The following is a 1,039,704-nucleotide window of genomic DNA, read 5'->3' on the forward strand; positions in this document are numbered from 1 at the left end:
ATGAATAGTTTCATTAATAAGAAAGGAAACAGAAATCGATTCAAGCATTCAAAAGGCTCTGAAGCAAAATAATTTCAAAGTAAAAAGAATTTAGGAAATTTCAAAACACAGACTGTAAAAGGACTTTTTAAACTAGGATTTATGGAGAACAGATAAGGTATGGAAGAAAATACAGCAGATTAAAGAAACTCGCCAAGAAACTTGCCAAGTTAGATATATTGAAATATATTCTTGCACTGGATTTTTATAGTGTACCCTCCCTGATGATGCCTTTTTCTTCTCTCTGACAGCTTTATCCGACAAGCCATTAAGAAACTGTTTGATCTTCTAAATTAAGTTTCCCTTTCTTAGTTTCATTCAAGTACTAAATTGCAACAGCTTTTTATCTTTGCATCCCTAATAATAATCATCTCCCTCCAATGCTCACACCTTTGGACACCTGCTAGCAAGGATACCTTCAACAGACCTCTAGCCTTGCTGAGCATCTGCATTTCTCATTCTCAAAGTTTTTCCTCTTTTATTAAGTAGAAAGTGTACCTGTAGCGTGTAAACCAATCCTTATTAATGAGGTAACACCTTGTAGAAGAGATGCTGAGTTTGTACATGCACATCTGTATTTCTGCACACACAAGCAAGGAAAAATTTGGCAGGAATTTGTTTTCTGGGCCCTGACTAGCAGGATGTTCCTATAACAAGATCCGCGAGGAAACACTGTTGTCGGATGTTCTGCAAAACATCACTGGTATCAAGCTGTACAACTCCTTAGCTCCACATAATTCGTAAGGACGTTTGAACGAATGTAGTAGGGCACAAATCATTTACAGTACACAATTGATTCATGTGAAATTTAAGTTAGTTCGCTCTGAACTCAAAACAATTACCACTGCAGTGTTTTTATAAAACGCCTCTTCCCTTGGAAAGAAAGCATCTAAATCAAGCTTGGTTTCAAGCCACAAAAATTAATGATAGGTATTCTCATCTCAAGATGCAGGAAGCTGTGCACATAAATCCACATGTCAAGATGAGGTTCATATAATTCTAAGCATTAAATCATTTATCCCTGAAATTGTACTATTCCAGGAAGTGTTCAGTTGTATCAGTTTTGAGTTGAGGTGCTACACTAAAAGCTGTCACCCAAGCAGCCAGCTGGGATTCAGCACATAATTGTATCAGCCTCTGTATTGCTTTCTTCTTCTTTATCTGAAAGATCTGATGAATGAGCTGGTGGCTAAGAGAAGAGACTAGCATCAGAGGAAGCAACGACACCAGCCTGACGTGGGGCAGAGGAGCATCTCGGCTGGCAGCGTGGCCTCACCGAAGCAGGCAGAATGGATGCGGGCAGCCAGACCCAGCTGGCCTCAGCCCAGCAAGGAGGCAGGTGCCTTTCCTCTGCCCATAAACCACCAGTATAAACATCCACTGCAAAGGCTCCTCATCACACCAGGCTGCGCCCTGGGCACTGCTGTTAAATGGTTTGGAGCAGGACAGGGTGATGGCTTAACCAAAAACGCAATTCTAGGCCAACGGAGCATGTTTAAGGGCTGTTAGATTTGTTCACAATATTACACATGCATAACTGTCATTAGTAACAGTACACGACTTGCCACTTGTTAGAGCATATTAGAAAAGTTTAGATCAAATATTGTTTGGTTGTTTTTTGCTTTTTTTTTTGTCACTGATTTTAAAAGCGACAAGAAACACCACAGCACCCATGCATGCCTAGACCTAATCACTACATGGAAGATAAGGCTTTCTTCCTCTATGATTGTCCCTGTCTGAATTTCAGATACCAAAAGTTCTAATGCAACACAACAGATATGGAAGAATTTTTCCCTGAAGTTCCTCAAGCCGCGCCGGCCAGGGACAAAGCCCCGATCGAAGCCGTCAGAACTACAGGCAAATAAGCCCAAGGCTCAGAGCTCAACACCTGCAGAGCCACAGGGAAAGCAGCGGCTCCATGTGTCCGCAGGAAGACCAGAGATGATTGGTAACACAATGATTTCCATCTCTCACCACCAGAAACAGGCTGAGCCTCGGGCCAGCAGAGCAGACCCTGCTGCACCAGCATTCCCATCCCAAGCACGGGGTCTCATAGGCCCACATAGGCCTCTGGCAGCGAGCCCACAGCTAGACCATCCTGATGCTGGTGAACAGCAGCCGCTGCTCTTTGTCTTCAAGAAGAAAATGGCCCCCCTTGCCACGGCTGCTCGGGGTCCCGCAGAGCTGAATCGTTCAGCGTCTTTAGAAATGGAAATAGTGCCACAGGGTACCCAGCCAGCACCTATCTCCATGCAGCTGACCCCACAAGGGAATTTTGTCCAGCAGCGTTCACAGCCTCCAGCTCTGCACAACAAGAGCAAGTCGGCTCCAGTCACCTGCCAGCCCCCGAAGGTCCGGCAAGCACCAGTGGGAACCAGTGTCTCCCCTCCCTGCCTGGAGATCATCTCGCTGAAGGAGGGCTTTGCCATCAAGACCTTTCCCAGGTGCAGCCAAAGCTGTCTGCCTGCAGACCCCAACAGAGCCCGCACTGAACCCCTGCCGAGGGCTGCCAAGGCACAGGGCGTTCCTGTGAGAAGCCAAGCACCGAGGTCTGTGCCTCTGGTAAGGAATTGGGTTGGAATGACATCTGGGTTTCCCCAAGGACGACCCTCACCTACTGCAGTGGTACCTGGGTGGGAGGGTGACATGTGCCCCCACATCCCCTACCCAGGGAACCACATCCCAGAGACCCCCAAATGCCAGCTCCAAGGTTACCCCATATGATATCTTTAAGTGTCATCAAATGTCAGTGTTAATTGAGAGCTGATTCCAAGCTTGGTGAGGTTCAGTTTGTTCTCTCCTTAGCTGGAAGCAAGGGGCAAGAAAAGTGGTGACACTGGGCCATCTAGCTGCTTAAAAACCTGAACACGCTTGTCATTTCTCTTCCACAAACTCCAGCAAGCACTAACAATGGTTAATCCCACAGCACATAATCAATTCTTGAAATAATGCATACGTACCAACCCAAGTATCAATTAGAAAAAACTGGCACTTCTTTTACAGCCTGGAGCCAAGTGGGTACACAGAATCCTGTAGTGAGAAATCTTCCCCATGCAGCACCTGGTTCCTGTGAGGATGGCGCAGCCTGAAGCACACAGCAGCTCTGCCCCTGTGAGTTCACATTTTAAGGATGCTTTCCACTCATTCACACCCTCAAACCACATGCAAGAAATTAATAAACACAATGTTCATTCAGTGTAAAGGCTGAAATGTCTTTCTGTCACCTGCTTAAATCCATTTACCCAGACTGTTAAACAGCATCAGTGTTGATAGTGCTCCTTCCAGTAGAAATGGCCCAGGTAAGCCAGGAGGGAAAGGAAGAAGGAAGAGCTCCAGCTGTTAAGATGCGTGGTTTGCCCACTGAGGATGAAGTTCTGAGAAATCTGGAAAGAAGATTTTGTTTGGTTGGGCTTTTGTTACTGTTTTTATTTTAGAGCACATGCTGCCTTTCCTCTGGATCACATATTGGTTGTTTTCAAGGATATGGTTATTTTGGCTATATGCTCTCCAACAGTCCATCAGAACTCATCAGAATACACTGCACCAAAGTTTGCTACAGGACAGGATTTTAAAATTCATCCTTAACAATACACCTTAAACTGCACAGCTCTCATTACAGCTAAAAACCATCTCCTCTAATCTGCTTTCAGTGAGTCTCCTACAAAAACAGAAGTCTCCTTTTTTGAAAATCTACCAGCACCTAACACAGCGTGAATTGTAAAAATGAGACTCTGGTCATTCAGAGAATAAACGCTAGCATCTTCCTATGGTTTGTGCATGGTATTTTGAATACCACATGATGAAATGACATTCTTTATTTGCCCCTCTCCTGACAGCACACAGCACCGGGCAGTTTGGCAGAGGCTCCTGCTTGCTTTCTTTGATGGCTGCTGGTGATGACAGTTAATTCAGAGCTTTGTGAAAAAGAATGGACAGTAAAATACTATTGAAAATGATTGTATTTACTAATAGCAAATGCAAAATGACCGGCAGAAATGATTATTTTCATCTAGTTGCCACAGCTGCTGTCGCTCCCCTTACTGTCCTGGTTCTGCTGTTGCAAGTGACCATGCTGGGACAGATCCAATAGCTGGTAACATTGCTTCCTTAGAGCTCTACAGCTTTGCTTCCTAGTAATAAAGCTTTCAGTACAGTTTGCTGAAGAGAAGCCTCAGTACCCATAACATGCCCAGACCATCCAGCAGGGCTGTACGATCCCATGGACTGCTTGTAAACTATGGTTACAAAGACTGATGCTATGGAGGCAACACCTCGCATCGCTCAAATCCAGCTAGGAACAAGGCAAGTGGCTTAAACAACAGGCATGTTTTGCTCAGCTAGCTTCATACTATACCTTATGTATTTAGCATCTAGGATGGGTGTACTGAACATGTACATTTAATTAAAATAAAACCTTAACTTTGATACACTCAGAAAATGAGTCCTGTCTCATCCAGGAGATCTCAAGCCCCTTGCTGTTTAGCTTCTATTATACCAACAACCGCCTGCAAATACTTCTCAAGAACATGGAAAGAGTTTTAAGGGATACTTGCATTCCTTAAAAACAGAAGACACACGGAACAACAATTCATAACTCCACTGAACCAGAACCACTCCTTTAAAGTCATCCCAAATCAGCCTTCCCACAGGCCTCGCTTTTAGCTCAGCTTAAACAACTTTGGAGCCAAACAGCAGTTCCCAACAGCAGGCATAAAACACGCTTGAAAACTAGTTACGTATCAAGCTTATAAAATTAGGAAGTAATTTAATACTGCAATTTAGGTTGTGTCCAACTAGTGAGCATTTTACAGTCATTCCTAAAGCAACAGTTCTGAAAATTGAGTGTCCTCCTAAAAGCAGCTGCAGCTGTACTCTCGAGGCTAAGAAATCAGTAACAACAGCCCTTAATAAAAGCAAAATATCTCTAAACCTCCTTTCTGTTAAGCACCAAACACTGCGCAAAGCCCTGGAGGGCAGACTGTGTGTAGGTGCAGGGGCTGAAAGCTCAGTGCTGCGGCAGCGCGGGCAGCCCAGCAAGGGCACAGCAAAGCCACGGAACACAAAGCGATCGATGGGAGTGCTGGCTGCTTCTTTCCAACAATTTAGGGCCATTCTTTTTAATTAAATACAGATGCCTTTTCACGTTTCAGAAAATTAATCACTTTTGGCATTTATTAGTTATTCATTTCTGTTTAAAGCATGTTTTATAATTCATTAAACCACCACAAAAATTAAATTCTTCACAGCCCAAGGCCCAAAATACGCTTAAGTAAGAAAATTAAGCACAGTAATAACTTGCGAAGAATCCTGAAATATTCATTCGGCCCGCAGCACTCCCAATGTTTATCCGTGACGATGAACTTGACGCCGCACCCCCGTTGCGCTCGGCAGCCCCGCTCGGCGCGCAGCTCAGGTGGAAACGAGGGCAGCAGCCAAGGGGACGAGCGGCCGCCCCGCCACGCGGCACTGCCGCCATCTGGCGGCCGTTACACACGGCGATTCACACACGGCGGTGCGGCGCCTCAGCGCTGCGACCGTAGAGCGGAGCGCTGATGTTGCGGAAGCACAGCGCGCGTGAAGGGGGAAATAGCAAGCTACTTTCTTTGCAGTCGCCTGTACTTTGGACACTTAGGAAAGCATCTTCCTTAAGACAGCCGCGTGCAGGCAGCGCAGACGCCGCAGACGAGGAGCGGTGCACGACGGCAGCTCTCGGTTCAGCGGAGCCGTGCCTTCCCCGCTTACCTCTGCCCGCACGGCCCCGCACTGAGCTCACAAACACGCATTTCGGTTTTCTCAGCATTCTGGTGCCTCAGTGTCCAGCACCGTGCTAGCTGTGACGCCAGCTTCCGTGGCCATATAAAGAAACTACTCAGCTAAAGCAAGCTCATATCTTAAGTGCTTCTGAGAGCTTCTTCCCCATTATCCTTCTACCCCATAAGGGAAAGAAGTAGGAAGGCACCTTACACAGTCATAAAGCTTCAGATGAGTCACAGGTAGGACTGAGCTCTTTTCTGAGAACCAGTGCTTGTAAGAAAGCAAAACAATACACAACGTGCCTATTTAATTGCAACCCTAGATCTCATCAGCAGTCCAGGTTTTTGTCCAGGTTTTTCTTCATGCAGGCCTTGTCTCTTTCCCCAGCAGCAGCCAGTGCCCAGTAAGCGTGCAAGGAACTCACAGCCTGGGGGTTTGGGATCTCTCACTATTGTGCTGTGATGGGGAATATTTGCTGCACAGTGAACTGTTCTACCACCTATAGTGAGGGCATCACTGCTGGGCTATGCAGCGATAGCTCATCTATAGCAGAAAAGAATGTTAGCAGACAGAGCTTTCTACTACAGCTTTTTATGACCTCACGTGGTAAATGCTGATGCACTTATTTGACTGCCTGTGCAGGTCACTGCTTTTAATTTGACTGCTCTCACTTGCACTCTAAATGCCCGTACCTGGAAAGAAAATGATTTCCTCTTTTGCATATAGTCAAAGCTGAATACCTGAAAAACATATGGAAGGTAGATCATCCCACCCTAAATTAATACATCAATCCTATCAATAAATGTATGTTTATTGAAAGTGTGGCATAAAACACTTTGCTGTGAATATAAATTTATAAACAGCTCTTGATGTGAGGCTCTTGGCAGGGCTTACCAAATAACACAATTCACAGTACATTTGATTTACTACGTGTGCTCATTAATTTTTTATATCACTTTTTAAAAAAGTTGTTGAACTTTCAAATCATAAGTGATCATTTTTGTCAATTATAAAAATCATGAATCTGCAACTTTTTCACTCCAGTACTCGAGAAACTGTCAGCTATTTAAAACTGCACCTTTATCATTATTCACAAAGTCTAGCAAAAATAAATACAATTTTGAGGTTGTCTTTGGCATGTTGGAATTCAAGGCAATTGTATCTTTTAGCAGCACAGTGCAAAGAAAAACAACATACCATACAATGCACTACTAGATTCAGCCTTACAAAGAGAAGAGAACGTAGTACAATGCAAACTTTAATGTCAATATATACAGAGCTTTAAAGAAAACTTTTAAAATTAAATGAAATAAATACAATATGATACAAAATCCACAATATGCTCAGAGAAAGAAATGACAGTTACAATATCTGATAACGGGGACCTTTTGTATAGTTTCATCTTTTAAGTACCTCAGAGAGCATGTGATTCATTGCACACCATTTTCAATTAATGCCCTTTCATATATTGAGATTTATAGCCAGTCACGTGCCAGAATAGTTTTTAGCTCTAATCAGAGTATCAGTGCAAGATGCCAAAGTGCTTGGGATATTATGACAACACAATTACTTAGCCAATGCTGCTTATAAGCTTAATGCAAAACACACAAAATAAGAACATTTTGTCCTGCAAAGGAGATCCACCTTGAGCATTTTTAGTTCTCACACACACACACACAAAAAACCCAAACCAGGATCCCATGTTTTTCAAACTCATTACTGGTAGTAAGCTATCTCCCAAATCTTAACCATTAAAGACCATTTAAAGCTTTCAAAAAAAAAAAGTTGCTTTCTTTACATAGAAAAAAATCTCAAGAAAGCCAGTCACTGACTAATTGGAGAAGGGACTTCTAGTTACATAAGTTACTACAATATTCAAGTCAACTACAGCTATACCCTAGGATTTTATTTTCTTTAACTTGCTTTCATTCTTTTATTCCCAAAGGAAAATATAGGCATAATAACAAATTAATTCAGGGGAGTACATTTAAGAAAAGACACTGAGAATATGTAACTAACAAGGCATTGATGCAGAAGGATGGTACACAACAGCAGTGTACGTACGTTACCTGCAGGCACCAGTATGTACTCAAGAAAACTGAGCGAGCTGTCATGGAGCAGCGTTAAAAAAAAGAAAAGAGCTCTGATAGCATTACATAAGGACTCATAATAACTTAAGAAACCATTTGAAAACTTTATGAGAAACCTGCTCCTCCCTTCCCTCCCACAAACGTTAGCAAAGTTTTGGACTAGATAGGTCTAAAAAACTTAAGTGCTACACAAGAACGTGAACTCCCCTTAATTGCATTGATGTTCTATTCTAATTGCATTGATACAAACCAATATGCTTGCTATATTACTGTCTATTTAACTCAATCCTCCAAGATCCCCAGCTTTTTCAATTGCAACATTTGAGGGCAGAGAGAGATGTGTCACTGCACATGACCAGTGCATATTGCAAGTAACTTCCAACTGTTGAAGCGGCTAGATGCAATTTTAACTACTCGACATCTCAGTTGATTTCTCCAATGCATACATGAAAGTTAGCTTTGGAAAGTGAATTAAAATATGGAAGACCACTCAAGCTCTACATGAGTGATGTGTGTGAGGTTTTGGATGCCTTCTCTGAATGCTAGAATAACTTTTAAAACCATAGAACATTGGCCTCAGCTAGATAGTATGCTTAGACCACCTGCTTAGGCTTTTTACAGGGTCAGAAACAATTTAGTAGTTTCAGGCATAACAGGAAAATATACACCATGCTAACAACAGCATTTAGGCAAGCCACAGAACAGTGGCTTAAATCAATCTGCCCATGCTGATTCTCTCTGGTTTGGGCATTCTTCATTGTGCACCACTGGTGGACGTTGATGCCACTGCACAGCTTTTGAACACAATATAGGAATACAACAGAGTTCCTCACTTTTCATCAAAAGGAAAACTGAAGATAACTGCAATATTGAAGGGGTGAGGTGAAGAGAAGCAGGTACATCAGGTACGTGCTCCAGCTACAGTTTATTTCTGAGGGTTATCTACTCCCTTCAGCAAGAACTGTATCAGACTCTGTGCTCTTGAGATCTAGTACTTAACTGTTATTATCAAAGCCAGAGTAGAAGTTATCTTGCTGGCAGAAAGACACCACACCCAAAATATACGATCACTTGATAGTAATTAGTTCTCCAGAAATTCTTTTAAGTAATATCCTTTTTTTTTTTTTATAAAAAATAAAAAATGTCACTCTTTTACAAAGTCTGTATTAGATCATAAATAGCTTGTAATCTTGAACTGTGCAGAGACCATACAAAACGTTACTGACCTTTCACTCCAAGAGCATGTTCAAGTGTTATTCCATTTCACACTGAACTGACAATGCAGTCTGTTTATGAGCATTAGTAATTGAACCAAAGTTTGAAAAGTATGAAAAATTCCAGAAGAAATATCAAAATTAAACTCTCTTGTATCCCTGCATACCTGACATTTCAAAACTGATATGCTAAAATATTCACAGCAAGTTCCCTTCCCCCTCCCCCCAAAAAATGATTTAAGGATTAAAATCAGCATACTAGAGCACACAGGTCTCATTAAATACAACAAAGATGTTTCTCCACATGATTCCGTTGTGATAAGACAAGTTTGCAATGCTGTAGTCACTACTCCTGGGGCAAAAGCAAGGTTTTACTTTTAGCACTACAGGCTAGTAATGATTTAAAAAAACAAAAAAAAAAAACCAAAAAAAACCTAGAAAGGAGAACCTTACAGATGTTTAAAAATCTTTGCTAAGAATTGGAATATCAACCTCATTTGCACGTTCTTCCTCTTACCACCTTTGTTTTGCACATTGAGAAGAACTTAAATTATCTTCAGCTGCTTACAACTGCTTTTGTGCAAAATGCTTTTAAGGTGCTTATAATGCGGTGCTTCTAAGCAAGCTAAAAGAAAATGCCAATATAAACACTGTTAAATGATTAATGAATAAAGCCATTAAAGACCAGCTGCTACCTTGCAGGAAAGCTGAAGACGATTCAAATTTGACATTTGTGTTCCATTCCTTGTATTACCCTCTAGACAAACAGTTGTTACTATTGTGTTTCAACCCATAATATACCTGGGCCTCAGCCAAAACAACTTATTTCTACCACTATTCTTCCCCTTCATAGTGTCAACTCAGATTTTTTTTCTGGTAGTCATATGTAAATTTGCAGACAAAAATTACAGGCTGTAGATGAGAATTTCACATGTATTCTTTTGGACAAAGGTCTCTAATGGAGAAAAGGATCAGCCAATTGCACAAGGGACAGATCCGGAACTAAATAATGAACCTTCCAGGAAGCAGTCATGTTCTTTGATAGCTTTCAAGCATTTCAAACAGGCACCTCAAAATCAGGCACAAATGGCCCCACTAAGCTTCCAACATCAACCAAACGCTCAAGAAATTTGGTATGGGGCATACTCTGCATGATACAAATAGCACACCTATGTCTGCTATATTCATAAAGTCTCAAATCTATGTATACTCATACCTAACAATTGGGCCAGAAGATTTCCATCTTCCCTTACCACATCAGAAGAAAGCAGCTTATCTAATAGTACTTCAATCTCAAGTACTTCACAGGTATAAGCAAAGATCAGCCAGCACCCTTTGCATTTTAAAATCTGAGTTACTATTGTCACTTTTGGAAGTTAGGCCAAAATTTTCCTGAAAGCTTTTTTTCCACTCCCTCCCCCTTTCTGCCATCACAAATGTCTTATAACTGGCTACCAAAGGCGTCTGGAACAAGTAAGTCAACCATGGACAGAAGTGCAATTTTTGGTCACTTGCATTCTCAGATAGTGAATAGTCCAACTGTTGATCAATAATATGCTTCCTAATATTTAAAATTCATACCATCGTACCTCTGTACAATTTTATTGACATAATGTCTACAACATGTGAAAATATTTTAAGCTTATCATCTCTGAATGTATTAATTCCTATTTTACGAGCAGATGCAAGCCAGCACTGGTTTTGAGTCAGAAAACTCCAAGACAATTCTGGCCCTGAGATTTGTTTCCTTTCTATCACAACATCTTTTAGAAAGAGCTGAAGTTGTAACATGAAGACAGACAGGAAGAGTGAGTGCTGGCAAAAGGATATTGTCAGTAACTTGCCCATAACTGTGAAATTTCTGGTCACTATTTTCTTATCTGGGTACACCGCAAGGCTTATTTATTTTTCCCAAGCTACCCCTACAGTTAGGCAAATTGAATTTTGTTTCTGTAGTATTTGTACATGCAGCTAGAGATTCAGGTAAAAGCAACATTCTATAAGATAAACAAATAAATAAAAAAATCCACATGCCAAGTTCGATATAACAAAGTGTCAGTTTGTCTTATGTGCCAAACAAACTTAAGGTTAGTTATATTCAGTGGAAACAACTGCTAAGGAAACAGAACAGTTGTTGTACAGACAGGTATGCAATAATAAAATTTTTTAACAAAACTGGATGACATGATGTTGTAGTACCAATATTATTTCAGTCCTTATTTTTGACAGTTTGTACATGTATTTACCTTCTCCAGCTCAGCACCAGACAACAACGTTCATGGCAATAACCAGAAGTGTTCTTTCTTATAAGAGGCCATTTTTCATAAGTGAACAAATTAAGTTTCCAGGTAAAATGCAAATCCTTACCCATTCCTCTTGTTTATATTTTCACAAACTTAGCAATTACTGGCACCATGCAAACACAGACCTGCCAAATTAGCACTAATGAATTTAATACTGGCACAATACATTAGTCATTTTTTTAATAAAAAGAATGAACAAGTTAATTGATTCAACTTAATTCATTTAAGTGCCCAATTATAAAATTAAAAATTTGTCCTTCAAAACAGGGTTTAAATGCACAAAGAGAAGGAAAAATGTACACTGACACTTTATGTACAACTTGGTCAGTGGCAACGGTCCCCTAAACCTTTTTTTTTTTTTTAAATGAACTCACCAAACCTATACAGAATGCGAAATATTTGCAACAGATCTCTTAAAGGACAGTGTCAAGAAATTCATCATGGTGCACCTGATGTTTAAATTAACCCTAACAGATACAACCTGTAAAATAACACAGTATGAACCTGTGGCATTTTTTTTTTCTTTTTTAAAAAAAGGACTTCTACAGAATTCAAGTAGTGTAGCAGGAAACCATAGATGCCTTTTGATCACAGGTCAGGCAAAGTAAAGCCACTTATTGGATTTTCTCCTTGCTTCTGTTTGCTAAGGTGTCCCAGTGGATCTATAAGTCTGTTGATGTTAGCTTTTTCATGCTCCGTCGCTGAGCTAAACTTGAGGCTGCAACAGGCTCTAACACTGGCTGAAATGTCTTGTGATTCAGTGCAGAATATGTAGCAGCCATGGCTCCCTGGAGAACAGTGAAATAGATAACAAGTTGTAGAAGTTATTTTTAATCACTAAGTAGAATAATTCAATATTAAGTTCATAAAGAGAAAAATAGGATTTATGTCAGATCACATACATTTTCTAAAGTCTGTGTTGAATGAAGAAAAACATTTACTGCTGATTCCTTCAGCAAGGTACATAACGTTGCTGTTCCTTTGCTGTGTATTTATTTATTTAACATTCCTTAAATATAGTGGTTACCTTTTAATATGAGTCAGACTTGGTACCTTCCAAGCAACAAATAGCATCAGTTCATGAAATACAGCCCCTTAAGTGGCTATTCAGGTCCTGACTTATGAACACAACACTACTAAGACTGGCTTTCACAGCTCCTTATTCGATTTTGTTAGATTAAAAAGCAAGCTGTATAAGCTGTTTACAGTAGAACATGCTTGTGTGTTGTAAGTCAGAATCACAGATACAAACTGAACACATAAAACAAGTGCAAAAACTGTAGCTTGATAATTTACTTAGGAAACATGATCTGGTCACAGAAACAAATCCCAGATGTCATCACAGAATACCTGTAGTGGGAAGGAACCCACAAGGACTATTGAGTCCAACTCCTGGCTCCACACAGAATTCAAACCCTATGCCTGAGAGCACTGTCCAACTGCTTCCTCAAGCTCCAGCAGCTTGATGCTGTGCCCACTGCCCTGGGAAGCCTGTCCCAAGGCCTGAATTTCTCAAATAAGAATGACAGGAGATCTGTGGAAATTTCAGATAACTGAGATATCTGGTTCTTGTAGGGCCAAAAGCTACCTTTACCTATGAAAGCACAAGAAGAATGAACAAGTATTTCTTCCCTCACACACAGGTTAAAAAAAATTGTTTGTTTGCTTAAATAACTTAAATGAAGATGTACATACTGGCAAAGAAAAAAACTAAGTTCAAAATCAGTTCTGTCAGTAAACTCTCAAAGTGATACCAAATCATTGCACATCCATTAATTCAAGCAATATACAGTCCTCTGGTTGTTTTACCTTTACTAGATGTGGTGCATCTTGCCTGTTTAGTTGATAATGGGGCAACTGGTCTCTACAGGCTATCCATGAATGTTTTAATACTTGCTCTGCTGTATATCTCTGATGCGGATCTACATGAAGCATATGTGATAACAAGTCCTAAATAAAAATGAAAAAAGATACATGCTATTTAATTAAAACAATTTTAATGTATATTTTAATTATGGCAGTAATAAAAAAAATGTGGCAGGGATTAACACAATACAAACAAAAACATCAGTAGATCATTTTGTGCCCTGACACTACAGAAGTCTGAAAACAATGTGTTGTACTGTAATCAGTTTAACAAAGCAAGCTTTTATTGTAAAGAAACTTGTTTCTGTGCTTTACATTTCAGTTTGTTCATTACTAATATGCTCTATGAAAGACTAGAAATACTGCTAGAATTTAGCAGAAAGATTTTATGGAAGAAAACTATTGGCAGATATCAATCCACATTCACACTACACACCTGGGATCTGCTGACTATGCATTACAGTTGAATTCATATACAGCTACATATTAGCAAAATAATTTTCTTTCAACAAGGTATGTAAAAAGTCAAATAAGAATGGACATTTTTCTTTGTTTAGAGGCACTGGTAGTAAGCTATGAATTCAATGTTGGTCAAAAGGTGAGCTAAACAGGAAAAGCAGAGGAATAAAGACAGGAAGAACTTAAAGAAAACTAAACATGAACAAGCTGACAGGATGTTCCTTTTGTTTAGGCACAAAATATTAAACATTTATGACTATATACAAATTAATTTCTTGTGGATAAGAGAATTAGCAAACAAGTATTCTGAATCACTCCTATTGAAATGCACAAGCTATGCAGTTCCAAAAGATCAGGAAGAGACAGTATTAATGCTAAGATTTATAAAAGGTAAAAAAAAAAATGGTGACTAAGATACCTACAGAGGCAGGCCAACACTAAACCCCTTGAACACATACTGCAATTGTAATTCAGTCTTCAAATAAGAGGACAACATCATAATCAAGCTGATAAAGATTTGCAAGATATTCAAACATACTGAAGTATTAGTTTAATATGTGAAAGTAAAAACAAAAGCAGTGAAGACCTGACAAATTCAACGTTGAACAAGTTAAAAGCGTGAACTGAACCCGTACTATAGCAATAAACATATCAATGCAGAGTAAGTTGCTACTAGAACAAAGATAAATGGAAGAATTACTTTACCATTAAAATACAATTAAAACAAAAAATTAAAATAAAATACAAGTAATGCCATATACATCTGGTTTTGGTCCAATAAAAACGATGACTAACAAGATTAGGAAAGTCTAAATTAGATTAAGATAGATCCCAAGTTAGTGACCTGCAGGAAGTAACAGTGCGTAACTCTCAGGCTTTTACTGTATACCTCTAGTTCAGTTCTCACTAAAAGCTGGTAAATTGAAGGGCTGGCAGCTATCCAATGGGATCCAGGCAGGATAGAATTATGAGCCAGCCAGAACCTTACAAAATTCAACAACAACAAATTCAGAGTCCTCTACCTGGGATGGAAGAAATCCTTGCCAAGTACAAGCTGGGGATTGACTATCTGGGGAACTGCTTTGCTGAAGATGACATGGAGGTCTAGATAGGACAGCAAGCTGAACTACAAGCATGACTCAACATCCAAGAAGTCCAACAGCATCTTGGGTTGAAGCATAATAAGTAGATTGAGGGAGGTAACAGAATTCCTTTACTGAGGCCAAAAGAATTAAGGCTGAGAAAAACTAGGAGATGTTCCACAAAAGATGTTACTTGAAACCAAGAGGAGATTCTTCCTCATTTACACAGTAAAAGCTGCCTGGCCAGGTTGTACAAAAACCTTGGAGGTTTTCAAGATCAGATTTAAGCCCTGAGCTACCTACTCTAAGATGATACTGCTTTTGAACATAGAATCACAGAATTCCTTAGGTTGGAAAAAACCTTCAGAAGAATCAAGTCCAACCAGAACCTAACCATACTGCCCTAATTTTAACAAATCACATCCCTAAGCACCACATCCAAACTGTTTTTAAACACATTCAGGGATGGTGACTCAACCACCTTCCTGAAGAGCCCATTCCAGTGCTTAACACCCTTCTTTACAGAAAGTTTTTCCTGATATCTAAACTTAACCTCCCCTGGCACAACTAGATACCTGCAGACTTTACTGTAATACTGCTGTTAAGAATAGCAAACTACTGCGTTAGCCTAATACATTTGAGTAAGATCAATAGCTGTTCTTTTAAATACCACAAAGTTACAAAGGGGAAAAAAAGCATTAAAAAATTTATACCTTTGCTGCATCAGAAACAGTGTCCCAGTTGCCTCCGCTTAATGAGAATTTTCCACTGCCTATCCGTACCAGGATCTCCTCAGGAGTATCATTAGGACCATTTGCAAATGGAGTATAGCTATTGAAAGGGAGAAACAAAAAACTTCATAGGTAAGAAACTAAGAAATTGATAAAACTTCATAAACCATCCTGAGTAAATATTCCACTGACAGAGATATTACATTCTATCAATACTTAGTTTCAAAGATGAAATGCTACCACATTTTCTTTTGCCCATAATTATAGTTACATTGAATAAATGAGAAATGCAGATTGAAAAGATGCTTTAACTTCTTAACAATGCATTCTAACTGGTGAAGACTTAGAAATTAAACAGAAAGGATTCATAAAAACAAAAAACTATGGTATGCAGTAAGCATTCAAAGCAATTGAAACCCACTAACAGAAAGACTAGTGAGGCTAGAGTAATTGTGTTGGGAATGTGTGTACATTTAGACACAGAGCAAAACATGCACATATCTCCATGGCAAAACTGCAAGAATATTTTTGATTAAAAAAAACAAAAAGCACCAACACTAAAAGTTAGTAAGGCTTACACTACAAGATCATTGGGTTTTGATTTTTTTTTTTTTAATAACTTACTGGATTTCTGTAAATTCAGGTTATTTTCCTAAAATTCCTACTGTGAAGAATTCAAAAAACACCTGAATGACTTAAATACACACCTTATGCAAATATCAGAAGTATTATAATGCTTTGGCATCTTCTATGATCACAGGCTAATACGAAGTTAGTTTTAATAATAACAGTCAAATGTTACCCAGATTAATTATATTTTAATACCTCTTAGATTTCAAATCAGCAAGATGAAGTAATAAAACTTAATGCATCACGTCTTAGCACTTTGAAAGCTCTACATAGAAGAAAGGTCAACCAGCATCATCAGCAAATGTTTAGGAAGACTCCCAGCCGGGTTAATTCTGGTACTTCAAATGATATAATTAAGGGGAACAAAAAAGAAAGCTAGGAAATCAGGCTGGACTGTTCTTCTCCTATTCTTGTTACCTGCCATATCTTCTTGTTCAGACAATGTTTCTTAACTTCACAGGCAGCATACTGCCCAAGATCTGCATGGTTGCACATCAGTCATGCAGTGAGCTGAGCTTGATGACAAAAACCATAGTGGTAGTAGTGATTTTACACAGAAAAGCACAATATGATGAAGAACAGTTCCCAATAGATATTTATCTGTATAACAAAACTTATTTTTTATACCTATCAGAAGAGAATTCCTTAGCAAGTTTATAAAAGTTATTAGTTTAAGTGCTTTATAGTGCTTAATGAATGTTTAGAATTAAAAGTTTACAAGTCAGAGAATTCTGTAAAAGGGTCATGAGCCAAGCTTGCAGAAGACGACACATGAGTTGACTACAAGGGCACTACGGTAGGCAAAAGAAGGGACAGAAGGATTAAAAACAGAAACTAGACATACTTTTACAGACTAAATTATCTCATAAACTAGAGCAAGTCTTTGGCATCCTCTGGCCATGTACTAGGAAAGAAAGAAGTCCTGAAACTAACTATAAGATAAACCTAGTTTCTGTATGCCTTTAACTCACAGCTTCCAGCTCCACTTGAGTGTTTTTCGTTCTGCATTCAAATCAGTGAAGCAATCTCTTAAAATTTTAATAGAAGCAGGGATTTGTGCAGCATGCTGAAGTTATAGGTAAGAAAAAAACCCTAATATTTCCTCACCCTGCCAACATTGTGTAAAGGAGAACACCCAAGCTCCATATGTCACAAGCAGCGTCATATCCCTGCCGCATGAGAACCTTGGGGGAAAAAAAGAAGTGTTGAGACTTTCCATTTATGAAAAACAACAAGAAAAAGCCCCCACATGCAACCCCAAACCACTACCACTACACACACAAGCTATGGATGGATAAGTCAGTCCCAGTATAGGTTGAAGTTTCATCATTAGTTGTTCTATATACAAGTTACAGTTACTATCTACAATATTTCTTGTTTCCAGAAAATTATCTTAAGATTCAAATCCATCCTTATTTCCTGAAGGTAAATCCTTTTAAAGTTAACCTTTTTAAAGCAGGCTTATTATAAACATATAAGTACTTAATAAAGTCTGGTGCATAACTATAAGGAAAACTAGCAGTTTTTTGTGTTGTTTTTTTTTTTTTTTTTGTAACTATTTAGAAGTGTTGGGTTTTTTTAAAATTATTATTATTTTTTTTAAAGTAAGTTGATGCATCAAAAACAGCACAGAAGACACATGGCAGTTTAAGATACCTCTGGTGCCACAAAGTTTGCAGTATAGCACGGAGTTAGAAGTAGCCCATTTTCTCCTCGAAGTTGTTTTGCAAATCCAAAATCACAAATCCTGATAGAATCAGCATTATTTGAATCATCCATATATAAAATATTACTAGGTTTAAGGTCTCGATGCACTACCTTTAAACAAGAAATTTTAAAAGCCATCATTTAGATGACAAACAAACACATGGACGTGCAGTTTTGTTATTTATAAAATACATTAGCACACCTATTAACACTTCTACACTATTATCCAAGTTTCAAGTAACAAAAATTTTGTTTAAATTAAACTGAAAGCCTACTGGCTCATATTGCAAATGGAATTAACAGAACCAACTTGCAAACAAGCATAAGTGAACAACTATTGTCTGTTTCATTATCTGTAAAAGTTAAAAAGGCTTGCAGAATAATAATAGGTAGGATGGGTTGCTAATTATTTCTTTTTAAAAAAAATAAAACAAGTCTTCCTTTCTGCCATAAGAAAAGCACATAAGATGTGTTTGTTAATTCAAAGCAACGTGAACGAAGCTGTGACAAAAGAGATCACTCACTCCTTGGCAGTGCAGGTAGTCCACAGTCTTAGTGATAGTATATAATACAGCACTAGCCTCTCGTTCTGAGAAGAACTTTTGTCTAAGAATTCGATCAAGCAGCTCTCCTCCCTTCATCAGCTCAGTGACGAGGTATATGAATCTACCATCATCATACACCTGAAGTTGAGCAAGCACATATACACACACATTCAACTATGTCATCTGTAATTACAGATCCTGAAAAATCTGGAAATTATAGACTATACTGCGCAAACAGCAAGGACTGTCAAATTTCAATCCATAATTCAAAAGCTTTAAAGTCTGAAGAATAAAGCAACCCTATATGTTATTCTGTGAGAAGTTGAGATAATAAATCATTAAATCATGACTTAGAATAATATCTCCTCAGTCTAGGAACTTCTGTCTGTAAGAGCTCTACCATTTCCTACTCCTTTTCCCCCTCCCATAGATGGTTTTTTAAACTGCTGACACTTTGCATACACGACACATGCAATTGTATTTTCAGATTCAATTACCAAGACATATTTGAAATAAGAAAAATATGACTTTTAACAGGTACATCATTTCTCATTTTAAGTTCATTAAACAGAAAATATCAGTATCCAGACAATTTAAAAAGAAACAATTATTATACAGACAGATCAATACATATATTTCGCTATGTAGAAAAAGTTTATAAGCCCCAATAAACTCCCTATATCTATGTTTATTTATTGTATATTTTGTAACAAAGTAAGAGACAAAGGTACCTACATCCTTTAAAGTTATAATGTTTGGATGCTGTCCGTAACGCATGAGAATCTCAATTTCTTCTGAGGGATCCCTCTTGCTTTTATCAATTATCTGAAAAATAAAAGTAACAAAAAAAAATCTTGGCAAGTTTCAAAAATTGCAAGAGCTTAATGCTTATTTATAGTGATTAATTTCATCTTCCAGCTTCACATCTCTGTTTACTCAGTTCTTGTTCCATCTCCGCTACCAGTTAAGGTTTGTATCATTGTCTATTCTGCTCCAGTGGGCAAAGAAGCTGACTTAACTGTCTGAAGCATCACTTCCCTGCAGCCTAGCCCCAACCTTGTAGATCTCACCTAGTTTACTTCAGATGTGTTCCTCACAATACAACATTCTCAAGCTTCAAAGCTATAACTTCAAAAGCCAATTCCTCAATGCCACAACTTCACCAACAAAAAGAACTATAGAAGCCTATATATGCAATTTCACTTAATGAAGAACACTCATTGTTCACAGTATACTAACAGCTACAGGAACTGGAGAACCGGCATTTAAATTAATGTCTGCTACAAAAGAAGGCAGTGAAGTCTATTCAAAATACCTTTACAGCAAACTCCATATTGGTAGCTATGTGCACACATCGCTTGCAAACAGAGTAGGAACCAACACCGATATCCTCCTTCAGTTCATATACGTCAGTGAACTGCGCACTGTTCCCATGAAGTTGCTTTAGAAACAAACACATACAAGCCGTCATCTAGAACTCTTTGTAACAGTACTATTTTCAACAGCAAAGGTTTTTTTGTTTTGTCTTTTTTGTTTTATTTATTTATTTTTAAGCTTGCCAGTGCTTTCTTTTGAATACTCAAACCAGAAAGATTCTCCTCCCCACATCCCCAATTCTGGAGTTAAAATAGGCATTATTAAAATGATTCAACAGAATATTTTATAATAGACTCCACAACATAAAATAACAGACTGCAAATGTTAGGTTCTGGAATTTGAAAAAAGTTTACAAAAAAAAAAATTTTACCTGTACTATTGGCAGTATGTTGGTGAGTGGTGATATTTTATGATCTTCTACAGTAGTTGTTGCAACAAAACTAAATCCTTTAAAGAGCTGATGTGCATTCGCACTAGGTGGAACTCCTGGAGAATCTAGTTGCATACACATTTGATTAGCAGGACTAAAAATTAAAGCTACTTTTGACTGTTTGCATGTTAGGAGAAAGATTGAGGAAAGGAAAACAAAAGTAGCACTATGCATTGAATAAGACTCCTATCCTGTTATCTGCCTTGGTTTTTGTCTTTTTTCCTTTCTTTCAGCAAACTAAAGGAAAGGGAAGCCTGGACACATTTAAGATGAAATTAACAGCTATTCTCATTATAACAGAGCTGGTCTTGCCTTCCACCTTCCTTGTCATCACATCTAGAGAAACAGTAATTAAAGGAAAGAACAAAAAAAAAAAATACTATGTTAATAATAAATGCTACAGTGACTTAAGAAGGTATTGAGTTTACTTTTATTTTACATCATGAAATTCATCTCACCAGCTCCAATCTCCTAATTTAGCACACACCACATTAAAAAATTTTATTTGACCCCTATAAACCCATAACACTCACCAACTTAAAAAACAGTAGACGCATATTTACCTTTTGGTGTTTTTGCTGTGAATTCTGGATCAAAACAAAAGGTATCTTCTGGTTTTCCAGAAGCAGGTTTAAACGGGGGTTGAATTTCTCTTCTGAACAGTTTCTGTAGTAGGATGACAAAAGTCATAATTAAGAGTAAATGAAACTTTGGTTGCTGTAATTTCACCAAGCTAAAGGCAACTCAAGCATCACCTTGTATTAGAACAGTTTTCTGAAAGAGTGAATAATACAGTAATCAGAAAAAGCACGTACACATGCAAAAATGAAGTTATATTTATACGTCTTCAGTTTGAAACATTATGGAAACATTACTCAGCAAGTCAAACAATACTTCTTTTCTTGCTCTTCTGAATCTGTTTTGTCTACCAAGTCTGCATTTTTCAAACTAGGGCAGCAGGCTGCCGCTTATCCCCTACTTCTCTCGCTTATTCAGATGAACGGTCACAGCGCATCTTCCATCTTCATCTCAGATCTAGTTCATTGCCATTTCACACAGTTGCTACCATCCCAAAATATCCAAACTGGAAAGATGTGGGATACAGTCTTTGCTTTTGTCTTGGACCCAGAATAGAAGCAGCTCTGACAAGTGACAGATATATTCCTTTTAGCAAGGTACTGCCAATTCCCAAAGCAACTATTCCAGGTTTTTCCTGACCTACTCAACTAAGCCTAAATGAGAGAAAGAAAAGGCTCCTCATCTTCTTCTTGTTCACTCAATAGGCTTTAGAAAAAATGCTTTGCCAAAGGATAACAAACCAGCAATGTAAGTCTAGTTTACAGTTACAGAAAATTTCACATTAAATGATGTCAAAACCCCATGCGAGGCTCAGGAAGTTCTGAGAACGTTTTTTTCTTGGCATTTGTCTTGCACTGTCAGACCTCTCTGCAGGTAATATTTCAGTAACGAACGTACTTCCCCCAGCCAAAACCAGGAATATACAAGAAAGAGAGACCTGTACTCATCCCAAAGAAAATGAAATAAAACACAGAAGTGTTCATCAATACCACCATAGCCAAATAAATACAAGAGTTAGAACAGCAGAGTTTTTGAATTTGCTTGCTTGTGTTTATTTCCAGCTCAGCCCTCTCCAAAAAACACTAGCTAACTTAAGACCATATTAAAACAGCCTTCTCTCACTAAGTACATTCACATACAATACTCCCATTACTTAAAACTCTGCTTGCTAATCTGGACTCTCCATGGAGATGCTGCATAAGCACAGCTAGAAAGCCAACTTCTCAGAAGTAAATAAAAGAGAAGGACAATGACAATAGGCTTTAAAACAGTTAAGCACAGTATTGACTAGCATTGCAGGTAGCCTAGTCAGCACAGCTACTGTTCCATCTACCCTTTCAAAGGCATTATAGTAAAGGAGTGTTTACAGAGTAGCTTCACTTGTTGCGAATGTTTCTGGGCAACACATCTAAAAAAGGCATCACATCAAGGTGATAAAAACATAAGAAAGCAGCCATGAACTCAAGACAGTAATCTGATCAACTCAGAGCACCACAATCAATACTTCAACTGCGTGGAATATGACTAGTCAGACCGCAGTGTGCTACAGCTAACTACAGTCAAACCAAAGAAAACGACAGTCACAGTGAGGTTCCGTGCCTGGCACAGAAGGCATGAGACGTGCTTCAACTGGATGGACACTTATTCCAGAGAATGATTCTTGCACACAGTGAATGCCAACACCCTCTCTACCAAGTACAGATGTTGTAAGAGACAGTTTAAAATTCAGAATGTTGCAACTTTAATTACTGAACAATTAAATGCCCACTTTATAATTAATTACTGAATACCATAAACACTACAGCTCCAGATCCAGCCAAGATTACAGCAGAAGCCTGAATGTTAACAGTCAGCAGTACTGCAGTATTTACTGTATCCTATTCAGATACAAATACCTGTAAGCTATAACACATACACAAATTGAAAGATAATTTTGTGTTATCTTTTATTCAGATATTTATTATGTCTATAATTCAGATCATTTTGTACTTACATTCCAGTCGACAGTAGAAAAAAAAGGATGCCTCTTGATTTCTTCAACTCCATCTGAACCGGCTCCTGAACAAAGAAAATACTCAATTAAAAAACTCTTTTTTGGGTGAAGTCTTTGAACAAAATTACATGAAAAGATGCTCAGTTGTTTGTTTTGCTTTTTTAGTCTTGTGTAAGGGTTTTTTTTTTTTTTCCATAGGAAGAACTGCTAAAAATCAGAAATATTTCAAGGATACAAAATACTTCACTAAGCATATTTGCCTCCCTGATGAGGTACATGAGAATAAACAAAGCCCACAAATACAGAATGTCAATACTCGGTCAGTTTTATTCTCAATGCTAAAAGAGTCACCGGTTCAAGAAAATAATCATTCATTAGTCAGATGCAAGAACTCATGACCTAAGCTGCCAAGAAATGGACCAGAAGTCAAATTTTACTGATCATCAACACCAAAGCTTGAAAAATCCCCAGCAGCTGTTTTCCTTAAGTAACAAACTCAGCCCACTGACTTTCATTTCAATGATCCAAACAAGTTGACCCACCTAATCTATTTGATGGGTTCCTTTTAAATAACATCCTCAGAAGACTTTGTGCTTCAGGGCTGAGGAACTGAGGCATACCGAGTTTTGCTCTAGAGGAAAACAGAAAAAGTAAGAAAACAAAATTTATCGTAGTGAGAAGAGTGGTTACAGGCTTCACTGCATTATATGATGCATTAAGGATTTATTCTAAATTCTTGCACTGTATACACATTTAACTCATTAGCTTTTCACTTTCACCTTATACATCAATGGTTACCAAAAGCAAACAAAAACACACTAAAAATAAATACTACTCTCTCCAAGCCCCCTAAACAAGTTTTATGCTAGAACTAAGTAAAACAATTGTCTTGGAACATGTAAGCAGTTCAAAAATATCTTCAAGTCACCAGTATGTTGTCACCAAACTAGACATAAGGTTTGAAGAGACTCGAATTCCAAATCACTTGACTAGCTATTAGCCCCTGAAGTGACTGTGAACCTTTCACAGTAAGCAACACTACAAATGCAAACTACCATGTTAACAGAGCTGCTCCTTCATCCCTTTCTTAACTATCACCCCCTCAAAAGGCCCAAGGCTCTGCATGTGGTCCAAAGGAAATTCTTTGTTAACTAAGCACAAACAAAGGTGAGAACGTTTGCCTAACAGCTTCCCTTAGAAGTTACCAGCTTACCCAGTTAGTCCTGTTAGACAACTTAAGTGGCAACTGAGGTAATGTAAAATGAAAATGTGAACACATAAGTGCCCCGTACATATATATACGTACATAAAGAAACACCTGATTAACTGCTGCTTACAAAACAAGGAATTCTGTAACAGTAGCAATATATAAGACTAGAAGTGGCAAGTAATGCTGTTCTAATACACTGTACTATTATTATGTTTCATTACATCCTACAGTGAAAATAAAAGTTCATCCCTATGATTTTAATTCCTGCAGATACTCAGCAGCATTTCCATATCTAGGATCTAAACCTTATTTCCGTGTGCATGAGGGTGCAGGGAGCTTATGTTTCTGTTCCAGTTTTAATACTCTCAAACAAGAGCTGTTACATGTGCTTAAATTACTCTTTAGAAATTCAAAAAGTGTAATAAAATATACTTACTTCAGTATCATATTCATAGTTTCATTTCGATCTTTACCTTGAAATGGTAGTGTACCAGTAAGCATTTCAAACTGAAAAGAACAAATGTTAATCTAAATCAACACTTTTTCCCCCCAGACGCTTCAAGTGCTAAGTAGTGTACTCTTCTCATTGCTACATTAGGAAAACTGGCATGAACTTTTAAAGATATTTAAAAAAATCTGTAAATCTCAAAATTGCTTTTAATCAGCAGTTTACATGATAGTGGCAAGCATATGGTAACAATAATGTTGGAATATCTTACATAAGCTACTTTAAGTAGAGTAACAAAATGCCTTCTGTAACCTTACTTCAGATGTTGCTGTACCATGAAAGCAGCAAGAACAAGTTCTAAAACAGTACTTTTAATGCCAATGCGTATATTTCACACTGATGCTCTAACACATTACAGCAAACACGTAAGTGCATTACCGGCTCACTGCTCTGCTGCACTACAATTAGCCTGCTAGGCACTACTCTTACAAAAACACAATTAATAATCCATTTTTACTCTATGCTTTTAAGTAGCATGGAGAATAAATACACAAACTGAAGTTTCACACTACGACAATTGTTGAGCAACTAAATGGACCGTGTACATGATTTTTGGTTCCTAGCAAGTACTCCTTACAGTGCTGTGCAGCTATAAAGTTTTATTCAAATTAATTTCTATTTCAGTAGCTCTTCAGTTGTCAACTTCTCTCTCCCCCACTTAAGCTTCCTTGAATCTGGACGAATCTATTCTAGGCATTACTTCATTCATTTCAAACATCGGCAGCATATTTATGACCCTTAAGCCAGGTAAGCAGCAAAGCATACAGTACCATAAGAACACCAAAGGACCACCAGTCAGCACTCTGGTTGTGCCCACGCCTGTTTACTACTTCCGGTGCCATGTATTCTACAGTACCACAGAAAGAATAGGCCTTCTTCTCTTGATCTACTGATTCTTTGCTGAGTCCAAAATCTACAACAACAGCATTACAAGAACACAGCCAGTAAAGAACTTTAAGAGAAAGCAATACTGTAAATAGCTTATCAAAACAAAAGTGTTGACAGATTGTTTGCTTGCTTATAAGAACATTGTGTCATTATCCTAATCCTTCATGAAACAAGACACTGCAGATATCCAGAGACATCAGAAATTTAGTTTACCATGTGCCAGAGACATTCTATAAAGTAGTGATTAGCCATCAGTGTTACCACTCAAAATATTAGTAACTCAGTATTTTGAACATTACATACTAAGAGCCTTACAATAAACAGAAATTTTCACTTCCTAGTTACTACCTGCTTAATTCATACACAAAAATATTACAAATAAACGCATTTTGTAGAAGGTAGACTGTATTACTGAATGATGGAAAAAGTCCCTGACGTTAGTTCAGTTCTCAAGACAAGGCTCTCAGCGTTCCCTTCTCTGAAGAGGGAAAGAATTCCTAATGAGTCTTTGCTTTCAAAAGGAAGAATTAAGATTGAATTTAAGTATATTGTGTAGAATTTTAAAAATGTTGCCTTTTATAATTTTCCATCACCATTAAGTCTTTGAGAATTTAAAGTTTTTTTCACTCAGAATCTAACAGCAGTATCTACAGACCAAAACATAAAATGAAATTTATTACATTTAAAGTGAAACAGTATATTTAGAAATGCATAGTCATTTATATTTTCCATATATTCAAATCCTTCAGTTCCAGATAATATATTTCCATTGTTCCTTGAAAAGCACATTACTGCAATTTCTATTTTTTTTTATTTTATTTTATGTATTTATTTTTTTTAAATAGTGATAAGCCCAAAACATGTTAACAATAAAAGCCTTTTTACACCAAGAGCACAAAAAGGAATAAAGTCTCCACCAGCAACTTTTAACCAGACTGGCCTCATTTATTACTTATACATCTCTTGGGTTCTTAATTAAGCTTACACACACACACACACACACACACACACACACACAGAAAGTGCTGTACTAATAAATGTTACCTACCTGTTAGCTTGATATGTCCTGCTTCATCAAGCAAAATGCTGAAAATTAAAATTCACATTCACCAATAGACATAAACAGAAATATTTCATGTAACATTTAAAATGTAGTAGTTCATAATTTTTAGCTCCTCCAACATCCATCATTAAATTAACAAGTCAATATTACATTTAAGTTACAGATGTATTTTATTTTAAAAAAATTACCAAAATATTTTCAAATTTTTACATTACGATAGCAGAAAACGCAAAGCAAACAAGCAAAATACACGTAAGAATGGTAAAATACATTTTACTTTACTTTTCTGGCTTCAGGTCCCTGTATACAATTCCCAAGCTGTGAAGGTGATCCAAAGCAAGGGCCAGTTCTGCGAGGTAGAATTTCACATCTTCCTCTGTAAACATAACCTAATAAGAACTGTATAGATTTACCTTCTGATCTTGTCTTCAATTTTTAAAACTGCAATCTAAAAAAAAAAAAATTCTCCTATCTGCCTTAACTTCAAAACAAGATTTAGCAGTAACTTATAAAATGATAATTCAGAAATTTACCTAACAGATATTATATGATAACACACACTAATCATCATGATAACCATCAAGTAAAAGAACTATCTGCAATATTTAAAAATAACTGCAGTTACCACGGAGCATTGGCTAATTTTCAAGGTAATTAACTTAATTGTTGTATTTGGTATTACTGACCTCTAGGATTCCTTCAGCCACAATCCTACACAGTTGCCTACCACTGCATCCTAAGTTTTTATATAAGCAGCCATTTTTCTGCCTTTATCACCAGGTGTCTCAACTGCCATTAAAAGCATTCAGAAAAAAGTTAGATGTAAAGTAAAACATCTTGTGAAAATAATGGATGAGAAAATTAGCAGTAGGATCTGAAGAGCCTAATCCCATCTTAAAATTTAAAAGGCCCTACCAAGACACTGAACAACCAACTGAACTTGCATACCCAACATTTTATAAAGATGCTTTTTTTCTGTCCAAAACACTCAGCAGGTTGTTACTAATTTTCATATACAATAACTGTGTCTGCTTTGGCTTTTGTCAAGTTCTAGATATTATGAGATAAACTAATAATCTTCAAGCTTAAAACCTCAAATTCAATTCCAAAAATTAAGTCAACTATTCTCTATTTCTCAAAAGAACTAGCAACAAAAATAGCCATCTCAACTGCACAGTAAGTAATAAGACTTAATATTACAGTCATTGGACTTACTGATTTAGTAGTACACTGGTCAGTACTTTGAATTGCACAATAAATAATCTGTTGCACTAGCAATGTTTCCAATTTCCAGTGTCGGTTATTCATATTGTATGAATGATAAAGTTGTTACATGACAAAAACAGCACACAAGAAATTTCACTTTTTTTTTTTTTTTTAAGAGCAATGTTGACTCTTTCATTTGTATCCAAAAAGGAAAGATAACATTATTCTTTGGAACAGTCAAAATGCAAATCTCAAAATATAACAATGCTAAGTGGTAATCCACAGCCTTGGAATAATAATTTCATTTAAAAACTACTTTGCGTTAAATTAAATATAATGCAAGTCAATGTCATTAAATTTTACCAACGAAAACCTCATTAACTACTCATTTAATTTCCACAGTTGAAACTCCCATACCCGCATTAGAACTTAGAACACCAACAAAAGCATTTTAATAACCTCATACTAAACCCAATTAACTTAAAATAATCCTCATATAGAAAGTATGAAATGCTGTGGGGAATTTACATTTGTATGTATCTGTCTTTGCATTACAGGCATTTTTGAAAACATCCTTTCCTCATAACAGAAAACAGGCCCCATTTCCTCTTACACATAGATATAGCAAACATTTAGAAGCTATCTTAACACGTAATTGAAGTCCTCAAAAAAGCATAAAGTTAGTAAGAATAACCTCACAATCATTAATTCTTTATACCTGAGGGGAGTACACAGCTGATTCAGCCGTCTAGTTATCTTTATTACAGATAAACTTGCATCCCTTAATTAAAGTATAGTCAGTAATCCTAGCTGTGTTAGTGCAGAAGAACAGTTCTTCATACTCTACTAGAACATCCTCTATAATCACAGTCTATGTCAAAGCAGAGACAGACCCCTTTCCTACCTAGAGTTCCAATAATCCTTTCTACAGTATGTCTATTCCCTTAACAGAGTTTATAATCTTTATTTTTAGAACTGTAAATTAATAGAGCTCATTTCTTAGAGATGATCAATGTTCTACCAAGGTCAATTTTCTTAAAAAAATAAAAAAATAAAAAAATTACATTTAGTAAAACTTGATTTATTTTTTTTTTTTTTCAAATAGGAAGAGGGTAGAGGAGTTCATGGATTTAGGTACTGAGGATACAACCACCTCCACCTCTATGCCATTAAAGAAAACAAATCAGATAGATACTTTCCTAAATGAGGAAAAAGTGGATAACTTCTTCCATATTTACATTTTTTAAAAATGCTGGAAAAGCTCTTTAAATGCAAAGCTGTTGGAAAATTTTCCATTAAAGATTCAGAGCTTTATAAATGGTTTGTAGAAAGAAATCTTAAATATGGTAATACAAATACATACAATACAAAAAATACTTTATGACAAATCTAAGGAAGAGGCAGGCTGTGTCACATTTCCTCCTCCGTAACTCTCTCCCAAGAAAGCAACATAAATGATAAGTTATAGCTCCAGTTATGTGCCAAAGTTAGATGGCAGAGGAGTGCCTTCAAAAATGCTCAAACTTTGAGAGATTAAACTGAGATTTATTTCACAATGCAGAAGAAATCTCTTAGAGATGCAGGTTTCAAGGAACATCTACACTGACTACAAGCACAAGAACTATATAACTGCTTGTTGAATTTTAACTTACTTCAGTTGGGTTTCCAAGCAACAAAACATTTTTAGACAAAAGAACTGGCCCTTGTAGATACCAGAGAAAAGCTCAGGCTGCTAGCTAATAAACATTTAAGGTTACAGCTTGTTATTCTGCAATATGCAAGGAAAATCCAACAAAGTTCTTCAAAACTTGACCGTGACCAGAATAATGAGGGCAACCAGCAAGGAAAAAAAAAAAAAAAAAAAAAAGAACCCTAATACTGTCAAAGGCAACTTCTATAAGACTGAATTAAGATAAAATTGTAGGTACTTACCTCTTTGGATAATCGCGTGAATACATCTCCTCCCCTGAGAAAATCCAATATTAAATATAGCTTCCCTTCAGTCTGAAAGGCTTTCAAAAAAATAAAAATCAACAGTTGTGTGTGACGAAGGTGATCTACCAAACAAACCTGAATGTTTTTACAACAAGGAGACTTTGATGAAACAATGCTTTTGTTTTGGAGCTGACAATTCAGTAACCAACATGAAATTTACATAAGTTGCTAATCAAGGCTTAATTTTAATCAATGACTCCTTGCTTGCTTCTTCACAAGAACACAATCTTAGTCATAAGAGATTGTTAAAACAATATTGTTTAATTTCTCCTTTGCCAAACAGGGAAACTAAGTACGTTAATGGCTGTTTTGGTCTAACTCAAATGTAGAAGTCTCTGCAGAACTCTTAAGAAGAATTTTCAAAAGTACCTTATTGAAAATTTAATAAGGCTCTTGTTTCACCTGCGATAGAGTTAATTTTCTTCCTAGTGTCGTGTTACTGATTTAGGATGAAAATAAAGTTGACAATGCATTTCTGTTTAGCTGCTGCCGAGCAGTGCTTGCACAGGCCAAGGGTGTTCCAGCTTTTCATGTGGCCCTACAGGCAAGGATTCTCTGAGGGCAGAAGGAGTTGGGAGGGCATAGAGCTAGAACAGCTAACCTGAACTGGCCAAAGCGATATTCCATGGCACATGGAGTCATGCTGAATAGTAAGACTGGGGGAATTGGCCAAGAGGGGGGCTGCCATTGCTTAGGGACTAGTTGGGCACTAGTCACCAGGTGGTGAGCAATTGATGCACAACTTAATTGCTTTGTTTGTTCTTTTTGCTTTTAAAGTTTTGGTGCTTTTGTTTGTTTGGTTTTTTTTATTATTTTATTTTATTTTTTAAGCAATTCACTGGGTTAAACCACAATACATATTCACACACACACACACGTTCTTTTCTCAGCCTTGCTACTTAAGGTTGCTAAAACCACTTGAAGTAATGAAAAAATTGAAGCAAAATACCAACCATAGTGCAGTTTGACGATAAATGGGTGATTTACTTCTACTAATATATCTCTCTCCATTTTCGTACGAACTCTATCCCGAACTGAGGAAAAAAAAAGAGCACCAGTAACAAAATTTAATAGGTGTAATACAAACAGAACAGAAATCTGGAACATCTTTACTGTCCAAAATACTTATACCTTTTTAACAGCACAAAGCATTGTTACCTAGCATATCTAACTTTTAAGTCTTCCATGGAACATGTTTTCAGACATCAAAACTGACTTTTCTTCCTTACCTGTCTCAGCTTCCTGTTTTAACTAAGTTTAACTTCTGAACTATTTGTACTAAATACATATGTTCCACCTGTTAAGATTACTTTATCCCCCTTCAAGTACTAACGCATCCTATTTGTTTGGGATTGCCTCCATTAAAGTACCTCCTGAAAGCCACAAATCTCTAAGTTACCTCACTAGGGCACCTATGAAAATTAATGACTTAAATTTCAGCCAGAATAGAGTTTAACTTGAATGTTTAAGCTCGCTTACTCAGTTCACTAATACAAAAAAAAAAAAAAAAAAAAACCACCAAAACTAAGCAGAATTACATAATACAGTTTGAAAATCTGAAAAAAGGACATTTTACTACATAATTAAGCCATCTGGTCAGATTTGAGCTCACATTTTTGTTCTTAAGTATTTTATCAAAGAACTATTTTTTAAGACACATTTAAAACCAACTTTATGAAGTTTAAATAAAACAGACAAACCTTTTAAAGAAGCTTTTTTCAATACTTTCATTGCATAAAGTTGTCCAGCATCAGGACCAATTATTTTCCTTACAAGGAAGACCTAGTAATATAAACATTGCCTTTAAAAATCACAACTTGAAATATTTTACATGTATATTAAAATCAAACTTTTCTCTCTCTCTTTTTTTTTTTTTTAAAAAAAAAACACTTACTTTTAACTTCATCAGTACTGACAGAGAACAGAGAACATATCCCTAGCCACCATCCCACTCCTCAAGAACACCACAAAATGAAAAGATGAAACATTTGCAACAAGACCTTTTGCGTAAGCAAGATTGATAAGCAACTACAAAACTATCACAAAGCATTTGCAGGCCTCTTACTACTTTCAGACAACTTTTGGTATTCTTCCCTAAGCATTCACTTCTAAGGAAAAGACAAAATTGCACTACCTTGGTCAAGTTAAAGGCACATACACTACCAAGTTCTTTTAAGCACACAGACCTTTCTTCAATAGTACATTCTTTCCTATAGCCAGTAGATGTTTATCAAATAGAATACCTGGATAGCATGAGGTTTTCTTACTTCCTTGAAAACAACTATAGCAGGACTATCTGGTCTGCCATTACTTAGTCTAAGATTTTTGAGGCTTAAGACTTGAGATCCAAGTCCATGGAAATTATTAAGAGACGCGCTTGTAAGCTCATTCTGGTATCAGAATCTCATACACTGTCTACATAACTGACGAAGTCATGTAGGGCTGGAACAAATGGTTTTTTTCTACTGAGAGCCTGAAATAAGAAGTCATATCATATTTCCTGGTTATCAAGCTTTTATTAATGTTTTGCCTAATGATTGATCTACAGCACTGCTCCATATTGATGCTCAAATAGTCAAGGCAGTAACTCAAACATCAGATAAGATTACTATACTCACAATACATTACAAATTAAAACATCAATAAGCCTGAACAAATATTCTAATGCTTAATATCTAGCAGTTTCTGATCACGTAAGGAATTCATGTTCTAGTTGCAAATACTAGCTAATAAGGACCTAAAATAGATGCCGTTGTGAAAATTCCTTCAGCACCATTTAATTCACAGACAAATTCACCTAATCCCACATCTCACAGAGGTGCAATGGCTGCCTGTCCAACTGTAAAGTGCAAGTTAAAACAGACATGTTGCACAAAGCAATGCGCATAAGCTAATCAAAGACCATCTTCAGCAGACTGGACACTGAAGTCTCAGAACATTATCAGAAGTTGAACTGAGAAGCTCGGTAAGAGACATGAGGTTTAATCCTTCGTTTCAGATGCTGTAGCAGTACACTGGGCCAGAGGAAATAAGCCTTGTGTTTGCTGAATCCGAAAGAAAAGGCCTGGGAGGTATGAACTGCAGAGAGAAACCACGTATCGCCAAGGCAGCAGGCACCTATCTTCATTGGTTTCTCTTCTAAACAGAAAGCAACAAACACTAGATAAAACTAGTCCTGTTCTGAAACGTGACAATAACCACCTGGTTCTTAAAACTGGTTCCTGAACCAACTACTGCCAGGCTTTAAAAAGCTTCCAAACAGACATCTCACCAAGCTCACCAGGTTCTGAGCAAGAGCATTCCTAAAGCTATCAGAACTCTGAGAACTGTAAAATGAGAAACTCCCCGAGTCAGGGATAGGATGTCTGGTACCAAATGTGCTGAACCCTGAGATAGCTTGGATGTCAAGTTCAGAGGAATAAGAGCATGGAGCCACAATGTCTAAAGAGTCAAAGCACAGGAGGGATTTGAATATACCAACTCTCTCAAGTAAAGAAATGTTTGACAGCTTAAGAAATATTAAGAAACTACTTTAAAGGCTATTTTCTAACCTCTTACTTATTCAAAGGACACCTTCCTAATTATTTGAATTACTTTTCACCTCTCACGCAACTCAGAGGTTTGTTCTTGCCACAAGACAAAAACAAAAAACAAAACCAGCAGAAGAGCAATCATCTTTATGTATTTTTCCAAAGAAGAAAATACAATTTACAAGCGTTGCAGAAATCTAGTTTAAAAGTCTGGTTTTAAAATAAATTAGCTATTTATATAATAGGATTAATAGTGTAACTAGTGTTTCAAATTAGCATTTGAGCCACTTTTAATTTCATGTCTGCAATGTAACAGCAAGAAGTACATTACAAAAAATTACAGTAGGAAAATTGCCACATTTCTTCTATAATCTATTTAAATAACTTCTCACATAGTGCCTGTAACTGAAGGTCTCTTGACAAATACAGCAAAATAAAGAAAATGAAACACCTCCAAGGTTATTTACTTTATTGTTACTTCAGTTCAAGTTCCAAATTCCCACAATCATTCCTCTGTATCTACATCAATACAGCCTTCTCATTTCTGGAAGAACCAAACATTTACACTTGTACAGAGATGATTTATCTTTTAGTGAAGCTATTTGGTACATGTCCATCAATGCTTCTTGCACCCACTAGTGCCTCCCAAGCATCAATTAGAACTACAGAGAACATAAGACCACTGAACAGATTAAATCCAGTCCACACCACACAAGAGCCCCAAGACAGCTGAAGATAGCATGACTTTATTTCAAATAACCATGGTGCTGGGCAAACAGAACGCCTCAGAGCCGTTGCATAAAAAACACCCCTTAGCCTGCAAACCAAGTGCTAAAATCTTTTGCTATGGTGTCATAGCTTCCATGTAGCTGCAGACATCAGTTGAGATGAACAGAGGCATGTCTGTGGCTCAGTCAAAGCAAGCCATAACTTTTCAAGGCAGACTTCCTACGGATTTGCTACTTGTCCTTCTGCCTAGAGACTGATGCTGTTGCCTATCTGGATCTGACAAGATAGGATGTCCTGCTATAAATAGTGCTCCCTTTACACCTTCAGACTGGAAAAATATGCGCTTTGTCAGTTTCGTTTCAAATATTATCAGTGACTCAGCTATAGCACTGTCATTCTTCCTCAAGAACTGTACTTGATCTCATTCTTCCCAGGTTCAAAGTCTGGACAGGTCTGGAGAAAGATTCTTTCTTTTCTAGTAACATACACTCCTACCAGCATTACCACTAACAAGACAAAGCTGGTTTCAAAGTGGGCATCAGATGAGAACAAGATTTGTTGTCTTACCTTTCCAAACGATCCCTGACCAAGGACCTTTAGTAGTTCAAACTGTGCTGGATCTGCTTTCTCACATCCTTCTTTCACATGATGGGTAATGGGAATCTCTTTCACACTTCCTTCATCCTATTATTTCAAAGTAAACAAGACACAACAATGAAAAGTCCTAAATTAATCAACTCTTATTAGAACTGCAAGTAAATGCTTGCTTTTCTTTTATTAAAATATTTGAAGTTGTAATAAGGCCTAAAAGAAAGCCATTCAAATGGGAAGGCTTCCATCTATACTTTCTGAAAAAAATGCAAGTTTAAAATTTCTAAACTGAAATCAAATTCTCACCCAGTCGAATAGCAGCTGAATCCTCTAGTCATAGATGTTACAACTAGAGCAACATGAGTTTTCCTACATGAAAAGAATAAATGCACAGATTTTTAAACTGAGCCTGAGATGATCCTTCTGTGCTTTACCTTTGCTTTAGCTGCCTTTCATTTTCCCAGCGATTGCTCTTCCCATCCTTTCCTTTCCTGAAATAGTCTTAATGAAAGCTAAATTGAATTTCGTCATTTTACATAATTATTGCTTTTTGCAGCAGCAAGTAATAAATATGGTCATCCACTACTCTAGCTAAAGGACTCCATGTTGTTTGAAGAGCATAAATAATACATGAATCATGTATTCTCACGTACAGATGAAAGGATTCTCAACAGATGAAGTGCTCTCTAAGGTACAGGGCTCATGGAAAAGCTTCTGTGTGGCATCCTCCCTCAGAAAGCTGAGGGCAATGCTGAGAGGTAGGGACAGATTTAGCGTTCTGTTGACCTTTTCTCTGCTGCCTTAGTCTTTAGCAAAGTAAGGCATAGCAGCTACAAACATGAAGAGACAATCACCCAGGATGAAAATAGGTATTGCAGCTCTGTAAAACTTATGGTCTAAGAAGTTTCTGGAAGCCAAACAACTGAGATGTCAAAATAAGCACCCTTCAAATTATATGCCAAAGTCTGCAACAGCAACCTGAGCTTGCAAGCAGAAGGGGCACAAGAGTACCTCTTGGTCCTACAAAAACACCAATACATCTCACGTGCAGCAAAAACCCAATTGCAAGAGAAAATCCCACAAACAGAGAAACAGTAGTACTTTCATGTCTTGAAGGTATCCAAGAAATTATTAGTTACCTTTTCTTCACCTTAAAATCTTTTAAGTAAAGGCAGACCAGGGGAGAAAAAAGAAATAAACACCCCCCCCCAATCTACAGCGCATTGCTTTCCTTCAGTGAGGATGCCACCGGACAGAGAACTTCAAATGACTGCTTTAACAAACAACATCTTTCTATGATTGGCTACAGGAAGGCCTGCAGCTTAAGACCATGCATGAAAGCTTACAATCAACATTATCAGACTGAAACATATCAAGATGCAATTCTCTAGGTCACGTGATACATAAGATCCAGGCAGAAATCTGAACATCCAAATGTGGATGCATTTCCTTCAATGAGAAAAAGTATGGGCAATGTCCTTGTAAATTCACAAACCATAGTGCAGTGCTATTGCTAGAGTCCTTTCCCCTCCCCAGCAGTCCTTGTTTCACACTATCAGGGAAAAGGCCTGCTTCCCAGGCACAGGTAGGTGTCAGCAAAAGGCACTGCTGCATAACAAAGCGAACTCTCAAATTAACACTCTAAGCTACTTTACTTCCTCTTACTTCACACAAAAAAAAAAACAAAAACAAAAACAGCTGACATACACTGATGTTACAGTGCATACATCCCAACTTTATTCTATCCATTCATCCATTTTGCTGACTGTGCAGCAAGATTAAAGATTTTTTTTAAATAACCCACAACCTTGGACATACGGCAGGGAAAAATACTAGCAGTTTGTGTCGCCTGATGACAGAAAGCAGCGGTTCCTCTGTTATACACCAGGCTGAACAAGAATATTAACTGCTAGTTCTTTCTATGAAGCATGTGAACTCTACTCAGAAGTCTTTTTACCTCAACATCTCAATTTGTATTGCTTAATACCATGAACTTCCGCATGAGAAAAGAAATTTAAGAGTTCCTCTATTCTTTCATTTATCACCCACCTCCAGTCATTAGCCTGTGATGTCACATTTGGTTGCTGTGGGCACAGTATTTCTAAATGTGACTGAGGAGAAAAATGTTTTCAATGCAAATAAAGACTAACTTGAGATGTGTAAGATGATTTTTATAGTAGTTTTGCCTTTATGAAGGATGTCTATACTATTTTAGTTATTATACTATTTAGCTATTTATCATTAAATCCCTAGAAATTGACATGATTGAGATCTTTAAAAAGATCTCTGCATCATTAATAGCAAATGAGCAGATAAAGAGTTGAACAAATATACAAGCCAGTTTCACTTCCACTTCTAGTTTGGTCTCTGTCAACTGCAAATTCAGTTCTGATGTGCTCTGCTGCTCAAGTAGCAAATCTGCAGTTTCAGGTACCTGTCCTCTGTGAGCTGCCTTGCAAAAGAGGTATCTATTCCCAGCAGCTTACACAGAAGACAAAGCGCTGAAAGAAATGCCACAATCAGTTATGGCTTTCTGCCATCTTATTAGTTACAGCTTGACTGGTATGTAGCTCCAAGCACCTAACAAACAAGCTCAGCAACATCCTTTTGGTTCATGTGCAGTGAAAGACTGACACACAGCCCACTGCTCATCTTTCTCTGCTATGTGAAAGATGATGACCAGGCAGAAGGTTTATTTGCTTACTCCATACCAGAAACGTGATGCTTGTTTGTTTCCTATCTCCAAGTTTATTCCCTAAATCATTTAATTGAAAATATATTGCTGCAATACAAAGCAACGTGCAAGATTTACTTGATACCTTCTTCGATAATCCTGTTTAAAAATATCAAGGTGAGTATGCTCAAAAATGGCAGTTTTCCCATGCAAAGAACAATGATCCTCAGCATCTCCTGAAAATGCAAGTTACTGAGGCACTGGCCAGAAGTCCTGCTAAACAAGGATTAGCCAGTATATTTCTACATAAATGTGAAATGAACATATTGTTACAAAAATGAATTGCTATCTTCAAAATAAACGTTAGCAACCACATTGCAAGAAACACACCATTATCTGTTCTTCCATAGCAAGAGCAGCACTAAACACAGTGTATAAAAGGTTCAAGGTTGGACTGAATATTTCCTGAGCTTGTAAATGCTCTGTAAATGTTCACTTCAGTACAGAGGAACTGCCTTCCACAAAGCACTGCCTCACATTGCCAGCTTTCTCAAACAAGCCATTTAGGCCCCCACACAAATGCTGATTTTCAAAATCTTAGAGACAGAATCTCTTCACATCTGGTCAAATAAAATGACAAGTTCCAAACCCACAGAGCAGACAACATATATGTTTCTCTTCAAAAGAAAGTTATGCTAACAAGTGTTTAAGCTGAACATCTATCAAATATACTTACATGGTAGGAATATGGTTCACCTTCTTCCATAGGCTCGTCTGCCATTTTAAGGCCATTTAGCTGGAGAGGGAAAGGAGAGAGATAGAGGAAGAAGAAAAATACAGTAAGATGAAATACTTTTGGAAAAAAAAACAAAAACAGTTAATGTGACTAGTTTACATTTTAGAACACGTGAAATTTGCTGGTCTCCGTTCTTTAATTTAAAACTTTAGTGTTAAACAAGAACTACTACTTTTTATAGATCCCTTTGTAGGTGTCACTTCAGTGGTATTTAATTTGAATTAGTTTAGAACTCCTTCTCTAAGAACTGCAGATACCATTCATACAAGATGATGCTAACACAAAATCTTCTATTCTGCACAAAATCTATGTTGCAGATGCTTTTCACATGCATTTCTAAACTCCTGCAGTCTGCTGCTGAAAATTAAGTTCCAGTTTAAACAGAAAAAAAACCAGCAGAAGCAATTTTAAGGAGCGAGGACATGCACTAGAGAGGGTGGAACGGAATGAGCACCACAGAATTTTTACTTCGCAGAAAAAAAATATTTCATTACCTATTTCTGTAATTAAAAAAAAAATTGATTCCTCTAAAAATGTAGCAGCAAAGATGATTTAAATACCTAGCAAACAAGGTATTCAAACTCCGGTGGAGTACTTCACAAACTGCAGATCTGTATACTAAAATATTGGTTGATTGATTACCAAAATAATACCTTCAAGAGGCAAAAGGTACAATATGCCTCTGGAGAGAAGCAAATAAGTGACATGGTCTTAAATGGGAATAATCACAATGCCCCCACTTCAATCACCAATAAAAAAAAGTTTAATTTATAAATTGAGTTCTTGAGCTTAAGGTCTTCTTAAGCAACAAAGAATTTGATGGTGTTCAACAACTGAAAAAAATATAAAACTCAAAGGACATGCTTTGTTCTAGCACCTGAAGTATTAATTACAAACTGGAAATACCTGATAAAAATAGGTGAAGCCAGCTATGGATTTTGCTAGTGATAATTGCTGATTTGTTTATGCTAAATGCTCAGCACAACTACCTTCATGTGGCACAGATCCCACATAAGAAAATACTAAATAGAAATCAGACACACAAACTCGAAACTACCTTTTTCTTGACAACAGGAGTTGAAGCAAGTAAGTTCTTGACCAGGTGATGACAGATTTATCCTGTACTTCTGAATTTATGTAAAATACATGCCTAAGATGCCAAAATACAGTATAACTTCTAATATGTGGATGGATAAGACACAGAATTGCAAAGAATCTCAAAACACTGTACAGACCATGCCTGTTTAAGAACAGAACAGAAAACCTGACAGACGAGTCGGGCTGAAAGGACAGGTTTATGCTGCTGTGATTGTGTCATCTAAGCATATCCTCAACTACTTGCACTGCTCCTCCCAGAAGGGCTCTTCATTTCAAATACGGCTTTGAGAGCCTAAATTTGACCTCAACACCTTTGAGAGCCTTTAGAGTCCTAAATTAATGACTTTGATACACTAGATCTCCAACTTCTGTATCAAGATGCTAGCACTTATTTTTAGACTGTATTCTCACTGACAAAAGTAATCAGAGGTCATAGTATGAGGCTTTGGTTACTCCAGCTCTTCTTTGTATTTCCATTTATTTTAACCATAAATAACACACACTATTCACATTAACTACAAATCCAGATGAGTATATAACAGAAGATCCATCTGCTTAAACAAGAGCTGGCATATTTAGCACTTGTTGGTCATGTATATGCATCATGCATCGCCCCTCGATTCTCCCAGGGGATTCACAAACCCACTACATCTGAAGCAGAAACCTTGCACACACTACAGAAGCCAATGCATTTCTTGTGCTGCATAACTTCTTTTTGCATGCCTTCTTTTGGTTAGATACTTGGAAAGAAAGGAACACCCACTATACTTAGTAATGAATTAATTAATTGCAAGATGCAAAAGTTCAGACCAGATACAAATGCCAATCTCATTTCAAATGCCTCAGTGCTATCTCATTTATTTTCACAATTTTCATAGAATAGATTTGAGTGTAAACTAACATGAAGCCCATCAAAGTTGTCCAAAAAACAGCAAGGAAAAGGGACTCTACTCTAGGTATTCAGAAACATGACAACTCCTCACTCAGACCTGCACTTCATTTACTATGCGTTTTGACTCTTTAAATAAGATAAAGATTTTCCAAGTTTTGTTACTTAAATTTAAGCTCTGGAACCAATATTATTGGCCACCAGGACTGCAGATACACAATGGAAACAGAGGCTTAACTCCAGATAATCTCACTATCGCTGCTGGAACAAGCTTATGAATCAAAAACCCGTATGCTATTTGATCTGCTTAGTTTCTGAGCTTGCCATGCAAGCATCCTTTCAACATTACGGCAAATCAAATACAGTAAGTTACTGGATTTTTATGGCAGATAATCAAATGTCAATGTTAATTAATAATTTCCTATCGTACACTTTCCCCCTTCATTGTTGCTTCCCCCTCCCCCCCCAGCCATTCTCTCTACAATTACAAATACTGGGATGCCCGCCAACCTTGAGTCCAAAGAATTTTATATTCAAGCACATCAATCTACTTTCACTGCCTGACAGACACACAGACAACTATACTTCTGGCTTATTTGTTTGTGAATCCTGGTCATCATTTAAAGGAGAAAAAACTAAACGTGCCTATCATATCACAACCCAAGGGCTAGTAGTTTAAAGAAATCACAAACTTGCTAGTTGTTCAGTTAAAAAGCATTTGATGACAAAAATCAAAATATTACCACTCTGCCTAATTACTTCTATTGGTCAGATTTCAGTAACTAGAAGATTTCACTGCCTCACATTCTACAAAAAGAAAAAAAGTAATTCACACTCAGTTCCCACCTTTACAGAAAAAAGTGCAAAATTCTGCTTCTTGAGCCAAGATCTCCTTTAGTGATTTAAACTCAAATATTTATAAACAAACATATAAAGGACAGATCTATTTAAACTTTTAAATGTGCAATTACTTTCTGAACATCTATGAACACAGAAATTGACTTTATTACTGAGAATTAGAAAACACTCTCTATTCATAGAGACCAGACGAAAGGAAACAAGTACCAGTTTTCTGAAAGACACTTTCATCCTTGAATCGTTTTACTGTTCACTACTTCTGAACTTCTACAATTAGCCAAGCATTTTGAAGATTAACTTGCACTAAGATACAAACTAAACTCAGACACTGAGGCAAACAACATCAACGCTTTCCAAATAGAAACTTTCAAAACTAAATACTCCACACTGTTGATCAGTATAAAGATTAACAGAAGTCACTACATAAAAAGATGAAAACAAAGCTGAGGTCAGACAAGGTGGCAGGTAAGAAGCTTACCAGAGGTGCAGGCTGAGACCCAATGCTGTAGTGCAGATTTCTCTCTGAGTTAGCTCAGTGTAACCTGCCTTCTAATTTAATGCAATGGGTCTCATGACTTGTTGGAACTACACCATATTACCTCAGGAGAATATCTAAACTTCTGAGGACTAGTAATAGGTTTGCATAGTATTGCACATGCTTTCCCTCAGACAATTGTGGCAGAGCAGAGGAATCTCAGAATTACCAAAGATCTGAACTATCTAACTAAATATAATGCTTTCACACTGAGGACATTTTAACTGTTTACATGCTGAATGTATCATGGTTTGCGACGCCTGTAAATTCAGGCCAGATAAATGGTCACCAAAAGCACCTCACTGCAATGAAAAACAGTATGGCACAGGACACACTTCACCTCCCGAGTCACAGAAGTATTTCCTGAAATGCTTGTGCCAAGATGTTAAGAGAGCAAGCTCCATTACAAGCCCCTTATTCTGAAGGCTTTGAAAAAAAATGACTTAGGAAAAAAAGTGTTAAGATGACCGCATTTGTTCTTCTCTTATTTTGAATTACATCTGCAAAGAGTTTGCATTGTTAATTTAATTAGCAGCAAACTGTCATTTCATTAGTCTGAACTAAGAAATTTTGGGCTTTTATGTACACTCAAGCAGATAGTTTTAATACTGATTTTAAGCATTGTCTAAAAACTTTAGGAACTGAAGCTTAAAGGACTTACTATAAGACATCCACAACTTCCCAATGCAGTAGATATTATTATTATAGGTTTTTGTTTATATTTTAACACTAGGCATCCTTGCCGTACACGTATGGGTTGCATTCAGGGCTCTTTGTTAGCAGGGCTCACACGCCCTCAGGAGGGACAAGGCACACACCCCAGGTTGTGCACAGGGCCAGGCTGCGCTGGAGGCCAGCTTGTTCCCCTGCCCTGCCACAGAGGCCAGATAACTCAGACCCACTTTAAATATATCAGTGGCACAGGGAGACAGAGCCATCCACCATTAAAAAAAGCGTTCCTAATTTCGTAATTCCTAGGCAAAGTTACAGAGCTCTTCTCCGGTGGAGAATGAAGGGTACATTCAGACAGGCTAACAAACCTTCAGCAACATGTAATTACTGATTTTAAGGGAACATTTTGATCCTCTCCATTATCTGATGCAGATCTACGCATGTCTTGTACTTGCTACCGCCACAGCAAGCCAAAACCCCAGCCATGAGCACAGGGACTGCCAAGTTCACCAAGGCCTGCAGCCCCTGACACCGCTGCCTGGCAGGGAGCAGGCTGCAGCTGCACAGCCCAGCGCATAAAGCAACAACTCACTTCTAGATAGAGCACTGATGAAAACAATGTATTTCAAGTTTTATTCTTGATGTAATGCAGCACTACGTCCACATACATACTGAACTTCTATACATCAGAAGCTAACAAGTTGCAGAAATCTAGAGGGATGGGAAAGATTGCAGGGACTGAGCTGAGCCACCTCAGCTGAGCCGCAGCCTTTCCGGAGACTCAGAACTCCTCCACAGCTATGTTCCAAAGCAATATACCAAACACTATCGCAGCACTTTCCAATGCAGAAAGACATTGTTTTCCATTTAGGCGTATTACTGTGCTTACTTCTCTCATCTTCATTTATGGCCCTTCTTTCTTGTAAATCTTTAGGAAGACTGGACACTGCTGCAACCTGAAGGCCCTCAATTCACACGTTATGCACAACTAGGATTACATTTTTTTTTTTTCTCCTTAGCATAACACTGCCTAATTGTGGAGATTTCAGAGATACACAGAACTAGGTAGCTGAGTCATCCATGTCACTGCCAGTAATTACTCACAAAGGAGTTATGCAACTCCTAGCACTGACAAAATTCTGTGGCCTTTGACAGACAAGGATCTGAACACGCTTGAAAGGATGAACTAAGAACACGGACATGTCGAAGATATGTTGACTTAAATTGCCACAGACAGACTACATACAACAACAGCAACGCTCAACTCATGAGCTCGCCTTTAAGAAGGCTGCAGTGCCCAGTGCAGCCCAGATTTCTAGCTGAATGCTTTTATTTCTGGTCACTTTGCTGTTTCAGACCTTGCCGTTCTTGTCACTCGCAGACAATTAGGCAATTAACTTCAGAAATATTTGCTTCAAAAACAAATAATCGAGTACGAGGTTGCCTTCATGCAGTTCACACTATCTCTACACTTCTTATTTTAAATGCATGCAACACCACATCTATTAAATAAGCAGAAAATTCAAAAATTACTGTATTCTGCTTAATTCTGACTATGGCATTTCATTGGTTTGACCAATAAGATGTTATCAGATACTTTCTTGTCTCTTTGTAAATTGTGGTTATTTTCATAATCCACTATAGTTGTTAATAATCAACATCTCTGTTGTATTTGTTCTTATGACAGTGAAAATACTCAGCAATCCTTTATTGCTGGAAACAATAAGGAAACAAGTATTTCAAGCTTAAATTGCATGACACTAGCTCTTTTACCTATGCTTAAGGAATTTAGCTATAGAATTGCTTCACCAAGGGGCACTGAGAAACATAGGGAACGTTAGACAAGAACTTCCATGGTGTGCAGTCCCAAAGCTCAGCCTCAGCACTTCAAAGAAGCCTATGATGAGAAGTAGAAAATAATTCAATCCTAAACTTCCTCCAAAAGTTCATGCTGCTTCTACATCTTCAAGCATGAAAGTTGTTTCCTACCTTCAAGATCACATTCTTCCCTTGCCAACTGTTTTTAGCTTATCAAGTTGTCACAAGTGCTTCTTCACTGGAAATGCACTTATTTCTAATAAACCTAAATTTAGTCAACAAACATTCCTTAGAGAGCACTGTTTCTCCAATTTTTCCTCCTATGGTAAAACTAATGGAGGAGAGCTCTAGTAAACAAAAGTAATTTAGTCTTTAAAATATAAAACAATTTCTCAGTAATACTATTTGACCACAGCCCCAGCACATCCAAGGTCATCTGGACCTATCAAATTGCAAACATATGGTTATATGAAGCATTGTAAGCAATAGTTCAATTTTGAAACATGAATCCAAACTAAATCACCTTTGTTAAATCCTCAGAACCAACTAACATAGAAGTCCAGCAAATCAGAAGCACTACCCTGAGATCCACTTGAGATTAAGTGTTGAGACAATAGTAATTATTTGCAAAAGTAACTTGGGAACATCCCACGCAACCTGAAGAAACTGTTTTTGTATAAATGAAGTCTTAAACACCGCTAGCCAAATGTATCAAGGACATGATGTCTCACTTTAATCACAAGCACAACTGAAACAGTTCTAGGAAGATACTGTTAGGTAAGCAGTTCGTGTATGGGCTTGAGAAAAGCGCAATTTAAACAGCAACTGTTGCAAACACAAAGCCGTTGGACATCCATCACTCGATGCTCCCCCGGCTAGCTGGGCCCGCCAATCCACCTGTCAGGTGTTCCTGCCACCTTGCCAGCTGCCAACACTGCACCCAAGGCAAATCCTGGGCCTAATGAACACAATGCTCTGAAAGCAGTGCCAATGGTGGTGCAGGGGTATTTGTTCAGCCAAAATATACTCCGAGATGGGCAATACCCATGTTTGAGGTTCCAAGTGCAGCACTTGAACTTCAAGTACTTTAAACCTGAATGTATTGCAGTACTCTTAAAGAGCAGCTAACTGTGCTAAGAAAGTTCTCAGATATGCAGTAAGCCTCATGCCTGAACTGCAGCGTAGTATTTTTACAAATCCCTAACAGTAACAAATAAGTTTTAATACTTCTGGTGACTTTTTAATCCCTACCTGTAGCTTCACTAGCACAATTAGGATGCCTCTTTTACTGAGCTACATAGATTGTGTTAATTACGAGATCATTAGAATATGTAAAGTGCAGCAGCCATAGTGTAGAAATGTGCACCCAGTAATTGCAGTGCTTGAACGTGGCATCCCGTAGACACAGCAGCAAAAAACTAACAAAATAAACCCAGAATCTTGAACTTCCTAGCTTTATTCCCGTTGTGAATTATTGTGTTTTCCTTTTCATGCATACACTTTGATACTATCAGATAACCAAATTTCAATGTGATCTTTTAAAGGCAATCATGTCACTTGTCCCAAAAGTGGAACACAGGCCTACTTTGATGGACTGCTGCAGACCTCTCACCCATGAAAAGACAAAGACTCCTGCATCACAGAAAGCAAGTCCGACCAGTTCAGAGCAGCTCTGTTTAGATAACATCTTTCATGAGTCTAGTGCAGCAAGGAGCAACCTTCCACTTGTCATACCTGACAGCACAGCGATGCAATCCCACGCTTCTGATTTACAAGTGCCAAAGTTTCAATACGTGAGCGCTGCTTTCTGCTTGAGGTAACACATGACCGGAGCATGAAAGCCGTGCCAGTTTAAAGACTGCATTTGGCTCTCACTTCTGGGCACACACACCGAGTAGCACCGCAAAGACACCTCTGGATCCGTCCCTATTTATGACCCCTTGCTCTTAGTCGAGCACAAAGAGACACCGGCACGACGTTAGCAGAACCAGATTCAGAGAAGTTGGACCAACTTTCCACGGTCGCTACGACCACAAAACCGAGCGGATAACAACAAAAGCTCCCGAGCCGCGCTGTACCTGGCACCCTTAACTACGGGGACGCGCAGCACGCCGGCTCCCATCGCAACCCCACGCGTGTGCCCCCTCAGCACTCAGCCCCGGGGGAGCGGAGCTTTGTCATCACTTTCCCAGCCCAGCAGCCGGCGCCGGGCACGGCTCGGGCCGCGAGGAAGTGGCGTCGGCCGCGGGCGCCGGCGGAGGAAGCGGCGGGGCCGTGCCGGGTACGCGGGGGTGAGAGGGGGTACTGGCTGCGGAGGTGCGCCGCGCTCCTCCCGCTCTCCTCCTCCTCCTTCTCCTCCTCTTCCACCCCTTCCTCCACCTCTTCCTCCCACCCCCGGCCCGGCGGCTCCCACGCGGCCGGGCAGAGGCAGGCAGGTGCCCGCGGGGAACCTCCGCCCCGCCCCGCACTGACCTCGCCGCCGCTCACGTACAGCTCCATTTTGCGGCGGGGCTCCGGCTCCTCCACGTCCTCCAGCGGAGCGCACGGCACCATGTCCCGGCTCTCCCTTGCCTGCCGCTCTCCTCCTCAACGGAGGAGCCGCCGCCGCTGCCAGCCGCCTCTGCGCATTACCCCGCGGCTGCCGGAGGGACGGCTAAACGGAGGGGAGACGGGCGGGCGCGGCGGGCCCCCTGCCCACGCGGCGCGGCGGAGCTCGGGCTACTGCTGCTGCCGGCCGGCGGGGGCGGCTCCGCTTTGCGCTCCCCCGCGCACACCCCCCAACATGGCGGGCGCCGGGGGCGGGGCCTGCGCGGCACGGGGGTGACGTCAGCGCGGGACGGAGAATCCCTGCATGGCGAAGGGCGGGGGAGCGGTGACGCGCGGAGCCGCGCTGAGGGAGCGGGGTGGGGGGAGCGTCTGTCAGCGCCGTTGGCGGTTCCTGGGGCTGACGGACGAGGAGCGAAGGCCTCCATGTCGCAGGAGGGCATTTAAAGCGAGCAAAGTAGTGCCGATAAAGGTGTGGAAAAAAGCCGTCGTGTTATCCAGTGACTCGCCCCGGCCGAGAGGCTCGTTGTCCCCTCGGGTTTCTGTCTCCGCCCACAGAACTCCTCGGCACCTGCGAAGCTCGAGGCGCCGCGCTCCCCTCGGGCGGCGCCGCTGAGGGAAGGCGGGCTGTGGGGATGCTCTCGGTCGCACCAGCGCGCAGCCTGAGGGGAGAAAAGTTTTCTGTGGGCGATTCTTTTTTCTTCTTCATTTTTCTTTCTTTTTTCCTCGTAATGCAGAGATGGCAGGGAATGAAGCAGGCACTGCAGAGCGGGAAGCCGCGGCACGGCCGCTGCCTGAGCAGCGGGACCGCTCGCTGCCCTGCTCACACCGCGGGCGGGCGCCTTCGTCTGCAGGCACGTGTGGGGAGGGGGTAAATAAAAGAGCGTGGATGAAAGACAAAATTTTTCCATCTCTGTTTGATGCTAGGAGCTGGGGAAGGTAAGGTAGCACTACCAAAAAAACCTATCTTTAAAGACTGCAAGCTGCCTCAGTGACACTGAGTGCTTATTGAGGCACTGCGTGGTTTCTCGGTGAGCCCTGTCCTTCTGATATGGCCAGGAAAGAAAGTCACAATTATTTGGCAGTTAAGAGCAGCATGACCGACAAAATGACAGTGCGCGTCATAGTCCTGCGTGCTTTCCTTCACTGATCTTCTACTCAGAGGTCAGGCATGGAGCAAACAAGAACAGATGCTGCCCTGCTCCTTGGTTAAACGAGAGCAACCTGCCTCAGCTCACCGCTTCAGCCCCCGCCGCAGCCTGCTGAAGAGTTGCCTATTGTGAGTGTGTCATTGCAGCACCAGCCAGCTGGCACGTCAGCATTTCCATTGCAAACCTATTTTTAAAGGTCTGTAACTCAACCATGGAAGACAAATGTTTTAGACTGAAATAGGGAATGTGTAGTAGGAATGTTCTTCAGAAAATAAAAAGCGTATGGGAAAATGGAGGATCAAAGTTAGCACTACTTTATATTGAGACGATGTTTACGCTCTATAGAACTGCATAGGCTTGGTCAGTTGTAAGCATTATATTTGTTTTAGTAGGATAATATATATGTGAAGCTTTCAGGGCAAGTTGCAACTAAGTGATTGCAGAGAAAGGGACAGGCCCAGATTTGTGCGCCTTGGTTCACCTTCTGCTCCATACCCCAGTGCCTCTGCGTGTTGGTGTTACTGGTATGCATCCTCAAGAATCCAAATGACCAAATAATTTTTTCTGTGAGATTAGATATGCTTGTACTTGAGCTGTGACAAATCTTAATTTAAACATAAATGAATGGAAGAGAGAAGTGACTCTTTTAAAATGCTTGAGTGCTCAGCAAGAACTGTTGCCTGAAAGTTGTACTATAGATGTTATTTCTCCGCATCTGACTTTTTTTAATGCCACCAAGGATTTCTTTAGCATCTTATAGAATGAGAGGCTGCAAACAACTGCTATGCGCCCAAGAAGTCCTTAGTTTGAGAAGTTCAGAAGAAAGCAATGATCAAAGCAATTGAGATTATTATTCACTTACTGTCAAAGACTATACAAAGGGAATTATGATATGTGTAGATATAGTAATGACTGATTCACAAAAAGTAAAGTCAAAATTTCTTTTAGTAGTTCTTCACAACTAAAGAAACAAAAGATACTAATTAAAAAGACAACAATGTATCACTGAAATTCAAAAATTGGTAAGATCCAAAAAGGTTTCAAATGACTATTTAAGTTGTATATGTATTTTTTCTGTTCCAGTGTTGTTGTTGTTGTTGTTTTTCTTTAGATCATCTCATCTCACTCGTGTCCACGACTGCACAAATATCAGATTTCCTTTGGTGTGCAACTTTCAGGTGAGGACATTGGATCTCATTTGGTGTGCAGTTTTCAGCTGAATATTTTTTACATTTCAGAACCTTAATTTGTTCAGCAAGCTCTTTCTGTTGTGTTCCTCAGCATGATATCATATGGTCATCTGGACATTATAACCTTTTTTCCTGTCATTTAGTAGATGAAGGTTTGAAAGTAATTGGTTTCTAAAAATTTATTTACTTTAAAATTAGACAAATTAAAAAGACGAATTTCTGAGAACACTCTTCTACATAGAAATTCTAATAATAACAAACAGGATCTGTAGCAAAAATTCAGCTTGTTCAGTGTTAATAATATGAACTCCAGTCGCTCAGTTGTCCTTTTTGTAGATTTCATAACTGTGGCCAACTCACAGCATCATCCATGTTTAGTTTGCTTATTCAATTTTCCTGAAAGTATCTGTCACACTTTTGAACATATGAAGAAGAGATTATTTATGAGACGAAAAATGCCTGCAGATCAAATTCTCTGTATATCACTCCTAGCAGTGCATCCCTCAGGGAGGTGTATCTCCTGCACTGTGCTGCACTATCTCCCAACTTTAAAGTCAGTCTTTGTCAACCTCGTCCCTAGAGCAGATTTTTTCAGAAGGATCCTACAAACATTGTGTTCCTTCATCCAGCAAGTTTTGTAACAAAGAAGAAGTAAGAATATTATGATCAGGCCAGTTTCATCTGTTCCCCTCCTCCTGCCAGTTAGTGATACTGGAATCTGAACCATGCTAACCATGGCAAGTGCAGCACAGCTCCACCCTAGAAAGCAAAGCAGAAAAAGTAGTGTGACTACAGGAATATGTGAAGAGTATCTAGCTCAGCAAGATCTCAGGAAGGAAACTGTATAAAAAGCAAAGTTTAAGGAAACTGCCGAAGGCACGGCTGAAGTTTTTGTTCTGTTCTCACTGCAATGGTAAAGTTTCTGAAAGGGAGCAGATATATATATATGTATATACATTTTTTGTAGGTTCTGCTTAAGGCAGGATGTGCACTCTACTTTGATTGCAAAGGTGGTTTTGGGGTGGGTACAGTTAATTTTATAGGGCAAGTTTATTCAAATTCATAATTATTTCACCTTTAATCTTTTGTACAATACAATTCAACAATACTTGCACTGTTTGAGCTGTACAACTCTTTCCTATTGTGTGGATGAATTTACGTGGGTACAAAGCATGCTTCTGTTAACATGACTTGTTCTCTTACAAGAAGGAAAAAGAATTGTCCTGAGACACACAGAATGTTTAGTTGTGTGCATGTGTCCATTCCAGACCTGTGCTGGAGTAGGAACTGATTTACACAGAGCTCAGTTTCTCTGGAGGTGTGCTCTCACACTGGTGTAAAGGAGTGCAGTGTTTCATTCTCAGTCCAGTGTCACAGTTGTAGCTGACTGACCTGTGGAGATCCTTTACACACAGCATAAATTGATCTGGTTCTGATAAGGTAAATGTTACAGCAAGGTTTTCATATTTCTATAAGCTAATATAACAATGCCAAACTTTCTATATGTTTTGATAAAGTTATGGAAGAGTATAATCAGAAAATATTAAATCAATACTGAGTTTGTCTGAATATGCAGTATAAATGTGAGTCTATAACCCATTCTATTTTTACTGATATTTAAAAAATGCAAATAAAGCCAAGCTCACATATGTACTTACAAAGAAGTGATATAAAATATATTATAAACATCTTGATGTTATTAAACAGTTCATTATGTAGTGTGCCCACCCTTCTGAGGAGAGAGAAGTCAATTACGGGAAAAACAGCAAGAGCCACTTTTCTACTCAGTTATGGTGATGCTTAATGTAAGAAGCACAAGTGAAGAGGCACTTGCTGAATTCCTGCTTCCTCTTTATGATTATATTTTTACAATTACATCTTTCGTACTTTTGTAGCAAGTTTTTAAAAAGCCTGTTTATGCATAAGAATGCAAACCAATTTAAGTGATGACATTCGTAGTTCACCACCCTGAGGCCTTGCTTCTTGCTATTTCACTCTCATTTCTCAGGCTATTGCATAGGAGTAGCCAGCTAGTCTCACAAGACAAATCTGGTAGCAAATTTTGCCACTTTTATCCAAAATGAGCTAAAGAAAGTTCTCAGAAAACAGTGTATTTCTGCTGGTCACACTGCATCAACAGAAGGGGAAAAGCTATATTGGCACAGCGAGTGAAACTTCCGCTAGACGTTTTATGTCTACGTAAATTTCTTTTTTTCACTTCATACTTTGGAGTTGTTTTTCATTTCAAAATGCATTTTGAATTCAAATATCCTACAGTATATATATATATATTTTTGCAAACCTGGGTGAGTGCTTCAACCCAGCCAAATGACACATCTCAGAAATTGTATACAGTCGAAGCAAAAGCTGCAGACAGCCATGTTAAAGATCCAGCATCCTGTTTCTAACAATGGCCAAGAAAGCAGATGCCAGACAGAAAATATAAACGTAAAATAAAGGGTGAGTAATACCTAACAGTAATTCTCCAGAGTTTCATTTCAGCCTCCACCATTTCAGTTTCTTGAGCCCTCGATGTATATTATGCATAATTATTCTTGATCGAGATTTCTTCCATGAATTTACCCAAGCTGCCTTGTATCTCTAAATTTTTAGCAACAATAACTTCTCATCAGTTCCACATCTGTATCTTATCTAAAAAATTCTCAGTTTAAGCCTACTGACGTTTCCCAGCCGTACACTGCAAAGGAGAGGGATCAGCCACTCTCCTCAGTGTTCATGACTGTATGTGTGGTGCATCTCCCACCTTTACCATCCTGCTGTGTTCCTCTCTGTTGCCCAGGCTAAGATTTCTGAGCTGTTCAGTCAGTCATGAATGAAGGTAGGAAGGTAGGAAGAATCCAGTTTCTTAGTACATTTTTTCACTAGTGATCTGGAAGTAAATATAAAATAGCTGTGCACAAATTACAAAAGGAAAGGGAAGTAATGAGCAGTCATTAGCTATCAAAGTCCTCTGGGGAATGACAAACAACTCAAAGCAAATTACAGACTTACCACAAGGATTGGATAGACAAGCAACAATCTGGTGAAGAGGGAGTTTACTTTACTTCCATGAGCACCACTGCAGAGACTGGGACTCAGATTTTGCGTATGGTTTTGGAGTCTGTGCTTGGAAAAGCACAGCAGCAAACCACAGAAATACTCTAACCTCTACTTAAAGACTTACTGTGGAAAAACCAAAAGGACCAGCTTTATCAAACCCATACTCATCAACAAGAATTTATTGGGTTGCTCAGTTCCCTTTCCAAGGACTACAGAAGTAAACTAGAGCAAGTATACTGTATGAACACCTAAGCTTAGCTGAGGCAAATGCAGGCCAGAAAAATATTTAAATATTAAAATGAATTACGACAACAGTCTGAACACACCAAGAGAGGACAGATGCTCTACAAGCAGGTGATGCTGTTTTTTAAAACTTACTCTGACATACTTCAGTATTTTCCAAAACTTGCTTAATTATTTTTCTTCTAACCAGAAATTATTTTCTTCAGCTTCTTCTTGAAGCTGAAGCCAAACCTGAGAAATCCAGCTTGAATTCACAGCCAATTTTACCTCTGAGCACAGAACAAACCATTACATGACATACCATTAATTACATACCATGAATACATGAGGAATTGATTGTATCTACAATCATCCACGCCAGGTTTTGTGATGGCAGAATGTGTTACTTTTAAAATGATCTGGAGCCAAAGATGTTGCTGGTCCCTAACTTTAGATAGGAACCTACATATCAAACTACAGGCTTCAAACTAGTATCATAATCATCTCAGGTGAGAAAAATGTTCCCATTTTGGAAGGTTATAATTAAAGAACCATGCTTAGAAAAATGTCTCGACCTGAAAAATTAAACAGGGACTGAGTACCTGTCAGCAGTCATTCCGTGGTAGCAGTTTGTGTCTTGAGGCATAGATATACCCATTTAAAATATTAAATTTATATTTGTTTTCCCCTTGCTGTGGAACAAAAGGACTTGTCTGCATGAGTAATTGTTGTGCTCCTGGTAATACAGAGTAGGTGGCTGAATACCACTTCACTCATACCAGTTTAGGTCTTCAGATAGTTGCTGCAACAGTCGTATTTTCAGAATATTCACTCCTGGAGAAAATCACCACACCTTCCCAGCCCACTGCTGTTCTCCTGGCTTCTGTTGGTCAGTATAACTTGGATTGATTGCTATTCTTTCTCCACTGTTATCAAGGTTATTTTCAAGCAATCTTGACTTTGCTTCTGTCCCAGTTGGGACACGACTTGACTCATCAGTTCTTTATTTGGAAAACACATCACATTTCTTCACTTCATCACTTCTCCCAGTGAGGTCATTTGTTTGTGGCCATTCAATACTTCATTCAAGCGCCGATTTCTCAATTTGATTCATTTTCATATTATCCTGCACAAAGAGTCTTTCTTAAAGGCACAGTTAAGCCAAGTATCCATTTTGCAGAGGGATGACAGGATATAAACATATGGTGAAAGCCAAGGGCATTCTGAAACGTATTTCAGAACAAGCGTCTGAAGCCCAAATTCTTTTTCCAGAAAAAATGGTGAATGTATTCATAATAACATGATCATTCTCTAAGTAATTGCTATCAGGAATTTAATTTAAACCTCATTTGACTGACATTCTTGTTTGCAAGGTATCTATTTTAGGAATAATGTCTTGCTAGTATATCTCTCTTCATCTTAGTCATGACTGATAACAGAATAATCATCTCAACTACTTTCCTTTTCTTTCCCTGCATAATGGCTGTACTGCATTTTTACATACTAAACAGACAAGAATAGAAACAATTTGACAAATAACAGTATTATATGCAGATGAGCAGGTAAGTGAATAGAACTTACCTGAAACTCTATCCTAGCCTCAGGCTGAGACCCCTTTTTAGTCAGATACGGTTTGTTTAACAGAGTAAGGCATATTTTTCTCCTTAGCATGTCTGTAACTCACATTACTCTAAATTGGCATTGTACTCTTGTGTTAAATCCAGAACTTCTACGTGCCATAACTCCTAACTGCTCTTTACTTGTCCTTGTGCTTTAGCTCTGCACGAGCTAACTGTTCAGTCCTGTCAGTGCTATCTGCTAACACAACACTACTGGCAAAGTCAGAGCTATTTACCCCACTCACACTGAGCTTTTCCAAGACAAATCTGAAGCAGAAATTACAGCTGTAATTTATTTTTGAGCAGCATCTTTCATACAGGGAAATGCCACAGAATGCTTCACTGTTCATTTTGTTATCTTGTTTCTTCTACCTCTTTAATGAAGAACAGTGGTCACAGGGCAGCTGAATGCTCAGTTAAAAAAGGACATTACTTGATACTATTTCCAGTTCTTAGTAATTTTTTCTCATGTGCCATAAATCTGTGAGGACAAGAAATTATGAAGAATTTTTAACAAGTTGACTTTGACACTGGAAGAGCTGCTTCTCCTTCTAATGACAAGCTGTCACAGGCATTGATCAGTAGCCATGGCAGAACAGATGAAAGCAGTAAAAAATGACAGATGAACAGACTTCTTAATGATAAGGAAAAAATACAGTCCAAACCATCTGAGAGGCAGATTCTCATTGGCTTTAATGGGAGAGGATTTTTTTCAGTGAAAGTTGTGTATTGGCTTCAGTGAGAAATGAGAGCACTTAACAAAGGAAGCATCTAATAGAATGAGGTCAGACTTTTAAAGGATGGCTATTACCCAGCAAAGCAGAACATCAGCAGGTCACTACGGAGTAAACAACAAATAACTTTCTGTTAGCAGGAGGAATAATGTTAATAGGAGGCACCCTAAGGCGGCTACAAAAGGCCAGTTCTGGCCTGCTTTAGGTTTACAGCATTCAAGCAGTCAGTGGTGCTTCAATAAGAATAAGCAAATTAGAATTGAGCCCAATAGCTGATATGACAAGACTCAAAAGGAGCTAGATATGGAGTCTTGCTACTAAAACACTGCTATTACACAGACCATATTAAAGGGGTAGGAAGGAGGCAAAGGCTGCATCAAAATTAAATTCTATACAAGGATCTGGCAGTACTATTCAGTGAAACTTCAGTAACTTCACAAACAGGATTGCTCCTACTCTACAGTGCAGGCAAGATGTGATTTTACCACTTTCTTGTAAGAGTAAAACCTTCAGTCTGCGTCCCCATGCTGCAGCCAGGGAACGGCTGGCTTTGCAGCTTTTCCCCTTCCGAGCCAGATGGGTGTATGTGGATGGATGCTTAGTGCTCTACAGAAACATCAGTGTATCTTAGGGCTGGGTAAACAAAATCCTACTTTCATTAAATGCCAGGTTTTTAAACTTGTAGTTCTGAGCATCAACATTTATGTAATAGAAGAACAGCTGCTGATATTTTTCTTGCAACCAACACTATTTAGTGCCAATTTTGGAAGGAAGACAAAAAGCACCAGAGCTGGACTTTTTAAAAGAGAAGGATCTGATCTCTCAATATAAAAAAAAAAGTAATATCTACTTTTAAAATATGTTAACTGTAATATAAGGAAAAAATAAAGGAAAGAATGCTGGGTTTGTGTGGGAAGGGAGTATATTTAAATCTAGAATGAACGATGTACCTTGTAATTACAGGAACATTTGAAAGAGATAGTCAGAATTAAAATGCTCTAAATATTCGGTTTGAAGTATCAATTAAAAAATGTGAAGTAAGTGTAAGTGCACACAAATGTGCACATCTGCAGCGAGGCAGATGACAAAAGGCTGAAGTTCAAATCACCTCAAAGAAAGAAATCCGCCCCATTAAGTGAAAGCTGAAGTTGCTGAGCTCAGCAGGAAGGGCTGTAGGCAGGATGCGGCCGGGACAGTGGTTCTGGAACTTGAGATTTCATGCTAAATTGGTATCTGTGGAGCACCAGAAGTGCCTCCCAATGATTCCTTTTTAAAGCAATGAACTCTGAGCTCTCTTAAAAATTTAGATCAAAGCACCTTTTAAAATCTGAATTATCAAACAAAGGGTGATTAAGAGTAACTATTAAACTTGCAGCAATGCAAGTAACATATTTCCTCTGTTATGACAAAATCCTCATTGCTTAGTGCATTTTTATAAGACAGTTATAAAGTATTTTATGGTTTTACACACATTTTACATCCATCTATTAATATTGCCTACTTTGCCTGGAAGGTAGATATTTTCCCTAAGAGATTATTCTATGTGTTTTAACTGCTACAGATAAACCTGTGTCTCCATTTAACAAAGAGAGATGGCATTTTTCAAGCAAGGAGTATGCTTATCTAAACATAGAACTGGCACAAGACACCTACAGATCCATTACAAAATTAGATAGGATTTCGATGGGGCAAACATTGTATTCTTTTTCTGTAGAGAAGAATATTTTACCATAAAGTTTTTTACGTAAAAGATTTTCCTTCATGAGCCATCACACCGAGTGCTCAGCATCTCCTCCCAGCTTCCTGGCAGCCCTGCGTAACCCAGTGACAGACATGAGAACTGTCTCTCCTTGTTTGTTCGCTTGCTCGTTGCACACTAAGCCAGCACTTCTGGCTTTCTGCAAGTTGCTCTGAGGCTCCGGGAATGCTTTTTTTATGCTACTGTAAAAGGGATATCTATGTTACATTCTACCCTATGGAGCTGGAAAAAGGAGAGGTCACTTACAACGCACTCTGTCTGCTGAACCAGCACTTTACCAAATCCTGCTGCAGAAGAGGGCGATTAACTTGCAGGGATTGGTGGTTCAGTTTGAGAAGCACCTGCTGAAACAGCTGCTAATGCATTTCACTTCAAAGTCCTTTAAACATTTGTGAGAAACAAGAGCTTCTCCACGGCATCGGCTTCTCTGCGCCTTGGAAACCTCCACCTAACAGCAACGCAGGAATGCTGGGCCTGGCCCTGCCTGAACAGGCCGCCAAGTTCACCACCAAAGCAGATGAGTTTGAGAGCTCATTTCATCATCAAACCTTCTCACACTGGGAAGGGTTAATTTGGAGAACATTTCAGCTTCTTGTTCTGTGTGTGGGTGAGTGTGGGTTCTTCTGTTTTGTTTTTGAGCAGGAAGTCATATTTTGAGCTTTTACTGACTGCCTTAACCCCCCAAATAACAAGCACACTGATTGGCCCTAATGCAGTCCCAAGCTCTTCTACGCTTTTATCTTCATCCCACTCCGTATGTAAAAACATCTCCTGCTTTTCTTCTTCACTCCATAGGAGTGCAATGCTTCTCAATTTTTGTTTTAATTTCTTTTCTAGCCTGCTGAAAATTAAGTACAGTGTGTGCTACCGAGTCAGCTGTTTTGCCTCCAGACCGTCCATCTTTCAGCTGGCATTGATTTCACTGAGCTGCTGAAACCTTTTTGTGTGATCCTCAAGATTTCCTGACAGATTCAACTCTTTGGTGACTTCTAGACTCCAGTCTGACACGTGGGTTATTGGAACCCTTGGGCACTGTATCCAGAAAGCTCTCTGACACAGCATCTGAGGACGGCCTGCCCCAGTGAGGGTGTTGGTCAGCTTTGCTTCTGGTGCAGTGCTTTGCACCTCCGGCAAGACCTCCCCACCCCCCCCACCCTCCCCCCCCCCCAAGCTGTATTTCTTCGTATTTCTTCCTTTTACTCCAAATTAAAAATACGTATTTACAAGCTCTAATTATATTTCAATGAGTAACCTGTTGAAGAAGCCACAAAAAAAAAAAAAAAAGTGAATTGAAGTTATCAGAACAGATCTTGGATAGAGGAAGTATAACTCGATTTACTTCTAAGCATGAGGTAGATTGGTTCAAGAACTCGTAATTTAGAAATGGACAGTGCTCTGACTTTGCTGTCAACAAGCTGCCTTCTCTTCTCTTGCTCTTTCTTTCACATCTGTTTGTGTACTCAAACCCTTCCTGATGCTGCCTTTGCATATCTTACATAATTATCCTCTTTCTCATTTTTGTACAGTGACATTTTGTCCATCAGTTAAATCTGGGTTTGTTACTTGCAGTTCCCATCTGTGTTGGTTCTGACTGTTTGAAGTTTCTGTGCCCTACTTACACCCCAGCTACAATGAGAATTTGGGTGATCTTGGAACCAGGCTTTAAATTCAAACCTAAGTCGTGATGGCCACCACCCTTTGTTTTATCTCCATTCTCCATACATCGTACACCTCGTCTTTGCCTCAGAATAGGGCAATTCTGCATTGCCTGAGATTTGCTCATGCCAGACCTCCAGATTTCAAAAAGGGCAGCTCCTGTATGAGAATCTCCAAGTGGGGAGCACCAAAGATCTCCCTTCCTCAGAACTTTGTCCTAGCTCCTCCAGCGGCAGAGCCAGCCTGAGGAGTGACTGCACCCCCACAACCACATCTAAATCACTCTGGCACACCAGTTGAGGTGGGAGGCCATCCCAGCACCACTGAAAGGCAGTAACCAGCACCAGGAGAGCTATAGTGGCCAGACAGTGGCCCCCAGCTTTGAAGAGGTGCCAGGCGAGGAAGTGACGATGAGAACAGCAATGCTTCCCACAGAAATGGCAAAGAACTTTGCCAAGGGGGAGTTGGTCACTGCCCCTTTATTTTTATGAAAAATCTGAAATTGCTCTTGAATAATTGCATGTGGTCAGGATGTTAACTTGAGCTATGCACAACAAAGTCAGCCCAGGAGATAAAACAGCAACTCGAAGGCCGTGCTGCAATGCTGACAGCACAGTGACTCAGAGAGGTGCCACCCACTGAACCTCCTTGGATGCTGGGCTCCACCCAGCAGCCTCCTTGGGTGAGATGCAACAGATGCACATGCTTCCCTTCTCATGTACACATTTCCAATTCACACAGAGACCTATGAGTGTGCATATATATACACACACATTATACATCGACATTTAAATATAATATACTGCCAGAGTTAACATTTTTTAAATATCTGAAGGATGTGGTATCTTGGAAACCAATTGCTTCAAGTTGCCCAAATCAATTACAAAGTGAATCAACACACTGCTTCGGCGTGGGAGTAGCGAGCAGCTGGTGGTGCTGCCGTCCCCATCCTCGGGGGATGCGGGGCTCTGCCAACCCCCAGCTGCCCACTCTCAGCCATGGCCAGGGCTGCAGCCACAGGGCAATGGGCACGGAGTGAGCAGCTGCAGCGAGTGCTCAGTGTGATGCCATGGCTGGCTTCTTCAGTTGGAAGGAGTAAGAGGTACAAAGAGGAAGAAATTCTTTATTATGTCATTGCCTGATTGTTCAGCAATCAAACCAAAGCGAATCACTAAGCATTATTTACTCACATTTTCTCTACTGACGTCATTCAGACAAATAAGAAACACATACTCTGAAAATCAAGTCACGTGTGTTTGTCCTATTTCCCAATGAGGAAACAGCTCATAGCGGGCAGTGAGTGAGCTCATAGCCCACTGACGTCAGCAAGAGATGACATTTTCAGGGCAGCACTGGGAGTTTTATAATATAGATAAATTAACATCTTAACAAAACTGCAATCAGAAAGCCGTAGTTGTGAAGCGTGACTGTGGGGCACAAAACAGCATTTCCGCTCATTTCTTACAGCCCTGAGCTCAGCTGGGAGGCAGAAGGTGTACCAGAAGGGAGTCTGCCTCTGACACAGAGATGGTCACCAGCTCCTTACTCTGATTCCCCAACTTCACTCAGAGCTGAGTGAAAAAGAGCACACTGAGCTTTCTCTGCAAATAAAGAAGGGTAAGCAGTGGGTCTGTGCAGCCGGTTGGGGACAGCCGGGACCGGGCTCAGTGGGCTGTGAGGAAGGTTAATGGTGCGCACAGGTTTCCTTAGTGCAGGCCCAAACCCTGTGATCTGCTGGTCCAAATTTGGTGTGAGCCGTGAGCAACTTGATGCTCAGATAAGAGCTGACCGAGTCTGTTTGTTTTATTCCTCTCAGATCAGTTTTGTTTCTTTGTCCAGCTCTGTGAAAATGCTGATATTTTCAATAACGGTCCAAAAATGGGATTATGTAGCTAGGAGAGTGTGGGTTGTGAGAGAAGAGATCGCTGAGCTAAATATTGGGCAGAATAAAGAAAACCAGGAAAGACGTGTGGGCATAAAGAAATAATTCAATATTAAATTTCTGGCAGAATTCATGAAGCGTGTTCATAGTTGAGATCACAGCGAGCCATTTACTCACTATTATGGGAAATAAGGCCCACCATCTAAGGGAGTTTGTTACGATGGCTTTGCAAATCTGACAGAGCAAGAAGTGGTCGCCTGCTGGGCCTTGCTGCTCTCGTGCCTCTGCGTGCTGTGTGTCCGAGAGCTCCCTGGGTAACTGCTAAGTGGCGAAGGAACAGCAAGGAGCCAGCAGGCCGGGCAGCAGGATTTACCTCCTGTTTGATTTGCACAGACATGAGAGATGAAATGCAGGGAGCGATGCTGTTTTCTGGGTTACGGCTTTACGCACAGCTCCTTTCACCCTGAAATAGTGCTTCCCTTCAGGAGGAGGCAGATGATGCGGCTGGCCTCATGCCCAAATACTAACAGTGCATTTTTGTTTCCAAGGCCTTCCAGGCCAAAAGACAGCACTGCTTCTATCAAGTGCCAGCACAGGATCCCTCCCACTCCCCTGTCCCTGTTCTGAGGCCAGCTGTACCCAAAACACTTGTGAAGGAAGAGATAACAGACCTTCCACTGAATTTCACATTGAACAGAAAGGAGCACAGAATTGCAGGAAGGCAGGGAGCAGGAAAAGTCTTCCTTTTTAAAAAAAAAATTCTAATGCGTTTTTTTTTTTAAGTGAAAAATAGTTGCATATTCCATCCAAGATTGTTCAGATTTCTAGTGAAAAACAGCCAAAAAATTCAGATAAAATGATAAGGTCCAAAATGCTCAGTTCTGTTTGGGAGAAACAACACTGCCTCCCCTTCCCTCATCCTTTCTTCCCTACTAAAATGAAACAAGGAACTGTAAGTAAACACCAGGAAACGGTTTCTTTCTAATGTTTCTTGCCTGTTGCCTGGTGGATGAAGCTCCTACCGGAGGACAAACCAGTATTTAAAAGCCTTCGTGTGTTCTGTTCAGCCACATGAAAAGGAGCAAAGACAGCACAGCCCACGTCCACAGGAGATTCTGCTTAACAGCAGCACAAAGCAAGAGGCCCATTTGCCAGAGGGTGGCACAAGAGGCCGTGGGGAGGCTTTTACCTTCCTGAGCAGCACCTGGCATCACGGCCACAGCTTCAAAGCATCACCTTCTGGAGCAGCTCCCCGGGCACCAAACCTTTCCCTTTCCCTGTGGAAAAGCATCCCTCTGCTGAAGGCCAGCATTTACACAAGTTTTCCAGACCTCTTCCTTGGTTACAGCCAGCTTGTTGTACCCACACAACACACAGAGATTCCTCAGATGGCTGCAGACAATATTGTACCTTCTTTCTGGTCACATTTCCTTTGCAGGTATTTCATGTAGAAACACAGTGTTCAGACAGGAAAGAATACAGAATAGCTGGAGGGCTCAGCATCATATTGCAAGTCCCTGGATGCTTCATTTTAATTTCTGAGAACTGTTTCCTTCAGGTTTGAACAGATCCAGGAAATAGGCTCACCCGATACACACAAAAGCTTGCTCTTTGTTTCTTGGCTCTGTATAAATATCAGTATCAAGACTCTTTAGACTGTACCCTGAAAATCCTATTTATTGCTACTTCTGCACAGCACTGGATTTCAAAATGTGAAGTAGGGCTGTTCTGGTTACTTTCACACGCTGCTGAACAGCTACTGGTGCTTATGAGAAATTAGAAGTAGCAAAACCTGAAGATACAGCACTGCCCACCAAACCCTTTTCTCTATAATGACACACAGACTTGTGTTGCAGAGCAGAACTGCCAGGCGGGAATAGGACAGGGCTAAGGCTGCACGTTGTCCGACCTGTCTCTTGGTTTCTGAAAGCTCTATTAAAACTGTGGAATCAAGCATTTATTTACTGTTTAAATAAAAAGCATTGTGAAACGAACAGCTGAAGGCATTTTTCCCCAATTACTGGGAGTTTCCTGCCACCAGGTGGCAATACAACCACAGTCAGCATCCCCGGGTCCACTTTTATTTCCCACCTCCTCAAAAAAAAAAAAAGCGATGTCAGTGTCGCCCACCCACCGACCCTTCACTGTCAGACATATTTTCCTCCTTTTCATTTGTCTGCTTTTCCGACTTTCAAAATCCGCTCCGCATCCTCCCCACACGACCCATCCCTGCACGCCGGGCCGCGGCTCACAGCGTCCAGAAATGTGTGGCACGGCCCCTCTGCCCCGGCGGCTTTGTTTGCCCTTTTCTACGCGGAGCTGTATCCTTCCGAAGGCTTCTGAGGTCGGACTGGGTTTTAACGCCGCGTTCTGGATGAAGTCAGCCGACTTTAGAAGGTTCCGAATTTTTAGTTTTCATTTACGCAGATGTTGCTGGAAATCGCGTTTATACAGAACTGAGCTTTAAAGACAGAAAAATGAGGTGAGCACGTGCGCGCCCACACGGCGCAGCGGCCGGAGCTCTGCTGCCACCTGGCAGCACCGCGAGACAAGCCGAGCAGGCTGCTGAGCGCGGCTCCCACCTGCGGGCTGCAGCTGAATGGGTTCTCTCGCTGTCCTGCTTTCTAATCTCTTCTTATAAACACAGAAGACTGTGAAAGCAGCGGAAAACTACTTTAAAATAAACTATACATAACCTTTTGCCACCTAGCACAGTACGCAGCTACTGATTGCACAGCGCCTGCTGAACTTGCATCTGTCCCAAGTAAGGCTCAAGTCTAAGCAGGAACTGCCAGCGGCTTCAGTCTGCCGAGTTCGAGCTACAGAAGTGCACGCGCCTGCTCTGATGCTGTTTGAAAAAAGCAATACAAGCCTCACTAGAGCAACTTTTACTCATAAGAAGTTACTTTCTTACAGCTGACACCTGCAAACAGAATCCAACCACAAAAGTGCAAAATCATTCATTGGTGCCTTTCTGGGTTCTCGCTATCACGACACGGAGCTGCACACACAGGATGTTGGTGAGGGAGGAGGTGCCAGGAATAACAGCGTCCAGGTTTACACACGTGGGTGTTCAGGTGACAAACACACAGAGAACGTCGTGTAGGAAAAGGAGTTAGTTCACCTTTATTTCATTTTGCCATAGTCCCAAACTTGACAGACGTAGAAAAATATCCTTGAGTCTAGTAGACAAAGTTACCAACGCTAAATAGCCCTTTGCTCTGACCGTCTGGGCACTATAGATACATTTGTACAAGCATTACTTCATTTCTTTCTTTTCAGTGGAAGGATTTCTAACTAGAAACAATAAGCTACAGAGGAGAAGCTGGCTCTAACCGAAGCATGCACACGGGGTATCTTTCAAAACAGAACAAAATCAAAATTAAGAGGAAAAAAAATCTCATCGTACACTTGGAGGAGAAAGCAATTTAGGACAGTTTCAGGAAAAAAATAATTAACCAAAGACATTTGAAAGCAAATTCCATAAACTATCTGAGGATAAGTTAAAATATCTATGGCACAACTTTCACAAAAAAATTAAGGCAAAGACCACATTTTATATAAAAATAGCTGAGCAGGCTTCTGAAGAAGGAAATGAGCATCTCTGTTAATACAGAACTATAAATACCCTTATATATACAGAACAACAACATGGAAAAATCAATATAAATGCATGGAATATTTCACTAGGCATCCATCTCTCAAATAAGCCAAGATCAAACGTCCTGGACTGCAGCGGAGGTACATCAGGTCAAGATTTATAGTATTTTCTTTGCTACACATACTGATACAAATAATGGAAATGCAATATAAATACTGACATGTCACAGAGATTCACTGAGCCACTCGGGTTATAAGCCTTGGCAGATCTGCCCAGAAGGAAACCATCCTTGTTTTAAGATTGCTTTCTGTTGGCTAACGAAAACACTGAAGGTATAGATTAACGTTTAAACTTTCCAAAGAAACATTAAATCAAACTAACAGCTCCTGCGAAATTAAAACAGAAATTATCGCGGCAGAAGATTCACTACCTCTTCATAAATACAGCAGTTCATTTATATGCCACGATTACTTACAAGTATCACTACTGAGGACTTTTTAGCTAACTTCCAATCCTAACCGCTACCAGTTTTGCAGCTGGACTGCAATCTGTACTTACACAGATGTACAGAACATTGTAATCAATGCAGTAAGACCTACACGAATGAGCTCAAGTGAAGTATTTCCACGCACACTGTAGGCGCTCACGTTGCCGTGCTCGTTCCACCTGCGCACACCGTAGCCCTGCACACACACTCAGCAGTTCTAAACTCATACACACTGTGCCATGCCCACCAGTGAGCAATGTTTTTCCCACACACAACTCAGCCGATTCTGCCACGACTTCATACGCTGCACTTCACAAAGTCTGAGACGGTGCAAAGCTCGGGCTGCCCGAGGTGTGCAACACCTCCCTTTGTTTCAGCCCCTAGGAGCCCCCACGGCCCCTGCCGCAGCCCCACGGCCGCCTTGGCGCCCCGCACCTCCCTGCCCACCCACGGCTCCAAGGCGCGGTGGTTCATAGGCACAGGCAGACGTGGGGGAAATGACTGGGACTTGCTGCTTTTTGCTGCCCTAAAATGGCCTGCGTTTACGTGGGAGCTGTACTTGCCCGACTCATTTTAATGTCACACTTGCTTACAAGCAAATTGAAATTGTTCCTATAGGTTTTTATACATATGGTCATTACAAAAAAATCAACAGAAAATGAAGAGATACCAGAAACTAACATATGAGAGCGTTCTTTTCATGTCGTACCTCAGAAAAAATAAAATCCTGTCCCTGTTCACCACATTGCTGAGACTCACTATCCAACCAACCCCGCTGAGCGATTCACCTACGGTGCATTAAGAAACATCGCAACAGCCATTTGGCACCAGGCTATTTCTAAGTATAATATTCATTTCTTATAACAGCTGTACCAAAAACTGCAAAAATTTACGGTACCATCCTTGAGCATCAATAGCAATATTCACTACCATTAACATACGCTAATCTTTTTTTCCCAAACATCACATCTTCATTATTTCCCTATCCACAGATTGAGACAAATACATGAAATAGTACCAGAACAAAAAACAAACTGAATGTTTCACACAACTAAAAAACAGGCACAGAATTGGAGGATGTGTGTTGGAAATAATTTATTGCCTATAAAAGCTTTTTTATTTTATTTTTTAATTCACATTTTCTGTGTGGTTTTAAAGGTGGTGTTACGTTTCAGAGGTAGCGTGTGTAAAATGAAATACAGAACTGGAAAATATTTACTTCATTCAGTAATACAGTAAAACGTTCACCGTAACCAAAGCTCTGACCTGAAACCATTTTCCTCACGGAGACATTCTTAAGCATCTTTTGTTGAGAATGAATGCTGCTTTGTCTACAAACAACACCCACCACCACCACTAGCCCGAGCTTCTGATTCTGCCCCTTTTACACCTGCTGTCTTCTGACCACCGTGTCAGCCACCATCTTACAAACACTCCTTAGCCAAGAGTAGAACCCTACTCTACCACTGAAAGAGCTCTGTGGTACCACTTGGCCAACGTGCTAATGGGGCAGAAAAGGCAGAGTCCTGAAATGAAGGCTGAATGTCAGGCAGCTGCCAGTCCTCCCATGCATAAAGCAGCCTCGTAGTTCCCAGCTGATCTGAAGGATCTGGGCAGCAGGACTGGAGGTAGTAAATTAAGCTTTTGGTTGCAACATTACAAATTGCTCATTCTTCGTGGTTCAGATATTCTGTGTGCTATTCCATTTATGCATATTATCTTTGTCTTCTGTCACTATCCTGAGACCAACAGTCAGCTACGACTACAGTACCTCTGGAAAAGTTAGCGCTGTGCATTATCATCTTCAACATCACTAACAGGGCAGTGCTACAGAGACCCCAAAGCAGACAGCTGAGCAGTAATTTCCACAGTAAAGACGCTATGATACGGTTGATTTGTCCTGTCATTTCAACTCTGTATCGACAACAGTAGATATTGCAGCCTCTGTTTGGTGAGCAGACCTGATGACTGCTTCCCGAGTTTAGAAGATGAAGCTGTAAGTTATACATTCCTTTTCTCTTCCTCAGAGACTGCAAAGTCCATGATCTGCTTGTCATTTTCAGACTTTTTATTGCCTTAGCAAAAAAGAAATACTTGGAAAGATTAAAGTGCAGTGTTGCTTCAAGAACTAAGTACTGAAGAAAATTGACACTTGTATAGTACATCTGTTCACGTAGTTTTAAATCTGCCAAAATTTACCTATTAGAATATTTACTATTACTCACTCCTGCCAGATCTAAAGACTTGACAGAAGCATCATCTGCAGGGAAATGAAAAGAGGCATAGCTTCAGGAAACAGCTTTCTGAAGTATAAGCAAGCTTGCTAGCATCAAAGAATTTCAGTGCTCCCTAAGGAAGGGAGAGCGTCCTGTTTCTAAGTGCCTAAGAACTACCTTCTTCCACTTTGCTTTCTTCAGAAAGACATACTTAATCATTCATGTTCCTACAGATGCATTAGGAATAAAGAACACCTGCAAAGTCATCTTCCATGGACAAAGCAAATGAGAGCCTTAGCAGAAAGACGATGAGAACATCAATACCTGGCACGTCTGCTGCTGTCACTATCAGTGAGATAGTAAAGGAAGGCTTATTTCTTTCATCATGACACAACACAATATTAGCTTTCTCTGTCATTACAGTCTATACAGATGCGTTCTGTGGTCATCCACTGATCAGAGGCAGTAAACACAAACCAAAACCCTAAGCAAAGTCCTGGGCACAGACAGCTATCACCTATAATTTTCCATCTTCTAAAGCACTTTCAGAGCAGAAATGAGTATCCTGGTGACCCTGTACTCGAATCTGATGCTTGTCAGCACAACTGCTAAGACAAAGTTGGCCAGGAAAATGGATGGCAACAATGCCAAACTCCCTCACACTGTTCTAAGGCCCAGTTAGATGCAGGATATCTGGACTTGGACATAATTTGAGCAGAACATTTGTGTAGAAACTTGTCTGTCAGGGACACAAGCAAAGGAAAAAAAACCCTGAATCACAAAGCCATAAAGCATGCGTGCTGCTGGTCTGATCTGCACGACTTAGATACATACTGTGTGCAATTCTCAGGGATCGTTATGTTTTATGTTACAGAACCTCCAAGCAAGTGTGTAGCTTTCCAACCACTGTACTGCAAAACTATTCTTGCTGCAATATGAAAAAAAAAAAACAGCAGTGGTAAAATGTCATTCAGATTTTTGTTTTACCTATGACAGGAAATACACACTGAAAAACAAAACACCTGAACAAGCAGCTGTACATTATTATCCCCTGTATTCTGTTATACAGGAATATCATTTACACACCTTCTTTCTGAATTGCTGTAATATTGCCAAATGTTTCAGGGTATGAAAACAGGACTACTGTGCGATGTTTTGGCTTGTCATCATGCAGAAGGGGACCAAAGAACCACATGCCCAGAGGCACAACGTGTGGGTGCTGACTGCAGCCAGAGTTCTAGCTGCACTTCCTTAGCAGCAGTTCCAGTCCCTTTAGCAAAGGGACTTGCATAAGTGCTTGAATCTGACAGTAGTTCATTCAAAAGTAATTCCTTCCACTTGTTTGGCACATCAAATAAAAGCAAGACAGAGCAAATATGAGATATTATCAATTAAAATTTTCTTGTAGAAAAGTGGATAATTTAACTGACTGTGAAATCAAGCCTATCCTGCTGTTTGCATTGGGAATTCAAGCAAAAGCAGCAGGAAAATAGGGTCCAAATAATGGTAAATTACTTTTCTTTTTATTTCTTTTTTTTTTTTTTTTTAAATTCTAGCAAAGCTCACAGAGGTTTCATTGTCAGTGGCAGAAATTTCCTATCTAGAGAGAACAGTATCAGAGAGTATTGTTAACTAAGTACAGAAAACCCTTTGTAAAAGATTTTTTTTCAGAGTGAGCAGAATTACAGTTGAACTCCTCCTTACATTTGAAGGCAGGCTAGCGCTGTGAACTTTGCTAACAAACCTAAATTACTTTTAAACCGGTGGTCATTTCACCAGGCACATGAAATACAGCTCCTCCTTTGAGATACCAGCATTCACCTCCCAGCCAGGGTGCGATACTTCAGTGGAGGCAGTGAGCGGGTGAGCAGCCCACAGCTCACACACAGCTTACACAGTGCCTCCTCTCTCTCTCGGGATACTATTATTGAGTTAAGACATTAACTTAAGTGCAGGCCTAACAGCTTCCATTTGTGGGGTTACTCTGCAAGAGGTTTTTTGAGGACTACATGCTAACCTTATTATATGGTAATCAGAATTTCAGAACCGTGAAACCTTTTTTTTTTTTTAAACCTTTATGCAACTGGCACTTAGCAATACTGTAAAAAATCCCACATGCCCAAGTACAACACTGGAAAAAAAAGATGGCAGAACAGAGCTCAGCACAGATCCTAAGAATACAAAATCTGCAGGAGTGATGAGGGAGGACCAGACGGAGAAAACCTGAAATCATTAGTGAGTGAATCCCAGCATTAAAGAAAAAAATGTTCTGGGTCATCTCCTACGTGCCACCACTCCTGAATTTTGTGAGCCTCACCCAGGACCTACACTGAAACCAATGGGATTACTTACTGCACTGCACGAACAGAGACTCGCCAGACTGTATTATTACTCAGTGTAAAATTGAAAGATCGGGCTTTTTAACAAAGTGTGAAAGTAGGTTTTGAAAATGCTTGTTGAGGAATATACAGATTAGAAGATACAGAGCATTAATAACATGGGCACGCACTTACAAACCCTATTAAATTCATCCAAATGTGTCTGCACATCCATTTATTCAGATGAGGAAAGGGATTCAATGCGACCAACAGCTGGGAAAGCAGAAACTCATTCCAGCCACTGCCTGCAATCAAGCTCACGGTTTGAAAATGGCAACTGTGACGTGGTAGTGCCAAAAAAACTTGTCAGACAAAGCTACTTCAAAACCAGGTCACATGTAGAAAGTCTGTAACGCTCAATTCTAAACACTTCAATGCCTTTCAGGGCATAACGGATTTAAGAGAGCGTCTTGATAAAAGGGAGTAAGGTTTGTTAAAAGTATGTAGGTGGTACTTAAAACAATGAACTTCAGCACTACACCTCTACAAATAAAAAAAGATAACTACATTCATAGAATCATAAAACTGCATGTGAACCTGTTTAACCCACTGCTATTGTGAGAGTCTCAGGAAAAGTCACACAGTGCAGCTACCAGGTTTCCCACATGATCTCATGGGCGAACTGCTTACAGACAGATTCTGTACATCAACAGTTCGGTGATGATTTGAATTACTCAGTCAGCCTTTTAAAGTGTTTTCAATTGTTTTGGTCACAAAATGTTAAGATTAAACAATCTGAAGTCATGTGACGAAACACACTTTAGTTTAATTTCAGATCTGCAAAGAGTTCAAGCACAACTCAAAAGAGCTCATTATTCTATTTGGATTCTCAATTTTTAGTCCACCTACCTGAGTCAAAATTAGGAAAAAATTAAAACCAGGAATAGTGAGCAAGCAACTCTGAAAAACTGGCTGTTTGTGTAACAGGACATTTGTTTTCCACTCTTGGATCCCTGCTCAAAAAGTCTTTGCTACAGAGCAAGTGTTATTTTGGAAAGTCAGAAGTTACCCTAATCAAGGCCAAACTGCTAAAAGTGAAACATTTCCTCACACAGTTCTTTCATTTAGCAGAAACAACACTCAACATTTCTTGACATTGCAAACCGCAGCCACTATGTACTACAGTCATTCTTCAGGGAGGTCTACTTCACCTTGGGCTTTTCCTTTTTGGGTTGAAGAACACTGTACAGCAAAATGCTGTCCTCTTGAAACCTACACATTATGTGAGGTTTCTTCCTGTCAATTAGAAATAATTAAAAAAATGAAGTAAAATCACAAACTGTCTGAGGCATTTTTCTCCGATAAAGACGACAAGCTGAATGAGGTATCATCAGGCTCTGGTGATGTGTGATTGAAATCCATTTCTTCTAATTCAGGAGGTAAGTCTGAGAGCAGTGCCTATAATTAAAAGAAGTATTACAATGCAGTCTTAGTTTTACCTTTCACATCAGCAATTAATGTAATTTAAACATATAGTTAAAAAACAAAAAGAACACAACAAAACACCACCACTTTGTCGAGCTTTTTGGTCAGTTTTCACATTGGACAGACTGAAAAGAAACAAACCTCCACAGATCGGTACTGATAGATATTGAGAAGAAAAACACTGACCGAGATGATGCAACTCAGACCAACAGTCCCACAGGGTCTTTCAGGTATTCTGGAAGCAAAACATTCTTCCCCAGACTGGATGAGATCAAATGACCTACATCCATTTCTTTTATTGGTCACCGTGAACGCACAAAAGCTTCACTATATCTACAGTTGTGCTACACAGAGAATGTGCATTAGAAAGAACCAGATGCTGCTACAGTTGTTATTTACCTCTAAAGATTTGAGTTCACTTTTTTTTTTTTTTTAAAGCTTAGTTCACACGGTTTTATGAAAAAATTATGAAAAAACTAGAAGCCAAAATTTGTTTCAGAATTAAAAGTGTTGTAAGTTTTTTTCTTGCAAGTGATAGTTCCTTTTTTTAAACCCGGAAGACTGCAGACTCTAAAGGTGAAAGGAAAAAGGAGAGGCAACAAAATCTGTCCAAAAAAACCCAGATACAAGACATGATCTGACAAAGTTCTTAAGGAAGTGCTATGCATTAAATGCAGTGTGGTAAAACTGAAGCCTGGCTTTTTTTCCTATATCCACCTTGGGCCTCACAACAGACAAATCCAACTTGCTCAGTGTTGCACTGCTTGCCTTTTGGTGAAAGGAACAATGTTTAATGTCATTGCTCATCTAAATTGTGAGATCTTTTATTTAACTTCCAACTTTTCTTTGCAAGATGTTCTGCACATTGCTGTCCCTAATCACAGTTTGAGCTTCTGGGCTCTACAGAATAAAAATAAGGAGATGACAGAACACAACAGGACATGTACCCCCATTATTAAAATCTGCTTTGACACTCACCTGCTGCTGTTCCTTATCATCTGATTTAATAGCAAGTATCAAACTCCGTGTAAACGTCTGCAGTTCAAAATACTTCTGTTTGTGATTCTCCAACTCATTTTCAATGAATCTGACTTCTTCATTCTGAGGGGGAAAATTGCATGCAGTTTTGCAAGTAATAAACTATACTGCATCACTTTAGTACATACTAGTACTTCAAACTTTTTTGTGTGTAAAGAAGTAAATCAGCATGCTGTGATTCCTGCCAAAACCAGTACTAGAATTCTTGAATGTAGCATGTAGACATTCGATACAAACAGAGGTTCCTGATGGACCACCAGGAGCATCGCCCTAAGCCTACACACACGTGCCATCTGCTTTCTCATTCTCCTCCAAAAGAGGACTGGAATGGCCAAAGAGGTTCCACACAGACAGTCATTAAAGACTGAACGACTTAAGCGTAAGTACATAAACTTAAAGGAAGCACTTCCATTTTAAAATAAAGAAAAATGGAGCCCAGGTCTCTTCCCAGAAGAGATGATCTTGAAAAGGCAGGCTGACCCATGACACGGAGCAACAACTCAGTTCCATCACTACAGCAGGAGGTCTGACACTAAGGCCACGGAAACTAACTTGAGGATTCGTTGTTAAAACACAGCATCCCTACAACAGCCAATTTGCTGTGTGTTGCAGAGCAGAAGCTTATCAACCTCCCCAGGATCTCTGAGGTTAATGAATAAATAAGAATGTATTTATAAGAATTGAGAAATATTAGTAATCTATACAGTGAATAAAGAGACATTTCATAGAGTCATAAAATTGTTGGAGTTGGAAGGCTTTTCCAAGCTTTGGATGTAAACTGATGTCACTGTACCTGCAAATCACTTTCGTAATACAGAAATAACAAACACCTGGATTAAAAATTTAGACTGATACACACTTCAGCATATTTCAAGTAGCTCTTCTCCCTTAAACTCACCAACTGGTTGGTATGTAAGATCCAAACACTAAATTTATCTATTGAGCAACCAAAATTAATCTTCTCTAGTTATTAACCTTTGGGAAGATCACATAACCTAAACATGCAGTTCACCTTTAAGGAACAAAATCATTGTGCATTATTGCAAAAAGATATCTGCACAGTGGCACCAAATGCACACCCTCTGTAAAATAATAATGACAAAAATACCCATTAGAATTATGACTGTATAGAATTAAGATGTATACATGATACATGCAAAGTAAGCATGTAGGTTCATAGAGATTTCATGGCAAATGCTGCGTTTACCAGGGGATATCTGAGAGAAGAAAATGGAAGATAACAATTTAATACAGACAATCCTGAGTAAATTCTAGCTGAAGTTTTATGAAGATTGTTCCATGGCAAAACTGTGTTCTCACATACTGCACATCCTGTTGCACAAGACCTCGCCTGTAATCCACAGTCTAGCTTTCCTGTAAGCCTAAATCCTTGCTATAGAGTACATAGCTGGAAGAAAGAAGGGGAAAAGGGAAAAACTTCCAGTGAATGCCTTTAGAAGTACATTCAAATGTCTTATGGTAATCTAGATATGAGTTTCTACTATGAAGCCATTTTATATAGGTCTCATTTTCCAATAAAATAATGAAGAGTTTTTGGACAGAAGGTCAAATAATGTAGCAGAATATTCCCTTTTGAAAACAAATGAAAGAGAGAATAAAAAAAAAAAAAAAAAAAAAAGGCACCACCCTCATTAGGCAGCCACATGACTAATTAGGTTGGCAGCGGTGCACATAAAACGTTCCTTGCTGGCTGGTTTTGATGGCAGCAAATAGTTACATAAGCAAACTTCAATTTGGGGGCTTACATAAGAAAATCAGCTTAATGTATTTCTTCTAGATGGAAACTTACAAGATGCTTCTGTAGCAGTGGATTTTGGCCAGTCAAAGATGGAATTCAGATTTATGCACAAAAGCCAGAAAGACTAATCACTAATGTCAAACAACAAAGCAACAAACAAGACTCTGTAGGGCATGCTGTCACAACAAGCCTTTCAGTTTGGTGACAGGTGACATTATGAAAAGGTCATTCCCCATCCATATTCATTCTGTACTGCCCTTACCAGGAAAATACTGCTTGAGGGAGTAATTTTTGTTCCGAACAGATGATCTATTCATTATTTTGGTAACTGATTATCATTAGAAGAGCATACCTGTTTCTAACTAAAAAAAATTAGCTACTTACATAAAAATGTGCTCAGTACACAATAAAGAGCCGTGGCAACTTGTAAGAGAGTTGTAACAAATATTACCTTTGCCATTTGGGAGAAGACAGCAGCTGTCAGACATCCAACTCATTCTCCTCCAACCCACAGCTACCACTTACAGACAAGTTCTGTGCTACATTGTTAGAATGATTTATTTCTCAGTTCCTCCATTTTATTAGAAGAGTTCAGCTGTTACATCCCTTTCCAGAGCTGGAAGTATCATGCTGCTTTTTAAATCACGCCGTAGCACTCAATGAACAATTTTGGCACAGAGATGAAGTTTTGTTTTAGATACTATGTAAACTTGTCTTGGGACACGTGGTGGGAGCTGCAGATGGCTACAGCTAGAGTAACACAGCTCCTCTGTAGAAGTGGAACTTTTCCTGCTTCCCTCTGCACTGAAATATGGGTAAACTGACTTTAAGAGGGATGAGGAGATGTGACTGATGGGATGACACGTGGCACTCTGACTTTCTGGTAAGAGCAGAGGAGTTCCAGGCTCTCGCCTTTGCTGAATTCCTCACAGACAGACCTGTCAGAACGTTCTGTGAAGGACTATCCTGCTAAACATTTCATAGTCTGAATTACTCACCTTGTAATCCAAAAGAGAACTCATTTGATCCACTTCAGAATTACTTATCATATCACTTTCTTCATCATCTATAATTTCTATTTTCTGAAACAGAAGTAAACGGCTCATTCCAAACATGCAAATGTGTAATCAGAGAAACAATCCTATCTCAGACTGACATGATAGGCTGAGGGTAAGAGGACCTGGTGCTTGCTTGTGAACAATTTAGAAATGTGGAGCACCCATTAGATGGCAATCATGCACCTCAGCCACAGGATCCAGGAGGAAATTGAATGAAACTATGCTCAAGAGCTGCTGCCATGGTGACTCAGGCTGTTTACATGTCACCATGCTTTTGGCATTAAGTCACACACTGCATCTCATTACAGCTCGCAAAAGCCTGCATTTTATTCCATAAGCTGCTCATTGAAGACTTCCTAGAGAGCAAAGATTATCACAGTTTATTCCTCTGGAACAAAAAAGACATTACAGCAAGTGACAAGCAAGTCCAGACTGACCTACTTCTTGCCTAAGGAACTGAGGAGGTCCTTTGGCCTATTTTGGTCATGGTGCAAGTCAAATGCTCTAAAATGCATATGAAGACAGCTCTAATTTCATACACATTGACTTTTCCCCTGAAATCTTAATAATTCTCGGATTTTTTTTTTTTTATATTGAGTTTCATAAGACATCTAAAGTTAAATGTTTAAGGTCAACATTAATGCTGTTCAAGACTTAGAAATACCATATAACCGCAAATTTTAACTATATTAACTTCCACACAGTGTTTTTCTTCCCCACAGAAAGCCTTCTTACATGAGAAAATCAACTCAAAACATAAATTCTGTATTTTCTCCTACAGAAATTACATGTCTTTAGTAAACTTATGGCATTTCTTTTTTAATTCACATCTAAATCAGATCTCAATCAGCTGGAATGATTTTGAATTAGAGAATGATAAGAGATTGGCACTTCTACCCAAGAACTCAGAAGAATAACTCAATAACTTCTGAGAGAGAAGCAGTGGTCAGGTAAGAAAAGGATGTTTTGGCTGTTTTGTTTGGTTGATTTTACTATTTTTCACTATTTTGGCAGTTGAAAGCATACAGAGACTGCATATAATAGGTCAAAGTGGTTTCATTCCACTGTTCAGTACGCTATGTGATACAGCGTAGGCAACGACTCACACTGACACAATAGATTCTAATGGTTAGTTCTCAAGCTGTTATATTAGAGGAGGTTTCTTCACTACAGCTTGCGTGTGTGCCTTCTTCCCCCCTCCTACAGAGCAGCCATTGGAAGCTTCCTTCTCATCCCCTGTGAGCTACCCATAAGGACTGGCTATCACTCTCGCTACCCCACAGGCATGTGTCACAGGGAGGGAGGGGAAACCACATTTTCTGTTGTTCAGTGTCTGACAACCCAGCTGAAATGACAGCACTTCAAAGGCTTAATGTCACAAAGATCTGCTGCTGCATCATACGCTGAGCAACACTGTGATCTACATATTTTGGGGGTTAGAGGAAATTATTTTGAGGAAAAAACTTCTAAATAAATGTCAGTCGTTCACTGACTTCTTATAACTATACATTTTAAGATAGCGGGGGAAGGAATAGACCTGAATTTCAAATAAGAAAAAGTGTTATGCAAAGTCTAAGTGCAACTGCAACAGCACACATTTCAAGAACTGTTACAGTTCTAATAAAACAGCGTGAAAAAAAAAAGTCATCTTTGCCTCCCCCCTTCCCTCTTATCAAATTATATAATGCTGGAGTTTAGGTGGAGAACTGAGCCCTTGGACATCCCCTTTGCAAACCTTTTACCTTTGTCATTTTATATTCTGCATCTCCATGGCAAACACGTCAGCCTGAGTGATTATATCTAAGGTCACAGCAGGCTGCTATGGTAAACAGAAAGGAAAAAGGAGCTGCTTCTATTCAGACAAGCCACAGAACATGCAGCCTGGGATTTTTTTTATCCAAAAGCTGACCATATACTATCAAAAGAAATAAAAAAGGAATAAAATGTTATCTTCTCCACATATATACACCTGTAGAGGAAAAAGAATCTCCTGTTCATCAGCCCATTTCAGCTTTTGTGTGATTAACAAAAAAAACAAATGTAAAATCAGAGCTGTAGCCTCTGGCTGCAACGGCTGTAACTGGGACCTGTTCATTCTCCAAATAACTTTTTAAGATAAAAATCACCCTACCACTTGGGGTCTTCTCTCTTCTTCCTCCTCTCCTTTCTTCTAATCTGAGAGAAGGCAGGCTAAACAAAGGGACATATCGCATTATTTGCCATGACTCCTCCCTCTGTCTTTCCTTCCTTGTCTCAATGCAGTCAATTAAGAAAAGCAAGAACAACTGTGTTTGACTTAACGTGAATGCAAGTGAGAGAACAATGACCATCTAAATAATGTCCTATTGAGATTAAGGGAACGGACTGATCTCACAGACTGAGGGCTACATACAAAGAGCAAGCACTAACAATACCTGACTTCCTTAAAGGTACCGAAATTTTTCACTTTTTTTCTAATTCTTACTGTTTTAATATAGCAGGTACAAACAGAGCACTACAAACACTGCACCTTGCACTATAGGAAAAGACACTGGACTGTTACAGTATGGAAAAATGTCCAGTATTCAGTTTCTACCGAATGTGCATAATTGTCTCCTCTAGTACTTTTAGTACAGTTTCTTCCAGCACTCAAACAATATGAAAATACACTCTCAGAACTCAACTGAAGTTTTTACCTAGTGAAAAACACGGTGTTGGACAGCAACTTCAACATTAGACATAAAGGAAGTCACATGAGTGGAAAAGGACAGGTGTACATACCACATTATCAGCAGCTACTGGATTCCGCTCATCATCTTTGTGATGAATTTCTTCATTTTGAAGAGCTTCATTTGTTTCTTCTGCAAAAATAAACGAGTTTTTCAGATTTCATTCAAATTTTATGCTTAAGGAATATTAGTTACCCCTGTGACCAAATACACCACATCTACTAGATACAAAAAATGAAAATCATTATCAGAAGCTAAGCAAAAAATAATACTCCATGTCTCATTAAAGAAGACATTGTACCACAAGCTTCTCAGGCCAAAGTCATGCCAATTGCTAGTTGAAAAGACAGAAAAAATATCTGTTACTCTCTTGCCACGTATCAAAACGTTCCTAGTTCTAGGTTCAGGTTGGAATATTCAAAGATGATGAAGTGTTTCACACGTCAGAGGCACCCAGAACATTTTTTTAAGGAATTAATACATGAAAAATCCAGCATGCACTGTAATTATAGGATAGATATCAGAATCCTCCTACTTGCAGGCACTGGCTACTTTTGAACAGAACAGTGATCAAGTAGATTATTTCCTTCTTGTATGGCAAACTGTTTATTTCTAATAGACCTAGGCTTGGCCTGCTCTGTGTACAAGCGAAGCACATGCCTGAAAACAGAGCAAGTCTTCTCCTTAGATCTCAGCACAAGATGATTCCATTAGCCCTGACTTCTGCTAGAAAAAGATAAGATATTCTCATTGCTGTGATTAAGTGTGTTTCTCAGATTTACTTTAATTCTCCACATTTAACTCAAAGACCTGAAGGAAGCAGTTTAGAGAAACAGCAAATAAATAAGAAACTGAGACGAGAGTGCTCTGGTAAGAAACCTAAGTGAGGGCATGAACAGTGAGGCCAACGCTGATGGAAACACATGGCACCAGGTGCTGTGCAGTGCCTGCAGCACGAGAGGGGCAGAGGGGCAGCAGTGGGACAAGGCGTACCTCCTCCAAGCACGCAGAGCTAACAGGACTTAACAACAGGATTTACATGGAGACTACTGACGCTCACAGAGAATGGATAGCATCCAGGCCAGGCCATGGTGAGACAGTTATTGTTTTCTGCCAGTAAATTTCTCTAAACTGAACAAATGTTAAATCGATTTGAAACAACACAAAATAATCTGCCACCGGCTGCACTGCAGAGGAAAATTTCTGCTAAAACAAAAGCGAGTGGCTCCAAATGGGAAAAGCGTGAGGCAGGGAGCAACCACCACCCACCCTGTGCTGCTCACAGGGACCCCAGCAGCCCACAGCTCCCCTCGCTCTGCAGCCTGCAGCCACCCCCTCCTCATTCCATCAGTGAATCCAACTCCCTGCAGCACTTTAAAATCTTTAAGTGTTCATGCTCAGCTAACATAAACTGGCATAGTTCAGTGGCCTCCACGTTGAGTTCATTTACACTAACTTTAAAAAAGGCAAGGCGCTGTCTGAATCTTAGTGCTCAATTTTGGAGAGTACAGCCTTCTTTTTTCTTTTATTTTTTAATAATTACGTGGTACTTTTTAAAACCTAATGCCAACACTTTCACTCTAATTTGGCAATTTAAAATATCCTAAGAGTTATGGTGGTTTTTTTTGTTTGTTTTGTTTTTGTTTTTTTTGTTGTTGTCGTTGTTAATTAAGACCGAGAGTTATACTGAAACAATCACACCTGTGGTTGAGCAGTGTACATGATGGTCGGTGTGACTATTTTCAGGAAGTTCCCAGTAATCCGAGCAGTGAGATCTACTGGTCTCAACTGTAGAAGTCAGCAGAAACAATTCTTGTGGTAGGATGGAAGAGAGACTCCTGGGTGCTATGCAAACCCCACAGATTTCTGGTACTTCCTTACCCTTTGACTATACTCATCTGCTCAAAGTCCTGCACTCTGCTGTAGGAAAGCCTCATTCAATACATGCAGTGTTATTTTTTGCTTTAAGCTGCAGAAAACTCAAGTTCTTCCCCCATCACCACTTTCTTTCAAACAGATCTGACTAAATCAGGGCCTTCCACACCTCAGGCAAATCAAGGACTCTGATTCTGCATCTCACTTGGCTTTCAGTCATTTGACCCATTTCTTAATCATCTTATTCTCTTTATAGTAGGTTATGACAAAGCTATCTCAAATTCATTCCCAGCAGTTCTCAATCTCTCTAGTTCTTTCTTTAAACTGTTCAGACAAAATGACAAGATCAAGTCTGGCATATGAAACTGAAATACTGCGCGCTTGTTCAGACTTTCTTTCAGCTTAGACAACAAAAGTTTTATTGATCTCTTCTAATCAGAAGCACTGGGAGCAATTAGTTAAGGCTGCAAAGCTGGTGAAAGGAGCAGAGTGGCAATTTGTGCCCTCAGCCCAGAGCGTGAGTGTACAGGAGGGGAAGGCAGAGGTTTGTCCCATGTGGTCAGATGGCTCTTTAAGGTGCAGTAAAAGGGAATTAAGTTCAAGACACTTATCACTCCAGAGCATGGAATTCACTGTGAACAAACATGCACCCTGTAGATGCAGTTCTAAGTCTTCCTGAACTGCCTCCAGCTACTGACTTTGATTCTTACTGCAGATCTGTATCTGCCTGTCAAAGCACATACACACACCTGAGGCAGCTTAATGGCGCAAGTTCTGCTATGCTCTGACACAGTCTGAAGCTCTTTTAGTTTAAGACAGAGTTTGAGCTAATTCATTTTCTGAACTTATCATTTTGAGTTTATTGTGGAAACCATAACTGCATAGCTCTGGTCACCTCAAAGCTAGCAGCTTCACACGCATCGGTGCTTCTTTAGCCACGAATTGCTGATGTGACCCTAAGAGAACTGATGTTCAAGTTCACAGAGTAGAACTGGTGAGTTACCAGAGAGCACCCGTAAAACTCAGCTTCCCAGGGAAAGGAGGCTGATCCACCAGTACTGTTTGCTCACCTCTCAGTTGCACGAGCAAACTGTGAACTTGTTAATTAACTTCTGAGGAATCTGGCAGAAAAAGAATCTTATGACAGAAAGTTTCTGAAAGCTTTGTGATAAAAACATAGGCAGCATTCACAGAGAGAAGAGACCAAACAGTACTGTCTATAGAAAATGACACTGTTTCAGACATTTCTGAATGTGTACAACAGAGAACCCAAAGCATGCAACAGTACAAAATTAAAAACACGTGCACAGTGGTAACTGCATTTTCAAATACCTTGTGAGCTTCCTTCAGATAAGCAGATTGATACTTCATCATTCCTATCATTATCATCCCCCACTTCAGTAGCAGTTTCCTCTCCTGGATTAAGTGCTGATTTAGAAACAAATTCAGATTGATCAGAGAAATCAGCAGGACCTCCTCTAGGGGGTGGGACCTCAATCCCCATTAAACGGTACTTCCGTCTTCGATTCCCAATCCATGTCTTGCAAGAGAAATAAACATGAATTATAGCAGAAACTGTAACAAAAGCAATAGACCCACAATCAAGTGAAATTAGCACATCTGTATTCTAAGAACAGGAGTATAGCCAGCAATCCAAAGGAGGTGACTATTCCTCTATATTTGGCCTTCATGAGGCTGCTTCCTGGAGTACTGTGCTCAGTTTTAGACCCCAATGCAAGTGAAAAGGGAAGAAAAGTGCAGAGCAAAAGGAATAAAAGCAACAGCTGCAAGTTACAGCAAGAAAAATTCTGACCAGAACTGAAGAAAGCAGATGTTTTACAGTGACGGCAGTTAAGCACTGGAATGGTTTGTCCACAGGAGTTTTGGAATCTCCAGCCATGTAGGTAGTCAACATTTCACTGGACAAGGCCCTGACCTAACTGTGAATAGGTTCTGCTATGAATAAAGACAAGGACTAAGTGATCTTGTATGCCATCCCTCCCTAAATTATTATATCAATATATGATCTTGGATTCAAGTTCTCTTGGTGCACAACTTCTAATGTGATCAAACCACCCTGTGACCCAAATGGTCCACCTATTCCACGATTTCCTACAGCACAGGAAAAAATATTCAAGATGGTAGCTTTACATCGCTTCACTTTGATATGGAAGCATACTTTGTAAAGTAAGTGAAGTGATCTCAAAACAATATTATCTTTGCGTCATCTTTAGTTGTAGGACGTGCCTTTAGGAAAAGAAATTACAGTGCTTCCTGACTGTTAACTGACTTGCTTTCTCTGATGAGTTCTAAAGAACAAATTATGCTAAAATTTTTAAAGACTCAAAAAAGAGTTCAATGTGATGCAGTAAGACTTGTCGGCAACGCTTTATCTCAACTCTCTTCTTTTCCTTGCATTACCCGAGCTTTTCAGTCTCACCCATTTCAATTCCACTTGTCAGCTCTTGTTCACAGACACTCGGTTCCATCAAAATCAGTTTCTCACTGGTATCCAAAAACCCTGGAATCAGCTTCTTGGCCTGATCATAACTTCTAGTCTTCTTGCCTTGGCCCTCCCCCCTTCCACGCCCTCCATAAGATGACAGGAGCGGTGCTGCAGCACTGGAAGCACATCCACCACCACCCCAGGACCTGACCACATGCCGGTGCAGGACTGCTGACAAGGGAATTGTGCCACACAAGCTATAATCATACAGAGCACAGTGGATTACTGCAATTATTAGGTATGTACAATACAGTCAATAGTGGGCTTTGAAGCATGGTTAGTGCTGGAATTTCTGGATTCCAAGAAACAAATATACCTCTAGAAAGCACGTGCATTGCTACTATTGAAAGCACGTTAATGGGGCATGGAAAATGTACATTGCTTCCATAAGGTCTGAGCCCCAACAGAGTTTGCCAAACATATTAGAATGTTACAGGATTTTTTTCTTTAAAGATATATGAAAAAACATTATTATGGCCTTATTTTGGAAATAATTGCAATGTTTCTTCTTCCCAATCCACTCAATTTAACTACTGTTCCAACACGTAGCACAATAAAGATTATTAAAAAACTTATTGCTTATAATACCTTAGTTATCAAAGTGAAAAATTAAGAAACACAAACTACAATCCCAACTATTATAGCTCCATGCTGTGCCAGCCTTAGGAAAAAGTAAAGTAAGATACAATAAGCTGCATCTCTAACTAGGTAGAAGATGGCATGGCTAACACTGGTCTTGGCAAATCATTTTTCCTAGGTGCTACTTGCTTTCCCAGCTCTAATTTTCCTCAGTGACAAATGCAAAACAGGTACAAAAAAAGCTAACTAGAGATTGTTGTAAAATACATAGCATTTGGGGTAGCAATAAACAGTGTTAACAACTATGCAGTTTAAGAATCAATATGCTTTTTTTTTTTAACTAAAAAATTCTGGAGAAAAAAAAAAAAAAAAAAAAAAAAAGGCTCCTGGACAAGACAGATATGAGCAGTCTTTTTATGTGCTTCTCAAAGCAGAAATTCTTTCATTCAACCTACTGAATATATCATGGAAAACGAATGTATTTTTACAGTATATCAAAATGGGAAAGAGAAGTTGTAAGCTTCCACATAGAGTACATGTTATGCTTAAATGTGACTACTGTGGAGCCATACAATGATGAGAGTATGAGCAGAATAGTATTTCCTTGTAGGCAGTGTATTAATGTCAATTATATCCCTAAAATGACACGTCCTTAAAAATTTCAAAACTACCTGCAAAGTACATATGATCAGACTCACTAAGCCCACTTACAACAGCCAATAACAAATTCAGCATCATCTTCACCCGATGACAAGGAGGAGGTAAGGAAGAGAGGACAAAGGCTAGGTAGAAGCAGCCAGTGTACGCTTGCTGTGAGTAAGCCTGCAGGTAAGCACGTTGACAGGGAGCCACCTAAGAAGCGTGATTATAACTCTGCAGTGATTGAGGTTAGGGTGTCAGCACGCTAGAAAGATTCTAGGTTGGAACCTTCAGAAATCCCACATAATGGAAAAAACACAGACTGAAGATTCCAAGTTGTTTTTTCACATTGTTTCTTGATCATAAACTGGATCTATACTATGCCTAGGCCCCCCAAAAGAAGCTGTTAATCAGATAGGATTAAGCAGCCTTTCTGCTGCATATCTCTGCAGAATTACTAGTAATTTAAGCTGTCAATAGCATAGCTTGAAGCAGGACCAACCTAAATCTCACTATAACTGCCAAGTCTGTCAGTATAGAGGAACCTGGGGCATAGGTTAATCCGATACTGGTAACAATAACAGTTACCATGAAGAAAAAGAAATTTTTGTTTGCTCATCCATTTGCATGTGCACACACACTGAAGAGTTTTAAGAAGCTCATCTGAACCTGGTACGGTGGTCCTGAAGACAAAAGCATTTCAAGAAGACACTATGAAAAGATGTGCACAAAACTTCATACTGCCAATCTCTGTATGCCAAGAAAGGAACAAAGTGAGACTAAGCAAGGGTGTCAGACTGCCTGTTAGCCAGGACACCATTTTTGCTGCTTTTAGTGGAAACAGCTTCAGTTTTCGAAAGTGAACTGAAGATCTTGGAAAACATTCTCTCTCTACAGAGAAAAGAAAAATTCCTTTAAGCCTCCAAAAACGTGCAACTTCATTTTTTCTTAATTCAGATTCAGTCAGGAAAATAAGCAAGTAAATAGCCAACTTCACTATTTGAAACTAATTTGATACCATACAGATATACCAATCCAACAGAGATCTTCATAAGGGTTTCAAATAAAGGCTCTCATCTCTTCTGTTTTGGTAGCATTTCATCTTTTAAGTACAATCATTTTATGTTCCATTAAATAAAAAAATTGTCATGCCTTTTCCTTGTATTTTTCATACACTTTTCAAGAGTTTGATTGCTGTCACCCGCTTTTCCTTTGGTGTCAGGTTTTAAGGGAGAGATGGAAAATGAGCAGTCTGAAGGCTGAAAGGAGCAGTCACAATTGTCATGCCCATTAAGATGGGAAAGGACAGCTCTAATCATATTTTTCTGCTGACTGCAAAGACAGTCAGACTATTTTCTGAAGAATGGAAGCACTGAGTGAAGAAGAGACCTCTGTTTTTAGAGTGATGATACATCTGGTAATTGTGTTTACAGTGGCAACTATATTCGGATGTTTTACCAAACTTCCCCACCTCAGGAACAGACAATGCAGAATGACTCTCAGCAGACAGGATATCTACACTAAGCATGTACTTTCTAAAGCAATCCTTCCTCAAAGGCACAGACTATCAAACTGAAGGGACCCAGAATTCTTCACAGTACCCCTTGCCCTCTGTCACAACTCAATCCAGCTTCAAAGCAGCCTTGGAAAATAAATTTTATTTTTGAACGTTTTCTTTTGTATGTTTAAAATTACTTTTTTCCTGTAAGTATTGAAAAATATTTTCCCCTGTATCTCTAGAAGGTCTTTTTTGTATCTTAATCACAATATAAATGACAACACTTCTCATTCATCTAGGATATCCCTAAAAACATGCAGGGCTTCTTCAAAACCTCACTCAAATCTAAAGAGAATGTCAAACTGTTTGGAGTGCTACTTCTACTCCTGATCAATAAGACTCTTACCTGAGGGCTTTTTTCTATATATAGACTACAGAAAGAGCAAGAGAACACTTCCTAAAATGGTCATTCATTATGTAATACGTGAAATCTATTTCAAGCTTCCTCATGAAATTTTTAAAAGCTTTCATCTGTCCTATTTTTGCTTCTGCTACAAGATAGGGGAAGGCTCTGGATTTCTTACCCGCACTATTTCACAGTCAACATTTAATTCTGCAGCAACAGCTTCTATTTTCTCTCTGCAGACTGAGCCCAGGCTGGTCATGCCATTGTCCCAGTATTTCTTTAGGGTCGCCAAGTCTCGGTCACTAAATTGGGTGCGGTCCTGTAACTGTAAGATAAAAGAAAACAGAATACTGTTTGATTAAAAATCCTTATCCTGTTCATTTAATTTCCAGAGGTCTTGCACACAGTAGGATGTATGTTACACTGTCTTTGTGGCTTTTCTTCTAACTCACCCTTCAGAATTTTTTTTTAAGTTCAGTTACTTATCCAGGCCAGTACAGCGTTCCCTGGGAGTTGCTTGAAAGGCAGTGGCAGTGCTGAAATGAGTTTAAAGCAGTTTAGCTTTGTTCCAAACTCCACCTGATTTTTAAATTTGCTTTATCTTACTCCAAAAGACCTTACTGAAAATAACTTTTTCCACTTGTGCTGTTTACTCTCTCCACCCAATTTATGGAAATTACTCCTTAAGGCTTTTCAAGTTTCTCACCCTCCCCCACCTAAAGTTCTTTTATCTTACTGCAAACTACAATACATGCATAATTCAAAGGATTCTGAGTTCCTAAAGGGAATACTTTAATGTTTATTTGGTGAGCTTCAGAGTTTAAATTGGTTCTACAGTTTATTTGCAAGTTCCCTAACTCTGTGTATATTTATCAAAATAGGTGATAGTAGATTACTGATAATAAGCAGTGAAACTGAGAAACAAATCCTACACTTCCTGCTAATTCTTCCTACCATTTTTATGGGCTTCAGTCTGCCAACAGAACCTTTAAGTTTTATCAATAGCTTTTAGCCAAGAATTTTAACTAACATTTCTGGTTTCTTTATATCAGCCCACGTTTGTCATCTCTCCAGCGATTAGGAGCATACAAACATAACTATAAAGTGCATTAGTCATCACACGTGCCAGATTTGTCATCATTTCAACAGCTGAACTTTGAGAGAAATAATCATGGTCTCACACCTGAAATCCAGGTCAGCCCATTTGAAAACTGGTTGAAGTTAGAATGAAATAACTCTAAAGTGCATTAAAACACAAAATGTTGGAAACACCTAAGCCTCCTTAATGCACTGGTAAAAAGGACATCAAAACATGGCTGTGGCTTCACCCAGCCAAGCACAGAACACCAGAAGCTGCTCCCACCTTGCCATCCAGCCGCTCACACGCCGGGAGGAGCCCAGCAGCAGCCAGGCAGCCGGAGCTGCAGCCGCCCTGTGCCCAGGGCCTGAGCGCAGCAGGGCCTCAGGTGCACTCCCAGATGGCTGCTGCAGCCTGCCTTCAGCTGGGAGACCACCTGGAGCGTCTCAGCACTGCTCAGGGCAGTAAGTGGACTTCACCCGGAGAGCACACTGCTGGACTAAATCCCTCATGTACACTCCTAAGCAGATGCTGGTTAGCCTGACCTGACCTACACTCTGAGTACCTGCAAGCCACCTTTCAAGGATGACGTGGTCATTTCCCAAATCGCTGTGACAATATCTCTTCTTATAGCAGTTGGCAAAGCAGAATGCAACTTCTAAAAAGGGCTGCATGAATTCTGTCGTTTTGCATGGAATGGTCAGGGAGAGGCAGCCTAGCACTGAGAAAAGGGAAGGTAGAAAGGAGTGTGATAGCAGTGCTCACTACAGAAGGAGAAACAAGTCAGTCTGGACTCCCCCACTCTTTGTGATGGGCTGGAAGCTTAGGGCAACTTTATCTTCTGAAGCATATTGACTGTTTATTAAAAAAGTTAAAAGAATTTCTTACTAACATCTAACCTACATCTCCCCTCTTTTAGAAGTTGCTCAGCTTTTGCACACTAAATACATGGATTTAGTTTTTCCTCATACTTGGGAATAAGATGACAACACATATTTTTGCTTTTTGGTTGCTCTTGCAGCTGCTGTCACATCAGGTACTTTACCCTTCCTCTTTCTGCTGAAGGACTCGTGCAGCAGCGCATGAATCACACTGATACTGATCGCAGGTCAGACAAGGGAATGGAGAACAAGCTTTTCCAGTCAACTGATATGAAAGAAAAAAACAAAACTCTACAACACACACTGCATGAGAGAGTCCAGAAAGCAGAAACAAATGGAGAGGAAAGTTGTTCAAGTAAATAGATGATGGTATTCTTTAGAAACACATGAAGTTGGAAACAGAAGCTACAATTATAGAATCATAGAATTGAGTGGGAATGGATGGACCCTTAAAGGTCATGTAATCTAACTCCCCTGCAATGAGCAGGAACACCAACATCTCCATCAGGGAGCTGAGAGCCAGATCCAGCCTGACAGGCCTGAGTATCTCCAAGGGAGGATTGAGACTTGAAATCATACCAGTGCCCCCTAAAGAAAGATATTTGGCACCTGGGGGCTCAGAATGACCAACAGGTCACTGTGGGTAGCAGGCTCCTGCACGTTAACAAACTGCAGAAGCTGCCCACGTGCTTCGCAGACATGAGCTGCACTACACTGCATCAGGGAGCACAAAGGAAGATTCTCTCCTTCACTTACACTGCTCTCACTGCTGGGATCCACCTCAGCCCATAGGCTTACTAAATGTACATAACACCTAAGCTTATTAAAACTCAGATTAGGACTGGCTGCTTTCTGTAAGTGACCATGCAGTGTCTTTGCATGGATTTCTTACACAAACCACATTCAATTACATTATCATCCCCTTCACAAATACTGTAAGTTTGACTCCTGCATTATACACTACTCAAAAATTACTTAACACTCACAAAAGTTGGTGTCTTTTGTAAGGAAATAAAGGGCAGAACTCCTACATTGAACATGCATCTACACTTCCATCTGTTTAGTTAATAACCTCCTCTTATTTAATATCACCAGAGGAATTAAGGAAACAAAGAAGAAAATGTACAGTTCTAGAACTATCACAGCACTGATGGTGATCAGCAGTTACCACACAGAGGGGAAAAAATTAACAAAAAAGATAACACTGAAAAGCTTCATCTTTAAAATAACGCTTCTTGTAACTGAAGACAAGTCAATAATTCAGTTCCTATTTTTTACTTCATTATTACGAACACTGTGAATACAATTCTCATGTCCTTCCTTCAAACTCCCTACTTGCTGATTTGAGGCCCAACTTTATCCTTGAGAGCATTAACTGTCTGTATTAACTGTCTGTGGAATACTTTACATTTATTAGTTCAGCTGTCCATACTTTGAAAAGCAGAGAGAAGCTTCTTCCAGCAGAAAATAGCCCATCAACTCACAATGAAAAGCAATCCTTGTGAGCAAATTGAATCAGCAGTTCTGCCAAGCTCAGGGTTAAACCCTGCTTATCCCCTGACCTCTCAAGTGTAATAACAACACTCTTATAAGAAATGACCCAGTTTATTATAGGCATCCCTGGCACTTGGCCAAGCCCCTCATTATACCCACTGTCTGCAATATTTGTGGTGCCATCCCAGGCTCTGTAATTGGTACGAGTAATTACACTTCAGTGCAGTGTCCTTAGCCCGTTGTTTATTAGCACCTGCCTTTTTTAGATCAGTTCTTATGTGTCAATTGAAAATGTTCAGATTAGGCATATCCTGAAGGCATATTCTGAAGTTAAAGAACTAGGTCAGCAGCCCAGTTCTGATGCTCTGTGATTAAGTGTTCTACGACCACAGTTACTTCTAGCAAATGAACCTCTTGCAACACATACTAGTCACTACTGCAGAGTGTCTTGCTCCCTAGCAAATGTTGCAATTTCTTCTCCAATGGCCAACACTGCATCTCTTTATAGAAAAAACAGGCTAGTCTTCAGCCACACACAACTGACAGAATTTGCTTTACTGTCACTAAAAAAAACCTTTAAAATCTTGGACTGACATTTCCCTTAGCACTATCAGCAGAGATATCAGTCAGAGTATCCCTGAAGAGCCTGCTGTCTGTGGACTGGTGTCCTGTGTGCATTTCCACCCAATCCACTAGGACTCCCAGGATATACACTTCTCCCTGGGGAATTTAAAATAAATAAATAAGGATGCAGCTGGAGGCCATAATTACCAAAATGATTTGGAGGGTTGGTTTCTGAACACTAATTATCCCCATCTCAAGATTTCCTCTGTCAGCACACGAGCAGATCAGTACCTATCACATGGCACTTCCAATCTTAAGACAAAGAAACAGACCAGAAGGCCCCCAGCAAAACGGCTAGGAGTGAGCTGTTAAAAATGTTACCACCAAGTCTCATTCACAGAGCAGAAGATACAGAGAAGAACACAATCTGCAAAGCCTTCAGACAGACACATGCTTGGATGTGGACTGCAAACCATTACAGCTCCTGTACCACAAGTATGCAATCGCAGATTTCTGGAAGAGACTTTTTGCACTTCGCTCCACTGTTTTAGTAAGCCAGATGCTTGCTCTGAGGGAGGCAGGACTAATAAATATTTCAATATTGGCGTATAGTTTTAAAATAAAAAGGCTTAACTGAAGTGCACTTGGTTTTAACCCCTGTGGGTTCCCACTTTACTTAAAAAGCCACCCAGAGATAGTTTTCATCAGTACACATAGGCTCACTGTGGCTGTAGTTTTCACGAGGTTTTTAGATCACAACCCAACAAGAACTTTATTCAGCAGTTGTGCTGACATACCCACACCATCAATGCCCACCACACACCAGCTGCCACTGCTGTTCCCTCAGATGAGCAAGTTCAGCTGGTGGCAGGACTCACAGCAACACAGAGCTGGATCTGGTCCTTTACCTGATCCAAAGTGCATCACTGTACTCCTGTGACAGACTCTGAGCAGAACACTTTAATGCCAGTGTCTCTAGAATTTTATGGAAATTGGCTTTAATGGCCCAGTGATCTAAATGCAAATGTTCATGACAGAAGCTCTCCACTTACTCCACAGTACAGAACTCCATGTTTTTTGAAAGGCATTCACATGAATAACAGAGTGATAGTTCTACACTAATATTCACTAACAGTCAGGATTACATCATTCTAGAGCACAGCTGAGCAGACCAGCAAGAGTTTCTGTAGAACTGTACAGTTATTTGACTCGATGCAGCTGAAGGACAAGGAGAGGAAAACAAATTACAAGGCAGAAGATTAAAACAAATTCAGAGCATCTAAAACACAATCTTCTCTATTTTAAACAAAATACAGATCAGCCTTTTTGCTTCTTGAATGGTAGTAATTGCCATAATCACGTTCTACAACTTCATGCATTCTATTTCTGTTTCTTCATGTTCTTTCTTCAAAAGAATTTCACATTTGAAACTGAAGTTTCCTAAGAAATAGGAGACTTTCCTGTCTTTCATTTCCTTACACCTGTGTACATGTATCAGTTCTGGAGTGCCAAACCCACAACTACATGGCCATTACCCTGGTCACCTCTAAAAAAATAAAACTTTGGCATACCAACGCACAAGCCATCCAGTTCCTCGATTGTTTATCCAGCTCACTCTACATAGATTCATCTATGGAGAAGTCCTACATCCCAATTTAAATCAGATAAGGGTAAATATTGCCATCAGAAGTAATTCATCTGGAATGACTAACAGAAAGGTGAATGCTTCCTGCCCTGCACAGCAAAGGAGAAGCTCCGCTTATGGTTCACTCTGTGCTGTGAAGATTACTGCCTTGGAAGTGTACCTGTTGCCTCTCAGTCATAACATAACCTCCCTGAAATATCTACTGCAATTGCTTACATCTGCATTTTCCCGTTAGGTTCATCCCCAGATGGCAGTGCAGCCTTCATAGAGCAAAAAGAGGGGGAAATAAGTAAATCAATCAGTCTTGTGTTGCATTCTGGTTGAAAAGGGATGGGAGAAATAAAGAGAAACAAATTCTTTTACATAGAGAATTCAGAGCAAAAATGCATTGGAAAAAAATAGTTCACATTGTTAAACAGGTGATTAAAATTACAGTTTATGGAGAGAGGCAATGCTTAAGCAGCAGCAGCTGATGTTAATGGAAAAGCCTTCCCTTATGTGGGTATTCCCAAATACCTAAGGCTGGAGAAATGAGAAGTTGCAGTGCTTACCTCCAAAATAAGAGTGGGAGTATGGTGTGCTGTGGGGAAAGACAGCTACACTTGAAATGCCAGAAGGAAGTGGATCCACCAACCCCTCCCCAGGAGACTCTACCCTTGGAGAGATCTCACTTGCAAACAGTGAGCAGACTGGCACAGTAACTTCCCCTGCTACAGAAGGAATCAGTCAGCAAATCTGTAGCTCATTAGGAGATAAAATGTCCCAAATATCTGCAAGAAAAGATGTCAGCTGCTCACTGAGCTGCTCATGTGCCTGCTCAAGCTTCAAGAAATTCCACACCCACGTTTTCTCTCACCCATCCCTGTCATACACACACTACATACACTGAAGCCGAGGTGGCAAGCTAATTACCGGAAGTCCATGCAAATGTTTTGTGTCTCATTAGTTTGTACATACAGAAAAGAAGAAATTGATACGAAAAAATGTAACATGCTCAATTGTTATTCCCTACTGAAAAACATTTTAAGTCTGTCTGATACATAAAGTATCACAAAGTCTGAATGATAGCAAAGAACAGATAAGTATTTTCAGAAACAAATTCCATGTTTAGAATCTTTCTTAAGTTATAATTTTTTCCTGACTCAAAAGTTGAAGATGTCCAGCCTAAACATTATCCACTGATATTAAACTGAGGACACAAGAGGAGATTTGGTGTTACTCCCAATATCCTTGCAGTTGAGGGCTCTGCACTGGACCAGGACAGAATCTGCCGCACGTGGCTGCAATCAACATCAGTAACTGCCTTTGTGCACCACTGCTACTCATACCACAGAGATGGAAAGTGTACAGGAAGGAGCATTTTGGCACTATGGTGTCATAATGAAATAAGAGTGCCAGTGCAAAAATTCACAGCTAGTTCTTGCTGCCCCACCCTCCTCATCACTGCTGCCTACTCAGAGCTATGCTCATCTGATCCCAAGTACATTCAGCTCACTAAAACCTGGAAAAATACAAACTCAGCAGAAAGAAACTCAGTGAAAGAGATGTACCTGACAGGTCAGATGCTTAATTTGGATTACCTTGCAATTAGATACCAGCACCAGTGTTATGGCTGGGGTGGCAGTGCACCCATAGGGAGCATGGGTGGAATAAAATTCCTCCTTTTCAATTGTGAAGCGCTGTGAAACCACGTCAGCCAGCTCCTGAGACTGCACTCGAGGGCACTGACTGCCTGCTTGATGTTTGAAAAGGTCATTAAATGATAGTGGGATGGTGCCTTCCAGAAAAAGGCTACAGTCTCAAGAAAACTTGTACATGGAAGGAAAAAAAAAAAAAGATGGAATGTACAACAACAGGACTTGATACTTCCAAGAATACATTTAGATAAAATGTCTCATTCCTGTACCTGATGTATTAGATACTTGAATGGAAATATACTTACTGCTCTTTTCCTGGAACAACCTGTAATCCAAGGCACAGTAAGGTTTCCTGAAATCTGTAAAGAAGGGGAAAACAGAACAGAAAACAACAGCAGCTTAGGTTGCTATGATAACAAACAGCAAGCAACTTCCAGAAGACTTCGATACTGTGGTCCTGATAACAACATTTAAGATAAATTGAGATTTAGAAGCAAAGTGAAGCCACACTTAGCATTACTGTTACAGGACTAAAAACAGAACTGCTTCCTCACATGAGAGTGACAACACAACGGCAATTCAGATACTTATGAACTTTTGCTGTCTCAAAACTTACAGTTCAGAATACAAGTTTACATCTCATAACTGCACAAAGCTTGAAAGATTAAGCAGACCAGAGTTAGTCCCGGGCCTCATGTTTAACAGCACTGTTCTATTTTTCAATTATGGCAGTTAAACCTTCAGAATAGAAAAAAAACAAAATCCACCAAGGCATCAGTAACTGAATTCTTCAATGTCAAATACCAAGAATTTGCAGAGTAGGAGAAAAACTAGGGACATGAGGCTAATGAAGGAAGAGGAATGGGTATGAAGGTGAAGGCTAGCTTCCTTGATTCTCATCACTCCTCCATCATTCCTAGACGTCAGACTTGTTACAAAATAAAATAAAATCTTGTACTATTTTCCCTGGACATGTGCAATGTTTTATATCCTGGAATATTTTAGGCTTATTTAGGATTCCATGTCAGCTTCTGCTACAGACGAGCAATGCTTCAGAGAATAAACACAGCTCGAGAGATTAATCAATCTCATGTCATTACACATGCTGTACATGAGGAAGACAAATCTCCTCCTGATGACTCTATCAAGTACACTAAAGTTTTTGTATTACGGAAATGCTCTAATAATGAATCTTTCAGCATGGGTCTGACTGAATACAGAATACCTGGTACAGTTTGTCTGTTGTCCAGTATCTTCATTCTCCAAGCTTTTAGCTGAGTGCTGAGGGTTACCTAATGGCAGGCTCTCATTACAGCACAAGGAAGGTTGAGGAAGAGAGCTAGAATTAAACACCTTTCCCTCCTAAAAGGAAGTCTGCACCAGCTTTCATATTTAAATTATTCATTTCTTAGTAGCACACATTTTAGAACCAAGTTACAACTATTAAGATTTGCTGTCCCACACAACAGCAGTGCATTCCATAGTCACACAGTTGGTTTTTCTGAGACTTCCCTGTTCAGTCGTTTTGTGTTTTTTCCCTTGCTAAATTAACTACAATGCAAAGCTGATTTGGATCACATGTAACACTAGTGTGTATTCTTATACCTCAGAAGAGCAACAAATTTCAAGTGGAGCTTCAGAAAACAGTGCTTTTCTGTGCAAGTCAAAGGAACAGCAGAGCATTAACAGTTAAGTGGAAGACACACACACACTAGTTCTGACAGATCTGACGTCAAATACAGTACTTCAGTGTAACTATCTGAAAGACAACATACATGGAAACATACACTGAAATCTGAAATGGCACTAAAAGTGGTTATGCAGTACAAGGTCCCTGCACAGCCTTTTCCCAGTTTACCTGTGGATTCCCTGTCCTGAACTCTCAGCACTGGGACCATTCAGCAGCCCCCACCACCCTCAGCTGCTGCATGTCCCGTGGAAGTGGAGGTGGCAGGCAGTGCTCCTGCTCCCTGCTGCTCTCCCCAGCATTTCCACACGCTCTCTCTGATCACCCCTCTGCAAGCATCCTTAAAGTGAACCTTAGTAATAAAGAAATAAGTACTATCTGTATATCTATATATACTACTCTGCCATACTTGCTGCAAGATTTTGAACTTTCCCTAGAAGAGTATGGGGCTAAATTAGATCAACAGTGCTTCAGTGTGTATAACAAAGTAATTAAAACAAACAAACAAACAACACACATACTTTTAACAACGTTTTTGTAGGGCTGGGGAAGGAAACTAAGGATAAATCCCTACTCAGCCCCGAGGACCAGTAAGTACAGCCTCTCCTGCTCAATAAGCTCAGCACCAAACTAACAAAAGTTAGTAGGTTGAACAATTTGCTTAGCAAAACTGCTCAGGCATTAAAATCAATCATTTTATTAAATTTATTTCCAGTTTACACTAAGATGAATTTGATTAACTGAACCAGTAAGAAAGCTATAACTAATTGCTAATTAGATGCCCCACCAATGTACAACAGTAATCACTTCATCAAAACAACATCACACGTTCCTACCTTTGAAGAAGCATCTGCTTGGATGTTTAACTACTCTCACAATCACATAACTTAAGTTTAATCTGTTTTTAAATTGAGGAAGATATCCCTGCGTTTAAGGGTTTTCACTGTTGGCGCTGCTCTGAAACGTGCTCCAACTCTCAGCAAGGAATACAGTGATCAGAAGTCAGAGCCACCATTCCTTCAAGGCAGTACAGGATCCGTCCAGCTTGTAGGACACTTGTCCTCTGCAGTTTCTACAGAATCATGACATGCCTTAAGACCACAGCTTTTATCTTCCCCTATAAATTCTAATACTGAAAAGTGCCATCTTAATATTTCACAGAGTGGATTGCTACAGCAACAAATGCACTAACAGCAACCTTCCCAGTTCTTTCAAGGTTTAAGAGTGCGTAAGGGCAAAGGATGCCACAGGAGATAGGATTTTCTGAATCCAAGGTATATTCCTAAATCCAAAGGGCAAAGGGTTTGTGAAAGAATCACATGGAAGTCAAATGTTGCAAAGAATTCCTCACTTACCAAACAATAGGTACATCATTGTAACAGAGGACAAAAGCATCAAAGAGACAACAATAAAGTAAGTTACAGAGACATCCCTGATCTGATTTATACCATACTACATGGCCAGACAGAATGGTTCATGATAGGTGGCATTTAATCTATAAAGAGATTCAGGCCCTACCCCAAAGTATTCCAAATCCAAGTTGTTTTGTTGTTGTTGTTTTTTAATTTCTAATGAAATTTGAAAAGAAAGAAAGAAAGAGAAAAACATACTGACAGTTTTTCAAAAGTGAAATAAAGCGCTGAGAGCACACAGCTGGATGTAGCCATACTGCATTCCATTAAGTGAAACTTTTCTCAATGGTTTCCTTAACTGTACTTCATGCACTTTTGCAGTTTTACAGTCCCTTTACAAAATCGATGTGCATATTTATAGCTTTTCTTCTCTTATGAAGCAGTATTTAATGAATTTTTTAAATTCAAGAAGAGTAATATCAAACACTGAGACTGTATGAGAGGAAAAGGGAGAAAGGGGAAAAAAAAACAAAATAGCACCTTTGAAGTATTCAGCTTACAAAAGGCCACAAGTAAGGACAAGTAAGCCAGTGTCCTATCTACTGCACAGAATCCAGCCCAGAATAGTTGTGATTTCTGGTGAGAAGGGGCACTTATAGACTCAAAAAACCCTTTCTTTCTAACTCTGACAGGATACAGGGACAAGTCGGAAAGAAGAGGGGGGGGGGGAAAAAGAGAGACAGAAAAACCACCATATATCCTATTATTCTCTGTACTAGTGAACAACACACATTAAGAGATGGTTTTTTGTATGGTTCATCTTCAGGATAAATTAAAACAGAAATAGCATGCATAAGCAATGAGTAATACCACAGCCTGTCAGTCATAAGACACTGATGGAAGAGCTAATCCAACCTGACATTAATAAGGGCAAGCAACTGTACAGCACATGGATGAGGGTGTGATCCCATGTTCTGCCCTATGCCACATGCAAAGTATGTCTGCAGAGAACCAAAGGGTACAGCTGTGACATGCACCGGTACGCCAAGTCAGGACACAGGGCTTTGGCCCGTATCAGCAACTGCAGGTATGATCCCCATGTAAACAAAGTTTATCTACTGAATACACAAAGCCCACGCTGCCCTTCAGTATGTGACAAGCCACTGCAGCCACAGGCTCAGCTACCCAGATAAAAGTGCTACCATACCACAGTCCTACCTTCACTTTTAATAAGGAATTACCTCTGTTGAAAGACATAAATGGAGCACAGCATACAGAAATACAAACCTACCACTTATTAGCTAACAAATTCCAAAGATAACAGTACTTATCAACGACCTTGTCTTCAAGATTTGCAGACAGATATTTGACAGATTACCTGGTAATTATTTTGGTTTTGTGACAGCCTCAGTTGATTTGAAGATGTAAAATGAGGAGAAAAAGTACTTCTTGATGTATTAGCAGTGTTATATAATGTACTGGATGTATGTAATGAGGTCCGTGCAGGCAAGTGGTAGTCTCTGCTGTGATACAGCATACTGTCAGGCACGTCCCTGGCATTCACCATCTGAGAACTACAGCTCACATTTCTTCCTGGCCCAGACAAGGCTGCACTTTGGTTCTCCACTCGAACAGAACTGTTACTTTCACAGTATCTTGAATAGTTTTGTATTTGTGCTCCCATGGATGCTAGTTCTTCTTCTCTAGCATATTCATCATCCACATCTCCAGTTTCCATCGCAATGGACAGAGAGCTGCCTTCCACTGAGCAGTGCTTCTGTGCTGTACTTCCTCCCACAATTCTTTGAGGTTGATCTGTAACCGCCAGAGAAAACACCTCGCGGATTTCCAGGTTTTGTGTGCTACAAGAAGGGTCCCTAGTGTTAGCCCTTTGTCCAGGGGGCACATGCGATGCAAGGGCTGCATGTTCTGGTTTTTGTAACCTCTGACATCCCATGAGTTCAGCTTTGCAGGGTCTGTGGCATATCATTGGTTTCTGAGGTAACACCAACTCTGCAGTTTGGACTGATGAACCACCATAGCTTTTTTTTGTGTGACTATAAATGGAGTTCGCAGAATTCAGTACACTTGTTTGTCTAGATAAAATAATCGTTTTTTCCCCTACTAATAGTGAGGCATTTTTACAGTGTGGTATTTGTCGCCCTATAGGGATGTGCTGCTGCTGAAAGTCTGAGTCACTTTTTCCTGGTAGTCTTGGAATAGAGGTTTTATGTATTTCTGCCATTGAAGCACTTGTTTGCTTGGTGGATCCCTGCCTACTGGATGAACTAGCAGGACTGTATATACCAGTAACTATTACATCGTTATTAGAAGAGGTCCAAGAAGACTGCTGACTTTGGGACCGAGCAATATTTACCACATTTCTAACTGCTGCTTCTGGTGGTACCGAGGGAGCAGCAGGGGCAGTCCCTGGGGGAGCACCTCCAGATTCTACAGCACTCTTGCTGCTCATCTTCCTTCTTTTATTGCCAACCCAGGTCTGCAAACAATAACAAACACATGCAGTAAATAAGCAGAAAACATTAGCCAACTTCAGTTTTAAAGCAGAACTGATAAAGTGTTAAGTGTTGAAATGGCCACAAATCATTCAGTGTTACGCAGATTCTGAACAACTCAAGGTAGAAATCCATGTCTCTCAAGCTTGGGACTCACGCAGGAATACACATGAGAAGCCATCTTGACTTCAGATCTCCAGTTTCTCAGAATCCCTGAGACTGTATCATGCCTTCTATCCCAAGGCTATCCTTAAGATTAATTCCACTGGCATCCCATCACTATTTTCCCTAAATATCAGTTTTTATATTTAGCACTTTGGGGGTGCCAAACCTTCACTGAGATATACACCTAGATTTACTTCTAAAAGAAGGAAGATTCTGTAACCAAGTAACGGACAGACACAACTCTCAGAACTGCCTTGAACAGAAACCATTACTTCTTGAATTCAGGTTAAGAGGAAGAAGAGAAGAACAGGAACAACTCCTTCTGATAAAACACTTTTGTAAAATATTTAAACCTACAGAGTAATTCCTCTTCTGCCAGCTGCACAAGACAAGATTAGTACTGGGGTTAGACTGCAACAGAAGTTTGCTATGATGGGCATTTCTGAAAGTGACAATGACCATACATAGATACATTTTTCAAGTAGGTAATTCTTCCTCTGCTATAAGCGTTGAGCACAAGATCCTGTTGTTCTAAACACAGAATCACAGAATTGTAGGGGTTGGAAGGGACCTCCAGAGATCATCGAGTCCAACCCCCCTGCCAAAGCAGGTTCCCTACAGCAGGTCACACAGGTCGGCATTCAGGCAGGTCTTGAACATCTCCAGAGAAGGAGACTCCACCACCTCCCTGGGCAGCCTGTTCCAGTGCTCCGTCACCTCACTGTAAAGAAGTTCTTGCACATGAGGAAACATGAGGAACACAGAGGAAAGTTTGTCATGCAAGTAACAAACTAAGGTATAGCTAAAGGAACTTAAGGGGAAATATTAATTCAGTTCCAAGATAAAGAGAATCAACCTGGTGGAATCATCAGCTCTAACACTAGAAGCATAAGCACCATTTAACTGCTCCTGGAAACTTACATGATCAGCAAGGCAGGACTTGCTTCATTCTTTCACCACAGTATGTTTGTGCTGAATGTGACAGTATAAGTAAGCAAACATAAGGGCCAAAGAACTTAAAATAAATAATCCTTTAGCATCAGCTTCTGCTGGTTATTATACATAGATACAGTGAAACAGTCATCTGTACCACTCTGGGTATCATGTGCCTTGGTTTGGTTTTACATGTGCAGCACATCTCAGCACTGAGCAGCCCAAACGAGTTGATTTAATCAACCACCAACCTCCCCATTTAATACCAGACCAGGCTGCCCAGGGCCCCATCCAATCTGGCCTTGAACACCTCCAGGGATGGGGCATCCACAGCCTCTCTGGGAAGCTGTTCCAGCACTTCACCACTCTCTCTGTAAAAAGCTTCCCCCTAAATCCAACCTAAATCTTCCCTCCCTCAACTTAAAAACATTCCCATTTCTATTGGGGAAGTAAAGAGATGTTCTAGAGCAAAATATACTCCCCTGTTTTAAACAAATATCTTGATATCTTGGGGGGTTGGACTCGATGATCTCTGGAGGTCCCTTCCAACCCCTACAATTCTGTGATTCTGTGAAATTCCTGATCCATTCTACTCATGTTCCTCATCCAATTTTATAAAGTGCCTAATTTGAAACATGATTTATTACATCAATCAAATCTCAGTTACTTGTTTTAGAATTCTGCTTCACAGAACCAAATTTAAATACATGAAATTAGAGCTGCAAGTCTCAAATTGTTTCCTTTTATTGCTTAAAACAATTTTAGAAGATCAAATTTATTTTTCATTATTTCTTCTCAGTCAGCAAACTTTTAAATCAGAAATTATTATTAGGGATACTGCAGATTTTGATCCAGGGAAAGAGACACCCCCCTGAACTTCAGACTGTCCCATAACCTATACACACGCCGAGTGGCTGAGTGCTACTGTTTTAGTTTTAACCAGTTCCACCCTAAATATGACAACAAGATGTTCTCAGGATCTGCTTCAAAAGATATGGAAGAACAACAAAGCTCTGTGTTCTGTTACAGTCACATTTACTGTTGTAGTGAGGGGAGAACCACACACTACCACCCAGATCAGTGCTCCTCAGCACTTGGTGATAACAGCTATGAAGATTGAAAGCTGGAGAACATCCGCACTTCAACAAGTCATACCTGCTCATACTTACTGCAAAGCCAACCAACAGTAAAAATATACTAATATTAATCAACAAAACCACGCCATTCAAACCCTGCATGGTTCAACATTTCCATTAAATTTGAAGAGGGTAGAGGATTGTCCTAGAAGCAATCTTCCAAGTTTCCTAATTTTGAAAGGGAGAGACGTTTTGTATGCCTCACAGTGATAAAACCTGCATATGTTCCCACCAAATCATAACACACCTTGAGATTAGGAAAACCAGATGCAGTTCTCTGGAACAGGGTTACAGAAATCCTCACTTGGGAAATGAATTAGTTTATTTATAGAGTTATGAAATTTGAATTATAATATACATTTAGGAAATTTGTGTTGCTCTTACATCTGCAAGCGTCAGCTGCAACCTACACTTCATTCTGTTCGACAGCATACAAGGAAGTACTAATCCTGGACCAAAAGTCTTACAGAAAAACAAAACAGCACGCTGCTGAGAGGCAAAAAGGAGAAGTATGAAGAAGAGAAAGACAAGATCATAAAAAAATAAGACAAATGCAGGACACATGGTATGTTTCCACTTCAGTTCACAAGTAGGAAGAGTTTACGTTACGTGAAGAAGGGCTCAGCAAAGAAGACAACTAAAGAAAAAGGTTGTGACACATTACTGCAGTAAGGATAATAGAGAAGGGAATGGTAATAGGAAGATGGAAAGTGAAAGAGGAGTGCAAACAGAGGAGAGACTGGCTGCCTCCTCTGGGTCCTTGAATCAGAGTAAAAATAGAAAAATAGGCACAACTATACCATCAGCAAACAGATTCCTGCTACAAATCTCCATCTGTGAGTTAGAATTTATGGGTGATTTTCAGAGCATCCTGAGCTGAGAAAGCAACCTGAATATTTCCAGAGTATTCTGAGAGAGGGGAATCTAGTTAAGAATTAAGGGGCAGAAGCAGCTGTTGTATACCACAGGCTCATCCAAGAAGCATTAAACTGGTCTCGTTTTCTCCTTCTCAGTGCCCAGTGCTGCAGCACCTACTGCTAGCTTCACTACCACTGTTATTCCTTCAATTTATGCTCCATGATTTCTATTTCTGCTACAAGACAACAGCCATTTTACTGTTCAGTGTTTCACAAAAGGATTCTTATTCCCTTTCCCATGTGATTCACAGACTTTGGAAGAGCTCCTGTTAGCACTACTGACATTCTTCTGTAAGTAAACAATGTAGTCACTGTAAGTAATAATGTGTGACATGGAACATCAATGTGGCAGTGTTTTCTATGAAAAACTGTGATATTTTTCCCCAAAATACATTAGGTCATAGAAACTGCTTTACCTTAAGAATAGTTTTCTACCAACACGACCTTTCTTTGGTACAATACACTGCACTAAGTTTCTATAGGGAAATTCCATTTGCAGTTTAATTTAAAAAATGCAGCCAACAAGAGAAATCAACAAGAGACAAAAACAAAAAGACGAAAACAAACCACAACCAACAACAAAACAAACACTCCTTGTGCCACCAAGCACCTGCTTAACACAGCAATCATGCCATGACATTTCAGTCTATAAACAGGCTCACTGGATACAAATGCACACGTCATACAAGTATGAAGTCTGCCTTACAGACACACAGGAAGACACTCCAGTTCTCTGAAGATATTTGGTGTGAAGGAATGAACATGTATAACTTAAAAATAAGTAACTTACAAACTTACACACAAATTTGGAAAGCCTCAGTACTTACCCTGACTACACTGAAGTCCAGTTTAGTTTCTTGTGCACACTGCAATATGAGCTGAAAACAATTTTTACTTTGATTTGTCATTCCATTTTCATAATAACGCTGTAATATCCTTTGCTGTTCTACAGTAAATACAGAACGCAGATTCATCTAAAAAGAAAAGAAGATACTCTGAAAGTTGGAATACAAATTGTAACGCAGAATGCATAAGCACTTATTTATGCTTGTGATAATGTTCAGCACTGACATCTTTTCCTTATGCGATCCTTTACCAAAACTTTCACATCCTTTCAAAAACAAATAAACAAAAACCCCTGAAACAGCAACACTGTTACAGTCAGCATTCCTTTGAGACAGACTCAAGTCCAGCACCACATGTTTGGAATGCCACTGACAGAATTCCCTAAGAAAGCATTACATTGTATTGCTAGATCCATGAACTTCCAATTTAAGTCAAAATCTTTCACTTTCACTTAAAATAAAGAAAAAAAAAAAAAAGCATTAGGCAAAACAGAGCATTGCAGCAATATTGCAGATGTGTCCCTTCCTCTACCAAAGTGAGATACATGATCTGAGAGAAGAATGCAGGTTGCAGTCTGGCATGAGGAGTTCCCACTGACTCTGGCTTCAGCAAATCCTACACTACTATGGCTGGTCATTCGTACTCCTGCTGTGTCAGCACTTTGCAGCTGCAAGGTCAAAAAGATCAGGAACCAGAACTGGAAACCGACTCAAAGAACAACCACAAACAAACAGAAAGGTCACAGGCAGCACGGACCAGCTCCCTGCCTGGGAAGCCACAGCTACGTGGGGCTATGGTGGAGGCCCAAGGGCCAAGGCAACCTTTTCAGCAGCAGTTCAGTGGCTGTGTTAGACCAGGTGCAGCTTCATGGCACATTAAAATCATTCCTGAGATTGGAAATTGCAAACAAATTAATACAGAAGAGATTCCATAGTGGCAAAGTGAAGTTTCACATTAGTTATATGCTCTAGGCAAGCCAGTAACATACAATCCCCTGGTTATCTATTCTGATTAGAATTACTGAAATCAGCAAGTAAAGCCCCACCACCACAACATTTCCAAAATAGGCCCTTTATTTTGTCTTAAACAAAATGGAGCCAGCTGAGACAATGCAATCCACTGTCCAGAAATAGCCCACATCTGACTGTGCTTCAGGAGGAGAGGGGGGAAAAAAAAAAAAAAAAAAAAAAAAAAAAAGCCATCACCACAAGTTGGGTCAATACTTTAAATATTCACTTCAAAATAAGGCAGAATGAATGGAAGAATCCATACCAGAATCTTGCAGGACAATAAAGTGGATGGGGGAAGTCTTAGTAGTTACCAAGCTTTTAATTACTATTTTTGGAAATTTCAGAGGAAAGTAGTAGAGTAGAAATAGGCCTAGTCCTTGCAGAACATCTAATGGAACAAACAGAAAATCATTAAGGGTTCAAAAGCACAAGCAAAAATTACTGCATTCTTTTCAGCTCAAAAATCAAAGATGATTTTGTAATCACATTTTTACCTCTGTTCCTAATTCTTACTTTATATTCTCAGTCAAGTGCATTACTACCAAAGTCAGGCATTGCCAGAGTTATGCACCTCTCCGAATCTGTATTTTAGTTATTTTCAAGCTGGGCAAAGGAGTGACTTGCTTTGAATGTTGTGCTGTTGAAAAGAAGGTTGAATAACAAACCAATAAAGCTCATAAAAATCTACTTTCTAACATTAAGATCAATCTTCCAACCTCCCCCGAGGACGCACATGATGATTCAGTCACCACCTGATTTATGCTACCTCTAAAAACAGAATCAGGGTACACAGAGTTGGAAGGGACCCACACAGACCACTGAGTCCAAACCCTGGCTCCACACAGGAACCCCCCCCAAAATCCAAATCCTAAGTGTGAAAGCATCGTCCCAAAGCTTCTTGAATTCTGGCAGCGTGGGGCTCTGAGGAGCTGATTTAGTTTTGACCTGGGGCCCCAAAGCAATTGGCATGGCCCACATTACACTTCCGTGTCTATTACTTTCCCACTACTTGTGGTTCTGTTTCAGAAAAAAAACAAAACAAACAAAAAACAACCACAAATCTCAACTATATGGATTGCATATTTAGCAAAATCTCATGTGACACGTGAGCTGTTCATAGCAGGGCAGGAAACAGAAATTCTCACAAAGACCTTAGATTACACAGAACAAGAGGAAGAAAACCACCTGATATGAAGGTAATTGCTGATCAAGTCATTAGTTTCCTTCTTTTGACTTCCTAATTTCTTTGAGATGTATTACCTGTTTTAGCATCAGTTTTCTTAGCTATACAGAACAAGATATTAATTCTTACATTTTCTTTGATATCAGAGTTCCCTGACTGTTAGTAGAAATACACACAAATTGGAGATAACTTAAGTGCTGACGTTACCTAGCAGTAATTCAGCCACATTAGTATCAAGGGAATCAGCAGCTCTTACGTCTCCATAATGAATTTGGTATTATTCAGGACAATCTGTAACACCAAAGGATGTAATCTCTGTTTCCCAATTTGTGTACCTACAAAGTATACCAGTTTGTTTAGATTGCTCACCTTTATCTTGAACTGCAGACTCCACGTTAGAAATCCACATGGATTCTTATCATAATTTAATTTTAATCTTGACTCGTCAAGCTTAGAAAAGACACGTAGGAGTTTTTTGGAAAACCAGGCGTCCAGCTGGTGGGCAACACATTGAAACTGAAATGAGAGTTTGTTTCAGAAAAGAATGCTGTGAAATTTGTGAAATTAGGGCTGAGCAGTATGCAAAGAGAAAGCCCATGAACCTTCAATAAGAGCTTGGGGTAACAAAGCCGTGTTTGGAACAATTCAACATCTGCCTGCTCTGCTAATAAAATGAGGCAGCTTTGGCATGCATGTTGATGTTCAAGTGACAGTGCTGGGAACAATCTACAACAAATACAAAACTAGGTTTGCTGAATTTCCTTCACAATTGTTATGAGCCCTAAGCCAACAGACATCATTCAGCTTTCCATCCCGGTAATCTCCCACTCCTCAATCTACAATAAGCCCACCGAGATAAAGACGTTGGACTTCGTTCCCTTTCTAAACTGAATACTAATTGAAAAAAAAATGTATTACCAGTAGAAGCCCTTCTCTAAATGCAGTGGTTAGGGAGACATAAATGTACTCTGAGTGCTGAAGCCAGGCCCTGGGGATCTACAGCTCATAACACTAAGAATGAAGATGGGTACTGCAATGCCCTTCAGTTTCTTCAAGGCTGCTGAATATGAGCCTCGGGAAGAACAACCCTACTGACACATTTCAGCCTGTCACACTTGCTCCTCATCAGAGGAAATCAAGGTTATTTCTACGGCTGAACTTCTTTAGACAACGGTTCAGCGACTTTTCCCAGAACTATTTACCATCTTTGCCTTCTTGTGATAAGAGCAAGCATGAGTGAGAGGGGGGAACACAGAAGAATTAATGCCAGGTTGGCTTATGAAGCAGTACTGCATTCTCTTTATGAACTGTACGCTTCATGAACAGCTGTGCCCCATGGGTGGCCATAACGACTCCATCCAGCACCTGGAATCAGGAAGCTCTCCGGGCAGCCCAAGGATACCTGGTGTCAAGGAGTATCACAAGAAAAGGGGGAATGCTCCTGTACTAACAGCTCTGTCTGGAGAAACAAAAACAAGTGTATCCAGCAGCTACTTATCTGTTCTGCCATGACTGCTTCAAAGATTTTGGGAAAAAAATATATAAAATGAGAAGCAGCAACAGAAAAAAAAAAAAAAAATACACATTTGTTGTCATTTACAACATTTGCAGACATCAAGAAGACGTGAGGTACTGAGAGTGCTGAGCCACGCAGCCTCACGAGGCAGAGCTCTACCCTGACAATGAACTCCTCTGAGTGCTGGGAAACACAAACTTATGAATGTCCCTGTAATTCCAAACAGAAATTCATCTTGGACCCGAAATCGTACTTAGGAACGTTTTCACTCAGAGTACATGACGCTACAAGGACCTGCATAAAACATATTTACGTTATAAAACCGCCAGGGATTCACACGCAGTGACAGAAGGAAACAGGTGCTTTTGGTTGCTTGCTTGCTCCCAACCTGAGCATTAGCAAGAGAAGGAACACGAGAAGCAAACGGCACCACGGCCACAACGCCCACCCCGCCGTGCAGCAGAGGGCGGTGACGTGAGTTCCGCGCATGCGCACACTCCGCCCTGCCGCTCTCCAGCCCGGCTCTGCTCAGCGCAGCGCGCAAGCGCAGTCTCCCTCCCTCAGCCGGCCGCAGCCTGAACCCGCTCGCGCCGCGCTGAAGTGCGCGCACGCGCAGCGAGAACCTTTCCCCCACGCACGCACGGAGCGCGCCGAGCGGCCGTGCGCGTGCGCGCTTCCCCGGCGGCGGGTGCGCAGCGCCTACCCGTGCGGGGCCGCCCGGGGAGGGGCAGTGCGCGTGCGCGGCCGAGGCGGGTCTGCGCGCGAGAGCGAGCCCGCGCGGCCGCCCTCCCCCACCGCCGGGCCGCCGGCCCCGGGGCGCCTCCCGCCCGCCCGGCCCCGCCGCGGCGCCTCACGGGCCCGGCCCCCGGCCGAATCCCTTGGCTCCGGGACCCGGCCGCCGCCCGGCCCCGCTTACCGTGCTGCGCGGGGCCGGTCTGGGGGGCTCGGGGCTCCGGATTCAGCCGGTTTCGGCTGGGTCGGTCCCGGCGTCACACAATGAAATCAGCGCCTCCGATCATTAATTCTCATCATGATCGTGACGTCAGCGCAGACAGCGGCCAATGGGAGCGTGAGATCAGCGCCGGCCGGGACGGTGCTCGCCCCCGCCCCCCGGTCCGGGGGGGCGCCGCCGCCCTCAGACCCTCCGCGCCCCGCGCCTGCCGGCATCCCGCCCCGAGCGGCAGCGGTGGGCGCCGCGAGCGGCCGGTGGAGGGGCGGCGAGTGCCGAATGGTGGCTGAACAGCATTGGCCGCACTTTGCAGCCTTTTACTGTTGGGCAGGAGGGGAGGTGTGTCCCGTAAAATCGAGAAGATAGAAAAGGAGCAGGATTTCGATTACGCGAGCATCGCGACGGTGAAGAAATGAACTTTTCGTAGCTTGAGATCAGTACGCGTACAGCTGAGAGCCCACGCGTGCGGCACGTGGCCGGGCGCCGCACAATGCCCGCGCGCCCACCGGCGCCGCGTCGACATCACGCCGTGCCTTTGTGCCCAGCCGCGGCGCGAAGCAGCGCTGCCGGCATCGTGCGGCCCGGCCGTGTCTGCAGGGACGCCGCGGCCCCGAGGGCGGGAAGCTCGACGGCACGCAGCGGGCTGCGTGGTGTGGCGGACGCTTGAAATCACGTCAGTCTGCTTGTATTGGCTCTGATGTAGCAGTTAGAAACCGCGGGTTCGAGGCCCTGTTGCGTTAATAAAAAACCTTCAGGCTTCCCCCGTTGCAGCCCTGAATAGTTCACAAGTTCTGGTGTGAAAATGATGTGGTTAATTTTGTGCCGTGATGTTAATGTGGTTTCGTCAAATGCGCTGGGCAGAAACACGAGGGCTGGCACTGGCAGCAGGAAAGCAGTCAATACGTGTGTACAGCTATTTCAATATTACAATCTGTTACTCATATTTGTAAAACCAATTTTTAATATATTTAACTCTGCTTCTGGCCACCAACGTTCTGTCCGGGTTTCCATCTAGGAACAAGCAGCTGTGTGTTCACTCACAAGTAAGGGTTGTCCTTCTAGAGTACCTTTCAGTAGTTGATGTTCTGTCCACGTTGTAATTACATTTCCTTTACCACATTGGAAAGTCAATCCATCAATTAATAAAGCTTAATTTAGCTAAAGATTTTGTTACTGATAGTGTTTTCAGCAAAGGATCAGTCTTTACTTTGCCTTGCGTCATAGCAGTAGTTGTGTGGTGCAGTTGTGTAGCCCAGATGAGATGATTGTGCTTTTCTGGGCCAGAGCATCTCTGTGGGCATGAGCCCCCAGTCACACCGAATTCGATGTAGCACTGAACACCTCAGTTTAATAACAGGGATAGTTCGTGTATTTTAAATCCTAAGTCTTGTATTATGCTGGTGTTTCCTCTAGATACCTCTTCTGGTGTCGTCAACACACTGCTTGTGAAAAGTAAATAGTGTAATCATGAAAACACTACACCACTTCTACAGAAAACGGTGATTTGGGATTTGCTATGGGATGATTCCAGAGAAAACTGCAACGTTTTCACGTTATCTGGAATCTAGGAAACAAAAATGGTGAGACATTCTCAAAAAACATTTGAAAAAGATACAGTGATATTTGATAAAATACAGCTTATTAAACTTGTTAAATGATAAATAGTAGAAAGTACTATTTCAAAGGCTCTTTTCTGGCTAACGGTGGGCTCACAGGTGCTCCTTTCTACAGCAGGTATCAAAAAGCTGTGGAATCATTCTTAAAGAAGACTTCAGATGTGTAGTTACGTTATCAAAAGATAATACGCAGACTTGTGACCACACAAAAGATGTACAGATCCCAGTAAAAGACATTTGTCTCAGTAAGAAAGGTAAGACCGATAGCTGGAGCAGAAAAATCTATATTCAGCAAGAATAGCAAAAGAAAAGGAAAGGAAATTTGAAAAGAAACAAAAAAGCCCCGTAATGCTAGTGTTAAGAGTGAGGTAGAAGAAGGGCACTCAGTAGTAGATAGGAGTCACTTTAGAAAAGTAAACTGAACATTTAAGTTAAAAAAAGGCAGGAGAGAGACAAACGAGCTAAAGGGCTCCTGCTATGAAGATACAGGGACAGGCTGGAAGCATCTTGGTGACTTTTGTTTAGAAGACCTGAAGTCAATGCTTTTACCAGAAAGCATTAAAACTCTGCAGAGCCTAAAGGGACTGTGTACAGCAGCTGAGCTCCAGAAAAAACTTTGTACTATTTATGTCCTTCTCTGGTAGTGAGACTTCCCTCTCAGCAAGACAAACCTAGAGGGAAAAGCTATGACAGGATGAAATAAAGCAAATATCCTTCTCTTGCAACCAGATCCATGCACTTTCTCATTCATTAATAACAGACTTAAATTAACAGAGGCTGGCAAATTGGTCCAGTGGTTTGAACAGCAGCCTGGGACATAAAAGGACTCTGTACATGAGGGAATTAGCATCAAAGTGAGACTCTGATGTAGCTACTTCATATTAGCTCATTAAACTAATTAGCTCAGCTTACTGTTATTTACTTGGCTCAGTCTGGGTTGTTACTTCTGCATGGCAGAAAGAATTTCTCAGCAGGACATACACTGGGCTGAATTTGTGAGCTCTGGGGCTGTGTGTGCCCTGCATTAATGGCAGCCACTGGGTGTGTCTGTCACACTGCTCCCATATTGGATATGGAGTAGATCAGGAGCCCAGTTTTGCATTCCCAGTCAGGAACCAAACAGTAAAATCACCCCAATCTCATCCTTCATCCCAAGCTCATTCTTTTGGCTTTCTGCTGAGTCTGGGAAAGAACAGGAAAGCCAATGACAAAGACAAACAAACAAAAAACACCAGAAGCAAACAAACAAATAAACAAGGCCAACCAACCCAACCAAAAAATCAACCCGGTAAGAAGAGTCTTCTCCTAGGACAGCTTTGCTCTTATTCATTGGTTTCTATGCCGGATCTGGCTGTGACCTGACAGTCAGTGGCTTTCAGTGGAAGGTGCAAACAGGATGGAAAGGAGCAGTCAGATGTTTCACCACTAAAACATGTGGTTGTACAGCATCGGCCAAGTGGGACCTCATCACTGAATTCGCCCTCTTTTCCCTAAAAGAAATGTTGAACTTGTGCTTGGGAAACTGTAACAACGAGTCGCCACTGATCACTGCAGTTTCTCCAGTGCTCAACCGTCCTCGTCAGAAAATTTTTGCTAACGTTTTTACTGAATCGTCAGCTAAGTTAAATTCACAGAGCAGATCTACTGAACTTCAGGCCCAAGACTGATCACAGTCAAAAGCCTGCCCTCACCTTTCATTTGGTCAGAACCATTTTCTGACCACTCTCTGAGCAGTTCCTCAGGTCAGAGGCTTCGTTTCCCCAGCTTCACTGCAAGAGCGCTGGCACTGCCAGCAGCACTGCCTTCGCCAAGAAGTGTGACATTCACTGCTTCATGTCTACACAAGGCTCATTATTTATCACGGGAGAAACTTAGATTGCTTTGACATGATTTAATTTTGAATCCAAGTTGCCTGCTATTCATTTGCTTGTTTCCATGAATGAGTGTGCCATTCTTTTTGTGTCCATGTCGTTGGCTTTGCCCAGGTGCCAGCTGCTCATAAAACAGACCTGTGCAGTCAGGTGCCTGCCCTGTCACAGGCTCTTCTTCATGAACTGTCACTTGAAATGACAGCAGTGGTATTTCTCTGATTCACAGAAATGCTATGAAGACACACTAAAGACTGGAATTACACAAGAGTGTAAATAAAGACCTGCTAAATCAGGAGGTTTCTTGTGAAATAGGGAAGGAGAGATGATTACAGTGTGTAAAACTCAGTAAAAATGTTGATGTGGAAAATTCTATGCAGACCTTTTCTGCATCCACAGGCACAGCCAGCAGTAGTGGTCTTAGGAGATTTACAGTTTTCCCATTTTCTTTGAATTTGGTGTTGCCGTATTAATTAAAATTAACTGTTAACCCCCACCCAGTGCATAAACAAAACTCCCATAAACTGCATCTGCAAATGTGTCCCTTATGCTGGTATGCAAAAAACAGCTGGTGCTTCTGGGAAAAAAAAAAAAAGCTAGAGAAGAGCCTGGCTGTGTGTGTATTGCAGGGATTTGTTCTGCTCTTTTACTCCTTGGGATATTTTTTATGAAAATCAGGAATGCCTTTGCTTTTTATTTTTATTACCTTTGAGTGTTTTTCTAATGCCTTGTGAAAGATGAACTTGTGGAACACATAAAACTCTTATGTACCAAAACTGGAAACAGAAAAGAGAAAGAAGAATTTAATATTGGTCTTCCATCCATTGGTTTATCAAAGGCATTTTTAATAGCACAAATTTGAAAAAGAAAAAAAAAACTTTAAATGGAAATGAAAACAAAAACAGTATGGATAGGAAGAAAGAAAAGAACTGGGAAGAAAACCCCATACTTTTTTCTTTCTCATCACTCCTATACAATTGACCTGTTCTTAAAAACCTTTGCAAATCAATTCATTATTCTTCCAGTCTGTGATGTGTACTGCACAGAATCCACCATTCTGCTGCTTCAGATCATTACTACAGAATTCCTGGAAGGAAGGGCATTTATTTTTTATTTTATTTTATATTAACAGCAGGACAAGGGGAAATCGTTTTAAGTTGAGGGAGGGAAGATTTAGGTTGGATTTAGGGGGAAGCTCTTTACAGAGAGTGTGGTGATGTGCTGGAACAGCTGCCCAGAGAGGCTGTGGATGCCCCATCCCTGGAGGTGTTCAAGGCCAGATTGAATGAGGCCCTGGGCAGCCTGGTCTGGTATTAAATGTGGAGGTTGGTGGCCCTGCGTGTGGCAGGGGGTTGGAGATTCACGATCCTTGAGGTCCCTTCCAACCCTGGCCATCAGTCTGTGATTCTGTGATTTTCCAAAGCAATAATGCCCCGCAATCAGAAAATCTTTCTGAAGCCATTCCATCCCCTTCAGATGCCTGCATTTCTTGGCTTTGCAGGCCAGGGTGCAGCTGTACGTTTTCAGTTTGAGGGAACTTTTCAGAACATTCTGCTCCTTTCTAGTTTTCTCACATTACAGTCTTCACAGTTTTTATTTCCACTACTTGAAGTATTGTAAACCCAATCTGCAGATGCGGAGTTGCAGCCTGCTCTGCCTAATCCTGCAATTCTCACTGCACTCAGAGCACAGCTGTTGTACGCAGCATGTATTGTGCCCCAAGAAGGAGTGCCACTGTCTTAAAGCTTTTAGGCTGCAAACTGAGTGTTTAAATTCTTCCTCACGTTACGTTCAGTATCTTTATTAACTCCACCATATGCCACCTTCAGGATGCTGATTGTACGTCACACTGATATGCTGCTTGACATTTTCGGAGGTGGAAAATCAGCTGTGTTCCTGAACTGGCAGTTCCTCAGTTGATTATTTTTTAAAGATGTTTGCTTTGCTTTTTGCTTTTTGCTTTTTTTTTTTTCTTCCCATTTTCTTGGTCTACAATACAACACATCCTTAACTGCTTTATCAAAAATACTTTCTTGTGAATTTCTCTAAAAGCACAGCCTGGTTCCTAGACATCCTCTTTAGGAGAGAACTCTTGTCTTTTGTAAAGAAAATTCTTGCTTTGTTCAATACCATAGCACTGCATATATTTTCAAAAAATCTGTAAGATTAAATCTTATCCCAAACTGCCATCACTCATTAGAAACCTGTCCTCATAAGAAACATGTTTACAAAACAGTCTATTTCTGTCTTTGAGATAATAAAATTGAAGTACTGATGATTTGATGGCAAATAATTTTCTACTAAGCCTGTCATATTGCTTTACTTGCACACAGAGGGAATTGGTTAGAGGCGAATTACTTGTTTCAGGGAAGAAACCAATCATTTCAAAGCTCTGCAGGCACTTTTGCAACAATCACTCTTTGTTTAAACAATTTCTTTAAAACCTACTTGTGGTAGAACTACATTATCGATTCCAATCTCTTTTACTTCATATGTAGAATCTTCTTTAATCTCAGTCCAGATGAAATGGAATGATGTAATATTCAAGGGAGGATTTTTTAAGAGTAGGAGATGGTTACATTTCCCAATCACTGCAACTATCCACTGGTAATATAATTTGTACTGTTGAGTTCCTAAAAGATGCTTCTTCTTGAACAACCGTATCTAGAAAATGCCCTTTTATCTCTCTTTAGTCAGGACAGGATGCCAAATCTCCTTTAGATCCAGGCCTAGCCGCTGTCACCGGCGCTTGTTATCATCAGGCAGTGCTGCTCTGGTGATGCACTTGAAAGCAGCATTCGGTGCAGAAATAGAGTCGTCTCCTTTCAAAAGCAAGATAAGAATACTGGAAGCAGAGGACAAATATTTTGGATAATATTAAAAGCCTTTTGAGCCTTATATCCTTTCTCTTACAATGGCTGACTGTAGTTGATTTGGGTTAAAGAACACGCACAGAGCGCTCTCCTCATTTGTAATTCAAACAATCAGTGGTTTAGATAACAGAAATACAGTTTCTATCATATTTTAACATGCCGAAAATGAGCTGTGAGAAATGGAGTTTCCTGACAGTATCATTGTAATGGTATTTGCCACATGACTGCTATGGAACGTGGGACATTTACTGAAACAGGCTTTCTGTTGCTGCTTTAGTCTTGTAAAATGTTTCACTTTCCTGCTGTTGGGTCATTTATGATTTTCTTAATTAATATTAATTTCAATCATATGCCCTTTCAATTATCAGATATATTTTTGGAGAATATTTTATATTATTTGTAATGAATATAGCAAAAACAAGCAGCATTCCTTTAGTGGCTGTATCAGTTTCAGCAGTGATAGGAGTTATGCTCTTTTATTCTGTAGGGAGTAAAATCAGGGCAACTCCACATAACATGAGAGAGTCTTATTTATCATTGTTCTGAAAACTGTTTTTTCCTAAGTAGATGAAAAACTGCAAAACCAAACAAAACACAAAACCAACCAACCAAACAACAACAGCAACTAAAGATGCCATGAGTAGATAAGAGTCAATAATGTGTGGTGAAAGGTGTGCAAACTGCTTGCTCCTTCGTGGCATTCACAGTGACAGGGATAGTCATGCCGCTCTGTTACAAACTGCTACTGAGAACTGCGGTATGGAATCCACTGTCATTACACCATCTGTTCAAATGCTGCAATTTTGGGTCAGAGTAAGGTCTGCACCACTAACACTTAATGATTCACTCTTTAGTCAGCTTGTCACTTGGTTTCCTCTAAAAATACTAATAGAAAACTTCAATGTATATAGTATTTGTAACTAGCCACACAACAACTCCAGGTTCTGTTGAGCCAGGTGCAGTGACAGTAGATGTACAAGTAGATGGACAGCAGTGAGTCCTAGGAATGCTTTAGCACACCAGGATGACTCCAAAAATGATTTAAATTAAAAATCTGAATTAGAAAAGGTGAACTCAGTGGCATCTGGGAAGACAGATGGTCACAGTCGTGGCTTCCTAATGTGAGGGTTAAAATGACACTGGCCCTGAGCAGCCCCTCAGGGGCCGCCCCATAGCCCACAACAGCCCCTGGGTGCCTTGGTCCTGAAGCAGGCCCCCACCCCATGCGGATCCCCAGCTCCTGCTCTGCCCTGCCATTAGATGAAGAGTAAAACAATCTCTTTTTTTAGGAATAACATGAAAACAAAGCAAAACAAAGACCCCATGAAAATGGCTGTTAGCAGTCTATTTCAATAAATATCCAAAGGCAAAACCAGCAGCAACCTGTCATGCTATTCAGTTGATAGATCTGCTTGGTGGACCCAAATTGCAGTGATCATCTTGGATTCACAGCTAAGAGGAATAGTACAGCATGCTGCAACCCATCAAGATTAAACTTTCATTAAGTCATCAGTTTCTAACTCTGGGAATTAAAAAAAATGGAGAGTGAAGCCAGCAGTCAACACATTATAGTTGTAGAGCTTCAAGGAAGCATTGCTTCAAAGTGGTTTTCAAGCAGTTGTTTGCTTCAAAGCAATGTGGAAACAGGACTGGAGATGCCAAGCGTCACTTTGCTTGCTAAGGGAAAGCAGAGCAATGAAACAGGACCATGAATGTCTTGAACTAGTGTGCTTTTGTAAATATAAAGCATGGAAGTAAATAAATTCATAGTGTTTGCCATCAATCAAATATTGTAGGCACAGTGCAGCAAACTGCATGGCTCTGATGCCTTGCAGCAGGAGAGCTATCCTTTGTGTGTCATAGGAAGGGGACAGAAAGGTGGCTTTGTGACACTGCAAATATATTTTTTCCCTGAGCTACTTGATACATCTGCAGACACGGCTCAGTGCTGTGCAGGTATGTCATTGTAGTTAAAAGCAGTAGAGTAGCACTGTTCTCAGGTTAATTAGCTCTGCCCTTCAGCAAGGATTAGAAAAGATTTGAAAGCATATAAAACCAGGGAGGATTCAAGAAAAGCAAATAGCCCAACTTCTGTGTAGATTCTGTTGCCTAGGATTGTACATAAGCAGGATCTGTGTCAGCTGTGCTGATAGTCCACATAAGTAATTTTATTTTGGGAAAACATTTGCAAATTAACTTTTTGTATTTGTAGTGTCATTTGGGGGGGGAATTAAAAAAAAAAAGAAAAAAAAAAGAGTATCTTACCAGCAAGGTTGTTATCTGAACTGTACAGAAACATTTAGGCCTTTCAAACTAAATGTCAAGTTGTTTCTATTGAGTCAAATTCTTGCAAATTTAAGATAATTAGCATAACCACTTTCCAAGTAAAACCAGGCACTTATGCTTTCCTTAAGTGGTATTAAGGCAGGAATATATTCTAATTGACACAGACCATCATTTTCATTCCTGTAGAAAGAAAAGGAGAAGTTAAGAGCCCAAAGGCTTTTTTACTTCAGGCAACAAAATTCTTCATGGACATGAATAGATCAGAGAAATTCTGATGAATGCTTCTTTCATAGGAAGTTGCTAATAACGATAATTCAATATAGAAGAAATTCTGAGAAAAGCCAGCAAAGTATCAGAAGAAAATCTGTGACATTCAGTCTTCCAAGCCTGCTTGACCTCCAGGCCAGTCACCATCAGCCTGCACGCTCGGTCACCCCGGCCTCCCTCTGGAAAATGACCATTACTCAGTGGTAATAAGCATGACAATAGAAAAAGAAAACATTTCAGTACAAAGCCATGTGCAGAGAAGGTAGGGTCCAAGTGCATAGGAGAGGGTGTCTGCAGCCCTTTTACACTCAATTTCAAGCAGAACTGAGATTGGGAACACAAAAATAAATTTGTCTTCTGCCATCTGCACCTCATACAAACTGTACAAAGAAATATATTTTATTATATGTTTCTAGAATTTCTTATTATTCAAATTTCATACACTTGGATGTGATATTTTATACAGATTTTCACCTGATTTTATGCATTTAAGTATTTTCCATGTCCAGCAGTGCATTGACTGGCTAATTACCAGCTAACAACTTCCTAAAATAAAGAAATAAATCTGCCTAACCCAAAATTAAATACACTGATTAACCTTTGAAATGCTTGTCAGAAAGTTAAGAGGTTCTCTAATGCATTGGTAAATTTTGTTTTCCTCCAGTGTTGCATCTTTTATGAGACAAGAAATGGATAAGCAGGTCAGCAGAGCTGCTATTTTTGGATCTAGATAGACTCGCCTTTGTCTCTCTCTCTTTTTTTTAGTAAACCTAAAATAGAACATCAATTAAACATTTAAATAACAGGAGAATGTAGTTAGTGATCTGCTTTGGCATCCTAAGAGTGTAGATGCACAAGTCTTTGGAAAGTAACTCTGCTGGTTTGATACTTGCAGAAAAATGTCATTTAATCAGTATACAGCGCTCTTGTCTCTGAAATCTCTTCTGTGACAAATCCTGGCAAAATACTACTTTCTAATCAGATTTTGTGCCTGGAAAACCAGGCACCAGCTGCGGACAGCCAGTGGCCTTTCACATCCTCAAGGCAGACAGCGCATCCTAAGCGCTGCGCCAGGGGTCAGTGGCCTCAGCCAAACCTCCACGTCGCTCTGCCTAGCCGTCAGTGCTGCAGATGTCCTCAGTGGCCACTTACACTGGTATCCAGGCCTCACAAAAAAAAAGGCTTAAGAAATGTGGACAGCACGCCATGCTTCCAAAATATCTGTTTAGAATACTTGGACAGCATGTAGATAAAATGCATAGACAGTATAGTCTGTCATTATCTATAAAATTCCTTTACAAAAGTAATTGCCATATGAAATTGTGCTGTTCATTTGGCAACACAAAGTAGTAGCTCTCAAACACTTTTTAATTTAATTTTATTTTTTTGGCAGGATGACTTCAGTATTTATGCAAAAGTGGCTGTTTCTTTGGAGAGGCTCCTTAGAAATACTTCAGCCTGTAACCTCAATAATTGATCTGAAATGGAGTTATTCATGTAAAGAGTTCTTTCTGAAAATCTCAACTGTATTTTATTTGGAAATGGTAAGTTTAAAAAAAAAGTCTCAGATGTCTGAAAAATTATTTAAGTATTTAATGAATGTAAACCAAACTCAGACTAAACACCTTCTGGTTGAATGAAGCACTTGAATGAAACAAAACATGCAAGGAAACTCTGAGCCTGGAGTCAAAATGGCATCAAAAGCATAGCAAGTTTTAAAATCACCCCTTTTCTTGAGATCAAAACTGGAAAAATAGCAAAGAAAACATCACAATTCCTAGAAAGTTTTGATTCCAATGATATTTTAATAGCAAAAATAATTAACTTTTATCTTCTGAGTATATTACAGTTATGAACAGGTCAATGTCCTACCTGAAAACTTCATCAAAGATGTATTAGCAATTTGTTTACATTGCTATTTACCATAAATGAATTTCAAAATTCACCTTTCATTCTGTTGCCTTTTCATGTTTCAGGCTGGTGTGTATTTTTGGTTGTGTAAAATAATACAATTTAGAATTTTAGGAGGAAAGCTTTCAACAAAATGTTTGGCCTAAATTATTTTTTATCTTCATGTTTTCCATGAATAAGTAGAAATATGAAAGTAAACTGTGCTTAAACAAACAAAAAAAAAAAAAAAAAAAACACAACAAAACAGCTTTTCTCCTTAGGAGATTATAAATATCGATATGCATAAGGATAACATTCAAATATACTGAATTATTCAATGTGTATAACAAGAAAAATATTCTGTTAAATTTCATGGTGATGTAGTGTGAGAAAGCAGCAATAAAACAAAATTAGTGATCTAAAAAAAAGTGTAAGGGCTTTCTTAGATACGTAGTTGTAGAATCGTAGATGTTTATTAAAAAGATACGATGCAGAAATGCTGAGAACGTGGCTTTTCATGAGTAAAGCTTGCAGCCAGCATTAAACAGATGCAATGGCGTTTCAGTTTAGAATGAAAATAATAATTGGTAAATAATAGATGGAACTAATAGTCATAGGTCCATAGATCGATGAATGAAATCAACATTTTTTCTAACTGCTTTAAATGAATTTAGGTTGGCTGCACAGTTACACCCCATCATCAAAGCAGTGAGAAGATGTTAAATGGGCAGCTTGTATGATGGAAAGTTATTATCCTGAGATTAGCCTTGGAGCAACTATAATGAAAAGTCAACTCATACTGGAATATAAGGCTTAGGTCTGTGTTTAAACTTAATCTGCGTGCTGCAGGTGTGAGTGACCGTGCCTTAAGTCACTCCTGCTGCTCCCCTGTGCTGCTGTGTCTGCTTGTGAGCTGCACAGCTGTCCCCATCCCAAATAATGGAGGACCTTGGACCAATGTCACAGTGAGAGAGATGAGCTGAGGAGTCAGGCAGCAGCAGTCCTCATGTCAGCTAAACCCAGAGAGAAATTTTCAGCTATATTTACAATCAAGAATCATCAAATCATAGAATGACCTCCTTTATCCTCCCTAGTAATTAAAAGCAGATCGAAGAAGCCATGAGGATTGGAGTCTGAATCCATTCTGAAAGTTGGGGAAACAGGCACTAAAATCACTGTGCTCCACCTGAGGGAAGGCACAGGGCCTTCTCTACAGGGACCATTAAATGAGAGTTGGTTCTTAGCAGAATTCCTGTTCCTCTTACCTTTTCACAGCGCTGACTTGCAGCACTAACCACATGCAGAGAGGTTTTATAGGCAGAAATGTCTGCTGCTGCTACTGCCCTGACCTAAAAAAGACAAAACCACACACACACACAGAATAATAAAATAAATAAAAACAAATGGCAGGAGATGATTTCCTACCGAAAAAAAAACAAAAAAACAAAAAACAAACAAACAAAAAAAAAAAAAAAAAAAAAACCACCTTTGTATTGCAGCTGTTGGATTAATGCTTCTGGGAAATGAAACAGAAATCTGAGGTACAAAAATAGTAAAACTTAGTGACATGGGAAATTGCAGATGGACACGTAGCAGCACTCCAAGGGCAGGGCTGGGTCTCAGACATATCTGTGCTACTCGCAGCCATTAGGGTGCATTTCTGATTGTTCTCCTAGGCCAGGGACAATCTCCACTAAGAGCTTAAAACGCAGGCTTCTGTCATTCTGAAGTGCCTGTGAAAGAGAAGACAGACTCCTCAACAGACCCGGAAAGAAAATAGTTCTTACAAGGACTTGGAGGAAGGTCCTAAGGAAACACTCCATAGTTTGCCATCAGAAACAAGAGCATTTAAAAGGTTGCTGTAACTATTGGAAACCCCTGAAACAAAGAAAGATTAAAAGACTGTTCCCAGATTTTAACACTCGAACTGTGGTTGCTCTTTGTTGGCAGGACATGTGAGCACAACCCTGTGCTTCAAGGGAACAAATGGACTGTGGCTGGAGGGCTGCCCAGACACCTGAAGGAAGGGCAATGGGTCGGGAGGAGGAAGAGTGAGGAGGAGGAGGAGATGCAGATGGCCAGAATTCAGATACAGCTTTTAGTATCTGCTTTTAGTATTTTAGACTTCAGAAGAGCAGATCTTTTATTTGGAGCTGATCTCACACAACTTGTAGCTGCAGGAGAAAGAGAAGTGAAAGCTGGCAGCACCACAGATTCAGAGCTTTTCAGTTCTCCATAATTAGTTTAAATCTACTTCCACCTGATCAGAGCATGTATTGTCACCATCTAAGGGTTTAAGGTTGCTCAAGTGCATTTTTACAAGAAAAGAAAAACATGTTGTTTGTTTCCAAGTTCTTTAAATATAAAGCTACCTTTGCACGTAAGAGAGAGCAGAGCTGTGTGAAGTGAAAAGAGCAAAGGAAAAGTCCTGACAAACAAATTAGTGGAGGAAAAACAGTTGCTGATACAAAGGCTCATGGTTAAGAGCAAAGATCGTGCTGGTGGATGTACTGGAAACCACAACAGGAAACACCATCTTCTTGATCTCTTTCAGTGTTAAAGGGTGTCTGTGTTGTGTCTATGTTACTGCAGCAAGAACCAACAAATTCTAGCTCTACATTTAAAAGCCACGCACTTAAACTTAACGTTTTATCCACTAGTCATTCACAAAGAAGTACAGGAAGCTTCACATAATGAATTTCCCCAGATAAACATGCTGAAGGGAATGTCTGGACATTAGATTAGTCTGACAGGTATAAGCAGCCTACATGAATTTTATTTTTTTAGCTTTCAGATTATTATTTCTCTTCTTCTGTTCACAATATTAAGGTGAAAAAAAGAAAAGAAAAGAAAAGAAAAGAAAAGAAAAGAAAAGAAAAGAAAAGAAAAGAAAAGAAAAGAAAAGAAAAGAAAAGAAAAGAAAAGAAAAGAAAAGAAAAGAAAAGAAAAGAAAAGAAAAGAAAAGAAAAGAAAAGAAAAGAAAAGAAAAGAAAAGAAAAGAAAAGAAAAGAAAGAAAAGAAAAGAAAAGAAAAGGCTGTAGTCATGTGCTGGGAATATCTCCATATTCACTGCACAGCCTGTCCTCCGGGCAAATATTTAGTCTAACTAAACATCATGAATGAAGAGGCTATTGGAGTATAAAGTAGACGAATAATCTCTGAGGCTTTGACCAAGGCATTAGAAAGACCTAATAATAGAAGAGCTTTGCAGAGATGCTAAGATAAAGCAAAAGCCATCTTGAGAATGCCTTAAAGAAAAGCTTTGCCTGTCGCCATTCACTTGGCAACTTGAAAGACAGGCTTGAATTGAGGATCACACAGGAAAATAAAGATGGCATAATAATAATTGTTATAATTTTATGAATCTGACATCCTGTTTGCCAGCACATCCTGAGTGACCCCATCAGATATCTCTGCAAGGCACAAGTGACTCTTTTAATATTTAAGCCCCTGTTGAAATATTTCTATAAGGCAAATTTTACCACTGAATGACACAGAAGAAGATGCTGAAGAGCAAAATAATAAAATGCCTTTTCTCAGTGGAATACTACAACACATCATTGCCTTGATTATACTCCAGTGCCCTCCTTTTTGCCTGAACTCGAGCTTTTCTCTTCTTTACCACTGGTGTTCCTCAATGGCAAGTCAGGCCCATTGCAATGCTACAGAACTGCTTTCTTCTGACAATAAATGCCAAAAAAGTATACAGATCACATTCCCCAAAGGCATTAGGAAAATCAACGGGAAATGTTATTTCAAAGCCTGCTATCCAGCCAGCAAATAATGAATAACAATGGAATCTGGTATCAATAGTTGGGAAATTTTATTACTGTTGTCAAGTTTCCCATTATTGTTATTTTTTTTCCAAAGTAATACAGTTTACCTAATGTAGAGAGAAGCAGATGGTTTATTGCTTATAGATGGTTATCTGATTCTTGCAGAGGAAGTTTATTAACCAGTTTTTCTGTTTTTATTAAATAATTACATATTTTCAATTTATTTACTAGAAGAAGGGAAAAGACGGAAATAAATTATGCTGTATACAAATGATTACAGACATACTGGTAGGGAATGCAACATATTATTAACAAATATTCTAACAGTGGAATAATAACAATGGAAGAAGAAAATCTATAGGATATGGAAAAGAGGTCTGGACACAAAGGAACACAGGAATGCTGTCAGGGCATGCAGGATTGGGAAAGCTCCTTGCATGCCTGCTACAACGCACTCACCATTGCTCATTGAGGGACAGCACCTTGAAGACCCTGAAGTGCAGGTCCTAAGGCTTTCCCATGTCATTCAGGCATCACAATATCAGCATTAGTAAACATCTACACTGGATGGATCTTAACCAGTCTGCTGATGCTCTCTGCATCATCTACCCTATGTCTACCTTGTGCAGCATGACCCACCCTGGAGGTAACAAGAGCCATTTGAGACTCACAGAATCACACAGAATCACAGAATGGCCAGAGTTGGAAGGGACCTGAAGGATCATGAATCTCCAATCCCCTGCCACATGCAGGGCCACCAACCTCCACATTTCATACTAGAGACTCAATTAGAGTGCTGCAAGAGATTCCTGTTTTGGATTAATTTAGTCACAGTATCCAGTCAGTTCTGAATTTATCAAAACTTTCTAGTCATTTTGTATGTAGAAGAATTACAAGAAATGATCTTTCTGTACTTGTTCTCTTTTTATGAAGCTGATGATGGCAAGCTGAATACATAAATTATGCAAGCTTATGAGAGAAATTATGCAGATGAGGTACCTGTATAGTCAATCCTCTCTGTTTTCCATCAGCTGAAAGTTAAGACTTAAATTGTATCCTCGTGAAGTTTCTGTTCTGCAGGGAGGTAGAAGTGCCTACTTCTGGTGGTTCAAGTCTTTGTATAAAAGCATCCATATAAAAGGTGACACGTGCTTCTTCAAGGTACCTTCTTTCTTGTGTTTATGCTTTGAAGATTTTCACAGTGGTTGACAGGTTTGAGAGCGCCAGCCTACAGGAGCTGTTTAGAAGGCTGTAAAGGTGATGGTGATAATATCAAGCAGGCTAAACATAAAATAGATGATACTAATTCCCTTAAATATGAAAACATTTCTGTATTTTTTGCTCAGGAAACCATTTGCAATCCTAGTCAAGCAACAGCTAGTTCATCTTGGACAAAAAAAATTCCTGCTGTAACTTCACAGTATCTTCACCAAGGTCAAAGTATTTACACTTGTATACATACACATACATAGACAGAAATAATTATATTCTTTATGGTTTTGTTTGTTTGCTTTTTGTATGGCTTTAGGTATCTTTGCTATTAACACATACAGAATATGATCAAAAGCCTGGATATGTCCTCAAAAAGTGCCTTTTCTATCTCTGTTTTTTTTCCCCAGGAATGTGTAGTGTAGAGAATCCATCTTATGTAAAGCACCACTGATGTCAAAGCATTGTAACAAACCTGAAGGGCAGTTTCTGAGAAAAACAGATGATTTTATTATGATAAAAGTGATGGTAAGGTAGGATGAAATTTGCACTGCTCTGTCCATACTATACTTGTTTTGTGGCTAAATGGAGGGCTTCAATCTCTAGGGATGTCAGAGCAGGAGCCTTCATGAACTCTAAAATATATTAAGAAGAAAGCACTGCACAAAAACACCTCAGAAATGTCAAGACATATTTTTTAGCAAATGATTATAAAATGATTCTCCTATAGTGCTGAAAACGGGATATTTTGTGTATTTTTGCAATGCTAGCCCTGATTTCCAAGCTATTTTAAGGGTGTTTTAATACTAAATTAATGTAAGATATCATTTATTTTCACTAACAGTCATTAATAAAAGTTATATCACCTAATGGAGCATGAAAACTACAAATTTGTTATGAAGCTCCATGTAAAAGCTGGAATATTAATGCAATCCCTCCAACCAAATTAGACACTGCGGCAGGTTCCCATAATAATACTGTAAGATGTTCTAAGAGCAAACATTTGCAGTAAATATTAACTGCTTTCTTCCTATTTTGTAAGGCGAAAAGATTTCCCGCTTTCAAAGTTCCAGATTTCGGTACATTCGCGTCGCTGAGGATCAACGCCGGTGAAGCCGCAGGGGAACTTTTTTAGGGCTTCATCGGCAGCGAAAAGTCTTGAGAGAGACGGCGGAACGGCCGTCCGGTTGCGGCGCCGGCCGCGCTCGCAGCACCGCGCTCACGGGTGGCGCCCCGCCGCGTCTCCATCGCGGAGCGGAGGGTGCGGAGCCAGCAGATGGCAGCCAGAGCCGCTCGCAGCTCGCGGCTCTGCGGGCGCCTCGTGCGCCGAACGGCCTCCGCAGCCTCCGGCACGGCCGCGTCGCGGCGGCTGCCCGCAGATCCTCGGCCGGTGCCTCCGCAGGGCGGAACGAACCCCCGGCACGGCTGGGTATCGGCTGGAGAAGACGCAAAGTATGCCGCCTTGGTGCACCTGACCCAATTTTCAAGTGAGGGGGTTCTCACAGAAGCCTTGGTGCTGTCTTACAGGTGCACCAAAGGCAGTTTTCTTGCGCTCTGACTTCACACTTAGGAGAGTCTGGAGGTTGCAGTGGGAAGTGAATGGGTGAAAGAAGCGTCAGGAAGAATGTGGCTTAGAACTGAGCAAAACTAGTCGTTTAGATACATTCTGTTTTGCTTTGTTTTGCTTTTAAAAAGTTATTTTCAGCAAGAAGGAGCTGCCTAATACATGAATGATACATGATAAAAAATGTTTAATGATAACCAAGAGATTGACAGTCATTCCCACAGAGATTTTGCTATATACTTGCATTAATAATTCAAAGTATATATGTAGGTTGCTCTGAAAGTAATGCCTCTTATTTATTTCCATGGAAAAGACAAGAGATACAAAGAGCTCAATAACACTGTTTAATAGATAAAACCTCAGCTGCAAAACTTTTTTTTGTCATAGTCACCACTATTACCTCTTCATTTTGTGCTGCGACAGCTGTGTTTGGCTGTCTGGAACGTGGCTCGTCTTTCATGTTGCCATCACCACTGCTGAAACGCACCACCCATCACCTTACTGAGCTGCACCCACTGTTTGGTCTCTATAAACAATCAGCAAATATTGGTGGATGTCAGTGGATTCATTTTTTTTCAACTGGAGGAATTCAATTCCACACTTTGCTTCGCTCACACTTCCATGTCAGATCTGTTCTGTCAGGCTGCCCCTCTGCTGCCGTCTGTCTCACAGCAACAACATGTCATGGCATATTGGTGGGAAGGTTCAACCTCTACTGCCATTCTACCAATGTCTGTCTCTGACATCATGGGTCAATGTGATAAAATGGAAGGCATTACTTTCAGAGCAGCCCGTGTAAATGTCCTCAGCTGCATTACATTTCACTTTTTGAGGGCATCCATGATTTATTTAACCTGAAACAGTATGCTCATGTTTTCCATAACAGCTATCAAATACTATTACAAGATTTTCTTGAACTTACTTGCCTATAAAAATTTATCTCACAACATACGGGTGATTTCTTCATCAAAGAATATGAGAATAATTCTTACTAAATGAAAAATGTGAGAAATAGAAATGATTGCTCGATGTGTTAGGCCAGCTAACTGCCGTACTGTGTTTGAGCATAATCATTAATTGGAAAGTTATCACCAGCCATGAACTACACAAGAACATTTAACTGCCTCCCACGGTGCCCATGAAAATACAGAGACTGATGGTTTAATTAGTAATCCCAGAGATACCAGGCAATGCCGAAGAGCTAAAGAACGACCAGCATTATTGTGGGGAAGAAGGAGCGACTTGAAATCTTTCCACCAGCCTGTTATGTTTCAGGCCTTTGCTGGCAGAGATGACAGCAGTGATCGTGACCTGAAATTACTGGATTATGTTCTGTGGGCCTTTGACAACAACTGTGCACCATACAGTGAAAGGTCTGTTTCCTTTCCCTGCTTCAAATGCTTTACTTTGCTCCGATGCCTTTGCAGACTTCAGTCAGAAAGTATTTCTCATTTACATGACCTAGATAGAATAATAGTGAGAAAGATGTTCCTTGATCTTTTTTTCTGTTGGTTTGCTGTGTTCAGCCTGGAAGAAAAACGTAATCATGGGAATGCATTGTTTCTTTTATGCTGATATTAGGAAGCAATACAAGAGAGAGTGGGGGATAGTCCAGGCAGAAGCCTTGCAATAAGTGGGCAGAAGAACACACAGAATAACTTTAGAGATTAGGGAGTTTTGCTTACATTTTTAAAAGTTTTTGTTTGGTGACTTTTATTACTCTGACCTATGGCTGCCAATAACTGTGCCCTGGCCAATTTAACTCCCGCACCACCATGTTGGGAACCGTGTCAGTAATAAGAAGGACAGCTCAGTGGGTGGCTCATTCCATGCTTACTCATTTCAGAGTCATTACCTCAGCTGGCACACTGGACAATCTATATTGTAAAGTGCTATGCTCCGACTTGAACTGTGCTTATTGAAATAGCTTGAAAAAAACTTGACTCCATTTGGCCTAAACTATTGCCCAGTTACATTCATTAGTGAGCTTTGTGATTGGTCACAGGGATTCCATTTCTAACCTAGACAAGGCCTTCCCATGTCCTGTTTGTCATATGGTAGGGTGCGAGAAATAAATCTGTGTCAAAATAAAAAAACAAAAAGCAGAGGAAACACCCAGGTACAGTTTTCCCTGGACTGTCACAACGTACGTATCCATGAAAGAAGTTGGTGTAATCAACCCCTTTTTTGGGTTGATTACTGACAGGCTTCTGCAGTGCTCACTGATCTATGCACCAGATAATGAAGCTGAATATATGAATAAATCATTTGCTAAGGAAGGAGAGAAACAAAGTTATTACTTTTAACAACCTTAAATATTTAATTCCTGTAAAGTAGTACAAGAAGTAGATGGCTGCCCAGAAGTTTGTAGAGTCTCCAAATACAGAGAAACTGGGACTAGCCAGAAGAAAGAATATAGGAGAGGAGCTGGCAACATGGTGGTGAATAACATATGAGTAAATGAAAATGCAAACCTGCTTTTAGTGGAACACATCAGTAACAGGACATGAAAGTTTTTTTAAAGTTCTCATTCTGAAAATGGAAGTATTGATTCTAAAATAATAGGTTTGAGGCTTCTTTTGTTATCAGAGCACAATAAAAATGAATTGAAGTATGCCCACTGACACTGATGAGCTTTGAATTCAGACTCCATCTTCTTGCAAAACTATGTCAAATATACAAAAATGTCTGCCCAGTCAAGCATAGTTAGGAAATGTGAGACAAAAGGACCTTGACAGAGCGTCTGTCAAATTACAGGAACTAGGGGAACAGTCCAAGCAATCATGATGGCGTTTTCCAGCATAGTATGTCCAAATACCAAATTCATACACAACACAGTTTAACTCAAATTATTTCATATTTGTATTAAACTCAGAAGAATCCAAAAGAGGTGATAATTTTCTAAGAATAATTTTAAGAAAGAAATAGACCTAAACCAAACATCTTGCACAGTTTCCAGTAGCTAACAAATATTTGTTCCATATATATCAGCTCTGGTCCCCTATTACATAAAAAGAGAAGCACGTTGTGCTTCAGATCTTTGCTATTATTATGTCCATTGTAAATAGCTATTTAGAACTAAAGCTACTGAAAGTGGTCTCCCAAAACTCACAGAGGAAGCTGACATGCTGTTCAGCTGGAAACAGCAAACAGCCTTCTTGAAGGATAATTGATGTGAATCCTTTTCAATAGGAGATCTGTGCTCTGAGCACTCAAAATACATCATGGAATACTAATCACACTACTTCCCAACACAAAAACGAGAAATAAAAAAGGATAGAGTGCATCACTGAGCTGAGATGGTGCATCCCTTTGGAGACGTTTCAGGGGGAAAAGATGCTTGTCTGCATTGTTATCTATATAGACTTAAAGAAGAAGCCTGAAACAGCATAGCACAAACACATAGCACCAAAAATCTTTTATGTTCCCTCATGTAAGAAAGAGAGAACAAATGAATCAACACGGTTCTTGTGTGAGGGGTGAGTGAGGGAGACATGGCAATAATATCATTTTCTTATTCTAGCATGCTAGTGGAGCTTGAAACAGAAAGAAGCAGAAGAAAAGGCATGGGTGGAAGGTTACCGGAAAGAAAGCTGGAACTGCTTTGTTCTGCCTTTCTTCTGGAGTCCGAGTTTTCCCTCCAAAGATAAAATGGTGGGGCTGTGCATCTCTGACAAGGGCTTGGACAGAAAGCACACACCTCTTCAACCACATGATGCAGAACATGCTGCTGCACGAGGCATAATCAATCATAAACGGGTCCAGAAAGTACTGTCCAGCACATCTCACTAAGATGCTTCACCTTCATCTTTTGATAAGGTAATGAACTTCATTATTAGGAATATTGAAAACATTTTTATTCCTAACAGAAGGGAGAGGCTGTCTAATAGTTCCATCTCTTTCAATCAAAATACTTACTATGCTTGTCTGTTAAGGGTGCTGTAGCAGTGAAAATTGACTCCAACCTTCTATGCTGTCACTTTTCACTACAAAATGTAAGGATCACAGGCTGGCTCTGAATGTGGCCTGAAAAGAAAGCATTTTCTTCCAATAGTTTTATCTTGGTGAGACTTTTTAGCCTGTGTTTGACATTCTGAATTACATGATTATATAGGATAAGACTTCAGCAACATTTTGCATTGTAAAGATGGAGCTCAGCATTTTGCCAGATGCCAAGTGATACTCTGATATTTCTATCTTCTCTTTAAATTGAATGACAGTCAGCATATTCACAATGAAGCTGAGACAATCTGCTATCAAGTTACAGTGGTGATATTTTCCCCGATGAAGATCCCACAGCTTGTGGAATAAAGCTCCTTAAAACTCAGTGCCTGGAATAGCTCCAGCTCCAATTGCTCTCTGTGTAATACAATTTTATATTTGTGCCAGTCTAATAAGTAGATCACTGGGTAGAGGCTCTTGTAAGTAAGTCTATACGTACTGCACCATTTCCTGGCTCAGTGTGCTCCAGCGTTGCAGGCTGTGTGCAGTGGGGGAGGTGCCAGAGCTGATCAAGCAGTGTAATTTTATACATTACTGAATCAGTGCAGGAGAAACCTGGAGGGACAAAGCATCATCTTCTCTTTGGACTGCACTGTAAAATCCTACAGCTCTCTTATCCCAGCCATGCTCTGATACGTTTTTTCTCTCCTTTTCCTGATTTTGGTGTGAATGATAAGTGATCTGATGATGGCTCTCGTTATGGAACCTATTAGCAAGTGGATGCCCAAGCAAGTAGTGGATTGGATGAAAGGTATGATTGTTTATTATCATGCATTGTCTGTACTTTGGATCCTTGCAAATATGTAACTGCTCCTCTATTCTTTGTTTTGGGAAGAGTTTATTCAGTTTTAATAACCCATATGCTGCTTTGCACAGTAGTTTTCAGAGGCACGACTGAAGAGCAAGGCTGTTTAAGCTGTACAGCATGTTGTCAGAATTTCTGCTGGGAACTGAGCAGGGATCTAATGCATTTGTTGGAAAACGCAGACATAAAGTATTTGTGTCTCAGGGCTCCATTATGCATTGCACAGTGTAATGTTATTATGTTTGGCTGCTTTAAATTTGCCCTGATTAGGTCTGTTTTGTTCACGTCAGGTGATGTGATGCAGTGTCTGTGCAGCACTCGTGGTGTAGTTTGGGGAGATACAAGGAGCGTAAGGCGCCGGTGGCTGGTCTGAGGAATCCTGATGCTTTGGTGACATGTCCTGATTCGTTCAGGCTTCCCAGCTTGTGCTGCTCTGTGCGAGGCTCTGCGTCTCCGGCAGCCCCGGTACCGAGGACTGTGCATCCTGTGCCCGATGTGGGGCGGGCAGTGGGAAGCGCACGGTGCTGAGCACGGCTTCACAGGGGAAACTCTTCCAGATAACTTGACTGGAATGACAATTTCCCTGCACGTTTGCAGCTTCACAACACAGCCATAAGCTGTGACACGTTTTGCTTTATAATGCTCAGCAGTGTTACATACAGCTTGGTTTGGAGGGGAGGGGGAAGAATTGTTCAAGATGAGAAGTATTTTAAATGTCTCCTGAGTGAGGAAAATGTATTTCCACAGTGGAATGCATTGCTGTTACACGCTGCTTCTGATGAGCTGCCTGTCTTAGAGACAAATGTTTTCTGCTCTAATGGATCTCCATTATATAAGGAAAAGAGGTGCAAATTTTGTTTGTGAATTACTCACGGAAATGACTTCTGTAATATGATTACTGAACTTATTGGAGGGATGAATTGGATACCCAATATAATGTCATTAAAGCTTTCAGTGCGTTATCGTTAATAAGGGAATGGCTTGGATCTCATTTTGCTGAGATACATCTCCATACAGAACTGAAGTGGGACTGTTGGAGTGCCCATCAGCAGCACCGCACTTCTGAGCAAACTATTCTGCAAGCATACAGAACTACAAAGTGAGTGGTATTGAAGGGAATGCACGTCTCAGGTGTTTGTCAACTCAGGTTAATTGGGAGGTGTAAAGCAGGTCATTGGGGTGTATCCCAAAGCCATCAGGTGCAGGATTGACTCCCATATTCCAGTAGCATTATTTGAAATCAATACCTAATGTAAGTGCAGAGGAGACTTCTGATCTACACCTTTATATTAAGTATGTGAAAGACTTATAAAGTAGACCTTCTTATGCTATTTTAACTAATGGGTTGAATTGTTACGTAAATTGAATGTCAGTATATGTAATACTTGTTGCTTAGTGTAAGAATACTCCTTACTAATTTTTATCATTTTTGGTGTAAAAACTAATTTCATCTTGGGAAACTCTAATCCACAGGAAGCAAAAACAAACGATTCCTAAATGTATTGAGTTGTTTGACAGTTACATTTCCATACAAAGACTGCATCCTGCATCCATGAGGATGTCTGGAGTAGACAGGATTGTCAGTCTTGTGCCTCTGGGCTTATGCATATATACAATACAGTGAACACTGAAGTATTCACAAGACGGATATTTCACTTGGTAACATGACTGTTACAAATCTACAAACAGTAAAGTTGCATATATATCCTTTTTCACCACATTCCTGTTTTATCCTAATGCTTGCTTTTATAAAATGCACATTTCAATTGAAATCAAAGAACAGATGTAACAAACACAAATGGAATCATTCCAAAATTAGTTTAAAAGTACATAGAAATCCCTAATTTTATAAAATTTGCCCAGTTGTGACCACTGGGCAAAATTCCTTTTAATTTATGTATATTCTGTATGTCAGCTCCATTAGCTATATTATTCTTCTCAATGGCTATGAATGCACTAGAGAGATCAAAGTCCTGCAAAGTAGCAATATTCACATACTAATGTAGCTTTTAGGTGTCATCTAGACTGAGAGGACACTTTTTTAGCAGGACTAAAAGGTACAGTGAAAACATTTGGGGAAATTAACACTTTATGAATGTGAAGTACTATCTTTACCATGGAAAGTAACATCTTAATGAACAATGTATCTAATATTGCAGGTGCCTTTTTATTCCTTAAAAATGTCTAGTCAGCTGTGGGTTAAAGGTTGCATGTTGTAAGACATTGCAGAGGTAAATATGTTGGTTTTTTTAACTTGCATTTGTCATAACTATTTAAGATTCTTTAATTTAGTTTTTAGAACGGTTATTACAGTACGTGGTATGAGATTAACTAGTAGTGACTACCAGCAGGACCAAGTAATTGAATAGTAGATGGGAGTAAGACACAGAAATGATGTTAATAGTTTGAGACCTGGCTACCCAGAATGCATCCTGATTATGGTGCGCTGTTAGCAGAAGCAGCTGTAGCCCAAGTCTCAACCAAGAGAAGACGTCCTTCTGTCCTTTTCCTTAAGGAAATGTTACTTGCCAAAAAAAGTAAAAATTACTAGGCTCTAAGAAACATTATTATGACAAGTTGGCATCTTGTATTTATTCACAGTTCCTATCTCAGGAATGCATTCAGGAATTCAACTTGGGCACTGCGTCTGAGGTTGTGGACAACCTGAAAAAGCCAAGCAAGTTTTTAGAAATTGATTCCAGAGCTTTATATACGACTGAAATTAAGGCTCGAAACAACTTGTATAAAAGAAATTGTCCTCAGAGCGTAAAAAATATTTTGTAAAGACTAGCAAACACATAGCAGAAGGCACTGTGATTAAAAAGAAACTCTTCAGATGAGTGGAAACATGAATTGTGAGGTTACTTTTAAAAGCAGGGTTTTTTTCTTTATCGTTTTTCCAAAATGTAAAATTTCTGTAAATGCTTTTCACTTCAGAAAATGAGTATTTCTTCTGGCATGTCTCCATTTCTTCCACAACTTGACTGTTTTCCTCTGATATGTACTGTGGACTCTGAAATCTACTTTAAGAGGAAGAACTTTACATTGCATTGCTTAAGTTCTATTTCAGCACAGCAGGGAAAACAAATATTACCTGTACAACTTACACGGGTATTAATTACCACGATACTTTACAAGCTGGTTCTCTTTTTCCTCTAATAAACATGATTAAATGACAAGATGTGCTTCAATAATTACATCTGTAATTCTTTGACCTGGAGATGTTAGTGCTTGTTGGCCAATGCACTTCTGCACTTACTGTGGAACTCAGAGACACTTTGTGGTTGCCAGCACGCTATCAGTGAGCACTGCTCGGCCAAATCCAGCCAAAGCTGTTCCTGCTTATTGCAGGGGAGCCAGGGGACCTGCACCAGCTGACCTTTCAGGGTCCCTAACAGCTTGAACAATTCCACGATTTTACAGTATGTGTCCATGCACAATGGAGGGTAATCCTGTACAGAGTTTGGTGGGCTTGGCGGGGTCACTCTTTCACAGTGGGTTGGCACCTGTGTACAGATAAATATTAACCCTTTGGAACAATCCAATGCAATGAAATACAGCTCTAACTTTCAGAAAACAGCTGGACAGTAAAATAAGAAGAATAAGCCAGTGGTGGCTCAAGCACCTGTAAGAACAACTCCATTTGAAGTCCTTTACTCTAGGAGTGGCAGTAAGGTTTGTCTGCCCAAACAGCCTGCAGTAGAGGATCCTCTCATACCAAATGCTCAGCTTCAGATATTCACTTCACAACTGCAACCAATTTCTCCCCTTAAATCTAGAATTTCTCCACTCTCAACAGGGGATGCAAACATGCAAAAAAAAAATTAATTCAGTTGGTAAACTGATTAACTGTGCTGCACTGATCCTGTGCAGAATAATTATATGTTTAGCTGAAGGGTTTTCCTTAGCATGTAATTCCCTGATTTCAAGCTGGCTCATAAAAGAGAAAGGAAGGGAGGGAGGGGGAGCTGAGAGCAGGGAAGCTGATGACGTGAGAGGACTTGTTAGCATTCACATCACACAGGGCTCCGGCAAACCCCTTCTCAGTCTCCTTTTGCTTTTCATTAGATCACTACCTGTTCTGCAGCAGTCTGTCAGGAACAGGGAGTCTCCTCTATTTACAGAGCGTAATATATAAAATCCTGCAGTGTACTGGAGGCACAGCTAAATATTATGATCTACTGCAAATGCAGCCTTACAGAACTGATCTGGATGATACTTAGCTTCCTTGATCCTCCTTTGTGACCTTAGAATCCTGTAACACAAGAACTCGTCTTCATAAGATGCAATTTAAAACTTGGGTAGATAACCCAGGTCACACCTTATTTAGAAAAATGTAAGTTTGATAGCATCCTATCAGGTCTTTCTGTAGACAAATAGATTTGAAAGAATACTGAGAGCTATAAACAGAGAAGTCCTCAGAATTAGCAGTGAATTGTCAAGTAGTTCCAAAGTGAAGGTTTCATCATTTTCCTTCTACTCTCAATTCCAAAACTGAAGCAAACAATTTATTGTTGTCACTCCCAGTTGGATTACTGTGTTCCTCTAGTACCACACTGGCAGTTTTTGCTAGAAGTCACTGAATCAGAACTCAACGTCTGCCTAAAAGTTTTAAACTGTAATACCTTTTAGAAATAAATTATGGCAGCTATTTGTTGCTATTTAGCCAGATTAAAATAGCCATATCTTAAAAAATATTGAACAGGATGAATTAGTGCTAGTAAATGCCTGACTTATGAGTCGAGGATTCTCAATGACTAGCCAAAAAACCCCAAATTTTCCAACGGTGATGAGGGAGTGGCATGGAAATAACAAAGGAGAAGAAATAGGCTGGACAGTTGGATTAACAGCCGTAGGGTGCCAGGGCTTTTGTGCCTTTTGCTGCCTTCCTTCCAGAAGCAGCTACTGTAACACAGACTTTGGGCTCTCTCTAAGCAAGGCAAGCACAACAAATGTGGATTACCAGAGGTTTGCCGTGGGCAATGCCAGTAATGGGGACCTGCCTCATATCATATACTGTCCATATAATACAGAAACATAGGAATTATTTGGCTGAGGTATTTCTTCATCCCTATAATTATTACCTCTTTTCTCCTAGGTTTTTTGAGGAGACTTAGAATCTATATATTTTCCAAGAACTGACTGAGAATTAGCATTATCCCCATAAAAGATTTTAGCAATGCTTGCAATTTAACGCTCTGTACTTATTATCTGGAGATTTAGGGATATATTACAAATTTTTCCCATCTATAAAGAGTATACATTTAGACTGCTTTAAATAAATGTGAATCTGCAAGCAGAAAAATCTGAGCCGAATGAATGAATGTCCCTCCAGTTACATTTATCAAGTGTAACTAATCTTTCAGGTCATTATGTGAAGAAATTTATTTTATTGTCTAGAACCTTAATACAGGCAGTCAACTGTCATGCATTGCATTATCCTGTAACCTTTTCTTAAGACACATTATGCAAAATTCTTACCTTTCTTTGAATTCTGACCACTGCAGGAAGAACAGATGAACAATGCAAATTCAGAAGAGATCAGCTCCCTTCAAGTATCCCTGTTCCACAGTGCAATATATTAGGAAACAAAATTCAGAATAAATTGGATCCTATGGATGACACTTTCAGGTCTAATTAAATGAGGCACTGTACATCAAGTAACTGCAGAGATATTGGATGCTCCTTAAGCAACAGTATACTGTCAAGGTTTCTTTGCAGACATAATCCTGGGACACCTTTCTAATTCTGACACCTCAAACGCAGTGAGAAGGCACTTTCTGGGAGTGTCCTCAAGATGGTGTCCTAAATGTACACGATGGGTCAGATGGATGCTTCATGTACTCGAGTAAAGAAATGTTCCCATCTAATGAGGTGTTTTGAGAAGTTATTTTAACACCTTGAAGAGTTTAGAAGGAAAAAAAAAGGAAAGTACTTCCAACAACTTTAATGCCATTCTTCCTGAGAAGATCTGTCCTGCCAAAGCTGAGATAAATGAATATGTATATATTTATATTTATATATTTGAAGATACTAAATGAGACATTGTACTTAATAAATATCAATAGTATGGAATATTGCTGAACAACTACATACATTCATCACCTCCTGTCAGCTTAATTTTTTAGATACCTTCTAAATGCTACTACTGCAGAAATTTACTGTTCCTAATAAATCTGAACCTTTCAGGTGGTACCATGATGCTATGTAGCAATGACAGGACTTAGGAAGAGGGAGCTCAGTGAGTTATTATTATAGATTTAAGAGAAGAAAAAATTGTAAGGTTGTATTTGTGAAGAGCTCTAGAGGTGATTCAGAATGAAATTATTCCTGATTAACTAATTCTCAAATGGCTCCCAGCAAGTATCCTTGTTGACCTTCTATAGTGATGCACTCAGAAATATTCAAGGCCAGTGCCATGTTTGGTTTCCTTTACTCAAATTCTCCACCAGCTGGTCTATGGCAAAGAAGAACTACAAAAGCACTCTGGTGCATTTCAGTTGTAGTGTGGGTGAAGTTTAAGATAAAAATGCAATAGATTATAATTTTGCAAAATACACTCAGCTCTATTTCCTACAAACATGTTCACCTTTGTCACTCCAAGCATCATATAGAGACAATTCCATAAATTTTAGGAGGCAGTAATTGTGTCTTCTGTACTTGTACTGAAACTACTACAAGTATAGTAGGGATTAATTTGACACATCTGCCTCTTAGTTTACATGGAAAACTACCTCTGTTTGAGTTAAGATAGACAGTAGTGTCATCAGCATGACAACTCAGACATAGCAATTATCACTTGAATGAAAAGCGAGTTATAGCTCTCTTTTCATCAGCTTCCTCTGTTCTGTTTTCTTCTCCCTCCTCCTATTTATTCATTATTCTCTCACAGTTTGTTTCTTGCTTTATTCTGTAATCACATAGAGACTAAGCATCAGATTGTGAAGTAAATCATTCATTCTACACTAAATTCTAGTTCTAGCCCTATATAACTCAGGGAATAGAGGGTTGCAGTGATTTGGAAGTGAATTGCCTTCAAAATGCAGGAGCAAATAAGTGAGAACAACAAGAGAAAGGAACAGAATAAAGAGTGTGGGAATGATAAGATCCTTTTCTCCTCTCTCCCCAGCATTCTCCAACCTGTGGCTGCACCTGTGTGGGAGGTTTTACCATCCTGTATGACAAAGTTCATGTGGTTTAATAAATAATGCAGATGTCAGTTGCTGTGCCTTGCTGCCTCTCTTGAAATGCACAAAGTTCTAATCTTTCAAAATTTTGTTTTCAGCATCAGAGACATGTCTATATTAAGCATTTCCAGATACCAAAAAGCAAACAACTTCAGCAAGTTCAGGCACGGCAAACCAGAGATGATTCTGTATATTTCAAATATACATCCATCAAATAATTATTTTATAAATAAAGGCATACCATTTCAACACCCTCATATTGCTTAGAGAAAGCTAAAAACTTCCTACTTGCATAGGAAAATCCAGCCTAAAATGCTCTAGCACATCTTCCAGGAGCTTTAAAGTGCAGATGGAAGAAGCTGTATGTTAATGTTTCATCAGATCTACATTAAAATCTATCATGAATATTAAGGACACTCCTCACTTCTTTCAGACTGAAATATTGCCTCCCTGGAAGACAGAGGGGAAGTGGTTCAAACAGGGTATCAACTTAGCACATTCTTTGCAGTGGGTGGAAAGTGCTCTAAATAAGAATGTGCCCATTGCCCATTCCTAAAGGCAGGAAAATCATATGTAGGCACTTGTAATTGATCACTCAGCATGAACAGTGAGCTCATATTGAAATGTTCTAATTTATAGAACACCAAGGAGAGTTTTTAATTGCTCACTGTCAAGAGATTCTGATTGTTAGTTACCAAGCCACACTGTGAATTTTCTTAGTTATGTGGAAATCCACCTTGTGATTTATGGAAGAAAAAGGCACTCAAAGCAGAGAAGAAGCACTTTGAACCTCGCATTTGAACCCTGTACCAGGAAGAAACTACCAGAAAAATATAATAGAGGTTTAGAATGATCACTAATGGACTTTTGTGTAAAAAAAGAAATGGATCCATCCAGAGCAGTAGTTCAGAGATGCTGCATTTCTAGGAAAAAAAAGAGATCGAAGAGAAATAGTGAATAACGCATCAAATATACAACAGATAATTCATCAAAATAGCAAAACCAAGAGATTATAACTGCAAATGGGGAGATGGGAAGTTTTCATATATTTAGTAAAAGGACAGATAGAGGATAATTTTAAATTATTTTAAATTATTTTAATTTTCTTAGAGAAATGGAGGAAAATGCTTCTTGAGACTTTCAGAATTGGACTTAAAAGCACTAAAAACTGTGCTAAGAAAGCCATTGAGCATAAAAGAAGGGTGGATAGAGGGATCTTAATCGCTATTTCTTGTTTCTCCAATGATTCTCAGCAAAAATTATCAATAGCTTTTGTTGTGACAACCGAAGTAATGATTTGCATATCAGTAACGACTAAATGTTTTAAAAGCAAATGAAATCACTGAAACGATCACTCAGAACAAGTATTTAATCTCTGATTTTTTCCAAAAAGCCATAAGATCACTTAGAACATGAAAAACAGAAAAAAACTTTCTTAACCCCTATGCATAATGAGGTGTCCTTCAATTATTCTGTTAAGTTCCATATATTTTTACCCATCTAATGGTGGTTCTGCAGCTATTTCTTTAATAAGGCCTCCTTTGTGAGTTCCATTAGTGGCAAAGCAGCACTTATAATTCTAAAATACTTTGAATATTTACATGTTCTTTTAAGAACAACTTTTGCAATAAGAGAGTCAATGTATGAGGAATCCTGGCATCTTTTATAATTTACTTCCATATAATCTTTGGTGGTTTTCAGAAGTATTTAAGTATCTCAGGTGTGTCTTTGACAGATCTCCAGCTTCCATATTACATATCCAGGCAGAAATTCCATGTGAAACAAAGCTGTATAGTTCATCTCTGTAATGTCAGACTGGCCTGCTGATTGCCGGGCACATGAAATAATTCACCCTTCTGATTTTTTTTTATTTCTTTTGCCATCTGATGTCATATTTGGTTTGAATTGCTGGAATTACCATAAAATTTGTTCGTTCAAATCTCATTAATATCCCATATTTGAGGTGAGATGACAGGCAATATTTTGATTTTGCTTGCAAACTGGTATGGTGTCACATAAAAGCAATGTCACCAGCAAAATTAAACCTTACAGTGTACTACAGTAATGTAATACCATCCTGGAAGTCTGTGTTTGTTCTCGTAATGAAGCAAATGGCAATGGTGAAAGAACGCGGGTGAATAATCTGCATCTATAGTTAAGCCTAGTAAGCTTAGCTAGATGTGCACAAGTCACATTCTGGATTCCTGTATGCTGTTGAGAACATGTGGTGAAAATGATTAAGAGCAGGCCACAATCATGTACAAAATCTGTAAGTTATGTAGAACACTGAAACATGTATTATTATGTTGCAGCATTCAAGAAACACCAAATGAATTACAATGGAATAATCCAACCATCACTAATAAATATGGAACCAATGACTTTCTGTGCTCTATAGATAACATCCCTAAAGCACGTTACTGAAGCTCTACATCTAAGCATTGCCCAAATGATAACAGAATCCACATTTCTGGGTTTTGGTGCACATAAAGAACATAGAATATATCTCAGGGAAACAAAGCAAAACACAACAACTGATTGGTGAACATGTTAAAACACTGGCTAACTTCTTACTCTAAAGAAAAGCAGGTTTTGAAAAAATGAATGGTAACTCATTGCAGAGTGAAAAATGAACTAGGTTTCCATTTTCCATCCAAAACGCTCAGAGGAAATTGAAAGCAAAGGAAATTGAAGGGAAACTTGTGTAATTTTAGTCAGAAAGTCATTTTACCACTAACTGTAGGTAAAATTATTAAATTATTCAATAAAATTAATTTACAAGCCTAGATGGCCAGCAGAGTGTGATAAATTCTCTGTGATGAATTCACATGGTGCCTCAAAATTATTGCAAGTTGTGTACTTGTATTTAGAGAAAGCATGTGGTCTTCCTTAAGGCCATCCCCACAATCTATCTGTACAAATCTTAGGAAAGAGGGATTATCTGAGATTGTTACTGAAAAATAAGAAATTCAATTGTATTCGAAGACTGTTGATGCACTACCATCTGCGTTGCTTTCAATCCAAATGACTGTCAGTAACAATTGCACACTAAAACAGAACAAGAAGAGCATGTTTTTTTTTATTAAGTTTTCTGCAAGATATCATCCCAAAGCTAAGTGACCTTGAGTTTGTATTAGTGAACCCTGCATACAGCTAAACATGGTTCACAAAATCAGTAAATGGGAGACAACTATAGAAAAATAAATCCATTATTACAGTAGAGCATCTCTTTTCACAGTAGCATCAGTATATCTTGTACACTGACTGCTCTGTGTAAGGTGATAAAACTGATCAAGCAAAATAATTAAGAAATACTCTCAAGGGGCTCTTTAGATTAGAGTACAGTCTTGCACTGGTATATTCCCTTTCTTGATTAAAAAGGTACAGTGATCTTCCAGGTATTCCCCTCATATGATCTACTAGAATCTAGTAAAAAAGCAATGTTTATTAAAACCATGCTTATTTCCAGTGTTCATTATCTTCTGTTTTGCACCTGTGTTTCCAACTTCTGTGTTTGAGCTCCTTGGTTAGACTCTAAGAATCAATAAATGCTAATACACAAGGAGGATAATAACAAGAGTTGAAAAAACCATGCCTATAAAACTATTTAAAGAAAGTGTAGTAGTCTAGTGCATGTATGGGCAAATGTACATACCACTTTTGATAAAACATATATAGGCAATCGCAGTTGTTAATGAAAGTGACAAATACTGCTTATGCACAGATGTACTTGCACTGGCCAGCAAATACATCAGATCGGAAATGCATACATTCACATAATAAAGGTAAATGTTTATGATTCAGTAAATGATATTTTTTCTCAATCTATATTAACCCAAGTCATCATTGTGGCTCTTGCATATTGGTGTTGATGAAAGTACATGCTCATGTGATCTGAGATTCCAAGAGTATGAGGTAACAGAAAGCAGTCAAAGAGCTTTTCTCTTCAGCCTAGAGAAGAGAGGACTCCAGGGGACCATATAGTGGCCTTCCAGTACCTGAAGAAGGCCTGCAGGAAAGCTGCGGAGGGACTTTTTATAAGGGCGTGTAGCAACAGGACAAAGGGAAACTGTTTTAAACAGGAGGAGGGTAGATTTAGACTAGATGTTAGGAAGAAATTCATTACTGTGAGGGTGGTGAGGTTGCTTTGCGCAACCTGGTCTAGAGGTGTCCCTGCCTGTAGCAGGGGGCTGTAACTGGTGATCTGAAAGGTCCCTAACAGCCCAAACCATTCTGTGATTCTAAGAACAATGTTAAAATCTGTAACTTCGTCCACTCCTGGCAAAAACTAGAAGGTAGATTGCTTTGTCTGTTGTCAATGCCTGTATTGCCTGATTCACTTCTGTTTAAAATAAAAATCACGCTTCAGTCCACAGCTGGAATTCCAGCTAAAGATAAAATTGTCCTTGTGCATCTTTTATAACAGAATTTAAAATTCTGAGATGAGAGGCACTATGTGAATGTAGGATTGTTATTAGTATCTGCTGCTTGTTAGGTTTTTCTCTTCTTCAGCTCAAGTAACCTGAGTCAAAGCAGTATTTACTGTCAGAGTAATGCACACAATGCTGTCTGGGGATTAGTAAAGCATTTTGGGGATATGTTGTTTCCATACAGCAATATTTCAACAAAAAACTCCGCTTTGCATGGTTCAAGGCATTTGTGGATTGCTGAAGAGGATATCCACAACGACCAGCAAAGTCAGGAGGGACTGAGATATGAGAAGTCCATATGAGAAGCATGATGCAGATAAGGGTTCTGAGCCCTACAAGTAATCTCAAGAGAAACTGTACTTAACAGATAAGAGAGAGATGGTGAAATGCAGAGAAATGGCAGTTATTACCATTAGCATCTGTAGCACGTGAGGGTTATGAAATTTCACCTTGGGCACTTGCACTTCAGAATCATTGTTCCACGGGGAAACACTTTCAGGAATTCAGATCTGGCTGGCAATTTCTTCATCGGGGAAATCGCAGCTCTAAGACTGAAGTGTTTTCTGCACACATGTAGCCCATTAATCAAGGGAAAATCTGAAGCACATTATTCATCATGTTTGCTGTGTTTGGATTCAAAGTGATGGGAATTAAAATATAGATCGTAAGTTTTACTATTAAGTAATATGAAAGACTTGCTCTGAAGGAAAATATATGATTGGACATCTGGTACAAGCATATGGGTTGGCAATCATTAGCTATTGTTACAAAAATACAACAAAAATATATTGTAATGATAGAATTGATGCTTTCAGGACAACTAGCTCCAAAATCTTTCCTCACTGTCCCTGTTATGCTTTACAGCGCTCCAAAAGCACACAAACCACTCACCCAAAGGACTTGTTAAGTTAGAGATTCCTTATTTTGAAACACTTTCAAAGTAAAAAATAACTTGCATGCCTATTATCAGAAGTAATGTTACAGAAAAGTTTTATGCTGCATTGACTCCTATATGGTGAATTGTCTCCTAAATGTGTGTATATTCTGGGTTTATATTGCAGTGTGATATGGAGACCGTACAAGTTTACTTAGTATGAATGTGCTAATTTAAGATAGCATGGATGCTCAGGTATGCTACTGGAAGCCATAAATGAGTGTGTGTTTTCAGGTAAGTTAGGGAAAGAACTGCTGTGTTTTGTGTGATCCAGCAACAAGGCTGATGAACCAGGGAGAAGGAAGAGGAGGAGGCAGTTCTGTGTTTCTCTGCTAACTAGAGAGCCAGACCTGTGACCACGGTTTCCACCCTTGATGAATTTAGAAAGCAACCTATGCTAAAGGGTCTACCTCTTATTACAAGTATGTGCAGCATGAGCATAATGAATCTCAATTAATTTTGAGTCCATCTGATGATATTTCATCTAATGACATTGAGTTCAGTTACCTCTGTGTCATGATAGAGAACTGTTTCTTGCTTAAGACCAATGAGCTCTTACAGACAGCTTTGATAGGTCACATACTGATTCATGACCTAGCATTAAACAGGAATCTTATAGAGAAACAGAATCTCCTAGTCTGGTCATCATAAGCTGAGTACTTTGTGAACCATAGCCTCTGGGAAAATATAATATTCATTCTCTGTTCCTTTTTTGTGTATTTTGATTTCATCTTTGATTCTGTTAAGCTAAAAGATCTTCACAGTTTCTTCAACAAATACAACTTACTGCAATCTTCAATATTATAGCAATTTAAGAAAAAAAGCCTTGGGCCAAATAGCGTTATTAGCATTGGGAATGCCTGCTGTTTCTCAGGTATCTGTCAGTTCAGCATAAGGAAAAAGCTAATTATGTTAAGCAGGTCAGTCAGGAAGAAATCTGAAACTCTACACAGCAGTTAGAAATCAGTGTCCAGACTTGGGCTGAATTGTATCACTGAACAAGTGCGCAACTGACAAAATAATCCACTGGCAAAGATGCATACTGCTAACATTTAAGAATGTAATTTATCAGACTTGCAATTAAAGAACTGCATGGAAATCAAAGAGTTGATTTGCACAGGAGAAGGGTGAGAAGGACAGTGAGGAAAGTAAGAAGATGTGAATAAGAGAGAACAAATTGAAAGTAATACGTGGGAGATAGCCTCTAATGCAACAAAGCTCCTCTACTTAGAAAGTGGAAAAGAACTGTAGAAAACTTCTGAGACACTGGACAAGTAATCCTATGTAATTATACCATGATATATCCTGTATTTTTATAAAATATTTATTAATTTTAAAAGGTTTAAATTACACTTGGGGGTGTCAAATCCCTTGGAATTCAAAAGCACTTACATTTTACAGTTAAATTACTTATGTTAAAGAAACACTTCTTAAGATTAAAAGAGTAAGAATGTAGTCAATTCTTTAAAAATATTTGCTTCCTGCATCATGTAGAACCAACATAAAGTTTAGTAAAGTTAAATATTCTATTCTCCACTCTGCTTATTTAGAGCAGATTGCTTGACATTGCCATTTTGTTTAAGTTGAAGGATTCAGCTGGTGAGGCAATATTATTTTACAGCACTATTTAGTTTAGAAATGCAACAAGTTTAATGCTTGAATACAAAGCAATTTTTTCCATTTGAAATAGAAGAATGGAAGCCTTGTTTTAATGCACTGAAGTGACTTGACATTATGAAGAAGTTATTTAGTCAAGTAGGGTATATGAAGATTATTCCTAGTAGCTTTATATTGTTACCTATTTGCATTGCAGATTACTTCAAGAGGCAAAAGTCTTTTAGCTGCAACTTTCTCGTAACTTTCATAAGATCTCATAACTTTCATAAAAGGGATTATTTTAAAAAAATAATTACATATTTTAGAATACAAAATCCATGTTAGACTTGGGAATGTTTTACTAAAATGTAGGGAATATAATGCAAACATTTTAAAACTGCCATCTTTACATAGCCAATGAAATCCAATGAATACAATCTGTATTATAATTTTCCACTGAATGTGGAAAATCAAACTGTGAATATGAAATAATTTATAGACAACACAGCAAGTGATTTCCAGAAACTCCCACACAAACTGTCTGATTTCTCAGCACCTATTTATCAGTGAATCTGGTTTTGTATTGTCACTAAATCTATACAAATAGAAACACAAACACAACCTTCTATATTGGAGAGTCAGTATAGAAAACAGGAATGATATTCTCAAAGCAACATGGAGCCTCAGATCAAAAGCATAGCGAAGAGAAAACTTTATGTTTTATGGCAAAGTGCAGCATCAAGTTAAATCAGCAGTTAAAAATATATTCTCATATATTAAAAGTATATTGGAGTGGTCTAGTTAGTAATGGTCGTATATATTTATGACAAAAAAGCTCATAGGGCTATGATGCCTCATTCTCCTACCACTCCTGCCAGTGCAAATCACTGGCATATTTTTACTGAAAATCATTGTATCAAGATGCCAATGAATTTATGCTGCATTGCTTACAAAAACTGCTTAAAAAACAGATCTGGTTTAGAAAAAGAAGGAATTACATGTAAAGGAAAACTCTAATTTCTCATTTCAGATAATTAAAACGACTCTATTTCTCAACATCAGCATCATGTGTATTGAATGGTTCACTTAAATCACCTGGACTACTTACAGAACACGGCTCTATTTGGTATATTACGATGTTAAACACACTTAACAAATTCACAGTGTTTGCTGCTAGCAAAGTGCCCCAATGGCAAAGGCACTTTTTATCTTTTCCTAAAAGACTTAATGCAAAATTTGTAGACTTACTGAGCCAAAATAATAGCTCTGTGAACCTAAAAAGCTCTTGTGGTGATCATTTGTCTGTTCCTGTGCACCTCCAGACACCTCTAGGCTTAGCTTGGCCATAATCCCATAACTGTTTCAAGCAGAAATTCATTGACTCCAGGAAACTCATTTAATAGCAGTTTTACAATTTTTTTTTTCCAGCTGCATTAGCACACATTTGCACTGTTTCAAGAGCAGAATCAGATCCTCAGAGCAAAACTTGCACACTGAACTATTTATTGGACATATGCTTTCGTTATTTAAATATATTTTAGGTGAACATTTATGTTAGGAAAAATAGCCTTGTTTTTATTTTTGGGTGTATAAGCAGAATTTTCCAAAACAACCAGATTCTAAATATGCCTTACGTTGCTCCAGTCCCAAAAGACATGCAGAAACAGCAAAAATAGAAAAGCTAATTCAGTTAATAAAAATTATTAACTGTGCTGCATTGATCATGGCTAGACTGATTACACATTTAGTTTAAGGTTTTCCTTAGCATGCAGTTCTCTATATTGTAGCTAGCTTGAAAAAGGAGGGACGATGGAAATTACAGCAGGGAAGCTGATGACGTGAATGGGCTTCTTAACATTCACATCACACAGGACTCTGGCAAACCCCTTTCAATCTTTGTGCTTTTCATTAAATCACTACCTGCTTTGTAGCAGCTTTTCTCAAACAGCGCTTCTCTTACATTTTCATAACATAAACGCCAGCAATGTGCTGAGTATCTGCAGGATTGACACCCATACAAGCTTCTTTGATGTTATTCTTAAAAAAACTGAGTATGAAATTCAAAAAGGAGGAGGAGCAGGTTGAGGAAGACATCAAATAAGACAGACAATTCGGGAACATCATGTTTGAACAGCCAGCTATTGGAAATATATAGCTGGATCTTTGCAATATATTTACCCTCTAGAAAGCATTGGCCTGGAATGCTGATAATTTTCAAAAGCAGAATTTTCAGAAACAAACATCAAAACAAACAAAATCTTTCCTCAATCAGAATGCATACTAAGCCAACAAATTTAGCTACCACAAAGGTGAATTACAGCAATCTTCTGCCATAGACCTCCCTGGACTGTGACAAAGCTTTAACTGTCTTAATCTTTGTTAAAGTACTTTCCTTTTCTTTGTCTTTTTTTTTTTTTTTTTCAGGAAATACTGATTTTGTTAGACAGAAATTTATTCTAACAACGCAGTGCATCTCTTTAGCCAAACTTCATACATCCCTTCCTGCACTGAGAATCTAGCATTGGCCTTGAATTCTGAACCCGCAGCAGGTATTTAATTGAAGACTTCCCTGTGTTTTACCAGGGGTGCCACCCTTTGGGATCACAGCAGTCGCTGAAGCTGCAGGCCACATGCACCACATGCACATAGATGAGGTGACACGTGCAGATCGGCATGCCTTCTTTGATGTGACACTGTTACACCAGTGGTAAAGCAGCACCAGGAAATTTTGCTGTCAGGGAAAGCATACCAGGTTATTTTCATGTTTCCAGTGATTTCTTTTGAACAGATAAAACAGTTTTTGTTTGTATATGAATTACAGGTGTCGAGCTTCCAGAAGTAAAGCCTTAGGTAAAGTCCAAAACTGTAATGATTTCAGGAGTCTGTTGCACAATATTGCTGAATGCTGACCAAGGCAAGAATGCCATCAAAAGCAAGGTCTGCATGAGAACAGAATCCAATAAATACACCTTAATGTTCTGATAGGTAAATATATAAATTATTAATGGATATCCACTTTGTAAAAGAGATTGCTATTATAAGCATCATATAAGTGATACCACAAAGCCATAGGAAGCAACTAGAGCAGAAATCAATGGATGCAGCAAGTGGGATTTTACAAACCAAGCTGCTAAAAGAAATGATAGAAGGGTCACGAGGGGAGGAACAGATAAATAACTGCTATACAAAATAATTTATCTGTGTTGAGAATCAGAATACTGGATGTCAAATATCTCAGAATTGTACAGTGTCAGGGATATCGCTATATGATTTCTCTGATGGTTCTTTCAGACTATAATGCAGATACCTGCACGGAAGATCAGTTCAGAAAAAAATGATAGTGTATGCTTTTCCATATAGGCTTTATAGATACATCTTTTCCTAATCTTAGAGGCTCCTAACTGACCACAGCATTTATCATTTCTGTAAGAAAACACATAGATTTAAAGGTAACCTCCAGTACAATTATAATCCAGTTGTACGCTTTTCTGTGGAACACTGGCTGGGAAAAGTACTGTTTACTTCAGACACATCTGGTGCACTGCTGTGGTCAGTAGCTCTTACTGTGTACCCACATCATGTTTTCACCGCAGTGCCAGATCTTGAATTAATCAGGTTCATTTAGGAGCATGTACAATTCAGAAAAAGTACTCAAGTAGCACAGAGAACTGTGTAGCCAGAACCCACTACATTACTACCATCCTGTCAGCAACATTCAGGTGTCCAACCTGCACAGCCTGGCTCACCAGCTCGAGCACCTGGTTGCCACAGTATTGCTAGCAACTGTGGAATGTGTGTGGTTCTTATTTAGTAACACTTACTACTAGATATGAATGGGGAGATTATTTAAGAGAAATTATTTCCAGAATGTTTTCCAACTGCCATCATAATGTGAACTTAAATCTTTTCCCAGCTTAATACAGTCAGTGTTACTGAAGTTGCGGTCCAGAATGGTACCAGAATTTGTGGAACTGAGGATTTTGTGTTGTACGCAGGTATCTTCATCAAACTGTGCTGTAATTGAAGATAATCACCAAACGTTTTTGTCCCCAACTGCTAACTTTCAGCATTTCAAAACCTTTCAATATTTCTTGTTCACATTTAATTTTTGTACATTTGGCTCATCTGCCTGCAAAATTAAGATTGAGTTTGCCTACGCTCTAAATTACCGGAGTGATAACATCCCCAGTTTGGCAGTTCTGATAACTTTTTGCTGAATTAATTTCCATCTGAAAAAAAGCCTTTTTTTTTTCCTGATTTCATAGCACCTGATTCCTTAGAAAGACTTTTCAATTAGGTTGCTGGCATGAACAAAGTAATGTTTCAGCCACTATAGTTTAATTTTTTAAATAAGTTTATCTTTTAGGGAAAAAAATAGATGAAAGTGCAGCTCAATGCTCAAATACTGCAGGTCTAAATGTTAAGTACAAAAGTTGAAAGATCTATTTTTCACTTTTACTCACATTAAATTTCAGACTTAAGATGCCTCCTGACCAGCTAATTTGTCTTGACAGCTCTCAGCATCACATTTAGTTTATCCCCACAGGTGTCTTGTTCCGTAGGAGAACAAACTGCAATTGTCCCATTCACTTGCCTTTGACTTCCATATTTATGTGATCAACTTCAAAATAATAAATTTATAAGGAATGAATAATCAGAAATAAAATGCTTATACCTCCCTTAAGTGATGCTTCAAAGATCTCTTGATGGGCAGAAGAACCACTAGGTATAATAAATGCTGAAAACTTCTAATCTTATTGCGTCCTTGAAAATGGGAAGATATCTTCCTTTACTTTGTACAGTCAAATATTTGCATAGAAATAGTTACATTATAGCTATTGAGACATTTTATTTTTTGTTTTTTAATTTGTCCAAATTGATGATATCCCAGACAGCATTGGATGACATCAAACTACTTTAAAGAACCAAAAATCAGAAAACGTGAGCAAATAGGAATCCAATTCTAATTTGCACACGAACAGAAAATATTAAACTTGCTCTTTAAGAAGCTATCAAACCCAAATTAAACTACATATGAGATCATAGAAAATCTTTTAAAAAGAAGTGCATGAAAATAGCATCTTCTAATAGCAGAAGTGTTTATAAAGTAAAAGCAGTAATAAGCAGAGCTACATGAAAACAGGCATTTCAGGAAGCTCCTGACAACAGAAGGGTAACCAGAATGGTTGGGTTCACCACAGTAACTTTATAAAAATGTGTCCATGCATTGTTTAAGAACAAACCAAACCAAGATGAGCTGATTTGCAGCTCAAAATGGCAGGGGACATTTCATGCCACAGGTATGTCCCTCAGCCATGATACACTGCAGCCTTTGCTATTACTTTTGGCTTTGTACTTCCATATTCCAAGAGATACCCTTCTCTGTGACAGAAAACTGCACATCAGCACGTGTTGTGTAAATTGTATCCATTAGAAAACCCCTCCCTACTGATAGGAATATTCAGCAAATCATCTTTTTCACTAAGAGAGGTCTACAGCAGCTGCAGACACATATCATACGGTACATGCAGGGTCCACAAAGCAGGGCCCCATACGATGCACAAGAACAAGGGTCAGCAACACTGGCAAATGCAATCGAAGTAGAAGCTAAATTAGAATTAGAAGCAAAAAAGGCTTCACATGTAGCTATATATATTCACATATAGCTCTTCCAGTTTTCTTTAAAACACTTTTATTCCAATTCCCCAGGCAGCTAGACAGTGTTTCCATCTCTAGATAAGAAAAGCTATAAATAGTTTTAAGAAGTATGAATCCCCTGAAATATAAAGGAATTAATAATCCTGCTTACATAGGAAACATGAACTTTAATACAAGTTCCCAACAGCCTGAATTACAAACAAAGTGAACACCGTTCACTTTTAAGCTGGAAGCAAATTTGAGGGTGCATAATGAAGGAAAATCAGTTCATATCAAGATCGCTGCAGCAAGCAAAGTGTCCAGGCTGTATGGCAGCACATTTTACTAGAAAGAAGGAAAGGAAGGGAGGAAGACAGATGTATCTGACAATAAAGAAGTTGACAAGAACAATAACATTTGCCAAGAAAGCGAGAATCAGGTAAGTACTAAAAGCAAGAGAAACACTCAGAATGCCTGACAGTGAAACACTGGAACACTAATCAATAAAATACTGAATGAGTTGGCTGTAAAGGACAAAAAAAGCGAGGTTATCACATTTGGAAATGGAAAAGAACATATATAAGGAAATGCAGATCATGTTTAAAATTATACTGCTTAATTAAGTTACCTGCCTCCGAGTTGAGAAAAGAATTATATGCATAATACTGAAGGCAATCAAAGAGACAGCTGTATTTAATAAAGCATTAACAACTGCTGACAATATCTGCTTACACAGATTGGTAACTTTTTATCATCACGCAGTTTGCAGCACCAGCTCCATTCCACCAACGGTAATTAGGAACACGCTGGTTTACACCAGCTAAAGAGCAACATAGTTTTCACAAGCAGGTATACATCTTCAAGATCAGTTCCTATGAGAAATCAACTCTGAAAATTATCTGCATTAGTCTGAACAGTCGTAGTGTTAGATTTTTAATCAGGAGTTAAGAAAGAAACTGTGTGCATGCTTCTTCTTTGAGACCTGGTGAGTGAAGATTGGATAACGTCTGAGAGAGGGCAAAGATTTGCACAGCAAATACAACTCACCTGTGTGCTGTACGCAGTGCACACCTTTCAACATTGCACTCAAACAGCCAGAACAGCTCATCTGATGACAGACTCAGGTCCTAACTAGTTTAAGTGGTTTTGGAATTTTACCTTGTTTTTCTTCTAATTAATCATTAGGCTTGAAGACTATTTACAAGGTTTCTGCCAGTCATACTAATACAGAGGTTGCCTGATTTTGGTGATAAAAGCCTGAAAATTGACAAGGATCGTCCCTAGAAAGCAAACTGGTCTTTTGCTTCATTTATCTTGTGCATTAATGGGGGCAAGAAAGGATTACAACTACCGACTCCAAAGCAAAGAGTTATTACAGGCAATTGTAATGTTTACATAAAAGTTGTTCAAAGGAAGGGGTGGAAACCCAAAACAGGAGTAAAATTGGAGGTGGAGCTGATGGAGTCTACACAGATTTTTTATGTAAGCTTTGCTGGTAGATTCAGGTAATGAATGCTGAAGAGTCACTGCTCTGATTTCTCCTAAGACAACAGAAAGAAAAACATTCAGGCTGGCTTTTCAAGTGTTTTTCCATGAAATATGCTGTGCACAAATTATTTGAAGACATGCCTACTAAACTTCATTTAGACCCTGCAGTCAGACTTGACAAAGTGCGTCTGTTTAAATAGTCTTCATATAATTAAATGTCTTAACTATTCTGATAACGTCCATTATTATTCCCTCTTGTTAGTACTAATAGCATTTAAATATAAAGGAGCACTCAAAAGTTGTCTGAAAAAGACCAATATAGATATCTAAGTGTGGGTTGAGTAGTAAACTACTAAGTTCTTTGAAAAAGTCTTACAATTAATCCAATTCAGTTAGATAATACAGACAGATCTTTTTGATAACTTCCACAGTTGTATCCATATCACGAAATGAATTAATACCCTTAGAATTGGGCAAAAGTGAACACATTTGTTGGACTCCTGCAGAGATGCATTTGTATGCCTTGTTAGGCAAACACACCACATGCATTTCTCCTGTGCGTTCATATCCTCAGCAGTGCCACACATACTTGCATTGACAGCAGCTGAAGTAGGTTGCTGAATGGGATTTCCTATCAGCCATTAAACATCCATAGATCAGTCCATAATATCTACCCAGCATGTTGAAAATGTTAGCATTGCACACATTCTAATTATAAAGAGTTATTTATTTAGTGTTGGTTTGATTATCTCAGGCATTTGAACTGAATACATCTCTAAGCAAACAGTACTATTTTAAATTTACAACCAAAATTACTTGGCTCTTAGAAACCATATTTTAATATTATGTTTACACAATAGGTCCCAAACTAACACTAAACTGCACTCAGGAAACACGAGCTATTGAGGTATGCATCTGATATCCTGAGTGTACAGAAACATTTCATCTGTAAGATCAGAACAGGTCCCAGAGATTACAAACAGTTCTCTTTAGCTTCCAGAAAGCTGCTCTGAAAAGCATTGAGTATTCCTTCTGATCTCTGACCCACAGAACAATACGTGGGGGAACAGTTCAGTAAACTCTTTACAGTGCCAGACCAAAGCTCCTCTTCCTGAAGCAGCAACAGTCATTGCTGATTATCTTAATGGCATAATTAGCTTACTTGGTGCACATATAATAAGACTATTCTGGAAACCAATACTTGTTTCAGGTAAGTGCTGTAAGTATGAATAAAACAAAGCCACCTTGCACTTCATTCTTACCGTATTGTTTTTACAAACTCTATTTAACAGAAGATGTACTTTGTTCTCAGATACAGAGCTGGTTCTGATGCAACCTTCTGCACTTTAAATTATAGATCAATTTTTGCACCTTAAAATGAAAAGAGTAGAGATTTCAGCAAGACAGTGACGTGAATAAGTGACAGACAGCTGTAGTGCATTATCTTCGTTTCTTTTGTGCCATTTACACTTGTTTGTGGTATTAAAAAAATGACAGATAGCAAGCGTGAGTCCTGTAGAAGAGTACCAGTATCAAGTAGCTGGGACTATCCTTGCCTGTCCCTCCCTTCTCATGACAGGCCTATAAGTGGCAGGGCTAGGGAAAAATGCAAAACACATTCAACAGAAAACACAGACAGACACACGTGGAGTAGAGCCACGCGGAATGCTAGTTCCCCAGGTCTCCAGGATAAACAAAAGCTCTTAGATAAAACGTTATCCTGATTTTCCTACAGACATCAGTTCTATAACAGACTAGACATTTTTTATGGATATAAAAAGGTTTTTGTCATTAAGTAATTTTGAAAGTAAAAAAATGATTGTTCTGTATCCTTGAGCAATTCTAACGTTGTACCTACAGCAACAAACAAGATCATCAGGAAAAGACACTTTGTGGCCTCAGCAGTTTTCCTCAAGGTTTCCATTCCTAAGTAACACGAAATGGGAATAACCTCTACATTCTTTGTCATGCTAACACTGGATATGGAAAAAACAGCAGAGAATATACTTAAGAAAACATAACATAGTTTAGAAATCGGATTGCCCAGTAAGGAATTCCTGCCTCTGGAGTTATTATCATTTTCCCTATTCAGAGAGAAGAAATAATAAAGCAATTCCACAAGCAAACACAGAAACATTTCTGTATTTCATCTAATTGGGCATGGGGAAGGCCAAGGCTGCAGCTTCACAGCCAGAGCGCAGGCAGGCAGGCAGAGGTGAAAGTGGGCTCCCTTACCTCAGAGCCGGCCCTGGGGTGTAAGGTGGACGGCCTCAGGCACCGAGGGGCTGCAGGAAGTCACAAGCTGTGTCACAGACACACTTCCCGCCGCCTTGAAGGGCAGCAGCTCCATGAGAAGGAGGATCGAGGCTGGGCTCCCCTCAGGGCAGCCTGAGGCACCGCACACCAGAGACTGCTCCTCAGGGAATGGCTGCGCAGCACCACGTGAAACCTGCACTCACTGGTAGGTGCGAGGGAGCCTGCGGGGCGTGGGGCCGAGTGCTCCTCCAGAGCTTCTCCACAGCTTTCATCCCCATGGACTGAGGTATGGGGAAAAAAGTTCAAGTTGTGTCCGAGGAGGAGTTTGCATATGGGGAGAGCTGCATGGTGAACAGCTGTGTGGAGAGGGCTTGGATGTGGGCCTGGAGCTGCTGCTGTGAGGAACTCAGACGTGCACCCTGTACTCGTGTACTGCGCTGAACAGATTTACGCTAGAGCTAGATAGGAGGAAGTAATTCCAGCAGGTCGTTATGTGGAATGAAGGCGCGCTGAAGGGAGTGGGTGGGAGGAGGACAAACAGAGGCAGCGTCGTGAGACTAAATGCCTATTTGTGCAAATGTGTGCAAAACAGACTGTGCTGTTGCTTTCCCAGTACTGAGAGTAGCTACTAAAATCACTGCAGTCAGTAATTTTTTTTGTTTTTTTGTTTCTTCTATCAAGCAAAGAATACAGACTGAATAAATACCAGCTGTTAAACAAAACGGAAACCCACTGTAACTTCTTACCTCATCTGCACCTTGATTTCTGCTTGCTATAATCTCCTTCCAATCAGCTTTATACTCCTTCTTCTAAAAGGCACAGCTCACTGAAGTACTGGTGATTTCTCCCTTGGATGTAATTGACCAGAGGAATACCCACACCCTGCCATGGTCTGTTCAGTCTGTGTCTGTCTGTTTGTATGCAAAGAACCAATAACTCCATAATTATCTAATGTCCTAAGAGAATGCAATGCGATAAAAATCCAAATCACATTTTATATTTGGCGTTTGATGTAAATTTGTGTGTATATAATTATCTTGAAAATGATGAGGTATATTCAAGTTAAAATTACATTATTTTTAGCTGTTGGGGAAAGAGCTAGTCCATTATTTTCCGTTCCTGTTCTAGTTCCTTACAATCTTTATGCACCGCAGTTAGGCTTTTGTGATAAATAGCTCTGCAGAGAGTAAAAGCTTGCTCATTTTCTTTGATTTCATCAGCAATCACCTCACAGTCATTCAGGCTGCAGGTGCAGAAACATGGAGCTGGTTCCCCTTGAGCTGTGTGGGTGTGAAAGCGGCGGAGCTGCGCTCAGTGCAGTGCTGTGATACACGGCTTTCGTGATTGGGGTCAGTGCTCACTGCAGGATCTCTGCCTTCACAGCCCATAATGTCCTGATGCTTCTGTGCTCTCTGCAGTTTAATATGCACGTGTTTGTGTAACTACCCATTTTTTGCTTCATTTGCAATACCAGAAATCTCAATTACTTTGGGTAATTGAAAGTGATTGGTTTTGGTGTCCTGGCAACTTAGTGTGGTTTTAGAACACATTTTACAGTCATTTTTATTTTGCAAAACTAATGACAGCTCTTGCAAATGTATGAGCTGTTGTAGGTTTAAGATAATTGGGCTGAAATCTATGTCAGAAGAAGGCTGGCAGCTATTTCAACCTATATTTCAGTTTCTGTGTTAGGCTTAGATTAATTTGAATCAGTTTCAAAATATGTTGCCATTTTTGCTTCACAAATAGGTTCTTACTCACAATACTGTATTTTTTTCCTTAAAAAGAAGTTAAACATACTTGGAATATCAGAATTTAGGAAACAGTCATGTAGAAAACCAAATATTTTTAAGTGTTTTGGGTATTAATAGTCAGACTTGAATCTCATTTTAACAAATAGTGTGAATGTTCCAGCACTGACTCATACTTTGTATGCCTGCCAAGAATGACGTGAGTAAATATATCTCAAAGCCAACTCTTTTTCAGTAGACTATTGTTTACTGGAATTTGATATATGATAGCAGCATTTGTCACAACTCTTCAGATAAGGTTCAGTCAAAAGTCTAGCTGCTTTTTTTTTTTTTCCAGATTTTCTTCACACTGTCTCATTCAGACTTGCTTACAAACTGGAACACTTGACTTGGATTAAAATAGTGCCACCAAATTTCAGGAGGAGGTGCTTATTACAGAGTTCCACTTCAAGAGTATATGTTCTGTTCATTTTCAGCCTTAGTAGTGCTGAGGTTTCAAAGCTTTGAATGACAATAAAGATTGGCAATAATTTCACTTCATATTTAAGATTCAGAATATAATTCAAGAGCACTTGTGCTACTGCTCCCAGATGTACTTGGTTTCCAGGAGCTAATGCTGGGGTGGCTATAAAGTGAGGTCTGGGTAAGAAGCTAGGCTACTATGTCACAGAGGCTTAGGGGAGAAAATGAATGAAGTTGTGTATTTTGTGTTCTTTTCATTACATGTAATTAAAAACAAAGCAATACATCTTGAAGCTTTTAATTTTAGAAGAAAGATGGTTTCCTAAAGACTTTAGTTACAACTTCAGTATTCTTAGCATGTTGTAAGTTGCAAAATCCTTTGGAATTTTTTACGTAAATTATTAGTGCAATATCAGAGCAAGCATTTGTTAACAAAGTGAAACCCAATCCTTTGTAATTTCAGTTCAGGACTAAAAAAAATTTAAGTGTGTCATTTGTAAACATGCAGTGTTTTTATTTTAAGCAATTATGAAATGTAGAAAATTTGGCAGCAGAATTCCAAAATGTGAAAACAGAATATATATTCTTCTTGTAAAATTCCCTTGGTATTTTTTTCATAAGAGAATCAGACAGTAAATCCTACTGAACACTGCAAACCATGATGTCAGTTTCTGACTCCCACAGTTACTACAGCATGTTTTCAGATCTCTGGGCACCAGACAAGGAGCTCTTCTTTGAATCTCAAAAGAGAGAGATTTACAGCAGAGATGTGCCTTGAAGCTGGAACATTTATTCATGGATCAATGGGTGGCATTGCTTGAGAGAAGCTAGCAGCCTTGCAGTCTTATTCCTGTCAGTATGTTTTGATGTTAGACTGGAGGAGATTTGTCTAACACTTGAAAGGAGTCTTGGGATGGGGGGGGGTAGGGGGGTGGGAAGAGAAAGGAGATCAAACAGAGGTCTAATTATGTATTGTTTAAATAGGAGCTTCCAGGGCACATATATCACAGTTTTTAAAATATTACTCTTATACCTGTCAGTTCTCTCTGTAAGTGAAAAGATTATACTTCTATAAGTAAACAAATACATAATGGTCAACATGTGTTAAGGTGGAGAAGCCTGGTAGACAAGCTATTCATCTGATATTCATGTGTTCAAGAAAAAGGACAGTTTTACCATATGCTGGGAAATTTCAAAGGGATGCATTACGCTGGCCCTGGTTATCCTGGTCAGATATAGAATCATGGAATCATAGAATCACCAAGGTTGGAAAAGACCTTCAAGATCACCCAGTCCAACCGTTCACCTATTCCCAATAGCTCCCACTAAACCATGTCCCTCAACACAACATCCAGTCTTTCCTTGAACACCCCCAGGGTCGGTGACTCCACCACCTCCCTGGGCATCCATTCCAGTGCCTGACCACCCTTTCTGAAAAGTAATACTTCCTCATGTCCAGCCTGAATCTCCCCTGCCGTAGCTTGAAGCCATTCCCCCTGGTCCTATCACTGATGACACGAGAGAAGAGGCCGACCCCCAGCTCACTACAACCTCCCTTCAGGAAGTTATAGAGAGCAATGAGGTCTCCCCTGAGCCTCCTCTTCTCCAGGCTGAACATTCCCAGCTCCTTCAGCCTCTCCTCATATGGCCTGTGTTCCAGATGTTCCATATGTAAGTAGTCCTTTTTTTAGTGTAGGGACAAAATCATCTGACTAATTTTTTTAGTTGTGCTGGTATGGAAAGAGGAATAGGAACTCAGGTATGAGCGCTTTTATAAGAAAATAACCTGCTTAGTGGGGTTTGTACCACCATAAATTGTTCCAGCATACAATCATGCTCTTAGCTGAAATTGGTACCTATCAGAAAAAAAAGTGCCTGTTTCAGAACACATGGCAGCAATCTTGCCATGATTTATTTGGGGTTTATTTTATTGGAGAAAGTGTATAATATTTAGCTGGTCAGATTTGGTTTGATAATATGTCTAAATGAGAGTTGTGTAGGATGTAAATGCTGGTCAGAAAGTATTTCCAGATTTTGCCGCAGTTAAAAGCTTCCAATTGTAAGGTAAGGTAATACTCGATAAGGAATGTCCGACACTGCTGAGAGAAATAGCTCCTGCAAATAATTCATAAATGGTATATAGACCCTAAAACCAAACCAGGCAAATATAACACCTTAAAGTGTTATAAACTATTGCTAACTGTGTCTACCTCTGATCATTTTAGCACAGCACACTGTGCTTTCCGAGAACAGTCTTGGCATCTTCTTTCAGTCTTTTTAAAAAATGTTCCTGTTTGTTTTTTAGCAGTCAGAAAGGACTCAGTGTAATGCAAAAAAATGAATAAAAAACAGTGCACAGAAATCCAACATAACTTCAGATAAATTCAGATGCCTATTCAGATAAATAGGCATCCAGCAATGAATGCCAACTGACCCACAATAAGGTGGTTCTGTTCCACTACTCAGTATTTTGTTTCTAAGCTCATTCATTTTATAGCAAGGCTACAATAGAGAAAGCAGTGCAAAAGTTTTCACTATTGCATTGATTATGAATCTACAGAAGGGAATTAATACTGCTGCCTTGATTTCTTAGTCCTGAAGTACAGTTAACATAAAGGAAAGCTTTGTTGTCTTCCAGTAGAAGTGTTTTTACATCTTCCCTTTCGAGTGATCTCTGGGGATCCGTTTCAGTTTTTGCAATGAGAAAGCCACTACATTCCTCCATCACCACTCCGTCTCAACCCGAAGGAATGACAGCAAGTCAGGAGTAACATTCAAGTCTTGCTGGTGTAGAAGAATGCATGTGGTCTGTTACGTGGAATGAAAAATTAGCTTCAACATCTTGTGGTACCAAGTTTCTCTTTCTTATTTACTGGCATGTCATGTGTATATTTCTGCAGCAATATCTGCTGGTACAAAAACCATTTATTCCAGAGGTCCAGCGAATGCTTAGAGACTCAACCAAATCTAGGATTGGGAACCCAAAACTCTTTTTTTAATATTAAAGATCAAATGCATACAGTGATAAGGATTTAGTTATTAGCATTATGTAAAACTTCTTAGATTTACAGAACAAGCAGTTAAGTCCAATCTATTTCTTCATAGTAGATTATCATCACCACTCTGGTTCAGAAATCAAATACATCAACCTGTGCAAAACTCGTTCCCAAGCAGCAAACAAAATGTATTCCAGCTGATTTATTTTGGGAGTGGGGAAGAGAGGAAAAATCTGCAGTGTATTGAAGTGAAGCATAATTTACCTGAATGTAACAGTATAGTTCGTGCTGCTTGATACACAGAGCAACAGTCCCAGATGACAAACAGTTTTAAAACATTAACCGATAGAAGCAGCTTTGTCAAGTCGAACTATAAATGACAGATGCTGACCTATATATTTTCTGAAAGATCTCTAAAACTTGCTCCCAGTTAGTGGATGGTGGTGATGCCTTAATGGCTTTGTGATTCTAAGAGTTATTCATGCTCCAGTTTTTTCCTCTGTGCTCATGCCAGCAGTGTGGTACTAGTATTCTCTGAAGGGGTTTTGAACAACAAAATTTGTATAAATATAGGTGTGTTTGAAGCACAGCTTTGTTACAAGACCTTAAATAGGAGAGAGTATGTAACCCTTACATCTTTTTTTTGGTTTCTTAGTGGATTTAAACAAAGTCATCTCAAAATTTAAATTCATTTTTCATGGATTATGGTATTTTCTCTATAAATATATTAAAGTAACAAGGGCAAGGGCTGAGCCTTAAGTAGTTATGCAATTGTTCTATTTGCTATATTTATAGAGATAATTACAGAGAATCAAAAATTAAAAGTAACTTTCCCCTAAGCTCTCTTTTTTATTTTTTATTTTACTCCTAGCTTTTTATTTGACAACATTCTTAAGTTACGTTGAGTTCTATGATCTGATAGAGAGGAAACTGTAGATTTTCGAGAACATTTCGGGTTTCAGAACATTTCAGTTACATTTTGGCTCGAATCTGAAAGGCTACATCCATCCTGTACGTTGCTTATTTCTCCTGCATGCTGATACTTCATTCAATATTTTTTTTTCAGAGTACAGATTGTATTTGTCTGGGCTGAATGGAGGACTGTGTATTTATTACAACTGGAAATAATCATGGGTTTCTTTTAACATAACGGTATTCATTTCAGCCATTAGTCAATGTCTGCTCCAAATTTGGATCCTTCAACAGTTTTCATTTTAGATGCTGGGGCAGAAGCCATCTAAATCTATAAATATGTCTTTGAGTTGCAAGTCAACTCCTCTACTAGACCTCTTTGTTTGCTAAAGAAAATTTTAAGACATAAGATTTATTTTTGCACATTGTTATTTTTGGGCTGATGGGAATTCTAGTCAGATATAATGAATGGATTTAGGAATAGCTTTTTAGAAGACTAATGGAAAGCTATGAGTGAAAATAACAGAACTGTATAAGGAAGTTAGCCATATTTAAAAAACAGAAACACAGGGGTCCTGTGTAATTGATTTTTCATGGCTGCATTAAATACCATTTTAGTTCTGAATTACTGCCTGATTGCATGGCCAGCAGACATCTGCAGACAATTTTGGCAAATTCTACTGACATTTATGTCCCACATCTGAGGAATTCTGCTGGACATTAGTATTAATGCACAAGCTGTAAAGCATTATACTTTGGAGAACTGTGTGATAATGTTTATGCAACATTTTCCTCCCAAATAAGGAGCACTATGTATAATTTACCAAGTGTCTCATTATATTTTATATTACTTTTTTCTGTGCTTATTCAGACATGGAACTGAGCCTTGATTTGTTTTCAACACAGTAAACTCTCTTTCATGTTCCTGCTGAGCTACTGACTATTTATTTTCATCTCTAAAGAAGTTAGCTTTAAGGATGTGGCTGTGAGTATTCAGATGAAGAGCACAGTGAGATGGTTTTAGATCTCCCTGTTAACAGGAAAATGTATTCAGGAAGTGTCAATAATGAGCTTGCTAATAATGTAACAGGAAGCTGATGATGTACTCACTTCTATTAAAAGTTTAAATATAATTTCTGAAATCCTGTTTAATTATGAAAAATGACATGCTAATGATAAAATCTTCCTAACAGATCTGCTGGAGAAAACTTAGATTTAATAGAAGTGAAGACTTGACCTTGCTCAGGTGCAGACTTTTTCCTCCATTATACAGTTCTGCCTGATCTCATTTTTTTGAGAGGATAAATTCAGACAGCTCCTCTCCAAGGGAGTGAAAAGTGTGGTCACTAGTGATCGCTGGAACTGCCTTGCAGTTACTGTTGGCTAGTGAGATGCTTAAACTTTGACCAGAATATTTGGAGACTTGGAGACTCAAGCCTTAAACACATGTGTATTAGAGAAATTTTCATTTTTAAGTTTGTTAAACTAAGCTACTTTAGATGCCAAAAAAGCTACCATACAGAGCCAATTTTAAAGTAACGCTTTAAAAGTAAATAAATAATACCTATTTAATTTCCACAGTACAACATTGTATAATATGACTATAAGGATAGTGCTGTTTAATTCTGGGACAATGGCAAATTCATTTTGTTGTCTGTAGATACTAATATGAGCTCATAAAGATGAAACCTATGCTACATTTTCTCTAAACAAATGCATATAGCTCTTGTGATCTTTAAAAGAAGAAAAGGGTTATGTCATATTAAGTCTTATATGAGATATTCACTAGAATTTTCCCTTTTGGTCATTGTAATGCATAGAAATCATACATAATTTATTCTTCTTTACAGTATTCTGTATGTCTTAAGCAGTTTTGAGTAGCAACTTTGAAAATGCTTTTTCAATATATACAATTTTACATATTTATGTGAAATATTCATAGTATGTGCGACTGTGGAAATATCTGTTCCATAAATTTTGAGGTATGAAATGGAAAATTGTTCATGATCACTGTGTTTTAGTTGTAAATCCATGATCTAGTAGTATCCTTAAAAAAGAAACTAGCTTTGATAAATGTGTAAGATCGTCCAATAATCCAGCTCTCCTAAGCTTCCAATTCTCTGTCTAAAAACAACTCTCTGTTGCTTTGTACTTCAGTGACAGCATAACATACTCATTAACTCATCACTGCTAAGTGTGGGTTTGTAAGGTCTGTTTCTTTGATCAGATATTACAGCTTTGATGTTACTGAAACCTCAGTGTTTGTAGAGAAGGTATTTTAAATAACAGCTGATCTTTCTTCCATTGAAAATGTCAGTCCTTAAACCAGAGTGACTGCTGATTTAATTAGAATTAGAGACTTTGTCTCACCCTACCTGGGCTATATATCTCTTGCATCAGAATGTCCTTTCAAGCTCAATAACCTATACAGCATCCAATTCTGTGTAGAGGCATTTTGCATGGTTGGTTTAGGTAATTCAGATGTTTGATTTGGTAGGCAGGGATTGGGGAAGCAATGTCACTCCCACTGTATGCAAAGATTAGGTTTGTGATCACTCAAGGAAGCTGAACATCTACAAGATTGTGGGTCCCGCTGAGATGCATCCCAGAGTCCCGAGGGCATTTTAGCTGATGTAGCCACCAAGTTACATCAAACCACTCTCAGTGATATTTGAAAAGCTGTGGCAATCGGGTCAAGTCCCTGGTGATGGAAAAAAGGCAACATCACACCCATTTCTAAAAGGATGACCCAGGAAACTACTGACCTGTCAATTCTCACCTCTGTGCCAGGAAAAATCATGGAGCAGATCCTCATAGAAGCTATGCTGAGGCACATGAAAGACAAGGACGTGACATGGGAGAACCAGCATGGCTTCACCAAGGGCAAATTCTGCTTAGCCAAACTAGTGGTCTTTTATCATGGTATCACTGCATCAGTGGACAAAGAGCCTCTGATGTCATCCATCTTGACTTCAGGAAGGCCTTTGAGACGTTACCCCACAACATCCTTCTCTCCAAATTGGAAAGATATGCATTTGATGGGTGGCCTATTCGATGGACGAAGAACTGGCTGCAGGATTGAGTCTAGAGAGTGGTGGTCAATGGCTCAGCAGCTGGATGGAGATCAGTGATGAGTGGTGTCCCACAGGGGTCAGTGCTGGGACCAATAATCTTTACTGTCATCCTCAGTGATGCTGACAGCGGGGTTGAGTGCGCCCTCTGCAAGTCTGCTGATGACACCAAGCTGTGGGGTGCAGCCAACACACCAGAGGGACGGGATGCCGTAAAGAAGGAGCTAAACAGGCTTGAGCAGTGGGCCCAAGTGAATCTCATTAGTTTGAACAAATCCAAATACACGGTCTTGCACCTGGGTCGAAGCAACCCTCACTACCAAGACAAGTTGGGGGATGAAAGGACTGAGTGCAGCCCTGCTGAGAAGGACTTTGGGGTACTGGTGGATGGAAGCTGGACATGAGCCAGCAATGTGCCCTTGCAGCACAGAAAGCCAACCGTATTGTGGGCTGCATCAAAAGAATTGTGATCGACAGGGCGAGGGAGAAGATCTTGGTTCTCTACTCTGTGCTGGTGAGGCCTCACCTGGAGTATTGCATCCAGATGTGGAATCCTCAGTACCGCAGAGACACAGACCTGTTGGAGCACATGCAGAGGAGGTCATAAAAATGATCCAGGGGATGGAACATCTCTCCTATGAGAACAGGCTGAGAGGGCTGGGGCTGTTCAGCCTGCAAAAGGGAAGGCTCCAAGGTGACCTGATAGCAACCTTTCTATATCTAAAGGGGAGCTACAAGAAAGAAGGGCACAGACTCTTTTTCAGGGTCTGTCGTGATAGAAAAAGTGGAAATGGCTTCAAGCTCAAGGAGGGTAGATTTAGGCTGCATACGGGGAAAAAGTCACTGGAACAGGCTGCCCAGTGATGTGGTTGATGTTCCTCCCTTCAAGGCGAGGCTGGATCAGGCCCTGGGTTATCCTGATTTAGCTGTGCATGTCCCTGTTCACTGCAGGGAAGTTGGACTAGCTGACCTTTAAAGGTCCCTTCCAACTCTAAGGATTTTGTGATTCTATGATCCTTTGAATGTTCCTCCCAGTGAAAGTCACTGGCTGTGCGAGTGTTCAGGTTTGTGGCACAGATATTGAAAACAAAAGAACCACTGCATTGTGGTTGAAATACGAAACTCTTGGCTACTGCCCTTTTCAGATTTTGTCATTGTTATTTTAGATCACATGACAGAAGTTCTAACTATGTAGTTATAACACTGTGTATAACTTGTCCTAGTGACCGGTACTCCATGAAACCTTAATCCTTACCCACTAGTAGCTACTTGAGGAAAAAACTTAGAAATCTTATCTACTTCAGAAGAGAAAACTGTCACTCATTATTCACGTTTATTTTCTCTTTTTTGGGGAGAGGAGGAGAAGGGTGTTTTTTTAATAACTAGTTCATTACCTCAGAACATACCAATTAATTATTTGAAAGGAAAAACAATGGCATAAAGATAATAAAATTGCAAGGAGGAAGAATGAGTATGTAAGATGGTAATAGAAAGCACAGAAAAATCTTTATAGGCCATATGTCCACATTTAGAATAGCATAGTTAGGAAAAAGCAGGTGGTTTCCTGTCCTCCACTGCTTGTTTTAGCACAGCTTATTCTTAATAGTTTTCTTTTTTTAATTTCAAATTTTATTTTATTTGTGACATAATGGGGAATTTTACTGATAATTATATTTCAGGTGGAGACAATGTTATTGATGATTTAATTAGGCAGCTTAGCAAATGATTTTATCGTATACAAAACTTTAATCACTCATGTTTTCACACAATATTAGCAGATATTATGCAGTTAAATGGAATCATTAATCCCACAGTTCAAAACTATAACCTTACCTATTTAACAGAATTCTTTGTTTCAGTATCAAAAGTATGGTTAAATTCAATTTTTGTTGCATACAATATTCAGTGTAATGCACCAACTTTTAGCATGTACATGAATGAATCTCTGCTGGAGAGTCAATATCATTATTTCACTGCTCAGTTTTTCCTATTATTAGATTAATTTAACTTAGGTTAGATTAATTAAATGCTGATCAATCCAGTCCAATATCTCCCTGATTGTGCTGTTAACAAGCATATGTAGGGTTAGTGGTGAGTTGAAACACTGAAATTCTGTGCTAAAAATTCCTTCCCCTTCTCCTTTCTTTCTGCAGGGTTGATTTCAAACAAAATGTCATTACGCCTGTTGAAAACATGGCCCCATGCACAGTCTTACAAGCTCAACAGATGGGTGGCAAATCCTGCAAGGAGGGCTGGGTCCCTTCTGAGAGGTTCCTCTGATGAGGAGTAGAGGAGGAAGCTGCACACACTCTCACACTGGAGAAGATATAACATGAATGACAACACTAGTTTTAAAAAACAAACAGTTAAATAAAACCTTTTTTGTTGTTGTTCTGTGTTTAAGTTGTGAGATTATGAATAGCTCTGCACAACTTGATCTTCTATAGGCTTATCAATATTGGGGCAAATTGATAGAATAGTATAAACTACCAGAAGTGCGAGATAACTGATGCAAATAATAAAATGCCCAACAACTTTTTAAAATCCTAAATTTCCTGCATGGAGAGTTTAGTACGGTCTGTGCTTCTCACAGAAATTGAAGGAGAGAATTTGCTTTGATCTCATAGCTCTGTAATGTTTGCTTCTTTTTCCAGTGACGTGAATTGCCTTGCATAGTTCTGCTTGTCAGCTTCATTTCTGCAGAATACCTGCGGCCTTAATTAGAGCAAAGTCAACACATTTTAAGAACTCTGAATTCTGTAAAATCTTGTGCTTCATCAGCAGATGAAAATTCATGCCACAGTCTGCTTTAGAAAATCAAGCTGTAATCCTAGCTTGATAGGAAATTCTCTGTGGAAGTGTCATGGACCTGCATCACAAATACTGGATTTACAGTGATCTGGTCCTGATTAAAAAAGGAAAAGAAAATAACAACAAAAATCATTATGAAAAAGCCAAAAAACAGTTTTCAACATTCTGAATTCTTGAAACAATTGTTTGTCATTTTAGAGACATTTTAGAGACAGGAAAATGTATTTAAGTGTGGAAAAAAAATATTCCCAGGTTATGAGATTAAATCCAGGTTGTACTGGAAAGTGATGGTGAAAGTATTATTACTTGTAACACTAAGAGAATCTTAACCCCCTCCACATACACACTTTATCACTATGATGGTTTATAATAAATCTTATTAGAAAGATTTATATATATATATATTATATCATATTATATATATGTATAATATTACATAATATATATATAATATATATTATATATATTATAAATCTTATTATATAATTCTTATTTTTATTTTCACTTTTTCACTTTTTCCCCTTCTTCATTTTTATCTCCAAAAGCAAATCGCAGTTACAGTACATAGAGTAGAAACCAGAGAGTTCTGTTTCTTTATATAGCCACATAAAACTTGTTAAACTGAAATCACATCTCTGTGGACACTAAAAACCCACGGTCTGCTTGTATGTGACCAACATAAACACATTGCTCAGAGTCCAAATACTAATTCTGATATCTGCAAATTATCTGAACTGGTGATGAGAAATATGGTGGAGTATTTTGGACCTTTAACGTTCCCTTTTTCAAGGCAAGGATCTGCTTTTTTGACATGCATTTTTCCCATGGGTTAACCTGGCTGCCTTACCATGATGTGTTCTGCACAGTTCAGAGCTTACCACCCAAGGCAAGAGTTTATTTACGTGGAATAGCACTGCTGAAAGTGTAGACTGGAATCAACAACAACATTGCCTCTTAAGTCAGGGGAAAAAAAGGAAAGGTTCTTGACTGAGCAAGGTAACGCTCATAAAAATAAAATCAGAAACCCACAGAACCTGTAGACTGCTAGTGAGAGTACAAGTGCTGCTTGGCTTTTACACACTTTAGATGATAACCTCCACGTTTTGTTTTTTTCTCTTCTCTCAATATTTTCTGAGGTTTTTTCCAAGATTTTCCATTACTGACATCTTCATAAATATATGCAGGGAGAAAAACTGGTAACTACCCATTATTTAAAAATAGTAATGGTTGTGATAAATAATAATTGAGATCAACAAATTAAGAAAAACGCAGCTGATGGTACAACTACATTAAAGGAATTCTGAGATGCCTGGTAAGGCTTGTATGCTACGTAAAATCTAGTTCCCATTTGCAAAGCACTATACGTAGTAACTTTACTACAGCAGAATTTTCTTGAAAGATACCTTTGAAAACACAGGGAAATGGAACAGCCATCATTTTTCTGGGGGTCTTTGTTCTTCTATTTATTAATGGGTTTTCTGTGATCTGCTGGTTTTTTCCTTTTTTGAAGAACCTAACATCTATCTTTTGACTGGCTTTAACTCTCAACTAGTCATTGTACGCAAAGTTAGACTCCTTCAATTCCTGGTATTTCCTTTCTTTGTACTGGTACCTATAAATTGTAATTGTGTCACTTCAGTCTTACTTTTGATCAGTTAAATAAAGTGAAGCAATTATCTCATGATGTTCTTCTAACTTCTGTACCTGTTTTATTCCATGACTTATTTTTAATGCCCAATGTAACAAGCATCAACTTTAGACATAATACTTAAGTGCCACTTTACTGGTGGTACATCTGGAGGTAAAATTGCTTCCCTATTTCCATCAGCACATTCTTTCTATTTATCTAAGGATCATGCTATAGCTTTCACCATACTATTGTGTCCTAGGGCTCACATTAAGTTACTGGACCATCTCAAGTCTTTTTCAGACTATTTGCCTGATGTGTGCCCCCGTTCTGCAAGCGTGCCCTACAGTCTACATTCACAAATGTGTCAGATGTATTTGGCTGTTTAAAAAAGGCTCTTCTTTGAAGGGTCAAACTTGTTATGTGATCTCGATTGTGCTGTATATTGCCCTAGCTTCATCACTGTTTATCATTTTACTGATCTTCCTGTAATCCGTCCACCTTACTTGCAGTGCTCTTATATTTAGTACCAGGTGAGATTTTTAATGAAGGACGGAATTAAATGGTGATAATTGAATGTCAAAAATGAACCACCTGACAATGGATGGAAATAATGATATATAAAAACTGGGCTCAAAAGAAGTGATGGAAAAAAAATAGATAAGATTTTAATGATAAAAGAAAGGACTTAAATGGAGTTCAGAAATGGCTTGCAAGGTGCAGATGATACTTCTTTTTTTCAGAAGCATGCAAAGGGTAAATACAGGGTGTGGGAACTGGATAGGAGAGACAGAATGAACTCCAATGTCTTTTAGGTAGCTAAGAGATAAAAAATGTAAGAAAAATAACTGAATTTAGACATTGGCCTGCTTCTCTCTTAAAGATCAATTCCAGCATCATCTTAGTGATTCTGAACAGTCTTCAGTGGTCATAGATTGGGGATTTTAAATTTTTTTTTGTTTTTCAGTGATGTGTACTATTTCCATGTAAGTTCAGTGAGACACTTCCAACCCCCACATAGGAGGAAAACTCTTGGTAACAGCAGCCTCACAGTGCAGTGGTTCAGGAGCACAGAGTCACCAGGCCCAGAGTTACTATTTTGGTAATTCAATTTATATACTGCATAGATTCAAAGTGTTTAGTGTACGACCTACTTTTATCTATGGTATTCTGACACTTGAATCTTTTTTTTTTCTTTTTTTTTTTCTTGTTATACTTTCATTTTAAAAGCAACAAGAAAAAATCTTCCCTCACTCTTGCTAACAGATTGATTATATTCTCTTTGTGACCGAATTAGAAAGCTCTCTGCATTGTCGGTAAGACGCAATCACGGTTAGACAAGCTCGTTTCCTAGAGGTGAAGCTTTGCATAATGTCTCAATGGCATTATAACCAACAGGAATCCCCTGGCTTTCCTTCCGAAGTTAATTAGAGTCTGTGCAGAGAATGAGTCAGACTGAATAGTGTGGCTTAGAGCGTGTGTTGATTACACGACTGAAATCATACTAATGGCTTCTCTTAGTCTGCTGGTAAAAGCAATTAGTGGTTGGTATTTTTACAATAAATATGATGCTGTGAGATGTGATTTTAAGAAATACTTTGCCTAAAATAACATAATGAAAACAACACATACAAGGAAATAGTTCCCTCTTTTTGGGATATTCTCTTTTGTATTTTTAGCTATCCATCCTTTGGAGACAGTGGCACCAGAACATGAAACTGGGAGATGCTTTTTGTGAAGGCTGAAAAATCTCTTCACTTGTGAAGGGGTGGACAGGCTTTCTAATATTATAGGTCACAAAAAATTCATTCAAAAGTACTTGTAAAACAGAAGGATATTTAGAGATAGTCATGGGAAGTTGTGTCATCTCTTTCTGAGGCAAGCATTGCATTTTGATTCACATATTTTGACTCTCGCAAAAAGAGAGCACATTGAGGGATAAAGTGAACCATGAAAGAAAAGAAGGATTTTGGCAATTTCCTTTCTTTCAGTTTGAGAAAACCCCAGAGAAAGGCTTTGTAGACTCCCGGGTAGCTTTGACTTGCAGAAGTTATCAGTAAGAGATTGTCATGGAAAGCTGAATACAGAAGACTTTGTAGCTTTGATCACAGAACGCAGGGTATGCTAAAGGAAGATGAAGATAATCTTCCTATGAAGATTTTGCTCACATTAATAATACTTTGAATAATGGTGTGATGGCTTCAGGCTTCTTAGAGATGGTATCAGAGGATTTATTATTCTACTGATACCTGTATATTTCACTTTCTACTGCATGGAGACTCTCTTTCAATTTGTCAGTTCCTTCCTTCTACATATCAGCTATCAGCTGTGGTTCAATAAAGTTATATTTATATCTGTTAGTATAGAATCAGAATTTTTTAATGTATATATATATTTTTAAAGGAAGGGGATCATTTAACATTACAATACTGTAGATTTGCACATTACTCATTTGTTTTGATAATAGCAGTTGCTTGGCAATTTACCTATTAAGTTAAGCAAAGGTATTTTTGTGCAGACTTTAGTCCATTATGGCTGCACCAAGATGTAATCCCCAGCTCAGCCACTATGAGTGCTAAATCAGACAAAACTGAAGACAAATAGTATTCCTTCTTTCCCAAAGAACTTAATTCTTTATTTAACCAGTACTAAAGGAAAACCAAGATTTAACCTTCTTGTCATTAAAAACAGAATACCTGACATAGCACTAGCATCACCAGTTGCGACCATTACCTCTCCATAGCAGAGCTCTGCAGGTGCCCATAAACTTGAATTGCTCTGACAAGCTTCATCTGGGGGGCTTCCATCTTCCCAGTGCTCAAGAGTCCTTCAGCAGTTCAGCTCCAGGCCTCCAGTCCCTGCTTAACTGTAAGCAGTGCTGTCTTTGCAAGGCTCCCTGAGTGGCTCTGAGATCAGCAGTGGAGGCAGGTGCTCTTCTGGATGGGCTCACATAGGATGATGCACGCTGGGTTTTGTCTCCAAGTCTGGCCCCCCTTCCTCTTGTTCTTGACTGGCCTCTGTGTTCCTGTTTCATGCTTGCCTTGTTGGGGGGCTGCTGAAGGGCCCTGCTGCCAGCATCCACCCTGCCTACTGCGTTTGGCCGCTGGGCTCTGTTCCAGTCTGAGAGTGCAGCTGGGCCTTGGCTCCCAGCTCACCTCATCCTGGGAAGGTAAAACTTACACTACGTACAGAGCAGCAAGGAAGAAGTTATAGTGCTTTAGAGCTGGTATAGTGCTGGCTTAAAGGCTTGAAGATTACAGAACTGTTTTTCAGATGGGTAGTTTAAAGTCATCACAACATAGCAGAAAAGAAGGGAATACAACTGACAGCCATGTTTTTTTCACAGTGCTGTGATTCATACCAGTGTCAGTCAAGGAGGGAAAGGGCATTCTAGGTGCTTTCTCCTTTTTAGAACAGCTTTCTTTTTAACCAGCACTTTCAGGATTATCCCAGGTTGGTGTCAGTGGCAGACGATTCCCTCTGAAGTTTCAATTTCCTTGCCCTTGCACTGTATGATGTTTCTACTGTCTAATCTTTCTCTTTGCTGTAAGGGAAGAAGAATGTTAGAGAGGGGATTTCTTCAACGTTTTGTCCAAATGGCTTAAGCATCTGCTGGAGTTGTTCTGGAGTAATCCAGTGGGTTCTGCAGTCATCATGCAACCTGCTGCCTACCCCACCCTCTTCTGTTCGTCTTACTATGATGGAGAATCTTTTAACAGAACGTTTTCACAGTTAAGAAGAAAACTGGTGATACAGGGAAAGTGTGTGCAGTTTCTTCAGTTTACCTGTCCTCTTCCTTTGTTCTGTTTCTAGGATAAAAAATAACAAAGTAAGTTCAGCATAGATGTGGGATTTCTTGTTTCAATTTCTTTCCCCAAATCTTCATGCTCAAACCTTGGAAGTATCTACTTAACGCTTGGCCAAGAAGGTTCCCAGCTTCTCTCTTCCCCCTTACTTTTCCTTCGGTCTGTTACTCTGATAGTGCTTTCCCTGCTATCTGCTAATTCAGAAATTAGGCTGCATAGCTTTATCTTGAAATTACTTTAGAGATGCAATAATGCAGGCAGGTACAAAGTAATTGGTAGTGCATATGAGTATACATTACCCTGAATTAAGTGCTATGGCAGGAGACGACAGGTCACAGATGAGCTTTTATTAGATTCTCCTGCTGCAGGCATTTGATCTACTCATTTTTCACCTGTTAACAATAGAGTAGCATTTTGATAACAAGTTTAATTTATCTGCTAATTATTCATTTTAGTGCTTGGATATCTACATCCATTTAGGAAGCTTTGGCCTGTGCACAGTGCAGGAAAAAATGAAAAAACAGCATGATTGAGTTAAAGTGCAGTATTCATCACAACTATTTTACAAGTAATTGCCTAATTTGAGCATTATATGCTCCTCCGTTAAACTGTATTTTACATACCATCATTTGTCTTTTGTCTACTGAGTTCAAAATGCAATGTAAAATAACTCATCAATAGAGGAGATTGGAGGGCTATTTTTTCAGGGGATGTGTCTGAAGCGTTGTCTGAAATGGCAGCAGATGATTTATGTAATGAACTGTTAGGTGACAAAAATTGTCACAAGCTGCTATTATACTAAAATGATTCTCAAAGCAAAGCCACCACATAACAAAACCTCAAATGTGAGTTTACTGATACATAACTTCTAATGAAAGCAGCCCTAGTATGAGAGGGATAGAAAATTGTAAATGAGATATAAATCTTTAATAGGGTTTCTGACATGATTGTGGTGCACTGGAGAAATAAATTTTATTTCCTTGCTGGGCAATATTAGTAGAAACTACAGCTAAAGCTAAGAGTTACAGGAATAAATATGATGCATTAGGTAAAATCAATACAGCTTTTATAAATGGACTTAATGGCTCCTAAATATCAGAGTTCCTTGATGGAGTTGGTGTGCAGGCAGATACAGGCATATGTGATCCAGTTAACTGTATTGCACGTAAACCTTCAGGAAGCTTCTGTCAAGAATACTTGTTAAAATAGGCAATGAAGGCTAGGTGTAAATAATGAAGTTTCAGAACTAAGGAAAGTGGAGTGATTCCTTGAAGTTTGGGCAATGCTGGCATCTCGGAGTGGCCGACAAGAGAGGCAGAGGCTAGTGGCCTAAGGCAGATTTCTGAGTTTGTTCTAGCAGGCAATTCTTCCCTTCTTAGCACACTAAGGATATTTTTATATTTTTTTATCAAAGCTTAATGGCAGCTGAACGCTTTTAGTTTCCCTTCACTAGGAAAAGAATCTAAGTCTGATTAATGAAAAGCAGTTACTGAAGTTTCACTTTTGTTTGTCATGTCTTTTACTGTTTTTAGGTGAAGTCTTAAACCTTCTGTAGCACCTTAACTGTACTCCTTGAGGCATTCGTGTTTGAAAACTTGCACGTGCAACTTGTCTTGTTCTTGAAAGGTGAAAAATACATATAGTGCTGGAAATTGTTGAGAGCAGATGCACAGATTTATGCAGAAATGCCTGTGCTGGTGTTGACAATAGTGACAACTTTTGTACAGTCACAGTGATTGTTCTGGGAACTAATTGGGCATTGAAAGCATTTAAAATGAAAACCTATTTGTTCTCGTACATCTTCTAAGATCAATTCAGTTTGGTGTTAGCGGGTTGTTGTGTTTGGTAGGACATTGGTAGATTTCAGAAAAAAAAAAAAAAGGATGATGTGTTGTGAAGTGCCTCTTTCCCACGTGTGATGGGAGAATGTTTGTCATAAACATAATCGTTGTTGTCGTAAAAAACCATTTATCACGTAATTATTAACATAAGCATGTGGGTACTTCCCACAGTTCCTGTTCTTTCTGCTTTGAGATCTTTGATGTTTTGTTTTGTAGCCGAACTGCACGCTTAAGCAAATGGTTTCATTGAGCGCCTGCTTTCATTCATGTGTTTGTGAAGTTGGTTGTCTTAATTGTGCACAAAGTTTCACAGGTCTGGAGAAGTACATTAAAGTCAACTACAGCACGAGGCAGCAACAGATAGTTTTGTGTTAGATGATAAACATTGCAAATTTGCTAGAAAAATGTGATAATTTGGCAATCTGATAAAATTGATAAATGTGACAATGCTCTATCTTCATGTCACATTAATGCAGTGTAAAAATGCCTGGTTAACCCAGAATGTATGCTAGCAGCTTAGACTAGTAGTTGCATACATGCTAAATTCAGTGGCAGTGAATTGAATATCTCCTGAGGCACTTGCAACTCAACAAAGCAAAAGATAATTCTTATGAAAGCTTGTATGAGCAGAAAAGCTTGTACATAGTCAGAAAAGAGAACTGTCCCTATGGGATACCTCACTTGTTATATATAATTCCATTTTATTATTTTCCTGTGTATAGATCTGTCATAAGGAAAAACCTGTTGATCAGAAACACATTCTGTCATCACATCTTCAGCGCTTATTTCATCTTTTTTTTCTTTTTCTTCTGGAAGAAGCTTCTTGAAGGTAAAAAATAACACTTTCTGCTCGACTGTGAACGAAAATCAGAATTGCAGTGAATTGAGCAGAAAATGACAGCATCCTCAATACAATCATGTAAATTTTGTGAAGACCTCCCTAGAAAATGAGAGAGCGCAAAATGCCGACAGCGGTATGCAATGGGAAAATCACCCAGAAGCAGTGTGGGTAATTCCTCTGAGTGGTGCTGTGATAAAGTTTTTCCGTTGGTTTGGTTTTGAATTGAAAAATCTCGTTTCTCAAAGAGAAAGGGATTTTTGCAACATGCCAGGAAAATGAAGCAATGTGATTTTGCAGCATTCTGTTCTGTCAGTAGATGGGAGAGCACGATGCAGTTCTGCCTCTGGTTTGGCCACTCCAGATGCTGATATCGGTGAGGGAAAGTAGTGCTAGGATAATTAATGCAATTTGAACACGTGGGCTTGTAAGCTCTGAGTTTCAAGAAAATCCAGTGTGGCATTCGAGGCTTCCAAAATAAAGAGAAAAATATAAAATAATGAAGACAGTGAGCTTGTGGAGTGGATTGCAAGTTACTTTTTGTGACACTTTTTGTGACACTGCTTAGCAGTAATAAAACTTGTCCTGGAGGAAACTGACGTATTTACAATTGAAATGGAGAAATTATCACAGCAACTTTGAGAAAGCTCAGTATGAATAAGTAAAAACACTGAAAATATATCTTCCACTTCACTTGTGATTTATATTTCCCTTCCTTGTAGCCCCAGCATTTTGCAGTGTGGAAGTCACCTCTCAGTCACTCAGGTTCTTCCCTGTTCTATTTTTTCTTTTTTCTCTAATTGATGACTTTCCACACAGTAGCAGTAATCTGTTAACAGTTCCCAGACTGCACGACCTTTTATATCACTGTATTTCATTCAATTTCTACTCAGTCATACCGTTCTTTTCAGACAATATTTCAGCCTTTATTGACACAGCCTTTTAAGTTCATTGTTAATCTGCTTCATGAGCACACTGACTGCTATGGCTAGGAAAATGGAAGTGAGCAGTTTTGATGAAGTTTGAAAGAAGCTGGTTTTAAAAAGGCAGAAGGGAAATGTGTGCCATGAGACTTGGAAGGTAACATGGTGCAGGAGCTATAAATAGTTTGGAGGTGGATTCCCAGGGAGACTTGGTGTTTTGCTGTAGAGGGGAAGAAGAGTGCTTAAGATCAAAAAGGACACAGTCATTAAAGGAGAATGAGTGAGTGCCAGCTAGGCTCTACAAGCTGAAACTGGGAGATGCGGGTAAATTTGAGGAAGCTTATAACCATTTACTCCCATAAGTTGAAGGTATAGCAGAAAACCCTGCAGCACACAAATACAGTTGGATTAAAATATTTAAGCATTCCTTGCTCACGTTTTTGCTGTTTGATGTCTGAGAAGTGAACAGGGTAAAATCTTATAACTTCTCCTGACAGATGAACATGGAGTGAGCGTTCCTCCAGGTGAGGCATGATGCACTTCAACAATTACATTTGTGCTTTCTCCTCCAGAGAGATCTAGTTAGCACTAGAGATGAATATAGCAATTTGGAGAATGAAAAAAATATCTCCAAAAAACCCTCACTTATAAAGATGCATGTTTCAGAAGGAACTATTACTGAAGCAAAAGCTCATATCCATTTTGATTACTGAAACAGGATAGAACTAGAGATTGCTCACAATGCAGTCCACATTGACTTCCTGAGATATTTTGAGAGAGATTTACTTGAGACAATGGTGCTTTCTTCTGTAATTTCTCAAAGATTTTTTTGCTGCAGTTGGAAGCTGACTCTTCTTTTGACCCATTTAGTGATCAGATTGAAAACATGAAGGGATAAAGAGTCCTGCAGATTTACTGCAGTGAGAGAACTGGTGGCAGAAGAGTTAGGAGAACAATTTGGGTTAAAACAGTCTAATATCAAGGATTGAGAAAATTTTATACTCAGTACAATTAAATATAGAATAAATATGGAATGGAATTTGTTAATTAAGTTTTAGCAATTTGTTAATAAATCTTTTGATGGGGATGAATTTTGACAAAGCATGCTGATTTTGGGGGAGAGAGAAGAGGAATGCTGGAAATTTGCAGAGTGGAATTAAAGTTGCTTAGAAGGCAATAGGTGGACTGCAAAAAGCATTGGATGGCAAAATGTAAGATGCTTGCATCATTACCATGCTCTCAGCAGCCACTCAGCTGCACATTACTAGGAACGGTGATAGAAAATTGCAGGTTAGGAAACAAGAGCCAGAGCTGACCCTACAGGATGAGAATAAAATAAACAGGAGAAAGGGAGTCTAAAAGAAGTACTGAGAAAAACAAGTGGGAGTGCAGATAACTAAAATAAGAAGGGGCTGTTAGAATAACATTTGCAAAATGAACAAGAGATATGTGGGAAAACAAGTAGAGTTAAAGAGCAAGCGACAGAATGTGTGAATACATAATGCCTACTTGAATTTTCTGGCATGAGAAATGTGATAAAGATGTGGTAGACCAAGTGGATGTAATTTTCCATGCCTCATTTATAACACTTGGATTTATTTTGATTATCAACACTCGTGACCTGAAATGCATTAGAGGAAAATGCAGCTTGAGCACTGCTCATTGCAAATTTTTGCAAATCTTAAAAAAAAAAAAAGGAAAAGTGTATGTTACAAATTTTCTTTGCTTTCTGAGACAATAGGTGCTTCATTTATCTTCTGGTTAGAGAAGATTCTAATTTTTCCCTCTTAATTAGGCCCTTGCATGAGAACTGTGAAGAGGCACAGTGCCTATTTCTAGCTCTCCCACTGCTCTTCAGTGTGATTTCATGAAAATTGCTTTACGTCTGTTTCGTTCAGTTTTTTAACCTGTGAAATAGGGATTTATAATGAGCTGTGAGTTTTGCTAACATAAGCTTTGCTGCATAAAAATAACGCATTGTTGTCATTAATACACATATGTATTGTAACATATTTTAATTTCATACATGTGTGCTTTTTGAGAGTTTGTATGCTAAGAAGCCAGAAGGGACCCTCGAGTATCTCTGGAAAGAAGGTTGTACACCTTGCTGGTGCAGGTTCCCCACCAGCTGAAGCTGATCTGACACTGTGCTGTCACAGATAGCAGTGGTCTTGTCATTATCCTGGCAGTGTGCTGCCCTATAAGAGGGTTCATAAAATATATCCACCAGCTGTTAGAACCCACTTGCACAGCTTCATAATTGTATGTGCAAATGCAGGAGAGGGGAGCAACGTGTGGGAAGAAACCGCAGAGGAGAGCGCTGTGAGTGCGGAATTGACTTCCAGTTCAGAAACCTGTTCATGTTTTTGTTTTTGTTCTCTTTGCGATAAATTGAACTCTCCTATTTCTTTTTGTCTGTTGGACAGGCTTCAAAGGAGAGAGCTGTCATTTCTGCTGGGTTTTAAAAGATTAGCAAAAGACCTATCCACTATCAGTGCTTCTGCCTGTCACTGACTTATCAGAAGAGTTTTGTCAGAACTATCTTCCAGAAATTATGAAATTTTGGGAATACTCTGATTAATAATAGACTTTGAATAGAAACAGTTTTTCAAGAAGCTACCTATTTAGGTTGCTGGGAGTTCACTGTAAGCTTCAGCACAAGAGGTTGTCAGTGGTTAATGGGCTGATTCGGCCCAGCTTGGTGACTAGTGGGGCAGAGTGGGTCTGTGGGTCCACACCTCTGGAAAGGGGAAAATCAAGGGAAAGAGAGATGGGCCTCAAAAATAACAGCAGCAATGATCTGAGGAGAAACAAAGTAATTTACTAAATAAGATAGCAGAATGCAAGATAACACACTATAATACAATATAACACAATACAATTAGAATTGGAGCTAATAAATCAAATATAATGAGAGTACCCAAAAGCCAATGGCCTTACTTTAATGCTGAGGTGAGACGTGCGCTTGAGACAAGCAGAAGGGAGGAGAGCTTGGTCCTGTCACCTTGCCAGGGGCTTCATCTATCTCCAATCTGAACACAAAGCCCTCTGGGGGGTGCAGTTCTTCTCTTCTGGGACAGGTGCCTGGAACTGCAGCACTGACTCTTTAACTCCCAGTGCACTACATGATGTTGTGATGTGGAACACCGACAGCCCAAAATCATAAATCCATGACAGAGATGAGAACATTAATAATGGGTGAGCTCTGAATTCTGGCTTGCCATGCCCATCTTGGTTCATCTTCCTGTGTTTTTTTAATTAAATTCTAAGATTCTCTTTAAAATAAATTTACATACTCGTGAACAGAATTGTTTGTCATTCTGGAAAACCTCTCAAGGTATGTTTGGATCTTTCTGTGCAACAGAAATTGGTCATTTAGAGTTGCTTTGGAACATTCATCTGGGCACAGAAGCCAGCACTGAATCTCCCTATCTCAAGCAAACTCAGGGAGCAGAAGGCAGCACCTCCCTGCTCTCATCTCTGCTTTTATTCTTTAGGAGTGGAATTCCCTTTCCCCATTTGGCATAGCTGTACAGGCTGATTTCACACAGAGCCTTTCTGACACTAAGACAAATTCATCTTCCTCAAGTATGAGAGAAGTTCCATCTATTCTCTCTTTTCCTTTATAAGCAATGGCTAAATTCAGCTCTTTGGGTTAAAAAATGAATAGTGCAAGAACATGGCATATGGCCGCTTGCCTAAGAAACTGGCTTGTTTACTGAAAGAAACTGTAATGTGTTGGCATTCCCTGTAATTCAGCTTAACTGGGAGCCTGCCAGAATTAAATCAAAATGTGTTTGCAGTATATCCAAAATATAGCCAAAGTGCCAAGTCTGTAGTAGCAAGTACAACAACCTGTTTCAGAGCAAAACATGAAAATGTCCCAATATGCAAAATAAATTCACTGCTGTTGTTTTCAGTCTACTTATTAAAACAAAAATAAAGGGTGTAATAAGTTGTTTGACTAGTGATGTAGGAATAATACTCAGATGAGCAGTTCAACAAAATTAAGAATTTTATCAAGGATTTGTAGCTGGAAAGGGGACAAGTTTAAGGCTCTTTGCCCTCCAGTGGGCTGCAATGTTAGATAGTATGGATTGGAGGTCAGTATCTAAAAGGAGACTATGAGAAAGAAGGAAACAGCTCTTTAGCAGGATCTGTTGTGATAAGACAAGGAGAAATAGTCTCAAGCTAAAAGAAGGGAGAGATTTATATTTAATATAACATTTTTCCCCATCAGGGTGGTGAGGCACTGGCACAGGTTGTCCAGAGAGGTGGTAAATGCCCCATCCATGGAGACACTCAAGGTCAGGGTGGACCGGCTCAATGTGCCTGATACAGTGTAGATGCTCCTGTTCACTGCAGAGTTGGATTAGATGTAATTTACGGGTACCTTTCAACTCCAAGGATTCTATGATTGTGTCAGATGTGTGGTTGACCACTTCACTGGGCATACTGGACTGAAAGAAGCCACTGAATGTGTAGCAGTGTTGTGGGATGCTTGCATGCTGAAGATATATCCTGCCTTTATCTGAGCAAGTAGCATGAGAGGTCACACTTCAGATAATTTTGGATGCCTCTGTCACAGGCAACCAGAAATGGACCTGTTTTTTTTTGCTTTTGCTAGCTGGGGTATGTTCAGTCTTCACCTAGTCTGTATCTCATTTACTTTGCATCTCATGTAACTTTGAGGAGATGAAATTTACTGCTGCCATAAAGCTAGTGTTAAAGATGCTGTGTGTGAGTATTTTTGGTGGCAATACCACTGGTCCTATATCTAGAAGGAGAGCTGGGTACAGCTGATCACCACCTTTTGGAAAGTGTAATTGTGCTTAATCATAAAATAGAAGAGAACATCCATTTAAGTAAGATCAGTAAGTACTCTGCCCTCCAAGCATTTTTCATTCAGTCCTTGAGAAGAAAGCTTCACTCTGACCTTTGTATTTTTCCATGTATAGAGTGGTGTCTCTTTGGTTTCAGTGCAGCTGTATGTGTACCATCTTGACCTTGGGAAGAGAACTGTCTGGAGAAAATGCAAATTTCTTAAAGTTCTGTATCTCACTCTCATGTCCTTTGGTAGAGCTTTGAAAAGTGCCAAACAAGCCATTTCTGCTCCTTTTGGCTCCTCACTGGCAGGAGTTCCTCTGGACTGACTCAGTCTCCACATGTTGCCTGGAGGAATTTTTTTCTCATCTCCTTGAGATCAGTACCTCCTCTCTGCTGAACATGAGCAGTATTCTCATTTTTGCTGTCTACTGAATTTCTTAGTCGACTGAGAAGCAGTAACTTCAGATCTCCCAAAGATTATATAGCATTTTCTTGATTAAACCAGCACTTCCACGTAATTGTACAAGGCTGTATAATAAATTCTCATGAGATCATAAAGGTTATAACAAAGGTAGACTATAGGTGATGAGAACAAATGAAAAAATTTGTTTAGTGCTTATTTCTTTTCCTAAAGACACCAAGCACTCCGTGCTTCAAGGAATGCAATCTCTCTACAAGCAGGCTTTGTTCAGGTCATGTCACTGATTATTCTGGAGTGGAGAAGGCACTGAAAGTGCTGCAATTGTAAGCACTGGGAAATGTAATTGTGCTACCAAAGACTGTCTTTATTGAGGAAATTAGCACATGCATATACCAGCAAGTATCATGGGAAAAGTTAATTCCTGCAGAGGATTTTTCAAAATGGAGGAGGACTTAAGTGAGGTATAATTCTTCTGTGTGATGCCCTTGCACAGAGACATGAATTTCGATCCATGAAATTGAATGAGATGATCCACAAACCTTTGGCCGTTGTGGGCTCAATCATGCAGCATTCAGTGCTCTCAGGCTCTGCTCCAGCAATGCACTTAAGTTTAATTAGAATCATGTGAATATTCCTGTGCAAATCAATGGGAGGATTAGCAATATATATGGAAGTGAGGCAGGCACTTAAGTTCCTACTTGGATTGAGGCCAGACCCGCACAAATAATCACCAAAGTGCTTCTTATATTAAATAATGACTGGTAACAAGAATAGGCCCTCCAAGGTCTATTGCATAAAAAAATGCATTTTTCAAATAGCTGTGTATGCCCAGTGATTTAGGGGGCCTCATATAAAAATTTAGTACTGCGATTTCCACAGACTGCAAAGGTCTGTCAGAAACGCTGTCCGGTTAATTAGATTTATATTACAAACAAATTGTGCTTAATTTGTCAAGTTATGTAATATAACTGCTTTTTCAGTTATGAAATTAAACATACAATGCATCGTAAGATTTTCTGTAATTGTCAAGGATTTAATTGATGATTCCTTAGGGCAACATACCAAAATCAACTTCCCTCCTGCAGTTTTGTTATTATTAACCCAGCCATCAGTTTCTTCCTCTTTCCCTGACCACATTTGTACTCAGAGGAGCACTGTCCCATCAGGGCTAGCTGGGACTCAGGCCATCTCTGTCTTTTGCGAAGGGACTGATTTGTTACCCTCTGTACTACCAACACATTTTTTAAAAAATCTGACATAACTGGTAGGAATTTTGTACTTCAGAAGCATCTGTGCTTGCAAAGGAGCAGGGAGCAGCCAGTCCTCATCCTCTCTGTGTCCTGCTTTGTGCTTGGTGTTGCAGCCACTCTTTTCTACCTGCACGCAGTTTGTGCCCTGTAATTCTTCCTTGCCCTGCCTGCTGCTAATGCTGCTCTGGTTGGTGTCTGTACCGTAAACTGCATTGGAGCATATTCAGCTGCTGAACAAAACCCTTTTCTTGTATTTTTCCTGAGCTATTGTTCGGCTGACTCAGCTCCCCATTCCAGCCCAACATGCCTCCACAAAGACATTTGGAGGTAGTGAGTGCGAGAGGCAAAGAGCAGAAAAATGCTTTAGCTGCTTTAGCTGCTAAAGAACCAAAGTTCTTTAACATGTTGACAAAAGAAAGTAAAAAGAAAAGGTTGAGCAGCTGAGTTTCCCTTCACCTTCTGTGCACTTCACCTCTCACTTGCTGAAGCTGGCAGATCTGGTTCACTGTACAGCCATAAAATTACCAGTTCCAGTACAGGAGAGGAGATGGGAGGAAAAGTTGTTCCCTCTTTCAGCAGCAGCATGGTTTGAAATTGGCTTATGTCCATTATGGAAGTGCACCTTCAGTGCACCTTTTTATATCTGAAAAGAAATAGATAATCTTTAGAAGTACAGTTGACACATCAGATATTTGAAAAATGAGAGATGCTGGGAGGCAGCGAATAGCAAAGTGGCTCAGTAGGAAAGCAGACATGAAGTAATAATTTTGCAAAAGAAGAGAGAGAAACAAAGACTGAATGTAGCACGGAGCTGCGGCAGCCAGGTGTGCCTGTGAGTTACTGAGTGACAGCACAGGAAGAAGTGATTGCAGTGACAGTGGCACAGCAATTAGGTATGGCCTGTGAAATGAAGTTAGCATACCTAGAAGGTCAGAAAAAATGATAGTTTAGAAAAAGCTATTTACATAACTTACAAAAACATTTCATAAATATGAAAGTCGCATTTTGTTCACCTCTGGCCTTTCAGTATCATCTCTGGCTGGCTTCCCTGCTCTTTTCTTGTCACAGTTATTTAATGCAGAAACCCATAATTCTTCCATTTATTTCTACACTCTCTCTTATTGTTCCCGCATTAATCTTCACGCGATTTGGTCCTGCCACAGCCTCCCATCTGCGTGGCTCAGGGCTGTGCTCAGAGACCCTTCCGAGAGGCAGCAGCACACCCAGCTGTGAGCATCCTGCCTGCATCAGCCTGCTACAGGAGCGGGCTGCTTCCTGACTGGGACTTCAGGAGCTGCCCAGCCTCCTTCGAGCACCTTTAATCCTCTCCTGTCTCACTGTGTTTACTCCTCTGGCATAGGTGAAAAATAACGCTGTGAACCCTAGAAGGCTTTTTCAAGGATTTCACTGGGAAATGCCTGGAAGTGTAGTGAGGCAGCCTGCTCCCTAAGAAACCATGAGGAATGTCCCCAGAAATGTTACTGTGTATCAGACTACTTCTGCTGACAAAAGAATTAATGAATCCTGCTCAGTTAGTGCAACTTGCTTCACCTTGTTAGCTTAGTATTCTTATTAAGTTAAACATTTGCCCTTTCACCAGCAGTTGCTTAGAGGTTCTGCGGACAAGCTTGCTACTGACATTGCCACTACCTACCTTTTACCATCACATATCTGTTACCCCATGCCTGATAGTTTAAGTAAACAGTTACAACTGTTTTCTCACAAAGAATGGGAAAATAACTGGAAATGGTCTCAAATCAGTGTTCAGTTTTCTGTTTTCTTTTTTTTTTGTTAGCACTAGCAGGATCTCGAGCTGCAGCAGCTTTTAGCTCTAGATGGAAATGTTGCAGTACTTCCAGTCTGATCCTTCCTAGTTGGATTTAAATTTCAGTTTCTAGTCCTGTCCTATGTCCCATTTCTGCTTGCTGCCATGTAAGTGTCCCAAGCATCTGAAAAAGTAGTAGCTCAAGCATCTGTGTGTGTGTTTGAAGTGTTTTGTATTTGTAATCACTTGGCTTTACATTTTTTTAATACTAAATTACCAGAAACTTTTATTTCACTGGGCAGATGAGAATTTTCTTGTAAGTTGATTTGTAACCATTTTGTTCACAGACTTTTGGCCATATATTTATTTTTAGAAATGATATATTTCTTGCCAGTTTCTTGTTGGTACATAGGATTTAATCTGGAACAAGCTATGGCCAGATCAAATAGCAAAGCATTTACAATTCAGAATCCGAACACAAAATAGTAGTGATTTAAAATGCAGCAGTGCTTTTTGTCGTGTAGTTGAAGCCAGAGACTTAATCTGCCTTAATCTTCTCCTGCTTGAAAAATGGTAGCAAATAGAAATTTCTAGCCCTCATCCTGTTCAAAATCAATCATAATGATTTTTTTTTTCTGACATTGCCATATAAATAAGTAGAATAAAAATGAGTAAATATAAGGAAAGAAAAACACTTTCCTTCAGTGGGATTTTAGACTTTTTTTCTTGTTTTACTTCTTTCCATTTTATTAGTTTTTTGCTAGTTTCACACTGGCTGTAACAAAAGAATAACATTGTCTAGTTTGGGAATTTCCTGACAATTAATTGACAGCTCCTGACAATCACTTGACTTCTAGCTGAGCTAATCAGTGATAGCTAGAACTAATTCCTCCAAACTGCTTAAGAGCTTAATTTAAGATCCTCCAGATTTGTGCTGCTAATAGGACATGATGGAGAGCTGAGGCGCTGGGAGTCGTATTGTCCGAGTTCCCCACAACAACAGGAGCAGGAGGTGTGTGTGAACCCAGGCCCACCGCATCCCCGGCTTTGCTTTGCTAAGTGCTGACCAACAGATGCTATCAACAAAGCTGCTGATCAGCTCTGAGAAAAGCATGAATACTGTTTTTTTTCTTTGACTCCTGCAACAATCGCAGGGAGCTTCCCCAAGACTTTTGGCAACTACATGAAGAACTTAGTAAGGAATTGCCAAGCCCAAGTTCTGCTTCTAGGATTTGTGTCCTGCAGCTGTTTAAACTATTGTGTGTTGGGCCCTAGACTTGTGAAGAAATTGTATTGAGCAGAAACCTTATTTCTTTGTGCTTTTTGCTGTAAATGCATGCATTGGATTTGCCTTTCTTTTGATATCTAGGATTTTTACTAAAACATGTCAGTGAAGTCAAAACAAGAATTAATATATTTTGGCACTGAAATATCTGTAGCAATTTTTAGTCTTCTGTCAGCTCTTTTATCGCCTCTTTGCGAGTGTTAGCATTTGCTGACAAAATGGGATTTGGGGCTTTTGGCTATCCTGTTATAAGTTTGCTTTGTTTTCTTGATAGTGTTTTGCAGGAGTACATATGCCTCAGAAATTTTCTGTTCCTTTATGTGCACTTTGGCTGGGAAACCTTTGTTCTGAAGCATCTGTGACATTGTGCCTGGATATTTCTGATTATGAATGTGAGCTGAATTTAATGTAGAATGCTATTGCAAATTAATCAGAGATGCATTTAGAGTAGGAGCCATTGCACCAAACTTTAAATGTCCACCTTATCTACGTATAGCCTTTTGAGTTTAAGAACTATGTAAATAAACAACTATATGAAATAAAGAGTTTTTAATAGTTCCAAGATAGCTGTAAATATGTCTGGAACAATGGCAGGAATGGTGATCTTAAGTTTGCCATCTCATCAAATAGAAATGTAAATGAAGGAAAGAATTCCCTAGTGCAGTTCTCTTATGGCACAGCTTTTGAAAAGCACGCTTGGCAGTGGTGCCAACTGAAGCAGCTGCTCTGTCACCAGATGATGTTCACCACCTCCTCTGTGTCAGTTCCATAGCTGGTAAGCAAGGAGCAGAGCTACAGGAGCAGTTTGTGGCCCAGATTGCGGTGCGGCTCTGCACAGAGGCGCGAGGAGCAGGACAAGTGGCCCAGCTCACAGCTGGCACTGCTGTGTCTGCCAGGAGGGATTCTCATCAAACTTTGTCTCTAAAAAGCAAAGCAGTGTGGGACGTGAGTTCAGCACAGGAAATAGATAGAGCGACTTGCCTAGCATTTGGCCAAAGAGTTTCTCTTTAAAATAAATGTAATGAAAAGATCCAGTGTCCAAGTATCTGAGCTTAGTCACACCACAATATGGAATCCAACGAATGAGAGGTGTGGACATGCTGGCTGTTGGACCTGCTGGCACTTCCAGATCCTTCTCAGCCACGCTGCTTCCAAATGACCGGAGGCTGCTGTAGTATTTGTATCAAGGAGAAAATTAATAGGACTGGGGAAAAACAAACTTTTATTAGCACAGAGAGCTAACAAAACTGCTTGGGTATTTTATCACTTTTATTGCAAGTTCGTCAGTAACAGTGTAAGTGACATTTCTCAAGTTTAAGACTGCTGTGCAGGAGTGTGGTCTTGGTTTGAAAATGTGATGTGCTCTCTGAGAGTGACACTTATCCTCCAGAAACATCCTCAAGGTCAGGTGTGGTTCCAGCAAGCTTTCTGAAAGCGCAGCTTGTTCCTCCTGCGATGGTGCCACAGCTCAGCAGTGCCTGTCACTTTGTGGGGAATGTCTTCACTCACTATTATTCACTTACAGGTAATGAAGGCAGAACTATATTAAGTCACTTACTTCATATATCCAAATGTCAATTTAAGGGTGATGGCATAACGTTAAATCAAATTTTGAAAGTGGAGCAGTTTGCTCATTTGTTATTAATATTGCCTGACACGTCTGCTCATAAAACTCTCTTTCCAGGTGCTCTGAACTCTTAAAATATTAATATTTCAGTGCTGCTTTTGTCTTGATATTACAGTTCTCTCGGAAAACTGCTGCCAAAAAGAGCTTGTAATTATAGACATTGTGCGATCACGGGAAAGCCTGTTGCTTTGGCCATGCTTTAAAAAAAAGTTACAATTTTCTGCAAATTATAAGGAGAATGGGAGAATCTGAGATTATGGAACCTGCAAGGAGATCACAGGGGATGTGGCTGAAGAGTGAGCCCAGTGAGGTGCAGGAAGCTGAGAAAGCAGAGGAGTTGGATCCAGCCAAGGTTGGGCCACTCGAAGCTGCAGTGAAGTTGGTGTTTTGGGTTAGTCAGTGTCTGGGGAGCAGCCACTCAGAGAGCTCATCCCACTGTGGTTCTCGGTTGTGGAATTCAAGTACTGGAGCTCTGCCTCTATTTGCATTTGAAACATCCATCTGTATCTCTGTGAATGTTATTGTAATGACATGGGAAAGTTACCCAGGAAGCAACATTTAAACATATTATATTTGCACAGTCAAGCACTTAAAGGTCATATAATACCAGAACTGAATATTTTTCAAAGAAGACTCTTAATTTGCTTTTATGCCTGTTTGAGCATTCATGCTGTGTATTGTAATTTTTAACGTAGTTTCTGTCTACAATTTTATGATGTTATAGGTCAGGCATGTTACAAGTAGGCTTTTAAAGATGTGAAATGCATGAGATCCTCTAGTTTTTAGATAGACTTTTAAGTGTAGGTTGAAAATATTCCAAGGTTGGTGGTTTTTTTTAGGGTGTTTTCAAATGTGTTCCATATCTCTCTGAACTGGGGGGACATGAGGATCCTTCTCCCAGGCACTCCAAGCAATGGCTTCTTCCTGACAGGGCTTAAGAATGAGCAGCTGGTGCTTGAGCAGGAGCTTAGTGTGAACATGGTCCTGAGGATTATGCCCTTCCTTTATTTGGACTGAATAATTCTTACAAAGCTTCTAATGTCACTGATAAAAAATACCCACCTGATGATCTTCATTGTTAGAAGTTATATAAGGATTGGAAAAGATCCACTCTGCCAAAGCCAATGTAATAAATCACAGGAGTTTTAAATCAAAATAACCCATGAATTGATGCATGTATTCAATATAATTTCATTTAGCAAAATGCTTGTGTTCCCCACCCACATTCTCCATTCACCAACCAGTCATTGCCTTCCAGAACTGTCTAGTTAGCTGCTAAAACTTGCTTTATGTAGAAAATACCAATTGATTCCAAAATCCTTTTTTCTTCCTGTAACTACTGTTGCTCAGCTGTTAGAAGCACGTAGGCACTGGCAGATCTGCGTGTGTAAAACTAAAGCTTGTGATGGGAGCAGAGGTTGGTGATTCCTTCCCGTGTAATTAACTGGGGTAGGGGTAATTAACAGGTAGCTTTCAGCACAGAAATGAGTCGTTCCTTTCTTGCTAACAGTGAATAGTTAATATTCTGGACTTGCAAGTAATTTTGCCTTGCAAGAGAAATCTTTAATGGAGCCAGGTGGGGCATTTTGGTGAGGTCCCGGTTGTTTGAAACACACGAGGTCACTTGCATAAGCAGCTGGAATGAAAGGATGTGGATTTTTTTCTCCCTATGGCTTTAAACTTGCTTCAGCAGTCTCTCTTTATGCTTTTTCTCAAAGCAGACACTGTTTCTGGTCTTCTGCCTTTCATGCTCCCTTCTTTGCAGTGTTTGTCCTTCTCTTCCCCTTGTCGCCCAGAGACAGCTCCACTACAGTCAGTTTTCTTTTGAATTATGACGTGGCCCTGGTGGCTCCCAGCTCTGTTGCTGCTTTGAGATGTGCTGCTGCAGGCTGGCCATGCTTCAGAAGGCGCTTGCCTTCCCAAACCAGCATTTACCTGCACTGGAGAAGCTTTAATGGATTTCTCCTAATATCTAGTACAACAGTCAGTATTTTTGCATGGAATCTGCTTACATAGCTTGGATTTGCTGATTGTTTTATTTTTTTTTTTCAACAAGTCACTATTCTGTCATGACTGTCAGATGTGATTGCTGTTTAGCTTTTATTTTAGCCTATTGAGATACATTCATAGGAATATTAATTTGCTCTTTCCACATTGAAGCCAAACCAGGCTGTAATCCTTTTGAAAAAACTGAAATCACACCATTGACTTCCAGGTTTTGTCCTTTATATCCTCATTCCACAACCATTAACATCTGTACTTCACAGCTGCTGTTGTATAGAAACATCTCTGCAAATGTGATTTCAGATTTCTGCTATATGCTTTTATATATTCTCTCAGATCCTTATTCAAACTGTTCCTAATTTCTTGGCAAAATTAACTGTAATTGCTCTACCTAACCTCCTTGCATCAGTGCTAAACCAGTCACTGAGCTGTTTTCCTTCTCTTTCATTCAAAGACCTAAAACCAGAATGAGCAACCTAGTGTTTTCATACTAGAGAGTATTGTGTTGTGTACCCTCTGCTGTCAGAAGACTCAACTCAAGAGAGCAGTTCTGTACTGACAAGCTGAACTGGAAAGGAACTTTGCTGTCTGTCTTCCCTGTAACCCCTCCATTTCACAGACAGGGTTTTGTTGTGCCAGCCAGCTGCCTTGTATTTTTCTCTGGGAATAATGACGTAGTTTGAAGAAAGCCATCATTTGGTTAAGGATTGTTAGGATAGATTATGTTGCAAAGATTCACTAATATATACAGAAAAGAAAAGGAGAACAAATGTAATGTATGAAGACATTTGTGAAAAAATAAAAATCACACACCTTTACCTTAAGAATTATGTTTCTTTTGTGATGGATCACACTTGACTGAGTTACTTTTACCACATTTCTCCCCTATGAGAGCTGCCCTGTCTCCATAATTTGACTTTTTATATAGAAGGCAACAATTTGTTCTTTTCTTTTACGCATTTTTCCCTCAATATTCCTAGTGCCAGGGGGACAGATCTTTACATAACACGCAAACTGTGTTTATGGATTTCATGTAAAACAAACTCGATATTTGGTGACATCAATGCAAGGACTCATTTTAATCTCATGGGCCTTGTTGCCCATAACATGTAGTATTTCTTTTGTAACATTGGCTTGGAGTTAATACCTAAATCTGATTTCAGCTAGGTCAATGCAGAATTTTTTTATTACACACTGCTTTGCTTTGTTTTATCAATTCCTTTCTTAATAATTGTGCAGATCAGGAAAAAAACCTGTAAAGCTAACTGACTTCTCTTTCTCCAGCCCTTTCTCCTGACTTTTTCCCTCTTCTCTCTCTTTATGTTGCCTTGATTAAGGTTCTCTTCCTTGCCTTATTTTCAAGATTGTGTTTTGCAGTGCAGATAGCAAAAATCTTGGTTTTCATCTATTCTTTGGATCTGGAGATAAAGTTTCCTAGTCCATGTGAATGGAATAAGTTGTCTTTTACCTAAAAACAGTAAGAGACAAAGTAGCACATTTCATGGATGTTAAATCTCAACTTTACATTAAAACATGCATGCGTAGACTATTTTCCTTGAATTATTTTATTGTATTATGAACGCTATATTGGTTATGTATAAACTCTACCCCCAGAAATGTAAGAATATGCAAGCTTCCCTGCTTCCTGCAAACACTGATACTGATACTATGTAACTTGGGAATAGTGATTTAATTTTATTTGCCTACGTACAGAACAGGGTTAATGCCCCCTAGCAGCTTCATAGCTATGAACATCAACTAATATAAGTCTTATTTGTAAACAGAAATTATATTGACAAAATTGCAGAAAGAGCACTAATGAGGCCTAAGTGGTTGGAGAAAGTAAATATTCTGTTTTGCTTTGGTGAGTCAAAGTGATCTCATTTTATACTCTTTCTAATTGCATCTTTGATATTTTCCTGCTCAAGATAATTACAAGTGTGAGAATAAGGACTGAAACTACTGTCAGCTAAACTCTTGCTTTGTAAGACCTCACGTTTACTTTTTACATCAGAAGAAAAGGAGTAATAGGATACAATACTTAGTTCCTAGGTAGACAGAGAGCAATGGACAGATACTTCTTTGTGTGTGTGTCTCTATTAGATGCTGTCATGCTATGAGACAGCCTGGATTTTTAATGATGTCTTTCTGTATTCTGTTGTCAACTGGCATACTGTTTGCACCAGTAAGTTAACGCCTTCTAAAGATGCCCTGGGGAGCTGTTACAGAGCAGAATGCATAACACAAATTTCATATTTTGCTGTTCTGTCATATATTGTCTCTGGTATAAAGACACATTTAATTCATCTGGCTATACACTTTTCATAGGGTGTCACATTCTTCTGGTATCTTTTAGATCTTTCTGACTACAACAAATGCTCATTTGTAACCATGATACTGACATCCGAAATTATTTTGTTTCACTTTTGCTCAAAATAGTTTTATTTTTGATAGTCCTTTCAGTGACTTTTTCTGACAAGTTTTTTCATAGAAATATGTTTGCTTCTGGTGAACACTTGCCATGGGGTTTACTCAATATTTCTGAGAATTATTTAGAAATGTGTAGTGGCTTTGAATTTCCAGTGTTAAATAATGCATGCACAACTTGCAGTGACCAGTTTTCAACCAATCCATACTGAAACCTACTTACATAAAACCATTCATTAAATCATTTAAACCAAGGAAGAGATGCAGAGAAGTGGTCTCCTGTTTGTACACGCTTCCAGAGCAGAGGAAAGGCTTGGGCATTTGTTACAAACAAAACAGACTGCTGGTTATAGACTTATGATAAATCCATTCCTTTTTCCTTTCAAAAGAGAGCTGAATGTTGTAGGTCTTTCTCATGACCACTGGACAAAGATCCCATGTGGAACCTAGCAGTCCTTAAATACGTGTAGCCAGTTTCATCATGATTTTCCAGGGAGTTTCTTTATGGTTGTTACCCAAGATACCCTGTCTCCACAAAGATGGTCCCATAGCTAAAACTGATATTTTTGTAGATGGGAACCTGAGATACAGACTTAATTACTTGTTTACATTTTGGTAATAATCTCAGCAGTACTAGGAAAATCTCGGGCAGCTTTACTTTTAATAATAGATACAATTAACTGGAACCCCATTATTTTCAACGTTATTCCAATGTTTCCAATATTAAGCAATAGAAAGGGAGATGTCTTAGCAGTCTTCTCTCTGCTCTTCACAGGTGTCATTGTACACGATTTTCCTCCTTGTGGAGAATAGCTTAATCTGTCTGTTACTTCCCATTCTGTTGATATTTTGTGATTTCTTAACACAGATTGATTGCATTTGCATTCTGTTACTATTTGAGCACTTGTATTTCTTAGCACGAAACAGCTGACAAAAAATATGCTGAATGAATGCACTTTTTATGTAAAAACTCTGCACTTGTTCCTGGATATCCATACGACTTCTGGATTTTGATTTTACCAAGTTCACTGGAGAACAAATACTAGAGATTAAACCCCACCTACCAAACCCACTTGCCTCCAAAAATTCAAATTACATCTGATTCGTAAGTCTCCAAAGATTTTCTAGGAGAATAGCAAGTTTCCAGTGAATATAGTACGAGGACTGCTCTGAAAGTAATGCCTCCTATTTATTCCTTGGAGATGGAAAATGAAAATGGATATGTACACTTCTAAATAGAATCCTTGAGGGAATTCTACATAATCTGGTATGACTTTCAATAGTAGAAAGTCACATTGTTCTAACTTGTGTGTCTCTGAAATAGATTTGGAGGAATGGAAGATTTTTGGACTCAGGTTGTTTATTGGTCCCTTTTCTGGTCTCAGAGAGCAGATTGACAACTACCAAGTCTGTTATTCTTACTATATCAAGTTTCAGCATGAAATGGAGTAATACTGTGTGCATGAGCAGAAATTACCTAACTGTATCTGATGCCAGCTGTAAAAATAACACATACATGTTATGTGGTTCAGAAAGTTGGATAGTTAGACTTGAAAAAAAACCACACAAACTGGGTCTTTTAACAATGGATTACTAAGCTTAAAGAACTTTTCCTTATTACAGAGATAACTGCACCATATGAAGAGTCATACAAGAAGCATCCCAAGAAGTATCTACTCCTAGTCACAAGCTAAACATATCCTTAGGGCTCCACAACATCATAAGAAAAAAGTTTTCCACAATGTCACTGTGTGCTTCTTTATCCTTCCCCTTATCTCCCTAATAAGTAACATGAAGGCTTTAAATTCATGCTAAAATGCTTAAGGGTTTTGAAAATAGTGTCAGTAGTACAAATTTTGGTTTTTAGTGCTATGAAGTGTGCTACTACGTAAGTTAAGCTGTGTTTATTTTTATTTTCCTTTATAGATCTAAGGAAGGATTTGTAATTGTATTCTACAGAAATTTCTGTACTTGTCCATTGTAGAATTATTGTTTGTTTCTGAATGTGCATTGTTGGCTTTTTTGTTTTAAAAGGCCTTGATGATTGCCTCCAACAATACATAAAAAATTTTGAAAGAGAAAAGATCAATGGTGAACAGCTGCTACACATCACTCACCAAGAGCTTGAGGAACTGGGAGTTACTCGCATTGGCCACCAAGAACTGATACTGGAAGCAGTTGATCTGCTTTGTGCATTGGTAAGTAATTTTCTGCATCGCTCATCTTAGTTATGTGGGTTTCGAAATTTCCAAGCCAAAATTAAAATAGTGCAGACTACATTCTCTCACTGCGTGCTTGCACAGAAACACTGGCTTTGCCAGATTAAAGGACAGACTTCTTTCAGCTATAAAGAAACTATATGTATCCATATGATTCTATGATTTTATGATTGTGTATGATGGTCTATTATTGCTCTTCCTCCAGCTTATTAGGTCCTGTATTCAAATGCTGTTGACTATTACTACTGGCATCCATATGGTTCTGTAATTATACACCATATGCCCCTGCATTCCACAGACATTTGCCACACTGCACTGAACCAAGTACACTTGAATGTTTTAACCATGCCAACGTTCAAAAAGATTGTACTCAGGAACAAGAAGGTAATGTTTATTAGACTGGAAGATTGTTTAAAATGAGATTTAAGACAAGATCAGGATGATAAAATTGACCATATCCAAAGAACAGGCATCTATGTTGATTTAAAGCTTCCTTAGCAACCTGCAAGCATCCAAATTTTGAATAAACCTCTTTTTTTTTCATTTAACAGATTATTATTTCTCTTAGCCTCTGAACAAAATATTTTATATCAGAAACTGTTTTTTTCTTTTATATTATTCCTGATAGAAAATAAAATGGATTGTATTAACTTAATTCTAAAGAAAAACGTGCTTGCTTTGTTCAAGAAGACAGGTGAAAGAATGTAGAAAATATATCTAAAAATCTAAATGTAAGTCGTAATGGACAGTTCCAGAATTTTACCTCTTTATCATGAGTTCTACTTTTTCATCAAGTCACTTATCTTGTGGAATTTTGATAACATAAATTGCCTCCAACAAGGCAACTTGCACTAAGGAATAAAAGAGAAAACAATTGCATCAAAATGCACTTGATGTTCTAGAAGAAAAAAACAGTATGAAGTACCTTTTATTGTGCACATGCTTATTGCAAGTGCTCTTAATTACAAAATATACTTCATGTAACTTGACATCTTCTTCTACAAATTAAGCAATTTCTATGTCAAAATACGTGAAAATAATAAATAAAACTATGTTAAAAGTAGAAACACACTTCTGAGCTTGATGCAGGCATACCTGTAAATTGGTGTGCAATGCATAACCTGCTAAATTTTATGGATTCTGAATCATTTTAGAATTAAACTCAGATGTTTTTCAACTAAATAATTGCCTTCACATAAAAGGAACCTAAATATTCCCTAGTGTTATTTTATTTAAAGAACAATACAGTGCTGTTGCCTGATACCAGTAAGACATAAAAGACCCAGGAAATTTCTTCTGGAAAAAGAAAACTTCAGTCAAGAGTGCCTATTAGGAGGACCCTCACTGCTTTCTTTTCTTTTTCTTTTTTTTCTCAATCTCTCTTTTCTTTTTTTCTTTTTTTTTAATAAAAGAATCTTACCTCCTAAATGCTGGCCCCACTGCAGGTCAGCAGTGCAGCTCTCATCCTACTGTGCTTTCCCATGACGCTGTTATTTTTCCTTTTAAAGCAGGGATGGGATTTTCCAGCTCCTGGTATCTGTTATTTAGCCTCCTGCCTTTAAGCCCTTATCCTTCCTTCCATCCTCACTCTTTCTAAAACTCCTACTTTAAAAATACTTTTGTTTGTCGTCTAAATTTTTATCTTGCAACCCATTCCATGTGTTTTCTGATGAATGAATCTTTGCTGCCTGTGGCTCTGCTTTTGGGGGTATTCTCTTGCTTCTGACATTTCCGCCTTGCTGCTATGTACAACACATTCTTTAGCCTTTGCAGCTTCCTACTAAGCAAGGATCACAATTAAAACTTTTACAAGATTAAGTAATATATCTATTCTTAACCTATAATAATTTAAGTCTATTTAACTGAAAACCATAATTGAAAAATTATTTTAAATAATGGCAGTGGTTGAATGGTAGGAGATCTGATGCTGCCTTTATTAACACTGAAATACTCTTCTAAAATATTACTGTAGAGCCCAAAGTTTTGAAACATTAATCTGTTATTGCTTGTTTAGGTGAACAATGAGAATTGTGGATTGGAGATAGGAACTGTAATGGATATTTAGTAGGGCAGCCAGTCTTAATAAAAAAAATGGGGTAAAACTAAACATAAAAAAGAGGGATCTGTATCTTACCCATGTCACTAAACAGGAACTAGAATAATTTCATACAAGAAACTCTTTGAATCAGAATGTCTTAAAGACTCCTAGTTTTCTGAGTTCTATCATAAGTAAATGGAACGCAGCCTGGTGCAACCCCAACCACTGAGATGTTAATACACTAATGAACTGGGTGTGTGTTTTTACATATTGTCAGAATATATAAAGTACCAAGTAAGCATATGTTTGGATTCATACATATAGACGCATTAAAAAATATTTTTTCAAAACTTGTTATGAAGAAAATGCAGAGGAAGCATCGCTTGAGGCAGCCCTGCCCAGCACGCCATGTTCAGGAGGTGGCAAGAGCAGGGCTCGCTCCCTCTGCCCACGGCACTCAGACACCCTGTGCTTCCAGCAGAGCATCCACCGTGCTCCGCACCACGCGCTCCTGTTTGCATCAGTGCCCATCAGTCCTGCTTTGTGCTCTGCGTATCATCCGCTTGCTGCGCCACGTCAATGAGCATTGATTTTTTTTTTTGTACATGACATTCTAAATTGATTTCTATTTGGCAATTGGCAGTGTCCAAGTTGTGTGACCTATTTCTTACAGGCAGCATTAGTGGGATGGGATGTTCCACTCCATCGTAGCAAGATGGGTTATATAAGACCTTAAGCAGAAGTGTTTCCAATGTGCTGTAGAAATCTCTCAGGTAAGCTTAGGCTCAGCGATGCATCAGAAGTTCAGCTGCACATTGGCCATGATTTCAGCTGCAGAACAGTTACATTATTGCTTCAGGAAACCAGGGGAAATTTGACTGTCTTCTCTCAGGCTCTTGGAACACACCAAAAGTGCGTGTTGCAAAGCCCTATTTCCCATATGCACTCCCTTAGGCTCTGGCCATCAGCCCACGCTACCTTTTGGCAGGGGTGGGCAATGCTTGTTTGTTGGGGGTTATGCATCAAAGAGCAGTGCTCCTGCTTCTGTCTGTGATCTGAAGCAACACACAGCACATACGTAACTAAATGCCCAGGTTTCTAAGAGCAAAAGCAAACTAAAAATAGGATACAGTTCTGTGTTTTTCTTCCCTGTCCTGAACAAGCTATTAATTACACTCAAATGCAAGCCATTGAAGGCAGGGAAGGCTTTGTTGAGGAATCTGTTATACGTTTGCCCTTCGTATGATTTTGTACCACTTTTCACAAATGAATAGAATTATGATCTAATATTGTATCTTGATTAATTGATTCGAACCACAATATTATTTCTGAATAAAATCATTAAAGATGTCACTAATATATACAATCTCAGTTAATGTTTTTTCTTTGGAAAGCTCAGTTCAGAGCATTATCTAATTAGGCATGAATTGTGAGAGTCCTATGTAGAAAAGATTCTCTGTTGGAAAATGATATGCAGTATGAAAGAAGGTGATATGAGAAATCTAAAAAGAGAATACTGGAAGTATTTGTTACACCCAAGCATAACAGAAATATATGTTTTTATCTTAAAAATAACATTTTTAAAATGCAAGAATAATCTGATTTTTGAAAAGGTAGAACTGAGGGGCAGAAGGTGAGGGTATCTTTCACTATAGGGGAGAAAGAGCTGACACTTTCTTGGGGTTGCTCGAGGCTGAATTTATGTGCTATGAAAGTAAAAGTCATAGGTGAGCCATACTTTCAGTTTCAATTCTTTGACCATTCTAGAAAGATTTTTTTTTTTTTTTTTTTTTTTTGAGTACTGTTTTAATTATGAAGATAATTGGAAATGATAGCTGTGGTGAAAAAAATGTATCTTAAGCATCAAAATCCTTTATTACCACTGTGGTCAGAAACTGCTTTGCAGTTATTTATTTGAAGTGACCTAAATAACATCTATGGATGAAAACACTCAGGCCATTTAGGCTTTGTATTGTAATTTTATTAAAGTTGAAATGCTAATCAGGAAATGTATTGAAGGACTAATTGCACGAAGGCATTGATTGACTGAAGTAGTAGCAGGGCCTGGGGAAAATAATTATTTGAGAGATGGTAAAATATATTGGGGAGAAAGAAGTGATTTTGGGGTCAATGTGGCTTGTTTTTCAAATCTATGCATTTAAATTTAATTTCATTAGGACAATTGAAGTCGGTATGAAGTAAAGGTCCCCACAATTAAAACATAAATATACTACTAGGACTTTGATGTCTGGAAGGAAAATGAATGGAAAAGGACAAAAAGCATGTTCAAACATAGATTGCATCTAAAGTAACTGAAAGTACAATTAGTTCATAGGCATTCAGTGAAATTATGTGCTGTGATATCTTTTAAGGAGAAATAAAGATTACAAAAATTCTCCCTGCATTTACTGCAAAGGCTAGCAGTCCAAGAACAGCAGTTTTCCTGCTAGAAGGCAAATTACTCACCTGTGCATCAACATGTCTGTAACATCTGGCACAAGTTTAATTTGCTAGTATATTTACAATATTGTTTAAGCTATGCATGTAAGGGGCATAGCTACCAAATACGATTGCTGGTTTTTTTTCCCAAACAAATGACCAGGCCCATCATTGATAAAATTACAACAGTTATGGTATTTTAGTTTGGCCAGGCTGAAAGCAGTTTGCAGGCATTCACTGGGAGGTGCACCATGCTGAAACGACACAGCCAGTCTTTCATAGCTGTCTCTGTATCTACCAATGAAGTTGTTTCTTCAGTACTAAAATCACTCAAGTTTTCCTTAAAGTAATACTACTTTCCAGTGGCTGTAGCTACAGTGATTTCTATTTAGATGCTTTTCATCTTTTCTGCTGATTCTTTTTTGCTTTGTCAGTATTGGAAGTACTCTGGGAAGAATTTTTCATTATTTTGCCTGATGTGTAATCAAGTTGCATTTTTAACAAGTCATTGGATGTGTCAGATGCTTATTTCCTCAACCTCCACTTCCCCTGTTCAAAGATTAATATAATTATTCCAGAGTGAATTATTCATTTTATATGTTGATGCTTAAATAGATGGAAATAAATTATCTTATTTTTGAGATATTCTGCAGAGAAAAATGAAGAGGTGTTCTCTCTCCTTAGTGTCCTTAGACAATACTGACACATGCATTAATTTTGTCTATACATACACATGCATCTCAGTTGGAAAAGAAGTTCATCTTTTGGCAGCCCAGTGGTATTCCTTATGCTGTGCCAACCTACTGAATTAATACTACTGCATGTGTTGGCTGACTATTCCACACAACAGAAAGGATACATCATCTTTTGCTTAGTCTAGTTAGTTGCTTCATTCTTTAGACTTTTAAGTCAAGCAGTTTGGACAATTTCTTTTCCAATCTTCAAGTGTATTACCAAATATTTTTTTTCTAAAAATCTACTAGGATTAGGACACTGAAGAAAACTAATTAAGTTTTAAGTATGATTTTCAGTGTCCAAGAGCTCCATGTCCTTCCTGCCCCAGGCCTGGACGCAGTATTGCAGATGTGGCCTCACGAGAGCCGAGTAGACAGGGACAATCACCTCCCTCTCCCTGCTGGCCTCCCCTTTTTAATGCAGCCCAGAACACAGTTGGCCTTCCAGGCTGCAAGTGCACACTGCTGGCTCATGTCCAGCTTCTTGTCTACCACGACCCCCCAGTCTTTCTCTGCAGGTCTGCTCTCAAGGAGATCTTCCCCCAGTTCGTATAAATACCTGGGATTGCCCCGACCCAAGAGCAGCACCCTACAATTGGCCTTATTGAACCTCATTAGGTCATCTAATCCAACTCCCCTGCAATGAACAGTTTGTCCTTTGCCATTTCTCATTTCATGATAAAACACGTTGCTGAATTTCTACAGTACTTTTAACAATGTCATTAGAGTGTATATGATTAAAGCATTTCACAATAAATAAGTAAATAAATAAATATCTTGTAAGAGATTATCAACACTGCTACTGCAAATATTAGTTCAAAATAGATTTTTACACTTTTTCCATTTCTGCATGATGTTTGTGGAGGACTAAGAGTGCATTTACATTTTCACAGAGCTTTGAGGAAAGTGGGCTTTTTTTTTTTGCAAGTAGAGACTGAGTAAATAGGAGCCAAGGCTTGACCAGCTTGAAGGGATGAAACTCTAATTCAGGTTGAAGTGTGGGAGTTTGTCTGAGTCAGGCTGTCCTTTTCAGATCACTCTGGCTTTCATGATGGCGGTTATTGTATTATGATATGAACAACAATCCTGTCATACAAAACCACATGCACAAAACTGATCAGCCATCACAGCCCCTAATTTTTATGAGTTCCTGTTTTTATATAGAATGCCATAGATTGCAGAATATAATATTTTTGGTAAATGTATTTTTCACAACATTATTATGTGGTATTTAATACCAAGCAGCTGTTTCTTTCATTTGTGTATGTGGGGGCATTGATTAGGCATTTTTTGAGTTTTATAGACAGCATGTATAAATTGCAAAAGTAAGTACTGCTAAACTTTTCTGAAAAGCACCTTAGCTTAGCCAACAGTGTCTTGGTGAAGTTTGCTGAGGTGAGTCCTCTGGATTTTTTGGAGCTGTGGAAATACTGCTGACTCTGGACAGTCCAGGAACACTGACCAAATATGTAACTATAATATCAGCCAGATACCTTGTTTTGAGATTTGGCTGTGGGCTGTGTTTAAGGTTTGTTTATTTTTGGTGGGTGCAATAAATTTTGGACTAATGAAAACTTTTCTGGAGTTGAATGTAGTGAAGCTTTGACAGTGGGAGTCCATCATTCTTCTGCTCTTTATGGGCTGTTGTAAAACATAATTATTGTTTGTTGATGCGTATCCATGTTAATTTACTGAGCTCAGATATCCATATGTGCACTGACTTGTAAACATGAGGCTCATGTCAGTGGCTTCAGATAGTCTTTATCTTTCTTGTTTGATTTCCTCACATATGAGAGGGGGGAAAACCTGCAGTGGCAAAGAAGGGCTGTTTGAGTTTCATGCTCTGTTGGCTTCTATGTTATACATACTTATTAGACCTTTACAGATATACAGATATTAAATAATGCTTACTGATGACTTCAAGTCATTTTTACAATAAAAGTCACTAGAAATGGTTCTGTACCCATTGCAAGATTTTCAAAAGTTCATTCTTCATTTTGTGAAGTATACAAGTGCAGATTTTGTTAAGCATGTTGCGATGACATGAAAATCCCCTGAAACAGCATCCTTATGTGCCAGAGTTAAACTCAGTAAAGCTGTAAGCTCTGTAGTGCTTCATGACAGCATCACTTCTCTCCTAATCTTCATTGCAAACACAGAAATGATACTTTTTAATAGGTTGTATTGAGAGAAATATACAGTTGCTCTAAAATCAAGACTTTTAGCATAGAGGACCTTCATGCTTTCTGTTAGAAACCTGCATGTATTTTGTGAATTACTGCATAACATTAATTGTCTACTATTTCATTGAACATTTTAATAAATAAATCTATTAGCCTGTTGAAATTGCTACCTTAAACTTATATTATTGAAAGTACTAGTTTTCGTGTATTGCAGTAACTTATGCTGGTTAAAGCTAGGATTTGCAGTACATTGACTTTATCCAGCTAATTCAGACCCAGGTAATTACATTAAATAGTAGAAGGAAAGTACATTAAGTTCAGGGGGTCCAGGATAATTTTTTTGAGCATAAAGGGAGAACAACGAGCCATTGCAAGAAGAGATTAGCTTTTCCTCCTTAACTGAAAAAAAAAAGTTCTGCAAATGTATATATATTTTTATGAATAACCTAAAAGTGAAGTACTTGAAGTTTTAAACATCAAAGAAACTCTTGTCTTTGCAATGGCCCATGTCAAGCACTGTTAATTTTTACTCTTGTAATGAAAAATAATAACACTACGTGACTTTAAAACAGTGGTATAAAACCAGTATTGGGAAATTTAGAAATGGATATACTTTTTTCTAAGATTGTAGCTTTTTTCATAGGGAAGGATCAGCTTTATTTATTGCTTATGTATCTCAATAGCAAAATTGTTTTTCCCTAGCAGAAAGGAATAATTTATTTTCTTCTTTAGGATCCTGATTTGCAAGCCATACTGATTCAATGCATGTTATGTTGCACAAGTAGCAATGTACCACTGAAATTCTCAGTGGGAAGGAGATGCAGGAGTGTAACGCTCAGTTATGACATTATATTTCCAAAAAGGAATCCCATCAATTATTATTTGAACTTTGAATGTTTCACTGCTGCTCAAAATCCTGATTTTTTGCAGCATACTGCATCTCTTATCCTCTGTAATCTTGCACTCGTAATTCATTTCAAGAGGTACTTTGAAAAGGTTAAAATAAGACTTTTTATTATTGGACAATTGGTTCTTCCACAAAATTATTATTATTATGAATAAATAACAAAGATTAATTGGTCACAAGATTTTAGTAAAACATAATAAAGGTTTGTGATTATTGAACAGTGTGCTCCACATCTGTGGCTTCATTGGGTTTTGTTGAGAGGGGCAGAGAAAATACAAAGATTAGGCAGTAGTGTAAAGAGATGGTAGGAGCTTGAGATATTCTGCCCATGAAATAGAGCCAGTGGAGTTCCCTGGATCTGCAAGAGAGAATTTAATAAATAATTAGGATGTAGTTTAGATACCCGTAAAAAAAGATTTAATGTTTTGGTAGTGACATGGAAACTTCATAACCACAAATGCAGGCAAGAGTTGATGATCAGCTTAAAAGTTAGCGGATCACAGACTAATATGCTTTGGAGGGAATATCTACTGGGTCATCTTTTGATCTTGTTTATTTATCACTGCATCTACAGTCAGCATATTCTGCATAGCACATATGGAAGAGGTCAAGCCATCACAGAGGTCTGGCTTACATATGGGTTTTAATTGAAGCCATATGCAGTTAGGTCTTCCTTAATAGTGAAGTAAAGTAATTGGAAACTATTTATCTTGCGATGTGCAAAACCACAAAATAAACCAACTTTCTTCCATCCTCCTGGGTCTTGCTTTTGTGCATATTGGAACAGAAATGCTGCCAAAGCTCTATTTCCTTGTTGGTATATTTTCTGAGATATGACATTGAAGCTATTAAATATGCATAGATGTCAGCTTGACAGAGAAATGATATATGGGTGGTGTAGTACAGTCACAGTTTTACATCACTGTGGTTATAAGACTATTTTGGTCAAAAATATGAGAAAATATTAAACGCTTTTTAAAGTGGAGAAGTTTTTTTAAATGCAAATTCACTTGATGGGAGTTTAGATCCAAACCCCTCGTGAAGATGGAGTTGAGCAGAAAATGCGAATTAAAGTACGGCAAAGAGCAGACACGAACTGCCCACAGGCATGCTGCTGAAGTTCGAAGAAAAGAAGGAAAAGCATCAGCTCTCTGAGATAAACCAAAGTGCTATTTTAAGCACGGGTAAGGTTCAGTCTCTCCTGGTTCTGAAAAAGAAGGCTTATTGCCTCCACAGAAATAACTCAGTGTAGATAACCATGCGTCTCTTCCCAACTGAAATGAGACTTCTATTCTGAGAGAAACCTTTACTTAAAAGAAGTTTTCTTCTTCAATGTTTTTGTGAAACTACATGTCATGGGCTAGTGGCTGTTCCAGTGTTTTCATCTGAAGATTGTTCCAAGTGAATAGCAGAGAGTTTAAAGCGACTGATAGTGCAATATCACAGCATCATAGAATCTCAAGGTTGGAAAGAATCTACAAGATCATCTAGTCCAACCGTCCTCCCGTTACCTATAGTTCTATCCTCTTGTACCTTAATAATTCTTGATTACATTATAAATGTAAGTGACAGTGGAAACACTAAAGCTTCCTCTGGGGGTTAAAATGTAATGCAAAAGTTACATTTTTAAATAAGGTTAAAATATTTACTCCTAATTAGTGTATCTATTACAAGATGGTAGGAAGGTGTATGAAGTGCTAAAAAGCACTGTGACAAGTTCCAAATTATACACTTCGGATGCAAGAAAGAATTGTGACTCAATTTGCTTCAGATAATTATAATGGAAGAGAGCACCAGGGGGAGGAAAGTTATGCAGAGAAAAGAATTGAAGTGTTTCAGATAATTTTTAACGTATTTTACATATTTGCATAGTATTACCATAGTTAAATTAATGCAGTTCATACTTTTATGAAATATCATTGTGTTTTGTGTACATAAGCTAAATTTTACGACTGCAGTTTAACAGCCATAGTAAAATGACAGTCAAGTATTATCAAACAAGGTGATATGGATTATTTTTATTGTTGTTCTGAGACAAATTCAGACAATATTTTTCTTGAACTGCGGTCTTCAGCCTTGAACATGTATTTTATCAATAGGGGAATTTATTTACAGCTGGTAAAACAGCAGGTGGTAGGATTTTATGTACTTTCAAAAATACAAATTATTTGATATTTTAGTTTAAGTAGCATGTATCCAGAAGTGACCTATATTTTTCCTTTCCATAGCTCAGAACAAATCACATGCTATTTAGTAAGCTAGATATGCTTTGTAATCTGCGAAAATGATCCTAATATAATTTTAGAACAGCTATCATTTTGTGTGTTAATACACTTAAGTGTGCAGTATAGCATCTCCTTTCTAGAAGGTAACTGGAAAAGTTATGATAGCACTAATTCCACTAGACATTTACTCTAGTGGAGTAGAGAAGTTAAACTGTGTAGAAGTGGTGGTTTGTGATAAGACATTCTGAGAATTAGGTCACGTAGGGTTCAATTGCCTATTATTCAGATGTCTCATTCCTTTGCTCACCAAATATGTGATCATGATCATTACCCAATTTAAAATACTACTGTGCACTGACAAATCTGACACAGTGTGAGCTACAGCTGACACACATTTCCTAGAACAGCGTTTCTTAGAATTTTAACTTTTCATTAAGTGCTGTCTAGTCTTGCATTTCATTATGAACATTGCCCCACTTTTATCATTCAGGAGGCATGTTTAAGGTTCCAGACTGAATTTGTATCCTGACTCATGATCTCTACTGAGCTTTCTGTGTTGATTCAAGACAGAGGAGGTTCCTGGGGCTCATGGAAGGTCACTTGCAGACAGCTCTTTGGTTAAAAAATAGCTCTGCTCTGAGCCATCAGGCATAGGCAATCAGCAAATGGTAGCCAGTGCAGCACATCTTCCTCACATCCCCAGAATCATATATACAATGTGTGTGTATATACACATATATATGTATGTCTCCTTTGTGTGAGTGTGAGGGCTGCTCTCAAAGTACTGTTTCCTACTTTGTGATGTTTGCTCACAGTGGCAGAGGTGGAGATTGGTGGGATGGCAGAGAAGCTGAAACTTCCTGCAGATATCCCTTACATGTTGTTGCCGTGTGACAGATGGCAGCAGGGGGGCAGTCTGACAGAATGGCTTGTGACACGGAAGTGCATTTGAAGCAAAGGGGGGGGAATTGAATTTCCCCATGTAGAAAAAATGGCACCCATTTATTGATGCTGGCTGAATGTTGATGGAGAACAGACAGTGGGTGTGAGCACAGGGAGGTGGTGAATGCTATATCTCAGCAGTGGTAACAGCAACAGTAGTCACCTCCTCTGGTACAGATTTGTGTGAGCAAGACACACAGGCCTTGCTAATCAATGCTGGATGTGACTGTGTTGAAAAACAGTGTTTTGTAACTAACAAACAGTGTTTTTGTGCTTTTTGTAATCTTGTATCTGGTGTAGTTTCCATGGAAATTCATAGGAGGCATTGTTTTCAAAGCAACCTACATACTATATATATATATATGTATATACAGTTATATGTACAGTGCATCAGATGTTAAGTGGCAGACCCCAGCATGCTGCAAGCACTAGTTGTGCCAAAGCAGTAACTTTTAGCAGACTGCATGTGAAATCATTTTTTCCTGTCTGCAAACCACTGCAGCAGATCTTTAACACTATCAAATTTAATATGCTAATTACAGGGTGTAATTTATTCTTTCCTTCAGCTCAATTTACGTCACGACTGTTCACATAAAATACCAATCTGGATCTTTTAGCAATTTATCTCAAATCTATAATAAATACTTAAAATTAGGTCATGTTCTGTGGAATGGAGTTTTATACAGACTTTTAATTTAGTATTCTAATGCAACAGTAAAACTCGTTTATTTGTTCAGATAATTTCAAGAGAAGGCCCTCTGTGGTTTACATGAAAAAAATTATTTTACCTCCTTCCATTTGCTATGTGCATGAAGGAGATTCAGTTTGCAAATTCTTATAGAGGAAACAAAGACATGCCTGACTGAGATACAACGCCTGCTGGGCTCTTGGCTCCCGCTAGTTTGGTAACCTTTGTTCATTTGTATCATTAACAGAACAGTTTAAAAAAATCTGAGCAGGGTCTACGTAATGAAAGCAAGGAAATTTTTACAAATCAAAGTATTTTAAGAATACACATCCAGAAAGGAAAATTAAAAACAGAAACAACAAACGCTACAAAGCTGCACCTATTTTTCTCACTGTATTCAAATGTCAGAACAATTTATGCTAAAAATATAGTGTGTGGTTTTGGTTTTATGCTTTATTAAGCAAGCTGTGATTACCTCTTCTCAATATTGAATAATGAACACGCTGTTGTGGGCGCTGTGGTTTCCATCGCGAGGCTGTTGCCCTTGCTGGAGCTACACGCACAGCGATGCACACAGCCGGAAGGTGCAGGATCCCGTGTGGCATTTCCCCAACGGAGGTTGCAGTCTCCCATTACTGTGCTTGGGGATTTTCTTTCCTTGTCAGCTCAGGGCTCAGCACGTGGCAGGGTGGCCCAGGGAGGCAGGTGGGATGCATGGCCCCGGGGGAGCGGGGCAGCCTGGAGGGAGCAGCTCTGCTTCTCTGCAGAGCATCCCTGCACTGCTGCTTCAATGGTTGCAAGTCCACAATACCTTTAAATCAGTTTATGCCATCTGAGAATGGGTCTGATCAAAAAGCAGTTGGTAGTGGGAATATGTGGCAAAAATGTGGCAAAAGTGGAACTTATGAATTAAATTCCCAATTCAGCTCACTATCCATCAGTGCTGGGACTTGAGAAGAGGGCATAGCAGCATCTTTCTATGGCAGTTCACAAATACATCAGTTTAAAGCAACTGGGAAACAGGCTTCTGAGAAGGAGTGGAGCACACGGTGAGTCCAGGTGTGCTGTTGTTGGGGCAGACTGGAATGGGAGCAGCTGAGAGTGTTTTGGTGTTAGGGGCAGAGTAGGACCCACAGGGGCAAAGGCCCATCTCCGTGGGTTTGTTAATGGTTCTGAGCTGTTGCTGCGGCTGTCTGGAACCAAGACCTGGCAGCTCCAGCCACCGCAGCTGGGCTGCACTGATAAATAGTGGAGATTCCTAACCTGATGTATGAAACATGCAAATGTGAGTGCAGCTCAGTATTTAAGTTGTGGTGTTTTGAATGCCTTACATGGCAAGCTTTGTAAAAGATGCTTGATTTGGCACCAGGAATTGCAGAACTAAAATGTACTGTTAAATCTTTGTTATTGAACAAATCAGACCATCTTCGTATAACTTTTTATGTGAAGGTAATAACGCTGCCGCGTACCATATTAAGTGGACATAAAAAGTAGTTCTCTCTTTGAATATGGGAAAGATGAAGTAAACTTCTCATTGACTTGCCGTTCACATTTTGTGTTCAAGATTGGCTCTTACTTTCTCACAGCAGTTACGCTTTTTGCAGTATGGCTCTGAGTCCTGATTTGCTGACATGGAATGTGCTGGGCTCATCTGAACTTTGTGCTCACTGAGCTGTCCTGTGAACAAGTTTTTAAGGAGATTTGACAAAGTACATGGCTCTGTAGTTCTTCTAATGACACATTGCTTGAGGTCAATTTAGCAATCAGTATTTCTCATCTAAACCTGCCTGTCCACTGCCACTAATAGTGTAACCAATAAATAAGTAAATAAATGAAAGGCTATGTTAACAGCCTTAAGCACCATTAAAATAGAAACAGGGAATGGAGGAAACCTTGGTTTGGTTTGTTTTTATTTTGGTGTAGGTTTTTTTGTTTGTTTGTTTTATAAGAATTCTATCTGTGCTAATGGCACTGTCTTCAAACCTTTTAGAGACTGTGGCCTTGATGCTATTTGTTTTGTTTTTTTTAAAGCCATATTAATATGTAGGACTAATTGTGCAAGAGAGAAATCACCTGCCAGGAGCCACAATTTTAGAGGCTCAAGAACGTTTCTATGTATCTCTCACAGTAGCAGTATGTACTTAACATAATGAGAGCAGAATATGTAGCTGTGAAAACTGAGGTCTGATATGATTGCTGTGATAATGATTTAGTTTGGCAGGTTTGAGACTGTTGGCATCATGCAGATGAGATGCCAGTGGGAGTTAGAAGAGATCCAAGTACATACAGCATCATATATACAAAACAAGGCAACCCACCTACTTATTCTCTTAAACAGCTTCTTTTCCATCTTTTGTTTTTAAGCACATTCACTAAATCATAATGGATTTAGATCAAATTTGAGTGTGTAAACACCTGTTTGCTCTTGCCTCTTCTGGGACATCTCTTTTTATCCCCCCACTGACTTGGGAAGAACTAAGGGAGCCATAATTTCCTTCAGCAGTTTTCTGATGCAGTAAATGAGGATGAAGTGCTTGGAAGTGATACATCCAAAGACTATTTTTAATCATTATTTTTCCAATTTTGTATTTGTCTGTAGTTGTTTCATTTACTTGAAGATCTTAGACTTGAGGGAAGCTTAAATTTAGAGCATTACTACATCTGTCTTCTACAGAGATGTTAATTCACTGTCATTTTTATCTTTTTCCTTTTATTGTACCTTACTAAATAGATCTCAATTAAATTCCTAGCTTGCATCAGCACTTTTACTGTGCTGAAAAATTACCTTTAATCTTCGATGATCCTTATGGACATTTTATTTATTCTTAATCTATTCTATATTTAAAACTTTACATTAATTAAAGTTATCACTGGCATGCTAATTAGTAAACTTTGCGATGAAAAAACCTGCTTACTAGGTGGATTTCCTCAATTACATTTCATGTTTTCCATGACTTGAATCAAGACTGTAAAATTCACTCCAGGCGATCAGTCTGATAGTAACCAGCCCACACTCTTCAAAATTTTGACCTGTAATCTGGTGCAAATATACTGGCACTTCATGGACTCAGTGGTCTAGCAGTTTCCTTTCCCATTTGACTTTTATTGAAAGTAAACTGACAGGTTCCCTGAGCTTTCATTCTATAATGGATTATTTGGAGAAACATTTTCTGCTTGTTACCACAGGGATAACTAAGGCTGGACTTGGAAATAAAAGCAGGAGGATCTGATTTATCATCATTAAAAAATGTTGTTGAGAATGCAAAATCAAACTCCTCCTTAGGGGAAACTGAACACTGCTTAGTACAGTTTGCAAGCTGGTAAAGACATCCCCATACATCCACTTAGTCATCATCTTGGCATGAGTAAAAGTGGCAGTAAAATAGAGGGGAGGGAACTCATTCAATATTTCAATAAAAGAAAGATTAACTGCAAATATTAAACAGATGGCATGCAAATATCAAATACAACATGCTTTTTAAATATAAACTTTTTGAAAATAGAGAGCCTTCCTTCAGTGAAACTGTTGTTAACTGTATGAAATTTGTTTTGGAAAAAAGATTAAAAGAATTGTTCTTTTCTGTAACTAAGCCAATGCAATTTTCATTTGCTTCACAATTCAGTCTTCTATGTGATGCTTCCAAACCTCATTGACTGACTGGGATGCTTTAGGCATAGTATGTACATAATACTGAAATGAATTCTGTTCCTAGTGTTTAAAATGATTTTTAAAAGTCAGCTGCTTTAATTGAGCTAAGAACATAGAGAAGTGTTTCCATGTCTTGTCCTCCAAGCTAGAGGTAGAGACCTTCATTTATTTTTCAGAGTTATTATCTGAGAGGAAGAATAGCTGGCAAAAAAAGGAACAGGCCTGTGCACCAGTCAGAACTGATACAAATTTAGCAAGCAACCTCACCTACCATTTATTTATATTTTGTTTGACTTTCATACAGTCCCACTTTATATGCTTGTTGTCATTCAATGCATTTTCCCTTTTTGTTGTTGGAAACATTTAGTCTTTGTACAAATATCAGTATTGTCATCCAGCAAGACTGTACATTGCTTGCTGCTCTTTAGTCTTTGTTTTGAGGAAGAAGTTTAGTGAGTAAAATTAACATGCAGTACTGATGAACGTTCATCCTTTAAAATATACACACTGTTGAAATTAATAATGGTCAATCAATTCATATGGTGAAGCTAATTTTGTTTAAGTGCTCGTTAGATTTTTTCTTATACTACATTCTGTTGTGGTAGGAAGAGATCTTGGTTCAATTCAGTTCGAGACTTTCAATGTGAGTCTGAGTTATTATTGAAAAGTATTATTTAAAAGTATTAGAGCTGAAATCTTTGTACTTACCACCTGGATCTAAGTGGGGAATTCACTGGGTAAAAGACAAACAAAAAAGACCACCGTGCTTGCTAGCACTAGGGGCACGTTTCAAAGGAGCCTGTTGATTAATCTGACGCCAGACATCCATAAGTTTTGTTCCCTTTCAGTCAAGTACCATTTAGAGTTTTCTGCCTCCTTGTTCTGTTAATTTAGATTACAACACCTTATTTCACTTGATTGCATTTTCCTTTTTCCCCTCAGAACTATGGTTTGGAGACTGAAAACCTGAGAACTCTCTCTCACAAGCTGAACGCCTCGGCCAAAAATCTTCAGAATTTTATAACGGGTAGAAGGAGGAGTGGCCATTATGATGGCAGGGCCTCCAGACGACTGCCAAATGATTTTCTTACCTCTGTAGTTGACCTGATTGGTGCTGCCAAGAACTTACTAGCCTGGCTGGACAGGTAATTTACTTTTTCTTGACCTTGTACTGAATATGAATATGAATATGAGAATATGAAGATAAATGATAGTACTTAATTTGGAAAGGAATCATAGAATCATAATAGAATCGCAAAATAGCTTGGATCATCTAGTTCCAATCCTCTTGCCACAGGCAGGATTGTCTACTAATTAACCTACTACTCCAGGTTGCCCAGGCCCCCATACAAACTGGCCTTGAACACCTCCATGGATGGGACATCCATAACTTCTGTGGACGGACAGTTCCAGCACCTCGCTACTGAGTGAAAAATTTCACCCTGACATCTAATCTAAAACTCCCCTGTTTTAGTTTAAAACTATTTCACCTGGGTCTATCACTGTCTCAAATTTAAAAATCTGTAGCAAGACAGAACCCAAAACATACAATTGCAGCATGGAATTTCAATTGTTTCCATTTTTCTGGAGTTATAGCTGTGGAGATCTGGAATCTGAATGCTCTTGAATATATAAATGGCACCTTAGAAGTCATGGTGAGAGTGAATAACCCTGCTTTATGAGATTTGTATAATCCTGGTGACATCTTCCTAAACTAATGCCAGCATTCATATTCTCTTGGGCTATTACCTTGTCAGTTCTTATACATTCAGATGGGTCAGATTTGGTTAGAACGTGGAAAGCCTGCAGAAAATCCCAGTTCACAGGAAGCTATTACTGACTAAGGAAACATTATTTTCCTCTCTGAATTAAGGTGCTAACTTCTGCAGAAGAGTGTTATCATACTAGTAATGCTTTTTTAATGAACCATACAAATGAAATTTTGACTGCTTACAATTATTTGGAAGCTCATGTTTCACTGACATTAAGAATGATAACTTCTAGGGTTCTAGCCAAAATTCACTTCCTTCCAGCCAACATTGTTTCTTGTTTCACAGTCATATTTTACAAAAGTTATTTGGCTTGCTGCTGGAGATTGTCGTGATTAGGTGATTCATAATTTTGTGGTGTACAACCGATCTCTGTATTGTATACATCTTCTAAATGCCATTGAAGACTCCAAAAAAACAGTAGAACTGTGTTATTGAGAAGTATATTCATTATTCTAGGAGTCTTTTTTCTTGATTAAACCAGAGAATAAGTAGCTGACCTGATTATACTCGCCTTTATGAAAATGAATTTACTAATCATAAGTACTGTGAGATATCATTAATATCACATAAGTCTATTCTTCCTTTCTCACAGGTCTCCATTTGTCAGTGTGACAGAATACTCACTGCTGAAAAACAACATTGTTCAACTGTGCCTGGAACTAACAACGATTGTACAACAGGTAGGAGTAGTTATCTTCCAGTCTTTCCAAGTACTTATAGTTGCTCAAAAATCATAATAGTAAAAACATTGCTAAGCTTTTACTTGATCAGAAAAAAATATATTTTTGCCTATTACCTTTTTGTTCCTTCCATATTTTCTTTTGGTGGGAGTGATGGGAAGATTTTAGATTTTGGCTATAATCATGTCTTTGGATAGATAAAAAAAATAGTGTGCAGTTGAAAATAATTCACTTATCTTTTGAATGGACAATTTCATGTTAAGTTATTTGCTGCCATAGAAGAACAATGCCAGTCAGAAACAGGTTAAATGCTAAAAAAAAATTGTTAGAGATTCAAGTGTGTTTAATCAAAAATATTTCAGGGACAAGTTCTTTCTTATATCAAGATGCAACTGTACTACATCTTCTTCACTCAAAAAAGTGCCTGTTACATAAAAGTTGTTTGTAATTGACACTGAACTAGTGAAATATGAAGCAAATAAGGGTAGCAGTATTTTCATTACTAATCTGTAATTGTAGTACAATCCACAGGTACATCAAATACTTTCACCTGGTTCTGTAGCTGTACATTTTATACAAACAGTAATAGTCACTATTGTTATTTTCACCGTCTGCCCCTGAAATAGAGGAAATCACACAAGTACAGAATGACTGAGTGTAAGTTAGTAGAACTCACTTAAGAGGCTTTCTGAAGTAGCAATATTCTGTAAAATCTTTTCCTCAATATTATTACTTGCATAAAAAAAGCAAAAAATCAAGTATCTACCAGATTTTGCATTTGCACAGTGTAGCCAAGGCTCACACATACGTCTTTTACGCAATTAGCCTTAATTTCTAATACTCAACTTTTTTTCCTTTTGAGAATTGTTTACCTTCATGCAATATTGCAGTAAAAAACAAACAATCCTTTTTCTCTTTTCTTTGTTTATAAATTCCTATGTAGACATTTAATTATTAAAGTATCTTTATTAAGCTTTCTTTTAGTGTTTATAACGCTAGGCTATTTTTGATTTACAGACTAAACAAAATGAACTTCTCTGCAGTACAAAATTTTGGATTCCAGTTCCCCTTGTGAGAGGTAGATTGTGTTTCTGCAGTGGAAATTTCCAGTATTTCTGTATGTAGCATAGGATAAGTTGCCTTTCACAAAGAAAGTTGCTGAACAGAGTAAAGTTGAGACCTAGGTAAAATTGGCACAGGCACTTGATAAGGTAATTATATAGCATAGGGGAGAGTCTGGTGCAGGGCAGAATTGATGTGCAGATAGTTGAAAATACTGTTCTGTTATCGCCATAAAAAGTACAGGACATACCCAAAGGCAGGGGGTTGGTAACAGACATTGATGCTCAACCAATGAGTGCCAGGAGAGGCTTCACCTGCGTTGGACCCAGGGTAAATAATGGAGGAGATTTCACTGACGAGTTGCACAATTTCTCCTGTCAGTAGATGTGTGTGCCCATTATTGCAATAGTGAATAAAATGCCCTTCACAGAGATCTTTGCCTGATCAGAAGTTTTTTATCTTGAGCGTGTTTCTCACACTCTCCTCAGCTGATATGTACTTTCTTGGTGTGAGTTTAATTTTCCCTCGTGGTCTAGGTGAAAGTAAGAGAATTTTGAATTGTGGTCTCCATTTCTTCTTTTGGCTGCTTTTGGCAAATGAAATTCACTTCTCTGCCAGTAATAGGTTGGGGTTTTGTTTTATTTCTTCATTTCTTCAATACCACTTCATTCCAAAAGCTGTCTTCATCCTGACAACTTAAAAACAATATATCTCAGAGAACAGTCTCCAGGAAAATTCACAATGAAAAATGTTTAGTTCATTTGTAAGGTTAGTTACAAATCAAGACCAGTCTTGTCTTTTTCTTACCTTATTTTTAGATCTGGGTTGCTTAATAGCTATTTGATATTTTTACAGTACGTAAAACTTAGTACCAGAAAGTGTAGATAAAGCAATATCCTTCAGAAGGAGGCAGCTTTATTGTTACTAAATCTGAGGAAAATTGATCTTAATGTGTGAAAGCAAAGATGTCTCACCTAACAAAAAATGTAGTCTTAACTGTAGGCTGAAATATGAAGTGAGTGGCATAAATAATAGAAACCATTCTAACAGACTATTTTTTATACTGAATGAGATAAATTTTAGATATCTAATGCTAAATTGTACTTAGTTTTCTTATCCCTGACAAATCTCTACTTTATTAAAATAAACAGAAATTGCAAATGAATAGCATTACATAGAAAGCTGTAAAATCTTTGAGGCATCTTAATTTTGGGGCCCAATTGCCCTTTGAAAATTTTTACAGTATCTGCAAATTTCAGTAGTATATGAATTGCAAACTAAAATGATGAATGTACCATGATTATGTGCAAGTCCTACCATCTTTTTTCTTTATCAATATTCAAAAAAAAGCTCTTTTATCTTAGCAGAGTTGTGAAGGTGTCAGACCTGTCAAAGTCAGTGTTGTGGAAGTGCAGAAACTGGCCTGTACGTGATATTGTAGGAGTGATTATTTCATATTTCCGGTACTTTACTGTTCTGCAGAGGAGAAATGGAATGCTGCTACTTCATTTTATTTTATTTTTTTAACTCTAAGAAAAATAATACATTTTTAACGTCTACATGCCTATGGAGGATGGAGAGAGAGTACAACTATTATTTATCTTCTAGATCAGAATTCTATAAGTGTTAGTCCTGGAAGAATCTATTTATTTTTTTTTATGAGATCCCTCATGCATTTCTGTGTATCAGGAAAACAAACAAACAAACAAAAAACAACAAAAAAACAACAAAAAACATCAGAAGAATGTTGTGACCTACATATCTTAGAATGTTAGTATAATATTGCAAGTGCTTTTAACCTCTCAGTTCAACTGGTCTGATGTATTAACAGAAAGTCATTATGCACATATTTTGGAAGGAATCCCAAAACCATTAATAATTTTAATGCTAGTGTAAGCTTGGATGTGCAACCTAAGTATAGCTAACATTAATTCTGCTCTACAAAACAGTAAAATTTCGGTTTCACTCTACACAAGTCTTCAGTTATTTGACCTGAAGTAATTAAGCTTGTTCAGAATTAAGCTCATATTATTTTTGTAGCATAGAAATTAAAGGAATAATTTAGATAGAACTATTAGCTCTGAAATGAAGCTATAAGCCCTCCTGTGATCATGTGTTTCTCTTGGTACTTGCAGGGTTAAAGGGAGATGGTGGATATGCTGTTTGAAGTGTGTAAAACATGTAAGAAAAACTGCCTTGGGCATTGCCAACCAAACTGACTAATTGCATTCTTATTTTTGTGCTGAAGAAAATAACAGCATGAATACAGAAGAAACATCAAAGGGGTACTTGACCATGAAATGCTAATATAAATTCCTCTGTGTTCCTTGTCATTTGCAATCTGGTTTATCTTTCTTATTTTGAAAACTGTCTTCACGTAGAAGCTAATTCCTCCACAAAAGTGCCAGTCCTCCAAAATAAATGCTTAATCTTGTGGGTGAAGCAGCTACTGGTGCTCCAGGTGTGTGCACAAGGCTGTGTGGCTCACACAGGTAAAGCTGCCCTGCAGCGATCGCAGACGGGCTCCTCACCGCAGTGCCCCACAAATGCGGGCCAAGAGCTGCGCATGGCCTCTGTGCATGGGATGCGGCCAAGGGCTTTTGCTGCTGGACAAGAGGAGCAGGGAGCCATCAGTCAGCTGCAGAGGCTCCTGCAGAGTACCACAGCCTAAGCTGATCATGCAGCTAATCTACTTGGAGAGCAAATAGGGTGAGGATGTTGGAATTAGTTCATGGGAAGTTTAAAGCAATTAAACGTAAATTAAAACTGTTACTGCTATCACATTGGTCCTGAAAAGAGGAAAATGACAACTTTAAGGGAACTTAAGTTAGAGGATCTTTTGTGTATATCAGAAAGTAAAATTTACTTTAAAAATTATTTAAGGAAAAGAAAAGTCTTTTTTACTTCAAATGTATCCTTAAAGTATATCCTGAAGTCCTTATCTTGCTCTGTAAAAAGCTGCTTCCAAGATGGCGATACATTTAGCAGTTCTCCAACTTTATTTTTACTGCTATTAAACGTTAATTGACTTAAATAACAACTATCAGCAGGGCAGACGTGCTGGGACACCTCACAAACGTTTTCTCCTCAGATTTTGTGAAATAAAAGCACTCCTTTGACACAACAGATTGTTGTCACAGGGCAGTGCCCACCACAAAGCCTTCGGTGACGGAAGGTTCTGGAGCTCTGGGGCAGGGCTGCGGGTGGCCTCAGAGGTGATGCTTTGTGAGGGGAATTGCAGGCATTTCTATTTTAATCTCACTTTGCCTGGCACACTTGCATTTTTGTTATGTTCCTGTTAATTTAATTTTTGTAAAACATCATGAGCACTAATGAGCCCGTTTGGAGTGCTTACTGGCAGGAGAAGCTGCATTTTCTCTCAGTGCCCTTGTAATCTCTTCTGTGGGACGGGGTTCAATACTCCCATGCCATGGCTGTGCCCTGCAATAGAGGTCGTTCCAAACTTTAAGAAGCAGTAGAGGCAGTGGGCACCTTTTAGGAAGTGTTATGCTTTGGTTCATGAAATGTAAGTGATATTCTGGCTGCCTGTAATGTTGTTAAATAAAAATATGAGTCAAGTGAGTAATGTTTTAAGTTATGGATTGATACAAGTTACTGTCCTTAAAATGACATTTAGAATAGGAAAATGGCTGCTTTGGAAGTTACAAGACTTAAGCAAATAAAGAGGTCAATTAGGATTATAGTTTCAGGTCTAACTTTGTGACTAGGTCTAACTAGGTCACTAAAGCAGTGAAACCCTCTGGATATCTCTGAAGCGGTGTGCAACACAAGCAAACCTGAGTCTTCTGAGTCTTCAGCCCCTTCTGATGTGACTTGTGCCCCCAAAACCAAAAATTAGAGCTGTTATGGAAATACTTCCAAGAGATGGAACTGTGGCTGTTTTTGTCCCATGCGGACAGTAAAAACAATTATGGCCTTGAAGCAAGAATAAACTAAGTATATAATCCTTAACATCTTTAATCTTGTACTTATCAAAATAATTTCTGCTTACTCCTCCTTCTGACACTTTATAGTAGCACAACCCACCTATTGGTACGTCTGACACAATGGTTTGCATCTCACACAACTTGTACAACAGCATGCATTCATGCAATGCCTATCATGCTCTGAGTTTCAGTGGATTTCCAACATGCCAGATCAATTATATTCACTTTTTTTTTTCTCATTTTCGTGAGTGTCCCCACTGCTTTACATGTATTTTACTGCTAGTACTGAGCAGAAAAATTTATTTACTATAATGGAAGAATAAATCATCCCTGAAGTTAATGAGCCATAACAAAAGTCAGGTTACTTTTATGAAGTGACATTCTGGACATGACAGAACTGAAGAGTTTGTGTTTATGGTACATCTGTAAGAGATAGTTGACAGTATTTAGCATTCTTTTCTTTCTTAATAGGAAATTTAAAACAATATGCATTAATTGTGTTTGTTTTATTTTCCCACAGGATTGTACGGTGTATGAAACAGAAAACAAAATTCTTCACGTGGTAAGTATTCTATTATGGTATTCTCCAGTCCTACATCATGCCCTTCAATCATTTTTTAAAAAGTATTAAATTCCACTATGGGAAAATAAAGTTACTATTTGACAAAACTCACGATGAATCATATCAGTTGCTGAAAGTTAAAGTTTTCATAAATAAAATGGAATTCTAAATATACATATGTGTGTATATAGTTAAAAAATCTTTTTAACACAAGAAAGAGGAGAAAGCAGCTTATGTAGATTGCAGCCCCTGAAACCAGCTCAGTACTAGTGGCCAGCCACTTTAATTATTGCCCCAATGGTCCACATTTCAAACTCCAAAATGTTATGCTTTCTTTATAATCAACCCAAAGAAATATAAATAGGCTCTACACAAAAATGTTAATTAAATATTTTTTCATCTAAGATAATGTCTTCAAATTCTCTGAAGTTTGGAGGCTCCCAGAAGGTGATGTGATTAACATCAAAACCAGACCTATCAAGTCTTTTTACACCTTGCTAAATTGGACATCTTTCAAATTTAAGCCTTAAGAATTAGTTCTTCTTCTGGTACCCGTGCCTATTTATTTTTGCAGGCAAGACCAGAACTCAGGTTGTTTTAGAAGCTTTGCAAGATGATGGTACACTCTTTGTAGTGTAATACTCCTGCTAGGGTTGCTTGCACGGAATGCTGTCATTCCTTTGCCTATTTGCATTTTTAAGTTCTCTGGTTGTCACTGACCCAGAACACTGTAAAAGCTTCCAGCACTCAACAAATCTAATGACTAAAGGGAAATGGAAGAATATCATGCAAAGTTATTGATTGAATATTGGCCTTTAAGTACTAATACTTTATATTCTCATGGTGCGTGCACAAAAAGCTTGTACTCACAGTGAGGTAGAGTTAAAATGTATGGTTTGGGGGAAATCTCGAAGGATTTACAAGTTTAGATAAGCTTTTGACAAGCTCTTACCAAGTGCCTGACATTTTTTTTTAAAGCCTTTTACACATACTCTGCTTCCAGCAGGGATTAAAATATATCATAAAACATTGATGTGCTGTTAAATTCAGAAAGCATGCAGTAACTTTTAGGAAGAAAAGCTCTCTATTGCAAACCTGATTCTGAAAAGAACTAAAAGCAACGTCTTCTGGGATTTGGATTTTGTATATATACATATATACAAACATCTTTTAACTCATGACTTGTGATTCTAACTGTGTACATCTTCTGGAACTCCATCTTTATCAGGAATGTTACTTTTAACCTTGCTACCTCTTCTCCATAGAAGCTCAAAAACATAGAAGAGAGGAAAGTTTCAGTTTTTTACTTTCCATTTTTGAACTAGTATACAGGACTTTAGAACTTTCAATTTTCTTATGACAAAAATATGTTAGCAGATGTTAATGCATTTTCTCATAGTAGTAGTGCTAGATGATATTTCCAGGCCCTGTGCTGTTATTCATAAATTCTCCTCAGTTGTTCCATCAGTACTGTCTCAGCCTTTGTGTTATGTGTAAGTCGTGTCAGGTGTCTCCTGGACATGCTGAAATACATTTACGGTAAAGTAATATTTAAAATTATTCCAATATATTATTTTTGAGTACTTTCCTAGCATAGATTTTAAATAACTTTGTGAACTGTGGTGAGATCTTAAGATTCATAAGATCAAATTTGAGTGAAAACTTGTTTACTTTTATTTAATTATAAAGCTTCTTTACTGAGAAAATATTTACATGTGACAACTCTTAAATTATAAACCATATGCAAAGTGACTCTGGATTTAATCTGCATTTACTCTGTGTGTATGTTCTTAAGAAGATGTGAAAGCATGAGAGTGCTTTATTTGGAAATAAAAATATTATTTTGATATGACAGTAGTTCAAAAAACAGGCTGAAAGCATTTGCACACAACCAGGGTCAGCCAGCAGGTCATATGTAGAACAGCAGTAAAATATGTCATTTGAGCCTGCCAGTTTCCCTATCTGCAGTGGGAGAAGACAAGACCTGAAGTTTTGTTTATGGTTCCTGGCCCAGAGCTTAAACTGCTGGAAATATTCCTGTTATTTTCCTGATCTTTTGATGCAGTCATGCATACCTGAATGTGATGCTTTGCTTCTTGCATCTGGTCCAAAATACAAATGCCACATCCAGTACTCCAGAGCTGCACTTACATTTCCAGATGAGTGGCCATACAGTGAATGGGAATGTAATCTATAAATTCAGTTAGTTAATTTTATTCCTCGTGACAACTTTATTTGTTTAACTTCTCTGTATAGTGTCAAATGGTATATTAGAAATCCTCATGCTTTTGCAAATGACTGAAACAAAACTTCCCGTAAGGGATTTCACTACCATTTTCTATAATTAGGGAAAATGAGTCCCTGAAGGAAAATAGATGCATACAGTAAGTTTGACTGGAAGACCACTCTGGAATTCATCAAAATGTGTGCCTTCAGACTAGATTCAAATATTTTGGGGCATATTCTTTTTGAAGGAATACTTGGTCTTTACACATTAAGATTCTTTGAGAGTCCAGATCAGCTCCATTCTAATCCACAGACTTAAAGTTTGGCTTCCATTAATAGATTCAATTTGTCACCATCACCACTTTCGAAATATGGTTCCTGTTTTGAAGGTGTCTGTGGATTCACACAATTCACAAATGGATTTTACATGCTTCATAAAATAAAATTTCCATGTTATTTATTATGGTATCTTATAATAACAGATCAGATTAAGTTCATTGAGCATTTTTATACATTTGGGTATTTTTGATGCATGGATGTTCTCAGTACACAGTATTACCTTTTGTTCAGAAGTACTGTACAGGCATGTTTATTTTATTGACCCAGATATTTTCTGTTACCTTAAGCTCTTGTTCTTAACTTCCCTATGCAACACAACTTCAGTTCTTGGCAACCTCTAGTTTTTACAGGAGAAATAAATGATATGTTTATTCTCAGATTGTTCTCAGACTTAAGAACTTTGCCAGTAGTTTCAAATAAATACAAGAAATCATATTTTTCTTTGTCTTATTTTTCTTTGTAGTGTAAAACCTTGTCTGGAATTTGTGACCACATCATTTCACTCTCATCTGATTCTCTGGTGTCACAGTCAGCACATCTAGAGGTAGTTCATCTTACCAGCATTATGCCCAGTGAAGGTTTGGTAAGTACCAAAGCAATTTAAATATTAGAGTTCAAGCCTTGGATCTTTATTTTATAAAAATAAAGTTCCAGAAAACAAACTGTGTTTTCATTCATATCCTACTATTATATTTATTTAATTTCTTTTGGTAAGCTGAATATGATTTCTGAAGGTAGTTTAATTAACATTTATGCAAATGAAAGGATTGTAGTCAGTTTTATTGTCAATTTTATCTAGGGCTTGATGTGCAACTAGTAAACATATGAGCTGCTTAAAAATAGTTAATAGTCTTTTGATAACCATATTACAGCTTTTGAAGTGTACTAAAATAGTTAACTTTATTTGCACATGTAAGTATTTGAGCATTCATTGTCATTAGTTAATGTGCTTTGAAAATGATTAGTGGAAGGTATGTTCCTGTGTTTTGCATTAAAATAGTTAAATACCTCCCTTACAGTATGGTTAAAATAAAACTTTGATAAATATCATCCCAGAAACAAAATACATCCCTTATAAACTGTTGTTCACTGAGCAGGCCAGGTAGCTGTCTTCTGGACATCCCAGTCGCTTCACATTATTGATTGGTCATACAATTAAAATTCTCCCCAGATTTCACAGTGTAATAATTATTTTGCTACCATTTCTTAGTGTTATTGTACTGTTACACTTAGGCAAGAAATTTTTGTGAGATTTATGTGTCGATAGGTAAAGATTTCTGTATCTTTTCCCTAGCTCCCCAGTTCACAGTCATTCTGGTATCAGTAGGCTGTGGGAGGAATAGGAAAAGTGCTTGGGAACTTAACATTCTACTAAATTGCCAAATTAAAACCTGTTCTATTGTCACTAACATTGTGTGATGTTTCTTCTTTGTAACTGAATGCTTGTTTTGATTCCTGTTAGTTGAAATGTGTTCTATTATTTCAGTACCTTACTCCTTATTCTATTCTGAACAGCAATGAACATCATGTACAAATTCTGTCAAAGTTACAAGAGCATGATTAGTGAGGTACATACTGATTTGAGACTGCTTTAATACCATAAGTAATTTTTGTATGATTAGACACAATTTAGTTTTGGATAGATACAGTTTAAAAAAACTACAGCATAATAAAATACTTTTTATTTTAACTTTTTGGCATTATAATCACTTTTACAAGGTGTAATCCTGAAGACAGACAGATACTATTTGCTGTGCTGCATCCCTAGTTACCAAAGCTTCTGTATTTTTGGCTTAGATTCTTCTCTTGTCCAATTGATGAGTTAATTCAGGGATATCCAAGAGATGCCAAGTCAGTATCACAGCTAGTTTAGTATATATACTGTAACCCTGTTGCTTTTGACCTGCCTTAAGGCTGATACAATCCTGCACACTTGCAATCTGGATCTCTGTATAACTTTCCCTTCTATCCAGAAATTTCAGCTAGCTTCTTGGATGTGAACAGTATACTCTCAAAGCAAACTTATCATAAAGTTTCAGGGTTGGATTTCATCCTTTATGACATGGTTACCAAAATGAGGCTGTATTGTCATGGCCTGTCACACGGCCTGTAGTCTCCCCCATACTGCCTTCTTCTCCAGTGGAACACCAAGCAGACAGAGCCTGTGCTGTGCCCACGCAGTAGGCTGGGCTCCATCACTGGGTGGAAGCGCTGTGGTGTGCATACTTCACCATCTGCAGTGTGCCAGTACTTTTATAGCTAACACAACTGCAGTCAGTGGGTACTGCTGATGGAGGACATGAGATAAGTATTGCAATCAAATTTGCCCGTTTAAAATTTTTTGTAGATGAAGCGAAATCACTGTGAATGACTGAGTTTTCTGTGCCTAATTGTGAAGGCGCTATAACGTGGTAGGTTGGAAAGTTCTTTATAATCAATTTTGCTGACACCGTGTTCTGCATAGGAAAAAAATATGAAAAAGGACTATAAATGGGAATAAAAGAAAAATCATGTGAACAGTAAAACATTAATCAGAATCAAATATAGAACAGAGTAATGAATTACAAATGGCTTTCTCGTGATTGTATAGCAGTTTTTTCCACAGGATTTCTACTCCATTCAAGAGAAAAATGAATGCTATTCACTGAATGGAAAGTATTCAGAGTTCCATTTTTATCCTTATCATTCAGTGTAGGGTTTGATGTATTATTTACCACATTTCATCTAAGTTCTGCGTTCCCTTCAGTTACCAATGACTTTCTTTTTGTTGTGGCCTTACTGAATGCTTCACAGACATCAGTTAATTTATCCTCAAAACATACTTGTGAAAGAGATATTGCAATTTCAGTTTTATAGGAAAGAATCTCATATAGAAAGCAATTTGGGGCAAAATCACTAAAAATCTATTTTTTGGAGACTCAGTGGGAAGTGCTTACCGTATGATTATTCAGGAGGCTTGTTACTTTTATGGACTAATTACAAAACACAACCTCTCTTGATTATAAGCGTAGCTAAGATTTTATGAGATACTGAGATCTGTAGCTTCAGCTTTGAACACTGTTGGCACCTGGAAAAGGAGTGTTTGTTACTTTTTGTGAAATATCTGTTGTAAACAGATCGCTCAGACTTGTATAAGAATTCAGTTATCTAAAATAAAATTCAGTTGTATTAATTGTGAGTTTTTACTTGCAAAACTTCATTTCAGCAAATGAACCTGACTTCCTATAGACATGGCATAAGCTTACATATAAGCTGAATTAATTTCCAGGTTTAAATAAGTACTGTATCTTTAAAGCATTTTCACAAAAGGGTTGTGTTTCATATGAAAATGAACCTTCATTGATAATATTTTCTAAATTTCTGTACATGTTATTATGAGCTCAATAGTCCTTTTTATTATTCTAAAATGTCTTTTTCAGTCTTCTTTATTTAAAAATAATCTCATCTGAAGCATTCCCTAGAAGACACTCTTTTCTGATAGGTCAGTGGCTGTTTGCTTGACAAAATACTTTGCACATTAGAAAGATACTGTGGCAAATACTGAAAGTCTCTCCATGTCTTCCCTATTACATTTTGAAGTAACTTTCAACATCACTTAAGTCTCCTCTGAACTGTAATAGTAGGCATGTTAATACAGTCTGATTTGTCAGCTCTTAAAGCAAAGAGAAGCTGCATGCATGTTTGTGAAATGAAATAAAAACACTAACTGCATGATCTAATGAAATGACCTTATAAAATTAATAAACACAAAAGTTAATAATAAGGCAGTGTTTTAAGAGAACAAGTAGTCACAGTGAGCATTATCTAAACTGGCAATTCATAAGCAGTAAAGTTAAGCTGTATGACCAGTTTTTTCTTTAACTTATCTGAAAATGGATTAGTTAATATTAAGGTAGAAGCAATAATGAAAGGTCACAACAGATTCTGTTGGAGCAGGTTTCTCAGAGTTTCATCCAGTCAAGTTTTGATCATCCCCAAGGTCAGCTATTCCACAGCCTCTCCAGGCAACCGGTTCCAGTGTTGCGTCACCCTCAAGGTTTCAAAAAAAGAAAAAAGAAAAAAAGAAAAAAGAAAAAAAAATTGTTTTTCTGCCAAGTTCCAACTTATTTCTCATGCTTCCATCTCTTTCAAAAAGAGTTTGGCTCTGACTGCTCTGCAGCCTTACAATTCATGTAGTTGTAGAGACCAAGATAATCTTGCCTTTCTGGAGTTTTACTATTTATTTTTGTAGGTTAACAGCTAGCCTGCAGATCTTCATTAAGTTTCGGGAATCTTGAAATCAATTGCTGAACAAAATGTTCTTTCTCATTTGCTGGAGGCTCTTGCATTTTGACAGTGCAAGGTGATGGAGAATTATTGAAAGGATAATGAATCAGCAGTACAGTGTATCAATTAGATTAATTAGATTTCAAAATTTGATGTATAACCAGAAAATACAGAGAGATGTGAAGCTACGACCTTACTCATGATAGGTAAGAATGCAAGCAGTTCAGTCTCACTGACATTTAAGGCTCTGTGTACGTGTGTGTGCATGCGTGTATGGATAGATAGATACCTACTTAGGTTGTCTCTCTGTATCCCATCAATCACCTCCTTGAAGCAGAATTCTTGCTGGACTAATTACAAAACTCCTGTTAGCTCACCATGCTCATTTTTTCTACATAAATTGGCAATGTGAGCAGTGGCTCATGTATTTTCTAAGTTAGATTGTTTCCTTCTTATTGAACCAGTAACTCTCTGAAAGGAGGGCATATAATTTTAAAGACTATTTGTGTTCATTGTTTGAGTTTTGATACTTCTTTTATGGCACTAGTAATAAAGAGAGGTTATGTTAAATATTTCAAACACTGAACTGTATCAAGCTTTCATGCTAAGGCTTGGGCTTGGAGCTGAATTCTATCCCAAAACTTCTTTCAAACTTAAAATGCATACTGTATGTAACAGGCAATGATACATATGTGTTTAACTGCAGATGTTATTCACACATGATTTATTCCAGACATCTGAAATGTTACCATTTTTAAACTGAAACAGACATACATACTGTATTATCATGCAAACGGTATTTGTTTCTTACAAGTATTAATTATCTTTTTGCCTCTTTTCAGGGGATGTATATCAAATCAACATATGATGGGCTGCATGTAATCACAGGAACAACTGAAAATGTAAGCTTGCTTAGCCTAAAAGAACATCTGTTGTGCATGCAAGTATCTTCTGTATACCTGCAGTGTATTTTTTTATATCAAAACTTGCTGTAAAGCAAGGCACTTCTTATCAATAGTGTTTTATTTATTTATTTATTTTGCACATATTATGTCACCATCTTAAAAATTTGAAAATATAGATGTAGAAAAATACCTGTGATGAAGTAACTAATTATAAAAGACAAAAATATTGAACTTCTGTGCACACTGGTTCTGGTCAAAACATTGCTGTCAGTGATAAGCATATTGCAGCACATAAATCAGCATGACTGTTATTCTTTTCATGCTACTCACTGTATCTGTGAAGTAGTTTCTTGTTACTTAACTTGCAATTCATAATTACAAATTTGAAAAAATAATTTTACTTCAACTTCTGCAATATAATTTTTATGACAGGCTTCATAATCACACCCACCCCTTCTGTTTTCCATGTAGTCCATGTTTTAGTCACAGAGATTTTATTCAGACTTGGATCTGTTTAAAAGTGAATAAATTCATTTATATCCATAAATAAAAGTGAATAAATTAGAAACTGAAATTTCATAAAACTGATATTGAAACTAAGCAATGCTAACACCAAGGAAGATGAAATTTGCATTGTGCAGGTAGCCATGTGGGTCCAAAGTAGCACATACTGTGTAATATTGATATTTTGTTTTCTTCATTTTGTATAAATCAATATGGTTTTTGTCACTCATTTTTTGAGATATTAGAGATCCAGGGAAAGCCTGATTATTTATTTATCATAATTTATGATAAATGAAATGTAAATTAAAATTTGTTTACTTATACTAACACCATTGATAGCATTTAGAAGTCTTAAGTATTTGTAAATAGAGACATAAAAATTATATATCGATTCCTGAAACTGGTGAACAAACCCTCTTGATTATGTTGCACCCATAGAATGAATAACACATGCTATAAATAATATAGTTGTTTGTTGTAATTTTAAATAATTTACATAGAAATATGAATCAGTTTGTGGAAAAACATATATTTATAACTGAAATTCGTGGGAGGAGATAAGAAATTAATCAGCCATTAAAACCCTAACATTTTTTTGTCTTGTCTGTGTAAGGTCTTTATGATAAGAGAGCACTAAGAAGTTGTTTGGTTGTTTTCTTTTTCTTTTGTTTTTCTTACAGTGTAATCACATGTGCAGTTAAACCAGCTTCAAAGACATTTAATTTCTGGCATTTCAGCAAATTGATTTTTCATTCCTTTTGAAGGGATAATTGACCTCAGAACCAGTGTTTAATTTTAAAAGATAATAATTAGCTCAGCCTTGTCAAAGTCAGGAAAGGAGCTTAAAAAAAAAAAAAGGCCTCTGCTTTTTCAACTAATGTCAACTGAAATTAAATGCATTATGAATAGTGATGTTTGCTTCCATTTCCTGCTTACCTTTCTTTCACAGGTTAAAGGAATCAAATTTGTGTTTCCATTGAATTTTAGGCATGGAAATAGATTATCTTTCTGTTAGAAGTGTAGCTCTGTATCAAGAGCAGTCTGCCAAAATTCTGTGCTTTCACTAAAAAGATAAATTGATGCTGAAGCCAGGCAGTTTCTGGCTAGAAAATACTTAGGCAAAATCCTTTTTATTTTGGTGTGACTGAGATGTCAGGAGATGATAGCAGGCTGTAATGGCCAGGCAGTTTAGCTGAAGGGCTGGACTCTTGCTACACAAGATAGAGAAACCCCTGTGAAAGAACAAGCAGAGATCAAGCAGGTGAGTGGTTAGCAGCAGCTCATGAAGGGAGGCCAGAATGATAAGCAAGGAGAAGGCTGGAGGTGAAAGCTCTGCTTGGAATAGTACCCATAACACTTTGTATCAGTGTCAAATATTGGCTATTTGCCCTACTTTGGTTGTTATTTATTACTTACTGAATAATTAACGATGTTTCCTACCACTTCCTAGCAATTGTGTAGACTGCAAAATCTACTGATTAGTCAGCAGGTGGTCACTACTGGACAGTGTTTGAGCTCCTTGTAGATTGTCTCTGAACTGTGTTTATGTGACACAGTTTTGGCAGTAGGGGTTGCAGGGCAGTCCTGTGAGAAGAGCCTGGAAGCTGCTCTGTCAGATATGAGCCAAAAGTCACTGGCCATAGCTGAGCTGTGCCTCTTTACTTACATGTTTAAGAAAGCTTTCCCATAGTGGTAACTGGTCAGTGATCTCCCTGCTCTGCGCTTTTTAATTGTATTTTCTCCCTATTCTGCTGAGGAAGTGCAGTGAGCAAGCACCTGTGTGATGCTTGCCTACCTATCAAGATTAAAACATAATTGCTAGTATTTTGTTTAGAAGCAATTGTAGTCATTTTCTATCTAGTGGCTGTTTGGGTTTTTGTTATGTTGTTTCCTGTTGCCCTTATTACTTCTATTTATTTATAAAATTCATTCACATAATGGATAGAAATGATAGCTGTGATTTGTGGTTGGAGTATACTGCCCAACAGAACAGCTGTTGCCAATTTTCTGGAAGTTTTGGCTGGTAGGCAGTGAGGTCAAGTTTATAAGCCTCTTCAAGTCACCTTTAGTGCAGGTAGATCTCTTCTTCTGTTGTGTATATTGGCATGCTGTTGACCATGTTCATGTGGCTTGCAGAACAGTGAAATTTAATCTATTTTAATACAATCAGAGGAAGCTATATTTAGTGTAAGGAAGTTTTTCAAGTCAGATCTGAAATTATGGGAGTGGAATAATATTATATATACTGAAGAGCTAGACTGTCAAAGACTTTATCCATTTGTAATTACCATTTTGTGTTCATATGGTTAATCTAGTAATGTTTTGAAAGTGATGGAGCTGTAGCATATTTGCCAAGTATTTGCAGTGAACTTAAGCAGAAAACCTGTTCTATAAAAGTCTGTACTAGGCCTGTTTTTCTGCTATGTGTATGTTTTTCTCAGCCCTGTCTCTGGATGTGCCATAGTTCAGTATTTGTTGACATAATAGATTTATTGCTGTGTGATGTAAATTCACCCAGTGAACTCCCAGCAAGATTGTAACAGCTCATGGCCTGATACTCTGCTCCGAGAGGTAAAGAAGCTAAAGTAGTTCAAACAGTCAGAAAGGCCGTAGGAAGTAGGCCTTTCACCCATCAGGAAGGCCATAAGGCCCATCACCTTAGGAAGTAGGATTTGAGATTACTTCATCACTTAATTGCCATCTGTTACAGAAAAAAAAAAAATATTGTTCTTTACAGAGACATTTTTTAATAAATATAATAAAGTATTGTTATTTGATAATACTGCTTCTCTGGGCAGAGCTTTCTTGCCTCTTTCCCCATTCATGGTTTTCATTCATGCTCTTCCCTCATGCTCCTCCACCCCAAATATAAAGTTAATTGTTATCTCCTGTTCTTAGTCTCCTGCTGACCAGTGTAAGAAAATCCATGCTGGTGATGAGGTGATTCAAGTCAATCATCAAACTGTGGTAAGTACTCTGGAGGTTCTGCCCTGCAGGTTTTGCCTATTCCCACTGCTGAGAGTATAATAACTCTTACTAGCAAACTTTGCCAAAGAAGACCAGTCTTCTTGCTTTTTGAAGTATAATCATTGCTTGCACTTTAAAAAAGGCAGAAATTATCATTAACTAACCTGCAAGAATGATTTCTACACAGTGGAGACTAAATATTTCTTTTCCCCTTTTTCTTTTTTTTTCTGTTTCCCAAAACACTTACTCAATACTTACTAACTTTTTAATTCAAATGTTGTATCTTCATTCCCTCTAAAATAAAAATCCAGCAACACTTTGTATTGATTTATAACCAGTTATGATGATTCCTGTTTTCCTTTTACCTTATTACCAAGCTGAAAGAAGAGAAATGTCTCTCTAATGTGTCAGTGTTCAGTTTATATTATGTGAAGCATTTAGCACTGCCCTTTGAAGAGGCTCATTTTACATTAAGATCTTAAATATTTCCTGGGTTTTTAGAGTTTTCAAGATTCTTAGAATATAATTTCAAATATACGTATCCAATGACATCCACAGTCTCCGATATCATTTCCATGGGGACTGTACTTAAATCATTGTAAGATGGAAATTTCTTTAATGCTGTGCTACTCTGTCAAGTATGAATCCTGTTTTTTAAAAAAATCATTCTGAGTAGATATACTCATTTTATATTACCATTAGTGAAAATACTTTCCTGATTAGAGAAAGTAGAGATTTCTTTGAATAGGTTCTTATCCTGTAACTGAATATTGGCATAATCTCATCTAATTCTGACTAAACAAGGTCAAAGTATTTCCTGGATAAATTCATATTTGTGCATTCACCAGGATAATTTGATTTTTCACAACATCCAGTGACGTTCACATAACCTGTAATGAGTTGTTCCAGTAGTTAATTATTCTCACTGCCAAGTGGGGTGTCATTTTATTTGTATTATACTTCCATTCCTTTGGTCTTGATACATTTATATCTATTTTACTGGAGATCCCATTTCTCATGTAGATATTCTCAGGATATAATCAAATTACATCTTCACCTTTTTTTTTTTTTAGTAACCTAAATAATTTGAGCACTTTCAATTTTTCATCATAATGCATTGCTCACTTTGTTTAAAATCCCAGCTGTAATACTTTGCATATTTAACACTGAGTTACTGCTCTACAGGAAAAACATTCATAGACACGCAATACACCTCTGCTAAAATAGTACAAATGAGACTATTTTACTGTAACCACTACTAACTTGCTGTTTGCCATTTTTTTAAAACCTACTGTTCATTTTTTTTTTTCATTCACAGGCAAAAATAAAATGAAAAGAACACCTGGATTTATTCCCTATAAAATAAAAACTGTAATTTCAATTTAAATTCGTCTTTTTCCATCGAGGGTCCATTTGTAGAAAGGAATCACTAACCATTTCGAAACTGAGAGAGAAGCTTTTAAATAGGTTCAGGATGTAGAGTGGAAAATAGTTATACTGTCCCTACATTCCAGTGGAGTCAGCACAGATAACAGCACTTCTAATCCTGGAAGCATTTCTCTGGGGTTGTAAAGCTATAGCAGAGGATTAAGCATGCTGACAATGTCAGTCCATTGAATTGCTGCATGTGTGGAGTTAAGTATTTTGGGATTGGTGTGACTGGAATATTTTGGCTGTATGTCCTCAAAAAAATTCTTGTGACTTAAAATTTATATAATCATTTTATATAGAGCTTATCTGAATTAAGAGAGGAATATCTGATTGCTAAAGGTAGGTACATTAATTCACTTTTTTCCTGAAATCAGTTATATTAACAAATATATTAACCACATTAACAAAATAATGCAACTTACTTTACTTTTCAAATGGTTTTTCACTGTGGATGAAAATTTAATGAAACAAGTTCAGGAAGTATCAAAGTAAAACTGCTTACAAGTTATGTAATGCAACAGTTGAGTAAGAAATAAAAGATTTACCACGTGGAATTTTCTCTAACCAAAGAACACTATTATACAGTTATGAAGATCAAAGAAAAAATAATAGTACTTTAGGCAAGAAATTAATTAAATCAGTCGACTCACCACTAGCTGTTAAGATCACTTAATCATTATCCAATTTCCTTATTTGCTTTTCTGCTTATCCTTCTTGCTTATAAGATTTTAATAAAACAGCACAAGAAACTTGAAAAAATAAATTACGTATTCTAAAATACATTAACTCTTTTTTATCTTGTCAGTAGTAACAGGCACTAATTCTGCCATTATCTTGAGAATTTCTATTTTCCTTCTTTAATAAAATTAAACATAAGTCATTTATATGTCACTGTACTTTTATTTGTTTATAAAAATTATAATTGCACCTTAAGTTGCTTGAAATTTATCTATTCTGCTGCTTAGCTGAAATAAAAGAAGGTATATTTCATTTTGTCTTAACTTTCCGTAAAGTTTTTTTTTATAGATGGTAACTGATTCTTCAGTCAGAAGATTAGGACTGTCATGCAGTGAAAACAGGATAAAATTAATACCAAGAAATACTAATTTCTTTGCATTTTCCTTAACATGAACAATATAAAATGTAGGACAATTAGAAAGCCAGTCATAAAAGATACATAAATGTATACCTATTTAGAATGGAAGCAAAGTTGATAATTAAGGCCAAATAATCTGCATCTAAGTTTGCTAAAGACAACGACACTTCAATTGCAAGTTCCTGAGCACAGGTTTTTAATGTATTTTCTGCTTTGGAATAACTTCTTATGTTGTGGAAATGTAAAGAGGAAAACTTATTAGCAAATGCTATGGAAGGATTAACAGAGAAAAGATAACTAAAGACATGTAGAAAAGGGCATGTTAGGTGAAATACAATATACATTTATGAAGAATAAATGATTAATGTTCTACTTTTCATCATTTCTCAGATGACAGAAATCTTACAGATTCAGATACTGATCTAACTATCTGACCATCTGTAAAATATTTGATACACTTTTGTACGCTAAAGTATTAGATTAACTAGGGAAAACCGAATTTTCAGAAAACTGACAACTTCTTTTGAAGATTAGAATTTGAAGGTCATTTAATAGGACAGAGAGCAATAATAATGCTTTTAGTAACTCATGTTGAAAGCTAAATGTTACTCAGGAGCAGCTGGCGAGAATCCAGAAGTCAGAATGTAGTAATTAATCCCAAATCGACTCATCGCCACGGAGGTGATGTGACTGAAAATGGCAAAGATGAACTCGGAATTAATCAGGAACACGTTTCCAGGGGAAATAGAGTTTTAATGCCATTGTCTTGACATTGGTAATATCTTGTCTGAAATACTGTTCAGGTCATTTGCAGTCATCAAAGGTGAATTTACATATGAACATTTAAAAATGTAATGGAGGCAAAGAAAATGTATTGTCTGTCTCAGATGAAGGGATTCTCTAATTTAAAATTTTTAAGGACTTTAATTTGGTTAACCCAGCCAGCTAGGTCTGAGAGAAAATAGAACTCCTCTGTCTTAACATGTAGAGGTTATACAGGCCAGGAAAGGAAAGGAACAGTTTAAGGCAAAAAATTATGATGTAGAAGAGCGTACATTCGTATAAACAACTATAAGTAGATGTGTGGTAAAATCTGAAAGAGATCTTCTGAGGATGGTGATTGAGAAACTGATAAAAATGACTAAGTTATAGTTGCCTACAACTACATAGAACAGGAAACAAATGGATGTAGTAGCTGGAAAGGCTCTTTCTATTCCAACACCTTTGCTTTGTTGTGTTTGCTGCTGGAGTTTGGTACGTTATCTCTAAATAGCTGTTATTATTTTGTAACGTTGATACATTTTCATCCTTGATAAGGTTGTTCTCTGGAGTGAACGATGCTACATAAATACATGATCAGCAACCTAATGCCCTTTTGCCCTTTCGCACTGCTCATTGTCTGTCAATGAGCATACTTTGATAATAGCAAGAACAACATGAACACTGTTTGGATGTATAATGCCCAAATTCCTATTGCTATAGATTGCATTCTGAATCTCTTTCACACAAATCCTGATATTTTATATGAGGAGGAACAAAATTAAGATCCAACAGTTTTGTTGTTTTTTTTTTTTTTAAGATGCAACAGTTTGGTAAATTTCAGCACTACCTTATTGATGTTAAAATAATTACTGAATTAATATTGCAGATGTATGTGTATTGAATTGTAAATTGGAGTGTTAATGGAAGTTCACTGTGGGTGGAGATATGTCTGTACATGTAGCACCAGTTTGTTCTATTTGTGTTTGATTTGCTATTTCTACCCCCAGAATAAGTCATCTGGTTTATAAAGAAATGTCCACATATCACTCTAAGAATTCTGCCTTTCATTGTTTCTCTGTTAGTTAATGAAATCACTCTGTAAGATAAAGGAAGAATGTTTATAATTCCACCATCAATTACTGTTCGTTACAGTTAAGAAATAAATGAGGAGAGCAAACCAGCCACCAGTGTTTATGAAGAGCTTCCATTTAGTGACAAAAAGTAGTCTCATGATCTAGCAGCCTAATAATAATTTCTGATATCCATATTAATGAAACTGCTTCCCTTGATTAGTCCCCTAGCCCAAGCAATATTGTAAGGCAAAGTGAATTATATATTTAAAATACAAAAAGATGTCCTTTTTCCTTAACAAAAAATTGAGTTTACGCTGTCTTTTTATTTATTTACATATTTATTTTTAATGAAAATATGAAGAAAGGTCACGCTGCTAAGATTCAAGTAAATATCCAGATGGGTTTGCTTATGTATTCAAAGAGCCTTGAGGGGAAACATCTGTCCTGGTTCATGTAGGGGTTAGGTCCTACTGGAGTCAAAACAAAATTACTTGTTTGCAGGTGGTGAGCAGTGTTCTAAATAGTGGTGTCATATGTTCTAAATATTTCATAAATGTTATTCTGTACAATTGGCTTCCTGATCAAATGCATAGCAAGGCAGGTCTTAAATTCCCTTTTAGTTAAACTATGCAGCTTGTCAAATTATACCATCAATACACACAACTCACAAATGGATAAAGGTTTAATCTACCTTCTTTCTGTGAGATGCATTATGTATTTTTGTATTCCTCGTGAGTTTTCAGTGTGTTTAGAGTCTCAATCTTGTCGCTTTAACTGGAATCCCCTGATAAGCATCACTGTGTTCAACAGTCCAGTTGTTTCTTCGGTTCCTTTTAATAGATGCATAGGCTTACTCATGCACAAATGCACTGTGGAGGAGCAAAGTCACTACTGGGAGACTCTAAAGAAGTTATTGCAGACAAACTAGAAAACAAACTGGTTGAATGTAGGTTAATGATTGAGCTGTTTTTCTCAATATACTACCCACGCAGTTCTAACTGTAGTAAAATTATCAGCTTTAGATACACAAAATTACTACAGCATTGTGTATGTTTATGTCATTAGACTCGTGATAATGAAATTTAGTATCATAAAGACTGATATTTTTGAACTGTTGTTTTAAATTTACAGTATATTCCAGTTTCCACTAAATATATTTCTTGTACTTCCGTTGACAAAATTAATACTTTAAAACAAACAACAGTAGTGCAAAATTTTTTCTCTAGAACCAATTTTTCACACTGCAGAAGTACAAGTCAATAAAAAATATTAATTGAAGAATCCTAAAAATAAATCACAAAAAAAGAAATTAATTTTCTGCCTGCCTGCTACCATTTTCATTTACATTAAGTTAATGTATGTATTGGACTGGACCACAGGCATATGGGACTTTCCACACTCTACTTTGTAGGCCTGGTTTACCATGAGAGCACATGCATAGAAATAGGACATTGTATTACATTATGTAAGTATGTGTAGTAGAGAACTGCACTGTGACTAGAGCTTTACCATGTCATACAAATAGAGCATAATAATGTGCTGAATTTGTTGATTTACATGTGGTGGGTGTTCTAATTGCTCCAATTTCATTTATTCAGGAAAAAAAAAAGCATCATGCTAGTCTTTTTTTCTTCTTTGTTCGTTAATCTTAAGTTTAACTTCCAGTACTGAGTGAAATGTCTTAACCCATATTGTAGAATCTGATTAACTGAATGGTTAAAAACTTAAAGGACCAAAATACCCTTTTGCTGACCACATCTCACCACAGTTAGAGGTTGATAATTGCTATTAAAGAATGTTTAAGAATAAATGTCATACTCTGTCTGAAGGACTGGTTTTCAACAAAGAATTTTTAATCCTCTGTAATGACTTCTATTTTCTCAAAGATATTTTTAGTAATACAATTAATAATAACATGTCCAAATTCCTAAGAGCATTTTATCATAGCCTAGTAGTAATGATTGCAGACTGTTCTTTAATAGATCTTTGTATTTAATGGTTTTGTCATTAAGATTATCATTGGAATAATTTATCATTAACTTAATTATTTATCATTCTTATCTAAAAGGAGCTCATGGAATTCTAATGGTTACAACATACTGAAAGTTACAGCCGTCTATAAAAATAAAAAATATTTCACTTTCAATTCTATAACTAAGTAAAAAATACATATATGCGGTCATTTTGTAATCTAGTTTGTATGGAATGGAAGTTTATGTATTTGTTTTCATTTGTGGCCTCTTTAAAATTACTTTCATTTTTTTCTTTCCTTTGACCAATGCATTTTTAGGATATTTTCCAGCAACAATAAAAATAGAACTTTAAAAGGCTATTAATATCCTTTTTAGAACTATGACACATATTGCAATTCTTTCCAAGACAAGTGTTCACTTTTGGGATCCTGGCTTCAGGCCACTGTTGAGATCAGACAAAAACAATAGAGTTCTAGCTTGTCTTCTCTTAGGCTCTTGTAGGAGGATTTGAACTGAGATCTCTTCATGATTGCTTTTATGATTTTCTCTCCAACTTCATGTATAATCAGTTACTGCCTTCCTCTAAAAGAAAGTAATTATAAATCATATTTGATGTAGTATAATTATATCTGTAGACTGCACTGATTTTGAATACTTGATTTTTTTTAATACTACTTTTATTATTTTTATTGATCATAAAGCAATGATGGTAAAACTGTTAAAGTGAACTTATCAGTTAAGCTTAGTCAAAAATTATAGCAAATATAGCAAATATAATGGCACTGAATGTTTGCGTGTACTTGTAAAGTTAAGCTCAAAACTTGTGGGACATCTGATTATCTAGGCAGGGTCAGAAGAGTATTGACAAAAATGCGAATGTTAGAAGACATAGAATTCATGGAACCAAATTTGTTCTCATATTTAAACCAGTATTTAAGTAACAAAATATGTAACTATCTCTAAGAAGGGTTTAATTTTTTACTGGTTTAATTTTTAAAAATGTGAATTTTGATGAATTTCACTTTCTGTTCTGAATTCATAAATTTGAGCATTTTGGTGCATATTTTTTTTCTCATGTGCCTGCACAGCTGAGAAAAACTTGATCATCAGCATGTAAATGTAAGACTAGTTTTAGCATAAGCATAGATATGTACTCTTTTATATTATTCAAAACTTCTCTACCCATTCAGGATGATAGGCTATTGTAAAACATTAAAAAAAAATCCCATATGAATCAGTTATTTTTTTTCATGTACAACCATTTCATGGTTATATAATTTCATATTCAAATAATCAAGAAGATCAATAAATGTATATAAATAACCTTTTTATGAGAGGCACATATAAAATATTTTCAGTTTTAGTGATGTTCTTTTTTATATCTATGTTTCCCCTTTATAGTAACTTGAATTATTCGTCTATCTCTGTGTGGATGAATCAAGTAAATGATAATTTATTTTCAGGTAGGATCTAAAAGCTGTTATATATGTTGATAAAACGTAGCATGTCTACCTCCCCCACAGTGAGGGCTTCAACTAAGGATCCCGACAAATTATTCCAGAACTGCTAGTCCTCATCTAACAGAGAATGCAAAGTTTTTTGTATTGAAAGTCATGAAAAAAACTCTCTGCATTTGCCTAGAATGGTCACATTGAAATATTGTATGTATTTAAAGTTGTTTTTTTTTTTTTTTTCCTGATGCTTGCTGGAAATAAAATAAAATTTCTTTTGTGGAACAAAGTGGAAGAAGTGGAACAAGTAAATTTTGGAAGGAAACCAGTGGTTTTTGTCAGTTGACTCATCACCATGTCCCTCTGCTGTAAAATAGCTATCTCCTCTTCTTCCTTCCTCTCTCTCTCTGCCCTGTTTTGCATTAATGATACCCCTGAATGCACTAATATTGTGTCTGTTCTTGAGCAAACTATACATGGAATGGTTACCCAGTCAACAGAACATATATAATATGAGTTTTGCTGTCTTTCTCTCCGAAGTGTATTAATTTTGAAAATTAATGTTAATGTTTGAAAAATCATTTTCTGAAATCTTTTCTGGCAGTTGTCACATCCTAACTATTTTTGAAATATCAGTTCTGCTTGCAATCTTGATTTAAAATATACAGTGACCTTACGAATTATTAAAAGGGAGGTGGTGTTCACTTACACGTTATTTTATTGAGAAATCAGCCTTAAAAAAAAAAAGCAGAAATCACCCAACTTCACCAGCGTCATTTCAGTCCAACAGTAGTAACCAGATATACTTTATAGAAACTGTTTGTGTTTGCAGAGCAGGAAGTAATAGACCATTTCAGCTATCGAAGCCTTCCTTCACATCTAAAGCTAAATGGAAAGCTTTCAAAACTCAGTTATGGAATTTTTTTTTTCATAGGTTGGCTGGCAGTTAAAGAACCTGGTAAATGCATTGCGGGAAGACCCAAATGGTGTGATTTTAACCTTGAAAAAACGTCCTCAGAATACTCTGGTTTCTGCTCCTGCCCTTTTGAAGAACGTCAGATGGAAACCTCTTGCACTTCAGGTAAGAAGGCTGTTGCAGCTCTGGTGCCGTGGTAAATCCTTCACACTATTGAAGGGAAAGTATCTAGAACCATTCTTTCCAATGAAGAAACAAAATCCTCTTTTAAAAAGGATTCCCACTTCCTTTGAAGTAAGGTGCTAGGTCTGTGTGGCAATACTATATGTGTCAATGAGATTGTTTTCCTCATTTTCTTCCTCAAGTTGGGAACAACAGGAGTTCATTTACAGATAATATTACTGAGAAGCTAGGCAGCCAAAGAGTGAGTAATGTGCTCTGGCTAGCAATTGCCTCTCTCTGTTTTCATTTCTTCACAGTCTAAGAAGAGTAGCTGGTTTTAAACAAGAATGGCAGAGTCCTCTTGTGTGTCAGGAAAAGTGTCCTTGCAGTCTACGTTTCCCATCAGTTTGTTTCTGGTAGCAATGCTAATGAATCCTCTGATATTTTTGCATATATATTTCTTGAAATTAATATAGATTGAAAAAAAAATCAACATCTTGTAGAAACATAATTTTAAAAAAAAACAGAAGTCAAATATGAACAGTTATTAACTCAAAAACTTGCATTCTTTAATGATGTATAATATTCTGTAGTAAGTTTATGTATTTTTTAACATTGACAAGCAAACAGAGTTGTTTGCTTGGTGCACATGATACATTGTGTTTCTAAATCACTTCTACATGAATGAAACAAAGCAAACCCTTCAGACCTGTGCTTTCAAATTTTTTTCCCAGCTGCCTTTTATTGGATCTTTCATGCTTCAAAGCACCTACATTCTATACAGCTACTTCATGTAAGCAATTTGTGCAACCTTTGCAGCTCAGGAATGCTGACATTTTGTTTCATGCCACCTTTCCTTTCCCTATGACTACCTTGACTGAGGGAGAGGAAAGGGACATTGTGACCCTCAGAGGAGACAGAAATCCCCTCAGATTTTCCCGCCATAAGGGCGAAGGTTTAACGACCTTCTCTCGCAATATGATTGTGTGTCAGTCTGTGAATTTCACATGAAGTCTCCAGAGACAATGAAAGGCATTTTAATACTGCTTCCATAGAGAACCTTTTTATGTTGCTAAGTTAAAGAATTGCAATTCACCGGTATCACAAATTCAGGAAGCTACATCAGTGTGAAACTAATATTTGCTGTGTGTACAACATGGTATTTTCCACAAAAGTTATCGCCCTTTGTCATGGTAGTCAGATATATTAAAGTGCACCCAACTCTTCTGTAGAATTGTCAACTTTTTCACTTTCTGTGTCCTCTTCTGATGACTCGGAACTCAAGAGCCCCTGAAGAACAAAGGGTTGGTATAATGGATACCCACTATCATTCGACTAGGATGTTCTTCCATATCAGAGAATAATGATGAGAGATTTCAATACATATATGAATCATCTCAGGAAACAAAAGAAACATTCCCAGGGTTATTTCTTACCGGTAGACTTTGTAATAAGATGTTGAAAATCTTTAAGATCTTTAACATCATGTAGTCTTCTTTAGTCTTCAGTCCACAGAAATGATCTCAAGTGTTAGGACCTAGAAACAATTCCAAATGCAGTTTTTGGTTTTGCCAGTTTCTCACCTAGATCTAGTGTAATTACTGTTGTCGTTAACGACTTGGAACTAGCATAATTAATTTCAAGATGATACTAAATCTTGGGTTTCCTGGACAGCTGACCTAACAGCTTGATGCTGCTGAAAAACAATGATCTCACTTCCCTCTCTCTGTTCGTGGCTGCAGGATGTCCTTGCCTTTGTTTGACTTTGGCACTTGTTAGACTCTCCAGATTCTTTTAATTCATTCATTTGGTAGGGAGGCTTCTGGTTTTATTTGTTTGTTTTTCTCCTGCTTTCTCCTGCTTCTGGATTAAATTTATCTTGGAGCATCAAGAAGCTATCTGACAGGCTTTCAAAAATAAGGGGAATACGGTCAGCAGAGACAAGGTTTTATACTTCAGTTAAAAGTAACTAGCTACATGAATGTAGGATATGGAATGTCTGGCCATGTGACAGTGTACAAAATAAAGTCTGAGTTAAAGTAGATCAGGACTGTAAATGATCCAGCAAATGTCAGACAGTCACAGGGAAAAAAAGGGTAGCATTATACAGCCTGCAATGCATGTATATGCAGAACATTCTTCCATCCTAACATAGTATTTTGATGTTTAAATAGCAAATTTCAGATCAGATTTTGGCTAAAAAAATTTCTTTCACTAGTAGTTGCCTGTTTTTCCTCTATGTTTTCCTTTCTTCTTTACTGGCTGAAGAGGGAAGAAAGGAAATAAAGATACTTTGAATAAAGTGAACCCAAATCTTTCATGAAACAGAGCCAAAAATTTCCTTCCTTCCCTTGTCTTCACCAACTACCAGAAAGCAGGATCCTAAAGGAATTAGGCAGTTACCTAGAAAGTGACAATCCTTTTTCTGAAGTCACAGACTTGGCATAGTCTTTGATGGCTTATATGTGATTATGTTTCATAATCACATGAAACACACACATATGTAAAATTAATTAAATTAAAATATTTATCATTTATCAATTTTTATATAATAATTATTATTGTTTATTAATTAAATTAAAATATTAATAAAATTTATGTATATATTTCTTTAGAAGAATTAGAGGAGTTGTCAAATAAATTTATTTAAAAGAAATCATACAGTCACTCCTGTATATAGCTACATGAAGTATGTGTGTGATTCAAAAAGGTGATGAATTGTTTTGTAAAATGCTAAAATGTAAGATATAATTCTTATAAAAATGCACAACAGAATTTCAGAGGTAGGATTTAAGAACTTGAAATTCAGAGGTTTGAAAAAACATTTGTTATCTGATACTCTGGAATTTTTTAAAGTCATCTTTTCTATGACTGCTTAACGAACATATAGGTTTGAATTTTTTTCACAATACTTATGTTAAAAAAAATAACAAGAAGTTAATTTATGAATCATTAGTGATACAGAATCTGTGAATGGGCGTAATTTTTTTTCCATCTAACTGTACTATTTCTTAGCTGTATAGTTTCCCTTCATACAGTAGACTTCAAAATAGACAAAAGTTCTGCTTCGGTTATCTTTCAGTGAAACATCTGTCATACCATTTTTTCTTATTTTGTCTCTATTTGGCATTATGAGTCAATGCAAAAACTGTTTTCTTTTTTAAATTCTTTGGTTACCCTTCCTCTCAGTGGTTCTTTTGTCTGCAATGACAGATAGAGTTCTGTTTGTTTGTGTTTCTTGTTTTGTTTTTTAATAAAAAAGTGAGCATGGCAGCCATTTCATTCAGTTCAAGGCTTTATTGTATATTTTTTTTTATTCCTAGAAATTTTCTAATGAGAATCATCCTTCCTGTTACATGTACTTGACCCAGAACATTAAACTTTAATATTTTGCTTGAGCTATAGAATCTTCCAGTTGGTGATATGAGTAATAAAGCTTTTCTACACTGACAGTTTTCTAACAATTCTTACATATTAGAAAATGCATGCCATGCGCTGAGACTTAATAAATATCTTCCAAATAATGCTAGTTAAGTAGCTAATTTCAGTTCTTAAATAGATAAAAAATACATAATAAAATCTATACAGCAGATAAATTCTGTAACATCATGAGAACAGAAACTTATAGAGCAAAAGAAGGGAAATAACATCTGCTTAGATGAATGTGGAAATCAAAAAAGCTGTATATTTCAACTATCAAAAATGCATAAATCCACAAGACATGAACATGCTGAGAATGTACTCGCTGTTTCACAGCATAGCCATGCTGATTTACCAGTACATGAGAAGTACTGGTGTAGCAGCAGTATTAAGACTTTTGTTTCGTACTTACGAGGAGTAGCATCTTACTGTTGAACAGCCCACCTTTCTGAATAGCAGCTTGTCCAACAAGCAATTAGTTATCCATACTGCTGGCATGAATGAATCTGTTCTGACAAAAATGACACGCTATAGGAATTCATAGGGTGATACAGTTACAAAGCCCAATTTTCCCTTACCACAGGCAATCCATATAGAAGAGGGACGCCTGTGTGTTTTCTGTGAATTCACCCATCAGGGGAATTCTGGGGATTGAGTTTATTCCTTCAAGGGAGAAAGCAGAGACTCAGTGCCCCATCCTTAATCATCAAATCCCCTCAAAAGGTAAGGGATGTCCATGTTCGAGCCTCTTGTTGCTGTATGACTGGGCTTCACCAGCTTTCTGGATCTTGTCCTGCTTTTTTTTTTTTTTTTTGCAGGATGCACTGTGGCCATGTGTTTATTGTTTTGATCAGCACTTTGAAACAGATACTGTAAATAATTATTCCCAATATTTGCAAAACACACTCAAAGTCATAGCAATGTATTTGTTTCCAAAACAGTTTGAATTTTTCCATTTGGCAAGCAATTGTTTATTTCTGATGAGGGTCAAATTTGTATTTCATTTTCATTCTGGTATTTAAGCATTACTTAATTATCCTACTTATAATGAGCTGTTCTTGTTAGAAATTATGAATAGCTAGCAGTTACCTGGTGAGTTACTTTCAGAAGTTCTTTATAATCAAAACATGTTTTTCTTGGGACTTTTTTTGCATGCAAGTTACTTATACATTATGTCAAGCAATCATTTGCACACATGCTCAGAGTCAGCGAAATAATTTTAAGAATTTTATCTAGACCTGAGATGGAAAATTTAAAAAGTTGAGGACGTCTTTTTAATTGATAGCCCTGGCTGTGATGATATTTGCTATTATTAAAATGACCTAGTTTAGTCCGTTGAAAAAAATTCAGAGCACAGTACAATTCATTAGTGTCCTTGGAAACAAACTGCATGAGGAAAAAAACAGAATTTGCTTTTCTTGCTGCCAAAGAAAGAGGAAACAGATAGTGTTCAGAATTGTTAAAAACAAACAAACAAAAAACAGAACACCCTAAACAAAATGTTAAAGTGAACAGGAAAGTTCTAATTTTCTGGGAATTACTCTCAAGAGACTTGTACAGGTAGTTTCTTTTCTGAGTCTGAAATGCCTTTTATGCCTTTTCTTCTTGTGAGTCTCTGATGGTGATAATATAAAACAAGGTATCCAGCTGCAGGTAAGTTGAGGGATTACTAGAATGTTTGCTGTTTAGTGTCTTTACTACTACTGCCATGTCATAACTCTGAAATAGTGATGGTAAACTAAATGCAGTAGCTAACAGTGCAGATTGCAATAGTCTATAATCTCCAGACAAGGAATGGGAAAGGTAGCCACGAACGATGCTTGTCTTTGGCAGTACTTTGTAATTATTTGTATTTTGGGAATGAAAGATAAAGCCAGACATTTGATTAAATAAGAGAGAATTAACAATAAGCAGAGAAGACAATGATTTGGACCCATACGCAGGCTGATTTTCTCATGGAAGACTATTCTTTACTGCTATTTAAAACAGCTTATGCTTATTGAATGACATAAATATATTTTCAATGTTTATCTCTGGAAGAAAGAAAAAGTATTACCATTAGTCTTAGTAGTTTTCATGGTAGAAAACTAGTTGTGACTATTTAAGCACAATTTTGTATTTGAATTTTTCATATACATTATCTGATTAATAATACTACATAAAATAATTCCTATTTCTTGAATGAAAATATCAGACTGCAGATTGACTGAAAAAGATTTTGTGAATATGTTTTTGCATTGAATATTTATTTAGTAGTCCTTACATCCATTGACTCAGACACCCATATGATGTTTGGGTAAAAAAGTCTAAAAATTTAAAAAAATTAAAATCCTAAAAAATCCTCAAATTTTAATAATACTTTAAATATATATGGTGTGCACATTTACTGCTTAGATTGACAGTAGACAGTATAGAACCTATTTTTTATCTTCGTGATACATACATCACAGCTATGATTTCAGTGAAAAATAATAAGCAATTGTTGAGAATAAATCTGTAGAAACCAATATTATTATTCTGAGTGCTTTCATTCACTGAAAGGTTTCCAGATTTCAGCTAGTCTAATATAAGGTATTTTAATAGTGTATGTCATTTTCTCCTCGACTGATTTTTTTGTTTTGGTTAAAAATCATAGTTTGATTTTGAATCTCAGATTTTTCCATGAGATACATTTTAAATTGATTTCTTTAATGGTCTTTTATTATTTTATAAACAGCATTGAACATTTTGCTGAAGCAGTGTTTCCATGGGCATCTTTTTGTAAGAATCGTCATTAATCTAAAAATGGCTAATTCAAAATGAAGGTGTGATGTTGGCTTAATGTTGCTTGAATCATAGAAAACATTAATTTATTATTCATGTATTTCTGATTTTTTTTTGTTGGTTTTTGTTGTTTTTATTGGCAGCCTGTAATTCCAACCAGCCCAACAAGCAGCTCCACAACACCAACAAGTACAATGGGCATGTCCTCCAAAATGGAAAACTCAGCACTGCAGGATGTTTACATTCTTTCTCCAATGTCAGGACTTTATGGCCCCAGGTATTTAACTCCTAATGAATCTGAGCTCTTGAAAAATAAAGTTTTACAATTTAATTTCACTAGATTAGTAAAAGTGGGAAAAAAAATCATCTAGATATTTAGTGAAATTATGAACTGGAAATACCTTAGACAGCATATCATTTTTTTGAGACACTTTTAACTTTGATTTGGGTAGATACAAGTTGAGCAAAAGCTGGTTTTCTCAAGTAGAAAAGCATTTAAAGAAGTTTTTCATCCCTTAGTCTTATTTACTCATGTGACTAGCAGCTTATTTGAAAGCATGCATTTCTTCAAGGGGAATCCTTGTCACCTCATATTGCAACAATTACTGATTCTCCCTTTCAAATGCAAGAAAACTCTTGGTTAGTTATGTTTATATTGCAGTTAGAACGGAATCTAATGATTTTATTAATTTACATTTGTTGAAATTGAATTGTGTCACTTGTATGAAAGCTCTCACACACAGCAATTCAATTACCACTCACTTGTCATTTATAGAGCTTATGATAGATAGTTGGTATGCTTTAGGTTTTTCATGAAATGGTTTATTTCCTCATGATCTTCTGGTTTACTGTTTTTAGGGATGAAATTGGCATAATGTCTTGTGATGACATCAGCAAATTTGGAAAATCTGCAATGAAAGGCTCTGAGTCTCCAAATTATTTTCTTGAGCATGAAAGTGGTAAATACTACACGTTAATTGAAGGTGAAGGCCACCCTGTAGGCTCTGAATATGAGAGAAGCAGAGCTGCAGGGGTGCGGAGAAGAGAAAAAACACCCACTCACGGTAGGCTTAATTTCTTTAACATTTTCAAATTCACTGGATTTACAAGTTGTAGTATAAGTGCTACAACAGCCCTAAATATCTGCCATTCTTTGTTAGATGGTGTGCTGTTGGCTCTGAAAGATGTAAAGTCAGAGAAAATTCAGGACTGTCTTTAAAGAGACATAATTGTTTGAATAGTGTTCTATGATGAAATTTAATACTATAAATATATTTCAGTATGTTTGAATAATGACTGTTTAAATATATGATACTATTAAAACATCAATCAACTCTTGTTTACTAGAATATTTTTATGTATACCCATATAATTACAGTTACATGTATCTGTGCTTGCTTATATGTATATCTGTGTAAAAATTACTGTTGAAAATGACAATTTTCTTAGTTTATCTCTAAAAATGATCTTTCTGGTGTTTGATGAATTCTAGAATGATGCAACTGAAACATCAGATTACATACTTGAGTGTTTCAGTTTTCAGGGAAGTGTTGTTATTGTTCAGAATTCTACTTATTACAGAATTTTAAGATAAAATATTTATAATCAAAACTGTGATTATATGTGAATTTAGTGATGTAAATGACATGCTTTTTGTGTCTCAGAGAAAGCAGTGTTGACTGCTTTTGGACATAACGTTCCCTAAGGCTAGCTTCCATCTTCTGTCAAATATTTATGATGCCATCAATAAGTACTACATCCACCAACTCTGATGCTTTTTTTTTTCCTTTCCCTCATTTTGTTAAAAAAAAAACCAAACATATTTTCTTCGTCTTTGATGAAATTTTAACAGATTTTTGTTCTACATAGACTATTCTTAGTAACTTCTACAGCCATTTATTCACTGCTTGAGAGGGCTGTAACCAGGTTAACACTGAAGAGTAGTGCTGCATCTTAAATACGGTAACATTGCATTTATCTCCCTGATAAGTGACATCATTTTATAATAAAATTAGAATGAAAGAGAAATATTAACTGTGATTAAAATTGGAAGCAGATGGATGGATTTGGCATGCTTTCACAGGATTGTACTACATAATGACTTCAAGTTTAAAATACTGGGCTCTGTGCCTAATCATAATAGTACACAAATGGCCTAGTTTTACAATGGAGAGTTCTATCTGATTTTCTCTAACTTTCTGACAGTGTTCTACAATCTAGTAAGAATTTGTTTTGCAAATCTAAGGATTTTTTTTTCTTCTAGAATAATTGTTAAACCAAAGTATTTTTTAATGCTGGGTTAAATTAATCTGATAATTAACAGCAATTCCTAATTGTTATAGTATACGTTTTTACTTTTTGACTTGAAGATGTATATTTGATTCATCAAAGTGACTGTATGTCTCTGTGGAAAGACAAGATTTCTGGTGGGTCTATGAAACATGCATCTGATGCTGGAACCAAATAGCCATGGGCTAAACAGGAAAAATGAGACTTTTGAAGTCTTTCATGGTTGAACAGATGCTTTCATTATTGCTACAACTCACACAAACTGCAGCTGAAAAATTCCTGCCAGGGATTTGCCAGAAATAAAGTGATTATTAGAAATCAGTTTCTGTTGCAGCTGGTGGTAGATGGAAGAATACTTGGGAAAATGAGACCCTCAATGCTGATAATGTATGCAAAATCCATGGAGGCAAACAAGCTTCTTTTTTTCATAACATTTGTGAAAATTGATTTTGTATTTATCATGGTTGCAGTGCATTCTGTTTTTTTCAAGGCTTATTGTCTAACATTAGTCTTGGCTCTAACATACTTAGAGTTCCTGCATTTAGAGATCCTGTAGCCATGCATATCAAATCTCTTCTGTTTGTGTTGGAGAACAACGTATCATAATCAGTATTGTTTTCTTCAATTTCTATTGTTATACACAGTAATCTTCCTGTTGTCTTATTAGTATTCAAGTTGCAATTGTAAAAGTAGTTCATAGGTTACATTTATTAAAGAATTTTAAAATAGTATGCAGAATCACTTTTTTCTTCACTTGTGTGTGTTTCTCATCCGAAGTTCCTACCTTTAATGTTGATCATGCTGTGGCATCTGGGATTTATGTGTTACAAATCTCATCATGGTTTCAGACTTTTCTTCTCTTGAACAGAATAGCTGCCAAGTTTTTCTGTGAATTTCAATTTGTTATGTGCATTCATATTCATATTCTTGTCTTGTTGACTTTTTTGTGTGTGTTTGTTTTTTAAGAAACCTATTGTACTTGTCAGCTGGCACACTTGATTTTGTGGGTCATGCAAAAATTAACCAATAATTCAAAGGTGTCTGTCTTTTGTTTTTTGATACTAATACACTCAGACAAGGCCAAAGTGCTTATGCTTTATAGTCAGTTTTTGTAGTATTCCAAGTTTAATGGTCTGCTTTTGATGTTCTGTTGATACCATAGGGGAGTACGAAAAGGAACAAAGGAACAAAACATATATCACATCCATATAGCCATAAAATCTATTTAATTAAAATTCTAGTGTCTGAATCTTTGTTGTTGTTATTAGCAAACTACACTCCATCTTTTGTTTTTAAGACATTTGAAATTAATCTTCCTTGAAACTGTGAGGCCTCACTACTTACCAAGTGTTTTTTCCTGGTCAGATAGGTTTTACTGTTTAACTAGATATGTCATATAGCTGTAGTAATGATCTTTCTAGCTTAACTAAGGTTCTCTACAGCTCCCTGAAGGGAGGTTGTGTTGATGCGGGAGTTGGTCTCTTCTCCCATGTGATAGGACTAGAAGGAATGGCCTCAAGTTGCACCAGGGAAGATTCAGGTTGAACATTAGAAAATGCTTCTTGGAGAGAGAGTGGTCAGAACTGCCCAGAGAGGTGGTGGGGTCACCATCCCTGAAGTGTTCAAGAAATGTTTAAATGTTGTACTGAGGGACATGATTTAGTGGGAAGTACTGGTGATAGGTGGACAATTGGACTGGATGATCTTAGAGGTCTTTTCAACCTTGGTGATTCTATGATTCTAAATCAGACACTTTTAAAATTATTTTTTTATTCTAAAAGATCTATTTAATGAGTGAGCAAGATTTTCTGGAAAAGAACTTCAAACTACTTTAAATTTACAAGTAATTTCATCAGAATCATTGGTACCTTCCTTCTTATAATGAAGAGGATAATCTTACATCTGCCATGTTTAACTGATTCTGAATGCTATAGCTTAAATATATAGGTGCTGATAAAAAGGTTTCCCTGAAGGCTTATGTCATGCCTCTGATGTGCAGGCATTACTCATTCTACAGCCTGCTATTTATGATCTTCAGAAATCATATTGGCTCACCTTGATTTACTTCCAGGTGATTTAAGACCTGTTTCAATGCCTACTGACTACAGTTGGATAGGGGAATCAAAGGAACAAAACATATACAAGAGAGGAAGCCGTGGTGAGTTGTTTTTTTTTTTCTCTGCTGTTCCCAGAGGGTTTTTTTGTAATCTTTTTTTTTTTTTTTTCCCACTTAAGAACCAGAAAGATATCATCACAAAACTAAATCTAGCTTTCTTGATTGCCACAAAAAATAGGCTGTACTGGTACAGTACAGTTTATATCAGCACAAGGCTTTTACTTTTAGTATAACGACAGATAAACACCAAGGGGAAAAAAAAACATGTGAGATTTAGATACGTGCTAATATCAATCAGTTCTTGATCCATACAGTTCTGCAAAATAAGTGATAAGAATTAAGATCTGAGAATAGGACTTTCCTGTTGATCTAATTTCTGTTCTTTTGATTATTCTTTTTATTCTGAAATATATCCCCCCAAAAGTACATTTCCTATTAAAATAATTTTAAGAAATACAACTGCAAATGTATTCTATCAAACTTTTTAACAAAGAATGTAATTATGCCTGTGTTTTCAGTCCTTAACTTTAGATCCATCAAATTGATTTCAGAAAGAACTTGAAATATTAACATTTTCTAATTAATGATACTTGTTTATTTTATAAGTTAACTGTCATCTCTTAGAATGGTTCAAATAATAATTTGAGTTAAAAAGCAGATTTGATTCGAAGCCTTGGAAGTATACTGTGAAATCCACACTTGAAACTTCAAAAACTAAGTTAGGTACATGTTTTACTGATTAAAAGTTATTTTTAATTAAGGTTCTTCTGAGAGTTTGCTTAGATTAAAGAAGTAGCCTGTAAAGATGTCACTGTTGTGGCTGACAGCTGAACATAAATGATGAGCAGTCCATTGGAAAAAGTCCAGTTAAATTTAAACAGTGCTAAAGAAAACACAGTATTATCTGTAGGAGCAAAAATCCAGTAGGAGATGGAAAGCATAGGCCCTTTCACTGATGACTAAGAAAAAAATGAGATTTATTTTGCAAAACATTTTTAAAGTAAATCTTAAACTATTATAAGTGCAGCCTATGTAATGTTATCATGAGATTGGTGCTACGTTCTGCTTTGAAGCCAGATGACTGGGATGTATTTGAGTTCACAGCAGTGAATGCAGTGAGACATTGCAAAAGTTTTGTGGCGATTGTCCAGTACAGGAGATATTTAAAAGTAGGCTGGATAATCACAGATGCCATTCAGTTTAAACTGTTGTAACCAAAATCTGTTTTTAAATCAAAACTGTCATTCAAAATGGCATGTCAAATACTGTAAAAATGACATTGACTCAGAAATTAGGTGCAGAAAGATTAGAAGTGTGTATGCATATAAACTAATTACAAAGGCATTTGACATGTGAATGATGTACCCTGGAAAGAACTCCCAAGATTCGTGCTGTGTGTTTTAATGACTGCAAAGCATGAAAAGTACTGTCATTTGTTAACACACTCAAGGATGGCATACATGACTCTACTGTAGCTCAACTCCACTTGTTGATTGTGTAATTATCCCTAACTTAATGGGACCTTACCCACACTGTAAATCATTTTGTGTGTTTATAAAGTGCCACTGTTGTAGATTTTAATGATAACATAATGTTAAGTGTTAATTCTGTCTACTAGGATATTCTGTCTTCTATGTCCTTTTTAAATATAGGTGATTTTTCTTAAACCAAATTTATATGTAAATGGCTCCCTGTAAATAGTTCTGTAGTCCTGAACATGAAGTGCTGTTTAGCAACTCTTTCACTGAGATGATAGAGTGATTTACAGGAGGAGGAATGCACAGACTGGTCTGTATGGAAGACTTAGGGTTGAATTCCTAGATTCCAGGATTTATAAAGAAATGAAAAAGAGATTTTTAAAAGGTTCCTTTCCATATCTCATCTCTAACTGTCGTGTTTTTTTAACGGGAAAAATAAGTGTTAACATTTGTATTTCATTTTATTGTATTGTTTTGTAGTTTAGTGGAACGCTATACATTTAATAAATATTGTTCCCCATGGCAGCCAATATTTTGTGTAAATGTAAAAACTGAAAAATCAGCTCTTTTGTATTTCCCTTGAGCTTAAACACACCTCATATAACATGTTGAAACAAGCTGTGTGTTTGAAATATCATAGTGCAATATTTATTGTAAACTTATGTACGATTAAAATAAACTTGTCGTAAAGGAAAGCAAGGTTTTGTATTTAGCTGGTAAGTTGCCTTAGCAGTTATGATTGTAGGAATGAAATCCAGATTCTCTGTTTTGTCTCACTTGTATTTCTTTTCACTTTTTTCCATCCAACCACTGACTCTGAGAATTCACTTCTGCGGTACCTGAGTGATGATAAGATATTGGTTATCCAAGAAGAGCCTTTGACACAGAAAGACAGCAAAAGGGACACAGGTCGTAGGTCAAGAAAAAAAGGCAAAAGTGCAAGCAGTCCAAACTACCCTATTAGTCCATCTGTGTTGACATCTACTGTTAACGTTAGGCTTGAACCAGGACAGCAAGAAATCTTGAATTTTGCACTAGCAGAAAATAACACAGTTCCACTTTACCACGTAAGTACATAACGAAAAATGCTATTTAATTTTTATTTATTAATTTTGTTGATTACATGGAAAATCATTAAAGCATTTTCCTTTAAGGACTGATAAGATATAAAGGCATATTTTTTTTACTCTATATTTTAATACTGTGTTTTGTGGTCCAAGAATTTTCATAATGCTCATATCAAGACAGCTTTCACAGAAGAATAATTTAGACAGATGGAAAAATGCATAGCAAGCACCACTGGATGTGAGATGAGATGCTTTACGTAAGATAGTGCATTTGACCTTTTTCTTTTTTTTTTTTTTTTTTAATGACTCATAAGGATCTCAAGCTCTGATAACAATTATAAATTACTTAAAGTGACCATGTATCTAATTTAGTCAGTATGTCTTTTAAAAACAGACTTAAGCTTATTGTTTAATTGTGATACCATGACTACAGTCCAGTAATATGAATTTGTTCATTATAATAATACAGAAAACATTTTGGAGTGAAAACTGTGGATTGCCACTGGCCTGGAAGCAATAAATTTGGAATAATTGTGTCTCCCAGATGAACAGCCAGTTCTCATAACTACAATGAAAAAGTTCCCGCTACTGTCAGCTAGTACAGAATTTTGGTGTTGCTTCAGATGACTAGAAATGAATAGCCTTTCAGAGATCAATTTCATTATTCATACTTTGTATGTGTATCTTGCCTTCTTCATGGTCCTACCATTTCAGAGCAGACCATTCTTTTGATACCACAGAGTGGAATCTTCAAAGGTTTGGGGGCTCAAATCTTAATGAATTCAAGGCAGTTTTACTAAAAGAGCAGATTTCTTCCCCACAGTCAATGTGGAAGTTTCTTAGGGTGTATTTATTTTCTAATCTTGGTGAACTTCCTTTTAGAAGTAGTAGAAGAAAACACAGGTTTTGTAGCAAGTTTCTTGATACTCTTTTGCATTTGGGGGCTTTGATGGTGTTTCTCTCCCTAAGCAAAATCTTGGGAAATTATTCTATTTTCATCAAGACTGAGAGGTGAGTAAGCTTTGCCTAAGGGGATACATTCAAACATAGCCTGCTATTCATCTCTGTTTCCTGAAAGCTGCCAGAATTTGATATTTTGAAGATCAGATATTTTCCTTTTGTTGTGAGGAAAATGTAAGTTTCCTTTTCCTATGCCAATGAAACTTAGCATTTTTTAAAAACATAGGGTTTCCCCAACTTTGGAGAAAGTCAAGTAGTTTATAAACCAAAATATATGACTGTCTGTGGACAGTTGTTTCTTGCATCTGTAAACTCTTACACAGATTACTGGGATCAGAGAGTCAAAGGAAAAGGATTTCAAATCCAGAGAAAAAACTGTCATCATCTAGTTTGTTAGGAGTGAGAAAATCATTGTGCAAATCTGCAAAAATAAAACAAAACAGCGTGTCATAACTCTGCAAATGTTTCTCTGTAAAGACTCCCATTGGAACAGTGAAAGTCTTTGACTCACCTGACTTCTGAAGAAAGGGAAATGGGTTATGTGGGGTAAATTGCTGCTGAGTTTTAAATAATGATAGTTGCTGGTTAAGTTCCGAGGCCTGTTGTCATACCATTTATCATCATCAAAGCAACCTCATTGCATTCCTGTTTAAGGCTAATATGTGGTACATATGCACACTTTTCCCAACACAGTCATATAAATGTTGTGTTCTGAACAGCAATTTGCCATTTTGCCAAAAAAAAAAAAAAAAAAAGCACGTCACAGAAGTATTATTTCATTTTAAAAACTGCAGTATTATACTATGCAGTTATAAATAATTATTGACCTTTTTTTTCTGTAGATCAAGGTGAGTAGGAGCAGAATTCTTATGCTGTGGCTTTCATTTTGTATTAAAAGAACAATATCATTTTTAAACAAAGATACTGACCTAATATAATATTGCAGGATAACAGAAGTACGAAAACATAATCTAACATAACATGTCAGCTTTAAAGGGTTTGAATGTAATGGTGGTAACTGAAGAAAAAAGGCATCCTTATCATGGGAGCACATAACATTACATTCTGTGGTTGGTCTACACCAAAAGACCGTTCAGTAGCACTCACATGAAGTCTATTACAATGTGTGCTTACTGCAGAGGATGATACCTGGAAGAGTCACTTGCAGACACAGTGGTGTAAATTCTTCTACCAGTCTAAGTGTTTCAAAAAGCATTTGAGTCACAACTTTGCAGTTCTTCAGGAGAGAGTCAGAGGAATCAAAATATCTCAAGCACTCAGTCAACTGCCTTATAAGTATATGAGAGGAACTGAGTCAACAAAGATACAAGAGTTGCTGACACGGGTTTTCTGGGTTCTTGCCAGTATAGGATCATTTTTATGAATGAAGTCTTTCCACTTTGAGTATTGAAAGAATTCTGAAAAGTGAAGCAAAAAATTGTGAAAAATAAATACTCAGAATGAAAATTTTAAGTATCAAAGAACATTTAATGACATTTTGACAGAAAAAGAAAAATATATTTCTATCTAGAATTAGAAATTAGGGTTTAAGTAGATCACGTTTCCTTCATGTTCATTTATTTATTTATTTATAAGTATTTCAGTGTATTTATTTAGGTGATGAGATTTTATTCAATTGAGAATTTACGATTAGTAAGACTTAACAGGAGATACTTCAGAGCTTACATAACCAAATTACTGTTAAACAGTTGTTGCTAATTCCTTTTTTTTTTTTTTTTTTTTAAATAATCATATCTTTGATTCATCTTAACTTTCCAATTAATTTCTTGTCTTTTGCTTCTTCTTGGATATTGGGAGGCAGAAGACAGAAGCAGTTTGTTTTCTTATGAAAGTCAAAACTACAGAACTGTTGTAGTCAAATTTCCATCTATGTTTAACATATGTCCAGAATTTGAGGATGGAGATCAAAATTTTAATCCAGGCAAATGCTTTGGAAAATTGAGATAATAATGAAAGATAAGAGCTCCATCAACTTCCCTCAGTAAAAATGATTGTGTCTTGTGAGCAAACAAACGCAGCACGATGAAAAGAGAAACTTGAGATCACAGAATCACAGAGTGACCTGGGTTGAAAAGGACCACAATGATCATCCAGTTTCAACCCCCTGCTATGTGCAGGGATGCCAACCACCAGACCAGGCTGCCCAGAGCCACATCCAGCCTGGCCTAGAATGCCTCCAGGGATGGGGCATCCAAAGATAGATAGACACTATCATTTAGTCATTGCTTTATTCTTTAAGCATACTTACACAAATATACATACATTTAAAAGAGAGAAAAAAAGAGTTCAGATTACCAGGCATACATGTAAGAAGTTTTACAAAATCCGTAATTGCATATTGGCAGAATTAGTTTAATGCTTTGGAACTAATAGGGATTTGGAACCTAAAATTAAATAATCAGACTGATTTCATAAGCTGAAGTGAGGATGCAGAATTACTATATAAAATGGGTATATAGGTAGTATAATACTGGCTGTTTGCCCAACATACAAAATGATCTACAAAGCCATGATGCAGTAGAAATTACTGATAGGAAACACTGCCCATTTCACTATATATTTATTACTAACTTAGTTGGTAGGCAGTTCTGTGATGCACATCGCAGAAACTGAGGTAAAGTGAGTTACAATTAACAACGCTGTAATAATTAATGATAGATTACTTCTTAGAACATAACTTCATGGTTTTACTAATCCTCTTCTGTAGGGACATTTTTACCAGTTTAAACAGAAGTAATAAGGCATATGTAAATATCACAAAATTTTTTATATGTAATAGCATTGCTGAAATATTGTATAAAGTGCATTGTAATACACTCTGCACTTATAAGAATAGAAGTGAAATTTGAATGTATATATATATATTTATATTAATAGGTTTCATTCTGAACAAAATTAATTAAAACAACAACAACAACAAAACTATGAGATATATTTTTCATTCCATATTTTTTCACCATAAACCAAAAGGCAAAAGGTCTTGAATAGAGAACATTTTTCTGCCTTGAAAGTTTACTGCTCAGGATTTTAAAAATCTCTAGCAAACTCCACATTTTCTGCTGGTCAGTTCCATTTCACACTATGGGGATCAGCTCTTGTCTAAAAGAAATAATGGAGTTCTTAGTCCAGACTCAATCTGAAAATTGATATATTGTCCAACTTCATGGTTTTAATGCTTCAGATTTGAAGTTCCTTCTGAAGCTCTGAAATTCAATCCTTTGGATACTAAATTCTCGTGTAAGGTAATGAATGCCCATCTGTATTATTTGATGACAGATGTTCTGGACTATTGTCTACAAAGTAGCTGAGAATTTTGTTTTCTGGTATATATTAAGAAATTGGATTACAAACTGTTAAATCATTTAATTTTTTTGTGAATTAAAATTTAGTGTAAAAGACAATTTTTAAACAAATTTTAAGATATATTATTTCAATACAGCTTTCTCTACCTAGTAAACCAAATAATGGCTGCCATGGGGTAGTGATTGGGAATATTACAGCAGCAGAACCATTTTAAAGATAATCTGAAGCATTATAGTAGTGTAGGATTAGTCGTTGTTTCACAGTGATTGCTAAACTTGCTATTTAATTTCCTGCTGCTGATGACACAAAGTTGGCAGTTTATGCCTTTTTTCAGCATTGAATAATGTAAATGCTATCTGACTGTTCTTGGAACTGCAGAAGGCAGCTCCACAAAAGACATAAAATTCAGTGGTACATGCTGAGAACTAAAATGTACGCAGAAACAACGCAGATCCTCTTTTTTCTGTAACGTATGCATGCTGGAATGTGCCAGATGTTCCAGATGTTATTCTGGATGGTAAGTAGTCTGAGTACTACGATAAATACAATAATCAAGGTAATCTGGGAGAATCATGTATTCAGCTCCATATGACTGAAGAAGGAGTCTTTTATTGCCAATTTTGTAGGAAAAGTACTTCTATTTTATTTCTTCCTTTCTGTTGTTGGAAGAAAAAAAAAAAAAAGGTTGTCAACTGTCAAAAAAAATGAGTTTCTTCACAGGTAACTTCTATCTTTCCTTTTTAAGCATCTGAAAGGCGGAAAACACTCTATCCGTACTTTTGTGGTATGTTGAGAAATCACAATGAGGATGATTGCAAGGAATCTGTAAGATCAGAGAAACAAATGTGTTTTTTAGGTTCTGTAGCTTCAATCTGATTCAGTCCATTTCTAGTGATTGCATGCTAAGATTACTATGCGTTTGTACTGCATCTCTGTATCTTCACTGTGTACATGGAAGCTTGAACTAACAAGTATCTTGCTGGTGCTGCAAGAACCACTTTAAAATATGAATCTCCACTAATATATTTATTTTCAGTTCTCTTCAAACATAATTCTGTAAACTAACCTTTTTTCATAATCTATAAACATAACTCAAAATAGAAAAAGGCAATTTACAGTACCTCTTTCCATATATGCTCCTGTTATAACTGCATGTCTGCTGCTTTTCACAGTGTCAAGCCTTGATGGCGTTCCTTTAGCTTGGCATTTCCAACGTTTTTACCTTTAGTTTAGGGGTAAACTTTCCCTAAATCTACTCTTTGCTGCCTTGCCCTCCAGACAAATAGGAGATGCTTGCTCTGGTTCCCTCCCCTCATCTCAAAGTGTCTAGGGAAATAAATTAATAGGAAAAGTTTTCCTTTTTTATTAATACTATCCAAAGTCTGAGATACAGTAAAAAAAAAAAATCCTAATATATGAGGCTATCTTTATACAAGCATACAGCATGGTTTCATAAATAATTCTGCTGTATTAGTGAGGATTTTTATTCTACAATGTTCAAATGAACTCTACTGTTAATAAAAGATTGCAAATGAAGCATTCTTAACTTGTTGTATTCTCATAAATAAGCTGCTATTTGTGAAGCAATCAGAGTCCTCTATCTCCAGAAAGTCACCGCAGAGACGAGATATACTGTTATGTTATTCAGGCCGATGAATTTATTTTCCTTAATTTTTTGAAGCCTGTAGAAGTATTTATTATTTTGTTGATGTGCTTAAAGGATAAATTAACAGCCATTTGGATTGATCTGATTCAGCATGTGTTGATTAATACTAAACTGATGTTATTTCTACCGTAACTGGAATATTCTTCATCCAGAAGAATGCACAAAATGCAAATGTGTGAACTCATCTTCCTTGTGATACAGATATCATCTTCTGTTGTAAATGACCAAAAGATCAGTATGCAGGAAGCCAGCTGTTGTATGCTGAAGACACTCCTCTGAGTCTTCCTCTATACACACTGGGAGCCTTGGCTCTCATCCTTTCCCTTTTCACCTTCATAGATGGCTTCCAGGTGAGAGTCAAGAGACAGCATTGTTGGCGTGACAGAAAAAAAGATCAGTCCTCCATAGAGTAGGATCCTGGGTAGCCTGTTCCTTGATAAAAGGAGGGGAAAAGAACTGAATCTCTTTTCCTGGCCTGTGTAACTTCTTCGAGCTGCACTACATCTTTCCAACCTGGACCGCTCTTCTTCTTCCGCTTCCTTTACCTTTTCCATAAAATCTTGTGCAGGAAAATCACTGCTGAATATTTGTCTGCATGTCAAATTTTTTTAATTCCTCAACAGGAAAATATTTGTGCTTCTTGCCATTAGACTACATTCCATATCTAGCAGCATAATTTCATGTGATTGGGTTTCCAGCTGTACCAGGGCTCTGTACATTGACTTTTCAGAAGGAGCTGCAGTACATTTTTCATGTCTGTGATCTTTTATACCAACTTCAGTACTACTAGCCTAAAATTCACTCTATCTTGTAATTTTTCTGTAGTGAAATAGAATTCTGTTCTCTAAACTTTAGCATACAGTTCAAATGAGTGTCTCTTTAGCTGCTGTACATCTTGTGTAAAATTTAGATTGCTAGTATATAGCATTGCTAGTAAACAATTATTGTATAAAAAGCCCTCAATTTCTTTAGAGTGCTGTATTTATGCTTAGTTTTTGAAGAAATTAGATCTTTTATTTTGGCTTTTTTGTTTCTTTGTTGTCTACATCTTTTGATGTTCAGGTTCAACCTCCTTTAAATTTCCTTTAAAGGGGTGGATTGATGAGGAGAAAGAGACTTCAGTCAATGCAAAATACAGTTTGTCAGTTGCTGTGCTTTGGCCTTTTGTGGATTTTTTTTTTAACTTATTACATGAGAAATCGTTAGCCAAAGGACAGCCTGCTTTTAGATGCTCTCCTAGAGCACTTTTAAAACCTCATCTATGATCTGGGGTGTCATCTCTATTAGATGTTTTTCCTAAAACATTTTAAAATTTTGCTGCTATTACCTGTTATACACTTGTTATACACATTATATCCATAATGTAGAATATAATTAAAATTTCTGAGTGGATTTTTTTTTCTATCCTTAGTTACTTTTTCATCTATCACAATTTTTTTCAGCTTAAAAATTGAGTTCTTTGAATTTCACGTGTGTGTCTTGCACAAGATTATTTCCTGTCTCTATTATCTCACCCCTCAACAGGAGTGGAAGAAAAACCTCAAAGGCAGCTTTCATATTTTGCAGAGCATAATAATTTTGCAAACGTTACGTCTTCAGTGGCTTAAGCATCAGCTCACTGAGCTAGAGAGATAAATAAAGCCCCTGGCAGCACGGCTACAGTTTCATTTTTGAACAAGCATTCTGTAAAGAAATGCTTAGGATAATGAATATGTGAGTTCAGGAAGCAGCTGAAGAAGTAATTTTGGAGAGCATTAAATATTTGAGTATAGAAGAGCGGAGGAACAATATTTATTATAAAGGTAAAGGAAAACCTTTTATTTTGCTTTTGAATATATGCTATAACTAGATGGAATATATTTCATTTGGTCATTGTAATTAGTAACTTTCATTATCAAGATATTCTACTCTTCTCCACAAGTAAACAAGTAAACAGTGACTTTTAAACACCTTCATAGTGTCTCTGCAGCTTTTTTTTCCTGTGATTTTATATAATTTCTTCACTTATTTTTCAATTATTTATAGAAATTTCAGGTCAACAGTTGTTGAGTTATTGCAGGTACAGACCTCATTCTCCTTCTATTTCTGCTTATGCAAATCTGAAGTAGATCCACTGAAAATTCTTGGAGCTACGTGAATACAAAGCTGACTTGAAAGAAGGCCAATAGTTGCCAGTGACCTGAATTTCACAGTGTTTGTGCTTTATAGTATGTGGCAGCATGGCGAGACTTGTTCTTCGTGAGCCTCCCACGTGTCTGCTACTCAGGAATGTGACTTTTTAGTATGATGAATAAAGTTTAATTTGAGAACTAGGCCAAGGCAATTTGTTTTCCACATAACAGGAATTTAAGAAGAAACTGCTCACAAAAAAGATGCATAACACTGATGAAATTGCAGATAGAAGTCTGTCATATATGTGACTGTAAATATGTGTGCGTGCAATTGAATTGTACAAGGAAATTAATTGTAGCCATGTACACATTTATAAAAATGTCAGTGTGGGTTTTGCTGGTTTTACATATATGCTATCAGAAATCCTTTTATAAGGTTGACATTTCAAGTTAGCAGTGAGATTGCATTCAAACGACAGCTTTTTGGGGACAAAAATTTAGTCAAATAAAATGTCATCCACATGTGTATGTATATAAATATGGAGTAATCCCTACTAAAGTAGCAATAGTAAGTGTGTCATTAATGAATTGGTTGGGAGCAAAGATTTTTTAAAATAAATAAATTACTGAGAAAAACTTAGGCAGTCAGAAATAAGATTTAAATTGCTATTGATGCAATATATTTAAGAGAAATATCCTTTACGTACTCATATCAACTGTTGGCTCCTTCTGCCTATACAGCGATTTAGCAAAGTGCTAAATTGCAATGAGCTATTAATCATTAAGAATTTGCATAATCGATGAGTAGTTACAGATTTTAATCATCTTTTCCTTTTCCCGCTATCATAGAGCCATTGTAAAATTTCCTTATGACAGACTATCCTTTAGTTAATTAGATTTTATTGTTCAACATTTATGAAATAGAAAATAAGACTTCTAGAAAAACATGTTTTAACAGAAACAGACTTTACTCTTGTTTCTATTTCAGTCTAATATATGCAAGTCACAAAATGCAAACATTTGCTTGCAGTTACATGGACTGAATCTTTTTGTCAAAAGGAATCTTGAACACTGATCCAAAATGATCACCCATGGTACAGGTGCTCTTTGTGCATTATTTTGGAAGGAAAATTACAGAGCTGGACCGGAGATGAAAACAAGATAGCCAGTGTGGCTTGAACAGTGAAAATTATGTTGGCCTTGTCAGGGAGTATGGGATGAATCCTATTTACAGAGAAAGAGAATAGATCCTGATCTGGAAGCACTTTAATTTTGGAGTAGCCTTAGAAAAGAAAGACCTCTACCGATTAAGAATTAGAATAGGAAACAATTAAATGGACTAAATTACTTTCCTATTTTTAGTGGCCAAAAATTAGTAACACTATAAGGCAGAAGGATATGAGAAGAAAAACTACAAATCTTCTATGATGAATAAAATTTATTTTGGTAAAAGTAGCATGGGTAGCACTGCTGTCAAATTTCTTTTACTTGGTTGGCCACACAATGTATTTTACTCGGCTGTTCTCACTATTTTCAGGGATGATCAGATCAGTTCATTCATATTTAATAGTGCATTAACAGCAGCAGAAATCTGACATTTATTATGCAGGATTTTACCAAAGCTCTTCAAACACATATTTTGCTGTAGCTGTATGCTGTTATCTCTCAGTCTGATTCGAGAAAATCTGGTGAATGTTTCCAGACTATGTTTTCATTCCTGTAAGTAGTTTACACTTTAGATTTCAGGTATACTCTAAGGAGGATTAAGTCATTTATATCACTCAGTTTAAACAAGAAAACCTGTTAGCACTTTCTGTACTCAATTACTCAACAGAGAGCTCCTGTCATTGCCTAGATTTAATAAGGTATGTTGGAGACTTCCCTCCTTTTAACTGTGAGGACGCCATTTCAGTACTCTTCATCACCTACCTTATTGAAATGATCTTCCATATATTGTTTATAATTCATGGTTAACTTAGTAAAGAGGTCAGCTGCTGTAATAGCACGTATAAAACATTTCCCTATGTCCTGTAGGGATGCAAACTTGAAGTCTATTGTAAAATATTTGTTTATAACTACAACTACAGTGTGTCAGAATAAGAGAGAGCATGATGGGCATTATAAGTGGGGTACTAGAATTTCATGACAATTAAGACAGGGACTCTTGCACTCTAGATGAAGACTAAAGGTCCTGCTCTGCTAAAATGTCTTTGTGATATCATGCTAGGTAACTAGCTTAAATTCATTAGATGTAGACAAACAAGACTTCTGAGAGATTAAAAATACTACAGCATCATAATTCCCTCTCTAATTTATTAACAGCATAACTTAATAATTTCAGGTTTTCTGGCTGTTTTCAGTGGCAAACCATCCATGAGTTATAGTAAAAATGTGATGGTAAAATATGATATATGATGATATCTGAGGTGAAGGAAGGAAGTGGCAAAATTAATATTTGTCCCCTGAACATTTCAAAACTTTATTTGAAATCTCTGTGAGTCAGACTATATATTTTTCAGAGTCTATGGAGTTAAATACAGACCCAGCAGACTTAAAAATAGAACCAGCAGACTTCCTGTCTTTAGTTATGTGAACTATGCAGCTAAGTTCTGTAACTATTTACTGAGGTCATATGAGATTAAATATTTTACAGTGTACCAAAAGTAGTGATGTTAAACCCCAGGCATTATACTTCTAAAAAAAGAATCTGTTTCCCATTTCGTTATTCAGAAAGGATTGAAAGTCAAAGATTTTTCAAGTGGCAATTTCTGCATTTCAAGATGAGAAACTGCTTTTTAGCTGTGGGAAAACTCCACCAGAGAGCTTGGTTTAAAATAATAAAGAGTTTGAATATTTTATTTTTAATCCTGAATCCTTGCTCCTAAAAGAGTTCAATTCCAAACTCCAGATAAACTTCAGTTTAGAAAATCAAGTTATGCAAAGCTATGCAAGCATGGTGTTAAAGAAAGATTTGATGACAGTTTTCTCATTGTTTTTAAAATTCTCTACAGTTTTCTTCTGAAAGTCTATATTGCAATATTTTCCTTTACGTCTAACACATTCCAGAGCACCCATTCAAATTTTAACATTTTTGCAAACGTTGACCTTCTGACATTTTTAGCTCCTTGTTTTACTTCAGTTTGACTGCGTCATGCCATTAGATGAAGTTATTTGCAAGTAAGTTGCTTTAAACATGATCTTCATTGTAGAATAACATCTATGTAGAAATTAATCTTTTCCATTTCTTTTCTCTTTGAGTTACAGAATGAGAAGTGTGATTTACTTCAGTGTTGTCTTCTACTGTGGTTATCATGACGTTAAGTTCACCAAAGAAGTGCATCTCTTTAGTGTTGCTTAATGCTATTTGTTTTTCTTCTACAGAGAGCAGGGGACACAGTCAGTGGAGATACTGAAAGGTAATTTCTTCTGTTATTTATGTATTTAAATAGATATAATTTATCTATGAATTACATGTACTTATTAATTCATAGAAACTCAGTTGCAATATTTGAGGAATAAATTTTCCAGCTTTAGTGAGAAAAGCATCAATATCTCTGAGCAAACATCATAATTCTTTCACCTCCTAACTTAAAATATGAAGATAAATTACACAGGTTGAATTTGCTTTACTTAAATGCTTTGCATGCAAAATTATTAAAAATTAAGAGGTGGAAAAAATGGTGCCGGTACGAAGTATGAGACTTCGCCTCTCAGTATTTAAAAAAATAATAATAATAATTTTTTTTTTCCAGAATGACTCTGAGGATGAAAACTCAAATGTGTGTCTAATGTAATTTTTGAAAAGAGCAAGCAGAATTTTCTAATTAGCATATAATTCAGTATGCACAAAAGTAACTGTTTATAACTGTATTAAATTTGATAAATTCTAAGAATGAGGACTGCTGTTTCTCTTACATTTGAATTTAATGAACTAATTCTAATGAATACTATTGTCATTTCTGTCTTCATTTCCTTCACATTTTATTTGATGATGTACCAGATACTTTAGTTTCATCAAATATGTCGTATTAAAAGATAAAGTTTATATTATGACTATCATAGAATGCTGTAAATAAGGCTTGTTGCAGTGTGTACATGTGGATAATTATTTTTTTTTAAAATCTTTTCATCCTGTGTATGACCTAAACTTGTTAATGAAGTAAAACCCTGCTCTGAATACAAAATAATTAATTCCTTTACAGTGCTTCCATCAAGTATTTAAAACTGGCAATCTTCCTCAATGCTATACGTTTCACTACATTATAGCTGGTATCCCGAGGTACAACAAGGATAGTTGTTCTCACTGTACATATGCCAATTATTTCAGAATTGTCAGCATACCTAATTACTCTGAAAGGACTGCACATGCTCAATGTGTCAGAGCATCCTTGGTAGACAGGACATAAAGGTCTACTAGACTTCTACCATATTTTCCATGAACATTTGGTTTAGGAAACTTTTGGAAATCTATTATGGCCCCAGACAAATTAATTTCTTTTATAGAGTGATTTTCCCTTTCTAATCCTTCTCCCATGGATTTTAAGTTTCAAGTCCAAAATGTGACTGTTTCATATCTCTCAAAAATTTGAAAAATATTTTTAAGTGGCAGAATGATAGATGGGATCTGTCAGATAATTTTTATCCCACATATTAAAGTTTCGTTGGACAGGGAAAAGAGTTTCATATATTTGAATGAAGCTGCCTTGACTGTACAGTTGCTTCTGTTAGTTAGTTATGTGGTATGATCATTTTCACTTAAATTAAAAAAAAAAAAAAAAGAAGGAAAAAAAAAAGAAAAAAAAGGGCCAAAAAGATGCTTCTTACAGGTAATAAAAATACAGCATACTGAAGGAAGTGGTTGCAAAAAACATTAGTCAAAACCACACACTAGCCAAATGCCAAAAACAGATGTGTGTGAAATACGCAACTACAGAATCTTGCTTACAAAATTCTTAAGATGAGTAGAATGCAAAGCAGATCTAGTAAGGATTTTCAGGCTTGAGCAGAGGAAAAGAGAGACATTTGTACATTACAACTGTTTGTTATTGTTTCAGGGCTGAGAAAGCAGTAATAATACATAATAATAATAATAATAATAATACATCTAACCTGTAATTGCTTCTCCAGCTGTTCTTCAAAACACCTATTTGCCCTTCTTAATTTTTATAATTTTAATATAGGAAAAACAAATCTAAGTAATAGGAAGCTTTGGTATCTGTAGATTGATGTGCTTCTGCAACACAGCCATGACACAGAATCATAAAATGCTTTAAGTTGGAAGAGACCTTTAAGATCATCTAGTTCCAACCCCCCTGCTATGGGAAGAAACACCTCCCACTAGATGATGTTGCTTAAAAGACCACATTGCTCAAAGATCAGGTTCCTCAAAGAGACATCATTACAGAGTTTTGAAGATCTTGCTAACCTTCTAACCATGCAGGCCTGCAAGGCAGAGAAGGCCAAAAAGGATCGTATCATTCACTCATTGTCCAGCAGCTAGTTGAATAACCAGTTTTTAACACTACTGCTTATGACTACTTGCAATTTGTTTATACTTGGAAATATGGCTCAGGTTCTTTTCCACAAAGTGTTTTGTATTTTTAAATATTAATACTTAAAATTGTTTCTGTCATATCCTCAGTGGCTTTGACGTATTTTGGAAATGGTTTGTTTTATTTATTAATCCTGGAGAGAGAAAAAGAGACAAATTTTTGTCTGGATGTTGTTTTGCCAACTTGCATGCTCCTATACTGCAGTCCACATCAAGTAATAGCCTGCAGCATCATTTTGGACCAGTATCTGAGCTAGTGTAGAATGTGAGATAGTGTAGAATGTAGGGATTTCAAATCTCACTGCAAAATACTCAGTAATTAATTTTCAATGAACATTTGCTCATTGTGGCATTAATGGAATGCATTAAGATATGGAGATTTTAATAACTTAACTAGAAATCATGAATTCATTCAAAGCAGTCAAAGACAGGTTTCTGTGACCGCATAAGTAGATCCTGGTTGCTACATGAATGTTCTTCTGAACCTACAATAAGGAAATGACACATAAGATACAGTACATTTCTGCACAAATGTATTTTCTTATGCACTTCTTTTAAATTTGTGCAATTACAGTGGCAAGGAATTTAACTAATCTATTTTAAAAGAATGTTCTTGGTACTTTAGAATAAATAATGCATCAGTGATAGATGCATTAGGGCAGAAATCAGGTCCCTCAGGCAGTATAACTGCTCAGTGTTGAAGCTGAGAATTTTGAAGCATTGTCAGAATGACATTTTAAATAGAAAAGTATTTTTTTTCTGAGTCGTGTCAAATCTCTGAGGAGTTTTGAATGGTATAAGGCCATATTTGTGGTTACTGAAAGGAACAGATGTAGTTTTAAAAATATATATTTTTTGAAAAAACAAAATTGTACGCCACATAAATATCATAAGGAAAAATAAAAGAAAACAAAAGTGGACTTGAAAAAAAAAAAGAATATTCAATGACCTTTCCTTTTCCTGAAGTTATTTTTGTTGGCTTTAATCTTGAGCTGCAACCAGGATGTACTTGAAGCAATTTGGAATGTGAGATGAAAGTTGAAGCGACTTTTCCATGTTGCTTACATTTATAATTTTATTTCCCAATATACGCCAATTGAAAAAGAACAGGGTGACAGATATGCCATTTTCTAGTTGCTCTTAGCTCTGGATCAATGAAGGTGTTACTCAAGCATTGTGTTTTGAATATCCATGTATTTCTAGATATCCACTCGATAGCAGGGATTATGTTCAGATGTAGTGCATAATATTTAACCACCAACTTCAAAATTCTCTCTTGACTCTTCTGTTAAGTAAACTTGAGATCCTGTGTTTATGTAATCTTTTGAAAGAGGAGCCATCTTGTAGAGCATCAGCAACAGAAGCTCTCAACATAGTCTGTGTGTTGACTGTGCATCAATAGGGACATTCCTGGCAGGTCTCCAGTCAGAATGATCAGAGGATATTAAATCACAGCAGTAGTAAAATGCACTACTTAACAGTTAATATCCATTTTTTTCTGTTTCGGAAGTAAGCTCTGGTGAATGGCCATGTTTTGTTTTTGTTTTTTTTTAACATACTGGAATCTTTTACTCATTAGGAAATCTTTACAGATTTGGATAGTCAGAATATAAGACAGATTGCTTTGTGTAGTTAAAAAATAAATACAAATAAAGAAATGAGTAGTGTATAAAATGATTTTCAGAACAATGGAAAATATATATTAGCAGTTTGTTATAACTAGAATCATTTTATATTGCTTCTAGTTTATAATTCTATCCATTACTGCCAGAACCCCCTTAATCAGGGGTTTAAGAAAGTCAACAGTATAGATTGTAACTATTCCAGATACCGAAGACTAAGTGAAAGGTAAGTAAACTTCAAAAAAATTATTCTTTTTTCTTGACTATATTCACTGTCATCATTTTAATATTTATTGTCCTATTACCTGTGGAGAAACCCAAATGATAGGAATCTAGTAAGATATACCAATTTGCTCTGATAGTTTTAACTCGTGTAATGATGGATGTAGTGACTCTCAAGATATCCTATGAATGCTACGTGCTAGAACACTCTTCCTTTCTAAAGTTTTGTGTGATATTTGAAGATCCATTGCTTCTATCTTTATATGTTAAAAAATGAAAACATGTTCCTGGAAAGGAAAAGAGGAATGTGGAGATGGTGTTCATAGTTGCACTTGTTTAATGGTGCTTAATAAATGAAGAACCATGTGACTTTTATTCACTAAAAAAGACTTTTTTGTATGAATAGAAAATGCAGGCTACTCATAAATCCAGCAATGCTCTTAAAAGGCTATCACTGCTCTGACAGCAAAAATGCAGAATTATAGCTCTGTTCTGTTGTCTTTCCACATTTTGTGCTCAATAGGTGACAATTCTCAGCATTCAATAAAAATACCTCAGGTATAATGGTACACTCAGATTCTTGCAGCTTTTATCGAATACGTAAGGCTGGAATATAGCCCTTCTGCTATCCCTCGTACTTCTGATTTTACCATTCTAATTCATTATTGCTATTTTCTAATCATATAGTACTGTTCTTCATTTGAAATCCTCATTAGAAACCTTAGCAATTGATTGCACATTCATTTGCATATCTTTTAAGATGTGAGTTGGAAGCCACCAAACTTACTCGAATCTTTTAAATTCTGTTGTGCTGCCACCTGTGTCACAGACATTCCCATTTTTTTCTTAGCTTGTTCCTAACCTTTCTACTTTAACTCTGTGTTCAGCATAGTGGATATTGAATACTGAGTCAGTATGCATGCAATACTGAGATTGGAGATAGATTTAGTGCTGACCTGTGCTTATTGCTTTTTACCTTTATTTTACATTTCTTAACTTTTTATACTTGTTTCAGTGTGCTTACAATGTGTGGGTAGGAGGGAGAAAATCTTTTTATCCATAGAAGTTCCAGTATATGAGACAAAGCTAGGTAGAATATATAAAAACTCAGTTAATTTTTTACATTTCTATCAAACAGAAATCTCAGAAATCCATTTGAAGAAAAATGCATGAGAATAATCATTTTAGAATGAGTTTAACAACAAAATTAAACTTCATTTAATTTTTTTCAAAGTTTATTTGCTTGTACATTGCCTTTTTTGTATGTCATTATGCAATTATTGATTTTGCAAATATCTTGTAATAATTTATGTAAGTTGCTTCAGAAGCAATGCCTCCTATTTGTTACCATATAAACCACGACAGATACAAACACCACAACAGCACTACTGATAGAGCAAATTCTCAGCTACAAAATGCTGTTTTTCAACATAGTCATCATCAGTATCTGCCCATTTTTGTCAGTAACGAGAGCCTACATGCTGCAATGGTGACCGCTGTTTCTGTTGCCACTAATGAAGCACCACCCACCTCCTCACCGTGCTCACATCCACTGTTTGGTCTCCAGAAACATCCAGCAAGTGTCAGTGAACATAATTCTTTCTGCATGGAGGAATTCAATCCCACCCCTTTGCTTCTCAGGCATATTCATGTGAGATCTGCTCTGTCAGTCTGCCCCTCTGTTGCCAGCTGTCACATGGCAACAAAATACAGTGGGATATTGGTGGGAAGGTTCAGCCTCTACTGCCATGCCACCAAAATCAGCCTGTAATGTTGTGGGCCAATATAATAAAATGAGAGGCATTAATTTCAGAGCAGCCCTGGTATTTAATTTGTTCTTTTGCTATGTTTGTGTAAGTTAATCATAACAGATTGGTTTTTCAAGTTTCTGGTTTATATCAAAACCAGTATTAAACATAGCCATGAAAACAAGCATTCATAAGAGAACTATTTGGCCTGGCCATCATAACGATATCATTCCATTTGGCTTTCTCTCTCTCTTTATTCTTCTCTCTTTCACTTCTGTAACAACTGTTTTCCTTAAAAGAAAGGAAACCAACCATATGGTACAGATACAACCAACCAAACATGGTACAGATAAAGTGAAAAAAGTAGATGACATGCTAGGGTTCCTTTATGTCTAAATTAATTGGTTCTGCCAGTTCCACATAGCGAATTTACTTGTCTGAAGAGAAGAAAAGGTCAGCATTTCTTCTTCTGTTATCTGTGGATCTGAATATTTGAGGAATAATTTAAATTTGTGAAGAGTTTTAATGCATATAAAACCTTCTAAAAAAACCCTGCAAGACTGCAAAACTGTTTCCAAATAAAATTTACACTCATTGTACATTAGAATATGTATTCCTGACCTTTCAGTATATGTTAACTTTTGAAGAGCTTTCAGAAACCTGATTGCAGATAATTTCTATAACTACAAGATTGTTGCTGGTAAGTAGAGTCTATGATCACTGCAAGGAAACGCATTACAGTGTTTGCATGGAAGCAAATAAAACTTGACTAAGGACTTTTCAGATAAAAAGGCAGATGCATTGATCATATTGTGTACTGGCTGAGAGAAAGAATAGAAGCATTGAAACTGACACTTTCCAGATGGGTCAAAGCCACGATTAAAGTAACAGACCAGAAAGCAGGGGGGAATGCCCAGCAGGATGGAAGTGCATTTATGGCATTCTCATAGGTAGACAGAAATGGAGCATTAATGACAAAATCTGCCTTGCAGCGGTTTGGACTTCTGCCCATTCCTTTACCAAATGTTATAAGTTTAACCTCTCTGTTTTTCAGTTGTTTCTTTCAATCCTTGTAATCTACAGGCAGCTCAGAGCTTCAAACTCTTAATTATTAACTTGTAATTTTAATGTTAATGTTATGCATCCCATCTTTTCACTGCAGTCTTGGGCGTTTCCCTTTCCAACCTGACATGGACAACCACAGTGTCAAGATGCTCATCATTATTCATACTCTGAAAAGTGACACTTTGTCCAGACCTTCTCCAGGGATGTAGAATTGAAACTGCACACAGCAATAGCCTTTCTATGCATTAAGCCACATACAGAGATCTCAAAAACAGGGATACTGATGTTAAAAACTGTAATGATTAAACTGTAGCAGCCAGTGGAGCCTACATCACGCTTAGTTGGGGAAAGTTCACTTGTTTGTGTTTTTGGTTTTTTTTCTTGCTAAGAATTAGTTTTCATTATTTTCATCAAGATTGCTTCTGGGCTCATGAAAATTGGTTATTGGACTTCCCTACAACAACAAATGTAACTGTTGCATTCTACATTTGCCAGCCAAGAAGATACTGTTAGGATATTAGTACTGCAAAAATATTATGCTTTTCTGATGATCTAAAGAATCTTTCTTGAGCTAACTGCTAAATTGCTGTGGTCTTTATGAATTTCCTGTTTTTGAGTGCTTCTGAAGCATCAAAGAGAAGGTGGCAGGGAAGGAACTGCATAAAAGATCAGACTTTCCATACCTGGCAAGCATCTGACAGTCACGTCAAATTTAGCACAACAGTTATGTATTTATTAATGTCTCAGTGTTTATAGATCTACTTAAGTATTGCTAAAGTTACATACAATGCCCAGAAAATCTCGGAGGAAGATGCTTATTTATCAAACCAAGGATAAATCAAATTTCTTCTGTAATGATATGGGAAGGAGCCAAATTTGCAATATTTAGAACTCATTCAAGTGTTTCCTAAATGTCACATTCAAATGTTCAAGTAAATATCCATATCCTACTACATTTTAAAATGTGAATGAGTCCTCAGACGTAGTTTCTAATTTATTTATTTGCATTTCTTTTTGTTGCTATTTGTTTGAAAATACTTGTTCATTCCTAGGTTAGTATAAACGCTAGGAGTCCATTATACCTGTGGCAAATTCTGCTGCTGTACAAAATGTACAAATAAGAGTTAGCCCTGCAACAAAAAACTCTGATTTATATCTTCTAAGAATCATTGCAAGAGGGAGGAGCCGTATTGTTTGCTTTTGTGTTTTGGGTGATGAAATTCAAGTATGTTCAGCTAGTTATTGAGATGGACGTTCTGAGATGATTTGTCTTTTTGAGTCAGAATTCTGAGAATAACTTTATGTTTTTGAATAACATTAACAAAAGTCATTGAAAATAATGTGCCTCATATTTTAGGTGCTGCATTTTAGATGACTTTGAAAATGCAAATATATCTATAGGAATGCATTTAGAAATGCATTTGTGAGTTTGTTATTATTCAGAATATTATTTCCTGTTGTTATTTGACATCTTTCTTCCTGTCTCTCCCAGATATGCTAGTTCTGCCATTGACCGTCAAGGAAGTACATCCATGAGGAAGGTAATGATTTACAAAAGAAAGCAAAAGCCTAAGGATAATTTCTAAATTCAGAGTAGTATCTACTGCAACCACAGTTGACTGAAGTGCATGCAGTACTTTTGGTTAAGTTTAGTAGAAACCGTATTAGATCCACTAAGGGATGTATTAGTTTTGGAAGGAGAACTGTAGTAAACAGCTACTAATTTGGAAAGGGACATCTTCCAAAGATGTTCTAAAGGAAAAGAAAATTTTAAAAACTCTTAAGATGTGTGAATAATACATGTACTCTGACAAGGATTTTTATTATCTAGATTTTCAGTGTTTCATAGTGCCCATTTTGAAGGTCTAACAGAAAATATCTAGACTTCTTAGTCATTTTTTATTTTGTCAAGTATTTCATTAAAAGGACAAACAATGCAACTTTCAGTTATAGAGTATCTTTTCTTCACTCTGACAAGACTTCTTTTGCTAAGTGGATAAGCTGTAATCTGCTGTAAGCTAACAGATGTCATTCTGCCTCCCAAGGATTCACACAGCAATGTTCAGTATTAGTGGCCATAGCAGAAGACATATAACCAAGTATTCTGCAGTTTTCCTCTACCTGCCAATCCCTACCTTGCGTGCTGCCTCCCTTGAAAAGCACTTAAACCCATTGCAGTTCCTTGGGATCACAGTACTACAACTAATCTAATAGACATAACATGAGGAAAACAGCACTACATGCTCCGTGATTTGTGTATTTTGTTCTATGAATGCACCAGTTGCTATGTTCTGAACTTGTTAAAGTTTTCCTCAAAATCGCAGAGGTATGTGCTACCAGGCTTGCCTCAATGACTTAGTTCCTTTCATCCTGACAGGTGACTGAAGATCTAGTTTTCCGGAGCATTTTTAAAATGAAACCTAACTTTTCATTTGGTGATTCTGTGACACCTAAACAGCATTCTTTCTGCTTCACTGTGAATGTACTGAGGTCTCACTGATTCAACTTCAAATAGCAGAGATTCAATTCTGTCACCATTTTTCTACGGTGTGCTTCTTGTTGACTGAGCTGGGGGTAGGGACATGCGTTTTCTGTAACATTCTGCTTCACATTGTGGTTTTGAATGAGGTTAAATGCATACAACCATGGTGTGTTCTCCAGTCATCAGCCTTTTTCCCGTAGCAACCTTCACTCACACTAATTTGCAAGTTGTTTACCACAAAGTTAATTATAAGTTAGTTTCTTTCTCTCTCAAAATATGAAGCTTGAATTGAATGCAAGTTAGAAGTGCTAGTTAAACCTTTGTTTGCACAAGTCTTTCACTTTCTCTAGTTTTCCTGCTTTTAATACATTGCATATATGTACGCACAACGCACAGTGAGATTAAGTAACTTACATTTTTGGAAGAGCAAATATTTTCAGTTCTTGTTTTGTTATGCTTGAACTTTATTTTTAAAACTGTTATACTGACTGATACATACCACTTTCTGGGGTGTATTCTAAAGCAGGTATCCTCCTGCTGTTCATTTTCTTGAAGTTCTGTAATTAGAATTTTCAGATGTGATTAGATTTATAGAATTCTACCTCACTGAAGTATTTTTTTAGCCTAAATTGTGAAAATTTTTGGTGATTTTTATTGCAGAAACAGAAACCTGTGCTATGCTAATGCATTTCTATGCGGAGAGAAGAAGGCTGAACAGGTTGTTTCAGTCACAGTCACCACAGAAGCCCAGTTGGGCAAAATGACTGGTTCTGCTGGTGGGGCTTATAGTACATTAATAAAAAATCAGTTTTGCTGTGCATCTTTAATACTTTCTCATGGACTTAGTTCTGTTCTTCTATTTCCTGATTGTTTTTAACTATGTTTCCTATAGTACAGGAACAAGCATTAATCTTTCTGTCTTCTGTAGTTCTTGAAAAAATAGATAAATCTGCAACTGATGCTATGCATGTACACTTACAGAGCTTGTCACCTGTCAGACATGCAAGCTGGTGTTCTCCAAGCCAACTCTCCCAAAAATAAGGAAGTGTCTGGCGTTAGTAGTGTAAGCTGGCTGTTGTTACAGGAGGGTTACAAATAGTCATAATGTGTGCAGAACAACTCCTTCCCCCTTTATTCTTATTTTAAACTAAACTTTGCCTGTATCTTGCAGATAGTTGGGGTCCTGTTTTCAGATGTATGTTTCTTATAGTGCTTAAATTGAAGTCTTCCATTCTAAATATTAATTTCTTGATAATAGTTTATTACTGTTAGCTATAACCCTCAGTTATTTTAATTTTATGATATTTACTCTTAAGACGTTGTTTCAGAGTTGCTGATAAAAACTTTGTCACAAGCATTTGCTTTTTGAGCGTAGTAATGCACTAGTTTATATCCTCAGTTTTCAAGTTACTGCATATCCATTTGACCAAAGAATCCTAATGATTTGATTGCAAGAAGTGTAATTAATAAAAGAAAATATGAGATTTTAATTAGTAGCCTTACCACTGTTTTCTTTATGACGTTTATAATAGTAATAAAAAGAAATAAAAATAAGATCCTATGATAACTAATCCTAAGATAACCACGGCAGTGGTAGTAAAAGCTTTTCATGTTAGTGCTATTACCTGCACCAGTTTTTTATAATCCTTTTTTTTCTTTTTCTTTCTTACAGTCATTCCATTACGCTTCTCTCAGGGTAAAATCCAGAAAATGGTCAAAAGGTAACTTCTTCAGATTAACATTCTGAAAGCAGAAAATGAGAGTTCTTAACTGATAATAAGCACTGTTGATCAAATGCCAAAGTTCATCTTAATTTCAATATTTCTAAATTTGATAGTAAATACCAAAGTAAATAAACAAATGTTTTAAGCAAATGGTATCCTGGGCTCCATCAAAAGAGGGGTGGCCAGCAGGGACAGGGAGGTGATTGTCCCCCTCTGCTCTGCTCTTGTGAGGCCCCATCTGGAAAACTGTGTCCAAGTGTGGAGCCCCCTGTACAGAAAAGACAGAGAGCTGTTGGAGAGGGTCAAGAGGAGGGCCACGAAGATGATCAGGGGGCTGGAGCACCTCCCCTATGAAGACAGGCTGAGGGAGCTGGGCTTGTTCAGCCTGGAGAAGAGAAGGCTGCGGGGTGACCTTATTGCAGCATTTCAATACCTAAAGGAGGGAGATTTAGGTCGGACATCAGGGGGAAATTCTTTACCCAGAGAGTGGTGAGGTGCTGGAACAGCTGCCCAGAGAGGTTATGGATGCCCTGTCCTTGGAGGTGTTCAAGGCCAGATTGTATGGGGCCCTGGGCAGCCTGGTTTAGCAAATAAACGTGGAGGTTGGTGGCCCTGCATGTGGCAGTGGGTTGGAGATTCATGATCCTTGAGGTCCCTTCCAACCCTGGCCATTCTGTGATTCTGTAAGGTAGCATAGATATAATGTTGCTAGACTCAGTGGTAAAATTTCTCTGACTTAGCAGAAAAGTAGTCTTTATATATTTTGCTCTGATTTTTTTTCTATTCATAGCCCGTTTGAGACTGTTAAAGCAATAAATTGAAGAAAATTAGTTACAGCGCAATAAATTCATTTCAATTTATATGCAGTGAAATCTTTATTGTCATGTTTTAGTGACCTAAAAAAATTTTCCTTAATTTCTACCAGACAATTTTAATGCTTCAAACTAGGCATAGCACAGTACAATATTCTAATGAGAGCTAAATATTAAGAGCTTGACTGGGGAATGTTGAAGAACAAAGGATGATCTTTTGATGTCATCTGTACTTCTTAATTGTTTCACATTTGTAGCTTAAATATAATTATTGTAGCAATGCAGACTTGATTTTTCACAGAAAAAAAATGTCTGAGATTTAAATGAAATTTCCTACAAGATCTTTTTAAGGAAAAATGGTACCGTAACTATGAAAACTGTTTTGCTAATGCAAGAAAAATTGCAAAAGACACTAAAATTTTAAGCCTTTTAATTAGAATATGTTGAAATAGAGCAACAAGAAGGACAACAGCAAAATAACTAACAAACAAAACCCGATACCTTTCATGATACTGTTAATTCAAACTCGATCCAAGGGGGTTAAAATAGTATTGTGCCATTAAATTCAGTACAGGGGAAATGTAGATGTGCATTTTTATATGAATATGGATTTTTCTTTCTTATAGACTATACTGACTATGAAAAATGAGCTAAAAATCTTCCAGAATTTGACAGGCCTCCTAGTGCAAATAGTAGTAACAGAAGATATAGAGAAAGTAGTGTTTACAACCACATACAGATTATGTTTATTTAAATGAGTTTCAGGTTCAGGACTAAATGAAGTATGTTTTTTGTTTAGAAATGATGATGACCATCCTAATCAGTCCTAAGAGAAACAGATCCTCTAAAGATTAAATAAGCCATTACATAAAAAGGTTTTTTGTGTTTTTGTATTCATGCAGAAACCAAAATTGTAGAGCATTTAAATTGATTCATCATTTAAAATTAGTAACGTGGTCATATTGAGAAGAATAGCATTCAGAGAGATGTCTCATACTACTGTTGTGTTCTCAGGGAGCTCTCTGACGAGTGGAAGCAGAAGACGAATTTCCTGCAAAGATTTGGGGCATGGAGATTGTGAAGGCTGGCTGTGGAAGAAAAAGGATGCAAAAGGTTACTTCACACAGAAATGGAAAAAGTACTGGTTTATTTTGAAGGATTCTTCCTTGTACTGGTACACAAACCAGAATGTAAGTATACTCTGTGTTTGCAGAAAGCCTAAATAAAATCTTAACTTTTATCATTCTTTTGAGTAAAGTCTGTAAATATTAGAGAACAGCCACTTTAGTTGCCACGTCTGGTTCACTTGAACTTATTTTTGAATTTTTTAATTCTTTAAAGTGGAAGGCCAAGCTTAATGAAAAGCAGAGGTTCATTGTTCTCTTAAAGTTATGAATATATCAGTAGTTAATATTCTTCCAAGTTAGTATTTGTTTGGACTAATACAGTGCTTACATTCAGCCTGTGTTTTTCAACAGTCTGATTGATGTTACTGTATCTCCTTGCTTTTTCAGGCAAATTACTTCAGGAGAAGTAAAAAGTGACAAGAAGTACTTTCTAGTTATTACTTTTCCATTTAAACACCAGTGAGCTCACTGTAGGAACCAGGACAGATCATTTGTACAAACGTGGCTTTAACGCAAAACATGTTCAATGTTCAGACCATAAGAAGAAAAAACTGAGATTTTTTTTGATGATATTTGTTAATATCCTGAGTGCTACCGTAGGTGCTTTAGTTGGCGCTAACAGGTCTTGTGTAGTCATCAACAAAGGGAATTCAGGATGACTGCAGCTCCTTTAAGAAGCAGTCAATTTACTTCATAAAAATTTCATAAAAATCAAGAAAACTAAATGTTCAATAAAAACATCTTAGGGAAAATGTGTTGAGCATTTCAGTTGGTTGGGTGGTTGTTGTTTGTATAAGACATAAATGGCTACTGCTTGTTTCTCTTCAGCTGTGTGTTCTTCCTCAGTACCACTTCTTCTCTTTTGATAGGATGAAAAAGCAGAAGGATTCATTAGCTTGCCTGAGTTCAGGATAGACAGAGCAATTGAATGCAGAAAAAAACAGTAAGTAATGTGTCAATTATGCTTTTAAATTCAAGGATTGCTCTTGGAAGTATATTATATATAGTAGTAAAAACTCCAAAATCCTTGAAATCTGTAAGCAACACATCATTAAGCCCACCTAAACTTTAGTGTTTCTGTTCATTTTAAAAGATGCAACTTAATGTAAATTCTATGAGCCATCTTACAAAAAAAATGGATAATGCTTTCATCAACTTTCCAGATAGCCAAACTCCAACTTTAGTTAAATAAATTCAAGGGAAAAAAAAGTGAATGCATTAGCCAACAGGTAAAACATTCTTAGGTTCAGGATAGTCTTCAGGATAAGAGTCAAATGTGCAAGAATTACCATAGGAAATATCTTAAGAAATAGCATAGCAAGAGCTGGTGAATATATAAATATATATTTATATATCCAATATTGAGTTATTCTCAACTGCTAAAATATTTAGGTTCCAAATACAAAATGAACACTGTGTTTCAGTCTTTCTGCTTCTTATGTGCATGTTTCTGCTATTGCATTTTGCTCCCAGTAAACAGCATGTGTTAAACATTGCCACATGATTAATAACAGGCACTGTTTTCAGGCAGTGTTGGGATTAGAATTCATAGCTGTCAAACAGTAAGTTGAATAATTCTAATGCTTTGAGACTAGCAGCTCTCTAGTATCTCCTGAATATTTGCAGGCAGCATATAGATTTTTAAATCTTGCTACCCTCAGGAGCTATAGAGAATAGCTTGAAGGTACTCTTACTAAAGCTATTCTAGTTATCACTAAGCATCTTGAATTTTTGTCATGCTTTTCTGATGACTAAATTTGGTTTTGGTCTGTAGGAATACATCCTACAACTACGAACATGTGCACAAGAAAGTACAGAAGATGTGGATTACACTAGAGGCTGCTGATTAGCAAATAGAATCTCTTCAATTGCTTGTTCTTGTCTGAAGGTGTTATTACTGTCTGAGAAGATGACAGTGCAATTTATACTTATGATACTTCTTTCAACTGAAACTATCACTGAAGAAATTATACGTGAACTGAACACTATAAATTCCTCTGTGGAACAAGTAGATATTAATAATAATATTGAACAAATATAGAGGAAAAAAATATCCTTTTGTTAAAACACTTAGCAAATTTCAGTGAAATTTGATTATATAGATTTAACAGAGGATCATTGTACGCAGCTAGAAATAGCTTCCAGAGCTTTAATCTTCGCATTTCTTACAGAGCAATTTCTGTAGGGTATATGCACAGAAAAAGTCTGATTAACTAAAACTTTGAATACTACTGAAAGCTGAGTACCTCCAGGCTTTGAATACTTTCAAAAAGACGTAGGTCCAGGGGTAAAAATATAATGAAGATGTTAATAGTACTCCCATTGTTCACTGAGCAGAATTTTCCTTTGATTTCTTCCTGAGCTATCATTTACATATTTGCCCTATCATAAAAACAGCATGTTACACTTGCTACTCTTTTACCAGCTTTTCCAAAGACTGAAAAGAAAGCACGTATGGTCTTATATTCACTTACATTTCAGTATATCGGGTATATGTGAATGGCAGGCCCTGCTTGTGTTACAGCTCTAATTCATGGCCTCTATGAGTGCACTGATAAAGCACTTATCGATTCTCTTTGGTGTTGCCTTACTGAGGACAGGTCTGAGCATGATTGATATTACCTGCTTCTGCTGAGACGCTAATGGTTCTGGTGAGCCTGGGGACAAAGTTCTGCAACCTAATTCTTCTGCATTCCTTTTGCAAATGAGGTGATGGTGACCCATTCTAAATAGACATAATCTAGAAAAGCTCATTCTTGCCTCTGTTGGACTACAGTGGAAAACTTCAGCTAGGATTTTGTTGTCTCCTTTTAGGAGAGCTAGGGAAATATTTTGTAGGATCTGTTCTTGCTTCTTTCCACTTAAGAATATATTTGTCATGTAATAATATTTCTTAATAGGTGTTGTAATATAACGTGTTCCACTGCAAGCTTGTAATATGGAAATACAAGTCTGATTGTGTCCTTACTTCTGTATCATTGAGTTCATTTTAACATTTCAAAAATTAGTAAAGCTCAGTTAGAAAGGATGGGAAAGAAACATAATTCTTTCCTATTTTTTAGGAAAATTTTGCACTTTTACATAAATTAAAACTTTCTGAAAAAGCACTTAGTTTCCCAGTGCATAAAAGAAGCCCAGCAAAATTCGTATCAGGTTTCTTTCAGTTCTCTCAAAAAATCTTCATGGCACCCAGCTTCAATTTCTCCTCAAATCTGTCATTTTCAGAGCCAAGATTGTGAGATATTCAAAGAAGAAGAGTTACTCTTTTGAACAAAAGAATTTGAAGTCTTTCTAGAATAATGTCCTTTATTTTTAGATTTTAGATTGTCTTATCCAACGTTCTATCAACGTTCTATCCAACGAAATCAGATGGGAAAAGTGTTACAGTGTGACTGTTACTGATGTCCGTAGTGTACACTGAATGCAATAGTGTTAAGAAAGCTTTGATTAAAATATATGGTCATTGAATGCATTATCTGGTATGGTTTGATGATTTGCCTCACTAATGCATTTAATGAAGGTACTCTGATTATTATATGAATCATGGCATTATCTCAGACTGGTTTAGCTCCCCAGGCTATATTTGGATGTGGAATGACCTTGCCCCTGCTAGAGGTGCTTTCTTGTTTTCACGCTGATAAACTTTCCATTGCTTTTGGGCAAAGCCTGCATCTTCATGATGTAGAATGATCATATTGTATTAGAAATTTTGGTTAGTTAAGTTTTTATGTGTCATAAAATGAATATCACATTATTTTCAAAGATATTTATAATGTCCTGTGGTGATGCTGTTCCACAAGATTAATGGAAATAAGAATATAATGGCTAATTTATTGTCTGAGCTTCCAAAAATTTAAGAAGTGACCATTTAGGTTGTCAATTCAAGTTGAAACAATGCAGCCAGAATTCTCTATAAAATATATGTAGACATCAGATTATCTTAGAAGTTGATACAGATCCAGTAATTTTTATTTTTGTTTTCTGATAATTTTGCAAAATCTATTATGTGCTACAGTGCCTGAAATAGCAGGGAACTTGATCTAAAGGAGTAGGATGTTGTTCTCAGAGCAGCATTCCCAGAAATTGGAATACACCTCTGGCCCCACATTAGATGACAGCAAAGAGGGGAGAAGAGTTGATGCACTCAAAAGCAGGGCTGTCATTTGGGTGGATCTACACAGTCCGGGTAAATGGGTTGACCAGGGCCTTACGAAATCCATCAAGGACATTGCAAAGTGCTGCACTTGTGAATGAGCAGGGCCCTGCAGGGAGCTTACTGGCTGGGGAATGGCTCTTCTGAAACAGGCCTGGCAGTGTTGGTAGATAGCAAACCAAACGGCACTCACTGTGCGGTGCTCCAAAAGAAACCAAAGGTAAAAACACAGATATCTTTCTTCTACATTATTCGTTTTGTCCGCACGTATAGAATTATTTCTCAATCAATAAGTTCTGTCAAACTTATTTCCAGTTTTTAATGATAGTGTGTCTTAAAGCTTCTCAAGTAAGAGTCTTTGTGACACTCCTGGGAGATGGATGTATTGTTGTCCTTTGCAGCCCAGAAAGAGAACTGCAGAACATTTACAAGTTTCCACAGACCTGGGATCCCCAGTTCATAAAAATAAAAACTCGTTTACTTCAGAGTATGTAATATATAATAGTACAGAATTATGGCTTATTTTGCTCACCTTTAAAGTGAATTTAGGTATATATATATAAAAAAGATATTAATGAACATTTATGTAGTAAAGCAGAACATGAGAACTTTTGCAAAACAAGTCCACGCTGTACCTTAACAGAGGAAGGGCTCCTGTGAATTTACAGTATTCAATTTTATAGTTGCAGACTGTATCACATTACATGAGCATAGTGGAGACGAATTTAAGGTTTGTTTATCTGAAATCCTCTGACTATTAACAGGTCGAGTTTGAGACTCAATATTGGCATTCTAATGCTTTCATGTATGTAAATTTCCTGTCTAGAAAAATAATCCTGTTTACAAGCAGAAACTCCATCACGTGATATTCTAACAGGATTAATCAAGAGGATTAGAATCTCCAGACCCACCATATAATCCTCTCCAATTCAAGTCAGGGCTTAAATCTCAAGGTTGGGCAAATGGTTGAGCAAATGTAAGACTAGAAGGTCAAGATGTTGCAGTGTTTCCAAATAACTGCAAAGAGGACTGACATCAGGGAAAAGTACATACCCATAAATAACATATGCTTAGATCAAAATCACTTGCATTAAGATCTTAAAATTCAGTATATATAATTAACAATTGTATGCCATCTAGTGGGCATCAGAAAAGTTTCCTACCTATTTATGGATTTCCCATGCATTCTCTCTTTTCATTTGCAACGTATGAGCTGCCTGTTATTTCAAATTTCTGGTGTTGGTATTTACAGTAAATGCCAGTAAATATGCTGCCTTTTTGCTTGCTTATTTTTTGTCAGCTGATATTAATTAGTATTAATTAATACAAATTTTGATCTTTTCATTTCATTAGAATGCCACATTTTTATAAGGGTTTAGTGACTTGTGACATGCTTTAAATCAGCAGAAGTAGAGATTAGGATCTTCACTGAAATTGTCAATTCATATGTGAAAACAATGCTTGAATATTTCTTACATCTTTTTGTGGATTCAGGATGTTTTATAATGATCCTCTGTGCAAAGGTAAACTTATCCTTCTGATACACATGTAAACTCATTAAAAAGGAAACTACAGAGAAATACAACTCTGCCACCTCATTCTTTTGCAAAACCTTTGTTAGGAAAGCCTGTTACTGTATGCATCTGTATTACCAGTATATACAAGAAAATAGGTGTGCTCAAATCAAGTTTCTTCAGCTTTCAATCTCTGAAAATTGGAATTAATCATAGTCATTAATAAAACACTCATTTGCATTTAAGCTATTAATAGTGGGAAACGTGCATAATCAGGTTTTTTATAATGACATGTGTAATGACTTGTAATCTAATTCCTACATCTAATGATTACCATATAAATGTCAGTATTTTAACCTAAATTCTACGTATGATAGTTGTTATTCTATTCATTTGCCAACTAATCAAAACAATAGTATTTAATGGTGTGAGTCTGTGGCTTCCTTGATAGCAGTACTCCTTTAAATTATTATATTATTTAATTAATACAAAAATTGTCTGTCCTAAGTATTTCTTTGAGTAGAACAAAAACCACAGCCATATGTGAGAAAATGTGGTGGGATCAAACTCATAGTCCTTTAGACTAGTTGACCTTTGAAACACAACTAATAAGTACTTAAATTTACTCAGTAAGATTTTCAGATTCATCTAGTAAGTTTTTAATTTATAACATCAGCAGTTATTGAATGGCTTTACAGTTCTAAGTAATTCAGGTGCTTCTGAAACTTGTAGATGTAAATTCTGAAATGTAGATGTAAGCAGATCAGAATGAATCTGTAAGTTGGATCCAGCAAAAGACTCAGACTGAGCATTCAAAAGGCCTATTAAGCTTGTAACATGCTGAATAATTATGGTGCATACCAGTCTTATGTTGTCTGTAGACAATATCCTTGAAAGAAAAGATATTTTTTCTTCTTTGTGTTTGTTTTCTAGTGCATTCAAAGCGTGTCACCCCAAAATAAAGAGTTTCTACTTTGCAACAGACTGTCTTGAAGAAATGAATAGGTAAGTAACATATTATTTTTCTTGACACACCAATAATTGAAAATAATATGTGAGATTAATCACATAGAAATGTGCTGCTGGAGCATGATGTAATGCTGATCAGTAGTGTTCTCAATATAGCCCATTCTGGTCCTCCACTGCTTTTAGTATGTACAGCTTTACACTGTGTGGCTTATTTTGTTGGCTGCAATTTTTTGTCATGCCACATAGCATAATTCTGTAAAGGTGTTAGAAAAAGTTAGTTTTATGGGTATCATCTGTGTTTATTAAAATTTTTGAGTTATTTATGATACTTTGCTTTTTTTTTCTTGTTAAACCCTGAAAATATCCTTATAGATATTATGCTTTAACAGTTTCTTGTATGTAAATACAATGCATACCTATACCAAGGCCTCTACTGAGAGTAACTTGCGTTATGGAAAAAAGAAAAGTAAGAAAGAAAAAAGAAAAGGGAAATTTAATTTGATCCATTGCATCACTCTCTCAACAAAGCTAACAAAGTTGTATTGGTAGTGTTGCTGTGTGTTGTCAAATGCCCTTGGTTGTGCAGGGAGGGCATTCAAGGCCCTGGACAACCTGATCCAAAATTAAAGTTGGCTCTGCAGCAGGTAGGCTGTGAGAACAGATGACCTCCTGAGATGTCTTCCAACCTAAATTACCTTGTGCTTTATCCTGTGACTCAGTGATGAAGGCAGAGGCTAGATAAAGGTGGGGAAGTGCCTGTGAGGATCAAAGACAGAGTCAAATGTTCTGCCTCCTGCTGCTTTAGGAATTTGTTTATTCACAGCCGGAGTAAAAAGCAAGGACACATGGGAAAACTCAGCTATACCTCAAAGTCTTAAATCTTTCATGGCACAGACTGCTGAAACTTTGGAATTTCGTTAGTTTTCTCTGTTTGAAGACTTAGGCTGAACTGCCTTCAGGACACAGATGGATATAAAACAATAACATCAAGAGATTATTTTTACACTGTATTGACACATAAGATCAGATGTATTGAAACAGTTCAGGCCTGTTCATCATTCACTAATGATGATGAGGAGAAGGTTCAGTTCTCGAGTATCTTACTGTAGCCAGATATACTACTTGCATGTAAATTTGCTGCAAAATATTTCTTTTCATTGTTAGCAGTGTTTCATTATTTGGTTATGTAATCTGGCTGAGATCTGTTTTGTACAAAACTGAAGTGAGGATCTTCTGCTACTTTTAAATATGCATGGTTTCTTCCTTAATTTTAGCTACTTTAATAGATATGATTTGTTTAAGTGCCATTGCTCAGCTCTCCCTGTTATGGCATAAAATTTTCTGACTCAAGGAAAACCAGGAAGTCTTGATGTACATTCAATAAAATATCCATTGATTTTCCTATACTAGGAGACAACACAGCTGTCTTTATGACAGTTTACAGCCTCTGTGGAGCATAACAGTTGGTAATGTGCCAGGGTCTGTTTTCATATCATACTGCCACAATGGTTTGGAATTAACTAGAGCCTTTCTTTTTTTTTTTTTAACATTTAGAATCTGTTTTCCATGAGAGAAGACAAAGAAGGGTGAAGTTTCCCCTTGAAATTTTTTTTGGCAGTATTTTTCCACCAGAAGTGTTATTCCAGTGGGGTGATTGTAATTCACTCAGCAACCCAAATGATGGATTGCAATGCTTCCTCTGTAAAATCTCTGGGCATCCCCTGCAGCCTTTATATCCTTCCTGGAATTCCTTGTCCCAGACATCATGTCTGAAATTGGATGGAGTAAGCAAGGTTCATAGAAAAAAAATGCACCTAAAAAGCTGTTATCTTTCCACCAAACTGCTAACTGTGTAGTTTAAGGTAATATGGCAAATAGTTTATGTGGAATCTCATAATTCTGCTGTCACCACAAAATTTAACTGGATTTTCCATGTTTACACTGAAAAGTAAAAGAGTCTTAATATGTAGAAGAGGAAAGTAGCATTTCTTCATTCGTGATATGGACAATATATAGCCTTTTTCTCAGCTTCATTTACTGTCAGCTTTTTTTTTAACAGCTATTTATATCAATTTCTTATTCAAGATTCACTGTTTTCTAGATTGGATTTTTTTTTAATCTGCAGAATACTGGAATCTGCCTTTAATACTGCATGGCTTTTGAAGGTACTATCCACTGATGGGTAGTAATTGATTCGTGCGTACCAGATAATGTTGTTCTTTTGCAGCAGAATTTTTGCCTGCTGCGTAGCATGTTGCAGACAGACTTTGCTTTGCAAAATTAATGCTCATGCTGTTTTGTCAGGTCTACATGAGCATAGCTGTGTTCCTAGAAATGAATTAATAATGAAATTGATGAACTCAAATTTTGTTTGCCACGGTCACGAGGTATTCCAAGCTCGTTAAAGCCTTATTTCACAGAAGTGCTTCATCTGTTCCCAGACCATGTGTAACCTATTTATAGATCTAATACTCCTAAGGAAATCAGCATTGAATTTAATTTTCAGTTGTTTTACAATGTCTATTTTATTTAAAATTTTCTTGTGATTAAAGCGTGCAGTTCATTTTCACTCTCCTATACTCTAAATGTTAAAGAAAGAAAAAACCACCCTTCTGTTATAGGCTGAATCATTTAACCATGCTTGATTTGAATAACTGGGTTAACTTCATGATATTAATAATTCCCATAAATCTTTGGCTGTCATTCAAAAATGCACTATCTGCTTAAACCTAAAATGATGATAAATTGATTTTGGAGGAACCACTTCCAATATTTTCCAAGATCTGAAAGTCTGTAAAACATTATTTCTCTTAAGATGAAACTGCTTGAAAGTTGATATATTCTGAATTAAATTGCTCTTGAATATGAGTGAATTTCAGGGTGCATATCTTCTGTACTTTTGCATAAGATGTATAACAAAAGAGTTACTCCAAGCTTTCCCTAAACCATCTTTGTTATTAAAGTTCATTCAGCTGTCTTCCATAAATTTGAGGCATGTTAGTGTCATTGTCAGTTCTTTGCCAGCTCAGATGGTAGACCAGTATTTGTGCATGTATTCATGTTTTAATTTACTTTTAATCTTTCTTTGTGAACAAGCTAACACCTAAGAAAAGATCTTGGCAACTAAAGAATTCTGACATACACCCCTGTTGGACACTACCCTTATGAACAAGCGAATGGAAGGCTATCCATGTCAGATCTGTCTGTCCTTATTTACAAGTTCTTTAAGAAAATGATCTGTAATTAATGAGCTCCTATGATCCAGTCTCTTGCCCAGTGAAATTTTGGGGAATATGAAAGAACTTCACAGGTTGAAATCCCTGAATTGGTGCCTACCAATTTTTGTAAATTAACAGGACAGCAATTTTTCCTTTCTTTGTGTCTTCCTACAAACTTGTTTCAAATTCAGGAAAAATGCAGTCATTCCTAAGACCACTTCAAACATCTAAATTATTGTGCTCACATAACTCATAAGCTGCAGCACAAGGAAAAAATATTTCTGATCAGAAGTTGCAGGCCCCAGAGGCTGGGTGAAACCATTACATATGTGGGAGTGAACATTGCAGCAGTACAGATACAGCACTCAGTCTGAGGAAAATGCTGCACTAGAAAGTACAGAGCTGTATTTCTTCAAAGTCTCCTTTTTTTTTTTTTTTTTTTTTCTTTTTGGTAAGCCACCAAAGTCTTCCTTTATGATTTATGGACTACTTTACATAGACTTGTGAACTGCCATCTCTCCCTTGACACAGATTGAGAACCACTGGTTTCTAGCAGTACATTACAGTTTATAGGAGTTTGCAAAACAAAACTGCAGTTACCCAATAAACAATCCAAATTAGCATTCAGGTGTGAATTTATCCCTAATGCACAGGAGCTAGGATTTGCATTGTCTGAAATTACAAAATTAACTTAATCAAATTTGCTAGAAATAATACCATTGTGAATTGATACAGCTGTTCTGGGAGCCAAACAGTTCATCTGCATTTAATAGAGCAGTGTTTTTGAGAACAGTGCAGTACCTCCTGGTGATAAAGGAGCATGCATTATAGTCACATATTATAGTGTCGTACTGGAAATACTAAGCTAACACTGCAAAAACTGGAATTTTTAATAACAGAAAGAAGTGGTCGATATAACTATATAAATCAGGCCTTTAACAGTATTATTTGGCCTATTTGATCTGATTTATCTAAGAGTATGTAGAAATAAGATTTCAGAAGTAAATCATCCCATTCCTTAACAATATTCTGCCTCTAAACCCCAAAAACCTCATCCACACCTTTTCAGGTCATACAAGGTGGATGCACGTGCTGGAGCAGTGGCACAGTAAAGGAAGTGGTAGATGGAGGCAGCAACCAGTACTTGCCTGTAGATGGATACCAAGAAAGTCTGGTGAATTACCTGCAGTAGTCTGGTAAATCTATGGGACAAGACTACATTAGGGTGAAATCCAGTAGCTGCATTTCACTAATGAAAACAATATTTCAGTTTCTTCTTAACTGATTCCTTTATCTACTTAACTGATTCCCATAGGTATCAGCATGGCAATCCAAGTTCATCTCAGCAACAGCCACTTCTTTTGCTTTGCCTAGGCAGTGTTAGAGCTGCTACAAATGTGTTTGGAAATTATTTGAAATTTGGCAAGAGGTGTTCCAGTTGAGTGAGTTTCTCTGATGGTTCTGGTAGATTTCCTGAGGCTTTTATTTGAAATTGTAGTCTATCATCAAGGTATTGTGTATATATTTTCTGTGTTACACAGTTATATTTATACAGTAAGATGCTATTTTATTTATTGCCACAAGGGTTATTTATTTGGCACAGAAGCAGTGAATTTTATTGTCCATCATCCAGCAGGAGTTAAAGACAAAATAAATAAATAAATAAATAAAAGAACCAAAACAAAACAGACTTCTGACCATGAAGGCCTAGATGTGCATTCAATTGACAGAGTGAAGATATTAAAAAAATTGCAAATCCTCATTAAGTGCATGAAGTAGATGCACACACAAAGAGGGCATAAATTGCTATGGTTCACTTGTCAATTCTTAAAGTGTCTGGGGCTTTTTTCATATTTTTCCAGCCTGACAAATCTAAGAAGACGGTGCATGAATCAAGATCAACAGAGTCATGTCAAATTATCAAATCAGAGAGTACTTACTGTTTATCCCTTGAATGATTTTACTTAACAAATTCCAGCAACCGTGACAAATAAAATAGTAGAAATACAGGCTGTTGAGAGTTGATATATTTGGAGAGATGAGCTCATTGAGAAAAGTGTTCAGTGCTGTATGTCAACGTGAGACATCAGTTATGTGTTTGGGCTTCTTTTATGTAGTGAAAAAAAAAGGAATAATTTTAGCCATACCTATTACATGCACTTTTATTCTGTTAAATGAGGGCATTACTTGTACAGCCTTAGTGAACAGTGAAAATAAGAATCTAAAAGGGAAGCATTGATTTTTCAGATGTCCATTAAGAAAGACTGGTCGGAAAGAAGCCTGCGTGCCAAATACAGAATTGATTTAAAAATATAATTCTGTATTGCAAATAATTTTACAGTGAACTCTGGAATCCAATTATCTCACTGGTCTGAGAGGATTTAATACAAAGTTTATAACCTGAAAATAAATATAAATTGCACTAAATAAATTGTAGGTATGAAATAGATGGTGCAAGAGGATCTGTATTTTAATAAACTAGAAGCTGACTTGCTTGAATTGAATTTAACTTCAGTTCTGTTTTTCCTTTTAGCCAAATAATCCGTAGTGTACATGCAATTCCAAAAGTGAAGAAAGATATATTCCTGCTCTGAAACTTTTAAAATACAAACCTGTGATGACTTGGAAGTGCAAGTATTAATTGATGAAAAGATACAAGATAAGAAATGAGTTTTAAATATATAACTCTTTATTTATTTATGATGTGCTTTAACATCTTGGTATTTCATTGGTTTCATTTTTTAAGGAAACACTTAAGAAAAATGAATAGTGAAGGGGAAGGGCTTGTTTTTTGAGTTTACACCTTTTCAGGGTATATCCATTTTTCTCCTTTTTCACCTGAATTAAATGTTTAAAAAAAAAAAAAAAAAAAGCAAGAAAGAAAAATGTTCCAAGGCATTTTCCTTGATCTGGATTGCTAGAAAGAAGTAGCCAAGTGGATGAAGTCTGACTCAAATAAATACTCCGTTACCTAAATACAGGCATTAAACATTTCTTCTCTGCTTATGAGGAAGCAGTCCTTTTTGATGGTAGCAGTTTGCTATAAATTAACAGTACTGCCTTTTTTAATACTTTCCTATTTACTCCCGAACTCAAATGTGTTCCATATCCTAGTATTTCTCCCACATTTTTTTGTCTGTGGTTTTCTCAGATTTCGGCCTTTGCCCATGTCATTATTTTTTTTACCTGACGTCCTTTAACAACTTCAAGAAATTCAGTTGGTTAGCACTTAGTTTTCAAAGAAATGATTTCTTTTTTCTTAAACCACTGATACAAACATGCATCCTTTCGTAAATTGTTTCCATCTTTAGCCAGGCACTCTTAAAATGGAGAATTGATCTGAGAGTTCTGGTTGCCTTCAGTCCCAGGGACTTGCACTGACCTTGGCTCTGCTCATTGCTGTAGTCAGCAGAGGAATTGTAACAGCAAACAAAAACTTGCTGCATTTGTAAGAGTGGTGGTGTGTTATTGTTTTTTAAAACAGTCTTCTAGGACAGTGAAGCTGTATGAAAATGTTTTTCTAGTTGTTTGGTCCATTTTAACATTTCTCCAGTGTATTTATTAAATGATCAGTAAGAGAATGTGCTGCTGACTCCTGACAACTCAGGGCATTTCAAGCATGACTCACTCTTCAGTATCAAGTTCTGATTATTGTCACAGCTACTTGGTTCGTGACTGCCCTCGGTGTCTTTGTAAACATCCCTTTCCAGGCCTTGGGGTAGGATCAGACTTGCAGAGCAGTCCCTGGGCTGCCATCCCCTGGTACTAACCAGAATTATCTCAGTAAATTTAACTTAACTTCCTGCCATGCAGCTCTATTTTATCCCGAAGCAATGACAGCAGCGCCTGTTCGTAATCAACAGAATTAATTAAAACAAACTCTGACTTATTTAAAATCTAAACTGTTGAGACACAGTACGAAACTTACTCATGTATTGACATGACTTTCCCTGACGCTTCCCATTCCCTCCACTTGGTTTTCTAAGATAAAGGCAATAAGAAAAAATAATTAAAACACTTGTTTCCCTGTAAGTTGTTACAATGTATGCAATTTGGTAAGAGTTGTTTCTCATAGGGCTTATACACAATATTGTAAATAAAATGTTGGTGTAGAATATCCTTGGGATATTGAGCACAGCTCCATATGCACCACAGCTATTTTCTGTCTGGAATGCAAACCCTACAGTTTGCTGCCCGGTCTAGAATCAAACCTAGTGAAAAGCACTGTTTAAGTTGTTCTCTGCCTATTTTTCAGAAGTAAATTGTAAAAGAAAAAAAAAAGATTATTTTTTGGAGGAAGAGGAGTCAAACTTTTCCCTCTGGGGCCGAGGTCTATGGGGATGTGCATGTGAGGTTGTTATACCTGTACCTGCCAGAACATCTTTTGTCTTGTTGTGATCTCACGCAATTCAAAGTGCTATGAGGGAAGCAGCAATATAAACCGAACTAGACAAACTACCCCTTATTTCTTCACTGTTCTGCTTGACAGGTATAGCATATAGTCTTGCACTGCGTGACCTTTGATTAAGCACATGCAGTCACTTATCCCTTAGAGAGTCTGATTCTGACACACAGCTCCCATTGCCTTCCTGAAACCTGACATTTGCCTTCAAGGCATTCAATGCAAAGTTCTGAACCAAGTGGATGAGTTAGTTTCAAGCTTTCCAGAGAGAACTTTTTTATAACCTTGGCTGCCTGTTTTCTTAATAAAAACGAAAGTATGCATTTACTCATCAGGCAAATTCATCATGTTTACACAGCTTTCCTTTTGAATTGAGTTTGCATTTCCTTGGGGGCGGGGGGAAGGATGTGTTAACTGTAAGAAAAAGATCTGTAATCTCAGCACTTCTCTAACTCCTGATTAACCTCAAAAACATTCACTCAGGCTTTTTTAAAAAATACAAAACCCAAGATTGAGATTCTTTTTCTTTTGTTAGAAGAGAATTTATCATTTGAAACCAGTGAATGTCATCAGATATCTCTTTTCATTTTCTTGACAAAGAGCTAACTCTGAATTGCGGAAAATGAGGTAGGAATGTACTTGCAACTATTGCAAGGACCTTCTTGCCTTCTGGTAGGAAAAACAAATCTGGGCAATCTTCAAGGAGGAGGAATACCTTCTGCTAATTCCAGATACGGACACTGAGGCCATATGAATAAAGCAGATACCTGTCTGCTGAGGAAATCCATGTTATTTTGAAGGTTAACATTAACAGTGAGCAGCAAATAGCAATGAGCAACAAGATAAACTGGCAAGAAATTTAAGCCAACAAAAATGTCAGCACACTGATCACTAAACAGGCTGAAGATGGTAGCACCCTGGTTTATCATTGGTGCTTAAGCAGAACCTTAGTTAAAGTACCTAAGGCATAATGCCTAACTGTCAAGGTAAAGCATGACTACAACTGTTTTTCTCCAATGTTAATGAGTTTAGGGATTCAGGAATCACTGTTGAAAAAATAGTAAATACAAATGCTTAATAATGAGAAAAAGTATGATGTCATTTCAATTACTGCTCTAAATATCATGCCTTTTAAAATGAAGCAAATGTCAACTGACCAACATGTCCTTTATTCAATGAAATTATTCTGGTGAGTGCTCCAGAAAATCAGCTTTTCAGTAAACCTGTTAATCCGTTTGAAATTTACTTCCTTAGTGATAAAGATGAGGTATGCATGCTGATGCAAGCAATGTCTCTGTTAGCAGTTCTAAGCCCGTAGCTGGCATTTGTGAAAAATAATCATTGATTTAATTTTTACTTCCAAATTGGGGACTTCTGTTTTAATATGGAAATGCCAAAGCAATGCTATTGTACAATTCTGCGTATTTTCATACTTTTGCTATTGAATTAATCATTATAACAATTACCTGTAAGAAGTAAATGTTGTTGTTCTCTTCAGATACTTACATAAGTCGTAAGATATATAGAATGATTTGCTGAAGGCCATACAGTGAGTCTGTTTTCTATCCAATGTTACAGGTGAAGACCATTGCTTTGAGCAACTGCAGTGCATTGCTTACACCAGCAGATGAATGCATGCTGAATTGTACTCTATTTTTAGTGGAGTATGCTCTTCCTTCATTTTCTGTCTCCTTGCTGCTACCTTTCATATTCTGTGTCATTACAGAAGTAATGTATTCATGAATGCCCTTAAAAGCTTGTTTTGTTCTAATTACACTTAATAGGTTTCCTGTTTCAATCTGAAAAAAAAAAAAAAAAGGTCATTATTGTATATTACCTGTTGTTTACTAATGTCTTTCCTGAGAAGTCTTTGGAAGGTTTTTTTTGTTGTGGTATGATTCATCAGCCAAGAAAATAATTAGTAACAAAATGTGCGTTGCATTGTCAAAAAGCAGGCAGAACTGCTTCTAGAAACCACATTCAATATGCTAGAAAATTAATGACATAATAATTTGGTCAAACTGTAAGGGAGTGTTTAAGAATACAACTCAGATATGGGTTTTGCAGGTATTATCATAATGCTAGTTTGATTTATAGTCTTTTTGTAGCATTTTCAGGAAAGTTCTTGAAGTAGCGATCAAAATAAATACAGTGTGATCCTGTGCAATAAATGCAATGTGAACTGAAACGACTTTCAGTTACTGAATTTATCTGATTCACAATTTGAACAGTCTGAAGTGTTCAGTGTAGGGACTAACTGTTGTTTCTGACTTTTTTACGTGATGGGGTTCTGTACACCATCATGTTCACACTTTTGACTATCCTTCTTCCTCTTTTTCTACTATTCTGTTAGATGGATGAATCGTCTGGGTCTCGCAGCAATTGGTTACACACCTGATGACAAGGATATTCATCCTGATGAAGGTAATGTTTCAGAGATAAGTAGAAGAGCAGAGAGTGCACTGTTCATTATTTGAATGAAGTTGGAGATGTCATAACTGACTTCTTTATTAACGTGTTATGTCTTATCATAAGAACATATAGCCCTGAAGAATTAGATTTAGTGTCATCAAAAAATAAAATCTAGAATAATAGTTTAAGAAATATTTTAGAAAAATGATAAACACAATGTTAAATCCAGGCTGCATTATGATCTCCAAGAGCAGAGCCATCACCTATGCTCATCACCCTAGAGCAAGTGAAGACATCACAGTTACAAGGTCAAGATGTGCTTTAGATCCATGCTTCATCTTCTGAGCCTTGCCTTTTTTGTCATGACCTAATAGGTGAACACTGATCAAGTAAGCGTTTAGGCTCAGTTCTACTTTGGCTCCTCAAAGGAAGTTTCCTTTTCAAACTCTGACCAGAAGCTATTGTTTATTGTACAGTGCTTAGTTAGGTGCTTAATGTGCTTTCTGTAGCACTATCCTAAATCATTTGAAGGTGGTTGTTTGTACCTGTGTATCTGAAATACCATCCATTTTTGCAAGATCTGCTCCTCAGTGGCTGCCAAGTGACCTAGGTGACTGTGAAATGTTTGCCCTTGCAAGCTAATGATATTTTGAAACTGTCAGAAACAGTTCTTGTGGAAAAATACATCACTGAAACCCAGAATGCTTTGTTAGCAGATTACTGGAGTGAAAGCGACCAGGATGATGTTGATGGCTCTTTAACACTGAAGCAGGAAGGCTCCTCAACACTGTGTGACACCTATCACCGAACACCTTCAGTGAGTTATAAATACTGACGTTAGGTCACCACAAAAGATGTGCTTTGATTTGCATTTTGCTTTGTTTAGAACATTAATTATTATTAAGGTGGAACAAAAATAGATCTCATTGTGAGAATGAAATCAGTGCTGTTCCTCACGAGCTATGAACTGAATCAAGTCAACTACGAAGTAAAGAGAGGTAAATGTCTTCTTACACGGATATGCCACCAGACTGTGTGTACCATATTTTTGTATGATTTGGGTAATTGCATCTCATACCAACAAAAGATTCAAATGCTGACTTCACTGCAGAATGTGAATATAACGCAATGAATGGGACATTTGCATTAGCTGAGACTGTTTTTCTAGTATGAATATTGGACACTGAATATTATTGGATGTTTGAGATTGAGACTGGATCACATTCATTTCATAATTATGTTTTAGTATGAACATTCCTTTTTAAAAATGAATTTTTAGAGGTAAGGCTTTTTTTTTTCTTTCTTTTTTGGTCTGTTTTTCACCAGATGAAGCATTGCATACAATGCAATAGAGTAAGTAGCAGACAAAAATACTTCTAGTATATAGCAGGGAGAGGTTTTGATAAACTAGAGAAAAAAATGCTTTGTTTACAAACAGGTTCTAGTAGCAAATAAGAACATTTCTAACATATAGAACATGCTGTGATGTGTAATCTGTTTCTAAGCAGATAGGATTGTTCTCTATTTTTCTTTCAGATTTTTCTTCAGCGTGAATGACACGATCCTCACACTGCCAGACCCAAAGAAAGAGAGACTGAGGCAACAGCATCACATGGGTGAAGTTCAGACTGATATTCACCCATGTGATGCTGTTTTATCAACTGAGACACAGGTTAAGCCTCTCCCTTTCTGTTTTTCCACTTTTTTGCCTTTCTCTTTGTTTTTGAATTAAAATGATACACAGACCCAGCACAGTTAAAATGATTTGATACATTGAGCAGTCCCCCCAAATTCAAAAATTTTTGTTTTTGTTTTTGCTTTTTCTTGTTTGGCTGGATATTAATCCTCTAAAAATAAGAAAGGAAATCCAATTACCGTTTCTTTTGGGGGCTTTCATGTCTTCACAGCACACTGCTGGACTGAGCATCAACTGGACAGGTCTCCAGAAAACCTTTGTTTTCAAACAGTTCTTTCCAGCAGTTGTTGCTAATGGGCAGAGAATGTGCAAAACAAGAATAGGGAGTGGTCAAAAGAGAGCAGTTGCATAAAAGAATTCACTGCTAGGTATGTTCGTTCACAAAGGTTCATATTATGACATATCAAAACACACATATAAGCCCATTGTATTTGTACATATCATGTTCTTGTGATTTTCTTGGGTCTATTCAAAACCTTGTCTTAAAGTCAGATCTTTCTGTTTCTTTTCAGGTGACTTCATCAAGTCCATTCCCTGAAGCCAAACATGGACGACACTTCTCAAGTGAATCAACATATTCCCATTCTTCTGCTGAAGATTCTCGACAAGAGGTCGCAGGAAGCACACATTCATCAGGATGCAGACCTCCCTACCGAGAAAGACGCTCGTGGCAGGATCTGATAGAGACTCCATTAACCAGTTCAGGGCTCCATTTCCTCCAAACTGTTCCTCCTGATCCAGAATATGTGAGCGGTCAGCCTGGGATGTCACCAGAAAGACGAAGACAGGCAACATTGCCAGTACAAAAGCGTCATAATTATGAACAGGATGGGCCTTTCCCTTTAGTGGAATGTCAGAGAGGACATGGCTCTCATAGCAGGCCACAGAAGCAACGCAGTCAAAGCCTTCCACGAAATAGAGATGTCAGGGGTAAGGGGCGTGTGAAGTCCATAGAAGGAACAGAGGACAACTTGGAAGAGAAAATTCCTATTAGAAGGCATAATAGTTTTTGTGCTGAAGGTAAGCTTTTGGAGGTACTCTGATCCACCTTACTGCTTTGAAAGAGCAATAATTCCATTATTCTCAGCCAAGTTTTTGTCCGTCAAGATTTGATTCTGACAAATTCATCAGTGAGTACGGAGGACTTTGCATTTGAAATGCTTGAATGTAGTGTTTAATGATACAGCTTTGTGGCTTTTCAAAATGAAAATGGGAAGACTGTATCATAGGTTATTTTACACACTAGTTTGCAGTATTATTTTTTTTTAATCATCTTCAGCTGAATTGGCTGTGGCTGTTCTTAGTTTTCTTTATTTTCTTTCAGAAGTCATAAAAGAAACTGGAGAAAAGTTAGATGGTCTACAAGAGCTTTATAAGTCTCTGGAAGAAGCTAGTTTGTCAGCTTTTGGAGAACAGCGTCCTTCCACCAAGCAGGAGTTCCGCAAGTCTTTTGTGAAGCGATGTAATGATCCAGTTATCAATGAAAAGCTTCACCACATCAGAGTACTCAAGAGCACTTTAAAAGTAAGGTTTTATCATTAATTTTGTGTGTGAGAAATCTGAACTTGCAGAAGTTAAACTGCCAGTGTTTTCCCATAGAGGGTTTCTTCACCACTTTAGAATTAAGTTTCAAAGAAACTAATGGTACTTGAAAGCAATTGTGTTCTAGTCTCAAATCAAAATGAAGCCAAAACCAACCAAACATTACTTGGCACTCTTTATAGGCGTGTTGTAAAAAGTGCCAGGACATGAGCTGTCAACCAGATTAAGCTGTAGTAGTTCCTGAATATAGCCAAAAAATTAAAGTGTCCACAGTAGTCTCAATAGTACATTGCATTAAAATGAAAGAAGAAATAAAATTCCAAAATACAATGTGTGGGATGCATTTCATTTTGACATGTACTGTGTCTTTCTGGAATTTGATAGGCAAAGGAAGGGGACCTCACAGTTATCAACAGCCTTCTGGATGATCCCAACTTAACATCAAAGAAGTTTAAAGATTGGAAACTAAAGAACTATGAGTTCTTCCTGGACATTTGTGAGTACAGTGCTGCTCTGAAATCTCAAAATGGAGCCTCTGAACTTGCAACCTCAGCACCAATGCTGACACATACACATTCATTCATTGAAACTCACGTCTGACAGGACTCGTATCATGAATAATTGCTGGGTGCCATGAAAAATCAGTAAGACAAACACTGTAATATTTATAAATAATGTGCTCAGCAGTACTGTAAATAAGTTGGATAAGAGAATAGTGCCACAGGATGCCTACTACATTGCATGATAAGACAATAATATTCTTTATTATTTTTTTTTGTTTGCGATTATCAACCAATGTCCGTATAAAGCTCTGCATTAGAAAGAAGCCGTGCAGAAGTGTAACTGAAAACAAGCACCAGTATATTTAAAGTACTGTACTAAAATCAAGCTTCTAGTATGAGCTCCTGCAATCATTTTATATATTTAGATATATTTAAATATATCTATGTATATAAAATGTAACACAATAGTTGGTATTTACTTTTTAAATGCTCTACAGTTCACATTTTCATGTTTTTCTTGAGAAAAATATAAAATGAAAACTTAAAGACATTGGACAGTCTTAGAGATGAACAATTATTTTTGCTACATTTCCAAGTAGTGACCATCTTTGCAAATAAAAGGACAGATTTATCAAAATGTAAACTCAATCCCTATAGTGTGCCTTAAAATGTACACTGTACATCTAGCAAATAGATCCCAATCTGGCCCTATGGGCATACAGTATGGGCCATTTAGATACTGTGTTTGTAAAATACTGTGCCTGCCTTTAAAATGAATGAATATAAGTGTGTAGGTGTGGCACAGAAGTTAAGATATGAGTAGAACAATATTGGTTGTTCACTAATGCTGCAACTTACGCTGCTTTTAACATAATTTGAAATATTTCATGGTGAAAGAAAAACATCTGCACTGAATATGGCACATTCTGCAGGTTTTCACAGTTTCTTCACTGTGAATTTAAGTGACGCATGCCTGTGAGTCACACAATTCAAAAACCTGTGATGTTAAGGATAACTATTAAGTAAAAGAAATCAAAAACTAAACCAATCAATTGGATTCTGCAATAGACTGGCAGCTGAAGTGGAGTAAATTATTCAAACTTATAATAATGTCTGGCAATAATTTTTAACTGTTCGTAGTACATCAGCAAGCAGGTGAAGTTATTCATTACGTCACTTGAAAAAACCAGTCTGTATTGATTGGTTTTGTAAAGACACACAGGTCACATCATGTATTTCACTTCCTTGCTTGGATCAGAATGAATCAGAGTTTGGAGAAAATACTTAAATTCTTGAAAATAAGATTGCTCTGAATGTTACTGAACATAAGTTTCCAACACAGATTCACAGTTTTCTTTGACTACGCTTGCTAGAATATTTCTAGAAAGCAGGACAAAGGAGATGTGAATTCAGTTGATGTCATTTTACTTAAACACAGATACTCACTGATAATTTTCCACTATATAAACCTGTCTCTCATATACCAAGAACTGTAAAATTCATACAATTCAATATAACATAGGAAAAAATGGTATCTCAAAGAGGTTCTAGTGTTCGGAAAGAGATTTAGTATTCACAAATACTTGAAGGTGTAAAAATGAGTAGAGGTATTCTGTTTGTTTAGGACACTGTGCATCAAGTTAACAGGACACAGGGAGAAAAGCTTGTGGGTCAGAATAAAGACAGAAAGATCACTGAGCATTTATAGACTCAGCCTGTGGAAAGCTACTTAAATTAATTGTTCATTAAAATTAGAGCAAGATAATGAGCAGCAAAGACAAAATTAAAACCACCTTCCCCCACACTGTCCCCCTTCTACACAGGCTCAACTTTCCTTTCCTGGCTCTTCTGTCTCCTCCCACTCTGCTCATCATGAGGATGGGGAATGGAAGGCTGTGGTCAGTCTATAACATTCCATCCCTGCCACTCTTTCTGCCTCTGCAATATTCCTCTGCTCCAGCATGGTGCCACTCCCAAAGATACTGTCCTTGATCAGCTTCCAGTATGGGTCCTTCCTACAGGCTGCAGTTCTTCAGAACTACTCCAGGATGAGTCCGTTCTGTGAGATGCAGTCCTTCAGGAGCTCACTGCTCCTGCTTGTTTCCTCCAGGCTCCTTTGTGGGCTCCCCACAGGCTGCATTCCTCATCAAGGCACATCCATCCACTGCTCCCAGCGCTCCTCCACAGAATGCAGGAGGATCTTTGCTCTGGTGCCTGAGAACATCCCCTTGCTCTTCCTCCTCTGGTCTTGGTATCCGCAGATTTGTCTCTTTGATTTTTCTCATTCTCTTGCAGATGATGCACAGCATTTTTTGTCCTGTCTTAAATATGTTACCTGCTGTGCTGATGGTTGAGCTTTGGCCAGCGGTGGGGCTTTTCTGCGGGATGGCAAAAAGGCTCTGTCCTACATGAGGACAGCCCCTTGCTCTGTTCTCACACAGCCACTACTGCAGCCCTTCTGCTACCAAAACCTTGCCCTGTCAACTCAGTATAGCCCTGAAGAAACACAACTCAGATTTGATTTTTATTATCGTTTTCTTTGCATTTATTTGAACCACAGTGGGTACAGTTTAAACAATCTAGAATAGTATGAGATGTTATTAGTAGGGATCTGTTACTTGACAGCTGTTTTGAGTTCTTATCACAGAAGCAGCTGAGTCACAGCATCACTGCAGCAAATACAATTAGATAAAACATGCAACATGAAGGCATATTTGACTTGCTTTAGCAAATGAACTATAGACTTGTGAGTCACCGAAGACAGTGGCTCCTTATATGCATGCATCAGAGTGGAACAGGATCATGTTATACATATCATACTGGATATTAAGCATACACTGCAGGCTCTAACACCTGAGGTCATAAAAAAAAACATCCAGGAAATAGAGAACAATAATTTGTCATAAAAATTAGAGTTGCAGTATTCATGCAAAAACTGTTTCAACATATTTGTTTGTATGTGAATGCTGTAGTTACTGAATAATTGAATAGCAAAAGCATTAACAGAGGGAATTTATCCAACTTTTTTCATAGCAGATCTCCGAAAGATATTTCACTATTTTTAATACCATTTTTCATCTAATATGGAATAAATAACAAACATTGATGCAAGGAAATGCATAAATTTTACAAACCATTCATAAACCAATTCATACTTTAGGAGTAAGCAGTCACTGCTAGATGGTCACCAAACTAAGTAGATCAATCTTTCTATATTCAAAAACAAATGTAAAGTTTGTAAGATTTAAGTAGTATTGCTTGTACTTACAGCAAGCAAAATCTAATTTTAAATTAAGCAACACATTTTGTTCTTTCACAAAGGCTAGCTGACAAGAATTTTTACATACTTCTTGCATGCATACTCAGCTCCATACTAAAGCTCTTCCTTCCCCACCACTAGTTTTTTCTTTCTGCATCTAAGTACAAATCCAGCTGAACTACAGAAATCAATGCACAAAGTCATCATAGAGCAATTATTTGGAATTTCATGATCTTCAAAATGACCTGAATGAAAGAGCAACAAAGATATTGTATCTAAAATCCATGTACCAAATCCAAATAAGTCAGTTTCTCCTGGACCCAAAGATACTCTCTGTACAGTGCAGCTGAAATTATTAAGATAGCTGTGATTACATAATGTTTTTAAATTAGGAAAAAAAAGTTTCCTGTTGAATTCTTCAAGGGAAATAAGCAGCATCAGTAGAGTACATTTATTTGCGTCATAGATTTTCTGCCTGCCTGCTTAAACAAAAACTGGTTCTTACCATATGTAACTCCATGAAGAGATGTTTTGGCTGTGTATTATTTATCCAGATTGAAGTTAGCCAACTTAGTGTCTTCAGTCAGAATTCCTGCCAGACTTTTTTTTTAAGCTGCAGGAGAAATGTCCCTCATTCATCACTCTCTGTGACTTCACAAGCTTAGTCTTTTTGTTTTTAACATACATTTCTATATACCTGATTTAATGCTTGCAATAGATCATTGCTTCCCCTTTTTTTTAATATACTGTTCTGTATCCATTGAATTCTTTGTTGAAAACTATCTTAGAAGCCATCTCAGTAGCACTTGCTGGGAATACTGGGGCTTTTTTCTTGATTTCACAGATGTTAGGCAACAACTTTCCTGAATTTAGTCTTGTTAATGTCAACAAGAAGTAATCAGAAGAGGAGGAGGTACTTAGCAGTCTGTGTCCCCAGATTCTTTGACAGAAATAAAATTGTGAAAATACTGGCTCCATACTTGAAGCCAGGACAGGTACGATGCTGTTTGTCCTCACCGAAATCAACCTGTGTTGTATTGTGCAGGGAATCTGCATCCTACACAAAAAAGCCAGTTACTTTACTTCACTGGCAAAACCCATCTTACAGCATCTTCTGCTTTCTCAAATACATCACAAGCACTTCTTGCTCTGCATTACATTTTAGTGCCACAAGGAGAGACTGATCAATTGCTACTAAAATGTGCTGGAGGATGTGATTTGATGCCTTTTCCAAGCAGGGAATTCTGAATGTGATCAGTCAGTTTATGCTCAGATCCAGACTGCTATCTTTTCAGCTGGTAATGTGCTGCACTACTTGCTTTTTCAAAGGAAAAAAAATATATATGTTGCAGAGAATTGCTAGATGTATGTCTTGCTAAATTCTTACTGTCATCAGCAATTACAGCTTTCCAGACCAAAATAATTATTCAATTCAAAGTTTAGTGAAGGATTGCAAAGGGGTTGCAATTGAAGGGGTTACTTCACTGACGCACTGAGAATTGCTCAGAAAAATCTGTTTGTAGTACACACAAGTTCCAGTAGCATATTGTTAAAGTAATGTAGCATCTTGGTTTCACAATGGATTGTTTATTTCTGCTTAACTTTTCCAATAGGGAAATCAAACAGAAGGGCATAAATTGCTCCAAAAGCAATGCCTACTGTTTATTTCCATGAAAAAGACAACAAAGAGTACAGTAAGACAATTTGTTAGAGCAAATGCTCAGATACAGGACACTGTTCTTCAACACCATCAGCCGATTCGTGCAGATGAACTGGTGAGGACACTTCATCTTGTGGTATGACAGCTGAGCATGGCCATCCAAAATAGGGCTTGTTTTTCATACTGCTGTCACTGCTGCTGAAATGCACCACCCACTGTCTCACTGTGCTCACATCCTCGCCTGGGTCTTCAGAACATTCAGTAAGTGTCAATGAGCATCAATGGGTTTCAATTCAATCAATCAATTCTTTCTGCATGGAGGAATTCAATTCCACATCTTTGCTTCATAGTCAATTCCTTACCAGACTTCTTTTTTTTCAAACTGCCCCTGACTGCTGCCATCTGTCACGCAGCAACAGAATGTAACAGATTATTGGTGGGAAGGTTCAATTTCTGCCATCCCACCATCATCTGCCTGACATTGTGGACCAGCATATTAAAATGGGAGGCATTACTTTTGGAGCAGCCCTTGTAGTAATGCCTTTTTGTCTGTAGGGTAAATTCATAGAAGACTGCAGGCCTTAGACCACTGAGCTGAAGATCTCCTTAGAGATAATAAGCACTCTTCCCTGTTGCCAGGTGATGTTTATTAATGATTATTTACAAAAATCTTCAACAGACCCAAGAAGCAATATTATTTAATTAATTTATATTAAGTTACAATAAGTTCCTTTTTTCCATCTAGAATGTTTCCCTCATTAAAGCTAAGATTGAGATCAGCTTTTTCAGGCAGGCTACTCTTGGGACAGGTTCCCCCACCTCTTATTTACAGTGAATGGCTGAGGCTCTCAGTGGCTGTTAACTCAGCATGCGTCTGAAGATCAAACCTGAGACATATTATCGCTAATGAATGAAAAGTACACCGTTGTTTCAAACAAAAACAAGTAAGTTGTATTTTCTTAGTTGAGTTTAAAGTATTTATTTACTCCTATTATGTATAAGCATAGTATTTTATTTCTGAACAGTTCCATTCACTATGTGTAGGCAGGTGACTACTCTTGGTGTTGTTCTTGATATAGTACTTGAAAAAACATTTAAGATTAATTTCTATGCTTTACAGCTTATGCCATACTTGCGTACTTAGACTGGTCTATAAAGAACATATAAAGTTTAAGCTTTTAGCAGTTTCAGTTTTGGGGGCTGTTTCTTTTCTTTTGTTGCTTGTTCAGTTTGTTTGTTTCGAGATAGCTGATATCTTACTGGGACCTAGTGTTAATAAAGTATGAACGATTTTCAGGAAGATACTGCCCATCATTATCTTTAAGAACCATATTCATTAGTATCAGACAAATATAATGTGTTATTTTTATCACATGCATACAAGGGTTCATGTGACAATTAGAGATTTTGCTGTATGCACTAATGCCACTGTGTGAGCAGAATTCGAAAGAAAGCAATGTTGAAGAAATTAAAAAACATGTCAACAAATTGCTGTTCGACCAGAAAGGTTCACTAACTTCTGTCCTCACATTTCTAGAATATTACTCATTCTCAGGCATTAGTGAGGGTATCAATACAGATCTTTTTACTAACTGTAAATGTATCTGTCTGAATGCTGCAGTTTAAATAAGAATGCTACATTATACATATTAACTCTATTGCTTTTTTCCACTGGCAACCATGAAGGAAATGTCTTAAGAAAACTTGTTCACTGGCCAAAATAACATCAAAGGCCTCGTTACCAGTTAAAACTTTTGTTTTACTGAGAAACAAGGTTTTCAATTTAAAAATCCGAAATGGAAACAGGTTAGAATATAGGAGAAATGCACTAGTATTAATGAACTTTTTACGTTTGACACATACTGTATTACAAAGACAATATCCTTGCAAGAGCATTAATTGCTGGGCCATAGGTGACTTCAGTCTAGTTTACTAAAGTAGCTAATAAAACTTGTATAGAGAGCCTTTTATAGATAATGCTTACATGTATGAAAATGTATGACACCCTTGTACTATGGCTTGCACTTTACTTGCATTAAACTGTGAAGTAGGCTGTAGTAATGTCTTTGTATATTCAGGGGTTGAAATACCAAAGCACTAGAGTATTGTACTGCTGGTGTTCAACCTGTACTGTTAATTAAATCTGAACGTGCTGATAACATGTACTTTGAAAACCCCACTAACTTAAAATCTTTAGCAAATAATGCTATGGGGTCTCCATGCTCTTTGTTTCTTTGTAAATATAAACATTCTTACTGTTTCTGTAGCAATAGGAGGTTATAAACCAAACTTTCAATAGGACTGTTTTCAATAACAAAAAAAATCTCTAGCGCCTTGTATAAAACTCATGGAGACTCCATGACCTGTGGGCATTTTTTGTTTACAAGCAGTATGTATATAAGTATTAGCGGCAGAACTGTTATTTATCACAAAGTTATGTTGTGGTTGATTCTTTCTAAAGTAAATATGTGTTTTATGTCATGAAAAATAAGTATTTTTAGTAAGAGCCATCTTGAAAAGTTTGAAGCGTCAAAGCTTCAAATACTCGGAATCTTCCATGTATCAGCCTTGTTTTTCCAAACAACTGTGAGATGAACTGAGAGGTCACGGTAAACCATCTGTCCATGCCAGGGAAGGTGTCTGAGTTATATCACAGTTTATGACATCCTGCAACTTTTCTCTACTTGCCAACTTGCTTAAGCGCTTTTATGAGCAGATGCTCTACTGATATCATAGTAAAGTCCTTCAGCTCAATGAACACAGAGAGAAAACTGCTCTAACTGGACGCATACAGGTTAGGCTAGGTTTCAACCCCTGGATACTACAGTATTCTTTGGTTTCACAACAGTATTTTTAATTTTATACTTGTCTATGTTGAGAGATGATCCAGTAGTTTATATAGGCAGTGAACGTTAGGTTTCTTTTTTTCCTCTTCTCAGATGACTTCTGTGTGAACTACTGTAACTGGCTGCGTTTTTCTATCACAGATTAACTTGTTAACTTTTTGTGTGTCTACAATGAAAATTTATGAATGGAAAACTTCACTGTGTGTTGCTCACTGGGCATATACCTCATGGTACATTGCACAGACGTGTAAGTTGTAAGTTGCACTGCAACATTAAAAAAGGAACATATTGCTCTTTTTTCAAAGATATTAACTTATTTAAGAGATATAGCGTGTACATTATTAAAAAGAACATTTATTCTTCCTAAATTCAAACGAAGCTTTTGTTTTGGGGGGGAGAAAAAAAAAAAAAAAAAGTTGTAAACTTCAGTTGTAAATTTGGACTTCAATAAACGGAATTATCTGCACTTAAATTTTGTGCTGACGTTGTTTTAGTGCGTGTTCTCTAATAACTGTAATTACAAAGAGTAATCCAAGACCAGGCCGTGAGCAGAGCCGGACCAGAGCTGCGGGCCGCTCTCTGCACAGGGCCCACGAGGCCAGGCTCAGCCACCGGCGGTAACACAGACCCACACCTCCTCGAAGAACGGGAGAGCGCGCCGGCTCCCATCGCCTCAGCCGCCGTGGAGCCCCGCCCCGCGCGGGAGGAGCCCGCGGCCGAGCGCTCGGCCCTTCCCGCTCGCCGTACGCGGCTGCGAGGCTGTCGCTAAGATGGCGGCCAAGGTGAGTGCCGCCCGGCGCGGGGGAGGGCGGCGCTGCGGCGGCTCCGCAGGTGCGGACGCCCCTTTCCGCTCCGACGAAGGCCCGAAGGAAGCCTGCGGTGCCTCCCGCGGTCCCTCCGTCCCTCGGGGCACTGCAGAACACTGCTTCCCGCCGGCTCTGTGCGGCCTCCGCTGCTCGGCTCCCGTCACAGCCCAGCGGAGCGGCGGGAGCCCGCGCTGCCTTCACGCGCTGGAGGCACCGGGTCGAGCGAAGCCGGGGTCGGCCCGTGGGGCTGTGAGGGCATGAGGCCGCCGTGCTGAACGTCCCGCGGCCGTCCCTCGGCGGGCTGTTCGGTGCCGAGCTCGTGTCGGCTGCGCGGCCGCACTGCCCCGGGACGGGCGGGAGCTGAGGGCTGCGCTCCCCGCGCCGCGCGTCTCGGCCGCTGCCTGGCGCTGAGGGGAAGCGGCGGGAAGCGGAGCCCTGAGCTCCGCGCGGCACCGCTGCGGGACTTGTGCCGAAAGGAGCTGCTTCCACAGCGCTTAAGTTCTGCACTGGAAGGGAAAATAGTTTGTTTCTGGTTATTCTCCATCTACCAACAGCTGTCTGAAACGCGAGATATGGGATGTCATCGCGATACTTGCTAGGTAGGAGGGTGGCGAAGTGCAGTGCAGCATTGAAACACGGGTGTTAAAGGCATGCAAGTAACAAACGGGCTCATGAGTATCTGAAATAATTACGAACGACAGTGTCAGGTTTGCCACTCTTTAGTCAATTGGCAAGTAGGTTGCTTACATGTGAATCCTTTTATTTACTTTTGCAAAGCAGCATCGGGGCTGTTGCTTTGGGTTGTGCTGAGAAAGAAAATGATGGGGCTTCGTGGCATAACCAGGTGGAGCTCAGGGCATAGATCTGAATGGCTGTGTGCTGTACTGCAACACCGTACCTGTTACTCATTTAATAACAGCTCTACACTGAAACACACAGTTTCAGTGCAGACACACAGCAGCTGCTAAAATTTTAGCCTCATTTTAATCTGCCAAGTGGATTCTGGTAAGGCGTGCACAGCATACACGTGCCTCTATCTTTGTATACAGCCCGCTTTTTTGATGTTGTCTTTGTGTTCTGAAGTCTGTGCCTGCTTTGAATCTGTGGAGTTCCAGTGGGAAACAATACTTACATCTTGGAGAATAAATAGAAAATATGGTTTTATTAGGCACCAAAGTGCTTTTTATGTCTGTGAACAAAAACAGCCAGTAATTATTGTGTTAGTGACATAGTAGTGCTATTAGAGGAAATATTTTGACTGCTGCTGTTGAAGTTTCTCTTTTCCTCTTTGTCCCTCTCCTATCCCGGGGTGTATAACTTCTGGTATCTGTAATTCCAGCAGTGTATATTTATATGGAATTCATTTCTGGACTGGTGGCTCTTCTGTCTGCTCGTTTTTAGATGTGTTGCCATTAGGGAATAAATGATTTTCTTTTTTTGTTTTCCTATGGTTAGGTCACAGCTTTAACTCAGTTAAAAGCAGAACCATTATTAAAATGCAGATCAGCTGTTGAACTAAAATCTTTAATTTTTATTTTGAGGGTCAATTAAACTATTTCCTGAATTCATTAGCAAGAAAATTGTTTAGGTTTGAATCAATTATTGATATTCTGGCTTTGTTTTACTGATTTACTGTGTAATTCCCATGTATTTTACAGCCTGGGCTTTCTTGCAGAGGTTTTTTTCTCCTCACCTTTGTTATGATAGCATTCTGTCATTGCTTGGTGCTGTGTAACTTGTAGAAGATTTCATAAGTAAACTATCCTTTGAGTTAGGTAAACTGAGTGTTATTTTCCTTGTTTAATGTTCACTGTTCTTTGACAATATGTTTAATAAAACAATTTTAAGAAATTAATAATAAATTAATTAGGCAGTGTTCATTAGGCAAAGGACAAGATAAGCAAGAAGAGGGCAGACTTCAGCAGGATTTGTTGTGACAGGACAAGGGGAAATGGCCTCAAACTAAAGGAGAGGAGAGTTAGACTGAATATAAGGTAGTTTTTTACTCTAAGGGTGATGCCCCATCCCTGCAGATACCATAAAGGTCAGGTTGGATGGGCTCTGAGCGCCTGATGGAGCTGTAGGTGTCCCTGCACTGTTGGAGTGATGGTATTTAAGGGTCCCTTTCAACTCGAGTAATTCTCTGATTCTGTAGTGGCTCGGTGCAGTGAAGCCTATTGAGTATAGCTGAGGTGGTGCTGCTTTTCTTTCTCCCTGGTTCTTTGTGATTTCTTTGTGGAAAGAGTTAAATGTTCCTGTAATTATGCCAAGATCAGTGTCAGATAGCAGAGCCAGGATTTGAAACATTCATGTGTTTGTCTTCAGGCATCCAAAAGTAAAGCAATTAGTGTCAGTCAGGAATTGGAGTACGTTGTAGCTTTTGTTGTTACATTTACCGTAAATAAACTTTGTTGTGACTCTCTAAAACAATCAAATTTAAGTGAACAATGTAACTTTTTGATGCTTTCTCACTTTAAAATTTCCTGCTGGCATCTACTGAAAATTGGAGTGTTCTTTGGTAGTATCTTGTTCTGATGTAGGCTATTTGGATTACAGTACCTCTTAAATAGTTTTCTTTAATAATTGATATAAAACACAGCCTTTTCCTTGGGGATGGGTGTACCTCTGTGAATCTGCTGGAGTTCGTACTGTGTTTGGCTCTGAGCACCATTATCACAAAGACTGTCTATGTATTAATTGGATCATACTTTTCTGCTGAAAGGGAGGCATTTGGGGCACCAGGGGTGTAAGTGAGGCAAGAAGCACATGCTGGTTGGTGTGGTGTGTCCCCAGGAGTGGTGTTGCCAGCTGAGATTTGCTAGCTTAGCTGTGGAGCCGTGGCTTTGGGCAGTGGGAATTTGGGATGTTTCTGGCAGAAGTAGAAACTGTGATGGGATTCTGTTTCTCTGGGCAAACTGAAATCTGCCCTACATGTTTTCATACTGTTTCTATGTTGCAACAAAAGCGTGAAATAAATGGGAACTGCTGGCAGGCTGTTTGCTCCTTCTTCCATAGCAGTCCTGTGCTGCCTTCCATTTGGCTTTGAGTGTGTGATCTGAAAGCACTGCTGTGATGGTCACGCCATTTGCTTTGGGAGCGATGGAGGTTTGTTGTGTTCGGTGGCTCAGTACACAAGCTGTGGATTTTTGGGTGAACCCAAACTCAGGGCTGTGATTCCACTTCTGGTGCTCGTTTTGTGGAACCGTGCACTTGGTTTCATAATTGCACATAAATGCTGTGGAGTTAATCCTGCTCCTTTGACAAGATATTTCCAATGGAAAGTGAAGAATAACAATGAGGAATTCCTGAAATCAAGGTGTGTTGTTTTTTCTCTCTTGGATTTCAGTTTTTCTGCCACTTCCACCTCCATCTCCATGCAGATCCCAGAAGTGCTTTTCATACTTGTTTTCACAGTTTTGCATTTTAAGGAATGCTTCAGGTGAAGAGCAGAAAACTTGCTGCTGACATGAAAGCAACTGTAACTGATGGAAGGTGCAGATGCTTCAGTGTGTCGGGGCTGGTGGTTAATGCACCGTGTGCCTGGGGCACCTCCTATTGGTGTCTTAAGGCAGTGAGGTAAAAAGCAGCTTCCCATGAAGTGGTGTTGGAGTTCACCTCTGTGTTAAGGATTTTTCTTTTTCCAAATACAATCTAAGTAGATCTGGAGCTATTATGACCAGACTTTGTGACTTGCATTGTAATTGACAGGGTTAGAAGAGTTAAGCAGGTGGTTCTTCATTCTGGTCTTGTTGCTTATTGTTGACACACAGTTTTTCTAGACAGCAGTTGAACCATTCTCTGAATTGGGAGATAGCAGATTGTTGCAAGTGAAATTGAACCTTTTCTTGCTGAAACAAAAATGTCATTCACTGACTTGGAGTAGTTAAACATTGACTAGATTAGAACTTAATTTATTGTAAGGAATGATGAAAGCATCAAAATGGCATTGAGCACAAAATTGTGGTCATCTCTTGCTTTTTCTTTGTCACTGATATTTGAGAAAGTGTTTATGTATGAAGCATTTATTGAATGTAGACTCTTTCAAAAAGATTTTTAAACTGATTTTGTTTAATCCTGTGTTTGATCAAGCACAATACAGTAGTAAAATCCTGAATGGAATGGAATAAAGTTTTATTTCTACGTTAAGATGCCCTTCTTTCATCTCCCTCTCAGGTGGTGAGGCTGGCTGCTGCTTCTTCCTCCCTACCATTTGTGTGTGCAGTGTATGCAGCAACAGAAAAGGAATCAAAAAGTCAGCTGGTGAAGCCAAACCAGGTGCGATTCTTACTGTTCATCAGTATTTAAAAGAATACTAGAAAAGTCTACAAATATGATTTCTTTCTTTTGATTAACTTGTAAATAAAAGACATAACTGAGTATTGTGTCATCACACAAAGTATCTCCTAAGTAATTGACAACTACAGCACAAATAGAAAGGGTGTAAATGAGTGAAATTTTACCTTGTTTTCATTATTCTATTGTTACTGGAGTTAAGCCAGGTAAGATAGGAAGTTTTCTGATAAGAAGTTTTTTACTGTACAATCTCTATCAACGAATTGCATGCATCTTCCAACTTGCCTGTCTTGTGCTTTTCATTAACAAAGTACACTTTATCACGCTCGGTAGTTCTACTTCTCAGAACATGTACAATGCTTTGTTTTCGTTTGTGAAGAGTTGACCTGTAGTCACAGTTGTGTGATCAAGTTTCTAAATGTAAAAAACCACGATTTGTTACACAGACTTCCTTTGCATAATGGGAAGGCTAAAGATCTGTGGGCTTGAGAAAAGCTGCTCAGTGTCAGTAAATGCAGGTCAATTTACAGAATGGTCTCCCTGCAGTATGGTTATACTTGTGATTCCAGCTTCCAATTTACTGCTCGCCACCTCTGAAGTCAAAATACATTGAAGAACAGCCTGGTCACTTGCAGAAGCAATTCTCTTCAATAAGAGAGACAACTGGCCTTTATATTGGCTGGTGTAAGGTAAGAAATACCTGCCCCTGAGATTTCCTACCATTCCTAATAGCACTAGACTAAAAGGTTAAAAAATATCCTACTTAACCCCATTGTTGTGGTGGTTTTTTTTTGTTTTTGTCAACTTCTTGTGTTATCACAGACCTGTAGTTTAAAATGCAAAAATGAACCGTTGTCTGGTTTTTCTCTCCTCTTCTTTTAACAGTTAACTTGTGTGTTCTCCCTATTCTCCAATGCACATGTCAGAAAGATCAAATAGGTCCCTTTCAGTCAATACAAAAGTGGGTCAAGGCCAACTCACGCTGTCAGCTCCAGAAATATTTTTTGCTTAACTTCTGTGTTAAGAGTCATGTAGGTAACTTCCTGCCAGCATCACTGCTACATCTGGGAGTCTGAAATTCCAGGTACAGTCCTGGAAAGAGTGCTGCTTTCAAAGGACCAGAAGCAGGTCCTCTAGGGAAGGTAAACTAAGTGCAGTCGAACTGCTAAAGCAGCCTTTTACTAACTGTCCACCAGCAGTATTTTGCAACTCTGTTATCGAATGTTCTAAGCATACAAGAAAATGTGATACCTATCAACATTCTTTTTAGTCAATGGCAGCTTCTTATGCTGCTGTGTGTGACACTTTCTTGTACCTTTTTCTTAGAGATACAACAGAGTAGTTGAAAAAGACAGAAATTAGAATGTGTGTTTTCTATCAGTTCTGATTCTGTTGATCTGTGAAAGTATGGCCGGTGACTACATAACTGAAACAGTGTAGTTGTAAATCTTCATCAAACTTCCATTCCGTGTCCTCAGCAGTAAAGGAGGGGGAAGTTGACCAGCAGTGACCTCTGGTGGCACAAAGTCACTGTTACTGCAGGCTTTGTTTCTGTGAGGAAACTGAAGATGATATTCTGTTAATCTCCTAAAGAAGGTGAACTTGCTTGATTTGTGCAGCAGCCTGAGGACAGTGGTGCTAGTAACAGGATTAAAAAACAACTTTGTAATAAGGCAAGTTGACCAATTTGAAAGGAGTCATGCAAAAGAGAGGCTGTGGATGCCCTATTTCTAGAGGTGTTCAAGGCCAGATTGAATGGGGTCCTGGGCAACCTGACCTACTATTAAGTGGGGAGGTTGGTGGCCCTGCATATGGCAGGGGGTTGGAGATTCATGATCCTTGAGGTCCCTTCCAACCCTGGCCATTCTGTGCTTCTGTGAAAAGAATTGAGCATACATCTTAATACCAATGAGTATTGCTTATCTTCAGCAGAACTGAGTACTGTGTTTGTAATCTAAATGACAAAGTTGGTTTTGCTGGGCAAGATTTTCTGGGGAAGTGGCAATATTTTGTAATGAGACTTTCTTATGTTGGGATCCAGATCTGCTGCTGCCCTACAGTTTTGATCCCAAAATGTTAATTTTGAAAAAAATTCTCATTAAATTTAAATAGTATAAATGTGTTGGGCGAAAAGGGAGTAATCTCAGCACAGCCTTTGTGGAAGTGCACTGATCTGGTGAGGCTTTCTTTTAAAATTCAGTCATATTTGTCTTATTGTATTGAGCCATACGTATCGGCCGGCTAGTTCTTACTACAAACGTTCACTTTTGCAAAGTACTTACATTTATTTTATTTTTGTAGGATGCTTTTTTCTTTGCTAAAAATGGAATAGTGGATTCAATTCAGTTTGGTAAAGGTAAGCAACTCATATATTTCTGATTTGAATGTTTCCTGTTCTTTTTCCTTGCAAATTCAAGAACTGCAGCAAATGGTACTTAAACAGAAAAAGGGAGGGGACAAAAGGGGATTTAATTCACTGTATCACTGTGGAGTTCCACTTCTGTCCTTAAAGGAGAGACATGACTATTTGAGTAGCATTTCTCACTCCTTTGATTTTAGCTTTCTGTGTTTTTGGCCTTATGGTAAATACTGTTTTGGCAGATTCAGGATTTTGTGTGGAGTGTCAAAATGTTAGATTTCATTGTGATGAGGGAAGGTGCAGGGAACATTTCTTTCACTCCTGTTGCCTTGCATTAATTCTGTAGACTGTTAAAGTTTGAGGAAGGCAGTGAATCTTGAATTGGTAGCTCATAGGCAGGGCTGACTCTTACGTGTAAACGTTTGAGCTTAAAGCAGAGCAAATGCCTTCTGAGTCTTCAAACTACTCTTAATTTACTATTCATTTTTTCAGAATCATAGAATTGCAGAATTGTTGAAGCTGGAGCCTCTGTAGATTCTCTGTGGAACCCTCAGTGCAGAGCTTCTATAGATCACTTAGTCCAACCCCCTGATTAAAGCAGGACCAGAGCAAGGCCTTGAACAAAATTGAAAATTCCACAACTCCTCTTCTTTGCAAAAAAGCTTATTTGTGCACGAGTTACAAGTAGTGTTTGCACGTTAGTGTTCTGTGTCAGAAATTGCAAATAGAAGTTATTTTCTACAGAAACATTGTGTTGGGAAATTCAAAAATATGTATATAATCTATGTTAACTAATAGTACTGTCAACCTATGAAACCTATGCTTTTGTTTTTGGTTGTTGATAAAACATAAAAATGGGTTCTAGGAAGAAAAGTCACTGACTTTATTGCTATGCTTTGAGGACTGGGATTCTCTTCCCAGTTAACGCAGATGCTAGAGTGTGCACCTGGAAAACAAAAAAAACTTCTTCATTCATTAACAAAAATTCCGTCCTTATGCTGTTTTCAGTTTTGGATACTTAGAGTTTTACTTTCATTATTATTTCGTAAGTGAGAAACAAAGATAGACAATAATATTCACTTGCTTTGCTTCTTTGACGTTTCTTTTTTAATTCTAAGATGCTTATGTTTACCTGAAGAATCCACCACCAGAATTTCTTCCCAGAGCCGGCATAATTACAATATCAGGCCTAGCTGGTGCAGTGCTGGCAAGAAAAGGTAGGGCTTCTATGCTGATTTCCATCACTGGTGTATTGTGCATGTTGAATGTAGTAGTTTTAATGGTCCAAAGACTTTTCTGAAATAGAGAAAATAAACAACTAGCAGTCAAAGAAAATCCTTCCTGATAAATCAAGAGGGCGTTATTAAATACTTACTTTAGATGTTGGCTAAAGTAATAATGGAGAATGAAGTAGCCCTTAAGATTTGTCTAACAGATACAGGGGAATGGACATCAGAAGGTGTGATTTGGGCAACTCTAGAGTCAAAAGGATAATTGTAGAGATATGGTCTTCTTTCTTTTCAAGATAAACATTAAAAGTATCATCCTTAACCTGTTAGAAAGCACTGTTCAGAAGATGTTTATCTGTAATACCCGAGTGCACCTGTTATCTAAATATTTTGTAAACCAAATGGATTCATCAAAATTCTGATATTGGTAGATTTCTTACTGTATCCCTGTTACTTACCGACATTTAAAAACTTTTTTTATTATTATTATTAGAAATAAATTGGGCTTGAGAATCTGTTAGCTTCTTGTCAGCAAAGGGGAACTTCAGTCTGGCTCAGCCATTCTCTCTTGAGGAAAGAGGCCCCTGGCTGCTTCACATTCTGCACTCTGTCTTTGAGAGCATGCATGCAGCTTCTGAAAAGCCCCAGCAGCTCCTAACTGAATTCTTCTCTTTTTTTACAATATTGGCAAATCTGCTTTGGGATTCTTTCTTGTGTGGGAAACTCAGCTTGGACGATATCAGTATCTCTTGCTAACCTGACCATTTACTGAACTGTTGTAAAGTTCTGTATTCTCTCTTCAGCATGGTGGGTATAAACTGGATGCAAACAATTGTTAGAGGTTAAATGATTGTGTTTAATTAATACAACCACTTAGACACTAATGTAACATAAAGCTAATTATATGAAATGTTTTGCTTTGTACAGATTCTAGATTTAAGAAAATTGCTTATCCCTTGGGACTTACTACTTTAGGAATTTCAGTTTGTTACCCAGCTCAGGCAGTAGTAATTGCTAAGGTAAGTTTGTGTTTTAATATTGAATTAACACTGAATTTAGTCACAGCAGTCCAGTTTCATTTGATTTAAATGTGGTGGGACTGGGAGTTAGAATTCAAATGCATCTTCATTAAAACACAGTGTATCACAGCTGTTAATTGCATAACTATCAGAAGTGACTGAATTAAAAAAATGCAGTTGGATAGCTTCTCAATTTTAGTCTTCGTTTCTCAAATGAATGAACATGTTTTTGTCTCACTGAAATAAAATCAAATAAAAAATAAATACAAAGTGGCTGAATTTGGCAGATATGCAATTTGAGATATGACTGCACCTTTTATAAGATTCCTTGCTTTCAAATTACTGTCATCTTGCAGTTGCCTACCTGATTAATGTCTTCATTGCTTACATAGAAAAGCAGCACCATACTTCATATTTTGCATGCAAGAATTGTTTGCTTACAGTACTTTTCTGTACAAAGACTGAATTGAGAACATCAGCACATCTCTTCCTTCTCTATCACTCCCATAGAATTCTTCTTGGTTCCTTGACAGTCTTTGTGTTTGTAGTTTAAAAACTGTGCTTCTATACGAAATGAATGAGGTAGGAAAATGTTCTGGTAGTTGCATTTTGCTCTTGTAATTAATCTGAATCTCTGATTTTTTTCCATTGTGATGAATCAATTGTTATATCTACTTATTTTAATGAGGTGTTTGCTCTTATACGCTTCTGGAGTATTTAGGAAGACACAGTAAAGACTTAATTCTGTAGTTAAAATCAGCCTTTTATGACTAAGCTGAGCAGAAGTATTTGTTTTCATATATACAGGTTGTTGAGGGTTGCAGTTCCTCAGGAGGCTGTGGGGAATTTCCTTGGCTCATTAGAGTGGGACTTAAATGTCAGGGTTGGAATAAACAGAAATGAATAGAAATTCTGCAGTGGAGTCTAAATCCTTGTTTCCTGTTTACTTGTGTCAACTTCTGCAGCTTTTCTGTAGTTGCAGCTATGAAATATTCTGTGTCTACAGAGCACTTCTAAAGTTTCTCCATGGTTACTGCAGCGTTATAAAATTACTTTTCTAAAATTTGAAAGACTGAAGGATTCAGACCTGTAAAGCACAACTCTGCTCACTTTCATGGACTGGGTCATCTTCTGGTGTTGCTGGTTTTTTTTCTTCATTCTTTTGTATTACTGTCTTTGATCATTTGCAAAATTGTGAAGCAGGCCTGGATTCTTTCATGTTTGTTGTTCTGGTCAATTGTGCTGATGTTTACAAAACACTGTTCTTTGAGTATGTTTTGATTTTGTTTTGGATAGATGGGTGTGGATAGCATATGAAAGCTACCTGTGGATTTGTAAACATTATTTAGGACCTGCTTGGTGAAAATAAATATTTGTTAGATTTCGAGAAGCAGATGGTTAAAACATGTCCTATTCTGCATGGTGTTGAGCATGCTCTCATAAATTGTGTTGCATTTGAATGGTCAGTATCTGTTGTTGTTTTTTTAAAGCTTTTTAAAAATGGCGTTTATTTTTTTAATAGGTAACAGGGAAAAAGGTAATTTCTGCAAGCTATCAAGCCTATGAGGCTGCACGATCTCTATGGGCAAAGAAGGAAGATCCCTCCAAGGTAGGCTTTCTGAAGTAATGACTGCAGCTTGTAAATTCGGAGGATGAAGAGAGTGAATGAGAACGTCAAGTACCATCCTGCTGATACTGTTTAAGATTACTGTTTTAAGGGAAGTACAAAAACTCTCTGATATTTTTGTAATTTAAATGTCTAATTAATGTATTATTTATTGCACCTTTCAGAGCAGTAGAAATTCAGATCCTCTGTGTGCTCCCACAGTGTGTAAGATGCAAGAGAAGACTGAGCTTCTCTTGAAGCTCATTTTTGAGCTTAACAAAAAAGAATCACTGTAGGTGTGACTAACATGTGTTTAGTTATACATATAAACCCTTCCCTTCCTTCATATATTTATATGAATTCCATAACCATTTCAGGTAGTCTGTTTACATAACTCTGTGATTTAAATAGCGTTTATCTCAGATTAAGCTGATTTTTTTTCCAAGTTCCTGTCCTTGGTCAACCATAGTGGGGAAAAAAAGATCATTAACTTCCTTATATTGACCTTTTATGTCATTAAGCTGACAGAGATACAAGAATTGATGTGGTAAAGACAGTTCTTGTTAGCTTAATTTTTTTCCACTTAGTGAAGTCTGTAACCAAAGCAACATATTACATATTCCTTTCCATTACTAGAGAGACATCATGATTTATCTTTCTCTCTTCTGTTAGCTAAGAATACAGTAGAATCGTTAAGGTTGGAAAAGACATCTAAGATCATCTAGTCTAACAGTAGTAAGTAGTCTAGTATTAAGTGTTTTGTAAGATCTACATATTGCTTTCTATCTTTTTTGTCTTTGTAAAGGCTGTAGAGGGCAATGACTTCTTTGTGAAGAAGTTGGAGTGTCTCAGGTTAAAACAGAGCATCAGATTTGAATATACCCATGAAAAAATGATCTTGCTTAAATGTGAACTGCGAGTTAGAGTATCACAGCTGTGAGGCTTTTTATTGGAGTTATCTTTTTTTATAGGTGCACCCAGTGCATGCAGTCAACTGGCGTTACCTACTGAATGTCGTTGCATGATGTCATTGCATTGTGTCATACCTGAGAGTAATTTTATAAAATACAAGCTTTGAGATAATCTTAGTTTGTGTTAATTTTTGTTCACAGATGCAGCAAGAATCAAAATCGGTTTCAAAAGAAGATAAGAAAAATAAAGAAATATCTAATATACAGTTTGAATCAGCTACTGAATCACAATCGCCTAACAGAACAGAATCTTCTCCTATAGAGTCTTGGAGTACAAAAGATCCACTGCCTTCATCAGGTGAATGAAAAATTCCAGATGTAATCTCAGGTCCAATATATGACGTTAATGTATGCTCTGAATTACTTGGATAGAATTTGTACTTATTCTTGCTTTTAAATAGAACAGACTGTCATAGCATATTATCCTGTATTCTGAATGTATTGATGGCAGTTTTGTTTAACGACTACAGGAATATTTTTTAAATTTTCTCACTGTGCACCCTGTCACAGTTTCAAAATTATTATATATCTTTGATTTTCCATCAGTAATGTTTTCTTTATCTCCATGTGGTGTGGATCATAATATTTCTCCAATAATTTTCTCTAATATTTCTTCCAGGAACAGCGAGGACAACAAAGTTTAAAGCTGACCCAAAACTTATGGACCATGGTCAATCCAGCCCAGAAGATGTGGATATGTACAGTACAAGAAGCTAAGACATCTGATTACAAATCTTTGCAAAGTATTACAGATAAGGGGGAGGGAAGAAGGGAAGGAATAAGACTTGTGATTCATACTGTGTGAGGTATAACTTAATCAGGTACTTTCTTATATTCCAAACTGTATTACTGTCTTATACGATGCTGTTCAATGAATATTTATTTCTCACTACTTACAAACAGTGAGAATTCGCTCATATTCAGTGTCATTACTGTGACACTGAGAAAATGGGATTTGTGTGTGTCGTCTTGTCTTCTCACAATGAAGTTTCTCTGTGCCAAACTTGTTACTAAATGTCATTTCACAAAAGGTATTTGAAAAGGTGAACATCTCTATATTTCAGCCCAAATGTTCGCTGATAGAAAAAGAGGAATGTCATGGATAGGGCTAGAGAGGCTTCTTTGCTTTTCACTTGAAGCTCTAGAACAAAGAGCAACTCTTACTGGTCTGAGTGCCTTTAATTGATTACTTTATCATATGTATAGCGTTATCTCTAATGCTTACATAAACAAATCATTTTTCATTGCAGTCATTTGTTGTTGTTTGCCTCTTTCACAAATGTGAATGGAAACTGAACTTCTTGTGCATTCTTGTTTTGTATTTAAATGTCACTTATGTTAGGAAACAACTGATCTTTAAAATATCCATGATAGACTATGCATTAGTTTTTACATACTTCTGGTAACTTGAACTTTATGCAAATTGCTGAATTCATGAAGCTGATACTGTTTGATTTATTTAGAGTGAATAAGCAATGTTTAGGAAAAAGCTTGAAGGTTTAAAGTAAGAAATGCATAGATGGTTGAAAGTGCTGCTAAATATCTAAAAATGCCAAAGTAATAAACAGAACAAAAAGTGGGAATACTGCCATGCAAACAGATAGTTTGATTTGATGTCTTACAGCTGAAAAGAAACACTATTTCACATGAATGTATTTTCAGCAGTGGGATATGAAGGGATATTTGCCCCCGTTCTACTTAAGAATAGATTTCACTACCTGATTTCTTCTTATGAGGCTCCCACTTCAAAGTCAGATGACCTTAGCACAGGCAGGCAGTATTCCTGGCGTCACTGTAGTGCTGACAGAACTAGTAAGGAGATAATGCACAGTGGTGCATGCTCAAAGCATAAATGCTGAATGAACAAATGCACCAAGTAAGGCTTTTGTGTTGGTTCAGAAACAGACGTATTGATATTCTGTAATACGGATTTCAGGTGAAGAGTTTGGCCTGGATGGAGTCCAGTACAAAGTAAAGTCAGTAAATAAAAGAAGTTTAAAGAAAAGTAACTCTATTAATTAAACTTGTTTGGGATCCGTGAATTAGAATTTCATGTATTTTTTTTCTTTAATCACATAATAAGGCCCACGAAACTGCGAGAATTCAGGCAGAAATCAGAGGGTATTAAGTCAGTCTTCACGGAGCTCCTGGGCACAAAGCCTAACAATGTTCTGCTACAGAGAGAACAGTAGAAAAGTTAGATGGTTGGGCTTCCTATGCCATTTTCAGTGAAATGTGAAGATGTGAAGCAGGAAATGAAACTAATTAAAGGAAGATTATTTTCAAGTGCTAGATGGGATGGTGGGAGTCATCTGCCTTCCTATCTGGTCAGTTAGTCAGCTTCTGGATTAAAAAATGAAGGCAAAACCATTTGCTCTGCACCTGGATTCTATTTAACTTAGGTCCTCTGAGTGAAGCACTACTACAAGTCAACAAGAAAGGTAAGATGATACAGGTTTGCATGGTTTACTGTGGTGACATTTTTCAGGACAAAGTATAAAGAAACGATGTATTAATCTCATGGGAATGGGGTAGGAGGATTCATTAGGGAGATGCCAAGGAACCAGCATGTGTGCCCTTACCAGGCAAGAGCAGGCCTTAAGAGTCTGTCATCTATCAGAATGCGAAAAGCTGCTCCAGTCCTTTGAATGATTTCAGGACATTAATACTCCTTGTGATAGAGACAAGTCTGGAGAAGGTTTGCTGGAGTTTTTAATGATGAAGCTGAGCAGACTTGGATCCTTTGTCCAAATGGTTTGTGTTATAAGCCCTGACTTCAGAAGAAATTCATGTTGTAAAAGGACACTATGCACAAAACTGTACTTATGCTGTAGTACAGTCTGTAATTACTTCTCAGGACAAAATTGTGATAGAACTGTGCTTCACAATTAAATTGTTGCTCTGAAGCCTTCATGCATTTTCTGGGACATAACTTAAAATTATTGCTTTTACTCACTTTAATGAATAGACAGTGTGAGAATATAGTTCTGGAATTCTTAAGAGCGGTATTGCTGTTACCTCATCTTGGTGGAAGGGAGGAGCTAGGCAGCACGTGAGTGTGCGAAGCATTTGTTCCACCTCGGGATTTGTTCTGCTACTGTCACTTTTTAGTTCAGTTTCTTTGTCACTTGGGATTTCCCTGTTGTTACACATTCTCCTCCATGTGAGACAGGGATTTTGTTTGTTTTCTATCAAGAGTTTTTGTTTAGAATCCCCACAGTCAAAGGCTTGCAACTAAAATCAGAGGCCTGGATTTCTGCACTGAGACAGATACAGCCTAAGGATCTCAATGAAAACAAAACAGGGCAAAAAATGTATGAAAAGCTTTGCTTCCTTGCTGGATGCACTTTCTGCTTTCAGGAAGACTACAGCCAGTCTCTCAAGAAGTGCTTCTATATCCAGGAGAATAGATGTTAATAGCATAATAGTTCTTTACTCACATGTACTTCTGATGGAGTCAGTCTCGTCGACCCATGCCAGACACTTGAGAGGTTAAAAAAATAATTCAAAGAAATTTGGAATATATTTGCTAACAGGAAGGCAACCCAGATCAGATTACTAGTTTGGTTTTGTAAAAATGTTGAAATGGTGGCTGAGTCTTCATTACTCAGATTGTATTCTTGAAAGTGTTTCCTGTTCAGATTTAAAATGATGTCCCTCTTCAGTTGAGAGATCTGAAGCTCCACATTTTATATGGCATGTTCAAGATAAGTAGAAGGAATTTTAGACATGTCTCTTTATGACAAAGGACCTGTGAAATGACTTTAAAGATGTAACTTCGTGTGTACCTTATGATACACTTGTGAGTCCTATTTTTAAGTCTGTACACTTTACAGTCTTGGTAATGTGTTCAGATCCAGTATGCAAACCTTCTGAATAAAGAGAAGTCAACCTAGGCACACCTGGTATTGCAGGACATGGTTTGATTAAATTTTAGTGGAAAGCTTTTACATATTTCAGAGGTGTTCCATAGTCACATAAACTTACAGCTTATCCTAAAAGTCCAGTTGACTTCATAACCACAACAGAAGTAAGAAAGTAGACTGTAATTTTTTATGATGTATGTTTTGTATTTTTGGAAAATCCAATGTCTTTTCAAGAACTGGATCACGTGGCAATGTTTTATAATATACACATTTTTAAATTATTGCATGTTTTTTTATTTATAATTGATTGTACTGCTTATATAGAGACTTGGCATTTGCTGATGCTATCATTTTTATTTACCTGAAACAGATTGTGATGCTTTATTTTATGATGATATTGTGAAACATCTGAAAATAAAGGGTGATAAGATGCTTTTCAACATTAATTCCTGTATATTTCCTCAACTGTAGGGCCAATTGACTGTTCCTTTTCCTTAAAATACATCTTAAAAGTTAATTGGTAAACATGACAAGGTCACATGTTTCACTAATGTCAGGGAGGAGAGAAAAGCCCTCTCTTGTGAAGTGCTGGAACAGCATTCGTGGTAGAAGTCATCAGTACATATCCATACAGTGCCAACATGCAATACATGTTTAAACTTAGTTTTCAGTTGTTTATATGTGTTGAATAATGAAAAGTGCTTCCATCTTCTTTTCTTGGATAATTTCAAGAATGCTGAAGCTAAGGAATGAGGAAGAAAAGGCTTTTACCCACATTGGATGAATGGCACGTTCTGTTTAAAGACTGGGACGTAGAAAATATATTTACTTCTGTATGACTCCACGATAATCTTCCAGGTAAAGTAATTTCTCAATCTTTATGTCAATGAATAATGTTATGTATGGTGTGAACTACAGTATGGTTGCCTGAACAAAAAAATTCCTTGTGCAAACAAGGGATGTGCCCATTTTAAATGTGATACTATCATTATGATTCTTGAATAACTTGGTAGACATTGTAAAGATTGTTTTAATACATCGGTATAGCTGTCTTGTAGTGACAATTGTGACTATTCCTCAGAGTCATTACAAAACAAAAATATGTATTTTAAACTAAAAAACAATGTGGTATTACAGCACCTACTCTTCTGAAAAGGAGAAGTAATATGCACTAGATTGTGTATAATTTTTCTTTTTAAATTGCAAGGTTTTGGTGAAGAAAATCTTAGGTAAGTTGCTTGTAGTAAGCTGTAGTCAAGAAATCATAACCATTTGAGAAGTATCATACTTATTATTTGTGTATCCACAGTACTGATGAGTTCTTCCAGTAGACCAGAGCAAACGTAGAGACCAGTCTGAAGTGCTGAGCAGAAGGAAATCTAAAAATTGGCAAATCCTGAAACAACTGAAAGAAGTTCTAGGTGTTTCCCTTGATGTGATCAGACAATAGGTCTAAACTGAGGCTACCATGTTTTTAACTGCTGCTAACTTTCATAAGCCTCATTTGTAGCAGATTACAGCAATGAGCAGTTGACCTGCTTTGATCTGTAATGTAAAGTCAGTAACTTTCATGGAGTCACAGAGTTGTACAAGTTGGAAGGGACCTCCAGAGTCATTGAATGTAACACTCCTGCTAAAGCAGCTTCCCTACAGCTGATTGCACAGGTCAGCGTCCAGGCAAGGAGACTGCACAGCCTTGTAGAATTAGTCTAGGTGTCATTGATATGTAGACTGTAGCTGTAAAATGCATCATTTGATTTTTCAGTGTTCCAGAAACTTAGGCAGTAAGAGGAAAAAAAATTAGTATACTGTGAAATGAAGAGCTTAAAGCAGTTTTGGTCTTTGTGGCAGAAACTCAATCCATTGTTTAGTTCTTATGTAAGTAGGCACTAAAAAGAAAAACCTACTGATGGCCTCTCTGACCCTTCTGTGAAGACTTGTCCAAACCTGTTGCATTCATGGAATCCCACTGTGCAATAGACAGCCAGTGGTCTGTTTTTTTCTGTAGTACACCTCGTTAGAACAGCTCATCTAAGTAAAGTCTGCTAATTAAAGCTTTCCTGAATCTCTTGTTTTAATCAAATTTAAAAGCCAAGTCTCTTTATCCCACAACATGAAGTATCTGTGTTTAATGCTTAGTATTCAGTAGTTGTGAACTGGAGCCAGAGGGAAAATTTCATATCATTTAGAACAGCAAAGCATGTATACAAGCATGTTTCTGCTTCTTTGTTACATCTGAAGAAAGATTACACGTTTTCTTACAGGGTGTATGTGATTTTCTCTGTTCTTGGATGAGAAAGACTGAATGTTGTGAAACGTTCTTCTGGCAGAGCTGAAGGTCTGACTTTCAGTCAAAGCACTATTGTTTGAAGGATATACAATATACCAGGCATTGATTTTTACAGATAATTATTTATCCTTTGAAAAATAAAGGTTAATTTTTACTTTTCATTGGTAATTTAGCTATGTTTAGCGTGTCTTTGTGAGCAACAGTTCCTGACTGGGGGAAAAAAATATCTGTGTGGTGTTTTATGAGTTATGAAGAAATTTGAAGAGCATCATCCTTAAAACTAATGTTTGAACTTAAGCTACAAGCTAGCTAATCTTTCACAAACTTTGTGTATATCTCCATATATTGTTGTGTGTTCTTCAGGATGACCAGGCATTTGCTCAGAGTCTGCTGCAGATTGAGGATATTACTGTGTAGTGAATTATTTTCAGGGAACGTTTAACATTAAGGAAAGACAAAATTGTCCTGTGCTCTGTGTGTGTGTTTTGACCTGCTGTGGAAACTGCATGAGTATTATTGTGTAAACTGAGTACAGTGTGACCAAAGGGATCCTTTGCATTAAGATTATATTAAGGTACTGGACAGACTGTCAAATTTTGAAATTGGACTACTCAAAAACATATTTTTAAGTTGTGCTTTTGAGGAGAAATGCCCTTCTAAATGCTCTACAGTTAATCAGCAGAAAAGATTCTAGTAAGTCTCTAAAAAGTGGTTAAGGGAAGGCAGTATTATGGGAAAAGATGCCAGGTTCCTGTCTAAGATGTTGCTGATGAGGTAGAATTTTAGAACAGTCCTGAATTGTTGCTTGGTAAATTTGGAAGCAGCTTGTGGTGCAAGTGTCAAAGCCAGGCTTGAAAGAAAACAGTCCCGGAAGAGAATCAGAAACATGAGACTGAAGAGGTTCTAAGAAAACCAAAAGTAAACATTCATGTAAAATAAATCAGTTTTTCTGGCATACTACCTTCACTAAAGTCACAACAAAATACTAGCAGAAATTCCTATCAAAGAACACCTTAGAATAGTTTGTGCAATAGAGTGGCAGAGGAGCAAACAGCATCAACATTCATTGAGGTGAAATTAATAATTGTAACCCCAGTTTCTGATTCAGGACAGTACTGGTCACTTCTAGAAACTGAGATATTTATTTATCCTAGTAATGAACAAATATTCTGACTTTGTTCTTGCCAGAATGTACAAACAGGACTCCTTGACACAAACCTCTGCCCAGTTATGACTTAGGCATTAACTTTTCAAACAGACCAATAACGTGCAGTCACTGAAGAAGGTTTATGGATATTGTTTACTTGTTTTTTTAGTAATCTATGGAAAGAAGTCCACGCTATGAAGTTTTTTGTTTAAGATCCAAATGTAGTGAATTGAACTGTTGTGCTTGGGACAGTTATTCATCACCAGTGCCTGGTGCAGTTATTCATGCAGAGCAGGCATGATTTTACCTTTACATTTTTCCAGAAAAGAATATCAAAATAAATCTGCAATTTGGACTGAAATAAAACTGTAATTCCACATCTGCAAAAAGAAGAGATGCAAAGGCAGTAGAAAATGAAAAAAGTCTTGTTTAGTAAGTTTAGAAATATTTATTTCCTTTTAGAATCTGACTGGAAAATTCATAATTGTGTGATAATGTGTGCTATTTCATGCTCAACTATGGGAAAAGTTTTGGAAAATCATAACATTAGAAGTTCAGAAATGAAAAATTCAGAAAGATTGCAACCATGTGTTGTAATTAAGCTGGTTGTGGATTGAAGAAAGTGGTGTCAGTAATATACTATGAGCTGCAGCAGTGTCAGCAATCAGAGAAGCCATAATTGCAGCCAGATTTCATTTGTTTTTAAAGCACAAACATCTTAGGACCAATATCAAATACAAATAACAAACTTATCATATTTAGGTTACGGGCTTTTAATGTGTTTTTAGAACACTGTGTATTCCAGGAAGTGTATTAAAATACATTCAGAGTTGCTATCTGTAAAAGGTAAGGTACACCTAAAAGGAGAACCAGTAAATGCTTGTGACGGATACCTTGGCATGTTGGAAGTCGTGTAGTTAAAGAATTCTTTTCATACGTATTTTGAAATTGAAAGGGTAATGAACGTTTCATGGAACTTGCTTACCGTAAAATGAATTACAGTGGAACGCTTACCAGGAAGTTGTATCTGATGCAAGTTAATTAGTAATTTTTTTTATAGAGAATGATGCTATAAAGCAAGCTCAAAATCCATGATCTTTGACTTGCTGTGGTCAACAGCAGTAACAAAAACTTCATTCTGCTGCTAGCAACATCTGTGAGAAGCCGTCATTACCACACTTGGCAACAGGATGTCCGTTCTTAAAGTCTTATTTTTCATTCTATTGGTGGCTGGTGATTCTCTGAGTCAAGAACGTAAGAAATACATTTTTGCTTTATAGTTTGCTAGAATAGTAATATTTCTACTGAATAGTTGGCTAACCTTTAGAGGCACTCCTGAAGTATTGCAAGCCCAGTGGCGTTGCTTTTGAGTATGTTCTCTTAACTGTTTAGGTAGAGAGAGTTTTTAATTATGGAAAAGCAATGAAGTATTAAGATGTTTGTGTGTTAACTGCTTGTGTGTGTTTGTTAGGAAGCGTTTCATAGATTTTTGAATTCAGTACTGCCAAGAGTTTTGGACTGTTTAAGCCAACCTGTCAGATGGGATGTATTTTAATCAAGTAAGACAGTTTTCTTTTCAGTTGGAAGAAATACTCAGTATGTTGGTTTTAAAAAGTTGTACATCCTTTTTATGGAAAATGAACTTTGAATTTTTTTGAGATTAACATGGAGAAAATGATCAGTAATTAAGAGCCAGAGTGCATTGAAAAAAATGTTTTAAAGGAAGACCTAACTGTAACAGAATCAGAAATACTTGCATATATATATAGGATTGGGAGGATTGTTTTATGTATAGGATTGGGAAGATTGTTTTATGGGAGGATTTCCTGTAAATGTTTGTTCTTAACCGCTTTAAAAATAAAAGATATTGTTATACTGGGAATGACTCAGCAGGGTGTTCTTCAATGAAATTGAATATTATGGTCTTAATTCAAACTTTAAAAATTTATCTTACGGTGAAAAGTTATGCAAATAATATTCAGCTGTATTGGTTGTTGGGTTGGTTGGTTGTTTGTTTTTTTCTGAATTTCATAACGGTGCTTAGCCTTGCAAGTCTTTCAGTTCTAATTATCTTCCTCACCTTTTCTAGTGGTGCCTTCTAGTTAATCTTTTAGCTGTACATTCCATGTAAAGATTTCAGGTGTGTGTCCCTAAATGCTTTACTGCAGGCAGGAATTATGTTAGACTTTGTAAGCTTTGTACCAGAAACTCTGGTTCAGCTTGCAGCTTGTTGGTGTGAATGATGAGTACAGCGTTCAGGCCAAATCCTGTGTAGGAAAGAAAAAGAGATAGCAAAAAATGTGTAGGGTTGTGTAGGGCTGAAATGTCAAATGTGATAACTTCTGAGGTTTGACAGAGGTTTCCTGGTGAGGTGATTATTTTTGGGCATCCATGTGCTTTTGTAGTACTGTAAGCAGTTGACTTCTGGATCATAATTTACAACCCACAATGCATATGCAGTAAAAGAGTGGGAGGAGAAACCATATTAATGCAAAATAAATCCTTTATTATACTAAAATGAGGAAGAATAATCTAAAAGCAAACCACACAAAAAGGTTTTGCTTGAGTTTATAGTTTGAGAATTTGAGTCCCAAATGTATTTAATGATTTCTTGTCTTTGGCAATGATCCAGAGATTATACACACTATAATTTATCTATAGTCATATTTAAATAATGTGATAAAAATTATAATCATATCAGCCATACACTTTGGCTGTCTGGAAGGTTGTTGTAAACTGAAAATAATTTGAGCTGGTAAGCCTTAATTTCTCCAGTCATTACAGAAGTTTTAAGGGACAAGTCACTAGAAATTATGATCCAGTATTTTTTGCAGAGTATATCATATGAAGCTTAAATTTCTGATGTAATTGGAAATACGCATTGGTAACAGTATGCTACCATACAAAAGTCTTAAGTTGTTTTTCTTTATTATTGTTGTTGTGTTTAATTTGCAGCCAACTGCACTGCAGTTGAGGACTTTGGTGACTGCAGTGGTGATAGTGACGGCTTCTGTCCTGCCAAAGTTCCTTGTCAATGTAAAAATGAAAAACCTTTTTGCAGGTAGGTTGTAGTGGTCTTTTTCATGTAAATGTGCTTGTGGAAGATATTGTTAATGAAGAACAAAATTTAGACCCAACATTGTGCTCTGTGAAAATGAGTATAGATTTTCATTCACAATCTGCATGAAATCACAACTGCTGCAAGCATCACAACTGAGGTCTGAATGTAAAGTTTAATTTTTTTTACAATATGTAATTAATCATTTATATAATTATTATAAACCTCAATTTCCCCACAAATTGCTATTGTCTCAAATATTGTGCTTTAGAACTGAAATATGTAATAACAAGTTTTTTCCTCAGATTAATCAAAATGAAAGCTTTTAGAAAATCATATGTATAAACATTTTATTCTCCAAGATGTGCTTGCTTTTTTCCTTTTTAAACAAAAAATCACCATGCAAATAGAAAACATGGCACTTCCGGTTGTTTTTTTATCATATAATTTGACAGTTAAACTTGTAGGAAGTCAGCAAGAAAATAACTGGTCAGAATTAAGAAGCTCATCTAATTAATTAGTTAACTCAAAGAAATAACTTCTCTGTGACCCAGTCATCATGTTGTTGTTTATTTATGTGACCTCCTGTTTTAGCCAATATATCAGATGAGATAACTGAACATACTGCCTAAATTTTACTGCAACTCCAGCAAATAAAATGCTACTTGAAACTATAAATGTACATATTTTAAATCATATCCAGCTCAATACAGGCATTGCATATTAACTGAGGTAAGATATCTGTATATCTGTTCTGGAGATAGTGAAGGTTTCATGTGCTTATGGATGATGAAAAGATCTTTGACCAGAATTGCCCTGTGATTACTAGCATTACATTCTCTTTTCTCGGCAAAGCTAATTATATTATCTTGGAATTGCTGCAGTGCCAACTTGGATATGCAGTTCTTGGTTGAGCCTGACCCTGTATTTGCATCATATCCAGAATAAGATGGGTAGCCATTCTCAGATCAGAAACATCTTTAGAGGAACTGAAAAAATACTGAATCTCTGGCTTCCTGCAGTGTCCAATAGTGAATAATTCTACAGTAAGATATTTTTTCCTTTTTTTGTATTAATTACATTTTAGCAACATGATTTTAAATGTTTTTATTTGCAGATGTGATTACTACAGAGAGGGCTGGATGGAGTATTGGTACATGGGCCCTAAATGTAACCAGCTTTGGAACACACTGGATTTAATACTAGTATCTGTTCTTCCTGCAGTAGCCCTGGTTTTCTTAGTTGTTGTAATATTTCAGTGTGTCTACTGCTGTAAAGGTAAAAAAGCTGGGTAAGTTACTCTGGATACAGTTAAAAAAGGTTTTTATAATCAAAACTAAAATAAAGCAAAAGTAGCCTGGTATTCTGATTAATTTGTAACCTCTTGATATTTAAATCAATAAGTTTACCATATAGCATCCTTTACGAAAGTATTCCTTGCACAATTTAATCCTAAATCAAGCATCTTAAGTTATTCATATTTTACCACACTATTCACAACTTCATTCGAAGTCGTTGTCTCTCTTCTTTACACAGGCTTTAAATATTAATCAGTGTATTTACTACTTCTAACTCAAGACTACCAAATCTTTCTTGCTGATGTGTTCATTGTGAAGGATTGGCTTGCTTTCCTCATGTTCGAAAACAAAAAGGGAAATCAGACTGCTAAACACTGACAAGTGTTGCAGGTTAAACACCAACCACTGGCAATTTGAGCTTTCCTTTGCTTTCAACACTTTCTTTGTTTACATTGGAGTCTCTCCCAATTCCATGCTAAATATTTCATTTTTTCCATCTTTCCTTGTGTCCTGTTAGCATGTACTCCTGGTTTGTCCAGTGTTATTGAAGAACTGCAGTATTACATAGCTTGCAAGTATCATTGCCCTAATAAATCTCAGTTGATGGTACAGTTTGTGAACAAATCTGCAGCCCAAAAAGATTCATTATGACCCACCTCAATTTGTGTTCTTCCTGCCCACCAGGAAGCAGACAAATTCTCCGTACCATGAAGTACACCACAACCCTACATTTAGTCACGAACTGTCTGGTAACCTGGGAGCTGCTCAGCAGTCACCAAGGGTAAGAGATGTTGCATGCTGTGCATCACATGTTCCTCTTTCTAGTGGAAATTGAACGTGACCTTGTGGTTCAACAGAGTGGTGTATGAATAGCATGAAGCTGTCATCTTGTAAAACTAAAGATAACCTCAGTTTAAGATCTTAGTTTTATTTGTCCAGTATTTGATTTCCAAGGTCATCTAAATGCATGAACCTCTTCATCAAACATGAAATATATTTAGCTTGCATAGGAGAAAACAAAGAACTTGGTGTTATTTTGAAACTATATCCAAATAAAAGGTTTTTTTTAGGCCAGTTAGAATATCAGTGTTAAAAAGAGAAAAATCTTGGATATGAGCTCAAGCCACATATTCTGGCCTCTTTCCTTGTTTCATCACTGTTCTCTTCTAGCTGCCAGGTGAGCTGCTTTCAGCCTGATCAGCTCAGAAACTCAATCACTGCATGCTATTACTGGTATAATGCCAGTGCAAGAAAAAGGCAGTAGTGTGCAGCCAGAGAGGAAGAAATTGTTACTGTCAGATTTGAACCCATTAAAGCTGCTTGATGGGCTACACCTACAGTTTCATTTGTGTGCTAGCTACTCTTCACCAGAGGAAAGACTGGCTGAACATGTAGTACATCTGGAATTTCAGAGTCATCAGTATTGATTTCTGTATGAGAAGAGACAGTGTAAGAAATGACTGTTCTCTGTTTTAATGTTGAACTAAGCAGTGTCAAATGAAACTAGGCAGAAGTTTTAAGCAAAAAATAGTGCTTTTTCAAAAATTAAGTAGTCCAGCAATGTTCTTTGAATGTGGATCCATGAAGGACCAGGTGTTGCCTTCTGGACTAGGGTAACTGCTGTGACAGGTTTCTCTTAGGCAAGGTGTACTTTACAACAGAGGTTCTCACTTGAACTGGTGGTTAGCACAAGAGGAGGTGGATAAATACTTCTCAAAATCAGAACAGGAAGTGTGAAATAAAAAGAAAGATGAATGGGAGTTACGTTTTTGTGTCTTTGTATTCACTTCCTCATTCCGTATTTGAAGTGACTGTTTAAAGAGTGTATACTGTCTGAGGACACTTTATAAGCCATGGAGAAAAGAAAGAAAAGAACGTAGTCAGATGTATTATTTCCTGTTAAATATGTTTGTGAAGTATTAGTACCTTGGAAATTGAGTATATTAATGGAGAAAAAAAGATGGTATGAGACACCTACACCAGCAGGTGGTGCTGTTTAATTTGTAATTAATTCTGAATATCATGTAAATAATGCTATAGTTTTTAAGGCAGGAATTAGACCAAATTTTGCATGTCTAGTTGAGGAAAGAAATCTTACTGTAAAATCCATTTTACAGTATGGATGATGGCTGCAGTATGTCCTACTTCATCGTTATCCAGACAGTACATTGAAGCCCAGAAACAGATGATTCTGCCTGCCTCATCTCCCTGTTAGATGTGATGGTCATGAATATGTGAGCTGCCAACGTGGCAGCCTTGTGCATGTATTATTCTGTAAACTGGGGAACCTTAACCAAAACTGCCTGAGGGAGGCGAGAGAGAAAACTGTGATCTGTATCTGTGTCTTAGTTTCAACTGGGACAGGGTTGTTTTCTGCAGAGTCTGGTATGATAGCTCCAGCGCTTGCTCTTGCAAGCAGTCTTCCCTGAATACTGCTCCTCTCCTGAGGGTGCTGCATTTTGAAAATTGCCTCAGGTCATCAGGTTTTTTTTAAACAAAGATACCTTTAGAAACAAATATGATGTATTAGTTTTAAGATGAACAGACTTCTTGTTTGTTCATGTTTTCATTCGTTCTCTAGAAATATGTCTGGGAAGACAGAAGCCGACTTAAGCAGCAGTATTCATTGGCCTTTTGTTATCAATCACTGTATTTAGTTTAATTTTAGACTTGGTGTTGTATAAATCTGAGGTGAATCCACTGTTCTTTGTGGAGTGGCGTCTTCTTGAAATGTTTAATCATAAGAAACTCAAGAGAACTCACTGGACTCGATAAGACCCTTAATATCTAGTTTACCTTAATTGTGCAGACTTACCTGGGTACTTCTCTGTTATGCCTGAGGCATACATTTTCCACATTACTCAAATACTGAAAGGTCTTCCTTCTAGTGAATCTTTTAGATAAATTGAATTTATATATGTTAAACCATGTCTGTACTGTTTTTATTATATATTTTGTTACCAATAAAGAAGTCATCCTATACATTTTCCACCAAAGACAACTGTGAGTGCACTGTGCCTAGTGAACTATGTTTGTAATTTGTTGTTTTGCTGTGTGCAACCCTCATGTATAGGTCACCTGGACTGGACAACTGCCGAAAGCTGTACTGAGAAGACAAGATTTTGAAGATCTCCCAGGCCCAAGTCACTTAGATAATTCTAGGTATGCTGCTATTTTTCCATCTTTTCTTTATTTTTCTTTATTTATTTTCACTTGATCCTTAGGTTTGAAAACCAATCATTTCTGTGTAGTCATTTCTGTCATGCTAGTGCCATGACAGAGATCCAGTAAATGCCGAAGCATTGGACTAAGTAACTTGCATGCATTATTTTGTGGCTTGAATGTGATAGAAAAGGTTGTAAGTATGACCTGGCAGACAGGACTAAACTTGTCAGCTTTCTCTGACTTCAAAATACGTTATTATGTAATGTTTTTGAAGTGTGTTGATGCAGTCTGCTTTCCTAATATAATACTAAAATGAAAAAGTTGGTGCTAATTTCTTTCTGCAGCTAAATTCTAGAGTACTGGTTTATCCAAATATGCAATTATACCAAGGCTATGGTATGTTTTTAGTCTATAAAAATTTTAATTATTTTGTTGGAAACATTTTCCTTAGTTTTGCTTTCTTACTTTTATCTTCGTCACTAACACCTGCCCACTGTTGCATATACTCCAGCAGTTTTTGCAGAGAACATGTTTCCCATGAGGCAAATAAACGATAGCAGAACATTTTCCTCATAAGCAGCAGGGTCCTACTGCAGTCTGGAGCTGTCTAATACTTTGGTCCATTAAGAAGGCCTGATTTTTATTATTTTTTTTTTTTAATATGAATGTGGAAAATGTTGATGGTCAACTTATCATGATGTATTATTTTAAAAAAAATCCCAAATTAATGTCTTTAAATTCACTTTTGTAGGATGAGTGGTCTTTTGCAGTAAAAGGAATTTAAAAGACAGAACAATTTGCTGTTTTACTGCAAAAACGTCGACATCATGTATGCAGTTAACAGGCTTTATTATTTTTATTTATTATTTAAACAAGTACTCTAATTTACATCATATACTTTCTTTACAATGTCTTTTTTCTTTTGCATAGCCCCAGGTATGCTCAGCCACTGAGGAGACCAGACTATGTTTCCAGCCAGCAACCTCAGCAATTCGACAGCTTTGTCTATCCAGGCAGCAATAGACCTTATGGAGGTTATGCAGAGGACAGGCAGTATTCGGTATGTATGTAAACCACACCTTGTAGAACAGTCTGTCTTGGTGCTGAGAGCAATTTATTGTAACTCAGATTGATCAAATTTGTGTTGCTGAATAAGGATAGGAGTTAATAGAAGGCCTGAAAGTTCCTGTACAGGTATTCTCTTCAGGGTTATTACATACCTGCCAATTCCGTTCTAAACTATGTAGATTTTACAGCAGGATAGAATAGAGCAGTTTGCTTGGAAGAAGGGGCCTTTAAAGATCATGCCTGCTGAAATGTTTCTACATATTTCAAAGCTTGTTTCAGTTTGTGTATGCAAAGTTTAATAGATTGTTTGCATAAAAATACCAATAAAATATTCTAATAAAAGAAATACATAAATGTAGGTTAGTTACCAAATATTTTAATAGCAAGTACACTAGGAAGTGTATGTCATGCTAACAGTTGAATTCTAATCTCTTTGCAGAGATACTAATACCCCTTGATCTGAAGTATCTCAGAATGCTGCATGATCAATGAATGAGCAATCCAAACGTTGAGAGATCAGTAAGGCCTTGTGTACCTGGATGCAGAAAAAATAGTAACTCGTAGAGAGCACTAAAAGTCATTCGAAAAGAAGTATAGAAGATAATTATAAAACAAAACATAATTACAAAACTGTTATCCAATTTATTTACTGTATAATTTATGAAAGCTTATCTTTTTCTGGATACCTGATTTAACAGTTATTACATACTTAAATTGTTGCACATCTATCTGGACAGAGATTTTTGTGATTAACTATGTTGTGTGCCTGACTGACAAGTGCCTGTTAGAAACAGCTGCCTTTTCTCAGAGGAAACTCATAGGAAAGAAGAAAGTCTTCCCAAAAATCCAGTATAAGAGCTGATGAATACACGTGCTAATTATCATTCTTCCTTCATTGCTGTGGATTTAAATCTATATTAAAAAAGAAAGGAGAAGCTGCATTTTTCCTTATTCCTCAGGAAGGCTTGTCAAAGACAACCTCTGCCAAGTACAGTTTTTCCATTTGGCTTTCCTGTTCATTTGTGATTTTTACTCCACTCTGTATCGCTCACAAGCTAGTAAGCAATGGTTCCTAATACAGTGTTTTTAAATAAGACCATGTATTTCTCTGACTGAAATGTTGGAGATTCTTTAGGGCATTTTAGTGTGTAGAATTTATTGTTCCCTGATAGGCATTTGGTTTTCTTTTTTTTTTTTTTTTTTTTTTCTCCACCAAAAGAACCTGTAGTTAAGAAAGAAAAGCAACAGATTTCATACAAGCTTGAATCTTTATTAAAATCTGCTCCAGAATCCCAAAGAATGAGGCAAAAGGGAAGGAAGGTTCTCTTGTCAGGTGTAGCCACCTAGTCCACTGATACTAGCAGCACTGAATGAGTGTAACCGAGGCACTTAGGTTCTCATTTTCTCAAGATGCATCAAATACTGAAATACTGGCTAATACAGCAGTGTGAGCCCTGCAGTCCCTTGTTTCTTTTTGTCTTAGTCACCTTGTTGAACCTAACAGCTCAGATTTTTTTCTTTAAAAATACAGTCTTTCTTTGTAACATCTTTTGTGAATAATGAAAATAAATGAAGCTATGGAAAATTGACTGCCTTGCCACTAACTAAGAAATAAAAGGTACTGGAGACCTGAATATTTTTCCTGTTTTCCAAAAAGGTTCAAGCGCGTTATTTTAACACTTATTCTAAACGAGCATTTTCTTTAATGTTAGGTGATGCATGAAACAGTATGACAAAATAGAATCCTAACGTTTTTAGAAACATGAAAATACTGGCATTTCTTACTTATAAATCAGAATTCCTCCTTATAACCAGCTTGATGGCTTAGCTGCATTATGGCACTTTCTATGCTCTCCACAACTGTCAGTTATTGGCTGAACTATAATGGCTTTCCTGTGCAAGTACCCTTGCAAAGGTAGAAAACACTTGTACTGGTAGAAAAGCCGGAAATCTATCCAGATCCCCTTCATTCTCCTTTCTTTTCCTCGAAAAAAATGTAGTGAATAGATTCAGCTCCATAAAAATGGAACTATGGCTCCAAAACTGGCAGTTTTTTCATAGCTCTGTAACTTAGCTTCTGTTGTGATGGCTAAATCTCCAGCCAAAATTTGTTGTTGTTTTTGCTTCGTTTTCTGGTAACAACTATCTAACATGGGTAAGTTTCACCAGTTTTACTACTGTAAGAAACCAGTAGGCATTTCAGTCTGGGCCTAAAAGATATTGAGGCAGATTTACAAATTGTCAAAGCACTGAGTGATAGGGTAATTTTTCATGAATAGCTGAAAATGCAGTCACCAAAATTCATTGAAAAGAATCCAGAGAGTTTCTGAATGTGGACTGCTTGTAAACCTGCATTATAATGTCCTCTGAGGCTCTGTGCAGCCAAGAACAACGCCTTTACATATCAGCATTAATAATTTTCTTGCTGATTAAAGCACAAATATAAAATATTCATACTTTTAACATCCACGCAAACAGCTTGAAGAAGCATCTTGTCTCACCGGAGGATGAAGCATGGAAGAATTACACTCCATTTACTTGTGTGACTGCCTGTCCTTTCTATAGGCATGTTCAGTGACAGTATCCTACTAATCATCCAGTTCCTTTTCAGTTTCTATCAGAAATACGTGAAAATATTTCTCTGTCATCATCTGAATCATAACAGAAACTGTGCTATTTAGATCCTAGGCTATCAGTTTAAGCTGTTAAGACCCGAGAAGGGTCAGGTACAAGCGTATCAGAATTTTGTCCATGAACTTTGTTTTCCATCATTTTTAGTCTCTAGTAGTGCCATAATTAAAAAACCTCTGGTTGTTACTGACCTCTGGCTCCATTCACCAATCTCTGGGTAACTGTAGAATTTGAGTGCTTGATTTCATATTCTACCTCTCCTTTGCAAAGGTATAGGAGAAAGAGATGAGGCAATCCTGTCAAAATATACTTGGTGCTGGCAAAAGAAGAGCTAACTGGAGGTACGTGTTCAGCTGCTTACATTAAAATGAATAAATTTTCACAGAGAATGAAGCTTTCCTGTTCAGACTTCCCTGCTCTTTGTTCTTCAGGCAGATGAAGAGTTGCAGGACATCAGCCAGAGGGATAGGCACTGCTCCTGTTTTACTTAACCATTCATGGTCAAATCATCAATGTTAACATCAAGCAGTGGTATGTGAAAGAAAAAAAGCGAAGAAAGTGCTTGAAATAGCTTGGTGTCATTTAAAGTAATCATTACAATTGTAAATACCTTTCTGGTTACATCATTATGCTTCTGCTGTCTCCCTCTTACCTGGAGAGCCAAGAAGCTCCACAGTTCTTTGGAATGCTTGTGTTCTTAGCTGAAGGGCAAAGGGCAAGTGTAGTCCTCTTATGGTTATTATGATGTGCTACTTCCCTGTCAGATACAGACACTTTTAATTGTTGTACAGAGTGGTGTTTTGGCTTTTGTACATTCTTTCTGATGCGGTGCTGTGACTTTTCATATTTAGATGCCTGTGATCACTGGTATCTTAGATTTGCTTTGGTGTGGTCGTGGTTTTCTTGCTATTCTTTTCATTCTGTGCTCCTGACCGGTGCTTTCTTTGTAATTGCATCCTCACTCTGCAGATAATGCATGTTGGTTCTGATTTTATATGTTATGTCACATTGTTAGCAGTAGCCTTGTTGCTTTTTGCTGCTTTTTGCTTTGAGCTTTTCCTTGGCATTTCTGAAGAGGGAACCCAGTACAGATTGGATTTTGTTGAGGAAAAAGAATAATTGTCTCTGTTTTTTTGATTGTATCACCTTGTAAGATGCTCTTGCTCACTCTTCCAATTACTCAGTTTTATGATTATCTTTTTAGTTATTTTTCCTCTCATTCATACATTCTGGACATCCCATTAGACTTTTAGGCAGCTGAATCCCACTGTCCATGAACAAAATTCGTGTCAAATGTAACTGTAAGGGCAAAACTTTATAAAACAAAGATTCATTTCTTTCAGTTACCTATGTTCTTATTACCTATTAAAAAAAAACAAAAACTCAACAGTTGATTATTATGTCCCTAATGGTGTTTGAAAGTTGACCAACTTTGTGCAAATATACGTTGAAAACAATTTGTGCGCCCATTTAGCAGGTTGGTTTCTAAATTAGCGGTGTTTGTACCCTTAGCTTTGAGCAGAATAAGCTTAGAAGAATTCGGGTGTACAACCCATTTGGGTCAGTCAGAGAACAGACCTGATAGGCTCCCCTGGACTTGAAAGTTCTTCTATGTTCTAAGCATATGCCATTTCTACCTGTTGAACAATTGGGTAACATGGAGACTAAGATATATTCATTCTAGCAAGATCCTACAAATACTGTAACAGTGTTCTGCTACATCTTGCAAAGCTAAGAAAACAAAACAAAACAAAACAAAACAAAAAAAAAAACCCTACCTAGATGGGAATTGAATCCACATTGCTTACTTTGAGGCAGAAGTCCACAACGTGGACACGGGTAAGTTTCCAAGTGATTCTAAATTTAGTTAAATGTGTACGTTTTATTTACATACAGAATGTAGGTTTTAGAGACCTAAGATTGGGATTTTAATTCTTATTTATTTTTTTGATACTTTGTTAAGAGGCAGATTTTGTGGGTTTTGCATGTATTTAATGTATGTACGTAGTGTTAATTATAAGTAGATTTCATCAGTTTAATGGTAAGCTGGACATGGTACATGCTAACGGTCTACACTACCTTAGGGATGCGTATTAATTCTCTTGAACAATTTTTTTGCTGTTCTTTGCTGGACTAGCCAGTACTTTGCTAAGTGTATTACTTGGGTGGAGATTAGCCTTCATGTGGGTGTACTGAAAATAATGAAAGAAGTGATGCTGTTCAGCATCACATTTGTGCCTGCAGTTTCTTCCAATTTACTAGCAGGTAGGGTTTTCTTCTGTTAGTTGTATTCTTGAAGTTGTAATATGGGCAAGAATGGATTTTAAATCCCCACACCTGTGGTTTTAGTATTGCACTGCTGTGTGATCCTGTAATGAAGTCCTCGGTGAGGTGCCTTATTGGTTGTGGATGAGGACAGTGATGCCGCACCAGGTCACTGGGATGCCCTTTTGACACTTTTTTGCGTCTGCCTGTGCTTTTGTATCTCTGAAATGTATATGCGAAGCTGGAAGTAACAGCCAACTGAGTTAGAAATTCGGCTGGCCTTCCCTTGTCTCAGGGGAGAACAAACGCTCCTTTGCACAGCTTGCTGCTGTGAGCGTCGGGAACAAGAAGTCGTGCTTTTTCCCCCGAACTGTGGTGTGGTAGGGCCGGGCCGTGACCCCGGGTCGCGGAGCCGCCGTCTCGTCTCGTCCCGTCCCGCAACGCCGGGCCCCGCGGTGCCGGATGCCGCCGCCGGCCGCGAGGGCGGCCGGCGACCGGCTCCGAGGCGGTTCCCCCGGCCCCAGCCTGGCGCTCGGCCCGCCCGGGCCCCCTCCCCGCTCCCCCCGCCGCGCACAGGCGCGCTCGGCGGCGCGGGCAGAGCGAGGGCAGCGGCCTCGGCGCGGCGGGTGCGCCTGCTCGGCGCGCGGGGCCCGCTGCGGCGCGCAGTGACGTGCGGCGGCCGCGGCGAGGCCGGCGGCGAGCGGGCGGCGGGGGGAGGGGAGCAGGCCGCGCGCGCTCGCGCCCCGCCGCCCGGCCCTGCCTGTGATTGGTGCAGGCCCGGCCCTGGCGGACCCGAATGCCAGGCCGCGGCGGCGGCGGCGGAGTCCTGCGGGCCGAGGCCTCCCCCCCCTCCCGCCGCCCGACACCCGGGCACAGCCTGCCGAGAGGCCGCCCGGCGTGGGGACCCGCACAGGTGAGCGGAGGCGGCGAGACCGGGGACGAAGGAGGCGGTCGGGCTGCGCCCGACGCCTGCGGGCGGGTCCGAAGCGCCGGCCAGGCGGGGCGGCTCGTTGTGCCGCGGGGCCCGGGCCGGGCGGGCGGGCGGTGCCCGCGGGCCGCTTGGCCCTTTGCGGGCGGCCAGAAAATGGCGGAAAACAAAATGTCGGCCGGCGGGGCGGGGAAGGCGGCGGCTCGACGGGACAGGGGTTATCCCCGCCTCCCCGGCCCGCCGCCGCCGCGGGACGGGAGCCCTGAGGCGGCCCGGGGCGCGGCCGCGGGGCTGCTGCGTCGAGGGTAGCCCACGGGCGGCTCCGGCCCCCGTGCTGCGGGCGGCGTCCCGCGGGGTCCTTTGTCTCGGCGGCTCCGCGCTCCCGCTCCGCCCTCGGCCGCCGCCGCGCAGCCCCGCTGCGGAGCGCGGGAACCGGGCGCTGCCCACCGCCGCTGCGGGCTCCCGGCGCCGCGTTCCCGACGCCCGGTGGCGCGCCCGGTCCGTGGGCACGCGCAGCGCTCCGCAGCCGCGCAGCCCCGGCCCTGCCCTGCCCTGCCCTGTTCCTCCCTCGGGCGGGAGCTGCCGCCGGGGATGCGCGTCTGTATCCCTAATCCGTGCGACTTGGGGCGCGGATCGGGCGGCGGGACGGTCTTTCGCCGTCTTTGTCATTTAAATGTCTCCGTGGATAGGTGATCGCAGTAAAGGGCTTTAAAACGGATACGTTAGCTGTAACTCCCGGTCTTTTTGTGCACACGGTTCGCGCTGTGCTCCGTGTTGCTTTCTGAATTGGCGCCGTCTGTTCTGTTTCTGCTGTTCCATTTCTGTGGGTTGCTGCATTAAAATTTGAAAGGGAAAACGCGGCTGAAATATTTTCAGGGGAAGATAATTATTTTCTGTTGATACTGAACTCGAATTTTAATAGGTGGGAGAATCTGAAAACATCTGGTTCGAATTTCTCAGCTACATCTGAGTTTGTTCCTGTGTTATATTGGAACACTCCTGTAGCTGAGTTTCAGTTTAACCAAATGTCACGTGCAGCCCAAGAGGATTTGCAGCTCCTGGCCAAGTCCGATGCTGCATTTTACTTCATTATATGTAAACACGTCTTAAATATTAATGAGAAGAATTATACTATTTTAGAGGAGAAGCTAAGGCTGACCATCAGGTGTGCGTTGTATGAAAATGCATCACAGGGCATCAACACATGCACAAAGTGATGTTAAGTGTGGTAGTCCCCCAGTGCCAAGCGTTAAGTTTGGTTTTACACACAGCGTTTGCATGGGTTTACTTAGTGTTCCTGCATCCAGACAGAAAGGTCCTGGGTTCCCTTTTTGTTGTACAGTGTATTGCCTGGTCTCGACCGAGATAGTGTGCTGCAGTTAAACCAATGAACGTGTTACTGAATGTTCTAAAGTGAAATTATTTTATCCCCTGAGGCTAATGAAGTACTTTGCAGCATTTTGTTCTGAATACCTAAAGGAGAGAAGGGAGAGGAAAAACTTGATGTCATGATAGGTTCATGGAGGAGAGATGTGTGTGAACACAGGGCTGTGACAGAGACCGGAGTTGAGGCATTCTGGCTTATTTCTCAATGTCCATTTTTAAGATGTGATTGGAACATGTCTTCTGTAATTGTGTGGGTGTGAAATGCTGTGTACTACAGAAGGAAGCTGTGAAGAACCACAGTTCATCAATGTGCTGTGTTTCTGTGCTGCTTATAAGAATCGGATTTGTGTGGATGTGTAGTGTGTGAAATCAACTGTGTTACTGAGACCTGTGAGGGAAAAATACCAATTATAGCAGAGCCACGAGCCTTATCTGTTAATTGTCCAAGCATTAGGGGCCTTCCTGCTGTTATTGCATTCTTTCTAAATCCAAAATTAGGCATAAGAAAATCTCTCATTTAATTGCTGATGCTGCTCTGCCCTTTGCCTGCACCAAGGGGTCATGAGAGTGTACTCACAGTGCTTGGATGCCAGTTGCATCAACCAGGGCACAGCTCTGCATGTTCCCTACTGGCACATCTTTGTCCATCTTGGTTGTGAGTGCAGAATTTAAGATGTGTGCATGCCCAGGGGCTGCCATCCCAGAACTTGCATCACTTTCATATTCCTGTTACTAACTGGGAAAAATTATTCTTAGTGATGATTAGTTTTCTTTGCAGAGATTTAAATTAAAATCAGTCTTACTGTGTACTGAATTTTTTGTGTAGCACATTATATTTGAGCCTCTAAACTGCGTAGTCTATAATTAAGTTGCTCATTAAGAAAGAACAAAACCCAGTATATTTCTCCTGTAGTTTCAGACTGGTAGTGACCTTGTTCCCTGAGGATAGTGACTGTGGTTGGGATATTGGAGAGTGCTGCATTAGTTCTGAAATCCCTCCGTTGGATGCTCCATCTGATGAGCTGTTTATGGTCTGGAATGGTATCTTACCTTGTATCAGCATTTGTTAACGACCTGAAGAATTTCAGGTGCTGTGGCAGTGATTTAGGAATGGTTGAGCACTGGATTAAAGTTCTGAAGCTGCTCTATGGTTCTTACTCCAATGAATGAATTGGAACTTGAAGCTAAAATTTTAAAACTGCATTGAAATGTGAATGTTTGAAGGATTGTGTTATTTAAATTCTAGTCTGCTTTCTTCACTGGTGATGTTTGACTTTTGTGTACATAGCATTTGTTGGTCTGTGGAAACAACTTACCCTGTACCCTGTACCTTCAGAAATGATCTGGGAGATTGTTGTAGAGTAAATTCTGTAGGAAGAAATACATTCATTTTTTTGCTTCTCTAAGAATCTGCATTGTAGATTTCAAGACAACTTGAAACAAATAGATTTTAACTACGCTGCAGAGAAAAAGTATTAAAGGGCAATGCTGACTCTGGGTGATAACAGTTCTTTGGTTCTTTTGTGTCCTCAGTTAAGTTGGAGCCTCCCTCGTTTGGAGCGATGACTGTTGCGTGAAATCTCCATCTTTGCGGGCTGCTTGCTGCTTTCTCACCTGAGGATTTCAAGAGTGTAAAAGAATAACCTCTGGTCATTTCCTTCCTTGATAATGAAGTTACAGTAAGCATGGGTTGCGTTTTCCACATCTTTATTTTGTCTGCTTAAGATTGGTTGTTACTGTTTTGTATTTCTTTGTGTTAGATAAATTGGGAAACAGAAGCCCCTGAGAATTAAAGAGCCAAAGTAGCAAAGCAGGTATGGAACACCAAAGCAAGGAAGCTTAAGATGTAGCAGCAGGAATTTTACAACTGGTTGGTGGGTCTGCTCTATAAAAAGCTGCACAGGACTGTTTTTACACCAGAGGGACGTTGCAGATGGCTGTGTAGGACCAGCTTTCTCTTGGCTGCAGAAATGAGGTGGCACAGAAGGGATAGTGCTTGGAAGATCAGATTTCTAAAATAATGAGATAATTTTGTGAAAGTCATCAACCAGTGTGGATAGAGCTGGGCTGGTGAATGGAGATGCTGGTGCAGAAGTCAGGTCAGCTCTGTTGTTTCTTCTGCAAAGTCCTGTGGCAGTGGAGATGCTGCACTGCCATTTCTTACACAGGGTTCCTGCTGCTGCACTGGGTAGCTTTGCACTGTGTGCACATCCAACTGCACATGGCTGAAATCTTATGCTAGGTCTTGTGTTGGACTATTTTCTAATGATACAGGGGGGCTCACGCACAGCCGCTGAAAAGCTTCAGCACTTCTGTTCTCGCAAATGTTGTGCACAGTGCAGCTTTTTTTCAAAACTTAACTGCCATTTAATCTGACTAATGAAATCTACACATGAAAAAATTGATACGTGTTTGAGATAGCTGATAGAAAATCGTGAGAGAATCTGAAAAACTGCTTCTGAGTGCACTGTGCTCCATGCAGCCATCTTGGCCAGCCCTGATAATTTGTTGAAAGGCTGAGCACAGGTGGCTCCTTGTTCTTGGCTGCTGGTGCAGGTTGGTAGGGTAAGGCCTGGAGGTGGTCATCCTGCTCAGGTGACTTCTGATTGTTGCTTCTCCTCACTGTCACCTGTGGTTTATTTCCTGTAAAGGTAATAGTCTTCATGGCAAATTTCTGCTTCTGGATATTGTTACATCTAATCAGGTTGTTGGTTCCTAGTATGCATTACACTGTTTTGTTAGGATGGCCTGATGCTACTGCCTATATTGCTTGTGAATATGGAGATGGCCCCATGACACTGCAAAGCTTCATGTTCAGTTTGCAGTGGGGGAATTGAAGGTTGTGACATTTCTTGTATTTGCAGCTCCTAGAAGTAAAGTCAAAGTCTGTTCCTCTACTTCTTGGCTTAATTACACAGATTACGAACTATTCTAGGCCAGGCAGTAACCAGAGATTTACATACGAAAAGAACTATTAACCTGTTTGATTTCACTTGCGTGAATAATTCTTTTGAGTACTGCATGATTATTTACAGATGGTAACATTTATGGGATATTAGGTCACAAAGCATAAAGCTGTGGGAAGAAAGCAAAGTGAGTTGTATGAAGTGCTGCTTGTTTTTTACTGAACTTGTGGATGGTTTTCTGTTTGTCAGTGTGACACATGAATCCAGTGAAGCTGACAAACACAATGGTGCTGTGGTTAACAAACTCTGATTTTGCTTTTGCAGTTATTTGTGAATGAATTTAGCTGAATATGGATCCGGGTGGTGGAAGTCTTGGATTGCAAACACAAGAATCCAAAATGCCTCACGCTATGATTATGCAGGACTTCGGTAAACATTTTATCTGTTAAACATTAATTAATAACATCAAGACTGTTCTTAGGTTTGCTATATGTTTGCAAGTGATTTCAGGATGTGAAGTTGACTAGTACAACAATGATGTTTGCATGGCTTTTTGGAGAAATTTCAAAATATTAGTAAATGTATAATGAGGCTTTGTATATGCTTTGGTCACTCATCTAGAAATAATCACCTATTCCATAAAATTGAGGTAACTTGAAAAAAAATAACAGCCATCTGTGGTTCAGAGTGCTGTGGGTGGGACAGATGTTGTAAGGAGTTCAGTGCTGTTGTAGTGTGTGCCTCTGCTTGAAATACCACTGGTCTGCTGTTACATCTGCATGCTGGTACAGGTACAGCTGAGCTTTTGTTGGTTGCCTTGATGACTGTCTCCAGTTCTCACTTAGGAGGTGTAAATGAGGTGGAAAATGAAGTCTTTGTGTGTCAACAAGTAACTTTCTAGGTAGCAACAATTTACAGATGTAACTGAATCTATGATTAATTAATGTCTTTCACAAAGTGCCAAAATAATCGCACTTGCAGCAGTGTTGAATAATTCTAGTATTTTTTTCACTCTTGTAAGTGAATGTTTTATTCATTAAAATTCAATCTGCTATTTCAGGATGCATTACAACAATTCACTTTTTTTTTTAATAGAAAAGTAGCTTTCAAATATGACTGGCCTGCTTTCTACTTCTAGCTATCGATTGCAATGTGGCAAGTTGTTGGAAATTGTGCAATAAATATGGCTTATGATAGAATGCTTATTTTTATCAAGGCCTCTCCAGTCTTAAGTGTCAGAGTCCTTTTATTGTACCACCAAAGAATGTATTGTTAGCACATGGACTAATTTGAGCAGTCTTTTCTGGTGAGGTGCAAAGTATAGATTGTTGAAAAATAACAGATTTACATCTGTGTTTACCTCACTTACACAATTATTCTGTTCCTTGGATAAACTCTGCTAATGCAATAATTTTAACCTTTTTTTTCCTCATTCCTAATTGTTCCATAGTGGCTGGAATGGCCGGCACTGCTCATATTGATGGAGATCATATTGTTGTGTCAGTCCCTGAAGCTGTCCTTGTTTCTGATGTTGTTACCGATGATGGAATAACTCTTGACCATGGCTTAGCAGCTGAAGTTGTGCAAGGACCAGACATCATCACTGAAACTGATGTTGTAACAGAGGGTGTCATTGTTCCTGATTCTGTTCTGGAAACTGATGTGGCTATTGAAGAAGCACTAGATACCAGTGATCATGTCCTGACTTCTGATCTAATAACAGAAGCTGTTAGAGTTCCTGACCAGGTGTTTGTGGCTGACCTTGTTACGGGTCCCGATGGACATTTGGAGCACGTGGTGCAAGACTCCGTGTCAGCAGCTGACTCACCTACGATGGTCTCAGAAGAAGTCCTTGTAACAAACTCAGATTCTGAAACAGTCGTTCAGGCAGCTGGTACTGTTCCTGGCTCTACAGTGACTATAAAAACAGAAGATGATGATGATGGCAAGAGTACATCGGAAGACTACTTAATGATATCTTGTAAGTTAAACAAAGGTAGACATACACAGGAGATTACCTTAAGTAGAAGTGGTCTAGTGGAGAGAAATCACGTTACCTGGATCCTTGCTGCACTCTGTACTGGAGCTCTCCAGTTAATTCTTTTTAATTCTTCTTGTCTGGATTTGAGTTTGCATAGTGAAAATAATTATTAGTGATACGGCAAGAAAAATAATGATCTTCAAGCTGTTGAATCTGTAGGCTTCTGTTTCTGAAACTGATATTCCCCAAAATTAAGAAAAAACATATGGAAGTTAAAAATTACATACATGTTGAGTAGGAAACTTTTTTTTTTTTTTTTTTTAATCAGAGGTATAATACTGTATTATGCAGGTTCACAAAGAAATGACATGTTGGGTTCGATGAGTAGAATCCAACAAAGAAGGCAGCTTTTTCAAGATACAGCTTTTTTTTTTTTTTCTTTTCCTCTTGTCAACAAAACATTGTTTAGCTGCATTAAAAACAATAGCAGCCATTTTCTTGCATGTTGTGCTGTTGTGGACACAACTTGACATTAAGGAGTTGAGTACATTAACTGAGAAACTTTCTGTAAGTGGAAGGAGGCTGCCTACTTCAGTTTCCACATGGCATTCAGACCCTGTCCAAACTTTTGAGGAAGCTGTGTAGTTACAGTCTATGAGTTGAGCAAGAGCTACTAAAAGGGTTAGTGAATTTATACCTTAGGTATATTATGCTTCGTCAGTGGTTAAATTATACTTAAGATAGCAGTTTTTGCTCTTACACACAGATCAGGTAAAATATGATGGTTTTTTGGATTTTTAATTTCTCCAAATCAGGTACTGCATTGTCAGTACAGCAGAACAGATTTTATTTTGTCAGAACCAATGTGTTCTGGGTTTGTTAAAAAGAAGCCAAGTGCTGAAACGTCCATCTCTTCTCAGTAAGCTCCATTTAAAAATGTCTGGGTGTAGCAGATCAGCGATTGTGATGATTTAAATATTTCATTGCACGAAATAGAGCACTTTTCATAGTACTGCTGCACACTGTCCCTCTGCCGTTTATTTTTCATTCAGTATAAGGTTACCATCCTGTGATTTCTGTAATGTTACATGCCACTAATGGAAGTTGCAACTACTTTGGTAGGAGAGCCAAAAGAAATCCTCAGCCTAAAAGCAAGTTAAACCTGCAACATAAAAAATCCCATGTGTTTGTAAATAAAGGAACGCCGTTCATAAAGTCAGTAGTTTCACTGAAAAAATTCCTCCTTTCTGACAGAGTACTTACGATGAGTTGTATTCTGTAGCCGTGGTATTTCCAGCTGCACCTTTGTAATTGTAAGTAAAGTCATCTTTGGAATTCTTGTTAGATAGATCTGTGATTTGATTGTTAACAGTCACTGTCCTTAGACAAGAGCATCTCAGCCTTCAGCAGGTTACCTGGTGACCCCAGCTGTACATACCTAGTGTTGTCAGGTGTGCTCAAGACTGGTCGTGGCTTTTCCAGTGTTTCAAAGCCAGCCTGAGACCCAGATTTAAGCAAATCACTTCTGCATGTCTGTATGACAGATATGTCTGAGTAATCGTGGTTGGAAGCGACATTATTAGTCTGGAATTTTGTTTGAAAGTAATCAGGTGCATATTAAGGCAGGCTTTTGCCTCTGTGAAGTTTTGAGGCTGTGCTGTGCTCTGAGCCAGCCAGAACTGACAAAGGATGCACTGTTGATTTTTATTTTCTGTTATTTTTTCAGCAAAAGTGAATGAGTCCCATGCAGTTCATTGATTGCACATTTTCTGTTTGTTTATTTTATGTTTTATAAATTGGCCATTAATTTGTTACGGTTCTGAAGACAATCTCTGTATAGTAGATAAATATATCAGTTTAACAGGTTTAACAAGTTTAAAGACATTTTTACTTACATTTTTAATTTCAGATGTTCACTAAATATTGTAGAAAGTTAATTTATGGTGTGGTTTGTTTTAGGGTGTGTTCATAGGGTTGATTAACTTCTAAGTAAATTTTAACTTAGATCACTTCAAAATATTGAAGATTCATAGTATTTTGTATCTGTATTTAGTGAAATTCAGAAGCTGAAAAGGGGGAACTATACACAGTGTGACAGTTGTACCCTTGGGGAATATTCCAGCTGTGGAGCACATTGTGGGGAACTTGTAAAATATTAGAAGTGTTTTTTAATATATATATATATTTATTTTAGAGCGTGTAGCTGAGCGTGAGTGTTAACTTAAAATTTTGGCTTATTCTTTGGTTGGGGATTTTGGCTTAAATACACTGACGGGTAGATTTTGGCACTGTCCCAGCGCTGATGAATTCAGCTTTTAAAATCAGCTTTGCAAGCATAAATGCTTGGTTTTGATGCAGTTAAGGGGTGTGCCAGGGGAGATGCACAATACCCCTTTTCTAAATCTCTGGAATACCTGCTGAGAAAGTACTTGTTTCAAAGGAAATAAATACAGGATGAATGCACGTGGTGTGATCATGCCGTCTCCGTACTGAGATGTGAATATAATAAGCAGCGCATCCCATTTTGCCAGGGTGGGATTAGCACATGTGTAGCTTAAAGCATGCCCTTTTTTGTTTTTCAGGTTTGCGATATTCAGACCCACAGGGGATTGCCAGCTCCCGACCCGAGCGTTGGCCCTGCATGCACTATGTTGGTGACCTCATACCCACCAAAGAGCAACTCTGGAGCTGGCCTTTAGGGGTAAGGTACTGTCACCGCCGCCTCCTTTTTAGTGTATTACAGTACAGTGTTAAATAGTTTGCTGAACATTTTAGTACTCCTATACTGTGACCAATGGGATATAAAATAAGTATATCAGACATTGGAAGAATATGAAAAATTGTAAAACCACTGGACTTATCTTGCCCTCGTGTTATTCCTATGGGCTCCTATGGTGGGTGTGATATCACCAGCATAGTGCATGCTGAGGCATCACGTGAACCTGGAGCTGGCAATCCACGGTGAATCTGGACATCACACACCTGAAAACAGCCAAGGTAAGTTTAATACTAGAAGTGTGCTGAGTTTTCCTTTAAACTTTGTTATTCAGGAGGATTCAGCATATATTTATAAAAGTTTTCTGTTGTGTTTTTTCAGTTAATTTTAAATGACAAGATAATAATATGTAGTGCTTCTGGTAGATGAGTCAGATGTGGAAAGCACTTTCATATTCTTCTGTTGACATAAAGGAAGCATTCCTGTTCCTGGGAACTATCACTGGGAAAAGGCATCAGTTCTTTTGACATTGGGATACCAGTGTGTAATCAAGTCCTATCACTTAGACCATAGAATATTTTCATAGCCTTTAAAGAAAAAAAAAAATCCCCTTGTTTTGGAACTTGACAAAGATTACATGTCCTGCTGTTGTTTTTTTCTGGTTTAAATTTGTTTTTAAATAATTGATTGAAACCACCAAGTTTAGTTTGTATAAGATGGCAATCTAAGGAGTATCAATTGTTCAGCCAGTGTCTTTTCTTGCAGGTACTTAAACAAACTGCATTATCTTACAGTTGGTGGTCTGTGGCAGTAGCAGCTCCTCAGCCCACTTGGTTCTTCTCAGGTTTACTTATTTCACTTTCACTTTCCCAGGAAAGTAATTTCAGAGGCCCTCTGTATGCAGGCTTCCCTTTATTTCCATAACTTTAGCTGAAATTGTAGAGACTATAGATCTTGGTAAACACAGAAGATGGTCAATGGTGTGGGAGTCACTGCTGGTTTTAAAAGTGCTGCTGTGAGTTTGTCCCTCAAAGCATGGCTTTTTATTTATTTATTTTTTTTAAAGAACATTACAAATTTGAATTGGTGAAGTACAGCACCAGCACATAACCATGTGTACCATATTCATATGTTCACACTAAATTTTTGGGTGAAAATCCTTAATCTGATTGATAAAAAGTTAAAATTGAAAATTCCTTCTTTTAATCTTTATGTAATCTTTCTTGAGTTGCAATTGATGCCATGGTAAGGCACTAATATGGTTTGCTTATTGTTATGCTGTTTCACCAGATACAGTCATCCAACTTTAGTTAAATGGGAATATTTTCTGTGAAGGAAGGGTACCACATGTAACTGATGTCGTCTCAGTTCAGTAGGAAGTTGCTGTACTACTTCAGTACTGAAATGCCTATTTCCTGTGTGAAACCAACATGTTATGTTTATAAAATGCATGAGTTTAGAAAAAGTTCATGTTGCTTGAATTATGGATTTGAAAATAACTTTACTGCCCCTTGCCAATGGTAAGATTACAGAGGCAGCATGCAATTAGTGATTTTGAATACCCAGCCTTTAACTTCTCTTTCTATGTTTTGGCAGCGTATCTAATCATATAGCTGTTTGTACAATCACCCCTGCCTTTCACTGTTAGTTGCCTCTGATCCTGATCCTTCATAGATTTGTGTATGCAGTGGAAATGTTCCTTGTACTAAAATTAAACGTGTGTTTTGAAGGCTGTGGATAAGTTGTGGCTTTGTTGTTTGTGGCGTCGATACTCTGACTGTTACATTGCCCTGTAAGGTAATGTGAGTGTAATGTACTGCATGTCAGATTTTAGCAGATAAGGGATTGGTGGTGGTGATTTTTGTAGAGTTTTAGAATGTTTTTAATTGCAAAACAAAAATCTTTTTTTCTGAGGGTAATTTTACATTATTTCCACTGATCCAAGTGGGATACACTGGGGCATTTCAGTCAGTCTGTTACTTACAGAAAGAAACAATTTAACAGTTCTTTTTTTTTTTTTTTTTAATATATTTTCCTGTTTTTATCAAAATATAAAATAATGTAAAATGTAATATTCAGAAGTTTTAAAATGAAATACTTATTTATGCTTACCTGCTTTACACCTAGTTGTGCTCTCATTAATTTCTGTACTCTTCTGATGCAGCTCAAAATTTCTGAAATAAAAATAAGATTCCTGAATGTGCGGATGGAAAATGGTTTAACTGGGATAGATTATTTTCCATGGAATCCTGTCTGTGAGTGGGAGGAGCTTAGTTTGGGATTGCTGTGGTGAATTCCAGCCCTGCTGCAGGAAAGGCATCTTGTTGTTTTTGTAATGGGTTCTGCACCATCTCACGTGACTGCCTTCAGTATTAAGAAAAGCCTAAACTAATTCCAGCACACCGGGCTGTAGCCTGAAGTAGTTAAAAGCAGCTCTTCAGGAGCAGAAGTGGCAGCACAGAGAGCAGGAAGCTTAGAGGGGCACTGGGGAGCACCACAGCATCCCAGGGTGAGCCTCAGAAACGTGGGGAAATCTCCACACCCCCATGGAGTGTGCTCACAGTCGTAATCATGAAGCACTCTTTTCACAGAATTGTTTAACTCCCTCCCCCCCTCAGCGTTGCACATGTTATATATGCAGTACATTGCAATGTCCATGAAATGTATGTATTTCAGGTTTTGTTTACATTTGGGGGGATTCATCCCTGGTCAGAGGATGTCTGTGGGTGTTACGTAGGCCTGTGCTGGCCATCCACAAAGGAGCTAATTTTGTCCACTGACTGTAGTGTGGTGGCAGTGTGTGTGTCAGAAAGGCACTTGGGTCACTGTCCTCCATGTTAGCAACTTGGGACATACATATACAGAGATCTTTGTGCATGCTCTTCTTACCAAAACAGTGGTAAAAAGACAAAAACTTCTAATGGTTTTAATGTATTTTTTATTGAATATGTAGGCCCAAATACATCAAATAGCAATAGTAGCAAATGTGTACACATAAAGAAAGAGAAGTCAACTTCAGATAATATGATTTGGATTTGGATTATTTGGATTATTTGGATAAAATCATGATTTCTTTTAGATAGAAAATTGAAAATTATTCATGTTTCTGTCACTGGAGTATACTCAGGAGATACCACTGTTGATTAGAGTGTCTACTACTAAATCTTAGTATTGTAGAGTATTGTAGAGTAGTGAAGCTTCTTGGAACTCTTGCACTGTAACAGGCAACCCTGGGCTAGCTTTTCACATTTTTATGGAGACTTGTTTGATTTCACCTACTGATACATTTTTGCTTCTGCAGTATAATAGTTTCAGGCAAAACTACATACTTTGATGACCAAAGTTCCCTCATGTTCTTCACTTAGTAGTTCATGAGATGATTGCAGATTTGCAACAGAACGAGTATTGAGCTTCTGGAATTTCTTTTAAGTACCTTAAGATGACTTATTTTGTAAAGGCCCTTAATGTATGCAAAACTTTACTATGTGTGGGGATAGTAGTGGAGAAAATCATGCTAACATGTGACAGTATGTTTGAGCCTCATTGTTGCTCTCTTATCTTTACAGTGGATGATGTTGGAGAAAAACTGGACCACATAGGAAGCACTCCCTTGAAAATCAGTACTGAAGTGACAAATGATGAAGTGGCTAAAGATGATGGGTTTGGTTCTGAAGTTATCAAAGTATACATATTTAAAGCTGAAGCTGAAGATGATGTTGAAATAGGTACCTCTTTAAATTCTGTGGTTTTTTTCCAGTAGTATGGAGAAGTGTTTGCGGGTCTTTCTGTCTTGTAATTCACTGACTGGATTGTTCCTCAGAGTAATATTGGAAGGAATTGCCCATATGCTGATAATACTCAATGTTTCAGGTCATTTTTTGACGAGCAGTATTTATTTTCAATGTTGGAATGTCGTTTGTTTATTACCAAACCCCAAATACAGAAGTGGCCGAACAGCTGCATTTTTTTTTTTTCATAGATACTTATTTTCTTTGATTTTGCATGATTGAATGCTGTGAGTAACAAGTATTCTTAATAGTACTATTACTGATAGCATTGGTCTCGTTGTGTGTCAGTGCATTGCAGTCTGTTGTTACTTGGACAAATGTCCTGGCTGAGCCACTTTAGACAAAAGTTCTGAAAATAAGCTGTGGTAGTAAAATCCCCTGCATTTTTTGTGATAAATATGGAAAAGTAAAAAATAGAATAATAAATACTGAAAATGACCAGTTGTTTTGGCACACATACGTACGTATTCCAAAATGTAATCTGACAGTCCCAAAAGAAAGATCTGGCTTTAATTGCCTCTGTGGCACTGCTTATCATTTCTCCTTAGTTTCCATTTTACTCCCACATTTTGTGTTGGATTCCTTGGTTGTAATTTCAGCCCTCATAAACCTAAGGACTGTGGGGGTGTCTCTGTGTCTTCCCTCAAGTTCTTCATGGCACATGATGCCAATCAGAGCTTTGGGGAGCGTATAGAAATTAAAAGCGGAAAAATAAAGTGTTCTTTATTAACACTGAATCCAGCAAGTCCAGTTGAGTGAAACCTCTGTGTTTGGGGACCAGTGTGCTACGTGTGATCCAGCTTGACTTTAGAAGCAATGCAGTGATATTTGTTTGGTAGTTCATTTATGCTGATTGCAATTTGTGGGTAGTATTATGGGAACATAATGCGTATTGCTGCCTCTTATTGTAGCTGCGTGATGTTGAACCCTCCTACACAGACTTACTGGGCTGATGTTTTGGATCAGTGTTAGTTTCACTGTTATACAGTGACCAAATTTCTAATTTTCTTAAAAGTTCCTCTTATCATGCCTGGGATCTGACTTCTGTTGTCTGGTGATGTGTTTACCTCCCATGTTAATTCTATGTTTTGGAAGCCATTGCTTTCAAAAGAATGAGTTTTATACAATAGCTTTGTTGTAAAACACTTCAGTCTGAAATTAATGTTGAGATTGGCTTTGTTTACATGCACTTAAGGTGTTTGGCTTCTTTTTTTTAGGTGGGACAGAAATTGTCACAGAGAGTGATTTTCACAATGGACATTCAGTAGCTGGAGTAATTGAACAAGGAGGTGTTGGTAGAATGCAGCGAGAAAAAATGGTTTACATGGCTGTTAAGGACTCTTCTCAGGAAGATGAAGATATTAGTAAGCATAATACGAAACATTTCTGTTTCTTGTGCTGTTTTGTACAACAATATAAGCATCATTCAAGGACTTTTTAAACTTTTCTGAAGGATTCTTCAGCCTGAAGTAGTAGCAAACTAAGTTCATCTTCCCTAAAAATAAAGAGCAGGTTATAATTATTTTAAAGTGATGTGGATAAGATGCACTTTTTCATATTGTATGCCATCATTGCATTATTTATGTTAAATTTAACATGTCCATGGATTAAGTTAATGAGGTTAGTTGAATTTCTCTTTTTTTTTTTTTTTTTAACACCTCTGTTTTCCTGTGTGAATTGCCATGTTTAATTCTCTTTCTGGCAAAGTGGCAAATAAATGTCATCATTTTAAAATTTGTAAATCTGTATACTTGAATTTGTATTTGCTTTTATTGATATGTGTTTTCTCTCTTTAAGGAATGTCTGAATAAACAGTTATCCCCTAAGGGAAGGTGTGGCTCTAAATGCCAGAGGAAGAAAACTAATTTATAACTGGTATCAATATGAGGGAAATCAAATTAAATGCAGGAAAATTTAAAATGTGCAGAATAAAATGTAAAATGTATTCTTCTCCTTTAACTCAGGCTGTGCTGAAATAGCAGATGAAGTTTACATGGAAGTTATTGTAGGTGAAGAAGAAGCTACATCACTTCCAGACGCGCAGCTTGAAGAGACTGGTGTGAATAAAACTTTTGTTCCTGTTGCTTGGGCTGCTGCTTATGGTAGGAATCTCTATGCTCTTTTTTTGAAAATCCCTTTCATTATTTTTTTCCCAATCTGGTTTCCAGATTCTAGGTACAAATGTCACAATTTTTCACTATTGGGTGGGGGTTTGGAGGCAGCTCCTTCAGGTCTTTCAGCAGTGCCAGTCAGTGAAACTAATAAAATGCTGTGAAAAATTCTTTTCCACGTAATTCACAACCTTTCACATGTGAAGTCCTTGGCTTTTTGCAATTCAGATAGGGGAAAAAAAAAATCTCATTTCTGTAGTGCTTTTGGTTTTTTCCCTCAATGCCAGCCTGCCTAGCAGTTGTCATATTGTTGTAGTAGTTGTTTGTCCTGCATGCAATGAATGGATTGCTGTATGTTGAGTTTTATGAAATAAGAAGGAAAGCTGTTTGAAGAACTTTGGTACCCTTGTTCTTCATACCAGCTCAGCTGTACAGTGTGTGTACGTTTTTGATGATTGAAGTCATCTGTTAAGATTTTACAAAAGCAAGAATAATCTTAAATATTTTATATTCACTAGGAAAAAGGGGAAATACCTTTAAAAAATAGAAGAGATGTGTAAATTCATCCCTGATCAGTTCCATTTATGTAACATATTTTAAACCTGCTAGTCCTTTAGATCATAAGTGAGAAAAACAAAATATGTCTTCTGCGGCCATGTTTCAAATTGTAGAAGTATCAGGATGTTGCAAATTCTGAATATTCTGTTATTTCAGATTTATTCTTTTCTAGGATTTTGGCATGTTAAAATTACATTGAGTGTACAAGATCATCAATGCCTTATACTTAAGTGAGCAAATTAGGTAGTTTAGATTCGGTGGCGTTCTATTTCTGAGCACAACAGCTGGGTGATGAAGCGGTTGTGAAGCACCAGGCTTTGGCACGTAGCAGTAAACACTTTCAATTCAAAATGAGGAATACACTCTTAATATGACTGCTCCATCTCATAGGAGAGTGGAATGGCTGGTAGGGTGGAAGTCCTTTTATCTGCCAAGTTCTACTCCATAAGGACAAAGTACTTTGATCTCAGGAACAAATTGTGGATTTCAGGTCCCCTCTAATTTCTAGATTGACATCTGAGGTTTTTTTATAAGGTTAGAACTTTCCAGAAACAAGCTTATTACTAGTGAGAGGCAGGAAAGACAGCATGGTAAGCATGCAAGCACATCTTTAGTGAGTATTCAAGTACTGGCAGAGATATGATCTTTATTTCCTGGTGCATGTAATTGCAAAATACTGAACTGATGTGAACTGCACAGCTCATTTTGGACAGGATTAAGCTGTTACTTACTACTGAAGTTAGTTTTCTCTCAATCTTGGGCTTTCAAAACCATCATCTTTAAAAAGGACTTAAATTTATAATGACTAAAATACCATTTTCTGCAGGAGATGACAGAAGACTACCCAGAAGATATGAAGATGGTCAAGCGGCAGGTAAGGGCACGCAAATATGCTGTGTAGAGCTTTACAAGTAACTTAGTGTCTTTAAAGTAGTATACATCAATGTGTTGTGATTCTCCCCATCAGAGAATGCAACAAATTACTCATAAAGCATAAGCTGAAGAACTGAATAGTAATTTCTCTTCTATTTTGAAATGAAAACAATTCTGTAAGTGTTGTGGGCCTCAAATTGTATGGGGAAGTCATTGGTTGTGTATAGTTTGGTAGTCAGAGCAGAGATGATGCAGTTGGCTAGGAAGTAAAATCAAGTTAATTAGAGATGAGAAAGTAACTGGCATAACCTGTCAGAAATTAATATTCTGAGAATACAAGATAGCAAAAAATGTACTTGAAAATTATTAATTGTTTAAACAATTAAGTTCTTGAGTTTGGCTACCAAAGGCAGTGCTTTGTATTGGCACTTTTTAAAAAACCTGTTCATTGCAGAGGAGTGGGTGATCTGTTTTGTTTTGAAGTAGACATTTTGCTGTGCAATTCCAGTCATCAGTCCCAAAGAAAATAATTGTTTAAGATTTTTTATGGTGTCTAATTTTTGTTTCTAGGGAATAACTTGGATACACGATTAGAAAACAAAAACGGTAATGCAACACAATACCTGCAGATTTGTGATAGCATTAGCACTAATAGAGTGCTAAAACAAAAAACCAAGAAAAGGAGGAGAGGAGAGGCCAGGCAATGGCAAACAGGTAAACACTGTATGGTTATGTGTGCTCTCACGGAGTGGCACTTACTCCTTTACTATTCTTCTTTTTTTTTCTTTTTTTCTTTTTTTTTTTCCAAACTGGTTCAGAATTAAAAATCTAAATGGTGATTTGCAGATTTCCTGTGTCCTTCCCCCTCCAATTCTGTGCATAGAGAATGTGGTAGGTTTTGCTATTGAAGTTAGCAACCTAGCACTGGTGTAATTCATTTGAATGTTGTGAGTGATTAGAAAGTAATTGTGGACGTACTCACTGTACATCTGATATCACTTTCTAAAACAAAACAATATATAAACTGTAGGTGCTGTGCATTGGTTGTTTTTAAACTGCTGAACTCTTGCTGCAAGTGTAAGTGCATGAATCTGAACAACAGTTGGCTGATTTAAAACTTCTTAATCAGTAAATTTGTTTTCTTCATAACTTGTTTTTGTTTGTTTAAAAACAGCTGTTATAATAGGTCCTGATGGACAGCCCTTAACAGTTTACCCTTGTCATATATGTGGGAAAAAATTTAAATCCAGAGGATTCTTGAAAAGGCATATGAAGAATCATCCAGATCATATGATTAAGAAGAAATACCAGTGTACAGACTGTGACTTTACAACTAACAAAAAAGTAAGTTTCCACAATCATCTGGAAAGCCATAAACTTATAAATAAAGTTGATAAAACCCATGAGTTTACGGAATATACAAGAAGATACAGAGAAGCAAGCCCTTTGAGTTCTAATAAACTAATACTGAGGGACAAAGAGCCTAAACTGCACAAGTGCAAATACTGTGACTATGAAACTGCAGAGCAGGGGCTACTCAATAGACATCTACTTGCAGTTCACAGTAAGAACTTCCCTCATGTATGTGTGGAGTGTGGGAAAGGATTCCGTCATCCGTCAGAGCTGAAAAAGCATATGAGGACCCACACTGGGGAAAAGCCATACCAGTGTCAGCACTGTGTCTTCAGGTGTGCCGATCAGTCCAATCTGAAAACTCATATCAAAACCAAACATGGGAACGACTTGCCATTTAAATGTGAGCACTGTCCCCAGGCTTTTGCAGATGAAAAGGAGCTGCAGCAGCACACAGAATTGTTTCAAGGGCATAAGACTCATCAGTGTCCGCACTGTGACCATAAGAGCACCAACTCCAGTGACCTGAAGCGACACATTATTTCAGTTCATACGAAGGATTTTCCCCACAAATGCGAGGTATGTGAAAAAGGCTTCCATCGTCCATCAGAGCTCAAAAAGCATAGTGAAACCCATAAAGGTAAAAAGATACATCAGTGTAGACACTGTGACTTTAAAACGTCAGATCCTTTTATACTGAGCGGGCACATCCTCTCAGTTCACACCAAGGACCTGCCTTTTAAGTGCAAAAGATGTAAAAGAGGATTTAGGCAGCAAACTGAACTTAAGAAGCACATGAAGACGCACAGTGGAAGGAAAGTTTATCAATGCCAGTATTGCGAATATAGCACTACGGATGCGTCAGGCTTTAAACGACACGTAATATCAATACACACAAAAGACTATCCACATAGGTGTGAGTATTGCAAAAAGGGATTCCGTAGACCATCAGAAAAAAATCAGCATATAATGAGGCACCACAGAGAGGCCATAATGTAATATATGATGTCAAGAAGGAAGCAATTTAGAAACTGTGTTATGATAATTGGGGAAAAAAAAATCTCACGAACTGTTTCTCCTGGTTTCAAAGCTCGATATTAAATCATAACTTTACATTCTTTGTATTAAAAGTCTTAAAGTATTAGGGTTGACAGGGGATCTCATAGCCCTATGATTGTTGCTTATCAGAACCTGAAGAGCACTATAGAATGCAGAAAGATGGATGAATGTCTTAAATTTGCAGAAAGATGAATGAATGTCTTCAAGTAATAGTATTACGCGTTGTTAAGCTATGGAAGACAAAAAGAAGATGATTGTGTTACCCGTTTTGTCAGTGAGAGCGTTTGTCTCCATACTAAAACAGTTCAGATACGTGACGGGATTCTTCACAGCTGGTTTGCTGAGGCAGCTGGGCCTGGCTTCTTGTGTGGTTCTGAGAGAAGAGTATTCGTCAGTCACTTGGTCATAATGCTTGAAATCGTGCCTGGAAATTATATTCTAGAATTGGTCAGAGTTAGGGGGGGTTGTCCTGCTTTCAACAAATACAACATTTCATTGGGAAACTTTTTGGTTTCCTCTATTAGTTAGGTCCAACAAGAAATTTGTAATGATTTTCAAAGCTGCTAACCTATTTTATTGCAGGATACAATGATAAAAACACAGCGTTGTGATCTCAGAGGTGGTGTTTTGGTGCTAGGCTTAAAGACGTGTATGTACATAACTTCCCTTTTTTACCTGAAACTATGGCTGAATGTTGTTCAGTATGGCACATAAAATTAAGTTTGAATCTGATTCTATTTTTTAAGGATGAAATGGATGCAGCTGATAGTGTTGCTACTCAGCACTACTTTTTTTTTCTCACTACTTTAAGATCTCAAAGTACTATTAAAAAGAAAATTGAAAAAACCTATAGTTTGTTTTTAATTAAAATTCAGAGCACTTAGAAGCTCTTTAGGGCAGTGTTCTTAGCAGGTATGGCAATTGCCCTGCCTCCTAATATGAAATTTTCAATATAGACATAAAATTGCACCTTTTAGTCAATTCTTAAAAGAAAGAAATCTATACCACGCTATAAACGTGCATTTTCAATCTGTAAGAAAGTATATATGCAGTATTTAGCCAGAGAAATATGCTGCCGCTAGAGTTTGGAGATGGATCTTCAGTTTACAGTGTATACATTTAAAATATGCATCCCTTTAAACAGTGCTTTGTGTTAGCATGCTGCAGATCAAATGGCGCTTAATATAACGAGCTGGTCTAGGGCTATTTAATGAACAACCTGTTCATAAGTGTTACGCATATAATGTGTATTTTTTACTCTTTTTAGTTGCTTCATGTTTGCACACAGCTGTTCACATGAGAAATTGTAACTTCATGCTATATTGTGGCTTTTTGTGTTTCAGATATGTTCATATTTTGTTTTTGCACCAGATGAGAATCAGTTCCTTGAGAAAATTTTTTTTTATATTTCTAAACTTCAGGAAGTGAAATTTGGGAAATCTCTTAGAAAAATACGTGTTTTATGTGGCTGTAAAAAATGATGTACACGCTGTAAAATAAGATTGTCACTGTGTGGGATTATTATTTCTAAATGTGTTACTCATCGTAACGGGCGTACAATAAAATGCATCTCTTGCACTCCAAATATTTTGGAGTCTATTTCTCATTTATGGTGATTTAGGAAAGTCTCATTCGGTGTAATTTTGCCTTAATATTTTAGTTACGTTATTCCCTGGTTGATATGAAATGTCATAACATCTCAAGTAAGCAGGTTACCCGAGGTACGTTTGTGTACCACTGTTGAGGGGGAATATTGAGGGAATACTGAGGTTCCAGTTAAGCTGCTAAGGTGACAGGTAACGTACGTACTTCTGTTTCTAAATAATTATCACATGTGATAGTGCTGTACCTTTGAAATTCTTTCCTTCAAGTGAAGAGGACATAACATTTCAATTTCTGGAAAAAGGCAGGTAGGTGCTGTCTTTTATTAGCTTTATAATAAGAGCAGCTGTCGAAATGCTAAAAATACTGCTTTGATTGCTTTCTTAATTTTCTTCTCTTCTTAGAATACTTGAATCATGGCATCAGTGGTAGATTGGAAACTCTAAGAAAATAATGCAGTGTTAAATGAACACTCCATCGAGGATTTCCAGCGCGCTGTTAGCCAGCCAACGCGTGGCTGTTGTGCGGGCAAACAAACTATGCAGACGTTGCTAATGGAATAGTCTGGTTTTTGTTTCTGATACTTTCTTCTTCTGTAGGTCCAGCAGACAGAGGAGGAGACAGTGACACTCACAAAATGTTAAAAATTAATCTTTTGTTTTGTTGACAATTTTAATACTTTATTCCTGAAAATTATATTGAATACGTAGACTGGAAGAGATCCTTCATAACAGGCTGAAGATGACCGTTCTGTGCTGGCTCATTTTTCCACCTCCAGGATGGACAGAATAACCAGATATGTGAGTACTTTTAACATCTTCAGCCAGCACTGTAACCAGATTCCGTTCTGCACTGCCTAAGGACCCACCAGGGTTGGTGTGGTACAGAACAGGCCATGAGGGTGGCAGACAAAGGAGTACGGAGGAAGACTTTGAGCTTACAAGATTTCAGTTTAAAATCGCATAGATGTAGGTAATTCTTTCCATGATAAATGGTTGTTTTGTGTAAGATGAGATAATACACACCAAAGTTGGATTTCTTATTTTCTAAGTCTCTAACTGAACGCCAGTTGTTATCTTACCTGTCATAGAATCATAGAATCACAAGCTTGGAAAGTACCTACAAGATCACCTAGTTCAACTGTCCTCCTGCCACCAATACTACCACTAAGCTACTAAACCATATCATGCAGCACCTCATCCAGACACCATCTTTTAGTTCTGGATTTTTGTTTATAGTTTTCAAGGTTTTGGAAGTGACACCACATCTTCGAGTGATGGCCATGTTAAGTTGCTCTGATCTTTCTGAAGTTTGAAGAAAACAACAGTAGACACCTGTACTATGTTTTTCTCATGTATGATTCCTTACAGATTTCATCTGAGAAAACTCCCTTAACGATGCTTATTTATTCCAGTTATGGGATGTGCCAAAACTTCTCAGAATAAATGTTAGTTAAGAACCACTGGTATCTACCCTCCTAAAAAGCACAGTGCAGTGTGGGACATCAATTCTCTTACTCAGATTTTCTGTTGCATGTAGTTACTCCATGCCCTAAACTCTTACGCACTGTAAAGTCCACTGAGTGCTGTTTTGTGTGGTTTGGTTTTTTTTAATATATTTAATGATGGCAAAAACAATATGGTGGGTGCTGGATAAAGATTTTCTTCATTTTCAGCTTCATCATCATACAAAGTTTTGCAATGCTTTATTACAGAAGTTGAAATTGGCTTTAAGTGTTTCGCAACCCGAAGGTCTGCCTAGTGAGATTTCCTTCTAGTTAGGAAAAAAGAAGTTCTACCTTTTGAAATGTGGAAATCTGAGAGGAGCATGTTTTCCAAGATATGAGGGAGGAAATAGTGGTTGGAAAAACTACAGCTGTAGTTGGTTGTTGTCAGCTGAGGAACAAATTTAGGAAGGGAAAGAGGAGCTGAAGAACAGGTGCAGCCTAGTAGTCTCTGTGTAGGAGCCCTGCTCTCTGTGACAGATAGATGGAGAACCTGACCTGAGTTTAATGGAAGTGGTTCCGGGCAACCTTCTCCAGTGGGAAGCAAGAAGACGAGTTACCTCTGCAGTTTGGTTGGCTTATTGCTTTAGCAGTTTGAACTTGTCTTTATATTCATTATTTCTTTCTTCTTTTGACAGTGCAAAATGGACAGTGAGATGTAGCTAAGAAGAGACAGTGTGGAAATAAGGACTGTTGAAGGGAAAAATAGTAGTAAGTACTGGTATCCATGTTCTTAAATTTCACAGTGGTTTGAGGAATGCAGTTAGCCAGTATATGTTTAACTTGGGATGGCTGTTATCAGAGGTGTCATGATTTTTAAAATGCATCCTGTGAAGTCACAGTAAAATTCTTCTGAGTGCATCCTCAGATCCCTGCTCCCTCCAGGCTGCACCTGCCCTGCCTTGCTCCCCTGAGCTTGGCAGCACTGTGCCTTCTGTCAGGGCACACTGACCTGTGCTGTAAAGCTGTTTGCCCCCAGGAGCGTGGCACTGAGGTGGCTCAGCTGTCCCTGACCACGTTTGGATTTCCTTTTGCCTGTTCCTGTGATGTTGTACGTGATGCACAAAACAGCTCACGTTTGCTTGAGCAAGCAACAAGTTTCACAAACATGCACAAGAGTTGCTCTGAATGTCAGCTGTTCATTGCATTTTTAATTTGAATGACAGAATTCATAAATGCCAGAAGCAGTTCAAAGTGACTCAGGACTTAATCATCATCCATTGTTTTTCTTCAGGTTTCAAGTGTCCACAATTAAAGGTGATGAAATGGAGAGAGTATTTGGAGGAATGCCAACAAAGTAATCTCAAGGTAAAGGTTGGATAAAGGTACGTTTGTTACCTTGCTGCAGCATTCACAGCTTATGTTGACTCTTCAGACAGTGCTAAAGGGGTCAGGAACTTCTACATTAGGACTGTATTTGGCTTTCATTTCACAGCTAGGGCAGAGAAACAGTTTGTATTACATAATTATGTGGAAAGATCAGCAAGAGAAACTGAAAGAACTTTTTTCTCCTACTCTTCAGTTTAAGAGCAAGAAACTGCATAGCGTCAGATCTCTGGCCATAAGGGTTCAGTTGATAAAACCATTAGTAGTTGACAAGGGCAGTACAGACTTTGTTGTAAATGCACAAACACTGCATTTGATTTTCTGAATTTGCTCCAGAAAAAATGTAGCAATCTCATTGGACAAACGTGAAACTGAGGTGAAAAATTGTCAATGTTGTTGATAGTTTGAGTGATAACTGGCATTTACAGAGATGAGTAAGTGTGAAAAATGCGTCCAACAGAAATAATGTTTGGTAAATCAATTTCAGTTCACTGGAAAGGATGCAACAGCTAAAATCAGTTACTTTTATAATGAAACTACTAATTTTGCTTTATTAAATAACCCAATTTAAAAACAAAACCAACCCCACATGGTCATCATGGTCCGTCTCGTCTCATTCTGCTTTTCAACAAGAATCTGTTGCTTTGTGGCACCTGGGTGTAAAATGTGGTGTTCTGGCAATTAGTGCTTCAGAATGTACAGTATATGAATGCTTTAAGTTAATCTCATGAGCCTCAGAGCAGCTGGTCCTTACTACACAATGCACTACTGACATTTCTGGTTAGAAAACCAGGCTTTTTTTTTTTTTTTTAATAAATATATTTTTTTAGTAGTATGTGTGCTACCGGCTCTCGAAGTATGGGGAGCAATCATCATGTTTTCAAATGGACCATAATGCCTAATTCATTTGCATAATCATGGCCTTGTCATCAAATGACAGCACAACACCCAGCAGCTCTGACTGCGTTCAGTCTGCATTCTTCTGTCCGTAAGGGCATTTACTGCTTTTGTTGTGCTTTTATAGTCTTAAGAAAGTCATACAGACTTAAAGAAACATTTGTGTAGTAGTTATCTTCCAGAAGGATTTGTAAATACACTGTACAGCCATTGCAGTAGCTGAAATGAATGCAAAGTATGTCCATTAATAACTGATGTTTCTGCTGTTTGCAGCTTCTTTCTTTGGAACTGTTTGTATAATGCTTCTAGCTTGTCAAGCCCAGATGAGTTCATGGCAAAGACCACAGTAAGTCAGAAAGTTGTTTTGTCTCTTTTCATTGGGAAATCTGCACCCATCAGTATGATGGCATTAAACAAATGTGTTATTCTTTTTCTGTTTTTATGGTCTGGGACACCAGGGATGATAAGTAAGTCATTAGACAGTGCCAGTAAAGTTATTATGATAGAATACATTTGACAGTACTATGTCAATGTATTATGGTTTCTCTATGCTGTTATATTAACTGAACGAAGGTTGGATCAACTGCAAGGAAAGCAGCATCCCTTTACTTGTAAAGATGGGCATAGAGAAATCTGTTGCCTCAGAAAAGCATCACATCCCCTAAAACAACCCCCTCCAGTACTGGGTAGATAGAAGTTGCTTCCAGTAGAGTCATGATTTAGAACGTTGTATTTATTTAACATATATTGCCAACAGGGTTCTTTCATCATTAAACAGTATCTATGCTGCATATTATTTGCGAACAGAAGTATGTGTGTGTCTGCAGAAACAGTCTACGATTCCTGAAAAAGAGCAAAGCAAGAACCCTGTGATACACAGCTAGCATCTTCTGACTGCACAAAGCTTTTTGCCTATGATTTTCTTTTAGCACTTCCCCGCTCACCTAACACACTGTGTTGGTTAGACAGCTACATAATTATTTGTACCAAAGAGTTTAATTATTTGTACCAAATCAGATGAGAGAATTCCCATAGTCCTGCATGGAGCAAAAAACTGTAAATAGGCTGTAAATAGGTCGGTCTGATAATAAAATATACTCTGTGAGCTAAGTTTTTCTATATAAAAATATAATGAGATCTTGATGTTTTCAAAGACAGCAAAATAAATAGTTGTGGCTGGTTTGGGGGCTTATAGTGGTGTACCTGAAATATGTTAATTCTGATGTCAGTAACATTCTTCAGAATTGGCATCAGCCCAAATCAAGTCATCTGCTAATTCAATTTCTATGTTTTCTATATCTGGAACAAATGAAGTCATTTTCCTTTGTGGTTTAGTTTTGGACAGGCAGATGTAACATAAGTAACATTTCCCATGACAGTTCTTACCAGGTTTTACTTCATCTTGAACAGGCTGCAGTAGATGAAGTGATAATTTGTGATTCTGTCTGTACTGAAACCAGCCATTCCGTGTGTGTGACTTAGATTTGTATCCCTCTCACTTCTCAATCACAAGCAGATAGGAGAGAAAAAAACACAGCTAATGCTATCACGAGGAAAACAAAAATGTTTCAGAGTTCCTACTTTTGTCTTTTAGATTGCTGAAAGAGTGACTGAAGAACAGATGTTGGGCACATCAGGAAAAACTGAAGTTCTCACCAGCATGGCCTGCCGTTCTCTTCTGAGAGAAAAGTAAGTGCATGAAACAGTACCAGTAACATTTGTGCAACAGATGTTAGCAACAAGTCACAGACACAAGTACCTCAGTTTGTTACCAATTGTTACAAGACACTGTCTTGCACTGCCTTCATGCTTTCATGTTCTTAATTTCTTCCCTGGCCTTTCTCTCACTATCAGACCAAACCTTCTACTGAGGCAAAAAAAAAAAAAAAAAAAAAAAAAAAAAGCAGAAAAGAAAGCAATTCTAGATATTTGTTGTAGACTCCTTTAACCAGCTTGGATGGCTGAGGGATTTCTTTCATTCCTAAAAGCAAAGAAACAAGCAGCCTGTTACAAGGTAATATGCATACTCACCTAACTGTCTGCTGTACAAAGAATGCTTCAGTTAACTGTATGCTTATTTTCTCTAACAGTCTCTAAGTGTCTGAGGAGCCTTTCCCTCCACAAGTGCAGTGTGTGTCACCATTTACAGCAGCTGGCTGTGGAATGGTCAAAGTCATATCATTAAGCTGCAGGCAGTTCTGTCCAGGAAGTGGCAGAAGCCAGAACAGGCATCATTCACTGTTTTCAGTAATCACAAGAGTAGACAATATTGGGAGGGGCTGTTTTTATATTTATGAATGCCAGCAAGCACAGGAAGTTATCAGATACCTAAATAGCAGACATTACAGAGTTTCTACCTGAGAATTTTTCTCTAATGTAACTAAGATTGAAGTGAAGTGCTTCTACTTGAGCATCCTGAAAGTGTCAGCATGATAAATACTCATTACTTGAAAGGCACTGTCACATATGTGCTACTGTCAGTATTCTGTTCAGATTCCTATCAGTCAGCATCGCTATTCAGTAATGAATGCAGATAGAAAGATTTGGTTGGCAGAACATAAATGCAGAAAAAATATTTCTCAAGCTTGGAGGAAATTGGCACTTCTTAAACTGGATTTATCAAGTTTATCTTGCAACAAAGTCATTTTGTTTCAGCTGAAACTTGCACCAGTGATAAAGACCTTGGGAAACTTAAAATGCAACCAGTTAATAGTTCTTATTTATTCAGAGATATTGATCTCTTTAAATGCAACATACACTCACATTTTCCATTATAAAAATGGAAACAATTACTAACTTTTCAAGTACGCAAGGAAGAGATTTTAGCTTTTTATTACTGTTATTTCTTTATTACTGTGTTAATTCCTTGCTTGCCAGATGTTTTACTTTCAGCCTACTCAGGCTGCTCGTATTGCCTTATTGCCTTAAGTTGCCTTTTCTTGGCTGTGTCCCCCAGAAAGCTATGCTTACATTGCTGTACTTGCTGTGAGCTGGCTGTGTTGATCTTTCTCAAGTCTTTACCTTGTGTTCAGATTTGACACTATCCTGTACCTTGTAACATAAACAGCTTCTGCAGTCCCACTTTCTGTAACTTTAAGTCACTCTTTAAAAAGAAGTCACCACTCTTCTGTGTTTCCTGGATTAGTCACTGCTCTGTCTCTGTGTAAGTTTCAGGAACATGGTGCTTAATCTTTTTTAATAATAGTGCAGAGTAATTAATACTCATGATTCAGAGGAATGCCATGCACCCAAAGCACACCACCTGTACCTTTCACCTGAGAGCAGAGCGCTGAAGAAGTTCTCAACTCCTCACTACAGATAGTGATGCCCAGAGGACTGCCTCGTGCACCCGGGCAAAGACTGTTAGAGCAACACCACTTCCTTTGTTAAAGGTAATTAAAGGTCAGAAAATAGCAACACTGTTTTATTTATACTCTACCTAGCAATTACTGCCTCCTTGCAACAGACAGTGCAGTTTCTTGACTTGACTCCATTGCCTTGCTCTTTGCAGCATGGCAAAATTAATGCTATTCTTTTCTCTCAGGCATCAGTTTTGGCTCATCATGTCTTTGAAGAAAAATTAAATACTCCGTATCTCAGACCCTGTAGTGAATCCCTAGATGAACTTACATGTTTCCATATCTCTCCAGTCCTCTCAATTACAATAGTTTGTGATTTGTTGACAGGTGATGTAACCTTGTAGTCGTCAGACAAAAGACCCAGGATGGGATACTGATTCCTGTACCTGTATTGGAAAGAGTTGCTCAGCTGTAAACTATCAAACCGAAATCTGCACACCTGTATTATCCAGATCACTATCTCTGATCTTGCCCCATAATCCTGTCAGTTAACAATCTCCACATATTCTTACTAGTAACAAAAATGCTAACACTGCAATTTAAATGTCTGTAACATGTTGGCCACCCCTCCGTTTGCGATTACAGTGCGTAGGATTGAATCCTTCCAAATGGTTTTTACTAGGTGGAGCTTTTCCCTTTTGCAAAAGTTGAACAGACATTTGGCATTAAGACATTTGCAGGAGGTAAGGACACAGTTAATAGAAGTATGCAATGGAAAATGAAGATGTATTTTTAAGAAAGATGAATAACTACATTACTTCTTCGTGATGATAGCTGTTACACCAGGGGACTGACTGCTTGATACTCTGTCATGCTTGAGTCTGAAGAGTTCCTGAGAAAACCAGAAGTGAACATTCAAGTAAAATAAATCATGCTTTCTGATGTACTGGTTCACTGAAGTCACAGAAGAATCCACGCTGAAATTCTTATTGAAGAATGCTCTGAAATAGTATGTATGTCCTTCCAAGAGAAGTGGTGGAGTAACAAACAGTATTATTAATTTTAGCTCAGTGAATGATAATAATAATAATCCTAACCCCAGTTCCTGAACCAGGAGGGCACAAGTGACTTCCTAATTAAACTGCTACCTTCAAAGCAAGTGAAGGCTCAAGCATACAATATTCTTAAACAAGAAATGCACTGTTCTGTTTTACCTCTTGCTGCTGTTTAATACAAACATCTTTCTCCTCCAGCATTGCTGTCAGTTCATGCAGCTTTATTTGCAAGTCGCTGTTGTTCCCTTCTTGCCTTGATATATCTTGCTGGAATTGGCACAACTGAGACTGTGAAATACAGGTTGAGAAATAGTTTGTTTGGTGCTCCTTGCAGGTAACCTTTCTGTATACAGAAAGTGTGCAGTATACAGTAAACTCTGTATGTATTTTGTTGGTTAAAATCATGAATGTCAAAGGACTTTGTTTTTTTCAAATCACAGTTTTATGAGTTTCAGTGCTATCATTAGCGTTGTATAAAATAATTGCAGAACCAAAAGATACGTAAAAAGCATCTGGTAGATCTTCTCTTAATTAAAAAATAACCTGATACCTCCTGTCACAAAAGGTGACAAGTGCACATATACCAAGTTCATCAACATACCCTGAGACTGCGGATCTCGCGGTCTTTATCCTCTCTCAAGTTATTGATCATCTCTACGTAACGGCTGGAGAGTTCATCTGTGGTAGTCTGAACTGTTGGACTGGAGCAGATCTAAAGCAAAAAAGCATTTTTTATTTTTAAGAGATTTCTTTAATATTATTTTCTTCACCAGGCCATCTGCATCTGTGAATAACAGCAGCTGAACAAAGAGCAAGTGAAGGTATTATTTATTACCTGTAGCTTAAGACTCTGGATCTCTTGGTCCAAGGCACGCTTGGAGTATTCCAGTTCCTTTAACTGACAATCCTTTTCTCCTTCATTGAGTTGAAGAGAAAGAAGCTGTTCTTCCAGAGATCGACACCTGGCAGTACTGTCTCTGAGTCCTTGCTGGAAAGCACAGGAGTGGAATGAATGCATGGTGTTTCTTAGGGGAGTAATAGGATCATCCACACAGCATATAGCCAGGCAGTAATTACTTGGAACACTCAGAAGCCAGCACAGAAGCTGGTTTATGGCTGATAGTAATTATACTGAAACTATATTCTTAGATTTACCTGCTGCTGACGATTATTCTCTCTCAGAGAAGACAACATAGTTTCATATTCTTTTACTTGAGATTCTTTAAAAGCCAAATCCTTCTTAAGTAAGACATTGTCAGTTTCTAGCTTCTGTAGGACAAAAACATTAGCTGTAAATAGCTGCAGTTTATCAGTAAGCTTAGTCCTAAGTGTGTTCAAAGTGCAAAATATTTTGTATTAAGTGATAAATACCCAGTTTTCTTGAAACTTGTTTTTTCTTAAACTACAAAGCTCATGTGTTCATTACAGCAGCCATGCTCATCATGAGGCTTCATATTGCATGGTAAGCAGTAGTCTCAGAAACTGCTCTTTCAATGTGTCCTAGAAAGACTTTGTTATGTGTAGTTACTAAACTGAATTCAAGAAAAAAAATCCAAAGAGTACTTCACTGCACAGACCCACTTCATGCCAGAGGTGACTGGTAAACCCCCTCTCTCTTCTTCAAACTTTGTATTTTACAAGAGAACGCTCTGAAGCTTCCAGTGATGTCAAGTACTGGGGCTGTCCATGAGAAATGTATCTGCTTTCCTAACAGTAACTATCTGGAGCTGTAGAGCTCCAGTTTGCAAAGTGTGATGCTTGTATAACTCAGGATTGCTGAGTTGTTAAAGGTGCCAGCTGACACTTTCCTATAGAGTGGGAGATAACACGAGGCAGGAGTTGAGCGCTTCTGCTTCCTAGAAGAGTGCTAGTAAGTAAGGACTCAGTGTTTATAACACAGACAGGGCATGTACAGAAACACAGTTCCAAAACATCTCCATCGATGTAGGCACACACAGATTGTATATACTAATGCAGAGCTAAGTCTAAATCTACTCAAACAGAGCCTTTCTTAATTTTTTGGGTTTTTTTTTTTGTTTGTTTGTTTGTTTGTTTTAGGTTTTGACAAACTGAACACTTGAAAACCACTGCTAGGAAGAAATCTTACCTCATTCACTGTTCACTTGCAAGTCAATGAGTGAACCGTCCGTTTTTATTAAAGCAACTAAGCTTGGACTTCATGAGTTAAATTTCATCATAACTGACTTCTTACTGTGAGGGACCAACAAATGAATGAGGCCGTGGGAACTGAGAAATACAACTTACCCCCAGGTCATCCTGCAAATGGCAGAGCTCTTCACGTAAGTTTTTGAAAGTGGAAAGCACAAGTCTCAAAGATTTATCTGATGTCACTCTCATCTAGGAGGAGAAAAAATAAAATATATGTTGTTCTAATTAGTGAGTTTTGTTTACAAAATGCTTAACTATATATAAAAGCACAGAACTGCTCTACAGCTGAAAATAACTTCTAGAACTACTGTACACACTGTTCTTTGAAATGCCCACATTTTCTAAGACTTTTTTAGGCACTTTGTTCCTTTTGAATTACTGCCTTGTAACACACAGGCATCGAGTTCGTTAAGTAGCTAGGAAATATGATGAGAAAAAAGCCAAAAGCCATTTATAAATGGACCCAAACCAGAAGTGATATGTTCTATTACCAGATACTGTAAGTGTGCCATGGCGATGAGTGCATTTAGCAGTGTTTTTAGCCAGACCATTTGTAAAGGCAAGTTAGAGAGAGGCAGCATATGTAATTAGTAATTGATACCTGATTCATCGCTCAGTAAGACACGTACTCTTTGCCTTTAGTTCCTAAAGTAAAGCATTAATATACAACACAAATAAAAATACTGAAATTCAGCTTCTTTCATTCCTTGCCAAAAGCCAAAATGGGTTCCAGCAAAACTGCAAGGAAGTTCCAGTAAAACAGTTTAAAATAAACAAGTGAGCAGTGAAATGAACTGCTGCATGGCACCTGAGCCACCTGTGTGATTCCATAGCCTTTAGAGAGAATAAATGGAAAAAGTAGAATAGTGAGCAGTGTTACATACAAATTCCTTGGTATGTTTGTGTACAGCTGCTTCTACTGCTACAAGTTACTGGAGGCTTCCCCCCATGTTATTTACACACCTGGAGGAGATAACGAATCTGCTGCTTTGTTGCCTCAGACAGTCCTTTGGGAATTAATTCTTCAATATCTTCAGTCTAAGCAAAGGGATGAAGAAAGAGACATCTTGATTAAGAATTTTGCCTGGTTGATCATTATGAAGTTTCTTAATTAATTACACAGCTCTGCTATGAAAAACATGTTTAGCACAAGGCAAATAAGAATGAAAATAGATCAAAGCATATCCAGAAAATTTCCAAAGTGTGGCATATAAAAACTGAGATGAAGTGATACATGAAGTTTATATTTAAATCTACACTAAGCTTAAAGTTTATTTTAAAAGCAGCATTCAAAATCATCCTCTCTTAAGAAATAGCACTTAATTCTAAAACAGAGCTCGCAGCAGTTAATGATTATGAGCAAATCTCATGTTTCTAAATATTGAAAAGACTGTCAACAAACAAATGATGACTAAAGTTTTACAGGAGATGCTGACAGCCATGAAGTGGTATTGCTTCATGTAATTTAATCCTAAACAAACATTTCTATCACAAGCATAACGACTTTAAAAAGAAGAAAGGCCCTGATGATTGTATGCTTTACGCCTGGATTCCCACAAACGAGCAGTCAGGAAATCTAGAAAGTCATTCTGGCAACTTCAGTCCCTCTCATCACAGTGAGAGGCAGGTTTTTTTTTTTACTTCTGCAGTGCACAGCAGTGCATGTTGTGAAGCAGCTGCTTTGTTGGCAAGAGAATACAACGTCCTTTGCAAAAATGCATACTGAAAATACATGCATCTCTGTACGTTTGTTTTACAATGAAACCATTACTGGTGTAACAGGAAAGACTCAAAATTTGACTCGTACTGCAATAGTAATAATAATAATGCAAATTATTGAAGTTCCTTTCTTTCAGTATTATCACATTTGCAAATGCAAATGCATGCCCAGCAGTAGGTTTCAGGCTCTGAATGCTATTAACAAGCAGAAATCACGAACTAACAAAAGATCAGCATCATTCAATTAAACTTGCTTGGCCTCATTTGCTCCAAGATCCACACCGCTCTTACTGCGACTTAGAGATCAGCTTTGTAAGAGCCCCCCTGATGCTTACCTGACTCGTAAATTCGATGTCATGGTTCCTGGAAAACAGACAAAATGCAGTGGGCTGATGAACAAAAGACTTTGCAGAACTTGACCACTTGACAGCTACAAAAAGACTATCTGTCTTTGCAGTGCAGAACAAAAAGGGTTCATCATAAGATTAAGAGCCATTAGCCTCTCTGTAAGGCGACAGGCAGTGTGTTGTTAAATATTACTCCTTGTACAGCTGTGTGAGGAGACTGCATTACCAACAGCAGCGCAGTCAGCACAGGCTAACTCTGTTTCTCTGGGCAGTTGTCCCAGTGATGGTTGGTTAACCCGGTTCTTAATTGGTTTGGGTGATGTCTTTATCCAGAACTAAGCTGAAGTTTATTGACATGCATCAGGTGTTTTCTTAGCAGTGCTGGGGTTCTTTGTGATGTTTAAATCCCACTCTTCCCATGCTACAGAGCAGTTACACTCATTTCAGTGAACTTTGAAAGCACCAAGTGAGAGTGAGAGGGGAGTACCAAAGTAACGCTGATTGTGAGGGAAGGATAAGGACATCGTCAAGACTCAATCAACTTGTATCTGTGCTCCCAGCTGTGCATTCCTAGGATTTCCGGAATACCAAAATGTCAGGTGACAGACATAAGGCCAATACCTTCCTCCTATCTTTTCCACATGCTGAAGTAAACAGCTGTACAGGTCGTTGGTCTTGCGGTTCAGTTCAGCAAGGAGCTCACCGAAGTAGCGGCAGTCCAGCTGGTCATTGTTCTCCTGAGAGCAATTGAAGTAACAGATGGTAAGCAAGATGATCATAGCCCATTCCCTTCGTTGGGAAGAAAGCTGCATGTGAAAATGCTACCAACGTGATGGAATTTTTTGTTTACTCTTACCAATGTGTGATTTGTTTATACTATTCTTTTCCTGGCTATTGTGTGTTCCATGTCTTCTGGTTTTCAGTAAACTATACAGAAGTAAATTCTTCCTTTACAGCAACAAGAAATAGGCTAAGCAGTATCTTTTTCAGCAATGTTATCATTATTATTCTAATACAGAAAGCATAGATAATTAGTAAAACCTCCTTTAATGATCTTTAATGTTTCCATAGCTGTAGTAGTGGGCAGAATGCATATGGACAGCACTGAGAACTTACAGAAAGGCACTCACATAAGCCACCTCCTTTTTTTTTTTGGTTTTTTTTTTAAACCCAACAGAATGTTAAAGCATCTTTAAGTGAAGATAAAATGTTTACTTACATGAATAATAAAAGTGAAAACAGGCTAAACTGAGTTTAACTAAGTTGTTTTATTGGACTCTTGTCTATGGAAAATTTCCACAGACCAATACAGCCATCACCCAGTATGTCAGTCTCACCACCTGTATGTTCAACAGATGCATGGGACGGGACTGCCACATGTGAACCCCCAGCCAAAACAGTGCTACTCACCAACTTGCACATGAAGTTATTTCAGACCCCCACTGAGCAGTTCAGATAGAAAGCAGTGCTGAATTGGCCTATGTCCAGTTTATAAAGCACTTTTTACCTACATTTTACTAAAACTGGAAAGAAGCATTAAATCTTGTATTACTCAGCCTTTGCTGTACTAACAGATGAAACCTGACTGAATCAATGAGCAGCACTCTGAGATAAAGAAAGAAAAAAGCACCACAACAAAGCGGCAAGACTTGATGGGCACACTTAAGCACTTTGCTGTTTATACTTACAGAAGGGACATAATGCTTAATTACCACGCTATGATTTTGAGTGTGGACTTTTGAAAAGCAGAAATCAGTAACTTTATCTGTAAAGTTCTGTACTCCATGTCCAAAAGCATATTGTGAGTAGTAAAACATGCAGCAAATGATTCTTACCTGTTCGCAGGTTTGAACTGTCACCCTCCTCACTGCACTTCCTCTGCAGTCATCAGTCACAGAGATGGGCATTACTTCACAGGGGCTGCCAGTCTGTGTTTGCTGGCACTGCTGTGTGACTGGGGGCTGCTCGGGCTGCTGGCAGGGCTGGATGGTACAGCACTGATCAGACAGCTGTGGAATCTGACACTGGTGGGAAAATTGGTACTGCTTCTCCTAAAACAAAAACAGGAGTGAATTTTCTTTAAGTTGCTGAACACATCTTAGTGAGATGAAAGCATAATAAAAATACGTAAATGAATGAAAGGTGTTTTGGCATCAAAAGACTGTTTCAGGTATTTTAATAATGTTAATAAAATTGCTTTTTCTTACTATTTGAATATGAGTTTGCCTCATGCTATTACACTTCAACACTGTATTTTACCAACTCCTCACATTTTAGCAGCTGCAGATGAAAGCACAGAAGACACACTTTTCTTAATTGAGCTGTATGCTTTATTGTATTGTTCCACTTAACATGCTCAGGCAATAGGAACCTCCATTATTTAACTTAAAACACACGTGCATCCTGTTCCATTAAGTATTCCAGAGATTAAAGAGCTCCAGTTGAATTACTGAGCGTTTGTTATTTCAGTTAATATAAATGTATTTTCCAGGAAATAACTGATGGCATTTTCCTCTACAAACATTTCAGCAGTTCCAGGATCAGAGTGTACACCATATCACGGACACATCCATCCTGTTTTTATAATCCAAGAAAATGCTGCTGGCAAAATCACCCACCCACCCAACTAGTTTATGTTCCAGTCTTTGAGAGGTGTTCTCTTCCTCAGCAAGGCAGTTCTCTGGATTACTTCACATTAGCACAACATTACAATTAGTTCACAAAGCACAACAAATGCTACTTTTCTTGTACTGACTGAATCTTCCTTTGCAGTAGATAACAGAAATAACCAACTTACTTGATGGGGATTTAATAGTTCATATTTTCTTATTGTCTTTTCATAGATGACATTATTTCCAGGACTGAAATTGCCCCCTCTAAGAAATGAGGATAATGGCTCCTGTAACAGATTTTAATAAAAAGCACTCAAAAACGTTGGCAGCAAATTCAGAGTTAGCACAACTTTAACCAAACAGTGATGACTTTCTTTTGTGATTCAAAGTGGCACTTTAAGATGGTTTGTTTTGGAGTTACCAATATTTAAGTGTGCATTCATTTCATCCTCTTGAACTCAGATTTATTCTTTTGCAGTATGCACACAGCACGTACACAGACTCTCATCTTCCATCTCTATTTCCCTTCACCCCCCATGGTATAATGCCAAATGCACTGTTTTCTCTCACTGCAGAATCCTGCTAGGCAGAAGAAAATGAGCAGGCTGTGTGCCAAAGGTGGACATTACGTCATGTTAGCTACAATTCATGCAGCTATGAAATTTGTTCACTTTAAACGTTCACCCAGGCACCACTGAGTGACCAATTTGGGTAGGCCTGCTCTGAGAGCTCTGAGAGAACAGAGCCAAGTACAGTACTTATCAGACTGCTTCTGAAACTGCTTGGGGTCTCAGGAGTGTGAAGACAGAGCTGCTGGTGTGGCTGCTGCATCTTTCAGCCGCGCTGTTCCCCAGCTCAGGTTAAATGCGTACAGCTTGTCATGAAAGGCCGCCTGGTGTGCTGCTTACAACCTCTTCTTGGAAGGACACAATTGTTGAGCACTTTACCTTCACGATGTTTCTACCCATAACATCCAGACATGAACATCTAATTCCACTCAGGAGTTTGTCACAAAAGAACTAACAAAAAGGCAGAAGGTTTTTCAAAGAGCTTTCTTTAAATCTCTACAAGTTCCTCTGCCACTTTATGAACTATTCTCTTTTAAATTGATCTTCTCCATTGGGAAACAATGCAACTGTGCTTCCCCCTTAACAACATCCAAAATAAGCAGAAATTATCTGCTAACAATATAATTGAAACATATTAATGGAGACTTAATGCCAAGAGCTGAGAAGCCCAGCTGGCAATTCTGTAGTGCTTTCAGTTCCTAATAGTTTCCTCTCTCCCAGAGGTTTGGACCTTGTGATTTCAAAATATTCAGTGTGGCATTACAAAGGGAAGGAAGTACCTTTCCAAGCTGGGGCAATTTAGGAAGGAAGGGGTACAAAGACTCCAGCAGCAAACAGTTTTCCTACCTGCTCAGGATTCTCTATGATAATCCTTCGAACAGTGCCCTGCAAGGAAGAAAATAAAGATTCAGTGATGACTGTACTTCAAAATCTTTTATGCTCAGAATTCATCTTACATACACTTACGAATCTGAATATTGCCATCAGCTATAAACATTCTGAGATCCGTTGGCTAATGTCACTTAGCAAAGTTTTAAAGCTAGGGCCATTCCACCCAACAGGAAATGCTACGCCATAGTCTGGATTCTCAGAAGTTTGTTTTTTTTCCCTCAATCTCCTATTCATAGGTTAGAGGAAATCGGTCCTTATTTTCTGTAAATGCCAAAAGAACAGGATACAAATGAAAGCTAACATGCTGGGCCGGCACTTCAAGGATCTCATCTCTATTCCATGTAATGCTGTCTTTAACCTACAGTCTTACATGTCACATAAGAATGTCAGCTCATGCAAATTCGATGTACTGCTGCAAAAACTTCTTGCTTCACCATGGGAAGAAAATGTGTGCTTAGCTTAATCACCAAAATAAAAGTAGTCAACGAACCAGATCCCACTATCAGTCAACCATTATCTCATGAACCAGCGAGTGCAGTTACTTCAAAAAGTGGCATGAAACACCATATTTAACACCTATAAAGATGCTCACACAGAACACTTGCTCGTTCTTGAAGAAAAAACAAATACACTTTTCTAAATTACAGAAATCCACAAATTGCAGCAGTTTTGTTACTTTTTTACTACAAATTTTTTCTCCTCCTGCACTGCCTACTCCATCCTGCGGACCAAGAAGAGAAAGTTGACGCATTCTGCTTGAAATTTCCATGTTCAGTTGTTTATCCAAGTGAGCAAAATTCCCATGAATCTCATCTAAGCACTAGGCAATTTGTTAGTCTACAACATGCTGTTTATTCCTCCTTGCAGTGCAGACTTTCTATTTTCCTAACAAATCATTTATTCCCCTAACCTGTGGGCTTGGAAAGTATACACTGCTTTAGTTGAGCCTCAGAGACGTCCTTAAGAGCAACTCCGAAGTAGGTCAGATTTCTAGTTGTGAACTGTTGTGTAAGTTTAGGAAGCCTGAAGCAGTTTTCCAAATCTCCCAAGAGTGAATCATAACATCACCGGGGAAGAGAAATCAAAGTAGAGAAGAAATTGTTTCAGCACCAATCACAGTAATTAAGAAATCTCAAAATGATAACTGGTGCAGAAAACTTGGAAAGCTGCTCCTTGGTCCTCCCGCACTCCATGTACCTGAGTTAGGCCTTCGGGGCTGTCATGGATTTGGCTGGGATAAAGTTGCTTGCAGAGGCTTGTATGATGCCATGTTTTGGATTTTTGATGAAAACAGTGACGATGACACACTGCTACTGAGCACTGCTTGCACAGAGCCATGGACATTTCAGCTCCTTGCACAGCTTGCACTGTGCTGCTCCTGGCAGCACAGCTGACCCAAACTGGCCAAAGGGACATTCCATTCCACATAGCACCGTGCTCAGCAGCAAGAGCTAACGGGAGGGAAGAGAAAGGGGGGACATTTGTAGCAATTGCATTTGTCTGACCAAGAAACCACTACATGTGAAGCCCTGCTTTCCTGGAGGTGGCTGAAACCACCTGCCTGCCAGCGGGAAGTGGCGAATGAATTCCTTCTGCATTGCTTGTGCTGGGCTTTCATGTTACCCAACAGTTTCAGCTCCTCACCTTCTCGCTCCTCTCCCAGCCCCTGGGGTATGGCTGCAGCAAAGGCAGTACAGGACAAAGCCCCCTGAAATCAGCACAGCTCTGAATCACAACCTGACACTGCAACAAGACCACAAGGGAGCAGGGAGCACATGGCCCCAGTTCTACACCTCACTGACACCTGAAAAGCCAAAATGAAAAGTAAAATACTGAGCAAACAAATGCACACATTAACCAGAACCAAGGCGACCAAGGGTCCTGCTGTATGCCTTGCACAGCCCAGTCTCCTCTTCCACACAGGAGCACCCACAGCAACACAACTGACATCAAAGGGAAACAGATGCTTGTTCTTTTTCAGCCTTGGCTACCGTGGTGTGGTGTGGTGCATGAAAACAAGATGAGCATTGTCTACAAAATGAAAAGGCACATTTTCAATGTAGTGCAAAGCTGTACAAACCTGCCTCATGTAAATGTCACTGCCACAGGACTTTGGAATATGTAACTCATGCTATCTATTTCAGGAAGGATAACTTGTAAATTACTGTACCTAGGCACTTACGTGCTCTCAGAGCAATAAATTCAGAAATCAGAAGACTAGCAAATTTTAAGTTAGAATACATTTTTAATCTTGTAGTATTCAAAAGGACGGTATAAATCACATGCAGAATAACATACAGAACCTAGGTTTGTCTGGATAAAATGACACCTATTTGTAAGGCACCCAACTCTCCCTTCCAGCATGCTCAGATGCAGACATGCTTCCCTCGCCCCGCGGCAGAAGGGCTGTGCCTGCTCCCCTCCCAGACCAGCCCAACAGGCCCAGCCTGCGCCAGCCGGGAGGGAACCCCAGCCCCAGGAACGCTGCAGCCCAGCGCCAACCCCAGCCCAGCTCGCTGGGACACAGCCCCAGGCTGCCGCAGACCTCTGCTGTCCCCAAGGGTACATCTGGGGTTCTTCTCCTTAAGCCTCTCCTGGGTTTCCTACAGTGCTCAGAGGTGGGACATCCTGTAACAGAAGGAGGAAGGTGAGCGCTATGCTGGCAGGAGAGCCCAGTGCTGCCATGGATCCCAGTGTCCGGATTGGGTCTGGGATTTGTAAGGATGGGACCGCAGTTCTGGGTTTGCATTTACAAGGGTAACTTCAAAAGGCAAGCATCAGCTTTTTTCACAGTGACGTCTGCTTGTCTTTACAATTTTAAGATCTTACAACAGGTCTTTTTTTATCACTGTGCGCAAATTTTAGGGGGAAAACCTATCATTACACTGACCTTTATATCCAACAAGTTTCCCTTCAGCTTCTGACAAACTTGCGATTACGGTCAGAATTCCACCAACGCCAAACCTTTTCTATGCAGCATACTGTCTCGTTAATTACAAACAACCCGGCCATCTAATCGGAACTTCAGAATTACATCTGGCAGCTGAAAGAGGGAGGCCACCTCTGGGGATCGTTGCAGCGAATACAGAGAAATCCTACAACTTAGCTGACACCACAGTAATACAGCACCATCCTCACAATGGGAGGCAAGAGCCCTCCATGCTGCAGCACTGAGCTGACCATGGAAACCTCACGGAGTTCCTCACAAGTGAACTATTGCAAATGCTTTGGGAGCTGTACTCCTATCTACACCAAAAACAGACACCTCACACCAAGAAAATTTATGCTGAGCACTATTTTCCATTTAGTTCAGGCAGATGAGAGCAAATTTGCCTTCAATTACTCCAAATGAAATCTGCCACAGCTGGGAGTGGCACTTGGCTTCTGCATCAAGGATAAAGCAAAGCTAGAACCCAAAAATTGGGAAGAAAACTGACCCCTGAACACCCTGTGACCACAAAAAGCACTACCACACACTTTATGCACATGTTACTTCTCCCTCCCCCCCTGGCTTATTAGCGGAGTACATAAACTGAACAGGGGATGCCAACCATAAGACTGAATGCTGTGACAGGGTATCAATAGTGATGATAAAATCTACAAAAGCTCTCCAAAAGCAAATCAAATATTGCCCAAAGAAAACCCTTTTGCTTATCAGTGATAAGAAGATTAAACTCCAGCATTAGGCTGCCGCTAACTGAGACCTGAGAGTTGAGTTATAATCTCTGCAGGAGGCACGCGATGCTATGCTATTTTGTTCATGCGGCTATACAGGATCTGCTCAAAGAACAACAGAATCCACCGCAGAAGTGCTCTTCTGGGCACAGCTCTTTACCAAACGTTTTCCCCCAAACTTCTCAGCTGCAGTCAGCACCAGGCACACAGCTGCCGCCTGCTCACAGCCAGCCTCCTCCTCACCATTCTCTTCCTGCGTAACTTCCTAATAACCTTTATTAGCCATCTGCCCACTCTGCCATTACAACTGCTACCCACACAAAACCCAATCTGAGCTACACCCTTTTTTATTGTTAAAGTCTAATCCAGCAAAACACTTCAACAAGAAAACATTTTTCTTAGCATGACTTAAAGGACTCAGAGACCATAACAGATGTTGAAAATTAAACACACTTTGCAGCGCAGAGACAGCACTTGAGTCTGCAATCAGAGGTCGGTGCGCCCATCCCAGCAGAGGAAGCCCGAGACTCCGCCGTTTGCTCTGAGGAACGTTACCTTACCTGAAGACAACCCGCACCGCGCAGCCCAGAACACCGCGTCCCACCGCAGCGCCGTCAGCGCGGCGCTCCCCGGCTCCCAGCGGCCGCCGTGCCCTGCAGGGGTGGCTGGCAGCCGTTCTCCGCAGGGCGCTGAGGGCCGGGCCGGGGGCGGCGGTGTGCGGGACGGCTGTGGGCGCCAGGAGGGCGGGAGCGGCCCAGAGCCCGCATCGGGCGTCACGGCGGGGCACCGCTCTGCTGACGAGCAAAATGGGTACAGCAGAAAAAGTTACCTGGAAGTTTGTGGGGTTTTGTGCTTTCGTGGTTGTTTAAGTACATTGGAGTTACCAAACAGGAACCAAATGCGAAACTGATGCAAACGAAAAAAAGAAACGTAAAGGGAAGCGCACCGGCGCTTAAAGCTCCTCCCGCCCCGGCAGCCCCCGGTGCCGCTCCCGCTGCGGGCCAGGCGGGCCCCGGGGCAGCCCTCCGAGGCGCGCGTTTTCTAAAGGAGCTTCGGCGGAACGGCCGAGCGTATCTGGAGGCTACGGACCGCGCAGCCGCCTCTCCTCGCTCGGGGAAGCCGCGCCTCCCGGCACCTCCGCGGAAGCAAAGGGCACGGCCGAGGGGCGGCTCCGAGGCGCTCGGCTCCGCTCCGCGCAGACGGCGGTCGCCACCCGAGCCCGTACCTGCGGCGGCGGCTGGCAGCCGGCGCTGAGCTGCTGGTGGCCGTGCGAGCGCTCCAGCGGCGAGGAGGCGCGGGACGAGCAGGACGCGCCGACCCGCCGGCAGCCGGGACCGTAGGTCCGCACCCGGTCGAACGCCGGGCCGCCCTCCTGGCGCTGCGGAGCCGGCGGCTCGAAGCAGGGCGGCGGGAGCGGCGGCTCGGGGCGGGCGGGCGGCTCGAGGCACGGCGGCGGCTCCGGGCACGGCGGCGGCTCGCGGCAGGGCCGGCGGGCGGCGGGCAGCGTGCTGTAGTGCTGCTGGCGCCGGTAGTAGTGCTGGTGCTGCTGGTGCTGCTGCTGGAGGTGAGGGGGCAGCGCGATGGGCTGCAGCTGCTGCTGGCCCCCCAGCATCCCGGCCGCGCGGGCCGCGCTCCGGGAGCGGCGGCTCGAGGCTCAGCGGGGCGGCGAATGCGGGCGGGCGGCGGGGCAGGGCAGCGATTAGTACCTGCGGGAGGGCCGCGCCTAGGGCGGGCCGCACCTGCACCCGCGGCTGCCTCCCCCTCGCGGGGCGGGCGATGCGCCGCGGCGGCCTCGGGGAGCGCGGGGCTGCAGGCACAGCGCCGTGCCGGAGCCTCCCTCGTAGAGAAACGTGGAGTAAAGTAAAGGAGGGGGCTGCTTATTTTCACCCGTGTTATTAACCTTACGAAGCTCGTCCGTAAGAGACAAGGTTGGAAACTTACCCAAACTGTCGCTCTGTAGAGAAAAGTATGAACGCGGGTTAGTTTCTCAACGCAGCACTTTTTAGTTTGGGCTCCTGTATTGCATTACCCGAGTCAGGCAAGCCCTATCCAAGAATGTAACTTTGTTCTGCGTGGTAACGTTGTAATAACATAATTATATATTATTGTGTAATAAATACAATCCTTAATAATAAATCTTAGGTTCTTAATTTTGTCAGTTTCCCCTGCGTGCCTCCTGCGCTTTCAGGTCACTCAGCACAGCCACATAATGGCAGAAGACCCTTGACAACAGAGCATTACTCTGTGTGGCATGGCAGTGACATCTGGAAAAATACTCATCAAAAAATAAAGTTTCCCTTAATCCTCCATTGTTAAACCCAAGCAGACATCCATTTTATCTAGGAGAGCATTTAAAACTAAAGACACTTGTAGTAAGTTCTGTCCTGCTGGTTTCAAAGGTGCTGTATGCCAGAAGAAATGACTTACCCAGACAGAAGAGAAATACGCATTTTCTCTTCAAACCTCATTCTCGGTTCACTTTTTTCAGCTTAAAAAAACCATTGATGGCTTCTGACATAACAATTAAAAAAAAATCTCACAGAAAGTAATAGCATATGGTTACAACAGCCTGGTCTCTGTTTCTACACAAACCATTAGAAATTGCTTTATGCTTCAGTAGGAAACCACAGAAACTACAGTAATACTCCTCCAGGAAAAACAAGAGCTGTGTAATGTATCACGTAGAAAACAATTAGTTACCCAGCTCAGGAAACATTACCAGCCTGCAGTATACTTCCCTGTTTAATAAAGAGTGGCTTGGAAATTTCTTACAAGGGTCAGCAGAAAGAAAGGCCCAAGTCATCCTATTGTAATGGAAATAAAAAATAACTTCCGGAAGAGTTTGTAGATGTGGCAAGGATTATTGCAGTCATAAATCATAACAGTAAGTAATACATGCAGGGTAATCTGTACCAGTTAATGAGAGCCTCAAAGTGCATGGATTTTAATCTGACAAAAGTTTTGTATACATCAAAAATGATGTTCCATTCTATATCACAGTTGTCTGTTAAAGGAATTCCGTTCCCACTCTGATAACTGTGGTGAGAAGGAATAAAACTGTGTTTTGATAAAATAGGAGAGAGAAATACTTGTCTGGGAAGAGGCCTGCAGAACACATCATATCTCGTTGTCTACACTTAAATTATTATTTTTTTCTTTGTAGAGCAACAGATATCTAAACAACATGGGGTCAGGAAACTGAAAGGCTTGAGAAGAGAGGGTTAAGAAGCCAGCAAAATGGCAGGGAGCTGCAAACAGCCATAACTTGATGAGGCCAGAGATAAAAATCTGCTTTCAAGCGTAAGGGAAAGCTTGAGAGACTGAAGAGGAAGTTACAAGCAGTAGTAAGTAGAGGCTTTGGTTTTCTGATCCTTCCTTTGAAGGAAGCACTGGAGGCTTGGTGGAAGGTGCCTGTCTGCAGACACTGATCCAGATAGCTGATGTAACACTTCTTTCTTACAACTTAACACTCACAACTTATTTTCAACTTTGAGTATTTCATTAGCACAGTATAGAACCATAGGTTTTCCAAGGTTGGAAAAGACATTCAATATCTTCTAGACCAACTGTCCACCTACCACCAATATTTCCCCACTAAACCATGTTCCTTAGTACAAACCTACACGTCTCTTGAACACTTCCAGGGACAGTGACTCAAGCACCTCCCTGGGCAGCCCATTGCAGTGTCTGAACACGCTTTCCAAGAAGAAATCCTTCCTAACATCCAACTGAACTTCCCCAGCACAACTTGAGGCCATTCCCTCTAGGACTGCTGCTAATTACATGGGAAGAGAGGCTGGCTCCCACCTCATCACAACCTCCCTTCAGAGAGCTATAAAGACGTATAATGTCTCTCCTGAACCTCCTCCAGACTAAACAAACACCCTTTCCTCAGCTGCTCCTCACAAGACCTGTGCTCCAGATCCCTCACCAGGTTCACTGCCCTTCTCTGGATATGCTCTTGTAGTGACAGATCTCAAACTCGTGTTTTCTCATTAGTCCAATCTCACATATAAGGACTTGTCTGATACCCACCTTGAATACAGGTAAACTCCTTGCACCCACCAAGTCCTCTGGAAAGAATGTTCAGCAGATCTTCCCCCTTGCATTAAGAACCTCCTTCTGAATTTGACTCCTATTTCCACAGGCTCTGGTTCTTCCATATAACTTAATAGCTTTGAACTTGAGCCTTCTCTTCCAGTCTAGAAAAAAAAAAAAAAAAAAAAAAAAAAAAAAAGCAACAAAAACCTTCAATCCTCTTCATACAGATGTCATTCCATATCTTGGATGATCTGTGCTCCTCTCTCTTCCGTAGTATTCCAAAAGTGGTAAAATCATGGATTTAAACAATGGTGCAGCGATGTTTGTTCTTTTGTTCTGCTTTCTTAATAGCTTCTAATGTTTCACTTGCTTTTTTTGACTGCTGCTAAGCAGTTATCTGCCACAAAGTCTTGCACTAGAGCAGTAATAAGCAGTTCTTTGGGGTCCATCACTTTACATGTTCCATGTCAGCATTTCTGTAATCCACAACAACTGTATCCACTGTACTCTATGTAGAAACGTTGTATTTTAACAAGGGACCTTGCAGCACATAGATCGCAAGACAGGATCTGGAATGGTTCAAACATTATTTCAGAATTTTACACCTCTTCATACATTATAGTGCTTCAGTGGTAAGAAAGTTCAGTAAGAAGGTTAAACAGAGCTTAGGCTATGTTTTAAAGGCTGTCACAGTGCTGGCAGTAACTAATGATCAGACTGTAAAATGAGCTGTTGCAAGACTGAGGGAAAACTCATTAATTTTTCTTGTAAAAAAATTACGTGGTATCAATTACAGCTTCATGTTTATACATTTCAAAAAGAACATAAAGTCATTTGAATATACAAACAAAAACAGACTTAAAAATTGAATCTAATGATTAGGAGCTAGAACGATTTATCATCCAGAATTATCATAAACATGCAAATATAGCCCTTCTACTTCTGTTGTACCAGCACGTGAAAAATAATCTTCATACTATGGTAAAACTGTGAGCAGAAAAACAAACAAAAAATTCAACACAGAATCACTTTGTTTTATAAAGACACTGTTTTTGTGATGGCTGTCAGTATCTTCAGCAGCTCAAAAGCCCAAGAGATTGTATTTCATTCCATGAAATGAAATAATGCAATACTGTACTTAGCCGTAAGCAGAAGTTATTCTTTTGTTCCAACCATCTTCCTGTTTAAATTGTTGAGGTTATTTAATAGCCAATTTGCTTTGTTTCAGTAATTAATACTATGCATGAGATTGGTGATCAAACCAAAAAAACACGCTGAGCAACATTTCTCCTATCCATTAAAGACCTTATTCAGCATGCTGAAGAGTGGCTGCCTCATTTTAATGAAACACCGTCAGTCATCGTTTACCACATATGACTGCAATACTAACTTAGGAATAAAACAGGGTCTGCTAAGTGCAGAACTGTATCCTTATTTAAGCCTTCATACACAGTAACTATCAAAAGATGATGGTAAGTGTATGTCAGGAATGCTGCAAAAGCCCACTGATATCTGTATTACACGATCAATTTTAATTTATAGTTCTGCAGTGCTCTAAAGAAAACTGATAATGGAAAAGGGCCTGCAGTCATATGGAACACACCAAGGTAACAGTTGATCTATGGAGCAGAATACATTAAAGGAAAGATATTACGTTCATTATGACCAAAGAGCAGGAAATGAGTTTAATTCCAAAACAGTAATTTGCATTTCCCACTCCTGGACAGACTGCCTAAGGAACGATCCTCATTAATAAAGGAGATAAAGGAGTTGAGATTGTGACACACTTTAAAATAAATGTTAGTACCCGGGATTCCAGGGAGAACAAGATTGGGGTCTGGGTGTTTGTTTATTTATCTTTGTTTTTACTTGGACCTGTCTAAAAATATGTCATAAGAAAAGCTGGTCTGTCTTTAAAAATCAGAAATCATTAAGCAAATAACAGAAGAACATTTGGAATTTGTCTAAGTTCAAAGTTTGTATAAAACTACTAAAAGCAAGGGAATACCTTCTCATTATGGGATGTATATTTTAAAAAGATGACTGCTTTTCCACCCAGTAACCTATGAAAAAGAAATTATGGTTTAAGTTGCACTTTATTTCAGATGCACAATTATGTCCACATTTTTCAATTGCTACAAAGTTTCTATGGCCAGGTATGAAGGATGATGGGAATTTAAAACTACAAGTGTAATTAATAGAAAGTTCTATGGACAATGCATGTCATTGCAATGTAGAGATTAGAACACTATCTAAAGAGCTCTGGCAACCTGCTCACAGAAACTGCAAGAGGGACAGCTCCTCCTGCTTCATACTACCATGACCACACTTCTAGTATGGAAACAAGCTAATGGAAATGCATGTGATTTGTCTCCATGTTGTGGCCTACACATCCTTTCCTTTACACCATATTGTTTGGCTAAATATATTTTTTAAATTATGATTTAAAAGCATATATCCTTTTATTATGAGATTTCAATTTCTATCCTTGGAGCAACCTACAAACATTGCTATATTCCTATATCATACCTGAAATTTTAACTTTTTCTGTGAGTACTGAATTTATGCTCTTTTGTCTGTATGTAATACGGAAAATTTGCCTGGTTACAGGTACGTTTACCAATCTTTTGGTTGTGCTTTTTAAAACATTATTATTTAAAAGCAAACCATTCTGCAGAATTTCACTACCTGACATTATTCAATTCAAGCCCTTCGTTATGTCTGTCTATGAGAAATCTTAAATTTCTAATCTGTCTCTTACTGGTCAAGCAAACAAACGAGAAACAAACTTGATGGCACTTTATTTTCCACAGACCTGTAGTTGCTTCTCTAAGATTTCAGAAGCAGAGCTCATGACAATCCTCCCACATCTGTTTCATCAGCTGATTGAAATGTAGATCTCCTACAAGGTAAAACATTTTTGGATGATGGGCGTTACTCAAACCAACTCCTTAGTAAGGGAACAACTTTATGCAAGATCAGCAAGTTGGCAGCATAAACATGAAACAGTTCTTTTAAGCACGACTTGATATTTTGTTTTTGAGAATTTTAATTTAATGACTTCTATTACACGTTCAAGCATAAATGTTTTTGTTACATTTAAAATTTTTTTGCAGTACAGACTTAATCTAGATGAAGAAAGATTTCAAAGATTTCAGATAGGAACCTTGTATAGAGTGACAAATATTTGGTTTTCTGATTGTGCTGTGTGTACTGGAATGCAATGAAGGGTGACTTTTTTTTTTTTAAATTTCATTTCATTCTTAAAAAAAAAAAAACAAACCAAGATTATTTTGCTGGTAGAGATTGAATGTGCCATTACATCTAGCTTTATAACTACTTCTAATTACATTTCAAACTGGAGAAGTAAAAATAAAACATTTGAGTAAAATGTATATTTTAATTTCTCAATTTGAAAGGTTATATTTCTAAGTCAGAACTGTTGAGAATTCTTGAGGAAGGCATTTTCATTTTGACCCAATTCCACTAACTGCTGTTCTCAGACTTGTTTCGCTCATGCCGACTGTAAACACAGCAGCTGGCCAATCGATTTTGCCCTTCTACTCAACCACAAAACAATAATTAATTGTGCTAAATTACAGCTAAGCCTATGCCATGCTAGTAAAAACAGTCAAAACAGTCACTCTCTGTCCCAAGCAAATATTCTTTACCTAGTGTTAGAAATAGGCTCTGGGAAGCAAAAACATTAATCCTGCAACTCTTTTTACTTCAGTATCTCACTCTTAATTATACACAGTGTAACTCTGAAAATGGAAGTTGAAAGTGAATGATCAATGACTGGTGCATGAGAAAAATGAACAGAGCATTCCTGATGGAACAGCAGGAATTCTGCCATCCATTTCTATTAGAATTGAAAACAAGTGTGCAAGCCAATTCTCTGAAAAGATTACTAGCTTTAGAATCTGAAACATCACACTGATCTGCCAAATTATTTAGCTTTAACATTTCAGGAATCAGGTATGCACACAGCAGGGTAACATACAACTCACCATTCGGGTAAGTATTGTAATTCTGACCAAGCAAATATTTTCTAATCTTAAGTCTCTCACTATGATTACTCTTTTCACAACTTCTGTAAATTTTGTTCCAGATCAGAGGTTCAAAATTATCATGCAAAATAATATTTTGGTTCTACAGGTGCAGGCTTTCCCATATGCCTTCTCTAGACATCCACATTCATTCAGGCTGTAGATGATGTTCTCAAATAACTTACTGTGATACGGAGATTTATTCTTTCCCTGTGAATAATGTGATACTTTGCACCTTCCTCCAAGTGAGGTGTTTTCATACTTATCCCATATAGGATGAGAGAATGAGAGCAAAGTTCATTGAACAGTGAGAGACTAAAGAACCTCAGCTTTCACTAACTCTCCTGGTTCTCCACTTAAAGAAGCTTAACAGTCATCCTGTCATCCCAAGGTGATGGTTACTCTGTGCAAGCAGCACTCTAAAGAGGTACCCTGCTGTGGAACACTGATGATTTACATAGGTATGTAAGTTTACATGTGCACAGTAACAGAAATACATGCTGTTATTTACATCTACATTAGCTGTGGTTTTCATGGTTACATCAGAGTCTACACTTTTCAGCAAAATATTTTTCTATCACATCTAAGTATTACTAGATTCTCTTTTCTACATTAATCTATTCACATGCAGGTAGTACTTGAGCTTTCCTGCTCTACCTTCTATTGTTCGGCTCAAAAGTAAGTTGTTCTTTTGCAACTATTTTCATTTGTGCAGAGATGTCCTTACCTGAGAAGCTACTGAAGGTAATCAATTTGAGAAACTTTTACTTCTTTTATAAGAGAGACATTGGTCATCCATGCTTATTTACATTACCTGAGAAACAAGACGTTTTATTTTAAGATAATCATATTGGGAAAGTTTTCTCAAATGAAAATAGAAAGATAAATAAATAAGTTGTGGCAAGTATATTTGAGTTCTTTGTCTGAGTGTGTGGTCTGTGTCATACCTTCATTGATTTATCAGCTATTCTTTTCAGCCATTAAAGGTACTGGTAAAATTCCCACCTCAAGAAGTCATAACCATTTTAATTAAATTAGAAAAGATGTCTCTCCCATTCCCAGCATCCCAACCACTCTGTCAGGAAGATAATCCACAAAGTAGAATGAAACCATGTCACAGCAAAGAACATGGCTAAACTCAGCTCAGTGTAGTAGAAAGAGATGTGATTGCAGATAGTTAGAATGAAGTACACAAAATACTAATTCTGTGGTCAGTGCAATTTAAACTATCACCTCCAGAGCTCTTAACTTAATAACTGCCTTATTATCTCTTAATTGCGAGTTGGCTGATAATGCAGCTGATCAATTATAGGAGGTAATCATCATCAGCCTTTCATAAATGACCCATCAGTTACCCATCTATCCACCTATCACACTTTCTCAGAGACACGGCTGATCTGTATGCATCCCGTCTGCAGTTTTATGAATCAAGAAGAGTACTGGAAAATCACCAACTATCAATAATAAGTTTTTATAATGACAGGAGCAGAAGAAATAGAATGTCCTTTAGGCAGGAGCGACTAGTTTAAACCAGTTCTGCAGGAAGCTTCAAGAGTGCTCATGTGTGACTAGAAAAGAATAGGATATAAGGCACGTAATGAATAATGGCGTACAATCAGCTTCTATACACCCACAAGGTATCTAAATTTATAAAATATACACACCATTGGATAAAATTTAAACGTATTTCCCATTATTGAAGTATAGTAGCCAATCTGCTGCAACACAGGACCATATTGAGAATGAGTAGACCATTCTGTTCGTTAGAAACTTACCAGAATGTGCTGGTATTTATATCTCATAAAAGCTGTTCAGTAAACACAGTACAAAGACCTCTGATATCACGGAATGCATAAACACATGCAGAGACTTTCATTCCAAGATTTCGGACAGGAGGGAGCTATCTCTGTCAAATGAGTTTAACTACCCTTCCCCTGGCTCTGTGAGATTAACGTCTTTCCACTTAGAAAAGGTATCCTGGCTTAGCAGATAACAATTTCAGAGATCCAGATGACAAAGTCAGAATTTCCCTATGGCATATACTTTTAAGGGGAAATGAAGGAGAGCTTCCTAAAAACAACACTTGATTTCTGCATGTGGCTTTGTTTTCCCCATCTCTCTACTAATTAGATTTTTCAGGGGCAGGATTTTGTGGAGGCCAAACTGGTCCCTGTTCCTATTACATTTCTGTGCAAAGTTATGCATGGCTGCAGTTTTTCTTTATTTTGCCTTTTTCATGACAGTTCAAACATGCAACAATGACATTTATAATTTAGTTCATTTTTTAAAGATCCTTTGTTAGTCTTACAATAAAAGTTAAAGATGACTATGAAGCACCATGATTATCTTTGTTCTATACAACTGCAAAACCTGCTTCTCCAGGCCACACAAACTGAAGAGGTATTAAATCAATAAACTTCACAGAAAAAAAAAAAAGTATATCAGGGTCATAGTTTCTGCATTGATGGGAAAAGGAAAACTAAGCATCTGCTGAGGCTAAAGAGTATTGAGGCACACTTTTTTCTTTCTCATAGACAAGAGGAGGAAGGAATCTTAAGAGGTCATTTCTCTTGTGCCAAAGCAGGATCAGCTATAACTAAAAGCTCCTTAAGGTTTGTCAATCTCTTTCTAGTAACAACATTACCGCTGTAGAAAACTGATTCCAGTGTTGAACTGTGTTCATCAGAATTCTCTTCGATTTTACTGTAAGTTTTCCCTGCTGCCACTTAAAGCCATTATTTATAGAGTCATTTGTAGTGGATAGAGAAAAGTGCTTATTCCTTTTCCTTTTACAGGTTCAAGAATGTAAGACCACTTATAGAGGAGTAACTCTATTAGAAGTATCTGCTTAAAAAAAAAAAATCAAAACAAAACAAAGACCCCCTAGAAATACCTGAAAGAGCAACAAAGAGAGTAACACAACAAACTTGGTAAGTGATCAACCTTTGTGCAAACCAGACACACTTGTTTAGAATTAGTCAGGAGTTGCAAAACCCGAGGAAATCCAGAAATCTCTATTCTTAGTCTGGAAGCTGTTTGGGTTTGCTGAAGAGGGTACGAATCACTCTCTTGACAGACAGCATGTTACAGAGCTGACTGCACTGGGAGAGGTCACCTGCTTACCTTCCTTCCAGGAAGTCTACAATGGACTGCTAAACCAGGAACTAGAGTCTGTGGTTATTTAAATAAAACAAAGCAAAACAAAAAAACACACCACAAAACAGTCAGAGCCCCCATCACAAAATTAAACCAGAAGGGTTTATTCCTACTAGCTGTCTTCAGAAAGGAATAGAGGATGATATTTAATTTCAAGTTTAAGAATCAATAATTAATATACAAGAGAAAGGCCAGCACAGTGCCAGAATTCCTGAAGAAAAACAATAAAATGCAAAGTTGAAAAATAACTTTTTTCCTTTCTAAAAAAGAAAAATAAATCTGTTATATGTTTGGATCATCATTATCTCACTGAAATTCTGTATTGCAATTTATGAAAGTTACCTAGTTTGGGGATACAATATGATCAAAATCTGAATAATGAATCATGAATTTGAAAAGGTTTCGTCACTACCAATTGGGCTAAAGACTGAGCAAAATACAGCTCAGAAGGAAAGTAACTGAGCTAACAAAGAGTTACCTTATAGGAATCCATACAGAAAATATAGAAAAAATGCAAAATAAAACAATTTGACACATAATAGAACTTGCTAGTAAAATATTTGTATATAATTTTATAATTCACATGCTTATAGTTCTGATAATGCTGGAAGAATAGAAGAGAGTGTGCTGTGTATTTGCACTGCTGACTAGAGCAGAACTAAGTATTTCAGAACTGTCTTAGCACAAAGTTTTGTTAAAGCTAAGTGACGAGGTGATTTTACAGTGTCTCAGATTCAAGCAGTTTTGATTTGTAATCTTGGAATTGTTTTTGAATGGATGTCAATACACAGGAATCTTGTGCAAGCATTTTACAGTGAGAATTATGGTTATACAGCAGGAAGAAGGTGCTTTGTAGGGTGGAGTTAAACTTCAAAGACAGTGAAATAAAGAACAGTCATCGCTACACCTAACAGCTGTCCTTCTACTGCAATTAAACACAACATTCATTTCCAAGTGTTATGACATTTAATCAGCTGTATAAAAATAATAATAGTAATAAGAATGATAAGCATCATCACCAAAGTTGTTATGAGAGCAAACGGAGATCACATGTCCAGCATTTCTAAAAGTTGTTACAAGCAAAGTCTTTCACTTTGTCTTGTCCAAAATATTTTTTTGGAACGTATCCAGATAAGTTTCTTTCTTCAAAGGGAAAATTTGCAACAAATTCCACAGGTCTTATTCATTAAACAAAACAACTATACTCTATCACTGTACTGAATCTATGTATCCACATAAAGACCTGACTTTTTTTCTGGATTAGAAGCACACTTCCTTTCTTCTGCAGTGAAGTAATTCTAAACAAAATCTCTTCTAATAAATGGGTGTTTTAAACTTTATACCCCAGACTGAGTAAAACACTAAAACTATAAAAAGATGTCAGGAATGTGAAGTAATAAATTTGATCAATTTTCCCATAATCCATGTTCTAGAAAAGAGAAGAAAAAAAAGATGCTAGTCCTGAAATATTTGGGGTAGAAAAGAAGACTGACCTCACAGTTCCTATGGCAGGTTTTGTATCCGCTTTTAAGTGGCTTTTTATGGGCAATCAAGCACTGGCACCATACTGGAGCCTTTCAAGCTTTTCTTGAGCTGCATGGCTTACAGAAAAGGTTAGTCCACTGGAGCTACACTAAAACTACAGCCACAAGTGACAAGTGCTGTTTTGGTTATGACAAAGCTGACAGAATGATACATTCTCATCCTTGTACATTTTCAGTTCCCTATAGCATATCTCAACTAGGTAATTGATATGGATTTTGTTTGTTGCAAGGTTTTGTGTGTTTGTTTTTCAGAGAGCCACTGTGAACAAACTCAAAACCCATCAGTGATCCCCTCATCACTGCTCAGGGAATCCTCTTCTGACTATTCTTGGAAAAATATCTGTTGCGTTTTCCAGCCAGATTTCACAAGTGGATAAAGATAGCAATAGAGGGGAATCTTTAGAAGAAACCACCATATATCTTCTGTTTCTGAACACAGAGATGCAACAGAAGCTCACGTCTTAATTTCAAGAACCAACTTGCAGTAGAGAAAATTCATTCTTAGAATAAAAAACAAAGAACGTTGTCACAGAGCTGCAAGCACCACTGGTCCACGTAACCAACCAGCTGTGCTTCTGCATATTCTACATACTTGTCCATCACTCCCTTTGATATACTTGAATCACCAACTAGATCTGCAGCTGGCAATTATCAGCTCCGCCCTAACAGTTCCTATTCCTCACCTTTCTCAAAACAAAACAAAACATTTTTCAATTTATTTTGCAGAACAGCTGATTGATCTCCCTTTCATACATTCCTGCCAGTTAGACAGTGACAGTAAGGAATTTTCTACTGAGCTGGGTCTTATCTTCAGAGCACTAATTTGGCAAAGCAGTTATCTCTAACCCCTTCCTAACAAAATCTAATTAATTTTTTTTCTTGTATTATTATCTTCGTAACAGCCAAATGATAGTCCTGACAGCATGAGCATTTTCACTGGATGTTATACACTCTTTCCCACACTTTGCAGTGACATTGTATTTGTTATTTAGAACAAACCCAGACTGTTCCTGGAACTGAGCCTATAGAAACTACTGCAGTAATGTGTTTATATGATATATAATTACAGGCATGCTGTAACCTGTCCATAGCCACTGCAGAACAAGTTACATTATCAAAAACATAAACCCATCCCTAGATTAACTATTCAATCTGATATATTCTTTCTTCAATAGTTAATGTTAAATAAATTAAATGAATGCAAGTTACATTTTTGGGTTTCAATAGAAAAGACAGCATCTATACGATATTCCAAGCATTCTCAAAACTACTGAACACTCCCTAATGCAATATGGATTTCAAACCATTATGTTTCAAGATGAGGTCACTTAATATCAGGCATTGGCATTTGAAAATTCCAGCCAAAATCACAAAGTTGCTACAGGACAAAAAATGTTACTCAGCTACCAAGTCATGGTATTAAAACAGACGAACCTAAGTACTCAAATATGAATTCTAACATTTGGTTACAATCCTAGCAAGAGATTATTACTATAGGCTTTGATATAAGGGGTTTTATTACAGGTTTTTAATCTATAATAGTCTTTAATCTCTCTCAAGATAATCAGGAAGATATTTTTATAGAAATAACATTTTCATTAAACAGAATAGTGGAGTCTGTGAAAGCTCAATTATCAAAGGAATGTATTCTGATGTACTTCACAGGCTTCAGTTTCATTTCTTACTCAGTATCCTACGTTTTCTATTTTCTTGAGAAAAGCTGTAAAAACGTGGCTCTAATTTTCCCTTTGTGCATCCTTTTTTTTTCCCCTCACACTTTTATTCCAAAAAACAAGATATTAAGAAGATATTTTAAAATCGCAGTAATACTTACAAATACTTCTTATTCCATACGTCAGATATCTCTTAAGTGATGGCTAGGACAGATTTGTACAACTCTTCTTCAATAGCATCTAGTGAGCTTTTTTACTATGTTATTGTACAACCTGCTGCTATGCATACACCATAACAACACAGTTAAAAAGCAGCTCCAACAGTATTGTTTTGTATTGCATTCACACTCACAAATGAACTAAACCAGAGTGCAAAGAGTTAGTGCCACTGAATCCAGAGGGAGAAGAATGAGTGGATACGGACAAGCGGTATAGGAGCTGGTACTGCAGTTTGTCACTTTATTTTGGATCAAATCCAAACCTAGAAGAAATGTATTTTGCAATTATGAAATGGATGTGGTCGAAATAACACAAGAACAGCTGGTCTCATTAAAATGAGTTACAGATAGCAGAAATCTTGCAATAACAATCTCACAAAATTTGGTAGAAAAACTCTATCGTCTGCCTAATCATTCACTGTGGGTACATTCCTACAGATGTGGGGAAAACAACGTCTGCTCTCTCACATCTAATTTCCAATTTGCTACTCCAGTATTATTTGCTGTGTATGAAATGTCTTGGCTTTTCTTCTTTAATTTAGACTAGCTCCACAATTATAATCAAATGCAAGAAACAATTATGCAGTGTTTTCATACTGTTTCCACCGTGTTTTCTGGGATGCATATTACTACATTATGATACCTTTTAAAGATTATACTGTAAGAATGCAAGCCAGTATCTTGCACTGAATCTGAAGTAGAAGAAATACACCAAAATACCACCTTATTGAGATAACCACCAATACGAGGGTACTGCAAGACATGTTTAAAATTTATTCTTCCATGGAGAAATTCGAAATAACAGCACAGTAGTACCTCAATTCAGCAGTCTTACAGCTCATCTCTTCATTTCAATTTCTACTAGGTTGTTATAAAACACAAAGCTACACAGTGTTTTAGTCATGAAAATAGCCACATCTTTTAATTCATTTCTAAATATAAAAGATTTGCACAGTTGCAGGATGTTCTTTTAAAGGTGTATTGCATTTTTGTATGAGTGACATTGGAATCAATATACGAAATGTGATGCATATGATTTCCTGGAAAAATGCAACTCAATTACAAATATATCTGATTATCTCAATTATATTCATTTCTGTTCATGAATATGTATAATACTGTATATTTAATAAACCTAGGATTATTCTAATATGTAAATATATAAAATACTATAAGCCGTATTAAATATTATAAGCAATTTCTACTAACAAATCTGTTTCAGTATGCCAGCTGTAAGCACAGTAGATCTATCATAAATAATGGTATGACAGTGTATAGAATCATAGAATGGCCTGGGTTGAAAATTATCATCTAATTTCAACCCTCCTGCTACAGGCAGGATTGCTAGCCAGTAGATCAGGCTGTCCAGAGCCACATCCAGCCTGGAAAATTCTTAGCTGATAGGAAAAATCTACATGGGAACATGCTTTTTTCTTGCAAGTTCTGTTACAAATTTAAGGTCACTTGAGGCGATCTTCTTCACAAAGCACATAATTCCATTTCAAAAAACGCTAATAATGAAGCTATCACTACGTATAAAACATACTGTAGGCAAAACTAATCCTCACTTGTCACAGTAGCTTGAATTGGATAACTTTTGATGTCCCTTTCTCTATGATGTGTAAATATAAGTGCATGCATATGTAAATATGAATTTATAAAATAGATTAGGCAAATTATTTTTCAAAATATTCCACTCTCTCCACAACTTCCTTCGGCAGCACGATCTTCTCACAACTGTTTCCTGAGTATTTATAGATCTGAGGGGCACATTCCAAACTCAGTTATGTGGCTGCAAATGCTGAGTGACTGCCCTGAAGTTACTGGAACTCCTCCAGCCAGAAATAGACAAAAAATTTGTCCTTTCTCCATGACAAAAACAACTGAATTTTACGAATCAAGTGAGACAAGGCATTCTTTCTTATTACGCTTTTTACCAAGAATAGAAATGCCAAGTTCTGCCATATTCACATTATTTAGCAGTACAGTACATGTGTTATATGCACTGTAGGAACAAAGAAAGAAACATCTCCTTCCATTCCTGCATGGAAGTAACTCAGCAGTGCTAAAGGTAGCCTGACTCTGCAACCCTGCCCTTTGATTAACGCCGCTAATGTGTGCAGAGGGTTCACATGAAAAGGGACAGCAAGTGTAGGCCCTTTCTATAAGGGCATATTTAAATAGAAGGTCATTCAAGATAATTTGACTTATGAACAAGACTTCATTTGAGTCAACCAATTTTTAATTACCTGTTGCTCGTGAAGTGAATTTCTGGATGTTATTTTCTTTGATATCTTTATGACTCATAGTTCAGTTGAGCAAAGCAAACTGCAATTTGCTAATGCAAGTGTGTACAAATTTGAAACTGGTTAGGTGAGGTGTGTCTGTCTATGGAAACATATATTTTCTCATAGTTTTCAATACATGTTACTGATAAAAAGTTATTTGGCCACTTCTTAGCTGAATTTAAGTACTTAAGAGTTTGAATACTGTTATTTAAAAGTTAATTCAACAAGGTAATAGTTGGACTTCAGAGCTGAAAACTGCAACCATTCTGGAAAAAAAAAACAGTAACTGTAAGAAGCTGTCTGTCTTGATCAGGTTGCGTAGGTTATATAACCAGTCGGCATCAATTTACAACACCTTTTGCACATGCAGGCCCACTTCCTTCATACATCCTATGGAAAGCAGAGGGCAACTGGTTTTCATTTGAGAGGACTAATAAGTTATTCCTTTTGCTTTGCTCCAGGCTGTAGTTCATAATTTGAAGAGCTTGGAGCAAATTTACTCCCTGTTTACCACTTCGCAAAGAGATGAAGGAAGCACAGCCTACAGCTCACTTCTATTGCTATGTAGAACATTTTCTGCATAACTTGCAGGGATTCACAGTCCCAGAAATTGCGATAAAAGTTAGACTCACAAAACACAGAAAAGAGCAGCATGTATGCACTTACAGCACTACTCTCTCCCGCTCTGTGTTGTGAGGACTTGGCTCAGGCACTGGAAGGCTAGGCAGGGCACTCTGACTGAGAATGAACATATCTGAGTGTAGATAGCCTACACAGTGCGAGCGAGCCTGTAAACTGCTTTGGTTATGCTAACAGACCGACAAATCAGCCATCTCCAGAAGAAGACAAAAGTGTTATTAGTTTATCTAAACCTGTGAGATACAAATTGTCATCTTCTAGCTGAAAACATAGTCTTTAAGTCCTTAGCATTCTTCCCTTTAAGCTAGCACTACTGTTGACTATTACTAATTCAAAGGTGGAACATGACTGTAGTCATCCCATTATAAAAAGCAAAAGTCAAGAGTTATTGTATCTTATCAATAGACTGGAATTTTCAGGTAAAAAAAAAAGGAATAAATGTTGTTTATATTTAAACTTAAGTAGCTACCTCCAAGCATATTTAATGGTACTATCTTAAATTTTGATGTATCAAATTGTACAGTTGCAATATACTGTATAAGAAAAATATGACTTGTAGACCAACATTTCAGCTTACTAATTCACAGCCTTTCAAATCTGCATATCATTTGTACATCTATAAATGTTAAAAAATAATTATATAATTCGTTTTCTCAAAATGTTTTTTCATCTATCAATATAGACGTTTCACATGAACTGAGTGATTAATATCTAAAACTGGGATTATTTCAATAAACACAAAGCAAGATATTGGATTAAGTACGATTCCAACTGTGAGTGATTTATAGTGATAAAAATACACAGATGCCATCTGTACCAACAGAAGAACACTCATCACCAATTTGTTTTCTAGTAACACTTCCCTTTCATTTATACTGAAATGAGTGTCAGTTGTTTTTTTGCTTTTTGTTTTTAACATGATACTGACAGTAAAATATGGCTTCTTTTAAAATGAGTAACCTAACTGTAGGAAAAATACACTGAAAGCTAAATTAAAATACTCATTTGACTTGCCTAGGGCCTCCATAATGTTTCCTTGAATTTGCTAGACTAGCTTTGCTAGCTTAGTAGCTGTGTCCATACTAAGACTTTTTTGTTGGGTGTAACACTCCTCAACACTCCCAGAGAAAGCCAAAACAAACAAACAAAAAAATAGTACCTCAATTGAAATAGCAAAAGCTTTAAGTTCAGAACCCAGCCTAAGTCATTAGTCTGACATCATCAGGTTGCCAGCATCTCTGCCAGTTCAGCATTAAGCAAGAGGGCCATGGGGTATGCACCAGGGAAAATAGGGCAGGTAGTGAGAGCACTGATAAATATCAGTCAACTTCAAATACTAACAACAAGATCAAAAGAAAAATGGCATTTAAATAAAATCTGCACATGGAGAACTTCATTAGCAGCAGTTGCAGAAAGGAAGATATGATAGCCAAAGCATTATAGAAAGATGAGAGTTACCATTACCTATATAGAGTAATGAACTAATGGCAAGTGCAACATGCAGCACAGTTCTAGTTTGGTCTTTCTGTTGAGTATTTACAACCACAGCTGTAAATCTTTACCTTGTTTTCTCAGTTCTATGTTTGACACTGAACTTCACTGCATATGGAGAGAAAAATAGATCACATATTCTAATTTTTTATTAATATGCCAATTCAACCTCAGGTTCTAAAATATGATAAGAATGAAAATAAAAAGTAAATTTGAAAAATTTTGATCTTTATTCTACAGCTGTGCTTCACCTCCATTTGCTTCAGTTTTTCCAGCCTTTCAGAATTTCCTATCAAAAAGCTGACAGGTTTAGCTCCTGAAGCTAGTTTTCCTGTTGAAATTTAAGAAAACAGAACAGCTGTCATTCAATCACACTTCAGCATGTGCCAATCCTGTTCACTTTCAAATGTTTATTCCTCATGAATCAGCACTTCATTGGTCTGTCCTACTGACATGTCATAAAAAACATTCAGATCTGTCAGACATGGAACAGACACATTATAGAGCCTGTGGTTCCAGAGTTCCTACACACCCGATGTTTGTGGTATTTTTAATATATCTTCACTGTCTGAAATTGTACAAATTTTTTAGGTCCAGAAAGTCACTGTTACATTAAGAATTTGCCTTAATGGAATAAGCCCTAATAATAGTTCTACCTACCTGGAGCAACTCGTACTACCTGGAGCAATAAAAGGATAAGCAGCAAGTGATGCTCCAAGCTGAATCAATGAAGCTGCTTCTTTCATGCAGATTTTATGATTCTAGGGTCCAAGCATATATAAGACTATACTAATATGCTACACTCAAATCCAAGATCTTTTTCCTCCTTATGCAAATTTTGACACTAAGATTTCACTTAACAGCTAGCCTGGAAGTGTTCACTGCTGAGTTCCCTTTGACAGTATTGTGAAGGCCCTCACTAAATCTTCTAAAATGAAGTACACTAAATGCAATAAAAAATACAATTTATTAAGGAATAGAGAAAGACATAGCTAAAACTCAGGAGAGTTATTTAATTTCCTGTAAGAAAATAAAATAACAGTTCTATTCCATATAAATATCACAGAAATGAAAAATGAATTTACTGTTTTACAAAGAAGACAGCAGTTCAGTTTCTCTTTCTTTCTTTTTTTTTTTTTAAACACCCTGCTACTCATTCTAACGGGACTGGACTTTGGATTCAAAGTTTGATGTTTCTGTGTTTACTACTGTAATTTCCACTCTAGTGAAATGCCAATTAGGTGTGAGGTAGAATTGCAGAAGCAGCTGATCTGAAATGGTTTTTATAATGACATTCTCTGGTTATAAATAAAGGTGTCTCTGTACAAAATTTACAAAGGCATATCTTTAAAATGCAGTTACATGACTTGTATTGAGGGTATGATAACTACAATCCATAACTACATGGATGCACTTGAAAATTCCATGAAATACTGCAAAATGCATTCCTCAAAATATTTTTCTCTTGCAAAAGGTAATGGTAGTTTGCTTCTAGAAGCTGCACTCATCAATACTAGCAGCAGAACATTATTGAGAACAATAAATAATTTAAAGATGTGGCTGATGACTGGGAGAAAAATACTAACTTTACTTCCCTTGAGAAAAATATACAGTGAAAAATGCGCCACGTATCAACACTTTTCATATTTTCATGCCTCTAAATGAGTAGAAGACATAAAGATTTTTGTGTCAAAACATCCTTACAGAAAGTAACTGAATTCGTAGATAAAAGTCACTTCATAATTAAAACAACTCATAATTTGATTTTGTTTCTACCTCTTGAAAAAGGAGAGCATTATAATTGACTACATTACAAAATGCTACAATGTAGGATTCATCGTACACTATTATCAACAGTTACATATCATAGAGGACAACTGGGTCTCAAATTCTGTACCCATTTTACATAACCTTGTCCTGCCTAGTTACGTCACTGTTCCCGCAAACTTCACCTTTTATCTACAAATGGACAGACTTAACACTTCTGCTTAAAATCTGATGATTTTCATTAAACTGAAAGAAAAATGCCTAATCAAAGCCACTGAACATAGGCAATTGCAACATATGGCTCCCCAGCTGGGAAAGCGTCTGACCAGTGTATCTGCAATTTGAGAGACAGAGACAAACAGCCCCATCAAATACCTTTTCACCAAGAGACAGGTGCACTGGGATGGAAGCCAAAAGACCAGGCTTCAAAGACCCAATTATTGAGCAAAACCATACGAAGAGAGCAGGTATTGTTCCCCCATTTTACAAATGAGGTTAGCACAAGGTTGCACAAGAATCCTTCTGGAGATAGCTGGGAAGGAATCCATATGTCTATTATGTCAAAACTTATTTTCATCCACTTAACTGACACTCAGAGAAGTCTAATCCTAATGTATGTTTCTGGCTTTGCAAGGCAGGCAGATACTTACACTTCTAACACCAGCCTCAGTGTAAATATTTAGCTTATCACAAACTATTACAGGTTTTCTGCAAATATTTCACTTAGCATGGCTCTCTTTCCCCATATCTTCTTTGGGATTGAGACCACACACCTTTCAACAATGCGATGCTATTTCCCTCAAGGCTCAATGAAAGCAAACCTGCTGTTGGAAAAAAGAGCAACGAGAAGGTAGAGAGGCAAACAACAATTTGAATGTGAAAGTGGCTGATAAGGGACTGAGGTTGAGGTACTTGTGTGTGGGAAATTGAGCACATAAGAGGAGAGAGCAACACAAAAGCAAAAAAGGCAGGGACAGGACAAAATGAGGGAGGAAACAGGGAGCTTTGAAATTAGGAGCATCCAAAACCCCATGCATCGCTCCAGGATTGGGGTGGAATGGCTGGCAAGCTGCATTGAAGAAAAGGATCTGAGAGTGTTAGTTGACAGCCAGCTGAACACCAGCCAGCAATGCGCCCAGGTGGCCAAGAAGGCCAATGGCATCCTGGCTTGTACCAGAAATAGTGCAGTCAGCAGGAGCAGGGAGGTGATCGTCCCTCTGTGCTTGGCACTGCTGAGGTCACACCTTGAGCACTGTACTGAGTTGCACTCTTCACTAAAGAAAGACAGAGGCCCTAGAGCATATCCAGAGAAGGGCAGTGAAGATAAGAAGGGTCTGGAGCACAAATCTTACATGGAGCGACCAAGGGAACTGGGGTTGTTTAGTCTGGAGAGAGGGGGGCTCAGAGGAAACTTCCTTGCTCTCTACAACTACCTGAAAGGAGGTTGTGATGAGGTGGGGTCAGTATTTTCTTCCAGGTAACAGTAAAAGGATGAGAGGTAATGGCCTCAAGTTGCACCAGGGGAGATTCAGGTTGGATATCAGGAAAAATTTCTTCTTGGAAGGAGTGTCCAGAGAGATGGTGGAGTCACTGTTCCTGGAGGTGTTCAAGAAAAGGGCAGATATGGTAGTGAGTGATAGGCATATTAGTGGGAACGGTGGAGATGGGTTGATGGCTGGACTTGACAATCTTAGTGATCTTTTCCAAACGTAATGATTTCATGTTTCTATGAAACGAGGAAACAATTGCAGATGAATGCAGGGAGGTTGTAGGATGAAGTAGAGAATGGCAAGACGGGGGGAAAAAAAAGACTGCAATGGATTGCTGGGACAATGAAAAGAAAGGAAGCATAAAAAAAAGACAAAACTGCAGCTCAGTGTATCCTGAGATGTCTGACAAGTATAAAGAACGTGCTCCTAAGAAGCCATAAGGAAGTATAGTTTTGGAATTGTTTGAAAAAATAATCTGAACATCAGAAATAAATTCTAAAAAATCAAGGAGATCATTTTTTTCCAACTACTCAGAAAAACAGGCCAAAATATATTTCATTTAAAAGGTGTGTCTCAAGGGTAATCTTGGTATGATTTTTGAATTTACAGAACCAGAATTGTCACCCTTCAAATCTATATAAAGCCTTCCCAATGTCTGAATAAGCATATTCAATTTCAGTTCTAGAGCACATGCCAAGTATCTTGGACACTTTCAACAGGCTGCTACTTTCAGACACAAAATACTTACAATGCAATGTAACACTTATTGTATACATATACCGCTCAAATCTCATGGCAAAATAGATTTTCATTCCATACTGTAGAGCACTTGACAGTAAGAAAGTTAGAGAACACCTCCCTCTACTGTTCCTTTCTTGTAAAAAAAAAAAAAAAAAAAAAAAAGCTTAAGTAATTTTATATCAAAAGCTGAAACAAGAAAATTATCTTCAAGCTAAGAAAGAAACCCTGTGTCCTTTCCATGTGTGTCTTTTTTTTTTTCCTCCTAAAAACAACTAACCTCCAGCGTCACAAAGTAAGAGAAGAATACAATTTGAAAAGGGACGAAAGGAAGAAAAAACAGAAAGGCATATTGAAGGGAACACTGTCACATGTATTTGCACAGAGCAGATCTAGCACAGTCTGTGCAAGAGACTTGGGTGACACACTCAATATTTATCTTTTATTAGTACTTCAGGGATAGACAGGTCCATTTCTCTTCAGTACTTAAAAAACAGGCCATGTAAGGGGCCTGGTAGCCAGCCCTGCTGCTTTGCTCTCTCTCACAGTTATTGAGGTTTAGTCAGGATGGAGTCTCTCCTTCTCCAGGAACGTGGTTTACTGCATGCTGTCAATGCTGTCTTGGTAGGCCAACTATCTAGAGAATGGCTGAGGAATTTTGATCTGCTTTTAGCACTACTCTGAACAATTTGAGGCTGACATAAATGGTGTTCAAACAAAAGAGCAAGATCTATCTCCCTATACTTTTATCACCAGAATGGCCTTCAGGTTCGGGCACAAAGGTAGATAAGAAAAGCTCTTTCACATTGGAAAGCCCTGAAGATTGCTATCAGCTTCTCTTATCTGCCAGTAAATGCCTGATTATCTATTACCTCTCTTTGATAGGGGTACTTAACAAAGAGCTCTTCTTTCCTGACAAACAAGTACAATCGCTTTTCCCTTATTTTACCTTTCTTTCATATCTGGGTTAATTTTGGCAAACTGTTTTTATAGCTGCCTGATCAAGGAAAACAACTCAAAAACATGAAGGGAAATTCTGTGGTAGACAATCTCTCTAATTGTTTAACATTTTCCAAGCCACAATCTGTAATATATTTTTCTTATGCCTAACACTCAATTGATGTAACACGGGAGAACACAGAAGATACTGTACCACACCATTAGAAATGTTAAAAGCAATGCCAAAACTTTTGTAAATTATATGAATTATGGATAATGAAAAATTGGATACACTGAATATGTTCAAGAAGTTTTTCCATGAGAGCTGCTTACTTCACAGAGGCCGATATGGTATTTTTAAATAAAAATACAGCTTCCTTCTTAAGCTCTTCTGTTTCTAAGAATCAAAACCTAGAGACTTTTAGGTCAATAAACATTACTACAAAACAAACCCACTTGAAAAGAAGCTCTAGTTGAGGCATATAATCCAATAGGGGAAAAAACATGAAGCAAAATTACGACTTTACTGATTCTAGTATTTTTTCTACAGAACTTTTTGCTGATATTACCTAAACATAATACTTCTTTAAATACGAAATCGGGGCAGTACTCTGAACATCCTTCGTAAGTAAACAATAATAACAAGGTATTATTTTCTAATGTTATATGCTACATATAAGAAATAAAAATTGGGGAAACTTTGGGACTTTATATCCACTCAAGGAAAGTTAAGTTTTCAACTGTCAGTTAATTTATGTAATGAGAGCTTGCATTGCCTACAGGTACATATACAGAAATGTTTGCTTTGTGAAATCTAATAAAAAGAGTTTGGACTTATTACTAAATGCAAATATTATGTAAAATTTGTATTTCTGCATATAAAATTCATTCTTTTTTAAGCTATATTGCAATAAAATCAAGACACGCATTGTGAACAAGACTTTCAGACCAATTAGGCATACAATTACATGTGCAGAAGACATGCACAATTGTGCAGCTAATTTGTGCATGAAATTACTTTGATTGCACATACTAATTGGATAAACGTGTGTGCAAATGCCAGTAGTCATTTGTGCTAGCAATTATCTAATACGCATACATAGTCATGGCAACTGCATGCATAAATCAGATGTACACTTGCATACCTAACTGGCCATGGTTTATAATCAAAAATCCTTTCATTTTTTTTCCTCCTCTATCAGGTCATTTGGACACAAGATTTGTGGGAATTCTATATTTACTTCTTCTCCAGTTGAGTGTCTCCTGTATATCTTACCTTTTGGAGATAATGGTTACATAGAACACCATACTTGTGAAAAACTAAGCAAAAGATGATCCTGTCTTTGATTTGCCCTTGTATATAACTATCCTAAAGCAAGATTTTTATTAGTCTTAGTGACCATGTTATAAAATGAGCAAATTGTGATTTGGAGATAGAATTGAGGCTGAGGATTATGCCAAAATAGCCCCTAGCAACAAGTTTTCCACTAAACATCCAATTAGAAGTTTCTTACTGTAATCTAATCTAGTAATCTACAGTAATGTAATAGTAGCTGTGACTAAGAACAGGATACTATTTTTTAATTTATTTTTTTAATAGTGACTTTATCATTGCATATTCCCATCTCCCTACTTCTAGCTTCTCTTTATTTCTCCCAGTTTTTGCTGATAATGCTCTGCCTAATATAAGATTACCTATTTAACCTTTACTTTAATCAGAAAACACTCTCTTTTGGAGTTACCTTTAAGGTCAAAGAAGCTAGAGTCAGCTAGGCTAGTTCATAACCTGAAATAACACATTTCCATCAAGACCTGTCAACAGCCCTTACGTTTGATACATGGCAGTTTCAAGACACAGATCGTGAGCTGACATCCTCCATCTTTTTACACACCACAGCTTTCAGCATTCCTTCATCCACTCACATTTACTTTAAAAAGGATGGAGATCTGAACCAAAACAGTTTTCATTTTCTTTAAAGATGTTGCTAAACACTGGAAAAAACCCCTCTCTAATCCTATAGCAACTAAAGAGCTTAATAATTCCAAGAACACACAGTGAGATTTTGTTTGTAAGAGGCATATAGCCTTTCACATAAGAGAAAAATGCAACTTCTTTGGCATCCAACAGCTGAACTTCAGAATGAATCCTTTCATTGCTTCATTAAATGCAGTAATAGAGGCAGTGTGTTTGAACCCACTGGAAAAATACTGATCATAAGCAATTTGTCCACTAATCATATGGTTATAATCATCATATCCACACACATCTACTGCATTACTGTATACTAGTAGAGATTAACAGTTAGAAGATATTTTCAGTAATTATATATTCTTGTGATTTTATTCCTTCCCTGAAGGATTAGTTAAGAATACTGTAGCTGTCAAAGATGATTTGATAATATGAGAAAACATATTGATCAGCGAGCTATCTTTCTTACATTAAATGTATGCTTCCTCCTAAGAACCTAGATCTAACATGAAAGGCTAAGGAAATGCCAATTGGAAATTAAGTGAAAACATCTAATGAAATGAAAGAGGTAGAAAGAGTTTAAAACTGACTGCATACGTACTTGCACACTCCTCAGCAGACCCTTACAATCTCTGAACTAAGCTACCCTCTTAAGATATCTTAGTATTGTGCAGATCACCACTTTCTTGAGTCTTCCAGCCTGTTAAATGGGGATTACACCAGCCTTACTTATGAGGTTTGCAAGTGTGAATCCAACTACAGATGCATACTAACAATACCATTACATAATTACTGTCAAACAAACATTATATTATGTATTAAGCTCTGTAAGGAAGTGGGAAAGGACTTTGGATTTTGATAACTTTTATATCATAATAAAGATGAAGGGATTGCAGTTTTGGAACTTGTTGATATGCATGAACTCAAGAAGCTCCTGTTCTTTCACTGCATTGCATCTTTCATGGCTATTCTCTTCTAGGACATAGAAAAATGATTCAGCAGAAATTGAAGTTCCTCATTTCTATGCTGCAAGAGTTTGTATTCATTTTCAGGGCAGTTCACAGTTTCAGAAAGATAGTTATTGTTAGCCTGGACCATTCCTGAAACCTGAGATGCCCTGCTGAGGACAGTCCATCAACAAAATCACAGTTGCCCTGCTCCTGTGTAAGTGATGCCTTGCTGTCTTCGCAGCCTGTTAGATTGCTCTGAGAAAATGTATCCCATGTCACTTAGTGCTCCTGAACTCTGAATTTTTAGTTGTTTGCTGCCATCAGGTGTGAGACAATTCTCTTCCTTTTTTCTCCAGATGGCAGTGTTCTCTACATACAGTGGAGCACAGACTCTTAAAATAGTCTGTGATTTCTACTTGTAAAGAGTCTTTTAAAATGTTTTAAATTCTTATACCTGTATTTGAAAATGTGCATATTACAACTACTATCCAGTTTCAGCAGAAGCATGATTAAGAAGTTGGTTATGGTTGGTTTTTTTTCCTCTTTTATGTATATATATATATATTTAAATAGATTTAATTCTAACATTCCTCCCATGGAAATAGCATAAAACAATACAAATAGTTAAAATAGATAATCACAAGACTTTTGTTTAGAGTTGCAGCCAATGATTTTCCTGAATTTTGAACTATGAAAAGGTTTTACAAAGATGACAGACTAAGAGTCTTACACTCCAGCAAGATATTTTGTTTCCAATCAAAAAGGCCAAAAAAGAGCATGGAAAATTTGAAAATAAAATGAACTGTGACACCAGACAACTGCAGTCTCCATACCATGTTGTTTCATATTCAGAGAACTTTGTATTTATTTCTCTGTTTCAGCCTAGAGCTGTAAGTCTGACTAAATTTTAGTATTTGAATTTTTACCCCCCCTGGAAATATTATATTAAGTGGTATAAAATGACAAAGTAGTCCTTGGAGCCAAAAGTCATCTTCAGTATTAGATACAAAACCTCTAAAAAAAAATATCAAACAAAAAAAATGATCCAAATGCATTTTTTTTAATATTCCAGTTTCAGAACATCATCTTACTTCAGGCAGTCTCAGTGGAACGAATAAAAGGAGAGAACAGGGCTATGTTTCAGTTTAGTTTCACTTCAGTGACCATTGTTTTTCATTTAACATAAAATCTCTTTCAATTCTGCTGTTTCTTGTGCTCTTTCATGTCCATCAGTTATTTACCACTAATTAAAAACGGTTTTGTGGGTTGTTGTAAAGAAGTTAAACCACCACAGCAAATAGTTCTGGCATTTGAGCTTCCACTCCTCAAATTTCTCCTGAGACACTGCCACTTTGATGAGCGGTTTTGTTCACCTATTTTCCAGGATACTTCTCAATAAATTCACTGATAAACTAAAACACATTTCTGGGACCAAACAATAATAATCAGAAGTTACCATATATTTTATTTTGCTTTAGGTTGTAGTCCTTGATATATCTGTGTTAAACAGACGTTAGTAAACAAATCTTTATGCAGTGAGTAGCTCAGCAAGCCAGCCTCAGTCTAATTTTGCAGGTGTTTCTCTAGCCTGATTCATGTTTGAAACTCTTTTAACACTACTTACAATTTAAATACTAGAATTAATGGGAACATACCGCAGAAATAAAAACACATATCAACCTCAGCAATGCCCAGTCATTTAACAGTTAGTTGAGATTTGGTGTATGCTATTTTACACTGCCTTTGCTGGAAATTTCTACTGTGCCATTTAGCACTGTTATCTTTGAATCTTTCTCAAAGTCACTTCTACCCTGCACACAGTGTCCATTCTGTATTTACAACCTCACTTCTCTGGTCTACAAGAATGCATCTCACTACAGCAGCATTAACACATAGTTTACTATAATGGTCAATGCTTGCCATTACGAGCTTATTACTATGCATAATGGCTCTGTCCTTGTCAATGCTTATTAAGCCATAGCCGTTTTGTCAGTGGTAGATGCCCTGAGTGGTAGTATAATATTGATGCTACTTTATTGATAAGAATTCTGAAGAACATAATACTCTTCTGCTCTGCCTGAAATGCTCCTTTTCAAAGACTATTTCCCACTGTTAGGTTCTTTTTGAGGACTCTTAGCTGTATTTATATACAATTTGAACACGAACTATTCAGAACTCTTTGATAATTTGTTGTGTTCTAGCAAAGACAATCTCTATCTAAAATTTGTATTGCATCTGTACAAATTAATCCAAAGAATTATATAAATTTTAGTCTAGTTATATTTACCATGTATAAAACAATGTTTACTATCAAAAGAAATGAAATTCCATTCAAACTTTTGATTTTCCATTTCTTTCTTGGGATTATTCAGGTTAATCAATTTCTAATTAATTCCAAAATCAGTCATGAACTCTACTTAAAATAAATAAATAGATAAATAGATAACAAAAAATAGAATTTGAGTCTCAGAGAAAAAGATCCAACAAACACTTGAAAAATATCTAGTTTACAATAGATGGGACTGATGAAAACTGGAAATGAAATGACTAGTTTATCTATAGTGTGTATATGTTGAATTTTAAACAAGATGCAATGATGAATGTGTCATATTGAAGATAAATTCTATATGCTGTTAGTATGTGAATGGCACTTAAGATCCCATGAATATAATAATCAAAACCTTGTTAGAAATACTGTAGGCAAGGCAGATTACGCAAAATTAACAAAAGACAATTTTGCAAAAGATGAGTAGATTCAGAGTAAGATTTGTAAGCAGTGTAAGAGTAGAACGAGTTACATTCCCAAAAAAGTTCACTGCAAGAAAAGCTCAGTGGAAATAAACTTAAGAAACTTCTTCTAAATGCAGAACCATGTATAGACAAAATAGATACTACAGATGAAATACAAATTGAACTACTGCAGCATTTATGTACGTTATTCAAATATGCGTTAGTAATTTATTTTTTTAGTATTAGAAGTATTTTTGAGTCAACACATACCTTTCTTCTTTTGGAAGCTTTCTTCTTTATATTCATCCTACTGAACTACTATCACTTACATGGTTGTGTGCAATGAATCAAACCTGGTGCACAGGCTGAGCAACAGTGATTTCATACATAGAAAAATAGGTAATGTACTTAAGTTTGAGGATTTTGTGGTACTTTCTTGAATATTCCAAGTGTTCTTTTCCATTATTTAAGTACTTACAAAATTGTTGAAAACAGAGTTAGCCAAATTCTACCCAGATGACACTACACATCCACGTATTTTCTCATTCCCTTTGATGAACACCAAGCAGACAATGCAGCCATCTGGTCAGGGAGAAAGAAATTGTGTAAAAATGAGATATGCGTGTGTAAATAAAAGATTGATGAATGAAGCCCTGAAAGCTGAGATGAAAGTGAAGCAGAACAGACAGGTAAATCATTCTGATACTTATGTTAGTGCTGAAATTATGTTCCTCTACTTTCTAGTTTTTTTTTTTCCCTGCTGACAGCAGTGCAGGTGACAAAAAATACTTTCAGTTTTGCTGCTGACAAATGCTAGAGGTTAGCAAACCATTTTAGTTCCATTGCTGAGAAAGCATGCTTTTATAAAGAAGTGAGATAAGGTTTTCTTTCTACATTTTTAGTTACTTGCGAGATTCTAGTGTTCTGAGAGTTACCTAGCTACGAAGCTCCAACTTCAGCACAACCAACAGAGGAATCTAGGATGGCTTGCTAATACTAAAGAACATTTTAGAAAAGTGTATTGGTTTTGAAGCTGTTCACTTTGACTCAGACAAAAAGGGCTAACGATTTCTTTCAGTTTCAGAAATACTTCTAAGCCAAATTCCTTCCTGAATAAATCTAGAATATTCTGATTTTGAAGTGTGTTTAAATGAAGTAATAATTTTAGCTGAAATACAACTGAAATAAAAATCAAGCAACTCTTTACAGGCAAGATCTGTTTTTCTTACAACTATCTAGTGTTACGATATCTACAGCACAGATAGCTTAGAACTTTGAAAAATCTGCTTGATATGTGACTTCCATTCAGTCTAGCAGATCTTTGTGATTAGCGTTCAAATATCGGTTCCTTTGTCATTATAGATAAAACAAGGGTGGTTTTTTGTTGTTGTTGTTTTGTTTTTTTAACGTAATAACCTCAGCCAAACTTGTACCACCTACAACGCTGGCTAGAAGAATAAGCAACGTGCAGAACGAAAGGCTGAAGTCTGCATAATGTGACAGTGTAAACTATGCACTACTGTGCGCTGGTAGGAAATTCATGTGTTGCAGTTCCACACCAAGAAGAGAAAGAAGACCTATTGTTAGTAACTTATTTACTGCATGGAGCTGCTTACTCATTACCTTAGCACTAGGGAGAATTCAGTATCAATCAGAATCACTATGTTCTTGTTTTTCATTTTTTACTTTAAACAGTTAAGAGACAAAGACAAAAATGTGAAACTTTGTTACTGTGTGAGCAGAGAGGATAGTGGGATTTATTATGCCACTACGTTACCTCTTTTATGGGGATCTTGGACAGGAGTGCCTGAAGGCTGAAAGTAGTAGCATGGCTCTGCGCTCGCTTTATTCTTACTCTGAATTGTGTGGTCAAACATACACTTAAATCATAAATTAATAGGAAATTAAAGCTTCCTCTGCCCTTATTGGGATTTCTTTCCCCTCTGAATTAAATAAAAAGAGAAAAAACAAAAATAACCATCAATAACAGCAACCAGTATACATGAGAACACAGCAGCTTGTGAAGCCTTACGCTGCTTTTTTCTCTCCTTCTTCACCAAAGGACTGCTATCCCTTTTTTGCTCACAAGCATCTGAAAAATCTAGCAGAACCACTCTGCGTAAGACTTTTTTATTAAGCTTGCTTTTTGCTGAGTACACAGTAGGGTGTGAAGTTGTCAAGAAAAAAATACAGTCTGGTCAGAAGACTTAACAAGTAGAAAAGCTAAACAGTTTAATGCAGTAGTATGCACTAGTTTCAGATAAATATGTTCTGATAATTTTGGGCTGTTTCTTCCAAAACAGAAAGTGCTGTTGAAAAATATGCTGTAGAAACATGGTTTACACTGAAAGGCTTTGCGAAATTGCATAATCAGCAAAAACTGAGAAATTCAGCCTGTTTGCTTTCCTTTTGTTCCTCATAGTTATTACTGCCTCATTATACAGTCATTTGTATGATGTTTTGGCAGACATTTACTATTGCATAAATTAAAGTCACTGAATCTAGTTCTGCCTACAGGTCTTTATGAAAATACCAGCAACATTTTTATTTGAATGTCAAAGTTTGTCAACCATTAAACTGATGGATTTTTCATTATGCAATTCAAGAGAAGAAGCAATCTCCAGTCTGTATGCAACATTACTCTGAGAAAAACACACATCTTTGAAAAATCCTTCCTGCTTATTTTTTTGTAAGAGTCTCTTCACAAAGGAACTAGCTTCATACATTTTATTAATATGCTAGCAACAGATACGATGCTGTAATTCAGTTCAGTGAAAAATAATGAGTTCATCTGCAGCAATCCAAAAATTCCAGTAAGCCTTTAGAAATCTTTCAACATGGTTTTATAAGAAAAATATCTATTGATTTCAACAAATTATGCTCTGCAGCATGAAGCTGCTGTAGCTTCTGTAACAGCAACCAGAAAGCTCCTTCAGAGAACCATGCAGTATGAGTTTTCCTAGAGGAACAGCCCAGCTTTGGGCAAAATTAATAAAGTTTAGAGAAGAACTTCAATCTTATTTAGTTTTCAGTCATCTTTTGAAGATCAGTAAGGATGACAGCCACATAAAAACCTAGATGAAAATGAAAACTCACCTCAAATTCCTACATAACTTCATAGAATGGCTACACTTATGTCCAGTCTTGCATTCAGCTTTCCCTGTCCAGAAGAGCTCGTCAGTGCTGGTTCAACACTTCAGCTCCTGAGCAGCTAAAAAGAGCAAGCACAAGGTGATCGCTGAGGTGCCCTAAAAGCACGTTCCACTCAGCAGCAACTACCCTTGGTCAGAGAAGTCACTATTTGTCGCAGCATAGTTTTTACAAGATTCAGAGGAGCCACACAAAATACAGGCCTTCTCTTGTGCCACTCTGTGCTGCACTGCATCACAAGTTTTGTTTACTTGTTTATGCTATATTCTCCCAAGAAGGAAGCAACATGGTGAAGTGTAGTCACCTAGGAAGGAAGAGAATTGTTTCACCTCTGTCTGGTGAGCATCCACCATCAGCTGCGCAGGGAACTCCACAGCCTCCACAAGCCCATGAGGCACAACATGGTGTGTGCAAAAAAACTGTTCAAAATAGAGGTAGGGAACTGGCAGCACTTAAATATATTTTCTTTAATTTCTTTTGCTACCCATTTGCTAAGCATTATTTATTGGCTCAGTACCATTAAACAACCTCCTTGATCATCTGTTTGACTCAAAGGCTAAAGACTATAGAGCACACAGTGAAAAGTTTAATTCAACCGGGACATTACAGCGCATATTGATTTTTGTTAGTGGTACCCCACCGTTCTTATTTAAAAGCCTGCCTAGAATAAGAAATCATTTACACAAATAAGATATTATAAATGCTCAGGCTGTGCAAAAAGAAAGCCATAGAACTCATTGTCCTTACAGAAGAGATGACATGAAGTACAAAATTCAGCAGTTATTTTGCACTTTGTAACCACATCCACATAAGCGATGAGAAACTGAAAAGTGCTGCATAATTATCTGCTTTATAAGCAGCATCACAGACACAATTTGAATAAACCTGTGATTCATTGTTAGAACTCAAAGTTTGTGCTGATTTGTGAAAGCTTATTTGTGAAACACAGGTAATGTTACACTGATAGCTAAAAATATATACACACACACACATATATATACATCTATACATCTATCTATCTATCTATATATATAATCTGCTACGCCATCATGTTATGTTTTTCTCTAAGAAAATCATTTGCACCTCTACTCAGTATAACTGCTCCCCGTTTTTACAGTTACTATTAACACAGTTCCTTTTCCTTCTCAAACTCGCCTATTAATTTTATACTTTACTGACCTCTCAAAAGGCTTAAAAAAATGTCACTATTTTACATCTTTTTACTATGACATTAAAAAGGAAATTAGTCAACCAAGTTTATTCAAGAAACACGTGCCAGAGCCAAGAAATGAGCCCATTTTTCTCACATTCCAAGTTGATACATTATCCACTTCTTTCAGCTGCACTTCATTTGAGTTCTGCTTTGTCCCTTCTTTGTTGAACTTGTGCACATGCATTTTCCTGACATCACTTCAGGCATGATGCCAGAATAGACAATCCGAAGAGATTTTATGCGAATCAACTTTTAAAATGTATATTTTAAAATACATTTTAAAATGTATATTCTACGCAGTGTGCATTTCAAGCAGTTTCTGGGAATAGCTGAGTATGTCCCGCAAATGTAGCTGAGCTTTTACAATTTTTCTATTTTCGTTTTGGACTGGAAGTTGGGAAAATAACGTAAGGTCTTCTGGCTTATAACTTATATGGAAGGAAAATGCAACCATAAAAGTACAATTATCACCAAGAGTAACTTATTTTACAAAGGCTGCCTTGTTACGATTGTGGATTGCATTTTTTGTTCTTCATAAAAGTATTTATTTTTGTCTTAAAAACGTGAGAAAAAATGAATAAGCCATTTTTAAAATTCAGTTTTGTGTATTATATCAGAATCCAACTACAGAACATGAAAAATACCACATGACTAATTTTTTTAAAGTTATGGTAAGAATTATATAATTATCTCTGAATGATCTACAAGTTTAAAATTCTTCACTGAAGGCTGAAAGCTAGGGCTTACACAAATTTTTGAATAGGAAAACAGGCTGAATTCACAACAAAGGACTTGACCACAACTAGCAGTGGCTTTCATGCTACTGAAAAATTCCCCAAAAAAATGTTCTGTTCGATTGGTCTGACAGCTGGTCTCTCATAATGATTAAATGGATTTGCCTTGGGTGAGCTCCAGAAATATGCTTGGGTTTAAATTAGAGTAGATTCAATAGTCCACACTGGCTATTATAAAGTTTCTTACCAACTCATTAAAACATAGCACGGGAGCATTTAAATTTATTTGAGATGAATCTTTCAAGCTACCCTTTTCCAGATCTTGAGTTTCTAGGACAGCGTTGCCCAGCAATGAAACATATGTTTCTCAGCCTGGCCATTCAACTCGGTTACAGAATTGCAGCTTCCTGACAAAACAGCAGACTGGTTTTATGACTAGTGAACTAAGCCTTGAAGCATCTAATTTCAATGATGTTATTATCCAGACGTTTCATCATTGTGCTACTGAAGACTTGCTAACCCAACAGTTTCAGAACTGAGAAAACAACTGCTTTCAATGGAGAATCATTTCTTGGTCCAACACTGTGTTTCGGGCAAATGAAATGGAATAAGATAAAGCTATCAGTATCAAACTACAGAGATAGCTTTCTGAAGCTGGAGCAGCTGAAAAAGCTGAAGTCACATTTGTTAGCCCCAAATGGTGATTGCTATCATGCAGTAACACCTCAGAGAAGGCACTCCTCTGTTTGAGAAGACAGATGGAGAATCCACAGCCTTTGGCATGTCCCACTTACTGAAGTGTTAAATGCAGAGAATGGAGCAACAGCACTAAAGCCTTCTCCAGAGACCCAAATGTATATTAACAGCTAAAGAATAGTGCTTCAGAATGAAGTATGAGGTCCTGAAAAGCTGTCTCTAAAAATGTGGATGTTCTGAGTTTTCCTAAAAATTAGTATTATCCATATTAAAAAGTACAATTTCCTTGCACCATGCCTCTTGTGGTAATAAAAGATTAGATTGTCACTAAGAAAGTATTTTAAATCTATTTGATGCTTAAACCTTTAGAGTGAAAAAAAATCTCACAGTTAATAGGAAAACATTAAAACCAGGTAAAGATAACGTACTACTGAATTCAGTACACTGGCCAGATTAATTAAACAACCAAACAAAAAAAACAACAAAAAAAAATCAACACTCGCAAATAAGCTCTTCACCAAGATTACACCTAACCTACATAAAACTGCCATTTGAACAGCATTTTATACACTGAGAGTCAGCCATTGTCTACTCAGCCATTGTTTACTCAAATATATCTGGCCTTGATATACATTCAGGTTGATACCTTCCATATTAGTGTCAATGTATACAAGTAGTTTAAAATATACCGTTTGTTAAAACTGTGACAAGAGGAGTATTTTCTATTAAAGTGTCCTCTGATCAGAACTCCATACAGTGAACAACTGCATTTTCCTGATATTCCACTGTCAACTTGCTAAATCTCAAATGCCACTGAGATTTACAACATTTCTGCCAAGCTTCCCATCCAGATTTTGAAGAACCAGTCACTGCTACAAACACAAATTGGCAGCCTGTAAATAAACATAATATTCAAATTGCTAATGAGCTCAATTTACAACCAAAGTAATTTTGGGGCTTGTGATGAGGTTGACATCAGTAATTCCATGTGGCTGACCATTTCCTACCAGTTACCTCCACAGCTGAAAGTGTCCACCTACATTAATTGTTGTCCCATTAAAAAAAGTATACTTTAAATCATACACAACTAAGGTAAGCTTTTTATCTGATTACTGAGGTCATCTTACTACCAAAGTGTGTTGCAGAAAATGAACATTTAAGATTTGGTGTCTCAAACTTCTACTCTTACAACTACTTCCAAATCTTACTAAAATACTTGGCTTTACTACTTACCAAAGGAACGCAAGCAACTCCATCAACATTACCGCCCTTCCACATACTTTTGACAGCTTTGGTAATAGCAAGTAATTCTAATTTTTGGACACTGTATAGTGGTTGATTTCTGCAAAGGTTTAAATGACAAACTTTTATGAGTTATTCATTTTGTCACAGTAGCTATTTATATATGTTTATATACACATACAGAGCTATATGTACTGTAAGAACTCAGCATATACACAAAAATATCAATTAGGTTTTACAGTGTGACTTCAATATTAAGCTTGAAATAAGAAATTTAGCCAGCACATTGATCATACAGGAATTACATTCATAAATGCAATATGTTTGTATTTTAGGAACTTGGGCTGCCAGAACAGCAGAAGTGAAATTAAACAACAAGGCACAGAATCTTAAAGGAAAAAAAAAAAAGGATCATCATCAGCAGACAAAACACCAGAACCTACAGATCTTATTGACTATTAAGGAGTGAACAGAACATTTGTTATGGCAGAAAAGTCAGGAGAAACATCTCTATTGCTGCTGCTATTTATATTCATAGCAACGGAATAGTTGCTTTGATATCAGATTTCCTCCTGTTTAAGGAGACGGAACTTTTCTTTTTCTTAAGGGAGTGAGTTGTTTGTTTGGTTACTTGGTTTTTCAAAGGACTTGGCTTTATGGTTACTACTATTTCCATAACATGCATATTGACAGAAAGCACTGCAACAAAAGAACAAGGTATGAACAATCATAATACTGGTGAAGAGTTAACAAGTATTTCACAAAGAAAAGCTATGCTTCAAAGATCTACAGAAAATTTTGAGGAGTCTAATTTGATGGTTACAGAACAGCCAGGTGATAGTGATGTTAGCCTTCCCTGAAACTTCAAGCAAGACCCCTTAGAAACTCTTGAAAAAACACCAAACCTAATCATGACAGTGAGAAAAAAAAATAGGAATAGTCTCAAGTCTGAGTAGTTGAATATGCTCAGAAATGATTTTAAGAAAAGGAGTGTGGAAGTTTGCTGCTGATAGTAAACTGTTAATGTGAAAAACCAAAATGTACTGCAGTACTGCAGAGGATTATACAAAAGACCTACAACAGTAACTGACTAAGCAGTAAAATGCGTGATCAAGGATGGACAAATATAGCCACAGATAAACAAACAAATAATACTCTCAGTTCTACTGTGAACTCTTCAGTGCAAGTGTCAGCTACTGCTCCGTTTATACGGTTTATTCTAATTGTTGTTGCCTCAATTCCCTGAAGCATATAAGGTTTTTACCACCCCCCTCCAAATCCATCAGCAATTAGAAATTGTGTAATCTCACAGAGCAGAACAGTAAAACAAAAGTGCAAGACAACTGATCTTAAAGCATGGAGGTTACAATGCTCGCATTTTATCATCCCCCTCCTACCACAATAACCCTTTTTTAGCTGTTTCCATCTTTTTTTCCTTCTTTTCCACCACATGTGGAAAGCAGGTAGTCGATGTTTTCCCAGTGCCAGGTGGAAAAGTGTTGAGACAGCAATCTTCATCTTTTCAACAGCTGAGAACAGGGACTATAAGCAACCCAGTCTCTTTGCATGAAAACATTATTTTAATATTTCCTACTTGTCATTAATCAATAGATCAAGCAAACTGTACTTGAAATTAAGTTACTGCAATTCACACTGCTGCTATACAAAGATTTGGCTAGCTAGCACCTACCCGCCCTTTGCATTTCCAATATAGGAGCTGAGAGTGCTAGGACTTTCTGAATCAGCAAGTCTGACATGAAGATTTTCTTTTTCCAGGGGTCAATTTTCCCATTGATGCAAGGAGGATTTACACATGCAAGTCCCATTAACATTAATAGGAGTTACCTACATAAATCCCCCAGCAATGATAGGCTAAAAGACCCCATAGCCTGCAAGGATCCAAGTTCTAATGATTACCTGTCAAATGGCCCTAAGCATCATCATCACCAGAAAAAAGCAGACGTAGCAGCTTCATAACCGAAAATACTTCTAAAGGAAGGGTAACTAATTGCCATCACAGAGATAATGCAATACAACAGCAGAAGAGAAAATGGCATAAAATTGACTGAATATTAAGGGTTAACCCAATTAACCAAGTGAAAAAGAAAGTACTCATTAAAAAAGGAATTCCAACATATCAAAGCACTCCTCAAAAAAAAAAAAAGTGTGAATATTGTATGAGCTCCAAGGTGCTTGAAGGATAATACAGCTACTTGTTTAAAAATTCAATTAACCTTATCTTTCTTTAACTTGATTTATTAATAATCCTACAGATAAATTGCCAGTTTTTAAAAAGTCATGTTATCTTTTGAATACATCCTGTATGACAAGCCTTAAAAACTACTTCAAATAAGCTTAACCCTCACTTTGTATGCTTAAATCATTTAAAGCAAGAACAAAATGCAGTTCTGTAAAACAAAAAGTGTTATCTACTGGTACTGCAAGTAAGCTTGCAATTGGGTACTCAAGTAGCATAGGAAAAGCACTTTACGTTTCCATTTACCACAAGAATAAAGCATGAAAACATTTTTAAGCAATCAATGTAGTGTAAAGTCATAACCTATAACTTGCAGATTATTCTGTCTCATCTAAAATCACTTTTGCAGGATTACCAAACTTCACTTCACATGGACATTAAGTACTAAGATGTTACTTTTAAAAAAATTGTTATTTTACATAAAACATTTTATGTAAACATACTGTCAACACACATTAAACTTCAATCACATTACAGCTGGCAACATGCTGAAAGTAAAGAACAAAATTATCAGAAAGTTTCTGCTAGCAAATGAACTGCTTTTCTTGTTTGGTTGAAAGAAAACACACAAAAATGCACTTGCAAGCAAACCTTTAATTTTCATGACAATTTCCTTGTAAACATAGAAAATGAAAAATTCAACTATGATCCCCACTACCAAAAGACAAACAGGTACAGGGTCCTCCACTTCCACAAGTTTTTAGATGTTAAATACAATTACTAGATACTCATGCTTTCCAATACACACAAAGTAATTACAGTTAACAAAGAATAAGTCTGCTTAATAATATAATATATATAACTGCTCAACGACAAGCATCCAAAGATAACTGTTGTTTACCACCGGTAACATTTTAATGACATTTTTCTGGGGTCTTTGGGATTATATGCACAACAGTGTCTATCCAATATGCAAGGAAGGTAAACACTAAAAAACTAGTTTTTGAAATGCAAATTGGACAACATATTATGATGCAAGCCAAAGTTAACTGTATCAGTCATGCTGTAAAAAAATAAATAAATTAACCTTTATGGCACGAAGCCACTTTAAAGGCAGGCACATGCACTTTAAAACTCTACAAAAATTTGGTCGTGTCAGGTTCAGACAGTGCTGAATATTCATCACTCAATGGCATTCTTATTCACACACTCTGTTAGCACTGCCAGAACTACATCTAAGTTCAGGTGCAAGCTTGAACTCTGTCTTGTCAGAATTCACTGATCTCTCTATTTGGACGCACTGTTAATCTGGTGTATGTTTTCAGGTAAATCTTAAAATAAACGCTAAATTGTTTTTCATAGTCTGAATGTCTAACTTCAAGCACTGTTTAGAAGAAGTGCAAGTCTATCCTGGTCATTCCGTAACTCTTCATATAAACTACTGTTATAAATAGTTCAATAAATTTTATCGTATAAATGTTTTATGATTATAATTACAAAACACAGCATGTACAGCTATCACACTAGTTTTAATCCCCTTAACTGGGATCAATACAAACCTTTAGAATTAGCAGTTGAACCTTCTCCTCAGCAGGTTTACCTTCTCTGCAGGAACACCTCAGCTCATCGCTAAAATGCTCAGACATCGTACTTGCAAACAAACAATTACTGGCTTATGAGAGGTCCAAACACTACCATAAATCCAGGGAAGATAACAATAGTTATGCTCAGTAGATGAGTTTGAATTTTGTTGGGAAGTCTAGCATTCAGTTTGAATTTGTGCTACAGAAAATAAAGCATCTGGTAAAAAAAGTGTGATTATGCAATCTTCTAAAGGGAAAGCATTCTGAATGTAAAAACTGTTCCCTGTGTGGAACATCCACTGAACTATACTTATTTCTAATTCATGGCTTCAGTTTCAAAACCACTAATTTTTTTTCCACTATGCAAATTAAACATGACATCTCATGTATTATAACGCCATTCCAGCACTGTCAATATTATCACCTGTAAGATTCTTTCCTAAAAAGCAATCTGAATTACAGATAATTAAGCTGACACTGAACTAGCACAGGCACAATGACTTTTAGCAGAACTCTGACACTTTATAACAGAAGGTGATCCTCTTACTAGTAAGCAACCTTTCATGATCTTGCAGTTAGTTTTGACTTCACTGTCTAAAAGATAGAGGATTCTTTCCAAGATGTAAACCAAAACCAAATTATCCCAAAAAGTAATTAATTATATTTTAACATCTTAAACTCAAATACTGTGTTTCATAACTTTTATCTTATTTCAGCTATTAACACCCCTGGACCAGTTAGACTTATGACTTTACTGAGCAATAGCTAGTAATGAAGCTATTTGAATAAGAAAGATTATTCAAGCTAAGGAAAGTAAGGCAATCACAAATAGTATCACCAAGGGTTTTTTTCAACCTCTTTTTTTTTTCTTTTTTTTCCCTTCCTCCCTTCAAGTTCTGCCAAGTGCCTCTTCTGTTAAGAGAGCAGAGCTAATTCATTCCTCAGTATGCTCTTTAACACCAGTACTACCTCTGCTACTGCTTTCCTGAACTGAGGATTCAGGTTTTGTCTCTGGTGAATTATTGAATCCTGTCTCTTCTGATGCAATCTCATCTTCATCATAAATAATATCTTCTGGATTTGGTGGTGCTGGACAAAATTCCTCTGTAGGAAACATTTCCTGGAAAACAGTCTCAGCCTATTAAAGAAAACAAACATAGTAAAACAACTATACCTTGGAATGTAATACCTTATGTAAGCATTGTGCAGAAATTTAAATTATCTATTCTTTCAGATCAATACTGACTTAATGTTTTGCAGTTTTGTAAACATATTCTGCAATTGTCTAAAAAAAAAAACAACCCAAACTTTTCCATTACAAAAATATCTCTGACTCCAGTTCAAATCAAAGTGATGGGAAAGATCTTGCCTCTTTCCAGTGAAAAGGATCCAGCAAAGCCAGGAAATTGTTAGTACCAGAGCAGAAGCTCCCCTGCACCCCAGGAGAGGCCCAAGTCAGAGCAGGCTGTCCTCTTGCAGCCCATATGGAAAAGATCTCATGGAGAAGCCCACGGTGCAGCAGTGAACGCGGCCTGAAGGAAGCTGCAGCTCACAGAAAGCTCCCTAAAGGAACAGACCCCAGACTGTTGCCTATGGGGAGAAGCCTGTGGTGGGGCAGGAGGTGCCACTTGTGAGGACCTGTGCTAGGGCAATTTCTGAAGGATGGACACCATGGTATGGAGATACACTGAAGCAGTGTCTGAAGAGCTGCAGCTGCATTTGGAGCCCACATGGTATCCATTCGGGAAGGATAGCATCCCATGGGAGCAGACCCCATTCCTCTGCACTGCTCAGGGGGATAAGGTAGAAGAAGGTGGATGGGGAGAAGGCAATTTTAGTTCTCACTGCTTTGATCTGTTAACAGGCAATAAATTACATGAGTTGCCTTTATATAGAGTCTGTTTTGCCTATAACAGTAACTGGTGAATGATTTTCCTGTCCTTATCTCAAGCCATGTGCTTTCTTTTCATAGTATTTTCTCTCCCTGTTCTTCTGTGGTAGGAGAGTGAGAGTGGCAAGGTGCTGCTGAGCTCCCTACTGAAGTTAAACCACCACAACGACCATCAAGGTTTTCTTTTCCAACCCCCTTGGATTCCACAGTAAATGGAGACAATTGATACAGACACCAGTTCTGTTTTGCCTTTCTTCAAAGGCAAGGACCACTGTCTCTCAATTTTGCCTATTTAGTAAACTATGCCCTAAAAATAACCATAATGAGAGCACCCACAGGGGCAACAATATAGGTAATTTTTATATTGATAGTAGTAGCAGATGCTGCACCAAAAGAGTCAGTAGAGTCAGTTACTGCCAACTGCTAAGGCTGATTACACAGTGTGGATTCCTGGACAAGGGAAAATTGTTTTCAGATTAATACAGCATTGAGCATGTACCAAACAGCTTTCTGTGATAAACCTGACTGCTCACCAGTAGTGGATTTGTATCACCAGCAACTGAATGTAGGGGTTCATTACTAAATGCCTAAATGACCCTGTCTACTTCCAGTTTCAATTTCATTTTTCAGTCCACTTCCTAGATTTCACTTTTCCATACCCGTTCATAACTTAAAAAAAAAAAAAAAAAAACAACAAAAAAAACCAATTTATATTAGCATGTGAATAAATATACAAAAAATATTCTATCTATTTCAAAAATACTGTTTAGCAATTTAAAAACTCTGCCTTATATTCTGGAAGACAAAAGAGAGCAAATGTCCAATAAAAGTCTTACAAAGGTACGTTTTTGAATGTAAGAGAAATATTTCAAGGCTGCAATTGTCCTTGAAACATCAAAAGCATATTTAAATTACTATACATAACAGAATACCGAGGAAAAACGCCATATTTTCCACTAAGCATACAACAAGCTAGAGCATATAAACATTTCCAGTTGCATTTCTGAACAATTTTAGCCTCCAATTAGTTGAAGAACAAAAATGGTCAAATAATTATGAGGAAAGAAATTCTCAGTATGCCATGTAGGACATGATGACATTGATTATAATTGAACAATTTAATGGTACAGAGTGCTTTCAGGTCTGACAATTTTTTAAGTTAACCTTACCCAGCTGAAGTCATGCAGAATAACTAATAACTTGACATATTCTTTATAATACCATATTGATATTTACTGTAAGTAATTAAGTTAGTAAATAGCTCCTTCATAGTTAAGTATACCAGAGGTTTAAGTGCACATGTGATTACGCAGTAAGATGTAAGCATGTGAAGCACTTGCACAGGTATTCCAATTTACAACTGTCAAATTGCTTTAAGTTGAATAAAATTATGGTTTATTTCTGCTTTACTTCATCCTAACTATTCCCCCTGATGGCACACAGACTAATCAATATTATTAAACTAACATTACACTAAAAATCTATCACTAAATTAAAATAAAACAAGAAGTAATCTGTGTACTGAGCTGCAAATAGATAATCATTATTTGTAAGGTGAGGTAGCACAATAAATGTACCATCAATACATTCAAAGAACCTAACAGAAATAACTAATGAAAAAAACAAACTAGTGAAGAGAATTGGTTAGATAGCTTGGAAAACTGCGTATAATTTATCACCAAAACTAATACACAGTTTTTAAAAATATAGTCTAATCCATGAATTTGTAAGTAATGCATGTTTAGAGGTTCCCACTAGCTACTAGGAAAATGAAAGTGATTTGGGAGCAGAGGACACAGCTGATTTCATGCCTATCTCCCTCCTCCACTTGTCTCAAAGATACCTGCACAGTAGATGGGAACAGTATGTTCTACCTGCCTTACATTCATTTGGTCTTAACACACACTCCTTACTTTTCTTCCCCCCCCATAACTTTCAATTACAAACATGTTTACACTAAGATCATTTTCACTCAAATCAGTGACTGTCTGTTTCAAAATCTAAAATAGATTCAAAAACCCTTAACCTCTACTCTTTCTGAAAGCCAGAGACTCAGGCTCTTTTTTACTTTTTCTCCTCTGACATGTATTCAGTTAACTTCTATGTGCAATCTGTTGATCATCACTAAAATAAAGGCAAACTACAATTATGCTGCTTACAAACAGCTTGATCTACTCATTAGTCAGAAATGGAGCACTTAAAATAGAACAAAGCTGAACACTAGAAAAGGTGGATACCTGAATTGTAAATAGGCTGTTTAACAAATATAAAAAACAAGATTTGAAACCACTTTTAACTGGTAGGATTCAAGTTATCTTGAAAAAAAAATCTCATTTAAAAAAGGATTCATTTACAATTTAAAACTGCTACCATAATAATTGTCTTGCATTATTTTTTGTCTTCACAATCCTTTATTCTATGAGGAGGCAAATTATTGCCTTCTAAAGCAAAATGAAGGGTACTATTAACCCTTAATTACACTGTTCTGACCCTACAGTTCAGACTATGTCAGCCTTTACATTTTAAACTCTTATTTTAAGAGGTTTGTGACTTAGTCATAAAAAATCCTGCAACTAGTTAGAAGATAGCATGTACATTCTCTGAATGTGCCATTAAAAAAACAGCTTTAAAAACGAGTAGTGCCAGTTAATACTACAAAGATGTAAAAGTTCTCACAGATCAGGTCTGAAAGTACCCTGACAAATCTGCTGTGGCAGATTAGCCTAAGAATTTATACTTTCCTTGTCAAAACTGCTCTTTTAATAGAAGAGCAAAGGAGAAGCAATCCTGCAGTCTTCTCCTGTTGAATAAGTCATAGTCTCAAGATTTTGTCTTCTGTTCAATAGTAGTTGAATAGTAGCAAATTTCTAAGTATGCACCCCTGATGATCTTGTGTTCCTGCATACTCTGCCTACAGCCAACACAGAAGGCAGCTGCTTCACAGCTTCTCCACCTACTTTTTTTTCTATGGAGCTTTCACTTCTAACCTTTCACATTCAAAAAAACGAGTATTTCATCTTTATTTGAGCACTGTCAGTTAAGTCTACTGTCAGGCAAGTTGCAAGTGGTTCTCAATTCAGGATTTCAGCTAGGTGAAAATAGATACACAGACACTCAAATACTGAGAAATAAAAGTTAGAACTGAATGTGACTTCGTGCCAAATACTATCTCAAGGTTAAGTAGAGTGAGATTCCCCTCAACACTTTCAGAGACACAACTGCACTATAAATTTTTTTATACAGTGGTACTAAAGTAAAGGCAAGGTAAGCTGACAGATAGCTTAACATAACAGACTAGTAATTATGCTGTTTTCTTGCCCCAGCAGGTTTTAGGTTTGTGGCTAACTCCTACAGGTATTAAACTACTTTGACATCTTTTCCAAGTTGACCTGTAAACAGGATTTTCTGACTTTTCATTTATACTGCTTCTCTACAGTTTTCTCCTTTAACTGACATGCAAAAGACCACACTTTAGAGGGCTGTATCACTGAAATATAAGTTTTAAAGCAAGTAAAAATCCTACCAAGAACATCATCTTCAGGTACTGCTACTTTCTAAATACTCTATACCTTTTTGGTATAGAGTACACTATAGACACTCCTAATGTCAATACACTAACTGCCCTTTTCTGAAGTTTTTTCCATTCTCAATTCCACTGACATTCACTTTTTTCTGTCCAGTTGTGAACCTTTACAGATATATTATTATTGCTTACTTAGCAAAAGGCAGAATAACTCAGAAGAAAAATAGACTGCACTGTACTTCAAATAGAAATTCTGCATTCAAAAAAAGCAGTGGTCCTACTAACCTGTTTGACAGCACAGTCATTTCCTAAAGCTGAGTCTGGGCCAGAACAGACATACACATTTGAGGGCAAACCACTGTATGAATTTCTGTCAATTCCTGAAGAATCTCTCATGTTAAAATATACTGCCCAGAGGACTCTAGGTTTTTCCAGTTCTTCACCTTCAGTTTCTGTAAAAAAGAAAAAAAATAGTGTTTCTTATAGTCAGCATTTATGTGTAATAAAAGAAATACATAAACTAGCACATAAAAAGTCAGTTAATCAACACAAAATTGCCATAATATACGGCAAGTATAAACATGTATTTTTAAACTAATCTTACTTTCCATTGTTTTCAGAAATTTACATACCTGTAAAGAAAGAGTTTTCATTATACTTCTGTTTCCCACAGGTATGTAAATCCTAATTATTCTGCACTCAGTATGCCACAGAAGAATGCATTATCACCTGAATGAGTAGTACAAGAAGCTTAATCTAAATGTAACCATTTTACATTTCATGATACTAGTTTATTCTGGACAAATTCCATGAGCTAATGATGGGCTGAATGAGTGCTCCAACTCAAAGCTGCAGTGAATATTCCAAGACACCTCTCATGCATACTTTCCCCTCTCATTTAATAGCTTATCTTTGCATGAGAACTCTTTCCATTACTTTTGTGCACTTAAAGGTTGGAATCCTTCAATCTGAGGAGACTCACCAATGCTCACAGTTTAAACAAATGACATTTAAACAAAAATCAGCAAAGAATACTCCTTGTATTAACTGCAGATAAAGAATGCTTCTAAAACCAGAAGCATTCTATTTGAGATATGCAACACGTAAGGGCTCTATACTTTGGAAATACCGCTAAGTGAAAATCATTCACTAATTTATATTTATCTATACTTGTGGACTTGCACTGTGTTACAATACTTGTACATAACGAATACAAAATGACCATGAATTGTGACTTGAGTAGTCTCATCTTATACCTTCTTGCAGTTACTTTGTATGTTCACATAATTCCTCTGTGCACTGGCAACAAAATAAACAAACAAAAAAAACCTCTTGGAAGATGAAGGTCACTTTTTAACAGCGCAGAAAGCAACAAACACAACACAGTTTCTAGGCTTAATAGGTACTATTTGTTCGGCATATTTGCTGTCTCATTTTTGCTGTTTTAGATCCTCGAAAATAAACGAAACCTGTAAAAGACCTTGTGAAATTTCCTTCTTTCCAAAGAAGAAAGTACTAGATGTCAACATTCAAAACAATATTTTAAAACACCTGAATTAGAAAAAAAAGATAAAGCTATGCTACTCCTTTAGTATCCTTTTATAACTGTCAAATACTTAAAAAAAAAAAAAAGTGCTAAACATCTTGCATAATTTCAAATATAAATTAAATTCATCAGCCTGTGAAAATTTGAGTCTTAATACAGGGCAAGATGCTCTTTAATATATTTAAAAGTTCACATTGCTCATAAAAGTAACTTCTTCCTCGTTTAGGCAGGAAAATGAATGGAGTCCTCTTCTCCAGGTGACTTTGCCTCTTTGACCTGCCATGGCCCAGTGCTCACTTTATCTGGTGATTCATTTTCAATAACTCCAACAGTATTTGTTCTGACATTTTAATTAAAATACGACCACTACCTCATCCTGATGATAAAAAGGCCTGTGTGTCAGTGAAAACTAGCTTTTCAGTGCCTCAGTGCACCTGAGGACCTCATGATCATGCAGTTTCTACAGAAGAATTTCAGTCAGGTTCTAAACAATCTATCATTTCAAAACTGGATCACTTTAAACATTAAGATTAATGTTATCTCCCCTCCCCCAATGACTAAAAGATGCTAAACTGCAAGCTAATCTTTTCTTCACCAATTGATTCTTCAAAATACATAGCACTGTGTTGAAAATTTAACATATATTTTAAAGGTTTATGGTTTGAAATCAGCAGGCTTTAAATTAACAAATGCAAACATGAAAAGCGCTTGCTGCACGTTTTTTACTTGCAAACTCTGGCTGTAAATAACATATTTCTCTTATATAGGCTCTTGCACTACAAATCTACTGAAAAATTTACATTTTTGGGACATCAAAATAAAGCTTGCCTTTCCTGTAAACAAAAAAGTAGGAAAATGGGTTTAATTTAACATTATTTCCTACTATTGTGCAATCACAATAAGCTACTTGCTTTTTCACTAAAAAACGAAAAAAGTAGGTAAAAAACACAGAAAAGCAAGATTACAAGAAACAGAAATCAACTTTTCACAAAACATTTTTGTGGTTACAGAAATCTGAGAGGAAAAACAAGGAGTATGTACATAAAAGAACATGCTGGTTGCTTTTTTTCCAACATGAGAAAATTCTAACTGAACTCATGAAGTGACCAGGAATGAAGCTTTAGAGAAACTATTATAAGCAAGCAGATTGTGTTTTAAAATATATCCAAACCTTACTAACTTGCATATATACAATCAAACACTTCTACGGACAGGGAAATACTGGTTTCTTATAGCAGAACTACAATTTGCTACATTTAAGAATGAGCAAACTATTTAAAAGGACTATCAGGGTTAGAATATGGCAGCAACTTCTACACACACATCATCTGTTACATGAGCACTTATCAAAGGTACAATTAAAATCAAGATCTTGAGACTAAATTTCAAGTATTTCTGTGAAACTGGCTCAAAGTATCTCAGAGATGACTGCTTTGTCAATAGCTACTCTGGGAATGAGAAACTGTCCATCTCACAATCAAAGTTCATCAAAGTAGCTGGCACAAATTCTCAGATCTAGGACGAAACTAATGGAAATGACTGGAAATCTGTCTTCTCAGTAACAACACAGTGCGTAAAAACTTCACACTTCCACTGCTTACAGCAGAATCCAGAGAATTTCATAAATAGTGAACAAGGAAGCACTTGAAGACGGAAAGAATAAGTAACAGCATTAGGATAGTTAAAGGCAGATGAGAAGAAGACTGGAGCACTGAGCATATCTGGCAGCTGCAGGAAAGAAAGAGATAACTTCTGGGGTTTTGTGATATTTTATTATTCATTTATTTATCACAGAGAAGTGACAGAAATCACTAAAAACAGGAGTTTGGAAACAAAAGGTGCACAAATAGTTCATTTCTTTCCTGCGCCTTGGAAAGACGTGCTGAGAAGCAAATATATTTCCATGGGAGAAAAAAGTGCTAAACATTAGAAGAGTCCTAGACACATCTGTGATACTTGCACATTAAAGGTACACTGCAGCTGAAGAACACTTGGAACATTATATCATGAAATACAAGAAACATGACATCTGCCTAATCAAAATCTCGCTCTCAACAGATTCCTTTGCTTTGAAATGCTGTCATCTAAGTAGCAGCTCACCACATATGCTCACTGATGATGGATTCAGATGTACAATAATAGCTATGTACTATTTTTCATATAATACATAGCTATTTTTACCTTTTTCTGTTTCAGCATTTAGACTGAATAACTTCTGTACAACAGGCTCTAAATCTTCCCTCGCAGTTTTTGTTGATGGACAGGTTAAATGGACTAAATCTGTGAAAGATAACACAAATTAATTACAATTGCCAGTATGCAGATATATAGATACCAATTACAATTTTTACAGAGGCACAGTAGGCTGTTAGAAGTCACTGCTCTTCATATAAATCATTTCCCTTTAGCCCAGATTAGGACTGTATTACGTAAAATACACTGTATATATATCACACACATTTTCTTAAGAGGTTTATCACAGAAGCTCTGCACAAAACTGAGGAACCAAAGTTGCAGGATGAAACATTTTGAAACAAATACTAGGTATGAGCTCGTGTATACATACTTAAACACTAATTTCCATTCCAAAGTAATGTTACCAGTTTACTTAAAAACAAACAAAAACCTCACAAAACATGAATTCCTTATGCCATCCTTCAACATACAACACGTGAGTCATATGCATTGAAACTTCTGAGTTCTTGAGTACACCAGGTATCAGTGTCCCAATAACTGCCTTTCACCCAGGAATCTTATAATTATACTCTCTCATCCACATAAATTAGAGATCAAAGTACAATTTAACATCAGTACTACAGACTAGGAGAATACTGTTCTATGAATAGGTGACTACTAATGTCAGGAAAAGCAAGACTATGAAAGAGCAAATTCATATTTTCAATTAATGATATCTAGAAACTTGAAGAACATCCTTGAGCACATTCCATAGTCCTTGAGAATCGAGCAGTTCAGCAACTTACTTAACCCACAGATACCAGTACTTTAATCAACACCCTGCAGTAATGGCTAAATTGGGACTGAGTGGGAATTTGGAATTTTACTCTGCCTGCTTAGGCTACTTACTCACAGTAACTTAAATTACTGTGGAGCACAGGCAGTGACAATGAAAAGTCTTCTTGTATCATTAACTAAATGTTTACAACTACAAACACTGTAACACAACCTATTCTTTCTGTTCTTCCAACAAAACAAAACACCCAGCTCTAAATCACTAAAGTTCATGATTTACTTCCTGCAAAATCCTTTTTTATTACCTTTAAGGTTATGGCTATGAGTTACAGTCATCAGTACATATTTTGATTATATTTGATTTACTCAGGTATAACTGCATTAGTTACAGTGGTTGCCAACATTTGTCTTCGAGTAATTCTTCCAGCAAGAAGAACGATGAGTTCAGTTCATGATTTCATCATTACAGTCTCAATTTTTAGGGCAAGTGAAGGAGTTTGGTTCCACTCAACTGGCAATACAGATTATGTGCCTGTCATTTATGCAGTGTGATGAAAGAGCAGATGTATTTGTAAACTTATCTTAAATAATTGCTTGAAAAAGAAATCAGTCAGGTTAAAAGCTATTTACAGATAATTAGTACAAGTTGATTTTTTTTTAATTTTAAATACATAAATATTTCCCATAACTGGAACTGAGCTATTTCTAAAATACAACTCATTTCAATGCAATAAAGATAAACTTCATTAAATAATGCATCATATTTTGTGAAGGAGTTCAAGGAAAAATTATATTAACATTTAAATAACTCAACCCAGCTTTGTGCTTACATGCCTTTTTTCAGAAACAAGAAAATACTTCAGGTGGTTTTTGGCATTTTAATTACAGTGCTAAGAGAAATTCTTGACAGAAAAATTATAGAAAACCAACCATGTCTAAGTTTAAAAAAAAACTTCACATTTTGACTTAAGAGACTGTAGAATCTCAGTTATAGCGGAGGAGTAAATCTCCTAGAGCTCTCCGCTAACATACCTGCCGTTCTGCTGAATCTTTAATAGCCTTAATAATCTTGCAGAATAAACAAAACATACAACGTGAAATTTTACACCGCAATCAGAAAAAAAAAGTTGGTATTAATTTATAATTACTGTAATGCAAACAGAACTGTATCCCATTATTTATAAAACTGCAACTTCCAAGTTCGTTTGCCACATGATTGTAAAGGCAGTGCTTAATTTTGATCTTAATTAGAAACAAAAATAACACACCTCACTGTCATGAGAACCACAACAGCACTTTAAAGTTATCAGTACTGTGCATAAATTTAAATGAAAACGAGTGCAACAAGAGTCTTGTATGATGCTCTGTAAGCATCCGAATTACTATAAAAAACAGACAGTGGACCAGTTCTCTTATCTGCTGGCAACAGTAACTTAGTACTGACTTTTCTCAAATGACAAATTACCAGTAGATAATAAAAGAATTAAAATTTTGTTAACATTTTAAAATTAGAATTTAAAATTTAGTTAAAATTTCTTAAAATTTTGTTCTAGAGTGGACAGTCAAAAGAAGAAACACAGTTAAGATTACATATATCACATGCATATACTTACATGTGTCCTTCATGCATGTCATAGTTGAGGAACACAGCTCAATGACACAAACTGCTGGTTGTCCTAAATCCACTGGAGGCACTGTCAAAATAGAAACCTACCAAGCAGAAAGAGAACATTTTGAATTGAAGCTGATTTGAAATGCTATTTCTCTAGGCTGTATTAACTTACACTAAAATATTACAGACTGCAACTCTACTTACTTTCATCAACTATTTAATTAAAAGTTGTTTGGTATCCACTGTATTGCAAGTAAATCACAATATTAAGAAATGGCTGGTAATTACTAGATCTGCCCAGTAGCAGAATTTAGAACACAAAAAAAAATACGCTTGTTCTACCCAGGCATAGGTACACACAATGAATTATGGAAAGATAAATCTATCAAAAAATACAGAGCTTTAATACCTTTAGACTTCTACAAAAACAGTCAGATTATCTGAGCTTAACAAATATTTACCAAGAAATTCAGAATAAATATTTGCATAGTCACAGAAAAACTGTATCTGCTTCGTCATCTGAAGTTTGCCAATCCCATAAATATGCATTTATGCAATATATATAAAAAGCTCTAGAGGAACAGTTACAATTTCTGTATGTATAAACTGTGATAAAGTGTTTCTATTATTAAAAAAAACTTCTGTTAAAGCAAAGTAATACAGAATACGAAGAAATAAGTAAAGGTGAAAACAACGGCAAGGTATTATACAATTTTATTTTCTGATTTATAATCTTAATAATCTGTGGGATCAATTCTGCAGAGATAATGCATACATAAATTTTTATAGAAGTCAATAAGGTCATCTTTGTTTGGAACACCTTCAACAGCAAAATAGAAAGAAAACCTCACAGCACGGTCCTTTCCAAAATGATGAGTTTAGGAATTAAGTTGTCAAGACAGTTCTTATATGGGAATGAGAGGAGTATTTTAATGCAAGACTGCTAGAAACAAAGGTTAGGAAGAACACACTTCTCTGTCATCTATATTTTTAGCCTGTAGACTATATTTAATACGTGAGAATACAGGAAGCAGCAGAAAAAACACAGATTGCTGACCTTAAAAGTCTGACAAAGCTGAAAATCGAAGAGATATGAACAAATATGAAAAGAATCTCAATCTATAGACATGAATGTTTTAAAAAAACATTACATCTTACACAAGAAACTGTTAATTAATATTGCATGAACCAACGATCAGGGAACCATCAGGCACAGAACTAAAATATAGAGGTATTACTAGCAGTTTTATCAGTACAAATATCAATAGAGAGAGCTGACCAAAAACCTTGATTCAAGAAGAAACAACAGCATAAGCTAATTCATAACAGTTAAGCAGTTTAAACATTAACAGTTCATAAAGAAGTAAGTGAAACAAAATTGATATGTACCTGCTGCTCTGAATCTGTCTTTAGCACAGACTGATCTGTAATGAGCACTGCTCTGGAGAGCTGCCTGTAATTAAATAAAAAGAAAAATATGTCATTTCAGAAAGATGAAAAAAATTGCAAGTATATACAAAGAAGAGAAGAACTATGCACAGAACTAGGCTGTGCTACAAAGATTAATTAAGGAACAATATTCTTTTAAGTTTAATTTGCAGAGTAATACATTACTGTTTGAAGAGATACAGTATTCTGTTTTACTACATACCTATAACATACATTTGCGCATACACTCTCGGAAAGGTAACTATCTTCCACAATAAAATAGCTGGCACTTATTCTTTGTCCAAAATGATCAACAATTGCTTTGCATCTGTTAAAAAAATTCAAACCAAATTAATAAATTCAGACAAAGTAACAAAAGCATGTATGTTTTAAACGCTATATGGCACATCATATATATCTGTCAAATGAATTATCTGTTCTTTCATCATGTGAACTCCTAAAACAATTGATGAAGAAATCCTATACTTATATGTTCTACTTGGTACATAAATTTTATGTACATGTTAGAGTATTAATAAATGTGTAACTTTATAAGGAAAACAGACTTAAATTAACAACACTGCCATTTGACTGTGCATGAAAACAGCATATATTTCACACTTCATGTTACATGGAAAAGTCATACTCTGAATGATTTTGTGGGTTTACCATCATGGTGTTATTTTCCCCCATTGCATATTGTTCCCCTATCAGTAAATATCGTGACATGCATGCTGTGCCTTAGGAATAAGCATTATTGTAACTTCTGTGATCAAGACCATCTATACAACTAGAGAAGATGAGAATCAAACCTAGATAAGTAACTGCAGTCAGTTGTCGCTAGCTTTAGCAGGGTTAGTATTTCACATTGCTTCTTCTAGTCAGAAATGAAAACTGAAGAAGGGTGGAGGCAATACTTACATAAAAAAGTAAGAAGTTAATAACAAGTAAGCACACTTTTATAATGCTAATTTCTGATATCTGTTTCATAGGAATCTGAACATTACGTATATACCTATATTCAAATGTAACAGAAAACTTGCAAAGTGGTAATTAAAAATCAAATGGTATAAGCATTAACTTTAAACATGCAGTACTTTTCACAGTCACATTCTGTTCAACATGTTTGCAACTTTAAGAAGTTTTTTCTTAATGTTAACCTGATTTCTTTCACAAGCACTCATTTGAATATTGCAAATAAACAAGGAAATCAAGCTGTTACAGCTTTACCTAATTATAATCTTTCTTATTGTTTATGAAACAATTTCCCCTGCCACCCCCCTACATGTAATCGAAGGAGAAAGGTTGATTAAATGTCATGTTATATCACTCAAAGCCAGCAAAAGCAGCTATGTGCTTTTTATTTTCCTGCTAAGTGTTGTTTCCTCTCCTTTGTTCAGGAATAGCTACCAGGCTGTGTGTTTGATAAGATTTTGAACAGAAAAGAGACAGTGCATTTCATATCAGTCTCCACTTTACTTCAAAGGATGATGCTGAGAAAATTTCTTTCAAGTACTGCTTCCAAATATGGAAGACACTTATGCACTGACATTATCAGGTCTCTGTCATCTGATATGTGTTGGGACAATGAATCATACAGAACCCTCCATTGACCTTCTTTCAATGTGTCTAGATAAAAGGATGAAAATTAGAATCCATCTCCTTGCAGTGCCACGAGTTATAAATGTACTTTATAGGGCTCATTATCCAAACTAATGGACTAAGGGCGACATCCTTGAAATGGACTTACCAGCACTGACAAAGCTGGTATGCAGTATTTCAAGACAGATATGTAAATTACTGTGTGTTTGCTATATCTTTTTATTACAGATGTATAAATTTCCATTTCTCATATCTCTTCCATTTTCAAGACATAATTAAATAATTGGAAACATATTTTAAAAGTAATACTAATAATAGACATTTATTTGATAAAGTTCATCACACAAAGCCAAATAAGTGACCTACAATAAAAATGCAGAAAATAACAAAAAAATAATAATCATCATCAATACATTCAATTTGCTTTAACCTCAAACTAAGCAACACACTGGTCTTTTTTTTGCTTTGTTTTGTTTTTATTTTCTAACAACACATTAGCTTTCCATCAAGAGCACAGAAAGTTTTGAATATGTGTTAGAACACTGGACATAATCTGACTAGATAATTAAAAAGTAGAAATTTGGAAGTGAATTAATGAAACTTTAAAACAAGTACATCTAAAAGTTTGCATACTTTCTTGCTGTCTCCTCTGAATCTTACTTTCAAAAAGGGATAGAATAACACGCTAAAAATAACTGGGGAGGTTGGGACTATCATTGACTGCTCTCTGCATATCAGAGATAGTAAAAAACAGTGGAAAAGCAGTTGATCTAGATACTGAACTGCTTGTTCGTTTTCTGAGCCAGACAGAATGTTAGCTGTGTCTGGAGAAGAGTTGGAATGAACTTTGTGGATACTTAGAGTTAGATTAAAATACTAAACAAACAATAAGAAGTTTGAGATGAAAATCAAGGCTTTGTCTATAAGTATGAATTGTCCTTACGTGTACACTGAAAAAAACCCTAAAAAATTAAAACCTTAATAAAATTTGGAACTCTATGAAAAATGTTTCTGAACTAGTCATGAACACTGCACAATTTGTCTATGTGTATTTTGTTTAACTTATTTGTAAGCAAGATAAACTACCGATATTCCTACACAGTTTCTAGCTTGCTTTTTCTACAGAATGTTTTCAAGTTTTCAATTACAACTGAAAATCGAAAAAAAGAATCTTAAGAGAGTCAAAGTCTGCAGGTAGTCTAATGACTGATAGAACGTTCATAACACACACCATGATAACCTACTGAGGTGTCAGAAAAATGCCACTATGGAAAAAACTACAGGTTGATTTTTCTTAGCTCAACTTTAAGCCTGCCTACAGGCCTGATATTGTAAAAGAATTTATCCTAGAATAAGAGGGCAGCATAGTTTATGACAACAATCTACCTAAAAACTCATTAAAGTCTTTTCTCTTGGAGTGACATGCATTATCAGCAGAGATTAATCTGATGAGTCTTTAGGTGAGCTCCATTTTTAAAAACGCAATAACAGAGGGCTTTGTTGTCATCTGATGAAAATCAATTAGAGTAGGTAAGGCCACAAGGAAAACTAACATCACTCATCACCAGCCCCCGGCAGCTGAAATGATTTGTCTTCCAAGCTTGGGTGATCAGGAGCTGTAGTAATATCACAAGGAAATTAATTTAGTTTCTATATTCTAGACCCACTTTCCTTGTTCTGGAGGACCTATACACAAATTACTTTTAATCAAGGTTGATGTGTTATTAATATCAAGGAGGATCTTTGAAAAATCTTTTTTTTTTTTTTTTTAAATTGACCTAACACATTTTTCATCTGTATTTTGTATATAAACAGAAGGTTACTTATATTATCCTTACCGTCCTGATTCTTTGTCCACTACAAGGCACTGCACAGAATGGCGAAGACAATAGATACCACCAAATACAGCACACATCCTAGAAACATACAAAATACAGGTTATTCCCATCACAACTAACCATAAGCCATGTGAGCAAGGCAAAGTCTTGTGCACACTGTCACAGTACAACATTCTTAATGACAAGTCCATTTCTGAATCAGACGATCAAAACTTTATCCAAAAAAAGCATACTGCCATGTAGTTTTGCAAAACGTTTGTTCACCTTTTTTTTTAAACTGCATTTATCACAGTCTCCTAAATTGTTACACTAGCTTAAGAACTCATTCTCTATTATCATCCTCCATCCTCAAAAAATAGGAAAAGTGCCTATTTACTGCAGACAAACAGAGTAACTACTGACCATGTTACACTGCAGATGGTATAGAATGAGAAGAACACACAGTAACCAAACCAAATTCCTATCTGAATTTTAAGTGTGATTCAAAAATTATTCGTTTATTCTTATGAATCTGTGGGGATTACTTTTCAGTTCATACATGACACTAAGCAGTGTAGGCACTTCACTGGCTATGAGTAGCTTAAATTTTGAGGATAACAGAAAAGGGTACTTAAAATCTTAGAGTGTCCTCTTACAAACAGTCATTCCGTAAGTTCTGCAAATGTTAATATCTAGCTGCTATGTACAGAATAAAAAAAGTTCTAATCAGACAAAGGAACCAGATTCACAAGTCAGTTTTTAAAATGTTACAGTAACTAAGCTGTTGAACAGTTTTCTACTTAGGAACAGATCCCAATCACACAAGAGAAAGTAAATTACACTATCTAAACAGTAAGCCAGAACTACAACTCATCTGTTTTTATACTGTAAGGAGACTGACAGTTAAATATAATAATTTATTTCATTTAAAGTGTTAGGAAGTTACTTTTGAATGTGTTGATACCAACTGTTACAGGATATACCTTTTCATAAGAGATTCTGTAATTATCTGGTCAGATAGTACTGATGCAGTGGGACGTATTCAGTACAATGACACTGCTGCAGTAGGGGTCAACAACTCAAACTCAGTCCTCAACAGGCACGTTTTACCACAGCATTTGTAACATGGCTCATTCTAAGAGGTAACCTGCAACTACACCTTGCATGCATTCCAGCTTAGAAACATGCTGCTCTAAGACCCGTGTCTTCTATTCTCCACCCCGTTTCACTGCAGACTACTTATAACTAAGACCAGAGACTAATCTGCTAAAGCAAATCATACCCAGGTTTCCTTATTTTAGAAAGGTCAGTGAGCCATCTTCTTTGTTCCATATCCAAAGAACTAATATGACAGCACCTGAATGAAATCTGGGCCTTCACGTGAAGAGAGCCCACTGCAAGATTTCATCACTAGCCCGGATGTCACACTACTCCTCACCAAAGCTCTTCTCCACGTGAATCTGTCCTATGCACAAGATTCAAAACTGTTCCCCCATGAAGCAGCACAGTAGAAGTTCAGTTGGTCTGGTGACAAACACAATCTCGGGTTTATCTCCCCATCCTAACTTCCTGGATCTTCCAGGCTAAACCTCTGGTGATTAGTTTTCAGATGATATGATGAGACACAAGATAACTAACAACTACAAAAAAAATTAAAAAAAAAAAAAAAAAGCTTAATTTCTGTTAAGAGATGCCCAAAGTTTTAACTGGAGCACATTAACATTCAAATAGCTGCAATGTCACTACTTCTAAAAAGCTTTAACCCTAGGTCCTTAAAAAATCTTAAAGTAAGATAACATTCTTGAAAATGCCACCAAAAAAGCATGGACAACAATTCAGTCCTTTTTTTTTTTTTTAACAGTGCACTATTTTCAGGATTTTTCAGGATATTTTTACTGTAAGAATAATATGAAACAGACAGGATGAAGTTCTCAGTGTAGCAAAAGGTACAACAGTACAATCACTGATGAAATATTTTTCCTATTATGTTGAAAGAATAACAATCTCTCTTTTTAAATTTTCCAGCCAGTGTGGAAATATGTGAAGAAGGAAGATGGGCGAGATGTCCCTGATCCCTTAAAACTTCAAGTTCATCCTGTTCCGTCTGACGTATCTTGGGAATCTTTGTTATTCTGTTTTCTCCTATGGATCATTCACTTCAATCAGCTATCACTGATCTCATGAATGCAGAAAAGAAAGAATACAATCTTCATATTGGCATAAACTGTGTATCCTCAGAGAGAACTGCTGAGGTAACTGTCAAAATGTTATCAAGCCTTCCTTCTTCCTACAAGTTAAATAAACCCATGCCTTTTTGTGATACCTGCTATTCAGAATAAAGAAAACATAAAAATCCGTTAAAATACTGAACATGCTACAAACTTGTCACATTTTACCATATCTGAGAAGGATAGTCTAAGTTTTCCAGTTAACATCCCTTTTATTCCACTAAATTCTAGTGTGACCCAGCTATTTAGTTTTCAGCTCACAGACAAATGGACAAAGCTGAAAGTAGGAGGGCATAATGGATGTCATTTCTAGTTTTTATCTCATTAACAGAGTCAGTGTAGGTGTTGCATTTAAAATAAAGAAATGTGCAATCCTATTTTTTCTTTAATAGAGTTTACACTGTAATTAAAAAGATTAGTGTTAACACATTTCTAACACTTGTATGGCATTAGCTAAGCATCAGCCCAGCTGCAGCGCACAATTAATCTAAGAAAGGCAAGGTAGTTTGCTGGAATGTAGTTCTCCTCGACTTCCAGGGTGAGCGTGGGAACTTCATGGCTTACAACTTGTGGCTTTTTAAGTTACAAGTCTTCAGTGAATCCCAATAAATCATATATTATTTAAAAACAGGAAGAGTAGGGTTTTTTGGTTTTTTTTGTTTGTTTTGTTGTTTGTTTGTTTTAATTAATATGGAGTAAAAAATAATTAAAAAGAAATCTAATTCATCCATTCTTAGGAAAAGGATTTTCTGAATTCTCAGTTTGGTAACCAATTTTCAGACCTACTGCTGAATTCCAACTACTGCTGAGTTCCAACTTACAAGTATTACTGAAACTTCACAGTAAGTATGCAGAACTAATACTAATTGTTCAACCAATGCTTGTCATGTTCTAATTTCCTGATGAAGTCCAATTATTCCACAGGTGTGAAACCAAAAGCACATTTTAATGTGAATATATTTCCAAGTGAAAATGACATTTATTCTCCTCTGTTAAAAATGTGCCTTACTTTATTTAATGAAAGATACCAACTGACAAGTACAAGAAAGTCTATTTCTGCAAAACTGTTTTCTGTCTTCCCAATCATACCGCTGTATGCACTGTTTGTTTGCAAGAGCAGCTCACAGAAAACAGTCTGTCAGGAGATAGTAGTCTCCATAGAAATTAAAGATAAAAGCTGTAACTCATCCACATTTCTTCATCAATTCAGTGACCATGCAATGAGGCACTGCAAAAAAACAGGGATGCAGAAGAGATTGTGAACGTCACACTGATATTATGATGCCTTGAAAGAAATACTTTATTACATACTAAAGATATTCTGCAGTACTGAAGAACATTCATTGCCTTTTCACCCTGACACCTTGCATAAGAACAAATCCAAGTCAGTAATGTCAGATATGTAACTTTCATGGATGGTAAACTTGGAAGAAAAGAAAAGCTTGATGTTGTAAACTTGACTTCCAAAAACAGAAAATGTATTGGCACTGGAAAGCCATGCTAGATAGTTCAAGGACAGTTAAAACCACAATACCTTTTAACCAGTATGAATAATGCAGCATAGACAATGGCTGAAGTGTGTCAACAGCCCACATCTCTTACGAATTGTACTCCAACAAATGGTTTATGGAAATGCAAACAATATTTCTTACTTGCTTTTTGCCAAATCACAAGATCCAATACCCTAGAAGCACCACTTCTGTCCAAGCAAAATTCATCACGTTGAATGCTGCTCATGGTTGTATGGATGTTGTTGAACACAATACAAAATAACAACCGCTGAAGAATTATTACAGGGCCTTGAGACACTGGCTCACTGTCCATGCTGCTGCAAAGAGTGACTTCTAAGCTGATAAAACAGGTATCAGGATTTAAAAACAAAAACAAAAAAAACTCTAATAAATTTATTTCATACGGTATAACAAAAAGTCTGTAGTGTTTCCTAACAAGAACTAAGATTATCTAGTTAAAAACTGTAGAAACTATACATTTCCTTTCACTTCAACTACAGTAAAGATTGGTGGCTGTTTGTTTTGTTTTTAATATAAACAAACACACTTCATTTTATTAACATGCTTTGAAAGAACTTTGCTGCTTGGCTGCACAAAAACGCAAATTACTTATTTTCAAGAATAGTCTGCTATCCAGCCGAGGAGGGCATGACCTGTTTTCACAGTAGGCCAGCAGAAAGTGTTTCTTTTTAAACGAAAATAGGAATGAATTTTGATTGTATTGTATTAAACAACCATGCAGAGCCAAAATACCTATTAAAACAGCCCTGCCTGGAAAACTTCATATTTAGGAAGAACTTGCAAAATTATTTAAATATAGAAACTGAAATATTAACTGAGTGTCGACCCAATAATCTATGGCAAAAGTGAAATCACTGCGCTAATGTTACTTTCATACAATAGGCTATTCAAGAAGATGTGACTCCAAGCACAAGGGAACTCTTTGATACCATTAACCCTGAATGACAGGCATTTAAACTGATATTACTCTAATTAACTACTGCCTACAACAATATTTTAAGTTTTGCTGAAGGATAACAAGAACACTGTACTCTACTTCAACTTTGCACCAGGGACATCAAATCTTATCACAACTAAATTAACAGTTCTGAAAAATTTTGGTCTGGTAGCCCTCCCTCATACGCAGCCTTTAAATGCCATTTCAGTTCCCATCAAGGTAAGAACCAGTAGGTGTAATTGTTAATACAGCTGTGAAGCAAATGTACATATTAAAAGCTTTTTGATTTTTGACAACACATTTGTGATGATTTATGAGTTTGTATATAATTGGATTATTCTATTAATTTTTCTGATTACTGTTTCAGCTAATACAGTGAAGGTCACTTACAAAATAAATCTTCATTACATTTCACAGAAAGTGACTGACTCCAACTAGTTGTTTTCTTTAATTAAACACTAATGTAACACGAGAGAAAAATAGGCTTCAGGGTTGCTGCATCTGTTGCAACATGAGGAGTTTACCACTTTGATGTAATGCTCTGAGATATTAATTGAACAAAAATAGAACATTCTCCATCTGACATCTTTATTTCCAACACTGAGATATTATAAACACCCTGAACTTGCAGACCACCCTTAACTTGAAACTACATAAAAGAAGTGGAAAACTATACCACGAAATATAGTTTCACTCATATGAAAAAGTTTTTACCTCTGGCATATATTTTGTCTTCTGTTTTCTAAACTGTGTGGAGGGATTAATGAGGAAATATTTTTCTTGACAACTGTACAGCTTTCTGGAACAACCATTTTCTAATAGATGAATACTATATGACCAACACAGAAAGTTTTGGAGCAAGATCAAAGAAAAACATGCCAAGGCCTGAAGTAATGCAGTTCTCTTTCAATTTATTTTTTTCCTCCACACAGACCAACCAGTGTGCCCATTTTTATGTTAAATTCTGTTTCTAAAAGGTCTCTAGGACCTAAGCATTTCCTTCAATATTGCTTTATGTTTTAAAAACACTAAGAAGTAGAACACAGACAAATGAATTAACTACAGCAGCTACTGTTAAAAGAACTAATTTTTCCGAAACAGATGCCATATGAAAGACAAATTTCATTAAGTGCAGCAATCACTTTGGAGAAGGAAAAAAAAAGTAAAAACCAGCATCAAAGAAATACTTAATACTGCCACCTAGAACTGTTCTGGCATTTTTAGTTAATGATAATAAATGTCAACAAATTCTAGAGCAAGCAAATGAAGACAGCGTTAACTCCTCTTTTTCCTGGGGACTCTGTTCAGCATTCCTGTTCAGAGTTTTAAAAATGTCCTAATGAATTTACAGTCATCCTAGTTAACAAATCCAATTAAGAAAACCATCAGAAAGTTTGGTAAAAGAATGGGACCAGGTCTAATACAAGTAGTTACAGAGCCATAAAGTGGCTCAAGATTTTGAAAGGTCAAAAACCACAACATTCCAATGTTCTTCCTTAAAATAATGACATTTTTACTCAAAATAGTACGTTCAATGAATTTAATCGATACTTGTGCATCTTGTTTTGCAAAAATATTTCAGAACAGGCTTCAGAGGTAAAGTTACTACAAAATTAACTTACAATTAAGTTGCATGCTCTTGACTGAGTTTTATGTAAAGCTCCAAAATAAAGTATAACACACTTTAGCCCTATCACAGATGTACTTGTATCACCATATAGCTGTTAATTACCAGAATTTAAGAAAAAAAATTTAAGGCTTAGTAAATGGGAGAATTATATAAAGATTTTTTCAAGACACTGCAATTAACACTAATTGAAAGTAAGTACAAATTAATAAGCATTCTCTTGGATGTTATACTCAAACAGATGATTTTTAAGTCAGTAAGGTAAAGATCCACCAGACAATATATTCAACTATGTAATTAGGAAGTATCCTACTAATTAAGCTCAAAGGCATGTGTAAATTGTAAGACATTACCACAAGGCAGGACAAGAAAAAAACCCACAAAATTGTTCAGTGGTTTCTCTACTTTTGTGACAGCAGTTAACCACAAACTTCTATGGAAGGTGAAAGTACGAGACCTGTTTGGCTCTATATGTCTTGTAAGAGAAGAAGCCATTCCTCAAAAAACGTCATTTATCTGCAATTAAATAACAGTTCTGCCCTCAAAGAGGAAGCTGAGAGATTCAGACTGTAGGGCACAGACTCAAAAAAGAGCAACTGCAGAAACCAGTCATTGAGCATTAGGTCATCTTCAAAATGCCTCTATGTTCTCTTGGCTTCCAAAAAAACCCTTCCAATTTCAAGTAATCTTAACCAAAGAAATTCACAGACTATATTACTAATTTAGTAATGTTTCGGAGGCTAGTTTTCTCTGCCTTCTACTTCAATCAAAATGGACTCTGCTAAACTACATTAGCATTTACATCTCACACTGGTTGTTTCCATAGATCTGCTCATAATGCTGTAATACATCAACATGTCTGAATCCTTTAACATAAGACATTTTGTGCTTACCCACATAATCAGAGAGTAATTTGCTTATTAGGAGATGGCTGATAAATAATACCAAAATAATGCATTAGAGTACATTCCAATTCCTATAATACAATTTCACTACTGAAATTTTTTCCACATCTAGCTGGGGCTCTAAAACATATACATTTTGTCAACATTCTTATGATTCAGAGCATTCCACGTGATATATCCTAATATTAGCTGAAGGCCCTTAGGAAGTACAAACTTTTGTAAATGACTATACTTGTTGCAAGTGAAACAGTAAGAAAAGCTCTCATATTTGTAAACAATTCAAATGTCTCATTGAGAAAAAAAGATAAATTCAAGAACTGCAATGTATTTTAAAAGTTTCATACAATGCATTAGAATGCATTTCCCAACAAAGGTTATTCCCAAATTAAAAGTCTTTTCCTGTCAAATTCTGAGAAATAATGTGGGCAAGGACACAAAAGCATTCCATAGCTTTATTAACGACAATGCTCACTGATCTGTGAATAACCTGAAAAAAATGAAGATTATTGAGTTACTTTACCAATCTATCCATCCATCACTAGAGAACAGGTTTCAGCTTGATGGATTATCACACTTCCATGATGTTTATCCCAAGAAAGAGTTTCTCCTTAGGGGGAAAAACAAACAACTGATCCTACAAAGTCATGCTAAACACTTGCCCATTTGGCATTCATCTATGAACAAACTGAAAAGAAATATATCAAGTTTGTCTTTAAAAGCCAAACTGCATCAGGAGTTTTATTATATCACTGAACTGCAAGTAAAAATGTAGTAATTACAAAGAAAGCAGCACAGCAGCTTCTCTTACTAGTTGGCATTTTGATTAAGACCAAGCAATGATGGCAAATGGTCACTAATTCTAAAGCAAATTTTCTGATCTGAAGTGAATTATCTTAAGTGATAATGGATATATGAACATGATTTATTTTGAAATCAGAACTTCTCTCTCAGATACAGCCTATGCTTTTAAAGTCAGCTGAGATGCTTTCCTACTAGCACAGAATTGCAGACTTCCTAAGAGTCAAATTTGTCATGCAATTGTCAAAAGGAAGTAACAACACTGTTTAAATTTAATAATAAGGCAAATCTTTTAATACAGAAAAGTTATGCATATTGCTTACATGTAAAGACTTGATACTTATTTATAGCTTCAAATGAAAGAGATGTTATTATGAATTTTTAAATATATCAATTTTAAATGCATATTATATTCAGGTTTCCTAAGATCCGGCTTTAATTTTACATTACCAAAAGCTTCCTGAAGATCTTAACATGCACATAATTGAAAATACTAAATACCTAAGGCAACCCTAGAAGCTTCAATATTTGTAGCAGACAATGGCTCAAATGTAAGGGTAAAAACTGATTATTCATTTTTGAAATACATATAAGAACTTCCCAAATCAATTGCATAACCCATTGTATCTCAGCCTGGACTCAGTCATCTCATAAACTCAGGGATTAAAATGGAGAACCATCTTCATCAAATCTTTATCACAAAATTATCAGTCACTGGCTCTGACACAAAATGACTAATTTAGGCTAGAATCTCTAACAACTATTTTTAAAAAAAGTGATATTACCCACAAAATGAATACACAATTAAAAAGTAGAAGTTCAGAGCCTTTCTATAGGAAATGCAAGACATTAATTGATTACCCATACAAGTCAGTGGATCATTAGTTCCCATGGCAAAGCAGCAGAAGATCCCCTATTACCAGGACCACATTTGTCATTTCTTGGATGACTATTAACAAAAAAAGAAAATTAAAGCAGCGTGTATCACCCCTCCAAATCTTTCACATGCAAACAGATGGTGTATGAACAGTCTCTAGCTCTCTCCAAAATTTTAACTGGGGAAAAAAAAATGCACCACTACTCAGAAAGGCCAGTTTCCATTTGGATGCTCACGTTTGCATGGTCCAGAAAAAAAAAAAAAATCTGAAAACAAGCTGAAGAAAAACTCAAAGAGTTGATCAGAATTCAAGTTGTTCACAAAGCAAGCACGTGGAAAAAATCACAGAAGCGAGGTCACAGCTCAAAATAAATAGCCTCGTATCTGGCAGTTACTTTAGATTGATTTATTTTTAACCTAAATATCTTACTTGTCCCTCAGCTACAAAGGAAAAATCAGAAGTTGACCATTTTTTCAGATTTACTCCTTCATTAGGAAATGTTTGGGGCATTTCTGAAAGTCATTTCTAGAAGTATATAAAAACAACACAATCACCCGATGCAATACAAATGCTGCATTACTGAGGCCTTTGAGCTTACAGCAATGCTCAGTTGTCATCTTTCTTTAGAGATATGTTTTCAGGAAAATTAAAGTTGTTACAGAATTGCAACAAACATGTCAGCACAGCAGACCACAAAACAAGCCGATTCCTCCACTTGCCTCGCACATATTTCAGTGAAGTTTTGGCGTCTTATGCTAACTGTAACAAATCTAAAGGTTCGGTATGATCTTCCTCAAATTGTAGGTTATTTTTTCATTAATTTATTTTCACCAAGCATAGTGCATACTACCTCATCAGAAAAGAAGGAAGATAACGGTTTCATACTTACAAGTTTGAACCAAGGGCAGTTGGTATTCAAGCTAGCAGAGTTTTGCTTCCTGTTTGCCTGGAATAGCAGGAGGCTTCCAATGACCTTACTTATAGCACAGATTCAATTTATAGAGACAGAAATCTCACATTTGCACCTCGACATATTGGGAGGTACATTACAGTGATATAAAAGTTTAATTTTCTCTCCTAAACCATACCTGTTTAAACCAATAAAGAACTAACATCACTTTTACTCACTCAAATGTCATCAGTAGTTATGAAATGTTGTACTGTTTATGCAGAATTCATTTGGAATGCAGGGATGTGACTTACAAATGTCTTTGACTCATTCACATAAATATGCATGCATGCCATTTATAACAGTAGCCTTGATGAGAACACACAGTGTAACTGGCTGCAAGAAACGCTTAAGAGGTTTACATTAAAACAGAATATAGAACAGCGGTTAGAAATCACAGAACAGGTGACACCTTACTCTGATAACCTGGTGATAAAAACTGCAGGATATGATGTATAGGTTGTGGCATTACTACTTTACAGTTTGAATAGCATTCCTCCGATACCTCTCAGTTTTAAAAAGATAAAATACCCCAGGCAGACCAGATATATTAATTGGGATTAATTAAAAATATATATATACTGTGCCTGCCTTCTAAGCTGTAAAGCCATTCCAAACTTCCTAATTTTTTACCTAAATGACTTATAAAATCATTATATAAATCTTTTAAAGCCACAATTATCTCTTGGTTTACGAGAAACAATTCACATACTCTCCTTATCATATTGATAAGACTTGCAATTCAGCAAAACCAAACCAAACTGAAGTGGCGCAAACAATGCTATAAAGTTCAATCTAGCTGAAGATTTCCTGTGATTGTCAAAGAGCTTTCCAATAAGAAAACTCATACAACCTCTAGACACCACTGTTTCTAATTCTTGAAGTATATTGCTCTGCAGATCAGAAAATTGCCTGTGCTGACATTAAGCCAAATGAAGCCGAAGGGCTTTTAAGTCTGCAAGAAAAAAAAAAGCAAGAATTCTAAGTTGAACTTCAGTAATTTTTTTTCCAGGTATTTGATATCCAAGAAAGTCTAAGGAGACTAATACAAGACTTGTGCTTCTGTAATGGCTCCTTCTGACTTTTCATCTATTGGTCATGTACTCGTGTCTGGTAACACAACATCCTGGTAAGACAGAAAAACATCCCTAACATCCATAAACACTGATTCTATAACATGATTATGTCCAGAATTCTTATCAGAAATTTGAACAAATACATTAAAAATCCTGCTCACTAATTCTGTGTGCTTAATTACATAAGCTCCCATACAGATGAAAAGTTATTGGAAAAATTTACCAAATGAAATTTCCATTTAATACAGTACAGAACAATTCTTAATAGCCTGGTGAACTAATGGCAATTTAAAAAGACGAATACCGAAACATTAGAGGACAATTTCACACGGCCAAGTAAGAGCAAGTAACACCCGTTGCTGTTGCAATCAGCTACTTTTTAGACACCCTCCCTGAAGTACAATAATTTTTCTAGAATATTTCTATCAACATGTAGTTACACCCATCCTACATACTAATACAGAAGCTCCAACTGACAAGGCCAGTCTTTTAACTGTAGCTTACGTAGTGCTACTGAGAAGAAAATCTATCGTGCAGACAAGAAAGGAGTGTTAACAATCAACAGCAAGCTCTAAAACAAAATTTATTAATTGTAGCACACACAGAAGAAGCAGAATTTGTCCAACAAACAACTAAGCAGGTAAAACTTTGCACTGGTATTTAAACAAATGATATCTGAATACATAGTACAAAATCACTTTAGATTGTCTACACTAAGAACCCATGGACAGCAGATATAAAGGCTGTTTGTAAGCAAAAATAAGAACAGCTGAGAATTGTTGGAAAGCAGTGAAAATTAAAACCAACCATTCACTTCTATTCTTGATGGTCACCCAAAGCACCAGTCAACAACTCCTCTGCAAAATTTACAATCCTGAGCACACGACCAGAGTCACACTAAAGAACACACATCATGCCCACAGTTCAACTGAAAAGGCCAAAGTGGATACAGATTTATTCTGACATCAATATAGTTTTGGTTTCATTACTTTCTGAGGCTTAAGTAGAGGAGAACACATGTCACTTGTGCAAGATGTAAAACTGCATCTGGTGTGTCTCAGTAACAGGGCTTTACGATTCCTTTATATGCTGCTGAAGTTGTATGAAGACACTTGTCATGCAAACAGACAAAATTATGCCAAGAGAATAAGGATATGATATCACACTGGTTGTCCCATGTGTGTAACTGTGATATAAGGGTGAAAGAACTGCATACTATTTTGTTTAGTAATAAACTGAATATATAATAGTACTTTCTTCCTTTCCAAAAAAAAAAAAACAAACAAAAAACAACCAAACCAACCAACAAACCCATTCACTATTAAATACCAAAAAGAATAAAAGGACAGAAGGACAAAAGAAACTCTAGGTGCACTTCTAGTGCTAGTTAGTAACACAAATTCATGACATACATCACCTTGTAACTTCAGTTAGACGGAAGGTAAATTTTCACAACCTACCAAAATGCACCGTCATCTCAGACAGACATCACTATTGAGTTTCAACTGTCAGTTTTAAAAAGGTACAGTCAAGTGTAACTTAAATAAACTCTTTTCCACTTCCTAGCCCTTATTATTAAATGCAGTCATTGACTGCAAACGTCACCCATTACAACTTAGGAACAGTTTTCATCTTATACATGTATTAAAATGGCATAACTTACAGCATTTCTGCTTCTCTCAATGAAATACTCCTCAAAATCTAGTTTCCTGATGTCATCAGCTGAGTGCTTGACTATCCTGTAATCATTATTACTGTAACTAAAATATGCTTTTTTTTTTGAGACTTGTCACTTTGTGACTTTTTATTGAGACTTTCCACAGCGAATGAAAATTCAAAGTCAACAAAATCAACATGAAATTATTAGTGAGATGTCTTCTATTGAATGACTTCTATCAGCATAAGGTTACCAAATATTTCCTGTTTTGAACATGTGCGTTAAAAAAAAAAAAGTTAAGGCCTACCTGCAAAAACACTGTGGAATCTCTCCTTGACCATACAGAGGAAACAAAAATGGTGTGTTGCCATAGCGGCCAAGGCACTGAAGAAACTTTCTTGTTGCCTGAAGACCTTCAAGAGTGTTGCAATCATTTTCCGACACCATTGCAATAGAATGAAGAATGAAGTGCTGCAAGCTAGGTGTTAGCTTTCGTGTTTTTAAGAACTGAGCAAATGTACTGTTCTTGTAGTCTGAGAAAAAAAGGTAAATTCTAGTAAAGGGCACAGCACAACACCTGTACTTTCTCACAGAAACATTTTTCTTCAGGCTGAACTATATTAAAATACACAAAGATAATTATAAAAGGAAATGAGTTCAATAAACATTGAACAAAATGGATAATGCAACTTCCATAAAGAAAACTCTCAGAAGAAAGAAATAACACTCTTCTAAAATATTTCAGAATAACACAAATCCACTGCATAAGAACACCTTAAAGAGCAACATCTAAATATGGCTCCCTCTGTTTATTATGCTATCTTCATCTAAATATATTTCTAAGTTGTGAGAAATGTGAGAAACTGGGCACATAAATCCATTGGTTTTGAAGTGCCTGAGGGTGGCAGATTACTCTGATCACCTGAAAGACGCTCATACAGTTGAATCCAGATTGATTTAGTTATTAGGTTGTAAATATGTGCAGAGAAGGGCCATTCAAATAATTTTTTTAGTTCACTTGCACGAAAAAAACCAGAAGTCAGTGATGAGGAACTTCCCCTTTAAATTAGTACTATTGCTGACACTTTCACTCCAAAGAAATACAAGTCTTTTAGGAGATAGTGAATGGAAGCATTTCTTCTTTATACATCTCTAAAAATATCAGTTACCTTAATAAAAACCAGTACTTTTTCAAGAAAATATTTCAATACCATTCACAGATTTGTTCTTAAGCTCATTTCAATTATGTGAAAATTCACAGGAATAAGCAGAACTACCAGCAGTGCTGTGCCTAGTATTATAAAGCCACTTATTCTGCTTAAGACTCAGCCTACAAACACAACTTACTGCCTGACATACAGCCATGGAAGTAACCGACTGACACAAATGTTTCTTTGGTTTGCTTTTTTTTTTAATTTAACCACAATGAACTCTTCCTGTAGAAAGTGTGACTTGCAATGGAAGTAATCAGTTCACGAGGAGCAACTTTAAAGTTGTGAAGTCCCTACATTATACTAACCTGCCTCAAAATACTTCCATTTACTTCTCAGGCTACTGTAAAGTACAAGAGCAAAATGCTGTTAACTATCTTTGGAAGTAGAATAAATCTCATGTAGTTTAGACACATAAATCAAAGAATTAATTTAAAACTGATGTAGGATTTTTTTTAATTTTGTTTTTACCTAACAGATTTTCTCAATACCACCTGTACCATTATTGTATGTACCTCTTCTTCTTCCATCAGCAAAAAAATTGAAGTTACCTGTAATCTACAAACCACCTGGGTTTAATGAGCTATTCCCCCTACAGAATTTTGCAGAGTTCATTAGATTGCTTCTCTAATCTTGCCAGATGATTCTCTATATTGACCAATTTTGTCCTGTGTACAGTTGAACTTTCTCTGATGTTTGTACCTAATCCCAGTGTCACATACAGCTCTAAGCAACCAAACTAACACAAGGGATTTTTAGAACTGTTCCTAAAGCTACCTTCTTTCAAAACATTGCTTAATGGATCTATGATCATGCTACACAAGCACTAACTTGGATCAGCCTGAAACTTACATTAACAGTTTAACTATTCCTGTCCTCATTTTTTTTTTTTATTTTTGGCCTGAGTTTATATTCTGACTCCAAGGACAGAGTGCAACACCACCTAATTCTTAGTATTCTCAAGTGTATAAAGTAGAGAGTAGGTGCCCATTACACTCCTTCTGTTAGCCACTTTCCTCTTTGACCTCATACTCAATATATTTGTGACAACACATCTTAAATATATTCTCTCCCCAGACAAGACAAAAATTAATAGAAACACTCTGAACTTGCTCTGTCAGGTATTAAATTACATTTATATCCTAAATTAAAAACTCTATTTTCTCCATTTCTGATATTGTGGCAACATACTGTCAAGTAAGACTTGTATCCTATCTAAAGAAGCAGAGAAGAAATATCAGATACCTCACACCATATTAAAAAATCCCTGAGAGGAAAAAAATACAAAACATAAACAACATTAAAAAAAAATATATAAAACATCTTGAGAACTTACTGCAATATACAATTTGTTAAAGAAAAATATAAATAATAAATTATGTTGAGGGAAACAGAAGAACAAGTATACAAGCAGAAGAATTTAACATTATAGTGAAAAGTTCAAAGTATACTTTGAAAATCAATCTATAAAAATAAGTAGAATGAGAACACAGGAGAGCTATCAGAATTTTGCCTGAATGAACGGACTCGCAAGACAAGGGTGTACACTGTTGATTGAAACACTACCTTGGTATTCATCAGGGTGCTGTTCATACTCCAAACAAAATGTCAAAAATTTCATTAGCATTCGTTTTTCCACCATCGCAAGCTGCCTGCTGTTGAAGACATCTGCTCTGGAACAAGGTACCTGAAAGATACGTATTTTTTAACAATTCCAGATACTTTCAATACTCCAGGTAGGAAAACTATGGAACACCATAGGAAATTGAAATTTTTGTTAGATGATCAGTTGTCTTCTATTACACATATTTACTACATATTTCAATTATTTCTAAACACCACAACAAGAAAAGTTACTTATTTTCTGCAAAAATACACTAAAACCTTTTTGTTCCTCTCTTTCCCCTTTATTTTTCATCAATTTAACTTGCATCTCTGACTGCAGAGTTAATGAAAAGAGCTTTCATTAATTAACTATGCCAAACATCTCCTCTTACCGTTATCAGACCAATGACTCCTCCTGAAGCCTATGCCAGGGAACTGAAAAGCTAAGACCTGTGAGTCTTTAAGAAGTGACTGCTGAGTCAATCATGGTCTAAATATTTGACAACATATATAACGCAAAGATTTACAACAGTAACTTACTGGTATGCACATGCATATCCAGTCTTAGTTTAATTAGTTTTAGGTTTCTCGTGTTGTGTTTTAATATTTGGATATATCATTTACAAATCTTTTTTGTTTTTAAAAAGAAATAAAAACCCTTTCCTTTTTTTGAGGGAAAATACTAGCTTATTGTTACAAAACTCTCATGTAACTTCAGAAAGTCTGTTTGTTTTTTTTTTACTTTAAAAATATGAGGTTAAACACAGACAGTACATAATTCTAAGATACCTGTTCTACTTTTCCTTCTCGAAAGGCAAGAATTCGTGTTGCATTTTTGAACTCTGCATATCTGCTAACGTTTGACTTGATCAGAAGTTCAATTAATAGACCTCGGGAGTAAAGCAGCTGCACAATGAAGAAAAATAATATAATGAGTAAAGAGAAAATGCTTACACCAAAGAAAAAAAACAGTGACACCAATAGTTATTACATGTCAGATATTTTCTGTAACTATTTACAAGAACACACAATAAAGTAAAATCTGAATAAAAGCATATCAAGATTTAGTAGCTGCAAAATAATATTTAACGAATTAAATACAAAACCTGCCCACCAAATAGCACATAAATAACAGAAGTTACAAAAAAAAATGCCATTTACCTTGGATTTGCAGGGACTTATACTGAACAGTAGCCAAAAGGCAGATTTTAGGAGATTGAAGATTAAGACAAATATGACAGAATACTGTGTCTTCTTCTAGTAAAAGGCACAGTAGCAGGAATAACTAATTTTACTCAGGTTTTATGTTACAGATTAGGTATTTTCACTTTCCAATAAAATTAGTTGCAATTCAGTGGTTCAGGTGCCAGAAAACTAAAACACACAATGAGAGAGGGACAGAAAATATGACAGTTTCACGGAAAAGTCTCACTAAAAATGAGGAGACACCCCCCAAACAGAAAAACTATTTTCATTTTAAAAAGAGGGAAAAGAGGGGTCTTCATTTAGATGAGACTTTTCTGTTTCTTCCTTTTTTTTTTTCCTTTTTCTTTCTTTTTCTTCTTTTTTTTTTTTTTTTTTTTTTTTATCTTTGTATTTAAGTAGCACAATTTTAGTTGAATGAAAAATTTCAGGAGATTTATTTTTACAGATTTCTAAGCTATGCTTTATGGCTTTTTTTATTATAAACAAACAGTAAAAAAGCCTTATTAAATAGCTCTTCTTTGTTTTATTAGTACTAATGCTTTCTTATTTGTCAAGAGAATGTATTTTCTGCCTCAAAGTACTGTAACAGCCTTCTTAAAAATGAAATGTATGTATTTTTTAAATTTCTGCACATTAAACAAAGTAAATGAAGCTGTATGAAGAGATACTAAGTTCCTACCTTAGAAACTAAATCAATATTAAACCTTCTGCCTTCTCTAACAATTTGGGAATATGTGATTTTCTTTGGTTCCTGGGCAGAAACTTCTGAGAGTGCAGCTTCACTTTTTCCCAATTCCAGAGTGGATTCGCCAGACGCTGCACCATGAGAACTTTCATTCTCAGAGTTTACTTCTGTAACGCTCCCTTCTGCTGCATTTGGTGGATCCGTGCTTGTAGCTTTATCCGATTCCCAGTTCTCAGCTCCAGGAACGGAGCTCTCCAGTGGTGAGCATTCTTTTTCCGGTTCTTCAGCAACCGAGGTTCCAAAGGCAGGCACCCGTGCTAGTGCACCAGCTTCTTCAACATCTTCAGCTGCATCCTGACTGAATAAAATCACAAGGGGAAGAAGAGAAAAAAACCACAAAAATTTAAAGAGTCTTTAAATCTTGTTTAAAGTTTTGAGCCTGTGCCAGGAACGGAAACCTCAACCTCCTTCTTAAAAAGCATTAGAATTTCTTTATCCTGGCCAAATCAGGTGTATTATCCACTAATGAAATCTGGCTCTTAGGTTGACTCAAGAGGAGTACATTTACTGGAGAAAGACAAAATAGAACACTTTTGTGTCCTTATTTAACAAAATCAAAGCGCAGAATGAACTTCACACGAAAATCAAAACTCTCATAGCCGTACCCAGTACATACCTACATAAACAAAATAAATGGAGTAATGAAACACTGACTGGGTTTTCTGTAACTAAAAAATACAACGTAAAACAACACCACCACCTCCAACAAGCTTGCAGAAGAAAACAGAAGTTCTTTATATAAACAGAGGCTATTTCCTGCGCATTACTGTAAAGAAACACGGAGTTTTGAACGGAAGCTGAAGTTAAAAATTTCCAGCAAGTTCGTCAGCAATCAAATGAATCAAATCAGCATCATTGTAAGTGAAAAGAGTTCAGCAATAATTTCACATTATCTTTTTTATCTTTACACCACAAGCCATTAATGCATTGAATAAACAATTTAATTTTGGATGAAAACTAACAAACTGTGATTTTAAAGGTGACCTGCACATGTATGGCATGACATTTCAGTAACTATCAGGATGCCTAATATTCACCAAACAGCAAGGAATTATTCAGCACATATAAAAATGCTCACTAGTGCATCAGTGGACTTAAAGAGGGAAGGAGGAGGCAAAGATTCTGTTCCAAGTAAGGAAGGAAGACAAATTTTCTCCTTTATACTGTTACTTGCTCATCTCACATGAGCTCGGGCAGCTTTTACAGGCTGATGAAAGTAAAGAGTTGGTGCCACAGCTTGCGTACAGCCACCAGGAAGCACTCATTCCTGAGTGGGGTAAAACACTGCTCTGGGAAATAATGGAATGGGTGTAAGGAAGAACTAATTAAACAAATCTGTTTCTGCACATTCATTTTTATCTGCTTTTGCTTCATACTGCAAACATTAAATAACTTTAAAATGTAAGGGACAAAAAAGCTGTCAAGTGCTCTTTAAAGAGTACTCTCTACTAAAACTACAAATGAAGATCAATTGTGGTGTTCTCTTTGGGTTTGTTTATATTATTTTCAGGAATTGTGAACATTAGGTTTGCAAAGATACGCAAATGCAGTAATAGTGAATTTTTTATTTAATCCATCATAAATTTTTATATAACACAGAAAGAAAAGAAACAACTCTTGATTCTGCTTTCTCCCAGAATTCTGCTTTCTCTTAATATACAGTCCAGCCAATTCTCATTTTAAAGATCCTCCTATTGCTTTTAAAAGATCAAAATTTGGATTTGCAGTACATTCTCTTTTTAAATACCACTGAAAAGCAGTATAGCAGAAATGTATATTTACATATTTTAACTCTATTCAATTCCCACTAAACAAATATATAAATCTACATGATTTGCATCTCTATGCATTTTATAACGAAAACCTGTACATAATCTAAATTCATGACATTCTTCCTATAGGAACAAATATTCCTGAATAATGTAAGAGCTGTCCATAAAAATCACTCAGGTTGAACTTTTGTACTGACAATTCTTCTGCTAATTCAGAAAAAAAATAATACATCTGCAGACAAATTGTTGTGTAAATTTAGAATATTATCTTCCACCATTCATCAATTAATGGTACTAACAAAGGGATATCTTAAAATGAATGTGTCTTATTAATGCCTTGCAACAGCAACCCCTTCAGATAGGTCAAATGAAAAATTGCCAACCAGCTGGTTAATTTATTCAGCACAGGTGTTCACTATTTATTTTTCAGCCATTCGCCTTTTTTCAATACCGCTTGCTGTAGACACAGTATTCTTTTCCTTTGATGGATGCACTTTGTTCTAAGGCCATTCATTTCAGATTTGCACTGTGTATATTATACTGCTACCCAGCTGTTTATTCTTTCAAAATAAATGTTTAATGGTTACTTCATAGGAGTTATAAAAGTTAAGCAAAAACAACAGAATCTAGGCAGAATGTTTAAGTTGTCTGAAACACAGTAATTGATTCTCTCAGAAAGTTTAAAGTTATTCTGGAAAACTTTTTCTTTGCTATCTTTGCTAGGTTCATTAAACTTATGGATCTTTCTTGTAGGGGGCTGGTTTTTGCGTGTTTGGTTGCTTTTTGTCTGATGATACAGATAGCATGCTGCTTTCAGACTAATGTAAATGCTTAAAAGCAGATGCAGGACAAAATGGAAGATTCAAGTATTCAGTACTTACTTCTAAAAATTGTGAAATCTTACTGTTAAGGAACTTATTTTTGAGCCAGCCACCAGTCAATAAAATACCGTCCTAGGAAATTCACTTTCAAAATTAAGGAAGTATGAAACTTTGAAGATGATTTAATATTGATTCTGAAAACAATATTTGTTATGGCAGTAGGATTGCAATTACAATACTCAATTGATACCTGCTTTAAAATAAGCATAACATTTTACCTGCAGAAAAGGTCTAGCAACCATTAACATGCAATAAACAAATTCTGAGCCTTCTTCAGGCTGCAGAAACTGCATTTATGTATCGTTTTTGTTTGTTAAACTGTTTGTGACATTTAAATAAATACATAAATGTTTTTATATGAATACCTATTTGGCAGTGCTTCCTTCAGCAACTTAAGATGTTTACTAGAAGACTCAGGGTTAAACTTGCATAGTTCACCCACAGAACCTTTCCAGAGTTCAGAATAATGTTCAGTTCTGAGCAAAACCCAAGAGATAAGAATAATGAATGTAAAGAAATTCAAAAATTGAGACTTCACACAATTACCATTTGTTATTACTACAGTTATGCACTGATCAACATTTTTGCTTCACAAAGTTACTTCCTTGTTTTCCTAAGTTTTGAAATGACATAACACGATTCTGATAAGCTACATCCTCAGTTTTAAGATGGCATACCATTCACAACGTACTTCTGCAATAAGTAGTCATGAAAGTACTTCCAACTGAGCAAGTATTTTTTACATGTCATAGGTAAAGTAAGGGATGAGTTACCTTACTTCAAATACAAAACATTTGGGGCATTTTTGCTTTTTAACTTCTGTTGAACTTCCAGAAGCCTCTGATCATGCAATTGTTGACAAAATATCGTGGCTAAGTACTGTTAAACAGATTACATACAATGAATCTAAAAAAATGACAAAGGACAAATATCACTGCAGCATTTTAGCATAGTCAACTATCTTACAGTTACAGTACTATGGTCCATTTGCATTTCCTGTTTTACATGATCTCTCTTTTTCACAAACATATGTGTTTAACATTTAGTAGGAGAATAAAACCTATTAACCAAATTAAGAATGAAAAAAATCAATAGATGGTAGATCATAACAAATGAGGAATTAAACACACAACATTTACTGAGATGTAAATTACTAGATGAAAGTTGGTCAACAAATTACACTGGATTCAGATGAAGCAGTTTAAGAAGGACCAATTGGTTTCAAGGAAGTGCACGTGATTTCAACAGAAGTACAAGCAGATCATGGACATTGTAGAGTTCACAGTTACTTTTTTAGACCAACTGGAAGTATGGTAGGGTGGTGAAGTACTTGAAGCCAGAAACACAAAACAATAGTTTAACAGTGAGCATATGAAATTATTATGTATTTCTATATTTATACTTACTCTCCAAAACAGAAAGCTTCTACATGTTGAATAGTTTTATCCTTCTTATTAAGAGAAATAACTTCTTCATTCTCAAGGATCAACTTTCTCCAGTCTTCACACTCATCCTTGATATCCGTATTTTGCTTACAAAGAACAATTATGAAATTACATTTTGTACTGTGCTGGTTGTTCTTGATCTATATAAATCTATTCCCAAATAATCTGTTGTACCTCTGTATATTTAAAAAAAAGAATAAAAGAATTGTTTTATTTAATTGTTTTAATGCCTTCTCCATACAGATTTTTGGAGTTAAGCAAGTTAGAGCTGGTTACTGTAGCAGAGTAACATTTGTGCTACATCTAGCTCTAGGGATCTGAAAATAACACTAAGAGAAACGCAAGTTTTACTAAAGATTTAATATAAATTTGAATACAGTCAACTGTAGAAGTTTCCCACGGTTGGGTTATTTCCAAATCTTGAGACAGAAGTCAGTGAACGGTGACCATATTAGAAAATACAATGATCTGGGTATTATGTTCATCTGTCCACACAGCAATCTCTGAGCCACACAACAGAATGTTGAGAATATTCCATTTGGAGACTGAGCAACTCCACTGATTATGCCAGAAGTTAGCACTTCATAATAGTTACGAGAGCAAACTGAGGAAGTTCCATTTTCTAAAGAACAAGAAGCTCATAATGTCTCATTAAATAATATGATTAGTCACTGGCCAATATAGTCCAAATGCTCAGACTTTTAAATAAATAGCCTCTATTTTATTTTATTTATTTATTTATTTATTTATTCTATTTTATTTGTAACATTCCACAAAGAGAAAGAATATTGTGATAATACCTCGTAATAAATTATGCCAACAACCGGAATTTAACGACAATGATTAAAAATCATTTGAGAAATTTTTACCTGATTTTCTTTAATCCAGGACAATAATCCTGAAAAACTAAAACTGGCCCAGTTTCCACCATAGTAATTTCGCCTGAAAAAAAAACCAACATAAAAGAATGGTGAAACGTGATGGACGGAAATCTTACAGCCTTTTCAGACTCAATGAAAAAATAATTGAATTTTGAGACATTCAAAACAGACTTTACAGTTATAAACATTAGTGTAATATTTCAGAATTCTCAATCAGATGTACAATCTCAGTTTTCATTCATCTCTGACCAAATAAATTGTTGCCCAATATCCAATTATTCAGATGGGAAGTTGAATAATGCTGAGAAAGGACATAGGTTGCTGTAAGTAAAAGAAAAATATAGTTTATGCTTCTTCAGCCAACACTGATCCTTTAACTCAAGTATGTACATCGCTACAATCATTTTATTTAATGGGGAGCCAAATAAATACACCTGCAAGTTTCAGCTTCAGTTCTCAGAATAGGCAACAAGGGTTTTCCAAATATATGTACCACACACAGCTTTGGGAAGGGCAGGACTCACCAGCTTTGTTACACAAACACAGCTAGTTTGCTTCTGACTGAAGCTGAGCTGAAAGTTAACCATTTCACTGCGTGCCATCTCTAACACATAAAGGTAGCTGTGCAAGGAAAGGTTAAATAAAATCATCTCAGGTACGGACAGTAAAACTCACAACTCTGTTATCCATTATCCTAACTAACAGAAAACTCACTATTGTTTATCTACATTTCACAGAACAGATTATGCTTACTACAGACTGTTGAGATGCCATGGCAAAAATCACGATTAAGCTGTATATGCTGTAGGTGGAGCCAAAGGAACTGATTCATAGAAAACACACGCACCTTCTTGATTACTTTTCAGTTTATATTTATCACCTTCTGCCTTGAAAATACTAGCTTACCCATTTAAATAAAAGAAAATCAACTGCACTGTTGTTAACCAAAGATCGTCTCTGCTCCCTGCCTTTCTGATTTTTCTAAGAAATTTTCTAAACATCAGCTAGATGAACGGAATTTTGTTACCACACATATCAGATACTAATTATTGAACAACCTACATAGGAAAAAAATGCAACTGTACCAATTGCATTTGATAAAATCAACAGTATTTGCAAAATAAAAAAAGCTGCTTTGGGATTTAACTCTGTTCTCTAGCACTGTATTCCGGCTCCTCAGGGGAGTGAAGGGTACCAAAATGCCCTCTGGAAAGGATACTTAATGCTGCTGCATATACTGAAAAGAAGGATTTTGTAAGGAGGGTATGTTTGTTTCATAGACCAATGCAAAGACTGATAAATCCAATGAACTTAAAACATTATCATCACTACTTCAATTTTTGAATTGCATAACTATGAAAAAAGTAAAAACTTAAATTTGTGGTTGCTTCCACTGTTTCAGATGGGGACATTTTTGACAAGGCTTATCTGTACTGACAAAGACTTAATTAAGAATGTCAGTCCCTTTACAGCACCAGAGCTATGCTCTGTACTAAGTTGCTTACTTAGCATATGAAAGACAGATGTCTGCTAAACAGTGCCTAATTGTTCCTGACTAGAAACTGACCTAAAAAAGTCTTTCAGCTTCTGCAAGGCAACAGCAAAGAACATAAACAGGACATCTTTTGCAAAGACAACAAAATATAACATTTACTGAATTAAAGTGGCTCAAACAAAAAACCACATGGTTTAAGGCTATGAACTGCAGAGCATTCGGTATATATTTGAAGGAAACTCAAACTGTTTATCCATACATTTGGTTATTCCAAGAATGACTTCATCTGTAGGTGTTATCAACGAGGAACTCCAATAACTTATAAAAGGGAGTTCCAAATTGATTCATTATATGAATGATATGGGAGAGGCTTAAAAGTACTTTTGATTCGTTACATTCATTTTGAATATAAAGAGATAAAGATTAAGTCTATTACTAAACACCTGATTGTGCTAGATTTTAGTCTGTGAAAAAGCAACCAACAGTTAAATGGAATGACAACTGTCCATTTCTTTTTCCTCAAACAGCACAGGTTATTGTCTTGCTTCTTCTTAAGATTCCACCGAATCAATCCCCATATATTATCTGCCACTTCTGGGACTTGCGAAACACCACAGCCACAAAGATTTATTTTTAAGGGAATCTGCTGCTTTAGCTGCAAGTTTTCTTGAATATGGAATACAATCTGGCTGTCAGTGCAAGCCAGGCCATCAATCACAGGAATTGCAGAAAACACCTGTCTAAAATTAGGACTAGGTTTCCTGAAACTATACCAATATAAATCCAATAGTAATTAGAACAAAAACATTTCGGTAAAAGAAATTAATATATTATTTTTGTAGAAAGTTACAGAAGTTTGTGAGCTGTCAGTCATCTGTGATGAAAACATTCCTCTGCTCATCAGGTGGATTTTCCTTTGAAATTGCTTTCCATTTTAACCAGCACTGATGTGAATCAATGTTTTCAACACAGAACCCCATAATTCCATTTTGAAGCTCAATCAGTTTTGAGAGGATGGTGCAGTCTTTCTCAAATGGCAAATGAATCACAGCTGTCTTCTGGGATCTGAGCACCATTCCGAAGTTATGCTACACAACCTCTAATATTAATCTCCACTGGAAGCACCAACTTTCAGATGTTTTCCCCCCAGCATTTTAATTCTTCCACTCTGTATTACGTGGTTAACCAGGACTGTTTAATTTTGCTATAAAACATCACAGAGTAAGGTAGACAAGATGTGATTATTTTGATAACGAGCAAAGTTCTTGTAAAACTCTTGAAGTAATTTGAAAAAAGTTCATTTATTTTACAATTTGGAGACCTTTGTAATAAAATATTTTTGTTGTAATTACAGTGAATACAGACTAAAATAAGGAATTAATTTGAGTAATGGTCAAGATCAAAGCTTAATTAAAGCTAAAACACCATCCTGAAATCTTGAGCACTGAAGTTCTTCTCTTGGTGCACTGGCAGACCACAGAGACTAATTTTCCATTTCTTATGATTATAATTGAATTATCCTCTTGATAAGGCCATGAAACACTGAAATACGTAGTTGTGCCAACACACATTCTTAAGGAGTAACTGTTTAGTTAGAAAATATTTTTTCTGTCAAGTAGACAGAGAACAGATTCTTTGCATAGCAGAAGTTATTCCCTATATGCTATTTGTTTAAAACTCCTGTTTTAAGAGCAGCTTCATATGAGTTAAAATAACCTGCTTATAGTTCTGATTTTTCTAATCCAATATCTAGATTTTACAGTTAACATCAGAATTCACAACCTGTATTTTTGACAGGTTTTACAAATGCAACCCAAGTACAGTTTCACCTCTTAAAAAAAAAAAAAAAAAAAAAAAGCTTGATTTTCTCTTCTATATTAGTTTGTGATATTTTTCCTTGTTATTATCACTTTTTTTCCCACAAATACTCTGAAAGAATTTGTAAATCCCAGCCTAGAGCAGTAAAACTGCAAATTGTTTCCAGCATGTCAGCGTTTCTGGAATCTGAAGCAATACCAAGTGTTACCTTCTGAAGACAGATTGCAATTTTAGAAACTGAAAACTTTTGAAAGCATGATTTCTGTTCTCACTCATGTTTTATTCGAGTATTTCATAGACAACCCCTGTGTAAGAAGATTGCCTCTCTGAAAGCTGTGTCTTAACAGCCGTGGTGTAACAGTCAAAGGTGGTGATGCCCGACAAAAAAGCTGCTGACACTTCATGCTTGGTCTCAAGAGCTGCCGCTGTGTCTGCCTTGCATTTGATCTTTCACAAGGAAGTCTCTTGCCATCAGAGTAGCTGTCTTTTGCAAAAGAAGTTACTGCCACATCGATTCTAAGGATTTCAAAACAAAATGACTTCTGCTTCAAACCCATAAAGTTTCATGTGCCATCTATTAAGTACACACACTTTGATTTGAAATTCCCATTCTGTCACAGTAAATGTGTTCTGGAGCATGGAAAGTTCTCATACCAAGAGAAACAGTTAAACTCAATGTCCCTGAGATCCTCCAGCTCAACCAAAGGGTGATGGTGGCAGTCAGTTGTACTACCTTAATTACGCTGTATCCTCAGATAAGAAAAATAGCAAGGCTAATCATCACAACCCAGCTGAGACAGTTTTATTCCGTAATACCCGAGTTCATATTCCAAAACAACATAAAAACTGCTTTTTCAGATAAGGTTAAAAGATAGGTGAATTAAGGTTTTTTTTTGTTTTGTTTTGGTTATTTTTTTTGCCTAGGTTTCTTTTTGGAAAGTTAAATACTCTTCTGTTTTTCTTGGAACAAAGTGATTTGGTTTGGAAGCAACTTTTTCCCTGTTTGCTGTACTTACACAGCTGTGTCACTTCACAGGAGATCAAAAAGAAGACTATATGGAAACAAAGGTTGTGTCACATATTTTTAAAAAGTTATGAAAAAAAACCTGAGACAGACATACTATGAATTGGAAGAAACTGCACAAATATTTATCTGAGCTTTTCAATACTCAGATAAAACAATTTTGGACTCCAGGAACTTTTAAGTACTCCACACTGAACCAAGATAAAAAAATAAGAAAGACGAGGTCACAACAAGCAAAGAGACATGCGAAAGAGAATTGAGAATAAGAGAGAAGTTAAAATCCTCTATCTTGACAGTCTTCAAATTAAACTCTACCTACAAGATAAGAAGGACATACAGAACACATTTATGATCTAAAAATACTATGTTATAGATGCTGAAAATCAAATTAAAAACATGTAGCTAAACATACCTCATCTCCAGTATCTCATCCTCAGTAAAGAAACCAGTACATAATTTTATTCATAAAAGAAGATGATAAGCAAAGGACCAAAATTAGAAAACATACTGAACCACCAGGAGAATATCCTATGCATATGAACTATTAGTGTGGGAGGTACAGTCACTTAAAGTAATCAACTTTTAGTCTGCTCTGCCTTCCTTCACATCTTTGAGTTTAAACGAGGTGCCGATCTCCACATTTTAAATTGCAAATTACTTCTCTAAATCATTTAATATCTATCCTTGAAAATTCACACGTCAACAGCTCATTAATATCTACAGTAAATGTAGCTCTCTAAAAAGAACCACAGATTTTACGTTTATTGAGACAGATAGCTGGCACAGAGAAATAGAGCTCCTTCAATTACCACTTGGCAGAAGCTACCTCTAGTTTAAAATCCATCTACAGGAATTTATGGCAACACTGCAGTGAAGTGACTATTTTGAATAAGATTAGCTACTGTTGATAGCAATGCTTGGACAGTGTTTATAAATCAAACTTAGAACTTAGTATTTTATAATAAGCCACTTCAAAACTATCTACCATAATCACCTATCCAGTATATTATGATAAACACAAACATGGCTGGAGATTAAAAGCAATAAAATGATAATGAATGCAAACAAATTATAAACAAGACTTCATCCATATATGTTTTCTAGACTTGTACCTAATGTAACTCAGACCTCAGTGGAAAACAGAAGACAGAAATTAATTGGAGTAGTACATCTAACACAAGTAATTCAGTAACCCAACAACTTATTTGCTTATGCTTTGAAAACAATTTTAACAGATGATCCTTCAAGACAGGAACAACGCAGATCATTAAAGAGATATTCTGAATATAGACAGATTTTTATTGATCAACTTCCAATAAGCTCAGTAAAATAAAATTTGAAAATTTAACAGGAAATTAGCCTACTGAACTAGACATACGCAAAGTAAAATTTAAATATTCTAATTCAGATGAAGTCTTAGAAAGTTTGCCAGAGATACAACTTTTCACTTCAAATTCAAAGGGCATCAGGCTTTTTTGTGCGTATTTGTTATTGTCATTGGTACTTCTGCAAGAACACTATTATGCTTGAACAACAAAAGCAGACGGTATGAAATGCTTTCCTATTTATGAGGGGTTGCATGGCACAAACACTTTTTTTTTTTTTTTTTTGCCAATTTCAGGATTTTCGACCACAATTCAGTGACCACACCACCAATTACAATGCCGGCTACTTTGGAGTGAAAATCACCTCACTTAAGAACACCTTTTCCTGACCCAAGGAGCTTGCAGCCTGCACAAGAGTTGCAAAATAACTCCACAGGAGAAATAATTTTAAAAAAAGGAAGCATTTTTTATCATAATAAAAGCATTGGTGAACCTAATTGAGCATATTTAAGTCCAAACATTAATAAACAAAATCTATAATTCACAGTTCTAATTGCCAGCTTCTCTAAGTTTTTTGAAAGGTTCTTCATCTGTGCATAACTTTTGCTAGGATGAAGTGCATCACCTACCCTCACTCCAGCCAAGACAGGAAGCCAGAGACACTGAGGGCAGTTAACAGTCAACTAAGCAATCTCAAATTGCATTTCACACAAATTTTGAACTTCAGTATGAATTCATACTACACACAAGAAAAACTGGTAGGTCCTTGGAAGGGCTGTGGGTAAAAGACATTGCAGAAGTTTAATTTTGAACCAGTACAGATCAGAATGAAGTGGAGAAAACGTATCCTTGTTAAGCTCCTGGTATGAAGTGCAAGGAAAACTGAAAGCACGTATCTTATCCTTGTGAAAAAGACTCTAAACCAAGGTGAGGGCATACGTGCAATTAACAAGAAGTTTAGAAGAAAGCAAGACCTCAAGAATGATGTAAAAACAAAACACTGTGCAAACAATCAGAGCATCCAGGCTCACAGTAGTTTTGCTGTTAAAACCTCAAAACCTCCACCTGTCATTCTACTAAAACTCAACTCCTACCAGCAGGAGAAATAATGGGCTGCCTGTAACTCAACCCCACTGGTTATAAATGGAGTTATGATTTTACACTTACACATAATTCTGGTTTTTTTTCCCCACTTCAAGTTTTACCAAATCATCCAATTTGGTCACGTGTAGAAATATTTACTACAATTGAGACGAAGTATAGAAATCTGTTCAACCTCATAAATTTATTATGCATTTTAGGCTACGATGATATTTAGCAACAGCAGAGCCACTGAGGTAGTCCTTGCTTGCTGCTTACAACCCTTTCTCACAACTGCAGCAGCCAAACTCAGGAAATTATACTGTGTAAGCACGCTAATGACCGGACTGAAAGCAGCAAGGGAGTGGGAGACAGCTGCAGCTAAGATGAGGCTGCCAAAAAAAAAATATCTATGTAAATCATACCCTGATAATGCACAATGAACTATATCAGTCATAGTAGGGGTGCCTAGCATTAAAGTCGTATGAAATACACTCCATTTGTTATCAACCAGAAAAGCACAGACAATAAAGCAGCCTCGAATGCTGCTCAGTAGTAACTAAGATTGTCCCAAAAGTCAGATGAGAAATTCAGAGCCTTGAAGGTTTGTGTGGTTATCTGAAGCTCAAGAATTTGTCTCATGTGTGCCTCAGAAACCAAAGCTCTAGACTTGAGTCATGACACTCAATTTTGCTGAGCAGTTGTACAAATAAACTGGGCTTTAGAGACCTTTTTTTCCTTAAAAGCAGCATACATCATAGTGTAAAGTTATAAAGTTTGTAAGAAAATTGCTATATTTGGCTAATTAGTAAAGAGAAGTAGTAAAATGAAAGGATGCTATGAACGCACTACTCCAAGCACTCCTGCAAATCCTTTTATTTCAAAGTGTAAAAGAGGAACACTAGTGTTCTGCACTCAAACTTATTCAGTATCTGATGAAGACAGAAACAAAGAGTGCTCTGTGAATCCCTTATCAGCCAGACTTCACGATAACCAACTAAAAAGCCAAAACACTTGTATTATCTTCTATAGGCATTGAAACTTGATACAAAGGAGGCAGCAGTAAAACATCAGTCATCAAGTAATAATGGCCCAGTTTAAAATCCTCACACAATGGGGTATATAATAAGGAAGGGCATTAAACTTGTAACTATTCCCATGAGAAAAGAAGCTACCAATAGCATCCTTGACCATATCATGTATGTTACAGATTACTAACATCACACGCAAAAACTGCAAGCTTTAATGATGGAAATCACACCAAAATAGAATAGAAATTTCTTAATGCCAGGTGAGCATTAAGGATACAGGAGAGAGTGACCAAGACACAGACAGATTTTTAGCCAATTTAACTCTTAAAAAGATAAACTATTCAAGTAACTTACGAATCAACATGAAGAACCCTCTGGCCACTTCTGGCACATGCTGCTGCAATAATAGATTCAGGCAGACCTGAAAGAATACATGCATTTTTTTAGATCTCAGTGTGCTAAGATAGCTTAAAAGTTGAAATAAAATTAGAAATCTGTTAGCAAAAAGCAATTAAAAAATTAACCCTATCATTAAACTTTTTAATACCCTTATGCTACTGAAATAATGAATGCTAATCTGTGTCCTAGTTTGCCTATTAGCATCACCATATTGAATGCAACACTTTAATTACTCTCTCTTATTAGTAGCATAGCACATACCACTTGCAAACAGTACCAACTCTGAGTTAAAACTCATCACCAACATCTTCTCCTGGTGCCTCGCTGTCTCTAACCAGGTTGAGCAGATGCCAGCATAACCATACCCAAATTTCCAAGGGACGTGCTGTAACTGTATCCTCTCAGGTACAAAGACTTACAATCTGAGGTTATTCTCGTTCCATTTTGTTCACTTCAAAGTGACTCACAAAGTGATGACCGCATCACAACCCACTAAAACAATGTTTTTAAATTTCCAAGTTTATGGTTGATGTTGCATCACCTCGCACGTTGCCCAGGGATGCACTGGAGGATATGAGGGTATAAACCTGCTATGATGGCACAGAACATCTGTTCAAGCCAAGTTGTGTTTTGCATGATGCTGTCTCCTCTACACTGTCTGTTGGTAAGTGAATCTAGCATGCACGAGTCTCAGAATTACATTTGGATTTGGTCCAAGATGGAACTGATTGTTACCTGCAAAAGAATGCAGGTACACATGAAAGTTCTGCATGCAGACCAAGAATCAAGTGCAAACAGAAAAGATACAGTGACAGTGCAGGTGTACTTCACAATTATTAGATGGACATCTTCAAAGTGGAATTGCTGTCAAAGTCACTCAGTTATGTTCTCACTATACTTGGAAGTGTAGCAAAGAAAATATTTCTTCTATCAGCAGCGTCCCTTTGAATGATATGACATCACCTGGATGTTTAATAAACTAGGCTGTTTTATAAGTTCTACTTCTACTCATTAGATGCTCAGATGCAGTCAGATGGCTTGGACTACTGGATCTATGGCTGTTTAAATAGGTGATTCAGTAAAAGGGATTTATATTCTGCAGGCCTACTATTATGAGACACTTATGGTATGTATTGAATTAAAGGATAAGATTAAAAAAGTGGAAGAAGTGTTTCAGGATCAAACCATTTTAAATGGTTGAGTTGGTCTTTATTAATTATGGAAATTAAAAAGCAGCACAGAGTAAATCTAGCAGGACTCAGACACATGAGACCATAGTTTCATGAGTTCTATGAGCCAGCAGTGGCATTTACTACTATTCTAAACCTGTAGCCTAAATCTTAGGTTTAGAGAATCAACGTCAGTAATTGGGAACATCCACAAAATGCCTCAACCGAGACTTCAAAGTTTTTGTCTGTTTGTTTGTTTTTTAAAGTAAGCCACAATATACAGACTGTTCTAAAGAAAGAGATATGGAGAAAATATGTAAGTGCAGCATGCATTTAAGGACAGTCACAAGATCCTTCATGTGCACAGCCAAACGATACAAAAATACCACAACACTACACTCAGCTAACCTCCACAGGTATTTATACACATGCATATGTTACATGCTTCATTTCTCTTCACTACTAACTGTCTGGAGCAGAACCCTCAAGCACTGTTTTGTTTGTAGTTTCTGAAAAGATTTTCTTTCCCTCATTTAGGCACAGAGACTATCACTCTAGAAATGCAATTGAGAAACTTGTTTCTCCTTCCTTATTGATAAAAGCCAATGAGAAAGTGTTGTAAAACATCACCAAGTGCTGCCTGGCTGACCAGGACTGGAGTTATAGCTACTAGGGCATAACTGATTGCTTTAAGCTTGATCCAATTGATACTGTGTTGGAGGTCTGTTCTTCCATTAACCTTGGATGAAATTGTTCCCTGAATTAGCTTCCTTGCTCTTGAAAGCTGGCATCAATTTTCTTCACCAATCCCTTGCTTCTAAGATGTGGGGGCCTCCTGAGTACCCACCAGCAACAGAATGAGAAAATACAAGAATGCCACAGCCCATGCATTTTACCTTTTGGAGAGGCTCTTACAACAGCGTGATGGATCAAGACACTATTAGTTCTTAAGTGATAAAACTTTGGTAAGCCAAAGAAATTAAGATTGTGACTTGGGCACCAGATTCTGAATTCCATTATCTAACAGAAATCAAACCACATGGAAAACATGTAGCTTTGTCAAATACAAGTTACTTCTGCATAAGATCGGGACTGCAAGACGGTTACTTCACAAAAGCTCTTTCCAGCAGAGGCGGCACTGGTACACAGACCAGTGTCATACAGATTGCCCTGCTCAACTCAGGAAAGAAAAAAGTTACCCTTGGGAAGGTCTCCTTACAGAAATGGTAGAAATTTATTTATCTATGGCACATAAGGCTGAACCATCCTTCTGTCCAGATTATTCAGTAAAGGAAAAAATAATTGCTCATATTAATTGCTCAAAGAGTTTCCTGTTCTGAACTTTGATTTTCCAACAACTTTACGCTGCATTGTACACAAATTTTGAAATGCTTTTGGACTCTAGCCACAGGGCAGCGCCTTTACTCCTCATTCTCAGTACAGTTTTAATGCAACTATTTACTGCAAGATTTAACTGACTGTAGGAGAAAGTTGATAATGAATTATTTAGAATATTGATTCTAAAGTTCCACTTATGCCTAACAAGTAAATAAAGCTGAGTATCTCTAAGATGTTCTTCCTCAGGAAGGATTACTTTTAACAATTCCTGCTCTTTGTCCCTCTTTGAGAACAGTCAGCTTAAGGAACGAAGGTCATGGTGTTACGACCTATAACTCACAACGCTGCATGTTTTTGAATGGGAAGTTGACTTGAGGTTTGGGTCCAGTAACTTCTATCAGAAGTCAGTATGCTCTAAAAGAGAATCTACATTTCCTTTTACTTCAAAGAAGAGAGAAAAAAATTAAGTTCATACAGCAATGAAATCATTGACTCATTGAGATATACTCTCTGGTATAATTAATAGTAACCAGTATTTTCCTATTAAGTTACTAGATATATTAGTGACTGCCAACACAGCTTATATTTGATTTTATTGTATCTAAAATAAAAAGGATGCTTTCTAAAATAAGATTCCAAATCCAAGCAGTTTTTAGCTTTCCAACAGCATAGTATGAAATGAGACGTTTGAACTGTGAATATATGATTCAATCACAGCAAAGCAGCAAGAAGACCCAGATATCTTGAAAAAAAAAATCAGTATCTTGATATTTTATACATAAACATCTGGCAGCGCGAGAGGGACTTACATGCAGTAGTAAGGAGCACATGCAATTCTTTGCAGTATCAATTCAATAGGCTGACACAGAAGTCCCTCATATTTCAGGCTTAGTCAATACAGAAATAGCAGCACCTATAATCAAGATGCATAAAGGCACTCTATGCTTCCTGGACCCTTCACATTATAAAATGCTTACACTTGAAATATTTTCACAAACAGGCCTGTCCCTCATTTTTCTCACCAGGAAAAAGTTTTCCTTCACAATGGAGGATTGATTAGAACCTAGCGTCTGTATCATCACTTCTTCATGATACAGCCTTCTTTTTCCACTTACTAACCTCCATGGAACGGATGCAATATGAGGTAAGGTAGCCTCTCTAGGCTTCTCAAGGAAACACTCACTTAAAATTTCAGCAAAGCAGCACATTGCATCTGCAGACAGATTATAAAAATCAGAATGAAGCTAGGGATTTTATTCCCGAGTGATCTCTGAATCACTAATATGTGCTAACAGGAGCACCTCAGTACTTATCCAGGCAGTGATACATTCGCATCAATCAGTGACATCGCCTCATTGAAATACAAACTAAATCAACATGGACCAACTCCTAAACTTGCATCAGTTCAAGAAGAGGACTGACAAAACACTTGCTGTTCTGTGCTTGAAATTCTTGCATGCAGTTGGAATGATACTGAGACAAAAATGCAAGCAAATAAAATCATAACAAGTCTGCTCTAATTACACTAACAAGCACCTTGGCACGGCTCACTCCAGCAGACACAAATGGAGGTTAGTCCTACAAATTTCTCTGGTTCTTCAGCTATTTGCAAGACGCACTGAAAACTGCTGCAAGATTCCACGACTGTATCAGAAACAGTTGCAGCACCAGAATAAAGTAATAAAAAAAAAATGTCAGAATAAACACTAGGTAAATACACATGCTTATAATGAAGAATCAAGTCCCCAGTTCATAGCACTAGTTTTCACTGCCAGCTGCCTGGTATAACCTTCTTGGATACATAAGCAGCAGACTAATCTCAATAAATCTTACTGATGTGACTATTGCAAGTTGACCTCTGTATGATGAGCAAATAATCTGGAAAATCTGAGAAACGCTAATGGGCAGGGGACAGCAAAGGCTTCACAAAACAATTTGCTTTCTTATAAGAGCAGTGAGTGTATCTGGAAAATAATTCCATGCGAGGTATCAGTGGGATAGCAAGCCTTCAAGAAGGCTGTCATACCAGCACTACTGCACAACAGCAGTCAGAAGTGAAAGCATGCCAGAAAAAAAAACACTCAATTTTAGTTAAAAAAGTCAGCAGTAAGGAAATAAAGGTAAATTTACACCTGCAATAACAAAGCATTAGGAATCACTCACTTATCAAAAATCTATTTTTTCAAACTATCTCCAATGTTACCTTCATCTCTCACATTATAATATTAAGATTAGTTTTTCACTGTGCATTCTAAAAACTGTTTTAGTGTCTGGAAGTGATTTCTCCTAACACTATACTTACATAAGATAAACATAAAGTACTTACACCACTCCCCGCATATCGAACAATAAATAATAGATTCTCCTGACAGGACTTTGATGACCTGGCAAAGCCCGAGTGCTTTCAGCCAAAATCATATGAAACCATAAATCACTCTTTATTTTATAGAATATTTCAAAACGGATTCCTGCTTTCTACCTTGAAAGTCATTTCATGCGTTATTTATAGCCACTGAAAACCAGAATGGAAAGAAAATTGCATAGAACTAGAAAATTTACTGTGACTGCTTTTATAAAGAATAACTCCTATTTAGAAAAAAAAAAAAAAAAATTAGAATTACTGGCAAACTTGTGAATACAGCCACCTTATAAAGAGTACTGTCCTTTATTTTATAACTCACCAGAAGTTAAGACAGGACTCCTGCAATATCAGGAACTAGTTCAAGTCAGGACTGAATATAATCCAAATAATCAAAGAAATTCACAGTAAGGGAGACCTTGTACCCTTAAACACATCACTTAAATATTTAAGTTATGGCTGTTTGTATTTTGCAGATATTGCAAATCTTTATGTTTACAGTGATTTATGCCATAAATTCAACAGTGCTGAATGTTTTGCTTATAAGCTTTCCTATTTGTTAACTGTCTAAATAAAATCCTTCCCACTGACTCCGTAACCCAGGTCACTCTCTCAAACAGATTTTTTTTTAATTACATTTAAAGATCTCATAACATTCCCTCCTTGTAAACATTCATAACGTCCGCACTAATTTAGAAGTTGACCCCTTAAAAGGGTAGCAATAACAAACATGATTATTGCCCACCCTGAAGTGTCTTCAGGCGTGCACTTACAGTATCAGCCATCCAAAACGACGTGCTACAGGACTTAACACAAATGAAAATCTGCAAACATAATATTCCAAAATACCAGAACTACTGCGAGTATGACAACTGCTTTATCAGAAAATCATCCAGTGAAGCCATTCCTACTTGGATAGTGGATAACCTTCACATAATAATATAATCAAAAAGAAAGGAAATAGGGACAGTCGTGATGAGAGAAGAAGCTAAAATAAAACTTGAAATGAACTTCAATTCTACAATGAGAAATGGAGATAGAACAAAAGAACAAAGCCATAACAACTTTAATTTCTGTGCTGTATTGTCACTGAAAACCTCAAAATATTATTAAGTTCTCTGTTAATCTATTTTTCTTAAGAACTATGCATAGAAGTTCCATGACAGTAACTAAACATTTGCTACTGAACCCACAAAGACTTTGTGTGTTTTTGTACTATGTATCCAGAGTGTTCTAAAATTGCCTGTGCAAGAACATGTTTTATTTGGGTTACAGAGAACTAGTCTCATAAATAACTGAATTTGCTTTTACCACACAAATACTGATAAAGGAATTGAACCTAGCTATTAAACATATCACAGATGACAAAAATTTAGCATGAGTTTCCATTGCCAATAAGCTTACTCCAGAGAAATAGTTCAATGAGCTCGAAATAAAAACAAATTCAAATCCCACTCAATCTAATTACTGAAATTAACAGATGCAGGAATTTTAAAACCTGCAGAAGGCCAGGCATGCAGAAAAGAGTGCAATTACTACTAAGCAGTTAAAAACATTAACATCAACAATTCAGATATTATGACAATCAGATATCCATATGCACTCAGCACTGGCTATGGCATCAGAAGAAGAGTTTAAGACTAAGAAATTCCTTCAGCAGTAATTTCCTGGAAAATAAAAATTGTGCTTTGAATAATCTTTCACACTGCTGGTTTAGTACCAGTATTTAATACAGTGTAAAAATAGACAATTGGCACCATTAGTCATCCTTTGCATTATTCCTTAATAGAAGAAATGCAAAGCAAAGACAATAATTCAGGAAAGGCAGGAGCTCTGAACATCTTAGAATCTTAGAATCATAGAATCACAAGGTTGGAAACTAGAATCTTCAAACTAGACCTAACAGTACTCTCTGTAGAATCACAGAATGGCCTGGGTTGAAAAGGACCACAAAGATCATATAGTTTCAGCCTCCCTGCTATGTGTGCAGTGTCACCAACCACCAGACGAGGCTGCCCAGAGCCACATCCAGCCTGGCCTTGAATGCCTTCAGGGATGGGGCATCCACAGCCTCCTTGGGCAACCTGTTCCAGTGCGTCACCACCCTCTGTATGAAAAACTTCCTCCTAATATCTAACCTAAACCTCCCCTGTCTCAGTTTAAAACCATTCCCCCCTGTCCCATCACTGTCTACCCTTGTAAACAGCCATTGCCCCTCCTGCTTATATGCTTCTTTCAAATATTGGAAGGCCACAGTGAGGTCTCCCTTTAGGCAGGCAAACATCTCAAAAAGATACCTTCTCATACAAACCCATACCAACACTAACTACAGCAATATTTCCACGACAGAATTCATCTCATGGCATTTTCTCTCCCAGTATGAAAACATTACTATTAAAACCTGTTCTCAAAGTAGGGAAGGTAATGGTAGGTGTGCACTCCAGGACCAATCCTCTCTGCCACAGCCTGCTCAGCTGGAAGTGCTTTGCTTCAGGTGAGCACTCCTAAGAGCATGGCTGGGAGAGCACTGGCTTTCCTATCTGTGACCTGCTACCACCAACTGCTGTCACACAGATAGCCTCGGTTTAACTCACAGATCATACAGCAAGCATGAACCATGACAGGGACAGGAAAGACAGAACACAATTGCAGCCTGAGGTTTACTGTGCCTGCTACATGGTCCTCTGAGGCCCCTCAACATAAGAGCTACCACAGCAAACGGAATTACATCAGATTTTTAACAAAGATTATAGAAGCTCCAGAAGAAAATTTTGACAGCACATTTTTCTTCTCCATAGGAATAATGAAAAGATGAAGTCTTATCTATGTATGCTTTAGTCATATGTGTTGAAGATCTTCACTAGCTTCCGTAGCAGCTAGAATATGTACCATTACTATTTTCACCTTTTCATTTCCTTAGCTAGATTAGATAGAAAATTCATGAACATTAATTTTATGAAGCCGTGTTTCCTTTAATTTTCTATACTATTCCATACAGAAGTATTTTTCATGGTAAAAACGATTAATTACCCTCATAAATCAAGGAGTTGTACAGTTCTTAACACTTCACCCTTTCAGTTTGGTAATTTATCCATTCATTGTTTACTGTTATTCTCTTTTACTCAGAACAGTCACAAACCTGATCATATAAGAAAACATCAGGTTCATCACTAAGGCTTCCACTTGAACTACCAAACAAAGAACACAGTAGGGAAATCTTAATTTCTAATTGCAATTTAAGAAATATTTTAAATTTTGGTTGCAGTTACAACATTGTGGTATGTTTTTGTGAGACATTTGAGATGTCCATCACTCACTGGAACAGAAAGTGGATGATTTTGTATAGGATGCACAAAGCACAGGCAGACTGAGAAAGCTCAGCGTCAATTAAAGTACATGCAGTCCTACGTCTTCTTTTACACTGAATTGAACACCTTAATGAGAAGCACCCTAAATGAGGAAGTCTGGGGTTATCTGTAAGCAAGCTCAGGGATTATGAAAACGCTTTTCAAGAGAAAACGCAATTCTCACATTACAGCACGCAGCTGAGATTATCAGCACAAACCACATATCCCACCACAACACTGAGGTCGGCTCTTCAGAACTACTTTCGGCGCACCGAAAGAAGCTTTCAGCTCGCCCAGCCAGGGGCATTTCGGGGTGCCAGTGGCTACAGTGAAGTACCAGATGAGCACCAACCTCAAGAACACAGGAACACAGGGGCCGCGGTGTGCCTAACGGGCCGGCACCTCGCAGAGAGGACAGCTATATCCTGTATCTTCAATAACTCCTGACGCTGAAGCCTAAGCAGCAATCCCCGAGCAGCTCGCAGGAGCAGCGACGGATACGGCGCTGCCCACACAGGTCCCCCGGCAGCCCCACCGCCTCACTCCCCGCACACTGCCGCCGCTCCCCCGCCCTCAGCTGCTACGGCCACGGCCGCGCCCTCTACGGCCTCAGCACCCACAGGCCAGCCCGCGCCCCGAGCCGCCGCGTACCGGTCCCTATCACCACCACATCAAACTCGGAGGGCAGGTTGTCCGCCATCTTGGGAGGGGCACCGTCACGTCACCCGCGCTGCCGGAAGCGGAGGCCGCGGCCCACACAGCTTCCGGCCGCCGCACGCGATGGCCGCCGGTAGATGGAGTTCTCCCGCGCGACCTGCTGACGTCACGCGGCCGGACGGAGCGCCGCGCTGCTGGCGGTGTGACGGCTCGCTGCTCGTTCTTTTTGGCGGTACTAGCTATGGTAGAAGCAATGCGAAACGGATGGAAGCGCCCGGCAGCTGTCTGCGAGCTTCCGACATTAGGGTATGACCGAGTGCCGTCTCGCTGGAAACCAAATACAGGCACTGCAAGGCAAGCAGCCCCGCGCTGCACTGCGTGCGGGAAAGTCAGTAACCCAGTACTTCGGTTTTTGTCATTTGATATCCAAGAATGTATTCCCCATATTACAGCCTCCGCACTGCTCGGTTGCGGTAATATCTTTCCTTTTAACACGATGTCAAAGACATTTCAAAATAAAGTGTATTAGCTTGTTTCTGGTCATTAATTCCCTGTGCTTTGTCAACTGACAGCCGCTAACGCTACATGTTGGACCGTACCTCTTCTCTGTTGCATTCAGAAACCTTTCTGTGAGCCCACCACGAACGCTGGTGGCGTGCAGCCTACAGTCACACTGCAATCCGGCTGTCTGTTCTTTCACCTCACAAAGAAATGAAAGGGAAATCTGGTGACACACAGAAAGCACCGCTTCAGAGCAGCCCCTCCTGTCCCGCCGGACTGAGTGAATGCATACTCAGAACAAGAAGTCGTTCTGTAAGTACCCAAATGTACGTACAGCAGTGCAATCAGAATAACCCAGCACAATGTCGCTGTGTCAGCATGCTGGAAATTTAAGTTTTTATTTTCTATTTAATTACGTGTGCCGTTTTAAACTAATCTCTTATGATTATTCGTTGTGTATGATTATATACAAGTCTTAACACCTTAAATCAATAGCAACAATAAAGCAGCTAGCAGCCTGTTAACACCTTCTTACAAGCTCCTTGTTCGCGTAGCAAAAAGAACAGTGGAAGGGGTATAAAGCGACTAATGGAAACCAGAGCCCACCTTGCCCCCGTGGTGCCGCCAGCCGTGCTACAACACAGGCCAGTGCAGAAAATGGCCCAGCAGTAAATTTCAACGCAAGAATGAAAAATGTAGATTTAAACATTGATTACAATGATTTGATTACAATGCCTGATTACAATGCAAATAAATACGTAAAAAAGTAGTAGTTACAGATTCAGGCGTAAAAGTAGTAAAATCAAATCGTATGTTCCTTATATTATGCTTCCAACCGTCTCACAGAAATAAGAAGAACTTTTCCATTTTGCAGCTCCTGTAGTCCCTGCTAACGGGGCTGCCATGCCTACCTTTTAACCTCTAACAAAAACATTCAGTTCCAGAATTCTCACAGTGTTGGATCATCCTGACCTCAACGTCTGGAGCGGAGGAACAAAACATTGCTGTATCGGTTGGCTCAGATAAGGCAAACTCCCTTTTCACATTCTTTCTTTATTGAGAGAGAATACTCATGAAAATATAATTTGATTGTGCAAATCTTCTGTTATTGTTTAGTATAACTGTAGGACTGTAACAGAGCTGAGCTATTTCACTATCAATGTCTTACTGTTTCTCAAGTGCTTCAGTATTTATTCCAGCACAAAATGCTGTTGTTTGGTTCTCTGAGTTCCTGTTAGCTTCATTCATAAGATGCAATCAGTACAATCCTATTTCATGATGACAGTCATTATCCACTGGACCAGAAATTTTTCTTAGTTCTATTTATTTGACAAAATTGATTATTCGGGATCTTTTACTGCAAACTCTGGGTCTGTCAGTCCACAAAACAAACAAACAAAAAAATTTTCCTGTACCTTACATTTTTAATATCAGCAAACATAGAATACATTAAGTATGAGTAATTTTTATGAGAATTTCACAGACCTTGAGAAAATGTCTTGCCATGTTTTTCTCTTTAGCTATTTAATTGCAATGTCATAGTAACAGAAAGCAGCATACCCAATTCTGCATGGATGAATAAGCACATTCAATAAAGAAGATTTAACAGAGTAAATCAAACAGTGGATTAAACATTTTCTGCATAACAGACCACAAAATGGGCATTCATTTTACCAATAGATCCTCTACATTAGAAACAAATAGAAATGCACACCAACATAATTAAACTGCACATCCTGTGGGCTGATTGCAAATTTTCCTGTATTTTATAAAACGAGGTCTCATCAATTAGAACTGCCAAAAAGCATTCAGGAATGCACACTGACCAGACAAAATTTATTTTTTTAATCATTTGTATTCTATAAACTTTTTTTTTTTTTTTGGTGAAATAACTCATGATATGATCTACTGAAAAGAATTCATAGGCATTTTTAGTAGTAACAGTTCAGATAGACACAAAGATCAGTCAGAGATCCCATGTTTAGCAGTTTTTAATATATTTTCTGTTAGCAACTTCTCTGACTTTGCTTTCAACCAAAACATCTATCTTCCTAGAAGAACTTACATTTTTGCTTCATAGCTTTTATTTTAGATTTTCACATTTTCATAGAACTATCTTGCTTATTTTAAAGTTTATGTGGATTATATCTAACTTTACTAAAATGCTTTTCTGAAATGTAGTACTCTTAGCAAAAAAAACGTATCCTCTGTTTGTGCTTTTCCTGATAGAAACATTGAAGCCCAAGGACATAGGGAAAAAAAGAAAAAAAAAATCAAGAGAAGTCAGTATTAGAAGTATCAAGTTTGTAGTTGTTTCAAGATCTATTTTCAGATCATTCAGTCAAATATCTCCTCCAAAATAACAAACAGCAAATACTTTGCGCTGTGATGATTTTTTTTAAACTACATAGTATCTTTATCCTGCAATGATTTCACGCGTGAAATCTCATTCTTCAGTTTATTATTCACTCAGTGGATACAGAATTTAATTCTCCTTGAGTACCAGTTTGAATACGGATCAGCAGCAGGATCGGGCCTATTAGCTGCTTGAAACATCTATTGAATAACCTGATTTATCCAACTAAATGGCTCATTAGTTCAGGCAGCAAGAAAATGTTTGTGTGTTGCTGAAGTTATGCATGGTTGTCATATAGAGTTTGCTGTTATGCAACTGTTGGTCACTCAAGCATGCACAAACTAGATTGTTCATTAACTACGGAAACAGACACTCTACATTCAAGCATGCTTGCAAAAGTGTATTTGTTTACAAAATTCTTTCAAACTCTTATACCCATTTATTCTTTGTTACTGATATCTGAATCAATCTTTCTGTCCCTTAGCAGTTTCCGACTGGCTGTCTGTGCTCCCAGTTATGCCCATAAAACGCATTATTTGTGTTTTATTCCTTACATTCCACAACAAGACACTCTTCTGATCTTGCATTATTCTGATCCACATTAGAGATGTCAGGTTCCCCATACTTGATAAATGATTGTTTGGCTACCAAATCCATGGAAGAACAGATAGAAGGACTCTTTCTTTGTCACTCTAAACTTCCTTAGGAAGTGCAGTTTATAATTCAAGAGCAGTAATAGCAACTTGTAATCATCATGGTAGTTCTTTTTCTTGAAATTATATAAATTATTCTTCATCTTTGACTAAACTTACATATATATATGTGAAATGGCAATGCATTTGGAATGTTTTTAAGCACATCAAAACTTCTGTTTCCTTCATTTTGTTCTATTCAGTTCCTCTACTGGAGGTCTGGTCTATAACAAACACTGAGAAAAACAGTAACAGTCTCTGATTTCTATAAACAGATTCTGCTCCTTAAGTCCTATAGCTGATGAAATTCAAATTGTAGATGCATATTTAATAATCTTATTTTAATAAACAGTTTTTATGTGTTTTAATCCAGTTATCATACAGTCTCTGATGTATTTTGTTGTTCTCATAACACTCTGGTAAGATTGTCCCTGTTGCACAGTACACTGGCTGGCACACTGGGCCTAACTGCAGCTCCATTAAGTCCTATGAATATTATCATTTATTTAACAGAAGTGCAATTAGACCCTAGGCAAATTCTTAATCACACATAGATACCTAATTCCCATATGTATGATCAGTCCTTTAATACAGTAATCTTGGTAAACCAGTGAACAAAACACTATACAACAACAACAACAAAATCACAAAACATGAAACCTACACTCTGAAACTAAGGGGCACTGGAACTATGAATGAAATTGCCACTGTCATTACTAAGACAGTACTCCAAGAGACAGGAAAAGAGAATTTGATCTTTGCAATGTGCAGGATAAAGGAGATAATTTTTGCAATAGCTCAGAAATTCAGGGTTTTTTGTTGGTTTTGCTTTTTGCTACAAGTTAATCTTTTATGCTTGGAATGGCTGATGAACCTAGGATGACTAATAATGGTGCAGTTTTATCACTTGTTTCTTAGAAACACTCTGAGGAAATTTTCTTTAGGAACTGGAGACAATAGTGAACTCTGTGTAGTAGAGTCAGACTGTACCCTGACTAGCACTGCTCTAAAAACATGATATTAGCACCCCGTAAGCAAGATGTGGTGTCAGGTCAGGTTTTTATTTAGTTAGATTGCTTCTGTCAGTGCTCTGTAACTGTGGCTAAAATCATGTGGTACAGCGTGTGAATTATTGCTTTATCTTCTCTTCCAGAGTTTTGCGCGGGTATTTTCTGTTTGTTTTTTGAATCATTTAGGCATGTTTGTAAAACATCCTTTCTAGATAAAAACATGTAATGCTAATACTTCTGAAATGCAGACAGAACAGGTAAACTATTGTTGAAGCCAAAATAATGTCAGTATATCTAAGCAAAAGACTACAACTTTTTTTGTACATTTTAAAGAAAAACTCATCAGGTGTTTATAGCCATGTTTCCAGTAATTTGTTCCTCTTCAGAAGTTTACTTCACCTTTGTGGTGAAACCTTCTTTACCACAAATGAGAGGCCCCTGAGACTGCCTTGACATGGTGGTATTTCTGGCAGAAGCTTGCATGTGACTTTTTAACTCTTTTATTTCATTACAGACAATACCGTGTATGGATTACCAGTTCTTCCTATTCAAATGAATAAAAGAAGATGCAACTTATCATTGTTGTGTCATCATTCTGAAAAATGAAAAATTAAATAGTTGCTCAACATATTAAAACTCTCAAGTTCAAAACTGTTCAAAAAAAAAGGCAAATTCAGCTACCTGGGAAATGCCCTCCTATGCCGATGTCAAGATAATTGCCAAGTGTGGGATACTCACACTGCATGAACAGGAATGCACAGCAGTCAGTTCCTGCCTAGCAGTAGAAGAGACCCTGATGTAAAAGCCAAAAATGTGTTCTGGAAATACTATGGATTTTTAATGAGGATTAAGCATCGTGGCAGTTGAACCACAAAAGATGTAAGGAAACTGCCTAACCACAGCCACATAGATCATAATGATTTATGTAGGCACGAGTTGCAATACTGTTTCCCTCACTTTAAAAAGATTTCTCATTTGCCAAACTCTGTGCATTCTTCATCAAATGCGTAGGTTATAAGACAGAGAAATCATCAACTTGAAACAACTTCAGCAGAACTGGAAAAATGTTATGACTTCATAGGAACAATCCCCAATCAATTCAGAATCAGCCAGGTTAGTTAGAAGATTTTTTGAACTGCAGAAATAGCACAGGCACTACAGCATATATGTGCTTGAAATCAACGACAAAGCACTACTGCTACTAAAAAGCACACAGCTGGCTCCATGTGGGAAACCAAGTGACAGGGACTTAAAATAAAACTTCGAAGTTTTTCAGTCATTTCATTGCAAACTTTACAGGTTCTGGGCCATGATCACAATTTAGAAGACAGAGCCGTTAGCTTGAAAAAGAATACAGGGGAGAGCCAGGAATAATACTGAAGGAAAGCTGGAGAGAATCAGTGAAGCACGCAAGGTCATGATAAACCTCCAGAAGAGGATTCAACTATCAGAGTCTGCCTGTCGCTGGATAAACTCGAGCAGAATCTCTGTCAAGTGGTGGAAGGTAAGCCATTCTTCTACAGTTTGAAAGACAGATTCTGACTAACAGTTCTAGGATTCTGTGATAGTGCTGGATAAATTATAAGAAAAAGCAAACAAGTTAAAATGTATTCAGGTATATACAGTTGAACCTTATCTATGCTATTAAGGAAATAAATTATAAACTCTGGTAGAATATATTCATTTTGTATATATAACAAGTATGTTTTTATAGCTTCTTGATATGTTCTAAAAGATTACAGTGTTTTTAAAACATTCCTGTAAGAATTCTGTTTCTTCTCATCTACTACTCATCTTCTCATCTATGAGTCAGAACAAAATTTGGTATCAATAACATCAATATAAATTGAGAAGAATGATTGAAATTATGCAATTATAAAACAGAGTTTGTCACCAAAAGCAGAGTTTGGTGCTTTCTGTACTAGGAACTCCATGGTTTGCATATTCTAACTTCTGAAGTCTTGGTCAATTGTGGTATGTCAGAAATCACCAGTAAGCAACAGACAAAAGGAAACTGATTGCATATATAGCCCTACAAAGAGTACACAAAGTGGTGTAATAAATCAAGATCAGTAAATGTGCGTGTCTAGTTGTAGTCAGTTACTGCCTTATTTTGTTTGCAATATTACTTAAAGCAGTTTTTATTGCACAGTACAAAATCTTCAGATATATGTTCTCAGAGTTTAGGAAAAAATGTATCTTTTCTGGCACATATGGAGATTGCATTTATCTGAAAAATTAATCTCCTTTGTCTGGAAAATTCCTTTTATTATCTATTACATTTATTTTATTAACTTCTTTAGACTTGTGGCCAATTAGGACATACTATTCTTTCCTTAGTTGACACAAGTTTTACCATGCAAAATTCAGCCTCTTACTTCATGATATTTGCTAATTGATTAACAAAAATCATTACGTGTACAGTTAGGAATAATTATCTCATTGTATATACGTACTCAAACACATGCACAAATACTGAGTCTGGGAAATGGAGAATATGGCAGATCAAGCAAAAAACAAAAACAAAAGCACCACCAAAAAGGACCAACAACCCACAGAGTGCAAGGCTCTACTGCCTCATTTGAGGAGAATGAAAAAGTAAAACATCTTTGAATATTTTTTTTTAATAAACAGTAGCCTTCTCCAGTCTCAAAAATCATAAATGACACATGGATGGAAAGGAAAGAGGAGATAGACCAAGACTTTAAGTTCTGAAACTGAAAAAGCTCCCTTCGGAAACTCACCATAAATATTACCATATAATTAAAGGGCTTAAAGTAGTCCATAAAGCTAAGTGAATTGATGTGTCTCATATGCAGTATTTTTACCTAGACTTCACCAGAGAAACCATAAACAAGAGACTATAAAGGCCTCAGATGAAATGAGTTCTTGCAGGCTTGGATTCCTGTGAAGACATACTTATTGCTAAGGACTCAAACACCAAACTATATCCAAGAGACACCTGCAAATTAGGAATGAATAACAGTGAGCTATGTTATATCAGGAACTTAAAAAACTGAACTAAGCTGTAGCAACTATGAAATGATGGAAACGTGAATAAATGTAATGAAGCAAAGGTAATTTCCCTTAAAAAAAAAATTAACTTTATAAATCTGTGTTTGAGGTTGAATTTGCCTTAGTTGAGACGTGTTGGGTCTGCTGGTACAGCACTTATTGCTCTACAGCAAGAGCAGAGATTTAGTTGAAGCTTTACAGCAGCAGTTGTGAAAACTTACTAATGTATTTGTGGGTACAGACGGCCAAGAGGAGCTTCTAAACCCTCTTACTCTATTTTCCTCTGAAAGAACATGAGAAAATAGCTGTCAATTGCAGGAAGATGATTTGGGGACTTTTTTTCTTTTCTTTTTTTTTTTTTTACTAGTTAAAGGAGTGTGACTAGAATGCTGTGAGCTTCTACAGCTGTCAGTCTTGCTTCTAAGAAATGGGAATACGTGTGATCACCTCTTATTTTCAGTTAAATACATTCTCTAAAGCCACACACAAGAAATGCTTCCTTCTTAAGCATTTCTCTCTCAACATCACAATCAAAAGGTTTTTTTGTTTTTTTAATTTAAAAGTTCCTGGTTAGGATTTTAGAACCAAAGCATAGCTATAGTGGTTCTCTGAGATTTTAACGAAATCTTAAATTAAATTACACACAGATTGTCCCACAGAAAGGAGAAAAGTACTTATATTTCTTTTACAGATTGTTAGCTGGTGCCAGGCTCTGTGTAGTAATGCTTTTGAGAATTCAGAAAGGACACTTATGATTTAATAAGTACGTTTCATTAATCCAAACAGTACACGCTTCACATTGCTGCTAGCTTTTTTGTGCAGAAAATAAGACATCCACTTTGCACTTCTGAAACTTTAATTAAACTCTATGTGTCTAGGAAAAGAATGTTTATACTATAAATGTTTTGTGGGTCAGCAATATTAAAGTATGTAGTGATTTTTATAGGATGTTTGCATTTTAATCTCTCTTCAGAGAGAATGCAACTGAGCATTCCAGTACATTTGAAACCCACATTTCAGTACCATGGCCATGACAAGGATGTTACCTAGTTGAGGCATGCCTATAAACAGAGTGATGATGTGTAAAACTAGAACAATAGGTGGTCAAATCTGGCTGTATACAGAGTAAAAAATTAGGGTGGAAGGTAACAAATCACATTAATTTGCACTAATTAGAAGCCATTTTTATCCTTTTAGTCTTAGCATCATCTTTTTGGAGATAAGATGTAAGCTTGGTGGTTGTCAGTCCTAGAAAACGAATGGTTACATCATACATCATTCAATAATGTAACAGCCCTTTGATAAGGTGATCTCCACAATAGCAGAATTTCCAGCTGTTGCCCAACTTGTGACTATTTCTAGAAATACAACCGCACCTCTCAGAGCAATTTTCCATCACAGACTCTCTAAAGAAAGACTTTCAGCCATTACACTTCTTTAATTCTGTGCACCTGCAATGACTAGAAACTCTAAAGCAGAACTAAGGAGAGCATGATGTTCACTCCCTGCTTTTGTACCTACTTAGTGCCTTCTGAGTGACACTGCCTCCTCTGTTTGACTAAGTAAATAAAAGGAAAGAACAGGTCATATTTCTTCAGATTCTGAAGGTGCTGTATGAATATTAATTCTATATAGCTAATATAGACCCATTTATTGACCTGTCAGTTAAGCTGGAAGAGCCAGAATTTTTCCCCCAGTTCAGAAGAACACTATGCAGTTGTAAATGTTGAAGCAGATTATTAGGAAGATTTGCAAGAATAACTACTTAAAATGGTCACATTCATTTTAAAGAAAAGAAATATAATTGGTATTTGCATAGAGGAAAATGGATGAATTTAAATTTCAGTTGATTATAATTATTGTCATCATAATCATCATCATTATCTTTGTATGTCTAAATGACTGATTCAAAGAAGAATTTTAACACATTTCACATGTCAGTGCAATTCTTTTCTGTTTTGTGGTTTTTCATTTGCTTTTTTCAATCTGAACTTTTCATGGAAGCTATTGTAATCTTTTTAAAAGGTGGAAAGATGTTTCAAAAGAAGTCAAATTAAGAAGTATTTCATACGTTCATGCATATTTACAGAAAAACTGGTACACAGATACTGAGCAATGGCACATGGAATTTCTTTTAAAATATTCTGAACAATAACGTTCTACTTGAGTCTGGATTGCTTAACCAGATACAGGATTTATTTATACTTATTTGCAACTCAGGAGTTGATAGGCCTACAGATTACTGGCCTTAATTTAGACATTTGTTTTATACATGCAAGACTGCCTTCCACAAACATGTTACACATTTTTGCTAAAGAAGAACCAGAAGCTAGAACATTCTGGACTTTATCAACCACAGATGGTATTCAGTAATCTAAATGAAGGTATTTATAATGCTGTTAATTTGCATTCTAAATGAAATGCTTCTAACCTTCTCATGCTTGTGTTTTAGTGACCAAAGGGTAAAACTGGCATTTACCAACACAATTAGTCCAGACAAGTTCCATTGACTTCTACTCAAAACTTCAGTTTGATTGAGTAAGAACTGGCAACATTGAGTGATGCTACCAGAAGAAATGCAGTGTTTTTAAAGACAGCAAACTAAAATTTGGTACAAAGCAAAATGCACACTGATGCCAATTTCCATCAACAAGAGTTCTATTAATTATGGAGAGGAAAGCCAAGAAATATCAGTGGAAAAAATACATTTAAATTCCTTGAAACAGAAGCAGGCCCAATTTTGGAATACCTATATGTTATCTATGCTGTGAAGTAATTTCTTACTTCATTAATGTTTTAGACAAAAATATTGAAATATCTACGGAATTTTTAAACACAATAACTTACTAATGTTTCTTTGCATGCTAGTAAAAGATATGTAGTCTCAAGTGATGTAAATCAATTATCTCTGTATGTGTGAAATGCTGTAACAAGATCAATGAGACCTGAACACAAGGAGGCATCTTAGGATAACAGCTGCAGATGCATGCACTCTCTGGGAAGAAAACAAACAAATGAATATACACTGCTCATCTCTATGTTTTGCCCTCCCACATAAAAAATCCCTGTCATTATCCTTTCCAGTTGTTAAGTGCATAAAAAAAACAAATGAAGTCAGGTAGCAGTCCATATATCAGTACAGGCAAAGTACAATAAATGGTCACTCTTACAGCAAAGATAAAATGGATGCTTTGCATTCACTTTTGAAATTTGTTCTTGATGGGACTTAATGGTCAGACTGTACTTAGAACCCCTGCTGTATATTTAATGGCTGAATAGAAAACTGCAACTACGTATCTTTACTAAGATGAGCTCAAGATAATTACCTCCACATTATTAATAATTCTGCCAATTGGATTTCCACAAAGTAGATTCAATAAAACACTAAAAATATTTATTCAATAAATCAATTACACTTCTGATTGAGTCTGGCTAACCATAAGTTATTTTCTCATTGATAAAATTATGTTTATGAAAACCCATTTTCATGGAAATAGTTCTTAAGGTTTTTATTGGAAAATACTTTGCTGTTAGGCTGAAGATAAGAGAATTAATGAAAAGTCCACATGAGCCTTATTTGTTTAAATAAACACCAAAAACCCTCTGATTGTTGCTTATGCAGAATCCAATGTCCGTGTTTAATAATGCCAAAAAATGTAAAGAAAAATCAAATACCTTCTTATCCCACTAGATGGTGGTGCCTTCAGAGTAGGGTTGATATCCTTTAAAAGACTGCAGGAAAATTGCTTTCTTTAGCTGACCTGTGAGCATAGAGAATGAGAGATGAGGTTAATCTTGTTCTTCTGGGGACATTAATGAGCATTCAGGTGTAATGGCTTACTAAAAATACTCAAGTACATATGATTGTGTTCATAGTTTGTTACAAAGTGTGTTTTAACTTCAGTATACATCTAATGGCATTAATTTTTCTTCCTGAAGAAAATACTAACAGTACTGAATTTTAATGATAATTGTATCTCATGTAATACAGCTTTATTACTAAAGGTCCCAGCTTTGCCATTTTACTGTCTTCTATCCTCAATAAGAATCAAAACCCAGATTGAAGGAGCAAGTCATTAACAACAACTGTATCTTTTATTTATTTCAGTTGAATGATTTTAAAGTACTACTCTCATTTTTCCACAGCAAACATACTGCTTGCTTTCATGGAGAGCAGCATTTACACGTAGACAAGAAGTAAATACCTAAGCAAGAAGGACACATCTCTTCAGTTACATTTTAGTGAATAGAAAGAGTAAATAGGACGTTGCTTGAGCAAGTATCTTTGTGCTTTAATTTTCTCAAGTTCCTACAGTAAATGGTCAAATCCTTCATGTGTCAAGTATAGCCTGAACTGCTGAGTTCAGTGCAGACTCTGTAATCTGGAGCAGTTGCCTCGAAAACTGCATCTATTGAGGACTGTCTCCAGAGCAGACAATCTGAGCAAGCCTACAGGCTCACACACTGCTGGAATACAGTGTTAGAGCATTCCGAGTACTGAATGTATCAACACTGTGAGCTAGCCTGACGTCAGTCATGCCCAGAAAGCAGACCATAGCAAGACTACAGCTTACTGTATACACAGCAACTCTTGGACAGACTGCTGTATGCACACAGTTGCTCTAGACTCCCAGCTGTGTAAAAGGTCCTACTAGGTAAGATCAAAAGGTGGTCAGTGATTTCTGATTACATGTTCCAGCTGAAAGCAGTAGGTGAGACTTGCACTGAAAAAAATAAATTTGAATTGTTTTAATTACCCTTAAATATTATTATGTAAATTAATAGTATGAAAAATTAGAAGTGGTTTTATGGATGAAGAACAAAGGGCAAGACAAGCCTTAACATTAGGTTTTCTAACTGTTCTCTTCAAAGATGATGCAGTGGTACAGAAACTTGAGAATGTCCATAAGGTGTTCTGGAAAAGACAGAGTTAATTAAGAATCCCAGACTTATGTTGTAGTCTATAGTTGTTTCTCAGTGTATTTTACTTCACATCACCCTGCTTCCAGATGATTAAGCAACTGAGGATAGTTTTTCTGATTCACACCTGACACAGTGTGATTCATATCTATCTTCCACATGTACCTTTCCATTTACTCTTACTTCTCATATTCCAGTCTTTCATTTTTCAATTCTTGTATTTGCAACATCCATCCAGTCTTCTCTTTCCTTTGCAGGTAGTATACATCAGTGTGAGTAGCAAAGTGCCAAGATAGGCCAAATTAGTATAATTTCCAAGCAAAGATGCAGACCCAAAAAGCAAAATAAGAACGCCACTGCCAAACACAGAAGACTGAGGCAGAAAAACAGATAAAGAAATGAATACAAATGTGTGATTATTCTGTAAAGTGTTAATTACTGGACGTTAGAATCTTCTCTGTCTGTATTAGGGAGAGAAAACCCACTCTTACTTCCTATAACAAGATGGGGAGGATTTTTTAAGAGCCTGAATAAAGAAAATTCACCCCACTCATTGTTACTGTCTACCATCAGAAGGCTGAAATGCAGCATTTGCCAGAAGTGCCAGTTCCTTTATTCAGTCTCTTTCAGTCTACCAGTATAACTGCCAATCACAGGAAATACCTCTAATAACTCTTCCTTTTACTTAATAAGGAATATCACATCTTTTAAACATTAGAAACAGATGTCACTGCATTACTTCACTGCTGATGTATGTAATAGAAATGACACACTAATTAATTTAATGCAGTATAAATGTACTGATTATTTATCATGGCTGACAATAAAATTATGAAAACATTCAATTACAATCAGTGGTAATTCATTATTTATTGATTTTGCATTATGCACACATTAATACAATACATTTGATTAAAGAAGGGAAAGGATCATTCTTCTATTGATACTCAGACATTTAGATTCATCCATTTTATTTAAAATCCTTGATGTTTAGATGGGAAGTTTTATTCCACACTTCTAACAACTGACATTTCAAGAAAGTTTTGAAGTAAATTGAACACAAGTACCAAGTGCTGGAGCATTTAGAAAAAGGTGGGTAATAAGATAGACAATTTTCAATCTCTTCATTTTCTCACATCAGTGGCCTACATTTGTTAACATGATCCTGGTTACACTTTCCCTTGAAAACCAAAGCATTAACACTAATGTTCAAAAACAAACAAACAACAAAAAAAAGAGCTAACTTTTATCTTCCATGTTAAGGCTGTACTCAGAACTAGCTGTATCAGTTGCTCACACGGTCACGACATTAAGTCAAAGGGTGCTTTGGATCAGCCTGAGTAACTTTTCCAGTAAGGACTAGGGGAACACCATCGTCACTGTGATTCCAGTCAGGCTGGAATTCAGAAAAATGGTGTTTCATTTCATTATGCTTAGGGAGAATTGTAAATAAATCTTGCAGTTATTTTTTCCTTCTTCGTTTAGAGCCCACAGTTGCCTCTGACCCTCATAAAACTGTGTTCACATTTACCCCTCAGAAACCTCTGAGTACAGGGAAGAGCTCCAAGATCTTCACATCAGTTGTTGTGTTAGAAGCTAACGTGTTCTCCCATCGTGCACACACACTGCACATGCTGGTACCAAGGCTACAAAAAAAAAAAAAAGTTCCCACTAAAAAAAAAGAAAGAAATTCTCCACGCATCTTTTACCTAACAAAATCTTTGGAATTAATCTTTTTTTTTAATTAACCTGCCTCGTGTTTAACTGCAGTAAACTGAGACTCAACACAAACTTCGCTACTGATCTTTCCAGTCTTGTAGAAACAAAATTATTATTTATCAATTCCTTATTATTTTATTTTTCAAGTTGCCTTTGTTAATCATTGTCCCCTTCTTGTCAGTTCTGTCACCCATCCTTTTACCTGTAGGATCCCTGTGAGCTGGCAGCCACGTTCATGCCAGCTGTATGTAAGCAGGTTACGGAAAGCTGTTGGCTGGCCTTAATTGAAACCTGGGCTTTCCTCTATTCTGTAGCATCAGAAAAGATCTCTTTCACATTTCACACCAACCAGGCATATGTAGTGATCAGTAAAGCAAAACCAAGCAAACAGAATCTTTCTTTGATATTTTGCCATAGCTACATGGCCAGTTTTTGCATGTCACTAATATATAATGCAGTAATATCTCAATGACTGACAGTGTTAAAAAAAAAATCTATTTTGCATGCCAGTCTAAAATTAACAATATTGAAACTTTAATTCCAAAAAAATGTTCTAAAATGCTTGTTTAAGCTATAGGGAGACTTACATTCAAATTGCATACTGCTGGACTCTATTCAAATAAACCATCTGGATACTTTATAAATGACAAGATATTACTGTGTGATTGTAAGGCTTTGATAACTTTGCCTTGTCAGTAATAAAATTACAGGCAAATAAAAATATTCATTGATATTGTTGATTTCTATCTGCATGGCTGAAGTGGGCAGCTGCCTGGTATTAATTCTCAAACCTTGAGCATTTCCTTAGTTTAAGAGCAGTTCTGCTCTCCATGGATAGTCACCTCTCAAGGGTACTGTTTTTACTACAGCCTTTATGATTTTATATTGCTTCACGCCAGTCCAACTTGCGGGGTGCTGATGCGCAAGGCTTCCTCTGGCCTTGCAAAAATTCAGTCTTACTTAGAAATATGTTTAGCTTATGGAAGACATTAAAGTCAAAAAGGAAAAAGAATTCTCACAGTAGAATTTGATTGTCCCATTAATCTCAAAGTAAAAAAAAAAAAGTCTGTAAGAGGGCAAAGCCAATGAGAAATTCTTCAATCTGATTTATTAAATCTCCTAATAGCAATTATGTCCTGTAAATTAACCCCTAAAAGTTTATAGTTTAAGTTGGTTACTTAATATTGTACCAATTCTAGCATATAAAAATCTCAAGACGAGTTCAGGGCTCAAATGCACAAAACTTTTTGCTAACTTTTTAGCCCCTGTGCCTCAGAGCTTCCAACATAAGGCTCTCATCTTAGAAAGATGATTATTCTCATTGAAAGATAATCACTCAGCTACATGAGCAGCCTAAAATGGGTGGCCACTCTTTGTAAAAGATGTAACTGAGAGGAAGTGGGGCTCCTCCAGGGGGACTTTAATTAACAAATATGCCAACTTAAATACCATACAGTCATCTCTCTTCATTTCAAATGGGAATTCTCATAAAACAAAAATGTTGGATTGTATAGAAAAAGTGGCTAGCTAGGCCAGCTTAACAAAAGATGGCTCATATGAGCACTGCAACCGGGGAAGCAGCAGAAATACGCCAATGGCATCCAGGATGGATGTGGCTCTAGGCAGCCTGGTCTGGTGGCTGGCAACCCTGCCTGTGGCAGAGGTTTGAAACTAGATGGTCATCATGGTTCTTTTCAACCCAGGCCATTGTGTGATTCTATGATTTTGTGACCTACATGTTTTGTTGGTACTCTTCTGTTTGCTTTGCTTACTGAGTGCTGCTGGAGAAGCAAAAATAAAAAAGAATGGGAGAAGTTAGCAGAGTAAGAAAGAAGGTAACAGAAGACTGAAAATAAAGTGCAAATGAACAGGAAGTAAGGATGCTCATACAGAGGAAGAAAGGGACGGAGCTGGAAGAAGAAGTCCAATGGAACCAGAGTTGGAAAAGCAAAGGAAATTAACAATCCAGTCAGTTGTGTTGGCTGTGTCTGGGTGCGCCAGACTCAACACCTCCACGTGCATTTTTTCTGACCATCGTTCGTGTGCACTCATTCGCTCAGCTCTCCTCAGGGACACACGAAGCTCGCTGGGTTTTCCTCGCACCACTCCCGCCCAGCTCCGGGCCGTGGCTGCGCAGGCGGAGCGCCGCACGTGCTGCCTCAGGCGCGAGGAGAGGCCCCGTACGATTGCACCTGAAACACGGTGCTGCGCCGGATGGTCGGAACTTCAGTAAGTTACATGTGAGACTTCTCGAGACTTTCTGAGCTACGGCTGTTAGCGAGGGAACACCCGCACGCCCAGCAGACGGGACGCAACCCCTGAGCTCCTCTCGCATCGCCACCGCCCCGCCTCCCCCCGGCAGCGCCGCCCCGCGCCTCACACCCCGCGGCCCAGGTGCTGCGGCTGGCGCTGCCCCGCCCCGCCCCGCCCCCCGCCCCCGGCCGCCAATGGCGGCGCTCGGCCCGAAGCCGGGCGGGGTTCATTGGCTGGAGGGCGCCATCACTCTTCCCCCCGGCGGCGCCGGGGAGGGGTCTGGGAGCGCGGCTGGCGGCGGGCGCTGCGTGTGGGAGGGCGGGTGCGCGCGCGGCGCTGTTTTTAGTAGTACCGCAAACAGCGCGGCGAGAGTGCGCGGGGCTGCGGGAGCCGGGCTGGCCATGGCTGTCTCCGCGCCGCCCGTCATCGCCGCAACTTCCAGCGGCGGCGGCGCGGGGGGCTCGGCCGGCTTGTTCCGGGCGGACCCGCTGTACTCCAGCCCCGCGGAGTCCCCGCGCCTCACCAACAGCCTCGTCAACAGTTTCCTCTCCGCGGGCGGCGGCGGGACCGGCGCGGGCGGCGGCGGCGGCGGCAACGAGTGTAAGATGGTCGACCTGCACGGTGTGAAGGTGGCCTCGTTCCTCGTGGAGGGGCAGGAGCTGATCTGCCTGCCGCAGGTCTTCGACCTCTTCCTCAAGCACCTGGTGGGAGGGCTGCACACGGTGTACACCAAGCTGAAGCGGCTGGATATATCGCCCGTGGTCTGCACGGTGGAGCAGGTCCGCATCTTGCGTGGGCTGGGAGCCATCCAGCCCGGCGTCAACCGCTGCAAGCTCATCACCAGAAAGGACTTCGAAACTTTGTACAACGACTGCACCAACGCCAGGTGAGCGCCGTGCAGCTCTGCTCCGCCCGAGGGCTGAGGGGTGCGCGCGGGGCGGGTGGGGGGAGCGCGGCGGAGCGGCCGGAGGGGCGGCGCGGCCGCCTTCCAACTCCTCTCTCCCGCAGATGGGCGGCCGGCGCTTTCCGCGCCCGCTTTGCTGTCTCTTCCCTTAAGTTCCGAGTTTCCTCCATTCCTCGCGTCGCTGAAAGTTTCGGCTCGCGGCGCAGCTGAGGGGCGGCGGCGCGCCGTGTCCGGAGCGGCCCAGACTCAAACTGTTGCTCCGAGAGCAGCCCCGCCATCACCGCTCTCTGGAGCCCGGCGGGGCCGCGTGGGAGCGCCGGCTGCTCCGTGTGCCGGAGGTGCCCGGAGCTCCGTGGCTCTTGGCACTCTCCCGGGGCGCAGCTCTTAAGCAACTTTTTTTCTGCGCTCGTTAACACACGCGTCGCCGTGTCTGAGGACTCCGGCTGCTGTGTGAAGTTCGCGCCGGTTGCGGCCCGACCCGCTTTTTTTCCTCCGCGAGCCGAAGCAGGACGGACCGCCGCGCCAGGCTGTCTGTTGTTGCAAGTTCTGTCGGCTCAGGAGACGCTCGCAGTCGGTCCGTCGGCGCTGCTGGTGCTGGATGCCGGGCGCCGCGCCGCTGTGCGCATAGTGCCCGCGGGGACCGAGCGCTGCGCTGACATCACGGCCGCCGTCCTGTGACCCCTGTGGCTCTTGTGGCTCTTACGGCCCCTTGGCTTTGCTGTCCTCGCGGACCCGGCGGCTGCTCGGGACGGTGCTGCGGGCGGTGCTCCTTAGGGCCGCTCTATGCGGAGGCGGCTCCGAAACTCGGCTGGCGTGGAAGCTGGCAGCTGAAGAAACACGCCGTTTCTTTTCAGTGACCCTGCCAAAGTTTTCGTCAGAAGAATGCGTGGTCCCGCTTGTCGATCCCTTAGATGCGTGCCGGTGTCTGCTCCCTTACAGCCCGTGATTGGGGATGAAGAAACGCTGAAGCGTGGGATGCTTGAAAAGCGTTGATTCGCGACTTTACCTTTCTTTTGGTCGCGACCTGTGGCGGCGGCAGGGAAAGGCGGAGCGGGGCCGGGCGGGGGATTGGGGGTGTGGGATGCGCGGGCGGCCGTGCAGCCTCGTGCGGGGCCGGGGCCGCTTCGGCTTTCTCTGTTTCTACCTCCTCAGGAGCAGCTGATTCCTCTTCGTTGCCTGAAATACTCCTCGCTTTTTAAAACATCTCTCGGCCTTTGCTTATATATCGCTAAAGAACACCGCTGGTTTGACGTACGGATAGCAAGGTGTTGCTGCGTTCACACTTTCAGATGCAGTGCGTGATAAACGTTATCAGCGCGTAGGAAACTTTTCTCAAGTATTGTAACTTAACGACGTTAATGGTGTTCTGTCACGCTAATTGAATGCCTAGCTTGTCACTGTATTTACAGAGCTTTTTCCTCAACAGCACAGATTTCGTGGTAGAGAAAGCTGGATGCCAATAGCTGAATATGTGTGATCTGATTTCTCATTTGCTGTGAGCTGAGTGGGGCATCACTGCAGTGCCTGGTACCAAACTAACACATGGGCTAGGGCTGTGGGCAGCTGTGCGTGCAGTGCTTGAATTCTGGATCTGGGAGCTCCAGTCTTGCAAAAATGTCATCCTTTAGTGAAAAAAACCCTTAGATATGTATTGTTTTTCCACATGACTCAGGAGTTGCTTCCAAATGAGAATATTTGTCATTGCTTTTGTAATATCTGCTTTTTTAATTCATAGAAATTTATATGTAGTTTGAACACTAGAACATGAACTTTAAAACTGTCTGAAAAAGTAATGAGAAACATTGGTTGCCGTTGTCTTCTAAGTTAGCTGTCTACCAGAAATTAACATTTCTTACAATACTATGTGCTTTAATCAACTTTTAGTTGAAATGCAAACAATTAATAAATAAGTGGAATAATAGGCATTCTGCTTAATCTATTCCGTTCCTTTTTCTAACTTGAGCTTGCCTGAGGGAAGTGTACGTTTAAGCCATAAGTTTTTGTGTGTTGGATGTATGGAAGGAGTTTTACGTACTTGGAACACAAACATCTTTGACTTTTTTTTAAAAAAAAAAAAAAAAAAGTATGCATGTTAATTTCAGCTGTGTAACCAAAATGTGCTCATCTTTGATTGCCGTTAAGAAGTGTTTTGTAACTGAATTTGGGAGCAAGGTTTGTAAAATGAAACCATTCCTTTCACTGCAAGTAGCATCTTCAACTATGTGGTGAATACAGCATCATTATGAGATTCATTAACTTGCTCAGAATATCTTCAAAGATTACTGAAATGAAGGAGCAAAGGCTTAATTTTAGCAGCAAAGAATAAGGTTTATGTAAAGTAGAAAACTATACTGTGGTTTCATCACAAAATTTACAACTGTAGAGGACGCTTCCATGGTGTCCATACATCAGTCCATAAGTATCAATATAACATGAATGTAACCGTGACGTTTCTTTCAGGGTTTTCATATTTAATGACTGTTTCCTACAGAAAAAGGACAGTATTGGTCTGCTGCTTTCATTGTGTAGTAAGAAGAGCAGTGTGTGAGATAAAATACTGCTTTTTGGGAACCATTCTAGTACAACTTTTTTTTTTTTATGATTCAGAGTCCAGTTCAGCTAATAGTTTGTGTTACTTTGCCTATTCACAGACAATAAAAGCCCTTAAAAATTAATTTAAGCAGCAAATACAGGTATTTTATGAGAAAATGAGTCCGGTTGTGTCGTCTATTAAAAGCTCCCCTCGAGTCAGCAGTACTCTGTCTTTTATTAGCAGAACGATGTCAGGATTATAATTAATGCGATCTCGTCAAGAAGCATTGCACAGAGCTTCTGTGTCTATTGATTTTAAATGCGGACATCTGATTACATAAACTTCTTTGCTTAAGTAAATATTTAGTGTGCATTCAGACTCAACCAAACTAGTGGATTTTCGGACTGGTGACATACTGAAATCAGAAACGATTCATTTCTGCTCTCTTTTCTTCATTGTGGGAGAGGTTTTCTTAAAGCGTTCTCTCGAGACTTATCACCAGCATCGTGGGTTTTGTTACAGATGCAGAAGTGAATTTTTCCACTTTCTGAGAAAATTGATTATATGCTTCTGGAAAAAATCCCTGGTTCTTTTTGGACACGCTGCAAGTCTGTGCTTGCTTGGAAGTACCAAAATGCTTAAACATTTCCAACAGAAGCGTATCTACTCTAGAGAAGCCTTGATTAAAATTCCCCTCTCTTTTCATAGCTGTAGAGCTTTCCATTTGAAGTGTAACATGCTTTTTCTCCAGAATGGAGTATTTATATGTTTCCTGCATGTGTATATGCATAATACATATGTAATTTTCTACTGAGACTTCCACAACTGAAAAATGCTGTGTTTTTGTAGCAAAGACAAAAAAGCTAAACAATTAGGTATTAATGATATTCTTGTTGCTTGCAAAGACCTTTTGAATATGCATTTCTTCTCCTCTTTTTCTTTTCACTATTTCAACCTGCAGAACTCTTCACTGTCACTTCAAATCACACAATTCTACCAAGATAAAACAACATTTAAACTCATTTGCTTTGGGAGGGAAATTGAGCATTTGCACCCAATAAGCCTGATTGTGGAGCTGCATGCAAATTGTGTTTTGATTTATCTCTTTTGCACTTTTTTCCATTTGAATTGATCTTGCATTAATTTTGCCAAGCGGCTCTGTGAGGCTGCAGATGTTGCCCTGTGTTTAATAAATCAATGAGACAGATCTGAATGAATCACTTCAGATGGATTCTCTGCTCGGTTTGATGTCTAGATGTTATTCTTAGCTTGTTATCATGACAGATGCATTAATGTTCCCATACACTGCCAGCAATGTCAAAGAGATTGAAGCTTTTAAAGTGGCGGTATCCCCTTTTCCCCCTTCTGTTAGAATAACTAAATTGCCTTTAGGAATAGGTCAAAATATAAATTTAATCATGACATTATAGTGGGGAAGATTCTAAACTTCTGATTGCGTTCTAACACAAAGTCGCACAAACTCAGTTTCATATGGAACGATTAATTGTGCCCAAATAGTGTAGATCAATATTAAAATCTAAACATAGGATGGCTCCTTAATAGAGTAACCACTTTCTCAGCATTAATATTTCATTGTAATAGGAGTGATCCAAATAAATAATATAAGACTAAAACATGTTAAAAGTGTTACTATAAATAGAATATGGTTGTGTCCAAATTGATTACAGGCTGAAGTAAGGATTTCTTTAAAAAAACAAACAAAAAACAACAACAGAAAACACTGGTTCTTTTAGATTTCACTGTGGTTTGAGTCAACGTCTTCTGTGCAAAATAAGAATATTAGTTAATTATTTTTTTTACCATTTAGTGCCGGCTGTGTTAGAGAGGTTGTCAGTCACCATTAGTTTGTGATCTGAATAGTCTGCTACCCATTATCTTGGAGCAGAACCTGTGGAACGCAAACAGCAGAAGAGGCTGGGATGTGTCTTTGTGGAATTGGTTTTGAATTCTGGAAAAGACCACACCAAGTCCTCTGCCATGAATAATGGCAATTTTTCCCCAAGTAGGCTGCACACAGTTTGCATTGCCTTTTATCTTTGATGTTTATCAAAACATGCTTGTGCTTCCTTGGGAATAGAGCAGTAGTTCGTGATTTTCTTCCATCATTTTATTAAACCAGATTTATTTCCTTTTAATGTATTAGAAGTTACTGAGACTGTTACTTTCCTGAAACTCTCCGGAACAGAAGAACTTTTAATTTTTTGTCATTAGGGCTTCTGAGAATAAATTGGAGAAACTGGCTGTAACAGATCTAGATTTATGTTGGCATTCTTGGTATTCTTGCCCCAGTAGTTTCAGTTTGATAAAGGAAACAATATATGTAATAGAAATTCACAGTTTATTCAAATGAGTGTAAGCTTTGGCATTGTTGTATTTGCCTTTCTGTGGTCAATATATCAATGTGTGGCAATAGCATTATACTTAGGAAGCTTCCAGAAGTGACCGGCTCTGTGAACGGGGAATTATTCTCACATTGGGGCTGTTGTTGGATGCACAGCCTGTGTGTGTGGGGGTTCGTTTTTAGGGCAGGTGGAAATGAGCTCTGTTAGAACTGAGGGGCACTGCAAGAATCAGTGAGTTAGAAAATCATGTTTGCTCATGGGGCAGCGGCCTTACCGTGAGAAACTGGTATCCTTTCACTTGCACAATTTCTGCAAAATTAGCGAAGTGAGCATTCAGAGGCGTTTCAAAGAACTGTCTTGCTGATTTCATTGGCAGCAGACTGGAATTAGGTGAGAGCTGTTTGTCAGTGTTGGTGCTAAAGGTGCTGAAGTCGCAGCTGTCAGATCCCTGCTCTGGTTTGGCTGTGCTGAGCCTCCCTTCCATGCCTGTGCAGGGTGGCTGGAGCAAGGGCAAAGAGCTTAGAAACGGTGGAAGGATCCGATCCCTTCTCATCAAAGGTGTGATGTGCATGATTAAAATCCATTTTTTTCCTACTTTTTATTTAGTCTATTAAATATCAATGAAAGAATTAGACGTATTTGGCATTTTCACAGGCACTAATTTTTTTGCCTAATTTGGCAAGAAAAAGAGTAAGATCTTTAATCTTTTCCCTGCACGTTCTAGAGGTGGTAATTTTGAGTTTTATGTTGTAAATAAAACTGCCCAAAACTTCTGTTTAAAATACTTATAAAGGAAAGTAGACAGGAACTTCACGTAATTATCAATGTAATTAAACTGTGCAGGTGTATGGAAGTGCAGCATTTTAGTGCTTCTTTATGTGAATAGCAAAAAGGAAAAAGCACATTGCAGTCAGTGCCTCCTGTGACGTGTTCTCGTGGTGTAAGCCAAGGCAAGACTTTGTTATGATTGAACATGCGTTGCCATGCACAAGTATGGTAGTTTGTAGTAATTCACAGTGATTTAGATTTATACTGCTTGATACTAGAACTGTGCCTTGGGGCTCCGTGCTTCTGATCTTTGTTGCCTCTTCGTGGAGTTAGTCACAGGGTTTGCTCTCCCCCTATTCTCTGAGCTGTAAGAAGCACCCCTATCCATTAGCTGACATACTTGAATATTGATTTCCCCTGAAGGCTACAATATCCAAATTCTGTACAATTTAAATTTGTTTAATTACCTTTCTTTCTAGTAGCACAGCTGTGGTGTTTGTGTGTGCATAGGAAGTTTATTGTTGTGAACAAGTGTGGGGAGATTGTATTTCCTTGTCAGTACATCTTGACCTGCTAAACCCATTTTGCTCATTAAAATATATGATGTTGGAGCTTTTATTGACTTGCTGAAAAATAGCAATTCCCTAAAAAGTAAGAACCAAAAGAAATGAATAATGCTGGCTTTGTTCCTGTTTGGTGTCTTAACATGTAACGTTTAGCAGTATGTGTTGGTGTGTGTACGTGAAGGTATAAAATGTTCAATTGGAAATGTGTCCGATGATCTTATCAAGCTTCTGGAAATTGATATCTGGTAGCAGCATTTAACCTACATCTAGTCTAGCTGCTATTTATGTGATGGGTTAAAAAGAAAAAGTAGTATCGATCTGCTGCTGGATTAAAGTTTGAAATCGGCAACAGCATGAGCACAAAAGGCTTTTTTTTATGATTTCTCAGCTTGCCATTGATCTACCAGTTTTATTGCATTCATTATTTATTAAAAGAATTTGCAAGCTAAACATAACGTTAAGCTAGTTTGCACACAGGGACTGCACTTAGGAAATTGAATGGAAATTGCATTAGAGATGAACATCTGTGCTATTTTTCCACTCGTGTGTTTATGGGTTTGTATAAAAGGTGTATTGGATTAACAGTTATAACCATTATAGCTTGAAGCAATATGTTAGAATCCTAAGTATTTAGTAGTTGTACAGAAGGGAGTCTCTTTTTGCTTATACTGAAAAGTATGATAATACCATCACAAGCAGAGCCTTCATTGAATTATTCTTTAATAGTGGACGTTTTTTTTTGACCAGCAATGTGTAAAAACTTGGGTATCTGGTATGCATACGACCTCTTATCAATGCTACATAAAGCTCCATTAATATTATCATGAATTGAAGGTTTCTTCAGACAGTTTTAGGGTTGTGGTTGAGTACTTGGCACATAGACACCGAGGTATTGAAGTGAACAGTGATTTCGTAATACACAATGTGAATGTAAGCAGCAAGGCAATCTTTAGTAGATGATTCTTCAGATTTTTTTCTAGCAATTCAACTCATGTTCTGTCTTTCTTAATGCCGATATTTTTGTGGTGTATGATATCAGTGAATCAGGTAGAAATCTTAACTATTTTGAAATGTTTCCAAATCATTTCACAAGCTGTCATGACAGAAGGGATAGGGTAGACACAAAGTGTAGAGTAGACACAGGATTTTGAAGTTGTCTGCTGTAATACTGATTTTGTCTTTTTTTTTCCTTTATGCTATCTCTGTGAAGGGGATTATTTTAATTGAATACCTGATTACTGAATAGGAAAATCAAAGGAAAAACTGCTTTGAGGGTTTTGAGTGTAAAGTACCTTTTTTAGAATTAAGATGCTACCTATTGTGTTTGTTCTAAAAGTATATGCAGTCTAGTCTGTTTATGACTACTGAAACGTGACACACTTTACATTTTCAGTGCACTTTTCTTTTACTTTTTCTATTTGAGACTCGGCCTTATACATCTCACCAGCTCGTAAGGCTGTGATGGATTCCCTGTGCAAAGAAGCAGAAGTGCTCTTCATGCCAGAACACATTCAGAAAGCTGCACTTACTCTTTGAATGCCACCTCTACGTTTTTTTTTTTCTCTTATAGAATGAATCCCATCGAGTCCTAATGCTGCTTTGGATGGAGGTGGTTCTGATTTTCAGTTTAAAGAATCTCAGTGCTTTGCAGTTTTTCCATGTTGTTTTGTACTCACTGTTAATAGTCTTCACTGTTGTTCCCAGCGTTAGGCCTCTGCCATCACGGTTCTTGTATCATATTTCAGCTGCCCTGTAAGTAGAGATGGAAAATGCATCGGTTGCATCGATGCCGTGTTGGATCTATATACACCCTTCTATATGTGTGGAATTTTTCAAAGAGCCAGAGTTCAGAATACCATAGAAACTTAATTTTTATTGCGTTTGCTGTGGACACAAACTGAATTTCCCACATAGACTTGTGTGGCTGTAGGGATTACCATAGTGACTTCTCTTTTTTACTTTCGTTTTTAATATTTTCCATAGCCGTGTAAGTACATGAAATTCCCAGCATGTGATTTATTTATTTTTGTTCTGTCCAGTGCGTCAAAATAATGTTTAGGTTAGGATGCTCTCAGGTTACTTTTAGTCAGCAAAACATTGAGTCACTTTTCTCTGCTGCTTCTAAGCCTGTACAGACAGTGAAATTAAAGCAGAAGGCTTATTAATAAAAGCTAATCAAAGTTATTTTACAGCATAACTATGCAGAGATTTAAAGCCATTGGAATTGGCAGAGTCATACAACAGCAGAGGTTGGCAGGGACCCCCTGAGGCAACACAGTCCAATTCCTGTGTTTCAGCAGGGTCAGCTAGAGCAGGTTGTCCAGTTGAGTCAGGCGTTGAATATGTCCTTGGCCAGACACTCTGCAGTTTTTCTGGGCAACCACTTTACAGGATTGAAATCATGATGATATAGAAGAAACTTTTTGATTAGCATGCAGTGGGATGGCAGTGAGATGGAAGTTGTTGAAGCTGGCAGTGTACAGGACTGCTAGCCATGGGTACAGTCCCTGACCTACTGACTCAAACTTCAAGTGGGCCAGTGCAGACACTGCCACTGCATTTGCCTCTTCTAGAGCAGAATGTGAGCTGTAACCCATGTGTCGTCCATGTCACGTTTAGCTTAGGCTTTGTGTCTCACAAATTATTTCCTGAAACCCTATATGCATGTGCTGATGACTTGTCTTACTCCCCAGTGCTACCAGAGAAGAGGATTTTTAATTTGTAATACAAAATTGGTGCGGCAGTAATGAAACTCCTAGCACAGATGTTGTGCCAGTAGGGAGATTCGGTTACTTACATGTTTCAATAACTTAAGAGCTGCTAATTAAGAAGATCAAGCTAGTTTAAAGAAAAGATATAAAACGTACTTCTTATCAGTACACTTAAAATACTATTGATTTTTTTTTCTTATGCATATCAGTTGTTTTTACCTAGTATAGTTTTTACCGAGCACACTTTTGTGATAGCTGGGTGACTTTTTATAACAGTTAATAAGGAAAGGCCCTGTGTTGGGGAAACATTTTCCCAGTTGTGTTTTGTGAGGCTGACGAAGGCTGCTTGCTCTGCATCTCTGGAGCTGCCTCTTCTTTCATCGTGCATTTGAGCTTTGATGCTGAAGAAGGCAGTTCTCTCTAGATTGAGATGATACTAAAAACAGAAGTTGGAAAAACTCAATTTCATGAGATTTAAAATACATATTTTGAAAAAAACAAACACAACACTCCCTCTCTCCCACAAAACCAGAAGAAGGTAATTGTGACCAAAATGCTGGCAATTAGAAAGCAGTAGAATATCAGTCAGAAAATTATAGAATGACTGGGTTGGAAGGGACCTTAAAGCCCTCCCTGCCCCAACACTTGCTCTGGGCTGGCTGCCCCCAGCCACAGCAGGCTGCCCTGGGCCCCGGCCTGCCTGCCCTTGAGCTCGCACAGTACTAAAGCAAGACTTAAGGAAATGAACTCAGATAGCTTTGAGTTTATCATTTAAATATGTATTTGTAGGCTTGTGTGGCTTTATTTAGTGAATTTTTTAAGGCATTTAACGTACTTGATACAGAAATGCTTTGAATTGAGGACACTTGTTAAGAAGTCATTTTTACCAGCTGCATGGTTGCTCTGATGGCTTCACTTTGTTATTTATCTTAGCTCTCAGTGATCTCTCAGAGTTCATGGTGCCCACAGCCCCTCTGCTGCAGCACACATCCTTGGAGCACAGCAGCATGCTGCGCTCCCACTCTGGGCTGTACCTGAGCAGTAGGAGTGATGCACTGCTGTCTGCTACTGCAGCCATGGTGTGTCTTTAGGAAGAGACTTCTGCAAAGTTTGGGCATTGCTCAGATCTGATGAGCGTAAGCTGGGCAGCTGAGTTCTTACACTTGTGTATTCCAATGCAGGTAGAAACTATCTGTAAGAAATTCTTTCAAGAAAAGCCACAGGTTTTTATTTTATTAATTCATTCTCAGTTTAGGATAATCTAAATTCTGTGTTCTCGTTCTGTCTTCCAAATTTAGGTTCTGATAGAAAGTTACATGCTCAAATCTTCCAGGCATTTAAGTCAGCTAGATTAGGGACTAAGTAAACCAGCCCTGTGCTGGATTTAACTGGGGTACTGTATTAGAGTCTGAATTATTCTTTTCCATATTTCATCTCTAAGCACAGGGAGCTGCACCTTGTATGCTTCTCCTAAACTCTTCAGCAAGTTTCAGCAAAACAGAAACACAAACTTTGTGCTGGTTGTCTCCCTCGGTGTCTCTTCCCGAAGCCCTAATATCAGTGCAGACATCTCTCAATTCTCTGAGATGAGTGGATACTTCTTTAAAAAGAGTCTTGGTTTTCTCTTAATACTGTAATTAGTGTTGTGTAGAGATGAGTGCTCTATGTGTTCCCTTTCTAGGAAAGGAACAAAAGACATCACAGACCATTTCTGACGCCCGCCTTCTACTGGCTCACAATGAGGTTGTATTGCGAAGCATGAACTCCTGCTAGGAGTTGGTTTTTGGCATACAAAGAGAAGAAAGAACAGAGCCTGAGTTGGTGTTTGCAGTGTATTTGGGATTCCAGGGGCTGGAAGGTCTGGGCTGCAGCTGCTGTGCTTGATCCGTCTGGTCCTATAGCACCTGTGTGATCAGGCATGGGGATCCAAACAGGGTTGGAGCAGCTATGCACTGTGTGCAGTGTGTATACAGTGAGCTATGACTTGATCACACTAAGTTTCCACAGGAAATCTGATTATCTGTGCATTGCATGCATGATAATATACTGAATGTATTGCTGATTTTGTTGCTGCGTGTATTCTGTGACTTATCTATATCTATTGAATTTAACCTTTGGATCTCTATTGGGAGGGTGGCAGTATTTTTGTGATGCTGATGTTCATTCTTCTACTTTCTGTAGTGGGATAATTAATTAAGCTTGGGTGTTCACTAATAACCCCTGCATATGTAGAGAATGTTATATTTAGATGGATGTTAATTTCTCTTTAAGTCCACGTAGCCGTACAAACACGCAAAGTGCTGGTAGAACCCCAGAACATTCAGGTAAGGAATTTCTGTGTACTTTAATTCTTCTGATGAAAGGCACAGAGGTAGGAAGGCTCAATAAACACATGATGCTGTTACCTGGTGAACTGTTGTCAGGAATATGGGCCTGCTGATTGCTGGATGTTAATGCAAACTTACATAGGAGTTTTGATTATTTTTTTTCATGTGGAAAATGTTAAGATGGTGATGATTGATACAAAATATCTTCTGTGGAGTAGCTGTGTTTGGAGAGAAAGCATTTCCTTTGCTGTTGAAGAAGCTTGTCTTTTTCATTTCTAACAATTTACTGGAAGCTTTCTAATGTGAATTTCATAGCTCTAGTACTTAAGGGAGTACCAAGGCTGAGAGAATATTAAAAATGTGGGTGGAAAGCCAACTTGCAAATGGCTGGCTGGATCATGGTCAGGAGATTTGCTGTCTGTGGAGGCAATCTACCATGCATCCTCAGCAAAATATGAATTCAAGTTTTTATGGCAAAATGGACTGCTTATCAAAGGAAAACAAATACTGTAAGGTAGTGAAGGAATGATTATAAGCAAGTTAACTTCAGCAGGAAAATAATGGGTATTAAGGAAATCGTAAATCTGATGAGACTCAAACTATGTCATAAATGGTTCTTAATTTAAATGATACTTTTCCTTTTCAGTTTAAGTATTTGTTTAATTTTTAACTCAAACATAGAATCTCTGTGCTACAACAGTAATGAAAAGTGAGATGTTAAATTAAGTACTAACAAATTGCAAAAGTTTTAAATAATACATAAATTTAACTAACACTGTAGTACTAGAAATGTACTAAAAACGTAGGTTGTGTTATCAGTTCAACTTCCTTGTAAAATAACTGCTCTGGAAAATTTATTTCAGAAGGAATAAATGTTTTTTAATGGTTACCTTAGAAACTTCAGTTTTCTTTAAGGCCTACCAATTCTGTGTTTCAAAGCAGTAGCAGTCTCACGAAACACAAATGTTGTAAAGTACAGCTGTTCTCTGATGTGCGTGGAAACATCCGAACTTCCTCAATCTGAGACCAGAAGCGTGGTTGGTGATCCACCAAATACCTGCACTGCTGAATGCTGCATGAGCTCAGATCACCATCAGTGGTTAGCAGTCTTCACATCAACCTGTTTTTTTCTGGGAAATCCTATGCATTTTGTGAGTTGAAGTGGCAGTTGGTGGACCATTTATTACTCATTCATTTTTGGTGGAAAACTCGGCCTTGTATGTCATTTAGACTTTGTGACACGTGTAGCCTTCCAGGGCCTAATGACTTGTGTGCAGATGGGCTGTTATTTATTACAGTCATGTAGAATAAAATTGATTGTCTTCTAAAATTAATTTTTCATTTGCCTCCAGCTCTGCTTTAATAGAGGACACACAATTGCCTGTTTGCAGAAATACTGTTTAATCACATTAATCTCAGCCCCCCAGGCCGGTGAAGATAATTGTACAAACGAACAGCAAAATCTGTATCTTTAACTTCTTTTTATGATTAAATTATGCAAATGACTTATCTCCTGCCCTTCCAAGCACTAATCATCTAATTAGGAATGATGTGTTAAAGGGATGGTTTTGAATTGAGGGAAGGGGAGAATGCAGGAAGCAGAAAATGGAATCTGACAATGAAACTGTTGAAGGTACCGTAGTTGTAAAAGAGAAATTTGTGTATTTGTTCAAAAAGCAGTAAAGGATATTTCTGCTATTTATGGGCTTGCTTTAGTGATGCTTTTTATTAAGATCATAATTCTATTCACTCTTTGTTGCTCATAATTTTCCACGTTATTCTTAAAATTCAGTTATTAAGACTAAAGAATTCAGTCACTTTTTATGAAAATTGTAAGAGAAAATACTAAAGTAGTGCAGTGGAAGTGTGCCTGGTTTCAGTATTATGACTGGAAAGGAAAAACGTGTATTTGTAGATTGTTTTTTAAATAAAAGTGTTTGTCATGTTAGCACTAGATGTATTGAGTCTAACAAATACTTCTATTCACTGTTGTCTCTTAAAATATTCCATCATCTCTTAAAATATTTAGAAAAAACACCACCAAAAAAACACAAATTGGATTTAAAAGCTGTTAAAATGCTTTTTTTTTTGTATCCATAGCTTTTGGATGCTTTGGTGTTAAGAATGTCAGTTCTGGCACTGCTTTCATTTCTCTGGCAGAGACACAACTCCTGGCATAATGTTTACATAAACACATTATGGGTGGGGAGGCTGCATTTCCTTCTGTGCCCCCCAGGAATACAGTTGAATTTTCAGCTTATATTTATCTTCGTCGGCATTTTCACCATTATCATCCCAAAATTCTTCACAAAAGGAAGGATGAGAAAACATTGAAGTTTCTTACAAAACATGTGTATGATTGTTGTTAGAATTATGGGGAACTTGTTAGGAAGTCATTTCTTTGTAGGTTCTCATTTGAGTCTTAGCAGAAAAAGCTCTCATGGCAATTGAAGGACGTTTTTCCTCTTCAGTTGGAGATTCTCTGATATGATACTTAAGGAACAAATAATCCTAGACTGCATTTTTCTGTTTAGATTTGCTGGATCCAGTTATTTACCACCTCAGAGATAATAAGAGGCCTTGTATTTATCTTGATACTGTGTGAGAAATCAATGGAGAGAGCAGTGGACAAGTATCCAGCTGAATTTTCTAACCCTGATGGCTTTTTCACTGAAGTGCTGTAGTATGGTAAGACTGATACTGAGGTCAGGACATCTTAGAAGGGTATCTGCTGAGATATGTCGTGGCATCTGGTGTGCAGCACCATCTCTGGGAGCTACTTTTAAAATTTTAGTATCAGCGAGGAATCTAAAAAATTCTGTCTTAATTCTGAATTTTCTGACTACTGCGTGTAAGAAAATGGAAGAAAAGTGATCTGCAGTAAAGATTCAGTTATCTTTCCACTCTTCTTGTCCATGGGTGCCGAAGTCTTTGTTACCAACTGCTCATTCAGATATTTTCCTTACCTCTGTACTAGCCACTTTTCTTTGAGTAATGATGTGACAGTAGATGGTGGATCTGCACTCTGGATCTCAGATCATTTTAAGTTGTTGGTCTGGCAAGAAACTGGACAAGAAAGAATTAATCCAAGTAGTTCTGTATGATTTACAAATGGAAGATGTAGCAGTGGAGCTATCTCACGATTTTTCTTTGTATTTGTGTTCAAGAGTATGAAAGCATTGAAGCACATTCCCTCAAGTATCTCTTATTTGTAGATTAATTGTAGTGTGTACATAGAGGTGTTAATTCTCTGTGCTGAGATGAACTATTAAAGTTTGTCAGTCCCTATCATCTTTAATAACACAGTGACCTGCAGTAACACCTTATCTAATTGTGAGGTCTCCTACATGTGAGAATTTCTTTTGACCAGTCTTAACCTGCCTGCAATTTTATAGAACTGCTTGCTGCCTATTCATGGCATATTTAAAAATGTAAATACAAATGTATTTCAGCTGTTGGAGTTAAGAACTGGTCCCGCACTTGAACAACCAAAAAGATTACATACAAGTAGAAGGGAGCAAGTGTAAGATGTGCTTCTTTCCTTCTTTTGTTTGGATTTTTTTCTTCTCTTTTACTAGAGCATGGAATAACATCTTCCTAAACTGGATAGCTGCAGAAAGGCGGGACACCTGAAGGCTGGTGTACATTTTGCCTGAGTGAAAGATGTTTCGAGGGGCTTTTATTTTCAGTGTTCTATTGTTCTTTTTTTTGGTCTTCATTCTATAGCAGTGTTTCTGAGATGACGAGCAGTTCTTCCTAAAGCAGCAGTTTTCAAGTGGCTGTTTACGGGGAGAGGGAAGTTCCAACAGAAATTCTCTTCCCTTTGAAAGGACTTCGCTTATGTACTGCCCATACCTCCTGGAATGCTTACTCCCCTTGTCGAGGTTTTCCTTAGCCTTGTGGGATGTGTTGCTGTTACCAGTATGCTGTCTTGATGAGCAGACGCTCCTCTGGAAAAAAGTATTTTAATAGAAACACGAGTTAAAGGATTTTTCACATGACCTTGGGACTTACAGTGATATTCAGTACTGTTCACGGTTTTCATACTCATGCAGCCCCTGTTTTCAGTGGTTAAGGCTATTTCAATATTAATCAAATATGAATTAAAAATATTTCTTAGAAATAATCTTGAATAAGTTACTCTGTTGTCCACTAATTTCAAGTTGGGTTCGAAATCCAAACGTAGTCCCTTCTGAGGTGTACTTGTGGGTTGGGTTAATTGAATAGTTTTTGAAGAAATGTTTAATTCTGTTATTGAAAAGAGATATTGAGATTGAGAAATAATGAAATATTCAAGAATTTATGGCTCAAAGTATGTATCTGGAACCCTAACCCTGAGATCATAATATGATACGAAGTGGTCTTCGTACTTCACGTTCACATCATTAATTAGTTGATGTAAAGGACCAATGTATCTTCACCTGTTTGGATGAAGCTGCACTTTGGTATACTGAAAGCAATACATTCTTATGCTTCCCACAGCAGTAGTGTGTACACTTTAAATTGTTCTGGAAGCTTATAGATGAAACGACATAGTAGGAACATTTGTGTAGTCATGTTAATACATTCACATTAGCTTTATCATTTCTTACCTTAGAATTTTGAGCTTCTCAGCTCAGAAGTTACTCAATTTCTACTTTTTAGTGACTCACATTCAAAAGTTCACTTACTGTAGCAGTCTGTGACTCAGTGTTCAAGTTTTTGGATGCAGCTATATGAAAAAGCAGTGGTAGAATGGAGGTAAAGATTCTCAGCAGTGGAAACTTGGAAGGCAAGATAACATGCACATGATCTTCAAACTCGTGAGGCTGTGTATAGGTTACCCTTTGAAGTAGGAGTGTGTGTGTGTACGTACATACATTCTGCTCAATTATTCTCTTTTGGTCATGCTTTATTAAGAAATAGCCATTAAATTAATTAGTGAAGTCTAGGAAGGTGAAGGTGGAATTTCTAAACTGTACAAACATGCATGTTCATAGCTTTCCAGGAATCATTTTTATTTCTGCAATGCATCTGTATGAGAATTGCAAAGTCACACCCTGAACCAATGATTGAGCACCTGGTGGAGGGACACAGCCAGCCCTGGGAGCACAGGTGGAAGCAATTCACTGATCTGACTGGAACCAGGTTCCACCGCTCCCTAGCCTTATTTAAGGGCTGGCTGTCAGCAGGGAGGGTTCTCTACTTGGAGATCTCTTTTTTGGAGTTTTTGGTGAGCCCTGATCCATGGAATGGGTAAGCAGATCTTTCTTGAACTGGATGGTGACCATCACCCTTTCTTGGGTAATTTAGAACTCGTATGCGGCATTACCTTTCCCTTTAGCATCAAAGTCCTTAATCTTAGGTTTCCTTTCCCAATTGTCCTGTCTGTTGGATTTTTTCCTGATTTTGCTATTTGGGTAGCATGGACCTGACTCTGGGATTGTGCAGATTTTTGCTTTGAAACTTCCTCCATGCTGTCAGTTGTGTTGTAACAGGCGTTGCCAGAAGCATCTACAGAGTTGTGTTTTCTTTTATGTCTATTGCTATGAGGACTAAAAATCTTGATGGTGATTAGTGTTTTGAAAAACTTAAACAAAGAAGTAAAAACAACCCCAAATAAACTTCAAAAAAGGTGAACAAAAAAGCACCCTCAAACAAAGCCCCTAAAGACCCAGTAACTACTGAGCTGCATGGTATTTTTCTGCTGCTCTGTTCATGTTCTTTATTTCCTGTCCTGCATCAGCAGTTAAAGTTGTAAATTCTTTGTAGAAGGAACTGTATTTTTGTTCTGTTATGTTCTGTATGATTCAGCTGGGATCTGATCCATGAGTAGGGCTGTACAGTTTTAAAATAATGCCTATGGGGGGAAGTTGTACTGTTAAATTCACCATTAATAAATTAATCAGCATTAGTATTAAGAAAAGTGCAAGAAAGAGTAAACAGAACTCTCACTTCATTCATGTTAGTTAATAGAAAATGTTCTGCATGTCAATGTACATTTTATTCATATTAAAGTAATGTATCACTACTGGAAAAGGGTCCAAGCAAGCTTAGCTGTGGTTCCTGATGTGATAGGAAGTGAGCAAAGAAGAGCTCTTAGTATAGATTTCAAAGGTTCTTCAAACAATTTGTACAATGCTTTTCTCTTGCATGGGTTAATTAATGTTTGCTATGTTTGTTTTAATTTAGGCATGATATAATGTACTTCTCATGTTGTATGGGGATTAATATAAAGAAAAGAATAGATCAGGAAAACGTTAGCCTGGTATTCTTCAAGGGAAGGTGTCGGGTGGGAGGTAGGTGGTGCACTGTAGTTGTTCTCAACGCACATAGAAGATGTTTGCTGTTGCTATTAATAGCACAGGAAATGAAGGTCTAATTTTGGCAGCAGGCAGGGAGTGTTTGGGGGATAGTAGGGGTGCTTAAGTCCTATTTGCACATGCTGGTACATGTGTCTCTTATTTAATTGGTTGCTAAAGCTTGCAGCTCTCTTCCAGTAAATAGGATGAAATAGTCATGGAGAACATCAATTTTAAATCAGTTTAAATATACGCAGATTGCCTGAGGGCTCTTCATGTACTTATTTAAGGTTCCTTTCAACTTGAGCCGTTCTGGGATTATTCAGAAAGTAATGGTGTCCAGGCAGAACAAAACCCAACAGAAAAGTAGTGAGAGTGATGGATGAAGAACAGCTTCTGTGTGTTTGGCCAAGGGTGGTGTAAAGCTGTGAAACAGCATGGAAGGAGTGAGCACTCATGGCTGGTTAGAGGAATTAGAAGGCAGATGAAGTTATCGGTAGTTAAAAACAGAAGCAGGTGGTCTGCTAGTACAGCAAACTGTAAAACTCTTTCCTGCTGAACACTGCAAAGGTTTGGCTGTGAATGGCTTTCACAGGATGGACGAGTTAGGGCAGGAAAAGTCTGTGCAGAGGTGGTGCTTCTGATCCAAAACTTGCGGTCACTCAGCACTCAGCCAAGGAGGTTTTACCAAGTGCCCATCAGCTTGTTGGTCAGCTTCTGCTGAGAGCTGCCTTTTGCTTCTTTCAGCTTCTTTGTCTTTTGGATTGCTCCTAGTTGTTAATTATGATGTATTTATGAACATTCTGAAGGAACTCATGAATGCTGGAAGTTGCCAGCTAGGTTAAGTGTATTGAAAAAATTATCAAATTGAAATGAAGACTTGAGGAATGTAAGAAACTTGTTGACTTAGTTTCCTCGTTTCTGGAGATGCATCTGCACCTGCTGGGCAGCTGGGGAGAGCTGGAGTGCTGGGCTGCCTCATGGAATTCCTCCTGGTGCTACCAGCATGTAGCTGAAGCAGGTCAGCAGGGTGGCAAAAAGGAAGCTGGTGGTTGTGGATCATGGTGTCCTTCATTGGGCTTCCTCAGGGGCTGCCGTCTCCTGTTGTGCGAGAAGTTGGCAGCTGTGACGTGGGCTGGAGTGAAACATGGATCCAGAACCTGCTGTGTGGGTTTGGGGAGCTGTGCAGGGAACTGATCACAGAAACACTACTTTCAGCTTCTTGGAAGTTATTCTTAAATAAAAGTAGACAGTCATTGATAATTCAGTAAATTATCAACTTTATCTGTTTAGACAAGATTACAGTTTAGATGTGGCAAAGCAAGTCAGTTTCTTTATTATTGAATGAAGCTTGTTTTTAGACTAACAATACATATGTGGGAATATATGAAGTGAGTGAGGAGAAAAAGCAAATAGCTTTGGTATTACATTAAAGAAAAGTTTGGAAGAACGGGACAAAGAACAAAGCTATCTGAGAGCACTGACGTGACCTCTTTTTTTACTTGCCAACACTAAAAAATCACCTGTTAAGGAGTTAATATATAATTATTTACCAATTACCCAAAGGTAATAAAATACAAATTGCACACAATATTGTACACGTATGCATAATAATCTAGAAAGATGTCTCTATTCTTTAATGCAATGTTTTGAATCTGCTTATGACCCAGCTTAAAAACAAATTTTAAAAATCCATTTTTAGGAAAAGAATGTTTTATATGGTGACATATACACTTCAAAAGAAACTTTTACATGGCTCTCTATAGGGCAGTTTGGAAAACAAGTAGTAAAGTGTCTGAACAGCATTTCTGCATTGCACTTAATGAAACATTTCAGGAAGCTTACTTCAGGCAGTTGAAAAGAATTAGTCACATTCTTTCGTAAGTGTCTTGGTAGATCTCCTTATCTTGTATTCATTACAAATAAATTAGCACAGGGTTGTCGTCATAATGGCGACTAATGAGGCAATATGATTTCAAGGTCAGAGCTGGAAAAAGAACATTATCGTTTACTTCTGCTGCTGAGGTACTTGATCTTTTTATAAGTCGGTGAGATTCAGCTCTTCAGGGGTGTCTAGTGCTGCTTTAAAATGTTTAACTTCAGGGTGTTTCATCCATAGCTGTATGAGTTCAAAATACATGGATCCAGTGGTAGCAGGAAAAGTATAATTCTACAGGACTGGATCCGCAAAACCAGAATTGTCAGTAGGAAGCCTTAAACTAATGGAAAGACTGTGCTGAAAACAGGGAGGGTGCCTTCAGCCTTAAGTATCTGGAGGTCTTAAATAACTTGTCAACCCGAGTACGTCCTTCTGTCACCCTTCAGCAGCTGAAGTCTCTCTTGGAAATAGCCACTGATCAAACTTAAAAACAAACTAGAAAATGGAATGACATCAGTGCATCAGAATGACATAAACTTCTGGAGTAGATGCTGGCATCCGCTGCTGCTCAGTGCCCCGAGGCGCCATGGCACAGTACTGGGTGAGCAGATGGGGTAGCTCACCACTTCTGGCAGGGCAAGTTCTGGCTCCTTCCAGCCTGTGCATTCCCAGTCCATCCTGCCCTGTTCCTGTGACCTCTTGGTGTGCACAGCTGCTTGCTAGTGTAGGAGGAAACTTAACAAAAGCATCAGGAATTAAGTGGTCTTCTACAGGTTTTTTTAATTGAATAAGCTGAGCAAACAGATGGACAAGCACTGTAACACAAAGATAGGGGCACATGTGAGTGCAGCTGCCTGTGAGGCTGCAGCCATCTTTTGGGCCCTCAGGGTTGTGGAGATGCCAGGTTCAGTTCCTAAGTTGAACACAGAGATGTTTCCAGCACTGTGCTAGCAGCTGGCTGCAATTGGTCTTGTGTTTTTTACCTGTGGAGAACATGTTAAACTTCTTCTGAAGTAAATGTTCCAGATGCTGGTTTTTCTGAACCCGGTATTCAGAAGAATGGTGCAGTGGGGTATATGCACTTCATAGTCTGAACAACCTTGTCTTGTTATGTGTTATGTTTGGTCATAAACTCACAGCTAATTTAGCATGAGTGGGTTTGATTTTTGGTTAGAAACCATACAAGAAGGTGCTGTGTCCTGCAGAAGAGAGTAGGGTTGTTTGTTTGTTTGTATAAATGCAGAATTGATCTTGCTCCATGCTATGGAATGTAGCTAATGGAAGTATCTGCTTTGAGATTCGTGAAATTGAGGTTGCATTTGATTTCGATGATCAAAGAACTTAGATGTGTGTAGCTTAGCAGCTTTGATAAAATAGCTGTTGCCTGATGCATGATTCTTTTTATTTATATGTATATAATATATGTATACAAGCATATGTATCTACATGATATAACTTTAACAATTTTAAAAAAGATTTCTGTTAAGTGTTATGGAGATTTATTTGCCTTTGTGATTCTGTTTGAGTCATCTCAGCATTTCCCCATGGTGTTAATTGTCACTAGGGTACTCTATGTTGAACTGCTGAAGTAATTTATGAATTTCAGATCTCAGTTTTCAGGTACTTGACGAAAGGAGTGAAGATCAGAGATGTTTAGGTTTATATGAAAATCTAATGGATGTTGAGGCAAGATGCATATTTCTATGGCTGCTTTTGAAAACTTAAGCCTGAGCCTTGAGATGAAAAGAGAGGTTTGATCTATTCAAGAAACAAAATCTGGACACAGTTAGTCCTCGAGGACTGAAAATACAGTAATGGAGAAAGTACAATTTGGTAGAAATTATAGGATAGAAAGTTGGTATTACTGTGGAGTGATCGTAAAAATTCCCTGTCATTTTCTTCAGATTCTCTCCTGTGCATTCATGATAACAATTGCTTAAATTTTATAATAAATTAAAAAAAAAAAAACAAAAAACTTTGCTCTTCTGAAAGCACTAAAAAGCCCTATGCGTGGATTTTCTTCTTTTTTAACCTCTATTTTACCAAAGAATCTAAGTGTAAGGTGTATAATAAATTCAGTCCCTAAATCCTTGTCCCGAATTAGTTCTTCTTAAATGTTTTGTTTCTTTATTATGAGTAAACTCAAATGGAATTAAAACAGGCCAAACAAATTGAACTTACCAAATCTGTGGCTCTGTAGAAATTGATTTTCACACATTTTTAAGCAACAAATCACAGATTCATTTGTAGAACAGGTAGATTATTTTTTCCAAGTATAATCTGATTTTATTGTTTGTAGCTTTGTGACTATCCCAACATAATGACCGCTGTACAGACAATGTAGACTGGAAGGGATTTCAGTCTGGAATGTGCCTTTTCTTTTTGTGGTGAGAAAGAGAGAAATAGGCAACTAGCGTCTCATCATTTATATATCACGATTCAGTGTCTCAGAGCCTTGGGCTATTATTTCAAAATCCAATATATTCAAACTTTGGCCTCAGAGAGCAGTAGGATCAGTACACAAGAACAATAGAGTGATAAATATAGATTTTTCATTAAGGAAAAGACTATATCCTGTCATGTTTGAATCAGTGTTCAAAAGAGCATCTGAGAATTCATAGCCTTCTATAGGCTTTAGCTTTATTTTTGCTGAAAAAATGGACTTAGAAGTCTTTTCATGTTAGAAATAAAATCTTAATATATGCCAAAGGAGAGCTCCACTGACCCTGTGACAGTAATTTAATGCAAGTCAATTTTAAGCCATGCATAATTACAGGCGCAGTGTGGAGCACTGCTCATTTTTAAGGGTGGTTTGTGCAGAGTGACACAGATCCAGTTGCACTGCAGTTGGCTAACTGGGATAGGCTTTGGTTTCCTGAGCTGGATTGCCTTTCTTCACTGAGTTCTCTGCTACATGAGAAACCCGTTTTGGTAGTCAGTGTACACACAGTATGCTTCTCCTGGTAGCATAGAAACTATGGATTTATAGTACTGCAGCTAGGTTAATGGCTGGATAGCATATGCTTGTAGGCATACACGGTGTAAATATGCTTTTCTGTGTGTAAGCATGCCGCCTTCACATATGGGGGTCTATCTGCTGAAGATCTTGAAATTGCTGAACTCAGAGCCTTTAACACACGTTGTGTTCTGGGAGGTTCTTTCAGACTTCAGAAATTATTTTCCTTCTCATTTAGACAGACTTGCACTGTTTGAATAGAGCAGCTGTGATAGTGTGCAAACAATCAAGATTTATATTGAAAAGTAGTTTTTGTGCTCTTTGTTGTACTCTCAAGAAGACCATTTGTTCTCACTTTGAAACCAGCAGCCTTAGGTGCGTGGTGCATGTGCTGTCTGGTAACCCAACAGTGCAAATTTTTGGTTTCTGCAGTGAAGGAAACCTATGACTTTGGGTGTAGATGACAGAGAAAGGTAATTCATTCCATTCCATGTTTATAGATATCTATGTAAGCACATCAAATGTGAGTGAAAATAACATTGTGTATTAGAGAAGTTTTGGTACGTACTTTGTATGTAGGCAGCCATTTATATATTGCTGCTGTTCTGTTTTTGAGGTTTACCAGAGGAGATTGTTTGATTTGGTCAGATGGAGAGTGGAGGCAGAATGATCAACTATGAGTTTTCTTTCTGATTCCTGACAATGACATGCTTTATTCTGTATTGTTATCAATACAAGAATAAAAGTGCACAAATAGTATTATTTCAGAAGTTTTCTGCTTGCTTTTAGCTAATAGGACTCCAAGTGGATATAGCTTTTCCACCTGCAATCAAATGTAATAAACCTTCACTGCAGAAGTCGAATTCCTGAGGAAAAAAAAAGTTGGAAGCTCACACTTACACCATAAAACCTTGTTTATTGCAACCATCAGTCTTCGAAGATGTGCCCCACAATGGGGTTTGGTAAAGCCATTACAAGGTGCCGTATGAGTTCCATTTGCCTACAGTAAATAGAATGTCAGAAGTGTCAGGGGGAAATAAATATCGGGCTGGTTAAAAGGGAGCAGAGATGGCTCAAAGCATCATTGAGAGGATTGATTTATCTGGCATGCTGTAATGACTGCAGATGTGGATCTGTTATTCTAGATGAGCAATGAATTTGATGAGCTGATAACACAGGGCCAGAGAGGCCTGGTTTTAATTACTGATGAGGAATTTATTTGTGAAGCACTGTGATTTACTGAGGGTTTGTTCTGTTATTGACAGGTGACCTTGGGGCTGTTCTCTTTTGATGAATAAAAAAAAGCACTATTTTTAAAAAAGGAAAATGGTTTTATCAGTGTTGTGAATACAGTGAGGTCACTGTAGGTACAGTATTGTCTTTCAGGCCATCTTTATATATAATTATTTTTTGTAGTTGTTGTTAATCGCCTCTTTGATGGAGGTTGCTGTACATGCTCCACTTGCTACTTAAGAGAGAAATTTTGGTGTGGGGAGTTGCTGACAAGAGTATGTTGAGCGGAACTTCAGACTAATAACAAACTCAGATTATCCAAATACGCATTCCTGGGTTGTTCAGCCTTCCAACTACATACCTTATACGCTGTGTAGTACTGCTGCTGTTCTGATTTCTCTTACTGAGAGGAAGAACACAAAGAAATTGAAGACTTTTTTCTTACTCCAAGTAAATATATTGTCTTCACTAGTTTTTAAGCAGTACTGTTTCAGGATAAGTTTTTATCAAGATGCAGCTTTTTGTTGGACTGAATGCACTTTTCTTTTTGAATGGTGTATTCAGTGGGAATTCTGGTGTTATTATTTTTGTACTTAAGCTCTTAGTTAGAAACTGTGGTTGCAAATATTAATATCAGGATAAATTGAAATAGCTTCTAGTTTTTTTGTGGTTGGACTCAATGGTCTTTAAGATCTTTTCCAACCTGAGTGATTCTGTGATTCTCTCCAAACTATGTTGAGATGCCTAAAGACCAGTAAACATGCATGGTACTATTTACTCATAAATAAATAAGCAACCAAAAAAACCCCACCCACATCCGAAACCAAACCAGAACCCAGAAACCCCCCGAAACAGAAATAAAACCAAGCCCACTGAATAGGAAGCAACTTTCACCTGAGAATCTTCTGTGTAGTTTTTCAATGAATACTTGCAGTAACCCTAGAATAGACCTGGGAGAGGTAGGTCCTGAGTCAGGGAGGTGTTCTTCTTTTTCTGTGAGCTTCACGACAGTAGTAGTATTATGCAGAAATACTTTTACTCCTTAACTGACAATAATATTTTATGGGTAAGCTTGCTAACGTAATATTTGTATTGAATATAATTGCTGAAAATGAAGAGATTTTTCTGTGTTACCTAAGCAAACATGATGCTTCATTTGCTCCATGTACACCAAAAATCTGTTCAGACTGTTAGATGTTATTCTTATGAAATGAAAGAAAGGTTCTGTAGGCTAACTGGAGAGGAGGTGATAGATAGGTATTGTATCTGTTGTGATCAAGGGAGAACCCTTGAGCAGAGAAATGCCAATTATCTCACGAGGAATGAGTAAGAAGTATGTACTAACAGACAGGTAATGCTGGCTGGGCCTACAAGAGTTCTGTGCTGTGAAGTGTCTCTGAGATAGTATGAGCCAAGAAAAGATTGCTAGGCAATGATGTAAAACGGAATAAAGTATTATCAGCTTTGCACATAATGAAACTGAGTCTAATATTATGAATTAGCTTTAAAACTATGAAATTTGCTTTTTACAAATTCTTGTTCTTCAGTTCTTAGTCTTCTCTCTTTTTTTTTTTTTTTTTTTTAATTTGATTGTGCTTACTGTATTAAAAATGCATTGCAAGTGGAGATGGAGGAAAGGTAAGGAGACCTGGGAAGCAAGAAAGAACATTCCTTTATTTTCAAATGAAGGCTGATGTCTTGATATACTAGGGAAAATGAAGAAATAAGGATCATTTCATTAAATGCAGAACAAAACAAATTGCCAGTCAAACAACAAAGAAAAGAAGTGGATCTCAAAACCCCCGAAAAAACCCTCAAAGCAAATGCTTCTCTTCTCCCTGCCCTGTTCTGTAGTTCAGCTCTTTTTCCCCCCCTCCTTGCTCCTGCACTCCCTGTGGGTTTCTCCATGGAAGGGGAACAGTTGGCTATTCATGACTGGCATATACCTTGTTAGAAAAACACAGAGTTTAGCTCAGGGATAGTATTTCAATTAAATGCATCTGACAATTTTAGCTGTACCCAGGATTAAAGATGGCAATTAAGCAAACTGCAGTTAATAACAGTATTAGATAATGCTCTATTTCTACCGATTTACTGATTTGTAAGTATCTTTTTGTAAAACCAACACGTTGTTTTAAAAACATCTCAGGTTACTGCACCTGTAAAACTGTGTATTTGCTTAAATAACAAAATCTGTTGTGGAACTTGCTCTTGTTTGTTCTGAGACTTCTTTGCACATGAGAATATGCTAGCATGTTTTGCCAGTGCAGATGCCAGGTTTATAACTAGAAGGTTATGCAGCAGCTTAATGAGTGAACTTGGACTGCAGAAGGTTCATACCAGAGGTGCTGTGCTGTTTATTTTATTTGAGTAGTCTGTCTTGATTGTCTAGATATGAGCAAAGAGGTTCATATCTAGTTTGCCATCCTTAATACAACCCAGTTAGATTCTCAGTGAATGCCAGGTCTTGTAGGGCTGTCATTAGTATTTCAACAGAGGCAGCATTAACAACAACCGTTCAATATTCTTGGTCCCATTTAAGCTTCCTGATGTATCCTGTTCAACTTCTTATTCAATAATACGAAAATACAACTGGCTTCTATCTCCTGTGCCCTTGTGTCAGGTGTCTTCCAGCCTTGACATGTAAAGAATGGCCTCAGGCCTTGGTAACCTCAGGAAGTGGATGAGCATATGCTTCTTTCACTTCAGTCATAGAATCATAGAATCATAGAATCATAGAATCACCAAGGTTGGAAAAGACCTAAAAGATCATCCAGTCCAACCGTTCACCTATTCCCAATAGCTCCTACTAAACCATGTCCCTCAACACAACATCCAGTCTTTCCTTGAACACCCCCAGGGTCGGTGACTCCACCACCTCCCTGGGCAGTCCGTTCCAGTGCCTGACTACCCTTTCCGAAAAGTAATACTTCCTCGTGTCCAGCCTGAATCTCCCCTGCCGTAGCTTGAAGCCATTCCCCCTGGTCCTATCACTAATGACACGAGAAGTGTCAGAAGTGACGACTCTTCCTATGAAGCAGTTGCTTTGCCAGGTATAATGGCTACCTGACAGATGCATTGAAGGAGATAGGACTTGCATTAATTTGCGGTGCAGTCAGGAGTTCATAATGGAATCTTAACAAAAGTGTTCCGAGTTTGGAGGTGGAGCCCCTTGTTTGCTGTGAAATAGTTGTTAAAATCTGTGTGGTGAAAATGACATCACGAGACTCACAAGCTATATGTTGTGGAGCTGCTGTGGCTCTTTCTTCGATTCTGGTCACTGTGTGCAGTTAGTGTGGGATGCAAGGATGAGCGAAGGATGAGCAAGGATGAGTGAAGTCTGGTGAGTTGACAGAGAACCACATGCTTGTAAAATGCCCTAATAATCCTCTAAGCAAGTTGGAGTATTTCTTGGGACTTTGCTGATACTAAGAAAATGTAAGACACGTCTTCTGTAATGGTTTCTGTAATGTACATTCAGTAAAAGCCCAAATTTTGGTCTTGGTCTGGTAGGTGATCTGCACCTGCTGAGTGGTTTATTCTTGTCATAAACTGCTACAAGTGATGTCTACAACTCTAAACTGTTACAGTGCTATCTATGAAGTTTAAGCTTTCTTTGAGAATACTTCATCCTGCATCTTAATGTGCAGGATAAGTAGAATTAGCAGAGTTTAAAGTTTTTACAGCTTCTGTGGGACTAGGCTGGGTACAGTGCTGCAGAATGCACATTGCTTATTGTGCTTTCCCCGAGTGCCAGCCTGTGTTCTGTGTCACTGTAAGTGGCAAGGATGGAAAGGACAAATGAGCAGCTGTATAGAAACTCTGCTCGTTTAGAAAAGGTTTTTTTTTTTTTTTTTTTTTTTTTTTTTAAACTTTCTCTCTCCCCCCTTTTCTCATGGCTAAATAATACAGTTCTTAATTTAGGGTTGTAGTCTGTTTCTGAATTTCTTCTTGTTCTTATAGGAAATGTATTTTTTTTGACAATGTGAACTTGTAAATTGGCCTTCCCTATTTCCAGCCACTCTTCTACTTTATGTCAATACCTGTGATGCAGGCTGTTGGTAGAAGGGAGTGTGTTGCTTAACTCCCCGTCAATCCCCATGGGGCTGCTTTGTGATTAGCAGCTGATACTTCCAGCTTCATTGCCTGGATTTCCCAGAGCCATCAGTATGGAGCAAAACGTTTGAGTTCTCAGCTGCTCAGTGGAAACTTAACAAGAAGATATCTCTGCAAGAAGGAAGTATCTAATGGGATCTGAAAGGACTGTCTATCTGATGAATGCTTGATGATTTATTTTTTCTTTGGGATGATTGCTTTGGTGACCCGATGGAGGAGTGGTGAGGCTGAGTTGGCCATGTTGCAGCTTGCCTGGTAGTGCTCTGAAGGACTCTGCTGTCTGACTTCTGAAGTGAAACTTAGATTTTTCTGCCTTGACGAAGTACTATTGAAGTTGCTGAAACACTTTTCTTTGTAGTTTGACCTCTTCATGTGTAGGTGTGTGTATAGTCAGTCCTCTGTTTGGTAGTCTCGACAAGGGCAATGTTGTTGTGTTGAATCTGCATATTGGGTCCTTTGCTGTTGCTGTATGATACCACGCAGGATGTAGCGTTAGCAGAAGAGTGTCTGTGAGGCAGATGATCAAAATGACCTATAATGGTGACAGACTTGAAGAGTCTGGAAGTTGACAAAAGGATTCTGTTAGGAATTATTTTTAAAATGTTTGTTTGTTATTTGATCAGGGCATGGATTCCATTGCAACTTCCTAGGTTTATTTTTTTAATGATTGTATGTAATCATATGCTTAAGCAATCTACAGAAGAAAGTTTTTGTATTTTTGAATGTTTCAGTCACACAGACTGAGGTCTTGCCCCAGAGCCAGTAGTATTCTGCTTAATTGAGATATTTAATGACAGTGCAAAGCAGGGCGACTGCAGGACATAATATGCATAAAAGGTGAAGAGTTGATGTTTAAACAGATATCAGATATAGGAACAAGTGTTCTTTTACTTTAAAAAATGCAGATAGCTATTCTCAGAAAAATCTTCATTCATCTTGCAGGGTGAACTGATTGCATGATTTTACAACAAGACAGACATTTGAATTCTGTGTGATAGTATCTGAAAGGTGCTGCCTGCTCTCGGTGTGCTCCAAAATGAGGAGCAGTTCACGCTTCAGTTTGTAGAAGATTTTGACTTGCCTTAGCAATAGTATTGTGTAGGAGAATAGGAGACGGTGCCAATTGAAATGTCATCAGTAAGCGCTGCTTGGATAAGCAGAATTTAATCAAGTGTGGTTCTTTATAAGAACTAGTTGTGGTATATTGACACTTGAGTTTGAGATCCCTTGCTTCTGTTGAAATCAGAGGTAACTTTTTTTTGCATGCAATCCTTTTCCAGTTCTCTTCTTACTATTTTACCTACCTGACGTTACAGGATGCCTGTTTTTTAAATGCTGTGTAGTTTTTTTCCCCACATAACTTCTGCAGAGGTAGAGATCTGCAGTCAATGTTTTTTTTCATGATGCTGTGCTGGGTTTTTATAGAAGATATACAAGATTACTTACGCTTCCAAATCTGTCTGTGTTTAGAACAAACAAGCTGTGTCTTACTGGCATTAATGTGGAGGGACGGAGTCTAGAAGATGGTGGGTGGCTGGGGACTTGTCATTGTGACCATTTTTCTATGTGAAACTTGGTTCTGTGTGAATAGCTGGGTTAATTTAAACTTATGTGGATTAGAACATGTAGTTTGTCATGCAATAGATTGTTCGACTGTCAGGCATCAATAATGCCATTGTTGTGCAAATCACAGCCTAGTGAGATATCCTTCATATTTAAGGAAGTTCAGGTTTGGTTTGAAATGAATAATCTTCAAACTCGTAGTGGGGAAAAAGGCGACAAGAAGCACTATAACCGAATGCAAGTGTGTGATACAGCTGGGTTAGAAGTTGTTTAATTCTGTTTAAGCACTTATCTTTTGCAGATGTCATAAACAGTCCTTCATCTATTTGTCTTTATTTAGCTTTTCTTTTGATTTCTGTCATTTTATATCACATAGATGAATTTGCATTGTGGCAGGTTTTATTTATGTCTGTTTTAAGAAGCATACCTCTAAAATTGCATAGTTTCATGTGGCGTTCGTTTACATGATTTAGAAGTGAATAGTAAGATATGCAGTTTTGCAGAGAAGATCTTTAAAATACTCATTATTGGCATCACCAATAACAGCTCAGATGGAGTAAAGCAGCTCTGTTTATAGACACCCTCACACTCAACATAAGATTATGTTCCAAGTTTTTTGTCACCATGTGGAAAGTCGTTTTTGGCTCGTATTCTTCCATAGAATTTCCTTCAGGTTTTCTTCCACGGGGAAGAGGCCGGCCTCCCATGCCTGCCTGCAGCCGGGTCTGGGCCAGTTGTGGAGCTGCCGGCAAGTCCTGAAGGGTTCGCAGCTTTCAGCACCGAACTGCGTTACGATGGAGGAGCGGCGTTCGCTCTTCTGACAAGTGTGGCACTTAGAGGAACAAAACTAATACAGAGCGCACGATGTACCAAGTGAGGAGAGAGTTGTCCGTGCGGACAGTTCGTTGACGCTTGTTGGAGAAGGTTTCTGTAATCCGCTCGCTGGGTAGGCTGACGTGAAAAGAGATGCGAATTCCGCGGGGCTTTGCAGTCTGCTGGGGATGTGCTGCAGTTGCGGGCTGCCCGCCTGCGCTGCCCCGGCTGAGGACGGCCGAGTCCGGCGGCTCAGCGCTGCTTTCAGAGCGGAACTCCCGCCCTGCCTCCCTGCGGGGTCCCGGCGCGGCTCCGCGTGGATGTTGCTGTGGAGTCTTTTGAATGTGAATGTGAAGCGGTTTGCCCGTCCTTTGCTTCGCAGGAATTCTCTTTTAAGAAACAAAGCTGTAGCTATGAAGTGGCCTATTGGTCCCAAAACTTATGAAAAGGAGGGGGAGGGGGTGCCGGGACCCATCTTTACAACAACAATCAGCCTTTGTAAGGTTTCATTCCAGGCTAATGGCTGGTGAAATTGTTCTGGGTAGTTAAAATGAAATGAAATGAATTAAAGAACATGAAGGAGAGCAAGCAGAATGGTTTATTGCTTTTCTTTGAAGGCGCAATAGCTATACTCTGTCTCTTTTTGTTACTCATATCTATGCGGCTGATATTTAAAGTCAGGGTTTTGAATAGCATGATGGCTAAATGAGGGCTATAAATCGAGGGCTATGGTGCAAAATCCTAATGCTAGCAAGTACTAAAACACAATACCGAAGAGGCTAGGGTCTAAAATTGTTTTAAACTGATGAACATGCAGACATAAAAGCAAGAAATGTATGCGTTTCCCACCAGAAGACTTCAAAACAAACAAACAAACAAACAAAAAAAACCAAACCCACAAACACTAATGATAGATTTTTTTAAAATGTCAAATAGGCATTTAGAACATGTTAATGCTCCTAATTTGTGCTGGAATGTTTTCATAAGTCTGAGCATCCATACTGCGGGATTGAAGTGTGTAAAACAGGAAGTAGTCAAATATCTTCATTAATGTGAATATGTCAGAATGTGAAGTCACTCTAAATTTGTACATTTTTGAAAAATATAGGCAAAATCAATTAAAAAAAAAAAGTGTTAATTTGCTGATAGTGGCACAGAAGTATCTCAGAATGCAATAATGCAGATTACAAAGCGCCTGCTTGGAGGCTGTTGTTACACAGCTGAAAAAATAGCATCATATCGGGTTAGGTTCACGTTTGTCTGAGAAGAACTAACAGAAGGATTTCTGTTGTCAGCACAGGAGATGAGCAGAATGATAAGGCCGAATTATACTCTGATCCACCCGTTTTGGCACTGACTAGAGATTAAAGCCTCAGCCGGGAGTTTCATTACTCTTACACATTTTTCACAATGGCAACACTTACGGAAGTACTGATACAGAAGGATCCGAAGTTTTCGTGAAGTCGTTCTGACTCTGTGTGCAGATATGTTTGACTGGAAGCTTGCTTAGAACCAAAAAAGATACATAATGGATCTGTAACTGTCAGTGCCTGTGCCTCGGCCTCCGGTCACATAAAGTGGAAGTGGATGATTGCTAATACTTCATGTAATGCGAAAGGTTTGTATTGTATTTTTGGAGGGGGGAAAAAAGAGCTAAAAGATTAGCGTAAGAACATCAATGAAATTTAAGAGATTTTACAGTGAGCTCCTAAAAAAATGAAAGATTTTTAGAAGGTGAAGAATGCTGATTTTTTTTTTTAATTTGAAAAACAATCAAAGTTGGTTAGCAGTATTGGTTTTCTTGCCACTCGAACAAAACCCAGCATCTGGGAAGCTGTTTCTGGGGGTTTTTGTAAAACTGTAGCTCTTGGTTGTGTTTGTAGCTGTCTCCATGAGAGACTGGCAGTGCTGAGTCCAGCTCTCTCACTGGCTTTCCATGACAGGTTGGTGCCTCTCATCCTTCCCATCTGTCCTAATCAGCCCCAGAACATGCACTGTTGCGTCTCTACCCTAAAGATGCTTCTCTGTTGGCAGCTTTTCTGCTCTGACAGAGGCTGTAAGTGTGGCCTGTGCTCTCAGAGCCAGCCTGGGTGCTCTGCCCTGCTCCTTCTTTGCTCCGTGTTTGCAGGTACAGAACCAGCCTCCGTGGAGCCCCCTGTGACCAGGCTTCTGCACCAGAGCGCAAACCCAGTCACCCTTTGGTTGTAGAGGTGACTTGGGCAGCGTTTCAAGTAGGGCTGGGTTGTCATTTTATTCGTTTTTTTATAAACTGCAGTCATAACATTTTTGCTCAATGTTTTTTCTTCAGCGTTTGTATGTTTGACAGTGACTGTCTTTGGAGAAGTATAGAAGTAGCAAATCTACCTTTAAACATACAGTAGATACGTGTAGATATAGTAGTTATCTGTCAGAATATGTATTTCATCTAGCATAGTCTTTTTTTAACAGACTGCTAGTGTACTTCCACAACAAGTATACTACCTTGAGATTGTGTTTATTTTAAAAGTTTCACTGCTTCACTCTGATTGTATCTGCTCTTAGATATGAACAGTTTGCAGGACATAAATGAGTGACTATGCATAACAATATAAAATTAACACTTGAGGTGATCTTTGGTTTTAAATACTGTTATTCTTGCAGAAGTTAGTTCAGTTGTCTGCAAAACATATTCTTGTATTAAAACACGTTTGGCCTGTTTTTTGTTTAAAAAAAAAAAAAAAAAGCAGCTTTGTTTAGTCCTGCACATGTGGACTGGTTTTAAGATTAACTATGACAAGAATGCCATACTAAAGTTTAAGAGGCTTCACTATGACTTTGGTAGCTGTGACAATTGTAACGGACAGGTAGTGGACATCAGAACAGGAGCTCTGAGTCAAGTTTCTGGGGTTTCTGTCCCAAGTCACAGGGACAGATCAACTGACCCTTGGCCCAAACCTTTGTCTTCCAAACCTTTGTCTTCCAGTTCTCGCTGCAGCTGAAAGCCATTGCTGTTGTTCTGAACATACAGTGATGAAAGCTGGCACAGTTTCATATTTATGTGCTTCTAAAGAAAGAAATGAAAAGCAATAAAAGCCTTCTACAGATGTTCCACCAACTGGTATCATAGTACCCACAGTTAGTAGTACCATATACTTGTATAGCATCAAACTACAACTGTTTTAAGAAAGTTTCTTATGGTAAGGGTGGTGAGGCACTGGCACAGGTTGCTCAGAGAGGTGGCAGGTGCCTCATCACTGCTGACATCCAAGGTCAGATTGAATGAGTCTCTGAGTGCCTGGTGGAGCTGTAGGTATCCTTGGTCATTGCATGGGCCCATTCCAACTCGTAAGATTCTATGGTTCTGTATTTTCCTTAGGAGAAATAGGCAAGTATTGCTTGATTTATGTTGTCCACTTCTTCCCGTATTTTTTCTTCCTATACTTTGGAGACTTGTGCAGTTATTTTTTGTTGAGCTTTTCCACTAATTTTGCCAAAACAGTAACATTACTACTATATACTCATCTGATTTTTTTTTTTCTTTTCAGTTTTGCTGTACTTTCTGTAAGAGTTTGAGGGCTGATAAAATGTACGTTGGTCATCCTTGATCAACATTTTTACACTGTTGTTAATGTTACTGTGAAATTGTGTAATGCAGTGAATTCACAGTAATTTAACATGGAATAAAGAACTTATAATATTGATCTTTCTGGGTTATTACATTTGCTTTTAAAGGTAAATGATGCATTAACACCTGAGACTGCAACATTGATCATAACATTGTCACTGTAAAAGCCTAACGGCTGTCGGTTTACTTCAGGGTTGATATAAAGAGCAGCCTACCTTTAAATCAGGTGATTAACTTGCTTATCTGTACTGGAGCTGGAAGAGCATTTCCACTGAGTTTCAACAAAAGGCAGATTGACAAATTCAGCTTTGGCCACACAGTGGGAGTTTGCTTATGATGGTGGCATTAATTTTATTTTCCAATTGCTGAGTGTTTCTCAAATGGAATTCCTATGATGAATGCTCTCATCTTCTATTAAATGTGAAGTTGTGTTCAAAACAGTTCTCAGAAAATATATTTGAGGTGCCTAGGAATGGAGAGACTTCCAGATTTTGTATTTAGAAATGCAGTTGTTACCTCTGTGTAAAACGGCCTTGGAAATGTCTCAGGCTGCCGCTGATCCCTTCTGTGAAGGAGAAGAAAAAGTGACGATTTGAGGGTTTCAGATTTACTGGTCTTGTGGTAAAAAGTGTTGAGAAGATAGCATGGAAGAAAGTCCTGTTCTCAGTGATGAAAGAGCTGCGTGTGTCTGTCTCTCTGCTGAAGTAACGCTGTTTGCAGGTAGAAAGCTTTGTTACAGCTTGACTATATCTTTTTGATTCAGAAGTTGTTTCAGTTTTTCTAATAGGCTCCCATGCTTCTTTAACTGTCTTCGTTCTGTGGGTTTCAACCCAAAGAAGAGTTTGCACATGGGTCCTTTTTCTGGTTCTTACATTTCTAATGAAGTACAAAAAATTTACTGAAAGCCTGAAGCATTTTGAAGAAAGGAGGTTAATAGTAGATGTAAATGTCTCGGGGGGATGTGTAGACCTGTGTAATGATACAACTCGAGTGCATCTCCCATTTCTGCCATTTTTCCTTTTTCTCCTTCTATGTTTGCCTTCTTTTTCTTTGATAACTAAATAGATAATGAATTTAGGGGGTGCTGCCAGGGCAGGGAAAGAAGGGACCTGACATTTTAATGTTGGTGGTAATGCGTATTTTGTACAGAAAACATTGATCTAAGATGCTTAAAAGCAAGATCAAGGGAAGAAGTTCATGTGATTTGAAAATGGTTAGTGAGCAAATACAGTGGGGACTTTGAAATTCACTCCTCCCTTCCCCCTCATTGCAGTGCAGTGCTTTGAGTCCTGAAGGTACCTGACAATCTTTAATGTGGAGTGCTGATTTTTTTTAATCTAATCATGCAGGGAAGTCTAATAAACAAATACAGGTCACATGTTCTGCTTTTTCTTTTAACCAGTTTAGCAGAAAGCAATTGAGAGCTCATTGTAGTGGCTGATCAAAATCATAAAACAAAGCACAAAGTAAAGGCAAAAGTATAAATCAGTGTTACTGAAAAGATGCTCCCAAACCAGCTGTGCTTACGTACATTAAGTTCACATTATTAACTACAGCATTTCTCCAACCAGTATGTTGTCAGCACAATGCGTGGAAGCCTTCATCTCTGCCCATTATTTCTTTGCATAAGAATTAAAGTAACTTCAGGAAATAAAATTGGGAATAAAGTGCAGAGGATACACCACTGAAAATAGTTGGTTTCATTCAAAGGCGGTTTGTTTGTTTTTAAAGTGGTGAAATGGCATTTGTAGAGTTTGTTTAAGAAGAGCTGCAGTTTGCTAAGCTGAGATGAAAAATGTGTGTGGAAGATGGCTGCTGTTAGCCCCCCTCTTGGTCTGACGGATCAGCCCCGAAGTGGCGTTGGAGCAGGCAGACATCAGCTTCGGTAATGGAGAGATGTCTGCTGGAAAGATTGCTCTATCACCGTGATGGGTTCCTCACATGTTATAAATCTGAGATTGTTCTTTCCTGCCACAGAAATGAGCAGCTCTTTCTCCTTCCTAGAATGAAATGTCAGGTAGAGAAAGGAACAGAAATGAAAACGAAAAGTGAGGAAAGTTATCTTTTTAACATAAATCTCGTGTGGAAACGGTATCAGACCCATTAGCCGTGTGAAAAACTGCACTCTGCCCATCTTCTACCTACGCGTGGAAAGCAACAAGCATTTTTATGGCATCTCCCCTCTCCCTTCCCTTGTGCTTTTAATCTAGGTGCAGCAGCAATGGAGTGCTCTAAATCTCAGTGTGGAAAGTGAGGTCCAGGGTGCTGACAGCTCAGGGAGCTGCCATCTGTGCTGCAGGGAGAAGTTGGGAAAAGGAGGTCCTGTCATTGCCTTAAGATCACAATAAGGAGTTGACAAACAGTGGTTACTCAGCGTGTCCTGTGGCACCTGCTTGTCTGGTTTCATGTCCTTGAGAAATAGGGGATTTGCCTCTGACACATAATCACTGCCTATAGAAGCTAGGTCTGAATGCAAGGAAACTTTCCCCCACACCCCCCATTCCCTCTTCTTGATGCTGTTGTTGCACCCTTTGTCTAGCTTAGATTTATCTAGTATTCAGTATGAGGAAGCTTTGTAATGCATCCTTTTGAATTTGTTCACAGAGCTTTGGTAGTTCTGGAAGTGTTGCCTACAGACAGGTTCTATTGAATTGATGAAAAAAAAAACCAAAACCTGCAGGGTTTTTGTTGCTCTGGTATGCGAGTACTTCATATTCCTAAGTAAATAAAGATGTGTGTTAAACATAATTGTTATATTTCTATGAGCTTTGATTAAGTTCAGTTAGCTTGTCAACGTAGATTTCATAAAAGAAAACAAATGTAGGTGTAATCATTCAACTAACTTGCAAAGGAAACTTGGAACAGAACTTGTTAAATGTAATTCAAACCAGATATGGAAAAGTGGTGGCTAAATACAATGTAGCGTGGTTTTCATGGGTCGGTCGTGCTAAGATGACTTGATAGCTGTGTTTGATAAGGTTACTGGCTTTCTAGGCAAGGGAAATGCTGTGTCTGCCATCTGGAGTTCTGTGGAGCATATAATAAGGGAAATTAGAGGAGAGCTTCGTAGAAATGGGGTATGCACAGAGGAAGTATAAGGTGAGTTAAGTTACTTGGGGTTGTAAAATACAGTTTGATGTTATCAGGCTTACGGTAGGTTACTGATTGTGTTTTCAAGTTTTGTTTTGTGACTGAACTTAATATTTTTAATGATCACCTTGGCACAAGGACTGACAGCATGCTAATGCAGTTTGCTGAGAGCAAGTGTAAGAAGGTATTGTCATTACATGAGGGGATTTTGATACGAAGATCTGGAATAGATCTTGTTGAAACTCAGCTAATTTAAGTTGTTGCAGGTAAATTATTTCCAGTTCTGAACAAGGGAATTAATAGGTGTTTCTATAGGGAGTTCCACTTTATTTAGATGTTTCTTGTTATCTACAAGTAATTTTGGCTTTTTACACTCTGCTCACAGCAGTGTCTTGCTGTGAGCTTGCAGTCAAAAATGTCATCTACTCTGCAATGGAGGCTATGGAAAGCCTCTGAAGTGTTTGAAGCACTCCGTTAAAGTGGTTGAAACACGTTTTAATTACTGTTATCCATTTTGTCAGTATGTTTCATATTTGTTTTGTGTTTGTCATCATAAAAACTTGTTTTCTGCCTTTCCTCAATTGTTCATAACGTTTCTTTTTGGTCTTCTAATCATCAGTATTAGTTTTATTCTCACCTACTATTGAGACTTTTGCACCCCTTCTTCCTTGTTCTTCCCTTATATTTTTGTGTTTGTATTTATTGTCCTACATGTTTGTTTATACATTTTACTTTCTCTTTGTTTCTATAAACTCTGCTCTGACTTTATTATGAGTAATAGTTTGAATCCTTCTGTGCCCAGTAGGATGCTCGGCTGTTAGGTGTTGTTCTGCGGTCAGTTCTTCTGCCTGAAGTTGACAATCTCAAGAGACCTTCACTTTTTTTTGGTTTACTTCTGTCTTTGCGACAGAGGATAAAGAACAAACAAACCTTGATGAACGTTAGAGTGCTGCCACTGTTTTGTTTTTCTTGCTTCCTTCTACCTGTGAGAGGGAGGAAAGAAGTATTTGGATTGCACTGAAACAAAGGACAACTTCCATAGGGCAGCATCCCAGCAGGTGAAGGTGGAGCTATGATTTCACAAGTGAGCTGCTGCTGCTTGTGGATGAGGTGGTTTTAAAGGAACCCAAGCACCTTCAGTTCAGAATGAACTGAAAAAGATTGCTCAAAGATCTGCAGCCAGAGTACAAATGTAAGGAATGGGGAGAGAAACAGTTCCGGAGTGGCTGATGCTGGGTGGGATGTTTGCAGGCCATCCTGCCCAAGCAGTGCTCAGGCAGGGTCACCTGTAGCAGCTTGCCCAGGGCTGTGTCTGGGCAGCTACTGAAAATGTGTTACCTTGTCTGATTTACTCTTCTTCTTCCCATGTTATTCTTTGCTGATGTATACAGTTTAAAAGAGGACTTCTGTTACAAGTACTTTGTGGAAGAGGAACCTCTGGATATTTTCTTCTCTCTGGTCACGTGTTTTGCATTGAAAACTGGTTTTGTGTGGTTTCTCTTGATTACAGACCTATCCCTGATGGCATTCAGCTTGCCTCTGTCTTTAAAAATAACTCTAGTAAAAAAAAAAAAAACAATGAAACAACAGCAGACAAACAAAAATCCTCAACCAAGCCAAACAAAAGAAACTGAGAATGACTTAGGATTTTGGGTGACTGGGAGCCTGGGCATACATTTGCTCGTAGCAGACTGCATTCTAAGTTATCAGAAATCATTTGTCATGAAAATTAGATAAGTATGTTTTTAATTTCTTTCTGAAGACTTGGCTTAATAGGTTTGTTTTTCCAGAGTTCAGATAGCTGAAGTGAGCATTCAGGTTCCTGAGCTGTCTGTATACCGTTCCCTCTGATGTTCTCTGGCCACTTTTCCTTCTTTGATCCACAGTACCGGCCTGACAGGCTTTTTATTTTTCTTTGTGTGCCTGAAACTTAAAACTGGCAGTAACAGATGAGTAAGTAAGTAAGAAACAGTGAATAGTAGTTCTAATACTTTCACTCTTTAGAGTGTTTTACAACTGTTAATGCAACTTCAGAGACTGACAAACAGCTGGCGGTTGTTGAAATGCTGGAAATGAGGATGTGTTCTCTTTGGGAAAGCAGAACTGGGCTATTCTGTGCACCTCTGTTGGCCAGGCTCTGCCTCACAGCTGTTGCTCAAGCTTGCTCCTGTGCTGCTCCTGCCTCCCCAGCATCGGGGTTCTCTTGATCTTCCTGAGTTCTCTCACCTTGGTAAGGAGGTGGTGGTGTCCATAAAAACACTGTAATCATCAAGTGATTTTAAACTGCTTCTGAATCTGAGATTGACAAACACTCAAAGCAGTTTGCTGTAAGAAAGCTAAAGGCATTGTAGTGCAGCTACCAGAACCAGGAGTCAGGGAACCCGGGTTTTACTGTTGGCCCTGTGGGGGGCTCCCATTGAGACTGAGTGGTTTGTTCAAGGTCACGTTGTCTTTTGGTTGGCGAGTGTGTCTGTGAATGTAGTGTCATCAGGCACCGTGTGAGAAGTGCTGCGTATAAAATAAATTTGCCATGAAGGGATGGCTTAAGTCTATAAATTTGGTATGAAGCAGAATTTATCTGCCTATCTGACTTGTTTGTACTGGAAACCTGGAAACAGAAGCATATGAAATTATGTGAGCTCTCTCATCAGTCTTGGCTGTTACAGGATCTTGTGCTTTCCCCATCCCTGGAATTGGATGCTCATTTCTCTCGTGGTATATGTTTTACATTTTGATCCTCTGAAATTTCCTTGGTGTGTTATTCAAATTCATACTGCCTGCCAAGAAAGCAGGCTTACTCAGTAGGCTTGTTGCAGGTTCACACTGCCTATTTACTATTTATTTGGCTTTACTTTGCTGTTATAATACTTAGTGAAGATTTATTTCTCTAGTTATGAACCTGTCGCTGTGCTTGGATCCTGCATGGGAGTTGTATGTGTGGACAACCTATATTTACCTTAAGGCAAGGGGAAAAAAAGGCTGATGAAATAAGGCCTGTCAAATTTCTTCGGGAAATAAAACTTCATTTTCAGTGATTCTTGTGGAATTTGCTGTTCCAACAACTGAGGATTTTAAAGGAAAAGGGTTAATGTTGTCAGTTTTATAACAAAGTTGTTAGTTTGGCAGGAAGAGGAACTCCTGATGAACATTACTTAGCTTGTGCCATGCAATCAACGTGTCTTAACTATCTGAATGCAAGATGTCCTTCTGTTTTGTTCCTTGTTAGTACCTTGCTGCCTGGTCTGTTGGAAGCTTATGCATGTGCTTTCATATAACACCTGTTTTGGTTTCTTTTAAATACATGAACTTGCATAATAATTCCAAATTTAGGACAAAACTAAACTCAGAAGATGTGTGTGTTGGTGCCAGCAGCTACAGAACTTTCATGATCCTCCAATTAGGGACTTGTTTTCTTTGTCAGAAAAGATTGGAAATGTGTTGGAACTAATTTATGTATAATATTTTAAGGCTAGTATTCAGTTTTTTATATTTTGAAGTTAATCACGGAATTTAATCTAATGTGAAATTATTTCCTGGTCTGTTGAGGAGCTTTTGTCTGTGCTGTAGGAAGATTGCATTACCATTTAACCTTACCTTTTGAGGCTTTTCTTCTGCACGTTTTCCTGTAGAGGACATATTAAAAGGAACGTGGAGAATGGACGTGACATTCAGGTTTAAAAACGAAGCGTTTAATGGAATCATGTATAAATGGAAGCAGATTTGTCTGTCAAAAATTAAATAGGAGTATTCTTTGATTAATATCAAAATCTAATCTAAAATAGTTTTAGCCATTTCATACAGGTGACATCTGTGCTTAAATATAATTTCCTCTCCCTGTTCTGGCATGACTGTTAATTACTTACTCAATGTAGTTCAACATTTAGTTAATAAATATGTCAAGCTTTTACCATGGTGTTCTTTTTGCAGAGTTGTGAATTTGCAATTAGTTTTAGATTTACTACATGGTGACAGACAGTGCTGTATAAATAGAGGTTAAACACACAATTTACATATTAATTTCATGATTCATTTATTCAATGATTTATGTGGATATAGATTGTATTTAATCTCGGCGCTGTAGTTGTTTCAGGCATGACGAACGGAATCACTACACTGGCAGAGAAGTAATGATGTCTGTATTGAGCTATAGAAAGCAGGGAGGAAAAAAATGAGAGATCTTGAAATGCAATGATTCATTAATCACAATAGTTTGTAAGAGGCTGGTGAGAAGCAGTCAGAAGCTTCTAAAGCGTGTACAGTCAGGCACGAGCACGTGTGTGTGTGCACATGTGTACAGCTGTGTTCGGTGCTCCATCTTCTCTGTAGAGCAAGGCGTATCGTTAGGTAGTGCTTTGGGCCCAGCTCCTTTAACCTTGGCAGGCACATCTCGTGGTTGTGGGGCTCCTGCGCAGCTCCTGTGATTGTCTGCTTCTCAAACTTAGCAACATGTGTGCTTAAAATCAAACATAACTGCCTTTTTTTTCTGTGATGTATCTACTTATTATGGCCAAAATGCTTGTTTGCAATTTCTCTTCCATTTATTACAGTGCAGCTCATGTGTTATAGTATTTAAAGGAAGTTTAATTAGCATTTATTTTACCTATTAAAAATGTTTAGTTTTTGACTGTTATTTTGTCATCTTTATTGAAGGGAATGCTGAAGTGTTTGTAGGTGAGATGAAAACTCGAGAGACTTCACTGTATGCTTTTTACTTTGCCTATTATAGGTAGGTGGAGAAATAAACTGGTTGAGGAAGTACTTTGGAAGTATAGTTAGGCTTGTAGGTACTTAAGCTCACATGTGTAGTTGACATTTTGAATTGCTAACCTGAAGCAGATTTTTAGTTTCATTTTCCTTCCAGCTGTGTGAAAGCATAAAGCTTTCTGAAGTGAAGGGAATCCTTGACTTAACGTAGCAGCCTGTGGTCTTGAAGTGGATGTGATACAGTTCAAGCAGTGTTGAATTAGCATACAGTTCATTTAATTCAGTACATACAGACCCAGAGCTCTAGACTCTTGCTGCAGTCTGATTTCAGCAGTTCTCAACCTGTTAACCAGCAGAACCACAGATAAAGAGTTGATCTTGGAGATGCAGTGATGCTGGGGACCTTCTGCAGGAGAGGTTTGGAACAGCATTCAGGAGGACTCAAAACTGAAAGCTGCCTTAATTTGTATTCAGTCTGGGTAAAACTTTGGGATTTGGAAGCATGAGGACAAACTCAAAAAGCTGACTATTTTTTCCATAGCAGCTTTTAAATTAAATTGGTTTTTTTGCTCTACGTTCTGAGGAAAAAAGATTCCTGCCTGCTGAAACCTGCTGTACCCCTCTGTGCTAATGTCTCAGTTCTGAGTGTAGGTTTGCACAAAAGGCAGAGCTGTGTGTGAATCCCACGTGCCTATTTTTCCAGCTGCTTTGTGACCAAAGAGGGGAGACCCCACCTTTGTTGTGTGCTGTGAATTCCTGAGGTTAATGGCTGCAAAAAAAAACAACAAAAAGATAATTGAAGCAAGTAAACCAGAATAGTTGGAAGCAGATAAAGATCCTGAAACAAATGAAAGAATTACAGCTTTGATTCATTAAGATAAAGAGCTTATTTGAAAAGATAGATTTGTTCCATGGGAATGTTCTGAATGCATTCCTGTGTTTTTCAGGCCCTGCTGCAGTCTGTATCACACTTCAGCTAAACTCATGGGCATGACATCTCATTGGATTGTTTTCTCCTTCCTTTAAAAATCACTTTATTCTCCCAAAATAACATATGAATGATCCCTTTATTTTGAGATCAGTCGGTGAAGAAGTAAGAACTGCCAGTGCAAAACCTTGTAATGGTGCGTTTCACCATTGGAAGTACTGTCAGTGAGAGCTGTCCCGAGTCACTGAGCGCTGCCCCCTGTAGCGGGATGTGGCAGGAAGGCGAGCCAGCCTTGGGGTGCTTTGGGTCCTGTGCTTGGAAGTGCAGGAAAGCAGAATCTGAAGTGATCCCTTCTTTAACACTTAATTTAAAAAAAAAAAAAAAAAAAAAAGTAATGCCTTGAATTAGCTGTCATTTCTGCCTTTTCAAGTGAGTTCCTGCAATATGTTTGCTGATGTATGGCGCTGGAACCTCACTTTCTGAGCCCCTTGAAAGTGTAATGTGCTGAGTAGCTGACTGCAGGGAGCAGGTGTCAAACAATATTTAAATGACATTCTCAACAAAATAAATATTGAGCTGCCCTGTCACTTTGGTGGGAGAATAATCTGCTCAAAAAAAAATCCCATTCATTGTAAACTGCCTCTGACATTTGTTCTTCAGGAATTATTTGCAGTTTATCTTCTGAGCTGGAGCCTTTTATCGGCACAGCAGTTGAACTGCAGTGCAAAAAAAATGGTAATTGAGTATTTTATCAAACGCTTCCAACAAAACGGACTTTGCAAGTCGTAAATGAAGATTAAAACCATTGTTGGCAGGGATGAACAAATTGGAATGATTTATTATCTGAAACATCAATATGTCACTGCTCAGAAATAAAATAAAAAGAAACAAACAACTGCCCCCTCTCCCCCCAAAATCTGCACTTAGTCTCAGCCAAGCGATGGAAGGTAAATGCATGTTTTAATTATTTGTGCTGGAGAAGCTGTTTTAAAAAAAAAAAAAAAAGAAAAAGAAAAGAGAGACAGCATCATCATAATGGCACAGCTGCTGTGGGACATTATATGAGGCAAAGAGACGGTAATAAAAGAACTGTGTCAAAGGAAAGCAACTCTGAATGCGTACTTCAGCTCTGCGATTGCAGAAGGAAGATTAAATATTATAAATGAGGCAGTTTGACAAAGTGGATTTACTACTTCTGTTTAACACCTAAAGAGCCACTGTTTTTAAATGAGGCTTTATTTCACTTACCTCAAGTGTTGCAAAAATACTGTATTTAAACCCTATAAATAATTGCATGGTCAAGAATAATTGAAGTGAGTCTGTATTATTGTCTGCATATCAGTTTTAAAGTATAGAACAGGCCATGAGCAATCTGACAAGATTTTGGAGTTTGAGAATTTCTATAAATGTTCATCAAAATGTAAGCTATAATGCTTTTTAAAGACTTTCTAATTGAGCAGAAAATCACTTTCTTTGGTACTGGAGTCGCTGTCCCTGTAGCAGTATCCTGTAGGTACCAGTAGCTATGGAGTGCTGAGCAGTGGGGCTGTGTTGATTGCTTTTCTCGTGCAGTTCACCTCACCCTCAGCAGTCACTTGGGCTGTGGGCTGGCACTGTGGGCACTTGTTGTGGGGGGTGCTGCCTTGTTCTAGAAGCAGCAGATGGGTCAGCGTGCAGTTTGTCCTGATGCTGGCTGTCCAGTATTGATGCTGGAAGGTGTTGGAAGCTTAGGCGTGCCCTGGGAGGCTGGGATTTTCAGAAATTCTGTTTATGCTTTAGATATTTCCTCTAGACTTGTGGGAGAGGAATGCAGAGTGGGAGGTGGGCTGAGGGGAGAGCAGCAGTGAGTGTGCCTGGCATTTGACACCTACAGCCAGGTAAGCGTGCATAACTGACAGTGGAGGCAGATTATTCCTAATTCATATGTAAGCAGTGTACTGGAAGGGTGATAGATGTCACATCTGGCTTTTTTTAGTCTTTCTGCACTTGTAAAATAATAATAATAATAATACAAATAACTGTTTAATACCTTGATGAGATGGTAACAGTGCCAACTATAGCAACATGGAACTGCAGTATAGGAAGCATTGGTCACCAGATAATTTTCCATGTCTCACCATGTGCACTGCTACTGCTAACATACTCCCGATTCACTGGTTGATTCTTTTCATAACAGCTGTGGGATGTTATGACTGCTGTGCTTATGAGTAAACCTCTGGCATCATATAAAGAGTTCAGGATAGCTTTCAGTACTTTGCAGTAAAGGTGGTCCCTAGGAATTGCTTGCTGAATAACTCCTCAACAGACTGTACATCATTTTTATTTGTTGCAGTTGGGGTGGAGAGGCTATGTAGCATATGTACAATGTTGGTTGGAAGTTTGCTTAAAACATTATGTTACAGAGCTGTTTGGAGTTCAGCAGAGATAATATTCCATCTTCCCAAATACACGGTAACATAATATTAAGGTTGGAAAGTGAAGCTCTTAGTAGCTGGACAGATGCCAAATTTGGGCAATGTGAGAAGGAAGGGTGATATGCTAGTTATATAACTGCATTCTAACTATTATTTTTTCTTATTTTAATTTCTTAATGAAGCTGCTCCTTCAGATTTAAATTGCATGTTTTGTGTTCAGGTAAATGATGTCTGTCAGGGTTGGTACTTTTTAGGGGAATTGGCTTCAGTGTCTGGTTGGAAGAGTGGACAAGAGGGCTGGCTTTCCAGACCAGCCTTGTGGAACTGCTGGAATGATTGCTGGCTTTTTTCTGACTGTGTGTAAACACAAATGCTTTGTGTAATTGTGGAACAGTTTTGCTACAGTCCCTTCCCAGAAGGATGCAGTGTTCCCGGGAACTCTTCTCTCTAACTGGCAAGAAAATGCATGTCATTGTTCAATGTGTTCCTGTGCCTGACTGCTTTGTAGCTCTTACTCAAAGGTAGACGAATGTCCTGCCCTTGTTCTGAAATACTTCTACAAATCAATAAATATACTTTCAAATGAAAAAAAAGGACTTACTTGAATCCGTTCAGTCTTTGTCTTTGAAAACTTGTTGTGAATGGATGTTTGAGCGATATTAATTAGATTTCTCATTGAAAGAAAACTACAGTTTCATTGGAAAAACATCAGCTATATACAAATGCATGTTAAATTCAAATGATGGATCACGTTGGGGCAAGTTGCTCTAGTCCAAAGGTAGGAATAGTTTTCTCCAGCTATGTTTGGAAGTGTATCTTGGCAGGAATAGCAAATCCTTGAGTGGCCATACTTGCAGTTGTAATTGTGGTATTTCTTGAATGAGTTCATGCTGCTTAAAGTTCAGTATTGCCACTTGATTCATAGCATTTAAAGACATTTAAGAAGGAACTTCTTGTGTCAGGCTCTGTAATTTTTATATTTTGTAGCTGTTACTACATAGTAAATAGGTCATTTCATAGTCTTTTGACAGCCCTGTATGGCAGTTAATCTTCATCACCCTCTCTTGTTTTGATCTTCATAAACTTAGTGCAATGTAGTTCATATATTGGCAGTGGATGTACTGGTTTAGCTGTTATCCTGAAGAAATAAAAACGGGCAGACTGTGACTTGCATCTAGAGCTGTATTTTCCATACTACTTTCCTGTATCAGTACTTTTAAGTATATGGGGAGAAGAGCATGGTCACATTAAGAAGACTTGAGGTGTTCTATGAATGGTATAAAAATATGCCATACTGACTGATATATTTAGCTCTTCCTAAACAATGTTTTGCATCACATTCTCATGCAACTTCATATATAATAACAGAAAAACAATTAAAGCAAATTGTTTGTGCGGTTGCTTCTTCAATCAGTGGGATTTTTTTTGCTGGTCCTGAATGTCTTGATGACCTTGAATTTTGAGTAACTAAATAATAGCACTCATTAAATTCCATTATCTTCCTCTGCCATCCAAGCTAAAATGAAGAACATGACAGAACAGAGAGATTTTGCAGGCTAAGTACAACAAGGTGATTACAATTTTTAAGAGAGCTTCCTTGCTGTTCACCTTTTGATTTAAATTATACATAAAATATGCAAGAATAAGACTGCAAATTTAGGAGGGGAAAAAAGCACCAGTGACCTGGTTTAACAAATGTTGGTTGTCTTTTGATAATGTGCTGAATGAGTCTGGGCACTCAGTTTGATCTCATTCAGAGGTGGCATCAAGGGATAATTTCTGTCTCTGAGAAGATTCATATTCAAGAATTGTTTTCGCTGTCTGAATGGCAGCGGCTGTCCTGCCTGACTGGAAAAGCTCAATTCATGGGCTACCTGTATCTGTCCTCTTGCTGCTTTTGTTTCTGGGACTGCCTGCAAAAGTACCAGGCTGGCACTGGTCCGGCTCATGTGAAATCTAAAAAAGCTGGACAGGCTCCATTAGGTTTGGTCTCCTTGTGCAAAGCTCTGCTGATCTCCATGGCATGCTGCTAAGTCAGTGTAATGGCAATTCTTTCTCGGAAAGAGGTAACTTGGAAGTGTGTTTCCCCAGGCATTTGGGAGGATGTCCTGAATTAGAGCAGGAGTTGAGCATGATTTTCTTCTTGAATTCCAGAGTGTCATCAGGTCATTTAGAAGTATCATTTGCAGTTATTTTGAGCTTCATGTATTCATGAGTCCGCAGACTTAAATGCTGCTAATTCAGGTTTCTGCTCTGTGGGTGGTGTACGTGGCTGAGTACTGTGATCTATTTTAATTTTTTCTTTCATTAGTTGTTTTGCACCTAAAACAGGGGAAGTAGGACTGCAGCATCTCTGTAGGTCTCATGTTTTCCGTGGGTAACATAGAACGTAACTTCCACATTTAAACTGTGGGTGAGTAAAAGGCTGCTTTGATTTCCTACTTGATTTCATTAATTATAGGGAGATTTTCAGAATTTTCCTTTAGAATGTGTCAGCAGAATAGGGAAAATTAGTTAAGTATTTTCATAAATCTTTCAGAAGACAGAAATTTCCAGACAGCGTTGTGAAATCTGTGATGAAGTTGGAAAAGCACTTGCAAGGTGCAGACAAGTTCAATTACTTTATGTATTTAGTGACTGATTCGAGTCACATTTGCACTGGAGAATAAGTTCCTCTGTGTTAACAGGTATAGAGGAGAGCTTGTTTTGTTCTTCAAATAGTTATAGAGTCTTTTGAAGTGAGAAGAGAAATCCAAAGGGAGGGATGAGAATAACCCTCTGCTGCTAAGCAAACAAATTGCTCGATGAGGTGTTTTGGGTCTTCAGCACTGATGCCCCTGTCTGCTGCCACCAGCTGGCATCATGTTCATGCTCTGGGCCCTTCAGAGAGGGGAATCTGAGGAGATGGAGGGATGGGAATATTGTATATGAAATGTTGAGCTATCTTTGATATTTTTTTTGTTTTTAAAGAAATTCATGTAATAAAGCCTGTAAATAGGACGTGTGTGGAGACATGTATCCAAAAGCATTGTGCAAACTGCAATTTGACTTGAATCCCAAGTGTTTGGTATTCTCATTAGGAAGAAAAGTCAAGAGTGGCCTGTTGTAAAGTAAGAAAGTCAAATCAAAATCCTAGGGGTATATCTTCTGTGTCTGATCATTTTAGAGTATTATTGCTTGAAGAGTGCATGTGAAACTAAGCTGCTATGTTTTCTGCCCAAAGCAGGGTCTTTGTCTTCATGGTAGCATGCTTCTTCCTCTTCACTCCAGACCCTTCCCACTGCTGTATTCTCCATCCCATGGCTTCTGGTTCTTTCACTGCCTGTGATGCAAAGGCTGATGTGCACCTGGTGTGCAGGTGGCTGTATTGCAAAACCTGGATATTTGAGTGTGGGAACTGGAAATCTGCAGGAATTTGAAAAAGGGTAAATTTGCAGCAAGATTCTGCTGTGGAGACGGGGGGGGGGGGGGAGGGGAATAGCACTTAGGTGGTTCCATGGACATGAAGAAAGCTACTGTATTTACTTTAAAACTTTGGGTAAGGAGCACTTGAGTTTCACCTGTAACTCTTGGGTTGAAGAAGCTGCTTCTCGTGTGTGTGTGGCCTAAGTACCAGGTATTCAAAAAGAGGACCAGAGGGGCTCTTCCCTTGTCTTGCTGCAGCCCCTGGCTGGCAGGCCTTGCCTAGCGCTGAGCAGCCGTGCCCAGCAGGACCAGGGCAAACGTGTGCACAGCTGGTGCTGTGAGTGGGCTGCTGTGAAAGAAACACAGTGAAGAATCTTCATTTTATCAGTACCTCTGGTACACAGTATTTTTGACTTATAGAATTCATCCTGGCTGGTTCCTGAATTTCAAGTTTGAGTAAAACATCTCTGTCAGATGTGAAGGAGCAGTTAGCTGTGACATCATGTGAAACGGCTGCTTTATTTCTTGAAAATTTCTGTCAACAGTAAAGGTAAAACACAAGAACTGAGGTAAAGATTTCGTACTCTTGCAGTTGTGCAGAGCAAGTTTGAAATGTAGATTTCAATTTGTAAGGCTGTCAGTCAGACATTAAATTAATTACAAACAGGCAAAGATTTCACAATGAAATAAACAGGGTCTTTGACATAAATTATATCCTATCATTAAAATATTTGGAAATGTGTAATTATGGTATTTAGTAGCGTTATTCAAATTATAATTAATAGGAGCCTCAATAATATTACCTCTTTGTAAATGACTTCACATTTTGAAATGCTTTCTTTTATGTGCATTTTGGATTTAGATATCCTATTTAGGTATTTTTATACTCTTCCTTCAGGGATCGTTATTCTAGTGCATTGTGTGCAGAAGTTTCAAGGTCAGCATTACTTGAACAGTTGTAATAGTCCCAACAGAAAGATAAATATATATTGACTAAGGCTGGAGCTTCAGTTCTTTCTGTTGCTGAAGGTCAACAGCCCCTCTGAGGTGCTCTCCAACCTTCAAATGTCTATAGGTTAAATCACTGATGAATTACTGCACTTTCCTAAATGAAGGAAACATATTCTACACAGGCAGCTCCTGGCATCATGCGTGTTGACTGATACACTCTTGAAGAACTGCGCGGAAGCAGTGCTCTCAGGCTTTGTGAGTGAGCAAAACGCCATGTCTGAATTCAGTGCATCAGACTGTAGTCGGGAGCGAAGCCTCCCATTCTGTTTCATACGAAAGTCCAGTTGTTTGCATACTAGCCAGATTGAAGTGCGTTCGCAGTGTCACAGTTGTTACTGATTTTAACTAAATGGTAGCAATCACCGAAAGTATTGGGAGTTCTGTAATCTGAGTATCCATGGGACTGTGCTTGGTCTTAATATTCAAAGGCAAATTCTTCAACAAACTGTTCTTCCCAGCTTTCCAGTCATGGGAGAATACACAAACATGCCAGACTGTAAACAACGCACAACCTTCTCCTTCGCTAAAAATATTTTGAAGGCTGGAAGCAATCCTCTTAGTAGTAGAGCACTTCGGAATGCTCACAGTAGGGCATAGTGAGACTAAATGAGATATTTGGCTTTGCAAATATTCCAGCCCTGTTCCAGAGAACATGATCTGCAAAGGTCATCTTGAGATCACCACAGGGACAGGCTAAAGAGTCTTATGTTGTAAGTATGTTTTTTGTCTCATAGCCTTTTGTATAAGCAAGCAGAGTAACATCAGGATTTGGATTTTTCTGTGAGTTCAAGGAACTTTAAAAAAAAATTGTGATTTAATGCTATCTTAAAATGTCATTTGAAAAGTAAATACTCTTAAACTTCATGTTGGAATGTAATTTTAGTCACGTTATCCTAAATTTTTACAATAGTTTAAAATTCAGTTTTCTATGTGGATTGTGTACGTGTTGAAGTGTCCATTTATAAAAGTTTCAATTTAATGTTACCTTCTGAAACATGTGTTAAAGATTATTTCTGAAACTTCCATGGAGTAACTTGGACAACTGCAGTTTTAATATAACCAGAATCAGGAGGTTCAGACCTGTAGCAGGTCTGGGATCTTTAGCTTTATGCTAAATGTTTATTGTATATAAATGTGAGGCCTATTATTCTTTTCTTGTATATAGTATGCTATCTCATTTTTAAAATTTTTTAGTTCAAGTGAAAGTGTTGTGCAAGTGCATCGTGCAGTCTGCTGTCAGTTATGGGACTGTCGTCTCATTCTGATATGTTATGAATTTCTAAGTTCCTCTTGTCAATCTCTCTTTGTTTGGTTTGCCTACCAGAGATTGGCCCATGCTCATACTTTCCAAAATACCTCATCTTTGGTGAAGAACTAGTGGTCCTGCTCTGTCCAATCTCCCATCTTAGTATCTTTTTAGAATGGAAATGTATTGGTGTCCTTCCAGCCTCAGCTTTACTGCATATCTGCCAAGACAAAGAATCGTGTTTAAGATGTGTGATGAAATAGATGATAATTTCTATTGCCTGTTCTTTTAAAACTTGTTTTAAAGAGAGCTTCTGCTGAGTTGAACCTTCTGCTAGATGGGCAAAACTGGACCCAAAGGAACTATAAATGGACCTTTACAAATGTCTGCTGCAGTTTAATTATCAGTGGGATCTAACTGTAGTTACCAGTATTGAATCAAAGCATTTTTTCTGTTTTACTAAAAAGAAATACACATAAAAGGGGAGAAAAAATGTAAAACCAAAATAATTTATTTTCTTTAAAGATCAGAATGTTTATAAAGAACAGCACAAGCTCCTTTAATCAATCAAAGTTGTCATTTAAATGCAATAGCTTGAACAAGGGATAATGCAGTTTGGCAGAATTTTTGCTGTCTTATGAGTACCAAATATAGATTAATATATAGTTCAAAACACTTTAATTTTTAAACTCTTGTCTTTCTTCTTCACTGCTGAAAAATTATTCTTGAAAAATAAAGAAACTGCCCTGTGGTCAAAGATAGTCTTAACTACCTGTCAATCAAAAGGAGAAGTTTGTTGAGACATTTAATTACAAGATAATGTAGTCATCAAAATCTCGTTGTGATAACTGACAGCTCATTTTGGACTGAAAGCGCACAGCTACCTCCCCTGAGGTCAGAGATGTTCCGAGGTTAACGTAGTAATGACAAGTCCTTTATTATCACATTATGACATTGAAAAAAATTGCAATTATACTAATAAATTAATAACAGTAATAAAATGACAGTCATAATTGCATAATATACATGTTGTCAACGGCATTTTTGTTACATGGCTGGAATTCATATTTTATCTTCATATCTTATGCTGTATTAAATTTTCCCAATATAGTACAGGCATGCAATGGCTTCTGAAATTGCTAAAAGCCTCAGCAGTTAGAGTAACTGCTGTAAATGAGACTTTAAGACATGACTTATCCTCGCTTTTATAGATATTTTTTTTAAATGCTTAATGAAATTGAAGAATTTTGCACTTGATTATAATTAAATGTTAGGATTAATTCCTAGCCATAGCCCTAAAGAAAAATTAATGTCTCTTATGAGATATAATACTGGATTTTTGAAAAAGCTGAGTGATTTAGCCATGAACTCGTGAATTGTTGCTTCTCAGTTCATAAAAAGAAACTTAAAACGCACAAAGATTAAAGTTTGAACTGTGCATTGCAGATTGGTGTGGAAAGGGAGAGTTCAGTGTACTGTTATACTTTCCATCATCATGCTGAGAATGGAGGGGAAATAAGTTTTGTCTCATTTTACTTTGTGATATTGAAGTCCCTGCTGATCTAAGATGTGTATGTATTACCCCATGAGCTGCTGGTGCCCCAGTACCCGACAGGCAATAGCTGTTCATTCTCCTACGTAAATCAGGAACTTCGTGGTGTTTTTTAGGTTCACGTCTCCTCTCAAGCTTTGCCATGGGGTTGGAGAAAGTGCCTGTGCACAGGCAGGATCAGGGAAGGAGGGATGTGGGGAAGAGATTGAAATCAAAACGCTGGTGGTGTTAATAATTCTGGTGTGATTTTTACCTGTAATTTTTACCTGTATGTTTGCTTTGCCTGTACCTTTAGTGGTAATAAAACTACCACTGTAAGCACTGACTCTCACCTATTTATCTGTTGGCAGTAGGTTTGCTTCTGGTGCTAATGCAGCTTTTTCTGGCGTAATGCTGACATACCTTTGTCAGCTTAAAATTAATAAATGTCTCATACATTTTCGAGTTGATTGTTGCAGGGAGGACAAGTTCACTTTGTCCTTTGGTCATCAGAGCAGTTCATTTGAGCTGCTGGCTCGCTCTTTCTGTCTCGGGCTTCTTATCTTTCCATACCTGCTCTGCTGGTTGTTTTGAGTAATGTTAAGGTAATATGCACATTGTCTCTTGATCTTTTCCAGAATACTGGGAAGAGCAGTGTCCTGACAATCAGTGCTCGTTTCAAGATGCTTTCAGCTAAAAATTTAGTGGCTTTTCTCTGGATTCTTCCTAATTTTGTCTCAAGTTTCTTTCCCCATTTTCTTCTCTCTTTCCAGTGCTGTGAAAACTGCCTGTTTTCATGACCTGAGTTGTTTGTTGATGAATCAGACTTGCGTTAAATCTTGCTTCAGTTCCCTGCCCCCTGGAGCACCTGCGTGGCGCTGTACTTGCCAGGGCTCTTCCTTTATTTCAGCTCTGGTCAGCACAGCTGTGGACTGTGCAGGAGATTCACTTGGTCAGAGACAAGTTGTTGAGTGCTGTGTGAAGGATTGTGAAGGGATTCTGATTTCTGTTCCTCTGTGTTGGCAGAGAATATATTTTATATTCATAAATCGATAGATGAGAGATAGAAGAAGATTTTCTGACATCGTAAGAGAGAACATCTCTGGAAAACAAAAGTAAGGTCAAAAAGGACCAGGTTATTTACAAATGTAATTTGGAAACAGAAGACATGCCTGTGTTAGTATAGTCTTTAGATGTTGACAGGTATGCTTGTGTGCATGAGCGTCTAGTGTTCGTTATTTACTGCAGTATATGTGTGTCCTTTCCAGCCATGACTGACTTTGAGCTTACTTTCATTGCCTGTCTATTGCTGATCTATTTCAATACCTTGATTTTTAATTTTTAGTAATCTTCTCTTTATCTCTAATGTCATCTTTTGTTTTTTTAATGAACCTTTATGGTGACAGATGTACAGTTGTTCTGCCCTTTGAATTATTTCATGATTCAGTCACTACATAGATATGCTTCTTTCTGTGCAGACTTGAATAGGAGGTAGGTAAAAGCTTAGGGTACACTTCATGATGCCCTGTGATGCTGAGAGAAATCCTGAAGTACTGCTTTTTCCCTTGATTTGAGTTCCCTTTGGAATCTCCTTGGAAGGAAGTGGCAGATGGAGTACTAACTGTGCACCATTGTGGGGCACTGAAATCTGTTCCCATTCCAAGACTACAGGGTGCCTGTAAAGATAACTGTAGCTTGTATTTATTTATATATTTTGTTTTTAATTTATGAAACCCAAGAAGGAAAATACAAGCTGTTTTATGTCATTTAGGCAATTGTAGTAGTTTAGTTATAATATAATTAGCATATACAGTATCAGATTTACTCAAATGCTTGAGCAAATTGATCACATTTACGTGAACTTGCAGGGGAGGAGTAAAGATATTTCCATGACAGAAACAGAAGTTTCTTGAAAGGGTTTGAGCAACCCTACTTTAGTTTGTGGAGTAGCTAAAGCTTTGCAATAAAAGACCCGCATTTTATTCACGTGGGAAAAATAAGCTGCTGTTCTCTGCTCCTTCTGAAACTTAGGATGAAAGCAGACACGAAGTGTGGAAAGTTTTGATTTCCATTATTAATATTTATGTAAGGATGGAAAATGGCAGCTGTATGATAGTATTTTTATCTTTACAGAAGCAGATGACAACAGGATTTAATATCGTTATTTCAAGTAAAGTTATTACACCACTGTCACTGTGAAGCAGTGCATAGTAACAGAAAAGCTTTGGCAGTGAACATGTAGTCTGTTTGATAGTTTTGTTCCAAACACAAATTCAGTTTTTCCTTTCCTCTTCCGTGTCTAGAGCAGACTGTTTCTTCTACGGCATATGGCCTGTAGCATTTCCTTCATGTCTTGTAAGCTGTGTCACCTCTTTAGATATGCTGTAGAAAGATCACCATCTGCGTGCTGGGGAAGAAGTGGCTTGCCCCTTACTCGTAAGAGTTTGTGCCAGTACTAAGCATAAATGAACGTGGCACTGGCCGGAGAACAAGGAGTTGCTTATTTTTTTGTCTATTTGCAAGCAGTCTGTAAGCAGTATGTAACGTACTTCTTCCTTTCTGCTTTTCTTGTTGAAGACTCTTCTACAATTTATTTTCTTCTAAAAGAGATAATGTATTATATATAAAGAATATAAAGGGCCCACGGAGATCAGCTTTTTTTACTGTGACAGTGTTTTGCTTGTGGGTGATCATAGAATCACCAAGGTTGGTAAAGACCTACAAAATCACCCAGTCCAACCATCCACCACTCACCAGTAATTCTCACTAAACCACATCCCTCGGTGTCTAAATGTTCCTTGAGCAACATCAGGGTCAGTGACTCCACCACCTCCCTGGGCAGCCCATTACAGACCGCTCTTCCAGGTGCAGCTTGAAGCCATGAGGAAACTTGGGGCCATCCTTGCTATGTCCTTCCTAAAAGAGTCCAATAACTGGATTATGAAACTTGGCTAAAAACAAGTTACAGACTGTTGTACAGAAAGGATAAAGGTGTTCTGTTTTTTTCACTCAAAAAAAGGACCCCAGAATACAAGGTGAACAAATCAAGAAAGGGGAAACAATGAAACAAAAGTCAATGAAGGATCAAAGAAACCTGGAAATGAAATAAACCTTAAGCCTTCAGCACTTGTAAGAAGAGCTGAGTGGTTTGGGGTAGAATTATTTGATACATCTGATTATTATATGTTTAAGCTTGCTTTATTTTTCCCTTGTAATTACACACTTTCTCATGCATTTTTTTTTTTAGAGTAAGAAGCATACATGACTTTTTTTTTTAGCAAAAACATTTTTAATTATGTATTTATTTATTAAGCTGGATTTAATGAGAGATAGTTCCATGAATTTTAAGGTGTATATTAGCAGGCGAATCCCATAACAATAAGCTAAGCAGTTTATAAAACAATCATATTTTTAGGTGCTATTCAAACACTGCATGGCTCAATATAATAGATGAGATAATCAGTGTTTTCCTTGGCCTTAGTGTCAGTGAGTACAGGTGTCTGTACAGATCACTGCTTCTGTGATCCTCCCTGCAGATGAAGGTCTGCCTTTGTCGTGGACTAGATGGTATTCAGAATTTTCACATAACCTGAAGTTGGCAAGGGTCCATGTGTTGGGCCAAAATTCATCGTACAAGGACATGCTTTTATCTGCTGGGGTACTGCAGGTTGCAGAGATATCCATCCCAAAGCAGGAGTACAGAAATTCCTCTTATAAAAACAGAGCACATGGATGCAGACATCCACAAGGGAGGCATCCTGAGCCTGATATTTCATTGCTTTGTGTTGGAGTTAATTGCTTTTAAAGCCATAAAAACTTTATTTAAGTGATCTCAGTTCAGCAGATTTTGTTTGCTTGGGAGGTGTGTGTGTGTGTGTGTGACTGTGCAACAGATATTTTAAAACATCAATTTGCAGACTTACAGTGATGGCACAAGGAAGGTGGCAGATGAAAAGGCTGTGGCTGTTGAGTGCATCCTACTGCGTGCAGGGTGACTCACAGCACTGCCATCCAGATCCATCTCTGAACAGGCCGCTCCATAACCAGTTGAGTGGGTAGACTGTTGTTCACATCTGAAGTGTAGTTCATTTCTTTGCTGTTCTTTTAGAAATAAATATATTTATTTTTAAAGGGAAGTTACCGTTTTGCTGGTTTTACACAGAAGTAGTGGTGCAATTTTTTCTATTTCAGGGGAAAACCAGTTAGCAGTTTGAAGTGACTTTGCAAGAAAGATTTAAGATTACAGTCTGCAGAATGCATTGTAAGAGAGAATATCAAGGCAGATAAACAGAAAACTTGACCTAAATTTCGATAAGCGTATTCCTTCACGCTCTGAAGAAATCAAAGGTCAGATGCACATACTGGCATTCAGTGATACATATTTTTTTTCTCCCAGTTGCTCCTTCTGTGCAGTACAGCTTCTGAGGACTTTAGAGTCTGTGTTTTGATATTAATTATGGAATTTACTTTCAGAAAATACATTTGATCTGTGTTAAACCTTCTTATTTAATATTGGAAGGAAACTGAACTTGCTCAGAGCTGTATGTCTAGAAAGTTGCAGAGGACTTGGTTTTATATTTCTGGATGTTTAAATTTTCTATGGATACAAAGATTCTGAGTGTTTCTGTCCAAACATCTCAGTCTTTTGAAGTCAATTTTGGTTTTGTTGAACTCATTATTTTTCTTGTCATGAATTCAAAAACGTGCATCTGTGATGTACGTGAAGGAGTGTCTTTTTTTGTTTCAGTTATTGTTAAACCATATGTGTAATATCTTTGATCTTATACATCTACGTGTATCTTCTTAAAATTTGAATCAAGCACAAAGTGCAGGTGAGAGCTCATATGCCTGACATGGTACCTTATCTGTGATAGGAATAATTGCTTTAATGGATACATCTTTATATATTTAAAAATGGTACTACATCAGTGGTTCTCTGGTTTACTTGAAGTTGTATGCTAGCCTTGTGTTCAGTGTAGGCATGTACAAAAAGGTTAAAAACTGGAATAAAAAGGTGTCTAACATCTAGCTCTATCCTGGCCACTTGTTAAAATTAATTAACAGCAAAGGAAGTCTTGTTGTTTTTTAAACATAAGGCTAGTTTTGTGGTGGGTTTTTTTTGTTTTTTTTTTTTTTTTTTTGTTTTTTTTTTTTTTACTGTTGTCCTTCTTACATGTAAGCTTGTTCTTTTGTCTCTGTACTCTCTCAACAAGACATTTCCTGCTAGTTGAAACCCATGGGTTCCTCGCAAAGCTGGTTCTGTATTCGCAAGAGCCAGTTTGAGATGAGATGGAAGCTTTCCCATGAGGTTTGTGGGAGTGGGAGGAGAAAAAACCTTTGACAAAAGAAGCTTGAATTAAATGCATTTTGTGTTCCTCCTTTGCTATATTGCCTCCCTGAGGTGGGGGCAGGGAGGTGGAAGAAGGAAAAAAAAACAAAAACAAACAACAGTAAGCCCCACTTGTTATTGTATAATCGTTTTTGTTACTTTTTGCTTACTTGTTGCTTTCTTTATCCTTATTACCAATGCTTGTTTCCATCTGATTTTAATATTACAGGATCCACTTCTTTTGTTTTCTTATTATGCTTATTTCATTTCCTTTTCTTCACATTTGATCCAGATAGTCCTTTACTTAGCAGACAGGGTTTGGTTATAGTGTGAAAACTCTGATCCTTACAGCACACAGAAAGGATGCCCGACAGTGAGGACCATGCAGGTAACGGAGTTGTGCTTTGCTTCTGCAGGGGGAGCGTGTGGCTGGTGGAATGAATGCTGGTGAAATAGCACGTATGCCAGAGAAAATAAAACTGATAGCCCTCATTCCCAAATGTGAAGCTTAACACTTTGTGTTCCATTTTCAGCTTTAGTTTTTAGAAGTTTTGAGAGATCGTAGTAAAACTCAAAGCTGATGAAACTATTTTTCAAAGGGAACACAAATACCTTTACCAAATAGTCTGAATATCTTTTCTTCTGAGAGGAGGATTTATTAAAAAAAAAAAAAGTACAACCATCTTCTTTATTCCCCCAAATCACTGTTGCTCCTACTTCTTTTCACAGCCTTCTTGTTTTGTGATTGCATTGCAATCTCCAGTCAGGTTTTGTTTGAGTTAGAAAATAGGAACGTTACATGCTTTTGCTTAGCTTTCAAGTCATTCATCTATAATTTCTGAACTGCAATTAGAAATAAACTTTTTTCTTGCCCCTACTTTTCTTTTTGCTTTCTAGGATAGCAATTAAGAAGAACTGGGTGAATAGGTTACCATTTTATCCAACTCTATTACTCTGACTGATGGAGCTATTAGATAAAGGCAAACTGCAATTCTTTATTACCTGCCTGGCTCATTTCTGCACTTTGCCCTGGAGAAGAGCTGCATAAAAGATCAGAGTGTTATTGAGAACTCCCGAACAAATATTGAGCAACTTACTGGGTTACTCAGGTAATGACAGAATTTCATGGCAAGGCAATATGTGCATGTGAGTGTTGCCCATTTATTCGGGTAAATGTGCTGTGAGAAACTGCTAGCATGGCATAGTTGAAGACAACTTTGGGAAAGAATGGTGAGAACACTCTGTGTATGATAAATACACTTGTAATTAGGGAAACCATTAGAATGGACACCATGTACTTAACTATTCACAAAGAAGTCTTTAAGCTAAGCAGTTAGCTGCACAATGAAGGAAAGAAACAAAATGAATTATATGTAGCTGAATAAGCTTTTCAGAATCTCCAAGGAGGTGACTTGTCTGTTGATGGCCAGTGGGGGTCGAAGAGTGAAATAATTACTTAACAGCGTGTAAACAATGTGAGATGTGAAGTGTGCATTTTTTTTCCTTTTCTTGTTTCTTTTCGTTTTTTATTTTCATTGAGAGAGTTTCTTGTTGTGATGGCTCCACTGGGACAAGCAGCAGAGAAATTTGATTAAATGGATGCCTGGGGTCACGACCCTGTCTAAACATGCTGCAGCTCTCAGCATTAATCAAAGAATGTTTAAAAAAAAAAATTCTGACCTTGCTGCATATGAGTATTGGTGAGCTCTGAATGCGGGTGTGGATGGAGAGAGAGGGCTGTGTGTGGCTGTGCGAGCGCCTGCTTACAAAGGAGAAGAGGAGGCAGGTTTCAAGGACAATGGCAACCTATAATGTTGTTTTAGTTCATATTATGGGACTTGCATGTGATGATAGCCCATCAGCAGCAGTGGAGTTGGGAGATCCCAGTAGGAACGTGGTTGGATACGCAGCTCTTTTTTTACAAACTATTGTTGCTGCGATAGAGCGCATGGAAAATATTTATAGCTCAGTGATACATGTGAGACCCAGGAGTTCAAAAGTATTCTTGGCTGTCTCCCCTTAGTTTAATGGATCTGAAAGCAGCTCTCTTTTTGTAGGAGTAGCCAGGGTCAGTATCATGCTTACTGTTTTTAAGTGTATATTCTTAAAGAGTTTTGTAGCAGCAGGTTGAAAGGTCTTGAGTTTTACTCCAAGTTATTTAGTAGTAGGTGTTACAGTGAATCAGAAGATGAGATGTGGCAGTATTTATCATATTCTGGGTTCCAACCATGAACTCTTAATCCACTTTATTTAGTTTGCACTAACAGCAGTCCTTGTGGGATATAGGAGTATTTTGGGCAGGCAGGGTTGAAATACATTAATTAATGTCCAGTTCTGGAGAAAGTCCAAGATAGGGATGGATCTTTAATGTATGTTTAAGTGATTCACTTTGGTGTTGGAAGCAGTGTAATTTCAGTAGCCGTGACCTTCTGGCTTACTAATTTCCTACCTGTTAACCTAGAGTGGGATACTGCTTCTTTAAAATGTTTGACAGTTTTTCATTGAGATTTTTGCTTCTATTGCTGATGATATGGAAGATGCTATGTAAATAATGGTTTTGTGCCTAATGTCATAGACTTGCCATTGATGAGTAGAAGCCTGCATTTGGGCCTTGTAGCTTTGCTTCTGTTAGACAAATCCTTAGGAAGTGCACATGAGTGCAGGTGAGCCAAGCAACGCGATGATGGAGAGGTGACACTTGGAAACTTAACTCCATTTAAAAGTGAATATAGTTTGGTTTTCACAAGGCCTATTACTTGAGATTTATTTTCCAGTGACTTCCAGATTTCATTCCCATTCCATTCACAAGGGCTTTGTTGGATTCTTTTTTTTTTTTTTTTTTTTTTTGTATGCTTGTAGCAAGATGCATTGGAGAAAAAAATCCAAACTTCTAGAGGTGTGCAGGAGGCTTCTACAACTTTGTATACTAAGAAATAATTACTTCGTAGTGTCATTCCATATATTGTGAAAATTTAGACTTAAGAAATTGTGTAGAAATAATTTGCATTTAATGTAAGTACGTTTTAAGAGAAAATAAAACGTTACACTAGCATAGAGCTTGATTTTATTTTTCTTTCCAAGAAGGTGAGAGAACAGAAGAGGCGATTAACTCCTTGTTAGAGGAATTAGTTTGATCTTTCTGTCTGTTGTTCTCCCTAATGATGTCACTCTTATAAAGGAATCTTCAGCTCATTAATGGAAGCAGCTCTATTTCATTTGCATGTTGGCTTCTGATCAAAAACAAATGCCTGAAATCAAGAAATTAGGAATTGCTAAGCAATGAACAACTGAATTGAACATAATTGTAAAATATCTATGAAAAAAATATCCCGAAGTTTGGAAACTCCTAAAATAGGTGTACAGGAACAGGAGATGGAGATCATGCTGTGCTGCACCAAGAACAGTATAACGATGCTGTGAAATGTAGAAACATTCAGATGAACTTCAGAGCTCATTTTCAAAGCATTCTGATTCATTGTGGAATTTATCACGGAACACGGATCTGTATTCAGAGGTCACTGGTTTTACTGGAACTTTGCATGAAAGGCCTAGCAAGCCAGCATTTGGTAGATCTGTGCTGTGCTTGTTCTGGCAGAAAAGTAGCAGAAAGCAAACCATATACTCGAATTTCCACATCACAAGATAATAATTCATGAATGTTAGTTTAAAAGGTGATGTATGTGATAGCAGGCATGTTGTCTCTTCTGAGACACAGCAAGAATCTCAAGTTTTAGATTTTGAATTGCAATATGAATCACTGATAATAAAAACTGAAATATCATCTACTTATTACTAACTTCTGCATGGTGTCAGGTTGAGAACCCTGGTATAGGGGTGACTTTCACCACTGTTATTATGTAACTTTTCTCAGCCTTTGTATTTTAAGCTCCCACCTTCCTGAGATTCTGTACTGGAGCTAAAACACAAGTTTTGTTCTTCAGAACTTCTCACAGATGCAGTACCTTTAGGAAATTCACTGATGTGCTGATTGAGAGGAACATAGTATTTGAAAAATACTCAGCAGTGTTTGTCTGTGATTGAACCACAGAGAAGTCTAGCAGAGGTACAGTTTTTTTCCCCTGCTGCCTTTTGCAGGTTGGCAGGCAGCTCAGTTTCTACATAGTAGCATCAGCAACATCTAACAGTCTTCTAGGATGTGACATCTGCCTTCTGCAAGGACAGCTCTGCAGGCAGGTGAGGGAACTGTTCTGCTCTGGGCTTGAAATCAAGTTAAATGAAGGTGAGTGTTACTCAGAGGCAGTGTGCTAGTCCCAGTGCCTACTGGAGAGTGTATTTAACTGAGATGCACTCCATGTCTGTGTGGCTACTCCTACGCTGTCTGGCCCTCCTACGCTGTCTTCTATACATCGTGCTCTTCCAAAACAAGCTGTCGTTTTTCTGTTCCCAGTGAGTTAAGGCCAATATTCTTGTGCTCAGGAATGGATTGAAAACTCTTACACTTCCCCCTTCTTCCTGTATGTTATCAAACCATTCATCTCTTCTGTGAGTCAGAATTTGTGTTAAGTTCTGAGTGCAGCAGGAGTTGTGATGAAGGATTGACTGAATTCCTGATAGTTTCAGAACTCAAAACAGTTGTCTGTAGATGATGGAACTTTCACTTATCCATTCCGCATTGGATTTAGAAGGCAAAAATTGCCACAGGTAGGCTTGGATTTTTGGAGGAAAAACCAACCTCCTCCTACTGAAATTAAAGGTAGCCAAGGCTGAATGGCATCGCATAAATGCTGTCTTAAGAGTTGATCCAACTGCAGGTGTTGTTCTAAAATTCCTCCATGTTTTCCACCTCTTAACTCTCTGAGCCCTTCTAAACTCACTGAAAACATCTGTAGAAGTTATGGAAGGCACGGTGGTGGGACTTGGCGTGCCACAAAACCTCAGCGCTTTGTGAGGAAAGATTTTAAAAGATTTCTTTGAGACCATCACAAAACTTACAGCATCTGTTAGATGCTTGATTGTTGCATACGGCCCCAGGAACTGTTACATACCAAGCTCTTTTGGAGGGGTCAGACCTCAAGATGTTTAGATGTTTTGGTGGTGTACTTCAGTGTTTTTGATTCACTTCTGAATTTTGTTAATTATAATGTTAAGGTAAATATTCGTAATTTTTTTCAAAGAATTTTAAGTTATTGATAGAGATTACCACTTTTTAGCTTTATCATAAGCTGATTTTGGTCTGTCACTTTGGCTGGTACGTGCCATGTGTTTCTGTAATGTCTTGTATTTGTCCTTAAGAAATGGTATAGACAGTGGTTGCTGGTGATCTTGAGGTGACAGAGGTCATTGTGCTCATGTCAGGCTGTTGTATTTTTATAATTACAGTGGAGAGGAGCTGCCTCGTTCATCGCAGGGCAGGTTACTCACATATAAATTCCTTTCTGTCAATCTTTCTCAGAAGGAGTAAAGAAATAAAAATAAAACTCCTTGCATATCACTGTCCGTTACCTCTGTCCCCTGACAGCTGTAACACATTATGCTGTAACCAACTGTTGGAAATTTCCAAGTTAGGAGACCTTATTTTCTAATAAGACTTAAAAAGGAATTTTTCAAATTACAGCAGTATTTTTGTTCTCTCTCAGGAGTGTGCCCAGAAGTGTGCTAGTGTGGCTGAAGGACTTTGGTTGGGTTCTTGTCTTCACTCTGGGCTGGAATCAGCATTGCTGTTGATTTTTTTCATTGTTTGTAAAACCAGTGGCAGTTTAAGAAACAAAAGAAACAACAACTGAAACCCATAGTTACAATGGGATTTGACGTGGGAAATCCCATAATTTTGCTTTTTGTTATTTGAATCAGTGCTTTTCTCCATTCCCTTCTTAAATCCATCTTATTCCTGAAACCCCAATCCTGTCTGATGCTGAGTTTGATGCGGAATGGGGAGTTCCACATGTGGGTGGTGGGATTTCTGATGGAGATGTTGTTTCATTTGATCAGATCTCCAGTCAACAAAGAGGGTGTGTTGGTGATGTTTTAGATAAAAATGCAAAGAAGATTTATCAGAATATCATCTCATTTGTTTTCATCAGGTTTTTATTGAGGACGAGTGGAAGTACCTGGGCCTACCAGTGGCAAACAAAATCCACCAGGCAGCATTAGAATATGATGAGGAGTTGCATACTGCACGTTTTGATTAAGTGGTTCCTCTAAATTCTGTACTTGTAGAGTACACCTAAACAAATTGTATGATCTCTGTATGCATTTAAATACAGTGTGAAAACTGTGGTTCAGTTGCCTTACAAGCGATGTGTTTATTCAGATATTAAAAGGAACCTTGTGCAAAACATACTTTTTAACAAAATATTTTTTTAAAAAGAGTTAAATTTATCCATCGTTCTTGCTAAAACAATCTACAGTAAATATTTTAATTAAGTTTCTTAGGGAACACAATGGGCCATCTAGTCTCAAGTCACACTGACAGCACTAAAAGGCATTGCTCGATTTATGAGAGTAGTCTGTTTACCCAAGAATGTAGAAATTTCCCTTTCTAAATGGGACAGTCTTATCTTTATTATTCCAGTGCCTTTTAGTTTACAGTTCTGCTGCAAGCAATGTTTCAGGAGCTTATTTCAGGATTCTTAAATAAATGAACAGGCAAAATTAATGCTCAGTTCTAGCAATCTGCATTTTATATATTGTGTGATTGAAAGTAAGCCTCGCTGAGCAGCAGGATAGAAAAATGACGGTTGTACTTTGTTTATACAGAACTTGCATGATAACAGAAGGTAAATTGAGCTTCTGAAAATAAACCTTGTGTACAAATCTAGGTGGTTTAAAAAGCAAGAACCACAAAACAAAACCAACAACTACGTGTGAGGGTGGATGTAACTGTATGCTGCAGTTATTGAATGTGGGCAAGACCACTACCAACCTGCACATGGTGTAGCCAGTGAATGTTTGTCTGTCTTGTGAATGGGAATAAAGCCAATTTTTTATTGTGAAAAGCATTCCATTGCATAAACCAAGTAGTATAACGCTAATTACCTTGTCTGCATCCGGATGTCCACAGGAAATATCACTTCCATGCATTAATACAGGCACAGGGGCTTTGTCTGCAAAGGAGAACTTTTCAAGATGTCGTGTCAGTGGTAACTCAAAAAACAGCTGATGTGAGTTCAAGCACAGAGGCAAATTTACTTGCTAAGATAAAGTTCTACCAAGTATAACAGCTGAAGGGGGGTTAGAGTGGTGTGTACAGTTTCCATCTTAAGATAAAAATCTGATAAAGAAAACAGCTGATGTAAGTTAAAACAGAGTGTACTATTTATATGCTAAAAATAACATTCGGAATGCTTTTGTGTTGAGTTATCTAGCTGTCTTGATCAGCAATTAATAATTTATTCCATCGTTCTTATTCTTTTTTTTTATCAATGAGCCTTCGCTGGGGGAAAATGTATGGCAAGTTGGTAAGGTTCTGTGGTTCAGTAGACTTTAAGTCTTACAGTCAAAGGGTCTTTTTAAAAGTTTTTCGTATTTTGTTTGCATTTGGGAACTGCAGTACCTCTATAATCTGCAGCTGACATTTTAGTTAATGTGCTTTTCTTGGTTCTTGTTTTGTTTTCTTCTGCATGTGACTGCTTCCCTCTTCGGCCTCCTTCCTTCATCAAATAACTGATCGTTCTCTAGGGTGAGCCTTAAAAATAAGCCTGCTTGCTCCCTGAACCAAAGGGGTGGTTTCGGCTGGCTTAGGGACAGCCCATGGCCACCAAATGAGGAATTCAGCTAATAATTTACCTGTTACTGAATTATCTGCTCGTTGTGTTTATTGTTTTTATGTACAAGGTGTTCAGATTTCCATGCAGTGCAGTGAGAAAAGAGTTGCTTTGTGGATTTTTTAGCTCTTCTGAAAAATCATGATTTTTGTCTGATGTCTTGTTCTAGAGGCTTAATGTTATTTTGAAGTTGATGATAGGCCCAAGGTTTAAAGTATTCCAATTTCAACTCAGCATCTGAAGCAGGATTTGGAGAGTAAAAAATTGGTGATAGCAGTGTGACTGGCTTTGGGAGGCTGAGATTAAACATCAGTTTATGCCCTTAGATACATAGCACTTCCTTAGACTTTCATATGGAAAAGCGTTCACCTAACTTTTCAGTGTACTCATCAGTTTTATGCCCATTTCTTTACTTTTTGAGATGAAAACCAACTGAGGAAAATGATTAAAGCATATTTGCCTAATTCAGAGATGTTGTTCTTTTTTTCCTCGAAGAGCTTTTGCTGCTGACGTGCATTTTGAATTTTCCCAGGCTCCCGACACAAGCGATGCTGGGTGTGCAGACATCCAGGCGTGCAGCCCTGCGCCGTGCCTGCATGGCGGTGCGCAGCCTGCTGGCACCATCTCCCCCGTTCCAGCCTAACTTCAGATGTTTGTCTTTTTCTAATTAGTTACGTGGGCCATTCACTGTGAAGTTCTCCTTCCCTTGTCCTCGCTGTCTTCAGCCAGACAATGAACACAAAGATACAGTAGAACTCGTTTTCTCATTATTGATTTCACGCACCAGCTGGCAGCTGTTTTAGCTTGTTCGTTTTTATAACCCTCTGGGCAACTTTTTAAAAGTACTTTTCTTTGACCATCTGCTAAATGCAATTGGTTTAATAATTAAAGACTTGCCATCCCTTTCCAGATAAATACAAATGCTGTTACTCTCAGCTGAGAGTTCAGCATTTCTGTTTTAAGCTTAGGTGGAATGTTTTCTTTCGGTGCTGGGAGTGATGCAGTCCTCCTTGCAGGCTCCTTGAAGGATTGCATCTCTCCTGTTAATATTTAAGATAACAAAATAAAGCCTCCTTTCTGCTGGAGGAGGGAGGCTGAGGCCAAGTTTTAGCAGGTTTTTTTTTAAGGTTTGGATATTTCCAGTTCTTGTATTCCAGTTCAGATTCAGGAATAACTAAGAAGTGCTTAAATACTGTATTCTAGTCTGAATTGTGCATTGACTGCTCGTAATGAGGAAGAGGAGCAATTACAGGGATTTTGCCAGTGGTGGATGCAACAGTACTCATAGCAGCAGCCTGTCCTGCCTGCAGCTGCTGGGTGGAGGCAGCCTGGGTTGTGCTGTGGCACAGCCTCGTCCATCGTGGGGTGGAGCTGGGGAACTGCAAAAGCTTCGTAAGGTTTTTGGTGCATTCAGCATTGTGTTCTTATTTTTTGATGAAATGGCAGGGGAGTGAAATGTTAGCGTGCTGCTTGGTGGGACTAACTTGATATAAGATTTTATGAGATATGTTAAAGCTATTTTATTTTTTTTTAAGAAGCAAATAATCAGTTTGTAAAAGCAAGAACAAAGATAATAGGACATTTAATATGAGTTGTGTCCCTTGGAGCCCCTGGTTTTTCCATGTTATGTGCTTTATAGGCAGGATGTATAAAAAAGATTCAACCTCAGTTTGAACTCATCTTTATGCTGTGATTAGATCTAAACTTTCCCATGATTCCTTTAAAAAGGGCTGCTGAAAAATCCTTCTGTTTACCAAACAGTTTACCATTTGTTTCAGCTGTACCTCAAAGCTGACCTGTAGGATTGCTCTCTTGAGAGGTGAAAAAGGGTAATTCATTTTTTATGTTCCTTTAATCTTGGAGTTCTTTCAAGACCTCGCTTAGCAGGAATCTGTGCATTTTATTTTGTCAAGGCATCATTTATTCACCAAACATCTTCTGTTGCACAATGTAAATTTCAAAACAATTTTGTAATCGTGGAAAAGCCCATCTGAATTTGGGAGGGTTTTTTTATACAATTGAATAAGACTCTTTCTTACAGAATGAAAAAGGAAACAGTCACATGTTTTCTTAATAAGATGAAAGATATCTGTATTTGCTTTGAGATTTTTGTGTTTGTTTGTTTTAAAAATATTCCCATCTTTAATATTTTCGTACTTTACAAACATAATCTTGTTCCAGACAGCTGTGATCTCCGGTCTCCTCTAATTCCTAAAGTAGACAAGAACAAGTCAAATTTTCCAAAGTATCTGGCTAAATACTCCCTGAAATATAATTGAACTGAAAGTGAATGCTTACAGTAAAAGTTCAGATTGGAGTGCAAAGTTTGCATGAGAAATTCCTTTCTTGAACTTAATCCTGTGGTGGTTTTCATATGAAGCATTCTCATCATAGATTTCATGGTTGTAGTATTTTTTTAGATTGCAGCAAGTATGCACTAAGCTGTATAAATGCACCGTGCTTTGGATAGGTATTTTTGCTTCAAACGACTCATCTTTCTGCTGCTTATTCTAATGGACTGACTTCTTTCACAAGACTGTTAATTACCGACCTGTTGAACTATATATAGATGTGAAATGGTCAGAAGTGATGAATATCATTTCTTGTATTTATAGAGGTATCACATTTGAGAAAATTGGTGACAGCTGAATAAAGCACTCTAGGTTAAAATGATAATTCTGTTTAGCAGATTAGGGTTATTCTTCCCTAAATGCCCTAAACATCTTAAAATGTTTTGCAGTGCTTTGTGTAGTTTCTTTGAAGTGTTCTTTTCCTGTGCTAAGTTTAGTTACAAATGAACTGTAGACAGACGAATGGCTCATAGGCCAAGGCAGGGAATTCAGGATCAGGCCGTGAGCTCCGGCTCTGACGAGCACAGCTCTACGTGGGTACAAGTCCAGCCAAGTCCTGCAGATCCAATGACAAATGCAGGACCCACTGAATTTGCTGCGTTTTTAAACAGAGATTTCTTTGATGCTCTACAGTAATTTACTCAGGAGTGTGGGAGAAACCACTTGTCTGTCTCTGTCCTGCTGCCCCACAGCTCCCCGGGCAGCCCTGATCATCTTTGCTTTGTGATAGGGCCTCATCATACCTGCTTCGTGCCCAGCTTGGAGCAGTCGGTGCTGATCTATGCACACCACTGAATGCTTCCATGTTTCTGCAGTCTTGGTTTAAAAGTTTGGAAGAAAAGCCCTGAAAGCACAGCACCCTTTCATGCTTTTCACACTGATGCTAAGTCATGACATGACATTGGTACCAACTGAGAACAAGAAAAGGATATTCCTGTTCCTAAGTCTTACTTTTTCCCCTCATGACAAAACATATCCAGTTTTATACTCCAAAGCAGCTTTTACAGTTGTTGGTTGTGCCATAGGGTTTATGACAGGCACATTTCTGCAGGATGTGGCTACAGACAGCTGTCTCCTTTTGAAAATGGACTTCTTGCTTTGAGGTGCGGTTTGAAATGAATGTTGGCATGTGTAGATTAATCCAGTTTGTCACATACATCAGTGTGGCAGTGAGTTTTTTTTTTTCTGCCTTCCTCTTCAGCTTTTCCTCTTACAACAAAAATACAGGCTGAGTTTTCCTTAAGCTACAGCTATAGTTATTGTGTAATTACTTAATTGATCCCCTATGGGAAACGTCTCACATCTCTGCTGTAGAACTCTACATCATGGTTCAAAATAGAAATGTGAAAGGTTTCATTCTCCACCAAAATGTGTATTTTCTGTCCCATTCCATTGATTGCTTTCAGATGGTGAATCAGAAAGGATTTACGTCCTACCACACTACTCTATAAAGACTGTCAGTAAAAGTAGAGTCTGCCTGCAAAAATTAGTCTTGGATAATTCCTGTGCTTTTAAAACTTGAATACAGACTCTTTGCTGAGTAAATCATTGAAATAGTAGAAGCAAAGACACTGAAGAATTTGGTATGTCTCGTTTAACTTGTTTTATCTCTAATCTAATAATAATGCTAATTCATATAAGAAGGTTTTATCTTATCAATGACATGGAAAGAATTCAGCATATTAAGTGATTGTCTGGAATAGGCTTAATTTGCTTGCTTTGTTCATGTCTCTGTGTAGTACAACATACGATGTATTTGTTTTCATTCACGTGGAGTGACTGATGTCTCAAATATATACAGAAAGTCAAACATCTTTTGCAGCTGTAATGAGTTGGATTTTTCAAAAACAAACCTCTAGCTTCTGGCATTTTTGCAAATAGTTTATGCTGATCTGCGTGAGATTTAAGTAGTGAAATAATTTTTGTAAGAAAGGGGAAAATAGAGATATTGTGGAGGAAACATAGATGGTCAGTGCTCCTCTGCTGTGATCTTTTAATTACAGATACAATGTATTGAGGAGTTTGCTATGGATTTTTATCCCTAGTGCTGTGCAAGTAAGATGTTAACTGCAATTTCAAGTGTGTTTTTGAAGAACTCAACTCAAGCTAAGAACCCATTGCTTAGAGTAGTTTCTTTTAAAGGTATTGATACTGGACCGTGTGCCAGAAAACACGTGTTTATATCAGAACATGAACATGCTTTTTTCTAAGTAGTACAGGTTGTAGTGGATTGCTTCAGACAGTTTTGTGCAGGTGCAGGGCAATTAATACAGTCTGACTTCTCAAGGCTCTTTGAAAAAAAATCATGACCAAAACATTTTTGGGAAGAAATATAATTTATTTTGATAATCTTTTGGAATAGAAAGAGCAGTTTGTAGTTTCATTGGCTGTATTCTGTAAACCAAAATGCCACCACCAACAATTAAAGCATAGAAGATACTAAGCAATTTTATAAGTAACTTTCTTGGTATGTTTGATGCTTCCATTGGAGTGGAGTGCATAATAGAAGGATGAATAAAGAATAATTTAAAAAGAATCTGTAACTGGGAAAATAATTTCCTGATGATTCTTTCTATTTATTTGCAAGTTATGTCAAACGCAGCAAGATTTATAGGTGCCATTAAAAACCCATATTGATTTCCACAGTCAACTGGGACTTCACTTGAAAAGTCAATCCATAGTTGAATGAGTGTCCAAAGTGTGTTCTAACTTGTATTGCTAATTTCAGTTTTTAAGCGAAGATGAACCTTAGAAAAGGAGGGTGAGGTAGGTTTGGAGTTGTAGTGCATAAGGATTCGTGCTTGCCAGTCAGCGCTGCTGCTTCAGTCTTGTGCCGTTGCACCCTGAAGTGCCAGCCTGCCAGTGATTCTCAAGGTTTAGGTGTTGCTTTATTTTGTTCCGATGCTTTGGGTGTCCGTAAGAGGTGATCCTGCGCTCTGCCGCTGGCTGCGGTTGTTTCGGCACCGCTGTGCCTCCTGCAGCCTGGCGTGTTGGTCCCAGCCCTGAGGAGCTCAGCCTGCCGTGCGTGTGCTCTGAGCTGTGCGGCGGGCAGCCGGCACCGTGCCACAGCAGGAGCGCTGTGGGGTTGATCAGTTGGTGACGTGTTCTGCTTGCATTATGGACAGCTTGTGGGATAGCTATGCCGATGCATTATTCTGGTTTCATGTGCATCAGTAATAAATAAAGTACATTTTTTAAGAGGCGAGGATGTATTTGAATCTAATAAGTATCTTTCCCTGAACGAAGAAGTCTTGCACAGAACTCCTGATGGGTAACATTAGTCAAAAATGTGATAGATCAAATTGCTAACTATGAAAGGTGTTGTTAATGTAACGCTGAAGAGAATTCTTGTGGGGTAACTGAGCTAGAGGCAGAGAGAGTGCATTCATCTTGGTATGCTGACAAAACATCTGAGTAATGATGGCCATTACGTCTTTTGTCACGGGCGAAGGTATGAAAAAGAAAACAAGTTGAAGTGTGAGCCATTTAGGAAAATTGCCATTTGACATGTAAACCTTTCTGCCTTTGTGTTCGTTTTCATGTTATGGAATGAATTTGCATTTTAGAAGGAAGTTTGATTTGCCTAGCAATTATGGGGAAAAAGGTGAATTTCAGTCTCTAGCTAATTAAACATTTATTGTTATTTTTTTCTGATTGTGTATTTGGTTTATTTTAGAAGGAATAAGCTGTTTTAACACTGCTTGAAAAAAAAACCACATTAAACGATCTAATTTATTGACTGATTTATTTATTTTTGAAAAAGACTCAGCATCCTAACATCTATATTGTGTTTATGTGGCTGTTTGTGCAAATAGATTTTAATTGAGCCTTCTGTTTTGTGAGAGGAGAGTGATTCTGAAATGCTCAGCATTTGCTCATTTTTTGCAAAATTAAAGGTAAATAAATTTGCTGATTTTTTTGCTGTTAGGTTGGTAGAAGACTTTGAACAAAAGTCAGACAAAGAGATTATACACAGTACAATTTCAATGTTGATAGAAATTTATCAATATCCAGTCTTGCTGCTGCTTGTGTTGACAAGTGATTGCATATGTTTATCTATCCCATCACAGATGTTTTTGTTTACTGAATTGTGTTTATAAATCAAAGGGAAAATCTAGTCAAGTTCATGCTACAGTGAATATTCATCTACAAATTCTTAAGAGCGACAGATTAATTTATTATATTAGGCTCAATCCTATCAGGTTCTTCTTAAGACATCTACGTTGGTCACAAAGTAGAGACTTTGATATCTAGGAATGTGAGTCCTGACCACAGAGGGCCCCCCCAGGAGAAAACCAGCCTTCTTGAATTCAGGGAAGAACAAAGCGGAACAGTCTTATACAACTCTGTTCCTATGTACTGCTGTCTATAGGATACTTTTTGTGTCTTTTTTCTTCCTTTTTTTTTTTTTTTTTTTTTTGGAGAGAGTGTCCCTTCCAGTTTGAATTTCAGCTCTGTTCCAGGAAATATTCTAAATAAAGAACAGTGAAAACATTTGACTAGTACAGATATCAGCAGGTGATTTTTTTTTTAAACATTGGACCTGCAGTTAATTGAATTTGGATGTGCTACCAGATGTGAATGGACCCCCTATATTGTTTATATTGTGATAATATTGTTAATATATGGTTCTAATAGAAATGTGCCATATGGCCCAACTGTGCCTTCACGTGGCCTAGAATTGGGTGTCAGGTATCTTACTCTGTTGTTTGTGTGGCTGTTGTCTTTTCAATTGTATGGGGTGCAGGTTGTGGAAGACTGTGGTTCTGACTGAGGGGGGGTAAAAATATATAAATATATAAATATAAATATTTGTGAAAAAGCCAGTTTTTTTGATTTTGGTTTTTTTTTTTTCCTGATACTTTTAAGTTTTCTTTTGGCTTTTCTGAACAAGTTACAGTCCGGGATGACACAGTAGACTGAAAAAATACATCTGAGAATATTTAAATCTGATTATTAGCAAGTGACTTGTAATGAATAGTATGACTTTAGGGTTTAAAATGTGAATGCAGACTGCTTTGGGTAAGCATTGTACATGGAAACATGCAGAAGCAGTGAAGCAGCTGAGGTTGTCAGGGGTGATGTTGTAGGGCTGAACAGCAGGGCAGGGGGTTGATGGAAGGAGCTAAACCCTCAGTCTGCTTTGGGGCAGGGTTTTAATGAGAAAAAGGAGAGCCAGGACATGCTTTGTGTGTCATCTTCACCTTGAATGAGAAGTAAACTAATATTGTAAGAGTAATGCTTAAAATAGTTGAAGGAAGGAAAATATCAGGAATCACAGAAATACTTGAGTATTTCTCAAGCAGTAAAGAGACTGTGTAGACAGTGCAAGGCAGAATAGCAGTAAATATCCTTAATATGTTGTGCATGAAGGGGAACAGCAGCAGTTGAAATCTGTAGAAAAATAGGAAAATAAATTTGTTGAATTCAAGTCTTGAAATCACATTTCCATCCTCTTCTCTTTCTCTCCCTGAACACATTGCCACCTTTTGCGTTTTTGGACCATGTGTTTGCAATGAGGAGCTCCTGGAGCTGAGCTACCAAAGTTGTGTGGTGTTCTCTTGAAAGCCTGGAGTTGAGGCAGATCACTGCTGTGTTGTATGGAAGCTTGTCCCATACCACAGCTGCTTCTGCGGTATTTTCTGTTTAGTCTCTGGTTTGACTGCTTCTGTGGTATCTTGTATTCACCTGAAGAGCAGGATTAAAGTGAAGAAGGTTGAAGTCTGCTCTGACAAATGGCCTTTCATGAAAAGAACAGCTATAACTAACCAAGACAGGAAACCCAAGAGAAATTGGATTTAGGATGTAATCTTTTAAACTCAAAACTGATACCTGACAGCACAGAGTAATGTGGTATGAATAATGTCAGTATTTGAGCTGCTTGTGTACATTAGGTGATATTTAATGGAATTAAATTACTTCTAGAAATTGGAAAGTTTTGATTACTGAACTACTTGACAAAAAGGGCATTTTAAATTAATTATGAGGAACATAAACTGATTTAGTGCAAAACTAAAAGAGCATCTGAGAAATAAACTTAGCCGTGTGATTAGTGAATCTGGCAGCTAATGACAAATGGTGACAGAAGGAGTCTTGGAAGAACTGGGAGTCACTGAATTGACAAAAGTGTACAGAAAAAGATGCGGGAGGAGTATCAAACCTGGCTTTCCTTGATACTGTACCTTGGCTTTCATTTCTTCTACTCGGTTAAACATGTAATGGAGTTTCAAAGAGTGCTTAGGCTTGCTGGTGAGAAATAGCCTAGAGTTACAGTGGAATATGTGCTATTTATTTGTAGTCTGAGGGTCTGTTTGTACTGTTCAGACTATTTGGTTATGGTAGCTTCGCATATGTATATAACTGTCTGTATGATCGTACAGGTGAATAAAGCAGTGGACCTACAGCGTTCAGTGAAGTCATTGAATTATAGTCTGCAAGAGACTCTTTCTGAATTGCTACAGTTGAAAAAAGAGATACTGAAAAGTTACTGTAAGTGAAGTGAAGAAAACTCCAGACTTTGTTATTCTGTTATTTCTGTGGCTGAAAAATCAACTAATTGTTTGCTAAAAATGAATGAACTTCCAAGTGATCAGTTATCAATTACGGGACGTTGATGGAATGACATTTGTAGCAGACAATTCCAATATCGTAGTTATAAGATGACGTGGAAGAAGAAACTAGTGATGTGGAAACAAATCAGATGTGGTGAGGCACTTTGGAAGCATTTGGTCTGTCAGGTCACTCACGTATGCATATGAGCAGCATTCTGTTGTCGTATGAGGAGGAAATGAGGCAAATTACGGTAAAAACTACATTTGGCCAAGAAAGAATATGTAGCAAAATGGTCCAGATGGTTTCTCTTGACCCTGACAGCAAAACATGCTAACCAGATTAGAAAATTAGACATCAGTAGTATAGGAGGGACCATTGGCAGCAAAGCTTCTTTAGCTTGTGGAGACCATGGGGGAGAAGTGTTTTTCTTTAACGGCACAGTTTGGTGAGTCATTGTTTTGAGACGACCAAAACCCACAACCAGCACTAACCTTGTAATACCAGTAATTAAAATATTATTGCATTAATGTGTTTGAACTGGACAGCCCAACCAACAGTCATTCTCTGGGAAGGAATTAGGTTTATTATAAATCTTTGTCCTGTGGGTGGGGGGTGGTGAAAGAGGGAACACTGCTAAAGCTGCTTGTATTGTGCAATGAACTAACTTGGTAAAGATAGAAAACTGAGCAGCCTTTGGAATGTAGGTTGCTGTTTTAAAAGAAAAATCTTTAAGAAAAATCTTTGGTTAAATGTTGTACTTCTGCACTGCAGCTTGTTGTGTTGTAACTTCTCTAAACTGACCTTGCATTCTTCTGTCTCAGATTCTCATTGAATGTTTGTGGTAGTAACCATGGTGGGACTTGGTTGTATATGAGCATAGAATCATAGCATGGCTTTGGTTGGAAGGGATCTTGAAGCCCATCCATCGGCAACCCGCTGCCATGGGCTGGCTGCCCCCCATCGGCCTAGGCTGCCCAGGGCCCCATTCAACCTGGCCTCCAACACCCCCAGGGCTGGGGCACCCACAGCTCTCTGGGCAACCTGTTCCAGTGCCACCCTCTGAGTAAAGTGTCTTCCTAAAATCTGAATCTCCAGTCTTTTAGTTTAAAGGTAGTATAAAATTCCTCCTAGTCCGATCACTAACTGCCCACAGAAAAAAGTCGGTCTTCCTCCTGTTCTCACCCCTTTGAGTACTGGAAGTCTGCAGTGAAGTCTCTCCACGGCCTTCTCTTCAGAGTATGGATTCCTTAAGCTGTAAATTGTTGCCTACATACATGCATACATACATACATATATATATATATACATATATATTTTTTTTTTTTTAAGAATTTTGAAGACATACGAGTTTACTTCTAACTGAATTAAAATCAGAAGGTGAGAAAGGAAATCTAATTTCAGGTAATTTTTTTCAGATGGTTTTTAAGTTCAATTTATATAAGTGCTTGCATTCTAATTTTCTGTTCTTCACAGCAATATGAAAAATTTTTAGAAGTTATACAACATTTAATATTTCTAGATTCTGTGGTATATGCAACACAGAAATCATTGAAAGTGCAACTCAAGTGAAGTTTACAGTATTTTTGGTTTAATTCACCTGAAAGTATCCTTCTGAAAATAAATTGAAGATAGCTTTGAAACATCAAGCCACGTGGTACCTCATTAGCCGTATTTATAGGGTAAAACAAGACAGGTGGGTCTGCAATTTGTTACAGCAAAGTAGCAGCTCGAGAAGGAGCTGAAGTAATTTGGATGTATTTTTAATTACAAACCTGTTGTAGGGGTTTGTGCAGTCAGTAAAATTGCTGAAAACACAAATGATACGTAAGAGAGGAAAAATAGGAAGAAAGGCACATTTATCAGTAATAGAGTAAGAATATAAGGAATATATGTGAGGGTTAGGAAATCTTCTGACCTCACTTAGGATATTGTTTTTGTTCTGGTTACCATATTGTTTAAAGATGTAACATTTGAAAAGGGGAATTTGATTGACCTTATGACTAAAGATAGGATCTCTGAAGGGAGGCTAAAATCATGAATTTCTATAACCTTTAAAGAGCAAAGGTTGAAAGGCATTTAATTGAAAAATATAAAATCTCCTGAATTATATATCAATATATAACTCTATTTCTTTTATATCAGAAATTATTATAAAAAGAGAACTATATGTCAGTTGAGCAAGTAACTCAGCAACCTCTTGCGCTTGCTTCTTTGTCCTTTTTCTTTTAAGCAGAAGGTTTAACAGACAAAAGAAGGAAGGCTTTTAGGGTTCTACTTTTCCTAGTTGACTGGTAAGTTTAGAAAAAAAGTTTTAATGAACATCAGGGAAAAATCTGACATTACTGTTCAGTATTCTAACGATCTCATTGATTGTAAGGGGGGGTGTTGCAGCGACTCTTCTGAATGTGCCTTGGGTTATAATGTTGCTCAGCCTTTTGAAGGATGCCCACACAGTGGGGACAGAACAAAAAACTTCCAAGAGATTTGGAGTTTTTCTAAAAAGTTGCAGGATTTGGTTACGTAGGTAATACCACCATGAGAAGTGACAGCTTCTGTCATTTTGTCATGGCTGAGCAGCTTGGCTTTTACTTGATACCTAAATAAATTTATTTGGGATTTGTAGATTCGGATCTGTAACTAGAGGAAACCCTCCAAATTGAGAAGGCTTGATGGATCTTCTTAAAGATCTCTATTCTGTCACTGTTATGAAATGCTGATCATCAACACTGTGTGTGCATGTAAGTGTGTGTGTAAATGCCTGGCTTCATCAGAGATCAGCGGATAAGCAGAACATTTAATTCTGATAAACCATCTGCAGCATGCACACATGGTCTTCACACAAAGGTTTCAAGATCACAGCTTATTAGTCTGGGTTCTGAGCCTTGCCTCCTTTGCTGCTCGTGTCGCAATACCCACATTGCCTGTCTGCTGAGTAATACAGAATTTTTCATCTGAAAAAGCACTGGCAAATGAACCAGACTTGGTGGAAAGCTTTGCAGTGTTATCTTAGCATAAAACTCATCTGGAATTACCAAGATAGAGCAATCAATCGTCATGTAAACATGCTCTTAAAAAGAGATGATATAACTAGATCAGTCTTAAAATTATGCTATTGAAAAATTATTTGTCCAATCATATAATATTTTAGTTGTATTTAGATGCAAAAAAAGCATAAAAAGCAGTTTGGTAAAATCCAGGAATCATTGCAAACGGTTATAACTAAGAGCATAAGATAATTTTATGGCCTATTTAAAGGTCTAAAGTGAGAGTTTAAAATTTTCCATATGTAAGAAACATATTTTGTGATTTACCAAAGGAAACAACCTTGGTAAGATGCAGAGGTGCTGGTCAGTCTGCACCCATCTGTCACAGATCTTCCAAGAACCATGTTTTAAAGTACTTACTGAAAATGAGAAACTGATAAAAGGGAGGCAGAAATGCTGTTGCTTTTTTAGTCTTTAGTTTTGACAGGCTTTGCTCAGCCACAGTGACACAAAAAAAAAGAAAAAGAAAACCCACCTGAATGTACTTAGGTTTGCTGTCAACTTTTAGAAATGAAATCAATTTTCTAGGAAATGCGCAGCTCTGAGCAGATCACTTGGTATTTCCCTTTCTCTTTGATAAATGCTGTATCTTGTAGTCTCGATCCATTAGAGTTTTGCCACTGACATTGCTGTTTAGGTATAATAATTTAAGCTCTTACATTTTCATTGTGCAGCTTTTAAGTGCTGGTCTGATGCAGTCCAGTGCTACACAATGGTCCCTCTTTCAGTATGCCACCAGATGAGTGAAATGCATGCTAAGAACATCAGGATATTTTTATTGTTTTGTACTTGTAAGTAACTGCCATTTTGAGAAAGACGTCTGATCACTTGGGCTGCTGTATTGATTGAATTGTGCTATTGAATAGGATCCATGAGAATGTTGAAGGTCCCATTAGGAAATACATATCTTGATTTATACTTGATGAGAGCTACATTGATCACGTTCACATACTGAAACAATTATTGATGGAATCTATGATGAACAAGTCATTTTAGTTGTGATGAACATTGGCTTCTAGCAGACATTTGACAGTGAACCATGAGATTCTTTGTTGTTACAGCACATCTGAGAAAATCATTAGGCTTTTTGAAGCCTTTGCATGCTTGGTATAAGTATTATCTGCATTAAGAGTCTCTAGATTCCTTTCACATCATTTTTGGCTTTCTTGTAGGAGTACATCAACAACTTTTGTTATCAGTAGCTGCAGTATATTAATACTAATAGAGAAATAAATAACTCATTATCAGAATGTATTTTTGTGGACAATAGTGAAGTATTCTTAAGGAGAAGCAGAACTTATCTGAGCTGGTTAAAATGAGCTCATCATGTGATGAAGGCAAACAGCAGCAATTCTGTGGAAAAGCATTGGAAATATTTTCAGTTTTCAGTTCTGGGTACTGTATTCTTGCAGAAAATCAGAGAACAGATATCCTTCTAAGGTTACTTTAACTGAATTTAAATGACTGTTAAAAATGTGTACTGCTACAATAAAGGAAGTTTTCATGTATTTTCCAGTGACAAAGCATTGCAAATTGGAGAGTTTAGCTGCCAATCTTAGAGTGAAATGAGATTTGCAAGAATTGTAATGATCTGTAGAATTGGAGATAAAGAAAATTGCCTATTGATGTCTGCAGTGAAGTCAGTAAACACCTCTGGTTTGTCTGTGCAAACCACTGAAATGACTCTGTACTGTTCTAATGATACAGAACTGCTTATAGTTATTATATCCACCCCATGTCATTCCATGGAGTGTGAAGGGAACAAGCATGTATTTGGGTTATTTGAATGTTTGTTACTTCTGTCTGTGATCCAAAGCTATGCACACTGCTTCCAAGAGAAATAGGAACAAGTTGTGACCACCCTTAAACTACTTGAAAGACCAAGCTGGTAAATTCAGCAGTGCAGCAGCTAGAAACTTGGCCATCAGAGCAATACACAGATGCTTACAGATCTGTATGGATTTGTGTAACAGCCTGAATAATGAGCGTGGATTTTTTTATTTAGGTTTAATGTTCAGTCACTGCAATTTCTTTTGTTTTCCTGGTTTGGTTTATGATCTTCAAGTTACATTGGTTAGCTACATTTCTGGACTTACTGCCCTTCTTCTGACTTCCAACATGTTTATGTATTTCCTATGTGATTCAGGAACAGAAATTGGAAAATCATTAAGTAGAGCTTAACAGTCTTAATGCTGCAAACTATTAAATTGCCTTGGCCTCAGAAGTGGATCGGATTTAAAATAATAAAGAAAAGAAGTTAAAAGGTATTATTCAAACGCACCAGACTTTCTTATTAAAATGAGCTGTGTTGAGTAGTGATTTTCTGCCTTAGCATCACTTTCATTAGGCAACCACCAGGGATGTACTGCATACACAAGAATAAAATGAACGGAGCTGACTCACACTCACACAGATGCATTTGCAGAATGTAGTCCCTGAATAATTTAGAAATGCAGAATAGAAGCGGTTAAGAATCACAGCATAATGGAGAAGTTCTGATCTTGTATATTATGACTTTAAGCTTGGGCCACTCCAGAATTTGAATATTTTCCTGTTTTTTATAGTTCTACAACAGAAGTTCTTTGAAAGAAGAACCTAAATCCTATTGAAGAATAGAAGATGGAGAAAGAGTTATCTATTTTTTTCTGGAACCAGTAAAGCCTGCTTGCAAATCTTGTTTTAATGAGGATGTTGTGAAAAATGTACTGCTTTTAAAAAATTGATTAATTCAACTAAAATGAAAAGTGTTAAAAAACATACATGAAGACAAAGCAAAATTGGTGATGTTGCTGATGTGATAAAATCAGAAAATTGAAGAATAAATTTAGTGATTCTCTACACTATTTAAGTAAGAGTAAACTCAGGGGAAGGAAAAATCAAGTAATGCAGTTAAAGAAATAGTGAGTTACTGGGTGATGAGTGGCTGTAGAGGGTGAAAAGGAATATCATTAGATGTAACGGGATTTGGAAGCGAGTTTGAAGCTTTTTGAAAAGTGGAAACTGCTGTCAGTCCCAACTGTTGTGTTTGTAGAGCAACTTACTCGGCATAAAACGGATTTTGAATAACTCTAATGGTGAGAGAACTGCCCCTGCTAGGAGGTTAACATTGCAGAGGATTAATCTTTAAATATCTTAAACCACTGGAAATGTAGATGCTAAATGCCATGAGAGTAGGTTTCTGTTGTATTGCAGAGAGCTGGGCAGGCAGTGTAGAGGGGTATAATCTTAGTAGGACTTGCTTGTTTTCAGATGTCACATTTGTTCATTAATGTGTCATGCATCAGACAGTTTGAAGTGTATTAATACATCTTAGTTATACTTCTCCTGTAATACAGAAGGAGGATGCTAGACAGTGCTACCAGGGTTGCATATTAAAATGTCTCCATTCTTGCTGCCGAAGGAAGTACTGCTTGAAGGATGTATTTCCGTGTATATATACATATATATGTATGTATATATACATATATATGAGGGCTGCTCTGAAAGTAAAGCTTCCCATTTTATTATGTCAGCCCATGACGTCAGATACAGACATTGGTGGGATGGCTGCAGCAGTCAGACCTTCCCACTGGTATCCCATGACATTTTGTTGCTGTGTGATGGCAGTAGTGGGGCAGTCTGACAGAATGGTGTCTGACATGGAAGTGCACCACAGAGCAGAGGTGTGTCATTGAATTCCTCTGTGCAGGAAAAAATGGCATTCATTGACTCTTGCTATAAACATTTATGGAGACCGAGCAGTGGATGTAGCAGTGTGAGCCTGGGGGTGGTGTGTTTCAGCAGTGGTGACAGTGGGTCACCTCCACTGGTGTGGATGTGTCTCAGTGTGGTCTGCAGGCACTTATTCGTCACTGGTGAAAATGCATAGCTCATGGTGCATTGAAAAGTAGTGTTTTGTAGCTGAGAATTGGCTCTTTCAAACAGTGTTATTGTGCTCTTCATTTCTGTTGTAATTACTGTGGAGATAAGTAGGAGGCATTACTTTCAGAGTGACATGCATATATGTTTTCTTTTTTTAAAGACCTGTTTGTTTACCTGTCATAGCAGCATTTCTCAAATATTCCAAAATGAATCATTTTGGTAGGGCTCTGGAATACATTGGTGCAGATCTTCTGTGTGAGAAATGATCGTTTTGCTTTTTCCAAAGGAATCTACTTGCTCTTCCTTTGGTATACTCTTGCTTGTATAGGGTGAGCAGTGGGGAGTGACAACAGCTCTTATTTTGAGGGTGAGTTTTGGTGAAAGAATTACAAGTTTTTGTGTGTTTTTCTGTGTCAGCTTTATTTAGTAACAATTTTTATCTTGTCTTATGGGCTAGAGAAAGTGCCATCAATTCAAAAAAGAGATTGAAATATTTTTCCTTCTGAATAGCCTAACAAATGTTTTGGAAACTGAAATTTGAAATGTCTGATGCCTAATAGTGCAGTGTTCTTCAAAGTAGGACATTCTTTGCATGCTTAGCACTGACGATTTCTTCTCTAGTTTCTTTGCCATGAGATACAAGCACTGCTGACTTTTACCACACAAAGCTTACTGTCGCTGTGGTTCTTTCTGTTTTTTCCCAAATTAGGACAGGTCATTCCTTCAAGATGAAGGACATCTCATTCGAAATTACTTATTCTTTAAGGAAAAAAAAAAAAAAAAAGCATTCCAGATGCAATCAGATGGGAATACTGCTATGCTATCAGGCATATTTGTTAATAAGATAGTAATGTAAGTAGTTAACATAACAGAAGTTGATTTGACCTGGTGATACGCATTTATACAGGGTAAACAAAGCCTGTTATCTGAGATTTTATTTATAAGGATCTGCTCAAGTGATCCGAGACCCCCCCACCACCTTGTTTGCCTGTCCTGCCTTAGACCTCAGCACATAATCTCACTGTACCGCTGCCCTTTTGACATGCGATTGCCCTTTCCATCAGCGTCTATCCAAAAGCATATTTGTCTAAAAAGGAAACAATTAAATTCCAATCTCATACAGAAAACCTTTACTTTTCAAAGAAAACATATGAAAGAAGTCTCAGAGTCATACATGACAGGCAACCCTCACTAAATAAGAACCATAAGTCATTAAATTGAATTCAGTTACTGCCAAAGTAGACACCAAGTCAACGATCTCTGTATTTTGCCTGTTTATATAAGTAATGTTATATGCCTTGGTTTTTATTTATTATTTTTCTGTTAAATCCTGTAGTAAGAATGCATTGTAATATGTGGTAAGTACCATTAACATGCAACAGAAATGACAAGTATGATGGGTAAATTAATACAGAAGTATTTCAGGTGTGGAGTCATCTACTCTCAGTAACAAATTGCAGTAGGCTACAGAGACTGAACTCTATGAAGATGACAGACATTGAGGGCATCTTTTGCACTTTTCCAGTGTTGCAGAGGGCTCTCAAGTCACTGGGACAGTCCAACTTGTGGATCAGGCTGTCAGCCCCTCTGTTCCATCCATATTTAAAGCCATTGGAAGTCTTACAGCCTTCATGCTGAACAAAGTTACCAGGTGTTTTGTAATGCTTTTGAACCAATGCAGTTTGTGTTTAAAGGGCTAATGGTTATTAACAGTTGTTTTATCTTTAATGATTGTCTGGTAAGTAGGTAACAATTGTGCATTTTCTTCCTTAGTTTGTTATTAAAAAATGAAGATGTTTCTAATTTTACCTGTGGAAGAAGAATGTGGGCTGAGTGGCCACTGATCAGGTAATGCACTTTGTCTTGTATTCCCACCTGAGCTTAACAGTCTGCGGCACAAAATGAGGCATGAGCCTAGAGGATGTCTGTGGGTCTTCATTGCAATCCACATTATGAACACTACCAAGTTGAAAGCCAGTGCAGACAGATTTTATTCCTTTAGCTTTTTTGGCAAAGGCCTGTTTTTATCAGTGAACTTGTGAACATAATTCCTACCTGACAGAACTTGAAACAGTGCAGTTTTGTCATTAATTAAATTTCCCACAGCTACTGTTTAAGATAGAAATGACTGAAATGACATTTCAGAGTATGTGATGTGTCAGTGACATTTCCCTGGATGCCACTTCACAGCGGGTGGAATTCCCAGAAATTATTGCAGCGCTCTTATTGATGTGGCTAGCTGAATCCCAGCTCAGCCTGATTTTTTTGTTAGGCCTCCGAGTATGTGGGCTTGATTGGTTACGTACTCACGGTGTTTGAGAAACTCTAGGCAGTGTCTAACTGCTAACAAGGCTTTTTCTGTCTAGTTGATTTTGTTTTACTAGTGGTGCATCTTGAATCCTTTATAGCTAATGGACTTGTAAGGTATTGTTACTGCTAAGGTAGCGACTGTTTCATCTGGTCTGATTGCCCAACTCAGTACTGAGAAGAGTTCTGACTCTTGGGCTGAGAAATCACCAAGCGCTGGTATAAAGGGAAACTCCTGTGACTAACTTCACTAATAGCTTAACTGGCCTTGCCACGTGATGCATAATTTTGCCCTTCAGTGGCGTTCTTTCCAAGACCTGCATAGGCTGAGAAATGTCTGTGTGTGCAGACTGTAAGGGTAAAAAGAGGTTCAGTTGCACTTCTGTTTGACAGTTAAGAGGACAAAAAGGACTGTAAATGCTTTCCTGTTTGATATTTAAAGCTAAAACAAATTCAGCTAAGTGAATTAAACAAATTGGTCTTAACAACAAGATTAATAGTTTTTTTTGAGCTGCCTTACTGATGTCTTAATGGAGATTTTATTATGTAATGTTAAGGATGGCATTGAATTATATATTTCTTAGTTACCATCTATCACCTACAGATTTAATTAACCTACTAGATTCATGTAGGTTTTTATTTTTCTTACAGAATCAGCTCTTCTACTCCCTGTGTGTCTTTGACAGCTGAGTTGTTGCTGGCAAAAGAAAAAGTTTGCATGTTCTGACCGACTGAATGTCCCTACAAATAGAAATGCATTTTGCTAGTAATAGCTTCTACGAAACAATACTAAACATTGGTGTAGTACATAAGCCTTTTACCACCCTTGAAAACCCAGCTTGAACCTTGAGCTAGTCATTTACATGATGTTTCCTTGGGATTACCTACATTCTTGTCCACTCTGACCTTGTAATTTTGCTCACAGTTGGAAATGTAATGCAGAGTGACTAAGATAATGTTGTTTACACAGACTTTAAGTGGAGTGACATTATAGTCAAGCAAGTGTCACATCACCCAAAGTGAAGGAAGACTTAATTACCATAATCCTGTGAATACTAAAATTCCTTAGCCATGTGTAGCATAATAATGTAATGCTCTGCATGTTGCATTTAATAATGTGAAGGTACTGTATTAACTCTCTGGAGAGATTCTATAGTCAATGTACATCCTTGGTGCATTCCATCGCTCACAGTATACCATCTTCCATTAAACATGCAGCTTGCCAGGCAGAACAGACATAAAGTGACTGGACTAGCATCTCTGTTAATCTGGTCAGTATTTGGTGCTGAGGTTTTGTAGAGGTGATGCAGTCTGTATTTTATTAAATAACAGGAACAGTAAGGATAAGATAGTAATAAAAAACGTATTGTGTCTTAGCAAACATATTGTTAAATGGACAGAAATGTTAAGTACTGCAAGACTTGAACAAGTTTTACCTTAAGTAGTCAAATGAGCCCACCTTTCTGTCAACACTGAATGCAGCAGCTTTATGCATTCAACAGGAACGAGAAGCAAGCTTGTGAATGAGTATGCAATCATAAAAGGCCAATCATGAGCAATTATCATAATCGTTTTATAAAAATGGAGTGATTATTGTTAATACACATTGCTCTTATCCCACCAGCGCTTAGTAGTGCACAACGTATTGCATGTCTTAAACACATATTTCTTAAGAATCAGACTACTTAGCGGCTGGAAGGCAAAACCAGCTATGACCAAGCCCATGTACAGTCAGTAGCTGTTTGCCTTTTATTACTTGAGAGCCCAGGGCTCTTCAGAACCTGCCTGGATCACAGTCTTGTTGCCCAGGCTGTACAGTTCTGTGGTCAATGGCTGACAATAGTAGATGGCTTCAAAAGTGCAGATGAATAGTCCATTTTTTCTTGTTATTGTTGGAAAGATGAGTTTGAATTAGCATTTTAAGGAGACTAGCAGGTAGAACAGCCAATTCTGGGGAGGGATTATGTGTTCTCATGTATGAACTGCATGTTTAGATAGCAGTTGGTGTATAGTTTGAAGTTCAGTTTTGATAGGACTGGAAAACAGTATGAGTGTACAAGTAAAGATGAAAAAACTGGACGTGAAGTCATGTGGACTACTAGTGTAAGATAGAATATAGACAAGTGGAAGCACTTAAGTATGGACTGTAGAGTTGGTGTTGGTTTGCACTAATGCAAATGCTAGTGCTCTGAGTTTGCCATTACTTACGCTAGCATGTTGCCTAAGCATACTTGCACTTGCTGCCTCTTGGCTCTCTTATTAGAATATGATGCTTTGGAACTGTCACATGAATATGTGAAACAGGACTAAAAAGCTGTGGATGGCAGAAGCAGCGTTTCATTAAAAACTACTGTGATGTAAACTAATATTCCAGCCCATGCGTTGTTCAGCAAGCATTCTGATCAGCAGCGCAGAGCAGTGCACGGGTGAGTTTTCTTTGCTTCAAGCTGACCACGTTTCCCTTTGAAATAAGGGCCTGGAGCTTTGCCTTGGCACGGTGGAAGCGCAGAAGTGCTGCTGTGCACGGCCATCGAGTGGGCGCGGATGGCTGGTGGCACCTGGGAGCGCAGGCTGCCGGCTGCGCTGGGGTCCCTGGAGCACGGAGGCCGCAGCTGCACAGCAGGTGGAAGTGCTCCGGTGCTCCCTCTTGTCGAGTCCCCCCAGAGCCACTGAAGGGTTTTAACTTAGTTGGATGTATAATTCTCATTGATTAACAGGAGTTCTGGGAAGGAACGCTTTTGTAAAACTGATGATAGGGAGGAGCTGCCTGGGGCAGAGGCTGTCAGATGATCTCCTTTGTGGCTCAGATAGTGCAAATATTACTGAGGAGCCAAAAACCCCTTTCCTCTCCCTGAATTCCATGGAGCAGCAGCACTGAAACACCAAACTGTTCAGATTGCTAGAGAGGAATTTTACAGGTCCTGTCTTTTTTGCTATTTCAAACATTTTTGAGTATGCAAACTTAGAGTACTGTTATATGGACCAAAAAGGTCAGGGAATGTTCCTAACACCCAGTCTTGCATTTCAGGATTTCTTAAGCAGGTTTCTTTCCCTAGAGTGCAACAAGTTCTGGCTTCACTTGAGACTTCATTTTCTGCCTTGTTGTTAGGGACTGCAAAGAATGGAAAAGGATCATTTTGGGAACCACGGATGCTCATCATGAAGCTCTGGGGAACGAGTAGTGCTTGGAATTCTCTAAATGCTATCTTGAAACTCGTGCATGCACACACAAAGCATGGATGCATACACGTACGTGAGTAGTTCTGTTCAGTTTTAGGGACCACAACCGGGTCTTATCTCAAGTACTCAATAAAGCTTGATGGGAAGTGCAGCATCAGAGGCCAATGAAGTGTCATCACTTGGGCCCATTTGCAAGAGAAAGGCACAGTATTTTTGCTTCAGCAATCACAGCTGTTTAAAAAGCCCACTTTTAAGAAAAAAGGGAACCTACACGTGTAACTTACTGCTTGGCAGCCACACGTGGGTGGATTGGCTACGTCCTGTGCACAGAGCCTGCACTGGGCCTGTATGCGGGGCTGCGTTAGCAGCCCTCGAAAATTCCTCCAACTGCAAAACTAATTAGTGAAATTAAGTTGAAAATGCTGTAAACAAGTGAAGTTATTATTCATTCTGCACGGCACTACAAATGTGGGAGGACATGTTAAATGATAAATTAGGCATGAACTGCTTTAATCTGTAAGCTGAACATGCCAGCGAAGGGCCTGCATTTGTAATTAGTGTTTGGGGCCGCAGGAGAGTGGTGCCTCTTTTAGAATGGTGACAGGGAATTGATCAGTTTAGGTTGCTGTGGCAACCAGGAGCCCTGCTTGCATTTGCCGCCATTCTGCTATTATGCCATCCCCGTGTTTAGAAATATATTTATGAACTGTAAAGATAAACTACTCAATAATGCAAAAGAGGCTGCGATGCTCAAATGCCAAAGTGACGGGGCCAAGAGAATGCCTGACTACCCGATAACAAGCTTAAGTGTTCTATGGTTGTCATGACATTTCTTTTACAAAGCAAATGATGTCTGCAGAAAAAATCTTAAAATTAGCCGAAAATGCAAATCTCTTTATGAGGCTGTCACCTCCATAATAACAGACAATAATTGATGATTTATGAGATGCCACCATAGCAACCAACTCCTTCGGCACCCCTTGGCTTATTGTACACAATAGACTTGGGCTCCTGTGAAAAAGTTTCTGATGTGAAGCTCAGGAGGCCTGCTAGCATCGTGCTCCGTTCGTTCTTACAAAGGAGATTCACAAGCATTGCGGGGATTTTTACAGTCATCAGACAGTTTAAATGGCTGAAGTATTGTCAGTAAACACTAATTTGTGGCTCAAGTGACAGTGGTTTCAATCAAAACCTTTTTGAGCAACTAAATAGTTTTTATTCACTGTTCAAGTTGGAGTGGAGACTGTGACACTGAGTCTGGGCTGTTTAGCTGACTGTTCCATATCTTTTGTGTAATGTTTACACTTAAAAACATCAGTAATATAAATCAGCCTGGGTTTATTTTTGCATATTGGTGTCTTAGCTAAACAGAATATTGTCAGATAAATGATGTTTTGTTGGCTTGTAATTTCAATAACTACAAAAGAAAAGCTTTTGTTTATGAATAATGTGTATTTTGATACCTGATGGTTGGGTACATCTGTGTTCTTCATGAGGAACCAATCCGTTAAAAAAAAAACAACTTTTAGTCTTTCCTACTGTCAATCAGAAAAGACAGTAGAGCTCTACTTATTAGCAAGTTAGGTTCAGGAGAGTTGGGATCTGTAGTCTTGTTTAATAGTACTAAGGAGCGACAACTTAACTTTTATCAATTTTTTATTTTCAAAGGCCAAGTTTGCTCTTTTACAGGTAAATTGAGGTATAAAAAGCTTCATACCACAGTTCTGCCTAGCTTTGCCACAGGTCTTTTGTACCTAAAGGGTTCAATTTAATGCTGAGGGAAGAAAAAAAGTGACGTTAGCAACTTCTTATTTTTGTCTTCATAGTTCATTCTCCTCCAATCCCTTCATTAAATAGCTTCCCTTTTTTATTTCAGGTCATTAAAATTTGAAAAAAAAAAAAAAAAAAAAAAAAGTAGTTGGAAAAGAAGTCCAGTGATTAGAAGAAAGACTTTTAGACTTAAGATGTTAATTCTCAGCCTACATCCCAAGATTCTTACTGAGACAATGGTTCCGAAAAAGTAATAGAAACTTGTTTGAATTATGAATTCATGATTTTTCCATTCTTTTCTCACTTAGTCAGATATGTCACTTGGAGCTCAGTTCCAGAACATGGTTTCTGGTAGAATGTAGTCTCTCAGTAACTTTGCCTTGTATATAGAGAATAAAGAATAAATAGATGGAAATCCTTCACGTTGTTACCAGTTGTATCTAGGCATTTTTTCCCTTGTTCACATTTTGATGTATTTTTCTAGTGTGTAATTTAACTTGTTTCTTGTCATACAGCTTTCTATGAAATAGTTTCCATAGGAGTATTTAAGTAGTAATTTTACGTATGTGAGGGGGGAAAAAATGGATATATCCTTCAGTTTTTTTTTTTTTTTTTTTTTTTTTTTTTCCAACTTTGTTTTCCTTGCAGCCCTTCCTTCTAACTAAGGAACTTTCATTGTCAGCCTTTGTTACAAAGCAATAGACAGCAGGGGAAAAAAAAAGGAAAAGCAACAACCAACCACATCATAACATCTACATTTTTATGGATAGTTGGGTCTAAATACTGTAAAGAAAATTCAGAGGGTTAAAAGGGAAGTAATAAATTTACCGAGCACAGTACAAAATGGTTACTTCTGTTGCTGGACACTTTAAAATAAAAAACAAAGCAGACCTATTCTTCATGTTCTCATGTTGCTCTGGTACTGATGTAGTTTCAGAAGGTATCTTTTGTGTCCCTCTGAAATTGCATGCTGTGCTTAAGGTGTGCTCATTAGCATTTTACAAGCTTGTGTCTACCAAGTGTAGAAATACAGTAAAAATTTTGCAGTGCATTGACTTGAAGTCCATTTGAAGTTGATAAATACCAGCTGTTCAAATAGAAAATTAAACAAAAGCAACTCAAAACTTACTCAGAAGTAAACAGGTGAACAGTATGTAAGACAAAGCAGTTCCCCAAAGGCATTTTTAGTACATGGTCATTATTTAACTCCTGACTGAAAATAAACAATGCTGACAGAGTGTGTGTTGGGGGGCTATGATATATGAACAGTGTCAGTACTGTAGGCTGATAACCTATAGCTTGACATTCTTATCTATAAACTTTGACAGATACATCAGTTTGTTATTGTCACTTCATTAACTTGCTTCTATGATAGCAAAAGATAATCTTTCTCAAAGTCTAGCTCAGCTAATACTTCACTACGTAAAACATTTGGAGAAGCGTGAAGATTGTTTTCCCCTCCAAAGGAAAATCTTTGAGTTCGTTACATACTGAGGTAGTATTTCACAATATGGAATGGAGTTGTTTGCATATCAGCAACAGACAATAAACTGTTTTGTCATGTTGTTTGTGCCAGGAACGTCTCATTAGGCTCTCTTAAAAATATATACAGCCAGGGAATGCAGTTGTGGCTGCTTGATCTGAACGCTTGCTTAATAAATTAATATTTTGGTCTTGTGATTTTTTAATTGGAAAATAACAGCTGTTCCTACTTGGAACTGTCTACTCTGTCTTCTGGCAGTTTGCAGCAGAGCTGCAGTAAGGACTTCCCAGGGTTTCCTGCTTGTTCTGTTCCACCACCACTGTCCTGTCGCTGCCACAAGGGTGAGAGGGGATGGAGCTGGTGCAGCAGCAGTATCACAGGATGTACAAAAGCTCATCTGACTTACTTTTTTTAAAACTTCTCTGTTTACTTCATAGTATTAGTGTGAATTATACTACCAAATGAATGTTTTTTTCATGTTCTCTGAAATGATTCTTTAATACTTGGATCTGAAACTTAATCTGACATCTGTTGCATCACGTCTTGCCAGACTTCAGCTTAAGTCCTTGCCCATCCACGTTATGCTTAATGATGTGTTATATTTTCAAGACTGCATGGCTATGTCAACCTGTCAGTGAAGGAGCTATGAAATGACTCTTTAAGTGCTCACACATTCACTCCTTTGGGCAGTGCTGAAGGGCCATAACGCGACACAGGATTCAAGTCTAATAGCAACCTGAACCTTACCTAGCTTTGGGATGCTTGTGTTGTCTCTGTGGTGGTTTGAAATATCAGCTGTGTGTCTGTCTGTAATTCCTTGAGGTTTTTTCACAGACTGAAATCCTCAAACTGCTGGAAGTCCGTGGCCAGCATCACCCACAGTGGTCATGCAGATCCTGGAGTGGCCTGACCTGCAGTCTGGGCTGATGGCACCTGTGGCTGTGCTTTCCATTGGTATTGGCTGCAATGAAAATATTTGAGCTGTGATTGTCTACAGAGACCGCCTGAGCGCAGCTTCAGGTGCCTATTTTCTCCCTGAGCCTGGTTTATTTGTCCCTGCTTACAATCAGGTCTGTGTGTGTTGCTTTCAGGGAAGCATAAGTGATATCAGTGAAAAATCTTTCAGCGTAACATTTGACATCTCTTCTAAATAGGAGCTAAATGTTCTTATTTTAACTAAATGCAATCTTAGCATGGCCTAAAAATGTAAATTAGTAGAGAAGAAGAGTAGCCCGGTTCACTGGCTGTAATGAAATACGAGGAAGGCAAACTCGTAATTCCATTTTAAGCAGGTAGAATTATGCAGTATATTGGTAACTGAGCAAAGTAGAATAAGAAAGATGGGAAAAAAAATACAACAATGGATATTAACATTGTCACGTATTTGTAGTCAGTACTTTTTTCTTGTATTTTCCAACAAAGGCTCGGACTCCATCTATATCTCTTGCTGCATCAGTTCTTTCACAGCTGCATTGCGGACATGCTGCCACACAATTTTTGGTATACCCTTGATGACTTTTACTACTTTATCACGGTGTCAGCTGCATGACAGCAGCAGTGTTCCTGGATCAATATTATATTATGTCATTTTAGGCTGTGAAAAAGAGCTGTGTAAAACTTTTAGATTTGTTTCTTTGGAAATGTACTACTGAAACTGAAAAGAGCCTGAAAATAATCGGAAGTAGTAGTGAATGAAAATGAAAAAGTGTGAATGAGAGAAGTATAATGGTATAGGAAAATAAGAAGGGGTTCAGTCTTTGAGGTGCAAGGGGAGAAAAGATAATAGTGCTTTGAAATCTTGATTTTACCATAGCGTTTAGAGATCTTTAACACAATGTATGTAAGGTTATTGTACCTCTGAATGCACTGTGCTTTCAGTTAAAGTAATATGCCCAGTCCGTTACCAGTTAATTGTGCTAGAAACAGAAAGTTTATCCCTACACAATTATTGGAACTCTCCTATTCATGTTGTTCAGGAGCTGCTCATTCGTTGTGCTGTTTTGTTTTTTTTCCCTGTACAAGTTCTTAACAAATACGGCTGGTAATACTAGAGGTGGCTAAGTGTGTTCACTTACCTTATGAAGTTGTTGAAGCATATGCTCAGATATTAAGTTGCTGACATAGTCACAAAGATTTTAAATTAGAATCAGAAGGGAATGGCAAAAAAAGAATTGAACGTTAATACAGATAGCATCAATGGGTCAAGCATTTCATAATACTTGACAAAAATTGAACCAATAAACAACTGGCTGTGACATCCTGAGAGATCTAGACAGTCTCTAGAAGTGGCCCAGGTGAACCTCTTGAAGTTCAACAAATCTGAGTGCAAGGTCTTGCTCCTGAGTCGTGGCAGTACCCACTATCGATACAAGCTGGGGATGTATGGATGGAGCACAGCCCTGCTGAAAAGGACCAGGGGTGCTGGTGAATGGCAGGATGGACGTGAGCAAGCACTGTGTCTTGACAGCCCAGAAAGCCAACCATATCCTGGCTGCATCCAAAGCAGTGTCACCAGCAGGTTGAGGGAGGGGGATCCTCCCCCTCTGCTCTGGTGAGACCTCATCTGGGGTACTGGTGTCCAGGTGTGGAGTCCTCTGTTCAGGACCTGTTGGAGTGCATGCAGAGGAGGGGCACCCACTGGTGGAACAGTAGGTTCGATGTAGAGAAGTTGGATTAGGTGATTTTAGGAGGAAGTTTTTTGCTCAGAGGGTGGTGACGCACTGGAACAGGTTGCCCAAGGAGGTTGTGGATGCCCCATCCCTGGAGGCATTCAAGGCCAGGCTGGATGGAGCTCTGGGCAGCCTGGTCTGGTGGTTGGTGACTCTGCAGTAGGGGCAGGGGGAGCACGGGGGTTGAAACTGGATGATCATTGTGGTCCTTTTCAATCCAGGCCATTCTGTGATTCTATGAGTTCGAAGATCCCTTCCAACTTAAACAATTTTATGATTTACAGAGTTAGAAGTAGGTGATTATTGTTGTTGTGGTTAAAGCTAGTAACAGAAACACGCCAATAGATCAGTTCCAGATTACCTTGAGTGTGCTCTAATCCAGGGAATGCTGGAATATAAATTAAACAGAAAAAGCTGTGATGTATGATGATGATGTATGGTTACAAAAGATAGTTATTCAGGGCGTTTATACAGCTAGAATGTTACTGCAGAAATATTTCTGTAAACATTACAGGATACGGCTTTTTCAGAAAACAAAAGCAACTCTAAAGGAGCGACATTGCCTTACAAAACATGATGTGCTTTTGCTCAGGGGTCCAGGCTACGAGGGCAAAAAATGAATATAAATCTATTTGCAGTTTAAAGGAGAGAGTAGTTGCAGTAGTAGGATAACATTCTGGGTTTGTACCCAAATACTGCTCTTTGTTTAGATGTGATTAAAAGGGAATTCTCAGTAAACTTTTTTTGAAGTCTAGCTACTTAAGCTGTAGTCTGTGGGTAGTTTACCTGGTCTTTTGCCTTCCCATGTGCAATTCCTATCAGTTACTGCAGGATTAAGATTTGACCTAAGGATTATAGCATGTGCACAGAATCTAGGGTGAGATTTGGATGAGTACTTCCTGTCTTATTTTCCTCCTTATGTTAGTCTATTTTTTTTTAGCTTAAAATATTGCATTGCCCTGCTCAGAGTGAGATCTTGGACTGTGTTTCACTTTATTACACTAATTACATCCTGTGTTTAAAGTATAGTTTGTAGAAAATATAAAAAGAGGAGATACTCATTTTTGTTTTCCTGTCCTATTCCAAGGGCAAGTGAAAAAGGATGATGCTTGTTAACAAAAGAAAGGGTCTGATTTTGAGGGCTGCAAATCAATCCGTGGGATGGGATTTGAAGCGCTGTCAGTGGAAGGAAAGTGTTTATAATAACTAAAATCCCACGTGCTCATAATTGTGCACATAGCATCTAATTATGCCAATTTCCCTGTAGAGAAGAAAGATAATGATTCTGAAACCTTGTTGGTTTTTTTTGTTTTTTTTCTTCTTTTTTTTTTTTTTTTAAACATGCTTTTATTAAAAAGGAAAAGGAAATCTGGTCTTTGCAGTAGTTTCTACTCTTCCTCGTGTGGGAGCTTCAGATAAAATAATGGCTTCCTTTACACGGTTTGTACATCATTACAAGTTGCCGTGCTGCATTCTGTTTCACACAGGCTTGCTGGAAAGCATGACATTTTCTCAGGATATATTTGGATAACTTCTTGATGTATCTCCCAGAAACTAAGTTGATGTGCTCTGGAAATGTACACGCTTCCATTTCCCCCCCTTTTTTTCCCCCCCTTTGTTTCTTCCCCCCCCTCTTTTTTTTCCTTCTTTGCCAGCTAGGAATACGTATTCTAGATCTAATTTTCTGTAGAGTTGCATGCATTTGCCAAAGGTTTCCAAATCTAATTTAAGGAAAAATTAATTCCTCAATACTTAGAACAGGAGAACCAATGTTCTCCAAAAAACAGGTATCTGATGAATAATACGTATTGTATTTTATGCAATCTGAAGAGTGGTGTCTCAATTCCTGCTGCTCAGTCCTGTGCAAAGTACAATATTCTAGGTTTTCATATTCTGCTGAAAACATTGAATTCCTGCCATGCTGTTGTTAAAATATTGTTACAGCCTTTTATACAAAATGACCACTCTGCCAACCACAGATTGTAGTGAGACCCATAATAGGTAGCAGGCAGACAGTGAGAACCTTTTGTTGTATTTTCAAAATGGTTTGCAGTGGTCAGCTCCAGTAGAAGGTAGTTCATAAGGAACCACAAACATTTCAATTTTCTCTCTCCAAATGGTAATTTTCGTAATAAAAAGTGAATTTTAATGACCAGGGAAAACTCATTTGAAACAAAGAAAGCCGTCTGTTAGTTTTATTTTGATTGACAAGCGTGCCAGGGATAAACTGTTGGCTGACACCAGAACGTGCCTCATCAGAGCAGTCTACAATGTCCCCAAAGTCAGCCGAAACGTTAAGTAACATAGAGCATCAGGATCTTGGAACGGTTTGAGCGACAGGAAACAAACTGTTTTTTGTTTTTCATTTGGTTTGTTTGTAGGTACAGAAAAGGAATCTGGTGAGTGTTTACATCTTCCCATGACATTTTGCACTAGCAGTGTTGCAAACAGATTACAGAGCAGAATATTAAATAAATACCACAAAAGGAACTCCTGGTTTTCAGTTTCCCCTGTGCTGAATGACAGTAATCCTCTCTGACAAAAGAGGGTTATTGCCATTAGTTAATCCTTTTATGTTGTTCCCTCAACAGCCTGTAACACACGTTGATAAAGACTGGGAAAATGAAAAATGTCAAATTAAGAGACCACTCAGATCATCTTGACCATAAGGGCATAGCAGAAGTAACACAGATCTGGCTATCTGCACCTGCAGAGTATTTAATGTCTGGATCTCAACTGAAATGATGCGTTTGGGCTGCACGATGCACGCAATTGTTAGAATTCCCTGCTGGCTGCTCTTTGTCCGATGAAGTGATGATTTCAGTCACCTTCTGCGTATGCATTGTGTGTATCAGCTTGAATGCAGGAAGGTAACAACATAAAGAAACATGTTTAGGCTATTTCTCATATGCTAAGCCTTTGTGGGGCACGGTAGGGGAAATCTGCAGTGTGTACAAAATTTTAGCTGAACTGTGGGTGTGAAAAAAGAGCTTTGAATGGTGTTCACATGTTACGTTTTGTCACGTCCTTGCAGTCATACTGAAGTTGTAGATCATGGGTGAGACAATTGCTTTTTTAAACTTAGTTTTAAAGAAGCATTCACAGATAGATTGGCAAAGTTGGGGCTTGTTGTGAAACAGTTAATCAATCTTGAATTAATTTACAGTTATAAAAGGAGAGTTCTTGTCTATTCGGGCGGAAAGCTTGTTTCAGGAGCCTCGTCTTCCACTGCTGCCTTCAACTTGCAGTTAATACTTCATTCAGATGAGTACCATTGCTGTTAATCATCTTCGTTACCATAACGAGGAGAAGGCAGCTGCTTTTTTTGATCTACCACTGCTGATTTACAACAATGCTTCCCGATAGTCACTTCACATGAGGATGGTTTTAAGCTTCTCTGCTATGACTGTTATACAGAGAGAGAAGTTCTAATCCCATCTGGTGAGGCTGAGGGTGTTCCTTTGCTTACGTTATGACTTCTTAAACTTCATTAAAATTGGAGTGATTTGAAAGTGCTTTCCCTGTTTCAGAGACTGGGAGAATTTTTTAAAAATGTACAAATTTGAATGAAGTGTCAGCAGAACAGAAGTATGAGCTCACCGTTAGTGCAGGAGAGGCTCATTTCTCTTTCTGTTTTAATGTATTTCAGTGCTCTTCAATAAGGAAGTACAAGGGGTGGCAGGAGAGACTCAGGTGTTGGGTTCTCATGTCATTTTTTCATATCCTTATCCATCAATTCTTCTTTGGTAGCCAGTATTTTTCCAACTGATTTTCAATAATCTTAAGCTATAAAGAATTTTTTTTTTTTTAAATAATTGCTTACTGTTCTCAATATAGAAGCTGAACATTAAAAACACATTCAGTTTTGAACATATGTAAATAACCTTTAAGAATATTTGTGACTATTTGGAATGATAATTTCCAAATGGGACGTGTCTTATGGCATCTGGTGTAATCCACTTGGGAGCTCTTCGGGCTTTCCAGTAGGAAAAGTGTCTCAGCGCTGTTCTTTTGCTTTGTTCTGTTTCCCAAGAAGCGTGCATCTTGGTAAGAGAGGCAGTTCTTGGTAAGAGAGGCAGTTCTTTTCTAGTAGTCTAACCTATCTAGTGTCAAGTTGCATTTTTTCACAATGCAAGACTTTTAATCACTCTTTAAATAAGCCTATACTCAATACCTGTGGCTCATAGTGCTGCTGCTTAGAGTACAGCTAGCCATTTATTTCTAGTCATAGCAATTGAAATCCAATATTTATTCATTTACCACTCAGTAATGTATTTGACAGATGTCTTGAATAACTGAGTGAATTGCTGTCTTTAAACTCATAGAGTTCACAGTAGCTAGGAACATCTAGGATAATACAGTAGTTATAATAGGTACAGATTAATGTTGTTGAGATGCTGCTTACTGTTGTGGTTATTGCTGCAGTTAGATTAAAAAAATAATAATTCAAATTGATGCTGAATGAACTGTTACTGTGAGTAAGATCAGTAAGTGGAAAAGTCAGCCTCATAGTGTTCCCTTTACAAAGAGAGCTGCTCTGGGAGCTGGGGACCCATCTGAGGTGCCTGCTTACATCAGTCACTGCGGCCGGTTTGCTGCATAGCGCTCTGAGCAGAAGCCACGTGCCTCTCACTTGTTTGAATGCAGCACAAGTGTCAAGGTGCCGTTCTCCATAAGGTCTGCAGAGTAAATTCAAGGTCTGCACATGGCAAAATCTTAACGATAATGTAAATTCAGCAGCACGGTCCAGTGTCCAGATAGATGTAGAAGTGTGCTGTGTATTTTATATGAATGCTGTTTGTATCAGAGGTTTAAAGGAGGAGAAAAATGGTATAGCAGAAAACCTTCCAAGTAACTGTTGCTATGTTCATGGAAATTACTCTTGTAGGATAGTGAGAGATTGATTTGCTAGGGCTTGTTAGAGAGTTGCCTCATAGCATTGCACCTACATCTGCTTTCTTTTGGTCGCAGATACTGTGTAGCAAATGAAATATGATTTCTAGTCCTTTTTCTGGCATTTTGTTGCCTGAGTAATAATTGTTTATCTTGAATTATTTGCCTAAACTGTGGATTCATCCCTGCTTTTGACCTTTAGTGTGAGACTTTTCAGATGGGGCGACAACAGGAAGGTGGCAGAAGCCTTTCTGTGGGGGAAGATGCAAAATCAGACCTGCAGCTCTGGCATGTCTGAGCTAAGTAAGCACCTGACAGTAAGTAAGGGCTTTCTGTAAGAAGTAGCTCCTGCTGTTCTCTTGATTGCCAAAATTAGAGCTCTCAGGGAGAAGAGCTTTTGTCTTATTACATTTTTTTTCTGAAGCATTGTTGCATCCTTCAAGTTATAGAAGACTAAACAGTAAAATGGAGAAAAGCTTTCTGTTTGCTTAGTAACTGGGGTTTCATTGCAAGCTGAACTGCTGCAAAGTAGCAGACAAAAGTGGCTTTGGAAATAACTGAAAAGTGTGATAAATGATGAATTTTGGAATTAGATCAATTAGTGGTGGGAAACTGTGCAGATCAAACAATCTGGATCATCAAACTTTGATTGTTGTTAGGAGCTATGCATGATGAAGGCCCAGTCCAGCAGTGAGAAACCACTGTCAGCCACTTTCAGATATTAATATCAGATGTTTAAGTCTGAAAGCTTAGTTTGTCTTTGCAATCAAGTTGCGGGCCGCATTTAGCAGGTAGTTTTGCCTTGAGAACAGTTGATTTATCTAAAGAAGAGTGTTTAGTGGAAGTGAGTTACATGACTGCGCCTACAATTGAACTGCAGGTACAGCCTGCGAACAAAGCTTAGTTTTGGTGATAGGTGTAATAATATTAAGCAGTAAGGTCATCAAAAACTTAATTAATAGCATACAATACCAAGAAGAAGTGAAGTTGTGTTAGAATGCAGTGCTGAAGTCCTTCAGCAGTAGGTAATGTGGGCAACATCAAACTTTTCCTACAGCCGTGAAGTATCTTCCTTTCTGTTTTTGCCACTTGAACAGCAGCTGGAACTGTAATTGGTAGCTGATACAAAGTTCGTAGTTGATTCTGATGAGGTTCTTTTCTGCGCTGTTCTCTTGGCTTGTTGCCACATCCTTTTCTGTGGAGCTCAGATGAGAATATGTTTTCTTAGTTTCTAAGGAAGTGGAGCAGGGACCGTTTCCAGTCACCTTAAGCAACTCTGCACGTTGCTGTCAAATCATACTGGCTACTGAAATGAGGAGCTTCCAGCGTGCAAGATGGGTCTGCAAACCGTGTTATGTTGCAGTGTGAGTATTGTGGTCGTCTCATTTCTGGGATAAAGAAAACAGAAGCATTGCAGAACTATTTCTTGGAATCACTACATAGCCAGTTGCAGCATTCTGCATGACTTTTTATGCTTGGGTAACTAATCACAAAGGAAGTTAGCCCTCCCACCCTGACCCTCCTCCCCCGAAAAAAACCCAAACAGCAAAAAAAACCCAACCCAGTCAAAAAAACCTGCACAAGTCTTAAAATTAGTTTCCTTTTAAAGATAAAAGTAAAAAGTAGTATTAATAGTTTGGTGTCTGTAGACTATGGAAGTCTGTGCACGATATTAAAATGATCAGATTTTGCAAAAATATGGAGGTCATTTTTGCTCAAATAATGAGTTAAGAACATCAGTGGCTTTTGCCAGGCGTTGGTAGAGACAAACAGAACACACAAAATGGGACTGAGGTTCCCTTTTCCTTCAGGAAACTGCAGCTGATCTGTTCTCACAGTATTTTGCAGAGATGCAAATAAGTGAGTGTTGATGAAAGAGTACATTTTATTTTCTCACTTCATCTCCTGCCAGAAAAGCTTAATGGTATTTTAGACCTGATATTACACCTCAGAAAAGGGGTAATGCATCTTTAAAAGCTAAACTACATCTTCTTTACTTTTATCAAATTCTCTATAAATCTTTCATGACAGTTTATTTAACAAAGTGTCATTGAAACTGTATAGATGATTGATGTGACCCATGTAAGATCAACATGAAATGTTTGTAAATGTCAGCAAAATGTGACCATCTAGAAGTAAGTAAGGATGGTGTTGCTGGGAAAGTGAAAAACAAACAGAAAATGTTAATCTTATTTTTTACTTTCTGGGATAAAATTACAAATTCATAGAAGAAGTACTGTATGATTTTTCTTCGTAGATCATGCCATGAAGGAAGAAAGATCAGAATTTGTCTTGACATTCTGTGATTTTACTACTGGTTTATTTCACTGTGGAAAATAGCTTCTCCTTCACCTTCATTAAAAACTGCAGTTTCATTTTTCAGAAGAATATTATTAATTTCTTATAAAAAGTAGTAGAAAACTGTCCAGAGTCTGTATTGCTTGTTTCAAACAGCTCCATTCATCAGAAGAGATGGAAACAAGTAGAAGTTCTGCTGACCTGCAGCCACTCAGGATAATGCGAACTGTATGATACCAAATCTAATGGCATGTGCGTATTGTCACCTGAAGTTTCTCGAAGATATTAACCTGTTGAATTCATATCAATGCTACATTTTTTATTTTTGGTCTTATACAAATAGCTTTAAAATACGTGGATTCTTGGATTCTACTGTAACCCTTCTAAAGATGAAATTTTTGGGATCATCTTTTTTTTTATATTTATTGCAACCAGATATTTTGCTGGAATCCAGTGTCTCAAGGAGACTTGTGACTTCTGACATTTCTGGGATCCTTTCAAATGCAGTGGGGCCTTGCATATGGTAGCTAGTGAGGCTTAGCAGCCTTTTCTCATCCTGTATGAAATTGCAGCTCTCTAGCATCATTATACTTCACACTTCATAGTTCTTCCTGAACTTTGGTGGGTATTTCAACACAGTGTTCTGTGTCCTTAGCCAGTTTCCAACAAGAAATGTAATGCTAAAGAGGAGGTACTGCTTACATCAAACTAAAGACTTGAACTCTGGAAGAAAATACTTGTGTACCTTCCCAGAGGGAACAAAGAAAGTAAGAACAGAGGCACCAAGTGAGAGGAGCAGAGAAAAATTACCACGTAGGCAGATTCCATTTTTCTGATATACAGCTGGATAAGAAGATCTACAGTAGTTTAAGTAATTACTTGAGAAATGGAGCATCTTGATAGAGACAAATTGAAGATGAAAGGCAAATGGGATTTATACAAGTGAATGTTGTCAGCGACCTGTGGAGAGAGGAAATGTTACATTCTTAGAAGTGCTTGGTGCATGAGCAGTACTTCTCAAGAACTTCAGGCTTGATTTGAGCAGTGTCCAGACACTATCTTGTCAGTGACACCTGCTGCTAATAGAGCTTGAGAAGAGAATGTAAGAATGCAAGATAATGTTACCATTCCTAGGTCTTTCTGAGCAATTGCATCCCTGTTAGTCCTCATCAGTTTTTTTGAGAGACGTTGCAGAATATTTTTGGTTGGTGGTATACGTTTAGTGTGTGAGGTTCAGTTCTTAACCTGGTCTGAAATTGCGGGTGTCAAGATACTACTAAGCCATTTACAGACCTTGTTAGGAGTCAGTCAACGCTGGCTGTACAGTGTATTCAGCACAACAAGGTGAGCACTTGATCTTAACCCCAGAACCCCACATACTGAGTTTCTCTGGAAACAGTGCAGTCACTCCTCTTATACTGAAATGTTTATAAAACAGTCCTGGAGTTCTGCCATCGGATTTGCAGCAGATGCGCATTTCTTATTTGTTCTTTATAGCAGGTTTGATCAGCCACCAGAATTTGAAGGAGAAAGTATCACAAACATATACTGGGCACAAGTGTATTTAATGTGCATGCAGTTCTCAGTCTGCTTCTCAGTCTAGAGCAGTGCAATCCACCTAAGATCTTAGGGTCCAGACCAAGTCTTCTACTTCATTCATAACCAACCAAAACAGCTGTAATCCTCGTGAGCGATGCTGCTCAATGTGTTCCAGAGGAAGTTCATGAGAGCTGGAGATAAAAACGTTTTTAATCAATAGCCAAGGAAAGTCTGAACCCAAGCCTGATGTTTTTTATAATGTTGTAAAAGTTGCCTCTTTGCCAAGACCTTCCCACAGTAACAAAGGCAAGGTACAGCAGCTCATAAACATACTGAGAAAGAAGAAAAAAAATGCAAAGGTGAAAATATAATCTATTTTGGTTTTAACTTGGACAAAAACCTTTGCAAATAGCTATAATGAGGTGATAAGATACTGCCGTAATAAAAATCTTGTAAATCAGACATGTTTATATTGCTTTTAAATTAAACTAAGGAGACATCAAAGGAAGATGATTGAAAAATTTAATATCTGAAATGGGAGATACAAAATTAATCTGAAGGAGAGAACAAAAATCAAGCACTCTATGCTAGTGCATTTTCAGATGCCACAGGATGATCTAAGCCTGGCACAGAAGCTGTTGTCAAATCAGCCAATATTGATTGTGATCTGATTGAGGCATTCCTAGCCTTTTGTTGTAGTTGTTGCTCCCTATGAGACATTCAGAGTTTTCAGAAAAAAATTAGAGGCACACTTATCACGTATTGTATATGTGTATATTTGAAATGAATGCACTGGGGGACCAGCGTTAGCGACTTGCAGTGTGCTGCAGCAGTCTCATTACATGTCATTGTGTGGTAAGTGGGGAATCTTTCGCATTTCTGAGGTAATAGCAAGACTGCTCTTACAAGAAGGAAGCTTGAGTGTCAGGTAGCGACGTTCAGGTAGCAGCAAGCACTCGGGTTACGATGACCGAATGACCGCAGTGCCCTATTTAGAAAAGTATTGCTTCAGATGCACTTCAGTGATTGTAAGAGATGCTGAATTGCTTGTGGAAGAAGTATTGAAGTTGGGTGCCATAATTTCATTCAGCGTGCAGGTGTATAAGTGTCAGTGTAAACATTAAGTGGGAGGAAGGTTACTTAAGTAAATACGTTTGTATCAGATGCGAGTTGTGTGAACTGCAAGAAAAGTGGCTATCGTAGTTCTTTGTGAAGTGCCTTCGTTTTGAACTAACTCACATTAGAGTAAATTTAGTTTTTAATCTTAATTAACTAGCAATCTAGCACGTGGTCATCATCAAAATACAGTGAGTAAACCCTGAAGCGGGAGGTGAAGAAGTGAGGCATGTGGGTTCGTGCTGTTACTAACTGATCATTGTAATATAGGAGGCCTAAGGAAAGTGAGAGAGTAGAGAGGATTTTGTAACAAATACTTACTTGTAGATATAGATTTATATATTTTAAGCTGTCTGAGGAGGCACTTGAAGGAGGCTTGGTACTGTGCCATTTATTCAGATTCGCTGTCTCTTCCGCTTTTCCTGCTGGCCCTGAGCATCAGGCCCAGGCCTCACCATGTTCCAGCTGCATCCTTACAGCTCCCTTGCACTTGCAGGGAGTGTTTGGGTTTTTCTTACAGTCAGATTAATGGATATGCAAATATCATTACATTAATTAGGCAGTCAGTTCTCTGCACTCTCCCAGTATAGAGAACATGGAGCAGTTAATAGAAGACCAAAGAAAATGAGGCCTGTAGGCCGCAGATGGAAAGAATCGTAGAATCATTTAAGTTGGAAGGAGCCTTCTAAGGTCATTCAGTCCAGCTCCCCAGCAATGAACAGGGACACTGACAACGAAATCAGTTCAGAGTGCTCAGAGCCTGGTCCAGCCTGACCCTGAATGTCTCCAAGGGCAGAGCATCCACCACATCTCTGTGCAACTTGTGCCAGTGCTCATTTATCCTCATTATTAAAACAAACAAACAAACAAACAAAAACACCCAAAAACATTCTATCTTCCCTTTTTTGTTTGAGGCCATTTCCTGTTGTCCTATCACAGCAGACCCTACTGGAAAGTCAGCCCCTTCTTTCTTACAGCCATCCTTATATTCCCCAGCTAGTATTGATTGGGGGAGTTGCTGCAAACCAAGACCTTGTGCTTGGATTTATTGAACCTCACGTGAAGTTCACCTGGGCCTATTTCTAGAGCCTGTCCAGGTTTGTCTGGATTACATCATGTCATTCAGTCTTGATGACTGTACTGCTCAACTTGGTATCATCCGCAGCTTGCTGAGGGTCTGCTTGGTTCCTCTGTCGATGTCATTGTTGAAGATACTAAAAGCGCTGGTCCCAGTACTGACCCCTTAGGAATGCTACCTGTCACTGATCTCCATCTGGACATTAAGCCATTGACCACCACTCTGTGGGTACAGTCTAGTCCAATTCTTTGTCCATTGAACAATTCACCGACCAAAAGCCCTACTTTTCCATTGTGGAGCAAAGGATCTTATTGAGGACTGTGTCAGAGGCCTTACTGAAATCCAGATGGCTCTTCCCTTGTCCACTGATGCAGTTATGCCATTGTGGAACATTGATTAGGTGTCATCTAGGTCGTTCTGGCAGGACTTGCCCTTGTGAAGCTATGCTCATTGTCCCATATCACCTTTCTCTCTTCCATGTGCTTTGGCACAGCTAAGGAATATCTGCTCCATGATCTCCACTGGTGCAGAGGTGAAGCTAACAGGTCGTATGGATCCATAAGCGTATGGATGTTCATGTTCCTCAATTTGTCTCAAACCTGATCTTTACAGCAGGAAGAGTGCTGTTCCCCAGTCCCCACCTTCTGACCCATCCGTTTGAGGGCTGTGTGAAGAGCAGTCACCAGTGAAGACTGAGGCAAAAAACCAATGCTTTCTCTTTTACTCCTTGGCAGTGCATTTCCTGAGTACAAGTATGCACATATCTGTAGTATTTTCATGTGCTCATGCTCAGGAGTTTCTCTTACAAACTCACTTTCTAAACAAGTATATAGGGAACAGCCGAAGTAAAAACACACTGAAAAAAAAGGGACTTATGAATTTATTTTTTTATCTGAAACTTTGGTAGTCTGCTTCCAAATGTCTTCAGTACGTATGCGGATAGTTCTCACTTCCATGATGAGAAAAGAACTATTCCAACTACTCAGCATCTGTACAGTCAGATTCATTGAAAAAGGCACATTCTGATTCAGTCTTTACAAGCATGCTCAGTGTTTAGTATGCTCTTTTCAGTCTTGAGTAATTTGGGAAAAAGATAAAATGTGCTACTTACAGAAGTCTAATATCAATAAGTAATATTACCATTTCTACTACTTACAATGAAGAAAAATGGTGGGAATTCATTTTTGGTATGTATGTGTGAGCAGTCCTGGAAGCTTAACCTTTCTTTAAGGGAAAAGTGGAATCTGATCTCTAAAATCCCATCTGAGCATCAACTTCCTGTTGCACTTATTTTTGCTTAGTTATGTAAAGCAGATAGTAATGCTTTGAAGATGACAAAGATTAATTTCTTCAGTTTCCTTAGCCGAAGCAATAAGTAAAATGAGTGGATAGTTGTGAGTATGACGTTATAATATGTGTTTTCTGATTGCTTTGCATCTTGTATCTTTTGCGTGCATTTAACGTTTAAAAAGTAGACATTGTTCTATAGATTACAACATAGTAAATTTTTTTCAGCTGAAAGGAGTACTGATGGCTTGAACTGGCAGACAGCCAATTCAAATTCTCAGTGGAAATCTTCAGTTGGAAAATGAAAGCGTAAAACGTAATTTGTTTGAATGTACAGAAAATATAAGTACATATATACTTTTCCTGTCAGATTTATACAGGTAAAATGACACATTACTTTCTACAGAGAATTGATGAAAAAAATGCATCATTTAGTGATAAGTTTGAACATCTTAGTTTGGAGGCTTAACTTGAAAGATGCCCACGTGAACATAATGATGTTCAACAAGGCTGATGCAAGGCGTTACATTTGGGTTGGAGCAGTCCCAGGTATGTAAAGGTGGAGAAGAACTTAGGGAGAGCAGCCCTGTCAGGAAGCACTTGGGTCCTGGTAGGTGAAAAAGTTAACACAAGCCAGCAGTGTGTTCTTGCAGCCCTTCAACTGTATCCTGGGCTGCACCAAAAGAAGGGATTGTCCCTCTCTGTTCTGCCCTTATGAGGTCCCACCTGCAGAGCTGCATCCAGGCCTGGGGTCCTCAGCACAGGAAGGATGCAGAGCTGTTGGAGCAGGTCCAGAGGAGAGCCTTGAAGGTGATCTGAGGACTGGTGCATCTCTCCTATGAATACAGGGTGAGGGAGCTGGACATGTTTAGCCTGGAGAATGCTGCAGGGAGACCTAATTGTGGCCTTCCAGAACTTGTAAGGAGCAGGAGGGAAAACAATATTTTACACTAATAGTGATAGGACAAGGAGGAACGGCTTTTAACTAAAAGAGAGGAGATTTAGGTTGGATGTGAGGAGGAAACTCTTTACTCAGGGGATTGTGAGGCACTGGAATGGGCTGCTCCATCCCTGGAGGTGCTTGAAGCTGGGCTGGGTGGAGCTCTGGACAGCTTGGTCTGGTAGATCACAGCCCTGTCCATAGCAGATGTTTGGAGCTCAATGATCTTTAAAGTCCCTTTCAACCTAAGCCATTCTTGATCATGTTGGTTTTTCTTTTTTTTTCTCTTGAGAGAGAAATACTGAATGTGAAAAAAGCAAAGATTTTCATTACAGAAGCTGCAAGATGTGTTACTGTAGGAGCCGGAGGGCCGTCTTTGTCTTGAACCGTCTGTCTGTTGGAACCGTAAGAAGGGCTACGTAGGTGTGGTTTAGCATTGTTTGAATTTTAAAAACTTCAGTTTCATGTTCCTGTAGGGAAAATAAATAAATTGTTAGAATGGAGGCTATTAATTTAGAACAGTTTTTGTTTTCTAATTTGAAGACAGATGTTTGTTAGTGTCACCTTCCAATCTAATGAATACTTCAATGGCTTTCTCCCCGTTCTTCTTGCATTCCCTAACTTCATGTGGAGAAAAATCAGTTCTTAAAGGCTTGTGATGCATGGGCATATTTGGTGAATGAGAAATATCAGAGGCATTTTCTCATACTAGTGCTTCTTAAAAGAATCAATACAAAGAGTTATCATTAAGTTAATCAGGGTGATATTTTAGTGACCGTGTGGCAAGCAGAAACAGAAGTTATGTTCAGAAGATTTGGGAAAGGAAGAATGAATTCCCGTAAAGTCGTTATTTGTGGTCAGGAAAAAGAAAACATTAAAATTTTGAAGGTTTTCTGCTGGTACTTTCAGTGGAAATGAAATTCCAGGGGGTTCTGTAGGACTGGATTTAAATGACATGGGAAAAATGAGGCTGAATCACTCAGCAGTGACAAACCCAGTGCTGCTTGGGAGTGTGTGACACTTCTCCCTGGTTTTCACCTGTAACATCATTTGGAGCAATAACTTTTTAGATTCTTTCCTGTTAAACTGCATGTTTGTTAAGGCCAGTGAGGCTACTTACCGACTTAGCATGTATGCGCACATAAAGGCCAACTTTATAAAATATGTCAACCTTTAATTAAAATAGCTAATAGCTACTGCAGGGCAGATGTTAATGAGACTTTTTGTAATAAACTGTATGACAAGAAGGTAGGGAGACTTTCAGCGCTGTCAATAGTATTAATTCAATTAATGCACACAGTCATGTAGCTTTTAATACTGTTTTTGCCTCTAGTGTATTTATAGCTTCTCTATATTGATCGTCTTACAAACGCTGTTTAGGATGTATTTTATCTTCTGTAGTATACAGAATTAGATTTTACTCGTTGTATGAGTAAATAATACCGATTTGTCAGATAAATATTTTTTCATTCCAAATTCTTCAGGTTTTATGTAGCTATTATGTAAACCCTGGAGCTGTATATGAATATCATGTGTAAAAAGGAGCTGTCTTGAGGGGTAGGAGAGGATGTCATTGCATACAGTGTGAGCAACTGAGCTGCTCATGTGTTGTGACAGATCATCACGTAACAAGTACAGGGAGAAGCCCCTCCCAGAGCAGCGTGCCGTTATTATATAGTCTGTTTATAAAACACTGCTAAAGAAGGAGTGTCAGTCAATCATGAGAGTGGTGACATGTGTACTGAAATGACTGGGCTGGGGGATGTGCAAGCTGTGGGGTGCTGAATGCGTCTGGGAAGTAGATGGGGAGGAGCCACCTGGAGAAGGAGCTCCAAGCCTCCACACAAGTGCGATATTTTATGGTTGTGCGCAGATCTAAATTCATTACTTAAAAATCATTTTGTGTAATTTGTATAACAACTCGTATAATTTTTTCCAGGCCTCTTTTTCATAGATAGAATCGTGGAATCATAGAATTGCTCAGGTTGGAGAAGACTTTAAGAACAAGTCTAACTGCATGTTGTACCTAAAATTGTAGATACATACATGATTTGTTGTTTTGTGGTTGTTTGGTTTTTTTTTTTTCTGAGAGTGATGGCTTGGAGTGATGACGTTGAAACAAATGCTTTTCCTTCCCACTAACAGCTTCATGTTTATGAAAGACAGAGAGTTAAAGCTGTTGAAAAGTGTGAGTGTTTCACAATCAATTGTGTCAAGGTTACTTTCTTGGAATTAGATCAAGATGTACAGCACATGAGATGTTCTTTGCATTGCACAAGTGAATTCAAGGCTCGAGGAGAATGCTGATGTTCTTTAGTAAAGCAGTGTTAGCAAACATCCTGCTCTGTGATTGTCTGAGTGTACTGTGACTCTTGAGCAGAACGATTTCAGACTTCTCGTGGCTCAGGAAAGGAGTTGTGAAGAAGCTGATTCTGGCATTGGCTGTGATATTTATCCTTCCATTAACTGATTTTACGTGAGCTATCAAAGGTTATTAAATGCTCTACAAATTTTTGTTTTGCGTTTGTATTTTCTGGAATTGTATCTTCTGGTTATAATTGCTCTGTAGCAACTGCTAGATGGAAACAAACTGTTGAAAGCAACTTTATAAACATTTGGTGGAAGGATGTAAATAATAGGCTAGCTTTAATAACATACAGCATGACTGTAAGAAGCGAGCAGTGTCTTGATAACAAGGCAGAGTAACAAGTGGTTATTGTATTAGACTTTCACCTTTTGAGATTTGAATTTAAGACTTGGTTGAGGCTCCAGTTAATGAAGTGGAGCAGGTTCATGCATTTTGCTTGGTGCAGTTGTGAGCATTTGCTCTGAAAGGTCTTAGGCTGGGCTAGCAGAAATATTGCAGGTCAGTGCTTAGAGAACCTTACAAAATGCTGCCTCCTCCTGTCAGTTTTCTCCCTTGGTACATTTGTAATCAGCAAGCTAACAAAAAAAAGTAAAATAAAACTGGCCAAGGAAAGGCATTAGAATTTACTATTGCTCTGACTGGAAGCCACTGCTTGTGTGTTGGCTACACAGCCAGCACGTGACTGATGGGGAAGTTCCTTCCAAAGACTGTGATCTCCAAATAGCACAGCAATACACAGCTGGGGCTGAGCAAAATAAATGCACAAGGGAGATTTTGCTCAAATTTCATATGTCGTTATTAAAAAAGTAGTTAATTGAAAACACATCTCTTCAGCCAATTGATCAAAAACCCTTGCATGAAAGGAAAGGGTTTGTTTTTGTTTGAAAAAATAGTTTTCCAAATCAGAAGCTAGTCTGTGTTGCTTAAGTTAGATGCTCAGTGATAATGGATTAAGCCTCAAAGAAATAGGGAAAGAAAAATCTGTTTTAGTGGCAGGATATCTGTTGGTAGTGGGTTTGACGTTTTCTTCTTGTGGTTTCTGAGATGATGTTTTGCACAGAGGCTGTGTTCTCATGGTTTCTCAGAAGAATCCTTGGTTAAAGCTCATCCTAGTGTGGCTGAGGCTGCACTCGGGCTGTGCTGCGGGACTGCAGGGAGCTGCGGCATTCAGGAGCTTGGCTGAGCACTGGGCCACAGCTGCTGTGCTCCACAGCTGGCACTGCTGCTAGAATACAGTACTGTTACAGGAACCTTCCTAATAGCTGCAAACAGTAAGGATGCTATGGGGCTGCTCTGTGAAACTTCCTCCTGCGGCACGAGAGGCGTCCACTCTCTGATCCACGTGCCTGAGGTCTGACTGAAGCGTTTGTTGTCAGCCGACGCGTTGCTGAGAGGGATTCAGGTGCTGGCAGCAGTACCAGAGGAGCCTGCACATGCTCAGGGCTGTTCAGTGTGCCCAGCAGCCCCATGCCCGCCAAGGCTCTGCTTTCAAACATGAGTAATTGATGAATTGTATGCAATATGCAAATGGGAATGCATAAATCTCCTGAATGACAGCTTAATTTATGTGAGCTTTTAAGAATGTGGGATTAGATTTTAATTAAATATCTTCAAAGGCACCCTGACTTATTCAGTTTTTTGGCTGCTGTGGCTATGAGAGTTTAGGAAGGGACAAAATTCTAATTTTAAATATATTATTTAGTGTTACTCTAATGAGTTGTTGAACAAAAGCTGTGTATATTGATGTGTATATTTTAGGCAGTCGGTTGGATAAATGCAACAATGAGTATCAAAGTGCTGTGCTATTTGCCTGAGTTAAAATAATTAGTGCAACTTGTTCACTCGTTCTTTTATTCTTTAAACGAGCAAGTGACCATGGGAAGGTTGATATAAATGCTTTGTTAAGTGTTTCAAATTCCAGAAGTACCTTAAAGTACAAAAACTAAGTATTTGCATTTTAACAGTTAGTTGTTACTGCGAGCCTGATGAATGAATTGCTCTTTCAGGGCAAATAGAGCTAAACCCCTAAACAAGCTTGGAGGGGATAGCTATAAACGTGGGGCACTTTGCAAAGCGAGAACGTAAGTGGCAGATGCCGAATGATGCTGTCCGGCCCTGGATCCAGCATGTGACTTCAGCTGTTGCTGAAGGCGCAAAGACGAGCAGTGCAGCAGAAGTCAGCAGAACTGCAGATAGCGTTATCCAGCATCGTGTGTCAGTGTTCTTCTGCAGCATCGAGGTTATCAGTCTTGAAGAAGCAAAACCAGTGTGATGGCTAAGGATGAAAGAAGAGAGCAAGAGATTTTTGCCTGGAATTTAAATGTGTGTAAAAATCATATTCAGAGCTGAGAAGTGCCATTGACTTAAAATTATTTTATAGAAGAGGCAGTTAAGCTAAGCAAAATAACTGCGCCTTCCACCTTGATCAACTGTCTAAAGTGATAGAGCAAAAAATGATGTTACTCGTTTTCAAGAGCTTTCATTTTAAAGGGGAAAGATGAAAATAGCAAATGTCAGCATGAATTACTAGAATCATGTCCTGAAACACTGCTCAAAACAGATAAAAATCTTGGTGTTTGTAATTGACATTCTGCTAAACAGTTTTAAAAATATTTTGTTTTTCTTGGCACTGGAATCTATCTCTGAATTAAACACATTCTTTAAAAATACTGTTCAGCAGAGAGTGGTGGTAAGACGCGGGAGCAGTGTAGAAAGCAGAGTATCAGAGGAAGGCAGCACAGCTGGGAAGTTTTCTGTTGTATGTTGGTCACGTACTATTCAGGTACTTCTTGTTGGAAATAACTCCAGTTTTAGCCACATACTTTTAATTTTTGCTTCCCTGTAATACAACTTTAAAACAGGTCACTGTTCTAAATTCTGCATGACATGGAAGCATGCTGTGTTTTATGGTTTTTGGCACAAGTACTTAGCTGCAGCCTTTGGCATTAACTGTGTTCATTTAGTTCCTGTGTTTTGTGTGTGGCAGTTGGAATGATGTTTTGTTATCAGTATTAGAGCTTACTATCTGAAATACGGGCTGTTGTGTAAACCACGATAACAGATGAAAGAACAAATTTATGTTGCATAATTATGATATATTTTTCATGCCAAAAAGTAAGTAAATTCTCTTTATACGCTGCTTTTTTCAGTATTGAGACTCAAGAACCGCAATTTTTTTAAAATAGAGTCTAGTGACTGCATGCAACAGTGAGATTTCTGAGGTTCAACAAAGTATTTCTGGTATAACGTGAAGATCTCTCCTTTAGAAAAAAATGTCTATTGATCAGAAATGTCCTTCCAGTAGGGGACCAGAAGCACACTTGGAAAGAGCCTGAGAGTTTGAGGAGTACTTGAACTACATGGTGTAAGCCATTTGTAAAAGTTTTGTCTGCTTTTGGTATATATCAAACAGAAGCAAACAGAATTGTTAAGGGCGGAAAAGACTTCCAACATCTTCCAATCCAACCATCCACCAACTACCAATATTTTTCCACTAACCTGTGCTTTTCAGTACAGTTTCTAAGCATTTCTTGAGCCCTTCCAGAGAAGTGACTCAACCACTTCCCTGGGCAGCCTGTTTCAGCACCTGACCTCTCCTTTGGAGAAGTTTTTGCTAATATCCGACCCAAACCTCCTCTGGTGCAATTTGAGGCTGTCTCCTCTCATCCTACCACTATTAGATGGGAGAAGAGGCTGGCCCTCATCTCAACCACAACCTCCTTTCAGGCTGTTGTAGAGAACAGTAAGGTTTCCTCTGAGCCTCCTCTTCTCCAGACCAAACAATCCCAGTTCCCTCAGCCACTCCCCATCAGACCTGTGCTCCAGACCCTTCACAGCTTCCCTGCCGTTCTCTGGACGTGCTCTGGGGTATTGATGTTTTTCTGGTAGTGAGGGACACAAAAAACTGAACACAGCACTCAAGGTGCGGCCTCAGAAGTGCTGAGTACAGAGGGGGGATCACCTCCTGCTGGCTGCAGTTTCTGATGTAAACCAGAATGCCATCCGCCTTCTTGGCCACCTGGACACACTGCTGGCTTACTTATATGCACATATTGGCATTAGGTCTATTTGAATAGTTTATGATGGTCTTAACTTTAATTCCATTAAGAATCTCACACAAGGATCTTTTGGGGGTTCTTAAAGGGTGCACAGACCTGTAAAGATAAGTTTTGAGTCTTTTGGCATTTTATAGGGTCTGTCTTGTACAGGTTAGTTACAACATTTGTGTCAAACTGCAGAGAGCTGTGCTTTAGCAGGGATGAAGAGATAACAGCGTTTGGTCTATAATGGAAGGGATGTGATTTTGAAGTGTTATCCTAATCTGTCTGTTGGCTAATTGAAAATATATTAAGCTTTAAATTTCAACTTGATTAATGTAAAATCACTCTTCGCACCATGTCAAAGGGCCATTGTCACTGTTACAAAGCTAAAAATGAGTTGATCAGTAATGCAGAATTGAAGATGAAGTACATTCTATTTACTTTACGAATGCATGTGCTTAGAAATGAAATCAGGAAAAGTTCTTAAGGCTTCGTAATTTTTCATATTTGTTTTTCCTAGTGAATGTGTCCATCCAATGGCAAAAAAATCAATGAGTAAATGAGCACAATGGGGACATGCTTACCAAGCTCCAAACTTTGAGATTTTATGAAAAAAAGTGGGCTTGCAGTGAATTACTAAAAAAAATGTTCTTGTACATTTTCCCTTGAGAACATAATAGTGCAACCTCAGCAGAATTTCATCCCAGACACGTTTTATGTGATTTGAAAATAAATGGCTTCTGATATATTTGAAAAAGAATCAAATTGTGTATTTTACACTTCTTTTAGTGTCAGTTAGTCATGGTGGAGTAATGCTTTAGAATAACTGCGCTCTTTTAAGTATCACTGGAAAATAACCGTTTTAGTTAGCTAAGGAATTTATTCTGTTAATATTTGCTTAGGGGAAGGCTTTGCAATCAAGGCTATGAAGCACTAGGGAGCAGGACTGAAAGAGAAACTGGAAAGTATTGTAGCATTGCTGTTCTCAAAAGGGTCTAAGAAGGAGAACCGAGTTTGCTGTACATGTTACAAAATACTGTCCTGCACAAATCCCTGTGCAAACTTTAAAACTAAAATACCTTATCAGGCTTGCTGAGATCTCTGGGAAGGCTGTTTTTCAAGTTCGTGTAATAGGGGCAGCAAAGTCTTAATGCCTTCATTTCACTTTCTCAAATCAGCCCTGGAAGCATCCTGCAGAGGACTTGGGGCATTCTCTGCTTTCAGAGCATTTCTGATTTTAAAAGTTAAGTTAATTTTTCAGTGATGCTGGATCTGTGCAGTAGAGAAGTTGCACTGTTTTTGCTGATACCTTCCAAAATTGGTTAGGTTCATTCTTTTAATTTGAACGTTATTTTTTCATCTCAGAAATGTAATTCTAAATCTTCCATTTTGAATCTCTTCATCATTATGATTGCTGTGTTTTGAATTCCCTCTAGCTTCATAGTATCTTTTTTTGTAATGAGGTTGCTTAGAAATACGCATGCAGTTCCAGACGTAACCATACAACAGTAGATGAGTTAGGGCAATTTCTTCTGTCTCTGAAATGATGTTTCCAGGCAGGCAGCCCAGCACAAAGTTGGATATTCTCCTTCTTGTGTCACATCTGCCTAATTTGCAATCGCTTACAATACCTGGATGTCCCTCAGCACATTAACATTACAGATGTTGCCTCTCTTTTAGAGAGCTGTGTTTTCATTAATTTTGCTTTTTCTATTAAAAAAAATATATATATTTTTTATGATTTTTGTTCATTCGTGTCCCTCTGAAGGTACCTGCAGTAGTTCCATTTTCCTGTGAGTGCCATTTCTTCTATGAGATTTTGCTCAAAGTTCTCTTCTTTCCATGGGGATTGTTTGTGATGGTATTAGATCAGGTTAGAGCCAGATCAGTTTATTGCTTCAGTATATACTCTTCAGTGTAGCTCCTCTCTGTGTTGTCGTTCACTCCATTTGACTCCACTAAAGCTCACCACAATATTAATTGTTCATTGAAGCAAAATGCTCTTACTAGATGATTTTTTTTTTTTTAAATAATACTGTCTACGCAGAAAGCATCTTCTTTTGTCCCCCTGTACCAATTAATTCTGCAAGTCTTTCTTTATGGAAGCATTTTATTCTGCTTGATGGCAGTGCAGCTGTGTGATGTCATCAGCCTGAGGTTGCTCTCTTTACATTTAGCAGAAGCAGAAGTTATTTCTCCAGGTAATTTCCTAGTGCCTACCTAGCGTCCTAGGCTGGATGCTAACACAGAGCAGGTTTTCATGCTGCTTTGTCTGAACTTCTTGAAAACTATTTTTTTCAGTAAAAATGATCTTTTAAATTAGGAAGAAGAACTCACCTGTAAATGACATTGCTTTGACTAATGCTTGTATTTAAAAAACAAAAAAAAACCCCAACCATTTAAACTTACTGATTTTGAACTGTCTGGGTATAAAATGGGAATCTTCTGATACTGTAGTGTTTGAAAACAAAGTTGTATCTTAGAAGTCAGTTCATTAGGATGAGATTTTTGTGCACCAACACAAGCAAATAGATGAGATCACTGAAAGAAGTGTTTTGTATAAACCAGCCAGCATAACATAGGCCCGTAGTATGTTCTGTACTTACCACCTTTAAAACTGTCAACAGACCTCAAATTTCAGCTATAAGCAACATAGCTGTGTGTTCAATTTATTCTTGCAGTGAATGCGTAGTAGTAATGATAGTAATGTGATACACAGTGATTTCTCTTGTAGAGTTCAAAGTATTTTCTAGAGCTCAGTGTCATTACAGACAAAGGAATAAAGTCTGTCAGGATGGAAATGACTCGGATGTGCAGTTAGAAATGGTAACTGTGAATCCTTCGAGTTTGCCACCTGCAGTGGTCCTGAAGTCCAACTGATCGTTCTTCGGATACCTGCACACTCTCAAAGAGGCCAAATATCAGCTTGGATCCCCCCTGTGGTCCTGGACCGTTCTGCAGGGGAATGGACTTGAGAAACGTGTACAGATGGGTCAAGAGCAGAGCCCAAGGAGCACCCGCTTTTTGCACTCTGTAAGGAAACTGATGTTACATTTACAAAACTCTGCAGAGGAAAAAATGATCAACAAGAATGCAGTCTAAATTTAAAAAGGAAATAGTTTTTGAAGAAGTTAGCAGGATATAGGAAATGGAAAGAATAAATGTTTTCATTCAGTTTCCTGTTTAGATGTATGGATAGATTTGACTTCAAATAGATGAGCCACACAGAAGTTTAGTTTATAAGGGTCAAATGGTAACAGTTTCTGTTTAATCCTTGATTTACATTAACTTACAGGATAATTAATGATTTTAAGCAGGCATCAAAGTGAGGCTGCTTTTTACATTTCTCTAACTTTGTTTGACGAACAATTGTTTCCTTTATCCGTCTTCTACAAAGTTAGTGGTTGTGTTTAACTTAAACTACTCATTTAGCCTTCAGGCACAGCTTATTATGAGTTGCTTTAAAATGAACATTGGCCCCTTAAGAGTGCAAACTCTTTGACAGCTCTTTTAGATTCTTGCGCTTACCTGAGCATTTCACAAAACCACTCTTCACAACTGCACACATTATAATTTACGCATTAAAGCAGCGAGTTTTCACCTTAGGTCTGTTACCAAGAATAATCTTTCAAAATCTTTTTGCAAGAATATAATTATAAATGTGCAATTAACAGCAAAAGAAAGGTCTTAAGAAAACTGCGAGAGTAATTTGGCCTATTTTAATGCCTCAGCCAGATGGTGGTTTAAAGAATGGGATTTACAGAAGATAAAAAGTCACATTTTCAGTCCTGAATGTTTTATGAAGTGTAAAATTTGAAGCATAAAAGTGAGAGTATTACAGGTCTAACCATCAGAGGTGCTCTTTTTTTTGGCTGCTGGACAGACAAAGGAGTTATAAACATAATTACTGATACGCATCTGTACAAATGCATGGAGATGCCATGTGAAGCAAGAACTATTTGTTGCTTTTTTCCATGAACTGATCGCATCCAGTGGCTGATTTTCCCCATGGATAAATAATGCGCTCATTTTTACCTTTTGTTACAGCTTAAATTTGTACACTCTAATCCTGGAGTCTCTTCCTTTAAAAATACAGGTGCTTCCCTTTTGCTAATTAAACATGAGTTCTTTGTAATTGTTGACTTTCTTAAATTGGTGTAATCACCTTGGCCTAAATGCCTGACAGAATTTCCAACTTAGCTTTATTCCAGAAAACACAGAGGTATTTTTTTAAGTGGTAGAAAAATTACATAAGACGTTTCTGCCATTTGAAAAGGAACCAGCTGCATTGTTTGAAACCGAGGCCATAGTGCTATAAAGTACCTGCTCAGAAATAATTCAGGAGAATTACCAAATATCACACAATAAATGGTCAAATTTGATAATAAACTGCTTAATTCCCCAGCAGTGATCATCTGGACTGCTAACACATAATTTAAATCACATGTTTCCCTGCTACCAATTTCTATCACTTTAGATTTACATTTCTTCTCTCAAAATTTGTTTTAAGAGTTTTTTTCTAATTAATAAATTTCAGAAGATAATAGCTATCTTTGCCCCAAAAGATAAAAAGAAAACAAAGTAGTATCAGCAGCTATGTGAAACACAAATTTAGAGTCACGCTATTTCAAGAGATGGATAAAGATAGCCAGGTTTATGAAGTCAGGTTTGTTATTCTTCTGCAAGTAGCCTCTCTGTAAAATCTGAGTCCAAAGAATCTGTGAAGAATCCTTAGGGAATTACCTGCCCTTAGGAGTACGGAGTTGTCCCTTTGGCCATCCAGCCTTCCCAGCACCCTGGCGTAGGGTTATGTCCAGTTATAAGTTGCATACAGTAACATACAGTTGTTTTATGATTTATGATGTGTTATTCACAGGGAACAGGCACTCAGTACGTTTTGGTGCGCTACCGTGAGCTGACTTTGCAGAGTTGGTATGTGCTCTAATTGTCACCTTTGTTAAAGCTGCACGGATAGCTGATAGCTTGAATATTTCTTGCATGCACATGTGAGATCTGCAGTGTTCCTGGGCTCTTGGCAGCAGTATTCAGTGTCTTGCTTTATATGAGCATATTTGAAATACATGTCTATGCAGTCCCAGTGGAAAGAGTGCATCTGGATCTTCAGCTGTCTTGGTACCAGTGGTTCTTATGCTAGTTTGGTTTGTAAGATGCAGTCCCACCTAATTTAAACACATTTCTGAAGAGTCCTCTCTGCTGTTTGGTGAAATATTCCACGAGTCCTTTAGAAAAGTGCTGCTTTCTGAACGTGCAGTATATTCAGTGTGAAAGGTGTATTGTCATTTTTTTCTCTAATAACTGGATGAAGTAGATAAAGCCCATTGCTTTTGGAAATAACTCTCATGCATGGAGCAGTAGTATGCAAGCATTTTCTTTAAGGCATGATGATAAGGAAGATGCGAGAGCAGGAAATTTATCACGTTACCGAAGGAAGATCTGCTGCAGAACACAGAGAAGGAAAATGTAGGGGAGCTTTTGGGCTCCAAATAATCAGCACTTCATTGTACGCTTTTAGCAGAAAATTTGACAAGAGTTCCATCTTAATACAACGTCTCCATAATTCCTACTTGATTTTGCTACAGTTCACCAGATTTCAGTTAATAAGCATGTTGGAAGTTTGCTACAGTTCACCAGATTTCAGTTAATAAGCATGTTGAAAGAGGGAGGGAAGACAAGCCTTGGAACCCTGGAACTGGCACTTGTCAAACATACAGCGTCAAAACAACATTTAGCATGTCGGGACTGGCACCTTGTGCAAAAAAATGCTGTTTTTCTTGGTTTTGTAGTTGATGAGATGATAGTTATGTTCATCTGCATCTTTGCTGTGTGAAATCTGTGTATGTTTCGGACTGGTCCTGTGGAAGAGGATAAACTTATTTTGCTCAGCAGGGTAAATGATTCCATGTTAAAGCATGATCTCCATTTGCACTGTTTTAAAAAAAAATAAAAAGATTCTTTTAATGATTTCAAGTGTAGCAAGATAGGGCTTAACTGAATTTGGCCCTGAACCAGAAAATCTTCTTTTGTTGATGTTAAAACACTGGCCACAGCAGTGATTACAACTAATGAATACAAAAGAGGCTTTATTTTTGCTATACTTTTTCTTTCATGTTTCCAATAAAAAGAAAAAAAAAAGTCTTGTTAGGAAAGGAAAATTTTACTTGATTTGCTCTGCTTACTGGGAGACATTGAGTATTTCCTTTTTATTAGGGGAAGTGTATCTCTTGCATTTAACTTAGATAAAAACAAATGAAGATAGAAGTAATTTAATTTTAGAATATTTTTTTATTTGTTCAACAACTGTTGTTTTAAAATGGATAGCATGCTGAGAAAGAAACAAAGCCACTTCAACAAAGCAGGAAATCAATAACCACAAGAAAGCCTAAAGAAAATGAATGCATACAGTGTGAGCAAGTGACACAAATTCTTTTCTGGCCTAAGAATGTTAATAATAGAAGGCATATGGAGTGGATGAAAAGCATGATAGAAATACACACGGAAAAGATGTGCTCCCTATTTCTATTTATAAATAATGACCTCTGTGTTGCAGTATTTAAACTTGGAAGAGTCTAGATGGTGGTTTCCCTACCCCTAGTCCTAGGTAAATATTTATGCTTGCAAAATTTAGTAGGCTGGCAGTCATGGAAACGTATGTCTTTCATTTATCCCCAGGAAATCTGGTTACAAACACTCTTTTGCTTGAAATCTTTTAGTCTTTTTCAACAGCTTTAAAAAAATACACGTTTTCACTAAAGAGCAGTGAGTTGAGCAGATGATGTATTCTGGGCGATTCTGTTGAAGTCAGTAGCAAGGCTGTATTTGCCCCTGGTGAGGACGGGACTGTACTTATATGGTTTGTTGACATACAAACCAACACACGTTTTGTATTTTCTGTCTTGTGGAAGCCAAGTAAAATGTTGATTGTTCATGCAGAAGGGTGAGGAAGTGGGTGCCAGTACATCAGCACAGCGCATGGTTTTGGGCAGAGACAAACTGTGCAGTCTGAAGGGAGATGTTTTTAAAAACCCGGCAGCAGGTATGACTGCTCTGATAAACCATTGTATCTAATGTAGGAAATATTTTATTGCAGGAAATCCCTGAACCTGTGAATAACTCGTGGTTTCTTAGTGCCACGGGCTTACTTTGGCTTTTTCTGTTGGTTTCTTGCAGTGTTTCTCATGACTTAAAAAAGAGTGAAGCTGATGCCAGAAGGTTTATTTACAAATTAATGTTGCATTTCTCTGTCAGTGGCAAGGCACTTTGGTTTAGATATGCTTTTGATAGACCACCTGGGAGAAAGGGTAAAAACTCCTGTTGGAACAGAGAGAGTGTTGCCAGGAAGGGAAAGAGAGCGGTACTGTGACACTGGGAGGGAACACAGCGTGCTGCTTGCAGAGGGCAGGTCAGAATTGGTGGCTGTGAGTCCCTGGTTTGGTGACCAGTTCTCTCTGAACGCACTCTTTTCTGACATCAAGCCCAGGGCTGGCCCGGTTTTGCATGGGTCTGCAGCAGCCAGCCCAGCCATCTGCTGCTAGGTGGGGTTTCGCTCAGGTCTGAGTTAGCAGGAGTGCACAATACAGTGTGCAAAATACAGTAAACTTCCAGAAAAAAATAATTACAGATTTTTAAAAACTAATTGTTGCTTTAAATTTTTAAAGGATGAATGTAGTACTTTTCTTTTGAGTTGTTTTTGTTGGCAATGGCACGTCTGAACATCGCCAATACAAGCAGGCACATTTCTGCACACCTAAGTGATAGCACGCAGATCCACAGCCAACGAGCTGTGAGATTTATCCATTTTCACAGGCACCTTCTTCTGCTATCTAAACCTGCTTTGTAAATAAGGCTCATTTTGAAAAGAGCTTCATATGGAATGAATCCTGATGAAACATGACCTTTGAATTTACTACTGAAAATGTTAAGACATGATTTGTTCAGCGTGAGGAGAGAATTTCTTTGGAGCACGTTCTTCAAAGTGGGGGAAAAGGTGAGAAAATATCCAATGACTGAAAAGGCTTAAACTGAAAACCAGATGGCCCTCCAAAGCAGTGCTGGGGTTAGTCCTGGAAGCTCAAGCCCGGATCTGGGTTTTGTGCTTCAGAAGGATCAGGATTTTTGTAGTGCTGAAGCAAGGAGTCTCTGAAAGTAAAGCCAGAGATGTGGTGAAGGGTTGGCTGGAAGCCCTGGGGTGGGGGTTACCCGGTGCTGGTCCTCCTTGCCACAGGGCTACTACCAAAATGGCTTTTCTGGGTGCATGGAGGAACGTGAGGTGAGGTGGCTGTGTGCTGACAGGAATTCGTGAAGTAGCAAGCCCTATTGTGCAGATGTTTCAGGTACATGTGTTTGCCTGGTATTTTCTCTGTGGGACCTTGCTAGATGTGTCTGCCGTTGGAGAGGCATTTCCTCATCTCTGGGCCACCTGGTCAGTGCGTGCCTCATGTGCAGTGCCTTGCTGGCAGGCGGGGTGTCAGTGCACAGGGCCATCTGTAGCAGCATCTTAGGGTACTAAAGAATAAATCTAATATGAATTTTGAAATAACTTTTTCTGCCTTTTCTGTACTTTCATGGTCCTAAAGAGTTGCACTTTGTTGTTTGAAAATAGTTCTGTGATTTTGCATTAGAAATATTTACATTAACTATCTCAATAGTTGGCAAGTTAACTGAAGTCCGGAAATCTGGAAGAATAAAGGTGAAACAGTCTACACTGTTAACTTACACTGCCTGTTCAATTCCACACTATTCGTGACCACCACCTAACTGAAGAAGTAATTTCCATGTTGTGAAGGTTAACAGGCAGGTGATTCCTTCTGGATGCATCACAGAGGCTCATTTCGATTGCTGTGAACAAACCTTTTCAGCATGGATGTAGGTGCAAAGGGTACTGTGGAGGACTGCTTCTGTCTTCTTTCATTTGTTATTCTTTGAAAGATAAATTTCTGTTCTCTAACCCTAAATTTTGGAGAGTCCTTGCAAAATTCTGAATGCACTGAACTTCGTAATGCAGAGATCAAAATCAGTTAAAGCAAGAGTAGTTTCCCATTGCACTGAAGCTGGGTTACTATGAAAACGTCGTGCCGCCGTGCTATAATATAGCACTATGACAGCATTAGCTATCATCTCCTGTGGGTTGTTTGTTACAGAGTGCTGTAAATATGTCAAGTGCTTGCTGTTAGGTTTTTGTCTTTAGATAATAGGCTTAAACAGACACATTTTTTACAAGTTTTATTGAATTGAATCGTATGGAGAAGCAGCTCAGTGGAAAACAGCAATATTTCAAAAACCTTTCTTTACAGTAATGTTCTCCTAAATTGACATTGAATTCAGATACAGGTCAAAAATAAAACTTGTTAAGATGTAATATACTTCAGACATACATGAAAAATCATGAGGATGTGTAATAGATGGTGATTCCTTGTTTTGAGAATATTCATGCAAATGTTTTAGAAGTATGTGTGTGGAAACTGTAAAAGAGTGCTTGAAAAAATTGGTGCTAAATTAAATGAAATGAAAGCAGATTTATAGCTCAGTGTAGTGGCACTAGGTTGGATTGTACACTGCAGAATATGTGATGTAAAGCTGCGATAAGGAAAGTGAATTTCCTCTTGCCTTTCCTCGTTCACTTTTCTGTACTTTTTTTTTTTTTTCCCTTTGAGGTAAATTCTAGTATTTTTATGCAGATTCTCATTCAGGTATTTTCTTTATTTTCTGTAGGTGAGATTGAGACTATTTGTTGTCACCACACTGTCTTCACACGTTGCTGTTCCCAAGCGACAGTCCACAGTTCAGTCCCATGGTCCTGATTTTGGGATCTGTGTCTTCCAGGAGTGATAGCTGGGCTGAGCGATGTCCTCTGCCCAGGGCAGAGCTTGCTGACAGCCCAGAAATTGAGCTGTCAGTTGGGGAAGGAAGCCCATCAGGCTCTGAACAAATACACAGTGAATAGAGGCTGGTAGCAGAGACCTATGTGGTCATTTCTGTGTACTGGATTTGAGGGTTAGAAAGAGGATTGCTAGCATTTCCTGTGGCTTTTGGAGGTTATCCATTAAGGGCTTCGCTTTATCTTTGTCGTTACCAACATAAACTGTTGCCTGGTTGGAATGGAGCTGTATGTGCTCCTATACTGCTCTCAGTGCCTGCCTTCACATCTGTTTACATCAGTCCTAAGCTTCCAAGTTGCAGGTGAAAAAATCCTAAATATTCTTTTAAGTGGGCTTCCTTTTACAGAATGAAAATTGCATACCAGAATACCCATGATCTGCAGTGCTTCGCAGCTTTCACTGGATTCAAAAAACAGCAGTACTATCCGAGTAGCTGAGCTGAAGCTTGCGGAGTTCATTACGTACTTGGCAGTATCTCTCAGGTATCTGGTACATTCACATTGAGTTAGGTGGAAGTCTTGGGTGAGTATTGTTCTGAAACACATCTGTAAGTTAAATTTGTGGTTCTGGTGATGTGTTGTATGGCATGATTCCAGCACAGGCAGGCACACTCCTGCTAGCTTTAGTCCAGCTAGAGAATGTGACAGCAACAAAGAAGCAGCAGCAGGAACTTTGCCACACTGGTATGATCTCAAGTTGCAAAATGAACTGTAGTTTATCCATGCCACTCATCTTGACTGATACATGTACTAATTTGATTAATTTATATTAAATTATTGGGATATATATATACACAAGCTATAGTAATGCTTTCAATTTCATTACTGACGTACCCTTAAATTGAAATGGTACAGTGTGTAACTTAGATCTTCTATCTTGTGTACGGTGTGAATCAACAGAATTCTAATATTTGGTGATTTGACAGGCGTTACTTGACAGGAAAACATAGTAAGAATGTTGAGGCACTTCTTATATCTTCAGGAAGCATGGTTTTAGAAAATCAAGATTTAATAAAAGATGTAAAATGAAACGTAGGAAACATTAGAATTCTATGTATTTTCATGATTTCAGGGTATTATGTGACTATTTGGGGTTAGAAAAACTAGGTCAAGTAAATGAAGTATAAAATAGCTTCACAGTTATACTTTCTGTCAGGTGAATAGTCAACTCTTGAATTGTCTGTTCCATCACGTTTCTCTCTTTGACAAAGAAAAAATTTAATGAATCTTTATCAAGAAAATGTCAACACGAGTATTAATAATTGGAGATATGTTTGAACTCCGTTGTGGAAAATGTGGAAACCAAGAACTTGCTGTGGGCTAAAAAGGGAGGATAAAGCAGAGCGCTCTGCATCTCCCCTCCACAGGTAGGTGGATTTCTTGGACTTGCCAAGGAAGGCAGATCTCCCAGGAGGGACTGGGTAGAACTTTGCATGAAATAAATAGACAGGCATATTTTAGAGCATGTTGCAATAAGGGGTTTCTCTGCTGTGGAGAAGATCCTCTGGTGAGCACAAATCTATCTTTATGTGTGAAAACCTCACAATGGCAAAACATGACAAGTCCTCAGAAATCTGAAATGTGTCTGTTAACCAGGAAAATGTTAGGGATTTTTCCATATCTGTTGAGTAGATGACAAGAAGTACCTTGCATGAATTAAATCAAGGAAAACTAGGTTAGATGTCACCCCCCTGTCCCCCACAAACCTGTCCTGACAGGAAGGCTGGCCTGGGCACTGCTGTGGGTTGCCTGGGGATGTCATGAAGTCTCCAGCACTGAGGGTTTTCAGAGGCAGGCTGGACTAGTATTTGTCAGGAATGATTTAATTGCTCGTGATTCTGCCTTGGGGCAGAGGTAGAGAGAGCAGGTGACCTCCTGAGGCTGATTCTGGCTTTACGCATCTTGGAGTGAACCCAGCAAGCCAACACCCCAAAGTCTGGGGCTGCTTCTCTGGCATTTTGCTGTTGCCTCATATTCTGAAGAGTTTGATAGCATTTTGTACGCTGCTATAGAGCCCTGGGGTAACTGCTGACCTGATGTATTCAGCAAAATAATGGTATCCAGCTGGATGGTTGGTGCTTTGGTTTGTTGAAGGATGGGAACAGAGCTGGTACCAAAGTGAAGGAAGAGCTTTATTAGACAGATGGTGAATTGCTCTGTGGCTGAGAGGTCGTCAATCCCTCAGGAGAGGAACTGTGTTTGGACCTTCAGAGAGACTTGGTGATAGACATTTCCAGCTCCTCTGCATCACTACTGTCTATGCTGGTGGGTGCTGAACAAAGGAGAGGTCACAGGTGTGAAATGCTGCTGGCAGAAAGATTTATCCAGGTCCAGAGTTCTTGCTGTGATGCAGTTCTGCCGTCAGGCTGCTCCTTTTCTCTGCCTGAAGTTAGGAGTTGGACGCAGGTTGGAGTCATTGGGCCTCTGTGGGCTGGGATCTGGGCTTCCTGGAAGCTGTGAGAGGGGAACTGTGCTGTGTGGCCGCACTGATGGGGCTCTGCTGATGCAAATGCTTGCTGACATAGCTGCGCATACAGCAGATGTCAGCAGGGATGTTTCCGAGCTAACTGATGCACTCCTTGACAGGGGAATTATATGCGATATTATTCAGATCTTGTGTAGGACTTTCTCTAACCTGTGATTTTTAGGAAGGACATGGGGGTACTGTGCTACTTCACATTTTTAATGGTAAAACTGATAAAAATGCAGTATTCACTTTAATCCCACCTCTGAAGAATTCCGTAGTGTTAAGCAATCCTTTTTGTTGTAACAGTAACACCAATTCATAATGACAGAACAGCGGTTCAGATTCATGTATGTAGCTTTAGGAATATAGTTCCACTGACGTTTTTACCGAGGCTGATATTCAGGACTTTCCTCACCGAAAAAGCCTGGAGAATCGAGTGGGAAGACTTTGGAGGTCAGAGCTTTCCTCTGCAATTTCCTTCTGTTGGATGTGGGGAGGAGAGAGCACGCTTAGCCCTGTGGAAGATGAGCCGTGGCTCCTCGTGCCAGCGTGGGCACTATTTTATGAGAGTTGCCATAGGGGCCAGGTTCTAGTTATCGGCTCAAACAACTTCATGTATGATTAATGTTAATTGCCCATTTTGCATGGGTGACTTTTTTCCTCCTGCTGAATTGGCTCTTGTTGCCTTTGATGTGGCTGGCGATCCAATGTCCTGCAATGGTTAGACAAGTGATCAGTTTGCCAGCACTGAGAGGAGACAGAATCAGGTTGCTGCGAGGTCAGAGTTTGCTTCTCTTCTCAAACACTGAGAGGTCAAGTAGAGTTTAACTACCATTGGCATCTTTGAAATGTTGTAATAAACACCAAAGCAAGGAGATTATTTTTAATCCATGCTGCAACTAAAAATCTTATGGTAATAAAAGGAAATGACTTTAACTGAAGTTATCAGGAATGTTATGTTTATTGATAAAGACTTCAAAGAGTACCTTTCACAATCACTAGCCTGTATTTCACGATCTTTGAGGAAAGCGAAGTTGTAATTTCTGGTTCCTGTTTGAATTTCAGAAAAGCAACTAAGGTGGTTTTTCATTTGTAAGCACTTGCACCAGTTACTGCTGCTGTTATCAGAGTAATTTACACAACGTGTGATACACTACTTCTGTATTTCTCCTCTAAGCCTAATAAAATACATTGCTGTTGAAGAAACGCGATATGTATGAGAGTTTTCTAAATCACAAGTCTAGCATATTTTTATGCCACATATTTCAAGCTTCATGGAATCAATAATTAATTTATTAACTGGGTATCTTTTGAAAAAACAAAATCGGCAGTCCTTGCTAAACTGCGTACTGCCAATTCATAAATAGTTGATGACAAAAATGAAAGTGTAACGGTAAAATTCAGATTTTAACGATCAAAGTATTGGGTACCTCATCTATCACAACTTGGAATAAATATATCACAGAATGTGTCATATCTCATTGACACTGTGAGACATAATGCTTTCCCTTGTTATCTAGCTAACTGCCAACTCTACAAAGTTTATAGGCTGCTAAGATAATGTGCTGGTGGTAATCCACTTCAGTTGCAGAAATATGAAGTACTGTTGAAATATATTTCTACTTGGTTTATTCTTTGCTCTCAAGAGGTTAGGATACTATTTCAGTTCCTCTAAAGAGGCCCAGAGAATGAAAAGCAAAACATCAGGATAAATTATGCTAAATGCTGGACTAGACCCCAGAGGAAATCATGCTTCTGTGGTACAGTATTTGTCCATTTATCTTACAAATGTTACCTCTAATGTTAATTTTGTAAAGGGAAAGCATTCAAAGATTCATCTGATTCTTTTAATAATAGCAGTAGTGTTGGAGTGTTATTTGTCAAACTCAAACCATCGTAACTTACTTTTCTAGTTGTGACAGACCGTTCATACTGAAAATATTTAAGACTACTAATACATAACATTTTATTTCACAAAACACAAATAACCTGGTAATTAAACTCCAAAACTTAACAAATAATTGCCAGCAAGCAATTACCATTCAATTAAAGAGTAATTACATGGTTATTTGTGCCCTGTAAAATAAAGCATTACTGAAATCAGTAACGCAATCAATATTTTAGCAGAAACAGGATGCTGCAGTGATGGACCTTTCAACCTGTGCTGATTAAATTGTCATCCAAAGAACAGTTTCCTAGTTAAATCACCACGTGTTTATTTGTCTTGATGAATATGCAAATTCACTTCTGATTCCAGTAAATCTCTTATATTTGAAGCATGAAAGTAGAGCACTATCGTACATCAACAGTAACGTGCTGTATGTTTCCACTGATTATTTATATTTTACAAGTGTTGATGAATTTGTGGGTTTTCCAAAATATGCTTATCTGTAATGGTTGTAAAATAGAATTTTAAAAGTTGGAGTTGATAGAAACTTTCAAATTAAAAATCCTTGGGATGTTCAGAGGATAAATAATAAAGTTACATTTCAACAGGAATGGAAAATGAAGGGAAAAAGAACCTCACTCTGTGAGTGGTTTCTAAACATTCTCTGTATAATTTTCAACAGTCAGATGTACTCATAAAGTGTATTTTATTCTCTGATGAATTTCATTCCAAACAGAATACAGAAACAAACAATATTCAGATCATATTATCCTGACAGGTCATTGTTCTCTTTCACGTTTACTGCCTTTTTGGCTGAGCAGGATAATGGGAGCCTAGGCACAGGTAAAACCCCAAGCCTCCAGCCATCTCTCTTGGCAAGTAATTGATGACTCAGAGGGTTTTTTTTTTTTATTTATTTTTTATATTTGTCTTTTTTTTTTTAGGGATAATAGTAGAACTTTATTAGAGCTGGCCATTTTATTCGCACTCATGTAGTAAAAAGAATATGATTACCAAATACGTATTAATGGAGATTGTATTGTACTTCTCCTTTAAACTCTGTGGTCTTGACTGTAGCCATAAAACTACTTTAACATTAAAATAATTTAAAGATGTATCTGTAAGCCAACAGCTTCTGATTGAAGTAACATCTTACTGAGGATTGAGTCACTTTCCATTCTTAAGGGCAAATTAATGGCAAATACAAAATGTAAAGGAATGTTAGAAGTTGTTCAGAGCTGATCATTCAGCTTCTTGCTTCCTTTTGTTATCAGTGAGGAAGAAACAAGCTTTCAAGTATTTAAATTCTCTTAATGACATGAAGGAAAAAGTGGAAAAGAAGCGGCAATAGAAGAGCTAGGTGTCAAAAGATATGGGGAAATAATATTAAATAAGTTTCATATGTTTATGCTAGTGCTGCTAACATTTCAAAGTTAGTAGTTATAAAATAATAAATTTTATATATTACGTATGTATTATAGTCCCGTTTCCTTTCTGAAGGCATTTCTTAGACATTTTCAATAAATTGTGAGGGTCAGATATGTTTTAAATAGAACGTGTAAATCGAAATTCCAGGCTTCCTAAGGTGATAAGTTGCACTGTGTGGGCAGTGGAAATGTGCAGACGGACAAGTGAGTTTCCTTGCTTGGCAGCGCCAGCCCAGCGCCAGCAGCAGCGCGGTTGGAGATAAAGCGAAGCGCATCGTGTGTTTTAATGCACTAAGCTTTTGTTTCCTTTGTGTAAATCTTGCGTTGAAAAGTAAGATTTCCTTCAGACATTTTTATCCCGTCTCTGAGATTTCTGCTTCGTGTTCAAACAAAAATGCCAGAATTTTCTTTCAGCTGAAAACTATAAATGCTTGTATTCAAATAGGCGCTTTCTTTGAGCTGTCCTCCCAGGAAGAAACCATGGTTATGGTACATCAAAAATAATGAATCATAAATGTTTCTTCATAAATTCTTTTAGAAATGTTCTTTTTTGTGTGTGTGTGTGTGTTTTTGTTTATTTTTTTAAAGATTTTTGTTACAGCTTATATGAGCATACAGAGTGTTGCAAATATGTTGTAGTATTTGAGCTTGAGAAGGGAACGCTTTGTGGTTTAGTTGGTTGAACTGTTGGAGAAAGCTGCTCATTTTTGGTGTTTTATTTTTGTGATTTTTTTGCAAATGCATTAAGTGCCAATTAAGCACCGAGAGATTCATGTATGTGTACAGACTTGTGTAAATTGAAATTGTAACAACTCACTTTTATTTCACATCTCCACGTACAAGCCTAATAGCGTATGGTAGATGGCCATTCAGCAGGTGTTTTTAATAGATAATCCATTTGTGCATCTAACTTCCTGTGAAATTTGCATGCTGTTATTTTAGATTTACCTTATTAAAGCCTCATGAATCTGGGCTTTCATAGTAAGCCGTACTTTAAAGCCATCATAGTAGGATAAAGCATAACAAAGTAAAATGGAAAATGCGCTAAATAAGATGAAACACAAAATGGGCAAACCTGAAGCTAAAAAAAGGACAGGATAGTTATTTAGAGAGAAAATAATAAACTGAAAAAATGATTTTGTGCTACCTTGATGTACAGTAAAACAAAATAGCACTAGCACAGTGTGTGAAAAATGAACACGTTAATGGTACCTCTGTGCAGTGTTGTTGGAAGTCGTCTTCATCTAAACACAGAGTTTGTCTTACATTGATGGAGAGCTTTGGCACTATAAGTTGATGGAGTGAGGTTTAACTGAAATGTCTTTGCGGACTTGAAGTCATTTTGGAAATGCTCTCTATTCAAACCTCATACATTGTTGCAGCTTAGTTACTTCATGCAGTGCTTCACTATATTTTGTCAAGAGCTCTATTATTCAGCAAAGTAAAAATTGTTTTGATCTAAGGGAAGCAGGAGTACTTTGGCAAACACTAGGAGGTCATATTTTTATTATTTGTCTTGGGAAAGTTGATTCAAATGGTCTTTGCTCTGTAAATCTGTATTATGGTAGCTGTATAGCATAATTTCATGCAGGCGTACTTAAGAGGTGAACACGATAGCTAAAAAATAGATACTGTAAATGAATATTCAGATCTTTAACATTTTGGATAAAAAATCACAGGCATAATTGATAAGGTGGTTGAAGATGGAGTTTTTACAGGTTGGACATACTTGGTGTAACCTATGTGTGGTAGTCAAAACCACAAGTCAGTCTGTGAAGTAATCAGCTTTGGAAAAGCTGAGTATTAAATTAGTGCTGAGTCTTCAGAAATAGTCTGTTAGCTGCCATGATTCAGAACAAGGTGGTTAATATCATAAAGATTGCATTGTGTTTAAATTTGAGTCAGTGTGGCTTTTCAGCTTGCTTGGTGCACATGCATGGCTCAGACTGGGGAGCAGTTACTGCTGATATCTCTCTCTGTTAGTGACCTGTATGAGCTGGGAAACCCTTGGCTAGTACATGGATTGTAGAGGTGCATGTGGGTATGCCTCCCTGAAGCCAGGCTGGCTGAGTTGCCGTGGAAGTGCCTGTAAATGGTGGTTATATTCAATTGAACCGGAGCTAATAAATTCTGGTGGACCTAATCTGAATGGCTCTGGTGTCCCCCCAGTCATTGCATCATTAATCTGCATTACCCAATAATCTCCATTTGTGAGATGAGTAAAGCATCTAGTTGCATTTTCAAGACTTTACCAACATGCACATGAATCTCTTGTGCTCTGTTTTGCAGGCAGGAGTACTGAGAAACACGTATTAATTAGCAAGGTAGTGATACGTTAGGACTAGAATCTGGATTGTTTTGTTTCTGCTGTTTTGGAAGTAAAATGAAAGTTTTCTCATCATTTATGTGACGTAGAGCTCACGACTGTGTTAACTACAGGTGCTATTTGACAATGTACTGTTAGTTCATTTGAAATCTATGCATTGTATCTATCTAAGCAATCTAAGCAATGTATGCTTAATTGACTGAGGTTTTTTTTTCCTCCTGGGCAAGAACTGCTAATATAATCTCACATATTTTTGATAGTTTGTGTATTTTATACATACATTATGTATAGTAAGGAAATATTTGAAAAATAAAAAGCATTTTCATTTATCTTCTTATTTCATCAGCTCACGGCCAGGAAGACCCCCGAAGCGTTCACTCGGAGTTGCGATACAGGAAAATGCACGTCTTCTGCCCCATGGAGTTCCAGGCCTCTTATCACCAGGCCTTATCTCTCCGACAGGTAATAAAATCCATCAGATGATCAGCCTCATCTCTTCATACTGCACCGCAGTTAAAATAAACTAATATTGATCTAAGTGCCTTGTCCTTCATGGCTTTTTCAAGCTTTAGCAGAGGTTACGTTATTGGATTTTTTTGAGCGTTCATGAAAATTCTGTTTTGTTGCTGCAGTGACTGAAATCTAGTGGATTTGTAATTTAGTTCTTTATTAATTGTAATTTCCTTGCAGGAAATTCCATTAAATGTTATTTTAGTAAAAGGGGAGAAAAAAGAAAAAAAAAAGAGAAAATGAACAGTTGTTTCAGAGAGCCCTGTAGCATGCATTTCTTCCTTTCAAATGCATGTGTGTTTTAGTTCTCATGGGATATGAACAGCGTGGCTAATGTGTATTGTGTTGTAACACTGTTAATGTATGCTGGGAAGATAACAAAATGCTTTTATGAGATGTAAAAGAAACACTCAGAAAGCAGATAAGTTCATGTTACCACAGTAGATCCTATTTTAATAATGTACATTAAATGTCATAATATAAAAAGAAGCATAAAAACATGATATTACAAGCAATCTCTACTCAAAATGTAATGCATGGTGTTTTATTCCACTTTATTATTTATTAGTAAAATCTTAAGTCCCTAATTAAGCTATCTTGATAAGTTTTTTGTTTTTTTTTTTTAATTGATGGTATCCCAAAGACAGGCGAGTTCATTTTGCTAATAAAATCAAGAGGGTACAGCTATATTGACAGACTATATTCCTCACAGTAATTATTTAAATATTCAGGAGGCCTAGCAGTTTTAGGATTACCGTTAAAGTCCAGTGTGAACATGTTGTATCTCTAACAACAAACTTAAAGGTTTTAGCAGAATGCAGAGAACAGCTCACAGCAATCATAGAATTAAGTGTTTGTCTCTAATGCAGTGACTGTGGTCTCTGCTCGCAAAACCTGTTGCAGTGATTGAGTGCTTCAGTGAGTCCCAGTGTCCAGGAGAGCGACAAAGCTGAGGACTTTGATTCCTCCTACAATTTCACAGAGAACCAATAACCCTTTTCTGTGAAAATGGAAATAAACATTCTCAAGCAATAGTCAGAGAAACCTGAAGTAGTTAATGTAAGTATAAAAGCCTTTTAGTACAGCCAGATGCCACAGTCAAACAAGTGCAACTTCACATACTGTAAATACATGCAGCAGAGTTTGGGAATTGTATGTTACTCTTATAATAACAACTGACAGTTTTAGTATCTCTGTCATGTACTTAGCCCAGGAATTTCATGGGTATTTAATTGTTTGGATTATTACCAATAAACAGGAGAGCACAAGAGTCACCTACTTGTGAGAAATCTGGAATATTGCATAGTGCGTTTTCACCTTTTTTTAAATGCACATTACAGTGTTTCTTTGAATTGGAAAATATTTGGCAAACTCTGTGTTGCACAGTAAAATAGAATCTAGATGCAGCATCTCACATATATTAAGTATTACAGTGCGTGAATAAAAATGTTTAAAGTGTAGTTATTTCTAGAGTTTGATTTTTTTTTTTTAGTCTGAAGTGGTGACTGGGACATATCCCACTTCATTTAACTTGTGGAATATTGTGTAAGGAGATTGCCCCCAGGTGCCCCCAAGCTCCCCTTTCAGCTGAGGCCCAGGGTGGCTGCCTTTCTGACCTCGCGAGCTGTATGTGAAAACCTTTGTGTGACCAAATGGCAGAAGTCACACACACTGTGCCTCAAGCAGCTGAAGGGGAGTTCTGCAGTTAAGTTGCAGGGAAGAAAAAACACACAATTCCAAAGCATCACAGTTGTTGAGTGCTCAGGTGAGATGGATCCCTGAGGGTGAAGCGTCCTGTAGCCAGCCCATAGCACAGGTGCTCTGCACCAATGGCTCTGTAGTCTCAGGACTCAGAGCCCCTGAAGTTTTGGTCTTGTTTTGTTCATAAAGAAAAGCAGCACAGGGAAAGTTGGGGTAAGTGCTGAGTAAGGAAGGGTGCCAAAAGAGCCACTTGTAAACTCAGTGGGGGATCTAAGCTGTTGCAAACTTGACGGAGCACCTGGGATATGAAGCCTCCATTAGCTTTATTTATATTTGTTTTCACTTAATTACTGTCTGCTTTCCTCTGGTTGCTTTCAACACTTCTGCAGTTGGATTCTTTCCTTTTGGCTGAGCTAAGAACAAAAAAAACATTTTAACACTTACTAAAGAACGAAGGCTTTTATACCAGGCTTCTGAGTGGTGGTTAATAGAATAAAAGTTGCAAGGATATTAAAGTGTTGTGTATCAGCCAAGTGTTAATTTACTTATTTGGGATCTCAATTGTATATGGTTTGCAGATGGTTATGTTAATCTGCCTACAATATTAAAAAAATATATTAAATCAGACTCTCTCTTTTTATGTGATCAAGCCATTTTCAGATGGGACCAAATTACCATCAAAACTGTTTTATTCTTCAGATAACTCATTTTGGTAACAGACTCCATGTTAGCAGATGTAGCATGATTCATCCATCCATTTCACATTCTAGTTTTGCCTCCCCTTTAGTCTGTGGTCTCTATCCATACGTGCTGTTGGTTAGATGGATACGTCTCAAGAAGTTGCTGTTCTGGCCATAGAACTCACACATCTGTCTGTAGAGGGTATTACAAGAATGATGATTAGCAACTTCCTGCAGACTTTGGTGAGCCATCTGCGTTTCCGTTCCTTGAAATGTGCTGTTATTTTCATCACCCATTTGGTTTGTGTCAGTTCAGTTTACGTGGTCATTTTCACATAATAAACAGGTAGTTAAATTAGGCATACTGCATTTCCCAGTGCAGAGTATAATATTTTACATCTTGGCAAAGAGGGCTACAACTACTTTCATGCAAGAAATTGGGAAAGCAGTTTAAGTGAAGCACCTATGTTTTCAAACACTTCCAGCTACCTTCTGCCTTTGGGGAATGGGAATGTTTGAGGACGAGGCTGGAGCAGCAGGGTGACTTATCCTGCAGTGACTGAGAACGATGAGGCAGCGTGTCTAGGATACATGCTGATGGGAAGGGCTTGAGCAAACAGCACAATGACCCTGCCCAAGAGCTGATATTTGAGTACTGTCCATTTTGCATTAGCTTAGGAGAAAGTGTTGTGCTTCCTGTATTGTAGGAAATGTCGAAATCAGCGTGGTGCCCCTGCCTGCTGTGAGGGCAAGGGAAAAATCCCATATGTCAGTGAGGGACAGTTATCAAAGGCTTTCTTCTTTTTCTTCACACAATGCAGTGTGATGAAGTGACATTAATAGGAGATAAAGCGTTTGGGGTTTTTTTGTTAATGTACAGGGCTTTGTCTTCAGTATATCTTAACAAGATGGTTGGGACTTACTGATGGAACTTTTAGGCTCTGAAGCAGTGGTTTGCTGTGTGGAGAGAAAGTGAAATCCATTATGTTACTTAAATCAGCAGTTCAGAAAACTGTTGATACGGAGCGAAGCTGCTAGAGTAGCTCAATCTTGTCATAGTTGTTCTGCCTGTAATCTAGCTGATACCCAAAAAGGTTTAAAAAAAGCACTATATGAAGTCTTCATTACAGGTTTTTCTCTATTCAGTGTGTTGAAACACTAGTATTATTTCTATAAAATAAAAACAGATACTGTTTAGCTGAATAGCTGTTTGTCTAGAGTTTATAAGAAACAATAATTAAAATGTTGACTTGTTTGTGCTGACATGAACAGTTTTTCAGTGTAATTTTAACTTAAAAATAGTTAAGAACGTTGTGAAGTGCATAGTTTCAAGATCTGATATTTCAGTGAAATTACTATTGTAATAGATAAGGCAAATAGCATCACTGTGGGAGTTAAACAAACAAAAAAACACCGTACAGGATTATGGTAACTTTGTGCATTACTCCAATTCAGCAGTGCTTTTTAGCAGTCACTCAGCCTTTCCAGGGAACAGAGAGAATACAGCAGTATTTGCTGTAGTGTTTGAGCTGGTTCCCAGTTGTTTGTTATGGAAGTGGGCATGTGGCCGTGCAACAGAGCCCTGCTACCTGTGGGAACTCCTCTGTGCCACTGCTCCACAGGTCTCCTCCTTGTTTTTTTTTCCTGAAATGAGTGCAGCCATAGTGCCCGTGAGTCTGTGCTGCCTGTGGAACTGGGAGATGTGTCCCGGGTTGAGGAGAAGGGCAGTAGGGGTGTCCCTTAAGACAGGTGCAGTGGAACTGAAAGCAGCAAATCCGTTTCACGTGCTCAGAGACCAGCAGTGCCAAAACCAGGTTCTGAGGGTGTCTGTGTTCTTAAGAAAGTTACTTGAAGAATAAACATTCATTCAGGGTCACTTAACAGAAAATTTATGGATTGATTTCACCTCTTGAGGTGTTAGATGTAGGGCTGCTGTGGCTGGCAGCAGTCCTAGAACCTCTGAGAGCAGATGATCAGAAAGTTACAGGGAACCTTTTACTTTCTCAAAATACTTCTCTGAGCATTTTTGTATGTTTACTACTATTTCTGCAGCTCATTTCACTGTCTACCGTAATCCTTTTTTTTTTTTTCAGTTGTCGTAGATGTCACTTTAAAGTTCCATTTATAATGAGAAACATATGTACAACTTTGTCATTGTTGGCATTACCTGGCTTGGTAGAAATTATTATTTTTAATCGGAGGCAAACATACCGGTTAAGGATACTGCAGCACTTCCCTGCCAATGGGGAGCGTTAACAGTTTATAAATTGTTCTTGGTGACAATTCAGCAGTGAATTACTTTGATATATATGGCTAATAAATTAATATGATTAAGTTAATGAGTAGTACAAGTGTTGCCAAACTCCACTCGTCGGGCTTTTAATGCTGCTCTGCATTTGCAGCTCTAGCTTCCCCCTGTGGTGAGAGGATCAGTGCTACCTACGCACTGTCATTGTGATAAATGGCATATCCCACAGTGCCCTGCACTCCATCTGCTGTGTCCCCAAAATGAGAAATATTTTATACAAATCACACACTCAGAAGCTCAAAGGACTGTAGAAAGATCTGTTTTTTCAAACTGTAATAAAAATGCATACATCTCTTTAGCAACTCTTCATTTTTACTGTCATAATGAATGCATATAGCTTTGGGAAATGAAAACTCATGTGAGTAACATAGGAAAGTTATCCGCTGCACAGTAAAGCTGACAAATAAGTTACATGCTCACTCTTTTATCATGAAACGTTCCTAGATAAAAAATGATGTTAGAACATCCATTTAACTGGATTTTAAAATTAAAGACCGCATATGCCGCATGATTGAGTACCACCCCATCTTGTGCCAGCACATTTCTGTGCTGAAGGGAGCATGAATTCGAGTGAATGAGGAATTTGGGATTGTATCATTACTCTTTAAAATACAGCCATTCAGTAGAGTTCTGATGATCTGAGTGACCGTGAGTCACTCAGTTCCCCTTTCCTTCCCTGTTTTAATATTTTCTTTCTTTAGAGATCCATTTTTAGTGTCTGATTTATCTGTGTGGGACATTAGGTTTGTGATATATGAATACTTAAAGCTGTTGAGAATTTACTGAATTGTTAACCTTGTTGTAAATTTAATTTACACATAGCCTCAGCTACTAATTATTGTCCAAGAAGTGTGAAACTCAGTAATATACTTTCATTTGTAAGCATTTGAAGATTTTTTTTTTTTTTTTTTTTTTAATCGATCCTCCTGAATTTATCTTTTGAGATGACAAAGTTAGGCTAAAATGGTCACACTAAGAGAATTAAGACTGGATTCTCTGGGCATGTAGGGCAGGTCTGCTCACAATTTGTCATGTTTTGTCTATGGAAGGGAACTGTTTGAAATCATTGGTGCAAGTATCGCATAGCTAACAAAATCAGCACGTTTTCGTCTGTCTGTCCTTATAATCTGTGACATTCTTTCCTACCAATTTTTTTCTTAGCCTGGTGTCCTAAGGCATTGAGGTCTATAATGATCCTGATACCTCTCTGCCTCTCTCCATCACGTCTTTAACTGCCTTTGGAACTAGCTGAGTTTTTTTACATTGTCGTGAAATGTCCTAAAGCAAAAAATGGTAATGGGAGGTATAAATGATTTGTTATCTTTAGCTCTTTCTGTTATCTGAGGTTTGGCAATAATAGCAGGACTGTTGTAACTGAAAATTTTCTCCTAGGTTTTATTTTTCTATGTGGTTGTATGATTAAGTTGAACAATTACGTTCTGAAATGTTTTTCACTTGGTAGCTTTATCCAGTATCTCGTCAGATGCATTTAAATGCCTTGCGAGTGCTTGTGTAAGAATCCCAGACAACTGCATGTGTTTTATACATTCCTACATTTTAATGTAAGGATCTGATTTTCATTTGCTGAAGTTAGGATGTTACTGAATAATTTTTATGTTAATGCTAATGGAGAATGGTTTTCTGACCTAGCTGGTTAAGAGGCTCATTGAATGCACGCAGCCAATAATCATCTGGTAACAAATCAAGCTTCTTCAGATTTGGGAGTGTTGCTTGGGGTGCCACGTGGTTCGTGCATTCGGAGCAAATTTTGTGCTAGCAACAGAACTAAATTTTCTGGAATACAACATTGGGGACAAGAAGCATGGATCCTTACTGATTGTCTTCCTTGCTTTAGATTTATTCAGCAGTATTTCAGACAACCTGGTAAGCTCAAGATAGCTGTGTACAGGTTTTATTCCTATGACTTGAAAGCTGAGGTCTGTCAGAGGTTAGAAACAAACATTTAATTGTAGGATATATTTAAATGGATACAGTTGTGACTGGTTTGATGATACATGCCTGGTTGCAGAAAAATATTGATTCACCATCTATTTACAATGCTAAAGTCTGCTGTATTTAGGTTTGTAATATTCTCTTAAAATGCTGCATTCACATCTAAATTAGATTTGAGTAGTGCAGTTTCCCATAGGAAAACTTAGGCTGTATTTTAGCAAAATTCTTGGTGAAACAACACTGTTACAGGTTGTTCAAAAGTATTAAACAGGGAATAAATCACACTGGATTGAAAAGTAAGCATGTGCTATACGTAAATCCAAGTATTTCCATAGGTATAATTCTGGTCAGGGATTAAGTACTTCCAGTGTAGTTTAACAGCTGCAGTGCTTCAGTCCTTGTCTTGCAGACCTCTGGAGTCCTAAACAAGGACAGTACTTAAGTGTGTTTTTAAAAGTAAGCACACGAGTAATTCCATTGATGTGGATTGCATTACTTGTTTGCTTTAATGAGTGTCTTACTATTTATTAGGACATTTTGGAGATCATGTTCTATAAGGATTCTTTTGCAAAACTGAATTTGGGAAGTATGTCAGACCACTCCTAACATTCTGCATCCTTCTGTTGTCTTGTGTGAACTAGGGTTTGTGAGAAGTAGCAGCATATTATTTGAAAAAAAGATGGAAAAAATGTTAATCAAAAGATTGCTGAGAGGGAATGATGGAAGATGACAGTTTTGTTCTCTTTGGCCTCATGGAGCAGTTCAGAGTTAGGCAAGTGGCTAGCACTTGTGAGTGCAAAGTGATGGGTAGAAATCTTGCTTGTCTGAGGAAAGTGGTTTGCAAAATGCGACTGCAAGTTCTCCCTTTTCAAAGTGTTTCCCTGGTGCAAGGCAGTGAGAGCCAGTGGTCTAAATGTGTTACGTGCTGCTGATGATTTTTAGATTAACCTTTGCATTGAGTTTGTAAAAAAGAGAGTGTAACTCTCTGAGAGGACAAATGTTTTAAATAAAGTAAAGCCTGCTGTGTGTGAATAAGAGGGAACAATGTGAGCCCAGCTATGCAAAGCAGGGAAAAACCTCCCTGGTATTCTGGGGGAGAAGATTTTGGCATATAGTGAGGGCAGAAAGCTGGGATAATTGGGATTAGCAATGAGAGCTGCTTTCCACAAGAGCAGACCTGTGCTGCACAAAGGTGCAGTGGCTGCAGTTGATGTCTCCTCTGGGAGGAAGAATATGCTCTTCTTTCAGCCCTTCCCAAGCAGTACAACATGATGCCAAGTGCTGGCAACAAAACAGGGTTCATGAGGAAAGGAAAGCATTGCTTACTGAGCATTCTAGGGAGGCACATGTTTTAATTTTGGAACTATCATCACTGAAATAGATTTCAATGTCTGATCATCCTCATTAAGTTACTGGAACCATATCAACATTTCACTTTCAGAAATAAATTCTGATCATATAGACTTTTATTACAGTTAAAATGAACAGATGTAAAGAAAAACAAGCTGTCTGAATGAGCCTAGTGTTGTACCCTGCCCTCTTGCTGAAGAGAGAGAACCTCTTCATGCTGGTAGTAACTGATATTATGCTGTCATGTTGTGCCTGTTTGGAAGGTAGGAGGTCTAGAATCTTGGGGGATTCTGTCTAGAAACTGAATTTGTCTTCAAATTCATTGCAAAGAGAAGTAATTCCTGGAGCTAACAACTGCGTGTGGCTTGAATGTGAAAGGCTTACTTCAGAAAGAAAAGTATTTAATATAATACATGCCTGAATGTACATGACAGACGTTTTATTAGGAAAGGAAAGCCTTTATTAAAATATAATGACCTATATTGTTTTTATGTAATCTAATGAATTACAGTGAGAGCCTGAGAAATGAGCTGGAAAAGCTAGAGTACTCTCCCATGAAAGTGAGCTATGATAACCTTTTTGTAATTCTTTTACATGTTGAAAGAGTATTTCTACACAGACTTATTAAATTAGGCAAGGTCACCTTTTCATTTTATTAACAGATTAGGTTTGCAAGGGGCACAAAGAAGGATAAGAATGGCTTCAATATGTACAACAACTGGAAAAGGAAAGTTCAGGAGGGTGTTCATTCCCTGGTGAGCAACACAGGCAGGCTGGTAACAGTGGATAATGGGAAGGCTGAGTTATTCAACAACTTTTTTGGCTCAGTCTTCACTGGCAATAGCTGTAAATACAGCCCTCAAGCAAATGGGTTGGAAGGTGGGAACTGGGAGAGCCATAACCCCTTCCTGCTGTAAGCAAAGATAAGATTTGAGACCAGTTAAGAAACCTGAACATGCGTATGTCTATGGGCCCCAATGAGATACATCCCAGAGGCCTGAGGGAATTTGCTGGCATAGTTGCCAAGTCACTGTCAATGACATGTGAAAAAGTCGGGTGGTCAGGTGAAGTCCCTGTGGCTGGAAAAAAGGCAGCATTGCACTCATTTATAAGAAGGGTAGAAAGGATGAACTACCAACTTGTTATCCTCACCTCAGTGTCAGAGATGATGGGGCAGATACTGATAGCTGTGATAAGGCATATGGAAGAGAGGGAATTTGGTATCACCAATTATCTCCAGCATGGTTTCACCAAGGGCAGGTTCTGCCAGGCCAACTTTGTCACTTTTTATGATGGTTTAACTGTATCGATGGGCTAGGGAATTGATTTCATCTGTCTGGATGTTAGTAAGGCATTTGACATGGTCCCTGATAGCATCCTTCTCTCCAAATTGGAAATAGGGAATTGATGGGTGGACTGTTTGATGGGTGAGGAACTGGTTGTGAGATTGTACCCAGGGAGTAGTGGTCAATGGCTCAACATCTGAATGGAGATCAGTGACGAGTGATGTCTCCAGTGCTCTGTAACTTCTTCAACAGTAATGTCAACAGTGGGATTGAGTGCACTGTCAGCAAGCTTGCAGATAGCACCAAGCTGTGTGGTGCAGCTGACACAGCCGAGCGACAGGATGCCATCCAGACAGACTTAGACAGGCTCAAGCAGTGGGCCCAGGAGAACCTCATGAGGTTAAGTACATTCAAGTGCAAGGTCTTTCACCTGGGTTGTGGGAACCTCTACTGTTTGTACAAACTGGGGAACGTAAGGATGGAGCTGGATAGGATCTGGAGGTACTAGTGGATGGCAACCTGGATATGAGTCAGCAATGTGCCCTTGCTGCCTAGAAAGATCCTGTGCTGCATCCAAAGCAGCATGGCCAGTGGGTTGACGGAGGTGATCCTGCCCTTCTATTTTGCTCTGGTGACACCTCACCTTGAGCACTGCATCCAGATGTGGAGTCCTCAGTGCAGGAGAGATATGGACCTGTTGGAGTGCATACAGAGGAGGACTGCAAAAACGATTCTAGGGCTGGAATACTTCCCCTAACAGACTGAGAGAGCTGGGGTTCTTCAACCTGGAGAACACAAGGCGCTGTGTAGACCTGACAGTGGCCTTTCAGTGTCTAAAAGGGGGCTGTAAGAAAGGAAGGGACAGACTATTTACAGGATCTGTTGTGGCAGGACAAGGAGGAATTGTTACAAGCTAAAAGAGGGGAGATCTAGATTGAACATAAGGATGTAGTTTTTTTACAGTAAGGGTGATGAGACAGTGAAACAGGTTGCCCAGATTGGTGGTGGAAGCTCTGTCCTTAAGACACAGTCAGGTTGGACCAGGCTCTGAGCAATGCTTTTTGAGCTGTAGGTGCCCCTATTCATCACAGAGGAGTCAGATTAGATAAACTTTAAAGGTCTCTTCCAGCTCAAGCGATTCTGTGATTATATGACCATGGACTTTCATATTGAAAAATGTGGGTAAAAGAAGCAGTAACTTATATCAAGTAGAGAATAGGTTGTAAAAATGTGAAATCATTTAATGCAAGTTGTGTCTTTGTTTTTACTGATGCACAGTTGTTTAAAAAAAAAAACTTAATTACTGTTTTTCACATTTGCATATTGATTGAATGTGCTTTAATAATAATGATATTTCTAAGTAGATTATCTTTCCTGACTGGTGGAGTGTTAATGTAATATTTGCATAAAGGGAAAGTACTCCACAGTAATACAGGCTTCTGTTCTTCTAACATACAGTGTGTAGTCATTACTTTGAAAGGTTAGCTATAAATAATAACCAGTGAAACTGGTCATGTGCTTGAAGATGAGCACTTTTATTGCATTTACCAGTCTTAACCCTGTTTAGCAGGCAAGAATAAAACTAACATCATTTTAACATCATCCAAGTTGCCTTCCCACATCTCCACATGGATATGTATGCATAGAAAAGGTAGAGTACTTCAGGCTACAGGCAGTAACATAAAGTATGAAAAAGAGAATTATATTTAAAAGGTGTTACATAAATGTAATGCAAAATCTTGCTGTGACTGTTTATGAATAATTTTAGTCAAGTCTAAATAATACAGAAAATGTCACATATCCTGTTTCTAAGAACTACCTTTTTTTTTTTCTGTATTTGCATCTGTCAAAAATAAGATTTAAGAACGCACACAAAACAAAAGTGAAAGTAATCTGTAAGCTGTTTGGTATATGTAATAGAACATCCCATCAGCAGCCCCAAACTTTGTGTAAACAAAGAAGCAAATGGGGTAGAACACTTACATATTGCATATGAGGTTTCAGATGAAAACGATGTACAGATGCTGCTAAATCCTGCTGTCGTTAACAGCTCAGTAGTTCTGCACGCATAGGCAGAAAACACAGTTCTTGCTACTCGAGGAGCACAGGCGGGGTGCAGCGGAGTGCAGTTGACTTGGCCCTGGCAGTCGCAGAGCAGGTGACTTGATTACACTGAAATCAGGCAGAAAATGTCCTCTTCTGGCCACTCGAGTGAATCAGTCAAATTATCGAGTGGCAAAACTAATTCTGTGCCTTGGGCCATCAGAGCTGCCACTTCCTATAAGTCAAGCCTTCATTTAGTGTGAAATTGTTTTTTATTTTATTCTCTTTCATTTATTATGCTTATTTCAGCTAATCCACTTAGTGAATGTAAATTACTCGGGATCGCGGAGGTGTTTCAGATGCACAGCCTTCTCTTGGTGCACTGATGAAATATCAGTGCTCTCCTCTTAAGGGATTCCCAACTCCGTTAGGAGCTACACAGTTAAAAGTAGTGTTTTAGTTTTTCAATGAGACTGAAATGAGGAGAAGAGTTTAAGTGTAATATAAAATTTAAAAAAATGCATTTTTCTGAGCTTTCCCTTAAGAGCAGATATAATTCACGTGGGTCATTGTAGGAACTGGAAACAAATTTACTATGAACTGTGGGTTATTAAGTAGCAGTTAATTTGAAAGAGTTTAACAGAACAAGTTGGAGGACAGTGAATATGTTTTCAGCATCAAAATATTACCTTAAATTTTGGCAAGAGAAAAAGCTATGATATGATTAAAGTTCACATGCAGGTGATGTACCCTAGGCAATACTTGTGTTATGTGTTTCTGTCCAAATGGCAATCCCTCATTTGAGTGCGCCCTCTGGTACACAGCGTTAACATTTTCCAATAAAAAAAAAGAGCAAAACATATGGAGTCTTTTACTTCAAGCAAAGAAAAAATCAAAAAGAGTAATGAGAATAAAATGTAAAATGCCCAGGGTGATGGGTGAAGCAAGCTACAGGGGTTTCCTACAGCAGACACTATGAGACCAGAAGATCAAAAGTACCTACAAGGTGACACCTACAAGCGTCTAAGTACAGGTTTCCTTTATGTGTAAGCTGAAAAATACATACAGACTTACATATATGTACATATCTATATAAACATAGGCTAAAAAAAAGAGATGTGGTTCATTATAAACCAGGTACATTGCTTTAACTCACTTGCACCCATTGCTCTGAGCTGATAAGAGTCTTGAGCAGATATGAAAGGACTTGAAGGTTGGAAGGAAGTAATCAGAGCCTCAAAAAGAAAAGTTGAAAGGATCATACTGTGATTAAGATGGATGCATTGCTGATAGTGTCAGACCAACAGCTGCTAAATCTATGAGACACTTGAAAGAGTCTCTCAATTTTGTTATATATGGGAGTCGATAGGTTATTTGGGCTAACAACACCCTATTATTCAAATTTAGCTGACCCAGAAAGCCATGACATCTTTCAGTGGCAATTCAGAGGGTTTTGCCATTTAGGTAGTGGTTTCTGATATTTCCTAGTACAAAATTTTTCTGTGTAGTCTCATATGACATACGGATATATTGATCTTGGATTTCTTTCCTGAAGTCTGTATGGGGCTTCAGAAGGCTATTTTGTACTTGCATCTGGTTGGATTGTTAGAAAGTTCTCACTTGAATCTCCTTTTCAGACCTAGAAAACATGATAGCAGTTAACCAAAATTACTTCTGCCATTCTGTTTTGGTGCTGCTTCATTATTGTTTTTGATTATGGGTAATACTTTTTTTTTTTTTTTACTAGCTTATTAATCCTATCTACTAGATAAGTTTGAGTCCTAATCCTGCTGAGAATTTGTATTCATTGATTGAAAGCTTTCTGTGTACACAGTGCTTAAGAAAATACCCTGAGAATAGTTTTTTGCTCATTGATATGACGATGTCCTTCCCTTTCTGATATGTCTCTCTTGATCTCCATTTTTCATGGCAGCGTATTACTCTGCCTTTCCTCTTTATTTTTTTGTCCTTGACTTTTATGTCTGCACGACAATTTGTGCTGACCTTGAGGTTGCCCTCAATTAGCTGAGCCATTTCGGTATCATGGCCCACACCAAAATCCTGTGCAACGTGCTTTTTACTTGAAAGGCAGAGCCATCCTAGAAACTGTTTTGTGACCGTTTTTCTTTCCCTTTCAAGTCAGTGTTTATTTCCAGGCAATAAAAAAAAGGAGTGATACAAAAGAGATAGAAATCGGAAGCAATAAATCATAGCGGCACTTCTGGTAGGTTTCCTGTGCTCGTGCCTCCAGTGTCTGTGCCATCTGCAAAAAGAGGAGGATTAGGAAAGGTTCGGATGAGGTATATAAATCTTATCCCTGAAAGTTCAGGAAACCTCTCAGGATCCAAAGGATGACTGCCAGGGATCATGCACAGGAATTTGACAGGTGGAGTGGTGGGTTAGGCTGCCTACGTGTTTGACCCTAAATATTGTGGGTGTTGGATTGTCTGGACTGCAGTGTATTACGGGTTCTTTTCTCTGCCATTGCTGATGGAAATCCAGTATATGGAGGTCTGAGTTAGCTAGTCTTCCTGTTAGGAATGTTTTGTTTTCTCAGTTTGAGTAATTGTATCCAATCTACAGAGAAAATGCCTGTGAGCAAAAGAATATATAAGTATCTTACTTTGGTTAGTTTTAATTTTGCTTAATATTTTGCTCAGTGTGTGAAGGAAGATAAGAAGACTTTCCCAGGGCTCTTAAACATTAGAACTTAAAGGGAATGCTTAAAGCATCTTCCAATGCAAGGTGCATTGATGCTGGCAAGAGACCAAAATAGGGTCATCTGGCATCCAGTCCCCATTGTTCCATTTTGCAGTACGTTTGGATTCTGAATTTTGGATGTATTACTTTTCACTTTTTACTTCTTATTTCTCCTTCTCTAGAATGATATCAGCAGTTGGTTTATAGCGCGTGGGTAATGACCAGCTTGGTTAGCCAAGATCTATGAATTACTTTATTGATAGAGAATGTCTATTACTTTAAGGTCATGGCTGGAGATTGGGGGATGGAACTTGTGGATCCTTGGGGTCCTTTTCAACCCGAGTCACTCTAAGATTACATATATCTTTGAAGAATCTTGCATTCAATTTCAGGGCATTCTCATTGCAAGAAGACAAGAGTGAAAGCAGACTTTTATGTTGAAATAGTGGTGAGCTATTGTAGATTAATTAAAATTACAGTCCATCAACATTTGCATTCTATTTGGGATGTCAGTTCCAGTAAGCTTTTTAAAAATGTAGTGGTGCAAATGGAAAAGTTTCAGCAAATATTAAATGTAACAATGAAGACTTTTGTTCCCCATTAAACCATTTCTTGATGTTTCCCGATAGATTTTCATCTAAACACTTGCTAATCCCAGAGCTCTGACAGGCAAGGCCTGCTGAATTAGGCCAACCACTGCTACAAATAGCTACTGCACATGAAACAGTAATCATTGCTTTCCAGTCTATTATTAGATTAACTTCATAGGGATTGCTTTTTTCTCCTGTGAGTTGATGCATAAATGACATGCTTTACCCTCCAATAAATCTAACAGCAGAGTGGCTGTGACATGATGTTCATACCCCTTAGTCCCATGACAGATTATTTTTGATTGCTGCAGAAGTTTACAGCAGCTTGAAACCATTAGAATTTAAAGGCATCATTGAAATTTTACAGTGTACCTGACTCAGACACAACTGGGCTAGTGCTGAAGGAAGTTTGTAGGGTATGGTCTCCACTTTGTGATTAGTTGTCACAAGGTACCTAGTCACACTGAGCCTGGCTGTCATTCAGAGCAGGTGAATACTTTTACGGTGCTTCACCTTCACGATCTTTCCTTGGAGAGTCCAGCTTTCTGTGCATAATGCTCCTAAGCTTGGAACCTCCATCTAGACACAGTGGTGGCTGTTGAACCCATGTGGAAACAATATTTGGTACACACAGTGCTTGGTACTTCTGTGCATGAACTTACTGAAACTTATTGAACTGACGCTGCTGATTAAGCTCTGTAAGGATGTTTGTATAAGTAGAAGTTTGTGTTGCTAAAGGGTGAAGTTCAGTGTTGCTAACATATATGTGCTAGTAATGGTTTTTTTCCAGATTTAAGAACTTTGTTCTTTCCTTATGAAACTCAGATAAAGCTCGCAAAGCTCAAGACTCTTCAGATCTGAGGTGTTTACTGCTATTTATATCTCATGTGAATTAATAACTAGTTGGTTCTGATCTTAAACTGTGTTCATCCATTATTTTGTACATATGTGTATAATCTGCTACTTTTACATATAAGGAAAACAATTGTGAGGTTAGTAGGAATGTGCACCAATTTCCATGGATGTGTGTTTGTACTTACCTGATAATCATCATGTCAAACTGATCTCTGGAGATTTCCTTAAAAGCCTACATAGATTGCTGCGCTATTTTGTGCAGTTCCTAATAGAATGTTTTGTTTTGCTTCATCTAATAGCCTGGACAAAGTGATTGAAACTATGTATGTTCTTAACTTGTGGTCTGTGATAGTTATGTCCAGTAGATTAAGGTTGGTGAATCTGGTACCAGGTTTAGAGCTAACCTTAACACAGATCTGCTGTAGCCTCATGGGACCAATACAGTTTTTAAGTAATTCCATAATAGAGAATAAAACATGAAAATATTGTGGATTATACATATTCTTGGAAGCCAAATGCGGAATTTTCAAAAGAAAACTTGAAGGTGTTTGCTCTATTTAAAAACAAGCAACCAAAGCAGAACAGAATACCTGTTTAGTATTTACATGTACCAAGACCCTTACTGAGTTGGTTCTCAGCTGTGCACATGTTGTGACCACAAGCTAGCTTTTTCTGAACACTTTTTAGCTTAACTGTCCTGTAAGAGAAAATCGACAGAAGGACGATCTGATAACAAGAATGTTTTGTGGAATGCCCAAGCTCCATGTTTTTGTGTAGCAGTGTGCTTACAATACGCTCTTTTTGGAAATAGGACTGATTCTATTAAGGTAAAATATTTACTCCTTAAGAGATGAATAATAATAATAATGGAAACATGGTAAGGCATTTGGGATTTCTAAATGTGAACTTTTCCTACAGAACCTCGAGTGTTGAAGACTGTGCTCGTTAACTTAGGAAAGAAAATTAGTACCTTCTGTACCCAAGCACATATTAAATTTGGTCTTATTCGAACTTGAAATTTGACCTCTGGTCTCACAGCATTCTTGAACAGGCTGCAGGTCTGAGCTCTGTGATGCTGTTGGTACATATATTTGATTACCTAACTTAAATGTAGTTGGGATTGGCCTACACAATGTTGTTGCAACAGTATAGACAAGGCTGGGTGGTTTTGATGGTACTGGGCTTACCTATTATGTGTGACCTCTTTTCTTTGTCTTCACATGGGTATTTTTACTTATTTTGTGATCTTTGGCTTTCTAAATGATAATGAAATTATAATCAATTAGGATCTGACTCAGAAGACATGAAATAAAAGGTGCTGACAGTACCATATCATTTCAGAATTACGCCATTCTTTTTCTGACCTGTAAGAGACAAAACTGAAGGGAATTGAGGATTAATCCGTTTCTTGTATCCATACGTAACCTTGCAACATGTGGATTAGATCTTCTCTGCACCTGTAATATAATATTTTCCTCATGCTGAAGCATAGTACCTTAACTAAAACCACAGCAGCTTTCTGATGACTTCAAAGGAATCAAAAAACATATTCAGGTTGAAAGCATTTTATTGTTTGTAATTTTTAGCTTAGTGCATATTAAATGTAATAACTGATGAGTTTAGTAGAATAATCTCTTACCATATGCGAGAAACATGCTTCATAAAGTTATATACATCTTTAAGAACTGTTAACTTCTATAGAATTTGCTGCAACAAATCATGATGAGAATGTCTTATACTTGTGTTTTCAATTGAGGTTCCCACATTTGGTTAAAGTCTATTCTGTACTTCTATCATCTCATAATTTCCTCCAGAGAAGAGAGAACAATCTTCATGTTGGGTGGGAGGATGAGGGAATCGTAATTGAAACCATGTAATAAAAAGGTAATTTAGCAAAACTATTAGTTTTTGGTTTCTTTATTATTTTAAGCCTATTATTTTTAAAATTACTTCTGTATTAAAAAGGCTGTAAAACTGCAGTGGATGTCAGCACATTGCATCTTAATTCTCATTTTCCTTTGCATGAATAGTAAAATCTTTATAAATTGCAAACTAATTGAATAAGCTTCAGTTGAACATTTTTATGTTTCAGTTTGAATTAAAAAAAAAACATATTGTAGACTTCTTAAAGTCTAAATGTTCTTAAAGAACATTTGATGGTTTCCAACATGGACCACACCTCGTGTGCGGTACAGGAAGAAAGTGCTGATGGAGAAAAACAAAAACCAAGAGCAATGTTAATTAGTATTGTGTTCATAGCTGTGTTTATAGCTGTAATATAGTTGCTAACACCCGTATCTATTTCTTGATTGTAGTTCTCCATCCAGTAAAGAGCCATTATCAGCAGCAACTTCAGCCATACAGCCAATAAGTTGCACCAGTTCTGTGTATAGGGCTACCTGGAGAAATATAGGCAGATGATTTTTCTTGCCAGGTCACTTACAAGCATCCCAGTTCCAAGGCCCTGAAAAAGAGGAGCTTTATATTCCATTGATAATGCATTGTAATGTTAAAGCAAAGAAGGCCGTTGGCAAAGCTGGAGCAAGAGAACAGAATGCTGCTGTGCAGAGCTTCTTGTTTAGGCAGTCAGTTTGTGCTTGGTTTGGGTTGGGTTTGGTTTGGTTTTGGCTCTTCAGTGAATTCACTCCCATCTATAAATTGTGATTGTAGTATGCTGGTAGACTGGGAATCAGTGCTTAACAGGAATTGTCCCCTAGCCATCCCCTCAATTCTCTTCTGGGTCGTCTTTTCTTTGGTATCTTCTTTAATCACGGGGATGCTAGTCAATTGTATGCTTGCAGCATTTGCAGATTGACAGCAGCTATGAACTTGGGAAGGGAGGCTCAGGATTCAAAATGATCTTGATAGATTGAAGAGGTGATTTGAGACTGACAAGATGAAATTCGATAAATGTAACAACAGAATGTGGCGTCTGGGAAGGAGAAATGTGCATAAATATAGACTGCAATATACCTGTCCAAGAAACTGAAGGAGAAGAAAGAATCTGTTAAAATGGATTGCATATGGAATGGATTGCTTGTGGTTTGTTTGATTTTTTGTGAGAAGCTTGTCCTTATTCTGGGTGTAGTGATAATGTGTGACTGTGCTGACCGTATATTTCAAGGGAAGCTGCAATATGGGTATAGATGGAGCTAAGCATCGCACTTCTGGAAAGGAGCAGATCCTCCTCACTCTTCAGGGTTTTGTGGTATCTCTTACAGTGCAACGATGAAGTCTTGTTGTATACTGTGGATTTTACAGCGTGAGATGAGGTGAAACAGGACTGTGACACATAGTCACTGTAAAGGCTGAATACAGAATATAAACAAATTTTCTGCATGTCTGTAAGATATCAAATGCTTCGTGTAGCAGCAGGAGTGCTAGGTGTTATTTAATGCCTGAGCTGGAAGCAGTCTTTCCTTCAGTTTCTGAAGAAATACCAAGGCTTAAGGTACTGCTTACCTTTTCTAGACTATCTTGGTTGTTAATAGATGGCAGGCTCTGAAAGTGCCCCTGTTTTCTCAAGTTCAGTTGAAAACAGCTACAATGTAGCCATTATGTATTTTAAAAAAAAAACAAAACTATTAAATTGCATGCAGTATCAAGTAGGTTATCTTTCAGTCATTGGAAAGCGTTCTTTTGAAGTATTAACCACATTCTCTTAAATTGCTCTGCAATTTTCACAGTTTTATGATTTTCAGGAAATCCAACATCTATTTAAAAGCACAAATGACTGTAGCAGCAGGTTGTTTGCAGGAAATGATGAAACACAGTCTCTACTCTTTATAGTAGTTATCATATTCCTACCCCAGTTGACTGTAGGTTGCTTGGAGAGTGTGTAGGAACCTTGTGGACTCATATCTTGATGCCTCGGTCTTCTAAAACTGGAAGGTCTGCAAAATATGTGTAGATAAAATATATAGACTTTGTATGAGTTTAGAAAAGAAATTGGGCAGCTCTTGGAAATTTTTTTTCAACTCTGGTTATTTTTGGCTGAACTTAAGTTTAACTGTCTATATTTGCTTACATATATCTCTCTGTAATAAAAGCCAGAAGCAATGACAGCTTGCATTACATGCTAGCAAGCTCTGTGAAGGGTTCATACACTTGGAACTTATGAGCTTGGTCACATTCTGTTTTCTAGGTGTGTCTATTAGAAGGTCTCTCTGCATGTAGACCTCCTTACTGCCACCCTGCAGAGAGCTGTTGTCTAGGATAGGATCGGTCTTTCTTAACCACTTTCAGTCAAGCTAGTTTAACAATTTAACACATTTTTAAAATATTTTGTAGTATGATTGTAGGAGTACCACAGTGCACCCTTCTGATGACAGTGTTGTACAGAAGATGGTAAGATGTGACTGATATGTACCAGTTGGTAATGCTGAGGCTGGAAACTTAGAATTAAGTTCTCTAACAGCCACTTTCTGCTCTCCAGTCTGGGTGTATGATGCAGCTGCAGTGCCTTTGCTGCTCTTGTGGGGTTCCCAACAGAGGCACCCATTGCTGCTCGTGCTGCCCCTCGCTATCCATGATATTGCACAGGGCTAGCAGAAGCCCAGCCAGGATTTTATAAATCCCAGAAAACAGCAAACTGTAGTAAGTGAGTTGTGCAATATATTTAACCAATATGTAACAAATTAAACAATCGTTAGTGATTTATTACAGTGCATTGCTTCCCATTTCTGGTATATATTTTTTTTATTTAATTTCTTCTAATGACTTAATGCCATCTGTTAGGCTTGTCACTGACACAATAGTACCAAGGATAGAAAATATGGAGTGTTTAAAGCAAGTTTGGCCCTGTTGAAAGATCTAAAGTTTTCATGTTTTAAATCTGAGGGTTTCAAAATGTGCCCACATTGTGCACACAGAGCTGTACTGCTCTGTCAACATCTTCCTCTCATCCATTCCCATGGCACAGGGCCCCACCTGCCTGCACCTCACTGCGAAAGGAGATGATGTTCTGTCACCCCCAGGCACGCCATCCTATCCCTTTTATTGCCGTGCCTGTGGGTGTGTGATGGGCAGGCAGGCACAGAGGTGTGTGCATGGCACTCAGCGCACAGCCGCTCGCTGCGGCAGAGTTCACACGGCTGTGCTGTTTGCTGTCACTTCTAAATGCTGGGATTACCTGGGCGATTGTTTTCTCAGAATGCCGTAATGTAATCTCAGACCTAATACTGCAACAACCATGCACTAATTAAAACTGCAATTATATTTTTGCTCAAACAAAACGACTTAATAAACATTATCACAAACTGTTTACCCTTCCCAAAAACAATTTATGCTCACTAATACAATTTCCCATTAAAACTGCTGCCAGGTAAATTAAAAACTCTTGAAATAGTAAGTAAGTGGGAAATTAATTCAACAGTTTAATCTAGAGCTAATAACAGTTGCAAGCTCAGAAAAAGATTGCTACAGCGGGGAGTTAATTAACAGCTTATTCCCCATTTGATAAAAGTAATCCACTCTAATTCCAGTGTAATTTACCTCAATGTAATATAAAACCACAAGCTGCTTCTGGTGCTAGTGATTATTAGCCTTGTCCTGTTGCCACGTTGACAATAAAAGTCAGCAGTGTCTTAATAATAAGAGGCAGTCTGCTAAATGCCCACAATTAAAGATGTAACATGAAATCTTGAGACTGAAACAACCACGTATGTTGCTAAACAGAGTGGAGATACCATTTTGATAGAAGTAAACACGTTGCATTGCTGTCCCTAGTTCAGTAGCCAGGTGTGCCTTTCATAAACCCTGTTATTGGCTGCAGAAAGTTCTGTCTAATAAATGCTCTGGGGAGACTGGAGGGGATAGGTTACAAATAGGTCTGCTTGTTGTTTCAACTTAGGAGTGAGCCAGTGTAGATCTGGTTGTATTGTTTTCTCTGTTACGCAAATTAAATACAAACTTTGGAACTCTCGACCTGAAATATCACTCTGGGTTCATAAATTAGTATACTTTTTTTTTTTTTTTTTTTACTTCGTCTATATTGAAATGTATTTTCCTTTATTTTCTGGTTTTGGGGTTAAAACCAAGGATCAGAGGTGATATGTTCATGCATGTATACATGCACACGTGTATACAAACATCCATCTGCATAATTACGTATAAAATATCTTTTATTATGCATTTTCTCCATTGATCCCAAGATAATGTATTCTGATAACTATTTTGATTTGCTTTTGAGCAGTTATGACAGTCTGCCACTAGGGAACTTGAGCTGTATTTAAGTATTGCCACGTTCTTAGTTTAGTTTCTGAGTATGTGTTAGACTTCTGCATTTGCCTGAGTGATGTGTTATTAGCTTTCTTCCATTGTCACTGAGTTAGGAATGCCACAGTAAGAATAAATTGGTACACTATAATCATAATTCAACTTATGTGCATAAAAAAAATGATCTGCTTTGTCATATAAGTACTGATACTTGAAATAACAAGAGTATGGCATTATTTTAACATGTTGGTTATTAATGAGAGGTGAGTGGTTTTGATGTTCTGATATCACCTAAAAACATACAATATTGATGTATTTGAGTAAGTTCCTTCCAGGGCTTTGGTGGGTATCTCAGAATAGAATGCCTGCTGTGAAGTGCTCCGTTTGAAACTGCAAGCAAACACTGCGGTTATATGAGGTGGAGATTTTTAGCAATTCTAAACAGAGAAAGAATTAACTTTAAAGGTGTGCGTGCACCATTATAAATGTGCCAGAGTTGGTCACCAGAATGAAGTCGGTGACCATAGTGACAGTTCAGTTACAGCCCTGTATTCCTTTCCACATGTTCTGCGTGAAACTGGAGATTCCTAGGCCTAGGGCAGAGGCAGATGGATGTTGAGAACAGAATTATGCTTTCAGCATGCACATGATGGGGTACTTTGCATACTGCTGTTTTCTAATTGCAGTGCTGGTTAGTAAAGCCTGTGCTTTCTTTTTTCCTACATAAACATACTTCTTCTTTATTTAAGTAACTGTAAGTTTTTCAGTGGGATGTTTTACCTGCTGGCTGTAGGTGAACACTTTTTACCTGAGGGCTTGAAGTATGTGAGCTTCTGAGATCCTTTCCAACCCATGCTATTCTGTGATATTTCATAGTGCACTGAAATTTCTCCATAACATAATGGAAATTTATTGTTTTAAGGTTTCTCTTTCAGGCATTTTCTATCAAATAAGATAAATTAAGAGCTGTTAACTGAATAAAATATAAGAAAAAAGAGTAGACTGAACGCATGAAATGATCGTATTTTATTTGTGATAGCAATAATAAGAGCTCTCAGGAGAAAGTGTTGGTGCCAGACTATAACTACACTTAAACTATGCTACTCATTCTCACTTCATTTATGTATGTACATAATTTACAGTTCTGAGTTTCGGAGGATTCTTTTTCTGTTGTTCAACAGATTTTCATCTAATGTGACTTCAAAGGATTTTCTTTTCTGCTGGCATAGAATTGTCCATAGTCTGAATTTTGCTTACATGTAAAATCTGTCCTATGAGTGAAGCGAGGCTTAAAATTTGGTAGGTCAAGGACTGAAGCCCAGTCTTTGTGGATGCTCTAACCAGATAGTTCTAGAAATGAGTTAGCACACCTCATCAGCTGCTCATCCCTGCTAATGAAGTCCTCTGTGCTTTCACTGCAGTCATTCTTCCATGCTTACCTGGGCCATAGCAGAGTTGGGAGTCTTCCAGCAGTGCGAGCACAGCAGATAGATCAGGCTGAACTAAGATCAGGACAAGTAACACGCATTACAGAGCTACTCTGCAACGCAGTCCAGGCTGAAATGTTCACATAGAGATAGAAATAAATAGGATTTTGCAATTGACTAATTTGTATTTTTTGTTTAATTTCATTTGACATTTCAGAGGAAAAACATTTAAGAATACTTGAAAAAAATGCAGTTGGGTATTCTCAATGGCTATTCTTGATACATATCTTCAGTGTTACCAATAACAAAGGTTGTATATTAATATAATTAAGACACTATTTTGTGAGTATTCTGGCAGATTTTATGTATTTCTTCAGTGTTTAGCGTTTCATCTAAACTGTGCAGGTTGTGATTCTGAATGGCTGAGTATGGTGGGAAGGCTCAGGGAGCTGCTGCATATCCTGCAGTCCTCCTAGATGTCCTCCTAGATGAGGAAGCTTTGGGGCTGCATGCTGCCTGTTTTGCCAAGGTGGCAAAAAGCCTTGTGTGTCCACTTCAGCAATTCTGTTATTTGCAGGTTGAAGGATTAAGTTAAACGGACCTTGAAAGAGCTGCTGTGGTTGATAATCCTCTGGTGATACATGCTCTCCTTTTCACTAACTGCTGAATCACGCAAGTTAGTCCAGGAAGAAGAGTCATTATTAGAACATGAGAGGTGACAGTACTAGTATAGTTCTGATGTGTTGTAATGCAGGAATCCTGTGCTGCGCAGTCCTGGCATACTTTGGCAGGAGTCTGAGAGGCAGCAGGTGCTCAGTAGGATGGAGCCAACTTCTGCAGGCAGGGAGCAAGGAGGTGCTCACAGGCCTTTCCCTGGGGTGTGCCTTCAGGTTATACAGGCCCCAGCCCTGACCAGCTCCTGCCACTGCCTGTCCTAGCAGATCAGGATGTGAGGATGTGTGCCCACGTTGCATCCTGAGTTGTGAAATGCAAGGACAGAGCATGCCTGGGTGCTCTGTACAAACACCAACACTGCGGTCAGATTCAGTGTACTGTAAAATAACCTCAAGGACACAACTTAATTTCCATACAAGGCATGGTTAAACTTTTTAATCATCATGGATAAATCTGTAAGAACGTAGCTGTCAGGAGCACAGATTTTAACCAATTCTTCCCTGTCAGAAATGAACCTTTCCAAAGTACACGCACATTTAGAGGTAGCATACTCAACTAAAAGCTATAAACCATCAGAATTTTCTGAAATTTGAATTTCACCAGAATATTAAAAACGCAAATTAGCCGTCTGTGCACCTAATGACTGAGCAGTCTATTTAAACTCATGGCACCATAAAAGAAGGTAGGCCATATTCCTAAGAGTTTGCTATTTTCTGTGATCCCCACTGTTGCACGAGGAATTTGACGCTTGTTAGGGTGAACCTGCAGTGTAGGTGGCAGCCTGTGGTCCTGGGCTGCTCCTGCATTGCACACACAATAACTAATGAGATGTTGGAAGATCACACTGATCATCTCCGCGTGCTCTTCGTGTGCTGTATGCCACAGACTTTCACCAAGCTGCTCCTGAGCTAAGCCTGCAATTTCTGGCTGAACCAGAACAATGTCTTAGCAGCGCACCCAGTCCCAGCTCAAAGATTCAATTTACTTGAAGTAAAACGTCCCAGTGATTATTTATTTGTGCTGTTGTAAGTTGACCATTTTTTTCCACTTCATGTTAAACTTTCTGCCTATTGCTGCATGTTCATTGAACTTTATCTGCATGTTCAAATGCTTGCTGCCTTTCTTGTTGCCTTTTTCGCCCCACCCTGAATTGAGTGAGCAGGTAGCAGATGTACCTAGTGACCTGAAAGGTGAGAATCCTTGACATGCAGAAATTAGATCAGTAATTTTTGTCACAAGTGATGTGGAATAGAGCTGCAGGCAGCAGGGCAGGTGTTGGGACTGGTGGTGGGAGAGAGGATTTCAAAGCATTGTAAGCACTGTGTTCAGAGGAGTAATAGGTGATGCAGTTCATGATTTATATACAGTTTAAACTCACATTTACGGTCATATAACTTGTTAGCACATTTTTAGCGAGTCAGTTATTTTCTTCTTCTCAGTTTGTCTGGCCTTTCAGACAAATGCCGTTATGCTAATGTAATTAATATACATTCTGAAAAATGAGATTGCAGCAGTTTATTTCAAGATTGTGTACTTTGCTTTTTTAGACCTGTTTCCCACGCTGCCACTCAACACTTTACGGCTAGTGCTAAAAGAGCCTTCTTTTCTGCAGTTCTTTCTGGCACAGAAGGGCTTTCCTTTGTCTCTGCCTCATTGACTCTCCATCTCATTTAAAAATCTTTGCTGAAAATACATCTTTTTCCCCTTGCATGACCCCCATAATTTTTATCTCTCTCTGCTGTTATTTTAGTACGTAATTTTACTTTTAAACTAGCTGATGGACCTCCATTTGAGAAAGGGCAATCAATAAATTATGTGCTGATTGTGGATATTCTTCTTCATATTTTTGTATTTCATTGTCCAGACTGTAACAGCTGATATATATTTTTGTTGTACTTTTTCACCTACTTTAGGGTATCATTATTCTTGGCTTTTAATAATTGAAAGAAAATTCAATCCTTTTCCATCATGAAAGAGAGAATGAAGGAATGAATCTCCAGCTGCTAAATATCATTTATATCAGTTAATGGCCTTGCTGAGGAAACAGAAGCTTGAGCAAACTCGACATGGGTTGAGCAAAGACAATGAATCGGTTTCCTGAACAGTTTTTAGTGCATGTCACTAAATCATCAGCTAGCAGTTTCTAGAGATAGTAAACTTCTATGAAAAGCTGGCCAAGAATTTCTGAAATGTTATGTTGTGAAAATAGAAACTATCTGTGGGGGAGCTTACATAGCAGCTTTAACATGAAAGTTTAAGACTGACTTCGGTGCTTTTCTCAAGGCTGGAAGGAGAGCTCTGCATCCTTTGGGATAACTGTAGAGTAACTAGTATTTGTACATGCAGATCATTGTGCATTGGTTTGGCTTCATGCCTGCGATGGCTTGTAGTTTGGTTTAGTAATTTCATTATCTGCTAATTAAATATTATAGAAAGAGGATGGAATGGGGGAACAGAGAGGGAAAGAGTGTGACAGTATTTGGCAACGTAGTCTGAAGTTTTTCCAGTGTTACCAGTTGTGGTGTCTCAAAAAGTTAATCAAAATATACACAATGAGAAAAGTCTTCCTCACTAAATTCTTTGTCTGTTTTTTAAAATTAATATAATATTCAACATCTGCTTATTGTAGCACCACCCACGTATCAGTTTCTGTCCCAGCATTCAGAAATGATTGGTGCTGATTGGTTTTTGTGCTGTCAGTTGAGAGCTACATTGTAATATGTAAAACAACAGAAGCATATTCTTAGGTCATCTCAATGCATGAATCCAATCTCGAAAAGATTTTCATTACAGTTTGAGGGATGAGATGTGCATCTTACTCATTTACTCATACAGATTCTAGCTGCTGACCCATTCATCAAATGCAGAAGTCCAGGCCAACCAGAACGATCTCTCCAAGAAAGATAAAGAGCAGAAATTTCAAATGGAAGACATTCTTTGTGGTGGCTCACCTCATCTGCCATCACTTCTAATTGATACTATCTAGCTTGTCATGTATCATGGTATCTAAGAAATACATAGCAGGAGAGCAGCTGGAAAAAAAAAGAGGTAAATATAGCTTATAAAATAACATTAGGGGAATTCCATTTCTCTAGTGTTTCATGTGCTGTTATGGGAATATTGGAGTATTGTTTAGACGCCTTTCAATGATTTCAGTCTGGCAATTTCTGAAAAAAAGAGGAACAAGCAGTAAGACATTATTGGGGATGGAATGTCATTAGCCCATAACAAAGTGAGAACAAATGAATGTGTGAATCCTGCACTGTTAGAGCGCCAAGAAGTTTGAAGGTAACACTGAATCCTGTAAATGTAAAACAGTAAGTGTTGCATCGCCTACAACAAGAAAGAAGTTGATATAATGTATTTACAAAGTCCTTAGCCAACAAAAAGGTCAGCTTTTACAGCCAGGCACATTATTTACTAACTATTAAATTTACTCACCAGTAAATTATATGTCTATGTATCCAGATTGTCTCTAATTGTGCTGGGTTATTTGGTAAGAATAATCAGTGCCCATCTGTTTTGGACAGAAATCTTTTACACGAAGGACACCTTCTTCAAAGATTACTTTTCTGGTTAAAAAAAAAAAAAAAAGCAAAACTTGGCAAAACTGCATGGAAAGCACTTGCTTAGAGGTGGTCCCTCTGGTGGATTTCTAATAAAAATCTGGTAAGGAACATCTCAGAAGTAAGCAGAATACTGAGTGTGCTGCAGATAGTGTGCAGGAGGGATGCAGAATTCCTGAGCTCTGGTTCATTACGATTATTTTCTTAGTGATTTCATAATTCATTGCTGCTGTTTTGTTCGTTTATTCCTTTCTTTTTTAAGACATTAACATGAGAGATCTTGATAAAGTAGCATTCATTTCTCTGTGGGAAAGTATGGGCAAGCAAGGAAAAAGGAATTGAGTTGTTAAAATTACAGTAATGTTGCTTGCTCAAAGTTTAGTTCTGACTCCCCTGAAGTCTTTCAAATTGGTAAGAATAGTTTTCAGACTCCTAAATTAGGTGGCCAAAATATTTATTTTACTGTATATTTTTATTACACTAGACAGCATTATTACTGCCTTGGATTAAGGCCCTGTAATGTGACTTTAATATTGCTATTAGATGTTAATGTGTTAGGATAGCACTCTGAAGATGAAATAGTTCTCATTTACTTTTCACCATCATGAATACTAATGTGTCAGGGGACAGTAGTCATCTTTGCCTTCTGTTCAGTTTGGCCAAGTAGGAAAGACAAGAACAGAAGACAACAATCACTCAGCTGTGAGTGAATGCAACTGGAAGTTGTGACTAAAGCCTGTTGAAATCCAGTTGTACAGATCTCCCTCTCATTTTTATGTTTTGACTAAACAAAATGAGAGCAGGCAGAAAATTGTCCAGTTTCCAAGATTTCTGGTGAGAATTATTCATAATAGATTCTTATTTCTGCAGTGGTTTACAATTCCATTTCATCTCATTATTTTTGTTGTTATGCTCATCGTATTGTGAGCTCTTCCACAAAGAGAAAAATAACTCATTGCCCAGAGAGAGATTTTTTTCTACACACAACTTGAGACTAAATATTTCTGCCCAAGAGCAAAACCATTTATCTGCTGGGCAAAATTAAAGTGCCACAGCCTTAACTACATCTGGGAACCTATCACGGTTGTAACAGAAGAAAATCCAGTTTTGTTACTGTGTGCTTAGGAATATATGTTTGCCGAGGGCTAAAATTGCCCAGGGTCTCTCTTTTCCCTAATTAGGGGCCTGCGTTTAGTTGGGGAACTTGTTCACTCTGAATCCACAAGGGAGTACCTTAAATAACACATATAGTGAATAATCACAGACTGTTGCTAAAGTGGTTACAGTTAATATTTTTAGAATTTTCTAATGGTTTGCTTGTGGCAGCAAAAATTACTTAGGAACTTGGCGCATGTGCCGTGTCTTTCTTCCCTGACTCTGGCTTAAAGATTTTAATGGATACTAGCAAACAGAGTGATCCTTTTGACTGCAGCTGTCTGACTGTCCTCATTTCAGAAGCTTGAGAACTCAGAAGCTACCAATCAGACTTGGTATCTGAAGAAGAGGCAAAAAGTTTTTACATGCTCTTGTCAGACCTGGGCCAGCAGACAGCAGTGAAATTCATTGGATACTGTTGTATTTCATCACCACAGTTACGAGTACTGCTGATATGGAATGTCCTGCAACGTTTGTCTGCATCTGGACGTGCATATAATGGCTGCGAGGGTGCATCTTTTCGGTGATGTGTGTTTCTTCCAGCAATAAGTAATCAAGATGCTGCAGTATGTGATCTTCTAGTTCACACGTTATGTTGGAAAGAGAACTTCTGTGTTCTTCATGGAGAGTTGACATTTTGTTTTGGGCTACTGCATTACCTAGTACTTGCAAGAAGACTAGCATTCACCTCACGCTTAAATGGAGCAGCAGCACAGTAAATCTCAGCCCTCACCTGTTTGTGCAGAGCCTGTGCACCCACAGTGAGATTTGTCTGCCAGGGAGCCCTGGGTGCACTGTGCTGCCTGCGTGGCACAGGTGCTGCTGGCAGTTCTCTTCTACTCTCATGTGCTGCTGTTTCTCTTTGGAAAATTCTGACATTGAGAAAGAAAACAAAAGAAAACCTCATTGTGATCATTTTCAGGCTCTGGTTGTTATTTTTTAAAAGGTACAGTTATTGATGTCTTCGTAGCAGATGGTGTGATCCCATGATGCCTCTTACAAAATTTGATATATATGCATATATCTCAGTAGTTCAATATTCATAATATAAATCAGTCTTATGATATGTTCCACCAGGTAAGGCTGGGCCTTTTATATTGTTACTAAGGATGAAATTAATCTGCTTCTGTTTTACTTAATTTTTGTTTTATATACTTGTGTATTTTATTTGATAGAAGTTCATTTTTGTTCTGCTTCTTAAAATACATTAGTTTTCTTGCAGAGAACTAGATACAGAGAGTTTATTTGCTTATTTGTTGTTCAAGAAGCAGGGTGTTCTGAAACTCAAGCCCAGCAGCATAAGAGTTGGAAGACTCAAGAGATAGCTTTGTTAGCTTTGTTTACCATACATCTGAAATATTTAATAATATTTAGATAGTTGGCTTATTTGCAGGTTTTTTTTCCTATCTTTGATCAAGTTACTTAAGGGTCTTTTCTAACCTAAATGATTCTGTGGCTGTGTGTGTGTGGATGTAGCACTTCGGGGCTTGCAGTGTTAGCTGTTGGTTGGCCTTGGTAATATTAAGGGTCTTTTCCAACCTAACTGGTTTGGAGGCTTTTGTTGGGCTTTTTTTTTTCCTTTTTTTTTTTCAATTACTAGTTCTGCTGTAAGGCAGGGATTTTTATGCATCGGGTTTACAATAGTATAGATCAATACTAGATTGCATTTGAAGTTGGGTAGAACATGAATGATGAGTTTCCAGTTTGGCTGAAGGTGCAAGTCTTTCTGTGGCAGTAAACAGAAACAAGCGCTAAGAAATAAGAAAAGCTTCATTTGTGATGGATGGCAGGATCTTGCCAGTACGTTTAGTACTTGAAGGGAGGTGCATGCTTGTAATATTTGAGAATGACACAGTTAAAATATAGCTGGGTGCAGGTGTTCTGTGCCTGGAAGAGTTAGTTCAAGTGCATTGGGTTTTCTGGTCTGCAGAGCTGTACAGTGTCCAGGTTGGTTTGGCAGATCATATGTATTGCCTCAGTAGCAGAAATATCTCAAAGTAAATCACAGAAGAAGTATCGATGAACAATGTGCTTTTAAAAAAAAAGATATTTTCCCTTTTTAAGAGATAAACAGCATAAGGAAGGAATGAGTTATTACTCCATGTGGTTGAATTTTTGGCTTGATGTTGGAAAGTAAATGGCTGTGGCTTCCTGTGTCATTTTCAGTATCTCTGGAGGGCGTACCATGATGAGTGTAGAAGGGGAATAAGGAGTCACCTCTTCCTTTCCTGGACGACATTTGAGTTTGTGGTCAGATATCTTGCTTTTAATAATGACTGTTTACTTTTCGTGTTTCTCAGCTCTGTATCATTATTATCATATAGTAGTACAATATAGTAAGAGATAAATGAGATCAGGAAGTTATTTCTGTATCGTTCTTGAGGCCAAATGTTTCTATGATACAGATACAACATCTTTTGTAGTAGTGTGTTTTATAGCATAAATCATTACTTCTTACCAAACTTTAAAAAAGCTATGTGAAGCTCAGAGCTGATGTATTTCCTCTTATCACAGTTGTTTGTCAAAGGCTGAGCTGATGAAACTTCTTTGTAAATTCTGAGAGCATGGCCTACTAAGTGGTTTATAGGTTTTTGCAGTGCTTCTAATGGCTAGTAATGACTAACAATAGAAGTAATTTAAGCATGTTGCTTTAATTAATGTTATCCCGTCTTTTTCCTTAATTAATCAAGTTGTCTTAAGCCAGGAAACAACATTATTACTGAAGAAAGTGAAACTAATAGTTTGTAATCCATTCCTCCCTTGCGAATATTTTATTTCCTAATTTTGATGTCCACAGTGTTTCTAGGAAAATTATAACCTGTGAAATAATTTGGTCTCATATCAGTTCATTGTCTGTGAACACAGGATTTGTTTTATTTAAATAATTCCAATATCTTTTCTTAATAGTCTGCACTTTTCCCTTAAATTCCTTACAAGGATCACCAGTATTATTTAGTATCACTATTGGATAAAACCTCTGAAATTCGTCTAGTCGGAAAATATAATCTTAAAATTGTTCATACATATCTAGTATAAGCAACAATAACCAAGTTTGGTCTGAGTTGGTTCCAGGAAGAACAAAGTTTAGCCAAGGATTTAAGCAAGAAGTTTTTCCAAATGCCGGTACATGTGAAAGCATTACTGATCTATTAAAACCTCAGGACTTCAACCAATTCATTTTAGTCATGATATTGCCTAAAGTTGAAGTATTTTATAAAAGCTAAACAATGCCAAATGCATTTGGCTGAGATCAAAAGCCAAATCTATTTGTTCTCTTTCATCTTCAGTGTTCCATTTCCTAGGAGTATGACCTTAGTCAAACATCTATTAAAGTTAGCTTTTGATCTTACTCCCTTTTTTAGAAAAAAGAAAAAAAGTCAATCTTCAACATTTTCTCGCAGAGACAATCACACTATTGTGTTGTAATGTTCCAGTAGTGTGTGAGTAAATAGGATTCTCTGATGTATGTGATAGAACAGTGGTTAAATGGGACAATCATTTTTGTGTCAGAGACAAGAATCAAAAGGAAGCATTCTTCAGAAGCTGTTAACTGGAAAACCCCCCAGGTCAGTGGAAGCATGTTAACTGGTCAATGCACTGCATTTTTTGGTCCTTTGATGAAAATGCCTTGTAATTTGATAACAGGTAGCTGTTCATTTGTAATACAGTTTTCTCTTCACCAGTCAAAGCTGCCTACTGATTAATCAGCAAAAAGGTTAATTTTCTTCTCAAGTATGAGGAATTTAGTGGCTTTTTGAAAGAAGGAGGGAGAGATAGCATACTGGGTATTGCATCCTTTATTTCCTGAAAAGAACTATGAAGGTTTTTTTTTGTCATCTGTTTCTACAGATAAGGATCTTGGAAACTGTCTCAGTTCTCAGTGTAGGTGAAGGGAGTCTGTTTTAAATACACACCGATTCCTAAATCTACATAGAGTAACACAATTACAGTTAAGATTTGTATTTACCATACTGAGATGACTTGAATAATGGCCATTTAGTAGCTCATCTGCCAAAACCCTACTATTAAACCTGTCCTCATCAACACAGTTTCACAGTTGTGAAAATCTCAATTAATTGATATAGTAGAATAATACTGAAAATGTATATTTGAAAGCAATGTCTATAGAAGAAATAAAATGTCTCTTTTTAATTAACCACTATGTTGACAGATCACATATTAAATTTCTAAAACCAGAGTTAAATTCTCACTAGAAACCCAGGAATATTAGCTGGATATGTTTAGAAGAATATATGATAATCTCTCAATGTGAGGAAAAAAAAGTTAACTCTTGGTTCTAAAAAGAGAGCTGCAAGGAGTACCATATTAATATTGACAAAAAACTGAGTGCTGTATAGTGTGATAATTCTAGAAGTAGCAATTGGAAGGGATGACACGTCAGTTTACAGAAAAGCAAGATTAATAGGTTTCTGCAGTATTTTACTCAATTGCAAAAAGTAATTTTCAGTACATCTTGTCCAAGATACTGAATATATTTTAGTTTATAAAATAAATGTATTTGAATTATAAAATCTGAGACTCCATTTTAAATCTGAGTATGCTTTGACTATTGAAATTGTTGAACAAAACTTAAGATGAAAATGCTTCTGGCCATGGTTTTATAAGAAGTGAAATTGCTGTACTGATGCAAACTTAAGAGTAAAAACCACTAGAGTTTATCTGGAAAGATTTGCAAGGGCAAAGAGAATATTTGCATAATTTTAGATAGCTAAGTGTTTCAGTTCACTGACTAGATTATTTCTCTCCTTCTTGAGCTTCCATTTGGCTCTAAGACTGCAAGTTAATTCAGCTTGACCAATGAGCAGTGATATATCCTTTAAGGTTTTGAAAATTGTGTAGTTCATCTTCTATGTGTTATTTTTATTCACAGGGTGGAACAAGAAAATAAGCTTCCAGTCAGTTTCTCAGCTTTGAAAAATGTACTTTACCTTTCATAGCATAAAATGGAAATAGCTATTCTAGCATAACTTCATAAACAAAGAAGATATTAGCCCATTGGGACTAAATTATTTGTCTCCTCTGTTATTTCTGTAAGTAAATGTGCCTGAAAAAGCTTTAGCAAAACTGAAGGAACTTAAAACAGGAAGACCAGAACAAGCAGATGTTAAGAAAGTTAAGGTACACGCTCTTCTGTAATCACATTCCGTACACTCCCTGGTTGTGTGATCAATAGTCATTAATTTATGCCCCAGAGGAAAATATTGCTGTTTGTGATTCTTTACTTATGGTGCAAAACTAGCTAGAAGTTACATCTGGCAAGCTCCAGCCTAGGGCCTCCTGTTTTTCCTTTGCACTGCTAGAAATTCATACATCCATCACCTGTGTGCAGGAGGTGCCCCAGCAGCAGCTCAGCTGCTGGAAGCGTTGAGCAGCGTTCGCTACCTGGCCGCCTTTGTTCTTGCCACGCAGAGATGTGCTGAAATGTTCTGTGAAGGGTTATCCTTATCCCAGTGTGGCTGGTTGGATAACTGCATAAACACTGCTGAAATTCAAATCAACGAATCTAAAATCTCATTTTAGGTAGAGATAGTAGCCAAAATGTTTATGCTGTAACACACCTCTGATCAGACACACCACAGAGGCCCACGTAGAATACTCATTGCTGATAGAAGGGACTTTGTGACAAAGGCTGCCTTCCCAAGGACCATGTGAAGCATGGAGTTGCAACTGGTTGGGATGGAGTTTTTGTTCTTAAGTGATGCTGCTTTCAAACTCATATTGGAAAGCACGGGCTCCCTCTTTACATTGGTTAGTATACTATGCTTAATAAGCATAATGTTTTTGAATATTTTATGAAATGGACACAGATTTCTCAGGTATTGGAAAAAAATCATGTATATGAAGGGATGATACATAGCAGGTAGTCTAGCAGGTTAACTCAGTGGAGGAACCTGCAATGAATGTTGCTGTATGAAGTGACACAAGTTGTCAGCCCAACTAAAGGTCTACATCATTAATTTTGGTAACAAGAATCTAATCTTTGCAAACAATCCCACTGACTGTAAGTTGATTGCAGACAGATTGCTGCAAAACTGGAGATTGCAGTGCTTATGAAGAAGGCAGAATTGTATCCTTGTTTGAGCACTTCATCTTCACTTTCAGATGAAGCTCATTTGAGTTTGCCTATCACCAGTCTTAGCCCTTTGTTCTGTGTCTTGCCAGTGCCAACCATCGTGGAGAACAGTTTATTATCGTGGTACTTTAAATTATGTGTTTGCAAGCAGAATTTCTATCATTGCTTGGCTTTGGCTCATTGCAAATATCTGAGGAAAGGCTGGAATAGTGTTTCTCTTCTGTAAGGCTTTGGCTTCTGGAAGGCTACATCAGGAACCTGTGCAGTGTGATCCTCAGAGCCCTCTGGGTCTGACTTGTCTGGCTGCAGGGAGCAGTGGTGGCCAGAGAAACTTCTCAACAACCCTGCTTCTAACAGCAGTGCTGAGAAGAAGGGATCTTGATAAGTAGATTGAGGTTTTGTCTAAAATACTGTATGGAATTCAGTATTCACTTAAAATCCTTGAAATAACCAGGTTTTTAATCATGCTTTGAGACAGCTGGGACACAGCTGAGCTATGCCATCTGATTGAAAAAAAGAATAATGTTTGTATGGTATTTTCCAGTCACAAGTAGGAAGTAGCTTGAAATTGCTCACAAAGATATCCTTATTCTCAGAAGGCCTTCCAGCTCAGTTAATTTTACAAGCTCTAGAGATTCATGCCAATTCCAGATAAGCTTTCAGACGCTTTGGTGTTTAACTGAAAGGACCTCCAAAAACTTCAGCTGTTTCCCCATCATTATTGATTAGGAGAAGTGCTTTAAATCCACAGAAATTGATTTAGTAGGAAAGGAATAAAGGTGAGGAAAAAGCCTAATAACAGCTAATTCTAATTTCGGGTGGCAGTACATGCACCATGACAGGCTTCCGTGATGACAGTGGATTTGCAGAATCTGTAAGTTTTCGTGAATGTGAGGGCTGCTACGCTGGAATTTATGTATGTCAATTTTATTTTCTCCAGAACCCATACATTTTCTAAAACTTAGCTGAGGGTAACTGAGTCCTGCAATGCAAGACACATGCAGTGAGTGCTGATGAAAGTGGCCGTGGAGGTGTTTGTGCACCCAGGGCCCTGTCTGTGCAGGAGCTTCCCTGACTGTTGGCTAAGCTGTAGTGCTGTGAATTTGACCCAAGCTAATCGAACACTGCTCCATCCAGGATATGTCAAAAGGTGACTGTTCTGCACAGGCTGAATGCAGGTGCGTGCCACCATCTTTATTTATCTTCATTCCGAAAGAATGACTGAAATTAGTGATGCTGTACAGATTGTGAGGCTGGTGTCTAAAATACATTTTCCTTTTTGAGGCAGATAATATCACCTTCATATCCTTTCCTGTGGCCTCTCAATATGTAGGACTTTGGAGGTAGTGTTTCTTTTTTTATTTCAAATAGAATTGATTTTTGTATTTTAACACATTTATAGTTTACTTTTTAATTTTTTACATCCTCAATCTAAATAATTGTGATTTTAGTCTGTGACAGCATTAAGAAAAGCTTAATCTGATAGTTTGAGAATTTGGATGATTCTGAGTATTAGTGTAATTTGTTTTGTCCTTCCTCAAATCTGAGTTCTAGTGCATGATTTTTTTCACTCTTTTTCTATATTAAAGCACAGTTTTTCATTGTACTATGTAACATGAGAATTTTCATTTTATTCTGTAAAAGATATCTCACTAAAATTGCATTAAATATGCACAGAAGAATTAGAAATTATGCATATAAAGTGATTGCAAACTTTTCAGCTGCAATTCAGTGGCTGATGTATCTACTCCATGTGTTCTTCCATCTTCTGAAACTTGTAGATCAAAAGTGGGGTGGTCAGTCAATCAAATATACAGAAGAAGGTAAAGGTCACAGTAGTGCAGAACACTAAAAGTATTATGCATAAAAGTCTTGACAAATCATTCTCATGGCATAGACTGTAAAAAAGAGCAGAAAATGTCATGAGATTAATCAATTCTGGTAAGACACTGTAAGAATGGAGAAAAAGAAATAATGTAGCTCTCTCTGTGTTCTTTGTAGATCCCATTTTTCTGTTTCCCTCCAATGGGGTCAGCTGCAGTTCAGTTTATTGTGAGATACAGGCTACCTTTCAAGTAAAATATGCTGCATAGCAGCTTGAGTGTAAGTGACTGTGTTCGTGTAGGTGTTATCAATGTTACTACATGTAAGCATAAATTTGGGTTTAACATTTGTGTATTCTTCAAATTGAAGCTCAGACATGTCTCCAGACTGCTCTAATGCTGTAGTCTTTCGTTTAGACATCTTATTCAAGACTGGTTTACCAGACATCCGTGTTCGTAGCAAGGTTTTACCTCCTGCTAAACAAGAATGATTCATTTCAGCAATAGAGAAGCGTTTATTTTCTAATGTGAGTGCTCAAATTAGTGAATTCATAGAAGCATTCTGAAAATTTTAAGTACATTATATGCATTTTGTAATTTTCCTGTTGAAGAAAATGGGAAAGAAAGCTTATCTTTTTCAGTCTTCAAAGGCCTAATTTATTGGATGTTTCAAAATTGTTTTCACTGTTTGCAATATGGTATCTCACATTAACATTTCATACTACCAGATGTTTCATTATTCCTGTTTTAGCACATCATATTTGACCCATAGCAGCTTTGAATGCAAATAACAAACAAGCTGATGCACAATGTTTGACTGTTAGACTGAAGTAATATGGCAAGGCTGAACTGAGTTTCATTTTTCTTTTGAATATTATTAATTGCAATGTGTTGGCTGTTAATTTAATTAAATGTTTTGTTTTAATATAAGACCATTCTTCAGTTCACTGACTCACCGTTACATTTAATTAATTGCAAACCTCAAGATTTGATTACTCATAGTTCTCCTTTAGTTAATTTACTTGTTCACAGTTTTGACAGAAAGGCTTTCAAACTAATATGAAGGAGGAGCACAGTCTAACTAATTAGGGAGCTGAAAAATAGACCTAAAACCTTATGGCTTGAGCCTAAGATTAGCAGATACCCAGAGTTGTATCAAAATGCTTAGAATCATTGGGTTTACCATCAAGATCCAATTTCCAGTAGCTGGACATCAGTTAAACATGAAGGACTCACTTAAAAGAAAGATTCTGAGGTCCATCAGTGCAGGAGAGTGACTGAGTTTCAGTTTCTTGGTTCTCCAGGAAGGCATCTGCTGCTCAGTGAGTTGTGCTGTGCTCAGGGCCCCAGGCAGTGCCCTTCATCACCTGATGCTGGGAGCGGGGTGAGGTCAGCGCTGCCCATGATGGGGCTGGGGGGCTCTGCAAGGGGCCTTGCAGTTGTGATCTTGAAGCCATGCAGTATAACTGCGTTTTTGTTGAAATCATTCCTGAGACTTCATGGAGGAGTGAGCTTCAGTAGTATCTGCGTAGAGGGCACTCGAGTAAACAATTAACCACTGGTTTTAACGGTTTGCAGCCTAGAGATGCAGGCAGCTTTGTGTATATGATTCTCCAGTGCTCCAGGAGCCTGGGCTGGAGGAGCAGAGCACATGCCCTGTGAGTCTGGCCCTGTAGTGCACCTAGGTCAGTTACAGTGACAGCACCCCGTTAATAGCAGGTCTCTGCAGTGCTGCGGCCTGTGGTGCTGTGTACTCCTAGTTGGGGTTGAGAATTGTGATGCAAAAGCATTCTTCAATTGCGGCTCAGAATACAGCTGCAGAATCTGACTTCATTGCAACCTGAGTATAAACTATGTTGGCTTGCATGTCCTTGAAGGGTTATTTCAGGGCTAAATCTGTGTGTTGTGCTGCAGAGTTATGCAGACTTGTCAAAAGGAGAGTACACAGTGTCCTGACAAAACTGAAATTTCAGACTGAAAATTACTAATGGCAGTTGGCTGTTTTGCCATATGCACAATGCAGGTGTGCCTGAGCACACACCATCACAATCTGTTATGCACTTGTAATCAAGATTCATACCTAGAGAGCTGCCCAGAGCACAGCTCCGTGGTGCGCCCTTGGTGGTTGTGCCGCGGGGCCCACAGGAGCTGCTGTCCCTCGCCAGGGCAGGGTTTGGGAAGCAAAGTGCTGCAGCTGACCTGAGACTCAGGGTTTTCTTTGTTGTTAGTGTTGGAGAAGTTGCACGTATTTGGCAGTAAGTGGCACAGTTTATTTCCTGGATGCTTTGTGATTGAGCACAACTGGGCAAAGATGTCTAAAGGAAGAGAAATGTAAAGTGTAAAAGGGGAGAAAAAACTGGAAGCTTTGAAGTGTGTGATTCAGCTCCTTAGGCTTTCTCTGTGATCCTTTTTATTTGTTGAAAGTAGAAGGATGTCCACATTGCAGCAGTTTGCAAGTCCATTTTTCAATGTGAGGCACTCTGAAGTGTGTTTCTGCTGCTGCTAATTATTCATCCAAGAGGATGGAAATGATCTTCAGATAAGCCAGTTGAAAAATAGCCCTCCTTGCCACAGTGAGCTGGAGCTAAGACAGTTGCAGAAAGTTTTCTTAATAGTTAAATAGAAGTTTCAGTAATAGTAGCCTTGGCAGTAGTCTTAATTGGAGATTATGCCAGTGTTTGATTTGCCGCATGTTTGCTTCCATCCTTTCAGTCAGTACCGTGCCATTACTAATGAAACCATCTACTTCAGCCTCAGTTGTATTAGCTTTCAGAGTTATTGAATGATTATGCAGTGTTTTTGAAATATCTCATACAGTACAGTTCTGGAGCTTTTACTGCAGCACAGTTAGAGCAGGGATTAGTAGAGGCTGAAGAGCAGTGTAAAGGCTGCTGTTGCTGAGCTTAGAAAGAGTACTGGCATATCTGCCGTAACTGATCCGGACCACTCAGCATCCTCAGACTGTCATGCTATATACATTAGAACTGTGCTGTACTCTGTCAACTTTTAATGCTGAAGTAGAGCGACTTTGGTGTGGCAGATGGCACAGCATGGATTTCTGGTACATCATTGTTTTTTTGGCTTTTGTCCTCACGGCAGCTGTGTCTGGTTAGGGAGCTCAGAAGTGCCTGACAATAATTACTTTTAATTTCTGCAGGTGGCATTGTGGTGATTTGGAGACCTTTTATGCCTTTCTGTTTGTTCCTCAATCCCCTTTTCTGTCTTCATTATGCTTCCGATGCAACTGCTCAGAAGTATTTTTTATACAGACCCTGGCTAACTTCTCACCTTACTTTTTCACTGAAAATTTTGTTGAAGACCAAAATTCACTTTCTGTTGCTGCTTATGTGCTTCTGAATAGTTTATTTATTCATTTGTATATTTAAATTAAGCACAGCTTTGTAACCTGGTGTTTCAAGGACCTGCATAAATACTGACTCGGGTGAAAATACTTAACTGGACTGTGTGTTCATCCATATGTGCTTGGGTACATACAAGTGATAAAACATTGCATTTAAAAGAAGTGTGTTTGGACTTCATTTTGGTAACCTTTAAAGGAAATGCGGATTATTTGTAAGAGGGTTATTGAACAAAAAGAGAACAGGCTGTGAGTGAGTACTGTTCTGATCGTGATTTGGGGATGGCTGTACCTGAACACTTGGGATTGGTTGGGATGTGGAGCAAAAGTGCAAGTAGGAGCACAAATCGTGCAGGTTCCTGGAAACCCTGGAAGCAGTAAATTCCTCAGAAGATTTGTGATCATGAACTCAAACTTCCTGAAGACAATAGGAAGAACCATCCCGTTTCCTTTCACTAGGACAAGGTGGAGAAGTTTATAGACTTTCATCTTCTGAAAGTGCATGAACAGTTTCATCATTGAAGATGTATTATTTCTTTGATGGATTAAATGTGAGTGATGTCTGCCAGAGAATTTTAAAAGCAGAAGTTTAAACATCAGGGTTTGATTTTAACCTGATAAAAACCCTGTACCATTTGCAAAAGAACTTCAAAGGGTGTTTGAAAAATTCTGTTTTAAAATAAAAAATGAGTACTGTTAAGAAGTAAAGGCTGAAATTACCTGAGAAACAAAACAGTTGATGTTGTTTTCTGGACTCTGCTTTAGTGTATTTGTAGTTAGTATATATTAAAAATAAGATCAATATGGTTTTTCATGTAGCAGTGACAGAACAATAAAACAAATGCTGAGTTAGTGTAGGTGATACACATCAGACTTGGCATCAATGCTTTTGGATTATAGGACTGTGCAAATGTAGATAATTTTGGTGAATGCTGAAGGGCTTTTAGGTGGGATGGGAGTAGCAGAACAGAACTGGTTGACTTTTATTATTTCTTTCTCATAACCTATCATCTCCAACTTACTGCTTTTAATCAGGGATATCTTCCTGAAGTTAACAGGGTTGCTGTTTGTAGCTGTGTGTGATGGTAATACATACACCTCCCCCTTGCGTTTGGAGTCTCTTGATTGCTTGCTTACTTAACTCATATTAAAATAATGAGAACCTTTGTGAAGCCTGTTAGACGAGCAGCACAGCTAATCTAAATGTCAAATTCATAGTAGCTTTTAAAAGAAAATATTTTCATTTATGGATGTGCGGCAGTATGGGATATGAAAATTATTAGTTCACTTTAATCAGTGTCTAATGTCTCAGTAAGCAGTACTTTTTATACAGAGCAGATTATTTAATTCTGTTCTGAATTATCATGTGCTACCAACCAAAAAAAAGTTGTTTTTGGTGAATGCGAGTGTTTTTGTGGAACTAAATTACAAGATAGCTGATGTGAAGCATTCAGTGCGCTTTGTAGGAGATAACAAAAGCAACTCATAATTTGCTGAGAGGAAGGCACTATAGCTAGTTTTATCCATAACTGAATGAATCAATCATGATACCTGTAAGGATCTTCTTTGGTTACGGGTCCTCATCCCCCTCTATTTCCCATGTGAGATTTTCAATTACATCTTAGCCAGAGTAAAATTAATTTGATACTGTCCAGAAGAACATTTTATCTCATACTGAAAAATCCAAAACTATGAAACTTGAAAAGCTTACAGTCATGAATGAAAAACATAGGGAAATCTTCTCCTTTCCCTTTCCTTTTCCCTTTTAAGAAAAACGTGTAATGATGATGGTAGCTGGTAACCTGACCCTACTCCTTCTCTATTACTATTTTAAATTGATTCAGTTTAAGTCACTTGAGAATCTCCGATTTATTCTGTAAATGTGTAATGGTTTTAATATCTCATTGAAGTGAGGTTGAGTTTATAATTATATTGTACGTTTCTTGCATTTCCAATGTAGTATTTTCCAGTGGTAATAATATTCAAATCAAAAGACTTCAGAAAAGCAGTGTTTTTATATATATATCATAATAGCACAGCATTTATTTTTTCCACTTTAATTGGCTTCCGGCTGTTGAAATTAAGAAACACCACATTTTACACGTGTACTTGGAAATTTTGTAGCAGCCAAGTCAAACAGAAAGAGATCAAAGTGCCAAAGTGATCAAAGTGACAGGAAATGATATTTAGAAGTATAATGAAAAGGAATAACATGAGATAAATAGTTTTTTACATTATACATGTGCAAAAGGGACAAAAAACACAAACACTAGAAAGTACATTTTTAGAATGCAGTACTAGAATAACAGGACCTGAAGATAATGTTCCGAATGACGCTACATAACTGGGATAAGAATCTGTACTGAACTTACATGACTTGCTTATTCTCACTGAAAGGAATTGTCTTGATCTTCATATTTTTCAGTCCTGTGTTGTACCATGTGATGCTGCATTTTATTTATTTCTGTTCTTTCCAGGTTTGACAGCAGCAGCCATGGCAGAGGCTATGAAGTTACAGAAGATGAAACTTATGGCAATGAATAGCCTCCATGGAAGTGGAAGTCAAAATGGAACAGAATCAGAAAATGAAGAACTCAATTCTAATGCAGGTAAGTAATGCTGTGCACACGAGCTCTGAGGGAAAACCTTTTTCCCATTGAAAACAAAATCAAAATCTATCTCAAATTCTTATATTCTTTTATTTTGTAAGCTTTCCACTGCCAGTATTAAATAAAAATCATTGCACATATTCCTCCAGTTTTCCTCCTAACAGCCACCTTCAGCAAAAGTATTGAAGGATTGCTCTGTAAGGGTACATGCATTTAAAACTCTTCTCTAAATGTGTCTGTAGTAGCAGAGTATTTCTCTTTGGCACTAATATAGAGCATTTCTATAAATTATGGAAGGTGTCCAAAACATCAAGTTGTTGGAGCTCATTGTGAGTCACCACAGTTCGCTGGAGAAAGGTGAAGTAGTGAATGCTAAATTACCAGCTGTTGGGCTTTTTTCGTTTTGTTCTTCCCCTGTATGGATGTTTGCAAACCACTGTTATGAAGGAGTCATAATAAACCTTTGTTATGGCCTACCTGGTTGGAATAACATTGAGAATAAGGCACTGATGCTAAACACAAATTCATCTATACTATTATTAACCATTAGTATAGACTTGAACTATGTTCTCTGAATCCCAGCTCCACAAGAGTAAGGTTCAAAGACAGAAATTAATCCTCTGAAGAGAATATCTTCTTTGTTTATTTTTATTTGTTTTTCAGGTGAATAGATCTTAATCAAACAGTGTAGAGTACTTAGAATAAGGTAGACCCATTTTGTATCAGGAAGCTGCTTTATATCTATTATAATAAGGGCAGATTCATTTGAGTCAGTATTTTTAACACAAACAATCCTAAAATACGCTCTTTACGTTTTGGAAGCTTGCACTTCCTCTGTTTTCATTATCAGTTCAACAACAGAGGCATTTTCTGGTCCCTCATTGCTTTCAGATATCCACTGGCATTCACTTATGTGTGACATCACGTGTGTCTCTAAAGGCGAAGCCACTCTAGCAGTTTACTTGCTTGGATGGTGTATAGTGTATATGCATTGTGCCATCGAAATGGTAATTTATTAGACCAATAAAGCAGCAGCTGGGAGGTCTTAGACTCATTTTCTAAAGGAATAACTTTGAATTCATGACAAATTATGCACAAAGCAGTCTTTCCAAAAGTGATATTGCCTTTTGCTAATTTTGTGTACTCATCTGTATTGAAGAAATCTGGCTTCCAGTTCATGCATTGAACCCTTCCCCAGCTTTCTATTATGTAGAATACATATTTCTTATTCACCCCTCAGACCCTAATCAATTAGTGCATATTGAATTAAAAAAAAAAACAAACTGAAAAAGCATATTTAGTATGTGTTGTTCTTTGTATGTAGTTCAAAGTGAATTACTCAATTTCACTGAATGCTAATGTGAATAGAAGATAGAATTCTTACAGAAAAGCAGGGAAGCTTCAAGCAGAAAAGATGTGGGACTAGTATTATGGTTTTTAAAAGCTGCTGTAGCAAAGCGTGCTAACTTGAACATTCATGGTTTGGTGTGTTTTATGTTATGGCAAAATTTGTGTTCCTTTGTGGAGAATCTGCAGTACAGTAACAATATTATTTTAGGTACCTCATTGACAAATTTTATGGAGAATATCATACCAGCTTTTCTAAAATACATCAAGAGAATGCATATTAAACTGAAGTTCTCTGCAGTTTAGCAATTCCATGAGTTACAGAACTGACTCAGTACTAATTCAAGTATTTGGAAAAAGTCCCACTGACTTTAACTGAAGGTGCAGTGGGGCCCAAGGATAAAGAAGTGGTATCAGTTACACAGAGATCTTTTTCCAATTCTTTACCTTGTTCATTGCCACGTGCAGTAAAATTACCAAGAACGTTTTTTATGGATTGAGTGCCAACATCACTTGCAGGAGGAGAAATAAGTCCTTGACTGAAAGAACTACTGATACACTAATAATCATAATTTTCCTTTTTTTTAGTATTTACAATGCTAGCTGGATGTCAGATTGTTTGTAATGCAGTGTTTCTCCCTTTCTTTGGAGGGTCTTTTTTTTAAATAATAAAAAAAAAAGGTTTGCATTAAACAAATTCGGCAGACTGTGTAAAAAAAAAAAAATTCCAATGTAATTAATGTGCACTTTAATTAAAACTGTCTCAGCTGAGGGGTTATGAAATATTCACTGTAGAAAAGTCTTTGGAAAGTGATAGAGCCTCAAAAGAGTCACCATTTTGTTTGCAAGTTGATGCACACTTTCAAACATTGATTCATGTGAAGAGAGCACCGCTGCAATTTTGTGTGCATGAAAGCTTTCCCTAACATTGGTTTTGCTCTAGACTGTTACAGTTTAAATGACTGTTAAAAGCAATGGGGATGCAGAATGAGAAACAAAATTGAATTTTGAATTTTTTTTTTTACTAAGAAGTGGGAAAAAGAAATGGAGCAAAGGAGTCAGAAGCCTCATAAGTGAGTAAAACATTTTATTTTAGGAGAGAGACCTACAGTTTCTTTGATTTGAGGTTGTGTTTAATAGCTTTTGTAATGGCTGCAACATGACTCTGCATCTAGATTTCAGCATGAATAACAACCTGTTCGTGTTTCATTTAGCTCCAAATGAGAAATTCTGTCTTTTATTGTTTTAGGAAATTAGTCTGTGTACTCTTGCTCCTGGAACTTTATAATTAATCACTAAAGGTTATGGCTGTTGAGAGTTTGTGGGAAATAGATGTCTGAATGATTATAATTGTAGCTGTCAAATCAGAAATATAGTTGTACTGAGCAGAGGACCTTTTGTTTGCTTTGATTTTTTTTTCTCTTTACTGTAACACAGACTTGAAGAGTTGCAAGTTTACTTTAGAAAAACAGCTATAAAGATTTTTGTGTTTTATTGCCTTGGAGTTGCATGTTGACTTCCTTTGGAGAGTATAAGATTTAAAACCACTAAATATTTCAGTTTAGAATGTGTGTCTGCCTCTTATTTCCATAGCCTGATGAGTGGAGTGGTGTGTTTTGTTAGTATTTTGCACAAAAAATGTCATATGCCTTGAAAATTTACTGACTGACTTTTTCAGAAGTGAGCCATTATATGCAGGTCATTAGTGTAATAAAAAAGTGATGAGAACTTCTGTCATATCCATTTCAGTACCCATTTGTATCCCAAGTTAAAGCCAGAATGAAATCATTTTGGATGAGTTTCTTTAATAATGCCCAGAATTTCACTTAGGCAGTTTCACTGTCTGTGCATTATGTCCATATGATGATACAAACTTTGAAGATTTTGCATATATAAAGTCAGAATTCATGCCATCAGTTTACAGTCTGAACTCTAACTCAGGATATCTGTCTGTAATCCTTCAGCTGTTGCTCGAGTGTCCTCGAGTAGGTTACAGGCATGGAACTGAATTTTAGAAGAGTGCCTATGTGCAAATGTGCAGCAAATAATGTGCTGCTTTCTTGCTTCCAGTTTTTGCCATCAGGTCCTACCTCCTTCCTGCTATTGCATATTAGTCATGGTGGAGGCTGGAACTACAAATAACTGATAAAAAAAACCTCAGCAACTTGCTGCAAGAGACGAAGCTGAAGCTGTGGAAAAAATGTACCTCGAGAATAATAAATTGTACATTTGGTTTTATTTGAACTAATCCATTAGTTCACAGGGTTGTGAAGAATGTTGTTAGACATTTGAACATTAATATCTTCCTTCTCTCTGTAGAAGAGAGATTTTTTGCACCTTCCTACTCATCATATGAAGTGTTGAAACAAGCTCTTCAATCAGTAGAAGAATCTCATGCTATCCAGCACTGTATGTTCTCTGCTGTCCCACTGGTCTGTACAGTTCATTCTTTGGGGCTTTGTGTCCATCTTCATCTTCTCATAGGATTTGTGAAAGAAGTTTGAGTTGAGAGAACCCTGTAGTTCACTGAAGTCCCAAGAGATGAGCCATGCTGCTGGTGGCACTCTGTGCATGCCTGGGAATTGCCTTGAGTGCCAAGGATTGCCGCAGCCACAGCAAGTCACTGATATGTGTGCCAGTTGTTGGGCCTTCTGTATTCCTCTCAGTAGGAGCAAGATTCTGAGTCTGGCAGCTGGAGCCAGGTCTGGTGGATGTATCTGCAGAATGACTTGAGCCCGGCCACGTTGCCAGGTTTCTTGCTCTGTGGAAATAAGGTGAACAAACCTCTGCAGTTGCACAGAAGTGTTTTTAAAGATCATCTGTTCTGTCATTGTGAATACTAAGATTAGGTGAAGCGACTTCTGGAAATGAGCATATGATTATCTGGGAAATTTGAAATTTATTTGAAGTCATAGCTTTGTAATTTTTTTTTTAATTATTTTTGTAACACGATTCCAGGTAAATTATGAGAGTATGTGATAGAGAAGGAGTGTGGAAGATAGACTGCGAAGTAAAGTATTGGTGGGATTACCTTTAAGAATGCTGTGTTACACAGCTGCATAAACAAAGAAAGATCAGTGCATGGTAATCTGTGACAGTACCTGTTTGTACAGAACCTCAGTGCAGAGAATAAAGCAGTTATTTCCTTCTGTTGGCTTTTGGAGTTAACATGCATGATTTAATAAATGTGTTTTGCTTTCCCAAGAGAGATATCAAACAGTACTAAGTGTTTCAGTGGTATTTCCTTAGGAAGTCAAAATGTTATTCTGTACGTAGAGTCTTGTTGCTTAATTTTCAAACAAGGAGCTAAGTTAGGCAGAAAAGAAAGGAAAAACACCCTGGCTTTTGGCATATGAGGATCAGAGGAAAAACTCTTTGTAGGAGAAAAAAAACCACAGTGTTATCTTTTTATCCTTTTTTCCTTTCAGTACCTGCCATGCAGTTTTCTCATAAATGCAAACATCCTTCACAATCTGTTTAAAAAACCACAAATACATCACTCAGAGGAATATTTAAGGAACCATCAGGAGGGAAAAAACTCATTGGTTTAATGGAATGCTGTCAAGGAAAATCAGCATCACAAACGACACAGGGGCAGAATTGATACTTTTGCACTGACATGTTAAAAGAAAATCCCATGCATTATTTAGAAAACCCAGAAATCTGTCAGCTGTATGATTGCCGAGTTAGCAGAAGCAGGAGGATGCTGCTCAAGTTGAAAAGAAACGCGTAGGCACAGATCCATATTGTAACCTTTCATGTTCTCCACCCACCATGAATACCCAGCTATTACACGGTCAGCATTTTTTTTTTAGTTTTTCTCTTTTAAAATGTTCAAGTGCTTGAAAAGTCAAAAGAGGTAGGTCTTTTATTCTAAAAAGCAGGATGCCGAGGCTGTTATTTTATTGTAAGAGTAAAAATGATGAGAGCAGAGAACAGATTTTTTAATCCTAGACCGCCATGCAGACTTCATGAAGTCATTTTCCTGTTGTTAAAGCAAGTGTCTTCTGTGTTACGTGAACAGGGAGTTATTGTTTCAAATATCATAATTTTATTTAAACAACACAAAGCATTTGTGCCATTTTTGAAAAATAACCAATCAAAATGATCACTGATATTTTTAGAATCAGTTGAAAAGCTAATCAGGCACGCATCTCTTTAGTTCTCCTTTTGTCAGGAGGAATATATACAGCTTGAAATGAGCAAAAGTTTAATCTATTTTTGCTATGTCACCTCATCCAAAAGCTTGACTCCAGACCTACCAGAATACTAAACCATTGCATCTCACAAATTGAGACATCAGTGCTATTTCATCAGTTGCATACCTGCTGGTTGTGGCCCCATAGGCAGTGAGGACCAGCTTTGTCTAAAAGTGTTTATCCTGTGGCCTTAACGCTTGAAATAGGATTCATGTATCATTGAAGCTAAGTGGCTTCTGGGGTGCTCTTCCACATGCTGGTTTGGAGGTGTCATTTCTGGGAAGTTTCCTTAATGCACTGCAAGTGGTATCTAAGAAGTTGTTGGCATGTGGGTGAAGGAACTCAAACATAGCACCAAGCTTTGAAAAGCTTTACCAATTTGCTGCTTGTCTGTGGTTGCTGACTGATGCAGGGTAACTCATTCTATGCAGGAAATCTGGAACCTTTGGAGCCAGGGTGCGGTAATTCTGAGGGAAAAGCTAGAAGTGCTGTTTCAGTTTGTAGACACAGCTCCTCAGGCGTTAGCGGGGAAGTGGAAAGCTGTTGGGTTGGTTCAGTCATACCTTGTTTGTATTCTGCCCAGGTCACTTCCGTTTCTTCCTAATCGTGACCGCTTACATAAAGTCCTTTTAGCCATCCTCCAGTCTTTGCATGTAAAGCACAAGAAAGATTGTGCTTGTATTTGGCAAACCTGTGTGTGTGTAGCACAGAGTGAATATCAGTGGGTAGTTTCTGCTCTGTTATCTTTCGAGTGACTGACACCCAGCTCTCAAATATGAAGCAGTTTTGTCTGCAGTTTTAAAAATAACAAATGTAACTTTGGATAACTTCTTAAAATGGAATTATCTGCACTTTTGTCTGGAACTGGTGCATCATTTTACTTAAAAGGAATTTATTTTTTGGATATTTCTTAATAATTTTTTCACATGATAGAGAATACTGGTGTTTATATAAGCAGTTAACTAAATCAACCAATGTAATTCATCTTAAAGACCAAGCAAATCTACAAATGTACTTCTTAGAAAGGTTCCTGTCAAGTGTCAAAACTATGGCTTGTGTGAGTGCTTTTTTGAGTGGGCAATTCACAAGGGTATATTTTTCCACAAATACCTTGCAATTCGATGTTAGTAAATGATTATGAATGGAGAACATATATACTTGTAAGTTTATATTTCAACAGTTCAACGTATCACGCAGTCTGTTTCCTCGGTATATTTTGGCTGTTATCTTATTTGAAGTCTGAGAACTGCTGTTCTGCTTTTTCAGAGCATAAAGTACTTATATTTATATATATATATATATATATATATATATATATATATATATCTAAAGACAGAATGACTTACAATAATTTTTAAGTTTTTCTGGAAGAAAAAATTAATACAGAAAATCAAGATTCGTATCTACTAAAAAAAAAATTCCTAATACCTCTGGCTGTACATGGCATAATCATAAGCAACCTCTCTAGGTTCTTGCCGTATCTACTATCAGAAGTAAGTGCAGGGAAAGATAAAATAAACTAATGACAAAATGCAAATGGTATGGCCAAACTGCACAGAATTGAGAGCTTTCACATGTCTGTCACCTTTCAGATCCTTTACAAATTTATAGTCTCAAAGTGCAGAGGTCTAAATCTTCAAAGCTTGAAAAACAGAGGTGCAGCATGAACTAATCTTCATTTTTTCCCCTATCTTCTTACAGCAGCACTAATGGAAATGTATTTTGTTTAATGACTCTGAAATCCTGTTTGTAATTAGATGTGGGAATTGGTCTTACTTTGTAACAGATGATACTGGAATAATAATATGAGAGATGCTATGCTGAGACCACTATCCTCCTAAATCTATATCATTTTTCATTTTATTGACAGGAAGTGTGTTCCTGGAACAAAGAGATTGTTTTTAAAGAATTCAAAAATAATTTCTAGTAAAAACTCAAATGAAAACATGTTAGCATTATTTTGAGTGTATCCACAGAAGTACATTAACCTTTTAACTTCATTTTTAATTTTAGTAAACTGTCTTGTAATTGTTGCTTTGTCACTGATATAATCTTTGAATTGATGCACCAAAAGGTAGAGAACTTTAATTAATGACAGGGTGCATAGAATTAAAATGTATGTCATATTTCAGAAGGATTATTTAAAATAATTAATTTTGTCCATTAAAACACTTTTGCAGTCACAAATGAAGTAATTAGGAGTGAGCATAGAACATGTGAGTGCAGACTGAGCTCACATAGTCCCTTCAGAGCATCAGTTGTCTTCACCATGTCTTGATGTCATAAATCATTTTGGCCACTCTGGGGTCAAGCGTACGTTTCTCCCTGGTTATAATTTTCACATTTGTTACTAGGAGCAGGTATTTGTGGTTAAAATCTAATCTTTGCAGGAAGAAAGCAGGCTGTTAAAGCGTCCCTTGTTATGATGAGATCTTAATGTTCCTCTGCAACAAAGATCTTTGTGGCTGTGTGTGGAGCAGTGCTTAACAGAAATGTACCAAGCTTGGGATCATAGAATCGTAGAATCATAAGGCTGGAAATGACCTATAAGATCATCTAGTCCAACCGTCTTCTCATTACCCTGCTACCACAAGCACTAAACCATATCTTGCAGCTTCTCATCCAGATGCCTCTTGAACGCTGCCAGGGACGGCGACTTCACCTCCTCTCTGGGCAGCCATTCCAGTGCCTGACCACTCTCTGAGAGAAAAGGTTTTTCTTCATGTCCAACCTAAACCTTCTCTGATACAACTTGTGGCCATTGCCCCTTGTCCTGCTCGGTGCCTGGGAGAAGAGGCCAAATCCCTCTTTGCCACAACCTCCCTTCAGGAAGTTGTAGAGTGCAGTGAGGTCTCCCCTGAGCTCCTCTTCTCCAGACTGAACATTCCCAGCTCCCTCAGCCGCTCCTCGTAAGACTTGTGCTCCAAACCCCTCACCGGTTTCGTTGCCCTTTGCCCTTCTCTGGACACGCTCCAGGGCCTCAACATCTTTCCTGTAGTGAGGAGCCCAAAACTGAACATAGTACTCGAGGTGCGGCCTCACCAGTGCTGAGTACAGGGGGGGATGATCACCTCCCTGCTCCTGCTGGCCACGCTATTTCTAATGCAGGCCAGGATGCCATCGGCCCTCTTGGCCACCTGGGCATGCTGTCAGCTCATGTTCAGCCGAGCACCAAACAACACCCCCAGGTCCCTTTCCTCTTCACAATCATCCAGCCACTTGTCCTCAAGCCTATAGCGCCTCATTGGGTTTTTTTAGTTTAAATGTTTTAGGAAGTCCCTGCGTCTGCTGTAGGACAGGCTCTTATGAGTTCTGTCCTGGTCTTTGGATGCAGAGCTGCTGCAGACTTAGAGTGAGGAGGCATGTCTGGGCTAGATCTGACTTTCTGATCTTGGTGCTTAGTGGAAGAGGGAAGGAAAAAGAAGAGCGTGGTTCCAGATTACCTCTCTGAGATGCTATTTGCATTTTATGGTAAATCATTGTTGGATCAAAGCATTGTTTCTACATAACTGGTCCTGGGAGCAGGAACCATCAACTAGTGATTGGCTGAACTCAGGTAATTTTGGCTGCCAAAACTGCTAAAAAGCATGCCTGTCTCTCCTCAGATTTTCCATAGTGCTACCAAACAATAATAGTAAAGTACCATCTGTCAGGCATATCTAATTTTTTAAATTTTGTTGGGGATGGGACATCCTTTATGTACTTTATTTAAATAAAATCTTGTCTGCCTATCGTTGTGCACAATGTAACATCCTTTTTTAAACACTTGCTAACATGCTTGATCTGTGCAGTTTAATTTCCAGTTTTAGTACCTAAGGGTGCAAAGAATCCGGTATGGGAGGAATTCTAGTATTTTAGGAAAAGCAACTATTGATGACTGATGACTTAATATTAAGGAGTCAAATTCAGTCTCTCACCAATTATGTTTTAGCTATAAAAAATACTAGAATATTTTAGTTACCCAATTATGTTTTAGCTATAAAAAATACTAGAATATTTTAGTTACCTTTTAAAGTCTGGAAAATTCTTTTTCTTGTTAGGGCCTGTTTAAGTCAGGATGAAAAGGGGGATATTACCTTTGATGCAGGCCACATGCCGAGAGTCCCCCAGAGGATGGCATTGATAATGGGACAGAAGCCAACAGTGGGACTCTCATGAATGAAAATTTTAACCAGATTTTTTTTTTTTAATACCCTAACATACATTTAATTTATGTTTGAGTCTATAAATGTTTGTAATGCAATCGTTTGGAATATTCTTTCTCTCAAAAGAGTAATGTTAATCCAAAAAAAAAGGAAAAAAAGGGTTCTTTTTTGTTAAGGATTCAGCACTAGATTTTTGCAGTGCCCTAAACTGACATTTCTACAGCTGAGATTTGATAGCAGTTTTACTTGCAACAGTTGGTGCTGTTTAAATGTCTAGCTGATTTGTGAATTTGATGAGACAGAAGTCACTGTGGGCTCAAGTAATTCTGCCTTTACTTGCACCCACCAAGTGAGAGACATTCCTTAATTCTGGAGCAGGAACTATATGGGTAAGCAGGACATGCATAACTCAAAACCACATAACTTTTTATAGAATACGTTGGCTAACTTGAATAGTTGTATCAGGTTTTGCTTTCCTTTATTAAGGTCTCCATCCAGAATAAAATCAGGATTATGCATTTATATCTATGATTTTAAAAATAGGCATCTGACAATCTTGCATAATAGGTTATGCTTTCTGCTCCATATTCTGCTTTTTAAAAAAAGCTGAAATCCAAAGCTGTCAGTGACATTTTGGTAGAATTTTAGCAAGTACAGTCGTTACCAAACTAAAAATAGATACAGGTGGGTAGTCTGTATTTTAGCTCCTTTAAAAAAAAAAAAAACAAAGCAAAAAAACCCCACGACCTGAAGTACCCATACTATCCACTAACTGTATATAAGCAGCAGCAATTTATCACATTGTTCCATTTGCAATTATGGCAGACCAGCGGTGTTGTCGCTAGCCAAGGGTAAATGTACTTTTATCACCAGAGTGTGTTGGAAATGTTTAATTTCCTCACTGCAACATCTTTGTCTCAAATTCTTAATTTCATGAGAGTGTAATTTAAATTGGATCACTAAAAAATACTAAACTGTGGTCCATTTAGTCACGGGAAAAAGAAAAAATTGCTTGGCATCATGCACTTGAAATAATTAATTAATCCGTGATTTTTTTAAAAGAAAAATGCTGTGGATTTTTACAACGTGTTACAGATGCTGCGTTAAAATGTTTATTATCTTGGAAACATAACTAGTATTATGTTACCTGGTAGGTAACTGGTATATGTTTTTGGATGGCTACTCTGTTTGTTTGGTTTTTCAGGCACATTTCATCTTCAGAAGAGCAGTAAGCATGCACCTAATGATTTTAGGTTGGAATAGCTGGGGCTTTACCTAACCTGTTTTTACAGCTGAGGAGAAGAACATGTGTAGGCTAATGGTTCTGTGTTGTAGATGAGCACTCTGTGTGCTGTACGATATGGCAGCATGCAGATCTGGTTCAGCCCTGGCTGGTGAGTTCAGGATGGGCCATTGCAGTGTGACGCTGCCCCTGAGCTCATCTCTGTGCTGCAGGGCACAGCTTTCAGTGCTGTAGGAGATCAAGGCTTGTTCCTTATCCACATTCCTAATGGAGCAGGAGCTCTTCCAGCATCATGTCTGATGTGGTTGTCCAGCTTAAGTTGAGGCTTGCCTGCCATGTCCATTTTTCCAATTACTATGTCTTCCTTGTTGCAGTCTTGTTCTGCAAGTTACTTAGAACAGTTTATTCCCTTATTTATAACTGCACATGTCTTCTGTTAAAGACTATTAGTGATTCTACTATCTGTCATCCCCTCCTGACATTACAAAAACCTGGTGTTTTGAATGTGCCCCATCCTGATGATTTTATAGCTACTTGGTCAGTTCTGACCATGCTCCCTTGGCCTCTCTCCGGGTGATTCACATCCTGCGAGATCCCAGAGCTGATGCAGAGCTTTGGTCAGGGCCTGCCAGGGCTCTGGGCAGCTGCAGAACTGTGTAAGGCAAGAGAATTTCTCCCAGATATATATATAGCCAGCTAGTATATGTGTGTGAAACCACTGCTTTCCTTACGTTTCCCAGAAGCCAGTTACTGCTGACCTATGCTCACCTGTAGTGTGCTATAATCTCCAGATCTTGTTTTATTTTTGTCTGAAAAACCAGTGCAGGCAGTCAGACCATGCTCTGAGTTTGTGAGGATGGCTGTTCTGTGCATTCATCTCTTCGAAGTATGCACAAAAGTTTACATAAATTTTAATAAAGATGCTGGGTAGACAGATGAGTAATGCTGTGCATGTTTATGGTATGGACTCTAAGATGCTAACATCTGTTGTTAAATGTGAAACATTTCATCCAGCGGAACTTGGCCATTTTATAGGTGTGTATGGCCTATAATGGTCTGCTGAAGGTACTTTCTGCAGGTAAATTAATATGAGTAGTTGAAACTGAAAATCAACATTTCCTGTTTAGCTCATGCATTTTTTTTAACTGTACAGCGCTATCTGCAATTAATAGTCTTTGTTGTATATCTTCTGTATTTACAGTATATGTGACAATAAAACCTTTTTTGACATTTAATCAGTGGCAGAGTTGTTCTGCTCTCATTATATATTCATGAACTTCATCACCAAGACAAGACATAAATGTTCAGCTTGTCTTTAAGATCAAGCATGCATTGATATTTAAAACCTTGGAAACGGGAGGACTTGTTTTGTTGTGTCCGTTCTGCATCTTTACAATATAAAAATGAGATGAGATTCCTTCTTTTTAAGGAGATGCTCGGACTTCTGTAAGGATGGAAACAGAGGTATTCTTGGAGAGTTGTGAGACTTTCAGCATATCTAGATGTGAGTTGTATATTCAGTTACAGTGTAGTGGGACGTAACTGCCAGCATCTTACCCCATCCCTGTAAGGCACATAATATGAGTTACAGTGGGATTTATTTTCTCGTGTTTCAGATGGAAATTTGAAAGGTATTTGGAAGAAGTGTCTGCAGGATAGACTGTTCCTATGGACTCTGTTTTCTGATCCATTTGATGAAAATGGGAGATTTTTACATTTTATCCTAGAGAAATTCCTCCTAGGATAAATTCCTCCTCATTTGCTGCATTTATTTTATTTTACTTAATAAATTTATTAATAAATGTGTTTTTTGAAAGTTAAATTTGAGTTTATTCCATTTATTTGTAAAATTCTGGATTCAGGGAGAAAAATCCTTTAGAAAATACTAGAATAACTAGCATGACTAAGAGTTTATTTCATTGTTATAAATACCAAATATATTTAGATAGATACTATATGTTAAATAACACTTTTATGTTAGAGATTGAAATTTAATAGAAAAATATTAACTACCAGTAGAGTGTTTGAGAGAAATGTGTAGGCATGAGGTATTTGGGAGCCTTGCTGAATTTAAACCCTAGGATTCTGTCTGTAGCAGAAGTATTTGCACTGTTCTATTGCTTGTGTCTGCTACTCGTTTTCTGTCCAACTTAGTAAAAACTCTTCATTCTTTGAAACTGCCTTGAATAATTATAGCCTAAACCCTGCCCCTGTACTGCATAAATGGAAAGTCTCAGTCATCAGATAGTACTGAATCTTCAGTTTGGATTAAAAAAAAAATTATATGCAGTTGTGGCACTAAAATAAATGGCTGGTGCAGTGGTACAATAGCTCACCTTCAAAATTTAATCATCTACAAGTGCCATTTATTTTCTGTAAGCTCATTCCTTTTTATCATCATTTGTTAAGCCTTTTTTTTTTTTCCTTGCTGTTTGTTTATCTATTTTGAGTGTAGATTCCAGGCATTTATTTCCCCTCTGTCTTAATAGTGTGGTTGGTATAAAACTGTTCTAAATACTATTGACATTACTTAAATAATTACCAGTTTAACGTTCCATTTGAAATTGCATCTTCCCTAATCCACTTTTTGCAGATTTGTCCTGGAATGTTCATTGAAGCCAATTTCTTTGCTTTTCAAGAAAATCATTTCCCTTAGTTTGAATCAGCAAAAAGGGAATTTCTGGGCATCAAGATAAATGATTTTTTAAGGGCTGCTGGCAGTCACTGTATTATTTTTGCATACGCTAATATTTCCTCTCCTTGGTAAGTTTGCAGTTGAGCGTGTTCTGAATTCAGTGACTAAATCTGATATGTTAAGTGTGTTGGTAGCAGCACACAAGGGTATGTGGTGGGAACACGGACTAGATAAAGAGGATGGCCTTACAGTTTTATTTTTGAGAAATCACAGCTATCTTTATCGTAATGCTGTTGTCTTAACTTTAGAAATGTTATATAATACTGCTGCAGCGTATCATGAAATGGAAAAATCAGTGATCGCTTTAAGTGGTATACAAATAAATAAACAGCTGTAGCAGTCCAAAGAGGTGAGCTTTTTCCTTGTTTTTGATATGTAAATTGGATGTGTCTGAAGTTTTAAACTGAGAAGTGACGAGCAGAATTTGTGGTTAGCCTCATAATACAGCTGTAACAACAGGCATCTGAAAAACAGTGAAGGCATTTGATAAAACTACCAAGTAATTTCTCAGAAAGGGCTTCACTAAATTTCTTGCAGTAGCAATGTGCCTTTCACATGTCATGACTTTGGGACAGGATTTTGTTTTAAAGGGAATTAGCCCCCATCTCTGATGAAGGGCTGTATGGAGGAAACTTACACGAGTGTTTTAGCACAGAAGAGGGAAAACAGTATGATGAACATGGAAAATAGATTTTTTTCCTTTTCAGCAGTTTGTCCTATTCATAGCAGAGTGAAATCTTTCTGCCTGCTTATTTCTGTTTTATCCCTTGGCTTTCCTTTGTTTCCTAGCTTCCTCAGTCAGAAACTTCCTTTTGCTTCCCTGAAAGTCACGGTAGCATTACTGAAATTGCCATGCTTTCAGTGGCTCATAACCCACTGAAGTCAGGAGAGTTTTGATGCTTGTTCTCCCTTTGCTTACACCTAAGTGTATCGCTTTTCAGATTTGCTTCCCCACTGTGTTGTAGTACCTACCCTTCCTGAAATTCTCCCCTGGTCTTTTCTCTCCTGTGGATGGTAAATCTGCCATTGCTGAGGGTGAAGGATGAGGGTCACACCGGGATGCAAAGAAATCAGACAAGTTTTATCAATTGTCTGAAGTGCAAAATGAAACGTTGGATAGGGCATTGCTGACTACAGCAGTGCTGACACGCGTCAGGAGCACCCACAGAGGCACGTATTTCTGCTTTGTTTGAGAGCACTCAACCCTGTGTGATCCCAGGAGATGGAGGCTGCCAACAGAGTCTGTAAGTGTGCACAGCTGTGCTGCAGGTGGGAGAAGGCAGCAGAACTGCTGCCATCCCTCTGCCCAGGACATGGGCATTTGCTGCCAGTGGAAAGGCAGGGCTGTGCGCAGTGTTACTGATGTCACGTGTGTGCTGCACACGGTCAGTCACAAGATTAAAGAGTAACTTAGAATACTTTGATTAAGTGTCAGGCCAGAAGATGAGCAGCAAATAACTTTTATCATTTGCAATATTAATGAGAGGACGGTTTCGCTAGAGGACTAAAGGTGTAATTATGGAATTGGAACATTGAAGTGAAATTTAAAAAATCGCTAATCTGCAATGTATGTTTAAAAACTTTGGTTATATAAAGAAACAGTCACCTCAGCCAAATTTTCAGCTTCTGTAAGACTAAATGTAGATTTAACTTAATTAAAAAATACTTATGTTCTTCCATACTGCGGACATGTTTGCCTCATAAGAAGTAAGCTATTTTTAGTCTTTTGTAGAAACCTAATCCAAAATGAGAAAGTACTTCAGATAAGGACAAACGGGAATTTTGATCAACCTTTAGGTAGTAGGGAGGAGTTCAGTGTTGAGACAGAGAAAGGTTTTGCAGATGCAAAAAATGTCTTAAGGAGACGTAGTTTGCATAAATTCTGTGAGTTTTAAAAGGGATAAATTCAGCTGCTTTCAGCTTTGAGAATATGCCAAAGAACTGTACAGTACAAATGAGCTACTCACAAGAAAATTCCTGTTTTAAAATAGATCAATTAAATTTTTGTACTTTTTAAGTATTTCACATTTTTCTTCCAAAATTCAGTGAAGTTTCTTCAGTGCGTAGGATCTCGGCTGTGCCTTTGTGTGAAGGTCAGTTTTCAACTCTCTCTAGAATATATTTTTTTCAAGAGCTGAAGCTATATGGATGTAGGAAAAAGTGAAATTTATGTGAAGAGTCTTTCATCTAAGATCTTGTTCAGTTAGAAGCACCCATGTATGAAAGCAGAAAATTCATTTGTGGTTTGTAGTTAGGAAAACGTGTCAGAAAGCCAGAACTGCTTCTGTGAATATTGATTTTTCTTTCTATAAAAGATCTTGCAACCTTACATGATTTTGTTTGGTCTTTATGAAGAATTGTGTTAGATTCTTTTGTGACTCATACAGTGACAATTCTTGTGGTAAATGTTTGTTTATATTAAACTCTGCTTGCTTATGTTTAACTATAAAAAGTGCAAAGTTTTAGGTGGCTATATGTGAATGGATATCAGTATATTAGAAAGAACTGCTAGCTACAGAATCTACAGACTACCCAGATTTGAGCCTTCTGAATTGGAGGTTGGTAATCTGGCCATGTTCACACTTTTCAATGTACTTGGGCTTGATTACTCAGTCTTACCTGAATAATATAGCCTGGAAGTAAGGCTCATACCTGGATTTTTTTTTTTTCCTATTGAATTCATAGCTAAAAATCTATCACTTTCTGATCATCCATAGAATAAACTATGTGTTGGAAAATTTTCACTTGAGGAATTTGGGGCTGGGCTCTAAGCAATACACATTTCAGGGGAATCATGGAGGTGTTGTCTGACTGATTAAGTGTATAGAGTGTACGTACCGAATGAGGTGCCAAGTTTCAGAATCAAAGATGTTTTGAGCTGCATAGTGATCACAGGTCTCTGTGACACTGAAGTGAGGCATTCACCCTCTTGGTGGATGTTGCTGTCACACTGTGCTGCTCCCATGAAGAGCAGCGCTTTGAAGCAGGAGCTGTGCTGGAGGTGTGCTGTTAGAAACTGCCTTCTTCTTTAAAAATCTCGACAGTGAGCATGACTTCTTAACTGAAAGCTGCCTCGAATCTCAGAACTGAAAATATATCTTCAAGCTTCCCAAACTGAGGACCTCTGGGAAGAGTGTATTTGTCATTATGTTTAATTTGCACATACCTCACCAAAGAAAAGGCCAGGGGAGCTAGGACGAGAACACAGCTGTACAGGCAGCTCAACTAATTGCCTCTCCATCCTCAACCTCATTTATCTTCATTTCTTCCCAATTATACCAAATTATCAATAGTCTCTGTTGCATCAGAGTCTTAATCCCCTTTATTCAGGCAGCATTAGATAGTGGCAGATGAATTCTTGGAGGGAGTCAGGGTAAACAGCCATGAAATGCCACCTCTGGCAGATGGCATTGCTCACAAGAAATGTGACAAAACATTTGGAATTTGTTACTAGGCATTGGTATGAGAAGGCAAGCTGTCAATATTTTTCTAAACGATAATCAAGGTGGTGCATACTTCTATCATAAGCAGAAATGAATCTTGTCCAAAACCTCCAGCTTCTTTAAGTTCAGCTTGGCATTCTGTTACTACATATTGTTGCTAAAACCTCTCACTATTTCTTCTTGAGAAATATTTTCCTTTTATCTAGTATTAATATCAACATCTGAATAACGTTTGCTCGGATGATGGCTAGTAGCTTTGTATACCTTAGATAAATACTCATTTGAAGGCCTAGACTGTCTCTTAGTCAGTGATGAATTTAGGATGCTTTTTCTTGAACAATTTATTTGGCACTGTTGGTCAGTTCTAGGGCTTTGATCCTGCTCCTTAGAGAAACCAATGCAAAGCTGTCACCTCTCTTTGAGAAGTACTTCACTAGAGATTGCCTGAGAGCACCTGATGGCTAGGCTTGATGAGGAAGAAATATATTCTGGAAATCAAAACTGACTAAACATGGAAGATGTCCATGTGATGTGGAAGGTATATATTCGGTTATTAATATGAGCAAAAATGAAAGTGAGTTTTAAAGGAAGTTGGCTTTTAATGAAGTTTAAGGGTTTTTTTGCTTGTTGTTAATTAAATGAAACACCATACATTTCACTACTGACCTTTTATGTGAATTAGGTTTTGGCAGCACTCTGAATTTTTTGGAAGTCTGTAATTAGTTTGAAATCATGCATCTTTAGAATTAGTGTATACCTCTCCAGTATTCCCCATATTGACACAACTGTTGAGGCTGTGCAAGAGCATGTGTCAGCACTTCCCAGTTCTTTGTGGAAACAGGCTTATGGCAGTAAACCACATTGGAAAGCTTCTGTAGTCATTTGGCTTCAATATATGATGATGCTGGGCATGCATTTTGCTGCTTCTCTTCTCTAGTAAAATGTCCAATGTCAGTGAGTTCTGTCAAGTTGCTTCAAGATGGCAGGGGTTAGGAAGATTGTCCAAATGTCAAAATGTGAAGTGCCACAGGCTGCATTTAATTCTTTCAAGCCATACTTTATGTTATACAGAGTTCCTCTAGTGTTAGGAATTCTTGAAAAGGTTATAAATACATAGTTCATTTTTGTCACTGAAAATTAACATGCAACATTCTGATCTGCAACTTGGGCTGTTCATAAATTGTGGAAACTTCAGTTGATTTGATTTTGTGCTGTAGTGCTGCCTGTCTGCTGTGGAGGTCAAGGCATTCTCAAAGCTTGAAATCAATGCGAACTCACTGGGTAGTTACAGTCACATTACAAATACACACTGCATTTGACTCAGTGGTTACTTCAGTAAGTTGTCAAATATGGGAAAATATTAAGTAATCAAAAAATAAAACCACCCAAATGTGTAGCTTGTGAGGACTGAAGGTGTCAGCAATTGTCATCACTGGAATATGGATCCTAGTTCTTTGCTTGTTGGCTGCAGTTGTTGAGTTTAGGATTTATGTTTTATCCATTTTGGCAGCTGGCCCTACAAACTCTGCTCAAGATCTAAAAGTTAAGCTGTTTTATTTCTGGCTTATGCATCATCAACAGTAATAATAACATGACAGAGCAAATTTTGACCTTGTTTCTATCTGTGTGAAATGAACGTGTTTCTGAAGACTGACTTTGGTCCTTCAGTAAGGAGCAGCAGTCTTTTTTTTTTTTGGTGGATGATTCTAAACCAGAAGAGAGAGTTTGTCCTAATATAGTATTGTAATCTTTCTTTGGAAATATATATGAGGCATGTACCACTGAAAACATTAGCAGTTATCATTCAAAGTGTGCAAGGACCAGCTGTGCAAGAATGAACCTTAATCCTGTGGTTACATTTCAATATACATTCAAGATATATCATAGTAAAAGTTTGTCCTCTCCTGAGTTTGCTGCCATCATTTCTGTTGAAATAATAACACATGCAGCCCTCTTTTCGAAAAAGTATTTTCAGTAAACTGTCAGGGATCTCCCTTACCCAACTTTGCAGTAAAACATACGAACGTGTATTATCTGGCCACCACCTCAAGCTTGTGAGGATCATGCTAAAAGTCCCTGAGTGACTGAATAGATGTCACTTAATACATCTTAGGGAAGAGCCTGCATATGCTTTTGACATTGATTCAGTTACAAAAAATTTAGGGTTTAACTTTAAGTTCCCTAATTCCAAGAACAGTACAGTACAGTGCATCGGAGAAGCTGAAATATTTGGTATTTCTTACTGTAAAAGAACTAGAAGACATCAGAGGAAGGCAGCAGATGAGAGGTTCTCCTCTCACACCAGTAGCACAAGGTGGGTTTCCATAGCATCTGTGGTCAAGTGGTAGAACTCCTTGATGTTACAGGATATTGTTGATGTGGAAAATGGACAACAGTTTAATTGAATGGAAGAGAAATCTAGGACGTTTTAACTAGGCTTTTTTTTTGTTCACTAAGTATTGCTCTTGGCCCTTGCTAGAGACAAAATAGTAGGATAAAATGGGCTACAGCTGTTACCGTGTTCATATGAAGTCATGCTGGTGGCTCTTATTCCTTTATTTATATTGTTCCTCCCTTCTGAAATACCATGAGTAATTTCCATTTAGGAAACCATAAGTGCCTAACTACTACTATAAAGATCACAGGCTTACCATTTGTTCTGTTTGTTTCCTTTGTTGGTTGTTTTCCCTGCATTGTATTATCACGCAATTAAATGTCGGGCAACAAAGAAACAGAGACATAATTTATTAATTATTGGATTTTTTTTCACATCCCTTCATGGGTAAGAAGTTAATTGTTTTGATTTATATTTATGCATGACCAAATCAACAAAAGAACTGAATTGAATGATACAGGTAGCTAACTTGGAGAATTGCTTTTGGAATTGGTTGTGGTTATTTGCATCCAGCCTTCTATGATCCTTCGGCTTTCAAATCTTACTTTGATGGGGGTACTTTGGTGGTATAACTTGAATCAGCACACCGATCGAGATGTATTTAATATTTCATATTTAAATGAAGTCGCTGCCAGTTTGAGCCTTGTTCTTCTGTTTATATCAGTGTACTCCATTACACTGTATAGGATTTTCATTTTTCTTCATCTCTTTATTTGTTTTGCACCACTTTTTCCAGTTTTTAGTATTTGTTATTTGAGGAAAAGACTGATTGCTAGCTATTCTGTCCAAAAAAAAGACTGTTTTAGTGAAAAAAATTCCTTGCAGCACTTAGTGAGTAGTTCCTTTACATTCACTGACCAATGTTAGTAGCCATCAGCAATAAATAAATATACCCCTGCATTTATCTTCTGAGAAAGCGTATTTCTGGGGTTAATTGAATTATTCTTTTTAGATCAATTGCGATTAAATATTCTGACATTTTAAGTTATCTTTAGCATCCTGTTTGTTTTGAAATAAACTCAGATTTTGTCATTCAGACAATTCAAAAAGTTCAGAAACTATATTCAAATTTTATATGACTTCTTATTGTATAATTATCAACAGATTACTTCACCTATGTTGTGACAGACATATTTTTTAAGTATGACTGACTGATGGACAGATTGGGAATTGCTGAATTAATGGGCACATTTCAAAGCTTTGGCAGGGCTAAGCAGTAATTACATCTGCTGAACCACTTGATAAGTTTTTGGAAGTAACCCAGTAAAGCCATCACTGGATTTCTTGAGTTTTAATATCTTACCCTACACACTTCTGTGGCTTTCTCCTAGGGCAGAAGCTGATGCAGCCAATGCACACAGCGAGACAAATCAGTACAGTTAGGCTTAAAATGCAATGCTGATCTTTCAGATTTTCAGATGGATGGCATGCTTTTAGAAGCTGGTTTAGCCAACATTTAATCTCAATCTGAACAAACAAATCTCATTCCCATTTGAAAATGAGAAAATTTATTTGTGGGTAAGTGGTCCCAGGTTGTGGCCAGTCCTATTTAGTCTTCATGAGACATCATCTGTTGCCACTGTGAGGGACAGACCATAGGGCTAAATGAGTCATAATCTGCATCCAGAACAGTCTTATATTTTCCTGATGGTAAAATGACAGTACCAGGAATATGATGTAGATGAACCCTTCCTATCCTGACTCTGTGTTCAATTATCTGAATTCTGAAAGTTTGTATTCCTCCAAAAAGGTAAAATTTCAGTCTACTTTTGGTTCAAATTAATTTTACCAGGCCAATGTCTTGGTGCTTAAAATATATACATATATATATTATATTATATATAAATATATATATAAATATACATATATAAAATCTGCAAGAGGTGAAGCCTGAGTTTCCTTCTATTTAATAAGTCAAATTGGCAGACATTTTAGATAGATGAAGCTCTATGGAACATCAATTGATTCGTAATACCAAATTATTTATTGGTCAGTGAATGTAGCCAACAACTGACAAGTGGATTTCTAGTTTTGGTCATGATTATGCGAAACGTTATTTTCAGGCAAGGAATACATTCTATTTTGATGCCATAAATTTCTTACAGTTGGCAAAGTGGATTCGTAGCTGGATTGATTCTAAAAATGACACTTCTCAGACTGGCATCTGATCTTCTCCTGTTGGCAAATAATAACTGTATGTCTGTATTGAAACTAATGGAGCTATCAGCTGTACTTTCCATCATGGAGATTATTATATACTGTTAAAACATTTACAGACACTACTGGAGCTCTTGTTGCCTTTGAGAGCTGTCATTCTATCATACAGAGTTGAAAAATTAGTCTGGTATGTAATCTTCCTCTTAGACATTCACATGCTCATATCATGGGAAAAGTTGACAAAAACTTGCAGACTGAAGTGTTTTCAGTGGAGAATGTTCTTTGTAATGACTGTCTTTCCCTGTATCAAGGCAAGACTAGGGTGTGGGTAAAGTCAAATTGCATGGGACAGCTGAAAAGCACTGTAGGTACAAATACTGGCAAACAGGCCCACAGTGGTTTAAGGGTACTGGATTTCTAGATAAGCCAGAAGAATTCAGAGAACATATGAATGCTGGACATTCGTATTACCATTGGCATTAAATACTTTGATACTATCAGTGCTGAAATAATAGCACTCTGAATATTTGCTCTTCTTGGCTGATCTATGGCTGCCTGGTAGCATGAAAAATGTGCTTAAAAATAGCTTTAGAATAGAATTGGACAGTGAAAATGATATTGTTTTTAACAATTTGGGTTCAATTTTTCAGAAATACATCAACAAAAAATAAAATGACAGACATAAATTGAAGCAGTGTGATTGTTCAATTCAAAGGTACCTCTGACAGTGGGTTTCATTTAGGTAGAACACTCAGTTTAAGGCTGATAAAATGAATTTGAAACCAAATGAAAGGAAACTGTCACCAAGTTGAACTTCGATTACTTTCTGGAGATTTTCAGTACCTAAAACTAAGACACTAATTTAATCTTCCCAAATAGATCTTCACCAAAAAAAAAGAAGTGTTTTTTATTCTGAAGTAGAGGTGGGTTGCTAGAAAACACGAAGCTTGAAAATCTTGTTATAGAACTGCTGAAGTCAAAGATGGGGAGGAAGCAGCATTTTCAGGAAACCAGGAGCTTATCACCTGCATGTCTTTCAGCTGAACAAAATGAAACTGGAACAGAGGCTCTTTGTTCACAGACTCGCATGTGATTGCGCATAACCATACACTGCATGGTAGATCTGTGAGTACAAGACCAACAGTACATATATGTATGTATGGCTTGGGCTGATTTCCTGTATTTGTGTTACTTGTGATTTGAATCCCTATGTAAATGAACTCATCTGAATCCCATGTTCATTTGTTAATTAGGGATTCAGAAGCAGAGATGTTCAGAATTTGTCCACTGGGCTGTGAAATGGTGTTAAGGGAATGCTTGCCTCATACCACGTAATTTTTGAGTGAATGGACTGGGATTTGTTGCATTAGTTTTGTGTTTGCTTTGTTGAACATAACTGTAATTCATGCACTGATAAATAAGCTCTTTCAAATAACTTCTTAGGACTAGTGAAGACTTTAGTTAGTAACTCCTTCTCTTACCAAATTCATGTAGTTTCTGTCGTTATCTGTGTCCTTCAAAACACGCACTACGTTTCTTTGTAGGTGACTGTGTAGATGACTGTGTGCAATGCAGACTACTAGGCCTTTTTTTCACCCTCCATATTGTGCATTTATCTGTCAATCTGAAAAGCATAATAAGAACTGCGCACCAGATTTTCTGCATGACCTGAACTGGGTGGTTGAAGCAGGTGAGATCTTTAGCTTCTTCTGCTGCCAAGTCAGTGCATACTATAATGTTTTGGGATGGCTGGACATTTGCCTTCTTTCCAGTTTGGTGTGTCTGTGTTTAAGGAAACTGCAGGCTCTGTGCCTGCTTCTGATAACTGTCAGGAGCCCTGGAAGATGGAGGTTCTTGTCTCTCTTGCCCTTTCTTAATGCTGAATACAATCTGCTCTGGGACAAGATCGACTAGAATGCAAACAAGATAAGGAAAAATTACCTTTCTGTCCTTTAGTTTTATCTGTTGAAGAGAAGGTCATATGGATAGTGGGTAATAGTGTTAAACATAAAGCTTTTTGTAAAGTGTAGAAATGATGTATTGGCATTTTGACAAATGAGCAGACTTCTGAGGGCTCTGTTAATGCTCTTATGACACAAATCAGAAAATTAAATCAGAAATTTTAAAATATTAGTAACTTTTCTTATTTAAAATAAATAGAATCTTTTTCCCCTTATACACAAGATGCAAAATAAATGAAATCGCTGTTTTCACTTTCTGTTTTTCCTAATTGTGTTGTATGTTTGCTTTCTTCTTGATATATCTTTCCTATTCCTGTTAGTTTCTATGTAAATTTTTCTTACTATATGGGAGTAGGTACTGCAGGGAAGGTTGCAAGTTTTCTTTTGAAGCGGTTATCTTTGTCTTTGCAAAGTCACTGTAGGTAGGATGAGTTGAAAGTGAGGGAGCAAGAGTAGGACCCGTGAGACCTGACTTCTCTTTTATCATTTCACCATTTGTCTCCCAGAAACCTGGAAGAAGCTGCTCCACAGAACTGGGAAAGCTCAGCTTTTCCACTTGTAAGTTGGAGATAATTAATCTTACTGCACTTAGAAAATGTGCCAGTATTTAAGAAGTAATTATACTTCTTTCAATTTAAGGGACTTGCTACTGCATAGTATATGCAATGCAAATTAAGAGATGAAGCAGTTACCTATGGTGGTGTATGGAAGACTATAGGATACATAGAGATTATTATATTTCACTTATATTATATATCATATTCTCAGCAATACTGTTTTTTCTTTCTGTAATAAAGAGTGATGGAAAACATAAGAACACAGGAGTGATCTTTAGATATAAGTGTACTGCAATTTATTCTGGTGCTGGCACTGAATACAGGAGCAGACTTAAAAGTGGAGTTTCCAAGAAAAAAAAAAAAAGTTATTGTTGTCCACATTTGTGGAGACCTGATCTGATGATTTGGACTGTATGACAGAATCTAAATTTGGTTTCCTGTTTCCTGGCAGATTTCCTGTGCTTCCTTAAAGAAGTCACTTTTCTCCATGTAGGTAGAATTGTTCTTTCCTCCAGTACATTCAGCTTAACCCAGAAATCCAGTTGGGCTCTGGTACTGCAGTGTCAGGTCCACAGAAGTGTGGGTAGATGCATGGGACTTTGATGCTTCCAGGAATGAGTAAATAAATGAGCCAAGAATGTAGAGTGTCTGTGCCTATGATTGGAAGTATTGGAAGAAAACAGATGGGGTGAGGGAAGCTTTTAGGTGAAGAGTACAATTTTGACTCTTCATTCAAAAATCTCTGGTAAACTGTCTTCTATGCAGTTCTCATGGCCATTGCCTTGATATGGGAAGTTGCATTTACAAGATCAGTTTAAGAAGATTCATGCCATAGAACTTTTCATGTCTGTTGTTTGTGGTGGTTTTTTTTGTTTTGTCTTGTTTTGTTTGTTTTTTGAGAAAGAAGTGTATTTAATTCTGAGAAAGCATATAGAGAAAAATGAAATTTATTTCCTAAAATCGAACAAAAAAACCAAACCAAAACAAAACAAAAAAACTGTTCTTCAAATTACAGGTTTGAGGTTGATAAATACTTCACTAATTAGAACCTCGGTTTGACCATGGTTGTAGTGAACAACTTCTCCACTAAATATTAGTTAAATGTTATTTAAAAGTGCAGCTGTACTGGATATTAAAAATTGAGAATGCTGAAAGAGCTTTAACTGCAGTACTGCTTCTAATTACCACACTGTGCCATGTTATATTGCATCACGTGCCATTATTCACCGTATCTTTTTTTTGTCAGTTATGACTCATCATTTTGCAAATTACTAATCTTTTATAGGAAGGTAATTCACACATGGACATAGTGATAAAATGATAGAGTGATTACCTTTCTTCTCATTCATTGATCTTTCAAACTTTTGCATTTAGCAGTATTAATCATGTTTATTATCTGAGTGTTGTCATAAAAACGTAGAAAATTTCTGTTACTTTCATTTTCAATTTAAGTGCCTTTTGCTTTCTACTACAGTCTCCTTTAATCACAGTAATCTGTTACTTATTCTAATCGAAATTCTTGTTCATAAAATCAAAATAAAATCAATACACATCAATTACAATCAATTATATATTTTCATAACAATCCATCTAATTGAAAACATGGGATATAGCTAGGAAAGGAGTTTATCTGGAATAGCTTTTTACTCTAAAACTGTTCAGCCTGACTTTTAAGGTGGTTTGCTTTGTGGACCAGGTGTGTGTTTCGGAATTCACTCTCATGGTCTACTTAACTGCTCTTTAAAAGGAGCTTGTTGTTATTCACGTGTATAAATGTAATACTAAAGAAAACTACCGTCTGTAAAATTGCTGCAAAACACAACATCTTCAGAAGACCAAACAGATATTCCTGGCCAAACAGATGAGTGTTCAGTGTGCTATATTTTTGTTGTTGTTGTTCTGATCACACTTGCTGCGCGTTATAAGTGTCTGAACTCAACATCTTGAATCCTGATAGTTTCCAAGCCCTGCCTAATGCCTGACTTTGCTAACCCAGCAAAGCATCTGTGGGTCAAGCCCAGCAGAGGAGCAAAAGCTGCTAAAGCTTACAGATAACATGGTGGGGATAAATTGCTGTAACCTGTTCAGGTCATTGAGTTAAAAGTTAGGAGGGCTGTAACCACTGAAGGAGTGACTAGTGGAGCCACTCTCTGGTTAGTATTAACAACACTGATAGACATCTGTTAGTCCCTGGCAGGCCTGATTCCTTCTGACAGGAGATTGTGATCCAGTGTCTGATGCTTACTTTGATAATTTTTTCCTTAAACGTTTAGCTTTTTCTCTTTCAGACGTTGCTGGTATGAAAGTAGGAGATACTGAAGTTCCTTAATCATATTTTTTGCCTAATTCATATTTCTTAATCTTCATTTTTTTTAAAGTGCTGTGTTTGTGCTAAGCACATAAGTGTGGTAAAGAGTATTAGTTTGTCACTAACAAAGCAGACTGCTTTTTTTAAAAGAGTATATGCCATTTGTGGTCCCTTTATATCCTGTTTTGCAGGTGGGAGTGAATCTTCCTGGGATAAAGACAAACTTCAGTCTCCCATTACAACAGGATCACAGCACAGCATTGGTCATCCCACCCTGTCAGGACAGTCGAGCCTTGGAAGTGCACACCCACTCAGTCCTCTTCAGCAGAACCACCTGCTTACCAACAGTATGTACTGGACCCTCATGGGGAGAAAAGAATAAGTTATATGGAGTCCCTGCTTGGAGGCAGGCTTTACTCAACTGAGATACAGCCACTACCTTTAAATGGCCATCTGTTGTTGGGTAGGGGCTGTGAGTTCCAGTCAGCATTGCTGTGGCCTAAAAACAAGTACAGTTGCTTAAAATATTAGTGAGTTCTCTTCCAACTGAAAATGTTGCTCACCAAGTGAATATGAGAGAGCAAAGAATGGGTGGAAAATGACTAGTGAAAAGTGTGTAGAAGCAAATTCCTCTTCTTTGTCTTTCCTTGTAACTACCGGGTTTATACGAAGTCATCACTTATATCTAGCTGTTCAAAAGAACTGGAATAGAATGATACAGTTGAAATTTGGTTTTGGAATTTTCAATTCACTATAATCCTCTCTTCTTCCCTTCCTTTAGGAAGGGGACAGGTGAGAAGTTAGAGATCACCTCTTCTGCTAGACCCAAAGGGGAGGGACTGTGAAGTTATTCCAAGAAAGCAGTTCCGAAAACAACAGATAATAGTATTTAAAAAGATAGTGAAGAGTAAAATCAATTGTAAAAGATCGTGATGGATGAAGAATTAAAGTTTCATTATCTGTGAACCCTTATTATCTGTTTCATTTCTTTATCCTCAGTTTTGAAAGTTGACTTTTGGTGTTTGTTTCAGTGGACGAGTGACATTTCTGACTCCTTATGAAATTTTTGGAGCAGATACTTTCTTGCTACCCAAGTGGCACCACAAACTTCAAAAAATCAGGATTATCTAAAAGGCTCCTAAAATAAATGATTGCTTTGTTCATGGCAGGGTTAGAGCCTGAGCATCTGGATAAATGTCAGTAGTTAAGAACCACCAAGTTACAGGACTAACATACACTGTGGTTTATGCTTTCATTTATATTCTTGCATAATTGAGTATCCGTACATGTTTTGCATTAGGGACAATGTTCTTTACTGTTCAGAAAACTTTCAGGTTATTTTCCAATAGATATTGTAGTAGGCAAATGTCTATAGGTTGTTAAAGAGCTTATTGAATGTCAGACATGTCCAATGATTTGCAAGCTATATTTTCTTCATAGTCTTCAAAATGTTTGACGGATTGTGTCTTAAAACTGGTGATATGCTGTTAAATTCTGTTTGTAGTTTGCATTTAGTTTGCATGTCAATTGGACTTTAAGTAGACATACAACTCAATGTGACCAGATGGTGTCTGGGAGTTTTGGAGCTCTGTGGAGTATGAGGAGAGATTATTGGGCTGTTAAAGGAGATATGCAAGGGAACCAAGGCTTATGGATGTAAGCAGTGAAGGTCAGTATGGTTAAAGTGAAGGGAGATGTATGTGTCATCATTAATATTGGCATGGATCATCTTATAAATAAATTATAGTGAATCTTAAGACGTTTAGTTGGTCATGATTTGCTCTCATCCCATAGTCATGTTCACAGCCCTATATGGTAGTACAGTGGTCCTGTAGTCCATTCTACAGCTTTCTTTAGTCAGGGAGTAGTCCTAATACAGAAGACTAGTCTCAGATTGCTGCGTAGGTAAATTAAGTTAGAGGACTTCTTAAAATCATTAATGAATATTCTTCACTTGTATTGGAAAAACATGCAGATATTTGCATATTTTTGTTTTTTCGCTTTGTTGACGTCAATAAAAATGTCTCTAACTTGTGTGCTAGTATATATTAATTTTGCTAATATTGCATTGCTTTTACATCTGTGTGCTTCTTGGCCCAGCGCAAACTGTACAGCCTTTTCTAGAATGCAGAATTATTCCCTGCATAACCTCAAATTTAATAACACACAATAGAATTGAGTCCAGCTAGCCAATATTCCAGTAAAATATAGACTTTAAAAATTAAGGGATATAAGATGGGGGATTGACACACATAACTTGCACGTGCTCTCTTTTAGGGATAGACCTGCCGTTCATGATGATGCCCCACCCTCTGCTACCTGTCAGCCTACCTCCCGCTTCGGTTGCAATGGCAATGAATCAGATGAACCACCTCAATACAATAGCTAACATGGCTGCAGCAGCCCAAATGCACAGTCCTCTTTCCAGGGCAGGGGCCTCTGTTATAAAGGTAAGAGTCATCTATGAAACGAGATTTCTGTGGCTAACAAAAACGTTTACAGTGACCTTTTAAGAAAATCTAAAGGCAGTGAGCTTTTACTACATATAGTACACCACAGCTTATCTTCCTGGTTGTGCTTCTGTTTGAGGAAAGTACAAGCAAGAAGTTAAATAAGATGTTCTGCTTCATCTACAAATACGTAATGTAATTACAGATCCTAATACAATTGTTAGAATAGAGCTAATCTGTATCAGAACCATAAAAATTACTCCTTATCAGGGTGCCTGTACACTTGTTAACTAAGTGGGAAACATATCTGATGTTCAACTACGTTTTAGTTAATGCAAGTCATTAAATTGTTAGAAATTGTTTGAAATTAATTGAGATTCTGTTTGTTTCAGTTACTAACCTTTAACCGTTCAGGAGACCTCTTGAGGTAACTGTAACTTAACTACAACTGTAAAATATTGGTAGCAGCAAGTAGACTGCATAAGCTTTGTCTGTAGTCTAAATACTACCAGTACGTCAAAATAAAGATGAGAATTTTGTTTGTAAACAATGCTTGTACTTCATAACATATACTACAGGTTTTGCAAATAGTTAGATTTTAGGGGGACTCTTTAGCAAGCCCTAGCTGATGTTAGTTACTCATTTACAGCAGTTTTTCCCCAACAATTGCAACAGGGGATATGCAATAAGTCCACAGCAACAGCAGGTCTCACCAGAATTCTAGTGGGAATTATTTCCTGTACATGATGTAGAGGAAAATACACCAGTAGCCAGTGTGATAGAGGTAGTGCATGCATTCATTGTGGTGTAACTCTCACCTGTCAAGTGATGCTGCATCTTTCTCTCATTTCTTCCAAGTGCTGAGACTGTATGTGAATTTTATTACAGAGTGTGAGGCTGCCTTTGTCCTTTCCTTCCATTACGAACAATCATCTAGCTCTGAATGACTATCAATTAAGATGAAGTCCTTGTATGAAATGAAACTTGTAAAAAGGTTGCTGCTGTTATCTATCAATAATAATACTTTTATTATATGACAACATTGTTTAAGTTCATATTAGAAGTACAAAAAATAACTAGTTTTAGATAGACTGCAATTATGGCACCATGACATTACTTAAAATGGGAAAACTGAATATATTGAGTGTGTATCTATTTCTACCCTTTGATGACTAAAATACCACTTAGTCTGTTTTCTATAGGTGTGAGAATCAGCTGCTCACTCTATAAAAGTTTTGAATGAAGTCATTATGCTTTTTATATCACGTTTGCCATTTAGAAATAAGCTGTTCTACCAAAATATGCGTGATCAGCAAAGTTAACATTTAGTACTCCAGAAAGAAATGTCATAACTATGAAACTTGATTTCCTCCTGACAGGAACGCTGTAAATTAGGCAGGCACAACGGTCAGGCTCACAAAACCTTCTTAGCCATCTATAATGTGATCTGATGTGATTATGGCAGCACCCGCTAGCAGTGCTGTAAGTATGGTTCTGACAGTATCCTCTTATAAATCCAAGCTTTCAGGGGTTTACTGCTCATCTGAAAGTGCTTGCTCCATTTGAAACTTGGCTGAAGTAGTTCTGAAGAATCTGCATGAATGAGGGTGTAGTATGAAGGAGGAAAAAAAAGCAGCATTGATTTTACCACCCTCTTTCTTCTTCCTCTTGTGTCTACACTCCTGTTTGATCATTTTCTCTAGAGCTGTACTTGAGATGGATGAATTTTGCAATCCAAGAGTTTCTGCACTAGCTGTAAAATGCTTGGCCAGCCAGCCTGGTGTTAAGGACCAGTCTGAGCTGGAACTTAGCAGAAAGAAACTTGATTCATGGAGTAGGTTGGAAAAAAAAATAAAAATAAATGTGGTAGTTTACTGTCATCCTATAATGTTTCTCCTCCACCTCAGCGGAATCTACTCAGTGACCGTATTTTTACATCCTCAGAAGTGAAGTTTGGATTAGCCCTTTGTACAAAATAGAGAATTTGTCACTGAAGTTCACAGAACAGCTCAACTTCGGAGAGCTGTAACTATCACAGAATCACAGAATCACCCGGGTTGGAAGGGACCTCAAGGATCATGTAGTTCCAACCCCCCTGCCTAGCAGGGCCACCAAACATACACATTCAGATCAGGTTGCCCAGGACCCCGTCCAACCTGGCCTTGAACACGTCCAAGGAACGGGGCATCCACAACCTCCCTGGGCAGCCCGTTCCAGGGCCCAACTACTCTCCTTGTGAAGAACTTCCCCCTAACATCCAACCTAAATCTTCCCTCCTTCAACTTGGATCCATTTCCCCTAGTCCTGCTATTGTCAGCCCTTTTGAAGAGTTTACTCCCCTCCTGGCTGTAGGTTCCCTTCAGGTATTGATAGGCTGCAATGAGGTCACCCCGCAGCCTTCTCTTCTCCAGGCTGAACAAGCCCAACTCCCTCATCCTGTCCTCATAGGGGAGGTGCTCCAGCCCCCTGATCATCTTAGTCGCCCTCCTCTGGACCCTTTCCAAAATCTCTATGTCTTTCTTGTACTGAGGGCTCCACACTTGGACACAGTACTCCAGATGGGGCCTCACAAGAGCCGAGTAGAGAGGGACAATCACCTCCCTGTCCCTGCTGACCACCCCTCTCCTGATGGAGCCCAGGATCCCATTTGCCTTTCGAGCTGCCAGAGCGCACTGCTGGCTCATGTTCAGTCTCTCGTCCATCAGGACCCCCAGGTCCTTCTCTGCCGAGCTGCTCTCAAGGACCACTCCTCCCAGCCTGTACGGGTGCCTGGGGTTCTTCCGGCCCAAATGCAAAACCTTGCACTTTGCCGTGTTGAACCTCATTAGGTTCACCCGAGCCCAGCCCTCAAGCCTGTCGAGGTCCCTCTGAATGGCATCCCTTCCTTCCACCGTATCAACCGCACCATTCAGCTTGGTGTCGTCAGCAAACTTGCTGAGGGTGCACTCAATTCCTTCATCGATGTCATTAATAAAGATGCTAAAGAGCACCGGTCCCAAGACAGACCCTTGGGGGACACCACTTGTTACCGGCCTCCACCTGGACATAGAGCCATTGACCACTACCCTCTGTCTGCAGCCTTTCAACCAATTGCTTATCCATCGGGTCGTCCACCCATCAAATCCACTTCCCTCCAATTTGGAGATGAGGATGTGGTGGGGGACCATGTCAAAGGCCTTGCTCAGGTCCAGGTAAATGACATCAGTCGCCTTCCCTTCGTCCACCAATGCCGTCACTCCATCATGGAAGGCCACAAGATTAGTCAGGCATGACCTTCCCTTGGTGAAGCCATGCTGGCTGTCTCGGATCACATGCTCATTCTTTATGTGATCGAGCATGTTGTCCAGGAGGATCTGTTCCATGATCTTCCCAGGCACGGAGGTGAGACTCACCAGCTACATAACTACATAATTTGAAGAATTTTATTTTACATTTTACATCAGAAGGGGCTTATTTAACCAAGAAACATAAAAACTTAGGTAATTTCAAACAGAAAGTGGGGGTCTGGAAAAAGAGAGATGCTAGATAGACCTGCATTCATCAAGAGCTAAATGGAATCTACTCAGGTAGATTTCAGGTGTCTAAAAGAATGTTTGACAGGAGACTAGCAAGGGGAAAGAAATCCTGGAGAAGAGCCTGCTAGTCCTCGGGGGACTGAAATGGAAATGTAGGATGAGTTTGGCTTGTCTTGAAATAATAAGTCACTGCTTGGAGACATGCTGGCCTGTTCTTGCTATGTGTGGGATTTAAGGCATACACTAGAAAAGGAGAAATACAAATTTCATTCTCAGAGTGATATCAGATGGTGTTGTGAACTTGTAATGAAGGTTGGCAAGAGTCAAATCTCTGGAGCAGTTCCTGGGTGAGCTGTGATAGGGATCCCATTGAGCTCTTTCTGTGGGTAAGCAATTAGGAGGTAGCTGGTTGCATGCAGCAGAGCTGGGATGACAGACATGGGCTGACAGGGAAGCAAGGACCTGGCATGGGTCATATCCAATGAGGTGTCCTCTTTCTAGAGACCTGCAGGTCTGCTCCTCACTTCCAGAAGTGTGGCTAAAGGTAGGAATGCAGTCTGGAAAAAAGAAAATGCAAAACTTTCATTTTCTTGGGAAAGTACAAGAGGGCTAGCAAGAGTCAAGTTTCTGGAGCTGTGTTAGTTGAGTCTTTATATGTTCACTCTAAGACCATTTCCCACAGTATCCTCCGAAATAAGACAAGTAGGATAGCTTATGTTCAGGGTGGACTTCAAGTTGTGGGAACATATTCAAATTAGGGGCCTTAAGCTTTTCCCTTATTTGTTAGGTAACAGAATATGACTGAGATTGGAATAATGAGGCAAAATTTTATCACAGAGGAGATTCAAGAAGCTCTTCTACCCTTTTACTCTGCTTTTTCCTTGTTTCTTTTACCCTACATCTTTTTTGTTTCATTTGTTCCTCTTGCTCTTGTCTCACTTATCCTTCTCCATCTTGTCCTTCTCTCTCACTTCCTTCAGGCTCTACCTAAAAGATGTGCTTCTCCCGAGTAGGAGTATTTCTGCAAATTAGTTTCCTGTTGTTCATTTTTCTTTTGTCTCCTTTCCCTTATGTTTGCTGTATTGCTGCGTTTCTCTTCTCTTTGCCATTAGGCAGGTCCCAGTTAGGAATAACTGGCAGATCTGTTGAATGCATTTGGAAAACCCAAGGAAAAAATGTTAAAATGGACATTTTTGGTGAAATGCAGTATTTTGCATTTCGTTACACAATTTACATTTGGATTTCTTTTGGTCTACTGATAAGCAGAACAAAGCATTATTTTTAACCTGTGATTTCTACATGATGTAGCAATTTTTGAATGTGTTTTTCTCTGTGTTCTCTTCTTCTGATTTTGTGGGATGCTTAAAGCATTTGTAAAGGATGTATATGGCATCATTTTAAATTCCCTAAAGACAATACAGATGGGTTGTGTAATTATTGCTGAGAGGTGCTATTTTCTATGTGCTGTACAACTGGCATTCATAATATTTACCTGACAGCCAGAAAAATGTGGCCATCTCAGAGTACTCGGAAACAATTCTTTTCAGTGTGAAAACATTTCCAGTTACAGAATTTATAACATTGTTAATTTCATATCTCTGCATTCAATTCATTCTGAATTGTTTATAGAATATTACAGGGTTTATAAACCAAAACTTTTGTAAAATTTATGGTACTTTTCTTTATTAGATTTATTCTGTCCCATTTCATATCAAGTGTTCATTGTTGGCAGTTTATTGTTGAAATGGTTTCTAGAGTACATTAGGGGAGTGATGTGTGAGATAGGGTAGTTTGCTTACTTCCTGTAAGACTAATTTTTATAACTGTATATGTAGAAAAGAAGTAAGTTTGCAGGATTGTATCTTTTTATTCACTGACAGAGAAGCTATTATGCTGGAAGATGTTTGGGTTCCTACAAATTATATCAAATAGCCTTTACCTCTTTCCTCCTGTGAAGGGAGGCAAGTCCCTATCACTGTGATGCTAAGAATGCCTTGCTTGTTAACACAAAGACAACTAGTTGCCAGTTTAAAGGATAAGCAGTGAACACTATTTTTAAACTGGCAAGTGGAAGAAAATGTAAGAATCAAGTACATCTCCTTTTTTTGCAAAGCTAGCAAAGGAATATTGTCATGCCAAGCACATACTAGCTTTTAGTTCTGGCTCAGTTCTTTTTAGTATTGGCCTAAGCATTTGCATTTGTAGTTAATAACTAATATAACTATAACGTAGATGAGATACAGCATTACCATCATTAGTCTCCAGAGTGCCTTTCTTTCATTCAGTAGCAGCACTGGATGAAACAATTCATTGGAGGGATTGAAGTAGGAAGTTTCCACAACAAGGGTATGTCCAATTTTAGTCAATATTGTACTTCCAGATTCAAAGTAAAATGTAAAGGTAAAGTCTTAATACACCAGTGAAGATTGCCATAGCTTTCCCAGTGATTGGTAATTTAAGAAATGTTGAAGAAGGAAGCTCTTACTTGGCTGTTTACCAATGCCATCTGATTAGCCGTGGTTCTCTGTTTGGCTGAGCAGCTGGCAATTAATGAATTATAGGAAGTAGTTACAAGGTAATGGAATTAGCAAGTGAACATCTGGTATTAAAAATCAGTAAACAGAAGAGTTTTTATTATTTCTTAAATTTGGTGTGAAAACAAATGCCAGTTGACTATGACTGAAGCAGCTATATATACACAGTGGGAAAAAAATAATGCATTTCAAATGGCAAAGTATATATTTTAAATGAATGATTTTCCAATACAGTGCAAAAGATGAATAGGATCCAGCTGGCTTTCAGACATACATATCTTATCTTAGTTTTTAGACCAGCTGTTTCCTTTGTTCATCTCCAATTCTTACAGCAGTGTGAGATGATATAACTAGCTCAGAAGACCAACAGGTTGTCCTTATGTTTACATCTGCCCATTTTGAACCTAAGATAGCTTAAAATGGAAACCTGACCACTGTTCTTTTGCCCAAAAATGGTAGTTCTACCAACGTTTTCTTGTGGTCTATCACATTTAATCTGATCTCAGATTTAATATAGCTCTTGCTTACTATGTCAAGATTATAGCTTTTCTTTAAAAAGCCTAACTGCTAAACGTGTATTGTTTTTTATAACAGTGCATTAATTAAGGATAGTAAATGAGAAATGAACCTCTATGATTCTTGATTTTTTTTTTTTTTAAAGTAAGGTATAGCCAGCTTGTGGTCCATTTTGGTAATCTGAATGATGATTTGACAAGCTCTGTAAGACTGAGGTGTGACACTGCACATTCCAATGGGGATCTAGGGAGCAAATTAATTTTGGAAAATTTATTATGCCAGAGCCTATGAACCTGGTGATCAACTCTGAATTTTTCTTGCAATAGTTGAAAACTCAGGTCTAAACCTAAATTTAGTAGAATCCCCATATTTCCTTCCTCTCAGTTTCATCAGTGAGGTCTGAATTCCAGTTCTCCTGCTACTGCACAGAAACAGAAAAAGCATCTGAATTAAATATGAAACATCAAGATAAATGTCTGTATAAAACGTCCATGTCTCAGACAAACTTCCAGATCCTGCTTGTCAGCAGTGAAATGCCATTAATTCCTCTAGGAACTCATTAATAGATTAACATTTGGAAGAGTAATTACAGCTACATTAACACTAAGAATAAAGAAAAATAAAAGAAAACCCAGCATCATTTCTTTTAAACTCTTGACACAAAACGAAGATCAATACTATAAAAAAAAAATCAGAGGTATGGAATTAAGGTCAAAATGATTATTTTAAAAATAGGTAAGCTGTTCATATATATTTCTAATAAAACTAGTAAGGATAAAAATCTTATTTGGTGTTTCACATTATTTGTGTGGAATACCGTCTCACAGGGGTTAGAAAAAGAGTATTGAGGTGAAATCAGGGGTGTATCTGGAAATTGCAAGAGTTGATGACTTCAGTGCTGTTAACCTAAATCACAACTAAAATTAACAATGTCAGGCTTTGTAGCTACAGTTTCTAAGCCAAAGCAAGACACTATTTTTTAGTAAGACTGAAATATATTACCCTTCAAAAGGATTAAATACTGAAAAAGTCTTTTTTGAGAATTTATGATACAGCTCTGTAAAGGAAAGAGAAAAGATAAAGTGGGTGCTACAGTTAGATAAATAGGTGAGATCTTGAGAAATGTTTTCATTTTTCATAAAATTCTCACAATCTGTACATTATACATATATAATTCATTGCATTATAACATGGAGTATGAATCCTGAAGATTTATAAAATATGAAGAAATTCAGTGGATAAAATTTGGCTATTCAGAAATGTTTCTCTCTCAGTTTTATGTATACCAACTGCAGAACCAGGCTGCACTGCAGTGTGCCAGTGGGAACTGAGCTATTTCAAAAAGAAAAAAAGTAAAATCCATGAAAAGTAACAAGGTTTTAAAATACATAAATGACAAATAAAATGAAGTCATCAATGTGTAAAAAATGTTGAAGTTTTAGATTTGCAATTTTCCTATTTAAATGCCCTCATTGATTTGTTACAAATACTGTTAACCCTGTGTTTGGAAAATGGTGAGGACATTATCACTTGTGTTCTCATTTGTAATAAAATAGATTAACTTGCTGTGAAATTTTAACTAGGCTGAGACACAACAGTAGCTACCTAATGAACCAGAGCACATTGCTGTTAAGTAGCTAAATAGATGCATACTGATTACAGGACTGAAAAATGGATGTGTTTACTTGGAGGAAAAAAAAGAATATATCTGTTCATAGTGTTATTCATTATAGTAGGAGAAATTCAGCATTATACTTGCACGCAAACATTTAGAAATAGACAGTTTCTCAATCCATAGGGAGTCTGACATGATTACACTATATCCTCATTTCTAGTACATAAAATACAGAGAAAATTTCAGCTCCTTTGTCACATGTAGGGGAAAGTGCATCTTCCCAGTACATGTGAATTTTTGTAACCATTTAGATATTAGATGGCATAATCAACTTACTCTCTTAGAAAGTGATTCACTGTATGATTAAGAATGACATTATTATTTGACACGTTTATTTCTGCCTGAACATTTCTAAATAAGACCCCAAGTTTGAAGGCAAATTACTTTAAGCAGAAATTATTTTATAGCAAGAGACAATGGAATGTACAGTTACCAGAAGAAGCTAGAATACTTTGCTTTTCTAAATCATCAGCTTTTGAATTACTCAAATAACTCTCATTTAAAGTGACTTATATGGCTGTTTGTGTGATAACTGTGTTAATTCATCGTCATATTTGTTCGTAGGTGGCTTGGATTATTTTTTTTTTGCTGAACAGTTGGCTTGTCTTCTCCTTGGCTATTCATTTTCATAGTTGCAGTAGACAAGAAAATTTACTTAAACTCTGCACTCTTCTGTAAGATTAATCATTTCAAAATTGTATCTTAATTGTAAATTGAGTACTCTTGGTCATAAAAAGAATGTAATGCCAAAGAGGATTGTTAAAGCTGAAATCCAGGCAAATAGAATTATAGTCAGAGTTGTAGCCTGTTAGCAGTAACCAGTTATTTATTCAAGGCTATTATTTACATAAATGTAAAATATGTAAGTGTTGCACAGAATCACTGGATGTCTTGAGTTGGAAGGGACCTTAAAGCTTACCTTCTTCCAACCCCCTTGTCATGGGCAGGGTTGCCACCCACTAGACTGGGCTGCCCAAAGCCCCTTCCAACCTGGCCTTGAAGACCTGCAGGGATGGGCATCCACAACTTGTCTCCATTCAGAACTTTACGAGCAGAGGAGCAGAGGAGCAGAATCACCTCCATTGCCCTGCTGGTCACACTTGATTTGATACAGCCCAGGATACAGCTTTTTTTCCTGGCTGCAAGCATGCATTGCTGGCTCATGCTGAGTTTTTCGTCCACCAGTGCCCCCAAGTCCTTCTCTGCAGGGCTGTTCTAAATACATTTATTGCCTGGCCTGTATTCATGATTGGGATTGCTCCAACCCAGACTCTTGGTCTTGTTGGACTTACTGAAGTTTGCTCATCCCTTCTCTGAAGCCTGTCATGATCCCTCTGAATGACATCCCTTCCATCCAATATGCCAACTGCTCCACTCTGCTTGGTGTCGTTCACAGACTTGCTGAGGGTTCCCTCAGCCCTGCTGTCAGTGTCACCAGCAAAGACACAGATAGTCCCAGAATCAACCCCTGAGGAGCACCACTCATCAGTGTCTCCACCTCAGCACTAAGCCATTGATTCACAATTCTCTGAGTGTGAACATCCAGCCAAGTCCTTACTGACAGAATGATCCATCTGTTCAATCAACATCTCTCCAAATTAGAGCTAAAATTTTGTGCAGGGCAGTCACATGCTTTGTACAGGCTGAGGCAGATATGTCAGTTATTTGTGTATTATTCATCGTATACCTAGAAGAATTCTTCTTGATGTAACCTTTTAAATGTCATTTACTGATCAGTAAATCATATCTGTGTTCTATTTTGCTGGTCTCAGCAACCTCTCAGATCAGTCTTTTGAAGACCGAGGATAAAACATTGACCATTTTGAGATGAGTGGCTTTTCCTTTTTTTCTCCCAAGTTTGAGAATTTGTTGGATTAAAATTATTCAGTTTTAAAAATTTTAAGATCTTATAACTCAACATGTAGTAGGTTAATTTGTAAAAACTTAATAAATATTTTAATTAACATTCAAAAATACTGCAATTAATAGTCTCCCTCCAAGATTTATTTGTTATTGTATATTCATTAAATAACAGATAATTAGTGAGAACAGTTCCATTGAGGATTAACAGCTATGTAATAGATACACATCTGTTACATGATTCTGAAGCTCAGTTGTTATTTAATGTACAATAACTATCCTATTAAAAACACATTCATTACTACATTTTTGGCTGCTGTGATTGGAATAGACAAACACCACCCCTTGCTATTAGAAGTATCCACTCACATTCTCTTCGCATTGTTCTCAGATGTGTCTGTAAACATGAGGGTGAATGCGCTTTAGAGAGATAGTTTTAATGGATAATAGTATTCTTAAAATGTCGATGCCACTGCCAGTGTTATTAATGAATTGCCTCAATAGGTTATGAACAGAAGCTATTATGCTAGCTATTGGTAATGGAGAAGCTATGAGAATCTAGTGTTCTCTTCCTAAAGCTATAGTATTGATTCAGCATACTATCTAGCAAAACTGCATTAAAAGTTTGAATGCTATTGAGCATATTTTCAGAAGCACATGGAAAATTGCCACCAAGTAGCCAGATTGCATACTCTTACTGAAAAATCTGAAATAGATTAGAAAGGCAGAAAAACTGCCAAGTTCTTTTGAGAAAACTTCATCAGATTACAGTGTAAATGTAATTGTGGTTTTTAAAGGGATGGGGCAAGAGGATCTCCCTTAAAAAATTAAATTTAAAAAAAATCACTCATATTTCAGTTCTGTGTTTCCATTGGGAACAGCTGATTGCCACAGATGAGGGCACCTGCAAAGATGCAGTTTCTGGGCTGCTTCTTGTTAGTGTCCCTCCACTGAAACTATGCCTTTAAAGACTTTCTTACTTGTAACAAAGGACATAAAATGTAAAATTTAAAATAAGGTTATCTAGAGTATCTCAGGCCACGATCTGCCCCTTTGAGAAGAGTTCTATTTTTCATTGATCTTCGCAATGATGAAAAGGGGGACTGGCATTTTGAATAAACTGAGAATAGTGCATGTGGACTAGTTGGGTTGGAATGGGTCTCAAGTGGAGAGACCCATCAAGCATTTTCCTCAAGACAGGATGAATAATTACTCATCTAACCTGTTAGCAAAAATTTGTACTAGTGGATGTTCCATAAGTTCTCCAAAGTCTTCAAGTTTAGACAGGCAGGACTATGGAACTTCATTTTACTAAATTTTACAATTTCTTCTCAATTTCTTCCCCTTCCCTAGAGCACCGTGTATATTTAAGTTACACTTCAGTCTCAAAGTTTTGTGTAAAAATGTGCACATAAAAATTTACAAGCAGTCTTGTTTTTGTTGGTCTGTGGTACTTCTCATCTGAAAGTGAACCTGCCTTTACCAATGTTGTGGCTTTTAAAATTGGTCTGTGTGCTGCCTTCAGAAGACACTCGTGATATATTTAAGGACAAGAAGTGATTTTTCTTGTGAATTTACAAATCTGACTGTGCTTAGTGCCAGTTTGTCAAAATTTGATTTATTTATGTGACATGTGACTCATACATGCCAATTTCAATATCTGTAGAGTAAAATTAGTTTGTACAAACCATGCGAAAAAATATTCTCTATATTCCTATGTGTGAAAATGTTAGATTTATGAAAGAAAAAAAGGTGGTAAGTGCTGTGTCATGACCCTAAGGATGAAAAACTGTCTAGATGCATCGCATGTAGAAGATTATATTCTTCTTGAGTATTGAAGGCTGTACTACTCTTTTGATTTGAATTCTGTTCACTGTTTATCTTAGCAAGACTATTTGTTATTTTTATTTTAGCAACTTCAGTGAAGTTCACTAATCAAATTGCACAGACCTTGTTTTATTTCTATTTCAAGGAAAGAATTCAAGACAGCCCTTCTCCAGCTCCATCCCTAGAAGAGAGTCAGCGGCCTGGGAGCCATGCTTCCTCTCATCAGAGCAGCAGCGTGTCCAGCTCACCTTCCCAGCTGGACAACACACCAGACAGAATTGGTTAGTGCTCTGCAGCCTCACACCCCATGACAGTTGCTGACCTCACAAATTTTAGCAGTTTTTTGAAGCAAATACCTTATTTACTGGGAAACTCAGGAAAGCCCCTTTCTGTTTTGTTTCTCCAAAACAGAAAGAAGCATACAAAAAATCCCACCAAAAATGACCAGAAAGCTCCTCACTATAGGTTTCTGTATTGGATTCAATACTACACAGAGCCCAGCCTCTCATTCTGTGTCTGTATCTACTCATGCACAGAAGATACCACCCCTTCTATGATGTGACTCACTGATCTTGCATGCTGGCTTGAGAAAGTGACTCTGAAACCACCTGGAGTTGAAAAATAGCAGGATATGTTTCAAATCCTATGAAAACACACATACAATGATATTTACACTATAAAAACCTCCTGTTGGCCAGACATTCACTCACTGCCATGAAGCTGAGAGGTTTTGATATATATGTATTTTTTGTTCTCTCAAGAACAATTTTCAGTCTGTACATTATTGATCTTGTGTTTAAAATGCAAATTTGGGCTGGAGGAAATTTGGATTCTATTCTTGATTCTTCCAGGAGGCATCTAGGGCAAGTCAGTTATCATCTCCTTACTTCCATGTGTGTCAACACTGTTGTCTTCACAGAGACTGCAACCTATGCAGACATTGCTGAGCTAGATTTAAACTACAAAAGCAGTGCAGTTCTTGGCAGTCACTGTGATCTTCACTGCCTTCAAATTACTACTCAGCAGCTTGCTGGGATTTTGGAGTTTTTGCCATGGTCCGTGCTGCAGCACCACTGCACTACATACCTCTGTTGACAATAGACAAACTAATCAATAGAAACTGGGCTGCTTGGACAAAACACAGCATACACAAGGGAAGAACAAGAAAGTAGATACCCTTCAGCTTCCATGTATGTAAAATAGGGCTTCGCTTTTAGCAATGACAAAGGGATTTTTTTTCCCCTTACTGTAACTTAACTACCTTACTGTAGTTTTTGAAAGCTATTGTAACTTCTTTTGTTAACAGTAATAGCACACAGTGCTATCCTCTGAGCTCCAGCAGTAGTAGTGAAAGGTTTTTTTAAAATAAATAAAATAAAAATGAAACATACAAATTATTATATATTTAATAAGTATTTATTTATTTATTTGTTTGTTTTACTTCTACAAGTTTTTCAAGTTTTTCACAAGTCTTGTTAAAGAAATATTAAATCCTGTAATTGGTTAATTGCATAGAAGGAAACGAAGAAAATAGGCATGAGCTTAGCATGTCTCACTGATCTGGTAGATGTTAAGAATTTTTTTTCACACCATGAAGTATGTTTTTTTTCACTTTCATCTATTGGTTTGGGCTATTTTCTATGCATCTGAGCTTTTTAATTGTCCTTGTTGCTTTACAGATAATTACTAACACTTACATCCTTTGCTTTACTAAACGCGTTTTTTCCCAAAATGATTTCTGTGAAGTACTTTTCTAAATTTTCTATTTGAACTCTCTTCTAAAAAATCAGTTGTTCTCAGTAATTTTAGTTCTGTCTTGGTGTCTTTTTTTAATCAAGTTGAGCAAATTTCCTTCAGCTACATATTCCGCTTTATCATTGCTGAATTGGGAGCTTTATGGACAACAGATGTGGTTACCTGCTTTAAAACTTGTATGAATAAATGTTAAAATATCAAAATAATAAGAAAAAAAATATATAATTTACTGCTTTCCTCTTTTGACATTTTTTAAATGACAGTTCTTTTATTGCTGTGCACTCTCATTTTTTTAGCTATGTTGACCAACAGCAGGGAAGGAGAGCTCATTGATCAAGAAACTGGGACAAGCCTAAAAAAAATGCAAAAGGAGAAAGGTATAACTACACTTCTTTCTATCTCAGGCATTTAATTACACTTACATGCTTTATTCTCTTTTTTACTATTCTGCATAATACTGTAAATCTAAGAAAGCCAAGTGCCTAATTGCAGTGAATAATGTATCACTGGGTTTAGATCGCCTTCTACTTAGGAAGAGTAAACAATCACGTCTTTGCTTCCATCTATTTATATCCTATGGAGTAATATTTTGCCATTCTTTTTCTCAATTATTTATGCAGTTCTTAGCAACTATTTGATTAGTCACATGATATTGTTTCTTTTCCTGCAGTAGATGTGCGTGCAAGCTACTCTAATACTGGTTCATAAGTGAAGGAAATAAGCCATTTTTCATGTTTAAGAATGCTACGTGATCTCATAAGAGGCAAGTAAGGGAAGAGGTGATGTTTAGCCTATAGTGTTCGTCCTGTCGGCAGGGAAGTGCCTCCTCTGATCTTGCACTGATTGGTGGGAGTTGGAGAAAGTTAGTGTGTCTGTGTATTCAGGTAAGCCCTGGGGCACAGCTGCAGAGATGTAGAATCTGCAGCTACGCATGGAGGAGGAATGTGGCATTTTGTTTCCTCGTAAATAAAATTAGAAGAAAATCAGTTGTATTGCTAGACAAAATCATAAGAAATTAGAGTTATCATCAGCAAGACAAAATCAAGTGTTCAGTTTTAAGCTTAGCCAGCACAGGTCAAGTTTGTCTCTGAGAACTAGAAAGTAGTTGGTTCTTTGGCACGTGAAGATGCAGTTTTCATGTAATCCCATGGCTTCAGAACTGAAACATTCTGACTTACCATGGGACAGATGTCAAAATTTGAAAAGCATTAACAATGTGCATCCAACGTTTTGAAGGTGATTTCATACAATCATGGAATTTCACATTGGGCAGTGTGGTGGACCTGTGTTGTATCTCCTTTAGGAATCTCTGTTTTATAGAAACACAAGCACCCTGTAATGGTGGACTGCACCAGTAGGAGATACAGTCTGTATTTTCCTTCTGAAATTCCCAGCCTGTCACCCCATATAAGTGTTATTACACCTCAAGGATTTTTACCACTCCAGTATGTATTTTGTTCCTAGTAGTAATAGTATTCTTTTTGCATAATTGTTTTGGGCTCTGGTGCACCTCAAATGAGTTGAACAATTTTCATGTTCAGATATGGACGGTTACAGAAGAGTGTGATGTATGCTCAGCGAAAAATATATATGTAATTTGTATACAAGCTTTATTTTTCAAAACTTGACATTGCTTTCACTAAGGCAAAGTATATTTACCATGGAAAACATTTGCAAAGTTATTAAGAAGGAATGTAGTTAAAATAAAAGTATCAACATTTATTAAGCATGACAAGTAAGCAGTTTATACAACCGTGGCAAACATATGTTTTCACATCTGCTTTGAGTAATATCATCATGATTTTAAAAATGATTTATAGCTCTGCAAGCCATAAAATGCCAGCTTTGCTGTAAGTTAAAAGTTTTCAAACAACAAAGAAATTATTGAAGGCATATATTAAGCATGTTTTTGTAACACACTTTGTTAGAACTGCATATCTGAGCTGTTTATAGCAATTAAGACAACAACAAATGAAAATTAAGTAACTAAAATTTAGCAGTAGTATTACTCATATGAAAGCTTAGCATAAAAAACAATAAAACTTATTGTGATTATTGTAAGCACTACTGTGATATTCCTCAGGATACAAAATTTTATTTTCCTAATGCCATTGGAAGTGCTGTTAGCACCAGACAAAAATATGTCAGTTTGTTCTCATCAAACTAATTTCAAGGTAATCAGGGCTGAAGAAAATATAGCTTACGTTCTTTCTGACAACACAGTTAATATAAAACTGTTTCAATTATGTTGAGCTGCTTGTATGTGTTGGTGGGACAGAATTTACAGAATTAAAGGCTGTCTCTTCTCAGCAGGGTTAGAGGTTGGTTACAGACCGTGTCTTTAAGCTTATTGAAGAAGCAGTGCCTTTAAATCTCAGTTACTCCACATCCTTTCAGCATCTTAGGAAGTATTGTCAGGCTTAATATTAGAAGACAACTAGATCAAATATATTTATAGATCTGCACAAGCATTCTGCCTGTGCACCCATGTCAGGATATGAGTGAAAACCATATAATGGATAATCTGTACTGTATTTTGAAATTGCTAATGAAAGGAAACAGAAAATTCCCTGTCAACAGAACATAGTCCCAAATGTTACAGAAATGTAAACACAGTTTCTTCACGATTTTGCTTACTTCTATTTCTGTTTTTAAGCAGTAGCATTTTACCTAATTCCTTAAAGTAATTCAATTTTACATTTGCCTGCTTTGGTATTTATCCTAAAAAAAATCTCTATTGTATGGGAAAGGATTGTGTTTGACACAGTACTATATAGGCTTTGTAGAAACCTCCGTATGAAATCTGGCATTAGGAAGGTTAAATGAGCCAGAAAAGAACTTGGCTATACCTGCCAGTAGGGCTTAATTGCAGGTACAATTATTCCTTGTGACTATATGACAAAAAAATATTTCTAAATCTTCATATAGGATGCAATAATAAAAGACACAACCCCAGCTCTTGCCACAGAGAAATCAATGGAAGTGTTTACAATGTCTTCAATGAGAGCAGAGTTTGTCCACCGTCTGGTATTTTGGGCCGTAGCTCCCCCAGCCAGTAGCACTTGTTACTGTCCTAGGCAGGAGCGGTATGTACCCATAGGCAGTACAAATGCTGTGCCTCCCAGGGCAGTGGTGTGCCTGAGCCTGATGAGATGTGGGAACATGCCAGCCCTGCTCCTGTGCTCTGATTTCAGCAGGAGGCAAGCAGGCCCCAGAGAACCACGGCTGTTTGGGGGGCTGAAGTTGTACTCCCCCTAAATGAACCAGAGTAAAAATTCATAGGAAGAGTCTGCAGATGACTGGTTTCTTCTCACTTACCCTTTGTTCAAGTGCTCTTTTAGCAGAAATGAGGGCTCTATTTGCTGAGAAAGTGCTTTGCTCTGAATCTCTCACTGCTGCTCAGTGTCCATACTACCCCCTTTAGCCTGGTTGTCTGCATTCTTGTAGCACAAGTCTACATCCCATGACGGTCTCAGATTTCTGGTAGATGGTAGTCTCCAAAGCTGCATCTGGCAACTATTCTTTTTTATTTCATTGAAGAACACCTTCCCATTTATTACTTCAAGGAAATGGGAATTTTACATCATTTCTGTCAGCTGAGTGAAATATTTTCAGATGGCCATAGATTACAGTAATGAAAGAATAACTCTATCTATTTATTGTGTTTTGTCAGTGGAAAAGGGTTTTTATGATGTTTAAATTAGTAATTGCCAAAGGACTAGGTTACTCACAATGTGAGTAGTGGAGAAAGAGCAGGTGCATAACACCTGAAACAGCAACAGGCCCAAGTGGGGGTGTCCTCCAGAGAGAGGACTTTTCTGACAATGAATGTGAAAGCATCCAGATGGAGAGCGCAAGGAATAAGGAAAGGAACTGAGATTACGAAGCTGTAACATGAATCGTGTATAGAAAGTGTACGAGAGGTGCCAACACTTCAAATGTTCACCATGCTGTTTCTTTGACATTTCAGTACTTACATGTGAAACGTATAATGACAAATAAGCAGTTTTCCTTAGGAATGTGCTCACAAATCTTCTCTTGAGATACATGGAAAAGTTCCCAAATTAGAAGTGAATTCGTGTTCCTTTTGCTGTCTTAAGTGTGACATGAGAGACCCAGGAGTTGTTTGATAAGCAGTGGATGCAATAGTACATGAGTTTAAAGGTTGCAAGGGCTTCCTATTCCAAAAATCTCAAGTGACATGTATTGCACAAATATTCACTAGAAGACTGAGAGATATTTTTATATTTTCTGTCCTCTTAGAATTCTGAAGGGTAACGAACTCAGTGCTGTGTTCTGAGTGAAGGCTTTTTCTGCAAGTTCTTGTCGTTAAATTTAACCTGCAAATGAGCTGACAACTGACAAAATGGTGACCTAAGAGTAGATGGGATCTTTCATCAGTCAGTCAGAAAACGAAAACCAACTGAACAAAAATCTCCAACCAATGAAACTAAGGCAAACTTTTATTAATACTTTGATTCACAGTATATGTGAATAGGAAATAATAGAGAAGTTCTAACTTTTTCAGTGTATAGACTCATGTTGTTATAACTGCATTTAACCATTGCTGAAGTATTTATAAATACAATGGCGAGTAATTGTGTAAGAGCAAATAGTGAAATATTCTAAGTTTGCATCTTTTACATTAAAATTATATTGAGTCTCATAAGTAAACAAATTTTCTTGATTTTTCCAAATCATTTTAAACCACGCCATTTTTTTCTGAAGGGTAAAATAACTGCTTCATAATTATCTTGGCATATGGACAGTTTCTTACATTGATATATAATTTATTGATATGTTTTATTTATTAGGTTTCTATGGCTTTAATGTATTACTGTCTAAAGACTACAAACAGTGAGTCTAGATGAAAGTGCTGAAAGACAGAAATTCTTTTTACTCAGAAAGCTTTGGACCAAATTTTTGTAAGCAGTTCATATAGCTTCATGGAATAAAGTGGGCAAAAAAGAATGGAATAATGTGGCATTTTTACAGGAAGCTTCTCCCCAAAGTCTGAATTATCTCTTCACAGTTTAACGCTTCTACTTTTCTTCCGGAACAGTGAAGTGGGTTTTCTGTAGGTCCATCTTACTGAGCTGTAGCAGATATGAAAGCATCAGGGGGGTACATTGCTCACCTGGTGGCTTTTGCATTAGGCCCAGTAATCTCCCTCAGAGTTAACAGTTGTATTAGAACTGACCCTTTGAATTCTCTGGATCATAATATATCTGATGCAAAGTCATTAACCTCAAAACTGCAGTCGGTGACATTCTTAATGTCTGTGAGTTGTTTAATAAGTATGCCTTCAATCCTCATTAAGATCAGTAGAACTTGAAAAACACGCATCCAGAAAGATAGGCGAAAGGCTTTCTTACATTATGGCAATCCTTGTGATCTGTGGGAAGACACTGATGCAGGCTCAGCCTCCACCTGCCTGTGCTCTGGGCCAGCCATGGTGCCACGCTGCTCCTGAGAAATTCTGATTGATTGTGCATTTGTGTGCCCAAACATGTAACCATGTGTGCATATAGGTTCTTCTCAAGTTGAATTCATCAGTAAGTCTTAGATTGTCACTGCTTGAAATTTTGGCTTATACAAGCAGTACGTGTTTCTGGAAAACATGTCATTTCTAGCATGGACAACAAAGACTGTGATCAAACACTCTTGTTAACTAGGAAGCTGCTCAGAAGTCAGCAATCGCTGCTTTTTATATAAGTTTCTGTTATTAAAAAAAAAAAAAAAAAGTCGTTGGCATGTTTCATGCATTTGATTTAAGCCTGAGCAAGTAGGCTGACAGAAATGTATATTAATAACAAAGCTTATTGTTTATTGTGAAATATTTGCAATATTTGTGTCTGAAGAAGACCTCCAGGATATTTATAAAAACTGCACTTTATAAACCATAGGTTTATTTTCTAAGCTTTACTGATAGTGTGCTTTTAATGTTTGTCATGTTAGCTATAGAGGGCCATTCCCTATCAGTGAAATACAGAGCGACACAGTTACAGCTGTGGCACTGGCACAGAGCCTTTGTTTCAGTCAAGAATGGATCAGAAATGCTCTTGATTATGACAGCACTGTATACTCCTGATGTCAAAGAGCAAATCCTGCCCTTATAGCATCCATGGGCTTTGCTTGATAACCTGTTTTCTGGAGGACAGCTCGAGCCAGCTGCAGGTACGTGCAGGGGGATGCCCTGCATGCCTGTGTTCCTGGCCAGCAGCCTTAGGAAAAGGTGTGTTCTGGGAAGCCCTGGAGTGTACTTTGCACGTGCAAGTGATATTTTCTGTAGCACTCTTATATATTCAGATCTTCATGTTGTGTTTGTTATTGTTGTTATTTTGGTTTGGTTTTTTTTGTTGTTGTTTTCTGATTGGTTCTTTTGAGTATCTTATTTGCACTGTGCCTGCCTTCTAACACTCACACAGTAGCGGCAGTTAAGTGGACTTGCTTCCCAGAGGTTTCTGGTCAGAAAGCTGAGAATAAGTCCATACATCTGTGCATCAACAAAGTATTTTTGTGTACATGCCACATCAGAACAATTACTCTTGGCGTAAAAAGCAACAAGTACTTCGCTAACAAACCATAGATTGGAATTGGAAAAAGGAGATTGTCCTCTTGAGTCATGAATCTGGAATAAGTGTGTTCTTCATTATATTCCATGTGTTGCATTGAAGTTACTTGATACCTTGTTTGCAGAGCTGGTGTAACCCATACATTGAACTCAGAAGCCACTGGGGCTGCAGAACATGAGGGGATCTGGACCACAGCCAGCTCAGGCTGTAATTTCAAGGAAATCAGATTTCATGTTTGATTGTTGGGGTGGGGAGCATCATTACCATACTGTTTCCTTAATCAGATATTTATTTATATGTTTATATGTAGCCATATTCATTGCTGGGATGGATAGTTCAATTAGTAGCTTTTTAATATTATCAGCTGTACTTTGGAAATTAAGCATTATACCTCAGAGAGTGGAAGACACAGTAAGAAGCAATCAGTATAATAGGATCCAGGTTAAGTTTTATAGAGGCATCTTGGGAATAAAATTCAAGACTAGATGCAGCTGTGAGATTGGCTGTTGATGTTTTTAGGTATCTCATCAATGCTTCGTTGACACACCTGTGCTCAGCGTTAGGCCAGCCATTCTAGCTTTTGAATGGCAGACTATTTCTGATTCCTATTTCTGTAATAGCACTTTTCCTGAATACCCTTGAAAATCAGCCCACCACTATCTGAGTCACTTTTGAGACTAAGAGTTGGGCTTCCAAGCCGTTCTAATTTGTGAGATATTTGATGTTGATGAGAACTGTTAAAATACACAATTTTTTACGTTTGATTGTTACTACCCAGACTCCCTTATTTCTTTAATTCACCATAGATCTGAAATTCAAGGCAAATGACAGCAAAGCCAAAAAAGGCAGTGATTATCCCAGCACCAGAATCCTTGGGTGCACCCTTTGTTCATGTGTGCCTTTGCACGTTGCTCTCAAAGTACCAGTGGATTTATTTTTTATTTTCGTAGACAGTGTGAGAGTAGTTTCCAAAGTAGGATTTTCTTATATTTGACAGAATATGACAGAATATAACATGTAATTTAATAAATAAAATTCTGCTTCCAGATGTGTTTAGAGATGTTCTGATCTATAAAACATTGCGTAGTTTTGATCAGCCTGTTCGAGCCATCACCTGGACTGCTGTGCAATATTCAGATTGCTGGATTTGACTTGTGTGAATTTGCTGACATATCCCATGGCTTATTTATGTGTGTTGTCAGTGAAGGGTTACACACTGCAAAATTTTTAATGACAGTTGACTGGAATGCTTCTTCTGGTGTGGTCAGAGATGCCTTTTTGATGTAGAGTGTGTTGGAGGAGGGAGCATCCCTGGTGGAGGGTTCAGCTGGAGCAGAAAATGGGATGTGTATGTGTACACATGTCTATTCACAGAAATCAGAAAGTATGAATTGCACAAAAATAGCGTGTAAGCCATACACCTGTAACCTTTGGAGGCATTTTAGATGCTGTCAATTTGGAGATACGAGTGTATTTACAATGCTTGTGTTGTTTTCTCTGAGTTTTAAAATCTAGAAAGTGATTGTAATGAGGGTGCCCTGCAGGCAAAAGTGCTTCAAAATTCACATATTAAAGGAGGAGTCATCAGCATTACTGTTTGACTTTTGACATTATTGTCATATAGCCTAAGGCATTACAGGCAGAAGGGATTTAGATGGGAAGGAAAACTGTGGAATTACTCTATGAAAAAGTGTGTATTTTCACTGATTTTTCTGTAAACTATAGGTTTTAAGGAAAGCACAGTGTTACTGCAAAATTAATACAACAAAACCAGTAATAGTAACAGTAGTGTTGATTTTATAGTGCCTTAATTCCTTTGCTTCTTTGTCTGAAGTTTCTTGATAATCAAGAAAAAAAAAACAAAACAAAACCCCTTCAATTTTCAAAACCTGTTCGGTGAAAGCTTTATTGTTTCAGGAACTAATTCATTACTGACTTCTGTGTATGCACTGCTGCTGATGAAAACATGAAAGGAATTGGACACTTGAAGATTATAGTCTTATTTGCAATGAGAATTATAAGAATTATCTTTAGCATACAAGATAATTTTTCTGCACCCTAGTTTAGGGTTAGCACTTTGTATAACATCACTGCCTTTATAGCATATGTTAAACATAATACAAATCTATCTGGAATTTTGGCTTTACAGAAGCAGCAGCTCCATTCTGTAGATTCAGTGGGAGCCTGATTGCTGGAGTGGCTGACGTGCTTCTAGCACACAGACTGTCTCTGCTCTTATTATATGGCCCTGCATCATGTAACGTGTATGCATGCATCCTGGCTGATAGCTGCAGTGTAGATTTAGAACTAAAGTGGTACTGCTTATCTGAAGAGAAAGTTTCTAACAGAAGAAATCCGGAATGCAAAATAATAAATACACAACCTTGCCTTGCAGGCAGTTGATTGGATTTATAGTAATACATTAAGTAAGCAGGAAAGTAACAGCATCTGGTGGCAATAAATGTCTCCTTTCCTGAGTTACCAAATTGGCTATGGGAAGGTGATTAGAAATAAAATATAATGATTTCTGATAGAAATAGGTAACACTGCATGGACTTTGAGATAAGAACTTGACAAATGTGAAAAACAAATACAAGAGTGGTTTTGAAAAGGGGTGAGATTACCATTTTCTGTGTAGTGTGCCAAGATTTGTGCATTTCAAATGTTAGCAGTTGGCTTCTTTTCAAAACTGATAAATAATGATGTTTGTTGCAGAAACAATTATCCTAAAAATAATTTAAAAGGTTTGTATCCTCTTTTTGTTTGCCTATAAAGACCATATTCAATTTATATATCGACAGCAAGAGCTCCACTTGCATCTATAAAACAGTTCTTAAATCATTCTGAATTATTGATGTGCACAAAGAACTCTTTCTGCTTTTGTTTGAAGTTTTATTTCTGCGGCGTTGTGCTTTCTAATTGTACTTTCAACTGCTATGACATCTGTTATAGTTGTTTCAAAAACTTTTCAATAGTTTTCTTTTTTAATGATAGACAGTCTTTTCAAAGACAGACTGTCTTCATTTTGAGCAGGAAAAATAATTAGTTGAAAAAAGATCACTGATTTGGCCGGGGAACTCACCATTTTCTTTTTCTTTTGCAAGTGTGTGTTTTATATGATTCCAGCACCTACTCAACAGAAAGCTGGCCAAGGAGAATTCATCTCTGCAGCAACTCAGAAACCATGGAGCATCAGCATATGTCTTTTGCTTCCCCCAGGAAATCCAGGACTTTATTCTACCAAAAAGAATACCAAGAAAGTGCTTCACAAACTGATAGGCTCTATATGTCTAACAGATGGAAAACTGAGCTGCTATTCCAAGCTGCTATGCCAAACAATATAGGAAAAAAAGCTCAGCAATTGCAGATGAGATTAATCCATAAAGGTCTGTTTAGAGAAACTTTTAAATATAACTAGTGATGTGAATATGTGGTCCAGCAGTAAATTTATATCTAGCGATCTAAGATGTAACTGCACTCATATCTGTGACACAGAAATACAGGAGATGTTTAAACTATCTCACATTGGGAAAGCACTTTGTCTTTTTTTATAAAAGAGTATAGATTTCCCTTTAAGATGGAGCAGGCTTTCAGCTTTGAAAAATTTAGGTCTGGGACTTTGGTCCAGTTGCAGTGCACCATAAGTAACCTTTAAATGAGAAGTTGCCTGGAATTCATATAATAATTAATACAACGCTAGGAGATTTAATTGACCACAAGATTAAACTATTAAGTAAAAAAATTCTTCCTAATTGAGAATTGAACCCCTACCCTCTATTCATTGAGTGTCGGCTCTGCCACTTGAGTAGTGAATTGGGGGTTAATTGACTGTCTAGAATCTCCCAAAGTGCAATTATTTCATATAATGGTGCTAACACAGACTGTAGTAACACAGTTTTTAATGGCATCCTTCTTACCCCTGAATTTAGAGAGATTGCATGAGAATTACAAGATACAGGAGAGAGAAGAAAAATGTAATCAAAAAATGACTTGGGATTTCCCTTCAAGTGCCAGTTGATAAAGATCAAAAACGAGAAAGAGGTATCAGTGTGGATTCAGTTAAAAAGAGACCTCACCAGCTTTTGGTTAATAGGTGCCCTAATCCTGGATCCTGTCGGTCACTCTCAAATCCTAGTGCTTTTCTCGTTCCTCTGAAGATCCCACTGTGCTCACCTGCTGTGAGATCTCACGTTGTCTGACTCAAATTATGGGTTTCAAACTCCACTGAGTGCGTCTTACTTTCTAGGTCTGGTGAATAATTAGTTTTAGTCCATGAGCCATGTTTTGTGCTACAGTTTAGCTATTTATGGCTGTACTCCTGTGATGACAGTGTCACACTGCATGGGACAGAAGGCACTGTAAAGAGGCAGGGATTTCCCCAGTGACACAAAATCACCTATTGCTCTCAACACTTTTAATCTTGGCAGCTGTGATACTGATGATGTATTGGAGAATGAGAGGTGTGTCTGCAGAGACTTGATTCAGGCAGACATGGATAAAAAGAGAGACTGCTGGAGGGCTGTTAGTAGCTTAAGGCCACCTTGAATACTGCTTGCCCTGGGCCAGCGTTTTGTTTTCTGTGGCACTGGGGAGATTGCAAAGAAAGGGGCGTAATGCTGACCCATCCTGCTGCCACTTGAGGATTAGTACCATGGTGTGTTTCTCCTTTGCAGTTAGCACAGCTGTGTTTTGGAAGCATAGCCCTTCCGAGATTATGCATCAGGGACTGAGTGAGCATCTTAAGTCTTACACTAGTGGAAGTGGTGGTTGTAATGTATGGTGTGGATTCTCTTCAGTTTTTTTCTCTCTGTCCTGCTGTCTCGTATGTACTTTTTATTCTCCCTGTCCTTTATTTGATGTTTCAGTGTGTACATTTGTGGCATATTTAAGTGGCTTCTCATTTTCAGTATTTGTGGAATATAAATTCATTGACGAAAGTTCAGATTTGTGGCAAAATTACTATTCTCAGCTCAAGTTGTAACAAAGAGTTGAGAATTACCTGTAAGTAATTCTAAATCAATTGCTGTCAGAATCATAAAAAGAGGAGACAAGGTAAGCTCACTTTTTTTTATTTGTTTACATGGTGATTAATAAAAGTCATAGTAGATTTTTCTGCTTCATTAGTGCAAATTTGCAGAACTTTCATAATTACTCTTCTCCTTTGAAGAGAAAAGTAACAGAGATAATATCAAAACTTTTTAACTAAAGGAACAGTTAGTTATGGATACAGTTAGGCATTCTTATATTTGAGTATATTCTGTTTTTTAAGTGTTTGATACAAGTGCCATCTCCATAAGTATTTGAAGCAATTACTCTCAGTACAAGAGATGATTTTAGGAGAAAAAAAAAAAGAGTGCGGAATTTCTAAAGATAAAAGGAAATGCAAAGAAGTTTGGGGTTTAACCCTTGCATTTTGAGATTGAATTTAAAATCGTATAGGAGTGAAGGACTGACTGTGTAGGGAATTCGTGCTTAAAAATATGTAGAATCAATGTACTCTGAGCAAAGTCTGGCAAAAAGTCTGAAAAGGGATACTGTGCCATAGAGTGAAAGGCTTACATTTGCATTCTGGTGAAATCTGGACCTCCAGGCAATGTCTGATCATAGGTTACTACATGGAAATCAGTGCAGTCAATGGCTTGGAAATGCAAGGAGAGAGGAGCATGAAAGCAGAGTTCAGAAAGTGCAGATGGCACTAAAGCACTTTATTTTAAAGGTGACTCACAGATAGATATACACAAATTCTAACCTGCTTTTGTCAGCAAAGAAGATTTGGAAGATGTGTTTCTGCTCCAGAAGTATTGGTTACATAATCTCTCAGATTTTCTGACTTTGCTGGAGGTGTTTTAGAAAGCTGAAAATGTGAAGTATGGCACAGACCGTCTTAGGATCTGCGAGACTAAAAAAGGCTTTCTTCCTGCAGGTAAACAGGTAAAATAAGGATGATATACAACAGAAAGAGAGGGTTTTATAGTGTAATTCAGATTTGAGGATTTGTTCCACACTCTGTAATAACAGAGTAGAGTGTAAAAAGCCTCTGCTGTTAATAGGTCGGTGCTGTTGTGGAGAAATAATATATGAAAGAACAGCCTTCCTCGTGGCTTCTGCCTTTGAAACGCACAACCTGGACGCGTTCACAGTATGAACTAAGTGACAAAAGCAATACTTTGCACTCAAAGTGCAATCTCTCTACTGTTCTCACCTAGTTCTAATTTTTCCCCTTTAAATATAATTCTGTTCCACAGTTTTCTCCACCTGCTGTTTTCCAGGATTTAGACATGCCCAGTCTACGTATCACCATTTCCCAGTTGCTTTCTCCAGCCCTTCTTACTGTCACAATTCAGGCTCCATGGAGCACCCAGCTGGCTTTCCTTCCTTCATACCTGCCTTCTTCCTTCTTCCTTCCCATTCTCTTTCTGTGCTTTGTCACACAAAGAAAATAAATCTGTGTCTCAACAGAGAAATCTCCAAGGTCAGACACATCTCTCTTTTCTTGTTGGGTTTTTGGTTTTTTTTTTTTTTTTCAATTAAGTAACACATCCCATGAAAAAAAAAAAAAAGTAACATTGCTAATGACTTCCAAATAAGTTAGGTAAGTGTAGTGGACCTTCTGTGATACTGCTGCCTGCCGTTGGGTCAGAGCAAAATATTCAAAGGTATCGTGTAGCATGGCTGTGTCAGAGATAGGAACTGCTGCTCTCAGAAATGTTGGTGTTTTTTCCAGTGTAAACTGTAGATCCCAGGCCGCAGTACAGCTGTTTGTTTGCATTCCTTGACTTGCTGTTTGTTGACACTGTAACCAAAGGTGATGCTCTCATCAGTGCTCTCGCAGGAGTTAGTCCTAGCCTTACAAACCAAGCAGCGTACGGCCGTGCTGCCTCCCTTTCTCAGGTAGTTTATTGGTAATTGCAGTGGAAAGTCACATCTGGTACAAAGCCCCCTGGTAAGACCTAGTTAGCTCTGAGAGCAGTGGGCACCGAGTCCTCTGGGATGAACTTGACCTGCCTCAAGGTCTCTTATGTTGTGGTAGAAACTGTGGATCAAATTTTCTTCTCACTGAAATTTGAAGTAATTGCTTGGAGTAAGAGGAAGCCCCTGTATTATTGCCCAGTGAGAGAAGCTGTACGTCTTAGGTATTCAGCATTGCTGAAGGAGTACTTTAAATTATATTGCAATTACCATCAATTCATTTCCCTTTGGAAACTTGCCTCTAGATGGATATGGTCTGGCAAGCTTCTCAGTCAGTTAACAAGCAAATAAAAACCGCAGCAGCCCCCTCCCCAAGCTGCCATAAAGAGTTGTGTTCTGAAGGCAACGTGGAGCTGTGGAAAGCAGTTGTTCTGCTTCGAGCATGCCCTTGGTGCAGCATTAGCCTTCACCTTTCTTCCACTGTTAGTGGAGGAAGTAACTGATAGTGATCGACACGATTTCCTGGGCATAGTACATTCAGATTTTTATTACGATATTACCAGGATATATGTTTGTAGAAAGAAGATATAGGTAGATATATATATATGTTTAGCCTCAAAATATAAACCCTATAGAAATGGTATATTACCTGCATGAAACTGAAAATATGGAAAATGTGGGTGACTTAGTGTGCAGGAACTGGACCCAGCTTTGCTTACAAATCAGCCTGATGATGAGGCTGCAAAAGTTATATTTTCACTGCTTTCACATACTGAATTTATTAGCTTCTTGAAATTGATTTTGGATGCCTTTCATTTGCCATTGGCGAAAGTCAAAAGCAAAACGATGATATACCACATTTTGCTCACTCATCTTTTTATTGCCCAACTATTGTTATTGAGTAAAAGACATTCGGTGTGTTCCCCAGTGGAGACAGAAAGCACGTTTCATTTTCTTTTTAATTGATGGAAGTTTAACTGCATACAGCCCCTGCAATCCTCCACTTCAATATCCAGGTGGCAGCTCCAAAGGGGTGGAGGGGATGGGGACTGGAATTCTGTTTAGATCAGGGCTGGGAGCAGAAGCCAGAAGGGCTGTCAAACTTCGAGCTGTTTAATTTGCTTGGAAGGAATGGTGCAAAGTTAATATCGATGCAGCGCTATGAAAGTGTTCAAGTAGTTATCTCTAGGAAGGTAATGTGAACTCAGCAGTATCATTGCTTTGATCTTTGGTTAAAGTCTTACAAAACTAGATTGCTGTTTGATTGACAGCCTTGTCAGAGAGTGAATGAAGACTGACACTCTAATATTGAAAATGCAGCGTTTACAAAACTTAAAGCCTGAGTTTTCTCATGACACTGCTTCTTTTGTGGAAGAATGAATTTCACATTTATTTTAAAATAAGTATATAGCTTGTTGCATGCAGCTTAAACTTAGGATTTTAGACTGCTGTTTCCCAAATACATACCCTAATGTTTGATGCAGATGTTTTTGAGCAACAGTACTACTATAACACATTTGAAGAACTGAGTTCGAGTCTGAAAGCTGGAGTGTGGTGGTATTGTCACACTCAGTAGCAAATAAAGCAGGTCTTCAATGGCTGATGAGATGGAAGGCAGCAGCTTGGGCTGGCCACTGTATCTGGCAGCTTCTGAGTACATACAATACAAAGGTTAAAGGGTTTTTACCATGTAGCTGAAGAAGTTGTCTTCAGTATTGCTCATATTTGAATTGCCCACTTAACGCCCCCAAATGGATGGAGGCCGTTAAAGGTAGAGTTACCTTGACTTCTTGACTAGAGTTACCAGGTGACTTCTGCTTTCATGCCACTTAACTGCTAGCCATACCTTATTTCTTTTGAAAGTCTGACGTTCTGAGCTTGAAGGCCATTGAACCTTCACAGACAGATTTTTCAGAGAGCTGGGCAACTTGGTTCTAGCTGGCTTCTGCTTGGATTTGGACAGGAGGACCTCCAGACATCCCTTCCAATTTAAGTCATTCTGTGAATCTGCTCATCTGCCAGGTGACTGGGGCCTCGATGCAGTCACTTGCCATCAGACTTGCTTTTCTGCTTTGGGAAATCGCTGGTCACACCTTTAAGGTTGCTTACAGCCACCGCATCCAGCCTTCAGAACCTCCAGACCAGGCTGTGCTCTGTCACTTATCGATATGCTGCACTCTAAAGTGCGTTTCTCCACACTTTACTCAAGTTCTTCTTTTGATTGGATAACATAATATATTTTGTTGATCAGTTACCACTAGAAAAGCCTCACTTCCTATTTCTACGTGGAGCAACATAAACTGCCTGTTTATGTCGAGTAGTGCCTGTTTCCAAATCAAAATACCAAAGGCAATCAAATATCTCCCCAGAATAATAATCCTGTATCAACCATAGGTGTTAAGAGACTCTATTTATATAATAGGACAAGAAGGGAATGGCTTTAAACTAAAAGAGGGAAGATTTGGGTTAATGTTAGGAAGAAATTTTTTACTTAAAAGTGAGGTGCTGGCACTGCTGCCCAGGCAGATTGTGGATGCTCATCTCTGGAGGCATTCAGGACCAGGATGGATGGGATCCTGGGCAGCCTGATCTAGTGGTTGGCAACCCTGCCCGTGTCCCCTCCAACTTAAGCCATTCTGTGTTTTTATGATGCAGTTTAAAATTAGATGTTGAAAAGATTTTCACAGAAGAGGCTGTTGAGCTGTGCTGCAGAGGTTGGGGAGCTATTTAACTTGGCTTTACTGTCAAATGTTTTGTCCATGTTTCCCAACCTTCTGATTCTGATTGCAGTTTTTCTTTACCTGTGGTGTGTTCAGGTCATGAATATCTTACATGTGTGAATATAATGTAGCATGGGTAGAAATTTGCATGAACTTTTGCAGGTAATGTGGTATGAATGTAACACGGATCATATCTTCATCTACTAAAGTATCCTTTAGAAAAGACTATTAATTAAAGACAAGATAAAAGCCACTTTCATCATCAGTGCAGTTTTGCTGAATAGACCTTACATTTGGCCAAATTTTCAAAGTGGACATGCATGAGTCACAAGAATAATTACTGTTTCGTCATTTGAAGTCTGCAAGTGACTGATTTTGGAGTGAAAAAACATATGTTCCTATATAGATTATGCTAAATAAATTATTTTCAAAACCCACATTTATGTAAGTACATTTTTAACTGTGTAAAGAATGCATGTCCTGGAAAAATAACTATCACCTATATTATGGTGTCAACTTTTTAAAAATGCGTATGAATAATTTTTTTTGAAATATCTTCAGTCTGCATAAGTATTGCAGCTCATTAGGTAAGAAAATCTTCCTTGCAAGACAATGGCTGTTTTTAAACAGTTTCCAAAATTACACTGAATAAAAGCTCGTGTAACAAACCTGGTATGTTTTCAGTTTTGTAATGAGCAGCTTAACATTTTTAAACTTTGTCCAATTCCTTCGTAAGTATTTTTTAATATAGTAGTAGGATTAGATTAGCTGTCCCTGATTTATTTATTTTTAACCATTATTTTTAATGGTTTTAATGGTTTTAATTTTAATAGACATCGGTAGTGTATTACAAATGCTTGTGAGTCACTTCCATTTTTCCTACTTTCCTTAGTCCTTTTAGAGGTCTGTATGGATGTACAGGTCGTAGCTTTTGAAGGCTTTGTTCCTTTTTTTATATTTACCTCCTTTCTCTCAATAAATGTACATATGTGCACATGACACATAACATAGGTATCAGGAACCAATTCAGTTGCTGTGACTTTGATAAAGCATTTCTGGAACTTGTATTTCAGTTAAAGATTTACAGCTTTCCTTTTGCCTCAAACCTTGTTTTTAAAGGCTAGAAGAGAAGAGAAACCCCAAACCATAAATACATTAATTGAAATATCCATAGTGCCTTCAGTTAATGGTATTTCCTTAAAGCAGATAGATTATAGAGCCTCCTTTTAAAACAGGAGTGTTAATTTACTGTTTCCTTTCATCTTGTGAAATAATTACTTTTCTTTTTTGCCTTCAGTAGTTTGTTCTGGTCATTAACATTTCTGTAAAATTAAGTTTGAAAGGTGCTTTTAATGTTCAGATGGACTGCCGTGCATGTTTGACTGTTAAAATCAACCCACTTAAGGCAGAACTAATGTTTAACACTGGCAGTCATTTGAAGTAGTTCACTGCCCAGTTTAATGGTGCTGCCAAGGGCAATAGCCACATTACTTGCTATTATATTTTGGGGGTTTGTTATGTCAGGAATAAAGACAGTCCATGACATTTCTGAAAACATTGGCTTAGATCTCAAAGACATCATTTTTCCACTAACAAGCTATAAACTGTAATTTCTTGGGGACCAGTGGGCAAGAAACAACAGCCCCAGCTCTTGGCCACCATTTAGGAGTGGTAGTTGCATGCTGCAGTGTTAGTGTTGAACAGCTTTTCCTGTAAGTTCTGTTGTAAAAGATATAATGAAACTGTACTGGAAACTGTGCTGCAAAAGTGATGATCAGCTGCAATGGAAAAAGTCATTTTATACATTGGGAATTTGATTTTTCATTTTGCATGATATCAGGACTATTTTAAGACATACTGGCAGGTGAAGAACGAGCTGAGGTGGCTCAGCCTGGCCCTAATGGAAACTTGGTGTGGGCACACTGGCTACTGGTTGTGAACCATCTGAGATTTATGCATTGACAGTCTCTAGTAGCTGCTGTTTCATTGTGGTTTTGGTAGATTTTACTGGTTTAGTTGATACAAAACTGGACATCTCTTGTCATGCATCCTTGCAGTATAAAAATGCTTCTCCAGCCTTGTGTTGAGAGTAGGCATTCCCAATGGTAAATCCCACTTAAGCCAATCTAGCTTCTGCATCTGCATATTTTGGAATGTAGGTCAAAGAGGATTATTTATGGCAATCGGTGAGAAAATACAGCATGAAAAAACTTACAACTAGTTCTTTGTGTAATGGAATCAAAGGACACTTTGCATGTGTCTTCAGTGAGCCTGATGGGAAGTGTGTGTACAGGACTGGACCCTAAGTAATGAATAACCAAATGAGGGAATATACATCATGTCTCTTCCTATCTGAGGTTATGAATGTATAACAAAATGGCTGCTTTTTCTTCTTTGATGAGCAGAGGCAGACAGAATTTAAAGATGCAGCAGTGCATCTTCTCAACCAGAAAAAATTATATATATTTACTAAATAGTGAGTAAAATTTTCCCCTTGGCTAGGCTAGTGCAATTTTACAAGCTTCAACAATGCTGAATGGATGTTATTGAGAAGCGCATTTGGCTCATTCTTCTTATGCTTTTAATAAATACCCAAGGGAAAAGCAGTTGTTCAAGCAAAATGAAATACAAATAAACATAGAATTTATTCTCAGTAGGCATTCTGAGGAACTTGGAGCTTGAGTTTTATTCCATGCTTTTTTTTTTCTGGTTCTTGAAAGCAAAACTAAAATATTCATATAAGCTGTCAATTCTCTAAAGTGAATTCATCCTTTTTTAAAAATAAAACTAAATATAGATTCAGTGCATAGACAGAAACAATGCGAGATGTAGCGAATGACATTTCTGCCCCACAGTTCATTGTTGCAATGGACCATATTATTCTGGACTCTGGATGGAATTTTTTTTTTTTTTTCCCAAAGCATTCTGTAACAATTCTTGAGTCACAGTCATGCACAAAATGTCATTTGTAATTATAGCAGTTTGCCATTTTTATCTGCTCCACGCTTATATCTCATTTGATTGATAATCCGTGTATATGCTGATAATTAACAGTAGTTACTGGGCTTTATTACCTAAATTTTAGAACAAGGTTGGCATTTTTGGTTTGACGGAAGAATGTTGGTTGGGTTTTTTTTTGCCTTTACCTCCTAACACATTTTTTACATGGATTCCCTGACTGCCACTCAGGTCCCACAGAGAAATACAGCAAGAGGAGTGCACTTACTGCTAGTGAGAAGAATTCTGTCTATGGACCTGGTTTCAGACTAACCATTGCACATATTCTGAAAAAAACCCTCAAAAAAGTATCAGTTCCCCAGCTGGTATCCTCTGGAGTCAGGACACCTCTTTGGGATCCACAACTCCGCAATTACTGATTTTTTTTAATTGCTTTTTCTGATTTTAAGATAGAAAAAATATATAGTGGCAGAGTCTAATAGTTGTAGGTTTAAACAAATCATACAGAGGTTGTTTTTGTGGTTCTAGACTGCATATCCAACTTAAAGTCCTTTTGTCAGAAGCAGTGTGGATTGATTTTAAGTATTTACTATTAGAGAATAGATGTAATTTGAAAGGAAGAACCTATTTTATTGTTTGAGAATGACTCAACCTCAGACATCCCAGAGTACCTGGGCAGAGTTTGGCTCTTGAAGAACAGGTATTTTATTTCATTTCATTGAATGTGAAAATACCTTTCCAGGGAGAGTTCATGCTTCATTAATATTTTGATTCCTTAATTGTTTTTCATCAGCTATGTAGTTCTGTGTTTGCAAAAGTCATTCAGAAATAGATTCTATCACCATGGGTTGCAGTAACCTTTATTAAAGCTGTGATGTTCAGCTGACACAGTGCAATTGTACAGCATCAGTACCTTTTGGAATTTTCAGAAACTGTACAATTTAAAACTAATTTAAATACTACTTTCAGCTTAGAACCTCGCCTTTTTAATAATCAATTAAAACATTGTTTCACTGTTTATTCAGCACAGAGAAAGCACTGCTTAACATATATCAGACCTTCTATAGCTGTACACAGTTGTAGCCCATCCAGCATTTTCCAACTGGGTTTGCACAAGGAATGAAGGATTGCCATCTGAGCAACACTGGAGGGAGACAAGAGCAAAAGTGCTACAAAAAAAAAAGGACCCTGTTGAGAAATTTCTGAGCAAATGCCTCAATTTTACAGGGAGATACTGTAGCAGGCAATGTACATTGATTGTAGGTCATGAAGTACATGTTTGGGATTCATTAAGCTTCATTTTGTGCACCGTCATGAATGGGTTTCTCATGTAATACAGTTTCAAAGCAAGAAGTTAGAGTGAACCAAAGTGAAATACAGCTTGCCCTGCAAAGAGAGCAAGCCTGCTGGAGTAGGAAGATGCCTCAAACTCAAACCCTGAAGTCACAATAGCAATACTCAAAACCTAATCACACTCAATGGAGTTCATGCTTTTAGAGTTTTGGCTACAACTTAAAAAATGAGTAAGTTCCTGCTCCCAGCAGACCTGGTTGAAATCCCCCTGGAAGGGCAGATGCATTAATGGAGCACGGAGCCTTTACTTCTGTCATTCAGAAGAAAATATGCAAGCTTCCACTTGATGCTCCGTAGTTATTTTTTTTAACTGCATATGGGCAAACTATTTCTTGTTTTGGTCACAGTTGCTTTTTCAATGCATTAATTTGCAGTTGGAGGTTGCCTCCAGCAGTCTTGTTTTCTCTCCTCTTGTTCCTCCTCGGGGCCAGCAGCAAAGTGCTCTGCAGCACCTCACTGCCCCCAGGCCCCAACTGCCCAGCCCAGAAGCTGCAGATGGGGGTGAGTCCACAAGGTTGGATTTGTCAGCAGTCCAGCCAAGTGCATGGCTGCTCTGAAGCCTGTTTGTGAGTGAGTGGGAGGTGTGGAGTATTGGGTTTTTGCATAGATTGTTCCAGTATGTTTTTTGTTTTAGATTGTGTTTTGTTTTTAGTTGAGAAGCATGCAAATCCAAGAGATGTATTCAAAAATCTCCTGCAAAGTTTTTATTTAGTTATGATGATTCTAGTGGCATTTTTTATCTTAACGTTGCCTAGGATTTATAGTGACTGGGAGCTAAAACAGTGGTGAAGTTTTGGAAAGTTTTCCTGGAGAGATTTGTTTGTAATCCTGAATCAATCCAGAACAGGATTGTACATGTACATGGGTGTAAGAAAAATGAATAGATCTTCATTTATTTGGTGGTCAAGCTTTTGTGTTTTGGCATCAGTGCACATGAGGATTTTATTAAAGAAATCAGCCTAAGCTGTGGGGTATTATTGCCATACTTTGCTGTATGCCACACTCCACAGCAGAGCATGAGGTCCTGCCCTTTGCGGGTTCAGCTGCGTGGCAGAAGTGGCTGAAGTCAGGCAGAGATAAGAGCACTGGCCAGGTTCTGAGCTGTATGAGTAGTCTGCTAGGGGAAAGCATAGGAGACAACAGCAACTTGCAACTTAAATACTTTATTGAATACTTTTTGCAAGAGATATTTGGTCTCAGATATGTACCGGAGTTGCTCGCTGCACCTCCCGAGGAGCCAGGCACAGCACTCAAGCTGATCTGAAGGAAGAGTAAAGCAGATGAATGTCAGGCAGTTGCTCCTTTCTGCAGAAAGTTTTCCACTTTTTTCCTTTCCTCAGTATTTGATTTTTTAGAAGAGCCAGCAGGGTAAATGCCAGCAGTACACTTAACAAATACTGGTTGCAAAGTAGTGGACGAGGACGTTATGATGGTTAGCTCACATTCATACTGTGATCGCAGCTGTTTGGGTCAGGAAGAGTTTTCCCTCTTGATAGATTGGCTATGTGTTAGGAAAACTTGTCTTTCCCCAGAGCATCATGTAATTATTTGGTGGCAAGGAGCTGTGCTGCGTTGCCATGGACCAGCAGCTCCCCACACTGAGCTGCTGTAACGCTGATATATGGGAGCCTAATCATTCTGTCAGTAAGATGTAATATCGATACGCCAGGACAACATTTCTATCAGAGGGCCTATTACTTGCCCTCTCTGTTGAGGAGGGGAGGAGGACTCAAATAAGCCAAATCCTGACCACTTCCTAGCCCAAGAGAGGCTCAGTTGCAGTAGGGTTCAGCTCTGTAATCCTTAATACCTGCAAGAGCTACAGCATCATCCAGATAGCAGCGCTCAGGAGTGCCGCTGAGCCCTGCGCTGGGAGGTGCTCTGCAGGTTGGTGCAGCAGGAGCCGGGCTGGTGGGCAGCATGCCCAGGAGCTGTGTGAGATGGGAGTTGTGTTGGAAGGCTGAAAAAGGACATGGCAGGGAGGCACCGTAACAGCCACTGCACAGAACTGCTACTCACCCAGATGATTAAACCAGTTAAAAAGTAAATTTGGGAAGGATGGATTTGTGTTTCTTCATAATTAGGATTCATAAAATCATTGTATAACCAAACTGAGTGCAAATGCCAGGATAGTTCTTCAGAGATAAGTCCTTCGTTGACATCTGAAGAACTCCTAATTCGTTCAAAAGGAAACCTCAAGGTGATCATCTTTCCATCTGTTTTCCTATTACAGGAATCATGTTTCTCCAAGCAGTCGGTGTTGAAAGTTCTCTTACCTCTACAGTGCAAAAATAATTCTGGTGAACATCCCCTAACCGTACTCATAATTATTTCTGATTAAAAGTGCCCTGGCCTTACAGCACCAGGGAAATTAATGGGAGAAGCTTTCTACAAGTTCTAGAGGATGAGCAAAGACATACTCCCTCTTAAAATTATTTAAGCAGGTGCTGTGGGAAGCCATTGCTTTTATAAGGCTCTTCAGATGTTTACAGCAAAACATTTTTTCCCAGTGATTGAATTTTTCGAAGTACTAAAATACCACGGAGAAATATGTTTCCCACCAGTTTTATGGCTCCCTGGATGCATTCTATACAAACCTTGTATCGGCTTGGACACAAACACTCTATTGCAAAAAGATATCTTGCCATTTTAACAAGCTATACTGCTTTGAAAGGATACACTGCATCACCAGTGGGAATGTCAGTGCCTTAAGAGTAATACTTCTTTAAGGGTACTATTTTATTAAAGCAGACCTCAGTAATTTGTTCCTGACTGTTATACACCCTTATTTTATTAAAGGTATTTTACATCTGTAGAAGAGATTACTACCACTCTTATTTTCTCCACTGCTTGGCTTTAATGGATGGTTTAGAATATAATATTTATTAAGCCTAAGCAGGGGAGGACATAATAGCAGAATTGTCCTTTATAACCTATTTTATACAGTTGTAAAATAAACCTTAATAAAGCAGGAATAATTATCCAGGAATAGGAAATGGAATACTCTGCCTGCCCCTAATATTTGAGGGATTTAACTGCTAGCTATACATGTACGAAAAGAAATTGAACTTAACGGTTACAATATTGATATTATTTCGGTACTATTTTTAAACAAATTAAAAGAGATGATGTATCTTTTGTGTCATAATTGCTGTGTTAACATATATAACACAACTTTATAATCTCTATTCAGTATTACTTGTCTGCAGTTCTACAGCAGACATCACAGTAGTATTTGTACTCATATCTATGAGGTTTAGAGCTCTTCTGGCCATGTTCTGACAGCATCCAGAGCCCCATAGATGCTCCCTGGCCACCACTCAGCTCTGCTTGGTCATCAGGGGGTTTTATGTCCAGTAGCACTGCTCCACATGGCTGTGTTCTGTGGGCCATTACATTTGCTGGTGGCCAAATAGAACTCAGTTTAGTGCTTTGAGGCCAGAAGGCAGAGTGCGTCACTGTTCCAGGCTGGCTTTGCACAAGCTCAGGATCACGGACCTCTGGAATGGAGCAGAACCATTTCAGTTGTATCCCTTGCCTCACCGCACACCTGCACAGCTGGCATCTGAGTAGCTCCCAGACCAGGCAAAGTGAAAAGCCTTTCCTGGTGGCACATGTGCAGATGAAGTAGGCAGGTGGGGCTTTTCAGGTACAAAATGGAAACACAAGCACATCTGCCATCCTGGAATGGATTTGGTCTCAGTGATCACAGCTCTCTGGAAGCATTTATGTGGTTGTGCGGATTTTGTGAGTATGAGAAGACGCGATCTTGCTAATGAGATCTCTTTCAGGTTATTTATTATATTACCAAATACTGCAGCAGAGGGAGTAAATGACGAAAATTATTTAAAAGCACACTGTATATTTTTAATACGCGTGGGTCATGAAAGAGTGCCTGGCTGCGGAGGCACAGGCTGCCCTTCTGTGGGCACTGGGCTGGCTCAGCAGCTCTGCATGCAGCCTTCACAGAAGCCGGCCGCACACCAAGGCTGCTCCACATGGGCTGACCCAAGGGCAAAGTGCCACTGCCTGTGGCCGTGCTCAGCCAGGAGTCACTCACGCTGCCCAAGGCTGTGGCACAGCTGCTCTGGCTGCCTGTGATGCTGGGCTGGCAGGTCAGCTCACAGGTGTTTCTTCAGCCCAAATGCCATCCACCTGTTAGGAACTACCTCCACCACACTCAGACCCCACTTCTGCACCATCATTATGCAATAATTTCATTGTTTCTTGCACATTTTGTTGGATAGCCTTGTTTTTCTTGCATGATTTCTTGTTGGCTGTCACTGGAATCTATCTCAAATGAAAAAAGGGAAGATTCTGTACTGAGGACCTGAGGCACTTTGTGAGAAACTGATTCCTGCTCGGATCGTCCAGAAGGACTGGGAGTAATCCCTGTCTTCCCTCCTCCTTCTTGATTTCCTCCTTCCTGTTGCCTTATTTATTTTATTTGCATAAGTGAATATTATGGAAATGATTTTAGATGGAAATATTGTGGAAATTTATTACATTAATTATCCAAACTGACATTTTTGCAGTGTGTGAAAGGACAGGGTGGTGTGTAAAATAGATGCACTAAGAACACCTACAGTATGACAACAAGTAGCAGGGTAATTGCTGAAAATGAAGTCTTTTCTGCTGTCCCTTTCCTTCAACATCTGTTGTTCCATATGGAGTCATAAATATTTGCAACAAAATAGTTGAAGAAATAATCTCAACATTAATAGGGAAAAGCTGAATCCGCCAAGAAAATGGAGGAATTTTTTTTTCCACTTGGCAAGTTCTTCCTACCCATCCTCATCTGACAGTTTAAAATCCCGGTAGAAGAGTAGTCAGACTGCAATGAGACTTAAAACTCACCATGAAAAAGCCTTTGTGAATGTTAATAGGAGAGTTAGCTGAGAAAAAAATATGGTCTCTTGGTAATAGCCGCGAGCAGGATTTTGTTTGTTGTTTCATTTTCTTCCTTTCTTCCATGTTGTAATTTTATTACTGGCCTTTTATTGAATAATTCACATTTCCACTTTTCTCTGCTGTCAAGAGAAAAACTGCTCCTTGTCCTTGCAAGGAATGACAAGTTGTTGTTACTAGCTGAAAGTAACTAGTTGCTTTAAGTTGCCATATGGAAAATGCAGATTGATAGTAATTAGCTCCTACCTAGATTTAGAAGTTAAAGCCTAGAGCAACTTCAAATGCTGGAATTTAGATGACCAAAACCCGCCTGAGGAGCAGCTTAGAGGATAAAGCAGGTATAATACTAACATACACAAGCAACTAATTCTAAATAATTATTGTACGTATAAAATGTAGCACTTTGGAAGGCTCTTAGTATTTTTATTGGTAGCATTAATTGTACTTATGCTTTTTCATGATGAACAGAATTTCTTCAAGTGGCATCAGTTGTATTTTTCCTAGTCTGTATATATTAAATTTAGACTAAAGCTCTTCGCAGTGAAATGTTCCAGTGTCTGTGCAGTGAATCACTGCAATCTTCATCTCAGATTTAATGTTTTACAAGACAAAAATCTCATCTAACTCATGGGGTTTTTTTTGTTAAGATTTGAATTAATGAAGTATTTTCAGGTGCTTTTACTGTCACTGCCACGTGAGCATCAGAGGGCATTGTAAATATGTTGAAGTTATAAATAGGTGTAATTTTCTGTCTTAATAATGAGAGTACATTGATGAAAATGTCAAAGCTGTATAATTATTCATCCCTTGTTAAAGAGTGCACAGATAAAGACAATTTGTAAACTCTAATTTCAGCCTTTTCTACTGAAATTTTCATTGCTTTGCTTTTTGCTTCCTTCTCCTATTCAAAGCCCAAATGTCTTCTTTATGACCTCCTTCAGGAAAGCACACCCTCGTAATTCCTGCGAGGAGCTCTGTGGCAATAGAAGTGTATGCACTGCTCACACAGTTGGCTTTCTGGTTTTTCACTATGGTTTACTATTCTGTTTTTCCCAAGCCAACACATTGCTCTAAATGTTTACAGACATGGTCTACATTTTTGCAATGTTGAAAACGATGGGCAGGCTTTACTAAACGCTTCAGGACAGAATCAATTGATTTCAGATTGCATGGGTGAGAACCAGCTGGGAAGCAGGTACTGTGAAGCAGAGGGCATTTGCCGTTACTGTTTTGTGAGTTTCTGAAAGCTTTTAAGGCAGTCTGGAAATGCATGTATAGTGATTAGACAGTATTTTTAAAGGGAAGTTTCTTTACAGCAAAGCTCTGTAGTGACAATTGCTTGTATGCTATTTAGTTGTATCAAACACTGGAAAATGAAGTAGTCTGATTTAAAGCTAGCGCAATGCAGCAGTCAGAATCTCCCAGTTGCATTCATTGACCCTGTTCATACAAGGGCTGTAATTAAGAAAAACAGCAACGACTTCAAATTTGGCACCTGAATCACAAGGTTAAAGCAGTAAATGTCGAAGTCTGATAGGTGCCAAGTTAGAAGGAGGTCTCTCTTCTCAGCAATGAAGAGGAGGGCTCAGCCCCCAGGAGAGGAGCAGGCAGTGAGGGAGAGAAAGGCACACAGAGCTCTATGGAGGAATTCAGAGGGATTAAGGCATTGAAGACTGTCAGTCCTGTCTCACAGACTCACAGATTATCAGGCTTTAAATAGTTTTAAATACTTGCCTTTCTGCAAAAGAAAACAATTATTCTAGTTTCTTGGTAAGCAGTGTAAAAGCAGCCAGAGTTTAAAATAAAAAAGTCTCTTTTTTTTTTTGGAGAACTGCTTCTTGCCATCAAAAATCGTTATCTGAGCCCTAATTCTTCTATCACTGTCTTTGTGAAGTAGATATACAACTGGAATTTAAGGGTTATCAATTGGATAATTCTGTAAGAACTTTGGGCAAATAATGCCATTTCAAATAGAAATGTAAGGTCTTACTATGAAAGATGCACATACAACTCAGCTGGTGTTGAGGATACCTTTTTATTTTATTAAAGGTTAAAACAGTCCACTGGAGCACGTAGGCTGTTCTTTTCTAACCGTGGATCATTTAATATAATCCCCATCACTCAAATATGAAGCTTCAAGAATTGTAATTATGATGAACCCTTTTAGTCCTTATCTTTCTAAATTGTGTGCCACAGGCAGAGATCTAGAATGATCCCAGTACCATCTATGTCCAAAACCATATTATTAATGCTGGCTGAAGGTTTTCTGAGATCAAATGTCGTGATGAGTAACGAACAGATTAATAACTATAAATTTCTTACGAATTTCGTTATGCTTTTTTCCTTATCATATATTTATTTTATACATTATATCTTACGTTCTGTAAACTAATTTTGGTGAGGCTTACGTGTAAAGCCTCCAGACAAACATGTTTTGAAATGCATGTGAAAAAATAACAGGATGATCTAACTAGTGTTTAGTAATATGTAAATTTCAGCTTTAATATTTCTAGCTTGTTTTGAGAGGGATGTGACATGTCAAGTGTATCAGGTATATGAATGATGGATTTAAAAGCATGTCTTTTGAAAGAACATAAACCAGCTGGTAAATAAAATTGCCTGTTGGTTAGGGCTGTGCAGAGTCACGCAGGGAACAATTTGTGTTACTCATGTTCCCAGTGCTGCATTTAGTCCATAGGATGATGCTTAATTTTCCAATCCTTATTTCTGCAACTTACGCAGAAGATGGAAGATGAAATACTTTGGTATATTGCATTAACAACAGGAAACTTTCTAGCACTTTTCCATGCACTTTCCTGGGATAATAATTCCATTCACTGTTAGTATTTACTGTGTATTTCTTTGCTCTGCAATATAATTCTTGCTTTCGTCTATTCACCTGGATGCCAGCAAGAAATTAAAATAAAAAGAGTGCACTCTAAATGGATTCCTGAATGCTATTATACAGCATGGCAGGTTTAACAAACAAGCTCAATAAAAGTAGTTCCCACTTTGCTTCAATAAATAGGAAGGTTGTTTGTGTCCTTGGTAAGACAGTATTTGCCCTAGCTTTATTTCTTGTTTATTCTGTTGTACTGTATGTGGGTGCTGCTTTTAGCATTTGTATCTTTAGTGTTCTTTAAAATCAAAACGCTAAAATCAACATCTTCTTTTTCTGCTGAAGAGATGTACTTGATGCAGTCCTCAAAAATGCTTCCAACACGTGCCATTTTTAATTGCTTTCCCAATTAGAATTTCTTAAGCCTAGCTAATATATTTCTGCCTAACTGTGCACTTACTCAAAATGTGGGCACGATGTAGACACCATTCAGATGTGAAGACCTATTACAAGATTGAAATAGATTTCTAATGCATTTATCATTCATCTTTGCAGAGTGTGATTTCAATCAGAAAAAAAAAAAGATGAATGGTTTGACAGTTTCCACCCATATACGCTAAAACATAATATGCTTCTTCTAGTTTTCAGCTATTACAGACTTTAACATGCAATGTGACCTTGGTCTGCAAAGCATGTTTGGTTAGCACAAAAACTTAATCATAAGAAGTCGTAAGTAGAATCCTTCTTCTTTACTGCCCTTTTTCTGGGACTTGGAAATTTATTGCTTGTGGGACAGGTAGGATATGAACAATGGGCCAAATAGAGTCCAGGGTTATCTCATCTGTGTGAAAACTGCTGCTGAAAATCGATGTGACCTCTGCTACACTGTCATCCCAATTCCCACCCTCTGTGTCCTATTTGTCTTTTGGTGGAAGCTTAGATCTGTGTGCTGTCTCTATGTGTCTCTCTTGGGCCAGATTATCAAAATGAATCATTGCCTGCATACCTCTTATATTTCTATTTATTTTCCTGGTGTTGACTAGGTCTGATGAAATATGATTCTTTTTGCATTTGATCCTCACTGCAGCAAGCAGCACCTAATTTAGCTGTGTCTATCTCTTTAAAGAAGAGTAATACTATTTTGAAACTTCAATCTGCTGTACAGTAACATTACAAACCATAGACCATGCAACCTGTCTTCACAGTCAATAGTAATTTTCCTTTCAGCCAATTTAATGTTATTACTTTCATCTTCAAATAGTAGAGATTTCTGGAGATCTTAAAGCAGCGATGGGTTTCCATTATGCATACTTCATGCGTTACTTTCCTTTCCAAATGCCACTTCTGTTTGGTCTGTTGTGACTCCATGACTTAGGTATTATTTCCATGTAGCATCACATGCAACAGCTAACCAGGTCACATTAAAAACTACTACCACTGATAAAAAATACTGATCTGTGACAGATGGTGTATCTCAGTCAGCACAGCCTCTGCGGTCTGAGTGTGTTGCCGGACTGTTTTGTGGGGTTTGTTGTTTTGTTGTTTTTTTTTAAAGGATTATTTAATTTACATGAGCACAGCTTTAAAACGGTAGCTGTGAAGATGTGAAGAGGTCAGTGGCTTTTGTTGTTATTAGTGCTGCAGAATCATTATGAAGTTGTTCCATTTAATGAACTCATAGGGTGAAAACAGAATACTCCCTCAGCAGAGATTTCAGAGAATACTTAGAATCTGGTAATGCTCCCAGCTTTGTTGTCAGTGGGTGTGTTTTTGAGACACGGCAAAAAGCACTTGCAGCTCACTGGGTGCTCCTGGAGGTTGTTAAAGCAGATAATTCTACTGCTGCAGAGACACCAGGGCTTAATTTGTTGTTGTCAGATTCTTTTGGAGTTGTTTTTGAAATAAGAGAGGTGAGAGAAGGGAGGGAGGCCTTTTGATGTGGTGTGGTCTAATTGTAAATCCTGGAATTAATATGACCGAGACACTTGACAAATGAAACTATCTGGACTGGCTGTGCAGCTGCCCTTAGAAAACACATGCATCATGAACTTATGGACAATAGATTAGTTTCAAGCTTTACTAAAAAGCAATTGTGAGGAGATGTTCTTCATAATTTCTGCAAGTGCCAGAGAGATTAAAGGAAAATATTACATATGGACTGCAATTCCCTGGAATGTTACACCAGTATTTTTTAACATCATAGTGTAAAATAAGTGAACGGAGTTTGGCTTTGAAGACTGCTAGCAGATTTTAATGTCATCATTTTCAGCAATAAACTTGATGCTTAAAATGAATATTGGAGAAGTAGTACACAAAGGAGGGGGGATCCGAGACAAGGAGATACATGTATTATTGTCCTAAAACAGCATTAAGTTGCCCTATTAAAAAAGTGAGTTCAGATTCATGCTAGTAAGGATTTGTGACAAAATTTAAAGGATTTGGGGAAAATAATTGCTAATACCATCACTTCTTTCTGAGTACACATTTCTACTGTCCATGCATAGCTTGATCTTTAGCAACATGACCAAACTGAAACAGGGAGTGCAGGGGAAGTTACAGGGTCCCGGTAATGCAGTGTGCCAGGGATGCATCCATCCAGCTGTAGGCAGTGCATCACGAGAGCATGGCTTACCCCTCTCCTCCCCAGTCGCTCCTGTGCCCCCACCACCAGCTCTGTGCCCCCAGCAGACAGAACTCAGCATGGTGCTTCAAGCTGCTGCCCATGGTGGGGCTGACCACAGCATGGCACCTGCCAGGGGAGCCTGCACAGATGCCTCTCTGACAGGCAGAGCCAGTGCTGGAGGAGATGACTCAGTAGGGATTATTTACTGCTGAGTATGGGAAGGATAATGCTAAAAAGGATAAAGAGATGTGGTACATTTCTTGATTAGAATTTTTTCAAGGTTATAGTGACTAAAAATGCTCATCGCAGAATAGCAAACATGATAGAATGAAGAAAAGTCATTCAGGTTTAATGAACTGCATAATACTGTTATAATTCGGTAGTATAATTTTGTAGAATTTGAGATATAATGGCCTATACTCTATTAGAGCGATGCTATAGCCATAAGTATATTTATTATTGCTCTGTATTGTTTTGCAAACTTGCCTTAGTAATAACAATGGCTGCCCAAAGACCAAAACGTATCAGCTTTACTACTATGCTTGTATTTTGACTTCCAGGGAAACAGTTTCTAAAAATCACTTTGACCTCCATATTTCCAATAGTTTCTGATCTTGCTTTTAAAACCTGTCTTTACAGAAGAGGTCCAGATTGCCATTCCAATAATGAAACCAACCTTAGATAAAGTCCAACTGGCTGGACAGGCCTTGCCTCCTGGATTTCCAGCGCCATTTCTTTTTGCTGATGGTCTTTCATCAGTTGAAACACTATTAACCAACATTCAGGTAAGTTATTCTCTATAGGGCCAGACTATTTATAACAGATAAAATGTATTTCTTCTGCCACTCTTTTAGAAAGTTAGAAACTATTTTGTATCTGCAATTCTAATTTTTTTTTTTTTAATTTAATGTAATGCCCAGGTTTTCATTCTCCGGCCTTATCGATTGTGGAAACATTTTATGCATTGTCTATTTGACTTAATAGTTGGCAATAACGGTCATATTAAAATTCACCAGTCTCATTATTTCTCCTTTGCTTTTCCCTGCAGTTGACCAAGGTCAGCAATGATATGGTATTCCATTTGTAATAAACCATACCAGTAGGATGAATGTGCAAAAGCTATACCACAAAATTGCTCATATTTAACATTTAGGCACTTTAAATGCCCAGGTGCATTCCTTGTCTATAGGCTCCTGAGTTTTTGTTATTGGTGGTTTTTTTCTAAAGGGAGTAAAATAAATAAATGGATAAATTTTGTCACTGCTGAAACAAAACAGTATTTTCAGGTCTCACATTTGCATGTGTTTTAGGGCCTGCTGAAAGTGGCTGTGGACAATGCCAGAGTCCAGGAAAAGCAGATACAGCAGGAAAAGAAAGAGTTAAAGATGGAGCTTTGTAGAGAGAGAGAACTCAGAGAGAGCTTGGAAAGGCAACTTACAGCTGAACTGCAAAGCAGAGGTAAGTGAATGAAAAATGGAGTTTAGATACCTATTAAATGTGTAACCCTTTGGCATTTCCAGCTGGAACTACTGAGGACTCTGAGTTAACTGACATTCATACTTCAGTGTAATGTAGCAGTGGACTAGCACTGGTAATGAAAGATTTAAATTTAATAAAAACAGAATGAAGCACACGTTTCTGTAAGCAGGCAGAACAGTGACTGAAGGATTATTTCCTGGAGGGCAACTGGCCGCAGAGCATTTTGGCTGGTTCTGTAGGGAAAGCTGATTCAGTTTCATGGCTTTCACATGCATTATTACCACACCGTCTGTGTGGTAATATTCCCAGCCCGATTTCTTCATTTGACAGCTTTGATTTCTTTTGTTTCCTGCTATTATCCTTCAAGCATTGAGGATCAGTCTTATTTTGAGAAAGATAATATGTCTGTAATTGGAGTATTTAAATCAGCTAGTTTGTCCTCTAGACAACTTCAGGGCAACCAAATAGTTGCACTTAGGTAGGCAACTCTTGTAATTCAAGATCTGAAACAAATAAACCTAGATAGTTTTCTTTTTCCATCAGAAGAGTGAGATCCAAAAGCTTTCCTAACATGAGGCCTTCTGAGACAGAACCATGACTCTTTAGAAGCTTTTGATAATAATAGGCAATTAAATTGGTAAATCTAAATTTTTCACTGTGATATTGTAAAGCAGGCAGTCTTCTTTTTAAAATTCTAATCTGCATCAAAAGGAGAGAAATAGTTCTTCATACACCAAAAGCCACTTCTGGATTACATCCATGAAATCGGAAAGATAAAGCGAGATAAGGCTACAGATGTAAGTGCCTACTAATCTCTTCCTGTGTGTTTTGAATTGAAATTAGGTTAGGAACCTGCTTGCGGCACCAAGGCTCGCTAAGAGCTGACAAAGGACACTTTAAGTCTAGTTGTGAGGAGTGAGTGAATACTACAGAAGTTGTTAAAGTGCAGGGGGTGTTCAGAATCATTGCATCACTCCAGTGTAAGAGCAGATGAGACAGCTGTATTTCTGTAAAACAAAAGTTAATCTCAGTGTAGGCAGACAAAACACTACATACCTCCACAGTCATATTTAACTCAACAAAAATCTTAAGTCCTTCACAGATTTGGTTGACTTAAGGCTTGAAGAATTTCTCCAGTAATCAGTATCTGCAGAACTGTTTGTTTCTCAGGTCATCACAACATCCACATTATTATAGAAAGTCACAGATAGACTTTTCCACATGGGTTACTCAATTTTCCAAAGTTTTGTTTCCAGATTGCATTCTGGCATTCATAATTTATTAAATCTCTCAGAGATCGCTCATGCAGTGGTATCCATTTATTCCCCTGACTGGTGCAATCACAAATTCAGGTCTGTAAAAATTGATAAGAGTTAGATAAATAAGTCAGCAGAGAAAGTTACATCTCCATGTTTTTTAGCAATTTTTCTCACAATATTGTGATTTAAAATTCACAGATATTTTCACACAGGTGACACAGACAAATAAAATGAATTGCAAAATACTGCAAATGTAAATTCACCTTTCATTTTAACAATACCTGTAAAGAGCATTTGCTAGAATATAGACTAGTAAACGTCATTTTGAAATGGGGTATTTATGTTTAAGCTCAAATTTTTTTTTGTCTCGTAGTTCAACCTACCTTTTGTAGTACCATCACTAGATGGTTCAGTAGTACATCAAACAAAAGAAATGGCAACCTGGTGCCTGTGAAAGATAAGGTTAAACACGGAATTAAGATTCAGGGTTTTAAAAGGAAAAGGTATGTTTTATTGCCTGAATTTATGTAGATGAGGGAATACAACCTTAGGCAGTGTCAGCAGTTCCCAGTGATGATGTGAATCATCTGGCTACAATTAATGCTGTTTAGTTTTCTAGTTACAGGTCTAATTTTATTTATAGTTGGGTTTAAAACTGAGATTGGGAACAGAAGTCAGGAATACTTCCATTTTCTGCCAAATCTTGCAGGGCTATACCAGTGACCTGTGGATGATCTTTGTCAAGGCACTTCCCTGCTTTCCATCTTTAGAAGGGAGATGAGATGACTGTAAAGAACATCAAGCTCTACTAACACAGCTGCAGAGACGCGCTATAATACTTTATTGTTACCCATTTTTAGTCCAGTCAGCCAGTTACAGATATTAAGAGTGTTTTTGTTAGAAGGAGATATTGGTAACGGAGAGAATATTAAAAAGTTCTTGATTTACATGCCTGTATTTTAAGCTAATTTTCAACCTCCTTTCTACCTGGGAAGTTTGTCCTTATTTTCTCTCAAGAGATTCTCACCATGTGCTCAATGCTTTTGTTCCTTTTCTTTCTCGTTTCCTCTTTTTTTTCTTGAACTAGTGATGAAAGGTGAAAGTGCTTTTGCCCGCAGATATACTCACATACATCATTAGCTACCCTTTCTCTATGCATTTCATCTTCATTTCAGTTGGTACCCATTTAACTCAGCTTTTCAGTAGCCTCTCAGGGTCTGAGCTGGCTCTGAAACCCGAGTTCTAGTCAGGAGACTTGCATCGATGGCAATGTTCCGGTCTGAGAATATGATTTAAGATCTTTAACAAGATTGAAAGTTATTTCAGACTAGCTGTTGTTTCAGAACAGGGTATGGGGTTGGTTTTTGCTTGTTTATATCACATTTGTGTCCAGTTTTTTTTTCTTTATCTAGAACTTGTCTCTTGAACATCAGAAATTAAGAAACAAGTTTACTTTATCCGTTATATATTAATTGTGCTATAACAGCTGTTCTTATCATATATTTGCATTCCAGCAACAATTCAGAAACGCTTGAAGAAAGAAAAAAAGGCAAAGAGAAAATTGCAGGAAGCTTTGGAATTTGAATCTAAGAGAAGAGAACAAGTGGAACAGGCGCTTAAACAGGCCACATCAGGTGACGGTCTCAGGATGTTAAATGGTAATGTCTTAGTTGGCCTTTCACAGTTAACATAAAATGATGTTTAATTAAGTTGAAAAACTAGAACATTGCATAAAGCAAATTCCAGAATAAAATGCAAGACCCTTTCCTGAAATAATTAAAAATCTATTTCAGACGGTGTGCTCTGGGTCATGAATTAAAAAAATATCTCTGCGACAAGAGAAACATGGAGCAGTTTACACAGGCATGACAAGAAGTGCTGAATACGTTGCCAGAGAAATCTGTTACAGTGCCAGCTAAGACAATGTGAAATTTGGTCCTTCTAAGGTTCTCTGATCTCTTTTCTCCCAGCAGATTGATTTTGAGAACTGCTGAGTTTCATTTTAAAAGCTGTTTGGCTGAAGTTTGCTCAGCCTCAGGATCTATTAAGTTTGTTAAATATGTATCAGCCTTATGAGCTGATAAGGTTTTTGAATACTTCCCAGATAGTCTTGTGAAACAAATTCAGATCAGTTAATTTCATAGAGGCTGATTACGTTCTGGGTAGTGGGAGTATTCACCTATCCTGCTTAAAGTGGTTCTGAGCAAACTTTAGAATGTTGGTTTGAATCTTTAAGACTAAACCTAGCTGAGTTTTAATTAATTTCAGTTTCTGCAGCTAAAGTTGGTCTTTGCATCTTGCCTATCCTGATGTCTCTGCAGAGGCTCATGAATCAGAGTTATATTCAGTCTCTGCCATGTTTGTATGTCATGTAGTCTTCACATTAACTTTGCTTGTTTGGCTACTGCTAGCAACTGAGCCATAATAACAGAAGCAGACTGCAAAAACTGCTGAGTGAAAGTAATCAGTTTAACTTGGCCTTTGATCTCAGTTGCAAGGGTACCCAAGCTGTTTTTTAAAGGTAGGGCAAGCCTGTCTGTTTGAACTGCCACTGCAGCTCTCTGCAATGGGCCGTGAGTTGTGATTTAGCTGGAGCACCTAAGAGATATAAACTCTTTAACTATGAGAGCAACATCTTTCAGAGGCATTCTCATCTGCTGGGTTTTATAGTCCAGCATATCACTGTACCCAGGAACTGGCTGGCTGTTCTGACACTCTGACAGTGAGCGGTGGTGATTCAGGCATGGATATACTGTATATCCAGGCATGGATATACAGCTTGCCATTGTGCCGTGTGAAGGGACAGGCTCCCGGCAGAGGCTGTGGGCACAGCCAGCAGGGACCTTTTGTACCACCCCTCCTGGGTCAGGAAAATGTCCGTTTCAGATCCCCCAGGCACAGCCAGCACCCTGTGATGAATGTCAGATGAAAACTAAAATCCTCACACTCAGTAAGGTCACTCAGCCAGATGCTGTTGTTGCTGGTAAGCACCTGCCTATCGCACTACATTTACAAGTACTCAGCAGTTCTAGTAGCCACAAATTGAAGGGGACCAACACCCCAGCAATGTGATTAACAGATCTTTACATCTGCTATTGTCGGCCTGGCTGCTAACATTTTGATTTGCAGGCACACTCAGGTAGTCATATATATGTTGGTGCTTGCGAAAAGCTGATATTTACATGCTAATCTGATTGCACATGCAAATCAGGTAGCTCATTAGCATCTTAATCCACAATTTAATTGCAGGTACAATTTTATGGCAAGAAAATGTGAAGGGCTATTCTGAATATTTTTAATTTAACTCTGACGCTCTGTCTCATTTAACAGATGCTGTTATTACAGATGACTTTGTCATTTTGCGTACACACAAAGTATACTCTAAAAGGTTTGAAAAGGGAGAACCTTTTTAGGTTTCTAGTCCAGAGCCTTGAACTTCAAACTACCTAACAACAGTCACCTGCACTTTCTAAAGAAAAAAATATGTAAATTAATAATTTATTTGCTCAAATATATTTATGTGATGTCTGTGTATGTAGTACTGTATTTCATATACACATATATACCTAAGGTACATATACACATGCATTACCCATGTACTGCACTACTCATACACGTACTCGAATCAATTGCCCTGCTCTGACACAGAGCTCAGTCAGGCTGTGTGTGACCAGCAAAATGTCATCTTTGCAACAGGTACTGTCCAGCTCGAGTGATCTGAGAAAGCAGCAGTACAGTTATTCTCTATCTGAGAATATCAGGAATGAGCTTTTACACAGAAATACTTCAAAACTATGCACATCTCCCTTCAGGTGTTCTTGGGGGTTTTTTTGTTTTTTTTGTTTTTTCTTTTCTACTCTAAATTCTAAGTGCTGTATTACGAGGGAAGCAGATGTTTCTCCAGGATTTGAGGTACCCTGGATTCAGATCACATACCCTTCATGCTAATCCTTGTTGGCACAAGGTGGATAATGGCATCTGTTGTCTTAACGCCCTGGGGTGTTGAAGCCCTCAGCCCCACCCCAAAGGATTGCAGACAGAGGTACTATTAGTGTGACATTAAATAGTTCAAGAGCACATCTCATTATGAGACTCTTTCTCAACTTGGAAAAAAACAGCACAATCCATTTTGGAAAACTCTTCTCAGGTACCTGGAAGTCTTTCCCATAATATATTACATGCGTAGTTTCCCTTTGTGATGGAGTACTCTTAAATAACCTGAGCTGATACAGTACTGTCCTTGTTTATAATAATACACTCATACAAACGCATGCACATAGATGCAAACACGTTGACTGGTACTGGTTGTATCTTTTAATTCTCTAACTCTGCAGGTATTTGCCTGAGAGGTAAATTTGGTTTAATAATACCACAGTTTAATTTCCATTTTATTTTTCATGTGTCAGATGCCTTTATTCTCCAAAAGAATTTTATAGATACATTATTATCATGTGTTGATTATTATCTCATCATCAGACAAATGTGAAGCACATTAAAAATAATCCACAGTGAGACCAGTAATGTTTGCACATTCTGAAAACGATTTACTACTGAAAATTCTGTGAAGACCAAATGTTTTATGCCAGGTTATGCAACTTGCCTATCATCTTAGTTTCCTATAAATATTTTTCTAAAGATGCATGAGAGAAGGATAAAGGGGAATGCATTAATCTTCAGTGTCACATCTTTCAGATGCCGGAATTCCAGATATGGAAATAGAACACAACGGAACCCAACATGACAGTGCAGCAATGCAAGGTGCAGTATGTACCTCCTTCTATTACATACACGTTTATCACAAGCCATATTAAAAAATGAAATGCATAGTTTTTTGCACCTCTTGTTTTCCTGTGTTAAGATAAATGTAAATTATGGAACTTCATTTTGTCTTCCTGCTCAATACAGAAAAGAAGTATAGCAAGATTACTACTTTACAAGATCAATAATTGTATTTGTTTAAACAGAGGTGTGGGAAACACTCATACTTAGATACTTATCATACTCAGATATACAGGCTTAGTCCAAAAATGATCTTACAAATGATTTATCTTTTTAAAATATTTCACTTCCGATCCTTGCTTTCCTTTCAAGATCATGCATGTTTTCAAAAAGTACATAAACAGTAGATGATGGAAATCACAAGATGGCAAATTTAGCAAGACAAAAGTTCCAGAAGGCTTAAAAGAAATGTTTAGTATGCATTTAAATAGATGTGCACATACCAGAGGGTATTACGAGAATATCTGATAGAGAATTCTTAGGTACTGCTAGAACCAGTGCAGATAGAGATAGAAACATAACCTTTAGCATTTGTCAACTGTTAAAGGCTTGACTTTGCATACCTCTGGTACGCATCTGTTGTCCATCTGTCATCTATACAGGAAAGCTTTCAAATATTTTTACTGCTGTCGCTTTTTGTGATTTTAGGTTCATATGCTACACATAACAAAAAAGGAGAATTAGATATATACATATATAATACAACATATTTATAGTCATGTATATGTACACATATGATTGGAGTTGTGCACTAAGTATTGCAGTTTGAAAATTGTTACTGCCAGAAATAGTCAAAATATTGGATAAGCACTCGGGACATGTATTGTAATTTGAAATGCAAATGATTCCTACTGTTTCCTAGTGCTATTTACAGTATCTGCTGAGATAAGCGCTCAGTGCTCTCCCAAAAAGATTCTGTGAGTCCAAGGTGTACCTGGGCAGAATCTACTGGAATAAAAAGGAAGTTAATTGTCATTTTTAAAGAAAGAAAAAGGTTACAGTTGGCTCAAATCTGTCTTCTATTAAAAAAGAGTGTAAGTAACTGTGAGAAGGATGATGCATAGCCACTTGCAATAGCCATTTACTTACAGAAGGACTCAGAATTTATTCTCACTTCTTGTGTATTACTGATAAAGAAGAATGCCCTGTGATCTTAGGATTTTAATTTCAGAGAGGTCTTTTGTTTTGTTTGTTTGTTTTTTTTGTTTTGATTTTTTTTTCCCCCTTAAATCTCAGTTTTAAAAGGCTTTGGGTTACAAAGCTTTTTTTCATGTCAAAAACCTGAACCAAGGGAGACCTGGACACTCACTGATTATGTTCAATATCTCTGCATTTGGTACCCCGCTGTGAAAGCAGAATATGTCATTTCTTGTCTTCACCACAGCCATGAATGGCAGCATGGGATTCTCTGACACTTTCAGTTTGGTAATCCTGTTGATATGTAAATGTGTGATGAGTTTATCCAGTTCTTTCACTAAGCACTCTCAGCTGATAGGAAAGCTTTTTAAGATCTCTCTATAGAGCTAGTCTAGGTTTCAAAGTGTTTCTGTTCCTTAGCATCATCTCCTCCATTTTTATTTATGCTGATACTGTAATATCTTTTATTCTGTTTTCTTTTGATTTACAGTTTCTCAAACTTGACAGCAACTCTTGCACTGCAGCCTTAACAGTTTGAGTACACTGCCTCCACTGCCCCCTTCATTTACAGCCTTTGTTTTTTGGACCCTGGGAGAAGGAAGGGTCAAAACACACATCCCTAATGCAAAGCTGCTTCCAAGCATCCAGAATCTCTCTCTAGTGCACAGAAAAAAGCCTCAGTGTCAATGCAGACCTTTCTTTTTTTGTTGTCAATAACTCTGCTGGACAGAAATCTATCATTCACACAGTGCCTTTCCTTTGAAATTCAATTAGTTTCACTGCCAGTATCTCCTTAAGGTGGTTTAAAGGAAAATTGCAAAAATACTGCACAGTGATTAAGTCATATCATATTTTATGCTCATTTCTTAAAATGATTTTATTAACACAAGCTGTTCATTTTCTGAGATTCTAATATGCGTTTTAAATCTCTTCCGTTTAGTAGACTCATTTTCCCTATGCTCTGTGTATTAATTGAACTGAAATTTTGTGCTGACAAGACTAAAAGTTTTTCAAACTTTACAGTCTGTAGCTCTGTCCTCCATACCCCTGAGCTTCTGGTCCAGCACAGCTCAATCTGTGAGGGGCCTGTTAGCTGACAAATAGAAAAGAAATAGTTGCTGTAGTCTGACAGCCCCTGCATAGCTGAGTGGTGCAGGAGCAGGCAATGCATGTGCTGATACCTTCTGCTCTTGCTTCCATAACTCACTCTTGGGCCAGGAAGATACTGCATCAACCATTTTATCAAGCAATCTCCGTTTCACATAAAATAAACATACTGGGTGTCATTAAGTGCACCTTCAGATCAATGTTTTTTGCAAATGACATTCAAGTACCATTCGAGTAGTGCATTTTTGCTGATAAAAGCAAATTAAATTAGTACAACTACAAGTGTGCTGATAAAAACTAAAACCGAACAGCAGCACCATTAGCTAACAAAGTAATATTTTCTCTTTACTGCTTTCTGCCATTTAGTTATTATCCTATTGGAAATCTAATTATAATCCTTTTACTCCCTAGTCAAACTTCACAGTTTTTGCAAGCTTAGCACTGACAAGTGATTTCATTACATTTGATTGCCCGCGCCCAGATTGACTTAACTTCACTCCGAGACCTAAAAGCCCTCTCAGTTTCTCAGATTCCCTGTTTGCACATTACAGCAACAGCTCCTTTAATTAATTAGCATGAACAGCAGTAACATGAACTGCTGAACAGAAAATAACATCATTTTATGATCGCAGGGAGACTTCTCCTTTTGCATGTTTATACCTTAGTTAACTTTTGTATTACTATATTTCATTGTTAGGGGATATTGGAACAATCAGCAAAGCAATGTTATCTTAAAATTCTAAAAAATAGACATTACCATAATACTTGCTGATAACAATTTACAAAAGCTAAAAGACTCTAAATTTCAAGAATGAGGCAGCAGTGTAAGTGGACGGACTTTCCTGAGGTGAAAGCATGGGTCTGTGGCAGAGAGTCAGAGGGCTGCAGCTGGTTTTGTCTGCGAAATAGCCAAGCAGAGAGGTAGCACAGAAACTGCCAGTAGCCATGAATAACTTTTTAATCTGTTTGCCAAAGATGGAGGGCTGTCGAAATCTAGAATATATTTTATTTCTATTATTTAGAGAACAAGCTATATATTTTTTAATATTCGCATATAACCAACCTATTTTTAAATCCAGCCTAAAGTTTAAAAAAAAAAAAAAAAAAAGTTGCAAGATGAAAAAAAAAAAAAAGAAGGGAGGGTAGTGATTTTGAAAAGGTTTGACTTTGGTTATTCTATCAAAATATGCCTTCAAATGCAGTGATCTGCTGAAACCAGCCCTGCTGCTGCTATTCTGTTGCAGGAGACAGTGTCCACATCTTGGAAATGACAGTGCTGCTATCCTGGTATTGCTTTCTCTAGAAAAAATGAAATTTTTACACGAGAGCAGATCAGAACCGTTTGATCAGAAACTGTGATTAACAGAGGCCTGGTATTTTGCTTGTGAGCAAATCCTACCCTGGCTTCTGCAAGGCTTAGATCTTTTCTTCCTCCTCCTGCCCAGTGCTCTGTCTCTAATGCATGTCCTGGCTGAATGAGTGATCCTCGGGTAGCTGCTTTGAGCTGTGTCATTTTGTGTTTTCTAGAAGACCTCTCTTGTTCTAACCTGGAATAATGAGCACCCAATGACAAGGTTCCCATAGCCATGCAGGCAGTGCAGGAACAAGGGAGAGCAGTCCCTTGAGTTGCTAACCAAAAGGCAGCTCTGCTTCTTGTGGTGAGATCCCAGTGCAGGCTGCATTGCTTGCTGTTGGTGATGCAAATGCATGCAAAAAGGGCTGCAGAATGACAGTGCCATGGATCTTGCTCTCTATGCTATCTGTAGTTACACTACACAATATTTTTTCTGAATCTCTGTCTCGGTACGCACTTATGAGATGGAGGAGGCTGAGATGTTGTGATTTACTGAAAACAGAAGGTGAGGAAAGGTTTCCCTTGGAGACTAGGCTGTGAAGGTCCTTACCTTTCTCTTCTTACAAAGGGCTCAAACATTTATTCAATAACTCAGTGTCAGTAGGCTTGGATATTTCCTCAGCAGGAACTACTGTGTTAACTCCCTTCCTACCCACACTGACAGTGGCAATCCAGCATCTGCACAGTTAGAATTCAGTGAACATATTCTTGTCCTTGGCTATTGCTACTCATTAGAAGTCCTATTTTCAGTACAAGTTTTTATATCTATTAATGTGAATGTGGAAATATTTGACATAGTCAAGTCACTATTCCTAGGCATGAAGTAAGCTGGGGAAAAACCACACCTCTGTGAGTGTCACAGCACAGAAAACAACTGAATCAAACTAACCAGCCCCACTTTGTCTGTTAGTTTTATTGTCTTGGCATTGCGTTTTCTATATCTTTGCTGCACTCAGAGCTCAACCTGGCTCTGGTTCAACTAAAATGCTGGCTCCATTTTGCTCAGCTCATGTCCAACCCCGTCCCTGTGCCACCAAGGCCATGGTTCCCACTCTCCAAGCCACCATGCAGAGCTGGAGCTGCTGGGCAACCAAACACCCTCGTTCTGCTCCCCAGCATCTGCAGGCACACAGCCCTGGCTCAGCCCTACCCAACCTTTAGCAGCTCTCCCCACTCCTTCTTGATCCATACTGGCAAAGTGAGATTCTGCTGTCCTTGTTCCCTGCAATGTGTAGGGATTGTCTTTGTTTTAGAAGTAGCATGAATAATTTATAGTTAGCGATACAACACATTTATCCTTGTTCTCTCATTATGGAGCAGATTGCATATTTCCTTAATCCAGTGATGTTCTCCTGCAACTAAGTGTGCTAAAATTATCTGAACAATCCCAAATTCTAGCTGTGCCGTTAGATCACAGCAGGCCGGCTGCACCGTGCACACTTTCCTGGCCTGGATTTTCACACCAGCATTATCAGGGCACAGTTCTCAATGCGAGTTGTGAGAGTACACATGGAGATTTTGTTTTAAAATACTTCTTATAGAAATACAGGTGAATTACTGATTTAAAGATAAAACACAGACATACAAAACATTCCAGAAATTCATATATGCGTGCAAATTATCCTGAGAGCAAGGGGAAAAATAAGATGAGAAAATGAAGAAACAAGAAAAATGTGAATAAATAAGGAGATGATAATTATTGCTTTGGATTTGTCCTGTTATACAGATATTAAAATCTACAAAGAGAAAGACAAATGATGGTGTTGTTGCTAAAGGAAAGTGCAAGAGATGCATGTACACCCCGGACCAACAACTCAGGGAAGACAGCCTCATCCTGGGGAGAATTACAGTTATTAACACAGGCTCTGGCTTACAGTGAGATTGTGAGATCTTTACTCCTGTTATACATTGGGAAGGGGAAAAAATCCTTTCTAAATGTCTTGCTTATTAAGCCAGTCATGCATTTCACTGTAGGTTGTAAAGCAGTATAACATGCACAGGGGGCTCATAAGCATATTTTAGTGTTAGGGAATATCATTTATACAGTTTTTATATTGTCAATATTACCCCTAGAGAATGAGATTAGGCTTTAAACTACTGTAAATCTACACTTTTGCTCACCTTTGTATAATTTCTTTTTTTAATAGAATGAAGCCCACATAAATGAATATTTGATTAAGGGATAAACCTAATAAAAGAATACATTTATTGCACACAGATTTATTCAAATCTTTGCTGTATAGTACCGTAAAATGCTATAAAATGGTATGTAGCTTGCAGTCAGCTACACTGAGGAGATGGTGAATATTCTTTAAAAAGATGAATTTGACAGCATCACGTTGTCATTCATGTAGAAGTGGTAGCACAGATGCTCCTGACACTGTAATTTCTCATAGGTGGTTGCTGCGTGACGTTGTTGACACCACGGAGTTCAGTTTATTGTGCAGCAACAAAAGCACATTTTGACTTCTGGCATCTCATGGAGAGCTTTATGAAAAGGGAAATATCTAACCATGTGTTTTTTGTTTACTAATCAGTAGTATTTCTTGGCTTGAGGTTTGGCATTTGCTTTTTCTCTTATGAAAGTGCTACAGATACCTCCACTGAACTCTCCTTAAGAGATAAAGGGGAAAAAAATTAGACTTGTTCCAGACTTTAAATAGTCCATGGGCCAACAGTTATCTTAACAACCACTTCTTAGCTTAGTTTGATCAATAATTTGAAAGATAAAATACTTTAAAAACATGAATATGTTATATTAGAAAACATGACTTTCAGCTAACTTTTAAGCTTCAGGTTTACATCACAAGCCAAGTTAATGACGGTAGTCAAATAATTCACTGCTTCTCTTTCTGCAGTCTCCTGCTATGACACTCTGTCAGTAAGCAGCCTGCGATGCCAGCCAGGGTGGAGGCAGGGCAGGGCTCCCAGGGCTATGGGCAGCAGGAAGGGTGCCAGGCTGGGCAGCATGAAGGAAGTCACAGCTTTGCGGTTTCCTAGAGCTTGTTAATGGCCTGATGAGCTCTATCTATTCATGTGTATAATGACCAAAGCCAACACATGGTTTTGCTGACCCAGCCATCCAGCTGAGCATAGTATCAGCTGCTTCACACCTTCCCTTCCCTCTCTGTGTTTGAGAAGAGCCAGCTGAATCAGTGTTACATTCGATCTCCAAATACATCTTACTTGGCAGGGATTAACTACGGGAAGTATTTGCAAAAGGTTGGGCAAAAAATCAAAGTATTGTATCTATCTTAAATCCTGTCAGTTTATGTAGTTTTTCAAGTGGCTAAATGAAGAATTTTGTAACAGTTGTGAATTTGCTCCCTTCTGTGAGAGAGGACTTGTATTCATGGTTGTAAAAACTGTTTCTTTTTTATTAAGAAATTGAGTTAATACTTTAAATTATTTAAAAAATATTTGTAGGGAAGATCAGAGGCTGATTTCATCATAGCCTTCCTTACTGCTCCCACTTTTGGTAAATCAGCTCTTACTTGGAAAGTGCCTACGCTTATCTTTGCCCAGACCTTGTCAGCAAATGGAACAGCATAAATGTGCACACATGCACAGTCACCATCACTATCTGTACAAGTACCAACATCAAATACAGCTGCAGCAGATGCCTTGTGGCCACTTAGCAAGCTACATCCCTAATTCCTGCTGACTTCCACTGGTATAATATGAACATGGTAAGCACATCTATAAGAAGTCCCACCCAATATGGGTGCTTAGGCAGAGGGACATTTTGTAAATCTGGCTCTTGAGCTCAGACCCCAAAGAGAGCAGCACTGCTCCGTGCTGCAACTGCTGCTGTGCAGAGCACCAGAGCTGTTAAATTACTGACTCACTAGAAGCACACTCTAGCAGAATGTCAGCCTTTGGCTTGGCAATAAGGAGTATTTCTGACTTTTTGGGGGCAGGCACGTTGACCTGCAGGTCTTGCCAGTGGCTGTCTTTATTTAGAAGCGCAGCGTTAATGTAAGTTACATCACCTACAGCCTGCTATGGGAAGGAACTTCCTAATAACCAGAAGGAAAAGCAGAAAACAAAAAAGCACAACAATGTTCAGTCTGTGCATTTCTGCTTACCCCTCTCCCCAGGCTTTAATATTTGCCACAGTAAATCTTAAGACAATAATTTTAATCAGCCAAAGGCCTGAAGCTAATTTTAGTCATTTCTTTGGAGGTTCCCATGCTCCCAAACATTCCTCCAGAGATGTTATGTCCCTGGCTCTTCCGATCTTTATTCTTGTTTACATCCAGAACACATATTAAATCATCTCTGTTTGGAGAGTCTGAGCCTCCTTAAAACCATGAAACATTCAATTACTAATTAGCTGTTTCCTGTTCCTAATGAAGTGAACATGTCGGATTTGGATTAAAATTCAGCTACTGCTCTCCTCTGTTTATGGTTCCAGATGTTTTTGTTTTATCTAGGAGGTTACTTTGACAGCTACTGCTAAATGATAAATCACTCATATTATAGCTGAAATGCATTTTGAAATTGAAATGTGGCAAAGTTTGAGATTGCTCCAAGGATCAGTGTCAGTTAGCAGGTCAATACTTGTTCTTTCCTTATGAGTGCTCAGTATTGGCATATGTAAAACAGTAATGGGATAGATGTCAACATTATACAAAATGCTTCTCAATATTATCATTTTGCTTATCATCTTCAAGATCAGTACTTGCAGATTTAGCTGGGTGAATTCATGATTCATTGTATAATGAACAAGAATATGGATTCTTGTTAGATGTAGTCTTAGCTGTAGTTTCTGTGGGCATATTTATTTTTCCTCTGGACTTAGCATTGCTTAATGTGAAAAATCACAGTTGATAGGCAGTATAACTAGGAATAGTCTTACAAAGGATGGAAGTAGCTTTCTACTTGTTTCCCTAAAGAAAGAAAAATAACTTAAAAAGAGAAGTGGAGGTTTCTGAGTGAAATAACAGTTCTCCAAAAAACAGAGATCAATTTACTGCTATTATATTTTTAATGCAGTGCAGTTGTTTTCTAACACTGTTCCCTAGGTTTTGTTCATATAATAATGGTACGTTGTAAAGCTGATGCCACTACCTTGTGTTAGGAGGTAAGCAGTACAACACCAACTGCCTTCTGAGAAGAGACAGTGTTCAGCTAAAAAGCAAACGTCACAAAAGACAAAAATGCAGATCAAAATATGTACAGCCTCTTCGAGCAAATGCCAGCTGGGAGCAGCCCAGGAAACAAGCGGCTCAGGAGAGGAGGTGGGCAGTGCGCTCACTGCCCTGCGTGACACAAACCGCGCTGACTGGGGACTCTCAGGACTTTGTCATTGGGTGCCTCGTTCTCCATAAAAACATATTCACTTTGAGCTCAGTTTGTATCACTTGTAGATCTGATCATTTGTGTCGAGGAAAAAAAAAAGTCCACAAATTATCAAGGAAATCCACCTACATTTCAAATAATTCTAAAACGCGCAACTCTGTAATTGACTTTTTTCCTTCTTTTTTTTTTCCTACAGAAAACAGAACATACATCAAACCTACCATCATGTACTGAAGGAAACACCTATTGTTGAAAAATGTATAATGATCACTATTTGAAGACTATATAGTTCATGAAAAATGTCCCTTCCAACCTTTGATGCCTTCAGTACCGTGTGAGGAACAGGATTTGTAGCATGAAACTTGAAGGACAATTTCAAGCAATTTACTGTTGCTGCATCGAAAACTGCCGTATTGTCATTAAGAAATATTGAGACTTTTTACAAGCTTACCATACCAAACCAAGCCTGTTGCAACAGATCATTTTTAGGTCCCTGGAGATAGAAAGGAGTTTTAGTATTTTTAAGCACATACAGGAATTATTTCCCTTCCCACCCCCGAAGAACTTGTTTTGTTTTGTTTCGTTTTTTTTCCTAAGGAGGTAGCTATTACTGTATAGCAATGGCACAATGATTTTAAGCCACAAAGGTCCACACTGGCTGTACATCATACAAGTCCAGTTTATCACTGAAACTGTTCAACATGGAGCTGTTTCGATTGTGTTTATAAATTAAGCTTTGTTTACTGAAGCAGATACTCGATATATATTACGTTTTAAAAAGAAATGTGTGTACATTTTTTAAAAGAATGATGTAAAAATTGTCCTTTCATTAGATGACCAATTCAGAAGTGTGAGCTAAATCCTAATAGCTGACGTAATATGAGGATTATAATTGATGCTTTTTTATGCTCAGTTCAGCTTGGCTTTTGGTCTTTTAAGATGAAAAAATGAATATGCAGTAGAGTGTTAGATAATGGAAACTTTTAAGTATGGTTTCTCTGTTGTACCATATTAAGTTAAAGTACACATTCTTTGTTAAAAATGTTCTTGCTAAAATACAGTATTAAAATTTTTTTGTTTGACTTTGGAAATCTTTTAAGATTTTTTATTTTTGGACGGTGAATTCCCATCGTTATTGTACTAATGCAGAACAACAATTTGCACTATTAAAAATACTTGAAGAAATTACTTAATAAAGAGGGTGGGTTGGTATGAAACATTTTCCTAATTATTTTACGTTACAAATTCCAAACTTTGCAGGTAACAGAAATATTCCTTTCATGAAATAGGTGACTGAGACAAGAGGAATTAAGTAAGTAGTCACCTATTCATTCACTTCTCTCATTCATGGGTCAAAGGAACAATACTTACTCACAAATGCAAGTTTATATATGCATGCTTATATTTACGTCCTGTACACGCTGAACTCAATCACTGTCACATAAAACAAAACAAAACAAAGAAAACTAGGTAGATCTCTGGGAAATGTACTATATGTCTATTATTACAAATAACCTACAGTGTTAAAGTTTCAGTTTTTCATCACTAGCTTTTCTTCTCAGAGAGTCCCATTTAACAGACTTTTGTAACTTTGTGTAGTTTCAAGCCATGCTGTAGAATACAGCAGAAGAAAATAATTTGATTCTTGATCCCTCAGAGAAACCTGTTAGCTTAACCAGGTCTCAGTTTAAAAAACATGCCCAGCTCCATTATACAGGTGATCAAAATAATTACCAGAATAGTTCACAATGTCTTATAATGCACAAACATGGTTTATTCCATGTAGTTGTACTGCAAGCTTTCTAATAACTGCATTAATCATACTGCCAGTGATTAAATGACCAAAAATGAATGATATGAGGAGCTCTGCAGATGGTGAGTGCTGCAGCACCGAATAAAAGCTTGCGTGAGTAAAATGCTGCAGCACCTGAAACTGAATTCTGTGATTATTTATTAATTTCAGTTTCTATTCCATCAGCATCCTCTGATAGATCATATTTCTAAATCTTTTTTAAAAAACAAAACATTCCTTGGATACTGCATCATTTCTGATTGATCGACTGAATGAGTGCTGGAATTGCAGATTTTGAAGACAGATCTTTGACAAGATCTTGCATTTCAGAAAGACTTAATGTAACTAAATATTTCAGCCTTTGAACTGTTCACATTTTTGCATTTTTCTTTGGTCTCTAAAAAGGCACGTATAGCATTTTTTCCCTCAGTGACTGATCTACATTTCTTAGAGCTGCATTGATGCAGGGTTGATGAGCACATCATTGATTTCTAATTTGCCCTTCCCAGAATAGTTTTAAATGTCAAAGTACTGGTAAATGAGATTTAAGGAACTGATAAACTTCAGAGAGTGAATCTTTTGTTAAGTCCTATTAGGTGGCTCCTGATAAATGCTGACAAACTAAGACAATGAGCTTTCTGCTGCAAGCTGAAACTAACAGGCACACCTGTAACTAACACTTAGGAGGTATTAAGGACGCAAACAAGCATCAGCTGTGGCCAGTTGTGACTGATTAGTTCCTAGAAAAGTGAAGATTTCTTTGTTTTTTCTTTTGCTTCCTATCATCTGGTAGCACCCCACTCTGCATAGGACCCATGTGGTCTGGGCACAGCCCCCAGCTCCGTCGCACTGTAGCAGTGGGGCACAAGGTGATCCCAGCTCGATGCAGGCACCATAATGGCTCATGTATATCAGCAATTTTATGAATCTTGTGTAATGCAGCCTGCTGTCATCATTAAACCAACAGAATCAATTGTGACCAATCTCAATTTAAAACCTGGATCTATAGTAATACACAGCAAGAACGCTCGCTGTTACAAATGAATGGCAGTGCATTAAAAGCTGAATGCTGGTTTAAGTAATCGCTATCTGCAAGTAAGTGGCCGACTAATATATTTATTTACAGAATATTTCTGGTAACATGACAAAACGTGGGCTAACCCAGATTATTATGAATTTCCTTTGTGGCCTCAGCTGAGCTCCACCACCACTCTGTGTGTGTGTGTGCAGTCAGAGCGCAGCCCCAGCGCAGCCCCATTGCCCTGTGTGGCTGTGAGCTCTGGCAGCGAGATGGGGAGGGGTCTGCAGTTCTGTTAAGCTGGGCCACGTGCTGTAGTTATTTGTGGTGCATACTATAGGCGTTAAAACATTACTGTTAATAAAAATTTTAACTTTAGTTCTATCTGCAAGTAAGGGAGTGTTGGACTATCTGAAGTTGGGATGATAGAAGAAAAAACAAGAAGCATTTTTTAATTTCGGAATTTATAGAAAAGTTATGAATTACTGCACTTTGATAATTGTTCCTCAAAGAAATCAATTGAAATGAACCGATTCAGTTCAGCACAGCACAAATACTGCAGCTCACTCCCTTTCCATTAAGCCATCATCCATTTCTGCTTCTGATGGCCAGCTAACATTGGGTTCTTAATAGATCATCCTTCGCATGAAAATTGCAGTATGGTAATAAAAGGAAAGGGAAAAAAGTCTTACTGGAGCTCATTTTTTAAAATAAGAAGAATGATTATTCTGAATTCATTTAGAAATACAGTAAGATTTCACTATATCTTCATTATGTGACTGTTGACATAATCCAAAATTCAGAACATGAACAGAGAACCATCAAAACCATCCTAAACATATTAGATCTTTTATACTTAAGCTTTTTAGAATGACATTTGATGCTTTATCTTTCTTTGAAAATGCATGTATCAGTTGCACAAAAGTGGCGCTGAAATGTGCGCTCACAAGGTTGTGGATGCCTTTCTCCAGCTCTTTGCTTTGGCTGCTGCAACAGAGTTTAGTTACGGGACAAGGAAATGTTTCTGTTGTCTTTAAAATACAGTTGCTCATCTTCATGCTTATTAGGGTCTCATAGCTCCTGTTATGTTGTCTGTTTATCTGCATGGCTAATTGCAGACCTTACCTCTAAGACAAAGCTGTGCACCAGCAGAGCTGGGACAGCCTCAATGCTTAAGGTCATTATCTAAAAATGTTTATATTAAAAAACAACAGGCTCAGTTAAGTAAGGCCATACATACGCTTGCTCTCCCTAATAAGAGAGTAGGTGCCCAGTATTTGGGAATGACTGGTGAGGAATCAGAGAGATGGTGGTGATGGAACAGCCAGAGAGATGGGAAGTTCATACAGAGCTACCCAAAACTGGCCAATCTCTGATGTAATTGTATGGACTCCAGTCAGCCAATGGGATATACACACTTTTCATAGAAGACTGAAATAAAACAACGTATAGACACTCGGTGATTTTGAATCACTGGGTGAATGCTGGTTTTTTTTCTAATAATGGTTGCATTACAGTTCTTTATAATGAATATTAAAATATAGGATCTCTAACAGCAGGAGTATTGAGTGCATTCCAAACACACAGCCTAATGCAAACATCAAGCAGCTTTGTCACAAAATCTCCACATAGGCACAGCCCTGCAGTGCAGTCTATGCAGTGCCTGCAGAGTTTTCATTTGCACCAAGACAGACGTGGCCAAATACAAAGGGGAAAAACATGGATACTAAATGAAACTAGATGAACTTTTTTAAAAAAAGAGATGAATAAATAGACATGAGGAGTCAAATTTAACTGGCTCCAGTGCTAGTAGGATGTGCATTTAACTTCAATTATGTTTCACTGTCTGTGAAGAAGAAATACCTGTTTCATGTTTTCCCTGTCGATTCCTGCCATTAGCTAAAGTCTGTTTATTCCCAGAGCTGTGCTGCCATCAGTTGATGATGCTGGGGCACTTACAGAGATGTTTTGGCTGGGGAAAAAAAAAAAAAAAAAAAAAAGCTCTATCATTCTTAAAATCATGAAACATAATGTTTTTGTTAGATCAGTTCAAAGTAGTACCATTTAAATTGTTGCATTTTCTCTCTTGATGTGAAATGGGAATAAAAAGGAAAGAAAAACTTGCTAAAAGTAGGAAATGAGACCAAAAGAAGCTGGTAACCTGGGTAATGAGGAATAAGCTCCCTATTGGACTGGGGTTCTTTTAATAATTCCATAAAACTGATGAAGACAGAAATGGTAATCAGAGATTTTTTGTGTCAGATCAGTGCTTTGCATTTTATGTGATCATTTACACCTGTGCAAGTATTTGATAGCATTTGACAGCTGATTTATTAGCATTTGACACCCATATTACACATGTTGAAATGACTCTACAACGTGCAAAGCAGTGGAAAAACCAGTGATTCCTTTCATAGCTTTATCCTGGTAGTTTAATACTGAAATTACATTCCAAGGAAAAAATGAATTCCTTGCACCTTGATTGTAATTCTTTATTTCTTCTAATATTTAATATGTTCAGCTCACGCTAACTTGGAAAAAAAGAAAAAGAGAAAAGCAGTTGTATTTAATTCACAGACCGGCTCTGAAACCGAATCAAAATCAGGCCACGCTCGTAACGCTGCAAGGAGTCACAGAAAAATGAGACGTCTGCTATTGTGATGAGAAGCACTGCAGGACTAAGACTCTTGATTTATAGCAGCACTGGTAAGTAAATTACATATTTTTGGTAGTTAGTAGTTTTTCAAACAAACAGAATTTTTCACCAACTGAAAGCTGCATTTTCACAGACATCGTTTTTGGTGTCTTCTAGGAAAACGTTCAAGAATCCCCTAAGCCTCGGTTTCTCTCGTACTCATTTTTGAAGATGGGCAGTAACACACTGCTCAGAATCCATATAAGAAAGAAGGCATGGATCAGTTTAATACTTTCTGGAATTTGGTGGACTTCTCAGTTTTTTCAATATCAGAATAGTTGCAGTGAGTAAAAGAAAAACTCAGTGATGACAGCAATAGTGTGTACATGCATAAAAGGTTATAGGAGATCTAAGTTCACACGAAGCAAAGTAGGCCTTTCTCCACCCCAGGAAATCCAGCCCAAAAAGAAGCATCACGATCACGTTCAGACAATGACAGTGTAAATTACCCTGCACAATTTGTCAACTGTGCAATTATTTGCAATGTAATTGCCAATGGTGTGTTGACACAATGTGGTAGCTTAATAATAAAATAATAATACAGTTTGCTCATCTTGTACCAGCCTGATTTCAAAAAGAAAAGCCTCTCAGATTTTACACATCACAGTGGTCTTTCCAGCTAAAATAATGAGCTAGCTGGTGCAGCATGAATAAGTAAAGTATTTGTGAAGTTCATGGACTGGTGAAGAGGGAGGACCAATTTGCCAGGCTCTGAATTACTGACAGATTGAATGACCCATGTCTAGGCTTGTCACGTTACTTTACATTACACATCGTAACATAATCCAGCAGAACATAACCTGGGAAAAAATTACTTCAGCACTAGATTGCAAGATTTTCAAGGTTATGTGTGTTTGATTGTCACGGGGCCCACATTTTCTAGATCAATTATAGTGGCCTTTTGCTGGCACCTATTGATAAGGCGAGGAAAGCAGCCGCTAGTTCACCTTTGCTCAGAATTAAACCCTCCCCCATTTACCAGTGTCTGTCTTTTGGTCTAACAAAACTTAGAGAATACAAAGCATCTCATACTCATTACAGCCACTCTTTTCTGTGCTCACTGTGCTGATTTTAGCTTCAGTTCCTTGCTCTGAGCAGCCTGCCTAGCCAATTTTCAGAAATGGAAAGAAACTCAAATATAAATTGAAGGACAATGAAATTACTTATTTTGAAACAAGAAAGAAAACAAGTCTGTTCTCCTTTCTTAACATGAGAGTTATATCTTGGAGTGGGCAGCAGGGGAAGAAAGAAACAAGCCTGACCATATATTTATGCATCTGGTATCCAGTGAGCGTAGCAAAAGGGAAAAAAGGTCCCATTTGCTTATGTGTCAGAGAAGGACTAGTTCCCAAGGACAGCAATTTCAATAGAATGCACCTCAGTATATAAGATTTTACAGCTAAGATGCAGAAACAGAGAAATGACCAGTAGTTACTACTGATGAGATCTAACTGCTTAGGCATTTTGAAAATTAAAGATTGAAAGATAATGTAAGATAACATCAGCTGCTGCAAATGGGCTCTGTCTCTTTTTGGCTTAAGTTTTATTAGGAATTTGAACATGACATCTCTTCCTGATGAACACATTCAGAGCCTATTAATGTCAATGAGAGTTATGCTTACATGGCAGAGAGAGCAGATCTTTTTGTTGTGCATGTCCAGAGTCTGACTCACAGCCTCAATGCCTATGCCTCGCAAATAACAAGCTAACAAGGATTTACTTTGTGCAGTGTATTTCCACAAAAGTAATCTTTTAAATAGCATAATGAATTAATATTTACTTAATAGCTTTTACATTATTTATTTCTTAGCTTCTATTTTATAGTCTTCTAGAATAGAAAGATAGAAATATTTACTCACTCCTCATCCATGCAGTTTATTCTAACCTGAGCTGGAGCCAGCTCTATTCATTGTGCTGCCTTTCAGCTTGATGCTGAAATCAGGAAAGGAAACTAATTGTTGAAAAACTTAGGTATGTGATTTAAAAGAATACATAAAGAAGCACGTACTCATGTCCCCATTTTACTACAAACCCCCTGCTCCCACTCCTGTCTCCTCTGTCAATGTGTGGGGGTGTATGAATATGTAAAAATAAGATTACCTCAAGCTCATTACTGTCCATTGACAGAGTTCTGTTGTAAAAACTTTTGATGAATAGTCAGCATCTAATTCCTGAGTAATAAAAAAAACAACCCAAAGTTACTTGCAATCATTATTCCAAATGGAAAAATTAATTGTAAATAACTGGAAGTCAATTAAGGCTGAGTTCTGCCGGGTAATGCAAATCTTTTATAGTTTTGTTTCAGTTAACTGCCTCATTAATGATTTATAGATGTGTATACAGCTGTGGGAACCATAGCATTATCTAATGCACTCAGAGAATAATTACATATGAAAAGAACTACGCAGCTCAAGGGAAAAACTGAGAAATTACTTACTGCCTGAACTTCAAGCATAATAAGATGCAAAGTATTTAGAAACAGACTGTGATGTTTTATCTTATTTCTGAGGTTTTATATTCCCTTTAAAAAGAGAAACATAATTCTTCCCCCCAAAATTGTATACTTCAGTATTACACATTACACAAAACATCAAAACTTCTCAAACTGACAATAGAAGTAGTTAATTTATTATTTAAAACCCTAAGTTATAAAACATTCCCATTCCCTTTCGTGCATCTGTTATATAGGAAAAGAAGACATTTCTACAGTTAAACAATTCATGGGCATATGCATTCATCTTCCTAATTTACACAGAGCCAGAAGTGATTTTGGAAATATTCCAGGAGCCGTTTTCCTGGATACACAAATATGTTGGTAGTTGTTCTTTGGTGACACCATTGTTTGAGGTTATCTTGTTTCTTTTTATAAAATATTCTTCTCACTCATGAAACTTACAGACCTAGAAGGATGCTAGGTCCAAATTTAACACAATTTACTGCTTATTTCTTATAAATCTAACTCAGTGATAAGCTGCTTTTGGGCTCTTGCAAGCAAAGGATCCTTTGCTTTCAAGTCTGCTTTTCTTCTTGCTTAAAGCTAGGGAGGTCAGGGTCTTCCTCACCAAAATCAGGCATTTAAAAGCCATTGCAGAAATAGTGCATGCAGTTGTTCCCTATAACAATCCACCCAAAGCTTATGGCATTGTTATGAGCAAATTCTCTGTTGCATGGCTTTGGAATCAGGATAGAAGAGCAGAGAGCTCTCTCCCTCAGTCCTCTGCCTCCTGAAAGCATCACTTACCTTCAGGATGGAAGGCGATCACCTTCCCCTGCTTTGGGCCATAACAAGATTCTATGAAACTCCTCTTGACTTGATCTGTTTCTGGCTCACACTTGGTCTGCTACTGAGAGTAGTAGTTGTTATGTTCCTTTGTATTTCCCAGCCTTCTATCTGGCATGCCTTAGCACCCATTGCCTCTCACTGAGGCTGGCTTTTCTGGAATATTCTCCCTGTTGTGCTGGCCATCAAGTTTCCTCATGCATTTCCCTCTTTTCCCCCTGAAAAGAATAAATAATCTTCCCTTTCAGGAGAGAATGGGGTAGGAGGAGGACAGCAGAAGCTCACTGCATGGAATCACAGCAGCACTGAGTTAGAGACACCACCAGACCACTGCTCCTCAGCATCTGGGCTGGAGGATGGAATGAATGTTCTATGTAATGTGTAATACTGAAGTATACCATTTTATTGGGAAGGACTATTTTTCTCTTTCTAAAAGGAACACAAAACCTCAAAAATAAGATAAAACATCACAGTCTGTTCCTAAGTATGGAGCACCAAATGGTCAGTATTCTGCTTGCGGAGTAAGATTGCTGACTCCATAGACAGAGATGCTCAGACAAAAGCAAGGCTTTGCTTTGCAGAAATTCTACAGTACCTTTGCATACCTTTCAAGGAACACTTACACACATTTATAGCTATGCTTATAAATTTTTGCAATCACTGGAAAAAATTACTCATTACAGATTTCACAAATTTACAGACTAATTTATGTTAATGAGGTCTTGTGTCTGAACTCCGTGCTCAACAACTTACGCATCATTTGTGACCATGTGTGAAATGAAAATGAAGTCAAAAGCATGGGAATAATTAATTTGGAGATTACATTGCCAGAGAGTACGATAGAAATAGATGATTGAAATTGTCATTAAATATTTGTAGCGTTCGTTGTCTTACTTGGTAATGAAACATTACACCAGTCTACAAGAACTAATTAATAGTGGCAAATCAAGTATCACTTAGCATTAGAAAATTCTAAGCTTTTTAAGTATCATTCAATAATCTATGTGAGGAACATCTACATAAACCAAGACACTGAAATCTCAGGAAAAAAAAAAAAAAAAAAGACTGAAAAGACTGAGAATTCATGAGAAAGAGGTCCATGTAATCATTAATGCCACAAGGCAAATGACAAGAAAATGATCACTTGGCATTTGATACAAGAAGTCAAGCCTCTCAAAGTATCGCGTATCAGGGAAAGCAACAGAAAGAAGCATCCTTTCTACTGTGAGACCTCTGGTGGAGAGCTGTTGCTAAGGTGTTAGCTTACACCTGATCAGTGATCTCATCATTTCAGGAAAGAAAAAAAAAATCCCACAAAACAAAAGTGTCTGGGGTGATTAAAAACACAGATAGTGCCTTTTGCTTAAGTGTCTTCATGGATGTCCTCGTGGATTTCTGGACATACGTAGCCTTGATGCACAGCTGACCCACCTTTTCCCTCTGCATATGCCTGGGAAGAACATGGGCTCGGCACTCTTCAGTTTCATCTGATATGACCATTCTCATCTCCTGCCATCTCTGCTTGCATGTATTATTGCATTGCAGCTATCTGCCACTACATTTTCTTGAACAGTAGCTGGGAAACTCTATGGCTGTTTCTTAATTGTTCTTGGAAAATATGCTTAGAGGAAAAAAATGCGGTAACATACTAAGCAAACAATCTTCTAAATAGCAAAATCATAGTTTATCACACTGAATTGTGAAGAGTTGCATACAGTCTTAATTCTGGATTTAATATACTCTATAATCAAGAAGATAAAATAATGACACATGATTCAGTGTGTGAGGGAAGGGAGGCAGGAGAACTTCCCAGTCTGAACCTACTATCAATTACTCAAGCCTCTGTCAAATCTGAATGTTTCATGAAGACGCTCAATCATAGCCAACACAAGACACACCAGATTTAAATCTTAGGTACTTTCTCCACCAGACAAAAACAGGAATATTGAATTATAAACTAGAAGTAATGTTTTAGTGTGAATTGCTTTACTGTTTGAAATTTAACTTAGACCATTTAACCATTATTGTTACGAGCAGGAACCCTGCTGCTCAACATCTTTTTCTTTACTTCAAGCAAATCTCATACTCAAGTTTTGTAGATTAGATACAAGAACAAGCCAGAAGCCACAAACACCACAGTGGCAAAGGGCACATCAGAGGAATGGTAGAGACAGACGAGACCCCATGGTCCTACCTGTCCTGCCAGCTGGCCTGTGCACAGTGCACAAGAAGGCTGACTTCTCCTGCATGTAGCCACAGCTTGTTTCTCATGTTTCTCTCCTAATCTCACCAGTTCTCACAACTGAGAAATTATATTTATTTTGTTTCCACTGTACATTCCTCAACTGAAAGATCTGTATATCAGACACAAAAAATTATTTGTTCTGGGAAAAATACAAAATAAATCCTGATCCATTATACTTACTAACATGCTAATTATGCCCTTCCATTTTATACAATTCTGGGAGAAAGAAGAGGAAATGACACATATTCATCAATGTGGTATAATACTTTCTTCTGCCTACATAACATTGGCAGTAACTCCAGAAGATAAATGCTGAACAAAACCAGCTAATAACTCAAGAGCTATTATTCTGAGCTGCAGACACCCTGCAGGAGAGCAGCCTCAGTGACCATTTCTCCTGCTGGATCATGTTTTTGAAGTGCTCTAGCTGGATCAGTGTTTGCACAAGAAATGTTCCCCTTTAATTCTCACAATGCCTGCTGACCCATCCTCCTGTGGGTACAGAGTGTACAACAAATACATGTAGTGAGGCCAACATGGATGTGCTTTCAGAAATCCAAGCAGACAGAAAATCCAGAGAAGGCAGTATGGTTAGTACAAAGCTGTTTTGAAAAAGGACAGTGTACTAAGCTACAGCAGCTGCAACTGCCAGAAACAGGTAACATGCAAGTTTATCCTTCCTACAAGTCCGTCACTGCCCATGGGCAGGAGTTACATTTCTGGTCCACAATTTTGAGTTATAAAATCTTTGCAAGCAGAAACTAGGTATGAATGAACTGCAAATAAATGTTAGAAAGTAAGGAAATACAGAAAAATAATGTTGGGTGTAGTGGAATCTGATAGGTAGGGGTGCTGGCAAAGACCAAAGAAATGGTTTAAACTGACTTGCCTAAAGGCTGAAGAAGGGAATGTATGGAGAGAAGCAAAAGGATGTATTTAGAAACAGAAGGATACAGATCATAATCAATTTGCACTAAGCACACATGGGAAAATGTAAAGTAACATTCAGAGTTCATCTTTACCTTGCTGTATGCTAATATCTACTTAGTGCTTGCAGCATTTCTACGGGAAATCCATGCAGATTTTCTCTGCTCAGAATCCCTGCTGCCTGGATGTTGGTATGCAGCCAGTTTGACAGCCAGAGAACAATTAGACAATAAACAAATATTCAGCTAAAAACAAGCAAACCCAACTCTATTAAAACGCAAACATTTGTTAAAAAGTTATTATAGTAAGAGGCAGATACAGGCAAACAAACTGCACTACATCTTATAGCTACTCCTAACTTTGCTATTTTGAAAATATATACACAATTCCAGCAGAAGACAACGGGGAAATTAGGCTGTGAAAACCATTACAAAATAATATACTACCTATGGTACAAATGAGAATTAACACTTCTGCAGGTTAGAATTAGCAGTGAATAAAGTATATTCACTTTAAGTTAAAAGAATCGCTTATTATTTCCTCACCAGAATGGTTTTCCCACATCAATATCTATTCATACACAAGTGAAAAAATAATTTCTGAACTGTAAATGTGAGTTAGCCTTCAAGTTATTCTTCATGCATTTTTTAAATCGACTATGAGCATGTGTGTATGTGTGTTTGAAACATTTCTTGTCATTGTTCCATGCATTGCCACCAGAATTTCTCACCCAGATTAATGCTAAGACATCTATAAGCACTGTGGCCTTATTTGGAGAGCACATAAAAATCCACTTTTATTATTTAGTGATGTGCAATATAACTCTACATATGATAAGTAATTTTGAAAACAACGTATGGAATTTCATGTTCCTTTGATTGAAAAAAGTATTTTTTCATCCTTCTTAGAACTGCTGCTCTCTCTCAACAAAGTAATACACAAGTCAGTAGCAGAGAAACAACAGTAATAATGTGTCCTTTAACACAAATTTCAGTCCTAATTTATGCTATAAAAGTGATGCATATAGATTTTATAGCTGGCACTGATATAAAAAATACTAGTATGGCCTAAAATTTTAAGTGTATCATGCTATAGAGCTATAACACTAAGTACCTGGATAGAAAAGATAATTTTAGGCAATTGGTCTGACTTTGATGTCATTAATTGTTAAAAAATAAAAAAAAGTACATCCACATTTTACTGGCAATTCCTTTAATGTGGGCTCTAAAAAAGTCTGAAATATCACAACTGATAACTTTTTATATTGAAGAACAATAATTTGGGGAAAAAATAATGCTGGGTGTTTGGTATTCTAGTAGTGAGCCCTGAATACAGCAGATCTGAAGAAGGGACACAGTTCTGAGCTCTACCTTCATCCTCAGTGACCTTACGCAGTGTGTGAGATAACCATCACTCCACAGTTGAGTAATTAATGTTTCAGTATTAAGTAGAACAAGGTGTTACAGAAGCTTTTGCACTGGATTTGAAAATCTCCTAATTACTTACTTCCAAAAAAGAGACAGTATGCCTGCATTGACCAGGAAAATAATTCATGTAGTTTAAATTCAAGAAAGCATCTTACTTTGTGTCCTTGTGCCTTCATGTTGTGTAGGGCGTGGAAGTGAAGGTGCTTGTTAGTGTCCCTGAGCCCTGGAAATCCTCAGCAGTCGTAATGAGAGGATGCGGACTGTTGATGCTATCAAGGAACAACAGAGAAGCAGAACCCACACCTTTATTATGTCAGTATTTCATTGGTAATGCTTTGTAGAAGTAAGCTATTTTTTGTCCTGCAGGATGTAGAGAGGGCACACATCTATTTACGGAATGGGAAAGGTGGAGATTTTGTGGGATCTGATGGGTTCTGCTGAGGAGAAGCACTATGAGGGCTCGAGTGCCAAAGCATGGCTGTATCTGTGGCCAAGCAGTCAAGGGAGAAATGCTTACCCAGCTGTATCTGTCAGGGCCCAGAGACTAGAAGAAAAAAATGGATGAAGATATTTTTTACAAAATCCCCTGGGACTATCTCCCGTATTTAATAAGGAAAAGCACCTTCTGTGCAGCCAATAAAAGTTGAGGCTCTCATGAAGATTTATACCATATTACACACTGAAATTCAATGTACAACGATACCCTTGTGTACGCTGTTGTCAGAATAATAATCTTTGTCTGTCTGATCAACTTATATTTTATGCCAACAACACAGCATTTAATATTACACAGTTTCAGAGGAAGAAAATATATTTATTCATGCAACAACTTGCCCAGTAGCTTAAACAGACAAAGTGAAGAATAATAAATTGGAGCTTTTGCATTAACGTATGATCTGCAATACAGATTTATATACAATTTTAGTAATTTTATGCTGCAATATAAACTATGATTCTTAATCTAGTTTGTGAAACTGTCTTACTGTTTTATACTGACATGAAGAATAATACAGATGGATATGACTGCTGAAGTTTGGTTTTGGCATTCTCCTGAGATGAGCAGACTAAAAATACAAATGGTAATCAAACACTTTTTCCTATATTCTGTATTATCATATTCTGTGCTGTATTCTTAGGCGTTGTGTCTCAAAATATACACAGAAGATACACATAGATTCCCCCACAAAGTATTCCTTGCCAGAAATCTGTATCTCTTCAGTAGAGAAGGCCTACCCACGCTACAGGGTTTGTTCCAAATGATGCAGTACTCTGCCAGATGAGAATGTATAAGCAATATAGAAAAGATGTTCTATGTAGATCCAGTAAATCTATTCTTTGAGCAACCTGTGCAAAAAGCTGACAGACCAGAATGATTTACCTTATTAAAGGTATCTACCTGTTACATTTCTTTTTCTTAATATAACAATATCTGATAAAAAAACAAAAAACAAACAAACAAAAAAAACAACACTCAACACTCACCCCACCCCAAATTTGCTAATTAGAAGATGTACATGGAACTGGGATCAGAAATAAAAGAGGATGATTGGGAACGTATTTCAGTATCTATACCCCAAAGTGCACACCCATAAAACAAAACTGCACAGTTAAAAGAGAACAATGCTACTATCTTATATCAATATTACTTAAGCTTCACTCCAAGTTAAACTTCCTATTGCACAGGAAAATTAAACTCTTGTGAGAACATGGTAAACTGGATAGATTTCTAAATGGATGGTGGACTTACCAGACCCTTCAAATCCTCTGGCAATGCTGCATGCTTTTAGGTGGGAAGGAGCAGCCCACATTTGTTGGCTAAGGACTGTGTAGCTTCAATGCACAACAAACTGACATTTTTTTGAAAGGAACCAGACACCTACTATCTCCATCATTATTGTAACCTTAGTATGTAGTTTATGTAGACTAGTTTGGATTTAAGAATTTATACCCCAAATCCATTCGTACAAAGAAATACCTGCCTGTTTAAATACAGAAATAGATACCACGTGACAGAATTGCATACCTACATGATCAGAGTAGAGAAAAGCTAAAGGAGGATGTAAATGAAGTCCTGCTTTGTGATTTACAGGAATTTGTTTGTACAGAGTACATTTGAAGAGGTTTGACCATATTAACTGAAGTATATAAAAGCAAACTGATGCTTAGATCCCACATTCTATTGTCCCAGGAAAAGAAAAGAAAAGAAAAGAAAAGAAAAGAAAAGAAAAGAAAAGAAAAGAAAAGAAAAGAAAAGAAAAGAAAAGAAAAGAAAAGAAAAGAAAAGAAAAGAAAAGAAAAGAAAAGAAAAGAAAAGAAAAGAAAAGAAAAGAAAAGAAAAGAAAAGAAAAGAAAAGAAAAGAAAAGAAAAGAAAAGAAAAGAAAAGAAAAGAAAAGAGTAATAAATGAGTTCATCACCAACACAGACGTTCATGTACTGATCGTCTGAAACTACTGCAGAGAGGTGAGAAAAGGAAAATCAAAGCATCAGAAAACAGAAATGCCTAAAAGCATAGGAGAAATCTTGAGTAAGGTCAGTTTAAGAAAGACCAGGGAAGTTACACTAATTTACTCCAGCTAAAGAGCTGGCCAGTATCTCCATGCTGTTGAAGCTCAAAGTTCAGAAATATGTTCAACGAATCATAGTCACTGTCTGAGAATTAGAAACGTAGATTGTGTTCAGAGTCCAAAAATAGACGTGATCTATTTTTACTGGCAAAGGAAAAAATAAATCCCTCCTTCCATCACCAGAAATCTTCAAACCAGCACCACATGATACAAGTGGACCATTTTTAATCTGCGGAGAATTGATTTGCAACTCAGTCAGATGTACTTTTAAGATCTCTAAATGATGAATAGCACAGAAAAATTAATTACTGCTAAAACAGGATTATGAATCACAGCATTATATTCATGGAAGATTTGAAGTTAAAATTTTAAAAGATTATAATTTTAATAATGAATTGTACACTCTTCATTGCTCATTAGATATAATTTTTTAGTAATGATCAGCACCCAAATATGCTTTTGCTTAGTTATAGCTCTGTTAAGCTGATCTTAAAAAGTGCATTTTTTTTTTCTGAAGCATCCAACACATTCTCATGATCTATCGCAAAGATTTCATACACACCTGCTTCAGAGCATGTACTGTGCGGTATACTGTAACACCAATATCTACATATTGCAAATGCATTGCACATGAGCATTTTTGCTTGTCTAACCAGGCACATTAAATTGAGCTACACAGACATGTGTCATGTATTCCCTTTGGATGGTTCAAGTTCACTGCAGTTACAGTAAAATATCACCTGCCTCTATAGCTCCAAGGTCCCAGTCCTATTTCTATGGAAGTAGAACTGAATACTTGATATTTAAAAACATGAGAGTTTCCCCCGATAGGGAAGACTCAAAGGTTGTTTTTTGTTTGTATTTAGATCTAGGCTTTTGTGTTCAGATCAATTGCAGTTATTAGTCTGTTAAACACATTTGTCATGTTTTTATGGATGCTGAATCTCAAAACAGTCATATTTTGTATCTGGTGCAAAGGAAACTCCTTTATACCTCTTACACATCTGCAACTTAGGTTGACATTCTGAAAATAAAATTTTCCAAAGAAATTCCTTTATCCCATGGGAAAAATTTGGAAGATACCCAAACACATTAAAATATTTCCAACATTTCAGACCCCATACAGTATTTTGTAATTTAATATATTTGGCTTATTTTTCTAAGAAGTTTGCTCATCCACTGTGATAGTGACATAAGAGACAGGCCACATTCTGGATGGCCATGTCAATTTATGAGTGTGGCATGCAAGCCCCTGCTCATTGCCAACAAAAATGCACAGTTAATGGTGCTGACTAGAAATAGCATCTTGTAGCTGAGAATTTCCTCTGTCAAACAACATTACCGAGCTCTTCGTATTTGTTTAATTTCCATGGAAATAATCTGGAGGCACTACTTTCAGAGCAACATATAAAATAAGTATTTAAAATGATGGTTAGATTTTATATTAAATGCAAAATAGAGCTGACAAAAGCAGCTATTTAAAATATTTTTGCAGGTTCTTTCCTGCTATAAACCAAAACAGGTATCCCTGTTTCCTATTAATCTTTCTTGATGTATGCTATTCAAGGTAACCACCAAACCGATAAGATCTTTCCTTCAGTTTTCAAAATTACTGAATCTGGAAATAGTTCTCCTTTATCTCATCCACTGCTGAGAAAACAATCTTAAATTGTTGGTTCTACTGATGAAACTTCCTTAGCAACACAAGGGCTTCAGAATTATTTTTCAAACCGTGTCAATGCTTCCTGTGAGGTTTCTGTCACTGTCAACACCGAGCAATTTGTAGATGAGGGGAAAAAACAACAAAACAAAACAAAACAAAACAAAACAAAAAAAAAAAAAAAAAAACCAGAAAGCCCTGATAAATTAAAAGAGGATAAATTAATAGACTAAATAGAATTAACAGAAGCGGCGATAAATCTAATAGGAAAATTCCTTAACAATAGCCCAGTGAGTAGCGTTTTACATTTACCAAGTCTTTTATCATTTAGATGAAGATACACAGGGAAGGACTAAAGTCCCAAAGGCGTTTTCAAAAAGCAGGGAAAGCGAGCACTCACACCTGTGCCCTCCTCTGCAGCTAAGGCACAGCAGCGGCTCTGCCCAGAGGCTGCCTTCCACTTCAGACCCCTCCATTCCAGAGCCGGCACTCAGGTGGCCCCTCTCTCTGCACTTTCAGCTAAGGCTTTTCAGACACATTCTTTCACGGTATGCTAACTTTAAACCGTTTAAAATCACCATTTAAACACTGTATTTGGTTTATATTGAATAATATAATGCAGCTAGGTCCTTGATGCTCGATTTCAGTATTTGCTGATCAAGCCGGCAGTGTCAGCCATGCAGGACAAGTTTGGATTTGACTTTTAATATAATTGGAGCAGACCAGTTTAATGCTACTTGATGTCAGGTGCCTCCAGTTTCAGGTTGACTGCTTTCTGCTGTGAATATTTTCTCCTTCCGCGAAAGAAATGCTCGCCCCCGTTCTCAAATTCACCAGCACTCATCTGACACTTCACACATTGCCAAATGTCTACTCCAACACTGAAAACCCCGTTTCTGCCGACTTCTAAACTAAGTGTGAGTAGATAGCTGAAAACCAGCAGTAGCATGTCTGTCTGGAGCTGAGCAAGAGGCTCGGATCGTTAACCCATCACTGACTGCTAAAAGCTGGCAACATATTATTGCTGCTGAAACTTTGCATGACAAACCACAATATTCTTAAACTATTTGCCTTCAGCTTTAACTCCACAGCTATCATATGCTGTCCTACAGCCTATGAATAGCTTCTTAAACTTCTATGTATAGCTTAAAAACTTTTAAGAATAACTTAACAGCTTCTAAACTTCACCATTAGCTGCGGGCTCTTCATTTGATCACTTCTGCCTTCGCTTTAGACAGACTGTTGAAAGCCAAGGAGATCAAATCAGTAAGAGAGCAGAATGGGAGAAAAGATGTAAAATGTCTAGTACTAAAACATCTACTGCACAAAAGCATTGTTTAGACATAAGCTGGAAATACATTACATAAAATGAAGTTCAGTAAGATTAATACTATTTGATTAAGAGCTTTCTCTAACAAACAGTAAAAGACTACCTGGCCTTTTCAAGTGAAGAAAAGTGTGGGTCATTTATATACATAAGTATTAGTCAACAGAAATGTAACTTAGTACAGCAAATTCACTCCTGAATTAAGATCTTGTTTCTACCACCTCCAATCTGAGTTAGAAATAAAGAAATAAAGCCCTCCAGTCAAAGCTTAATCTTCTCAAACTGCTAAGATCTCTCTGGGTGAAGAACACAAGCTAGTATACCTCAGTGCTGTTCCTGTACCTGAGGATAGAGACAAGACAGCTGCACACAGGACAGAAGAAGCCGCACAGACCAGAACACACCTTACCAAACACATGCAGTTCTACTAATGGGTCTTAGAGGTGGTTTCCAGCTGCATTATTTGGCTCCGAATAGCTCTAACCAAGGCCTCAAAAATTGCCCAAGTATAAGCTGCACTTCACACTATGAACATATTTACTAGGTAATAAATAATATGATTTGGACAATAACCAGTTTCGTATGGTAAGAGCTTTCAGTTGGTAGCAGTGAGGTTGAGTTTGGGTCTGTGCCAGCTTTTAGTCACTTACATAATAACGAATGTAGCCTATTTGCTATACAGTAAATGTACTACGATCTACTTACTATAATCAGCCTAATATATGTTTTGGAGCATGGCTAGACAAAGGAGCTCTGTGAGGCTAGTAGCCTTATAGTGTACAAGCCTGTGCTTTAAAAACAGTCCAAGATCTACATCTGCTACAGGCTGAGCTACAGACAAAACACCTCTGATAGAGGTGTGTAATCCTATGCCCTTATAGGTTATCTACAGTCCTTATAAATGTCATATTACACTAAAACAAACAACAACAAAAAAAAGGTGTTGAAATGCAAGGTATATACAATATATCAAGAAAGTCAGAAACATGTTGTGAATAGAAGTAGATAATTCAGTCCTCTTGGAATAAAAGGAATATTGAAGAAACATGAAAATAGTGAGCAAACGAATCTGTTAGTCTTCCATCCTCCTAAATGCTTAGTAAATGCTCTTTACTTGTTTGAATAGCTATGAACTATGGTACTGCTGCCAATACTGAGACGCACTTTCCTTCCCACATATAATTTAACCAATGAAACAGTGCTCAATACAAAGAATTGAAACATGGAATTTTTTATATTATAGTAGTCTAGTACACTTTTCAGACTTAAGACCCTTAAAGTATTTCATATATATAAAATGAGGGTTGCATGCAAGAAAGTAACTACTAATTTCCAAGATTAAGCAAGCAAGTTTGTTAACTGATAACAGGAACAGCTAAATGCAAAGAAGTGAACCATGTTCAAAAGAATTCCTCGACAAAGATGAGAGATTACATACTACAGACTTTAGCCTTTAAATATTTAGGTATATTTTTACATTATATACATAATAGCCCACACTACCATACTGTGTTATAAATATATTGCATGAATTTAGATAAATGTTTTATATTGTTGCCTCTCATTTTTCTACCTTTAAAAAAACGCAGCTATGATTTATGCTTTTGAGGGTGGCATAATAGAATTTGACATTTTCCAGCTGAGGTGTGGCCTAGTTCCAGCTCCATGCTTCATTACATTGTACTCCCTTTGAGAGGATGAGAAGAATAAAAATAGCCAGGTTGTTAAAAATGTAAAAAGGCATAAATGAATTCTCACCAGATGTCTTCTTCAATAGTCATTTTCATAAAATTATGGTTGTTAAACTTTTGCTTATCATAAAACAGTAGAAATCAATATATGCTCTGAATTCTGGAGGGATTGTTCCCCATCCCTCTACCATCTCTTTTTCAGATTCTCCAATAACTTGTATGAAATAGGGACTGTTCTCATTCAAAATGGTAACAAACCTGGGAAGGAATTTGAAGAAAAACTTACAAATACTAACCAGACTTGGGAAAATGGTACAAAAATGAGAAATGGCTCAACTACCCACATTCCATTCATCTGGATATCTCACACTTCAGGCACCAGAAGCCTTCTTATTCCTCCATTACTCCTATTCAACATCTTTATCAATGATCTTGATGAGGAGATTAACTGCACCCTCAATAAGTTTCCAGATGACACCAAGTTAGGAGAGTGGCTGGGACAGTAGAAAGGCACTACAGAGAGACCTGGATACACTGGATCAATGGGCCACGGTAAACTGTATGAGTTTTTATAGTGCCAAGTATCAGGTCCTGCATTTTGGTCACAACAACTGTAGGCAGCCCTATAGGCTTGGGGAGGACTGGTTGGAAGGCTGCCTGATGGAAAGGGACCCTGGTATACTGATGGACAGTTGGCTGAATATGAACCAGCTGTGCGCCCAGGTGGCCAAAAGGGCCAATGGCATCCTGGCTTGTATCAGGAATGGCGTGGTGAGCAGGACTAGGGAAGCCATCCTGCCCCTGTACTTGGCACTGGTGAGGCCTCACCTCGAGTGCTGTGTTCAGTTTTGGGCACCTCAGTACAGAAAGGACACTGAGGTGCTGGAGCAGGTCCAAAGAAGGGCAACAAGGCTGGAGAAGGGCCTGGAGAATACACACAACAAGGAGCGACTGAAGGAACAGGGGTTGTTTAGTCTGGGGAGAAGGAGGCTGAGAGTATTGCTCTCTTCCAAAACTTGCAAGGTGACTGCAGTGAGCAGGGTTGGTTTCTTCTCACTGGTGACAGGACAAGGGGAAATGGCCTCAAATTGTGCCAGGGGCAGTTTAGGTTGGATATCAGGAAAATCTTTTTTACAGAAAGAGTTGTTAAAAGCACTGGAATAGGCTTCCCAGGGAGGTGGTTGAGTCATCATCCCTGAATGTGTTTAAAATCCCTTTCGATGTGGAGCTCAGGCGCATGATTTAGTGGAGGGTTGTTAGAGTGGATGGACTTGATGATCTTGAAGGTCTTTTCCAACCTGATCAATTCTATCTTTCTTAGGATCATGTGCCATACATTCCTGCTCCCAGGAAGCTGTCCTTAAGCAGCTCTTCACACCCATGTGCGGAACAGGGAATGAGCAGCAGATTGCAGCTATCACAGAGAGAGCTAAAGGACAACCCAGCTACTGGCAGTGGGCCTGGGCCACGTCCTGCTGCTGGCTGTATATCAAGGCTACCCACATGCAGAACCAGTGGCTACCTGGCCTCAAGATCCTTGCACAATGACATGCCTGCTCCGTGACACAGTGCCACCATTCCTCTCCAAGTTGCCTGTTCATTGTATGATTTGCAGCACAATGGTGTCATAGCACACCTTACACATATAGCAAGTCCTTAATCAGAAGGAGGCTATAAGGGCTATGAATAGGAAATACAAGCTCTAACTTACAGAAACTAAATAGCTTAAAACTCTTAACATACCATTATTTTGGCAATTAGTAAATGAGAGTGCCAGCAGGACACAATGCATTTTCTTTATCCTGCAGGGCAAAGTCAGAGTGAGTATTAATAGCTGATTCTGGAACTGTACTTCTCTACGTTTCAAATGTATTGTGTTGCATTGCCTCCTACACTACTAACCCTAACCAGGTCAGGACCAAATAACTGCACATATACACCAATATGATGGACAACAAAACGGCGTTTATCACACGTGAACTCTAGCTTATATACCTTATGCGCTTTTGCCTACTACAGAATTGATGTGTTACAAAAATAACAGGAATGCCTCACAATTCATTCAAATCTCTTTTGGTCGATGCTGTATGAAATTACAATTTTAAGCAACAAACCTGATTGTTCTCTCACTGTCAGTTGTCTATCTTGCAGTAAAATAATTGAAAAAAAAATAGGAAATTTGCCACAAGCAACTGCAAAGGTTCTTCCATGTCCTCTGACATCTTTCTGAGTGTCTTAGGAAGTTGGGGATGAAGATTTCTGCTGTCTGTAGAAAAAATGCAGTTCTTTGTTGAGAAAAGTTATTATAAGCAAGATAGCCAAGAAGAAAGATTTGTCAGCTTCTTTGTGAATGGCAAAAGGTTGAGTAGATTACTCAATATTTGTCAGATGTGAGGTGATTGACTGTCACTACATGAGAAAGTAACTGATATTGACAGCTTTACAAGATCAAAATGCAAAGACTACAAGGATATGTATCTGCATCCCCCCTATACACTGCAAAGACCTCCTGCTTTAGGAACCCATTGGGCTCAGCTGTGAAGAATAGGAGTGCAGATCATGCACATGAGCTCCAGAGGACTATCTGTGCTGTTCAGTTATATTTCCTTGTTCTCCAGCTACACTGCCTAGCCATGCCAAAATGCCTTGATGATGTGCTCAAGTACTGGCAGTATCTTGACAAATTTTCTGCAATGCTTTGCTGAAATATCTGCTTGTTCTAAACTAGTCTGGAAAATTAACATTATGCCATATACCTATATATAGACATTCCCTTGAAAGCTCAAAAGATAAATAATGTGTTCTCTTTCCCTTGAATATTCTTATTCATCCCCAGAATATATTAGACTCAATTATTCTCTTGTTTTAGTAGCCCTATAAGATATAGGGAGAATGAACAATGTTACCTATTACTGGTAGATGCATCTCCCTACAAGGTTGCAAAATATCAACTGTTAAAGTTGAAATTTTGCATGCCATCTGCCTACCTCAAATTTAACTTTTCTGGAAAAAAAATAATCAGTTACATATAAAGTCTAGCAAAACACAGTGCTTTGCAAATAGTAATAGTTTTACTAATATTCCCTGAAAATGTATGAATAATGCCTGGTTTAATAGTGCCTCTTAGTTTCTTCAGGGTAAAAGATGCACTAGAAGAAAAGCACAGGGAGCTGGGATTCTATTCTGGCATCAGTCACCCTACAGCTAACCACTGTGGGTTCTGAATGGAGAGGACATCTGATCTCCTACAAATGCAGAGTAGTGAAAAGCAGAATAGGAAGGGAAAGAAAACTCTTGGTTAAGTCATTGGGTAAATCTGGGCCTGAATGTCCTTACTTCTTTAGAAGTGGGACTAAATTCAAGAAGAAAACCAGCATAAGAATGGAAAGAGAGTGCAGAAACTGGAGGGCAAATTGGGCTCCAGTGAGAGAAAAAGGAGAGGGTGGAGCAGGTTAGACTGTGATAGAAGAGAACTGATGATAGGAAAGAATTTGGAGCCATTCAGCTGAAAATAAAGCAGAACTGCTAAGTAGCAGCTTGATAAGGAGTGGCTTAGAGATCACCATCTGATGCCTTGTAAATAAAGCCATGGAGACTGAAGCATACTGTAGAGACGTAAATGAGACTGGTGAAAAGATTGGAAAAAAAAAAAAGATGGTAGAGTGCAAGGAGTAAATGAAGAGTTTCCCATATTAAAGGAATGGGCACTTAGAGAAAGGCTATTGGTTGCTTTGATTGCAACGTTGGTCTCATTTTCCTCTAGGAGCAGAAAATGTAATTTTACTATTACTTATTTCAGTAGCTCTTTGAGAGGCCTCTTGTGGAGTTAAACAACATAATGCGTGTTAAAGGTGTCTGACATAGTCCAAATTGGAAAGATATGGATTTGATAGGGGGGCTGTTTGATGGATGAGGAAGAAGTTGTAAGATCACACCCAGAGAGTGATGGTCAATGGGTCAATGTCTGGATGGAGATCAGTGACAAGAGGTGCTGCTCAAGGGTCAGTTCTGGAACCAGTGCTTTTTAACACCTCCATCAATGACATCGACAGTGGGATGAAGCGCATCCTCAGCAAGTTTGCAGATGACATCACGCTGCGTGGTGCAGCTGACATGCCCAAGGGACAGGATGTCATCCAGAAAGACCTAGGCAGGCTCCAGCAGTAGGCCCATGAGAACTCATGCTTGCACCTGGGTCATGGTAAATCCTGCTGACAAAGAATCATATAAGTGTTAAGGTTGGAAAAGACCTCAAAGATCATCCAAATCCAATCATCAACCCAACACCACCATGCCCACTGCATCATATCCCTAAGTTAGACACCTACATGTTTCTTGAACACCTCCGTACAAGACGCAGGGTGTAAGGATGGAGCACAGCCCTGTTGAAAAGGACCTGAAGCTTGGTCAGACTTGTAGATTTATACAGGAGGAATATCTTCCATACCTTACAACATACATCCACATGTACATATGTAGACGGAAAAGAAAATAACAAATAGAAAGCAATAAAGTAGAGAAGTTGTTACTCTAATCTCAGTAAGTCCTGGAAAATGACAAGGGAAAATGTCTACATGACTACTCAAGTAATTTCACAAATGGGATATCTATACAGTATCTGTACTGACATTTTCTTACAATAATGTTATCAGTAATGAGATCTATTGAGAACATTGAGAAGGTAGGTTTTGGGTTTTTTTTTTAAATTAAAAAGTCTACAGCTATGAGTACACGCAATAGACTAGTAACACAAAACCATCCACTACAATAGACAACATATAGTCTAGTATATCAACAGTAGGCTGAAAAATATCAAGAGATAAGAAACAGTCTGCCAATTCAACTATAAACACGAAGAGACATTTGCATGTCTCTTAATTAAAACTTTATCTGTGTTATCACCTAACCTTCAAGTCAAGCCATTAGCAAACTAAAATGACCTCTAAGATTTAAATACGATGTCATAAACAGTGATTTCAGGGGCAAAATCTTTATGACTTTAAAATTGTGTATTAGCCTAAAAGAAAAAAAAAAAAAAAGGAAAAAAAAAAAAAGAAACAAACAACAAACAAAACAACCAAAACTAGTTGTTTAGTTCTGACAAAATAAACCTCATTTCCCTGAAGGTTTCTTTCCAACAAAAAAAAAAACAAAACCGCCTACTTGCTTTTAACTGATGAGAGTTTTCATTGCAGAGAAAAAGTAAAACAATTTCAAAGCAAAATGCATCCCACATCCCACATACCTTGCTTCGGAAAGTGTTACTGAAAAATCTTACTCTAAAAAGGGAATTAAAGATTTCCTGGGAATGGCAGAGACCTCAGTAAAGATATTTTAATGTGGCATTTGATGTTCTAGAGGGATTTCAACAAGTTTTGCATGGTCAAATTCCATTAATAAGCTGGCTTTCTTCCAAGGCTGTGTGTGTCCCTCTCATCTGCCATAGTGCCCTAACTGTAAGGAAACCTCACCTCACCTGCTCAATCACATCTTGGAAATTTTAATTGCTTTTTTTTTTTGCTTGTTACAGTATCAAACAGGCTTAGAAAAATCTTAGTATCTTATAATGCAGATTACGTGGGCTATGAGTAGAACAGTAACAATTTGGTGGTGGTGTAAGAGGATTACAGACCATATCAGAGGGGAAATGCCATGTGGATGGATATTAATGGCGATGTGAGGGGGGAATAAGAAAGAATCAGTGAAATGAGGTTTTACAAATAACTATTGAGGGAGATCTACTGTTGCAAGTACTGTCACTGCAGCACTTTCTAATGGATGTGTTTTATTCTTAGGCCATACTAATATTAGAATTGTAAATATGAATTTACTGTTCCTTGTATTTTGAAAAGCTTTAGTATGTGTAGACATAGATTACAGCACATTCTAAGCAAGTCTGACTCACAGTTTTTAGCAGATGACCTTTAATTAGTGGGAAGATATTCTATCCATATCATATTCGTTCACTTGTCTTACTGGGCATTAGATGGCTGCTGTGAAGCATAAAGGATTTTTTTTTTGTCCTAATCCCTGTGATGTGACATGATTAATGAGATGAAATTCCCATTTGGAGTTTCCTACCAATCAATAGGCAGATGGGCAGTAGTGGATGTCGAACAACAAGACAGCAGGAGTTGCTTAAGCTCTAGCTACTTTCATAGAGAAAAAAAAATACTTAGAAAGATAATTTAAAGGAACAGATAATATGCATTTTCCACATTTCTCTCCTCCTTCAATTTTTTTTTTAATTTCATTTGTTTTTAGTGCACGTACGAAGGGAAAAATACCATCTTATGCATGCATAGTTAAAGTGTTTGAAAATCTTATGGATGTCACTTATGCTGAGTGGGTATACTGCACTGGTATGCTGCCTCTGTGCTGGAAAACAGAGAGCCTGATATTCTTCACACCCATACGGATGTGAGTAATAGAAGATAACAGAATTAGAAAACAACAGAATAAAGCTAGTATGAATATAAAATTGAGCCAGTAATTTCTTTTTCCAATACTTCAAAGTGACAGCAAATACATTTTGAGGATCATCAAAAATACACCCTTTTGCAGAAACATCAGCACCCCATCCTCCGGCCCCACAGCCTTCGACATGTAAAATGGAATAAGAGAATAATCTTCCACAGGTTATTTTCAACTATAAACATCTTCATTTAAGATTACAAAATTAAAAAAAAAGTCACACTTCATTTAAAATTTTACTATTTTACATTTCTGCAATTGTGCTATATTATTCTCAAAATCAAATCTAACATTTTAATTTTCAGTACTTTTTTCAAGAAATTAAGAGTAAACAGACTTCTTATTAGTGGAGTTATCAAAAATTTACTGCACTGGAATGTCAATGATTTAGATATTAAACAGACAAAAAACCCAACCAGATTCTTCCTTTTCTTGGTAATATAAATCATTTGTAAGTATGAACAACTTACTAAATAAGCTATTATACAGTATTACCTTTATCTGCCTGAAGATTAAAAGATTGGCCAAATATCTAAAATGAAATGATAAATCAAAAGGCAAAATATGCCAGACAGGAGGTTCTTTACCAAGCAGATTAAATCTGAGAAAATTAGGCAAGTTTCCAAATAGGAGTAGCAACAGGTTTCAGGAGACTTTTCCTTCCTAGCCCTCACGTTGACTCTCACTTGCTTCTGTGCCATACCTTTCTGCTTCTATTAAATAGGAGTCCTGATATTTAGCTATTTTGTATGTGTAAATGATTTATCTTGTATTTTCTTCTCATTGCCTCGCTCTCCCTCCTTCTACCTCACAGACATAGATGCACACAGAGTAAAATTCATAACACACTCCTCCTAATGAACAAACTCCCACCGAGCACCAAAGTGCTTAATGATGCTCAGCAGGCAGAATTCTGCAGTTCCCCTATGTGAGCCAATATATAACAACACCACAAGTTAAAATAATATTTAGGTTGAAAACAAAAGCACTGCAAATGTAAGACGTGCTAGATTTAGTTTTCCAGACATTAATTCTGCTCCTTTGTGCCTTCACGTTTATAACAAGTGGACACAAGTGGACATCACACTGAGCAGTAAAGTTCACCGAGAATAGAACTGATTTGGAAAATGAAGTTCATAATTATCCTACGGATAATTATACACATAATAATGTATTCCCGACTAATACGTAGATTTGATGAAAATGGGAGTCCGTTCTTATTTTAAGGATGTTCTCTGGAAGTATGTACAGCTGAAATGCTCAAGGTCAAACAAAACAACGCCTTAGGTTAAGATGAATATTTATTACAAACTCCTTTTGAGAAAAGAGATCAGCATAAACCACATGTTCTAGTTTTTTTCTTCCACATAACATAGCGAGAAAATGCTAAATATTTAAAGTTATTTCGGTCGGCAATAGGTGAAGATCACAAAAAGTCAATAGAAGGCGTATGTGACTTTCAAGGACAAAACTGCAATGTGGACAATGATGTATGCCTAGTTTTTTGTGTGGTGAGGATATTTTTTATTATTAATTACATATAAGATACATCTGTAAAGCTATTCTGTCAGAATATATATTAGTAAACGTTAAGCAAAAGGAAGAAAGAAGAAAAATCGTTCATTCTTACTTCATGGACACACCAGATTAGGCCTTCGTTTAGTAAAGGTGCCTCTGCAGTGCTCTCAATTTTTGCTGTGTAGAAATGTTTAAAGAGAGAAAGATTTTGGTTTTCAAGATGAAATGGAAACTAGTTGCTTGAAATAAATATTTATAAACTTAAACCTTTACTGTTAAACGAAAAACTAAGGTAGTCCTAAACAGAAAAAAATGGCAATTGCTCTTCATTTCCAAACCATTAAAGCTTGTGTTGTGTGGAAAAAAAGAATAAATAAGGTTTTGTTTTGAAGAAGCTACTTATGAGCTGGCAATTACAGCTACTGCCTCAGGCTCCTGAGGAAAAAAGCTTTCAAGTGCCAAGCTCAGCTGAGGTTCCATTAACATAGAGGGTAAGCAGAAGGCATTTCACTGGCAGAATCAGGCTTCCTCTGCCCCTGCTTAGCTAGACAATTAAAAAACATCGAGTATTGCTAATACAATACCAAACTGACTTAATACAGTCTTTTAAAAGCCATGGTACGCTAGCTTGGGCCCAGTGTTTCCACTCAGGTTCAGCATGTACTGACTGTGCTCATGTGGCTCTGCCTGGAACATGGGCATGGCGGGACAAAGTCTGCCAACAGAATGTGTGCAGACACGCTGAGAGCCCAAGTTGGCATCAATGCCTACAGTTCTACTCACAGAGAGGTGAAGGAAGCCTGTCTGCTCTGCTGAGGTCACTTATGCCTTGGCACTTGTGACAGGAAAGGCTTAAATATCCACGTTTTTCTCACGCTTCTCAATTGCTTTTATTTTATGAGCCTGTTTACAATATAGGTGAGAGTATCAGTATTCACCTACCATTCTTTTATATGGACAGTGAAAAAGAAGCTTTTTAAAAAATTAGCCATCTGAAAGGAGAGTTCTGCTGTATATTTAAACATGCAAATAGATATATTGATTTTCAAGTGCATTGAGCTTTCTTTGGCAATATTTTAGTGACCAATGCTTTTAAAAATCTGACGGTTTGATAAAGTAGTTGATGTGGAATTTCATGTAAAATTCAAAAACAAATATCCCTGCTCTGCTAAAAAGAGGGAAAAATTAAGCTTTTCTTGCATTACTCTTTTCTTACTCAAATACATAATAGTGTACTTTGGATGCCTAGTAATTCCCCTCCAAGTAGAGACTTGACTGGAAGCCATAAAAAACCCCTCCTATTTACTCTTAAAGATCTGGAAACCAGTAAGTCTCTCAGCTAAAAATAAAACAAACAGCCAACAACAACAAAAAACACTCCATCACCTCAACCATTCTTCTAAAATGCAAGATAATACATAAGGTTTTATATTCTTTAATAACAGCAGAAGTCTCCTTTGAAGAAGCAGAGAAGAATAATCACTCAATTTAGAATATCCATAACTTGGGAAAGAGGAAAATCTATAATGTACTAGGCAACAACAAAAGTTGAAAATGTTCAAATCCAGCCAATTTCTCACCAGGCTTGCACACACAGTGTTGCTAAAGCTCATTACAATGTAGCATAAATGGAGGTCTAATTAACATAACAAACCGATCCAAAAAAAAATCCCATCAACATACGTGAAAACAAACCTGATGTGTTTGAAATTCAGCCAACTACAAATTAATTCAACATAGATTACATATACAGGCAAGAAAGAGACTCCAGCAGAGTAACTGGCATTGTACTGGTATATAGGCCAGAAAGAATTCCTTAGACCCTCTATCTCCTCCCACTCACCAAGATGAATTATATTTGTGCACCATATGTTCCAGCCAGAAACAAAGCAGTGGTCAAGCTCTTATTTTTTATTGCTATAATTTATATATAAATTGAGTTATGTTTTTCTTCTCCCTTTCCAGGCCACTGATTCTAGGCCAAATATTTTCCTCTTTTGAAGGGTGGAGATCTCTCTGTTGGGCTCCTGAGCTGTCAGTCATTTACAGCCTCTGGTGGCCTCGCTAACACCACACTGGCCCACCAGAGCACATGCAACACTATGGGAATATCAGTGTGGCAGCAAGGAAGAATGGAAAGAAGCCTGAATAGTGTCTAAAACTATAAAAAGAATGGCCTGAGAAAAGTGTTGTGTTGGTGTTGCCATATATTCCAGTGCCCAAAGTAGTTTTACTCTGTGCTATGGAGCTAAGGGCAGAGGTAAGAGAAGACACAAGAGCCAACTACACATGGTGACAGCCAACTGTGTGGAAGATGTTCTGACACACTCCTGATGAAAGCCATTTTGTATGCTGTTCCAAATTTACAATACTGCATGAGCTCCTGGGGTTTGCTTCTGTGAGATTTATGTGAAATAAAGGTGTGAATTCACAGAGCACCAGTTATCCTACAGAACTGTTGCTCAGAAGTATCTAAATACAAATAATCTTACCACATAGTAAGTGCTCATACGAGCAATTAGTGTAGAAAATCCATACCATAGACATCAACAGACTTCCTTATGCCAAAGACTTTCAGAAACATCATTTCATCTGCCAAGAACAACCAGGTGCGCTACACTCACTCATATGTTAGGGTATAGAATGAGTATCTTTTGCCATATCATTAAAAAAAAAAAACACTTTGGAAATCCTTTTACTACTCAGCCTGCTGCTGTGTCATCGAGCAGCAGTTATTTATGCCTTTATTGCTGGAGGAAGAATCATTTTTCTTCTTTTTTTTTATTTTTTATTTTTTTATTGGTATGTTTCCTACATCTCAAATTATCTGAAATATTGTTTTACTTAAGTTCATATTGCTCTGCCCTTCAGGTCATAGCTGATACTATGGCCAGAATATCCTCTAAAACACTGGCAGATGTTTGTTTGAGTGGACTTTTATAGGTCTGAAGCCTCATTAGTTGTTTTCATGACCTGAATATTAATTTAGCAGAATGATTCTTAGGCCCTCTATCTTAACACTCAGGAAATTCTGAGTAGTATTCAGTTACCATTATTTAGAATAATATGGATTAATTTAACAAATACATTTTATGCCAATAAAATTCTGCTTAAATATAGCAAATAATTAATGAAATCTCTACAATAAACCTAAGTATCTCAAGTCAAGATGACCCAATAAAATTAAATTGTTGGGTCAAGTGGCAAATGAAAGATATTCAAGATTGGTAACACCTCATTAAAAACCATTTCAGCTGCCCTAAGGCAAGATTTTAATACACAGTAATTGTCTACTCAGAGCGAATCTTTTTTCAACTATATGAATAATGCAAAATAACTGTTTCAATATTCTTGTTTATATCTTTAACAGATTCATTATAGCATCAAAAGGAAACCAAGGCAGTTTTAAATTTTTGTGCAACTTTCACAATTTCACAAGTAGGAGAAGGATAAAAACACTCTCTTTCTGCAAGTGCAAACTTTCCTTGTAGGAGAAAAAAAAAGAAGAAATTGATTTAATTAGGATAACTGTGAATCCCAAGGAATTAGTATTGCTGCTACATCTACATTCATCTTGTTGCTCCAATAAAACTGTAAACAAATAATAGGACACCAGTAATAGTAATTTAAACAGTGTGAATGATGTCTATCACTGCACCACAGAAAATTACAAAATGTTTTCCAATTGTCTCTGTAAAGTTTTGTGTGAGTTCAGCATTTTAACAAAGCATATCAGTAAGCAGCAGAACAAAAATGGCTTTCAGTGTAGGTTAGTACAAATTCTGATAAATCTCAAAAGTCACCTCACCACCAGAAGATAATCAGACTCCTCAATCTACCTGTAGAAAAAGAATGCTAGTACCACCCTTAACAATAAATAAATGATGTTAATATAGCTTTTGTTATACTGCTACATAGTACATTTAATATAGCTTTTGTTATACTGCTACATCGTACATTTAATCTGCTATTAAATATTGATTGGCTGTCTGTTTTCTGCTGTGCCAATCCTGATTATAGGGAGGTAAAAAGCTCCAGAGCCTGAACCTGGAGTTTCCTGAGGGCACAAGTATCAGCACAGAAAAGATTTAGACCTAAAATAGGGAAGCTTCAAAAGAATTTCTTTTGCACATGAGTGGCATTTGTATTCCTCAGTGATTTGTATGTCTCAATGATAATGTTTCTCAGCCTTGAAAACTTTCACCAAACTTCTGTTTCTAATATGTTTATGTAATGCTGTTGAGGTTAATTGGAACCTTTCTCTTAAAAAAGAAACACAACTCAGAATCCAGTAAATCAGAGTCTAGTAAAAACATTTGCTTGACAATCGCTGATTTGATTAAACTTCCTGCAAGACTTAATAAACTAAGATAATTTTCAGGACCTTGTCCAAAATTGATTTTTTTTTTTCCAAATTACAGCAACATTTACTTTTTGTATTACTGTTATTTTTTAGAATTTTTTTATGACAAGTAGTAGTGATGCTAACAGGACTAAAGCTGTATTACAAAAATTCGCAGACTGCCCAAGCAGGCATTGCACACTTTAATAATAGCAGTGAAAACCAGCTGGGCTTGCACAGATTTTCCAAAATGTGGGCATCAATGCTAAAAACAGATATCAGATAAGAAGTGCATAGTCTGAAGCCCTCTGAAGAAATCGGGAGTATTTGTGCTCTCTTTCCTATTGATGTGTTTCAGCCTTGAACTGAAAGATCTGTTTTTAGAAAAGCAAGGATAGTTCATGCCTATTGTACCCTTGGCCTACCCTGCTGAGAATACCAACGCGAACGTCTCATCTCCATGTGATATTTAATCTAGACTGTAAGCCCCTCAGGGGCAGAGATCACATCTACTTGTCTGTAAAACCTAATGTGCACATATGGCAAAGAACAAATAGTAAAAAGGATCACAGGCAATATGCGATGCTAAGTTTTGTTCACCTTTGCAGCATGAGAACATATTTATTCCACAGTTACTTTCCAGAAAACTTAAGCTTGAGAAAGCCTCTGCAGCTCTAGTCAAAATGCACACCCAGGTGGTGGTGTGACAGCATTCTCTGCAGTAACAGGAAATTTTATCATTGGACCTTCTGATGCCCAAATGTCCTCCTAATAGTGTTTGATGTTTAAAGGCTGTTTAAAGAACGAATCCTTTGTTTTATCCTAATGTATATCTGATGTGACAGCTGCTACCTGATTTAAGAAGAACTGGAGAACCTCAAAAAATAGCAACAAAATTTCAAGTAAGGAATTACAGAAGTTTTCTGCTTTTCATTTTTTTTCCTCCTATTTCTTTCCCCAGTCAAAAAAGTCCAATCACATAATAGCTGCACATGGACAGCAACACAAAACTGAGAATTGTGAATCTGTGAGCAGGGATCTGGAAAGAATGATGTTACTCAGCAGTGTGCTAATCACCTGACCACAGCAGTTAAAAAACTGTTCTCATACAACAAACATGCTCATTGCTAGCAGGCTATCACAGGGTGGGCTTGACTATTCTGTTTCCAACTGGAGTTTGTGCCAGAAAAAGCCAGTCTTGCATCTGAAGAGTAATTTAAACAAGCAACCTGCTTTGGTCAGCATGACAATAATCTGAAATAATGCAGGTGAAAAGCTAAAAATTGTCTTCCAAATGCAAGCACCCTCTGCTGAAAGCATAAAGTATGCACACAATCATTGGGTTAGAGCAAGAAGCCAGCTTTCTGCCAGAGCTGGCATGGAAGTAGAACATTATTTGGATTCAAAAACTATGTTAGATAGGACAACAACATTGTCTTTATGACTCATTTTTGTCAGACTGGATTCAAAACTTATACCAACAAATTTGACATTTCATACTGCTCTGCAGAAAGCAAGTAAAATGAGTCCATGTTTTAAAACAGCAGGGAAGCTTCCAGTGCTACAATTAACTGGTAACATATGCCACTGCTGCCAAGAGGATTTTTAATCTCTTTAAACATTAATGTAGCATTTTTGCTTCTGTCGCAATAAGGCAGCCATCTGTGTTTGAACCTGCTGGGAAACTAGGGATATGTTTACAGAGAGAGAAACAGAGTGAGGCAGGGAGGGAGGTAGACAGCTATGTTTCTAGACCCAGCATCAAAGTAGCATTGCAAACCTTTTAGAAAGTATTATTAAGGAGTCATATAACAGTAGGAAGATAGCTCAAATGTTCAAACTGCTCAATTAAAAACTGCTCAAAAAACAAACTCCACCCAACTTAGTACATATTCTCCTTATTTAATATGCTTCTTTTTCTGCAGAACTGTCAGCAATTGATAGAGGATCTCATTAAAGACTGTTATTTCCAGGAAAAGCCTGGTTCTATGACACTGAAACAAACTTCTTATACAATATCAAGCAGCAATAAAAAGGTTAAGTTCTGTAAAATCTTTCAGTATTTGACCACAATTCTGTATTTCTTCTGTAAGCACTGCATTCCGGCATCGGGACTTGATTTCAACAGAGTACATCTTTTAAAAGTGAATATAACTCTTACAAAATGTGAGGCACTCCTGTACTCACCTCTACAGTCTGAGGCTGCTCTGCTCAGACATCATACGATCTTCTTATCTGAAGTTCAATCTTTCTCACTCTATATCAGTACTCACAAATGTTCTAACCTGTTAGCCTGGTTTCACAAGGACCTCATGGCGATTTCCATTTGACTGTCCCTTCGCCTTCCATAAAGTTGAAGTCACTGGCCAATTTTAACAAAATATGAAGTGTTTCAGAGAGAATAATTGCTTTAGAGCTGTCATGAAACGGAGATGGAAAGGAAGCCACATTCCTCCAGAACAGGAAGGTTTTCAACCAGAACAAGACAGGCAACTGGGCACGTAAGAGCCCAGAAACAAGCACTGCCTCAGCAAGCCTTGCTCTTCTGCGTAAGGGAAATGGGTAGGACTGGGAATGCTCTGGACCAGGAAGGACTGATGAAGGAGAGAAAAACGAATGCTCTGGAGGCTGCAGTAAAAATGACAGCACTTGTGACAATGGCGTAAGAACTGAGTTCTGCTAGTCATGTTTTTCACTGAATTATACTAGAGTCCTCTATGAAGCAGACACAAAAAATGCAAAATCACAGCTACCATCCACAGAGAAATAAAAGACTAGAGAGTCACTCATCTTGGAAAAATACCAGCCTAGCTTTTTTTCCAAGTTTAGTCTTCACTCCTCAGGATGACAGCCTTTAAAATATGAACCAGTCTCAAGAAAAGAAAACAAGAACTGAATTTGGCCTAAGTACACTTACTACAAAACTACATCTGCAAAACCATAACCACTGATCTCTCTCACTTCTGGGGAAGATCCCCAAAGCAGCTCACAGCTGCTCACATGGCCGCCCCTAACTCCAGAGCCAATGTACCCTTGATAGCATAAGCCAGCTGGATGCTACTAGGGCCAGCTATGCAAGTGAGCAATGCATGGATGAGCAGCCATAAAAAACAGTGTGAAAAACCCCAAAGCAAGGATGAATCCCTGGCAAAACCCTGGCCCTGACAGGGACACAAACTCCAGTCTTTATCAGTTCACACAGTTAGTATTTTTAATATGGTGGGCTAAATTGTTAAGTGTTGACTTCCAACATTAGCTGAACCTGCAGGTGCTCAGAAATTTTAAAAACATAACCACACAGATTAAGGCCCATTTGTTTTTCCTGGCTGCAGCAATTCAGGTGGGAGATTTTAAAGAACTTAAGTATGCTTTTTGCTGCTGGGTTATTGCTGGTTGTTGTGGATATATTGACTAATGGATGGAAGGGGGATACAAGACTGGTCTATTGTGTTATTAAGAATCGTCAAGCAACAAATAAAACCCCTTTTAAATGGATACATGCAGAGGTTAAAATACTTTAGCATTGATATAGACGCAGCTATATAAATCCTGGAGAGATATTTTTGACTGCAGCTCCTAATTTAGTTTCAAGGTAAAATTACAATAAATAGTTATTTCTCACATCGATAATTAAATACCTATTGTTTATAAGATACAGTGCAACACATAGACCTCTAAACTCTGGGAAAAAAATATTACAGTGATTTTTTTTGTGATTTATTACATTCTATGTATATCTTATTACATCCCATATATTACCTAATGAAGGAAAAGCGATATGGAAACAACAACTTCCTTTCTCAATAATATAACTTGTTCAGTTTTTACCTCTATTTAAAACTGACTTATTTACACACTCCTCTTAAGTCTGCTGAACTTGTAACTGGCATGCAATATTTCAGATCTTTATTATCTCTTGAACTCAACAGTAGAAGATGTGTAATGTTATGACAAACTAGTAAAGTGCTGACTAAAATAATGATTTACTTGAGTCTGAAACATTGCACACATACATACACATTCTGAAGTTCACTACAACTTCTGTCATTATCCTTTAAAACATATTTTACTGCAAACTAGTTGCCTAAAAACAAACTAATCCTGACAGCCAGAAACAATAGTAGCAGGACTACCGAAAGGAACAGAGAAGAGGGATGGCAACGTTTCTAACAATATTTATGAGCCACCTGCAAAGAAGCAGGGCGATTTATCTTGATGACTCATCATTAATTTTTTAAAAATACTTTGTCTATTTCCCTTTTTTTTTCTTCTTCTTCTTCTCTTTTTAAAACACCTGTGGTTCTAGCCAGATTTTGGCTTTCTGAAAAAAAAATTTGGGATAATAATTTTTGTTCCTAAGATGAATTCTTATTTGTTTCATGAACTCTTGCAGAATTTTAACTTTCCATAATTCCTGAGTACTGAATCTTCCTGCATCACTACTCAGTGGCAAGGACAGTTTGGTGACCCTCCCCATCCTTGTGCACACACTCAATTGCTAAGCAAGTGAAGAGTTTGAGCTATTCATACATCCAAAAACAAATCTATGTGTAGATTTTTCCACAAATAAATGAAAGGTTGCTTTACTACTTAGCTAAACTTCCAAAAACATCATTAGTAGATATTTAGTTTGATGAACATCTATGGGTAATATTAATTTGATATTACTTGTCAAAGTTTTGAGATTAAGGATCTCAAAACAAAATAAAGACTTAGATAAAAATACAATAAGAATATAATAAAAAAGCACAGCATAAAGCCCACTGATAAAAATTATTAAACATTTGTTTTCAGTGGTGTTTAAAAAAGTACAGACAATCATGTAAGGAAAAAAAAATTAAATACATAATAAAAAAGGAAAGACTATTAATATTCTACAGTTTATGGCAGCAGTTCAGAGAGGTGGCTTTTTTAGCACAGAAAATAACCAGGCTGGCCAAACATGATTTACTCCTGTTCAACACCTGCTGGCTTGCCCCAGTTACCAGTCATGTAGCTGAAAGCGTCAGTGTTTTCTAAGTAATCTTTCTCTAATCTTCTGACCCAAGGTTAGGTTGATTAGGCCCATAGTTTTCAACATCCTTCTCCTCGCCCTCAGGCAAGGTGGACATAACAAGTTTCAGACATTAAAATAATTTCTAATGGCAGGAAAGAAAGATCTGTGCCGAGCGCTGCCGAAGGTTGTCAAATATAAGCCAACACAATGGTTGGCAGTGAAGTAAACTTGCTTAAATTGTTATTTTTTTTCTGTTTGAGTTTTTCCACCTTGACAAAACTCCATTTTGCTGAGAATGCCAACAGAAATGTTAAATAAGTTAGCATATCAACTTTCAAATGGTGTAAAAATAAATTAAACCCTGAAAATTTGGACTCAACAAATCTGTGCCTCCATATGTGAAACTGGCAGAAGTGGTTCCCATGAGCTGTGTTAGAACAGAGCAAGAGAATTCACCTTAGGAAAGATAAAGATAACTCCCAGCATAAAGTCTCCAGAACCAGCAACAAGCCTAAGGAAAAAACAAGAACTAAGACTAAAGGTACAGTGGCAGGAAACATGAAAACATGCTCTGATTGTAGGGAGATTTTAGTTCCTTAAAACAGCAACAACAAAGAAGGAATAAAAAAAATAAAAGCGGGATTTATTAGACTTATAAATAAGCAATATCCTCCTGAGACTTGTATGTAAAAGTGCTTCTAAAAATACAAGTAGTCTTACTATGCACAGAACAAACTTGTTCAAAAAAAAAAAAAAGAAATAGTTAATGTGGGCAAGCTCTGCAAATATTAGCTAGAAAACATGGTATGGACAGTAGAGATTCAGTGCATTTGTCTTGAAAATCAGAGTGCATTGCTAATTACTTTACTGCACAAAGGAATTGAGATTACAGAAGCCTACACTGGAATTTCTCTCTATGCTGATTTTTTTGTAAATGCTGCTTTCTAAAAACAAGTACTGTTTGATTCAAATATGAATTACTGATTTTCTGACTGGAGGTTATCACTGCCATCATACAGTACACTTGTTAACTACTACAAATAACATGTTCAAAATCATGCCAGGACCAAATTCAAAGTCTGGTTTTTTTCTGCCATCAGTTCTTTATTATCAGTGAAACTTCCCTTGCACACAAATCAAACTTATATTCTCTCTCTCGATCAATTTCCGCCCAGAATAAAAATCAATTCTCAGTCATTTTGTCCTCCACAGTCAAAGTCAATTCCCCTCATGCTGACACACATATTCAAATATCTCCCTCTGTAACTCAACACTACTAAGTACGTGCACCATCAGCATCAATTCAACCCACAACCAAGTCTTCATGCATTTATTTGGTTCACCCGCTACCCAACAAAATTAATCCCCACTCACACCTGCTGGATCAATTTCCTCGTCCTGAAATTTGTTTCCCCTCTTTGACTATCCTGTTCTGCCCTCAGTTTAATCAAAACACATTTCAACCCTGACTTCTACCCTTCAGAAGCTCTGATCTCTCCCATTGGCATGTCTCTTTCAAGTTTTTATTGCAGTTTGTCTTCCTTGTTCTCAACTGCTACAAGTCCTAGAATGTACATTCCATTCTCCTCCCTCTTTTCTTTACACTTCTGTCTGGGGTCTCTCATGCCGTACTCCTCCCTGATGTTCATACATCCATTCTTCTCCACTGAGGCTTCTTGATCCCTCATTAAAAATCCCTTAGTCCTCTTCCTTAAAGTATCTAGTCTTGTTTCACAGGGGGCAGATTTCAGCATGTTGATTCCAGTAAGTGACTGAAACCTGGACTGAGTTCTACTAAAGCATCTCTGGCTGCTTCTTGGAAAATAGGAAGAAAACAATTCAGTCCCTCTTAAAAACTAATTTCAGCAGCAGATCCTAAATGCATTGTCACATGAGACTATACAGTTCTGGCAAACAGAACAAGAGTAGTTATGCTTCACTTCCCAGGAATAGCAGAAAGTCTACTATTGGTAATAATTTGGGAATACATTGTCAGCTTTCAGAGACATTTGACTATTGTCTGAGGACCCTTAAACAGCCTTTTTTTTTTCTTTTTTTTTTCCTTTTTCCTACTGGAACATGACTGGTACTCAGAAAGAAGCCTTCTAACATACATAGTATATGTCTGCAAAGAGTCTCTGAGAGTCAGCAAATAACCTCTTCAAAGATCACATGTTTAACTGTATCAACATACGGTCAGCAAAATCTCCATTTACTATAGTTCCATCTTTGAAGAAAATACAGGAAATGTCATAGTGATATATTTTTTGAAATGACTATTACTAACTTGGTGAGTTATTTCATAAATTAATTGTGATAAAATACAATGAAAAAGGATACCTCATGGAGTTACATGGAGCTTGATCACATGGAGTTTAAGTCTATTCAAATACAAGAAAGCATTTCATTTAGAACATTAGGATCTGCTTAGAATCCAGGCATCTTTTTACCTTCTACCACTCTGTTATAGTAGTTTTATCAACTTCAGTGAAATGCAAGTTCAAGTGCTTTATCGGATCAGGGAATTAATTTCACTTCTTCCTTTTTTTTATTCATTTATGTTGCTCAAGGTGATAATACTTTCTTACAGATCTTTTGAGTTTAAATTGTCACAATTCCTTTAGCTATATTCTCTGAACATCTCAGATGCAATCCTTTACTCTTACAAATATTTGTGGGATGTCATCTTTTAAAATGTTTTACAGATGGACTCTGAAGAAAACCCACCCACTCATCAGATGTCTCTCATGGTGTTTTAATACCTTTTTGTGGATTTTCTTTCACTCTTCTCTGATTATGTTTTGAGAATAATTATTTTATATCTCAAGGAAAAGGAGAAACAGGAACATAAGCAAATATTCTAAATAATACCAAGGTAGAGTTTTAGCATCATTCAACTTTTGAGTAAGACTTCAACTGGAGTTCATTAGATATGATGGAAAAACACATGCAGAAAGCAAATGAGATCTACATTCAAAATTTTGGTGCATTAGTTTTAGACGTCATATCCAGAATACCTAAAATAATTTGTATGTTCTGACTACATTCATTTTGAATTTTATTTTAATGCATAAGAATGAAACTACAACTGGAGAAACCATTGTGGCCAGACTGTGGTAACATGCGTGCAGTGTTTACATATACGGTGCCTCTGATTTTTCTGAGAATGGCATAGTGATACCAATCACTAGATACAACTATATCTACATATATATGATATATATGGATGTCTATACATCTATAGATACAACTATACTTGTATCTCAGTTACATCCATTCTGACTTTGATCTTTGTAGTAGAATAAACAAAGAACTTTGTTTAACCTTTTTTTTCCCCCCCAAAATAAAACTAACCATAATTTAGGAGAAAGTGATTTTATTCATTAATGATTGTCTTTAATTATTGCTTTTATTAACATATTAAAATTTGCAAAACTATGTAAGTGTTATTTTTCTAATTAAACTCACTGCAAAATAAGAAAAGAAATGGGAAATCGTTCAGCAATGATCCTAGGTAAAAACATCAAAACAAAACAATTATTAGTTGGCATAGAATAAGTCATGGCCGACTGCTTTCCTGGAAACCTAGTGTATGAGGGTTCCATTCCATCCTCTTTAGAAATGTATTAATGCCTATTGTTTTAGCACCAGGTGCACATGTTTGTCTACAAATTATTTTCCTCCTGAAGGCCAAAGAACAAAAGCCAAAAACTCCTAAACTGGAAAATAACCTCATCCGAACTTTTATGCAGGAAATCCAACACTCTTAACTGCATCATTAAAAAAGAAAAGAAAAGAAAGAAAGAAATAAAAAGGAAAATTGAAGTCAAAACAAAGAAACTCTTTTTACATTTATAGAGAAAGGACAATATTTATTCAAAACAGCTAAAACAGCCTCATTGAAAAATGGAGAAGAACTGTTTTTTTTCTCTTTCCAACAAACTAGTATGAGTCTTATAAGCCACACCACCAAAGGGACAGAAAGTAAGGGACACTCCCTGCTGACAGCAGGTCCATGTGGGAAAGCTGCTAAGTGCAGTGTGACACTGCAGCTGCCTGCACCAAAGGGAACATTCTCACTGCACTGAGCTGCCTCACAAAAGCCGTTGCAGCCCTGTCACTATTTTTCACTCATATAATAGCTTGCAATAAAGTATCTTCTATCTTGTTCTGCAACTTCTGCATATGCTACTTCTATAATTTGAAATGATTGCATCTGGTTACCTATTTTCTTTCTGAGTATCAAGCTCGTGTCTTTGATTTCAGTAACATTTTGACTAATTACGTAGCAGTAAGATGAAAATCTGAAGTTTTCTTTATCACTCATTCTATTACATCTTGCATTATAGTGAGTTACAACGCTGTAGCATAATAGAAAGTACAGCAACAACAGCAGGATGGCAAAGTCTTTGGCTGCAGCAAATGAGGACAAGATCAAATACAACAGCAATAGATGCAGAAACAAAGGAAAAAAGCTGGTTAGCTTCAGAAGGCCTCAGGTACACAGGGATCTCCAGTGAGAACTCACCTCCACTGCCAACCCTTAAGTGAGGTCTGGAAAGGGGTGGATCCTGGCTTCACCCCTTCCAGTCACTCAGGTGCATTGCATGCATTGAGCCCCTGGGTTGGCCCTGTCTTCCCACCAAGTGCTCAATCACTGTTTCAGGCTGTGACTTAGCATTTCTGCTACGTAAGTACGATCACCATCTTGCATTCAATTCCTGCTAACATGCTCTTAATGTGAAGTTAAACAACACTTTGGTTTTGGTTCCGTCGTTTTCCTTTTTTTTTTCCCTTTTTGGTTGAAAGTGTGCACAGTTGAAATGAAGCACCCATATAAAAAATAAGAGACTAATCAGACAAAAAAAAAAACACGTTAATAAATAGCTCTAGAAGATCAGATTTTAGATTTTATAGAAGACAAATATAAAAGCCACTTTTCCAGCAATTCAAAATAAAAAAAGAAATCCTTGCAACTCTTTTGCATTATATCACATTGATAAGCAATAGCTAAAATGGTCTGAAGCAATTTTGGAAAATGACCACAGAAATGCTACAGCAGATCTTCAATTCCTGGGTATTCAATGTCAGAAGCTATAGAGAAGTCCACTCAAATACTGCCAGTTTTCTGCAACTCTAATTTTCCACCCTTAATTATTTTAAAGAACCTTCTTAGAATATTCAGATAGATTTTTGAAATCTTGAACTGATTCACCTAGGAGCAGAAATGAAATTTTCTTGTAAGACAACAGTACAACCAGCAGCACCATAACTATGAAGAAGCACGACAGAATATAACCTAAAAAAGATTTCAATTAAAGCTTTCATACTCAGACATTTGCTAAGATCTGATACTGCAACTCCTGCAGCAAAAATACTACAAAGAGATGCAATGTGAATTAGATGTACCATCAGATATGGGAAGGGAGGAACCTACCTGACAGATCAATACAGTCTTGCCTTGTATCATATCTACTGAGCAAAGCTACTTTACAGAGAAGGATTTACATTAAAAAGCCCATTTCCATCCTACGTGAAGTCCTTCTCCTGAGATTTTTTTTATTAAGATCACATAGGCAACACTAGCAGATTAGAATAGGTGATAAATGTATTATGGCTATCACTGGTGATTTCCAGAAACACAGTTCAGCAACTTCCCTGTGTTAAACGCTTTCTAAAAATCCTCTTCCCAGATGAGAAGCATGGATATGTGTCAGTGGGTTCAGTATTGAGGTATTTGGTTAGGTTTCAATGAAACATGGTGCCTGACTCCGTAATGACACAGCTTGAATTGCATCAGATGCAGATAACTATAGAGTCATTAAAGTTTTAAGCCATATGGACAACATTCAGCTCTAACATTCATCTCCCCTGCCAAGAACAGCTAAGATCCTCCTCCTTCCATGATGAAGCTCTTTGTCCAGAACTCCCATCCCCAACAAGTGGTCTTGCACAGCTCTATGGGTAAAATATATGGATGTTTACTCTGCCTGTGCTTTGAATCATCTCTGTATACAGCAATTTAATGATGCAGATGAAGAAAAAGGCAATGAATGTCACAGCAAGTGCAAAGAAGCCACCCTTAAAATATTCACCACTGGGCCTTCATGAACCTTGGCTGGCAATTAGAAGCAAGGTCCTTCTTCAGTTTTACATAAAACTGAAAATAACATTCAGAAATGATTACTATCTTCCTCATGAAATGATTTCAGGAAATAAGAGAAATGCAGGAAAAGGTAGGCTCAAAAAATGGCTGGTACTCGCTTGTTTTGGGAGGTGGAAATCGGTGAGCTGGGGCAAACTGCAGACTGACTCAGGGTTCTGCAGCTGAAAGCGTGGCATCGAAGCCCCAGCAATGAAGCATGTGTGAACTGCTGGGAGCAGGGAGGATGCAAATTAATCGTCTGGTTATTTGAACTTTCCAAATTATTCAGAGATGATGGGAGGGGAAAACATTAGTGCTGGAGGTGATGGGAACAGCCAATGTCAGTGAACATATGAGTAGAGCGGAGACAGAAAAGCAGCTTTGAGCCTTTAAGGGAAAGGCTACAGTAGGCCGCTGTTGGGCAGGGCAAGGTGCAGGAGAGCATCGCCCCCTAACAGCGCCCCCTGTTGCTGGGGCGGGGAGCTGCACCACTCCTTGTTTGCACCGGCCGCTTTGGGTCCACTTGTGCATTAGCTTTGGACAGCCATCTCCATAACAACACGGCGTTGCAGAGAGCAGGTCTTGTGGAACAGCATTTAAGAAAATACCATGCTTCATTCTCAGTATACCTGTCCTACAGACTGACTCCCAAATATTTCACTTAGCCTTCTGAAACAAATTCACTTGTTTTCCCAACTAGGGATTGTAACCAGGCTGACAGGCATTATTTTTAGCTGCTCTCAATAATGAACTTATCTCTCTTAGTATGTGACCTCAGGTATTACTGTGGGCTTAATTTTTCTGAGCTCTGAGTATGGAAATTTCATATTCCATTCAGCTCCTTCTCATGAGAAATGGAAAGAGTATTCATAGAAAGCAGTTGTATTTGGGCTTAACATTGTTAGCATTTCTTCTCATGAGGGATATTAAATAATTTCATGCACAACTGCTCAAAATATTTTTTAAACTTCTGTAAACATAAGATTGCCAAAATCTAACATATGTTATGTGGTATTTAATCCTCAAGAGGAACCGAAGGAACAAAACACTTCTGCTAAAGTAATTAATAAGCACCAATACAGATACCTAGAATCTGTTCCATCAAAATGAATCATATCCTCCTGTAAGTCACGCCCAATATTTAGCAGCCTAAAAAAGAAAATTCAATACAGAAGAATGCCGGCTGAAACGAGTGCTGAAATCTTATGTATCGAGATCAAATCACCAAAGCTGTGCTACCTTCTGGTGCTCCTGAATCAGGAAAAAACAGGGAAGTTATTTGTAGAAAATTTATTTTGCCTGTTTTGGCACAGCTTATGAACCCTGCGGGGACCAGCGATTAAGGTTAAAGTGTATGCTAATGAATTACTGAAGTAAATTAGAAACCGGGAGAACTCCCTAACTCCATTACATTTGTAAAGGTCTTTTTAGTTGCCATTTACAGCACTGACAGATAAGTCTTACTTTTTATTTTACTGCAGGCTTTGGTAAACAAGAGTCTCTGTTAAATGAACCTATTTATAACGCTCTGTAGCTATTACAATGTTACATATATTTTATCCTATTACTTACAAAAAAAACCAACCTGATAGTGATGCCTGTGGATGAAGCGCAAGTGATGTGTGAGCCTTCTCTAGCAATGTGGACTACTCAGGTCTAACAGAACTGTGCGGTTCTGCCAGCTCAGAGGCAAAGCTGCTTGCTTGGAGTTGTTGGCAGTGCTGCCTTGTGAGGGCTACAGGAAGGAATGGCTCCTAGTCTGCAACTCTTAAACCTTCTACTACTCCTTGCTCTCCACTGCAGTAGATGGGAATTACTTTATAACAGTTGTGAAGATGTTGCTGCTGTTAGCAAAACTATCCTCTTGCATATGCAGCAGAACACTTGTTAAAGAAGAGCCTGAATTCAATTTCCCTGTGAGGTTTGAAAATCACATCTGCTAGCTTTGGGACGCTGCTCCCTGGCCACAGGGGAGCAAGGGAAATGTACTTTCTGCTCCCTATTTCAGGGTACAACAGCATAGAGGATATAATTTAAAATTCAATGAACTGGAGAAGGAATAATAAGCAGAGTCTGTATCTTAATCAATGATGTATTTCACTGGATTCCCATTGCTATTTCTGAAATTGGAACTGCTTACCAGTCTTATGTGCACTGAATGAATGCTTAAATGCATAAAAAAAAGTCACATCTGAAGTTGTCTTAGAACTACGGATGTCTCAGGTCTCTCACTTGAGGTGATTATAAACACTTCAGATTTTTGTTTATTTCAATAATTCCTGTTTTGGGATTTTTTTTTTTTTTTTAAATAATAAGAAAGCTTTACACATAGCATTAATATGCTTAATATACATACTATTTTTTAAAGTTTTTTGCATCTTCACTGTTTATAACTTCAAAATAATTATCACGAGGTTTGAACTTTGCCATTTTTAATGTTAGAATAAATTTCTTCATAATTCCCATAACCAGAAAGTATAATTCCAAATATATATATTTTTAATTTTATAACCCTTTTGATACTGACACTACAGAGACATGGATTTTTTAAGATATTATTAATAAAATACAAGGCCCTAGTAAATACAAAATCCATGTTTACAGAAGGTGCCTCCAATACAGTATTGAAAAAACCAGCTGAACTGCAGAACTAGTTATCATTGCCTTTATAACTGTAGCAAGTCTCTTCGTGTTTTTGCCAAAAAAGGGACATTGATTTACAAAATGATGTAAGAACTCTCATTACACAAGTGTGCCCACTGCTATCTCAGCATTGGATCCCCATGGGTCAGGTGGTGCTCCTCTAGCTGGAGTCTCACTGGTTGCTCCAGGGCAACTCTTGGATCTCTTTAGAGTTGTGTATAATTTAATTATTTTTTGTTCTTAGTCAGAGAGACCCTTGAATATCTTCATCACACAAAATAAAGTAGCCAGGAAATTTTGGCTCATCAGTCAATGAGGTGTGCATAAACCTAAGCTCCCTATGACTAAGCAGGCTGAGAGTAGACCAAGCTTAACTGAATGGAAGTATGTAAGAATCTTCACTTATGGAGGAATTTAAGAATCAGATTAAAGAGAGATGATGCTAAACTCCTGATTTAACACAGCATTTGTAAAAGCATTTGTAAAACAGATGCTTGCTCAACAGGTTTATTTTATTTTTAACTTTGCCAACTATGACTTTGAAGGTTTTAGAGACAAAAATACACTTCTCTATATTGAAAAAGTATGAGCTGCCTACTCGGCACGTTTCAACTACCCCACAAATTTACTAACACAAAGGACTTTCATAAAGGTTGTTATTAGCTTTTCTTATTTTGGAGACAACCTGTCCCCTTCTCCCAGCACTGAGATTTTTGAGATCCGCTGATAGGCTTTGATGGGCAATAGAGGTTTCAAAAAGAAGAATACCAGCAGCTTGACAGAGGGAAAGCACCATCCCCTGCAGAAGGAACGCTTGAGAGTGCAGGACAGCAGTTTCATTCAACCAGGCAGGGATTTTGCCATGGGCCAGGGAGCCCATGTGGGCTGCTTCCCCACTGCAGCTGCTGGAGCATGCTGATCCCAGCTCCTGGTTAGAGTAAAGGATGAGGGAAACTGGTGCCAGATGTGCTGGTCTGCAAATGTAATGTGTATGCTGGACACATCTGTCAGAACTAAGGATTCCTTGTTTCATAAGGTACCTTTCTAGGTTTTCATCACATAGGAATTCTTTGCTTGTAACATAGCTGATGCTGGAACAGTCAAAATCAGGTTCTGAAAGAAACGGCACTGACAGCTTCATAGTTTCACAGCCCAGCAAACACTGGCATGGAAACACTCTGTTAACATGGTTCACATATTTGTGTTGAGAATAACATTTATCTGTGGACACACACATCAAGGCAGAGATGCAAAAAATTCCAAGTATTTTTCCACATAGTTTCAGAATGACAAAATATCATCTACTAACACAAAGCAGAATAAAGAGAACTAAATCTCATTTTGCTAGGTATTTAAGCTTGGTAACTGACTAAATGAAAGGGCATTTTCACTCCTTGCCTTTAAGAAACCAAAATTTATAGCAGTATTGTAGGAGTCTTCAAGGTCAAAGGGTATATAGTCTGCTTGCTGCAATATAACCTGACATGATAAATCATGTACAAGCAACCAGCGGAGCTCCTATCATGAATTTGTAGAATGAGAAAATTATTTTTACAAAATATTCATTAAATGATATAGCAATTTTCATTTTTTATGTGTTCTGTTTTACTGCTTTGTTTTTCCATCACAATAAACAGTCTTTTTTAAAAAAGCCTTTTCTCTTTCTTATCTCCCCTCCAACAAACATTATGCCATAGAGAAAAGACTGCTAATAGAATAGTTTTAGAGAGAGTAGGTAATGGCTTTCTTTGGGACTATAGCAGTACCATATAAAAAGATTTTTCATGAAGTATGAAAGTAGAAATGACACATATTCAGCCTTTTTTCATTGTTGTTATAAAAATACACACTCATAACATTCCTAAGGATGATGACAAAATCAGAGCTTTCAGAAACACCTTAATGCTGCTTGCTCTATATGAGCTTCACCTCAAGGAAGGAATAATTAGAGGTCTGAGGAGAAAAAAAAAAAATAAAAAGGTTGAATTTGTTTAGTGCTAAATCCTGCAAATATATGAGGATGGTTGAAAGCTATAAAGAACCAACAATTCCACAGTACCAACAACATAACACCAGAACACATGGGAGATATGATTTACAAAATACAGAAGATCCTACTACAAGCCTATGCCATGATCCTATGCCAGTATGGAAGTTGGAGGATATTTAAATCTTATGTGTAAAATCTTTAGACCTTTGATCAAGCTTTTATAGGCAGTAGAGACTAATAGAAATGCAATAAACAATAATTCAAATGGGGAAAAAAATGACAAATCCACTGAATTCTTACAAATAAAACAAGTCAAAGCAGCTAGGAATCACCTCACACAGACAGGATTGGATGCAGATTACTAGAGGGAATTCTGTCATTTATAGTACTTACTGATTTGAAGTCGCATTGCCAGAGTTGGCTTACAAGGCACTGCAGATTTTTTTTTTCTCTCTTTTTTCTCTCTCTTATGGGGCAGCAGCCCCATAAAGGGGACCCACACAGGCTGACTGTGATCCTTCACTGGGTGAGAGGGGAAGTGGCTATGGCTTCTCCTAAGGTGACAACACCAAGAGAAGCTCTAAGATCTGGTGAGAATGAATTGTGGACTGGCATTTTTTTTTCTTTTTTTTTCCTCACTATTATTTCCAATGTTCCAGTGACATCATGTCAGCACTTAATACTGCAATGTTATACTTCACAGTCTTGTTCACTCATAAATCACTACTTTAAATTCTTCTTCATGGTGATCTTGCAGTGGATACAGATTATTTCTATTCATACTATTTGCTCAGTGAAATGAGGGTAGATAGAACTGGAAAGACTTATGAAGGTGGGAAAGGGAACAAATCCCAGTAGATTAACCTGATCCATCCCGATTAAACAAGCTTTGCTATGGACATTATCAGGGGGCTGTGAGTATGGGGAATGGGCTGCTTATCCCTCCTCTGTGAAAGTTTATCTCCATTTGCTTCTTTTATTTCACTTAATGTATGTATTTGAATAAATTTTCTAAACGCATAGAATTTTTAAAATGAAAAGCCTAACACTAACTGTAGCTGTGTCCTGCTGCAAATGCTTGCAGGTAATTGCAAAAACTCTTATCTTCTTTTTGTTGATACTACCTGTTAAATTCCACATGAAACAAAGTAAATTAAATACATCTTTTTTATTACTATTTCATAAGAAACCCAACAGAGAAAAAGTAATCATTTTTTCTATGCCTGTAAATTACTGTAAGTATCTACAAAGGATTGGTTCACTACCTCAGAGTCTGGGATTGAACTCCCTGATTAAAAGGAAGAGACTTACCATCTCTTTCAAGTGCCCTACCACTTTCAGGGAATACACACTTTTCTGCTTTATGATCTGGATGCGAATTTTGGCATACTTCTGCAGGACATACATGGAATCAATCAATGACAAGACTGTTCCACTCTGAAATGGTAGGAACTTGTGGGCACCTGAACATGGGCCTATACAGAACAGAAAATGGACTGCATACAATATCCCATGCACCAGATATGATCTGTAAGCCACTTGATGGGCCATTCAAATTTCAATAATACTTTGAGTGCTCTTCTGTTATTACACTTCTAAAAAAAAAATCAGCACTGTCCATCAAATGTGTTTTTAATTTAGAGGCTTGAGGCTGATAAAAATAGTTTGCTTTACAGATGTGATGACTGTGACTCGAGTGATTTTGCATTACTATTAGTATTATTGCTGTTGTTGTTGTTACAACTGTTATTATTATTACTTTTCTCTGTTAGGAGACTTAGGCTTAAACCCTTCATTTTCTTGTCAAAAAGAACTAAATTCCATTCCACTGTATGTATTTTGTGATATCCATGGCCTGCCTTGCTTGACACTCTTTCATCAAAATTCCATTGTCAGCTGGTGCCCGTGTCTTGCAGATCAGTAAACATTTCATTCATTCAGGACAACTCAGGACATTCACACAGGCCATTTACTGCTACTGAAAAAACCTTTAAGCAATTCAAAGGTTGGTAATTTTAATAACTATACAAAACAAAGATACTATCAAGCCTAATTCCAGTATTTGTTTCAGGACTAAGCTATTTATTACACAAAATCACTGATTCACTTGCAAATGCAAACATGTCAGAAATACTTGCCATTTGTATTTGGACTATCAGTGATAATACTAGCATTAAAAAAGCAAACAAAGATTTGACTAAAGCAGTCCTTTCCCTTTATTTAAGGAAAGTCAGGAGTGAAATATTTATGAGCTAACTGTATAGGTTCTGTACCTTATTGCATGTATCACTAACTCAGAACACCTGGACCACATCACCATCAGCCTTTCAAGTTGCAACATCAAATGCACTGCTTCTCCGTTTGCTGGGCAAACTCTAGCAGGGTATCAGATTATGGATGGTAAAAGCTCTAATTTTTACACAAGAATCTCAGTAGCGGTACTTTTTAACTGAGAAAACATTGCAAAACATTTTATATGAGGAAGCTTGAAAACATTATCCCAGTGAGGGATATATAAATGAAAATGAGATGCTGCTTCTGGCCCAGAAAGCAGGCAACTACTAGCACCACTGGACGCTTGCTTTTTCTGTTCTTTTTAATTCTTTGAAACAAAAAGGCAGCTAGTATTATTTCTATTTCTTTTATTTCCTCAATATTCGAAGTCAAACTCACGATCACCATACATCTACATGGCAGTCAGTGTTTAACAGATAAATCTAACAGCATTAATGACTAGCCTCAGAAGTTATTCTGAGAAGAAATCCTGCTCATACTGCACTCATAATTTAATTTAAAATATATCATATGAAAATTAAATGCAGCTCTCAAACCTGCTATTATTCTTCATCCCACTCTTTTTTTTTTTACCCTCTGGGTGTTATCAAATTAATTACAGCAACTGTGGGCTGCCATTTGTAACTGCATGTCTTTTGCATCCAGTGAACTAGAAATATCTTGGTCCTGTCCATTGTCCCAAAGGCTGACAGGGCACATTAAATATTATTTTGTGTTACTAAACACAGAAGTCTGCAGTAAATGCAGGCTGATATTACTCATGCAAATAGGCATGATCCTGTCTTCAAAGCTTGAATAATTTGTAAGGATCCATAGCTCTGGTAGAACTTACAAATGAAGGTGTTCTTACTGTCACGCCCATCCTTGACTCATTTCATTGCCCAAGAGCCCTGTGCCAAGACAAAACTGCACTGGGCCCTGCATAGCCTCAGCTGCTACTCAGATAGTGACCACCTCAACTAGAGCAGAGAAGTCCCAACTTCACTCAGAACTGTAGGCATCCCTTTCTCAGGGACAGCAGCAACAGCAGTGCTGCTTCTGATTTTTCCCAGAAGCCAGGACCGGGTGCTTTATTGTTCCCAAACATTTATTATACAGCAGTAATAGAGTGAACATTCAAGTTCTTCTGAAACAAAATACCTACTTGATATCACTGTTAAATTTCACAGAACTAGTACTGTTGCCATATTTTTTATATTTTGTGCTTTTCACTGGCACAGCGTGACTTTCACCAAATAAATATTATTTAACATATAAACACGTGCCCAAGATATACCATTAACAAATAAATATTGCTTATTCAAGTAGTTTAAAAAATAGTCTTATAAAAAAACAACCCTAAATACTAACTTTTATCAATCAAAATACAGCATAGAAGCAGACCTGGTTGCATCTCTATGGTTCCCCAAGACTGGGTAGTTTAAAACAAAAAGCTGATTTCATTAATGGGCAATTGGCTTATGGACTAGGAACATACTGCTAACATAAGAGCAGTTGGCATGACAGAGCCCTGCCCAATGTCTGAGATCCCCACACTGCCTCTCAGCCTTTGATGGCATTGAAACTCTTACTTTTGCATTAGAAGGCCTTGAAAAACTACACTGGTGGTGATAATTGCAGGCAAGCTATCGGTATGTTTAAAGCAGTAGTCCATAAATACAAATTGTGCAATTGCACCTTTACTGCTAGGCTGTAGAGCTACCGCTCCATTGCAGATCTGCCTCTTTTGCACGGACCAAAACGTGTGCTCCTGTGGACATTGCACTACCTTGCAAGTGCAATCTGGCTAAAGGCAAACTGCTGTTTGCTATACAGTTAATAGCAATGAAGGAAAATCCCATGAATCATTTCTGTTTTAAATCCAAAATAGAATTATAATGTTAATACAGAGGTTTCCAAGCCATGGCTCAGCACTTACAGATAACAGAAAGGGAGCACAGACTAGCATGACCATATCTACAAAGGGATCTAAGAGGTTGCATCCCATTACTTGAAGTAATTAGGCACAAATCTGGAAACTGCTATCTTCATAGAAATAGAAGCTGCTGCAGATTTTCAGCTTCTACATGTTTTTTGTTAGTTATTAGCCAAATTAGTCTGCAGCTACTGACTTCCAAGAGTAGCCATCTGGTTTACAGAGTGACCGCAGTACATGGAAAACATAACCTTGGATTACAAGCACCAAGAGTCTTTGTTCACAATATAATTTCCTAAAAGAAAGAAAAGGCAACAAAATTTGGTGGTCATTGCAGTTTTACAAGTTAAACCCATGCCTATTCACCTGGGAAGAATTTTAATACAGAAGCATTTTAAACATTAACACCTACATAATAGCCTACAGAATGTGCCTAATAAAGGCTGATTTACCACTGTATTTGATTAAACTGTATCTCCATCTGCAGAAGGTAATGGATTCTTAAATTACTAGGCATAATTATAGCCCACAAACCTCGCAGAGCAGTCCCTGTGCAATGAATAAGGTGCAGTTCCATCCCAACCCACTGCCTGAGCACCCTGAGCTGTGGAACAAATATTATCATGGCATCTCCAAGAAGGAACTGAAACCCTGTGAGTCAGCAAAATCCCACAATTACCCCCATCCAAAGCCACTATCTGAAGCTTAGCAAGGAACTCACACTAGTGCTGACCCCCTCTGTAAAGCAAACGTCTCTCCTTACTACCACTCCTGAATCCCCTTCCTCCCAAAACAAGACCAAAAAAAACAACACATCACTGGAGATAGCACTCCAAATCTGCACCAGGTTCATGTTGCCAAAGATATCAGGACAGGGGAAAAATCTTACTCTGTCCATGTTGCAGCCTTCTATATTACCTACACTCTGCTATCTTCAAGAGTTGTTGATTCCCAGATCCCACATAAAATGTTAAAAGATCTTTTCCATTAAAATCAGGAAAATAAACCATAATTGTTGCTCTCTTCCATCAATTTAGTAGAAGTTTCTCTGCTTACACACAGCAGTGCTAGCAAAATACAGCTCTGCTACAAATTCAGACCTGACACGCTGTACTAAACTCAGAGTTTCTCTATTAATGAGGCACAGAAACTGCTTTTTAAAAAGAATCAGATTAGTATTCAGATTGTATTTTGATATCACATTTTCCAACTCTGGTTAAAACAAAGAAGGAAAGAAGAGATTCAAAGACTCAAATTTCACCCTGCATGCTGTAGTCAGTCTTCTAAAATGGACAAAGTGAGAAAAAAAGGGCTATGAAATGTTTTCATCTATGATAATGGGAGAAAGTTGTCCAATTTCCAATTTTGTTGTTGACTTTGCTGATAAGAAATCTGCTGTTAATGAAACCTTTGATGATAATTAATTTAGTAGGAAAAAAATTGATTTATTGTCTTTTAATTTGATGCCAAAATTTACTCTATTTGCTGGTATTTTATATTAAATAAAAAAAGTCTGTTTCCCTTGGAAAGCCCCCAGGCAATAGTTCTAAAGTCTACAGAAAGTAAAGAGAGGAAAAGAAAAAGATTTGGCAGGACGCTAATATAAAAAGAAAATTAAGAGGTTTATGCCAAAAGATTTTGATAATAAATATCTATCAAATGTTTATTATTTTTAGAAATGCTGTGTTAACACGTTATGGGAAAGCTTTGTGGGGAATGTAGCAGCACTTATACGTAACTCCATAGCTGACAGCTATAACTCAAACTGCTTGGTTCCCTAGCACTTCTGAAACATACCCCATTATTGTCCCTGTCCTAAAAAAGTGTAGGGACTGGCATCCATCCCACCTAGCTGTCGAGGAACCCTGGGTTCACTCACCAGCACTAGAGCACCCAGACAGATGCATTTCACAGTATTTATCTGCAGAAAATGACCTATTCAAGGAGAGTTTGGTGCACCTCTCCAAACAAACAAAACATACATATTCCATTTTGTGGGGAAACGTACACAGAATACGTTTCTTCCAAGTAATCTGATCAGTAACTTTTGCTAGTAACAGGATATTTTAGAAAAAAAAAAACAAAACAAAAGATCTTGTAAGCAAAGATATAGAGAACATGACAAGTTGTTGTGTTGAAAAAACGTTAGTTCAGGACTCAGTTGCTCATGTAAAGCATGTATAAAAATTGGACTTCCATTTTTAACTACTTCTTTTAAACAGTACTCTTATTATTAAACTCTTAACTCTGGAATAGTTGGGACTTTTTTGTTTGTTTGTTTTGTTTTTAAAGCAACAACAAAAACCCCACAACAGAAACCAATACAGCAGAAAAAAATCACACCAGAAAAAGTAGGTTAATAGGAAAGAAGAAATAACCACACTTTTTAGTCTACTTCTTTTTGTTTTCTCCAGGCTAAGTATTCCAGTACTATGACTGAAAACACAAATTATGCAGGTAGCTAAAAACAGATTCTGGCAGTTGTTAGGCACGTAATTCCTATGTCCACACTGACTGGTGCTTGGAGGCTGGTGATGAGCACAGAGCCTAAGGAGCAGATGTAATGGCAGAGCGCAGTGCAGTGCCATGCCTATCACAGGCTGAAAGGAATTCCTGATGCTTGAGTTATGCTGAAACATTGCTTTAAAGACACTTGCTGTTGCTTGAGAATCCTCAGAAACCACATTTATTTCCCAAAATTATCTCATTAACTTGGAAAAAGATGCCATTACCTAATAGTTCTCATATTGCACGTTTTAATGAATAATTTAAAAAAACGGAAGTTACTGTAACAACTAACACAATGTTTTTTTTCCCCTAACACTCAGGCATCTTAAAGGAGAAACACACTCCTCATAAGTCACATATGCTCTATTATAAACTTTCAATTTTGCTCTAACAGATGGGAAGGCTGAATTACAATAGAATAATTTATATATGAGAGAAACTGCAATTTCTTGTCCAATCCATGTTCTATATACCTTTGTAATTGATGCTAGATCATTTGACAACAAATACACTCTAGCCTGTACGACTTCCATATGTAATGCTGTAAAGGTGATATTGTTCCTCGTGCTAAGCCATGCTCATAGAGAATATGAAGGGTAGAAAATGTAACACGTTTTCTATTAAATGAATGACCAGTCAAATACGTTGACCATGGAACACAGCTTGATGTACATTTCACTCAGTTCTGAATGATCTTAGACATTTCTGTGTCCTTGGTTTGTGCTTGTGGACTGACCTTGTGGCACTTAGTGAAGCCCGATGACTCCCCTCTCTTTGTACCTTCTCAGAAAAAGGATGAGTGACTCCAAGTGCAAGGGAGTCATAAAATGTCACTGTGCCATTTTTTTTTTAATGGACAAAAGCAGCCACATTTTGCAGGGAAATTAAGAACTGGAACATGGAATGATTTGGTATCTAAGACTTCCTGCATTATTCACAACACTTACAAGTTGACATCAGATCAGCTTTAGATAATGACAAAGCATCTGCAATTAACATCTTTTTCTGCAACTACACATCTTGAGGATATTTAAACAGTTTTCCCCACCAAGCAGAAATCTTTCATTTAAAATATGCATCATTTGAATATATCAGTTTTCTCTTAAGAATTGTGTGTGTGTGTGTGTGTGTGTAACAAGTATTCAACATGCCTACCCTCTCTGAAAATTCAAAGGCAATTCTAACTTTGTGTGAATCTGTCTTAAAACTTAAAACTGCTGCTGACTGTATAATGAACAAGTGCTGATTAATGTCTAATGACACGTAACACAACATGCTACAGAAATGAGCCATGCCACTACAGCACCCCTGGGAAGATACATGTGCAAGGCTCTGCTACGTCAATGCTGACTCCATGTACCTCTGTCAAGTACCAAATTAATGTATTTAAAAATAGTAAGAGTTTTCAAGAGCAGACAACAGAAGAAGTCAAAGCAAACAAGAGTTAAATCACTATTAACTGTATATGTATTGAACCGATAAGTTTACTTCTGGAACAAAATATAATTATTGGCGTGAGTTCAATCCAGGAAACTCAGGGACATACGGATGCCCTTTGCTAATGCCAACACAGATAACAGAAAACTACCAGGAAAATTACCATGCAACTGAAAAAAGGCCCAAGGACATGATGCTTTTCCAAGTGATGTAAAAACACAGTAGTTGATAACTCTAGCTCTAGTCTAGTTTAAAAAAAGCAAAGCGCAGGCACATAAGCCTTTTCAAGTAGGAAAAATACATGGACTACTTTAATATTAATATAGATAAATTGTATTTACCACAATAATAGAGGAAAAAGAATTGCAACCTTGCATACTCTGATTAAATCACTTTAAAAAAAAAAAGTTTAAAAAAGTGTGTCTTTAAGTTCAAAAATAGCATTTGCATCATTTCATTGTTAGACCAGAAATGAATGCATGCATTTTTATGCCCTGATGTGTGCTCTATGGATTCCACTCTTTGCTTTTTAGTGCAGCTCTTGTATGTGACCACAGTGTTGGTGGCTGCTCAATCACAGTTGCCAGGGTGTGCCAGTTCTGCTGGGAAGTCTTGGGAGGCCACTTCACTGCTTGGGTATCAGAGCAAAAAACACCATTTCTAGTGTAATGGTCTACCTGTGAATAATTCAGTCTGAAAGTTAAGCTAACAGACTTGTTGGAGAGTAGTAAATCACTGTCAAACAATGAAAGACACATTGATGGTTATAACTCTTTTCTCTGTTGACACATCAATCTGTCTGTCTCCTGACTCTGAAAAGAATCCATTACATTAATATGTTTCCACAGGCAAATTGAGAAATTCTGATTTTAATCTAATCAATCAGGAAGGTTATTTTTGTAAATATCAATTTTATCTTGTTTAAATTTCTTCTTATAAGAAATGAAAATTTAGTTTAAGAAATGAAACATTTAGAGCTAAGAAGAACTAAATATTAGAGCAGCTAAATTAGATTTTTTAGAACTAATATTACTTCTGGAGAAGGTAATGTTGCATAAAATAAAAGTGAAGCTGCTGTCTTCCTCAGAACTATGAATATTCTAATATTTAGGAATAAAGATGTTCCAGATACTTCTGAAAATTCAGAAGTCTTTCCTTATTCATTCATCAAACAGAATTAGTTGATAGTTGATTTTTGCAATCAGATACGTTCTTATGCTCCAACAAATAAGTGACAGTTCTGAAAGGCATAATTCTATTGAATCAAGGGAGTAGCTTCAGTAGCTCCAGGTGGAAATGAAGGTCAGGGCAAGCTGACAAACAGGTTCCTTGAACTCATCTCTAACACCAAAAACATGGTGCGTTTCACATAGGAGCTCTTTTTTTCAAGTTTACATCTACACGTTTGTAGTGATTTGGATTCTGTAGCCCCAAGAACATGTGATGAATCTGACTTAAATCTGCAATAAGATGTTTGAGCAAGCAAGACCAGAGCATGTCACCATACTGCTTGGTGGCAAGTAACCTTGCTCCTTGCAACCCCCAAACACTGTTACGAAGAGCTGGGAGCTATTTTATATGCTTGAAGTCACGCTTTGCTATGCAAGATCTGTGGATGATCTCCTGAGCTCACTTTTTGTAAAATCATGAGTGATATAAGAACATATAATTGCTCAAGACCAACCAAGTCTTAAATATTTTGTAGAATTCAAGCATTTGCACCTTCTTTAGAGCAGCATGCTTCATTTCACCTTTAAAGTAGAAGTTTCCTCTGGTATGGACAAAATCAAACCTAAAACCATCTAAACGAGGTTCTTATTTTTGTGCAATTTTATTCATGATCTTCAGGCTTTCAAGCTAATAATGCTCTCTGAAGATTATTTTATTGCCCAGTGAAGTGTAACTCCCTTCCTTTCTGGTTGAGAATTACAAAAATACTCCTTAATTCATCCCACATACCTAGAACTTAAAAATAAGAGTAATATAATTGTTGTATTTCTGTAGTGACAAGGAACATCAGGGACAATCACAGACTAGCAAGAACATCCTTGCTATTTTTCTCAATCGACCAGATAGCACCTGTACACTTTTGCCATGACTAAGTATGCACTTAAAGTGTGCCAAGGGAAGACAGCCTAAAATTACAGAATGCCAGATATGCAGAAATGAAAATGTCATATAGAAAATATTCTCTAAGATTTTTTTTTTCTCTGAAACATGAGAAAAATTTATCTACCAAAAACAAAACAAACAAACAAAAAACCAACAAAATACCCACCATGATGTTTCTCTGTATGCCAATATTGTGCTGGCACCTGTGTTAGAATTTTTATACACACATGGAAGGCCACAGCAAAAATATATGGCAATTCTGCGTGGAATAAATATGAGTAACTGACTTGTACATCATTTATTGTTAGACTTGCCTGGGTATGAAATTACTCATGATAATCACACATGATTATTGGCAGATGAAATACCATCAGATTTGAGGATCAAACACGGCAAGGAGGTTATACTTGTTTGTAGAACATGGTCTGGTTTTAACATATTTACCTTAACATATACTTTCATCTTTGTGTAAATAATTTTGCATTTTACCCTTCTATTTGTTTTTTGGGCTGTGTCTTGCATCAGATATTTTTATATTATCACTCTATACAAAATGCCTGACCTGGACCTTAAGGTGCCATTGCTTCCATAGTAGGCAACTGAGACAAAGAATGCATGTTTTTTTCTCCTCTAACCTAGAGATGACCTGCCACTGGAATGCAATTTCCTCTTTCATCATCATTACTCCATAAAAACAGTAACAGCACTATGTCACGCAACATTTAAAACAAAACAAAAGAAAAAAGCACCAACAGACCAGTAATTACATTACTACCTCGATACAAAACAAGCACAATTTCCCTGTATGGCTCAGAGGACACAAATGTAACTAGAAACACAAATGTAACAAGAAAGAAGTTCAGAGCACACTTTGCCTGTGTTACTGTCCTCTGAACCTTGGCCAGCACCAGCCGGTGCCTGGGGATGAGGACTCAAGGAACTGACTGGAGCAGGGCAGTTCTTCTCCAGAGCTCAGCTGGGGCTCACTTTGGACAAGAAATTGAAATGGAGCACAAAGTCTAAGAAACTGCTAAACTTCAGTCCACTGTTGAAAAGCTTAAACAAAAACAAAACAAGCCTTGTAATTCTTTAACACTTCGATTCTTCAGTCAAAATTTTTACATTCCGATTTGTGTCAGTACAGCTCCTGTGTGGCAGGCACAGAGCAGGCTCTGTTTGCAGGCAAAGAACAGAAGCAGTGAATGCGTTCTGCTTCTAACTGAACTCCAGAAACCAAAAACAGTGAGGGATATTTAAGGAAACACCAAGGCAGTATTAATCAGCATGACAGGCAACAAGCCTAGCACATCAGCAGCTGCTTCCTTGGGACGTGCGGAGGAGTTAAACCTGAGAGGCTTTGTGTCTCCTGGGGAAGCCCTCCTGCAGGCCTGCGGGGCCAGCCATGGAGATGCCAGAGGAAACAAAAGGACTCCTCCTCATAAGGAAACAACTGAAACTGACCCAGAGAAACGCAGGGAGCTCACCTGTCACGTCGCTCCAGGAATTTATAGCCATGCTAACTAAACTAAAATAGTCAATCAGAGTTGGGAGGGTAGACATACAAGGCTCTGTGCACTTCATTAATTGGAACTGCTGTGTATTTAAGACAAAAGAAGTTATTACTTTCGCAGTATTTCCTAACAATTATTTAGGAATTTCCAACTCCTTGCAGCCTTAAAGAGAAGTGTAAAATAATCAAGTTAGTTTTCAGATATGCAAAGTCTTTTCAAATCGATGGCAAATAAGATGTACAACATCTCTAAAACACAGATAACTCATTTGGGATTCAAATAATACTTTTAAATATTTGGGAGAAGCATTCTTAAAATTCAAGATGTATCAGTAGCCAGTATTTCTATAAATTCAACATTCTTTTGATAGGGGTTTTTGTTGGATATTGATGAACTATGAAAAAATTGAATATGAATATTTCCAGAAAGGATAATAAACACTGTACATGCAATTTCTAGAGGAATTTGCAAATAATGCAAACTGTAATATAAACCAGAAAGAAATATCTTATTTCTTCAATTCATAGGAATTTTTCAATCGAGAGAAAAAAATGGACTACATATATAAATTCTTCACATGCTTTAATTAAGTCTTCTGTTTCCATTTAAATTAAGACTTGTTTCAGAAGACTTGCGTCTTCTGAAAACACAAATTTCAGTGTTTCAGTTCTGCAGACATGATTTAGCATTCAAAAAAGCACCTTTACAAACCAACTCATTCTGCTGCATTTTTTAACTTTTGTAAACAGATTGCAGAGAAGGAGCCAATGCAGATCTGGACATCTTGTATGTCATCAGGCACAGCTTTTGAGTTTTTTATTGCATAAGGGATGGATTTCTGACAACACATTTTAAAAATTGCTTCTTATCCAAAAAACGACAGGCAAGAAAATTACTCATGAAGAATAATATTTGTTCAAGAATTGTAGTCCCCCCACGTTCTTTGCAACAACTAAGTAAGTTGGCTACGCACGTGGAACACCAGACGGATCAGGGGGACAAAGTCTACCCAGAACTGTACCCACAGCGTGTTTCCGCAGCAGTCTGTGGCTTCCACTCCAGCACCAGTGCTTGTGAAGGACTGGAGGCATCCAAGCTTCCCAGAGCTGAGGGACTGTATCCACCAGATTTGTTTGTCTGTGTCAGCCTTGTGAACACAGAGCAGGCAGTTGGAACTGGATGACTTTAAGATCCCTTCAACCTAAGCCATTCTATGATTCTATGCTAGCTATCACTAGACAATACAACCATACAAAAACTACCAAATTTTGATTTTTTTGGTAGTCATAACAGCTGTATGGATTATGATAGTTATTCTAACTTTTTAATTTTTAAAAAAATATTCTTTCAACATTTTTTGGAAAAATTTCTCATGTACGAGATTTAAAATTTTTTCACTGTTATTTTAATATGAACACTAGCTAATGAGCTGTAAGTGTTGTGAAGAATTTGGTCAGTGCTCATTATGGCAAAAAAAGAACAGAGAAGTACATCATGGTTTTCTGTTATGGCACACCAAATACATTAAGTTTACTTGTGACCTGAAGGAACGAGTGAAGAAGTAACATTTCTGTCACAGAACTATTTTAGCCAGCGACTCTACGAGGATCTACAGTTCCAGTGAAGATGTCAGTCTGCAGTAAAAGCACACACGCTGTAGCTTCTTTTCATTAAATACTGCTCGTACTACTAATTACAACCCTTCAGCCTCCACCTTTCATTTATAAACCTTTCTGCCTCCCTCTAGTAGGTACAGATGGTGTAATATAGTTCCTGAAGAATATTCTGACTTTGTCTTATCCATTTGCTTTTATATTCCCTTTAATCCATCCAACTATTTATGTCCAATGGCCAGAGACCTAGTCCTAGGCAAACCAGCAGTTGTCTCTGTTCTGTTCTTTTGCACGTTTCCTGCTTTTCTCTTCTATTATCTCCCCTTTATATCATTTTGTGCTACTCCAGCATACTTCTTGTTCCATTTTAACTAGAGGTGCAGAGTGAAAAATATATCTCCTAGTTAAAAAATCATCATAATTTTTCAAATACAGTTAACCAGCAATAATCTAAATAGAACCTGAGTCATACAGTGAAAACATGACAGTTTCAATTCATGCACTGTATCTGTTATATCTGTGCCAAGTAGAAGAATGAGCTGAACACAAAATAAACTTCTTGTTTTCCAGCAAATGCTACTTAGCCATAGCTCATATTAGCTGAGAAGATTAGGCCTATGAAATCTCAATTTTCTGAGTCCAAAGGGAAAAGTGGAAAACAGTACACAACAAAATAATAAAACCAGCTTGGTTTTACTTAAAACAAAAGTAACATTGTGTCAACGTCTTCTTCCAGTGATTGATGGAGTAATATGGAAGTACACCAAAATACCAGATCTGCTGTCATTTAGACAAACATATTGAATTCAAGTAAAGAAACAATTGTACAGATAAAAAATACACTGACAAGGCAAGAACACAATGCAGTACAAAAAAGTATGAAGGTACTGAGATAGCAGTGGCATTCTGCTAGCTGCCTGACTAATCAGGAGCAAAGTGCTGACAGGCTCTGGTCATGCAGTGGAAAAATGCAGAAATCAACACTGAATCCCACAGAGCATTTCAGACCCTCTTTTTTTGATTGTCTTGTTGATAAAGACGTACAAGCTTACATGAACTAGGGACACATCCCAAGACACAGCTTTTGCACAGAGCACACAAACCAAGGCAAGTAGAATGCTGCGAGGGCCCTGAGGAGTGGTAGGAAAGGTATCACACCCATACTGCCCCATCTTGGTGCCCACCTGATGTTGGCAGGGGCAGGTATCATGTTCGGGTCATCACATCTCAGGATGCCTAACTCAAGTGCTGCAGAAATGTCTAAGGACTCAAGTGGAGTCTTTCAGTAAGAGGAGCCTTAATACAGTAGCTCTTAGGAACAGCTTGGAAAGGAACATGCACATGATCATAAAGAAACAAAGAGGAAACTGTTTTCAGTATTTTTAAAGACACTAAAAATAACTCATGAAATTAACAATACAGATCTCATCTATTATTAAAACTCTCACAGAATTTTCAACTTCATTCACAATAATATGCCTTCTAATTTTTGTGCTCATTTACTAAAATGTGAAACTTCGGTTCAGAACTCCAGAAGCTATGTAAACAGATGTATGACTTCTTAAATGCTGCTATTAGAAACACCTGCATTAGTCACCACCCAGTCGAGCATGAGCAAACCTAGACAATGGTCATGGCTAAAGATGGCATGGCTGATTTGGTAATTGCGGGGACTCTACATTCTTGGAAACCACTCATACAATTTAATATAGTTTTCCATAATTTTGTATGCTATCACATTCTTATTTTATTCCTGCCAGGTCAAGAGAGTGTTTCAGCTTCTTCCTGATTAACTTCACGGTCAATGTTTGCTTAACTCTAAAATGAGTATGGAATGCTGCCAGGCCACGGATCTTCCCGTCATACTCCAAGGTTCTTCAATAGTTTTGTTACTTCAGAGAAGAACATTTAACCTTAGAGGAATCAGGTCTGTGAAGAACACAGCAGAATCATAAACTCAGAGAAGTCTCTGGAAGAGAAAGGGAACAGTCCACTAACTCTATTTGACTTGACTGATAGCATGAGTTAGAAAAGAGTTATGAAGCAAAGCAGGAAAATTGGGAAGGAGATTCTGTTTTGAACAAAGGAAGAGAAGACACCATCTGTGAGAGGATGACAGTGAAAAGGATCTTGTGCTGAGGACCCAGGTTGTCAGACTCCCAAGTTAGAGTAAAGGTCACCTCTGAAAGATAGCATTTCAAAGGGCAAATATTATAAGGTCGCCCTCTCTGCTCCTGCAGCTGAATTAAGCCTCCAAGAGCTTGACTTTGAAGGATAGCACTCCAGAGTTTTGCCTGAACTGGCCTCTTCTCTTGCATCATTTTTCTATGTTAGGAGACAACACTTTATATATTTGCTTCAAGATCAGTAATGCAAAGAGCAAGATTACATACAACGATAAAGAACATAGCATTTGTCACGATGACTATCTACTACAGAATACTCGACCAAGAAAATGAGGTGGATGAGGCTTTTTTCCTGAGATATAGGTAGAATGACCAATAATAGGAGCTTGCCAAAACAGACCTAAAGATCTGAAGTACTTAGATGTGTTGTAAAAGAAAAAATAAAGCACAAATTGGCCTGTAAAATGTAAGAAAGCAGCAATGACAGTTTTTGCAACTAAATGAGATAGCTACACAAGAAAGGCTCATTTTGTTTGCAGAAAGGGACTTGCTGACAATGGGAAGACATAAGGCTGGCTGGATGAGATGAGGAAGTTCAGACCCTCGAAAGAGAAAGAAAGAAAAATGGCAAAACTAAAACTGTGGATTTTAAGCATGTGATCATGTGATGAATTTCCTAAATCTTAATTGATGTCACACAGAACAGAGAGGGATACAAAGTAGAAATGAGGTAAGATGGGGAAAGGAATATTGACACATGGGATTAAACTTGGAAGGGCATGTTTTAAATGAGATGCTAATAGCAAGAAACATTGCAGTTATTTAAAAAAAAAAGAAAAAAGAAGAATTTGTTCTGTAAGCACATTAAACAGTATGCTATGGCATTATCAACACATGACAATGTGAAAGCTAAGTTTTACACCATGTGCCTCCAACTTCACACAAACACCAGTCACGCAGGTGACTAACAGAAATATCAATAAGAGGTAAAACCTCAGAAAAGAGGAGAGAAACAACAGCTCAGAAACTACTCAATGAACTAGAGATTATCAAAGAACTGAGATCTGATAATCTGTCAGCTAGTTAAATGCTCAGAGAAATCTCAGGACAGTTAATGGACTTAGAGGACTGACAAAGGACAAAGTACTGAAAAGCTGATAATCAACATGTATTGTCTGAAAACTATCAGCAAACAGAAATTGGAGCTGGGAACTGTAGTCAGATTCACTCTGTTACACATTTAAAGACATTATTTGTAAATACTGGTAATAAGGAAATGGCAGTCAATCACTGTTACTTTGTCAAAAACAAAGTGAAGCAAATTCAACTCATTTCATTTTATATAGTGTGTTTTTACTGTATATTTATTGTATATGACATTTAAAAAAAGAAACTGATAACAATTATTTGAAAGCTCTGACTTAAGAGACACAAAATTTCTAAACAAGGAAAGGGCTTCAAAAATTAAACACCATCTTAGGAAAATGGAAGTGCATTGACTGAACAGTGGGGACGCCGCTTAGTCAATGGTGGATGACAGACGATGGTGGAGGAGCCTTGGGCTCCACTGGGGAAGACACAGCATTGTGCAGAGACTTTTCATGGTCTTGAAAACAGTGTTGTGACTTTCACTTTAGGACTGAGGACAATATGATTCTGGAAGTTCTTTAGCATAAATTGAAGTGCATTTCTACATTAAAAAACAACAGAAGGACATCTAACTGTCCTCTTCCTCCAAAATATTTTTCCACTTCTAGAATCTCCTTTTGATATTAATCTGATTCCAAAATATTGCTAATTTAATTTTTAATAATGCTGTAAATGAAAGCAAGGGACAGATCCTGGCCCAGCATGGTGTTTTCTGGTAAGCAAACCCATATTAAGCGAGTAGAGGATTTTGTAAGGAGATCATACAGATTTCCTCATCCTTCATTTCATCCCCAGGGGTCACAACCCTTCCCTACTCCAAATGCCCTCTGTATCTATTAATTATTGCCTATTTCTTTTTACAATTCTGAAATTCTACTCTGCACATTTTTAAAAATCTCCTAATTCTTTTTCTTTGGAAAAAAAAAATATATATATATATATACACACACACACACTTCGGAAACAGTTCCTGCCATGCACTAACCACCTGGCTTCGTATCTGTCATCTTTCTACACTAACTAGGAGTGTGGGGCAGCGTGGGAAGATGGTTAATTCCCTTCTGAAATACCTAGCACTCAGCAAGGTAAGCTGGAAGAAATTGAATTCAGTGGAGTATCATTTGGCTTTGATACAATGTGCTTCACATTGTATACTAACTCTAAATTAAAAATCAGTGTTTTATGCAACACCTCTTTTCCAGGAAAGATAAACTGTAGACAAGATATCTTTTTTTTTTATATTTTCTCACAAGTTTAGTCACTGATCCCCGAATATTGCGCCCACATCTTATGATATAAATGACTTTGTTATTAACCCTCAGATTTTCTGACCTTGCCACTTTCGTTAAGTAACACATAAGCCAGTAGAATTTTCTTTCAAATGAAGTCTTTAATCTATAAACCTGCTATACTGCATTATATTTTTATGTTCATTGTTATGAAATGATGTTATTTTGTAAGTATAATTCTGTAATAAAAAGAAAACAAAGATTGATGCTGAAAGAGAATGAAATTTCAGAACATGCTATAAAATTAATCTAATTCTGGAAAATGATAAAAAAGTGCAATTACTCTACTTACAGGTAGAAAAGGAGAAACAACTGCACATATAAAAGAAGAATAAAAGCTTTATTTTTATAGTAGGAAGCTTATGAATATCAAAATGACAACGAGAGCTTACAAACAAAAGGGTTACTCTTAGTTGTGAATCAGATTTTGACTGTAACACAGTGTTTATTTCAACGCAATAAAAACTCCTTTCTTATTTTTTTCTTCTTTACTTAAGGGTACCTTTGCACAATGAACATCCTGGCTTTTTCAGAAGTTGCCTGAGTCTTTCCCTATAAATCGCACTGCAGATAACATCAACTCCTTTTTGTTGCAAAGCTGATGCTCAATCACAAGATCCTTTTTGGTGCCATTTTGAAAGTACCACTTGGAAGCACAGATACAAACAACGACACCAAAAGGAGACTAAAAAATTCACCTGGTAAACATATATATGCAGCCTTCAGAAGTATTAATAGAGAGTGCAAAAAATGCTTTGGTCTGAGGAGTGTTTGAACCACAGAATACTACAGAAGGAGTAACTATTCATAACTACTTCTCATAGTAGTACTTCTCATTTCTAGGAACCCCACGGGCTACAGATCAACAGTTACTGCAGTGGAAAAGGATGTAAAAAATATAGTCCTCAAGAAATCTTTTATCATTTACTCTTCTAGAAATACTTTCAATCTGGGACATTTCCTTGTTGGAAGAGTTCCTTCAGCAAAGTTTTAAGGAAACATTTGTTGCAGTTTACTAGTTAAGACATAAAAACCATCTGTGATTTTACATCGTTATCCTCAAAGGATGAAGAAAACGCCTCTATGTGACAGAATATTCACAATCACGAAATCAGACTAATCATTTACTTTGAAAAGATCTGAAAAGCAAAATGGCACGCCTCTACAAAGTTGACATCCAAGTCACATCCCTATTCTGGTGGAGTACACTTCCACAGCATATTATAAGGAGAGAAAGATTAAGACAAAACCCAAATAACCCATCACTTTTCAGATGTTCCCTGATGCCTGCGTACAGCATGAGAGAAAAAAAATATCTGTAGAAATTCTTAAGGTTGGATACCAACATATGAAATATACACAAACTGGTAAAGAAGTTAACAATAAACAACAAAAAAGGCTGTTATAGAAAAGGAATTTACTTGCTAGAGAAGATCACAGGTCATCCACCAAAGTCAAAGTCTATATCCTTTAGGAATTTAATATGCAAAAATATAAGGAAGAACCATATGAAGCCAATGCAAAATGGAAATAGCCTGTGGAAAGAGCTACTTCCTGAACTAGAGTAATTAAAAGCCTTGACATAGCTATGAAAGAAGGGGATGGATAATCTTTATTATACTGTAAGCAAAGCAAATGGCAGATTGATATCCCTTGGCACAGGAATACGCTACTAAATATTTGAAGACAAGCTGTGACTTCAAATATCACATCCAACTGCAACTTTAATTTTCTTTTTTTTTTTTTTTTTTTTTTTTTTTCAGAAAAAGCAACTCATGCTGAGGAAGATATGGCTTATTTGAAACTTATTTACTGTCATAACAGATGGTGAAGACTAGAGAGAATATAAATGAAAAATATGGGGGCCCAATAAATGTCAAGGCTTCCAACTTGGTTTGTAAAATTAAGAGAAAAAAAAAAGCTATATCTGTGCAAGATATAAAAACTTATCAGAATAGATCACTTTTTAACATCTTGGAAATAACCATTTTTCTGCCCACACAATGTGAGATTAAAAATTGCACCAGTACAACAGACATGGCCATCCTGACAAACTTGTAGAGCATTATCTATACAGACTTACAATTACTCAAAACTCTTTTCTAGGCACTTATCCCCAAACCTCAGTGGGTCATGAACATCTTATTGGCCACACCTATGGTAGTCAAGATTTTGTGGGAACCTGCATGGCAGTGGGAGCAGATGTGCTGGCACTGTTCGTTACCTGAAGCCATCCAAGCTAGAGCCAGAGCTACAACCTCAGGGCTTTGCCCTGATATGAAAAGTTCAAGCCCAGGGTTCTCACTCCTAAATTAACCAGAATTTTTAGATAGCATGATCTCCTGCAGAAAAAAATTGTATTTTATGCACAAAACAACGCATGCCAACATTCATCTCAGTCTCCCCTGACTTCAGAGACCCTCAGGACCCTCTAAAAGGCATCCTACAAAATGAGGCCCTGGATCCTCTTCACAGAGATGGGTGCTCCTGTGACGTATCTTCCCTTATTTCATGAGGTATGCAGGTGAAACAGAGCCACTGAAGAATGAACCCTGTCCATTCACTTTTGAAGGGAAATTGCACTTGCATTGCTACTGAAGCCACCGTTACTTTGACAATACTTTTATACAAGCAGCAAACAAATACTAAGGCAAAACTAAGACAAAGTGAAAATCATATTCACAAAAATCTGAAATAAATTGCAAACTTACATAACGAAGCCGAGGCTGAACGAGCGTATCTTATTAGAAAGCAGAGCCTTCACAGTTATGCTGTGCAATGTATTAGCATTGTAGTTCACATAGGAGTATAAAGCCAGCAGCAAAATGAATAGACCTTATTCTATAGTTAGCTTTTCTGTTGCTGTTTTATAACACTTCCATGACTGGGATAGACGCCACTTTAATGCAGTATCTCATTCACTGAAACACTTCACAACTAATTTTACTTTAAATCTAATAATCAATGTCAGAACATAGTAAGAAAGGGAGTGTTAGATGCCTATAAAAAAAAAAAAAAAAACCACAAAAAACCAACATAAGTACATTTTTAACATATTTTTTCTTTATGAAAAACAAGGAAACAGACACAAAGTATTTGAGTTTTTTCATGCTGCTACCTTTTATGTTTTCTGTGCATTGTATTTGAATGCAATCCTCTTGATTATATTCTCTGAAACACTTGTTTGAAGTAAGATACTTTATTTTAATAAGTGGAACAAAGCTTTGAATAGCTTGGTTCAAAAAACAGTTTTAAATGAAAGGAGCTGTTGCTAAGCACAGGGATCTTTGCCAAATACTTTTTAAATGGTTTATTGTGCCCTAGCAATCCTGAGATTAAAAACATCTCTTGAATTACAATGACACATCAAAAAATAAAATTAATGTGGGGGTTTTCATTACAAGAATTGAGCCTCTGTGTGTTATTCTTTCCATTAGATAAGAAAGAAACATACTGTGGTACATTGTTTTTGCTGTCAGAGGGAGCTTTTAGGCAAATATACAATATCACACTATATCCCTCACGGATTCAATCACGTACTGTACAAGTTCTCCTATTAATTTAACTTAATGCTGCGGATTTAAGGGATAGACTGCATATTTTCACTTATTTTTCAGTACTGGGGATGAGCTATTTTTAGATTCTCCATAACTCTTCATCAAAATTAGAAGATCCCATTGCCTCAGTATTGCAGAACTGCTACAGTATTGCAGAACGGCACTGCCTCACTCTGTAACAAACAGTTTAACTTCTCACAGCTCCTGCAAGAGCTGCAAAATGCTTGTTTTGCCAGAGCCCTTACGTTACAGCACTGTGGGGCTGTATATAGATCTCGGTGTCAGTGAGAAGGCTGAGTGCAGAGAGCTGGATGCTTTAAAGGAAAACAAAAATCAATAGCATTTCCTACCTAATAAAGATGTCTAAACCAGCACGCTGGCCTCACGGTACACAAATTATGATTTAGAACAGGGAAAAAAGGAAGTAACAAAGACAACAGAGAAAACAGCTGCTAAGTGATTTTAAACCAAAGTCGAGCTCCACATCCTGAAAAGCTGTTTTACCTCATTTCTGGCTGGGTTTTGAATATCTAGCAAACACGCTATCTCAAGCTGGCTATGAAGGCAAGAGCTTGCAGATTAGTAGGATTTTTCTCAAAACACTGACTATTGTGCTTTGCCAGACATTCCATAAGATACCAGGGAAAGATAACACATGTACCCTGCCAGAGAACACATGTACATCGGTGCTGTATGGTTTTAGCTCACAGGTTTTATCTGTCAAAATACACTATACTGCTATTACTGCACGAGGACAAGTCAGTATCTGTGAGTTACACGTTACAACAAACTAAAACAAAATACATTATACATATTAAAACTGTGCAAAATCCAAACTAGAGAGATTAATAGATATGAATGCCTATAATAATGACTGGAAAAGTGGCTCAAATTACATTTGTCATGTTACCCACACATAGAACACCTCGAGTTACTCAAAAAAAACAGGCAAACAAATGTAATCCAAATGAATCACAGTGAAAGCTTGTCACTTTCGAATCTCATCTATTCCCATCTCATATACACGGATAGTGACTAAAAAGGCATTTATTCAGGTATCTAGTTGCTCCAAAATATTTCTCCTTACAAGAATATACTTAGATAATTATCTTTCAATGCCATGCTGCTTTTAGTAGAATTTGGACATACAGGTAAACAGCATTTATTTTATTTTATTTTTTTTAATCTTAGAAAAGAAATACACTGGGAAAGAAAAAGAACAGTATGTGAAAAAGAAAACCAAGGTCACTTTCTCAAACTGGCCACAGATTCTGTTCTTCCCCAAGCCAGCACAACTGCTTGGCATTCCAGCGGGGACTGAAATTGGCCTGGAAGTCTCTGCTCTCGACAAGGGGGCAGTGTGCTGGCCCAGCATTGATGGCACTGGAGCAGACAAACCTATAGGAAGGAGGAGGATGGTGATCCCCAGGAGGATTCTGCCTCCTAGGCGTGGGATTAGGACTCCACTGTCGAACTCACCCGGGCACTCACGACCAAAGGCAATGAATGCCACTAGGAAAAATATTCCTAAAGCAACCACATTTGATTTCCTGCTCTGATAAGAAACAAGAAATAGAACACTTTAAAAATGAATCAGATCCCTTCAACTTTTGCTGAAAGAAGGCCATCATAGTTTATAGAACTGAAAAGGTGAAGAAGAACCATAAAAAAAAAGATGAAAACAATTACAAACCTTTATACACCTCTTTGGGAAATATATATTTTTCTGGTTTTCTCTGGTAATAACATATAACTTCAGATTGGTGTAACACAAGGAGAACGTGTAGTCTCACGTAAAACACTCCTCCTCAAGGAAAATTATTGGTCTCAGCAGCCAGATATCACCAAACCCAAAACACACCATTAATTGGGACAAAGATGGAATGAATTGTCATGCTATTCTAACCTATGAGGGGATGTGCTCTCTATACCAGTCGGTTATCAACTTATCCTCATTAAGAGAAGTAAATTGTGGAGCTTTGAGCTTTGGCATTGGAACAAGACTATGGCAACTTGATGTATTCCTGCTTAGTTCTGTGGGTTCTTATTCAGTAGCAGACATAAGCCACATAAAGTACAGCTGAGCTAATCATATTCTCATTTCCTAAAAAAATCATAACTATGTTAATTATAAAGGCATTACTTCTTGCAGTGATTTTAAAAAGAATTCACAGAACTGAATATGCAGTAATTTTTATGATCAATTTTCCGATATTCCAAAGCATGAGATTAGTGGTTCTGTTTGAGTCTTCTTTTGACAAAGATCAGGCTGCAATCATTCCAGGCGTCGATATGTGATGCCACAAGCTAATAAATAATAACAAAGTAGAACGAGTTCCAATAACTGATTTGAACAAATTATGATAATGTTAAATAAATTAGAAAAAAAAAACAACAACAAAAACAGTAAATGAGAGAAAGTGGCTCAGTGCTGTTTTCTCAGTAGGAACGGATTGTCCATGCGCACCAACTACTCACCACAAATACTTCCTTCTGAACCAAAAGTATGGGGGGAAAGTTTATAAAAATGGAAGAACACAGCACTAATTACTGAGATTTCTTAGTTGTTAGGAGATTTCAATATAAATTGTCCACATTTCAGCCAGTGTTAGCTGTATTTTCTGTTCTAAAGTAGTCCAATAGTCTCTTGCTAGGGAACTTGGCTCAGGGCTTATTTTTAAAATTAAATTTCAGTTATAATAAACTCTTGCATAGATTGAAGCAAAGCATTATAACAGCCACTTGCAGATGATGTTATTTCAGCTAAGAAATGTCATAAGTTTAAGGTTCATTGCTCCTCCAACGATGGCCCCTTACGCTAACTGAGCCAAGTACCACGGAGCCACTTTTCTTCCTTTGGCAATTGCCACGGTCAAGAAAAAGTAAACACAGTTTGGGTGCTGGAACCTCCCTAAGCCCTTCAGTAAACTGAACGCTGAAATTTCTAAATTAATAATAAATCGAATTACTTTTCCAAATACAAGTTATCATTTACTTAATAAAGCATCCGGGGAGAGGAAACGAAGCACAGGTGAAAGATGAGGTGCTGGGCGCATGTAGGTGAGTACTCGGCACGGGATCCCGGTACGAATCGCCCCATTGCGCTCCGCACGCCCTATCGGCTCACACGGGACGCGGACCGCCAGCTTCTAGGCTTACACCTCGCTCCGAGTCCGACCGCTGGAAAACGGGGCATCCTTCACTCTGCACACCTCGGGGCAGAGCGCAAACCACTGGCATGTCGCGCCTCGGGCACCGCGCCGCCAAGAGCCGCGGCGGCGATGCCGCCTGGGGCTGCGCGGCCGCTCCGCCCTGCGCTCCCGCAGCCGCTCCCGGAGCACCGCCGGGCTGCGCGGGGCCGGGCGCAGGGCGCCACCGGGCGGCACGGCACCGCCACGGCCCCAGCACGGCGCAGCCCGTCCAGCCGCGCCCCGAGTACTTCCGTGCTGTCGGTCACACGGGAGGATAACCGCGAACCCTAATTCCTTTGCTTCATAGCAGCACGCGCTGCTATCCTAATGCTAACTGCTTTTATTCCTCGTATATTCTCTAGAAACACTTGTTTTCCAGCTATTCCGTGCAATAATCCGCTTTTCACTATTTTATTGACCTTCAGAACTGTTCCTTTTCTCCCGTACCGGGCTGCTGCACTGGACAACAGCCAACATTACAACCCAATGGCCTGAATACGATGACTACAATTCCTTTCCCCTTGCTAGTAATTTGCCAGTGATCTCCAAAAAATATATACATGACTGTAAATGTGAAGTGTCACATTTAACTACGCATAAATTATCCGTACTACATACTATACACTGTTCAACAGTGTAACCACTGGAATTTAGTATCACTAGTCTCTAATTTAAACAGAAAACATTTCTTATGCTCTGTAGACCAATCTCCATTCGGTAAACATTTTGTGAACCTTATGGGAGTAACACTTCACCAGCCCTGGTACTTTGGAAGTGAGCAATATGGGCTGCTTTCCTTTTCCCCTGCAAGCCACCACGGATTCTCACCTTTCCCTTCCCTGCACTACGTAACGCCCTGCTTTGTTTACCTTGATTGCATGGCACAGACCAGAAACAAACCCAGGAACTTGTCAAACTCAGATAGACTTGGGCAGGGAACAGCCTCACTGTTGTTGGGGCCATTCCAAGGAAACAGGCGCTGATCAGCTCATCAGCCATCCCAAACGCCCAGCTGCTCCCAGGGACGTCTGGCAGAAGGGGGATGCAATGACGGCGCCTGCTCTGCTGCTGAGCACCAGCAGTGTTGTGCTTCAAGAGCTGCGGGCCTGAAGTCATTCTAGATTCCTAATTCAACTTCCCAGACTCTGTCCTGCCAAGTTTCCAATACTGCATTTTAGGAAAATACTAGTACTGAAAGTATTTCATATTTCAATCTATTTTGTCATGTCTGGTTTCAAGCCCATAGAATTTTGAATAACTGACTTCCTCACTGGGCAATGGGAAACTAGAACAAAAGAAACCACGCTTTAGAATCTCCTAAAACTATTAGAGGTATTTCCCTAGTGATGCAACAGCCCTGTCAGCTTGTTTTGCTTGTCCTTTTTTTCCTTGCTTTTCCATTGTGTCTTTCTATGTGCAAGTTCCTAACCAGAGCAATAGTTCCCTGTCTGCCTGTACACCCCCTGCACAACTGTCTCCGGTTTGGCTGTGTGACCTCCAGTTCTTCATGGGCTGCCACTCCCCTGCACCACAGAAACCAAGGCGTGCGCTGCCCCTTGACGGCACGGCTTTTTCTTTTTTCCAGATCATTGGTTTATAAAATGAACAAAATTGGTGCTAATCCCGGTCTCCTGTAGCACTCCACTAATTACTTTTCCCTTTCCCAAGCCACTGCCCACTCACAAATACCTCTTTGATGTCTCGGAAGATAATTTATCTATTCACATACCTCAGCTACTATAACATACAAAATTACAGACCTTGCAGATTATTCTTTTGTGTTTTGCTCTATCAACAGATTCCCTAAATGCTAGGAAAATTATGTCTATGGACCCAATTTAACTTGTTACTACACAGCAATGATTTGTTAAACGTAATCAAATTTTTGTAGCTGTCTTTAACTGTAATATTCCAGGTGCCTCCACTGGGGCCTGGTATAAAAATAAATGGAGTACCAAAAAAAAAAAAAAAAAAAAAATTAAATCTGAACGTTATTCTGTGCACCAATTTACCATCAGAGCGCAGGAACTGTCACGTATTCAACATTTTGCTTAAAGGAGAAATTTAGAAAGTGAACACCCAGTATTTCTTACATATGGTCAGAAAGTGCAGGCACACAAATCTGCATGTACTCCTTTTTGTTTAGAAATTCAAACTATGATGCAAATTACAGTAACAATATGCAATATCAGTACTGGAAAGGACACCGTTCTACTTACAGTACCCTTAATGCCCACCACAGCCATTATTCCCTCCCCACAAAAGACTGGGGCTGTTCTCCACTCCACCTCAGTAGCTTGTTCATAATTTTCCCTCGTGTTCAGTTATCATTAAGCCTTTTCCAGTGCTTCACTTCACATTTAACTACATGTGGTGAGATTACTTACATCAACCACGCCTAAGCACACATCTAAGCAGAATGCATAAGCATTCAGTAGTATCAGGATTAGTATCTTAAACATGTGGGGCGACCAAGTAGGCACACCTTCTCCTACAGCTCGTTCCTTAGCACGTAAGCTGTAAAGCAGTCGGTGTGACTGTGACACACTGCCTTGTGGAGCAACTACCATGAATCATGGAGAGACGCAGAGATTTCAAACAATGAGTGAAGAATACTGATGGAGAGCTGTGCTCTGAGCTGCTGACATCCTTTAGATATAAAGCAAAATAAAGTTTGGAGAAAAATAAAAGTTCTGTTTTATATTTACTCTGTGCTCACAAAATTCCTTCTTTCTTTCCTTGACTAGTCAGAGACATAAAAATCCTATTACAACAAAAGAATTTGTTCCAGACCCCATCAAATGTCAGTGGCATTCTGATAGCTATGTGCCAACACAAGATAAAGATTAATAATGGTGGCAGCAACCTCCTTTCCCAAGACTTCTATAAAGAAAAGGAACAGAGAATACCAATGTAGCCACACACTTCTCAGCTGTTACCTTTTAATTCTTGCTGATTCCAGTGTGAACCTGATTGTGTATCCCCTCAATTATTGTCAAAATGATACAATATCACCACTTCAACCTTTTTCTTCCAGGAAAAAAAAAGCTGTTACAACACGGAAATAATATTTTGTATTCCACACCAGTACCACACATTTCCACAAACACAGTGACTATATGGACGTTCCTCTCTCATGCATAAAAAGATCTTTAACAGGCTGTCTTTACTCACAGGGCCCTTCAACAGGTATTCCTGCTTATGTCTGGTAGTGATATGTACTGTAAACGTGTACACCATCTTATTTTATATTAAAACAGAGACAGATTGTTTCATATAGTTGAAATAACTGATAACAGACGGCATAGCCATGCTAATTTATGTTGATCAGGATCTGTGCACATTTTCAAATCCCTGAAGAAAGGGAACTCTGACTTAAGCTGTTATGTCTAAAGCCATCACATAAAACCCAATGAGGGGGAGATGAAAAAATAGTGGCACAAAAAAAAAAAAAAAAAAAAAAAGACACCTTAAAAACTACTTAAATTCTTGTCAACTTCAAAATTGAAGCAACGTTACACTAATTCCCATGTGGAGATTTAAAGCACCCCTGCATTTAGACTCTCAGTGAGAAAGAATGAATAGATTAAGATGCAATGGCAGAACTGATTTCAAGTAAGCCATAAACTCTTAAGCCAACTGGCAATTTGGGATAGAAAAGCACAAATATTCCAGTTTAGTTGTATATTTGCTATCAGGACAAGCTTTTTTCCTCTCTCAATTTCTACCCTAAACGTTACTAACCCATTACCCGAGGCAGTCCACAGTTCCTGCGCAGTGGTGGGGTTACTGATTGAAATTACTGATGGTAATTTCAAGCTCCATGAGAAACAAAAGCAACAAATCAAGGGTTATCAAATTCTTAAAATAAATAAATTAATAGAAGCAAAAAGAAGCAGAACTGGTCAGCAGCCTTCAGAAGTATGTTAGAGAGGGAGGGAGCTGCAGCAATTTGGCAACACTGAAAAGCACAGCAAAATGCTGCAGTGAAGAATTGTGGCCTTTGTGTGCCAGCGGTGCTGCCTGCCTGCTCTATGTCTGACCTCCTCTGGCTGCATTGGCAGGGAATTACTAGGAGTTACTACTGGAAAAGCCAAAAAAAAGCTCTGGACAGGAGCTGAATGTAGTTCTCTACAAGGCTAGAACAACTGAGGCCCACACTGGAAGTTAACGAGCAACTTTCCACACAGGGTGAGGACTGGAGGCAGTGCTTCATTCTTTAGTGTAAAAACCAAGAAGTCCTTCAATGCTTTTGAGTTTTCAAAAACGCCAGGAAAAAAATATCTTATTTGACCAGTTAAAAATCCCCTTGCAACTACTATCCAGCATTTTCTTTTTTTTTCTACATTTGATGGAGGCCATACGTATCACTGCTGCAGCATTGTCCAGTTGTAGGAAACAGAGCAAAACGGATTTTACTACATAGGTATTATAGTTTTAGTCCTTAATAACAAAGATAGAGATGTAGAATCCCAATACTATTAAAATATAAGCATCCTCTAGAGATTTAAGAAATAGGAACAGTTCTTTGGCTCGCAGGGCTCGCGTGGCTCTGGCCACCAGAATGAGGCTGGGTTAGGGGAACACAGCTGGCAGTGCTGCCTATCAGTGCAGCACAGCCCCTTGGTGGCTCCTTGCTCTTTTATGCCCTCTACAATATTTCCAGAGCTCACTTCTACAGAGGCCCTCAAAGAAGAAAAATAAGAATCGGTATTTTTTAATTCTGTGCAACACTTAGAAATCCCTGACAGACTCACTATTTACATGAGACCAAATCGTTCCCTTTCAGAATTACAAATAGAGCACCATTCCATATGGCACTTCTTCTCAAATGACTGTCCTGTAAATTATAACCGACAGAAGATGGAATCAGCAGCAGCACTGGCTCTGCCTAGGACACGAACTCCCACTTTGCACAGACCTGGCTGGTTAACTTGGCTCAGTCTGAGCTCCAACTTCTCCCAGTATCCCTTTCCTGTCCTCTTGGTGCCATTTTAGGAACTGCTTGGCTATTCATTGGGTCTCTACCGTGTGTATGCAAAAGCCAAGAACTGTAAGCTTTGTGCAAATGAACAACATCACTGGCAGCAGCTGTACCAGTGTGTCACTACTGCTTTAATCTCAGCAGGTTGTCAGGTAGCAATGGTTTGAATACGACACTGTTCCTTGCATCATCTCTGTCACAGTACCAAAATATCACTTCTTTTCTGGAGTAGACAGACACTAATATTCTCTTATATATTTATTGTACAACTTTGAACATTCTGAACATCCCTCCCATTAGATATATTGTTACGACAATTAGTATGCCTGCAATCATTTAGCTTTCAATAATACAAAAACTTTCGAAGAATGACCGACTGAAATATGATTTTATTTCAATAATTGTAATTGCAAACCAGCTGCCATTTCTCATAGAGAAGGGCACTGGTTCTAAACAACTCCATTGTACTGCAGTGTAACGAAGCGGAGCACGCACAGAACGCGCTGCTGGGGTCATCCCACTGCCATCTGAGGTGCATACAGGGAGGCAGGGCCTGCCCTGATTGCAATATTGTCGTTTTGACTGACAGACAATATGCCTACAATCAACTCATTTGAGAGCCATGTGTTGTGACAGTTCCTTGTCCGACTCCAAAGCACACAGTATCAAGGCAAATATCAGTGCCTGGTTACTATACTCTAATTCCATGGTTAAAAAAAATCCTAGAAAACGTGGGCATACAAACAACAGCCACACGGGCCAAGAGATGCCCCATTTTTCTGGGGGCATCTCTTCCTAACTATTAACTATCTTTTTAAACAAAGCCAGATATGGGAGAATAAAGCCTAGAAACATTCACCAAACAAAAGTACTCCCAGCAAACTTCACGAACTTCACAGTTGCTATTCTAAGGCAAAGCAAATTTGGATATGAATATTTGGAAAATTCTACTTTTGAGATCACAAGCAAAAAAACACTCTGATATTATTCTGCAAATTTCTAATGCACACAAATATATAGCTGACACTGAAACAATGTTTTTATTCTGACCTCACAGGGGCCTGCATAAGTGTAATTATTATGCAGCATAATATGACAAAGATATCTGTCATTAGTAGAATTTCTGGAATTTTGAACATACATTTCAATAGCCTAAGTGGACCTAGCTTGGCAATTTAGCTGACCCTGGAAAAGAGTGCCTTATGTTCATCTTGTGCAATCTGTCCACTAACAGATGCACACCATTCCGATGTAAAGAGGGGTGGAGGAGGAGGGGGGCAGCAGGAGAAGAGTCAGGCCCTTCAGCAAAGAGCCACAAGTTTCAGTAGACCAGCATGAAGGAGGCACAGCAATACACAAATCCCAAGCAGGTTTCAAGGAAACCTGTGATAAACAAATTACTATTTTTAAAGCGTTGCATTTACTTTATGTTAAATGATATGTAAACATAAAAAAAAAAGTATTTGCACTGTGTTTACGATAAAAGCACAAGATGGGAAGGGAATGCAATGAGACTCAGGCATTCAGGGACCTTCGCGACTGCAGCCAGCCTGTAAGAATGGCAGTGGAACAGCTTTCCTCCAGCACTGGGGACCTGGGGCATCAGGAGGCACAGAGCCTGCAGGTGAAGAGGTTCTCCAAGTGAGTGGACTGTGCAGGTGATACATTCAGATGTTGGAACTGCCTTGCCATAGCAACAGACACAACCTGTCATATTATTAACTCAACTTCCTTATTACTGCAGAAAATATGTATTGAAAGAGGTGCACTGCTTTTAAACTCTGTGCTGCCTACTGGTTTCTGTGAAATTCTCTCACCTGTGCTTACCCAGTTACTTCCAGAAATGTGTAATAGCAGAAAACACTTGCAATCTTTTTTTTTTTTTTTTTTTTAATATTTCAAGTGCCACTTACCAGGATTATAGCAACATAAAAATTTTCATTGTATCTACCCACACCAAATGTTGATATAAATTATTAATTTAAAGCAAATGTGACAATTAAGCAGATTTATTAGCCTTAATACATCACAGAGTTACTAAATGACTTCTTTTTAAAAACTTATCTTCCCTTCCGCTCCCCAATCAACACTTCTTTTCTTTTAGGTCCTGTATTTTATTTATTGATGAATATCATTTTCAGAATGAGCTCCAAGTTAAATTTTGTAGTGACAGCATATAATTAGCACACAAAGCACACACAGATACGTTATTAGTATCACAACTGTAGTCTCAGAGGAAGAAAACAGACTCTTTCAAACTGAGTTTTCAGTAAATAATTAACAGACAAAAACTGATCACTACAACTGCCTTTATTAGCAGTCTCAGCATGCGGACCAGCAATTGACCAATTGCTCATACCTGGAAGTGGCCTCCTGCCACAGGGCTGATGCCACAGATGGGAGAATAGTGGCCAAGCTCCTATTTCCCCTTCTAACCACACAACATCTACCCTGTGAATAACCAAACAGTAATTTTCAGGATTGTCCAGTGTTGAAACTGTTGGCTTTCATGTTTCTATAGATACAAGAGTCCCTAGCTTGTAATATATGTGAAATATCTATAGAAAAATTTTAAATCTACCATATTACAATAAATAGATATAAAATATGGCACACTGAACAATACTGGTATTTACCAGAAACACTGCTCATTCACCTCATATTCCCTTCGGTGTTCTTTATAAAAACCTACACTTTCATTTTTTTTTGCCTTTCACATTATACGTTGCTCTGGGAGCTTTGATATTGTTTTCAGCTGAGCAAAAGGAAACGTCAGGGATAATTTTGATAAATGTTAGCTATCTCATACTTTCTGTTAACAAGTGCTTTGTGTGTCTAATAACATGCACCTGTGAAGCTGATTTTTCTTCCTCTTGTGACCTCAAAAAACTTAGCAGGGACTGTACAGTAAGAAGACATTATGCCTATGCTGGGTCAATAGCATCATTGCTGAAAAGACTTCATAATGCAGAGATAAAATAAGGCCTGCTAGCCCCCTGCCACCTGCAGTCACCCACTGGCTGCATGCTTATTCCCAGCAATCTTCCTATTTTGCTGAGGTTTTCCAGGTGAGCACAAACACTGCCCACAGACACCATGGTGAGGAACATGCCAAGACCCAACTCTCATCTAAGTGCATTTTGAGAGCAGCTGTTGGTGATAATGGTGAAACATTTCCATCCACACGAGCTCTTTAAGCTATACCTCCATTGCATTTCAAAGGAAATACACTCTCTTCAGAGCAACTAAATGACTATGATATCCAATATCTCCTTCTTTCCCATAAACCCTTACCAGGAGGTGACAAATCCTCCAGCACACAAGCACACATGGTAACCCATCCAATAATTTGCAGGTTGTACTGACTTTTCATTTTATTATTTCTTGCCACTAAATACCACTGATAATAGCAACAGAGTAGCAAATCACAAATCCTAAAGAATTCACCGTAGTTCCCATCTTTTTTAGTTTTCACTAACACATTTTCTGTCACATCCTACATTGTTTGCTCTCACGAGCCATCACCATTGTTCCCCCTCCAGGCTTTAGAAACTTTTCTGAAAAACCATGCAAAACTTACATGTCCTATTGCTTGCACATACATCAGACCAGTCTCTTTGAGGACAGGTACATGTTTTCTTGAATGTTTGCACTGTGCAATTTTCCTAGGTCTATTTTTTGGGAGATGTTCAGGGAACGCTAGCATGGTTTCCAGTTCTACTTCTACTACTTCTGTTCACGGGTCAAAATTTTAGAAATAACTGTCTCCTGATGTGAAGGCTACTGAAATGAAAATATAACTACTTCAAAAAAATCAAATTTTCTCCAAAACATCTATGGCTATTTTCATCACAAGTGAACAGCATTCAGAGTTGTGATTTTTGAAAGGCTTTTCACTTTTTATAATTTAAAGGCACGTGCATCTATGGAAGGAGTAGTGAGTTTCTTTCAACCAGCTGACAAATAGAAAAAAAGGGACTGTACACCGGCTAATGAGCATTAAAAATAAAAACATAGCCTGGTTTCCTGTAAAATTATTTTCTAAACTGGATTTGTAGAATAGCAACTGACAAAATATTGTTAAGACAACTTGCTTGACTTCAAAGCAGTTTCTTTAAAAAGTTATGCATTTGCTATAAACATTCTCTCACACAGATTGTAACATTAAAATCCTTCCCAGATAAAAGTAAATACATTCTGCACTACATTAATCAGCACAGAAAATTTTAGTCTATCACCTAGACGAGGATTGAATGCATTGTGAAGCCTGGCTGAATAGAAATCTGCTTTTTAAACAGAGTGGCTTAAAGTGGAATTTTTCTTTTTTTCAATCTCTGCTTCTGGAATCCTTTAAGCAAGATTATTTTATTTCAGGAATGCTCTTTTAGTCAATTATTTAAATTGTAAAGCTGTACAAAGGATATAGTCTTATAGTCTGGGGATTTGTGATGTACAGATGAGTCATTTGTTTATGAAATTGTTGTGCTCTATTCCCGTTACAATATTGAGGCTCTTCTCTTTTGCTTCTGCTTCTGATTTAAGTAAAACGATAGCTACTAAATTGAATTAATTTAGCCATTATAATTAAGTCTTATTTAATCATTAAGACAAGTCAAAAGAGGGGAAACGCACAGAAATCTGGCTGATAGAGTTCTTGGATAAGAACAGGTATTCACAGCCAAGAGCAAAGCTTCACTGAAGTCTCTCACACATGTCGGCTTAAACATCGTGCTCCTAGGTTACTTTTTCTTATGAAGGAAATGTCAGTGTCATCTGCATCACTCACTCCCCATCTCCCCCAAGCAGGTGAAGCATAGTTTATAGCCTACCCTTACAGATGCATTTGATTTAGGTGCTGTAGTAAAGTGGAAGTGTCAAGGTGATTCATCTGTCTGCCACTGCTGACAGCTGTGTTACACAAAGTGCCTGTGTGGAGCACATTGATTGGGCTACGGAAGGAGGTATTCCAATATCAAAGGCAAGGCTTGCTTTGTCATTACAAGCACAGCACTGGCTTTCTCCCAGCCTAACAGAATGGTTTGTGCAAACGTTTTGTTGCGTATTCTGGGTATGTTTCCAGGCCTCTTGTCCCATGCCAGAGAGCAATGGCAAACTTGGTCATAAAAGAAACTGTGTTGCCATGACTGAATTAAAAGAAAGAAAACACACTCGCATCATAAAAAAAATTAAAGAAGAATATTTGAGCATTAGGCCCTTGATCCTTCACATGTTTTATAACAGTATCCACTACTAGCTACAAACATTATTTGCTACAAATCCTGTAAAATACTTGTCTTTCTTTGAGGGTACTCCTGAACCTTCTCAGCATTGTCCCAGTTATCTATAGGAAAATAGCACCCATTACCTATTTTGTGAATTGTCATTACTTTTACCAGACAGCTACTCTTACAAGGTTCTCATATTAGTAAAACATTTTCTAGATAATACTATTTTGTAATCTAATTCCAGTCTTTTCAACCATGAGTGAGAAATGAACCTTGCTGGCCAAGTTGAATGATAGGCATGTATACATGTATGTAGACTGAGGTGTCATTTGAAAAAGAATGAATTATTTGGAGAGTTAATGGGAGCATCCTTTGATGATACAGTGTCAACCAAAGCTATTTATCCATCATAATACCTACCTTTATGGATTAAAAATAGTTGTATATTCAAAAGTAATCTGAAATTCAGTGCCTCGGTTGTTGATGTGTCAGTAATTTATCTAAAATAGGCCATATCTTATCATAATATCCCCAAACTACTGGGAGTTCATTTAATAGCGTGCTATGCTTCAGAAAAATATAATGTTCAATTACAGGAAAAAAAAGTTATATTCCAACTTTTGTTCATGTCCTTGCTATTTTGAAAAAGACAAGAGACTTTAGAATTGCAACATATGAACATTAAGGAACTTCAGAATGCGAAATTTTGCCTAACTAGTAGGAAAAAAGAAATACAGAGACAATTGATTTCTTTCTATAATAAGAAAACAGTGAATGCTCTACTGTCTCTGAATTAAAATTCAGCCCACTAAACAAGAAAAGAGAACCTGCAGGTATATGTTTGACCAGCTTTGAAATACAAGTGCATAGAGAAAGTTCCAATGATTCTAAAATTGTATTCTGCACTTCCAACAACTTTTAAACACAATCTTGACTTCTCTTCAATTTTTTTTTTTTTTTTTCCTGAAAAGGATCTTAAAAACAAAACAAAAATTGTATCATGCAGCGATGTGTGGTTCATCAGGAAGCTGGGAGCTGAATCTCCTAAATTTGAATTAGGGCTCAACATTGATGCCCACAGTGTAAGGAAATCTGATTTCAGTATCCTACCCACAAAACCACACATCACTTTCACCTAAGTTTACAAACAAAGGAAGAAACATCAGCCTCAGACAGTGCAAGTAAAAGCTGGGGCTTACTGTGAACCATGTAATCCTAATTACCGAGTTATGTGATGGAGACAACAGGTTGAAACAAGGCAGTGATCTAACAGTCTGACCAGTAGCTGTGAGATCCTAGGAGCCATCAAATGACTTCAGAACACTATAACAATTCTTTATTCTGAAGCGAGAGTTAGAGATTTTAAATACTATCTCAATGCTCTGGTTTCTTTCTTGGAAAAAAAAAAAAAAAAAAAACTTTTTGAAATGACCGAAGAGAAATGAGGCACAAGCAGACTGATGATAGGATAGACCTCACAAGATGAGAGCATATAGAACAGGAATGTCTAAGAATTTGCATGACTTCAGGAGCCAGTTTAAATGTCTCTTCTGAATATGACATGAACTCACTAGATATCAGTACATCAGGCAACCTAAGTCTGCTGAGTAAAAGCATCCAGAGTTACATTTCTTTACATCTCCAACATAAATAAAAAATGGCTAGCAAGTTCAAGAAAGTCCTCTCAACATTTACCTTTAAAGCACAAATTTCTAACGAAATAATGCAAATGAGGTCTACTAAATTATAATGTTCCTTAGGTGGTAAAATCAAAGCTCACGAATTTGTCTTGTGTTACTTCCTTCAATGAATGTTAGATTCCATTTAAGCAATAATACTCATCTCATTAATCAGAATTTGCAACTTAATGCAAATAGCAATATGTAATACTATGAAAGCTTCTCATGCCCTATGAGAAGATGAGGCTGGCACTGCATTTTTAGAATAATGTGGGCATGTGCCATGCTGAGGCAATGCACTGCTGGAGCAGGCTTACATCCGACACAGCCTTGGCACACCTGCAGCTCCATCAGCCATCTCATGGAGCGAGCTTACACAAAGTGAAGCCATGGGGGATGTCAGAGCAGGATTTTGCTCTCTGCAAGGGAAGGATCCTGCTACTGAGGGAACGTCCAGATACAGAGACCTGACCAATCACTGAGCTCCACCATGCTGTTAGACAAAATCTCAGCACTGCAATGAAACAGCACTTGATATGGTCTATTGAGGAACCTGAACAAGTTCATGGAAGAGAAATCAATCAGAGGTTATCAAAAAAAGGCAAATTTCTGAGTCATGAAGTCTTGGAGTGGCAAACTGCTGACAGGTGGGAAAATAGCCTGGAGAAGTATCAGTCTAGGCTCGCTTGGCTCACTGTCTTCAGAAATGCCCTACCATAACATGTCGTTTACTTAACAAGAAACCTGTTCTGAAATGAGAAAATCTTTATCACGTAAATTTCCAATTTACTTCAAGAATGACAATGATCAAATTATTATTATTCTCTCTGTGCGGCTTGCACTGAGTGGAACTTTCCTCAGCATCTAAGTGCCTTTAATTCTAGCCCATGGACAAATGTTCATTAAGATTAAGGACAGGAATATAATTCAAAGTGAAATTATTAGAAGTGAAAAATTATGATACTTTATTGACATGGTATTAGTAAAATCCAAAATTTATCATGCAATGCACTTAAAGTCTTAAGCATATTTAAATTTGGCCATAAAATTTCAGCACAAACACACTCAAGAATAATTTCTCTCTGATCAAAGAGAATGAGAATAATGGTTCAACAGCTGATTATAAATGTTTGTTAATTTCATAACACTGTTACAGCATTTTACAGCATTGCTTTATGGAGGATGTGCTGTTGCTTGGCATGTGAAATGGGAGACTGCACTCATATGCACATTCACGAAAATTAAATTGTGATGTCTCGTTCAAAAACAAACTGCTATTCCAGATATCTGCTAATAAATCCTCTGGCCAAAAAGAGTAATTCCAAATGAACAAAGCTTATTTACATAGAAATTAAGAACTGGTCAGAATACTGCTGGAAAATCTTCAAACTTTTCTTCAAACTTTCATAGTCTAATAGAATTCAAATTTTTTCGCTCTGTAACCCAATGGTTAGACTTCCCATAATGTCTTAGCATGAACCCACAAGCAAAAACCACTCTTTTGGAATAACCACACCATCTTGTTTGTGGCCATTTTTATATTTAAATTGCTGAAATGAGACATATGCACCAAATTCCTCTCAAGGAATTAAGATGCCTAGGTAGGTTTGGTGGTTGTGGTTTTTTTTTTTCTTTTTTTAAATTGTTATCAGTAGTTAAAGTGCTTAAATGAGACAGGAAATGGTTATTCAATCATGAAAGAGGAAAAAAATTTTCTCCGTGTCTGTTTTCCACATTAAAATACCTTTGTCTGTTTCATATTTAAATGCAAGGAACTGCCAACATATGCCTTATGTTCTCTCTGACTCCATCAGTACTGACTGTTGCAGACCATCTATGCAGACTACTACTGGATCTCTTTTCTAAGTGGAGCATTTAGGAGCCCAAATCTTGTAGTGATCCAGAAAACTTCACATATCAGCACCGCAATGCCAGATCAAACCATGCAAAACTTACACGTCCTACTGCTTGCACATACATCAGACCAGTCTCTTTGAGGACAGGTACGTGTTTTCTTGAATGTTTGCACTTTGCAGACTAAATCCTCAACACTCAGCAGAGCCAAAAACTGTTTCCTTTTGTTCAAACCAATATCAGGGGACAATTTTGGTTTGATAAAAAACAATGAGAAACCTTTAGCCTTTAGATTTGAACCTTCATTAATTGTATAAATAAAAATTCCACTGAAGTTGGAATTATTTTGTTGGTACATGAGCAGAACTGAAGTCAATAGACTATTTTTAAATAAAAAATTCTAACAAGGTAATACTGCTTAAAATGATGTCACATTTTTCAGAATTGAAATACAATAAATCTTCTGAAAACCCAGCATAAAAGGATCCAAGTCAAATACACTGAGAGAAACTCTTTGCTCAGGAACAGCTTGGTTAACTAAATGCTATTAATGTTATTACCAAGACACGCTGCCTTTTTTCTCAAATTATAAGAATTCGCATTGCAAAAACACAGCTTCATCCTGATAGAAGGTGCCCTTCTGAAACAAAATTACGATTTCAGAGTACAGTGTTTTAAAAGGTAACTTCAAAATGAGCCTCTGACAATTTTTTTTTTTATTAATTTTTTGTAACGTATGAAATGAGTAAACAGAGCATCTCAAAGCATACTGGAGGAATATAAAACAAATTAACTGTAGGAAATATGAAAAAAATCCTTTTTGCTGTTTAAATATAGTGTGCAAAATACATTTCATCCTCCTTCTGCATCTGTGTAATAGCACAATTAATATGTCTTCCATGTATTACTTCATGGAAGATAACACTTTCAAGAGAAATTAAATATGGATATAACCTTCTGGCACAAGATGTCCCTAAACTGCAGATTGCTCCAAGTGTCTCTGGGGAAAAAGGCAGGATGTCTGCGTGCCTGCTTTGTTCTCACTCAGTATTTCTAGACAAGCCCTACATCCCAGTGCTGCAGCAAGAGCCTGGTGTGGCAGCATGGCAGTGGCCTCGGACACCAGGCACTTGCATTCTCACCAAGGTGACACTGGAACACTTCTGTGCTGTACTTCTGCTCTTGAGAGAGAGAAAAGACTGGGAGCAGCCCTTAGGAAAGGGACACAGATGTTTGTGTTTATTGCACCACCTGAGCTAATTAAAATTCTTACCTTTTTTTAAAAAAAACCTTCCCATGGGAATGAAAAGTGGCTTTAAAAAATTACAGATGGGACAATAAAAAAAGATTATTTTCAAAATAAATTATTTGGTCTAGCATTTTTGAGAAAAATCAAACACTATTACCCTGCTGTCCAATTTTTTTTTTTAAGTTTTCTTTGTTTGGGTGAGGACATAAGAAAACAGGCCTGATAGATAAGCTTATCAACCTTGTCTGAGGTCGCATGTGAGCTTTACAGCACTCATGAATAAGATCAACTTACTTAACATTTAAAAAAGAAAAAACTGAAAGAAAGTAGCCTGCCCATCTTGAACACTTACAGGTGATAATCTCTTGTCAGATAAACATTGCCTGGTATTACATGGTAGTATATGACAAGATTTTCATCTCTTTTAGTACAAAAGTATTTCCCAGCTGTCACTGAACTTTGCCTTATCCAGAGGGATTTCTAAGTGGGACTTACAAGAAGATACCAGTCCACTTTAGCAGTTTATAGATATACAAATTCATATTTCAGTTGGAGATGAACCTATCCTACACTTCTATCTCATTTTTTATTTTTAATAACTGCGCTGTTTTTGTAGTGAAGTATTTAATTAATATAAATTGAACAAAAAAAATATCTCCACTTATTTCAGTAAACTGATCTTTAAAAAAATTGCCAGATAAAAGGGAAAAAAAAGCTTTAATCTGCATTAGTTCTAGACTCAAATACTTCTGTAGAGATAAAAGCTATCTGTTCACAGATAGGTTTCTGTGTTTACCTAACAACTAACAAATATTTTCTAAAGGTTTGAGAATTTTCCACGCCATCTTGATACAATTGAATAGAAGAACCATTTAGCCTAATGAGCATTAAGATTAAATCATTTACTCACAGATCAAAGGAGATTTTAATTATGTAAACGAGTTGTTCAGAAACACGAAATGTTCCATTAAGCTTCACAATTAATATATACAATATTTATGAGTTCAGATTTTTTTCCTTGTTAAAAATTGATTGTTACATCAAAAAAGTTTCCCTAGATGCATTGATTGAAGGAAAAATATTTTGAGCCATAAAAGTAGCAGGCATGCAAAAGATTTTACTGCCTTTTGCTTTTCCTTTCTCCTCTTCTTTTTTTTTTTTGTTGTTGTTGTTGTTGCTCTGAGCGTCTTGTCACCAGATGTTCATTATGTGGACAGAAATACTGAGTTCATGTGAGCAAGTACTCACAGCCTGGTTATACCATACAGAATGCACGTCACTGGGTTTTCTAAAGGGAAATAGTGCAAAATAAAGCACTTCTAAAAAAAAAAAAATCTCAGTCTCTTTGCTTATTATTCATTAGAATATAAAACATTAGAATAAATAACATGGTGCAAGCATGAAATTGAGCTTTGGTTCTCTGGTGTGTAGTGTATATTTTTCAGTAGGACAACTTTAGATAAAATGAAGCATAAAGCAACCACTCCAAACAAGGATGTCATCCTGTTCCCATATTCAGACAGACATTACCTCTCGGTGGCACAGAAAAACCCACATGATAATTCATTAAATCACTATTGCTTTTAACAGGCAAGGTTAGAATAAATGCAAAGGTAAAAAAAAGGATGGAAAAAAGCTGATGAAATATGCAAGTTGGATTAGTTACAGAGTAATTTATTTCTACTAGAGGTTCTACTTAGGAAAGCAAATAACAGGACAGACATCTGTTGACACCAAATAATCCTGAAAAACAGAGGGAAGAAAAATCCATTCAAATTCTCAAGGCCTGAGGTATGCACTAGCAAAATTTTCTACAAGATTGTTTCCTACACTTAAAAGAATACAGAAACTATGTTTTAAAAAAAAAAAAAAAAAAGATAATGGAATAGTACTTGTACTAGCTGTGCTGGGGGACAAGTCAGCCCTCACTTATGGAGTGTGCTCCAAGGGAGAGCAATAGATCACCGCACTTTGTGATGCATCTGAGAACACAGACTGCTTTTAGTATTTGTCAGAGCTAGCAGCTTAGTTATTAAGGCTGCTCAGAGGCACTGACAAATGTGAAAATTTGTACAGAATAGTAAATTACTGATGTGATTCTATGTTAAATATACAAGAAATAAAATAGTTAAATATTTTCTGAAATCTGTACCATTGTGCCAGTGAAAAATTCCAACACCTTCAACATGCCGTCTTAGCAGAGCAGCTGAAGCTTTTTTTTTTTTTTCTTCCTCCATATATTAGGAACTGAGCATACTTTGGCTCTTTCAGTCAAAATCATGATCTTATGAGTGATCTTATTTATTTGTGGTTTGTGTGCAACTTCAAGCTGAAGCCAGTGCTGCTCTAATTATAACAGAGTCAACAAAATGACAGAAATCTTCTGTCCTGGAAACCCATAAATAATTGAACAGAATTCAATAGTTTATATTCACCGCATTCCCGAGGCATCCACAAATATACGGTCAGATTTTAGGTATTTTCCACATTCTTAACTTTCTATTGAATTATAACTCCATCCCAAAACACAGTAATTTGCCTTGCTCCTAATGCTCCTGCTTTTGGATACAGATGGCTAGTGATTAAAAGTTGAATTCACTTTCCATCTATTCACTGTCTATCAAAATGTGTGAACGTAAATTATCCCAATCACTTTCATGCATGGCATATGAAAACTGATACATCTGAGTGTCTGTTTTTCCTGTTGGAAGAAGAAAGGAACAACTGATAATACCTTCAGAAATTTCTCATTACTTAATTTTCCATCCACAGCACTTTCATTTTTCACTAACCTCTCCCCTTCTCCAGACTACAGAGAAATAAACAACCCGTCACAGCAGACAAAGCAGCAACTGCAGCACATTCCTTCTTTCCCAGTATGAGACGTACAAACGTCAGGGTGGAGGTAGCTGTGCAAATGTGCACTGTTGGGTATTTGTCATACAGAGCCAAACCTGTAAGTTACTGCTCGTGCATTCACACCTGCTGAGTACAGCTCCTCTCCAGAAGAGAGCAATGTGTGCTGCTAAGGAGGGCTGAAGCCAAGTTGATCTGGGCCATCAGGTGATGTGATGCTATGGGCTGGAGTTGGTCCAGCTGACCAAACTTTTCCCTGTGGACTTCAGCTGATAGTACCCGAGCCATGCCTCCTTACAGCACACTTTGTAAAGCGAGGCACATATTTGTTATTCCATCGGTTTCACTTTGCCGGGCAGCACGTTACTTATAGACAAAACATGCATAACCATCTATCGTTTGCCATTTGCTCAACAATTACAAACACACCGAGTTTGGTTAAGTCAAAGTAGTTAAGAATATAAGCTAGGTGGAAAAAGGTAGAAAAAACGGAAGGTTGTGAATTGCCTTGGAAATATTTCAGTGATCTGAATTTCTATGTGAGAAAGAAGCAGAAAGGGGAAGGTCAGACGGACAAGATTCCAGCAGGCCTCTCAATTGCCTTAGGGCTGCCTAATGTACCGGAGAGACAGGACAAAATACGCCATCAGTGCTGCCTCATGGACTAGGTACGCCGCCTTCAAAGTGCTGATATTCAAAATGTGCCTTATGCAGTACTTTTCCAGTTCACAAAGAATTAAAAGGAAGCAGTTTGCAAAGTTATTGTAAGATTTTTTTCCCTTAAATATTAGATAAAAAGCAGAACCAGTTCTTCATTTAAATACATAATCTTATGTTTTTGTTTTATCCCTGGGGGGGGGGGGGGTTGCAGATCCCTTGTTTTTAGAGGTACATTTAAGCTATAGTAACATGCACTGCAAATGTAAAAGCAAAAAAGAGCACTGATTACACAGATATTTCTACAAATTTATGCCTTTCTTAATTCAAGAAATCACCTGAAAAATGAAGCCAAATACTGATATTTCACAGCTTATCAGTATGACCAGCATTATTCAGAAATATGAAGAGATTCAAGAACAACCATCACACAGCAAAAGGTGCAATGTGCTGTTCATTCAGTTTGAGCACCTCAGTCCTGCCTGCAGGTTTCTGCAACACTGAACAGAAGCAGGGAATGCTGCTCTAGGAACACACTGGCCTTCTTGCATCCTGCACAGCTCTCAGACAGAGGCCACACTCACAGACCTGCCAGCAGCCCCCATCCCAAACAAAGTCTGTCACAGCCATCTTTCTCACAGGCCAGAAATTAATTTCCTATTTTTAACATCTATCATTTACACAGTTTGCCTTGCTTGCTTGACAGAAGAGATCAGAGCAAGAACCATCATGATGGTGCCTATCTTGCTCCAGTGCAAGATTATTTTACGCAATATGCTCTTTAGAGTTTTTCTCTGTCCACTCTCAAACGATTCCAAAAAAAGACAATCACTGATATTAGAAAATACTCCACAGTTCAGCACCTGCCAATCACAAATAAAGGCTTAATATTTTCCTAAATTGTAGCTATTAGTCCTGACAAAATTCTCTGCCATCTTAGATGTTTGCTCATTTTATCATGTACACACTCCCCTGATATTGTCACTGTATGTGATGTTATGCAAACTGTATCTTTGGTTTAGAGCACTCTGTAATGAAACTTCACTTTCTTCTTGGGGGAGCAAACAAGCAGGGGAATAAGGAACAGAATAATGTATAAAATTATATGTAAAATATTCAAAATATTTTCTGTAACTCAAAGTCCTTTTGTAACAAGGATACTATTAAAAAATTAAAAATACATAAAAAGAGAAAGAGTATCAAGCCTGCATCTGAAGCAAATTTAAGTAGCCAGGCCCATCATTAACTCATGGACAGAAGCTTGAGCATGAAACAAAACTCATTTTACACACACAAAAATATGAAGGAATTCAAGAAGTACCAGACAGCCACCTCGTATGGGGGGAATAAAAGCAATATAGCTGAAGAGAGAAAAGGAGGTAAGGCTATAGTGGGATTTTCAAACAAACAGAAAGGGAACTCGTTAAAAACCTGTTGGCTTATTGAATGAAGGATGTCTTCCACTTTCTATGCTGCTGCTTTCAAACGAATTAACAGAGTAATGAGAATATTTTTATGTCATTTGCTGCTCCCTAGTGGAGACAAAACACTATTTCAGAGTTGAAGTTGTAAATGCTAGGCTGTAACAAAAACTGAGTTGCTGAGAGGAAAACCTTCATTCCAGCATTATACATTAAGGAATAAAATGAAAACTTAAGTGTGGGAGCATATATTTAGCTATAACTATGTAGCTATTTAACCTTATACTAGTTAACTATTACAGTAACTGTTCAGGGTGTTTAGACATGTCAAGTAATGATTTAATCTGGAAAATCACCTTTCTACCTCATGTTGCAAGTGTTCAGGTAGAGTTATTTACTCTCACCACAGCAGAGAGCAGTGCTTAAGAAACAGATGCAGGTGACAATAATGTAGCATCCTTATTATATCTACTGCAAAAAAATAATCACATACCTGTGAAAACACACTGCTTGTTTCCTTCCTATATTTGCAACTGGAAAAAGATAAGTACTAAAAGTAGTTCACTTGTATTTCATTCCTGTGGTTTGTGTCTGATTCCATGATGGCCGGTGGTACAACCTTACTTGCTTTGAACAACTCAGGAATGACGCTGCATCTGAATGACCAGTGCGGCACAGCACACTTTGCAGGAAAGCAGATGAAGTAAGGTTTGTACCCACCTGTCTGCTGATGTCCTTTTACCTATTTATCATTAAATTTCTAAACTAAAAGCTTCAAACCAATGAGATTATGAACCCAAATGCAATTGCTTCTTTTTGTACTCTCAAGAGAGCTCCATTGTAGGATATCTAAAATCGAAATAAACATTGTTATACCTGTGACAACCAGCCACCATGAAGGAAACCAACAATCTGTATATAAAGGACATTAAAAGAGCTGATAACACAGTGTTTGTCTATTCATTTTTAAAACTACCCATTTGAAAAACTGAAGAATGAAAAAAAGACAACAAACGGGATGCTTTCTTTAAAATATGTTAATATGTTTTCCTCTATTCAGAAAATAAAAACAAAGAAAGCAACACCAATGGAACAGAGAGAAGGCTTACTTCATCTGCAAATGACAAAAAAAGCTAGGGGTGCCCAAAAGCATATTTAAAAATGGAATTTAAAAATATGAATAACTGCAAAAATTCTCTGTCCTGACCCCCCTACCTCAATACAATCCAGCCAGTTCAGACATTTAAGATTTCATACCTAAATAGAAATAGTTCAGTAGACAAATCCCAACCTGAGAACTAACTAGAAGAATAACTGATGTCACCCACAGGCAAGAGAAGATCACAAGCTGTGCATCAGTCAACTGCCGTATCTCTTAGTGCAGCATATAAACAAGAGTAAATGAGTTGTTTTCTGTTAGCACTGAAAAGGCTTGAGCTGAAATATCAAATCCAGTTTAAGCACAAAGTAAAGGAAAGAAAGGAGAATCTACATACAATTTAGGGACTGGATTCATAAGAGGGATTGGAAAGATAGAAACAATTAAGGCAGATGTCAGACTCTACCGTTTTCTTCCTCTTCCTTTCCTCCAGACCACCAACTTCATTCAACCATTTGCTTACAGCAGATTTTCCCTGCTGTTGTGTGAAGGCGACTGGAGCCCTACAGCTGTGTGGGACACAGTTCTAATTGTATTCCCTGTGATTCGTGGCTGATTCAGGGAGAGCAGTAAAGTTTGTTTCATAGACTTTGGAGGCTTGCTTTGCATGTTCCATTTATTTAGTACCATTTGCAGGGTGGGTTCAGAACGTATTGTGCCTGTGGGAGCTTTAGGAGCCCTTTTCTTAAGCACAGATATAGGCTCAGTTATCTAATCTCCTTCCCCCCCCATTCCCCAGAAACAGAAAAGTCTTTCAGTGACTCTGTGCATTAAAATTATTTTCAAGCATTTGGAATTCCAATGGCTATTCTATCCCATACATCAGACCTCCACAAAGATCACTTTCTTGAATATAAATGAAAAGTTCATAATGAAATCAGTGAGAGTGATGCTTGCGTATCAAAAATGAGGATTTGGCTCCTGGTATACTGCTTCAGATGATGAAATACACTTTAAAATCTAGACATTTAATAACCCTAAAAGCCTATAGTGCAATATGAAAAATCACAGTACAAAAACAGGAAACTTTTTTGCTTAACCTGCACAACTTCATAAACGTGAATATTCCTGTATTAGGGTAGAGGCTTTCTGTTTGTTTGTTATTGTTCCTTCCATGAAATTAATTCCCTAATTTCCTTGAGTGCAGAGATGGAGTTGTTTGCTTTTGCTAATCACAAAGAAAAAAAGCAATAAATTATATACATGCATTTACAAGCTCCTCATGCAATTGATACAGCATGTAAGCTTCCATCTAATTCTTCCATTAAAATCCCATGAGGTGACTTGGCAACACTGATATAATATATTTCGTAGAAATTTTGCTTTTGGTGGGAAAACCAAAGCGTCTCATTGTAAAACGGCAAGTCCCTAAACATCATTTGAACTGCAAGAAGCCTCATAGACTGTCACCAAATACACACTGACTCACTACTGCATTACATTTCATGCGATGGCTCTTAATTTTCTCCTATCATCTGAAATGGTATTTAGACCCCCTGATTTTCAGATGACTTCTAACTTAAATGATAGAAAATGTACAGGGAAAAAGGACAGGAAAGTTTTGGAACCCTCCAAGACAGGTCAGAACTTTTAATTTAGGAGAACGACAGTCCAATAGATGGTTGGCAGCTGAACTTGCACAAGAATGGGGAGACCTAGTCCTTTTCTAGTTCTACTCACAGATATCCCAAATATATTCACCATCTCCAGTCTTCAGAGTTTATTTTAAAGCTTATTGCCTTGAACAAAAAGGTCATTAAGAATATCTGATAGGCAACAATTGAAGTAGGAACTGTACAATTTAGAACTGTACCTCATGCTTTCTCTTACAGTAAGGGACAAGCATCTAATTTTGTGTTCTACACTCTTCTGCTTGGCACTACTAGAGAAAGTAAGCATAATGTATTTAATAAAGATTTGCAAGCAAACATTCTCTCACTTCACTTTCATACAAAGCAATTCTGCAGACCTGAGTACACCTTCAGGTAAGACTGCCCTCCTACTTCCCCAGGCTCAACAATTTTAGACTCTGTTGCCCCATGTAGTCACTCTTATTTAATCAAACATGCATTTTATTCATTGTTCTGTAGTTTTCTTTTTTTTTTTTTTATTGGCATTTTTAGTAATTACTGCTGTTCAGAGCAAGTTCACGAGCAACAAACTAAGCTTACTGTGAACATGAATAAATAAAACTTATTCCAAAATTCAATTAAACCAAAAAAATTCCAGGATCATAAAAATAAGAGATTAAAAACTACATATAAAGAACAGAGCTGTGTCAAACTTCAAAAAAAAAAAAAAAAAAGCCAGAAACTATTAAAGCATTCCAAACCAGTATTAAAACTTTTTTTCTAGGTGCTCCCCACATACAATTTTGATTTGAAAAATCAACAATTAGGTGGAAAAAAATAGTTGCCATTTTCATTTCCCTTCCTATAAGCAATCTACTAAATATAGGCCATAGTTCATGGTTTCTGCAGATGGTTTTGATGCTCTGTGCCACAATTCCGCCTCCCAGAACCTGCCTGCACTGAAGTTCTATCAGTAGCAACAGTATTACCTACTGCTGGTATACTATCCAGGTTATTATTAATTACTAATTTGCTATATAGATCTACTGCTTTCTCTTTGATATTTTCAACACCTAAACGATTTACCTACTTCACAAACAAACAAAAAAAGCAGAACACTGCTTTGAAACAACGCACCAACGGACTTGCAATACCATCCTTTTCCCTAAAACAGGAAAGAAGCGACAGGCATTTTTGTTTGCAACAAATACATACTAATAAATACAATAACAAAGAGCATAGTATTTTGTGACCATGAAGGAAACACCAATATTAGGCAAAGAATGGTGTCAGAGACACAACACAGCCCATCCCTGCTGAAGGAACTCTCATATGACACTCTGTGATGTTTTCTTTAATAATGTTACCTATATTCCATTCAATACTCAAACAGGAATAAAGCAGAACATTCATTTTCTGTTCTTGTTCCCTTCCAGAAGGACAGAAAAGGCGACCTACAATGATTTCTGCATATTAAAGTACTTCACGCAGAATTGCACATTCCCTGTATTTCAAGGCTCTTGCTTCCTGAACTAGTAGTATTTCATAGTATTTAAACAGATACAAACGCATCTCAAGAACAAAAATCCCTCTTGGGAATAACACAAACCAACTGCATATCTATGCAGTCTTTACACAGACATGTATATAAGTGCCTTTAATGACTGTCATTAACTACGAAAAATATTTCTGCAAAGCTGAGTCTCTAAAAAAAATTAAAAAACTATTTTGAAAACCAGAAAAGTACGTAACCGCAGTTTGAAATAAAGCATGAACATATTATTCCTCACTCTTTGCAGCTTAAACTAAGCTGGTGATAAGAAAGGAGTGATTTCTCCTTCATTCTGGAGCTACCTCTTGGATGGAACAAAGAGGCGCATTCAAGTCCCAGAGCTGCACTCAGCCCAGCAAGTCACAGCTCCAGAACCAGCAGCTGGCTTCCTGCTTCTCTCCAGATGGCATTCTCTATAGCACGTATTATTTGTGCTTTACATACAAACAGACACTTCCTTTAATTGCTTTGTTCTTGCTTGGATAGCTTGTTCTTTATGCACAACGTTTAAATGAAAAATGGAAGTTAAATCCCAAATCTTGAACATTAATATTTCCCCTTCAGTTCATGATCTTACTGAATTAAAAATTGGCAGATATGAGTTCACAGAATATACCCTAATACTAGTGTTATTTGCATTACTGCGTATTGGAAAATTTTAAGATCAACTAGTACAGTCCTTCTGCACAGGAAGCATGGAATTGGATGCAGATGAAATACCATTTTTGTTGATTTCTTTCTACAGTTTTAGTAGCTGTTTTATAAGTATTTGGATTTAAACTTAAAATGTAATTTTGTAGGGTGATACGATAAAGTAGAATATGGTGGATCTAGTATACTTTTTTTTTTTTAAACCAGTGACTTATTTCATGCATATTTATAAGAAAATAAAAAATACAACACATTTTACAACAGAAAATTTCTTCCAGTTAAGACTTTGCAGCATATTAACTCCCATTAGCAAATAAAACAGGTTTCTATAACTATACTAATCTATCTTAAAAGAATCGGCACCTGAGTTGCTCTAATGCAATGATGACCAACTGGATAATAAGCAACTCAACTAGTAGATCAGTTAAACTCCTAAGAAAATGTGTGGCCTCTGTCACAGTGGATGCTCTAAGAAAAATTCTACAAGAGCCTTCCACAGGAAGGGAACGATTTACATTTTAAAAGACTCTAGACTGAAATAAACACCTTAAAAAAAAAAATAAAATCAGAAAGCAAGCATTTGACTACTTAAAGTAGTAGTATTTTATAGGAATCATAAAATTCCCTTTTAACCTACAGGATCCAAAAGTCATATTTACCAGGAAAAGCGCTGTTTGTTTTTTTCTTCCCCCCCTCTCCCAACAAGTAATAAATATTCTCAGTAAACTCAAGATACGTTTGGAATGAGAACATTTCGAATCCTTTGTACCTTCACTAAAGCCTACACCTATACACCAGAACTTGGTGTTAAGTAGCTGAACCAAACAGATCTATCAGTGTTTTATTTATTTTGTGTATTGCAAGCATATAGGCCGCAGTTTATCACAGTGACGGCTAAATCTATCATCCCCTACCTGCAGCTATAATAGGAGTGCTCTCAAATCAACAAGTCTTTCCTTCAGAGTAACTGAACTGTAAATTGTCCTTGACCAGTCAGACAAACAAAAACAACCTTCCCTGTTAATCTGCTGAAGACAAACAGTTCACTGTCTTTCATTCTCAGAAGAAGGATGTCAGTGGCAATGGTGTTTTATATGTCACATCCTTCACACAATGCTATTCTGCTTTCTGGTTCAAAAGCTTAGTGAGATATTAAGAAATATAGGCAAATTGACCTCTATAAAGGTAAATAATCATTCTGCTTTTAGGAACATGGATTTTTTTGGTTTTGTTTTTGAACAAAAATGAGATTTCCCAGATAGACAGACTGTATTATGACAAAACAAAATTTTTCTACTTGGAAAACTCACATTAACATGAGTATGACAATCTAAGTATCAACACAGGAAAATATTTATTCCTGAGCAGAATCCGGAAATTAACAAACCCTTAAGATACAGTTACAGAATAATCTGGGATGATCCATACACACCATTGACAGAACTTTACAGATCAGATATACTTCTCATGAAATTGCTGGAAAGCATTTTTATTTAGGCTATTTCACGCGATCTTCACAGCAACTGAAAGCAGATATTTTATCTTCTCATCACTTTCTGTAACTGATTTTTAAGGTATTTTACCAAAAAGCATTCCTGAAAGGCTCCATTAAAGAAATGCTGACACATTATGTTAGGGTATGTTACAGTATCTTGGGTTCCATCAGTCACATTTCATTACTTTTACATAACGTGGCTCTATTGATGCAACCTGATGTGACATGTCACACTGCAGTGTCAGCGACAAACTTGGACGGAAAAGTTTGTCCTCACAACTGTCTCTACATGAAACACATAAGAAATTATTAGACACATCCCTTCATTGCCTCAAATAAATAATTTAAATTAAGACTTTACCATCACGCACCTATGTTAACACCAAATTACTCCCTGCTGCATTAGTGCAATCAGAATAGGTAGTAGTTAGAGTATTTTATAACTGGCACATCGTTATTCAGAACATTCAAAGGTTCCTGGGTCAACAGCTTCCTATTTATTCAAATTTATATTGACTAGCTTTGGAAGGCAAAGCTGACAAAATGATTAATTAGACTTTGTAACTCATTGGCAGCCTGCAGTTTAATAGAATTAGTAGAGCTTAAGTTCATCTTTAAATACCATGACGGCTTTAATTTTAAAAACGTCAAATTGCATTTTTCAGGCAGTGCAAAACACAAGATGACTTATTCAAAACTTTCAGAAAACCAAAAGAGACTAAACAGGCACCATGTTTGATGTAGGATTTTATGATGATGTTCCAGGGAAGTGATACACTTTTGAATTCATATAATGAAGCAGTACACCCTGTACAGACAGTAAGCTGACTGAGTAGAAAAGTGCTTGAGTTTACAGTATGGGCATCCAGGCATTTTTATGATCCTTTAAAAACTATTAAAATTTGACAAACACACCAAAAACGCTGATCAAATATAAATAGTGTCAGAAAAAGTTTAAGTGAGTAGAAATTATACATTTTGGTCCAACAGAACCAATCAAAGCGATTTTAGGAGCAAAGTCTGATTCCATCAGTACTGAATGCAGATCTGTAGCATCCGTGCATCTTTCAGCATCTTGTCAGGTAAGCACGCAACTCATTTTTATCATCTTCACTGGTACAAACTGTTTGGTGTAACTAGGAGGCTAAACGTTCAGCTGGGGATGTGCTCATTCATTCTGTGAGCTGCTCTAACACCACACCAGCCTTAATTCCTCTTAGGGGAAACATCTCTCGTTTACATCCTGACCTTCACATATTCTTTCAAGAGTGAACGCATCAAAGTATATGACTGCAGAATTGATGCGAACACTAAAACTTCTCATAGATACTCCACTCCTTATATTTGGGTATTTCCTGAAGAGCTACAAAGATGTCACAGAGATGACCTACAGACATCATCCAACCTTTATGCTGGTTCTACACCTAAGTGTTGAATTTATTATTAATTGATTTTCTTCATCCATTTACTCTTTTGGGTATTTTGGCTTGGACAATACTTGATAAAGTGTTCGTTGTAACAAATAAGCAGAAGAGATATAAAAATTCAGATTGATTATCTAGAACTGTGAAAAACTAAGTTGTGGATAAGGAATACATGGTTGGCACCAAAGAAACAAATAATGCTTGCAGAGTGGTCAGAGAATGAATGGCTCTAGAAGAGTGTTTTCCTTTGTCCAAAAATGTGAAAGTATCCGATTGATTTTGTGAGATTTATTGAGCCAAATCCATTTTCTTTCAATTTTACCTGCTTTCTTTTATTTATTAGTTCTTAGTAGGAGTGCATTTTGGATATAATTGGAATTAGATTTAGTCCTCCAAAAGCAAAACCCTAATTGCCCATGCCCATGGTAGTACTGAAAAAAAAACAAAAACCAAACAAATGAAGAAAACAGCAGCTATGCCCTCCTGTAATTCTGAGCTGGGTTGAAGTAGTAATCCCCTGGCAAAGAAGTGCAGCTTCAGTGGGATCAACTGGACAGCAAGGAAGCAATGCCCTAGACAAGCTGTAACTGCCAGCAGGACTGAACACCATGGTGCCAGACAACCTCACCATGCTGCAAAAAAGGAAACAGTGCATGAAGATCTTCAAAATCCAAAGGGGAGAAGAGACGATTGAGATGCCCACTGCCTGCTTTTTTTCATACGATTAACAGACATTAGCAAAGTCAGGATATGTCATCTGACTCCAAAAAGAGATTCAATGAGTGAAGAAGGTGGCAAACAGCAAGAACAGTCAATTCATTCTAATGTGACAAAATACAGCAAGACCAGAGGAGAATGAGAAAAAGGATGAACTAAGAAGGATACTGGACCTAATGACATCAAAAAAACTTCCAGAAGCAACTGAGCAGTACTAAAGAGATTGCTCTGTTCATGGGATTACAATTCAAATGTATTTACACATGCCATGTTTTACCAGCAGATCTTCATTTACTGAAGCCTACCTTCAGTGTCTGGACATACAGCTTAGCACCCAGCCAAAATGCATTAGTATATCCAGATAGATAATCCATATTAAATTTTTGACTTGTTTTCATTCTCTTTGGAAAACTTAAGATTAAGAAACACACTACTGAGCCAACATGCACCTTTTTTCTCCATATACTAATTCTATGTACCTCAAAATTAACTCATGGCTACATATTTTCAATCTCCCTTTAGAAGTTACCAGATGCTTTAACAAAACAGATCTACAGAATACAGAAGGGGCTGGAATTCTAGTTCAGCACACTGATGTACCAGCATTAAGACAAGAGCTAAGCACTTTGAGCACGTTTCTATTATATCAACCTGAACATGGAGAACAACACCTCCCCTTTACCCCCCAATATTTATTCAGAATCTCTAGGCAAAATTTAGAAAGCCCTTCATAATATAATGTACTGCACTTTTTTTTTTCCAGCCTTTTTTAGAGAAAAAAAAAAAAACCTTTAAAAAAAATTGTGTAGTTTCTGCCTGACAACAAATTAAGTATAAAAAAAAATGCAGTTTCTCATATTTCCCAAAATTTACCTCTCAGTACAAATGACATTCTTGTCAGTTTTTGCAGCAGTGAGCAGTGCCCAAGATATTGAGAACACTCCAAAGCATGTAACACAATCTCAGTTCTGTAATAGTGCCATTCTGACGAACTGCAACACTGACCTCACTGTATTTCAGATATTTCGAATAAAACACAACACAAACCCTTACATAAAACAGCTCCTATATAAGCATATCTATAACACAAACACACTTCCAAGAAATCATTAAAGAGGCAGAAAAATATCAAGCTACTGTAACGTATATATATGTATGTCAAAAACACAAGGAACAAGGTACACATTCAGATCATAATGTCTAACCAAATACTAACCGAGCATCTACAGATGCAACTGGTAGTTGTATGTGTCAGTAGACATACACGTGTGATTCTATGAAGCAGCAGAAAGGCTATTTCAAATAGGAAGTTATACATTAATTCTTGAGAACTGCTGAAGTGCAGTTCTGCACAATCCATACTTCTTTCTCAATTATGAGAACCAAAGTTCTCTGCAGACATTTAGAATACTGAGGGAAAGACCCATTTTGATCACAGAATTACAAAATGGCTAGGGTTGGAAGAGACCACAAGAATCATGAATCTCCAACCCCCCTGCCATATGCAGGGCCACCAACCTCCCCATTTAATGCCAGACCAGGCTGCCCAGGGCCCCATCCAATCTGGCTTTGAACACCTCCAGGAACGGGACATCCACAACCTCTCAGGGCAGCTGTTCCAGCACCTCACCACTCTCTCTGTAAAGAATTTCCCCCTGACATCCAACCTAAATCTCCCTTCCCTCAACTTAAAATCATTTTCCCTTGTCCTGCAGTTATTAACCCTTTCTAAGAGTTGATTCCCCTCCTCTTTGTGGGCTCCCTTTAGGTATTGAAATGATGCAATGAGGTCACCCCACAGCCTTCTTTTCTCCAGGCTGAACAAGCCCAGCTCCCTCAGCCTGTCTTCATAGGGGAGGTGCTCCAGTCCCCTGATCATCTTCGTGGCCCTCCTCTGGACCCTCTCCAACAGCTCCCTGTCTTTTTTGTACAGGGGGCTCCACACTTGGACACAGTACTCCAGATGGGGCCTCACAAGAGCAGAGTAGAGGGGGACAATCACTTCCCTGTCCCTGCTGGCCACCCCTCTTTTGATGTTAAGCTTCTCATCCATCAGGACCCCCAGGTCCTTCCCCACAGGGCTGCTCTCACTAACTGCTCCTTCCAGTCTGTATGGATGCCTGGGATTCCTCCAGCCCAAGTGAAAACTCTGCACTTTGCCATGTTGAGCCTTATCAGGTTCACCCAGGCCCACCTTTCCATTCAGGTCCCTCTGAATGGCATCCCTTCCTTCAACCATGTCAACCACACCACTCAGCCTGATGTCAGCAGCAAACTTGCTGCAGGTGCACTTGATTCTGTCATTGATGTCATTGATAAAGATGTTAAAGACCTCTGGTCTCAAGACAGACCCCTGGCTTGTTACCAGCCTCCACCTGGACATAGAGCCATTGATGACCACTGTCTGTGGCTTTTCAACCTGTTTCTTATCCATCAAGTCGTCCACTCATCAAATTCACATCCCTCCAATTTGGAGATAAGGATGTGGTGGGGGACCACGTCAAAGGCCTTGCTCAAGTCCAGGTAAATGACATCAGTCGCCTTTCCCTCGTCCACCAATGCCGTCACCCCATCATAGAAGCCACCAGATTGGTCAAGCATGACCTTCCCCTCATGAGGCCATGCTGGCTTCATGTGATCAAGCATGTCATCCAGGAGGATCTGTTCCACAATCTTCCCAGGCACAGAGGTGAGACTCACCGGCATGTAGTTCCCAGGGTCCTCCCTGCTCCCTTTCTTGTAATGTGATATTCACAGGTTGGTTTTTGATCATGAAACTAGTAAGTTAACAGGAAGCAGGGGAAATAAAGGAGCACAGGTAAGCTTTGCATTTTAGTACTGAAATATTTGTGTATTTTTTTTTTTTTAATAGAAAATGCCAATAGACAGGTCTTGTGGCTCTTCAGGAAGAGGTAATTTTCCACTTAAATGCATACACATATTAACTACAGTAGTACATGCAAATGAAGATGGCAATCTATAAGGAACTTAAAGTACACATACTGAAGGAGATTCAAAAGAGTCAATTCAGCATATATGGCATACATGACTGATCACAGAACGATAATGAATAACAATATCCTTTTGATGTTAATTAGTTGCACTTGATAAGGCAGTGCTAAGTGGGTTTACTATATTCAAGTAAGAAGAACCTCAATAAAGTCTTCAGAATACTGAAACCAATCAGGATTTTAAAAGCAACAAAACTATAACACTGTCAAGAAACTCCCAGAGATTTACCAGATAACCCAGACCTGGTATGAAACTGCACATCCAGAATGCAAGTAAAGCACAAGTAGTTGATACTGCTAAAACACATTGGAGTAAGAGGCTGATTAGATCACACACTAACTGACACACTTAAACACCACTGGCAGCAGCTGACTGCATCTTCCTCTGTTGTTGGCCCCATCAGCACCATCCTTGGTGATGGTACTGTTCTTACAGAGAGCAGCTGAGGAAACTAGGATTGTTAGTCTGGAGAAAAGGAGGCTCAGGGGAAGCCATATTGCTCCCCAGAACTTCCAGGAAGGAGGTAGTAGAAAGGTGCAGGTTGGCCCCTGCTCCCAGGAAACAGTAACAGTACAAGAGGCGATAGCTTTAAGTTGCACCAAGGCAGGTTCAGGTTGGATATTAGAAATATTTCTCCAAAAGAGTGGTGAGGTATTGGCATAGGCTGCCTAGGGAGGTGAGGAAGTCAACATCCCTGGAGGCGTTCAATAAATACGGAGACATGGCATAGAGGGACATGGTTTAGTGAGCATGGTGACGAGTAGGCTGTTGGTTGGACTAGATGATCTTAGTGGTCTTTTCCAACCTTAATGATTTTATGATACAGGCATCTACTTATTTTAAATATTTTTCAAATATCACAAATTCTTTGGCATTTACAGAAAGCATACATGCCATTGGAAATAATAACGGATATTATCTGATATTAAAAAAGCTAGTGCATGTTGTAGTTAAAATCTGCATTTGGTTAAAGATATATCTATTGCGTTGCTTTGGCTAATTAAATAAATTAGGATTTATTTTGATCCTCTTGTTCTCATTCTTATTTACACTCTAAGTTTTGAAAATGTATAACAGCTACACTAGTATAAGCTTGCACAGATCAGCATATGTAAGTCTCAGGAAGTACAAAAAGCTTCTTGCATAGGAGTTACAGAGCATAGCATCATGAAGAAGGAAAAAAAAATTCTAACTCACACTTCAGCATAGTTAGTGGACTACTATGTCACCAAAAAGTCTAAAATTTAGTTTACCTAATACTGGCCAAATGTAACAGTAAACCACAGTACTTATTTTGAGAAATAACACTAAAAAGTGAGTAGCAAAATACCATAGCTTGTATCTTTTATCATCCTCACAGTACTTCCACAAATCTCAGTAGTGCATGAACAGATCTGCCCAGGGATGCACTTGGTCTAAGAATGCACCACTCAACTTGCAAACTTGCTCTCTGCTCTTGGATCTTGTTCTTCTCCTGTTTGTATGCAGTCATGGCCATCAGATGTCAGAATGTTCAAAACAGAACAAGCCTGATTTCATATATGATCTTTAAAATTTCTGACTCTCTGATACTCAGGATTTCATCTATACTTGAACTTCTTGCTGAGGACAGGCCAAGTAAGACTCCAGGGGTTAAACTCCACTGACCTTCCCCTCACATTTGATATTATTGGAAAATAACTTGCTGTTATGGCTTCCCTTCCTTTGCAATTCTATGGTATATCGCAACAGCTACTGGTATAGAAAGGAAAAAAAACATGTACAGAAATTCAAAAGCAAAGTAAGCAGAAAGGAATAAAAATGTTTCATAAATATCACAAAAATGAGATAGCAAAAATATTTGGTTTTATCTTAATAAAAGATCTCTAAAAATTTAAACTATGAACCTTGACGTTTTGAAAAATCTTTAAATTTGGTACATTTTATGAACATATATTAGAAGATAACAAAATTGAAATGATCTTAAATATCATATATTAATATAATACTTATGGAAGAGAAAAGGTCACCGTGTTTAAACTAATTTCATAGCTCATCATATCTGTAGTGATTGAGTTTGCAGCACTCTGTGGCTCAAAAACAGGAAAGCAATTTTATGCATTTCCTATTCTAAAAGGAAGGGATCGTGGTTTGATTTAGGTTCTTATCATCTGATAGCCTTAACTTCATCGCTATGTAAGAAGATGGAGGAAGTGATTTATTGTTGACTGTCATTCTTTCTGGAGATGAATAATCTTCTTCTACAGTATTAAAGTGGCTTTCAGGCAAATCAATCAACCATAGATCATGTCATAAGACTGTCTTTTGATGTTAATAAAGCATTCTGTAATAAGGAGTTTTCATATGTTGTATTTATAGACACAAAAACTGTGATGCTCTGTTTAAAAAGCAACCATCTTGCTTATGATATTGTTTTAAACTTATGTTTAGCACATGTACATACATTGCTCTGTCTTAATTCTGCAATATATGCGTTCAAGAGAGCAACAGTTTACTGAAATGCATTCTCAGAAAGTGATCAAGTTAGGATGGCAGTAGCCAATTGAATTTACAGACTATATGGGCAATGGACATCATGTAAATTAATTACAGCATTTCACTTTTAAAATTACTGAACTGTAAGAGCATCTTCTAGGTTAGAAGGAAAAAAGGGCAGTTAATTTGGTACATCATATATAGTTAAGTCTTGCTTTAAAACTGCTTCTTCAAATGTATATATCATAATATGACAGCATAATGAAATGTCAGAACTGAAGAACACACAACACTGTCATTTTTCCTACACCACCTACTCTGACTTTGGCACAAGCAAAGGGTAATTTTCAGGTCAGGTATTCACAGAAGTGGGCAATTTAAATTATCTATGAATACTTTCAAGTCACCGATAATTCATTACCTCCATATCTCCAATAATAAGGAAAAATGACATTTACTGCAGAATTTAAATATTTAGAGGAGTGTCTGAGTAATGACTTAGGGTCATCAAATTTAGTTTGTAATTGAACTAGAGAGTACAGAAATGCCTAAAAGGACCCTGGGAAATAGGAAAGGAATTCACTTTCTACAGATAAAATTCTGACTGAAATTATGTTCACGCATGTATCAAGAGTTCAGGTCTGCTAGTCGATCTCTGGTTGATCTTAATGCTTTGGGCATGACATTTTGTTATCATTTCTTGAATAAAGGTTGGCAACAAAAGAAGAGCTGCGCATATTGAAACAAATGATTCAACAGAACTTCCTAGGCAGCTGTCATGAATGTCTCTGTTAAATATTTGCACTACTATGGATATCGGGCAGGGGCTTATAGATCAGGACACAAAGGCATAGACATTTTCCTTACTGCAACAGAGATGTTTCTTTATAAGGTATGGACAATCCAGAGCTAGAATGACTGACACAGCAGAGACAGGTAAGAATCAGTTTAAGAAGTGATCATACTAGGGAGATTCCAGTAGTAGTACAAAAAACAGACCTTCAAACCTTATATGGTAAAAAAAAAAAAAAACAAAAACACAAACCAAACATATCCAGTGGATTAAAAAAATATTTGCTAGAACAGTGAAGGGGACAAACAAATTGATCTGCGTAGCTGTGGGTTTGGTATTCATAAGGAAATAATTCCAGTTTCATTGTTGGTAGTTCAAAGATTAAGATAATGAAGTGAAAATAATAGGAAGAGATGACTGGCTGCTTAACAACTTGATTGGTTTAGAATGATTCTGCATTCTCATTATTAAATTTAACCTGGTGTCCTACCATTAGTACAAACAGAGGGGAAAACTGTCAGACTACAATTCGCTTGAATCCTTAGTGATAGTTAAGTAAGAACAATGATTTTGAGATAGTAAAGAAATTTTTAACTGCATGGAAATTTTAATTTCTGAACAATATAGAACAGCAGCTTCTGCAGTACTTTTTCACTAGCTAAACAAATAACATAGTGAAAATACTACATTGCCCTATTTCTAAGTGTTTTTCTTAGAATGGGTGGTGCAAGGCTCCCAGTCAGCACAACCAGGCCTCCAAACAGAGTGTAATTTTACCTTGAGGTTTAATGCACTGTTTTGTCTTCTCCACAAAATACTGACCAAAAAAATTACCTATCATTTAGTTGAAATTAATGTTTGCTTATTTCTTATTAATCCTTCATTCTTTGTTATTTTGTTTTTCCATTTTCATTCTAGAGATTGCAGTTGGATAGGATTTAGTGGTCTCCTATGTGTGAACTTGGGTTGGAAAAAGTCAGTTAGATTAGTTACCTGGTTATACTGCTGAGTTATTTGCTATCCTGATGGCACTGAATTAGATTGCTAAAGTACAACCTTTACAATCTGTCACTTTCCCAGATCTTTTAAGTGCTGTTGATATCATCCTAGAAATTTCAATCACTAGAGTAGGAATAGCTTTGGAAATTATTGATGTCTATAATAAGGTAATATGTCACAGCAACAATGTCATTTTTGTATGGATTCCAGCCTGTGTAGATATTAAAGGAAATGAAACGGGAGATAAAGCAGTCAAAAAAGCTTTGCGAAATATTTCAGAAGTCATTGAGAACAGAGAATTTGGTCAGTCAACAAACAAAAAAGCAAAACCAAACAACAAATTTTGGCAGCTGAAGGTTAAAGAAGGTTAAGTTAATTTCCAAAGAAGAATATTGCACTTTTGTACCATATTAAAAACCACACAAAAAGAATAAACTCCTACTCAAGAACCAAAGGTATTTCCTCCTGCATACTGTAAGGCTGACTAATTGTACTCGCATGCTAGAATGTCAGCATGTGAGACCCTTCCATAATCACTTCCTACCATTAACGTTCTTATTCTAGACTGCTTCACTGTCAGCTTATCACAACATTCAGCAGTTTACATGGTTTTGTACACAATTTAAGAAACTCAATATTTGTAGAAGGCACACTCACGTTTGAATAATTGACGTTAAATGCAAATATGGAAGAATCAAGATCAATGGAAAAAATTGCATAGCTCCTTATAGATCACAATTATTAGAGCTAAATCTATTAGGTCATACTTCTATATTTTTTTCAACTGAAGTAAAATACTAATGACATAGTTTCCAATACCTGCTTTCTTTAAATTATTATTGAATTTTACTTTGAGTTACTGAAAATGCAGTAAATAGAGAAGGTGTGACCAAAATACTGTCAACACAGTGTGATTCAGGTAAAAAATATACACTTTTTTTTTTTTTTAAACATGGGAGCTATTTTTCTAGTGGGAATTCATCTGGTATCCCAATTCAAGATGTAATACCATAAACATTTACTTCATGTAATGGAGATAACAGCAGCCCTGGGGTGCAGGCCCAGGAGCCCCTTGAGGCAGCTGTGACACAAAGCAAAGCATCACCTGAAAAATAAAGGCTATTGAATCTCATCTAAGAAAAACTACCTGATATATGATTGGCAAGAAAAAAAAAAACACACAAAACACTGTCAAAAGTGCAAAGGATTGAAACATGTGGGATTTACATCATTTACTTGTTTACATTTAATCTAGCTAATTACAAACCGATAGGAAATAAATTAAGAGAAAACTCAAATGGAACCCGATAATCATTAACAAAAACAGAGTTACAACATGCTACCTAGAAATTAGTCAGTTTTGTTCGCTGCACTAAATATCTCTAATATATATGTGCAAACGTCTGTGTAATAATTAATATCCCACAAGTAAGAATTTTAAGTAATGAATAAAACAGTGCAGATTAGGACAAACCCTCCTTGCCTTCCAAAAATCTCTATTTTTGGTTCAGCTGTAGAAAAACATTCATCTGCATCTCACAAAAGATTTCCTGAAGAGGCACTGGGGCAGGAAGAAAAAAAGGCCACCATGGTAGCTGCTCAAATCAAAACATCAGGTTTCTACGTGGGATAACACTATTTTTGAGAAAGACAGCATTTTTAGCATAATATGGCCAAGTACTACAATTTCTTAACTTATCTAAACAGCTGGTTAAGAAAATTTAAAGAAAGATAGGAAACAATATAGAAACACTGTATACTAATGAAACAAAGTTCTACAACATGCTTCCATAAGCCAATACGTATCTACCTCTAGTTAGAACTTACATCAAATTATTATAACCTACAGAAGATTGTATTTTTATGTACAATATCTGCTTGGGAAGTAATGCCTTCTTTTTTGTTATGTTGGCTCACAAAAGTCAAAGGGGATGCTGATGTTGTGGCAGTAGAAGCTGAACCTTCCTGACAGTATTTCATGACATTTTGTTGCTGTGCAACAGATGGCAGCAGAGGGGCACTTTAAGAAAAGGCATCTGACATTGATGAGTGTATGTCTCCCAGTTTTATCAGTATTCATATCAATATCATAACATCATGTAGCAAGCTGTTAAGTGCTGGAACATAGTTTTAGGGAGATGTGCCTTCCTGGGTCAGCCCTTAGCAGTCTCAACCATTAACACTTCCTGGTCCTGGCAGCATCAGCCATTCCTCACAGAATCATAGGGGTTGGAAGGGACCTCCAGAGATCATCAAGTCCAACCCCCTGCCAAAGCAGGTTCCCTACACCAGGTCACACAGGTAGGTGTCCAGGCAGGTCTCCAGTGAAGGAGACTCCACAACCTCCCTGGGCAGCCTGTTGCAGCGCTCCGTCACCCTCACCGTAAAGAAGTTCTTGTGCAAATTTGTGCAGAACTTCCTATGCTTCCTATTCTTACATTGAATTCTGATTCCCCAAGAGGAAGACATGCTGAGAAGAGACAGACCACAGTTCCCAGAGGTCTCCAGTACTCTCCATATAATTTCTGATTCTAGATAGAAGAGGTAGAATAGCACAGCTGTAAGGGAAAAGGCTCTCTTTCATTTCTGGTTGCACAGCAGCAACAAAGTCAGAACTCCTCTCTCCACATTTGTCTGATTTATTACCCATAACTCCTTTTCATATGGGATTGTCTTAATTTTATTATCATTTGTAGTAAATTAGTTATCCTTTGTTGTCTTGATTGCATCCATTGTATATCCCTACCCCACCACCACCTGTGGTAGAATCAACTAAACCACAACAGTATGAAACAAGTGTGCCACTAAATTCCTCCACATGAAAAAAATGACACCCACTGACATTCATCAATGCTAGCTGAACACTTCTGAGACCAAACAGTGAACATAGGTCAGTGAGCCGGTGGTGCATTTCAGCAGTAGCAACAGCAATATCAAAGACAAGCCACATTCTAGGTGGCCATGCACAGCTGTCACAGCACAAAACGCAGAGCATCTCAATCAGCTCATCTACAGGAACTGGTAGCTTATGACTGGGAAACCACATACAGAACAGAATACTGGCTTCAACAGGTTGAAAACAGTGATACAACACTGGAATACTGCAAAGCTTGCACTAGGTGGGTCCCATGAATGCTCACACAGGAACAGATTTGTAGTAGAGTGGCAAGCAGGCTCTTGATCATCACTGGCAAAAATACATAGCTAATGGTAGTGACTGTGTTGAAAACCAGTGTTGCAGCTGAGAATTTGCTCTATCAAATACCCCTATTGTGCTTTTTGTATCTGTTGTAGTTTCCAAGGAAATAAATAGAAGACTACTTTTACAGCAACCAAAAAGTACCACATACTGCATAAGTCATACATGCTACACACCAAATAGCTGAGAGTCCTTTGGATAAATGTAGTTGCCTGGCATACTATGAGGTTTGCAGGAACGCAGTAGTACTGGACGGTCTATTACATGCAGACTCAATTTGCACAGATTGGGTCAATGGTATTTTTCACTACAATATGTGCACTGCAATACTTAATTATAGAAACCAAACTGTATGGACATTCATACATTTCTTTCCTTTTCTCTTACAATATAACCTTTTTAAAAGCTATACTCCTCATGAACTTTACTCCTATCCTTGTGTATAAAGGTTAGAAGCAGGATATTAAGCTCAGATACAGGCAGCAGGGGAGCACTGTAGTAACAGCCAAGAAAAAAAATTGAATATCGATAGCTAAAGATACACTCCCAAATCAATCCTCCAGCACTTAATCAAAATCAATACACATAGTCACACACAGGCAGCTAAATTTATGTGCAATCTAGATTTTCAGAAGTAACTATTGATGTAATTTTCAAAGCCTCGCATTTCGTATGCTTACCATGAGATATCTTAATTGGGCTTGCTTTTATGGAAATGATACTCTGAATTGCTGAGTACCTGTCATAAAAGGCTACTGTCCATTCTGGCTTGACTGGCCTATAACAGGAGCACCATACCCCTCTCTGGAAGGAACCTGCTATAGCACCCAGTCTTTAACACAACCTCTCCTGTGAGAACAGGCTGAGGGGCTGGGCTTGTTCGGCCTGGAGGAGGGAAGGCACTGGGATTGGGGAGTGGGAGGGGGGAAATCAGATAGTGGCCTTGCAATACCTAATGAGGCCTGCAGGACAGCTGGGGAGGGACTTTGGGCATGTAGTGGCAGGTCAAAGAGTAATGGCTTTAAACTGAAAGAGGGGGATTTAGATTAGATAAATAGAAAACAAGATCTATTACAAAAGTAAAAAATAACTCATAACAGCTGGATGTGCTGAGTATGGCACATTAAAGATCACTGTGTTACAAAGTAGTGTATTTCAACAAGAGTTTGACCATAAGGAATTAAACAAGAATCCCCACAGCAGAAAAAAAAGCATGAAAATGTTTTATCGCCCTCTAGTGGCACAGCGCGAGACGGACACAAACAGAAGTCGCTAAGTTTTCATGTTCCTTTAGCAGTTGAAGTTCTTAAAAAAAATAACAACCTTATTTTACATCTTCCTGAATTATTTAGGCTATGAGATACAATATAAGAAGAAAGCCACAGCGATTTTATTTTTTTTTTTTTAACAGCTACTAGTGTAAAATATTTCTTACCACAAATGCAAGCTTAAGAGAACTAGATTGAAATAACACCATTCAATGTTGATGAAGGTACTCCGTACTTGTAATACTAATCAAGGAAACAAGTCTAAAGTTTTAAAGCTCACTTTATACTTAAGTGGACACAATCTTTACTTCCTGCTTAAAGAGCAACACCAAGTTCAATCAAGCTCATATTCTATTAGTTTTATAAAATCCAATTACTTTAAAATTCATACAAATTTCAGAGCTTAGAAAATAAAAATATTAACACGTCAAATATTGGAAAAGTATATGGGAGTCAGTATCTAACCATATGCCTGCAAATCTTCCTGTCCCAACCCTGGATCAGGTAATGGATTCACAGCACTTTCACTTACATGTAAGCTTTTAGCGTGATTTTAAATAAGTAGTTAGATAGACAGGAGCCTCAAAAACATCTTCTCATCCACCATGAAAGACAGAAAACACTGGACTATACTGATGTAAATTAACTGAACCAGTCTGCATGACATCAAAACATTTCCATCTGCACTAACATTGCATTCTCATGCCAATTCTCAGTCAGAAGGTTCCATGGAAAGGTCTTACAAAATCATTAATAATTAAAATGCTGGCTGACCTTAGCAAATACTTTCTGTAAATCACTGATATCACACTATTTTTAGCTGAACTTTCACATCTTTAAATACGACTACTACAGCAATTAAAATCCAACCATAACAATTCTCCATGAGATCTAGGTTACTGCTAGGCAGGCACTCAGAAATCTAACTTGCAATAGATTGCTTTGGGGCTTTTCCAAAAAAAAAAAAAAAAAAAAAAAAAAAAAAAAATCAGAGATACATTTAAATGCCTAATAAGATAGAAGTAACAAAAACAAAACAATATACCGTGCCCCTATTTACATTCTCAAATGCAGCAAACCTTCATCACCAGAATAGTGGAAAAAAAACAGCAGCATGCAGCTCAGAATACACAGTATGCTGTGCTGCACAATAACCTGCTGGAATACCATCTAAAGGCCCAGAAGTTGATACCTGAAGAGCCAGGTCTAATGTCTGGGAAAAAAACCCTAGAGACCATGTCACTGAAGTTTTTTCCCACAATAATAAATAATTCAGAGTGAATGTTTTCAGTGGTGCTTGTGCAGTTTAAGTATAAGGCCCAAGAAAAGGTCTGGCTGGAATAGGGCTGCCTTGGTGCCACTGGTGTTCAGAAACGTATGATATGGATATTAGTGACAATCTTGGCTAAAACCTGTTTGCCCTGCAGAGTTTATCGTCATTCAGCTGTGACAAAACATCTATATAATTTTCAATCCAGGCTGTGAAATGGCCAAGAAAACAAGCCCGTACTTCACTGGGAAAAAGCCATGCTTCCTTTCCATTCAATGCTCCAATGCCCCTGCTTCAGGGGATATTCCACTATCACTCTCCTTCTGTTGAGACATATGACTATAAACCTGCTCTTCTCACAAGCAGATAATGTTTCCTCTCAATCACAGTAAACTGTTTGTCAGCTGCTCATTTTCTCAAATTACTTCATTGTATATTTTGTATTTAACTGTATTTTTGCATGAAATTTTCTTGCCTTAGTAAAATTAAAAAAATGCCACAAAACAAAACACAGCTTTAAAAAAAAAAAAAAAACACCAAAACAACCACACCATGGAAATCAGAGTGCTAATCTGTCTGTACTGAGAAATTATCAAGACATATCTGCCAATAGTCAATGCTTCCTTCTCAGTTCTTCTGAGCCTGAAGTCATCCTATAAAGCTCCCTGGACTTCACCACCTTGAAACACAAAGGATGAGTTCTCACTTTGTTGTGCTCTACCCCTCCTTCAGCAGCTCCAGCACTTCCAGACCTGGGTCCACCCTCTCCGGTCACTCAGTTACACTGCACACACCTGAGCTCCCCTGCCTTCCCACCAGGTGCTCAATCACTGCTTCAAGCAGTGACTTGCATTCCTGCTACAGAGGAGTAATTGTTTAGGTTTGTTTCTCAAATCACATACATTGTTGTAATCTAATATCACCCAAAATATTGAAATCCAAAGAAGCTGCTGTATGCTTTCAAACACTTCTTTTGAAGCTTCAGCTATTGATAAAAAGCAGCCACTAACAGAAAAGAGACCTTGGTAATCATCAGATCTCTATAGTATGATCTTTGGATCATCTTGATCATTTGTAATCTGATTCTTTTTGTAGTCTATGCAGCAGATACAACTTAGATTCTGTACTAACAACATTTCTGCCACATTTTTCTACTCAATTGATTTGTCCTTGTGGAAATGACAACTAATTATTTTAACAGGCTAACACAGATGTATTTAAGGAAAACTAAAATGCCACTATTTTCAATTACAACAGCAGAAGATAAACATCAGCTCATTACAGATTACTTCAAGCTCAAGTCTAAACTTACTTTCTACATCTAAATGCCAACTACATCTAAATGCCAATATTATACTTAGGGTTATTGATTTAGACATATAAAACTATTTACCTTTTTGGGTTAGAGTTTGCTTTTGTTCTCAACATAATGGTTACTCAAGCAAAGATAACAGTAGTGGTTCTGAATAGTATAAATTTGCCTTAAGTGTCCACCTTCATTAGTACAGACAAAGTCTTTTTTTTTTCCTACTACTTTCATGACATTCTGTGTCTGATATTTCAACACACACCAGGCCATTTTGGTATCTTACATAACACTTAAGCAGGTAATTAAACAAATTCTGAACTTACAACTTCCACAAAGGCAAATTACAAATGTATGTTTGAAAATAAAGAAACGTACCAACACTTCAGTAGGGCCCTCTCTGAATTTAGTTAGTTAGACAAGTCTTTGACAAACTCATAAAATACAGTTCAGAGTTCTTAGTTCTTTTCCATTCCTTGGGTAAATACTTAGTTTGTAAATACTCTAAAAAGTCATTTTCCCTGTTTGTTCCCCCCTCCTCAGTCTCACCTCATTTTGGTGCTATGCCCCATAGGCAAAACTCAATACTGAAAAGCAGTCTCACCAAAACAACGCAGTGGATAGAAGGAAGAGAGAATAAACTTGAGAAAACTAAAAATGAACAAAAATCTGCTAAGGCCGATACTCACCAGCAAGATATCTTGCTGGAGCTGTCTGTACCCAAGGTGACTTCAGCTGCTCTGCTGTGCTCCTGAGCACTCACAGGTGCAGAGTTCAGCCTGCCCTCAGCTGCCTGGCAGCTGAAGGAGCTGCACACTTCAGCACAGCTGGTGAGATTGCAAATAACTAACACCCTTCAGCACTGCTACTGGGATTGCAAATAATACCGTTCAGCACTGCTAGAGGAAAGGCCTGAGGAGACTTCAGCAGAGCCATATAGTGCAGAGGGTCTGAGGTACTGAGCTCCGGCAGTGGTAAAGCTACATGGATCTGTGAGACAAGGCCAGGCTGCCCAGTACCACACACAGCTGGCTCAAGCAGCAGTGGTGGCTCAGGAAAGACATGCTTGAGGAAAGGAGTAAGGAGAGAAGCAGGAGGAACAGCGCTGGGAAAAGCTACGCCAAGGAAGGAGGAGGAGTAGATACTACACAGGAATTCACCCACAGCCCATGGAGAAGTAGGCAGCATTTCCTGACAAGAGATGGAGAGCCCACACTGGGAGCAGGGAAATGCATGATGAGGAAGAGTGGGTAGAAGGGAGGGAGAGCAGGCTATTTTTGACTGTGTTCCTCACCACTCAACTCTATCTTAATTAGCAACAAACGAATTTTTGCCTGCAACATTAACTGGTAACTAAGTGATCACTTTGTCTTTATCTCTAGCCATAAGCTTCTTCTTACTTTCTCCCCAGATGTGAGCACAGCCAGGTGAGTGCCTAGCTGCCACCATGGTCACCAGCCCACTTACAATAAGGGGAGCAGCAGATGACAGAAAGCACTCCATACCAGGCTGCTACTGTTCCTACCCTGCTTGTTATTCCTGCAAACAGCCTATTAAACAATGATAAAAAATTCTTTTTGATCCTCACAGCTCTTTTTACAACAGGCTGAAGGAAATGTTACACCAGGTAGGTCTCTGTCAGTATCTATTATACTGTAGCAATTGGACAGACCAATAAAATGAGGAAAGATGTTACAACATAGATGCAATAACAGAAGGACTGGTATGATAGACAGGTACTATAAAGGAAGAGAAGATTGCTCACCTGTATCAAAAGACTCTAGGGAAAGCTTCACAAAGGTAGGACCTCCAAAAAGAGATCCTTCCTTACTGGGAGTCAGCTCTTAAATGAGTTCTAAGAGGGATGAAGCCAGGCTCTACCCCTTCTGGTCAAACAGCTGAATTGCCTTCACCTGTGCTCTCAAGGCTGACCGGGTCTTTTCCCCAGGTGCTCAATCAATGGTTTAGGCTGTGACTTAGCAGTTTCCGTATCTACTTAAGTGCCTTTGTCTTTGTTCACCTTTTTGCTAGAAACACAGATTGATGAGAAAAGAAATGTGCATTTGAAGAAAGTAACAGTACAGGTATTTTAGTTTACCAACATTTCCCCCAAAACGGCAACACTACCCAGCAGAAGAGAGCAGGGCCAAGGAATCCCCCTGTACATGCTGCCTTCCTTAATGTCTCAGGACAACATTTTAATCTCTGTCAACTAGTTTTTCTGATCAGCTCCACAGATGTATCACAGCAGACTTAATAGAATAGCACTCAGCTTCTGCTCTGCAAGTAATTGCTTGTTCCTTCTGCTGTGTTCCTGCCCTTCTAGGGAACTCAGGTACAAACAGTATTACATACCCAGATACATATACTTCAAACAGCAGGAACTGAATACAGATGATGGAGCTCAAACAAAGGGAGACTGGCACTTTCCCTCTGGAAGTTCTGAGGCAAAGCAGGTTTTGTTTTCTAAATATTATGGTGCTTTGGATTTCTTTTCCAAACAAGAAGAAAATTACAGTCTACGAGTAGTAATTAGCCTTTTCCTTGAGTATCTATTCTGATTTATTCTTGATGTCTAGGTTTACAGCTGACTTCAAAGCATTACTCCTGATTGAAATCATAATCAAATGAACAGTGAGCAGTAAAAAGCACTGTGATTTGATTCCTCTTACATATTTGTGGTATCAAATAAAATGAGTAATCTCAAAGTCAAGCTTTTCCTAAATTGCAAAATGATACCTTGAAACACATGGTCTACATTAACAAGCAGATTACTCACCATACTATTGTGCATAGGGTTTCCAGGCTAGGATGCAGAATCCTCTTTTGCTGCAAGGTAAGACATCTGGAAATAGCAATATCTTGACCTTGGTGATCTAAACAGCTGAGATATTGGTACATGCTGATAAGTATACTGGTAACCTCATCCAACTTGAACCTTCTTTTGACCTTTAGAAGGAAAAATGGAATGGATACATGTAGAGATGATGGCTTTTACCAAGCAGAAACCTGCTGGGGTTGAGAGTGGGGAAAGAGGGTGTGTGTGGGGGGGAGTTCTGCATGTTCATGAATTCCGGCAGGTTATTTAGGTTATACAATAATAGCTAGATGAAAGAGTCTTTCAAACTTCTTAAAACAGCTTCTGTGGTCTGTTCTGAAATGAATATATTTTTCTTTGCAATATTCTTCTTTGCAATGTGAATAGCTAACAAACTGATTGGAATTTTGATGCTTTAGAGTCAGTATTTTAATATAAATAGAATGGAAAAACATCTAACAGCAGAAAACACAATTGCAGTGCTGTCAGGAAGCATACAGAGCACTCTTACAGAGTTTATTTAAAGTTCTTGGCTTTGTACATCCTAATCTAGACTGGAGAAGCTATTAGTGATAGGAATAAAGAATAAAGGGCAACCTTACAATATTGTATGTGGTGTCAAAAAAATGATCACAAAATCTTTCAATGAGTTGAGTTTTAGACCTCAGCTATCTAGACTGAGGAGAAAAATGATTCTGTTCATCATAGTCATGTAAAGTGATTGCACATTTTCCTGATGTTTGGATCAGCTTTCTTACAGATCCTGAAAACAAAGATGATGATGAGAAGAATGACTATCAACAGTGACAAGCTCTCTCACTTCTGCAAAAGAAAGATAATCAAAGGAAAAGCATACAGAAATCTTTCAAGACCTTTCAACCAGAACGGATCTAATAAAGATACTTGATCCTGTTAATAAGCAGGACTCTCTCATTTTCTTTTGCATCTGGTAATACACAAACCTACAGCCAGTTGGCTGTTCTTACAGGAGCTGTGGGAACTGTCTGCTCACATGGACAAGGATGAATATATTAATTGCTTAGAAATGGGCTTCACTGGTGACACTGCACACTCACAGCTGTTGTGTGCGTCAGCAGAATAGAATGAACTGGTGTTAATGGACAGAACAGAGCCTGAAAACCCTGATATGAAGAGGCCTCTAGCTCTGTGACCTGAGACAACTGCTTGTCTGAATGGCCTTCCAGGCTCTGAAGAACGTGTTCACTGTTGAGTTTTCTCAACAGTGGAGGAGGATATAAATATATATATACATATCTGATACATTCTATATTGAACCTCCCAAGAAGTGAATGACAGTTGGGGAGTGGCCATTTGCTGAGAAAGTGACAGTCATTTGACAAGTAAATTCCATGAAGTCACAGCTGCAGGACACAGAGGTAAAGCCAGACACTGACTGTCTTGAATACACACAGCTCCATATAATCCATCAGAGACCAGCAGATTTATAATGTAATGGACTATCATGTAAAATGGAAGGTGATCAGAGGACTGTTTAGAGGAAGAGAAGTCTTTACAGAAAGAGAATATACTTATGAACCTTATGTCCTTATGAACTCTGTGAACTTAGCCACAGCAGGATGTGATTCTTTTTAAGACTACAGCATCTTTATTGGCCCCAAATGCATGAGAAACTGTAGTCAGGTCTTGATTTGCTTAGCTAAAAAAAAAAACACTTTCTATTTAAGTACTTATCATACACATATGAAATCGCTACGTGATTCATTCAAAGTCCCACAATCCCCTTTTTAAGTGAGAGTTCCTCAAAGCTAACAGTTTCCTTTTCAGGGAGTTTCTTAATTAATTCATATTAATTCTTCATATGGTAGTGAGTAGTGGGAAACTACAAAACAAAGTCGTCAACAGAAATCTATACGTTGTTGAAACATTATTTATCTACCTATATGTTTTCATTAAAATTTTTCATTTCAGTGGTTTTATATAAATTTAATATGAATTCTAATCAAAGTCACCCAAAACTGAACTTAAGTATTTAAAATCCCAAGAGAGTATCCATATTCATATTTAAGACACACACATTCATTTAAAGAACAATATTGATAGATATTAAAATTTAATGCATTTATCTTCTAGATGTCTTTGACAGATTTATAGACAATCTAACTCAAAAAGGAATTATGCTCTAAACAAAGTCAGGGACATTCATTCACTCAGATGAATTATTTTTAATCTTTGCATTCTGCTTCTAACAAAATTTCTTATTGAGGACTGCCAAAAAAGCCTACGAATTTAAAAGAGAGATGTTATCTTTCTTGTTCTTCTCTTCTTATATAGAAATAATACTGTATTTTACTTATCATAAATATATCATTAGAAAAATAATCTTTCTGTGCATGTGTCTTCTTAAAGCTGATTGCTAAAACGAATGCTTATTTGCATCACTATGAAAATACTCCAATTCCAAGCATAATCACCCCCACAACCTTCTCAATAAATTACCAAATGATCCAGCAGAGGGACCCCTTCAGTTAAAAATTAAAAATAATCCTTGAATCAAATCCCACAAGTTATATTTTGGCACACAGTTGCACGCTGTGCCTAAATTAGTAGAATCACAAGAAGCATAGGAATATTTATGAGGCAGAGAAGCTTACAACATAATTATAAAGTCTCTGTGTCTAAAGTCTATGTCCAATAAAAAGATGTAAAGTTACTTTGTAGTAAACTATGTAGTATATTATTTTCAAGAATTACATTAAATTACAGATTATTCTGGCTGAGAGGTACCACCCTCTCTAAATTGCTAAATTATGTCAGTGTTACAGGTAAGAAACTCAGCAAGACAAGTTGTATGTTACCAGCTGATGGTAAAATGGAAAGCAGCGCTATGGCAGTGAAGAAATAAACATCAAAAATGCCTCTGAATTATTTACACCATTGTCTGCCTTAAAATTAAACAGGACACCCATCAGAATTTTATCATATGAAAACCATCTCCTCGAACTGAAGTAGCACAGGAGAAATGTCTGAATGCAGAGAGCATCCTACAGTGTTGCAATTGAAGCTGCTGAGCGCTAGCAGCAAAATTTAGAAAGTACAGTTCTGACGCAAAAACTTCCTAGATGTGTCTTTAATTTCAGAGGAAATCTTATTAGCGAATGTCTCTTGTGCAGCAGTTGCCATGGCAGCCCCCTCACTCAGACTGTTGTATAAGCTATTCATTCTTCACATTATCGGAACTCAGTGCTGTAACTTTTTGCTTTATATTCTTTAATTCTGTGAGATCCCCCAATATTATTTTTCTATTCATGAGTGATAAAACCTTTGTACCAGTGCTTATTCACACTGCAATATGACAAAACCCCACGCTTCAAGAGCATTCATTCTAAAAAGAAACTGTGACCTATAAGATTTGCTAATGCAAATCCAGAAAGTGCTTGTTGCACTGTTTGCTTCTCAGTGCCCCACAGCTTCTACGATTTATTACACATGAAATGGTACTTCACAACATAGGCCATAACATACCTACACAATTACATCAAGACTGAAAATCAAATTGATTTCCACCCAATACGAATTTAAGCAACTTGTATTTCTTTGATATGTACTACATACACAAAATGGTTGTGGGGAAAAGCATTTTGTTTTGTAGTCACAATCACTGTTTCAGAAATTAGGTTATTTACACACAAAAAAGCAGTCTGGATTCAGCTAAACCCTTAACTTTAAGCATACGGGTCTTTCATTTATGGACAAAAATCACAGTATAGTAACTTATTGTGATTAGATTGGAAATTGACTGCAGATTTATCTTTAATCCCATTTATTAACGGTGATAGAGAGACCCCTTTTGGTGACTGTGATATTAATACAGTAAGAGAGAAGGGAGCTGCTTTCCTGAACAGAACTGTGTAACACATTGTGCCTTTTGCCTGAAGATTCCTCATTTTCATCAGGCTATCTTGAACCTTCCTTCCTCGTCTTACTGTCAGTTCTCACTCATTTATCTATGTTATCTTCATTACTCAAGTTCTCTCAGTCTTTACACTTGCACAGCCTTACTATGAATAGATGTTATCATTAAGTGAATGTATTTTATCAATTTTGTTGAACATGTAAAAATACACCTAGAGTTAAATAAAAAGAAATCATTTGGAGAAATAATTTTTAATTAAGAATGCCAAGATGATGGACAAGTTTATAAATGTATTACAACAGTGACACAGGAAATAAAAGAAAACATTTTGCAGAGAATTATTTTATGGCAGAACAGTATTAGGTAATTTTTCTTGATAAAATTTTTATTTAGTGTTTCAACAAGATAGACAATCTAAATGTTAGAAGTAAATGCTTTCCACTACTGACAGACTATCTTGATCTCTGATTTTAACAGTCCTAATAGCTTTTGGGTTCCTCTTTTCTCAAGCACTAGGAGAAAGAAATGAAATACACTCCATCAATAGGCAGGGTATTTTTTCTCCACATAAGCAATGTGAACAATGTGACAGCTATCACACTGAAGACAGATGGCAGATGCTAATTCCTACCCAACTGACTTGCACTCTTTTTGATCATCATGTACAAAAAGAGTGCAGCAACTTGTAAGCTAGTTTGAAAGCCTCATTGGATGGCCTGAATTTGCTGGGCAGAGAGCATATGGTCAGCAAAACCAGACAGAGAGAGAAATGACATCTGAATTTTTTTCTGTTTTTCCAAATCTGCCAAATCTATCTGAGCATTCCTGCAGAAATTTCTTAGCACATAGACATATACATGTAAGTCACTGTAAACTTGAGGAACTATAAATGTTTCATATACAATTAACTATTAATGACATAAATTAGAATCTCCTCTCATAGTCATACCTCTTCCAGTTTTCCAGCATGTTTATAGGAATAGTGTCTACATTCTTATCATCCTGGAATTACAGAAACACCTCAAAATTAACTTAAAAGTGCTACACTTCAGGAACTTGTGGGGAGATAAATCTAGAACTAAAAGTCTTAAGAAACATTTCCTTTTTTTAAAAAAAGCTTCTGGGCTGTATTTCATTGCTGAATCTTCAGATCTTCAAAATGCCCAGTTCTACATTATAGAAAATAAATGCTACACCTCATTTGCTAAAAACTGACCTCACAGCACATCAACATGTTTGAGCACCACATCTAACAGCATGAATACTGTAGATACAACAAACGTACTTCCAAATGAACTCAAATATGTAATTTCTTCCTGTACATTATCTCTGCTAGAAAGCTGTCTTTACTCTAAAACGCTGATGTGAGAACACTACTTTCTACCTATCATCAGCAGGTGGCTTCCTTTCTCCTGTGCTAAAGTTTCAACAGCTCAATCCTACAAGACAGTTAGTACTTAAAACAAAGCATCTTTATGAAGAATTAACATTTGCTTTAACTAGCAAATACAAAATGTTATAAGTAATTATTAATATTGAAACAAATTTGAAGTGTCCTTCAATCATGTGTGTATATATATATAAAATCAGTAAGTGGCATTTTTATGTAAACAGAAGCATCACTGCATTCCCAGCTTACTAAGAATTTTCAAAGTATATACACACATATGTTTTCTTGGCAAAACAAAAATGAGAAGTAAACAGAAAAATAGCTGGCTGCTGACAGCAGAGGTGTCAAAAAGTAGCAAATAACAATTAGATGGTCATTTAGAGCCCCTAAAATGGACAATCATGAACATGAAGTTGATAAACGCTGAAGAAGAGGGACAGGAGCACTTCTGTTGTTTGTACTGGTGACATCTAAGCTGATGGCCATCTCAAAATTCAACATCCAAAAGAAGTCTGAAACATTAAAATAATAATAAAAAAGACTGAACTACCTGTTACCTGAAATAATGAGGAAACATACTGTCCTGTTTTAGTGTCAATCTGTACAAAGCCATAAGCTTAGAGATGGCACAATATCTATTATAGACAGTATATTCCTTTGAATCCAATGAGAAAGGATTTTTTGAAATCTCAGCTGGAGAGATGAACTTGTTATAAATTATATTCAGTGGCATTACTTGAGAATTATTTTTATTGCAATAGCATTTATTTCCCCTCAAAGCAATTTCAACTATTGCCTTACATACCTTTAATTTCATTTAATAACAATGGGCATATACCCTTGGTATTAAAAAATGACATTTCTTCTTTGTCTTCAGTGCACACAAACCAAACAAAAATCAATACTTTATATTTCCACACTTCAGTAAGAATAAAGCATCAGGCTCACAACGCTCTCTAATATTCACAGTGGAGTCTTTCAAGGTAAATTACTGAGATTTAAGAATACTACTTGTAAGTCAGCAGTACAGTTCTTTACGCCTCAACACGAGGATCAGTACATAAGCTAACATACATTCCACTAAAAGTAATTCTTCGTTATTGTTTCAGTGAAGAATGTACTCATAAACTAATGTTTTAAAAAGAATGTATTCTACACTTTATTTTTTTTTCCCCCTAGAGGAGAATGATGCTAATTTTGTGATGAAATGCATTATTGACAATCCAATACTCATGCAATATTTGAAGAATAATATCTATCAGCACAGGTAAGCATTGATTTGGAGACACTCTGTAGTTGTCATCAGAAGAAAATTTGTTGTGAAAGTATTTTTCTTTCTTACTTTTTAGAAAAAGGAAAAGCAAATCACCTTTCTAAGACAAACCTTTTTGATGAATATTACAGTAAAGATCTACTTTGGTGTTGCTTATAAAGTAATTTTTTACAGGAAATGTAAACTGATAGATGTTCATGCATCAAATTAGAAGGCAACGTTTCATACACTGTCTTGAAAGGATCTCTCTAACAAATTCTAATTTAAATTTCATTCCCTTGTAAGTGTAGCTCACTTACCAATTTTATTTTTATAGCAGAACTCTAATAAATCATTAGATTCCACTGAAGTGTGTACACAAAACCCTAAATTTTAGATGTTGTAAATGCAAAGTTATTAAACACTGAGACTCAAAGGACAATTAGCCTAAGTAAAAAATAATTTTAACAAACTGAAAGTAGTGGCATGAAAGCTGCTGACTGCTATTCTGTAAAACAAATGAAAGCCTTTACCAAACAACCTCACTATTATTCATTTTTAATGCATTCAAGAGTTTTCAGACTTTAATAGAAGGCTTTTCTGCTCTGAGACGTAAATTTAAGGAAGGTAGAATAAAAATTTCCGTATTTCCCAAACATCTACTTTTTAATAAAAAACATTTTAAAAACATTTAAAGAAAACAGAACTGAAGGAGCATGTTTACTGAATCAGACCACGTAGCAGGCCATGCTGACTTCCAGCAATTTTCTGTTGCAAAATTCAGTTTACGCATCTGCCTTTAAAACAAAAATGATAAGAAAGATACCTTATCTCTCTAGGCTTCTGGATGCAATTTTAGGGGAAAAAAAAACAACAACAAGAAGTTCCAGTAAGCTTTCAGAGTCTACTTTTGTGTCTTAACTTAAACCAAAATACCTGGCATCCTGAGTCTGACCAATTGTTAGCTGTTTTTCTCATTTTATATATGCTTCTCATAAAGCAACAGTAAAATTCAAAGCTGTATCTACCTTTCTCACATTAATCCTGAAGGCAATTAAATAAACAGTTAAAAATGTCAGAGCTGTACATACAATATTCCATCATGTCTATTAAAAATCATGTCAGCTTCTGAAAGAAAAAACACATACTTTACAAAGCATGCCACCTTTACAATTCAAAAGCAAGAAGCAAAGGAAAAGTGCCATCACGTTCTCATCTAGTCATGAATGCTAATGACCAAGATCTACAGGTCAGGTATTGTTTAAGGGATTAAAGCTAGCTGGATAACTTCTGACATAACTATATCCTGTTGAAACATATTTCCAAACTGGAAATATGGAATAAAAAATTAAGTGGAATTTTCTTGATATCATCCTGTTTCAGCATTTTCCAATTAATCTCTGTTGACAGTACCAAAATTAAATTAAACAAAGTTAAATAAAGTTGAAATTACTTATCCCCCATAGAATAGTCAGATAATTTCTGAAATAGCTATATGTAGAGACTGGAAAATTTCCTGCAATCCCAAGCAACACAAAGTGGTAGCAGGCAGGCAAGGCAAATCTTGAGGCTACATGCTGCTCAGAAAGCAGAAAGTAAAGCCCTCAGGAAATGATCTTTGGCAAAGGCATTATTTACTGTGGATGTTGAAGGAAGTTCAACGGAAAACATTTATCAAAAATGCCTGCCCAGAGAGGAAGATATGCTTTTTTAGGGAAAAATGCAAATATTACTCAGCACACCAAGGGCAAAGGAAATAGGAAATGGGCTAGGGAGTTCTCTAAAATAATCTGTCACTGAAAAGTGAGAAAACACACTTGTCTGTTGGCAATTCTTTTTCAAAGCCTCTCAACAGCTCTGGTTCCTTTTGCGGCACTGTGCCCTTATCTGAAAGTTGGCAACTTCCAATTGAGACTTCTAAAAGGTAGGATGGAAATTTTAATTTGGTTCCTATGTTGATGGATCACATGCGTGTTTGTTACTTGGACCTTTGGAATAACTCATAGAAAAGCACGAACTTACCATGTAAACTGTACAACTCTGCAAAGTTGTATTGGTTGACTTTGCTGCTCTCTACAGAGAAACACCAGTGGCGCAGTCAGAATCTTTCAGGGGCGCTTCTCAAACAAAGGGCAGAGTACTTCTCTGCAGGGCTGTCACTGCTGAGCCTGCCATGTTGGGACACGAGTGGAGCAGGCCCTTTGATAGCCGATGCCAAGAGGAAATGAGTATTCCTCATATGCAACACAAACTCTCAATGGGGATAGAGAGCGTGCTTTGAATGCCGTATTTTTAACCTTGAAGTTCTTAACTATGCAGTAAATCTCACGAATCCCTTAATTGCAAAAATGTATTTTAGAACATGTATATTAGGGTCAACTTCAAAATAAATTTAACGCCATTAATAACTTAAATTGCAGATAGTAAAGAAAAATAGCTGCTTAGAGTGAAGAGAAAATAAATGCTTATTAACTACTGGCAATTTTGCCACAGCACTATTGGTCAAATGAATGGAACAACATGTCCTCACAAAAGGGAATACACCAACAACACTTCCATCAGCCACATCTAAAGTTGTCCACTTTGATTATAATTAAATTTCTCAAAGTTGAATGTAAATGTTAGAAATCACAGCTGCTGCAATTAAAGTTGCATTATGTTTTATACAGCTAAACGTTACTGGAATGGCCTCAGTCTGACAGATGCTTTCCAGGTTTCTCTGAAAACACAGTGGGAAAGAAAGAGAAGTACACGATACGCAATATTCACATTGCTTAATTCTAGATACCAATAATATGAAACAAAACCATAGATTCCTCAACGGAAAAAAAGAGGCTTCTCCAGAGGGTGATTTAAAGGCACAAAAATTAGGCCTGTTGTTCTAAATTGCACTCAAAGGGCTCATAGAGCTACAGAAAGTGAATCTTTCCCACAGTGTCTGCTATCAAGAATATACACACACAAAAAAGAGCAAGATAGAAAGAAGCAACATCCTGCGAGAATAATCAGTATGATTGCAATCTTGCACTAACTGGTCTCCCTTCTCTATTCACTACTTGTATCTTTTCCCTTACTCCACTTTCTAGGTTAAGTAATGCTATCATGTTTTCCTCATCATTTCCTCAATTTATAACATAGATAAATAAATGACTTCATCATGAAAGATTCAACTCAATAGTGCACTCACATGCCTAATACATTTCTGAAGTAGGCTTTAATTTATTGTACATAAACAGAGGAAGTGGATCTTTAGGAAAGTTCTCCTAAATAAGGAAAAACAGTCTAAGGGTATTTAATAAAGTTTGATGACCCCTAGAATGCAAAAATGACATATATTACTGCTCTGCCACACCAGTAAATGGAAAGAGTGCCAAAATAATCTAGAAACTGAACATTTTCTGACGGATGAATCAAATGACTTGGCAGGGAGGAAAGAGTTAATAAAATGGGAGAAGCTTGAAGAAAATCCAGTTACCTCCAGGTTTCACAACATTGGTGTATATTTAGAGGGTTCTCTTTTTTTAAACGCTGAGTATCTTAAAGCCATGTAGGTAGTGATGACAGCTAAGTACTCAAATGCCTTTGCGAAGTGTGATATCAGATTCAGATAATTTTCTCTATCAGAATTCATGTAAAAATCGCCACCATCTTGCTGACAATAATAAGCAATAATGCCTTCCCCTCTTATCAAGTAGAGATGCATCCCATTGGATTAGATTTGGAGAATAAGTTTGGGAATATCCAGGGCATAAGGAAATTTGTGGTCCTTTTGCCCACCTCATTGCACAGATAACTGGACAGTTTAGGCTTCACAGTAATATCTAGCACTCAGGCTGTTTATTTTTAAATACTTTGTTAGTTCTACTTTTCATTGCACTGTTAATACATATATTGTGCAACTTAATAAAAAACGGTCACTATATTTATTGCTCTCTAGTCCTACAATTTAGACATTTTTCTGTTTTTGTTAAAATCCGAACAATTTCAGAAGCAACAACAGGATATCACATTCATGGACACCCAGAACCAAACTGCGTAAAATACTAATAAACACCTTTAGAAACACTCAGCACAGAACAAGGTGATGAATCAAATACCACTTTGTGCACACACTTGTTAGCTCTAGCAAGTCTTCTGTATTCATAGGAGCAGATCCTACAGTAGAACTGGAGGAACTGTCCAGTTCCCATTTGAAGCCATCTGTTAACGCATTTCCAGCTATGCAAAGAAGAGTCCCTTAACACTCTGTTCTAATGAGATGTGTGCTACTCGATTTAAGCCTGTATTAGTCAAATACTCTCTCCCTAAATATAAAAGGTCAAAATAAGCAGTGAATACACTATATGTGAAAAGATTGAATTCACAGATGTCCAATTTAGAGAACCAGAAACTCCTGGGGCACAGAAGACACAAGTAATTTCTGTACAGAACAGACATACGGGATAAACATTTAACTGCTAAACTCCAGTTAATTCTGTTCTATAAAATGCTGCTATCCTATACAGATACCAAATAATACTACATCAGAAAGCATCATCGTGTATTTGGCCTATAACCATATATATGTGTGTGTGTGTATAGTTTAATGGTTCTAAATTGCCATGCTATCCCACAACTTTATGCTGGACCAAACTGCCACAGTATCTATTTCACATAGTTTTGTGGTACTTACTTTGTTCTCAAGTATACATGCATAAATTAAAACTTAGGGATAACAGTGGCAGCTATGTTTTACAATTTGGCACAGTGAATCTTCAAAAACAGATGAGGCAGGAATTAGTTATTTGGATTCTATTTCAATAAAATTTCAGTATTTGGCTCAGAAAAGGAACAGGATTATCCACGTCTGTCTCTCTTGTGAAAATATGATGTCTTTACATAAAACGTTGTTTACTGTATGTTGGATAATTACATTGTCAAATAATAAGACATTATCAGTTTTATTTACTGAAGATGCTCTAAATTACATGGAAAATGTCCAAGGAACAATAATATCTAGTAATACCAGCCCTTGGAGGAGCTATTTTTTACCCTCCCTCTACACTGCATATTCAGGATTTTTAGACAGAAAAAGCCCCTATATGTAGACCACAGACTGAAATGTAAATGCCCAGAAGGACAGATCAGCCCCATCAAAGTCTGTATGTCATACCATATTTACAACCAGATCTGACTGCATGATGTTTGGCATAACGTAATCTAGATCAGGCTCACTGAACAAGGTCAGTGGGATGGAAGAATTCGCATCCATCTCATTTTCTCTTACCAAAGAATATACTGTGCACGTGTTATAGCAGCAGATAGTCTGGCCAATACTTTCTCATTTTTCCCTGTATACAAATCCAGCATATCTCAAACACTCTGGATTATACACTAGAAATAACTCTGTGCTGTAAATAACTTGCAAAAATATGCATACACACACACACACAGTACCTTAAGGCAGCAGTTTGCTTAGGACTGATGAAACTCTAGGAATTCTTAAATATATGACTTATTGCCTGAATTGAGAAGAGATAAAGCATGATTGAAGACTGAAGCACTTTTAAGGTTTTTTTGTAAACTTTATGGCAAAACAACAACAATATTCATAAATTCCATGCATAGCAGCAGTCCTGTGGGTCCTGTTTCTCTAGGCAACTCTGGACTGTCATATATTGCAGAGATCTTTGCCACTGCATCTGGAACAGCTTAGAATCACAGACTAATTCAAGCTGGAAGGATCCTCTTGAAGACCTAGTCCATCTTGTCCAACCTTCCTGTCAATCATGGTCAGCTATCAAATAATAGCCAGCATGACGTTTTAACAAAATTAGATACCTAAAGACATAACTTTAACAGGAACAGTAATGACTTACATAGATACATAACAGATTCTCTATTAGTGACCCTCAGTAATTGATGGCACATATTTCCCCCCCAACCCCATTTATTTGTTATGCTTTTATGAGCATGAGAACTGTAAAACAGAACCAAAAATCAACCTGGTTCAAGGTCTTACAGAGGAAAGCAGTGTGCTATTGAGCAGTTCAGACTGAGGTGTGGGCCTTTGCGACTTATCTCAGACATATGTCAGCACAGCCTGTATTATTGGTACAGCAGAAAATATCTTGCCAATATCATATCTCAGATGTGAGCTGAACAGATTGCTTGACATTTCCAATGCAGAGCAAAATGTTCTCATGTTCTCTGAACTACTGCAAGTCATAGATTGGGGTGTGAAAAACAGTGAATGACTCTCACAGGCAACCTGGTGTAATAGTATGTGGTGTGGCTTTGTTTTCTGACATGGTTTGATATAAAGAAATGTCAAGAAACACCCCTAGGAAAACTCAAAATTTTGAGAAAAGTATATTTCCTTGCAAATAATATTTCAGCTTTTAACTAGAGGCATTTAAGTATTTTAATTTTATATAAATAACTTTAACAACCAGATATTCAAAACATGCATCTTGCAATACAACACTCCCAGTTCCAATCCCTTTATTTCCTGTGCCTACTGTTCATATTGTCAACATTTCTGTAGTTCATTTTAGTTGTATCAGTATCTATAGAATTTCAAAATGAATGGAAAATGAATGTATCAAGAAGTCCAAGATATGGAAGCTTGTATAACAGCTTGTATTACACTACTTCAAAATGGAAAGCACCATGTGACACTGTTATCAACTTGCAATTGCTGATATAACACACATTGAGAATTTCCAGGAGCATATTGATATCACTCATGTAATACAACAAGCAAACTGTATGCTGTAATTTACAAAAGAAGGATTAACTAATAGTCAAAGAAAATGGTGCTGACCACATAAAACAGCTTATAAAAGATAAATAATCTGCAATGGCTATAAATTTTTCACTTGTAAGGATACCTATTCGAGTAATTTGAAAGACAATTAGATTCTTTTTAATATCCATTCTTGTTTTAGGAGACATAAAGAAAAAGTATCTTTCAAAAAATAAAGAAATTAATCCACATTCAGCTTTTCATTGTTGACTTAATCCACAGTTCAATGTCACCAAAGTGCTTTTTCATTTTATCTACATAACTATTCAGTGAGACTTCAGAATAAACACTGAGATGCTTAGTGAGCCGAAGATCTGATGATATATCGCTCTATTTCCTTTTCACAAGCTGTACTGGCTCCTTCTAAGCACTCCTCTAAATGTTGTTCAATCAGATTTTACAGAAAAAATGTCCACCCCCCTGTTTCAAAACTCAAAGCACTTGGGGCATCACTTCCCTCAACACGTTGGCTGTGGTGCTGTCACATCGTTCAGGTTGCTGTCCATAGCCACTTCCCTCTGGCTCACTCTGTGCCTGCACTGCAGAACCTCGCCTCCTTTTTAGCTGCTCCTGATGGAGCACAAGCTGCTTGTAAAGGAGTTGAGGGTGGGGACAGGAGCCTATCATCTTCTTCCCACTTCACAATTTTAGAATTGTTTGCCTATGGAGAAGCTGTTGGCATTACTGAAGCAAATGCACATGATGAAATGATGGCAATGAGTATCTGAGTAAGTGATAACGTTAGGAATAAATACTGTGAAGCTGAGCAAGGTTAGAAAATGTCAATCTTCACACACTTCAAAAATATCTGGAAGCTTTTTTGAAACCTGTCTTTCTGTAATTTTTCAGAAAGGTTGTTTTCTCCTGGAAGTCATCAATATTTTGTCTATTTGGAGTACACTACTTATTATGCATCTGTTACACAATTATTCTGAGTTGTTATTATTTCGCTGTTTATTCATATTGTATGGATTAGAGTCTTTCAGTAAACGTTAAGTAAGAATTTGAATATATATTATGTGGTTTCCTACATATATGCAGTACAAAGCCTCCATTAAAAAATAAAAGGCAGCATGATTTTAGCAAATAGCAGATCAAAGCTGCCTGTGAAAAAGAATGGTGACTTTCTAAGATAACTGGGATTGCTTTCCAAATGTCTGTCTAAAGCATTTCATATAAAATTAATGTATGGAAGTAAACTCAGGTCATACTTCAAAAAAGTTCTCCTCTGTAATTAAGTAGGAAGTCTAACTTGTCTAAAAATACTAAGCATCTGACTATAAAAAGCTTAAAGCTGACTTCCTTTAAATCCTAATGCACGGCAGAGAAAAAAAAAGCCACAAAAATGAGAGTAGTACTGCTGACACAGTTGGACGTCAGATATTTTTATTTAATACCATCTATTAATAATTAATTTTTGAACTCTGACATTACTGCACTAGAAAAGCTGCTGAACACAAATTTAGATCTCTAAATGTGCCTGGTGAAAGAGCTCCAATTTATCCAATCACATATTTTTGGAGATTTGCACATAACGACATGATGCTAGAGTCAGGAAACAGGAAATAAATTACTATCTCAATTTCTATTACTGATAGCATGAAATCTTCAGCAACTAGTAAGATCAAATGCATAATGTGTGCCATGATGTAGCCTACTAAAGCTACTAAATTCATTAAGCAGAAGTTATGAGCAACTATGTTGGCTCTAGGATACTTGTTCTCACCCTACAACTGTTATTCATGTCATTAGGAGCATCACAGCAAGAGTATTTGTACTGTGAAATGTATTTAAGCAGGCTTCCAGTCCTACTGCCATTCTTACAAACAGTATTTCAGTAGAAGTGCCTCCCATTCTGTCAGCACGTACCATAAACAAGGAAGCATAAAAGCTGAAGTATGGAAAAAATCACAAGATTCTCCAATTAATAGTTTGCAGTATAAAAGAATGATGTTCTATCACTTTTTTAGACCATAAGTAGATGCAGAATTAAATTTGCCTTCTACTGCTTTCCAGTGTCTGCAGTTTTATTTTATGCTCAAACTTCTTTACTTATTGTGGTTCTTTACATTGGGAATTTTGCTGATGTTTTTAAACACAGGTAGCTATGTCAATGAAATTTTACCAGTAAAATGCCCCATCCAAGAATACTTCACAAGAAATGGGGTTGAATTTTTGCTTCATAGTTTATAGCTAAAAACACATTTAAGTTCTCACTATAATGTGGTAAAATTTTGAACTGCTGTGAAGCTCAGCTGAAAAATATCCAATGTACTACATTAAAGAGGACAGAAGGCGGAAAGGACAGAGAGTTCTTTTTCCCTACTCGTTACACCACAGCAGGGTGTAAAATTTAAACAAGTAGAGCAGTCTTAGCTATTGCTGAACGAGTTAAAAGAAGCAGAAAAATCTTTTTGGTATGAAATTTACTTCCCCACTTCATGAAGAGGGGAGCTTTTGAGTCCTGTATTTCACAGATAGTGAAAATTATTTTGCTGATACCTGTTATTGAATTGCTAAAATACATTTTCCAAGAGGGGTCATTTGGAGGTCTTGTTTGAAATAATAAGAAATGAAAAGTCAGTTATTTAAGAAACCTATAAATCCCCCCATTTAGGTTTCTCAGTGATGATTCTTTTAAGTATGTTTTGTTTGAAGCATTTCCTAGGTAAGAAATAATAACATACTTCATCTTTTTGATTCACCTGCTACAATAGTTAATTCCTCCTTCAGCATTTAATTGACTGTCAGCCCTCCTCACGCTGTGGGAAGCATTAAGTCGCAACAGTTGTAACTGTATTTTAAGAGGGACCAATAGGGTTGCTATTATTATGTTGTAACGGCAAAAGAGCTAGCTTATGTTTAAATGGATTTGTTCAGTTCAGGAAACTCATTGTTTGGAAACAACCTATCTTAATGTCTTTGTGAAACATAATGCAGACACAGGAAACAGCAGCACGCTTACGAAACCATTACCATGTGTCCCAGGGTTCTCCTCATCTTGTTCATACCCTGCTCTGAGAGTTCATTATCATCACACAGAATTAATGTGCTCTGTTCTGTTGAGCTCACAACACAATGCAATGAACAAAGAGCTCTGTGAGCTGCTCCTGGCTCAGCTCATAAATCCGGCCGTTCAGCTGCTCTCATGTTTGTGGTGTAAACACAACCCAACTGTCCCCTTATCCTTGTGCTGACAAAGGATGTCAAACATCAATGCAACAATAACTTCTAAACTTCATTGCAGTCCTCACAGATCTTCCTATTTCCTAAATGTGCTGTTCCTTTCATGTGAACTGTCAGGGTTTCTGTACCTCCTCCATCCCGGCCTATTTTAAGAAGCCAAACAGAAGACTCTCCCATGCTTCAAAGGACATTTGTGCTGTTTAAAATGTCAGCATGGCACAAACTGACTGTCTCTAGACACACCACAAGAGTTTCCTGACAGCTTGTTTTGAAGAGTTTTCTACTTCCTCTGATTTTTTCTAAGCTCCTCAGTAGATCTGTTTCTTAACTGATTACAATACTGTGTAATAGACACCTCAAACAAAACAAATCTTATTAGATTTACTTTCCAGGAAATCTTAGACAACAAACGTTAATAGTGTGCTGAAGGGAAGTACATACTTGGTAGCAGCTGTTCTACCTATTGTCCATCTCGCTTTACACATCTTTGAGTTTGGAATGATTTAGGTTTAGAATAGACTGCTATTTCATTCTTAGAGATATTATTCATAACACCCATTTGATTATTTTTTTTCAAAAATGAAATCCATACTCATTTTTCTTCAAAAAGATTAATTCTAAAAATTAAGATAAACACATTAAAATATCAACTTATCATTAAGAATTTGATGGACTAGATGAATGCCAGACCATAAGCTTCCTAGATAAATGCATACAGTAAGCATCAGTGATATAATAATATGATATAATAATAACTCTCTCAAAGTCTAAGAAATCCATTTCCTGGACTATGTTCTTTTTTCACCTTTGGGGCCTCACGTGAAAATTTGGATATACAAGTAATGCAAGTCAGAAGCTATGAACTGACTCCTCATCTGAATAGTCATAGACTCATTTCAGTTGGAAGAGACCTTTAAGGTCACCTGGTCCAACTCCCCTACAATGAACAGGGACTATCTATGGTAGAGAAGGCAGCTCAGGTAACGACAAAAGTAAAGAGGACAAGCATCCTGAACTGAGTTGAAATTGGACTGCTTCACACCATAGAATAATGATTTAAAACAACAAAGTTATTTTGAAAAACCCTTCTCTAATTTGCATAAAGCTATTAGTATTCTGAAAGAATGCTGTCTGGTATAATGGTGGGAATATAATTAACAAATTCAACACAGCATTTACATCAGTATTTGTTTTGATAAACAACAAAATGTGCTGAAGACAATGTTTTTGGAATAATCTAGTATTTGTTTTTTCATATATGGCATGAGCTTGACTAAAAGCTTGATTATCATTCAGGATTTTAATTACAGCCATAGCAACGAATTCTTGCAAATTCCAACAATAGCTGTCAAGTTTTTTTAGTTTTAATCACTCTTTCCTTACTGTAGGGAATATATTTCTAAAACCATTTACTGTTAAAACAGCAGTTCACTCTATAAGGCAGGAAATCCCTTAAGATCAATAAAATTTTAACCCTAAGGGGTTTGACCAAGGCTGACTAGCAGATAAACTACAGCTGATGCTCAGAACCAAAACCAAATTTGTATGAAAACCTCTTTAATTTAAAATCTCTCCCAGTAAAAATACTGCCTGTAGGATTCTATCTGCTTTAAGCTCTACAGGGGATTAATGGCTTTTCACTCCCAAAAAACAAATAAAGCCCTTCTCATTGTCTTAAGGAAGTCCACGGAACATTTTAAAGTTATGTACTGTTTTCTTCAGATCCTTTAAGTGTCTTTCTCTTTTGTTGGCATCCACAATGACTGTCATTTTTAATATTGTTTGCTTTATATTAAAAGCTGCCAAAATTTAAAATACTGCACTAATTAAATTTCTACCAACTGATACATTTTAACAATGCTTATGGCATTAATCTTTGGAGACAGTTGAAACTCACTGAAATTAAGAGGGATTCTTGCATTAGTATTCCAAACTGTTTTGTCTGCCATCTTATTTCATTTAGTTTTGTTGATATGAGCAATGTGACTATAACTAGAAATTATAACAAGTACTTCATAAGTGAAAGAGTGAAGGATTCAGAAAATAACAGAATCTCTAGTATTTCTTTTACTTCTTTTTTTTTTTTTCTGCTTAAATATGACGCCTTTGTTGCTCCTGTGTGTATTAACTGCTTGTTACTCAACTGAGTAACAAGCTCATCATTTAATTGGTAAAGCTGATACTTTTACAACAAGTGCATAATTTGGAATTTCTCTGTACTGAATCTCATCTGCCACTTTAATGCATTGTTGACATGTTTCAATCTCAGGCATTGTCTTTGCTATCCTGCTACTCAGCATCACCAGGAAATGTTAACTTACCAAGTCCATTGCCCAATTATTATAAATATGCAGGACAGCAAAGGTCCAAGCAGAAATCCTTAGCTAACTCTACTAACAATTTCCCCCAGTGTTAAAAAGCACTTTTTAACTTCCACTTGTCATTTCACACTTCATCCAATTACATTTCCATTTACAGACTTTCCTATTCTAGTGCTGCACAGTTTCCTTGAAACTTCTATGAGGGTCTTTGCAAAAAGGGTTTTATAAATTTATGTAAACTGCTTAAAGAAGGACACCCTTATTCTCTTGGCTTCTGATCTCTTGCCTGACATTCTTCCTAAACAGCAAGTAATGGTCAAGACTGCAATTTCTATTTAGAGATTTGTTTTAGAAGAAATCAATACTATTTACATTTTTTCTTCCAAATGACATTATATTTGAAAACCTCAGAACCTCTACAAGGTATCACTGCCCTATACAGTTAAAATGCCCCTGCTCATCTGCACCTCAGTAAATAAGCACGTACAACCATCACAGTTTAAAGGGCCAATGCTTTTGCAAGTATTTGATTATCAAAGAAGTTTCCTGTTGTCAGAGGAGCTACTAATCTAGAAGCACATCTAAAGCCAATCTGACATTAATATTCTCTGGCACCCAGGAGGGTGCTCAAATCAAGTACATAAGAACAAGCCCAGGACAACTGGGTTCTATCAGACTTTGACTTTAATGTAGACAGCATTAGTTTCTAATAATTGAATTTTAAAGACAAAACTGATGTTCAGAGTTTCAAAGTCAATAAATATAAAATTATTTCTACTGAAATATTAATCCTGATTTTTTTACTTACAGTCATTATTTAATTTTGCTATCTTTCAGACAGTTCTCTATCAAGTATATGCAAATGAAATACAGCTTACATGTACAATTAACTCAATATAAAATTCTCATCAAATAAAATTACCTTTGTTCTGACTTCAAAGACCTCTTGGTAGAAATGCCAACATTCCAAGTCTAATACTTGCCATGAAGTACCAGGTTCTCACTCAACATGCCATTTTTTCACCATTCTGAAACCCAGGATTCTCTGTCCCACATAAAGATGTCTTACATGTATCTACCCAAATCCTACTGCAATCTAATGAAACCCATTTATGATCTTTTCATTTTAACTTAGAATATATTCCTCAAGGAAAAAAGAAAACACAAAAACATCACATCTAAAACATATACTCTTTTATCATACCAGTTTTGTTAAGACTACGATGTTTCTTTCACCGTTTATTATTGAAATTGAATAGCCTACAGATGCATCATAATGAACAGCAGCTATATGCAATCTATCTCCAGGCTGTCCAACAAGGTGACACCGAAAGACTTTAATTTTAATTTACATAAAATTGTCTTTCATTCTGAGCTCTAAGGGATGAAACAGTTCATGTTTTGACAGCTTATTTAACAGGCATTACTAACTTCACTGACAATTTTATGTTTGGCCATAAAATAATGTAACTGGAATCAATCAGTTTTAGAGGGAAGAAAAAGACTGGTAAAGATGATATAAGAAATTGAATATTATAATAAAATAAATAATGCAATAATTAAATAGAAGCAGCTTTTTGACTCATACCAAAGAGGCACTGCAGTCTTTCTAATATGCTCTCACATGCACATGGTTGGAAAACATTTCACTCTTTCTATTCTCACATGGCTAAGCATTTTGCATCTCTGATATTTTTTTCTTAGATCATCATTTCATATCATCTTGAAGATCAGGGTGGAATGATGTTTCTGTACTGTGCATATGGGACATCAAAGATTTTGAACTGATGAGTGGTCTAGTCTATAGCTAAATTAATGAAAATAATTTTTTCTGTTGTTCAAGAATCAGTACTAAACGAGATGCCTGTTAAAAGCAGAAGACTGTTGTAGCTAGACTAGTGTAAACTTGAGTGTTTTAAATGGACAAGGATAGGAACAAAGTGAACAGCAGCTGGGGCAGTTATCTTGGAGAGAAGACTGGCCTTTTTCACATTTGCTTTAGGATTATTTAATATAAAGTACTTGTTACTGGAAAACAGGTAGAAACCAAGATAGCACTCCCAAGACAAGTGCTCTAATCTCTGAATCACAGAGCTACACCTCTTCTTACTTTCTCAAGCGCAGCACTGATTATTTTCAGTGATGGAACCGTTTTAATTGGAAGGTATCTGTGAGTGACTCTCATCATGGGGATAATGCACTTTTGTAGAGGAGGAAATATTAAGAATTCCAACTGATTACAATCTCAAGACTATGACTAATTATTTACAGTCTTACACATTGCATCTATGAAAACAGTCTAACATATTAACAGCATTTACATCACAGGGAAAGAGTTTCCCTGGTGAAGCTCTCTCTCATGCACCATGCCATCTGTATGAAAAGCACACTTTGTGGTCCAAACATTTAAAAGGAACAGAACTGATCTGAAATGAAGCTGCTAACAGCTTCCAAGAACCTGCCTGCTTCACAGAAAAATGAGACAGAACAGCAAGAAGTGTTCATTAACTACTCTAAATAAGAAAAGTAGTATGGAACGGCAGTTAGAAGATGTTTGGGGTTTTTTCACTTATCAGGATGTTTCCATTGTGTGCTGTTACAGAAAATTTAATCCATCATAGGAATTATGTAACTGACAAATCTGCAAAAAAAAATGTTGACCTTCTCAGCTAATCAATTCCTTTTCAAAAATAAATTCGACTGTTCTTTAAATTACAAAACAGTGTATCATACAAAAGGACAAAATCAAAGTCAGAACAACACTGTATGTTCAAGCAAATAGCCTAGAAAATAAACAGATCAGATTCCAAAGCTTAACTTCAATTAGCATCTTCTGAGTAATTCCTATTTAAAAATCTCAGCTTCATTGAACAGGGTAAGATTTATTCATAAAGCACCATCTGGTATGAGAAACCTGGGAAATAACAGAGACTATTATCAAAAACTACCAAGAAATAACATGGAATATTTCATATGACTGAACATCATTGTTCAAATCCCTTTGCAGCCACTGCCATATATTATGCAGACATTATAATGAACTTATACACAAGTTAGATATTTATTGGAAGCTTTAAGAAGATGAAGTGTGTTAGTAATCCCTCTGGTAAGCCCTATGTCTTTTTCCTAGCGTGAGTTATTTTTATTCAAATCTACTTCCTGTTGCAGTTCAAATTTGGACCACCCTGCTCCTATACTGAAGACAAAAGTTCAAACTGACATACAGTTATATTAGACTTTGTATGTAGCCAGTACACCTTCAAATAATCCATGTAGATTTCCAAAGTATCCATGTCAGTCTGTTGGGAAATACTGTTGGCAGTACCACAATAGCTATAACTAGGAGCTAACTTACAGGAGGCATCATTTACACGACTAACAAGGTCACCTGCAGCAAACTGAGCTCAGGAGCTTCACTGTCACTATGGAGAAAGCCTACTAACTAAGCAACATGCTGGACACGGTGCTAGCAACTCCATGATAAGTCACATAGTGACTTGTTTCTACTTACCAAAGTTAAACACAAATGTTCTTCCAACTCAGATTTTCAAACAATGTAATCAGGACTTGACCAAGTCCTTGCTACATCAGCACTTCACACATTTTTGTTAAACCTGTGCATTTTAACATTTGCCATTTGCCAACATGTGTATGACCTAATTTCTTTACTACACAAGAGAAAAACATTCCTCTTCACAAGTCCCAAGACTATTATTCACTAGACTAATTTCAGTAAAAGCAGAAGTAAGACGCCTACCATAACCAAGGTCTTGAATAAAATTCATAAAGTCTGCAGAAGAGAAATTAAATGTTGCACTTCTGAGTAAATGGCCACAATTACTTAGATACCAGCCACCATCTCTGTGAAGAGAAGGATATTCAGATATGACTGAAAAGGGTTATATCTCCAAAGCTTTCTTGTTTATAGCTTTTCATAAATAAAAGACCAAAATTAATCAAAGAGAACACAAAGCTGCTTGTGCAGTTCTTGCTCACCAAAGTGCAGGCTTGAAAACACAGAGCTGGAAAGCAACTGGTGGAACACTAAGCTTTAATATCTGTCACCTATCTGCAGTGTTACGAGTCACTCTAACCCAATCCTCCGTACCATGGTAGGATTTGAAACACAATTCTAAACACAAAATCAAAAATCTTTTTTAGATCACTTCCACATTAGTACACAAAGATAGTTTAAAAAAACAAAACACTGAATGCAAAGAAGAATAATATACATTTGCAAAGCACTGTGTGAGAAATTTGAGAAGTCCAGGTTAAGAGGTCAACAGATGTGCCATTAATGCCTGACATGTTAACTGGTTCATTCAAAAACAACGGGCTTCTTAAATTAAATGGAGAGAAAAAAAATCCACAAATTTTCACTACTTGTGATTTTAAATGATGGCAGAGCGCTTCTGAAGGAGTTTGAAATACTGCTGTACTTCTTCCCTTTGCTTGCATGCTGTATGTAGTCCTTCACAGATGCACTTAATTGACTGGAACAATTCTACTTGGCTTCAGTGGTTTTATAATTTGTCATAACCATCTCACTAGCTGTTGAGGAGACAGACTTCTTCCTCATACTGCCAAAACAGTCATATGAAATATGGTTTGGTTTAATTAAAGTATAATTAATGCCCTGAATTTTAATTACTTCTGCTGTGATCAGGAGATGAAAATATTCTTCTGCCAGTATAATGCGTTTAATATGAAATGGACATGCTTAGTATTAATACTCACTCTTTATCAACTTCAGTAATGAGTTCCTTTGATTGAACAGGCAGCATGTGGGGAAAAATCCTACAGCTTTTCTGCCTGTCAGAATGCAAGCGCAGTTACTGAAAATGGGACTTCACTTTACATGGCTTGCAAAAATAAAACTGAAATCTGTTTTTTTGAATGCTAAAGGCTATCTATTAGATTTTCCTTTTTATCTTGTTGATGTTACTTGGAAAATTATTTCATGGTTAACAGGCAAGGAATGTTGAGTGACACATTGATATCAAAATATTTTTTGCTAAATATACATCTTTCAAAATTTAATTCAGTTCTGGAGGGATGCAAGACAGGAAAATTCCCTGCTGAATTAAATATGGGACACTGTCTTTTTGGAGAAGTGATCCAACGTTACTTGGAAAATGTGGTGGAAATATTGATTACACCAATTGCTAGCTGTTCTCCTAGTTTGTCTGTAAGATATCATTACTGCCAACTGTGACACAGTTAACATACAGTTTACTACAGATGACCCGAAGTTAACAGCTGACAAAATACTGGAGACAGAAAAAAAAAAGAAACCTTTTTACCATTATAGAAGCTTAACACTTTCCTTTTCTGGACTTGTTAAAGAGCTTGCATTGTTAATTTAGGATGAAAAAAACAACTTTAAAACATATAAGGAAAGAAATTATAATAGCAAGCAACAGAAACTGAAAGTTGAAAAAAAAAATTAAATCCATCATGAGCACCACCATTTTACTCTTGGTACTAAAAACCATTTGTTTTCCCCCCATTTGAAGATACTAAAGGGGTTAAAGAGACACTTATTCCTTTAAGATTATTACTACCTGAGATATCATTTTAGTTGGAGTAGTTAATTTGGATTTTCTATTGGCTAAGTTTCACTGCTAAAAATTCATTTTGTGCATGGCAAAATAAGGTATTTATAGCACTTAAATTGAATATATAAAGGAGTTACAACATCTGATCTCCTTTGTACTAAAGCAACGATGTAAAAAAGGTGAAAAGGCATGCAAGAGATTCCTTTCCTTAAATCCAGTGGAGAGGGTTTAACAATCAGAGCTAAAAAAACACTTTCAAAAGGTGATTCAAAACAGATTTCCTTTTAGGTCCAGAATGAAATACCAGTATATGGGAAAAAAACCACCTTACTCATTTGGAAAGCAGAACTAGAAACATATGCAGTAACATATGCCTTGAAATGAACAGTGTAGTTATTTTAAATATTGAATTGCTTTACATTTTTGGAGGAAAAAAACATAAGAATGAGTAGCAGCATCATTAAAATCTGGCAAGATAAGTTTTCAAATTCAAATATCAAAACTTACAAATGCTACAAATGTAGAGCTAACATACACCAGCAGGAATTTACATGAAACCCAAATTAGCCCCTGTCTTTAGAAGAAGCATTCAGTAAATGGAGAGATGTGAGAATCGCAAAATTCTTGGGCATTTGGTTTACAACATTTGTGTTTCATTGTTTGAATGAAACCATATGACACCAAGGCACATCCCATGTACCTTCACACAAGAGGAGAGTTTTCCTCAGCCCTGCTCTCCTCCAAAAGCTCCTGTTACACCTTGGATTTTCACTGTCACTCAGAACTGGCTCAGCTCCTCAGCAGCAAAACAGCCAAATTCCGATTTGTTGCTACAAAGATGAGGTTAGCAGGGATGGTATAATAGAGGGATGGGAGCAGGCTAGCTTGGAGCCAAAAATGAGACCCAGATAGTCCCAGTGCAGAGCAGGAAGCAATTACTGCCTTTCAGTAAGCTTCCCCAGCTCTTGGAGTCACCAGGGTATCTGCATGCACTGATAGTGGCCATAGCAATCCCGGCTTTACAGAGCTCTCAGTCCATCCCTGTCATGGCTGATTTTCTGTCCCAAGCAACCTCAGGCTGTCTGCTGCTGACTGTTCCTATGACTGTTTGTCCATGAATACAGAAAACCAGAGCTCAACACTGCTCCCACAAGCTACACAAAAATGAGGAGGACCACTGGAAGGAGCTAGCTAGCACAGGGAGTGGCACTGGAAGGTTGATTTTTATTTTTATTTTTTTTGCTCATTCCTGATGCAGAGAGAAAGATCTTTGCACTTAGTCTATCCTTGAGATGTCCTTTACTTTCAAGCTGTTCAGCTATGAACCTCCCAGACAAAGCACCGCATGCTGTGCGCTTGGGAATAGGTCAAGAGCTACTGAAGCTGCCATATAATCTTAAACAGTAAATCTTACAGGATAAAATAACAGATTATTCCATATCATATTTTAATATACATGCATTCCATTTATTATGAAAACTGCTGACTTTGGCAGGCTTGTGTTGGCTCCCATGGTCCATTTATTTTTCCATGTTTTGTTCTGTATGATAATCCTCACTAATACAAATACCTCTCTGTTCAAAGGCAAAGAGAAGAAAAGCTTAACGAGGATTGTCACCCTCCCTTAGTTCCCCAGCTGCCCAATGGGAGCAATGAAGTTACAGGAATCTAGCTTCCTAACAAGCACAAACAAAATCTATGATAAGGAAGCTTGTAGTCAGTGCATGAGTCATTTGAGCGTTGTAGTAAACAGCTAATTCTTAAAATTGTAAAAAATTAATATATATATATATATATATCTGAAAAAAAGGCTGGTTAAATGATGAAATTCAGAATGTACCTACCCCTAGTTTCTATTTTGGTTGCTTTATGTAGTAAGAAACAGTACTGGTTCTGTTGAGATTCCCTTGCCATGAAGCCAAGCTGACTTTTTGCATATAGGGAGCAGCATGGTGGCAGCAATCCCTTGCACTGCTCGGACCATGCAGTGCTTGCTAAATCTGGAGCAGCTTCCAGGCTGCTTTTCTTTACTGCAAACAGAAAATCCTGCAAGGACAAAGGTGACCTATAAATTTCCTTGCTTAGTGCTGTTTCAATCATCTAAGGTATAAATAACTTAAAATTCTATCTTCGTGATACCAGAGCAGAATTTCAGGAGAAAAAAATAAACTTCTATTTTACGTTTTGTGTTTCCTGCAGAATGAAAGGCAAAAAAGTAAGACTGCATTAAACACATCTGCTCATCAATAACTCAGAGAAACTATTACAGTTTTGATAATGAGTGCTCACCAGTAAGATTTTTACCTTACAACCAACAGAAATAGTTGGAGAATAAAATTCAGCTGTAACTACTGTTTCCTGTGCTTAAAAGTATAGAGAGTGTTTTAAAGTGTGGAATGCAGAGGTATTTCCTATCCTTGCTACTACTGTAGCACCTTTGCATCAGAAGCCAATGTTCACCTTCAATTTCTTGTAAGCTGTACCTGTAACTGACCAGAAATCCTAGCACTAATCCACATGCTTGAGACCTCTTCTGCTTCAGACTCAAATACATAACAAAGCACTCCCTGAATTTTACATTAATCTTTCCCTGGGTTCAAAAGATAAGCTCTCAAAACCACTCCTCCACACACAGATCACACACAGTTACTTTAATATATATACACTTATTGAGAAAATATTTAGGCTTGATAAGTGCTGAATAAAAAAGTCATACAGTTAAAGACAGTAACAGAATTAACTCCTCCTTTAATCTTCTGTTACAGACAAACTGTAAAAAGCTTAAGATCTGGTGAGATATTTTATTTAACAGCACGGATACAAATTAGATCATGAGCTGGATAGCAAAAGAACTTGCTTAAATATGAATTAAATCTTGTTTATTCTGTAGTTTTGAGTGGAAAAAGAACAAAACCATCTAAGCTAAGTGTTTTTGTTTGTTTTTCCTGCTGCCAGCAAGAAGTTTTATTGCAAGCTTTGATGCTTGTTGCAAATCCTATCAGTTATCAGTAATTTGAATGAGACTGTCAGTTTTGTACTACTTGACATGCATTTCCAGCTGGGGCTTATTTCTGTGCACATTTTGACAAGTGCATCACAGTGCAAGTAATTTAAAACAAAGAAACCATTTAGAAAGCAATCATACAGAGATGAGAAACAGAGAGCAGTAAGGTATTGGGGCTAAACAATGCTACACCTCGAGTCTGCAAAGTGGAATGCCAAAATAGATACAAACATTTCCAGAGCAAACAAATGTACTGTAACAAAAATGGTCCTTGAGTTTATGAAACCTGAGGATGTGAAAGTCCTGAAGCCCTGTTTTTCAGTTTTTCAGGGCTATTTTGGTGACAAGCACAGTACTAGTTTGTAAGAAAAAAACCCAACGTCCTAAGGACTAATATGTGATACTGAGATCTCTTAGGATCATCAAAGAATGGCTTAAGATGGAGGGGTGCTTAATGACGATGTAATTCCAATCCCCATACCATGGGCAGGATTGCCAACCACTAGATCTGCCCAGGACCCCATCTGACTGTACAGGTTAAAAATAGTATGGACTGAAGGTGCTCCACTGAAACCAGCTGGCCTGTTTATACAAACGTAATACAAAGCAGTAGTGAAGGGACAGCCAATACTCAGCTTAAGCTGCCATGAGCTGTCAGTGCATCTCCATCACAGCAGGGCACTGAGACTTGGGCACAGCCCTGAGTGATGCTGCAGGAAGAAGTGAAGCTAACAAGCTGCTGATGCAGCAGCATCGTGCTACCTTGGGGCCAAGGTGGCTTCATGCTGCAGTGATCTCTGCTATTGCTTCTCAGTTCTGAACGGAGTACACACGCTGTTTGGGTAATGAAATGGCGGTTCTGTGAGCCATAAGGAGATTGGGACTCACGGGCTGTAGATCAGTCTTTTTTCTCTGAACTCCACCTCAAGACCTCCTCTTACTGTGACCTGAAGGCCCTCAGTGCTTTGTTGGAGGGTAAACCCACTGTAATTGGATTCACCTCGATCGCTCTGTGCTGATGGCGCTTCTCCTCCTCCTTCAGATCCCTGCTTGCAGTGCAGGAGAAAGGAAGATGACAGCATCCTAAACTTGGAGGCTATTCTAAAACAAAATGCATAATCATTCTTCTAATTTAAAATGCCTGCAAGCCACCTCCACTTACTGCAAAACACTCAATAGTGCAACTGAAAAGACGGCAATGTGCTGTCAAGAAATAGGGCGTTCATTCAGCTTTGTGAAGCAAACCATTTTCCCCCCTTTCTTACAAACGGGCTGTGACTCGAGCACATCAACTGCTATTTTTGGAAGGGCCTGCTGAACTGTTTCAGGCCAGAACAGCCAATAATACCCTCTCAGGCTGCCTTCAGCTCTCAGTGCTGGATGAACTGGCGGGAGGTTGGGTACCATGGGGCTGGAGGACGGGTTGCCATGGCAACACTGCCGCCTCTGCCAAACTCTGGGGCTCCAGCTTAAAAGCTGAACTGAAACCAAGGTCTTTTCCAAAATCTCTCTTATTAAAACAAGCAAACATTCGATCATCTTCCTCTCAAACAAACCCAGCCCATATAGAAGCAGGCTGTTCTTCGTTGCTCTCTTCCAGCATATCGCCTCAGCTCTTCTCACCATGGTCTTGGCTCCTCTGATATTTAGATATTACAGCTTAACTATAGCTGAAATTCAGGCATGCCATATTTATATATTCTATTCAACCATGCAGAAGATATAAGGGCCAATTCTTTGGCAAGTAGCAGAGTTAAAAACGGTTCTCATGCTGCAGCTTTGCAAAGCACCTTTATTCACTGCCCCATGTAGTCCTCACTGAACTTTACCAGCACTCAAAATAATTTTATGGAACTTGGAGTAGTTTGAAAAAATTCTAGATCTATCAGATACATCTTATTAATATAAAAGATAAGGCAGCAGTGTTTTAAGAGTAATAGGGATAGGATTTCACTCAATGGCATAATTTTAGCATTGTATTCCAACTGTTAGAGCATTTAAATTTGGGTTTCCATCTCCCAGCTCTAAGTTCTCAAAAAGATAATGAATATTTAAAGTACATTGCGACGAAAAAATCAAACCAAACCAAAACACAAAAGCCCTCAACAAACTGCAACAACTCCAAAACCACAGTCAGAGGAAGAATGACAGGAGCTAAAGTACATAAGGGTTTTTTTTCCTTCAGAATGTCAATCTCTTATGTCTTCAAAAAGAGCCCAAAGTTGGAAGCAGCTAAAAATAAGAGATGCAGTTTAACAATCACTGGCACTTTATGTAAGACCAATATTCATCATCTTTAAAATCCCTCTTGGTGATGGATATGCCTATGGATTTTCTCAAACTGATCACTGTCAAGCAAATACAGTAATCCATACATCAACTGGCAAGGCATCAGCAGGCCAGAATTTCAATACAGATGTTCTGCCTTGCACATCTTGCTTTTTTATGCCAGAAATGAAATGCCTGCGTAGCACCTTCACATTGCTCCACAGGTTCAGAAACCTGCAGCACAAAGCAGCATCACATCCTAACTCTGGTAAATAAAGTAAGCAGTTTCCATTCTCTGGAAAGAAAGGCACAAATGAAAATGAATGTGATGAGAAGTACACAAAGACTGTGCTCAACTTCATCCAGAAAGTATCTCAAAAGCAAAAATAGATGGATTCTGGATCTCGGATTCTGCTCTTGGCTATTTTTCTTCTCTTTCAGAACATGATGGTTCTCTATCACTGGTGTTTCACTACGGCATCGCTGTATCAACATTATTTAATGGGTTACAAATAAATTCAATTTAGTCACAGCTTGAACTGTAAAATCTTATGAAGCATGAGGAAATTGCCTTTAACAATTTCATGCACTTGTATACAAAGCTTTCACCAACTGTTTTACATCATTTAGGGCTGTTTGCTGCAAAAGCAATGTAGAAGGGACAAAAAATTGCAAAGAACAACAGGTCTGCCTGATTCTTACACAGAAAATAAATCAGATTGCCTCACAGAACATTTTAAAGACGTATTGCATTCTAGGTGGCTTATTGTAAAAATAACATGGACTGAAAGGAGAATAAATGCACTGCCCTGTCTCTTCTGGAATTCAAGGAAAAATGGCCTTGCGGTGTCATTTTAAAAATTAGTTTCAAACAAGGAGATCAGTAAAAATGTTAGCAGTTCTTTCCATAGCTTTTTCAAGGCAAAATAAACTCAATTCTATTCTATACCAGAAATAAAACTTCGGCATTTTAGAAGTCTGTACTGTGATGCAACCATCTGCCAATGTCTCACTGACAATGTATATCAGTTCTTTATGGCATCCTGCTAATGGGTATGGGCTTTTTGAATTTATTTTTTACAAACTTCAGCACTGCAGAAATGCACATTTGCCGAAAGACACAAGTATCTTCTATCTTTGGAGATGCTAAATAACTAATATTTATACTTCATAGCCCTTTTTGGATCATGTAACAGTGAAAAACACCTCAGTATACAACAGGTATCCTTAACGTAGTCAGTTGTGTACCTGTACTATCCAAATATTTGATGGAAGCACACCAAACTTTGGAACTTCTCCTCTTCAACAGCTAAAACAGCTAAAACAGCTAAAACAGTTCTTTACAGAACTGTTTCCTATTGGCATCAGCCATCCACAAAAGTATATGTGCAGCCTGAGAAGCTTGCACATCAGTCTTCCATTTGATTACAAAACAACTGAATATTTGTTTTTACAAGGGATGATGTTTACTAAATATTACTGACAATAATATTTTCTGAAATACAAAAAGCCACAGTATTCACAGAAGCAATGTCAAATTACTCGACTGCCATATTTTAGAAGAAGAATTTAAGCAGCCTACCAGTTGCACTAAGCTGCTCTGGTCCATTGCATTATTTTTCAGAAAACCAAATATCCTATGCCTGCCCCAAATGCCTTACAATGAAGTCATGCTACCCAATGCCATGATTAAACCGATCCTACTGGTCAAAAAGAAATATCACATCATTTTCTTTTGAGCTTTTTTTCTATTAAGGGGTATATCTTTCTGATATTGTTTATCTAAATAAACAGAAGGGGGAAGGATTGTCTTTGGTATATAAATGCGGCTGGGGAACACGAAAACATTTTTGGCATAGCTGATACAGTATCTACCCTAAAGTAATTCCTACTTGGATGAAACACATATATGGACATGGACAATGCTCAGGCCAAACTAATTAATGAGGTAATCTACTTCTTTACTGAGAGAAGAGCCACAGAGAGCATAAAGGTAATTTCTATACTGCATAGCAAATATAACAACATATTACTGCTCTAAAAAATAAGAAGATTTCTGGAGAAGTTCTAGAGTCTAAGATCTAATACAATGAAAAACTACCCAGTACATATTATCACTGTAGCTTTTAGACAAATACTGTGACATTTGGAATGAAAAACCTTGTTTAAATTATTCTGCAGGTCCTGATGGTGCTGATTATCCTCAGCTATGAGCTGTTCTTTTTCTTACTCAGCAGAATCTAGGACAGAGATCTCAGTTTTTCAGGCAGACTGCTTTTGTTTACCAGGAATTTAATTACATCTTATCTGTAGCTGCACAAACTTGCAGAGCTGATTTTGCAGTTACACAAGCAGAAAAAGGTGAAACTGATAACTGATAACTAATCCATTCCAACCACTTAAAAGCAAGAGGAAATATCTTATTAACTTTTCTTACATAGCTGATGAAACAGACAAAAATACAACCTGTAGTTGTTGAATACATGGTAACTCATCTGTCTTTACAACTTTTCACAACTGCATACAAGCAAAAAGACCTATTCATCAATTCAGAAAGAATTGTAAATTATAGGATTGTCACCGCATAACTTCGGTAGCACAAATAAACACCTGTAACTGTGCATCCCTGTCATTTCAACGTACTGTGCAACATCTGCAAAAAGGCATTCCATGTAATATAATTAAGAAATAACAGATGCCTGGAAAAATTTATGGATTGAGGAGAAACACTGAAGCCTAATAGTTTCTATTGACAGGACAGAAAAAGAACAGACCAAACTTAATGACCATAGTGGTGGATGATACCTTTTTTTGAATAAAGACTTTCTTGAAGACTACATATTCTTTAAAAACAAGTGGTTCAGGATGTAGTTCAGTTTCAAGTCAGAGACAATTTGCATTAGCTAGGCTATTAATGGAATTAATAATAGGTATTTAACACAACATAGGACTTCCCACATAATTGTGTTCACATTCCTCTGCTAAACAGAAGAGGTGGGAAATGGACATTCAGCCTAGAAGTAACTAATTTAGGAAAAACATCAAAACTGTCCTTGAGAAAAATCGGGAGCACAGAGAAATTAAAAAATAAAATAAAACTGCCTTGAGCTAAAAAAAAAAAATGAAATAGGGAAAGATTCTAATCATTGTATGGAAGCAGGGAATTTAGTACCATACTCTCTAAATGAATAACAGGATAACTGCATGCATAAAAAGTTTAGTCTGCAGTTAAAGAAAACTAGCCTGCTATTAGAAAATGTACAGCATTGAGCTGTTCCTTTTACAGGGAAAAAGATGCTCTATTTCGATTTAGAACTTGCTAAAAAGAACATAACGTGAGGACAATTCTGCACTGACCTGAATTAGTTGCCTGTGGTTTTCCTATTTCAGATGATCTCATTACATACTGAGAATGTGGCTCTGCTTCATTGTACCTCCTTTTTACACTGCTGACAGATTATTTTAAACAGGCTCCAGCAAAGAACTCGATACTTCTTTTTTATTCCTTTTTTCTTAATGTATTTTTAGTCTATGGGCTGAAATTATTTGAATCCCAGAAGTCGATGCTCCTCTGGGAAAGTCTGTGCAGCAATGCTAGCATGCTTCATTCCTGCTGAGCAGGTCCTGTTTGAGTGGTGATAGCTTCAGGTGCTGTGCAAAAGTTTGAAAAGTCTCTGAATTCTGTTGTTCAAACTCGTATTTCTCATGGCAGGCCCAGCTGGGATGTGTCCCACACTGCAAAGCTCTCCATGGCTGCTAAGTGCTAATTCACAAATCCTGGGCTGGATTGAGTATCAGCTGCTGCTGCTGAACACCAAAAAAAAATTGAGGAGACTAGGATAGACCTACTGGTTTTGCCCTGTTCTCTCTATTTAATAAGTAATTTATATTCATTATTTAATTCCTTAAACTACATTATATTTTTTAAAAAATATTTTAATAGGATGATTTCAGAGTTCCACAGATGCTGCATAAAGATACCATAATGAGCAGATTTCCCTAAATTCTGGAAATAGCCCATTAATGGAGTTTTACACTCACCTACTTATTTTGAAAATATCTCAGTAAATTAAGTGATTTTTATTTTTATTTTTTTAGCATATAACAGCTCACAGAAAAATAAAAGGGGCAATTCTTTGTAAAAAAAAGTCTTTGATGACAGTGAGGTTTCTCACAGGTAACCAGTAAAAATTCACTGAACACCAGAAAGCTCATCTGTGCATGTTAGCAAGTCTGGGAAACGTTTTTTCAGATTAATGTACCTGAAATGTTCTGGAGGTAAATACAATTAAAAGCAATTGCTGTGTTGCAGAGCAGTTCATGTTACTCAGTTTAGATCAAAGTCAGTGAATGAAGGAGATTGTAACAAGATTCCTTGACTGTGACTGACAATCAGAGAACCAATGGCTAAGTCCAAAAAAGTCCACCCACTATGGATGCTAAGATGTACTGCAGTACAGACAAAGTACTTACGGCACAGTTTGGATTTGGCATTTTCTTCAAGAACCAGAAAAAAAGCACCTGTGATTTTGTCTACATTACTCTACCAGATTAACAGCTCCTGGAATTAAACTTGTGACTGTCTTAGTTAATAGCAATAAGGGTGATGATTCATTTATACCTAATGATAGGGTGTTCAAGTAATTCATGTTAGATAAAAATTATGCTGAATAATAATTTCTTAATTCTTTTTCTCCTTTTCCCCTGCTTAAAAACAAATTGCAGCTATGTATCAAATTGTTCTATTTTGAAGAAATAAATGTATGTTTTATGCTTTTATATTGTAAAAACCCAGTCTTCCGGGAATCATTTTGAAGCAGGCAGATGTTCCCATGAGTGATTATATTCTACAGGTCACTAAAAATTCATCTGAATAAACACAAAATACAAATCTGGGAATATCTCCAAATGTTTTCCCCAGTAGCCGACTGTTCCTGGCATCCTCAGTTTTATAAGATGGGCGGAATATAATATTCCTCACTTTTGTTTCTAAAGGAAGAATGTTCAGAATGAAGAGATGATATGCATTGCATTACCCTGAATCATTAAGAGATCAAGTTCTGAGGTAGTGCAATACATATATTCACATAATTTAATCAATATAGACTATATACATTTACAAACATACAAGTAAATTAGAAGTTTCTGAGCACAACTAATGTATCAGAAGCATGTAATGATATAAAAAAAAAACCTAAAAAAATAAAAGAAAACTGAAAATGTAATATCAACAGTCCTGTGCACCATTATTCAAAGTATGGACAAAAATAAAATACTTCAGATAAAAAATTCACCACTTCAGAGGTAGGTGAGAAGACAACTGCAGATCACTGCAGAAAGAAAATTGTTATACTGCAATAAGAAAAGAACCCAGAGTAATCTTCACATTTTTATTACAGCTTCTTGCACTCTACAAAATCTGTGAAGACTATGTGATTAAAGATCCTAATATATAAATTATTTGCATTGTCCTTAAAAAGATAAAATATGTGTTATTTTCAGGAAGACTATATACCCTAGCAGTACAGAAATGCCTATTCTGCAACATATAATTGTTAGAACCTAAGTGAGAGGTCTGCAAGCCAAAATGATTAAGTTTGTGTCAGGCAGAAAAACAATGAGGTATATTCCAGCATACAGAAAGCAATTTCAGAAGGAATGAAACACCTAACGTGATCAGCAAGAAGAATTTATTAAGAAAACAGTCAAATAGCTTTTATTTTCCCACTGGTTTCTCACATAACATTCTCATTAACATGAACCATAACATTATGAAATAAAGCATTAAAAAAAAAAAAACAACCCACGATCAATGATCTAGAGGCAATTACGCACCAGACCTTACTGTTTGTTTCAGTGCTAAATTAAACCTTGTATTTTAAAGCAACAGAATTCAGTAGGTATATTTTTCCTGTGTTCATTAATTCCACATTAACGCTAGCACAACAGACTTTGTTATTTAAATTTATTTTGCATTTAAATTGTGCTGTTAATGATAGTCATAATGTAATCTTAAATGTTGGTTGTATCAAGAACGTATTAAAGCCATCAACTACTCACTAAGGAGAGGTACTATCAAAAACTTAATTCAGGAAACTCAGTAAGCCAAAGGGCCAAACATTGTCACTCCAACTGTATCAAGTATAATGAAATGTGGCCCAAAGCAGAGTGCAATTACCTCATGATCCTCGATGTTAAAATTGAGACCTGAAAACAATTTGATATAAACAGCCTTTTAAACTGGTAATAATAAACCAACAGTGGCTGTATGAATTTACAGTTGTGACATGCTAAATTATACTAGTTGGATATTGCCAATTAATTTCAGCAGAAGCTAAATTTCAGGAGGCTTGCTGAGCTTAATTTTTTTTCTAAGAACAGCTCGCTGGTAATGTATTTGCAAAATGATTTAATACACTGCAACAGCTCTCTCTTTGCTATCTCAAGAATTCTTACAACTAATGTATACAACTGGAAGTACCAACTTTATTCAAAGAAAAAGAGGGCTAACTTCCATTTCCAAAGCTCATCTGTGTGCATGTATCTCATCAGTAACAGATTTTTCTGCTCTGCATTTATTTCTATGGTTCAAAAAAGGACTTTTTTGGAAATAATGCTATCTGACACAATCACAGAAATAGCTGAAACTCCTGCTAACTGACACAGTGCTGGAGGCTTTCTTTCTTCTGAACATACATTACTGAGTACCTGCATCTCAGTAAAATGTCCACAGCTGAGCTGGAAGCATAAAACAGAATTAAAGTTTTTATTCTATGGGCTGCTTGTCTAAAGATCCTAACATAGCAACTTGGTACACCTATAAGAAATGGTCTCAGATAAGTCACTGATTAGTCTCAGATAGTCACTGATAGCAAAAATCACACTGAAATTCACATTCAAAATTAAGAGATAAGAGACTGGACCTCATAAGACTATTGATAAAGTTCTGGAAGAATTAGTATTAAAACAAGAGATGCTGCTTTCTCTGTCCTATTCTGTAGCTTCATTTTTCAACCATCTTTCATGCTAAATAGTAAAGTTTAATGTACTGCTAGGTGTCATTTGCTCTTTCTCTTTTCAACTGTATTTATTTCTTTCCTCTCTTGGGAATGTCATTCCTCTCCCTGCATTATGTTATCACTTGCAAATCTGATCTCTGTTTTGTTTAGCACCTTTTATTATTATTAATGAATATATATGAAGGTAAAACATTCTATATTTTACTCTGTTTTCCAGTTTTCATATAATTGCACGGTACTTAGATATACAAAATCAACGTGTTTTCTACAGAAAATATGAAAATACTAAACATTTCTAGTATTCCCAAACATTGATGCTCTGTTGTCTATTCTAAAAAAAAAAAGGAAAACTGACAGAACCTAATTTGTTTGCATGAGAAAGTTGGGATATAGGTAGATTAAAACCACATTTACGTGTTTTTATATTCTGGGCTAACATCAGAAAAAGTGAAAGAGCAGCCTCAAGGCGTCTTGGCAGCTGACAACAGCTGGAGCAGGCTGAGCAACAATAAGATTGTGATGTGATTCTATATGGCTTTTTGACAAAGTAAGAACTGAGCTAATGTGTGCTCTTGCAGGTGACAGGATCAGAAGGATGCCTGGTGGTAGGATGCTGTGAGATAGTTTGCTATGGAGGATATTGCTTTAAAGCACCTTTTCAGATGAGCTTTCAAAGCGATATCTGTAATCATAAGATATTTAAAGTATTATGTCACTTGCACTGTTATGGCAACACAAAGGACAGATCAGAAGTCGAGGAAAGTTGATAGGAAAACTGATGACAAATGGAAAGGAAAATAAAGAAAGGAAAAAGGTAGACACTATGCCACAAAAACAGAAACAGACGTATACAAAAATACCTATTTTCACATCCATAGATGAAGCAGGCCAGTTTTTCTGAACCTGAATATGTGTATGTGGTTGAACCAAAATGTGTACTGCAAGTTAGATAAATCCTTCAGAAATAATTGAAATGACTGCCTCAAACCACTCAAACACCTGTGCCAATGGTTTACGGGCTGGTCTGGCCAAGTTCCATGACCAGTGGGGCAGAGGAATTCATAAATCTGAGCCTATGGGAAGCAGAAACTGCAGACCCCAAAATAATTAAAAACAGCGACAACAATCTGAGGAGAAACAAACTTACTAAATATGGTATCAGAATGCAAGATAACACACTATAATACAATATAATTAGAACTGAAACTAATGAATCAATTATTTGATTTATGAGAGTGTGTCCGAAAGGTTTAAAGGGCTCACTATAATGCTGAGGTGAGATGCGCAGTCGGGTCAAGAAGTGGGGAGGAGAGAAAGCTGAAAAAGGGCAGGTCGGGTGATCCAGGAGTTTATATCCCCCCTCTAAGTGCAAAGTCCTCTGGGGTATGTAGTCCTTTTCTGGGACAGGTGCCTGAAACTGGAGCATTAACTCTTTAACTCCCAGTGCACTACATGATATTGTGATGTGAAACACCAATAACCAAAAATAATAAAACTGTGACAAGCTGACCAATGGCAGGTAATTTTTCCATCAATATTCAAAGAACTCCGAAACCTCCGATAGTGATTTGGAGGACAGGCAGAGCCACATTCTGAGGATCTTTTCCTGAAGCATATAGTGCCATTCCTGAGTCTCAGAAGCCATTCGTGGGATTGAACACTAAAAGTAGCTAAGAATTATTACATTCTACAGTGCACTGAGATGCAACTGCCTCAAGGGCCTCCCTCTCTTAAAATTAAAGACAGCATTTAATACTTTATAAGCAACAGTGAACAAGAGTCACATTCAGAAACTTGCCAGGGAAGATTGACCTTGGGCATAAGTCCTTATTCTGTCAAAGCTTTGAGATGACTTATGATAAAGACTTATACTGACAAGTGTCAAATCTAAATACTAGGTTTTTTGGAGGGTATGTCATATCCTTTCTGTACTCTTTAGTATCTGATGATAATAATCGGTTGGTAAATAAGAGTTGTTAGTGAATAAGCAAAAAATTGAAGTATTTTCTACTTGAAAATGGTATCATGGTTCTTTTTGCAGTTTTGGAGAATTAGTGCCTGCTTTGATATAGCTGTTATAGAGAATAATAGCAATTAAAAGTTCTGTCAACCATTCTACTATTTAAGATCCTCCCTCCAATACCAGCACAAGACAGCAATAGATCGGAGTGAGTCCAGCAGAGGGTCACCAAGATGGCTGGGGGCTGAAGAATTTGCCCAGTGGATTGCCTGAGGGGAACAGGGCTTGTTGAGCATCACCCAGCAACTACAAGATCCAGAAATCTGAGCCAGGTAGGGAAAACAGGCAGTCAGCATAACATAAAACAGGGGAAGTTTGACCAATGAAAAGGAATACATTTTCACTATTAGGATGCTCAAACATTAGAACAGTTTTCCCAGAAGGGTTCTGATGTTATTGTCTTAGGATAGGAGTTTGGACTACAGAGATTCTGAGGTCTCTTCCAACCTGAATTATGCTATGACAATTTGGTAGAAAAAGATAAGTCTATGCTTCTTGTTTCACAATCTGATAGGCTTGCATAAACAGTTTGGTGTTGCCTTGAATACCTCCACAGTCCTGAACACCACATTTTCACAATTCCTTCATTTTTGATACAGATTATTAGTAAAATAAAAGGTTCTATAGAAAAAAAGTGCAATTAAGCTGGCAGTATTTACAGTGGCTGCTCTGAAAGTAACAACTCCTATTTTATTATGCTGGCTCATGACATCAGAAGTGCATGTTGGTGATATGGCAACAGTAGAGGCTGAACCTTCCCACCAGTACTCCATTACATTCTATTGTCATATTACAGATGGCAGCAGAGGGGCAGTTTGACAAAACGGCTTTTTACATGGAAACTCTATAGAAAATACTCTTGCAAAAGATAACGGGCAGAGAGAGAAGAATGAACTAGAGGAATACTTAGAGAATAAGCAAAAAATCACACAAGTTAAAAAAGAAAAAAAATAAACAGGCTACTTCTCAACTTGTAAATACATTAGAATTCAACTCTGCATGTATTTTGAGAGGATGTGACATCTGCGTGCTGCTCAGAGTCAACACAGGGGAAAAGGGATGTTTCCTGTATTGCTAAAATACACAGTGCATTTTTCCTAGTACTTCTGCTGTTTCTAGAAAACAGCAAACCTATTTCTAATCATTTCTGGCCTGAAATTTTAGATTATTAAATCAGTTATACTGTTCTATTACAGCATATTGAAGTTTTAGCCAGTGTGGTAACAAGTTGTGTGAAGAATAATCTGCCCTACCTGAAACATATTCCATGCTGACTCAGGCTGACTTTTTGAGCAAAACAGTTTTTTCAGGAAATCTGTACTCAGTTTTAGCTAGATACACTCTACATCTGCCAAAACATGTGCTGAGTTAGTAGGAAACAGAGTTATTTACAAACTGAAGTTCTGTTTTCCCATTCTCAAGTCAAATCCAAGTAATAGGCTTATGATGACATCTGCAAAAGGATTTAATGAAAAGAAACCAACGGAAGCTTTGTGAGATGATGAGAAATGATGGATTCAATGTATCAGAGCTGCTTGGGTTGGCTCAGTGGCCTTATTAAGTTTGCAAGAAACCATGTTTTCTGTTCACCTTCACAAAATTTTATCATAAATTATCATAGAGAGACTGTCTCCTTAAAATAGATCTTGGATTGCAAGGCAATTCAATGCAGATGCAGTCCTAAGGAATATATACAGATACCATTAAGTATTTTTACTTTTATAAAAGTGAGCAGTAGAACATTCATAAGCATGTAGGCTAACACTGAAAGGTTAAGTAATATTAAATTCAATATTAAATAGATGTAATGCCAAAAAAAAACAACATCAAAATCAACAAAAAAAGAACCCAAAAAACCCACAGCCTTAAACATAACTTACATGTCTCCAGGAAAATTTCAGGCTGTTATAAAGTTGTCATTAAAGCGAGAAAACATCTTACTCTGACTTCTGAAAACATAATGGTCTCTCTTCCCCAATGGCCAGCATTTCTGTTTTTCCATTCACTCCCTACAAATTCTTTAAAATCCTTGAAATTAGGGAGCGGCTTCTTTATTTGTCTGCATTCTCAGCAAGCTTAAATTGAAACCGCTTATTAAATGAACAATCAGGCCCTTATATACTTCTTAATATAACTACTAAGAAGTTGAACAAGTTTTCTTATTTCTATCCATTCCTGAAAAACTGAAAATGAAGTTTTTAAAAACTGTGTTCCATCAACAACACTTACAGCCTGATATTCTAACAGACATCCTTCTTTCATATTATTCTTAAGTACATATTATTCAAGAATACAGTTTGTATTAGTGAAGAATTGTTACATAGAGTATTACTCAGTAGTGGATGGCACAGTTTGGAATGCTGAGGTGGCAGTCTTTGCACATGTGCAAATCACAGTGACAGAAACAACAGTGGCACCAGACCTGCTGAGACCCAGAGGCTCATGTCCAAGCACGAGCTGGCCCTCCTTCACTGAATGTTCACGTGTACGTTTAACTTCAGCAGCTCAGGCACACAAGTGAGTTCTGGCAGCTGCTGTGAGCAGTAACCCATAGCAGAGAAGTGGGGTCAGCACTGGAAGCACTTATGCCAAGGCTAGCAAGGGCCTCTATTTTAACTCTCACAAGTAGGAGTACATTATTTTTTCATATGAGAAAGGACTCTTATTAGCAACCAAATTTTGCTTGTTCTGTCCTCCACAAACACCTGCTCTCTTGCCAGAATTACAAATACACTCTGATGTAATAGTTTAGCCTCAATGTTTAGACTGGATATATGGAAAAAAGCTTTTTACAGTATGGGTGGTGAAGCTCTGGAACAGATTGTCCAAAGAGATGGTGGAAGCCCTGTCCTGGAGACAAGCAAGGTCAGCCTGCACTAGGCTCTGAGCAATCTGATAGAGTTGTAGGTGTCCCTGTTCATTGCAAGGGAGCTGGAATAGGTGCTCTTTAAGAGTCCCCTCCAATACAAACGATTCTATGATTCTGTATAGATGTATCAGATAGGTCTCTCAAATGTCCTCTCTTCTTAGCTTTTCCCTTCTTGCCTTTTATGGCCAACTTTTTCTCATAATTTCTTTTGTCTAAAGTCATTTCTTTCCCTCTATGCATCTAAATAGCATAACTTTCTCCAACTATTTTACAGTTTCTCTTTTGCCCTGGAATTTTTCCATCCATTTCCTGAGACTGAGTATCATTTGATATAATTTGCTTGAATCTCAGGAATAGGAGAGAAACTTGGCAGCCCAGCATAAGAGCTGATGTTTCTTAGTTCTATTATCTCAATTTGCTGATACTTTACAAAACTCTACTTCACATTTCACTGTTTGCACTACATGCAACCAGAAAAGAGAAGGCGGATTTCAGTGTTTGAAGGTTCAAAACCCCATCAGTGGAGTTTAGGAAATAGAAAAAACATCACAACAGAAGTCAAAAGGAGGTCTGAAAAAGAGATGTAAGATGTAATGGAGGGGGGGTACCCTCCTTTAATTCTGAATCCTGTCTTACTGACTGCTTTACAATTTTTTGTTTCTGCACACTGCTTACAGATATATACATCATTAACAGCACACTGTGGAGAACATAACAAAAAAAAAATCCTATTTATTTATTTATTTTGAATTGCAAAAACAGTGCACGTACATTATTTCAAAACACACACAGCCTGTGTGTTTTGAAATAACACAAGGCAGGGCAGTTCTCACAGCCCTGTCTCTTGATGAAAGGATGAGAATATGCCATCTAATAAATTTGCTGAAAACATGCTGCACTGTACATTATCAAAATAAAGATGTTTAAAAAAAAATAATCACACTCTTTTCATTGTCTGTGTGAAATTAAGAAGAGGATGACAAGAGGTGTTTACACAGGCACTTGGCCAGGAAGCTGTGTTTTCCACAGATACAGTCATTCAGGGACCACATCTCTGATTTTATGAGCTCCCTCTCTCTGTTCTCACACCCCTGCAATCATGACAAGAAATCTACCTATAGGTGAGAAAATACATAGCTCTGCACAGCATATTGAAATGCTACCTCTTTCCTTTAGGTAAGTGCTACCACACTGAGGCCATTTGTAGGAATTTTACACAGCAAGACAAACAAATGGAAACCTCTTAAGGAAACACATGAACTGCAGGATAGTTTCACAGTGAATCCCCACAAAAAATCTGTGCAAGGAGACTGTTAAAGAATTCTCCATAAATCTTCTGTGAAATGCAGCATTGCTGATTAGCAATGGAAAATGCTGTTAGATAGAAAGTCTTGTCACTTTATTTGTATGTGCTCTTCAGCATCTTAAGTTGCAGCTTAGGATCCCTCAGGATCATGTGAGGCTAGGTTATATATTAGGGAGCTGTGCTATAGTGCTGCGTGTAAGCCTAGCAGCTGGGTACTGTTATGGTTGCTGCTTTCCTGTGCTAAGCTGATTTACTTGTTTAAGGTCTGACCTCATCATCCTGTCAGTATGGATTCCCACCTATACAGTTAGCAGCAGCTTAGCATCGGCTCTAAGAGCTTGCAGTATATTAATCAGGAGAGAGAGCGAGCTACCGGTATTTGTTCTTTTGTTGTCTTTTCTTAAGAAGAGGAGTTGAAACACAAGAGATAACAAAGAATCCATTTCCTTTCTAGAAGAATAGGCTTTTGTCGCTTTTTTTTTCTTTTTTTTTTTTTTTTTTCTTTTTTTCCTGAAACAATGTCAGTATCTGGAAAGAAAGAGTTTGATGTGAAGCAGATCCTGAGGCTCCGCTGGAGGTGGTTCAGCCACCCCTCGCAGAGCTCCGCAGGCACCGGGGGCTGCCACCAGCAGGAAGGATATGAGCACAGAGGGACACCGGTGCAGAACAGGTTGAAGAACCACTCTCGGGACAGAAATGGGCTGAAGAAAAACAGCAGTCCTGTCCACCACAATATATTGGCGCCTGTGCCTGGTCCAACTCCAGTGCACCACCGATCGATTCAAACCTGGCATCAACAAAACCTCATAGAACAGCTTCGATCAAATGAAGATATTCCCAAAGCAAACACAGAAGAAAACTGCGTCAAGGAAGATTCAAGTAAAACCCCCCAGGAGTTGCAGATGATCACAGAGGAAAATTCAGATGAATCTGCAGAGAGGTAGGAGTTTTAAAGTCTGCACTTCAAAAGCAGTACTTCTATCCAAGTTATTCCCTAAAACTGCCTTTGTTCTTAAGCAGAATTCTTTACTGCGTTAATCTCACTTTATGCATGTGCACACCCACACTCATACAAATAGAAATGCATTCACACTAAGAAGTGAAGGACTGTGAAATGTAGAGGTTTAATCTGTCATTTCAGAACCTCAAAAAAAAAAAATAAAAATAAAAATAAAAATCCACCAGCTTATCAAATTTTTCCTATTACAGTTTATGAGATGCTAATTCTTTGTCTTGACTTACTATGTGTAAAGACAATGAAGAAATGAGCCTTCTGAAATGCTGTCCTCATTCTGACTTTATCAATGGGTGCAACTTTGACAAATGAGAACTGCTGGAGATGCGCAGTCTGCGTGGTTGCCATCGGTTTGTCAAATTCCTCACTGCCTTTTATCAGTGCCTTCTTGACAAGTATAATTAACCTTGAACTAAGTGGAAAGGAAGCATCATTACTTGCTTTTTTGAAGGTTTCTTTAAAATAACATTACTTTCACAGCTTGTTTAGTACATTAAGGGACAAATATTTTGGACTAGATGATCTTGCAGGTCGTTTCCAACGTTGTGATTCTGTAATATTTTCTGTACGGTCAGGTTAAAAGATATTACAGCTATGCCAGCTTAAAGGTCTAAGAACAAAGAAAAAGCTATTTTTAAGATGTTTGAAGGGAGAAGAAAACAGGAGCTCAAGTTATTTGGTTAAACATGCCATTTAGATTGATGATGTTTTCAGAACTGATGTCAGCAGTAATAGCTCCTACAACAACAAATTTACTTCCCCTTTATCCCTACTTTGACTCAAATTATGCATTTACAATGCAATTATTTGTACCATTAGATAAGACTGCCATCAAGTCTTTGGGAATAATTTCAGATATTTATACTTTACTTAAATAGAAATCCATCTCAACTGAAGTTATAGTTTCTTTCAGTAAAGCAAAGCTGACAGTTTGTGTATTTTTAGGAATTGCTGTTTTTCAAGTTGTACATCTGGTATGGGGAACATTTGCAGACTGAACGGAAAAAATGCCTTTCAAAATGTCATTCTGAAAACATGGATGTTATGTAAAATCATTACAAAATAAAATCAATGAGGTAGGATAGTTTCGTATGCTCACTCATGTACTAGTTTGTTGGTATAACTTATTTCAAATGACTTCATCTTTCTGGGGGGGGAGGGGCAAACATAGGTGCATCTTAGAAAAAAAGTAATTTTAGTTTGAAAAATATAAAGAATGGTGAATAATCAAGATAAGTCTGTTGTCTGATGAAGAAAGTTAAAAAAAAAAAAAAAAAACATAATTCAGTTTGGAAGGTACTGAGGCAGTCTTCTAAAATGAGATGTGACATTTTCTCCACCTATATAAAAACTTTATGCCAAGACTCATGAAATGTTGCTCCTTCATATTCATTCAAATTTTCGTTCTTCTGTTGAGTTGTTCAAATTTTCAGATTTTAGAAGAATTTTGGGAATGTGTGTCATAACCTATTGCTATAGTCATGTGTGTTTTCTGTAAAGTTATCAGGAAAAGCATCTTGTGCATGTTGTAGGATAAAGGAATCCTTAAACACCTTAAACGGTGACTTTATAAGACATTGTTTAGAAAGTCAATTGCCACTATGTGTTTCACTCTAATCAAAATTTTATTTCAAGGAATTAAAATATATTCTTAAAGATGCTATAACATAGCTCCAATTTCTTAAGTATAAATCAGAAGAAACTGCTAAGCAAATAATCTGTCTTTCTCTTTTTCTGTAGCATCCAACACACGGCACACAAGAATTAATATGCTAATCACTTGGTAGAAAATCAGGCATTTGGAAGTTCCCTTAACTGCATCTTCTTACACTCCTAAAGTCAATGAATAATGAACCATGTAATTATTGCCTCCATGTGCTCTTTTGCATTCATACCTGAGGATACTAAAAATGACTTCATACAAATTTTCCTTTTATTCTGTAAAAGGAATCTTATCGTCTGAGCATTGACCCTAATCCAATCATTTTACCTCTGCCTACAGAAGCTCAATTTTCAGCTGGACTCTAGAGAATGACAAGCTGAGCACACTGCTACTTGTCACTTGAACATTCAAAACAGTGGGAAAGGTTAGGAAATCAGGCCAACACTTATATCTTAAACAGGATACGTGCACAATTTCTACTAGCAACTTAATTCCTTCTACCAAAAAAAGCTGAGGAAACATTAGAAGAATATTCCTTATTTCTTCAAAATAAATTGAGACATCTCTCTCCAGAAACCTCAGAACTTACTGACTTCACTATATAGGCAGGATCTGTTAATTTGATGAAATATGGGTTGTTTACTGAGGAAAAAAGGTAAATAAAGTTCCAAAGAACTGGTCCATTTTGAATATTCTACCATGAATACACTTAATTCTGTTTTCTTCAACCTTTTTGGTGCTCCCATACCCAAACAAAATAAGTAGCCCAAAACCTTTCTGACATACAGGCTCCTTCCTCAATACTAGCCCTTGACAAATGGCTGACAAAGAAAATAAGAATTTAAGGGATAAGAACTCATTATTTTTTCAATAATGATACCCAATTAAGATGTGACCAACCAATAAATACTACGTGCATAACAGATAAATAAATTGCTTATTGACACAAGGTTAGGATAAACTTCCCAGTGTGCTTGGGGACTGTCTTCTTGCTAGAAGAACACACTTAAAAAGTATCAAACATATTCTGGAAGCATTTTAAATGGTGCTCCTTGACCTGCAAAAAGATCCTCATGAAGTTTGCACCTGTAGTTTTGGAGACATACGGATTTTATGTGCCTAGACTGATTCTCTCCAACTGACTCCTTGAATGAGGACCTTCACACATGTGAAAAACAGAGAAACCAGTTAAAACTGAACAGATGCCAACTTCTTTTGTTTATTTGTACACTGTATTTTTTGCTATAAAATACTGTGAGATGACTGGGATAGTCATAAGGCTAAACCTGCAGAACACGGACATGCAAATAAAGAGTAAAAACCATCAAATATTTCAGGTTTAGCTTAAAGGAAGTAGGAACTTAAGTGAGCTCTGAAACAATGTGTGGTAAATAAACTGTGAATTGCTTCTAGTTCATAAGGCATGGGCCTACTGTATACTTTATCTAGCCTGTTGACTATTTCAGATTTCTTTTAACTATCTGGAACTTGATAAAGTTCAAGTTTTCCAGGGATATCAAAATTCCTTGAAGAAATCCTATTTCTTTCAAAGAAAATGGTCTGGAAGTGAACCATAGAAAATCCCAAGATTTCACTGTTAGATTTTGTTTGATGATCGACAAAAACTTTATTCTCATGTGCAAGATATGGAAAAGCACTTGTGCAAAGAAACTAAACAGGCTTTCATACCTCCTAATAGGAAGAATCCATGATATTAAATTACCTTCATTACTTTGCTTGATTAATTCTGTACTCACAGACATGACTGTACTGATCTTACAGTGCAAGAAGCATACCTATTATTTATTTACATTATGCTATGTTGCCACATCAATTTATGCACACCTGCTGGAAGGTATGTTATAGTTCTGTATGTATACTATTGAAGACCATGTCAGCTGGCAAAGTGTGTGGGTACCTCTATTCCTTCTTGCCCAAAGCAGTGGAATTTCAATAATGAATATAGCATCCATTCAACATTTTTTTTAATGCACTTCTTGTAATTGTATGGCTGAAGAACCTCACAAATCCACTTGGTCGACAAACTCCAGTTTTGGTAAAGATATATGCTTTCTAATTTTCCATATGAAACAAAATATACTTCTAATTAATTTTACTACACTCTTTTGATGTCATAATCCAAGCAGCTGATGCTGACGGGTGTACTCAGATACTCAGGAGGAGCACCTTCTTAACAGAGGCAATGCATTTTCTGTAGTAACTACTTGTTATCAATTATTTTGACAGTTCCTTTTGTGTAAGACATGAAAATTCATGTCATCTTTTTTTCATTGCCAACAATACGGAAATAACTAACAATTCCCCTTACTATCACTGATGCATACATACATACGTACACATATACACAAGATTATTTCACATACTATCAGAGATTTCCCTAAAATTCTTATTTCCATTAGCAGATAATAGCCTTGGCTCACAGTACAGTGAAATAAAAGCTACTGGAAATAAAAAATACCCTTTTATTTGTTGCAGTAGCCCAAAAGACATTCAACAGGACACATTATCATGGAATATCCCAAGTGGGAAAAGACCCACAAAGAGCACTGAATTAAGCTCCTGGCCCCACAGGAATCTAAAAACTAATGTCTGAGAGCACTGTCCAAGAGCTCCTTGAGCTCTGCTAGCTTGGAGCCTGCCTGCTGCCCTCTGGTGCAGAACCTTCTCCTGACCCCTAACCTCCCCTGATGCAGCTCCATGTTGGTTCCCTTATGTCCTGTTGCTGTCACCAGCAAGCAGAGCTCAGCGCTGCCCTGTGAGGATCTGTAGGCAGCCATGAGGCCTCCCCTCAGCCTCCTCTTCTCCAGGCTGAGCAGCTGCTGAGCTTGTGATTCATGTGAGCCCTGCACCAGGACATGTTCCCTAACCATCTGTACATTTTTGCAGTTCTTTGTCCCTAAATATAGTACTTCCAACAAATCATCTTATTTTTATCAGATAACATCTCCAGTAAAATATTACTTAATTCTGATCCTAAATAGAAGCTAAGAAAATATTTTTGTTTTATGGAGAATTTTGCAGTTTCTTTAATACTTTATATGTTGACTTATATGCAATATACATTAAAAAGATGATTTCATGTCAGTCTGCTATGGACAGCCAAAATGCTTCATTACAACCTCAGGAAAAAGCAGAAAGTAACTGTCTGCTAAATATAAGCTTTAAATAAAGGTCAAAATACAAATTTGAAGCTTGGAACATTGGAAATGGATTATTTAAGATATTGTAGCCAATCTCCTTTCAGAAGTGATGGATATACAGTCTATGTGGCATTTCAATATTTTAATGCAGTGAAAGAAAGGTTTGCAGCTGGGGAAAGAGGATGGCATTTTTGGCAATAATGTTGGAAGAACAGCCCTTTGGCAACAATGAGATGCTGCATCTGCTGGTGCCAAATATTACTCCAGTTTTACTTATGAACTAAGAAAAGACATAGACAATTAGTGGAGCTACAGTGAGTTTTGATAGTATTTTACTGTAACTCTCTCACAGCTGTTTGTAAAAATAGGTGAGAGTACTGAGAAAATTTTCTTGCGACCTCTACTGTTTGCTAAAAGTAGAAAATCTGTGAAGTTCTAATAAATGGCATCTCATGCAAAACTGAAATAAAAAAGCAGAATTACCCTTTTCTTTGAAGTTGTTAAACTGCAAAGAAGGACAGGACTTTTCAGGCAGTGACAATGTAATGAACAGTGACTACTGGAGTCATTTGGACTAAACAAATGCTATTGCCTCATATAGGATCCCTCGGTACAGAAAAGAGAATCAATGCCTCAAAAGCTTCTTCAGCAGATTTTATGCCTATTTTCTCCTTCTACTGCAACATCATTGGAGAAGCTTGACACACAGGCTTACACTTAACATGCATAGCTTTCAAAGATGAATTATTAGACAAGGGAAAAAATACCATTTAATAGTAATTTAAGAAACTATGACAATTCTATCAATTTCAAACCAATTTCTTTATGATTCAATTATCTTCTCATTTCTTCTCCATGCAGCCTGCTCTCAGAAAAGACAGCTGCTAAATTACTTCTTAAAGACTAATTACTGTTCTTAAAGTCTCTGCCTAATGTCGCCAAAAAAAGTTAAGGAGATGATTAAACACATGTGACCAATGCAGAGCATGTTCTACAGACATACTGAACATGTGCAACTGTGAAATCAATAGCATGTGAAATCAATTGTACGATTATTGAAGCATTGTTGGAAAAGGAGGAGTTTGCTTGATTTGAAAATTACAGACAGAAATGTAAAAGAAATGAACAATTTATGTTCATAGTTCTAAGTAAACAACTCAGACACGCACAAAAAACATATTTGCAATACTGCCATAAGGAACATTACTAAATCTTCCACAGTTAAAGAAATAAAGAGATTTGATGCAGTAAATCAGCTAGAGTTAGCCCACTGCATACTAATTCATTCAGCTAGAAGAAAATAACGATACTATATTTTAAGAATAACTATATCAGGTGATATAATAAAGAATATGACTTGTATATAATATCTGTAGGTATGAAGATAAATAAATACACAAATGCTGAAGTACAGATTTACAGAATGAGCTTAAAGGGAGTATAGGAACTAAACTCAAAAATCTGTAAATCAAAACTGTAAAAGTTTCTTCCTGTGTGTAATCAGGCCTCACATCAGTGACTCTACGCTCAGACTCCACCACTCAGCTCTGACAAATCTCCCAATGCTCCTCCTCCCCCTTTCCCAAGGAAATGCTTAATAGTCAAAATTCAATTCAAAGCTAATTAAAATAGATAGAACAAGAACTCATGGCCTGGGTCTTTCCAACAATTCTGCTTATCCACTAATTACTACCATAAATCATCTTATATTTCATTCTAGAAACTGTTTTCATTTTATATGATGAATCAGGATAATTCACTAAAATTCTGTCTACTGCTCACGGGCAGAAAGATAACTAAAAACATGTAGAGGACCTTGTAGATATTATATGCACGTGAAGTGAAGAATATGTGATACAGTATTTAAATGACTTTGCTTTAAAAACATTTTGTCAAGAAATAGGGCACAGATATAGAAGGATACCTCACTTAGAAATGAAACAGAACAAAATAGAACACTGTCAATTATTTTCTTCATTATTTTATCAGCTAAAACATACTTAGGCTAAATAAACGTTCATTGGAAAAGAACGAGTCCTCAATCTTTCTTTGGTTCTGCTAGGCATGTTTTGAGAATTGTTGGACAAGAATCTTTCCCAAGGACTAGCAATTGACTTAACCAAACAAGCTCTCCAAGACTGCTCCTAACTTGTGAAAGATATGACCTAACGAGTAGCTGTGTTAGGAATTCAAAATCAACATCCACTGATTCTATCTCAGATTTGCTACATGTTTCTTATATAAATGCAGGGAAACAGTTTAGCCTCTTGGTATTACTGCTTGTTCGTAATAAAGATAACCTTGGATACCTATTTTCTTATGAACACATTAAGAACTGATTAGTTTTTTCAAGCACCACAATTTGTCTAAAAACTGCTAGTAACATGCAAACTTTAAACATGTACATTATAACTGGTGCATTACACTATGTAATTCTCAAGATAATACCACATAAAGTATATAGCTCCCATGATTATAATATTACAAAAGTCAGACTACTACTTGAACTAGAAGTTTTCTGTTGCAACCAGTGATAGTGACTATCAGCACAGTTATAATAAAGTGTTTTGAACAGCAAACACAAAAGGAATACATTTGACAAAGTGGAGAGCCGCTGTCACCATTTGCTATGCTTGAGTTTACCTCATTAATTAGAAGTCAAGAGGAAGGGAGGCACTCTTGCAAGACAAGCATTTTCAAAGCCTGTTCATTTTAATAGAAGTTGGGAAAATGAACCTTTTTGAACAGTGAAAACATACCTTGATTTAAATGGAAATCATAAGCAAACCACTAAGAAATCCTAGGAGCTGGAGAAAAGCTATTTTGAGCTATTACATATGGTTTGCGTTGCCAGGGAAACCTCTTCTACAGTGTTCATTTAGCACAGATGCCCAGGAAAGCTCTGCGTCTCCTTGTCACACCATTTCAGAACGTGAAGAAATAGAGAAGCACACAGACACACACGCTGACAAAAATATCTCAGTAATTTAATCTTAGTCACGTTCTGTGTTTTTGGTGGGAGTTAGGTTTTTTTTTCAGTTCTTCCATGACCACTGTGTTAAAGAAAAAGCTTTGTAATTAGAAAACTCTGTTTCCGAACAGGATGTTTGTTGAAATATTACCTTCAGTTGTGATCCATTTGAGTTCATATACAGATAGCAAGCTATGTAGGCAAAGGCTTTGCCTGTGCCATATACATAGGGAAAACACAAGGAGTAAGTCTGGTGATGGCATTTCTGACCCACCCTTCTGACCCCTGGCCAGATTTGACTTGCCAAAACACATCATATAATCTGTTTTATTGCTGCAGCTGAGCAGGCTTTACTTCAACAGTGTTGGTCATGCTCCCTTTACCTCTTTAGACCTCAGTTAGGTGATAGCCTAGAAAGCAGTTGCAGTCTGCCATGACCAAGGACTCACCTGCCTCTCTGTTGAGCAGGCAGGAGAGCTCAGATCACTTCCACAAGCACTTGTTCCAGGGTGTGTATTAACTACACAAATACAGCCCCAAACTAAGGCAAACCACCTGAACAAACATCTAAAGTCCAGGCAAATGACTTTCTCCTCCTGACCAGGTGGTCAGATAGAGAGGTAACGCAGGGAGTCAACAATAAGAGAAATTTGCACGGTGTTTCAAAAGGAAAGAAGCAAAAATATAAATCCATTGTTACAGTGCTCCCTTCTGAGTTTTGAATCCTTGTTTTGCTATGGCCTGAGTTATTATTCTTCCAGTGACCTAGAGCTTCTGTGTGACTGAAGTTTTGGGCTCTAAGTGACCTTGATACACGTCAGTCATTTACATAATCTTAATACCAGCAAACTTGGTTTAGACTGGTTAGGAAAGAGGTAGAAATTGATTTTTGTTACAAAGTAATTTAATTCATGCAATAAAAACAGCAGTTATTTTAGACATCACACTACAGCTTTCTAAAGAAAATCCTCCAATTTGTCCAATATACCTAATAATTCTGTGCTGCTTCTCTGAGTCATAAACTGTAATTCAAAACATATGTAACACTGAACTAAGACTGAAAGAAGAGCTTTAAATCAACCATACCTACATATCAGTTAGCATAATACTTGTTATAAGCATTTAAAGATTGAAATGCTTGTTCTGAGTCACAATTTTAACTCTCACAGAGGACATTACTGAAGATTACTTCCAGTCTATCTAGCTAGTTTACAGAAAACTACATGCAAAGACAGAAATTCCTTTCTATGTGATTACTTACAAAGAAACCCCACTATTCTACATTAAAGTACCATGGCTTAGGACGGGCTTTTGATCTCTCTCTCTGAGATGCCTGACCTAGTAAAATCATCTGGCAGTACAGTCAACTCAGTCTCTTGATAAATCTTGTCATAGTGGATTTATAGGTAATGTTAAGACAGGTTCCTGTGAAGTTACAGCCTTAAAATCATGAAGGAGCCAGACTGTTCAATCAGAACACAGTGAAGCAGTGAGAAAAGCACAGAAAGGAACAAAGATGTAAGTCAGCACTACTTTTTTTTTGTCCTCATTTGTTTTTTCATTCACTTAAGGGTGGCAGGCTCATCTATAAAACAAATTTAGTTTGGCTTGGTGCTACACTATGCCAATAAAGTTGCTCAGTATGAAGCTCCCATGAGATGCCATAGATGTGCCAGATGTGCCTCTGACTTCCTCTTCAGAGGAATTCAATATGCATCTCAGTTACTGGTTAGCTGTTTAAATTAATGCTTCCTTACACTGTTCACTTAGAGTTACAATGAATTCAAAACTGAGTTGAGCACATAAGCAGGCCTTCTCCTCCGCATGGTCTCTCATCAGAAGTCTCTCTGAAACATGCTTAATGAAGTAAGAATCATGGAACTAATTAGTTTCATCTGGCAGTAATCATGGTTGGGTTTAAGCAAAATTTGTTGACCTTAGTTTGTTTCTGTTTTCTGTCCTCTAACTAAAAATGCCAAATCCAGCATCTAGTCACTATTTTTCATTTTGCACGTTTTGACAACTTGAGATAATGTCTTTTTTGTTCGTTAGGGAGATGCTATTAAATTACCTAAACATATTATCACCAGCTACATGAAAGTTGAGCAAGGAGTAAGCAACTTCACTGAATTTCTCCTTCAAACAGTTTTAATTTTCACCAATATAATCTTATAACATAAATACTGAGTTAGAAATCATGTTATCGCAGCGATGATTTCAGAATTCTTATTGGAGTCTTTGAGTGTGCATTGATTAAGGCAACAGAACATTCCACATAATTTATATTTTTTCTTACATGCTAAATTTTTAAGAGTAAGGACTTTCTTATCTGCCTTAGGAAAAACACAATAACTAAAATATTTTGTTTAAAATCAGAACAAAGGTGAGATTTTATATGGCAATATATATACTTGAATATTTTTTACTGAAACATTTCACTCAGTTGTTATTCTCCGTTACACAATGGAAATGAACGGTGTTAATTCTTTTGGAGAATCACTCTGAATGATGATTTGAGATAGCATTAATTTAAATGATTTGTCTGAGACACTTCATCATTAAATACAGATAGATTTCTATTATAATAAAACACTCAGGGATATACATCTAGTGCTCTCTCCAGACTGATTAGATATTAGCAGAGTCCCAATTTTTGAGTTCATCTCATGCCACTATAAAATTTATAGTAAAATTTCATACTCCGATTATTCTGAATCAGGAGGAAAGCCATTATTCAATTTGAAAATCCCTACTACATTGCAAATGTTAACACTAACACATCACTGTGATAAAAGTCTCTATTTACACTGTATGGCCACCAAGAATCTGAAGAAATAGCTGCTGAATTTTGCTCCTACAGTCCTTTCAGTGATTTGAACAAAGTGCACTGGATCACTAGAAACTCCCACATTTAGCCTACAAGTATTGCACACAGGGCTGTGGCACTCTCAGGGGGCTGCACTGCTGCAGTGTGCCATTGGGAAGGCAGCCTGGGGCCTGAAGTGCAAATCCTCGTCATAAAGGCCTGCAAAGTGCTGAGGTGTTTTCCAGTGGAATTATCCCACCAAAAGCATGCTTCCTATTCACAGGATAATTTAAATAACTTAGTCTCAATTCATTTCATTATGAATCATAAAGTTATCTTAATGTCAACTGGAAAAGGTGGTAAGTTTCTGTTAAAAATTGCAAAAAGAAATTATTAAGGATATGCTGTTTTTCAGATGTCCAAGTTCTAAAGGAATTGTCAGTGTGAATTTTCAAAGGAAGTTGGCAATCTCTCTATTCACCTCAGTAACTGTACATTTCGGTTGTTTACTTCTTCCTTTGCTACAGTTATTTTGTTATTCCATTGCATGTTAATGTTCCATACGCTTTAAGATCATAATTTTTGATCCACAACGTTTTGCACAATATTTAGATGTTATATTTACCAGCAGCATCTAAGAAAGGAGACAACTACAGTAGAACTATTAGGAAAGATTGAATATTAAGGTAGAGGTTAGGACAACTACTGACTGCATGTTGCCAGCAAGCAATTAGTACAAGTGCATCAACTTTATTTTATGCTATGTTCAAAAATGGCTTTCTAATAGAAATATTTTTCTTCATATCTCAACCAAGTGATGTAGGGGCCCTATGATTCGGCATAAGGAGATAGCATCTCTCAACCTCCAGCTCCACGGCACCTCCCAACAGCAGGTCAGAGCTCAAGCAGCTGCATGGGGGAGAGTCTGCCTATGTGGGGGCTGACTGTAGCTTTCTTGAATAAGCACAATCAGAAGGAAAAAAAAAAACCGATGAGTTGCATTGTAAATATTGCTGTACAAACGAACTGATGAAGTTGCAGTTTTGTCTGACACTTGTCACTGCTAAAGCACATCCAATAAACCTCAGGGTCGAACTCACACGGATGTTCTCAGCTGTGATAAAGGCCTAAGATGCCTAATGTCTCCTAGCAATGCCTCTAACTGCCACCTAGTTTGCTGTTATGGATGGGGTGAGCTAGAGCTCAAAATAATAACCTGTAAGTAACAGTAATGACTGAACTGATGGTTGAACTGGACTTCACAAGTATTAGAAGAAAAACACTTAGGTGCTTTCAACAAATATCCAACACAGGAGTGGTCACTACAAAAATACAAATAGACTCATCAAGAACAACAAATCAAAATATGCATTTCATTATCTGGTTTTCATGCAATATTATGCTTCTAAGCTTCCTAATAATTAAGGGCTTTTCTTTTTGTTTTTTTGGCCACAGGCACAATTAATGAGGCACTTTAAGATCACACTGAGTTTAAACAGTACATGGCAATTAAATGGCATTTATGTTTTATCGTGTTATAATTAAATAAAGATGAAAAGTGAATTTATCATTTATAAACTGATTAATGAAGTATGCTGTGTTGATTAATGAAGAGTACTTTATGAAGACAGAAATTGATTTTAATATAATTCAGCAATTTAAAGAATAGTAGAGAATAGGCCTGGAACGAACCACAAAACTTGTCACTTGCGTTCCCCTAACCAAAGGAAAGATTAAGTTTTCCCTCCACATCATCATCTCCAAGTAAGAGCTTTTTTGGGATACATTACAATCTAGCTGTTACCTTATGTATTCTTATCCTGCAGTTTGTTCAGGTAATTACTCACATGCAAGTATGAGCAGGTCTTTGAAAAGTACAAATTTGCCCAAAAGTCAAAAAAGTTGGGGGAAAGATAGCACTTTCTATTTAAGTTCTATTCCCCAAATTTGTCAATGTGATGATTATACCCTATTTCTATTGTATACCTGTCTGTAATGAAAATACGGAGCAGCATCAGATGCAGAATTCAACTGCAGTTCATTGAGAACACCTTCTGGCATGGAAAAATTTTAAGTACCCATACAAGCTGTTGCTAACTATTTATTACACTTAAGACATGCCATCCTAGCTTGATTTTGAAAACGTCATGTGAAATACTGTCAGAAGTCATCCAAAAGCCAAGATGACTTCTGACATCTTATTCTTTTCTCCCACTAAGCTTTGTTATCTTGTCATAAAATAAAATAAAAAATTGCTATGACATGATTTGTTCTGAACTGCCATGCTGGCTGGAATTTATCTCCTTGTTGTCATTTAGATACGTAATATTGTTTGATTACTTTTTCAGGTTTTCAATTTAGAAGGTCTGCTCAAATATTTTGTGTCTTTTCTTTTCTTTTCTTTTCTTTTCTTTTCTTTTCTTTTCTTTTCTTTTCTTTTCTTTTCTTTTCTTTTCTTTTCTTTCCTTTTCTTTCCTTTTCTTTCCTTTTCTTTCCTTTTCTTTCCTTTTCTTTCCTTTTCTTTCCTTTTCTTTTTCTTAACAAAATATTTTCGCTATGCTTTACAAGTCCTTATGGGAAAACAGAAATTATTTCACTTGGCTCTCTACCTAAGATGAAATTTGTGCAGCGCAGCAACTTTGAAATCATTTAAGTATAGATTTACCTTTGCTCTCTCCAGGATAATCTGAAATCTTAAGTTCTTAATACTAATGCCATTGGTGTTAACACATCTCAGCATCCTAGTCAGCACTATCACAAAGGCGGCATTAAGCTACTCAGGTTTCTGATTCTTCAGAACAGTTTTTAGTAATTTCCCTTCTGACTAACTGAAAACTAATTACTTTCACAAGGCCATCACAATGTACCTCTGGAAATCTTATTACTTAATACACTTCAGATTTTTTTTTGTCCAAACTCATACACATTTTACAGAAAACTAATAATTCTCCATCCACTTCATGCTTCTGGGTAGATTTGCATGAACGGTGAGATCTCTTAATGTGTTGTGTTCTCATGGAACAAGACAGGACAGGTAGATACATTCAAGTCAACACATCTGCGGCTAGCTTGCCTATCTCTGTAATGCAGTCAGCAGCACCTCTGATTTTATTTCAACATCAGACTTACTGATATTTTTCTCGACTTCCTCCTTCAAGGTACTTGAACCTCTGTCTTCTTTAAGTTCACTGTATTTTTCCTCCCTAGATTTAAATTTTTGAAGCTCTGTATTTCAGTTATCTGCGTATCAGTAATAGTCACACACAGAAGGAGACAGAGAAATATCTCATAATTTAATTTTCCCCCTCCATATTATACTATACTATACTTACTATTTTGAATCAGCTGGTGAAAATAAACCGTCAACTACAGAATTATATTTACAAAGTTAGCCAGTGTTGGTTTTTGGTTTTTTTTTCCTTCTAGTACTCTTCAATCTCTGAAGACCTTATTTTTTTACAGTAATTATATGGTTGGTGTTATTTCTGCTGCAATTAAAGGTCACTCTAGGACATACAAGGAAAAAAAATGTACCCAGAACTGAATAAAATGATTGGACTGTAAGACTCTTTTCAAATCTTTACTGCTTGAAAATGACTGCCCTACTCCCAAATGCATACGTTCTATTGGAAATTGCTAATTTCAAGAAACTGGTACCGTGCATTTGCAGTAGGGATGAATGAATATTATTCTGACTGAACTCTGACACATTAAGGATAAGAGCAATGTAATACATTAAAATACAGTACTTAAAATGAATATAATGAGACTGAAACAAAATACGCTTGGAAAAAAAATGTTTGAAGTGTGACAGAAAGCTTAAGAGATAAATAGCAAAACAAGAATGTTACAGAATATGAAGTTGGCATCAAGTAGTTGGTGAAAAAGTAATGAGCATATAATCTAATTTTTCAGCTTCTTCATTTTCAATGAAGCACTGAAGCAAAACAAACAAAAAGTATAGTCATTAAACTGAGACAAATTAATTTTTGTAAGCTGCAAACTACAAAGGATACATGTTATAGGTGAACTTGATTTGCCTCTTTTTCTTAAAAGAAAGAAAAAAGAAAGAAAAAAAAAAGAAAATGCACTTGACATTGTAGTAAAGAGCTTCAAAAGAAAGATAGAGCTTATTGCATTGATTTGGTATGTTTTAATACTTTTGTAAATAGTAATAGAATCTGAGTTTGCCCAGAGAGAAATAAACACACATATGTGACATCTGAGTGTTTGAGATGCATTGGTTCCTCAGGTGGTGCACACGCACACACACAATAATATAATACATATTATGTAATATAATACTCTGAGATATTGTAACTAAAATATTATAAGCTGAGAAGCCATTATCTATAAAGTCTAGACTAAGTAAAATAGTGCTGCAGATTGTAGCATTAGTGATAAAGATGCATATTAAGAAACGCGCTGCTATCTTACAAGAAACAGGTGAAAAAAAAGCTTTTCTAAGAAAGTATCAATAATAGTTCAATCTGCAACACGATCCATATTAGAATACAGTGAGGAAAAAAATATATATAAATAGGTTTTATAGGTATTTATAAGTGGGACATCTAACAGAGTTTTGTAGTGGGAAGAATATGTTTTTATAACACACATTTCCTTGAAAAGGAATTAGTTTGTTATTTGCATTCAGTTTGTAAAGGTAACAGAATCTACTAATTTCATCAGTTTTTGGTTCAGTAATTTACCTAGAATTATATGTCAGTTGTCAGATTGTCTTCTGATTAATTCCCATTTCATACAGTAATAAAGACGTACAAAGTATGAAGGAAACAGAAATAAGACCTAAAGAAACATCATAGACAAACTTTCATTCCACAGGCTATTTCAGGTAGAACAGATTGCCATTTGCATGCTCTGTCTGTGAGTGGTCAGCAGGTTGCATTTATCATGGTGCATTGCATCCTGGACACAGGATGGGTAGGAAGCAGAAAACTCAGTAGCACCACCTCACCACAATAATTTTTCCTTCCTTGACCTCAGAATTTATAGGCAGTCTTGCGAATGAAAATTTGCAGACACCAAACCAAAACAAATGTAAGAAGGCATAGCAAGACCAGAATCCTAAAAGCCTTTATAATTGTAAATGCTTCTATGATGCCTTTTGAACAAAACTTATGTAAAGAACATAATCTGAGCTTGTACGGTTGCAGTCCCTGTATGTGCTCTTTCATCACAGGCTGTCTATGACCAGCAGCTCACTGCTTGGCATGAACACCAATGGCTCTGAGGAGTACTTCCACTCTGCAAACCACGCAGAGCAAACGTTCCGCAAAATGGAAAATTATCTGCAGCAGAAACAGCTGTGCGATGTTCTTCTCATAGTAGGAGACCAGAAGATTCCAGCTCACAGGTACCTGCCCCACTTGGGTTTAGACGGCTTCAAAGCCTGACATTTTCAAACACTAGGGAAATGTACGCCTACTCTGTCTGGTTATAAATGATCAGTTACTGTAGAAGTAGGTTATTAATTACCCTTTTAACTTTACTGCTCACTACTGTACGATTCAAATCCTACTGTAAGAGAATGTTTCTAAAACATACACACGCCATTTACTACACAGTATTATTGAATTCCATGCTTGTTATGAATATTACAGAATAATGTGCAGCCCTCCTAAAATGCTTCCATTTCAAGGTTGGTTCTCAGTGCAGTGTCTGATTATTTTGCTGCAATGTTCACTAACGATGTACGTGAAGCAAAACAAGAAGAGATCAAGATGGAGGGAGTGGACCCGGATGCGCTGAAGGCCCTGGTGCGTTATGCCTACACAGGTAAGTCCTCCATCACCCACAGCTGCAATGTAGATATATATCTCCTGCTTGCTTTCCCTCAGTTTTCGGAATTTAACCTTATATTGTTGGACCTCAAAGGGTTGAACCAAGTAGACAAGAAGACCAACTCAGAGAACTGTGAAATCGCTTTTACAAGCGCTACAAGCAGGGTAAAGCGACACAGAACATAACTGCTGTGTACACAATTAGAAATATCCAGATCATTCAAACCTGTGCAATTGCTTCTGGATGTTTGTGTATTCTGTGTTTAGCAAGATACTCAGGAAGACGGCAGCCACCCAACCAGAAAGCTAAAATGCAAAGCCCTTTCCTCTTCCAAGCTATGAAGTTCTGAGGCAAAACACGCACAGCTCTTGAAAGGAGGAAATTGCTTCTCCACAAAGTACTAACACTAAAGCAAACAGAAAAACAGCTTTCTGAATTTACGAACATTTGCTGATAAACTGATCCACCTCCTCAGTTTGCACCTATCACCAATAACATTCAGTTTTTGCTTCTCAACTGATGTCCCGCACAGGACATTCCTAGCTAGCTTTTGAGAATGGAATAGCACAATTTACATATCAAGACAGGGAGGCTGGAAGACATACTATAGGTATGTATCAATATTTGTATAGTACTCATACTTTAAAAAGGGGTTAGAATAACTATAGATTAAATTAAAACAAAGACTCCAATGTAATTAATATAATGGTATTATAATAAATGTCAAAAACAGAGGACTTCTTCGCTTGCTAGGTCAGGCACTTCATCAATCTTGACTGTAGTGTAAAGAGACAAATCTCAAGAAAGATAAGCCATCTGCAATTCCAGATTGGAAACAGAAGTTTCTATACACAAAATAGACCCTTTATGTGCTTGTGGGTACAAGCAAGAAGATAAACACGGGCAGGAGGGAATGCTGCATAACATGCATAAGGCACTGAATAAACATAAATCACCCAAGGAAATAGATTAGACCGAATGCAAAGAAATGGTGGTGGGCTGCTTATTATCCACATGTATATAAAAATCATCCTATCTAATTAAATTTCACCTCTTTCAGAATAGCATTTTAACGCTGGATATCAACTAGGGAATCAAAGTATCTACTAAGCATAAGAATGGATAATCTAATTAAATAAACACCTTCCAGTCTGTTTATGAACATTAAAAAATTCTCACAATCACATAATCATTTCATAGATAAATGAGGAAATCAGGTTTCCTGCAAGCATTTACTGTTAGTATTTCCTAGCTATTGATACTGAAATTCTCGTGTGTAATACAAATTTATGATACACTTTTCAGGAACCCACACGTGAATTTTGGGAAAGGTTTTTGTCTAATCCCCTCTTTGTCTTTATTTCTTTTTTCAAGTAAAATCAGATCTGATAGTGTTAGAGTTTCAGTACAAATGTTCCAGTAATTTTATTCAAAATCCACCAAATCCTTTAAGTCTCTTAAGAGGTGTTTAAAGACTCCTTCAGCATTAAAGGAAAATGAACCTGTGAATCACAGGCCACTTTTCAATTTATTTTTTTTTTTTGCAGGAACAGAAAAAGTAGGGAGTAGGAAGATTTCAAGTAAATAAAGTTACAAAGAAAATGACCGAAAACTTGTATTTTTTCCCTACATGCAAACTGCACAGGTATTCTAGAGTTAAAGGAAGACACTATAGAAAGTTTGCTAGCTGCAGCTTGTCTTCTCCAGCTATCCCAGGTCATTGAGGTATGCTGCAACTTTCTCATGAAGCAGCTCCATCCTTCCAACTGCCTGGGGATCCGCTCCTTTGGGGATGCTCAGGGCTGCACAGAGCTCCTGAAGGTGGCACACACATACACTATGGTAAGTTAAAGAATCTACCTGTTTTACAATTAGAATGTTAACATCAAGTGTGAATACTTCCCCAGAAGACATATGGACTTTGGTGAAGCAGAGCAAGCTTTCTGAGCCTGATGCAGTGGCTATGCTTTTCCTGCACTGGCAAAGTCCCTGACCTGGGGACATCTCTGCCTAGCTCAGACTCCAAAGAGAAATTTCAGGTCTGTGACTGTTACAGAAGCATTGGAAGGAGAGAAGAGTGTGCACAGAAAACCAAATATTCAGTAATGCTTCCTATTTCAGAATTTTGTTTTGTTTTGGAGAAGGAGACATTTACTGAACTGAAATTCGTATGATTGGCATGCATTTCTTAAAAAAAAATAAAATAAAATAACAGGGCATTAACATAGACAACGTCAAAAGGAAAAATAGTAATGGCCCATTCTCATGTTGTTGATTCAACACCAAGAAAATTCCAAAGCTGATTTTAAGGTGAGGTACATACACAACAAAATCCAAAATAAAGAATGTATGAGAAAAATTTGGAATGCTAAAAAGAAGCACATCTTTGACTGAAGCATAATCCTCCTCCGGCTGAAAGTGAGAAATGAATATTCAGTGTGGAAACAGAGAAGCAAGATAGCTGGCTGTGAAACCCAATCAACGGATAAATATTCAGGGCATCAAGATGTGCTATAGCATCTTTAAACACAAAAAGAATAGCAACCGCTACAGCTAAATGGATATAAAAAGAACTCCTTGTTAGGAGACACATGGCAGCTTTATGCTTGAAATATTAGCACAGTATGTCAAAACCAGTTTAGGGGCTTCATAATGCTAAGAGCATTCCAAGAAGAGACCGCACACTTCCACATGATGAAGTAAATGAGAGTGGCAAGTGCAGATTGAGGGCACTGGTTGTGCTCCTTCCTGTCATACTAATGAATGGTTTGCTCAGCAGCTATCTAGATTTCTTTTATATTTTAAAGTTTGAAAAAGGACACTGAAGCTAGAAGGATCACTCAAGCCCTACATAACAGCATTGTCCTTGCTGCTCCATACTATTATATCCTCAGCTGAAAACAGGAAATTCCCCCCTCTGCTACCCCTTTTGTCTCACAAGCCCCAGCCACATGGGCCTCAACTGTAACTGTTTTAAATTCACAGACCAGATTTCTGAGCTGATTTTCAAAAGACATTGGAGAAAAGAGATTGTACCAATGCATGCACACAAACCGTTGTGGAAGAGGATAAATAAAACATTCTGTTTTGTGTCTGGCCAGCCTCAACCACTTGAAAATGTGTACCTCAGGGAAAAGACTATAAAGATGTACTGTAAATACAGAAATCATCCAAATGAACTAGTAACATTTAAACACTTACAGAAGATAAGCTATAAACACCACATCCATTCAACAAAAACAGACACAAAGGAAGCTTTTCCCTTCATCTACTTCAGCCATTGATGCAGAGTATTAAGTTTCCTGCCTAGTATCTTTACATGCAGATAGACATTGTTCTGATAAACATCTTGCACTATATTTGTACCTAAATGTGAACTGGCTTTCCTGTTCCTAATCTCTGAATGTCACAAAATATTAAAGCAGGATGTGCACAGCACAGAAAAGTTAACATATCCTCTAATCACTAGTACTTCAATATTTATATACTCAGTAGAGTTCTCTTGTAAAGAGTTGCAGAAAGCTGAGACTACTGAAAACAAATAATACAAAGATCAGTAACTAAAATCTCTTCCTTTGTCCTATTTCTGATTTCTCATAGAATATATTTCTTCCAGGTACATAAATGGAAACTAATAGTCCAAATACAGGTAAAATCCAACATGCATTTCTCTGCACGTAACTTCAAAAAACAGCTAACAAAGTATTTCTCTGGAATTAGCATAAGCAAACATGAAATATCTCAATATCAATTCTAGTATTCTTGTACTGGCCTGTACATTTTAATACTTTTATGGAAAATAATTCTTTGAAAGGTTCAAACGATTTCATATTTGTGATCATGTCTGGAGTTGGTTGTTTTATCGTAACGCTAGATTATGGTATTAGACCACTTTCTCAAGATTTGCCCAGTTTGCATTTGCCCTGAAATACTGTCAGAAAAGTGAGTTTAATTTCCCTCCATTTTCTACTGCAGAGTAGAGACATACAGTCAGCACCAGACACGGGAAAGAACTGCAAATCGGAAGAGTTTAAAGCTTGGAAGTCCACTTGTAACGCAAACTATCCACTTAATTTGAATACCCATCTACCATTCATATACCTACCATATATCTTCAAATTGTGTCTCTATTAAGATCACACTGATGGTGATCACACTTCTATTAAGATCACACTGAGTGTTAAGATCACACTGATGGTGAAAACTGCCAGTAGCAAATCCATACCAACAGGAATCCTGCCAACTGCAGCCATAAGCAAGGTAGTGGTGAAGTTGATCATTGGTCCTCAGCTCTACGAGAGCAAAGCTTCAAAGAGACACCAGTCTCCCTCAAATGGTAGAAGGAGGTTCCTTGACTTATAGAATATCTATTATATTTCCCTACATCCTAGAACAAAACAGAACTACAGTATATGCAAAGACTATATTACCTCAGAAAAGGTTAATTCAAGGTGTGAAAATCATGAGTGCATTGAAATCTATTCTTTCCTTTTAGGAACATTTCACAGAAGTTATTAAAAACCAGGAATTTCTTTTACTCCCTGCTAATGAGATTGCAAAACTCCTGTCTAGCGATGACATCAATGTTCCAGATGAGGAGGTTATATTCCAGGCATTAATGATGTGGGTGAGACATGATTTGCAAAACCGGCAACAAGATCTGGGGATGCTTCTATCTTATATCAGACTGCCTCTACTTCCCCCTCAGGTATGGAAATGAAGGGCTAACAGGGGCCTTAACCGTAAACTGAAAACAAAACAACACCTGTAGAGAAGTACTGCTTGCTGCTTCTGATTTGTTGTTTCCTGATGTGGAAGTTTTTGTGTTTTTTTTGTTAACTCCATAATAGGTATGATTATTATTTGTAATAGTAAGAATGTAAGATAGAAAAAGAAAGTAAATACAATGATTGTGCTCACAATTATCTTTATAAACGTATCAGTCTCGTGGTATCTCAAAAGTACATTTCTTTCCCAGATAGCACTTTCTTTGTAGCTACATAGTCTTTACTTACTGAAGTGCATCCAACTTTTAATGACGTAGATACACATAAGATCATCACTTTTCATTTCTTAGTTGCTAGCCGATCTAGAAAATAGTCCAATGTTTGCAGACGACCTAGAATGCCAGAAACTTCTCATGGAGGCTATGAAGTACCACCTCCTACCAGAAAGACGGTCTATGATGCAGAGCCCTCGAACAAAGCCTAGGAAGTCTACAGTGGGTGCACTTTATGCTGTAGGAGGTATGGATGCCACTAAAGGTAAGCTGAAATATTTGTTTGTACTGAGTAATTGTATTACAGACACACAGAGAATACATGACAGTTATTGAAAAGTTTGTTAGACAAACAGCAATTTAAAGATGGAAAAGGAGGGAAAAATTGCAGAAGTCAATCCCATATGTTAGATATTCTTCCTTCTTGCAAGCACTCTGTTTCTAAATAATATACATACAGCTGTAAGTTCAGACAAGATTCAAATAGTGATCTTAACATCCAAAATTTTACAAGAATTTGTGCAAAGTTTGACTTTACAAACCAGAAAAAAATTAACATTCAAAATATTTCAAGAAATATTTAACGTTATTTTAGAACCCTGATCCTGTTTTTTCAGGATCACATATAGAATTTTCTTCAGTTTTGTAGCTGAAAGCTAAATGCTATAGATATATTCCAGTTTTTATGATTTGATTTTCACAACTGCAACCGTTTTACAGCTTTGCAAATTACACTATTCCATTTAGTAGGAAGTATATTAAACTACTTTCTACAGAACTCTGCTGCTCAGTGCCAAAAAAACTGTTATTAGTTTAAAGTCTAGTGACGTGCTGATCGGCATTACCTTCAGCTGTGCAAATTCACCATTAACAGAATCACAGAGCAGTTAATCCATTTCATGGTTTGGAAAAAGTTGCTGATGACTAACATTTCCTATGCAGTGCTACCTTACTACCCTCTGCAATCAAATCCAATGCAAACTGTGTGTTCACTGTGATTGTAACACGAAACATTCGTTCTCGGGACAATTTAGAAAAAGGAAGTGAAGCAATAACGACTAGTGAAATTTAATTAGCAATACTTGTTATTTATGAATGACATAAAATAACCAAGAACTCAAAATTACCCTTGAACTATTAAAAATTTGAATAAAATTTTATAATAGGTTTTTTTCAGTAAAGATTATACAAGGAATGGGCTATTTCAGTCAACATCTTCATTTCCTGTTGGTGCCTTTTCTACTTATTACCTTGGAGTAAAGCCAGCTCTTTGAACTTTTGCCTTTTGATGGTTAGAAGAACAGCACTTCCTCTCCTCCCTGCTGTTCTCTATATCTCTGACTCATACCTTCAGCCTGAGCTGGACTGTAAGATAAAGGAAACAGAACCTAAGAGACTGTGACGCACTGGAAGAACATCTCTGAGAAGGGGAGAACTGAACCTCTGGCTAGAATGTGCTTTCTGTGATAAAGAAAACAAGAACTCAGAGAGTGCCAGGTTTGGCTTTGTGCTTATCTCAGGTGGTATATGAAGTCAAATCTCAACTTCAAATGATCAAGAGAAGATCAAAGAGCCACTTTCAGACTAGTATTTAAAAAAAAATGTAAATGTGCCTAAACTTGTGAAGCCTACTTTCAAGCCTCAGTAAAAATTACAGCTACAGGGTATGAACACACTGTACACCTTAATATATTTTTCCCTTTTTTTTTTTTTTTTTAAGAATGTGAGATACTTCTTTTTGAAGCTGAGAACTTTGGGGCACTCACATATTAGCATAAAATAAATGAGACAGAATCAAAGCAAAGAAGAGCAAGCAAAGTTTGCTCTGAGAGTTGCTCAGAATTAAATTTCTTTTATAGCAGATGGATCAGGTAGCTTCTTCCCTGATCTGTGTATCTGGAACGGCACACAGAAGGCAACAAATGTATCACATAAGCTCTTGTTTCACTATATTTGTTGAGTATAGCAGCTGAACTTCAGCAGGTTTTACTGAAGAAAACATCGCTAAAGCAAACTATCTTTTCTGCATTAGTGCATGCTTGTTTTGCAGTCACAAACCATTTATCCATGAACTGCCTATTGTTATCCTCAACATACAAGTTCTCTCGTTACAAATCTCAGTCAAGGAGCAGACAGGAAATCAGCTCTGTTTTTCTCATCTGGTTGCCTTCAGTTGAGCTCCAGAGCGTGCTGCTTGTGCAACTGGCAACTGCCTCTTCCTGCCTCAGCACTGCTCAGCCGTTTTCCCTTTGTGCTAAATCAGCTCTCATGGGGGCAATTACAGCAGCTGAGTGTGACTGACAGGAGCCAGCAGATGGAAAAGTGTCAGTTTTGAATGGCAGGGAATTAGGGCCTTATGAATAGTTTCAGTAAAACCATGACCAGAAGTTCAGTGACCTGAAAAAACTGAAAAGGCAACTTACATATTACAGCAAACAATCAGTTACTGCAAGGCTGCACAGGTGAACCTCACAGAAGCTGCCCATGGAAGGCAAACGTGCACTCAGACTTCAGCCTTCTGCCTGCCTCCACTGCACCAAGGAAACCAATGCAGACAGATTCATAGATGCACTTTTAGTTTTAGGAGGCACTACTAATTTAGGCAAAAACATGGTTAACAAGTATATAGTTGTGAGGTACCATACTCAGAAAGAATTAAGAACAAATAAACCAACTATCCTAATACTACTTAACTGAGTGACAGATTTAACTTATCTACAATTGTTCAGTACTAAAAATATAGCTATAATTCTGCACTTCCTGTCAATGTTTTATTCCTATCTATTTGATAATTACATATGCATGCAATTAATACAGCTGTCCCACTATGTTTACTCTTGTAACTGAAGCTCTCAGGAAGATGTAGCAAAGGTCAAAGTACAGAATTTCAGTCTCTTAAAATTTAATAATGTACAAAATGGATCAACTCCTGACTGCTGCACAGCGAGCAGTTCAAGGCTGTCTCATATTGCATCATATTATTGTTTCTAATAGGCACTACTACAATTGAAAAGTATGACCTTAGGACTAATAGCTGGTTACAAATTGGTACCATGAACGGCAGACGATTACAGTTTGGAGTTGCAGTAATTGACAACAAACTCTACATTGTGGGAGGAAGAGATGGTCTGAAAACCTCCAACATTGTTGAATGTTTCAACCCTATCACCAAAGTCTGGACTATAATGCCTCCTATGTCAACGCACAGACACGGCCTAGGTAAGAGATGCTGCATTTGAAAATACTTTGGATCACAAACAGATTCGTTCTGACTGACAATTTTTTTAAGCCTTTACTAAAATGCGGCAATATTTGCAGAAGATATTTTTCAAAGACAAATTTGCCCATTTCCATAATTTTATGAAAGTGATATCTATTAGTATTCGCCTAAATTATAATGGTCTTCCAGGGTTAATTTTGCTTTTATAAAACTCCAGAATACAAGCAGTAGGGAGAATAATCAACTTTTCATCCAATACAGCCGCCAAGGTGTATGTTTCCAATACAGAAACAACATGATTTTCAGCTTTTGAAAATAATGACTTAAGCTCGTTGCTACCAAACACCTCTGAAAATCAGATCAGAGAGTTACCAGTGTTGAAGAAAACATTGCTGTTACAAAATTAGTACAACTTCACTAATTTCAATGTTGAAATTACAAGTTCCATAGTGCACAGCTACAGTCTGACACCTATGGCCTTTACTGCCCAGTAATCCTAGTATTCACAGTGAATTCATAAAAAATCTAGAATACTCTTCTGCAACAATAAAAAATAAGTTTAACATTGAGACTGCGGGAGGGAATATGGCTTCTGAAAAACAAATAATAGTAAGAAGTAAAGGACAAGAAGGCAACACAGAATGAAGTCGCTATGCAGGGGCATGATTCTAGCCAACAAATAAGTTGCAGTAGTGAAGTCTTGAGTGCCCAGAGTCAGGCTTCTGTCTGTATATCAGCCCAATTTGCAAAGCTGCCTTACACTTACAGGTCCCATTAGTTTCAATGTGATTTTGTGGAGAGTTAAGTACATTTGGAAAAAAAAAAATTAGGCCATGTATATTTAGACCTGAAAAGATGGATTTAGAAAACTTTTAAGCAGCCAAATTCCAACATCTTGCCTTACCTAAAAGGGAGCAAAGATCAGTGACAGGCGCAGCTTCCCAAAGGGGAGAGGCACCTCTTGCTGAGGATGGTAAATAACACAGGATGTGTTCACAGAGAGCTTTGAACACACAGCCAAGTTCACTCTCCTGTGCCTCAAGGACAGCACATACAAGCCAGCTCTTATTTCCACTAACCAGGCACCAGAACAGTACAGTACAGGCAATGAGGCCAGCCAGCTGCCATCCAGTTTGGCTTCATGCTGGTGGGACTACAGAGCTTCAGCTGGCTCAGAAGGGACAGGTAGTTGGCAATTTTTTCATTGGCTCAAGGTTTTTATTTTCTTTTTGCTTTGTTTTGTTTTGAAAGAAGAGCATTCTTTCTCATGTAGGGGGTGCAGATTTGATTCAGAACAAGGTCAACAGAACTGGGAGAAAAATTCCAAGCGAACATCAAAACTAAAGCAGCTTTCTTCTGATCCTTAGGCAAAAGATAATGCTTATTTTGAAAGATACTGTTGTACAAAATATTTTGTTTATCTTTGTTTATTCTTCTTAATGACAAGCCAGCTTTTAGTTAGCTTAATACCAGCTGAAATTGCTTATCTGTATACAAGCAATTAAAGCGAAAAGTTAATACTTTATAAGTCACCGAAATTATTAGATACAGTAATCTGTCCCTAATCTGTCCCTGTCCCCTATTCTTCAAGGAGTAGCAATGCTGGAAGGACCAATGTATGCTGTTGGTGGCCATGATGGCTGGAGTTACCTGAACACCGTAGAAAGATGGGACCCTCAAGCCCGGCAATGGAATTATGTTGCTAGCATGTCCACCCCCCGAAGCACTGTAGGGGTTGCAGCATTAAATAGCAAGTATGTCAGCAGGAAAAACTCTCTGCTTTTTCATTTACTTCCTTCCATTGAAATGCAGTTTCTTATATTTTCAATCTTATAAAAATAAATAAATAAATATATATATAATATATAAAAATATATATAATAAATCACCACAAGAAAACAAAGAGAAAATGTAATGCACAAAAATAAGAAAGAAAAGCTTTTCCTCTATTATGTAGTAAACTATTTTCTAAATAGCAGACATGTTTTAAACACTTTTCAAGTTAAGGCAATTTGAAAATCAGAATTTTACCTGGACTATTGATCAAATACCTTAAAAAAAATCCAAATTTATGTTTGCATTTTGAAATCAGTGTATCTAAGGAGCACCATTTGAAATAACTTCCCCCTCTTCAGCAAAGAAACAGGAAAGCCTAGTAGAATAGGAAAACCTGCTAGAAAATGTCAGGTTACACTGAGAAGTGTAGCTTGAGCCAATACTCCCTTTTATTTCAATCTGAGGTAGACAGCCTCTTAGTGCAGAGTTTGTAGGGGCCCAGAAAAGCTGCATGCAGAAATTTGTTTTTATCCTGAAACCTTATCAATGGCTTTCCTGCTCACTTCTTAAACTCCAGTGATTTATGAAAGAGAAGGATATAGAGTAAAAATGAAGATGTCAGATATTTGCAAACATAAATCTTCTTCATATACAAAAACCAAGCCTCTGCAATAGAACATGACAAGATTTTAAACATTTATTAAAAAATCTGAGAGCAGTAGAACTGTCTGTCCAAGTCCCTGTTCTATCCCAAAGGAAATGCTCTCAGCATAAGCTAGAAATTCCTGTGGGTGCCTTTCACAGGGATGTGCAGGAAACAACTTTGTCAGAGAGGAAATCCAGCCCAATCCCGACTCTGTTCTCAATCACTCTCGATATACCCTGTCTCCTGCCTGGCTTAAATCACGTCTGTTAGCTCAGTGATGTAATCACTGGCATAGCAGACGAAGCCAAACTCAAACGTCCATCATTCAGTGCTACTGCTGCAGTCCAGCCGAGCAAAATGCTTCTCCTCTTTCTGTTTCCCTAAGGCATGCTGTATTTTCTTCTATTCACTCCTACCAGAAAACACATACTTTCAGTGGGGCAACACTTCTGAACAATAAAAGGTCTACTGAAAACATCAGTCAATAAAGGAATATGTGATTTCTCCTCAGGGAATGAGACAAGATTTTTAAAGATCTTTAGATGATTCCGGGTATGCTAGGGAAAAAGAACAATCTGCTTGCAAAGTCAGAGATTTCCTCTCTCTGTGAAAGCTGTGTAAACAAGTAGACTGTATCTAAGAGTAAGGTATGAAAAGAAAAAAAATCCCATTCTCAAGTCTTTATATGGGCCAAGCAAAAAACTGCACAACAGGACTCAAGCCTGTGTTGGACTCACAAACATTAGAAGATAGAACTAAAATTTTTGTATTGCTCTAGAGGTCAAGATTGTTCTTTTGAAATCCTACATCAGAGCAGTGTAAAACTTATCCCAGTCACTGGAGAAAGACAAGCACATCTTAAGCAAAATTCAACTAACTGGATTTGGGTGACTCGCTCTGGACAAGCTGAGGTGCTCGCTAGGTCTCTAATTAATTGCACTAAAAAAAACCCTTTATTTCATAGCAGTAAGTAATGGCCAGAGTGGGAAAAGGATCTGAGCAGCCTGGCACAGTTGACATCCACTATGTATACTATCACAGTCTAGCAGCACCAAAGCTAGCTAGAAATACAAAAGAGATTCAGACTTCGTAAAATTGATTGACAAAGAGACACAAAGTGCTTCTTAATGAGGATTTCCACTGTTCCCCTTTATAAGTTGTCATATTTTGTTTCAACAAGAGCTAGTTTGAATCTCCAGTAGTTTGCAAAGTGCCTTTAATGCAGAAAAGACGAGAAGACCTATCAGTAAGGTAAATTCTGTCCTAAAGATTTTCTTAAATACAAACACTGAGGAAAATATACTTAATATACATTTGTCATAAGTTTTTGAAACATAATGATAGCATTGAAGTTTTCATTACGTATTAATGGTATAGGAAAATTGCTTAATGTCAAATATTTCATAAGACTGACAAAGAAAATACTCCAACTGTGTTACAAACATTAGTAGTACTTCTCATAAATTTCACCTATGTCTTAACATTTAGAGAAGATGATACAGACTTTTAATTTTCTTACGTGACTGCTTGAAGCTACATTATAAAATGAAGAAAATACAGCATGAAAAAACCATTGTGCAGAGAAAGTTCCAGAGCAAAATGGCCAGAGAGCAAATATAAGGCACACTGGGAATTTTAAAATGGTCTGAATAAAGTTAATATAATATTCTTATTAAAAGGACTGAAATTGTTTGTCTTCTTATGGGTAATTATCCCAGACTGTATGCAGTTGGTGGACGAGATGGGAGCTCCTGCTTAAAATCAATGGAATGTTTTGATCCACATACAAACAAGTGGAGCCTATGTGCTTCAATGTCCAAGAGAAGAGGCGGTGTAGGTGTTGCAACATACAATGGGTTTTTATATGCTGTGGGAGGTCACGATGCACCTGCTTCCAACCACTGCTCTCGACTTTCCGACTGTGTAGAAAGGTAAGGACATTTTGCTTTTCTAAACACTTCAGGAAATATAAAAATGCAGCAAGGGAAATCTCTTCAGAATTGGAACATTACCTTTGTATAACATATTATGCTTTGTAGAATAATATTTTTGAGCATAAGAACTGATTCCCAATGATTTTGTGCTAACAAAACAGCTGCCACGTGAAAATTTCAGCTTGTTCTCACGTCTATTGGAACCGACCAAGGTTAAGACAACTCAACAATACGATGAACATAACATGGGGATTTGTATTTCTCAGGTGCCAAAATTCAGCTTTGGGCTACATCTCTCATTTACTATAGGAACAAAACTTAAAAAGTTTTAAGTTAAAAAACTCAGGAAAAAAACTTTTCAATTGTCTCTTCCTCCAACAGTTTGGCTCATGTTGACCAACGTGATAAAAACTATATGAGATACAAACTTTGCTTAAGATCATGAGTTACATAATTAACTTTGTGAGATTATTTTGTGGTGAATCGTTTCTGGAAATGTCACTGAGAAACAGAAAACATAAATCTTTATGGTGGAAGAAAAAAATGCTCTGAAACGAACTTTTCTGACTCAATTGCTGCCATGGTATCATTCCCTCAGGCTTCACCTATGTTCAAAACACACTGATTGTTAATCTGATAGAAATGTATACTTCATCACACAAAGTGAAAATAAGGGCTTGAAGATCCCTCTAGTGGCTAAATAAAGAATTCAATCTTATTCCTCATGATTCTTTACGCTAGTTCATAACATAAGCTAAACTCCAGTATAGGGGAAAAGAAGTAAGCATCAGCTTTTAAAATCTGGAATATCAATGTATTTCTACAACGTATTTTTCTAATTTTGATCATAAAACATTTCAGGTATGACCCTAAAACAGACACTTGGACAACAGTGGCTCCGTTGAGCGTACCCCGGGATGCTGTTGGAATTTGCCCTCTGGGGGACAGACTTTATGCTGTTGGTGGCTATGATGGCCACACATACCTGGATACTGTGGAGTCTTACGATGCTCAAAATAACGAGTGGACAGAGGTAATTAAAAATAGCAAGACCTATCTGAATAGGAAAAGCGAAAACTATTACATTGCAGAAGGGTTTTGTGAAAAATGATATATGTTAAGATGAAATAATGCTAATTAAAAGTATTTATTTAACTGGAGTGCTTCTTTACCAAACATCATTAGAGCTGCAATGCCCTTGTTGGCAATGCCCTCTACTGGAGGGCACTTTCAACTTTTCACATTAAACACCATCAACATTGAGACCATAAGAAAGCATTAAAACTGTCAAGATTCTTTTTTAGCTACACAGTCCATGGTTTTGGATAAAAGGATATGCAAGTTTTTTACAATAACTAAAAGCACCACCACCAACCTACTCCCTAATAGTCCTCAGGAGCCGCAAAACACTTTTTAAAAAAAACCTCAGACTGTTTTCACAGTTCTAATGAAATCTGTTTTTCGAGTGGTACATTAGTGTGAATAAACACATTGCTTTCTTTTTAATCTATAAGTAACTTATCTAGCCTGTCCATAAGTCTACTAAAAGTGCTTTGTCCTTTTTCACTTTCTTTTTGTTTTTAAGGAAGTTCCTGTCAATATTGGAAGGGCTGGAGCATGCGTTGTTGTTGTGAAGTTGCCATGATGTCCATACATACTGTGAAACCAATCCGTGAGTGAGGTTTCATGAAAACTGAGCTAGAGAAGAAACATTTCTAGAAGGCAGGACAGCCCATAAACATCGTAACAGTCCTTCATCATAGAGAATAATTATCTTGGGGCCATAACGTTATTAGAGCACAAGACTGGAGTCTTCCTGCACTGCAAAATCCAGATAATTTTGAAAAAGTGAATTATTTTTTAATGCCTAATGCATAAAATCAGATGATATGTTTAAGTGGTTCGGGTTTGTTACAGAAATTTATCTGTTATTTATAAAATGCCGTAGTAAGGTGATGAATGGATGTATAAGAGTTCATAAACCTTTTTCTTTTTTATGTTAGTGGTAATGCTAATGTTTATAAAAAGAGATTTTGTATTTTAACAAAAATGAATAAAAGAGAAATACCTTCAAAACAAAACTGTACAGAAGGGAATAGAGGACCTCAAATGTATTTGGCAACAGAATATTCTCCGTAGAAGAAAATTCATTTCTAGATTCAGAAGTTAGATCACTAAATTAACTTCAAAATGATCATGTAATAAATCAAAGAGAAGCACAGAATGTCTTTGCTATTCCACAGTAAGGAGAAAAAATATCCATTTTTAGCAGTATTTTCAACTGGATTGTACAAGAACTAGTAGGGCTAAAATATCTTTTGTTTTCTTATGTACGTGCCAACTGGAAAATCTCATTTGCCAAAACAATACTAATATAATTTCCAATCACTTTCACAGTGCATCTGTATGTGATATTTTAATTCCAACCAGTGTGTCAGGTTATTGGTGGATTTGTCTTTGCCCACTAACCGTCTGTTAGCATTATGTTAAACTTACTTGGCTATTCATGGAATAATCACCATGCACTAAATTAAAATAATAATATACATATATATATCATATAATTGCATTCACTGAATATAACTTACAAAATGAAGTTTTTATATCATATTGATATGATGATCCTTGATCTCAGCTGAAGATTACCAGCTTTGTCATGTACAGTAGAAAATCACATACACTGTGCAACGGTCTATACCACTAATACAAGCATGTTCATGTTTTGAGATGATTAATGAATATTTACATGCATGAGGTTTTCTTTTTGTGTGCCAATTTTTAATGAAGTTTTCATTTTCTTTCAGTAGTTTCATTTTTGATAATTTCAAATGCTGTAAGTGTATTTTAAAGGAAGAATGTATGTAAGATATTCTATGTTGTAAAGCACACTATTTGGGCAGTATCTACTTCCGTGTTATATTGTTGTTTTGTCAGTATTAGAAATTTCAGAACAGACATGAAATCTCCCTGAAGACACAACTATGTGACTAACTTTCCTGACTGAATGTCTTTTCAGATATCAGCAATATGGTATTTTAACAAATATATAGTATTTATCATATTGAACCCTTCTAAAAAGGAAATCTCATAAGCATATTTATAAAAAGACAGAAACATTTTTAACTTTAAATATTAATTAAAATTATGTTTATATGAAGCATGCTACAAAAAAAAAAAACTTAACTTTCTCTGCTAAGAAAATTTAATGATGTTTTAACAACTTTGCCTTTTTATTGTACGGCTCAAGAATAGAAAACAGAAGTACCATTTTTCATGGTCCAAAAGAACATAATTCTGCTTAATTCTCCTCACCGCCTCTGCTCCACAGAAATTACAATTTACCTTCAATTTCACAAGATTTAACTGCTAGAAGTTTGGGGGCTTTTGTTGTTTATTGCTGTTGTTTTGGTTATTTTTCTCCCTTCTTTCTCCAAGTCAAAACTAGCCACCACTACCACAGGCAGCCTGTGAAGTTGTTTGACTACTTGGATTTTGTAACTAATGATTGCACATAGACTTGTGCACAACAGGTGAATGTAGAACAGCCAATTTTATGAGAAATGATGACAAGGATTATCACGACCTTAAAATTAGAAGTGGTAGAAAACAAAAATAAACTTTAAACACGCATGTGTATTAAGGCAATAAAACAGGACCATGAACTTTCCAGAGAAAGCAGTTCTGCAGCACTTTTAGTACTAAAGTTTGTTTTCTTCCACAATATTTGTACAGCAGTGGAAAGTTATGAGAAAGGAAGCCAACAGCTAGCAAAAGGAAATTGGAAACCTAACAGGAAGACAGAAGAAAAACAAACTGGAATGAATTTGGAGACATCTAGACATTATTAGGTGAGAGGGAGCATTAGAGATGAGGTGTCATCCCTGCACATTTCCTCTGCTTCTCCAAACATGAGGAGCTGTGACAGTTTTGTTAACATCTTTACTTATCACTTACCCTGACAGCTGCAGGCACAGCTTCCCACGGGGAGATTTCATTTTATTGATTAGAATTAATTTCTGGAAGGATTAAATTGAACTTTTGCAATAGCCACCGTGGATTTCATATTTCTAATTGGTAGTATGGTAAGAATAACTGCAGGCAGTATGTGAGCCTCACCTCTTACTTCCCTATCTCATCTTACAGGAGAGAGGAAAAGGAAAAAATAGAGAACCTTTCACTGTCCCTTTCCCTTAAAAAGATGAACAACTGCTTTTTTTCCACAGTAAAGCTATATTCTGTTTATCTTTAAGATCTCTTGACTTCATCCCTTGTCAAAGGAAGCTGACAACAAAATGCTAGTTGAACCTTCCCCTCTTTTCAGCACAACTCCACAGCATTGTTCACACACAGTCATCACAGTCATTAAGCATTATTCACCTTCCTCATAGCCATATCCTCAAGGCCTTCTTTTCCTCCATCACAGTCCTACATAAGCCAGAGGAATGACAATTTTTGTCCTTTTGGACATTAACAATCATGTTTATGGAATGTAGAGAGGAGGACTGCATTACGTTCACAACATCAACATTTACATGAGCCAGCTGTGTAAGACTAAGAAGGAAAAATATCTAAGCAAGAAGATAACTCAGAATTATTTAGAAATGAACTAGTGAGTGTGTCATTTTAAGCACAGAAGGTGGTTTTTTGTTTTTTTTGTTTTGTTTTGTTTTTTAAAAATATTAGAAAAGCTACATATGAAAACATGCCTGAATTTATTTCAGCAGGAAGTCTAAACAGAAGGCACTTCCACTTTCCTTCCATTTCTGCAAAGAAATGAATCTGTTGTGGTCAAAACTCACTGTCCAAAAAACGTCTCCACTTAAAGGAATTGGTAGGAAAATAAAGGTTAGCCCCACATTTTTCTTCATCCTGAAAATCATAAAAAGTTGCAGGATGGGATGTGGAGACTAGAATAATTTCTGGCAAGACTGTGAGATTGAATAGAAAACCAAGTTATCAACTGTGTAAGGATTTTGGCTTTCAAGGAAGATTTCTTCCATTTTCTTACATTTGCTCTTGGTCAGACCTTCTCTTGGCAGCAACAGGCAGCATTCCCTGATTCCCTCAAACTTACTGAAACCCCTTTGCTGAGTGAGGCCAGGGAGTGGGACAGACTGCACAGGGGACCAGTAATGCTGGTGGGCTGGGAGCTGCGTGCAGCTTTTTCAAAAGGCACAGCTGGTACCCACTAAGGAACACGTCCTCAAGCATGTGTCTCAGTGTAAATATATTTTCTTCTCTATTAGACATAGGTGTAAAAAGCACACAGAAAATTAAACAAGCAAACAAACCAAGCAGCTTGGCAGCTGGATGGAATACTAAAGCTCCTGCCTTTGAACATGAAGCACCTTCACAACTGTACGAGTGATACATACAAATATTATCAAAACAACACACTAAAGGTTTTGGTCTCTAACCAAGTTTTCTCTTCTCTTCTGAAAATTTACCTTTCTTCTGAACTCTATAATTCCCTATCTGCATTGTTTACAGTTATTACATACTTGAAACTGTCTGGGGTAAATTCCTTTTATGTTGTCTTGTTTTGGTCCCCTCACGTACACTTATAGAACTGCTCCCCTCTGGCCACATCATTTTTAACCTTTAAAGCATCATAAACATCTCTCTATTCAATTGCAAAACAGATTATTACAAAAGCATTGCAATATCCCTGTGACACACTGCAGCCAGGAAAGCATTTGGAAATGCAGAAAATATGAAGAAAAATATCATAGGGGAAAAAAAAAAGAACACAATTTTTATTTTCTGCATAAGACAGTGTCTCTAAACCACATTCTCAGCTGATTGGTGTTAGATGCCTTAGAACTGCAGAAAATAGAGATCAAATAGCTCACATCCAAAAATGCATCAGACCTATGCCAGCATTCCCGCAGTCTGTGCAGTAAGGTGGGATCTTCCCAACAAGGTGACACCCACTTCATTCTGTACACAGGGGTTTTCTTGTTGCAAGTTGCCTTACATTTTTCTGACACGGCGAGAAAGACACAAGCAGTTACAGCACAGCCTCCCTCATGCATGACCCAAGCCTTCCGTGCCAGCAGGTCGGATACGAAAGGCCCGAGTGCGCAGACGGAGCGCGGAGCTCCGCCCCGTGAGTCCCGGTCAGGCTTACCGAGCTGCAGTGCAGGGCTTGCTCAGGAGATGGCGCGATGCGATCATTTTTAGCAGGCCCTGCCGCCTACCGAGAGACTGAAGCTCCCTTGTGGTGGCGTTTATCCATTGCATTTAAGTAAACTCTTCCCTATCTCACAATCCCGAGAGCCCGCTGCAGCTTTTAGAGAAGCTGTTCCCCATCCCCGCACTTCCCCTACACGCTCACTCACTGCTGACCTCGTAAGAGCAATTCTCACACCAAAGTTACAGCGAAGCAGCATCCCGAAGGATCCGTGCCCCACTCTCGTGCCAGTCCGCGGCGTGGCGCGTTCAGACAACGGCTGTGGTTTTGCTCGCTTTGCATTTGCTTGGCTTGCATCATGCAAACCGCTTCTTCAGTTGTGAAGGCTCCCGGGAGTTCAGAAAGGTTCTGAACGTACAACACGAAAAAATGCAGCTCGTGAATTGTTTTTCAGTTTACAGCCAGCTTCATATGATTGTACCCAAGACAGCTCCACTTGCAACAAAAATTTTTGATGAGGAAAATATAGATCCTTATGGGTGGGAATGCTAAGTGTATCAGCACTCAAAAACTTCCCTTTACTGTGCCATCCTAAAATCGAAAGGATAACTATTCATTACTGAACAGTCCTGATCTCAGCATTATTCTGAGCTCAGGGATTTCTGACTCTGCTCTCTTTAGGCAAGTAAAAACCATAAACAAATAAATACCAGTATTATATTGCAAAACTTTCCGAGTATGCTTCTCCATTTTCAGAAACCGCCCTCCTCCCCCTCCACACACAAAACGTCTTGATTTTGGAGGCTTGATCTCAGAGATAAAAGCAGTAGAGATGAAAGGAGACACAAATCCAGGTGGATTTGATGCCTCAGCTTCCCAAGCTGCGCATCCTCCAACTCAGCCCTTACAGAAGGCAGAGCCAATATACACAACAGCTACATCAGCAATCTGTCTTTCCCTCCTCATCACCAACCAACCAGAAGTCTTCCAACTTCTTCCAAAATTTGAAAGCATCATTTCTCTAGAGAATGGCTAGGCTATTCTACCCATTATCTGCTCTTCTATTCTCACCAACTCCCTAAAACAAACATCCTGCCTTTAAATTCCCTGGGCCCCTACATGCAAACTGCCTGGCTTTCCTACCTTTGAGCTTGCTGTCAAAGATTTAGCTCAATAGTTATGCGATGGGACCTTCACATAACAATGTGCAAGATAAAAGGCCAGTTGTCAGTGAAGTCGTCCAAGGGGGAATAGTTTACATTGCAGGCATTCAAATGTATCTTCATCTTTCTTAAAATAAAGATAAAATCAGCATTTTTAGATTAAAAAAACAAAAAACAAAAAAACCTCCAAAAAACAGAACACTGAATGTTTGTATAGTTTCCAAACAACTGATGATAATTGAAAAAACATATTCTGCCGAAGACATTTCTGATAAGAATTGATTATCAAAGACCTCATTAATTTCTTTCACTCTACACAGTTTGTATTGAACAATAGTAAACAAGAAGTCTAGTGATGATTGTGTCTTTACAACTTCAAGTATTACACTGATACTCAGAAAAACATGTGCTTGCCAGATTCACAGTTGGGAGAAATTGTTCCCCATATAAAGAAAAATTGATTTTAATCACACTTGGTAATCAGATTCTTTTGTGAAAAAGGGGCCTGCAGCTGGTAGATGGAATCAAACACACTTTAAAAATAAAGAGAAATCATTGTGGCGTGATTTTTTCCCAAGAAACATTGTACACACTTCATTAACAATATTCTACAAAAATGAGAAAGATTGGAGAGAACAGGTCAGGCACCAAAACAGACACTGAAAAGTAGGGAAAAAAAAGCAAAAAGAAAACTCAAAGGAATAAATTAGAAAAGACAATGAACCTCTCAATATCCATTTCGTCTTTAAAATACAATATGAAATCTAATTTGATGATTTACTACTCTGAAGTAAAGGACCATGAAGCAGAGCGGAAGAGGTTGAAAAATATTCAAAAATATTCATTATAGACGTTTTTCCTGTTTACTTTCTACCAACTGAGTGAGAACAGAAAGCAATGTGGCATTTGGAATTTGTTTCCCTCTATATTTGGCATCTTAAATATAAAAATTGTTTGCACATTTATATAGATTCATATTTCAGTCATTTGGCATGCAGAAATAAGAAAAGTTAAAAACTGTGGTTATTAAATACTAAGAAGCTGTTACTTGATTTAGCAACAAAAGATTTAAGGCCCTTAACTGATACTCAGCTAACAAACCTCAACGAACTCCCAAAGTGATAGATTCACTTTACTTTTAGCGTCAGGCTCATCCTCTGTGAATCTCACTTTACATATACTTTGTCTGCTAGCTGCCTTGTATTTGTTGTCTTTTGTTCACAGTCAAGTCATTTTTTTCTTCACTAGGTTGTCATCATAAAGTACTTATAATTCTCTTAGGACTGTCAAGTTTGTTCAGCCCTCAAGCAGCAGATATAATGCGAGTTTCACTACACATGTTTGCTTCTTGTCATAAACGCACTGTAGCTAGAGATGAAAGTAAACTTTTGCTGCACTTATTTCAGTGATATCATTTGGCAACTGATTGAATAATTGCCACCACCTTGAAAGGTTTATAGTCCTATAATTTATTTATATATATATTTTAATCTTCCCAAGAAAACAACCTTGAAATGTCTTTATGTAGTTTGATTGCTTACTTTTCTCATAGGCAACCTCCTTTTTTCTTTCCACACCTAGTACATCTCAAAATGTTTGACAAAATGGCATTAAAGTAAACAGACGGGCAAGTGAAGAATTCATTATGAATTCCACAGCATCTCATATCCAACTTTGACTAATGGAAGATGTTTTAAAGATAAGAAGTTAATCTGGAATGAAATTATTGTCTCTGTTTCTAAAAGTGCTATCAGTGAAATGTTTTAGTTGGACACAAGATGTGCTAGAGGAGTCTCAGCACTAAATCACATTGGAGGACAGTTGTAGGGGTATAAACAGAACTGTATAGACATATGCTTAGATATTGTTTGATAATTATAAATAAGCTGCTGACATGAGTGTTTAACTAATATATACTAGATACTCATTTTCCAGATTTTTTTAAAAGTCAGTTTCTTCGTATTCTGATATTTTGTTTGATTTCAGAAAGTTCCTTCCTTCAGTTTCCATAGGAAGACAGCCAGCCGTACCAGAAATTAAAATTAGTGCATTATCTCTCGTAACACCAGTTACCCTCATTTTTACCTGTATCAATAGACCAAACCAGTGGGGATAGTCACATTCAAAAATGGAATAAGAAAAGGCTTTCAGATTCTCAGCTCATAGTAATGTAATTTATATTTACACCGAGGAGTGACTGAACTATCATGCCACTTCTTATATCAACATAAATGTAGGGGAAGAAAGGATTTGAGTACTACAGCATACGTCCCTTATGCAGTTTCACATCAGATCTTCCAGTACAATGAATCTCCAAATATTAATTTAAAAGTGAGCACCTAAATTAAGATTAGAAGCATTTGAAATTGTGACTGACTAAAGGACAGAAATGTGAAATGCAATCTCTCACTGTGGAAAACAAATGGATCAAACAAGAGCAAGCAAGCAAGCAAGTTATTTGAAAAGAACCAACCAACACAAATGCATGACATGCCTTTTGACTTCTAAACCTCAATTAACCAATACTAGAATAATAACCATTCAAACTGAGACAATGAATTCTATGACCTGAACTATGCAATAAAAGCAAGAATTCATCTAATATGTGCTGTAAACCTTGTGAATGGATGACCTCATTGGGATGTGTTCACATTTCATCTTGGGAAAATTTTGTATTGCATTAAACATCATATCTTTAAAACTCCCTACAAACTCCTGGCATTCCATCTCTGTTTAGTGGCATGCACAAGACTCTTGTAATTGAGTACAGACCAAATGTTTTTTAGTCTCCCACAGGTGAGATCTCAGAAAGCCACACAGTCTAGCAAAAGCACTCCAAGCTATTATTATAAGGCAAATCAATTTTTAACTATAGTATTGAAATATAATATGGGTAATTTCATTTCAACTTGATAAAAATATCAGAAACAACAAACTGTTTGATAGCATAAACGAAGAGGGAGGAACAAACTACATTTGTACAAAAGAAAAACAGGTTTGGAGTATTTGGAAAACTGACTTCCTGAAAATAAATCTGAAACAGAATTTCAAATGAAGGAAACAAAGATACATCATATTGCTGACAGCACATCCATTATTTCCATGTTTTTAAAAAGTTTAAAGCTTGTTATGCGTCTCAATAGTAACAGATTCAACAGCAGGAAAATGTATTACTGAAAAAAAAAAAGCATAAGGCCATTTTTGCAAAAGGGAAATACTGTCTGTGCATGGTAATTTTGCAGTGGATTCCTATTCAGAGGTGGAAAAGCGTGACCATTTACTTAAAGCAGTAAGGTAAGAAAGACATTCAGTTGGAAAGATAACATATTAAAGCCATGACATGCTAATCAGGATATTGAAATGCCTCACACTTTTGATTTTTAGTGTAAATGAATTAAACAGGACTGTTTCCCAGTAACTAGATACTGATATATCAACTGTCTAAATTCATCTTGTCTCCAAATCTTTGGCACATTTAGTAATGAAATTACTTTTCATTTATTCGTTAATAGGAAAAGCATTACTGTGACACTGAGCTATGATTTTAAGCATGCTAGATTTTTATTTATTTTTTCTTTTTGTACATATTATGAGCGGCAATTATCCATTGCACTTCAGTAGCCTTTCATTTTGAAAAGAAAAAAAAATAAAGATGAGTATCAGGAGACATTCAGAACTTCAGGACTTTGCAACCAACTCTAATCTTCTATGCAAAGTTTTTAATTGCCTTAATCACCACTACACTATTACATTGTGCAATAGAAACAGTACAGCCGTTAAACAGAAGGAAGAGATAAAAGGAGATGTTTTCACCTCTTCTAAATAAGGAGAAAACCAACACAATGAATCAAATAAGAAATGAGCCGTGGTGGTGTTCTGAGCTATTTACCAACAACTGAGGTGAGGGCTCTTCACCATTCATCTTCAGTGTTCAGACTGTGTTATAAGATGACAGAAAGCTACTAAGGAAAGCTAAAACTTTTGTTGTAAGATGGCCACCAGCTTTAAACTGCTAATTAGAAGTGCAACTTTTAATTCCAAACAATAACTTGATTCTGGCACAACCTTGCACTTTAGACATTCTTAGTAAAAAATTTTCAAACAACTTTATAAATTAAGATACTAGTTGTCTGAAAAAAGCAAATGAATGAATAGTCTTAAACACATTTGCAAGATGGAAAAAAAAATAAATGAAAAGGTTAGATACTACTAAAGATTATCTTTAGAGTAACAATTAGGGAGTTTCTCACCACTGCTGCTTCCCACCACCACCCAGGCCCAGCATTCCTGTATCAGCTTAAAACTGCTGAAGACTTGTTTCAAGCCTCTGTAGACCACAGAGTACATACCACGTGTGAGACTGGCAGACCACTGCTTGGAAAGATTAAATTGTGCTTCAGGATACTGACATAAGCAGTACTGAAAAACTTATCTTTTTGAATTCTTTGAGTAATTTTGGGGGGTCTAATGCACAGCCTTTAATTACTGATAGTATAGATCAGCAGGGATAGCTGGATGTGGATGATCGGTCCTTAGATGCTCTTGGGAAAAATTGAGAAAGTTCAAGAAAGGCCACATTGGTCTTTACATTTGTTTTACTACATCTGCAGAGCCTACAAGGCCCATAAAGAAGGTGCTTGGGGACTACATTAAGATCTGCTGCAGCCTAATGACATCAGTGAGATGATGTCTGAGAACAAAGACATGGCAGAGAACAGGAGCCAAAAAACCTCATCTCTCTGTGAAAGACACCAGGACACAAGGCATACGAAACCTTAACTTGTGAGCTAACATCATCTAGAGGCAGATACAGGTTTGCATAAGCAATTAAATAAATGCTAATGAAGATGGCATTTGTGTCCTACTCAGGATGTCCAGCAACATGTAGAGGGGAATCACAAATGTGTTGAGATGGGAATTGACCTCTGGAGGTTGCTCTGCTGCTCACAGAAGGGTTAATCTGGAGCTGGCTGCTATGCAGATTCTGGATGTCACCCTGTGGAGGGGGCTGGGACCACATGGGCAAGCTGCAGTGCTTGACCATCCTCACTGAAATACATACCAAAACACCTGTGTTGCATGTCCATGCTCCCAAGGATTCAGAACTAATTTCAAAGTTAGGTATACTTGAGAACCTATGACTCAAAGTTTCCCATTAATTGGTCTTGAAAGGTTTTTTTGTTTCTTTTTTTTTTTTTTTTTTTTTTTTTTTTTAAATGTTGGTGTAACACTTAATGTCTTCTGTGCATATATGTAAAGCATAGCAGATATTAAGACTCTGAGAACTTCTGGCATCTAAATTCAAGCATACCTGGAAGCTTCTCAGGATAGCAAGGAGGCATGGCTCCAGGCTCAGAGGTGAATACAAAAGTCTCTTATCTTACTCCTTCACAGTCTTTGACTGAGCAGAGGAAGCTGCAGAGGATCTGCAGAGGATCTATGTTTCAGATGAATTTTGTCAAGAGAGAAAATAAATAGTTCTATTTTAAAGAATTTTCACACTCCACTAAATATGCCTTCGATCATATTCACTATTAAACACGTTACAGACTACAAAGAAAGGAGAACTCACTGTTCAATGATGTCATGCTACGATGCTGCAGATCAGAATACAAGCACTAGAAAGTACTAGTAAGCTGTAACATCACAGTAGAATCAATAGGACCTGACAAACTTTGAGTGGGTGTGCAAAACTGGTCAGAAAGCTTAACTGATGCCTTCATATTTTTCTGTTTTATGATTTTTCCTTTTGCACTGAACAACCACAACAGAGTCACAAAAGCTTTTAAATAATCTCTATTTTTTTCATCATTGTATGAAATTCTGGTAGGTTTTCAAATTTCTCTTCACAAGTAAGAGCAAGCATTTCTCTGAAATCCCACGAAACAAAGTACACAAGCCTGGGGATTACTGAAGCATCAAGAAATGTGTTACTCATATATTTGTATCAGTTCTTGTTCTTACTCTGTGCCTATTACATAGAAATATAATTGCAGCTTAATAGACTTTTTAGGAATAGTGCAATTTGTACAATATATAATTTTTAATGTAGACTGATGTTATTTTCTAAAAAAGTAAATTGAACATTTTATAGAGTAAAGACTGTAAGCAAGTGGAAACATAATTCAAAGCTAGAGAAGAGTTATGCTACTGAGTGGAAAATGAAAAGTACTAATTTGCATTTCTGTAATCATTAATAGGGGTTATGAGGTGTCAATTATGTTCCATGTGTGACCTTTTTGGTTTCTAGGTAATGTACCTCAATTAATTGTCTGTGGCATCATAAAGCACCTTTTCCACTGTACCATGACTATGAAAAGCAATAAAATTCCTCCTTTGCAGCTGAAGTATGAAATGCACAACTGACCTTAGCACTTAGCAGTAGCTCACTGATGCTAATGCAGACCTTCTACTGGCATAAATTACAATGCAGTCAAAATTTGAGTGCTTGGTTAATGCATTCCTAGTTCATGGTAGATTTTTGTAAAGTCACAGAAATGACCATGCTTTGAATTTTCTGTTTCACTCCATCAGTTGAATTGCACATCGAGAATTCTGCACTAATAAAACTGAATAAGCTGCCTCAAATTCCAGTGTAGAAGTTGATATGAAAGGGAAAACTGCAGTTCAGTTGTATTTTTCCTTTCTTAGGAACATGAATCAAGCAAAAAATCTTGATGCTGACAAACATTACAAACACAGATTGATGTATAATATTTGATGGGCATCATGCAGTATTTCCTCCCCAGGAGCACTATGCTGTAAACATGATGTGTAAATGTAATCTGTGAATTGAAGTCTATCCACAATATATTAATTCAGTAGTTTGCAAACATTTGTATGATCAAATTTTCGTATGATTTTCTCCTGTTTTTTTTAAAGGAAAAACAGAACTATCCAAAACACACCGATAACTAAAAACTTACTAAAGAAAGAAGAGTAAGATTTTCAGCTTTTAAAGTTATTCATCTGCAAAATCATATGGGTAAAAGATGACAAAAAACAAGGGAGGTAGAAAATGGAAGAAAATGGAAGAAAAGCTGAAATAACTGAGTATTGTAACAGTGCAAAAATCCTCCACGGTAGGTTTGTGTCAAAAGGCATAGTGGTTACTAAACAGTTGATCTGATCAAAGAGAGGATCTAAACTCAGTCCGGCTCCCAAAATGTTCAAAGTGTTTAGAAGTGATTTAAATTCTAAGTCATGATTTATTAGCATACACTGGTTATTAAATGTTGAAGTAATTCAGCAATCAATTATTTTTTTTTCTAATATAGTTCTAAATTGTAATTGCATTATCATTTTAAAAAGGGACATACACACACACACACACAAAAAAAAAAAGCTTTCCTCCTCCTGCTTCCAAAGCAAACAGTACAGAATCACAAATAGAAAATAGACCAGATTCAACAGAATGTATTATCCTTCTCAGACTTCTAAGGCTTCAAACAAACGTTGTATGTAAATTCATTTTCCAACTTGATAAATCCCAAGGCCTGAGAAATTCTCTAGGGCTTCAAGCAAATATCTTCTGACATTAACAAAAACTATGTGAATCAATGGTGAGATATATACTGAAATTTATGTTTATCTCAAAGATTGCTTTTCAAAGCCAACCTGTCAGTAGCAGTTTTACTTTGTTTTCATTAATTATTGACCCAACTGTCTTTACACAAAGGCAAACGTGGCAGAGAACCAATCTCAAGTTCAGAGGAACAAGACTATTCAACAATTTCATGAAGCATGTACTGACATAAATGTGAAGTTGATACTTCTGGCACTTTTAAAGAGATAAAATTGTATTAAGTGAGTCGAAGTGCAAACAACATTCTATAAAAGCTTCAAGTAGTTCCTTAAGTACTACCATGCTCAAACACATCATTAACACAGACAGTATGTATCCAAAGATAGATTCCACAAGAATACTTCGATACTTTGATAGTCAGAAATAACACTACTGATTCAAAAACAGTTAGAAGTGGAGATAATTCCAGTAGGAAAATTGCAACAATGTCTATATTTTAACTAATTAAATGTATTTAGCTGCTTTAAAAAATTTTCCTTAGCCTATCCTGTCTGTGAGAAAAATAGAAAGTACTCATTTCATATACAATTTTACTGTGCTGTGAAAAGAATGCTGACATAGGAAAGCCAGACTTTTGTCTTTCCTTCCTACAGAACAATATTAATAGCTATGCTGTTAATAGAGAATTAAATATAGGAATATGCCTTAAGAACATATTAGTAGCCATACCAGAGAGAGTTTGAAGATTTTTTTGCCTGCTAAAGCAAGATTTAGCAGACACACAAAACGTACCTGATACCATCAAAAACTATCTGGCATTTCAGTATAGCACACATATTTTGCCCTCCTACTTCACTACCACAGCACTGTGTAAGCCATATTAGCCATGAGTATTCTGTTGCTGAAGTAAATCTCTATTAAGCATAAATAAAATTAAGTCTCTTTGTTGAGCTACTTCACCAAACAGAAAAATTCCACATATCCTGTGATAAATAGTATGGGAGAAACTAAAAAATGTCAATTTTCATGGTAACAAACCAAACCAAGCCAATGTCCTTGCCATATTAGAGAAAATAACGTGGTGATTCCAGTGGGCCCAGTACAAATAAAGCTACTCCCTTTGAACAGTTCCAGCAACTTTCAGAGTAACTTTTCCTTCCACAATACCACATGTGACATTGGAGAATGTCCATTTTAAGAGGAAATCAGTACCAGTAGAGTAAATGATGTGTAAAATTGAGTAGAAAGATCTTCACTTTTTCTCCATATTTATTGTTGCCAACTGTTCTCAGAATGGCAAAGGATTGACAGAGCATTCAGTAGAAATTTCCATCCATCTGTAGCTTGTTTTCATTAAAAAGTATAATTTTATGTCAAGTGAATTTATGTTCTGTTCTGACATGCATTATACTATAAGTCTTTGATATAATAAAACGGTTTCTGATCACTGGAGTTTGAGAGAGATTCATTCATTTTGCCTACCTTATTCACAATATGCCCTTCATTTCATTCTTGAAGCTTTACTGGGGAGTAAGAGTAGTTCTGCTAGTAAGACAACCATAAATCTTGAGCTTCTGGTGATTACATTAAAAAGTTTATATTAATATTGAAAATCAAACACTTCATTACTTCTAATTACAACAGTCCTGAATGTTTCATTAGATTATAACATCTAAAGTGAAGCTGCATACAAATAAATTATGTTTTTATGGTATTGATACTTCATTGACACATATATGCATATGCATACATCTGGATGATACTTGCAGAAAGAAGAAGAAATGTACTGAACAGCACTTCTCAATTTTTCAAAAGTCTCTCTAAACACATGAAGGATTTTACATTCCAGTAAAAATGGACCTGAAGATGTAATAATTCGGGATATCTTTTTTTTTTCTTTCAAAATTTGGAAAGGACAAATTTATTTATTTATTTTTTTAACAGAGAAAAGCCACCCATTATGGAGAAAACCAAAAACTCAGAAATCATGGAAAGCTGACAGACAATACTCACAGAGATGAGAATACTGAGCCTAAGGAAATTGTAAGAAATAGATCTTAGCTTCATAGTAATCACTAGTTTTGAAAGAGAGATTTAAAAAAAAAAAAAAATTTTAGCTAAATAGTTCTAGTGAAAGTACAGTGATAAATTATGAACTGTGCCACAATAATGCTCATACCAAACAGGAAATCAAGGGGGAAAAAAAATAATAAAATTTGATGACCTAGAGAGGTCACCTAATTACTTCATTTCCCTAAAGCACATTACCTGGGCTCACTATTAGTATATTTTTAGAAGACTACAGCATTGAAGTCAATCTCCTCAGGAAAGCTTATTCCTACAGTTATTCAATGAAGTTCTCTGCAATGTCCAAGTGTTTAGTGTTAAAATTCCAAGCAAAATCAGCTATCCACATTTCTGAAGTCCCTATCAGGTTTCCCCCTTTTAATTACCAAAATTACTTCAAATTTATATTGTAGATCATACTTTTGAGGGTTTTAATCATTCCTGATTTTTTTTTGATTCTCTCCAAATTTATGATGTCTTTCTTGGAAAGGAATGATAGGTAAGGCCGTATAATCTGTGTCAGATATGCCATAACTTACCAGTTATGAAATACGAATTTCCCTTCCACAGAGGAATTACTGACTTACAAAGAAGAGGAATTACAACTTATTTTGCTTGTGAAACAAAATGATCTTTAGATCATTTTCTGGAAAAATATCATTATTTAGCCAATTGTTCCCTATCTGTCTGTCAGTGATTACAGCTTCTGCTGTAGGGCACTGCTGCAAATTTTGCATATTTAGCAAACAGGAATAACTGAACCTGGTCCAGTTCAGTCCATGCCGGTGTATTTAGGCTACTGTCTCCTCTCCAATGTTGGCAAAACAGATTTCTGGGGAAAAGCAGGACATATGTATGAGATACTGCTTTTCATATTGTTGGGGTTTTTTTTGTTTGTTTGTTTTTGTTTTTTTGGTTGTTGTTTTTTTTTTTTTTTTTTTTTTTTTTCAATTGTGAACATCACTAATGAAAAATCACAACCAGAAGCGGGAACAAGACAGACATTGCCACTGTAACACCTGCTATTTTGATGAAAACTGAACATGCTAAGCAGCCCTGAACTGGACACAGTAATCAAAGACCTTAGAAGATAGGGCAAGGACACGATTCCTTCCTGAGAAGACAGGGAGGAAAGAGCTTTTGGAGGTGGAAAGTAAGAGAGAGTGGAGCATTTCAGGTCAGGGCAGCTTAGAAGAAGGATCATAGCTCTTGCTCCAGACACCTCTTTGCTTTTCCCTGGAAGAGGTAAGCACAGCTACTTTGAACATCAGAAATCTGAGAGGAGATCTAAGTTCAAACTACAGGAAGGTGAATGAAATACACTAACATGTGAAAGCAGCCAGAGAGTCTAAGTCTGGCCTGTTAATGCATTTTATCTTCTGTAACATTGTTGCGTTATTGCAAGTCCCTATTTTGAACAAATCTACACTTTCAGTCTTAAACCCTGTCAGGCGACAACCATGAACATAATCATTCTAACAGGCAACAAAGCACTCTTTTGCTACAGGGGGCATCCTGAACGCATGGAAGAGAACTTCCTAACAGATTTCAGGTTTCTGTTTTTAAAACCCAGCTACCAGGTAGAGTGAGGCACGCCTGCAGAAGATTTTCAAAGGGTATTTGGGCAACATGTATCAAAGGGATTCAAAGAGGACTATGCAACTTCAGCAGACACCCTGTCACCTTCTGACGTGTTGTGAGGAAGCTGGGGAGCACGCTTTCACTCTGCGGATCCCAACAGAGGGACAACGCATGACAACAACTGAACAAATAACAGTTCTGCTCCAATAAGCAATCTGCTACTATGTGCTGTGAGACTCTGAGGATGTTGTGCTTTTCTTCTGTCTACAGTTTCCCCAGGAGCAAAAATTCAGTATGAAAGATAAAACAAATCTTAAAGAAATGTTTCTTTCTAGCACAGTTTTGATCACATCATTTCTGTATTTAGAAATTCATCTGCAGCTTGCCCAACTTGATTGGTAAATAAATCACTTCATGTTGGTAATAGCCAATGAAAGAAAACAAGATCAAATGGCCAGTTGGAGATAGCAAAGTACAAGTTTGTGAATTCTACTCCAAGAATTATCCTGTATTTTAATCCCACAACGTCAGATATTGATCCAAATATGAGACTCTTCTGACCTGTAACATTTTTAGTTCACATACTAAGCCCATACTATGTTCTGAGGAAGCAAAGGAAAACAGAAAAGGAGGTTTTTGCAAGCAGTTAAACTCCGCCTGTGCTGATGCCAGGCCTGTGAGAAGTGGACACTTGGTGGGTTTCTGCTTCTTTTACTTTCCCACAGCTAAATACAATAAGGCAACTCTTCCGCACAGCACATAAATAAAGGCTTCTTTTAGGTCCATATCACTTTCCTGCATGATGTCATGACTGTGTTCTCTGAGGGCTTGGGATCAACTACTGATGTTTCAAGGAAGCCGAATACATTTACCTGAGGTTCCGGTGGGATTAAGGCCAAGATGACAGCAAACGAAGGTGTTATGGAGAAAGAGTCAGCATAACTGGTCACAGGCCCACAGGCAAGACAATGTCTGAAAAGCAGTGATACGCTTTTGAAGTTACCATAGCTCTTATTGCTTTTACAGTGCAATGTCAGTCTATATACTGCCACCCCAAATGATCCAACTAATCACTGATAAAGAATTTCATTCTTTGTATTTGATCCTTTTAAACTGAAGAGTTTTGCAGACTGATCCCTACTTAGTCAACTACATAATTAAAACTTTAATTTTATAAATGCTACTAATTTAACTGAAAATTACTAGTGAAAGATTATCTTATTATTGCATGTAACTGTCACTTACATGCAAATCAGCCACCCATCTGGACCAACTTTACAATACATTTTCTTGTCAAGGCTCATTAATACACAGAACTCTGTGATAACTCTGTTTTATTGAAGCCATAATGAATGCTTAAATTCACAGCAAAAAGAAAATTATTTCATTATTTTCACGTCACAAAACAGGTTGTTTTTTTTCTTTTTTCTTTTTTTTTTTTCCATTTTTTTTCCCCAGAAGCACAGTACGTGCAGCTGGCAGTCTTGTGCCTCTGAAAACGCCATATCAAAATCCACACCACTAGATCAATGAACTGTTGGACAGAAGCACTCAAAATCACCTCCCTTCCCATTATCATGCTTTCTGGTCTTCCAGGCACAAATTACCCATCAACCTCCTTGACCTAGTTCTAGAAACACTGCCGTAAAGAGCACCTGTCAGAGTGATGCATGTGCAAGCCCAGTGCAATGACAAATAGGAAGCAATAGCAGTTATCACAAGGAATAACAATTTAGCTACAAATCTGGCTGAGCATCAGACTAGTTTGATTTCCCACTGCAAAATCTAAAAATTGCTACTGGATAGGACATTATCATGCCAAATCTTCCTGATTCACCATAGGACAAATTACTAGCGAGGTGTGCGACTGCAGGATTATCCTCCAGCCTTCTAAATGCCTGACACCAGATTACTTTCTTCCCCAGTAAAGCCTGCAAAAGACAGCATGGAGGAAATTAAAAAAAAGCCCTCTTATCAGATCAACTTCTAGGGTAGAAATTCACAGCCTGACATCCTAAGGGTACTCAGCAACTGCAGTCCTTACTATTTTCTGTTTAAAAATAGTGCTTAATTAAAAGAATACGTGCTTCCAAATTGTAATTAGTCATATATGAAATCTCCAGAGATGTAATGTTTGGCTTAGATTTTATGCTTATCTACTGTTTCTAGGCTAGGGGGACAAAACAGATTTTCCTACTCGACATTTAGTTTGGCTGTAGTAAAACTATGCAAGGAAAAAGGATAGACAGGAAATTAATTGCCTGTGTCCATTACCATGGAGCCCTGAAGTTATCACTATAGAAACTATTATGGGGAGCCTGCCACAGCGATAACAGGCTCGTGGCACCACCGTCACTGCGCAAATTGCCAGGGCACAGGGCAAGAGATGGAGCCAAGAGGCGAACGAGCTGCTCACACATAGTTGTGAATGGACTCTCACATGCTCATTTGTGGGTTTAGCAAAATGGAAATGAAAGTATTTAATAAAGGCTTCCATTTCCTTTAATGAATTACTGACTTAAGTTCAAGGGGGTCTTCAGAAGTCAAAGTGGCTCTGTCTATGGTGACAATTTAATCCCCTCTTGAACTCAAATGAGTGCCATAAAGTGACTTGCCTCCTCCCATGTGAATGACTTGTTTCAAACTCAAGCCTTTGAGTGCTTATACTCTGAGATGGTGAGAATAACAGTCCTGCAAGGGCTGCACATAGAGAGAAATAGTAGCCAAGACTGGTGCCTGGGGAAAGTACATCTGCAGAGCAGGCTGACTCAGTGAAGAGGTATCACAGGGAAACTTTCACTATGAAATTCATGCAGCAGTTACTACTTTACCCTGGCCCACATTCTAAAGTGACAAACTGCTTTGCTGTCAGAGATTTTCCAGAACACTGATTATTGGTTTCATTCCACTTCTCCCTTTGGAAAGGGAGGTCTGTCTCTGGAAGAAGGAGGAAAGGGAAAGGCAATAACTGCAGCCAGAGCTGGGAGCCTCTCTTGGTAACTAGCCTAAGGATGAAGAGGCATCACATCCCAGGCACTCATATTTTCTTTGTGGGGGAGTGTGCATGTGTAAGCTCACAAGAAATATATCCATACATAAGCAGAATTCCCTCCCAAGTCATGCAGAACTCAGTATTCTATCATTCAATTTCTCATCAGCAGTGAGCAAAAAATGCTTTCCAAAAAACACAACAACAAAGTAAGTGATTATAAATTCCACAGAAATCTGTCAAAAGGTTTGTCATTTTGAAACACTTTGTATATTTATATATAAACATATAATATGATATATGTATGATATATATAATATTTATATGATATAATATATTTATATTTATATTTATATTTATATTTATATATAGTTGCTCCTCTATTTCAACTTACTGGAAAACAAAGTAAGGGTAAAATAGATTGTTATCAGAAGAATGGCATTCATTAGATGTGGTGCGTGCAGTACATGAATCCATGACAAGGAATGACATAATTCTAAGAATTATAAACCTACAAAGTGCCACTGTGAACATGCAATATGCACTCGGCGTGGTAGTTAAAACTTTTAACATTTCCATCAAAGTTTCTAATAACAGGTGTTGATCGTTAGCTTCCGAAGGGCAGGCGGACATCCTAATGGCTTGGTTTTTCAGAAACATCTGTGTGATGTAGTGACATTATATCCTCTTTTCTCTTTTATGTTAATGCAAATTGTCTCTCCAAAAATCTGTTTTCAAAGCATATGTCTAAATCTGTCATTATGTGAAAATCACACGGACGTTATGGCATTTCTTTACAAGATTCTTAAGCTTTAGTAATGAATGTCTGGAAGAATGAGCTGGAATCTTTCAACAAGTGTCCACTAGATGGTGGAATAAGCTAAAATATTAAATTACTTATTGAAAAGATGGCAACAGTGATAAAATGACAGCTTCTGTTTTTACTAAGACTTCAGATTTTTAATGATACTGAGATTTTCTACTTTGTTCTCCTCATTCTAATTGCTCTGTTTATTTAACTTATTAAAGTTTGAAAAGAAAACTGCATTTTACTGTTTGCATTCAAACTTAATTTTCATATCTTTTGATATGAATTACATTGCAATTTTACTAAATCAAAAGACCTTCATTTTTATCACCTCTAATAATTTTTCTCGTTGTTTATGTAAAGTATTTAATTAAGAAAGAAAAAAACCACACATACAGAGTTCCTGTGATATCACTGTTAGCTTGATTCACCTCATGCCATGCATTAGCAGGATGAGGCTTGATAGACTCACCCACTACACATCAACGCTGCCATTGCCTTAGCAGAGGCCAAAGCGACAACTACACAAAGACTTTCTGCACGTACTTCCTCTAGAGTGTGAAGGACAGAGGTTCATAAATCATTCCTGCTCCAATACCAAGAAACGGTAAAGGAAACAAAAGCAATTCAGTGTTCTTCATTTCAAACTATTAGTAGTCAGCAAGCAATCAATAGACTTGGTGAGACTGAAGCAACAGCAATGCACAGTCAACATCCAGCCCAGCAGCTCTCTATTATGGAAGGAACACGTATAATTTTTTAATTTTTTCTTTGTATAAAGCCAAAATTGTCTCCTGAATTACATTACTGCTGGCTAGGTGAATCAAAGCAAGATGAAAGTGGAGATAAAATGAGTATTCAGAATGTACCACCATTGCACGTAGTTTCTATCAAAAAGCAGCAGAAAGACCTAACAACATAAGGGCCCCTGTGCTCCTTCCTATTTGTCACTGGCCAAATCTGAATGGTAATGAGGCCCAGCCATTTGCTTCCTCTCAGACAGAATACCATAATTTAAGCATACAGAGCACTGCATGAAGAAAGTAGTGTGAGCAAGCATTAAAGAATTTTGATCAAGGTTCTTTCAGTGAAGCAAGCCACTGTGCAGCTACACAAAAAATGCTTATACAGGCAGTATTTGGTTCAAGACTTCTTAATACCCAATATCTCCAAACTTTCAAGCAAATCCCCTTCCCATGGAATTGCCTGTAAAAATCAGTTACAGCCAATTCACAGAGTTAGATTTTCCCTACAGAATTCACTTCCACAAGAAAAGCAAAGACTGTAGAATTAGACAAATTCTGTTTCAAAAGTCGCTAGTTATGTCTGCATACACAAATCAAGATGTAAGACACACTCCCTCACAAATATAATGAAGTATTCCTAAAGGCTGCTTTACAGTTTCACAGAGTAACCTCACAGGAGCATGTCTTATAATGATTTCCAGAGTGTAAAAACTGAATACAAACAGTTGAGATTGTTCTTGTGTTTCAAGTTATCTTGTACTTGTGTATCAAGTTAACTTTGATGCACACACACGTTTCAAGTTCGCCCTTGTAGAGCAACTCCATTTGCATCGTCGCTAAACAGATATCCGCACAATTAGAGAATCTGACTTTGAATGTTGTGGCCTTCAGTAAGAAATTAAATTGCACAGTTTCTGTCATCTGTATCCAATAAGCAGCAAACATCTACAGTGTGCTTAAGTTAGGGAGAAAGCTTATGGGAAATGAGGGAACTAAGAACTCATTTAAGCAAGAACTCACCTAATAAAATATTTAAAAAGAAACTCTTCTTCTCTGAGTACTAAAACAGGTAAAAACAGAGGCAAATCATCAAGAAACAAGGTGAGGTGAAGAATCAAAATCCAATGAAATAAAATCATGACTTTCTGAGACAATGCCACCACTCCAACCACAGCTAACTGTGAAGTAATCTGACAGACAACTGAAAATTAAATAGGAGAACAACTAGTAATTTTTATTTGGACAAATTACAATGGAAACATTTTCCATTGAGTCTCTATTTTCAGCTCTAAGCATTCCTAATATGGAAATGAAAAAAGGCAACTGGTTTTAAAAATGTCTTCCAAAAAATCCTCCAAAGCTACTTAGAAAAAGCAAAAAATTGACAATTAGTAAAATTTATTCCTAGTATTTTGATGTAGAAAACAGAGCTAGAATGAAATTAACAATTCTTAATCTATTAAAAAGAAATTAAGTGAGATTTCACGGCACAGTAAGTATTCCTTCATTTACCAGTATATACATGCAAGCAAATGCATGTGTGACAGTGAAAGAGGCCAGTGAAAATTAAGGGGAATTTGGATGATGCATTTAAGCAACTAAGTATCATTCACAGATAAAGGCTTGCCCTGGGAAAAACTGCAAAATATGTTACGAGGGAGGAGGAATGATCATCACAAAAGTAAATACTGTACTCACTCAAAATGTTTAGTTAATGATGCATAAAGAGTGGAATAACACCACCAAAAGAGTTTTATCATCTTTCCAAGCAGGGAAATATTTGTAGACCATATTTTCACATATTCTATGACATTAGATGAAAAGGACTATACATTCTTTCTCAGAAGTCCATACGGGGAAATGATACCATGAGTTAGTTGAAGTTAGACTGTAAAACCCCACAACCCAACAAAAATCCCCAAAACACACAACACTGAGCTGCACGAACCTCAGCGCAATGCATGCCAATGGACAGGGGAGCCATGGAAGCCCAGACACACAGGAGAGGAGGATAGTAGCAGAGGGAAGAAAAGCCCAGATCTGCCTTGGTTTCCCTGATAAAGCTATGGTAGAGATGCTAATTTAAAAATAGTACAGTCCTACTAACCATGTGTATTTTTTCAAAATACAAGTTCTTATAACAAACAGAATAACACAGTAATTCATCTGGTAGCAACATATGCTGCATATCAAATGCTGAAAAATTATTTTTAATTGGGATATGTTGTGTGTGTGTGCAATTTGCATGCACACAAACACAAATGTTTAGATTTGATTTTGTTTCTTTGTCAGTGGAAAAAAAAGAAACTGAGCTTTTTTTCTTTATCTATGGTAACTGCCTTACAGAAACAAATTTCCCAAAATGAAATGGTGTGAATATTGGTTAGCTGTAAGGCCTTCCCAGGTAAGTCCCAAACCACTGAAGTTATCAAAAAGATTTCAAAAATGAAATACTATTTGTCAGTCTCTTCAGTTTTAAAGCTCTGTAGCGCTTGGATTTATTTCTTATTGTTCTGATATTGGAAGTCTTACTATTTTACTCTTAAAACGACTAGATTGCTGTCTCCAGTAAATGACCAATCTCATACTTCTATCTTGACATCTAATATTTTGCCATGTTGAAAAAAAATAGCATCTTTGTCTTCTCTGAGGCTGTAGCCATTAAGCTCTGGCAACTCCATTTAATTTTGCAAGGGATGCTCTGTCTCCAACACAATGTCTGAAGCTCTTTTCTTAGGTCCATCTGCATACTCTGCAGCATGTGTATGAGTGCCAACAAAGGTGTGCAATCTGTCAACTTTACTCAAACACTGATGGTTTATTATCCCTTAATGTTTTAACAGCAGAGCTATACCAATTAAGAAGTGGCTAGATCCCCCTGTATGTTCCAATGAGCCTCTTCTCCTACGTGAGTAACTGCTGCAATTTTCTTTCTCATTTTTACCTTCTGTTAGTCATAGGGTAATCATGGGAAGCACTTTTCACCATTAATTCAAGTGGTACGACACTGTTTCTGGATAGAGAATATACAATTCATTTTAAATGGTAACATTTCCATTTGACTACTTCAGAGTGAGAAAACACTTCAAATCTTTTGCAGCTACCTAGCGGAAAGGATTACAAAAATTGCTACTATAAAGGAGTAGAGAAAGAAGAGGAGATGGCTGTTGGGCTAAGGTAGCATGAAACTACTGCCACTCAGGCATCCAGTAAACTTTTCAAAACACAAGTAAATTTTGGACCAAGTTACAAAGAGAGTGAAAGGAACATGTAAATCAGAATTGCTAGAGCAAAAGAGAAACTAAAAACAAGACAAACATACGCTAGGAGAACTGGTTAAACTACATAGAACTGTCCTTAATCAAACCGGTTACTAGAATGCTATGCAAAGTTCAAATTTTTCACTTCATTTTAATTCTCAAGTAAATGAAATATTTTTTTCCTAAAATCTTCTTTTAGCAATTACTTCTTTCCAGTATGTATGCATCACAGAGGTATGCATGAGCCATCCATAAAGTTGCAGTTTTCAAAAAGATATACACCGCATGAAAAGCCTCAGAATGAGTGATGTAATTCAGTTTTGTATATTCACACAGAGTAAATCACATTAAAAACTAAAAGCTCCACAATCAAATCAAGAAAATCCAGGTGGGTAATGCTTATAAATAAAGAAAAAAATCAGAACTAGTCGCTATTTCTGATCAGCATCATGATTTCCTTTCCTCATTTAATACTTTTCCTATAGCCCAACAGACGTAAGTTCTAAAAAATTGCTGTTTTTTATCAGTGTACTTTAGGAATGGAGATCTTCAATTTAAACATTAATACAATTTAACTGTTACAGCTCTCAGTCCCTCACATGGTCTTGAAGCAGACATATTCAAGATGGAAGCTCTTTTAGCTGCTGTCAGCCATCAGTATCTGTTAACTTGTTTCTGTAAGACTTTTCTGCAAAGAATTGTGTTCCTACTTCCATTCAAGTCACAGACTGCAGCTACTAGTGCTCATCAAGAGGTGCTATATTGTACTGTGGAATACAGGTATTTTTAAAAATAACTTTAATCTTATGTAAATCTAAGTTCTAGCTGATTATAAGCCCTTCACAAAGATAAATTATAGCAAACCAATCTTCTGCAAATGAAAATGATTGCAAAGCCAATTTTATGCATATCTACCACTCTTACAGTCTAAAAGAAAATAACTTGTTCTTTTCCATTAAAATATAATTGAAAACATACGGCATTCTTTCCTGGATAATTTACATAGAGCAACTAATGAAAAGTATTGCAGTTAGACTGGGCTTCAGTGAGAAGTAATATCAGAAAAGTAATGTCATCGCAGCATGGTTCTAATTACTCAATTTTTAACCTAATTCTTAGGGCTTTTTAGTAAATGCCTGACTTAATAGTTTTAGCATGCTTTGGTTAATCTAGGACTCAGATGAAAAAGAGCAATTGTTTTTAAACATTATAACAAAGACCCCCTCCAGAAATGTATTCACTCAGTAACTCTGAGATGCTTTTCATAACACAGCTTCCTCCTTCTTAAAGGGCCCACATGGAGGGCAGCTGTGGCACAACCTGCATGAGCTTTTGCATAGAGGCTGGACAAATACTGAGGCCTGCAAGGCACTCTACAAGTTCAGACATAAATAATTCCTGAGATACATCTCAGTCCTGCATTCCTAGGGTTATACAACTTATAAGTAAGGTTACTAGTTAGTTACACTGGAAGCAGGACTTGTCAGGAGATTACTATTTTAAGATACATAAGAATTACGTAAGGAAATGACATTTCACTTTCCAAATCTGTTTTTATGGAAGTGAGACTGCTGGAAAGTAATAGATGTTGCAGCTCTTCAGAAGTGCCCTTTGGGGATTACTGCTTGCCCTTACTCTGTGAAGAATCTTAATGTGCTTTGGCTTATACAGTGACCTCACGCCTTCAGTTGAAATCCCATGGTTATGCCATAACATGCTCTCACTTGGAGATAATAGGCATATTTAAAAGAAAATACCTCTTATTTCCTGGTCAGTATGCACTGTGCTCCCACATGCAGATTTACACATAGTTTGAAGTGATAGGCACTGTAACTGAGCTTTACTTCAGGGCAGTAATTTCTGTGATCTGCACATAGACCACAAACTTCTATACTGCTTTGCATCTTCTTCTGATAACAAAGTTCTGTTTTCTGAAATTCTAGCAATAGAAATAGCTACAAAATTAAATATTTACTGTAGTCTCAATCTTTTGCCTTCCCAAAACAAATTTAACTGCCACCTGATGCCCATTTACTACTTTCCTTGAGCCAGTGCTTTCCAATTACTTTAGTATTCATTTTATTAGTAATAAACAGAAAACCGCTTATTCCAGACAACTTCTGCTAAAATGCGTGGCAGCAAGCCTAGCTACCTTTCATACACCAGCAAAGTATATAATCATTTTCAATAACCTTGAATTGTCACAACTTCAAATACTTGCCTATGCTCCTACTCCTTTATTGGTTCTCCACCTGAACAGTTGCTTCCTCTTGTATGTGTTTACTCACTTTCCTTTAACGTATCTATTTATGTTTCAATATTGTAGAGGATAGAAATGCCCGCTTTTTCTTCTAGTTACTAGAGGCAAAAAATCCAGGTAAAAATGCCTTTCAGTATGCTAGGATCCATTTTACACAGTTTAACAACTGCTGTAGTATCAGTGCTGTTGGTATCACAACACGCACAAGAAACTCTTTAGGATCTGCCTATAGGGTCACTGAATGAGAATGACAGGTCAGTGAACTGAAATGATCTCCTAGTCAGCGAGCAGATAACCTGGTCACCCACATTTACTGCAAAGAAATGCAGACCAGCTCCACAGTGATTACAAATGGCTGAAGCTGCTGTCATAGGTGGATCAAACCTTACATTTTCTCTGCCGAACTTGCACATGGGTGTAGTTGGCACACAAACACCACCTCTGCCAGTCACCTTGCCTCCTCTGCTGAAGTTTGGTGACAATTTCAGTCAAATTTCATTTAACTAAACACACCATTGCTTAATAAGAATCATAATCATGGTGACTTCCATGACATTAAATGCTTCAGAGCTGCCTACTTTACATTCAGTTCACAGCCCAGAAGATAATTTCTAATTTCCTTATGTCTGAAACCAGATCTCTTTAGGAAGTACTATGAAGAAGTCATTATACTACTTTCAGAGCTATTATAGTTTCTCCCTGAACACAGTCATTCTCCGCATAGACCATGAAGACTGCAAACAATTTAAAATCGTTGAACTTTTGAAGTGCCTCCGTTAAATTGCATAACTACAAAATCAAAAAAATTAAAAATCAATACGTAGCAAATATCCTTTGGGAATTGCAGACAGCATTCTTGTTCAGCTCTCACACTACCTTTTCTTCCACTCCTCCAGCACCAAAATACACATCAGTGATCTCTTTTCAGATGGTTCCCTTGTCTGTTCATCTTTCTCTACTGGGAACAGCAATAAAACCCCCGAGCACAGAATAGGGCACCGCAATCCTTTTAACAACTCCTCCTGTGAGATTTAGCAACAAAAGGTAAGTGCAGATTGTTACCAGAGGCTGGAGAACACAAGAAAACTCCACTCCTCTAACTATGCTGAAGTCCAGGGTTGTGGAAACCCCAAATGAAGTGAATGGGGGAAGTCAGGAAGCTCAAGCAGTAGTGCCATATCACAGATTATTTTCTTACCATGTCTGCAACATCATCTGTATTACTATGCCATATCAGCACCCCTTGGAAACAACAAGGTCTGCTCCAAAAGTAATGCCTCCTATTTTATTATGTTGGTCCGTGCAATCAGAGGCAGATGTTGGTGGGATGGCAGTAGAGGTTGAACCTTCACATCAATATCTCTTTATATTTTGTTGCTGTGTGACAGATGGCAGCAGTGGGGCAGTCTGACAGAATGGCATCTGACACGGAACACTGACACTTGCTGGATGTTTATGAAGATGAAACAGTAGAAGTGAGTGCAGTGAGATGGTGGGTCATGCATTTCAGCAGTAGCAACAATGACATGAAATACAAGCCATGTTTCGCCATGCACAGCTGTCACACCACCAAACAAAGAGCAGCTCAATCAACTCATCTGTGAAAACTGACTAATGGTGGTGTCTACATTGAAAAAGTGTCTTGTAGCTGAGAATTTCCTCTGTCAAATGTCCTCATTGTGCTCTTTGTTACAGTTACCACAGAAATAAATAGGAGGCATTACTTTCGAAATGATCTACATATATGATTGAAAAACACACTCTAAAATACACATAAAAGCCTGTTGTGAGCCACTGTTTTTCTTGAAGTATTAATATCCATTTCTGCTGGATAAGAAAGCTTCTTATATTTTCCATACGATGTGTTAAACAAATTACTACAAATAGGCATGATCTTTTCCCCGAAATTGTATTTCCCTGATGTTTAGCCAGTGATTCTTCCAATTATCAAGCAATTTATTTCCTGACTAAAACATGCTCTTCCTCCACCTTTTCTTTTTTAAAACACTTGCACTGATATGCACAGGGCTTCTGACAATGAGTAGAATCTACTGTTAAAGGTTTTTTCGGACCTTTTAAATTACTATAGAAATACTGTGTGCACTTCTTTCTCTTCATTTCTTGTATTACTAGTTCCTAGTATCTTTCGCTGTCAATTATGTGATGGAATTAGAAAAATAAACCTTTATTGTGGAGTGAAAGTTGACGCAGCTATAGGGCTCTGCAAATAACCACACAGCTACTTGGAGTCTATTCACGCAGCAGAACACATTATGCTGTGCTCTGCGTGCTGGAGCATACTACAATGCCTGCTGATTATGGTATAATTGACACGAGCCTTGCCCACATTCCACAGTCCCTAGTTAACATTTGAGTTTTATATTACATAAAATAGAGTATAAGTACATTATGCATGTATAAAAGAAACTCAAATAATAGTGGTTGTTACAATTGCATATCCCTCAGCACATTAAAACATTCTCTACAAAGGAATGTTAAGCAAAGAAAAGCTTCCCATTTCCCTCCTTCCTCAATTGTCTTAATCATTCTAGAAATAGAAAATAATCGGAGGAAATATACTTGCATAATACCTGTTTCACCACATATTTTCACTAATACAAATAGCAGGAAAAGGCTGAACTTAAGCAGAATTTTATGAAAATGTGTGTGAATCAGAAGATTTTAATTTTGTAAAAGAAATTTAGATGTCTACGAACTGAAGATTTCTTAAATTTAAAAATTAAAATAAATGAGCTGATGTCCTCAGTAAGAAAGTTTTGTATGGCTTTCATCACATACTTTATAGCAAGGGGATATTTGACTGCTTGGCGCTTAAAGAAAGAATGTGTTCCATGCATGTAATGAAGAATAAGATTGACTTCTATGAGCACAATTTGTTGAAATGCTTTAAGAAATTAGATACAAAGAAATCTGTGGTAAATCATAAAATTGTACCTAAATTTCTACAATCTTACTGAAACAGGAAGTAATTGTAAGCCTCAGATGCACCAATTTACAAATTCAACTTCAAGAGCACAACACAACCAATGCAAATCTAACAGTACGTGTATAGACAGTAACACACAGGAAAGTGTCAGATTGGGCAAAAATGTAGACAGTTATTTTTTTCCATTCAGTAAACATGGAACACCTTTAAAGGGCAGCATTAACACAGACAGATGAGTGCCTCCCCTTAACGCTGCTGTCAGAAAAAAAGGAGAAGGGAGTGATTAAAATATGAAAGCCAGGAACCCAGACATTCCCAGGACAGGCAACAATTTGTAACAACGAGCAGAAAAGAATATTGAAGGAGAAAATAAGTCAGATTTGTCAGATAAAGTCATGATTCAGCAACTCTTCACTGTTAGCCCAAAGGTCAAATATACAAGGAAAGATATGGGAACACTACATTCTAGTGAAAAGCTAAATATACATTCACACAAGCATTAAACTTGGAAGCTATAAATTAAAGCAGGGTATCAAAGCCTCCTTACATTTATTTCTTTTTTTTCCTGCAGCATGACCAAAGGCAGCAGGCCTTTTTTTTTTTCCTTTTTTTTTTTTTAGCTAAAATGACCAATAAAACCTGCTTGTAGCTCTCAGGGGCACCATGTAGTCAGATGCGGATCCTCTCTCTATCTTGACTTTTATGAGTTGATCATCATTTAAGGCTTCTTCCCACCAGGAATGTTAAATACTTTTTATAATTTTCTCTCAGGGTTTTGAAATTACTTCTAAATTACAAAGGGTGAAGGGATTAATCCTCCAACTGCAATTTGCAGCAGAAATCACCCTGATAAGAACACAGTAACCTAAGCTGGCTTTCACTGAGGCTCTCATAATCATACCATTAAAAATAAAGGGAAACAAAATCCTGGCTTTTGACTCAGTAACTTTATTGGAATATAGTTATGCATCATATCTTACAAATACCGTAATATATATGAATGAATGGAGACACAACATGCAGCAGCAGTATGGGTAGCTTTTTGTATAGAAGATGATGAGCTGTGAAAATAATTGGCCATGGAGCTCATTTAAATATAACGAGTTATGACTAGAAAAAGATAAACTAGCTCAATCTAACTACTGAAAGTACTTTCTCTTTTGTAATCTCAAGTAGACGAGCACTTCTTAGCTGAATAACGTGAAGTTGCTCCTCAACTATTTTGTGACTAGACAGAAAAAAACAAAATGAAACCAGATGACAACCTTACAAATGTTGCTAAGCAGGCTTTGTTAAGAAAAACATATCATCAGCTACATTAGACAGGTGAGATTTTTTGGTATACAATAGTCCAGACATTTAAATGCTATTAAGAGCATTATCAGTATAAACAGACTAGTATATTGAAACAACTTTCTTCTAAATTTATTCATTATAATAAAACATAAATAATGCGTAATAAAACAGCCAGGAGTACTTGTAGGTACAGCAATATTTAGAAAGTAGCCACAGAGAGGTTTGTTTTGTTTTTAACTAAACCACTTTGCTGGAACATTTGTGCTCAGACCTCAAACATGAGGAATTAAAAGCAGCAGCCTTTCAGAATTGCCATTTGGAATTGGCAAACTGCTACAAACTAATGGCTTTTCATTTTGATGAAAAATATATTCCTATAGGCAACAACGTCTCAATGATTTTTTAAATCTAGAGATCTAACAGACCTTTCAATTAACTCCAGGAGTAATCTAGGTCATTACTGATCTCCAGTGGCTGGGCAGTGTGGAAGACAGCAGTTACAAATAACTTTGCAAAGTAAACAACATTTTGGTGGATATTATCACTCATTTATGGAAACTGTTTCATTTGTCTTTACTCAGAATGTCAGAACATCTGAGGTTGGAAGGGGTTCTCCGCTCCCCCTACGCACTCCAAGCATACACAGTTTCAGTTAGATCCAAAGTCAGACCACGTTTTTTAGGGTCAGATCAGCTGAGCTTTGAACATTTCTAATGGAGATTCCACCATGCCTTCAATGATAGGGATTTCTGTAACTTGCTCAGATGCCCATTTCCCTTTATGAATGACACATTCTACTTACAATGGAATGTAAACAATATAGCAAAAGATTTTATATTGTGGCAAACAACTGATGTTCGCAAAGTTCAAGAAAGATTGCTTGACAGCTACAGGAGAAGCAATGGCTATAGGCAGTTCTGCTGGTTGTTTTTGAACCCATACAGGGATCAAACAACCACACTTAGGAAGTTTTCACTAAACTGCAAAAGGACTTGTGAAATTTTGTTTTGATATTAACTAACAATGTCATTCATTTTGGTTTCATAATACAGTCAAGTGACAACCACATGAGGCGTGATCAAAAGCAGAGTAAGATTATTTTAATTGGTAGACAGACTCAATTGACTAGCCTCAGAACAGAGAAAAGACTATGTTTCAAAAGACATAACTAATGTTTGGCTGCAGAATTTACTGCAGGATACGTTCTCACAGAGACAGAGCTCATTATGGAACTCTAATAAAATTCCTGCACAGTTCTGTTCTCTGTGCACATTTTAAAATTTTAAACATGCCACAAATGAATTAATTCATTTAAGTACACATGACAAAAACTTGCACTTATTTTCCCCATTGATGTAGGATGCAATCCCTTTCTTCTGGACCAAATGTAGTATATGGATTTAAGGTAATAAAGACAGTTTCTCAGTTACTGTTACAAACAATCATTCACTTGATTCTATTTCAAAATCATGAATAACAACAATTCTTCCATCATCTATTACAATAAAAGTTTAAAGAGAATCTGTTATTTCTATCAATTTCTACATATCTCGCTGAAGTGAATTTAAGTTCTGAATTCAGTCCATATTTATTTCAGAAATCATACAACAGAATAGCTTGAAAGAAGAACTTATCTGAAAATAGAAGCTGCTGAAATCTCCATATTCACAAAGCGGGAAACGAATCTCATATTTTGGGCATGTTTACTCAGTGTTATGTAATACAGAACAGCTCACTCCTTGCTGTGCTAAAAACAAAGAAACGGCCCCTCTCCCCATCCCAGCTCTGCTCAGGTTTGTAGCTGGAGATATACAACCTGAAGCTGAAAGCATAAATTACATTTACTCTTCACTTGGTTTGATTAAAACATCTTACAACAGTTTTTCTCTAAAATTAGAAAAGCTATGTTTATGGTGGACATGCAGAGCTTTGTACTAAACAGTGTGCAAGGACCACTCAGTCCTTTATTCCTATTTAATGGAACGGCATTATGCTATGCCACTGGAAGGAGGTGAGAGCTGAAGTGCTCTTGCAAAGAAGTGCATCCATTCAGGGCTGAAACAGAAAACGATGGTTTACTTCTTTTTCGTGTACAGATTGTGGAACTGCTTTTTTCTCAGGGTCAGATAAACAGTCACAACGTGCTCTGATTTTCAGAGAGGAGAAGGGGTGGTTGTCCTCTTGTAGCTGTGACAGCGAGGGGCACCTGCTGACATGACACTTTTACTCAGTTTTGGCCTCAGATAAATTATTATTCAGTTATTCACTGCTGAAAATAGCTGCTCTAATGGTGTGACACATTTTTAACTATATCGTCATGAATAGCAACGCTGTAATTACATGTGAGAATGCACTGAAGTAAACATCTAATTTCTGAAGTGTCAGACAACAGGCAGCACCAGGCAGACTACAGCTCCACATTTTAGTAGTAATCAATTCGACTAACAATAGAGCTGATTGACAGGAAGCTCTATGCTGTTAAAAGCCAAACATAACAAAAAACAGATCTTCTCTAAGCAATGAAAAATGTATGGACCATCTACACTCTCTCCTTGTGTTATCTTCCATCAGGAAAAAATAGCAACACAGCTGAAAAGCTGAAGCAGCTTCCTTGCATCATCTTTAATTAACCTCTGAGTTGTATCAGAAGTATCGCACATAAGAGTGGAACCACCGGCCAATTTCTATCCTACACCTTTTTGTGAGCTAATAGTCCTGGATCTCAGAGAAACTGTAAAGGAATCTCCACATACAGAATTCAGTTAATACCAGAAAGCATTTACCATTAGTTTCATTTCTAGAACTAAGATGCTAGCTGGAATCAGCACCTGGCCTGAGCAGTTGTAATAGCGTCAGAAAGAGGCAGTAATTGTTACTGTTCCCATAAATGCTGTTCCTCAAAATATAAAACACCTGTAGTTTGTTGCAATTCTGGTAGACAAGTGCTAGAGAAGTACACAAACAGAAAACAGTCAAACTACAATGGAAATACAGTTAAATTAAAACAAAAACTCCCTTTCAAACAGAGAGAGCTTCTCCTTATTCTCTATGTACTCAGCTAGGAGAAAATGAAATAAGATCTTCTACAGCAGCATGAGGCTCAGCTATAGAAAAACAATTGTAATAACCTGTAACTATTGTCTTGTCCTCCTGACCTTAAAGGTTCACTGCCATTTCTCCATGTAGCAAGAATAACCTGAGACATTCCATCTTTCTATGACATGATGAACGAGCTTCGATTAAAAGTAGCTAAAAGAAGAAAAGCTACTAATGTGTTTTATACAGTCACTGATCAGTTCCTGACATGTAATATTTCATTTGCTTTAGGACATTAAGAGATGTTGTGTACCTAAAAACAACAGCTTGTATGATAGTACATCTATCATTACCTGCGCCATAAAAACAAGAAGGACATAAATTTGTTTCTGCCTGTTAAAGTCTAATTACCTGTAAAATCATTACTTGGCACTTTAACAAATTGACACAATCAACTTAATGATCCTTAACATATTAAAACTTGCAATGTGTTTCTGCTTGCTGCCTGCCCAAACCACAGTAAACGTTTGCTGGTTCAAATGACATCATAGCAAGGGTCAGATCTTAAATTTTTCTGCTAAGTACAAGTAATTGCAGTATTGTCACTTGCTACAGTCCCTGTATTATCTCATCAGTCCTACAGCTTGGGATATTCTCTACAAACACACTGAACGATTCCATCCTACATAGCATTCTTCATCAATAGTTGGAAGAACATGTAACAGTTATGTTAAGAACTTGGCCTTTCAATTAATGCTGTCTGTGACAGTATCTTCCACAATAGATGGTTGTTGGATTTCTTTAAATAGCAAAGATATCCACGGTGCAGAACACACATGGTGTGATACTGCAGCACGAGTCCTTTGGACCATAGTCCTTTACTTCTGTGCACTGATTTATTTTCTTCACAGCAACTTCTAGCAGTCTCAGAAATACAGCTAGCCATAAGGGTCTTTTTTTTTTTTCCCCCCCCCACTAAAATCACAATTTTCTCCTCAGTAGCCAGAGGCAAGAACAAAAAAAACCAAACCAAACCACCTCCTCTGGAAAAATATAAATGCTGAAGTTGTTGATAGTCAGCATCCACTATTGTACCTCAGAGATAATAAGGCTGTTGTAGTAATTCTCAGAATGCAACTCAGTTGTATCAGAGTTCAACTCTGATGTATTTTCAAGCATGGAAAGCTACCGAAAAGCAATGAATTCACTTCAAGCAAACTTTTCTACTCCAAAGTCATGTAGAGAGAAACTCATTATACATTGAAGGGAGGCAACTTTGAAGGTGCTCTGCTGCTAGTAAGTAAACATACCATCTCTTTTGAATTAGAAAATTGCGCAGACTGTTTAACTTGTTCTTAAGGCTTTGGTATTGCCTGGTACAGTAGGGGAAAAATAATTAAAATCATAGAATGGAAGATTTGTCTATTTCTGAGAGACAGAGAACATGATATAACACTAGATGCTACTTTCTTGAAAAATAAACCTTTTGTAAAGAATCAGAAATACCTGCTAAAAATGACTGGTATTAACTACAAGTATGCTATAGCAGACCCTTGTAAGTCTTCCCTTCTTGACATTATGTTACAGCTGCCCCCGAACAGTCACCCTCTTCTACAAATAAATTTCTTTACAAAATATTATAGTGTATAATATGTGAAATAACAAAGTATTAAAAAAAAAAAAACACAAAAAAACAAAAAAACAAGAAAAATAATAATTTATTTTACTTAGCCTGTAACATGACTCTGTTAACAGAGTAAACATCAAGAAGAGATCATGTGTGAACTGGTACATACCAACTAGTCACACTCTCTTATTTTTCTATTAACTCTGTTTGAGTAGCAAGAATTACTGTGTAACAAGAAAAATGAAGTAGGAAAAATAGGTTCATCACACACACTTGCACTCTCCCATCAAACTGACTGAACAGACTGCAGCCACTGCTGCTATGAAAATACGGCATGGTAACATATGTCAAAAATTATGTGAAGATATGATTACGACTTCAAAGAGGCACAAAGGAATACAAACAATATTGAAACTATAAAGTTGTTGTTAAAATTGTTAGTAAATCAGACTTCCTTGATAATTTGCACACTTTATTTTTGTCAGGTCTTAGATGAAGAAGTACCAGCTGCATCTTTCTCACTCGCCTTCAGAATGGGAGATTTATATCTATAGTTATGCAGGGTACATCATTCAAATCTATGGTTTCCCTCAAAGGATGTAAAGTATCTGATTATTATCTGGGACCAGACTCAGAAGTAAAAAGAAATAACTGAAAGTTTTCTTTCTCTTCACAGAATAACATACCCTATGAGAGACCAGAACTGCTTTACTAGACAAATGACAAATTAAACGATAGCATTAAAATAACCTTCCAGGGACTTCAACCTGTGTTCTGAAGTACTTCCCAAATACACAACTGCTGAGTGCCTTCACTATGCTGAATGGTTTATTAGGCATTAACAATATCTACCAAGGACTAACACTGAAAATGCCTTCAGGAAAACTAATTTCAGGCAAACACTCACCTCCACTCTTACCAAACACGCAAAAATTGTCTGCATCCCCAGCATGAATTTTCTAGTACCTAGAGAAGCACAGACATTTTCTGGTCGTCTAGGGTGGAATTACAACAGACTTTCATAAGCTATATTTCAAAAGCACAACATGAAACTCGCAGGCAAAGGAGAGCCCTTAGTCCCTATCTATATTGTAGCAAGAACTGTCTATAAATGAAAGGAATAAAAGAAAGTAGAAGAAAATCTATTAAAATATCCAGGTACCAAGAATTCCCAGGCATTGATCCTCCATTGTGGACTGCTACTCTTTGAAAGGAGAGGAACAATGCTCTGACTGTAACACAGAGATGATCAAAGAGCTCTTTAATGAAGGCAGTATACAAACAAACCCCTTAAACATCCCAACCACACCGCATATAACCTTTTAAGGTTTCAGTGATGTTTGTTTAGTTGAATGAAGCGAGAATGAAAGAGAGAGAACAATTATTTTGTATTATTTCTTCAGGTTGTTTTGAACATATTACACTTAAAAATCACGACAAAATTAGTAGAAGAAAAGTGAAGTATTTTGAAAGACTGAGTTTAAGATAGTAACTCTAGTATTTAATCAATCTCTACACTGACATATTACCAACTTATTTTCTAATTAAAACAAGACACTATCTTGATCAACAATTAATCACAGGCAGAAACATCAATATACGAGGGTCATTATGTCACTGGATTCCTAACTTTCATAATTTTTCATTTCTTTATCTTCTCTGCAATAAAAGTCATTCTATAATGACTTTTTATCATTATATAATTTGTGTGAAGTATTAAAATATTTTTACCCTTTCTATGCTAACCATATTCTTTCTCCATCTTTAATACTAGAAACTTTTCTTCAGAATTCTACAGGTCAGAATTTTATTCTACTGGTATAAAAAGTTTGGCCTTGAAACAACATTCCAGGTTAAAAAAAAAAAAAAAAAGATGCATTCACACACAGCCCATGACACAGAATCTTCTGACAAAAGGAACTGAACTGGAAGGTATACTTCTACCACTTACTATGGTATTCAGACTGCACTAGAGACAGATTAAAATAAAATTCACTGAAACATACACAAAGACATTAGCATGGGCCATATTTTCTTCAGGGATCTGATCCTATTAGGATGTTTTGCTAACATAGCAAAAAAAAAAAACCAAAAAAGTTCAATCTGCTAGTATGTTAGTTGAAGATGCTGTAGGATTCCTTTCACAAATGTCAAGCATAATTCAAGGCAGCTTTTTCTGGCCATCATTTCTACTAAAAAGATCGTTTGGTCAGTCAGATAAACTCAATTTATTAATGACCAGTTTACATCCAATTACTGTTAAGAGAATGTTATACTTCATAAATCTCTTCCCTCCATTTCTACCGGTTATCTTTGTTGCATTATGGCAGATGTTTGGAGGGAATTTTTTTTTTTTAATCAGATAATCTTTTCCAAATTTGCACTTTCTTACATATATCTAGCATTTTGTATGGTGTTCTAGAAATAACAATTTTTCACCAAACCTATATCCAGACATGGAGAAGCACTTGTTCTGACAATTGCACATGTTCATCTTAGTTCATCTTATAATTAGGTCGAAATAATCTAAATTCAGAGGAGAAGCTGACATTTTTCTTGGAGCATTCTGCTTTAATTTTATCTTTACTAGCATAAGAAGGCTGTTCCTGCTGAACAAGATGTGAGTGGTACAGGGTGTCTAAAGGGGCTCTTTTTTTAACTACTCATGGAAAAACTCACTCAAGGGAAAGGCAGAACATTATAATGGATTTACAATGCTCAAAATGGGAAAGAAACCAATGTGTATGTGACAACTAAGGAAACAGTATACTTTATGAACATTTCAGAAAGGGAAGCAATTTTTCAGTGTTCCCTTGTGAACTGTAAAGAAATGTTTTCGAGGTGAATCCTAGAAGCAATGCCACTTCTGGCAGTATTTTTTAATGTATGTGGAAAAAAAGGAGGGACTCAGTGTTCAGGATGACTCAAACATCAGAGCAATGAGGAGATCTGGGAATTTCTGACTGGGAATTCTCTTCTACCCATAAGAACATCTTAATGGAAGCACAAAAAAGAAACTCAGTAAGATTAATTGCTTGTTTATTACTAAGAGTTTAATTATTATCGATTAATGTAGAAACTATTAGATAGCTGGCAAAAATCAAAATGTCCTCAGCTGTTTCTAAGAGGAAGTACTATTTGATATAATAAGGAAGGATTATGAAATTAGAGGTCTTTTCTCTAGATAAGTGCATGTGTCTCTATTTCTAATTTGAACCAGCCTTTCTGAGTGGCAGAATAAATACAATTCATATAAAATCAAATGAAAAAAATATAAGTGTGTGTTAGTAGCTTGAAGAAAAAACATTTTGTCTCATTTAGGGCTAGGGAATAAGAAATAGGACAAATTAGTTCCACAAAAATGTACAACTGAGAAAAATGCAGTCCATGCACACACAGTTCCTTGCTATTTTACTGTATTTTGCTCTAAGAATGAGTTTAGGCTTGGAGGCTTTAAGATATAAAGAAGCTGAAATTTGGAAGTTGCATTGCTTTCTAGTTGGGATTCTGACAAGAAGGCTGCAAAGATAAAATCACAAGGTTGAGAACGAAGCCAAACTAATAGTGTACTAGAAACTGGAGGCAGACTATTTCCACTTGAATTTTGAGTCAGAAGTGTCCCATTGCTATCATTTCTGTGATTACTCATGTTTTTCTCTAGCAATTTAGAGCTAATATGATAGATTGATGACTGAGTATTTTTCTTTCATTTCATGCGGTTCCCTTACTGTCCATTATGTTTGATCTCTCTCCTTCTCTTGTCATTCACTGCTTTTTCTTTTTCTCCCCTTATGTTCACAATTATTCTCTGTGGAGCGTTTCACTCAATATTAACGCAGTCATTACTTCTCAAATACATATCAGAGTCTTAAAAACAGAAGAGCCGTACACTGGAAAGTTTGACCAGAGGTATCTGTTGAATATTCAGGTAGGTAACGTTCTGCTGGCAACTCCACATTTGAACATGCTTCCAGCCAGCTAGAATTTAAGAGCACAGAATCATGAGAAGCTTATCAGGACAGGTTGCAGCTCCAGAAACTGGAAAAGCAAGCTTCAGACCACTTCTGAAAATATATCAGTTATAATCTTCAATGACTGAATTTCCTAATTCATCAGTTGTTGCCACACTACTGACTCTAGGACTTCTGCCAGTAAGGAGGAACACAAAACAACAGCTCTGACCCTCAGTGTCTCTTACACGTATGCTGTAGGGCATTATGACTCTTTAGCAAAATGCAAGAACACATTAGAAAGCACAAGCCAAAGAAAAAGAAAAGAGCTGTGTCATTGCAGAAAATAGTTTTAGTAGTTTAAAAGAACACTGTAAAGATTAGAAACTGTCACAATGGAGAGGAAAACGGAGGTAAAGAGGAGAATCTCTGTTCTACAGACTGATTTACTGAATCAGAATTTAAATACAATTCAATAAAATAATTTTTGGAAATCTGCTTCCTAAAATAAAAGCAAGATCATACATGGTACTAAGAAGGGTGTTCATCCCTTATTACACACAAGTACTTGAGTACATGCCAAATTTCCAAGTCTGTCTTTGGTATTACTGGCAGTGATTATCAAACGTGCATCCTTATCATAACAGCTCCACATGCAGTACTCCCTCATTTGCATAAATTTAGATTGCGGTTTCAGCTCATGTGTTTCCCCACAATTGGCTCAGTGTGGACCACTGAGATGAGGTGTTACAAAAGCGATTTCACACGCAATGCCTTTCATATCTATGTCTATTTCAATCACATCCAATACTTTGTTTCTTCCTGTGTATGAAATGTCAGCTTTTGGTCTCACTCCTCAACTTTCATCAAATACAACACTCTTTATACCATTTGACCTTTTCTTTAAGCATCTAATTTTGCAGCATTCTTGTTTGTTACTACTATTTGTTAGTAAAAAAGAACCTTGTTTTTCAGTCCCAGAACAGAAGCTGTGGCTCTGATTTTATATTATTATTAGCCGGAATAAAAACAGTAATAGAGCTCTATTGCTCTAAAACAGTTAAAACTTATTCATCTTTAGTCACAATATTTTCCCTGCTTTATTCAGACATCTTAAGAAATAACAGTAGTGCTCGAAAACAGAGTTACCTACACCCATTAAAAGTAGTAAAACTATTTATCTCTGTACATACATGAAATTGTATTCTGACTACAAATCTCTGTGCTGGCAGCTGTGTACTGCTTCCCTGAGCTGACTGCCCCAAAGGTGAGCACATAATGATCTGTACAAAATTTATTATTGCTTTCCACCAAATAAAACCAAGATATTTAGTGCAACTCACAAACCACAGAAGTCAAAGTACATGTTAAATCTCAAACGTTTGAGTTCTGTGCAGTCACTTTTTTTTTTTTTCTTTTTTTTGCATATTACAGCAAAAAGAATTTGGCTTAGACCAAATTCCATTTTATACACTCAGAATAATGAATTAATAATAATGAATAAACTGCTAAGTACAAAAACAGCTTATAAGTTTTTCCTTTCTACAAACACAGAACCACAGAATTGAAAATTACAAAAACAAAACAAAAATTAGCTTAGTCATACTCATTAAATTATAAAGAATTACCTGGCTAATATGAGTTTAATTAAGCATACTCCTGACATAGTATTTTAATGTTCTACATTGTTTATTCCCATGTAGAGAGACTCAGTTTTAATAAATTGACCAAGATTTCTCTTGTCATGAATTCTGCTAGTCCTTAATTAGAAATCATTCATTACACTTACCAGAACTTGCTTCTACAAAGGGGAGAACCACCAAATAGCTCACTAATCACAATAATTAAATAAAAACTGGAGCATATATTTATTTATTTAGAAATTCATGTTAAATTAGCACTTTCTTTAAACAAATACTTCTGGAATCAGTTTAAAATAAGCAGCAATAAAATAAAATACTGGGATGTAGATTTCCCCTTTGAGTACATGTCTGTATGCCAGATTTAAGAAATAAAAGAAAATGTTTTAAGAAGACAAATAAGAGATTAATTTCAGATTTGTATTTGTTTTTAAAAAGATCATTCAAGAGAACACTCCTAAGACAACATTTCAGACTCGAGGATTCCTCACTCCACTCTTCCTGCATTTTTTTTCCAGTATTACCATCTTGAGCCAACTAGCACTATAAGTTTGTGTACCATTGAGGGCATCAGCAAACCAAAACTGCTAGGAGGACGTAACGCAATCCTGGATTACACTCTTAATATGAAATAATTAAGAAACTAAAAATGACTGTAGCTATATAATATAGCATACCTGTAGTCCTATATTTCTGTTCCAGCCTATTTTGCAGAATATAAGAGTTTCAATTCACTTTACATTCTAATATACCAGTTTTGTTTCAGACAGAAAATTTGGCAGAAAAAAAGCAATGACTGAAATCACAAGCCTTACTATCGGGGCAGCCAGTGCTACAGTCACCTTTAAAGCAAGAGTCCTTGGTGACTTGAACAATTGCACTGACTCTTACTTCAAAGAAAATCTAGCTCTAATTGCAGGGGCATGGCTCCACTTTAGCCTGTGAATATGTGAACTCTTCATTGCCCTGTTGGGGCAAATTCAATTCTTCATAAAGAGATCAGGCAATATACAGCTTACGCAAGGACTTAAATCTGTTCCCTCTGTTAACCTGTCCCACTACTTACATGCCTCTTAATTCTTAGAAAGCTTGATCCATTCTGCAGAATGTAGGCTCAGCCTTGTCATGAAAAGATACCTAGACTAGAAATTACATATTGAAAATAATTTTCTTTATAGTTCATTCTAGGTCCCTGACACTAAACACAGATCACTGAACCATGCCACCAATTATGCAGAATTCCACGATATAATTCCAGTTGGAGAGAACTACGCCTAACATAATTCTTGCATTAATTCACTTATATGGTAATCATAGGAAATTTAGTAAATTGTAATTCAATATTATTCCATTTAATACATTTGCAACATGTGTTTTTCTTATTTATGAATGTAGGGGCATGGATTCAATATCCTGGCAATGTTTTCATAAGAATCTCCAGAAAAACATTAGCTGTTGAGATTTAATAGAAAAGATGATTTGTGTTAACTCATTTTGATAATTGCTCTGTCTGAATTTAGAGCTCAATTTCACATTTTTATTAAGAATTCTTGCAGTGTTTTTTATTTTGCTTTTATATTTTTCCCCCTGAAATTAAAGTCACGTTTGTTGTACGTGCTTCATTATATTATGTATACATATATACACATATTTAGCCCTCAAATACTTAAAGAGAGCATACTGAAAGGATGGCAAGATATTTTTGTGAGAATTTAAACTTTTATCTAAATAGGTAAAGTACAAATGAGTTTCCTGAATGAGGGATGCTTAAATTCAGAAGATGAGGCCCATAAGGAACAAGAATCTTCTCAAGAACTTGACACAGAAAGTTGGCAAGTTGATTTATTTGCATGTGTGAAAGATGCAAGAACATAATCTTTGCTTTAAGGGAAAATATTCAACAACCCACCTGTGGAGCTGCTGGGACCCTTTGTAGTTTGTGTCAAGCTAACCTTGAAATAGCGATTAGATGAAATTAATAATGCATTTGCTCCTGTAGCCCCAGTTTTTCCTTTCTTTAATATGGAAAAGGCCATCGTCAGTGTTTTTATAGACTCACCAAGAACACGTATTAGCACAGCAGTATGTCTGGTTGCAGCAGAAATACAATTATGTAAATTAGATATGTGTTCCCTGAAGACTGGTAATAGAATGATTGACCTATATACCATTTAATTTGTTCTCATGCTTTCTCTTTGTCTTCCAGCTGCACCAGAAATTAAAACTTGTTAAACTGCATTGCTCCCCAATTATATATCAAAGGTGCGCGTGTCACTTTGTGTCAGAAGCAATTAACAGTTTGCATATTTCTGATCCCCAGCCATGCATCAAGTTGTTTTTTTCTTAAAAACAAACAAAACTAAAAAACACACTGGAGCCTATATAGGTCCTGCACATTAAATATTTCAAAAAAATAATAATAATATCAATTTATAGTTATTGCTGTTAATATCAACTCTAAGAAAATGATTATTAGAAATATGCCAAGGAAGTGGTAGTAAGAAAAAAAAAAAAAAGAATTTTTCTTGGAGCTATTTCATGAGCCGAGCTGAAATCTAGATAGTACTTTCTATTTAAGAACTGCATCTTAATGAAAGTTGAATGCTCTCCGCCATTGCATCAGTGGGTTCTACAGCATTACATTTCAGTATGATCTGTTCTGAATCGCAGTCCAGAGAGGAAATGAAAAAACCATCCAGAAGGTGTCAGCAGGCCATTAGTTAACCTGTCACATATTGTGAGCAGGGTCTCACAACAGCAGGATGTTGCTGCATCACTAGTTCATCTGAATAAATATTTGCAGTTACATTAAACGCTACTACTAAAGGAAATATTAAACACATTTAATTCTAGTTTCTAACTGGAAAATGGTTTTGCCTAAAGAACGGGTCAATTTATCTCCTTAATAATCAGAGTGTACATACCAAGTAAAAAGAGATGTTACCTTAGGAAAAAATTTGTGATGCTTTTAGCTGAAATTCTGACAATCAAACCATCTTGTAAAGGACAGAACGTTTCTAGTTTGTCTCTGAGAAGTAAAACAAAAACCATTTCCACAAAGCAACTGTGCCACAGAGACTGTGCTACTTGATGTGAACAGTATCTGATACCTTTGTGACATGCTTTGCTCCCAGAAAACTACCTACCAAAATAAATGCAGTGCTAAGCATGCACTACACAGGGCTGTGAGTAATCAGACATCTGTACTGCTTGCAACTATAGACTCATCAAGAAGGGAAAATAGAAAGCCATGTAAGCGTATTGTAATTCTTCTGGTAACTTTGTTCAGAATTAAATAAAATTCTGGATGAAAGTGAAGAAAAGCATTTGGCTGTGCAGGGCACACATCTGCGTAAGATGAAAATTATTTACTTTAAGTCCTCATTTCTGGAGTCCAAAGCAGCAATATCTAGAACCACATCTCTCTCAAGGACTCTCAACACACCCTCAGTCCTTCAGAATCTTAAGTAAGGCCTTAAAAAGTTGAGTGATTCATGCAATATCATCTGAGGTGGGGCAGGTCAAGAAACCAAAGCAACTAAGCTGGTGCAAAATTCCCTTGTGGTCTGAAAAAATTACAATAACGGTCAGCCAACTAGGTTTCAAAAGGTGCTCACGCTTTGACATTTTAAATCTGCTGCCATTAAAATTTGTGGCTAAGACTGATTGCCAGATTTTAGAACAGTGAGATTATTTGCTGAAGGTATTTTTTAACCAGCTTTATTTTGTGTTTGTTCATAGTAAATTTGTTTTTCTTAAGCTGTAAGTACTTGATGGGGAAAAAAGAAGTCAGAAGGAAATGTAAATATTGTTCCTCAGCTGTAACATTCAGCATTCATCTAAAGGTGAAGAAACATGGCACTGAAATCTGATGACAAAAGTTTTTCCAAGGACATCTGTGTATGCTTGTTTTTCTTTCTTTCTCTGAGTCTTTTCTCTGCATCATGCAGTATAACAAACACAGCTGAGCCTCCAGAGATCTCTGTGTGCATGTGGTAAGAAATTGAAGTGTTTCACCTTGATTGAGCTATGTTTTGCTCTAGATAGCCTTTAACTGAGTTTGACAACTTCCTCCCAATTGCAGGTGCTTTGATTCACGCTTCAAAGATGAGCCAGGTGAGCTTTGTGATCTGCTACTTAAGTTTATTGAACGTCTTTACTGAAGACTTTTTCATATTTAAATAATATTGTCTTCCTAAACAATTACATTTAGAAGATAGCAAAGAAGGTTTCCATAGGATAGGGCTGGTGCACAGGAGATAAAGCATTATTTGATCTCAGAAGAGCAGAATTTAGGTACAGGTTCTGAACAAAATACTTTTTTGTGTGTATGCTATTTATTGTTTCCAAGTTCATGTTTGGACTGATCTTACATTCAGCCATGACAATGAATTGTTGAACATGAATAAATGTAAGTAGTAGAATAAATGTAAGTGAACTTAGGTTCATGACCTAGCACATGTTGCTTTTCACTGTTAGTTGTTTACCCTTTAAAAACTAGACACTAGGTTGAAGTCACAGTCTTTCTACAGAAAAGTGCTTTTAGATTGCAGATTAAATTATCTGCTTGGATTCAGTCTTAATTGTCTACTTCCACAGCAACAGAAATACAATCAAGGACATAATATCAAGTTTTACTTTTTTTCCCCCCCAATGGAAATCTAGTAACACAAAAAAATAAACATTCTGAGCATCTGGTTCAAAACCTAGCAGGTATATAAACAGACTTATATGTGACAAACACACATCAGCTGTGTTATGTTATGCGTTCTAAGTATTCAAGATATTCTAAAGGCTCAATGGGTAATAACTGCCTCCCTTCGTGAACATTTCCCAACGCTTGCATATCCTACTGATACGCACTCAACAGCCAGGAAGAGGAATAAACCATTTTGAAAATTAATCACATTTGATACTGAAAGAGAAACATCAGCAATCTGAAAATTATAATGCATGCTTTCATAACTATATGATAAATACAATGTCATATATTGAACAAACTATTTCGTATGTCTTAGATGCAGCACAAATCTCCTGTGAAGCAGTATTTTTCACTAATTGCTGAATCTGGTTCCTCTATCCTGCTTGGTTGTATTTTTTACTTGGACATCACGAGAATGTAGTAATGAACAGTTCAAACATATACCTCTAAATCAAGTGTCCTATTTCCTCTTATGTTTAAATATTTCATTATATGCAGCAGGTCTGAAAAAATGTAAAGGTATGCAAAACAGGTAAAGGAGGTACAGCTTCAGAGGTCAGTGACATATGCAAATGGGTAACTATTAACACTGGGGCACCAGCTTCTTTCCTCATAAACTAAGTTCTTTCTGAAGCAGCTCTGCTTTAGAGCCTAACTCAGCCGCCTTGTCAGTGGGGAGGCAGACTCCTCTGTTGGAATCTGTGTTCAGGGCACCTCTGTTCCATTCCTATTTCAATCTATCCTCTGGAGAAGCAGACTGCTTTTTCACATCTGAATACCCCCGTAGACTGTGACACTTCAATATCTTTATCATATCCATTGAAAAAACATTCTTAATATGAGCTCTGGGCTCAGTCTGAGAAGTATTTGCATTGGGAGAGAAACATTTCAGACACAGAAATTGTAAATGGAGATAAGGACAAGAAAATGTCACTGTGATGCATCTGAAAGAAAAATCATTTGACAAGATAGATTCATTAACTCTTCATTCTTCTTCAATAAAATGATTTTCTGTCTTGTTTTTCAGGCATTCACACCTCTCAATCTAGCAAAGATTGAATTTTCAAATATTGGTACTAAAATTTCTCCCTTGCAAAAACAAACAAACAAACAAACAAACCTGACACAAATACAGCTGTAACTCATAAGCTATTAATATTCAAAATATTGGTACTCCTGTCTTGAGACACTTGGCATTAAAGTTACGTTCATACTACATGGATAGGTCAATTATGTTACCAACATTCTACACGTATGGCTGCAGCTGACAACATATGCATAGAGATTTCTAACAGAAACATCAGAACTGGTATGAATGATGTATGAACAGAAACTCATGATGAAGCACCAGAAGAAACAACAGAATAAAGAGTTATAAGAACAGTCAGTAATAATAGTGAAGGACAGGAACCTCAGTACACCACTTCCATGATGCTGTTCTCAGAAATAACATGGAAGATGTTCCTAAGTCACTGCCTCCACACTAGTAACAGACAGGATGAAAAGGCACAAGTCACCAGAAATGCCCCTTAATAGCAATGCAGATGGCAGACTTATTTCAACATGTATTCAAGCAAGTGAAAACCAGTCAGTAGGAAGAAGCCTGCCCTAAGATCCATGGAAGATGAAGAAGCAAGACTCAAAAGCAATGGATCACACATGACAATAAAAAAGCAATGTTTATACATTCCTTCTTGCAAGCCAGCATCCTCAGTCTGCTGTAAGTACTCAGATGATCCTTGCCAGACTACTCAAACACATACAGTACTCTGGTACTCATGGGTTGAGTGGAGTGCATAAAAAAACCCACTTGCATAATTTTTATTTTTATTATTATTATTATTATTACTTACAAAAACACAATCATTTTCCCTATCATAAGATCTTGCATTTATTACAGTAGCTTCCCTGAAGTTAAATTCAAGATCTGTTCATTTTGCTGTGTTTTCTCACTTAAGTGCACCACAGCAATTGAGAGTTAATGATAGTGCTCATGAAAAGTGAAATACAAGCCAACTAGTTGTTTATTAATTGCAATGCCACAATGTAGCTAGATAATTGTGTGAATTATACATTTATAAATCAGGCCATTGTCTTTGTTAGCATACCATAAGTCTTCTTAAGAAAATGAAATAATCCCACATGATTTATCTACCTCTTAATTGAAATCTTGAATATTCATAACAAACCTCATTCTGTAGGCAAAATATATCCCCAATAATTCACAAATTATTTAAAATAATTCTTCGGAGGATTTTCATTTTTGATCAATAATTGAGCAGTTAAACGGGTAAAATGTGTCAAATAAATTATTTATAGTAAGTTTCTCACCCATTGCAAGCACAAACTTCAAAGAACACAGTCACATTCTGCTCCTTCAGGAAGCAGTAGATCCACAGCACCAGTGTTTCAGGTCCCACAAGGAGCTCGAGTTTACTACGTTGTAGGAAATATGCAGGAAGTATAAGGTTCAGCATAAACCACATAAGCCAGGGATAAACAGCAACTTCATCAACTAATGTGGTATTGATAGCTTCACTGCTAATATTCTAGTTTTCCACTAAAATAATCACACCAGAGTCTAATCTAACGATCCTAGTAGGGATGGGCAATACAACACAAACACTCAAGCACACCACACAGAGACACTGCAACTCACAAAGCAGCTCCTGATGTTCTAAAGGGGAAATAAATAAATAAATAAATCAAGAACCCAGCCATATCTTATAGTTCTTTTTCAAACAGCATAAAACTGTGAGGGCTTCAGACAACAGAACTAAGGTTATTTTCATTAATGGACAATGCTTTTCTCTCTCTATTGCAAAACAGCTTGAAGCAGAGTTTCTGAATCATTGGTTTCAATCCTTTAATTCAGAATTGTTTCACTGTCTCTGTGCTCTGCCTCCCCATTAAAAAAACAACACATGCATTTCAAAATAATAGTATTAATAGAAAAAAATAACCTGCCAATGAAGATTAAGAGAATTCCATTAGAAGACAGGGATTTTCTAGCGTTATTAAATCAGTCTCCTGAGCAAATGGCGTTGGAAGATAATCTCACTGAATATTCTTGTGCATGTGTTGAAGATTATTATTTTTTTTTATTAGCTCAATATATTAAGGCTCCAGTAATATGCAAGATTTACCATCCTGATTTCTTATCACAAATGGTACAGAGCACTCAAGTACTACTATTTAATGAGTGATTTGCTTAGAAATATCTTATTTACAGCTTAGGGAAGACAAGATTATTACAATTCTCAGTTACTGAACTCATTTTGGAAAAGAAACAACACTGAATAGGAAGCAGAAGTGAAAGTATGGAAGATGTGTATGGTACAGCACAAGCCACACATAAATCACCACACTGCTGAAAGTGCAAAAGTCTTCCCCCACCTGACCTCCATCTAGTCACTCTGATGACTAGAATATATAAGAAAACGATCGATCTTCTTTTATCCTTACTATTTTCTTACTATTTTCTACACCATAGTTTAGAACTAAAAGATGAAAATTTCATGTGACTCTTTGTTTTTTCACTAAACAGTGAAAAACACTATTTAAGAAAGAAATCCTGATCTGCTGAGAGCTGGAAAACCGGAAAATACAGTAGTGTTCTTTAAAGCTTGCTCTATTTTAAGATTCTAAAATGCTTGTACAAAACTTGCACTTATATTTCCCTTTTATAGAAAACAAGAGTTACTGTTAGTTCGATAAATTCATGTACAAAGTAAAAGGCAGAAATTTTAAAGGTGTACTGGGAATAGCTGCTTACAACCACATAGCTGAAATAAAAACCACTGTGGGGTATTGAAATGCAGACTATTTTCTCAGGGCTTAACCAATACTTAAGAGTTGGCATCTGTGACAAATTGGTTCTAGCTTATTAGCCAGACTTGAGGCTATTGCTGAGGCATCAATCTCTCATTCCATGGCATCTGCTCATTCACTAACCTGTGTAGCTTTGTGTCAGATAGTCAATTTTTGTCCAAGGATTTGATAGATGTTAATGCAATTGTTTCAGCTACCGCCCTTTTGTTCTAGTCATGATGGTTTAAGCTTTACTTGCTCAATCTTTTAAGACAGAAGTTTGACTGGATAATAAGACAGAAGTTTTGAATTCATCTGCAATTTGACAGTACCAGGGTTTTGTCTGGATGCTGGCATGCTGTGTTCTGCAGATTGCCACACTATACACAATTGTTTTGAAGTAGAAGTATTCAAGAAAAGTATCTTTGGGTAGATGACATGAGACCCCCTTCTCCTTCCTGAGCCCAAAAGAAGAAATCTCTTTTATTGACTGAATACTCAAGTTTTTCTTCTGCCAACAGAAACATGCATTTTGAATTTTTTTTTTGTGGAAAGCTGCTCCCACACCATTTTCATCTTTCTGAGCACAAACTGGGAAGCTTTAAGCTCCCATGCTCAATTAAACTACCAGAATTCACTGCGCAATTCAGAACATAGCAGAGCTTCCCAAAATTCCGAGACAGGGACAGCATCCCCTCTGCACAGCCTTGAAGAGTTATCAGCTACAGGCAGAACACTTATGTTCTGGAATTAAGGATGACTGAGTTGCAAAAAAATGCAACTACTCTAATACATAGGAAGCCAAGCACCAGAACCTTATTTCATTTGTGTCACAAGCAAGTAAGTTCAAAATAACACCAAACTGTGGATTCATGTTAATAGTTTTTGTCACTGTGCAAGGATTAGTATAAATGGGAATCACTCCCTAATTTTTTTCTCTAGAAGACAATATCTCTAGAGTATAAAGCTTCCATCTACTGTCAAGCAGGTGAAAATGACCAGCTCTGAGATGAGTCCAGGCAGTACAAGCCATTCGCTTCTCCCATGCTTTCACCCACTGAAGTAATTTCTGGTCTTAACTATGAATACCAGTTGCTTTCCATTTGATCAAACAACTAAGCAAATGTTAAAGCCAAGTAATACAGCTATTAACCAATCATACTGATATACCAGGGAATCGATTATTAATATACAGTTGTTTAATCGTGAATGAATGAATGAAAGAAAGTCACCAAATCTAAGACAATTATTTTTAAAATTAGTATCTTAAATCACTAATTTTAATGATCAGGCTCCACCACTGTGAAATCAAAATTAAGACTTCATGTTGAAAAAAGAAACTTTACCTTAAACAAAGATCAGAGCAGTAGTTGGAACAGTGATGTAAGTACATGCCTGATGGACTTCAGTTCTAAAATAGAAGAGCTGATCTCACACTTAAAAGAGATGGAGCTTTGTCCATTTAAAGAGGTGTTCACTGTGAAATTGTAACACAGTATAATACTTCTTTTATTTTTCAGAATATCTCAAACGGAGCTACATGTGTCCTGTGGAACTGTGCCACTGGAATTCCACAGTAAAATTAATATGTTTGGTGCTACGGTTTCTCTAATTAGTATGTCTGCTGTTACGTATCTGCCAAATATAGGATGAACCAACAAAACCTAATTAGCTGTTTAAACTTGCTTATGTGCCACATTTAATCTTGTGCTTGTCACATTTACATTTGTTTAAACCTTAATAATATTCAAGATCATGCACTTGTATTAAAGGCAACATGTGTTTGAGCCATAATGAATTGCCAATATTAAAGTATTCATTATAGTTCAGACAATTTTCATCTTGTTTTTTAAAATCTCGGTAAGTCATTTATCTTTCTTATAATATTTATGAGTCAGTTTTACTCAAATCAGTGAAAAACAACATCTAATAATTCATTTTCTACTTCTTGTAGTTAACTCAGTAATATTTCAGATCATTAAGCCTCTCCAAAATTAAACATGATTCTACCTGAAAATAAGTGTTTGGCATGACACATCCTATAAATACTTAATTTGTATAAATATTGCATAAATACTAGGTAACACAAATGCTAACATTTTCAAAGATGTTACAGTATCCGAGAAAAGTTTCTTCAATTTTCTTACCTATAAACATTTTGCCATAAAACTTTAACAGACACGGAGTTAGTAAAGTAGACAACATCAAGATGTAATAATTTTCTATGATGAATACAGATGTTAAGAAACCCCAATAAAGACTTGTTAGGAAGCAATAAGTCATTCCAAGAACAGAGCTCTGGTTGCCAAATCAGTCCAATACTTGAATTCAAGCTATATACATAAAGAGGACAAAAGACTTTCTAGGATAATTAAGCAATTAATTTTTAAGGCTCCTTAATGCTTTTGTCAAAAAAGCTAGATGCAGAAAACAGGTAACAAGGGACTTCACAGAATGTTATACAGGAAATTATTAATGAGCTCTGATGGACATATATAACCCAATAACTAACACAAAATCAGGTTAGAAGATCATCAGAGGCTTAGACCAGATCCCAAAAATAATTTATGCACAGAACGTTCATCAATTAAAGATATCCAAATGCTTTAGGAGATCTTAGCCCATGGCTACATGCAGAGGTAATACTAGCAAATACCATACTCTACAACACCACATGCAAAAGGCGTTTACATGACATGGAATTACACATCTAAGACTTGTCCCAGTAAAAAGCAGTGATGTGTAGCACTCTTGTGTAAAAACTAGACAAATCCAAAATTAAATCTCCAAACCCATATACCCTCACTTCAGTAAGAGCTAGTTTGTTAACTTCTATCATTTATATCTATCATAGTGTTTGCCACTTGGTAAGGAATCTAAATAAATGTCTAACTCAGAGATCAAACATTTCACCCAGAAAAGGCAGTAAATTCCTGTTTCCAATCCCATATTTAAAGGGCTATGTTAACTTCAAGAGATGCATCTGTTGTAGCAGCCTGGTTAAGACTATACTGATTCAAGAGGTATCAATGTCTAGATTCCAAATATAGCCTATATGCTTTTCTTGTATCAATGCACAGAGGAAAAAATAATGCATATCTTGGATATTTTACATAGAAATTGTTTTAATATATACGGTGAAACAGCTTTGCACATTAGTGCAAGTGACACAAAGTAGTCTCAACATACTTCATAAAGGCTATTCCCTATTTTCCTACATAGATAAACATTTTCCTCCTAGATAAACACGCCTGAAAAAATTCAAGCTCCTAACAATATCACTTGCCCCTTGTGGAGAACTAGGTAAAAAGAAATAAAATAATAATTTTTCTTATCTACCTGTTTAACTTCGTCTGTTATTAGACACAAAACTACTAAGACATACATAAAGAGCTACCAAAAAAAAGCAGTTTACATAAACATGAAAGAAAGCATCCACCCCCAGCCCTTCGACAGAAGTTCAGTTGTATCTAAAGCAAAGTTAGACTTATGTCAACACAGAGTGTAAATTTCATTTAATCAAGTCTCTTCTTCTATTTAGGCAGCATTATTCTATATCATTCTGGATGAGGATATCTACAGGAAGGAAGTCAATAAATATTTATGTCATACACAGGGGCCTGCACATAAATATTTCAGTGCACACATTGACAAGGGATGGCGAGAAAGTACTTGTATTGCACTAATTGAAATCAATTGGTAAAGACTTTTGCCTTAATGAAATTACTTTCTGTATCCTACTTCAAGATCTTCAAGCACAGAAATACAATATGAAATTTAAAGATAAGCAAGGAGTATTTACTCATGGGAAATAATGGATATGAAATTAGATTTCCTCAAATAAGCTAAAATACATAATCAAGATAAATATATGTGTCTTGCCATGGTATTATTAACAGTTTGTTTTTATTCACAGGAAAGTCATTTGTAAATGTTTAATCACAAGAAAAGAAAGCTGTGGTAACAGTAGAAATAACGCCATCCCACCCCACTCGGTGCGTGTCTTGATTTTTATTTCAAGAAGTACCAAACACGGCATTTTCAAAGCATACGATGCACTTCCCACAAGTATGCACTGAAATCAGCTAACATCCTTAAATCACTAATTATCTGCCTCCGAAGAACTGAGTTTTCACTCTCTCTGATCCAAGTGGAATTCTTACAGCACTCGGCATATCAAATTCTTCCAAAATCTTGGAGTACAATGTACTGATACATTCACCACATATGATTAACAGAAATTTACACTTTATGCTGACACTGACATAAACCTAAGTTTTGTTTTAGACACAGCTGAAGTTCCGTCAGGGGTTTGGACAACAGACACTTCCATGTTTGTGTTGACTGCTTTGTCCTTTCCTCTCTGTTTTATTATCTGCTGTGATTAAATAGGTTGATTCTTATCCTACAGGTCCTGTACAGAGAACAAATTCAGTTAGCCTTGTCAAAGCAATTCTTTTTAAGTGACCAATTGGAAGTCCTTTTTGCACTGTTTTACTGTCCAGACCAAGGAAGCCCAAGTCATTCAGGTTATCACATTCTCAGTTGATACACCTGGCAGCTACCACTCTTCATCAGAATCACAGCCCTAAACCAGCACCTTATTATTCTATATATTACAGATAACCTTCTGGTTTATATGGTCAAGAATGAGATTCATTGCCGCTACAGAAGCCTGATGTTGATTCACTCGCTTTATGGTCCTGTAATTAGCAGGAAATAGCTATCAGGTAGTCTTATTTTACTTTAACTTGGATTGACTAGGTCAGCTCACGCCTCTCTTCATTGAAGAAAATGAGAACCTGAGGCAAATAGCCTCACTAGATTTGTTTCCCATTTAAATGCTTACACATAGATAGGGTGAAGTCTCTAAGCACTGCTTTTAAAACAGATTATATTAGGCATAGCTAGATACTCCTCAGTTACCTTCTAAGATTGTCACGTGGTGTTTAAGAGTTGGATTAAAATAGAAATTAGAGTAATAGGGAAGTGCATATTACGTCACATTTCATTAAGGCTTATTCTTTCTGCAAGGAAATCTAGCTACGTAACCACCATAATTAGCATTTTTGAAAATATTTTTCAGAGCTGGTCCATTTGTGTAATTTTCTTCTTTTACTTAAAATATGAAAACTGTATACTTAGTGTAAAAGTCATAATTCTGCTATAGAGCATAGAAAGTTAGAGTGTTTTACACAAAATATAGTGAGCTCATACCCACTTAAGCCAAGCTAGATGCATAGCTGGTTTCACCAGCAGAGATACATTGGAGAAAGCACCTAGAATGATGCCAGATAACTTGTGCTTACAATTACTGTAGCTGTTACAAGGAGAAAGCACCTGTGGGGTTTTTTTTTTTTCTGTTTTTGTTTTGTTTTGGTTTTTTGTTTTTTTATAAGCTTATAAGCTTTTATGTGGTGCAATGGTTAACAAGCCAAAGATGAGCTCAAGAGAAAAAATAACATGAAAAATATGCAGAACCTTAAAAAAAGAGAGCAGGCAGTCACAAACACGAGGGAAAGGAGCAAGTGAGCATATAATTTCCCCAGATCCAAACTAACCATAGTATTGTATGATTTCTCCCCATCTTAAATCAGACATAATAAAATTTTAGTACACTATAAAGTAGCTTGCTGTACTTTTAAAGAAATTATATATTCTGTCAGTTCTGTCTTGTACATCAAATTGTAGAGGCCTAATCAGAAGAGCTGCCGTGATCACATCATTATGTCATCTACGCCTTCTTGAACACCACACAGGAAATACTAATCCTTCTCCTGCAACATGCTATTGTACCAATACAGTTTTGAATGTCAGATGAATACTGCATCTTACATTTATCTTATCTGCACAGACCAGTGGCATGATGATCCACTGCATATGGAACAGAAAACAGCATTGTAAATCTGCATAGCAATGTCCTATTCCCACATTTATGCTCCTAGAATTGTCACAAAATAAAATAGCACAAGCATTAGAATACACCAGGCTTCTTAGACAATTTCATCATAATTTGTCATTCATTCTGAGATATTCATTTGTCTAAAAGCAATTAAAGCTTAATTGCTGCATAACCTGAATAATTTAGAAATGCAAATTAGTATAGCAGGCAAGCAAGTATGTGTTCATTAATTTCTTTGTTATCACCATCTGTTTAATTAAAAAAATGAGTTTTACTGAATGACAGCTTGCTAACTATATAAACGCTTTCCTTAATTGAAAATGTCTTTTGCAATTGAGGTCAGCATCTGACAAAAATTGTTTGAGCTTGTGCAAAAACATTTTATCTAAACAAATTGTAGTATTTCTAAATTCACATTAAAAAACATTGCCAACACGTGCAATGTAATTCAAGAAATGACATCTTAACTTCTTAATGCACAGTCATAATTTTGGAAAAAACATTGCTTTGGAAACGTGATAGTTACTATAGTTGATTTGTCTTTTCTCATAAGTATATGTGATTTGTCATCATTTGTCATCTTTATTATAGACTACTTTGAAAACTTTCATAAGATCCAGACTCAAAATGTGAATACCTCTGGCAAAAAAAAAAAAATTGACTTAAGAAAGAATGTTTGAAAATATGGATTCCATTACATGAACTAATGTAGACTTTTTCAATTAGAAAAGTTTCTTTATACAGAAGCTCATTTCTGAAAGATACTAAGAGATGCCTACCTGCTTTATTATCATATTGTCTTTATTCACTCTGAATATAAAGCAACAACAAAAACAAAAAGAAAAAAACAAATCACAAAACCCAACATTCTACAACATGAATGCACATCTGAATGTCACATGAATACTCGATCTTACATTTACTTTATGCAGATCAACTCAAAACTGTGCACTGGGGAGACAGTGAATATTTCTGTTAATTACCAAATTGTGCCTGCACAATCACTGTGTTGAGATGAGATTTAAGTGAACAGTACCATACTTTCTATAAGTAAACTTCTCATGCAGGACTGAAATCCTGGAGGGATGAAGGACAAACTTGTATATTATTTATTACACACTTTTTACAAAAACTATTATAATTGAACTCATACTTGGCTTCTGCTTCATCTTAGTATATTTAAGAGAAATGAAAGGCCTCTACAAGAGCACCAACATCTTTGGAGAACGTAGCAAATGGCCAAAGCTGAAGGCAACAGCAATTATATCTATGGGTGGTGATAAAGATGACAGTTTCATCGATTATCACTCAAAAACAAACCCTTAACAGTTTCTGGCTATGTTCCTTTTTATGGTGAACAAGTAAGGTAACCATGTTCTATACACGTCCTTTAAAATATTTTTTAGCTTAATAAACATCGTGCAATGTCAGTGCTGTATTCCTGAAGAAAAGAGAGTTGAACGTGACCGATTTTGCTGGGTAACAATACAAGAATACAAAACCAGGGCTGGAATGTGAGGTTCCATCATGTGACTTGGCAATTCCTTTGCACATAGGATCTTATATACAACAAACTGACTTTTAGATTTTTACACTATACAAAAAGTCATTTGACATCTGGGGGTTCTTCCAAGCACACGGCACAAATAGAATGTTTCTCACTGAACACTTACAGTAATAAAAAAAAGAAACAACATTTTTCAGCAACAGAAGAATGGAATAAGAATACCCATTCCGAACCTCAAAGCTGCACGTGGGTTGTCTCTGTTAGAGAGACAAACTAACCCAGCTTCATAAAAATAATGCTACATATTGTTACTAATTAAAATTATGGATCTGCCCACAAAGAAATTCCTAATCAGCCCTACCCAGAAATTTCTGGTAATGAACTAAAAGACATTTTTATTTATTTATGATTTGGAGCCCTTCTAATAACACATTTGGAAACTCTTATGAACATGTTCTCATGGAATTATAGTGAAAATGCTTGAAAGATTTATTAAATGGAAATAAAAGGGCAGCAGCTAGACCTACTCAATGGGATTTGGAGAAAAATATGGTAGTTTTCAGATCTTATATGAGAATGACCCTGGTAAGGTCACCTCTTTCCCAAAGTGCACGATTACATGTTGAACATAGTAAGGAGAGATGATGAAATGTATCGTTGCTGCAAATATTTTGTAGAAACAATTTCTCTATAAACAACTCATGAAGCACAGGAAAACGTAACTTAAAAAGCATGGCCCAGAGATGTTGGCTTGATTCTAAATCATACACTTCCAATTTGCAGTGAAAATTCAAACTACAGTGGTGTAATATACTTAGTAGGCAGGGTATGTGATAAAACTAAAGCTACAACATATGTCTTTGAAAATAGCTGATAAGAACATAATTGATCATAGCCAACCAAACAGAAGAATGCACTGAAAAATATCAGTTTTTTGTCCAGTATACCTGATCTTTCAGCATAATTGTTTGACTTCTTCATTCCACCATTAACAGCCAGTACCAGAAATGTGTTCACACACAATAGCAAAAAACCATCAAGTATCTTTGCATAATAGGAGGTGATATCACCATAATATTTCTGCTGTGAATAAATTCTATCTTTTTCTTCCCTATTTCCAGTCCACTCTGATATTCCTTGCAAGATGTATGGCAAGTACACACTGTAAATACCTCAAAAAAAAAAAAAAAAAAAGTTCATATCATGTCTTGTTTAGAAAGTTGCATGCTCCCAGTGGCAATCACATTCATTTAAGTACTTTTGTTTACACTGTGAACAGATCAAGCCCTTTGAGTATATATTTATTCATCTTTCACTAGATGGCAGTATTGTATTACATTCTGCTATATACAAGCAACATATTTAAATAAACAAGGTGCAGAGAAAGCCAAATAAACTCTATCTGTGTACTGAAAAGAAAATTAGCAGCAAATTAACTGCAATATTTTGCATTTCTACAGATTATCTCACTAAGAATACAGAGATTTTTCTCCTTGATAAAACGTGCTCCGGCTCTTTGACTGCATAGAGAAGTTCTATGTTTATAGTTTTTCTTGCTGAAAATGGAATTAGCACTATCTTAACTAACTCCCATTGAGGAGGGCTGTCAGTTCTTAATTCTATATATGATAATTAGAGTGAAACAGAACTAAGCAAGAAAACCCTAGATGTTATTATTCAATGTCATTAGCACATTTTTCTTATGAATCATGTGATGACATTAGTTGTGATCCTGGCTATGTGTCCTTTCTAAACCCAAGCAGAGTGCTGAAATTTCCCTAGCTTACAACTGTGAAAGAAACAGAATTAGTTCTCTTTGTCCTCAATTTAAAAAAAAAAAAAAAAAAAAAAAAAAAAAGTGTTTGTTTGTACTCTTTTCTTCTATCTTTGTGATAGTAAATAAGTGAAGCAGGAAGCATTAGCTGGGTAGAATGATTTAATGTTTAAAGGGTAGGAAAAATCATTTAAGAAAGGATGAAAAAATTACCCTTGACAGTATCTGCTTCTGAAGTGCATTCCAAACGTTAATGACCAGAAAACACAGCCTCTATCAAAGCTTCACACCCAGGCCATCAGGTGAAAGATCTATTTTTAACTTTTCGGATTCACTGGCTCTGCAGCCTCAACAAGAAGGATTGAAAGAGTTTGATGTCAGATGACCCACATGCTTCGAACATCTTTCAGGGTGGGAAGAAATAAGGTATTTCAGATTCAGTTTCCAAAAGCGGGTAAGAAACAGTGTTCATATGTGCAAGCTGTAGAGTCTGTGTCCCAAAGTAGGACTCAATGCTGGACTTTCCACCTGCACTTTTTCCTATAACAAGATACATAACTTTAGGGACTGGAGTAGTTCCTCAGGATTTGCAGAAGCTTGTTAGAAGAAAAACAACCCAAGATGCATACATCTCCGTCAAGTATATTTAAGAGACAGCCAAACAGTAAATGAATCTAAAAGCTTGCAGACCAGAAGCAACTTACTAATGACCATGCCAGTAACAGCAGTAAACTAAGACAATAAAGCTTATAATAAGCTCTAATGAAAGGTGTTAATCTCCTCACTGAACCAAATCAGTATGCTCTAACAGAAGATAATTTCAGATGTGGATCTTCTGGGACTGTAAGTAGCTTCTTCTAGCCATGCACCTTTGAAAGAAATCTCTCACTGTAGAAGGCAACTATACTAAATAATCCATTTCATATCTTTCATTGACCTTTTCTCCTACTTGAGGATTTACTTAGATTATCACTGCTTTCAGTAATATTTACTCTAATCAACATTAACATTCTGATTTACAAGATAAAGGAGACCACGAGAAATTTTTATGTTCTTGAGCAACACAGATACATTAACCCTTCTCTAGTGCTTAATTTCTCAATGTGTTTGGAGCCAACAGTTCAGTCTATTTTCACCCTACTTCTCTGCTGCTCTTTTTTTCTTTTTATGTGGGGAAGAAGGGGAGTGGAGCAATTGAAGTTGTTTAAGAATCACCCTCTCCCTGCACATGAGTAGGCAGGCCTTGATCAGTTGCTGGCGGTAAATAGGAATTTAGAATGCTTTATCATGCTGATAAAGAGCTAGAGAATGATTTCCACTTGGAAAAAGAAAGTATCAAGACTTACAACTGGGTCTATCACCCATGTAAAAGCAAACCTTTTCACCTAGATTGGAAATTTTAACAGTTTTAACTGTCACTATCACAACAATTTTAACAGTCACTATCCCTCAAAATATCCTTAATAATGTTTTAGTGTCGGATTTTTTTTTTTTTTTTTAACAACTAGCATAAAGAGCCTATACGAAAGCCTACAAATTGGTCATAGACTAGAAAAAAAGGCAATCACACCTTTAAAAGAATACAAAAAATATTCCACCAAAACGGCATACGTAGTCAAGCTGTTGTCTGTTATCTCAGTAATTTTAAGAGGCTTGTTCCCTTGCTGCCTTATGCAATAACATTCTTTTGACCAGAAATGATCAGAAATGTATTTTTTCCTCCCAGTAATTCCAGCGAAAGGCTGTAGAACCTTATGGCTAATCAGAGAAACATCTTTTTGTGCCTAATACAATTTTACATACAGATAACCTACTCATTTTTCTTATTTCATCAATCAGACTTAGATTCTGAGTTCTTATTTGCATCCATCTGTGTTGAGCACGGCACATGAGTTATAAGTTGTGCTCAATGTCCTCTCTGCACATTCTGTGCAACAGAAGTACTTTTCATATTTCTGGGTAGGATTTCTTTGGCTTCATATTCCAATGCTACACTGAAGGGCAATGTCTTAAATAAAGACCTTTAGGAACTGCATGTCTACCACAGTGATCATGGGCATATTGTATAAGCACCAACAAAAAGTGTAACAAATAGTTGCATCATTCAAGAAATAGTTCAAGGACTGTATTCCAACGTAGAGTTCCAATGTATCTCCACACCAGTTTCAGCCACGGAGGGTGATTGCATTCTAACACATCCATTCACCTCACTGCTCCCTTTTTTCTTATAGGAGGGATTAAAAAAATAAAAAAAAAAGAGAAAGAAACAACACTGCTAAGGGCTATAGGGCTATGTATTCCTCTTTTAGAGGGTCAAAAGAAGGTGAAATTAAGGAGTAAGCTTTATGTATCATTTTTAGTATTCTATTTGAATAAAATTTAAATTAGATAAGATGTATACCAGAGTATCCTTGAAGCACAAGATACAGGATACTATTGAACTTCTGCCTTTGCTTGCTAAAGTGGCAATTTAAAAAACAAAGGACAAGTACATTCTCATTTAAAACCATATTTAGTATGCAAATCACTAATAACAAAGATTTGCAAAAAGCTCTGATGCAAATTATGTATCAACTTAAGGAGTAAAGTAGTCAGAGGAAAAATGAATTTGGGTTTTAAGTACTTTAAAGCCTTTTAACAAACTTAGACACGTTATTTTAGATATATAATATCATCTTCACACCTACAAATGCTTTTAGAATACTGAAAACATTTTCTGCATATCAAACATCCACACAGTAAATACAAACAGTGAATGGGTATTTGGATTGCGTCAGGAGAGCAATGCAAGAACTCCATTATTTCAGAATCCTGACTAAGGGCCCAGAAGACTAAAGGAACTGAGAATGAACGTGACAACTTAGATTGCTATTTCTGGATATTTGATTTCAGTAAGTTACAGTAATTCAAAGTAAGCTCTAAGCAGAGTTCTCAAACATGTCTTGTTAGCTGTTAAAAAGTAGAAGGTAATAGACCAAACAACACACTTCTTGCTAATGTTTCTGCCGTAATAGAAGAGTGCTTGTATTCTCCAGAGAGACTGCAGGGACCAGATGGCTGAGGCACAGTCTGATAGCAATACTCTTCCCTCTGCCCCAGGAAGCAAAGGACAACTGCCCTTTTATTTCTTGACAGTACCACCAGCAGTTACACTGCAAAGTACACTTTTATACACTCACTTGTAGAAAGACCAAAAACCTTCACAGTTCAAAGACTGGACAAATGAGGACTCAAATTTAGCAATTACCTGTCAGAAAAATAAATAATAGAGAATAATCTTTTCATTATAGGTTGGATTCCTGATGAATTCTTGATCCCAATGAATCTCCATACTATGCAATAAGGATGAGGAAAAAAAAGAAAACAAAAAAACCCCCAAAAAATCAAAATGCAGACATGATCTCATGACATTTCTTTCATTTAAGGCCCAAACCTCATTATTTCAATATAATGAAATCTGAAACTAGACATTGGTTTCAATTTGTCTCTAACCTAAAATTCATCTCAGAATATAAAATGAACTCACAGCTAAATGGCTGTGTCTCATACAATGCCAGACATCAAAGATGACCAGGGAACCAAATGTCATGTCTGATTTTCAAAATACTCAGGTATTTCTTAGACTCTGAACCAAAGTAGATTTGTCCTTCTGAGTTTGATGCTGTTTCCTTATCACATATCAGTAGCTGTACTACAGTGATAACTGCTACTCACAAACTGTTCACATGCTTTTGCAGACAGAATCTTCAGGGAGTTTTTTCAAGAGGAAAATAGAATATTAGAATTATTTCTCATTACAGAAACAATTGAAAATCCCAATAAAAAAGTAATTATTTAAAATTAGATTAATAAAGATTAGACTTCAAAATACATATTTTATTTCGATTCTATAAGACTGATTTACAGAACTAGCCTTTTATTGCTTCCTTCAGATGTTTATCTGCTCATGAATCAGTGTAAAAATCTATAATTCATCAGCAAAAATAAACTACAGGCACATACAAATATAAAAGAAACCTAGACATGATTATTTAACCTATTCTAAAAGAAATAAAATACAAAATATGTCCACTTCTTAATACAACTTTACTTAAGAACTGTCTGCCCTTTTGGGGCGATGTGCTTCCCAAAAGTGCCTTTCGTCATGTTATGGAAGCAATGTAATGTGAAACTGAATAAAGCAGCTGAACTTCGCATCCTTCCTAGCAACCAGGAGAACAAGCACGAAGGAGGATCTTACACAGCTCTTTAAGGCCATCCGATAAATGTGCATTCTTAGAAAAAGAAAACAGCAAAACAACAAGTGGAACCACCTAAAATAAAAACCAACAACCCAACAAAAAAAGCACAACAAAACAGACCACTATTTGTGGTAATTTTCAGAGATGGTTTTGGTGGTGGATTTTTTTTTTTTTTTTTTTTTAAGAATCTAGGCGAGCTTTTGGCGCAGCCAGAAATTATTTACATTCTTTTCCACCCAGAAATAAGAATTTCTACAAGAGTGTAACAAATAGAACATGCCTCCTCACTTTTTAAAGCCTTTGTTGACAAATAAGCAATGCTTCAAGTGGCAACATATATGTGTTAAGAATGATTCCTCCAGACTAAGTATCCAGTTAATTCACTAGCGTCAAAGAAACTCTCAGCTAAAGAGGACCCCAGAACACCCTTACTCCTGCCTTCTGATAACAGTGCCCCCCTAGACCATACTGTCCTTATTTATGGTCTCATTAAAAGGCTTCAGATGATCACTGTGTTCCTGAGCTCCCTTAAGATGGAATGGCATGGAGAGCAAATGAAGCCAAGGAAATGGAACTCAGAAATTAAATTAACAGGTATTTTTAAGCAGCAATTTAATTACATACATACGGAACACTAGAGCTTGAAATGTAACCTTTGCAACTCTCCAATAAAAGATATTTAACATTAAAAACATCATAGAGATGTAGTACGTAGTCTGCTATTACCTACTGATACAGAATGGCTAAGGCACACTGGAGCCTGTAACTAAGCAGTACAGAATGGGACTGGACTGCACCACACCAGGCACACACCGTTCCTACCTGTTCAGTTACCAATTCATGACCAAGGCAGCTTGGGCAGCATCCTTCAAGGATGAAGGGAAATTCTGGATGCTCAAAGCTGTACCCTCCTTCTACAGTTCTGTCTTCCCTCCCAAATGCAACTCTTTTCACAATTGAAATTACTGAGAACCAAGATATCAAGAAGATTCATGTTTAATACATTGAGTTCTGTATAAGAGGAGTTTGAGGTGTGGGCTGTTTATTTTTTCAGTACCTCAAAGCAGCAGCTAGGCTTCCCAGATGGGAAGATGATGCCACAAAGCACAGCACATTTATCTCTGAAATTTTGTTTTCGTTTCTCTGACTGGCTATAATGGATTGATTAGGATATTTTATCGACACGTTTCACTTTGGCAGTAAGAGCCAGGTCCAATCTACATATCAATACACCAATTCACCAACAGGTAGATTGCTTTAGTTATTCTTTTATGCTTTATAATTTTTTTCCGCAAGGATGCTTAGAAAAAAAGATGCTTAAAATAAAACATGAAAACAAAAAGTTGGAAAAATAAATAAAAGAAAGCCCTTGTCATATCTGGGATTCTATCCAATTCTATTCAGTAACTGAAAAAAAGGATGGCACTGTCCAAGCTTCACCCAATCAGCATCCTGCAGCTTTGGCATTTCCATATTACTGCAAGCTTTTGCCTGGATGAGCTGAAGCTGCTTTGAGGCAGCACCTCCTTTCTTCCTTCCCAAGGCAAGCATAACAGAAGTAACACTTGTTTCTAAAAACGTAAACATCTGAAGTGTCATACACTGCACACAGAAGCTGCTGCCGTGTATCAGAACATGCACCGGCCCACTGTTACATGGCTCAGCTCACTCTGCGTTACTGATCACATTTTCAAACAGCCATATAGAAAAGTATGACTCAAATTCAACATCTGAACCATTTCTGAACCATTTCTGTAACTGCCTTATTAGTATGACCCAGGTTCCTGCAAAAACTTAAAACTGGGGTAATACACTATAGAGATCAGATGCCACTTGATATTTTGTTACATTAATCTGATTCATAATAATTAACACCTTCAAACCAGTTTTTATATCTTGTCAAACCACTTAACATTACGGGTCCCAGAAACGAACCGTAGATGGAAATCTACAATTCCAACTGACTTCAGATGTATTAATCTGTGTCAGAATCAAACACGATTTGAACAGCAATAATTATATCAAACTGATTGCTCATGTGAAAACACACTACAACTAAAAAAATCCATACAAATATTCCAATTCATCTTTTTCCAGACCGAAAACAAGAAAAAAAAATGAAATGAGCATTAACTCTGTGCCTAGGAAAGTAACTGTCTCACTTCTTGCAGTAAAGTAATAAAAACACAGGTATGGGAGGTCCCTATCTGATAACCAGTTATTTCTAAGAGCACTCAAGCTGACTGACCCACAGAAGTTCAATAGCCAGCCCTAAAATGTACTTTGCTGAACTTAATGAGATATAAAGGAGTCAAATACTATACAGAATATTCTTATTCCTTGAGAACATACAGAGAACACAGCCAGTAAATGCTCTTGCATTATCAGCTACATACCATGGATTAAACCCTAATTTACACAATGATTAAATAGTGAGGTTTTAAATTCATACTCCAGTCTTTTCCAATTTAAAGCAAGAGGGTAGATTGACGTTCTATACACTACAGGATTTATAAACAAAGTTCTGCAGAGAGAGTCAATACACATTCAGAACAACAAAGGGAAGCTGGAATGGTAAAGTCAAAGAACTGGAAAGCCACTGCCATAGGAAAATAAGCAGCTCCTTATTTAAATTTTACTAACTTCATTTTCGTTACATGCCCTACAGCCCATCAAGCACTAGTCACTGCACTGAAAACACTACATCAATCATTGCTCCAGACCAGAAGTAAGAATTAGATTAATGTAAATATGGCATATATGCACATACGTACATACTTGGATTAGATTCTCAGCATCTTATCGTGATGACTCTTAAGTGACTCCTTTATTTTCCTTGTCAATAACAACTATAAACGCAGCTTAATTCGCATCAGATTGGATTCATGTTTCATGGGAGAACCTGTGACTGCTCTGCTGAAGTCCTTATATTAAAAAAAAAACAAAACAAAACAAAACAAAAAAAACAGTGTCATGGAACAATAATTCAGATTTTAAAAAATGCTGTGGTCTGACATACTCTGAATGAAAAAGTTAAAAACAAGAGTGAGTAGTAGAAGTTTATGCTGGAAAATTGCTTGCATGTCCTGCATAAAATTCAAGTTTAAGAATTGACTGCTAATGCAAACCATGAAAATCCAATATTTAATTTACTTACAAGGAATAAGTCACAAAAACTGATACATTCTGAAAGGGCACATACCTATTGTAGTCACAAACAAACCAACATTTCGGTACAGAAATAACAACATTTATTCATCAAAATGAAATCCTCAAAATATCTGATGGCTTATTTATCAAGTATTTCCTTGTTCCTTAGTTCAATGTATTATGATGCAATCAAATTGAGCACACCATGTATTTTGCTACATCTGTCATATGTTCAGATCCACACGATCATTTCAAACTCTTACTCTCAACTGTATGTGGAATTCAGTATATTAGTAATTGTTTAGACCTGGTATTTTATTATTCCAAATTTTACCATATTAGTAATTCAATGTGTACGATTATTTTAAAATTTAAATTGAGTTGTGTCCACATAACGTTTTGCTGGGTACAGAGAATGGAAAATACTTCCTTTTCCTTGAAGAAAGGCTAGAGGACATAAGACAATTATACCACTTATTTGTGATGCTACAGCAAATAACCCACATTCATCTGAAAAGCGTGAATTTACTAATGCAGGAGTAACAGCCCAGCCAGTTTCTAATAACTGAATTTCCTCGGTAGAACTGAAGTGTATCATACATTATTTGCACCAAGTGACTGCAGTTTTCACATCTGAAAAGCACTTTTGGGTTAATCAAGTATGTTCTTGGGATATTATGCAAAATGGAAAGTAAGTAGTACTATATGTGTGTGTGTGTGTATAAATATAAGTTTAAAATAGGTTCTTAAAGACTTCATTTTCAGTTAGATTATCCATAAAACCAAAAGTTATACAAGAATATAAAATAATAATGTAATGCATTTTACCTGCAGATATATTACGTACACTCTCAGTCAGCCATGGAGGATGATATCGCTATCAGAAGAACCCTGACTTGTTTCTCCAACAAACTTCAAACAACGAGGTTTTCACTGTGTAGTGAGATATGAATACCTCTACCATCTCAATTATACATATGACAAACATTTAACACCGTTATGGAAACTAAGTCTTGACTGCTTTATTCATCGCTAGATTGGCACCAATATTCAGAATGCTATTTGCACAAGTTACATTTTATTAATACTTTCATGAAGCATGGGAAAATAAGTTGTGCAAAGCAATATTTCAAAACTGAATGAACTCAATCACATCATTCTAGGAACATAATGTCTGGATAGTTAAGATTATTCTCACCAGATAAGTAGATATAAAAATTTAATACCTTGTAGCACTTGTTTCTGCACAGAAAAAAAAACTCATGCTCACCTGCAGCTAAGTATGGGATACATTTGTAATAATACACCTACTATACCATCTCTTTAAATGTCAGTATTGATATTCAGCATGATTTCCTATGTATGATGGCTCAAGTCAATTATAATGACAGATAGCATCCTACTGGCTTATCTGATTACCTCTGACCTTTTAACAGCTGCAGAAAGCCAAAACAGCCTGAAAGAAGAACTCATGCATATATGACACAAAGCTGGAATTTCATATCTGAGCCACAGTCAAGAACACATTGAATGTCAGCAGATTTCTGACAAAGCCTATAGCAAATAATTTCTTGGATGGTTTGGCACCACAACAGCCTGTCATTTATTATGGCTGAGTACTGACAGGAGACATAAACTTGATTAATTTTATATCAATACATGATATAAAAGTCATTACTACACATAGTTCATTTTTAAAACTTGGAAGGCACTATGCAAAGTAACCATTCATTTTGATTATTGTTATTTCTTTTATCAGAAGTTTGGCTGGATGATTTAAGATTGCATGGGCTTCACAGGGAAGCAAAAAATCAATATAGAGCACAATTCAAGAATAAAGCGCACATTTTCTGAGCAACACATTATTAACCATCTACTCAGGGAAGTGTCTCACTGCTGAAGTGCCCTTGCCCATCCTCAGCCAAGCGTTAACCTGATAACTAATAACTAAGAGCTTATCTGTGTTTTGCAAAGAAACAAATCCCAAATCTGTTACTTAACAAAATTAACAAACTAGTCCTCTATGTTAATTAAGTAGTTAAAAGCTAGAAGCAGAGTGAAAGAAACTTTTATTCTGCAATTCCAATGCAGTACTGGGTTCAGCATCTTAGCACTTGAAAATTGTAACTGTATGTTGAAATTCATACTTACAAAATCTTTATCTTTACACCATATCATTTATTGGAACACATATGCATTTCTTATGGTAAGGATGCTTTATAGCCCTAAGGCATTCCTACCACCCATCTTCCTTCACAATTCTGAAACATCACCTTTAACTCTCATGAAGCAGTATTTCTTCCTATAATAAGTCAATATTAATTTAAATTAATTTAAATTAACTTAGTTTCCTGCAATTCATTTTCATTGACTGTTTGTGTGTATTTCTCCATGCAGGAACTGATAGAAAATAATTTAATGCAGACTGTTGCAAATATCATGAGGGCAGAAATGCTCCGAGACCTGTCAAGGCTTCTCACAAATTTAATTATCCCAAAGATAGAGAAGTTTGTGATGCTATGGAAAAGGTGAGGAAGAGCACAAGACTTATGCTGAATTCACGACTGAGAGATAGAAGACTGCAGTAACACTTCCCTGCATCATCTTCCCCACATCATCTGCAGTATGAAGCTTAAGCATGACAAACAGCATGCTCGCGGGATGTGTACATTTGTTTTAGAAGAGGAATGTCAGAGTAAGGAGGTAGAGTTGCCCACAGATTGTGGGGAAAGACTGCTGCAAGGTGTGGGGAAATCTTCAGAAGTGACACAGATCCCTTCCACAGAGGGAGCTGTGCAGCAAAGAGCAGACGGCCTGGCTGACCGACTGACCTCGGGCTGATGGTGACGGCCCTAGCAAAGGACTGGGATCAAGTATGATACAAAACATTTTTCTCTTACCTATTCATTTTCAGCTGCCCTAAAAATTAATTATGCTAGTTCATACTAAAAAAAAAAAAAACAAATATTAAGAGAAGAAAGATGCAATTAGGCTAGTAATACATACCAAACAATGTTAATAACCTTTATAAGCAGAGAGAATAGTTGGTTTATTCAGTTACCATAAAACAAATATTAAACATACTCTGGGAAAAAGAAAAGATGATATTTATGTTCAGAAAAGTAATTAAAAAGTGAACAGAGAGGCTTGGCAGCTACACAATAATTTGTTCTAGGATCTCAAACAGCCCATGCTGGTACGAGATGCTCCACCCACCCGGAACCAGTGGATAATATCACTGCATGTATTTTATAAGATAGTCACACCACAGTATTAACATATTCTAATAACCAAAAGTGATCAGTGAAATGCATCCAACTTCTTTGTTATGCTTCTACTGAAGAGGAAGAGTAATAACATATGTTTCAAGTGAAAATTTGAAATATTCATATATTACACCTAGAACAGGAATTGATAGGAGCGTGCCACAAACTATTAATGTACTCCTTCAAGGCACAGCACAAGAAAGTAACACTTCTGAAACCCAGCATAGTCAATACACGTCAGCAAGAACACGGCAGTCTCTCCTGCGCAATATGCTGTAGGAAAAGTTTGCTATTTGCTTTCTCCCTCTGTTCTGTATGAGCTAGCCCTCTTCTCAAGCAAGTTCCTAACCACTGCATGTTCTACCAGTCTCTTCTAAAATGCAAGGTGGAGAGATCACAGTGATACCCTGGTACAATTGACTACTTCTACATTACCTACAAGTCAAAGTAAACTGACACAGGCTGACAATGAGGAATGCCTTGTATCTGTGGTCATACACTGCACTTTGTAGCAGTCAAGACCCACGTACTTCCCCTCCAGTGTGGAAGCCAAATTTGTTTTAGAAAACTTTTATGAAAAAAAATCTGGACAGTTTGTCTTCAAACTTTTCATAGAACAACTGAAACAAGAAGTTAAGCAAATCAGTTCAAAATTTATGTACCAAGGTCTGCCAATGTCATTTTCAACATCAAATGCAGGGGTCTTCAAAGCGCATGATAAATCCTAAAAGCGCATACAGGTGGAAAACAGAAAACGTGCCTCCAAGTCCCTAAGCTAACTTCATTACCCTTTAATAAGGAAGACTTAGCTGCTAATAAACTCATTAAACTTCCACGGAAGATACTTTTTCTTGCACTTTTAAATAATAAGCTATCAACTATTTAACACTTATTGTTAAGATTAAAAAAAAAAATAAAACTCAGTGATAATTTACAATAAGTGGACTTCATTTAATGCTCAATTAAATTTTAATGGTTTGGTGACACTGTTCATAATCATCAAATTAGCTAACGTTTATTAATAGCTGTTTCTGATTGACTGTAGCACCTCCAATCTTTATATAAATTTAAGACAAATAAATTTGATAGAATTTCCAGCTGAACAATCACATTAAAAAAAAAAGCTGCCTCTGCTTTACTGCTCAAGTAAGATAATAAGATATCTGATATTTTAAAAAGATCAAAAAGTAGTTGGAACAATGCATAAATAAGGGTAGAAACACCTTGCAGAACTTGAACTCATGGATAGTAAGAATTACTAGGACTGCAGCCAAGTTCGCCTTAGTTACTGCTACATCAAGACAAACATTCAAATCACCAGATAAACAGGATTTCTGATTCCTTATAGAACAACAGAGGTCAGCATTCAAATAGCAAGCTATTTCAATCAGCTCCTTTCAATTTTTACAGTCAAGGATATGATTACTCAAACAATTCATTGCAATGTAAGTGAAAATGCCAACCTCACAGTGAACTACTTATTTAAAGGAAACCTTCCCCATTCATATTCTTCCCCTGATAAAGTTCAGGGAAAATTCAGAAATCACAGTTACAGAAAAAGTGATAAAGAAGAAAGAAAGAAATCACTTTTACACAAATAAATAAACAATTATCCACTCACAGCAATTTCTCAGTATCATCAGATGCTCATAACACCCCACATGCTAACCTAGTTACTCTCTGGCAGTCAGACATTTTAATACCTACTTCACCTCATATATTTCTCCTATAACAAACCCAAATCCTCTAAAATAACTTCTCCCCTTGCTGCCCTTCAGGTATTAGATTTTCACAGCAGCTGTTTCTAATTGGTAGTTTGATGAAAACCAAGGGAAGTAATTAAGCCCTTCATCAATCCTTCCTGACCTGCTGCCCTGCAGGTTATGCATTTCCCACTATGGAGATCAGCATTACCAGAGAACCAGAATATAGCATATAAACATCTGAAACATGGTTTTAATATATGAACACAGTCCAGATAGAAAATTCAAGCTACTGCCAAGAACAACAGTGTATTAGCTCTAGGCAATAAGAGTAGTAGGATTAGGCTTTTTCATTTTGTTCAAAGGGAGACTGAAGCAGTGACCTTCCTGTCTTCTACTACGAGAAAGCTAACTGTAGTTTGGGGCAGTTTAGTTCCTCTACAGATGTATATATTTCTAATGGGTAGACACGGGAGGTAGTCATGAGTTGTCCTCTGGAGAGAGGAAGGAGAACTCAACAGATCAGCAAGAAGAAACCACAGGGAAAGTATTCTTCTGTTGCTGGTTTTTCGGGTTTACACAAATACCAGCTGCTCTAATCATGCTAGCACATAGTTTTGTATAGTTTATTGGGGTTTGTCTGTTTTTAATTCTTCTCATTCTCATTTTGCTATCCAGACGAGTAACAAAGTTTAATTCTCGGTTACTAATGCATTATTTTTATGACCGTGCTCTCATCATATAAAGACTACTGAGTACAGTTATCTCAGCAGACCCATGCATTTGATGAGTAGTTCTGATAACCTTAACAGTACCTATCACTGCTATCATGTATAGTCAAACAGGGGTTTTCAGCGTAGCTCAACAGGGCTTAGAACAATGCAGGGTAAGATGGCAGCAGCCGTATAACGTTTGGCAGTTGAAAGAGAAAAGTCAATGCCTCTGTCCACAGCAAGTATGTGCTTTAAGTTGTGAGCCATTACAATGATGGAACTTCTGATCGCTATGCTTTAGTGCCACAGTCCAGAGCACTGTAACGAGAAGAATGCCTTTTCTGTTTGAATCCTTTTCCACATCCTTTTTTGGGTCCACGTTTCCAACCTTCTATTAATTAAAATAATCCCTCTTTCACATTTCACTGTGAACAACCTTTCTTCAGCTTAAATTACCGGCTTTAAATCACTTCCAGATTGGAAATTTAGTTTTCAGTAAATCACCCTTGAGGTTTTCTATAGTTCTGGTCAAGTTAACTTGGAAAACCATATTCTCATCTCAGTTTGGTTCACATACTGTGAATTTGTAATTTTACACACCCAAGCAAGTATATATGCTATATCAGGTTTCCTTCTAACGCATTAGTTGTACCTCTACATAGATAATTCTTAACATGAAATGATCATCAATTGTTTATTCCTAAATGTAATGTCATAATTGTGTAGCAAGTGTTAATTCTCTTAAAATTGTCTGTTTAATCATAAAAAATAACTTAAGAAGAACTTACATTCCTAGCCTTGGTATACAAAGAGATCTTTCTCCTCAAATTCAGAATTCTGGTCAGAAGCCTGGACTGCATTTTAGGAGAGGACTTAAAGGCACCATCCTCTTGGATATAAACTAAGATGTCAGAAAGGTACAATAGGTTGTAAGCACAGTGGAATGCACAGTACTGAACAATTCACCAGAGTCTCTACCTGCTGTGCTGTGTAGATGTACCCTAAGTAGCTGTTGCACTAGCTTGATTAAAACATGCAACTTGCAAAGGGAATGGAAATGCCTGAGTCTTCATTTGCAGCTGACTTGACTGGGAGTTACCTCCCCACCCCTGGAGTGCATTAATACCTTAGATACTCTGATACATGCTATCCCAAGAGCTCAACAGCATGTAATGCAGTTTCTAGTTATATTTAATTAGTAAAGCAAGTATATTCCTTTTTCCATTCCGTTAATACATTATGATTGAATACTTGTCATCTTACAACACATTTTCCAGCAGTGACTAAAGGTTAATATTGTAACAGGGCAGCAAGTGACATGGTAGTCTTTCACATAGCTTGTTAACAGTATCACAATTGCTCATGAACAAGAAATTCACTTGGATACAGGACAAAGCAAGGTAAAAAGCTATTACCTTCATTTTAGTAGCTCTTTCAATAAAGCTTTTAACATGAAGGTAAGAAAATCATATTGCTCTTTTCAAATTTCACACTAAATAATTAAGGCTGTATATCCTTTCACATAATTTCAAGCGAATATTAACTAGTATTAAATATTGATTCATTTTCCACAATCATCGGGTTTAATTAAGCATCTTTTTATTAGAAAAAGACACCGTCAGCAAGCATTATCAGTTTTCACAAGGGCTATTTTATTTACTATCTATGAATGTTATTTATTCCAGAGTATTTTCAGAATAGTTTCCAAACTAGAATCTTTCTGTAACTTTCTAGAATTACATAGCTTTTAAAAAGATCAATCTGGTAAGAACTGAGTCTGCAGGTGGCACTGTGTCTCTTTAGGAGAAAATACAGTGAATGAAATCAAAAGTTAGTCCAATGAATTCTGGTGAAACTTTTGAATTTATGTAAAGGACACACATTTCAAGTAATGTAATTAAACCAAGTCTATGTAATACATACACCCTAAACCTACTCATATAATATATATAGTAAGCATATGCCATAATGTTTCTCCTTGGATAGGAAATAAGAACGTAAATATCAAGAATGCCTTATTCTCTTCAACAGTTTTGCAGAGATTAAGACGTAAGCAATTCAAGAAATTAACTACCTTAACTAACAAAAAGCAGTTCAAAAGATGCAAGGGAGAGTAACAAAACATTAAATCTCGGAGATGAGTTCATACAGGTTTCATTTAGAGAATGAAGTGCAATTCAGCATCTCAGACATTTTAGCACTTAACTCCAGTATACACGCATCCTTACATGATAACAGCTATTGACTAGCCAAGACAAATAGCAGTTTAACAGTGTTTTTCACTCTCATGATGTCAATGTTATCAGTATTACAAAGTATCTTGTAAGGGAATTCTGAGATTGTATTCACAGCATTGGTACTGGAAAGTGCATATCATAAATATATGCACAGATTTCAGGTTGGAGACAAAAACAGTGATTCAGTAATTGACTGTTGATCTTGAAAAGGCTACGCATTTGAAATTGTAAAACTGAACATTAACTTACCATTTAATGATATTTAAATAAAACATTACCACTTTTTTACTGAAAACATTACCATTTTTACTGAACAATAGATAAATTCGATCTACTGTCATTCAGAAAACCCTTTTATGTCTTCACAAGAACAGGCGATACTAAAGAAGCACAACTTTGTTTTACACTCTAAATCTATGAATTGCATTGCAATACAACAAAATAGGAAAGACACAAGTGAATACCCACCCTTATTTTGTCACTGCTCTTCTACATCCTCAAATATAAGGCAGTATAATTGTAATCTTTTATTGCAGCCTCAGACTCCTAAACGTTCACTCTTCTTATCTAAAATTTAAACTATGGTCTTAGTCATAACCAGGATTTATAAATAATGATATATATCTAATCAGAACAAAGCTAAAAATAAACTCTGCATTAAATGAGTGAGCCTCCTTTGCATATAAGAATCCATACATCACTATGTGACAATGTGTATGAGGTCCTCACATTTCCTAAGTTCTGTTGTTAGAAAACCTTCGTTTCAGCACTAAATGTTAAAAGATTTTTCTGGATATTCAACTTGTATGCAGATGGACATGGCTTTAAGAGATGGGACTGACTTATAAAAGCATAGATAATACGGAAAAGTCATTTGATGTGGTAGGTAACAGGTGTTATAAAGTAGAATTAATATTTGTCCAAAAAAAAAAAACAAAAAAACAAAACACCAAAAACCAAAACCAAACAGTCAAAAACTGATCCACATTTCAAAACAAGTAATAGTTCTACAATACTTTTCCTGTCCCTGTATTTTAAGAGACCATAAGAATGCTCGTATCATAAGAGTTATACTTTCATTATGTAGAACTGAATGCATTTTATAACATTTCACTGAAAAACTTCACAGAAACCATGTCAGTAATAAATTAACTACATTTTGTAATTTTGAAAATAGGGCAATATCTCTACCATCACACACAGGACAAGCCAAGGCCTAGGAGATTTTAATTCCTATTTTCCTGTAACAAGGCCCTCAGAATGTAAACAATTATTTCTATGTATAAATATAAGTACATTCATCTTTTCTTCTGTCTTTTCCCCTGTTAGTTCCTCAAAGTATTTGTATGAGGTTTAGATGAAAGAAATATTTCTGCATAACAAAATAGAGAATGGCAATGGATGTGTATAACTTAAATAGTTCAAAGTTCAGCTAGCAACTTAAGAATGTATTTTTAAGAAGTCAGAAGGAAATCATTTTCTTGATGTCATAAACTCATCACTCAGCAAATGCAAAATTAGACAAATAGAAACAACAGTAGCAGAAGAAAAGGACAGTTAGTCTCAGGGGAAATTAAAGGAGAGGTGCTATTCTCTAGCTGCACAGATCCTCATTAAGGACAATGCGTTTAAGAACACATCTCTGCTGCTTTTTCATTGTCTTTTGCCTTTGGTTCTTTCTGAAGTCCCACTAAGAAGTACACCTACAGGTTTGCCTTTGGGGCCATTCCCTTATTGGTTCCTTTCTTCCCTGAGTAATTGCGCTTTAAAGGCAGCTGTGAATCAAATTTCACCTAATGCATTTTATTTCCCTGATTTTCCAAATAGCCACCAAAAAAAAGAGCAGAGTAAAAAAGGTAGGACAGTAAGAACCTTCATCATAGCAATGAGAGAGAGTAACTGATGGGGCAGGAACGGAGACAGAAACTAGATAAGCTGCTCCAGAAAAGCACTTATTAGATCATTTCCATCTTAGTAAGGTTACATGCTACAATGATTGTTGCAACTGGAAATTCTACAGAGGACCTGCATGCCAAACTAAGGCTTTGGTCTTATCAAGGATGGAGGAGATGACCAGTCAGCCTGATTCTCTTGTTGCCTTGGACAGCATCAGATATCCCTTTCTGTACTTATTGGGCAATATACTAACCTCATGTTTGCATGATAAAGTAAAAACAAAGTTTATTTTCACTATGCAAGCACAACAAGTAAATACTTTGTGCAGACAGAATCAAAGATTCATGTAAAAAAAAAAAATCAGTTCCAAATTCTAGTACATTTTAGTACTGCTGTACTCCCATCAAGTAGGACAGTTTCTGACTTGCTTAGCAGTTGTTTTAGTTGTGTTTCTTGATGTAGCTTATTGACCAAATGTGTTCTGAGAGCTTTAAATTGAGATTTATTTGTCCTTTTGCTAATCATGAATCAACTTTCTTTTAGATCAATTAACTAAATCACTTTGGAGGCAGCTCAATGCATTCTTTATGGATGAAAACCTTTGTTCTTTATTGCCTATAATATCTTTCCACCCCAATAAATACAATTAATAACCTACTTGTTCACTAGTATTTGTAACCTCTAACATTTCACAGCAATTCATTTCTTATGACTTGCTAACAAAAATAGATTTGAGGAAAACATAATATTAATACACACATTCTCCCTTCTGTTCTTTCAGAAGTACTTCGTTTTTACAAAGAACTCCATAACCATATTGTTCATGTCACTATAAAACCTCAATGATTTTTTAAAAAACTCTTTTACAAATAATAGGCTAGCACTGCAATATGTACCAGTGATTATTTTTGTACGTAGCATACATTAAAATAAAATAAATTTAAAGTTTCCTTTCAGAAATTCTCAACTAGAAAAACTAAATTACAGTATTTATTACAGGAAAGTATCTGGTTCTAATTTGCTCCTTAGTTCCAGCAGGTCAAGTCCCTCAATATATTACGTTTCCTGTAATAGCACCTATATCCTTCCTTTTGTTAAATATCATCCTGAGATGATAATTATTCTAGCTGAGAGCCAAGGATTCAATAACAGCTGAGACAAACCAGGGTTTGCCAAGAATTGGACTGTTTTGCTCAGAGAGCATTTGAGTCAATTTATATCTAATGAAACAGGCCAAAGGCTCTCTGGCCATCTAGAAATGGGATCCAGCAGAACCACGATCTGCCCTGTCATGTTAGCTCAGTTTCAAGCTCATATTTGAGCCCAAATCCCTCATTGTACATATTGTGTTGATTTGTACTTGAGTTTGACTCTGGGAGGGAGCCAGCCGTGCTCTGGCAGCGAAGCTGTGGCTGTTAATGAGGCCAGCTCACACTCCTGCTCCATGAGCCACCTGACTGTCAGGGAACTGGAGAGAGCCACAGCCTCCCAAAGCACAGCCCTGTTGCATCCCCAGGCCCCGAGTGAACCATCCCACCACTGCCAGCTTTCCTGCAGGAGGCCGGGTGCTGCACTGCTGTCCTGCTGTTCTGGCAGCAGCTCCGAAGCGGCACTGTGCCTTGGCCTATCACACAGAGACAGGACTTGCAGCCCTGTCACAAATGATATCTGCCATGTGCATGGGCAGCTCAGCAGGCAAGGAACTGGGGACTGAGTGGCTTATCAAGTGTGGAGTGGACTATGAGTGGACTATGCTGGCTTATCAAGGCTCTTGGCCTCTTTTTGAGGGGTTTGATTTGCGGCATATCAGATGTGAAGCCACTGAGGGCCAGAGGAACACAGGTACTCCAGAAAGCCTTGACTCACCCTTTGAACCTCCAGCAAAGCTCCAGCAGCAGGAGAAATGTGTGCAAGGTCTGACTACCATGGCAGCTTGCAGCAGGTGGAGGCACCAGGGCTGCCCTGCTTCAAACAGCCTGTTCAGGCTGGTTTCATCTGGCCTCAGGGCACAACAGGGCCATGCAGCCACACTCTGGGAAATGTACTTGAGGAAAGGCAGCGAGGAGTGAGAAGGAAGCATGAGGAACACTGTTGGGAACAGTCAGGCTACAGAAGGAAAGAACCAGAGCTAGGATTTCCCTGCTGCCCATAGAGAGACCACTAGGCAGCAGGCACTTCCCTGCAGAAGCAAGGTGACTGATTTTCCCATAGTAGTAACTGATGAACGAGTTCCCTGTCTGTATAGAGTTTTAGTTTTTTCATGGTATCTTCTCCCCATCTAGTTGAGGGCTGGGGAGGAGAGAGGTAGGGTGACTGGCAGCTGGCCAGCTGCCCACCGCAAAGGTGAATCTGAAAATTCACTATGCTTATTTCATCATGGAGGCTGATAAGCAGTCTACAAGAGTACACACGTGTCCTATGAAGCACAAAACTACTCCTTATGAGTTCTTTGCAACACCAGGTGAAGTATCATTGACTGTACCAACCATCATGTATAGGAAAAAAAACTGACTCACCCAGTTGCTGATGAGGGTCTCTGGCAGGGGAACACTCCTCAAGAAGCAGCCTACAACCATGAGACATTTTCCCCCATGGAGACCAGACCCAGAGTCCACCCTCTTCTGGTCAGGTGGGAATCACAGGCAAGTTGCACCTGTGCTTCCTGGGCCAGCCACCCCCTCACTGTGTGCTTAATCATCAGTTCAGGCTGTGACATAACAGTTCTCCTGCTGACCATGGAACCCTCTGTAACAATGCTAATGGGAGGGGGTGTTGCTCACCTCATCAGCAGTGCAGTGAGCTCAGCGTGCATCACAAACAGCCAGACTATTTGCATTTGTTCTGCAAATCTCACTGTTGAAGGCCAGGCAGAAAATGGTAGACTATGTGACAAGCTAGCAAGTATGATTTACTCCATTCCTGCCAAAATGCTGTGCAAACGGGGATCAGCCTGTCAGCCACTGCAGATAAAGGTCTACAGAAATAAGGTAGACCTGGTGCAGTATGAAACAGGAAAACTTCTCTCTGCATATTACAAGGATTGTTTTGCTAGGCAAAGCGTTTGTAAACGGAAATCCACATCATCACTGTCCAAATTCTTTTTTTTTTTTTTTTTTAAGTTAAAAGCTTTTCTCATAATCGTTGTTAAGGTTGCATTAAAAACTGAAGTGAACATGGATAGTTATCTCATTGATTTTCTAGAAATAAAACTGATGTTTCCATTGCAAATGATCATATTCTGAAGGCTGATTACTAATTCTTTTGTAGAGCATCTTCCAGACTGGAAAAAGTTATTCTAACTTTACATACTTCTAAGTGAAATGAAAATAGAAGCTGATATTTTTGATACAGATCTTTTTATGGGACTTTTTAGATTCCTATAGTTTTTGAAAATAAAATTGCCGTAACAGATGTAAAATACATTTAATTTCTTCTAACAACATAATATGCTAAAAATACCAGCAGTACTCAAAGATACTGTTAGGCTTCAAAAAATAAAAAATAAAAATTGCCTGTGTGTTCCTGGGAAGAGCAGATTATAAAACTGTTCTAGGAATAATCTAACTGGACATTAAACCTGCTGTGAACTGAGAGCTGAATGAAAAATTTAATGAGAGGTTTTTCCTACACAATAAATAATAACAATAATAACACTGGTTTTAATATAGGGTAGTGTTGGTAAACCAGCCCAAGCTGGATCTCTCCTTATTGGCTCCACTGAGACATCTACATGAATAAAGAATTATACTTTTTTCAGATATTCTTTGTCATCTGCCTTTCCCAAGGCTATATGGCCCTGGAGGTTACTTACTTTTCCAGTTAATTAACCTAATTCATCATCCAATTTAAAAACAGAATTTTACACTGTTTTTAACTCACATTTCAAAGAATCATTCAAGAAATTGTTCATTGTCTCATTTAACTTGTGCATTTTACTGTTTTACTACTTCTCAGTATTCTGTTTTACGTAAATACTCATACTATATAAGAAATACTAGATAATAGAAATCAATTTACTAACTTGTGTAGGAACAAAGAAACAAATATTTATGAACTAGTCACCAGACCATATCTGATAAACAAAACCCATACTGTTTCGTACACAGAATACTACCCAACAGCAATGGAACATTTTATTCTTTTTCTTAATCAATAATCATAAAATCAGTCCATCTAGTGTAAGTATCCTACTTACACCTTATCAACAGAAAATTAATAGGATGATTATGGTTGTTAAATTTCAGTTTGAATTTGCCTGCTTACTTCAGTAGCTTTACTTGAAACTGTATCATCTCTGTTAATTTAAATGAGTTAAAGAATCTTTTCTGCCTTATATTTTATTGTCTTTATTTCATTAAGGGTGTAATCTGAAGCTGACTGTGTACTGCTTAGCTGAACAATACTGTATGAAATACAGAAAAAGAAAACAAAACATTCACCTCTTGCTTCATTGCTTTGTACAAACACTACAGAAAGAAATATCAAAGGTAACATGCGATGGATTTCAAAGTGATCATGCAATTGGAAAGTTCAGTAGTATTCAGTAAACTTTTAAGATGGCTCTGGGGCACCACTGCACAACTGAGATAAAAGAACAGAGATGATTATCTATTCTTCTAAAAGAATACTCTACCTGTCAGAAGGTTTTTGACCATGATTAGTAATTTGCAGCTTAGATGTCTACTGATAGTGGATAAGGTATTTTTATTTTAAGTGAAACTTTCTTCTCTTGTTTTTCTTGTAGAATTACTTTTTAACTGTAACAAACTTATACCATTGATGGTCTGTACAGTATTTACATCCATTAGTTGCTAATTTGTTTTGCTGAAAAGCTCCATTAAGTAATCATTGACTGACTTCTCTTACCAAATGTTTTTTTCCATATTATTTTATTCTTTCTACATCTTTTTCTTTTATTGATTATTTCACCAGAATACATAATGGGGAAGATATCTCATTGCATAGTCTGGACAGTAGTTGAAAGCATGAATCTTTTGTGATTAAGAACAATAAGTTGATGTGGCAACGCAGTGGTATTAGAAGCTGTGGTACCACAAGCTGAGTCCTAAGAGAGCTTGCCAGGTTATAGACCTGAGCATGATAAAAGGACGATGTTCTCAGACTCTAGGAGGATTTTCTTCTCTGAAAACCTACCTCCTAGTTTGGCAGCCTTGTGATAGCTGACTGTTGGAAAATTTACCTTTTCACCTGCTTCTAATTGACTGCTTCACACTGAACAGAAGCAGCAGGGAGCTCCCAAAGGAAGCTAAGGCAAGCTGTGCTGTCTGGCTGCTGATGGAGGCTCACGGAGAGCCTCTGTAGGCACCTCTCCTAGAATTTTTAATACTGAGAGGAAATAGTTTTATTTGCAGAAAAACAGTTCTGGGAAGAGAAGCAGAGTTTAATCTTTCTTTAATCTGTGAATCTAATAATTGCTTACAATACGTTTTTCTCTAGCAGCGACAACCCTCGAGAGTATGGGTCTCTCACTTAAATTTTATCGAAAGCTGTGTGCAAGGCTGTTCACAGGGATTTCTTTTTTTTATTCAGCTCATTATGACCTAATGATCAAGCCATTACAGCAAAGTGCTAAAAGCAGAGACATACCAATAATAAATATAGCTTGCATCTATGCCAAATCTGGTTATCTCCTGCACTCTGTGTTATTGCTATTGAGAGCAATAATGCGAATCATCTGATTGCAGTCACTAACAAAATCCTCAACATCAAAACTGATGAAGTCAGTGGAAGTTGTGCCAGGATTTTACCTACTGTACTCAGCACAATGTATTTGCATTTTTATGTAATGCAGGATGCACCAGCAGCTTTTTAAGCTTATGTATTTAAAGATAGAGGAAGTCCTTGTTTAGCAAAGCATGTTTGAATTTACAGACGTTTCAGAACAATTCTCTTTTCCCTGACGTGAAAAATATGTTTGCTTTTGCATTTCGTAAAGCTATGTAAAAAGTCTGAAAAATGCCGCATACCCTGAGCCACACTGGATAGGTTCGTTGTGTCCATGGTGGGCTCATAAGGCTGCATTAGGGAACTAAGCGCAGAATGATTAGATGGAGCTTTTTATTTTTATTAGTATTTATTTATTTTTGTTCAGAAGTAAATGATTTGTTGAATCACATCAACAACTACAAAATATCAGGTATCTGTGGTTTTACTGTCAGTCACCCACTGTTTTCCTGCTTGGGAAGTCTCTTGACACTGACACTGAGGAATACCACAGAATAATCCATTTCTATATTTAAATCTATAAGCTATATAGTTACATGGCTAGCAATAACTGTTACAATATTGATTTGATCTTTCTTAGTTCAAGATAGTAATTCCATTTTCTGATTGCAACCTTGCTCAAACATTAAATTAGAAGATGTAGAAATACAACACATTGTAGAAGAGTAATTTTGTATGTTTTTAGGCCTTGTTTTTCATTTGAGAACTATTAGAGTACAACACCTTATTTCTAAGTGGTTGTAAATCAGCAGCTACACAAAAAGCAACATACTTCTCTAATGGAAACAAAAGCAAGAGATGAATATTAAACTCCCTCCAGGTCTGCTTTCTAATCAAATTGAATTTGGACAATGTGTGGCAAAAGTTAGAAAGAGAAGCAAATAAACAAGCAAATATGGATTCAATTTATTGCACAGCCTATGTGACAGTATTACTGAAAACTGCAACTTCCTGCAGTACCTTTGTTTACAAATCCTGTTTCTTTAGACCTACCTGCCTTAGCCTCAAAATCAGCAAGAGCCTTACTGTTGCATATTAAAGATGCTCCTCTAAAAGAAGCAGAAATTAGAATGTCTTTATGCTCTGGGCAACCAAAGTGTCATTGCGATAGGGTTCAGACTGGAGGTACGATAGAGAGCCAATCCTCCACTGATCAATGATCCTACCATAGGAGGAAGAAGCATCCTTTACAGTGCATCCCCTCTCAAAGAAGTGACTGAATTTTGCTTTCAGTTATTTTTATGTCCTTTGAAATAATTTATTGAAATCCTAACTTGGGATCGTGAAATTGAGCAGATTTTTTTCTAGCAGAAATTTGCAAAATTGTATTTTACACTCATGCAATCTTCTTGCTGTCAGTACTGGTGCAACTGTGCTTTGGGTCAATTCTGTTGATGAAATTAGGAAAATACATTATACAGCTGTCTTACAACACTTTGAATAGTAGGAATTTTGACATTCTTTCATTAGTATAAGCAAATGAGATCAGAGCTACAGATCTGCGAAAAGTTTAAAAAAGGCTGACTATTCCTTTCTAATGGCTGAAGAGCCTATACAACCTATTAGCACACACACACATACACACACACAGAAATAAATAAAATTGCAGTCCTCACTTAAAAACAGCTGATCCATACATTTTTACTGTGTATTTTAATCCTCTAGTCAAATCTATTTTTTCAATCATGATAAAAGGGAAATTGATGATAATTAAAATACAATTATATTCTCAAAGTAAGTTAGATATTTGACTGTATCTGAGCCTTCTCCTAGTAGAAAAACACATATATGTAATTCCTTACTATGTGAACTCATTAATATGAGCTTGCTTGGTCAGCATCTTCATTGGGGCAGTTCCAAACTACTGATAAACCTTCAAAATCTGTTTGCATGTGCTGCAGTGACCAGTTCACACACACCTCTCATAAATGGATGAAACAGATTCACTGCATGAAATGCCTACAGGATCTACTAAGTAGTCAAGCGTGCAGCTCTTGAATGGCCAAGGAATGGGAGCGAAGGTCCCCACCTTTGTAATGAACACACCCTGTAAGTTTAAACTTCTAAAATTTATTGGCACTATAGTTAATATGTCAGAAGACTTAACTTTTAAGGTCTTTGAATAAAAGATGCTCTTAAAGTGTAGCTCTCAGAAAAGAGCTGTTGCAATAAATATGCAAACATCTTCAACTAATGGTGATAAACTGATAGATTTGAAAGTACTTAAGGCAATCAGAAAAAGCATACTAAAGCAAAGATAATATTTCCAGCTAAGTACAATAGACCACATTCACTTGTACCCTTAAATGACAATGAACAATCCCAAAGCTAATTACCCTGCAGCAATGATGTCTTTAATTTTAACAATAATGTGTGACATGCTTGACCTTATAAATAATATTGATGTAATAATTTCAAATATTATTTGAATAGCATAATAGTAATGGCAGCCTAAGTAGACTATGAAATTCTGTTGATTTACCCAGGTGATGGAAGAACACTAGCAGGAAATACAGCTAACAGTTTATCATCTCCAATGCAGTAAGAATCACTCTTCCTGCTCACTACTATTTTTTGCTTGCTTCTTTCTCTCATTAGCTATACTCTCTTCTCTGCTTCAACCACGACTGCTTTTTTTCAGGGGCTTTTCTTTTACACAAGTGGTAGAAGTAAAGTGAAATAGACTCAAATACCCAGTCCACCAAAATCTCTGTATACAAACTTCAAATGCATGTAGGTTTTAGAAAGAAATAATAGAGGCTTTCTTAGCCTTTACTCAATTTTTGTGAATCAGGCTCTAGGGCATCCATACGTCCAAACTTTACATTCTGGAAACAGAAAAGCCACAAGCTGGCTGATAGTTTTCAGCCATAGTAGCCTCTGTATTCACTGAAGAATCTAATTTGACATCTCCTTTCTGATAACAACAGAATGAAATAAAATAAGCAAATGAACACAACATTTATGAGGAGTAAAAAAGTAAAAGCTCTGTATATTTTTGAACATAGAAATACCAAACAGATATGGTGTATTAGATATATTGCATTTTAGAAGATATAGAAGAACAATAGCAATGATAGGCATAAATTTGAAAAGATGTATTTTCATTAGTGCATGGTACATGTTTGCTGTTTGACAAAGTGTAGCAGTGCAGTACTCCACTTTGAGGACACGTGGTAAACGTTTCATTGAATTCAGGGAACTGCACTTAGGAATCATAAAATGATTTCTGAGATAAGATTTTTCATACCTGTAAGGACATAATTTAACATACTGCATTTTCAGATATAGTTTGCAGCATGGTCTGTGGTCTCTTTCTTTTGGTTGATGTGGATGGTATGATCTCATTTTAAAACTACCCTGCATGCCTTGACTATAGTGATGTTAACGAGATACTCAGATGTTTCTGAAGAGCATCCTCAGTATTTGTGATCCAGGATCTTGGTATATGGACATTCTACAAGGCAATAGCTAAGGTTGATTGGGTTCACCATTTCAGGCTCAGACTGCAAAAATATGGTTATATTATTTCCATAACATAAGGCATCTGGGTCATGCTTTATGAATAAACAGATAATAGTTCATCTGTGCTTCCAATAATGCAGGTGTTGTTTTTGAGGAACAAATTATAATGTAGAATCCAGAAAAGGGCAACTAAGGACACTGTGGCTAATGGGATACACGTTTATTTCCTCCAGTGATTTTAACTAATACCTAACAGCATGTGACTGTCAAATCCTAGTGAAGACATAAGAATTTATGCCTCGAACAAAGTCAGTACTGCTCTTGCTTAAGTTGCTTGCTGTTTAGGCTACTCTTTCCTGTTAGTATTTGCTTGTACAATCCATACTTAAAGAAAGCTTTCTGTAAATGGTCACAGCTAAGCTTACTTAACTAAAGTCAGAAGATGAGATAGAAATTTATTTTACTCAAATCACCTTTCATATGATAATATTTGAACACTGTTGATCTTCTCAAGTAAATTGCTTGAGAAGAATTACATTAAAAAGTGCCAAAGGTACTTTAAGTCTTCTCATGCTTAAAATTTTGCTTTTCAATTAGCATGACAATAGTGTCAGTGTTAATAATCACTAACCAGAATTAAAGAGGACATCCTGAGGCTTTGGGAAAACGAAATGTCTTGATGCATAAGAGTTTCAAACATAGCATACACATATCTAAAAATACAGAAAATAAACAAAAGCAGGAAAAATAATCTGAAATGTACTGGCTTTTCCAAATACTTTTGTCTAGCCCTTTACATTGAGAATCTACTTCTATTTTTTCTTATTCTCAAACTGTTGCCTATCTTCCCTCTAGTGCTCGTTCTTTTTTTTTCCCAGTGACTTGGTAGCCAAACTCCTTTTTTCTCCATTCAATCACTGTCTCTTAGCATAAGGTTCATTTTCTCTTTAAGATCTTCACCCTCCGCTAAAAGTTTAATTCAATGTTCAGTTACTAGGTATCCTCTGCATGAATATTATCAACGGCCCTTTATTTTTTTTCTTTCCCCCAAACCTATGGTCTTCCCTTTTTTTATTGCTTCTGTTTTTCTTAATTTCTACTATAAAATTTTATGACTATCTTGTATACTAAACTCTCTACATGTTAATTCACTCATTTGTCAGGTTGCCCATTTCTCAACCCATTTCTCAACCCAACTCTCTACATGTTAGTTCACTCATTTGTCAGGTTGCCCATTTCTCAATCCAGTACACAATGTAGTACCTTCAGGAAAAGGAGAGCTCTCAGTGGTTTTGTTTAACAGTTTTACCTCATCTACCTAAGAAAACAAGATATGCACATTTATTAGGCTCTGCAATGTTTGGAAAATTATTCAGAAATGCCAAAGAAATTAGAAAGAAAAAAGATGATAAATGTATCACGTATATTACAGAAATCAGTGGCTACAAGCAGCAAGAGATACAAATTAGTCTTTGAAATGAAGGAAGAAAAGTGGATCTTAATCCACTCACCACCTAACTGCACTGGCCAGCCAACACTATGCACCCTCTATCTTGGCCATAGCATATGCTGCTGTTTTCCCAGTGACAGTGCTGGGAAGAAGGTGGATAAAAAATGAGGGTAAATCAATAGGCAAAAAGAGAAAGATGAGAAGGTTTTTGGCACAGGTCACCTAGTGTTTTCCACCGTCTATTAAACTTTCTAAGAGTTAAAAATTATTTCAAGCAAAAAAATATCTGATCAAACAACTGAAATTAATTTTTAAAAAAGTAAAATACAAAAGACTATGAGCAAAACTTACAAAAAATCCCTGAGTTAAGCCAAATAATTCCCAGCTGTTAACTTCATTGATTTCAGGAGAAGAAAGGTTTTTAATAAGGTGGAAAGAGAGAAGAAAAACATTTCACACAAAAGCAATGGGGAGAGATTAATGAATAGGCATTTTTCCCACCACCATGACTGAATTAACTTGGACTGTGCCTAGCCATTCAACAGACAGAGTGATAAACAAATTACTAGGAATTCCTTCTTCAATTAGTTCTCTTGTTTTAGAGACAAACTTGTTTCGGCTGTTGTAGAACAACTGAGAAATGACGTACATTTTTAAATCAACTCTATATTATTATTGTCCTAACGTTCCTCTCATTTTGGATTGTGCTTCTTGGATGGATTTAAATCCTTTGTAAAATATCTAACTGTACAAGCATACTTCTCCCTGGGGAATGTGCGTCCTATTTTGACAAACAAATGTAAAAACAAGAGACCACCTTATTAACTGGAAATACTAAGAATTGGAGAGGGTCAAGACATTTACTTTTGTTTCCAAAACCCTAACTTTAAAATAAATTCTTTCTGAAATTCAAAATGGAGCTACTAGCAACTTTGACTCTCACATTCCCACTAATGATCATAGATTTTTATCAGTACCAATTCTAGCCTCTTCACAAGTCTGCCTTTGAATTTTCATTCCTATAAAAAAATTAGAGGACATGTAGAAGTACCATCTGAAGGAATACTTGAGACTATTTTGCAAATAGTCAATTTGCAAAAATTCTATATCTTGGCTAGTGGAAGGCCACATTCCTATCTGTGTCTAGAAGTACTGTTTCATACTTCAATACCTGCTCTTGGATATCTCTTTTCCCTAAAACTTCAGACAAAACTGTTCCTCATTTAAAGAACTTTGACCGTGATAATGCAACTTGTAACAGTAGATGATACCATCTGTCACATCTATGCAGTACCTCAAATTATTTATATTTATGCAGTATTAGATACATTAGTCTTGACTTCTTCCTGCGTGTCAGTATTGAGAAATACATTTTGTAAATATATTTTCTCAGTATATTTTTTTCAAGCAACTCGTTTTTGATAGAGAGCTGGAGCACTGAAACATTTAAGTCTCGGCTGAAACTGAGACAGCTGGAAGCTGGAAAAGAAACTGCCAGTCTTGTGGGATCCTTGTTCAAATCTAGTCATGCAACTTGGTGACGCTGCATAGCTAAAATGCTTCACCTGAGAGATGATGTGTTGTCTGTGCCAGCTTAGGAGAAGTTGAGGCTTCTGCTGAAAGCATGTACAGAATGTCACACATTGGTATGAAAGAGAAGTATGGAAAGACTTTGTATGGAAGAGATATCGGAAAACTGAAACTTATCCAAAGGACATATATAAAATACTGTTAAGGAAGGAACATGAGATTGTATAAACACAAGGCCTAATCATATATGGATTTCCAAAAATTGCTATCTTTCTCTAGGATATAAACCTTTTACAGTCTTCTGTTTTTCCTGCTAATCACAATGACGTGTGTTCACAATCAAGCTGTGTACCAAGATGTGTTATCACATGAATTCCCAGGCTGTGTACCATAGATTTCAACAATGAACATTTCAGCTTTTTATTACATAAACATACAGAAGAGAGAGTACCCTTGGGACCTGTGAGCTGCAGACAACTTGTAAGTTGTCCTCTTTTTAATCTGTTCAATATGTGTCATGTTAATGTTATTTCATTAAAGTGTGTTGAAATCTCATGTGGTACAAAGTCAATACGTACTTTACAGAATATGTAAATTATAGCATTACAGCTGTAGTCATTCTCAGTGGAACGTTGTATCTAAAAACTTCCTAAAAACTGAAAAGCTACAGAGCAGGGGAGTTAATCACTCATAATTTATGACATGTAAATATTCCAAAATTAAATAGGAAATCAGAGTTTGCAAGCACAAATGAAAACAGATCAACATGAAAAAAATGTAATACTTCTGGAGATTACATAACAAGTAAAACTTGCATGCCCGTGTTTATCAAATTTTCTTGTATCCCTTGTACTTCAAAACAAGTGCTACAGAAATTAAATTGAAATTATATAGGATCCAAAACAAGAAAAAAAAAACTACTTCATTGCACTTACAAGAGATCTTTTGATTTTCTCATTGTATATGTATTTTTGGTGGTATGGACTTGTTTCACATGGTCACTGTATGTCTAATCTTGGGAAAAAAAAAAAAAAAAAAAAGGTAGTTTCCTCATTTATGACCTTTTGTCTGTGTTTTTCTCTACACAGATAAAGTAAATCTTCATAAAAAAAGCTAATCAAAACAGATTTTCAGATTATTTTTTTAAAGGATTGCCAGACCTATATGAAAACATTAATTAAAGAATAACTAAGCATAAGTTACATATTGGACTTAAGGTCTTTGAAGTCCATATTAAAGTGTTTGGGCATTATATAAACTTTAATTCAAAAATAACAGCTTAGCTTCAGGCAGAAATGTCACTTTGTCTTGAGTGAATAGGAATTTATTTCTGTAAAAAATGAAAGTAAACACTGTTTATGAAAACACTGAAGCAGTCAATTTATTTTATTTATCATGTTGCTTCCTTACAATAATGAAATTGAAAAAAAAAGAAAAGAAAAAGGGAAACAGTTATGTTTAATTATCTAAACTTGAACCAAAATTTCATGTTATTCGGTCTTACTTCCTGTGCTTATTTTTTTTTAAGCTATTGGCATTTTACCTGGAATTACTGAAAGAATAGCACTGTTCCATTTTTTAAAATTTCATAATAGCATTTTTAGTTAACAGTGTTGTATAGCAGACAGTAAACAAGTAAGGAAATCTCTGAAGCTACAATAAAAGCAAAAGATTTCAACTGAATGGAATTCAGAAGCTCTGTTTTGGGAAGATGATTTCTCTTGAATTCCTGATCCTGCATCTTACCTGCATCTTATCAGCATTCAAGCATTCAACTCATTCCAAAACACATTTCAATACATAAAAATCATTTCATGCACACACATCCAAAAATATTTGAGCATTTTGAAGAAGCATGTGACTCCAATTACTTGTGAATTGTGAACTTCTAGGGAAATTCAAATGTTTAGCATAACCTTCACATCTGAATCCAGATTTTATAATTAAAAAAGAGAACGAAAAAAGGTTCTTTTTTGTAAACAAAATGTTATCCATATTGATTCTTTTGTTCTCAGAGTATTATAGAAACTAATCAGGTATGAAACGTTGTCAGTCTTGGGTTATCAAGGCAGGAATTAATTTTGTTTCCCCAAAACTACTGTTTCAGGAAGAGGTTGCATTTGTGTCTACCAACATTGTTTACTGTTAGTTATACCCCCTAGTTCACAAAATAAACTCTTGTGAGTACTATTTGCCCTTTCAGATAATGGCAATTTGTGTTTTCTACATACTACAAGAAGTTTATTTTAGTAGATTCATAATTCTACCTATAACGTAGATACATGAAAGAAAATGCATTACTGCCTTAATCTACTTTTGTTCTTGGGAAGGAAACAGAATTGTATACTGAACCATAAAAAGCACAAAATGATTTAACTAATCTGTGACAAATTCTGCAAAATTAAAAAAGAATTTGTAGGGCAATAGGTACCAAACAAAAGGGGAGCTAGGAAAACATATTAAACCAAATAGTTTTTATGGTTCTTCATTACTGATAATCTTGCTTTGCAACATACTATCATCACTAAGGAGATTAGCACTCACATCTCTAATGCAGATAATTTTGTCAAGGTCATTAGATGTTTAGTAAAGCTGTAAAAGAATTGCACCTGGATGACTTTCTAATGCTTTGTATATCAGGAAATGCGAAACATCGTGCAGATTGGTTACAGATTATTTTAGGGGATTAGTTACAGTGCTTGCAGATGCATTTGCTAGGGGTAAAACTAGGCGGACAATAGGTTCAGCATCATCTGTTATAAATTTTAATTTTGTACCAGGAGCAGGCCTATCAATTTGTGTCTAATTATATTTTTCCATGTGAGATATAAAATACCTCAGGGTTTCCATAATAAAGGCTCATTAATGTGGATGAGAAATAATTCTGGAACTCTTTCTGCCAGGGCTAATGTTAATATAGATTCTAATTGCTCTTACAGGATATTAAAATACAGATTTTATTTTATTTTTTATAATCAGTTATAGTCTAATCATTAAATTGAGCCATTTTTGTAACTCTACAGTTTCAAGTATTGCATCTTACAGTGGTGGGTGGTTGCATTACCACCAGTCATGTTGAACCAAAGGTTTAAAGGCATAAAGGCATAAAAGACATTGTAATCAAAGATATATAGGAGTCAACTCTTGGCAATTCCTTGTAATTCTCTTTCATACTTTAACGCATCTCCTCTCTGTTTAGCTAACTACGTTTTATAAAATGTGATTATAAAAATAAAGCAATCAAAATAAATAATGAATAAAAAAAGAATTAGCATCACATAATAATTTAAAGAAAGTCAAGACTTTTCTCCAAAATAAATCTCTCCAAAAAACTTTTTCTTTAAGAACTTGAATTGCTAATCTTTGATCTCAGGAATATAACTCTTCTGAATCTAGTCTGATCAGGTCTAAGCTGGATAAAAACAAGAGCCCAATAGACTGATACTACTTGGCATCAGGGGCAGGTAACTTAGTATCTCTGTTCTTTTGCTTTCTGTGTTTTACAGATGAAGAAAAAATATTGTTTTTACCCATAGCAAAAAAGAAAAAATTCTCTGTTGACAAATTCTGAAAATACCATTGTATTTCAACACCTTTTTTGAAATAGCGTTCAAGTAAATATTTTTTTTTTACCGAAAAAGAAAAATATTCATGGACTCTGTAGTGATGGAAGAGACACTTTTATGCACACCTTGTCAAACTGCAAAGTACCACTAGCCTCAGGGCTGCTATCATTTGAATAGATGACAGGTGCATTTGTCACAGGATATATAGTATATAGCCACATAGATAAATAAAATATATGATGGGCAAAAGAGCCTTCATGTTTTAAGTTTTGTCAGGAGAAGAGAGAAAAGACAAAAATGAAAGGTTCTCACTTGGTATTCTAAAACACTAGCAGATTGAAAAATAAAGCTGATTTGAAGAAGCAATTCTTGTGGTAGAACTGACAGCTCCTTTATAAAAGAGAGCTGAGCTAACAATAAACTGATAAATAGATTCATAAAACCAGTATGTGTGTTCAGTAAAGTGAAGAAAGGACTTACAAAGGTAGCAAAGTTTTGATATTGCAGATAAGAAGAAGCAGCAGAGAAATACAAGAATGTTCTGTATGTTCTGAGTTTAGTCACGAGGAATACATGAAAATATTTTAAAATGAAGGGTTCCACTTCAAAAACTGTTCTCAAAGTACTTTCCTTATTTTGACGGGTATATTAAAATATTCCAAGAATGGCATTAATGAAAAATTAATAGGGAAAAACTCTGCTAGCATTTTTTTTTTTTTTTCAAATTGAATGTATCTTCTCACAGGTAAAATGGTAGAACACGAATCTGAGAATAAATGTGATCAGTGTCCAGTCAACATTAAATAAATCAGTAAGATATACAACAAACGTTTGTAAAGAAAAAACTTTCCAGCTATTTCAGAAACCAGAATTAGCAAACACTAGCCTTTCTATTCAGTAGAAATATGCTTTAAGATCTAACAAGCACCCTTTGGTAGAAAGACTCTTTCAGTGACGGCATAAACCATACCACTAAAATTTTTTTTAGAGATAATACTGTTGAGTTTTTTTCCTTAAGGACAAAACTTCCTAGTAGTAGTAGTAGTGCTTTATTTGCTTTATTGCAAATAGAAAGTTTCATCATATTTATAAATTTACCTTAGATTTCTAATGAATAATCTTTGAAGATACTAAGAGAGAGAAAGGAGGATTTATATGAACATTCAGTGGAAAAGAAGGCGTTCTTAAAACCTATATCAAATATTCACAAGCTTCATTTTATCATAATTATTTTTATTATCATTTTATTATATTTTTAGGAGTGCACTCTTTCCTTTCTTCTCTCTAAATCTTACACTACTGAAAAAAAACCAAAACCCAACAAGTTATGTAAATTTTATTGTATCTATTTTTTATGAATTTCCCTGGTTGTTCACTTAAAATACTTCACAAACTTAATATTAACACTATTTAGATGAATCAAAAACCTTATAATTCCATGGCTTCTGCTACATGTTTAGTGATAAAGTTGTATTTGGAAGTTGTACATAGAGGCTTCCTTCAGTGTTTCACATACTCCCACTCTATTTCTCATCTCTTGCTCCTCCCCAGGTATGCATACCTACATCTGCCTTGTCCTCACATGTTGCATCCACCACCATGTTTTACTGCTTTCTTGTCCCTGGCATTTTCTTAAGAATCTTTTCTGAGTGTGCTGGATCTTCCCTTCCAATTTGTTTAGCTGTCATCACATCACCATGCCTGACTGCTCTGCTGAATTCTTACAGAATTCTGAGGTCAAATAATAACCAGGTTAACTAACGTTCAGACTGTTCAGAGGCTGATTGGTCAAAGTTAATAGACACATAAAATACATGAAAAAGAAAAAGAGAAAATGAGAAGAAAAGAGAGAAAAGAAGAAATAGAAAAAAAGAAAAATGTTTATAGTACACTTTCTTTTGTCAGATTTCAGGATCCTCCCCAGGATTTCTCTTAATCATTTTCTTATAAATAAGAAAACGTTTTCTGAGATGCTTCCACCAAAAGTAGCAGCAGCTTGCATTTTCAAGTTGAAGTACTAACATTGTACACACACACACACACACACATATATAAAAGATTCTGATGACAACATATAACAATTCATGAGGGAAATCTAACTTCAGCAGCATACAAACTTCAATCATATAAAAATATACAACTGCAGAGAAAAAAGATCTGCAGATCTTTGTAAAAATATTCAGATTAAAAGAGGGCAAGCTGTGAGGAAGAATTATAATTTGTTTGTGGACATTTTCTATAATTGCTTTAATAAGATCCAACAGTGAAACCACAACTGTAGTGAAATCTGAAATATTGGATGTGAAACTTCCCCCTGTAATAGCAAAGGCTTTTGTACAGCAAACCCTCTCCCTTCTCTTTCATATATGAATGAGAAACTGGCTTAGTGAACCTAAAATGGTGAAAATTAAAAAGACATTATTTGGATTTGTTTTGCCCTAACATTTTATGTTTCTGTAAATATATAAAGTATTATTTCCAATATTTAGAAAAAGCAGGGGTAATAGATTAAGATAAATTGAATTACAAATATTAAATGTTCTTCTCTGCAGAATGAAAACAATCTCTGCATTTTCCTTAAAAATTTTGATTTTATCTCTTTGTTTGGTAATTTTCAAATGGCTTTGCACCTTTTTTTTGTCATCCTAAAGATTCTGAAAACCAAATTACTAATGATTTTTTTCAGACAACCTCACAAAATAAATGCATGAGAAGTAGTCATTAAGTTTCCGTCCTTTCCAAATACACAACTTGTTGTGCAGTGTGGAGAATAGGTTTATGCACTGAATCAATAGCAAACATCCCATAATGAGAAAAAAAATGTTAAAGAAGAAATAATTTATAATAAATGTCTCAGTTCTACAAAGACACTTGGCACTGTGACATTTCTGCTGGACTCAAGACTCAGAGACTACTTAAAGCCTGCTGGTATAATGACCAAGTACTTCTTCAGAAGCTATTTTGAGAGAATTTTTTTGGCTGGACATCATCTTTCAATCAGTGGATAATTCTTTCTTTCATTCTTTCTTTTTCTTTCTTTATGTTTTCCCCTGATTTAGGCTAAATTTAGAGTTATTAAAAAAATCCACAGCAACCAACAATAAAAAACCCAAATCCACCAACAAGCTACAACTGATTTACCAGTATCCTACATACAGAATGATAGATTTGAGTAGTATGCTTGTTTTTTTTTTTTAAAAGAACGTTTATATCACATTTTTTCTTATGATCTCTTTAATCTCTATAAACGGATTATGAAATAAACAGAAAACCAGAAACCAGTACAGTCAAATTAAAATGTCCTGTCATAAAATACTCATACAAAATTTTCCAACACTAGTGGGGTACTTTTCGTCATGCATTTGTCACATGTCCATGTTAATTATGAAAAGCTGGAGTTAGTAGCTTTCTTTCCTCTCAAAAAAAAAAAAAAAGCAAAACCAACAAAAAAACCAACAAACAGTGCATGAAATAGCAGACATGAGCCGCAAGTTAGAGATTTGTAAACCTTCTAAGTAAAGTCTTTAATAGGATAGACATGGGAATACAATGTTTATACTTAATATTTTAAGGAAATTAAGCTGAGTACTAGAATTTTATGAACTGTAACAGATTTTATACTACAAGAAAGGTAAATAATGAGGCAAAGAGTCCTTTCTTATTGCCTATGTCAATATATTTATGCAATTGTCATCTGGTTTATTATATATATATCAAATCATTTAACAGCTGTCCTACAAACCAGTAGTATGTAGTGAAGTCTAAACACTTTCATAACCCCTTCATAAGAAGATACTGGGCTAGATGTGAAACACTGAACACCAGTCTGAAATATACTCTATACAGAATGAATATTGTTTTTTAGAAAC

General features: G+C 37.6%; 10 protein-coding genes and 4 long non-coding RNA genes across 39 annotated transcripts; 7 read left to right on the forward strand and 7 right to left on the reverse strand.

The window, feature by feature from the left end:
* Nucleotides 1-6,586: 6,586 nt before the first annotated feature.
* Nucleotides 6,587-46,626, reverse strand: RPS6KA6 (ribosomal protein S6 kinase A6). Of its 5 annotated transcripts, none has more exons than XM_052673095.1 (22): nt 46,332-46,626; nt 37,930-37,989; nt 34,496-34,612; nt 31,370-31,451; nt 30,623-30,703; nt 29,607-29,686; nt 26,751-26,857; nt 26,454-26,491; nt 25,288-25,430; nt 24,446-24,516; nt 23,342-23,430; nt 22,800-22,864; nt 20,791-20,893; nt 20,168-20,292; nt 19,736-19,861; nt 19,156-19,245; nt 18,400-18,558; nt 17,825-17,986; nt 17,276-17,352; nt 15,521-15,638; nt 13,210-13,350; nt 6,587-12,188 (listed from the first exon to the last, which is right to left on the reverse strand). In XM_052673095.1, the coding sequence occupies exons 1-22, from the start codon at nt 46,410-46,412 to the stop codon at nt 12,063-12,065; spliced, it is 2,241 nt and encodes a 746-aa protein (XP_052529055.1). In that variant the 5' UTR covers nt 46,413-46,626; the 3' UTR covers nt 6,587-12,062. The 5 variants fall into 5 exon arrangements, with proteins under 5 accessions (XP_052529055.1, XP_052529058.1, XP_052529057.1 ...); XM_052673098.1 differs by having other exon boundaries at nt 46,351-46,509; XM_052673097.1 differs by lacking the exon at nt 46,332-46,626 and adding an exon at nt 45,938-46,104.
* A 21,342-nt stretch (nt 46,627-67,968) lies between these two features.
* HDX (highly divergent homeobox) lies at nt 67,969-105,487 on the reverse strand. 2 transcript variants are annotated; one of them, XM_052673154.1, is made up of 12 exons: nt 105,326-105,487; nt 103,496-103,619; nt 103,263-103,409; nt 100,682-100,828; nt 95,566-96,687; nt 91,454-91,507; nt 84,028-84,174; nt 79,554-79,761; nt 76,399-76,478; nt 73,579-73,662; nt 70,762-70,884; nt 67,969-69,756 (listed from the first exon to the last, which is right to left on the reverse strand). In XM_052673154.1, exons 4-12 carry the CDS (start codon nt 100,826-100,828, stop codon nt 69,631-69,633), a joined length of 2,091 nt encoding a protein of 696 aa, XP_052529114.1. In that variant the 5' UTR covers nt 103,263-103,409; nt 103,496-103,619; nt 105,326-105,487; the 3' UTR covers nt 67,969-69,630. The 2 variants fall into 2 exon arrangements, with proteins under 2 accessions (XP_052529114.1, XP_052529113.1); XM_052673153.1 differs by lacking the exon at nt 103,496-103,619.
* Nucleotides 105,488-127,234: 21,747 nt separating this feature from the next.
* LOC128076173 (connector enhancer of kinase suppressor of ras 2-like) lies at nt 127,235-299,997 on the forward strand. 2 transcript variants are annotated; one of them, XM_052673561.1, is made up of 24 exons: nt 127,235-127,460; nt 189,721-189,884; nt 206,653-206,855; nt 208,075-208,162; nt 213,692-213,733; nt 216,762-216,881; nt 221,407-221,466; nt 224,872-224,940; nt 233,661-233,807; nt 240,131-240,264; nt 240,846-241,051; nt 244,348-244,432; nt 246,682-246,937; nt 258,380-258,414; nt 266,699-266,747; nt 269,361-269,409; nt 271,239-271,414; nt 272,221-272,294; nt 277,952-278,023; nt 287,961-288,031; nt 288,733-288,836; nt 290,228-290,735; nt 291,040-291,239; nt 291,642-299,997. In XM_052673561.1, the coding sequence occupies exons 1-24, from the start codon at nt 127,379-127,381 to the stop codon at nt 291,855-291,857; spliced, it is 3,210 nt and encodes a 1,069-aa protein (XP_052529521.1). In that variant the 5' UTR covers nt 127,235-127,378; the 3' UTR covers nt 291,858-299,997. The 2 variants fall into 2 exon arrangements, with proteins under 2 accessions (XP_052529521.1, XP_052529522.1); XM_052673562.1 differs by having other exon boundaries at nt 288,736-288,836.
* On the reverse strand, nt 251,887-260,238 carry LOC128076180 (uncharacterized). Its single transcript, XR_008204277.1, has 2 exons — nt 260,108-260,238; nt 251,887-252,044 (listed from the first exon to the last, which is right to left on the reverse strand). It is a non-coding gene; the product is annotated as an uncharacterized LOC128076180 (long non-coding RNA).
* Nucleotides 299,998-300,196: 199 nt separating the features above from the next.
* APOOL (apolipoprotein O like) lies at nt 300,197-316,120 on the forward strand. The gene is made up of 9 exons (XM_052673575.1): nt 300,197-300,307; nt 304,505-304,606; nt 305,194-305,313; nt 306,926-306,980; nt 308,102-308,200; nt 309,140-309,231; nt 310,754-310,840; nt 311,950-312,106; nt 312,428-316,120. Exons 1-9 carry the CDS (start codon nt 300,296-300,298, stop codon nt 312,523-312,525), a joined length of 822 nt encoding a protein of 273 aa, XP_052529535.1. The 5' UTR covers nt 300,197-300,295; the 3' UTR covers nt 312,526-316,120.
* On the forward strand, nt 312,563-329,289 carry LOC128076178 (uncharacterized). The gene is made up of 9 exons (XM_052673576.1): nt 312,563-314,249; nt 316,407-316,532; nt 320,172-320,365; nt 322,067-322,172; nt 323,287-323,460; nt 324,152-324,248; nt 326,541-326,629; nt 327,563-327,692; nt 328,140-329,289. Exons 3-9 carry the CDS (start codon nt 320,302-320,304, stop codon nt 328,146-328,148), a joined length of 669 nt encoding a protein of 222 aa, XP_052529536.1. The 5' UTR covers nt 312,563-314,249; nt 316,407-316,532; nt 320,172-320,301; the 3' UTR covers nt 328,149-329,289.
* Nucleotides 329,290-329,447: 158 nt separating this feature from the next.
* Nucleotides 329,448-353,840, forward strand: ZNF711 (zinc finger protein 711). 7 transcript variants are annotated; one of them, XM_052673564.1, is made up of 11 exons: nt 329,448-330,672; nt 330,763-330,862; nt 336,444-336,589; nt 338,141-338,245; nt 339,267-339,797; nt 346,080-346,238; nt 347,519-347,665; nt 348,266-348,403; nt 349,797-349,844; nt 350,414-350,557; nt 351,018-353,840. In XM_052673564.1, exons 4-11 carry the CDS (start codon nt 338,167-338,169, stop codon nt 352,193-352,195), a joined length of 2,424 nt encoding a protein of 807 aa, XP_052529524.1. In that variant the 5' UTR covers nt 329,448-330,672; nt 330,763-330,862; nt 336,444-336,589; nt 338,141-338,166; the 3' UTR covers nt 352,196-353,840. The 7 variants fall into 7 exon arrangements, with proteins under 7 accessions (XP_052529524.1, XP_052529525.1, XP_052529527.1 ...); XM_052673565.1 differs by having other exon boundaries at nt 329,448-330,862; XM_052673567.1 differs by having other exon boundaries at nt 329,448-330,862; nt 350,414-350,449.
* Nucleotides 353,841-358,299: 4,459 nt separating this feature from the next.
* POF1B (POF1B actin binding protein) lies at nt 358,300-375,564 on the reverse strand. Of its 5 annotated transcripts, none has more exons than XM_052673573.1 (15): nt 375,146-375,562; nt 370,201-370,239; nt 368,971-369,072; nt 368,009-368,224; nt 366,795-366,910; nt 366,162-366,189; nt 365,071-365,145; nt 364,204-364,296; nt 363,094-363,207; nt 362,774-362,926; nt 362,540-362,650; nt 362,098-362,226; nt 361,702-361,775; nt 361,215-361,329; nt 358,300-359,565 (listed from the first exon to the last, which is right to left on the reverse strand). In XM_052673573.1, exons 1-15 carry the CDS (start codon nt 375,530-375,532, stop codon nt 359,560-359,562), a joined length of 1,758 nt encoding a protein of 585 aa, XP_052529533.1. In that variant the 5' UTR covers nt 375,533-375,562; the 3' UTR covers nt 358,300-359,559. The 5 variants fall into 5 exon arrangements, 4 of the variants coding, with proteins under 4 accessions (XP_052529533.1, XP_052529532.1, XP_052529530.1 ...); XM_052673572.1 differs by lacking the exon at nt 358,300-359,565 and adding an exon at nt 359,572-360,774 and having other exon boundaries at nt 375,146-375,564; XR_008204274.1 differs by lacking the exons at nt 361,702-361,775; nt 375,146-375,562 and adding an exon at nt 371,443-371,688.
* A 3,562-nt stretch (nt 375,565-379,126) lies between these two features.
* Nucleotides 379,127-382,829, reverse strand: LOC128076179 (uncharacterized). Of its 2 annotated transcripts, XR_008204276.1 has the most exons (4): nt 382,738-382,829; nt 380,777-380,863; nt 379,970-380,024; nt 379,127-379,141 (listed from the first exon to the last, which is right to left on the reverse strand). It is a non-coding gene; the product is annotated as an uncharacterized LOC128076179 (long non-coding RNA). The 2 variants fall into 2 exon arrangements; XR_008204275.1 differs by lacking the exon at nt 379,127-379,141 and having other exon boundaries at nt 379,256-380,024.
* Nucleotides 382,830-414,247: 31,418 nt separating this feature from the next.
* On the reverse strand, nt 414,248-470,268 carry CHM (CHM Rab escort protein). 2 transcript variants are annotated; one of them, XM_052673099.1, is made up of 15 exons: nt 470,176-470,268; nt 461,267-461,333; nt 453,128-453,200; nt 452,220-452,344; nt 448,095-448,458; nt 446,999-447,115; nt 446,171-446,291; nt 443,701-443,926; nt 430,828-430,905; nt 427,611-427,715; nt 427,349-427,412; nt 425,961-426,057; nt 423,559-423,657; nt 420,117-420,283; nt 414,248-415,555 (listed from the first exon to the last, which is right to left on the reverse strand). In XM_052673099.1, exons 1-15 carry the CDS (start codon nt 470,222-470,224, stop codon nt 415,352-415,354), a joined length of 1,956 nt encoding a protein of 651 aa, XP_052529059.1. In that variant the 5' UTR covers nt 470,225-470,268; the 3' UTR covers nt 414,248-415,351. The 2 variants fall into 2 exon arrangements, with proteins under 2 accessions (XP_052529059.1, XP_052529060.1); XM_052673100.1 differs by lacking the exon at nt 427,611-427,715 and having other exon boundaries at nt 470,176-470,258.
* An 80-nt stretch (nt 470,269-470,348) lies between these two features.
* On the forward strand, nt 470,349-483,620 carry LOC128076024 (uncharacterized). Of its 2 annotated transcripts, none has more exons than XR_008204217.1 (3): nt 470,349-470,994; nt 475,255-476,244; nt 480,208-483,620. It is a non-coding gene; the product is annotated as an uncharacterized LOC128076024 (long non-coding RNA). The 2 variants fall into 2 exon arrangements; XR_008204218.1 differs by lacking the exon at nt 480,208-483,620 and having other exon boundaries at nt 470,349-470,487; nt 470,754-470,994; nt 475,255-476,501.
* A 3,332-nt stretch (nt 483,621-486,952) lies between these two features.
* DACH2 (dachshund family transcription factor 2) lies at nt 486,953-751,385 on the forward strand. 5 transcript variants are annotated; one of them, XM_052672831.1, is made up of 13 exons: nt 486,953-487,533; nt 570,228-570,302; nt 617,772-617,887; nt 660,193-660,324; nt 686,966-687,121; nt 689,052-689,224; nt 701,297-701,432; nt 703,203-703,283; nt 734,431-734,576; nt 735,102-735,249; nt 738,044-738,163; nt 741,222-741,287; nt 750,407-751,385. In XM_052672831.1, exons 1-13 carry the CDS (start codon nt 487,049-487,051, stop codon nt 750,442-750,444), a joined length of 1,872 nt encoding a protein of 623 aa, XP_052528791.1. In that variant the 5' UTR covers nt 486,953-487,048; the 3' UTR covers nt 750,445-751,385. The 5 variants fall into 5 exon arrangements, with proteins under 5 accessions (XP_052528791.1, XP_052528790.1, XP_052528792.1 ...); XM_052672830.1 differs by having other exon boundaries at nt 486,954-487,533; nt 738,044-738,187; nt 750,407-751,381; XM_052672834.1 differs by lacking the exon at nt 486,953-487,533 and adding an exon at nt 503,995-504,054 and having other exon boundaries at nt 738,044-738,187; nt 750,407-751,353.
* On the reverse strand, nt 744,726-956,994 carry LOC128075790 (uncharacterized). The gene is made up of 3 exons (XR_008204112.1): nt 956,926-956,994; nt 754,884-754,992; nt 744,726-744,851 (listed from the first exon to the last, which is right to left on the reverse strand). It is a non-coding gene; the product is annotated as an uncharacterized LOC128075790 (long non-coding RNA).
* Nucleotides 877,636-945,356, forward strand: KLHL4 (kelch like family member 4). Of its 3 annotated transcripts, XM_052672829.1 has the most exons (12): nt 877,636-877,743; nt 912,683-913,097; nt 928,974-929,147; nt 929,433-929,569; nt 931,221-931,417; nt 934,071-934,283; nt 934,653-934,839; nt 937,569-937,793; nt 939,386-939,548; nt 941,935-942,147; nt 943,012-943,183; nt 943,736-945,356. In XM_052672829.1, the coding sequence occupies exons 2-12, from the start codon at nt 913,060-913,062 to the stop codon at nt 943,793-943,795; spliced, it is 1,779 nt and encodes a 592-aa protein (XP_052528789.1). In that variant the 5' UTR covers nt 877,636-877,743; nt 912,683-913,059; the 3' UTR covers nt 943,796-945,356. The 3 variants fall into 3 exon arrangements, with proteins under 3 accessions (XP_052528789.1, XP_052528788.1, XP_052528787.1); XM_052672827.1 differs by lacking the exon at nt 877,636-877,743 and having other exon boundaries at nt 909,692-913,097; XM_052672828.1 differs by lacking the exons at nt 877,636-877,743; nt 937,569-937,793 and having other exon boundaries at nt 909,668-913,097.
* Nucleotides 956,995-1,039,704: the final 82,710 nt, after the last annotated feature.

This window comes from Tympanuchus pallidicinctus, unplaced genomic scaffold (genome assembly GCF_026119805.1).
Source record: "Tympanuchus pallidicinctus isolate F22 unplaced genomic scaffold, pur_lepc_1.0 scaffold13, whole genome shotgun sequence".
Lineage (NCBI taxonomy): Eukaryota > Metazoa > Chordata > Aves > Galliformes > Phasianidae > Tympanuchus > Tympanuchus pallidicinctus.

Excerpts from the sequence above, each read along its gene's own strand:
- RPS6KA6 (XM_052673094.1), bottom strand. The coding sequence starts at position 45,695 with ATGCTCCGGTCATGTGTTACCTCAAGCAGAAAGCAGCGCTCACGTATT. Across the intron at positions 37,990-45,593 it reads TTGCATCGCTGTGCTGTCAG|CTAAATGGCCTTAAAATGGC; the intron begins GTATGACAAGTG and ends TTCCCTCTCCAG. Across the intron at positions 25,431-26,453 it reads AGGACATATCAAGCTAACAG|ATTTTGGACTCAGCAAAGAA; the intron begins GTAGGTAACATT and ends CTGTTGTTGTAG.
- HDX (XM_052673153.1), bottom strand. The coding sequence starts at position 100,828 with ATGAATCTGCGTTCTGTATTTACTGTAGAACAGCAAAGGATATTACAG. Across the intron at positions 96,688-100,681 it reads TGGACTTCAGTGTAGTCAGG|ACCTGGGTTGGCAATAAAAG; the intron begins GTAAGTACTGAG and ends TATTGTTTGCAG. Across the intron at positions 79,762-84,027 it reads TTGACTGTGAAATAGTGCGG|ACATGGATTGGGAATCGAAG; the intron begins GTAAGAAATCCA and ends TTCTCTTGCAAG.
- LOC128076173 (XM_052673561.1), top strand. The coding sequence starts at position 127,379 with ATGATAAGTGATCTGATGATGGCTCTCGTTATGGAACCTATTAGCAAG. Across the intron at positions 233,808-240,130 it reads GGAAACCTCTTGCACTTCAG|CCTGTAATTCCAACCAGCCC; the intron begins GTAAGAAGGCTG and ends TTTTATTGGCAG. Across the intron at positions 269,410-271,238 it reads ATCCAGAAAATGGTCAAAAG|GGAGCTCTCTGACGAGTGGA; the intron begins GTAACTTCTTCA and ends TTGTGTTCTCAG.
- APOOL (XM_052673575.1), top strand. Across the intron at positions 306,981-308,101 it reads TTCAATTCAGTTTGGTAAAG|ATGCTTATGTTTACCTGAAG; the intron begins GTAAGCAACTCA and ends TTTAATTCTAAG. Across the intron at positions 308,201-309,139 it reads TGCAGTGCTGGCAAGAAAAG|ATTCTAGATTTAAGAAAATT; the intron begins GTAGGGCTTCTA and ends TGCTTTGTACAG.
- LOC128076178 (XM_052673576.1), top strand. The coding sequence starts at position 320,302 with ATGTCCGTTCTTAAAGTCTTATTTTTCATTCTATTGGTGGCTGGTGAT. Across the intron at positions 320,366-322,066 it reads TGATTCTCTGAGTCAAGAAC|CCAACTGCACTGCAGTTGAG; the intron begins GTAAGAAATACA and ends TTTAATTTGCAG. Across the intron at positions 324,249-326,540 it reads CTGCTCAGCAGTCACCAAGG|GTCACCTGGACTGGACAACT; the intron begins GTAAGAGATGTT and ends CCTCATGTATAG.
- ZNF711 (XM_052673565.1), top strand. The coding sequence starts at position 338,167 with ATGGATCCGGGTGGTGGAAGTCTTGGATTGCAAACACAAGAATCCAAA. Across the intron at positions 338,246-339,266 it reads TATGATTATGCAGGACTTCG|TGGCTGGAATGGCCGGCACT; the intron begins GTAAACATTTTA and ends ATTGTTCCATAG. Across the intron at positions 347,666-348,265 it reads TCAGGAAGATGAAGATATTA|GCTGTGCTGAAATAGCAGAT; the intron begins GTAAGCATAATA and ends CCTTTAACTCAG.
- POF1B (XM_052673570.1), bottom strand. The coding sequence starts at position 375,532 with ATGCTGGGGGGCCAGCAGCAGCTGCAGCCCATCGCGCTGCCCCCTCAC. Across the intron at positions 369,073-370,200 it reads TCATAGAGAATCCTGAGCAG|GAGCCATTATCCTCATTTCT; the intron begins GTAGGAAAACTG and ends AATCTGTTACAG. Across the intron at positions 362,927-363,093 it reads AGAATAATCGTCAGCAGCAG|CAAGGACTCAGAGACAGTAC; the intron begins GTAAATCTAAGA and ends TGTGCTTTCCAG.
- CHM (XM_052673099.1), bottom strand. The coding sequence starts at position 470,224 with ATGGCGGACAACCTGCCCTCCGAGTTTGATGTGGTGGTGATAGGGACC. Across the intron at positions 446,292-446,998 it reads GAGAAGGAAAAGTAGAACAG|GTACCTTGTTCCAGAGCAGA; the intron begins GTATCTTAGAAT and ends CGTATCTTTCAG. Across the intron at positions 426,058-427,348 it reads AGACAGATTCAGAGCAGCAG|GTTTCTATTTTGACAGTGCC; the intron begins GTACATATCAAT and ends TCTGCTTGGTAG.
- DACH2 (XM_052672830.1), top strand. The coding sequence starts at position 487,049 with ATGGCTGTCTCCGCGCCGCCCGTCATCGCCGCAACTTCCAGCGGCGGC. Across the intron at positions 487,534-570,227 it reads AACGACTGCACCAACGCCAG|TTTGTTATTAAAAAATGAAG; the intron begins GTGAGCGCCGTG and ends TTTCTTCCTTAG. Across the intron at positions 703,284-734,430 it reads AAAAATGCAAAAGGAGAAAG|AAGAGGTCCAGATTGCCATT; the intron begins GTATAACTACAC and ends CTGTCTTTACAG.
- KLHL4 (XM_052672827.1), top strand. The coding sequence starts at position 912,676 with ATGTCAGTATCTGGAAAGAAAGAGTTTGATGTGAAGCAGATCCTGAGG. Across the intron at positions 942,148-943,011 it reads CTTTCCGACTGTGTAGAAAG|GTATGACCCTAAAACAGACA; the intron begins GTAAGGACATTT and ends AAAACATTTCAG. Across the intron at positions 943,184-943,735 it reads AAAATAACGAGTGGACAGAG|GAAGTTCCTGTCAATATTGG; the intron begins GTAATTAAAAAT and ends TTTGTTTTTAAG.